The following is a 1,150,150-nucleotide window of genomic DNA, read 5'->3' as shown; positions in this document are numbered from 1 at the left end:
ACTAAATTTTAGATCATTCGGTTTTACAAAGGTTTAATGTTCCTATGTTCAATGCACTTACTTTCCAACTTAGGCTAACCTAATAGGGAAGAGATCCAGGGACACTGAAATCTAATAAATTAAAATATCTCAATAAACTACTACAAAACACAAGGAAACATAGCTAGCATAACAAGTTCTTTGTAAGTACATATTTACGTCCCATGCCTTTAGTTTACTTTACTTACTTTCTATAGCTTTGCTATTATGCGTACAATTAATTATAACGGTGAAGGAAAGAATTTTCATTTTACCTTGTCCACTCCTGCACTTAAAATGAAGTTTCCTTTCTTGTTCCATTTTAACGCAAATATAGGACCTTTATGTTGCCCTAAGGTGCTGGCAAGATTACCTGAAAATTTATATTGATACGAATACATTAAAAAAAAAAAAAACTATGCTGTGAGCCACAATACAGAAAAATATACTGGAAATTAAAAGTATTTCACTTACCATCTTTAGTCCATATCCTCGCAAAGCCATCATAAGACCCAGTTGCTAGAAGTGTACCTTCACTCTGCCAGCAAAAAGGTTATTTTATTTATTTATTTTTACTGTATAACTCAAAGCTAAAGAGCACAAAGCAAATTGTAGAATACATCTGCATAAGATTTATGATATTTATTCCATTGAATACAACTTATTAAAAAGAAGTCCCCGAAGTATAATACAAGAAATTACAATGCAACTCAAAAATAGAAATATTTCAGGAGCCGTAGCAGAGGATGCACAGTGGCCGCCACTTAAAATTTGACTATGCAAAATTATAGGTACAATTTTCTTGGAGTATTTTGAGCGCTGCCATTTCTACTTACGTTCCAATCCAGCGATGTCACATCTTTGTTGCTGGGTACATCCTGCCCTCCTTCTCGTATACAGTGTCGAAGTACCAGCTGCGTAGAGCCACTCGTGCTGTTTTCACTGAGGTTCCATATCCGTGCTGTCGAATCTCCAGATCTACGAAACAGTTAATGAGAATATAAACTCCTCCTCCCAGTTAATTCAATTTTTAAAAGTATTCTTTTTCAAAACAGCAAACGTTGTGGCATTTGATGCAGCGGGCGTTGGGGCAGGTATTATTTTAACTTGTTACCATCAACATGCAGAAGTATGCCAATGATCTTGCACACATACATGGTTAACGCACATACCCTGAGGCCAAAAGGTCACTAATGGGATTCCAGGCACAGATGAATACTTCCGATTCATGGCCACGCAGCACCACTGCCTTGTTGGGAGGGATTTCGACATCTCCATCTACTTCCATCATATCTGTGTGATTATCTGCATTATGGGAAACAACAGTAGAGAGAGGTGGATTTTAATATTTTGGGACAATACATTGTAACTACTGTATGGTTCATATTCTTCTGGGATGAGCGTAACAATTAATTCACAATTTACGTGGATCAAAATTTGACAAAGCTGTAATGTTCCTTTATTTTTCCAGTTCTAATGTATGAAGTACTATAAACACATGGGGAGTTTCAAAAATGCGAGAAAGCTCTTTGCCCTTCTAAACCTCACCATCCAAATGGATTTAATTTTGAAACTTCAAAATTGAGGCCAAAAGTTAATTTTTTGCTATGTTAAAAAATAGACGCTGATGTGAAAAGTACTCACAGTTTTTCAGGCACAATACTGCATAGTACAATATGTTACTAGTCTATCTTGTGCTTTAAAAATACGTTTAAAACATTCATTTTCCAAAATCTCTCTTTTCACCAATTGCAGTAAAACAGGTTTTAAATGTACATCTCAGACACTTAATTTACAAAATGGCTTTAATTAATATAATAACATTTGGTGATGCAGTAAACTGATAACAGAGCTTTTCAAACTGCACCAGTAATTACCATGGAATTGTGGCAATACATAGCTTTCTGCGTGGAAGTGATGTTGAATCCATATTGTTCTGTAAAACATATTGGGGGTAATTCAACTGACAAAACGGTTTTCTTGGCAGCTACCATCAATCATTTTCTATTATTAAAAATAAATTCACACTGAGTGTAACTGCAGAATATAAAAAATGCTGAACAGTTCACCTGCTCTGTATTTATTCACTGTGGTTAAACAAACAGTTCCACATCTATTGCTTAATTTAACATTAAGGGTTTCTGTCACTGTTTGTATGTGTGAGAAAACAGAAAAGACTGTTAGAACATGCATATTTTTAAGAAAGAGCACCATATAAAACATTGCTTCAATTAAAGAGAATCAATGCCAATATAATTTGGTGTACCAGCCAGCAGGGGTTGCTGGTATATCACATTTAACATTGGCTGAGGTCTGAAGTTTATGCTTATTCTCTCCAGTTCACAGTTAACGAGTAAATATTCTTTTGAGATTTTTAAATGAAAGCATCGAAGTAGAGAGCTTATTTGTTTAAGCCAAAGATTATATTTCCAGTTTATTTATCATATATAAATAAGGAAAATACTAGGAAAATCCAGCTGTAAAGTGCAAAACTTATACACGGCTTGATATGAATATTCTCTCAAAAATGTCTTTTCTTCAGGTGCTTTTACAGCAAGAGCTGTAACTCCCTCTCTCAAATGTGTAAAATTCAGACTTCCAGAACAATATTTGCAAAATCACATTTTAATGCCCGACTTGAACTTTTCTATACTAAGCCTTACTGTAAGGTATGTTCCTTTGACTAGTGATGACAAATAAAACTCACTTGTTTCACCAATCACACTAAAATGGAACCAATGAATAAACCAAACCTGCAAGCAGTTGCTCCAAATAATTCCGAATAGCAAATCATGAAAACTGATACTGATAAAGGAGACAAATGACAGAGGATTTGTCTCACCAACCATGATGACCTCAGCATGACAAGGAAGTCTGTCCTACAGAGAGCCGGTACAGCCCTCCGACTCACGGGGTTAGCAGAACCTGTCAAAAGTAGTTTGTGGAGCTTCACAAGCAATGCTCAGTTTTAACCAGCTGCAGATGAGCAGACTCCTCTCCTCATTCTTTGTACAGGGGCCAAAGCTGAGGAGATGCAATAATCAGACTGGGGACAGTCAAAGGTGAGACACCATCTGTTATGGTGAGACACCATCACCTGTGACGAAGGTATTCTCTGCAAGCTGAAGGGTTACCACTGCCTCTACACATTTACCTCATTGTCGTACTCGACATATCACTGTATGAGCTCATACTAGGATAAACGACAAGGAAATGACGTTAACATAGGTTAAGGTCATTTCTGTCTCAACTTACTTGCTATAGTATGTGCTCCATTCTCTTCTCCATTTGCAGTATTTTCTCCATTTTTCGCTGATCCCTGTTGGTTAGTCGCGGCTGCAGCTGCGGCAGCTGCTGCCTGCTGTTGTGCAAGTTTATCTCTGTAGGCCTGTTGTCTTGTCTGTACCACATCAGGCATTACTGCATCTATCAGTGAGAGAGACTCTATCGGCCTACCATCAAACAAGGTACCATCCTAAATTACAGCAGAGGGAGAAAAAAAAAGACAACACCAAGTACAAATTAACATTATGGGCAAAAATTCCAAGGAAAACTAAAGCAAAAGTTGTCATTTTAATATAATAAAACAGTTTACAAATGGTGCTGGAAGTGATACCTCATCATTATTGTGGTTAGGATTGGAATTTTAGTCTAAAGTTAAGCAGCCACCATAAATACGTAAAAAAAGCCACTGCAAGCCTCTGGCAGAGCTTCTGGAATTAAAAGTTATGCTTCGAGTTTGCTAAATTGTCTGCTAAAGCAAAAAATTCTGTAAGCTATCTATGAATATGATTTCAAACACGAGTGGCTGCAACAAAATCTAATGGTTTGTTTGAAGAGCTACAAACATTGCAAGTCAGGTCACTGGCTTGTGAAGTTATTCCATCTTATTAGACTAATACTTTCCATAAACACATTATCTGGAGAGTTGACTAGTTTTCTTCCTTTTTTTAAACAGTGCTGGCGTGCTTTCAAACAACAAGGATGAATTTTATCCTGAAATGGACAAGACTCAGTTAAAAATACCCTTATACATATGCTAGGGCTTTGTAAGGATCTATTTTTAGGAGCTAGAAGGATTCCTTGCGATAAATATAGGGTCTCCTTCTTCTATTCCAATCACTTGCTTTATTTTTCTGAGCCTTCCTAAGGGAACGGATTTGCTTCACTGGGACTATGAAAACTCCACATAAACAGCAGACATAAGGAAGACTGGAAAGAGAGGAGAATTAGTGAAAAAAATAGTTTCCTTCCATAATATAACTGAGACATACAAAGGCTGCTAACCTTCCAGGCATAAATGAGAATGGAAATTGAGGGTGAGTATCTGCAGCATCAGGCAGGAAGATACATAGCTTTCTGTACTGCTGGAATAACCATTTAAACATCAAATTTAATAGATCCTGCTCAAGATGAATTAGCCAGCAGAGGCAAAAAGCAAACCGGCATATACCTTCATCCTTCCTGCCACAAATGGAAACCCTCTCTCTATTTGGAAACCTTGCCTTTGGGCTCTCATTACTTCATTATAATGACACACCACCCAAATGAGAGCTGCACAGTGCTCTCCCACCTCCCTAGTGCAAGTCTACGAAAATAAAAATTAAGAGGTTACTTGTCTCAACGATTATCTTATTGCACTTGTCTGGATTTACAACATTATATTAGGGTAAAAACTCTACAGACAACGGACCTTTAAGCAATGAGCCAGAACACCATGCCTGGTGTTGTGTGGCTGCACTGGGCAGAACCCCTACCCAGTTATGTCACTCCATTCTGGTTCTACCACTGGAGTCATGGTGAACACCAGCAGTAAGGAATCTGAAGTAAAAGTAGATAAATAGGATACAAGAAAGTTAAGAAAAAATACTAACATTCAAGCTTACTGCAAGCAAGGACATAATGCTCCTGTAGGCAAAGCCTCCTTACCTCATTAATACTGACTTCTGCCTCTACATACTGCAGACCTTTCTGGATGATGGAAATCAAAGCAGCTGGTGGCACCAGAGCACCATTTATATTAGACTGGCTGATATGGCTCTCTATACCAAAGGTAAATGCTGAATGGGAAAACCCTAAAGACAAGGCAAAGACATCAGAATTGATTTATAGATAGACAATGCTACTTGTCATACCACTGTAGGATCTTCTGTTCACAAACCTAAGCAAATTATACAAAGTTATAGCATGCTTATGAACTACAAAAAAACTCGTCAAAACACCTCTGTTGTTTCTCTCCTATGTTTCTAGTTTAAATGTACAAAAAGAGAAAAACAAAGTTTCTATATAAACACAGCAATTATTAATTATGCTATCATTGGCAAAACATTTGTGCATGAGTAAATATAAAAATATAAAATACACAATTTGCAATGGCATTTACATATATTTATATATTCTCAAACTATATCTATGTATTGTATCATACATAGCATTTAATAAAATACATATCTCCAAGGCACCAAGACTTACTTGTTATTTTTACTCACTGATTTGTTACCCATGAAAGTGAAATGCATCTGTATGTAGAAGAGAATTCACTTCATGGTACAGTGCTGTCATAATTGTGTATGTTTTGGCACTAGAACTACATCAGTGTACTTATTGAGAAGTGGCAAGCATGTTATGGTGCAGCACTGGTAGTTGCTTGCTATTTATTTGATCACCCTGAAAAGGCGAATTTAACCTAGAGAAAAATAGTTGTTTCAGCAAATTAACTTTACTGTCACAGAATTTTTTCTTAAACTACTTTTTTTTGTTGTTTTTCTTTCCCCTGTCAGGTGACTAAGAAGCTGCCTGCAAACTTTCAAATGAAGATAAAGCAATTTTGTAAGTTTGGCTTCTGTGACAAAAGCAATCTGCAACTGGAATAAGAACATGTAATAGTTTTTAGTAAATTCAGGCAGAACAAGGAGTTTCTGCTTTCTTCTGACAAGCAGAGACCGAAAAACTCTGCCATCCACCAATGTTTTGTCTCAATTTGAGAAGTCCATGAGCAGTGGACATAAGCAGTGGGCAGATGTTACATCAGTCAAATGCATTTTCAAGAACCCTGAAGCCACCCATCAGCAATCACTAAACAAAACTATGAATCAGTAGATGTTGAAACAGCAAGGTAACATACATTAAAGCTGATCCCTTACACTGTTATCTTAAGATTGGAGTTTATTTTTGCTTTAATATGCAGAACTTCTTTTACGTATTACTAAGATCATATTCCCTCCTGCCAGTTGACAATCATCACTTGTTCATTTACTGGGGCATGCCCTGATTTCCATTTGACTGTTCTAAATGTAGGCTGCTTTAAGCAATATCATAGCGGTGAGTAAAAGATAACGTTGTCTCTTACATAGCTTCAAGAACAACCACCACCACCAAACCCTCTGCAGCCATATGGCTGCATCTAGAAACCCAAACCTTGAACACAAACTCAAACTGCTGATCCCACTGGGTTTGGGACGTTTTAAAAATAAACTGTCCAAGGGAACACTGCTGCATTCCTGCTTGTATTTTACAGACACGGTCAGTTTGGACAAATACAACAGGAAAAAAGTTTCTTTTCAAGTTTGACAATATTCAACTGTCTTTTGCTCTTACTCCTAAGAAGCAGGAGGCTTTGGCTAGCCTGACACCAAAGGACAAAATCCTCCAAGAAAGTGTCCTGCAGGGAGGGAGGCTTTTGAGAACCCAAGAGTTATTCCTGTAAAAAATCTGTTCATCTGTATTTAGATTCAAATGACACAAGCCACAGTTGCCACTTCTTCCTTTGAAATACAGCAACATCTGCCCTCCCACAGTCACATTCAGGCAAGAAATTCGGCCATGCAAGACCAGCTCGCAGGAACACCGTCACTCCAAGACAGACCAAGAAAAAACAGTATTTTGGTGGTCATCCTTTTTTCTTCAAGTAGCCACAAGGAAAATGGTGCAAAGTGTCATCATCACGCTGTAGATAAGCGATCTCCAGGAAAGTGCATTTCTAGCAATCAAGTGAGTCCTTAGTTGGTTGACTGCCATCTGAAGACTCCAAATGACTAAAGCTGATTAAGTTACAGAAGGTAACTTGGCAGGAATTCATTCTCTTGTTGAGAAGAAACACCAAGAAACAGTTCAGACAGAAGCACATGCCTACTGGCAAATTAATTAAATGAGTCTGCGTTTGCTAAAGCCAGTTGCAGATGAATACCAAATAAATTATGCATTGTTTAACAACCAGAATGGTAAAAACTCACCTGACTCTTGCAAGTATCTATATACCAGGAAGTTAACCTCATCACTGCTTATACTCATCTTTATTCCCAGTTAAACCATGAGGTCACAACAAAGGACACAACCCTGAAAATAAAAAAGTAGGTCAATTAAATATTTTTAGTACCTAATACGTATTTCTCAACAAATGCTATATTTATAAAGCAAGTAGCTCCCTGGCAGCATAGACAATGGTTTTATTTTATAATGCAAATAAGTCTACTGTAGTCATTAAAAAGTCATTTGTCTCACCACAACATAAAGGTCAGTAAATCAAATATCGAAGGGCTGGATTCTCAAATGATGTGAATTGTTATGGACTGGGGAACTATGCCACTTAATACCAGTACTAAAAAGGCCTCATTTCACAGGTTCTTAAAAAATAGTCAAGTGAGTTTCATCTAATCAACATTATTGCTATGGAACACATTTTTCAAAATGTGGATTTCTCTCTTCCTGGCTAACAAAGACCAAGAACTTGGTTTCACATTGGTATCCAGGTGAATTCTCACTTTTACTTTCTACTTCAATTTTCAGGTACTCCTGCTGTAGTAAAAAGGTGCAATACGGGCTACAACACTCTATCTGTTCAAAGAAAGCCCAGCTATTTCCACTAAAATTAGAAAATATCTCAGCCATACACTTATGCTTTCTTTGCAAAAGGAATTCCTGAAATTAGAGACAAACTTTGAACAGACCATTTTTAGTAACATTTCTCCAGGCTTTAATCAATGCTTTAAAAATATTGATGGATATATATACACAATTTTCCCTTGATTTTATTAATGGTAAATATTTAGCAAGACAAATAATGTATCAGACTATATATACTTTTGACGACAAATTTTGAAAATACAAAGCAACAAGAGTCTTTAAAACATAAAGATGAAGAGACAGAATACAGTATTTTTTCTAACTTTAAGCCTCATTTTTGAGAACATTCTCATGACTTCTGAATGTTTGAAAATCCTGATCTTTCCATGACATTTAGTAAACAAGTAAAAACATCAGCTTCCAGAACATAGTATGAAATAAGGTCCATCTCCTGTTCCTAGTATCCGCCCAGCACTTTTCATCAGCAGACCTTCAAGGTTTTTACCCAACCACCCACCACCATTGTTTTCTTCTACGGAACTGGAGTCTGAGAAGGTAAGTGACTTTCCTACTGTTATTTGACAAAGTTTGACCTGGATCTGACATAAAAAAAGGACTAGAGAACAGGTTTTCTTGTATTGTTCAAAATAAAAAGGTCTTGCTACGTGGCTGCGTGGTCAGGCCATTCACCACTGTTGCTCGAACTGGGAAAGTGATGAACGCAGCAGTAAGCAACAACTACAAGGTTATGGTCGGCATTATAAGGCTGCCATACATATTCTTTCTAGGCATCTTTTCCTAGCAAGGTTTCCCAAGGAAATAGGAGAAAATGACCACACTCTCTTTCTTATCATCTAACTTTTGAATTTTATCAGTCATTTGCAACCAAATTTGACAGTGACTTTCCTGCAAGTCCCACAATGTTGTAGAGGAAAGACCCAATTAAACTCCTCAAGAAGAGGAGAAGCTACAGGATGAACTCGGACATCAAAAGGAGTGTGTTTGCCCGAAACCACACACGAACCCTGGCGAGTCGATGACCACATGGACACCCCCAAACCCGCCCCAGCTGCATGGCCGCCCACCCAGCTAATGGCCGGGGGCAGGAGGGAGGGCAGCGCGCACTGCCCGCTCGGTTTGGAGAGGGCACAGGAGAAATGACACGGTCCAAGAGCTGCACAGGGAGGGCTCAGACTCAGCTGAGGCCCGCGGGACCCGAGTGGGAGAGCAGGGGTTATCCTGCATGGGAAACGGGGGGCTGTACTCCATGCTGGATGCGTCCAGAGAAACCCAGATCTTGTGCTTACAGAGCAGCTCGAGCATACTGCACTCCCGAAGGGGAGAAAATACCTTTAGTTTCTTAAGGAAATAAAAATGCAGAGCTACTTAAATCCTTCTCATTTCTAAAGGAAAAAATAATTGCTCCAGTACAATATCTTCTAGCCAGTCAACACAACTTGTAAAGAAAGGTACATCGATGCTAACCCTACCCCACCCATCACAGCCCCAGCGATGCCTGACGTACAAGGTATACCTGCCAAATTACAGTCTCCTTTGAGGGCTCGTTTATGGAGCAGTGTGTGAAAGGAATCTCATTTTTAGCCATTTCATGCATTAGCAACCAATTCTACCATGTGCAGGACCAAACGCTAATTTTATTCAGCTGTGTTTTGTTGTCATACCTGGCACAAATCGTCTTTATTTAAGACCACTTGTTACAGAGAAGTTCTGTAGGAAGAGGAACAATATTCTCTGTCAGAAAAAAGGTAATTAAATTTCAAAAGACTCGTAAAGAAGCCTTTTTACATTACATACGCACACAAATGGTAGTATTTGTTTCATGGGTCTGTTACTGATTTTTAAAATCTTGCTGCATCATCCAAAAAGATAGATCAAATGCAGAAATCGGATGAAAGTGCTATTTGCTACACAGAGACGACCTGCATTATTAATATAAAGAGGGCTCCCCACTCAAAGCAGAATTGTGGAGATACCACATAAATTCACCTGTTACATAGCTGGATAGCTAAAGGAAAAAAGCTAATGTTTTGCTTGCCTGTCAAAAGTGTTATTCACCCTGCCCAAGTCAAATGAGTATCATTTTTCAAGGCTGGCTCGAAGTGTTTTCCACAAGATGCTTCAGTGAGGCAAGGCGGAGGCTGCCACACGCTGTCCTGCCCGGCTGTCGAGAGGTGGCAGTGCAGCCCCGGCTTTTGTACCCAACGACGGGAAAAACACGGAAATGTGTTCAATAAATGCCTGATGAGGACATGAAACTGAAAAGGGTGCAAAAGGTTCCAGTTTTGTTACGAAGATACTGCTTTAACCATTTTTTCAGTGCTTATTTAAATTTTCTGAAAACTCGTTTCTGTATTTACCCCCGTGCCAGGCCCAGTCGCTCCGCCAGCGCCGGAGACAACCATCACCCGGCTATCGCACAGCCAAGGGGAGCGAGGAATTGTGAGAAGAACAAGCAACACCGAACCACCTTCCTTCCCATCCCAAAAGCAAACTATCACTTAAAGAGAAAATACAGCAGAAGTACAGACAGGAGAGGATACAATAATTATTTCCCTTTGACAAATTTTGAATCAATACTGGGCTCGATTCTGGCTGCCGGGCTGATGCTGCCAGCTCTTGGAACCAGGGGCAAAGCCAAACACGTCCCAGCAAAGGGCTCTGCGGCGTGGCCACCTCCAGCCTCGGGAGTAGGTGGACAGACAGCTGAAGAAGCAGCTCAGAGCTGCATGAACCCCATTGCACGTCATGGGGAAGCTGCTGCGGTTTCCAGCCCTAGGCACTGTGCGGCCTCCCTCCTTCTCGCTCACAGCTTCCTGGGAAGTAACAGCGGGAATGACCCAAGACAGCGGCAGCGAGGGGATGACGGCGAAAAGGAGCAGAGGTGGGATGGAGAGGGGACCCACCGACGCCAAAGCCACCGGCCATGTTGCTCTCAGCGCTCAACACGCACGGCCCCCCCCTCACTTCACGCTGAAGTTACAACTTGCCAAGGACATCTGCCAAAGAAGAACAGTAATAGGAAAGAAAATAAACCCGCTAACCTACGAACCATGTGAACTCCGTTCTCCCTAATGCCCCAACACAACTCCAGGGCTTGTTTGGGAGGTGATGGAGGAGATTTCTTAAAAGTGGCGTCATGTACATGGAAACACAAATAGAGGAGGAAAAGTTGAGAAGAAGAAAATTAGAGGAGAAAAAAAAAAATTTATGTATGCACCCATGCATGTACACACATACCCCACATACTAACAAATCTACTTCATTAATGCTGGCTTATTTCCCCCAAATCTACTATTTCTACATGCAATCGACTACTTAGTTTGGACACTTAATAGATCTTAATACTGCTCTTTATTTTAGATACAGCAATTAAATAACCAAAAAGACACAGAAAAATGACCCAAAAATAAGTAGAAATGACTCATAATTCCTACCAGACTTATATTTCTAGCCTAATTTGCAAAGGGCCCACTAAAAATATCTCAAGATATTTGCACCTGTATGTCCCAAACCCATTCTGAAAATGTAACAAGATTCTTGAGGCCCTTTTTTCCGGGCCTTATAAAAATTCCAAGTCTTCCTCAAAACATTCTGTGGATTTACAGGAAATGTGGCAAAGTACAATGCACCCTCACTACTGTTTTAGCTCCAAGTGTGCTTTTAAAGGAAATCTCTCCCACTTGCCCCTACTTTTGTTTTGCAACTTGGTGCAGTTGCAGTGCATGTGGAGTAGATTCCTTACTGGTTAAACTAGGATTACATCCAAAAAAAAAAAAAAAGAAAACCAACAGGTGAAAAAAAAAAAAAAGGATGTGCACAAGGGCTTACGAACCATGCCCAAATTGCTTGTGGGCTTCCAGTCCCTGGGACCATACCAGGATCAATATTCACTGCTCAAAACAAAGTCCACTTCAGCAAGCCTCTTCCTAGGCTCTCAGCCCACACATGTCCCTGCGATGCTCGGCAATGCCGTAGCGCCAACGAAACTGTATTAGAGTGCAGGTAACCCGTCACCCTGTTCTCCCTTGATCGTCCGAAATCACTGAGCCGCAGGCACTGGTTATCTGTACAATCCCCTTCCCAGAGGATGAGCCTGTGGTTTATAACATCACTGTTCAATTAGAGTCAGCATAGTATCAAGACATCCCAGGTAATTTTTAATGTCGCTATAGAAAGTCACTGAACTCCCAAAATTTATCAGGCGTAAAACATATCAGCCATAAAATAAAAGTCAACTGTCTACACAGACGCTGGCCTCAAGATCTACTCAAGAACTAGATGTGCCACAGGTCAGGAACAGACAAGACGCACAGCTGTGCTTTAGACAAACTGACCCACTCATTCCAACGCTGAATCCATGTCAGAACTCACACAAAAAGTCATTTGGAAACTACTTTTTTCAAAGGAAATGAGGTTTCTTGTCCCAGAGCCAACACACCAACTCTGACTTAGCTTCCACATAGCAAAAATGTGCCTGTATTTCTGTAACATGCCTACCGTAACTCAGACACACCAGCACTCGGGGTCTCACATGGGCTTCTCCACCCCTTGAGGAGCATTCACACACTTTCATACTTTGGGTAAAACTCACAAGCAAAATCCGTTATAACGAGATCAAGTTCCACTATCACAAACACCAGATCTGCAGGCTAATGGGTGCCCAACAGTACAAATCTGATTGCATTTCTGACAAATTAGTATTCTACTCTGCGTGTTTATGCTAGCTTTGTACTCTTCTTCCAGGTTCATGCCAAACGCTAGAGAACAGATGCCGCCCGATATGGCTCCTGGCCTAATAGTTTTTTCGGTTGGTTGTTTCTTTTTTTTAAACAAACCTGAACTGGCAGAGAAAGTTTATACATCAGATTAGCACTTTGTATCTCTTAATCACAGTTTTATAATGTATAGTAGATTTGCTACAGTTAAGATTTATTGTATTATCAAACAACAGCCTAAGAAAGTAATATTTCTGCAGTTTTAGGTGGGCTCTAACACATCCTAATTAGGTAGGATAACAGAAAAACCTGGCAGGCTGCTACGAATAATAATTCCCCAAAACATACCAATCACCAGTTTGATACCAAATATGATATGCTAAAGGAACAGCTAATGCTCTGGGTAGCTCTGAAAAATGTTTAATGTTCAGATATAAACAGACTGCTACATTTACCCATGGAAAACAGAAGTCTGGCTACAGAAACAATAAATCTCCTAGAACAGAAATATTGTCACTAGTCCTTTTATTTTTTTCCTCTTTCACAAGAAATCCGGACAAATATTTTGCCGGCATGTGTGCACATAGACAGTGATACCATTTTTTTTAACTGCTGCTTAAGAATCTTCCTTTTCTTAATGACCATGACGGTTAAACAAAAAAGCAAATTATATGACCCAACCTGGGAATGCACAGTTTTTTAATTCCGCCCCAAAAACCTGAAGGTGCATACAAGTCCTTTGGAAAATTTTATTACAATCCTGCTTCACATCTGTATTACCTCTCTTAAAAATAAAAATGAAGTCCTGCATGTGATACACAATCCCTCTTCATTACGCTTTGCAACTAACACCGGGAGCCCCTCGGCCTGGCAAACCTACCTGCTGACGTGATTGCTACGTGACTGCTGTCACGGCGGTTCAGGGGACAGGCAATACCCCGTAGCCCAGGAAAGTGTCGATACACTGAACTCCACCACTTCTCCAACTGCATCCAGGTTGCTTAAGACAGTGAGGCACCAATACCACCAAGTCTGCTTTGACTTATCAACTCAGAGGTGCTGAAGAAAGTGAAAAGGGTGCTATTTAAATCCAACCACTCAGACCAGGTAAACTCCTGGATTTGTGAGGTTTCAGCAGGACTTCATTCAGATGTGAAGTAGCTTGCAGAACTGGAGTTTTAATCCAGGGCTCCACAAAACGCTGTTGGTGGTGGCTGCTGTTCTACTAAAGTGTTCTCCAAAGGCTCTTCCCCAAGATGAGTTATGTATAGCCCTTCAGAAACGGTTCATAAAGGAAAACTCATAAAATAAATCAGTGGTTCCTGTATGTCAAGCATGCACCGTATGACCAACGTTGTACGCCCTTCTGCATAAGAATTTATTTAGACATCAATTTCAATGAAAATGAACATTTTCTCATACTTTAAAAGAAGAAAAAAAAGTTGAGTTTTCTGGTTAACTGTATCAACCAATTGCTCTATACACTCCTACTTGCTCTTTCACATCTTCACTTGAGAGATGGGGTCCAATATTGTATTGGGCACAATATAAATGAGCCCTTATTAAAGTTCTCCTACTATCTGACAATCTGCAATTAGGAATTCGTTCTAACCTCCTGAATTTAAAGGAAAACGTTTTTTAAATTAAATGCATAAGCTCTGTTGTAATATATTTCAAAATGAAAGTTATCTCATTTTCTGCATTTTTACCTGTCTCTAAATTATTATTTAAATGTGCCCTTTTTTAATTTTAAGATTCAATAATCTATGTCAAATGTGAACTTGCATAAAAAATTATCTGTAATTCTACCTAATGAACCTTCTTACTGATTTCCCATATGATCAAGCTTTGCTAGTTTTCCTTCTAGCAATTTAAAACAAGAGATGCTTCTCATGTTTTAACTCTACTGCTTTGCTTTTAATCTCAAGAATACAGCTTCATTTCCGAATACTAAAAAAATAATTTCTCCTTTCCTCATCTGAATTGTTTTCCTTAGCTCAGGCGATAAATATTTGTATTTTGTACTTCAGCTTTAGTGACCTAATTTATGGCAACAGTCTCTGTTTTTCTGTGCCAATTTGAGAGTATGAAGCATACAAGATGACAAAGCCGGTTTGAAATTTTCTGAAGAATTACAACCCTGAAAGGGAAGGGGGAAAAAAAAACCAAACCAAAACCACCCAAAACCTTAGCTAAAAATAACAGTTACTGTCTACTTATCTGAGTACTCAGTCCCCAGAAACGCCAAGCAGAGTCCTGAGTACTATTACAAAATAAGCTGCAGATGAAGCCCATTTGTTGGTTTTGCCTAGAGCAAAGTAGTATTTAATTACTGAACTATGAATCTCCTCCCCAAAGTCATATGCTGCGTGACCCAGGAGACTGGGATTCTGGATGTTACAGCAGAGAGACAAGAGACAGTATACTCAGTATCGTATTTCCAGGGCTGTGGCTACAAAGCTGCAAACTTCTATGCTTTCTAGAGTTAAAAATACATCTTCCTGGACAGCTATAAGGCATCTTGCAGTGATTCTTGGCAGCCGTATTTTGTAAATCCCTAGACTGACTAAAGAAACAGGGATACTTCTGGTACTGACACTTTATTCAATGCTCCTTAGGTTCTTAAACCTCTTTTTTTCCTTGTTACAGTGCCACACAAGAAGAAATTATGTGTTTGGGGGAGATTCTTCTCCTTATTTCCTGTATCAGAATAGTAAAAAGATACTGTATATTAGTATTTTAAAGACTTTTCAACTATTTGGGGAACAATGAAAACAGACATCTCTTTCCAGGCACAACTCTTCTGCATGGTAATTACAACCCTGTTGAAATGGAGGTAGTTCTGATACATCTTTCTTCAGGAGTAAATACGTTGTTCCTTCAAAACGTAAAACCCAAACCCAGCTGCTCAGAATGTGCACCCATATCCAGCAGCAACACCAACAGAAAGTCCTGCTTCAATTTTGACTACTTCATGAAAGCCATCCCTCCCCGACTTCCCACAAGATCCCAAGCCCAAACATCCCATCTGGCTCCCCTGAAGGCAGCCAAGGAGAGGGCTTTTAATCACAGAGCTCAAGTCCACTGATGCAGGCAAACTAGGATTAAATGAAAACTGTCCAGAAGTAGTAGTTAAAAAGTTAAATCACCACCCTCTTTCAATACTTAAATAATTTTCAGAGCACACCAGGATATATAACCAAACATCATAAAATTCTCCTTGACGAAACACCTAATCCAGACCAAAGGTATTTTTTGGGAAGGAAGAACCTGTGGCTTGATGGGATAACCTTCAAGGTTAGACTGTCCTACCCGCACACGAGCTGGGCAGATGCCTAGAGCAGCAAAACTGGAAATGCAGCATTTCTAAAACGGGTTAGAAACAGATAGCTTCTGATTGATGACCAGAATTAGCACATGTACCTGAAGAAGCAGTAGTAGAGGTTTGGCCAGTATGGACTACTTCACAAGATGACCTGGAAAGTCCACCTTCTAGGCTCTGTATGCTAAATATATCTAACTCTGTAATGGAGAAGAAGTACCAGACAAATGCTTGTCATTATTCCAGGGAGAGACATCTCTCCCCCAAAAGGGAAAATTTTCTTCTTGGAGGGGCCATCACGGGAACAGTGGTAACGTCAAGCAAGCTGCAGAGCTTCCATTCTTAGGCCATGAGAAGGATGTCCCTTTAGACAGAGTTACAATCCTTCAGGAATACCTAATTTAAATAGATTAAGACTTTTGCAATCAAACTTATAGACCTTGTCTCAAGAAGGCTTTGTAAAATTATTAAATGGCTTTACTAAGTGCTAAAATAACAGCCTACTAATATTCTCTGGATGTAGACACAGGATAGCGGTAGGTTGCTGGAATCAAGTGCAAGAAAGATGAAAACTGGAAGAAGCATTACTTGCCACGTTGTTTAAAATCCCATGCAATATACCTCTTCGGCATGCGCCCAGTTTTAAGCATGCAACTATACGACTGCTAATCACCTGTGCTGCATTAAAGCCTTAGCAAAAAATGAATTATGGATGAATGTGGGAGCACACCCATTAATCCTCGCTTGGATCAAACTGTGTAAAAATTTCAGAGAAAATAACTGATTGAGAAGAGCTCTTGAGTCAGTCAAAATGAGCCCTATCAAGAGCTGCTGCTGAGACTAAGGTAGGGGAGGGGCAACGTCCAAAAAATGTCTTATATTTGTGACCACGCACCACTGAAAATAAGCACAAGTACTATGATTCAAGCTTTTTGAGGAACGTCGAAGAACATGTAGAAATTAAACAGTTAAACAGAGTTAAAGATCTCCATGCTGTGCTAAGTTTCTGCTCTCAGCTGATTTATTCTCATTTTCACCGCTGGAAAACCCACCGATAACATGGCCTGTAAGTCTGATCAAGAACATTCCATTTTTTCCAATACGTTGTTCCTGATGTTCCCACAATAGATCATTCAGGGCTTTAAGGGACTGTGTCAATTGAATTGAATGATGTGGTCGCCTGCTGGTACATAAATGCAAAGGCAAAGCTGAGGGGGTTTATTTTCAAAACAGGAGACATTGATCCTGTGACAATGTTCCATTACCCTGACTTTATTTCTATTAGAGACAGTGATTACATCTACATCAATCGCTTGAGCTGATGGATATTGGTGCACTAACAGTGACACAGTTTTTCACTACGCTGCTGCTGCTGGCCTGCATACTGATGGCTTATAAAAAAAGATTCATTCTGAGCTTGGGCTAATGCTACTTATTTGTCAATGAAAAACTACTGAAGTTTGGGCAGACTTTCGTAATTAGTTGGTTTTCAACTGTCTGTGGTTTTGTTTTTTTTTTTTTCCTGAGTTCTGGAAATCTTATTGTGGAACAGTGATTAGTGACCGTGTAGCCTGGCACGGATTCTATTTGTTATGACTAAAATATTTATACTGCTACCTGATGGTAATAAAACAGCATATGTAGTTCTTACAAGCATTTGTGGAAAGATATCTCTGCACTCCTACAACAGCATCCCTATCTTCACTGGTGATTTTTTCATACGGGTGTATGGACTCCTCTTCCATTTCCCCGTGCCGTCACCCTTTTACAGTTTCTATCTGCTGTACTTGCTATCTTTCCCAAGCAGGTGATCCATCTTCTGGCTTTCATCTCTTGATCTGACATACGATCTTGAGCCTGTGGTCATGCATTTGCCCTGGTTTTCACCTCTTCAACAGGCACTGCCTACACATACTCTGCACTCCTGAATTCATCTCTCCCATCGCTTTCAAGAGCACTGACTCTATCTGTACCTCCTTCAGTCATTTCTTTTTCCATGTTCTTCTTTTCCATTACAACACATGAGCTGCTAACGTTTTGCACAAATAAACTCTGGTGGTTGAAAAAAATTCAATTAATCTTCAACAACAGTGATTTCTATTCCAGCTAAGCCCTGTTCATTTTATTTGTCCTTGTTTGTTTAGCCTTGTGCCCTGAGTCACGTCCTGAAGTGCCTGCAGGGGAAAGGACTTCGTGTGACTCGCTTCAGCGTATTTACCGCAGTGGGTTCCCTCATTCTTGATTAGGAAGTTTTTTTAATGCTGCCATAACAACAACAAATTGAGGTGATTTGGAGAAATACCTACGCAGAGTAACAAAGCACAGCAGAGATTGGAGATAGCAGCATCTGAACAAGTGCAGAAACCGGGACAACAGCCCGACTGCCAGAGCCAACCAGCACCTTCCCATGGCACCCTCTGCACCGTGCTGACATCTACAACTCATGTCGGCGTAAGGTTGGGCACCTCCTTGCTGAAGTCCATTCCATACTGCACATCTATAATTTTTCCACAACCAAAAGTAAAACAAAAAAGACCCCAAATCTTCCCCTGTGGTGTGCCCTGGTACTTGCGAGGCTGAGCCTGTAGGACCCAAGCAGCCCTTGCCTGGGAGATCCGAGAGCATTCGGCTGTACAGCAATGAATTTTGCTAGAGTCTAAGTTTTGAAGGCCGCCACTGCCTCATGGTTTTGGATTGGGTCTTTCTTTGAAATGCTAGGTTTTTATGTTTTATTAAGGTTGTTATCATTACTCAGGTAATTATCCTAAATTCCTGCAGGTCTTTGGGGCCTGGTTCGTCTTTCCCAGTGAAGAACCAAAGACAAACTAAAACCAAACACACTTACATTGGTCTGGACACAGACAGCTACATGAACATGACTTTTTCCAACAAAGGATCCACTCACTCATTTGCCCTGCCCTTGGTGTATGAGCCTGAATGCTCTCACCTCAGCATTTTTAGCACCCACAAAGCTAATATTAAGTGCAGGTTTTATTTTCAGCATAGAAGTTGACAGAACTACCCTATAAATAATACTAACCACATAAACAGAGCAAGAGAAGCATTTCCTGCAGTGGAAGACTCAGGAGAAGGGGTGTTCTTTGTGTGTGTGAGCATCTTCCCCGACTCCTACATTATTTTAGAAAAGATCTTGGATTATCAGGCATAGCACATAACTTCCGCAGTGTTGGGGATATAAACATGCGATTTGATTAGGGGAAAAAAAAAAGAGACAGTAATGAGGTGCTCTATTCACAGAACAGGTGAAGAGGGTTTGATCTATTCTAAATGCAGATAAACCTGGCTTATTTCCCCATTGTTAAGCCTAGTCTTATATGCTTTCCCCATGGGAAAAGAAGTTTCGGAATTATGTACTCTGGCAGCATCTCGTTTGGGATAACAAATAATTTTTCTGAAATTCCTTTGTGAGTGCGTGAAAGCTACCAATTTTTTCCTGAGGCAGATGTTTTGTTGAATACTAACAGCTCTGAGTCAACTGTTTCTGAAAAATGAAGGATGAAACGTAAAACCCCTGTGAGAAAATACCATAATGGGGTGAAAAAAAAGAAAAAAACCCTAACAACCTCACAAGACACAGAGAAGATCCTTCAGTTACAATTTATTACAATTTCAAGTCAGGAAAATATAAACTGTTAACAAGGCAAGAGATGATCTCCAGCTTTAGTGGCCATTAATCAAAAGCAGCTACATGAGAACTTGCTACTTACTGAAGAGAAGGCCAGATTTATTTATTTTTTAAATTGGGATGAAGAAAAAGCAAACAGTGCCCTTCGGATAGGGAAAACAATGAATTAATTATACGAAGAATGCAGGGTTTTGTTGTGGGTTTTTTTAATAAAAAAACCTGAGTACTTCTGACTACGTGGGACAAGACCAGTATTACTCATGAGTTGTGGACTGATGGCAAATGGGTAGATTGGTACTTATGAATGTTAATTGTAGAAATACACTTTGCTTTAGACATGTTTTTCTCTATTAACCCAGATATTAAACATGTTGAGAATCTAACTGCAGTTGGACAGCAGAACTTGGTATTGAAAATATGTGCTAACATTCATCACATTTAGTGTTCAAAGTTCTCTACAGACATGAAACATATCCTAAAGCCTGGAATAAATTAAATGTAAACTGACAAGTTCTTTCTAGCCCCAAGATGTTCACCTAAAAGATTTAAAGACGTGCAACTCAGGATTGACTGCAGCATTATGCATGAATGGAGAGCTTTAAAGAAGGCTTAAGAAAGTTTACCCTCAGCTTAAAAACTCAACTCTTTCCTTTACCCAAGCATTTTCACATCCAGCCCTGTTTATTAAAGCAGCCTGAAATGAGCCTGTGGGAATCTGCAGGTAAATAACCATTATGAGTTCAGGACCTTAAAAAATAAAAAAAACCCACCTTTCGCAAAACCAAAAATAATAGATAACATGCTTCTGCAACTGGTCGTATGAACATAAAAAAAGAACGTCTGAATGTATGCTCGTTATGTCTACTCCCACACTCCTCCACTATCCCTGCCTTATTAGATTGCTAATCTGCAAAACAAGACATCCCTTCCTCATAACCACTCCACTGATACCACCTACAACACCACTTTCTTTTATTCCCAAATAAAACCAAATGCAACAACAGTATTAAAAAGTGCAAACCACAGCTCTGAGTCTTTAAAAGCTGTCTTAGCACTGTATCACATTTTTGTTCAAGAATAATCAGATTACAGTGTCTGAGCTTAAATGACAGAAATCAGTTACCAAGGCAAACAAGAAAAAGTGCAAAAGGACAGTATGAAACCATCTTCACCTAGGCTTTTTTTTTAATTAAAGACTAATTAGCAGGAAGAAATGATTAAATCACAGCATTCCTCAAAAAAGAGGGATGTACTAATTAAAATGGATTTAACACTTACAAATTTATTTTAGAAAAAGGACCGTTGAAGTAGATCAGAAACCAACCATACTTACTTCAACACCTCAAGATTTAACTTCAGGTGGACTTTGAAATTAGGTAGCTAAATTTTCCAGAAGCACCTAAATCACTTAGAAGCCTTATTGGAATTGACTTCTAACGAAGAACAGGATGTGAAGCACTTGCCTTTTCTGGGTACTTCCTAAGACCAAGTTGATGCATCTCTCAAAACCCATGAAATAAAGAAACAAACACTGTCTGACAAACATTATTTTTGGTATTCAAAGAGTCAATGCTCTTCTTATCTGTTAAATTTAAATCAAGTATTACAGTAAGAGTTTAATATCCATGATCTTAGGCCTCCTAAGGAGACTGGGCATGGCCACTCATGAACACGACCGATTGCAGCCACAGACAGCACGCAATGATTCATTTGTCTTAGGCTGTGACACAGCACGATCAATGTACTTGTCCTATTTTCTATTTACAACCTAAAATAACAAAAATGTGAGACCAATGTAAAACTCTCATTTCTTCTTTCACTGCACTATATACCAGTCTGCAATACAGATGCGATCTATTAAGAAGTAATAGAGAAATAAAGCAACAGCAACCCAAGCAACATCTCGGAGATGCTGCACCAGCCACGGCAGCTGGGCAAGCAGGCACGTGTGCCTGAGACAGCTCTGGAAACGGCAGTCCAGAGGCAGGTTATAAAGGCTGTTGGCGTAGGTCATGAGGGCAGAATACTGCTTTACTTTTACTGAAATAAAAGATGGGGCATTCCTGGGCCACCATTCTGTCATCGTTGGTCTCTCCTGGCTGTCATTGCCTCCGCCACACACGGTCTAGGAGGCAGCGAGGCAAAAACCAAAGAATGAGAGAGGCAATGAAGTGACTTGCATAGCCCATGCCCCGGCTTCCGACCGGACACTCAACTGCACAAGAAGTTGAGCTGCAGACACGAGACCCTCGCTGGGACACAGGTAGCTCCACCAAAAACACCTCGCCCCCAGTAACTCTGCAACAAGGGCCAGATTGTTTTCCAAGCCTGCAAGTATGTCTTTCCTTAATGTATATAATTTTCAGTTTCTGCTACAATAACCACCTTCAATGCAGACATTCAATCTCCGCATCTCTACATCCTGCTCTGTACCACATCTCAAAGTTTGACTGTGTAAGCTGTCATGAGCAAAAACTATACTGTCTAGGACTTAGTGCTATGTATTTTGGCAGAGAATATCTCCATCTATATTAGCTATACCCAAATTTCCATAAGAAACAGTATTGATTTTTCCCTTCAAGTATATACATTTAATGAAAAACTCACTCATGCCTCCAAAGCTTGTCTAGACATTAAGTTGGTTCCCCTTCCTGCCTTCAGCATCTGCTTATTTTTTTTTCTCTAAATGAAGCTGTATCAAGGGTCTTTTGGCAAAATATTAAGATTAGCATATATGCTGAGGTGATATGCCTATAATACATAGAAAAGGCATGCAATACAGTCATCGTCTTTGACCAGATTTTTCATACCCTGCAATATATCCTTTTTCTTTTTTTTTTATGGGAGCTGTTCCAATACCTGACTCATCAAGAGAAGTCTTTCCTTTTACAAAACGCCCTGAAAAATAAAAACAAGCTTCTTTCCTTGCCTGTTGAAAATGGAATATTTTACCTAACTCAAATTATCCTAGACTAAGGACAACTTTGAATGAATGCCAAGTTCTGATACTTCATCAGTATTTAAGTCTAGAAGTATATTTATACTACTGTGAAGGAAAAATTCCCAGAGATCCAACGAACATGCCTGCCATAACACAGCCCCAGACGGCTCCTACACATTGTAAAGTCACCTATATCTGTAGAAGCAATTGCATTGTTGATCTTAGAAGATTAAAGAAGCGTACCAAATGTTCTTCTTGCTAATTTGGCACTGTACAGAGGGTCTGACTACCAGTAAAAGGAACCTGAACGTACCTGTAGAGGGATATGCAATGAGTTGAAAAAAAACATTAAAAAGTGGTTTAAAAGAACACTATTTTTGCTTTTCTGTATAGCACATGGGATATAAAAAAGCTAGACCAAAACAGCCTGTTGTATATAAAGTTTTTGTTTTGTAAGAGAAGCATCCTTCAAAGCTGTATGCAAATGCTTGCATGAATGCCTTAAATGCACATAAAAACCTTAAAATTTAGAACTGTTGGCTTTCTACAGTAGAAGCAGGAGAGTCTACTGAAGAAACTCTTATCAAGTGGGCTGAAAGTCACAAAGGATCCAATTAAGATAAAAAGTTCAAACCCAGGACATTTCTTTTTCTTTCTAACTGCTTAGGCCAACATCAGACATCTGTTCTCACTGATTTTTTAATTAATCCCCTTTGAAGCAAACTATTCAAAACCTGAAGATACATCACCTGTCTGATAAGGATCCCCCCCCTCCATTAGAAGGTGCTATTTTGAATTAAACAGTCTCCTCTACTGGTGCACTTGGAAACATGATCATAGCTTTATGTAGAGTTTTGCTTAGTCAAGTTAAAACATCAGCAGAGATGGAAATACACCATGTCTTGTAACTGCAGGCTACATTACATAGGCAGTGCACTGAAATGGTCTTCAAATTGTCCCACAAATGACCTCTACTCTATCTTTTGCAGAATTAAGCAATCATCACAGTAACTACTTCTGCTAGTTCAGATTTAAACAAATTAGATAGGACAGCTTTTCAAAAAAAGAAACCCACCATGTTAGGTTATCATCACCTTACCTCAAACACTGGAATAACAGGTTCCACGCATGAAAAATTCTGCTCACCCATTTCCAGTAACAGGAGCATTATTTGAAAATAGAGAGATGACAGAGAGGAAGTCGTCCATGACTTCTCCAAATGACATTATACTTTAATAAGTACTGCACAAATTGCTCACAACATTTTGAAAAATTTTCAGTATTTCTCAGACTCCAAAGAGCTCCCATCATCTTTCTTTTCTTACAATATTTATAAAGCTGTGATGTCTTTACTTTGCAGAATTGCCGTTTAACATTCTTGAGTAATACTACTCAAAACTTCACAATGCCATTTCTCTCATATATATCTGAAAGCCTGTTTTCTTCCACTCCAAGATTTAGAAACTCTAAAGTAAGTCTTTGTGCATTATTTGTGCATGCTCAAGGTATTATGTACCTATAGGGCTGGAAACCAGTGTGAATAGTACCATGCCCAAATATTTTAGATAGACCAATCTAATGCAATGACAGCAGGGAAAATGGCTTCAGTCTTTACACCAATTCACTTGCGTCTTCAAATAGCATCCTTTTGCTTCCCTAATTTATCAGCCTCCAGAGCCTTCTCAAGCAAGGCCCTCCATCCCCAACATCTTCAACACGGAAAGACGTACTACTAGTTTCTTAGGTTGACTAGAGAATCCCATCAAGAAGTTCTTGTGTACCCCACCTTGTTTTTAAAAAGAAAAAAAAAGAGCTTGTGAAAGTATACATAGATACAGATCAATCCAGAAGAATATTTAACCATATTCTAGTCCCACTGACTTCAATTGCTTAAGTGATTTGTTGGAGCACAGCCAGTACAATAGTTCCCTGCAAGAGCAAGGCCATAAACAACAGTCAGCAATATCCTTCTCTACCTTGTGGGGGTCTACTTGCAAGATAAGGTTTGTTAAAACAAACTCCCTCTATCTTTGAGTGCCCTCTATAGACCTAAGATAGTACACTAAAAAACTTTATGGCGTTGTGATTTAAAAAGAAAAAAAAAAAGAAAAAGAAAAAGAAAAGACATCTGCTACACCCACAAGACATTTGTTAAATTACAGCATATATTAAAAATTCTACAGATACAAATGTGGTATCAGTTATCTACTGCTGAAAGAACAAATACTCAATTGTGCTCTGGTTCAGAATGAATTTTCCCTTTATTAGAAAAAGTAAGGTAATCTCATCTCCCTTGTAACTCTAGCCATGGAGAAGAGATAAGGAAATATGTTTAAGAAAAGTATGCAAAATCAAAAGAAGTGATAGAGGGATTGCAGTTACACGCATTTAAAGAAAACAGTTGCAAAATCGTGACTGTCCATTAAATTTAAGAAGAGGAGACTAGTAACAGCACACGGTCTGGATATTTGACCTCTGAACCACATATTCATATTTTCCTTTAGGAAGCCAAGACTTTAGTACTTGAAAAAAACATACTATGATCAAAACACGTAACTTTCCCCCTTTTTTAAAAACTGATACACACTAAGGCAATAGTGACTCCACGCTTCAAGTAGACAATACAGTTTTTACAAGGTGTTTTGTCACAAGGTCTATTTATTAATATTTCCATGCTGTGAATTGATGTGTTATAGCATAACAACTCTAACGAAATGAATATGGATTTACACATGAGACAATAACAGCTCCAAAAGGAGCTGTTAAAGACCATTGAATAAAAGAACACTTAATGTAAAGATTCAGCGGACTGCAGAAACCGACACCTAAAAAAAACTGTATATGCACGTAATTGCAATTACTAATACTAAATTGTACCAAACTATCAGTCCACTTTTATGACAAATAAATAGATAAATCATTGAGTGTCCTTACCAGAACTACTCTCTGAAACCCCACAAAATTGTGATGTGGCAGCAGTACAGCCCTTGGTATTACACCACCTGTAACACAAACCATATTATGATAGTTTCTATCAATATTTATTTTAAAGGATGAAAAAAGGATAAAAGCTATTTTTCTACCAGTCTTTTTACTGAAAGCATTAAAACAACATTCAGTTTCCTACTGATTACAATATATGCTTAGATAAGAAAATAAACAAACAAAAATTAAAGACCACCTTTTGATTACTTACATGGAATTTATTTTAAAAAGTTATAGGCACACTTTCAACTCTATCCTCTTCTCACCCTTTTAATTGAAAACAAAACCCTACCACAGAACAGAGCATTAGCTTTAAAGGAATTTCTGTTCTTTTTGGCTGCCTATAGTGACAAAGGGGAACTTTATAAGAATCCAGATTAAAGTTTACAAATGGCTAAGTATTGATGCAGTACCTTATTTTAGTGTTAGCTAAAGTATACAACTAAAATGATTCAATAGCAGGACAAAAAGTAGGAAACACAAGGCCACGATCAAACCACCCAGTGTTTTCAAAATTGACCATTTCGGATCCGAATTTAACACCAACAAATTAAAAAGAACACATTATATGAAAGAATCCTTAAAATGCCCTCAGGGAGTTAATTTCCACAAGCGACTTCAAAACTTAAACACTCCCTAGGAGTGTTGCATTACATACATTATCCACCTGTGATCAGAACAATTACTGACCCTATTGTTTGTATAACACAGTGATTCCTACCACCAATATTCATTACAGATTAAATCATTAGAGAGTGATCTTACATAAACTAGGGGGTTAAGGAGAAAGCTTTGAAGGTAGGAGCACAGGAACACTGTCTGGGCACCACGAGAAAAGAATCCACATATCAAAAAAATGCTGTTTGAAGCAGGACATACTTAATAGTAAAACAAATAACCCTGCCCCAAATGGAAGAGGATCACGAAAACAGCAAACTATTTTTCTAAATACTAAACTCGAGCCACAAAGGCTCACAAAATACATTACAAATTACACTGAAACTTCCCAAACACCTCTTTAAACCAAGGATTAAAACCAAGGAAGGCAACACATGCCTTAAACAGCCCGTAGCGTTTAAGACTCTGCATCATCTTAAAAATAATCATTGACCTCTAAGAAACCCTCCACTATTTAGTCTGTCGCTAAGCTGAATAAGACTTGAAAATGTTTTTTCCTTGTTTTGATTGAGGAACTACAGAATATTTTGGTCTCAGATCATTTTCCGTGTTCAAATTCCCAAGAGATTCAAACAAACTTCTCCCTTCTTCCTGCAGAGCCCCCGACAGCTGAGTGGGCATTAGTCTCCAAATCTATGGGAAGAGCCCTGAGCGAGAGAAGGGAGAATGCCACGAACACTGATGGCACTACACTCTTCCACGTATAGGGAAACTGCAGCGTTTGTTTAATTAATATTTACATATTAACGGTTCTCCTTTTCAGAATGAGAAGATATAAATACTACAACCTAGAGGTGTGAGAAGCAAATGCTACAAAGCATCACTTGGAGGCCACCAGCTTCCTCACAATAAAAGTCAGTTTATTCATTACTACTTTTCTAAGAAAAACATTCCAGTATCACCACCCTGGACTTGAAAAGTGTCCTGGTCCTTCTCTGTAACAACACTTACTGACGGTAGCTCACAAGATAAGTGAAAAGGTCCTGACCCTATATTAATGTAATTTTAATTCTCTGCTAGGCTATTATGTACTGCCTTGATCATTTCTGCAAACATAACTGTGTATGTCAACTGTATTGCTAAAATTTAATTTAAAAAAAAAAAATCAGAAGCAAAGGTTAAAACACTTATAAAATTTTAACTCCAAGATGAATGATAGTGCAAAAGGTCATTAAAAGGGGATGCTGATCATGCTGGTTGAACAAAGAAAGAGGGAGCAGCAAGTTTCAACACTTACATGCCTTGAACTTTGTGCATTTTACGCTTACATTAAGTATTTTTCATTCATTTAGAATAAACTCTGTTTCAAGTAAATAATTGATATTACCCCCAAAATGATGCCAAAGAGGAGAAAGAACCAGGAGGCCCTACAGGAGAGCAGTGCACCACCACACCCTCAACAGAAGCTGCTTTAAGAGGAATTCCTTTCCTCTCCACAATTCCCCACAGAGCACACACAAAAACACAACATACAGAGAACACCAGAAATTCATCATTGCATTAGCCTCCCTACAACAACCAAAGGAAACCTGTTTACAGTTAACTAATTTGCCATGGGATGGAGAGGGCTGAGAGGCACGCAGCAAGAATTAAATGCACGGCCCAACTTAACAGGTCATTTAAGAATGACTAAGCGACAAAAGTAATTTTTCAGATGAATCCTAACAGCCAGCTACTTCTCCAGTCATTTGCATCACATAACGTGACCATCAGAGAATCCTCTAAATTATCTTTATCCTGGAAACACTTTTATCCTGTTTCAAATTAATAAATAAGAATAAAATTTATTGCATGTGCCGCAAAGACTTACACATTACATAGAGAGAATATGTTCACTTTTTTAATATAAGTTAGTGACGTGAACAGAATTTGTAGCATGTAGGATAAAAACTTCACTTTAATTATATTCCTACCAAGCGATGTGATGAAACGAAGCACATCACTGGGTGCTCACCCATAATCACAGGGTAGAATTTCCCTTACTATAGCCACTCTTCAAACTTTCATTCTGTGGTAATGCTGTGAATTGCTTCATAGTTACATGCTTAGTCTTTTATTTTTCTTTCTTACAAGATGCCTATCTACATGTATTTCAGAGAATCTGAAAAGAATCAAACTGCAAACCTACAGTCTCATTAAAGAAAAAATTAAGAGTTGAGCAGGAAGGGAAGGGCTGAAGAGATTTGCCAGCCACAGGGAAAGGACAAGAACAGAAAACACTGCAAAAATGTGGATGATTTTGAGAACCCAACATTTTGTGTGACGCTAACTGGCAACCTTAACGACTGTATCTGTTACTAAAATGCTCACACTCTGTAAGAATTTGTGCATCGTGAGCATGAAATCTTTCCCTCTGCAGCTTAAAATATCTATGCATTTAAAAACCATATACAAAAATATACATTATTTCCCCATTTCAAAATTCATTACAGAGCAGGAATTTTACCACACTACCACCAATACATGTGGTGATGCCACGTGTAAACATATTGTACTTGTTTTGGCACAGGACAGCCACAGAAACGGTAAATTTAAAAAGATTTTGTGAAAATGTCACTCCCTCTCTTGAAGTAGTTAATTAGAATCGGTGAAGTTGAAGACGGGGTACTCGAGAAGGCCAGGCTGGATTAACCCGCCACTAGGGCGTGCTCCTTGATCAGCACCGAGTCCTATTTACCCATTTCATGGCTGGGGTTTTTTCCACAACCTTTTTCATTTTGCTAACTGAAAGAAATACAGGGAAAAGTGTGTCTTGTACTTCTCTAAATTAAAGGAACATAGCTATCCAAACGAGACTGACTTAATCTCTTAAAATTACAGGTTTGTTTGCAACCCTCCCAAGCTTTTGGGCAGCAATTTCCATTATAGATTCTTCTCTTCCATGACTTGTAACCGAAATCCTTACTACTATTAGACTGGGACTTCTTAAGGCAATGCAATTTAAAAAAAAAAAAAAAAAAAAGCATTTTTAATAAACAAGTAACATTTCTGTTTTGAATGACTGTCTAGGGTTTTTTTGCTTGTTTTGATATTAAATCATGTATAGTTAGGGAAAAGAGACAAAAAAGTAAATTATGTGCTCATAAAAAGTACTGATGTGCATTTTATAAATCGAATGTGGCCCATCAGGGAGAGAGAAGTGATCTACTTTTCGGAAGTATTGTTTACTGCTGTCTTCCCCACTGCACCACCTGTTAATAGTATTTGATGTTGTTTTCTTTCTGTACGGTGAGTATGACTATAGCAAAGACTGCTACTAAGGCGATGAAACGTGTGCGTACAGAAAAAGAATTATTCAGTACAAACTGACATTAAATAAAAATGTAAGTCTCTCTCTTAAAGCAATGCATGCATTTGGCTCTTCAGAGAGCTCAATGCATGAATAAGGCCTTATTTTTAGCCTGTCCTATGAGCGCAGCATAATTTCTGGTCTGCTTCTCCCTCCATTTGCATAAACCCAAACGTTACCACTGAGATATTTGATCTGTTCGCTACCACTTATTCGCTCTAATCCCTCTATTTCAAAGACCATCCAACCAACAAATGTCACTAGCAGAGAAACTGAAATCCAAGTAATGTGTTAACAAAATAAGGGTTGGTTCATCTACACAAAAACAAGATTTGCTTTTCCATTTTGATTCTGCAAACAGCACCACAGATCCCTTTTTGCAACACCTGAGAGAAAAACACAGCAGAGGAGGCTTAGAGAAAACCAAAGTCTTGGGTTGAAAAATTCACATCGGCCTCCTAGAATCGCTCTACAAAATGTAAGCAAATCTGTTTAATTTTCAAGCGGGGTTGCATTGATTGCTAAATATTTTGTTGTAATTCAGAATGTGATGAAGCAGCCCGTATGGCATTTTCAATAATGTGGCTTCAGCGGGGCACCGCGCCTTCGTTTTTGGATGCTTTTCTGCTGCACCCCAATGAGGACATCTCCGAGACCCCATCCTCTGCTCTCTCCCTGTTTTTACCCTTGCGTAGCCCAGCAAAGTGAGGTTGGGGAGACGACTGCTGTTTCTAAATACGAGGGTGGGGATGCTTTTTTTAAAAAAAAAAAAGTGCAGGCTTCATAATGCAGAAAAAAAATTGCAGCACAACCAAACACAGTATCAGAAGTTAAAGTGACAATAAATCATTTATCACATGCAAAGTTTAAGATCACAATTCACTGAATAATAAGTAAACATGATAAAAGTGGTATTTCCTTGATAACAGCAGACATAGTAATTTCAGGAGAAAACAGAAACGCTCATTGCAGAGTAAGACTCCAAAACCGCTAACAGCCCTAATCCCGCCAAGAGGGACTCTGAGCAAGACTACTGAGATACTGAAAAATGTATGCAGGGAAGTTTGAGCATTACAAAAGTTTAAAAGTCTTTGGGTCATAACCATATTCAAGTAAAAAAACCCCTAGGAAAATTTTATCCTGTAAGCTTATAGCCCAGACAACTAACATTTTCCATAAAGCTCCCCAGGCAGATGACAACCAGACATGGATTAAAACGCTACAGACGAGCAAAGCTTCAGCCGTACTGCACCTTCAAGTGTAACTGTACTATTAAACATTACTTGTTAGCAAAACAGTTATTCCAGGTTCTGAAAATGAAACTATGACGTTCCAGATCTTTATCTGTAAAACATTAATGTTCTGCTTTGACTACCTCAAGGCAGTGTCCCAAGTGAACGCACATCTTTTCTTCTCTTCCTTATCCACTGTCATTTCCATAATTCATCCTTTTAACGATTTAAGAAACCATGTATTACCAGCGCAGAGGATATTTTCAGAGTACACTTGATGGTGCTCAAAACGTCTTACATTTGACAGCTGCTGAGGGCACATCAAGGAAGAAGCAGTATGTACATCTATATGAGCTTTGAGTGGTGGATATATTGAGGAGAGGTTTTTGAGCTTTATTGTGTTGTGTGTTCTTCATATGAGATATGTCTTTCAAACACTAAATGAAAACAATCCAAGAATTAAAGAACTGGAGCAAAGTGACTTGCATTTCCTATTGTCCCATTATTCTTCATGCATGGAAGACAGGCTTTTTTTTCCTTCCTTTTTTTCCTTTTTTTTTAATTTAGTATTTTGTAGCATATCTCCAAGGAGCTAATGCCTGTTGCTGTTTTTTCATAGATTGCTTATGTCCTGACTATCACAGGACACTACTTTTATACATTTCTGTAAAGTTACTTGGTCAGACTATTTTGGAAACAAGACACTGAAATTCTCATTCTTTCTATTGAAAGATATTCCAATCCTTTGGCCTGATCATAATGCAAACTACTTGGCTTAAAGCCTTTAAGTTTTATGTGTATATTCTCAGCGAAAAAAATCAAATATGGGAATGATTTTTACCAAACTGAAGGGCAGAAGCATTTCATTTTTTTAAAGGTTGCCTCCACTTGTATTGTTTCATGACTGGTATTGCAAATGCTACAGGCACTACTTTGCATACTCATTAAAAATGGTCTCTGGAGCTTGCATCTCTTTTTCCTGAAAAAGCAGCCTTCAAAATGTAAGCAACTCAAAAGCATTGTAAAGCTGGTCATCTTTCTCATTCCTGAAAATCCTCAATTTTACCATTTTAAAATTTAGTAAATAAATCTCTCTCATTTTTTTTTCCTTGCTGTTCCACACATAATCTCTAGCAGCTTATGCTATGGCATCAGCCATCATCATTGTCACCATTCCCAGAGCAGAAGGCTGCTACATATTTCGTGCCTGCCTTTGAATTCATGACCAGAGGTCTACCCACACCACAAATACAGAAAATGAGCAGCCTTCATCTTTCCATTTACCCCCGTTAAGTCCGTGCTACCGTGTTCTCCCAGGAGAAGAGTGCGGGAGCTGAAACACCGCAAGCAACAGCGGCCAAGGCACTCAGAAATAAGGTCTGCCCTCGCTGCTCTTGGACTGTGAGAAGGGAAGAGCCAAACTGCCAGGCAGTGACCGTGTCTCGCACGAGCCTCAGTGCCTTTCAAATAAGTATCAGTAGCACTTCTGGGATGGAGCACACACCTCAAACTGGGCTTTAATTTGCTTCGGTATGCATGTAAAAAGAGTGGGACTTGGTCCTAAATTGGACTGAAAGCAGGTTATATCATAATTATGTCATATCTAATTAAAGTCCGTATCACTGAAATAGAGACTTGCCAATGTAGATACAAACGTCATTTGGCAGCCACAGAGATTCTCAACCCTGCAGCTGGAACACAGCTCAGGACATGAAAGCATAAGAAAGCTACTGATTGAATAGCCTGATTTCTAGAATTTAGGTAGATTTTGCTTTATTTTATAGCATTGTAGTAACACTTTACTAGAGAGAAAGACAGGTTCTTTGATTTTGGAGTTGTAATTCAATAGGTATATGGGGTTACAACACAGGTAGCTTTTGCACTCTCTCAGGAGACTCGAGTTAAATTCTTGGCTCTGATTTGTAGTGAAAATAAACAGGTGGCATTAATCTAGTCACCATTTATTCATAAATTACATTAAAAAACCCCAAACCTTAGTTTACTAAATGGCAGCCCAAAAGATTGTCAATGCATCTATCAGGACTAACAGCAAAAAGAAAGTGCCTGACAAAGTCTTTAAAGTAGCTCTTGTAGTTTGTGTATCATCTACCGACGGAGACAAAAGTCATCTTGGGACAGACGGATTCACAAAGTCAACCAAACAACTCAAACCAGGCTTACGAATGCCCGCGGTCCTGCTCTGTGGAAAAGATTTTGACAAGGAAATAAGAGTCTATTTTTCTCCAATTTTGGAAGCATTGCAGCTGTGTATTGCTTAATAATTTAGGTTATTAAAGGCAACAACTGTCAAAATCTATACAAACTAATTTGTCATGCAGCAATTTTACATTATTGGAATCTTGTTACAATCTGACTAATGCACGCTATCGCTTTCTAACCATGCCTATAATTGGTTTCTTGGCTGTATAGGCCTAAAGACAGTAATCCAAAACATCTTCCAATTACACTGAAAAATATGCATGTTTGCGGAAAGTTACATTACTTAATTTTCAAACTCAATGGGCCTTTAATAACACGAGATTAAAAAAATGTTTGCAGAAGGACACTGATTTTTGGTGCTATTCAGAAAGTTACATGTTTGTGTAGGAAAATACCATCTCAAAATCTGTAAACGCCGAAGAAGCACGTATTGAGATACTCATGGAACACAAGACAAACTCGAGACAAAAAGGTCAAAAATTCATTCAGATGGAAGAATATATTCCAAGTTTCTACATCCAAACCAAACAAGAAACCCAGCCATTAAAAAGGCCCGTACCTCAAAACTTATGTAGGCGTGACAGTTACTCATGAACTTAACTTGTTTACTTCCAACACATGCAACTGTCCGTTGCCCTTGCCTGCAGTCCTTCACGGGGCATTTGAAGTTCCTTGAATTTGTTGGTAGATCGGCAGCAGTTCAAAACACGAGAACTTTGTACAAGAATCATTGCTTAATATTCCCAGAGCAAGTATTTGACAGACGCTTTCATTGCAGTACCAGGATTCGCATACAGGTAATTTTTAAGATGCTTAAAGTGTTGCGGCTTGCTATATTAGTACTTTGACAAATACAGTTTACTATTTTTGATAGAAAAGATTAGCAAGTAAATACTATAAGGACAAGCAGGATTGCCCAGATGCAGATACACTTCTTAGCAGAGGAGGAAACATTGAAGTTGCCACTTGAAATGCACGAGAATTTTTGTAAGTTTTTAACGTATTAGAGTTTTTCTTTTTTAAACTACTACAGAATCTTAAAATTTGTCTATAAATCTGAGCAGATTAAGTGTGCACCTTGTGATTGATTCTCCCAATTACAGTGAAATCAACAGGACTACGTTACATACAGGACTATATGCAATAAGCACATGCATAGATACAATATTTCCCGAGTCACATGGAACTGAAAATAAAAACAAGTACTGTCATGCAAAAAGAGTCAGAAAAATATACAGGGACAAAAACTGTAAAACAAACCACTGACAGTCACTCCCAACATGCCTCAAACTGACTGTGAAATCAGAGAAATCATGCTTCAAGTGTCCTGCAGAGTCTAAACGTGGGCCTCGTTACCTGCCTTCATACACAACTCTCATCACCGGAGCAGGCGAGTGCTTTAGCGATGTCAGTTCTTCCTCAGACCACTCTTGGTGAATTGGACGAACACTACCAGCTGCATTTATCAATGAAGAATAACTGAACCTTAAGCACTTCTTGAAATGGCCTGGATCCCAAGCGATGCCTGAAACACCAATCTCTCCAGCTAAGGTCACTGTATCAGTAACACAAGTTATTTTGGGTTGGTTCTCTGCCCACAGCTGTACTGTGGACAGTAAAGTACATAAGAGCCAGAAAAAAAAAAAATCACCTTAAAATTGAAATCTTCAAGATATCTGCAAGAAAATGGAAGCAAAGAAGCTTGCTGCAGAGAGTCTGTCTATCCTTGATTGTTTCTTTCACAACTATGACGCTATGAACTATGCTGAAACACACGCAGAGACACAGCTTTGGGGAGACCAGCAGCAGAGATAAAATACAAAGAGCTCATCACCTTTGGAAGAACACTGGCAGTTGCCAGGAGGGCTATGAAAGCTCAAAGCCCTCTATCATCAATAACCGTGCCCTCCAACAAGCAAACAGCTGTAGCACCCTACCCTCCGAAGTACAGGGTATTAAAAGCAGAAAAGTACATCTGCTTGTTGTTAGACGTTTGGCACTAATATGGGTTTTTCCTCACAATTGCAACAAATGCTGAGAAGACCTTAATGCAGAAGATGCAGCATGTGGTCAAAGGTACCGCTGATGCTCCCACTAACAGGCGAGTTTCACAGGTAACAGCCAGGAGCGTTTTAATCCAGCAATAGCAAACGCTTTCTAGGACACAGCTTAAACCGCCTAGGACAGCTAGCTAAATGAACAACGTAAACTTTATAGATACTGGGGAAACAATTTTTGTTCCCTGATTGTTGAGCACTCACAGCAAAGTTACTCGCACAAGAGGGATGAGGTGCAAAGAAGACGCACACAATTCCACAGCCCGCAGTCACAGCCTGGGGTATCGCAACACTGCTCTGTCAAGTTTAGTGGAATACATTTTAAAATGTTTGGATATGTGACAAAACAGATCTAAAAATATCAAGCACATGCAAAGTATAATGCATCTCTCACATAATCTTCCTGCCTTATTATAAATTCGTGTAAGAATTCATTAAAAGGACAAGTATCACACACACTTATTAATTTACAGATGAGTGTAAGTGGGAGAAGAGAAGACAGGAGGCAAGGTGAATAGGTAGAAGAGATACAAACCTATGTGGAAATTTTTCCCATCAGAGCAAACCAGAACACAATATCTCTTTGGTACAGTAACACGTGTGCTGTGAGAAGTGACGTGCACTTGAATGCATGTTTTATTCTGATCCCAAAGGATCAAGCTTCTTGTGAGATGCCCTTTCTTATTTAATTCCTCTTCAGTTTTTCTATGAGCTACCCACTTCCAACAGAGGCCTAAAAGCTGCCCTATGTTTTACCGTATACATAGGAAAACATATAGTACTGATGCTGATTTAGGACTCACAAATTAAGGTGATATGTAGGCAACACATCATTGGCTTTCCTCGTAGGCTTTGGTTCACGAGAGGGGCTTTTCTTAAAACAGTTTAAGTGCCATTACTTTGAAATCACCATCCTCAGAAAGCGGTTTTGAGAAACACGACCAACTTTGCTGTCAAGCTTTTGCCTGCAAAGGCACATAAGCATGAATGCTACTGAAGCAAAAGTTTCAGAATTAAACATATATGCAAAGAAGGATACATAGCATAGATGAATAATATATGCCTATAAATAAGCAGAAAAATAGACTTAAAATATCCACTTAACTATTAATTAGTTATTAATATTAGATCTCTGGTCTATTTCCCTTCAAATTAGCAATTAGCCACCCACCAGCAAAATGTCAATTGCAAAACAAGAGACTATATTTATAGTACAACCTACTTTGAGTTTTGAGAGACATGTCAGCCACTGCTAAATTACAATACCCCTATTGTGTGCCCTCCCAAATTAACACCTAACTTTCATTATAGGCAACTATATGTACAAAGTCATATTAGATTTTAATAGTCTTTATTACATCACATAAGCTGGTACAAACATTTTTCTATATAGAAGTCTAGGCAGAGAGAAAGAAAAAAAAAGTAGTGATTCATCAGTATGAAGCTGGGTCGGACACTGGCACTGGTATCTTAAAAGGTCCGGTGCAGCAGTGATGCTGGGAGGAGCGAGTGTCCAGGAGATGGTAATAAATTCTTTGATCTGGTTTTATTATTTCCCATCCAGAGACTAGCTTTGATTGCTAGTACTACAAGCAATGCACCGTGAAAGGCAATACAACATACTACTCCATCTTTAGACTGTATTCATATGGAAGAGTCGCCAACAAAGGGGAAACCACCTCTCTAACAATATATCTTACCAATCAGCGGGGGGAGGTGTATGCACCTGCATAAGATACCCTGCACAAAACCACACTGGGTCTAGACCAAGTCCCCCAGTGACTGCCACCTCACCAAGATGGAAGACACACTTTATACGTGGCTACCTACTGAAATGCAGAGGTCCCTGTATGGCCTCTCCGGCTTCTCTTCTATCACGGAAAAACCAAGTAGAGTACAATCAGCGTGAGACACCTCTTCTCTGCAGGTTTTGCAAATCATATAATTCAGGACTTCTCTGGCAAAACTAGACCATGTTGGGGATTTCAGAGGAGGTCAAAAGTCACTGCGGTGAGTTACATTTTTAAAGAATATGGCCTATTCCACTGAGTTTTCTTCTGGTTTGTGATTTGCCTTGTAAACAGTTCTCCTCCCTTTCTCTCTCCAGATGCCTGACACTATCTGCAGAAATAGCGGAAAAAAGAGCATCCTGCAGAGGTTCGCTGAAGATGGAGAGCTGGCAGGAGAAGCCCTGGCAATACACGCTAAATTGCCTCAAGCCTTCTGCTGAGAGAGAAGCAGGACTCAGTGTTTCAGGTATGTCTGCTATAGAGAGGAAATAGAAATAGAGAAAGAATTACATACAAACAGTTCTCTAAACAAACTTAAGACTAAGGAACACCATCTCCTCAACAAGAGGTGACCTGTGCTTACATTTTGGTGGATAATAGTTTATTTTACAGTTTTATAGCAGATTAATTTGGAATACCAGAAATTTCTGAAAGATTGACTTGAAGAGAAACACGGTAATCATTGCTGCTCATCTTTCCTCTTGGTATAAAAATCACATCACTTTCCATCAGCTTGCAGGAGCATACTCCTCCTAATAACGCCTTTTACAGAACTTCCTTCTACAGCTAGCTCTTTTATTCTTGCAAAAAATAAAAAAACCATCTTCCTAGCCTTGAGATTTGCACAAAACCAGGGGCCCTGTGCCAGCTGTTTAATTTCTCATGTATTTATGCATACCAAAGTATTTGTACAAAGAAATCAATTGTAGCTGCAACTAATTTTGCACGTTGCCGATTCACCTTTAAATCCATGGGGAGTGAAGAGAATCCTGAATTATTAAGATCATCATTTGTTATCTGGGAACAGGATTGCCTATGTTTTTCCTTTTCCTAAAATTTCCTTTTATCTTAAAATTCACTTTAACATTATAACTATTAAGAACTAGAGGAGTCAAAATTGAGAAAAAGAAACAAGAGCTGCACGAAGAAACAAAATACGAAGCCAGCTGGGATCCAAAGCCACTTTCATCACATGGGATATTTTCATATCCATTGTACATTTTATTTTTTCTAATAACTGTCACACATGTAAGCAGGAAAGCTGTGAGGTACTTTAAAAGGAGATAACGGACACTTAACCCTCATTGCTGGTAGATGAACACCCATTTCTAAGTACTATGTCTTCAGACGATTACTACATATCCCACAGGTTCCCTGCCACTGCTGAGGGCTGCTTTCCACCAGACAAACCACAGATGTCTCAGTCAATCTAGGTGCATCTCCCGGTAAGAGTATTCCCCCTCAAAGATGCCAGGGAAGCTGCCTTTCCACTGACTTTAACGAAATTAATTCAGTTAATACATTAACTGAATTGAAATTATTATAACTGAATATTCGATTATATAAGCACAGAAACATTAAATCCTTTGCCACATATCCTTCACCTGAATTGCAGTTAAGAAGAGAGCGAAATCCGATGACCCTGTGCAGTACAGCAGGAAAAGCAGACACAGTTATTCGCTTACACAACCTCTGTGGATAAAGATGAGGGCAAAAGCGTGATTCAGGCTATAGAAGGCAGTCAGAGGCAGAAGAATGAGGTAGCACTGTCAAGCGATCATAGACTTTAACTTTGGCTCCTAAATCTGCTAGACTCTTACAAATGTTATTCAAAACATATCAAAAATGTTATTTTCTGCCTCAGGTGAAGAAAACTTGTCTGTCTATTCAGAATAGCAACAGTGAGATAAGAAAGAGGTTCACTGTAGATACGCCACAACATATATTATTGGGAAAAAAAAAAGCTCATTTTGTCAAGAAGAAAACTGAAAGCACTTGCAAGTAGTTAAAGGTTTGTAGGGCTTTCTAGACCTATTGTACTTTACATTTATACATACATACTATATTTTTATAAGCGCTAGAAAAAGTTAATAGCAGATCCATTTTTGTTCCCTTTTATATTGAGAAGCAAACTATTGAAGCGCTAACTACCCCCGACAATGCAATTAAAACCTGACCCAATTTTACACAAACGAGGTGCGTTTTTCACAGCACAGCCATACGTAACCAAGTTCATTCCTATTTACCCTGCCCCTCAATCCCGTCTGTAACACTGAAACCTGAGGAAAAAACCAAGGCTACTACAAATCAGTGCCTCAGAGGAAAATGAGCAGGGATGCATGCAGGGGAGTGGGTGGCAACCCACGCAGGTGTGCTCCGATGACTTTGGGAGAAGGAAAAGCCAAACGAGCCTATGTGCAACGTTTATATCACTTATCTGCACTGCAAAACAGACAGCAAGTGAATTACAAGGCTGCAAGGCCAGGATTATATAAAACCAGAAAACCTCTGGTACTCATCATCTTTACTATCCAAGTATAAATCACAATGTGCATTGATACAAACCCTTGTAAAAACTCTGATGTGGTTATACACACTTGGATAAAGTGGAGCTGTACAAAAAGATCTACAAAACAGACACACAATTAAAAAACAACACATGCAACAGATCATGGGGATTTTAGTCATGTAACTTAAAATTTTTCTGTTCTATTTCAGGCACCTCTCTTTTTGCTCAAGGAACCTTCACAACAATTAAAAACAGATATTATAAACATTATTATTACCACTATTCATTTGAATAACAGCAGCATCCAAAAGACCCTTTTTCAACATGGGGGCCCCATTGTGCTAACATTGCATAAACATGTAAGGCTTCATTCCTGTGCTGAAGAGATTGTAATCTAACCAGACAAGGTCGTTAAACAACATAAAAGTAAAATGTCGACAACAACAACAACAATCTCCTGTGCAGGACTTTTGTTGGTTTGGTTTAATATCTTATAGACCATCTACTACTCTTTCTTACCAACCAAGGTCCTCCAGATAGTCTGCATCGCTGCTGCTGCTGATTCTGTCCTCCTAGCACAGCCCATTAAAAAAAAAAAATTTCCTCTTCTGTGGGAGGCAAAAAACACTGAACAGTCTTCAAAGATAATGAAAGTGCCGAGATGTAACATAGCTTTTCTAGTCATTCCTGAAAGTGCTAGTTGTTTCTGAGTTAGGATAAATACAATGTTGAATATTGCCATCTTTATCTAAATTCAGTAACTTCTCTGGTCAGTGAAATGAAGTATTTGTAGTACTGAACAAGGACTAAATGCTAGCCCTTGGTTTATGTGCAAAAAAACCTAGATAAAGAGCTATATAACAAGTCTCTGCTGTGTTTGGAAAAAACAATCTACATACAGCTAGTAGTGAGAGAATGGGATTTCTCTATTTTCTAACCATACAGCAAACAGCCTCCTACAGATAGGTCCTTGCTCAGCCCCAGTGAACGCAGCTGAAATACGGGCTAGATTAGAGCCCAGCAAGCAGGAAAGTGTGTTGAGGGAACAGGCTGAGGAAGGAAAGGAAAAAGCATCACGGGAACAGGCACTTTTTCTGTTCTTGGCTCTGGCTGTTGGGCTGAGTTAGGGAATGCCTTATTAAACAGCTGAAGCACCAGAAATTTGCAGCCATTATCCTAGTGTGAGGCAAAACGTTACATACGCTTCTGCCTGTCTAGGATTCTTTCTTCATTCAGCAAATATTTAGTAGATTTAAGATTCCCAAAACAAATTATTTTCTAGGTGTTACTAAAAAATCCATACCGCTCGCCTAGGCTTGGTTAGAAGTGATAAATAGATGCATTTCCTACAGTCAAGTCCACGCTTTACAGATCCTACAGTTGCTTCTCTCATTGCAACTTAGTACAGGAGAAAGGAAGCAAAAACCCCTGTTGAAAATGTTCCGTTTTGGAGGATTTCTTGGCATTCGCCTATTCCTACAGAAACAATTGTCCCCCTCCCCTTTTCAGCATATTCCTGCTTTTTGACAGCGTTGCTCTTTTCATTTAACCTGAGATGTCTATCACGAAATTCTTCTAGGAATACACAGCAAGTCAGGGAACGCTTTACCTTTTGACAAATCCACTATACTTAAGGAATATAAGCGTTTCCCCCACCCAATTCTTCAACAAAGCTTTCTAATTACACCACTCTTATCACAGATTTCAGCATAGGATAGCAGAGGCACTGTATAGCACACTGTGAATTTAAAGTAGAGATAGCCACAAAATTGCTCTTCAAATACACTAAAACCATGCACATGGTAGCGGCGTACTATGGTTTCTCAACCCTGACACAGTGTGCAGCAAGTTCCTTATGTAAACAAGCCACAGCGTTATTTTCCAAATTGTCCTAAGTGATACTCAGCTCCCATAAACCATCTGAGGAAGGGCTACGAACACCTCTCTGCGAGCAGTCACGTTTCACCTATTTCTGTTCCCTAACAGGCTCTTTTAATTGACCTCCAGGCAATTTTCATAGGTATAGCCAGCAGGGAGATGTGAGGCAGGGCTAGATTTTTTATTTTTTTTTTAAATATATAATTACTATGACATGCATTCATTTTCCAATGGAGATTCCCAGCGAGGTAGCACTGTTCAAAACACAAATGGCACGCTGCCAGGGCAAGAGAATAAGGAAGCAAGTGTGTTATTCTATGACCCAGATCTCCTCCTGGGATCTCCAAGCTTCCTTCCCTACCCAGAGCACTGTGCGTACAAACCACTGTGGACTTTCCACCAGATGAGTTACAAGTCACAAAAATACGTGGAACAATTAACTTCACTTAAGCTGCAATGATTTTTCTTCAAAAGCAAGCACTGGGGTTCTTAACTTATGAGTCTTGCATAGTTGAGATCTTTTTAAGTAGATGTCACCCATCGCAGCTGTAACTTGGCACTTCTAGTAACACTCTGCTCAAACTTTGCCTTTGCTGATGTTTCTCCACTCATGAATTGTGCAAAAAGTCCCAGATCAATCTTGAGGTAACAACAGAAGCTTAGGAACTCCAAACAAATATTTGTTCCATAGGTTTGCTATGTATAGATGCCAGAGGTTTTTTTTGGAAGGCTTCAGAATTATATACGTAACACTCCTTTTCAAAGCATAAATTTAAAGACATTTACATAACAGATTAATGTAAACTGTTTTCCAAATCAGACAAAAAAAATGAATCCAAAACCTGTTACGTCCTTCTGAATTTGCTGAACTATAATGTTTGTATTCATTATATTGTTTTCTCCCCGGCGGCAATTTCTGTCCCATGTCCCTAAAGACGGACATGATTTACTTCTGCACGTGTCAAACTGTAGCTGATTTGGCAAAACAGAACACAGCTGAAAGATCGCTGATGTTCTCTCAGGTTACACAAAATTAAGCTTTCTTATCTTTCAAAGACAAAACCTGTTATCCCACAAACAAACTGTGCTTGGCAGGAAGACCACTGGGCTCCCCCCTTGAGCCCAGTTTGTGTTAACAAGCGTCCATCTCAAAACTAGCGAGGCTATTTTGCCTCCCATTATATTATGGAAAGATTATCCCAAAATCTTACTCCCCTGATGGATGAGAACTGTTTTCTAATTTCCAGCCTGAATATACTCCTTGCCAAGATATATGCATTTCTTCTTGTCCCAATGCTGTCTTCAGTCTAACATAGAAAATAGTTGTACTCACTCAAGTCTTTATCAACCACTCATGTATTTAGAGGAAGCAATTATATCCCCTCTCAGACTTCACTTTACTGGGATAAAACAACCAACCTCACAGTGTCCTCTTGCCAGATGGACTCAGTTCTTCCTTCACCATTTCCATAGTCCTCTTCTGCACCTGCTCCACTTTACACTCACCTTTCTTGAACGTGGTCTACCAGAGTGGTTCAGCGTTACACACAGGGATTTAGCAGTGCTGCCTTGCCCATGAGCAGCATTAACACTTCCCTATTTCTACCATTAAGTACCTCTTCACCTCACAGACCTTAGGAGTACCTTTTTCAGAGCTGCAGGGTACCAGTGAAAAGATATCCTTCGGTGTTACAGGCTAACACACTCTTTCCATTCCTCTGTCATTTTCAAGAGAGGAGCACCCAGGTTAGGGCAGAATTCACATCTCTCCAGAACTGCACAACCACGCATCATGAGCTACAAAATTTCAGTCCACTTTTTCCACTCAAGCCGTAAAGATCATCCATCCAGCTCTTCCCGTAGGATACTCTGTTCCTTGTCTATACTGACAGCACCTCCCAGCTTTATGTCACTAGCAAATTTTATTGCACACACCTACTTTTGGTGCCAAGTTCATTAGTGAATACATTAAAGTCAGCCCAGGACCAATTAAGACACTAACTTCCTTTAGGCACAGCACATCCCCTGTGAGCGCAAAATGATGTGACCTCCCTTTAACACGCTCCTTATTCACCTCACAATTCTTCTACAATATTTCATCAGAATTTTAATGAATAATTTCCGGCATATTACTGGAGCAAGCATCATACCACAGTCTAGAATGATTAGCTCTAGCATATTCTTTTGTCTAAAACCAAAAATGAACAACTTTATGAAAGGAAGACAACACAGATCCCACTATAGGTGTCCACGAAGCCCATGTGCTTAAGTCTTGTCTATTGTGATTATAAATATATATATATACGCACACAGACTACAGAGTAGCAGCCCTTCCTCAGTTCCCTCCCAATGCAAAGCCAGAGCTCCCGTCACCTCCAGACACTGGGACGTTAGGACTAAGATATTTCAGAGGATCGTCGTTACGTTACGTCACATAACATCCATTCTTTTTCCAAATATGCTACAATCCACACCCGACTGCGGATGACTGAAAAGCAGTCCGATGAAAATGAGAAGCAGTAGCAGTCCATGGGGTATTGTCAACCTCCCTGCAACTGCCACGACAGTCATATTGCAAGACAAAAATCGGTAGTTTGTTTAGTTTGCATTAGGAGAAAAAGGAAATTCAACTGAAGTACATGGACCACCATAGAGACAACCACAGCATGTGTGAATAAAAAAACAAAAAAAGAGGCACTGCTTGTTCCTGCAGGCTACGAGGAGGTAGATATGCTGAGAAACTTCAGTCAGCTTCGGCAAAGAGAACAGTGGAACAAATCTGAATGGTTCAATGAAAGCAACTTCGCTCCACAACAGCTGATTCACCGCGGCCTTCAGCTTGAGCCAAAAACCAGGACACACAAGAGTCTGTCCGCTGAATGCAGTGGACTTTGAACCAGGAATCTAGTAAAACGCAGCAGCATAGAAAATATCTTAGCAATAACCAAAATTGAAGGATTCAGCACAAAAGGTGGTTTTTTGTTTTGGTTGGGTTTTTTTTTTTTTAGAAAAAGTTAAATATAAAAGAAATTGGGAAATTAGGCTAGTGGAAGGGTATGCCAACAATCTGTTCTAAGCTGCATTCACATTCAGACTCAGAAGCAAACTAGTTACTTGCTTATTGTAAAAAGCATGAAATCTGTAGGAGAAAAGGCAGTAATGATCTTGCCTAGAGAGCAGCACCATTTGCAATGTATGTAATTAAGAGTCGCCTCTTCACAGTAGTACTTCCTTGGGTTCAAATATCCTTACCTACTCCTCAGGTTACGTCCCATTTCCCAGATGGTCAGTCTCCAGAAAGTATCTTCTGCGCCTCAGCTACTTCTTGGTTAAAGCCATTTTGACGGCTCATTAGTAGAATAATTTATCAACTGTTGCAAGAATAGCTATTATAAATTTGTTTTCTATGTAAATCAGGTTCCATGCAACTAGGATGGAATTCAAGCCTTTTCAAATGCATTTTAATGTGAAATGCTGACATCAAGTCTTAAGTTCATTTGATTATTTTTTCTGTTTATGTTATTAGTAATCAGTTTTTCTGGCACTCTTTTCTGTTCCAGTTCAATCACTCAGTTGAATTACTTGAACTCCTGGTGAACTGCACCAAAAAAAGGAAAATTAACTAACGCCTCATTTGATCTTGTGACCATAAAACTTGTGTTTTCATTCCCTCTTTAACCTTTGACCATCTATTTTTCCCCTTAATTTGTGTGTTATGTACCTGATAGTTTTAAATTTGTTTCTTTTATTCATGAAAAAAGAATCCACTCTGACAGCTGATCTGCCCACTATTCATTTTAACTAACGCTGGCTTTATTCTAGATTCTCATTAATAAGCATGCACTTAAAATTACTTCTTCATAGTCCATCATACATGCATGTTATTTGACTTACTGTATTCTCTTTACCAGAAGTGCATGGCTGTTTTCACAAAAAGTGGTGACTATGCTAATAGAGAAAACAAGCTTACAAAAGAGAGAAATGGCTGATTTTGTAAAAGCTCATTTGCCAGTTTATTACTTTAATAAAGTCCTCTCCTTTTCATATTGTTATGATGGGCTTGAACTTAATTTATGCTACTGGGTTTATCTTTTTTTTGAAACAGATGTCAAGCTCCTGAACACATGATAAAACATTTTTAAAACACACATAGACCGTAATAAAATATGGTCTATCTACAGCCGAAAGAAATTAAATTAAAGGGGAAAATTTCATGAACATCATTAATGAGGACAAGTATTCCAACTATGGCTCACATTTGATGTCAATATTAAATATTTGTGCAGATATTAAATTCATGGATGTTGATCCTACATGCATATGTTCAGTATCAACCCTGGAAGGATTCAGATCCCTTGTCTTGAATAGTTTTGTATATGTGTTCATTAAATCACAGTAACACCACCACACTTGACCTTCATTTACAAATATGAGTGCACTAAGCCAGTGACTACGATCTTTATTTCTGTTCATGTGGTGAACTAGAGACTTGGCACGTAAGTACAGGCTTCTAGATCTGGCATCCATGTGGATGGCCATGCAGATGCAGGTTCCCTGGTCTTTGGTGGCCAGCAGTTCTCAGTTTCTCCGAGTAAATAAAAGTCGGTATATTCAGTATCATTCCCCCCAGCCTACAGACTTCCTGTTGTTCTGCAGCAATATTCATTATCTCCCAGCATCAACACCACTGAAACTAAGGGCAGCTTTTACTTTTGTTGACTTGAACTAATATCAACTTTCTGTTGGCAACAAGGGAAGACCTGATGATAGAAGTGACACATTAACATGGTCTTCTGTGAAATGAGCCCTGCTCTTCTCCGGAAGGTAACACTCTCGTGCTCAGACACAAAAGAGCCTGTCCTTAGATTTTCTCTACAACATCCTACTTCACGTACACCTAATATCCAGTTTAATTTTTTTAATATGCAACAAACTTAGTCACTGTCAAGGACATTTAACACTGTATTTCTAATTCTTTCGTATAATAGAGCTGGAAAAGGGTCATTTCAGGTTACACAACTGCACCATGGGCATATGGCAGTAAACCCACAGCAGAAACATAAAATCTCCCTCTCCTCTAAAGCAGATGGCATGCTGATCAAGTAAGATATAATCTAATGCTAGCTGCACCACTATTGCTGCTATTAACTATTGAACCAAAACCAGTATAAAGTAGTAAAGACAGAAAAACCCAAGGCAGGGGAGGTGAAAGGGGAAGAAGACAACAAGGAAAAAAACCACAGAGTAAAAAAGCTGTAACATAAAACAACCCATTACAGCAGAAACAGCCTCTTTTCAGGTACATTTAAGATTTAAAACCTAGGAATGGCAATAGGCAAGGAACAGCAATGGCTCTCATCATGTTTCAGAGGACGTTCCCCTGGTTTGAGATACTGGCCCAGTTCCCTTTGCTCTTGTGATTGCACTGCACTGGGCACCTGCCAGGGGCTAAATATCCCGGCTGCTTAGATAATTACATATTTATGATTCTGCCGAGAATTCTTCGTCAAAGCTTATTTCTGAACTGTAAAATGCTTGGAGAATCAGCAGAGAAAGTTCTCTGACAAATGCTACTTCTTAAAATTTTTAAGGACAGTAGTTTCCCTTTCAGTTGATTCATTCAGTAGTGAACTTTAACTAATGGTAGAAAAAGGAGGCAAGGGGAGTTTTCCCTCTGAATCAGAAAGGGATCTTACTAGTGTGTTTAACTTGTTTTCTGTAAAGAAATAGAAAATTAAAAAACCCTTCCAAAAATGGATCAGAATGCAATAGTACATAAAATTTTTAATTCTTATCACAGTATGCACCCTACCACACGACACAATTTTTCTTCTATGTCACATTATTAGCACTTCCTCTTCAACACATATACCACTAGATCAGCTAATTCATGCTGATCCAATAAATGGAACTTATGGATGAACACTCTGAAATATAATTGTTTGGCTGTAACCAATTATCAGTCAAAATACATTTCACTTCAGCTTCCTTCATTGATAATAGCATCCATTGATTTCAGAAGGAGCAGAACAGTCCAAAATTTCATGCTGTCACTTAGTTTAGACTGTTCCAGAAACTGCTAGAAATATTTTTTTTTTCCCTTTTAAGGCTGTACTCCATAAACTGTACAACCAACAGCCTCAACAATAAATTTCATGAGCGCTTTTAGGTTCTACCGTTGAAAGTGCTTTCAAGCTTGGTTAGCTTTATGCACGCAAGTACTCCTTGCTTATATCTCAAAAGAACTATTCCTACGTTTAAAGATACATGTATGCACATGCGTATGTATCTGAAGAATAAGGGCTTTAGTCTTGCAGGGTTATTTATTTTGAAGCAATTATTCATGTCTCTTGCGGCCAACATCTTAAGTACTGTCAAGTTTCATAAACCCTTGAAAGCAGGGGTCCCTGTTCTCAGTATAATGAAAACCAACCTTCAGCTTTACCATCTTTCAAAGATCTGCCCGCCCGCAGATATTCCTTCGTATATACTTATAGTTGTGAGATGATATTCAGCTCCTGTGGAAACAAAGTCAATTTTGCAATTCCAGTGCAAATCCTGGCCCTAGTGGCATGGACCTCCTGCTGTCCTTGGCAGGTGCCGGCAGAGGCAAGGCTTCCACACCAAACCCAAGTTCTGAGTGCAGGCTCCTGCCCTCTCCCTTGCTCATCTTCCTCTGCATGAAGCCATTTTAACATAATGGACTGGCAGAAGATTAACCTGGCAGACAGATCAGCATTTAGATGGGTTTAGCTGTTGTGGAACCACAGGTTAATAGTTATATTCATTTATTCCTTCAGCTGTCTTCTAAGGAGCGGTAAGCTCACAGGACAACACTACAAGGTTCGAAGAAAAGGTTTTCCTGCAGGCTTGCGGAAGTTTTTGCAGATATCTTCCAATCCCTTTTTCTTTGGAATGACTTCTTCATCCTCCTCAGCTCCTCCAACCACTTCTGCAGTTTCTGGGCTAAATCCCAGATAATCACGTTGAAGTGTTGCACCCATGGAATTTCCTGGCCCAAGAGACTTAGTGCCTGCAAAGTTGTTCTCCTATAACAAATCTCTTATATTTAAGAACAGTTGACGTAACACATAATGGGTGTGTTACACCTTCAAAACACAAAACGATATATTCACCTAAAAGTAGCATTGAAAAGAATGGATTTAAAAAACCTACTTTGTATTCCCCTCAAGAGACTATGAGGACATGACTTAGCTGTTGACAACTCCGCTTTCCTGGAGACTAAGTAACTTTGTGCTCACTGCCTATCCTCAGACTTTGCCTGTGTCAGCTTGTAATAAATTATAACATCCTCTATTCTCTTCTGCAGAAGACCTCTTTAACTGATCAGTGTGTTGATCATTGTCAAACTAACCATGCAGTAAGAGATGGAGCCAAGAACCCAGGCATAGCGTTTTTCAGGATGCCTCTCAGAAGGCCACCGTGTTGCCTTTCTTGCTCGATTCTTCCGTAGCCCGTTTTGGTTACTTCCTGCAAAATTAAATCTATCACAGCAAGCTGTTGTATGGTAAGTCACAAACTGATACTTCCCAGCATTCTGTAAGTTCCTGGTTTTTGGACACTCCTTTTTATATATGTAGATATACATATATATGTATATAGATACATGCACACACAAGCACACCCATATATAGCCACACATATTTATGCATACACATACACACAAATGCGGGCCTGTTTCAATGACCTGTAGAAGACAGAAAGGCAAACTGTTCTGCTTGTAAAACTTGCAAGAGAAGCCTTGCAAGGTACAATGGAAAATCTCTCTCAGGTAAGCTACCTGTTCCATCACATCACAAAAAAACTAATTTGCTAAAGTGTTTGCGGAAAACCAGGCCAAAGGTCCAGGACTTCCGATTTTTATTTCCAACATATTTATTAATCTTGTGACCATGGATTAAGTACCCAGTTATCAGCCTCTAAATGAAACTTCAAAATCCTAGAAGTAGCATTATACACTGATTTTCCTTCACTTAACAGGCCTTTTTTGTTAAGCTTTTGCATCTTTCCTTTGAGACTCTGAGGAACATTACAGTTGACTGGAAGAATGGGAAGGAGAACTTACACCAACTGAACACAGCCATACTCTCTTTTAGCAGGCTATATCACAGTATAAATATTTTATTTTAAAAAAAATTGCCAACAATTATAATGTGTTTTTAAGGACTAACTGATATTTTACCCTATTTAGTTACCAGTTAACATATCATATATGATGCAAAAAATAAGCACCTTTTCATTAACTTTAAAGTAGAAAAGCAAAGAAAAAACAAAAGAGGATGTGTAACTTCTGTGTTCTACTTTTTTTTTTAGTACTAAGAAATGGAACTGACAGTCATGATTAAAAAACTGATCGAAAATGCTAGCATCATTTCTCAAGGGAATCAGAAATTAATTTCTGATTCAAATATATGTATTGAACATGGGTAGCCAAGTTAAACCACGTCCTGTTTGGGAGAATACAAACTGCTTTTTTCAGGTCAACCTCTGGCCCATACTTTGTCTACAAACATCAGAGAGAAAAACAACATATTAAAAACCTATAAAAGTCTTTTCTACTATAAACCAGATTAAGTTATGATTACTTTTGGGATGATGAAGAATGTCACCTCTTAAATCTACATTCAAACTCTTTTGAAGTTAATCAAGAGATGAGTAATTATTTAGAAATCTCTAGAATAATAAAATATAACAACTTATAGCACAGTTGTGCCCTTAAAGAAAAAAAGTGGAGAGTATTTCACTGCACTACAAGTAACAGTTGAGTAAGTTTTATGATCACTGTAACAACTAGCATGCCCTTGAGACTGTGCAATTCTGAATTTCTAATATAATTTGTAGGGGGAAAATTAGGACAAAATGCAGTAACATTTCAAGTACAGTCTCTCAGTATTCTAAAATTTTATTAAGTATAAGGACTAGGTTAATATGGAATGAGTCATGTTTTTAAGAGAAGCAGTAATACAGACCTGTATTTTAAATCATAACTAAAAACATGCTCAACTAATACAGAATGAAAAGAAATCAGAGTAGCTTTTTGTTGGAAAAAGGTCAACAACAACAATGAAAATTTAGCAATAATAGAAAAGGCTGAAAGCACTGCTAGTTTCAGTTTTGGAAAGTTAAAATACTAGGCTAAGTGACCAGGTAGAAACGATGCCTTCTCACTCAACAAATCTGTTCCCACCAGCTGAAATTCATCCCAAATCAATATAAACTTTACACTTATCAACCCTGAGCCTAAACATCAGGCTATTAAATGACATACACACTTGGTGCAGATCTTCTGATTTCAAAGTGATATTTGCTTTACTTAGTGCCAAATATATGCTGCGTTACATTTCACTCCATGATGTCTTCAAGAGTCAACAGAATTACTTACTACATTTTGAAATAAAGCAGTTACATCCCAGCAAACTCTCTTGGAGTGACATTTTGCTCACAGGGCAAAGACAGTGGAGTTGCAAAGGTATAAGTGAGGCTTTAGATCCATGCCCACGCACAAACCAAAGGAACCCAGCTCAGCTCTCAGATCCCAAATTGAGTTTTCAAACCTAGTGGTTAGAAATACTATCCCTTTAACTTCTCTACTGAGCACAATGATCTAGAGATGCTTGAAATACAAAACTCAGGCTGGCACTTTATGCATTTATTTCTTAAGGCTAATGCTGCAATTACCATTCTTGTAGCACACCTCGACTATGACAACACAAGATACCAAATCTGCTTATTTGATCAAAGCAGGAGCAGTAAGTTCCAATCCTTCTCATCAGACCTAACCTCTGCCTTCCATCTGCACAACTATCAGAAAGCATAAGTAAACCATAAAGACAGTGTGCAAATACAAACTTCCAATAGCCTGTAACATTGAGTAATATTCCAGAGATGGAATAAGAAGAACACATCAACCAAGCCCCTTTCTATAGGAGCTAAGATTTTAACTTCACTAGTCTTATGCTGTCAAATATGCTGAAGCAAAATACACCTGACACTGCATAGATTTTTTTTTTTTTTTTTTAAAAAATAGGAGAAGCCGTTAGTACTGAAACGAACTGCAGAGAGCACCCAAGTCGGGGCAACAGAGCACTCAGCCCTGCTACAGCTTACCCCGAAGAGGCTTTTCGCCAAAAGAGGAAGCAAAACCCATTACCAACAGGATGAGCTCTGTTATTGTCAAGTCACACTTCTCGCTTCAAAATTAACATGCTGCCCTACTTTCCACCGGATAAAATCCAGATACAATTTTAATATTTTTATCAAACAGAATAATGGTCTAGACATTTCTTAATAAATTAAAATAATATGTGTATTAAAAAGTAGTTATCCTAAAAATACTATTTGCAACACAAGATGGCTTACAGTATATCTGCAGGAAGGAACCACACCGCCTTTAGTCAGTTAAAAAGGTACTTACCATTGGCAGTGCATTGATATGCGGAAGTTTTCCTTTCAGGTGCCTCTTGCCACAGAAGGGTGATGCTGACAAGGAAATAAGGAGACAAAATTGGAAACATTAATTTTTATTATTTTGAAAACGGTGATGTTAACACAATAAAACGTTATTAAGTATGGGCCTTCATGGCTCTTGCAGGCACTCTCTTCGAGGAGCTGAGTGATTACCACTGAATTTGTATACAGCCTAGAGCGGCAGCGATCAGGCACAGAAGAGCACGCAGAGCTGGGGTTTTGCATATATCCTGTCGCTACCCACATCACACAAACTGCTCCTGCGGGCAGCCTGAGACACAGACCTTTGAACAAATACACCTGTTGAATGAACACTTACACCATCGGACCTCTAGACAGTCGCGCCCATTCACAGGAGCGCACACAAACAAAACAACCTGTGTATACAAATCCTGATGTCTGGATTTTGCCTTAGCGCTCCAGAAAAGGCTTTGGGAAGTCAACTAGGCAAAGTAGGCAGCTTACAGTATCTGCCCAGGCCAAATTTCTTCTGGAAATAAACCTCATCTACTGACTTCTAAACACTCTGAAAAGCCCCAAACAAAAAATCAACATTGCAGCAGTTTGACTTCCAAAATGGTTGCATCCACTGAAAAGCAGTAAAAAAAAAAACCAACCAACAAAAAACCAAAACAAAAAACTGTTTTCCTAACACGTATTGCACTACATAACTCCGTTTACATCCACCGGTGTGCCCATGCACCCAGATAGTTACCAACTCCCGCAGTGACCTCAGTAATTAAAAAAACCTCATACTAGTTGCTGGCAACATTTGACAACATGTACATAACAGAAATCTTCCTAGTGCCATATTCAAGAAAAATCTTTCCCATTTTCAAAAAAAAACCAAAAACATAATCCAAAAAAATCCATGCTACATTAGTAATTTTCTTTAATATCAATAATAATTTCATGCATCTAACAATATAATAGTTAAGTATAAGCAAACACATTTTGATGTCCAAATATGTGTTAACTTCATCCACTGTAACATCCATTTTTATTCATTAATGACAAATAATTTTTATTCACACTAATATTTCTGAGTTGTTGCTCTCCATATAAATACTTGCCAGATTACTTTTCTCGTTGGGAAATAATCTAATCGCCCACTCAAAGAGCAGGAAGGGGGACAGATGGACATGGGTGACTAATGAAGTATTATCTGACTATTTTTAGATTAAACTATTTACAAAGCATCTGTAAACTGTGTTCAAAAACTTCTACTATGAGTAAAGAATAACTACGGTTTTCGGGGCTCATGATCAACACAAAGATTTGTGTTGATCCAGTAGGAAATGGCTTATTACAAAGCCAATTTTGAACCCAGCCAAAAAAAGAGCTGCAGTAGTCGGGCTTATTTTATTCTTAGAAGATCCCACCGCACCACCAAGGCGGGCAGAAACGTAACCTTCGCAGGGCAAGCAAGAGGCTGCAGAGGATGCTGAAGAATGCAGGAATGCTGGGAATTGAAAGAATTTGCAAACATGCTCTTGTTCCCTTGCTTAGTTGTACTGGTGCCACAGGAATTATGTAAATAGGCGGAGTAAAACTGCACTCCTCAAGTAGCACGGTTTCCTATGCAGAGATACTCAGAAAGTTTGTTTTTTGCACAGCCAGAGTTGCAGACCAGCAGAGAAGAGAAAGCTTTATCACTTTGCTCAGCAGATCCCATAAACAAACATTACTTGCTTATAATGAGAGTTTTCCTTAAAAACAGAACACCACACCAACCAACCACTATTTGCACTCTTCTGAGAGCAGACTGCCTCATTATAAAAGCTGTGAGCAGAGAAAGGCAGAGGAGGGCTCTGCTGCCCTGTTCCAAGTGTGACGCTTGGTTTGGGTTATTTCATTTGGGAAGGAACATGGCAAACATAAATAAAAGGATGATTGCACAAACATAAACCATTTTCTTCAATGAAAAAGGCTTTCTTCAGTATACACTGCCCAAACTGTCTCCTTCCAACACCTTTGCCCTTGTGCAATCTTCCGAGTGCTGTACTTATCGTCGAAGCCCGAGAGGGAAACCCTTCAGTCTGATCCGTGGAAGAAGCTTCTTGTCCTGCGCTTTCTACCTAAACAGGGCAGTGACACGGAAAGAAGCTGGAAGCAAAGACTCAAGAGAGCAGAGACGGAAAAAAGAAAGGGTTCACTGACTCTGTTTCATTCCTCACTCATGTTAATTGGTTGTAGGCTCCAGTTTTAAATAAAAGCGCTTGAAGTGACATGTAAACATTTAGAAAACTCCGCAATGTCCTTCTTCAGAATCAAGTATTGAGTACAAACGCCTCATCAGCAGCTTTTTTCTTTCCAAATTTATCCTACTGGATTTTGCCATTTTGGCATGTACCTTGAAACAATGCAGGTGACAGCTATAATTTATTGATTTTAGACTATCTCTCGCCTCTATATACCAACCTGTTACAGTGATTTAAAACAGGTGACCAGGTGTAGTAACAGCTATGCTATGTGACACTTAAAAATAATCCACCAGATGCCCTGAAGTTGATAAAGAACACCTGGGGAACACACAGTAGCTTGTGAATTTGGATCCTCCATCTTGGAGGGGCTGGAGGGTTGACCACTGACTGATGACTAATGCCTTCAGCATTGACTGAATACTGCTCCCCTCGACTTAAAAAGAAGTAAGATTTTGCTGCGTGTGTACCGACCTGCTCCCAGCGAGTGCTCACCAGCTTTGCCCACACCGGGTTTTTCTGCACAAGAATGACAGACCTCATGCCTGCGTCCCCCCATGACACCGCGCCCAAACGCTCGTACAACGCCCAACATCATCTCCTTGGAAAGAGCATCCCGCTGCGGTGCAGAGAGCGGCAGCAATGCCTGAAACCACGAACTCGAGACCTGCTTGCACGCAGAGGTGGCAAAACGTCCAGGCAGACAGGTTGCACAAGACAGAGAGTTCCGATCCGCAGGGTCAAAACTAACACATCAAACCAGCTACTAAAAAAGCAAATACCAATCCATGCTGCTAGCAGAGATTGGGCTGCTGTTATCGACCGAGTAATAATCGTGTGGTACAAAGACGAAACCACAGATAAAAACAACCGTGGCACTGCACAGTGACAAATCTGGTTATAAACACATAGCGCAGATGTAAACTAACATTATTCCTCACCTGTTTCCAAACATCATCAGTTCAAACCAAGGATTTCTCTAGAAGCTATTTACAAAACTGTTTAACCATTTTCTTCTAGAAATGCCATCATTTATGCTATTTTCTCCTACCCATCCATTACACAAGGAATTACACTGGGTTCAGGCTACGGCTAAAACAATGTTTTCTGCGTGAGCTTTGAATCGCTTCTGTTCCTCATGTGAACTTGTGCGCTCATGTTTTTCTTCTAATCCTCTTAGAATCACACTGTTTACACTACTTTCTGAGATTTTGGTGCTATTTGAGCTTTAACAACAAATTCAGTCATTAGATGTTGTGCTTTGTGAATTACAAAAGCCTTCTAAGGACACAGTATCTTTTCTTCTAAATTCTCCTCAAGTATCCTGCTTTTATCTGGATTCAGTATCTGGAAAGAGTATCCCAATCAAAAGAGAATTAAAAACAACTAAATCCTGGATATTCCCCTCAGTAACTAGGCTGCAAAAAGCATCAGACAATAGTTTTAAAAGCCTAAATTGAAAACTAATCACTCCATTGAATCCCTCCTTTCATTTGGTTAATAGGCATACACAAAACTAGCGGTGATTCTACCACTGCCGTGCTTGGAACATAAACAGAGAAAATCAAAGTTATTTCTTTTAATCACAGTTCCACAGCAATGTATGGCAATTTTTTTAAACAATTCAGCACTTCTACAATAACATCTGCTTTTCAGATCTAAGAGAAGCTGAACTGAAATAAATACCAACTCAAAAAATTAAAGAGAAACAAATACATATGAGTGGAGGGAAAAAATCAGGACCACACACAAGACAGCAGTAAAAACTGTCATTACCTGCAACTAGGTGGTAGCAATAGGGTTCTTAGTGACAAAATAACAGGCACAAACTGCACCAACACCCGACTCGAGGAGCACAGCAGCCGCACAGCACTGGAGCATGCTCGGGTGGAGGGGGATCACCGAGGGTGTTCTACAAGAAGCCTCAACAGGGAACACTCCAAGACCTGCCCAGAGAGATACCCACCTATATTCCTAAACCCAGCTAAACTCTACCTGAAATGGCTTTTCTCTGTCAACTGAGGAATCTTTATTTCCTGATCTTTGTTCTATCTTTAGGCCTTTATTACATCAGAAATATGGAAAAACCTGATGCAAGCTAACTTTCTGGATGTTTCAAAGAAGAAATGCTTAACATAGATATTTATATCACATAAAAGTTGCACAACTTTCCACACTTCAGAAATACTCTTTATATATACCAAGCATCTGTATGCCTACAGACGTATGTGAACCAACTATTAAAACAAAACAGGATTTATGAGGGGATAAGGAAAAAGAGCTAGGTAAGCAGACAACACTATTCTGGGGAAAAGATCATCCAGATATAGAAACCACTCTTCAAAAGTGCACAGAAACAGGATTCACTGTGCAATGAGAAAAATAGAAAAAGTCAGACCAGAGCAAAAGAATATTGTAGCAGCTATATACAAGTTTAAATACCAATTTCTATAAAAGTCAAAAATTGAGGCAATCACAGAAGACAACTTATAGCCCACTGAAAGGAAAGGAAGCTAAATTGCTGGAGAGGAAACCATCTTTGCCAGCTCTATTAAAAACCCATAACGCTCAGGAGTAATCTTGTCAATACCAATCAGTTGGTACCATTGGGGAAGGAGGGAGGGCAAGCCATGCTGCAGCATGATTTCACTTGCAAGGCATTTAAATGGAATTCATTAGTAAGCAGCCCAATTCACATAAACTGAAAGTTAAGAGATCCTAGAAAATTAAGTTAAATCCAATCTAAACTGGGAAAGAGTATAAATAGTTATTATTCAAAGCGCTGTTACGTGAAGGGACTATAGCCTCTAGAGCAGTCACAAAATCCCACCTTCACAGACTGCTACACCTAGGATGGGGGCCCACCTGTGTAAATTCAAGGTAGTTTCTGCTTTGTGTTGCTTGTTTGTTTTCTGAAAATAGTGGACATGATGACTAGTGACACATTGATAATAATAGTAGCATATTGATAAATAATTTTTTGTGGTTTTATTCTAGAACTGAGTTTTAAATTTATATTAATCACTGCAAGATTAATCACAGAAAAGACTGAAAATAACAGCCTGTCTAACTGGGTGCTCTCAGCAGACTCACCTTAACTTGAAAAGAGAAAAAAAAAATTTTCCCTGTGTAAAAAAAATAAATCTGATGTGTAGCATTTAGGGGCCACTCTGTTATTCTCAGTAAGTTTATTACTGATTCAACTACACGCCTAAAAACTGAACCGAGACACAAACAAAATATACCACTTAAAAAAAAAAATCAGAATTTTTTATTCCCATTCCCTTTCCTCAAGGTAGGAAGAGCCATACTTTCTGTGATACTAATTCAGCCTGCTCCAGCTTGCCAAATCGACTCAGCCGCGCTGCTCAGTGACAACCCTTCCCTTCACCAGCAGAGCCCGTTAACTCAGATGAGCCTTCACAGCTGAACGGAGGCAGGAACCTGCTTTTGTCAACATGGCAATGTGTTTGCAGGGAACTGATAGTTGCAAGGTTACCAGGACTTTCAAACTGGTCTCCAGTTTGGGGATGTGGAACAAAGCTCTAACTGCTTCCCTGGGAAAAATACCACCTTCTCTTTCCCTGCTTCTGCTAACGGTGCCTGCTTTGTCTGTGTTTTTAGATATTCAGGACAAGATATTCCTCTGCTTTGGGATTAATGGTGGCCTTGCAGAAGAACAATCTAGATTATAGCAAGCATCAGAAATCATTAAGTGGAGCAAAGGCACAACTGTACATGTTTCTTAAAGAGCTTAATTTATTGAATGCATTAAAATTCTGTCTCAAATGTGCCATGCTTTGGGAGGTGGGATACATGTTTTAAGTAGACATCACATTTGGAACTGGGCTCAAAATGTTTAAATAAGGAAATCTCCAAAAATAACAAGAGGACATGACAATATCGTGTTATTTTCAACCCTAATGAATGTAACCACCATTCAAGCCCTGTCTGTGTTTCCCTCAATATCAGTACCACTATCACCCTTACATTTTGGGGCAACCAGAAGTCAAACGGGGCATTCTTTCAGAGTAAAAGCTCGATCTACATTCTTGTCGGGCCAAGCTAATGAGCTGCAGAGGACGTTTAAACAATGCAGCGGGACTTGGGTTCTGCTGCAAGACATGGCGTTTGCAGACAGTTTGATGTCAACAGGCTCAAGAAGTCCCGCTGTGGCCACTGACCCTGAACATCACGTACACCCAGTGTTGTTGAAGTTGTGGCTCTTTTCCTATCTGAGAACACATTAGGAAGGCTGGTTGCCTTCCATCTGCCTTCTGCAGGAGCACCTTGCAGGATATTTGCCCTCTCAGCAAAGTATCGGGTTTAAAAACAGATGCATAGCAAAATGTTCTAAAAATCCACCTTACTTGTGATATTGGGCATGTAAAAGTAATAGCACAGTCTAAAGAATTGGGATCCAAGAATTCTTTTAATATAGCTCTCAAAATTATGAGTTATTTTAATACTCAAAAGCACTTAAAAATCCATAGGTATGAAAACATTTTTCTGAGAACTTAAAGTCATACCAGAGGTCAGAAGTAAACTTTGTGGTGGAGCTTGGGCTCATATACTCCAGATGTTCCTGGGATGCAGCTCCCCTAAAATAAGGTGTTTATAATGTGTTCCAGATTCTTCCTAAAACTATTATTACTATTATTATTTTGTGCAAAGCCAGAGAAAAACGTAAGCCTCTCATGCTGCCAACAGGTAACACTGACTGCCCTGAAATCATCCATTAAACATATCAAGGTATAATTAAATATTTTTTCCAAAAATACTGCTCATCAAAAGCTGCTGCACTTCTGCTTGCAGCCCCCTCTCATTTCCCCAGGAATTTTTAAAACTGAGTGACATTTGGTGCATAAGGTACTCATGCAGTAGCACCACCCTTCTATAAAAATTCTATAAAATATTTTCACACAAATAACCTACAGATTAAGCTCTTTCTCTCTGTGATTAAGCAGCAGTTCAAGGTGCCCAAGACCAACCAACAGGGTCTTGGAATTTTTCCCTTTTTCAAATCTCCACACCCTACTACCAGTAGACAATACCATCTTTCCTACAAACCCTCCTGCCTCTGCCCTTCCCGTGCTCCCACCATTTCTCTAACGGGTTAATTTTGCAGCGTTATATGAGGTCTCTGACTCACAAGGAGTTAAAACCTACCCAGAGAGGGCTGTCCTTGTTCATGCACTGGTTGTCCAGTCATCCCTGCTAAAAGGACAACTTATTCTAACACAGCAGCTACTGAACTGTGACAAATCACAGACTAGGGTATAGGAAAAAAGACTGTGCCTCTATTACCATGGCAAGCTTTCCTGCATCACGAGCAGGTAAGCCATCCCTGCAGCAGGGGCTAAAAACTTCGAGGGCAGAGGGTCAGCACACCGTTCCCAAATAAGCTGCCTCTTGTCCATGAGATCTCAGAGGGTGTAGCTCACCTGAAGTCTTTGGTTTAGTTTTATTCTCAAGTCGCATCCTAGCCAAAACCTACCCACTATTGCACAGGGAGACGTTGGTACCCCCCCATCCACCCACTCCCAGTTGGCTGCTCTCGCCACTTCCTTTCTCCTAACACATGGAGATTAATATTTTTCTACCACTCAGCTCCTGAAGCATCTCATTGCAGGGGCAGAAGAGGACAGAACCGGCTCAAGAGAGGAAGAGGGAACACAGCCCTGAAAGGGAAGAAACGCCCTATATCTCTGTCGTCAAAATACACCTCTCTTTCCAAGGGATGCCTGGTGCCTTGGGCGACGGTGGGGATCCCAGCACAAAAAATCTCACAGCAAACACGGAATGATGTACTAGGGAATGTGAGTCATACCAGAAATAACACAGAGACTAACTGTATAACATATATATATATATTATTCTGTTGTCTGTTCAAACCATTTAGATACCAGAGCTGAGAAACTATGTTTGTTTGTCTGTCACGCTGATTGAATAGGGAAATAGTTGCATCGATACTAGACTTATGCATGGAGTAAGAGGCACCGAAACCTGTTCCAAAGAATAAGCAGCCTACAGTACAGATAAACATAGCAAAATATTTACTTTAGCAGTATGGTCAAGGAGAATAACATTTATTAAATAAAAGGATTAAATTCATTAATCACTAATCAAGCAGCATTAGACTAATCATACCACTTGTTCTTCACCTTTTTTTTTTTTTTAACAACAGGAACTAAGCATGATCAAGGAAAACAAATATATTTGATTCATCAATGACAGCATATTCAAAGGATTTGATGAGCATCAGGAAATGAAGCCACAGTAGAGAGGCCTCACATAAAGACCATCACTAGGCTATGATTAATTGATAACAACCTAACAGTGCCCTTATTCAAGTCTGTCATAAGTAGTAAAGTGGGGCTTATCTACGTGTATACTGTTAAACTATTAAACTGTGCACCTCCCGCCCTGGGTGGTCTATTATGAAATAAAAAAAGCTTTTCCTAAAAATGCTGTTCATTAGGTTAATTAACATTTCAATTATGTTGGGCTTTGCTACTGTAGGAAAATGTTTTTCCTTATTGCAAATGGGTGCAAAAAAACCTAAGCAAACTTAATTTGTTGCCAAAATGAGTGACGTCAGTATTTTTATTTCATTGGAAATATTTTCTGTTGAATTTCCTACGGTCATTGCAGTTGTATAGCTCAATTTATAGCCCCCTTGAACTAATGTATTACATGTACAGAGTAACACATAGCAGGTAGTTATCTTACAAACAAGTGGAAGTGTGATTTGATAACCTATTATGCCACTTTGCACACAGTTAAAAAAGTGAAAAAACTTGCTAATGCTAGTTCCCCAGCACCTTGTATTTTCCTTTATAGAAGATAAAAGATTTTATCTAAACAAAATTGCAAGAGACCTGAATGAGACCTGAAGAGTGGCCGTACTGGATCAGGTCAAAGGGCTCCCCGGCCCATGACCCTCTCTCCAGCAGTGACCCAAAGGCAGATGCCCAAAGGAAGAGTGAAAACAGCACCAACATGATCTAGTCCCCTAAATAATCTCCTAGCCTCCAGCTATTTTCAACTCAGATGACTTTTCAGAGTACAATTTGTTTGGTTTCTGTCTATTTAGTAAGCTCAAAGGAATTCTCTTCCATTAACATTTTCAGTCCCACAAACACTTAGCATCTACCTCTTCTGGTAAGCAGTTTTACAGATCTGCTCCCTGCTCGGAAAAAGAACAGCTTGTGTCTTCCTTTACAATTTTATATGTCTGCCTCTTATTAGCTTAACTTGACATTCCTGTAAGGGAAAAGGAACTTCTGACTCCTATTCACCCTCTCCACGGCTCTCATGACTCCACAGACATCAGTATACCCCACTCCCATTTTGTAACTTTTCCTTAACCAGTTGCTGCACGAAAATAGCTACCTGGTCTCTATATTACATTCTGATATGACAACCGCACACTTTGCATGGGATTAACTGAAGTCTCCCATGGTGTTTCCAACCCTCCTGCCCTTTCTGAGCTTTCTAGCGTTACCATCTTCAGAGGGCGGTCAGTAATACAGATCCACTTCTATGCACCACTTTTATACCACCCAAAAAAAAAAAAAGCACTTAACAGATTGTTATTGAAGATGTTCATCTATAAAAGTGTTCATCTGGGAATGTGAAATGGGGAACTGAGCATCTAACATGGTAAATGTTAGAATAACGCCATTAAATTTCAAGACTATTTTTGAAAGAGCATCGGCCAATATGTGCTCAAAAGCAGAAGCTCACCCCTACAAAAGAACTCAGTTTCTTTCATATTAGTTTTTAATTCAGGAAGCTATTAACTTCTAAATCTTATGTCCACAGTAATCTGACCAACACTCTTCGCAGTGTCTCACCCTTCCACTCTTCTTTTCTCTTCTGTTTTTCAGTAGAGCTCCCTGCAAACAGGGTTAATAGCATCTTGTTTTCTCTATAATGGGTATGTCCTAATAGTAACTGTAAAGGATGTGTCAATGCTATCAAGAATGACTTGAATTTAAGCTTTCTTAAGCTTTTCTGAAGAACTGACACTAAATTCACCGTCTTCGAAAGTATCCCAGAAAAAATTAGTTTTGTCAAGCATGTTATTTATCATTTTCACAATCAATACAAAAATGGAACTAGCTACTACCCTCTGCATTAAATGTCTTTTTAATCTCAGTGAAAGTCTACCTGATAACTTGGAAAGCTGTTAATGGATCAGGTCTCAGGTACAGGTAAGTAACATCTCTGACTAGGAGAAGAGACACAGCAATTTAACAGAAGCAAAAGTCAAGGGCAAGAAAAGATTAGGTTTTAGGTAAATCTATTGAAGATGGTGCAGCTGGAAACACATTTTAAATGACCAGAAAAAACTGCCCAAACAAAATCATGCAGCTGAAGAATAGTTACAAGAAACAGCCTATGCTATGGGGCTCCTCTTATTTTAAGCAAGAGTAGTAAGGACTCTGGAAGGAGAAATTCTGCCTAAGGAGACACCTAGTGTATAGCGTTTGATCTAACAGGGCTTTTCCCTTTCTTTACTTTTTGATTCTTATCTTGATTGTTTCGCACCAGGAATTTGAAATTGGCTGAGCTGCACATCCCGCAAATCTCGCTGTTCAAACTAGGAAAGGCTGAAGACAGGATTTCACCATTTGGGAATTTCATTTACAGAACTCTGCCTCTGCGGTTGCCTGCAGAATTCTCCGCAACTGCTGAAGGGTGGGTTTGGGGCTTGCTTTTTTTTTTTTTTAAAGTCAACTCACATTTATCAATGTGATCTATTGGACTGATCAGAGAAAATAACAAAGATTCAAGTCCTCTAGTCTTGATCTTTGGGAAGAAAAACTTCCAACTTGTGAAAGACAGAAAATTTACCCACACCTTAATTTTAAGATATGCTAGATAGCTAGCATCACTGAAATTATTTGCTCCTTGCATGTTTTTTGCTGCTCTGACACAGATTTACTAAAGCATCCACAGACTAGCCCAGTTTTCATTTTTAAAAAAGAAAAAAAAAAGTGATGAATGTCTATAAATTAAAAAAAATTAAAACAAAAAAAAGCTATGCCTCTATTTTCAGTTTGAATATACAGATACTTAGTTCTTTTTATTGATGAAGAACAAATTGGAGGCCTGTACATTTTGCTACTTTCTTTTGTGATCATGCTCATTAACCAAGGAACCAACTGACAAATGCTCGGGTGAGGAATATCAAACACACACATTTGTCAAAAGTACTCCACCTCGCAAAAGTATTTCCCCTCAGTGTCAGACATGTCAAACACTGGGGTCTGGTTCATCTCCAAACAGAACACTGTAGATATTATTTTAGTCACACCTAGTCAAGGCTTTTTCTTCCCTTTTTTTTTTTTTTTAAGCATGCTTTTCGAGCATGCTTTTTTTGCCATGATTTTCAAAGTCAGGGGCAGGATTTTAAAATGGAACAATATGATGTATTTAGCACTAATAGAACACAGAACCTATATAGCACTATGTAATAAATGCACAGAACTTGACAGCCCTATAATGATGTATCTTCCATCAGCCCACAAGTAATAACAACCTAGGTTTACAAGCTGCTGCACTTCAGAAGAGACTGTTTACCAGATCAGATGAAAACAAGGTTCAAAATATATATATATTTTGTTGCATGACACTGTACAGCTGCAATCATTTATCAGACTTTTTCTTCTGTCTTATCATTCTTATCACTGCCTAAGGAACAAGCAAAATCTTGGAATTACAAAAATGTCTCAAACACTAGCACTTCTGACCCATTTAACACATAGCAATTTTTTTTACACCAACTTTATCCAGAAATAAATCCACTTGCCATATTCTCACAGGAATACTGCTACTAGACTGATTTTGACACCTTTTCAGAGAAGTCTCATTTGACCCTCTTGGACTGTACGAGTAGCAGGCTGCGTGTGCACACCACAGACACACTGACTCTCCCCCTCCCACAAAAGTGAAAAGGATGCTATTTTGCTAGCGACATTTGTAGACTAAATAAGCTAAGTTTAAGAGCAATTAGCACTATTTGTTCTTTTGTCAAGTTAAGATAATTTCCTTGTGGCATTTTTAACTAAATAATGTGTTAATGCAATGGTTCAGAAAACATTACCAGTTTTATCTTTTTGTTCCTAATAATATCCTCCTGTAAAGCAGTAAAAATAAATATGAAACTACATTCATTTATTTTAGCCTGCATATGAAGAGTTAATTTTTATTGCTTCAGTGTGCAAAGACTTTATACAAAATTCTTAAGTGATTTGGACTATTGCCAGTCCTCAAAATGACACATGCCAAAGACTCGTACCAAATTTTGAAGATACTGGCTCCATGGACCAGCCACAGACCACCCATGGCCTCAGAGGGCAAAGAAGAGTGTGGGTGAAGGCATGCAGCCACAGTGAAGTGCAAATATTTCACGCCAGAAAAGCAACAATAGCGTAAAGTGTTAGTAACACATGTATGAAAGTGATCTACGAAGCCTCTCATCACTGCATAAAATTCCACTGTCCCAGCACACCCTATATAGCCATAAACGGTAAGATAAGGGAACAGTCGTGAATTCTAGCAACATGGCATAATGAAACTCAGAATATGCACATATATGATGGGAAATGTAAATAGAGAGAGGTTTAGTTCTTGGCTTGCAATTGCAACTTCGGGATTCAGCTTTTCGCTTTAGTTAGTATGTAACAAAATTGCCAATAGGGTAATTTGATTTCACATGTAACTCTCCCTGTAAAAATCTCTCATGTGACACATTTTAGAAAGAGAGATGTATTTGCAAAATATTAAAGGCAACATTTGCATTTCTTTTGATTAACAGACCGGAAAGATACTACCGAGGATCCAAACACTCTGCTCATCCTTAGTTACCAGAAGACTTGACCTAGTGAGGTAATTTCAGCAGTCATATCTGAGGCACTCCACCCAAATCCTCCTGTGGTTTTTTTTTTTTTTTTTTTTAAATTAACCATTTCTCACTGCTAACTATGAATTAACAATCATATAAATCAAGTTTAAAGGAGAGACATTTCCTAAGCCTCCCAACAGACAGCTGCAGCACTGCCCTTGCTATTGCCCCATCAGCTGAATGAAATTACCGAGATTCAGATGGACTTCACTGTGGCCACTCACAGCCTGGACGTGCACGGGAGCGTTTCCAATACTCTCTTGCAAAGGAAAGGTATGGGCACTGCCGGAGAGAAGCAGCTGAGTTATTCATGGCCAGAGAGACCCAAAAAGCCAGAACTGAGGCATGGTGTGAACTTAAAAATTCTGGTAAAGATACAGAGCATAGACACTTCTATGATATCAATATTAATTATGTTTAGAACTAAGAAAGATTAAAATACAAACCCTACAGATACCACACAACAAATTTTAAACCCCGCTGCTTATTATTTTAACCAACTAGAACAAAACAAAAGTAAGTGACGGTGCCTAAAGAGAACTGGAGCGCAGTAGCTCCAGCTCCAGCGCGGGCTGGCTCCCCACCTCCTGCCCGGTACCCCTGCCTCGCCGGGGAATCGTGGGCATGAGGAGAGTAGGCAAGAAGAGGAAGAAGAGGGAACGCTACAGAAGCGTTTCTGTTTGTTCTTTTTAAAGAGTATTTTTTTCATCTTTGCCAAAAACTTCTATTGAAAAAAAATTTTAAAAATCTTTTGTTACTCTTTAATTGAAATTCTTCACTGTGTTTTGACAACAACAGAACTCCGCTGCAGCATCTTTGGTATGTGCTCTGACTATTATTCTCTTAAGAAAACAAAGCCTTTGCAATGGTACAGTTTGTCTTGGATCATATAATTTTAAGGTTGAGATTAAAAGACATTGGTTGATATCAACCAGATCTGAAAGAGAGAGAGAAATCCAGAAATCTCACTGACGCCCTAAAACAGCTGGCCGAGTCGGACAGAGAGGGTGCACGTGTGGTGATACACGCCACATTTCTTGTAAAAGCTCCATGAGGGAAAGGCTGCATTGAGTCACATGGGAGATCCTTCAAACATAGGAAAAACCTTCAAAACTCAGGGACACAACCCCAATTTTAGGAAATCACACATCGCTGTTTCCATTTTCCATAGAGTAACGTAGAGATTGCTAAAGACAAACAGACAAAAATAATTCAAGACCCTCTCTCTCATGTCTTTGAAAAGTAGTGATGGTCAGAGTACAGCCCAATATCAAACTATTTACAGCTTCAGAAGTTAAAACCGGTGTTTCAGACTGACCCAAAACCACACGCACAAGGGCAGCGCACTCGGAAAAGTGCTACTTCACGCTCTCCGCAATGCCGCACACCGGGACCGCTGACCCCACGCTAGTTCAAGGCGGCACTGCCGGGCCAGCAGAGCTGAGCCCGGTGCAGCGGGAACACCAGCACCTGGGCCAGGTGTTTTCTAAAGATATTCCACTTGTTAAGATTGAGTTTAAATTTTAATTTCAAATTCAATTTCAAATTTTGGCAACCTATACCTAAATCTGATTTAAGCCACTGTAATAATTTCAGACAAATTAAATATTCAAGTAATACATTAAGTTTTAAAGAAAGCTAAACCACTGATGGAACTGTTGGAAATCACAGACATAGTGTTCACAAAGAGCATTTACTAAAAGTGTTAAGTGGTAAGCTTTCACAGTGGCTTAGAAATTATTTTTAATACCCCAACTAGTTTGTATTTAACTAGCTTCAGTACTTTGAATGTACTTTGTACATTCAAGGATGAGAAGTTTATCTGCCAATTATAAGAGGGCAAACCCCCACTAATTCTGAAATCCTGAAGAACAACATCAGTTCATTTCACTACTTACAAAACAGTACTTTTTCCTGGTTTTAAATGCAAAATTTTTCTTAAATTTTCCCTCTTTATCCAGTACACTGCAACAGTAAAAACAAGTGAAGATTTTGTGCATTAGATACCCGCTTTCGCCTACATGCGGTTTGACAGAGTAAATAAGAAACATGCTATTCATCAACTTGCAACTTCATAAAATGTCATGAAAACCTAAATAATCTGCATAAACGAAGGCTAAGTTATGTGCTTTAACAAAAGCAGAGCAAAGTAGTAAATCTGCCTGATTAGCAAAAGAAATACCAGTTTTACTACAACAACTCAACACTAGTAGCAAATCAAACATTTTAATAGATCGCAGCACAGTTATTTTCTCGACAGTTTGATTTCTCTAAATCCAAAACAAAATTACAATCAATTACTTGAAACAAGGGCTTCTGCGTGTTGATTAAATTGTTTTCACTTTGATCCACCCTGGGCCTAGCAGACATTTCTTTTGGTTTTAAGTACTCAAAGGTGTAAATTAAGGCTTGAAAGACCTCCTTAAAGCAACATCTATAATAAGCCTTGATATTCAAAGAGCAGTCCAATACTTTCAAAAGAAAAAGATTTTAAATAGGGTAGCAAAGGCATGCAGCAATAGGTGGTCTCTCTGTTTCTGGATGCAAGTCATTGAAAACAGATCCAAGGAAAGCCCTAGCAGGACATGCCCACATCCTGATGTGGTTGGTGCTTCTTCAGAGGTAAAACAGCCAGCACCAAACAAACGGTTAAGGAAGTTTAACTACTCTGTTCTAACAGCCATGTGACAGATGAGGAGCTCTTAGATGTTGGTATTCTGGAAAACTGTAACTTTGCTGCTGAACAAGAGAGTATCATTTATATGGTGATAGCATCTATTACAATTATTTGTACTGCGATGGCACTGGGGTCCCAACTGTGAATAAAAGCCCCAATGTGCTAAGCAAAAATATAATGTACTTGTAGTTTAAGGATAAAGGCAAATTCTGCAGGGAGATGTAACACAAGGAGCACAGAACCGCCCCAGCGAAGTGAACAGGGCAGCAAGAGGGGTAACGGGAAGCGACGGACACCCCACACCGTGTACAGAACTCTCAGCAACTGCATGTGTAGCAAGGCTGCTTCTGCTTCCCAGGTCAGCCTGAACCTCTCAAAGCCGCTAGTACTGAGCGCTGCTGACAAACACAGGTTTAAGCTCTTTGACGCAGGGGCAGCCAACCTCTGAGCATCCAATACAGCGGGCAGGTCCAGAGGCTACGCAGAACCGAAAGGAGAGGGTCCCCACAGAGGGCATCACTGCCCTGCTGCGAGGCGACGGCAAGGCTGCGTGCCACAAGTCTACTGATTACGCAGTGACAGGGCTCCCACTGGGATTTACGTAGAAAAAGAGAGAGATTCGTAATACCCTCTACGCATTCATCTTTACACTTGGGGAAATCAAATCAGCACTTGAAGAAAAAGAGCAGGCACTGAACAACGTACGGTACCTGCAAACTGCGTTCTCAAGTTCTCAGGTGTTGGAATTTGCTGTCCTGATAAAGTACTGCTTTCTAAATGAATTTTAACAGGTTGTCAAATATCCACAATTTATAAGCCTGATCTATTTTGCAATAGTTAATTTTGCAGCCTTATTTCCAGTGATTGATATTAACACACCACGGATCACAAAATTAGAAATACAGAGGTCAATATTTAGGCATTACCAATAATTAGAAAAAGCAGTCTTACCTTCTTCAGGTTTTGTTTTGGTTTTTTAAGTTTTTATCATTTAATTCTAATCCAGCAAACATTCAATATTTAAATAAAACACAAAATTGTATCCAGACTATAGTAATCTTCAAGCAATTACACTGAGAAAGAAGGAGAGAATAAGAGGGCAATTGCCACATAAAGTTGTCTATCTTAATCGTACCTGAAATTATTTTTGTATTCGGTATGCATTCAAACCTGATCTTTTTGTACTTCACTTCTATAATTCATATGCAGCAATGTCATACTTGCTCTCGCTTCTGCAGGCAAGCATTCCCCAAAAGTTCACTTTGGATATAATAAAATCTCAGCTCATAGACAATTAACTTGTACATCTCATCCAGAAGTTTATCTTTACAGTTCCTCCTCTGTATCCCTTCTGGAACATCAGTAAGAAACACCAATGACTACACCAGTCAGATTTTAATTACAAACAATGTCAGAAGAATAATAAAAGTTGTTCCCATTTGTACGGTAGCAAATAAGGAATCAATAATAACATAAAATATATAAAAAATCTCAGAAACCCCCTTCTGAGTTTAGGTTTCACTGTCTTACATACTTCAAAAACATGAAGGACCCTGAAAGATCAATACAACCCATAAGATACTAAGGTGCAGAAATCAAATTTTTTTTTTTTTTTTAATATGGTAAATTGTACGGTAGCAAACACTGAGATAAATCAAAAGGATCTTCATAAATGAAACAAAATATAAATCAAGCTTTCCTAAACCCTCCATATCTTCAGATAGGGAATGTGGTAAAAAGAATGCCAGAGAAATTGTTTTCTAATAGGCATTCAGGTTTTTCCTCATTTCAAGTAAAAACTTTTAATAAAGGAATGTGATGTCTACGGATTTATCTCTGGGCTTTTTCCCCCCCTACCTTTTTAAGGAGCTTTCTGAAAATTCACTTTGCGTTGAGTATCATTGGTTGGGGATGCCAAATGAAGAGGGCAGTACCCTTTGATCAGCAGATACAACCCTTTCGCTAGTTTTGGAAGGATTTTACTTATAGTAGCTCTAAAAATCTTTAGATCGCAGCACCAAAGTCTCATTTTGGATCATTCCTGGTTTGGAGACACTGGGGATTTGCGTTCTGCCAAGTCATTCCTTCTGTGAAGTAGCTGAGCTCAGACACTGGAGTCCCTCAGCAGAATGTTCATAAAAGGATCCAGCAAGACGGGATTGGCATCTAATCGCCACTCTGGCTCCATCAACTTGCTGTCGGATTCACTTTTATTCAGTTCAGTGCCTGAGAAATTTCCAAACAAGGCAGAATGAATCTGCCAAACCCTGATGTACATCCACACCACAAGGACGCTTACTGGACTGTTTCTAAGAGTGGGACACCATTTGGGAAAGCTAAGAAAACAACTCATTAGAGCACCAGGAGAAAATCCTTTTCTCCCAGGACACTGCTGTGCCATGTAATAGAAAATGCTATTAAACAAAAATGATCGACTGCAAATAAACACTGATAATTTAAGGAATAAAATATATCTTGCAGTTAAGAGACAATATAAATTACCATATGCAGACAACTAGTATGTCAAAAGGGCAGGGGGCTTGGTGCCCCACAAAAATAAAGCAGCAAATGCAGACAGACAGTTACGGATGGTATGTTTTGATTTTAGCAATAGAAATTCAAAATAATCCAAAATTGAGGATGTAATTGCCAAAAGGAACAAACAACACAGAAAAAGAATAATCAAGACTGGAGAAAAGGAGATTATCAAAGGCACCTGCTATCACAGGAATAGAAATGAGATCTTTAGAAGCCCTGAAGGACTCCTTATGGAAAAGAAACAAGAAAAGCTATTAAAAAAACCAAGAAAGTGATCATTACTGATTTGATGATTTTGGCACACAAACAGAGATGTACTAGAGATGGTAGAGACTGCCAAAGGGAACAAAAAAAAAAAGGGGGGAGGGGGGAGTGTCCTGTACTCATGTTGCCTATGCCATGCTAGACACTTCCCCATCTTTGCCGCCTGTATCCAAACCCCTGCAACCTGTTGGTTCTGCGGCAGCTGCATCACTCTCACATTTCACAGCTACAGTGCTCCAGGAAAACAAAGACACCAGGGTGTAAACGTCTCTGTGAGACTAATGCATCATCTTCTAAAAGATTTCCACCGATTGCGCTGTTGATGGCTCCAGCCCCAAGTCAGCGTTATTTCTTTATTCAGAGCAGAAAATGCACTGTATCAAAACAAAGCACGAGTTTCACTGTGCTCTTCCGCTCCGACCAGAGCGCTGTTTATTCCATCCTTCTCCCTTGCCCATGCACACTACAGACTACTTCAGTTGCCTCTCTAAAAGATTACATTCCCAGAATACGGGTTGATCAAACATATTGAATACAATACTGATTTCCACAAATTAAATAGGTATCTCTAAAACCTAACAGTTTCTGTAACAATTTTACTTACAGAACTTAAAATTCCCATAGAAGGAGGGTCCTGTTTGATGTTTGAATGCCCTACTGTAGGTATCTGAGATACAGCATAAATATCGTTTTAAAACAAACAGAAATTCTATACATTTCTACTCATTTGCAAGATGATCAAAACCAGTGAGAAGTTCTAAGGAGAGGACTTTAATTTTGTTCATTCACCCCCTGCATCTACCAACTCCTTGAGTTCATGCAGGAGCTCCCAAAGCCTTTTGAAAAACCAGCAGAACCCGCTGGGTAGGGATGGAGAGAGCACACATTATTTAATAACCAGAAACTACGTATGAGAGACCTTTCTAGTTTTATTTTTAGCACAACGTATCTGTTGGTCGAAAGACTGTATTTCAACATTGAGAGGAATGTAACGGGAAATTTATTTTAAGCATACAGTTCTAGCAGGTCATAAAGATTGTATCATTATCCTCCTTGGACAGTAATTGGCAATAAGAATAAATGTTCTTCTCTCAGTTTTTGTTTCATTGATGAGTTGTGAGGAAAGAGAAATGCTGTTCATCCAACATGCTGTTTATTTAATATTCAGCTTTCTTGAACTCTTCTTCTTATGCAAAGCACAAATGCTGATGATCAATTATTTTAGCAATCATAATTCAAGCTGAAATTTTACACTCTGTAAACATATTATCATGACCACTACATTATGCATTTGAAAAATTCAGTTGCAGCAACCCATACAAATGAACACACTGCATTAGGTTTACAGTAAAATTCTGTTCTGGCTAGACATACAAGGCTTTTTTTCATAACAGTAAAATGAATGAAGCACACATATATGCTGAGTATTTTTCTATGCGGTGTACAAATGCACACATTCATACACTAAAACATTCATACACTTGCTTTAACTGTTAAATAAAAATGAAAAATATTTATACTTATCTCTAACAAGAAGATATTTCAAATATTAGATTTTATGCTTTTAAAATTAAATTTTCAGATAAGAGAGAGAAGTCAAAGGAGAGCTGCTGTCATTTTTGTAGGAAAATTTCCTGTAAACTTCATCAGGTTGACAACAAGGAGAACCAAGTTTTCCCGAAGCAACCAGTAGATCTTTGGAAGCAATCTAGAACGCCCTCACACTTAATAGGTGGCCTAATACATCCCGAAATGTAAGTCTATAATTAAATAAAAACTTGCAAAATTCAGTTTAGACTTTCTATGAGAACACTTAATGCACATAGAATTGGGCTGTAATTAACACACATACTGCATTACATTTCACTGATAAGCCATAACTTTTCAAATCAGCGTTTCATGAATATGCTTAGCAAATAGTTTGACATTTAATGCTGCAAATAATAGTAAAAGGCTAAACAGGGAAAAAGCGGGCCTGTTGCTGAAGGAGGTGGATGATTTAGTGACAGCAGATGGAGATAAGGCTGAGGCTTATATCAGGGATTATTTGATACAACCTGACCCATGGGACCAGATGGGCTGCGTCCAAGGGTGCAGAAAGCCAATGCCATAGCAAGCCCACTATCGTGTTGGAAAGCTCGTGGAGATTGAGGGGGTCCTCGATGACTGCAAAAAGGCAGATCTTGTGCCATCTTTAAAAAAAGGGAGAGCAGTAGAGGCTATTACCCCAACTTTAGCAAGACTTGACACCGCCTGCCACAATGTTCATATATCCGGTCTGGGATGTTGCCATCTGGATGAGAGACCACCAGATGGGTAGAAACCCAGTTGGATGGTTGGTCTCCGTGGGCAGCGGTTAATGGGTTCTTCAGTTACTGACCCAGAGGCCAGTAACACGTGGGATACTGCAGCCATCTGTCCTGGGACCTGGCCTATTCAACGTCTCCATCAATGACTTAGAGAAAGCTAGGGAGTGCACTCTCATCAAGCTTCAGATGATACCGGTTCGGGAGGAACTAGCAGCTGCACTTGCGGGGAGGGCTGCCAACCAGAGGGACCAGGAACCTACTGCGATTCAGCAAGGACAAGCGCAGAGTGCTGCTCCGGGGAGGGGAGAGCCCTTGCATCACCCCAGGCTGGGACCCACAGCCAGGGAGCAGCTCTGCGGAGAAGAGCCTGCGGGTCTTGGCAGGCAGCAAGCTGAGCACCAGCCAGCGGCATTTTGTACTTGCTGGCCTTCTCAGTCTTACAATGGTTTATTCTCTCTATTCACTGCCTTTGGAGTATTTGACTTTGAAACCACAATAACATTATTTCGGCAGTTCTTTTATAAATTAAAGTAGCCCTGGTAGAAAGCGTGATGCCAGCACATCCATGTCCAGCAGGTACTGCTAGTTGCGGATTTTTTTGTTTCCAAAATGTGCACTCTGTCTTCAGAGAGAGCGAGTGCAGAGCCTTCAGCAAAATAACTGAAAACTGTGATTCCTGTGTCTGTAATTAAGCCACAACTGGCACTTTAAGGGGCATGTTCTACTGTGCATGCTGCAAAAGTAAATACTACGTGCATGAAAAATTGCCACATGGTGACTGCAATGAGCATCTATGCTCATTTTCCAAAGGAGTTCCTTGAATTTGTATTTAACTCTGACTCCTTATCAAGCATGTTAAAAATCAAGTAATTGCAAAGTCCCATAAATATAAGTCACTATTTGAATTTTCATTAATACAGTACTTAACATGCAAAACCAAATTAATTTATTTCCGCATGCAAAAATCTGAATGCGTTGGAGAGACAGCACATGCTCACACATGCTTGGAACTGAGCAAACCGTTACAAATTTACTGGAAAAATTGTATATTGGGCATATGTAATAGCCAATTTGTGAACACATAATTGCTATTTCTAACCCAAGCCAAAGCAAATCTATCCGAGAAACATGTTCATATAAACACATTATTTTATATATATGTATGTATATATGCACACACACACACTTTTAAATATTTTATATAGAAGCACATTTTGAAAGCATGAAAAACAAAGCATACTGGGGACATAAAGAGCCCTGCTTCGCTTCCCCAAGACGCAAGGCGAGCTAAGCACGTGCGCCCACACTGTAACCAATGCCCCCCCCCCAAGTTATCTTCTGCCGGGAAACAGAGCAGCAGCTGCACAAAGAGAAAGTTAGAGGTTAAACCCTGAGCATCCGGAGGGAAGAAAAAGAGGCAAGAAACTTTCACATGAATGTCTTCCCAAGCTTGAACAGCAGCCCTACCTTCAACCCATCCCATCTTGATAATATTCCAAGGTATGTTATAACATTCACCACATAAGCATACTGAACTAAGTGACATATTGTAATTGTACGAGCACAAGGCTTCTAACATTTATGTGGATAAAAATCAAGTTCAGAGTTGTTAAAAGGAATTCTCTTAAAAACTAAGGTGTAAACCACAGCCTGAGGTTCAAGTAGATTTAATTCGGCAGGGTGATGTTTATAGTGTTCCTAGAGTTTTGAAATACCTGCAAAATTCCTCTCTTTTCTCTTTAGCAATGCATCTGCTTAGTGTAAAATTTCTTCCCACAGTAAAACTCAATCTCCTAAGATAAAAAATGAAAAATATCATAAACATTCACAAATTAAGGTTTCAGAAAAGAACCTATGACATGTAACTGAGCAATACTTGGCAGACCACAACATACTCTCATATAATGATCACTTTGGAAGAAAAAAGGTTAAAGCATATAGTTGGAATGTTAGCTAAAAGGATGACATACACCATCATTCAATTGCCATTACTCTTCAACAGAGATCCTCTTAACTAAGCCTGCGCAATCAGAACATCTACTCCTCAAACAATCACAAAGGAAAGCGAGACCATTTTACTTCTTGAAGTCTTAGTGTACATTCCAGGGCTCCTGATACCTTAAGCAAATGGCAATAAAAACCAAAGGTATTCTTATTTTGAAGGTGTTTTCGTAGGCTTAGAGACTGTGATTGTAGATCTTCAAAATGCTTAAGTACACATATATACAAGATGCAAAACATCAGTGCCACTCATTAAAAACCCCACACTTTTTAAGTGGTCTATATGCCTCTACCTTTATACAGACTATAGATTTAACTACGTTATATCTAAATTTTGCAATTCTTTCTGCATAGCACTTCTAAAACATGGCCTATTTCGTCCATCCATACAACTAAAGTTCTTATCCAGACTTTCATTATCTCATGCCTGAGCTTATCCTGGTCCTGGCAAAAGCAAGCTTGCCCCACTCAGATCCACGTAGGATCCTTCTCAAAAGATCATTGTCTTTTGTCTTGCCACATCTCTTTGTATTCCTTCACCAGCTTCACTTTCTAATACCTCAAATATAACACACTTACCAGGCTTCTCTTTTAATAGCCAAGAAGGGCCTTTGCACTTTGCTTATCACTGATTTGGTACCAAAGAGCTAACTTCAGCTACCTTCAAACGGCTAATGATGCACTTGATATATTTTCTAATGAGCATCAGCATGCTTTCTCACATGGTGCTCATTATGAGAGGTGCTCCCAAATTCACAAGTCTCCTTTGAATCCCTTTTCAAAAGTCTCCCTTTCCATGTCAGCTACAAAAACTGTGTGTTCAGTAGCTCCAGGTGAATTTTTCTTCCATGAATATATATAATGGCTTTCTGAATTCACATAAACTTTTAGCATTACCATGTTCTGACACAAAGAATTCTGCAGGAATATTCTAGGAAAAAAATACCTAACTGTGTTTATTTTGGACATCACTTTCTAGTTTCATTTGATGCCTTTAGTCTTTGCATTACAGTAACAACAATCACTCCCTGATTACCTTCACCATAATGCTCTCGATTTTACAAACCTCTCCCATAACCTCACTCAGCTGTTGCTGGGTTCCTGCCACCCAAACTGGAGACTACTTGTCTGTTTAATGAAACTCTTCCGCTGCTGATTCTGACTACAGAGATGACCTTACTTGTGAACCCGAGCAGACACTTCACTAAGTTTCCAGTGAAGACTTAAAAAGAAATAAGCTTGTTTTCTCATTAGCAGGACAGGCTTTTGGAATCATTCTACCTCAAGGACATAAGATGCTGAATCCAGCGTACAAAGAAAGGTGTCAGCACTACTAATTTCTGCTGCCAGGAAAAGAGAGATGCTCCATATCTCCCATGGCAGCTGACAGGAAAGGACAGCGAGAGATACTGAAGACTCTAAAATCCTCCCTCAGCTTCTATGGTTATTCAGTCTCCACACCTTGTCTTACTACCGTGAAAGAAGAATTTGATTTTCTCTCAAGGGTTGAACTTTACTGAGGATGACAAGGTAGCTGTGATGAACCAGAAACCTGCAGGGAAGCCACAGACCTAGTTCCCGTGCACTTCGATAGCAGCTCTAATGCAACTATTGTTAGAGCCTAATCTGCCTCCTGGTCCAATTCCTTATTCTGCAAGAGCAGGAAAACAGTGATCCAGTTCCTGCTATAGGCAGCAAAAGGGAATGGCTGTGTAAGGAAGTTCAACATGCATGACTCCATTAATTCACTAGATGATACACATTCCCCATGATACACACAGCACAGCAGTTACATCCTAATAAATTAATATTTTTAACTTCAAGTCAACTTAAGTTGACTGAGACACAAACTAATGAGATTCTTCAGTACTGGTTTTCTTTCCTTTAAGCGTGAACCTCTAAGAACTTTGGTAAACACACTGAAAGGTTTTATGGTTTCACTGCTCTATGGTTAAATAATTTTATACCCTTTTCTGAGATATCCCACATCTGTTTAAAGCACTACTGCCTACTGAGTCACAGACATTTCCAAAGCCCTAGCCACACTTGACCACTCTTACTTTTCAGTCTCCAATAGAAGGTATTCTATAATCATTAACTATAGCATCAGGGAAAATAAAATCCATGCTGCCTCACTAAGTTAACATTGCACATTCAATAAAAATAATCACTTCATTCAAACAATTTTATCTTTGACATTTCCCATAGTTTCTCTTACTACACTTAGCCATTTTTTCATGTTTCTCTTAACAAGGCTTGCATGAGATGACCTAGTTTATTTGCACTCCTCCCAAACTGTGAAGTAGAATGTGTTAACATAAACCAAATGGTCCCAGTCATTTTGAAAGAAGCTTCTCCTCTGCCAGCTACTCACCCTCTGCCACCTCTGTCTACTACCTTGACACTTTCCAGCTATTTTTCCTCCCAGGCCTTTGCTGCCGTCTCCTTGTCCTCAAATCTTGCCATCCTGAATGCCTGATACCTCCCTGCTTTTTTTCCTGGGCTGGTGCCACTTTCTTCTCCCTCGCAGGCCAAGCCTTGCAACTCTGGGCAGTTGGGTTCCACTTTACAACCAGTTGCTCCTCACCTCTAATGTCACCAAACGCAGGAATCCGTAGCTCAAGCTCCTGTGAAGCCAAGGGCTGCTCATCAAGTGCACGGTGGCTGGCTCTGCCTGCTGTTTAAATGAATGCAGTTTACTTCCCAGCCATGCAATCGGCCAGCGAGCACAGCCCAGCAGACACCATCAGTTAACACGACCACTTCCCATCATGTGCCTGTAGAGAGCGACTGAATGCCCTGGGCATGGGAGAAAGCCCAGCTCGGATTTAGTGCCAAAACACAGAGGAGAGGTCAACATAACACTTATCCCACTGCTACACAGGAGAGCAAGAGCTTCATTGTCCAGTGAAGGTGTCAGTGCCATCCCTAGCATGCAGCATTACTCAGGTTACTATTTTCATCTTCGCTAAAGCAGTATCTATGGTAAGATAACAGCCCAAAAATTGCATAATATAACATGAGGGGAAAAAAAAAGCAAAAAAAAAGAAACAAACAAGTAGCAGCAGTGAGGAAAAGGCCTTTAAAACTTTTGTACTGTTGTGGCTTTGTTCTGCTATTCAGAAAAAAAATATTAAACAACCTTGCAATAAGCTGCCTGAAGCAAGCTATTTTCAAGTTTCCTCTAGTTTAATGACTACTCATTTCCTCACTCCAGAGGCATACCTATAAGTGCCACAGGCCATACAGGAGCAAACAAGCGCCTGTGGTAGTTAGGAGGAGAATATGCAGTGAACACTTGCCCATTAAGTGCAAACCTGAAGGACAGATTGCGAATTGCCAACAGGGGATCCAACGAGCAAATCATACAGAGCTGTAAGAGTCCGCCATTCACACAAAATAACGTTCATTTCTTTAAAATTACTTTAACTGCGCACTCCTATGTCAGAAGTTCACATCCAGAAAACATTGTGCAGTTTGTTTCTATATTAAGCAAACTCTTTCTCACTTATCCTCAAGTTTAGCGGAGGTTGTTTCAGCTGTTGTGAGGTTCCAGAGGACACCAGATAAACCCACAGGAGCCTGGAGTCTTAGAGCCTGGGACCACAGACTACCACCACGCTAAGAACACAACGGAACTATATCTAGTGTACATGACCCATGGTTGTGGCTGTAAAATACATCTCACCCAGCACCCTCATGAATAATAGATCAAATCCACAGCAGTAGATTGGTCCACTGTAGAAGGACTGCAAGGACAAACTTCAACATGTTTTTTCCTTTTATATCTGAACGGAGAAGGATACTAGAGAAATATGATGTCTTATTCCAGTACTGGCTACCAGAGACGGTATCTCCTTACACTTCGCGCTGCAGTAATTTGAGATTCTTACAACAACAAATACTGTTCCTTGAATCGCAAGGTTTTTTGCAACAGATGTAAGCTTTTTCCCATTCTCTCTGCAACCACACTGAGGACTCCAGCTGAACCAGGTCAAGGGCTCTTTCAGCTGAACGTGAAACACCACAGCAAACCGCCACACAAGACAAAGGGAGGAGCCGGTACAAAATTATGTTTCCACATTGAATTTGCACAAAAAAGACCAAAAGAAGCAGCTGTGATCTGGCATACGCCAGGTTTGATCAGACACTACCTCTCCTCCAAAGGCAGCATATTCATCATATCATGCCCTTGCCGATTTCCTGGAAATAAGACAGTCAAAAAGCACACTGCCAACTCACCCGTTAGCATGAACATGCAGCCCTAGCCTAAGTCTAGTTTTGTTTGGGTTTTTAGGTAACTTATCTAGTCTTCATATCAGACTAAAAACAGGACAGAGAATGCAGATGGGACTGTCGTTTTCCATTTGGCCATCTACTAAGGGCAACTGTTGCAGGAAGCTTGAACTGTAGGGTAGAGATTTGGGGTTCTTAAATACCTACCCTCTGAAACTGTACAGCTGTCTACAGTTGTTGTTCAAGATAACTAGAAAAAATACCAAAATCTTCTACCGCCACTCAAAGCTTACCATTTCCAGGAACACGCAGCTCAACAAAATGCAACAGAAATTCATCACTGCTCAAAAACTCACCCCGCCTCATACCTAACCACACGCTGCTGCACAAGACAGCCCGGAACCAGAAGTCACAAGCAAGGAAAACTAATTCTATCCCCTCCACACAAACACAGCGCTCTGTGTGCTGGTCTGCACAGGTCAAAGATTCAGAGTCCCTCCCGGTTACCACACTTCTCCACCCACTACTCTTCTCTTAATTCATTGGGTAAACTGACCCCACCAAGCCATAACTAAAAATTATAATTATGAAGATGACGATATAGGAGGAGAAATCTGGTCTCAATCAGTATTGAATTCTTGCGTTCTTGCTCATTGAGAAAGGAAGATAAATTTCATTCTAAAGTTTGCACAAATAACTGCAATCATCCAGCATGGCTTCCTGAGATTTTGCTTTCACTAGCATGATAAAAAAAAATGCATTTCCTAAATGAAATTAAAAAAATAAAGGAACACTCTAATGAACGGGAGCCCAAACTGCCATGGCAGGTAACCAAGATAACACAAGGTCACGTTGCAGGCTCTGAATCTGCACCGACTTCCATGCAGCTTGTTCCCCAATTTTTAGGGGAAGACCACCAAAAACCACTTGCCTTTACACAGAAGTATAACTCTGACCACACATTCTCTGAAGGATCACAATTGTAATGTGCCTAGGTCTGAAACTAGACATATAAATGAAAAATATGCTGTGATGAATATATGTATCAAATACAAAGCACCAGAAATTCTCTCCCACAAACACACACACTTATTTTAATCTTAAATAAATTGAAGCATGGTATTGCAACCATCAATACTACTGTTTAACTGGTTGGAGGCTGCTGTTGAATAATGCAACGCATTAGCTCCCAAATAGGATTACATTTTTTGCCTTAAAATTTCATTATTTTGTCCAGCTCAAGGATGAGGACAACGAGAAAACCTCCAAAATATCAAACAAAAATTGCCACCCCAACTTACTGTCTCCAGAACATACTCCAGAAACAGACTCCTCTACAACAGCAACTTTGTCTTACAGATTGTCTAAAATTCTGACAAATAGGAACCAATCTTACACACTGCTCTGATGGGGAAGATCACTCTAAAAATCCACTAGTCCATGCTAACAGTGAAACTACAGCGTATCCTGTATACCTATGTCACCCAATGTCACCTAGAAATTAATATGGTGAATTAATTTAAGCAAATATTCCCCTAGCTCTCAACAGTTTTCAGTGAAACCATTATATGTGCTTCTCAACTGAGTCCACTGTGAGCAAACATGTGCTGAGAACTTACCTCTCCCTCCCCACTTTGAAACCTGTGCACTGCACGTTACTTAAGTAACCATCCTGGACCATTCATTCTCAACTAAAAAAACCCTGAAACTGGCTATTAAACAGACACACCCACTGCAATCCAAAAGGACAAAAAGTAATTTCCTTCAATTGTGGTATAGAGATAAGGTACAAGTAAGAAAACACTCAAATACAGTTTAGTTTAATGAAAGTAAAATGTTTCACATATCCTCCAGCAATAACCCCCAAAAGATCAATCTTCACAGCCTTTACTTCAATAGTTTCTCACTCCAGGGCCATTCCCAAAGCCAATTCAATTCTTCCCATGAGCTGTCTTCCCTTCAATGATACCTACCCTCTCCATGCTTAAAATGTACGCCAGTTTGTATTTCTGTCAATTCCAGCCTGACCTGCTCGCGAAACATAAGAACCTGTCTCTTATCAGATCTGTCCACAAGCCACCCAAACTATTACAAGATTTTCTCCCAGTAAAGGCTGGGATCAAAGCCAATCGCACTGTCAGCATGAACTTGGACACAAAGGAAGTCAGTACAAGATGGGACTTCTCAAGCTATGAAGTACATCTCATCACCACGAGCGATAAATGAAAACAGAAGTCCTTTCTCCTCTGGGAGCCACTTATTTTCATAGGAAGTGAAGTCGGATTTTAAAAGATCAATTGTTCTGGGTCACAGTCAGATCTACACTTCAATACATGTAAGACGATTAATATCAGTTGAGGACAAGACATTATTTTGAGCTTCAGAAAACAGCGATGCGAAGAAACTGGACCTGGAGATACCCGAGAAAGGCATAGATCTGGCTATGTTTAATGTCTTGCCTACGACCAGGGTCCTAAAGAGCCTTCCTTACTCCTCTGTGTATCAAAATCCGAGTTAAGAGTTTGCTGCGTAACTCAAACCTCACCTCGACGGTCTGATTTTGGATTCTTCCTCGTTGAGCATGGGGGATCGGAGCTGCAGCCCTGCCCGACACCAAACAGGAGTCAATGAGCTTTCTGACCCCAGCACAGTTACCGATTTAAACCATCTGAGGCCTTAAATCTAGGCAGCGAGGAGAATAGTATTCTCTTCTCTTGGCGTTTCTAAAATCCTCACGGTGGCATTACTAGAAAGACAGTCTGGGTCACGTTTCTAATGCAAAGGTCGCTCCGGTTGCTTGACCCAAGTTGCCGCTAACCTTCACGCAGAACAGAGTGAAAGCAAGACGCAGGCAAAGGGAGCTGAAAAACACCGTTACGAGGACTCCGCTTAGGCACACTGATGAGAGTCCAGGCATATTAATTACACCATGCTTATATTTCCATACTATTTAAATAATTATTTGCATATAATTTATTTCAATTATTTGCATGCCTATCATAGGAGTTGGGACATTTTATTAAAAGGTAAAATAAATAGTATTTCACACAAAGCAATTTTATAGGAACCTTGCAGTGAATTAATTATAAGTCAATATAATGAACCACAGGATAAAAATTACCCCATAAATAATGAAGTACCTCAGACTTCCCAGGCCACCGCCATTCCAGTAATCATACTGGTTCACTAAATACTATAATAATTTCCACCATTCAAATTAAACAGAATGCAGCTATTTCATTTACACACACACAAATCAGTATCTCTGTCCACAGAACATCAAAGCAGACATCCAGCCTGCAGTCAGGAAGTCACCGAGTTTTCTGGTACATTTGGACAGCATTCAAAATGTTACAATTTTTCCACCTCAAAATACACATTGTAAAAATGTATCTTTTGGGAAAAAAAAAAGTTCAAGCTAGAACGATGCAGGGATCAAAAAAATTCTTGCCCTGCTCCTCCTGCTTGAGTTGTTCACAATCGATTTTTATTATAAAATTTCTAACAATAACCTTAAAAAAAAAAATCACACCAACAGTGGGGTCAAAACATAGAAATTGGTGGATGCTCCACAGAGAATCTACTTTGGTATTAGACTTGGATAGAGCTGAATGGGTTGGGGGAGCTGGTTGTTAAACTGGAAATGGGTGAAGAATGGGTTTTTACTGAGGAAAGCCAACATGCGAGGGGGAAGGGACAGGTGTTGAGTTAACCTTACTACCATCAAAACCGATTTTGCTCAGGCAGTAAGGAGAAGCTTGAATGCAAAACAGCGCAGCATTATTCTGTGTTTTTTGCTAAACAAGCAAAAAAATCCTCAATACAAATTCATGAGATGAGCGATAGGTGGTGGTCAACAGAATAACTTGCAAATTTCAAGAGACAAATACAGCAGATAAACGTCTAGCAGTATAACCTGAGGACAAGACATGAGAAACTATGAAAGAAAATGACTTAGGTATATCTTAGGGTAAAAAAACAAAACAAAGCAGTGATAAGAGTAAGAACTCTACCAAACCAGTCTGAAGTATACCTGATATAATTTCTAAGTTTGTCTTAATTTCAACCAACTTTTTAATATCAAAGAGAAATACTGGTATCTGTTTGTGGAACTACACTATGTGGCACTTGCACCTTCTATTTTTCTCTTGCTTCAATTGGTAAAACCATTGATCCTGCAAGAACACGTGCTCTGTCACACAGGGATCACTAATACCTCGTTTAGGTCACCAGTGACCAATTTTGGCAGAAGAGATTTCTGCCTGTATTTTCCAGTGAAAGTAGATTCATCATGTTCTTCAATATACTGGGATTTTATTTGCTCATGTTTAACAGCTTGACAGCATAGACAGGTAAGAAATTACTCTTTTACTTTTGGATTTAAATCTAGACTATGACTCAGTTCCTTAGTAGCTTAGAACTGCACTACACAAAAAGAGCGCTTTTTTTTTCTTTTGAGAATTTTATTGAGATGCATTCACTGTTTAAAATACAAAAAAAAAAAACAAAAAAACCACCACCAAAAAAACCCAACTCCCGCTGTACCTTAAGCATTAACGGTCTTTCAAGACCAAATCCTGCAGATGTGTAAGGAGGAGACATAAAAGTCTTCTACAATTTGGGAATCCCCCTACAACTGATGCAACAGTACAGGGAGCTCCGCACTGTTGGGACAATGCTTGTTCTGCAGATGCAGCTCTCACTACCGCCAGTCCAATATATACTCACCACCTAAAGGAAAAGCGCAGTTAATGGCCTGATGCAAGGATTTCAGTAGTCATGTTTATTCTGTCATGCCCTTTCAACAAGCATAAGCAGATAAAATCCTAAAACATTGAATATTGTTATGCAACTACCTCCTTGTGAAAATATATTCGAAAAACTCTCCCATCATTTGATTTCCACTGCTCATTTCATTTGCCTTGCTTCTACCCATCACTCCACTACTTTCCTTCCTAGCTCCAGGATTTATTAACTTGAGTAAAAGTGATTTCAGTATTTCTACTAAAGCAATACTCAGCAGATGTCTAGCATCTATATTTATACAACTCTAGGACTGGTAATAAACATGATTTTTGTATTGCCACACTACATTTTTTAATGAGACATCATTCCTTGTCTCTGTTTACCAAGAACTACGTTGGCCACAACCGAGTACTTATCCCAGATTATTACACCACATAATAAGAGTTTGGAAGGCTGAATGGAAACTTCTCATTATATATGAAGGAACGCTTAATGGCTAAGGATTGGGGTTATTCTCCCTGTGCCTATGGACAGCAGGGCTACTCAGACGTACGCAGGAAGGTATCTAAGCGGAGGGAGATGCCTGGGAAGGCATTAGGTGTAAACGCTCAGACTTTAGAGTTTATTTCCATGCAGAACCCAACCACACTGACTTTCACAGGACTGTGCCAAAGACGTTTGTCCAAGACTGAGTGTGTGGTTCCTAGATGACGTCAGATGTCCAGGCAGCCAGCCAACTTCCTATGGAAGTGATTTCAATATTGCTTAAGTTCAATCTAATTGTATTTATCATATGATTACTTATGTAACGAGCCAGCAGCTTGCATAGGTAGCCTGTATTTTTTAATCTAATAAAATAAAATATGTTTTGAAAATACAGAGAAAGAGATAGATTGAGGTAAACAGAAATCATATTCAAATGTCTTCCTCTTAAGCCACTTATTCCAGAAAGGAACAGATGTTAGCCAAGACAAATTCCATCCTTGCTCAACTGGGACTTAGACAGCCTAAGATGCAAAGCAGAGTATTTTCTCACCTGCAAATTTACAATTGTTCCATACCCATAATTATACCCTAAATGTAAAGTCTTGCCCCTTCTACTCATGCTTCATAATAGGTTCTCACTGCCCCAAGGCTTTTCACAAAACTTGTTCATTTTTTCCCTTTGAGACCTTTCTCTTAGAACTTTTCTGTAACTTACAAAAAACTCCATCCAACCAACCAAAAAGCCAAACAAATCTGAAGACAGTTACGCTACAGGTTACTGAAATGACCGTTCCTCTTCCCGGACAATGTAATATCAGTACTTCCATGCGCACCTTCAGGTCTCTGCATCCATTCACCTACTGCCTCATTTTTTTACTGACGTTATAACTGCACACGATAAGCACAACTAAGCCCTGTTGTGTGACCAGAACGCTGATAGATCACTGTCCCACAGGCAAAAAGCAGTGCCACATCAGGTGGCAGTATTCTGTAATGCACTCATGATCATAAAATAGTTGATTGTTAACAAACAGTAACAGGAAGCTGGTGAAGTTCCTACCATGTTAAAGCAGGGTACTGAACTTAATGCATTCATGTAATCAGTGCTCAGAGCATTCAGAGATTAATATGCTCCGAGATATGCTTAGAAGAGAAAGAAACAGAATTAATGCAACTCCTCCCCTTCCTCTATACTCTTTCGGCCCCAGTCTCCTCTCCCAGCCCTCAAAAAGGAAATATGCATTCACAACACCCCAGTTCAGATTTCAGATTCTGGCAGAGTGTTTCCAAGGTCTTTGCTGTCCTTTCTGATCATCCCTCTCTCCTAAATAACAGCTCAGAAGTTCAGTGACAAACAACAACAGGAGAAGGACGGCAGAAAAGGCTCTGTCCTTCAGCAGTGCCTTCAGGATTCACCATATGTCTGAAGGACTATAATAACCATAATCAGATTCCCTTTCTGTTCACTGCAATCTCACAACTTTTCCATGGAAATCTCCAATTTCGTTCCGAAAATTAAATTTGGACCATTCTCTAAAAATCTAAATACAGCAGACAAAAAATAAAAATAATAAAAAAAAAAACAAAACAAAAAAAAGCAAACCACCCCACAATGAATCTTTTCCTCTGTGGTATTTTTTGCACAGGAGATATTTTCAGTAGTGTTAATCACTCATCACTATGAAGTATATTCTGCAACAAAGTGTTTGAAAGCATTCTGAAATTCTGGAGAAAATGCATGGGAAGTGTCCATCCAGGTAAGCAATGCATTAAGTTAGAGTTCTTTATTATACCAGCCAATGTTTAAGAACCTCAATCCTTTCACCTTCACCAAAAAACGTTTTGTCATAATTTGTTATGTCACAGATGTTAGATGAACATTAACATATTTTATGTCAAAGCTTATTCTGCTATCTTTAACACTTTTGCTTGTGTACCAATTAGTGCTATTTTGTCATTTATAGCTTTTTAATATCACACACAACCCCTCTACAATAAGTGATTCACTAGCCTGGACAGTGTATGGTATTAGAAATGCAAAAATTAAGGTTTTATAGAATAGCCCCAATACAAAAAAAAAACCAAAACAAAACAAAAGAAAAACAAAAATATCCCCATCCCTGACACAAAGGTCATATCTTTGCCAAACTTCAAGTACATGTTCTTAAACAGGAAATAAAACTATTCAAGAAAACTTTTTAATAGGTAAAAAACCTCCAACTTACTAGTTTTCCTTGTTGTTGTTATCATCACAACAGCTGACCTATTCCAGCTAATTTGGCAAGAACAGGGAGTCTATTTGATACAAACCTTATCATGAAATATTTCAGCCTACTTACAAAAAAATAAATGTGATCCAATTTCCCAAGCTTAGTTGTTTTTACAAAGCTTTTCCCCATTGCAACCACATTTCCATTGGGATCATAACCTAAGCAATCACATGAAGAACTGAATTTCTGTGAGGGCCATGACCCTACTTGAAGCTTCCTTTGCCCCATCCCAAGTCACCACCTCTCACTGGGAAAGCCCTGCTACGGGGGCAGAGGGATGGACAACCCCACGCACAGGAGAGCCCAATATTCTCCATTTAAAACATCAGGGAACAAAGAGTATTTTCAAGTTTTGTCGATGACTGCCAAATCAAAGTCCCAGACAAAAGCAAACCTGAAAAGAGTAGGCACCAAGGTCTACAACTCCGGACTGGCTTTTACGCATGGAAAACGCGAGTTGTGACAAGCCTTATTTTGGAAAATTCTAACACAAATCGCCACCTCTAGTTGAGCCTGTCTTCAGCCACTTGCAGTTATTTTGGTGTTGCCAATGTTTATGCATGGAGTGACTCACACATATATTTATTGTATGATTCTCCTGGTAAAGTAGTATAAATAATCTCTATATAGTGGAACCATCTTTTATAATAAGCATCAATAAATAGGGCCTTACAGTATTCCACATGATGAAAATAGGATATCAGATCCAAATACTGTGCTTTTTAAATACTTCTTGGCTAAGTAAGATGTTAAGAAAAATAGGCCATGAATATAACCTAGAAATCCTGAATGGCCTCACAACACAGCAGTCACACAAAGGATGCTTCACAGGTAAACACACAACAGCAAGCATTTCAAAAATTGTCCAGTTTGGTTTATAATTATTTTGTTAATCCGTATTTTGCTTCTGACTTAGCATATTTTGGGACCACAGTTATGCAGCAAAAAAAAAAAAAAAGATGTCATTTTTAGCAATTTATAACCACACAGATACACTCTTCTTAAGAGCAGGCCTAAGGCTGTATGCACAGATCCAACTCTGCTTTTTCCGCATATACATTATGCAATGCGATGTGATAAATATGTAACCATGAAGTCACACACTATATTGCAAATAGGATACAGTACTCTTCAGTGACCCAGGAGAAGGCAGGCTACACCATGTTCTACCTGTGATTCTTCCCCCCTCCCATTTCATTTTCATAATGGTCCAGCACTTATTTTGCAGACCTTTTATACCGTCTCCTCTCTAAGGTATGTAAATAATTTAGTCAACAGTAATGCATTATACAATTTATTTTCAGCCAACAGCACAGCCCTCGTTAGGTGCAATTCATGGGAAGGAGCAGTTAATTATGGTAATTCATCTGCAGACCTAGGTGAGCAATTTCACTGTTATTCTGCTATCCTACTTAATATGCATATGCTGTATAAGAGCAGTTAAATGGCAACTTTCAAAACTGACATCCCAAGCCCTGATTCTATGACGAGCTCTGAACCCGGGTTTTAACGCAGAGCTACAGTAAACGCTGCTTCTGGGAGGCAAAGGAGTCCATTTACACAAAACAACTTGCAAGATCAGGGTTTAAGGTAGTCTACTGAATAAACCTCTACAAGATCCTAGAAATAATTCTATGCTATTGTATCGCACTATTTGTGGAATGGTATGTGATCACATAATTAGAGATCATATAGTACATTCACACAAAGAATACTTTAGGGCTTGCTGGGGAGTTGGGGGGGGGGGGGGCGGGGAGCTCTTTTAAAAAAGAAAATTACATTATCTGGAAATTCAGAGCTAATATCCACAACTCAGAAATGCTATCAGAGAGCTTTTCCTTCACAAACTTTAGAGGAATACATTTCAGGTCTGATTGCTGCCTAAGGAAGAATTAGTTCCAAACAAAACCAGTTGAAGTTTTCAGTCATTAATATGTTAAAAGTCTAAACAAAGTATTTCAGAAAAGAATCTGAAATATGTGTCAATATTAAAAAAAAAAAAAAAATTTCTATAACTGCAGCTCTAGGACTGCAATGACAGGGAGCAAAGACGGCATTTGGTTCAACGCCAACACTGAAAGAAGCGCTCTGGACAGCTGCAAGAAAAATACCATCGGTTTGATAGCTAAATCAGAAGAGAGGAGTAAATGAAGGGCAGGCCCCAACTAGATGCAGGAGCGTGGCAGTTTCCTGGAGAAGCGCTGTGCTCGAGCTCATACCAGCTACCCCTCTGTTCCGGGGAAGGCTCCAGCCTCTTCTCCTGCTAACTGGGCCCGGAGGCCGTCTGCACTGTCCTCCCCGTGAAACTTCCTTTGGGGCAGCTCAAGCAGCAGCACCATCACCAGCCTGACCCAGCACCCGCTTCCCTGGGCGTCTCGGCACATGCCTTTCAGCAGCCTTGAAAGAAGAGTCCTTGAGCTTGGGGCTCTTCTTCACTGCATCTTGACTCCACCCTCTGTAGCTTGTCTGCAGACTTCAGAAACCGATTGCTAAATGATCCAGCTTGCATAACTGTGAAGAGCATACAACGACCCAAGGGCAGCCTTCTGCCAAATCCCTGCCCTCCCGCGTGAGGCACGTTAAATAGCGCAAAAATCACTGAAGCTCCACTGGCTTTGGAGAACAGGCAGCCAACTCAGACAGGTTTGTATGTGCAGCACTGGTCTTCAGCCATAAACCAAGCCTAGAAACCTGCAAACCCCCTCTCAATTAAAAGCTTAAAGTCGTAATAACTTTAGATAGTCACTGCTTTAACGATAGAAGGCACAGAATTTTTACATGAACGTCTTGAAGGTCTCAGTGGAGCACAGGTCCAAGATGCACACGCACAGACAGGCATTCAGACACTTTTAATTTTAACCTTATACGCTTTGATATAGCCGCAGGACTAAAACATTAGTGGTCTCTAGCTTGTTTATGACTGATTACATATGCTAGAATGTGTTTTGCCAAAACTCATAGCTAAAATAAAAACCAGCATTCAAACAGCTTTCATAAACCAAATAAACAACACATTGCAAATATTTAAGACTTCCAAGCAAAGGCCACTTCCGAAAATTTCAACATTTAAACTGGCAACAAAGCATTTCAGACACTGAAACAAATGACTGGCTAAAAAACGCCACTCCGTCGTCATCATTTTAAACGGTTCATTTTTCTGTTCTCCTGAAACATGCATGGCACTCAAGTTATAACTGAACAAATGTACATATCCCTAGCTATTTAAAACAAAAAAAATTGGAAACATTAAATTTAAATCTTTTTGCTTAACCCAAGACTAGAAAACTGTCAGCCCCGAAAATTAGTTTCGCAGAGCCTTAATGCATCTGAAAATGGCTTACTTGCTAAACATGACAAGCAAATTCCGAAATAAAGGGAAACCCTTTCCCTCCACACGCACACTAATATTTTTCTTTCCTGAAGGTTGGATCATTTCCAGAGAACCTGAATTGACTTCAATGGAACCATAATATATTTCTTGTGAAGAACATGCAGACTGCCTCAGAATACAAGAAAATAGTTCAACTAAGAAAGGGCTTCACACAGCTCTTCTAAAAATACCCAAGGATCACACTTAAAAGTGATTTTTTTTTTTTTTAACAATTATAGCTTGACTACACCAACAGCTATATCTGCTGATATATAGATATGTATTACACTAAAGAGGAATGAGAGACTTTCTTTCTGGAGTCATTCCAAAAAAAAATGTGAACGCACTGTAAATTCACGCTTTTAACTTCAAGCCATGCTACCTAGCGAGTGTAAATACATTCTTGTAAAGTTTAAGGGATTTATTAAAGTGTAGCAGGATTTTCTTTTTAAATTAACCAGAGGATACTTCTCAGTGTAGAGTATGGTGAAAATAAGAAAAGTCACAATATAAAAGCATGATTTACAATAGCAAAACACAGATGTGTACAACTTTAAGTACTATTCCCAAACTGAAGATTTCCCAAAATTAAAACACTCCCTAAAATTTCATTTTCCAGCAGATGAAAAATATCCAAACAACATATGAAAACAAGACAATGTCACAGAAAGCATGTGCTCATCAGTATTGCAAGCACAACTGTGCTCGCCAGGACTGCGATGTGCTTTAGGAGACACCTACACCGCTGGGGAAAACTCTCACCAGAAAGCAACGTCCTGTGTTAGGACTGCACGTCTTGCATAAGCGTTTCTCACGACAAGACCTGCAATGCTCTATCTGCCCGGGGCACGCAGCTCTGACAAGGAAAATACCCCAAGTTCTTAGTAAAGGGCATAAAAAAAGATTTTCACACAAGCTTGTAAATTTGCTTAACTATAAATTTATAAACAAGACTCATTTAGGAAATTATTAAGGAAGACGTGCCCAAGTGAAATTGTAAGCACGTGACAAAGATCATGTCACCACTTATGTCTACTTTATACATGGACAAATCCAAGCATTCAAGACAGTATGAGTAATGCGATCACTACACACAGAAAGGTTGGTGTCAGACTGGCTTAGTTATGAGCTGGCCCACTGCAGCCTGCAAAGATTTTGTCTGGTAGCAAAGCTAAGAAGTTCATGGCCCATCCTCACCTATTATAGATAGGTTCATTTCTATGGATAAGCTATAGTTTACCACCACCTTCATGGTAACAATGCAGGCATTTGTGGAGTCATGCTGTAAACTGGTTCAGCAAAACCACTTGGATTTTAATATCCCTCCAAAATAGCAGTAGATTTTAATGCAATCCTTCCAGAGATGATGTTTGTAGGACAAATAAACCACTGTATCGGCACAGCGGAGGAGTCAATAAACCATGGCAGAGGATAGAAACTTTCTTTCCAGAGAAGTTCACAGAGCTCCACCTGTAGCTTTTGTTCTGTGTCCCCCATCAGCTTAGGGGTCCCACCACCCCCACTCCCACCTCTGCCGCTGGGACAAGCAGCTGCTTGCGTAGCTCTGAAACCCATCCCTGAAGCGGCTCCACCAGAGAAGTTCAGCCTTTTCCCCTCCCCTGAAGAGCTGCCAGGGTCTGGAAAAAGCGCAGGAATCTTAAAACTTCATATAAGGTTGCATTTCCATGTCACTAAGGACACAAACATGCCTAGCTTTAAGAACCCTGTAGTCTGATTTCAGCGTGATTCTTCATCATGTATGGGCACTATCAGCAAATATTTCCAATGTGAAGGACCATGTTTTGTACAATATAAAAGAAAAACTAGAAGACAAGCACAAAACCTACAAACACAAAAGAAGCACTTGCCTAAACTAAAAACTCCAAGTAAGGAGGGGCTGAAAAATAAAACAAAAGCCCCTTTACACTGCTACGCAGCCTTTCACCAGAAGATCTCAGGGTACTGAACTGGTCTGAAAAAACTGCTGTGAAGTATTAAATCACTGGTGCATGAGTAAATTTGTTAATCCATTTGCTAAGGTCACACAGTGGCAGAAACAGCAGATAATCCTGACACCAGCTTTCTGTCCTAATCATTATGTGGACAGAAAATCTTCAGTGATGTAAACTGAAAATAAAGTAAATACAGTTATCTGTTACATACAGATATATTAGGTCAACCCAGAAAAGCAAAATTGTGGGTGTGGGGAGCGGAGATGTGTCTCTGGGGATTCACCGCAGATCTAGACAAGCCTATAAAAATTTAGAGGGAAAATTTATAACCAAAAAGTAATTCCATAGTTCCCTCTATTCAAGCAGTCCCTGTGCAGGGACTGTGTAGACAAACTGCAGCAGTACTCAAAAAAACAGTCTGAAAACCTTGAACAGTAACCCACAGGATATATTCCATTACTGTATAGTACCCACATTAGGATGCCAAAAGTTTGCCATTCATTCTGTATTGAAGTTAAAGCAGTATTTTACAGATTGTGCCTGTAAGGCACCAAAACTGGGGAAGTCATCTAATATCAGAGGGCAGACAGACACACACACAGCTGATATTGTCGACACACAGTCAAGAGAGCTATGACAATTTCTACCAGCTTTAGTGCTATTTCATATTAAAGTATCCTGGTAATACCCGCTACGGAGCTCTGACAATTCAAGACCATTTTGGTGCATGCTCTTGTATTGGTATAAAATACACTGCAAGCACCAGTTTCTGAAGAGGAAAAAGCAAAACTATGAGCTGACAAAAGAGAAAAACGTATTCTACGAATTAAAAATACTGAACCAGACAATGAGCTACATTGGCATTATTAAGATGTACTAAAACCAACAACATAATAAAATCACTGTAGGCAGGGAAGACTAATCTTTCTGTTCTTCCTTGGGCAATACTCACAGCAACTTCAATGAGATTCTCCCCCAGATATGGCTGGATGACTACATCCACAGCCTCCACATGCCAAGTTTGCTCCTGCAGCCAGTCTCTGTCGCATCCATCTTAGTTACACTACACATATCCTGACTACAGGAATTTATACGCAGCAAGAGTAATGTAGAGGTGATCCACAAAACAGACTTCAGCAGAGATGAGGTTCACTATTATCACCTCAAGTGTCAACAGTTCTGCGGTAAAGGCCTTATATTTGAAAGACTTTCAAGCAAAAATCTTTTACTGACTTTCTCAAAAAGCACATCTTGCGTTCCCTCTGTCCCAAGCACATCTACTTCAGTACTTCAGAGACAGAATACAAGCCTGCTATCCCCTGCGCAACAAGGTATGAGAGTTTATGAAGCATTATTCTTGTCTGTTTATTTTCTTAGGTTCTGGACAACAAGACACCAAATAAAAATGGTGCTTAAATATCAAGCAACAGAGTATTTCATATATTACGCAGTTTCTAAATGTGAACTCTTTAAAGATGATCTTTCAACCCCAAAGTTGCAATTCCGCACACTCATCTGTGCAGCCAGGACAAAGGCGCCTGTACGCACGTACCAGCTCGCGGTCTCAAAGCGGTGTTTGTTCACCCAGAACAATGGGGCATGTGACTTGTCAACACTACCCACAATAAAAACAATAAGATAAGGCTGCCACTGATTTCACGATGACTGACTTTGTTTTTACTAATTTTAAGTCACAGCGTCAATAAAAATTTATTGCATAAAATCCCTTGCTTTAAAAAGCCCAAAGCTAACCTCACAGTGCGCTGAGGTTTTCACTCAAACTTCCTCAGCTTTTTGCATCTGTACTAAACACTCACGCCGACTCCCCCCAAAGCCTCCCTCTGACTTCATCAATCAATGTTTTATGCCTAAAACCAAGATATTTTTATCAAATACAGGCACTGCCAAAATTTGTCCACTCCGTCTCCTGCCCTGCGTGCCTGTCCCAGCTACCCCTCTGCCCGGGGGCAGGCCCCTCGCTCACCTCTGCTCGGTGCCCCGCTGCCAGCGGCGCAGCCTGCAAAATGAGACTTCCTCAGCAGTCCCGCAGGTTTCACTCCACCAGGGACCAGGGCTGCACCATCCAAACCCGTCTAACCTCTCTGGTTCAAGAAGGCTATATAGGATCAAGTCCTATATGTAAACTCATCTGAAGTTAGGAGAAAGGGGAAGAAAGTAGAGAAAACCCAGAGAACAGAAACAAAAAGGCACCAATTTGGTTTAAAGAACTGACAAAAGAACAGATAGGGAGAATGCAAAAGAAAGTCCAAAATGACAAAAAGAAGGGAGAAAGCCCAGGGGGAAGAAAAACGGGTGGGGGGAGATTAGAAAATCAAATAAAGCCTTAGGAAGGGATAATAATAAAATGATGCAAATTGTCAGGACTGAGACAAAACACTCCGCTACATCACATTAATTTGCCACAACCACGCTACAGCACGGACAAGGAAGCAGTGCCAAGCAGAGGAGAGGGCATGACCATACTGACCGTTGGAAGGGGTTAATTTTAGAAAGAAAAAAGCAGTACAATCTTGCATCACTTGTGTTTAATTACACAGAGGAGGGCATGGGGGGTTATTTTAATCACACAGAACAGCAGTAGGCCCAACAGCACCAGACTAACAAATAAAAGTAGGCAGCAATAGGTACATGGAAGTACATTACAGTTCCAAACTTTCACCATTTACAGCAACGTTAATGCAAATGAAATCTGACTAATCTGATCTCTGAACATGTGTTTTTAAAAACAGTGCATTTCTTTCTTTTCACCTTGAAAAAGCTCGGTTCCGCAAGCGGGTAGTTACAAACCACAGCTGGGAAAGTGCGAAGCATATAAAGCACGCAAATCAGATTTTACATATTCTAACACCACCAATGCAGCTTTCTGGAGCTCCTTAGCGATGTCCAACATACATGAGCCTTGCTGCTGGCAGTCTCGGCAATTTAAAACAATGGAGAATCTCAGCCTACATAATGGACGTATTCTTAGCCGGAGTCTGACACTGCATTTCACATACCCTCCGAGTATCTCATACGAAGTCATCCATAGCGTCAAAGAGCGAGTCAAAACACGTCAAAAGTGTTTCCCCTGGCTACCTCTGAAAGTTTCCATCCCTTTATCCTTCATATAATTTTAAAAATTCTTCTTAGCATTTCTGTCAATACACACAGGATCTTTAAAAGTCTAGTTTTGTGCCCCGGTACATACAAGCAACCGGTCTCTCTCTAACACGGGACCCAGGCAGGGGGACGACGAGAGGAGACTAATGGGAATATTCAGTTTGATGCTTCCACAAGCAGCCCACAGAATCACACAGAGAGCAGAGGGTTCATTTTTAGGACATAAGCAACGTCCATCTATTTTACCAGAAAGTAATATATCTGAGGGGGCTGCAGTGCCCAAGCACCTCAACAGGATGACCGAATGGTCAAGGAGACTTTTTGTTTGTTTTTAATGGAACTCTTAGAACTTAATTTCTAATGTATTTAGTGTGTACTATATGTACTGTAAGAAAGAATATTACAAAGGACCTTGATGAACTAGAAATAAATAATCTATATCAAAACAACCTTGCATGTGTAGACAGTAGAGGAACCAACTAACACGGACTTTGCCAACAGTAAGATAAACACATTGATATTTCTAATGTAATCAATAGCCCTTCAGAATCTGCCCTGGAAGACAGTCACAGAAATACAAAGCATTTTTCTTACAACTCAAACAATTGTGACAAATATTTACTATAATGGCGAAAGCTGTCAAAAAAAAAGTTGGTTTCTATTAATCAGCTACATTTAGATATCCGTTCCTGCTATCAGATTAAGCTTACCAGAACTGCTTAGTAGGCTGTTTCATTGTATTTTTGTTTAAGTTTTATCACAATTCAACACATTGAAGTTTCATATTCCTGACTTTTTTCGTCCTACAGAGTGCTAGAAATTTACTGTCTAAACAAGACACACCAGATTGTGGAATTTAGTTGTGCACTTAAAATAAAGTGAAAAATCAGGTACCACGTCTGCATCAGCAAAACATTCACGTTATACAGGGAGTACAGACCCCGCTTCTCTAAACCCCAGACCTGTTTCATTAGCTACGGGAAACAGCTAACCCATTGCTATACAAGATATGTTTCTAGCACAATGTATTTGACGTCAATATTAATAGATGGTTCGACAACACTGTTCCTCATTTTCCTCCAACCACATCTGTACTAACTTTGCTTTAAAAGTACATTAAAAAGTATTAAATTTGAACAAACATAATCCCAAAGTAAATATGTTACAGATTCACAAATATCATTATGGCAAAAATCCATATTCTTACAAAGCGTTTCCTAATTAAAATTTATCGCTAAGAGTCTGTATTTAGGAATGCATGTTTGTGTTAATATCCAAGCAAAAATTTCTGCACTAGAGAAGAATGTTGACATCCACACAAAAATTAGCTGTGATTCATTGTTTAACAGTTGTCTTCCCTTTACAGAACACCGCAGACTGAAGGACATATTGCCAAACTGAAAGCACCAATACTTCCTTTAACCTAATATAGGACAAATAAATACACTTCAACAGCTTCTAAATCTTGCACGTCCTACTTTTTTGACCCAGATCTCTTATTATTTCCCCCATAGGTCTATGCAATATCAAAACTATTTTTTCCCACAAATTTAGACTTAACCTAAAAGAGGAAAAGTTCTCATCATTTCTGTGAGCTAAACAGACCTGGAAGTGGGGGGAGGGTCAGACAGACTCATCTCTGTAAGATCAATTGGTATCTTAAGGTAAAATTTTCAGCCACACTTAACACTCTCCCAGCTGCTGACACTAATAGCAAAAATTCTCATTTGTTCCAAAAGGACTGTAAGTTAGACCAATATCAGTGATAAATGAAAAATAATTAAATCTTTTTATTGCTATTTTTACACGGCAAAAATGTATTTTCAGAAGTCATGCTGACACTTGAACATTAATCAGCTTGTCCAAAAAAACACAAAAGAGCTATAAAACTTGTTATTCCTCTCCTCGGCCAGCCTGGACAACTGCGTCCAGGAAACCAAACTGTCTCTTCTTTGCCTACTTTTAGGGAACCATCAAGGGACTGAAATTCACCTCGCGTGTGCTCGCAATCAGACCAATTCCCAGCTCGGGGTTTGCCGGCAATAGGTCACTCATGTGAAGAGCCCGAACTTTTCACACTCTTAGTGTCAAATGGATGCAACTCTTAGGACATGTTATATTTAGGGCTCTAAACCTTGACAATTTCTGTGGTTTTGGCACTGGGGACAGTATTTAGCACTATATTTTCATGAATAGCAAATACTTGACCCTTAACTCATAACCTTGGAAAAATGCTCCAGAATAGGCTATACAGAGATCTTTTCTGTATGCTCTATAGTTGCTGCCAGCAGGCACGTAACTGCGTACAGAACAGGAAAGTTTCCAGAGTCACTTTCACAGTCCTAATTCATAAAAATCTACCATCGACCTGATGTCAGTGGGAGCTCTGTATGCAGCTGGGGAAGTGACTGAATCATTCCCCAAACCCAACAAGGGTTAAAAGGAGCACTAGCATTAGCTGCAGAGACAGCTGCTTGCCTGCCTTGCCAGGTTGGCAAAACTATTGCCCTGCTGAGGGGGAAGGGAAGGCCTACTATTCACACCACACCAGCTAAAATTTCTAGTAACGCACCTCCAGCGATCTGAAATAACACTCAGTATGTCTGCATATGGCACATGGTTGTAGAGAGTGTCTCCGTAATACAGGCTTACATTGAACAGAGATTGAACTGAATCATCTCAGATCATTAAAGAAAAAAAAAAACACACAACTGTTTTTTCTTGGGATGATTCTAATTTTTTACTGCTAGACATTACTAATAAAGAAGATTGCTCCTCTGTAACATGGAGACTTAAGAATTACAACAATAAACACAAGTCAGAGTACACAACATAGCGTTTTACTAATACTGCTCCCAGAAAGAAACAAGAAACTACACCCTCACAGGAGTTTGCAGAAGCCAGCAAACCACGCGCAAGACTTGATTTTTAGAAATGCTAAGCACATACGGAAACTGCCAACTTCACATGCAACTGTGGGGACTCAGCATCTTTGAAAATATGGCTATTAATATCTGACTTTACAGATGCAGATGCCAGTTTATACTCTTAAGAAGAGCCATGTTTGCACCAAGCAGAACCACAGCACAAACCCTGGGGCCCGCTATCCACTCCCACCACACCGTGCTGTGCAGCCTGCGGAGCTGCACAGGGCACACACAGCACCACGAAGGGCCACATGCGGGCACCCAACCAGCTCAAGTGCGACCAGGTTGACACCCAGTCTGCTTGCCTTACTCGTCCTGCAAAAAGGACCTATTAGTCTGATAGCATACCTAGATATGTTGCTTCTGGTATTCAAGCCAACTTGTTTAGAAGGACCTTAATATCTCTACGTAGCACTGAATTACACCACGTACGCTTACATTCAAAGACCAAGAGAGGTCTCTCTGAAAGATGCCACGTACATTAGCTGAGACAATTCTGTAAACTCCTCCTCATCACTTCGGAAGTTCTTTCAGTAGGTTTTTCAGAAAGCTACACCAATTCACCAAGCCTTTTTACTACTATTTCTACAGGTAAGAAAATATTCTCAAAGTCTTTCTAGCCAATCAGCCCATCCAAGAAAGCAAGCGAAGGGCTAAGCTGCAACACCTGCAATTCCACTCCTTGGCTAGCCAAGCCAGCTAGATCCTACACAGCCGACCGGCATGTGCATTTTCCCCTGCGGTTACACATTCTCTGGCTTGGAATGACCACCTATTTCTTATCAAGGAAGATTTTTTTTAAGGCTCCTTAGTGATATAAAAAGGAGAGTCTAAAGGATGTCACAGAAAACCACATGGCGAAGTATTAAAAATCAGTGTTTCAAAGGGTAAGCTGAGTCACGGTTCTATAGATCCTTCAGGACCAAAGGAAAACTCAACTTCCAGCTCAAGCGCAGCCATTAAGACTCCAGGGCATTTTGTATAAACAATTTCAGCTTTGTTTTCGTTACAAGAAGGAAGAAAAGGGCCTTCTCATCTTGCATTAGATACAAGGCAGAACCCTAACGCGGAGAAGTTCACAGTTTTCACACAAACTGGCAGAGTGATTTCTAGACCAGACTTCCGTACTTTTTCACTCAACCTATCAACTCTCATGAAGTGACAACTATGCTGCCTCGTCTTCACTACTTTTTATTCAAGTTAGTCAATTCAATTTTGTGAAATTACAAGAAAGCCAATATATTCTGCTACAATTTCATCTGAAAAGATATTTCTTATTCCTCATTTCATTGTCATACTTTATCTCGGAGGAAAACAATTATGAGATGAATAAAGCGGTCTCCATCTACTCTGCTTGGGATCACTGGATGAACCTTTTTCTAGTAAAGTCACTCTTCTCATTAAGCTACTTTACAGAAATGAAGACCATCCAACTCCATACTGCAGTGCTTAGAAAGCTGCATGTATTTGGGACAGGGGTAGCTAAATCAATAGCAGGAACATAGGAACTGTTTCTTCGTTTGAAGGTATTACATTAATGCTGCAACGCAACTCAAGAACACTGAAGAGAGCTGTCAATCATAGTTCCTAATTGAAAACTTCTGACACTTCTTCACTTAACACAAACACTTAAATTTGTATTTAAAAATGAACATGCAATGAGTATATTCTCGCAGTAGTCACTTTTTGTAGGAGCCAAACACGCATAATTACAGAGCGTGCATACACACTTTCACTTCTCTCCCAACCTGCAGCTACTTGCATGAGCTGATATTTAGGGCTTTAAATATATAGTCTATTACACCCTATACTCTGTGTGTACACGCATGCGCAAACACACACACACTAAGGATGGTCAGCACACATAACAGTATCACAATTCTCCATATAAACAACATGAATTAGATTAAAAATTAGTTGTACTTCAGTATGATACATTTCAGTATAACAACATTGCAGTATTGGCACAACACAGTCCTGCAGTACACGTGGTCCTTGCCCTCCTCTCCGAAGCGGACACCGGACCACTTTACGACCTCCCTGTCCCAGTTCAGAAGGGGAAGAGCTGGCAGCAGGTTTGTGTCTGTCTCTCCTCCGCTTGCCAGTAGCATCCTCTCCAGCAAGGTGTCAGAATTCACGCGGGCACCACGATCCTGAACGGCTGCGGGTCCAGCGCGGGACAGAAGAGACAGGCAAAGAAAGCAAAAACTGGGAGGGTGGCTATATCTTAGGGCTCCAAATAAGCAAAGGAACAGGATTACTGAAGGAAAGGTGTCACACCTGCCACTGCCTCAGCTTTCCCCAAAACACTTAACAGTGCTGTGATACCAAAAAAGTATCAGTGTCAGGAAAGATTCACATCCTATTGCGCACGCTAATACAAAACACACTTAACTTCTGCAAGCGACTTCACTGACATCTGCAGAGCTTATTCAACCAAACTAGACCGCGATGTTCACAAAGTTGTGTGTGTTTCTTTACAGGACTTCCTGACTTCTGCACGATTACATCCTTGTAGGATGTGGGTCTTCACTGCCACTACAAAATTTATAACAGCAAACACATTCTGACTCAAATGTGAAGTCCATGTTAAATTAAATTCCAGAACCAAAATCAAATTAGGTAAAATAACTCAGTTTGCTTCACATTATTCAGATCTGTTCTTCCTAACTAAAAAATATTACCTGAAAACAACATTATAAGCAATTTTGACCATTTCCCCTAATCCATCCAGAACCTCTTTATGCTTAGGGCTGTGGCACTTTTTAGCATCAAACTCTTTCATGATGGGAAAATGACTATGAAGTACTGCTGTTGGGTACTTAGCACTTATACCATGCCTTACAACTTCAAAGCGTTACACAAACATCAATAATTACTATATATTGAGTAAAACTGAAAGAAGTATTCATATAAAAAAAAAACCTCACAGGAAAAAAAGTCATAACTACCTGTTTGAAGGGAAAAAAAAGCTTAAGCAACAGAATCTCCTGTAATTATTGCATTCTTTATGCTACGCACACACATTATGGCTGTTCACGTTTAAATGAACAGAAATCATAAACTCTTCCACAGTCTTCAAAAAAAAATTAAAAAGCCCAAAAGCCAAACCCCAACTGCTTTCATACATTTAAATTACATTTCCTTCCCCTTTCCTCGTGGAGTGAGAACTAAGTATTTTCCAGGTGTTCTCAATAACAGTTTGGGAGGCATGCCACCAAGTTCCCAAGACAAAGTACCACATGAACCCTGTTCTCATGGAGACAAATCCACCTTCCCCTAAGAAAACTTAAGACAGTGACAGCGTACAGGCTCAGGTGATCATAGGTAAATCATACGGTATGTTGCTATTCCATTAGATCTTAACCAAAAGCAAAGAAAAAAAAAATCACTACAAGAAACCACAGAAAGTTTGCTACAATCACTTACAGGGCACCACCTGCACCCTAAACACCACCACCGCAGCAGCACGGCCCTTTTTTGCTATGGCTAAGAGGAAAAAACCCTTCATACGCTCATCCACGAACACGTACCCACTTACTTAAATTCAAGGACACACAAAAGAGTTTGCGGGATCAATCCTCATTTGAAACGTATTCTGAGAAGATGGTTAACGTTCATGAGTCCAAAAGAAGGCCCCAAATCCAGCATGAGCCTCATGCGGATGAGCCTTCAGGTTGCCCAGAGCAAGACGAGGGCCCAAAACTGCCCAGCGCACCCGAAAGCTCAGGTACAACTCAAAACCCAAACATCAATTTTGCAAATGTTGCCCTCTCTCTCAAAAGGGCACAAACCATAGCCTCGGCAAACACCCGAAGGGTGTTGACCGCCAACACCAAAGGACCTTGTTCATACGCTCAACACCCTCAGGCATTTATTTTAGTACCGCAGGACAGGAAAGAGAATCAGACAAGCCCAGGATTTTTTTTTTTTTTTTTTTACGCGACAAAGACTTTGTTCTCCTGATCATGCCTCTCATGCTTTAATAATAAAGAAGGAATATGTTTTGTGATTCCTCCCATAAATCAGTTCAGAATTTGATTTACAGAGACAGGAAAATGAGGAAGTTGAGCACACTGGAGAGTAGTAAAAACTTCACTAGCAAACTTCACTTTCCTACACAGCGACCTACAAACCAAACTTTCCTCCAGACTCACGTGTCATCTGCAGCAACAAGCCTCTGCCATAAAGCACAAAGTTTGCTGTTCAGGGGATAAAGCAAAAGACAAGCGTGGGGAGACTTTTATTCTCTCAAGCTGCCTTAAAAGGAAATTCGGTGATGAAAGATTAAATTCACCTGGAACAACACGATGGATTTAACCCTTTCGGGAGTACAACAATAACAAGCCACATGTCGTGCTATTGCAGGACCTATATCCTCTACCAAGAAAATCTATACATTGCATCAACCGTGCAAGCCTGTCTAGAAGATGCAATGCACAATCTGCACCAGGGTTTCGGACAGGGATAAGCCCAGGAAGAGAGAGCCCTTGTAAAGTGCCAAAAAAGCTTGGTTTTTTCCCCAAACCGGGCCCGCTCCCTACCACCCCGGGGTGTTTCACCTTCCGCCCCGAACTTCGCCGGAAAACCGATCAATGACTTGGTTGCTTCGTCCTGGGGGGAGGGGGGCCCCCGTCCCCCCCCAAAGAAGGGCCGGGCCGGGCTGGGGGCGAACTCCGCCGGGCGGGGGAGGGGCGGCCGCCCCTCCCCCGCCCGGCGGAGTTCGCCCCCAGCCCGGCCCCCCAATTTCCCCCCCCTTCCCCTCCCCCCCATAAGTAAATATGCGGGGAGGGGGAGGGGAGGGCGCTTCTCCACACAAATCGGGCTAAAAATAGGCCGCTCGCCATGGCTCCCGTGTGCCATTCGCTGCCGAGGCCGTTCCCCCCCCCCCCAACCGCCCCCCAATTAAATCCTTTAAAACAAATGAAGCCGGGTGGGGGGAGGGGAGGCCAGCGGCGCGGAGGGGGGAGGGGAAGGGGGGTGCCGTTTGCTTTTAAAAAAAACCCTAAAACCCATCCCCCCCCCCCCCGCACCCCAGACCCACGGGAGCGCCCCCCCTCCCCGCACCCCACAACATTAATTAAAAAAAGGGGGGGGGGGGGGGGGGCCGCGGCAGGCGTTAGGCGGGCGCCCATCCCCCGCCCGCCTCCAACCGCCACAGAGACAAACAGGGCGCCCTCCCCCCCCCCGGCCGCGGCCCCTTCCCGCCCGCGCTCGGCCCGCGGGGGCTCGGCCCGCAGCGCCCGGTCCTTACCTTGCGAGTGGCGGCCGAGCGGCTGCTCCCCCCTTCCTTGGGAATGGAGGCACAAGAAATTCACCCCTGTTTGTCTCTCCTCCTTTTTTTATACAGCCATATATATACACATCTGTGTGTCTGTGAGTGTGTGTGTGTGTGTGTACACACGTATATGTATCGGTAATATTTTTTTTTTTTTAGCTGAGGTGTCCACACCAAGAGGAGGAGGAAAAAAAAAAAAAAAAAAAACAGGAAAAAAAAAAAAAACACACCACCACACACACAGGAGGAGGAAGAAAAAAAAATAACCAGCGCGTAGTGCTGTGATATTCAATTATATCCCGAGCCAGGGGCCGGGGGGAGGGGGAGGGTGGGGAGAGAGGGGGGGTTAGAGATTAAGTCCCGAGGAAGGAGGGGGGGAAAGTAATATCTGTGTGTGTGTGTGTGATTTAGATTGAGGAGGAATTGAGGCAGAATGTAGAAGCTGTTACTAAGGGAAGGAGCCAAGCGGCTCGGAGCAGCCAGCGGCCCTCAGACACTCCGCGCGGGGAGAGGGTGGCCAGCCGCACGGAAATGGGCGCCAGAGAAAGCGCCGCCGCTGAGGGAAGGGAAGGGAGGGAAGGGAAGGAGCGGAGCCGGGAGGCGAGGCCAGGCGAGGAGGAGCGGGGCCGGCCTGCTGCGGCCGCCCGGCAAAACAAACCCGCCGCCCTGGCAGCGCGGGGGTCGGCGGCCGGGGCGGGGGGACCCCCTCCCTCCCTGCCTCCCCCTCTCCCCACACGCCCCCCCCCGCGCTCTCCGGGCAGGCGCAGCGGCGGCCGGGCGTGCGTGAGGGGAGGCGGGCTGCGGGGAGGCCGCCCGCCGGCCCTGACAGGAAGGGGAGGCCGCCCGGGCCTGCCGGCGGGTGCGGGGCCCAGGCCAGCCGCCCGGGGCCCCGCGCCCGCGGCTCGGGGCGCTGGTGGCCGGACCCGGAGGGAGAGGGGGGCCGGGAAGGGCGGGCGGGCGCGGCAGGCCCCGTGCGACCAGACGGCGTGGCGCGGCCCTGGAGGTTTTTCTAGGAAAGCCATTAATTGCTTTCCGCTGCCAAAAGCGCTTATGTAAATGCGGGATTTAACCTGGTGTTTTTACTTCTTTTTTGTAGCGCGGCGCGGTTGGCAACGGTGCCGGGCGCCGGGGACCCGGCCCTGCGGGGCGCGGGGTCGGCGCTCACGCCTGGGTCCGTTACTGCTTTACCCTCTCATTCTATTTAATGAAAATCATCCTCTACAGGAACCATGTTGCGTCCTACCTGGGTGCTGTTCATTTTTAACATTGAAATGCTATTTATCATTCATATGGCAGGTTTGTTTATTTTTTAACGCGAGCTTTGTTAATGGAAACCACATTCATCACTAGGCAGTCCTTTCCATCTTAAAATGTTTTTGCAATAGCGTTTCACACTCGTGGGCCTTGGTCCAACACTCTCATGTCCGGACATTGGCACTCACGCAGAGTCCCACTGACCACAAACCATGCACAGATCTGACGGCAACATCGGATGGCATTCCTGCTTGGGCCAAAGGCTCTCCGCACGCCTAAGCCCAGGTCTGACGCTGCCCGAACGGAGCCTCCACATCACCGCGCCTCTGCAGAACTTGCTTTTACTGCAGCTGGCGAAACGGGAAAGTAGAGAGATGGGCCACAAATGTAGCTCTTCTTTTACTTTTTCTTTTTTTCCCCGCGAACAGAGCTCAGCGTTGCTGGAGAATTATGCTAGTCCTAAAGTGGCAGTTCTGGAGTTAAGGTGGATTTTACTTTCAGCCTAACAACTGGGACATACCATAACCAGATTTCACCTACCTGAGCTTCATCTCACAAGCAGATGGGACCCCTCAAATCCACAAAGCCTTGATGAAAGCAGATGGGTGGGTCTCTGGGTGTAGGATCACCTCACAGTGCTCATTTTTTTCAGGGTCAGGCCCATGCACTTTTCCTTCTTCTATGAAGAATAATATTTCAATATTTGGAGAAAACAGATTTTTTTGCATTGCAAAATCATTTAATTCTGAGAAAGCCCTGGGCCTTCAATCCGTTTGCTTGAAGAGGCCCAAGTTATACGAGGAAACCAAAGTCTCTCCAGAAAGCCAGGGAGCATATTGATAATTGCAAACCAATTGATGTTCAACATTTCTTTCTGTAATAATTTTGATGGCCCAAGTGGGCAACTTTCTCTTCTCAATAACAGTGTGTACGTTGTCTGCTTTAGGTATGTAAAGAGGTGATAATTTTTGAAGACCATATCCAGTCCAATTCCAAAATCTGACCACTTTGCTGAAAGTTGGGACATTTAAAAGGCGGGAAAAAGGTGGCAAGGGATTCGTTAACACCTTCCTACATTATAATCTTAGATCTGTCCATGCTTCTAAAGGAGTTTAACCTCTTGATACTCTGAATGATTTATTTCCCAGCTAAAAGAAGATAAGCAATAACAGTGGGTGGAAGGGAAGGGGGAATGGGAGTGTGCTCATAGCCTAAGGCAAGAGGAAAGAAGATAAGGGACCTCATGTAGGGGAGTGTGGGACACCAGGGGCCTGACTAAGGGTATGGGAGGAGCTGCGACAAGTCCATGAAAAAAGAACGGGAGGTGTAACGTTCCGAAAGCTTGTGTGAGAAATGGAGGAGGGAAAACCCCTCAAGTGTGTGTTGTTTGGCCCACAGGAGCTACGAACGCTGTCTTCCCATCCATCTGCTGAGCAGCGACAACGTGCTGAACTGAAGTCATCTGGCTGAAGGTTTCCGTGGTCTAGTGTTCTCCAAATGTTCAGTCACGATGCCGGGGTGCCAGGCTCTCGTTTTTAACATGATGATGTACTCGACTGGGTGATTACCTGAGTATACATTCTGCTCTGCAGAATCTGCAAAGTGCATTCTGGCAGATTTATGCTTTAATAATTTTACCCCATCCATTTTGTTCTGGTTTCCCTTTCTTTATGAAGGCGAACACCTCACAGGACTACACAAAGGCCTTACTTTCCATGATGAGCTTTAGACTTTGTAGTTCTGTTGCCCAAATACGCAGCTGGGCTCAGAGTTACCGGGGCCACTTCCAGAGCGTATGGGAGGAAGGTTCTCGCTTTCAGAGGTTTCCAAGAACGGATGTTGGGTAACAGAGGGCAGTTGAGCAGGTTGTGGTTTACGGCGGGTTGTTCAGTGAGTGAGCTGAGCTTAGGGAGTCGGCTTTGCCTTGAGCCGGGAGAGGCACATTTAAACAATTAACTGTTGTTACATCTCCCTTCCCAAATTCTCCTAGTGGCAGGAAAGACGGGACCAAACCTTGACCTTTGGATGTAGAACTGGAGCGGGTCTGAGGTCTTGGTTCATCCATGTGTTTGAATAAAAGCATGCCTTCAAAGTGCTTCAGTAACACGGCTGCTCACGTTCCGTGGCTCTGTCATCCCAACTACTGGAAAGTCTTCTCATGGCCATGTTTGTAAGACACATCCTTAAAATAGTTGAAATTACTTGTAACAGCGAGTGCTTGGCCTACTAAGCACATATAAGCAAATATTTGCAATAACTGCACCAGTGTTTGCACAGCACCAAGCACACTGCCCGGACTCCATAAATAATAATACTTGGCACTCACAGAGTGGTTTCCATTTCAAAGCACTTTAGTCATAACCCTTGACACCTATATGGCCTTCTACATCTTTACAAGAATTAATTAATCCTCACAATGTCCTGTGAGATAGGTATGCACTGCAATAATAACAATAACAACAATTAATAATTCATGCATTCTACTCAAAAATCACTGCAGGGATTAAAATGCATCTGTAATACTTGTTTTTTATTAACATTTTCCAGCAAATAATAAAGGCCATGGTATTGAGTTAAATCTATGTAATATCTATCCATAAATCTTTTGCAGATTGGGGTGAGGCTAAAGGCCCAGTGAGATGCCAGTACATCAGTAGGAATTGGATGACTGACTTCAGAAAAGCAAGTTCAAGCCCGGTCCACCACACAATCTAGGTGCCAGAATGAAACTTGCCACGCATGGCAGTGCATAAATAAATACCAGCGAACCAGGAAGGCTCTGTGTTCATTTTTAGCTCTGGTTCACGCAAAGGCTCCCCCAGTTATGGTGTGCGTTACGGGACGCTATCCTGTACAAACACAGCACCAAGAAAATGCAAGCGCTTACTGGGTGAGAAATGGCAGTGACTCAGCACCACGTTGTGCAACAGGGAGAGCAGGGACAAGTCTGGCCAACACCCGGGCAAACCCTTTCCCTCCTAAAAATTACCATACTGCCTTTGATATGCAGGCAAGCCCCAGTTAAACCTGATATTTAAACAAGCGGGACTTAAACCCTGTTGACTGAAATAGAAGAACAGGCAGGCTCCCACCGGGGGAGCGCCCTGGCTCCGGGCTTGCCGGGGCGGAGGAGGGACGGACGGGTGCTGGAGTCGGGCTCCCCGCACGGACGGTCCGATTCCCCACGAAGATGCTTTTTTTCAGTTTGCGTCCCACAGTGGATTAATGTAAACCACAAAGGCACCTTTAGTCCTAATAATGCTGCCACGCCAGAAAAAAACAGGAAAGAGGAGAGAGAGGTACACCCACACCCTAGCAGTTTCCCCATGACTTCCCCATGACTTCCCCATGACTTCCCTATGTTTGCGAGCTCTGAATCTGGAGCACTGAACAGTTAAGGCCAGTGACTTTCATACTCTAAGACTTATTTTTTTCCTTTAATGTGAGGAAGATGCCAATTTTTAACAAAAACTCTCTAAATTATTTGTGTAGTACATATTGAGAAAGGAAATGGAAGTTCACCAGTTTGAAAGGACTGGCTTTATTCTTTTTGCAGCTCCTGACAATGACTGTTTGCAGGAGAGGACATGCCGGGAAAGGGACTTGTTTCTTGAGTAGGGAGCATCTGCTACTACCTTGGCGTACAAATCGATCAGTAATCGATCAGCGGACACGTGGTTAAAACCATCTAACATGTTGGTGATTAACATGCCTGTAGCACTACTTTTTATTTTCATCAGTTGCTTTAAAGTATACACACGCAGATACGTTGTAGATCTCCATAAGGCAGAGAGGATTCGATCCCAAAACAATCATCTCATTGATACATTTACCCAGATCGATCTCGGAGGCTTCTGCTTCCCAGAATAAACAGCAGGAGCAGAGGAACAGCGTGACCAGGTGAATAGTCCCTCATTCATAGACAACTGTGTGATCCAAAGCCATGAAGTGGCTCTTTCAGAAATTTCAGGACACAAGTTACGCTCCTTGGAGCACGTTTAGCGCTGCTGTAAATCGGTGGTGTTAAGATGCGTGAGCCCGTTGGCATCTCCCTGGTAGAGCTTCAGCGGGGCGTGGGCTGCCCCTTCCGCACTGGGCGATTTCATCTTTCTATTTTTAAAAGCTACCGGCAGGCCCCCAAAAAATAACATTGCCCACAGATGACAAAGTTAAGAACTGCTGCCTCGGGACTGGAATATTTACCAAACAAAGCCATCGGCCGTATTGCCTCATTGCTGCTGACCTCCCCAGAGGCCCAGCACAGCCTAAAGGCTGTAAGAGGAACACAAATGTGCGTGTGAACGTGCCACACCAAGGAGAGCTTCCAAATCGGTGCCAGAAGAACGTATTTTTAAAGGAAAAGTGAGAGAAAGAGAGGAGAGGAGATGCCAGCTGCTTCGGCACCCTTCAAGCGAGGGCTCCTGCACCTTCTCTTCCTGCAGGGGAACGGCCGCTCCCACGGGGGCACATTTTCCCTTTTTTTTTTTTTGGAAAGGAAAAACAATGGGTTTTGTTGCTGCTGTCCCAGGGGCTCCCCGGCTGCGGAGGGCTGCCGTTGTGGGCAGAGGGTGCCACTGTCCCCTCGGGCTCCCAAAGCGGTTCCTGGCACAAGCGGGAGAGCGAAGTGAAAGCCGTCCCAGGGCCACCAGCCGGCACGATCAGTGTCCTGTTGAAAGCCCTGAGTACCCTTACCGCCCCGAATCTGGCCTCAGGAGGATTTGTGGATGTTTCGCGCAATTGTGGAGAAAAGAAAAATGAGCGAACACCACGGAAAGATGCGGATACGGACCTGACTCTGGAAAGCAACACGTTGCTCATCGTGGACTGACCCCGGCGGGTTTCGCTATCTCAGGTGCAGAGCTGTAGTTTCAATGTGAACTGGGGTTGTTTCCCTGAGAGGCGATGCTCCGACGGCAGACACCGTGACAGCGGGCGGGCTGTTGTTCAACACCCTCTCTGCGAGCGCACCCAGCAATGCAGGACCAGACTGCCTCTGAGTTCCTGCAGTAATTAGTTTAGACACAGCGAGCTGAGTTAGAGATATGGGAACAAATTTATTTTTTGGCTTTAATCGCTCGCTAAGGATTGTTTTACCTTTTTTTTCTTTTTTTTTTTTTTGCAGTTGGATATGAAAATACCCACATTTCTTAAAACGGAAAAAAAATATTCCTTCTCAAACAGAAATACTAAAGAGGGCCCTGTTAGCTCCGTGGTTATGGCAAAGCTCTCTTCACGGCAGGGTTATAACTCAGATGTTACATCCTTCAATGGCTAAGCAAATCCAAACTTGTTTTATTTTAACAAGCTTAGAAAAAAGGGTGTGTACCAGCTGCTATCGCACACCTCTGAAGTTTCAAGCAAGACCTATCTGGCTCTCGTATGAGATCAACGCGGATTATCTCACCGGGCCAGGATGTGGTTGCAAAAATTCAGTATTGTAAGTCTCATCGTGATTCATAATATAATCTACATTACTTGGTATAATTACTGCAGAGCAAATAAAGGCACAAAAGGTATAATATTTATTAGGTATTTACCTTTATCTCTGTCACACACTATTTTAATATTTCCTGGCAGCCCAGGAATCCAGCCAGCTTGAAGAGGATTCCCTTTTCTTGCCCGTACTTAAAGCCCCGCTTTTCTTTCATTATACCTAGGTTGTTCTGGTTCTTTATGCGAGCGGAGGATGGAGCCAGGGCTGTTTGCTCTTTAATCAGAGTCCTGAAAGACTCCTCATGTGGCCTTCAGCAAGCTGTTTATTATCAGGGCATGAGCTTCCATCTATAAAAAGAGAGGGCTAACACAGCTACTAATGATGATGATGTTATTGTTAACACATAATTATCTATCTCACAAGAAAATTGGGAGGGTAAATTAGTGTTTATAAATTATTTTAAAGATGATAATATTATTTACGTGAGGGCCATACTTTATGTCCTGAGGACAGCAATTGTTGAAAACCACCTTCTAATTAGGTTTTTGCTAATGATAGTGTCAAAAAGGTTTAGGAAAAAAAAAATATCAATAGGTACATTCAAAAGTCCCTGATTTTTCTTCTTATTATATTATATAATATCTATATTATACACTATCTGCTTTCCTGTAGATAGATATGCTATATCCACATCTACAAGACGTTAAGCATTATTTTCTGGCATATTAAATGTAAAATGAATGAAGTGCACGGTAGTGCCAAAGCACACCCTGCACTACGTTATTAGCCAACTTGCTCCAGTGATTAAAGCCCTTGAAGTCAATAGAGGGTTTGCAGTTGTTGGTGGTTTTTTTTTTTTCCCCACCCCGCTGGGCTAGGATTTCATCCTGGATCTCCAGCCTTGTCTTTCGCTGCACATCACTGATGTGGTTAACATCAAGTAAAGCACAGCCTGGGTTTATTTTATACAGTCCCTCAGCTGTGAAAGGGTGTTTGCAGGTACTCAGAAGGAGCTGACTGCAGCGCCAGTCCAGCCAGAAAGATGACTTTGCCGGGGCCTCCCGTATTTCCCCTTTTTTAGTCAATTATCTACATTTCGTTGAACATCCATTTCTTTCAGTTTTATTCTTGAGGACTTCTGATAACGTATCAAACTTCCCTGAGCCGGTTGTAATCTTCACCCCCTCCGACGCGCACCGCGACAACATTAACTGTGAATGGCTGCAGTAGATTAAGCACCGTATTTTCACAAAACATTTCCAATAGGAGACCAAATTTTATGAGCTGTGTGAGCATCCTGTGTAACATTTCTAGCAGGTACATAAAACACTTCGGGGTATGTACAGAAAGAGACATTCGACTGGGTAGACCACTGCATTAGCCATAGCTCTCAATCTTAAAAAGAGGGACAGAAAAAAACCCAAAGCACACGGTGGAAGAATGAACTGAGAATTATTTCCTCAGCTGAGCCAATATTTCCTACAACACGGCTTTCTGTGAGTCAGCCTTTTTGTGCCACAGAACTTAAAATAGCAAAAGTGAGATAATAGTAGGAAATAGAAATTTTCAAGGGATACAAAAAAAAAAAAAAAAAAGAACAACTTTTGGACCACGAGAGTGGTGATGAGCATGGCGGTGATCTGCTGGTAATAGATTACTATATCAATATCAAATAAACCTAAAAAAAGTGACATTTATCTGAGATTGTAAAACACGGAAAACCCCAGGTATGCGGGAAGCCCCAGCAGGGATTTCGGCAGCACCCGTCCCTCCTGCAGCGCTGAGGGCAGAGGGCGCAGCACCCCGACTCCTCTCTTCCTCCCTCTCCGATGAGCAGGAGTGGTTTCATCCCAACCCCAGCACCTCCTTTAATTTTGCTCAGGCTGCTGAGAAGCCCTGGGCCGGCGGAGAGGAACCTCAGGCAAATTCCACACTGATTTCACATAGTTCAGGACAGGGCTTAATAAATATACATCAAGGAGGAGAGAGAATATTTCTAGAGGCAGAGTGAAGGAGGGGATGGGCTAGCAATTATGCAGACTTGTTGGCCACATCCCAGCCTTTGGTGGTTCTTTGAGGGCTGTGCCTGCCAGAAATGAGTTTAAAGTCTGGATGAAACGTGTCTCCCACCAAACCCATCAGCTTCCCTATTTGCTTACACGATGCGCAGCGCACCCAGGTAAGAGAGTTCCCACCAACAGCAAAGATCACGCGCCCGCCGGTAATTCTGCACCGTCAACTAGAAGCAATGAGCATGCAGAAGGGGTGGAGCCCCATCGTGGCCTGTATAAAAATTAAGATCATTATTAAAATGGAGCCGAAAATGAAAAAGGCACCCCAGGCACCTCGGCTTTCAGCAGGGCTGGGGTTGTCTCTTCCATTACTGGCTTAATGAAGCCTCCTCTGGCCGCCTCAGATTTCGTCCGCTTGCTCCCAGTCCGTATGGATAATTCGCTCCATCCCCCTATATTTAGGATCGAAATATAACATTTGCTAACTTAATTGGAGACGGGGCATTTTGCAAAGAAGTGGCCCCACGCAGATACACGGCATTTGTCTTTTATTTTTCATTTCTTCCTATCAAAGGCAGGTCCCGTTCTGCAAGGCGCTGGGCAGAGCCAGCTGCACCAGATGTGTAACGTAAGCAAACAAAGCCCAGGCGTGGATACTGCCTGGCTTTACACAGCAGGTTATTTTTAAAGCTAAGAGCAAAACCTCCGCCTCCTGAGCCTTGTTGAGGGAGGCTCGCTCCGGCCAGGCTGCGTCTCGGCATTCAAACCCGGGCGTTTCTGTGCGAGCGCCTTCTCTCCCTCTGTTGCTCAGGAATTTTTATTTTAAAAAGTCTACGAGGACATAAAAAACTTTTCATTTCCCACATCCTGTCATTAAGCAGCTGTACTCCGAACAGTGAATGATGACAAACCAAAGCAACAGTTTTAACTGAAGCAGGATTACACTTGGCATCGATATTTGTTATGTGGCTTACTGGACAGCAAGACAAATGCCTACTTCTGCTACCCTTTCCCGCTGCCAGCTCTGTCCCCTGTTAATACATAACGGCACGATTGGAGGGAGCACCGTGGCCAAAGCAGCTGCAGGATGAGACCCCAAAAATCAAATGACATCTGGGCTGGGGTTCTGCAGTCTTGGATGGGACCCTTGGTTCCTCTGGGCTGGATCTCACCTCTGGCACCAACCTGGCACTACCTGATGCTTCAGCAGAACGAAAAAGACTCGCACGAGCCTTCTGGCCCGCGGTGCTCTCCTATACGTACGGGGAGACAGCCGTCCTGGCCTGCGGGGGATCGGCTCACCAGAGAATTTTAACCAAAAACCTGCTCCATTGCATTGCGTTATTCTCTACCGAGTAAGGTGAAAACATAACCAACCCATGCCTGCTTAGTTATCCCACAGTACTCGCAGAGGCGTAAGTAATACCACACTTTGCTTGTGCATCCTCTAAAGCCTCGCTGGTAATGATGATACATTGCCGTTAGCAGTGATGCCATTTAGAAACTGGAGGTACAAAAATATTCGCCGAGGATGCTGCCAGCTTTACACAAATGGATGCGAATGTCTAATCGCATTACTCGGCCCCGACGTGGTACTTGTAAACCGAGAGGCTCAAACTGCTGCGCAGCCAGGGCAGACGGCTCCCATCCAGGTAGGAGGCTGCCGAGGGACGGCAGAACCTGGGCAGCCAGTGTGAGCCCCGTCGAGGGGCTGAGCCCGGTCCACGGAGCGGGTCAGGACCCAGGCAGGATCCTGCTCACACCACCTCCCCCCCGAGCACAGCCCCAGGCTCGCACGGTGGCACCCAGGACCCCCTCGCCGGTAACCCAGCGCGCGGCTGGGGGACGGACTCTGCACACACAAAGCGACATTTAGCAATGTCTGCGCGGAAACGTTCTCGGTTCCCTCTGGACTCTCTTTCCGTGCAAACACAAGACCCATTCAGCCCGGGTCGCATCCGCAGGCGATCGGGAGTCAATGGGATCATTCATGTTCCGAAAACCGCACGCTCGAGCTGTTCCTTCGGCAGCGGCCCGGGCTGACACCGCTGTGCGCTTCCAGCCCCAATCATTGCAGCATTTGCACGTATTCCACCGCCCGTGAGGTCCACAGGACTTCTGTAAACATAAGTAATGGCAACATTAAGGCTCCTTTTCAAGTCCAAGATTGCAAATGGTATTTCTATTTACTATTGAGCATCTATTTATTCATCAAATGCATTAGAAAATCCATTAAAGAGGAAATTAAGGACCTAATGACCTGCACCATCATTCAAAGTCAGTGTTTCAGATACAGGCATCAAATACAGTTCAGCGCTTGCGTCTCATCTCGTCCGATGACTCACGCCAGGTGGGAAGCGGCGCGGTGGGAGCGCCTTACCCATCCTCCACGCCAGTAACCGGCTGGCGGAAGGCACGGCCGCGGGGCCGAGCGCGGCTGCCTTGCGGGCAGGAGAGGCAGCGGGGGCAGCCGGCTGCCGCTCACGGCCGCTCTGCTGGGAAACGGGGGCGGCTGCGAAGGAAGGGACGGCACGGTCCGCCGTGGCACGTGTATGTGCACGTATATAATACGTATATTTAGAAAGGGGGTGCGAATTCAGATCTGCCTCGTAGCTCTGTCTGTCCTGCAGGCACAGCGAGTTACCCGCCGGCTCTACAGGGAGTCACGACTCAAGGGCAAGACGACGACAGCAAGCGGCACTTTGCTGCAACCAGACCCGAGGTTTAAGCAGCAGTTTACCCTCGATCTTCAACAGCAGCTACGAGCTGGTGTGTCCCCAGCTGCTTCATGTTCTGCCATCACAGCACTAGCGCAAGGGCAGGGTTTCTGATAGGACTTTCCAACCCAAATCTCTCTCAAACAGCCGATAGCAGCCAGGCTTCCCCATCTTATACTTTGCAGTGAGCTCCATAAATTATTTGAGTGCCAGTGTTGTTGTGTATACAAATCTATACGTGAACTGTGTCTTTGTGCTCCTCCATTTCATTAAACAAGCTGAACAATTCGGTAGCTGGTTTTATGCCTCCAGGCACTCGGGTCATCTTTGATTTTTACTCATCTCAGAGTTCATGCTTGCAACGAATGGCTTTTCTCCCTGGCAGGACAAAGAGATAAAGTAAGCCAGAAACTCTTCCCCAGCGCAATGGCTCCAGGCAGCGAGGGCCAGAGCAGGGAAGGGGCAGGGCTGGGGCTGCCCTGGCACAGCACCCTCCCCTTGCCAGCACCCGCGTGCAGGGAGCGCTGCACCGCGTCCACCGCACCCAACGTCCACTCCCCAAATCTCCACCTTTCCTTCGGTGTGAGGGCAGAAGCCAGGCCACATTTAGTCCCCCCCTTCATTCCCCTTCCAGAAGAACAACACAGCAAAGTCCTTTTCCTCCTCGTCTACACAGCAGCAGCGGCGTTTGCTTCCTCCAACCCCAGCAAGGGAGATTTTGCAGCTTTTAAATGAACTGAAAAGATCTCGACCAGGAGCTCAGTTCAGCAGCTAAGAGCTTGTCAACCGTCAAATCCCCATCGCTTTCAACAGGGTCTGTGATAGTTTTGCAAGCGATTAACATATAGCTGCAAAAGATTTAAAGCTTTCTAATAAACGTTGCGTCTCCCCCCTTCGCTGCACACAGACACACACAAACTGCATTATTCTAATTCCCTGCTAAGCTTTCTAACTCCTTCTTACATCATATGATATAATCAGCCATTTGGCCCTGAGTCAGTATTTCCATGAAGCAGAGTCAATATAAAAAGCTTTCAAGGCACTGGGATTGTTTTTGCTTCTGTAATGCTTTAAAAATGCTATATCTTGGGACCGAAGAATATTCAGTGAAAACACAGCATTTCTGGACGCCTTTCAGTTCTCGCATCAGAAATGCTGGCGTTGAGAATAAAATTGTTCCCATATTTGAGCTTGGTACCAAAACATCAACATTAAGTTTTTGTTTGGGAAGTTTATAAAAACAAATGACTACAGACTTGAATATATTAATCACGGAGAAATGGAACCGGCTCGATAGGACTGTCTAGCACCCTTTGTACTTTACATAAACAACCATAGGTGGCTGTTTACCAGCGGCCATACCAGATGAAAGCAATTAAAATGGCTCATATGCGTATTCAGAGCTCAAAGCAATATTGGCCGTATACCGACCAGCGCTGGCTTTGTGCGCGGACAGGTCAGCTGTCTATAGTGCTTACCCAGAAGCATGCCCAGGTACTCCATACCTAGACTATATATGGAGTAAGCGTCCATACACACAAGGTATCTGCCTGAGAGCTGCTGGGTTTCATGTCACACCACGAGTCACAGAATCATAGAATAGAATCATAGAATCATTAAGGTTGGAAAAGACCTCTAAGATCATCGAGTGCAACCGTCAACCCAACACCACCATGCCCACTACACCATGTCCCTAAAGGCCTCATCTACACGTCTTTTAAATACTTCCAGGGATGGTGACTCCACCACTTCCCTGGGCAGCCTGTTCCAAGGCCTGACCACTCTTTCAGTAAAGAAATTTCTCCTAATGTCCAATCTAAACCTCCCTTGGCGCAACTTGAGGCCATTTCCTCTCGTCCTATCGCTTGTTACTTGGCAGAAGAGACCAACACCCACCTCACTACAACCTCCTTTCAGGTAGTTGTAGAGCGCGATGAGGTCTCCCCTCAGCCTCCTCTTCTCCAGGCTAAACAACCCCAGTTCCCTCAGCCGCTCCTCATCAGACTTGTGCTCCAGGCCCTTCACCAGGGCCACCAGTCGCTGCTGCCCTTCACCTCCTCCCCGTGCAGAAGCCCCCCGTGGCCTGGGTCCGGCCCCGCCAGCTTTGGCCGTGCTGGGGGGGCAATGAGCAGCTGGGTGGCAGGGGGTGCCGGCAGGCACCGGGTACCCGGCCTGAGCCCATCGGGATGCCACCAGCCTGGCTCCGAAACACCAGGGTCAAGCCCGTGGGTGAAAGAATCCCTTTAGGGGATCTTTGAGGATCCCTTCAGGGATCCCCTTCCAGCTGGTCTCAGCAATGAACTCCGACTTCTCGGCAGACACGTCCCAGCACCCTCTCCTTATCCGTAACGATACTTATATGACACCAGCCGCGGCGTGGGGACAGGGCTGACGCATTGCCCATGTTGTTTGACCGCTGATAAATGTATTTGTCATCCCTGCTTATTGCCCGTTGTTACTCACCGCTGCCCCGGTTCATTTTGCAGTGGAAACGCTGTCAGACCAGCGACAAGGAAAGCAGCACGCGGGCATTTCGGCGTATTTATGTCCCTTCTTAGCCATCCTCTTTCTTCTTCTGTTTTTAGAAGCCATCATGAAGCAAGAGAGCAATTTTTGCATTGGTTACAAAGATTACACGACACCAGTTGTAACCACTGACAGGTTTAAATGTCATCGGAGAAGAGGAATGGTGAGAAAGGCTGTGTTTTGAATTTTAATGGGGAGCAGGAGCTGGTCGGATATTGCTGGTTTGGGACATGCTTAGGGAAGGACCAGAAGCTCTCTCTGCTCTGAACCGATGCACGTAGCCAGCAGGAACAATGTTTTCCAAAAAAATGGTGGTTTTGAAACAGAAATCTTTAGAGACAGGCCTGCAGTCCTATGGAAAATAGTATTTTTTTTTTTTTCCTAACAAAAAATGCTTCCCTTTTCCCTCACAGGGAGAGCTCCCAAGCCCAACCTCACCCTTGACGGGGCACCATGGCTGGGAAGGTCTTCGTTCCCATTCGAAAGGGCATCGCGGGGCGACACGGGACGTACGGCCTGGCCAACAAAACTCCCCAGCGAGAAACTCCCCTTGGGGAAATTTCCCAATCAGAACTTTAAACTTTGAATTGGAAGGTTTTGCCCCAAAATCTTCAAGTTTCAACTTTTCATTAAAAACTCTACATTCTTTTTAAGAATTCTCTTTAAGAATTTTAAGTCCAGTAGAAAGGACTACTGATCATTTCCCTTTCTTCTTGGGGTAGGGGTGAGCCACGTGTCATCTCAAAAAAACCAAATAATAGCCCCCCAGTTTACAGCTAAAAAAAACTCTAAACTTTTTTGCTGGTTATTAGCAAACAATAAGTTTTATCTGCCTCTTACCATCTTGGTACTAAGGGGGAAGTTGAAGAGTTTTTCTAAGAAGTTCTTAAACTGTCAGTGAAAACTAGCATTAGAGATAAACTACGGTATCTGAAAATCAGAAAATAGCTTCTCTCCGGCTGCCTTATCAAGCAGCAGCACAGAGCTGTGAAGGGCACTTATTGTGCAGCGACTGAAGAAAAAGTTTGGGGAAAACACTGGGAAGCGTGAGGCGTGTTTTGGGCACCCATCGATGTGCACGGGCTCCATCTGAGAAAGGAAAACAAAAAAATAAAATCCCTCAGCTCTATCAGAATTTCTCCAGATTACCAGAATTGACAGTTGGAAGAGATCGAAAGGTTAGATTTTTCTTTTCTTTTTTTTTTTTTTTTTTTCCTTATTTTGAAGAAATGCCTCCCAGAGTCTGCAGGAGAGCGCTTGGCTGCTTCCAGGGGAAGAGCAGGGACCGGCCGCGGCCCCTCTCCCCGAGTCAGCGCCGTGGCCACCGAGCGCAGCACAGCAACCTGCGTTTTCCCTGATAATTCCCACACGTATATCCACGTAAGAGCAAATCCGAGTAGAGCCCGAGTCCTCCATCCAACACCGCTGACTTTGCACACGTGGGTAAGCCACGACGCGCGTCCGCCCTGCGGCTCCCCGCGCCCACGGCGCTTGCCCGGGGGCTGCAATGGTTTCCAGCCGCCGGGGCCCCTCTCCAGCTGGCGGAGGTTTTCTCAACCTCAGCTTGGCTGCTGGCCCGCTGCTTCCCTGGCCCTCAGCATCGTCTTCAATATTCACAGTCCTCTCTTGCAGGTTCCCCAGAGTTACCAGGGCTTTTCCCAGGCTGGGGCTGCAGGCAGGCCCTGCACCCATTACCCCTTGTTCTGTCGCAACAGGCCCTGCTAAAAAGTCTGTCCCCATCTTTCCTATAAGCCCCCTTTACTGAAAGGCCGCAACAAGGTCTCCCCGAAGCCTTCTCTTCTCCAGGCTGAATAACCCCAACTCTCTCAGCCTTTCTTCATAGCAGAGGCGTTCCACCCCCCTGATCATTTTCGTGGCCTCCTCTGGACCTGCTCCAACAGGTCCATGTCTTTCTTGTGCTGAGGGCGCCAGAGCTGGATGCAGTACTGGAGGTGGGGTCTCACCAGAGCAGAGTAGAGGGGCAGAATCACCCCCCTCGACCTGCTGGCCACGCTTCTCTTGATGCGGCCCAGGATACGGTTGGCCTTCTGGGCTGCGAGCACACATTGTCGGCTCATGTCCAGCTTTTCATCCACCAGTACCCCAAGTCCTCCTCGGCAAGGCTGCTCTCAGTCCCTTCATCCCCCAGTCTGGACTGATACCGGGGGTTGCCCCGACCCGGGTGCAAGACCTTGCACTTGGCCTTGTTGCACTTCATGAGGGTCACACGGGCCCACGTCTTGAGCTTGTCCAGGTCCCTCTGGATGACATCCCATCCCTCAGGCGTGTCAACTGCACCACTCAGCTTGGTGTCACCTGCAGACTTGCTGAGGGTGCCCTCGATCCCACCGTCTCTGTCATTGATGAAGACATTACACAGTACTGGTCCCAGTCCTATCCCATGTCTTTTGTTGCTTTTCAGGCTGCACCTCATCACCGTGGCCATCTCCAACTGAAACCTGCTAAAAAAAAAGCAAGCTATGCCCACAGGGAACCTGTCCCCTCCAGGGGACACCCGGGTGACCGCAGTGCACATCCCTCCCGAGCAGGACCCCGTGCACCCACCGGGTCCAGGGGTGCTCCTGCAGTCACCCCCTGGGGCTGGCGGCACCCCCCGGCAAACTGGGAGGCAGCTCACGCCGGGGGCCGGGGGCCGGCCATCGATGCCTCGGATGCTCCTTCCCGAGCCGGAGAGGGAACCCGCCGCCGGCGGTGCTGGGCAGGACACACACATCATTTAAGAGCTGCCGTCCACAGCAGACGTACGCACTGACGCTATAATACTCTGTAACGAAGAAGTAGAGTGAATGTAAACCTCAACATTTTTTGGAAATGAATTTTGGGGGGGACATTTCCAGGGCTGCGACGACCCCGTCCGGTTTTGGGTGCAGCACAGAGTCAGCCCCGCGGGGCCGGTTTAGCCCAGGCGCGGCCGGGGGGGCTGGGGGGGGCCAGCTCTGCTGCGCAGCTTCAGCCCCCGTGGAGGGGGACAGGAGCCCCTGCCAGGCGCCAGCCCGGGGCGGGGGGAGCCGGGACTGAGCCCGACGGCGAAAAGAAGCGACCCTGGTGCTCCCCCCGGGTTTAATCCCAAAACACAAGGATTTAGAACTGAAATTTCCGATTCAACAGCTTTGACGAGCAGATGTCAACCCTACTAGCAGCAAGAACACTGATTTTCTTTTTGTTTGTTTGTTTCTAAACCAGGCCTGCTTTTTTGCCTTTCGGTATTTTTCTGTGAATTTTCCCCCCTAAGCTACTGAAAACAAGCTTGGGAAGGAAAATTGTGGGACACTAGGGATGAACCCCAATTCAGCACTAACCGGGCAGCGGTTCTGTGGCGAGACAAGGACACAGGGGACCTCACCGGCCTGGCAGTACAGATAAAACCAAAAGGTTCAAGCACCAGATCTAAGAGCAGCCTGAGCCCAGGCCTACCCAGAGTTTCGGAGGGCGAAGGAACGCCGACCCACCGCCCGCGGCGCGGAGGGAGGCGACGGCTCCGACCCCGCCGCCCTTCCCCTCCCGCCGGGCGCGGGCGGCTCTGGGCAGCGGCTTCAAGCAAGGCTCAGCCCGAAGGCGCAGCAAGACGTTCAGCACAAGGGCGGAAGGTGCTGCCAAGGAGCGTGGCACGGGCTTTTTGGAAAACGCTGGTGAGAGAGAAGCTGTATTTACTCTGGCGGAGTTAGTTTGGAGCTGCAGTAGGATAAATAAGGCTGAGACCTAGGTTAGTTGTTAAAGCAAATGTATCTGACACGGACTTCAATAGACTGATTCCAGATTTATATTACACCGAACCTAAAGCCAGTGAATATGCAGTGCGATGATAATTAGAGAGAGCAATATAGAAAAACAAATCACCGCATTAAGAGAAACAAATAGTTCCTGGAAAAGTGCCACGTTTTAAACTGGGCCACAGTGACTTGGGCTGGTCGGTGCCTATTAGATCACCCTCGTGTCCAGGCATTTGTCTTCTGTATCTTAATTCTGTTGAGAAGCTCAGGCAGAAGAAAGAAAAAGCAATTATCTTTCTCTTAATAGAACAGCGCATTTAAATAATAACAATTTAAAAATGCTGGGCCGAATAAAAGCCACAGCAAAACCAAGGGAAAGGCAGTTTCAGTCCAACACAACTTTCTCAGGCTTTCAGAGAGCCTTTTCTGCTGCAGTGCAGACCTCCCTCCCTTCACGCCTCCCTCCTCCAGTTTCCCCTAGTCCACACAAAGCGAGGAGTTAAAGGTAAACATCTGTTTCTGCTTGCTAACCTTTCTTTTTTTCCTTAGGAGGCTCTTACTGCCAACAAGGGCATTGCACATATTTCACTCCGAAAGATCAAGCGAGGATAAGGGGAGTGGTTTCCTGCTCCTAAAAGCAGCCCGTGCCAGCACGGTAATGCTGTTTAAGCACAGCTCTTCGTCATCGCCAGCATGAATGAAAAGCCGAGGCAGCCCTGGGACCCAGCGAGCAAGATCTCTTATAAATCAGGACAGCGAGCTGACCCCCAGCCCTGACATCACCAAGCCACCATTTTTGGCCTGTTTGTCATTGCTGGGTCCCCTGGGCATCGTCTCTGCCAGCCACGGTGCGGAGAAGGGGTGAGGACAGAAGGAATTCCCCCGAGGAAGCGTCCTTGCCCCGCAGGCATCGAGGCGGCATCTCCCCAGCCCGGCTACATCCCTCCTGCCCGCTGCGGCCCCTCGCCCGGGGGCTCCGGTGCTGCCCCCTCCGAGCTGCTCCCCAGGCCCCCCGCTTGCCCGGCTATGCAACAGCAAATGACATTTTATTTCAGCTGTTTCAGAGGAGCAGAAAGAAAAGACACAATTTTATCCTTTTCCTCAAGTCACACTCTTTCCACCCGTGTTTTTCACCTCCAGCAGCAGAGCACAGCAACAAGAACCCGGGTCCCCGCGACCTCCCTCTGCCCGTCAGCCCGTGCAGACCCCGCGCCTCCACCCACCGCCCTCCTTGCGCGGCTGGGGCCTCTGCCCGCCGCCGCCCGCTGACCCGGCACAGCCCTCGCCCTCCGAAACGCTGGGAGAGATGAGATCATCCAGAGCAGCTTGTAAGACAAACATCCCGACAGCTCTCGCTAACGTTTTCCACAGGTTTCTCGTGCTCCATTAGCTCTTGCTAGACCGTATCGCAAAGCGGTCGCCGTAATTAATGGCTTGTGTACTTTTGCACACACGGGTTCTTATAATCCCTCTGCTCCTCTCTAAACAGAGACAAAATCATCGGCCCAAGGTAGCGAACGTGCTCAGTAAATCCATAGTCTTGGCAATCACTTATAACCTGTTCTTTTGACAAACTTTCCTCTGTTCCTCCCACCTATATGTATTGCTTAAAAAAAACCAAACAAACACACACATACGTGGCCATCTCCCTTGTAAGGGCCAAGGCATAAACAGAAGGGCATACACTGAAGTTGTAATTCCACTAAAATCCTTCTTCTCAAAAATTTGCCCACAAGGCTTGGGGACCAAGGAAAGCAGACCCAAATTTTCTTGCCCGGATCTAACCTTTAGCTAGAGCCGTGACGAGAGAGAAGTGATGGCAGCAAGAGGAGAGGGGCTTCCCTACGCAGACAGGGCTGAAAAGGGAAAGAGAGAAATGCAGGCTGTGAGTGAGTCTTTCCTAGGAGGAGAAGCTCCTTGCTGCGAGGTCTGATGGAGGGGAAAGCCTCCCGAGAGGAGCGGTGGAAACCCGTTCACAGCAGTGACTCCGGCACAGCGGAGAGACGGCCCCCACTGCGGCTTGGGCAGGGTGGCTTCTCCTCCAGCTTTGAGCCTGGAGAGCTCAAGTCAAAGCCTCGTTTCATTTGGAGCCACGGGGAGTTTCCCTGCCAAGCCCAACAGATCCGCGGCTTCATGTGCGATCCCAGGAGGGTTCAGGCTGGGAAGAGCTGCCCGAGCACCCTCCGGTCCAGCCCGGCCGTTCACATCGCTGCTTCTGCCGCAGGACGCAGGCGCCGCGCCGCAAACAAGGCTTCCCACGACCCCTCCGGAGCGCTGCGCCAGGCCAGGCGAGCCGAGGGGCTGAGCCTGTCCTTCCCGGGCAAGGTCTGGCCGGCTTCCACGGGGATCAGGAGGGAGGGTTGTTCTGGTCAGACCCGGTACGCAAACTATTAAAGTCAGCTTAAGAGCATGCCCATCACCTCGGCCAGCGCTATCAAGAGATCTCCAGCTTCATCTTGGCCTCTAGCCATGCCATGCTCGAAGGCGGACCTAGAGCCGCACATTGGCTCCATCTGCGTCCCAAAACAAGCAGTGCCACGTCCCCGGGGAGACAACCTCTGTTCTGCAACAAGGCACGCTGCGGCCACGTCCTTTTCATAAGCACGACTTTAATTTCAAGACTTTCAGAGATCCCCCAGACACCTTCCAGAGATCACCAACAGTGGTGCCACCAGACCCTTCTCCTCCCACAGGCGAGGACCAGCACCTCTCCCTGCCCCACAGCAGCATCCGACCACGGCCCCAGCATCTGCACGTGCCTACGCTCCCAGTGGTAATGAAACGGTCATCGCGGTGGGATGTTAACGGGCACATAAATACTACCAACAGAGTCGTTATTACTGGTGCGCAGTTCAGGCAGACATCGCTGATATTTACAGTGGAGTGTGGTGGTGGTTTTAAGCAGTATTTGGGTTTAGGAGCCATTACATTATTTTGAAATATGCACGCTGTTGGGGGATGCTTAAAGCTCTGCTACGTTGTGGCATAAACTTAGTATTAATTTTGGCTCTGTAGAGGCAATTGAAAATGGTGCCCTCGAAATCATTATGCTGAGCGAAATTCAGCAATAGGGGAAAAGACAGCCTGGAGGGAAATGGGAGAAAATTTACTTCAGGCAGCTGAAAGACCCTTTGGGACTCGCTCAGCCCAGGCCCAGGGATGCGGAGGATGTTGGGGACAGCGTGGGGGGCTCTGGCAGAGGGGCCCCAGCCAAAGCGCCGTGGTCCCCCACAGCCGTCCCTGCAGGCACCAGCGCCCCACACCGTGGCTGCGCCTTCGTTAGCCCCGGCTGGTAGAAACCCCGCGAGTCCCTGGGGACAAATTTCCACCTGGGAAGTATCATTTGCTCTAATTTTAGCCCTATTTATGTACCCTCTGTGATGGGGGTAAGGTGCAACGCTCCTGGAGAGACTGTGCTGAGGACAAAGCCTGTACCCGCACCCCTAGAGCGGTACTCACGTCTGCCAGGGTCCTCCTGTCCCTACGTGCTGGACACAGGCAGTACTTGAAAGGAGGGTACCCGAGTCTTACAGGCTGTACCCTGACAAGTGGTAGATATAATAAATTAAAATGTTTTGTCCAGTCAGGCAATACCCCCATCTGCCAAACCCCCATCACTTACGGTGCCCGACACAGGCAGGGCCGTGCATCACCCTCTGCAACCCCCAAGGGAAACGTCGCACATCCCAGCCGCCGCACGGCAAGCTTCTCCTGCCAGTAAGAGACGTACAGATGCCAAAAGTGGGTGGGCCTGCTTTTTTATATATATATAAAAAAATAAATAAAAAAGCCCACTTCAGCTGCCACCCCAAAAATATCCCCCCTGCTGACTCTGCATGTCCTGACCTCTCCCAAGGGAGCTGCGCAGAACCTGAATGACCAGCCCTGCTCTGTAGGCACAAAGGATTCAAAGTCTATTTGAATGAGCATCAGAAATAAATGGGGTTTACTGAACTGAGATAAATGCCTGCATCTCATCCATGTAGAAAGGAAATACTCAGAATTCATCTGAGAGTTGACTCAGACCTGCCCTTTCAACCTCATATCCTGACATCACAACTTACCTATATATAAAAAAAAAATCGCAAATCTCTACTGGGGCTTCAGCAAGTAGCAAAACTGAGCCCAGAGAAAGAGGAAAAAAACCCCAAACCTTTGAATAGCTCTATGGGAACAACTGCCAGTGTGTGCTCTCCTCCTTTTTCTCTGGCGTAGGAGAGCAAAACCCTGCAGCTGGAGCAGAAGCGAGGACCCGTCTCTACCTGGGTCCCACCGGGACCGCCCGTCACAGGCGTTAGCCGGGTGATGACAGAGGAAGCAGCTGTTCCCGCTTCCCCGAACCCGCGCCCAGCTGCAGGGATGGCTCCCCCACAGCAGCATCCCCGATCCCCCCAGCTCATCCCCGCCGCTGTCGGGGTGCAGCCCAGGAGTGATGCCAGCCAGGACAGGGACTCCCACCACCACGGGGCGGGGGAGGGCTCTGCCTTGCAAGTCCCCACCAGCTTTTGGAGGAAAGCAGCAAGCAATCAGTGGATTCTCTTGTTCTCTATGAGGATTCGCAGGAACGGAGGTCTGGCTTGGTATGGCTCAGGTTAATTTTCATATGTATAAAATTGTGCTGGCAACACAGCTGCCCTTTATTTAACGCAGATTGTGTGTACTCCCCACTCCCAGTCTGAGCGGAGCAAGCATTACCTCACCGACTGGATATAATTTCTCAGCTCCCTGACTTCAATAAAAATTCTAACACCTGCAGACTTTTTAAACAACTCATGTATATTAGAGCAGAAAAGCCCCCACACGTTCTCCTGACCTAGCAGCCATGCGTCTTGAAACCAAACCCTCTAGAAGACATCTGGTCGATGCCGGTGTCGTCATTACAAGGCTCCCCTGCGGCGCCGGTGGCAGGGAGCCCGCGGACCTGCTCCACAAAGGCCACTCTGTAACCGGGGCTCCCTCTGCCATACCCAGCTCCCTGGGAACCTGGTGGATTGCTTTCAAGAGTGTCTTAAAAAAAAAAAATTAAAAAAAAAAAAAGTCTCTATTTGTAAACGTAAAATGAAACAATGGAAGGCAAAGGATGAAGCCTCAGTTTGCTTCTGTGGGTGCCGATACCGAAGCGGTGTCAGAGGCTGAAGCACACCACGGAGGCTTTTATCACAGATCTGTGCATGCGGGTACCAGGAGAAGTCTCTGGGCTGCCGAGCCCATGGGGCAGGGGAGAGGGATTGTACATTCCTGAGTACAATCCTCTGGAAAGCTGCTTTCCCTCCCCACCCCAGCAATAAAGAAAGTGTATACTACAGCTCTTGAGCGGCTGCTAACTAGGAGCTGAGCGCTGGGTGGGATGAAAGCAGCATGTTTTCACCAGACCCAGGCCCAGAATTGCTTAATTCAGGTGTGTGCACAGATCTGCTAGAGCAGATTCCAAGAAAAGGCTCATTCATCTCAAAAAAACCCTTTGTTTTCTTTTCCCCCAGACCTTGAGAGCACAGTTCCCTTCGCAACAATAGTGTGAAAGAATGAGAAAAGACGCCGCAAAACCCCACCTCTCTCCAAATCCCTGCGCAGCAGCAAGGCCCACGTGCAAACCTCATGAGCAACCTTTGTTCTGGTGACATTTCCAGCCCAGTCACTAGGTCAAAGAGAGCACAGACAAGTTTAATTAAACATCCAGACTGTCTGGTGTTGCTTTATTATCACCTGAACCTTCCCACTGCTTCTCGAGTGAGACCTGAGGCACATAATCCCGACAGCAAATTAACAAGTTTATCGTGGTTGATTGACCCAGACTTTGGAGCCATAGGAAAAAGAACAAGGGCTTGAAGTTCAGCAGAGCTCGGTGCCAAGTATCACTCCTAAATGACACGGAGCTCAGCAGGAGCAGTTTGACTTTTCCTACCCAACGTCCTGTCACCACAGCCTGTGCAAACCATGCAAATGCTGCAATTAGTATCAGAGATAAACCAGATCCATTAGTAGATGGAAGGGGAACTCAATCTGTTTTACAAATGGAAATGAAGTAGCAGCCTCAATTATAGGATTTTTAAAAACATGCAATTTAGCAAAATGTTGATTTCCTTTTCGTTTACTTCGTTCTTTGTCTTTTAGATACTTCAGCTCAAGTAGCAGGCAGTATATTAACCGACCAGATTTTGGCAATGTATTTAATAATCAAGCTCAAATAAGTGCTCTTAGGAAATAATTTTATTTACAGTTCAGCTGGGGAAGAATATTAAAGCTTGAATATTTGGGTAAAATTATTATCCTACAGTAATATATTTTGAGGGCATTTGGGCTGTAGATGACTAGTACTAGTGAGTCAGAGCACAGCATCTGACCTTTCAGAAAACTCGTCGTTTATTTGGGACATAGAGCAGGATTTGCCCTCCAGCTTCACCCAGCCAGGGTGAGCAGCCGCCGCCAGCAACAGTTCTAGTACCTCCCTCAGCCCTCCCGTCCCCTGAGCCCCAGCAGGAAGGTTTTGGGGTTCCTGGCAAGCAGCAGAATCGCTCCTAAGCCACTGCACTCCCACCTCCATACAGTTGCTTTATTTGTGGATATATTTTACCATTCTGCAACAAGATTGGAGTTTGGGAACGCTGCATGAAGATATTTTAGCATGTACATGCCTGTATAATAACTTTTTTTTTTTAATTGGTCCAGCCCACGTTACTGCTTAAATAATTGAAGGTGCTCAGCATTAAACATATTTTGCCATGCTTTCCCCATGGCACCTTTCCCACTCTAAACTGTTTGGAATCCGAACAGAGACTAAGCATTAACTAATTAAATTTCTCAAAACAAAGGTTAATTAGTGTGTTTATTTTGGATTATGTATATATGGAATTATTAAACACTATATGGTACCCTAAAAAAAACAAAAAAGAAAAAAAAAAGAAAAAAAAAAAGGCAGGATGAAAGGAGGAAACATTCCTCAGCCCGAGGAACAGCTTCTCTGGCTGCCATGCAGCTACATTAACCATTTGTTCACGACTTCAGCGTGGTGCTTCTCCAATGACCATCCTCTGGGGAGGTTTGAAGACTAAAAGCATAAACCCTCCAAATCCAAAAGGAAGGTCCGACCGCCCTGAGCTGCGACTATAGCAGATTCACATCATTTTAGGACAGCGGATAGGGGAGCTGCAGAGAGCCCATACTTGGCTCAGGATAACGTTATACCAAAGACCTCATCCAACGCACACACGCTCCTCTTCCGATCCCGTTTGCTGCGCCAGACGCAGCAGCCACCGAGGGCAGGAGGTCCCTCACAGGGCCCCTCGGGCAGAGATGTTCCTCTTCTCCCTCCCTCCCACCCCTCTCTCTTTCCTTTTTGGTTCCAAGGTGGAAAGTTTGCAACATGCAGCCTATGTTCTGAATACCTAAATTATGCCATTATCTATAGACCAAGCTAATGACCAGAGTCCAAGAGCCAGACCACACTAAAAGAAACAAGCCAGCGAAGATTCACCCGTACCTTGGCCCTGTAATGGCAGCACACAGGATACATGGGTAAACCTCTTGCAACACATAAGAGGTAGGAAGATACAAGCTGATACCAGTCACCTTATAATTACCTGGCAGCATGCAAATACACACTGAAAGGAGGGCACACAGGGCACTATTTTACAAGAACAAAGGACTCTAGAAAGCTTTCATTCTTTCTCAAGCTTATTGTGTAGAGCAATACTTTGTATATGCTTGGCCTACAGCAATGGGAACGCTGCCAGGTTTATCCACTTCAGGCATTTCCAGCACACCTATCGTGGTGGGTTTCAGATCCATTTTATCTGAAGAGACAGCTGACATAAGATCCTTTCTTCATCACCAGAATAAGTCTCTGTATTTCAGCTGTCAATCCATTTGCAATACAAACCGAAGTCCTGAGTCAGGTACAAAACACACCTCTTCCTTCAAAGCATCCTCCATTGCTTCAGTGATCAATAACCACCTTGATCGCCCAAACACCAAAAGAAAAGAAAAGTAAACTCACAGGCGCTCCTCCGATGAGAGATTATCCCCGAGTTGTGCTTATCCAGAACCCAGCCAACACCTGCAGAAGTTTCTCTCCTGCTGCCCCACGTCAGTGTAATAGAAACTTCAGTATAACACTAGAGATGCCATTTCCGAGGACGCTGTCAGACAAGCTCTGCTGGCACTTGCAAGGGGGCTGAAAAGGACAGTTTGTTGAGTGTCAGAAGCAAAAATGGGTCAGTTCCTGGTTTATCACCTCGTGATTGTTGCAGCACTATCAGGAGGAGCAATCAGAGCTGCACCTGACACCTTCAGAGGAGACAGAAGTAGCGTCAGCTGCTTGTTCTCACCCTGATGTCCCGGTCCTACCGCTCCAGGTCAGGATTCCTCCTCAGTCGTGAATCTCTGCCTAGATTGCCAATTATTTGCCACCAGACTTTGTTGGATTCACTACCTGATCAGGGGACCAAAATGAATAAACTCATTTTACAGCCATTGCTTATGAAGGAATGCAAAAAAACCTGGTTCTCTGATTATTTTTCTTTCTCTACTTAACATTTCTTCAAATGCGTTTTATTATGGAAATATTCTTTCTGCAGATCTAGGAAGGCAAACCTAATTAAAGTTCCTTTATTGAGGGACCTTATACCAACACTTGCTTTAAAGAAGCAAGTTGTTAAAGCCAAAAGTCCTTTTTTTTAAACTCAAATATTTTCATCCTGCTGTAGAAGAGAAAATATAAAATTGAATGACGGGTATCTCAGAAATCTGATTTTATTCCCTTTTCTCCTTTCCTGATGGTCTTATGTTTCACATTCGTACCCTTTGGGAAAATTGCCTGGGAAACTTTTCTGATGATACGTTGAAGGTCATCTACAGTAAATGTGATACAAAGTGAACCCAGATCTCAGGCTTTGCAAATGTTCATTATGTAAATTACAGGAGCTGTGAAGATGGAAATGAGGCATACAGATGCTGTTATGCACGAAAAAGCAGAGGGGAAACTTCAGATTTCCCTTCACTACAGAGGCGGTCGGTGTCTACAGGCACTCTCCTCCCTGTGGTATTTCTAGCATGAAAAGGTCTCAGATTCTCTATGGGTGTTATTTCAGAAATTAGCAGCTCCGTGGTCCTCAGTGTAGGTCAAGGACTGGGACAGATCTTTAAATTCATCACACATCTGGGGAGAATCGAGGGCCAGATGCAGCTGCAACCTGGATGGGAGGAAATGGGGAGGGCGTCCGTGCAGGACAATCGCTCGTGTCATTCGGAGCACGGACGCTTCCCAGGGACCGCTCCTTCCCCTCCGCCCCGTGAATGCCTGTCCAGTATCTTTATTTCTGGGATTAGTCTCGTTGATTGCCGTTAGACAAGACTAGTCCCGAGGAGGAATGTATCTGCGTGGTGAATTGCAGTGCAGAGACGCACAAGTGGCGGAGATAAAGATTCAGCACTTGATTTCATGCATCCTTGGGCATATCACTTGGAGGCCAGATTTTGAAAGATGTTAAGAGATCAAAGGATGAAGAAAGATAACCAGCTTCGTTTTCAGATCTATTCCTGGGCATGTATTTCCTGCACATTTCAATAGGAAATGGGTACCCTTGTGCTTTTTTTTTTTTAAATTACTAAATGCCTTTGGGTAGCTGGTTTCTTCATGAGGAGCCAACATACATTTAAACGGCAGACTTTAAATTGCACTTTATTTCAGTTTCCCACGTGAAAAGAAAGGAGTGTGAATCTCCTTTTCTTTGGTTTCTCCCAGGTCTTACTCGGGTTTGAAGCAAAATTCTACTCTAAGCAATAAATACCATTAAGAGATACTCCAGGCCTGATTTCAAGAAGCGATGAGTACTCAGCAGCTGATGGGACCTACCGGTGTTCAGCAGCGTTGAAACTCAGCTGCAGTGTCTCGAGTTCAGTTCCTCAAAAATGAAGGAATCAAAAACTCGAGACTGCTTTTGGTGGTTTTGGCTTAAAAACTCATTAGGGAAGCTGGGATGCAGACATACTGATGATGGGGTGGAAGGACAACGCCGAGTCAGGTGCTCTTCTGTCAGGGGACTGGCACTATCCAGGGCAGATAGAATGGGAGAGCAGGGCTGAGCCTTCACCCACCAAGCTCATTATAGATCTGCTCTGACCTGCAGCAAAAAAAGAAAAAAAAAAGAGAAGAACAGTAAGACAACACTGGAAGGGAAATTCCAACTCCCTGACCCTGGGACAACCTCACCCTTCATGTTAACAGAGCAACAAACAGAGGAAAAATGATGAAATTGCCTCAAAACGAAAAAAGAAACAAAGAAAAAGATTTGTTGAGTCATCCAACAGTGTTCACATCAAGATATTTCGTTAGCAACTGCGCTAGAAGAGTAAATGTAACACGTTCTGGTTTGGCTCTTCCTTTAACAGCGAGATTGATTTGCATTCACACATGGAAATCTGCTTTACAACAAGGTTTTCTCCTGCCCCTTCCTTTCTTTCATTGTTTCCATCATGTCTCTTGGCTAGAAAATCTGCTCTTGTGAAAAAAAAAACCACACCAGACAAACCCAGGGCAGACCATTCCCCACTTTGCACATGTTTTCTTCGAGAGGTTTTTTTTTCCGAAAGGCCGTTTTGAGAAGCAGGAAGGTTTCGTCCCTGGCCCCACCGAGCTCCTGCACCGCGGGCCGCGCTGGGCACGGGGAGCCTCGCTCCCCGAAGAGGAACTTGTCCTCCACGAGCCTTGATTTCGCAACGCCCGTAGGAAACATCTTGCGCTGGCCTTGATTTATGCAGAAATGTTAGCTAATCTCTTCTGTGTAATCACCGATAGCTGTTTCTAAAGGCTAAGTCCCCAAAATGGAAGGCATGAATTAAAAGAGGCAGATGCGGTTTGGCTGACTCGTTGTTCTCATTACAGCCTCAGAAATAACCTAGTTAGTTCGTGCCGATTTATGCGGGGGTTCAAATACATCGCACACCCACCCAGAAGGGAACATAGAGGTCATTTGCTGTTCAGCCCAGTTTCACAGTCTGATCCCGCTCACACCAAAGCCACTGGAATTGCTCCAGGTTTATTCTGCTGAAATGCGATCAAAGTCCGGTCAAAAGTCGCATTAAGACTGGGTTTTCGCTTACCCTGAACCTCCTTGCTTGGCACCGCTGCAGGCTTTGGGAGCTAAAGGAATGCCTTCCCCATCCAGAGCTGGTTGCCTTCGGTCACCCAGAATGACTCAGGGAAAGCAAAATCTCTGAAGTACTTTCTGCAGCATCTGCAGGTTTATACTCTGCAGAGTGCCAACCCGAGGCTCACCTGGTTACGAGCTTCCCCAGTCCGCATGCAAAGGGCACCTGAAGGAGTGACGTTCCCGGCACGTCTGGACGCCTTTGATGCACAGACCAGTCAATCAAACATGCGTTTGGGGGTGGGCAGGGTGCGAACAAGCTGGCGAGAGACTCAAAATCCTGCTCCTGGGAGAGAAGAAGGTACAGTGTCTGCTCAGGCATCCCACCTTCCCTGCTCAGAAATAAAGATGCCTCTTGTTTTAGGGACAGAGCTATTGCCTGGCTCACGCACACTGATGGAAGACCCTCCTCTTTACGTTTTCCCCATGGAATAATGTTGCCGAACAGGGCTGCGTTTAGGTTCCCTTCCCCTACCATAGGAGCCAAAGGCTCCCCTGCTGTGACTGACTTCAGGGGTAGCTGGAGCAGTCCCACTTAGAGAATATTTTCCCATTTTGTGTAAACTGAGCACCAGCTCTGTAAAAAGGGAGAGATTTACGCTTGGCAAACATTTCCAAGGAGCCAGTATTTCCCCGTTACTTACTCGTGGCCTTTGAATACAAAGCTCACACAGCTGGTACCTCCGCTAATGTCCCTATTACAATATGTATTGAGCTGATACTCTGTGATAGCTCATTGAGGTATTCATCCATGTCAGAAAGGATTTGTCCATAAAAACATCTCCTCTCATACCGTCATAGGATGCTGCATTCATTCCTCCTTCCTCTGTCATCTGATGCTGCCTAATCCCACTCAGTGACATCAATCACAGGGGGAAAATAAGACAATTAACTGGCAATTAATTAAATTATAAACTGTAAGGAAGAGCAGAGTATTTGTAAACCTTAATAGCCTTATTAACATGCATATTACAAGCTAGTTGCACAATGTTATGGCTATGGATGTCTTTATACATACATGACATCACACAGCCTTTAATCACGGGTAACCGTTGTTCACCTCAAAGAGCTGCGCGGCGGTGGACGGAGCCTGCCCGGCCAGCCCGGAGCCGTGACGGTACAGCTGCTTTACACCTCCCCTCCTGCGGAAAGCGGGAGTAAAAGATCACCGGAGCACGTGCCGTGCTGCAGCATGCCGTCAGCTGCGGCGCCAGCAGTGCCCACGCTGCGCTCAGGCCAAAGGGCGTGGGGATGGCGATTCTCTAAGAAAAGTGTTTTCTGCACAAAACAGGCGTCTCGCGTGTGCGTGGGCAGCGGGGAGCTCCACCCGGTCCCTGGGCTCTTTGATCCAGGCTACGAGTATGTTGACTCGCAACAACTCAGGGGCCGAGCACAGGCCTGCGGTGACAGCCACCCCGTCCAGGGCTCTCTCTGGGATGGACCAGGCGCCTGATCATCACGAGTGGCGAGCTCCTTCCTCTGCTCCCTGCTCAGACGGTGGCCTGCTGGCTCTTCCGTCACAAGGACACACGGGGTTTGGGCTAGGGCTGAAGTCTGAAAACCCATCGGTGACAGTAACAACGGATTATTATTATATATATCGCATATGCAATGTGGTTTTGGTTAAAATGATTTCCTGTAGGACTAAAGGAAAGTAAGTGGGAAGAAAACAATGGCTTGGGTAAGGCACCCTCTGCAAAATCGCAGCAGCTGTTACAAGGCAATGGCAGAGGCTCTGTCACTGAGGAACGGGCTCAAAGATTAATGCATCCAGTAATGGTGCCTGACCTCTGTTTAAAAGTCACAAGAGAGGAGGAAAAAACCCAGCCTAAACCAACCAACCCATGAGTGGGAACATGAAGCCATGGCCAGCCCCAAATGAGGTACTGGGACCTACAGCATTGCAATGGTCACGTTTGCCACTGTATGACTACGTGGTCCTCGGGTCCCTTATGAATAACCTTCACACAAAAACCTCAAGGTACTCTCTCTTTATCATACTATTTCTGTAATATTTTTCTCTTGGAAAGGTGACTGAATCAGTCCATCTAATATACATTAAACCCTTGACTTTCTCCTATTTGTTCCAAAGTCTATTTGTTCCAAAGGAAGTACCTTGTGGAGTGGGAGAGTGACCTACTAAAGCAAAGAAATTAGAGTGTAGAAGATGGATTGAGCCGTAAATCAGGTTTGCTTCCAAGGGCAGGTATAGCCTAACTAGGCTCTGCCATCCTCCCTCTCTCAAAATGAGCTGCATCCCAAATCTCAGCTGTGTTAACTCTGGTTCCAGTCCAGTGTTATTTCTGTAATACGTGAACTGGGATGACACGCACCCAGCCCATTCGTTTATTTGTGGAGCGTGGGCTGCTGACCGATAGCCAAGCGCTAATAAAAGCAGCGTTCTCCCTCCTGTGCCATTCCGCGCGATGTGCGGGAGGCAGGCTGGACCTTCGGGCACACGGTGCTCGCCGTGAGCAGCCTGGGGTCATCAACCAGCAGCGGCTTAAGATTTTCATTCTTAATTTTGATGGAGCTGCATTGCCACATTGTTTTCTCTCCCAGTTCAGCCTATATTTAGCCAGGGATTCTGTCCTCGGCTTATTTTTTTCGGCGAGGCTGGTAGCTAATGCTGCTCTGCTGTTGGTACGCCTGCCTCCCTTGTCAATGCGCAGGCTGTTCTTGGGATGCATGAGGCAGTCAGATGTGACAGAAGCTGAGAGGTTTCTTTCACAGCTAGGAAGGGAGAGGAGGGAGCCAAGCATTTCCATACCCCCCCCAGGAGCTCCGGTCCCCGGGGAGGGCTGGAATCCGATGCTGACTGGCGCTGGGAACACCCACGTTCAGCTAACCTGACTGCAGCGTTCACTGCAGGATAATTGGCTCTGAGGAAGAACAAAATAAATTAATCAAACAAGATGGGACAACAGACATTTTAAAAATAACCCAGGGTGAAGCTCCAAGAAACTGTGATGACCAGGGGCCAGATCCAGATTCCCTAACCCCGGCTCACGTCTGGGGTAATTCTGACCTCGGCGGAGTCGCCGGGGCTGGCGCCGAGGCCAGTGAGATCAGCATCTGGCCCAAATCACTTGGCCTCCTGCTGCACCCCATGTTGTAACTATCCATGATGTTGACACATTCAACTTGCCACTCGTTTGTGGGACTAATTACACATTCGCATTTGTCTGCACTCGCTCGGCTCCTAGCAACTGCAGTCACAGTCCTAATTAAAATAATAGACTGAGATTGGTAACATTACTGATTTAACAGGAAATTAGAAGAGTTACGTTCGCAGAGCTTAGGTAATTGACACCAACAGCGCTTTTCTTGTAATGTGCATTCTGTGATTGATTTCGTTCCCCAGTCAGACCTAAAAGCAGCTTGGGAGCACATCCCACCATCAGATTACAGTACAGAGGAATTAAATGAGTATTACACCGCTGCCTGCTCTAGAGCTGGCAGCTGTGGGCTCGAGCACGGCTTTGAGCTTCCAAACCAAACATTAGACCTAAAATTATAAGCCTAATGTAAAACAAAACATGTTCGGCACAACACGTTCGGCTTCCCTTTTAAGAGATTCCCTGCAAGGTGCTCATCTGACAGCGCTCCTGCCCGGCAAGAGACAGGCGCAGCTTGTGCGTCCTGGGTTGACTCTAACACAGACTGCCTTAAAACAGCGCATGGCCTAAAGATACTATAGGTTCCCGTAGGCAGATGGAAAGGCTCTGTGCACACCACTGACTTGCAATGCACAGGGACACGCTGGTCACACAGCGGTGGAGCTGAGAGCAGACGTTGATGGGTTGTTCAAAGCGTGTAAGAAGATTTCATCATCATATTGAAGAGAAAAGGCTCTGCTGTGCTAAACCCATCCTGCAGCTCGCTCCACATGAAGAAGTTCTGTGTGTGGATAATGTTGCAAGGCAGCAATATTCCCCTTCTTATGGAAAGGGAATCGGATCTCTGGAGATGGCCCTGCTCGTTCTCATGGTGGTGTAATTCAAAATGGGTCCGTACTAGCCTGTTAAAGATGAATCAGTCTTTCTCTGTTGAGGAAGCTTCTGACTCCATAGTCTTCCTATATGTTGTTCATGAAATAGATCCTGGCATTTTCAACAAAACAGGCTGTCGTGAGTATAATAGAGCAGTTGTTTCAAAAATGAGGTGGACTGGTTCAGTGTCAGTAGTTGCAACTGGGGCTGGTATCTTGCTATCACCTCTCTCCCCGGAGCTTGGGGCCGTGAGGGCAGATGGGTTTCTAATCTGACCTCCTGAATGTCACATCTCCCTCAATTCCCTTCAGTCACAGTGTTGTGTTGTCCAGTAAGTTCCCTATACGGTGTTGCGCTGGGTAGTCAGTTCCGTTCAGAAGGGCACGCGCAGCCCCATTTGAAGGCACCAAAATGAGAACCCATCTCCGCCCTTGGTAGTTTCATCCAACTGACGGCCACTTCCAAAAACGTTCTGGTCAACTCACATCCTTCTCTCCTACTTGAAGGCGCTTTACGGTCACCACTAAGCAGCATCTACAAACAGATGTTCCTCAAGATCACAGTCCTAAAAAAGGAGGAGAGCGAGAGTGGACAGTGCGGGGGACCTCAGGGGTGAGGACGGGGCGGGTGTTTCGTAGGGTTTTACACAATGCCACCGCTGCAAGGTGGTGTGATGCCTTATTAGATACACCCCCATGGCAGGGCAACCTGCAACACATTTTGGGTGACTTGAAACCCATTCACTGGGTTCAACCAGTGACTTTCTGCGTAACGTTGCATGCGACACTGACTAATAGCTTTTCTATATCAAGAAATATTATTCATATTTGTACATCTATAGATTGAGACACCGTCTTTGGAAGCATACATAACTGCTGCCTGCTGCTGAAGAAATGCATCGCCTGTTGTGAAACCTGTGTGTGAAATGCCAAAATTGCATCAAGTTGCAAGAATATTAGTTACTTAATAGTCATACGCTCCTGTGGGCTCCTTTCTATCTGTGGACTCAGAAATGTGCTGGGAAGAACAAAGTACACGTGGTCTGGACTTTCTTGTCTGATATTAATCCCAGCACAACAGGGCTATAAAATGTTTTCATGAACATATATGTCTTCTACAGAGAGCTTCATGGAATAATACTGCCGAGAGAGCTGCAAGGTAGGAAATACCCATCCACGGTTTATAAATCCTATCCATCTTGGCATGTCTCAGGGAGTATTACCAGGGCCCTGGAGAGCTAGTGCAAATGCTACTCTTGCAGCTTGCATAGATAATTGTTTATAAAAGTCTTCCTTTCCTTCTGCTGTGCCTGTGAACGATTATATCCAGAAGGCATTTGTTGTGTCCGTCTCGTTTGGCTCCAGCAGCTCCCAGATGCATCACACACGGGATGCTCTGGTAAAGCCCCTACCTTCCTGCTGGGCACGGACAAGAGGATTCGGCTACGCTGCAGATATTTCTCCCTGTGCTTTATCCCGCGAGAGCCAGCTTTCAGGTGCTAAATGACAGCCTGGGCTTTAATCACTCTGCGTGTGCACTGAAACCAATACCGGAGCATTTGCTTCTGGAGTGTTTCCGTATCCCACAGTTTAAACCTCCCTGCTATTAGCAGATATTTGATCCCATAAATATTGGCCAAATGCTCAGAATGGATGCCTGCTGTCCACAATGATAGCATCGAGCTAGCCTAAAAATTAAGTGCCATCATCTTCTCCCCGTGTTCCTCGTTGAACTGTGCTGCCGCCTGTTACACCCCACCAACGGGGCAAACTGGTCTCGGCGCAGGCGATTCCCAGCACCGCGAGGGCAGGCACCCCGCGTCCGATCCTGCCTCACCTGGAGTCGGTGGGGAAACTCCGAGAGATTTGAATGGCCCGAGAAATTTATATCCTATGGGTCTGGGTTGGGGGAGAAGCCTCGGCTCCAGACACCGAGATCCACCCGTGCCTGACAAAGCCACGGCACTGCTCACAGCTCACAGCTCCTGCCACCAACCGTGGCTTGCTGGGCAGGAAAAAATACCAGTGGTAGTGACCAAGCGCTACAGCAGAGACCATTTCTTGCTTAATCCTTTGCTTTGATCCAAGCTGCGCAGGGAAAGGTGCCCCACACCCAGCACACCCTTTCCATGCCTCTCTCCCCACGAGAAACACAACTTTCCATCGCAAGGAGCTTCCAACCCAGCTACGACTCTAGAGGCCACGCACGGGAAGGGGCAGACGGGAAAACGTGCAGAGTAGGGCACGCAGCACCGCAGCAGCCTCACCGCTGCAATAAATTGTAAGCCTCATGGCAAAGCCAAGTTGGAAAAAGCATGAGAAAGCTTAAAATGGCCTGTTTGAACACTGAAGAAGTAGGCGATAGATTCTGTTTGATCCTGAATGACAGACAGCGCGGGCACAGCGCAACCGGCCAGGAAAGTGCGAACAGGAGGCGCAGGCGTGCTGCGATAAAGCAGGTGAACTGGCGGAGGTGCGCCAAGGGCGACGCGGTCAGCAGGACGGGCTAAGGAAGGTGATCTTAGCAGCTGCGTTCTGGATGGAGCGGAGCAGGCTCGGACCTGTCAGGGTGAGAGAAAAAGGATACTGCAGCAGCCGGGCTGTCGGGAGGACACCAACAGCTCGGGCAGGCGCGGGAGCTGGGCAGGAACATGGAAGAGGCCGTACTGTAGAGATGCAATCCAGAAAAAAATCCGCGTGTCTTAGACACCGCCCGGAGGTTCGGATAACGTAAGGACATTTATAGTTTGCTGGTAACTGACGCCAAAGTCCTGCTTTGCTACCAGCAGCCGCTGCCGAGCGGAGCCGGGCGCAGGCAGCCAGGTTTGGATCCGGACTCGTCACGCCATGCCCGAACGCCTGAAGCCGTTCGCGTTTCGCTAAGGGCCACCTGCGAACGCAGGACGGCGCAGACCCGGTTTCCCCACGCAGCGTTTCCCCACAGCCCCGGCGCTGCCCGCCGACGGCCGCAAGGCCCCCTCGGGCGCTGGGGCTGCCCCGGCCTGACCCACCCCGGCCTGACCCAGCCGCAGCGCGGAGGCCGCTGCCGGCCGCCCGCCCGCCGCCATTTCGCGGCGCCTCCCGCCAGAGGCCGGGCCCGGCCCCACCTGCCGCCCGCCCCTCCCCCCACCCACCCCCGCGCGCGGCGGCGGCGGCGGCGGCGCGCCCCTCCCCCGCCCCGGCCTGCGCGCCCATTTCCGCCTGGCCGGGCGCCGCGCGGCGCGGCCTCCCCGCCCCCTCCCCGGTGCTCAGTCATTCAGACGGGGAGAGTCAATAACACGCTGACATCACCAGCGGCGCGCGGGCACGGCGCGGGGCTGCCGGCGGGGCCGCCGCGCGGGAGGAGGGGAGGCGCGAGGCGGGGGGCGGGGCAACGACCCCGGCCCGGGCTGCCCGCGGCGGGGCGCTCTGGGGGGGCTGCGGGGAGAGTCCCTGGGGGGAGATGGCTGAGGGAGCGCCCTTGGGGGGACAAGGCTGAGGGGAGAGTCCCTGGGGGGAGATGGCTGAGGGGAGCGCCCTTGGGGGGACATGGCTGAGGGGAGAGCCCTTGGGGGGACATGGCTGAGGGGAGAGTCCCTGGGGGGAGATGGCTGAGGGGAGCGCCCTTGGGGGGACATGGCTGAGGGGAGAGTCCCTGGGGGGACATGGCTGAGGGGAGCGCCCTTGGGGGGAGATGGCTGAGGGGAGCGCCCTTGGGGGGACATGGCTGCGGGGAGAGTCCCTGGGGGGACATGGCTGAGGGGAGCGCCCTTGGGGGGACATGGCTGAGGGGAGAGTCCCTGGGGGGAGATGGCTGAGGGGAGCGCCCTTGGGGGGACATGGCTGCGGGGAGAGTCCCTGGGGGGACATGGCTGAGGGGAGCGCCCTTGGGGGGACAAAGCTGAGGGGAGCGCCCTTGGGGGGACATGGCTGAGGGGAGCGCCCTTGGGGGGACATGGCTGCGGGGAGAGCCCCAGGGGGGAGAGGGGAGAGCTCTTGGGGGGACATGGCTGCGGGGAGAGCCCCGGGGGGGACAAGGCTGAGGGGAGAGCCCCGGGGGGCTGAGGGGAGAGCCCTTGGGGGGACATGGCTGAGGGGAGAGCTCTTGGGGGGACATGGCTGAGGGGAGAGCCCCGGGGGGGCTGAGGGGAGAGCCCTTGGAGGGGACATGGCTGAGGGGAGAGCTCTTGGGGGGCATGGCTGCGGGGAGAGCCCCGGGGGGCTGAGGGGAGAGCCCTTGGAGGGGACATGGCTAGGGGAGACCCCTGAGAGGAAGCGGTTGAGGAGGGGCCACTGAGGGGAAATGGCCGAGGGGAGGCGGCTGAGGGCCACTGCTCTTGTCCTTGGGTGTCCGGAGCCTCTTGCGTGGCCTCCGGTGTCCACAGTCCTCTGTCAACACCTCCCTCTGCTCCTCCATTTGAACGCCCCACCCCACCACCAGCCTTCCCGCAAAATCAGCCAAGGGAAGGAGCAGGGGGGCTGCGGGAGCGGGTGATGGTGCCGCTCCTGTGGGGCCGTGTCACCCACAGCCCCTCGCACAGGGGGTCCTGGGCCTGCAGCCCCCCCAGCAATCTGAATAAACTCGTGAGATATGCTCCTGCGACTAACGGACGGGAATCCAGGGCCGACATCTCTACGACATCAATCATTTTTCCTAAATATACAGAGTCCGTATTGCGACTTGTGTTGTCTGCTCTGCCCAAGCCCGGAGGGGGAGGGGAGGGCGATATGAAGGCATCATCAGGCTGTGCCTCCCCATTCCTATACCAAAGATAGAGAATATTATAAATTTAATAGATCTTCTTCATAATTCATAGCTTGCTTGTGGAAAAAAAAATCATAATAGCTTGGTGTGATATGTCAGGCATCTATAATTCATGGCGCTGAGATCACACAACCACCATACAGTGGGAGTTCACTCCACAGAGTGAGATGTTTGTAATTAATCTGTGAAAAGAGAAAGGCAATAAACTTGGAAGGACAATAAATGAGGGCCAGATCCTGCCACCCGCACTGACGTGGAATAGTACTCGGCCAGAAAGCTTGAATAATCCCTGGCTAAAATCAATAAAATGAGCCAAGAAGTGGGGTAAATAGTAAAAGTTTGTCACAGGCTGGTTCATTACAGCGCACAGTCAGATAGACGCAGACCGTACTGCCCTTTTGGGCAGTGAGGTGCCGAAAGGAGCAGGACGGCCTCTGCTTAAGCTAAGCTTGGATCAAAGTACGAGGAGACGACTCGGGTCTTGCGGCCGCGGAGGTGGTGTGAGGGAGCACCGAGGCCGCGCGGTGGGGACCGGGAGACCCCCTCCGCCCTTCCCATCCCGCAGGCTGGGGGACGCCGGTTCGGGGAAGGCTGAGAAGCTTGTGATCTGCTTGCATCAACCTCATTGACTTCAGCAGGACTGGGGCGTATGCTGAAGTGCTTTGCTGAAAGGGAAGTTGCCTTGAATCAGAGCCTGAGCGAGGATTCGAACAATTTGTGCTACTAACGAAGATGGGCTGCAGTGGTGGAATGAGCCAAAGTCGCTTCCTAATTGGAAACAGTGAGCTGGAGATCTCCAGAACCCCCTTCCTCTCGCTATTGTCTATTTTCATCCTGGTGAAGCTAAAGCTGGTAACTGTGATGCGACAGCTTAAAAACTCCCTGTGGTTTCTCACAATAGACCAACCGTCTACACTGGTTTTCAAACGATGCAGGGAAATCTTGTAAGACTGCATGGCCAATCAAGAAGAGGGGGAGAAATTAATTTCTTCTGAAGTGGATGCTACAAGGAAAATGAAAAAAGAAATCCTCGTCCTTCTGGCAGTTTGTCTAATGTATGGCTTTAACCAAAGAAAAATGGTGCCAGGTCCATCAGACAAAGCCGTGTGTCACAATTAAATCATTTTAATCTGAGATAAACAAGCCACAGGGTAGATGGGCATCACAGTGAGGCAGGAGTGACTCCAAAAGGAAGCCCAGGCCGTGCTCCCAGGGAGCAGTGATAGTGCCAGTGCACAGATGCTGGAGGCCAGAGGCATTCATTGTTTTGTTTACTCATTTGTGACTCCCTCAAAAAATAATTGGTTTTCTTTTGGTGCTTGTTTGTTTGTTTGTTTGGCTGTTTGCATTCTTTGGATTCAATTTCTCCTGCAATATGGCCTTAATTTGCATTGTGAGGATCCATGTTTATTTATGCATTTATTTGGGTTTGGTTTTTTTTTTTTTTTAATTACTCCTAGGCTGCTGGCCCTGCAGAAGGACAATGGCCACGTGGTGACGAGGAGAATCAGGAGGTGCAGCCCCAATCTCCACTGCCTGTACAGCTCCCGTCCCAAGCCCGACGCCTGTGCGATCTTGATTGCTGCTGCTCTTTGCTCTGAGCCTGAGGCACAAGGGGTGCCTGTAGGGTGGTGCCTCTAGGCTCGATACAGAGTTAACAGTGAAATCCACGAAATTCCCGTTTATTGTCCCCATAGCATTCTTGGCCTAACCCAAGCCGAGTTCGGGCTCTGTGAGTCTCAGTGATGTCCTCTGGTGACGTGGACCCACGGGAGCTGGCAGCACCCAGGTCCTCCTCCAGCAGGGCCACGGTTGGCGGAAAAGTCGCACAGGAGGGTGCTTTTCCCGCTGTATAGGTCCTCAGGGGAAAGTAAACAGAAATTGGGAATTTATCAGGTTCTCCAGCTTCTTGACTCAGCCTGCAGAATCCCGGTGTTTTTCAGCATCTGGGAAACAGCTGAAGGGAACGCCTGAGCATCCGCTGCTTCACACTGACGTTGTGGGCAGTCAGGAAAAGGGCCCCGCGACCCACAGATTAGGTGCCCTGAACATACTGGAATTAATGATTGTGACCTTAACTGGCTCTAACATAGCCATCCAAAAAGTGTGTGATGATGCTAATCCGCCCCAAAGGAGCGTTGTGAGGCCCGATTCATTGTTGTGGGTACGACGTTGAGAGCTCCTGGCACAAAAGGCTTTGTGCAAGTGCAGAATATTTTCCTCTACATTTTATTGGTTTTGCCTAGGAGCCTTCTGTGGCTGAAAAGAGCAGCCCAGTTACCTAACCCACGTCTAACCCACGTTTAACAGAGTTAAACTTCACTCTGCCATTATTTCTCCTGCGGTGTTTGCGTGATAATACTCCGTGAGGGAAATGATACAGAAATCCCTGTTATAAAAGGAAGAGTGGACAGATGGGTAGAAGTAGAGGACTGTGTAATGATTGCCTTTTCTTCTTCTGTCTACAGCCCAGCAAACACAACACAAGCTTGGATTGAGTTGCCCCGAAACATCACATGCGAGCTTGCTCTGGATTTAATGACTGGGATCCACAGTGCCTGCCCAGATCAGATCTAACAGCGGATGGCAAGAAAGGCGGAGCAGCAGACGTGCTGGTCCGATCCAAGCCTAAGAGATAACATCTGCACCGATTCACCTGGGTTTCACAGCACACACAGTCCCAAAATGTGCTGTTGAGCCTTAGCGAAAGAATTGATTTTCTAGCCTTAGCTCTTAAACCCTTGCGAAAAGCCCAAAGGCTATGCTACTCTCCCCTGGCTGGGCTGCCTGGCGCTTCTGTGGCCGTGGTGCTCCTGTTCATCCCCAGTCTTCCCCTCACGACACGTCCCGGTGGTGGGGGTGCTGCGTCACAGCGGCTTCGGCACGGCAATGTGTCGTGGAGGTTTGGGTAGGAACGGTGGGGGCAACAGAAGAAAATGCCCTTGGCCACCTCCAGGCGAGGGGGAGAGAGAACAGTTTCAAAAAAGACTTCTTGAATTTTCACAATCATCTCCTTTAAAAAAAAAGGAAATAGGCAGGCAGAGAAAGCCAATTTGGGTGTATAAATAACCAGTAAATGGCAGGGTGTTCACCCTTCCCACACTGTGCATTACCTAACACATCGCATCGCTTGCTACAGCTCGAGGTGGGGGAGCTGCCAGCAGAACAGTGCCGTGCCTGATAACCGGAACAGCCCACAGGATTGCAAGCTAGCGTTCATGCTCCGAAACGTAAACAAGGCAGAGCCTCCTCCTCGCCGCTTCGAATGCAGTCGCCCCGCGTCCCGGGGGGCTGGAACAGCCCACCGCGTGAGATTAGCCAGGCCAAATCAAAGAAGAGCAGACGTGTGTCAGAGGGGAGTTATGGAAACACAAACAAAAATGATCCAAGCTTCCACGTTTTCTCAGGAATCAGATATACAAAAAGCTCAGGGGTCTTCTGCCTTACCCAAGCAGTCAGGGCAGTGCAGGAAAGGCCATGGCAGAGGGCTGTAAGCCCTGGCTTGGCCTTGTGTGGGGTCACAGGACGCAGATTTCACACCGCCCCTCGCTCGTCAGGCCTCCTGGTACGCATCTGCTCAGCGCCTGTTTTTCCTCTGAGCTCAAAACCTCCCCCAGTGTCTGCCTTCCCAGTAGGGTGGTGAATCAGGAGAGAGCCAGCAAATCGCCACAATCAATAATAGTCATAATGGCACCTTTCCTCCAACGGTCTCAAAGTGCTTGGCAAAAATGAAGCGACTAATACGCCCTCCTATCACCCTGGTGAGACAAGCGAGCAGTCTTATACATTGCATAGTGGGTGAGCAAGACCCGAGATGGGGGACTACACCTGTGTGGTGACGCAGTGGCAGACGGCAAACAGCACAGCAACCGAAGCCTGAGCAGCATCTGCTTATAATCACTTATCATTTTGAGTTGGCCTCTGCATTCAAATCAGTTGCCAGGCTTTTGATACTGCAATTCTTTAAATAGAAATAGGATGAAGGCAGGCGCCCGTTTTTTGTACCTGTCCCCTTCCTGCTCTGGACTCATATCCAAACTTCTCAGTTTAACCTTGTCTTTATGGTGTGTTGAAATCAAAACACTCATGCGAACATCCTGAAACGCTGGGGATTTTCGGCTCAGATCTGAACTTGAAGCTGTTCTCCCAGGCTTTGCAGCGCTTGCTATTTTTAGCTACATGTCAAAAAGTTGAAGCAGCACGTGGTTAGATGTTATGACTCTTAAAATTACTGTAAAAATGTTCCAGGGAATGGTACCAATTCATCAAAAGTAAGTTCGTTGCGTGAGATAACTCCGTGACCTTTGGTGTTGTATTGAATTTGTGGGTCACTGGCTATTAACGTTGCTGCAATTTCTTTAGCAATAACCCAGTGATTACGGAAAGGGAAGTAGCTATTAATATGGTAAAAGGCACACCTAAGCGAGGATGTTTACTCATGTAGACTGAGAGGGGGAGGGCTAGACACACTTCAAGATGTTTTCTGTAGCTCTTTTTTATGATACTAAAGATAAGGACCTGTTCTCCCTTCCCCCAAGACCTGACAGATTATTGCAGTTGGAAAACAGTGCCCTGGCATTCGAAGCGAAGGATGTGAAGACAGACAGCAGGTGAAAAAAGGCCCCTTCGTTGGCCATGAAGCCAAGACGATCTGCTTACAACACTCACGGAGGCTGCAAGATGACCTCTCTTTAACACCCAGACATATCAGGTCTGATCCGTGCTTCTGAGGCCCTCCCAGGAGTGTCCTGTAAGAAGTCATAGATGGTTTCATGGCCCTGGGTGTCAGTGGCCCCAGGAAGCTGAGCCAGACCTCTCTGCCTGCCCTCTTGTCTCACCCACCAGTCATTGCCGCACACAGAGATGTCTGCAAGCCCACTACCTGCTTGATTACCACTGCTGGGACTTTTATCAGTCAGTTCAGCCTCCTGGTTTTGACAGTGGGATACCCCAGGTTAGATCCCCGATGCTGTTGACATGAGCAAGAAGTACCGTGCACAGCAGGGATGGGGAGATTCCCAGCAAGAAAACAAAAGAGAGGAAATTGCCCTATGATGGATGGATGGGGAGAGGAATATAAGGCCAGAAATGTATTTCACAGCACCAAACAGAAGTGCACACCTCTGCAGTAAGATTCTCATCCTTACAAACCCATGGACAGTGAGTAAAGGTAACCAGCCACATCCAGCATAAATTCAGGGGGACTACACTTTGTTATGCTTTGTTTTTGCAGGAAAGTCGCCTGCTCTGTATTTGCTCCCCCTGTGAAAAGCTGCTGTATTTAACAAGCCCAAATGTCTGCAGAATAGACTGTCTGCTCAGAGAAGCACTGCAAAACACAGGCAGGGACAAAGATCTGGACATCAGGGAAGAAAGCAGAGGGGTTTTAGCGGCCCAGCCACACCATTGATCGGAAGGGAAGAGCCGCGGCTCTTCCTAATAGAGGAGGAGCTCAGGCATTCACTAGTGTGGGTTGCCACAAAATCTCAGGCGGGTTCGGAAAGTGTAGTGCTTTATCAGCAGGGTGGGCTGATTTATAGTCCCATGTGCAGTTATAGCTTAATAATAACAACAATAAAGATGGTTCTCAGGCATTCCAGCCCACTATACCCACATCACCTTCTTGCCTTTGCTAAATTTGCTTCTGATTTATGGTCGCATAAGCAAGATGAAAATCAGCCACCTCAGTTTTCAGACGGTCTGGAGCTAACGAAAGGGAAAAAGAAGAGGACAGTCTCCAAAAATGGCCTGGGTTTATCTCTGCCTGCTTTCAGAAGCGTCTGTTTTGGAGGTCCCATGATTAGGCTAGCTGTCCCCATGGCTTTGTTGATAAATACTGAACTCCTGACATCCCGCCTGGCAAGTTTTGTGAAGTTTCATTGATGTAAAGCTCCTCAGTTCATTTTGTGCTGTGTAATCATCCAGGTTTTTGGGACTATTCCCTGCAGGAACACCCTTCTCCTCTTACTCTCATCTCTCTCACAATGTACAGCTTAGTTTCTTCAGCTCTTCGCTCATCAACACTTTCTTTCCAAGACGTTGAACCTCAGCCGTATTCTTCACATGTTCAGTTCACAGGAGAGTTGAATCCTCACGGACTGCTAGCGGCCACGCAGTTAAGTAGCTGTCCTCAACTACATTTTTCACCTAGTTTGGATACACGCTCCCGAGAAACCAGCAGGTTTGAGAGCCCGTAGTCCTGAGCGTTAAACACCGCATCTGCTTCTCCCATCCACCTTGCAGGGCTTCATTCACCTACTGGGACTGATGTGGGGAAAGCAATTAAACATTTATAGCTCTGTAACCTCCTGGCATGTCTGTGGGGCAGCCTCCTGCGCCTGACCTACACAGAGCATGACTTGGCTGCATTTTCTCTGTCAGCTTGGCATGGTCCCCAGCCTACTGACCAGCAGGCCTGTCTGTATCGCACACCATTAAAACAAGCCCCTGAAAGGCTTAGGGCAGGAGGCAGAGTCCTGCCCACGCCGAGGCTCGGGCTCTCACTCGTGCCTCAGCTGGCTGAGGTGCACACAGGTCTCATCACAGGAGACATCCCTGTCCACCGCGACAGCTCCTTGTGCCCACTGGAGCTTGCGGCAGTGGCATTTTTCTTGCTTTTCCTGAACGGGTTTTAAACACTACTCACCTGAGGCCGAGGGCATCCCTACTGCACTAAAGCAAACAACGTGGGCAGACCTTAGGTGACTTAGGGCTCTCGATAGCTCCATATGCTTCATCTAAAGTCAGCTCCATATGCTTCATCTTGCTGTGGGGACACAGCTTCAGAGAGTCACCAGCATTAGTTATCCCCTGGTGCTTGGTGTCATTACAGGCAGCCTGAGCTTTGGTGCTCACGTGAAGCCCACCCTGGGGGGACAGAGGGGCTCTGAAGCCCCATGGAGGGTAGGTTGGGTGGACAGCAATTTTCTCGTGAATGCTCCACCGAGGGCTGCTACGGGGGGTGGTTCAGGGGAAGGGAAGGGGACAGTGGCCTGCCTTTGGGTAGTCTTTGCGTTGCTGTTCCACCTCAAGATGCCTCTACTCTCCCCTGCTGGCATTAGTGGGGGGAGCTCTTGGCCCTCAACCAGCAGTACGGCTGGAGCAGGAGATCTAGATGTGCTAGTAAACATTTTGAAGACGGAAAATAAATCCATCCATCTGTGTAAGAAATGCTGCCCCCAAGAGAAATTTCTGATCATAGGCAAGGCTAAGTGCACAGGCACCAGCAAATTCACCACCGGCATTGATTATTTCATTATAAATTGCTCACTTGCTTTTTTACATTTGCTTCTGAACAGAAATGAAACACCGGCTACTGAAAATAACAACAGCTAATACACAACCAAAAACCTGACTTGCATATGAAAACACTGGATTTTCCACAGGGGCTTTCCCACTGTTTAAGCTCCTTTAAACTTTAAAATACGAGCTCCATTAAGATTATAAGAATGTACTGCCTTGGCTGCTGGATTTTTCACTGTGCTGAAAGGAAGACAACTGCTCAGGGGCTGATGGAGAAGAGCAATCTCAATATTAACAAACAGTTAATGCACCAACATTGTTGATTGATGGCAGAAGTGAGGATGTAGATGGAGGAATCAGGGACTTTCCAAATTGTAAAACGGGGAAAAGAAACCAGTCTGCTCTACCAGGGCTGGAGCTACGTAAGTCAGACACCTCAGGATACCCAGCAATGGCCTCCTCAGTGATGCTGAAGTCACGGGTGATCTCCTCCCCATTTTAGTGTAGTTGTTTAGTGGAAAATATTGCAAAGGATCATTTCCCGAGAGTCTTTTGCACAAAACACATGGCCCCCTACTTATATGGCAATTGCTGGTGTTCAGACATCACTAGAGACGATTTTCCTTCCTGGGGCTGAAAGGAGACTGGGGCAAGGCAGGTGGATGCTGAGTGAGGAATGTGAGTGGAGAATGAAGAGCAGAGAAGAGAAGGCACATTGATACTTGACCCTGGGAGTTAAGATGGCCTTGGCAGCACTGCTCCTCTTGTGTCTCCTACCTGATGGCTTCAGCAGTGGCTGGAGGCCAGCAGAAGACTTCCGGTGCCATGATGCAAGGCTGAGGAGCAGTAGGAGCAGGAGACTGATTCCCGGAAGAGCTGTGGCTTTCCACGAGGGGGGATGTGACCTTCTTCACCCTCGTGGAGTGAGTAGAGAGAAAGCTATTTAGTATATTTGACCTTTTCTCAGTACAGGACTAATTGGACTAGTTGGTTTCTTGGGGTCTTCTCTGGTCTATGAAGGAAATTTCTCCAGGAGACCATAATTTGGCCCATTAGTGTTTTTAATGTTCCTACTGAGCTGAAGGTAACTGGAAGAAAAAAGGTTGCGTAGTACTCTATGACTAACAGCAATCTTTGCACTGAAGCCGAGCCAGGCAACTGTAATGGTACAGAAAAAACGCTCCCACCTAGGTAGGACATTTTTCTATTTGCTGTCCCATGGCCTCTTCCCCATGTGACGAGCGATGTGCAATTGCTGACAGCACATCTGCTGCGGGGCTGGATTTACACCGTCTCATTCTCTGTTTATAGGGGTGATTCATCTTCAGAAACACTGGCTACTGGATGCCGTTAGAGGAATACTGCCCACGATGGCATGCTCTGTGGTTCATTCTAACCTTTGATTTTCTGGGTGACATCAAATGATGGGAGTGTTTTTTTATGATCACCTGTATTTGTACAGGCAAGTACAAGAATGGGCAGGTAGATGGGAAAAAAACTGTCTCATTTGGTAGGGAGGAGGAAAACAACTCCACGAAAAAAGAAAGTAGGAGATCAAAAGGTACATATTTCCTTTCTTCCTAAGGCACAGTCAAGAAAAGCCATCATCATTTTGCTCAGACACTAGTATAACCTCATGTTTCCCACAAAACATATTTCCCCGAGATCAGTTTGCACGTATCAGGTTTTGCCCATGAATACTCATGAGACACAAATCAGTCCCTTTAATCCATGATTAGTATGTCACCCCACGCTCAGCAGTTGCATCATGATTTGATGTTATTGTTGAATGGATGCTGTGCTATTTAATTGTTTTTTGCTTAGTGATCTGTTCGCTCTGTTAATATTTAATTCTCTTTTTCCATCCCTCTTTCTACCCCCAAAAGGCCTAAAGAATAGGAAAACATCTTTCATTTTCTCAGGTTTCATGTGCTATTGTAAGAAAACACCTATTCATAATCTACTGTAGGTGATAATGATGATATACAGTCATAATGCTGGAATTATTAAGTGGTTGCCACTGCTGCTTTATAGCTGAGAAAAAAAAAAAAAAATGACCTGATTTGAAATAAAGCAGGTTAGTATGCTTTATTTGCCTTTTCCAATGGTTCGGACAATGAACAAATTGTCATCTTTACATATCCTCTGCCAGGTTCTGAGCTGAGTGCTGCACGTGAGCCTGAATGACAGTAAACAATGCGCTGCCTGGCGCTTTGCATGCTTTGCAGAGGTGAATTCACGAGAACAAATTAGACCTTTGATTGATCCTTTAAACAAAAAGAAAGGAAAACAGTAACATTAATTTATACGAGCTCTAGCTGCATTGCGTTTTTTATAGTGATCAATATTCTGGGCATTGTAAACAGCAGCTTTACATAATAAATAGCTGCATTATGTAATGCTAGTTAAATTTAGAAATGGTTATTTTATTACCTTTAGCGCACATAAAAGAGAGAGTGATAGAGCTGGAGCCCAAGAGCTGCCGCTGTCTGAGGATGCGGAGAACAGCTGGGCCTGGCTGTGCACAGCGAAAATAAAACCCCAAGCCCGATAAAGCAGCTCGGCTCAGGCTGGATGCTCTGGGTCGCCGGCAAGCGTTTCGGTGGGGGTGGCGGGGGCGGGCCCCGCTCCGAAACACGGCATGCTCAGGAGCAAAACATCTCTGCACAATAAAGATGGAAGATTTATTATGAAGGAACGAAATGTGCTACTTTTGTTCTCCCTGGTGTCCCTATAAAGCTTTTGTTTGACAGGCTAGTTTGGGCTCTGGTTAGCTACAGTCCCTTCTGTGTAGCTACTGGCTGCTTTGAGACCAGTTGTGTGCAGACTATAGATCAATTATCTTCCTGCTAGGGATAAACAGTGTTTTCCTTTTTCCTCTTCAGTAGCGTTCGCTATTATCCTCGAGCATAGGAACCCTTTCTTTTCCTTCCCAGCCACACGCACACACACACAGATGGAGGGAGGGGATGGAAGAATTCAAATTTGTTGCATTAATCTTAATAGCCTGATCCTCTTGCAGCCTGCTGCTGCTAACTTAGTGTTCAGTGTGCTGCCCATTTACAATAGGCTGGAAGGATGAACCCTTTTGTTATAAATAATTACGAGACATCTCAATCCAATAAATGCACTGAAATGAGAGCCTCTGAAAATGTGAGTTTGGAAAAATACAGCTGAAGAAGGAAAGTCCCATTGTGAAATCTTTAGCTAAGCAGAAACACTGTTGTTTGGATGTTTCATAACACACAGGGAGCTCCGATGTGGGAAATGAGGGGACTGTAATTAGGACATCAGAGCTTAGATGTTTCTTCTGCTTACTGTGGTTGGCACCCGTTTATCGGGGGCTGAAGCGCTCTCAGAGAGGGCTGTAGCTGGAGCCAACCTGCTGATGGAGTTGAGTGCTCTCTGTGGCCTGCACTCTGCATTGCAATTATAGGCCTCTGACTTAAAAGTTAATCTAAAGCAGTGTCAAACTTAAGCAAAATTCAGATCTAGGTCATAATTTTACAAGGAGAGCCCGTAGGTTCTTAATGGACTGAACCAAAATCCTGATTCGGAAGAGCATCCAGCTTTTTAAAAATACGGATTTGGACCGATATCAGGAATATCTCTAATAATTACATGTATTCGATTTTTCTCAACTACCGTTCACAGCTTTAGTATAAGTAAGAATCCTGCCCAGCATCTGTTGTGCCTGGAAGTTTTCAGACTACTGAGCAGCACGTAGCCACTTCAGAGAAATTGTTAAAAATTATATAGCTGAGCCAGTGTGAGAGACAAAGAGTTAAAGCTAAATACCATTTGAAAGTAAACTTTGCAAAAGCAATGAATTTTCTCAAAGGCTGACTGCTCTTGATTTACAAGGATGTTCCCAGTCCTGATTTCAATTAAAGAGAAATCCTCAGGCATTTCTGCAGTTCGGCGTTGTTCTTTATTCCACATTGTTATATATTGAGTAATAAACAAAACAAACAAAGACTGTATTCTGCAATGAACTACATACATCCTGTGCAATCTCGGGGAAATCAATAGGTCAGAGTCTGGCCTTGGATTGCCTCAGTATCAGTTGTCAATAATTCCCCCAGCTTTAGTGGCGTTTACATCTGTGTAAGTAAAAAATGAATGTGGAGATACCAATCTGTCTGTATATTCCTCTAAAAAAAGAGAGACAAAAAAAAATACTCTAGACTCCACTCCTTTAAACAGAAGGAAAAATAAATAAATAGGTAGCTGGCATTGTAAACACTGATTTATTTGCCAAAATCAGGAGACTACATTTCAAAGAAAGCATGTTAAGCCAAGCTTTGGGATCTTTTTCTTTGCTTTCTGCTTGTTGCATCTCTAGCTCCTGGTTCTCTCGCTGGGGTCTGCAGTTCACAAGGACCAAGACCTTGTTTGTACAGCGGTGGCTGAGTCTCACATAACAGCATGACAGTGAACACTGGGTCTTTAAATAGTAGTGGTGGTGATGATGGTGATGATGATGATAAAAAAGCTATTGTTGACAATTTGGTTTTCTTTGCAAGTGCTAAATTACTGATTTATTTCATCCTGCTCCTGGTAATGTTTTGACGACTCTGTATGTTTTTCACTGCAGCAGGCAGCACCGACGAGTGCCGAGGCTGAGCTGGGTGCTGGGGTGGATGGCTTGGGTGTGTGTTTCCTCCCATTGCCTCCTGCCCACCCGGCCCCGGGACCCGCGGTTACGCTCGGCACTGAGCAGGTCCTGCCGGTGCTCAGCGCAGGTGCTGAGCTCTTTGGATGTGCGTGCAGCTTTCGAGGTCACATATCTGGGCTTTGCGTCTTGCTCACGCGGGAATGGATCGTGTGGGGTTTGTGTTTGAAGGGGGGGATTTGTTTTCCGTCTATTAATTAAACCGAAGTGAAAGGAAGGTAAGACAGGGGCCTTTGTCACCCTGTGAGGTCAAAGGGACAAAAACCTCATGCGGTTCCCTGCCTTGGGAGGGAAGGAGGCAGAGGGTGGTGGTAAAAGCATCTCAGCAATGGCTGTGAATTCCCCGCAGCCCCACGGCAACTCTGTGACAGAGGCAGGAGTGGAATGGGCTGAAGGTGCCAGGGCTGTGTCCCCACCCCGGCCATCCTCCCTGCCCGAGGCGAACAGGCAGCCCTATACCTCTGGCTTAACACTTTCCTGGAGTGATAAAATATTCAGATTGGAGACATTTTAATGTCTCCCTCTATTCCTGTTGTAACCGAGTCTTGTTTTTAAATAGATCAGATTTTCATGCCCATTTAAACCAGCATAAATCAGGAGTTAATCTAGGCAAAGTCACCCGGCTCTACCGAAGCCCATGGAAATACACTTGCAAGAGATCGCAATCAGGCCTTGTGCTCACAGAAAATGCTCACCCCACTGGGAGAGCAAAACTGTGCTCCGGAGCCATAAATATCATAACCCACCTTTTGACGTGGGCTCTTCAGATCTCCCTTCCTCTCTTACAGCCTGGCCGGAGCTTGCCCAGTGTGCGCATGAGGCTCCGCATGCCCTTTAATCCTCCCCACATGCTTCTTCCTAAGTCTTCATTTGTATGCACACACTTAGTGATCACTCATTCTGGCCATAAAACCTACAGGATTTTAAATTGAACTGAAGTCCCAAATGCTTTAAAAGAATTTATGTTGCATAATTGTACTGGTTTGCCTGAAAACAAACAATGATATATGGCTAAAATATTCTCTCAGGGAGATGACTCAGATCCTTCCTTGTGGCTTAGACCTTGCTTGGCTGCTGATGGTGCAACTTGTAATCTCTCCTCTAGATGCAGGGCAAGGGAAGGCAAACAAAAGGGTAATGCACAGAGCAAGGGGCATAAGATGAGAAAACACAAGTTATTTGGAGCTTTTGGAGACACTCGATGCTTTAATTTGTTCTGAATCCAGGCAACGTTGGAGATTGTGGAAAAGAAAACCAAGCCCCATCAGTATTACACACCAGCCCATCTGCAGGGGGAAGGTTGTGGCTGGTTTTGTGCCGGTTGGGAAAGCAGCTGTGTGCCCGGTGGCTCCCACCCACGAGGGCAGCCCGCAGACAGTGCAGGACACAGCTGGACGAGTGGGGTGCATGGATCTGGGGTGGGTTTCCCACCCCAGGGTGCCCTGCACCGATGCAGCTTCCCAAAATGCCGCTACTTCTGCTTGGCCCCAAGAATGGGCAGGTTTGGGTATTTTGTAGTCCCAAAAGATTGCGGGCAAGTCCCTTGTGTCTGGATGTCTCATTGCCAAGGGCTGTGCAGATGATCCTGGCTGGGATCAGCAGCTGGGCTGCTTCGTCTGTACCCTGGAAACTTTTTTGCCACCGACCGAGCAAGCAGCTCATGTGGTTTTTGCTGTCACTGTTCTCACTTTAAACATCTTGCCACACTTTTCTGTAATCATGCTTTATGTCCCAAGGACATAATCTGACTGTTGGTAATTAAGTTAATTTTTCAACCGAGGCTCCAAAAGATATACGAAAGCTTTACTTTGCGGATGTGACATTCAACCACTGCTTAAATGTCCTTCAGCCATGATGGCCAGCCGTCAGGAGCAGGAGCCCTAAACGGGTGTGGGAAAGATCAAAGAGATCTCACTTAATGTGTTGCTAAAGATCTACGATTGCTTGGTACATACATAAAACAGTTTGCAGAGGTGGCTCTGCAGATTTGGGGATTTTGCCGTTTTTCTGCCGTTTGCAGATTTGGGGATTTCCATTCTGAGCACGCACTAAAACCGCGGCTGCCGCTGCGTGTGAGCAGGCGTTTTCAGGATGTTGGCCTCAAGTGGATCTATCCCTTTCTTTCCGTCATTACCAGCTGGGCAAAGGACATCTAAGGGTCTGCAGCTCCCTGGTAGTGCTGAAAATGCAATGCATGCTCTGGTGTAACTTGACGCGCTTGGAGCTATTTAAGCACCCTCCACCCTTCCTTTTGCTAAAACAAAAATACCAGGTATGAAGTTACCATTACGGAGCGTACTCAAGTAGTGTGTCTGCCTTCTGTTCCAAGCAAAGCAAAGCAGAGCAGTCTAATACCATCAGCTTGCAATGAAAGAATATTAAAAATAGTAAAAAAAGAAAAAAAAAAGGTTAACTTTGTGGCAAAGAATAAAATAAGAAACTTTTTTCTGCAGGCAGCGCCAAGCATCATCAGGGAACATATCAATTCATAACAGCTGTGGGTAGCTATTTCTGTCTCAGTCTTCAGTAGTTTAATTGGAGAAGCATGGTAAAAGTTAACAGATCTGTGTCCAGCAAGGTTAATTCTGAGGTTAACAGATTATGATGCAAAGAAAATCCACCGGTGTTTTTCTCTCTTGCTATGAATAGCATAATTGCATTATTGCTACCGGAAGGGTAGTCAGCTCTTCTCAATCTGTGGTCTCCCACTGTGGAGGGAGTAACCTATGAAAAATCGGTTTCCTTTACAAACATACCCTTCTGCCTTTCTCATTCAATGCCTACGTAACCATAATGTTGAAGGGGTGGTTGCTAATATCACGACTGCTTGTGATCATGTTTTGCCAGAGTCATTCTTTTCTGTAAGTCCAATGAGTAATTTTCGTGCTGTTTAATTTTTTTTAAAAGATGTTAAAACCCAAAAGAACTGTTAAAATGCTTTCAAGCAGCATTTCCGCAAAAATGCTTGTGATTTTTGCTTCCACCTTGTCACATCTGCTGTTCTGAAATGATTTGCACAGCTCTTCCACCCTGTAGCATCAGTGGCAATGGCAGCAGGAGGCCACGGTGCTTTTTCCAGAGGACTTCCAGTCCAAACACACCCGGCAGCCTAAAGGAGGAGGGAAAAAATGGCCCCGTGGGAAGGTGGTGGCAGAGAAGAGTCTTTTGATTCCTGGCGCAGGGTGCTGTCCTGTCCGGGGGGCCGTAGCCAGTTCGTGCTGCTGGTGTACGTCATGAGAAATTGTTTCGCTTCCTGACTGTACAAATGTAACTCACAGAGGCCGATTGGCAATGGTGATTTAGAAGTGAAATTAAAAACTTTCCAGCTGAGCTTTAGACAGATCGATCTAGAATAGGACTAATGATACACTTTCATAACGTGCTTTGAGAAAATCTGGTTAAGACAGCTGAATAAGTGCTAAGTACTATTAATAGAGCTGATAGGGTAAGTTCGAAACTCTTTGCTAGTGAAATACCTACTTTTATCGCAATGCTTTCAAAATCATGCACATGTCCCCAAATGGTAACCAGGTTTAAAAAAAAAAAGAGAAAAAGAAAACAGCAAACACAGTGAAATATTTTTTTTTCCACTCTGGAATGGCTTTCCAGTTTTATTGTTTATTATATATTATAATAGAAAATAAAGGAGTGTCATTAAAAATGAAATGCTTTGATCTATCCCGAGTGGTCTTCCCTTTGGCTTTGAGGAGAGTTTCAGAAATTTTTTTCTGAATCAAAATGAAGCCAGACTTGAAGATGTCAGGCTTTGCAGTGAGCTGGAAGATGCAGCCCCAGCAGCCCAATTTTGCGGTACAAGTTAAGTGCACGGCAGGGCTTCCCCAGGGATCTGCTCCATTGCTCAAGCACCGAAGAGAGAAGATGCCCCCCAGTCTTGCATTCGCAGTGCAAGTCTGACTCGAGCTGCTTTGTGGTTGCTACAAGGAATATGGAGACTAGTTCATGAACTTAAAATAATGCTGTTTGGTTCCCTCAAGCAATATATAAACTGCCTGGAGGATTTATGTTGCAGCCTGCTCCAGCAGGATCTTGGTCTCCTAAGTGTCCAGGGAAGGGAAGGGAAGGGAAGGGAAGGGAAGGGAAGGGAAGAAGGGAAGGGAAGGGAAGCTCCCCGCCAGGTTGCACACTGCTGTCTTCTTGCCAAAACCAGGGATGGCAAAATTGGGGTGCAGCCAGGTGATGCATGTTCGGGACCCTTGCTGCATCCTGTGGTTGCAATACCCCCCAGGACTTCAGCACTGAGCTGTCATCTGCATCCAAGGAAGAGGGAGGAGGGGAGATCCCTGGTTCTCCTGCCTTCACGTAACGCAAAGGCAGGGAGCAGGGAAGAGCATTTCTAGAGCCCTTCTCCTCCAACCATGGAAACGCAGTCTCAGTTCTCCAGCTGTCACTGGTTAATCAACATCTTCCCCAGAGCAGAGGGAGAACGAGGATCCGACTCATGACTCAGAGCCACATCTCCACGCCTGGCCTCCTCCAAGGGGAATGCTGCCCTTTCCTCAGGGCTGGTAAGTCCAAAGGCATGAAAATAGCAGAGTTTTAGGGTTGCTGGCCTTAAAACAGACCTTCAAAAATAGTTTCCTCAGATATTACCTTGAGCGATTTCTGTGTGTATTCTTGCCAACAAGCTCTTGTTAGAATATTTGTGGAAAATAAACTCTGGAGAGCCATGAGCAGAGCCAAGCAGATTAATTTAAGACAAGCAAATATTTGTGGGAAAGTTTGTGTTTGTTTGCACTATCCACCCAACACTATCATGCAGCGTTTTCCATGAGTACATAACTTCGCTGAGGTACCTTTTGATCAGCTAGATCAATTACCATCTATTCATTTCCATGTTTTTCAGCTGTGAGGCACCAGTAGAAATTTCAGTATTTCCTCCAAGAAGAATTTGGTTTTGGCTCTGAACTTCACTTGAAGAGTTAACATTTCTGGAGCCATGACCTCAAAACCACAAATAGAAAGAAAAATAACATAAGATAGATGAGCACGAAGTTCTGGAAACCCTAAAGAGTGAAAAACAAATTTCAGTATGTTTTGTAACCATCCTCCTGAGTCAGGGAAAAAGGACATTTTAATAAAACTGCACCATAGAGCCCACAGAGATTTGCCAGATAAATGACAAAGACACAACTGAATGCGGGATGAAGGCTGGGTTTGTAGTCCTCCAGCTCTGAAAACACCTACCTAACCATCTGAGCAAGAAAGCTGGTGTTGGCCACTAGCTAAGCCTCCTGGACCGGTTGCTGGACTCTGCCAGCACTCATTCCCATGAGCAATTCAGTAAGCCTTGAAGCCCCGCAGTATTTTTCTCATTCAAAATCACCCGAAGAAAGAGGAAATTTCTGCCAAATCAACACACTTGGTTTATGAAAAAGCTCCAAGCGCACAACTCTGACCCCTGTCTCTAGGTTAAGTCCCCTGCCCAGCCGGCCCTTCCTGCGGCACCCCATGGGCTGCTCTCAGTGAATGGGAGCAGCAGTCCAGCCACCACGGGGGGCTCATGGAAGACTTTGACTTTTGGTTTTTTCCCCTGTTCTCGGTGAAAATTGATATCAAAGTATGGGATGTATCTATAGACTGGTTATGTGAGTTTGCAGGTCTCTCTCCTGCATTTCAATATGTTTTTTTTTCAGGACCTAAAGATTTCATACTGTGCAAATGAAGCCACCAAAAGATTCAAAGACCCTCGTACGTCCTGCCCTGCAGAAAGCGCAGACAAGGAGGGATGTGCTGCCTGTGTCTCCTACGTGTAGCTTGTGTCCTGCGTATCTATCTTTCACTTGTGGGCATGGACTGGTAGATTTATCATATTCTTCTGCCAGAGAAGGTCGATCCACTTCATGGAGGGCAGATCTTATCAGATCCATTGATTTACAGCAGGTGAGAATCTGCTCTGAATTTCCACAGCACCAGCACAAAAAGAATTACATATTTTTATGCAGCATTCAACAAATATGTCACAGATAGGCGCCCAAGCAAGCCTCCCTTGACTCCCAGAGGTTTTATTTCATGTACGTCCCTCTGTTTTGTAATGAAGACATTGTGCAAATCCCTCAAAAGCTGAAAATCCTCCCACACCTCCCTGCAAACCCCCCATGAGATGAGCACAACAGGCAAATCCTTCCACGGGCTGCGGGAAGAGGCTGGGAGAGCTTCATTTCAGGGATGAGCTGTGGAGCCTGATGGTCCCAGTGACCACAGTGTCAACAGGGACACAAAGACTTTGCAGAAATCAGTCTTGAAGAGAGCAAAGTGTCACGGCCTGTGTTCTCCCTTCCGCGCCTGCAACACCCCGCTGAAGTGGAAATGTTCATCCCTCCTCCTCCTCCTCCTGTCTTTCCATCCATTGCTTCTCAGGCCATTTTCTCTGACTGTCCTCCTCCTGCTCACGAGGTTTCGTTCCGCGCTGACGTCCCTTTGTCATTTCCCACGAATTCACTGTGGCAAAAGGCCGTTATTGGCTGTACTCAAATAAAAGGACAGAAGAAACCAAAATTAGATCAGTAATTCCACGTGTGGAAAATGCCACACAAACACTTCCAAGTTTTTCCAAGTCAGAAAAGAGAAGGGGAAAAATCAAGCAGCCGTGAAAATCAGGCCTGATTTTCACAAGCTTCAGCAGAGATATCCCAGCATGGGAATCCCTAAACTTGTGTGAAGAGCTTTGAGTTATTGATTTGATTATCTCAGGAGAGGGGCTTAGAGCTCAGAGAGAGACGCTGCTTCTGTTTGCAGCTCCGTGATGGAAAAAAGGAGATTTATTCCAAAAACCAGCTCTCATGACACATACTGGCTCCTGTTTCTCTACCTCTTAAATGAAGGTGGTCAGAGTTGAATAAAGCAGATGGGAAAGTGAGGGATGCCCATGCAACACCGAGTGAGATGGAGCAAGAATAGAGGCCATCATTGGTTATGCTGATGCCTGATGTCCCCATGTCCCAGCTGTCACGTGTGCTGCTTGCACGTCAAGGGTGCTTGCTAACTCATCGGTAGGGTGGTCACTGTATTGGGTGCTGATGCTTTATTGTAAAAAGCTATTTTAATAGCTGGGTGTGTGTATGCACTGAAATGATTTTGCTGTCGATCGGAGTCGTATGACTGGAAACGAGATCATGAACTGCTGTATCAGGCTGGAAGGAGCGGAGCATCACGGGGGTCTGCGTTAAATCCAGTTTCAAGATAACACCTTCTTTAATGGGGAGCAACACTGCATGAATGATCTCGGCAGATGTTCCCAAATTACAAGAAAGCGATGAGCAACGCAACTAATTGGCAAATAGAGCTTTAAAAATTTGCTTCAGGAAAAAAAAGAAGTGAGAAACCCCGTCTCCTTGCCTGCAAGCACACAGTGCTTTACATTAGCGATGCCGCGCGCTCTGCTTAGGGGTGGATGGGGCTTGCGGTATCCGGTTGCAATCGGGTGAAAGCGAGGGGAGACACAAAAATAGCTCTGCAGCCCACACTCCCACCCACGGAAAAGCACAAATCACCCAGGAGCAGTTGCTTGCTGCATCAGCAGCTGCTGGAGCAGCGTTTGCTGCAGCTGCAACCTCGGTCCCCGTCCCAGGGCGCTGGCAGGTTGCAGCTGCGCTTGGAGACAAGGACCACGCTCTTGCTAGCACCCAAACCTTCATGCAACAGAGGATTTGCTTTACTCCAGGCGCAGCTGAAGCTACGTTTGCTCTGGCAGTGCATGAGCTGGCCACCATTGCCCACCTGTAGCCATCTCTCAAGCAAGCGCAGTGCATGGGATATTTTTCCCATGTGCATGGGATATTTTTCCCATCCCATTTTTCCCATGGGATATTCTCCCAGCTCCAGCTTGGCCAAATCGGCCTTGAGCGAGATGTGAGATTAACCACCCGCTTTTCCCCAGGGCTTGTGCTGCCCTTCTTCCCCCGTGGTTTCTCATGGAGTTTCCACGCAGGAGAGGTCTTGCCCGGAGGCTATCACCCCACTTCCGAGCCAAGTTTTGGGTGCTTTGGTTGTCATCTCCATCACATCAGACCCTCAGAGAAGTTTCTTAGAATAGAAAAGATGATGCTGAGACGGACACAGCAGAGCCATTTGCGTTTCTCCATCCTGCATACAAAACCTCAGCAAAGGCTGAAATCAGTTTGCAATATAAGACGAGCTGCCTCTCCTAAACCCCAGACTTGAGTCCCCAAAGGCGACACCATCCTGGCCTCAGCTTCTTGTTCAGAGGTCAAATGGGGGGACAACCCCCCACCCAAGTTGCAGGCAGAGCTGGATGCAGTTAGGAAAGGGATCTGAGACCTGGGACTGAATTCAGTGGCCCGGGAGGATGCGCTGGGACCTATTTGTCTTTGGGAGCGAGTCCCGTGTCCTCGGAAGTCGCCCAGTTTTGTGATTTCTCTCCGGTGATGCTCAGCGCCTCCAAGGATGGCGTCCCAGGGCTGTCATCCCCCCAGTGCCACGGTCCCACCATCGTCCTCTTCTCCATACCGTGGTCCTGCTTCCCGAAAGGAGAAGACGTTGCTTGGATTACCCCGGCTCTGTTACTCCTGTGTAAGCACTATGGATATTTTTGACTGTCCTTTTCAATTCCAGCTGAAGTCGGTGCCACAGGCAGCTCTCTTAGTAGATTGCTTTTGTGATTTATGCAGGTCCAGAAGAGTCCAAGGATCATTTATCTTCAAACCAGGAGAGAGATGAGAGAGTCATGGTAGTAAAATTTCCTGCAGAGTTAGATCTGAGCATCAAAGAGGGGAAAATGTCATTGTTTTACTGAGACAAGACGATGTGAGGCAGGTTTTAATGCTGGGGGATTTTTTTAACTGAATAATTTGCCTTAAAAAAAAAAAAGAAGTTTTGGGAAATGAAAGGAGGGCAAACGAGCTTGGTGGGCACTGCTGGGAAGCTGTCTCTGAGGAGGGGCAGAAAAATCCGTGTGGAAGCAGAGCCCGAGGGGCACGCGCTCCTCCTGGGACGGGGAGGCAGCCCCGGGCAGGGTCCGGCTGTAGTTGGTGGGTGTCTGCGCTGGGAGAGGGCAGGCGGCACCCCGCGACGCCCCGGCGCAGAGGAGGCCGGGGGCGGCGGTGCCATCAGCCCCGTCCCACAGCGCCTGCACGTAGAGACGCGCTCGCCCGACACGGGGGTTTGCCCGAAATCGCGTGGCGTGGCGGGCGTACTGTGGGTGCGCGGGTCTGCACAGCAGCACGAGTGTGCGTCGTGTAGAGGAAAAAAAAGAAAGTTCCTAATCTCAGTGAGTCCGACTGCAAATATGGGCAACGCCGCCCGGCCGCCCTCCTCCTCCTGCGCCGCTGCGGTTCGGCGGGACGGTGCATCTCCCCGAGCAGCTCCCGGCCGGGGGTTTGACCGAGCATCACCCAACCGCAGCAGCGGGTCCTGCGGGGCCGGGGAGCATCTCCTGGCCTCGCCCTGCCTCGGAGCCTGCAACCGAAGCACAAATCTTGGGAAATTCGATCGCGTCAGAGGGCTGGAAGGAAACTGAAGGAAGGAGAGGGCTGGGAAAGGGTCCGTTTGCATTTGCAGCAGATGCTGTCTAGAGGAGAAAAATACTTTTATTTCCCCTGTGGACTGCCAGTTGATTTTCTTGCGGCAGGCACTAATGGAAAATAATAAAACCCATTTTAGTCAGGCTGTATCCAGAACACTTACAGGTCAAGCCAGTACTCAAAACAGACCGTTATGGAACATAACACATTAGTTTGTCACCAGCGTTTACAGTGGCCAGGGGATTTTTACCATTTGAAATTGAATTTTATAGGTCAAGGCCTTTCGTGGGTCTTGAAAAACAGTGCATCTCTGTAAAGTTAGCATGAACGTGGAGGCAATTACTGGGTGTAAAGATACGCAACCTTTCTGTTTGTTAACAGTGCAAAAAACCAAAGGGGACCTGTGGTGGGAACTGTGATACGGCTATAAACCCCAGAATATAATCATTAATTGTTACGGACTCAAATATTTCAGTATCGTCTTCCTGCTGTTAAATCAAACCCACAAAACGCACGGGAGGCATATTTCACCGAAAATTATGTCCTCTCAGTTTATAATTTAAAATTCACTGATGACTGTAAAGGAAGCTTGGTCATAGGAATCCAAGTTTCTTAGAAATGAGTCAGAAATAGATCATTTGTTTAGGAGAGATTAACTTATTTCAACATTCAGATAACCTCAAACATCTTCCATGTGGTTTTATACTTCATGGAATAAATAAAGCAGGGACGTGAGGTGGTGCCTGAAGTGCCACACACACGTGCAGACACGCGCACACACACACACGCGTGTGCACACACACACATGCACATATGTGCACACCCCCCGATCTCTCCGCCTTCCTCGCCACCCCCTCCCCTTGCACAGCCCCGTCCCCACAGCTCCCGCCCCGCTGATTCAGGAGGGCTGTGTGAGGGCACCCACCATTCACACTTTGATTGCCCAAACTAGAGACAAGGGCCACCAAAAGCCCAGCTTTGAGCACGTTGGACGTTGAGGGTGGTTCACGCGCTGCGTGTCCTCACATTGCCCCCAGGGCTGAGGGTCCCCTGTGCCACGCTGTGCCCCAAAGCCCGGCATCCTCCGTGGCATTCCTGCTGGGCGGCTGCCTGGCACCCACGGCTTTATGGCGATACCAAACCCAGGTGCCAGGCGGCCCTGGCGTCGGGTGTCCCGGGCAGCTGTCCCTGCGCTGCCAGCGGGGCTGGTGGGACGGCTGGGACCGGTGGGTGAGCTCCCAGGTGGGAGACGAAACCTCGTTGCTGGACTCGTTTACACGACGCTGCCTTTTCTGCCACAGCCAAACAGATGCCCGCTGACTCACGTACCGCATTGATTGGGATCATAATTAATAACTCCAGCCCAGGCTGCAAACCTGCCCTCTCGGCTGAGCAGACCCTCGCGCCAGCGGCCGGCGGGGTGAGGGCGTTTGCTCGCTCAGGGCAGGCGTGGTGCGGCATCCTCCGTTCATCCCAAACACGGAGGAGGGAAGTATCATTATCCCCATCTTCTAGCTAAGGCGTTTCACGTGAGGCTTTGGCACCATGCGCAGGAGCTCCCTACAGGCCTTGTACGTCAGAACTGCCTTTTATTAGTCCTTACCTGAAGCGTGCTTTGCTCTGCTGTTACTCCCCGTTGTATTTTCTCCCTTGCCTCACTAAGCAGCATCTTGCAGGAGGAGGGGGCAAAGCCACAGCCCCTTGCTGAGCGGCTGAACCGGATCGACCCTGCCGCTTTGCCTTTCTTGCCGAGTCGGCAAGTGTGCCAATCAGCTACAGACAAATAATCGCTATGCTTTCCTTTCCTTCCGTTATTTATTTTTAACCCAAAGCGAAGTGTGCCTCTCAGGAGAGAAGCGTGTTGTGTTGCTAGTAACTGATGGTAGGTGGGAAGTCCGTACGGCCACTCTGTTTCCCAGTAATATCCACTAAAGTCTGGAATCGCTATCATTTCTGCAGGTTTTTCCTGTAATTCAACTTCGGTAAAAACCCCTCTCAGGGAGGAATTAATAGCATGCCGTGGCTGCGCTAAATATTCATTGATTTTTTTGTCTTTATATGGAACGCTGCACAGGCTGTTAGACAAGGATCCAAGAACAACAAATATTAAATGGGCTAAAGTTTAGATAATGACGAAGATCTCCAGTTCCTCGTAATGAAAATGCCTCTTTTGTGCTGTGTGAGGTACTTTGGTGGACAGTAAGTGCCTCCGCAGAGAGGGCGGCAGCGTGAGCCCCTCCGTGCAGGTGCAAGCAGAAGTGATGGAGGAAGAGGTCCCAGGGCAGAGCAGCATCGGAGCTAGAAATAGCACTTGTATCTCCAAATTGCCATGGTGCAATGCTGCACAGTACCTGAAAACCCCATCGCTTTTCTTTTTCCTGATGCTTTTATTATCCTAAAGCTTCTAAAACCTTCCTTGCCCATGGAGAGAAAAGATTACCAAGTAAAATTCAAGGATGTAAAACTTGGGGGAAGAAAAAAAAAGAGTTGAAAGAGTATATGAATACAAGAAATGATAAAGTTCATGTCTGTAGGCTGCTTTTGCTGACTCTGGCAAATGCACACTGATTTCAGGGACCCGTGGTTTCCTACAGGTCCAGGGAGCGCTCTGCAGCGCTGCCGGACCACGTCCTGCGGCTCTGCCTGCAAGCAGCATTTTGATCATCCCGTTTTCAGATGACAAAAAGTCACGCGGGCTCTTCAGACCTGGGACCCCAGCCGATGGAGGTGGCTTTCACGTTGAATCAAGCACCGAGCTCCGTGTTTTGGACGAGCTCGCTGTCATGTCCAGCGGATCCACCCTGCGGAGCAGCAGCAAGCAGACTACACGAGCTGCTGTCAGCACGAGGGGCTCGGCGGAAGGACCCAAACAATAAGATCCATTTGGCTGCTCCCTGTGGTGTAGATCCCCACGTTGGAGCCATGGAAAACTACAGAAGGAAAAAGTCCTCTGGGAGATGTGAAGGGTTGTTGTGCACTGGCAAGGAGAGAGGAGGTAACTCATGGAGAAGAGTGACTTTTATGCAGAACGGGGTGAATCTCCCTCCTGTAAAATGCAGAGACTACGGCTGTCTCTGTGTACCAGCCCACAGCTCATAGCAAGTTCCAATGGGAACCACCTTGGGTGCACGCTGGGTGCAACTCTCCACCCAGTTGACAATTTCACCTGGGGTGCAAGGCAGCCAGCACAGGGATTTGACTCCCATGGAAGTTAAACATATGCAAGAGCTTCAGGATCAGACATGCTGATTTTTCCTCTGCTGCTACGAGCCTGTTGCACGACAACGTGCCTTCAGTGTCGAGCACAGACCTCCGCTTTCTGCATAGCTCCTGCGGGGTGTTCCTGCCCCCCAGGCACCTGCTCTGGGAGCTTTCCCACCCACAGTCTCCTCTGCAGCCAGCGCAGAGGCGTAGGCAATCCTATAAGGTGATTTAAATGTTAGGTTGGCTGAACTGCCCCGGGGAATTGCCTTCTTTCTGTCTTCCCTGACAGTATGTGGAGCGTCCCAGAGCAGCAGCACGGTTTGGGTGCCAAAGGTGGGGTGGCCGGGTCCCCCCGGGGTGGGCTGTCCCATGCAGGACGGCACGTGGAGCAGGCTGGCACACAGCGCTCGGCTCCCGCTCCCATTCCCAGCTCAGGTATTTCTCATCCATCTGATTCCCTTCATCTTTTTTTTTTTTTTTTGAAGACTCTGATATTGCTGACTCCACAAAGGTCTCTGCAACATAATGAGAGAACTTTTCTAATGACTCAGAGATTTCTAAATTAAATGTAAAATGTTTATTGCAGAGATGCACGGCCATGCATTATGCATTACTGTTTCAATACAATAACATAATTCTGGTAGAAATTATCCATGTGAGCTACAATCAATTTAGCTACTACTCTTTGCATGCTTGACAATCTGGTCATTCGGCTGTGGAAAAGTGCTTTTACTTGATTACTTACACTGTTGATAATTGCTGTGGCTTTTGGCAGCGCCGGGATGTTATTTCGCTCCCTGAAATTGCCAACACTATTTGCGGAGGGACCGGGCGTAGCTGCGGCCGCTCTGCCAAAACCCTGCGGCTTCACTCGACACCGAGGAATGCGCAAACTCCAGCACAACCCTTGAAGACTCGTTTTAACGGCGTGGCCTTTCGCCACCAGCCCGCATCGTCCTCCCTCCGGCTCCTGGATCGCCCCTTGCAACAGCCGGCGGCTGATGGACGGGTGGCAATCGGTGTTTTGCTGATGCACCCCCAAAATCCTGTACTCCCTTTGCCGGGTGGGCTTCAACATTCGCCCGTGTCCTGTGGGTTTTGCTTTGTCTCCAAAGTGAGTGTGCCAGGGCAGCGACGGGGCGGTGGAGGTGTGGGCTGTGCAGGACTGAAAAAAAAGAACATTCTTCATTTTATGTGATAAGAAAAAAATCCCAAAGGGGAGAGATGCTGAAATAATAAGCTTGCAGTTGGGATGTGAAGAATCGGAGGCATATATTCCCCGTGACTACATTTGGGTGGTTATTATACTACTATCTTTCTTCCTGTGTTTTGTCAGCCTGTGTTGGCTAAAATAACCGTGAGCGTAAAGGTTGAGTTACCCCCACGTGCTCACGCGTTCCCACAGGCTCTGCCAAGCAAAGCGGGGTCCCTGCCCGGGCAGGACAGCGATGCCACCCCATCGCACTCCTCGCCGGAGCGCCTGCTCACGCCACCGCGGCGTGGGGAAGCTCCGTCCGGAGATACCAGAGCCGGCATAGAGCATCAGCCTGACCAAAAGGCTTGTTCCTGCCTCAAAGAGCTTACAAGCCACCCTGGCCGTAGCCCGGAGAGGAGGCAGGTCCCCGCTGACCCCAATGCCGCCCCGCTCCGGGAGGAGTCCCTCTGACGTGAACCCGAGGTGTAGAACACGGCGGCGAGCGGGGAGGGCTCTGCCGGCGTTTGGCCACCGCCGACTGCAGCGTGAGGACTTATAAATCAGGGAGACGGGAGAGCGAGGGCTGACGCTCGCAGCTACCAGCTCTCGGCTGCGTTGGGCTGATTTATTTTGCGTGGGAGCAGCGGTAGCAGTTTACGCCTCCTAGTGCAGATTACAAGATAAATCTGGCTTTCAATGAGACCCACTGGTGACTGACACTGACAGAGCTTTTAAATCACCGCAGCTGCCTGGATATAGCCATGGGCCAGATTTGGCCCTGCAGGTCAGGTCTCTTTTTGGCTGGTGTAAATCAGCACAGCTTGGATTGAGATGTGGTGTCAGGTTCGAGCGCCGGTCTCATTTTTATTTAAGTGTCTGTATGGTAATTCCAGCTCAGAGGGACACCTGAGGGCTGCAGCCCTTCTCTGCTCGAACTGGCAGCTTTTGCCACGGAGGATCGACCTTTCACGACGAAAGCTTTAAGTATCGGCACTTGTGGGTGCCACATGGATGCTCCTTTTAAGACCCACCTCACACTGCCGGGGTCCACCCGTACAAAGACGAATATCCTCCTCAGCACTAATTTCAATTATTAATATGCTCCAAAAACTTTTCCACTGACTTTGACGCTACAGACAGATTGTCAGCCGGTAGAAGCTGGCCTGGGCTCCCTGAAAGTGCCAACACTATTTCCTCCTGGAGATAATCTGGTCTTGCCTGGATAAACTCTCCAGCATTAAGGCAGTGAGGGTGTCCAAACAGGTGAAAGTCCTCACCGTGCTCCGACAGGCACTAATCTCTTCTGACGTACGTCCCGCTGCCATCAGCGGGTTGGCATTGCTGCCAGATGGGCGCTGCCGTGACAGCCAGGGACTATCCTTGTGCTCTTGTAGGTGGGACTGATTTCACCTTCTCATGAGCCAGAGCAGGATCAGACCTGCAGGCTGTGCAGGGGCGCTCGCCTGCTCCGCCCGTGGAGCTGATCCTTGGCCAAGCGTCGCTGTGTGACATCGTGGGAGCATAAGTGTGTGTGTATCCTCTAGCAGCATCATACCCAGACCATAAGGTCATTTCTAGACAGGTTTTATCTGGGCAAATTATACCATAAAAGGAATAATCTCACCAAAGAACAGTATGTCATAAAAACAACCTCTTTTTGAGATTAATTGTATTTTGCTTTTCTTAGCTTTTTGCATGGTCCAGGACACACTGGACTGTGTGGCAACGGTCCACGGTCTGGGCCAGGGAGGAAAAAGGAAAACACCAACTCATGTCTCTGCCTCTCGCAGCCGCTGCTCGTTGTGCCGAGAGCCTGACGCAGGCAGCCCCGGCCGTGCTCCCGCAGCTCACGTTTCCACTTCTGCATGTTTCTCATGGTCGCCGTAATTTTCAGTTCCACACAGTGATGGTTCAGTGCGAGTTACCCGGGGAAAGGTACGTGTTTGCTGTATCACTCGGTATCCACCCGCTTCCCAGCCTGCCGCCGGCCTGGCAGAACGTACGCTTGGTTGTGCGGGTTTGGTTCTGGGGTGAACGTACGTCGTGGGGGCTGTCATCGCAGGTGGTCAGTAAAGTCACCACCAATGAAATGGGTCCACGGTAGTTTTGAAGACTATTGTATTTTGTATAAAAGTCCAGCAGTCCTGGAGACAACTGATAATTAGGGGCCGGAGCGCTCCAGTACGTCCATGATGGACATGGCATGAAACCCAACTCAATGAGACAGCAAAGGAGATATTGTTTCACAGCTTCTTTACGTCTTCATGAAACAAAAGCTAAAGCCGAAAAATACTGTTGTTCCTCCTTGGGTTTGTTCAGAGAGACTGGCAGTACTGAAGTGCCTTTGCAAGTGGAAGGAAATATCCCGTGGGTTTGGGGTGCCTGTATTTATTTATTTATTTAGCCTTCGTTCTGAGGAATTCGCTTTGCAGTACTTCAGATAAACATCCATTTAAAGCAGAGTTTTCCACGGTTGCAAATTATCTTTGTGGCTTTCATTACCATCCTGATTAGACCCCTGAGGGCAGAGCATCAGCTGGTGCAACAGGACATCGTGCCACTGATGGGCCTTATGGCAATTAGCGCTAGCTGCAAATTTATCTCTTCATGTAACTTAGTAGCTAGATGGCACTGAAGGTATTTTGTGGCATCTACTGTCTCAGGTATGGCAAAGAGATGACTAATTTGCCTGTGAGTGGTAAATAATTGCAGAAATTAGTATTATTCATTTTTATTTCTGTTGGACCAAATTCTGGCTCCTACTATAAGTGTAGGTGTTGTGACTACAATAACATCTCAATGTGATAAGCAATTCAGACCCCTCGCCATCCAGCCTGCCACTCCCAGCTCCGTTGGCCCCCAGTGGGAGAACTGGTGATAACACGTGCCAGTCACCTGATGCAGATGGTCTGAAGACAGCGAGAGACTCCGCGTAGATACGAGATAAGGCAAACACAAGACGTGGAACAATTTAAGAGAAGAGTAAGAGAAGATAGAAAAAGGCTGGGGGGAGAAGAAATCGCTGTTTCTGGGATTGTTTATAATTTGTGACTGACTTGGCACAGGGCTTTCATTCCTCACCGCAGAGGGGAGTTGCCAAACTTGGGAGCAGCTCTGGATTTCAGAGTTTTATGATTTCATCTCCTTGGCTGCTGGTACAAAACTGTGGTGCTCCAGGACCCTTATTTATTTTATGATTCAGGCAGAAAGTTCTCAGTCAGAATCACAAAATCATTACAGCTCGAACAACGTGTTCGGTGATTCAAGACCATTTCTCACCCACGTTAGTGCTTCCCGTGCTGCTCCGCTGACTCCGCCACGGTTCTCCGCAGAGTTTCTCCAGCTTCAGAATTACCTTTTGGCACCGCTCCTGGTGAATGAAAATAGGAAGCTGGATTGCTTCACTAATAATCTTATTTCCAGTTTGTTTCAATTATGCTCCTTTTCCAGTGGGTGTTAAGCAGTTTTTTTGGTCTCACTGGTTCAAGGCGTGTAAAACATGTATATAAGTTTGTGTATAAGAGGGTTCTGCAGAGAAACAGAGGAGCCGTTGCCCCGCTCGCTGCGGACAAGTCTGTGCCAACCGGCCTAGCACTGATTTGGGGAAGGAAAACGCACCCCAACACCGGCGGTGCTGGAAGGCTGCGGGTCGCTGCAGTAACACGAGCCGCTGCTCGGGGACCAGGCTCCGGTGCAGGTGGCTGAGGGGTTGCTGGGGGCCACCGGAGCAGCTCCTTGCCATGTCTGTGATGTCCCTTGCAAGCACAGCCCATGGCAAAACCCTGCATAGAGGGCAAGTGTGACTAATGGGATATTTCGAAATGAGGTTTACCTTTAGTTAAGCCCAAACTGAGCTTTTTGGGGGGTGCTTTAGTCCCCCCCTTCATCAACCCCCACCTGAGAGCCCGTTTCCCCCTCAGACCGGTGCGCAGGTGGGCAACTGGAGAGACCGCGGTGCGAGGAAGGGACAGGGATGCCTTTTCCTGATATCCTGCTGATTTGGAGAATATTTCAGAGCTACCTCGGTGGACCCAGCTGCCTGACAGGAGATACTTCTGACCTACTTGCCTGTGCAGAGGAGTAGTAGGAACGAGGAAGAGGGTTACATTGCTGCATAAAAGGAGCTGTGCATCTGATTGACCTAATTTTGGTCTTTCTTGCACTCCTTTAGCTCTACTGACTTCAGCAAAGGAGGCCTGATTTACCCCAGAAGAAGCTGACACGATTTCCGTGGCCTGCTCTCGCCGGGCCCTGGGGCCGTGGTGACATTGCTGTCATCCACTGCCCCATTTTCCCTGGATTCGGGTTTCTGCAGGACACAGGACCACGGGAGCACGACGGGTCCAAATGTGGACGCAGCCAAGTTGGGGCGCAGGGCAGCAGGAGCCGGGCAGCCCCCGCGGCCGGGCAGGCATTTTGCAGATGGGTTGCTCCAACCCGAGTTTTCCTATCTCCTTAAAAATTCACAGAGTGAATCCTAGTGAGAAACCCCGCTGCGGGTTATCCGGGCTGCGGGTTAACGCAAGGGCAAGCTTGGCTGGGTGGGTGGGGGATGCCAGCCCCAGCGGCTCCGTCCCCTCCCGCACCCCGGACCACCACCCCGGCTGCCTGTACCTGGATGCTGTATCTCCACGACGGCGAAGGACCTAGAGACACGACCCTCCCCGTACACAGCAATCGCCGTCCCCTCCCTCCTCCTGCTCAGCAGCTTTGAAACCCCGCGCGAGCTGCATCAGAGGAGCCTTGGTGTTGAAGTGTGTTAATTAATATGCTACAGTTAACTGTGTCAAAAGCTTTCTTCAGAGCAAGCGAAACGGCTCCTCAGGTTTCCCTTTGATGGAAGGCAGCGAGGGTGTCGGCGGTGAGCGCTGACGGCGTGGCAGTGTTACACACGCTGGAGCGGGCACTGCTGTCGGCGGCAGCTGGTCGTGGACTGCCCTTTCTGTAATCACATGTAAACCACGGGAGACAAACCAGTCCTGCCCTGCTGTTGCTAATATCATCGGGCATCCTCTGATAAATGGGCAGGAGGAGTCCAGCTAGAGCAGCTGCTAATTCTTTGGGACCATTTCCTATTATTTTCAGGGAATAGCGGCACGAGGTGCCCAGTGGGCATTGGCAAGCAGCAGCAAAACCAAGAATGTCTCCCTGCCTTTCCTTTTATCTAAAAACTGCCTGGTCACATCAGTAAATTCAGGTTGGGTGCGTTGGATGGATTTCAACGAAAACACCTGTGAAAAATATTGCAAAGAGATCAACGTGCTTTATTTTTGAATGTTAATAGTTTGAAACAATCAGAGGTAATCACAATAAAGCAGAAAGGAAAACAAAATCCTTGAAAGAAGGTATTCCAAGTAACTGGAAAAAATAAATGAGGAACACTAAAGCCATTAGTTATCACTGCTGCATGTCAGCCCCGGCTCTCCCCCTCCCAGCGTCCCCAGCCTCTCAGTCAGCTCAGCAAACAGAAATTTTTTACCCAGTCTCAGCGTTAAACTCCTCGTGCCAGTTTGACCTCGGCTGGGATGGTGACGGAGCTGGCGAAGGCCGAGAAAGGACGCGAGATCCCATGTTTCATGATTAAATGGAGGTTTAGCTGTCTCAAGGTCATCGAGGGCTGACTAAGTCGGGCCGCCGGGGATGAGGTATCTGGCTTGGGCAGCCTCGTCTTACAGCTCCTGGTGTCGTTCTCCATTTACAAAGCAGGTGAGCTTCACCGTCCCCGTTTTACGTGGTCGGTCTGACCTCCAGCTGGCGGTGCAGCCACTCGCCAGCTAAATCGGTGGAGAAACCGAGAGCAGAGTTCGGTGCCGGTCCAGCACACTTCTGTCTGGCCCTGCCTCTACGTGTCCCTGCAGGTACCACGAGCGCCTGGGGTCAACACTTCCAAATGTCCAGTTTTAGGGGTTTGAGCGTGGGAAGAGAAATCCGCTCTCCCACTGCTTCAACCCCAGCCTGAAACCATCCCCATTTGCCTGTTGCAGAACCACAGCAAAACACAAAACACTTGTCAGCGCTATCCTGTGCTGTCAAAATTCAGGTAAAAGGTAAAATTCAGGTAAAACAGTTCAGGAATGAGAAACGCCTCTGCTTTCCGAGCCCTGCACCTCGAGGAGGAGACCAAGCTGGCTTGCGTGGGGCGGAGGAGCGGATGCTGCAGTGCTGCAATACCGGCTTGCAAGGTGTCCCTGTATTTACTGGCCACCTCCGCTTATTCTGGTTGACAAAGGCAGAGTTTTAAGTGCTTTATCTAATACAGCTACGCAGTGACAACCCGGGGTTCTCAAAACACCGCTGTCCCCCAAGAAACCCCGAGGAGTGCAGAAAACTGCACTCACACCGCTCCCCCAAGGGAACGGCGATAAAATTAAGATTTAACAACAGCCCTGAATCGTTGGGTTTCTGCGCGGACGCTGTCATTGGGAATGAAAATAAACAAAGGGAATTTTTGCCCTCCACACCTCGCTCAAATAAAACAGGCGTCTGGGGCTGGGCGTGCGCTGAGATGGGATCGCAGGAGTTTATTACTGCTGGCAACAACCTCGTCAGCCCCGGAGTCTGCGAATGCCTTAAAATATCTGCTCGGGGTTTCTGGAGCAGCCATGCATCCTTTTGGGGTTGGGTGCATTTTATGGCTATAATCAGACGCCTCCATTACTCATTTCTGCTCTTTCTACCCAAAATGTCTGACAAGTTCAGCTGCTAAAGGCAATCTGTAAAAACCAGGGCCTGAACTGTCAGCTCGCCCAAGTCCTGCCTCACCGCCGCTAACGAGAGATGGGCTGGCGCTGACAGACACCGACTGGCCAGGGAAGAGGGGGAGAGGAGAGCTGAAGTGATAAACTCCTCAATTTAAAGTGACGTGTTCTGCGTTACCCACTGCCCTGGCTCTGACAGCCTTTGCAGAGTTAAAAGAGACACCGGGAGGGGGGAAAAAAAAACATCCTTCCCCCTGCCTGATTTTCAGATGTCTGGTCTGTACTATTTATTTTTAATACTAATGTGACGTGGTTTAATATGCTGCCGATTAAATTAAACTTCTGCATCGACCTCCTGTCTCTCGTGTCGCAATATGGGAGGGGTGAAGTGGGAATGAAAATTTGCCGTGATATTAAATGAAGCATTTGAGTTGACCTGGAGTGGTTGTCCTCTCCCGTATGTAATTTCTCAGGGAATTTTGCAGGGATTCCTCAGGAAATTAGGGAATGGAAAACTTCTGTCAATAGTAGGGGGAAAAAAAAATACTTGGTTCCTACACAGGCTGAATTTTAATGTTACTGTGAAAAAGCAGGATCTGGCTCCGCACAGCCCAGATGATGGGTGTTTCGGGAGGTCAGCCTCTACCTAACCATGGTGGGTTTATCCCGACGGGTCCCGTGGATGGGAGAGGTCACAAACCTGGTTCCCAGGGGGCATCTCCAAACCCCTCAATGTGCCGGCAGCACAGTGGGGCTGAGGCTGCCCCGGTCCTCGGGCGCTGGGGCGTGCGGACACATCGGGCACGTCCAGCGAGGGCCGTATCTGTATCGCCACCGATTAAGAAAAAACTGGTCTCCAGGGAGGCCAGACAAGCCTTTCATAAGCACTAAATCAACACTCTGGAAGTTCCTGCAGGACTGCCTCTATGGGAAAACATATACCCATTGCACAAGTAATCTTACTAATAGAATTAAAAAAACAAACACTTTGCACAAAAAATGTCAGCTGATCTACAAATAAATAACCTCTCAATATAAACACAGCAAGAAAAATTCATTAAGTGCCTTTTAAAAGCATTGGATTTGACTTGGCAGATCTTTTTCAGATGTTCCTCTCAAGCAAAACTAAATATCAAATAATTGTGTAAAGGCAAGTGCTATAATAACAATAACGCTGGAAATGCATTATGCATCTTTTCCTTTGATAAAGGTCTCTGTGCTTTTATGAAATGTTATCAGTACTCTCCCTCTATATCTGAAGAACAGAAACACGCGCTTTAGACTCTGAACACTTCAGCGTGCGTGGCAGAGAACAGAGCCGATGGGGCATTATTTCTGATGGACCAATGTTATAAAACTATCCTTCATGTTCCCAGAAAAATTCTTTCTGTTATTTATTTGAAATTAAAACCAACTCGGAAAAAATTTCCTTTTTTATAACAGGTTCAGCTAATGTTCTGTTTTCTTGCAATTTATATTAATAATGATTGCTCTAATCTTTTAATGTATTTCAACAGCTTCAGCAGGTTTATGGGGTAAGATTGCTATTATTTACCTCAGTGACTGTTTTCATGGAATAACCGCAGCTTTCGTGGAGCTAGATCAAATGCTGAAATGAAGGAAAAGAAAATAGAACACTGGTTCTCACCACTCATATAAGAAGCAAAAAACCAAAGAGGGCAAAAAGGACAGAATATGTATTTAAAACATTAATACTACCAGCCACTCTATTTAGACTGACTGGTGGTGCATTTTATGTTATTTATAATGGGTCTGGACAAAACAGGGAGGAGGTCACGTCAGGAGGCGATCCAGCATCGGTGTCCCAAGACAGGACCCTTTTCTCCTCTCTCCCTACTTCCCCGCACCGAGAGTTTGAGGACACTCTGGGGTTTTTAGCTCTTACGCAGCTGAATACAAATGTGCCTCCTGACCGGGGCTGGCCAAAGCCTCCTCAGAGATTGGAAAATAGTACGACAATTTTTTCTCCTAAGGGACGACATTAAAAAAACCCCAACAACCCTTATAAAGGTGTTGCAGTCAGCGGGGCTGGCAGGCTGGTGCCAGGGACAGCCCTCCCATCCCGGGCACAACGCGCTGGAGCCGTGGGTACCAGCCCTGCTCTGAACCGCTCCGGCACTGGAGCTCCAGAAACAGTCAGGGATCCCATCCAAAGTCCCATGAAGTCAAGGGGCTCCTCTTAGCTTCAAAGCCAGGAAATACATTCTTAAAAGCTGAAACCAGTTTTATAAACATTTAGGCCTAAATCTGGAAACCTCTAAAAATGTAATTTTTTTTTTTTTTCTTATATCATAATTGGAAACATGTGTGCCCAGCTCCCGCTGCATTTTGGAAGCATCTGTCCTAAGATGAACGAGCCCTGCCGCTCGCCGGGCTGGAAACTCCCCAAATCTCCACAAACGTGCAGAAGAGAAGCCTAAGAGCCGGCAGGGCGAACGTCGAGGGTTTCAGGAGGAGTGGGCCCCTGGTCTGTGACCTTAAAGATGACAATTGCAAAGGCTTTCAGATACCAAAGGATTTGGCAATGGGATTATCATAGCAATTAATGACACACGAAGAAACGATCAGAGGAATGTGATCTCTTCTTTCCCTGTTTGAAGATTTTCTGTGGGCAAAACATGATAGCTTTATTTATCCTCTGTCAGAGAAGAATTCCATTTTTTCTTGCAATAAATAAGGTCTGCAAGGATTTCTCAGATTATTTCAGACATGTGAGATGAGTCATGACGGGTCCAATACATGACATAACACTCGTCCCTCCTGAACAGCAGAGTGGATGAGCACTGCGGAGCGCAGGCCACGGATAAACACGTTTGAACTTCTAAATATTATTGAGATTTTAAATCTGGAACATTATATTGGGAAAATGTGGGATAAATCAGGCAATTTTCTTCCCAAACAATGACCCTCATTTTTAAGCCAACTTGAAAGCTGGCTGAAATTATTCAAAGTGTCAATTCTGAGGAAAAAATTCAGTGCTTCCTTTGCTCCTACCAGAAATATTTGTTTTGGTGCACCAAAATGCAGAAGTATAAATGGAAATCAAATCACAAAGAATTCATTGAAAAAACAAGCTGTGTACTTACCCAACAAAGTTGCAATCGTTTCCTGTGTTATCCTTGCAAAATTAAGAAATACTCAGAGCTAACCCTTTTGAGGGATTGCTACAGGCACCACAAAGGAAATTTAACAGTAACGTGGAAGTTTTTTTGGTTTATGATGTTATCGCTTAGACACTTTAAAAAAAATTATTGTTTTTCTTTTGCAGAAGCACTGAGACAAAGATGGGATGCAAATAATTTTGTATTCAGATGATTGTCATCGTTTCCCCTCACACAGCTGTAAGATTTGTGCCTTTGGCACCTATCACTCTTGATAACCATACATTTCTGATGCTGTTTTTCAGCAGCGAGCTTACCATATTCAAAATTAGTCATCGCAGAAAAATCCATGTAGTGCGAGGATGATAAAATAAAATCGTGATGAGAGGGGATGAAAAACCTAACAGCCTGAATTCAGGTCAAGAGCAGCACTGATTATTTTGAAAGAAGTCCTATATTTATAAATCTTTGGCAGTGCCATCAACTCATTTTGTATCAGACAGTGAAATTAGGATTTTCTCTTAGATGAAGCCCTGATCTTGAAGAAAAATGCTGGCCTGTAGATTCAGTGCTTGTACATGCAATGGGGCTGTGCACTCCTGTCGTAACTCAAGCAACCATTTGCAAAATTGGTTTTTCCTGCCCCTGCTCTGCAAAACCTGGCTGCCAGTCATGTCGCAGCCTGTGCCGAGCCCTGCAGGACGGGTTGCTTTGATGTGATCAGATAAATCAGAAGAGCCTGGCTACGCCAGCTCCCCAGAGCTTTATTTCTGCACGGGGCGCATCCTCCCGGGGCCGCCCGCGGGCTCTGGCCAGCCCCGCTACCATCGACAGAAACTCGGGGGTTTCCAGCGCTCCCCCCAGGGAAGGTTTCACAACGGGTTGAAGTTCAGAGTGAAGAAAGGTTTCCTGGTGCGCTGCCACGTTGGCTTTTGCTTCGCTCAACAGCAGCCGCCTCCATCCAACCACCCACTTGCCCCTTGGACATTTTACTCTTCAAACGCGGTCGTGCGACCCTCGACGCCTCCTCCCGCCATGGCCAAGCCCCTCTGCCCAAGCACTTCATCATTTTTCTTGGTCTTCCTTAATTCCGTCCAGTTTGTCAGTACATCTGAGCTCATGAGCTGCCCAAAAATACAAGGTTGATATTTTCAAAGCTGTTGAGGTTGATATTTTCAAAGCTCTCTGCGGGAATTGGATGCCTCTTGTCTTCTTTTGGCTTTTTTTTTGCTGGTGGCGTTAAAATCTCCAAGACAACTCTGAAAGCCTCAGCCTGTGGGTTTAGGGGACAGGGACGTGGGTGAAGGAAGCTCCCAGCCCACGCGAGGAAGGGGACGCGGTCGCTCCGGGCTCTGCTCAGCCCTCGGGGTGGCCGTGCCGTGCTGGGGTGGGCGGGAAATGTTCCCCCAGGGCTGCACTCAGATCCCCGCACTCCTGGGGATGAAAGGCAGAGAAAAGAGGGCATCGCCACGCTTCCGTCGCATGCCACACTCTCATCAGCCCTTCCCATTATCACACTGCGTGTGTGACACTTTTTGCAGGTATTTGCTGGTAGTAAGGAGGGACAGAAAACACAAAGAAAATCTTCAACCTAAGAGTTAACTTTGCTTAAAACGATAGTGACAAATCGCATTTCTCCATACAAATCTGTGCAGAGCCAGAATCCTCCCCTGTGTAATTTCTGACTTCAATAAGCAAGGGCTGGTCGTGAGCCGTAATTAGAGCTGGCCAGGGAACAATGGGTTTGTTTCATGGCAACTTCTGAGGTTTCAAAATCTGTTTATGTTCTGCAGAGGAAACAAAATCAAAACATTTCTCATGTGAGATGGGAGTCTGTCAAAATGTCCATTTTCTGAGCAGAGAGATCCTCGTTTCACCACGGGTCTTCCCCTGCCCTCTTCACCGCGGTCGGGGCACGGGGTGTGTGTGCAGCCGTGAGCAATTATGGGGTAGATACGCCTGGGTGCCAAACGCATCGGTGCTCAAAGCAACCCATGTGTTTTGATAAAAATAGATGAGGTTGAAAACACCGTGACCGCTCTTGTCTGAAATGTTCAGCTTGTTTGGGATCACACTGACCCGGTAATGCATCGTGCCAGCACCCTGGTGGGGCAGCGGCCGTCTTCTGTTTGGTACATCTGTCTAGAAAGACCTTAAAAATCTGATTTTTTCCTAAGGTCTAGCAAAGACTTTAAAAATATCTGCTCTGCGGGGATGTTAAAGGTCCGATGGCATACTTGGCAGGAGTGGATGTCTGCCCGGGAATCACTGGCATTTCCTCTCCTGCCCCACGTGTTTGCTGACCGTCTGCGCCTCTGCTGCTCTCCGTCCCAAAGCGCTCAGCGCAGCTGCGTATTTAGTGTGTAGCTCACAAAGTGCCTTGTGATTCTTTCTGTGAAAGCTGCTAATCAATTATAGGTGGATAGTTTAGTCCTAACATCATGGCGTTGAAGAAGTACTCTTTGACACTGAAAGAAGGACTTCAACTAGCAGACGTTGGTAGTCCTTGACCTTGGAGCAGTTTGGGAAATAGCACCTCTCTATTGCTATGGATGCAGAGAGGCTCATCAGAACCCCTACAGACCAAAGGACTGAGGTTTTCGCGCTGGGGTCTGCGCAGCTGGAATGATCACAAGGGGGAATGGCGGACAAAATTTTTCTCCAGTTGGGTAATACGATCTTATAAAACTTGCAAGTCTGTAAAAGCTTTGGACAAATTTGCGATCTTCCAGATCAACTAAAACTTAAAAGCCTTTTAGATAGCCATTATATTGACATAAGAGGAGACCACCTACAGGAATCGTCAGCCTTACCCAGCTGGATGTCAGCAACTCCCTTCCCAGCCTCCTACACCCCAAGAAATTTCCACTCTGACCTCGGATAGCACGAGCCAGTGCCTTCAGCGAACAAGAAAATGGTTTCAAATGGAGTCCCACTTTCATCTACCAGCCCCTTGCTTGTGCTACTGATTGATGAAGACCGCCGCAATGAGGCCAACTTCTTCTCTGTGATCTCCCAGATCCTGTGAACTGCAGTAAGACAAATGCAATGGACTTTCCTGGCACTGACATCTGAAATCGGGGCCCTTACTTTACCGGGAGAAACGGAGCTGCTGTTTGGGGGTGAGACACAATACTTCTGCAATGTGATATATGCCCCGAAAGTTCAGCTTCTTTCTAAATAACGTAGCCCCTCGCTTTGCAGCGGGGCAGCCAGGAAGTTTACAATAAAGCACAGAAACTGTTCTCCTCTGCCAGATTCACCATCATCACGTGCTTAACCCCTTTGGCCTGTGAAGGAAACCCAAGGGCTGCCTTTCCCATGCGAGAATACTTGGGTTCATTAATAGACTCCAAAATACACAGGAAACGCGGAAATCGCAGTGCAGTGAGATTAAACTACTGCTTCCAGCTCTGCGGACGGTGACTGCTGCAGAGCGAGGGCTGCAGCCCGCTTTGGAACCCGAACCGCAGCTTCCCTCTGAGCTGGGGCTGATTTCATTAGAGGAAAATCAAAAATACCCGGCTGGTTAGATAATTGCTTACCCCTCCATGGCCCTGGTCTCCAGCCCTGCGTGCCGACGGTGCCCGGCCACTGCAGGAGGTGACACGGTGGCCGCGGGAGTGGGCTGAGTGGTGCAGCCATTTGGGGCAGGTTTTTGGGGCCCTTGCAAAAATGGCACATCCCCTCCAAAGGCCTTTCTCCAGGCAATATTTTCAAGGGGAAATGTTCAAAGGTGGTGTTGAAAATGCTGCCTCCTGATTTTCCCACCCCAGCCTCACTGAGGCAAGGAATAGCCCTGGCTGATGTCCCGTGAACCGGCATTTTTGCAAGAGAAACCTCTGTGCTTCACAGTTGTTCGGGTCCCCTCTTCATCAGTGATAAAGGACCAACCCCACAAGTGGGGTCTAAAGTCCTTTTAAATCAGAAGCCTTGAGCTTCTGAACAAATTATATCCTCTGGCTCTTCAGGAAATAGGCTACAGGAGCAACACCGACGTGCGAAGCTCAGTGGTAATATTCGAGTGCTGCTGTGAACCACATGCCATTGCAGCGGGCAAACTGGTGTGTCCTCGGAGAGCCAGCTAAACCAACACTGCCTGCTGGGCGCTTCCATAAAATAAAATCACTCCTTCCACACTTAAAATAGCACAATCCAGATAACGAAGGTAGGCAAACTTTTCTGAAAAGTCGTTTGTCTTCTTATCACGCCAGTCATTGCTTTCCCCAGGGATGTACAAGAATTAATTCTCTTTACCCACAATTAGCAATTTTTATGACTAAGGTACTTTTCTTTTTTACAATATTTTGCAGCTGAAAAGTCAGTTTAATTAGTTTTCACAAAGTGGTGGGTCTGACACCAAAGCAAAGGAGCAAAGTGAGGAAGACAGATGTAAAACCATGTCGACCCAGCAAAGGACAGAGCTGCTTGGGCAGGACGGGGTGCTGGGGCTGCTCCCTGCAAGGCTGGGGATGCGAGGGACGGCCGAGGGCACGATGCTCTCTGCTCTCTGGCCACGCCGCTCACCCTCAGAGCCAACAGGACTGGCCATCCCCAATCGCTGCCTGGAAAACACACCCGTAAGCTCATGGAGCCTGACTCGTGCCTCCCTCTTCCCCAAGTGCCTCAAAGCCATGGGCAAGGCAGGCACTGCCGTCAGCGTGCTGATGGGCTGCTGCATCTCAACGCATCAGAAAGTATGGGGAGATACCTGCTCCTCTGACCTCTCTTGTCCCCTCTTCTCAGAGGAGTCAATGACTTCCAGCTCCGCTGCATTACTGACATCCCCCAGCAGTCCCACTGACATCAGTGACACTTCTGCAGCAAAATGCGATTCGAGATGACAACGGTGCAAAAAACCGGGCTCCGGAGTGTGTCGATACTGGCCATTATTGCAGTGCTAACGGCCGCGGGTTAGCCTATTAAGAGAAAGGAGTGTAGCAACTTTAACAAGGGCACTAGCTTCCTAATAGCCTGCCTGCCTTCCTCAGTACACTTCAGACTTAAAAAGCCTTTCTCCAAATAGCTCCGCTGGTTATATCACCAACAGAAAATAGCTTCGAGGGAGGAAGATGGGTTTCTGTTGCATGCAGACACATGCGTGTATGTATCGCCCGGAGTTTGTCATGCCCTGACTTTCTCTCAGCTGTCAGCCTGGCCGGCGCTGGGAGCAGCAGCTATTCCGGGGTGCTTCCCCGGGCACTTGCCAAACCAGCGAAACGAGTCACAGCACCGCGGGCTGGCAGAACAAGGAGGATGATCTGAGCGACTTTGAGCCACGAGATAGAGGAGATAGAGGAAAAGGAAAGGCTGAGAACAGGAAAACCTCTTTCCCCAAAGTGTATGCATCTGGTGCTAAAGAGCCTGAAAATTTCTCAAAATTCTTCACTTTTTTTTTTCCCAGATAGCATGTTTCAACTATGCTAACCCTTCAAAAAATTACCTTAAGTAAGCCCAGGCCTATAATCTTTGCTTTGCCACGAGCAGGCCGTTCTCTTTGAACAGCCTAACGCTTACGGACAGCTCTACCATCACAGGGAGACAGGTCCCAGCTCTGCTTCTTCACAAGCCTCCCTAGAATAAACCAGTGTGTGCAGAACTGGGCACCACCCTCCCATAACAACTATGCACCGTCAATGTGCTCGATCCAGAGATGGGCTGAGAACAAGATCCAGAGAGTCCATGATGGACTTGAGTTTTATGAAAGAAGAGTCAAAACGTTAGCAGTATGCCACGGGCGGAGAGGACACGCAATGACTGCCAGGCGACGAGACCTGTTGGAACTGTGGGTAAGTCAACCAGAAATGTTGTGCTCATTTCATCCGGTAGCATTGGGTCCATTTATTTTAATTGCAAATAAACGCAAAGCAGAAAGAACGGGTTGCAGTTATTGTTGGAGCTGGTAAAACAGTTTGTGCAAAGAGAGGGTTGGTCTTCAACCATCCAAGTAAAACCCATTGCCTAAACAATAAAGCTTAAAAGATGAGCAAATTGCTGTTTATGGGCTGTTCCAGTTCCATACCACTCAGGATGAAGCCAGGGCTGAACACACGAGCAAATTTGCTGCCTAACTTATTAGAAAAACAAGCCTTGTGCAGGATTTGAGCCATTGTAAATCATTCACTCAGAGCAAAGAGGAAAGACCAGACCAGCAGCGGCTGGAGCAATATTAGCGGACGCATTATCGGTCCGGATCTGCAAACGCTGGTGCAGGCAAAACACATGTGAAGGACATAGCATTAATGTAACTGGCTCGTGGTAGCCTGAAGAAATAACCCAGATAGTGCTACGTGCCCACCAGTCCCCCTCAGGCTGGGGAAGGGGGGTGTTTCCCCGTGTGTGTTCTGATTCCTGGCCCATCGCGGGCTGGAAGGTGTTTGCTTGTCACCCTTCTGTGTGCTGAGCAGCTGGACCAGATTTTACAAACTCAAGCTGGTTCGGGGAATGCAATGCCTTGTTGGCATGCGGCTATTCAAGCTGGTGCCTATTATGTCGCTCATATTAAAATGCTATGAAAACAGGCATTGTGCACTGAGAGGCTGAGCAAACCTTGTTATACAGTAATTATGCAATCAGTGTATAATCTAATTTTGGTGGCTGGGGTGCGGAAGGGAAGTTTTGGTTCCTAGATGCTCGTAGGGGTCTCTACAATGAAATATGCATATAGACATATTTACAACCAGTCGCAATAAAAATTCTGAGCAATGCTAACTATATTGAGCTTCTGCGATGTCGAAAGCAACTTACAAAAGCCCCGCACAGCTGGTTAGGCTCAAAAAGACTCTTCTACTCAATAGTCAGGATTTCTGCAATTGAAATGCTCTACAATTATCAGCCCCTTCTGGAACAGGGCAGGAAAGAGCTTTCAAAACCCATGAAGGGTGTTTTTTTTTTAAATTTTTGCAGCTCTTCCCCTGAATTTGAGAGGAAGCCAAAGCTTTTCAAAGCTTTTATAAAACAAACAAGCAAAACCGAGTCCCCTCTCCACCCTCCCAGCAAGAGGAACACCCTGGATGAGCAAATCGCCCTTTACCAAGATGCTTCCCTGGTGGTGAAAGTCCCACAGGCAGGGCACGAACTGGAATTCGGGTTTCTTGCCTCCTTGTTTTTTCACATCCCTGGGGCTCAGCATGGTTTGAACTCAACTACTTGCTGCGGCAGGGTGCAAATATTGCTAGCGGAGAATTTTATGGTTCAAGCTTGCTGAGAAACTGTTTCCAAAGAAAGTTCAATCAGGATGGGTGTGTTCCTATGAAAAGTTTTGCTTTCCCTGTATCCACAATTTTGACAAAACAGTGTTAGTGAAAAAGCTCCCTTAGTCTCCCTTTCTATGGACACACAGTCCTGTGGCTCTACGGGGCAGAAACTTAGAGAGTCAAAGAGGAGTCCAGGATTTCTTCTATCTGATGGGCCAAATTCTTTGCCGATATAAATAGATTGAACTTTGCTCAGTGGGACTGTGGCCATTTATGCCAATAGAGGACTTGGCCCGCAGTCACAGCCTGTTTCTTTTTTTAAACCACAAGAGATATGACCCGAACTGTGCGGAGCCAGGTTCAGAGCCCGGCTACCATCACTTTCTAGGCACACAGGGCTATTTTGGTCAGCGGTCCCGCTCGCTGCTTCGGCCTGCGCCCGGGAGACATGGGGGGGACAAGGGGATGCAGAGCAGCCCCAGGTTTGGAGAGCCCATGACATCCCCATCACGCTCCCCGTTTCTGCTGGCTCTCAGGAGAAGAGCCGATAGATGTTGCAGCCCGGATCAGCCCAGCTAAGCCTGGAGGAGATTAGGAGTAGATTTAGACGGCGACTATACATAGGGCTGTGGGCATGCGTCCCGGCTTGGCTTTACACATCACAGACGTTCACGGAAACTCCCTAGAAAGGACTTTCTCGGCCACTTCTCCTCCTGCGCTGCCTGACCCAAGCTGCTGCATTTTGCAGCTCTCCATCCCTTCCTCGCCCACCCCACAGCTGCTCCCCTCCGCATGCACTTGCAGATGTTGCTTTTTCTCCTCCTCTCCCGGAGATGCAGATCTGCTCTGGTCCCTCGGCAGAGGGTCCCTGAGGATCAAAAAGCGAGGAGCTGCGGTGTGTCCCTTCCACGCAGGCTGTGGCCAGGGGACCCAGGCTGTGCCCCCCCTTGCTCAGAGCTCCCACCGTGGCTGTATTTTATGGGGGGAGCTTTGAAGGGCTGGACACCTGCGTGGGGCAAGCATTGGGGCCGTGGGTTTGGGCTGGCGTCAGAGAGCCCATGGAGGCTGAGCAGGTTTTCTCCGGCTCATAAAAATGTGCTTTAAAAGCTAATAGATTTACACATCAGGTTTTTACAGAGCATTTTAAAAGGGCAACTCCTGACCCTAAAAAAACCAACAACCAACACACAGAAGAATTCAATAAATCATTAAAGTGCTGCATCCACAAGCACAGCCATGTCTAATCCTTCAGCTTCTGCGTTTTTGGGTACGTGAAAACCAGAGGTTGCCGTTGCCAACCACCTAAACGCTGCAAACCACAGCCGCCTCTGGCCAGCCGTTGCCCCTTTGAACCAGCACTACAAAGACTTTGCCTCCTGGCTCCCACCTGTGGAAAATTGCTTTTGCTGCTGCCCCGGCGAAGGTGTGCAGGGAAAGCTCACCTGGGCGGGGGCTGCCGGCCGAGGGGGACCCCCTTGCACCCTCCCCGACCTATTTTTAGGTAAGTTTTCTGGTGCAATAAAACTCGTGCAATCATGCTGGTATTTCTGGCTGCCTGTCCATCTGCCCCCAAGTGATTTATGCTTCCCCCGGCCAAGTTCGGGGATGGCGATGGTGGCGGGATGAAAGCAGACTCCTCTTCATCCCTCCGCTCCCAGTCCAGGGCAGCGCTTGCTCGGGTGTTGCTCCCCGTACAGGACACGCAGCCCGGCAAGGAAAGAGATTTCCGCTCTCATTCTTCTCCTTTTTTCTTGTGTGACATTTTTACTTCCTACAAAATTGTGTATGCCCTCCGGACAAGTGATTAAATTAGAAGATCAACAATACATGAAGAAGGAGCGGGATCAATTGGCAGAGAAGCGGCTGAAAGTGGTTTATTACATCTTTTATCTTTTTTGCTGGGAGATCATTTGCCAAATCATTAAAAGAAAAATCAAGTGAACGGGATGACCAGCAACTAAAAATTGCCTTTTTCTTCAGGAATTGATGTGATGGCTAAGACTCCTTTTGAGGTCAGATTCTGATCTCAGTTACCCCAATAGCTCACTAATTTACTGTAGCAATTCAAGCCATCATGTTCACATTTACCACCAAATAAGGGACGGGGCTCCCATGGCAGCTCGTCTGACGACAGACCGTATATGTGCAGCCGGCGCCTGCTTGCCAAAATACAAACCATCAACCCTTTCTCCGCTTGCACCACCAGATCAAGACTCCTAAAGAACATTGCCCATCAACACGCAGGAGTGTTACAGTGCTTCTTGCACCTTACATTGACATCCACTTTCACCTCCTTTTATACCAGCGGAAGTCCAGAAGGCAAGTAAGAATAAAGCCCTGTTTGCAAAAAAACCTTCCAAAATGAGAGAAGTTGCCAGTTTTTATCAGGTAATAATTTCCAGGTGCAGTGAGCTGTCAAAGTACGAGATGTGCTGAACTGGGCTGGGAATAACATTGCTGAAACCACCAAAAAATACTGCAAATCCCAGTGAAAGAAACCCTTAGAGCTGCAGGAGGGACATGAGGTTGTTGCCTTTTCCTGATTTTCTCTTGCTCTTTTTTAACCTTATTTGAGCTGCTCGTGACTGGCAAGAGCGTCGTCTTCTGCTTGAATCTATCTGGATTCAGGATGTACAAGCCAGAGAAAGACCCAAAGCCTGTCAATTATCAGCAGACAGGAGACGATAATGCACTTGAAACGGGTCCAACATTTAAAACCCCTTGCTACAAAAAGGCAAAAGATTATTCAATCACAGAAAACAACACTGCAATGCCTATTAGAGCTGGGTCACCATGTTTTCATTGAGAGCTGTATCTTCTGCTTTTGCTCCATCATCTGCTATTCACATGACTCCACTTAGCAACCGTATCTGATTAGGCTTGTTTGTGTGCTGGGTGCTATTATTTTTTGTTTGAATTAGTGCCTCCTGGTTTTTTCTATTTCCCAAAATATAGCTGAATTATCTCCTTTCACCCAGAGCTTGGGTGCCTGGTTATTCCCCTTTTGCGTGGTAAAGCCGAGCATCCTCACTGTTGTCATTTTATGGCTGGGATGGGAGGAAAAAAACCCTCATTTTCATGCAAATCCCCACTGTCTATGAGACATCATAGTTGTCAAGCAGGTCATTAGAGGCCTACTGTGTAAAATGAAGATTACTAATTAGAGCTGAAGAAATAATTTGCAACAAATAATTTATCCAATGAATTCAGATTTTTTTCTCCTTGTGGAGTCTCTGTGAGCAGGTTGTTACTTCGCCAGAGTTGGCCGTCATTTGAAATGTTTTTAACTCGTTACACTCGTTGTGATTGATTCTGATTTTTCATATTACTTTTTTGAGCTAGTCGACGTTGATCACAGGATATGGGATTTATCTCCTGGCTCAGGTGTCAAAATATGGCTGAAATGAATAAACGCCACTATATGCTTAAAAAGTACGTTCCCTGAACACTGATTTGTGTTTCTGCAAACATCACAACACAAGAGTAGTTTGGGAATTTTCCATGAAAATACATTTATCTAGCAAAAAATGTAGCTGCAAAATCTAAAATTTTACCCTGAGCCAATCTCGCATAAGGCAAAAAGAGCCTCCAGCCCCTGGTGTATTATGCAAGTTTTGTGAACGAGTATCACCAAAACTAGGAAAAAGAAGGAATTTTTCCTGCAGGGAAAAGGGGAACAAATGCATCTGGTTGCTAACGTCCCCAAAGGCCCTGTAGGACCCTACACACATCCATTAAATATAGAAGTGACTGAAAATGAAAACTTGTGTCGTGATTCATAGTCACAAGAAACAGGATTTAGCAAAATCTGATCAGTTCACTACGATGGAAAATGTCAAAACATGGATTTTGGATAATTTTGATTGACCATTTCTCTTCAACCCATGACTCATTCTGTTACTTTGGCTCAAAACGTTCATCTGATTCAGCTTGAAAAGAGAAACTGAAATTTTCTATTGATTTTCATCCTGTTACAAAAGTCAATTTCTACAGACGTTAATTCCAGTATGATGCACTCTATGAAAATTCCAAGGAAGGTGGAGCACAAAGAAAGGAGCGAAATTCACTCAGTGAATTAATTCCAGCATCCAAGCACATATTCGCAATCATTTGCAATATTCAACATCTTTGTTAATAATGTGGGGCAAAGTCACACCTATGGCTGATACTACAAAATCCTGGATTGCAAAGGAGCGGCTTCACTTTCAGCCCTGCTATGAAGAATACGGAGCGCAGTCTTGGGGGGGTTTAAGAGAGTTTCAATGAATTAAACCAAGACAATTTGTACCAGACTTTTCAATCCCATCTGCTTCATATCTGGAGCACTTGGTGTTCCCTGCGCTGACTCACTCGCCTTTGTGTTTGCAGGCGGGAGAGGCAGCGTCGCCGCCGAGGAGGGATGGGAGATGGAGAGAGACGCAGCAGGAAAGCGGGGGGAAAAAAAAAAGCAGCGAACACTCAAATCTTGCTTGTCTAGTCTAAACAGCTCCCAGGGCAAAGCAGGCAAGGTTGAAAAAGCTGCCGAGAGGGGAAAGTTGGTTGGGAAGAAGCGGTGAAGATTTTTTGCTTTACAGCTCCTCCGCCTTCCACCGCAAACCTCAGGGAATTCAGGGGAAGGTTGTGGGAACCAGGACTTTTCTCCCAGAAATCAGGCGTGTTGGAGCGTGGCTGCTGGGCATCGGGTGCTGGAGCCTTTTACGGCTTCCTTGCCTATGGTCTTGGCTAAGAACAGCCAAATCTTTCTTCGCTGTCACCAAAACCAAAGATGACTTTATGACAACCACAGGAGTCACGTGGAAGGGGAGATGGTCTGGGCTCAAAGGAGGTCTCAGTTCAGCAGTGTTTATGCTGACTGAATAGCACTGGTGACGCGGGGACATGGTGGCCCTGGGGAGGGAGAACCGAGCAGCATTAAGGGACATGGGCTGCATTCCCAGCTCGGCCACCAATGCTGTGTGCAACCCTGGATAAGTCCCACTTCCATCTGTAAATTGGGAATAACCGCTCTTCTTCAAGAGGTGCTTCGAGTTCCTTCAGTAAGGCATTTTATGTAAGACCTAACTTACTATTTTGGTACACGGATAAAAAGCACACATAGAAAGGAGCCCGGATCAACCCCCAAACCAAGGAAAATCTTATCCTAGGCATGCCAGCCCACCTCTTTCACTGACTATCTCTCTCTCACATGCAAAACAAGCGCAGCCTGAACAATATTTGACTCCACGTCAGCCCAGTTGGACCCACAACGTCTGCGTGGGTTTGGAGCGAGGCGAAGTGGGCTCGACCCCCTTTGCAGTGGAGGCCATCCCCTCTATCCGCCTCCCTCTGGGAATGAAGCCTTTCACGGAGCTGCATCACCGCGGGGGGACAATAGCAGCGTGGCTGCAAACGCAGCACTTCTGTGTTTAAATACATTTTCCCCCAGAGTGAGCATAGATTTAAAAAAAAAAAAAAGGCCAAAAAAACCACTGAAGAGAAAAACGACCTTATTCAAAGCTGGCTGAACTCAATGGGAAGACTCCCCCTGAATTTCAATGAGCTTCAGCGAGGCCCGTGGGGCTGGATTAACATAAGAGCTGGGAGGAAGATTTCCAGGTGCTCCCCACACCCAGGGCCAGGTTTTCCAAGAAGACTCGGCACCAACGTGTTTTGCCCTCCAGCTCTGAAATGTGTTTACAGCCGGGCAGCCTGGCAATGGCAAGGAGAGTTTCTGCGCTGCGTAGGAAACCCTGGCTGCCCAAGTTATACATATATATTTCTAAAGAAGATTATCTAACTTTCCATCCGTGGCAGAAGAGATGCCGCACGACTCATCCCAGGTGTGCCCGGCTGGCTGAGACACGCACCCGTGCTGCCAGGGCGGGCGCCGGCGCAGGGTTCTCCTCCCCAGCCAGGCTTGTGATGTCTTGTTGCGGACTCCTCGCTGCGGCTGGGAGAGCCCAGATTGTACCACCACCACCATCCAGGGATGGAGATGGGATGGGGATGGGGATAGGGATGGGATGAGGATGGGGATGGGGCAAGCAGCAGCTCCGGGAGAGACCTGCCCTCCTTTGCAGGAATGCAGGTGGGTGGATGTGCATCAGCCCACAAAGCTGCAGCCCCTCCTTGGCATGGGCAACTTGGAAAAAGCTTGGAAAAAGATGGGGAAAAATTCCCCCCTGACTCCTGTGTCCTCTCTGCAGAGTCTGGACCAGGAGGAGGCACCCGGCGGTGCATCCCCGAGCTGCAAAGATTTCCCGTCTCAGAAGCCTCAGCACAATATTCCCGGTCTCGTGTGGCCAGACCCCGTGAACACTAAAGAAAGAGTAGCAGCTACTCTTAATACTGCATTTACTCTTATTATTGCGGTGGATGGGGTTTCATCGTCATCTCTGGTTTCAGCCGGCAGAAAAACACGAGCGGATCCCACCAAAATCTCATCAAACCATTGCCGGGTCTATCAGCAGGCAGCGAGCACGGCTGGGAAGGCAGTGACATTTGCATTGGTTTTATACAGCTGGGAGGTATTTAACCCTTTCTCCCAGCAAGCTATTAAAAAAAAGATCTATTTGAGAGAGCTGAGAGAGCAGAAAAACAAATCAGAGCTGATTGCGCTAATTACCAAAAGCACAATAACTCGGTTAAGGTCTCCGAAGGAAGAGGCTTCATCTTCAGCTCCCAGAGACATGCCCGTGTGTCTGCAATAGCTCTTGTTATTTTAATGGGGACCCAAATTTGAATCGCAATCCGGTTCTCCGTGCTGCTTTGGACTGAATACAGCTGGTACCTCACGGCAGCTGCTGCCATGGGAATCTTGCTAATGAAAGCAGGATCCGTCTCGCTCTGACTCCGAATTTAACACCTAACCGGGAGTCAGCCTGACCACGCAAGCCCTGGCGCCGCCTCTTTGAAGACCTAAATGCTGCCCTTGCAACCTCTCCCTGTGCTTTCATCCTTCAGCTGAAATTTTTAATGAATCCCTAGAATTAGCCCATCCAAATCATTTATTTATGGATTTATTACAATGACCTGATAAGACTTGAGGTCACTGCAAAGGTACCAGCGTAATGCAAGGCACAGCCAGCCCAGACCCCGGCGCAAGGTCTTAAATACCTAAAGACATTCTCGCCAGCATTATTTCTGTATTTTTTTTAAAATGCTGAACTGTATGTTTTGGAATACACAGCTGTCTTTGTTCAGAATAAACCAAAAATAGCAGATTTTCCTCTGCTTAGCTGGGTGTTAAATTATTTACATTTCAAAACCCATAAGTAGAAACAATGACTGCATTTCCAGTGCCTGCTCCTGCTGTCAAATATCCTTTTCTCTTCTGCAACCTAATTTAGACTTCCTTTTTAGAGTTGCAGTTTAGCTCCATTCTCAATTATATTAGAGGAACCAAGATTTCGGGCCATTATCTCATCATTTCCATGAATAGCGACCAGAGATGTTCCCTGTGAAGGCAAAGATAGCCCTCGTGGTGCCCGCACAGGCGGTGGCCTGTGGCTGGGGATGCTTGGGCACGGGGAGGAGACGAGGAGGATTCAGCCCCTTTGGGTTTGGGCCATGCGAAGATGCTTTGCTTCGCCCATGCAGTCCCTGTGAGGATGTCCTTGTCCCCTCCAGGGGCAGTGGGGACCCTCCCCGGGGAGATGCGGTGGCAGGGGGCACTGCCCGTGGTGGTTTGTCCCTCCAATGTCGCCCTTCCTGGGGCCACTGAGGTGGGTGGTGCTCCCCGGGGTACTTGTGCTGTCAGGACACCGAGACTAGCTGGGAGGACATGGCCACTCCAGCAAACCCAAAAGAAACCACGCTGCCATGGAGGGTACCGAAACCCCGAGGAAAAACCCCAAGGCATGGCAGGACGCCGCATCCTGAGATGCTTCTTGTGGTCAGGGCTGCGACGTTAAACCCAATGCCTGGAGACCAGTCCGGGTCAACAAAGCTACTTTGATAGGGGTGCAAGTTGGGACCTGAACAAGAAAATATCACATAATTTCACTGGGCTGCTTCTCTGACGGGCTGGCTGAGCCTCAGCATTTCTTTACTAAACCCCAAACTCCCCTTGGCACCTCCCCGCTTCCCGCTCGCCCTCGCCAGGTGCTTTGCGCTGCCGTTGCCAAAACCCTTGCGCAAGTGCCAGCCACCTTTCCCCCGTTCCCGGTCAAATCCCTGTGTACGTTACGGCTGACATGGTGACTGCCTATCCAAAAGGCAGTGGGAGCTGAGCGGCGACGTGGACACCCTGGCCAAGGAACGTAGACTTTAGGTCTTTTTCTGCGTCGGTTCACCAAAACTCATTATATTTGTTACTCTTGTAGCAGACAAGCATCCCAGTGTGCATACTCTTCTTGGACTCTTATAAAAGGAATATCCTGCATCTAATTGGAGTCTCAGCGTTGCCAGCCCCTGTGATTTTATTACCAATCTTCTGATATTTGGAATTTTTCATAAAGCTGCGGCTCTTGGATGCAAGTAATTAAGTGAGGCTCTCAGCTTTCACTGAGAAATGAAAGGAAGTTTCTAGTCCTCGTGTTTTAGAAAAGCTGGAAAATGTGCCTAAAGGCACAGACTCCAAAAGGCAAATTAAAAGAACCAATATGTTTTATTTCTTTTTAAAACAATTGTGATTTAGGGATGGGAATGGGGGGCTTGATTCATGATTTATAGATTCTGCACTTGGCAGCTCTCCAGTCTCAATGATGGCTCCATGCAGATGGATCTGGGGCTTTTGGAGAGCTGCTCAGTGGTTTTCACCTGGTTTCCCGCAGCACTTTTAAACAAAACCCCCAGAAAAATCTACGTAAGACTTACTCTACAGTAGGCACAATTTAAAACCAGCACGTGCCATCTTATAACCTGGTTAGATCTGAAATCTCATGTATTTAGATTCAAATGGGAGATACCGCCACTCTGCCAACATGCTGAAGGCCACGTTTAACTGGGGTGGGTGGCACCGAAGGTTTGAAAAAGTGGGTTTCTCTGTGTATTTTGGAGGGCTCAGGCATGGGACTGGCCCTTTTTTAAATCTGGCTGGTATTTGCATCACCCCTGTACGTTATTTCTTAACCTCGCTGCGCTGCTGCTCCCTACCCGACCACGAAAGCACCCTGCGCCCCGCCGTGGCTTCCCTCCACAGAGGCTGTCCCGGGGGCTTGGCTGATCCGAGGCCAGCCGAAATCCGTGCAAACGCCGACTCCGGCGCTCTCCTCCAAACGATTATGGACGATGAGCCGGGAATAGGCATTACCAGCTTTATTGCCCCATAATACCAATGCACAGTAAAGATCCTAATAAAAAGCTGCTCCTCGGGAGGGCAGCGCCTTGTCAATCTTACTGCTACGGCCGCTGCGCGTGCTTGTGTTTGTTTTGAGAAGAAACACCCAAACTGCCTTTTCCACTTTATGAGCTAAAAGACTGTGAAACGCTACTGCGCGGCGCCGGCCCTGAGCTACAGGAGCACAAATCGGTGTCAGTAAATGTTTGTGAACTACAAGCACCCACACCAGGGAGGCTGGGGGTGAGATTTGTATAACCGGTGAGCAAATTGGAGATGCTTTTCTTGCAGGGTGCAGGGTCTGGTAAGGGAGGCAGCTGCGGTGCCAGGCAGCCCCAGCTGAGCTTTCCCCCAAAATTGCAGCCGAGTTATCTTTGGAGAGGGGCCCGTGTAGTTTTGGGCTGAGGCTCTCCAGTGCTCCCTCCCTCACCGGGCAAGGAGGGGGCTGTTGGCTGGGATAAAGCATTTCTGGTGGGCATCAGACCCGTCACCTTATGCCGAGGCATCTTCTTATGTAGAGAAGGGGCATCGAGCAGACGTCGTAGTTTCAACGCCAGGAGTTGGGACAGGTCTCATGCCTGTCTTGGTCCTGGTTTCTGGAGAAAACCCTTCATGATGGGGTTGCACCCACTTTCTGGGTCAGGACCTGCCTGGCTGCACCCCTTTCCTGCTCCTTATCCCATCCTGATGCCAGCATGGCCTCGTGCCTTTTCATGGGCCACGAACTTGTCTTCTCCAGGTGTTTCTTGGGCTGTTTGTGCCGTAGCACCGATCATGTCTCTGGGAAACAGCAGGACCGCGCTGGGTGTTTGCTGACCCTTGGGGAAAGCAGGGATGTCAGAAGCCACCATGGACAAAGCTCCTGCAGGGTTCGGTCCCGAATCTCGGCGCTGCGAGCAAACCCCTATGTGTGGGCATCGCTCAGGAGGAGCATCCCAACCACATCTCGCCAGCAATGGGGCAGGGCTTATTCCTGCACCCCTTCCCTCTCACCTTGCATTTAATTTCATTTTTTTAGTCAAAAACCTGTCAGAGGTGGCTGCAAGCAAAACAAAACCCCACCAAGGCTCATCTGCCAGCGAACGCCTGCGAACCGAGAGCCTGACTTTGCTCGTCGGGTGGTGTAAACCAGAGCCCTGGCACGGCCGAGGCGTAACCGGTGTAAACAAGAGGATGCTGCTGCGTGGCCAAACCTGGTGCTGCCGGAGAAGGCAACGTAAACAGCTCCACCTTAAACTGCAGAGAGCACCTTAAGCTTTCTTCTGGCCTCCTGCCACCGAAACTGCTCCAGGCTGAGCTTTAATCAGAAGGAAGCCTGTGCTCTGCACGGTGGGGGGTGGGGGAAGGGACGGCCAGAAGGACATTTCTCCCTTGATTTTTTTAATTTTAAAAGTTTATTTCTCGAGCGGTGTTTTTGTTTCCCCCCCCCCCCCCCCCCCTTGACACAATAAATTTCAAATTGATTTCGCAATCCTCTCTCCCCCATCCTTGTACTCTCCCTTTCAAAAGTAATTGGGCTAAGAGGTTTCATTTGTCCCCCTGGCATCCCCTGGTTCCCTGTGATGCTGGGATGGGGACAACTCAATCCGAGGACCCCCAGGGAGGAGACACATCCTTGAGCCCAAGACGTGCCCGATGGGCACGTCTTGGGCTCAAGGATGTGTCTCCTCCCTGGGGGTCCTCGGATGGAGCCTGGGTGCCCTTTGCAGCTCCCCCAGCCCAGCGCTCTGTCCCCAGTCCGTGGCTCTCCCTCCAGCCCAGCCGATGAGACGGTCTGTTTTTCACCAGGCATTTCCTGCTAATCAGTCCGTTGGTCCTTGTGCTGATTAACCAGCTAGTTCTCAATTTAATTAAAACATATGCTTTTTTTGAAGAGCCAGAGGTTTCAATCATATTTTATTCTTATTGTTCCAGATCTGATTGGCATTAGCCATAAGTATCAGGGGGGAACCGAAGCAATTAACCCTTTCCCTTGCTGAGGGGGGCATAAAATATATCATCAGCTATTTTCCCAGGGAGACTGCAGATTTTTATAACGCTGCTTTGCACCGGAGCCTGAAGATCTCAAAACATTTATCCTTACTTTCACAGGGTTGCTCCATTTCATTAAAATACAATGCAAAAAATATGCCAGCAAGGAAGCCTCGCACGAAACCAGTATCATTATGCAGAGAAAGCGATCTAGGGCCAGATCCTGATCGGAGAGCAAAGCGGATCGGGTGGTTTAGGTTAGGTTTCCCTGCCTAAGCAGGGTCTGCTCGATCCTGCCAGCCCCTGCCGATGCCACGGGCAGTGCTCCTGCCTGCAGCCCACGAGCAAGCACCCAAGCGGGTTTGTGCGCTGCTGCAGCCTGGAAGAGCCTTTGCAGGTCACGCCGTGTTTTTCGGCTGTTGGAAAGTGGGAGACTTCAGCAGCCAAGTAGGAATTTAGGGTGGGGGAAGACGTGATCTGTCACAATTAACCCTGAGCGGCGGGTGTACGATGGCAGAAATGTTCAAATGTTTGTTTTACAGTGAAAAGAGTGAGCGCTTGGCTCACCTCTGGTGGTGTGGCCGTACCCAGCCGTGCTGGTGAGACACGGGAGGAGGGTGCTGAGCACGGGCCGTCCAGCAGCACCACGACCCCCGAGCCCGGCTCTGCTGCGCCCGTGGAGCATCGGCCCCGCACGCTGCAGGGGAATTTGGGACAAGGCTCTTTTTTAAGTAAGGCTTTGGTATCTCATTACCAACCTCAAAAATATTTGGCTATAACTTACTTTTGAGGTTTGGGCTAAGTCCAGGGACTCCAGCAAGAGAAAAGTCAAAGCTAAATAAACGAGTTCAAGTTCAAACCTCTCCAGCTCCGGCCGCGGGGCGTTCCCCTGCCCGCCCGGGGTGCTGGGAGAGCCCTTCTGCAGAGAAACTGCTGCACAAAAGGGTTTGGAAAGTATTTTCCAGAGGCAGCTAATGGCCCATCTTTCATCTTGCAAAAAAACCAAGCTAATAATTTGCTTCTCTGTGTTTCCCTCTGATGGCAAGCTGCGCCTTTTGGGATTTATTTCTTTCCTCCCCACCTGACCGTGTTTCCCACGGCCCACGGGGGCACAGCCTGCTCCTTGCCGCATGTTTTATCCCCCCGCTAGCCTGGAGTAAACGGGCGCTTTGTAAAACATCTTCCACTTTGCTTCTGCTTTGTGTTTCCTGTTGGAAGGGCACAGCGGTTCGTGCTCGGAGGCAGCCGCGGCCCTGCCCTGCTCCCCTCCACGCACCCGAGGTTAAACCCTCCCCGTGCAGCACCCCGGAATGCAGAGACACCCTTGCAGAGATGTGAGCTAACCCCTCGGTCACCCCCGCAGCCCCGAGCAGCGAGTGCCCGGGGAAAACCTGTCTGAAGCCTTGAGAGCATCAAGGCGTTTGCTCTCTGCTTTGCACGCTGCAGCAAGGGTCCCCTTCGGCAGGGCTCCTCCTGCACCTGCTTTTCCCAGCATCGTGGTGGTTATAAATGGATCCGGCAGAGTTTAGGGAATTGCACATCCTGCTGTTTTTTGTTTCAGATATTGCTTTCATCAGGAAGAGTTTCCTACCCATCTTCCCAAACACATACGGCTGGACGGAAATAAACACACACAGATTCACATGCTGGAAGAGATCTGCCTGAAATCTCTCAGATGGGATCGTGTTCGGTCCCAGTGGGAATATCCATGCGGCAGCGCTGGGCAGCCTCTCGTCCCGGCGCTGGAGGTGGCGCGCTCCGGCTCTCTGCTTTCATTTCGGCCATTCCCTGGGAGCTCTAATGGGATGAGGACGGTTGGGGTGGTCCAGGTCTGGGAAGTTCTGTTTTCCACGGGTAAAAGTTCCTCACCTTTTGCACGCACACAAATTACATTTGCGCTGAAGGAATTGCACCATGGTGCATGCACATATTTGTGTGTGTGCAACAGCAGAACGTGCTCACATAGTCACACCCAACTGTTTCTGCCCCCACAGCAATGCCTGCACCATAACGGGTTGTGGAGAGGGACTAACCAACCGTCCCGTCTATCTCTGCACGGGGACATGATGCTGCTGCCTGACCCTTGGGACCATCCCCCAAACTGGTGCCTGGGACTGCCACTGGAGAGGTTAGCTCACACCAAGGTGTGTGTAGATGCTCTTGCACCAGCGGGCTGCATCCAAGCGAGCCACTTTGAAGAGAGTCGTCTACAAGGGAGACGTTGGCTCGCTGTGCTGGTAGCACTTTTTTCTGCTTGAATTGCTGTAACATCAGCCAAATAAGGAGGGATTGCAAATGATCACAAAGGCAAGGGAACTCCTACGGTTCAACATGCCGGGAATATCAAGCTACTGTCTGGAAAAATACAAAAAATGCTGTTGATTCATTCCTGCAGCCCCTGACATATAAATTAGGTAACTAACCTGACCTGCGACTGTTTCTCTGAGAGACCGGCTGAGACATGACAAATATGCCTTTCAACATACCAGGGCTGATTACTGAGAGCGCTATGGGAATAGCTCAGAGCCTCACGTTCACATTATGAAAAACAAGAAGCCACTTAAGGCAGAACACATCGCTGTCAGAAAGCCCTCGGGTCCCGTCCGCTGGCTGCAGAGGAGCTGTGTCGGGAGCCCTCGGCATGGCGGGATGGGTGATATTCGGGGTGTCCTTAGGGAAAATGCTCATTCCCATTCATAGGAAAAGAACTTTGGACTGGTTTTTGTTTGAAGGATAGGGTTCAGGTTTGTGGGGCGTCTTTGCTGGTGGTTGATGTGGGCACAGGGTGCCCCTCCAGCTCCTGGGGTGGGTGAAAGAGAATTCCCCCTCTCCAGGGCCAGGAACTGCTGCACCAGGGGTCAAACCTCTCCACACCCTGAAGTCATGCCATCAGTATTGCCACTGATAAAAGTGGCTTTCCAAGCATGCAAGAAAATTATTTCGTTGCTGTCACACTGGATTTATTGCATGTTGACAGACCTTGGAGCGGGGCAGCTCCCGCTCCCCCCGCCGCCGCTGAATCACTCGTGGGAAATGTTGGGTTCAGCACTCGCTGGGGAGGGGCTGGGCGGAAAATACTTGTTTGAACTATCCCTTATTTGTGTTAAGGCCGTAAAACCTTTATGTGTGTCCCAAAGCCTGAGCTATAAAGTAGTCAAGCCCCAGCTGAGGAGGTGGTTGTGGGGTCTTGCTGGTGGGGGTGCCAGGAGGGAGGGTGGTACCCAGTGCACCTTGCGGGCAGGGGCAGCCCTCTGGAAGGCAACGAGGCTGGGGCAATGAATTAAACCTACTATTCAACCCGAAGGCAACACCTTGCACCACACTTATTCCCCGTTAAAACAAGGACAGGATCGTGGCACCAGCGACACAGCTTAGCCGAGACTCTGCAGGAGAGCGTGGCCATAGTCGGGGGAGATTTTGCAACGCTTGTGGCATGGCAGTCAGAGATTTGCCGGGGCAGATTTTCACCTACCGCCTGTCCATACCTACGGACAGCTCAGATATTTGGGGCTGGCATCGCTTGTGTTTGCATCCCCCTGCTCACCGTTGCTACCTGCCCCATTCCCCCGAGGGCTGCAGTGCCATCCCCTGGAGCAGGCAGAGCTCCCGGCAGCGGGACCAGCCCCTGCCCCGGGCACGGCAGCGCCTGCCTGTGCAAAACATGCTGGTCCCCTCCACAGCCACATCCTCCACCTGCAAATTTTGGCTGGGTGGGAAAGGTCTGAGCCAGCCTCTGGGCATCCCGCACCAGCATCTCCCACCCTGCTCGAGGGTGCAGGTCCGGCCAAGGCGGTGGTCCCGACACTGCGTGTTTCCAGGATTATTTTTTCCCAGCAGAATCACCCAGGCTCGCTTCAGGCTTCGCTAACGACTCCTATTGCTCTCCCATCTGCCGGAGCCATTTCAATCCTTGAGTTTCAACATGCAATTTCACAACGCGTGGCTTTGTTTCAAAGGGTGACCGAACTGCAAATCAGCCCCTTCAAATCCCCAGTCATGCGCTTTACATTAAGCAATTAAACTGAGCAATAAATATCACTTTGTTGTGAATGAGCCTCCATTTCCTTTTCTATTTTAATAACAATAATGGTCAAACTTCTGTTTAAGAAGCAGTTTCTGGTTCTATTAGGAAATGTGCCAACCTATTCAAAGAGACACAAGATTTGTATGGAGAGGTAATAGCTTTTATTAAGCCAAATTATATAATTAGTAAAAAAACAGCCAAGCTTTCAGGCAGACAAGCCCTTCTTCAGGTCTGGGGAGAGGCAATGCTCCTTACAGCTGCAAAACAGCTGTATGTCAGGTATTGCTCTAGACCAGGTCTCTTTATCAAGGCTGCTCTGCTTGGGGCATGGTGCCTGCACGGGGGAATGGGCACCAGCTCCCACACTTGCCTAGGCTGGGTTTAAGGGGGGCAGCTCCGGTTTGGGCAATGTGGGTCCTCAGGTTACACTGAGCATAGTTTCAGGGTTAGGTGGTTTTTTTTTTTTTTTTTTTACAAGTTTGACTTTATCTTACAGCTTTTGGGAGGACCTCTGACCTACAGCAGCCACCTCTCGTTCGGTGTTGCAGCCATACGAACAAAAATCTGTGTTAAATACACACTATCCCCAAATGGCCTGTCTCCTCTTGTATACAAGGAGCTCACAGTTTTTTAAAAAATGTAATTTTCTAAACATCCGATATGGGCACATGGGATTCCTGCAACTTCTTCTGGCACAGCCTTTGCTTCATCTTTCAGACTGGAAACCTCTTGGGGCAGGGACCATGGTTTTAATTATACACAGCTCCCAGCTGAGCAAAACCATCAGTCTCTATTAAGTGAATAAATAATTACTTCAGTGAAGCACAACTCATTGCTGGCTCAAACCCATCACTGAAGTGTTCGTAGGTCATGGCGTATTTGTAAGCATAACTTAAATAAGGTATGCAGATTGGACAACCTGTCAGCAAAGATGTCAAATTAGCCTCCAAATCCTGTAATATATTTTGGTGGCAGATGCTTCAATTTTTTAGTGACACACAACCATCATTATCCACCACTGCAGGAGAACAGGACCATGTCACTGGACTCCACATGAGGATGTCCCAATATGTTCTTGGAAGACTGGGGGAGAAGAGCCAGGTGAAGCTGCTGAATCTCACAGCACAGCTGGCCTGGGCCAATACTCCTCAGCAAAGATGAAAACTCCTCTTCATCAAGGGATCAGATCCCACAAAAAGACACTATGGTCCTGGACTGCTCCCAGCAGGAGCATCACGCAGGTTTAATGCCTAAGTTGGCCAGGTGCTGGGGAGAAGATCTCCATGCCCACATGCCACCACAGCCCCATTAACATGTGGAGAAGCCTTTTAAAGTTTAATCACCAGCAAAGGTTGATTGGTCTCTGTCACATTCCCTTTTTATGCCAGTCACTAATTTACAGAAGAATAAGAGCTAGATGGGAAGAGGATAATTAGAGGGGGAAAAAAAATTCCCAGGAGAAAAATATAGATGGCAGAGTGGAATGCAGGATTCCCACTTGTTTTACTTTGTGCCTGCCAGCTCCTGAACTGTGTTTATCCATGGTTTATTTGTGATCAGACCTTGGAGTAATAAACAAACAAACTGCCCCGCTCCCACAAGGACTCATGCCCTACGGGCTAAAGGTTTTTTCTCCTCTCACATCCAGCTCTGGAGAACAACGGATGCCTTTGGCACACAGCCGCTGCTGTGGTGTTGGATGCTCACTCTGGCTGGGTCCCAGATCATCATCTCCCATGATGATGTCTCCTGCCACAGCTCAGCCTCCCTCTTTGCTGGCAATAGCTTTCCATCAGGCACGAGAGCTGCTGGCCCCATCCTTCCCCCACCGCATTTTTCCCTATTTTGTATTACTCTGAAGGTTTTGAGCAGCTGTTTCAGATCGCCTTCAGCCAAAGCCTCCATACCCAGCCACACTGGACATCACTCCATGTGTTTCTGGGCTACGCTGCCATCTCAGTCACACTTCCCTCTCTGAGTTTTATCACCATAATTTCCTCAAAAGTTGCCGTTGCCTTTGTGAGCTGCTGTGCACGCTCAGGCACCGCTGACTAAACAGCAAAGTCCCCAACTGCTCTCGTCATCCCATCAGTGACTGTTGACATCATCATACATTGCCCGTGTGCCGCATCACTGGGGTAGCTTCTCTCTAGTCCATGCATCTCCCTGGTACTAACCAGACTGGTGACCACAAGCTTTATAGACAATTATCACCTTATGGATATTTTATCCAGGAGGTTGCAGAGAATATCTACTTCATATCCTCCAATGCCACCAAATGCTACGTGCTGTGTATTAGGCACAGGATTGCTCAAAGAAGAAAAAAAAGATAAAAATCACAAATGCTACAAATATGCAGCAGGCAGACATCAGAGCAGTCTCAGGACCCACACAGTCAGGAATCTTTTTGGGTAAAAAGGCAGAGATTATTGCAGGAAGTCTGAGAACAATGCTTGACTATTTAAGGACAACAGCATTTCCTTTCTGAACATCAGCATCATTTATTTGTTTTGGAGTCCAGCCAGATACCATGTGATGTCTGCTCTCCTGTTAAGGTGGAAAGTATTTGGAAGAACTTGCTCAATGTTACCAAAACATAATTGGCCTATATGTCTATTCATGTGCATTAACGCTTTGTAAACCATCCATGATTGCTGCAAGATGTTATGGATACCAGAAATATAAATGAGTTCAAGAAGTGATAGAATTCTTGGAAAAAAGGTCCACTGTGGATGATTAAAATCAAATGTTGCAGCTGGGAAGATACTGTCTGACCACTTTTGCCTTGTCCTAATACTCTTCCCAAGCCACCCACCACCGGCCATTGAATAAAGACAGTATATAAATGGGCTTTTGTGGTGAGCCAGGGTGATGCCTTCACACTCACCTATGGAAGAGGTGGATTTTCCAGCCCCACTCTTTCCTGAGCAGGGCTGCCAACCTTATCACTGATTTCTGATTTTCTCTACCACAACATCAGATTTCAAAGCAACATCCAGAGCTAACCACACGCTGGCTTCGAAAGCTTCGTTACCGTCATATGCTACAATGAATATTGAAGTCTAAATAGTCATCAGGCTACTTGAGGAAGAGATGGGGAATATGGTGGTCCTGCTCTACTTCCAAACGAGGAGAGATCTTTCAGTCCCTATCAGTGCTGGGCTGCAGCATCTCTGCTGACCTTTAACTCTCCCTTTCCACCTTGCAGCTTTCTGTATCTTCCAAGACTGCTGTTGGAAGGGCCTAAAAAGAGCTTTTGAGTGCCTATATTTGAGAATGGCACCCTTTCAGCTGGAAAGCGTGGTAGAGGATGACATGAAATGGGAATGTTACCTCTCAAAGCATGCTAAAAGCAACAGTTGTTTCCCAAGTCCTTTAGCTGAGTACGTAGGAATTTTTCATCTAGTCTTCATATCCCACCGAGCAGAAAGGGGTCTTCCCTGCACCTCAGCAAGACAACGCAATGCTGTACTATAGCGTACTGTGTTATTTAAAACAAGATGAGATCCCTGGTCTCTATGCAGAGCACTGACATGCCTCCAAAGAAAATGACAACAAATGCATGGAAAAAAAGATGTCTTGTCACTACAGTTTGCTCACAGGTTGGCATCACCGCTCCCATGGGGAATAACAAGCACAACGGAGCTTGCATTTCCACACTCTAGTGTGGTCACAGGAACAGAAATCTCATTCCTGTGTTTGTGAGTTAAGACTGCTCCTCCTTTATTCTTGAAAATGTCCGAAAGTCCCCACAGACTAGGGAATGAGAAATAATTTCATACCAGCAGCACAGCATTTCTTACGCTTTATCTCCGACCTTACCCGCCACGTAAAAACTTTCCATCACCTCATCATAAAAACAGAGCAAAAACCTGGAGTCACGGGCCAGTCGTTAGGGTTTAGTTACAGAGACTTCAGTAACTCACAACAAGGAACAGGGCAAGCTCCATTTGCATAAACAGTTAAAGATCATTCCCAAATATTAACCACAGTAGCAGAAATCATGATTACTTCGCTAGTCAGACACAACACAAAAGAGTCCAAGCTTTTTTCTGCAAATCAAGTTCCAGTATAATATAATATATTTAACCCTTTCCATTAACCGAAGTCAAGAAGCCATAGCAATTAGGCTAGAAAGGGGTAAAGAAATGGATGAAGCCGAAATAACAAGAGCACATTTGGACAGCACTACAGAAACGACCCAAAACTGGCTGGATTTCAGTGTCTGGTTGCTTTGCAGCTCTAGGGCAGGTCTGGCCATACAATCTTTTCATAGGAACCGGACTCTGCCCACCCGTCCCTTCTGCTTTTCTTACAGCAGACAGCGGTAGCGGGGGGAGTCTGCGGGCCAGACAACGTTGCCTTGGTGCTTATTCCATTGGACGCAAGGCGATTTTCTCCCGTTTTTTAATTAAAAGGATTCCTGCCTCAACCCAAACACACGTCTCCTGCCCGTGTGCTAAATAGCTTAATTTCCCCTTCACTTATACTGCCCTGCAACTACTTCTATTCGTTATGTCATCACCGATGACATAGTTTGCTCGAGGCCCTCAGTAATGAAGTGCAAAAAAGGTATTAAAAATACAGGCCACTTCTCTGGCTGACTGAGGGTTAGTTTTAGTGCGAGTGAGGGGAGAAGGGGGTGTTTCTTTCTTCTGCCTAAATAACGACAGGACTCCGCGGGGCAGCCTGCAGCATCAGCCATAACCGCTTCCTCCAGACAGCCCCCGCAACCCCCAGTCTGGGGAACTTGTTGACTTTGGCATCGTTTCCAGCTGGCCTGATCTGGGAACAGGTATCCCACAGCTTGCACTGCTCTGATCTTGATTTACGAGGGCCTGAGAACCCTGATTAAAAAATCAGAAGTCCTAAAGCAATACTAGCATTTCTTTGCAGCAAACTTTCTTTCTTAGTCACCCATGAGGGACTGCAAACTGTTAATGAGTCTCCTGCTGCTTTTCCGTACTGCTGTGTGCTCAGAGCCCTTAAATTCAGATTGAGTTCGCAACCTCATTGGGTTTCTCTCCTTATTTCTCCCCATTTCTGGTCTTTTGAGGCAGGTTTTTGTTCTGAAGACTAGTCCCAATTTGTTACATTAACCTCACTGAGGACACAGTTGCATTTGAAAATGACATTTCTTCCTCATTACTGCATCGCTCATGGAAGTGCTTTGAGTGTTGCAGAGGATCTAGAGGCTCATAGTTCTTAAAAGCTTACCTGTTTGCGTAAAGAGCACGTTGTGTCTCTGAAGAGCACTGTTCCTCGGCGCTTCCTCCTCCCTTGCATGCCCATGTTGGGCAGTTCTTCATCCAAGGATGCAGGAAAATAACAGACTGCTCTATGGCACCAACACTCAACCTGCTTGAAGCTAGACCTCAACACAAGGATAACATCAATACGCTGTCCCTGGGGGGGCTGGTGCCCTCACACAGACCCATCCCTTCCCCATAACCTTCCTCCCCATCACCACCCTGGGCAGCCTTGCTGCTGGTGGGATTGCTAAGACCCCTTAGGACATGCTGGGAGCCCTGGCACCACAGTCTGTGTCAGACTCACCCAACAAAACCCACCTAGCCTCTGTGCTCTCTTGTCTTGCTAAAAGCAGGCATACAGAGTGCCTCAATCCCCCTAAAAGCAAAAACTAGTAGTGTCCCCTTAAGCCAAAACTAGAAGAGCCCTAATTCTGGGCTGGAAGACTAGAAGACAAGAGAGGAAAAGTGGAAAAGTCTTCTGCTAGGGACCCTCAGTCCCTTTATAGGAAAAGTCTGAGCTGCCCTAATTCTCTCCAGCTGAGCTGGAGGCTGCAACCCATCTGCACCTGGAGACCAGAGCCCTCTGCACGTTTACTGCTCAGGAGGAGACCGTGGACTTAAGGTGATGGTGAAGCTTGTGGGGGATCGCTGTGTATCTGATGTCTCTGCAGCTCTGCTGAATTACAAAGTGCAAGACATAATTGTTTTTTTTCTTTATTCCCATTGTTTTAGCGAGCTGCGGTTGCATTCCTGGGGCAGAGTCTGCTTTTCAGATTGGCAAACTGTAGGTTAGGCTTTCAATTGATTTATGGCTTGTTTTCCTAGGGTAGTTAGCTAGCTAACACAGAAAAGACAAAAAGGATCTAGACAACATATATTATCTTGTTTCAAGTCCTTTCCAAGAATTTTGGCTCAGGGACTAAGGGAAGGCCCATCTTCCATGCAGGAAAAACACAAAGCAGCAAGAAAAGTGCAGTTGTACTCCTTGGGAGTTGAGGATTGGGTTTTGGAGGTATTTTAAATTATTTTGGGGGAACTTTAGATGTTATTATACATTGAGTAGCTCATAGGCTTGTGTGTATCCTCCCAACAGCCCTAAGAAATAAGGAAATACTGATTCCACCTTACACTCAGAAAACTGAGGCACAGAAAGAGATGTGTGAGGGCTTGCTAATGGGAAATGCAGAGCACCAATCTGCCCGTGGTGGAGCGTCCTGCAGGAGAGCCATAAATGACTGCGGTCCTCCAAGACTGCAGCACCCTATCTGACATTTGGTTAAAACGCAGCTTTCCTCCCAATAACTGGGGTTCTCCAGCACTGGCCCAAACCACAGCTTTAAACCAGAGCTTCAGACCTGTCCTGTGAAAGGCTGAGTTTCTCTGATAAGGTGCACCAGGCCCTCCATTTCCCCAATTTTCACCTGGGACAGCCCACTGACTACCAAAATGCTATTTTTTGCAGATAGCTTTTGGCTAGATCCTGAGCAGCTTTGGGGTGACCTACCTCCTTGGGTCGTTGTCCTCTGCTTGGGTAAGATGCTCAGAACTGTGTTCAGGAACATTAAAACAGAAACAAACCTAAATGCAGTAGATGTCTCCTGAGAAATACCATGACGCAAGTTGTAATCATCCAGCCTTTGCTGCACTGCGCTATCAGACGTGAGAATAAACAGCAGAGCAAGAGCATTCCTGTGGCGCAGCAGTTGTTGGCCTCCATACAAAGCCTGATGGCAGCCCAGCCATCCCGGGCCTTTGAGGCTGCCCTAAGATGCTGCAAGGACTCGGGGATGCCCATATTCCCCCTGCAGCCAGCTCCATGCCGGAGCTAAGCACCTCCACGAGCGAGTCCACTGCTGGTGTTGCCCGGCGTCACTGCCAACAGATTGAGGTGGATCACCCTTACCTGGTGGTGATGTAGAGCGCGCAAAGCCCGTGTGATGCCTGAACCAACCCCCTACCCTCAACAAACCTCATTTTTTCTTTAAGAAATGGGGCAATCATGACAATGCATAATCCTACCTTTTCTAGACCTGTGTGATATAATTATCGCTGCTGAAGATCCTGCTTACTTAACGGCTCAATAATAAGCGAGGTTCAACAGATCTTGGAGCAAATGAATGTATTTAACTGGGAAGTTAGAAAATGGAAGAAAGGAGAAGAAAAAACCATAGGAACCTATCACATGGCTCTTCTTAGCTTTCAGCTTGGCCCCCCAAATGTTTCCAAAACAGCAGGAGTACGACTTGGCTGTAAGTCTATATTATGTAATAGCGATTTCTTTGTTTCCTCTCACTTTAAGGTTTAGCAACAGTAAAAAAAAAAACCCTCATATATAGAAACTAAGGGGGAGGAACGTTAAGACGATGCTGAATCCCTTTGAGCTATTAATGGAGAATTGCATAACCGCTGCTGCGGGGTTGCTAGGTTTTACCACGTCCCTGCGCCGTGTTAAATATTAACAGTACTTGTACTTTCGGCAGTATCGCTGCTGCCAAGCCTGGATACGGCCCCGCCAATCCCAGCCGCTGGCCAGGTTTCCATGGAGCCGATAGCACCCTTTCTCTTCATTCACAATGAAATCCTCCCAGCACTTGGCTAAATCCATCTCCGAAAATGAGGCGTGTACAAACGAAGCAGAGGGGTTTTTCGGCGTTTGCTTCATGCCTCATGGATGTGCGGGGGTGTGCCCGCTTCGTCTTAAAAAAAGCGAGGTTTAGAAATGACGCCTATTTTGTCTTGCCTGGCAGATCTGCAGAGCCACATGGTGCTTTTAACCCTCATGTCACCAGCTCTGAAACAGCTATCTGTGCGGCTGGATTCCTTTCAATACTTAAAAGGGGCTTATAAGAAAGATGGGGAAAGACTTTTTAGCAGGACCTGTTGCGACAGAACAAGGGGGAATAGTTTTAAACTAGAAGAGGGTAGATTTAGACTAGATGTAAGGAAGAAATTTTTTACAATGAGGGTGGTGAAACACTGGCACAGGTTGCCCAGAGAGGTGGTAGATGCCCCATCCCTGGAAACATTCAAGGTCAGGTTGGACGGGGCTCTGAGCAACCTGATCTGGTTGAAGATGTCCCTGCCCATGGCAGGGGGTTGGACTAGATGACCTTTAAAGGTCCCTTCCAACCCAAACGATTCTGTGATTCTCCCCCCTATTCCTCCTCCTCATTTACCTTCCTTCTCTTTCCTGGCTTAAATTAGACTGTAAAATATTCTGGATTAGATATGCAAAAAATAAATACAGTATCTCCTAAACTGTGGGTTTGCTGCCTTTTCTCCCAGTAACACAACTCTCATCAAAACCTTTCAGATTTACATTTAAAGCATCTTAATGGAGTCAATGGTGCAGATTTTCAATACATTGGCTTCATGGGACCAGTTTACGTCTGTGCTGGGACCAGTTTTCATCTGTGCTGGATAGTGAGAGGCTTTGCTTGCTGTTGCTCTTTGGAGAAGGGCAGCACTAGATGCTAGAGATCTGCATATTCAATATGCATGTGAGCTCAAACAGCTTTTTGTTATGTCTCTAATTAGGTTAAGTAGGGTGTTGGATTCAAGTGCTAATTAGAAATGACCACTCTAAAATACATTAGGATATTTAGGGCTGTGTGCTGTTTGCATATTCAGGTTCCAGCTCCTGCTGACGGGTCTGTGTGAGTAATGAGATGAGTCCATCCACCTAATCTCTTTTAACCTGTGACATTATTTATTTTATTTCTTTTTTTTTTGACAAATACACTGTGTCTAAGAAAATGGGTTTCTAGCAGTGGGAATAAGGATGCATAGGGCATGGTGTTATCCCTGGCAAAAGGGGGAAGGGAGTGTTTGGCAGTGAGAGGCAGGGGCTGGCAGTCAGGACTGGTCCAGCCCTCTAAAATAATGATGTGATTATCCGCCGTCTACCCAGCACTGAGGAGCGGGTCCCTGGGGGGGAATTTAGGCTCATAGGGTCACAGGGTAATATAGGTTGAAAGGGGCCTCGGGAGGTCTGTAGCCTCGCTCGGAGCAGGGTCGGGGAGGAGGGCAGGCCAGGGTTTACCCAGCTGGGTCCTACAACCCTCTGAGGACGGGGACAGCCCAGCCTCTCTGGGTGAACATCACACTGCTCCTGACCAGCTGCTTCAATGCGATTTTGGATATGTGAAACGAAGAACCTGACGCCCTCCTGGCATGTACTGCCCCTTCCTATTGCGAGTGCAACTATAACCTACGGCAGGCTTGGAAGGTGACACAAGTCTTTCCTACAATTGCTCTGCTTCAGTGAGGACTTCAGGTCTGATAGGAACGGGGAATGGTAGCTCAGATGGTCAGTACTGAGGAAGGGTATCATCAAAATCAGTCGTGAGTGTCAATGGAGAGGGTTGTTCCTGAGCTGGGCCAGGATAGATGCTCTCTGCTCTCCTTCTCTTCCACTGCAGCCATCAAAAAGCAGGAAAGAAACTGGCCTATAATGTTCATTGACAAATACAAATTTCCAATTAAGTGGCTTGGTAGGAATAAATTTAACAAAAATACCTGCTCCAAGAGCTTGACTTGAGTGATTCTGAGAATATGACACCTACAGATCAGTTAAGGGGGTTGGGGGACTCTTGGCATCTTCCAAGATGAAGTTACAAACAGGAATGGGAACCCTTCAGCTCATTTGTGCAAATAGTGGCTGCTTGAAACAGCCAAGTAGTGGAAACAATAACAACCTCTGCTTCCTAAATCTACCCTGTGGGGTATAACCAAGGGCAAGGCTGTGCCGTCACAGTTATGGCTTGGCAGCATTGGGGTGAGTTTGGTCAGTGCCCACGTGGTGTGGCCCAGGCACTGTCTTTGGAAGGGTTGTAAGAGGGGTGCAAAGAGGACCCCATGCACTGCCTGCTGCATGACTCCTCTGGAGCTTGTCCAGAGCATCCCTCATCATCCCGTCACACTTCATCTCAAGAAGGACCATCTGCAATGCTGGGAGCTCAGCCGCACTCATTGTAGTCGAGGTTATTCAAGGCCAGTGCCTTGTACGACCAGTGATGCCCAACGCTGGACGGCAAAGCACCCCTTGCTCCCAATGCCCGCTGCGGAGCTGCCGCCAGGACCCGTATGGACACGGGATCCAAATCCACCCCCTCCCGGTCGGAGAGGTTGCAGCCGCTCTCAGGCCTGTCCAGCAGTCGCAGCGAAAGCCTGTGTCTGCTCTTCACCCCACCGTCGAAGCTGAACTGAGATTTGTTTTCCCGTCCCCAGGAGGAGACAGCTGGGCTGGGGATGCCACGTTTCCCACCATGGGCAGCGCAGGCTGGCAAGCCGGGTGAGCAGCCGAGCTGCGAGTCTGAGCCAAGGAAAGCTGTTTTAAAAGCCATGTTAATTAACATGATGCTAACTCCATGTTGTCCTTATTCTGGGGAAGGACTGTCGTGTTTCAAAATGTGTTAGCTATTACATGTGCTATGTGCCAGACCGGTCTGGGATTGAGCGAAGCATTTGCACGCGTGACCGTCCTCACGCGCTGCAGGGACAAAGTCATCCTGACCCCGTTTCAGCTCTGCAGGTGCGGCGCATCCCCGTACCTACAGCTGGGCACCGGCATTCTGTCCCCGCAGCCCAGCCAGGGTCACCGTCCCTTTTCTTCCGTCAGTGGATGCGTCGCCCCTGGATATCTGCAGCCCCTTTGAATTGCACGGGAGCCGTGTGATAGCAAAGCACGGCTTTAATATCTGAACGAAGCAGTCAAACCTGGGGATGGGGAGTGACGGGGAGGGCACAGAGCCCCTGGGCGAGGTGCGGGGCAGGATGCGGCTGGTGTCAGTGCCACGTGCGGGAGCTCGCCCTGCCGAAGCCGTGGGGCTGTCCTCCCCCGCACACGAGCCTTTCCATGGACACCCATGTGTGCAAACAAACACATGCCAGCTTGGCACTTTTGGAAGCTCTTGAGAGACTTTTCAAGCACCGGGCTCAGCACACACTGTCCTTTTCTTTCCTTTTTTTTTTTTTATTTTTTTTTCCCCTAACAGACCCTTGGCAATGAATAAAATTGCCCATGCAGGCAGGAGGGCCAGGCTGGCTGCCCGCCCGCCTGGCAGACGGGGGGCTCCGAGCCCTGAAGATGTGTCCCTGCTGTGGCTGCCTCCCGCACACACCCAGTGCTGTGCAGGGACTGGGCCGCGTGGAAGAATAGCCATGAATAGCCCCGCTTGCCAGCCTGCAGGTTTTGAGACCTTCTTGAGTTACAGCCTCTCCCCCTGGCTCCAGCCTGACCGACTGGCAGCTCCGATGGATGTTTCTGACCTGCTGTGGCCTGCTCTCGGGAAACAAATGATGTTGTTCAGGTGTTTAACGACGCCGTAATAAACATCCCAGCTATAGCTACTCCCTCTCCAGGCTGGATACTCTTAGCTTGGTCTAGTTACCGTGTTACAATGTCGAGTTAAAAGCTTTCACTAAAAATTCGTAAACGTTTGGGCAACGCTGGCTTGTGTGAAGCCAACATCAAAACACAAACGGGCTGTGCCTTGCCTGAAGTCCCAAAGCAAAGGGTGGTTGTAAAGCTGGTGTAAACCCAAGCTGGTCTAGGTCCAACGTTTGCTTGGCTCCGATTCAGATTCATTCCTGAAGTCAAACTGATGAACTTCCAGCCCTCAGGTACCTTTACAGGGGATGAACACAGACATATCTATGGCTTAACAGAGCCATAATTTCTGCCTGAATGCTTTATTATTTGAAAATCGTAAATAAGGCGAAGTGAAAAGGACAAGCCCCTTTAATCTATGAGTGGTGTGCTAAATGATGGTGGTAAATCTCTGCCAGCTCCGTGGCAGGTATAGCTGATTTGCACTCCCAAAATGGCAGTGATTTTATCCCACAAACCAAACTGAAGGTGTGGAGATCAGCTTTTTGAGAAAAAAAAACCCTACTTTTGGGTTGGATGGGAATAGTCAGCAAGGCATTGCGAAGAGACTGGGCGTATTTTGTCTTCCCGATGAAGGAAATGCCCGCCCTGCGCCGGCCGTGAACTTTGTCAGGCTCCCTTCTTATCTCCTCCTCTGCATTTCTTATCATTTTTAATCTATTTATTGCTTTGCTTTGCATGCTTTTCTAGCCTGGTAGACGAGGCCGTCTCAAGGCCGGTGTGTTCGGGTGTCCCTGAAAAAGCTCCCACCCCCAGCAGGGTGGAGGCCATCTGTGCCTACAGCCCCACGGGCAACCCCGCTCCCCTCCAACACAGAGATGCTTGAAAGTTGTTTTGATGAGTTTTATACAGTGATGTGTAACCTTGAAACCCACATGTCTGTGGGAGACGCCCACACTGCTGCCGGAGTGCAGTTGTTGCTTGAAACCATCCGCGTCGTGTGTGCGTGTGTAGCTAACGAAAGGGTGGTCTACAGGCTGGTGGACACCCCGCTGGTGGGGGGGTTGTTCTTTCAATCCAGATTTTAACCACGGTCAGGATGCAATAAAAATCAACAAATGCACACAGGTTCAAGCATAAATATCCTTTCTGTTTCAGGGCTTAATATTTATCGTTTGGTGGAGAGCAAACCTTGCACACGGCATTTTAGTGTGTTTTATTTGCAAAGTGCCTTGGGGTAGTTTTACACAAAAGGCGCTATATTGAATTTTCTCATGATGTTGCATTATTTTGTACAAACTGCAGATTGCTGCTGATCTGCTTGTCTCTGATGTGCATATACATTCAAAGTTTAATTCATAGACAGCCTGGCCCCCTGAGAGCTTCGGTGCTGGGGAAAGGAGGGGGACCCTCTGCAAGCTGTCAGTCAAAACAAGATGATCTGAAAAGGTTTTTCCCCTCTGTCCATCTCTTCATGGCTCTAGCTGAGATGTCTGAGCTGAGGAAAACTCCACCCCTGCAGCTTCTACTTGGAAAGAGCAGAAAAATCCAACTAAATCTCCTTTAAATAAAAAAAGGAATTTATGTTATTCAGGAAGTATTTCTGTCCTCCCTTCAGTCCCACTGGAGTTTTCTGTAAGGCAATCAATGAGTAATAACCACGGAAAGCTTTAAAAAGTCCCTTGTTGCTGTCATATTTACCACATTGTGCATCCCAACCTCACATCAGGTGACCTAAGAAGCTGAGGAAAAAGAGAAGATGAAGAAAAATTGCTAACTCTGACGAGGATGCTCACGCACCCACCTTCAATCATGTTCCCTGCAGGGGGGCTGCTGGGGTGGTGCACTTGTGGGATATAGCACCATAGTGTCTCTGCTAGGAACCCCGTCCCCAGCGTAGCACGGGGACCATCAGCACTGGGGTCCCTCGCTGCCGTGGGATGTGATGGCCACGGAGGTGTCCTTCACTGTGGGACCCAACGGGGGGGCACATCGGCATCCAGAGAAAAAGGTCCTTTAAAGACCTGTGAGAAGTTTAATGGAAATAATAAATTCGGGGTTCTTCCTTAATCCTTGCAAGTTTTTTTCATGAATGTGAGGGTTGAAGAAGTCTTTTTATCAGACGTTTTATCAGAAAAAAGTTCTGGTCTCCTGAGAGAGAGATAAAATAGTTAGTTGGCAACGTGGTATTCAGCACACGGTCGCAGATCTCCTCCCCTGTTCTGCCAGGGCTGCAGGCATGTCTGGGCTCAGAGACAAGGAAAGGAAACCTGAAAGATTTTTTGAGGTGGCCAAGGTGCACACCCCTCCTTGCAGAGCTGAAAACACAGGTGTCTAAATTACTCCAGGAGTCACAGTACTTTTAAATATTATCCAAAGCTTTAGAAAACGCAGACTAAGCTGTATTTTGCTCCACAAATTCGCTCTCAAATTTTGGGTTTTCTATTTCCAGCCACTTTGTAAAAACCATCTCAGACTCTCTCATGGAGCTTGTGGCTCAGAGATTTATTTCCAGTTCATTGCTGGCCAATAAGGGTGACAAACTGAGTGCGTTTGGAGGGGAAGAAAACCCACTTCGTGGTTATTGAGGGCCAGAGTTGGAGGCTACCTTCCAATTGCACAGAAGCAATATTTGCAGCTGTTTGTACATGACATTATATCCTGGGTACCTGGCTTGTAGGTACAATTAAGGACTTGTAAATCTGAGGAAATCTTAAATGAAGGTACCAAAATGTGCCTGCAAACATTTGTGCCTGCCATTTTTCAACTGTAATAATGGAAGTCCTGTTAAAGCGAGGATGAAAAATTGCTCCTATGTCAATAACCTGTATGAATGATGCTAGAGAAAACTGGCAAGTCATCAAAAGACCCTGTTCTCTATTTAATTCTCTTCCCAGCTCACTATGGATTATCATGTTTTTGTCTAGTTAGTGGCATGATTATGGAAATAGAAAAACCATTTCTCTCTGCTTCTTATCTAAAAGATGAATGAGGCATATATAATTGGCTTAAGTTATCATTTTGAAATGAGCTCCGGTGATGCAGGTTTTTTTTTTTTGTCCTCAACCTGAAGTCCTGAGACACGGTAAACTGCTGGTGTACTCCTCTGGTTGTTTTCTGTCCCTAACGCCCACATGCTTAGCCAAAAGCAATACGCCTATTAAGGGCTGAAGTACTTTTTTCCAGAAAGATCAGTCGTAAATAACCCAGCAGGCTGAGATGGTCGCCAGGGCGTAAATCACCTCCAATACAAATAGCAGCTGAATGGCCCCAGCACACCCAGGGAGCCGCATCCACCTTCGCCGCGGACGCAGACCTCATCCCACTGCCGTTAACCCGCCTAAGCTATAGCCGCACCTATGGTTTGTGCCGTCCCAGAAATAGGATACGAGCTCCAGCAACCTGGACTCCCACCTCCCGGGATATGCTGGAAAAAGATGGGGGATTTTGAAATCAACATTCTTCTTTTTAACAATAAGAGAGAATAAAAATGGCAAGGGAAGGAGAGGTGACATCACCAGGAAGGGCTTTTCTCTCCCCAGATTAAGTTCTGAAGTGTTGGACATGCTCTAAAACAAGCACTTGCCATCGGGATGCTGAGTCTGACTTCTGGCCCTGGTGACAGCTGCATCAGCTCATGGGGACCACTCAGTCTGCATGCATTTGGGCCCACGATACCTGTGTTTTGGTGCTTAAAAGCATCTGCCAAAGAGTCCAGCAACCGTAAAGATGGGGTCATCGGTCCTGCTTGTGCATTTCCTCAAGCCTCAGAAGACACTGTCCAATGATGTTAATTGGAAACTGTAAAACATTGGAAAAAGCCCCAGCAATTTGGAAAGGGACCTTCTTCCTTCCTGTGTTCTCTTATATCTTTATTCAAAGAGAAAATGGTGTCTGAGAAAAAAGGGGAAAGCATCTTGGTTCATCTTGATTTTCAGAGTGGAAAAAAAGAGCAGTGGGAAGGAAATAGGATGCTTTCCCTCTGGTTTATATTATTGGAGCTTAATTCTTCTCCAAGTATTTTGTTCAAAGCCTATTTTTAAGAACTCCAGAATAATAATTGCTGAAATTCCATTTTTTACATGCAAAGCATCATTGGCAAAATTTTTTTCACAGCTTCCCTTGGCAGTCAGTTGGAGCAGCAGAATTTGATGGACCTTGATGATTCAGAGGACAAAGATGGCTTGAGAGGACACAAAACTGTCTGGGCAACAACTCTCTTGGCCCAAATTGCCTCTGTTGTGTTCCTCTGTTGCCTGACAATATGCTCTCAAGAAAACACAAAATGCTGTTCTCTTTGTGCAAAAGTCTTGCAAGATTTCTTGCGTAGGTTCACTAAAATAAGCAAGAGAGCCAAAAAGGAAGCAGAAAAAAACCCAGAAAAATTACAGAACTTTTCTCTCCAAATTACCTCTGTGGTGAAAAATGTCACAGTAGACTTTATGTTCCAAAAATATCAGGCAGCTCCGTGAGCTGTGAGTGAATGTAGACCCAAGTGAGATCAGAATCAGGCCTAATTTGCACATGATTATGTTAAATTCATAAAAATGATTTGCCATTTTTCTGGAACCAACTCCCAAATTGTACTTTTAAGATCTAGAAATACGCCAGTGAACAATCCATTATATTGTCCTCCCACAATTATTATTTTTCGAAATGACAGGGAGATGACAGGAGCCTGTGGCTCCAGGTTGTGAATGAGCAGTGGGAACAGATGGGTTTGCGAGGAGCAGCAATCCTGCTCTCCTGCTAAAGATGCTACAAACAGGAACCCCCTACTAACATGCTCCGAAAATATAGATCAGTGGAATTGTCCCTAAACAGAGGATTTCACAACATTTTCCAGGAAGCATCAATATCTATGTAATAAGGAAATGGAGCTGCAGCTGTTAAAGTACTTACTGCTTTTTTTTTTTTTTTTAATACAGGGACAGCTTCAATTATCCCACTATCATGTACTAAATAAGGTTGATTAATCAAGGTTTAAGATAACAGAAGGAGTTTTCAATGCCATTAATGTGTCTCATGGGATTCGCCCTTCTTTGGGGTAATGGGAAGCTTCTGGTTGTGAGGATGTAGGTAATAAGGATTTATAGCACCGTAATGTGCAGTTTTTTTCATAAGGGACACTATGAAAACATGGGAACTTGGCAGCAAATACTATTTCAATTATTTAGTTGCCCACCAGCATGCTGGGATGGGGCTGCCTCTGGTGCTTCACCGCCACCTCAGTCTTTTGTTTTCTCTCTTTGCCTTTATTTCCCAGCAGCGCCAGTGTTTCTGCTCGCAGGTGGGCACATCCCCTTCTTCTCGCCAAACAACTCTCTCAAAAAAAGGAGAAAAGTCATATAAGGGGCTCTTTGCCATTCCCAAATTTTCCAGACCAGAAGTGGACTTTACGTGCCCCTGTATGGGAAGGGTCCAGAGAGAAGGGTTTGCTGGTTTGAACTGCAGTGGAAAAAAGAATAACTTGGACAATAATGATATCAATGTGAATTTTCACAAAGGGTTTTTCCCCATTAGCCCTACTGGGGTCTTTGAAGGAAATCTGAGCAGAAAGGGCTGGTATGAAACTTATGAGACTTTTTGGAGAAAATGTTAGCGAATCGATAGTTGAGCTCTCCACCTCCTTTCTGACCAACCAAAGTCAAGAGAAGTTTCTCCATCTTTCTCCATCTGCCTCTGTCTTCTGGGCAATTTCACAAGCGCTTTGTCATCTCATGCTTTGGACTCTGCAGCTTCCTCATTCATTATGATTTTTCTGTTATTATTTCTCTCTGCTGCGGCAGTTTTCTGGAACCTCAAGCATAAATGTAAGACCCTGCAGTGGTCAGCTCTTACCCCAGGATGGTGCGAGCTGTGCCACTGCTCACCCCTCAGCGCCAGGCCATGGAAATACCCTTGGCAATGCCATAACCCCTCCTGCCGATGAGAGACAAAATAAGCACAAACTGACAACTGGACTGGAATAAAATATGTGCACTGAAAAGTGCGAGGATGACTCAAGCGCTGCAGCCAGGCGCTCCCCGGTGTCTGGCGGCATCCGAGCAATGTTTTTCTCTCTCTGGCTGTAATTGCCACATCCAGGCTGATATATTGCATTTATATTTTTGGCAGGTTATGATGTAAAGAAGGCCACTTCATCAGCCGGGGAGGGCGCAGGGCCGAGAGAGCCTGGATGACCTTTTAATTAGGCTCTGATCTTTCTCCTGCCTCTTCCGACACACTCCCCTCCTTCTGCTGCTGTGGAGCAAGTGCCGGAGCACTTGCCCTGGATCCCACAGCCTCCTCAGCCCTTCTTCACACCTTGCTTTTAAGGCCGTGATAGGGGGGTGAATGCTCAGTCCCTTCATATGAAAAATACACACCCTGCAGCTACAAATACCTCTTTTTTTAAAAACATACCACATCCTGTGCAATGGTGTTACGTGTTGCTAGTACACATGGGTATGGTTTTCCATTGGGAAAGGACATGTTGGGAAGAAGGTGAGGTCAGACCCTGACCACAGAGGGACAGCCCCTGAGCCCCCCGGGCACCGGATCCTGCACGGAGCGGTGAGGGGCTGGGTGGGCAGCCCCGAGCAGCAATCACTGCACCCACAGGCAGTGAGCAATGGCTGGGGTAGGAGCGTTGTTATCCTGTTAAATGGGAGTTTTACGATTATCCTTAGTAAGAACTGAATTATTTCCTTCAGCAGGCACAGAGTTAGAATGCTTCTTTTGAAAAATGTAGCCTCCTTACCATATTCTCTAATTTCCTTCATACAGGAGAAATACTTGTATTTGTTGCTTTCCCTCATTATGCGTTTGCTACGAGGGCTTTCAAGCCCAAAGGCCTTCACTTTGAATAGAAATGCAGCTTCTGTGTTTCCTCTATTTAAGCAAGGAAAGCAGGGTGACTGGAGAATGCATTGCTTCATCTCTGACCTATTTCTATGCTCAGCACATTTTTCCCCCCATAGACATTGGGAATTGTCCCAAGCCCTGGGGCTGCTTTCTGTTTCCAGTTCCCTCGAATGCCCCTCGCGGCGAGGCTGGCTTGCAGCCGGGGGACCAGACCTTCCCGGGGGGGTAGTGCCACGGGTCAGCCCTTTCCCTCGTGTTTCTGCTTCTTTAGGGTATGTTTTGCTCCCTGTGAACTGTAAGAAAATGTCATTTATCAGGAAAGGTGCTCCATACGTATTTAACACTGAAAGGGAATCTCAGGAGCGGACACGTAAGGCAATTACATGTGTGTTTTTCAGTCCTAATTCGACTGAACTCTTTAATTGTGGGATGCATTTCTGACCCTTTTTTTCACTAAAGAAATAACTCCTCTTTTAGCAGGGCTGAGCTAAAGCCCAAGTGGAAAGGTGAGGGAAGGAGGAATAATTAACGATGATGAAGATGCTGCCTGCCACGGGAGCACTGCTGCATCTCCCATTAAAGTCTACCCCTCCGGTGCTGGAGCCCTGTCCATGATGCTCCTGGGACTGGAGACCCGGTGGCCGGGGCTGGCTTGTCCCCAGCATGTGAGGGATTGGGAGACTGAAACGCCAGCGGCAGTTGTCACTTCAGCACCAAGGAATGCATTTAGCTTCATGGACTCTAGTGAATTTGACAGGGCCAAAATGGAGCAGGATTGTGTTAAATGTATAACAAAGGTCTATGGGGATGGGCATTCCCTCTTTAATTATAACTCTTAATATCTATTTATGTGCTGGTAGGGCCTCGGAAGGGCTGAGCTGTGCTACACATTGAAAAGAGGGGTCTGATGACAACCAAGCTCTCCAGCAGGATCAAACACGTGGGAGAACCAGACACCCAGTTTGGGAAGATTAGGGTCAGCAAAATATCTGGGGTCTGGGTGAAATCTCATCTGGACTTCAAACCGCGCTTGTGACCATAAGGAGCGGGCACTGGTGTGGGTATGACGGGTGCTTACAGCTTTGACAGGGCTCCAGTTGGGGCAGGTCTGAAATCCACAATGGCAATTCGTGGAGGAGAATAAAATATTTAAAAGAGGGGATTTATAACATTTTAAGACACCTCACCTTCCTTCCCAGCGCCGGCTCTGCGGGCGCACGGAGCACGCAGGAGCAGAGGGGCGACGTCGGTAACGTCACGAGTGGGCACGACGTGCCACCGCAGCAGCGTGCGGGGTCGGCTCAGCTCCCCCCGCCCGGCCCGCTGGGTACAGATGGTTTTCACCGCACAACAGCATGACAAAGGCACCTCTCGGGAGCTGAGCCAGTTTATGCATGGGGGGTGTTATTTAGGATGGGGAGGTGCGGAGGGGTGACGCAGCTTTATTATGCCTTGTAAAAATAAAGTCAGGAGAGATAAAAACAACACTTCTATTTGAAAAGAGGGAGGAATAAACTAGATAAGAGATATGAATTTCTCCTCCAAGACAGACTACTAAATAGGCTCTTCTTGTTCAGTGAGGTTCGGTAATGCAAGTTGACAGGATATTAAGGTTATTTCAGGTTCTTCTGTCTCCCAGGGTCATAAGCCTTCTGCTATGCATGTTAATCCATCTTAGCATTCCTCCGAGTAGCTACGTAAGTAGGGCAATCGGTTTAGTATATACTCTTTCCATTTACAGCCTAGTCGGGAGGAGAAACCTACAAATTAACAGAATACCCCTAGAAAATCAGGAGAGATTTTAATATTAGAGACACAGCACAACGTTCGGCGATTAAGGAAAGATAAACCTTCCTCGGAAATATTTCAGGGGTGAGAGGCAGAGGAGATCCAAGAGAGAAGAAACCGGGAGGCGTTTATCCCACATCCCTTCCCTCTGCCCATCTCTTCCCCCGGGCAGCTGGGTGACGCCACGCACGGCTGGCTGAGCCACATCTCTGTACCACTGAAGAGAAAACAAGAGCCTGAGTCTCACTGCATCCTCCTGCAAGCGCAGGCTTCCCTCCCGAATAGCAGCTGAACTGTTACCGACTGTCCTTGCTGCGCCGGAGGATGCTCGTGCATCGTGCATCGTGCTGTGGACCGGTTAACCCCCGCGTGCCGCGGCAGTGTCGGACCAAACCGTGCGTCCCCAGCCCTCGGAGTGCTACACACCTGAATATATTCACCTTTTTCGCAGGTCATTTAAAACCCCACCAGCTTTCAAGCAGATGCTACAATCAGTGAATAATGTTAAAAATAATAGTGCTCTTTTTGAGCCTGATGTGTTGAAAAGCCAAATAACCGCCCTGAAATTCTCCGCTCCATCACCTTGTTCAGCCTGACCCACTCCGAGTTCCCGAGCACTTTCCAAATTATCTAATACCACCTGCAAACTATTCCTTTATCTTAATAACTGCACTTGTTCTGGGGAGAACCAGAGCACATAGCAGAGGGCGAGTGGGGCTGGGGGTACCTCTGCTCCCCACTTCTCAGCTGCTGCAGCGACAGGTCCGCTGAGACTACATGTGCCAGCATTCCGTTAAAATGAATCAGTAAAAATAATAAAAAAGTATCTAAATATTTTGCTTTGAGCTGGCCTTTAACAAAATGTTTTCGGATTTTTATTTCCTTTTTTCATTTCTGCAAGAAAGTAAAAATCTTTGCCCTGGTCTCTGGTTTAGTCAGAGATTCTAAGCACGCAGCTGCTCCGACACTTCTGTTCTTAACTCTTCCATAGCGATGGGAATGCACTCCTGCTCTGCAGCTGGGGGGTGGGTTTTTGCCTAACCCTGGATAATCTGTAGTTTCTGTAGATACCCGTCGCACGTGGAAAAAAAAAAGATGCAGGTTTTTTTAAAGGCTGACACACACAGTGGGTTAAGTAATTTCACCTTTTAGAAGGGGAGTTTTTTTTCTGAAAGACAGAAGGAGACATTTCAAAACTAATACCCCACTCCTGGGGAAAGGCTTGCTCTAGATCAAAAAGCCTCCTGATCCACAGCCTGGGGAGGTCGATGGGAATAACCCCACTGGCTTTAATGGACTTCGGATCAGGTCTCGATGTGTGAACGCCCTGCCACAACTACAAAGCGATAGCTTTCCCAAACCATTTGTTGTCAGAGATACCATGGGCAGATTTTGTCTCACAGGCAATGGCTTCCCTAAGGACAAGGAAGAATTGGGAAGAGGGCGGTTATTGGGTTCAGAGATCTCCGTAACATCCCCAAAATCAGTGGTAGCAGCGGGGCTGCTCCTGGCCGTCCCGGGCACAGCACAGCCACAGACTGCCTGAGCCCAGCAGGGCTTTGTTCCTGGACAGATGATGAAGAATCATAAAATTTTCTACATCTTCACCGGCAGAAGTTGGAATACAGCACAGGCTGCATAATACACTGGAGAGGGCAGGTGGAAATTTGATGAGTGTATTTATAGATAAGAAGCATGACTTTTTTTCAGTTAGTGAGATGAAAACATCTCTCTCTTCTCATCAGTTGCCAGCCTTGAATTAGGTATCATAGACTGTAACCTCGCTCTGCAAAGTGCTGCGGCTCCACCGGCACCAGGGATGCCACCACAGAGCTGCCATCAGCCAGGGATGTAGCTCAGGTGATTACAGAGAAAACATCCTTAGGCAAAAATGAAATAAAAAATATTATGGTGCAACTGCTGAGTGAAGTAAGTAGTATTTTATACTTACAGGTGAAATATCTGAAATTCAGAGACTGAGTATATGCGATGCACTAGACAACCTGGAGGTCCAAATGACATAACTCTGCCTTTATGGGGAAGACCAGAGATATCTGCTTTCCACCGGTCTTTCCTGAGGTCTTCTGAACTGATCAGAACAGGTTCTGCTACCGGGGGATGCTCCCGTCCTGCTTCAAATGCACAGAGCGGGATGTCTCACCGGCACGGCATGGCACGGCACGGCACGGCAGGAGCATCCCCGTGCCAGCCCTTCCCGCTCGGCCGGCTGGCCAGGCTGGCTTTGCAGCAGGGACTTGCTGACTGTCACTTCTCACCACTCAGCCAAAAAGACTGGAAAATACAGATGGTCTTGCTTAGGAAAGCCCGGTTAATACTTCATCTCCTTTTCTATTCTGGGGAAACCAAATGAAAAAAAATTATTTATAAAAGATGTCTTTAACCCGTTTTATTAACAAGATATAATGAATCTGTGAATTCATGGAAGAACTCCAGTGATTTTGAACCAATGAGCAAAGGATGGGTTGGTCTCAAAAAACAAAATGCCATTCAGCCAACGGAGAAAGTAAAATAATAAATGATTGCACATTTAGAACAATCAATGAGGTGGTAACACAAAATATTACATGATCCAAGATTAATTAGGGATGACAAATTCCCCAAAAGGATAAAACATAGGACAAGTATAAAATCTAAATCAGAATCAAGTTAACAACTTGCAAGAGGAGCTGTTAGCACTTGGTGCTCCAACGTCCCATGTTGTTTCAATCAAAGACCACAGCAACAATCTGAGCATCTCCAAGATGGATACGTGTATCATGCGATACATGATATAAAAATCGATGGGGATCTGTCAGGAGGTTGAGAGGCGAAAAGAAAGCCAAGGAAGCAGGAGCCTGCCTGGGTGATGGGGTTTTGCTCTTCTCGCAGCAGAGCCGTGGGGGGGTTGCAGGTGCCCGCAGCTGCCTGCCACCAGCAGCAGCCTCGGCAGAGCTTGGAGGCTGAGCAGCACCGGGGAAAACCTCCACGATTAATTAAGAGCTTCCAGCTGAGGCACCAGGAGAGGAAAGATCCCTGAGCCCTGTGGCTTGTGCCAGTCTCTCATGTTGGAGGTGTAAGGCAAAAGCTCACGCGCTTCACCTTCTCCTCCCTTACTACACGCCCGCTGAGTCATCGTAACGGTGTGTGTTTTTAATCTCATCAAGGAGGGCTGAAATATTTTAGTTTAAACCTCGTCCCTGGAGGTTTAAAGTGAATGCACAGTCTCAGCTGGCCAACAGCATCCCCACGGAGGTCCCACTGCCCGGCGGGGAGCAACCTGAGGGATTGCTCCGTGAACTCAGCCTGTCCTGCATCGTTACCATCTGATTTCTCCCCATTTTTATTAATTTTCTTCTTTTTTTTCCGCCTAGGTAGAGAAATCATGTAACTTTTTATATCAGGTGAATTGGGATGTTGCTATACAAAAGGTTTTGAGAGTTTGTCCTTGGCTGCTGCTCTGAGGCGTGGAGGTGCTGGTGCAGACTGGGGTTTTCCTTAGCAGCAAACCGGTCTGTCCTCCGGGAGCCTAAACTGGCCTGAAATGCTGGGGCTGATCTGACGTGAAGCTCCAACTGTATCTCATTATATCTCAACAGAGAATGAGATGCCATCGTGTTATGCGTAGTAAATCACTTCAGATTAGCACAGCTTAAAGCCAAATTGTGGTGTTCTCATTTTATTAGAAGTACCACCCCCTTTTAAACCAACATCACCATTTCGGCCATATCATTCAAGGAATAAAGCACATCAGCTTGACTCGGCCAGGAATCCCCCAGCCCCATGTGCGGCACATCGTGGTCTGTAGCAGCCTGCACAGCTCACATAGCGGGTTATTCCCAGAGCCTTCTTTCCCCCAAAGCTTTAAATTCACATTCTCCCTGCAGCTGTGAGTGGTGCAAGCCCCCCGCCCCCCCGCAGCCTGTGAGCTGCCATCCCCGACTGGCTGTCCCAGATGCGGTAACGACAACGTGGGTGGCCGCTGCTTCTCGCACCAGAGAGCTGATTTAAATCATCTCTGGCTTGCATGTGAGTCTATTTATTTTAACGCTGTGAAGCTTGTTCGTTCTCTAGACAGTATGTAAGGGCTAAGGGCCAAAATCTGCGCTGATGTATAGCTTTCGCCGTCAGATTTATAATTTAGTGCAAGGGGGCTGGAGAAGTGTAAGTCAGGGCAGAAGACTGTGAAGAAGCTGCACCATGCTCCCATCTGCACCGCATTTAATTTACAAGGTAGATTCAAATCATGGAACATGTTTGACCTCATTTTGTTTGGTTTGCCTGCAAGATTTAGTCTTTGTTTCATCTTTTTGCTCCTGGGGACCGTGCGGCCAAAGGGAGATTCATAACAGGAGCAGAGCCCGCGGTTTCTGTCCTGTCGTTGAAAGACACAACGATGCGAAATGGGAATTAAACCATTTTCTCAGCGCAGCCAGAGCAAAGTCGAACCAAAGGAGATGTCAGCTCTTCTCATTGATTTCAGCTTTGCTCCCCTGAGACCGGCAGTGCAGGAAGGTCACATGTGCAAGAAACTGGTGCATCAGACCAGAATTTCTCGAGCCGGTGTTTTTCTTGCAGCCAGGTCCCACAGGACACCGTCTCTGCTCAGCTTGTGCTTGGGTTCACCACCATCTTCCCAGGAAATTGAACCCAGCGTGCAGCATGCTCTGGGTGCATTGCTGCAGATGCAGCCGTGCCTCTGGCTGCAAAAAGCCCTTCAAACGCAGGTCCTCACCCCTGCGCCAGCCACATGCACGTAAATCATTTATGCTGTCGCAGCAATTAACTGCCGTAACCCAGAATAGCAGCTCAAAGTGGGACAGCTCTCCTCCGGGTTTTCTGCTTACTTATTCACCAAGGACATGCCCCAGTTCCTCGTCACCACCTGGTCACACCATGACCCTCCGGTCTCGTGTCTGCAGCAGCCGGAGTCAGGTTTTCCTGGCGCGGGGCAGAGTTAAGGTTATTAATTGGCCTTTCTCTTCTCCAGCCACTATCTCTGACGTTTAAGAGAGCCAGGAGGGCTGGGATCTCTCTATGCTTTAGCATTTCTTGAGGGCACGGCTGCCACCGACGTGCAGACAGGATGGCACGCAGCCCCGTGGGGGAGCACGCAGAGGGTCCCAGAGCTCAGGGTAAAGCTGGTTGGGTCATTTCAATAGCCCAGGACTTTTTTTTAGCATAAACCAAACCAAGCAGCGCAAAGCTGACCGAAGGGCAGCGAGGTGCAAGCTGGAGCAGCCCCAGGATGACTCTAACCCACAGGCCAGCCTGGGCAGAGCAGAGTCCCTGGGCAGCCCCCATCCCCTGGGGCGCCCGCTGGGCAATGCTGCGCCCACCACCGTATTTTGAGCGCTCCTTGAAGGGCATTAATTCTCCTCTTCCCACACCTCTTCATTTTTTTCAGGCTTGGGACAAAAGTTATCGTTCAAAATAACCTGAAGTATGCTTTAAAGCATTTACTGCACTGGAGAGCTCTACGTGAAGGCTGCTCTAACTAACCTTACCACCAGTTACAAAGCTTCCAAGTGCAGGAGGAAATTCACACACACAAAATCAGTTTTCAGATACAGTAGGGAACCCGTTAAGCTTTGTGTGGTTATGCAAGCTGATACAAATGCCTTATTAATTAGAAAATCAATCATGCTGTCCAGCTGATTGATGTTAATCGTACCCCAAAAGGGGGAACAATAGTTTAATCAAGACTAGATCATTTCTTCCCATTACAGGGAGGGGGATAAGACTGCACTTCAAAGTGATTCTGCTGTAACAAGCTGCAAGGACATACGTCATGTGGTAAGGGCTCTTTTAAGATGTGGCACAATATTTTGATCAATAATACTCAAGATTCATTCTGGATCCTGAATCTAAGGAAATTTCATATGAAGATAAATTGTAATATGACCAGAGGCGATCGCAGAGGAGGAGAGCTGTAATTATCTGAGGGGCAGCGTTAATAAATAGGAAAGAGCCCAAACCTTGTGAAATCAGAAGACAGCAAGAATATGCTAAGGGTGCTGAAAGTGTTTCATGGCATCCAGCTAATGCCTCAAAACTATAAAATAATCTATTTTTTAAAAAGTTGATAACAGTTCAAAAGCCTATTGTTAGGCAATCATAGAACAATAATTAAAGGACCCAACTGATTCTTCACCTGTTCCACATTATTTGCAGTCAGCCCTGCCAGCTTGAGGACTGGTAGCAAATAACCCTAGCAGCCGTATTCATATCATCCCAAAGCAGTGTGGCTGGCCAAAATTTTTTGAGAAATACATGCAAGAATCACGCTAAAAGACTGGAAGATGACTGGAATACAATCCTTGCAACATGAGTCAGACTTTGCAAGAAGAAAATAGCTCATTACCATGCAAACACATGTTGTCTTGGTTCCAGGCTAATTGTTGTATAGCATATCCTATATAACATAAGACAAAGCCGCAAGGCTTGTAAGCCAAGTAAAATGCAAATTACACCATTGACACGGCTGAAGGCTCTATGCAACTTTAACCAAGGAGGGGTGCAAGGTATTTGTGAGACAAATGAGCAGGGTAGCTATATCAGAAAGACAGAGCGCGCTCATACGCAACCTGACTAATAGGCTAGAACATGGGTAAGAAAATGTTCATCTTGACCACCAAAGTCTAAGGATATTCACTCTTACAAAAAGGATCATAATAATTCTGTGCCAATGGTATTTAGCATTTCTATAATAGTTCATGGAAATGCTCCACACTCCAGTGGCTGTTCCCTTTCCTTCCCATCTTTGTCACTGTTTCTTGTATAGGAGCACACTGAATATTCAAGAAGGATTTGGGCCCCTCTGGGCTAGAAACACTCATAAAGGTAATTCCTGACCTGAAGAATGACCACTTTAAATAGAAGTAGTGGACAATAGGCTGATATATACTAATACCAGAGGCTAGGAGTTATTAGATCAAGGGCCCATGTTAACTTGAAGTGCTGGTCTCCAAAGCAAGGGGTTCCAGCCCATGGTCAGTAGGTAGGACCCACCTCTAGGCAGCCAGAACAATCTGCAAAGCTTCTGACCTGCTGTGCCATCTGGGCTGCTGGCCTTTGATGATGGATGACCTGTCTGCCTAGAGATAGGAGCATCCCTCCAAAACATTTTAAGGAGGTTGGAGGTGAAAAAGTCACCCTCTCAGTGTGAGGAACAGGCATGGAGAGAAGGAGAAGAGGTGTGAGGTGAACCACTGAAAGAGAACAGAAGAACGGAAAATTAGGACCATACAGTAAGGCTTCTGGCTGATGCAAATCTGAGTGATTCATAATCAGAAAGCCAGCTGATTTTGGGGGAAAAGACACTGGAAATGCCTGACACATAATGTGGGAAACTGGCTCATCAAGCAGTTGTTACTGTTCCATGGCGAGCCCTGGTGAGTTCTCTGAAAGAGCTTTGCAAAGGCCCCAGGAGACACAGAAGTTTTGCAATGGTTCCTGCTGGCTGCTACAGTCTTGCCTCATTTAGTTTCGATATGAGTAGGCGCTCCACGTGTCCTGGGATCAAACACAGAGTGGATCTCCATGCTGTTTCATGTACTATGCACACTGCAGCTGAGACATTTCCAGTTTCATAACTCAAGAATTCAGAAATAGATATAAATTTACACGTTCCGCCACAAACAGATGGTGTCTTTGGCTGGCTTTCGCTGCGTTCCTCGAAGGTAGCACTGGGTTGCAGAAGTCAATCTTTCTACAACGATCTCTGCTTGCAGGGTTTTTTGGGTTTGTTTTGGTTTCTCATTCATATTGCATACTGGCGGGGGCTCAATGAACACGGGCGGACTTACCAACCTATTTCCCATGCCAGGAGATGTGATAACAGCTAGAGATGGCCACAAAACAAAGTTCTGGTTCTCACTTCTCTACGGCACTCAGCAGGACTGGTGTGAGCAAAGAAAACACCAACCCAAATCCAGAGTTTACGGCTAACCCGAAGCTCTCAGGATTAGGAACTGGAAGATTCCTCCAAAGTCACCTCTTTCTGCAGACCTAGGGAAAAACTGTCTGAAGAAAAACAGCTGCTACCCCTGCTGATGCTGAGGACGTGACTGTGACACAGGAATATTTGGGCAGGTTGCATGGGGGCCTTTTCAGTCTGCAGAAGTCGTTGACTACGAGGATGGATTGCCTCTGGATGGGGACAACTCAGGGGAACGGTCCTCTCAGCAGAGCACATTTAGGTCCAATTCCAGCAAAAAAGGTCGTTCACAAGGAAATGGTATCTGGTAACGTGCCCATGGGGAGAACTTGCAGTAGTTTCCCATCTCGAGTGCAGCTGCTCCAAGGGCTGGAGAGAGCTCGACCGCTTGCTGCGAGTCTGCTTGTCAGCCTTCACGAACGACCGCTGCTTTCTGTGCCTTCTGCAGCCGAAAAACAATTTCACACAAGTGAAACAACCTCAAACCTCACAAAGAAGGACCATGCCCAGGGGCTGGGTGGGCGAGGGATCACCCCACACTAAGGTGATGGTCTCAGACCCCATCTCAGCTTTGTGCCACCAGTGCCACTGATGCTTCCCAAGAAACTCATCCCGATCAAAAATCACATCTCTGCATCTCTTCTGATTCTTTTCACATCCCCTCACCGTTTATCCTGTGTGGGCTAAGCCAAAGCGCAGATGCCACGGAACGGTTGGGACCAGTGAAAGCTTTTGGGAGATAGAGCTGGCTGAGCTTTTGGGGCTGGTTACATAAAGGGAGTACGTGTCATTTGGACCACCCAGAGAAACGTTTCCCAACGGTGAGAAACTCGAGCGAGGATTACATGTTACAACTGTGGATTCCTTCAACTTTTGAGCTGACGCTGGATTTATTGGGGAGCAGATGAAGGAGAGATGGCGAGAAACAAGAACGACCTAGCAACAAACGTGCCGGGGGAAGCAGCTCTGATTATTTCTCAGCCAATCACTCAGAAAGCAAAGATATGCAGCTCTTCAAGCAACCTATTTAACGCTGGCACCGTACAGTAAAGGGAAGCTTGCCAGCATATTTCATTAAAATACCTTTCCATCAGTTAATAATCATTCTCTGTGCTTTAATAGCACTTCCCCTCCAAGATTTCCAAGCAAACCCATAAATGTCAGCTCAACCTTGGGAGGGAAGTATTCTTAGAGCTATTTTATATGTAGGGAAATGGAGAGACAGAGAGATGTTCCCCCAAAGTCCTGTATTATTGCCCCAGCCCGGCACGACAGCAAGTCTTTATGCATGAAGCCAGAAAACCAAGTGGCTGTTTGCATAACGATGTCCTGAGTTAGTGACCAAGCCAGGAATCAAATCCAGGACTGGTGACTCTTATACATTTCTTTTCCCCTTCTAATAAAACTTTCCACAGACACCGTGGATGAGAATTTATATGCCAAATTCCAGGAATAAGTAAATTGGAAACAAATGCACTGTGTGACCTAGTAAAGTGTGTTTACAAGAGGACTACTCCTACCATTGCTGTAACACTGATCTGATGCATGAAGAGATCTGAAATCAAATCAGCAGTGCCTTGGTTCTCTATTCCCCCCACTGATGCCTTGTGCAGCTTGAAGGTGTCTTCCTCACATGGGTCAGTCGGCTTCTGAGTAGCAACATCGAATATTTTTTTTTTTTCCAAGTCAGAAGAATGGTCTTCTTCCTTGATTTTTTTGTCTATGGTCCACCAAAGAAATTTTCCAGTAACTGGGAATTTTCCTAATGGTGAAACAAGTACCTGTGTACCCATGCACCACATTTCATTTATTCTAAATTACTGAGAATAGACAAAAAAGCAGAGCTATTCATCTGCTTGAGAATAGAGAAACCTCTGCTGTCCGGTCCAAACAGAAATTGCTCATACTAAATATTGTTGTTGATGTCATCTTTAAAAGGAATATGTCAAGGATTTCTCTGGTACTGTGCATGTGCTGCCCTTCGTTTTTCCTGCGGTGTGACCTTATGTCAGGTTGCTTCATTACAGTGGGCCACGCTCTGATTTTCTTAAGAACTGAAGGCCCTGGAGTTTCCCAAGTGCACATGGAAACAGATGACGGTAATAAAAACAATAATAATAATGGCATTATGTTGAGGATCAAAGTCTGGATCTTAAAGGGTAATGGTATGAAGTATATGCGAACTTTTCAAAGGCAGCTTTCAAGGCATGCAAAGCTATAGACAGTGCAGGGAGGAGCAATTTCTCCACAGAAATACTCCAATCACCATGCAAAAAACCCCTACATTTATTCCAGGAACTTGGTGCCTTCATTCTCACATACTACTATTGCAAAATAGCCATGAGCCTAGCTGACAGCAGTGGAAACTCCCTCTCGCATGGGAACGGAGACGTGTTTGCTAAGGAACAAGGACCCAGCTCAGGGAGAAGGTGCTCTCCCGCCGCAGTCAAACCAGCCGAGGAGCTGGGCAGCACGGAGGCCTGGAAAGGTGCCACCACCTTAAAGGCTTTTCAAGGCAGGCAGTCTGAGGAGTCCAGTGGTTTGGGTTCATATCTGCCACTGAAATAAGCTCCCAATGCCATCAGCAAGACCCAAAAGAGCCTGCGTGCTCTAAGCCCAAAGTGTTTCACAATTACGTTATCTGATGTTTCCGTCCCAGCCTCTCTGGAGACACTGATGTCCGTCTTCCACCCTTGGAGGCAGATAAGTAGGAAACCACACATATTTCTGGTAAAGCTGGATGTAATCCCGTATCACAGAAAGCTTCTGATGTTTTAATATTGAGCTTTTTTTTCCCCTGACTTTAAAAAAACCCCAAAGCCACAAATGCATAGAGACATTTTCTCTATAAGGGAATTCCTTCTCGGGGAGCTGCCTTGGTTTGCAAAAGGGAGGCCAGAGGGGATCCCACTGGAAGAAGCTTAATTATATCATTAAGCCGCCATAAGGTGCCCGGTCTTCGCCTAATAGCAACATGCCTGGAGCAAAGTGTCTCTGAGGTCATGCTTTCAGTCGACTGTGAGCCAGGTTTTGAGGGCACCAGGTGAAAATGTTGCGGCTCCACATGCTAAGGAACAGTTTCTGTGTATCCTTGATGTGATGGGGCCGCAGCCTTAAGAGATAAGAGGAGCCAGAACAGCACAGAGCATCTTATCTGGTCAGGGTCGAGCTGGCTGGAGAGGACACAGTCAATGTCAGAACGTATTCCGCGTGCTCAGTGTCTGGTGACAGGCACAAAGATCATTTTTTATCAGTACCGATGTCCAACCTGTCTTTTAATCTGCCTCTTGACCTGGCTGGCAGCCCGTGGCAGGGAGTTCCCCAGCCCGACGGCCTTTCTCACTGCCTGAACTCCTTTTTCTCAACCAGACAGAGAAAGGACAGAGGAGGAAGCGATAACGTGTTTTTCCTTCTATCGAGACTAACGACCAGAGGAAGCACCACCTTTTAAATTAGCTGTCATTTGGAAAGCAGTCACAGGATTCCCGGCAGAGAGGCTCTCCGCCCCAGATCTACTCCAGCATTACAAGTACAATCAAGGCCACCCGGATGCCCGACGCAATGTGATGCACAGATGTTGATAAATTCTCCCATGTGAAAAAAAATATTAAGTTGCTACGAACAAAACAGCCTCATAAACAGAGCTTAGGAAACTATGATAAATCAAGTTAGTTAGGCGGCAGAGTTGGTACAAGCCGCTGTCTCAGCTAATGCAGATTGAGAGTTCAACACGTGCTGCGTAGATCAGCATTTTAAACACATGCCATTTACCGGCCTTAATGAATACTAAAAGCCCAATAAGCAGGAGCCAGAGCCACTCTGACACAGCTTCATACAGATGTCAGCGGCATTGTCTTTCATTTTATTTGCTAATGAGTTATCGATAGCAGTAATTTGCTGCTGATAATGCTGCAGGTTATAAAAGAGAAAAATTAACAAGTTCTGTTAAATGAGGAAACGGGCTCTACGTCCTGCTTCGCCTCAGCTGACACCAGGCAGCGAAGGCATCGGGGTCCCTGGCTGAGGCAGAGCCGTGGCGGTGCTCACCACGGCCGACCACCACGGCCCCAGGCACAGCTGCTCCCCGCCAGCTGGGGGGGATTGAAGAACCAGCTGCTATTAGCACAGCTCTAAGTACTACCGAAAGGGACAGAAAGAAGCGAAAAGGACAAAACGATGTGCTCTGGGCATAATAAAGTCGCAGGCTGAGTTCACCCTTCCCGCAGCGTTAGGTGGAACTCCTCGTCCCAGGTTACATTCTCTTCGTAGAAAGCCGAGAGCAGGGTTTAAGCTGGGGACTCTGGAAACCCTGAGCTCCGGTCCTGACCCAACTGCTGCCTTCCCCAGGTCTCGACTGACCTCTCAGTTGCACCGTTGTAAATCCTGAACATCATCCTCAGCCATTTGTGGGAATATATATACATTTATATAGGCATTGACCTGCCCAGTTCACTGTGAGAATTGATTTCATTCTGTTTGTAAAGAGCTTCGAGGAGAAAACCCCAGACCTGTGCAAAATATTATTATTTTTACCCATTGTGGTTAATGGATGGTATTTTTGATGTTAAATAAATAAATGCAAAAGGCAATATAATCCCAGAGAGCGGTTCCTAGCCAAGGAGGGAAAGCGCTAGGAAGGCAGCGGTGGGCTTTGCCTGGGCAGGGCAGGGAGGGGACGGCTGGGGACAAGGCATGGCCTGGAGGTCGGTGCCTTCGGCAGCTCTTTCCTGACACCTGGGCTCACATGCTCAGTAATTTTTAGCAAATCTGCATCCATTCACCAATCTCTGAGGTCGATGCTGTAAAACATACTGTATTTTGTAGGTCAAATGAAGTTCAGTCGTTTGCTAAGCACCTTGAACTTCTGGGATGAAAGCAACGTTGATCAATTCCTGAAGTGCTCGGTGCCGAGCTGGGCAAACCTCCAGCCGCACGCAAAGTCAATAGGGTGCTGCCTGAAGAAAAACACTCAGGAACTGGGTGCTGGCGAAATAAAATATTATCATTACGGTTGCTAGCGTTAATGAGGGTCCAACCCTTTCAGTGCCTCTGATAAAAGGCGGTAAGTAAGTGCGTAGTGTTAGCGCTGATGTTTTTGTAACGTAACAGATAAGCCCTGTGTCCGTGAACCAGCATTTCTGCAGGGCACTGCGGTGTACGGCAAACACGGCTGTAGAGGTCACCATGGGGGAGGTGAGGGGATGCTCGGGAGGCACTGGAGAACTCTTCCGCCTCATTGGTCAGCTGGAGTACCCTGAGCCCCCAAGATTTAATATTTTATTCATTTAGAAGTATGCAACCATGCAGAGGACAGTGGGGCTTTTATTTATCCTAGTGTTAGTGCGCTCATCCCCTCTGTGGATGCAGGTCTCATGCACTTCTTGCAAAAGCAGGAAAAGCTTCGTCGAGTTGTCCTATTTTCCAGTTATTTTTCCATAAAAGGCTGTCACACTGATCCACTTTTTCTCCACTGAAAGTGAACGGGCATCCTGAGCTCTCAGCTGGAAAAGCCTGAGGAAAAAACAGGATCAGAGTGTTTTGCAGTTTGCAACCGATGGTCTTCAAGTCCAGCACCTGGCCGTGACTCTGGCTGGCGGCTCCTTGGCACCAGAACGGCTCGTGACTCTTTGGGGACCCAAAGGGATGATCACTGTGACACACAGAAAAAAGGAAAATACAGTTGCAGATGTCATCTGGTGGGGAGAGCAGGTTGCAGGAGGTTTTCCAGCCTGCCTATGCCTGCCAAGCACAGTCCGTGGCTCTCCTCCTGGCCAGCCCACAAGCTGCTCCTTGCCCATTTCCCTGCTTTGTTCCTCATTTCCTTCCAGCAGAATGAGCTACGTCTCAGGACAGTCGATGAAGAGGCTCCCGTGGCTGTGCTGGAGCCGGGGCCAGCTCCATTTGCCACCTTCTGCCGGCAAACCGTGTCCAGATTGTGGCTGAAACACCGGGAGAAAAAAAAAAGCAACCTCTCCCTGTGTGTCTCGGTTTCACCTCCAGTTTTTAATTTTAATTTAGGCTGATCAACGTGTTAGTGGTTATAGCAGTGGATTTATAGGTTTAGGTGCCATTAGTAAAGCCCTGACATTATGGACTTCATGGAGGACTAGAGCCAGGCTGCCGCTTGCTGTCTGCACGTCTGCCACCGCAGGCAAGTTACGGGATATAGGGAGTTTGGATCACAACCAACAGGCAAGAGACGGCTCTCAAGTACTAATTTAATTGTGAAATCTTTGATTTTCCCTCCCCCATTTGGTGTTTGTGGTGCTTATGGAAATTAATTTAGAAGTATTGTGCAATTAAAAAAAATTAATGGTTTCCTTCCTCTGGAATTGAGAGCTTTCTTCTGAGCAGGAGGGAGGGGTTTGTGAACGTGTCTTTCCTTTTTAGGGGGCTGAATAAAGGCTTCCATCCTCTCATGTTTTAATTAATTTTTCTATAGTTGCTTCATTAATTGATATTTATGTATTGCTTGTTGTGCATAAATTCTGGAAACAGCGCATAAGAGGACGTTCTCATTACAGCTCTACAAGTGCTTGGCCAATACTGGAATATTAATAATTGGAGTCACATGGAGAAGTACAGTTTGTTTCCCTTTCTCTGAGGTTTCTGTCCCATATGGTGCCTTCAGGGAATAAAGAGTTGCTTCAAGAAAGGCATTTTTTTGTGTGCTACAAGAATACTATATCTGTGGAGGTAAATGCCAAACTGATGGAGATGCAGCTGAAGTACAGCACTGAGTTTTGCAGGTCCTATAAAACTAAATATGGACAGAAAGCATCTTCCTGCACGCACCTTTCCCAGTCCTGCTGGCTGGTGGTCCAGCCTCCAGGCAGCTTCCCGCTGGGAAAGGCAGGCAGGGATCCGGGCAAGGCATTTCTGAAGGGTGATATCTGCTCCCGTTTAGCACTCGAGTGCCCACTGATGCAGAAACTTCTAAGGAAGAGGGGACCGCTTTTGTCACTGCATGTCAAAACCTCATCCCCTCTGAAATCTGCTGAGATGGTGCTTCAGCCTAGCAGTCCTTCCACCTGTACTGGCAATTTAACCTTACCAAGAGTAATTTTCCCCATTTAAAAAGAAAAATTAAAAAAAATGGGGATTTACAGGAGCAGTTGTTCTGGGTCTCTGGGATCACAGCTGCAGTTTAGCAAAGCATCCCTCCATCACCTCCATCCCCCCGTGCTCACACGTCTCCCCCTGCCCCGATGCTGAAGCACGTGCTCCTCGGTGCCCCAGCTCCGGCTGGGACTGCAGCACAGCGCCTGCCCACGGCTCATGCGGAAATCACTCAGCACAGCGGGTGTTCCCTATGCCTGAAAATCAAGGTCTGATGTACTTCTTGTCAATGCTGACCAGCTGTGCCTAGGTTGGCATTTCTCTGTTGACTCATGGCTAAAATATCTCCCTTACGGAGCAATCAGCCAGTGTCCTTTAAAGGCATGCGGTCTGCTCAAGAGTGACGAGTTATGATCTGCCCATGGAGCTATTGTTATTTGAGATTTTATTAATCATTTACTACATTTTATGAGGTTAGTCACCTGCATCGTCTCTGTGCTGACACAATAATTTACCACTACGAGGATGAAAAATAAAATAAAAGATCGTTTACTGGCAGCTCACAATACTCTTACCAGGTTACAAAGACAGCTGGTGGAGAGAGATTTCTGCTGGGGAATCAGAATAAAAGAAAAAGGGATGATGAGGCACAGCCAAAAGGGTATCACTGAAGATCAGTTTTATACTGAAGCGTGTGATAATCAATTATTCAGAAACACGGCGTTGAACTATCTCTCCCCATGGGTTTATAAACCTCTCCCTGGCTTAGCTCTAGTAACATAGAGATATGCCAGGGTATTACTGGAGACCACAAGAAGACGACAGTGATATTAAGCACATAATGTAGATAAGAAGAGTATTAGAAAGCACAGAACTAGCTCATCTCCTGCTGTAAACATATATTACTCCATCAAGGTCAGTGATATCTCTGCCAGCTCTCACCAGCTGTGGGTTGGACCCACAAGCTATCACATAGGACTCAGAAAGGAGAGAGCCCCACCAGGCAGAGGCAGCCTGGGTTGGGTCCATGATGCTCCTTTTCAAGCTGGGAGCAACAAATAGGGCTAAGCTACAGGCACACAGCAACCTTTCTCACAGCTTGGCTTCTTGTAGCAGGACACTTGAGGAAATGCAAGAAAATGTCTTGTTCGTGCGTGGGCAGGACACGGACACAGCTGGCCATGGCGGGTGAGCAGGGTGCTGCGCCATGCACCCAGGCAGGCAGGAGATTCAGGTCTCCTTAAAAGCATTTTTCAAAGTAATTGATAAATTATTTATCAACTATAAATGGCTGAGATAAATCTGTTGGTAAAGAGCAGCACAGCACAGTTAGTTTTGACAACTATAACTGACAGTTTACAGATGCTGCTAGACCACTGTTAAGGATATTACTCACTTAGTCTCCTAATATAATACTTACAAGAAAAACAAACAATCCCCCCAACCTCTCCCTGTTCAGGAGGCCATCTCCTCCTGGCTCCCCACGACTTTGCTCCCTAGCTTTTCCAGCAATGCATGGCGTTGAGCCCTGCCACCGCTTGCTGCTCTGGGTATTTCCCAGGCGATGGACATTTGCAGCCCCTGGCTCATGGCTGACATGGCAGGATGTCTCTCCGGCCGCGGCTGCTAAGGTCTTGGCAGCAGTGGTAGCCTCTTGAAAGAGTGATGGGAGATGTACAGCGGCCACGGTGATGCATGGTGTGGACCTCTGCCCCACCAGCCAGTGAAACGCTGCACCTCCTTACTGCTGCATGTAAGGAGAAGCGACAATTTATTTTCCAGACCTGCTCCAGGGGCTCCTCCTGCGAAGGGGGCACAGCAGCTCGGCTGCTGATGGTGAGGGAGACGTCTATCCTGCCCACGGGCGGGCGGTAAGGCTGCATGTTGGAGGGACAGAATCGTGCTAAAACAGATAAACAGCCCTTCCCCCAGTTAAAGCACTAACATAACAAATATGCAAAAGTCACGTATTTTGCAAGTGTAGAGCCTTCCTAGCAATAATTAGCTTCTAAACATTCCCCTGTCCTGTATAATAAATGAACAGCATAGTAAATGTTATGAGAATAATTCATTATTCATCATGAATAACCAATGAAGGGAATAATTTACCATCGACTAATCTCTAAAAGGGCCCCGCTTCTTTCTTAATCACGTAGGGATGCTGAGTGCCGAGGAAGAGGTCCATGTTTGGTCACACAGACTCCACGTCTGCTGCTGCTCTTGAGTGGGTGCCGTGGCCTCGGGGCCGGCACGCTGCTGCTGTTGCCGGTGGTACCATGACACAACCTGTGCAGATGTCACCTTTTGCGTGGATAAGGATGGTGGTGCATCTCTGATGTCCTTTCCACCCCTATGCTCTTTCCTGAGCCCATCTGTCTCCACGCACGACTGTTGCATACCTGGGCACGTTACATTCCTGCAGCCCTGGCTAAGCCTCTGGTACGCTGCTGTACTTTGACCGTGACAAAGAACCCTGAGGTGTCAAAACAACAATCAAAGGCGTGGTCCCACAGGTAAAAAGGAAGAATATTTTTTGGCTTCATCAGCTTTGTGGCACATGCAACACCTGCTCTACTTGCCTGGTTGGGCAGGGGGATGTAATTCTCCCACCGCATTCAGCATCGCAGACCGAATCCAGCCTTGCTTGCCCCCCTGCCTATCTTCCAGGGTTTCCCCCTCTTTACCTCCCTAGGAGCAGCTCTCCTTTTCCTATTTCTCAGTATCAGATTTCTTTTTCCTTGTCCAACAGCCAACCTGTTGTGTTGCCCATGTCCTTCAAAGATCATAGTGCTGGACCACTCCTCCATGGGATTTAACCCCTTGCCAAAGCCTGCCTCTTTTGCCCTTCTCCTGGAGACCTGAGACCCCCCCCCAACCCCTTTCCTTGGGAGCTCAATACTTCTGCCTGCTCGGGGGTACCATTTGTGGACTCATTTCTGTGTTATCTCTGCTGATTATTATTTGTTTACCGCTCTTCCTTCTCTTGTGTTTCCCCCAGTTGTGCTCCAGATGACAGATAGCACATAAATCACTGTAACGGAGCACAGCGAACAGAGATGAAGGTATACAAATTGGGGGGGGGTGTGGGGGGGTGGGGGAGTGGGTTGGCAGGTAAGGAGTGTTGGTGGATGCTTTTGGTGCCTTTCACAGCCAGGAGTCACACTGCACAGAGCGCGCAAGGAAGCTGTGCTCCCAGCCCAGGCACCTCCTGCACCCCTGGCCGCTAAGGATGACTGAGAAAATACCCTTGAGAAATGGGTCCCCGAAAAAATCACTCCGTATGCCACGCTTGCCGGCTGCCCTGGGACACCAGCAACCCCTGCAGATTGTTTTTCCCTGTGATTTGTTTAAAAAACTCCAAATGTGCACGTGCAGCTGATAGACCTGAATATAAAATCTAAAATTCTGCATTATGATTTTAGAAAGTTATTATTTTTTATTCTAACCTTTCACCTATATTATTGCTCCTGGATGTGAGTAAGCACCAAAACATAAAGGGTAGTTAAAAGCATCTGCCTATTACACAGTAACTGCCCTCATGTGAATTTAGCTTGGTGAGTACGTTTAATGTTTTCCAATGACTTCAGCTCCAAGTTCTGCTAAACTTGCATTTTTGGAGACTATTTTGGAGTAAAGACTTCCATAGGATAATCAAGATAATGCCAGCAAACTGACTTATGACCTCCAATATCTCAAAATATTCACAAACCTGCTGACTAACTGGGTATATTTTTGGCTCTGTGGACTTTCCATCCCTGAATGGAGTGATTAGCGACAAAGAGGGGATTTATATTTAAATCAGTGTGAGCTAATGAAACTCTGCTGTGTGCCAGCAGCAGCCTCAGAAGAATACGCCGTGGTGCTGTGCTGAGGATCGTTTGACACCTTGCTGGCTGCCACTCTCCGTAAAAACCCACCACCCCAGCAAGGTCTGGACTTCTCTTACCCTCCCAGCTACCAGGAATAGGAACATCAAAATCATGCAACATCTACAGTCTAATAAGATTTAACTAGGGAGCTGAGATTATCAGACCCCCAGAAGTAGTGTAGAAGATGCTTTCTGAAGACAAGTGAGACAAGAAGAGTCACACCAAGCATTGCAGCTACCTACCAGCCTTCCTGGGCTGCTCGTTTCCTTGGGGCAGCGCAGAGGAATGTTTCAGTCTCATCATTTCTACACGTACCTTCTGGCGCTGGAGGACTGCCAGATTTTCATGCGTGTGCATGATTTTATGGCTAGATCCCGCACAACCTACCTACAAGAAGCCTGCAAAGAGTTTCCTTAGATACCTGAAGAGACCTGCAGTTCAACAGGGACCCTAAGACGATCCATAAAATGGTGCATTTCCCAGGAAGCCCTGATTTAGACAGGGTGCTTTAACAAGAATTAAAGCACTAATCTGAACACATGCATGGGGGTACAAGCTATGGTTTGACCCTCCACATAAGTGCTCTTCAGGGACAGCAAGACGACCCATCTAATCCTTGCTCATAGCATTGACCTGCAGAGTGGGACCTTGGTGCGGGTTAAAGGAAAGTTTACTACCATTTTGACCCTTTTAATTGGCATTATGCCGTTTCAGCCTTTATCGGTCAGCTTTGAAGTCTAACCAGCTCCCTTCTGAGGAATTCATATTTGGCACGCTTGCATGAGACATAATGCGGTAACAGAGGTAGCTCTGTATGTATGGTAATTTTTAGAGCTGAGTGACATTTTTCAAATGGATAAGTTCACTGAAAAATGCAGGAACCAATGGTATTTGTGAAAAAAATTAGAAAGTGTACAAATGTTTCATTTTGACATGTCAAAAGAAATGGTTTGGAGATACAGAGACATTTTGTTTCAACATAATCGAAACAAAATATTTTGACTTTTTGTTTTGAAACAAGCTTTGTTGTTTAAAAACTGACCTGAATTTTAGGAAAGGAGTTTTTAAACCAGCATTATATATCAAAAAAAGAGCATTTCTTTTCCTGTTGAGGAAAATGTTTGGTTTTACTAATTTTCCCCCTGGTTTTGGATTTGACAACCAAACTGAAAAATCCATATTCATCTACCTCTCTCACTGTTAACACTCATGCCGCATCTCCAGCTGCTAAAAGAAAGCAACGCCTTCATCCAGCAATGCATCACTGCCGTTACTCAACACCCCTGCTTTCACTGTGCAAAAAGGGGGCTGCTAAAATGGACTTCTGTCTGTGCCCAAAAGCATGGTGGCATCCCGGAGACGTGTGACCACAGGTGACTCGGTGGCCTTGGCACAGGACATGGACATGCCAGCCCGTCCCACAGCTGCGGCTGCCTTCAGCCCCACTGCACCTGGGCTTGACCCTGCCAGGCGCTCTGCCCTTATCAGGGCTTTATTTAGCAAAGCGGGTTAATGAATAACTCCGTGTTTCAGCAGCGAAATGAAACCTCGCTAGTGTCTTATCTCCCGATCACACGCAGCGAGAGAGCAGAAGAACAAAGACAGATTTGTTGTGTCCTCTGTTATTCACCGCCTGAAATGGCTGATAGGGCTCAGCAATGTGGCCACACTGCTTTTTAATGGCTAATTTATCTGCTTTCTGCTTCCCTTCCCACCCGTGAGTTTTGATTCCAAAAATAGTTTTAATCAAACAGTCGCTGTGGAGTCGGCTCTGTTTATGGCCAGCTTGGTTTCTGCTCCGGGTCTGGGGCTCTCAGACAACTGGTTTGCTGGTGTTTAAGCTCATCGTCCTCCCCAGCAGCGCTGGCTGCAGAGCAGGGACCCTCTGAAACCATCAGGCACTTTCTTGGGTTCAGGATGCTACATACAATGAGCCCCAGTGCCCTGCGCTGCGGTCCCAAAGGACCACGTGGACATCTCATGGTGGGGAAGCTCTTCAGATGCTGCAACTCCCTGAGATGCTTGAAGCCACCCAAGCCCTCGGGGGTATCCTCACACACTGTAAAAGTCTGTTCATTAACAGCAGATGAGTTTTGGGGTTTAATATGCCCACAGACGGGATAGTTCAAAGGGCTGTGAGCTGCCTGCAATACCCGCATCCCCACTATGGTGGTGTCTGAGCATCAATGGAAAAAACCTCCCGTTGGATGCAGTGGAGCGGGATTTGAGCCCAGGCTTCATCAACAGCTATGGACACACCTAGTCTTCAACCTCACCGCCTTCTGGGCCTTGCCTTCTCATCTAATTTGATTAAAAGCTCTTCTGCCCAGGGTCTATCTGGACACTAGCCATTACAGCGTTTTCATTTCTGATGGGATAGCTGGACCCTATTGCCACAGAAGCACATCCAGTACTTTTTCCCTTCCTCTCTGCATCCCTTTGGGAGTTTGCTGCAAGATTCAGGATTGTGAGGAATTCCTAACAAACAGCAATCTCCTATAGGTTGTTCTCATGCCCTTCGTGACACAAGAGCCTTCAGCCATCTATTTCTAGGCTCTGCAGCAGAAAAGGGATGCTTTCCTTACACCGGTGAGCAGGAAATCAAAATGCATTTCGGCGCCCTGCCCAGCACTGTGGTTAGCAACCTCTGGTTCATTCACAGTGCGTTGCTAGTGCCATTTGCTGCTATTTTAGTTTATTCCCTTTTCCTCCTGCCCCTCTCTGTTTCCTATAAAAACCCCGGGCGCAGATTGACGCTCGGTGGCTGGGATGGAGCAGTGGCATATCTGCAGCACAGGGCTCCGTAGCCAGCCGCGGTGACTCAGAGCATGCGTAGCTGCCTTTAAAAAAATCTTTCTCCAGGACATCACAATTCAAAAATAATTTCCAGTTCTATTATTATTCTCAGCCCAGGGCAATCATGCTGTGGTCTCTAGTGCAGCCAGCTCTGCCAGTCACTCCTGTTAAATATACTGAGTTTTCCTTCCAGTTTAGGGTTAACAAAAATTAAATTTATGTGGCCAAATATAAGCAGAGATTTCATTCCCATGAGGCCCTGTCTGCATTATTGAATCCCAGTCTTTTTCATGTGAAACAAAAATACACCAGTCATAGTTTTCTTATAAAATAATCTCCCGTCAAATTATGTTTCAGGGAAAAAGGGTGAGTTTGGGTTTTCCGCTGTGATCACAGCAGCGAGGAATGAGTATTATGCAGGCTCCAGCAAGGGAAGGGGAAACAGGTGCAGAAGGTGTGTACATGGCAGTGTTGCTGCTGCTCATAGCTGAGTCGGGATGGGTTTGGCATGCACTGGATAAATATCCAAAATTTTCAGAACTTTGCAAACTATGTTGGAGTGACCCCTCAACACTATATTTGTGAACATGTAGTAACAGATTTCTCTAAAGGTATTATCTCCTTGTTATTTGTTTTCCATGAACACCCACTCCTAAAGAGGGATGTTAATGAAAAGCCGGAGGTTTTCGACTCAATTTGTGGGATTTTTCACTTTCACCTTCCCACGTCAGTCTCAGGATCATCCACTTGTGGCTAATCCATAGATTTAAAAAAGGAGGCAGAAAACATCAGATAACTCACTCTCTCCCAACACTTCTCCTGGTGTTAATCCCTAACATTGAGGTACTAAGCCATGGCTGCGTGTGCTGCCACGGGGTAACCCTGCTGGGGCCGGGCCGGGGCGAGTGGGAGCAGGGCTTAGCCCGTGGCATGGGCAAACTGTTCTCGCAGCGCTATGTAGAGGAGGGAAACCTGGAAAAGCTGCTTTTGACACAGTAAGGTCTTTAAGAACGGGCAGAAAAACACCTGTCATCACACCCTGGATATGCCAGTTCTGAGGTATTTATTGTGGCTACATTAATAATTATGATCAAATAGTACTAATGAGCAATAATAATTAATAACACAATCATCATGACATTAATAGTAAAGATATTATTTCTGAACTTTTGAGATTTTTAATGAAGCATTTCAGTGCTAGGCCTCCTATTAGGCAAAACTGCCTTCACATCCGAGATTATAAAAAGAAGTAGAAGTAAGGATTGCCAGTCTCCTGGTTCTACATTATCTCTTAAATGTGAAGGTAGGTAACGTTAAATATGGATCTACATGTATATAACCAAGCATTTAAAATAACTTTCAGGGCCTGCAGTAGCATTTATTAAGTAATAACTAAAACATGATTAGCTCAAAAATGTTGTTGAATAGTTTTATATGTGAGTCTTTTACTGGCTTTTTGTTAAGAAGAAACAACCACATGAGGTTCCCTGGAGAATTATGGCTATGGGAGAGTGAGCTATCTGAAATACAAGATTTCTGTCTTATCAGACTTCTTTTAAATGGCTTTTCTTCAAAATTACATGAAGTTTTGGAATTTCCCCTCCAAATTCTCTGTCTGCACTTTTGGCACTTGCTGTACCTATGCGGTTTCATCCCAGAAGGGTGCTGCAGACAAGTGTTGAATCTGCACAAATGTTTCCAAATCAAAACAGTCAAAGTGCTACTCTATTTCCCTGGTTCTCTGATGTTTAGAAATAAACATTGGCACTGCTTATTTAGGGAGTTTCGGAGCATTTCTGAGCATGTCAGCAGCATACTCTCTCCCAAACTGACGGAGTTTGCAATTTTGTTTGGTGACTGAAAAGTGCAGGCTTGAAAACACTATTTCAAAAAAAGGAAAAAAGAGGAAACTGAAGTCCTGCCCGGAACACCTGCAGCAGCCGCATATTTAAGCCATGGCACCCCGATGGCCCCTGGGGACAGCCGGGAGCAGAGCTGCCCCGTGGCCTGGTGCCAGCCCATACCGGCGCTGGAGGTGGTGCAGCATCGCCCGGATCTGGGCCAGCAGACGAGTGCTGTTTTACACGTGCCCTCAGCTCTCTCCCTGTTTCTTTTCCCAGCTTTCCCGAATCTCCAGCCCCTTCCTCACACATCTTATTGTCTCCTACTTCCCTCACTGGAAGATATTTTTCCCACACCCTGCCTAATCCTATGTGTGAAAACTCCTTAATCTTCTTGCTCTTTGATGGCATGTTTTGCTCTCACCCAGAGAACAAATTCTTATACCTAAATTTCCAAAATTATTTTGTTTAATCATTCTCTACTTCTTATCTTGCCTGTCTTGACTTCCTTCTTATAAGCCTTGATTTGCTACTTTTAAGATTTACTGCGACACACAAATTGTTTCTATTTGTATCTACATGTGAAGTCAGTTGTGAGGTGTCTTGGGAAAATTTGCTTTAAAAACATAATATGAAAATAAACAACATCAGGGAAAGCTAAGCTGGCTTATTGTCAATACATTTTCCACCTTAGGAGGTTTTCTTTTTTTTTCTTTCTTTCTTATCGTGCATCATTTACATTATTGCCTTTTCTGGGAATCACTCCAACGGCGGGACTAAAGGGTCATAATTTGATGGAATACAGTGACGGTGATGCCGGATAAAATGTGCACACACTGTTCCTTTCAGTTAATGTTACCGAGATAGCAGGATGTTGGAGAAAATGGATGACCTACTTTTATCCTCTGCATTAGAGATACGTTTTACAAGGTGGTAAGACTGTTTTGAAAATATATGCAAAATCCAAAGGGATTGTACCAGTATCAACCCCCTGACTTCCATTTATACTGGTGTAAGTAAAATCAGAATTACAGAATAAAGATAAGGGGAAAAGTACAAATATTTTTGTGTCTGCAGCATAGCTCCGCCCTGCCATTATTAGGAAACTTCATGTCCAACTCTTCTATGAAAGGGCACTCGATCATTCTCAACTGCTTTCAGTTATATTAGCGGTGTTATTGTAGCTGTTATCATCTAAGGATATGACTGAAGCAGTATTTGTACAGAGAAGCAATATCATTTGTTGGACCAGCTGATACACTGACAAGCTTTTTGGCGTACAAGCCTGAAAAAGGGGTTGTGTGCCTGGAAATATATCTGCTTTTTTTTCCCTGAACTGTCAGTTTGTTCTAATAAGAGGTATTACCTCTGCCTGTAGACTTTGTCTCATTTAATTATATTAGCATTGAAAATAGGTGATCCAAACTGCATAAGATAATTTGTTTTGTCCCCAAACCATGCTGCTAGCTGCAGCTGGGGCCCTCTGTTTCCAAACTGCTTGAAAAGATCTAAAGCATCAGGTTGCAATTATTACCGTGTATGTATTAGTTCATATTAATAAAAAATATCAGGAAGAGCATAAAGCATCAGACTTTGGGCTTTGAAACAATCTTTGTCTTGGAGAGAGAGGGCTGAGGCTCACGAGGGTTGTGTCTACATGCACTTGTGCAGGGGCTGCCCTTGCTTGAGGCGTGCGAAGTGACTGCTGTCGGTGCCAGCATTGGGTCTGGTGGGTCTCAGGTCTGACCCAGTGTGGCAGCTTCTGTGTCTCCATCTTGCTGTATAATTACTTTCATACAACCCATTTCTCTGTCTGGAAGAAATCCAAAGCAGAAGCCCCAAAACACTTGAACTCATTGTATTTCAGCTCAACATGAGCGAGAAGCATCCAAAATCTTCAGCCAAAATAATTTCTTACCAAGTTTCCAGCCAAATTTGCAGGCTCAAGAGAGTCCATGAATCACAGATAAGCAGCCAGCCATTTGCTCATAACTTTGCTTCTAATTACAAATGGGCAAACGTAATATATGGAGTCATTAATTGGTCAAAAATAACACTGGGAATTCAATGTAATGGGATCAATGCTTAGATACGATGATGAGAAATAAAAGTATTCAGCGCATGGGCAAAATATAAGCTGTTTGGCTAGCAAAATGAAAACAATTTTTAATGCTTCCTTGTACCTTGACTACACAGTGGTTAACTTCATGTTTGACTTTAAACATTCCAGATTGGCTTTGTTTTGGTCACATGCACAGTGGCCTCCTCTTAACATTTATTCCTCAGGAGTAAGGATTTTATTTAATGCAGAATTTGCAGACTGAAAGGATTAATCTTTTGTATGCTTTCTTCCTTGGAGAGTTTTTTTAGAAGGAATATATTTGTTCCGTAGCTTTCTGAGTATATCTTTTGGTATAAGTGCTTGCTCCCTCTCTCCCCTTCTCCCCAGCTTGTTTACTCAGGGAATAAAAACTTGACCTTGACTTTAAGGTCTTTGGTGTTCCAGACTGTACACTCAGCAGAGAGTAAGGGGAAAAATCGATGTGAACCGTATTAGACAAGTAGAAGAGTAATGCATAAGTGCTGGGAAGTCATCCTGGAAATGGAAACAACTGAGGTAATTCTTAAAGGAGAGCACACCCCGCTGATGCACCTCTTGTGGTTAAAACCCCACATCCCACCTTCTCCTGTCTGTACCCTTTTTCTCCCCAGCTGTCTACCACATCCTTGGGGCCATAAGAAGACGGGGACGCACCAGAGCCCTCCCGAGGTACCCACCTCAGCCGGGTGGGAGTGGAGTCAGGGGACAAAGGTGGCCCCTGTCTTTACCTCCCGCCAGCTCTGCCTCCGCATCTGTGACTCTGGAAACTACAGGGGTCCTGTTAGCACCTCCACTAAAAAAATACGTCAAAAGAATCAACAAGCCAGGTGAGAAAGGACAGCTCAGCAGATAAGAGACGTGACACTGTTAATGAAGATGTCAGCAATTGATAAGATTGCGTTCCTCACCAGTGAACTCATGAAGTACCCTGTCCGTACTGTGTTTCGGAAGAAACTCTGCAGTTTCCTTGCCATTTCTCAATTTATGGAGTGAAATCCTAGCTGAGCTGCCTCGGCATACTGTCGGGACGTTGAGGTCAGGGAGGCAAAGTCAGACTTCATCTACCAGACGTGCCTTTCCAAGAAGCCGTACAGATCATTGCCATTTAAATGCAAATTATGTTTGGTTCAATATTTTTAAATACTAGTGAAATGTCCCCAGCAATAATAGCAGACTGTTAATACATATGTGTATGAAATTTTTAATTAATTAGATGGCATTAGAGTACCAGTTGTGTTCTCGAAACAGCTCAAAAGTACTCTTTTAAAGGGAATTAATATTTAATAGGAATAAAATGCAATAGCTTCCCAAAGTCTTAATTAAATGCTTATACCTTTATGGCTTTTACAAGTTTTACTCATAATTTAGTCTGCCAGGGAATTGCATCACTGGTGTTTTCTGCAACAGGGGGAGTGCCCTGGGAAGTGCACCATCCATCAGGCTTTTTTTCTTCAGAGCCCTATACCCCTTCTTAAACAAGGAATTGCTGAAAGACTTTGGAAAAAATGTCTGTCTTTCCCTTGAAAACAACCTGCTGGAGGAAGGAGGAGGGGATGGAAGAGGGGAAGCACCAGGCGTTCTGGCCCCCAGCCCGCTGCGGGCAGAGGCTCCATGTGAGCTGCAGCAGCGCTGGGGGCCAGCAGCACACACACGTCGAGATTTTTCCCCCCTGATGGGAACCAACTGCCACATTCACCCATTTCATGGGATTATCAGGTTAATATTCCCACAGCTGGAACGTTTGGGGTCACCTCCCAAATATCATAAATGGTAGTCCTGACCAGGGAACGGCCCCGTGCGAAGAACCTGCGAGATTAATGCCCTGCATGTGAAAATAGCTGACTTGTAGTAGCAGTAATGGCCATTCCTCATATAAACTAGACCCACATATGTAAATCCTTATTTGCAAATAATCCATAGGTCTGATCAACTAATTTCCTTTTATGCAACGGAAAATTAAGCAGAAGACCGCTAAAGTGAACTTCAAGCTGAAGCCCTCTAAAAAACCATGCTGTTGTGAAAAACATTGTTTAGAGTAACTTGAGAAGCCAGCTGGTAAAATTTAGTCACTTCTTCCAGGGCAGGAGAATTTATAGACCTTATCTTCAGCACAAATAATCTCTATTAGCTTCCCCTGCTTTTAAAATTGGTTTCCACTAACCTTTATTTATCACGCTTTCTCAGGACCACACAAATTAGACAAAAATAGCATGGTAATCTCTTTTCTATTTAAGCACGTAAAGCAAGTATGTACAATGTCTAGCATTAAGAGTTTCAGCCATAGTTTTATTTCCACAACTGTTTCAGAGCCCCAGATGTTACTGCTTAAAGCCACCCTCTATACCAGCAGGGCTTCTTCAGTACTACTGTGTTATAAATAACACTAATGGTAGCAATAATAGCGAGTAGTTCTTAAGTTATCTCATATCTTTCTTCAATTTTGTTCTTGCAACACCATGTCAGGACATTTTGTCTGAGCTGATGGGAAGAAGGGGTATTGATTTTCTCAAGATTGCTGGCTTTTTCTCATCCTATTTAGTGCCAAGGGCTGGTATAAATTGCACCAGGAGCACGGCACAGTGCAGACACGGCCGGGCTGCACCGCGCTGGGGTTGGGGCTGCAGCAATGCCTGCTTGCTCATAAGGTTCACAGCAGGGACCTTGCTTGAAATCTCAGTGTATTTTTAGTTGAGCTATGTGAGGGATAAAAGTAGGGCATCGGCACTCAGCAGAACCGTACAGACAGGTTTTGCATACGGAGCAAAACTGTAGAACGTGGCGGGGGTTGGGCTTTTTCTTCTTTTTCTTTCATTCTGCTGACTTTGTGCAAAAGTTGAACATCATGTTTTACCCAGGGAACTTACATGAGTTTGTACAATAGACGTGCGAGAGAAAACCAGCCTGTTCAGGAGCCAGAGAGGAACAAGCAGTTCCGCACCAGCCAGGTCTGCGTTGCTGCCAGTGTTGGCAGGACCAATGGTCCCGTCGGGGGAGAGGGAGAGAGCTGGGATGGGAAAAGGTTTCGGCAGCTTCCTCGAGAGATCCTCGTAGTGTTCATGGCTGGGAAACTGAGCGGGGAAATCGGCATCACTCGAGGCGCTTCTCTCTGGCCTTTTTCTGTGGTTTGGAAAGCAATTTGAATGGAAAATGAAGAGAATTTGAGGACAAATCAGAGAAGGAAAATGGGACCAATACAACAGAAGAGAAGAAATTAAAGGAGTGGAGTCTGGGCTTGAAAACCTCTTCAGTATCAGCATTTCTGCCCACCAAAAGGAAGCATTTTATTTTCCCTGGAAGGAGACAAAACGAGCAGCAGGGTCTATTGTTGTGGCAAGAACACCTGGAGATGTGCTAGCTGCAGCGAGAGCTCGCTGGCAGGGATAGCAATGGCATAATTTGCAGCAACATCTGCAGTTGGCCCAGCAACCACCTCTCCTCATTAATTAGCAGAAGCAGTAGGTTTGCCAGACAGTCCCGTTGGCTTCTGCCTTATTACTGTACCCCTTAGCTAATGAGCCATCCTCTTCCCTTCCTGCTGAGTGAGGTATATCCAGCCTGACTGCAGAACAGGCACAGAAATCCAATGTGCATCAAAGGGGGTGACTGCTTACCATCATTTCGTGTATATACCCTGTGGGTCATATTTACTACAACCACATGATTCAACAGCAGTGGGCTGTAGGCCTATGGAGATAATAGCAGAGGTTCATCAATGACTCCCCTGTCTCTCCCTGTGCGTCTAATTTTATGCTGCAAGGCATGCAACCATGTATGTACGATTCTGGCTTTTACTCCCTGAAATTAGTTTGGATTGTATGTGGTTTATTCGCAATTCTGCCTTGATCCTCCAAGCTGACAAACACGTCCTTTCACCTTGCCTCATTTTCTCTGCCTGAAAATAAGAACCATGACACTGTGCTTCAGAAGTGATTTGGTTTCCACCAGTGAGACAATACCATAACCCGCCTCTGCTTAACCCCCTTTTTCACAATATAGTCCAGCTACGCAAGAAAGCAACGTGCGAATCCGTACACCGGGACTCCGGGGCGCCTTTGCCTGGCCATTACATGCCATCCCCACCGAGCACCGACCTGGTGGTGAATCACTGCATCAACGGAGAAATTCATACAAGGCAGAGGAAGGCGGCAACCTTTAGCAAGTCTCTGGCAACCTCAGCTTTCTTTTGCGGTTGCGCTTATGATTATATGTCAACTCCTGGACATGGCTAAGGGACTGCAGGCTGTTTATCTGGGGACCTCCAGATCTTGGTGCAAGAGGGCTGTAAAGTCGTGGCTGCCTAGCCCTGTTGGTCGTGCAGGCAGGATCCCGTTTGCCTGCACACAGTGCCGAGCCTCAGGCAGTCTTGCTCGAGTCGTTTCATGCACAGCTTAATTCTTTCCATAATGGGGAGGGGGACTTATTCCAAGAAAACCTAATCCAAAATGATCAAGGTGGCTTAATAACACAAGGCAAACGGCAGTGCTATGGCCCTGCTAGACAATAGCAAAACACATTCGGTTACGCAGCTCAGACCTTGCTGCATTACACATGTAATTAGGTTGTTTCCATGGTAATGATCTAATTATGGTCTTCTTGGCTTTGTGTAATCACATTTGCTGCATTTTGGCAGAGCTGTTTTCCTTATTTTTGAACTGCAACACTTGGCAAGATGTTCTTTCTAAAGCCGAATAATAATTTTGCCTGATGGAAACCGACAAGTCTGTGAGTTTTTATTTAAAGTAGGGTTGAAGATACAAGACAAGACAAAACTATATATATATAGCATATATATGATATATATGTATATATAAAGAAGGATTTTTATCCCTGTAATTTCTATTCCTCTTTCCTTCCTACCTTTTTTTTGCAAGTGCTTAAAATAATGAATTATAGCACTAGCTCTCACGTGGGAGGAGAAACTCCAGAGACCTCTCTTCTGTTCCCAGGGTTAGTGATGGGCTGACCTTAGGCATGAGATTACACCTCTCCCTGCCTTATTTTCCCTGTCTGGGGATAATGATACCAACTTCAGATAAGATGTATATGCAAAATGTACATTATTTCCACTAAGCTATTTCAGCTCTTGGTAAGCATGATACCTTAGAGACAGCTGGTGAAATCCTGGCCCTGTAGAAGGCCAAGGGCAAAACTCTCATTGATTTCCATAGTGCTGCAATTTCCCATGCGTCTGTTCAAACACCTTAGAAAAAATCAGATACAAAAAGCCAAATCTAGCAGCCTTGACCAATACGGATCCTCCACCCTGCTGCCCCAGAGCTGAGCGAGCAAGGTGGTATCAGACCTGGGTGGCACGGGCGGTACCTCTCTTACCTGCCACGGCACTGCGGGGGAACCTGGCCGTGGGATTTGTTGTTCACAAGTGGGATCCCTTTTACCAAGCCCACCCCTCCCTACAGCTCAGCTTATTCCTCTGTGTTACAGGGTGGTTTTAGGGAGGCGCAGAGTTCAAGGCTCTGCTAGAGCCAATGCTTGTAGGGATTTATCGTGGTCCATGCAGTGCTGTGAAGGAGAGGCACTTATTATAGCCTGCAATCTCTCCTAAGGCAACCCTCTCCTTGAAGTCAGCTGCAAGATCTGGCTGTTAGTTATCACTTATAAAGATTTTTAAAGCTTTCTTGCAAAACAAAAGATATGTTTCTAGCTTGAGCAATAAGGGATCTGGGGAAAGATAGGAGATGAAAGGTCAAGCAAGAGGAGCTTGTGAAATCACACTGGAGCAGAGCGGCAGGCTGTAGTCAGCCAGGAGCTTGTATTGCAATCGACAAGGCTATTCATGGAACGGTTTTTGATCAGAGTTGCCATGACAATAGGAAACACCTAAAGAAGATCTATGAAATGTTATATCGGCATCAAGCCAAGAAGTTAAGCCAAATCCTACACTTCGGTTATTCCTATGAGTCAGTAGCTTTCATAGTAGTATTGCTAAAGGAAGGATTTGGTCCTCTGACTTTGAAGATTTGGGAAAATAGGTATGAAATGTAAATTATGATAGAAAAGATTTGTGCCATAAAGAATTCGCTGCAGAAGGTTGCTGGAAATCTTGCAAATACTGTTTACAGCTCTTGCTTAGCGTACTGAATATACACACAAGACAACGGGGTCCTCTGATTTTGACGGACAGGTGGGTATGCCTGCTTTCTGAATGAATACAATATAACACCCACTCTGCACATACTCTAGGGTCTAGGGATTGAAATTTCCATCTCTAAACCTTTACACAGAGATTTCAAATCAGAAATGAGTGGCACTGAATTTCAAGGACCCTGCAAAAATAATTCACTTTTGAAAGCAGTGTTTTCTCAAGATATCAGAGGTGAGAAGAAAACCTGGTATTGCCATTTTTTGGAATGAATAATGATGTGAGGGTGGGTTTTTTTCCTTCATTTGATGTATCTCTGAGCACAGGATCCCTGGAGCTTACAGCAAGGACCAGAGACTGCATCCTCTGCTGGGTTTTTTGTTTTTGCAGCACTGACCATGCTGTTAGCCCAGAGAAAGTAAGTTACGCTACTGAGCCATATGCTTTCATGTTATGTTCTGCAGAGGATAAAACTAACTGTGATTAGCTATCGCCACTTAAGTTTTAGCAGATTGACACCTCTCAAATGCCAAAGATATACTCAAATAAGCCCACAACAAATGCTTGTGACTGGACAGGCAACCACACAGCAGTCATGGTGAAAGTCAAATAACAGCAGTGGAGTGGGGTGGGATTTCAGGTCTGCTCTGTCGCTGCTCCTAGTGAAGTGAACGCCTTTTCCCAGGACCTTTCAGCAGGTCACAGCTAATTGACTTCCACATCTTCCCTGCAGAGCAGATAGGTATGAAACATGTACCCTGCTGGAACATGGTTCTCCATTGATATACAGCCACCTCCTGGATGGGATGATATAGCAGTTGGTAAACAGGGCATAGCCTTAATAAGACATTTGGTGCCTCGGGTACCCTTCCCTTTCCTCCTCCCCTGTCTTTTCAGCCAGCCAGAGGGAGGAAGAGGTGGGTGGCCATCAGTCAGAAGTTGGTGGCCCCAAGGTTGAGAGAGGAGAGCAAGTGCTGGGGCTGGTAGGGACCAAGCTGCAGCAACCCTGCTTGCTCAAGGCTGGGCTTCCCAGAAACATCGCACCACCAGGCCCTCGCTGGAAACCCTACAGAAAAGCCTTCAGCTGAGGGGCACCCCAGCTTTACCGGCGAGTGCCGGAGGGCGAGGGGTGAGCTGCCTGAAGGGAATGGGTTGGGTCCTCTCTATATTTTGTCCATGCAGTACAGCAGTGTACTATGGGATACACAACAGAACCGTGAGGGGTATCATCTCCTGCTTCTCTTCTTGCCTCCTCCCTATCAAAGAGCTCAGCAGCAGAAGGGACAGGCTTGCCTCCAGAGAGAATAATGGTATGTTAACGAGAGCCCTGCTCACTGAAACTGCTGGTTCTTGTACTTTGGCTCTGGTTGTGGTATTGGAGAACATGGAATGGCATATTTTACTGTGCAGGCTGCATAGATGCCCCTGCTGTGCAAAGCCTCGCATGCGAACCGCAGTAATCACCATCTCTTGCCTTCAAGGTATTGCACGCTTGTAGGACTAAAATCAGAGCTGAGGAGCCTGTCCTCCTTTCCACAAGTCTGCGAATTTCGTTAATGCCACCAAGGGTTTTACATGTGCCCGCAGAAGAGACCAGACCCCTCAATTTATTCTGTCCTTGTTTCCTTCTTTTGTAACCCAGATATTTGCATAATACAGAGAAGCAATGCCAAGTGCCGGGTGCCTCCATTCCTGCTGCACAGGCTCCGTATGCTGCCTATCTGTGTCAATCCCAGGGAGCTCCGCAGCTGCAGGAGGACCATTTTCAAACTGTATGTGTGCAAATTAGAGCTGACACTCGGCAGCTTTAATTCACGGACTGAACCTGATCCTTACTCACACCCTACCCGTCGGATAACCTTAACACCACGATCAATACTGCAGATAATTACAATTAGTAGGAAAGCTAAGTGTATGTTTCCAGTTTTTTTTCATCAAAACAAAGTCCTAGTGATATGTTCCTGCCAAGGTTTACACAATTCTCCTTTATTACGCGGGGAGCTCACACAAGCCTAATACTGTATAATACTTTTTACATGAACACTCTCAACGAGAAATTCCCTCTCATCTAAATCTAGCTCATCTATCTTGGTATGAATGTCTAATTCTGCATGTGTAGGGGGGAAACTGTCCCTCTGTTTCCCTTTTGATCTGCTGCCAAATCCACTGACGTCAACAGCCAGAACGAGAATGATTGAGAAAAATGAAATACTGGTCCATGAAACTTCAGAGATTTCACGTTTGGGTTTCACTAGCTAAAGCTGGTTGATATAATTTCCCACTTTCTCCTGGTCACCCCAGATCTTGTTTCTCAAACATATGTTGCCCTTTTGCTCTTTATATATTTGCTTTGCTAATAGTTGAGAGAAGACTTTGCCTTAGGAAGAGATACTGGCAAGCAGAGAGCCATTTCACACCGCCCCGGGAAGCACAAGTCAACTTAGAGACATCCTGATCTTCTGTGTCAGGTGGAGCATTGAGGAGGACACCGTTTCTGACCATAAAAGATCGACTCCCAAGCCAAAACGATATGGGACCACTCAATGCATGGTGTCAAGTGAAACATAAGCATTTTTCCCATTTTCACTTTAAATTATACAGAATCAACAAGGTCCACAAGGCATGGGTCAGGGTACCTCAATCAGGACCTAAGCAACAGCTCAGTGATAGATAAATCTCACCTCTGCGCACCGGAGCAACACGAGTAGGTGAACTCTCTTCCTCTGAAGTCTAATGTGCAGCTCTGACTTCTAGAATGTCTGGAGTTAAACAGCAGTAGTAACCCTGTGGTGGCAAGGAAGCAAAATGACTGCAATCATTAATTGCACTGCTATAAATTCTCCGGTATGAGAAACTTTCATCTGTGCACACAGTTGTGAAGAAGCCATCGTGAACATGGGCTGTAGCACACATACACGCACACACAGAGCATATGTACACACAGAGAGATCAAGAGATTGCATATGGTGCACATGGCATAATTCATGATTTTTCTTGAAGGCTGTCACAAATCTGAGATGTATTGGGTGAGAAGAGTACTGGGGTAGTCTTTTAATTAGTCCACAGCTCAGCTGCGTTGTAAAATTCACTCTCTGACATAGCATCCAAAATTTATAACCTTTTAAATCAAAGGAACATCTCAGACTGAGTTTTTGCTAATCGGAGGTGTTAATGATAAAAGCACAAGCCTGAAAAAGGAACATGTTAGACAATTATTCACAATATTCAGAACTGTTTCTCAGGCCAATGTGCTACCCTATAAAAATTAATCTGGAAAATATATGGGGCTCCCAGCTGTCTCGCTCATATCTATATATTATCTGCTTGGTGCCACTGGAGGTGGTGTGATGGGAAAGCTGCACTTTGCCCATCTGTGGTGAATGCTTCCCAGGGCTGCTTGTGAAATGAGCAGGGTATGGATGCTATACGGCCTTCAGCTCAAGCACATCCATACTGGAGAGGAACATGTCTTGGTGAACACACCCAGGGCTCAGTAGCCTTAGTGAGCCCTAGACCTAGACTCTAGGAGGGCAGGTATGGTACTGGCTTAAAAGGATTTGGGGTGGTGTAGTAGACGACTGTGGCTCTTGGCCACATGGACATTTTGCTTCAATAAGACACACACTATCATCTCTTAGCTTCTTGGCAGCTGTTGCCAGATGCGACTTACCTTTTGCTAGGATAGGAAGGAGAAAGACATTATCTCCGAAGCCAATTTGAAGAGATACTGAGTGCTTTCTGTAGAAACAATTGTTCTCTGCAAAAGTTTATGTTGTGCGGTTATTCCTTACTGCAGGGCAGTTATACCGTACTGCTTTTCATACATCAAAGTGCTACTGAAGTCGATGGCAAAAGCATAGCCAGATAATCTTGTGTCGCTGTCAGGAGCACGGGCCGTCATGGGGGTGGTGCAGCAAGCGTCGTCGCTACCTGAAAAGTAATTTATGCAAAAAGACAGCCAATATGTGAATGACTGACAGGCAGTTGTTCAAAAACATTTATAAAAATTTAACCTTCCTTCATCCCCAAAATCAATTTGTTTTCAGTTATTTTGAAAAGTTTATTTTCAGTTTTGTCCAACTACAGGCTGTCTTGCAATGAGCTTTCCTTTCAAGCCACATGGTTCTTTCATATTGAAATTTTTCATTTGGAAAATGTCTAAAGGTGCATTTCAATCATTGAAAATCCTTTTCCCTCAAAAATATTGAAAAATATTGCTTAAACCAGCCACTAAATGTTTCAGTGTCTGCTATTCAGTGATTTCTAAGCACAACTGTTGAAAAACTCTTAACTACCACTACAGCGAATTAAGCTGGAAAACCCTTTGCTCTTTAGGGTAGGTCCCAGCAAAAGTGCCCAAAGAGAAAGGCATGAACATAAGAGACTGACTTTTGGGTATACTCTTTTTTGTATTTATTACATCTGTATCCATACTGTAAATAGCAGATTAGAGTTTCCCAAATTAAATAGACCCCAAATAGGGTCTAAGTGGCCACTGTGTTTGGTTTGTTCATTTGCGTTTTAATCAGCCCCAGATGGAAAGGCTATTCCCTGCCGTGTCAAGGGATTTGAGGCAAGTGCACTGCAGCTTGCGGCCATCGTGGGTGAATACGGCTTTGTTTGCAAAAAGTAGTGGAACTCCCTTGTTACATTTGGTGATGGCTTTTCTTTGCGGTTAAAAGACTTTTCAATATTACCAAAGAAAAGGAAAAGAAAGATGTTTGACATTTTTCCATATTTCCAATAACCCTTTCCACTTTCAGAAAACAGTTGTAAGAAAAACACATACAGTGCTTTGATATTTCGAGGTGCTGGCTGCAAAGGTGCCATTGGCCCTGCTCCTGCAGGTCTGTATGTTCTGGGAAATTGCCTCCAGGGCAACTCAGCCCGCCCTGCCCGAACGTGATGGAGCAGGAGATGGTTGCAGGCTCCCGAGATCCCGGCCCATCCAGAAAGCCCAACCTGCGTTCCCTGAAACACCCCTGCCTGGGAAGCATTTTGCATCCAGGAGGAGCGACCAGCCGAGTTGCGTGGTTCGGATGCTGCTGGCTGTGGGTAAAAGCCTGGCAGCAGCGGAGAGCCTGGGGGAAGCCCATTAGTTAAGAGCTGAGGCACCAATGCCGTTATCGCTAATGCCTTCAGCACAGCACAGGGCTGCAATCAATTTCATAATAAATCAACCCCATTTTCTAATACGAACCAATTTATCTGCCAGGCTGACTTGCCAAACACTATTAGAGGCTGAGGTCAAACTGAAAAAGACATATCACATTTTCAGCTTCTCCTCCTAACTTCGCATCTCGGAGGCACACTCTGCAGTCACTGGTTTGCAGCTCTTTACCCTCCCTGGAGACTTCTCCTTCAGGAGGCTTTCATTTATAGATGATGCAGACACAGCAGGAATTATATATTTAATGCCAGCCACTAACACAACAGCTTTAAGTCTGAAACTAGCACCTGTCTTTTGTCACCACTGTACAGTACTTATAGAGACTGGATAAAAAGGTTATTTGAAAGGTTTGATTTGCAGCAGAACCAAGAAAATCCTGGTTTACTACAACCAAACCTATGTTACGATTTTATCTGTGTTCATGTAGGCTGTAGCTCTGCTGGAGACACCCAACTTAAAGAATTAGCTATGGTAAACAAGATAGGAGAGAGATTTGAGATTCTTATTTATAGAAGGAATCATGCAGAGATGACTATGAAATGATTAATACATAACAAATACAGATAGTATTAGTTTAAGGATACACAGAAGAAACAATGGAATCTCTGCCTTGAATGGTCATTGTGTAGCACAGGCTTGTGAAAAATTCACATAAACGTGAGCGAGGAGCTGGGAGCTGCCAGCAGCTGGGAGCCTTGGACCGCACCAGATGAAAACGCACCGATGTTTAACTATTCATCTGACGTTACAGAGCAGCACAGTCAGCCATTACCATTCCCAGACGAGCAGAGAATATTGATTATCCCATTCAGAAGAGTTAAGGTGTTGCTGAAAGCAATAATAATAATAATTGCATCAGCAGTTAGCATCCTGGGTGGGTATGCACATGAGCCTGCATGTAAACAAAGGATGAGAGATGTCTTCTAGGGGAGGAGCAGTGAAAGATGGAATAAATGGGTTTAGTCTAAAGAAAAACTTGGGGACAGGATAACGTAACCAAAACTGCAGGACAAAAAGGCATGGAGTTAACTTGCAGCAAGGCAGATACAAATCAGATAAAAGTCAGGCATGAGGAATAAATTCTCTAACACCACGATGACTACCATGGCAGCAACACAAATGCCACCAGCACTCAGTCTGAATGCAACGGCATCCCTGGCAGCAGCGACATTTGCTCAGCTTTTTCTATACTCGCCTCCTTGTAACTCCATACTTGCACTGCTATTTCCATTAAACTAATGGAAATAAATTCCAGATTGCAGTAGGTGTAGAAGGAAGGGCTTCACAATTTTAAATTATGCCAACAAACCAGTCAGAACAATTTTTTATCAAAAAAAAGTATCACAAGGGCTAGTACTTCTTAAAGAGAAGACAGTGAAAGCATTACAAATGCAAATCTGGGCGAAGCACAGCTGAACAAGAAGGGCAATCGGTAGAAATTTCAGTAACACAGGTAGTTACTGGAAATGCCGAGGAAGGTGGCTGGTTCAACTCTTCCTCGCAAAGGGAGTTCCCTCTGGAGCATTTATTTGAAATCTTTTTGATTTTGCACTTACAGCACTTACCTACTGGAAGGTAACTCAGAATATTAACAAGCCCAAACTCTTTTTATTCCTGGTATCTCACTTGAAACAAATATCCCTTAATATTCTTCCTTAATGCTCATTTCTTTTATGTTTTCCAGGCAGAAAAGAAATGGTCAAATCTGCAGTAAACAAGATTACTTACGACGAGCTTTTAGAAATTATGCATACAAAGGCATAAAAGGAAGGATGTACTCTCTTAACCTTTCCCTTCCAAAGAAGCTGACCTTTTTCTATCCTAGATTGCATTTAGCTGATGTACCTCTTCAGATGCAAATATGATTTGACACAAAGCCTGCTGGACTCAGTGGAAGAGTTTCCACTGGCATTTATCAGCACTGAGCCAAGTCCATACTTCTAATGAAATTTCTTAGACAGTAGTAATAAACAACATTATGAGTCGTGTCACCTTTGTTATAAATCCAGTGACATCAATATTAAATTTGGCACTACCTTAGTATTCCTGAAACTTTGGTCCGAGGCCTCTCCATAGTTAGCCATGAAAATAAAGACAATGGGAAAAAACCAGCAGGAAAGCGGCCAAAATGGTGAAAGTCTATTACCCACATTTTGAATGGAAGTGCAATGAAAGGAGTAGGCTCCACAGAGCAACCACAAATTACATCACCATGGCCTCACAGATCGTAAGTGGTTTGTGCTGATGACTTGGGTATCGACAGCCAAGAAGATGCAATATTATTATTCAGAAATTTGACCCATGTGATTTTTGTATAATGTTAAAATTAAAAAATTGAAGAAAAAATATTTTGGGTTGTCATGAAGTTGTTTCTTTTTCCAAAAAAAATCCCCAAAACTACAAAAGCTAATATTCAGTTGACTAATGTCTGGTTCATTCCATCTTCAGATTAACCTTTTGAAGGAATTAAAAACGGAAATTTTTAAACCAACTAATTTAAAATATTGAAAAAATGCCAAAACTAATCATTTAAACTTTAGAAGCTAGATTTCATACATAGATTCTGTTGATTCAAATTGCATTTTCTGGGGCCTTTCTTCTTTTCATCCAAATGTCAGATGGGCAGTGGATTTATGCACAACAACATATCTGGATGAGGGCAATGCTGCGTCTCCGCACCAGCAGAGCGGGACAGGAGGCACAGAGGGTGCAAATGAAGGCATGCCTGGTGGCTGGGGATGTCACCTGGCCTTCTGAGCTGTGTCCCTGAGCAGAGAGGCTGGTTTCACCACCGGAGCCAAGAGAAGCCTTGCCAGCTCCTCAGCTGCATTCGCCCCATCTCAGCCTGGCACGGGAGCAGGGGCTGGGGCCACCATCACACACTGGATGGCCACAGTGACCCGCTGTCCCATTGACTTCCATGATGCTTGTTTGGAAAGTCGCTCCTTACGAATAAGTGCATCAGGAAGCTCTGCAATAACAGTAAACCACCTGCTATGAAGCGAGTTGTAATTTCTTTCCCAATATAAACCTATCTGTAGAAAATGATCCCACAGCCACTTATATTAAACTGTCAGTGAGCACATCCCTTAAAAGCTTTTTACTCTGTTTTTAATTTACGGCATTTGACAAGGAAGAGAATTGAATATCGCTGGTGCCGATTCCACGCAGCTCAGCCGATTTGCTCTGGCCGAGGGCTGGGCCAAGCGCCCGACAGCCCAAGCCGTATATCCTGTTTTTTCATTAACAGATATTGTCACTCCACCACCTCTGTGCTCTGTTTTTATCCAGCTACTGAGCTCTGGAAACCATCAGGTGTCTTTCTCCATTAGGCATTAAGAAGATGTACAAGTATTTGAGCAAGAAGTTTTCTTGATTGCATGACATTTCCTCTCCTTTTTCCCCAAATGTTCTCATTTATCCCACAGTGTTTTAGACACTTCGGGGGTGGACGATGTACCAGTGGTCCTGTGGTCCTTCTGGCCATGGTGGCTGGGAAGGACATGATCCCAGCAGGGACCACGTACCACTCTCATCCAGAGCAGCTCACAGCCCGTGACCCCTTGGGCTCCATCGACTGCTTTGGGGATATTTGTAAAAGATAACTAAGAAAGAAATCCTGGTTTCAGTTGGCTTCAATTTACTGCAACTGTAGCTGCAGCTTCACTGGAAATTGGTGGCTGCAATCAATAAAACTCAGAACCCAGAAACACCTTTAAATTTAAGGAGAAAAAGCCCAAACCTTGTGATACTCCAGAAGTGAGCCTGTGAGCAGCTGCTGACAAATCATGACTTTTGCCGGGGAAAATATCTGCATGTTTTTAAGAGCACAGGCCCTGCTTCTGCTTGGTAGAGGGTAAACCAGCAGCAGCTCCGCGGGGTCCCGGACCTTCACAGCTATATGATCACTGCCGCATCAGATGCTTCAATGTCATAGTGTCGGCTCATTGCTAACGGGAAAGAGCTTCCCTTGATTAGTATTACTTTCTGCTCAGTAGCTATTTAAGGAAGCAATTTTCTGAGTGTTGTCTTCTGCGGTATGTGCTAGGATATCCAAAGATTTCTGCCCCCAGATGCATGCCAGTGGTCAGACACAAATGTGGTGTGGGACAGTAAATCTCAGCCATGTCTCCTGAACTTGGTCCAGCACTTCACGAGCAAACACCCAGGTTTAATTTCAGTGGAGTCAAATGATGGCAGAAGACAAGCAAGGAAATCCTCCTGCTCTGGGCAGCCAGGGAAGGCAAAGGAGATCACCCTGTCCTGTTCGCTAAGGAAAGGACACGTTAAAGCTCCCCTCCTGCAGCTATACCTACCGCCGTGGTGTGCTGGACACCGACACCTATATGCTAAGGAAAGGTTGTTGGAGATGAAAGCTTCAAACAATTTCGTGGGACAGTATATCGGGGCCTCCCCTTGCATCCCTTCATTCGGTCTCAGGAGAGACTCTGACTGGGCTGGTTTTATTTATAAACCCGCAGTGAGTAATGTGAGTGTCGCAATCATCTCCCTGTGCTAAATGTGGCTTTGGCAGATACTCTCGAGCTTCACTAAATCCCCTTCGGTTAGGGAAGGAGAGCATCTCAGACCGTCTGCCACCCCATTTGCGCTGGCCAGCCTTGGCACATGGCAGTGCCCGCTGTCCCCAAAGGCTTTTGGCAGGGCTGTCCTTGCAGACAGCAACGCTGCGAGGAAGCAGGAGAAAGCTAGAAACAAAATTACCATGCAAAGAGCAGCTCAAAAAATACCAGGTCAATCCTGGTAAAGCCACCTGACTTTTATTCTCTTTTATTCTTATTTATGCCCCTGGAGGGCCAGGCTGGTCACTGCTCATGCCTTTGGGCATCTCGTTCGGCTGGCGTGCCTGGGGCAGCACTTGCTGGACTGCCTGGGCTGGACATGGCTTTCAGAAGATGGTGGTCTGCAAAAAGCAGGCAGAGATGTTGGGAAATACAGAGTAGAAACCTGAGAGAAGCAACAAGGCTGGGCTTAGAGACCTGGAAAACCTGTGAGGCCCCGAAGACAGCAGTGAAACCATTGCTCCCATGGCACATATTTGAGCCTCTGCCAGGGGAAAACTTCTGAGGTTAAACTAACAAACGGAGGCATATTTCTGCCACAAAGAAGCTCTCTTTGGGGTCTGGGTAACCTAATCCACTTGCAGCACCAACGGCGGCTCATGGAAATGTTTGGCGGATGGAAGGGGAGGGAGGCAGGGGAGAGTGTGCCGGGGATGCAGAGAAGCAGAGATGTCCCACCCGACAAGTCACGTTGCCACCCCACTTAGGCTACTTTCAAAAGAGGCACAAGGGCCTACCAGTGCAGATGCACCTCGTGGGATTCTCACATGGACTTTTTAGGAGCCTTATGGGGCTTTTTTGAGAGCGCCAACAGCCAGCGTATATGAAATTGCCCCCCAGCCCTCTTTGAAGATCAGATGCTGTCTCTCTGTGACTCAGTCATGGGCAAGTGTCTTATCTCCCAGATGTGCTATAAGGATAAATACATTAAAAATTGCAAGATAGCCAGAAACACAGTCATTTGTGTCAGATACGTCCTACAGATAGGAGGAAAAAAGTCTCTAAAGCAAAACTCAGTGTATTTGCACATCCTCATGAGCTCAGTATCCAAACGCCTCACAGCAGATCACCAGCACACTCATTTTTGCAATAGCAGGGAACGTCAGCATCTCTGTGCTGGCTGCTTTTCATTTATAGTGAGTGGCTCCAACACTTGGGGGTTCCCAGCAGATTTGGGAGCGAGTTGACAATGATGCCCCGGGTGCTGTAGGTTGTTCTCATAGCACCATGGTGCTCCCAGCGCTTGGACCTGGCAGTGAGCTGCCCACGCTCATCGGCATGGGGTGCTCCCAGCACCTCAGATGCCAACTGCTCCTGGATAACCACCTCTGGCAGGAATGGAGACAAGCCCAGGCTGCCTCTGGGCATTGGGGAGGCATGAGAGACTCCTGGAGATGTCTACATGCCCCCAGTTCCTGGTGACAAATCTAGTTCACAGTCAATAGAGCAGCACACCTATGTGAGACATGTCGTATTTTGTAGCATTACTTCATTATTTCCCGAGTACCCAGTAGAGCTAAAACCAAGAAGGATTTTCCAATCTTTGTAATTTTCCCTGCCTATACATTAATTAGCAATGGAAATATATTAATTCTTTCATCAGCAAACAGGAGACATCTGTCCTCCTCGATATTTGTTGGCTTCCAACCTCACCCTGACATTCCTCTTCTCTTTTACCGCTCTCTCTTGAAAAGACCGCATTTTTCAACAGCTTTCTAATGCAGACAAGAAAATATTGAACTTCCTACAGACTGTGTGGCTTCCAGGCTAAACGCTCAACCTCCTCTGTCCTAAGTCTGAAATGAAGCCTGGGATGAAGCACGATGCTCAGGTGCCCGCCCAGGAACAATGGAGCAGTGGGGTTGGAGCAGAGCCGCTCTGGTTGCCGAACCGAGGGGTTACCAGCAGCCCCACCGGGAAATGATTGATGAGTTTTGCCTTTGCCATCTGTTAGTTAGCTAAGGGAATGGGTTTGCAGATTCAGAGAGCGGCCTGAGGGGAGGAAGGCAGCCGAAGACGTTGGTACACTCGGGTCAGCGCTGACAACACACGGCAGCATTTGAAGCTCCCGGCGACCCAGCCATCATGAGGACCAGCTCACGGGTCACGTTTTCTCCAGCCGGGAGCCGCTTGCTGCCTGTGCCCTGCCGCCTTCGTGCTGAGAAAAGGGAGGAAGGAGAAGAGGCTGCCCCAGTGCTTGAGTGACTTTAAATTACTGAATTCATAAACACCTACATGTTTACATTGCTATTGTCAGAGGAAAGGACTGCAGGATCACCCTGGGGTTGAAATTCAGCCCTTGGCTGCACCCAGGCCTTAATATCCACTGAACTGCATGGGCAAGCAAAGGGCAGGGTTTGGTGCCAGGACTGGATAGAATTTCATGTGTTATGTCCACTTGATTGCCTACTTAGAAATTATAAAAATGCACTGTATTTTAAAACTGCAGTCATAACACAGCAGTTTCCATCTGAATGATAATGAAACATGCTCCAAGGTTATGCCAGGACTTCGTTGGCACTATTAGAGATCAGTTCAAAGCTACTGAAGAAAAAATATATTGCGCTAATAAGTGATCCTGATTTATAAGTTCCCCTTCAGGAGTAATTAAATGTGACTTTTTTTTCCTTTAGATGGCTGATTTGTGGGATAGCTGTCATGTTTTTGTCTGAGGCTCAAAAAAGAGAACTTGAAGATCTGAGATATTTAAAGTGAGTAACAACACACCCCGGGGAGAATTCCCACCTGGCTGTGGCAGGAGCTGCGTCTCGGGAAATGTGCTGCCAGGTCCATGAGCGAGAGCCCGAGGGTGAGTTTCAACGTGCTGCAGAGAAACACTGCACGGGCCTGACCCTGCACCCTCTTCCTTGTGGAGCACAGCCCAGGGGCTCCTTCGGCTCTGTCTGTACCTCCCATGGAAATGCTTCCAGCAACAGGAGGTGCAACCTTTTGGGGTCTCGGGAGGTTTCTGAGTCGCTGGGAGGCATCATCCCAGCTCCGTCCTGGGGCGCAACCTGTGCTCTCACGTGGCCGTGAAGACAAACCCAGTTGTGCACCCAGGGGACGCCCCCAGGGACGGACCTGGGGATGCACTGGGGATACACCTGGGAAAGCACCAGGGTGCACCCAGGAATGCATGGGGGATGCACCCGGAGGATGCACCTACCAGGTGGCAGAGAGCGCAGAGCTTGGGGAGAAGCACCTCGGGGTGTCCTGTGACCCCAGCAGCCATAGTGGCTTGTCTGGGGACAGCGATTTAATACACCTCTAACAGAGAAGCATCCTGCCTCTCTGTTTATCTTGGTTGAACAGATGCCTTTTAATCTAACAACGTGGAGTCCTACATAAACATTAAGCATCACTAGGGGTGATTTTTCGAACGTAATAAATTACAAAACAAATGCATGAAACCCATTATAATTACACCTTTGTGGCCCAGCAAACTACGTCCAACCTCTCCAACTCCCCAACAGCCATTCCCCATCAATGAAGGTTATATGTGCTAGCGAGGGAAAGCTCATCATCAACAATACGTGATCATCACCAACTGTTCTATCCAGGTCTGGAGGTGAGCCACTGCTGCTCCAGACATCTGCGCTGGAAGTTGGGTAAGAACGAAGAGCCCAGGACTGGGAGGCTGAACCTGTGGGTCTCCTCTGCAGAGGAACAACGACAGATTTGACCTCCTGGCTGCTGGCGTGGGTAGGCAGGAGATGGAGGGACCAGATGAGGCTCCCGAGCATTTTATGCCACTGAGGCCGAAGGAATTAGCGTGGGGGCTGGGAGGGAAAAGTTTGATTCTGGCTTTCACAGACATATATCCACACAATTAAGGTCAGGGGCTTATCGCAGTTAGTTTTATTTCTATTTGTTTATTTATTTGTTTTCTTAACAGCTTGGCTTCAGGGACTGGCTGGCTGCATTCAAGCTCTGTGAGCTGCTGATTTTGCAATCTTCTCTCTCTGCTGCGAGTGTTTTGTTTATATTTCCAGGCATGTGTTATTTCAATTTTTGTTTATCTCCTGTATCAATCAGTGAAACAGTCTCAAGAAACAAGGCCAGGCCAATGAGAAATATGCAGGTTTTGTTTGGACCAAGATACGGCATTCCTGAAAGTTGGCTGCACCTCAGAAAGACTCTGCAAATGATGGTATTTACTGCTCTCCACCTTGCGAACAGAGCCGAAACCCAGGCTTTTCCCACCGGTGACCGTTAAACTTGATGGGGAGGGTAGAGGTGATTAACCCCTGGCTTCCCTCACTTTACTAGCTTTTTAGATGGTAAAAAAAGTTCTTTTCTGGGCCAAGCCTGAGAATGGACTTGGGTGACCAGCCCCCCTTTCACTCTCTTTCATTCATGCTGAGGGCTGGTGCTTGGCACCCCGCTAACAGGATAGGAGCAGCCATGGATGAAACCAGGTCTTTGCTGTGAACAGATCTGTGCACATCTGGTTTTCCCCCTCTCTCCCTCCCTACCATGGGAAAAAAATACAGTCTGCTCAGTCTCATATCCAGGCACCCTGCACAAGCAAAGGGATCAGATCGCCTGCACGTTAGCTGCTCGGCCCCAGCATCCGAATCCTGAACTGATGGTCAGCACCGGGGTGGAGGGGCTGCCAAGTCTGGAAGATGAGCTCGGTACCCTCAGCTGTGCTCAGCTGCTGCTGAAGAGCACAGAGTTAATCTTCCACGTGCTCGGCTCCGAGCAGCGCCATTCACGCTGGCGGGGCTGGTAACGAACCTCTGCGCTCGCAGCCTCTGCAAAAGCTCTCCCCGGCTGCCGAGGCAGGGATCCGATTTGCAGGCGGTGACGGGGAGAGGCAGGGAGCAGGACCACTGCCACTGGTGCTCAGGGAACAGCAGAGGACCCAAGCTGTATTTTTTTTTTGGACTTGAGATCTTCCTCTCCTTGAATTAAAACAAGAGATCTCAAAAAAAGAAATATGAGAAGGGGGGAAAAAAGTGCCAGTCTACAGTTGCTGGAGAGGTCAGAGAAATGGGTTTCCTAATGAGAATGTGACAGCTCAAGGATTTACAGCTGAAAGCTTAAGGACATATGCACATTGGTGTTTGAGATAGATATAAAAGGACATAAATACCAGTTAAAATATACTCTAAGAAAAAAACCACGCATACTCGAATCATTACAATTCAAACAAAGCAATCGTCAATTCTCCAGCAATTTACATTTAAATGCATAATATAATTCTCATGCTAAATTATCTATTTCCAGTGTAGTCCTCACTCAGAGTGTCTGTGAGGGGCGAGGAGAGGCAGGCTATAGCTTAACATGTGAATAGCCACTGGTCTGGGAGAGCTATGCTGTAAGGTCAAGCTGAGTGACCTATATTTCGGGTTTCCCTCAAACAAACGGGGACAGTCACGCTTTCAGCAGAGAAACCCAGAAACGTTTTCACCTCCAAAGCCCAGAGGAGGTGGGTAGATCTGGAAAAAGAGGATCAAGACCTAAATGTTCAGGAGGACCAGAGCATCTAATAATATAACATTTTTAGACATGGGCAGGCCCCTCATCAGATAGAAAGGACTTCTCCTATTCCATGCTCAACACCAACCTCTCTCCCAGAACTCTGCTTATTGCAACATATTTCTGCTAACGAGATAAGACTTGCTGTAACATCAGCCCTGCCTACACGTCATCCACTGCCTGCTTCCCATCTGTTAGTCTTGATATTTCCTTAATCTCTTTCTCTCCCACAGCTCCATGAATAGTTCCCCTCCGTAGCACAGGGAGTGAAATTGGAGAACACAACGTTGCTCTCTGGGAAAGGCATATATTGGTCTGAAACAAGAAGCTTAAAGGCCCAGGCAGGATGGTTTTTCCCAGAGACAGCACAGAAAAATGCAATAAGAAAATGGAGGGAGAGTTGAATTTGAAGTGTCTGTTCTTTAATTATAAATGTTCTTCCTCCAAACAGCTTTTCTTAACAGCTGGTCATCAATTACACAGAGTTACTGAGGTTTTCAGACAGGAGATCAATAAATGGGATTTTTTTCTTGGCCAGGAGAAGCCATTACATAATGGCTGTGCTTCTTCCCTCTGCTTGCCGAGCCATCAGAAGCTGGCAAGCGTTCAAGACAGTGGGACTATTCTTAGACGAGGGGCACGGCATCAAGCTCGGCGGCAGCAGCGTGGTCTCTGACGCCCAGATCCGGGAGGGCAGCCAGAGAGGGACGGCGCGGTACAGGGCGTCTCAACCCCCTGGGAAGGGCACAGAGCTGGATGTGGCTTCAGGAGGATGTATGTTAATGAAACAACAGCCTCAGTCCAGTGGTCTGTCCGAGTTGCATTTAAAAACGTGCCAGATCTAAATAAAACCAAACCAGACAGTGGCAGGGAAGGATGAACAGCCTTCCAGAGCTACCTACTGCTCCACATAGGAAACCTCACGGTGTGAGGGGGAATAAATGCCTGTAGCGTAACAACGAGAGAACTGTACACCTTTGCTGTCTGATTTGAATGGATTATTTTCAGTGACATCGAGGCTATCTGCACAAATAAGGGAGAGGTACTTGTTCACATACTGCAACCTGTGCTGCGTATTTCATATAAATCAGGCTGCTGCTGTATGTTCTAAATGGAGAATCACATCTGCATCTTTGCAGATGACCTGTCTCACCCAGACAGGACACAGAAGCATTTCGGTGACCCACTATCATGCCATAAACCATCTGGCTACCTCTATAGTAGCAGAGCTTAAAAATAAAGCCATTCCCTTTAAAATCTGTGGCTTACAGAAAAAATAAAATTGTGTAGATGGGTTGTGCTGCCACAACCTCGAGCCATCACGCGCCAGCCCGGAGCCCCAGCAGCATGTTCCTGTCACAGCCAGTGCTACAGGGGATAATGGATTCGTCAGCTCCGTGTGACACAACGCTGCCGTACGGGACGGTGCGCTCTCACCCATGCGTGTTGTGCTGGTTTTGGCTGGGATAGAGTTAATTTTCTTCATAGTAGCTGTCACTCAGGACAGGAGAGGTGGTGTGTTGCGTGGAGTTACTGGGCACCAAAGCCAGCTCAGGTCGGGTCACTGCTGCACTTGCACTGCTTCTTGTAAGGCTTGTCCTCCATCAGTTCAGGCGGTTCCTACTATAGTAGTTCCTCATGCAATTCAAATCCCTGGTTACAAAAATTTAAAGGTATATCCATTACAAAATCCACCTCTGGCCCCTTTGGACCAGACCATAGGGTTTAACATTGCAATGAACTCCTCCCCTTGCTCCTGCTCCGGCTTGGACTTATACACAGACTGCAGTCCCTTAGGGTTGTACCTGCTCCAAGTGGAGCCTTACCTGTGAGGCACAGTCTCTCCAGGGCCATACCTGCTGCAGCATTAACTTATCCACAGCCACAGTCGCTTTGAGGTCCACCTGTTCCAGCGTGGCCTTCTCCATGGGCCACAATCCCTTCAGAGATATCCCTGCTCCAGCGTGGCCTTACCCACAGCTACAGTCCCTTTAGGAGTGAACCTGCTCCAACATGGCCTTACGCATGGCTGCAGTCCCTCCAGGGGTGTACCTGCTCTGTTGTGGGCTTATCCATGGCCACGCTTTGAGGTGCTCCAGCATGACCTCATGCACAGCCACGGATGCTTCCTGGTGTATCTGCTGCATCATGGACTTATCCCACAGCCACAGATGCTTCAAGGTGTGCCTTCTCCAGCGTGGACTTATTTTTGCGCTACAATCCTTTCAGAGGTATACCTGCTGTGGCACAGACATCACCACGGCCACAGATGCTTCAAGATGTACCTGCTCTGGCATGGGCTTATCCACAGCCACAGGCGCTTCGGGGTATCCTGCTCCTGAGTGGACTCATCCACAGGTCACAGTCCCTTCAACTCAAGTTCACACTGGAGTTCCAGCCTGTCCAGTGCAGCAGCACAGAAACAGCAGCGATGCCCTGGCCACATGCCAGCCCAGGCACATCCCCATTGCTGTTACCAAAATGTTCCCAGGCACAGCAGGGTAAGAGGATAAGCAGTACAGCAAGTAGCATAAGCAAAAAGCAGCCACTAACGAGCACAGAAGCCTGCTGATTAATAGCTAAACAGCAATAACAGCTATAAATTCGATCTAGCACATTCCAATCAAATCTGTCGTTATCTTGAACCCTTCGAGTCCCACATTGGGCACCAAAAAGGACTGTCGTGGTTTAACCCCAGCCAGCAACTAAGGACCACCCAGCCGCTCGCTCACTCCCCCGGTGGGATGGGAGAGAGAATCAGAAGAGTAAAAGTGAGAAAACCCGTGGGTTGAGATAAAGACAGTTTAATAGGGAAAGCAAAAGCCGCACACACAAGCAAAGCAAAACCAGGAATTCATTCACTCCTTCCCATAGGCAGGCAGGTGCTCAGCCATCTCCAGGAAAGCAGGGCTCCATCACGCGTAATGGTTACTTGGGAAGACAAACGCCATCACTCCAAATGTCCCCCCCTTCCTTCTTCTTCCCCCAGCTTTATACGCTGAGCATGACGTCATATGGTGTGGAATATCCCTTTGGTCAGTTGGGGTCAGCTGTCCCAGCTGTGTCCCCTCCCAACTCCTTGTGCACCCCCAGCCTACTCACTGGTGGGGTGGGGTGAGAAGCAGAAGAGGCCTTGACTGTGTGTAAGCCCTGCTCAGCAGTAACGAAAACATCCCTGTGTTGTCAACACTGTTTCCAGCACAAATCCAAAACATAGCCCCATACTAGCTACTGTGAAGAAAATTAACTCTACCCCAGCCAAAACCAGCACATGCGTCTATAAGCCCTTCATCGGGCGAGAGCAAGCAGGATCAGGCTCATTAGTTTATGCTTGGAAGAAACACAAACCTAAGAAAAAGCAAATTTCCCCCTGACAGGTGCTGAGCCAGGGAAATGCACCTATTCCACTTCGGCGAGTCATCAGCAGCATCGAGCAAGGAGGGCAGGTCTGGGCTGAGCTGAAAACCCAGCCTGAAACCCCTCGTGTGAGTGTCATTCATGCGAACATTGCTCGCGAGGTCCCAGGCAGGGTGGTCCTCAAAGGCATTCAGCAAAGCAATGCAAAAACCAGAAAAAACCAAAATATTTTCATGGCCCAAACACTACGGGAGGCAGAGTTCAAGCTGCCAGAAAGGCCAAGTGCTCCAGGGAGAAATGAAAAGATGTATTTCAAACCCCAGCAATAAAAGCACATTACAGCACCTGAGCCAAAACGTGCTCTCAGTTCACCTTCCAGTGTAAGATCCAGAGCAATGCTTGGATGATATCCACGCGTATAAAGGTTTGGTTTCAGAAATGTGGGCTTTCAAGGCTCTTTCCCAGTACAACAAGCTGGGGCACAAAGGCGGTTGTGGTGTTGACTTTCCCCAAGCCCCAGGGTCTTGCTGTGATAGTCCCAGGCGTTATGTAGCTGGCAATTTTCTTGTCTGACCCATGAACAAAGCAAGTATAATTCAGTCATCTTCTATCTGACAGCTATTCTACCTGTCTGTGCAGCTGATTTTCCTTAAAATAAGTATGGCATCTACTGCTAGGTAGACAGTGAATCCTGTTTGCAAGCAAGATAATTAACAAGACAACCCCTTGAAGAAAACTAGCCAAATATTAGAAATAGCCCCTCAAGCAAAGGCTTCACAAAGCAAGTGCGCATCGCGAGAACGGCAGTGGCCTCTGTGATAACATTTCGGAAATTAATTCATGCTGAATAAATTGCACAATACACCAGGTTGATAGCAATGTTTTTCTCCAGGCCAAGGTAATGCTTATTGCCATTATCGTATTTGGTACATATGCAGAAGGGAACACGCAGCAGGGTTGGTTTGAATAGGCAAATTACACTTTATAGGTGAGACTAAAGGAAGAGATAGAGGCATTTGGAGAAGGGGGAAAACATTAACCTGAAGTGGTCTTGAGGTCATGCCAGACCTGGTTTTTAGGGGAGCTCAAGAAAAGCCTTTTTCCTAAAGGGGAAGAGATAGATCCTGCCAGGATGTGGGCAGGGGCAGCATCCCTGTGGTACCCACAAGACAGACCCAGCCTGCAGCAGCTCATCCTGGCCTGGGGGGGTCCCGGAACCCCCCCGGGACCCTTCAGCACCAGCCCCACACTCCTTTAGCCCAGCAGCTGACCCACACTCCTTGCACGCTTCTTGGGCTCCTACCCAGCCTGCGATCCACACGCATTTTTCGGTCTGCTCTGGGTCACCCACATTTACTTTTTCCCCAAAAAGGAGAAAAAATAAACTAATGAAACAGTGCAGCATGTAAGACGCCCTCCCCTTGCCGCCTGGCTTCTCCTGTGAAGACTGCCAGTGCTTCACCTCCTATTTGATGTACATTCAGCAGAAGATAGGGAGGCGCGGTAGTTTCTGTGGGCAGCAGAAATGAAAGGGAACAGCACAGAGGCAGCAAAATAAAAAAAGGGAAAAAAAAGATCTTACAGCTCTTTGATTGTGCTGGCTCTTTGTTTGAGGTATACAAAAAAAAAGCCCAACCTGCTGAAGGATTTGTCTGCTCAAGATAATAACCTTTTCAGGAGACTTGTCTCACCTTTCAAGCATGAAATTCCTCAGAAGGGATCCCACCTCTCACACGGCCCCTAAACAGCGGGGTTATTTTTGGTCAAGACTGAGATTCTCTCCTGAGTCCTTTCTCCCCCAGTTTTGACCCATGGCCACCGTTTGCTTAGGGGGAGGCAGCCACCCTCGTCGAGCCGCATGTGGTGCTAGGCTGGAGAAGTGACCTTCTGCCCCAAGCGTGGTTGGAGGCATCTGTGGGAAGCAACCTTGGGAGGGCGGGATGGGTCGTCCCCAAGCAGAGCCCAGACGTCTGTGTGCAAGAAGAGACAACAAGCAAGCGGGCAAGCAGATGGACATATTACAGGCCAGATACAGGGTGTAAATCAGCACATCATCCCCAGACTTAACACCCTGCAAGGTCATGGGTATGCACTGCCTCGCGGGCTGCTGAGAGAGTTAAACTCAGTGATTCAGCAGACATCTGCTCGGCTCCCAGGAAAGCTCCTTTGCTCAGAAGATTTATGTCAGCCTTGAAAGAAGAGGACCAGACCAAACTAAAGCCAATCAGCAGCGCTTTGGGAAAATATCTTCTCCCTGAACTTGTGAGAATTTCCTCATTACTTCTGCTATATATTTTTTTTTTCTTCTTGTGACACAATCCTGCAAACTTCTAGTCCTGGGAATAACTTCAAAACATTTAAATCATTCTCTCTTCTCCAACGTTTGGATGTTAAAGTACTTTACAAGCATTCATGGGTGTAGGCCAAGATTTCTGAAAGCAACTATTGATTCTAGGTGCCTGTGTTGCTGGATGCCTCCTTTCACGTCAAATTTCTGTAACAGGGCTTCATTTTCAGAGGTGCTGCAGTACCCAACCTCTGTAGATTAAGTCAGAGAAACAAAACCACTCATCATTTTTGAAAGCCTGACCTTTAATGTGGCAATATCTTTGCAGAGCCTGATTACTGGAGAGGAGAATCGTCAGGAGTTGAGGGATACCTCCAAGGTTACATGAGAAGGCTGAGGCAAGCCAGGCGTGGAATAAACTTTGTCCAAAATGACCTTAATTGCAAGACCATTCTTCTTCTTGTGTTAGCTCCAGTAGAAAAGAAATACCTTCTTTGCAGAAAAAGGTCATTATTTTCATGACCAAAAGATTTTTTAAGGACAAGAAAAGGCATTGTTGGCACCTAAAAATAAATCAGCTTTTGCTTGTTCTTTGGTTTTATCTTAGTTTTTTGGGAAAATAACAAAGATATTGAGGCAAAAGCTGAAAACAAATTTGGGATCAAACTGCATTTTGCCAGAAGGGCAAGCCCCAAGTCCTGACAGAGTTTGGCAAATAAAGACAACTTGGCTGATACAAATGGCCCACCAAATGAAGCATGTGAAGAAAAACTGTAGTAATCAAAAGTGCCCTCTAGTCTCATTTATTTATTTTTTTAACATATGACAATGACACAAAGATAGAAAGAAGATATGAGATTTAAGCTTTAAAATCATCAATACTGTCCTGGAAAGGGACTGACTGATGGATCGGGTTAATTAACTATCCATTACTGCTATGTCCAGCACAGCATGCGCCAGATCAGCTGCTGGCTGATGCCACACGCGGTGCTGGAAGGATTTCATACAAAGAGGTTTGGAGCAGGGAAAGCGGTTCCTGCTTAAATAACTCCTAATGGAGGACTGTGTTTGAACAGTGATGAGAGGCTTTTATGCGTCTTCAGTGCAGTGAAAGAGCTTAAAACATGAACTCTCAAGCTCTCTCCTGGCCAGAAGAGATGAATGAAGGTCGTCATTGTTCAAGGCGTCATCACCATCAGAAGAAATTTTAGACTCTGCCGGGAAGGGGAAGCAGTTTTTCATCTGAGAAGGCTTATCTATTGTGCAGAGCTCTATTCACAACAAAGATTTTCTTCTGGAAAGAGATAGTAAAGCTCATTCTAGCCCCGCTTGTGCTCTGCCTGGCTGCTCTGGTGGCATAGGTGGGCTCTGCAGGACATCTGAAGGATGTGATGGCAACATCCCTGCAGTGGGGGAGCAGAGCCGGCACTGGCGGTCCTAGGCTATCCTGCTTAGCTGCGGGCTGCAGGGTGGTGCAAGGACAGGAGAAAGCCGTAGACCCTCTGCGTGCAGCGCTGTGCAGCCCTGGGAAGGCTTCTGTGAGTTAGAGCAGCTGCAAAGGCACTGCTAACACATACCATGTGTTGCTTTGGCCTTCCCATAAGCCAGAATCTAGAAGGAGCAAAGTTATTATAAAGTTAGTTTTGCTTTTCCCTTCCTTGGCTGAAATTTCTATGCCACATCCCTTAGGGAATACAGCATAAAGTGGGATACAAAGGCAGGATTTAGCTCATTGCAGTACAGTGGTCAGGAAGAACAGATTTAGGGACTAGTGATGCTTCTTTGGTTCAGTTCGTCCTTCAGTGTTTTGTTTTACATATCTGCCTCTAAGGTGAACTGCTGATATGAAAAGAAACGTGATTTGAACACAGACTAGTTCTCAGAGGACTTCTGCAGCCCTGACTGCTCAGGGAACTCTTTCCTTGTCCATTCATGCTCATATTAATCACATCTTTGTCACTTAATGTCCCACAGAGTGTGATGGCCTCACTTGGACCTCTGAACTTGGGTGTAAGCTAACATGGTTGTCCATCTTCCCTGGTGAAACAGATTCCTAGGGCCAGGGATGCCAGTCACCATTAATTCTGCTTCAGAACAAATTGACTGCAACAAGATTTGACCACAGATGCATTTTTAGTAGATCGAGACCCATGCTTTCAGATTCAGATACCTTTGCACGTACAGTCCAGCTGTAGGCTCATACCAAGGTATTTTGTAGCCATTTCTCAGACATGGATTCCACATCCCTCTTAAAAAAATTCAGGATTAACACTGGCCATGTATAGAAAAGTAGTAGAATGAATGAAAGGGACTGATGGGCTCTGAATTTCCCATCTGCTGGCTGTTAGTTTGTGACAGGATGGTCTGAAAGTTGTTCCAAGGGAGGATTGCACAGCACAGAGCATTTCCAAGAATACAGCTTTTCTTCCAGGAATGAGTTTTAATTTTTGACCGTTTCAAATTAACCTGCCATGAGGCCCCCACAGTGTGCACTCACAAACAGGAAGCTCTTCATCCATGGGAAAAAACACAGGTTTTTGAATTCTGCATCTGACTGGAAGATCTGAAATCTATAATTCTTCTGCTAAGCTTAGGAATACGTGGCAGCAGCACAGGAGACCAGCAGAAGCTGAGAAACCTTTGCTGGCAGCAGCCAGAGCAGAAACAAACTAAGGCAGCCTGAAAATTAACCAAAACAGGGCACATTTCTCAGCAAACCAAGCAATTATTCATACAATTGAAAGACATTTGGTAGTGGATGAGAAAATAGTTTTGCATAGCTAATGAGCCTGAAAATGCAAAGGAAAAAGCACAGAGGAACTTGTTTCTGTGTGTTATCATTTGTTCAGTGCTGGTGCAGGCCCCTGCAAAGTGACTTGCTTTGACCCCTCCGACCGCAGAGGCTCAAGAAGCAGCAGGGAAGCCGCATGAGCCCTGGCTCTCCAGCAAAGCCTGAGATGCTCCAGGGACTGAAAACACTGAAGCTTATTGGTATCTTCACTCCCATAAGGAAACAGCCCCAGCAGGGAAGGTACCACGCGAGGAGCCCGTACTGCTCGTCTCCACTCCACCCGGAGCAAGCCTTCCCCTTCTTAAGTGCCAAGGACCATTTTCACACCTATCGCCCCCATCTCCCCCAAGTCAGTCAATAAATCCAAAGGAAAGATGAAGCATCAGGAGCAGGGTGCGGGTTGTATCAGCCCTGAACGGGACATTGGCCCAGGGATGTCAGGCATGAGAGGGGCGAGCAGGGAGCAGAGGACTAGCTGCTCTCTCAGCCCATCTCCATCTCACGTGGTGATGGAGCATGACAAGTTTGCCTCAGTGGCACCCTGGTCCAACCCCTGTGCCCAGCTGCACGGTGCTGGGATGTTGGATCCCAGGAGATAACAGCAGATCTGGCCTCACTGTTTTTATTGAGGAGACTAAAGGTAATTGAACAAAATCTGTTTCTGATTAAAGAGATTATATCTCGTAGAGCGTTTTTTAAAATTGCACTTAAATGGCTTTTATGTAGCTTGTTATTTTGCAATAAGATTAACCCCAAAGTGGATTGAATTTACCTGTTAATTCAACACAGAATTCACTGGTACCTCCATGTGCCATCAAGGATATATTTAAAGGCATCTTGACAACAGATCCATAGAGCACACAATAAGGACATCATTACTTAAGAAGATACATCCCCAAAGAGACGCATGACATTAACCCCATCTGTAGATGAGTAATCAGAGCTAAATCAGGAATGTTCCCTTTCAATCTAAAAGAAATGGTGCCCTATAAATTCCACATACAAAAATCCTAGTAATTTACCACATGATTAAACCGTAGTGATTTTTTTATACAGCAGTTTTGCTGCAATATTTTATCTTGGGATCCTAAAAAAAAAGATTTACAGCTCTGAATGCAGCACTCCTGCTTGGAATAATCAATACTGATTTTAATATACTTTTTAAAAAGATTTATTTCCTTGTTGTGGATTTAAATTGCAGCAGATTTAAATTGCAGGGTGCCAACAACTGATGAATTATGATTTAGGGCCAAATCTGTTTCACTTGGAAGAATGGTGATTTTGAATTCAATGAAGTTTCTCTGATGAGTAGAACAAGGAAGTTTTGGCCCATATTTTTGTTGAAAACCCACCAATAAAATAATTATCTTGTCACACTGACAGCCACGTGTATTTATGGCTGGAAAGCATCACACCCTGGAGACATATGACAAACATGCACTTTCTCTGCAGCGCTTCTCCAAATACTGCTTTGTGCTTTGACGGAGCTAGGGTGGAAGAAGCGCCCAGGAATGTAGCCATCAGGTCACAACAAGTGAGCATATAGCTCCATAGCCCGAGCATGTTTACTTTACATGCCTCGAGAATATTTTTTAAGATTTTGATTTTAAATGCTCTGTAACGGAGAACATGGTGGCACTTTCCTCACTGCTGTGCTCGGGCACCCGCAGGGAGATCGGGTGAGATCCTAGCCAGGGGACACCAGCATCTCCTCACTCCAGTGCCCTGCTCTCACTCGAGCGATTAATACTCTATATCCACAGAAAGATAGTTGGATAAAAACCTCGTATTTAATCTTGTCCATCCCCAAGCATTTCATGATTGCTCCCAAGAGTCTATTCATGAGTGCTTTGTTCAGTCGAGTTTTAAATGACTCAAGAGCTGATAGGGACTCCACCACCTCCCATAGGAGATAAATCAGTACACTTAAATAAAAGACAAGATGGTATCTAGCATGCTGTTTCTACAACGTTTGCCATTAGTTCTTGCCCCAAGGCAAGCATGAAATAAACATTCCCTGCTCCCAGGTTAACTGCCTGCCTTTCGTTTGGTACAGTGTGGTACGGATTATGCTATCATCAACATACAAAATTAACTTCTACCAATGCTGACAGAGACACATTTAACATGCATAGTTTGGCACCGCATCCAGCATTAATTTCCCAGTCCCAGACACGAGGAACGGAAAAGCTTTATTAGATCACTCAGTCCTGCTCACTGTTAGGCAAATTATTTGCTCCTTAGTGACAGCCTCTGGAGTTTTCTCCAGCCCGGTTTGCAAAATCCTGCAGCATGAGGGTCACCTCCCTATGGACTGCACATTTTTCTTCACATTTATATTTACATTTGTATTTTCTGCATCTTTCTTAAAATCACCCTTATTTTTTCTAGCTGCACTTCTAGGATTCCCTCTCATTAATTCCTCACCCACTCTTTTTTTTGCCCTGCTGTATGATTTTCCACAAGTTAACCCATCCAACTCCCCATAATGACTGTGAGCTTCTCAGATTTTACTTCAACTAATTAATATCTTTCTTATGCAGAGGCCCGAAGGCTGAAGGTGGCATCTCTAGCAGGTTCCCCATGGCCACTGGGGCAGGAGACCTGCCCCTATGATAATGCCTTTGCTACGTCCTTTCTCCACCAGCGCCAGATCCCAAAGGTATGCCGAGCTCCCTGTTTCCACCAGCTCTCTTCCAGCACCCTTGTTTCTTTCTGTGATGAGATGGAGTATTTCTCTTCACATGGATTAACTGCAACTTTCCTATTTTTAACGTTAATGTTATTTTACTCTAACCGCATTTTCCTTCATATCGAGGCAATTACAAGACAATTCACAGCAAATTTTCATGGGGATAGTTCATTACGTACTAGAAAATGTACAATAATGAAGCGTGAAAAACATGGCAGCTTGCAATGGCGTTTGCTTTTCAGACTGTGAATAAAAGTGAGGAAATAGTGTTCTGTAGAGCCTGGAAAGTATTTGAATTAGGAGAGAGCAAGATTATTTAAAATAAAAAAATAGGGCAGAGATTTCCCAAGTAAATTATGGTGTGACTAATAATGTATCGATCCTATTTTTTAATTCCTCCTAAAGCATTTCAATTACCTTTTAATTTTCATGATTGTGCAGTCACCAAAAAATGGGGGTCTAGCACGTGGCTAGAAATCCATGACTCTATGATATATGTATTTTACATGTTTGCTTACTGCAAAGGAAAAACAAAATTCAGTACCTCAAGGGTTAAATCAAATTCATAAATACTGATACTGCTATCTGAATAAGCACCTTGTGCCGAAATTGTCCTTCCTCATAGTGGATGATCAAACATCGTGGTGACAAATTGGTTTATCTCAGACCAGGTGCTCAAGTCAAAAGCTTTCAGAAGGACAAATGTCAGGGAGTAAAGAAATGGCTCTAATCACATTGGGCTCTCCTACACGAGCAAGCTCTTCAGCACATACAGACAGAGCAGGCACTGTTACAAGAAATTGTGCAGTAAGCTTGCCTCAAGCATTCTCCTCTCCCACAGGCTATATAATAAATGCAAGAAATGATTCAAAAGGGCCATTCTTGCTTCCCTCAGACATATTTTGCTAAACCGTAGCAATAAAGACCAACTCTACCAAACAGTTTCTTTCTCTCCTGCCTCATGTCTTTCTGCATCTGTCAACATTAGACTATATCTAAAGAGTGGGCTGCCTATTTTTACAGCTCCTTACAATGAGGCAGGCAAGTGATGGATCTTGCACCAGACACAAACTTACTGGGGACTGGGGAGGGGTGTGGGAGAAGGGTGTCCTAAAGGTCTTGGAGAGCCTTCTTCCTCATTGCTAGCACTCGATGCAGGCATACGCATGCATCACATGTAGGATTTCATTACATCAGGTCTGCATCTGCTCCTCCCTCCACTGGAAGGAATTCAAACCATTTTCTGGTTGCTGCCCTTTTGCTATCAAAGCCAGCACTTGGAATAGGAACAAAATATGTAATGGTTTCAGAAAAACTTGCTTTTCACAGATCCCTAAAAATGGAAACAGTTTTAGTAGTAGCCTTTCAAGATGAGGTGGAACTGAGGATTTTATGGAAGAAGAGGGCATTTGAGGAGCCTGCAGACTACTCGCACTGCTTGCTTTTAATGCCGGAGTTCATCTCCTGAAGCCTCAGGATAGCAAAAGAATTTGTTGGGAGGCAATGTGTTAAACACCCCAACCTTTCAAGTATAAAGACCAAGACTTGGAAGAAATCAAAGTGTTTCTGCAGGCTGTCCAGAAACATGCTATCTGTGACACAAGGGGGCTACCCATTGCTGGGACACATCTTTGCACGTACCCACTCCTCCAAGGAGACAGTAATACTACCTCCTAGCGAAAGCTATCCTCCAGGTCTTGGCGCTTGACCTCTACCAGCCCAAAGCTAATTCTTTTACCTTTGAAGGAAAAAATCTCCAGTTCACTGCACCCTCCCCCCACATCTTCCCTTGAACAGAGGCTCCCTGAGGATCTGCCTGCAGTGCTGCTCATTGCTTTTCTTGCATACCCTCTGGGGAGTAAAGCCATTCGAGATGTCAGGTTTACCTCTGTGCACACCACCGCCAGCTTGGAAAGGAAGATATCCCATTATTGCAGTGGAGCAAAGGGTTAAGTTCTCAATTGTAAAATTGAGAGCAGAGTTCCTATAAAGTGAAATGAAGTAATAAAATGCAGTTACACATTGTATTTAACCAGATTCTTTCTGAGCTGTTTCAGAGCCTCAGCTGAAGCAGTCGTTGAGCTTCAGACTGGGGCTGGCTGCCCTGGGGCTCTTCTCCCCAGCCAGGGATGCTGCTGTGTCCCTCCCCCAGGATAGTCCTTCTAACTTAAAATAGCCTCTTGCTGCTCACAATGTTTTTAAGACTCTCACAATTGTTCTCCAAATTGCTGATCACAAGAAGTATTCCCTGTATGCGTCTCTTATTAAATGAACAGCATTTGCTTTGAGTTCTTCATAAAAAACAAATCTGTATTCTTCACAGGGAATACATATTTGCCATTGGGTGTCTTCAACGACCTTGCTACCTTCCTCTTCCTCCCAAGCACACACCTCGTGTTGATTTGGGGTGTCCTGATGAGAAAACGGCCATATACAAATCTTTATGCTGAAACGACTGATGAAAACAGGAAAGATATGGGCTATCATGGAGAAAAAGATGGGTAAGGACTGGAGAAGACTCCAACAGTACATGGGGGCAGCTGAGGTAGGTTGAAGGACTCCAATAAAAGAAATAGGCATAAAGAAGAGAGGACTGAAATATTTGTAAGTTATTAATTTATTAATTCTTCACCAACAATGAAGAATTAGTGGTTTCACGTAACCCTAATAATTTATCATCCTATATGCAAACACCTTAGTGTTGAACTCAAGACGTTTTTGAGGTGAGTAAGCGTTGACTGGGATAGAATGGGTGCACTGGCAGGCATGCAGATGGCCCTGATTTCCAAGAGGTTCCTAACCTGAGTTTCAAAAGTACAGAAAACTAAAGCTGCTCAGAGACCGCAACCCAAGTCAAAAAGAGACTGAATGGCAAGGTGACAGAAGTAGTCAGGAGTTTCTAGCTCCATCTCTCCAACTATCATTAGCAAATTCCCGTCTCCTACCTTCTCACTATCAATGGGTTTTTGTGAAAGTTAACATCTTTTGATGGCCACTGCCTGGCTTAGGGGCCCTGCCCAACCCTGCCCTCGCATGGCACTGACCGCTCAGCCAGTGTCCCTGAGATCGCAGCTTGGCTGAATTCTTGTGGCAGCAACGAGATGTTCCGACATTTTCATTTCTCCTGAAAGTGTGTGTCCAGGGATGCCCATGGAGTTTTATTTAGCAGAGCACTGAAACGCAAGCCCATTACTCTGCCTGTCAAGTTACTTATATGGTTCTCCATCACTGCAGTGCCTACTGTCTTTATATTGTTGTAGATGAAAGGAGTTTATCCCCCAAGGTGAGGAAATGTTAGCCCTAGCCTATGAACCATGAGCTAGAGGCTAAGACCACACAGGGAAGTTTGTGGCTCATTTGGGAAATTCACTGTTCTCTAAACCAACTTCCAAATCCTGCTTTCCTCATCAGCTCTTCTCCATTTCATTACAGCATGTCCCTTGCCATCAAATGAGGCTTTTGCATCTATTTTTCTTTTATGCTCCAGAAAGAATCTTCTGGCACTTTTTCTTAAATTTAGTATTTTCCTGAAAAACAATATTTTCACAATGATGTCTAATGAGATTCCACAGCCAACTCCCCAAATAGATGCGTATTTCCAATTCTTGCATGAAGCAAAGCAGGGGAGCAGGAAACCATATCATTTATTTTCCTAAGGATGGAAAAATACAACCAAAACAGTCTGCTTGTAACCTTGTGAGAGCACAGCTCCATTTGGTCACGACAAACCCTTCTAGGCTGCATACTCTCCCAGAAAAGCTTAATGCTGTCTCTGAAAACAAACACACTGAAATGGAGAATTTTCCAATGGGCTCTACCTGTGGGAAAATTCTCGTGTACATCAGAGGGGCAAAATCAGGTCTGGTGTGGAGTGATGCTGCAAATACTCCCCTAATAAGCTTTTTTCTGCTGGAACATGTTTGTATGGCAAAGACTATACAGTTGGTGGGGGGGTTTCCTCCCACGGAGAATTTTGGGCAAAATTGCTTCATTTCATGAGATCTGGTCCATGCCCGCAGCCAAACATTTGCTTCTCAGGGATGTTCCTACACTCCCTCCAGATAAATCATGCTGGCAGGGATGACTTAGCAGGGGGCAAATTTCATCCGAGGCCAGGATATCACCTCAGCCTTCCTCTCAACATGACAGTGGGTTTTTAATCAGGGACTCCGTCTGATTACTCCTGAGTGCCATAAACAACCAGGATGTGCTATCATGCTTTTGGATTATTACCAAAATTGTAGTGATATAATACACACCATGCAAAAAATTATTACCGCTGCATGCAGATAAAATGCTTGCAATTAGAGAGCACTAACTTCCATGCTGGCTGCTGTAAACAACTCCTGCTATTATCATCTTTGATAATAATTATTCTTATTGTTTTACACAATCCAGAGCTGCTTTGGCAGTTTTTGACATGTCCCATCTGGGGTTATGTATTTATTTATTTATTTTAAGAAGCATTGTCATCAAGAAACCTGGAAGACCCAAGAAAGAGTTGATTGATCACAAGGTCCTATCAAATGTCAAAGCTGGCCCTTGCTGACCTCCCATCTATTCAGAACTGCTTTGATTTAATCTACAAACTGGCTGCCTCTCCTGCCTGTGAGTTCTGTCTGTAACCCATGTGTCAGTGTTTTGAGATATGACCTGCTTCACGCTCCATTCATCTCATCCGAAGGACGGAAATTAAACTGGAGGGTCAGCAAGGGGCACAGCTCAAAATACACACACATTAAACTGGAGTCTTTTGTTTGGGCCCATCAGAAGAGTTAGAGCAACCATCAAAAATGATATTCAAGTGGAATTGATTTTCTTTTTCCTATTGAAATTTGTAGTACTAATATATGTGGAAGGGTGGCAAGCCTTGCCACAGCAGAAGGAAAAATAACCATAGTGCCTTCCCAGAGAAGTGCTTGTGATGCCTTTTAATGCTATGAGTGTATGAGTATGTCGACACCTCCAGGTATAGTACTGTGCACAAGGCAGTATTTCTATTGTAAATCCAGTATTTCAAGCCTTTTTACGCTGATCATAATGTTACAGCTTGAACTGAAACACAGTGGAAAGCTCACAGCATGGATCACAATGTTTTAAACCTCATCTGTCTTACTTGGGTTTATTATAATTTGGAAAATGTTTAGCTCCAGTTCTTGCCCTGTGGAACACAGCCAGCAGCTCAGATGGATAACTCTCAAGGGTGATCACAGCTTTGCAGAGCAATTTTCATACTGGCTTTTACTTGGCGAGGAGAATGAGTATGAAGCATGAACCCTCAATGGCCATGCCATTCACACACCCCTACAGCTCTGGCGTGAGCTGCACTGACTCAGAGAGGTACTCCTTGCACGAACTGTAGGGTAAACCAAGGCTCCTGCAGGTGGACCTGCCATATTTGGGTTGATTCAGCCCTGAGATTCCCTGTGAATAAGCCAGGTTGCTCCACCCGTTGCACAAACTTTCCTGTGATAGGTGGCTACGAACCAGATTTTCATTCGTAGAGGCAAGGTGGAAGGCCTGGGTTCAGCTAGGAGTCCTCTTGTACCCCCATTTCACCAAGTGTGGGTTCGATATAAGTGCCACTACCATCACTTTGAGACACCAGGAGGGCACATTTACTGATGGCCAAATAACTTGTTTTCCCATTCTCCTGTTTTTATCAAGCTTCCTTTTGCTGGTTTCCCTACCCCTTAACTCCTTCTCCCAGCCTGAAGCACTCACAGGTAGCAGGATGCACCTTGAGACGCTCAGATAACAAACCACACGCACCCCAGACACACAGTGGGAGATGCAGCTGAGCCAACGGGTGTTTCTGCTTGCAATCTCTTCTTTCTCACAGGTCTGTAAAAATTTAAAAATTCTGAAAAAAAGGCTGCGTCTGCTCATAGTTGATAAAAGTCTAATGCACTAACCTATCAGGTACATAGATTACTACTAAGTGATGACATTTAACTAAAGTAGCACCATCCCCACTAACAAAAAGAACAAATAAAGGGGTTCACGCTCAGGGCTCCCAGGAGAACATTGGTGATCACCACCATTTTTGCAAATCGCCTTGTCAATTCAGTAATACGAAAACGCCCAAATCCCATTGTTCCATATCTTTCTTCAGCCTAGTATCCTTAATAAAGTAATTAAATTTAAAACCCTAACAATTTAAACTTAAAAGCTAAAGGAGACATTGTTTCTGATGGCGTGCTGTTGTTTGCAAATCTACCTGCCAATCAACAGCAGGAAAAAATGTAGTGATTTGTAAAGAGGTTTCTTCTTTGGAAGAAAAAAACAGAATGATATTTATCAAAGACACATTTGCCCTGGAGTCTAAAAAAAGAAAGCATGAAAATGCCTTCAAATTCTTTTTAGTTCTAAGGCATGTCTTTTTGTTCATGCTTAACTGCAGAAGAAAAATTAGGAACAAGTGTGTGCATATCAGTGCATGTGTTAGCATAGGCTTTAATTGGTTAGGAGTAAATTAATGGCTGCTTGCAATATTTCTGGCAATCTGTTATAAGCTATGTAAATTTTTAAAAGAGGTTTCTTGAAAAGGCTGGCTGAAATCCTGTAATTCATATTCTGCTGGGGGAATTGATTTGAGAAATAATAATGAAATGTTTTACCTCAGTGATGAATCTCAGTTTTGTAGCACTGCAATTTTTTAAAGATTCTTGTAAATAATGCTACGAGTGTTTCTAAGAATAATCTACTTGAAATAAATATATCTGTCTCTGAATTAATAGCATTTTTTCACTGTTCTTTTTCACTTCTTTCTTATTGCACCATTCCAGGGGTTCATTGCAAAGCCAGCATTAGCTTTGATATTATTACAATAAATTAAAATCCAACATTTGTTACCATGTGGCCTGCTCCAGTAGGTTTTGCTATTGAATTCAGTGGGAACTTAATCAAATCCTTAAAAGTCAGGTCCAGTTTTATAGAGGCGAGCTGGAAATGGCCCAACACACCACTGACTCTTCAAGGTGAGCCAGCCTCAGTCATTTCAGCGGGAGCCATTAAACATTGATTGGGATAGAGGAAAAACATCTAACTTGACTGCCCAGGGCACTCATTAAGGCTGCAGGAGAAGAATTAAAGCCTCACATGAGGTAGGTGAAGGACATCGCCCTGAACCTCCCACAATCACTCCTCCTTCAGCACACCTGGGGAAAGGAAAAAGCTCCCATGGCAATGAACCAACTGTTGAACGACGGCATCTCCTCACTCCACTCACCGTTTCAATAGCTACCCACCATTCACACGGACCATCCATACTCTGGATGATCAGTGACCAACTCTCAAGACCGAAACATAGGTCTTTAAAAGGCTCACAATCCAATACACGGGGTTTTCCTCTGGTTTTCAGGGAACTTGCAGTCACTGCACTTCAGTTGAACACACACCATATGCCCAAGCAAGTTTTAATTGCTGTTGGCCTGGAGGACACACAGACATAAAGAGACGCTTCCACATGTCTGGGGAACAACCCCAGCAGTAGGAAACTCAGGCCAAAGAGACCCACTCCAGAAATACAGCCCAATGAAGAAAATTGGAAAGTTTTATTGCTTGTCCTAGGCAGGTAATACTGAATGTCTTTGGAGGAAAGTGCCAAGACAGGAACCGACTAAAAGCGAATTACTGGTATAGCTTTTATTGTGGCTGTATGTATAGCTCCTGCAATGTGCCTAGCTGCTTTAGCTCCACTTTTCTCTTATCTTGTATATCTGACACTTCCCTGTTTAATGCTTAGTGGTATGCAAGAAAGTATTTTGTACTGTCAATAATGCTGTTATCCTTTAATAAAAAATTAGAAGCTACCAAAAAAAGAGAGAGGGAGGGAAGGAGAAAGGCTATGAAAGAATATGGCTCGATGCCTAGAAAACTTCAATATGTTGTAAAGGACAAGATTGCTAATTAGACTCTTGCGTAGTCTATTCTAGTCCCCTCTGTGCTGCAAGAAATTTAACCCAGCTCACTTGGCTGATGGTTGAAGTAGGAATAGAGTGTGGGAGCTCTGGAATCAGATTATTGAGATGATCTATGAAGTAGTGAGACAGTGAAATGCAGCTGGATGCAGGGATTTCGCTGCTGAGCTCAAAACATAGGGAAAAGATTCTTAAATTAAACAGAGGGCTGGTCCACCCCACAGCTCGTCATTACATTTGGCTGTACTAAAGCCTCCCACCAAACTGGCCCCACATTGCTTGTGTGCTGAGTGATGCAAGGCAGGGAAAACAGGCTTTGGAAAAGCTGACTGCTACTCCAGATGCTCTGAGAGATAAGCCATGCTGTTTTGGAAAAGAGGAAGGAAATGATGCAGGGAGCACCACAAGAGCTCTGCGGGCCAGGAGAAGACCCTATGGATGCACTCCTTGAGCTCCCAGTTTTTAACATCTGCAGCCAAACTCCATGTTTCTGTGGGATAAGTAGGGAGCAAAGCCATATGGAGTGCAGAACATGATCTGGAGTTTGGGAAAGACAAATGGGATGGAAATGGACCTGTCAGACCAGTCATCCCTGGAGGTCTCAGCTCTACCCCTTGGACCTCCTACTGCACAGGTGGGCTTTCCCGGTAGCCACCGGCTGGGTCTGGCCCCTGCTTGTCCCAGGGAAACCATGAGGAAAGCGACTCTCGTGCAGGACCCCCAGCATAGCTGTTCATGTCATCCCCACTGCTGATTCAGGAACAGCTGCTCCCAAGTCATTTTAGGTTTGCTAACGCTGGGTTTTCTTTCCTGCACTTACAAATGACCTGCCTGCAGCTTCCACTGCTATTATTATAATGACCTGGGTAGAATCTGTCATCTCTCAGAGATTTTGGTGACTTGAACTTGGTAAATGGTGTCCCACTAGTGATTTCAGTTGGAAAAGGTGATATTTTGAAGTCTAACTACGTGATCTTAGCTGGAGATCAGCAGCTCTGTTACAAGCATTTACAGGCACGAAAAATTATTTTGAAAGATATGGAAGATCCTTTAAACTTCCAGCATTTTATCTTTGGGCAGAGGTAGATGAAATAACATGCACACCAGAGATCTTCACTGTTACCATGGAGTAATACGTACGGATTCATAAACAAGTACACAAGCTACCTGCTGGCCCGTCCAGGCAGTAGGCTTGGAAAGATATAGGTATACACAAATAACACATGTCTTAATTTGCATACTAATTAACCTGTAATATCTTATTTGCATATATATTAAACTGAAGGTGCTATATAAAATACTTGCTTTTAAGGAGCGCTAGCGCGTACTTGACAGACAGTCACGATAATCTTCATTTTAGGTTAAAAAAGGAATTAATAATGACTTTGCTTAATATTAAAGAGCAAGTTCAAAAACAGAAATAGAAAACATCTGCAGCCTCGAGTCAATAGGGTAAACTCCACTGAGGCCAAGGAATTTATTCAGCCTTCGCAGTTCAGCGAGGTGACTTAGAGCTTCCTCCTGCCGAGTCAGACAGGCTCATCGTGGCCCCATCTTCCCCTGGGCAGGTCGCTTGTGCCATCAGCCACAAAAGTATGCCATGAATGTGGGTAATTCACCCTCATTTTAATGTTGTCTTTCCTCCTGTAGACTGCAGCAGCCATCACAGGCAGAGCTGCAAACAGACAAGCGCAGAGGGAGGAGATGTTGTCTCAGCTAAGTCAAGGCAGGGAAGAGGCGATGGGAAAAGACGAGGTGGTTCTGCTCAGCTCATGGCCTGCGTGGGTGGGCAAGGTGGAAGCGCGAGGAGGCTACGGACCATTGCCCCAACCTGTCTGAGTGTTTACACTGAAATAACACGAACCAGGTACATTGCTTCATCCGAAATGTAACATTTTGTGGAGTTACGGCCAGTCCAAGGGCAGTTTCTTCAGGAAAGTTTTGGGGACCCAAAGCTTCCAGGGCACTTTGGACCACATGCGAAGCTGGACACGAACTCTCGGGTTTCCGACCCACATGCCTGGGGACGTTATGGGGAAGGGAATTCTCAACTAGAAGGTCTTAAAAAATGCCTAAACCCATAAAAAATTATTTAGTGGCACTGGTCTGCTAAATCTATGACCTCAGACTTAAACAAATTACGCTCACGTTACTGTGGTGTGCGGGCGGGCATCTGCTGCTTGTCCTGAGTAGCCCATATGGATGGGGAGAGGGCTCCACAGAGGGCACAGTGGCTGGATAGGGGTCCCGGCTGGGAGGACTGTCATTGCCTTGCCTTTTGAGAGGCCTTTCTATTCACAGACAGGAGTTTGCTGAACAGGAGCAATATGATTTTAAGACAATTATTATTTACTGTGCAAGCTGCCATTGCAAACTCTGATTAAAGGTGCTTTTTTTGCTAAGACACACCTCTTCTTTACTGCAAGCTCTGCCCTTAAATTCTGCTGATATTTTGAAAAGGACAGGAGCAGAGGGAGAGCAATGGGGGCAGGAAAGCCTCTCCAGGCAGGCCAGGTTTCACTGGACGCAAGCGCGGCGCGCTCTTCTCCTTGAGGCGAAGGTGATGACTCTGGTGGCCAAGGGGACTGATACGGCTGTAGGTTTTGGGAAGAAGCCTGTAGCGTTTGCATTTCACAGAGGGCAAAGCTCACGTACTGAGTGATATGTTCCCAGGTGGTGTTATAGACCCATTTAATCCAAAAAATATTTAACAAATCTATACTGACATCAGCTCCTGGTAGGCTCATGTTATGGTGCTGTGGAGATAAAATCAATCCCGTGTGATTCCTTGTCCTTCTTGGTGGGGTGACCGAAGGGATTCAGGTTACGAGACCTGGCAGCTGGGGTTCACTTTTGGGGACCTTGGCCTGCATCATACAGCAAGAAGAGGGGAGAGGAGAGACGAACATCTGCCTGCTTAAAGCTCTTGCTCTGGGAGATCTTGTCCTGGGGGAAAACCTTACAAATCCTGCAGCTTGCAGAGCCAAGCCAGCATCCTGCATGCGAGTGGGCTTGCACAGAGGCAGCTGCCTTCCTCGGTCCTGCCCGGCCGCAGCTGCGCTGGCGGTTCAGCCAGGGCCAGGGGGAATCCTCCGCACAGAGGGCTGATTCCTTCTCCTCTCCACAGCTGGTCCCTCCGACTGCCATCTGGAAATACCTTTCCTCCCGCTTCAGTGCCAAGGAACAGCTTCCTTACACCTTGCTTCTGCACTACCCTCCATAGCCCTCCCTCTTGCCAAATTCCTCCGTGCAGTCCCCAGTGAACGGCTCAACTCCCTCTTCACTTATTTGTTTTTACTGCCTGTCTACAAGCTTTCCAAAGAGCGCTTCATCCTTAGAAAAATATCCTTCCCTTTAGCACTTTGGATGCTGTTAGCCCAGCAAAAGCCTTTAAGGGATACGGATTCCGGACCGCCATGATTTTAAAGAGGGCCTAGAGAGATCATAGTGCTAATTTTAAACAGATGGGCCTTGACACTAAAAGATACCTTGATTAAATTAAATCTGTGCTCAGCAAAGCTCTGACATAACTAAGTGACCCTATTTATAGGAGATGCCATTGTACTGATAATCTAACACACGTATTCTGCTCAGGTTCAGTTTGGTATCGCCTGAAGGAAATAAACAGCACTGTGAAAACATAAAATCTTTTTTTTTTCTTTTTTTGAAGTGAGTTAAGCAGCAGGTAAGGGTTTCTCTGCAAGGAAGGAATTACACCCACGTAGCAAATGCCATGGGAACAGCGGTGCTGCGAGCACCCGTTCCCGGCTGCCTCCACAGGGAGCTCCCCAGGGAGGCCCGGCCGTGCCGGCTCTGTGCCTCGGAAAGCGCTGTAGCACTGGAGAAAGCTGAGAGCAAAAATGCAAAATATGCATTTAAACTTTAAAAATTAATGTTGACATTTATTTAAAAATGTGAGTTGGCAGCTCTCCAACGGTTCACTGAGTACATTAACTTAGTCAAACGCCCATTACTTCCTCCCCTTCCTACTAACAAGACTGTTTTGAAAAGGCGAGCTTTGCAAGCTCTGCAGCAAAGCGTATACCCCTTCCTTTTTTTTTTTTCTCATCTAAGCTGATGAATGCAGAGACTATTTATAGAGAGTGGATCAGAGACAGGCTTGAAGAAAATCTAGATCAGGGCGTTCTAAAATTTAGAAGCGAGAAAGGATTGTCTCAGGGCCAAGATTTAGAAAACAGAACTGTGGGCTCAGTCCTGACTCTCCTCTGCCTCTGTGCACCTCAGCAAGCCACCCAGCATCCCCATACTGCTTCCCACCAGCCCTCCCTGCAAGGCTAAGGAGCCTCGGTACGCTTCTCCATTCAGTGGGCTCTGATCTCCACTAGCATCTGTGAGAGTCACAGTAATACAAATAATTTGCCAGGAAAGTTCATACCTAATGTTGTCCCTAGATGCTATCCCAACATGGCACTGACCCTTGGGTCTCCAGCCAGGGCTGTCCCTCCCCTACGCGAGCCCCAGCTCCCAAGCTGTTCATGTCAACAAACACCAAGTCCCATGCTTTTGCGGTACCATCTGTGATATTTGGGGTGCAGTAGTTCTTTGAATACAACTGTGCAATAATGAGCACATTTTGCAGCTGTCTTTTGGACATGGGAGATGTAACTACAGAGCTGCTTGGGGAATTTCTAGTGCATCCGCTGTTATAATATCACAGCATTCAGACATACGAGCTGACAAATTTTGTGGCTGTAAACAGCAGAGGCTTGCTGAGAATCTGGACAGTAGTGTATAAAATGGGAATATTTTCCTAATACGAAGACAAGTGAAATCCGCATGGTCTTTCCAGGCAGTCTCTCAGCTTGCTGGAAAGCCTGCAGCTGCTATATGGGAATAGTGTAATTCCAATATTGCCAGCTCCCATAAGGACTTAGCACTGAACAGTGCATTAGATACTGGTTTCAGAAGCTAGTTTGTAAGCCTATGGAAACAGGTTTTAGGCTACACTGCTGCTGTAATGAAATGAGAAAGGAATACCCTTAAATAAATCTTTTATGATTACAGGTATGTCGTCTACAGACCTCTGATTTCCAGACCTGCTCTGAGCAAAGAAACCAATTAATCTCCAGAAAGAGAAGACAAAATCACCTCCAACTGTGCATTTCCCAGTAGATAACAGGCCAGGTTCTGTGCTCCTTTATTACCGAGGAAAGGCAGAATAACTGGAGCCCTTGGCTTCAGTCCCACAAAGTTACTTCAGTGTCACGCCAAATCAACAGAGATCAGATTTTGACTCAATTACAGCTTTTAATTATTTTCCCCCTCAACATATGTTTTGTAAAGTTTTCTTCAGAAAAAAAGGAGGTGGTTTCATTTTTGAGGGAATTGTGCTGAAGTGCGTAAGGAGCCGAATCCTATTGTGCCAGTGATAAACCAGCGGGGAACCGCTGGGGTTCCGGAGAGAGGAAGGGACCGGGAGAGGTGAGGCTGTATACGCCATGCATCCAGCCCGCCTAAGGGCTACGTACGGCCAACGAATGCAAAATCCCTCGGCGATGTGTCCTTCTACACATTGCTACTGCTCCCATAGGCTACATCCATATCACTAAATTAATTAAACCCAACCAGGGACAGGGCAGCACCTCCTGTGTGATGCTCAGCACAAGTGGGCAATCTGCGTTGCAGCGGGGTGTCACGTCCCTGCGCCAGCCACAGCAGCAACCTCAGGGCTGATTTGAGATGAGACTCCTGCTTTACTGACCCTGTGCACTTCTCCTGCACAAAGAACCTTTACATTGCTCTGGAGAGAACGGGATGGATTTTACCCAGATGGCAGGAAAATAACATTGCAGATAACTGCCACTAAAAGCCCTGTTAGACTCTTCTGCTGTGCAATCTCTGCCATATATTTTAGCAAAATACTCACCCTCCACTCCAAAATCTCATTAAAAAACAAAATTAAAATGGAAACATTCACCCTTCCTATCTCATAAGCTTATTGCATGTGCTACATGTGGGTGGTGAGCATGTTAGGTACAATTTAGAGCATAATTTCCTGAGAATTGAAATGTCACCAAGAAAAGGATTGTAAATAATGAAACTTTGAAAGGAATCTGTGATCTTCGTAACAGATAATCATATTTTAATTCTGACTTATGGCTCATCCAATTGCCTACAGTTAGGGAAAAACAATTCTTTTTCTTATTATATGGAAATCAGATGAATCAGATGAAAAGCCATCAACATCACAGCTTGGAAAACATATACCAATGTTCAGTGATGTGAGCAAAGCCCATGAATCTGCTTCAGTTTGTGGCCCTTTTTATTGATTTTCCTCAAATATTTATGAGATCTATGTTTATAAAAATGTTGGTTGAAACATTTTCTAGATACCATAGAGCACAGAATTGTTGAGACTGGAAAAGTAAGTTCATGGAACAACTTCTACTGAATCAGGCTAGTAGGAGAAGCTGGAAATCTCTTTTCCTCTCTGTAGGTTTTTCAGAGAGCCAGCCAAGTACCAAAATTAATATAATATCACATGGTTGCTCAATCACGGAGTTGGAAGAATGACTATTAGTGGTAAATCGTCAGAGCGAATAGTTTATCCCTAGCCCCAACAGGTAGGAATATGCTGGCATAATGCTTCGGATCTGATTTGAATATCAGAAAAAATACAGAGACATCAAACACTGCTTTAGTATAATCAGTAAGAGTAAAAATGGACAAAATGCATCAAATAAATTATTGCAAATGCCTTGCCTAATGACTGATACCACAAAGACATGCTGCAGTGTCCAACAAAAACAAGGCCAGAGGATTTCAACGCCTAGGCGTTTTCTGATTTTGGTTTAAGCCCATCTCTCTTTCCCATTGCTTTCAAAAGCCTTGAAGCTTTATACTAAGCAACTGCCAATAACTAGGGCTTCTTGCAGCTGGAGGACCAGATCAGTGAGAATTTCTGATGTGAGCACGCTTTCAGCCCATCACCAACAAGCCAACAAGGTAAGACAAGCCAAAAGGGTAAGATTTTGTGTAAAGTCCATCACCACTGCAAAGCAAAGCCCTACCCCAGATTGTCCATCAGCACACGGACAGAGAGGGGAAGAGGACCTCAGGATGCATTTGCCCCCCCTCCTAACTTCTTGCCTTTTGCTACAGCTTTTTGAAGTTCCCAGTTCCCCTTGCCAACGGCTGCTGAATTATACACATGCTAATGCGCGTACACATACACACACATCATGCAAAGGAGAAAAAAAAAAAATAGCTGCAGAACAACTTCCAAATAACTCGTGTCATTCATTATGTTCTCCAGGACTCTTAACTCCGGTCCTCTACCATCCTGCATTTTGCTAAACAAAATCAAGATCAGTGCTTTATAATTCTCTTCCTAAAAGGGACTGTACAACACCATGGCAAGAGCCTTAAGTTATTCATCCAGGAACGCTCCACACACATAGATGGTACTATAGGAACGCAGAGCAAGTCCTCATCGCTCCTAAAGGCTGCATCCCAGTTTCCACTGGTCTCGTGCCAGGGTCCCTCGTTCGCCCCAGAGCGGCTGTGCAAGCCCTGCCGGGTGAGCGTGTGCGTCCCCGGGCAGTTGGCGCTGGGGAATGCCCGAGGCACACCACAGCCCTGCAAATAACCGTTTCTCCTGTTCAGTGGCTAACCCAAAAGTTAGGGGGAAAAAAAAAAAGAAAATAAATCACATTGTATTGATGCAAAGCAGCATTTTTCCATGTTTTCTTGGCAAGAAATAATTAAGCTAACAAGCCAAAAAGAAAGAAGTATCTGTTTAAGATCCGACTAAACAGTCCGTTTGTGTGTTTGTTAACCCTTCTCCTGATCAAAGCTGGGCTACTCTGTACATGAGAATATAATTTTGAAAATTAAAAAAAGGGGTCCATTTTTTCCCCCTTCTCTTCCCTTCTTCTCCACCAGCCAAATTCCCAAACAGTTCACTGCCAGCCGCCCTTTGCATCTCCGTGACCTCCCTTCCCGCCCACCTCTTCTTTTTTCCAAGCTTTCCTTTCGGCTGAGAACCCGTCCCTTTGCAGGGAGATGTTTTGCCATAAAGACATGATTGTTTGAGATTTCAGTATTGGCCTAGTTTAACATTTGATGTCATGCCTTCAGTTACTGACACTGAATCACCTTTGTATTTAACAGGACAAAAACAGAGAAATGAATAAAAAATCCGATCTATGCTGCTATGAGATCCAATCAGAACCCATCAGCCTTACCAGTTTCATTCTATAAGCTCCAGAAAAAATAACCTTTCCACAAATTTAGACCCCTGATGGCAACCAGACTCCCCCAGGCAAACACAAGGAGCCAGAGCAAAGCGCTGCTTTGGGGCTGTCCTGGGATGCTTTGTGCCAGCACATGAGACAGTTTTACTGTCCAAAAAGGCAAGTATTTGTGTGAAAATGGAACGTTTCCAAACAAGAGACAAGGTGAATTTCTTAGACACTGCAAAACTGACTGGTAAATTTTTTAAATAACTACATATGTTTTATTATCTTGGACTTTTTAATGCCTCACATCTCTAATTGTAGTAGTAATTATTAGCTCAGTTAATGAAAGCTTTGGAAACAAGATTGTGTGGGAGTATTTCAAGTCATGAGTTAAGTCTTTTAACTCAGTAATTACCAATGATTAATTCATTTTTCCATTTAAGCACTGAAAAGCTGGAATATTTTTTCCTTGAACTGTATTTGTACTTGGCGGTTCTGAGTTAATTACTACTCTGTGAGCACCTTTAAATCAAATTCAGAGGTTTCCAGGTGTACGTATCATGAGGTCCTGGTAAATTCTTCAACATCTGCTTGGAAAAGGATTACTGGACTTGACTGATGATGCTGTTCTTCTGAAGGTCTATCCGTTACGTACCTACAGCCATTAAAGGCACTACAAGTGCAATGGCAGTAAAAAGCTTAGGCTTGTGGAAGTTCTCACATAAATAAGGATTATATCATGAATGTCTGGTTTGGAAATCATCCACCTTAATTTTGCTGGATGGAGACAAGGTCTTGGTCAAAGCCCTGGAAAAATACAAACATGTGAATAAATCACCGGTTCACCGGCTACGGCTGGTGGAAGAAGCTGCACTTCCACAAGGAACTGTAACAACTGCAGCTCACCGGTGAGCTAACCTAGCCTGGGGTTGGGGCTGATTTGGCCCATTTCTATAATTTTAGCTCCAGATGTGATTCTCTTACCTGAGCAGCAGGGACTGAAACAGTGCACAAAGAGAGGGACACACGGGACACAGGGAGGACCAAGGAGGTGCAAAGGATGCATTGCACCCTCGGAGCTCCGGCTCCCCGCGCATCCTCAGTGCCACAGAAACAGGGGCTTGGGGCAGCCCAGCAGACAGACAAGCACTTCAGCTGCTCTCCTAAATCATGCCTTTCCCAGCATCCTCCCCAGTTCCCTGCCAGGACCATATGGAAGCATCTTCTCTCTCAAAGAGAGAAGGACTGAGGACAGGAAAGAGACCAAAAGGGCATTTTTTTCAGCAGCAAGGAGTAATTTTTTCAAAGCAAGAGAGAGCATCTCTATCAGAGTGCTAATCCTCCTGCTGTGTGACAGCGTGGCTCTTTATCTGTCCCTAGCGGCAGATTTCCTCTTCCTTAAGGATGCTCCCAAGCACTAACATGTCCCCAGGCTGCTTCCTGGCCCAGTTAAACTTTGCTTTCCTGGTTCAGGGCTTGGGAACCTGCTAACCCGGCATCCTCCTCTCCCCGAGGGGGAAAGCAGCGCTTGCCAGTGCAGCACTCTGCCACGACGTGCAGCTGAGGAGGAGTACCACCACGGGGGGAAGAAGCAGCCGTGTCAGTAAAGGGACTGACGTATGTTCTGGGCCTCGAACAACACATTTTACAATTTCTGTAGCACACTGAAGCCCACTCCTGCATCCTGATCCTTGCTTCCAGCACAGTTTCTGTATTTTCTCCACTGAGCCTCAAATATAAAAGACATAAAAAGTCCTAAGCACAGAACTGGGACCCAACACTGCCCTTTTCAAGAAAACAAGACCTCTAGCTTTCCCTGCTCACACTGAACAACCCCGAACCGCCGTGCAACGCAGCCTCGTGTGCTCTGGCTTGCTGCAGATCTTGCTGTCTGCCCGGTCCAGCAAGGCAGCTCTAACAGGCGAGGCAGACAGCACTGCAGCTGCAGCCTTGGGGTTGGGCCACTCTTTTTGGGAGAAAGGTTTGAGCCTCCTCAGTGTGGGGTAACCCTACCACTGCCTCCTGCTCCCCCTTCCTTCAGGATGCTCCAGCACACTAATGCATCCCCAAATGCTTCCTGGCCCCAGTTAACTTTTTTAAGCCCCATTACCAAGCAATGATAGCGAGCGACCTCGGTCTGATCATCACAGCTTGCTCCATTTCCTTTATTTTTTCTGTTGTTTTGTTTTGAAAGAAAATCTCAGATGCTCACAACCAAGGTGAGAAAGCCAGGATCCTGATCCTAACTGGAGAGAGGCACAGCAAGACAATATTTAAGGCACAGTCCTGTACTAGGTATCCCCTGTGGCTCACTCCAAGCTGGGGATGTTGCCTAGATCTCCACTCCACACTGTGCAGGGGAGAAGCCAGCCAGCCCTGGCTCCTTGATGCCACCCTGGGTCTTACCTAGATGTGGTCTATTACTCCTTATTGGTAATCCAAGATTTATTAAAAATTAACACTGTTAACCAGAGACACTAATCTCATCCAGACTTTTAAAGTTCTTGGGTGCAAATTATCCTGGACTGCTAAATCAAAAAAATGTAACTCTACTAAATCCTGTTGAGCATTTTCTTCAGTGGCTATTAAACTGAAAATTATTTCTTTTTCCTCATCTAGTACGAGTACAGCTCCCTGCTTCTGTTCAAAAACAGCACAGAAAATTTTAATCAAACTTGTTTGGTTTTTCTCTGCATCATTACACTAAATTAAATCAATAACTTTCAGGTGGGAGGGAGAAATCCATGATTTTCTTGTTAGGTCTTTGTGCAATCATCTTTCTTCATTAGAGACACCTGAGACCCACGTCAGAATATATGTTAATATATAGGCCAACTTTTAAACTGCTTTCTTTATTATTCATGTTTTTTGAGTGCTGTTGCTAACTGTCACGTCAGAGGGCTGGCAGGTTATAAGTGGAATCATTAAAAATAGCTCATTTTGGTAATAACACAGCACTGTTCATATTTTATTCAGTATTTAACAGTCCACAGGAGACACTCATGCTTTCTTATTTGCTAGAGTGTCTCTTCTAAATGTCATTGTCAACCATTCACCTCCAGTTCATCCTCCCGAGCAAAATGGGTTTTATAAAGCCTACCAAAACCAAAGAAGCTAAACAGATGGTACACTGCATCCCTGCAATTTCCTCAGGCTTGAGTTTCATCCCTTTAAAATAATAACTCCCCTTGAAGTAAGCATGTTCCTTTATATTAAAACATGAAATATAATAATTACAGAGACTACGGAACAATTCACTTAGTCATTGAATGAGCAAGATAAATAAATGCAGGAGCAGGTAACTAGACTGGAGAGAGGTTTGCACGTTTTCTGCTAGCATGTATAGTGTCGGTTTGTTAAAAGAGCATGAAGGGTCTCAGCCTTGCAGGGTGGCCTTCGAAGTACCAGCTCTGAGACACAAGCTCACAGCTCCAGCTGCGGAGCTTTTGCAGCTTACTGTCCCCAGCTGCCTCTTCCTCATCGTGCAGAAAAGTGATGAGCCATTCCCCCTACCTCATAGTCCAGCATTTAGCCTAAACTGATGCCAAAGATGACTCTGTGGCTAATGCCAGACCATGAGCCACAGCCTACCATACCACGTACAGCTATATGCTCCCTTTCCTTTGACCTAGCTGTAAGGGCTGTTAACAAACACCAGGCAACTGGTGTTTTAAACCATCGCAGCCCTGGCTTGCGTGACTGCTCTGCACACAGACAGAGCTCTACAGCTGCTCTCGAGATGTTTTGCAGACCATGCCAGCAGCAGCTGGGTGCACGATACCCCCACGTGCTCCTCGCTGGGCAGGACGGTGCCTGCAGACAGCCATGCAAATGGTGCCTGGGAATCCTCCTACACACCTAAACACACAGCCCTGCTGCAGCATTGACTCAAGGTGGTCTGAGCTATATACTGAGAAATAAACTCAAATTTAAGTCCCTGTGTTTAGACTCTGAAGCGAATCAACTCCCCATGGCAATTCCTTATCACACAGAAGTGAAGGGAGCAAATATTTCAGCACAAGATTCGTAGAAAGTAGCAATGACCCAAATGTCTCAGTGACATGTCACCGCTGGCACACGTGCCATCACACCCATTTGCACCACAGCCTGCCAACAGCGGTCATGGCTGTTGCAGGGCGACATAGAGACTTGTAGCACACAGTTTCTGTTGTCTGCTAGCATGGCCCTTGTGCTTCACTCCCACCAGGCTTCAAAATCTTACCCTGTGCTTCACAGCAGCAAGGCATCATTAGCCACATAGGAAATAGAACAAAGAAAAGTGAGGAAAAAAGTGAGAAGAAGCATGGGTGCCTTTGGGTCTGGGCTTTTGCTCTGAGGGAAAACTAAACTGCAGTCCATCTCCTCTGGCCAGAGTTAAAAGAAATAAAAGAATTGGGGTCCTGCAGTCAGGGTGTGGGCAGCCTCACGCAAACAAAACTGCAGCAGCTTCATCCTCAGCAGGACCAGCCCTGCTCTGCCTTCCCTCCTCATCACCAGGCGGCCTCTGCCATCCCGCTTTCCAGCTATGTTTGGAAGAAAGACGGAAGACACCGTCTTTCTACACTCTACAGAGTGCCCCTCTGCTGTGACCTTGTCACCCCAGCACTGTAGGACATAGCCCCCTTACAGAGCAGAGGCATTTACTCCCACTGGAAAAAACCAGCTCCAAGCATGGGTGCCTGAACAGAAACCAATAAAGCTGTATTTGGTCATCTCAACAGATGCTGTAGTTTAAACGCTGACTTATAAGAGTTCAGCACCTCTGAAAATTCAGACCATTTCGGGGATCTTCACTGCATGTCAAGCTCCCCAGCTAGTGCCAAGGAAGTGGCACATCTGTATGGCACAGCCACTGCTGCCCCGGCCGAGACTGGCGCTTGGGCAGGCGCATGCAGCTGGATGGAGAACTGTTGGTCTTCCCAACAGTACCACCAAAGGACTCAAAAGGTTCACTGCCCCTGTCCACTGCCTCTCCAGGAGCCGCTCTCCAGGCAGATTTAACTCAATCAACATGCCACTCCTGTTCTTTGAGAAGTCCCAACCATGAAGAGCTGCCTGAGGGTATTTTGCAAGTCGGCTACCCTGGAGCCTGGATTACAGAGGGGAATTAAAAATGTTGGTCCACGCAACCATAGCTTCTAGTTTGGGATGACCAGTTTTCTATTTTCATCTCCCTGCCCACCTGATTTATTTGGATTATAAACTCCAACCCTTACTACAGTTTATACAGTTCTTGGCGCAAGGAGATGCTAATCTCTGCGTGGGTAACTGTAATATAAATGAGAGTAAATCAACATCACAAGAATATATTAGTTAAACTGTTTCATTCAAGGAGATTAAGAGAAGAAGATTATACTGGTATTAAACTTTTTAAAGTTCAATAAATGCAATCTACTTGCTTGTTCCTTTTTCCAGGGATATTATTTTGTGGCAGGTTTATAAAGTGTCCTTGTAATGAGCCTCAAAGCTCTTCTGAAGGATCCCCTTTCTCTGATACAGCCACCTCTGGGGCTGGCCCACGACAGCTGTTCAACATCACACTGGGACACTAGTAATAATAGTACTTGCAGCACTTACATAGCATTTTATACTTTCAAAGCTCTTAAATTAATTAGTTACAGGACTACAGTACAGATTCAGGCAGGATGTGAAAAAGAAAATTGTATCCAGTGGAAACTACAGGGGGAATTTGGGGAAACGTAATGTAATTACCCAATTTGGAATCTGGCCAGAGCACCGCTGCTAGAAACGCCATGGGATCTCTAATGACCACACGCGGTCAGGACCTCGGCTTCACATCTGCTCCGAAAGATGAGGAAAGCCCTAACAAAATGTGCTCAGTCATCAGGTACAGGAAAGGGATGATTATACGATTTCCCCACTAGACGCCTCGCAGCTACGGGCGCTGGGCTGGGCTCAGCGGCGCCACGGGAGCTTGTGTCAACTCAGACCTTGGGAACTTCAAAATTCTTTTCAATTAAACAGTTCCAACTTTTGGTGATATTTACAAACGATCTACCTCCTAAGCCCATTAACTGGTCTTAATTGGGTTAAAATCCCCAAGCAATTAGTCATCTCAGCCATTCCCCTCTGAACCCCCCCAGCGCACATGCGTGTACCCTCATTTTAGCTAAAACAAGCACATCAGGTGGTTGCGTTGCTGAGCTACAGCATTGCTCGGTGCCAATTTGGAAATGTTAATGCCGTGTAGACATGCAAATGTCACAAGGGGCCAATTTTAGGATGCACAAAAGAGGGACCACTAATTGGAAGGAAGGGGGAGAAAGTGATTACAATTCCCACTCACCTCAGTGGTGCCGCAGAAGAGAAAGCAAATTCTGACAAAAAACAGTCAGTCTTGCCGACAGCATTTGATGTATGGCACATATGGGGCTGGTGGGAAAAGGGACATTTCAGCTCCACAAAATGTGTAGGGTGGTAAGCCCCATGTGCTGGTTTGGGGCAGAACACCCACAGACTGATGCGTTTTCACACAGCTGGATTTCTGCAATGTTTAATTTCTCAGCAACACCCGAACGTGGATGCTGAGGGATCTTTGGCTGATTTTGAAACACAACATGTGAGGAAGGGCTCCTGGCAGCTGCCTGCCTGAGCAGCCTGGGAACTCAGCTTAGGCCAGAGAGCCCTGGAGCAGCTCAGGGATGGTCTGGGGAAAAAGGGGGGAGCCGGGCAGCCTGCCTGGCAGCCTGCCTGGCAAGACCGAGGACCAAGGAGCCTCTTGGGCCCGTCAAGGAACTTGGACTCTCAGGCCTCATCATCAGCTTTCACACTGACTACCGAGCGCTGAAGGTGCAGGGAGTAAGGAGATACTTTGTTACAAACATAAAAAAAAAGAAAATTGGCGAAATTGTTTTCTTTTTCTCAAAATATGTTACATTTTGTAAACAGAGTTTTCCAACGTGTTGGCAGAGAGTTTCTCACTAGCTCTTCTGACAAGTTGCTGCATCCCTCGGCTCACCGAGCATTACTCAACGCCCCATGGCCGCAGCGCAGCATGAGTCACGGCACGCCTCGCCACTCGGCCGCGCGCAGGGCTCCAGCCGCCGGCAGGCAGCTCCCCGCGCGGGAGCCTGTGCGTGCACAACCCGCTCCTGAAGGCCAGGTTTGCCCTTGGAGCTCGGTGGAGCCACTCCGATGTTGATAACTGCGTTGTGCCGCAGCCCTGCCCCTGGGCTCACCCCCCTCAGTACGGTACCCAACACATCTGCTCCTTCCTTTTCCTTGTCACTGAAGCACCTGAGAGCCTTCCAGGAGAGCCTCAAGGGACCTGAGCAAAGAGGACGTATTTTCTCCTGCCCTACCTCTTCCTTAGGGGAAATTTATAAAGCTCACTGTTCCCATACATGGACACCTCTTCCAGTGCACCACCAATGGCTTTTAATTACATTCCCAATCTTTGCATCCCGCTTTAACATGCGAGATGCACAGGAGCTTTATTTTTTGCAATGAACATTGGTAGATAAGCAATAGAAAGCACATAAAGGACAGCTCTTGATAATGTCACACTCTCATCTGACAGACTGTGGGGACTGACTCCTCTCATTTACACCTCTGTCACATAAGCATCATTCCACCAACTTTCATGGATTTAGTCTTGATTCATGCTAGCATAAGTAAAACCAAGCTCAGACTTTGTCTCAATTTTCAACTCTGGAGGATTCTCATCTCTTGCAGTCCTTACCAATCCATAGCTGAGCACGTCTGGGGTTTATTTACCCAGTATATTAATTCTGGTTGTGTTTGCAAAACACTGTCACTGGTGGGGAATCCTCTCCATGCCTGAACCACTGCATTTGCCACGTAAATGAGTCCCAAGCGCAGATTGCCCTGCATACACGTTTTCACTCGGCACCACCAACACAGTCCCTTTTTAAAAAACGATCCTCTGCTTACTAGTCTGTTCAGCCAGCTATAATTAGGTTGTTCACTCAGTACCCGGCTTTGACACACCTTTGGCAATCATCACATTGGCATTTCTCTGCTGTGGTTTTCCATGCCTCGCTTAAGCAATAGGGGTGTGACGGGGACCCTGTCACCCCCAGCACTAGTGTACCCACAATAGTCTCCTCCACCCAAAACGACCACACCACAGTAATCAGTGTTTGAACGTGGGACCTCCAAGGCATCTTCTGTGAAATTAGGATGTGGCAGCTGGTTTTGCATACTTTAGAGAGCCCTTTTGTTGGATTAAAACTCATTACTCCTCGGACTATAACTTGGAAGTGACCAAGCAGCAGAGAGCTGGAGGAGGAAAGAGACCTCTTCTCACTAGAGACTGTGGCTTCTTAGGTGAAAATAGCACGTCTGAACCTAAACAACTCTGGGTGACACAACGGGACACATTGAGGACGTGGGATCCAATCTCAGCGTGATGGCTGCATTCAGCTCTGCCATACCTACGCTGTAATGAGCTGCCAGGTCAGGGGGGCATCAGCAGCACTGCTAGTTTGCTTTTACTGAAAAGGGCTTGGTGCTCTGGTTTAGGTAATGAGCTCCCTTGTACGCACAGAAACAAGCACAAAAAACTGTCTTCAGCAGCACAGGCTACTGCAAACACATCACATCTGATGTCCTGTCACTTCACCAGCTTTTCACAAAATTTGGAGTCATATTCAAGATCTCAGCTCTCGTCTCTGAAATGTTCAATAGTCCAACCCTCGGACACCCACACGGACATTTAAAGCTCCCAGGTACAAGGTGTTTCCCACATTGCTGGTGCTTTGGCACAATGGAGCTCTCCCCGAGTGGTGGGTTTGTCTCTGCAACACCAAATTTTCTGTTTGAGGCAACTAAAGGTGGTGGGACAGACAGCTGGAAGAAACAAGCAGTGTGACACTTTCCAGCACAAGGCTCCTCTTCCTGAATTAGCTATGCTAACGTAAACAAGAATACACATACATTCCTAAAACTTTTCCAAAACCAAGGCATTACTGAGCACTTTCTCTCCCAAAAGCGGTTTCAGAAGGACCGAGGCGCAGGCACACTGCAGGAGCTGCGCAGTCACTGCCGAGAGAAGCAGGGCATGGCAGCCTGCAGGGAAAATCATTTCACAGCAAAAACTGAAGGGGACAATAATCTGAGGAAATTCAGTTGTTTCACTCATTCCTGTGGCTTTGTCTGGGCTCCTTTTAATGAGACCCAACAGTTCACCACTGCTCTACCTCTCTCCTTACAGAGAAAGCTTTGTAAGGCCATGTGTCTCTCCTGATCCTCTGATTTCCCTCTTGCAGAAGCCAGAGTCTCACTCCAGCAGGAGGCTGGCAGGGAAAGAACGGTGTACCGAGTCTTCTTCAAGGGGGATGAGAACATAAGAAAACGAGTTGTAGTGTACAATGAAGGAAAATGCAAGCCAACTACAAAAGCTAATAAGGTCCATGACATGTCTCTGGGATGGTCAGATGCAAATGTGAGGGACAGAGGCTTCATGGTGCCTGTTAATGGGGTGCACACAGAGGCACAGACAGTCCATCTGTACAGACAGCCTTTGCCCCCAGGGATGCTGCCCTAAACTCTCTGCAGCCATGCTGGTGATGCAGGGCATGAACCGGTGGCTTTTGACTCTGTCAGACAGCACCAAAACTGAGATGCAGATTCTGTGGTTGTTTTCTTTTTCTGCAGTTTTTGTAGAAGGATTCACTGGTTTGATCTAAGGTACTCCCAAGAGCGCAGATACATTTCGTATGTTTTCTTGTAAGTAGATACTTCAAGGACAGCCTTTATGTTATGCCCAGTCAGGCAGTGACTGCAAAAGAAATTAGGGCACGATGCTGGTATACTGACTTTAGCAGATATCACAGCTACTTCAGTGGGAGTTGTGCTACGGGCAGAGCCTGCCCTTGAGTGAGCAGGGCACAGAGAGAGAAAGGGTTGTGCGTGCATAGCCTGCCCTTGGATGGGCTGGGGCACCATGAGTCCATCCCCAGTCCTGCTTTACCCCCTTTCTGGCTGCATGTAGCAGTAAATAATCACAATCTTAAAATGGTGCAGCTTATTCCCACGGCCTTCCACGTTTCCTAGAGAAATAAGCCAGTTTCTGCACTCATCCCAGGTCAGGGTAAGCCAAGGGAAGACCAGAGGAGGTCTGGCTTCCCGAATCAGCAAACAATAATAGCACCTGGCTTTGTTTCAGCACTGTTTTGCTATGTACCCAAATGTCTCTCATAACACTGAAGCTTGGGGAGAAATCAGGTTGTCATCTCCCTGAGCTGTCAGCTCCCCAGGAGGCATCACCACCACCAGCAGTACCAGCGAGCAGTGCAACCCCTCTCTCCGGCGCACAACCTGCTCCACACTTCCACGTGATCTTCTGTTACATCAACCCGTTTTACTTTGCTAGATAAGTTATCTTTTAGTGAAAGAAAGGGAATTAGGTTTCATCAAGGAGCTTTTCAATAAGTTGTCACCATCTCAATGATTTAGGGTAGGCAGAACACCTCATATTCCCCATTGCCCTCGTGCCACCGCAAGCTGCCAGTCAGTGTGAAAGCACAGCCTACTCTAGCATCTGGAAAGGTCAGAGTTGAAGTGTTTTCACAGAAAGATAATCAAGCCATAAGACAAATGCCTCATCAGGAGGAAATGTCAGCTCCTGAATAAGGACAGTTATTGTATAAGACATTTCTTTACCTAAAGGAAGCAGGTTAATATACCTCCAAATTACTATTTATCACACCATATGATGTTCAATTTCCAGTGTAATTTCCACCGTGCTTTCTATAGCATGTGTGGAAATCAATTGAGAGATCAGTGAATCCTTACTTGGAATTTTTACAGCAGCAAGTCAAAAACTAATTAAGAAAAGCCACAATAAAGCAAAAGACTATGTAACAAGGCAAAATAATATTTTGAGATGGGCATTTAAAAAAATGTCAGTCCTATGCAAACTGTTGTCAGTTCAAATTTAACATATCACCTTAACATATCATCTTTTGCAGCTTGAATGGGAGAGACTTGAGAGGGAATATGCTTTGGGTTCCAGCAGGGAAGGCAGAAGGTGACAGCGGAGAGGGGCTTAGAGCAAAGAGCTTGCAAGAAGCACAAAAGACGTTTTAAAAATATATCCTGAAGACATCATCAGCAGACGCTAGGTATAAAAGCATGAGAGAGTTCACATAGGAGCCCTGGGAGAAGAGTCAGAGAGGCAGCTCGTTGTGAAGGAGGCTGACAACTCTGTAAGAATTGGAGAGGGCTGGAAAAAACCCACAAAAGTACGGTGAGAAAAGAGGGCGATGCCGCCCAGAAGAGCTGAAAAGTTAAAGCCAAGTGCATTTAAGAGCATCACACATTAGGACAGTGATGGAGTGACAGTGAATTTGAGACTCTCAGAATGAGGAGTAATTTCCTTTCAGGAAATATGTGACCTTTAAAAAAAAAAAATCCATTGATGAACACTTTCCAATGGGCTCTAAAAAATAAGCAACTCTTTTCAAGCTTTTAAATGACTTGCAAAGACAGCCTAGATTATTTTTACTGCAATGTTCTTCTCCTTCCTTTTCTGGGCTGAAAATCCTCCTTCTCAGGTCCTGCTACATGATGCGATGGCAGCCTGCTCACAGGGTCTGCTGAGACCGGTCACCTCCGAAAGCCCTCCCAGCGCAGCCTCTGCCCTGGGGTACATGGGAATAAACTTCCACCAGCTCGACCACTTCTCCAGTAATTAAAGAGAAAACAAATGATGCTTTAGAGGTGTCACTCAGAGCCCTGCAGAACGAACGCTGTAATATTGCTGAGCTCTCTCCTGATTTCACTCTAATTTTCACAGCCCAACCCTGTAGTTTTACATTTCCAAAAGCTATTCTGTGACCAGCTCCCAGGCATCTCACTCCTGATCAGGAGATTCAAACTGGCTATGTTTCCTCCTCAGCAACTCTCAAGTCATTCCAGGAATATACATTGTCTTTGCTGACAAGATCTACTTTGGGCCACATTGTTTCTCACCCACCACCTTGCTCTAATAACAGTTACATTTTACAATTTTCAAAAGCTGTCAACAACATCGATCTTCTAGACTGAATGTACTTGTCTATTATGTGTGTTGAATTACTTGTGCCACAATTAAGTCTTTATTTAGCTGAAGGCAGCTTACCTCCATGGCAGTGTGTCATTTGCTCCCTAGCACAGTAGTAATCTAATCAAATAATGATGTAGGTTTAAAAAATATATATGTACGTTTAAAAAAAAAAAAAAAAAAAAGACTCCAGCAGTGTCTTGTGAGATGGACACACTCCACATGGTAAACTATCACTCTGGTGGGATAATTGGTTTGGTTTGATCAAAACTGCATGCTCTTACGGAACCGAGCGTCTGGCAGTACTTACAGCTCAGCTTTAAAAGAGAAGATTGTCTTTGTCAGATCTGTCGTGAAAACTGAAAGAGGAGAGACTGGACTGTACTGAGCAAAAATGAAGGGATGTCCTCTAAATCCAAAAGACTGTGTGCCTTATTTGGTACAGTCTGTAGCACCATTAGCCTGGTGCTACACATTTAGTCTCTACTGTAAGTTCTCTACGATCTCTTTTGATATCTTCTATTAAAGAGAAGGAAAGCTGCTAGCAAAGACATCCCACAGAAGTCCTACCCGTTTCTTCCTGCCTCTTTAGAAAGGCCACGATGACCTGAGCACTGTTACATCACGCAGGCAATGAAAAATGAAATAATGCTACCTGCACCATTAATTGGAAAATGCATATAATTTTATTGCCACCTAGTAAAATGATTCTTGAGGTCTACAGCTGACACATGCCAGGTTTGCAGATAGGAAAGGAGGCAGAGACCACGGCAATTAGTTGCCCTGATGGCCTCATCTCACAGCCGCAGTGCTTCCGAGCACCAGGTCCTGCCTGGGCTGCAGCATCTCTTCCAGAAAATCACCCCACCTTGGTGGAAATCCTGGAAACACACAGCTCGCCGCTGCACTGTGCCAGTTGTTTCTACAGCCAGCTGCACTCCCTGCAACCACTGTGCCTAGCAGCAAGTTTTTACTGATTATTCATCATGTCTCCCAGACTCTCTGCACCTGGATCCTTCGTGGTGATACTCGAACACTCCTGCCATTTAAGAAGATCCACGACTCACTTGACAGACATTTATAAAAGATGCTATGTTTTGATCTGCAGAACTAAAACAAATTTGGTCTAGAATCCTGCCATCTGGTAGCTCCAAAAAATTCTTGCATATGGTTACAAAGGCTTGCATCTTTTACTTTGCTTTGCTGTATAACTTAACCACTTGTCACTTATCTGCCCTTCCACAGTCCTTTACTCTGTGTATTACAAAGCTTTTTGAATAAAAAAGGGTCCTTTCAGCTGAACACAGCACTTTTGTCTCTGTTTTACAAGCAAAAGTAAGATGACACACAAGGGCAAGAGACTTGGCCAAAATCACTCAGGATGCCAGAAAAAAAAGGATGCGATCCAGCTCTCTGAATCTTCTGCGTCCACCTTGAAACACAACCACCAGCCCACTACAAGGACTGTTTTGTTTTTATAAGGTAAGCTTCTTCTCTATTAAAATCAAGAGAGGTAGAAAACATGAGCCAGTGTCTTCATGACATTAGACAGAAGATGCATCATCATCTTGACAAACACAGTTTTGTGCCCCATTGCTCTGTGCAGTACAACAGAAACGGGCTTAGAAAAGAGCTGGCATGAACCCTTTCCCGGCCTCCCTCCACCTCTCGGGGCATTCACAGTGCCATTTGGGATGTCCCTTCACCGCAGGTACCAGACCACCACCTGCTCCCTCTTGCCAGTTCTGCATGGGTTAACAAACATGGTGCTTTGGGTGACTAACAGGACACCCAGGGAAAATTCCAGCTCAAGCCCGCCATGCTCGCTAGCACAGCCTCAGACGTGCGTCCTGGCCATCTTTACATGCCTCTCTTGCAAGGTGGCAAAATAAAAGTTCCTCCCTGAAGGGACTCTGACATCACCTGCTTTTAAAAGAAAAATGCAATTTCCATGCAGCCAGACCTGATTTGCTGATAAAACAGCCAACACGACAGCCAACTCGCAGGTATCAAAACAGGGGGGTCAGGTCTGCCCCCCAGCCTGACGCTGTGGCTGGAGCAGACGCAGCCTGACTAGCACCCTGCCTGCACCGCTGCGGTGGGAGCAGGTCCCAAACCCAGGTCTGCCAGGTGAGAGCCCTCGCTCCAAGCCACTCTGCTTTCTCTGGCGTGTGTCAGAAGGAGAGAATCTGCCTGTTGCCCCAGCCCACCCAAAACCAGCACACCTCCTGATTTCAGCTCTGGAAACCAGAGGAAAATCCAGCCCAGAGGCTGTGCCAGAATCGTCGAGCGATGCAAAGAAGATTTGATTAAGATTCAGGTCACGTAATTCGTGCAGCACGTGCTCTTCTGCAGCTAGAGCAAGGGCCAGCTCTAGAGCTAGCAGTTTCTCCCGCTGCCTTCAGGGCAACTAAGATAGTTACACCTCCTGAGGATACATGCCGTGATTTTTTTATTTGCAAAGTCCAGCATGTGCCACAACGACGTGAGCAGCAGGGCACAGGATGCTCTCTGCAGCAGAGATGTCAGACAGTCTCAGGGCTTTTGACAAATGGGGGAAAACACCATCCTAGAGAGTGACAGCCACTTTGAAAGTAACCCAAACCATTCTCTGCCTCTTCCCTCGTCTGTCCAGTGGGTGGGAAGGAAGGAGGAGAGGAGAGAGTTACAGCTTGCCAGGGCACGTGAAATTGTATGCTCTTCTTTCCTTCTCCTCTCCCCCTTTCACGAAGGGTCTTGGAGTGTGACTTGCCCCCAGAGGTGCAAACATATATGCTGAAGGTGTCCAGCTTGTTATCCTGGAAGGAAACTATTGTTATTAGAAAAGAGGTGGTTAAACAACAAATCATCTCTTGGAAACCTCCTTTCACGCTCAGCTCAATTTGCTAATGTTTTCATTCCTAGCAAAGGGCTTGTGAGAACAGAGACTGCCGCTGATGGAGGAGGAGGGAAATCAAGCTAAACTGCACTTTCTGCTGCTGTCACTAAGAGTCAAAAAACAAAAGTAGAGTAAAAATAACAGGCTGGCTGCAATGTACTATCCTTGAGATCCTCGGATGAAAAAAGAAGTATCATTATCGTCATCATTATTATCTTCCTGTTATTTCCTTACAGCGCTGAAGCACAGGGCACCTGAATGCCACCAGCCCTCCCGAGTCAGTGCCCCAAACCCTGAAGTCCCAACTGAGCTCTGCCCCAGGTCCTTCTCAGCCCTTCATTGCCTTCCAGATGCTCTGCTTGGATCCAGCCCCAGCACTGCGGAGAAGAATAGCGGGCAGCACTCCGCGTCTCACAGCATGTGTCCATGAAAAGGCAAAGAGCTTGTGCTCAAACACCCACACTTCCCCAGGCTGCCCAGCTTCAGACCGCCCGTATGGAGAATGGGTGGGAAGCCTGAGCTCCAATAGATGGATGCACGTTCAACCATCCTGAAGGATGGAAAGTCTGTGGCTCTGAGGTTTTGGTTCCAGTCCCATACTGGGTGTAGCTGTGAAAGCAAAACAATGTTCCCTAAAGTAAGCATGATTAGGCTTTCTCCATAAATGTTATTTATGGAGGGCAGGGCCGTGTGACTGAAAAGCTGGGGAGAATTTCCATTCTGCCTGAACAACTCGCAAACCACAGATTAGGTGATGAAGTTTAGTGACTGGGAATCCTGCCCAGACTCAGTCTTAGCGAAGGAATTAGCAGACTGGTTTAATGGATCAATCTTTTAACTCTACCCCACCACACAACGGCAGAGATGTGAAGTTTGGAGGTGGCTACATACGTCTCACTGAGATCTTCTACAGATTCGTGTCCGACTTGCGCACCCCCATGTGAAAGAGAACTACCTCCTCCTGCCCACGGCAACCTGGCAGAATATCATAACAGAGTAATCCAACGTGAAAAATAATCGATCCTGCTTCCTAAATCTCTACCATTTTCTCACTCCAAGTAGTATATTTTTGCAATTATCACACTGCCGTGTTGAGCAGCTAAACAAGGATGCAAGTTCAGTTTTGTCTCAGTTCACTGCTTAATAGCTGTAGCAATTTCTATATATATATATTACAGTGTTCCCAAATGGTTTCTGCTGAGGGGGCAGGCAATAGCTGGTGCATACTCTTTGCTTTAGATGGATTTTTTTTCATTATTTGCAGAAAACAATAATACAGAACAGACAAAAAAAATGAAATAGAGAAAATAAGGAAAAATAGGAATCATTCTGGAGGGGATGAAAGCAAGCCATTAATCCAATATACTCTGCCATTTGATACCCAAATTGTTCACCTCTGAGTGTAGCCTGAGACCTCTCAGCACAGCTCCAATGCCCCGGTGCACCGGCTGACCACCCAAAGCTCATCTAAGTCTGTGGGAATGGATCTACCAACCCGACTGGCTTTGGTTCAAGCCTTTAGTCACACATGTAGATGACTGAAAATTTGAAAAAGAATATTCACACAAAAGAAAGAGTGCAAAAGGCGTGAGGGGGAGGAATGTTTCTTGCACTAACATTTTTAAAAAAACATTTATCCTGCAGCTTCCACTCAAGCCGGGGCAGTGAGCGTTGGTTTAGGGAAGCCTCTCCTCGAGGTGGCACTGAAGCGTGTTTGTTCACTATGTCCTTAAATATGTCCGCTAATCAGGGACAAAATGCTTAAAGCCATTTGGATCCTACAGTTGCCTGGGGTGTTGTATGGAGGGGGAGTGAAAACTTCAGACAAGTCCACGTGCAGCTGAGCTCCATCCTATGGTGACTTCTTAACTTGGGAGAAAATGTGAACAGCAACTGAGATAAAGTGCCTTTGACCCTCTCTGAGAGCAACAGAACATGCAGCAGCTATGGCTGCGACCTGCGGCAGCCAGCTCCCACCGACGTCTGTTGGGGAATCCGACATTGGTATCACTTGTGTCACTCCGGAGATTTGGAGAGAGATTTACCAATTTGTGATAATAATTTTACTGCCACTGGGTGCCCATAATTCTGACACCAACTCTCTGGTCACCATAGTGTAAAATACAGGATACAAGACGACAGGCACCAAAATTGTCATTTAGGGACCACACTCTACCAGCAGCAAAACCCCTAAAAATGACTTTAAGAGCCATGGAGGTGGCCATTAGGTACTACCTGACCTCTGCGTTGAGCACCTTGCTCATGGTGCTCTACCCCTGGGCTCCAGGGAACCTGGGGCCCCTGTGACGCCGAATCCACCCATCAAAAAAATCTGATTTTGAAAACGAGTCCTGTGGTGTTGTGTTTAATGCAGGAGTGATATCCAGTGACAGACCTCCTGAGAAAAGCTGTGGAGGTGAAGGGAAATTATAGTCCTTCATTTACACAATGTTCTTGCATTTGATTAGCGTGGGGGTAGAGGAAAGCAAAGACAAATGCTCTCGCTCTCTCCCCCACGCACCTGCCCCGATCACCCCTGGCTCATTTGGAACTGCATCCTCGCAAGCGCTGCTTAAGCAAAACCGTGTTCCCATGGTTACGCCAAGGATTTTCTGCCGAGGGCTGCACGTGATGCGAGCGGCGAGGGTGACTCGGCTGATATGTTAAACACCAAGCAGAGTCCCCTTCCGGACCCAAGGATGCGCTGGCTGCGCGCTAGCAGCACGCACCCCCGGGGAGCTAACCTCTCCGGTGCGCTGGGGGCACGGAATTGGTACTCTGGCCGGGCAGGGCTCGTGACCATTTCCACGGTGCGGATAAGGGCGTATCTTCCCCACGCCACCGCAGGCTTCACCTGCAGATTCTTCTTGCTGCGGCACCAAGCACCCTCTGCTCACTCCTTCCAGGGTGGCTGCAGCCCCTATTTTAAACTGACATGCAGTGAGAGAAGAGAGAAAATATTTCCCTCAAAAAAAAAACCACCCCCAAAAAGCAGCCAGAGCTGACGCTGTGGGTTACGGTACGTACCGAGCACCCTGGTGGGCCTAGCAAATTCAACAATGTGAGAAATACAAGCGGGGCAGGCATTTTGCCGAATGGCAGAGACACTGTCTGTTAGGAAACACGAGCAGAAATCCAAGTCGAGACCTGAGAAGGATACTGCTGGTTCATATCGCAGCTGCTGGAAGGAGGGAGGAATTTCAAGTCCCACGTGAAAGGTGGTTCCTCAGGGCGGTGGGGCAGCACACAACGCTGCCCACCAGGAAATGCCCAGCGAGGGAGCAATGCAGCCCATGCGATTCCCTACTCCTAAAGCCAGGATGTGTCCACATGGAATATATGCTGCATGTTGAACTGCTTAAGAAATTATTATTTCCCCATAAAAGTGGGAATAACATGTTTATATAAAAATAATCTGAAGTTTTGCTTTTCCTGAGCATCTTTGGCAAGAATAATAGTAATAATCAGAAATAGGGCTGGAAAGAAATTCAAGGAATTACTTAGTCCATCCTTCTTCCCAAAGCAGACCCAACCCTATGTACATACTTCTTGTCAAATGTCCCCACATGTTTTTAAGGGCCTCCAGTAGTGGATACACATGATGGTCCACAGAAAATCTATTCCATTCTTTTTTAAAATTCATGTTCATCTTTTTTGAAAGGCTTTTGTCTCACATTGGTCACCAAACCACAATTACACACAGAAGAAGCCCTCCTACTCCTGGAACATTAAAAGCTTCTCCAATGTCATCTGGTGGTAGGCAGTGTGGGAAACAGCTCATATTCGCTGCATACTAAATCTCGTTTCTCAGCCTTCACTCTTCCTGACAGAAATGCTACTGAGAGCCTGCTCTGGGAATGATAATTAGTTTGTTGATTAATCATCAGTGCTCAATGATACGGTGTCATTCCTCATGCTTGTGGGTTTGGAGAGAGCTGTTCCCCTCAGCAGAAGGAAGCTCGGGACAGTGCTACATCAACCCACCACCTGGAGAAAGGCTCCAGACACAGGCAGGTCTGCAGGTATGCCGCGAGACCACCACCCACCCATGCTGGCTCTCACCAAAACCAGGGCAGAACCACCAGCCAACTGCTCTGCACGGTGAGTCCGTGGTCCTCACTTGGCTCTACCCCTCATGCCAATAAAGCATTTTAACATTTCCAGGGCAATTTTGTTGGTTTCCACCCCCTTGCAAACACTGTCTTTGTTAATACAAGTTGTGAATTTATTTAATTTTCTCCAGGAGCTCCCACACCATCACAATCAAATTTAAGCTGTTAATTAAATGGAATGTGTAACACTTTACAGCCCAACAGACAACAATTTGGGCTAATGGCAATGGCTGGAGGCGGGTTACAGCCGTGGGCAGGGAAGGCTCTGATTGCCCCCTGTTGGCCTCCCACTAACCAATATTCCTGTTTTCCAACATATTCTCCCACTCCCTGGATTTCAATAATTATTTGACTACACCTCACTGACAGCACATATTCAATTTAAAGGTTTTACTTGTCAGCTTATACATGCTTATCCCTAAAAATAATTCTCCATGTTTATGGTTTTCAGCTCCTCAGCCTCCCAGATGTTTTTAAGTTCAACTTCATTTTGCCATCGTCTTAATTCAACAGCTGCAGAAGAAGACACAGCAACTCCCAGGTTAACTAGTTGATGGGTTTTAGCCAAACATCGTAATGCATTCACGGTTGACCGTAAACCCATTTGAGGCGACAGCGAATGTACCAGGTCAGAGTCTCTGCACGATGACAACCTGTCTGCAGCAAAATCCAACTGGAAACACCTATCAGAAAAATCCCAGAGTACCCCAAAAGTGCCCCTGCACTGCCCTGGTCTGTGCACCTTGTATCCCAATATAAAAATCTATTTTAAAATGATTTTTTGTTCAGGGATTCTCACGTAATAGTGGATAACAGAGTTTTCCTGATAACTGGAGGGCTTCTATTTTCTATAAGCTTGTATTAAAAGTTCACCTGATTGATCGGACAGAGTAAGATCTCTTCTAGGTATGAACTGTCCAAAAGCAGCATCGGATTTTCCAAGCTGACTTACCATCAGTCTGAATATTTTTCATGACAGTTGGAACTGTTCACAAGGAATTTGGTATCTGATACTGGAAATGCAGACCTTGTTCATTAATTTGGACAAGATATATAGATGGTGGCGTCTTATTTTGGCCACTCTTATTGAAAAAGTTTCCAGTGTGCATATTTCTATTTAAAAGTTCAAAATGTCTTTCTACGCACATTCTTTGCCACTGACCCCTAATTCCGTGCTTGTGCGAAAGTCCTTGCAAACAAACGGATCTGTTACAATCTCTTTAGAACAAAATACAAAATGGGTGCAAACACCAGCAAAGCCAACCCAGGGATTTATTTACTTATTTACAGATAAGTTGTTGAGGGATTCTTCCTGCTTCAGTTAACAGCTGCTTTGCTTTTTCCATGGCAAACTCATCAATCCACCTCAGTTTCTGTCATGGTGGAATGGAAAACCCAGCAGTGAAATGGGGGATAAAGTCAAGCAAATGCATTAAAGTAGTGCACACTGTTTGCTGCCTAAAGCTACACAGTCCAGCCTGTATTTCAAATCAACATTCAGTTGTAGTTCAGTCTGCAAGTATAGTTATACTGCTCTACTAAAATTAAATGATAAACGTTGAAATAATTTCCACCAGTGTCCAGGCTCAGCACCTTTTTACCCTTATAGTCCCTCAACATATCATCATATTCCTGCAATCACCAGCGTCCCACATGGAACAGAACAGGTTAATTTTTCCAAGGCTGAATCATCACAGAATTCATCTATAATAGCCCATGCAGAATAAAAAGCTAGAGATGCATTTAAATACCCCCAAAGTAATTTGGTTAGTCAATGAACCACAGTATCTTCTCCCCACTCACTGGTTCACTTGGCATCCATCACTTTTATTTTGTATCAGATACCCATTGCCTGGAGCGATAACAGATACGTGATCCAAAGAAAGGAGCATCCCATTGAATTGCTGGCACACAGCATAACACTGTCATTATGCAGCATTGTGGTGCAAGCCAAAATACCCGTTTTTAATGTGTTCTCTGCAAAGAAATGATGGCACCCACAACTCTGCTACATAATCTCAGCAAGTTATTAAAACCGGTAACACTCTTGATTTGGCTTCATCCTGAGTGAGCTAACATGGGTTGGTCTTAGTTTTAAACACCTAATTCCACAGATACAGATGATGCTGACACCTTTTTTTTTTTTCCTTGCAGAATGACATTTTTAAAGTTGAAATCAAGTTTTCAGAGTTTCACAGCACAGAAGCTGTGAGCCCAGTCCTTACTCCTGAAAATGCATACCGTAAATCTGACAGTTTACGAAAAGGTGAAAATTGGATAAATTACTAGGAAAGAGGGCACAAATGTAACAGAACACCTCTTCACTTGCAACCGTGGGCACCAAATGCACTCAGGGAACTCGGCTTCCTTTACTGCTGTGGCCATAGCTCTTTCCTGCAGCTCCAAGCTGAATTACATTTCCCTCACATCTCCTTCCAGTGGCTGTCTCGCTCCTCTGCTCAACCTCACCCTGAGCCTCTGCTCTTGAGAGGAGGTGTTTAGTGCATTGCACAGCAAGAACATAGCACGGCATAATAGTTAAATATCTACAAGTATTTCTACCGTATTTTTCTTAGCAAAAACTTGCAGTCTGCCCGACACTTGTTTACTCCAAGATATGGCGACCCTATCCCACCACTGCGTCCCTTCTGGCACATGCCATCTGGGGAGCCTCAGCAGAGGGGAATTAATTTTATTCCACCATACACTCCAGGAACACAGATGCTCGGAGGAATTCAGAGCAATCCAGCACCAAAACTTTGTTCAAAGAGAATTACCTGTCTCTGAACAAAGGCTGAAGTCATGGAGTCTTACAGCTTGCTTAACTCTTAACTTCAACCAGAAAATCTTTAAATCCAGCATTACTGTGCCAAGCCTATCACCGAGGAGGTAAAGCCTGCTCACAGGTAGCTCTAGGCAGTTAAAGCTGCCGTGCAGTCATAGGCCCTGCACCTAATTATATATATAGGATTTCTCCTTTGTTTAGGTGTTTCTGTAACCTACTGGTCGGAGTGAGTCCTGCAAAAGGATTCAAATGATGCTTCTGGGGTAAAGCACAGAGAGACCACGGTGGATCCCCAGACAAACGACCCTGGGAAGGGTAGGGCAAGAGGCTGCAACAGCAAAGTTGCTTTTTGGGGCTATTGCACTTGCAACACAGTGGGGAGGGCCACCAAGGGCCAATTAGTCCTTGTGGTGGAGGTCCTGTCGGGTGCATGGAAGGTGACTGAACGGCCTTTGCTTCTCTTTCAGGACCTCTAGCACTTTCAGGTGAAAGGGCAAAAACCAGCAAGATCATAGCTTATTTCTCCAACCCGAGGAGAATATAAGAAAACCAGAGATGACTGAGCAAAAAATGCTTACGCAAATCGTCAGTGGGGGCTGCCCTGGGATCCTGCAGCAACCTGGCGTCTCAGCAGGCATGCCAAGTGCTAATCTGCTGCTGCAAACCTCCGAGCACCAAAACCAGCCAGTGCTCCAGTGCAATATATGTATATCAAAGCTGAGGTTCAGGGGTTTGGCTTTCATTCAGATACGTTCAAACTGTTTTGGTTTGTGATTCCTGGCTTAACCTTTAAACTTTACCTGTTGGGTAAGTGAAACAGCAAGAAAATCAAAGCCAAGGAGGATTCTCACTGATTTTTGAACAGGGTAAGGGAACACTGGTTTGCACCAGCTCTCCGGAAAGGGAATAATTGTAAATAAACAGCCTCCACACCTTCTTCCCACACGCGCAGGCAAACACACTCTAAGCTGCTATCTCATTTTATTCAGCTCTAACAGCTCCCAGTATTAAAGATAATTAACCTTTTTTATTATTATTTTCAATGTACGGCATGCTTATATTTGCTCTTATATCCTTATACCCTGAGTCTTCTCACTCAGGACAATTAACCACATAGGATGGGGAGGGAAGCAGGAAAGAAGAGCTATCATTACAGAACTATACTTGGTCAGCCCATCACATGGGGACACGTGAGCTAAACCAGGGGACCAACACTGCCCCTTCAATGTGTGCAGAACCAGCACCAACACGGTGTCCTCCTGCAAACAGCAGCTGCTTGCAAGGGGAAGGCTCCAGAAGGCTCCAGCTTTGCAGAGATGGCAGCCAGGTTTGGGTTCACAGCAGCTCCTCTGGCTGCGGCACTGGGCACGAGAGGGGGCTGCGTCAAGTTCCCACAGCCCTCTCCCCTACCTGCACGAGAGAACAGCTGCAAACCTCTGGAAAACTCTCCTCCGAGGCCCTGGGTGCACCCTGGAGCTGGCAACCCCCCAGCCATCCAAGCCAGTGCTCCTGCGCAGGGCCTGACCCGGAAACAGCATCACCAGCTGACAAGCTACGAATTTCCCTGCTGTCCTCTTGCAGCAGAGAATTTCAGTTTTTTTCTCATGTGGGTGTTTTTTCCACTTCTGCAGCCACAGCAAGGATGCTGACTTGGCTGCAGAGCTGCGGTGCATGCGTGAGCACGGCCGGGAGCCGAGACGGGGATGGAGACCAGAAAGTGCTGAGCCAAGGTTTCACCCCCTCGCCGCGGCACGCCGCGGGGGCCAGCCTCTCCACAGGGCAGGGGAAACTCTTGGCTGCTGTTATGAAACAGAGTCCGAAAATGGGTTTGTTCCACAGTGAAATTATGACAGCTTTGACCTGCTTTGCAGGCATCCCGGCTTTCTGCCAGGCTGGTGAATCAAGTGATGCTGAACTGCCAAATCCACCAAACATCAAAGGAAATGAAGCTGTTCCCATGGGACTCATTTTGCTCTCTGGCCACAGAAACATTGCATCAGAGCTTCCCTTTGAAGAGCCAGGCAGCGAGGTGCAGCGGGATCCCCAGCAGCTCCTCGCCGGGGCTGGCCACCTCAGCCAAACAGGGCTTTATCTTCTCTGCGGTACAAACCAACATGTCTCAAAATGATTGTGAAAAATCCCTTGCAAACATAATAGGAATGAATAAAAGGAGAGGTAAAAATAGCTAAGAAAAGGAAAAAGGTAGTAAAAGAATTAGGGCCATTTGCGAGTGGTTTGTATTTCCAAAGAAATTCCTTACTGGTTGCCAGCTGTCTGAGCCCTGAAACTTGGCATAACTACAACAGACACTGAATTTGATACAGACATTTGGTTCCCCGTATTAATCATGTAGAGTACAAATGGAATACATCACTTATGTGTTTGCCTCATCAGCTAAGGCTTTATCCCCATTACACTTAATAGAAATCTTCCCTTGACTTTCCTTGTGGCCAAGATTTCAGCTCCAGAGCACACCTCCAAGGAGACACCACTGGGGGGAAAACCCCCATGCACCTGCATCCCACCACCCGACAGAGAAATTCAGACAGTGCAGGCTTATCTCTTGCACAGCTGGGACTAAAGTGGGCTGCTCTTTTATCCTTTACAGAGGACAGAAACCTCAAAAGACTGAAGGAAAAGAACATCAGAATCAATGAGCTGCTTGTGCCAGAGGGCAGAGGAAGCGGGTGGAGGGAGAGCTGGGGAGCTAGGGAGCTGAGGGACGGCTGGTGCACCCTGGGCAGTCACGACACCCCTCTCCGGGGCAGTGTTTGCTGGGCTGGATTATGTCAAGTGAAGCAAAATGGTCCCATGTGACCTCAAAAGACATTAAAAGGTCAATGCACATCTTTGTGGTACAGCAAGAAAGCTTTGAAGTACCACCAGCCTTGCCCATGGTCAAAAGCCAGGAGGGGAAGAAGAGGTGATTCATTGCAGTATCTCTCCTTTCTCCTTCAAACACCAAACACCCACACAGTTACTCTAAAACCATAACACATCAGGGGGGTTAGTATTATAATACGTGCCTTATGCCAGTATTGTTCTAGAAATGTCTTTTTTCTTTCTTTCAGCTACTCCCACAGGGCAGTAAGCACAATACATGTGCATGCATCTGGTGTGCCACAGACATCACAAAATGAGTCAGGTCCTCAGCTGGTATTATTCAGCTTGGCTATCCTGATGGTTTTAATTTCTTTTTTTTTTTTTTTTTCTTCTCATTTCTGTGCCTCCTTCCAAACATTCTCCCCTCTCACATTCTGTATGCAACAATAGCACCATAATACATAATTGTATCATAAGCATCTCTTCAGTCCCTCGCAAAAGAAAAATACATGTGTAGACATTGCTGACAAAGCTGCTGTGTCTGGGTGGCATTTTGCTTAACAATTCCTGACATCAAATTCCAAATCCTACCTTCACTTTCCTATATAAAAAGAGCTTCTCCTTCAATTCTGGTTATCTAATATACTAATCCTGAAAATATGCTTTTGAATACCTTCATGTTGGGAGGGGATTCTCAGGTCATTATTCATGGCTGATGCATAAATGCAAGTCCTTTCCTCTGCACTGACAAGACTCCACATCACATCATTCCCCCTGCACCACTGATCATTTTGTCCTGTTACTGTTCCTAGAGTTCACTTGCCTGCTGGATAGAAACCCTCTGCTGATTTCCAGAAATGTAAAGCTTTTGCTAGAACTATTAATTCCATATATAAAAGAGGGTATTTTGCTTAAAGTTTTTGTCATTGATCTTGGGAGAAAAGGCAGCTACATTTTGTCCTCTGCTTATTTAAAAGGTCCACTGATGATCCAAGTGTGGAGTTGGTTTCACGTTGCATTTCCATACCTGGTGGTAGACATTACCTCCTTTTTCTGACTCAGAGAACTGCACATGGCTGTGCTGCTGCAAAGCCCTCATGTGATTTCCAAGTCTGCGTCAATCATACTGAACAAAACCATTTGATTCTTGCAAAATCTTACGTTTTGTTCTATTACAATGCATCCCAACACAAGAATTAACATACCAAGACAGACCAAAGGTCATTCTAGCTTAAATCCAGTGTCTTAACTGCCCAGGAGAGAACAAAAGTACCGGGAAAGCTTGTTTGCCTCAACAGATTGTCCGCCCTTCCAAACATCTGCAACACAACGACTTTCTAGAGGTTATGTGTGAAGCGTTAGCACCAAAAACACCCTGTACAAGGAGCGCCACATTTCAACTGCATGGAAAGCATTTATTTCATTTGATGCTCTCCAGTTCCTGCATTAGGGGAAACAGTAAATGACTATTTGCTGCTCACCTTTATACTGCTCCACAGCTTCCCTGCTACCAGAGTCTGCAAAGGAGTGCCAGAAGAGCACTGATAAGAGACAGTCTTATGACAAATTTGCCATATAGCTTTATGACAAAGTCTTATGACGGAGCATCTCATGACAAAGTTATGGTAACAACTTCCAGTGTGGCCATTTGTCACCCTCTAGAGGTGGCTGAGCAACAAAAGGATTGATACAGCCCAGCTGTCAGACTGCTCCCTCCACCTCTCCCTGCTGACAGCCAAGGATGCCAGGTTCGGTCTCCTGGTCCTGCCACCCATGTCATTGGAGGGCACTGTACACAAAGATCTGCCTTCCAGACTCCATACAACAAATAACTGAGAGACTGGAAACCTGTTATTCTTGAAACTCCCATGAAACAAATCTGCTCTTACAACTACTCATTTATTTAAAGGGTTATCCATAAACAAATACCATAGTGCACAACCACCTTTTACCCCCACAACAACTGAGCTCCCATGTTAATCATAAAATCATTTGGTAGTTGCCTGTTAATCGGGAATGACAGATTCATTCTCTGTAAACAAATACTGGATATGGAGAAAAAAAAGCCAAGTTAGGAACTTTTTGCTATGTATCAATCTACCAGCAGTGTGACAAATAGACAGATGAAAAGCTATCTACGTGGCTCATTTTACGTATAACTCTATAAAAATAGACCAAACTCTGCAGGAGAAGAAGGAAACAAAATACTTTATTATCCATTTCTTACTTGTACTGTGGTGGTTTCTGAAAGCATACTTTACCATGCTAGGTCCTCTGTGAACACAGAAGGAAAAGATGCGTGCTAGCCCATGTCACCGAGCTAAAGACTGCGCTTGCTGCAGATGAGCATAGCCCTCCTGCCTACAGTGCGGCCACCTCCATTTGTAACAGCCAAATGTTTTTCTCCTGTTTCTTGTACTTAATGTAAAGGAAGAATCTAGACAAAACCAAAGATGCTCCCATTCTTTCGCATCTCTTAGTCCTAACGCAACAAACCCCCCTGCCTCCAAGGAAACCACCAGGTGAAGTAGACAGTCTCAGCAGAGCCCCTGGCTTCTGCCCCAAGAGGCCAACCCTTCTGGTATCAATGTGTGACGTGGTGTTGGTCCATGGCCTGGATCTGCAAAGCCTACACCTCCAGGATCCAATTTACCAAGGAGCAAATCTCCCGCAAAAGCTTTTCCTCTGTCGGTACCTGTGTTATGGAGTGAAGTGCTTTCCATTATAATGCTTACAACCCCTGTAAGAAGTGCCACCATGAACTGGAACATGTTTTTTCCTTGCCTGTGGCCATACATAGCCATGTGCGGGAAAGAAGCTGGTGGCTGGGTGACAGCAGAGTCATTCTCTTTGCACTACTTGGCTTTGTCTTGCGGAAACCCCTCATGTGTGGGAGGAGCACTGAAAAGCAACTTAGCAGAGAGGCATGAGGAAACAGTGCAGGTGTTACCAGAGCAGTTGGCATAAGGTGACCATTTCAGCATTGCAGCTGAAATACTGGTCAGAGGCCAACCTGTCTCTCCTTGTCTTTCCTGATATTTCGTCACAAGCTTTACTCTGCTAGAGAAGACAGCCATTCCAACAGTTAGGACAGCCTTTGGAGTCGAACAGAATTGCATAACTCCAGTTATCTCACATATATCTGTGCTTGTTTACACAAGAGGGGAGTCTGGTCCTATGGCTTCAAAAAAGCAATCAGCAGCTGCTTCTGAAAAGATTATTGCTTTACTCTCATCATTCTGAGGGGTCAGGTAAAAAACCCATCGGAAACCAGGTTAATTTGTCTCTGCAAAACCTGAAATTCCTGCAACAGAAAAAATGTAACACATAGCTCCAGACCTCACTTTCCCTGGGTCACCTAGTGATAGTAGCTTCCTTAAATTCATTAGCACTACAGTCATTTCCACCAGTGAAGAACCCAGACCATTACTCCCATTTAAAGTGGCAGTAAAGGAAAAATGCGTTTCCAGTAAAGCTTGCACCTCTATTCCCCTCTATTTACCCCATCGAAAGACATAGAAAAAAAAATAAACGCTTAAACTTTCACATCTGAGATCTGCCTGTTCGATGTTTTGAAGTGTTGAAGTGTGTGTTGGTTCTTCAGCTCTACATGAATAAGTTTAATATTTCAGTTGCATAGACTCCTTCCCCCTTCCACATTGTTATTTGGTACTTGTTTCTGAAGCCCAGAAACATGATTTCAGTCAAACTCCTCTGGAAGGACTCACCCCGTCCAGTCGCCTGCCTGCACAGAAGCCCATTTTGGCATCCACAGATCTTTCAGAGAAAGCTCTTACAAAACTGCGTCTCTGCTGTGAACAGCGGACTGGGCTGTGCTAGGGAATTAAATACTTCCATTATTATGCTGCATAATGCCTCCTTTAGACCAAGCGTGTCAAACATTTTTGACATTGTATATTTCTCTCATACTGACAATGCTTTGGATCTCTTGAATCTTGTCAAACGTTAAGTTTGTCTTCAGCAGTGAACTGTGCACATAGGTACTTCCCCGTCCAGATACCCTGCGGCTCACCAAGGCTAACTCTCACTCTTCAACACAGCTTTTCTCTGTTCAGCTTTTCCTAATAGAGGTAACATGTTTACATGTATTTTATACTCGCAATAATCGAAATGCCACAATAAGAATCTCAATTAGTATGAAAAAGTCAGAAAGAGAAGATACAGTAAAAATGGCACCTATCACAGACAGTTGTAGGACATTCACTCTCTAATGAACTACCATCCAAGATTTGTTTGGGATGATTAATAAGATATAATGACAGATGATGAATATCTTAAAAGGAACTCCATTCTTCCCACTTACCCTGTGAGTCTAACAGAGCTGACCTTTTCATAATGACTAGTAATTTTCATATTACATCCTGAAAACACAGCTAAAATGAGTATGCTGAATTGCAATACGGGACCACAAGGGACACACCAAGCAGAGGAAAGGTGTTAGCAAAACATGACAAATTACTTAACTGTAACTTCACAGACCGAGGTTCAAGACCAGTTTGAGATTCTGAGTGATATATGTTTGATGGATTCATCTTAGCCACATCAGACAGACTGGCCTATAATCCACTTTATAACTGTCACACACTAGTTGATAATGCTTAGGAGAGGATTGGCAGGTCAGAATGACATGATAACAGAATTACCTCCATCGCCTACCTTACGCGCACCACTTATTGAACTCAGATCAGAACTAGTGACTCAGTGTTCGGGACCTCATCACAACACAGTCTGTTCAGAAACCACATCTCTCAAACAAATGTTCCACAAATAACTTTTTTTTTTCTTCCTGGCCTGCCCGGCATTTAGAAAAGGTTGAAAATAAAAATTGTTTGGGGATGAAAAAATGTATGATTCACTTTAAGCTTCCTGAAAAAAGAAGGAGGGAGGGCGTACATTTCAAAATCCAAAATGTTCACTTCAAATAAAAAATTCAAAACTTCTTGTTTGACAAATATTGAAAGGAAACATTTCAGTCATTCTGTCTTTTTTTGTGACAGGTTGCTTGGTGCTTTTCTTTCTTACTGAAATATTAGCTGAGGCTTATATTAATTTGCAAAATATATCGGTTAAGGCAATTTTTCATTTTTCATCCAAAATGATCTTAAAATTACAACTGTATTTCATGTTCTTTTACTTCATAGACATCCTATCTTTCCAGGAAGCACACAGAATTATCAGTGTTGAATGTGGACTGGCAATGACAGGCCAAAGATACATATATGTCTCTATCAACTTCTGTAGCCCTCAGGTTTATGAGAAGGGAGTCATAGCTCCTTTCCTTGCACCCATGGAGAGTAACTCTTTGTACGGGCAACTTAAGTTTGCAAATAGCAGTGCCCATTTCCAAACAGGACAACTCATCTTACTTGAAAAGACACATAGCTGTAGCTAAGTGACACTGTGGTCAAGAGCAATCAATTGATCAGGTCTGTTTCCTTCAGCTTTCGGTTACTGGATCTCTTCCTTCTCATTTTTCTGCTTAAGATCTTTGTGAGCATTGTCTCCTTCACCCTGACTCCCTTCACTCTCCTTAGGCCCACAGCTGGGTTAAATGGACAGCCTGTCTCTGCAGAGGTTTCCCTTCACTCGCTGTTTGCCGGGAATAGGACACAAGAAGAAGGACTGTTGGCAAAATGCACAGCACCGCAGGGCAGGGGTCTGCAAGGAGCAAAGAGAGTTTTCTGGAACTAATGTGATGTTCCTTGATCACAGTGTTAATCACAGCCACACGGCTCATTTCTTCCCCGTTGCTCTCCTGGACTGTGCCTATTTAGACTGAGAGTTTGTCAAAGGATGGACTTTGTTCTGGGTTTGGCAGACGTAAACGCAGAGTGGCCTTAATAACAGTGCCACAGCAGTCCACCTCACGTCCTTTGTGCACATCTGTGAACGCTGTTTGGTATCATACAAATATAATAAAGATAGATGTACTTAATAAATAGGTAAGTACATTTTCAGCCCTCTGAGCTCCGCATTTTCTTTCAGCATAAGCCCATTTTTTACAGTTGACTGCTGTGATCTTCCAAGGGATGTGCTGATGTGGCTTGAACCAAGTTAATTTGCTTCCTTTTTCGTTTTTTTCAGGACTGCAGATGTCATCAAAAATAAACAGTACAAAGAGGAGGGAGAAAGAATAGGCAAAGCAGAAACTGATTCAGAAACTAATTAAAATAAAGCACAGTTCTCAAAACCTCTTTAAATTATTCAGATGTCACAATCCAAGGAAAAGCTGTTCTTTTCTAAGTGTTCTGCTTTTTTTCCTTCCTCCTCCCTGCCGAAATAACTAGTCTAATTAAATGTTGAAGATATCTCCAAGTGAATTCAGGTCATCACAGACAGTGGTTTTGGAAGCATCCAAGGATCTCCAAGATATGGTAGTTCTGAAGAGCTAAATGCATGTTCATTGCTAAAAGAGGTGAAATTCAGGACTCGGGAACTAAGGGGTGGGGGACCTGGTACAGCTGCCAACAGTCCCTGTCCTTGGACAAGGTTAAAACTGGGCACTGTACAATGAAGGGAGCTGCTCCAGCACATTTGGAGACTTGAGAATGAATTATGGCTCAAGGATTCACAGTCCCTTTCTCTCCACTTGCTGTGGGCACAGAGGACAGAGAGGCAATGAATAGCTTCTGCTGCTGCACCACTCCAGCCCCTCTTTGTCTACTTGTTTACAACAAAGAGCATCAGATAAAATGTGCAACCACCACTGCCATCATCTTACAATGAAGGTACCAAGCAGAGGGACGCTTGTTCCACTTCAAACCATGACATTCAAACCATTCTGTTGCCTCATTTGCAACAAATGCCACGAATTCCAAATACAAACTACCAAGCACTATTTCAGATAGATAAAATAATAGTAGACTAGTGAGGTCTTTAGGGTAAATTTTTAATCCAATGGGTGTTTCCACCAAGAAGGCAACTTTCCAAAGCCTTCTCTTCATTTCACATCTCCCCAGCAGGAAATGTAGCAACCCTGAGTGCAGCAGGACAGGTCAGCATTTACCCACCACAGCAGGACTCCTCCTCCTGCCAGACCATGGGGATAGCTGAGCTCTGAGCCTTTTCCACCCCAAAGCGGGAACAAGGTCGCTAGTTTTGGGTGGTGAGAAGAGAAAAATTCCTCTAGTGTGACCTTTTCTCCCCATGTGAATATTTCAGGGAAACACCCAAGGAAATAGCTATTTCAGGGTGGTTGCGGGGACGTTTGTGCTGTCTGAACATGTTAGCAATGCATTAAAAGATCAGATCATAATTCTCGCTTAACCTACTTAGTATCCTCAGCAGTTATCACTGCTGCTGGTGCACATCTTCCCTAACCTGTAGAAAATACCCAAGCTCAGTTACTTTGCTGCTGCATCTCAGTTCCTGCAGTGCCAAGACATAACCTCCACCGTGGGGCTTCCCCCACCCTAGGAACCACTTCTTCTCACATCCATAAGTGTTTTTCTTAATTTCTTCTCTGTGTTAACGATGTGCAGCCTTGCGTAAATCCTCCACCCATGTTTGCATCCAAATCCAGCCCCTGCCCACAGGCCTTCAGCTTCCCTCACTCCAGAGTGATTCTCAGAGCAATCGTCTCTCCTGCAGCTGTTAATCTGTCATTAGCGTGCCATAAGTCAACCAGATATACTGCACCATTACAAAACCTCAACAGAGTGGAAAAAATCATTTGCTTTACTGTCAACATAAAAACTTTTTATCTTCATTGACAGTTTTATTTAGTAAATCTTGGCTATATTTTAATTTGGCTCTAATGATAGCTCTCAGAAAGCAGTATCTGTACGTTAAAGTTTAGTGCAATAACAGCTGCTAATTTTCTTTTTCCACTTTCTGGTTTTGTTTAGCAGATATTTATAAAGAAAGGATGTTTCTGGGGTTTTTTGTTGTTGCAAAAAAGCACATATTTCTGATAACACTGCAAACTGGCTAATTACCAATGGCTGCTAAAACCAGTTTCCTCCATGTTACTATCAGCACTGAAATGAAAAGGGACATCCTTAAATCTTTATCTAGTAGGAGACCTCCAATTTACTTCCCAGAGAGCATGTTACACATTTTAGTGCAATAGCGTCCTGCCTTTGCTCTTTGAATATTTATCTCCTACCAGAATAACAAAACCAATGACTTGGACTCTCAAAATGCAGAGGCTAGTGAAATAGTTTTGTATCTCTAATTTCAGTGAGCAGGCTTGGTGCTGAGAAAGGAGGTAGCACTAATGGTCTGAGGCCCTGTTTTCTGCAAAATAAGTGAAAAAAATGAAGGCGTCATTGCTCTATCCATACTTTTGAGCTCATTCTGTCTTTTACTGTGGCAGCATTAGCCAGGTTCAAGCCCATACTGAATTCATGCATGGGGAGAGTACATAAAACAGCAGCTGATGTTCTCGACTTGGCCAAAACCTACCTGCCTTCTATAAAATATTTCCTTTGCAAATGACCACGCTTCTACAAAGCTCATAACCTTCCAGCTCTGTGATTTTGTGAATCGAAGTTCATAAAAATCCATAGGCCACATCCTTGCTGGTAGAAAATGGCTTCCAACAGGTCAGTACTTTGGTTCTCTCTCCTGCTAGCCACACTAAACAGCAATAAACACAGTGCCAATACCCTGGGAAAGCTGGCACAGAGATAGGGACATGGAGATAGGGACATGGAGACATTCAGCAGTTTTGAGGGTAGTTCCCACCACACCAAGATCCATGTAAGACCCTAAAGTGTGTAAAACCAAACCCACTACACTCTTCCTTTAAAAGTCAAGCACGGCACAGGATTCTTGGTAACATTTGACAAAAAAACATACATACCAGAGGCAGACTGTCAAATAAATAACGTTTGTAAAAGATGTTCCAGAGGGATCGTGCTGGCTTTGACTAGACATGGACAGCAAGAATGACAGTTGGTTTGAACTTCTGCAGAATCTGTTTTTGTTTGTTTTATTTTAAATTGTAACAAAATGAAACTGATCTTCCAAAACACACTTTCTTTTTTCTTTCTAAAAGATAAAACTCCAGAGCAAGAATATTTGTGCTGAAAAAAAGTCTCTCGGATGAATAGCTTTGTACATAGGAGGATAGAATTGCCTGAAATAGCTTTGTTTTGAAACAATGCATTGTCTCACAGGAATTTTAGACATTCTTTAGGAAGGCAGCACTTGGCATTATGTTTCATGCATTTCAAAGTATCTATTTTCTTAGGAAATGAAGGAAGGGGATGGGAGAGAGATGTTTTTCACCAAACTGACTTTGCAGTTGTAAGGATCTCAAGCAGGAAGATGCGTGAGAATGGACAGAAGAGAAAAGATTATATCCTATTCACTCCAAATGGCAACAGGAAAAATAAAGGAACTCTCTCTCCAGATCACGTGCACAAAGAGAGACTTTCTTTGAAGAAAGTCTTCTCTTTATTGTTAAGTTTCAGCTTGACTGATGAATTCTGGAGAATTGCATAGGTGAATATAGGAGATCACAGCTGACAAATATCACATCAAGATAGATCATTCCATCAGCTCAAATATAGATTCTGTATTTTCCTAGCAGTTTATTTTCTGTTTCATGCATGTTAAGCCTTTTTTTTGCTAGAGCAAGTATAATGTGGTAATGTTTGGATATGAGCCCTATTTACGATGTCTCCAAAATCTGAAGGGTCTGATCTGGTGGTCTGGTTCATATTCATCTGTCTCTAAGGTCCAAGACACAAACTCCAATCCCTTTCCCACAGCCCTGTGGATACAGTATTCTGGTCTGGATTCATCTACAGAAATCCCCCAGGACTCAGATTTCAGGTCTGGAGCGTCATGTCACTTTAGTCTCTTGGTGGTTCCATTAAATATGGGAAAGCACCGCAGAGGAAAGAAAGAAAAAAACTAGTAGGTACACAGAAACTTTCTCTTTCCAAGTTCCAAGTCACGCAACTTCACCCCCCCCACACACACAGTGTTATTTCACTTTGTGGTTTATGCCTGTTTGCTACCATATCTTGCCAGAGGGCTGGCTCACACCTCAGCTTCCCAGCTTCATTTTCAGTTGGTAGTTAAATCTATCATTCAAATCATTTTTCATTTGCATATTTCTTCTGAAGAAAGGTCCGTGGTGGGCACATTATTACTCATTCTCTATTTCCAGTATAAATTTTAATTCACCTCTTTGTCCCTTGCGCAGCCCACACACTGACGCAGCATCTTCTCACACTTCTCTCCCACACAGGCAGCTCATGAAATTACACTCCTAAACCATACGGGGAATGATGGATGGCTGGTATTTATCTATTCTATGCAGGACTGGCTTACTCAGAGGCTGGTAATGGGCAAGAGAAGTTTTAGCTGGCCCAAACACCATGCAAGATGCTCTGGCTGCCTACATATAGATCTTAATTGCTTAAAGAGTTGACTTCACAAAAAATATTTCCATGATTGACAGGTCTACACAGGCAGCCTCGGGCAAGAGGTCAAGGAGCAGAGGCAGTTGATTGCCAGCTGAAGCTGAACACTACCAATTCATCAGTCGGTGACGGAGCCACCCCAGAGGAGCATTGACTGGGGGGGTTGTGTGCAAAGTGATCAGTAGAGGTTTCTAGAGGATGCAGCTGCTGGGGGAATTGCTGAAAGGTGGAGGAAGAATGGGAAAGGTGGAGCTGAATATGGTGTTTGTGCCCTTGTCAGATAATACTACCATGCAAGAGTGAAAAACCAGCTGTAAAAATCTGTTTTTCTACTTTACCCCTCACATCAGCAATTAATTGCAGGAAATCACCCCACTGCAGACACACTGGTAAAATACACTCGCAACCTGTCTCACTTTCAAGTCGGGGCTTTTTTCCCCTTGCTGAGGTGTTGAACATGAGGCCAATAAATTTGCCTCAGAAAAAAAATTAGCTTGGAGGAGCTGCTTCATCATCTTCCTTCTGCTTTTCTATAACAGTCAGTGTGGCAATATCCGTTTAAGTTTAGAAAGCATATTGTTACAGGATGTGTGGGAACCACAAATACCATCTGAGGCCAAGTTACAGTAAATCCTATTTGTAGTGTCATTAATGGAAGTGCTTCCTTCTCGTCACAAAAGCAAACGAAAGAAGGTCCATTAATTTTTCACTCGTGGAGCAGTAAGAAGGCACTTTAAAAGAGGGGGAGGAAGGACTCCAGTCGGGTACATGAGTGACTTCAGACCTCAGCACGCTGCTGAGCCCGAAGGTTGAAAACCATTTCTGTCGGTGAATGGTCAATACCCAAATTCTGCTTGTTGCTTTAAGAGTATCTTAAATATAAGCTCAATTTGAATCTGTAATTATGTTTGTGTTATCATGATATTAGTTATTACTGCAATAACCAGCTAATCATTCCTTCTGCTGTTCCTGGCCACTGTCTGCATTAGAGTAGACTAAATCAGAAGAAACACATTTTCTACTACTTTGTGATAAGACATGAGACAGTAAATATTTCACTTGGTCTTAACGTTTACGCTCCCTGGACTTGGTATTCCCCTGATTTATACCAAAGTGAAGTAGGAGCAAATCCACCAAAGTCAATGGAGTTAAGCTAGGGTAAATCAAGCCCTCTATTACCAAAAATCAATTTGCCATTTGTTTTAATAACATTAATTTAAATGAACTCACTTGACATTCTCATACCTCTGATGTGTACATAATTTATGCCAGGCGTAATCCTGGGCAAACCCAGGTGCTTATGGCTTCTCAGTCCACTCAAATTTGAATGACTAGTTTAAATAAAAGTATTAATAGGATTTATTTTTTGATCTTATATACTGAAGCCAAGTGCAGAGCATCCAGTTAACTTAAAAACACGCAGCAGACTTCAGCCAGTCAAGCATGTTGTTATTGCCCATCCCCTTTATTTTCGGGTCTATTTACATTTCCATTTTTAGCTGCACAGCTATTTGTATCATGGCTGTGAAGGCTGGGAGAACTGTCACTTAGAAGTGTGGGGTGCAGACCCCACTTCTGAGCCTGCCTCCCTGCCAGCTTTGGGGGTTAAACTCCGCCTGCTCCCTTGGTCTGCCTTGCCAGGATTCTTGTATCAAGAAGTCACCACTGCATCAGTTAACCAGTTCCCATTTCAGATGAAAGGGGGAAAAAGCTAGGTCTCATTTTCTAAAGTTTTATCCACTAACAGTGTCTGACCATGAAAATATACCTTGCTAATGCCACTGTAACAATGCTCGTGAAAGCATTACAGGAAGAGACAGGGCTGAACCACATCCACCTAGAGATAACAAGCGGGAAGAAACCTCCAGAGAAAAATGTAGTGTTCCAAGGAGAAGACGCTTTTTTCTTAAACCAAGACTTGCAAGTGGGAAAAAACACTGATCAGCTTCAGGGTTATAAATCCTTTGTTTAGGGCTGGAGTGGAAGCAAATGGAAAGCTAAATATGGCTACAAAACAATTGCTCTAGGTTTGTGGTCATGGAGGCAGAGAGAGAAAGGCGATGAGAAAGGTAATTTTTGCCTCGAGGACCTGACTGCAGGTGGTATGTGGGGGTCAGCTGTCATGAAGCCAAAAGACCTAAGCCACCCTGATTTTTACCCCCCTGGAAATTTGGAAATTTAGTCCCCAGGCTCATCTCTGAGACATGCTCCCTTGAGCACCATGCCTGAGGGAAGGACTGTTTTGTGAATATTGCTCCTCCACTGCCCCCAGACAACTGTGTCCAGCTGAGCTTGGCCCTATAGCTCCTATGAGGGCTTCAGCCACAGGACGTCTCATTCAATGATGCATGTGTATAGGATCTAATGCAACCTCATCTGGAAAAATGACAAAATCTTACACCTAAAGCCTGCAGGAGAATTACGTCACCCAACTGAGTTTCTTCAAAAAAGGTCTCTCAGTGCTGCGTACAGGGCTCTGACAGATAACATGAGGCATTGTCTTTAATAAATAGGACATCTAGTTCCTGGAAAAGTCCATTCCTTGTTGCTTCATAACACTGTAGTGAAGATTGATAGTAATAATAAAAAAAATCTTAGTATGTTTGCATTTTCTTACATATATTAGGTAGATTAGCAGGATACTTCCAGCAGAACTGCTGTAAACAGAAATAAATTATGGTTTATGTATCTTGTGAGCTGCTAGTATTAAAAGTCTAAATATTTCATCAGACACATACATCTTCACATTTCTTCTCCTCGGCTGATCAGGCAAACAGAGAGTAGTCAAGAAGAACTTAAAAGAAAAACAAAGACCCCTCTCTGATGGCTGACTATAGAGAAAGGGGCAAGCTCTGAAAGGCTGCAAGACCACTCCAGACCACTGCAAGACCTGAAAGGTCCCTCTCAATGAACCACTACAAATTAAATTCATATTGGCTTTGTGAGGCACCAGCTAAGCAACCACATGATGAGCAAGGAAGTGTGTTTTGAGGTACAGACCCAGGTTTTTTGGAACAAGGAAGCATGTTTTGAGATACGGACCCAGTTTTGGTTGTGCAGAAGAAATAACACTTTGAGCCTGCCTTGAAACCCGTCTTGACTTTCTGCAGGAAATGTGCGCCTGCAAAGTTTTGCCAGTATTGGGTCATGTTAGTGCATCACTGCAAGGACAAAGACACGAGAACAGGGAAGGCAACAAGGCGAGGAGGGGACAGGGAAGTGAGTGGTGAGAGGCAAGGGAAAAGGGAAGAATAAGGAAAGAAAAGTGAATGGGAAGGAGGGGAGTGGAATGAAAGCAAGTACAGGAAAGCTGCTGAAAAAGAACCAAGGAAATAATCCCCGCACGACAGCACATTCAGTTCCATCATTGTTCTGCTCTGAAGTCTTGGTTTCCAGATTCTGCATCACTTCTGACTGCCCAGAAACAAGGCCCCGGGAGAAACAATGCAGCTGCCTGGGCCAGCGGCCAGGATGCTGTCTGCCTAAGACCATTTTTATTCAACTTGAGGTCACAATTCTTTGTTTCTGAAAATGTAACATTTGATATAAACCCAGAGTGCTGACCTACTCTTTTTGAAAACGTAGAAGTAATTTGGGTTTTAGTTCCAGCTTTTGATTAAAAAGCTTTTAAGGGAAAACCTCAAAAAAAAAATTCCTATGAAAATTCCATGTTAAACCCATTTTCTGGCCTTTAATTTCCAATAACCAGGGAGAAAACAGCCACGAGTGGAGGGAACAGACACATGTAAGTAACTTCAAGGAGATTATTCACTTTCCTTAATAAGGGTCTTTAACAGCATGGTGACTCATGCAATATAGATAAGCAGAAACAAATAAATCAAGAAATTAAATAGAAATAGAAACAAAATGGAAAACTCAGAAGAGAAAGCATTTAACAAAAAACGCAGGGAAAGGGGGAGGGAATGAACTAGTTCCCCACCTAATACCATTGGCTGGTGTTTTTGCCCTTCACGGCCCATTTCTTTTGCCTATGTCTTTCCCTATGACAGGAAAAGTCTTTGGGAGTTGGTGACGGAGCTGGTACAACAAGGAGGCCAGGTCCTTCCAGCACCTAACTACAGACCCCTCCATCACTCACCTGCCTGGTCTCTTAGAAGCAAAGACCCTGGTAGGAACTGGCAAAGGGGTGCTGTGGGGATGCAGAATGAGGACCATCTTCTGCTATAAGTATACTACAGAGATGAAAGAGAGATCACAGTAGAAAATGGCTATGTCTGTTGCAGTTTGAAATTTGGATTTCAACTCTTCTCTGTCAGAGAGCCCCTGACATGGACAAGCATCTGTATTTTTGGATTTTATGGTGCTCCAATCTTGGCAGATCTGTGCAGCAGTACATCTAGATCTGCAATAAGGGGTGGTGTGATTTGTACAGTTAAAACAAGTGCACCTTACAGTGTTTCTACTTGTTATCTTCCTTGTATTTAACACCATTATTTTAGAATTTTAAAAATGATCACAGCTAGGTGATACACCCAAAATGAACAATGGCTTAATTAAAGTACCACCTTTCTTTTGTCTTTCAACCTGAGAAAATGCTTCCACTCTTTAATGCTCATAATTCCAGCATTTGCTGATGCTTTGTTTTAATGATGACAATCTGTTGCAGCTCAGACACAAAACTCACATTTTCCCCCAGACACCCAGTCATTTGTTTCTTTGTGTGTGTGCTTTATTTTTTATGGGGCCAGCTGCTTTGTGATCAGCGAAATGTCAGAAAAATCATCTTACCATAACAAAGCTGAAAATAAAATATTCAAGGAAGCAAACTCCCATGGAAATCTTTAAAGCCCTAACAAGGGAGAATTCTCATCTCTCTGCACATGGGTGACTCACTGAAGTAAATGGGAATTACGTGACTGCATCAAAGATTTCAGTATGAAGAGCACAGATTTTTTCCCAGCTTTGGCCTTTTGGAATGAACTCACAAGTAAGTTTTGATGAAGAATCTAGATAAACTTGCTCAGTGATATCAGCCATGACCAGAATACCAGAATGATTTGAGAGCGCTACGGTATTTTCCTATCAAGATTAATTGCATGCTTAACATAGTATGTCCTTAAATGCTTTTTATAAATCAAGCACTCACATTCAACAGTCCAATTTGCAAATGGAATGAATGATTCTTAAAGGTCAATACAGATGTGTCTTTGCAAATTGACATAAAACTCGTTAATTGACATAAAACTTGTTACAACTTGCAATATGGAAAAAAGCTGTTTCTGTAAATATTGTAATTAAACAGAATGTCGTTTTTCTAATTGTTAGAAAAGAAAGCCCCAAATTACCAGGAGGAAAGAAATTAGAGCAAACAGATCTGCAGGAAAATATTCTCATTTTAAGTATCAGCTAAAATGTAAACTGCCTATGAAAAATTCACAAAGATATACTCATGATGCACCAAATTATCCTCTCGGGTTTCATAATTCTGCGAGCGAGTGCAATTAGTTAACGGTGGTGTTGTTATAAAACTACATACTGTGGCTGGCGGGTTTTGAAACTACTCCAGAAACCAAAGTCTGACGCTAAACAACTATTGTGTTTGGGTATTAGGCAACAGGAAATCTGCCTGATGATAACCGAGTTATACCAAGCCCTGCAGCAGCCACTGAGACACTATGTCCATTTAATCTGCAGATGGCAAAGCAGATATGCCATTCACAGCTGCATGCATGAGGATATGACATCTTTGTCTATATTAATCTCATGGCTGGCTTCACATGACTCATTCAACCTTTTTTTCTATTACATGAAAGGGAAGTTAACTAGCAAGACCGCTGGTGATTTTTAAATAGGTCCAGCCCTGCTGCGATGTACATCTCAAGCAATAGACTACAGAGCTACTCTCCGTGTTCCCAACGCTCTCATGCCACGCAGTTGTGCAGGTCCGCTGTATCTACGCAAATCTCCCTTATGTGTTATTAGCTCATTTTCAAAGCAGTCTTGTTAAAACACACAGGCTGTGGTGCCAAGAATATGACAAGTGGGTCAAATGTATTAAAGTATATATTGAGAGAGACCACATCGGCAGGCTTTGTTATCCCAGTTATCAGTAGGGAGATAGAAGACACAAATAAATGAACAACCTTAATTTAAAAAAAGAAAAAAGTCTGCAGTATCTCTCTTTCAAAGATAAGCTGACAGCTAAGGCAAAACATGGCTATGCCCAGAGGGAGCAGGAGGAGTGTAACAGGCTTCCCAGCTCTCCTCATCCTCTGTAGCAAGGTTAAGAAAAACACTCAGAGTTTAGCTTCAAGTGGTTCACAGGAGCTTTGCTGTTCAGAGTAGCTTGATATTGAGATCTTGCGCTCTGCTTTTCAATCAATATTCAGATAAATACACTTTCAAAGTGGTAAATCACTGGGGGAAAAATATCAAGCTTTTCATCGTCTTTTCCTGGAAAAATGCAAAGAACCTCACAGGTTTGAGGACATCCACACAATAGTACTATTTTCAGTTATAGTAGCTCCTTCAAGCCTCAGAGGAGACTCTGTTTTGAAGAGCAAGAGACATTCATCTCCCCAGAGAAGTAACTCCTAGAGTTAGGCAAGATATTGAAAGTGAGGAAGAAACAGAAGCAGAGAACTGTCTCGGTTGGCAATGGTCATACAGACTCATCAGGGCAGGGGTTAGCTGAGGATGCAAAAGAAAACTAAAAAAAAAAAAAAAAAAGAAAAAATTCTTTCTTAAAGCACTTTCATGAGGAAAATTAACATTTTCATGCTAAATTCCCATTCTGAAGTTCAGAGCCTATGTTTTTTCCGTAATAATTCCATCCAGCCTTATATAAACAAAAATAATCAAACAAGAAGGGAATATTTTCCCCATAAACACTCTTCCCATGTGGACAGGAAGCTCCAGTTGCTTGCAGAAAGCTGAAGCTGAAGAATCAGGCTCCAGCCCTACTGACAAGGTTTTCAAGATTTTCTTGTTTGCATCCCTCTGCTCCATTAACAGTATGCTGCCTCCTGAAAGCTAAGGCAAGTATACTCAGAGAATAAGTTATCAGTAAAAAATAACCTGTGGAGAGAACACCTGCCCCAGAGAAGTGGAACCAGACCCTAGTGAAATGTTTTAAACCTCTCAGACAAGTACTAAAAGCCATGGGCTTCTGTAAAAGATGTATCTCCACTTTTTCTGTATGCAAAAAACAAATAAATACTTAATATATTTTAAAATATTTGAAGATGTCCAGATTCTTTAGGAAGGCTAAATTAAGCTTTTCAGAGGCTTTTTGATGATCAAGAGCCAGATCAGCACTATGCTTGAAGCAAGCTCACTAACTATGCTTGAGAACACTTTTAACTTCAAAGATTGATGTGCTTGAGGGGCAGCAAAAGAAGTAATTTGTTAAAAAAAAAAATCTAAACACAATCAGAAAGACTTTAATGTATACCTGTGACGACCTGGGACCTGAACCGCAGCAGCCACATTTGTAAGTTATAACACGTTTAGAACAGAAGGGAGTAACCAACTTCTTGCAGAACTGGGAAACCAGTAGATATCCTTGGACTTTGTAAAGCGCACCCAAACTTGTGTCAGATCTTGACAGGTTAGAAATCCACAGCTTCCCAACACAGATCGCTTGTAGGGATATATACACGTTAACACTTTTCTATTTTCATATAAAAGGAGAGCAGAGATGCTACTGAGTATTCCTAAAACCCTCCAGTGGCAAGGGTTTGAGTACTCTCCCTAGGCAAACTCTCCCAAACAAACTTCTTTACCTCTTCCAAAACCCCATTGCATTGAGCTAAGAGAGCATTTCCTTTTTCTTTAACCGATCGACACTTATGACACACGGATGAGCAGTTCTACTTATTCCTTAATCCTACCGTGCCGTTACCTCTTTGTGTGCATGAGATGTAAAGTAAGATATTGATACTAGATTTGGAAACAATGAAAAGGTAAGGGGCTTAAAGTATGACAACAGAGACCATAGCAATAGAAGACCACCTTGTTCATGCCACTGATTCCTAGCACGAAATACCACGGTGTATCTGGATACTGAGATGGACGTTCACATTTCTGCTAAGCAATCTGCAGGGGCAAAGGTATTTCAGTCAAACCTAGAATTTAATGTCTAGCATGAAGGTAGCCCTGGATTAAATTCACCACTTGCAGTGCTGGCTAAAATTATTTGTCATGTTACCACAAGATAAAGTGGTATTATTGCCACAAGATAACCATGCAGTTATTCTTGTTTGCAAGGAGCTGCTGGGTTGTTACCATACATCCGTTAAAAGTTACTGTGCGGTGTTTCTGAAGTAATATCTCAGTAAATAACCTGTCAAAACTGCAGCGAGCCCCTCACCACACAGGTCACTATCCCTGCAAGACTACTCGGTAAGTAGGAGCTGATGCCTCCTTTGGAAACAGAACACTGCTGAAACCTTGCGATCTCACAGTGAAAAAAGCAGAAACACGTTTGAAATTGCTTTTTATCCTTTTACAATCCTGCTCTTAACTCTTCACTTCACTGGCAGGAAATGGACATTTACAGCCACTATCTCTCAACTGTCAAACCTGACAACAGAATTAACAGCTCTGGTAATTAGCAGGAAAAGTACCTTGCAAGGCACAAGGCTCAGACTGCAAGGTGATCTACAGACTTTTTTTTCCCCAGGGTCAGGGTAGGGGTAAAATCATAAAAATGGTGAATTGCTTAAGATATGAAGAGAAAAGAGAGAGCTGAGCCACAAATTTTAGCTCAGCAGATTGTAGTCAGATACTCTATAAAGACATCGGTTAACCTGTACCTCAAAGCTTGTTAAAAATAAAGCAAGTATCTTAGAAACCCAGCAAATTAGATACACTGCAGCTGGTTAACAGGAATAAAGGCGATTAAGTGGCCACTAGTCACGCTTTCAAAACCAGAGGACAATTTAGTACTCATCGGAACTGCTTCAGACACAAAACACTCTTCTCCCAATAATACAGAAACTAAAAGTATGAATCTTGGGCTAAGAGGCTTGCTGACCACTTTTAAAATTACCAACACCTCACATATTGCTTGACATGAAAAGGTATTGAAAACTACCCGAGAAATAGATCTTCATACTTCCCTGCACTCGGTGTACAATATTTGGTTGCAGAGTGATTCCAAGCAACCTGGAGGCCCATCTGTACTAACAGCACTACGGATACGTGACAAAAACAATCATAAACGTGTGATGTGTTCACTGTTACAGAAATGGTCATATTGTCTTTCTGAAGGAAAATTACTTTTTTAGCAAAGCGGCCATTTCCACAAAAAAAAAAAAAAAGCGTATTTAAGTTGGAAAGCATTCAGTTTCAGATGACCAATACCTTTTTGGAATATAAAAATTGAAAAACTTTTCAGAGAACATGTTGGTGGAGATTTTTTTTTTTAAACCAAGAGTTCACTTCCCTCCCACCCGCCTCCAGGAGGAAATATAGCCTCCCAACCAGCTGTTCTCACTATTCAGGATGCATAAATATCAAAGCAAAACAGAAACATGAGCAGTATGGAAATACAGTATGGAAAAGGCTGAGGTACTCAACGCCTTCTTTGCCTCAGTCTTTAGTAGTCAGAGTGGTTATCCTCAGGGTACTCAGCCCCCTGAGCTGGAAGACAGGGACGACGAGCAGGATAAACCCCCCATAATTCAAGAGGATGAAGTTCATGACCTGCTATGCCACCTAGACGTTCACAAGTCTATGGGGCTGGATGGGATCCACCCGAGGGTACTGAGGGAGCTGGCGGAGCAGCTTGCCGAGCCGCTCTCCATCATTTACCAGCAGTCCTGGTTAACTGGGGAGGTCCCGGACGACTGGAGGCTCGCCAATGTGACTCCCATCTACAAGAAGGGCCGGAGGGAGGATCCGGGGAACTACAGACCGGTCAGCCTGACCTCGGTGCCGGGGAAGATCATGGAGCGGTTGGTTTTGAGGGTGCTCACGAGCCATGTCCGGGACAACCAGGGGATCAGGCCCAGCCAGCATGGGTTCATGGAAGGCAGGTCCTGCTTGACCAACCTGATCTCCTTCTATGACCAGGTGACCCGCCTCGTGGATGGGGGAAAGGCAGTGGATGTGGTCTGCCTGGACTTCAGTAAGGCCTTTGACACTGTCTCCCACAGCATTCTCCTAGAGAAGCTGGCGGCTCACGGCCTAGACAGGTGCACTCTTCGCTGGGTAAAAAACTGGCTGGACGGCCGAGCCCAGAGAGTTGTGGTCAACGGAGTTAAATCCAGTTGGCGGCCGGTCACGAGCGGTGTTCCCCAGGGCTCAGTACCAGGGCCGGTCCTGTTCAATATCTTCATCAATGATCTGGACGAGGGGATTGAGTGCTCCCTCAGTAAGTTTGCAGACGACACCAAGTTGGGTGGGAGTGTTGATCTGCTGGAGGGTAGGAAGGCTCTGCAGAGGGACCTGGACAGGCTGGATCGATGGGCCGGGGCCAACTGTATGAGGTTCAACAAGGCCAAGTGCCGGGTCCTGCACTTCGGCCACAACAACCCCAGGCAACGCTACAGGCTTGGGGAAGAGTGGCTGGAAAGCTGCCCGGAGGAAAAGGACCTGGGGGTGCTGGTCGACAGCCGGCTGAACATGAGCCGCCAGTGTGCCCAGGTGGCCAAGAAGGCCAATGGCATCCTGGCCTGTATCAGAAATAGTGTGGCCAGCAGGAGCAGGGAGGTGATCGTGCCCCTAGTACTCGGCACTGGTGAGGCCGCACCTCGAATACTGTGTTCAGTTCTGGGCCCCTCACTACAAGAAGGACATGGAGGTGCTGGAGCGTGTCCAGAGAAGGGCAACGAAGCTGGTGAAGGGCCTGGAGCACAAGTCTGATGAGGAGCGGCTGAGGGAACTGGGGTTGTTTAGTCTGGAGAAGAGGAGGCTGAGGGGAGACCTCATCGCGCTCTACAACTACCTGAAAGGAGGTTGTAGCGAGGTGGGTGTTGGTCTCTTCTGCCAAGTAACTAGCGATAGGACAAGAGGAAATGGCCTCAAGTTGCGCCGAGGGAGGTTGAGATTGAACATTAGAAAAAATTTCTTTACTGAAAGAGTGGTCAGGCCTTGGAACAGGCTGCCCAGGGAAGTGGTGGAGTCACCATCCCTGGAGGTATTTAAAAGACGTGTAGATGAGGCCCTTAAGGACATGGTGTAGTGGGCATGGTGGTGTTGGGTTGATGGTTGGACACGATGATCTTAGAGGTCTTTTCCAACCTGTATGATTCTATGATTCTATGATTCTACTCTCAAGGAATGATAGACTATCTCGTGGCTTAGTCTGCAACTATAATTGTAAGGTACAGTGAACCCTCTTTCTAAATAGCCATAAAAAAAGATTTAAAAGGTATAGTGACAAACCAGAAGAGTCCTGTTCATTTGCAGGCTTGAGGGCTACACAGCGCTGCACCATATCAGGAGCAGCCTAGGAAAAACCCTTTGAGGACATGCATGACATACGCAGTGACTTAGCACCAGGATTAACATGACACAGCAAAGTAGCACAACGATACAAACACCGCGAAGGAAGAACTCCCCTCATTCATTACCAATTAGACTTTGGAAAATACTGAAAATCAATATTGGTTCAAATTTTAAACTAATTTTCCTTTGTATTTGAAAGCATTATTTTTATGTCTATTAATAATAACCAAGATAAGCAATTCTGTGTGTTAGCAGCTACCCTAGAACATAATCAAGCAGCCATTGTCCCTTTAGTGCTTCTAATCTAAATATACAGAGAAAGCACTGGGAAAAGGAAATGTTGTTATTCCCACCTTGGAGTTGAAGAATTGAGACAGATAAGAATTGAGCAATTTTCCATCCTTAGAAGGGCAGTCTGTGTCAGAAACTGGGACAGAATGCAAATTTCTACAGCTATTCTCAAAACAGGTTTGTTGGCATAATTGTTTTTTGACTGCACAGGTTGCCAAAGAATCTTGAGGAACATTGATGGAAAATGAACCTTAAATATGTGTTATTCAGCTAAGAGCCCTTTCATGCTAAGAAGGTGGATGGAGAGAGATTCTGTGCAGCTGACTTCAGAAAATCATAAAGAGGAAGAAGTGACAAAAGTAAATGGAGGAGAAGAACATATGATCCAAGCAAAATGAAATGCAGTCACATCAGATACCATAAGCACAAACTGCAGCGCATGTATGGAAGACGGTACCCAAGCATAATTGGGTGGTCCGTTAGCAAAATATCAACTCAAGTCACTGAATTCAACAATGTTACTGCAGCCAATTAAAATCATTGCAACGCACTGATTAACGAGGTGAGATCTAGACAGAGGGGAAAAAAATGACATACGAATGCGTGGGGCTTTTGCTGATAAAGAACTCCTATAAATTCTGAGGGTCATACGCTGATACAAAGACAAACATAACAAAACCACACATGCACTGTCGGTACCCTACTGAAATCAATTGGTTTCCACCCTCTGGTAGAGATACAGTTTCAAGATCGGGTGTGCAGAAATCCAACCGTATTGAGATTTTACTGAGGAAGATAAAATTACAGGCTGACTGTGCTGCAGACCACAGCCACAGTATTGATGTAGTTTGACCTTTTGTCAAAACCCTCACCAGAAAAAAATCGACACTGTGCTTGATTCCAACCTTCAGATTTGGTACAAATAAATCTATTTTGTAGGAGCAATTGGGTTAAGTATAGCACTTACAGATGTGTCTCAAAGGATTGCTCATCCACAATTCTTTTATGTTTATGGGATACTAATAGTGGGTGGATTTACAATTAGGGTTGCATTTTCCCAAGATTTTAAACAAAACACTAATATTTATATGCAACAAGCACAGCTCCTTCTTTTGGTATGGTAATTCTGCTTTCATAAAGCAGCTAAGCTTCTCCCATCCTCAGTATAACTTGTCCTATTTAACAACCTGGACAGAAGAGATTTAAGAGGTAACCATCAGTAGTTTATATTTTTCTACTAATTTGTAAACTGCTTTTGCAAAGTAACAGCTTTTCCACTTTTAAAAGCAAGGAAGGGCTGCCTGGTTTGTGTGAAAGTCCTTATTAGCACGTGCACTTAGGCAGGGAAGCGGCAGCTGCGTGTCCCACTGCCACAACTGCAGTTAGTGCTGCAGTAACGCGGGTAAGAGCGAGGCTGCTCCTGCCCCACAGCCAGCAGGGAGCCCCGATGCTGCATGGCACGGAGATACGGAGATGCATCAGCCTGAGACACCTTCATACAGCAGAGGCTGGCACCAATGCCACCAAAGAGACAAAAGATGTGCTTAGAAGAGACAGTTCTGCAAGGATGAAGAAAAATGAAGCTAAAGCAGCATTGCCTGCAGAATATCACTAGACAGACTGCTTCACTCCTCTTTAGCTGTGCTTTTCCCTGGATGCTTATTATTTTTCATCCCATTAAACAAAAAGATTGAGACAAAAGGATAGCATATGCGTGTGTGTCTGTATATTTGCAGTGGCTGACTCAGATATGAGGGTGATGGGTGGCTTTGCTAGCTGCTGTGCCCTATCAGATCTTCCTTGTGTTGACTTTGCCAGCCTGATAGACTCAGCAGAGTTGCTCTCAGGATTTATCAGCGCAAGCAATGTCAGAATAAGACCCTGTGCACTTCTGCTACAGCCTGTGGCGAAAACATGATTTCCTATTTGGGAGTTACTAATCTATCACACATTAATTAATCGTATAGACTGTAGATAGAGCACGGTTGAACAAACTCAGTAGAGAGAGGAATCTGAAGCCACTCCAATATCCCGAGGGCTTCTCATAGCTCTGCCCTCCATACTAGGAAATGTCATTCTCTAAAGTAGGTCTTACATCTTTAGAAGATGAGCATGGGGAAGAGCTCTCATCTGGGATATACAGACAGTTTCAGGCAAAATAGCAAGAGTGGTTGCTCTAGTTTGATGAGGGTTTCCTCATTATGTTCTGCGCATTTCAAATGTGAGAGTTTGGTTTGGTAGTGATATTGCACATCATCTTTGAGCCTCCAGGGGCTGGATGTAGGATTTCAGAAATAAATATATTAGCAGGAACAATTGCCGCTTAGAAAAAAAAAAGTTATACTTTTCCTGATTGATAGCTTCTGTGTGCCACCTACAAAGGCTTGTATTTCTCTGCTCTGGAGTTTCCCAGGCTCTGAGGTACTCCAATTAATTGCCATTTATATAACCAGTGCATCCCTTTCTCAGGGACAGTGAAAGCTCTGACTCAGGAGAAAGTCACCAGGTCCCTTTCATCACTCAGGAGCAGGACCAGTGACTAAAAAGCGTAATATTTCATTTGGGTTTAGTCTCATCTCTGCAGCACATTGTAACAGGCAGCTCTCTTTGCTGCCTAGTTTTTGTTTGCTGACTTCAGGAGTGTACTTCAAAAGCTCCCTGTCCTCTCAGTGAAAGTGCTACGCCTGTCTTTTATCACACCCTTTGTTCTGAGGTTTAGCCCACATTCCCAAATGGAAGATGAAGTATAGGAAAACTTATTTGGCATGACAAAACAGTCATTGTGTTAGAAAACAGTAGCATGTATCTAAGTGAAAGAAACGCCTAATAAACAGAGTAGATCTACTGAGATATGTTTTTCACCTAACACAGTGCCCCTGCTCTAAAATAGAGAAAAGAGAAACAGAAGAGCCATATAGAAAGGAAAGACCCATCCGAGTCCGGCTTTAAGGAATCCTGTTGAACAGGGTTGAAGGTATGTGACGGGACACGTGGTTCATCTGCTGCTTATGAACGCTCTGCCCTCAGCTCTATAAACTTCATGCCCCAACTTCTTTGAGGCCAAAGGAAGACGGTAGCTAAAAGGACCTTTAAAGAAAAAAAAGTGTTGGACCAAAAAATTCTGTATTTGTAAGATGCTTTATTAAAAAAGCTTTTCCTTGGCTGATTTCTGTCTGATCCAATAAGTTATTTTTGAGATATCATAGCAGTTTGTAGTAATATCTTCAGGATGTATTTTTGAGTTTGAAAAGAAAAGGTTTTAATAAAAAGGCTGTAGTCTCAGGATTATTTATGTTTCCCTATGATAAAAAAAAATTCATATTTCTGTCTAGCAAGCTCAGTCTAGTCTTAGTGTTCTTCCTGGTGAGACTTGCACAATACTCATACCTACATCCTAGGCCTGATTTCCTTAACAGTACTTTGGACTGGGTTTGCATCAGCTAATTAGCCATTCCAGAACAGCACAGCAAGTACCTTTCTATCCTAATCTCTTTTTGTGTAACCTGTACTGGCATCTAGTTGGAACAGAGCTGTCCCGGCTTTCTACACAACTTCGAAGACCTACTAATGCTCCATGTGGCGCTTGTTTCTTAAAAGCCTGATTTACCTGGGTTCTGAGCTGCAGAGCCCTGGCAGGAGATGGGCACACACCACGTCAAGCCTCCTGAGTAAGTATAGTTAGTAACTCATAGCTGTATGTCAGATGTGAGGGAGAAGAAGAAGAAAGAAAAAAAAAAAGTGGCATCATTTCAGGAACGTTGGTGGGCCTTAGCTCTGGGGAAAGGGCAGAGGCACAGATAATCTGTTCTCTCTGCTTACGGATTGTTTTCCCACTTCAGTCATCCAGTGAGCCAAACCCACTTCTAATATGAATTAAGTAACTATTTGCACACCAAGAATAAGAGTGAAATGACAGAGCCTTTGCAGAAGTCCAAGCTAAGGCAACATGCCCATAGATACACGTACAAGCAAGAGCGCTCTGTACCAATTCTCTGCCAGCCTTTTCTCAGAAGGAGACCCTGTGCTCCCTGCAGCCTCAAGCAGTGCCTTCAGAGCACATACACTAAGCTGTAATTTTGTCCGATATCCCAGAAATTCCCCTTCACTAGCCAGGATCTGTTGCCTTTTTCAAATACAACAGACTGCACAAAGCAAGGTACCAAATGCCTCTGCATGTCTGCATTTCCTGATTGCATTTATTTGCATTGCTACTCCAGTTAATTAGAGAGAGCACTCTCTTTCAGTCTCACCTTCTGCATAGAACCTCAGTAATTCACTCTTGTCTATGAACATGCCTTACCGTTTTTCTCTTACTTCACAGCTGGCAACCTTAACTGGTCTCTAGCCTCAAAAAATCCTCTTATTTATAATCTGGTTGGCCTTAATCTACTAACTCAAGCTCACGCTGAATGATTTCTAAAAGGTAGAAAACAATTTTTAGGCTTCCACAAAGAATATGAGCCATTTTGTTCCAGTTTGTTAATTTATCTGCATCAAGACCACAGATCTCTGTGGGTCTGAGCAGGTTACAGATCCCTCGTATGCACACACATTTTTTAACCTGAAGTGTCTCCAGCTTAAAGAAATTTATCTCTCTCACTTGTTCATTTTACTACTTGACTTCAATCAAAACTATCTCCACTGAAGTCATTCTACAGATTTCATTTCTCTACTTAAACACACCATCTATCCTCACTTGTACCACCTCCCTCCTCCTACTCATTTAAATGGGCTGTTATACCAGGGTAGATTAATGTCACAGTCATCTCCCTTGATTTAAACAGTGTTTGATTATATCTGTCAGGATATACTTCTCTCTAAGTATGTGTTCTTGCCTGATGTGTTAATCTGATGGAGTAAATGGGCCTAGAGACATGGCCTAATCATTGCACAACATTAAATAGTTAAGGCAAGGTTCAGGCCTCCAGGTACAGACTTGTTATATTGGTAATCCCCGCAGGCGGTGGAAAACATGCCAGGTTTTGATATAATGGCCAAAACACAAAAAGAAAGTGGCATTCTCCAAGCATGAGGTAGTCAGCAAATACGACATTCTCTACATTTTTACATCTCTTTTTTTTCCCCATTCACCCTCTTTTTTTTGAGTCAGTCTTAGAAAAAGCTGCTTTGTCTCCAGCATAATTTCAGAGCTGGGACATCAGCCATGAAAGCTGCTTTTCTTGGACCCAAGAAGGAAAATTAAATTTTTGCCCTATGGCCAGTCTCTCCCTTTGCAACACTCCCCTGGATAAGCAGAATCAGATGGACCATGTCACCTCCTTCACCTCCTCACCACAGATAGCTTCAAGATAAGGTGAAAAAGAAGAGTAAGACATTGGGGATGGGAAAAGCCCATGGAAGCAAAGCAAGGTCTCACGTTTTAGGCCAGACCTTACTGGAGAGGATCCGGACCCTCCTTCAGGGTCGCACCTTTTTTGAGGGTGCAGTGTAGACTCTTTAAGACCTTACCAGTCTTTGACCATAACTGGATACTGGTCTTATATCAACTTTATCAGCGAAGTTGTCCAGTCTAAAAGTACATTTCCTATGGGAGAATCTCGGAAGAGGTGGTAGAATTCTCTCATTTGCTGAAAACTCCATAAATTTGGGAGTTCATTTTAATTCCAAAATGGAAAACATAACTTCAATTAGCAGAGGAATAAAACTTCAATATTTTTTAACATTCTACTTTAGTTTTTCTTATACAATAATTGAAATAAGCTTTTGAGATGATCGCTTTCAGATGAAAAAGATCACAATTAAAATATTGAAACAGACTAATGATCTTATTGAGGGGTTTCTTCGACATTTTTCTCCTATCTAGCATTTTAATCAAAGTTAAACCAAAGAAGTTTTGATCTAGTTAAAGAACAATTTTAATATGAAAAATTTAGAAAATTCATGGAGAAATTGTTCTGGGAACATGAGTAGGGACTTAATGTCATTAAAACCTGCAAGTTTTAAAGAAAAGCCCAAAATCAAATTAAAGCCAAAGCAACACCTACTGTATTCATTTTGGATTAGTTCTCTTGGGACAAGAGTCTTATATTTCTTATATCTTTCTCTCTCGTGATGCTCTCTGCCTAACAGAGACATGCTCCTACCACAGCTCTGGTGTACACTTCCACATTTGTTGCTGTCCTTAAGGTTATTGCAGCCTTTACCTTCACACAAGAATTCTTGGGATCACTAATATTGGCCTTCGTTTTCTGCATCTCAGTCCAGGGCCAAATCCGTTGTAGAGTGCCCTACTCAAAACTGCTGTATCACAGTCAGGTTCATGCTTTATATGGAAAAAGAAGGAAATAACATGGAGAACAGACTTCCCTGAAATTAATACATCAGATAAGAATGAAACTCTCTGCCAAAAAAATCTTTCCTCAGCAACCTAGATTTGCGATAGGTCACAAACGAGGAATCAAAGGAAATGCTGAACATATAGATGATGACATAAAGGCTTCCTAATAATGCTAGAAGCACTAATTTTTTTCTTAGCAGCAATTTTATGACTAAGCATAACACTTCTTATGACTGATAGTAGAAAAGAACCATAAAGCTGACAGCATAATGTACGATTGTGGTCCAAGAGACTGGGAGATAAATGCATGAGGAGAGAAGAAAGCTAGTCTGGGGAGGAATTGTTCTGGAACTCTGTGATAAGGGACTTGTTAAATGGTTTTGTGGCAGTTACACCCAATATCGGGTATACACACTATGGAAGTAACCATGATAACAGCTTCATATTTCTCTAGCACCTTTCTTCTAGATGGATCATTATTTATATAGCACTTGGATGTGGGCTAGATGTCCCCTATAGGAATTTACAATCTCATTTTATTCATGATGTTCAGTTATTGTGGTGAAAAGAGCCATTTGTATCTAGAGACAGACAAGCAGTTAGAGTAGCAAACAATGGGGAAACACAGTACAAGAAAAAGAAGCCAAAAATCAGGATCCTGGAAGGTTTCTTCATTGAGAAGTTTGGGATGACTTTCTCCAGCTACAAAGAACAGTTACTTTGGGGTGATAGTATACCACATTGTAATTGATATCAGTACAAATCCTTCCTATGCATACTCTTTATGTTCATACTCATTCCTCATATTCATACACATTGGATCAAGCCTGATCCAGGGCACAGCAACTTTCACAGCAATGCAGGACTGTGGTTATCTATACACCAAATCAAAGGATACCAACAACATCGGACCACCATGAAGAACACTTCATCCCCAGTCCAACCCTGGAGAATAAGACAGTTCAGCAGAAGTGGGAGAACGGGTGGACCTGTTGTGGAGTCCACACTGCAGCTGAGTAAATGCCATCAAAGAGTCAAGATGCACTGACCACAGGAAAGGAGGCAGCCCCAAGTCACAGCTGGCCAGTTCTGCTGCCTGTCTGTAGCCCTCTGGGCTGAGCCCAGGCCCCTTGGCAGCTGACGTGCGAGAAGAGTGTGCAGATCCCAGGGGAGAGCCCAACAACAAACTTCCTTCTCCACAATCATTCACGAATTATACAAGGGAAGAGAAAGAAGTGATATTGCACCTAACATGCAACGCAGCTATTCCCAGTCCTTAACCTCGTTTTATGTTTCATTACCCACAATATCAAGGCTTCCCAAAGCCACCTGCAACAGAGTACAAGTAGAATGTTTTCTCTTCTCTGTCTCCTGAAATGAGTTTTTTTTCAACCTAGAAGGTTTATTGATGGTATAAGCATGAGAGAAAGAGCTATTCCTAATTACATCCCTATAAACAAAGCAGGTTTGGGGCAAGCAGGAAAAACATACGGAATTAGAAGGCCTAGAAAGAAGGTTTGGGAAGTCTCCTCTCTACTAAGAGAAGCTTAATGGTAATAGGAAAAGAATTGAGAGAAAAAATCCTCTAGCAACAGGAGTAGCAGTGATTCACCACTCATTCTGCATGTATTAGATTTGATAGTATGCAAGAGACCACCCATCCATCAACTCTTTTTCATCATCATCAGTCTGTCATGGTAATGGGATAGTGGTATTTGCAAGGCTGATATACAGTAATGATTTCTGGTTAACGAATCAGACTTAGCATTAATTACTTTCTGTTATCCTCACAGAATGCTACTGCAAAGATATTTTCTTATCCCTCCTGTCAAATCACCATCCTACTCCCTTCAACCCTTAGTCCTGGCTAGGCAGCTAACCAGACAGGCCTCTGTGTAGCCAGTACTACATCATTAATGCACACTTATAATGAGCTACTCACAGGCGCAGTATTGCTCACGAACATGGCCTATACCTATTTTGACAAAATCCACAAAGAAAAAAAGAGATTGTAGTTACTAGGCAGATAAAAAATATTTTTCAACTAAAATGAGATTGCATGACTTCAATCACGTAAGCCAAAATACTTTTTCCTGAACTATGTTCTAACGTTGTTCTTTACACAAGTATTGATTGTGTACACAAGATAATAAATGTTGGGAGAAAGTTTTTAGAATTGTTCATCTAGAATGAAAGGTGGATCTTTCCTAATCAAAATAACTGTGCATAGAGAAACGAATGAAAAGAAAACAAACCCAGCCATTATCCACACTCGGCTCTATGAACAAAGTGTTAGGCTGAGCCAAGCGCTGGTATCAATTTTCTTTGCTTAATGAAAAGGTTTTCCGAGATGTAGTCCTTTCTGCTTCACTGTGGATTGACAATACATTCTGACCTAATGGATGCTGATTACTGTTTCCATTATGCAAGGCTGACAGAAGCAATATTTCTTCTAACGACAACCTGTTGTTGAGCGCAGAGCTATTGTAGTGCAACTCCGTGCTACAAAGGCCTTTTCATATCACATGTTCCTCATCTGCTTTGAACCGCCAGACATCCTCTCACATGGCGATAGGAAGACCTGTGAGGCTGTCCTGCTATCACAGCTGGGATATCATCACTCAGGAGAAAAAAACAGAACCATCTGGAAGTCTTGGTTCAACATGAAAACCAGATGAGACACATACTACACTTCAATTCTCCAAATTCAAAGACAAAAATGAAGTAAGCATCACAAGTGAGAGATTAACTGGGTGGGAAGTCCTTAGCTCCTCCTGATCTCCCCAAGGCTTCAACTGAGCACTACCAAAACTGGTACAAGAAACCACATCCTTCTTGCAAAATAGAAAAGAAAAATTCAAACAGTATTTCTGTCTTGTATCTACTCAACAGCTATTTCTATTTGGAGGATTTGGGAATTTACCAAAAGAGGGGCAGAGCCTGGGCCGCTCAAGCCAGGCCTGTCCTCAGAGGCACTACATACAGCCCTGCCACCGGCTCCTCTCAAAGCAACTTATATACTTGGTGCCTTGTTTGCATTTGTTGATCACGTACATCAGTTACCTTTTCACCATTTACATTTCATAGCCTAACAGCTAAGACCAATTCTTCCAAGCTCTGATAGCACACTAGACGCTCATTTTGCTAAGTGCACTTCGGGCTGCATTTCCCACGGTGAGCTTCAGATGTCCCTTCCCACCACAACAAATCAGCCTGGTCAATGCAGGGTGCAGTTAATCTCACAAGACCGTGTGACGTAGGAAACCAACAGGCTGGCGTCTGACATGCTGTGCCATTGCCAAGTGTTAAATAGCAATGTGTCCTGGGCACCAGGAGAAGTGGGAAATGAGGAAGAAGTGAATAGCCAGTGCTAAAATTACAAGCATGTGGAATGGCTTTGAAGGAAAATTAAAGGTGGAAAGCTCGGTACGAGAGACAGAAGAAAGCGGGGAGTGGAGTATCCATCGCCCGTGTCTGAGCTGTCACTGCAGGAGCTGCTCTGAGGCTACTCAGTGCTTTACCTCCCTCTTGGTTTCAGCATCACTGTGCCGGGCAGCCATTTCAGGAGAGACCCTCCCGAGCGCTTTTCTTTGCCCGCATGATCAGCGTCGCTACAGTTTGTGGGAACCCTCAATGTCCTCTAAATTAGACGCATCCTTGCTAAACCAGCTGTGAAACACGCTTGTGCCTGCAGAGCCTCAGGAAAAAGAAAAAAAACCACCAAAATGAAAAGAAGCCTTTTCCAAAGAATATTAAAGGAGAACTACCATGGTTTTCACATGCTGGGTGGGGAGGCCTGAGTCAGCGCAAGGAAGTGGTTGTCTCTCTACACCACCTCAAACCGCTCTCAGCTGTACCGAGCCTCTGAGCAAATCTTATCCCAGAGAGAACAAAGTAACTGCTAAAATATCTTCCCGAGTTTTTGGTGCATGCATTTGCTCCCTGTTTGGCTTATATTCACTCCAGCTATCTACTATCAGAAAAACGTCGGAGCAAGTGGCAGGGCACAGCCGGCGCTGGAGTGTGTTGCCTGGACCCCATTCCCGCATGGCGGGCGGCAGACCCCTCACCCATCCGTCGCCAGCTCTCTCCAGTCTCTGCTGACCCTGAGAAGAGCAAAACTTCTGTGATTGCTTGGAGGATTTCTCCCTGCACTTCTGTTGCGTCCAGGCCTTCACCTGCCAAATGGTGGGTTGCTTGGTGACTGGGATTTTTTTTAAGCTGCACCGAGAGCAAAACCATTTGTTGCTTTTAAAATAACAACTAGAAGGACAGAAAAAAAAACCCAAAATATTGATGGATGTGATTATTCTGCAGGAACTTAATTGCTGGCATGGTGCCACCAAAGGCACAGCAGCTGAAGGTAGGACAGAGACATGCGAAAAGCCACACACCAATCAATTGCCAGCAAAACGTCATTACTTGTGCACTCGTGTTTTTATTTTTCTGGGGGCCAAGGGGGACATAGGGTTCTAGGCTCCATGAACTACACCAGGTTGATATTGCAGGTAATCCACTTCTACGCTAGTGAAAACTGCTGTCCTAAACCTGCCCAACACAAGCGACTCGTGCTTTTTTACAACTCCACACAGCGAACAGCCACAGAGAGGACAGTACTCAGCCTGCATCACTCCGTGTGAAATATTCGCATTGCCCCACTTCCCTCTCAGCTTCCTCTGAAGACACCCGGTGCATCTTCTCTGCTGGCCACTTGGCACCTCCACTGGGTATCTGCAGTCAGGCAGCGTGACTCCTGCCCAGGGCCCAGCACCCAGCTCTGGCACTTGGGGATCAGCCTTTGCTTGTCAGTCAAGCCTGAGGTGGAGGAGTTTGCCTAAATGGTACCGTACCAGTCTCCTGAGGAGCCACTTAATGGCACTGATGATCAACGGGACAATGTCCAGTCTATGGAGGTTTCCTGCTTAAACTACAAAAGGTAGAAAAGGAAAAAGATGAAGGGACCTCTTTAAAATCAAGCAGAGGCACAAGTAAAACCACAACTCTCCCAAACTCTGTGCCACAGATTTATTCTTGGAGCCACAGACCACAGCACAAAGAAGTTGCTTGACTTCAAAAGCCTGTGTGGGTGAATGAGAGCAGCAACTCTTTCTAGTTCCCTTTTGCTATGCAAGATAATCCTGGTATATCTCACACATCCTTGATGTATCCTGTCACTTGGCTGGCTTTCCTGCATAGGATTCTTCTGATTATCTATTTACCTTACCTGATGTGCAGGAAAAATAGTTTGGGTTGTGAATTATTCAGAGTGCTGTACATGGTGAATGTGAATTTTGTTTGCTATTGAGCTACTGAAATCCTACATCAATGCTGTGTAGGAAAAAGCTATGGACCTATGCCTAGTGGATAACTATGCCTTGCCATCACTCTGCAAAACTGTACACTCTTCTAAAACTGATTGATTGTGGCTCATGTAATGTGGATGTCTTTGCCAATGGAAACTGTGCTCACAAAACAATTCCATAAGACATGCAGCCACATTGGCATTTGCATATTCGTATGCTTCATTTAAAAGGGTCTGCTATGTGTTGTGGCTTATTTTCCAGGCAAGGGTAAGTCATATTTTCCTAGCTCTTCAATTTGTAGCAACTTCACTCTCCTTCAGTTCCCTCCAGTTTGCTGCTGCAATACTCTTCCATTTAGATGAACAAATAAGTCGCACGGCCCCTTGGAAACTGTTACCACAGGTATTCAGGAAATAGCTGGCAAGAAGAACACTGCGGTTCATATTCCCCCAGGGCAAGCACAAGGTTGGCACAGTGCAAAACCAAACCAAAAATTTCATAAATACAGATGAAAAGAAAATTCAGCATAATCCTTTTCCAAAGCCGATCCTTAGTGAATCTCTCAGATGACAGGCTGAGTACATGCCTGGCTTTCTACTGACATTATAATGGCTGATAAGACTTTGGCAAATGAGTAGCAGGGAATGATCAAGCGAAACAGCTTTTGCCTCCTTAGCTGTGCCTGAAATAGACCTCCAGTTGCATCTCACATAACCTTAGCAAGAAACTTCACCCCCCGAAAGCAGCACTGCGGCAACCTCAGAAACAGAGCTGGGGAGACCATTGTATCAACAGAGAATACTGGTTCAATGAAACAAAAATGCTTTGCAGAAAGATGTTGACTACGGTAACAAGGCAAATCAGGAAAGTGTGTAGCAGAAACAGCAAGCATCTTGTCTGTTACATGCCAGCAACCCACCTGCCAGGCTGACTCCCCACCAATCTGGGAGCCCTACCTTCCAAAATCCTATTTTCTTTCATATCTTTGCAAATTAGGCTGTAGCTCCCAAATACTGAACATTGCCTGGTCTCTGGTTATGCAGAGGAGTTTTCCCCAGCACTTCACAGCAGTCTGTTTTCTGGCTTTTTTTTCTACGTGCTGGTTTCAAACAGGAATATCAGCTTCTAGCCAGGTTTATTTCTAACAATAACAGCCCGATCCTCATTTGCTATAGATGTCTATATGTCCATAGAAAATAAGGTTAACACCTGACTAAAGGTGTACCAGGTTGAGTTTTAGGGAACAGTGTGATCTGACTTCCACTTCAGCTCCAGCTGGGCCAGGATTTGGCGATCTCGGGGTAGAAACTATACATTCAAATTTCCTTTAATATGGTGCTTGACTTTTAATCATAGCCTTCTGTGAAAATCCAAGCACTCTCAGATTGCATGATTACTTTAAATATCTACTGCTTGTCATTTCCTCTTTTGGGTCTGTGTAGAAACATTTCTAATGATGCTACCCTAAAAGCAAGTTAGTACAAACCTATACAAGCCTATTATCCTCTAAGTGGTCACGCTGACTTAAATGGAAAGACTCCAGCTGACTTCATGGGAAGCTGAATCAGGTCAGTAAGGAAGGTTGCAAATTCAGGTTTGGTTCAGTCACACAGAAATTCAGAGACTTGTCTAGATCTGTTGAATATGTGAAATCACCAAGACTTTTGCACTTTGCAAGCACAAATGATACCATAAGAGTCTTGAAAATGAGGATACTGCAAGACTAAGCCTTCGCACAGCACTGCCACTACACTGAGAATTGAAAGAAGAAAGGCGAAAAAGGGGGCATTTGGTATAGAAGTGAATACAATCTCAAAAAGGGGGATTTTTTTTTTTCCTTCCTGGATGCTCATCTTTCCTTCGCTTCCTTTATGGCATTGGCTCTTTTCATCTGGAAAAACAGTATGCTCCTCACTGCTTTCTCAGGTGCTAGCCTTGGTCCAAATTACGATCTTAACCACGTATATTATTAGTTACATGTCTATTGCGATCGGCTCCTCTCCTCAACAAAAGGCTTTTGCTCCCTTATTAACAATATTTCATCGCTGCATGGATAAATGTAGAATGACAAAGACACATAACATAATGAACGATGCAATGAAAGCCCCTTGGATTTTCCTATTCTACCCATAGTATAGGACAAGAATAAGTAGAAATTTCATGAAATTAGAAAGGCTGCAAAGGCTGATACAGATTAAAGGAAAGACTTTTCCTCTTCAAACATAGTTTATAACCAGCCTGTGAAATTAACTGCTGCCTACTCAGAGCTGGGGAAGAACGAGATCATATTTTCTGTGTCCTTTTTTTATGCGGGATCTAGTGATATTCATATCCTCAAAGCACATTCTGAAATAAAGTAATAAGGGAACACCTTAGTTAAAAGAAAAGATGAAACGGGAGGTATTAGGCTGCACAAGGCCCTTAAGGGAGCTGTTGGTTGTTGTCTGGCTGGATTAGCCTTAACAACGCTCTTAAGAGAAGGAGGCTTAGAATAAGACGCTTGAAAAGCAGATGGGGGCAAGAAAGCTAATGAAAAAAAGGGAGAGGCCAAGGAAGGAAAGGTGAGATGGAGAGTCAACAAGCTGAAGACCTTCAGAAGTCTGGGTGGACTTCTGGAGTAGGATGGGCAGTTCTGTCTATCCCACAGTGTGAATGATGTTTGGGGCAAGTCAGCAATGCCTTGCTGAACTGAGGCACATCAGGAACAATGGGCACAGGGGGCATTGAGCTGGCACTGCCTGTCCCAGCCTGGGGCGAAAGGGGCAGGGAAGTTGGGTGCTGAGCCCCTGCCTGCCAGGACACAAAAGCCAGATGACTCTAGAAGCAAGGCAGTTGTTTGCACAGCGCACAGCCCAAGCTCTGCACTGCTCTGTGGGTTGCAGTTTGGCATACAAACTCATCAGCGCAGCCTTTATTGCTCAGGAAACTGCACTGTGCTACATTTCATGGTGTCAAGCATCTTTAAGTAAGAAAATCAAAGGTGGTCTAATCCTCTCTCATAGTAAACGTAATAGTAAAGTTATGTTCAGCTCCTCTTGTAAGTTTGTTTCTGTGCCTATAAATCCCTGATGCTAACTTTTGATTTCTCTGGAGCTACTCCTGACAGCACTGCTGGTCACAGTCCTCCTCCTCCACTGGCATGAGCAGTTATCCTGCCTGGTCTGTTTGCAGAAATGGCAGTGGGACACTACAAAGACCATGCTGGACTTCCCCACCAGCTCCTTTTTGTAACATGAAAATCACATGGTATATTACTCAAAGATTCAAAAGATCATTGCAGTAGCTTAAGATCTACTGGCAAAATTAAAAGTGATAAGGGATGTTAATGTTCATGCTCCAGGGTATAAACTAATTACCATCTGGAGTCAGGAGGAAGCTTTCCTCTTTATACTGATACAGCCTTTTACTGTTGCCTGGGAAAATGATGAGTTTGGAAGAGGTTGTTCCTCTCTCTGATGCATTGACCTTTGTCAAAGACGGGATTCTCAGCTAGTGGATCAATGGCCTATTTTAGGATGACATTCCTGTGTTGATATATCACCTTCCATTCAAATACATCCATTTGATTTAACATCCATTAGCAAGGTAATGCCCCAGAGCCTTGTATTTGTCAAACTGTTTGTTTACCCTTTTTACTCCAGAGATTAGTGCAATCTTACATGCAAAGTGCAAGTGAACACATTCATTGCTCCATAACTTGCCCTTCATCTGAAAGGTTAGTGTTCCCACCATGCCTTTTGGAGGCAGCAGTAATGGTGACACTGGTACAGACCTAAGCCTTTTATCAATGAGCAGCGTGGCAGGTCTATTTGTTTGAGCCCTTGCTGACACCCACAGTCTCTGTAATTCAGTCTGACAGATTGAGGCCATGTTCCAGATCTCACAAAAGAAGCAGAGGCGGGTATTGATTTTTCTGTTATTGTTGGTGATTTGCTGTTTCATTCCTTTAACAAATGTTAAAAAAAAAAAAAAAAAGAGTAAACAGGAAGGTCACAGCTGCAGGTTGGCAGAGCACACAGTGCTGTTTCCCCTGTTATTCTTTTCTGTCTCTATCTTTCTGATTCAATGGGCATGTTCCACAGACCTTGAGCAACAACACTGGATAAATATGAAAAAATAGCCATGATGCTGCTAACAACCCAGAGGGACCGCAAGAGAAATCTGGTTCCAAGCATCTTTCACACTGCAACTTTGAGTAATGCTCCTGAATCACAATTCAGAGTAACAGCTGTATTTATAGCTTCTCCTGCACTAACTCTGGCATGAAGATAACCTTCATGTTCATATGGAAACCAGGCCCCTCAGCGTACTATGCTCAGGTTTAACTCTAACCCACCTTAGGCGTCAAGTCATTTGTCAAGCCCAGACCCAGTGCAGGTCCTACCACAGATGTGCTGAATGCTGGTGGCCACGTCCCCTCACTTCCCCAGGTACCACATGGACACCTCAGATCAGGTATATACCTGCCCTGTGCATTTGCTGCATTTGTTTGGCAAGATGTACATCTTGTAGCACCTTAGTCCTGATGTACAAAGATGCTAAGGTATCAATCTCCCATTAAAACAACAGAACTTAAACAACTAGATCCCTTCCCTAATCTACTCTATTGGTTCCTGTGCTTTTAGGAGCTTTCTAATCTCCAAGCGTACTAAAGTAAACAAAAGATAAACCTTTATGCGTCTGTTGCTTCTATTATACAACATCTCGAAATACTCAGAATTTCCCTTTTTACAGCTGATTCCAGACAGAAGATGTGCAGATTCAGGTCTGGACTCCTGGACAGAGCATGCTTCCATGTGTGGAAATAAGCCATTTATAGTAATTCTCAGATAAATTCAGAATCTATTATCAGTGTCTTTAGATTTCTCTTAGAAAATGCTGAACACTGCCTTGTGTTTAAAAAAAAAAAAAAGCAGTTGCAGTTGCTCAGGTTTGGGTTTTTTTGTTTCTTGGGGGTGGAGGGGAAAGGCTGGTCTGCTCCCACATATCCTTGGCAGAGCAATAGAAACAAAACATTGAGCACTTTAATGCTACGCTGATGCCTCTAATGTAAGTACAAAATATATAAGGGATTTTTTTAGCAGCCTTTCGGACTTTAAGAGAGATAAGCAATATCTTCGTACTGTGAACGGAGCCATTTTCACTATCACAGGGCTTTGACAACCAGCTTCCTACGCAGTTCGTCATGCTGAATGCCACTAATACTGTCTGAATACTGATACTGTTCATGACTTTTTGTGATGTCTCATGTAAAGATTTTATGTGTTTAATTTAGCAAAGGCATTGATAAACAGATATAAATCTTTGGAGAGGCTACTGATAAAAAACTCCTTTCATATCACACTGATGCCTGTGCTGTGTTAGGCTTCAATAATATTTACATTTCATCCTTTTTATGAGCTCAGTGGCATTGCAGTGATTGTTCTTAAAGATGATTGAAACACTGGGAACACTGACATAAATCTGGAGTAACCTTGTTGCTTCTGGTGGAGATACTTGTGCATTATTGGGCGTGCTATTCGGCCCAGGGATTGTGTCACACCTGCAGTTACCAGTAAGGAGAAATACAGCTACTTAGCTTGCTACGTGTCCTCGTCCTTTCTCTTCGAAATCCTTGGCTTGTTTGCCAAAACAAGTATTTTCCCTTCTCCATCAGTGATGCCAGTGGTGTGCAATACCTTCTTCTGGTACTGGCTCACGAGGAGGATTTTCTGCTCTCCCAGAGGATGGGCCAGCAAAGAAGAAACCTACTCCCTGCATGGGTCACTGGTCAGATAGAGGGAAGCAGGACCACCAAAATCAGCAGAAATCTTTATTTCTCTTGCTCCTGGCATTGCTGGCTTGCACTTCATCCAATGCAGGCTTGCACTTCATCCATCAGCTGGCTTTGAGAAGAGCATAAGGGCATGTCCCTTAATGGCCATTCTCCAGCAGGGAGTTTGCAGCATGGGCTACACAGGGCGGCTGCAGGCTGAACAAACATCTGCTTCAGCTAGCAAACACGGAGCTACCAGTGGTTTTGCTTTTACCAGTTATAGCCCTATCTATTCTACTGCCTTCTTCAATTTTTACTTTTTTTTTTTTTTAAAAAAAAAAAAAAACACACTTAAAAATAAATGTGATGCTTTCAAGGAGGTAAATCACTGGTTGCTTTGTCTCTCAGGAGCTGATCTGTGCTCCCAGGCAGGACAGACTCCTCTTTGAAAGGTGTGAGGTTTAATTTCCATGGCGCCACTGCATTTCTGTTTTACACACTCTGGCCTGGAGGTGATAACAGCAGTGGGGGCACACCACTTCGCACCTTAGGGATGCTGGCTTATATCTCACAGGGATGCCGACATGTCAATGGATGCAGCTTATTAGCAGTCCTGCAGCCCCACTGAAAGGGAAGGTGTGACTTTTCACTGTTTCTATTAGCACCGTGCCAAGAGGTCACAGCAAAGGCTGAAGGGAGTAGGATCACAGCGTGGGTGTAAGCACAAGCAGGTAGTCCCAGCACAAATGTCTTTAGCCAAAATATCAAAGCAGAGAGAGGTGGGAGTAAAAATGAAGGCAGATAGAGGTGAAGTGATTGGCCCAAGGTCAAAGAAAAGTTCTTTGCCAGAGCTGGAAACACAGCTCTCGTGAGTCCATCTACAGAGCTCTGCTGATCCTCCGAGCAGCTTTCCCATAAGTGGAATACATGCCTATTTTGACAGTATTTTATTTGTATACAACTATAATTGTGAACTTGTCATGGTAAATTGCTGTGTGAAACTTGGTCCTATTTGGAATATTACTTCTTCACAATACGCAAGAAGTCTAGTAGGAATGCCTTACAAACGTTATTCATGTTACACCTCAGGGGCAAGATAAATAATACATAAATTGAATGAACACCCAGGCACATTAATGGGAAAGGCTATGCAACTTCAACTACCCTATGAACTTTTCCATTTTCATCACAGAAATTGTTTCTGTCGATATTTTGATTTAAATTGGGCTGAAAGAGAGGAAGGAGGAAAGTTTAATCAGAAGGTTGTCAACAAACTGTGCTCACTTAAGAATTAGTGGACAGTGCCACTACTCGCAGTTTCATATACTATATATCTTTCCTATGGATAAATTGTTCTGGGGGCTATCGGGAGGGGGAGTGGGGAAGAGGGTGACATGGGGTGGGGGAGTGGGTGGGAATAAACAAAACAAAAAATCTACCATATTTAATTTTTTACTTTGTTTTGGAAAAAAGTTGATTGGAATTTTTTCATTGCTGGCATATTTTTTGCAAGAAGTAAAAACCTTAAACTGGTACAAAATAGTATTTACTTAGCATTACTCCTAATTATCATGCAATTTTCCTCAGTGTTGGGAGACTTATGGTTAACCGTTAGAAAAAGTTATGCTAACTGAAATAAGGAAAACTACGGAAACACCTTCTGCTGTAATAGATGCAAATCACTGCCACCCTATCAATTAAGCAGCTGAAGAGCTGTCAGCTTTGCCTTTTGGCTTCACTATCCTCAGCAGTCCCTGCTCGCTCTCCCGACATGATTCCTTGTTACTTTCAGCCCTCGATCTACATCATGAGCTTTGCAGAGCAAGGACTTGTCTCTTTGTTTAGCTCCTGTAACATCTCTTATTCCTAATGCATGCAATTAACAGTGACACTATAGCAATGCTTAGTGGCAAAGTAAACACTCACCACTATCTTCACAGTCTGCTGAGATTTAAGAGTTTGAATTAGAAGAGACCATTGTGTCACCTAGCAGTCAAAGGCTAACTTTAGCCCAATAGGCTCATATCCTACCTCATACCCTCCAGAAAAGCTTCTTTTCCCATCAGGCGCAGGAGAGCAGTGGTCCTACTTCACAATGTCCTTTCCTCTCTTTAACCCAGATACCCCTGTATCAAGCTCAACAGCCTGTGATCTGTGGTGTTTATTGATAGCCCAGTTTTATGATGGATAAAAACCACTGATCCTTCACTGAGGTGCTTCCTGAATCTTGCCTTTATCTTTCTAGTGTTGGCAAGATCTCATCTTTCAGCAACAGAATCCAGCCAGGGATGGAAGAAAATATTGTTCATCTTGGTTTAGTATAAATTTGACGACCTAAGGAGAGTTTTTCTTCCCAGAAGAGAGTATTAACTCTAGTGAAGACACAAGAAGGGATGCAGAAAGTCAGGGAGAAGTTGGCCAGATAACACAAAGCAAGGAAATTCTACATGCATATCATCACTAGTTTCTCCCTGCCCATATTGATTGACCCGATAACAGCATCATTTACAACAGGAGACGAGCCTAGTCCAGGAGCAATGGCAGCTGCTTGGCAGCTTGGTAAAAGGGATGTTAGGCTAGGTTTCAGTAAACAAGTGATCTTCAACAGCATTCCTGCACTCACAGTTATTGCTGGCAAGGCCAGCAGAAGCCCCAGGAACTTGGAGAAGTTTGGAGGCAGAGGACGGCAGAAAGATTCATGCCTGAAACAGTCATATACTTCATCGTACAGTGATATAACAAAGACTGCACAGGTTCTTTTCATCAAAAATTAGGGGGTTTGTTTGGGTTTTTTGTTGTTTTGGTTTTTTTGTGGGTTTTTTGTTGTTGTTGGTTTTGGTTTTTTTGTTTGTTTGTTTTGTTGTTTTTTTTTAATAAAACACTAATTCAAGATCAATAGTAAATACCTGCAATACTACAAGTGGCAGGACAGAGGGAGAAAGCTGACCCAGAATACAAAAAAACATTAGAACAGGAAGCAAATTAGGAAGTGCTTATAAATTGATGGTTTTACAGCCTGAAGAACAGTAAATGAGGAACGCTCCAGTCAGTTATAGAAAGACTTATGTCATTTAGAAGCTAATGGCAAAGACAGTTCGAAGCTGACAAACAGAATAACAAGGACTTTTAAATATCTTATACTCTCTGTGAATCTTAAAATGCACAGATTAAAAAAGTAAGGAATTCCAAAGAGACAATCTAAGCGTTGTTTTGTTTTTTCTGTTCCAGAAATGGAGAGCAAAATGCAAAGTCTTTCCTGGGAACAGGTGTGTTAAGTAAACACCCTTACACCGGGAAGAAATTTAGCCAAAGTAGTAAAATTGTTTAGTAGATAGCAAAATCTAAGGAGAAGAGCAAGAATAATTTAGAAGGAAATAATTTGAAATCAACAGAAGTAGGCATCCTGGCTAGTTATGTATTATTGAAAATTATAATAAACATCTAAATTCCTTTGGAGATCTGGCCTTCAAGCAATTAGAAGTCAGGTTTCATTTAGAAGTCAACATACTTAAGAGTTCACATGCTTAAATCATCCTTTACAGTGAGTCTAAGGCTCCTGAGTCACTTTAGTTCTTTGGAAAATACCACTTTGTGCCCAAACACAATACCATACTGAGCCCATTCCAATCACACCCTCCAGTTCATTCTGCCAGGCCACACTTCAAATTCAAACATATTCCATATAAACGTTCAGAGCATAACTTTCAAAGCTTACAAGACCCTACTGCTCATAAGGGAGCAAAGTAGATCTACTGTCACCTGTCTGGTGTTTAATTAGGTGATCTAATCTTTCGCTCATTTCCTAAAATCGTGTTTCTTCCAAAATGAGACAGCTGACATGTAGCTCCCAGCAGATCCTTGCTATTACATGGCTCTTTCAAGAACATGAACACCAGAGTCTCCTTCTCCACAGTGGAGCTATTCAACAAAAATTAAAAGGTACCATTTTCACAGGATCTCTTGCACTGTGAAGTCCTACTCTGGAGCCAACTGACACCTCTTCAAGCTGAGCAGCCTACTCCTACATTGCAGATAGGCATTCAGTGACATCTCTGGACATTTCCAATGCTTCATTAAAGCACTAAACTGCGAATGCCATGTTTCTAGTCTCACAGCCCTTGCTGGCCTCTAAGCTGTAGAAAACCCAGCAGTTCAATACAACTAAAACAATGGTTGGTTACCATGTATTAAATAACATTGACGAAAACTTTACTGAGCTCCTACAGCATAACATATAAATTACTTGCCCAACAAACATCATTAAGCTTTGCTTAATAATTTTGTAGCATTTGGCAAACATACTGTTCAATAAGTGCCTTATTAAATTTAATTTTAAGTCTTTCTTTGAGATATGTAATTCTAAGGGTGAGCATGTATTTTATTATAAGATATGAAACCCCCCCAATCAAACAGAATAAGTGATTAAAAGACCTCAGAAGCTTTAAAAAAAAAAAGTGAAGAAAAAAGTCAAGCAGACCTACTTGAACACTCCAGAAAATGGTGCTGAAAATCATCTGGATATGGAGTTTACAGCCATTTTAAAGGCTAGGCTGTTTCAGGATGTCATCTGTAGGTGTTTAATGACCAGCAGGTCTGTACTGCAATGGGAAAACACAAATACCTGCAAATGACAAACATGAAACAAAGCTCCTATCAGTAAGAGACAGGGCAATTTTTGGAGGATTTCACACTGCTCTAGATATAGCCTTGCAGGTACTGAAGGAACAAAGGGAAAAGCCTGTGTTCAAGTCATTAAGGTAGCTATTTTCCATCTGCTGGTCAGCTTGACTTGATTACGTGAATGAGAAAACTTGAACTGGAAGAAGGATAATTGAATAAGCCACTTTGTATTCAGGACAAATTGATGAAGAAGGGTTGTAGTAATGGATGTAAACAATGACTGATCAAGCCATAGTATGCTAGATTAAAAATAAGAGGAAAACAGTCTATAATTATTAAAAGCACAAAATGTAATTCTTACTGAGGCTTCAAAATTCACCAAAGGACTGAAATAAATACACACAATAATGTCTTGTTCCAATTTAAAAAGTGAGAGAAAAGATTAAAAGTTAAAGCCAAATACTGAAATGGAGAGAGAGAATAAGTAGATTTTTATAGTTGTGTTCAAGAAGGGAGAATTATACTAAAAATACAAGAAGATTAAATAGGCTAAGTATGTAACTGCTACCGTAACATCACAGTTAGAAATCTCATTGAATTCAACAGTTAAAAAATAAAATAAAAAAAAAATTAAGAAAGAGAGAGTATGCGTCCCAGGACTGTTGTATCGTGTTCTCAGTTACTCCATACTGGCCTTAACACTACTCATTTTACTTTAACCAGTCAGCTCCACTCACCATATACAAGGACAGGTACAACACAGAGCATCCTAAATGTTTTGTGTATCTTTTTGCCACTGAAATGCAGCCACTTCGCAGAAACTGTGACAATGCAACGCAAAGATCTTATGCTTATGGGTATTAGACCCCTAACCCAGGATCTGACGTTACCACATGAAAAATATTATTTGTTAAGAAACATCCACACAAAGGACTTTCATTTGCGATATCTTATCCAGATAACCCACACCTGGCAGCCTTACAATACTTCAATTTATAAGCCTCAGAAAGAAAGCTGAAGGAATGCCTTTTAAATGTCTCTGAACTGGTGTAAGTCTGTGTGAAATCAATAGGCAGCATTCATTTAGCAGGAGGTTGAACTCACGCCAATTCTGACTGAACTGGAAGGTCAAATAAACATAGATAATTCAAGATTAAGGTTTGGGAAAATTAATTGACCTTTCATATGCTTCTCTAAAATTACATCTTCAGTTCTGGAAGCCAATAACAGGAGCTGGAGCTCTACAGTGACGAGATCACATTGGTGACATGTGAAGTTACTGTCCATAGCTTTAATTTAAGGAATGATGCCATCGACGGCTAAGCACAGACGTAACAGGCTCTGCAGTTTCCTCACAGTCCTTCATGTTTTCCAACCAGTGCAATGGCTTTTGGAGGAAAGAAAGGAAGGCACTATGTCCTGCATCAGATTTGCAAGCTGCGGGTCTATACCTCCGTGCATGAAACCAAGTTTCATACCACTGCTGCACCAGTGAGGAAGAGTCCCGGGCATCTGAACCCATCATTTATGCCGGAGGAGAAGCAAAGGCATGGTGCCCGTCCCTTGCTTGGCACACTGTCCCTCTTACCCCCGGTTTCCCATACCTACTTCCAGACAACAACATTCAGCATTATGGCTCTGCTGTGAAGCCATCTCTACGTGAAGGCACTGAGCTTTTCAGGGTAGCAAACATTTTTCCTCTCCATTCAATACCTTCTCACCATCAACCATAAGTAAGTGACCATCATTAACGAAGCTCTGGCTGCTGCTACATTTTCCCTTTGCATTACTGGGAGGGGGCAGTCCTTGCCCAGAAGGGTTGATCAACTAAATAACAAGGAATGGGCATGAAAAAGCATAAATATCCTGCACCTCACCCTTGGCCATGGGCCCACACAGAGATCAAACATGTCTGTGGAAGCCACAGCTGGTCTCCTTAGTCCCTGATGTGCACCTCCCTCTCATCACAGAGGGGAAAAGGTGACCTCCCTTCAAAGAAAAATCATCCCCAATTATGATAACCAGAAATTCCTCAGCAAAGAGGCAGTTTTTGAAAATGGGCCAGGTATGGAGGACAAAAGGAAACCGGCGTACACAGTAACTGTTCCCAGAACATTGCTTCAAAGTTTCTTTGAATGATCCAATTTTTATGCTATTTATCTATGCAAGAAGGAAAATACAGCTCACCTGAGTAGATTATAGTGTTGCTGATGGATTAAGACTTAAAGCAAGTCTTGTCATCTTTTATTAGGCATAACATTAGAACACACTGTTAAGGCATAAACTGCATCATTGCCAGGTAACATCAGATTTTTCAATTATTATTATTCCAGTCATCATCATGCTGGAACATGTAGAGATTTAAAAGTCAAATACCATAATTATACCCACAGGAGGAGCGTGTGGAGGGGAGTCCTTGCTGGGTTCACAGGTACACACTCTTGGCAGGTTTGGTTTCTATATGGTAATTTTTTTTTTTTAAAGACAGTGCAGCAATAATTCAGGCATTCAGACTTCCATTACCTTTTCCCCCTTGTAATTATTCAAAGCAATACATTCAAGTATAGGTTGTCTTCTCCTGTCTCATTTATTTTAGAAATCCTAAAGACAGTACACTTTGATAGTAACCTTACTGAGACTCAAGTCTGGGATGGTGAAGGGAGAAACTCACTTTTCTTATTAGCAGTCAAGTACCACTGGTTACAACTCAGCAGCCATATTTGAATGAAATTCAGGTCAAGAAGTTGTAGGAATCAATGAAACTCTGGTTCCACTGAATTCCTGAAATTTTGGATAAGGTTGCATTTGTGCAGAGTTACGCCAAATGGTGCCAAAGGCATGGGTTGTATCTGAGATACAAAAGCAGGTAAATAATTTCTCCTCATCTTCCACAACCAGCAATTCTGCCCAAAGCCTGATCCCAGCACTTAGTTACTTCTCAGAAAAAAAGAGAAGTATACCTCTTTCAGTAGGTTGTAATGCTTTGTTTCCTCCTGTCACTTAACAATTTTAAAGTGGCATTTTATTGGCGTTTATCATGATTTAATAGCATAATCATTTGTTTAATATTTTGTTACCTGAAAATAATTATTTCTCCACTGACGCAGGTATGTTCTGCTTAAGAACTACTGTAATACCACTCTGTTTCAATGAAGCTTCACTACACTGAAAATTTGTTGTACTGCTTTTCTGCCTTAAAGCCTTGACACATTTTATTTATAAAAAGCAGAGTAAAAGTACAAAATTTTTAAAACTGTGTTTTAAGTCTCTCACTAAGCTTAATTGTCTAACAGCACTGCGCTTCAGTTATTTTTCAAAAACACAAATTAAAGTAAGAATTATTCCATGTTTCATTTACTCATAACACCACAGTGCTGGCCAATGTTCTTGATGCTCACAATGTGAAATCGCTTCAGTAAGTATAAAAAAGGTAAAAGGCTCATTGAGCACTTATGTACTAACTTCAATTACATCCAGGAGAGAATTAGCTGGTAGCTGCAGTGTCATTACATAAAATATAAACAAATGTAAATGAAAGCAGAATCTAACCCAAGGTTATGGGGTCTCATGACCTACGATGTCTTGGTCCAAGTGTCAGGGTTATCTTATATTTTGTTTAGTCGGTGCAAAAAAGCCTAGACTTGAACATACCCACACCTTCAAGGCTTAAAATCCATCCCCAAAATTTTCAACCAGAAATATTAGAAAGCCACTGCTTGTGGATGTCTTACGCAACGGTTCAGCTCCCCATTGCTCTGCCGTAGGGAGGCATGTGCTGAAGAAAGAAAAATGTCATCTGGTGCCAGCGGGCAAATGCCTTCAGGCATAAAGCGATGTCTTCCTGGCTCCCAGGAGAGGGTCTTCCTGCCTGGGCAACCACGCTCTCCGAGGAGCAGAAACATTACACAATGAGAAATCCAGGATGAGCCACTGACTGAAATAACAGAATGGCTCCTATTTTACAATTTGGAAATCCAGCAGGAGAAAATGGCAATCAATAAGGTTGAACATTTCAGAATCCTGAAAAAGAAATTCTGAATTTCATGGAGCCAAAATTACACAAGGGTGTGTTTATCTCTGTTAGTACTTTTTTTTTCCCCCCTCTCCTCTGAAAGGCTGCACCAATTTTGCCTATTTAACAAGTTACAGGAAGCCCTACATACCACATCCCACACTGATGACCTGATCCAAAGCCCCTCAAGGAAAGTAAGGCTTCCACTGACATCAGCACCTTTGGATGTGGTTGAAAGGAAGCAGGGTGGGTTTTTTTCCAAAGAAACAGGCTGATGAACTTGGCATGTTTATAACATGAAATCCAGTAGAACAGTAAAGGATAGGATAAGTGTAGCAGAGTAGATGCCGGAGGACGAGGAAGGTCACAAAATGGCATCTCTGGTCTTTTGTCCCCAGCTGGCTGGGCCACCAGCTGCAGAAACAGGACTGGTGGGGGGTACTGCTGCTGGGGCAAGCCCCTGCCAGATACCTGCTCACCTGCCCATCTCCTCCCCTCCCAGGCAGGGCAGGGCAGGGAGGCCCTCAGGCTTTCCAAGGGATAGTGCCACATACCAGACTAAAGTGGAAGCACAACTCTGTGGATAGGATCTGCTCCTGTAAGTCAAACAATTCATTCTGGCCACCCCTACTACTGTACTTGCTTTTCCCTACAGCTAGTAGATAGTTTCAGTCAATATAACACTTTTCTTTTTTTTTTTCCCCTTTAATCCATCACTCAGTTGACCTCTGAACAACCCCGAATTGAAAAGGTATGGGAACCACTTAATGTTTCAAGCAACACAACCGCCTAGACCTATTTCTACTGAAGAACCAAGAGGAAGGGGAGCATTTAAAGCATTTCAGCACTTAGCACCAGGGAATATTACAAGATCCCAACAGTACAAATCCTGCTTCTGAGCTGCAAACATTGGATATTTGACATGTTTACAAGAACCCTAAAAACAAGTTAGCTTGAATATTAAAAGCCTTTGTATTCCTGAAGGCCAGCTCACCACCACCGGTATAGTTTGTTATCTCAGCAGTTAACAAATAGTGGGAGTCGCACAGCCTGGAACGGTCACGTAAGTGTCTGTAGCTGTTCTGCCACAACAGGAGGGGAATCGGGGATAATTACAGGCTGAATGAGTTGCATAATACAGTGTGCATCCTCAGCAGTACATTGTGTCCTGATTACCAGCGCAGAAACTAGAGCTGCATTGAAATTACAGTTTTAAGTTCAGCCGTCTTTATTCTAAGAGACTGAATGCAAGAGGCAGGAACAACCAATTCCAGAGATGAACAAAAATTGGTCAGGGGCTTGGAAAGAATTGTATTGTCCTCTGGCTGGCAGTGTGACAGCTGCCAATTTCTGTGTAGCACTGTGTCTAATAAATAGGTGGAAAGGCCTTTGAACAGGCTAGATTCCCCTCCTAAGCTCTTCATTAGAAGGTTTAAATTTCAGGACACCACTCTCCTCCAGTTGTCACAAGGGATCAGGAAACCCATTTCCAGTGACTGCTGCCCAAGAGATAAATAATGCTAAGTCCTGGCAAAAAGAGAAAGGATGAAAAGAGAAAAACAGCCACTCAGTCTGATGCTCAGAGGCTGCAAAAGGATGGATTTTAAAATTAATGCAATCTCCCACCTACTAAAATGTCCAAACAAGCTTTGGGTTCGGTTCCAGATCTTCAAAAGGAGTATTTTCAATCACGTCTTTGCAGGGTCTTGGAACTTCTTATTAGCCTATTCCCTAAATGGTTTCTTTATTTGCATCTTCTAGAGAGGCGAGCCCCTTGCTGAACATCCCATACTCCATCTCTTCTGGCACTGTCCCCACCATCAATCTGGACAGTTTGTCACAGATATTTTTATTTGGGTTTTGTGTAATTTCTCACTGTATTACATTGCAAATGGATTAAACTAATTTATCCCCCTCTTATGTTAACAAACAATTTTTAGTGAAATCATGGCTTCCTTCAAAGACGCTATTTCTTTTCATATTCTGCTGTATGTAAAATGCTCACAGACTCTCTTCCAGAATTCATTATTTATCACTTCTCAAGTGATCAAAGGCATACGGGACTGATAAAGTTGAATTTTCCTCAGAAGCAACATCAAGATGTCCCATCCATGGTTCTGGCACAGACATTCAGGCATATACGTATATTCATATTCAGGTATATACATATATTCATATTAGTATTCACCTTATATTTCTGCTCTTTATAGCCATTCTTCTGAATGAAAAAAAATAGATACAGTTTCAAGTCAAATTCACTGGAGAAAGGTACCAATGTACTTGTACAGTATCTAAGTTCCTCTTGGTGACCATAGGTGCCTAAGGGCTGCCGAAATGTTGCACAAGCCTGAATCTGGCCAAATACTTTCACTCAGCAAGCAGGGCGAGGGGTCATGATCAGTAACACACGTTACTCAATCTGTTGTCCTTACGTAAAGGAGAACCCTTTGATACTCTCCTCCACCACGTCCCTAAGCACTGAAGTCCTCGACTGGATCCAGCTGTGTCAGCTGAAGAGGGTACGATACCAAACTGACCCACTCTAAATATATGTTTCTGCTAACCGGGGTTATTAGGACCTTTTTCACAACCACAAGTGGAACAAAAGACAAGCATGGGACCACATTGAAGGGTTATCTCCACTAGCCCATGAGACCCACAAAACAGGATTTATTGCATCATGAAGAAAAGGTGAACTTCACCCCAGAAAGTTTTAATTCAGCTCCCTAGGAATTGTTGAGGGAAACATCTACTTGGAGAAAGATAGGCAGGCAACCCCATCTCCTTTAAGGCAAACAGAAAACAACAAAGACTGTTAGATTAAATATTCTTAACATAAATAAAAATAGTAGTAGATCATTCACACTGGTATGATAATAAGCTCATACTTCATGTTCAAAATGTAAAATATTCCTAGAAGCTGAGCTTCATCATGCAGTATAAATATAAACAAAGCCTTATTATAATACGTTAACATGTACATGACAATAAACCCAATATTTATATTAGTAAATGGTTTGGCTTTTGCTAATATTTTAAGGGGTTGTGGTTGGTTTTGTTTTTTAAAATCATGTAGTATTAACTAATATTCATTTCAAAATAAATGACCCGACTGTACGTATTCTGTATGGTATTCAGGTTGATATATACAGTATAGAAGTTTAATTTTCATTTTGAATTAATTAAGAATTAAGGACTACTTAGAGAGTTAGTCATGTCTTGAAATGCTATTTTTCCTCAAAGGAAGGCAGTGGCAGAATTAGTCAACTCTGAGTAGTACAATTAGATGCAGCTTCATGAAAAGCATGAAGAGTTCAGCACATTAAAGGATATTATTTTACTGAGCATGTTATATGCAGCGAATGAACCTTTTGTATGTCTGAAAACCATTTAAAATTAATTTATTTTTCATTCAGTCTTACATATTGTATTAGAACTTCAGCTATCCAAGTATCCTTCATTTTTGCAGTCATTAAAAATAATGTATTAGCACACTCTGAAGTAGGGCTGGACCTATGGTTTAAATAGCTTCCAACATAGCACAGCAGAAATGTTCTTAAGGAATGCAGAACCCTGTGGTCGTCATTTCTCCAATTTACTACCAAACGTTATATCATTTTTCCCCCCTCCTCTCTATGGGAGGGTAATAAGCAACAAGGAGACAGTAAGGAATTTTAAAAGAAGCCTGGTTCAGCAAAAAGCATGCTTATTGCGCAGTTTATGGTGGCCTGAGGTTTGAGGAGCATTTCTGCTGCACGGCGCTCCTTTGTAGGTGTGTTTCGTGGGCTGGCTTGGAGAGCGTGAAGGAACTTTCAGCTACAAGAGAAATCTGCACCTGGGAACTTGCCCATAAGGCAACACATCTTCCTCGGGTAAGGGTCCATTACAGGTAAGTGTAAAATAAGCTGAGATCCCAAGAACCACAACATTATTCCTGACACATTCTCCACTGAGGATTATTAAGCTCTGACAGTGTGCTTGTCACCCCGGGGTTAAATGCATTCCATGGAGCGGAATTACATAGGCCCCTATGCTACAATGCTAGAGCCAAGCAAATATTTTTCAGGCTAATATTTTATTCACAAAAAGGACTTACTTCTCAACTGAAATAATTTGCAAATGCAGATCAAATTCACTGAACTGCCTCTGAGGTTTAATAAAAGAAGGGAAAACAAGCTTCTAACAAAAAATCAGTGCGTATTTTAATCTGGTAGTTTGAAACAACAACTCTCATCTTTCTGTTTTGTTTCAAAATTATTTCTTTTGCATTTGGCATAAGAAGATATTCTAACAGAAGATCTCCATAAGCAGAACTCTTCCCTCCCTGCATTTTGGGCCAAAGTTTAATTTCACACAAAATTAATTTCGGAGGTTTATGGGGAAAGGAGTTATCTACATTGAAAAAGGCAATTGCTTTGTTATACAGTTATAATACCCCAATGTTTCAGGACCTGATTCTAATTTAGGTAAGTGTAAAAAAAGATCTGCTCATGTAAAAACTGCAAGGCTACACCAACTTTTATGAACTGTGAAACCAAGGTGCTAAACCATGAACTGTGTGCCTTGGGCAGATGAGAACAAGAGGAGAAGAGCAGAAAGTGGAAGAACATCTACTGAGGTCCTACAAGAAACAAGATCACTGTTTTTCAAAAGCTCAAAAAGTTCCCAAGCCAGCAAGACAGTTCCCGTATTAAAAATTAGGAATGTTCTTCCCCATATTGAGGCTTAAATTTGCTAAGGCTAGAGATTGGATTTGGGCTAATTTAATCCAAAACAATGGGAATATAGAAATTGTGCACAGAAAACAAGGACAGCAAGAGACGGTCATAATAATTGAGTTCAAAACCCTCCAGGAGATGAATAGACGATGCCAGTCATCAGTGGAATAAAGGAAAAAAGGAGATGAAATTTGAGGGGAGCAAGCACTTTTACAGCTCCAGCTAAATAAAATCTCTAACTCTTCTACAGTGCATTAATGTTTATTGAGCAACAGAAATACAAAGAAAAATGAGACAGCAACATTATAGCCACCCACAGCCTTCCTCGGGTTATGCTTGTAGGAATAAAAGATGAAGTGGTTTAATACCTTCTAATAAGACTGAGTCATACCACTTCTTCTCATCTGTGGCCTTCATATCAGCACAGTAGGAACATCCTCACTTGAGCAGACTCAAGGATACCTACACTGTCACAACTTTCCATTGTGTGCGAACATTCGAGAGGGAAATCAAATTAAAATATTTCAGCATCAGACAGGCAATGTACCTGGGAACTCAGCTACTGAGCATCCTAAATCGCTGCATTTATAAAACGGATTATGTGATGCGGGAGCCTGGGAGAGCGTAGGACCAAGTCTGCTAAACAAGAGGAGCCCTTCCTACCCTACAAACCATCATAGGGCTCACTGAGAGGCTGAAACGGTCACTTTGCTGAAGTGATATCCCACATCCCTCCCCGCCCCTTCCCTGGTGCTCCCACCTCAGCTGTGCATCTCTCCTCTCCAATGCCTGTGAATCCCAACAGGGAAGGCGGTTCAGCTTCTGCTGCCAGCGTGGTCACCAGCGGGGACTGGGGCCCTGGTCGCATACGGAGTCTGCAAATACAGACTCGGACACAAGCAGGGACATAGCCACAAGCAAGCTGTTACAAAAGGGAAATTTATGGTAGTCACCGCTATTAGCAAGTGGATCCCCAAAAAACCACTAATACCTGTTTCACCATACCATTTCATGCAGGCCAATCCTGGGGCTTGAAGTCAGCAGGAAAGATGCCTGCAGACCTCATTTTAATTAGTACTCAGAAAGTCCAGAAACACCAAAGATACCGTTACTTACATTCCATCCTGCTATGCATGGGAATATAAATTTTGTCCTTCTCTGATATACCATCTTTCTCGAACATCCCCTGATTCTTCAGTGAAAAGGGTGGAAATCATTCACAGAAAGAGCAACTACTCAGTACTTTCCTTAGATATCTTCGCTCAGAAAAATCTCTCAGCCTTTTCCCTCCCGCCTCTGTCGAGGCTGAGCTCTGACAATAGCATTGCTTGTTTCCTTGTATGCTTTACTAGAATATGGGACATCACACAGTATTTGCATGATTCATGAGGAATACAACACACAGCTTCACTTTTATGATCAGCAGTATGTTGTTCTTATTTTACAGATGCAAAACTGAGATGCAAGGGGATTAAAAGGGCAAAAAAAAAAATCCCTTTGTTCCTTCACATTTTTAGGATAACTACTTTCCACACATATGAAATTGTGACAGGGCCTCGAAAACTGAGCCTTTTGGTGCCTAGTGGCAGAAGGCTCAGCATCTTAACGGCCTTTGACCTCAGCAGCCCAAGTCTTGCTGAAACCTCCCACACATCAGTGAAGCTGCCTTGGCAGCAGAGAGGTGAGGCTGAATGCCAGGAGCACGAGGGACCAGTCTCCATGGGGCTTAGGTGCACACAGGAGGTCCTGGCACATTCTTCGTTTGGATGCTGGGCAGACTGGGAAAGCTTCTCCAGAAGGTACCTCCATGGTCTTCACTCAGCATGAAGGATGTGTATGAACAAGAGATTTGGTGTCCCCAAAGTGGGCAGCACCTCCTCTCATGGGGAAGACAGGTCAAGCCATGGTGTCTTTGCATTCTGTCACATGAATTATTCATGCAAGTCTGTCAGCTAGATGTTATCAGCTACCAACAGAGCAAATCCAGTCCTTCCCTTACTGGTGATAGCAACTGAGTGAATGGCACTAAGATCTTTGCTGTTTAAGATCTTGAGTGTATCTTCTAATTTCAGCCCAAACGATTAAAATCTGGTATGATTAAAAAGAGTAAAAGCTGTAAGCAACTGCAGACAGCCTCTCCCCTAATGAAAAGCCAGTAAATACTGAAAGATGCATGTTCCAGTTTGGGTCCTAAAATAAAGAACAGTACAAGGCTTGTGATTTAAAAGGCTCCATGTTTGCCTCTAAGCAGGCATCTCATTCAAATTCTCATTCCTCAAACCTACTCACTGATAAGTGGCATTGGCAACTACTCTGAAAATGTATCCAGAAAAAGAGCTAGAAGCTGCCATATAAGCAAGCAGATTTATTGCCAGATTTTGGTGTGAACAGTACTTGTCTTTCTCATCCATGACAGAGAAGATAATCTACTGAAAATGGTAGAAGGAAACAAAAATACAAAGTAGGGAATGATGCTTTGCACTGTGTTTACTTTTCCTTCCTCTCCTTGTTCCCTGCTTTCACACAAAAATGATGATATGCACATGTAGAAGAGCAGTTTGGTATCTCCAGCCCCACAAACGGGGGCACATATGAGCAGAACTCCTTTGCTTTCAGCACAGTGAGGGCCAGTTTCTATCAGCTGAAGTGTCTTAATCGAATGAACATAAATACAAGCTTTTATAGCACATGCAGAAATATCTTAGCTATAGCAGCAACTATCTGATGAAACTCCTCTAAAAGCATCAATGTTCATCAGTCTTAAAAAAAAAAAAAGGAGGGGGAGGAGCAAATGAGACCAAATATTTCTGAATTTTTAAGTGTATCCACATTCAACTCAGCTGGTTTCAGAAACATAGTTATCAGTAGATTAACATAAACTGGACGTGAAAAAGTAAGTCTCACTAGATATGTCCAGAAAAGGGTATAGTCCCCTCTAGATTCACTTAGCCTGGAATGTAATGCAGTCCTTACTGGAACAGATGGCCAGGTGATGTCAATTTTGGATTACTTTCTTTCCTGGAATGGGATCTTACCAATATATGAAAGTATGTTGTCCCACCACTTGGCCACCCTCCCAAATTTACAACAGGTTTTACAGTATTAATAACTTGAAACTCCTCTTGGAAGTATGTTATTATGTGAAATCCTTGCCCTTCATATTTGAAGAAAGTAAATTTTAGTCATTAAGATTGGACACAAAAGCATGAGAACATGACCTCTAAGGTACTGAAATAGAGTCCAACTTCACTGAGGGCTTTTAATTTACATAGCCTTCAATCCAGTCCCCTGTTTTGTATTTTTCTGCCCAGTCTTGATTCCCAGTACACTGCCTTCATTTTTTCCATCAGGGCACTGCCAAATAAAATGCATCCCCAAACTGAAATTTCGATAGAACAACTCGTTCAAAAAAACCAAGATCAATTTTAATAATACCTCATATGCTTTAACTGCAATGGAAACAATTGTGGCAAAACAGTCTCCAGCCACGGCTGCGATTCAAACAATGAACTGTGGCAAGGCTAACGCGAAACAGATGATAGGAAACAGTAATATGTAAATAGCAATAACACGAAGAGTGATTTACACTGTCTGCATTGAGAGAAATGTAAGCAACAAGACAAGGCCATTGTATTTTTAGAATTTTCCTAGATTTGTTAACTTAATGTTTTATTATCAAAGAAAGGATATTTGTCATCTGTGATGTGAGAATTTTAATCAACTAATGTCCCATTATAAACCATGTGTTTTTTAATAGGGCCTTTTTAATAATTTTTAACTGATAAATATATACAGATTAACATAACAATCCTTTATTGCTGAGTATATTTATACTGATGTCTATACTACAGGGCTTCAGGTTTATAACCCTTAATTACTCACGCGGCTCTATATTGCTTGATTATGTAATCCTGTAAAACAACAAACATGCAGGAAATTTGTCATTAATTTGGAAAGTAATCTGGAATCCAATTCCTTCAGTCAATTTATTCCCCAAAAATGAGTCCCACAGCTTCAAATATCTAAGAACTTCAGTGTCGTTTCATTCCCTGAGTGAGCTCATTTGAACTCTTTCTTTTAAAGCAATGCATATTGGCATCGACTGCTCTGAAATTAGTTTAAATTAGGTCAGAAACAGACCTATTGCCTATAAAAATCTTATCTTCTATAGATCAGTGGTTAGCTCATGGTTATTAGAAAATATTTCTCCCTCTCACTTTAATCCTGCTCTGTTTGTTTTTTTCCCTCCTACTTTAGAAAATAAACACACCATGGAAAGTAGAAACAAGAGACTTCCCCACCCCCATCATTTTGCATCACTGCAGACTTCAGACACCGTGACCCAATTCCCTAGGGCCTTAGATCCAGGAGTAAGACACTTCTTTCTACACAGGTCAAAAATCTATAAAAACAATGATGTTGGAAAGGGGTATAGCAATGGACTGTTCAACAGTCATCTAAACTCCAATTAAGAGGAAATATTAAGGGCCAGACTCTGGCCTTTCTTGTGAATTTAAGGTAGATGAGAATCTGGTCTAGAATGAACAAAAAATAATTTGTTAATCTTCTTTCAAATAAGAATCACAATATCTCACAGGATAAATCTGTTTAAATCTGATTCATTTTACTCTTCCTAAAAAGCTATTTTCAGTCATCTTACTCAATGTATTTCCAGTTCCATGTAGGTCTCAGCAGCCACTGCAAAATATGATACCTTTCTCTTTCTTTGGATTCAGGAAGCTGAAGACGCCCTTGGCTCAGAGCATCTAGTCCTAGATTACCTGTTACCAGCATGTGGCTTGGACTCAAGTTTCATCTGGCTGCCCTGAGCAGTGATGATGTGGATACATGCATTACTTTAACTCTGTCTTCTTAGCAGTCTCATACTGGTGATTATTTTTTCAGATACACAATACCTGGAAATATGCTGGATTTTCCTGATAATACATTAAAATAAATTTGCCTGTAAAAGTAGCGCTAAAGTTTCCATTCCAAGCTGATAGCTATCACATAATCTAGGCCAGAGTTTACATCTGGGGTAGAACATCCAAGTGCTCTTTAAATCTAAAAATGTATGACAATTTATATCAGACAAGAATCAGACCAGCTGTTTCTAATGGGGTTTCGTTTGAAGCAATTAGAAAACGTGAAGTTGGAAACCCTATCATCTCGTTAGTTTTCCAAGACCTATTATCTAGTCTGTGTATTGCTTCTAGAGGAGTGGGGATCTTCTCCAATTACTCATTCTTAATTTATATGCCAGACTGTCCAAGTGTCTCCCTCCACAACTTCCTATGACACAAAGAGAAGCTGCTGCATCACCTAGCGGCTAAAGCGAAGCCTTCAGAGAAGCAAGGACGCTTGTGAAAATGGGCTGCTTCTCACAAGGCTTCAGTCTCCCACATTTACAATGCACAAAATTAACCGCATGCAATATGCGGAAATTTTATTGTGCATATTTTATTTAGAGAACTAGTGCTTGAATATGTAAATATATGACAATAGCTGCTCAATGGGGACTACCTTTCCAGGTGGAAAGCGGAGGAGCCACCACCCTGAAGCAGAGAGGTAGGTCATTCGCAGAACTGCAATTAAAGGCTTCACCTCCTGACCCCTGGGCACATGGCTTAAGCCACCGGAACAGAAGAGTAATGTTTCTTCTCTCAAGCCCAACCCAAGTACTACTAAGTCTCACATGCTGTTCACCTAGTCCACAAAGCTTGTGTGACTTCACTGCATATGAATCACCCTCGAATCTGCAGTCTACATCAACTTGAGTAGGAGTCACAGAAGTGGGATGCAGCATTATTCTGAATGCAGTTAAAGGACAGATTTTTTTTTTTCCCCCTAACACAGTAGATCTGAACAGGTCGTTACAGCACAGATAGAAAGAGAACTTGCTATACCATAACTCTGAGTACAACGAATAAATAAGAGGTTGAATTCCATATTATTATTAGATCTGATTGGGAGTTTTTTTCCTCAAAGCGATTTGCAATGGAAAAAAACCAACCAACCAAACAAACAAAAAACAAAACCAAAAAAACAACAACAGCAGCAGCAGATTTTACCAGACTGGAATTTGCCACAGGAAGTACTTTCTGATTTCTTCTCCATGTTTAGTATTTTGTGGAAGCCATAAAACAGAGTGTAGCATGGGATACACCACTCTGCAAAACTATCTAGCCCCTGCAGTTGAATAGGCAAGAGAGACCTGAACTACAATTTCCATAACATGTTCCCAAGGCGTATAACATTATACTGGTTCTAAACAAAATGTTAAATATTTCTACACTACATTGCTCTTCAGAACTCCCTGTTCATAAATATTTTCAATATTTATTCCAGTTCAGGACAGAAACTTGTCAGAATATCAGAATTTTCTATGGGTAATGATTTCCAGTGTTAGTACAGCTCAAATAATATTTATCTTTTACACCACAGGTTTTCTCCCAGAATGTTTTACTTTTGGGATGACAGGACAAGCATTAGAAATTTGCAGACAATTATGCTCTTTCAGTATCTTAATTTTAACAGGAACCCAGAGCATTGTTACCAAATACAAAGCAAGAAGCTCTCCTCCTATGTAAAAAGTTACAAGCTATCCAATACAGACGGTTGGGTTGGTTTCTTGTCACTATTTTTCTCCTTCGAACCAATAGAGAAAAGCAAAGAAAAACTCTAGGAGCTGCATATCTTAGAGCAAAATCAAAATCTTTCCTTAGACAGGCCACAGCATAAAAATCTTACAAGTACCAAAAATGCTGCCAAGAAAAGTTTTATATACACATACGCAGGTTGTTAATACTTGTGGTATTTTCAAACCTGACACCTGGAGCTTCACGACACATGTCAGACTTTCACAGCCTCCTAGGAAAGCTGCCTGCACACCGCGGTCTTTGTCAGACGCTTCCTCTGATTCATGTTCTCTACGACATGTGCTTATATCACTGTTACTCTGGTTAATAACCTGACCCTGAAAACTGGAAATATACCACAAATCACTATCATGGAAGAGTTTACGTCTCAACTTCCCAACTGGATTCAAAGTTCAAATGATAAACTCATCAGTGGGTGTACTGCTTTCTGGCTAGTGGAAAATCTGTTACTAGCAGAGAACTATTAATCTTCCAAAAAGAACTGCAATGCCTTACTTCAGATGATAGCTTTGTGGTGGGGAAAGCAAGAAAAATTGTATGGCAATCATTGCTGACCCTTGCCGTTAAAATGCCATTTACCAATTCTTCAAACCAGGGATTCAAATCCAGTGGGCAGCTCGCCAACAAGATCAAAGTCAGTAGCAGCTTTGGCCGAGTGAGTAAGTATTAATAAGTGCCCAAATAAGGCACTTATCCAGAATGCAAATATTTCTTCCTTATTCAGCATGTGGAATTCCCATTGATGGAAATGAAAGTACCATGTGTGCAGAAAATGCAAACGATATCTACAGCACGGATCAAGGGAAAGAATTTAGCCTGCAGTGTTACGAAATCTTAATCATTCATACAGCTAAAGAACCCCAGGCTGTGGCAAAAAAAAGTTGCACATATTTTGTGTGAGAATCACACCATCCACCATTTCAAAACCTTCTGAACTGAAATAGGGTTGGTTTTCAATTGCCATGCTGAAGAAGTGAAGAAACTCCATGGGTTTTGCGTGGAAACGGAGACTGAGGTTATCAAATAAAACTAGGTTAATTCTTGTACTCGAATAAAAGTATCAGGATATCTTTAAATGACCATAACTTAGTTTTATATCTGAGAAATTACAGGCAAAATGACTTTAGCACCACATTTATAACTCTTTGAACAAGAATACTGTACCCACCTCTGTGTCAACAGTCCTAGAAGACAGAAGTACATTATTTTAGTTCATCATTCTGATATGGAAATCAGAGAACTTGCACCCCTGTGGCCAGGTTTCAGAATTAGACTTTATTTACAAGTAACTCAAGGCTTGAATTGACTGAAAGACACATCATTCATAGACAATGATTCTGCTTGCAAACTTAACAGAGCTGGACAAATGACAAACTGACTCAAATACATCTGTAACTAAATGGCTGAGATGTGAATCATTATCATTCATAGAGGTCAGACTACCCAGGCTTCAGCAATGTTCTTCTGATTGTTAATATTCTTGAAAGTGTTTGCAAACGCCCCAAGTTGCATGTTGTTTTCTAGTTGTCATTCACCATTTGCTATTCCCTGTCAAAATGTTTCAGTCATTAAACCAGAGAGCAGAAAATACACCACATGCCCAATCGCACACAGTGAATAATAAAAGTAGACAATTTGTGAATGGTTTGTGAACAAACCCAGAACCGGAATAGAATTCATGCAAACCATTTAGCAGACATCTGAATAACAGATCGCTTTCCAGAGAACAGCAATGATTTGCAGGTTGCTTCTCAATCAAAAAGAAAACAGTTAAATCTATCAAGCTTTGTGTTTTGAAAAGTGCTATTAGTGTAGTCCTAATATTTCATCTCTGTTTCTGCTTTCAAAGTGGCTATCAGGAGACTACTTCAATTTACCTTTTCTGTTCTGACAAAAATAACATTTGTTAGGACTTCAAGTTGAAAATGCTTATCAGGAACGTATGTCAAAATACATTACAAGGGAATATTGATTATCTCAGAACTAAGAATCCTAAGTCCAGGAAACGCAAAGAAAAAGTTAAATATTACAAGAAATCCAAGCATGTAAAGATAAGGAAGAGTTCAATGGGTTCAGCTTTAATTCTGCCCACCATACTTTTTTTAAAACATTCTGAGAATTGACTGAAAAACTAAGCGTTCAATATTCACTGTGCAAAGTGGCTTGCTAGCTTGATCTCTCTGAGAGAGGCTGTATAGAGCTTTCGCTTTTCTTACTGAACTAGCTTGCAACCATTTTGTAGCAAAGACACATGTGACCATCCAGTTCCGATTTCTCTTATGTAGTCACACAACAAAGCTGAAAAGTTACTTCTGTAAGCATTCATAAGACTAAGTCTGAATATTTGCAGAAAGCCAGCCCAAAAGTAAAATAAATGCCTCCAAAGCACTTCTGAGTGGGATTGCTTTTAGCGTTATCAGCCATACAGCTCACAAATGGAGTAGATTACCACAATGCCTGGGGTACGCTCATTACTCAGTTTTCCCATTTGTTTAAAGATTGATATTCTCATGGCATCTCTTTGGACTAACATCAGTGCATCCAATGGTGAAATGCAGCATTAGACCTTTATAGTGTGCGTGCTACAACATAAATCTACGTTGCCCACATCTGTTCTCAGTACAGAACAGCCCTTCCCCAAAGCAGGAGTTTTACAACTGATCAGATTACATTTTCCATGTTCTGCTCATGGTGCTTGTCTAGATGGAATTTGTTTCTATGCAGAAGATGAGCACAAGGCCTGTGTGCTATTTAAGCTGCAATTAAGCCCTCAGAAATAGGTCTTAAGTGATGCATAGGCTGCTGTCAGCTCTCTAAATTTCACCCTATGTAATTTCTTCCATCACCCACTCACATTATGTTATTGTCTATGGCTTCAGAAAATTACTACTAGTAATTCATAACTTCCATTCAACAAAGAGGCTCAATGATTGTTTTCTTCAACGCCCTCTGAGCTTCCCATATTGGCTGTTGTGCTTTTACAAGTACATTTCCCCAGTATGAAATTTCTCTTCCATCTTGTATGGGAAGGAGTATAATTTAGAGTTCACCCTGGAACATCTCATCAGGGAAAAAGAGCTGGATGAGCACTATTTCCATTCTTAACATTATACTGACCTCTAGAGTAAGAAGTGCTGCACACCTGATAAATCAGCTGGGTAACTAAGAGAGAAGCGGAAAGTAAGACGAGGACTACCAGGAGCTGCCTGCTCTCAGGAAAGGTCCCAGGAGCAAGGCACTGGGGCAGCACGGAGCCCTCAAGACTGAGGCAGATCTGGGTCAGCTGATAACTTGGAATAAGGATCTGGCCATGCCATAGCCTTCATGAGTTGTCCTAAGCGTCTCACAACAGCCCCATGCAGCATCTTACATTTTGATTCACGTCCCCCCCTACAAAACTTAGGGCTCATATAGATTGGCAACACTTCACACAGCATCAGATATTTTCTCTCATTTCCACTTTTCAGAATAATAGTATTTTAAGATCTGAACACATTCTAAGCTATATATCCACTGCTGAAAGCATTCATGTAGCAATATACAATATGTTCACAGTTTTCTTTAATGATATCAATTTCCTTTGTTTTCTCTTTTCCTTTGTCTGAACACTTAACTAAAATATTGATTAAAATACTTCCTAAGTATGAGCGTGTGTTTTTCAAGAAAACTTTTGTCCTGGTTTCGGCCAGGTTTCAAAAGCACGTTCCAAAAAGACTCAGCTTGAAAGTAGGCTTTACTTGTCATCACCTAGATTTCTCCAGGAAATCCCTATGGCCTTTTACTGGTGAATTACTAAAATACAGCCTCACTCTCAGAATGAGAGCAGAAAACAACTGCTTTACACCATGTTGACTGGACTGCCTCTCAGGTATAGTCAAAAAATAAAAACACCTCTTACTGAGGATAAGAGAATCCATTAAGAGACGCATTGCTCCTGTTCAGACTCTGGTCAGCCTACAGGAGCAATACGGACAACCCCTGCCAGTTTCAAGCACTACCCACAGAATTAGCTAGCTAAGTTACACTGTCAGCCAAGTGCCTAAAAATTTCATTTTACACCCTGAGTATAACGTACTCTGGACCTTTGAAGCTGTCTTGCAATCAGGTAGAGACATTTGGTGGTGATGGTTTTGTTTGCACAGTGATTGCCTTTAACAACATATGGTAGGCTCCTCATAGCCAACAACAATGTTTTTTCTTTCTTTTCCAGTATAAGTCAGCTATTTCTGTTCACTCTTGCCTTCATATGAAGTCAGAACAATCTGTAACAAACAGGTATGGTCATAGGCAAGACCTGTGAACTTCTGCTGACTGGAAGGCAGTAAGTCACTTTGTTTGATCTTCTGTATTACTTCAGCACAGCTCACAGCACTGGTAAAAGTTTTTCTGATAAAAAAAGGTCCTCTAAGAATTACATTGATACTTAAAAAGGCCTTCCAAGGGCTTTTCTATGATTTCTAAAAATAGCAACTTCCAATAAGACGTTAAATGGAAAGAAAGCCTCATGCTTAAGACTTCAAAAGGTAGACAACTTGTGCTGATTTTCTGCATTAATTCCTTTCATGATCAAAAGCAGCATGTACTTTTTCACAAGACCATGAAATCTCAATTTTCAATAAATACAGGTCAGCATTAAGGTTTTCTGAGCAGTCAGGAGCTAAGCACAAACAGCAAGTGAAATGGCAGTAGCCACAAGCAACTTGGTATTAAAACATAGGGTGCAAAGTTAGAGCGATAAAGGGTACAACAGGTTTCTCCAGAAAGGAGCTATTTTTTCCAGAGTAGCTTATACACCAACTACATGGATGGAAGTACATGGCAGCCAGCAAGCAGAAGTCAGGAAGGGGCTCACCTAGCTCAAGCTGAGACCATTCTGCACCAGGAGACTAGACAAACACAGCATCCACCAAGCACAAACTGCAGTCACTCACAACGGAGGCAAATGCACAGATACATACCCCCTCTGCAGCACGGCAGGCAGCTCGACTGTCCTCAGAGGCAGAAGAGGATGTCAGCAAGAGGAATCTGATCCCACAGGGACAATCACCCTGACTAACACATTCTCCTTAGCACCTACCACGTGCCCATGAAGACCCTGTTCAGAGCTGTAAATCATCATCCCCCTGCAGATCTTATTGGGCAGCTAAAGATAATGCTGCCCTTGTGCTACAGGGGGAAACTGAGCTGAAAGACAATGCAAAACTCTGCCTAACCCACTGTAATGGAGCTGCAGGTGCTTTGGGTTAATCCTAAAGACTTTGCAGGGGAAGTCAATGGGTCTTCAGCCCTGCAGCTGTGAGGCACCTCCAGCTGATGGGCCTTAAACTGCATTTTCTTTTCTTAAGGGGACCACATGTTTGAAGCAGTACATACAGCTCTTTGAACCCACTTTTGGTCTCACTCTACAGCACTGTGTGAGCCTCCCAGCAGTCTCAAGGTGTCTCCATACCTGGGTGCTGAGATTTCCCATCCCCAAGCCTTAGCACACATTCAGGCTGATGAATGGCCATGGTACAGGACAACTAGCTGAATATGGTAGGTGTGCCTGGAGCAGAGAGGGACTCAGCATGTAGATTCAAAGAGGACTTAAGCAGTGACATGGTATGTTGTCTGTAAAGCCATCCAAGGCAGAAGACACCACAGAGGGAAAGGGTGCGATTCAGATGCAAAGCAGCATAGAGGGCTGGAGGTGTGTCATTGTACCACTTTGGAGTTAAAAACACACGCATGCACACACAAGGCTGTGACGCAAATCACCCAGCAGAAATTAAATCCCCAGAGAAAGTCTGCAGTTGCATCAGTGTGAGGAGGTGGGTTGCACAGTCTGTGAACATTGCTATGATCAGATATCAGTGACGGAGTGGCTGCAACCTGACCTAGAAGGAAGCCACCAAAGCCTGCATTTGTGTTTTACATGTTACTTGCTAAAATAAAGATCAATATGTGTCAGACTGATGATGTTTAAATGTATAATTCCCTTTCTAGTAAACTGATGCTTCCCCTTACTTGCATGATAAGCAGTCCTGGGAACATAAAGTAGGAAGAGACCTTGGAGAGGAGATGAGAGGGGCTCAAGACATTTGAGGTTACTGGAGACACTGGAGGAGGAGACAGCAAAATCAAACTCACCAACAAACTGCTCAAGGTCAAAAGACAATGTGTATTGTTGATATGTACTGCTTTGTTTCTTAATCCCAGAGTTAAGAGAAATAGAAGACCAGACTCATTGTGTGTGTTCTCCAGGGAAGGGAGAGAAGTAGGTAAGTAACCAAAAGTCAACAATCCATAAGACAATAAGAAAAGCATAAGGGAGAGTAAGAGGACAAGGCATGCCAAGAAGGGGAGCCCAGCTCTTCTAGCAGCTGAGCTGTGCCTGCAAAATGAGTCAGACTAGGGCCCTGTTTCATTAGCAGCTGAAGGAAACGCTGCGTGGGGCAAATACACAGGTCAAGGGTTAATCTTCATTCTTACTGTCACGTGAAATGCAAGGATGCAGTTACCTGTTTCAAGAGCACCTTGGCTGATCAGCAGTCATTGCCACCAAAGTTCTTCCTCTTCAGGCTGTTTAGTAATTGGCACTATGTTGGGCTTTCTTTGTTTTCCCCTCTAACCACCATGCTGTTTCTCATTTTTTTTTTACATCTCTGATTGTGTTTCAGCCTATTCCTGACCCAGAAATGAAAAGAATTAACGCTGTTGATGTTATTCATTATCTACTCTCTTTCTCATTTAATAAATGCGTGGCTCTTGAGTGAGGAGTAGAAGGCAATGACTGAAGCCCTGTGGGCCAAGCTGGGGGAAACTGCCAGCAAACCTTTATAAATATAGGCAGAAAGGGTAATGCATTGGACGTTGTGCTTTGTTATAGTAAGAGCCTCAAAGCGTGCTGGGTTTATATCTATGCTCTGCCATGCTGCTCTTTATCTAATAATTTGCATTGTAAAAAACAATGGTTTTCCTCTCTCTGCAGTGGCATACACTTGGCTGCCAGCCTGTGTGATTAGGCTGGGTTATGAGTGTACGAGGAAATGGAGAGGGTGACAGCACTGGGGACATAGGGGTGGGGCAGGAGAAAGCGATTTTTTGGGCAGGAATGTCCCAACTTGGACTGGACAGAAAGCTTAACATGATACAAAGTCATTATCTGATTAATTTAAATCTTTTTTCTGTTGATAAAACTAGGCCAACTGTTCCAGTGGGGACAGAGAACCACTGACCAGTGTCTTTATATGAGGCCACACTCTCAATCCCACCTGAAAATTTAGCATAGAGTGCTATGGTGGGGACTACTGGTGCCACAGGCCTGCCAAGGGCACCTAGGAGATCCCTTTGCCCTTGCAAGAGAAAGTATCCGTATTTAGGAGAAGTTAAAACATGTTTGCCATCTAGGGCATTCACAAACTTGGTGCATTGGCTACACCCGAGTTCCGCCTCAGGAATGGGTAATAGTCATTTTACAAAGTCATTTCTCAATCATTTTAAACCAGTTTATGCAGGTCACCAGAAGACAAAGTCAAGCTCTCTTCCAGAAACTCCCTGTGCTGCTAGTTCCTTTGTGCACCAACACAAGCATTTGTCTGACCAAGATTTTCCTTTGTAGTGTTAGTTTTAACCTAGATCAGTTTCTTGGCCTCCTTCTCTGAAAGAGCAAGTGAGTTCTTGCGATAGAAGAAGGGACCGTGTAGGATGAGGGACAAGAATGGGCAGGCAGCAGCATCATCTTCCAGAAGTAGTGACGGCTTTTCATGAGTTTATATGATTACGAAATTATGGCACAAGTTGCATGATACCATTCCTGAATGACTGGATAACTAGAACTTCCGAAATAAGGATTACAAGTGATAAATAATTAATGAAATAACAGATAATACATGACATGCAGTTAATACTCTTTCTGGGAACAAACGTCTAATTATTCAATTCCGCTGAAAGACAGTCATTCGTTAACATGCATGTGAGCAAAAGTAGTCTACTGTGAACATCTGAGAGTAGTTAATAATGAAGAAAACGAATGTGGTCAAAATGCACAGTCATTCAGAACCGAAATAACGTCATTTGGACGTGAGCAATGTTTTTGTGGCATTCAACCAGTTCTCTGAGGATTTTATGAAGCTCTAAAGCTTTGTAGTGTCAGGCTCCTTTCTGACATTTGGAAGCCAGGTATCTTGAAAAGTTTAAAGGGGGGGAAAAAAAGAAAGGAAGCAATGAAGAGGGGAAAATGTCATGGAAGGGACACTTCTTTCCAGCTCAAAAGAATCTATTGAGGAAAAAATGGCAATTTTCTCATTACACCCTAAGGCCTTGCTGCCTGAGGTGTGAGCTCTGAATCCAAGACTTTCCTAGCACAAGCCTCTGTAAAACCAAGCAGGATGTGCTTAAGGTGACAGCCGTGGGAGGAAATTTCCAGCAATGCTTTGAAACATTACTGTTTACTACTCACTGTGTGAACAGAGAGTCTGTGAACCAAACTTCCACAGAGACATGCTTTGAAACGGCAGACTTCAGAATATCTATTTATTTTAACTCATGCTTATTGTCCTCACCTAACTTCTACTCAAAGTTGAGCTTTATTTGTAAGTGAAACTAGTTTGGGCCAGATTCAAGGCCCACCAAATGAAAATGAGTGAAGTCTCTCTGTTCCACTACACCAGCTCAGAGTTTAGCCTTGAGGGCAGATTTTAAAAAGATTTCAGGGAAAATTTCAGGTGTTCACTATGCCTATCCAGGGCTATGTTACCAGAAATGCTCAAACACCTGACTAGGGGACAACTGGCACCCAGGCTCTGGCTGCCCCTGAGGGTCGAGTTAGATTCTGGTCACTTTTTTGGGTGCCTATATAGAAATGAGCTTCTCTGCAAATCTTGCCTAGGGCAAGCAGTGTTATGTGCAGCCTCAGAGAACAGGATTTACCAGCTTCCAGATTTGTCTGGGTTCCAAAGGCATTACTCATGAAAAATTCAAAGAAAGAAAAAATAAAAAAATGGTAAAATAAAATAAAGATCCAACAATACTCTTACTAGATTAAAACCTGACTCAAACTGTTAAATTAACAGGCCCATCATAGTTAGTTACTGATTTGTCAAGCAGCATCAACTCAGTATATAGGCAGAACTGTGTGTCTGCGTGATGTAAATATAAAAGGGCATCCCAGACAACTGCAGCGTTCCCCACAGCAACAAGTCACATGAACTCTTCAGAAAATGTAAATAAAACCATAAAGTCATGTCATTGTGCACAAAAAATCCTGCAGAGTACATGCCCTACAGATATGAACTCTGTAATAATCTATCCTCCTGGAAGCCTAGGTGATTTATTTTCCCACAGCTTTTTTTGTGTGCGTGTCTGAAAGGAGTTTCCTTCATTTAATGCTCACATTCTGTTCTGGGGCTTGTTAGTGCAAAGGAGAGAAGTCTAATTTTGCTAATCCATGCTGTGAAGGGAGTCAAACAGCATTTCCTATATTCTCCGACAGTATGAAACAAAATCACACTTCTAACACGTTCTTAATACTACCTCACAAGATAAACTTCTGTTGCTAATAATACCTGACACTTCTATGTATGAACGCACCAAAAAAACTTCAGAACAAATTGATCCCTAGTGTAACCATATTGAATTTACTGAAATTAAACTAGTACTAACCTGGCATGTTATAGGGTCAAAGCAGTAAGTTGGAGAGCCTCTTCTTCCTGCAGGCTCACCCTGGCGGTCAAGGTTAATGGTGTCAAACAGAGCTCCTGCCACTTTTCTAGAGCCACCAAAGGCTTGAATTGGGATTACACAGCAGTGATAGTGACCTGTTGTAAGGCTCCTGTTTTTCCTTCCTCCTCTTCAGTCAGCAGAAAGCTGGGCAAGGAAGAAGAGCTCAAGTCAGTGCAATTCATCGATTCCTCAGGAAGGTCTGTGCCAACATCTAGAAAGTCAATGGGAACACCTCAAAATCACCAGCACAGCAGATTTTAGGACAGTAGAAGAAGAGGTAAACTATGAATACAAAACCTGCAATTTTGCAAAGGAAACTAGGAAGAATGTGTAAATCCCAGAGGGATCCCCGATACCAAAGTCCTTACCAGAGTCCAGAATTTTGCAAAATTGGGCCTTTCTAATTGCTTTAAATTACAAAATGGAACAGACTATCTTTTCTTACCTTCTAATCCCTTGGAAATAAGTAATTGCCAAAATACTTCCTCTTTTTTTTTTTTTCCTAAGGTGGAAGCCTTAGGCTTCCATCCTCTGGGATTTTCCTAAGGTGGAAGCCAAAGTCCTTACCAGAGTTCAGAATTTTGCCTTGTTTGGGCAGGATCTGTCTTTCACAATTGATCTGGACAGCCCCAGGACTGGACTCAGCAGAGCACTCTAGAACCTGCTTCAACCTCAGTGTCAATAATACCAGCAACCAACCTTGGCAAGGGCAGCAAAACACACGAACCTCCAAGAGCTTGATGACCCTGCTTAAATACAGCTCAAATCCAAGGCAGGAGTGGGTAGGGGAGAATCTTGACCTAGGGAATACAGTCAGACTTGTTTCAAAGCATAAAATTCAAATCTAATTGCAAATCTTTATTTGCGCATTGTGTTAAGAACAGGAAGACTCCCTGCAACCATGGAGCTAAGATAGCTGACTAAATAGTAGGTAGAAGTGTATCCACCCAACATGAAGGTCTTCTGACTGCAATGGCAAATGAAAGGCTCACTGAGAAGCTAAGTGAGGCTTCACACTCACGGGCATATGGACACCAGTGAGCAACAGAAGCTCTCTGTTCTCTCTTTTAGGCACAAACTCCTCTGTACCTCAGGATTTTTGCTTTGCACTGTTATGTACCAGCCAGGCTGGGGTAGCTGAGTGGGATATGTATCTTCCTCTTGCCTTAATAATTAATATGCAAGCTCCTCCTGCCTCCAATGGAGAAAGTGTTCTCCAGGATGCCAAGTGAGCCTTTGCCCAGTTTATCACCAAACAAGTGAGGCAGAAAATTGTCAGAAAAGCTCTGAAGTTGGGAGCAATGTTTTGTGAATAGAAAGTTTGCTCATCTGGTTACTCAGCAAAGACATTAAAGCAAACAACATTTCCCCAGGGCTAGTTCACCTCCACATGATGGGGAATCTCGTGGCTGGTAGTAACTGTGACCTCCACACACCACATCTTTGTGTGGCAGTAAGAGCAGAAAGACCACATGAATCTACTGAGGTATGCATCTGTCTGAGGTATCGTAGAGTGCTTCGGGGAATATACTTTGTTAGCAATTTACAGCATCGCCACGCAAGGGTTCATGCAGCATTTCATCCCAAATGGCCCGTTCATAGATGACAAACCTAAGAAGTGTTACCTTTTTGGTAAAGTGTTTTATAGCACAACGCGAGTTCAACAGATTGGAAATTATAACTGCCTATAACAACGTTCAGGACTGCTCTGACACCCAAACAAACGTTGTATTTTACACATCTCCTAACTGCAAAGGCAGCAATTTACAGAACATGCCTGCAACTTCTGCAGACAGCACCATGACTTGGAGCATGTCCTGGTTTGGGCTGGGATAGAGTTAATTTGCTTCCTAGTAGCTGGTATAGTGCTGTGTTTTGGATTTAGGATGAGAATAATGTTGATAACACACTGATGTTTTAGTTGTTGCTAAGTAGCGCTTACACTACACCAAGGACTTCTCAGCTTCTCGTGCTCTACCGACTGAGAAGGCTGGAGATGCACAAGAAGCTGGGAGGGGGCACAGCCAGGACAGCTGACCCAAAGTCAGGTCAAAGGGATACTCCATACCATATGACATCATGCTCGGTATATAAACTAGGGGAAAGCTGGCCGGGGGGCCGCTGCTCAGGAACTGGCTGGGCATCGGTTGGCGAGTGGTGAGCAACTGCATCGTGCATCACTTGCTTTGTATAATCTATTACTATTTTATTTTATTTTATTTCAGTTATTAAACTGTCCTTATCTCAACTCACGAGTTTTCTCACTTTTACTCTTCTGATTCTCTCCCCCATCCCACCGGGACAGGGAGTGAGCGAGCGGCTGTGTGATGCGCAGCTGCTGGCTGGGGTTAAACCATGACAGAGCAAAATATATTTACAACACCTAAGGGAGAGGGAAAGACCCAGTGGCCTGGAGCCTGCATTTTGTAACTCGTAACGCAGCAAAGGTATGAACCATGGCCGGGAGACCCTGAATTCATACAGCCAGTGATCCCAAGGGTTTTTGATGCTTGACAAGCAGCAACACACAGCACAATGTGAAACAGCCTCTTCAGAGAAACCTTGATACTAAGTAGTGGTTTATGTGATTTTATCCAAGTACAAGAACACCAGATCTACATATTATAGATAAAGATATAAATAAAGATAGGTGAACCAAGTTTTTTTCCGGTGCTTTTCTCAAGGAAACATTAACAACATGACATCAACATAACAGAATCCCTAGATGCTATAGGAATGGGTCGTACATGCACCTGGAACAAGATAAAGGCACAGGAGAGGCTTCAGATAGCTGTAGGGGGGGGGTGGCCATTAATGACCACGTCTGAAATTCAAAGAGGTGTCTACTTTTATGTGGGACATGTTATCTGTACTGTCCATCTTTGGACCTCCTTCCTGCCAGGTCCGAGCCCTGTGCCTGTGAAAGAGGCTGGCAGCCCACCACTGACAAATATGTCTGCTGGGACCCCCATGGACACAGACCCCTTGCAGCAAATGAAACACTTCGCAGGATTAAGCCCTTGTCTGGCTGTTTTATAGTTTGTCTGCACTGATAACCTTCAGTGACTGTAGGTTCTTAGACACGTGCACATGCAGTAATATTTGCTCATTTATTGTTATATTTATTTGGCAATACATGGCAAGAATATAACCATTATCAATGAATAATACTTCAATAAAATGGCTCTCTACTAAAGCAATGACTCTGGAAACAGATACTGTACTGTGTATAATGACAAGAAAATATCTATCTGTTGTTGAAATAACCTTTCTAAAAAGAACATTGCAGGCCCAGGTGTCCTCTATAGATGTTAAAGGAAATCCCTCATCATCATCACCCCAAAGAAATAAGTGCACTGAGAGAATTACTAAGTGCCCATGTCTCGGACATACCATATGGTAGCTATGTCTTCTCAATCCATTAGTTGTATTAAAATGTTTATGGCATTTGCATGAGCTATGCGGAAACCTCTCAGTGCCATTTTCAGTCTCACAAAAGGACAATTCTGGAAGTTATCCAACATAAGTCATTGAAACTGCCATTCCCCAGTGACCAAGGCTGCAGAAACTCGGAGCACAAACTGTATTAATTAATGCCCTGCTCACATTAGCCCTGTGGCTGCCCTCCATGCCCTACCTCTCACATACGTGCATTGCACTGATATTCTAGTCCACAGATGGAGGCTTTACACGGAAAGCACTTCCTCGGAGCAAAGGAGCAGAATCAGTGAGAACAAGGCTCAGAGGCAGCGGGTTCACAGGAAACTATACCTCAAAACTAAATGCCAGAGGATGGAAGATGCAATGGGACAGCAAAGTGAAATCAAAAGCAGAACCCCAAATATTTAAACATTCAGAATAGCAATACTGCATGGTAGAAAAACACAAGGGGAGTGTCAGATTCAAGGGGGGGTTAGAAACAATCAGTTTTGAGATAAGAAGTAGTTCGGAGACAGATAACACCAACAAAAAAAGCAGGAAGAAGCTACCAAAACAAATCCATGGCAGAAGATGTGGTTATCCCTTAGTATGCTGCAGATCTTCAGTTCCCAAGACAGGGTGCCAAACAGAAGGCTCATTCAATGAAAGTGCCATTGGCAAGGGCTACCAGGAGGCTGACAGCAGAGCCCAGCAGAGAAATGAAGTCCTGGCAACAGGACTAAAGACAAGAACATTTCTGTGTGAGTAAAGGACGCAAACTGAGGTCATGCTGAGTGTAGAGCCCCAAGGCAAAACACACGTGGATTTTTCAAGGGATTAATGGGTCTTTTATTTCCTTTCCAAACTGTTACACTGGCAGCAGCCACCTACCCAGTTGCATCTATGCTGAGAAACCTAAAGGAATTGGGCAATAACGTACAGTGATTTCAAAGGGATTTAGGTCAGGTTTGGTCAGGTTTTTCTATGCTAGTAGCAAGAAAAGAATCTTAAACCCTGTCCTGTTTGACTGGGCAGGTAAATATCAAGTTTGTTTGTTTGTTCTCGTATTGGAGCTGGTGTGTCTCACGTTTTCCCACAGTTTACTCATTCACATCACGCACAGCTTGGGTTACAGGATTCAGTTTCCTCCCTATTGAAATGCAACCCTTCTAGGGTGGAAATTGCAAGGAGACAGCAACACTGATCAAAAGTTTGCAAGACAAGGTGTAAAAGTTACCTGAGTAGGCATTATCCAAGCCAGTGTTGCATAAAAGAGGTGAATACAAGCCATCAGGATACTGGGTTTACTTTTCACCTCAGCAGCACCACACACACGAGCTCATTACCAGAGCTCCCACTCTGGTCCGGTGTTGCTGTAATTTGGGATAACAGACATCATCCAATATCGCTTCCCTGCCACTCTTACATTGCCAGTGATTCCTTCCCATGTTACCAAATAGAATGCAAATACCATGAACAGATGAGAGCACAGCAGAAATTCCCAGGATTGCCCAAGGAGTGAGCAGTCCTGGGGAGGCTGTGCTGAGGAGCAGTACACCCCCCACAGTCCTGGGAATCACCCATTGAGAAAGGCTGAGACATTTTGCCTCAGGCCAAGTTAGCTACGATAATAGATAGATAGGTTTGGAAGGGAATCAGCAAGGGTCCTTGTTCAGTTATCCACATTTGGAAGTAAAATCCCAGGGTGAGTTTGTAACATCATAGGGAATTTTAGCGAAGTACTGACTGGGTTTGGAAATACGCCTTCCTCTTTAATTTCCAGTATGCACACCTGTAATCTGACAGAGTGTGAGCTTAAGTGTGTTTTTTATCCAGAGGAAATGAGATTGCCTCTTATGCCCACTAAACATTGCTCACAACCTCCCAGGGAATTTGGCTGCATGAAGAATCATCCAATATCTTGGACTAGTCTCTGGGCCAGGGTCACTTCTTTAATCTCAGCTATTCTAAATATTATTTCCATGAAACAGATTGTTCTTTTTTGCACCTATTACTTGGAAGTGTTTGCTTGGTTGCCTTTGCTGATTTTATAGAAATAAACTGTATTTTTAGAGTTCTAGTTCTGGTTCCTTTTGTTACCAGAGACGCTCAGGAAATGTGGAAGAACCATGTTAAATTACAGGATTTTTAGATAGATCATATTTAAACTCCCAAGGATGGATGGCCACCAAAGCCTCCAGAGACTTGTTCTGACAGCAAATTATCCTGTTAGGATTTTGTAATTTATTGTAAATCTACATTTGACAGCCCTCAGCTATCTGTTTACATTTATTTTAGCAGATTGAAGATTGCTTTATTATCAAATTTGTATTCTTTCTGTAGGGTGCTTAAGACTCTGATCAAATCTTCCTTAAATTCATAAAGCTGCCCTGAAAGTTTTCCCTGCAGGTAAGGTTTTCCAAGGTGTTCGATGTTTTAATAGCTCTTCACTCCCATTTTTTCAACATGCCATTGGAGCTACTGTCAGTAGGACTCGACACCACCTGCACCGAGATACGGGCTTGCCACTATTATGGCAGAGGTAATGCAACGTTCCCTATCCTGTGCAGCATTCCCATCTGTATTCAGCATTACATCAGCCCTTCCCACTTTCCACCTCCATGTTTTTAATACTGCTGTCTCAACCAGACTCCTTTTTTGACAAATCATAAAATAGGAATGGAGAAGCTTCAAGAAAGGGCAAGAACAGTTACTAACATGCAAAAAACATTCATGAGGATACAGATAAAAAAAAATTTAGTGGAAGGAGGAAGTGAATCAGAACTGACATTAACAGATGTTTATGAAAAATAAACAGAAAAGAGACTGTAAAGGTTTACTATGTCTCACACTATATCAACAAGAGGTGCACCAATTAAATTAAATGGCAACAACCAGTAGAAGGGATGATAGAAAATCTTGTTTCCCAGAACACATAATTAATTTGTGACGCATTTCTCATGAATTACTATGAGGCCAAATAAGCAGGACTCTAAAAAAGATTCAGCTGTTCCTATCAAAAAGAGTATCCAGATACTCGTAACTGTGAATAAAACGCAGGGGAACAATAACCTTCAAGAAATGTGTAAGTGCTGAAAAACCCACTTCTATCAAGAAATGCATATTATCCTCTGAAAGCACCTGACACAAGTATGATCTTCTTTCGAAGCAAGAAAGTGAATTTGATGCCGCATTTATATGGGTGATCTGTATGTCCCTACACATCTAACTTGGGATTTTCTGTCAACCCCACAGAAGCATCCATTTTCCCTCAAAAGTGCAGTTATGCCAACCGTTCAGTTGTTTTCAAGTTTAAGTTTGCTTTCCCTTCATAGAGCCAATCTGTTAGCTAAAAGATAATAAAGTGGAAAATCTTTTTTTCCACTTTCAAAAGTCTTTCAAAGCATTTTTCAATATAATCCTTTCCATGTTGCTGGCCACACTATTAGTGTATTTTTTTTGTTTTCGAAGTGTATTTAGTAAAATCTAGAAAGTCCCCAAAAAGCTTCAGCACCGATACAGCGGCTTTCGAGTGAATTGTCCTGCAACGTCAGGAGGGCACTGGCGGTGGGCTCAGAATTGGGCTGGTACCTTGCTAAACCGTTACCGACGATGAACCAGAGCCGCTTTGTGCTCGTTTCTTGCTGTGGAAGGAGGCGGGTGCCCGTGAGGGCCATCGCTGGGCGGCTGGGCCTGTCCCATGAGAGAGCAGGGCCGGGCTGGCGGCAGCGGCCATGTTCAGCTCATCGGGAAGTTCGGGGTGATGGGGCTCGGCCACCGTCCCGCGGGCCTGAGTGAGGGGAACCAGGGCCAGCCGCAGCCCGGGGTGGTCAGGCAGGGCCACGGTGACGAGAAACAAATTCACCTTCGCAACGCTCCGCCAGCCCGGGCTGGGGAACGGCGGCGGAGGCCGCTCATCGCAATGGGGACGGCGCCATCTCGCGGCAGCCGCTCCGCTGGCGGGCGGGAACCGCCGCCCTGTCCCCGCCGCGGGCCTCGCTGCCGCCGTCCCCATGTGCCGCAGCGGCCCCCGGAGCGGCTTTTCCGAGTTGGAGTGCCGCAACGGAGTCATGGCTGGAGCCAGCCCGAAAGGAGGGTTTCTAGCAGCTGGAAAACTCCAAGCTTCTCGAAGGAAGCAACGCTCACTGAGAAAATGTCTTTTTCTGGGCTGACAGAGCCATTTTGGGGAGCACTGTTTGTCCACAAGGTGTGAGCTGGGGCATACGTGTTGACCCCCTCAGGGCTGTGACCTTGCCTTTCAGCACGCTTCAGAGGCCCCGAACTGTGGGGAAGCTCCACCAGGTACAGGGAAGCGAGTGCACGATGCTGAGGCAGCCAAAATCATCCGGTATGATGGTGGCTTTCGTCGGTTCTAAACAAACCCCTGACCCTTGGGTGGAGAAACGTGTTCTGGTGTCTCCATCTGAGGAATCCCCGCTTGCTCATCCGAGATTGCATCTTGCTCCCATGACTCACCGTGCTGTTGTAAACAGCTGCCCAGAGAAGGCTGTGAAATGGCCGCCTTGGACAACATGGTCCCTGGGAGATGAATTTTTCTAATAGATTATCTCAGGCAGATCAATAGTATAGTCAAACATCACAAAACGATAGCGTGCATGGGATTTCCTTGAAGAAAATGTGGAGTGGAGGGTATTCTGGGTCTCTCTTTAAAAAAAGGATTAAAAAAAAAAAAGAGGAAAAGAAGAAGATGGAAAAAAAAAAAAAACAGAGAGGAAAACAATGTAAAGAGGCTTTAATATTTTACTGAATAGGAATGAAAATTTCAACCCTTCCCTTCACCGACTCACTTTTCACCCTCATCACATTATTACACTTAATTAACTTTATTATCACCTGCTGACCCGAGCCCTGAAGCTACCTGGCAGTCCCAAGGGACAGGTGAGATCCATCGTTCCCAATCCTGTCTGCAAAGCAAAAGGCAGTATATTCTGCCTCTTTAAAAGGAACTGCACAGATGCCCTCCACCATTTTCTGCACCATTAAGATTCCTGTGCAACCGTTACAACACAGCTATATGGGCTTGACCCATTGTGGAAGAATTGCTGTTGATTGCAATGAATTTACAATCCAGCCCCCTCCAAGTATGGATTGATTCCTCTGTTTCTATTTTCCTCTTTTGCTTCCCAAGAGTAAATTTTCCTGCTTCAAAACACTACAGAGTAGCCTCCAGGCTTTTCATGGTTACTAGTATTTTATGTCATCCTTTAATCTTCTGTAAATCACTTTGTAACGTCTTTTCTAAAATGCCCTTTTCCAGTTTCTCTCTGCTTTCCCAGGGATCCCGCTGCTATTGTGAGAACAAATTTAATTTGCATTGATCTCTGTTCCCAAACGAAGCTGAGTACAATCAGCTCCACTGTTCTATGGAGTTCATTAGTACTTCATTGCAGTGGACATCACCTCACTTCACATGCATTTATGCTATATAAACCAGTGTATATTAACATATTTGCTCTCTGTGGCCCAAGCCCATAGAGTGCTTTGAGAGCTGAAAGACTAACAGGCAAATTCTGAGGGCATAAATCCAGAAATTAGACTTGGAAAATGCCTCCTCAGCTGTCACGTAACCTGTAGCCTTAACTCTGGGCTACAGGTTAAACCCAAGTTTGCAGCACTGAAGTCTGTAATGTTGGACCATGGTACTGAAGTGTGTAATGCCGTGCAAGACATCTACTCTCTCTTCAAGTTAGCAGATTCGATCTGACAGTCACAGACGTGTTCACTGATGACTCTGAGCAAATCACTTAAGGCCAAAGTTGTGCAAATCCTCAACTCCACCCTCTTGGGCTCTTTTTAATCTCTCTCTGTTAAGGCTGAATTGCCTTGTGCTAAGAACTGGAAGTCCTACCTCCGTGTCCGCACATCTCCCTGCACCCCCAGGAGCAGTGATAATGAGACTTAGCCATGAAACGCCACCATTGTGGAAATGCCCTCCATTGCTCATTTAAAGAGGAAAGTACTTAAATTAGTGCTTTCAGCCTGGCAGAAGGAGGGCACGGTAGCTGAGATAGCCATCAGACTGTGGTCTGCAAGCCACTGATGCTCCACGGAGGCAAGGATGAGGATCACAGAGTCATATTAAACAGCCAAGCCTATAACATTTTCAGCTGCAAAGTTGTGTTTCAATTAAAAGGCAAGGAAAAAGATGCAATTAGAGTGTCTGTCAGTAGGAAGCATGAACAACAGTAGAACAACGAATTTGACCGGGCTTGGTCAACATTTATTAAAAGCTGATTTTGAAAGGGAAAGTGTCAATACTGCACAGTGGGTGGCACAATGGTATTATAGTTACCAGGAGAGTAGTAAGACAAAGGCCATCACAAACCTCCTTTGAAGACAAAAAGATCTATTTAGCTAAAAAATTCTTCTATGCAAAATATTAGAAGCGACACATCAACTGGAGGATTAACTCTGGAAAATATATAATAGTGGCCCATCTTGTATCTGACCTCCTGGATAGATTAGATGGACTAAAATGATTTTCCTCTTCTCCAGCTTCTGAGATGCTCTAATTCAAGGATAAACACATACAGATGGAAGAAAAACATGTTGACATGTCAGCACAGAGCTTCTTCCAAATGAACAAAAAAAAAGAAAATAAATCTTCTTTAAAGCTTCACAGGGAAATCTGTTTCCCACTGTAACAGCTCCCTGGTGTGCAAAGGGCCACACTCAGTGAATAAGTTGATCAGCAAAACATGTCAGTGAGGCAAGCACAGCAAATCAGTAATACCCTTGTCCTGAAGAATTAAAGCCTGACTGGAGCACTGCTGGTCTAGAACTGTCCTTATCTCCACTGAACTGCCCTGCGGTAAGGCCAACAGCCACAAAAATACACCCATATTGCCAGTATCTAGCAGCGTGTGCGGACTGGAGAGTAGGGACTTTCAGTGCCCTTATCCTTCTGAGCACCCTCCCAGCTGTGACCAGCTTTCCACCACAGCTCCTGCCGTTTAGGCACAGTGTGGAAGAGCCAGCTGGGCCAGTGGTTGGGTGCCCTACAACTACACTGCCGAGTCAGTCTCCAGCTAGAAATCCCTCTAGTTCACCTCAGTGTTAAATTGCAATGGAGTAACCAGTTCCCTTTTGGCTTGATGGCAATGTGCCCATCCACCTGCAGTCACTGCACTGCTCTCTTAAGCTGTCAAGTCTTGCCCCACTGTCAGGGCGTTTCCAGGAGAGCAAATCCATTGCTCTCACAATCAGCTATCTGCAGGGCCTATCTCTTTCTTCCGATGATTTGTCTGAGATGGTTCAATCTGTTTTCGGTGAAAGATGTAGTCTTTGCCTCACATAGGCTAGGTACAAATACTCAAGGATAGTTAAACTTCCATTGCTGTCAATTTTCAGCAGCCGTTAATCCCCAGACCTTCCAGGTTAAACTATTCTAACACGGTTAGACAATCTTACAATCACATGAGATAATCTGGCTCCTCACACCTCCTTTCCCCATACCCATTCCTACCACTTGCCTTGAGCCAGCACTGTTGCTGTCTTCCTTCTTAGAGACCTGGTTCAGGGAGTTATATGGGCAGAAAGCAGTTCACTTTCTATCTGTGGAGTTATTTTATTGCCCATTTAACTCCCTGAACCAGCTCACCATGTGTGCAGGGAAGCAGCAATGCAAGAGAGGGTATGTACAGAATAAGATGTAATTATATAATTAATTGTAATTAATTACAACAGCTAAATATATATTATGCTCAAGTATTAATAAAATTAATATACAAAATTATACAGAGAGGGGAGAGCAGGACAATTTCACTATTTTTGATAGTAACTAGGCTCTGGATTGACTATAAATCATGTCCTTGCTTGCATGTATAGCAGGGTTTGGTAATCCTGATAAGGTTACCTGCGCTGCCAGCAATGCTGCATTAATAATGAGGAAGAAAATACTCTGCTTTAAGCTACATAAAGGCCCTTCGCAAACCAGTACCTTAAATATAATTGTGCTGGAATTACTCCACTGATTTTCCTTCATAAGGTGACCAGCTCTTTGAACAGTGAGAAAGTACAAAACCAAACAAATCCATAGCTGGCAATTACTCTAAACACCTGTACCAGCCAGGCTCATTAAAAGTAATTGGGAGGCATGTAAATGATGTTCTACCATTAACCTGGCACAATTATTCAGAGTTGGTGTGTCAAGCTTTTAACCAGCCACAAAGGCAGCATTACCAGATGCTTTTTCTGAGAGAAAATGATGAAGGGGGAGAAAAGCATGCTGCCAAAGTAACTCCATGTTGTGCCAGACCAAAAGGAGTACTCATAAAGCAATAATCCAAAAAGACTCTTTTAAAAAAGGGGTCACTCCTATGTTCTTTTAAAGGTCTGGTTTTATACACAAGGACTTCAGCGTGTAACTCAATTGTTCTGTCCCTCTGAAACCAGTTCTCATCTTTTGTACAGTGTTTTAATACCTCAGTCTTAAAACTTTGGCCAGATTCTGCTCTAGGGTTTGCATGGGGCCCCGCTGCACTGGAGGGGGGACATGCATCTAACTTTGCCTTCTGACTGGGGGAGTTACTCCTGCCCAGTGAGCAGTTCCCAGCTTAAAGGAAGTGGGTAAGTCAGGGCTGGGGACACTTCTTGCCTCTCCTGGGCTTGCATCCCAAGGCCATCACTTACTGCATGACCGTTGTTTGGCAGTCTGGATGGAAAGGCTTTATGGTTTGCTACTAGCCGAGAGGAGCACACGTGCAAAAACTCCTTCAGAAAACAAGACTTGGAAGAGATGCTGACTGCAATTTTCAAGGAGCACCAAGGATACAGGCACACCTGCTCCATTGGGTCCAAGGGGATTTGGGAACCAAATGCCTTCAGGTCTCTTTGAATATCCCAGGTGGGAACCGGAAGACTCCTTTCTCCCATGAGCTGATTTATCACCTTTATACGTGATCTGTGTTCTCCTTACATAACTTCTAAAAAGTCCATCAGCATGTCACCTCAGCCTGTGGAGATGGAAAACTGCAATAGCAAGATGTCACAGGGAGTGTTGGGGGGCGGGGGGATAATATTACCTTTAATAGGACCACTGTCAGCCTTACTGCCTGCAGCAGTTCTTTCACACCTCTGCTACTGAATACAGCGTTTTCTGGCTGTGGGCTCAAGGCAGATTTTGTTTACCCTGGTGAATAGAACGACCTTAATTTCTGTCAGCCTCCCTGAAGTAGTTCCAGATTTATTCCGAGGCAAGGGGAGAATCTGATCCTAACTTTTTGAAAACAAATGAGTTTACTACACCCTGGGAATTTTCAAACATGACACATCCATCAGTTTTCCTTTCTGACTAACATTTGGCAAAATATAACTGTCAAAACTTTTTAATTTAAACCAAATTGTTTGTTATTCGTTCCAAGCCACATATTAAATGTCAGTGACAAAAGTTTCCATACAGCCTTTGTGGGCTCACATGCATACCTACCCTATGACCTACATCAAGGAACAGCCCTGGAGCTTGGAGAAGCTTAAATCCACTGAGGCAAGGGTGTGAAAACACAGCTGGGCCCAGCAGCTTCTGCTGCTGCAGTAAATCCCACTTTGCCCTTCTGCATGTCCCTCTAGCCTTAAAGTCTTTTGAGGTGAAGTCATGAGCTCTTCTTCTCAATGCAGTTCTTTTTTGGCACTAAAAATCCTTCTGAGGCAAGGACAGTTTGGCATATTTTCCCTGTCTGCCCATCAAGCTCTTAAAAAATTAAGTTATTAATCATCTAAACATTCACCTCCGCTGCACTAAGGCTTTCTGGCCAGAAAGTCCCATAGGTGGTTATTTCAAATATGACTCTGCTTCCACTGAAGACTTTTGAATTTAAAAAATCCTGAAGTATGGACAAATGCACCTTGTGGTAATTACTGCCTAGCACTATAGTTTTAAAGCAGTCCGCTGAGCTGCTAGTTTATATTTCACTCATTTGTTTACTTGGTCCAAAAAAAAAAACCCAACAAAAAAAAAAAAAAACACAAACCCCACACTCATGTAGTTTATCTGAGGTCTACACATACAGCAAAGCATTGCTTGCAAGGAGGAAGAGAAGTTTGCAGCAAAATTGTTTTGTAACATGTATCAATGGAAAAAGTTAGTAACTGGGAGTGTTCTCTCTTTCCCTGTCTCGCAGTTGCTATTAGTGCTGGTCTTTAGGGTGTAGCTTTCCTCTTGGGCTTCTGTGTTTGTTTTACGTATTGCTTTCCTCTTCCTTTTGGTCAGGAACCTTTTTATGATCAAGCAAGATAATACCGAGCAGCAGCACTGAATCTGCAGGACAAAATGAGCCTTTGCTTTAAATATCCAAGAGACAAATGGAGGTAAGTAGAAACAAATGGATTAAGCTGTTTGGGCTGGGGAATTGCTGTCAGTTCGTTATTCGGAGGTTACTAACAACGAGTACGTTGGATTTGTTTTGGGTTTTTTCCCCTATTTGACTGCAATGTTAAGAATTTAACTAAAGTCCAGCATGGAAATATACTGAAGTTGTAATTCTGTTCAGGCCTTTGGTAAGGATTAGAGAGTTGGTTAGGACAGAAATCCTTTAAGCAGCATTTCCTAGGCCCTCATGGCAGACCTTAAACACATTTTCCCTCCTCCTTTTTCCCCATCTTGCAAAGCGTCTCTGTATTTCTGATTCACTGTGGACACTGTACCTAATCAGAGAGTTTATCCTGCTCCTATTATCTTCCTGTATTTCGTATATATTACAGAGGTTGTATTTGCTCAGCTGTATTGAATCCTATTATAAAAGTAGGGTGCAGAGGGCAGTTTCTGGATGTGCAATGAATCTCTGTAACTAATAAAATATAGCACCTGCTTTGCTGGAAGTATCAGTGTGAAGCCAGAGTTGACAGGGTAAGTGATCCCACTTCATAATCCTATAATGTTGATACAATTTGGTGGTACCAGCATAAAAGAGACACTCAGAGCTAAGCCGGACTTTGAGATAAATTGAAAATGGTGTCTTTAAAGGAAAACCACTCAGTACAGGATTTGATGACATGCAGATCTTTTACTCATAGGGTGTCATATCTGGCAGTTAGGTGGATGAAAATAGTCTTGTTTGTTGTGTTGTACAAAGGCAGCAAATATTTCACTTTAAAGAAGAAAGGGGTGCATGTCCAAACAAGACTCCACATGTGCATCGAGAGCAGGCAATAAAAGACTAAATATTCTTGACACCTCTTCTTTATGTTTTCTGAATTATCTTTTAAGAATCTTGAAATTTACTGAGATGGAGGTTTTTTCTCTATTTTTTCAATGAATATTTCTAATATCTCTAATATTTCTAATGTAACCTTAAGTTACATTAGTTTTGCATTCATACCTATGGTATGGTTTTGGTCTCCAACTGCATTATCATGTTTTTTAGAGCCAGGTTTCCAGACTCAACTGCCAAAGAAGAAATCATTGTTATTTACTGTTTGCTGACCATTCAATCTTATGTCTATTTAAAAGTTTTCTAGGAAAATATTGATAGCAAATAATTGCAGGTCAGAGACCACAAAGTTATTTCATATATGAAATAGAATGAACATTTTCCCAAAATGTTTGTCAAATCTACAAACTTTTTAGATTAGTTTCTTCTTCTGTTCACATAGACCAGACACTATGCTCCCGCATGTTGTGAAGTACTAGAAAGCAGAGTTGCATTTTAGTGCGTGAAGGGTATGTAACTTATGAGAGGATGTTAGCTCTGCAAGGGTATTAGAGAGGGACAACCTTGAACTGGGGACATACGACTTATCTTTCTGTTGGTCACATTACCTCTGGCTTCTCCTGTTCTCCTCCTGCCTGACCCCCTCTCCCATGTAGACCCAAAGGTCCTTGGGGCAGGGACCTTCCCTGACTGAGTGTTCATACAGTGCTTGCAAGTGTCTTGCTTTTACTCACATAGCAGCATAGTAAATCAAATGTGCTGGCTTTATTCATCCCTTTCGATAGCAAAAAGTTCACTAAAGTTGATGGAAGTTTTTACATGGCAGTACCAGACCTCGAAGTATGACTGTCAGTTCACTGGTTTCATGGAAACACTGAGTTAAACTGCATTTATGTTGGCAAATCCATACCCAGAGAGCTGAGTCACTGTGTGCAAAGCGGCATCTATGGCTCCTTTGAACATTTGCTTTTCAAAAGTACATCCTTCCTCTTCCACCAAGGCCTCTAAAACAGAGGTTGTCACATTTCCAAGTCATACTGGTAGCAAGGGAAGAGAGAGAAAGTCCTGTGTCAGGAACAAACCTAGAAGGTAGGCCTGGGTTATGTTTATAACCTTGAACCACTGGTACAGACAAAGAAATAGGGATGTAGGATCATTATTAACCTGTATAGTTATTTTCACAGCCTGATTTTAAACTCATACCAGTGAGTATTTCTACTGGCTTTTCAGTTTCTCTTTTTGCAGAGCTTGAAATGCTGCCCACAGCCTGTGTAAAACCTGAAGGGGCAGGTTTCGGACACATGGCAATAACCTGCTGCAGTCATCAAAGCCACATGGAAGTTCTCTCCTGAACTCCTAGCTAGAGCACAAACCTTGGGTTTCTGCTGTGAGCAGTTCATACTCAGAAGTCCCTCTGCTCCTCACATTTTGCCCTGAGTTATTCTAGCTGGATTTCTAAAATAAAAAGGCAGAATCATGCTAATTGTAGAGTCCAGAGAGAAATAATATGCAAAGAAGAGTACACAAAACAATATCCACCTGTAAAATAAAAATGTGCTGGGAGTCAGTGAAGAATAATGAGAAAGAAACACTAGAGCAGCCAACTAGAAAAAAAAAGGCCAGCACAATACTCTATAGTCACAGGAAGATCAAAAAAAAAAAAAAAACTACTTCAAAACCTCTCAATTGGAATACACTTCAGAAGAGCTGACTGGTCCCAAAGAAAGCTGTCAGAATGGCATAGTGAAGTCAGCAGGCAAATTTGAACAAGAGGTATCTTAAAAACAGAGAAAAAATAATCCTGTAAGTAACATCTGAAATGTCAGAAAATAAAATACTTTCAAAAGAAAAATGTTGGGAACAGGCAAAAACTGCATTTGAAAATCTTTCATGCAGTTGTCTACTAACCACTGCTGGATATTTGACAGCCATTTAAATTATTTCTCAAGCTCATTTTAAAAAAAAAAAAAGTTTGCTTTCCGATCCCCTCAGTTAGAGAAAAATCATCACACTGTTTTATGTTGAGAGTCAGTTGATGGACATCATGTCATATATCACTGCCTGACAGGAATCAAAGCAGAGATTTTGAAAGGCAAGTGTCTTTGAACTGCTAATTATGCTTAACAAAGAAAGTGTTTCAGTTGTTGTTTCCTAATGAAATTTCTGCTTTTACCTAAAAAGTTTTTCTGCCACTTTATTTCTGGACGGTATGAAGCTATGTTGAAACCAACAGTAATCTATTTATTTCTGATTATACTGTGATGTTTAAAAAAGTGGGAAAAACGTCCAGTATTTCTTGCATATGCAAAGCTTCTGGTGATGTGTTGAGAAACACTGGCAAAGGTAACCCTCTGAGAGATATTTTGTTCTTTTGGATACGTGTGCAGACATTAAAAAGCATCTGTGAAAGTTCTGAGTGCAAGAGTAGGATTTTAGCTCAATTTCTCTGCCCCCAGGAATTTCTCCTCTTAATTTCTTTTTCCTCAACTCTCTCTTTGGGGCCTCATTCTGAGAGGGATTTAAAAGCTGCACTCAAACAAATCTACTCAAACAAGAGCAATTACCGAACAGGAAGATAAGTCATAGGGAGAAAAAAATAACAAGCGGTAAGCCAGCAATTCCACATTGTCTCTAATTCCACCATATTCAAGTACTTTGGATAAAGTTCAAAAAAAGCCCCCCCAAAAAAAAAAAACCCAGAAAAAAACCCAAAAATCCAACAAACATCCAGACTTCAGCGCAACCCTCAGAGCCTCCAATCTTTTGACTTACATCCTTCTCTAATTTTAATGCTTCTTAAGCGAGGCCAAAAAGTGAAACTCTAGGAGTCCTGGGTTAGGAAGCAAGTAATATATACATGCCTACTCTGCTGGGCACAGGAAGTTTTGATTTGCCAGAGAAGAGCTTGTTTTGTGTGGTCAACATCAGGCTATCTCTTGCAAATTAGGAAGCTTCAGACTAGGAACATACTGGAATATGAGGCTATGAAGAAAGTCTGATATAGAGAGCTGCTGGTAAGTCAGGAATTGATGGCAAAACCTGCAGTACCTGATATGGGTAAACAAGTTTTATACTGTTACTCTCTATCACTGGAATCATGGATTTTCCCAGTGTTAAGCAGAGCAGATTCAGAATTATTTTTTTAAATTTTAATATTCTCTGATTTATATTCCATGAACTGAAGAAGGGAATACAAGCTTTGTGCTAGCTCTTCAGACTGTATAAGCCAGCGTAAGTTCAAAAGGGTTGATTCTCATTTTCCTTAAAGGCACTTTAAAGCAGCTTTACACATACAGGCTGAATAAAAATGACAGTCAGGCCTATTAACTAGTTTACAATTGCTCGTTTCCATTGTCAGTTTGTCCCCCATCTTCCTGTGAAGTACACAGATTTGGAAAAAATGTTTAAAACATATTATAAATAGCACAATTCAGAAACTGCATAAATGGTAACATTCAAGAGTCGATTGCTCTTCGTCAGTAAAAGAGAGGGGATTCAGAGACACTGCCATGCAGCAGAGCCTGGGATTAGCTTTGAATTGCCTCTTCTGTGAAAACCTCTTCCTGCTTTTCATCTCATCCATTTACAAACATTCTTCCTTTCCACCCACTTGCAGTCCCTACAAGAGTGTTTAGGAGTTCAGCTAATTTGACTGGGATTAAGATGTGGACATTTAATATTAAAAGAAAAAAAATCCATAATGTGCTGACGGTATGCTTACATGTTTCTGTTACTCTAGTGCTGACTGGTTTGAACACTATGGGGGTGCCAGCTTGGTAGCACTGGTAGGATGCTAGGTTGCAGGAAGCGATTTGGTGCCATTCCCAATAGGTGCTGGGGGGGAAGGGAACTGGACCTGAAGTATGAAAGAGGCTCGCCGAGGAACATGTGTCTACCTTCTCCTAATGACTGCGGCACTGAGCCTGGGGTTGGACCCTTTGGGGAGGCACTTTGACCCCGTCCCTAAAAAATGTGTTCAAGGATGAAAAGTAGAAGGAAAAGAAGAGGAGGATGCACCAAACACAGAGTTCAGTCCATTTTATCTTACGCCTTGGGTAGGCAAAGAAAGAGCTGAGTAGTCTCAATGAAATCACTAATAGGGCACTACACGAGAGCTTCTCAGTGTGTGCCTGGGAAACCGCGAAACGGCGAAAGAAGCATGAAAGCAATAGAGTAACTTTCCTGTAAACTCTGAAATTATGTATGTTGGGAGAGGTCGAGGACAGTTAAAAAGAGTGCAGATGAGATGTATAAAGGTCATGCTTCATCACTGTACAGATTAAACAGCCCCGGTATGTTAATTAAAGCAAGCAGCCAGTGGGACAGCAACATCCTCTGCGAGGATGTGTGCCGTCTGGGCTGTGTAGGTTGGAAGCAAACACTCCCACCCCTGTCACAGTGCAGCCTGTCTTGGAGAACTGTAGACTAATCACATTCATTACAATTAAGGTCTTAACGGCAACTGCGTAAGTACATTAGACCAGAAATCCTATCTAGCCAAAATTCATTCATGCACATTGCCAATAACAACCTTACAGGCAAAAGTGAGCATGTATCTCCCATTTTCCAGTGCTGAGATTTGCATGTCCTCAAAGGATTAGCGTGTTTTCTTGAAGCATTAGTAAACCACACAGTGGATGTGCTGTACATCAGATTAACCTCATAGAGAGAAGCTGCTAGCTGAACAGTTGTATTTTTCATGAAATACATCTTTTACTTTTTACCTAATAGTGGGTAATTCTGGAATCTCCATCACTGATGATTTTGGAAAACAGGTTAGACAAACCAGAGAAAAGTGGTGCAGGTAAAGCTGAACCTGCCGCAGGGCAGCAGATGGACCAGGTGACCTTTAAGGGGCCTCCCAGTCTCCATTTTCTATGATTTCTCTAATTTAATGCTTCTGTGTCACTAACTGGACAGCCTGCCCTGTATTAGTCGACAAATAACAGAAGCGATGCAGGATGGCTTAGATGAGGCCAGTTTGGAGTGTTTGCTTTCATTTTATGAGCAGTCATCCAGCTCTGGAGGAGAGCTAGCAGGCTACATGCACAGTCAGTCTTTGTCTGTGTTTTCAGACATCTGAAAAGCGGAAATCTTTCCCAGCAAAAGAGAGGTTGTGCATGCAAACGCTAACTGTTTTACAGCTTTTTCGAAAATACCCGATTGCCTACATTAGTCTGTGATACCGTTTGAATGACATGTATTCCTCCACTGTATGGGTACTGCTATCACAATACTAACTTTTAAGTGAGGGAATGGACTTCGTCTGTATGTTTGGAGGCAGAAGTTCTAAAAACTAGAATAAAAAATGACCTTATCCTCCAGCTGACCCCTGAGAACTTCGATCTCCTATGAAAGGCTGGTATCAGCGTGTTCAAGCATGACCCAGGTTAATGCAGTTAACCCTGAATTTCTGGCTATACCATGACTCTGCCTGTTTGCAGTCTACCGAGCTCACTGGTTTCAGGTGTGGGGGCCGTTTGGAACTGATGCAGCACTGGTCTGCGTGTTACTGGTAGCACTGGGAAAAGAAGCAAAGGCCTTGCCATGCTGGAGAGGTAACTCATCAGTTCTGCTCTCACCTGCGCTGGGTGAAATCAGTCACAGCAGCACGTCCCACTGACTGCAGTGGGAGGGGAATGGCTCCTTTCAAAAGCTGTCATTCAGCAGAAAGATTAAGCCATAAAGCAGGGATTTAGTTTGTCCAAGCCTGGTTGCTTTCCCTGTATCGCTGGCACACACTTAGGGCCCTGCTTTCCCTGCTCTGTCCCAGGGACATGCAGACAGCAGCCTGTGCACCCTCTCCTCCAAAGCCTTGCTTCAAGTTGGAGCACTGCTACCCGGTGATTTCAGCTTGGCTACCAGATCTGCAGACTCAGGAGACAAAATTTCAGATGAACCCAGACTGATGTTTTGGTTCTTGGGGGTTTTTTAAGTATTTTCTTCTATGCCTGAATTGTGTTCCACTTGAAATACGGAAGGTTTGATTTGCTTTTTAGGTATTTACTTTAAAAATCTGAATCAGATGGAAATTAAAAACAAAGTTTGAACCTCTGTGTAAATTACATCTTGCAAAACTAGCCCTTCAGTGCCTTGCTTGAGCGAGGGCCAAATTAATACCACAAGAACACCACAAAGACAAAGTTGAGGTCCACCCTGCTACAGAAGACTAACCATATCCTTTCAGTCGATCCTGGGGTGTAGTTACACCACAGTCAGAGGCACCAGCTTTGAACCAGGTAGCTCAGGGAGGCATCAACATCTTCCCATCATACCACAGCTTTGTTTTTTTACCCAACTTACTAGACTGAACTTCATGCTGCTGCAATACCTAGTTTCAAACCCACATATGTTGGTCAGCTAAACAACTGAAGATCCAAAATGTTTAATGTTTTCCAATGCGCTAACTGAATAGGCAAACATTTTGGAGACTGATTTGCCATGGCTCCAGGTCTAGTTCTGCAAGTTCAGGTCATACTGCATCTGCTCCAGGTACTCTGAAATTACTGTGTTCCTGCCCTGAGTGCATTAGGCATCCCAGTTTGGTATTCCTTTTTGCAGATGTGCTATTCTTTTTGGCAGATGTACAACAGGTTTCAGTTTCCCTGAATCCTATCTATTGCACATGCATTTAATACATTCAGGAGTTTTGTTAAGAGATTGAAAGACCTGGACTTAGAACTGTCTATCACAAAGCAAATAATCTTGAAAACGTGTGTATTTGAGCAAGAAGAGTCAAGTCCTCATCTGGCAAGGGAACTTTCATCTTCCCGCAGCAGTCTTTCTCCAAATTTACAGTCTCAGTTGTACGCACGGGGAACTTAAGATTTATCTGAGTCAGAAAATACCCAGATTTTAGTTCTTTCACTGCTAAGAAATATGTACAGCTGCTCCCATTATTTCAGAGGTGTTGGTTTGTTGTTGGTTTTTTAAAATCACCCCCCGGTCTCTTTTTAAAATAAATTTTTTGAAAGGCTGTTATTTTTGGAGCTTCGGAGTCATAATGAATCAAAACCTGTGAATGCAATTCTGTTCAGATTCACGTGTTGAGTCATGGGTCCCTCTCGAGTTAAGTGCAGTAGTCAAATCATGTCCATGTAAGGGGATTGGCAGTAGCTTTGGAAATATCTGTCCTCGTTCCCAGTTTTCACTCATGAGCCATGTACTTCCATCTCACTTTTTTTATAAAAGCAAATAAACATTTTGTCTGCAGGCATCAGATACTGTCTCAGTAACCATCCCTGTATCGGTGTGCTGCTGCATAAGATGGGAAGGGAGGCTCTGAAATTTATGTGGGCTGAGTGTGTCTTACAATGTTAAGATTCATGGTACTATTAGAAGATCCTTTTCTTTCTCTCTCTCATCTTTTACTCAACACCGAAGAAAGCCAAATGAGCGGTTTATACAGTTCCCTGTCATCCATCACATATCTGCTCTTTTATCATACCTGTGCAGCATTTTCAAAATCAATCTTGTCAGTTATTATTAAACTGTTTTTCAATGCTCTAAATCTCTTGATTTAGAGATTGCCCAAGCTGATGAGGTGATCAGAACCAAACCGTTTCAGGCACTGACGGCTCAGCCATGCACACAGAAACACGCTGCCCTCCCGGGAGCCCTTGTCGCTGGCCCCAGCCCCTGGCTGATGCCCCTCCACCGCACCCACAGCTCTGCCACTGAGCCGCTGCCCACTTTGAAGAGTTCACTTTGCCTCCTGAGTATATTTCTCACCCTTTGCCTCCTTTTACCCTTTCAAAGTCTATGCTTGTGCCACGTAACTGCATGAGCTGTACTGCCCCGGGGAACCAACTAGGGACTGCTTCGTGCTGTGCTGGGGGCATATGTGATCTCTGCAGTCTTATCACCAAGCCAGACAGACATGTGCCCAGGTTTTCCCTGCCCTGTATTAACGAGGTGCACGTTATACATGTTTTGTTAAGCCACAAGTACAACAGCAATATTAGCAGGCCCCCAGTACAACTATTGATCCTAATCTAATGCTCAGGCAGGACAGGCTTTCAGGTTTTGACGGCCTCTTGTGTTTCCAGGTTCTGATAAGGAAAAGGTGTTGAAAAAAACATTTGAAACAATTTATAATCTACTTTTGTGGACTCGGATAGGTCAGATAAACATCTGAGCATGTTTGTCAAGGAAAACAAACTGCCATTCTGAACAGCTGGAGGTTTAGCCATCCCCAGAGCAAACTCCATCAAACCTAGAGATGTGGCAAACTGCCAGACAGCTGCATGTGTGTCATTTTGATGGTCACACAGGAATGCCCTCGGGGCAGGAGGGGATTAATGATAACTCTCTGAAACCCCAAGTGCCTCATTTTTGAACTTCCCATGGCAGTATATTTCTTCTTCCATTTTCACTTTGTTCTTAAAGCTTCACTCTTCATTTAAACCCTCTAAAGAAACTCCTTGCAAGATAGATGTACATTAGTCTTTCAGAAGAAAAGAACCTCTTTCAAAAAAATAAATACAGAAATCTATTTACTACTGTCCCTCATGTACCTCTCTCTCCCCTCTAAATATTAGTTCAGAAATCAGCTTTTGTTTATAACAATTTCATTGCCATAATCCAGATAGCATGGATTACTTCTATAGTGATGCTCTAATGCTAATTTGCAGGAGTGGAAGGCAATTTGCTATCCTAACGAATTACTTTTGTCCTTGGATGAAACAGACAACAAAGACAGCACCCCGGTTAATTGGAAACACTACATAGATATCCATAATGTTCTATACGTGAAGTCTAGTGGTGGAGATGTTATTAACATTCAATTTAACTCCTACAAAATTAAAACTAAAGCTTTATACTCATTTCCAAGCAGAAGCCTCCTTGGAAATAGCTTGGCGTGGTGTTTTGAAAGATGTCAAAAGATCACCTCTTCATAATGTCCAGGGAGATGTGGATCCAATTAATGATATCTGGGTATTTATACGAATGATTCTTCTCAGAGCTGCCCGTCACAGCTAACTATATACAATACACATCAAGCTTATAAAATCAGAAAGACACTTCACTTACTCTGAATCTGTCCACAAAAATGGATGGAATAAGGCCTAAATCCAAGTCCAGCAGTCTAACATAAGACTTAAGAGCCACTGTGTGAAATACAAGATTTGGTGGACACTGTGCTTAACTACAGTTAAAAACATTTATGAACTCTTAGTGTACAGACCCACATGCTGATGGTAATGCACGCAATACAGCAGCTGGTCTAGACACTATTTCTACATCCCCCTCCTTCTTCTCTAAAAGAGGGGTTTAGGGTTAAAACCTAAAAGATCTAAAAGATTTTGTTTCAATTATCAGGTCTGATACAGGTACAGGGCATGGACACTATGGTTCACATTCCTTACCTGGGGATTATCCCTATTCATTCCAGGCCTCGCTAGTGTCTATGAAGATGACGAAGACTATCCCATCTCACAAAGCTTGCAAGTACGCCCCAGGCCAGCCACTCACGCTCTGCTTTACACTAAGTCATGAAGCTAGAGGTACTTAGACAGAGCTGTATAGATCATCCTTGACTGCCAGAAGGAAGGTAAAATTTGGAAAAAGACTCCTATAGAGTTTGAGAATTGAATTTATCTTCAAACTATGGTGTGACAAGAGTACCATTCAGCCAGCCTGTACCATGACTAATCAGTGGTGACACAGGAGCATGGAGACAGGACAACTGGACCACTCACAGCTCTGCCAAGGCTTGAAGCGCAACTTTGCTTGTCACGATCTGATCAGGACCAAACAAGCTCTTCTCTGCCTGTGAACCCTAGACCCTGGTGAGCAGCACAGCGTGCATACCTAGGCCAAAGTAGGAAAGCAGCATCTGCCAACGTATTTTGAAGAACTGTTGTATCCACAGCTGAGTTCAGTACAAATATTATTTGGGGGGGACAAAAACTGATGAGCATCTAGCTCTTGGAGTCACCTTCAGACTAGTCAGACACAGTCCTACTTAATCTGCCTGCCTTTCCAGAGCACTGATCACCATGTATCTTTGCATCATGGCCATCCATCACACCCCCGGTTTCTCATCTAAATACTGCCAACAGCACTGTGAGTAGCCCAGCGCTGGCACTCCCTCCTCCTCCCTCTGCATCTTATTATTTAAGTTGCTGCTGGCAAAGAAAAGGAAAGCGGCTGTGTCCACAGTGACATTAGCAGAACTGTCAGCTTAATCAATGCTGATCCTTCCCCTCTCACCCTGGCTTCTCTGCTGCTCCTTTTTGAGGCAGCAGAAGAGCCCTATAAATTCATCACTGTGTCCAGTCATCCAGAAATACGGCTAATTTTCCAAAACCCCTTTGGTACCCTGACTGCCTCCAGCTCCACATGCTATGTCCCCCGCAGCCACCCAATGTCCCCCAAGCAGAGCCATTGCCAAGGCTCCCAGAGCCCACGCTTATCCCCTGGTCAGCAGGAGCACCTCTGGCAGCAGGCAGGCAGAGCAAAGAGCCCTTCTGCTCTCAGCAGATTAGTCATCATGGGGAAAACAGGATTACAACAGCACTAAAGGCAGGGTGCTTTGGGAGGCCTTTCTGCAAACTTGTTGAAAGGTTTTCCAAAATCTTGGAAGCTGTGGTGTTTGTAAATGGTCCCTAATCTCTTCCATTCCAATAAAACGTGCTTTTTCAGTTTGGAAAGGAGCAGGCAAACCTCCACTAGCAATGCAGCTCCATTCAGCTCTCTTATCGCCACCCGGGCCATTACTGAGCGACAGTGCAGTCTGTAAGAGGGGAACAGAGCTGCAGATAATACTTCCTAATGCGAACTGCGGAGGATTCACCATGAGGTGATCCTCCTGGGCTCCAGGTGCCCCATTAAGTCAGGCAGAACTGGCAGGCAGACAGATGTGTGGGTACAGAGCAGCAGCTGCCACCGCTGCCTTTCATTGTCCTCAGGACTTCAGTAGGACAGGGAATAAAATCAGCTTCTCCACCTCACCTAGACCCTCGCCACCTTGTCTCAGCAGCATACCCTTGCCTTTTGGTAATACAGTTGCAAGCAACGATATATAGAGGCGGCATGTTTGGTATTTTTGTTTGTGTGGAGTTTAATTTTTTTTAAAGAAAGTTTTCAGAAATGGGTTGGGTTTTTTTTCCCTCTTCAGTTCACCAGGCTGACACATCAATTAACGATGTGCCTTGTTTGATACATTATGTCAGTCAGCTGGAACTAGAATTTCATGTAACAAATCATTAGTAATGTAATTGGAGAGGGAGCATCATAGCAAATATAGACATTCTTGGAAAACTAGTATTTAAAAAAATTTCAGCATCCATAATCCCTCCCTCTCTGTCTTGTGTCTTGCAAGTTCGGTGTGTGGGTGTTTGCACACCCTCGTCTCTCTCTCACCGTGCCTGTACCACTTGTCAGCTCATTGCAGTTCTCAACCTAGTCAAGATCACTATCCCCTGTTGTCATCTGACATTCCCTAGAGTTTTCTGGAGGGGGAAATCTTGAGTGCAGTTGATCTGCCCCAGCATCATTCAGCCACAGGACCTGAAGAGGCAGCGCAGGCCACTTGCTTTGCCTCCTGGTCTCTCCTCGATCCAGCACATCTGAACCACAGCCAAGGTACAGCCTGTGCCAGGGACAGGAGCGCTCACATCCTGGGGCTCAGCACACTCAAATATTGTCTTTCCTGCATTTCATCCCATCACAACATAGATGTGGCCTCACAGTATAGATGTGTTCATCGTACTGATAATAGTAGGGTTGTTACCTATAACCTTTCTCTCCTCCACTGTGTCTCCATGTGCTTCTCTGACACTATCTTCTTTGCAAAATAGTCAAGGAAAATTTAAGTACCGTGTTGTTGCACACAGGTTTCCCTAAGACTTTAGGGGTCAGAGAAAGAAAGGTTTGTTTCTTTCCTCCCATGACAAAATAACCCCCCCGCAGTACTAATGGGTTACTGCGTTTCAGGAGGAGCAATATCGCTGGTCGATATTCCCACCACTGTGGCTGTGGATAGCTGGTTGTTTAGCATCTCTAGATTGCACAGCGATATGAACCTCATCAACTCTGTCTCAATTTTCAAATCTCATTGTAAAGCATACCTTGTCTCTCTTGTCAATACTGTTTAATTTTCCTCTTCCACTAAGCTATTATTTAATTCACTGGCAGTAGCTAGCACCAGCAGGCAACATAGTTCGTAGGACTGACCTGGAGCCACAGTCCAGAGCTGAAGGACTCTGATCCTAACAGTCCCACAAGCTTGGACAAAGCACGGTGTCCCAGTTTCCCCATCTTTGACATAAAAGTAATGTTTCCACTGCCAAGGGAGGCTGGAACGATCATTCCCTAGAAATATTTAATGCTAAACACTTCTACCAGTCTATTTATCATGTTTATAGAGTAATGGCTTGCAGGAGTAAGAGACTAGAGAATAATCCTTCAGTAACAGGATTGGCCTGGAGTACAGGAGATCTGACTTCAGTTCCTGGCTCTTACACAGGTAACAGAAGAGACCCTAGGCAAGGTTTGGGCTTCAAACCTCCACCTCTAGAATGGGAAATACCACCTTTCCCTCTCTGGAGGCTAAAATCATTCTTATTTTTGAGTTTGCAAAGATACTGGTTACTGTCACTTTTTAAATGAAGTGCTAAATGTACAGTTCTAGTATGGATTCAATTTATAAATAAAGGACAAAAAGGAGTAACTGCAGTTAGGAGAGGCTTTGCAATACTCAGTCAACATCTGTTTTCTTGTATTTAATGAAATCTTGCACACCAGAATTAATGCAATGAGGGAGATGGCTCTCTCAGCTAATGCTGACTTCACTAGTCATTCATGACATTGAGCAAGACAGCTATTACTTGTGCCCCTTTCACTGAAAATAAGGAGAGCACCAGCAGACCTAATACCCACTAAAAAAATAAAACAAGATTACCTGCAGCCTGGAAAACAAATTCACATGCTTTGTGGATTTTCCTATTTGCGTAGTTTCCAGACAAGCGTCACTACCACAGTTCAAAGAGTTAAAGTAGTACCATGCCTGGTCTCTCACAGAAGTTTTGAAGGAGCATGCAGAAGTCCAACAGGTATAATTAACGTCAAGTGGTGTGTGCAGGCAGAGTCCATTTCGCTGCCTCCTATTGCCCTGCCCACCTGCTGCCCACCAGCTGCTCCTTCACGGCTGCCCTGAGATGCCTGTGAAACTCCACTCCAAACGCTCTGCTTTGCTTCTTTCGGCGTTTCCTGAGGAAACGCTCAAACAGCTCATCTGCTCTTTAAGCAATTAATGGACTCCATGAAGCATCTGGTGAGCGGAGCTCTGTAGGGCCCCTACTTTGCAGCAGCTCGCACCCTGTGGCACATGTACGTTTCTGGCCTTATGGTCAGTACCTGACCAACTGATGCAAATCAAATTCTGTGGAGTTACACTGACACAGACCAGCTGGCTAGTTGCCTTTATCAATTCTCATAGGTCTTGATCTCATACACACTTATATTGATTTATTAGCATCAGTGAAGTTAATCCCAGACCCGGCCTCTCTGTAGACCAGTGCCTAGGCCTGCACAGATGTGCTTTTTTTTGTAATTATGCAACCTCCTCTGCTGAGAGTATCTTCCTGCAGCCCTCTTCATCCTCCCTCTGGACCAATTTTTTAGACTTAGATTACAGAAGGGTTTTTTTCCTGATAGGTTAAGAATAGCTGCAGTAGCAGAGATGCTCACTTGAGGATACCAGCTAGGTGCTGGCGCTGTAGGTACAGTGCTAAGGAAGACTTTGGTTAATAGAGAATGAGCTAGTTGGACAAGAAGGTGGGATTGAGCCATCTCTCTTCTCCCAGAAAGAGACAACCAGTCACAGAGCTCAGTATTTTTAGGCAGTGGAGCTAATCAGGGAGTGGGAATCAAAGCCTGATTCTACCAGTTTTATCCTTTTGAAAGTTGGGAACAGAGATAAATCCTTCTCTGCATTATGCTGCTCTCAGGAGCAAGAAAGAGGGCCCCCAATGGTGCTGCTCAGGTAGGAGAGCAAGCAGGCCTACCTGTACATTCCTGTTCTTTCCAAAGCATTCCACCTACAGAGTCTTATTCACGAGTATTAACAATAAATTTGTTTGCTGACATGCTTTAATTGCTATGCTAGTCCTGCTGTCCTGCTCGGCTCCACACACCACTTCCTGCTGGAATATCAGGTTTTGATTAAGGATTGAGGAGTTTGTAGATCTACACGATGTTGCTCATCATGTTGCTCTCGTCACATGAGAGCGAGGTGAATTGCACCTTCTCCTTCAGTAATCACACCTCAATGCTCGAGAGTGACCCCACCACCTTCAGCCTGCCCCAGGGCCCTCTGCAGCCAAAAGCCCTTTGTGGAGGTGGCGGGAAGCTGCCAAAAGTACCCAGGGAGATTGGCTAATGATTCAACAACAGCTGCAGGAGTGAGAAGTGCTCCCTGCTTATTTGGGGTTGGTGACCAGCACATTGTGAACCAGCAAGTGAAAATAGAATCACCATTACGAGCACTGACATCTAAAGGCACTACATTTCAGCTTACCAGGCACAGGGAGAGCAGTGATAAATTAGTTTGCTAGCTGGATGGTGGCAGGGCACGGTGAAAATACTCAGTTTCCACAATACCTGTGTTGCATAAAAGCTTTTGTACAAAGCATAACCACAGCTGGTGTAACTTGAAGGTAATGGAAGATGAAGGAAAGAAAAACAGGGTGAAAGAAAGCAACTGGCTATAAGGAAAGCATAAAAAGCAAGGTGTCTCTGAGGCAGGGCAGTGGTGAGAGACTTGTCTCACTTGTGAAAATTACTTCCATTCTCCTTTCTCTCTGGTTATGTCTCTATTGTCTGTTGCCTGTTTTATTCCAGGACTGTCTTCTAATATGTACTTATACATTTGTCAAAGGTCCTGTGTAAAGGGAGTATGAACATAAGCTTACCAGGGTTGCACTGACCTGACTCTCCTCAGATCTCCTTATCCTCCCCTAATTCCACCCCTTTGCTCAGAGCTTCCCCTCCTAAACCCAGAGTGAAAACAAGTGTCTCTCCAAGGCAGGCTGAGCTTCATGGCTGTATTAATAAGAAAATTAAGACTAATTGGAGGAAGTGTTGTTACCTCCATATATAGCATTATAGTAAATTGCTGCACTATTTCTAGCATCCATATTTTCTCATGAATGCTTAAATACCAAAGCCATAGCAATGACAAAAGGCTACAGAGGACAAATTTGTTTCTTAGCTTATATAACTGTTAAATTCAGACAAAGAAGTGACTTAATTTGAGCACAAAAGAAGTTTCATGAGAGGAAAATATCAGGCATAAAGAACTGTTTAATCTTTCAGAAAAAGGTGCCTGGAAAAACAGCTGGAAGAAGCAGCCAGCTGAGCTCCAGGGAGCAGCGAGGGGAACTTCTTCTAATGACTAACCATGTCAGCATCAATGGGAGGTTCTCCCTTCCTTGACCAAGTCAGGATCAGATGACACGCCTAACTTCCACAGAAGTTTTAACTGTATTATATCAAGGTCTACAGACACACCAAAAAAAAGCTTTACCCTATGGTGAGAGGGATTATTCAGTGATAAGGGGGTGATCTCTTCCATGCAGAGACCCCTTCCATGGGGCAGAGCCTTCCAGGTTTTTTTTCTAGGGTAACTTGCCCCTGAAGATCCTGGGGCTGCCTTGGAGCTGTGGCAGAGCACGTGGGAGAACAGAGCAGGCAGAGGAGCTGGGAATGCAGCAGAGGCTCTGGGGGAAGCAGGCAGGGAGAGGGGTACGGGCAGGCTGGGCGTGCAGGTATTGCCAACAGGGAGCCTATGGTTTAACAAGATAGAGAGGCATATCTCTAAGTACAAACTGGCTGATCTTTCCCCTTTTCCTACCTGCTGGGAAAGTGAGTGATCAGAAGGATCCCCCCCAGAAATCGGCTCTGGTAAGTCTGTTAGGTCTCACAGAGCTGGTGGGTCTGAATCTGAAAGGGAAGAACGCTCCTGAGATGCAGGAACGTTGGGTCCATTCTGGTTTCATCCCTAAACCCTCTGTGACACTAGGAAAGTGGCACTCTCTCCCTGAGCCCCAGAGTTTTGTAGGCGCTCACTGGGACCCGACAGCACCTCTCTTTAGCCCCCTGTGCCCTCAACTGCAGGCTCCTCGGGGCAGGGGCTGTCCCTGACGGCTTGCTGCCGTGCTGCCATCTCCTGCCCAGGGCCTCTAGGTGCTGCTATACTACCAGCAATGGATCTCCCGGCAGGAGGAAAGGGATGGCAATATCTTCCTCATGTTGCAGAGGAAACTGCAGCAGTTCTGGATCACCAGAAAGTGCTTTTTTTTAAAGCATTTTGTTCGTTCTTGTGTAAACCAGCACACAGGGCAAGGCTATCCCTCCATATTTCCTGCAGGGATTGCAGCAGAGGGAATAAGCCTGAGCAGCGCATCCTGCATCGCATTTTGACTAAGCGACAGCTGTAGTTTAGCTTTTCACACAAAGAAAAAAGAAGAGGTTAAACTGAGCTAATGGCATTGTCATGATGGGAGTTAACCCTGTTAGGTCAAGAACAAGAACACAAGTGATTTGTCACAGAGAACAGTAATGCACATGGGGCTCATGCTTGAAGGTGAGGCTTAAAGCTTCAGGCATTAACAAATTAACATTAGATATTGATCACTATCACAAAGCATGTCATGACCATCATGAGCTTACCACTATGCGTTAAGCAGTGATAGAAAATTAGAACATGTACCAGAAAACGTATTAGTTGCTTCTCCTCTAGGAACTTTACTCAGATGTTTAGCAAATCTGTGAGTCTCATCCTGCAGTTTCCTACATGAGTGACAAATATTCCCTTGTTTCCCGAGGGCAATCATACTATCATTTTCACCTTGCATTAAGGTAAAGTGTTGTTCCTTCTTTCCTAATGCCCCAAGGAACGCAAATTTAAGGTGTTCATTACCATCTTATCCCATGTAAGCCGAGACAACCAAGGAAGGTAATTTTGTCTCCCCACCAGTAGAGAGATGCTGTAGTAACAGTGTCTTCTTGTATGTATCCCATGATGTGCAAGATATAGCATGAATTCTTTGTAGCCAGATAAACCCTTAATACCATCCCACAAATATGCTGCAAGCACTGAAAGAGTAAATAACAGGTCTGCCTGTCCTTGGGTAATGAGAACTAACAAAGTTCATGTTGCATCCCTGATAGCGCACGTATACTTATATAGGGGGTTTATTACTACACATACTGCAGAGAGAAAGAATCAAGAAGATTGTATATCTTACAAGTTTACCCTGGTTCAGCTGGTTCATGGGGCCTCTCTGAAAGCGCTCACAGGAGACTGTATTTCCTTTGAAATATTAATCCCAGCATAGTGAAGGGATGGTGCATGATCAAGCACAAACCTTGGAGAATGGCTCTTTAATTTTTCTGGGAACACTCCTCTCAACAAACGCATTTAATGCCTATACGTGATCTCTGGTGGCTGTTGCACGCCGATGTGTGAGGATTATGTGATGCTGCTCATAGAATGAGAATGTCTCAGACATGCAGTGAGGATTAGTTGGGTGGCAGAGAGCGATGGTAGGGTGCAGTGATGGGAGCAATTGGAAGGTGCTCTTCTGCAGCATAGTCCAACACAGGTGATCCTAGGAGATATAGGAGGCATATACCTCAGGGAAGGAAAAGCCTTGTTAACCTTGGTACTTTTATTCGTCACCACTTCATCATATAGAAAATAGTCCCTGGCAGGAACACACAGACACTTCTCAGCTGCAGCAGTGTCCAGGCGGTCCAGCAGGAATATCAAACTGTGGATAGGAGGTCCTGGGCAGATACAGACGACAGCACTGCAGGGAGACAAACCTACAAAGGAAGGGGTTCTACCCACCATTCTGCAATGCCAAACTGTGACCCAAATAAGAAACAGTGCTTGAGAGACAGCAGGGAGCAGAGGTACTTTACAGCCTATACCACCTACCTGACAAAGCTGTAGACACATTCCCTGCATCTGCTGGAGAACTGAGATTCCCTGTTTCTCATTTCTCTCTAACGTGTGTTAACGCTTGCTCCATATCACTTATGCCATTATGATGAAAGCTAAACGCTGAGAGCGGGTACACGGGTTCACTCTTGATGCAGCCTGTGGTCCATGCTTGGACACTGTTTGGGAGCTGGTACTTCGCTGAACACAGGCGCCGCAGGTCCCCACTACCCGCACACTGCTGCCACAGCAGACTGAACCTTCAGTTTTGAGCAGTTCCCACACAAAAGTGCATTTTGCAGCACTTTCCCTCCAGCCTATTTCAGAGCCATGCTGTTAACCTGCCTTTGCTAGCCCCCTTCATTCCTGTGTTGTTTCATACAGCCTATGGCAAACTTCCCATTTGTGTGAATACACAGCCTCCAGGCAAAACCGTCAGCAAAGTGCAGCTTCCTGAGTGCTAAGCAGGGAAAGGCATCTGGGGAATCCAGTCCTGATGCCAGAGGTCTTAATGCCTGCAGAGACATAAGCCCCCCACAATATCCTGCTGTCCCTAGATGGGCATTGCTGCAGTGACTGACCCAGCTGCCATCACTGCCCAGACACAAGGCAGCTCCCGATGAATAGATGGACAGGCTTTCAAAAGATTATGTTGTGTAGAATCAACGTTGACTTCTTACCTACTAGCCAAATCCTCACACTTCTCCCTGTGACCACGTGCACACACCACAGCTTCCTTGCATTGGGAATTGGAATGTTATTTCTAATTTTTATGGTATTTGTTGATATTGCTGCAGGCATTTGGGTTTTGAGGGAAGAGGAGAGAAGGCAGTTTCTGCTTTTCAGTACTGAAATATACATAAGCCTGTGTGCATGTTCTGCATCTAAGGCAGCATTACTGAGATCTGGTATGTTTTTGCTGGAAAAGAATGGGTACCAAACCCTGTCTTCTTCAGCACTTCAGCAGGCAGGCATCATCTCCTGCCCTGTCTTGCAGTACCTCCTGTAATTAGGTTTTATGTTAGAGCTCAGAGTCCATTTTCTGTGTCAGACAATGCCTCAGCAAATTTTGGCTAAAAATTGTGAATTGGTATCTGTGGGAATCGAGCCAGAATTTATAGCAGAAACACAGGTTTTATTTTTCACTGAATTATATCTTAACAAATATCAGCGGGTGTGATAATTACTTGCTGGATGAAATATACTTTTTTAATAATAATATAAAAATAATCATTTGTTTCAAACCACTGTTTCTGGTATTTTCTCCATGAGTTGATTTACTAATGACACCTTGCAAGCTGAGAAACTGGGGCTTTTCCCTTCCAGCCTTTAACATGGATGAAGTGCTGTGTCCAGGATTACTAACTCACACTCACTGTAAGCTTCCCTAAAATACAGAGATAATTATCTGCTTTTATTGCAGCAAGATGCTCTTGCAAGACCTCCTGTAACTCTGTGTTACTTGCAGCCAAAGATTGCCATGAGCTACATCATGCTATCAGAGGCAAGGGCTGTTGAGCAAGCCAAGGCTGTCTTCCTCCAGTGTCGGTGGCATCCCACCGCCTTACGCTGGTGGCTGAGAACTGAGATCGCCAGAGTCCAGCACAGCAGAACCTGCTCATAGCTGAGTGCAGCTTTGCTGCAGCCAGAAAACACTTCCAGTCAGAAGAACAGTCACTGCTAAAAATTGATTCAGGTCAGCTTTTTCGATACTTTCTCTCAGGCAGGATATTCAGTGAGTTGTCCTAGGCTCCGAGTGCAATTTCTCTGCCCAGTGTGGACAGGCTGTTTCCTTAATCAAGAGCCCCTCCTGTCAGACGTGTCACACCTGTCTTTATGGCCTCTTTCCTCTCTGCATTCTCATCTCGGTTCTACTTTCTATTTAGTTGATCCTTAAAATCCTTCTCAACATAAAAATCTAACAGTTGCCACCACGACAGGGTGATGTCTACGTCCATCTTAGTCAGAGGCAGCTGCATCCTGCTTTTCTTTTTTTTTTCCCCCTTCCCTCCCGCTTTCGCTCCTCCTTTCCCCTCTCTACAACTGACTATTTAGCCTCATACAACATACAGGTTCAGTTCAGGAGAACTAGGGGAAAAAGATCAAGTACACATCAGTCCTTATTACTGATGTAATTACTGTAGGTGGGACATACAGACAGTGGGACATAAGACAAACTCCTCATTTTCTGAGGACAGAGATTGTATTTAGCACTGGAAGGAACCTTCACTGGGGACGTGTAGGAGACAGAGGTATCTAGTACAGACATTTTAGGCTATCAGAGGCTGTTCAGGATCCAGCAATAAGCGTGCTCGTTGGCCCAGTCTACCAACACTGGCCTAAACCAGACACCGTGCCACCTCTGAGTCACAGACATTTTCTGTCAAATGCTTGAGATTCAAACATATGTAATATTGGGGCTGATTATGATTCAGCATATTTTCTAATAAATTATTTCTTAGGAATAAAGCACTAAACAAATGTGAATTATAATGGAACAAGACAACAGTGATAATACCATTGTATGTATTTGGAGTAATGATTAGGCTAGATCAGATAACGAAGGTGTAAAATGGATAAACATTGGCATCTCTAATACCCATAATAAATTCTAGGACACTGAAAAGACTGCATGGTATCAACAAATAACAGTTCATAACACGAACGACAACAGCCTCATAGAAAAAAAATGATATTTAGAGTGCTAGTCATTGAAGAAAAGCGTCCCAAAATGCAGAAACCACTACAGGACCATATAAAATGGATATATCCCCACGCGCAAAATAATCAGAGCAATTCTCCTGCTTGTCCTCAGCTTCTTGGCTTACACTGTGTCTCACAAAGCACCTTTTGCTCTTTCGGTTTCATCCTCACATGTGCAATGGGGGCAACTACTGCTAACGATGAGAGTGACTTTAATCCCATGGCTTTAGCATTAGCAAATACTGTGCAGATTCCTCTACCTGGCAGACAGGAAGCTTTGTTACAGCTAAAGATTTTATGCCGCTTGTAAGTCACCATGTTTATAATGGGGGGGGGAGGGAAAGGAAGAAGATACTCTGTGCCAGAGTCACAGGAAACGATCTGAAGCGCTGTCTATGGCTGCTGGTTTGCCCGGGGTCACTTTGCCCTCTCTCAGCCAACACGTGTGTCCTGCGATGGAAGCAGCAGAGATGAGAGTGGGCAGCAAGTTAGAGACGTGACTGTGGTGATAGGGCGGAAAACTGCAGCATGGGCTCTTCAGGGTGGCAGCCTCGCAGGCCAGGGCTCCGAGAGCTGCACCCATCTGCTGCTGCGCTGCTCAGATCACACTTCAAATCCGCTGGTTTCAAAGAGAAAGGGATAGATAGCTTTCTTACCAACTGATCCTCACTTCAGAGTTCACTCTTAGGCCAAAATTAAAACCAACAAATCTGCTGAGGTCCAACAACCCCAAATTTTGCAATATAAGCCATAACAGCTCTGCAGAGTCCCTCTGGATGTCACTGGGGATAAAGAGCAAAGAAGTGAAACCAGGTATCTGTCAGCATTAGCAGACTAATAACAACGTCTCACAGAAGGTAGAGCTGGGTCTTCTCCTTCAGAGTTTCCTCATCATTTTGCAGCTAGGGAACCAAGGCACGGTAACGGTGTTTGTAAAAGAGATTCCCTTAACTATAAGATCATCCTCCAGTAACAGCTGCCCCTGTAAGAGACACTTGTACTGCAGCCCAGCTTAATGCCATGAAACCAGACCCAGCCACAGAGATGTTTCATCAGCCCCCCTCCTCCTCAAAGAGCAGTCAAAATATACTCGGCTGTCATGTTGAGCTTAGCTTTGCAGCAGATGTGGTATGTTTGCAAGTGATAGCCATTCCTGTCATATATTGAAATTAATTTCTCAGACAAAAATCTGCTTTATTGGGAATGAAAACGAGCAGCACAAGTGTGTGGCCAGCAGGACAGCAACAACATTTGTGATAAAAGAGCCCTTCCCACTGTTCCCTTCCCCCCCCATATGATAATTTAGTTACAGTGCCATTTTTCCAAGGCAACTAAGTGCACATATTTTTCTCTTTCCAGTTGACTGCTGCAGAGTGGCTATGCTTGAGAAAATTAGTTTTTATCGTTTTAATCATCTAATCTTCATAAACCTTTTAACGCAAAAACAAAAACTACTTAATGCACAGCAAGATAATTAATATTGAAAATAGACTCTGCAGGGGAACTGTAGTACCTGCTGCCTTGCATTAGACTCCCAGAATAATGAATTAGCTAGGAGCTTTAAGTGAGTTTGTAAGAACAATATAAACAGTACCAACACAGACACCACTTCCATTTGCTTTAGATAAATCACATCAAGAGGCTGCTTAATATGTTGATAGCCCAGCATTAAGAATAACTTCACCAGTGCCCCTACTGAAATCTTAGCGACTCTTAAAAAAAAAAATCTTTCCTTTTCAAAAATGTCACTTTAAAGTTGACAGCAAAAAAGGTAATGGTTTACCTGGTCTGGAAGAGGAGATCCCCTTATCCCACCAAGCCACAACTGAGTGAGAGAAGGTTTTGCAGCTGGAACTTGTTAGGAGCAGCCTTGGAATGGGTCAGACTAGCTTAACTATGCTCCCCACCTCCAAGACAAAAGCTTTTCAGCTGGACCAGGGGCCCAAGATGAGGCTTTCTGCTGCCCTAAGGGGGCAGTGAAGCTAGATATTCCTTTTCCCAGCAAACGGCAAATTTTTTTTTTTTTCTTTGAAAACAGTGTGGTGAGAGATAGCAACTAATCCTTTCTGCTAAACGCATCTACCCCTAAGCAATGTCACATAACGCATTAATGCTGAGAACTGGGCACTGCCAGCGGGGACTGAAAGGACCCCTAAATACCAAAAATAACTAGTGCACTTACAGAGCATTTAACATCTTCTAAGTACTATACAAGTATTAACTACTTATTTAAGGAACTAATTAGTGGCAGAAAGATGTTTATTGCTTTTTCTGAGCACATGCATTGGGTGTATGCCAGGGATCCTTTGAAGGACCCTGTTGAACTTGCTGGGGCTGCTGCTTGCTTTGGGGGGTTAATGGCTGATATTTTGGGGTGGGTGCCCACCTTCATCTTGCCTGGCTCATGGGAGGATGCTCAGCTTAGGAGGACCCAATGGCAGTAGTCCCTGTCCTGCCCCAGACCCTGCATCCATAATTCACAAGGGCCCATTTCCAGATTTGACCCCTCCAATCTCTATGGCAGTCACATACGCACAAGTCTGCATGACAAGTTTGTTGTCTGCTACAGTTACAGTCACTTCACAAGGGACTGCTCAAAGATGTGAGGTTAAAAAACCTGTACTGAAATAGGAAATGGTGGGAAGGAAATAAAACAAGAATACAGATTCATTTAAAGCTCAGCAGGGAATGGATAAGGATAGCAGAAAAAAAAAATCAGACTGAATTAATGCTGCCAAAGGATTTAAAGGGAATACGAAAAACATTTATTATATGAGTATTGGGGGAAGACAAGCAAAAATCCTAGAGAGAAAGTATGTCCATTAATTAGTAAACTAGGGTGGGTATGAAACTAATGATGACTAGAATCTATCTTTAATGAGACAGATAAAAGAAATGTGAACTATTCAGAAATGAGGAAAAGCCAATAAAATATCTTTTCTTAGTAACATGTGAGAAAATACTTGAGGGAAAATGAGCCTATATGTAAATCAGCTGATACAGATGAGCCTAGGATATTGGGCGAAGTGGTGAAAATGCCATACTGCATGTGATTATTTCTCCTAATTTGTAAACAGAAGACTAAGAAGTGACAAAAGCGTATACAGACACTTAAAAGGAGAAATAAATTATTCCAAAACACTGTTTTCTGAAATCTACCTTTTTCCCTTTCTAAAATAATCAGCATTGCTTTGGATTGCGGTCCAGGTGAGGAATACAAAGGCAACCAGCACAACCTGCCCCATCAAAAAGTCCCCACAATGTCCCTGGGTGGCTGCAGTCCCTCGTGGCAAAGGCCACTGCTGCCCGGCAGTTCATTGCTCCTAAATCGGTCATGAGCCTCCAGGCAGGAGGTCCCCATCCTGGCCAGGCACCATGCCACTGTAGAGAGAGCTCTGGGAGTGATGCCTGGCAGGGAACAGGATGCTTTGCAGATGGTGCTGAGCAAGATGTGCTGGTACAGGGCTTTCTGAGGTATTTTGGGTGACCTTGCCAGAAAACAAGAGCAGTTGCTTTCAGCAGGTGGAGGGACCACAACCCCTGGCTGCAGCCCTCCAGGGAAATTGTGCCCCAGGGCATTGTGCGGGATCCCAACCATTTTTGGACAGAAATCCCAGTCCTGCCTGGGCTTGCGCTGATACAACAATGACAGAACTGCCAATTACTCAGCCTACAGTGTAGGTTTAACATAACAGTGCCCCTCAAACATCCATTTTTAGAGGCGTTGATACACCCAACTACCTTGGAGGCAATTCTGGTCGTGGGTGTTTGGCGTGCCTGAGAGCAGACCCCTGCAGCATGAAGCCTCAGACAGCATCAGTCTATCGAGAATAAATATCACCAAACTTGATTGCTTTTTTGATAGAAACAGAAAATTAACAGATGAAGGGAATGCTGGAGCTGTAATATATTTGCATCCGAGTAGAGCATTTGATACTGTGCCTCATGAAATCTTTTTAGAAAAATTAATTTAAATCAGCCTGGAGATGAACGCTGTCTTCTTGATTGAAAACAGGCTGGAAGGCTATAAAGAGAGGTTAGCAGTGAGTAGCAAAGAATGGAGTTGAAGATGAGGAGACCATAAAAGAACCACAAAGCTTACTCTTAAACAAGTTTCATTTAATATCCTCACTGTTCATCTAGAAATGGAGGAGAAAGAAACATTTTCATAAGATATGCAGATGAGATGAAATTAGGAGGAACTAAAATCCTCCACAAAAGATGCAAACAGATCCAGAGAGAGAAGCACCTGGGTCAGGACGCTATAAAATGAATTCAGGGTTAGTTACAGAACAGGAGAATTTGACCAGTTTTCCTGTTCACTGGAACAAAACAGATCAATCAGTTTTCATTGGTTCATAACTTTGTATGTCTGCTTCTGCAGATGTGAATCTTGCTAGCCTGAAGAATTACAAAAATCCACTTCTACCCCAGCACCCTTCCTAAATGGGAGGTTTTGAGTTACTCATCCAGTTGTACAATTTTCATATTTTCTAAGTTCGTGACGTAAGGCAGGGTTTTGACTTCCACATAGGCGATGGTGCTTAGAGTTCAGACTGCAGGCTTCAGGACAGACGTGCACACCCAAAATTACTTGCTAAACAAAACTCAAATTTAGCATTTTAGAATCTGCCTGCTAAATATCTGAAAAGAACAGGAGGTGAAATTCCATCTTCTCCCTCACAACTTGTGGGCAACAAGTTAGACCCAAGTTAGAAATGAGATATGGCAGCAAAAAGGGCAGCGCAGTTTGGGGCAGCACGGGTTCAGACGGCGTTTATGCTGCTCTGCTGTTTTTGCACCTGGAACACTGTGTTCAGTTCTGGGAAACTCATTAGCAAGGAGATATTGAAAAATTGTAGTGAGTTCAGAGAAGAGCAACAAAAATTATCAAGGGGATGGAGAGATTCATTTGTAAAGATTAAAGGAGCTAAATCCATACTGGAAAAACTGAATTTGTAATATACTGTCACTCAGAGAAAAATGGCTAGAGACATTACAATCTAGTGCTGAAAGGTATAAACACGAAAGATGGAAGAATTAAGTAGCGCAGTATGGTGTAAAAGAAAGTATGAGAAGTCGGAAGCAAGAAAGAGAAACAGACTAAATATCTAGAAAAAATTCCTGGCAAGGGAAGCCAGGTTGCAACACTTGAAGCGAGAGTGAAAAAAAAGCCAGAAGGTGTGCAGTGGGGGATGATCGCCCAGTCCCCCTCGAGAGCCAGGAGATCACCGTGCTTCTTACTGCTTTCTGTGGGAATGGCACAGATCCCTAGCTGGGGGGTTACGTGACAACAAACATATGAATATGTATGAGACTATTGTTCACTGCGAGCTGTGGTGACAGTATCATTTCCTCCATATAATTTCAAATTTCCTCTAGTGAGCATTTGTTCAGAATGGAAAATTTGGAATCTGGTCTCTAGACACTTTTTTCCGTGATTATGCGAGAGTTTTTATGCTTGGTGGTAACGTGTGACCAGACACACACAGAGGTTTCCTCCTCCATGTAAAATTTCCAGTTTAATCTCTCACACTTACAGTCACTTGTTACCACTCTACAGAAGTGCACCTTTATTTTCTTAAATGTAGCTGCTCTGTGCCAACAGCAACAAGCTCAGGGCAGATATCCTTAATGCCTTGTCCAAACCAATGGTTGTCCTTCAGGATTTCAGCCTCCTAAGAATTGTGTAGCTAATGCAACACAGCATATTGGTTTTCTCATTTATTTTGTTTTACTTCATACACTGTATTGCTTTCACCTCTCAAATATTGATTAAGTCAAGTCAAAGCCTTGTACTAATCAGTGTAGCACCGTTTGCATTGTTATACACGTGTACCCATTATAACTGTTTTTGTAGAGTAGTTTGTGAGCTGTTTCCAGAATTAGACAAGGTCTGCATGTTTCAGCTGAGATCAGCTCTTATGTGTTCAGTATCACCTAGGCTCGTTTACTAGTAATTTTCTGTGCATTAGAAAATGTAGTTTAGCCCTCCCCCACTCCTAGTGATGGTTAATTAAAGCAATTCATGTGAAGTAAATCAACTTCCATGAGTGATTAAACAAAGGGAAAGATCAGATAGGTACATAATATCCACCTTGGGTATAAGCCTATACTATCAAAGGAAAAAAGTGGAAATAAATGAAATTAAGCATCTTTGGGAGTACCGTTTGCCCCCACCCAGAATGTAGCAGCCCGAAAGAAGCTAGACACGCTCATAGCACTGAGAGCTAAATTCTTCTGTCACTTACACCCCATGAAACTCCTAAAATGAGCAAAGCTTGTAGAGAGCTTATCTGGAGAGAGAACGCGGTCCCGCTCTCTGAACGGTGGCAACCAGTGGGGCGAATCCTGCCTAGTGTCTGGCAGCTGTCAAGTGTGAATTTCTAATCTTTGCATAAAGCCGGAGATACAGTCAAATGACTTTGTATTACTGTCATTTGTATTCTGCCTCCGGACGCTTTCATTCCTCTTGCTTTGAGTAATATTTTTTCAACCTTGTCTTCTCATTAAAATTTCCTCTTCATTATAGCACATTTCAATATAATTTCCTCCTGAACCGAGCTCAGGGTACAGCCCAGCTAATAAGAATTGCATGATCTGCATTATTATGCACACATAACCCATTATAATTGAATCTTATTCCACTTTAATTGCAAATGTTTACAAACACTGTGTTCACTACAACAGATTATGTATTTTAGTTGATTGTCATTAATGATTGAAAAGTAAGTGCCATTTTGTGTTAAACCCATTTTTGGCTTGCAGAACAAGTGACATAACATAAAACTCTTCTGGAGAGTCACAAGATGTATTTCTAACTTTCTCTTATTTATTTTTAAGCGTTGAGAAGAGTTCTCCCTAAACTAAAACCATGCATCTTTAGAAATGCAACACTTCGTGTCATTCAAACCATCTTCAGCCTTCCAGAGTGTGGCAGGATTTTAGTGAAATACTCATTCTTGGTTGAATTTGGAGGCCAAATTTATTTTAGCGACAGAGACCTTGTTGTTCTCAGTAATTTACAACACCCAGGGAAGCCCAGTGCTTTTGCATTTTCAGAGAAGAGCTTTGCACCCAGAGCTTCCCCCTTTTGTGAACGCGCTTAAATGCCCCCGCCGACTGCCTGGCAGTTTTACTTCTGGGCAATGCGATAAGGTCAGCAGAATCAAAATTATTTAGGAAATGGACTCCTGAGACTTCAGATACTGAAGAGAATTGGAAAATTTGGCAGCACACTGTGCTGTTTTGGTGCAAGGTCAGTTAGATAAGGTCAGTCAGGATGTTAAATCTAGCCACTGCCTAGTTTGTCATCAGGTTTTATAACAGGAACAAAGGAGCCTGATAGACCAGAGTGTCCAGGAGAAAAAATATTAAAAACAAACCAGTATCTTCACCAAGATTTATAGAAAATGTACTTCTTTTTATGTGCCTTTTCTCAGATATGTTTACCCTGTGTAGCATTAACAGAGATAGATGTGCTATACCTGGGCTCTGTTCAGCTTTTTCTTCACATGGTTACCCTGCTGCTCTGAAACACCTATGCAGGGCATATTCTCACCCTAAAAGCTGTCCTTCAGACATGAGTAACACCTTGCTGAAGATGCTGACAAGACCACCAATTGCAAGCATCTTGGAAAGAGTCCTCAAAACTAGCAATGCTTTTTGCCACCACTGCATCACAAATCCGGTGGCTTTCCCTTGAGCCTCCCCCGTTACAGAAAGTCGGTAACTGGGAGCTGACTTCATGGCCCCAAACATGCATATTGGCTTGTTAAATTTAATCATCATTGAATAAAAGACTATTACGCTAGTGAAGTACAAAGAAAGGGTTTGTCCTAAGTGGAAGAGAGGTTTTGGCAGAAATCAAAATGCAGGCGATGTGCTCAGCATCTTCAGGATGTGATTGTTTATGTCTTTGACAATAAACAATACATCACAGAGCAATGACAAATGGAGCTTCACAAAAGCCTTGTGAAGTAAATCAGCAGTTGTTATCCAGGACAGAGAGGGAGGTGGGGCATGAAAAGATTAAGCAACTTGACCAAGAGGATACAGCAAACCTGTGGCAAAGTGCAGCTCCTGTGATGCCCAGGTCTATGCCGGTAACCACAAGCCCTTTCCCTCCTGATTTTCTTTTGGCTGTTACCAACTGCAGAGGAATGACCACTGATAATGCATTTGGATACTAAGTCGTCAGGAGGATGTGAAGCCAGGAGATAAATTAATGATTTTTATGTTCTGTGATGGATTTGCAGAGAATCTCAGAGGCTTTAATTTGGACAGTCTGGGTTCTGCCATGCCTTTTTGGTTTCATCTATTGGATTTTTGATAACTATAAAGCTCTCCAGTGGGACTAGGGATCTGAAGTGGTTTGGAGTGGAATTAAGCAATATAGTGTGATTCTGTGTTTGTAACAGGAAGGCTTTTGTTTCGTGCTTATAGGGATTTGGGCAGGAACTGTGTCTTGTTACTAACTGTTGTGCATTATGACTCATAGTAAACTTACTGCATTGTCTAAACTATTTTCTAGGGATCATGAAATGTTTGGAGGTTTCATGTATTTTGAAGCGTGAGAATTTTGTCCACCTTTACTCAGTCGTGTAAGTAGGGATGGCTGTAAGATTATGTATCAGGAGGTATGCTGATAATGCAGAGCTGATCTTGCAGGCATTTATGTTTACTATGATTTATGGCAGTTTGCTGTGACTTGAAAATGCTTTGGGCTGAATCAGTTTAATTTACACAGTCTGGATTCAGTAAAAGCAGGATCTCATTGCTCTAACCGCCTTGCCCCTTCTTCTTTCCTTCCTTGCACGACACCCTGCCTGCGTGGCTGGTCGTGTCCAGACCTCTAGTCCTACAGCTGGCTCAGTGCAAGCTTGGTGAGATTTTTTTTTGCTTCTAGGGTAGAGGATGCCAGCATGACCCTCTTTTGCAAAGTTATTCCAAGCCTGTAGTCAGGACCTAGTGCTGATCAGATGCTTTGCTATCCTGTGATGAGAAATGTGGCAGAAGTGAAAAGCATTACTGTTATTGCTGTCCTTTGAAATGTAGTCCCTAGGGAGCTGACATTTGAAGGATTCACTGCGTGTGGTGAGGTCTGCTGTCAGCCTGGGAAGCCAGGATTCATGAATGGTGGCTCACAGATACTTTGTGCCATGCATTGAGGAGGTAAAGCTTTTGTTTGTGGAGAACAGCTCTGCAGAGCTCTGGAAGGAGCAGTTACTGTAGCTACGGGAGAAGAGTTGGTACAAGGTCAGAGCTTTTAGAAAGGGCAAAGAGAAAACAATCCATGCATGCGTGCGCCTGTGTGTATTTGCATGCATGTGCATATGCAAGTAGGTTTGTGAATATAATTAACTCCTAGGTTCCTGGATGCATTTGGAGAGCAAAGTATAAAGTTGCAGAATATACTCTTATCTTTGCGTGAATGCAACTGCATTAACCTTAAAAGAGGAAAGAGGAGGGATTTAAAGCACTGCAATAAGGCTGTATTGAGGATGAATCCCTTGTAAAATCCTTGTGCTAAATCAAACTCATTTTAGTTAAATAAGCTCATAAACTCCTCCATCACACAAACTAGTATTTTTACACTCTCAGTACTGAAAAATGGCCAAATGTAATATCATTGTTTTTACCCTGGCAAAGATATTCGCTCCTGGCCTGAGATGCTGTCTGCCAAGCTTCAGGACTGAAGCAGATTTTTATGCTTGAAGCTTTGTACACACAAGCCTCTGGGAAAAAAAAAAAATAAAGAAGGGTTTATCACTGACAAGTTGGCACAATCTTAACTAGTGTTGAGCAGCTGGAGAATCTGGAAAGCACATCAGACTTGGAGTCAGTGGGGAAAAGAGGAAATTCTGCAGTTACCAGTGTCTTGCCATAAAAGGAAAAAATTAAAGGGAGAGGTGAGCAGGCAGACCACTTCAAAGATGGGACAGTTTGCATATGGCAAAGCATGTTGATAAGACCATTAGAAACCAGCTAGCAAAGTGATTAATGAAGTGGAATTGCCTTTTGGTTCTTGGGACTGACAGTCAATTGCATCCCAACAGGATCACCAGAAATCTGAGCACAGAAGTCAAGCCACCACTCAAAATTTGTACTCATAGCCAGCACCTTCTCACTTCCCTCCCAAACCCCTCTCCTTCCAGCAAACACTAATAATCTGAACTTCCCAGCAGGCCGCTTTACTGGGATGTTAGTGGGGAAGGTGGATGGAGGAAGAAAAAAGGAAGAGAAGTGAGGGGATAGGATCAGTGGCATGCAGAGCTTAAAGAAAATATTTAGGAGTACAGCGAGTGGGAACCTGGACATGAGGACAGCTCAGCTCCCAGCCCCAGGAATTCCATGAAGTCCTGGGAATGCCTGCAATGCAAACCCCATGGCCAGGGTGGGAGGTCACACCTCAGCACAAATGTTTCATGTCCCTGCTATACAGGGTGCTCCTAGTTGTGGAGTAGCTTGGTGCTTTAAGCTAATACTCAGAGGCAAATGGAGGGGCTTTCAAACACCAGAAATATCCCACGATTAACTCAATAGTGGCTAAAATAAAAGAAGCATCATGCGTGGAAGAATATTTGGCATATTTCCAGGTCTTAGCAAATACAAAACCCCATCAGTCTAAAGAAGCATTAGGAGTTTATGATGTGGAAATAACTGGCTGGTGTGTGACGCATTTCCAGCTTATGGTGAGCCATCTATTAGAAGAAAATGCTTTAGATGTTCTGGGGCTGGACTCAACCTCACTGCTGCAGGCCAAATGCCATGAACACGAGGCGAGTGTTTCAGAAACAGAATAGCCTACCATGTGCAAAGAGGGAAGAGATCAGGAAACATTAGGCGTAATTACTTCTCAGCTATTTAGTACTCAGATGAGGTGATGGGGAAAAGTCTTCTGTAATAGCTGAGTTCGGGCAGCTTATGTCTGCTATGGTGTCATCTTTGCTGGCTTCCTCTCATTCTGAGGCATCTACCGGATGGACGGAAACCTTTTACAATTTGACCATTTGACTTGAAGCAAGCTCTCAGAGTAAAAGGGAATCTGCCGAAATGGCAAAAGTGAGTGAACTGTTTCCAGTGCATCTATTTTAACAGCAACAAAAAAAGGCAGCTCAGTCATGTCCAGCAATCAAGGTCAGCATGACCTTGGGTTTGAGTAGCAGCACTCTATCCACTCCAGTGGAGTCGGGTGATTCTGGAAAGTCGGGGATCTCAGAGCACTCCATGGACACCGCCTGGTTTTACAAATACCTTCAGCAATAGAAAAAATATTTGCTTTACAAATGAGCAAACCGAAACACAAGGAAATAAAGTCTTGCCCAAGAAGTCAACAGCACATTCAGCAACCACAGAGACTACGACTGCCAATCCTTCTCTTTAGCTGCATTCTCCTTGGGAGTAAGCCAGGGAAAAGCATCAGCGTCCACATTCACACATATTGCTCAGTGACAAAAGATGGCAATGAATCCTTCATCGCCAGAGTAATCCCAAGTGGTATTCACAAGATCCATAATCATTTCCTTAATGAGCAATTTTTGAAGAGTGTTTCCTTCCTCAGGAGAAGTTCCTTCATCAGAAGAAAATCTTAGGTAGTTTCAGGAGGGCGAGTCTCTTTCTTCCATAACCCTGGGGGTGCAGGAGCTGCCCTGAGGTGTCTGCACTCCGGATGGTGGTAGCTCTAGCTCCAAGAGCTGCTGGCATTCATATAGAGAGTACAAGAAGATGTGAGCCAAAACTCAGTCAAACTGAAAAATGGGCCTGTGTCTTTTTTTTTTTCTTTCTTTTAAATATTATTTTTCTGTTCTCTGTGTCTTTTTAATTCTTCTATCTGCTATTTTTGTCAAAGACATGATCTGTGCTGTTTGACTCAGTCTTTTCAATTCCACTGAAAAAAAGAGAAGCTGTAGACATATCAGTGCCAGTTACAAAGGACTACAGGAATGATTCAGTGAAGATCTTTCTGCTGGAGAAGCTCAGTAGGTGTCACACAGCACCAAAAGGAAGGGAGGTTTGGTCTGAGCTCTTTACCTCTGGGAAACTGTCTCCTCTGCAATGATTACAAATCTAGGCTTATTTTCCCATCTTTAACCCTGTGACACAAAGAAGCTTCCCAAAAGCAAATGTTTGTTCTTCTCTCCTGATGTAGCAGGTACTTCTCAAATGCATATAAAATCTGGACACTCACTTACACACTTTTATCTTCATTTCAGACAATACCACCTGGATACTGTGCAGTACACTCTTCATGGCCTGAACTTTTTAAAAGAAAACATACAGATACTTGCAGGAACAGAGCAACCCCTTTGCTTCCCGACTTGATTATGATAGTAAATTTATGGACTTTGCAAGTACTTTCATGCCCAGAAGGCAGGATCAGTTGCAGGATGAGTTGAGGAAATGCTTGTTCAGACAAGAACAACTCCTTGACTGGCATCCTCGCTGCTTCAGTCACTCCTAAGAAAATGTGTCAAGAGGGTAGCATGACATCTCAGCCATGCTGTTCCTCAGCTAGCCTTTCTTACGTGAGCTAAGGAGACTACTTTACACCAGTAGGAGAACATTTCACTGTGCTACGTAAGAATTGTATCATTCTGCTCTAATCCCACTACCTGCTGAGATGCATCCCTGTGGCACAGAGCTATGGCATTTTCCAGCAGACATGAGCAAGCCCGGTCAAAGTGCCAAGCCACCCTCAAGACATGTAGTGCACCAGCACTGCCTTGACCTACCACTCGCATCCCTGCATCTTGCCATTGCGATTAGCAGAAGGCCAGCACTGAGCTAACCACATCCGTGCAGGTTTTGGTGCAATTAGACTGGGGGTAAAACGAGCTACTAACTCTCTGCAGGAGACTGCGACTACATATCCTGAAAGCCTGTGAGCAGTACTGCAGCAGAGCAGCAGCCCTGTCTGCAGCAGCACATGCTTTGCTTGCGGATGCCACAGCCCTCTGAACTACTTGGTTCACTGCTGCTCCCCAAACGAAGGTGGCAGAAGCAGTGGCAGCTGGAGGTCACTTAGCAAGAGAGACTGAGGAGGGACAAGGGGAAAAGAACTGCCGTTACTGAGCTGATGCCTGCCTGCTCCACCTTCTGCTGCTGCTCCTTCCTGGGAGTTGAGGATCAGACCAGCTCTATTTTCAGGATTTAGATAAAAGTTTCAGCCACACGTCATGAATCTTTCAGTTGCAAGAAAGCCTGACTCTTTTTTCTGTGGGGCAGGAACAAGAGAGCAGATGCTCTGCTGTGCCTGCCAAGCTTAGTGTTGCCTGGCTGGAGTGCCCAGCTTGGAGCAAGCCGATTCTTTCATCCAGAGGCCATGAAGATGCTGACACCCACAAACGTGCACACCAGGGATATTCACGCATGGACTCACAGAGCTGGCCTCCAAGTAGATATTTTCTATGCTCCTGACTGGTGCAAAGTCTCTTTTCCGAGCCCTTTTCAGCCACCGCCTTGCAGGGGGTAGGATTTCACAGAATCATTGCGAAACTAAAGATCTCCCAACAGGAGCAGAAAAACAGAGGGCTGGGAGGGGGTTCTGCGTCACTGAGCCCAATCCGCTGCAATCACAAGCCACCATATCATAAGATCCCTTTCATCCAGCAGTGAAGCTCTAGCTTAAAACTAGTTTGTTTTTACCTCCGTCTCTTTGTCAAGAGGACTAATTTAGTGCCTCATTCTTCTGATGGCTGGAAACCTTCTCAGAATTTCCAGCCTAAGTTTATCCATGACCCATTTATACCTATTTGTTCTTGTGCCAATGCTGTTCTTGAGTTTAAATAGCTCTTCTCACTCTCCAGCGTTAACCCTCCTCCCCCCTGCAGTTATAGACAGCAATCACATTTCTCAAAGCCAAATAATGGCTGCATTTGCTGTATTTCTCTGCAGCTGTTCCTATTTTAACAGACCTTTTCTGAGCTTGTGTGCCAGGACTGACTACCTGGTGCTCCAGGTAGGGTCTCATCAGGCCCTGGATCAATGATATTCACACTGGATGTCTGATGCACCATAGGTTCACAAATTCCTTCTCCAGGTCCCTTGGTGCACCCTAGAACAGCTAACTTCACTTTCTTCTCCTTTATCATTTCCAAAAGATAGGCCTCATTTCACAGAAGTAATACATGGCGTGATTCCCTCAGTGCCCAGCCTTGCTTTTTGTATGATTACATCCATCTTCACACTTCCATCTCTCCTGCTGCAGCCTTCAAGACCATCGCATTTTTTTAATACAGTTTTCTGGACCTCCACTATTGTGCTAATCTACTCTAATTTCATCTCAGCCACAAATGTTAAAACTTCCCCTTTTGTGCCAGGAATTATAAACGCAATCAGCCTCCTCCACCAATCCTAAAGGGACTCCAGGGGCAGCAACTACACCTCAAACTTTCCCAAGTACATTATATACTCTCCCTAACTCTCCAGACATTTCCTGCACAATTCCACTAATCCCCGTTTTCTCCAGTTTGACTAATCTTTTCACTATGTCAAATACTTTGTAGAAGTCCAGAGAGATTAGATCTACTGCACTGCTTTTGTCAAGAAAATCAATTATCTTATCAAATAAAATCATCAAATTCATCTGACACAGTATACCTTTGGTAAAGCTGTGTTGCATTCTTTCCTTCAAAAAGAAGTCCTTTTCCTTCATAAAGCTTTGTATAACGTTGAGGTCAGACAAACCAGCCTTTAGTCACATCGATCATATTTTTCTCTTAAAATATACCAAGCGAGTATTACACAAAGGGGTGATAGGAACAGTGCCCCATCTGGAGACAGCTTCCCTACGTATTGGCTCCAGCAAAGCCACAGCAGAATAGCAGCTAACCTCTATTACCTGCTTTTCTACTTTTTTTATGTTTGGAGTTTTCTACATTCTTTACTTCAGAAGTGGTTTGAAATTGGGCTTTTATAGTGTCAAAGTACAGAATCAGAGGTTTAGGAAGCAAACAGACCAAGATCTAAAAAAATAATGTAAGACCTGCATTTCCACATGACCAGTGGAAACAAAATGCTGTATCTTTTCCGATGGCAATTAGGGAATCTGTTCCCTAAAACAGACCAGAAAATTGCAAAGTGCGTAGAAGCAGGTGATTAGAAATGAAAATAAAATTGAGAATATTACATGTGTTTTGCTTGGGTTTGATCCAAAGGCTTCTGGATGGTGCAGCTAACAGGCTATTAGATGTTCACAGCATTTTGGCTGGGGATCTAATTCTTAAGCATCTCTGTATCCTTCGGTCGCTCATGGAAAAAGGTCCTGGATTTGAGCCTGATAGGCTCCTGTGTGCTAAATTTATGTTAGAAAGTTATTCATAATAGCATCTTTTTTCTCCCTTGTTCTCCCCTCATCCTACCCACCAAGGAATTCCTTTTTCTTCACTCGGCCAGGGCATCTTTTTGACTTTTCCCTCTCAAACCTTTGGTGCCCCTCCTTGCTTTGATGGTGTTACCATCCCTTAGGATGGCCAGGTGTGGTTGTATCCTGCCAGATAAAAAACCAGAGGTGCAGTTTATCCGAGGGAGGAAGATGGGGGCAGAAGAGGGTGGGGAGCCGTAAGCTGGAGGGGTTTCAGTCCCAGAAATGCTGTGCCTTGTGCAGGTCGCATCACATCTTTATGTTTTGTTTTTGCTTTCTCACAGCTGACTGTCCATTGCGATGGTACGCTCTGAGCCTGCCCCTTACTACGCATTCATTCAGCACGGCCCTTGGCCGGGGCTCTGCCACTCATCTCCCCTCCTCATTTTTAGCATCCATGCCAAGATGTAGGAGCACGAAGGCCATTTCAATAGCTGCTGAGACAGACCTCCAAGCCACACTGTACAGGACTGCAATATGGCATTTTACTAACTGTTTATACTACGTACAAACAATGAAGTTGAGTTAATGAAAATTAAGAAAAATGAGGGCATTTCACTCGAGCTGTTCTAGGACCATCTCAAACAGCCTTGCACAGACAATTAATCTCCTATCCCTATTATAAAAAAATAAAATGAATGGTCAGTATCTGGAATTAGATGAGAAAGTAATGAAACTGAAACATGATTATTATCAAGACAGACTCTAACAGGATACCAGAGTCCAGTTGAAAGTTCAGACAAATTTGAACTTAGTGGCAAAGAAAACCTCACTTAATTTTCTCTGTTTCACAAAACAGCTTTATGAGCCTAGTAAGGAAATTTTAGCAAATCTGATTATGCAGGGGAAAAAGCTGTTGTCATAGTTAATCCAGTTCAGAAATCAGATGCCAGCAAAGGGGGAAATTTCCTTCTCATTTATATTCCTGTCAACTCGCAGAACTCAGAAGGTCTTCAGGAAAGTTTAAGACTCCCTTTGTAAAACTATATTGCTTGACAGTAACTGGGCTCATACTTACATTTAGGTGGTTCTCCCATCATACTCAAACATTATTGAGTGTTATTATTAAACGGACGAAAGATCTCCAGGGCAAAATCCCACTTCAGAATTTAAGTTTTTAAGAGTAAAATGCATTTGTACACTAGAGTCAGGAATTATAGCAGACAGGAGTAATCATACAGTAGAGAATATATCTCATATATATCGTACTAAATATATAAATGCAGAATCTTGATCCTCTATTTCATTAAAAATAGCTATATTAAAAATTAATGGCATGAAATTTCTTCACAGTATCTCAAATATTTCAAGGAATGTTCTAGTAGCTAAAATACCAAGAGGCTACTGAAATAAAACACATGAATAACTTTGGGCAGACAGTGTCTTTTTGTTCAGTGGTTGTACAGCTCTTGACACAACGGAATGGTCCCTGAAAGGGAACCTTGAAAGGGCCAAGACGTCCAAAATAATTAACGCACGTGATCGACTTCTTTGCAAAAGAGAGGAAAGAAGAAGCAGATCTTCAGTTTTTGGATTCAGACCTGTATTTTTCACATCGTGTGTGTGGGAGAGACATCACTTGCTACCAGTCTAGTAAAGCTGAGTTCCTAATTGGCTCCAGCTCAACGATCCTTCATGTTATCCCTCATTCGGCAAGGCCAAATTCTGCCCATTTCCACCAGCACAGGAGGGAGTAACTCTATCGACCACCGGGGAGTTGCTCTGTATTAACGCAGGTGGAGCCGAGAGCTGAATTGGGTCTCCATTTCTTCACCCCTTTGAAAGCCTATTTTGACAAATATGCTGAAATATCTCATTACTAACCTCATATATGAACACAGCCCCCGCCTCGGCTTCACCCTGAGTTTTCTTATAGAGAAAAGAGGGGCGGCAGCGGTGATGCCACTGCAGGCGCTGCCAGCTGCCCACCCCTGCATCGGCACGCACCCGCGCCGCTGCCCACGAGGGCCCAACTCTGCCTCCCACCGACAGGCAAGTAACTCTTTTTTGGAACTGCTTTTCACACAGGTATTTTAAACCCCGCAGGCCATACGCGAGGCAGGTGCCCATCACTGATGCAGGGCGTGGAGGCTCTCGTGCCCCGCAGCGTGGGGGAGGTCTCAATGCACTTTTCGCTGGGAAAGGCCGTGCCAGGCTCAGGCAGGAAGCCCGGGAAAGCAAAGCCCCATCGCAGGGAGCTTCACGCTCCAGAGCCATCCCCAACATCCTCCCAGTGCTCCTCTGCATCAGCTACACTGTACAACGCCCCACGCAGACCCACGGGGAGAGAGCAAACCGTGCTTCAATACCAGGTAGCTGCTTTCGCGCTTGGCAGGTGCCCCCTGAGCTCTTCACAGCTTAAGAGACCTCCCTGCCCACGTGGGCTTCCCGACCCTTCCCTACCAGCCAGCAATTAAACCTGACCGGAGCAGAGGTTTTGCATTGGACCAAGAGGGACAGAGACACTTTGCTTGTTTGGTGGACTTGCTCCTGTTAGCGTTCGTGAGGCAGCTGAGGGCCTGTTATTCCATTGCAGTTATTTACCTCCGCTCTGCAGACAGTACAATATGTCTGGAGAGCCAGGCAGGCGCTCCAAGGAGTCGCCTTCCCCTTGCTGAGGGATTACGTTAGTTTGCTGCTGGAGGCCGAGCGTGGCGGACGCCTGCCAGCCTGGCGGGGGTTAATGAGCCAGCTGAGCGCACCAGAGAGGAGGGCGAAGCAGGAGCCAGTGGGCAGCAGAGGTGAAGAAGGGACAGAGTTGGTTTAGTCCTCTGTGCAAAAAATAATAGCAACTCTGGGGGGAAAAAAAAAAACAAGAAAGAGGTAAATAGACATGCTGTGTGAGATAAACGGGACCCTGGGGATATTTGTTCCTGCACTACCAGATCCGTCATGCTTCCCCCGATGGGTATTGCATTTCCAGGGATTGGGGTTTTTTACTAGTTTACTGCACCAGGAGGTATTTGAAATATGAGCATGAAAACTAAGTAAAGGAAATGCATCCTTCTTGCGGTGGCTGTGGGTGGGAGACGAGTGGATTAGAGGAGTAAACCAAGGGTTAGAGATGCGGTGTGCGTGCCTCTGTGTGTGTCTGCATGTGTATGGGAGGCACATCAGGGTGCTTTTATCTTTAAGCACAGGCAGCTGAGGCCAAAATCTGTCTCCAGAGCCTGATCCTGCAACATCCAGCTGATCACACTGGAGCTAGGGCATCATTTGCAGAAGTAAAGACTTTCTGGGACTCTTTTTTCTGATTTGTTTTATTCACTCACCATTAAAACATAGCTGGTTTCTGTGGTCTAAAGCTCCAGCTGAGAACCCCTGCAACAGAAGGGTAGGATTTGTGTTCTGTTGGACAAATGCCTATGCAGTGCTTTTTGCTAAGGATATGGCCCCTCATCCCAGTATGAACTGCACAGCTTGCAGTGCATCTTCTGTGCCTCTTAGAGTCCACAATTTAGAGTCATGGTTATTTCTAAGAGTCCTAAAATAGAGCAAGTACAGACACAAAAATTTAGAGAATCTACCCAAAACTTTTCGGAGCAGAGAAAAGGTCAGATTACAGGTGTATTTATGGACAAGTTGTTCCTTTTTCTTTTTTTCCTGTTTTTAAAATTACCTAAAGTGGAGAAATAATGAAACATTACTTCCATAGGCAAATGAGTATAAAATAATTTCCAACAGATGTAAACAAATAGTGTTAGGTAATTAAAACCAGAGATAACTCACTGGCTAAATTCCTCTGGAGTCCTTTTCACTTCAGCCTTTGATGAGACATTAATGTTTTTGCATAAGCAAGATTGAAAAACATATCAGAGAGGATGGAAAAAGGAGATTTCTTTTATCAATGAAAAAATGTGTGTTTATGCCAAAGGAGTATCCCTGTAGCCTGTGTTAAAGGCAAAGCTTTATCGTTCTGCCTTTTTCCTCTTGGAAAGCATCTGCTTGGTTTCCAAATACAATTTTTTTTCCCCTATTCATTTATCCATAAGCACGTCCTGTGTCCTCAGCTGCTGTGATGATGGGGAAGAGGTGGCAGCTTTTTAAAGGGGCTATAAGTTTTCCACAGGGGGGAAATAACTTTGTACGAAACCTATATATCTTTGGAGATGTATGTTTAAGACCAAACATTGCCCTCAGTGGTATAAATCCCAAACAACTCTACTTCAGTAAATACAGTCAAATCCCTTTGGTCACTCCAGATTTACACAGGAAAACTGAGAAAAGATTTTGAACCTTAGTGAATTTTTATATATTCACAACCATAAATCCTCTGCCAGTAGCTTTGACGGTAGCCACACACCCTGCAGCAGTGTGCCCTGGTGCCGGTTAAGCCCCTCTGAGCACCTGCTGCAGACTGTAAGTCGATAAAATTAAAAAGCGGCGTCTTGCGAGAGGTTTCTCCTGTCCCTGCCAGCATATATTTTCTCCAAACAGGCTGGGCTTCGAACTCAGCCCAGGCAACGTCCCTCCTGCTCCTCGGCGGCTGTGAAGCAGCCACCGAAATCCTCCTTCACCCTCAATGCAGGGCTGCACCACCCACATAAGCATCAATCACGGACGCAAGAGCCAGGGACATCAAGATAGGGGACATCAAGTCAGGGCTGGGGAAAAATGAAAGAAAAATTCCCAAGTCTTTCCTGCCACCCCGTTCCTAGGCCCGGCACAACCCCGAACCATCCCAGAGGGTGCAAACCCCCGGCTCCGTGCACAGTCCCGCTAATGCACAGCGCGTCCTGGCATTAGCATGGAGGCAACTGCTGCCTCCACAACCCGAGAGGAGGCAGGACCTTCGCAGGCGAGCGTGTTATTCTGCCTTTCCTGCGCAGGCATGCCTCTGCACACCTCCGCAGCTAAAAGGCAGCTGCTAATGCTCGTGCCAGAGCAAGTATCGTGAGATGTGTTGCTTGTCCTCAGTTTAAGAAGAGAGGCCTATGGAGTCAATGAAGTTGTGACAGCTCTGCTGAGACCTTGGTGGCTCTGACATCTTGGACACATAGGAAAAACAGCCTTTCCTTCTGGGCACCCTTTAGTCCAAAGAAGAAAAGTAAAATGGCTGCGAGATGGCTGTGAGGACAAGGGAGGTTGTGCATTCAGGAGCGGAGGTATGTGACCATCAACATACAGCGTAAAACACGCTGCGCAATATGGAGGCTACTTAAGCAATTTTAGGCTCTTACTATTCTGAATTTGAAGTTTATCAGCAAGACAGCAACAACATAAGCTTTACAAGACTGAATTTCAGTTGTCGTCTTTCAGTTCTCAGGCAAAGCTCGCAAAGCACTTTATAAAGGCAGAGGATTACTCTTAGCTTACAAATGGGGAAACTGAGGCACAGTGCTACAAAATGGCCTCTCCACAGTACAGATCCTGACTCCCAGTCTATTTACCTATCTGCTTCTGTCATTGCTTTATTGAAAACTGCCCTCACCAGGGCATGGCAGAGTTCCCTTTCCCTCCCCTTTTGCACGCTCTCCCCACAACTTCATCTTTCACATCTGGAGTGCAGAGCTTAGTGTACAGCACCAAATCATCAAAGAAACCCAAACAGGCATTTCACTGATGCAGAAGACCTTTCAAAAAGGGAGAGAACAGAAATAGAAGCATGAGCTTCATTAGAGTAGTGACTATTCCACCAAAGCAAAGCAGCAGCTGAGTAAAGAATAAAAGGAAGAACAGATTAAAGGAGGTACTTGAATCCTGAAGAAAGGAGAGCACTGCATAGCAAATGATTTGCAGGGGCCTGGAAAAAAGGCGAGGAAAAAATTATCTAGCAATAACTTATCTAGCAAATATTTAGACATCTAACTTGCTAAAGTTGCTGGAGAAGTAATATTAACATAGGAATAGGAAAGTGTGGATAGAAAAAGCCATCAAGAGTTGGTGGAGAAACAGCTAGGCACCGTATGTAAAATCAGAGAGCATCTAAGTGGCCAATTTGAAAGGTGAATAGCGCAATGCATTATCCGTCACAAAGCAAGGAAATCACAGCAGCCAACACTGGAGCAATGCTTCAGGAAATTATTGGACAAGCAAGAAACAACCTCTGATCATGGCATTCCAGGAGAGGAGTAAATTTGGAGAATTGCACACAGAGCTTAGACCAACATGGGCTGCAAATGTTTGAACAGTAATCCATTGCTTAACAAATGGGAAAGCAGCAGGCAGCAATTGCTGCTCAGCAGAACTGTTCAGAGCAGGAAACCATCTCTGCCCAATAGTCACACGCAAAATCAGGCTTTGAAAGCACTGGTACTGAGACCCAAACTGATTAGAGTAAAATCACTGAAGCATGAAATCCTGTTGGAATTACTCAACATTCACGCTGGAGATTGGCCCCAGCAACTGGGTGTGCATCCTCAGATACATATTTTCCTAGCCTTTAAGCAGTAAACGTTCACTGGGCCCAGCAAGCAGCATTGTGTAGGCAGCCTGTTTTGTTGGATTCCGTTTTGTTGCTGTTCAAACTTATAGTCAATCTTCTGTGATTTATTGAGAAGAATTGGGCACACCAGAAATCATTTAATTTCATCATCTCTGCCAAAAGAATTCAATAGTTTACACTACCCATTATTGTGAAGGATGCTCTTTGAGTCTGGGTTTCCCCTCCAGGTAATCATAAAAGGATGTCTGACCTGTATCTGAGCAGAAAACGTACCAAAGTCAGCAGAGTGGCCCCTGTTTGCACCAGCAGAAGCAGTCTTAAAGAGGGAAAAAGGTTTATTCTGATGTCTTTGCATGTCTTAGGTAGTCCCATCTCTGTTGCTCCTCAATACCACTGAGGACTAGACATTGTTGCAATATGTGGAAGCTTTGATGTTTCTGAAAATTAGCTGTGTTTATAATATGTTTACTCTAGGTAACATCCCAACTAGCAAGTATTAACTGGCACATCTAGAAGTGGAAAAGCAGGGAAACAGTAAGCTCCTGGAGTTGGAAAGGAAAGTGAAGGAAGAGTTAACCAGCCTTTGTTTTTGCCAGCAAGTATATGTACTCTGTTCACCATCCGCCCCCATAAAGTATGAAATGTAGCAGATGTTTTAAGAACAGCTAGCCCGATCTATCAGCCTCTATATAAATGAAGGTTGAGTTAGTGAAGAAGGCGGCAGAATAATGTTTACAAGAGAAGAGCAAGAAGATTTCCGACACCTGGGCAACTTAATGATGGCAGATGGCAAAAGCTGAAGGCAAAGAGAAGGAGCAATGCGTGCCAGCAGCTGTTGAACAAACTGGGAGTAGAAAGGCCTCCGCTGAAACTGTGCAGGAAGAATTTAATACCGGCAGTTCTGTAAGAATGATAGTGAGAATATGCAAAGAGGAGCCTGTGTTTTAACTCCTCAGACAACCATCGTCAAAAGTACCCAACGGATTGTCAACCAAGGAGATTTTCACAGCAAGAAGGCATCTATTTGCATCAAATACTGTCAGCCTGCAAAGCAGCAACTTCTGGGTCATTTAACAACACTCCAGATGTAGTTATTTTCTCCTAGGCAAGTGGCTCAAAGAGAGCTATGCAAGAAAAAGACAGAGTCGGCATATAAAGGGGGACAATCAAGCAGCATGTGGAAGTGATTAGCTAGTCAGTGTAATATAACTTAGTTAAATGAACAGATTTCCAGGACACTTGGGTGTCCTGTGATTCTCAGCACAAGAGAGACTGCAAGACTATGGCCCAACCCAGGGTTGCATTTCACCATCAGTAAACAAGTGATTTCTGACTTTATGCTAAAGATAATGGTTTATGAGCCAGGGCAGCCTGGCTGAGTGTTTTCCTGTGGTGCCATGTCAGCTATTGCACTCTGAAGTTTAGAAGGCACAGGTGCTGCCTGTTTTACCACAGCAAAAAGAAGGGAGACCAGCCAGAGCTGTAAACACAGGGTCTGACATCAACCGGCTTTCTTGATAATTCTTTCATTTAAAAGATAGAGGTGGGATTAATGCATGTAGCCAAGATAACTGTTAGGAATTTATCTTCCCCCACGCTGGATGCACCCTTTTTATGGAATAGCTGCCATCTGCAAAACTCAGTTCTGAGTTCAGGCTCCACAAAGCCCAAGAGTAGATGTGTATGACAGAATTTGGCCTCTTTTGAATGATCCTTCTTCTTGTTAAGACTAATTTTCCTTTATGCTGTAATTATACATGCTTAATACAATCCATTACCTGCCATGCTTGTCACATCTGTAGCTATGCCAGGCTAACACTGACACTCTACAGAGAGACCCAACATGGAAGAGCCATCGACGGATCATTCCTGCAATTCCTTTAATACACGATTCACACCAAGTATCTATGGATTAGTGAGACTCCCTGCTGCTGTTTCAAAAAGACTCAGCAAGTGGGTAGAAAGAATGCTGTCTGATAGGTATGCAATTTCAAAACAAATTCATACTCTTCCTAGAAAATTTGTCACCACAGGGGAAGAAAAGGTTATTGTATGCGTAACCCGCAGCTTTAATTATATTGTGTACTTCCCTGTGCAATTAGAAATGTGTATTTGTAACAGATAGTTATGCTTTCTAGTTATGTATCTATCAAATTCTCGTTATAATTAGGATGACTCATAATGAAATTATGCATTAGTTGCTCCATTCATTATATTGTTTGACTTACAGTCAGCATGCAAACTAGAAATCTTCTGAATTCTTCCTCTCCTTCATCCTCCTTGGCTGTTTCCTAAGCAAATACTGGTCAGAAACAGAGGCATTTTAAATTGTTGCAACTCCTTTGCAAGCGATGAGTTTTCTCAAAGAGGGGCTACTGCTGCAGAGCTGAGCAGCAATCTCAGAATCCTACAGAAGTCAACAGGATTTTGCTGATGGAGGGCAAAGTGACAGCACGTGTGAGCCCTCTGTTTCCCAGGGCAATCCTACTTTGCGACATTCATACAGTCCAAGAAGTCAGAAAAGTGCTATACCTGATCAGATCAGTGCTCCATTGCTCTCTATATCTTCTTTCTAGCAAGGAGCAGATTGGTGAATCAGAAAAATGCAACAGCAGTAGAGCCATGGCAAGGGTGGGGAGTATGCATGAGTCCCGTTACTGGTGGCAGCTGCTGTTGCTGCTTAGTGATTAGAAAAATTCTGAGGAAAGGGGGAGTATCTCGGAATATCTCCCTAAGGCTGAACCATTTTGAACTAGAAGAAGATCCTTCTGATCATCCTTCATTGGCCTACACCTTACACCTTGAACAGTTTACTCCCCTTTCCACTACCATCCGACATAAATACATCTCCTTGCCCATTCGATTATGCAACTCTTACAGATGGTTATCACCTGTTGACCACCAAGTCTGAGTGACTTTAACCTACTGCAAAGGATTGAAGCCTTTGGGATCACTGTGGCAGGGAGGTCCATAGGTAATTTTTTCACTGCATAAGGGAGGGAGGAGCTGGGATAGTCATCCATTTTTTATGAGCCACCTTGTATTCAGCATACATAATTGGTGAACTGTGGACATGGGTAGCAATGATCACTTACTATAACCTGTCATTGAACACTGTTGTGTCCAGTTCAGTATTGAAATCTCTCAAAAGATCATCAACAAAGTCAGCACCCCTAGAACTGTGTATCTCCAATAAGAAACTCTCTAACATCTCTTGAACTGCTGTGTCATCCCACTTACAAATCAATTGCACAGTGAGCCCCTTAGTGAGACAGAATTATATTGCTCAGGACAAGGAGAACTTTTCTTTTTTCCCTTTTTTTTTTCTGCCTTAAGGTGAATATAGTGCTTATGAAAAATGCTAGATAAGCGGCAGTGAAAAAATTCTTTAAATTATTCACAAAGCAAGTATTGTTCTGGCAGCCGTGCTAGCAGTCGGCATGTAATGGTCCACCCTGAGATTCATGCCTACAAAATTCAAAGTCCCCTTTGCTCAGCCCATGCTGAGCACACACGCTGACACGCTGTTTGGTAAAGCCCTTGGCAGTGTGGGCATCTGGTGCGTTAGTGGCAGGAAATGATGTGGAAAAAAAGAGGGGTTTAAGTTGGCCACTTCCCCCCTGGGAACAAGGCAGAATTTACCAGCTAGTTCAGCACAGACCAGCAGCCTCCTCTCCTGCAAGGGCGACTTTCAACCAGTCTGTAACAGTCAGCAGTGCAAAGGACCAACACAAATCCAAACCAGATCTTCTCAAAAGAGAAGGCTCACGCCTTAACCAGCCCTCAGTGCCCTCAGGTCCCGATCATTTAAAAACCTAATGCGTATTTGCCATTAGTGCTCTCTTAACCCCTTCATTCCCACGTTGTGAGCCAGCCATAGCTGGCTTTTCACCGTGATCTGCTTTCCTCCTTAGTCTCTCTAAACGCCGTTCATTTCTGAGATGTCTCCATGCATGGTATTTTCATTTTAAGCCAAGGGCTGTGATCTGGGTGGTACCAAAAAGTCAGGCAGGTGCTGAACAAGCAGCAAAAGTGCTAACTCCCCACTTGCTCTCTCCCAGCCTGCCTTGGCACCAGGTTGCCTCTCCAGTCCTTCAGCCCCTGTGCCATTGCTGCTGGCAGAGACACATCTGTGCTGGTGGCTTTTACATTTGTCCACTAGGGACCACACTGGGATCAGCAACACTGAACTGACAGCAGGCGTTAACAAGCTTTGATCCATCTTGACCCAGGCTGGTTATTAACCGACAACCAAGAAGAAAAAGGCTCCAAGATCTCAGCAGAGCACCAATATTTCTGACCTAGGATCTAGGGATGCGCACGGTTTTCCTGAAAAAAGCAGTCTCCAACGGCACCCTCTCACCACCCCTCTTCCACACAGGCACTGCGAATGCCCTGCCTCGCTCACGTTTCTTCTGCTCATCATTATCCCGGGCGCTGTCAACTTGCAAATTCAGATTGCGAGACTCTGCTATCTGCAAACTGTTTTTGCCTTTTGGGAAGCGTAGCGTACATCTGTGACTCCGTAAATACAAACTACGGCATGGTCCATACATCCCCCTAATTCGCTTTGTGCCACATCTGCCTTATAGAGTTTTATGAACTTTTAGCTTCCGATCGCTACTTCCACTAACTCCTGCGACAGCCTCAGCTCGCGGTGGGAGCAGATGCTGTCACGTTCATTTTGCCATTCACATCAGTCGTGAGAGCTACAGCACCTTCCATTCCCGGGAGCGATTTTCTCCTTAGTTTCAAAACAATGTGTGAAACCCTGCTCTGCAGAAACAGTAGCCTCAGTAAGTTTAAGGATGACTGAAGCTATTTCCTCTCTCGGGGAGGTTTAAAAACTACGGAGGGATGAATAGTGTTAGACCTATCGCTGCATTTCTAGCAGCCATCCTATTACAGCACTGAATAAAAGCAGGAATGGCATGTCTAGCCTAGGTTAATAAACCCTACCGAGTGCATGCCTTAAAAGCACTACGAAACAGCCTTAAGTCAGCTTGAGATAACTAATTTCAAGCATGGCTGTCTAGTGTGCCTGTCATTCCTATTGTCCTTCCAAACTATTTCAGACATTTTGAGCAGGGAGTACTAAGCTATGAGTTAGCAGGGGTTGTGACATTAATGGTCCAAAAAGGTTTAAGCACCAGGAGGGAACGATGACAGCGCTTAACAACTGGTGGCAGTTTGGAGGATTCTGCTGGATCTCTATTTATTAATAATTAGGCTTCGCCTCGGAGGAAGATGTGACAACTATCGGAGGTAGGATTTGCATGGGAAACAAAGGGAGCTGTTGCTGTTCGGTGCCCATTGTTTGTGCTTTGCTCCCTGGCTTTCCCAGCGCAGCCAGGTGCAGTCGGCGAGGCGGCAGTGGGGAGGGGGTGATGGGACGGGGAGGGGAGAGCCAGGGGTGGAAATACTGTTGATAGTCCTGCATTTTATGGCAGAAATGCCTCGAGGACAAACTGGCTGAAATCTCACCGCCTGCTGAGTGTGCATTCCACGTTGCGCTTCCCACAGAGTAAAATACATAGAGGTCATGCAGAAAACACTTTACTCCTTTTCTACCGAGCCAGCTGGGCTGTTTCAGAGGTGGGAGAGGGGAGAGGGGAAGCTGCCCTAAAATAAAAGGGGAAGAGGAAAGCTATGGAGCCTGTAAGGTGAGGGATGACATGCTATTAACGTGTAAAACATGTCTGGAGTGCCACCGATGTCATTTGAAAAGGGGAAAACAGAGCCAGGGTGGGGGGCGGGAGGGATTTTCCGGGTGAAGAACTCCTTAGGTTATAACCTATTGCAAAAAAAGGCTGATGTGTCCATCCATTTTGCATAATCAAAGCTTCCTCTGCACTGTTGGCATTGTTTTGCTGGACGAGAATTGTAGTTTCAGAGAGAAAAAGGTACGATTCCCTCCTGTGCCACCGCCAGCCCCCTGCCACCCTCCCTCCCTCTGAGAAACAGCGTGGGGAAGGATGTAAATGACGTTTAGCTGGATGCTGAAAGGGTTGGGAGAGAGGGCTGAGGGGGGAATGAACGCTCAGTAGTATAACAGGAAAGCTTCCCCTTGAAAAAGCTTGTTTCTTCCCAGCCAGGAGTCCAGGAGGTGATATGCAATGTTAGAAGCCTCATGTACTTTTTTATGATGTGCCTGTTTAGCATTACTAGACAAGAAAATGTCCGAACATCAAAGAGTCGGGTCTGCACAGCAAAACAGGGCAGTGAGATTTGCATGGGGTCCTGGTCAGTGCTGGGCTGCAAGTTTGCATTTTTGTCATTGCATATGACCCTCACCAAGATAAGTAGCGGGAACTTAATGAATGAAAATCTTATGTCCACGCATATGCAGAATCCTTATCATTTGGTGCGTTTGATCTGAGTGTGATGTTCCCTGTATTGATGAATTGTTCTGACTTGTGCATTAAAGTTTCATTTCCAAACAACAGAGAGACCTCAGAGTGAGTGGTATTTAGTAACAATAAAACGTTCTGCTTGCGGAAGTGTTTCTCACAGGAGCTATTAAAAATGCACTTAAAGGAGCTAAGAGTCATATCTTGCAGTAAGAGGTATGGTGTCACTTGCTCTGCTAAATTTCAAAATCAAGGTTATGATGCCATTTTAAATCTACTTTAATGTGGGTGTCACTAAGCATACTTTACAATACGTTGTCAAAAGCCTACAACTTAGAGAATTCTGTTAGACTGATTGTTTTCATTAAATCTTCATTATAAAAAGAATTCCTATATAGCAGGGACTTACCAAGTAATTTGAATTTACTCACTCTAACTAATGTTCCCTTTAAGGAGAATTTCAGTGTATTATACTACATTGTAAATAGGTCATGATACAATTCATTTAATAACAAAACACTGATGACAATTTAACAACAAAAGTGCTAAATGCATTCGGTCAAAGTAAATACAGATTGTGCCAAAGAGAAGCAATATTGGATCAGGAACAGTAAGAATTCCTTTTAAGAAACATAACATAAATATTCTCCATTTGATCCAAGGAACAACTTTCCAGTCAAGTGCATTACTTTGCATTGCAAATTGGGGAAAAAATCGTTTTGACCTACGTTATATACAGTACTTGGTATATAATGATAACAGTGAAAACTTTCTTCCAAGTAAAATGTTTCTAGCAGTTTGCAGCAGGTATCAAAGAGATATTATACAGAGATATTATGTCAGAAATAAACAATGCATGTGGAAATCAAGTACCTATTTTTTCTTTTCCATCTCGCTTTTGTCCAAAGGATTGGGCAATTTTACTTTGTTTTACTTCAGTGCCTTTCTGAGGGAAGGGGCTGAAGGGGTAAAACCACAAGGAGGTGGGAGACTGCGTTCAACCTGCGCCCAGCCACAGACTTCTCGGGGGACTTGGACAAGTCCCCCAGCCTCTTTGCAAAATGGGCAGGGTAATAGCCCTGCCTTGCAAATAAGGATGAGGATAGTGTATTAATGATGCAATGGAAATACAGACGGCGGTACTCAGGGAACAAGGCTGAACATAGAGCTCCAGATAAGGCAAAATGCAAAGCAAAATTTTGTCGCAGGAGCAGGTTAATATTTCAGGCATTTTCAACTGTAAAATAAGACATACTGCAAAATCCCATGATCCAAAACAAAATCTCCTTTCAAAACTATTCCAGACAAATTTGCCACTTAAAAAACTTCTGCCAGCAGCAAATACCCATTCATCTGAGAGCTTGTCAGAAGTGACTCCAAATCTCTCAGCATTCCCTTTGCTCCATCAATGTACAGCAGATAATGAAACAGACTGCATCAGATTGATTCACTGTGCTGAGAAACAATTTCCCCGATTTCTTCAGATGCTCAATGAGTACTTTTTGCCATGAATCTCACTTGCCCTTTTGCTTATGAGTTGTCTGTGGTGCTCATACAATTTTCTAATTTATTCATTTGATATTATTTGGGAATTTCTTCAGTGAGTAACTCTTGGCTTACAGATCTTTTGGGAATGGCAAATGTTTGCAAATTCATACTGTGTTGTTTAGTTCAGTCATGTGGTGTTCCTTGATTAGATTATTTGTATAGCTAACGTGCGGAAAGTGAATTGCAAATTTCAGAACCAAGTATACTGTTTCATAGTGGATTTCCATCACTATCTGAGCAGTCAGGTTTAAAATTCATGTCTTGCAAGTAGTCATACGAGCAACACATAAGCACTGAAGTGCTCCCACCAGACAGATGTGAGAGCCGGGTTAAACAGCTTTCAGTTTCATAGGAATATTCATGGAAAGTGTTTGAATTCTTGCAGCTCAGTTAAAATGAATGGTCAGCGTCATCCATCGCGCACCGCCTGGGCCGTTCTTTCACAGTGTTTGCCATGTCCCCACGTTCTCCCTAACTCTCCCAATGTAAGTCCACAATGCCTGTGGAAACTCTTTGTACAGCCAAATTAAAAGGAAAAAACACCATCATGGAAATTTCTAAATTTTCCACATTGTAGCCTCTCCTGTTGTGCCTGTCTTGCACGTTGCATGACAGGAAGAGAGCCGACAGGGAGGACAGCAAGAGAGCATCAGCAGCGATGCAGTGAGTGCAGGAGAGAAAACATTGAAAGAGGGAAAAGATAAGGGTGACCACTGGCAGAGGGGGGATCAGCTGCACATAGAGTATGTACATAGGAGGTAGGGATTGACACAGCGTGAACACATAAATATGCTAGTATAAATTTTAACGATGAATCTATTGAATTTTGGTCATTAACCTCAAGGCTTATGGTCTTACCAGACCAAGCCCATGGCAAGCCCTGGAGCTGTCGCTCCCAATCCTTCCCCGTGCAGGCGCCACGTGGGTGCTCGCTGCAGGTGCAGTCAAGCAAGGAGGTGACGTGGTTTAGCTTTTGCCAAGGCAGGGGTCTGATGACATACCAGGGAGGTATGGAAGAGTTGCGAAAATAATAGACAAGAAGAAAACTAACTAGCTAACATCTGGTGCATGGTTTAAAAGCGGTGAAAATCATTTGGGCAAAGAATTTCTGTCAAGTGTTTTTTCTCGGAGACAAAAGAAAAATTCAGCTGTCAAAACACCAAGTTCTTTTGACTTAGAAACAAATGAGGAGGAAAAGGTTATACAATACGAATGTATTTGCCTTTTGAATTATTTTTGCACTGTACTTATGTCATATAGGAGGAAACCTCAGATGTCCTACTGAGAGAGCTGTGTTGTCCAAGTACTTCCCACTTTATGTAGAATAAGGCAGGTGTGTGCTGAACAACAGGGTTGCTGCGACTGCAGAGCCAACCAGCAGTTACTCCCCCATTAGATGGCCTTTTTTACCTTTTCAATGATTTCAAAGTCCAGTGATCCTAGATACCCTTATTTATTCTAAAAACAGAAACGTGCCTAAATTGCACACAGCAAGCACTGTGTGTGAGCCACACCGCGAGAGTCACTATGGGCAATACACGTGTGTTCATGTTCTGTCGGGGCACCTGTAATGCCAGATTAATATTGCTTGGGGAGAGTAAGAGAACGAGAAGAATTAGAGGAACTAAAATCAAAGCAAATGCAGAGAATCTTTGCTAGGACAAAAATTGACTCAATGCAGTCTGGAATGAAATTCCAACTTGAAACTCCCCCTGGATACCACTAAAGCTCCTATTAGATCTTGAAATACCTCTTTTTCTTTCTTAATATAAAAAGCTGTCCTATAGCCCATAATTAATGCGCACCTCTCCTTATGCCAAATGGGATAATTTTATATGGACCACTTTTAAAGGAGTTGTTAATTTTTAAAGGGAAAACACAGAAAAAATCAAATCCCAGCTCTCTCTGCCCACATTGCCGGTTGCCCCTCTGTGCTTTGGTGCCTCCAATGCTCGGTCGAGAGCAGAGAGCTCCCACTGGCAAGCCCTGCAGGGACACACAGCAACATCTTGGAGCTGTAGCATCTTCTTCTAAGATCCTTGAAAGGTTGGAGGCAGCAACACAGTCGCTAGTGCACCTGGGTATCCCCACTGTTTATTTATCATCTACTTCTATAACTCCACAGGAGGAGTGACCTGGCAGCTCTGAGATCCTCAACAGTTTTTCAAAACTACTCCAGTAAATGCACAAGCTCTTTAGGTGACCCTTCGCATCACATAACTGGACAGAACCTCATCAAAGCCTGCACCAACCTATATTGCCCGCTGAATCCTTGGCGCTGATCTGCACCACAACTCCCCATCAGAGGGAACCAGTAGACCCAAAAGCAATGGGGAAGGTGTCCTTCAGGGGAAGGGAGAAAAATATCAAACTGGCTGTAGATGTTAAGTGTGTCTCCGAAACACTGAAAGGGGGTTATAGCTAGATCCCCAGATTGCGGACGTGATGGGCATAAGCAGCCAGGACCTGTGCCCCAGCCATCCCCAGGTACCCAGCAATTTTGTCTGAATTCAGTGTTCCTCCCGCGCTGTGTGCCACTGCATTGTCCTAAATGAACCACCGCCAGAAGGGTTTTGAAGACCAGAGGAGACAAAAGAGCATTTCTCCCACTTCCCTACTTCCCTTTCAGTGGATCAGAGTGGGACTGAAGTTTCTGCTTAAGCCCAAAGTGGTTCATCTGCGCAAGGTCAGCATCCTGGCAGGAGCGCTCTGGTCGGCACTGTCCTTGCGTGCCTGCTGAGGCGCAGTACCAAAGGAGGGGACAAGATAACATTGCCTGCCTTAAAGAAGCGTTGCAGAAAACATTCAGTATACTTGGCTGTATTTTACTAGCGGGCAAGCTATTTTCCACCTCAGCAGAGTGGTACTCCTTACTGACAACCATTAGTTATTTGTAAATTTAGATAGGCCTTATAAACGTCAGGCTCCTGAGTGAATAAATAATGTTTCAGAGCAATAACTTGAAATAAGTCAAACTAGGAATGGTGAGAAGACCAGGAGTATAGTCCCTTTGGGACACACTCCCTACCACTTCTAATTAATATCTGGTACTTAAAGCATCACCGCCCATGGTTAAATCAAAGTCAGAGGAAACAAAGGAATAAAAAAATCCTTCTGGAGACTTGTGTCCCTCTCCATCCACAGGAGCAGGTGTGCTCCTCAGTGCTGCTACCAAACAGACTGACTCTCTGACCTAGGGTAGGGGTCTCTGGTTTTTTGGGGGGGACAGCCCAAGGGACCCAGCAGCCAGGCTGCCCTGGCAGCTTGCAGCTGCCCCAGGGCTGGTGTTGCCCCTTGCTCTCCCGCTGCCTTCCCCCCTTCCCATCCAGCCACCCCCCCTCCTGCACCTTCCCAGGCTCTCCTGGCCCTCTGGGAGCCAGTTCAGCTCACGAAACCTCCACAAAACTGTGCTTTGGTTTTGGCTGACTGAGAGAGCCCAGGTGGGAGCCAACGAGCACCAGAGCTGGTGCAAGAAAAGCAGGAGAAGAGCATAGCCAGGAATGAGGTATGGGGAGCAAGGAGCAGTCACAGTCATGGCACAGCATATTTTCTAGCTACGCATCCCTAAAGTCCTCTGTCCTAATGACCCAGTGAGACTGCTACAGAAACAGGCTTCAGATAACCACATCTTGACCACAGCAACATGTTGCAGAACCCGAGAGTTGTAAAAGAACTGAAGGGCAGAAAAGGACAACAGCTGGTCTTCGATCATCGGGGCCCATCTAGCTGTTGATGAGCAGTTTTTAAGCTTATATGTTGAATTTCGGAGCTGCTATTGTGGTGATAGGGAAAGAATTGATTCGCTGTGAAAAATAGTCCTTGCAGAGCAGGTGTAAGGATGACTGTTGTGATTTGGTGAAGTTTACTGATCCAGGAAATAAGAGTTTCAGAAAGAAAGCCTGAGTGGAAAACATCAATGCAACTAGGACATCTTTCAATTCGTTCAACAAAGCATATATACTTCAAGGCACAGGGAGCAATAATGCAAGCAGGGAACAAAGGAAGTTCATTTGTAAGCATAGCATTGTATTAACTGGAGGATCTGCAAATGAGAAGTCCCCTGACTTTTGAAAACCCATGTTAATGATGCATCAGTATAGCATAAACTTCTGACAAATTCCCCCTCGTCGTTTGCTTCCATATAACACATTGATCCTGCTGCCACTCTGCTCTTTGAAAGCTCTGCTGCTCTCCTAATCATTAATTGCATGAAACGTGTATTCCCCCATCTTGCAAAAAGCATCACAGGACATACTGTCTGGTTGTGAAATATCCCAAGAAGTCCACAGCAAAATCTTTTTTGGTCGAGTTTAATTAAGATGATCCAGTAATTTGTGTGCAGCTGATTTAGAAGGATTTTGTCACAGGTAAACAAGCTTTGAAAAAAAAAATTGCTTTTATCTCTTCTTGCTTTCTGTTTTAGTATTTCAAGTGGATTAGTATAATCTTTCCTCGGCCAAACTCCACAGCCAGTCTATTCCATCATTGTTCTAATTTTACAAAAAGAAAATGACTGAAAGCAATTAATTAAAAATCTCTTCAGAGATGCATATGTGGATGCGCTTATTCACTAAGAACTCACAAAATAACTCTGCATTTTAAAACAATTTATCCGGTGCATTAAGCGTGAACAGGATGTCTTTGTTAGGTGCACCTGCCTTTAGATGGTTCCCTACATGAATATGCTTGTTGTGCAGAGATATCTGCAGTAACTCAGCTCAGTCAGAGGGGATCCCCTTTTAAACTAGGTTTGAGATTCTAGGGGGGGTTCTTTTTTCCTGTGTGATGAAGAAGTTGATTGATTTCAAGTGAGGAGCTTTCCCTGCTGGGACCTGGACTGTCAAAAGCCATCACAGAACTTGCAAAATTCTGTCATAACACCAGAAGCCCTAACTCTGCTCCAGCATCATCAGTGTTCAGGGAAAATTCCCAGTAACAGAAGTTTTCTTAGCAATGATACTCTGCCAGACTGAGACATTATTTTCTGCACCCACATGGGGAACAGTACTAACACAAACAGAAAACTCTATTGACATGGGCGAATTTGTCATCAGCAAGAAGACACAAGTGTCTTCACGCTAAAACCTTGGATTTGACTATTCATAAACTTTTAAGGTCAATCAAAAAGCCAAAGTCCCATTTTGTAAATTTTCTTTGATTTCTTAAGAGCCAAATAAAAACTCTAAATTTCCTTGAATTCAGGGTGAGGGAGAAGGGAATCAGGACTCTTGATCTCAAAGCTGTTCCCTTCCTTAATAAAACTCCAGCACATCTGTGCCATGAATGCAAATAAGTACTGGCATCCAGTGCAAGGTGCAGAGGTTCTCCTGGCAGAGCAGAAAGAAGTTTCCTCTGCAGAGGTGTTCATGCTCTGTGGTGACTGTTCATCTATGGAGTCAGTGCAGCAGCCCTGCTAGTCTGCAAGCACGCTTCCCAGGCAATTTAAATATACCTAGGGAGCTTCCTAGAAGATTTCATGTACTCCACCTCTTCTTTGAGCAGGAAATCTTGGACAAAGATATTTTGCCAGCCCTCGTTGTCACTGAGTTCATTTATACCTTCTTCAGCCTCCATTAAAAAATGCTCTGTTTGTCTACTCTTTCCACTCTTTGTCTCCTCTTTCTACTTTCCATTCTGCTTGTCTCTATTTAAAAAGCCTCACATATCACAGCCTGCTGGTCACTAGCCAGATATCCAGATGGTACTTTTGTACCACATTGATAGGTGCCTTAGAAATAGCAGGGAGAGAGGGGAAAAATATCATGAGAAGACTTCAGATGGTCTTTTTGATAAATGGCAATTGTAGATCTAATTAGCCGGTTCCCTCCTTTGGAGAAGCTGGGGAAGCAACAACAGTTGCAGTCCCACAGAGCAAACACGCGGGGACACGTCTCGCTGTCAGGTTTTAGCTTTCCACTCAGAGCAGTGTCGGGTGGATGGTCTGTCTATCCACCCCTCTTCTTTGAAAGACACCAGGTTTTCATCTGGGTTTGAAGGTTTCTCTCAGTGCCCATCGCCGTACTGCCTGAGCGCCACTACGCTGTGTCAACTACTTCTGCACAGACAACTGGTTTCTAGAATACAGAACAAACACTGCTCACCTTAATTGTGTGAGTATCCCTCTGGCAATAATCAGGCTAATTGCCTCAGTAAGGCCAGCAGGATTTGGCTCTAAACCACCAAAAATGATTTAAGCATAAGTGCATGAGTTCCTTTACAACTCCAAGGCCCACTCGTTAAACATTATTTACATCTCACTCAGAAATGCTGTTTCTTTTCTCTCTTCCATTTGCCAAGGAGAAAGGTAGAAGGGATGAGGTTTTCAACAACACCTGTGTGAGTAGGGGGCTGAGCCCATCCTGAATGCAACGGCAGGGAAGACGGGTCTCCTTCCCTTTTGCTGAAACGCCTCAAGAAGTCTGCCCGTGGGAACCCCAATTTGCATTGTGTCTGGGATCCCACCAGCCTGCGCGCGTCCTCCCGGGGACGGCGCAAAACTGCAGAGGAATCTGCCAAGAAGGGAACCATTGCCCGAACCTGCTGTGGCTGCATGTTTGATTTATACCTTAAAGCATGAGATAACATATCCTTTAAAATATTTAGCTTGCTCAATAAAAGTGATATATGCTCTCTTTACCTACAGAAATTTCTAGATTTTTTTAAATTTTAAATCCTATTAAGCAATTGGTGTGTGTCTTGTGGCAAATATTTTAACATGATAAAGGAATACCAGCAGCTTCATTTTACCAGTTGGGTCTGGAGGGGGTAGGGAGTTAAAATCCTCAGAGTCAGCCGGTGTGCTGCGCTGGTTGCTCCCCAACCAAGGTACCTGGACAAGGTGCTGATAGGAAAGGCTTGAAATCCCACCTCCACCAAGGGATAAGTGGCACAGAACCAGCTCTCGAGGGCGAGACCTTCGGTCGATCTTTCAGAGAACCGCGTCTTTTAAAATAGTGTTTTGGGCCATTTCAACTGTTTCTATAACTGCAGGGGAAGACCCCCGGGCCGGGCTCGGTGGGTCATGCCTGTCCCGTAAGTAGGGGTGAGCTGTTCCTGCTTGCCACGTACCTCGGAGCCTCAGGGCCTTTCCATGACCCACAGCAGGAGCAACAGCTGGCATAGATGCACAGCCGTGAGCCTCTGGGACCTTGAATTAAAAACCCAACATGCTTATGGAGTTTAGGGACCCTGAGGGCTGGGGAGGAGGTGAGTAAGGTGGTTGAGGGGCCACGTTTTCCACCTACAACCTGCCTTGGTCCTGCTGAGGTGTTTAAGTCTCCCATTGGAGCTAAAGCTTTTTTCTAAGTAGTCCCAGTTCATCGCCTCCCCTCTTACAAAAACCTCTACACGTCTCTAATCATTTTCACTGTCAATCTCTGCTCTCTTTTTATATCCATTAAAGACTTTATAAGATAGGATGACCAGAAATGAAAGAAAGATTCTGAGGGTAGAGCATGCAATTGATTTAAGTTAATAGCATTGTAATAATATTTTCGATGTTTGATTTCTTTTTCATTCAGTACATGGCTAAAATGTTGATTACTTTTCTATTCCTCTCTCAATCATTGAACAGCCACTTACATTGGGCTCCACAAATTTATTCTCAGGTCTGTCTCCACAGCAGTTAAAATATAATTAATTTAAAATCCACCAACACACGAGAAGTTGAGATTCTTCTTTCCAATCAATCTTACTAGAATTCATCAATGAGTTTCACCAGCTGTCATGCTGCTCATACATTTGTCTTTGTAAAGCTCCTCTGACTTCACTAGCTTTGACACATTTAACAACTGTTAATACCAAAAAAACCCCAACCCTGTAATTTCTATTGAACCACACCATAAGCCTTAGAAGCTCCCCAGATGTGAATGAATATCATATCGCCTGTGACAGCATCCTTAATGATTTTTGCATTTCTTTACACTGATAACTTTCATCTCTTATGCATATGTCAGAGATATAAAAAAGTTAAGTGTGCCAAGATGTGTTAGGAGTTTATAAAGACAATCAAAGACTAAATGTTATTGCTTAATTTTGCCTTCTTAATATATTCTGCCTTGAAAATTATATTAGGTGTCAAATCGCCTTACCCTAAAGGGATTAGAATATAAAAAGTATCCCTCAGTGATGGAGAGGAAAAAACCCTGACTATTTTTATGATGGAGTTCAATAACCCAGCAGAAGGGATTATACAGCACTGTGCCAACGATAGCCAGAGACTGAGTATAAAGACCTTTTTTAGTCAACTAAAGATGAACAAACTGTTTTGGACAAAAGACAGCCTGATTCTTGTCTCAAAGTTGATACAAAATCAAATACAAGTATTTCATCAGAGGTATGACAAAGCCACGTGCCTTTCTTCTGTTCATTACAAGGTGGCTGTGCACTGCCTTATCCTGGCTGGTAGGAGACAGAAATACAATATCACAAGTTTGGGATCTGCTGAAAGCTGGAAACACCAACAATAACAACACTTTATCTTCAAAGAGTTGCCAAAATTAAAGGCTAGATTTTCAAAGTGGTTTGGCATCAAGAGGGCCTTCAGACTTCCCTGGGAAACAGAGAACCGAGAACAGGGGCATTGGTCTTTCATTTTCAGCCTGCCCCTACAGAACAGCTAGCAGTCATCACACCTTTCCTACAGGTTAGAAAACAGGCGTGATGTGGCAAGTGATTTTACATTAAGGGATTTCAAGGTCGCAAATGGTCACATAAACTTGCTTTGTAACAGTGTCACCTAATATCGAAAGTCTTTTTTTTTGTGAGGAAGCACTCATGTCGTTAGCTGCTTCAAGCAGAGGCGCAGGAGCAAGTCCCTGGCACGAGATCTGAATGAGCGTCTATGTTTTCAGTTCGTGAGACCGTACAGCAACATTTGTGTACCTTCGTGCATGATACGTAACGCAAAGTAGTTACTGAACTAATAAGCATAATTTTATCTAATTGGCATATTTATTATTGATGTGTGTGACATGGTAGCTGGTTAAAGCCTCAGGTTGTGCCAGGTGGAAGACAAACATATAGCCATAAAGATCAATTAAATGCATTTAGGAGTCACACATGAATGCAACACTTGCAAAAGGTATTGGACAACCCCATGGGGAATGCCCGAGCTGTGGCATTTCTCCCACTCCTGTGAATGCGCCAGTGGGCTTTGGGGAGGTGCATCGGAGCGGTACCGAGGAGGGTCCTGCGCAGAGGGGAACCTGCTGGGAAAATGAGCTCGGCGGGGCTGGAGCCTGGGAGCGTCACACCACGTGGTGATCCCCGGCCAGTCCCCCAGGCTGGATTTCGGCAGGACTGAAATCCTCCTGCAGCCTCGCCCAGGCACTTCCCGCTCCGTCTCTTGTCCCCTGAGCAGGCCTGCCAATCAACTGCCATCTGACAGGTCTGAGTATATCTTTCAGAGAAGAAGTGAAACCCTAAGCCTATGCACGTTTGCTGCGTAAGTTTTGCTTCTAGATATGTGGTTTTGCAATGTCTCAGAGGGGCAGGGCAGCAATTAGCTGGCTATGTTTGAGATACCATTGGCATTATCCTGCTGGCCGCTCCGTGTTCCTTAAATGCGGCAATACCTACTGTGCTGAACCGGTGATGTGCAGCTAGCAAAACCACGCCAGCTCCATATGACATACTGTATATACAGTTATGAAAGCAGCAACCTCCGGCCACCTTTGCCCTTGCAGGCTGTTGGTCATCCTGCAGAGTCAAGTGCATTGACCCAGCGCCGAGTGTAGCCCAAGAGCCTGCTGAGCAATGAGCCAACGTTGCTCCTCGTACAGGGAAGGTTGCACAGACCCCAGCACCCACACACACACGTTCTCTCTGGCTGCTTCGCTTTCCTGGAGGACCTTGTTCGTATTTCTAAACTGTTTGGTGTGAGCAGCAGAGAGGGATGAAAGATTGGGACAGTAGCAGCTGCAAATGAACTGCCGTATCGCAGGTACTGAATGTTTATTTTGCAGCTATCTGAGGCCAGTTACACGATAACTAATATCCTGGGGCGGAGAGAAGCAGAACAGTAGTGGTCTGGCCAGCGAAGTGAAAGGTGGAGGGGTAATTAGAGCCCATACTGTTTTCTAGCTCTTTCTCTCTAGCTATTTTTTTCCTGGGGCGGGGGGGGGTGGTGGTGGTGTATATTTACAGCATCACGGGAACTGGAACATCAGCTCTTCTTTCAAAGAGCTTGTTGCCTGCCATTAAATTGCACTGTATAATATCATAAATCCAGAAGAACGACATTTTCATTCATGAGGTTTCATAGTAACTACAGAAACCAATCTTCCCTCTCTGAAGCAGTACCTGCCTTTCAGATTCTCAGGCACGCATCTCCCAGGATAGGTTCTTTTTTCTATTCCTTCTTATGTGTTATTTTATACATTATATTTCTGGCTTTCAGATGCACATGACTAGGAAACATTGCTTATCCAAACAGAGTTCCTTTCCTCTCTAACTCATCTTTTTCATCTATAACTTATTTTATTTCCAGACATGAAAAAACAGTTACAAATTATATCTGACAGCATCTCCCTAGCTCCTGAGACTTCAGATACGTCTTGCTCTGTGGTATCTTTTTTGCTAAATCTGTGCGAATAGGACAGAACATGGGTTGCAAAACCCATGCGTTTTATCATAAATTAACCCTGATTTCTTCATTCAGATTCTAGCGATATTGTCAAATTACTTCACTTCCTGCTAACTCCTGATTGTCTTTACTATCCATCCTCACAATTGAAAAATCGAGCAAACAGGTGATTATGCGTGAAAAGTAGTTTTTAACACAAGAAAATGAAACATAAAAACAAATGCTGAAACCAATAAACTTCAGAAAATGCAAAGCTACAGCTGTCATCCTTATCATCAGGAGTGGCAACAGCATCACAGCTAAAAATGAAAACCCTCAAATTCAATCAGTGTTCCATGATTGTACAGTGCCAGGTACTTACTGGACCAGTCCATAGCAAGAACTGACCCCTAGTCAGTAAAGGGTTAGTGTTTCAACTGAAAAGATGTGGGAAGCGGGATGGTATTTTCTTATTTGAAAGCTGATGAGCAAAGGCACAGAAAAACTAGTGTATTGTCCAAAAACACATAGGAAGCCTAAAACAGTTAGCAGTCAGTCTCCCAAATCCCAGCACAATGACTAAACGCCAATTAATGTCTCCTACATTCATGGAATCGCACCCGTTTTTGCCTTATCCCCTTGGGTCAGTGCACCTGGCGTGCAGTAAGACAAATGCTCTGCCTAGACACAATCCTCTCTTCAAAGCCAGCCAGCAACAGTCTTCTAAGGAAGATACAAGAAATTCCTTAATTGGTAAATGCAGGATAACCTATGCCAATGAAGGTCTTATCCTGACAGAAATAAACTTTAAGCCTTGAAGCATGAATTTTTATGGCCATTCCAAAATCTAATTTATTAGTGCTAAATATTATTACTCAAGGCATTCACATTACCCATAGACATGTCCACTCCATCTCAGAAATCACACTCCCACACCAAACCGTTTAGTTACCTATTTAATTAGCACAATTTTTTGTGACGGACGTTAGAGGATAATACGAGACCCACAGGCCCATCAGTTAATGAGTATTACCAGGTTACGAAGGAGGAGAGAGGAGAGGAGCACGGCGTATTTTTTACTAGTCCCAAGTATTCACAAGTGAGATTATAGATCAAGGTAAATAATGCTGAAATGCTGCCAGGCTTATTTCTCTGGGTTTCTGAATGGTTTCCCCTTCGCTGTTGCCGTGCCAAGTTTCAAATTTGCTTTGTGCCAAACTTCGTACAAACAAATTTGCAGAAAATTCATTTCAAAGTCTGACTGACGCTAACACAAGCAAAAACTAAACGTGAAAGGAGCACGTCTGAGTATTAGGGCTATGGCTGCTCTTTCTGTGATCACTTAAACGAGGAAGAGAAACAATAAAGCCAGATTTACTCTTATCTCGTAACAGCTAAGCCCTGGATTTTGCGTAAACAGATACCAAACGCACCTAAAACTCTTAACCAGCTTTTTTTTCAAGCACTCAAAGCAAAGTCTAGCTTTGGGGTGGGAGGGAAGGAAAACTTAATTGTGTCTTTATAGGAACACTTTAAACTCCCTTTTCAAGGTTCATTTTCCCATTACAGCTCCCAGAAACTCATATAATGCTCCAGTTGAGATCAGCAGAATCAGGCACCTGGAGGAAATCTGTGACAAAAAACCCACATGGAAAAAAACATTATTTTTGTATGCGTATTTCTAAAGTTATTATCAAACTAGTGGGAGCCAAAACATTTATTTTCCCTTAAGTACCCAAAGATACTATGATGCCCAAAGCACTTCAGTGCTGAGCACTGGGAGAAGACATGTGCAGGGGGTCTCCAGCCATGGGCAGCAGGAGCAGCTCCTCAGCCTGGGATCAGGTCACCCCTGTTCCCCCCAGGCCATCATCTCCTGGGGAGAGGTGGGTCTGGCCAGAAAGCTGCAGCCAATTAGAGGTAATTAACACAACTGGACATCCATCCCAGGCAGCGATTAGTGAGATGCTCAGGGGAAGGGAGGGGAATATGAGTCCAGCCTCTCTGTTTTTCACTTTCTTGAGTGGCTACTCAACAGAGAAATGTCAGTGGGAGACCCACCTCCCCTTCCTCTCTCATGTGCTAAGGAAAAATACCCCAGGGTACAAGTCATCCACCCCATTTGCACTCACCCCTTACCTGCCTCTACCCCTCCCTCTCCAGCTGCCTCCCAGTATCCCAGATCATCCTTTGCCCTCTCTGCTGCCTCCCACAGTCTCACTAGAAGAAGGCTTCCTCCACCCCAAGCCCAGAATGCCACAGCGCCCACCGGGCAAGAAAGGGGAAGGGTACAGCCAAGATAATGAACATGCTTTCTCTTAGGTACCTCATTAGAGACATACCTTGAAGGGACTAGATGTAAATTAAAAGTGGCCTTTGACACTCTCTGCTTTTGATCATGCTTCGAAGAACTGATGAAAGGGGTTATAGGGCAAGGACCAAGGCAGGACAGTGGTGTTTCAGGGCCACCCTGTCCAAGGGAAGGCGAGCACTGCTCCCAGCCAGGTTGCACAGACCTCGGACAGTGCAGCGCTTCCCAAACCTCCTCTTTTCTACTCCCCAGCACGAGACAAAGCCATGTGTCATTTACTCAGCTGCAGCTCAATTGGAGGCAGCCCAGTTTTTCAGATTTGCACTTGCATTCATGGACATTTAGCCTTTTTATAAACAGGTAATGAGTGTGGGTCCGCTGGGGATAAGCCAGGGCTCCTTCCTCCCCTGCAGCAAAGCTCGCATTGCAGTGAACTCGTGCATGGCCTGAAAGCAGTCCGGGCAGAAGGCTCCAAAGGCAGTAACTCAGTTATCACTGCCCTACAAGATAGACAGAACTCCCAAAGAGTTGCTTTTTTTCTTGGAAAGAACAAGGACAGCACAATCCCCTTCCTCACAGGCAGCAACCCAACCCTGCTCCTTCAGCCCCTGCTACATAGTCCTTTAAAAACCACAAACCATCCAAGCAAATCCCCAGGAAAGCCCCAGGCAGCCTTTTCCAGCTTCTCTTTCACTGTTGGTCATCGGGGCAGGATGATCCTGCTGCCAGCGACGGCTGGCTGAGCTTTCCCCCGCCGCGGAGCCGGTGCCCACAGTGCTGGGCTGGCCACCACTGCTCACACTCTGGTTGGGCCATTTGCAATTGAGCCCAGGCAAGGAGCAATCAGTGCACTTCACTAATTGCTTCTGCATTAACCAGCTTTATGTGATTTTGCCATACTAATTGCTCTGCAGTCCAGCAGATAACAACTCTTGGGTAATGCAAGCCGTACACCTACTGCTGGGCATTCGCTGGTCATTGCTCTGATGCAGCCAGCCAGCCTTCTGCCAGCTCCTGCTTTGCCCCACTCAGCTATAATTCACCTTTGCATGCACTTTTCTACACTGTCCTGTCATGCAGAGGCACGGGTAAAGAGCAGATCAGTTAGGTAAAATTATCCTTCTCCTCTTTGATCCCATTTTCCCTTGTTACATCCTTCCCCTGACCACAGTGAGCAGCTGATCTTTTGCAGCCCATGCCCTGCAAAGGTGGGTAGACATTTATAGTGCCACTCGAGATAAGCTAAGGCTTTTAATCTTTCAGAACAATTTTTGCCACCAGCTGTTAGCTATCCGAGTTTGCTCCAGCTGACTAAGACCCTCTGGTACCTGTCTAGAAGGTATAGTGCATTTAAAACCTGTTTTTCCATTCTTATTAATTCTCTCTAGACAGCAGTGGAATATGCAAACATTTGCAGCCCCCCAAACCTGTGCTCCAGAGAGCTTTCCTCCAAAGTTGCAGAGAAGGTGTAAAACCACAAGAGCACAACAAGCCCACAGGGGAAGAAAGTTTAAGGACCAAAAAAAAAAAATAATCTTCTAGGCAGTGCTGTGGCAGCACACTGGCTGCATGCTGATGCACTGGTCTGGGCAGTTAAATCTTTCCTCCCTTTTTTAGGCTGGCAGCCTGTCTGGGTGCCCAGACAGCGCCATGACACCAACCAGCTAGCAACACCAGCACAGCACAAAGCGAGTCCCTGGTACTGAGGCTGTCCACCTAAGAATGATTGCAAATACAGAACAGCCGAAAAATTGAGAGTTGACTGCATGAAAATGTCAGGTTCAGAATACAGTGGGAAAAAAGTGTAAATCACTCATTTTTAAGGACATGACTAGTCTCACCAAGAAATACATTTAAAGTAAAATTATCTGGACTAGGGCAGAGAGAGGTCGGTTAATCCTTTTACTTGGAGGATGTAGTTATTCCCTAGGATGTATTTTTTTTCTTGTTCCATGTGAGTCTTTGTATCATGGGGGTCCTAATCTTCAGCACAATTAAGAATCATTGAATTTTCATTTTCACAGTTGCTTTGATCTCATCTTGCTGGGGGAAATATGCAGTTGCTAGCCCCACTTCTCCACAGTATTAATTTTTCCATTGGCTTTACGGAAGCTATCAATTTACTGGCTGGCTTTTGTCATGACTTAGAAACATCGTCTCAGTAATGTTGTTATCTTCCAGCCATATTTCACAGATATTGTGAAACTGGTTTATACTAATATCTTACTTAGCATCTGGCTGACAGGACAATTGCAAGGAAATATTGCCAGAGATATAAGGCCATTATAAGATAAATAATGAGCTTTAAAGCTTAACAGGTTGTTTTCTTTAGAAGGGATCATAGCGATGTTCCTGCACACAAAATAGCCACTTGCTATACAAAGGCTGAGGTGGAAAGTGCCCCTTAATGCATGAAATAAATCCAAGAGAGCGGCTGAACAACAGCTTAATTCTGAGCTGAAGTTTTTCACGGGCTTCTTGAATTATCTAATTTACCAGAAGTGAGTGACTGCTTCTGGGAGTGTATGATAGCTAATAATGCATTCCAGAGTCATTAAGGTTTATCATGTAAATCTCTATTTGAGTGCTTTTAAAATGCATATTACTTTCTTGATAAACTATGATGGCTCCTTAGGAGCCGTTAATACGAATTAGGGTGTACACCATACATAGCAGAAAGCCTCATGACAAGTACTTATTCCACATGCAGCATAATCAGCTTTTAAATTATATTAAATACTGCAGCTGTAATATTTTCCCCCTAGTCTTAGGAATCAGATTGCTTTTATAAAAACATTTTTTACAAAAATTTCATTTCCTCAGATAAAAGCCCAGTTTTAAGTTGTGCAACAAGGAGGTGAGAAGTTGGAGACTGACAAATTGCAGGGAGGGGAGGATGAGCTCCTTTCATTTGTACCAATTAAAAATCCCCAGATACTGTTTTCACAAACAACTTCTGTAATCTAAAAAGTGTGTTGCTTTTGATCAGAAACTGCCTACATACACGTGGAGCGGAGTTTCTTGCTTATTATTTTTACCTCTGGTCCTTACATTCGGTGTCTTCTTTCAACATACTGCAGCTACCTTTGCCCTGCACAGCGAGCTCACTGGGGCAAATTTATTTTCTACAGGTACAGTGGGCTTTGATGTTTATTTACCATGCCATAGCATTACTGCAAACATCACCCCCATCTGGAAAACCCTACCCTGATATATATTAAATGAATAGGATGAGAGAAAGAAAAGTTGCATTGACTTCAGCTAGAGTCGGGTCAAATCACAGCATCTCACCTTGGCCTCCTCTGAGCTCATCCAAGGCAAAATGAGGTCTCGAGCCAGGTGCACTCTGCAAAGCAAAAGCGGGGGACCTGGAAATGAGATGGTTGCTGGGGGAATGGTGTAAACATTAGTTCAGCTATAATTACAGACGGCTTGTCTAAAGGAGATCTTTGGCTTGAAAAATGGCTGAGAAAAATCTGAGTAAAAGCCCCAGGATCTGCCCCATGCTGGATAAAGCCACCTCGTAATCACTGCGAGTGGCACATGATCTTCACAGACCAGTTACTGCACAGGACAAGAGAGGATGGCTTCATATGCGTATTGCGACAAATAGAAAGACTGAACAAAAACTGCCTTCATACAGGGAAAAGACCTGAGGGTGGGTCCTGTTTTGCTTTTCTAACAGAAGGATCCCCAAACCTCTCCACGTGGCATCCTTGCAGCTCGCTTCCTGCACCCCAGGGCTCCCATGTCAAGCGGAGAAGGCAAACAGCCCTCCTGGCTGGGGACGGGTGATGCCACACTGCAGACCTTCTCAGGTGCTTGCGGTATACGGCTGGGATCAAAATAGCCGTGAGGAGTGGAATGTGGGGAGCAGCTGTAGGCACTCAGAGAGTAGGAGCTGTAAGCTACTTGTCCACCCTACATGGTCAGCTCAATTAACTTAACAGGGTCTACAAAACCAGGGAGAAAACTCTTTCTCTCTGGAAAATGCTGCTTTCTAATCATCAGTTACATTTTTTGCTAGCTTTTGTAGTGTCACAACTTGGTACCAATTACGCATTTGAAGACAATCTGCTGGCAAAAGGCTGTTACCTTTCCGTACCGTATTTTTTGCTCACTAGAAGATTGCAACAGGCAGCAACCCACTACGGCAAGGAGGGTTTGTTTATGTGTTAAACCTGCAGGTATCCATCTACAAAGTTCTTTATTCATCAGTGATATATCTTTCTGGTGTTGAGCACATCCTATGTACACGTGTATATCTTCTTGACAGACTAAGGGAAGATTTGGAGAGAAATGCTGTTTTTCAAAACAACCTCAAGCAAAACCTCAAGCTAACTCCCCACATCAGATCCAGTTTCCATCTTTTGCATTTTTGAGCCCCATCTCCATCATTATCACATTCTGCCTGAAAGCTTATGGTTTTAGACTTTCGCAAGACCTGTTGAAAGCAACATAATTGAAACGTATTAAAGCCTTTTCAACAGCTCCTTTGTCTCATGTGATCCATGATGAAATTTCTGAAGGAGTGTTTTCCTTCCCTGCGGCTCTTCCCTCTTTTTTTTTTTTTTCCCCTATAATAAACCTAGTTGGTTTAAGTACAAACTTTTACCTTTTCACACCCTTTGCATGGAAGAAGTTTGGTTTTACTATGGCAACCATGCGTCAAAGGTAGGATCCTATTAGACTGCTGTTTCTCTCTCTCTCCTTTGAGCAAAGATTGAAATATATGTGGCAGCGAGGCTTGTAAAATCCAGTTTCTACAGATGTCTGTCTGAACTGTTTCTTTATTTATGAGGAGCATCGGACAGCGCAGGCAGATGCAGTGTCAGATCGGCTCTGCTTGTCTCGCAGGTGCGGGGTAGACTGCTTTGGATGTGCTCCAGGCGCCCGGGCACCAAACAGAACAGCTGTCAGGATAATGTTGCACTTTTATGGTATGAAAAGCAGTGTGAAACACCAAGTTCCTCACTGCTCCTTGCATGGCGAAGAGCAGCATTATGAAAGATTATGGTACAATTGGGAGGTATAGAGAAGGTGATAATTTATATGATAATGTCCAATGATAACATATGGGGTATTCATGCCCATAAATGCTGAGACACTTTCAGAGTTTATCACTTTCTGCACAATTTTAGTCTCTACACAACTACACACTAAGGCCTTCAGTTGCCAGGACATGTTGACATTTCTTTTTTTTTTTTTGTTAAACTGAGCAAGCATTTGAGCAGTATTCTGTTAACCCGAGCCTAGGAGGTGGTTTTGGCATAGGATGCTCCTGTTGCTGCCATATCCAATGCCTCCAGTCATTGGCGTCGTGCCTGGGTTTGACGTGAAGCGGACAGCAGGGCTGTGCGAGACAGACAGTTGTAGGCAAACAGACTGGGGTGCTATAAAATTAACACCTAAGTGTCGGGGAGAGCATGAAAGCTAAAAATACTCACTGTGCGCCTACAGCCAAATTTGGAGCTTGCATTAGACAGACTTTTTCTCATTCCTCACCCCAACTCCAGGCCATCTCCTCCCAGCAGCTGAGCCAGCAGCGCTCAGCCACTGCCCCGACAGTTTTGGGGTGGTCACTGATGCCCCTTTTCATGGTCCTCTCCATGAAATGAATGCAGCACCCGAGCAGCATGGCTCCAAAGCTGTTTGCAAGTGCAAGAATGCCGATAGTCACTTTTCCAGCACTTTCCCACCTTGCTTTCTAGACCTCTCCAGCAAGAGACTGAAAAACACCCGAGTCCTACTTTCACACAACTCCAAGAGAGTAGGAGCACTGGGAGTACTGGAGAGAGCAACAGAGGGAGAATTACCCTGCAAAACGTCTAATACGCTAACCATTTAATATATGCAATTCTGCTAGAGACTCTCACAGCCGCGTGTAATGGGCTGTGCTCTGGCAAGAGCATTTTCTTTAAAGTGTTTACAAAGTGGATTTCGTAACTATGGAGGGGCAGAGACAGGTACGTCCCAGCTGTATCGCGCTGTGACTGCACTCAACCACAGCAGAGAGCGAAGAGAGGTACAAACTCGAGCTACAAACCTGTACAGACAACAGGCAGAAGTTTCACACAGAGAAGAGGTGTACTCAAAAAGCACTGTGGCAGGGAAGCATTTTGTTTCCTTTCTCTGCAGCACTGCTGTGCCTTTCATGCAAAATTATTGAGAGGTGGAGTTAAATTTGCAAGCAGCAAGGACATAGAAAAAGTTGATCATAGCCATGGGCTCAATCTATAGGGATTGATCGTGCCAGTGATTGAGCAGTCTTCCATTAAACAGCTGACGGCAATGCTGGGTGCTCGATTTACCCTTCCAGTGCCAGGATTTTCTACCCAAGCTTCCTCTCTGCCCTCTCCAGGACTGTCAGAAAATCTGTCCATAGCACTAAAGACTTAATTTCCTTGATTACTGTAGCAATTCAACACGCTAATCAAGCGGATGCAAACATTTCTTGAGCAGACAGTCATGGTGACCACAATGTCCCAGGGGGATTTTTGATGAGACTATATGAAGCCAAAGAGGTTTTCCTCCCAGTCTCAGAGCTCCCAGAAATGATCTCGAGACACTAAAAAATTCTCCCGACGGTCTCATGGGACCTGCTAATCACGACAGTGCCCGGCAGCCTGCATTGATTTTCCCGTGTGTGGGAGCTTTATTTCCAGAGTGCACATACAAATTCAGGTTGCTGCAATAGTCCCCGAAGAGACGCTCTTTTGGGAGAATGAAACACTGTCACTAGATATTACACACAGCTGTCCTCTTCTCCAACCCCTCCATCCCCAGAAAGTCTGGTCTCATCAACCCACCTGAGGTATTTCTACCTCTCTGACCCATTACCATATCAATTAATTAAAAAGTTTCCCCTCAAGCTAAAAATAAAAAAGTTCATCAATTATTAGTTATTTTAAGCAAAACACCAAAACAGATCTCCTCCAGCCTGTTCAAACTTCCCTGAGGCTCCAAAGGACCTTGTCTAAAGCTGTCGCTCATTAGTTGTATTTAACCAGCTCCAAAGCAGCGTGTCCTCCAGCAGCAGCTGCACCAGGTGTCATCCCACTTGACCCCAGCCACACGTGCAGCGGTGGGGCTGGCAGAAGATCACAGCCCCCACGAGGACCAGAGCTCAGACCTCTACCTGAGTTTCAAACCACACAATTACTCCCTGGTACCAAGGGGTGCAATGAACTGCGGCGTTAGGGAGGAAGGCAGGCTGAAGTCTGAGTTTTGGCCAAGAACATGCACCTCCTGCTGTGGAAATCAGGCAGGATGGCATCTGGAGGTTTGCTGCAGGCCCCTCTTCTGTAGCAATCGATGCAGGGAAATCATGGAAATCAGACCACAGAGGGACAAGAAATGAGTAAAAGCCCATGAAGAATTGGAACCAAGTATCTCTGAGAAAACCATCCCTGAGATTAGCACTGGGTAGCTCCAGCCTCAACAACCTCAGGTGAAGTACGACTGAAGTCTGGTGCGCGAGGCAGTCGGCCTGGAAGAGGAAATTATTTCAGCTCAGGGTTACTTCTGTTTTTAATATTTCTGTGTTTATTTCTGCATTTCAAACAAAATGCAGGGAAGACGAATACCTGTGCACCGAATTGCAGAGGTAACTGGAGTAGTTTCAGACCTAGGTGAAGCTGCAGAGTAAGGAGACATTCCTTAAGTGGGAAAAGTCAGTGATAACCAGGGCAATTAAAGCCCTTTTACGCACCTGATAAATCCCTCTCCTGGCAATTCTGGGACAAATCAGCAATACGTTATGACCCCCAGATGTTGATTAGGGAGCCTGTGTTCCATCTGAGGATTTTTAGGTCAACTCTTAGAGATTCACACATCAGAAAAAGAGTTATTGGCCAAATGTAGCTATTTGTCCCCCCCAATACTTTTAGCGATCTTACCTCTGACTGAGGAACAGTTGGTAAATAAAACAGCTACTTTCTTATCCATGGGAGAGGATTCACCCAGGCACATTACTGCAGACAACTATGTTGTAGCAAGTAGCTAGCAATAATGAATAATTAATGAATAAATAATGTATTTGTGTCTCAATACCCCAAGGTCTTTGGGCACCTTCACAGAAAATAATTAAAACAATAGATTACAAATAAGATGACAAGTCCCCAGCAAATGGATGTACATAAAACTACAGCAATGCAAAAACAAAGAGGACGTGAATGCGATGAAGAAGCGAAAAAGTTCTTATGCTTTGCTCTACAGACCACACAGCTTCTGATCTTGCACCATGTCCCAACCCTGGGATGTGAAGAAGCCAAAAACAAAGGCAAATACCAGCCCTAGCAAGCAATATTCTCAAGCCTTGCTGTCATGAAAACATCTTAACACTGAAGACTGATAGCTAGGGAGGGAAAACACAGGTTTGCAGGCTATAGAGATGCCCGAATCTATGAGTGCAACCGGTGTGAGATGCAGGTAGCTCCTAGCCATGTCTCCTGTGAGGGCCTTTTCCAGTCGATCCTCCAGAGATCCAAATGGTTTGGGGGGCAAAAAGCAATTCCTCAGTATTTCCAGCTTTGCACCTCTGACATAGAGCTGTCCATGTATTATGGCTGCTAATGGCTGGGATTACCTGGCCAGACACCATCATTAGCAGAAAGCAGTCAAGCAGCAGGTTATATAAATGGACACCTTTGATCTTTGGGATAGTCCCTTTCATACCGACTTGAATAACACAATCTCCGTAGCAAAACACAATAGGCTAAAAGTGCTTTTTCTAAGCGATCTGGTGGAGTCACAAGGAAAGGTTTCCAGCTACCATTTCAGAAGCTGCAGGAATTACATTTAAATAAAAGAATTCACTAGTCTGAATGGTTATGAGCAAAATGCAGAATGACTCTGGAGTTGTTTAGTCTCAGGGAGCAGAAGGGGAAAGTGGCTGTTTGCAATCTGGAACACCTTTGTCCTTTCCATGCAGATGCTCAAAGAAACCTCTTCCCAGATCTTAATTTCTCTCTTGATGGTGCAATACAAAGGTCCCTGGAGGCTAAAACCTAATATCCGATTCTTCCAGTTGCTTATAAGCTCCGCGAAGCCGACATTTCCCCAAAGCAGAGAGAGCATATTTGTCACATATGCCCATATATCCAACCCACAGCGTTACCAGTAACCACATTATACTTTAAATTGTACAGCACAGTTGGGCAACGCTGCAATTTTACTCCATCTTAAGCAAGAGCAGAAATCTCCCACTGACTTTAGCTCAGTGATCCACCTGAAAACTAATCCCATAGCTTCAAAAACAGCTCAGCTTGCCACCCATGTGATGGTATTGGGTGAAGAAAGTGGCAAAGCCTGCACACCTAAGAGTGGAGGATGGGACAGCTTCCTTCAGCAGTGCCCACAGTTAGTTCAGCTTCAGTCAGTCAGGAAATTTCACCTTGATTTTCATTGCTTACCTCATTCCATTCCCCATTACATTTGTAATTGTCTCAGAGAAGCTCATCATTAGGTTTCTCTATCACTTCTGAACTCATCCCCAGGGCTCAATGCAGCGATGGGGAAAGCACGAACATCCTCATGCATTAACGTAACACATGTCAACAGCAACACTTCTCCACCTCCTGAAGCAATGATGTTTTTGTAGAGGAGAGAAAGCTGTAAGCCTTGGGCGAACCCCTTAAAACTTTTGCAGGAATTGGGATCCAGTTTCATGTGGTCCCATGAAAGCAGCAAAGCCCTTTTAGAGACACTACAGAATTGGTGGGAATTGTATATCACAGCCTCCCCTCAGCCTCTTCCTGGATTTGGGGTAGGCATCCTTGGTCCCTCAGCTGAGGGAATCTCAGGGTCCATATGTTAGTCCTTCCTCTTGGTGCCACTAAGCATAACAGGTGGGTGCAGGTTACAGAGCAAACCTTCAGTGAAGAACAGTAACCTTTGGAGATCAGACTGCCTGCCTAGTTCCAGTAGAGCCCAGAATAGTGGAAGCAGTTAAGTTTCTGGGCACTGTTGATTCCCCAAATGAGCTTATAAAATACTCACGGGACATTTACAGATAACCTATGAAATCAACTCCAGCACCAGTGAGTATCATGGCATGGCGGGAAACTGGTTTTCATGTTTTTATTCCCTCTCTCCAACTATTCAGGACCACTTATGAGCACCCTAGTCACCAGGGACCGGATCCAAAATACATAGAAGTCAATAGAAATGCTCCCCCTTAACTGAAGGCAAACTTTTAGTTTTGCATTAGACTATCATTACCACTCTTCCTTAGTCTTTTGTTCTCCAAAACATCCCATTCTATTGTTTTATAGAGTTTGCTTCCTAGTTCAGCTCTAGCTGAGGGTCTCAGGTATCCAGACCATCTTTCCTTTCATGCTGTGCTTTGTCAGACACCTGCACTGGCAGCAGACGCAGCAGTGACACAGTCTGGGATGCTCTCCAGGCTCACCTGCCTTAACTACTCATAATTGCACCATTGTGCAAGAGAGGTGACAAGCCAGCAGCTGAGGCAAGGTTGCCCCTTTTCCATGCTTTCAGCTGCTGAAGTGCCTCAGGTGGCAGCTGAGGGTCAGCCAAGGCTAACCCCCAAGCACTGGTGCTAATGGAAATCTTGGCAGAAGGAGAGGCTCAGCAGGGGCAGAGACCATCCCTGACCCCTGAGGCCGCTGTCTGCCTGCTGGGACAGTACCAGGCCATCCTCATCAAGCAGACACCACAGTGTCCCCACATCACCTTGTGATAAGGTCAAGTTTGCAGCCAGCCCCGGCTGGATGGAGGATGCCGAGTCCTGGCCACAGCTCGCTACCAGTGTAGGTAGTTTAGGTACTAAATGTAGGTTTGCTGAGCTTCCAGAGAGGTTGCCATGTCCTTACGCTTGCCAGAATGTAAGCTTGGGGTGCAATAAAGCACATATTGTTGAGTTTAGTAGTTCTCCTTCATGCTTGAATGTTATAACTATTTTTAAATTAATGTTTTATTGTCTGTTTGCCTGGAGAATTGTGATCAGTATGTGCTATAGCTCTGAAAGTGTGTAAATAATTACTACTTCAGAGCTGTTCAACCAGGCTGCCTCCAAAGGGTTTTTTGCTGTTTGTTTCAGTGTTGTTGCATTTTGGTTTTTTAAACGGTAGATTAAAGGGTTATTTCTGTAGGAAAGAGACATCTTGGTAATATTGAAAATGAAATGTCCTAAATCAGAGCCTAGGAATGTATTATTTCACGCACTAGCTACTGAATGATGAATTAATAACAGTATCTCAAATACATCTTCCATCAATATGCTTCTTCAGATTCCATCAGCATTTAATTAACATAAATTATATGACATGAGGAGGATTCAGGCAGTCATCAAAAAGAACACCTCTCTTATAAGCTACTGAAATTCTTGTGCATGCAATTCTTCAGCAAGGCAGGAATTTCCCCCCACCCCACCCCCCCCAAAATTCATCACAAATCAAATATTTTCACAGCAAATTTAGAGCTGAGTTTTTCCTGATTTTCTCAGGATAGGATATTGGATCTTTGGCTTTGGTTCAGGTCTCCTTTTAAGTTTTATGCCAAGGAATTGCAGTTATACAAAGGAAATAATGGCAGTATCTAGATGCAGAGAGACCTTCAGCAGTCCCTATAACCCTAGAGTGAGGTGGAGCATCAGCAAACCACACAAGCCATTTCTCATTTCAGCATCTTAAGTCAAGAGAAAAGAGTTATGACTCTCCTAAAAAGCCTGGGTATTTTTTTAAAATATCCTAACAATACAAAAGATCTTACTGCTCTGCCTTCAAAAGGGTGCAAAGAAAAGCAGACTGAATCCAGGAATGGGAAAGTTTAGGTACACAGTAGAAATGTCAACCAAATGACCAGAATATGAGGAGAGAAAGAATAGCTGTAGTCCCCCATCAGGCTGAACAGCATCCAAATGCTCAGTGACAAAAAGAAGGGAACAAAGTGCAAAAGGCAAGAGGAAAAGACAAGGACATGCAGGCTCCTAACGGCAGAAATAGGGATATTGCTTTTTCTCTGTGTCTTTCTGAAGCTTTGCCTGCTTCAACCTACAACAAAGAACTAAAAGCTGGCTGAGTTAAACCAACAAAAAGTTATTTGTATTAAGTATCACTGTAAAAGCATATTTTGCTATAGTTTTTGTGGCTTATGTTTTTATTTGCATGTATTCTTTTGTCCTTAAGTTTTGTCCAGTGAAAAAGTTGATTCTGAAGTGACCTGACAAACAAAAATATTTTATCCCTATAGATACGGTTATTCTTTCAACTAGGACAGGGGGTTGCTAAGAAGTGTCCAGCTCCCCAGCCTATTACTCCAGGGAGCAGAGGTAGCACAGTGCACCAGAACAGATGCTGCTGAGCAGGCTAGGATGGCAGAGCTGCATGTACATCTGGAAAGTAGCTTCTTCCAGTTGTAGCAACAACTACAAAAGCTTCTGATATGTAGTAAAGAGCAAGATCCTAGCCCCAAAAGTCTTTGGGGATTTTGTAACAGGAGGCTGACTCTCCCTGGCATCACATGAAGGAGAAAGCATGACAATATAAATAAATGGAGTTAACATATACTACAAGTGTTGGGAAAAAGATGAGCCCTGCATTCAGTTACACTGTTCTAGTCCATATAATCCACTCCAAATTAGTTAATATAAAGCTCACTATCCAATAGCCCTCCCTGCTATTGTTATGTGTTGCCATATAGTAACAGCGCTAAGCACCATGCAATCCTGCAGCATGCAGCTGTTCATTCTCCAAAGAGTTCACAAGGGACCAAATACGCAAAGGAAAAATAATAATAGCACAAAGCGTCCAAGGTTAGGGAGCAGGTCAGTAACTGAGGCAGGAATAGAGCCCGTGTCCTTGTCCTTGCTGCATGCAGTGGACTCCACAACACGGCTTTTGGTCAGTTAGCTTCTTTTGATGTAAGGTGCTGTGCTAAGACTCCAGTATTAATGACCTTAGTTTCCATAGGTATCATACAAGTCTATAGAGGCTTACAAATAAACCAGCAAGCATGGAATAGTGCCTTGAACAGGGCAGTTCTTTCCTAGACTGGCAGATAATGGGTGTCACCATAAAAAGATCAAAGATACACCCACTAAAAACACTATTGTGGGAACCTGTTTTCAAAGCATGCCACAGTCGAAGTATTCACAGCTGTGAATATTGTGAAGCCCATCTCAAAGTCTGGTCAGAGAACAAGTCTTATTTGGCTTTTTCCCATTAAAGCAAATCACTTACCAACACATTTGAACCTCAGAACTTGGAAAGGGGAACTGTGGGACCGTAATTTTTGTATCTCCATTCACTTCCATCCCATCCTTTTTAATATCTAGAATTGAATGCCTCAAGAACAGTTCTTCATAGTGGCCCTTAATCCTCCCCCCATCCCAAGATACTATTAAAAATGGGAAGATGAAACCATCATCCCTCCTTGATCCACAGTGCAACACATCACAACTCTATGTTTACATGACCTACACATCTTTGGGTACATGTTCACACCTCAAAATACTACCAGAAGCAACTCCCAGCAGCAGAGGTAACAGCACAGACAGGAGATTTGGTACCACTGAGGCTCTGGCATTTTTACAGTAGTTACTGAGATTTTCAAAAGGAAAGCGAACTGTCCAAATCTGATTACAACTCAGTGTGAACTGGACTCCTAACCTCTTGGGTCATTTTTTAAACATCCAGGCTAGAATTAGTAACAAAAACATTTGCTTTTGCATTTTTTGTTACATGAGTATGAAGCAATATTGTGCTATGGCAAGCAGTCAGAGCTAAACTGAAATGCTGCTTCTGCTATAATCCCTCTGTTTCAGTTGCTCATTTCCCTTTCTCATGACGTTCTCAAGAGGCTTATTAATAACAACTGGGGAGATCTTTTCCATCTCTAACTTTGTAACAGGTAAGTTCTCCCTGGAACGTATTACTGAGATTTCTTCCCCAGACATCCTCCTCCATGCCCCACTCCTCAAGAGCAGTGGTATTTCCAGAAATTAAGTTAGCTCCACTAACTGCGTTATATCCTCCATTCTTGACAAACCACCCTTCATTGCCTTAATGTTCTCATTATGTTTGATACATTGCAACACTGTTCATTTATTATAGCATTTTAACTTGGGTTCAGATTATATATCACTGGTGGAGCTCTCTGGGATAAAGGGCAATGAATACTTTAATTGCCTGATAAATTATTAAGGACACTCCTTTAATTGGGTAATGTGGTGTTTACATCTTTGAAGCAAATACTTATGGAATCTGTATGGGTGCAGATTTGTGCTAAACACACAGCTACCAGCCACTATCTCCCCTTGAGAATAATAGTTTTATCAGGCTATTAAAATAAACACCACACAGGATAGATTGTACCAGATGCCAGGCGAGATCTGCAGCTGGAACGAAGAGGCAAGCCTCTATCAAAGTCAAAGGACATACATTGACTTATATCAGCTGATGAACTGGTCTTCTGCATCCAATAGATTTCGCTCAAAGCGAGGCAAAATAGCAAGAGACCTACATTTTACACTCCTTTAGCTAACCTAGTTCATTTGAACCGAAGTGGGTCACAGTGTACCCACACAAGGAGTTCAGCAGCAAACCCGACTTCAGAAGGAGTACAGGGAAAATGCAGCTGGGGAGAGCAAGCGCGTATTGCCTTAAACAGAGCCTGGCATGACAGAAACCTGGTCTTCTGGCTGCTCTTGCAATGCAGGTCAAAAAATAAAACATCCCCTGGAAGGGCACAGCCTACGCAGCCACTTACAGCCCATAGGGAAAAGATGGGGCCGTGCAGCTGAGAGGGAGAGGCACACTCCTGCCTGAGACCTCGCTGCTCTCGGCTTTCTCGTCTGTCTGTTCACCTCTGTACTTTGAAAGTGGGATTTCTTGAAGTTTTGCAACATCCCTTCTTTCCTGAGCTGTTTGAATGTGAAAATATTTGTCGCATCCTTTCCAGCCATATGCTATGCTTCTCGCTTATTAAAATAGAGAGAAGGGAGCAGATTGTCTAGGATGAAGCTTTGTGTTGCTTAGAAGCATTCAAGAAATAGGCTTTTCAGGATAAGTTAACATTTCAAAGACGTTTCCTATCTATTTGTTATCAGCTTTTGGTAACACAGTGCGCCTGAGCTCAGACCCTGCATACAAAATACCACTGAAATGAATTGTACTTTATCTCACTCCACTTGACCCCTGCATGTTGAGCTCTTCATGGTTTCAAGGTAAAGAGGTGCTAAGCCTACAGAGGACAAAGTCACTCTTCTCTTATTTCCGTAACTACGCAGTGGCTCCATTTTCAGCTGGTTTTGGAGCAGTCTCACCATGATTCAGGGCAGTCCTGGGACCACCGGGGCTAAGTGACAAGCAGTGGGCAGGAGCATGCAGAGAGCCCTTGGGGAGGTGAAGACAGGGAAAGCGAGACTATATTAATGCCCATTTTAGTGATTTGGGCACAGATATCCACTCCTTTCCTTAAAGGGGCTTGGCACTCGCCAAGAGCCACAGTGAGGGGCAGGCATGGTTGCACCCAAACAAGATTAACTAGAAGATGTGCAGCACCAGCACCAGGCAGATGTAATGGGGGAGCCTTTCCTGTAGCCCTCTGGTATAGCCTGTGACTTCCTTCTCTCCCCAAAAATGTTTCTCACCAGGATTGCACAGCCTAGGGCCACCTGGCTTTGCCTTTATTTAAGGCTCCACTCTCATTCTTCTATGGCCAGGGGACAACAAAGCAATTTGGGAAGGAATCGTACACACACACATATATATATTTACATACATCGTATGTATCTACACGCATTACTTTTCCTAAGAAAAGATGACACTTAAGTGTCGTCTTTACCTGTCAAGAGGTCACCATGTTTTGTTGCATTAGGAATTCAGCCCCACATCATGCCACACAACCCTGCTGCACAGTGATAGCTGGGTTTGGCTCCCCTTTCCAGCAGCACTTGGTGAAAACACAGTTAAGCCTTATAGATAAAAGGGCTCTCTGCCCTTTCAAGGGCTGCTGAGGAAATACAGTCACAAACCTACTGTTTACTGTCAGTGAATCTCAATAACAAAGTCAAATTAGGCAAAATCCCAGCTGATGCCCTCTCACAAAAGCTGAGGTTGAACCAGTGCATCCAGAAAAACATCTAATTCAGTACTCAGACCTTAAGAAAATCAATCCCTGCAAACATGCACGCAAATGAAAACAAGCATAGATGGAGAAATTCCTCAGGTTAATGCTTCCAAACAGATCAATGCACAAACTCCTGTGGATTGATTTCCTGGAGCTCCAACTCCATATTAGCTCTTCAGAACAATCCTAATCCACCATGGATCTACGAAACCAGGGAGTGGGGCTATTATAGTTTCTTGCCTGTTCTTCTCTAATTCTTTTCCTTTCTACCCCCCCCAGACTCTGGCCGCTTGCCCACCCCCTCCAGGCAAGCCCAGGACAGCCCTCCCTGCTCCCTGTTGTCTTTCTGTCTTGTCCTCCACCACGGAGCAGTTCCCCCAGTCATTCAAGGGATTTCTACCCCAGCTAACCGCTTTCCTGCTGCAAGTTGCAGGGCTTGCAGCAGAGGACAAAGCCCAGTAGCATCAAGAGGCTGGGCAGGAGCAAGGGCCAAAACAGCTGCCAGGAGAGGGTCAGTGAATTCCAGATGTGCAGAAAAATCCCCTTGCCCACCCAGCTGTGAAGCAGGCACAACCTATTCGTTCATTTTAGCATTTCTGCTGTATCATACCATGCAAATGGGCAGCGAAAACTCAATCCAAAAAACCTTCGCTTTTATGGGATCCATCCCTCCTCCTTTCACTGATAACCTTTTAAATCACAGCCTTTGCCAGTCAAAACAGCATTGTGTTGCTCAGTCAGTTATCACTGCGGGGCAGCTAAGCCGCGTTACGCCGATTGTGCTATTAATGGGTGCAAAGACACTCGGCATACAGCTCAATAACCATTACAGTTACATCAAGGTAAAGTTTACCTCCAATACCTATGCTATCAGGAGAGAGTACGGCCCACAGAACACAACAATGAAGAGAAATAAAGCAGCTTTACATGCATGTTTGGGGGATGGAGATGGTGATTTTTAAGTGACTTCAGGGCCTCTAGCTTCACCTGCAGCTGGCAGTGAAGCCCCGGGCAGCCCCAGCAGAAGGGAGCCTAGCTGGGGCAGGATACCTGCCTGCAAAGCCTCATTGAGGAGAGGCACTCACACCAGTACCCTCCTCTCTCGTGGGGATGAGGGAAAGCACCCATCCCAAGGGCTACAGAAAATGCTGTGCCTGCTAGCTTACTGCACAGGGGCCCAGGCACCAGCCGCTGACAACCCACTGCTGAATTTGGCCTTTCTCCCAACAGCTCTTTGCAGATTTAACAGGCGCCACTTCCCACTTCAGCTGGCAAAACCTCTGCATTTTATTCTGGTTTTGGATGCCCATGCGTATATCCCAAAGGTTTTGACCTGCTCATGTTTTAAGCTCTCTAGGTCTACTGTTCTCACTTTGACATTCGCTTTACCACCATCCTCTCCAAGTCATTACTTTACTATACATTACTTTACTATACAGAGCAAGAGCAAAGCAAATATGCCTCTGACTGCCCTGTTCATCTGTAAAGAAGGTCCAATAGAATAAAGTGCTGTAACAGCCCATAAGACACTGCACTGATTCACCGGCTTTAAATGCCCAATGCTGGGATCAAATTGTCTTGGGGTTATTCCCACAACAAACTGAATACCTTCTCTAAGCAGGCAAGGGCAGGACAAATAGCCAAGCAGAAAGACAACCATGCAGTCAGTCAAACAGCCACTGCTGAGCTATGACAGTGCTTGTCGGGCTCCGTTTGCTGCCTGTGCACAAGCCTACAAGTACAGCAGCAGCACCCCAGACTAGGAGGTATATACATATATACTGGTTGCAAAATATACGCACTAGGCTTTAGAGGACAAGTGTCATAATAATGCAGAGGTCTTGCTGGGAACATGAGGCTCCCCGGGACTCAGGCTCACTCTGAGGTGGATAAGGGGAAGAGGACAATGGAGGAAAGGGCTTGTCTTGCTGGATAAACATTTGAAATGAAAATCCACCTTCAATGGAAAAGATCCCATCGCATTTTCCATACCCCACCACAGCCCCATTGGCAGCTTCCTCACCTGGCTGCAGCCTCAGTGGTGTGTCACACAGCTGTAAAGTGACATAAAAAGGCAAAATAGTGTGCACATAAAACCTGTTCTGAGTCACAAATACTCCCAAATGCTATAGGCTGACAATAATGCAGGCTAAAAATAACAGAGTTTAATTTGTAATGTGATCTGCAAACTATTACAAACAGGCGGTGGGAAATAGCTTCCTATTTTCTTCCCTCTACCTCAACGTGTTTCTTATCTGTCTTTGCCGGGGTGACCGTCTATCACATCTCTTCACACGTACCGGAAAAAACGGGCATGTTGCGTCCGATTACGCTGCTTTACCTCTACCAGTGCTTCAGGAGCCGTTCCTGAAACCGCTAGCATTGGTTATGCTAATCTGATAACATTTCTGAGCAAGCTGCTGCAGCAGAGGGACTGAGAGCTGCCTAGCAGAGGCCAATCCAGTGTAATCAAATATGCTGCTTTTGTATTTCAGACATTGATTTCAAAAGGTGAGCGTGCACCATTTCTCTGATGTCAGAGGCAAAGCAAAATTCAAACTTCCAGAAAAGTTTTAGAAGAAACAACATGTATAGATCAAGGGAGATAAATGTCCCATGTTGTGCAAAATGGGTATGGGATCAGGAAGGAAAGCACATCAAAACCTCTCCTAGCAGGATCAAAGCTGCCTGCAAATCCAACCTTCTCCGCCTGAAGGCTGGAGTAGTTTAAATGGCTTTTGGCCCCGACTGACCTCCACATCCCCATAGCTGTGGGTGGCAGCACCCTGCTCCCCCCTGAGCCCTGCAGCTCTGGCACAGGGGCTGCAGCCGAGCTCCTGCTCTCCCCCTGCTCCTGCGCTGGCAGCCTCCAGCCAAAGGAGGAACATGGGCACCAAGAAAATGACTCATTTCCACAACTAGATCCCCTTTAATTTAGCATTAATGTTCCCTACAACAGAGGGCTGGAGAGGGTGGATGGACACCCTTGCGCCAGGGGACCAGGAGAGTGGCAGCGGGCACAGCCTGCAGAGCAGGATGGGACACAGCCCTGCAACGTACACCCAGGAACACGCTCTCGCACACGGCTAAATGGCTCCAGGCGCCACAGTCAAGTAATTTGGAGTGTCATGTTTCAGCAATAAAAGTGCTAACGTGGGAAATAATCTTTGATATCCATATTGAAACTGCAAGCATCAGAGCACTCAGGCTCTACTTCTTTGGCATCAAAGATGCTATGTCAGGAAGAGTGACGTAGTTGCATGCTGAAACATCGCACCTCTGTACCCCAAAACCCAGCAGGGGATTCCCTGGTGCAAACTCTTCCTATGGCCAACCTGGCTGTGGGCTCTCCCATCTCAAGGTCCAGGCCAGGCACTGGCAGAAGCAGCACCTGTTTTAGGAGATCAGCGTTTCCACTTGCGAGTATCCAATATCTCTTGTAGAGATGGACAAATAATGGAGTTTCCAGTCTGATAGACAAAGCAGGGCAGAGAGGAAAAGTTTAGCTGAAGTTAATCTGAAAAGGACTTTTTTCATTTAAATAATAAACCCCACATTTCATTTCAAGTCTACTTTAAATATTTTAAAATCTAGCTTTTTTTAAAATTAAGGGATATTTTTAAACTAGAAAACTATTGCAAAACAGAGTCCAAGAGTCTCATTTTGAAAGTATTGAAACAGCATTTTGTTAGCTTTGAAAGTAGGAGAGTGACAGTTGCAGAAGCTGTCCTCCTCCTGTCTGCAGCCAAAACTATCCCTCTGATTTAGGCCATTTTTGTGAAAAGTTTGAGTACTTTGAAGCAGAAAAAATCCACCAAGCTCATTCAATTCTACTGCTGGAGATGTCAAACAGAGTTGTAGTTTGCTAAAACCTGCATATCCACCTGATGTGAGGCCGCTTTCACAAGGTAGCATACCCATGTGTTCATGGGCCAAGTGGATAATTTTGCGGGAAGTAATCCTTGGTTGGTCAATTTACCTTTGACTGCAACTATTTTTTTGTCGTTTAGATGTATATCCTAAGAGAAAAACATCTCCCCCCACACTCCTTGTTATAACCAACAGGAAAAACCAGGAACAGGGATATCGGCTTATTAAGAACTCAGCCCCTCCCGCAGACCAGCGGGACCATCAGCCTGCAGTTCCAGCCACGTCACATGCCAGTGCCCACGCAAATATTTCAATTGCGTGAGCCACGGAGACAACTAGGCCAAACCATGTAGTTAAGACCGGAGTTTGGGCATCCCCAAGGATGCTGCTTTTTCTGCTACTTTCAAATTAATGAACTACAGCAACGGAGGCTTGTATCACTCATGTTGTCATCTCCAGGAGTAATTTCAGCAATGAGTTGACTCAGCAGCGTCACCATCCTCCCCATGGTGTGCTGGAGCAGGCACAGGTTGCACCACTTGATGCTTTAGGGGACTCAGAGGGAGCTGGTGTAGCCTCATGGTGTGGGTGCCAGGATGGGCATTGAGTTTGGCATATCAGGTATCTGCAGTGAGGAAAAGAGGTTGCTGGACCAGCAGAGAAGAGCACTCAGGAAGCGTTAATGACAACTTCTGCAGCCTGTTGCCCCTCCTTCCTCTCCCTGCACTTCTTCACAAAAAAACATATATAGAAGAGTCAACAGCAGAAGTGTGTCATCTACTCTGCCTGCAGGGATTAGAAAACTGGTATAAATTATCCTTTTCATTAATTACTTGATCCTACCTAATCCCCAGTAGATCATGTTGACCTCGATAGACCAAATCTAGGTTTCTTAGCCTACACAACCTCTTTACACTGTTTCCTAGCTTCCATTGCAGAGCTACTTTCCAGCTCTGTTACATCCTGGCTCACTTCCACTGTGGCTCAGCAGATCCACATCATCTCCACTGTGAGACCTGCCAGCTGCAGGGAGCAAACCCAAGCCCTCCTGCACTGCTCAGTGAACGAGGTGTTGCTGTCACATCTCCCAAAAGTGTGGTAAACGGTCCAGAAAGAACAAAGAAGTGTTCAAGATGTCTCCCACCCTGGAAATCCAGGGAGACTTACATCCTCTTGCATGTAAAATTTCAGAGACCTCAGGGCTGTTGGACATCCCAGGCCAAACTAGTACCAACAGAAGAGCATAAAACCACAGCGTAAATGAGGCAGCACTGTGGATGATTCAAAGCAAGTTCTAAGGAATATTAGAACTATGACATCTATGAATTGATTTTTCAGACTAAGCTCAATGGCTATTTATCTCCAATAGCAAAATTAACATTCAATTAGATTTGCTAAATAATTCATGGCAAGACATTTGATGTGGTAGCAGCAAGTTCCAGCAGTGAATCATCAGTGTTTCACATTATTGTGCTGACAGTAACCAGGATTATTTCTTAAACGAAGGCATCTCTCTTTGTTTCCACCATCCACACCCAGATTCTTCTGGAGTTTGAAGCCTCACAATTTCATATTGCCTAGGGCTACATTTGAAGGGATAAAAGGAATTGTTGCTATTGAGATTTTTAGTTTAAAGCAATTTAACCATTCATAGAAGCTTGATTTACCGCTGGATTTTTTTCCAGCAATGAAACACATTTGGAGCTCCGCAAATCTTTTGTGATGAAGCAATGCAGAACCAGTGTTTAGTCATGCAAATGAAATGAGAGTTAACAGAAAAGCATTCTGGGGACCACGAACCTCTAGCCAAAACTCAAAGCAAAGATTTCTATTGTCAATCAAAAGGCACAGACATTTCCAAATTGTCTTTTATGCGTGTGCATTGTTGGGAGAAGGGCAAACAAGACAGAGTAAACATTTCTGCAGTCTCCGAGATACCCAGGGTACCGAGTATTGCAGGAGGCATGCAAATAGTTTCCTAAGAAACTTCTGAACAGATACATGGTGTTACTACTACCAGTTGAGAGAGAAGAAAATGGTTTTCCACCCATCACTGAAGCACCCCAACCTTTGCCATATCCATCCTTTCCATTATCATATGTGAGACCAGAGTAGACTCTCAAAGAATAAGGCTTTCGGCAAGCAAACCACAAAATTCACCCTGTTTTGCTTTGCAGTCTGAACTATCTTTTCTCTTGATAGTCAGGCACACTGTTCTTGTCCTAGAGCAAACCCACTGTCGCTCCACCAAAGCCTGGGGAGCAATCCCAGGCTTGGTCCAAAACAGCCAAAGCCAAGCTGGCTCCTGGCCTCTGCTTTGGCATTTGAAAGCCTTCTCACTAATTGCTTTTTATAAGACATGTATTTATGCACAGGGAACCTAGAAACAATGTCTGGGGCATATGTTGGCTTGGAAACTACGAGCCTGCAACTGTACAAAACTGTTGTGTTTATCTGTGCAGTTGTATTTTACACCCTCCCCTGCAGCAGAGGTATAATTAAAGCTTCCTGGAAATGTGAAGTGTCTTTGGCCACACAGCCAGCTGACAGCGAAGCCACTAACCCCAGTCTTGCAGGACAGTATATTCCTCTAACTTGGTCTTACATCTCTCAAACCCAGTAACCCAGTCTGGCTCCATCCCTGCTCCCTGCAGACAGGGGATTTGGTAAACACGTGGTACCCCCCCCTCCCAGCTCCGCTGCCTCCCCTGGAAATAGCGGGTGCTGGGGCCAGCAGTGCTGACCTTCAGCTCGGAGCACCCAGCACACCGCACGGTCAGACTTTCAAGGCATCACATACACACACTTAAAAGCCCAAAAGAGGCACAGTGAAGGAGGGGAGACCCACACAACACTGCATGTGCAGTACTTTCCTCTTTGAACTGCAACATTTTGTAAACAGGGTTTAGCAGGCTGTAGATAAAATTTGAGCTCTCTATAACCCTAATCTTAGAGATTACTAGAGACTCTCTTATTGCTAAGGGATCAAAGATGAATAGCCATTTTAGCCTGTGCTTCCACAGCAGCTTTTACAACATTAGATATAATGACCAGGTGCTCAGCTGGTATAAACTGCTTCAACTTTATTTTCTCTGCTAGCAATAAGAGCCAGGTCACTTCATCCAAGGACTTCTTGCAAGTCACTATTAGATAAAGCCGATACACAGGTCTCACTATACTATACAGCATTTACTCATTTTTCTGTTTTTGCTGAGATCTCCACAGACACTAACCAACTCATTAAGATATTGTCTCTGCTGCAGACACTGGAGTTTGTTGACATAAGATCAGCAACAGACACTTTAAAAGAAGAAATAAAGAAAAAATCTCCCACCATTTGCTACTGTGAGGCTGACACAGGGGACTAGGATCCACTGGTCCTGCACAGCACGTGGCAAGGAAGGAGCACGAGCACTAGTAGTCCGGGGTACCAGGCACAGGCTAGATGTTTCCAAATTCCCTGCTTGTCCCCAGATGCGGGGTCTGCACCCTGCGTTACACAGTTGGCCCAGCCGGGGAAACAAGGTCATTGTCATTGGGATAGCAAGCAAACATCACAGCTGTGGACTCGCAGCCTCGGGCTGCGGGTGTCTCAATGAGACAGACTGCAACACTCAGGAGATACACGACTAGCTGGCGGTAGCTCAGCAAGCAACAGCATCCCCCGTAATGAATGAACGTGCCATGAGACTATGCACAAAAAAAATATAGAGTGTGGTTTATCTCTTAGACTTCAGTTTGGTCCAGAGCTACAACTGGCTCTGAAAGCCAGAGAGGAACTCTGATTCAAAAGCTTCTGAAAGGGAAAGAAAGATACAAAACAAACTATACAGGTGTTCTAAGAACAAAGTGTTAACTCCATCTACACTTCTCTGATAATGCAGCCAGGTAAACTGCAACGGTGATCATGTCCTGCAGTGAAAGTAGGCATCATCCATAATAAAAGCCTGAACAGCAGAGGTAAGAGATGCATTGCAGGAGCCTCTCCTGCATTATAAAAAAGTTATGAATTAGTCACAGAGAGATTAGTAAAAGACAGGAAAGGCTGGAGAACACTTGAGCCACTGAATGGCTCTGCTGTTTGTGAGCTAAATGGCTATTCATGACATTAAGGTTGAGACAAGATTTATCAAAGAACATCTACTCTGGACTCAGTGAAAAATTGCCCCAGTAAAAACCCTGCCAGCTCTGCTGACGTATATTATCTCTATTAGAAAGGCCTCTCTGATAACCAAATTCATTAGAAATTTCAGCAATTCATTTCTTTGTATAAACTTCTGCATATGAAATCAGCACAGACAGATGCAATGGGAGCTTTGGAAAAACATCATTATATTAAATCAGGGCTACATTTGTCAGTAAGCATAGCAAAGAGAGAGGTTTAAAGTAAGCTTTTTTTCTGCAAAGCACATTTATAAGCAATACAGTATACTACTAAAGAGCCTGTGCTACCACTGGAGTTTGTATTTAGCCCCCCTTAGTCCCAATAAGTTAGATGCAGTGGGGGGAGGCTGATGCCATTGCCCTTGGGGCGCGGTAATTAGTTTTCTTCATTGTTCATTTTTCTTTACCAAAATTTACACGTGTTCCAAATTAGACACAAAAACAAAAGCAAGAAACTTTACTAATGGAAAGTTAGTGAAGCGGGCTGGAGCAGGATCCAACATCCCTCCCACTGAGTTTTCCCACCAAAGCTGCCGGGTCAGAGATGGCAGGCTTGGCTGTAACAACGAGTGCCGTTCCCTGCCAAGCAAGGATGGGAAGCAGCAATAACTGTCACTTCCAATTTTCCTTCCGATGTGACGGTGCAGAGGTGCGAAAGGAGGAGTTTGCCCCGGCTGCTCCCCTGGGGCAGAGCAGCCAGACGCAGTGCCTCTCGGACATCCCCCCTCACGAGAGCTCAAAGTGCCTCCACACGCCCAAACTGCAGCTTCCCCGACTTGGCTTTGTGACTGCTGCTTTGCACAAGCCCTGGGCAAGCTCCAACCTGGAGCAAAGCAGGGCTGGAAAGCTGAAAAGCTGCAAAGAGATGGCTCTTGCTGGGGTGAGGGATTCCCGAGCTGCATCTATCCCAGCCAGCAAAGCCGCTCCTCAAGCTCAGACGCACATGACGCACGCAGCGAGGCATCAGGGATGGCCGAGGGGACAAGGTGAAGAGCAGGCCCCCTCCAGCACACCCTCCACACCGTGAGGCTGTCGCAGCCCCAGGCTGTCCTCAAGCACAGGACATTTTTGACCTGAGCCATGGCAGGAGCTTTTGGGAATGCCTTCCCAAACGTGCAGGTTGTACGCTGTGACATGAAGCACTGTGTGGCAGACGAGCAACCCGCCCTGCCTTCACACAGGCTGGGAGGCAGCTGACTCTCTCCATTGCCTGATCCAGGGAGGTCCCAGAGAGCTCCCCTTTGTGGCATGCAAAATTATGAGATGGTGGATTCAGGCAGGAGCAGACAGCGGGCTTCAGCCGGGGATAGCTTTGAACTCTGCCACAAATACAATCCTACAATCTGCCCCAACACTGGCATCGTTCATAGTCTCAGCACAGCAACACGGCTCTCTCCTGTACTATAAATTGGGTCCAAGGAGCCACAGAGCTGTTAAGGGAGGACAGCATGGTGCCAGCAGGAGAGGGAGCTGGTGAAGCCCATAAGCTCCCTTAGCACTTTCCTGCTAAATCATGCCCTTTCTCCAGTGATAGGAAATGGTTTAGCTAGGGTTTTTCAGGACAGAAGGGGCTTATTACATGAAACCAGTTCAACCCCCTGCAATATGTGTGCCAGCACGTTCCAGCTGGCAGCGATATTTCAGCTGCCCCCTTTGCAATTCATGCTGCCCAGGCAGCCGGGCGCTGCCTGCTGTGCACAACAAGGTGCTTGGAGCTCAGGCAGCCCCATCCAGGCAGGGGAAGGGGACAGACAGACAGCATGCAGACCTCAGAAAAGGTAGGTTTCCAACTCCCACATGGCCTTGGAAAAGATGATCTCCCCACATAGTTTCTTGCCAAGAAGATCACCAAGTTTCTTGCCTTTAAAAAGCCCAGTAGCACATTGCACCCAAAAGTGAATCTCTGCGCTCAAACCCATTAGGTTTCCACAGCTGCTCATTCAGCAGCCTAAGAACAGCAAAAATTAAGAGTTCATGCAGAAGTTCAGTGGTATCCCTGGTCCAGAAGGATGGAGCTTTTAGCAGCAAAGTCACACAGAAATTCCCAAGTTTGCCATGCAACATCATCTCACTCCTGCACAGCCTTACAGAGCTCGCAGAGAAGCAAACAGCATCTCTTGTTTAAATCTGTATGCATCTCAGTGCATTAATGAAGTTCTCAGCTCTCCATCTACATTGAAAGGACACTACACCATGCTTTAAAGGGTCAGGAAGAGAGAGTACAACAGCTTTTGACTTCTGACAGCAAGTTACTCCTCTAATCCTCACAACAGAGGCATTCGGTATGGTGCTGAAGGCCTAAAGTCTACCTAATCCTGCTGCTGACCTAGAGAGATCATTAAATGCAGAGGGCTGCACAACATTTATAAGCCATCAACCATCAGCCCAGCTCCTCCAAGAGCCACAGGCCAGGATTTCCCGACCCCCAGCCCCTCCTTTCCCCCAGGCAGGGCTGAGGAGGTGTGCATCCCCACTGCACACCCAAAGCAGCAGCGAGGTGTGCTGAAAAATCAGCGTTTCAAAACAGTAAATCCATCCCCTTTCACCCGTGAAGAAATGGGTTTAACCTGGGGATGGTATTAAGGCAAGTCTCACAGTATAGACAAACAGTGACTTGATTTTAGTGTCATATTTTTACCACTGGATGGCCAGTTTGGCTAAATGACACGTCTAATCCTCCAGAGAGCCAAAGACCAGCAAAACTTGCAGTGAATTGTTATTGCAATGGACAGGAGAAGAAAAACACCTTACAGACCTGCCTCGGGACCAGGACTCCTTCCCACGCAAGGGGAGGTGAAGAGTCTCAGTTAGCAAGTGACACACGACATTTAACTAAAACTAAAAGTTTATCGTGGTCTCTGTGGAAATGAGGTGTCCTTCCCTGCACCGACTGGCAAACATGAAGAGACAAGGCGAGCAGACCGACTGGAATCCCAATTACAGGGTCGGACAACAAGGGCGCTACTCTCTTACACTTCAAAACCGTCAAGAGGTGATTTTAAACAAAAGGCTAAAATGCAAATTTCATTTCTTGCCAGCTGGAAAAGAACAAAGAATTTCCCATAACGGCCTCTGAAAGATTAGGCACATTATTGTTAACACTGTGTAAGAAGTGGACATTAATTAATGCTGAATTGCAAAGAAATTCCAGCAGTATCACATATTTCACTCCTGCTGCTGCAGCAGTGAACTCATTATGAATAAAGAAATTAAAAACATATATCAGAAGGCAAAGTTAATGATTTTCCACTTATTATTAAGTGTGAGCAAAATATACCACTGGACTAGAATGAAAGAGGAGGAACATACCTCAGCCTTTGTTATAGGATAAGATCACAGCCCAAAGCACAGCCTTTGCTGCAAACAAAGTGTTTATCGAGTGATTTCAAAGATGTGACCTTGAGCCAAACATTTAACATCTGCCAGCCTGGTACAACACGGTAACAGCAGCACTTACCTCCTGCAAATTCAGAGTCAAGTTTGGGGTGCAGGGACCACTTTGCTGCTCTGGCCTTGCGCAGTGGATGCCACAACAGTTGGGGACATCCTTGAGACTCCTCCAGCCACAGCAAGGAGAGGGTGAAATCCCATCTCAGGGTAGCATGGGTGGGTATTTAGGAGCAGGTCCAGTGGAGGAGGAGCTGGGGGAACCAGAGACACCTGGGCATGGTGGCTGGCAGGAGAACCGAGAAGCCCAGCAAGAGGTAGTTACAGCCAACCAAGGGAAAATCAGGCTCAAAGGAACAGCCAGAGGTGAGATAAGACCAGCTGAAGTGGATGAAGCAGATCAAGCAGTATAGGGTCAGTCAATCAAAATTGTATTTGTGCTGCCAGGAGGGGGTTGAGGCTTTCTGCATTACCAAAGATTAAAAAACCAAAGGTGTGGGATTGCATAACCATCCTTAAACACAAGCACCAACGCCACAGCTGCAGTAAATCAGTGATGCTCCAAGGACATCCGAGTGGCTCAGCTCCATGAGCAGACCTGGCCCAGGGACACCAGCTTTTTTCTTCAGCATTTGCCCATTCCCAAGACATCCGTCACCTTGCAAATTAACCCAGGCTGACACTCAGCTGGGCACGTCTGCAGCTGCAGTGAACTTTTCCTGCAAGTTCCCATCTCAGATATTTATTTCAGTAGTTCTTGCTTTCATCTCTTTACTATTTTTACTACTTCCGTTAGTCTTTTTGGCTTGAACTGAACAGTTTGCCTTCACATTATTTCCATCGTTGCTCTGCCCATATCTGATACATGTGTCAGTGACTGCAAAATTCCATGAAGCTTAGCTAAATCCATGTTGTCCGGTAAATAATAGAGCATGTCCCCCTGTTCAAAGAAAATAAGACATTTATTAATGTAGCATCAGATGAATCTCTGTTTTATGTAATTATGCATTGAATTTAAAAAGAGATGTCATGCAGGCAATCTTTAGAGTCATAATAGACAATCTGTAAGAAAGAACAAAGGAAAATAATTTTAATAAAACATTATGCCCCAAGCAAGACATATGCTTCATGTATCATACATGAGAAAAGATAGTTATCTGATGTAAAATAGAATTGTGACCTTTCTGCAGAAGCGTTCATTACCTAATGCCACAATAAGCAAATTAATGGATTTTGGAACGGTGCAAATAATAGTAATAATAATCATTTTGGTTCCTGGCATTTGCTTGCTGACAGCCAGATTTAGCAGCAAGTGTTTTGTATTATTATTTATAAAAGGGATTGCAAATAGAATTCCACATAACCTTAAAGACATTACAGAAGCATCTATCTAGTGCAAGGGTATTACACATGAGTAATCCAGGTTTTGTGAGTGCTTATAAGCCAAGGAGCGGAAGGCCAGAAACAAAACGCTGGCTGCCAGAAGCGTATATGCTTTACGCAAGGTCACGTATGTACGTGGTACTATCAAGTATGCGTCATTCTGGCACTTGAATCCCTACATAAGAAGGTTATGATCTGGTTACTATGGAAATTACTCATGTGGTTTCATAGGCATTTTGCACATGATAAACGGTTGTGTGATAATTAGTCTGTTGATATTGTTTAAGGGAACGATAGCACTCCTGGGAGGCGTTGAATTGTCAGGTTTGGACATCACCCTCTCTGCAGAAAGTCTCTCCCTTGCTAAGCAATAAGGGTTGTCTGAATTATCTCCTCCGGTAGGTCCCAGTTAAGTTCTTGGCCCTTCTGGGCTGGACTGGAGGTGCCCAGAGCCCTGCCCCAGCACCCTGCTCTCCAACATGGCACCACCTCAAAATACCAGCAGCAAATTTGCTCTTTAGAAGCTGATGCAGAAAGTTCGCCCTTCCCATCCCATCAGCCAGTCTGTCTGCAGAGCACCAGGAACGGGCTGCGAGAATGATGTATGTGTTATTTGGGGTGAAAATTTACTGCAAGAGTGACTGCTGCTCCCGGAGGGGTTGGACGGAGAGGGAAAAGCTGCTGGTTTCGCAGTGATGGAGAGAGCACCACGTGCTCTGCCCCGGCTGAAGGATGTGCTGCCGAAAATTAAGGAAGGGAGCAGGAAACACTGTATGGGGGTTTTACCTCATTCAACCTGCACAAACCCTAAATCGGGCCTTAGGAGCAGCTTGTGATGGAGCAAGTATTCTGCGTGGGGCTTGTGGGATTGGCTTTGTTTTTCAACAAAAATCACAAAGAAGTTTCTACAACACCTTGATGTGTTTAAAATGGTAAAGCTATTAGGCAAATAGGTACAATAAAAGAAACACCTCTGCAAATGGAAAACCCCCAGGCATATATGTTTTCAAAATGCTATTGGAATTTTAAACCCTGATAATTGCTTTGTAATGTAAGCAATTGCATTATGAGCGTGAACACCGCAGCCAATGCATCACCGCAGCCGTACCTTCAGCTCTGGCTTCAGTTGCTTCCCTCAGCAAAGTCCCCTCTGATTACAGTAGGTTTAAACGTAACTCATGGCACAACTGATTGCATATGCTAAAGCGAGTTCGTTTAATGGACAAACCCGGCTTCCCTGTAGTTGTCTGTGCAAGACTGGCAGAGGGAGAAAGCCCCGCGCCGTGGGGCAGCACTGGGCACCGGCTCAAACGCTGCCAGCCAGGAACCTGTCCCAGCGTGGGAGGGGAGCTCTGGCAGCTCTCCCTGAAAGGGAGGGCACCAAACGGCTTTCAGTCTCTAAAGCCATGATTTATTAGAAAACCACTAGAACAAGGCAACTTTTCTAGCAGAGAAAATTTCCCTCCTCTGAGTAACACAAATTAAACCGGAGAGGGCTGAAAACAAACCTGACTGCACCCTTGCAGGCTGTCGTTTCTTTCAGGCCTGCTCTGAATTTAGCAGCTTCGGAGGCTGCGTCTAAAAGGCGTTCAGTTTTCCCTGGGTCCCCTCTCCCCTCACCACCCAGGCTGATGTCCAGCAGCTCAGGGGGAGCCCAGCTGCCCCACGCTCAGCCTCCTTGCCCCCGCAGCCAGGGCAGAGCCAACGAGCCACCTTCCTCCCTGCCACCTCTTCTATGGACAACACACGCCATAAATCACCAGCAAACAGAAAAAAACACCGTTGTATCACAGAGGGACTAAAATTAGCGGTAAAATTGCCTGGAGGTACAGGAGCAATTGATTTTGGTACATGGGGACCAGCAGCTCCCCAAAGCTGGAGCTGCATGCCACCAGGCTTGTGCGAGCAGTGACCAAAGTGCTATAGGTGACCCACCTATAGATGGCAGGTCCTCTGACGAGTTTGCTACTTATGCTTTCCATAGAATTCAGGCTGATAATATTTGCGGTGGGTACCTGCCGCAGGCTGAGTTTTGGGGCAGGGAAGCTTCACAAAACAGCTTATCAGTTTCCAAGCACTGGGCTGGAGAGGAAATGCTGTGTTTTGTCCGTATTAAAAGCTCTGAAGCATTTAATTGAAGAGCTTTAGCATCCCTGTACTGAGGAGGAGGAGCTGGGAATTTGGCAGGAGTGTTTGGGTGTCAAAAGTGTGCCTTTTGCTATTTCTGGAAAAAAAAAAGCATTGAACTGGCCAAATTGTGAACCTATCAAGGTTTGCAAACACTCAGTAAAGACCTACTCAAACAAATGTGGCTGCCCAATTTTGCAGCCAGGCTTGCTCCTGGATTCCTTCTTCCCACTGGACCCCAGGAGGAGACACTGCCCCTCCCGAGCCCTTGGGTTTCAGGGGAGAAGGCAGCAGCTCCTTCTCCCCCTGCCCTTCCAGCAGAGCCGTCCTTGGGTGCGTCCCACAGCCCCGAGCTTCTTGCTGGGTGCTCGGGGTCGGGTCCGTCCCACTGGCACGGGGGAGGGTCCGGCCCCTGCTGCAAGGGCTGCACTGGAGCTGCCAGGTGCCCTCCCACAGACCCCGGCGTGACATGGGGTCATCGACACTCGGGATCCAAGTCTACTTTTCCTATACCTCTACCCGTCCCCCAGACCTTTCAGCAGTGCTACTGTTGTTGTCATTATCACCCCTGAGAGAGTTGCAATTTTCTGTACTTTCAGTTCCTCAATTACATTGATTATCACATTAAACATTCCTGGTGCTAGAGGAACAGACTAAAAATAATAAACTTGTATCTTCCCAATACAAATGAAACCCATTTGTACTAGTGTAGTAGGCTCATTGTTTCACAGTAATGAAGCTTTCATCTCAAGAGATCCAATTCACAAAAAATACTCGCCAAGGCTGTGCACATTTGCCTTTTTCTGTCTTTTTGGGTTTTTTTTTTTTACTGTCACTGACATTCCTTTAAGTTCAAATCTGATTCAGGATTAGGCCAGCAATTGAAATAAAATGGAAGAGCCACAGAAAAGCAAAAAAAAAAAACCTACATCTGACTGCATGGCACACTTTTGCCACCCTCAGGCAGGCTGCCCCGTGCCCACCCCAGGCTGTGGGTGCCCAGATCCACGCACCTTCCCCTGCTATAAATAGCTGCAGCCACCTTTGCTTCGTTTCCCAAAATAGCAACACATTGCAAAGGAGATAGGAACAGCAAAACACTGTACATAAGCGCTTTTTTTTTTTATAAATATGAATTTGTAACCAAACCACCCCAGGTAGGCAATAATACAGCTGAGGAGATGCTGTCTGCAGGCACCTGCAGGTGAACCCACTGCAGGCACCAGGTGGGGGGCGAGGAACAAGCAGGTTTTGATGCTTTTCCACTTCTCCCCGTGCCAAGCTCCAAGTGACAATGGTGTGATTAAAATGCATAACATAAAAATTGAGATCTGCCCCTCTGGCTGCTCCAGAGCTTCAGCAAGGGTAAACAGTCCATCTGCAGGTCTGCCCACCACCTCCATGGGGCAGGACAGGCTCCAAGGGAGCACCCTTTGCTCCAGGAGAGTCGTGTGGTGGGACACAGCACCCAGGCTGTGCCCCAATGCTCTGCTTGGGGGAGATGCAGCTCCTGCTGCCCCTGGGCAAAACAAAAGCGAGCTCACTTTTCCCAGCCTGGTGGCTTCAGCATGGCACCGGGTATCAGAGACCCCACACCAGGCACCAGCGCTGTTGGACCTGACCTCCCTCCATCCTTCCCTCCATTGAGGGAGCCTGGAGACGAAGCCAGCCAGGACGTGCCCCGCAGACATCCCTCCCATCAGGGGCTCCGTCTGCTTCTCCGCTTCCCTCCCATCGAGAGGCACAGGCACGGAGACCCGATAGCACAAAGCCTTTACTCTTGCTTTCAAGCTTCAGAAAGAAAACTAAAAGGCAGGAAAGAGGCAGAGCCGAGGCTTCCCCTTGTATTTCCCTTCGGGCCTGAATCAGCAGCACCGGCCACACAGCAGGTCGGGGCCGCGGCAGGGGCTCGCCTGCCCTCCCACAGCTCAGCACCCGCAGCGGGACGGGGGAAGGACGAGCATCTCTCCCCCCTTTTCCCCCTGATTGAGGTGGGGGGAGAGTCAGGCCTCGCATACCACAAGTTTGGTTATCTAAAAACCCACCCCTTATCCAGAATGAAGTCATCTTCCTGACATGGATCAATTGCATCAAAAATGAGCTTGACTATCTTAACCCTCATTTATCAGAACCAGTTCATCATCGCCCATATTACTTGCTAAAGGGAGGTTTGAGCACTTTAGGCTTTGCTGGTAGGGGCAGCGCCTTAACCCAAGCTTTTGTTTGCAAAGATTTAAACACCTTGAAACCACAGGTCTGAATCTGAGTAGGGCTGGATCAGGCCTCCCCAGGCAGAGCGCACGATCCCGGGTCTCTCCTGCCCAGACATTAGAGATGCCACAACACCTTGCGGGAACACAGATTTTGTCCCAAATCGCCGGCAGCCGTGGTACGCAATAGCCCCACTGCCAGAGCTGCCTGCAGGAGCCTTCCTCCGGCTGCCCGGGGGTGGGCGAGCTTCAACAGTGAGCTCAAAAGCCTCTGGCAGAGATAAAAGACACCTCATAGACCTGGGGTTTTGTTGCTGTTTGGTGTATTAATTCAGGGGAATTATGCCATGGGACAGAAAGGGCATAAGGCCAGTGAGAAAATACAGAGAGGAAGTCGACATATGCAATGCGAAAACTTGTTCCTAGCCCCGTCCCGGTGCCCCGTCCCTCTGCGACCCCGGGCAGCTCTAACCGCAGAGCCTCCCGGCCCTGGGCATTCATGGGTCAAACTCTTCACTTACACTGACTCCTTGAACACGATTACCAGCTATTTCAAACACGAAGCATTCTTAGCCTCACCTTGGATCAACTTTTCCAGCAATGCTGGTTCCCAGAAAAAAAAAAAAAACACACAAGACTTCAGCGAGCACCCTCCCTCCGACCCAGGCAGCCCCCGGAGCACAGGCAGTGCTTTGCCGCACGCCGAGGGGGGGTCAGGCAGCGGGGGCTCGTTACCAGAGCAGGAGGGCTACGAGGCAGCATCAAACACGCCGGGTGCACCTCCTGCAGAAAGTCACCCTCTCTCTGAATCTTTCTAATTGGCGATCGGTCCCACACAAGGCCAGAAATCTGGCTTATTAAAGCACAAACTGCTGAGCGCCTCGTTAGATGCCAACAACATCGTCTCCTGTGGGATCATTGACCCTGCAGATGGGGTTACCGGCCCCAGAGCAGCAAAAAGGATTTCTAGCAGAGATGGGGCAGCCGGGGCACATTTCCCACCCGTGGGGTGATACCACAGTTTCATGGAGAGGCTGCTTCCCACACGCATCAGAAAATATCCAGTATAGCTGCATGCACACAAGGCATATGTGCCTGTATAAGGTATTTATATGGTGTAGCTCCTCTTTCTGCCTTCACTGTATTTTATCTTTAAATTGGGAGAGCTTTTTTGTAACAAATCATCAGAGAGGAACAGCTAGTTACCAAGGAGATTCTCTGATGAATCAGAGACTGACTGGTATAAGATCTAGACAGGCTGCAGCTTCTTAATTTGTGAGACCTTACATTTTAAACAGGGGAAAAAAAGATCCTATCACAACCAACTGTGGACCACGCCAGCGAAAGCAGCTTTTATTTTTGCCATAGGAGCAAATAGCAAGCACACAGCGTGGGAAATCAGTGAGCAGCCTGAGACGAATGGGAGCGTCTCTCCGGCACGCTCTTGACTCAGAAAAGCAAATACCACCCAAGGACAGAGTGGTCTGATGGAGGTGGCTGAGGGAAAGGCTGGGAAGCCCCCGATTTCACACCAGCACAAGCAAGGATCCGCAGGGTCGAGCGAGCGCTGGAGAAACAGCTGCACGCCTGCTTCTGCACAGCCCTGGCACTTCGGAAAGTAAAGGTTGCACGGCCAGGTGCTGCCTACCCGTGTGCCGGCCGCGGGCTCAGCACCATAGTGGGACTGCCCCAACCCTGAGCCCGCTTTCCTGCCCGACTCCTGCAGTTTTCTTCCGAAGAGCAGGCGAGAGGGATGAATTTTGCCAAGTGAAGGCACCGACCCCGCGCTGAGCATCCCGCCCTCGCGGGAATGGCCATCATGCCCCGGAGGAGCCCAGGCAGCCGGGGATGCGCAGGCAGAGCAGATGGGAAGAGGAGTTTTTATAAAGGTGGGGATAACAAGGAGCATCGTGAAATAAAGTTTGGAGAGAGAAAGCTCAGCTTTTTGGGGCTGACTTTATTCAGAGGGTCTTCGCGCCCACTTCCTTCTGGTGACTTGTTTCTGAATAATTACTGAACACTGGTGCTTCGCCTCTATTTAAAAACAGAAAGTAATTAAAACTGCCTGGGAACTGCGAGAGCAGCGAGAAATATTTTGAGACATCGAGAGACAAGATATACGGAAATCTCCTGCTTGTAGATAGGCTGTTTTCCCAAAGGTGGAAACTACAGAAGTATGTAGATGAGAGGGGAAAAATCTCCCTGTCAGATCCCATTGAAATCTCCATTTTGGGCACTGCTGCTCCGCTGCTGCTAAGGTAAACCTGATCCTTGCCGGGGGAAGCTGCAGGACGCGCCGAGGCGTTCGGGATGGGGTCGGTGCAGAGAGCTCTGACGGGCTGCTGTAAAGTATCGGGGAGTGAAGATAAAGTGTGTGTTAGAGCAAATTCAGGCTTTTCTGCTAAGTGCACCCTGGAAAAGGATTTCCTAGAGCAGTTAAGTCTGACAAGAGGCTGGTGCGAGCAAGGCTTTAACTGAGGATTCAAGTGAAGGACGTTTTATAGGCAAACAGTTTCAAGTGCTGTTTTACGATATAAATTACACTTGCTCATCTGAGGGAGGAATGAATTAGCTGTTGGAAGCATTTCTGGGCTGAAGCTGGAGGCTTACAGGAATGTTTTAGTGATGCATACTGTAATGTTATTATGGGGGGACAATTAACTTGAATACCCTGTGGGCCTCTCGTTTGGAAAGCAAAATACTCCCGAATGCTGCAATAGAGACTGAAAACAGTATACGGGGTAGGGAAGGGGCACAAGAAACACTCGCTGACAGCAAGCTGCTTTCGGCATCGCAAAAAAAAAGAAAATTGTCAGGAAATTCCAAGCTGCAGCTCCCAGGCGGTGGGTAACTCGCCGACCGTCCCCCCTCCAACTTCACACACAGGGGCTTGCGCAGCATTCACTCGCTGCACTTCCCAGCTGTGCCAGGCAAATTAAAGCTGTAGTAGCAGCAAATTAAAACAGGCTGCCAGCTTTCATGCACTTAATGGGCTATTGGGTCTTATTTGACTTCATATTTATGATCTTTATCCATTTTAGGGTGAAGTTGAAGTCATTTATATATTTGCATTTAAAACAGAGAAGGGCTGAGGAAGCAGTAACTGCACACAAACTTCCCGGCACTCCCCAGCTTACAAACATCATCCTATGCCACAACAGAGCTGTTATTCCAGCCTTGGGCTGATTTGGGATATCTATATTCCCCAGAAAACATTCAGAGCTTGTTTTTCTAAATGTGTACAAGCAGCAGCTGCTAGAACATGAACCATACCTTACACAGTGCTTTTAATCCAAGAATAGCAAACAGGCAGGTTAGGGACTTACAAATGGAGAAACTGAGGCAGTGAGCATTTAAATAATTTGGATAAAAACCTGCAGCTGAACAGAAAAAGTGTCCAGATAGAAACTTAAGTCTTCACTTCCACTGCTTTGCAGTAACTGTTAGTCTGGAAAGCCTTGGAAATTCATTGCTCGTGTGACTTTTGCTATGCAGCAAAGCTGGTCTGAATACGGAGACGAACAGTAGCATAGCCCCTGTATGGTGTGGTCCCTGGGCTGGGGGGGTACCTGCATTCTGCCTTTCCTTGTGAATTGGGACTGCAGTAAATGAGCAGGAGGTCAACAATTGTCTAAACACTGGCTTTGGAGTTAGGTTTGTTGCCACAAGCATTTGTCTGTGTAAATACCTAGAATAAGGTCAAGGAAAGAGGTGGGGATTCATGAGGAATATGAATTGGCAGGTGGAAGATGGCCTTCACCAAGCCATGGTGCTTGACATGTCTGGTCCCTTGGTACTAAACTGGTATTGGAATGGGGAGAGATTTTGTTACAGATAAAGCTAAAATACAAAGAAACTGATGCAGTTTGCTCCCGACCTCTGCATGCGTATATTCTTACATGGTGTTTCTGAGAAATCAGTTATTCTCAGCACATATAGCATCTGTGGCTGAGCACGGAGCCCAAGAGCTGGGGCAACTTATGAAACAGCCGTGCAGATTAGCTCTCAGTCGTAAACCACTCGGTCCCACTTGGGGAAATCCTGTCTTTCCCCAGGAGGGCTTTGTTGCCTTGCTAGAAATCCCCTTATTCACTGGCAGCCCCTTGGCAGGGCAGGTGGGTTTTGCCTCTCAGGGATACCCTGTGCTAGCTTCAGCCATTGACTTCTCCCCACCCAAAAAAGCGCTTAGGTGGATCCCACAGGGCATTTCCCCTGTGGCCCCAGCGTGGTGCCCCAGCATTACCTTACCCCAGCCAGTCACCCCAGGGGACGCCCCGGGAGGCTGCAGTGGGTGGACCGAGCCAGGTTTGGGAGCAGGACTCAGGACCAGCCTGGCCCCTCGCACGCCCTGGAAGGCAAAGCTCAGCACCGGCACAGCGGGGAGGCGCAGGATCCTTCCTGACAACCTTCTCCGAATGACCCAGATTGCGTCAACGGGCTCTGGAGGGAGCCCGCAGCCGGTGCTCTTCAGATGGGAGCATAGGATTTGCAACATGGGGCCCAAGAGAGACAAGGAGCACGGCAATGGGAAAGGAAAGCAGAAGGCCTCAGCACCCTTCCCACCTTCAAAGATGGTAAATTTCTCTTATTTCCTTTTCTATTCCTTTCTTTTAAACAAGCCAGAGAAATCACCCCCTCTCTGTGCTACTTTGCATGCCAAGCCGCAGGGTGTTGGGGGGACCCCAATGCTGAGGACTGAACCTTGCCTTCCAGGCTACTATTCAAAAGCCCAGAGGCAACCTAGCAAACTGGAGTATTGCATGTGTCCAGAATGACCCAACATTTCTCTCCTTTAAATTTAAGGGTCATGTGGTAGGTAAGCGTACCCATAGCCAGGTGCTGCACATTGTGCCGGCAGAGAGACAGTGGTAGGAGAGGAGCCTCCTGGTTTTTGCACGCTCCTTCAGAGGCTACAAGCACAGGAGTGGTGATGCTTGTAATGCCCCTCCAGGTGAAGGGCAGGCAGAGGCAGCAAAACCCAATCAGTGAAGGGGTCTGAAATGGTGCATGGGGGGGACATGCCAGAAGTCCCCACTCCCATGAGAGTCTCCCTTTGGGACACTGCGGCTCTGCAGTGCCTCTTGGGCTGGGCAATACCTTTTGGCTCACATAATCTTCTTTAAATGAAACAAGCACCCTCTCCTATGCAGCTGCAAGCCACGAGTACCATTATACTGGGCATATAAGCCACTTAAAGCAACATTGCCTCTCTTTTAATGGGAGAGAGGCATCCCAGCAGTAGCTACACTATGGACCATTAATTTACTACCAGGTGGCTTGACCCTAGACCTTAACATGCATTTAACTAGTGGTCTACAGCAGAGATATCACAGTGCAACTGCAGAAATACACTTTTACAGGAATAGTTTTAGTGCCAGTTGAACTCAGCGGCAAAACTCCCTCTGGCTCCCATGTGGCCAAGGACTCACTTCTGTGTGCCCACGTACAGGTAAATGCCGCTGGGTGGAATATTCGGTTGTTTACAAAAGTGTGAGGCAGTGTGATTTCAATAGGTGTTTCACCAGAAATGAAGCAAGACGGAAAGCACGGAGTTAGTCAGATAGTGACTTAAGTGTCATTTAGGTAAAGCTTTTACTTCGGTACAGAACTGTGAAAATCTGCGCTCCTGATGCAGCCCCACGGATGCTTGTAACCCTTGTGCTTGAAGCACACATCAATATTCTTTGCTGGGCTGGGTCCAAATCAAGTCAACTTCGCTTAGCACCACGCTCACCCTTCAGCACAGGCACATCTCTGCCACTTAGTGCTCAGAAATTATCATTTCCCAGCTGCACTGCCAGGGGTGTGCAGGAGGGATAACAAGCCAAATTTCTACACAGTGTCAGTCAATTTAACTCCCAATTTGCTCAGCAGAGCCATGCCCATTTCTAAAACAGGTCAGCTGCACCCCTCGGTTGGTAAGCTGGTCTTGCTAACTGGTATGTGTCCAGCAGCAGTTTTATGCTCCTGCTAATATCAGTGGAGATTTTAAATTGCCTTGAATTAGAGCTTGGAAAGATCCCACTGTTTCTCAGCAATTAGCTTCTGTACCGGGTTTATTTGAACAGTAGCCCTCCACACTAGAGATGTGGCAAGCTTAGAAAACCATCCATTTTTTACTCTGCTTCCAACTCTTAACTCTGCTGCTGATGTGGAGACAAAATGTCTCGTACGAGGGAAGAAATCTAGAAATAGCTTAAGCCCATCCATGTCCTACCCACATGCTCACGGTTGGGTTTATTCTGCTTAAAACCAAAGTCTGTCTCCGCTAATATACAGTTAATTAGCTCTGAGTGAAGCTGTATGGTTTTTTTCAACTTCCACTGGAAGTTTCAGAGGTGGGAAGCATGATGGAAAGCATCCCGCTGCTGCCTGCAGACCTGCCGGGTCTCAGCACTGCAGGCTGCCTCCCAGCTATTAGCAGGTCAGCATTAGGAGGCAAAAGTTGCTCCTGGATGGGATTTACTCTCAGCACAAGGTCTTGGTGTGGAAGGAAAAGACCCTTCCTTCCCCCTCACCATGTCTCCAGCCCTCTTCCCTCCCACTCTGCACATGTCCATCCTTCAGTGTCTCCCATCTCTCTCATCCTTATTGGATTTCCCCTGTCCCACCCTGATCATATTCTCCCTCCCCAGCTGTCCTCAGGCCAAGAGGCTGCATCTGACACTGCAGACTGCCTTATCCCCCCCTCCACATCCCTCTGCCCTCCATCTCATGGCCTCCAGGGCTCCTGCCCCTCTGCATTGCCCCCACACCAGCTCCGGAGCCGTAGCAACAACGTGCTGATCTGAGGGATGGTGTGCTTTCTGCACCTCGAAACAAGCCTCCAGCCAAATTATTAAAGCCATTTAACACCACTTGTCTGACTGGTACAGAAGTTACACTACTTAAAATAATTGCATTTCTCACTAGTTACAGATAAAACAGACCCTTTTTAATCATTAAGATATGGCCTGATGTGCATTACGAGATATTAACAGCCCCATAAGTGAAATAACAGATACAGGACCAACAGCTAAATCATAAGTGTTCTCAGATGCCTGCAGATTAATCATTTTATATCTCCATAGGAGCATTCACCAAAGCTTTCCATCACTGTACAGTCTTAAAGCCACAGGACACCTCTGTTCCCAGTTATGGCTCTGCCTTGTCTACAGGAGGCAAAAGCAGGGAAGGAAGGTGCTTGGTTGCCTCCAAAGAAAAAAGCTGAAAACAGAATCTGCAAATTTTGATTCCTTGTTTTCTGTTTTACTTGGTGGGGAAAAACAGTCCCTTGTTCTGTCATTCCTTTACAGTGACTATAAAATTGATACTCCTTTCAAAATGTTTTTTCTTCAAGTACACATCCGCTTCTGCTCTCATGGGCTCAAACTGTACTCTCAGTATTTTTGGAATTGATTGCAACCTCCTGATCCATAAAAATAAGCAACACCACCAGCAAAACAAGAGCACAGGTGCTGCTAAAATGGCAATCACCCCTCAGGATCTGAGCCTGCAGTTACACAGCCTGAGGCAGAAACCCACTGCCTCCTCCAGGCAGCCCAGGTGCCGATTTCCCTCCACTTGGGGATTAAAGAGATGACCACATCGCAGTTCCCTGACCTGTCTGTATCCCTATCAAGTGCTGCAAGTGCTCAAGCAGCAGCACAGCTTTGCCTTAATTGCATAAGCACACAGCTTGTTCAAACTCCACTCAGGCCCATACCCGAGGATTTAAGTAGTCTTTAGCGTAGTCACTGCCTCAAGTGCATTAGTCTCCTTTGCAAACACATACAGTGCTTGAAAGCTTCTGCTCCCATCCTTAGTCCTGCAGTCCAGATCATGACTCATTTTATGCTGTTGAACCAAAAAGATCAGCAAGTCACTAATGTCAGAGGGGTTAGAGAAAGCAAGGCAAAAACTTTGAGCAGAAAAGCTCTACCAGAATCCACCATAAAGGATCAGGTGAGTTTAATCCATCCCCTTTTTATCCTTGCAACCACATTCTCAACCCAGAAGCAGCAAATTCCATCAGGGCACCAGGCGGCCACAGCTGTTTTGGAGCACTGCTCCAAGTGCCCAGCATCTTTAGGAGGGACCACCATGTCACACAAGCAAGCAGCCATTCCAGATTGGCCATTTTTGTAGGCACCTGATGCAAGAACCCAGCCACAGTCCTAAGTCAATCAAACCATCCACAACTTCCACAGGGAAACTTATCATGCAAGACAAATGCATCACTTATTTTCACCATGGTTAAAGCACATGAACCTGGAGGCTGAAATTTCAAGTTCATGCCAAGGAATACAACGGTCAATAACAGATGCAGCTCACAAATAACTAGAGAAGTCCTGACCTGTGCAATGGACCAGGGATAGAAAGAAGACTCATTTATTTCTCAGTTGTTTGCAATCTCCCCAAAACTAGCAAATTTGGCTCCCTCAGACTTATATTTAGTAAGTTATTGCTATAGTCTAGCCCAGAACTCCTCAAGCAATATGTCATTAGATCTGCTACTGGTACTACAGACAGTTGCTCCCATCCAGTAACACTGATTAGAGCACATACACTTGTTCAACTAGAGGAGGTGGCTTCAGTGTTTGAGCACGAAGCTGAGACCACCTAGGTGCTCAGATTGAGCAGTTAACATCCTTAAAGCCCCTCCAGACAGTCCTGGATGTACAGCACTTGCTGTAAGGACAGGCTGTTTGTTTGGAGAGGTAGGCAGGGGGAGAAGGGAAAGTAAGTCCCCTGATCATAAGCATTGAAGAGTGCGGCTTCCTGTTGTAGGGCCATGGCCAAACTATTCAAGAAACTGGCTGCAATCCAGTCCACAAAAACGTTGTCAATGGCATCTTGTTAGGTGTTCCAAGGAAGAAGATATTACAGAAATATGGACTATCATTCATTATTGCTGTCAGTTTTATAGGACAAGTGTCAGCATAACACAGCCAGGGCCTCGTGCGTCTGATGCTGGCAGGAGCTAGCAGCCCTGGAAAAGCAGGTCAGGCAGCCTTGTGCTGGGCCCCAGGTGGGGACAAGATCACCATCAAGGGCTACCAGGGACAAGCCCCCCAGTAGCTCAAAACTCTACCATTTCACACCTGCTCAAAATTTGCCTTTTTTGGCTATGCCATGCTCACCCTATGTCTCAATAATCAGGTTTGCATCCCCTCCCACCACCAAGCAGGTTACCACCAGCACTTATCCCCTTTGCAACATTAGAGCTAACGCTCTATTTCCCATGTCTATTTTCCCCATTTCAGACAGCTCGGTGCCCACATGCCTCTTCCAGCCCCCACCCCCAGGATGGCCACAGGAGCACTCGGGCTCTGCCTCAAGGCTACTAACCCACTCTCCCATCTGGTAGAGGCTCTCTCCTTAAAGACAGCATGGATCAGCCTCCCTTAGGCAAGGTCTTATTACTAAGAGTGGAATTTTCTAAATATTGACTCATTTTAGGCTAAATAATATCATTCTGTTATTATTGCCCATAAACCTGGCTCTGTTTTACCTTCTACAATACTTTAGAAGTGACTTGGCTGCATCAAAGATAACTCACATATAATAGCAGCAGAACCAGGCTGTGTTTAGTACGGTCCATCAGCTAGACTAAAACTCCGAGACCCCCATCTGCTCTTGTCAAACGTGATAGGTGTAAATCAATACACTCACTTCTGCACAGTTCTTCCATGACCACAAGCCTACACAAGGAGGAAAGCACATACCTTCAGCCTTACTGAACTTTAATTTAGATTACAGTAAACACAAAACAGTAGCATCTTGATGCAGTACAACATACATACTTTACCCCAGAAGACTGCAATACAAGGAGTAAAGATACTATAAGAAACAATGCACAAATAAAAAGGAAATACTTCAGACTACTGGACACAATACCTTGGATGTACAAATAGCGTTTTTCTCCTTGCTTGCAAACATCTTTCCCCATTTCTCAGGTCCAACACCTATAAAAAGCTGTTTTCTTCAAAATATCTCAGCAAGAAACTCCACAGAACCGTCCTCAACAAACCAAACCTCTGTTGTTGCGGGGTGGACTATTTATTTGCTTTTAATCTAGCCTTGATCATGAGCACCTGGAACCAGCAAACACCCAGCAGATCTTGGGCTGATTGCTTAGAATTGCCATAGTTTCATTAACTTGAACAGTTGGCTGATGACAATTAGTATCAGCTGAGGACTTAGGAGCTGCTTCTTTTACTTGTTTATGAGCCCAGGCAGTGTTTGGAGATAACATAGTAGGAAAAAAAAAAGCCTGAAGTCAAGGCAGTAGCAAAAATTAACTTGCTTGCAAGCAAAAGGTTTTGCTTTGTGATACATTGATTGTACCTCTGAAATTCAGGTAAGAAGTTTACCATCCACTTATTTAGCGACAACTTCAAGGGACAGCGAGCAGGAGGTAGAAGATGTTTTGGAGGTTTCCCCATGGCTCGTGTTGCTGAGACTGCCTCTGCGATGCCCGTGTGCTCACCGCAGCTGGGTCACTCGGGCTTTGCTTCTCAGAGTAAGGGGTGAGTCATGGCTGGAGCGTAAACTGCACAAGCTTGCTAAGGAATGCTTGATCGCATACTTCCACTCACATGTGAAAATATACATTCTTAGAAGTAGTTAATAATAAAAAACACTAGCAATAGGAGGTCTATATTAATACTCTTGCTAGTAGTAGCATGCTGTGTATTAACAATTATATCTAACCCTTCAAATAGACACAGGAAAAAGAAAAGCACTATTTTTTCCACACACTGTTACAGCTCCTGGCAATGTTAGGGTATAACATGAGGACATGTTATGCCAAAAATGTCTTGATGATACCACACTCTGAATATCAGTGCTTTCTAGCTCCCCTCACATGATACAACCAAAGCCTGAGTTACTAAACCACCTAGTCATTTCTGAAACTATCACCAGAAATAGATGTTTGTGTGAATTGTGAGTTGTACTAGTGGCAACAGTAGGCTTCAGTTTGCAGGTGTGGTCATTGAAAAAGAAAGGCATGGTTATTAACTTTTACCAAACCAGTTAGGGGTGCTTACATACAGAAAGGTGCTGGTATATGAATGTGATACCCATATGATAGTTACATATACTCTCCACCTGTAAATTATGTGGTCCTTCCACACTCTCGTGCACCTTGTCTCTGAGAAGCCACCAAAGAAATAGCTCGTTTAATTTCTCTATGCTTGTTTCAGGTTTTTTATGTCTTGATTTTGTTTCTGCAAATAGTGATGAGTTTGATATAAGACCAGGTGTTTTTAAGCTTTCATAAAGTGCGAATATTACAGAGGCCCATTACAAGGCTTTCATTAACGCTGACAGACATTATATATTTGTACATAAGGCTCCATCTGGATAATGATCCAAAAGCTTAGCTGAGCTTGCAGAGCCTCGTAGGTCTCCAGCACGGCCTGGAGCTCTTCTGATTGATCACAGGAAGATATCGTGACCAGGAGTCTGAAGCGGGCCCAATTCTGCTCCTTCTCAAAATTGGTCAAACCTTTGAGCTGGGCAGTGGCAGCTGGTACTTCTTACCCCAGCAGTTTTCTCTGGCAAACTCACGGGTCCCTTAGTTTGGGCAATACCTGTTCAGTGTTGCCCTGGAATAGGTCTGGAATGGATCCCAAGCAGCTGGTAGCATTTCTGCCAAAATGAATGGTACAGCAAGATGTACTGAACTGAAGAAATGAGCATTCAATGGCTTGTTTAACTCTGTGTGCCTTCCTGCAATGTATTTCCACTACACTTTCAGACTTCAAGATTTTCCATCTGGCATTAAGAGAAGAAAGTATCTAAGGGTTAAGGGCTTGAGCAATGGGGTCATTTCTCATGTCTGCTACCACGCAGCACTGGGAAAGCTGGAAATACCGCATGCCTCTTCCCTCCCCTGTTCCCCCCACGGGGGGTTCGTTTTGTTTTCCCGTGTGGTAGGAGCTGGCCTGCCTATTTCTCCATTTTGCTGTCAGACAGTTTTGTAAGCGTCAGAAAAAGAAAAGTCCGAGGCAGGGCCAGCAGCCGTCCAAGTGGTGGGAGCGGCCGGTCGGCGCCTGCCGGAGCCTCCAGCCAGGCACCCAGCACATGGGCATTTTCGGTGCTGTGGCCTCTGGCTCCAGCCTCCTGTTGGGGCATTTGGAGGACCCTCATGAGGATGCCAGGCGGGTTTTGTTTTGTAATTGTAAATCACTGTGAAAGCATGGGGAGGGCTGAATTCCTGCTGTGGAGCTTGAAAGCAGTCGGGGTTTAGGCTGCTTGGTCCCGTCTTTTTTGATTCCCCGTCTCGCTGCTTTGGTAAGCAAGGCAGGCTGTTCGTTGCATGATGCCTGAAGCAGATGGCTGCTTTCTTTTACAGCTTTCTTATTACAGAAGTTTGCAAGTGTCAAGATAAGTATTTAACCCTTGAAGGCTTGCATTCAGCACAGGCACCCTGTCAGACCATCTGCAGGAGCATCACTGCTCGTGCCAGTGCACCCACCCCAACGGGCCAGTTTGGCTGGCTCACCATATCTTTGAGTGACTTTAAACAGTCGTTCTGTGGACCACACTTTCATGGGCTTTTTGATATATGTCTGACTGTTTCCTTCAGGCAGGCTGCCTTGCAGCAAGTCCTCATCATTCATCTTAAAGGAGACATGTCAGGACCCGCATTACAGATGGGCTTTTTAGCACCCTCTGAGCCCCAAGGCTGGGCAGATGCGCAGGGTCCTCTTCCCACCTCTGCTCACCTCTCAGAAGCCACCAGACAGGGAGGACGCCGGAATGGTGGATCTCGACAAATGCAGCAGGTGACTTAAAGTCAAGGGTCCTCCACACCCCTACGGAGGATCTGCCAAGGATGTGTTGAATTTATCAACAATTTCTTTTCATATTTACCATATCCCCTACTCTTTTTTGTGCAAATATTGTGTTACTTTAGCCAACACCCACCATACCTCTTTTACCTTCGATTTTATAGGCCTTGCCAAGGAGATTGCCTATATGCTATGTTAGGTGCTTCCATTTGCTCATACAAGCTGCCATTTCTCCAAATATTGAAATATTAATAGGCCTCTATATAAATATCTATCAAATATAGAAGAACGAGATTTAATATTGCTTCTCACTGGTCTAATGGGAGGTTTGTTTGTTTTTACAGTAAAATCATTGTTGTTGCAATTTATCAGCCATGAAAAGGCAACAACCTTCTAATGGTTTGGATAGCAAACTTCACTGTAAAACTTTGCTAGGGGAGTTGTAGTACCCCTTCCAGCTGTAGCTGCTGCATTATGTGCTCTTAAGTTTGGGATATTTGGCCTCAGGATTCCCAGTTATGTTCCAAATTTTCTTTTAGTCCAAAGCTTGGAAGCTGAGAAGAGTTAATACCCAAATCTATCTCTACTCTTGAAGCTGCAATAGTCCAACGTTACCTCTAAGTGGGATGCGATTCCATCTGGTGAACCTTGGCTCAGACAACTGATAAATTTATCTGTTGCTGCCAGCTGTGAAACGGCGGGGTGCCTGAGACGAGCATCCGCAGCATCCACCCCCGCAGGCCAGGATGTTGTTCTTTGTTTCTGGATCTAGATAAAAATTCATCAGCCTTTTGGGAAGGAAAAGGGTGCAAGGGTTAACAGTACAACAATGCCACGAGCTGCTAGGTGACCGTTCTGCCTGACATGATAGGAGTCTTGTGGGAATGCTGCTTTTGTGGGATTTTCATTATTTTCTTGGACCAATCTGCAAGAGAAGGGCTAAACTTATGTGATGTCAGCCACATATTCTCAGACGAGAACATGTAGAAATGGTTTATTTTAGATCCATCCAACCACCGGAGCACAGAGAGTAGCTTTGAATGCAAGGATTGAAAGCAAATTCCTCAAAGCCCTTCCTAAAATTTAACCCAAGAGCCTCAGCTGAACATTTGACTTTTTATCCAGTGATTATCTTTCTAATTATTTGTAAAGGAAGATGACTGATTTCTGAAATAAAACTTACTGAAGATTTAACAGCTTGGCATTTGAGCAGCAGTGACTTTGTTTCACTGAATTTCCCCATCCGCTCCCTTAGCTAGAAGTTAGCTCCCATCGCACAGCTCCAGGGCCAGCGCCGTGTCGTGAAGGACCAACAGGCAGCATACGGTGACGTTGGAAAAGGCAGCAAAACATTCACGTGTTGTTTGGCCACTGACTGCAGGTGTACGGGGCTCAGAGGGGAAACCTGTCGGAGCAAGCCCCTCTGCGTATCGCGTTATCAATACTTAGCATCATGCAGCACTTCAGGGCAGCTAGACAACTGAACCCAAAGAGCAACCTAAAATCACTTGCAGGCTTTGTGCCTCCATTCTCCGTAACACAACTGGCTCTAGAGAGAATTTTGTTTGTTTCCAGACCGCCTTAAAAAACCCCTCACCTAGCTTTGACCTCAAATCCTTCTGCTCCAGACAGGGCTGAGAGAAGATTGTTCTTTAGGACTCCAGCACTTGTTAATTCTCTTAAAGAGATTACTCAAATCTCCTAAACAAATATCAGACTAGATTTCGGATTAAGCATGGGTGCTAAAATGACCTTGCTGATAAAATCAGCATGACCTAACCTCACAAATTGGAGACGGAAGCCTTGGCTGTGATTTTGAGTCGGTGGATACTATCATGGTAAGTTAACGGACTGTTTTGCACCTCTGTTCCCCCATCTCTAATATTTTTGCAATGTTCCTTAAGAACCAATACAAAAAATGGTAGATCTTCCAGACCTTTGTGGGAAATACAATATACTGACAGAGTCACTGGGGCTACACACAACCTGCTGTGTTCTTTTACTAATGCTTATTGCTTTTTCCATTTCTCATATTTGAGCTGTCTGGTTCATTTTGGTGTCAGCACGAGGCTGGTTTGCACAGCATCCCAACTCCTGCGTTAATCAAAGTGCCATTGTTCGGAAGAGGATTTAGCTTAGCGCCTTTGGCAGGGTGCTCCAGTGCAGGTGCTTGGGCACGCTGGCGTACCCCGGGGGCCACCGCGGACCCAGCTCCTCTGCCTGCCGCCTTTGGGCGATTTCCCCACTGTGCAGCTAATAGCCAGAGTTATTTATGTCCTGCGTCTATCTGTGCAGCTTGCTTTGTGTCTCACTCGGGTTTCAGAAATAATTAACCCTGCAAAGACAGATGCGGGGTTTGGCCGTGTAACAGACATTTTCTTAAGAACCAGGAGTGGCACAGTGAGGTTTGCGTGGAGTGTTTTTGTCATTGTGCCGTGGCCAGGAACGTTTTGTCTGTGATGAGCATTTCACAAAAGAGAGATCATTAAGTCAAAACAGTATCACTTTCAACCTATATCTCTTCTGTTGTTGTTCTGTTACTGTTCTTCTATAACCCCAGCAGATTTCCTTGCAAAATCCCTAGCGTCTGTAATGGAAACAATTTCAAATCCAATATGAATTCACAGACTATTAAAAAAAAAAATTCCTTGGAGGGCAAAGCCCATCATGACTGAAGCACTTACGTCTACTTTCAAATCTCTTTGCCTAAATTTCAGTTTAACTTACTCATTTGCTAATCCTAATTTTCCAGTACTGTGCTTACAATACCTAATCAAATATCACTCATGTGGATACACATTAAAATTCTGCAACAAGCTGGAACTTATGGCTTCAAAACTCTTGTCAGCTTTGCTTCTCAACCGTCAACATGTAATGGTGGGTCTCCCTTCCTCTCAAAAACGTATTAGTCGCATCCACTGTTCCCTTTCTGAGCGCTGCGCTCCATTTCTCTCTCACGGGTGTCCATTATGGCAAAAGTACCCTAATTCCACTGAACTTCAAGTACACCTGATGCAGAAATATAACCTTTTCCGAAAGATTTCTTCATAAGCTATTATTTAGTTTTCCTTTGTTTTTAAATAATTTAATATATTTTTATAAAGAATGTTGATGCTGTGATGTGCTACACATAGAACTAGAAATAATTGTACTGTGACAAAATATTGGGACTAGTGCAATCTGTGCACAGCAATCAGAACTGAGAAACTGTGTGTTATACACTCTTGACTCCGGAAGGAAGAGTGACCCGATTTTGTTCCGATAGCGAGGGCTGCCATTTGAACAGGCAGATCCAAAGGCTACATTCCCATCACACCACCTCTGGTTCCCTCATCCCGGATGGAGTGGGGCTGGATCTCGCTTCTGCACAGGGAACGCCATGCAGGGGGGCACGGCGGATCTGACCCTCTGATCCCAGCTGGGCTCCCAGGGATAAAAGTGTCCGAAAGGACCCCAGGCTGAGGCTGAAAGTGCATCTCCGGAGGAGGCAGCTGAAAGGCACTTTGTACTCGGTAGTGCTGGCTCCCTTCCCTCCACAGCTGTCTCCTTCGCTCCCTTCAGGGGGTTATATTTCCGTGAGCTAATTTAAGGAGAAAAGCCTTATTAATCCGGTATCTTACAGGCTCAAAGTATGGATATTTTTTATTTTGAATAAAATATGACTATTAAGCTCTTTAGGCAGGGATTTTGTCTTCCAACATCTCCTCAAAGCACTTAGCATACTGCTGGTATTACAGGTGTAAATATTACAAATAATATAATACAGTTCAGATCTCGGAGATCTGTTTCGTTAGGAATGGGCTCACAAAATATATCTGTACGTTGTGATAGAGAAGGCTCAAGTATGAGGAGGGCTTCCCCAGGAGTTAGTGCTGAGCCTTGCCCTGGAAGAACTTGGGGTCAAGAACCTATTTTGATTTAGGTTTCCTCGTAATTCAGGAGGCTCTTCTTGTTTTCCTTCCTTCAGTAAAAAAGGGACACCCTGCCCAAGGAACAGAAATAAAGTTTAGCATACAGAGCACTCATTTGAGAAGTGGACGAGAGCTGTTTAATCCTGCAAGATAAGGGTATGTAGTAATTCAAGGCGGAAAGCGAGAATGAATTTCCTAACCAGCTGAAGGCAAACAGGTAAAAAGGACTTAAGAAAGAAAAATCCTTGTAGAAAAGAATATATTATTAACTGAAAAAGTAATTTAACAGAATAGTAATGTTCTCATACCACTGAGCAAATCTAATACCAACTCTGCAAATCTAATAAGATCTCTGTAAAAGCAGAGAAGTTCAATCTAAAGTGCACTCTTTTGAGGCTGAGGCCAATGTCCATTAAATACAATAGAAATACTTCATCAGCTTCAATACAAGCTGGGTCAGGCCTCCACTGGGTTTGGATTGTTGGTGGCTGCTATTGTCTCTACAGAATATTCCACTCAAACTCACCATGGCGATTAAAGTAATGCCTAATTTCCACAACAATGCAAGCAAATTCTCAATATGTGCTGCTCCTGAACGCGGAGCGCAGCAGGCCAGAGATGTTTCCTGCATTAAACAAGAACCAAACTGGCCCAGAAAAATCACAAGTGGGTGGGAGGCAAACATCAGGCCTTCTTAAATGAGGTGTAATCAATAGGCAGGCCCCACAGAAGAATCCTAGGCTCATCCTCTGAAGGACCCATGAATAGTCAACAAGAGACATGCCGCCCATCTTGCAATGATTATGCAAGATGTTGCCAGCCATTGTATTTCTCATTTCACTAACGGCCAGTTCATTGTACTCCAGCTACTTCTTTATTGCACACATCAGCTGGAAATGATCAGCTTCATTACCCGTGGAGGCTGCATGCCATAATCCACGTGGAATTCAGCAGGCTTCAATGTACATGGAAAAAGCTGGCCATGCAATGGTATTTCATACAACGCAACTGCTGTGCACCCAGCTATCTCGGTCTGTCACTTTTTGCAGGTCCCAGCAATGTCTCCCAGTTGAGTGTTCCATTAACTTTTTCACCCCTTATTTCTTAAAAAGCCCAAAAGTAATCTTAATCCCCCTTATCTTGCTACACTATTATCTTGCTGCATTCCTGGTGGCTTCACACAGAGATTTTGTGGAACTATGTTTTTTCACTTAGCCCAAAATTGGCTTGGAGGAAGACAGTGCAAAGAGGTCTTTCCTTGAGCAAGCTAGAAATAGAAATGAAAGTCTTAGTTTGTGCCTGGTTTTAATTCAGATCAGATTAGAGGAGGGTTTGTTCTACTGCAGTTTAAGAGAAGGGAGCATCTCTCATTTGAGATGATTGATTAGATCCTCCCTTTAGATTAGTCCCTTAGAGGAGCCCAGGATGATCCACACACCCTTGTCTGCTGGGACCAGCAATTAAGCCAACCTTGTCAACTCTGGAAAGAGCGTTATCACGACGTCAGTAGTGTCCTTTCCCCTGATGAACTGAGGGTGTCTGTAATGGAAAAAGGAGGTGTAAGATTGGCAACTGCTTAAATACAACTGACCAGGAAGAAAAGGTACAAAATCCACTTACTTTAGTGTGGGATTGAAGTAATTTTGTGGATCATACATTTGTAGTAGCTTGCTGTATTAATAAATTCAGTACAGAAGCTTTCAAGTTCGAAGCAAGTCTCAGTCTATTGCTTCAGAAAGCACAGTCCAAAAGCTATTGATCTATTTATACAGATAAGCACCCAACAGAGTTATCGGAATCAATGCAAACACTCAGAAAAAGATTCAATATAAATAATAATAAATAAGTAAAGACCCAGGAAATAGAAACGTACAATTTAAAACTAATTGAAATGCTGACCCGAAGAATAGCTGTTTATGTGCATTTCTGCAAAAGCAATTCCAAGAAAGGGAAAGAGAGTGCAAAAAGGAAGTGGATAATTGCAGAGGAGGCAGACGAGAAGAGACAAGCAGCATCCAACTCAAAGGAGATGGGCAAGGGCTAGAAAGTGCTGGAAGCAACATTGGATTTTTTTTTAATTTTTTTTGTATATGAATTTAAAATGACTTTGTACAAAACGAGATCTGAGCACTGTTATTTAAATCAACCCAGGAAGAGTACAGGAACAGCACAGGTATCCGCATACATGTCTTCCATGGCTGGGCAGTCTAATTTTGCACCTATGTTCTTTTTTGAGGTCAAGAGAATTTTTGACATGAACCCTGTTTGTTGCGTTTGCTGAGCCATTTTTCTCCTGCCGTGGTTGCAGATATTGTCAAAAAGTTAACCGAAGCCAAGATTTAGCCAGATCTGCTCTTATTTAACCTTCAGCGTGAGATCAGGTCTCAGCCTTTCTATTCTTGGTAACAGCTGATGAACGCAGGATAACAAGGTATTAATAAACACCTGCCCAGCTCTTGGATTAATATAGGGAAGAATTAATGGAGGTCTTAGCACGTTCATATTTTCTAATTATGGCGGATGACTTTATTTATAGAAATAATAGGGAGAATGGAAATTGTCACTGACACCATGTCAATATATGTAATGAAATTCAATCATTTAATTGCATTACATTTGGCTAAGGAGTCATATCAATAAAAGGCCCTCCTTAGTCGGAGCGGTTCAGTGGTCGGTCCATACTTCATGTTAGAAAGCTATTAAGATTAATATTTTTTTCAATGAATTATTGGGAAAATAAGTCATCTCTGACATACCTATTCCTGTGCCTCTGACCCCGAGAGGGACGGGGCTGGGGGGCAAAGCTCTCCACCAGGAGAGGTGAAAAGCCCCTTGCATAGCTGTCTGGTTTTCATTCTCATTTCTGGACACCCCTTGCTTCCAGTCCCCGAAGCAGCCAAAATAATAAAATAACACCCAGACTGAAGCCTGTGCCGTATTTCGGTTGTCACCAGCCATGGCTAAGCTGGCTCATGCATCAGCTCTGCTTCACGCGGTGCCCTCCTCTCTACCACCATAAAGTATCACCAGAGCTTCTGCGGGAACAATATCATACCATACCACTGAGATAAATAAAGCGCAATTTTAAACCTTGATATGTTTACGCTTCCTAAGAGGGGGGCAAAGGCCTATAAAACTCCCGCTAAAGGAGACATGGCTGTTCGGATCATTTGCAGCCTGTTAGGTAAACCCTGAAGCCAGTTTTTATTGGGAGGTGCCAGCGCTGGTGTTAGAGAGCTGCTGGGGTTTAAGCAGGCTTTGGACTGACTATGGCTGTTTCTCAAGGTGTTAAAATACATTCCATAATGTTCAGTTCAGGCAGGCAGCTAGGGAAGTTTGGGTCTCTTCTCCCAGAAACAGGGAAAAATAAAATAAAGCTACAATTATGGTGACAGATGGTCTGTTACACACAGAGCATTGCTAGTAATTTTGCTCCTTGCACGTTGGAGGAGGAGATCTGGGCTTCTGGCTCTTTAGCATCAAAGTCCTCTGGTTCTCTCCTGTTCTTCCAAAAAGAAGTAGTTTCCTAATCCATTCTGATCTTCCAAAGCTATCAGTCTGAATTAATGAAAACAGAGCAAGGAAATGTTACTATTTCTATTAATTATAGAGGCAGGTTTGTGCAATAAACAGAATTCATATCCCTACAGCGCTGCCTAAGTACCTATAATTCAGCTGCTCCGTTCACAATTGCGGCATCTTCTTCACATTGTTTTACAAATTAGCAAACCTGAAATCAGCAGCCGTGTACAGTGTGATGACATTTAGTTTAACTACAGGAGATCTGATCTGCTGAAATCCACGGGTGGTCTTCCAGTGCTGCTTTTCACTGCGACTGTGTTACAGCTCCCAAATTAAGTACTCCTAGATCAGGTCCATGTTTTCCATAGAAGTGAAAATACAGATGCTTAGGAAATACTGTCAGTACCAGCAATTGCTGGTACTCTTCCAAGTGCTGCCAAGCTAACACTTGGGGCAGTGCTCTTTCAGAGACGAGCAGAAAGGGGGGCCAGGGCACTCCTGGAGCCAACCTGACTTTCCAGGACAATCGACTGGTTTGTATTTACTGCAGGGTACATGGAGTAAGAACCCACACATGGATATTGGCTCAGTGGCCAGTGCTCAATACTTGCATGCCCCGCAGGAATTCATTCTGTGCATCAAAACCTGCAGACACAGAACGGGTGTGCTCTCTCCTCGTCAGTCCTTTCTCTCCCACCACCTTAACGCCAGCATTGGCATCCTGTGGTAGAGTTGACGGTAGCAATGGGTTGGATGAGCATCTTCTGTCACCCTATGGTCACCTTCATGTCAGACCAGAAAGCCCCAGAAGGAGCTGGCTGCCAAAAGCACTGTAGCTCCAGCAGTACTGAAGTAGGCAAGAGCTTTCGAGGTGGTGCTAGAAGAAAAGCAAAATTCCTGGGGGCATAAAGGGAAGCTGGAAAGGTGCAGGGTGATAGTCATTCTTGTTCCACTCCAGCTTTCCACCTTCCAGATTAAATAAACTTTGCTTTTCTCTGCACCCGAGTGAGAGGAAGCGAACTGCCGATTCCCAGTTGGCCAATGCCTTTGATAGCAGGGCTCCCGCCACTGCAAACTTTGCACCAGCAAACTGGTCTGACTGGGGAGCGCTCTGGAACTGAAATACTCCGGTAGCAACATTTTCCAATAGCTGTAAGGTGCCAATAGCAGACCACTTGTGATAGCAACATGTTCTGATAGCAAATGACTCCACCAGGATAAAGAAAAAAAGAAAAGGCACTTCCTTGGGCCGTAGTGCAAAAGGTTGATTTTCCATGTACTTATATATCCACTGCTCGCAGTGCTGCTGGTGGTACATTTTAAGCATCTGACTCAGGCATTTGAGCTGAAAGGCAATAAAATGCTTGACTTTGATTGAATATTGGACTTGAATTTCCATTATGGCAAAAGGTAAAGATAAATACAAATAGTATGAAGAAATGAAAAAGCTACTACCGGACAAAATGTTCCACATCATTTTTTAAATCTTTACAGATATTGAAAAATCTCTGTTTTGGCTTGCATGAAGATCAAAATTCAGTTTTTGAGCATTCTTTCAGCAGGGATTATATATGCATACTGAACCTCCTGCCAGTTTAGGGAGAGTATTTCTTAAATTACATCCAACATTAGTCCAGCTGTTAGGATTTCCCAAGGGACCACAGCAAACTGAAGAAATGCCTTTGCTCTGGTGCTGACAGCTTCTGTGGCATTGCCCTACCCCTTCGCTTGCTTCTGCATTCGGCTCCTGACCTCGCTGATGTAAATAAGAAGAGAATCAAGTACCCAGTCTCTTCTGAAGTACGTATCAAAGAACATTGAAATGATAGACTTCATTAAGCTTGTACATCAGCTTTGAAAGGAAAAAAAAAAGCTGAGCTGGGGAATTGATGACAGCATTTCCAGTGTAAGGAAGAGGAGCAGGTGGGAGTGAAAGTTACATTTTAAATGCAGTCCATAGTACAGCAGCCTCTGATAATATTTTCTGTAACTGAATTACTACTATCAAATTAATATGGTAGAAAAGCCCTCTGAGCACATTAGGAGGAAGACTACCAGCTTTTATTTACCCACTACGCTGTATTACAGCAAGAGGCACACGAGTGTTACAACAGGGCCAGCTCAAGCCACCTGCCTGGTGTTAGCTGGTACCTTAGCAAGTTTTCCCACAGGTATGTTTGCTTAAACTGGTCTAAATAAATTGAAGAATTCAAATGCCAGCTTTTAGCTGCAAGATAGGATTTTGAGACTATCTACATATGAGAAACATTTTTGGTTAAACTTACCTTAGCAGCCTCCTCAGTCACAAGCGATACTGCAAAGCACCTTTATAATGAGATACACACCTGCCGTGTCCTGTGGGAGGTGGAAATGGCCTTCAGGATTTCAAGGTCAATGTGAAAACACAGCTTTTCTGCATTTTGGTTTGAATGTAATTCACATGATTACCGGGGCTCAGGGATTCTTAGGAAAGACAGAGGCAGGAAGAACTTTCATAAAAGCATCAAAAACGGTGAAAATTAACAGGTAATTGTTAAACTGCCCTAAAAAGTAGAGAATACAGACATAACCCACATTTTCAACATCTGATTTCCTTGTTTCATTAATGGCAGTATCAAATGCTTAGTAAAAGCCTTTTGTTGTTGGGAAAAAGGTGGTTGGAGGCTGGCCAAATGATGGACACCTTACAGAAAAAGACCGGAGAAGGTAAGATGGTGCAGGCTGTGTCTGGTGGTAATTATTTGAACAAGCCCCGACTGCATGGCACTCAAGGGTAGGGGTAAGCTCTTGCTCTCTGGGCAGGCCTCTAGCGTGTCTTCAATGCACGTTTTAGCAGCCAGAAGCTGCTTTTAATCTCCCATGTGACATTTGGTGTGTTAGGACACTGAATTTTGTCCTGATCCTGATCGTTCCTGTCATTCAGCAACTGCTGAGTGGCAGCTGGCCGGCATCGGCAGCGCAGCCCCGCTGCCCAGAGCAAAGCTGGCAGAGTACGGGGATGACCGATCCCAGTGAGGTGCCGTGGGGCTCTCCAGCTGGGGAGCGTCCCCAAGAGAGAGACAGGACATTGATCCGAGTGTCACTCCTTGATGGTAAGGGGTTTTGTGCCTACAGCAGGTGAACCGCTTCCCGCTTTGTGAAGTCCTTCGTATCACAAATGCCGGTCCCCAATGGGACAGAGGAGTGGGGAGCGGGATGGCTGCTGAAATAATGGGATTTGCAGAGTTTAGGGACCTGAAGTTAGGACCTCTCCTGGATCCGCAGCCTGCCCTGGTCATCAAAAGCCGGACCGCTGGGCTGCGATGGGGTCAGGTGAACCCACCTGTGCAGGAGAAGCTGTTCAGTGCCAGACCTCTCACTGACTTTGCTAGAAGGGCAATTCTTGCTGGCTGTTTTGCACTTGAACATCTGTGCTGAGATGGGTGTCTTCCAGGAGCTACCACAAAGTAACTTCCCACAAACGGCCCAGCAACCGAAAACCTATTCCTGCATCCTGACAGCTTCAGCGTGTTGCCAGCGCACAGTTTTGCTGCCACCTGTTCCTTAAGGCAGTTTTGCCCAGTGCCATTGAAAAGGAAAGCATTCACTGTGCCCCGGGGGAAATGAAGCGTGGAAGTCCCGTTATCACTGGCAGAAGTTTTGCCTCTAATTCCCCATCTGCTCTTCTGAAGGTTAACCTACAGTATTGGCACATAAGCTTAACTGATAAATAGGGATTCCAAATAGAAAGCACAACAAAATATTAGTCAGATAGGCTGGTGGTGTCTGCAAAAATGTGGTGTGGGCACTCATGTTTCAAGAAAGGAAAATTATAGGACAAAATAATGTTGTTATGTTATGTTGATTGAGGGAAAATGCTAGCACAGAATAGCACAAAGTAATGGGTCAAAACCAGATTTTTTTTTTTATTTCTAATCCATATGGGATCATGCACAGCTCCTCCTTCCCATTCTTATTGTTATTTGTGTTTAGCAGCTGAGTAAAATAGCACACGAGGCAAGAAATCTGAGAAGAGAGTAATAATGTGATGCATAGTGTTAACTCGCTGGTTTTGGAAATATCCATTTATCTTGGTTAAATGAAAGCTTAGCCCCAGTACTAAGCCAAGTAATCATGATTAGGGAGAGAAAAAGACATTCACCTCCTTGGAAACTCAATACTCTTCAACAGTAATAGCACTGCAGTGACATTGTTCGAAGCTGGACGCTTGCTGTAATTAATATAGATTATTGCCATATGAGGAACAGAAGCGTCTGTGCCTGCTCCTACCATTGTTTTCATTTCTATACCAGTTATGAGACCAAAATACATTGGGTTTTTGTTTCGTGGACATGGCCCCTTCACTGTTCGGAGTGCTCCGCTAGCCTCAGAGGACTGCAGAGATTTTGTTCTCTTTGTTGGTTCAAAACTGTGTAGAGGGCATATGTACGCTGTTCTCTCTTAGAGAGACTTTGCTTTTGTTCTTTCTCATTATCTTTTTTCCTGAGTCTTAAGAAAAAATGGTTTTATGCTAAAAAGTATATTGTAAGAACACATCTATAAAGAGATTCATGAGCTCTCAAGCTCTCTGTTTTCTAAGGAGGCTAAATCTGCATCTGAACCATCCAGTGTCTCATGCACTGAACTCATCCACAAAGCAGGTGATTTAGCGCTTACACTGATTTTTGACCTAATAGACTGGTGCAGCACTGTACTAAGCCCGGCTCATCAGCCTCATCTCAGTAGTCATTTGACTCGTTGACTCCACCAGATTTCCCATCCATTTCATACCAATACTTCTGTAGATGTCATTACTACATTTCTGCAATATGCAGCCGTTCCTGCTCTCCCTTGTGTGTGCACATCACTATTATCTTTTATGTTGTGTTCCCTGTCTTTCTAATACTCTGCCTTAATGTAACCCACTTAATTTCTAACGTTCTCCCAGTCTTGCTCATCAGGCTGGACTTGATCTGTGTCCTAACTACGAATTAGATGCTTCCTTCTTCTTACTCTGGAGATTGTTCTCTGGGGCATGCACCTTCCCTGTAGGAATTAGGATTTTGCATTTTTTTTCCAATCAGGCAGTAGGTTTCTGTACCTAATATGTGACTTGGAGATCCTTACCAGTGGGCAAAGCAAACGGGGAGCTCCGGAGAGCACATGCACAAGTTCAATGGTCCACGAGATGTAGCCATATTGCACACAACTTAAACTCAAAAGTCAATAAGCGGCGCCTCTACAGAATGACATTTAAAAAAAATAAGGACACTTAAAATATTCAATTCTGTGAAAATTACATTTAAATGTATGCAGGAAAAAAATATTTCCGGCGCTTTTCTACAGCACTTAGGCACAAAATTCTGGTTTGTGAATTTGAGGTGCTTATTTCACTGTTTTGGATCAGATCTTTTACTAACTTACCCGCACAAACCCCGTGCAAAAGCGGTTGCCTGCAATGGCAAAGTAGCTTTGCACCAATACCCAGAGCAGGAAGCCAGCCTGCTTACTGGGGGAGCAGTGCGGGCTGGTGGACTTGAGCACTGGTCTGAACCAGGGATGAAGCCAGTGAAGAGCTTGTGCAAATCACCTCCTTGCTCTGTGCCTCCGTGTCACACCTGCACTTGCGCAGCATTAACAGACACCTCTGGTAACGGTCTTTAGTAAGATGTGACGTGTGAAACCTCAGCAGTGGTCTGGTGTTCATGCTGACTGCCCGCTCGTTAGCAGTGCACGCGTTCGGCCAGCTGCAGTCTGCTAGATCCTTGTAAAAATTAACAAGCAGATTAAATGCAGACTGCTGTATTTTGTCACAGAAAATAAAGTCAAACAACAGCTAAAATTGGGGAGGGCAGGGGGGAAAAGGGAGCAGAGAAGGCAGACCAAAGGCAACATAAGAGTTGTATTTGTTTTTCAATCCCAACTCTTTTAGTGTCGGTGATAAGCGCTGTAACTAAAGGAATCTAACTGAATTAGAATTTCAATATGTCCTGAGCAGATTGGAGCTGTTTCCATTCATGAGCAGCACGTCCCAGCTGTAATTGCCTGCTTGCTTATCCACACAGCTCTTTACAGCTAATCCAAACGTGGACTCAAAAATAAATAGTGCCAGAGCATTCCCTTCCCGCTGGGCAGTAGTTTTAGCTCGCCTCTGCCTTTGCTTTGTTCCAGCTGGTGCTCTCCGTGGCACGGGGCCTGACTCAACGGAGATAAAAGTTGATTGACCCGCTCAAGGAATTAGATGGGAGAAAAACCACTCCTGCCATCTCTGCCCTGGCTGTTTGTGCTTTTCCTCTGGGTGCTGCTCTGCGTCTGTTTATCCTTCTCTCACCTCTCTCCCCAGCCACATTGCTCCTGTGATCTGCTGCTTCTCAGCGGCTTCCCTAAGGGCTGCTGGTGCCCTCCCTGTCCCCAGCAGCGCATCACTCTTCCCCTCCCTGTGCTCCCATCACAAACACACCATCAGGGTTTTAGCACTGCTTTTCTGAAATGAAACACTCTCTTCAGGGATATTTAAAAGTTGTGTACTTCTCCGATCAGGTCTTCTCTGGAGGGGTGTAAAGCTGCAGCACAGCTGCACAAAGCTGGAGCTGGAGGGGATGTCCCTATGGATGGGACTTGGCGCTTCCCCAAAGCAAGGCTCTGCCTTCGCTCTCCGACACGGGAATCTGCATGTGTCCTGGCTCTCCTCCCTCCTCGCTGGCTGGAAGGTGGTTGTCCACCATCTTTTAGGCTATTTTCTCTACTACATCCACCACAGACTTCCTGGGAGACTTTGGCCAAGTCTCAGCAGCCTCTGTGCCTCTATTCATCACCTGTAAAAAGGCAGTGCCAACACCTTGTTGCTTCACAGTTTGGGGTGTAAATCCCAGGGCCCTGAGATGACAGTGGTGCAGGGACATATGAGTCGAGTCAGAAGCCAACTTCATTTCAGCATAGTCAGAGGTGTCCAGCTCCCACCGTGCAACCAATTATTCTTAAAAATAGTCTTTTTAGTATCCAAAAGAGCCTCCTCTGAGATCTGGTCAAGTGGGTACCCACAAAATCTCAGATGGGGAGAAGGTCATTCCCTCTCGATGACCATCAAAGAGACTGACTTCAGCACAGAGATGGAGCTGGAAACACCTCCCAGCCCTGGGAGTGGAGGAGCAATGCAGCAGTGAGCCTCCACTTCGTCTCCTTTCTCTCACCCTCTCTCCGTTTCCCACCGGGTTTATCATGGCATAATCACAAGACACAGAGCATCTTCACTGCCACCCATGTGCTCTTAGCCAGCCAGCCTGCTCCAGGGCCATATAGCTCTTCTGGTGCAATGCAGCGCCTAAGGTGATATATCCCTCTGCAATTACAAAGAAGTGTGCTAAGGTTTAAAGGAGAGCTTCAAGTGAGGTAGTGCAGCACTTTCACCGCCTTCATTCTCACCCCCAGAATCCTTCCTCATCAGTGTAATGCTACCTGGTCTTTGGCAGAGCAGATCTCCCCATAAAACTCTCTTGGCTCAATTGACTAGGGGCATGTTGCAGGGGCGTGAGCCATTGCGTGCCTCTGCTGCACCCCCTCCCAAAATCAGCCCATTTTACAGGCAGATTGTGCCCTTCTTTGAAGCCAGAGAGCAACTGAGATGATGAATATAGTGCTTGTCCAATGTGTCACTTGCTACATAAATTCAAATTCAGCACAGAAAGCTAAAAATGTTTGCAAAGTCCTGACAGGCAAAGGGGACAATTATCCTCAGCTGTTCCTCACAAACATTGATCCCTGGTGATTGCAATGTGCCAAGAGAGGCATTGCCTCGTGCTTGGATTGCAAACTCACCCGCACCAAAACATGAGGATGGTAATAAGGGCTGGCTCTTCACTAGATGCTCTGCTACCTGGATGTGGCCTGAAAATGTCCTCGGCCAGGTACAGTGATGGGACTAGCACATCCCTTGTACAGATGAGGAAGCTGAGGCCATGGTGTCAGACTGCTCCAAGGTGGCCAGAAGGTCACCAAAAAAGAGAAGTTGGGACTCTCTTGCTTGTCATGACAGACAGTAGCTCCCTCCTTTGTAGCTGACCTGGGGATACAGGAATTTCTTCAAAAAGTTGCTGTTTCAATCAGCTAAATCAGAATAATTACGACTAACACAGTGCAGCCATGGTGAGTCAAACAAGTTATCACGGGGATAGTAACGTATAAGAAGAGGCATCGGAAAAAGAAAAAAAAGAAAAGAAAGTGGAGAGGGAAGCTAAAATTAAAAAGAGCAGGAAGAATAAAGACTATAAAGTCTACAGCCATGCTGTGCGGGCTACTTAGGCTCGTACTAAGTAGCTCTTAGGAAAGGGGAAGCCCAGGGATGACAGGCATCATTAAATGGCAAGGCTTGAAAGTTTTGTCAAAACAGAAAGCAGGACTGGAGGAAAAAAACATCATGAGATGGAAACCTGGACGATTTACAGGTTACTTTGGAATATTTAATTTTGAAGTGTGAACATACTGTATGTTGTCATGTAGCAAAGAGGTATAGATACCTCAGCCTTTCTGAATATATCTTTTACTCCTGTATATACTGGGGAGAGGAAATTAACAATCGTAAAGTATGATTTGAAGTTAAATTTTGCCTTTGAAAACAAAACCGAATGCCGCTGTGTTCTGCACACAGCTAAGCTGCATCCCCATGTGGTGGCTTCCGTTGTTTCTGGCAGCCCCGTTCTCCTCCTTCTTTGGACATGGAGAGTCCTAGACATGCCTGTACATGAGACCCCAGCAAGTCTGCCCTGGGTCCAGGGTGTCTCCCTCATTCAACTCAAAAACTAGATGGAGAGCTCAGCTCTGAGCTCTGCGGAGATTTAGAAGACGGGTGAGAAATAGAGGTGAATTCATTAATGAAACATCATTAGCCATCAGGCTTCCTAAACTCTTGTCAGTACATTAACACCAGCTGCCCATTGTTCATTTTTCCCTTGCCGTAATGAGGAACCCCAAATTCAAGGTCATCTGCCAGTTGGATTAGTCGGTTAGTACAGCCGGAGCTCCTGAGATGCTCCAACAAGAACAGTTATTTATGTCGCTCTGTCCTGCACTGTGCCCATTAGCTTGCGGTACAGCAAAATCCGGTCACGAGGCAGAAATACATTTGATATTGCTGTCGTTGCTTCACAATTTAGTGTTGCTGCTGCCAGAGCGTTAAATGTTCCCTAAGTGGTAACTGTCTTCTACTAATGCAGATGCATTTCTTTTATGAGTTGTTTTTCTTGGTCCATGCTTGCTGTTCTTCTGTTATGGTTCAGACAAGTGGGATTAGGGCAAGCAGATACTGTGTTCAGATGGAGACCTGCAGAGAAAACAGGTATTTTGACTACACAAGAAACACTGCCCTCTGAATTGTGTCAGAACATGGGAATTGCCAGCTAGGCATTCACCTGGTTTCTGGTTTGCATCTTCAGTGCTAGTGTGTGAAACCTCCCTTAGTACATGTCTATTGGGGCTTTCGTGTCACACCACGGCCATGGCCACAACCACAGCAGCTCTCACTCAGATACCCCAGGCAGACGCTTGCTCAGTTTTTACCACCCAGTTGGGTTTCTCCTCACCCTCTTCCTGGTGTAGCTCTGTTTCCATCTACCCCTTCATGTTGCCATGGACCATACCTAGGAGTCAGAAATTTCAGGCACTGGTTTTAGTCCTGGGTCCAGGCCTTACATTCTTTTAATACCAGGACTAGAAAAGTCCCCTGGATCATCTCCTGAATCAGACGGGAGCATCTTAATTTAGTAGTTACCTCCACCACTCTGCCTGGGAAACTCTTACACTCACTAAGGCAGCTGAACGCCAGACTACCCCGCAGTCAGGCTACGCTTTACATCAGAAATTCAACAGGCCATTTTATTTGTCTCCCATTCCTCATCACACAATACTTCTCCCTGTTTTGTGGCTCAGCAAAGCCATAGGAAAACATACTATCATCAGACGTAGGTGTGGGTAAGACCTATTGGGGCATAAAGTCTAACTGTCCATATTCAGTAAATTCATCTCAAAGTGAACCACCATCCCCTTACGGGCTGCCTTTGATGCCTGGTTTCAGCTTCTTCCTCTTCCCGTGGGCAATGGTAGGTGGGACCACCCCAAAAAAAGTCTTTCCAGGCATGCAAGAGTCCAAATATCTCCCATCACTCAACAGCCGCTGCCCTGTCTGTTCAAGAACTGGCACTGACCGCTGTGTTGTGGCATGGAGAGAGGTTAAAAGGTGGACTAGCAGGAGAACTTCAGGCTTCACAGGAAATTGCCTCGGGGTTCAAATGAATCCTCTGGCTGGGAAATGTTGAGATGAAGCATCCAGAGTGCTTGGCAGCATGGACAGTGCAGGACATGGGTGTATTCAGACAAAGCTGAAGAGGTCAGCGATTATATCTGTAGGTGAATGTTTAGCTTTTGTTGGCTTTTGATGACTCAGGGTGTCTTTTATGAGGCAAAATTAATGCAAGTGCTTCTCTTTTTACAGTGGCCACATTGCCCAGGAAATTAAATGCCATAAGGGGAGCAAAGCTCATTAGTTTGGTGCCGTAAACAGTTCTCCAAGGTCTCAGAAACCCTATGATTAACACAAACATAGACAGAGGCAATTACAAATAAACACACATATAAAACCCAGCTTTCCATCTAAAAATGTGGTTTACAATATCCCTCTTTGACTGTTCACAGATGTGGTGACCTAGAGGTAGGGGATATTTCATATAAATTGTGACATAAACTGCAGCCTGAGGAAGGAAAGCAGCCAGCCCAGGGTGAAAGTGAGGACAACAAAGCACATCATATAGGTACCAAGGTACCAGCTAAGGATTTTGAGATTCATCCTCAGAATTACATCTTTTTTGGAGCAATTTGAAGCAAATGCTGCCCCAGCATGTTTTCTTCACGCTGCAGTCCTCTTTCAGGTGGTTGCTGTTGGGTGGACTTGTTGACACTCCTTAGGATGGGTCAGAGTAGTTCTAATCTTATAAGAACTATCTCAAGTCTTCATCTTGCAATGACTGAAAAAGTGGAAACCTTGTCAGGTTTTCTAGTGAGGTCCATAAAATTCACCAGAAAATAATGTTCAAGAGAAGGATGAGAATGGGGGAAGATGGGAGGAGTAGGTCGGCCCTGGGGAGACCACTGTGTCAGCATCATGGGCCCTTAGAGCTGCTCCTCGGCCAGTGCAGAGCAATGAAGTGCCCCGGACATGGGTGTACATGTATTCATAGGAGATTGTACACTTCTTACTCTGCGGTTCTCTCTTAAACATTGTGCATTTATTCAGAATAGATCCAAACACCAAGAACGAGGCGTGTTTTGTAAAAACCAAAGCATGGCCTCCTTGCCTGTCTCTGTGGCAACCGTGCCGAGAGACAACTGTGTTGATGCCACACTGGGTAAATAATGAAGGAGACAGCAATGTTCAGGCAAAGTCAAGCAGAGAGCCCAGGGTCCAACCCAGAATCCTGACCCTAAGAGTACACAGCAAAAGTCACGTCAGGTACAGCAGTTTGCTGGTAACCTGCCCTATAGGAATATGGTAACCTGCCCTACAGGAATAGCCCCTACAGACTCCTGGTAGTCAAAAAGCAGCTTGAAGCACCTCTTCTTCTAAACTGTTTTTTTAACAGGTATTGTCATGACTTTAGATGCTCCGTCTGTTCAAGCAATAGCATAATCCACTTTTACTCTAAATGCCAGGCTGACATCCTGAGTAATGAGTTCCACAGGCCAATTACTCGTTGCATGATAAAAATACGTTGCCAGCAGCTGACTCAGGCAACAGGCAAAAAAAAAAAGTAGCGCTACTTGCTTTCTCAGAAAAGAGAGAGGGGACAGGGAAGGAACAGGGTTCACAGTCCTGCCTCGGGATTAACTCAGGGGAGGAGAAAGGCATGGAAGTTTGCTAACTGACCTGGTGGAGCAGGACATGGTCATGTAGGTTGTAACTGTTCTAAGTTACAAGTCCTCCAAAGGCCTTCAAAGGGGGGTCTTGGACAGTTTGTGGTGTTACTGTTCTGTAAAAGGCTTTTACCTTACAGCTAACCCCCACCTAAAGGAAACATGGACTTTAGTCGCTTACATCTGACCTCTGCTGTGATGTCATCAGTGTAACAATTTTACACAAAATTAGGCATGTAATTATGTGTTAAATAGTGATGGTTAGCTTGGATTGCCCAACTAATGAAGCAGGCAGCATTAATGCTATCACATATGGACTGCTCCAGGACACTGGCACTATAAGGGAGTCTGAAATCACTCTGACTTTGGGGGGAAGAAAGACACCCCTTCTCCTTCCCTGGCATCCCCTCGGTGGGACAGCCCCCTCTCACACTGGTGGTGCTCCTGCAGTTTGATCTGGAGCTCATGAACCTGCCTCCCTGCCCAGGCAGTCCTGCCCAGGTGTCCCTGTTGACTCAGACAGGCTGCAGAAGCTGCTGATCACCTCTAATGTGTGCCCAAGTTTTGCTTAATTAAGAACAGGCTCTCTAATAGCATTCACCACCGTCTCCTGACAGCTCTGGGACCACTCAGGCTGTGGCAGCAGAGCCAGCCAGGCTTTCCTGCCATGCAACTCACCTGTGACATCCTAAAGGTTGCAGTGGCAAATATATATATATAAAAATTTATTTTCCAGCATTAAGAGGCTCAGCCTGGGACAGGTCTCAGTCCAATATCCAATGTGGCCTCCAGGCCCTTGGATAGTTGCCCTGAGCCCTCCTGCATTGCTCGATGCAGAAACACCAGCTCGTTTGGCGCAGACTTGGCAGTCGCTGTTGTGCTGTCTGGGGTAGTGTAGGTGCAATTTTACATACCAGAGTGAGGATTAGACCCAAGGCCCTGTGACCCAAATTTCTGGCCATGATCACTATAAAAACACTTCTTAGTCGGTGGCTATATTGATTAGATGGTGGTAGATGCTATTTCACCTTCCAAGCTATAGTTATTTCAGAGAGGAAGTGCCTCTTCTTATTGCTTAACCCCCAATACTTAACTACAGTGGTTGTAAGGAAAGAAAAGACTCTTTTTTGGCTCTCAGAGCTGCAGTGATGACCACAGAGTCAGGGAAAGGGCTGGGGGAGATTCCCCTCCTTCTGCCTCCCTTCTTTTGGGCCACCTTCTTGTCCAATTTGCTGTGCATGAATGCAGCACAAAAGCTTTGTCAGATTTTACTGTCTGTCATTCCAAGCAAGGTCCCAGCCTGCAAGCCCCAGTCCCGAGCCAGCGTCTCTGAGAATTGCAGCAACAGGGAGCAGTAGGATCCCAGCAGGGAGGAGGTGACGGGGTCACCGGTTTGGCCAGTTTGCCCAATTTGTGAGTTTGGCCTGGGTCTGTGCCATGGACCCCATGATGGGGCTCTGGGCTGACGCCAGATGGAGAGCCTGGTCCCTTGGCACCCATCAGCCTGTCTGCATACGGATGGATTTTAGCTCCCATCCATGTCAGTCTTCCCCTGCAGCCACCTCCACAGGATTTAAGTATTCTCTCAAGTTCACCACTATGCAAATATTGAAATTAGCTCTTTGCATGATTATGTAGATAGTGCCATTATAGGCTTTTTCAGGTGAGGAGCACTGAGGAATTCATGTGCCTTCTCTGCTGACAGCGTCAACAGCCAGGTTTATTTTTCAGTGAGCTAAAGAATGGCCCCCGGTGTACAACAAACTTTGGCATTAAAGTATTTGATAACTGGAATATTTCTTTTTTTTTCTCAAGCCTCTGAATATAGTAAAAGCAAAACGTGCTGTGCCATGAAATAATGTGAAATACAGCCCTCACCAAGAAGGGCCCAATCCTCAGAGATCGAGATTTTAACTGAGCCTTACTAAAACCAGGAGCAGATTAGGAGGAGCTACGAGGGGAGCTGTAGCCCCACCAGCGGGTCCAATACAGCCTATGCTTCCAGCCTGGCAATGAAGTTACCATCTGGAAAGATGGTTGTTCACATTCAGTTGATCTAGGGTAACCAGAATCTGCTACGAATAACATAGATATAGTGAATGGGCCTTGAATCAGGGCAAGAGAGCAGCAACACTTCTTGAGATCCTTTCAACTCTGTCTTTCTGATTCTATGAGATCTAACTGAAGTACAGGGTTCAAATTCAGTCCTTAAAATGAAACCCCTCAGACTTTCCCCCCCTTCAGAAGACCCTGAGAGCCTGAGAGAAGGCAGCAGGTCTCATACCCTGCTGTGAAACGAAGCAGCCCCTGGGCAGGAATCTAACTGGTCTGACCAAATGGCTTTGGGACAGTAATTTCTCAGTGGGAAAAGACCTCTTTGTCACATCAGTTACATTTCCACAAAATGCTGCATTTATGTCTCACACTTGTGCCTCATTCAGACACCTCCCTTGAGAGCCTCATCGCGCTGAGAGCTGCCCTACAACCAATAAGCTGTAATGAACATGTGTGTGCTTAAACAATAGCCACTACCCTCAAAATACTGCCATAAGAACATTGGATGCAGCTATTACCTTTTCTTAAACTACCAATGATTTCTTGTTCATGGTGCAAATCCTTTGCAGTGTGGAGCACAGCTAAGCCTGATTAGCCAGGATCACATTTTGCCAGTGGGGCTGAGATTTATCCTTCATTCCTACACGATGATCTGTCATCCCCATTATTTTACATCTCACCTTGAGTTAACAAATGGTCCATCTTCAGAGCATGCTGGGCACGGCCACAGGGCATTTGGCACATGGTCTGCCGCGTTGGATGGGCAGTGACAAAAATTATCGCTCTTCCCCCAGGTCCTTCCATCGTCCCACTGCAGCAAGCAAAGCCAACACTGGGCAACCCTCTAAAATGTTTATTTGGACCAGTGGCCGGAGCTCTACATCTTACAGACATGATGAGAAAAGGTAAACAGCATCTATGCTGATTGTCTCTTACGGGTTTTGAATCTCTGTGAGTGTGTACCTGTAGCTTCTCTTCAGTGGTGGTATTGGAGAAGTAGGAGGGATGCAAAGGGTGTCCCCCTCCTGCCTCTCGCCCCCGCCCCCACTACTGCTCCACCAACAACAGGACCGGCTGATGAGTGCCAGGCTTAACGTGCCAAGCCAAAACAGCATGGAGGGACAATGCCAGAGCCATGGCCAAAGTCTTCCTTGTCCCCAGGTCATCAGCAGCACACCATGACCATCTCTGAGGTCAGCACACAGACATCGCACATTTAAAAGCACACTAATCCCCAGCCATAGGTTTGCAGCCCCAGCTCCAACCCCTGTGAAGCCTTTATGCATTTTGTAGGTGTCCTGCTTCCAGCCATCAGCCCACACCACTCCTGCACCCCCCTCCAGACAACACACGGAGTGCCTCCTCTCCCCCAGCCAAATCATTGCCCTATATAACTTTAACACATCTGGATGGTGCATCCAGCTGTCAGAGATGCTGTTTATATGCGTGTGTGTGAGGATGAGCATGTGCGCAATACGTTGCACAGTGGCTGGCGGGTGACAAGTAGCTTGAAAGTGAGCTGAATACTGGAAGCCCACCAGCCCTCTTTAGTGGTGTTGCTGGAGGGAATAGGCTGAAGGAGACAGAGGAATAAATGAGCTACTGGATCTCCCAGGGGGGCAGGGAATTACACAGAAGACAAGGAAAGGGACGGAGAGGTTTTAAGTCCACAGACAAAGGCAGCACTCAGTTGGGAATGAAGGAAGTTAAATATCACTGATGAAAGAACAATTGTCAGAAATGCTCAGACTCATCCTTCCAAAATCTCTCTCCTTTGTAGTGAGATTTGCCGGACAGCTTGTCTTGTCACAACCAGACACGTTTCCCTTTCTTTTCCTTTCTTCTCCCCTTCCCTCCCTTGCCTCCTCTCCTTCAGTTCCCCTTGCAGTCACTACTAAATGTAATCACAAAAAATCAGACTCCGGTGAAACAAAACCAGAGGTCAATATATCTACAGTGCCAATTAGGAAAACACACTCTTCTGTTATTCTAATGAGACATTACTGCTGGCAACTGCTTGGGAAAATGCGCTCATGAGTTCAGGCAGCAGAGCTGTCCTCAGGACGCCGAGTCTTTTTGGAGAATTGCTCCATTTGCTGAACTTTTCTGCAAAGGCCTCATAGGTGTTCAGCTCTTTTGATAATCTGATCCCAAGCAGATATTTTGAAGCCACAAAGGCCAGCTTGGCACCAGGTTTCCATGGACTTTCGGTTGGAGCTGGTTATCTAACTGTCTCATGTACTTCTGCAAGTCTCCTCTTTAATTGAATTTTCCCCAGGCTAATGTTCTTCTGCGTTAAAACACTCTCATGGACAGAATGGTCCAACGTTAGACACTTGTAGGAGATATCTGCCCACACGTTGGGCTGGCTGGAAGCCATGTGCTCCTGATTGACATGGCCTTCAGCTCACACCATGCCTTTCACTGGGACTTATTAATTTGAGCTGAGCGCTGTGCCAAACAGGGCTCACTGGCATCTGGTCAGCTTAAATTCTGGGCAGAGCTTGCCCCTTTCTGCCTGCAGAAATAGGGAGGTAGGGAGCAGTATCGCTGTACTTACACACAGCCACACCAGGTAATTTCAGGTGCCTTTTCAAGCCTTCGGGTGGGTTTTTTTCCCAGGTGGTCCTGTAGAGCCATACAGAAGGAATTGTTTGTACCCTGTGAGTGATTAATAAAATGCAGGAGGGAAAGGGAGGAAGAGAAAATGGAAATAGGAGAGTGCTGACCATATCCTCAGGACTGCAGAAGAGAGGTGTGAACACAGAGCAAGTGTTGCTGGTGGGAGAAACTCATCCGCCAGTGTCTGGCAGTGATTTTAACACGTGTAAGGTCACCAGCAGCATCACTATATCAAACAGGTGGTGCATTTTAGAGAAATTACTTCCCCTAAATGACTCTTTCCTAGGAATTTTTGTTCTTTAAACTTCAGACTGTCAGCTGGGGCAGCAAACTTTTCACCTAACACATGCCACGACTGCTGATTTTTGAGGGGTTGCACCGTAATAGCACCCTGTGCAGCCTGGGTCACTTGCTGTGGATGAATTGCCTCCTCCTGGGTGGAAGGTGTCTCTCGGGCATCTGCTTTTGTAGGATCGAGCCCAAAATTTATGTATTTCATTGCTGTTTTAGACATCTGCTGTTCCCCAACTGCCACTTTTTAGGCTTCGGAAACCTAGTCAAGCCCTCATTCTTTCTCAGCTGTCAATTATGTTTTCCACAACATTGTAAGATTGGAAAACAAAAGCACTGGTTTGGTTTGGTTCAGTTCAGTCCAGTTTGGTGGGGAAGAGGGAAGAAATTGAGTGAACAAAATCTGTTTGTATTGATAGCAATCTTTCTACAACCATCACTGAGACTTTTGTGAGAGCTCCAGAGAGATTTCCTGTTGCCATAGCTCTAATAACAAAAATTGATGCAGCTAAATATACCCTGTAAAGAAAAAAGTAAAGAAATTGGCTTCTCAGCAGAAAAGTCCCTGAGCATTGGGAATTCTGCAGGTAAGATACACAGGAGGTTTTCTGACCCTTCCATTCAAGGATTTCTGATATCAGTAAACACCTCAACATGAGGTAATTTGAATGACATCTGCATAATAACTGTGATATCAGTTCTCTGAATGAGAATTCAAAGTCACTTTGAATAATTCAGGCAGGCAGGTATCCCCACCTGACAAGCCCCATGACCGTGCAGGGAGGAGGAGGCAGCGTCTCCCTCAGTGCCACACCATGGTCCATTTGCAACGGAAGGAATTTGAGGGTAGGTAATTTGTCTATATCTTCAAAAAAATAAAGTAATTGCTGGTGCCTCATTATTCTAGATTTCCAGGGAGGAAACTAGACCCCCTTTGCAGTGCTCTTAGGTCTACCCATTTTGGAGCAAAACAAGAACTGTTGTACTGAGTCAGAAGAAGCACTACTTTAGCCTTTTCTGCTCTACATGGCAGTGCCCAGTTGCAAGCCCTTGGCATACTGGACCATTCCTAATACATGCCAGTAAATTCATCATATCCCTGCAGCTGTGGAGCAGTCCTGTATCAGCAGAGCACAGAGCACATAGGGTGCATGTGGCGTGCCTCCTCCTTCAGATAACCAAGTGCTAAAAGGCCATGTCCCTCATGATGGCAAAGGTCGGTCTTGGCTGCAGCAAATATGAGTAACTCTACAGAAGATGTAGAATTTCTTATTAAGGCCAGTAGGCTTAAACGGGCACTGTAATTCTCCTTGACTGTCTCGTGTAACCTGGGCTGCTTAATTTCATCGCACAGGTCCTCCCTAAGCCTTCCTCTGGAGATCACGTAAGGAGCTGCTGACCACATTGCAGAGGGATCCCCGCGCTGCTGCTGTGCTGAGATACGGAGAGGGAAATCTCTGCTCTGTCCCCAGCAGGCATGGTCACGGCTGAGATTTCCTCTCTGAGCTGAGCCCAGGTAGAGCAGCCAGCCCGTATCCTCTGAGCAATTTGGCAAAAAGAACACAGAGATTTAGCAGGGGAGAACTTCAGTTTGGAAATGATCAGGAGAGCAAAGACCTTTTATCCTTGGAGGCTTGCTTTCTATTAAATAGCTTTGCACAGGGCAGAGAGAGACCCCATGTTCTGACAGCTAGGACTTCTTTAAAAACAAACAGCCCCCCTCGGTGTCATATTTGGGGAGTTATCAGAAGCAATCATAAGTATTAGATGGAGTCACCTAGATGGGTAGTGTCTGGGATGCAGTGATCTGTACTTAAACACACCGCAGCAGTCAGCTAATTGTGGTTGTGCCGCCCTGGGATCCAAAATCAGTCGGCTAAGCACGGCGCACTTCCAGCTCACCGAGCAGAAAGAGGTCCCTGGGCTATGCCAAAAGTTCACACGTACACAAAATCCCCCCCACAGAGCAGCACACGTGCAGGCCACCGCTGCTGCTCGAGCTAAGGAGATGCCAAGGCTGCTCCATGGCAAAATAATCTGCACAACATATCATGTCCCCCAAAGCCAGGGCTCTCGGGGGGCAAAAATGTGAAGTCTGGTAATAGCAGATGTTCCCAGCATCATACAGAGCAAATTGACACCTCCCCGGCGCAGGCACGGGCGGGGAGGAGGAGGAGGAACAGTTACTCAGTGTGTCTCCTGGGCGGCGTCGGGACCGGTGCATCATGCGCTGGCACGTGCCACGCCACCGCACGCCTTGGCGTGTGTTACCAGCCTGACTCCTGGCAGGGATTCAGGAGAAAAAAGCCCTCAGTAAGGTGCACCAGGCTACCACTTCCCTGTTGTTTGGGACCTTGAATAACAAATATTTGCAAAAGAGCAACCGAACGACTGCTCCGAGCATGGCTCCCGAGGCAGAGTTTTATTTAGCTTTATTTACCAGGGCAGGCAAGCATGGGAGATCCGCCTGGCAGGCGGTCACTGCACACCATCCCCTTTGCCAGTCACCTGCCAGATAGATCATTGCTACAACATACCCTTCAGTCCATCCTTTTTTATCTCTCATTGCACGTTTCTTGGCTCAAGGCCACATGGGAAGTATTTGTAACCATTCTCAATTAGCTATTTGTTTTTAAATTGTCCATTTGTACCCCTTTTATGTTCTAGCTGCTCTGGTGACATTAGCGAGCGATTGCACTGTCTCTGGTTTATGTCTACGCGCTGACATAGGTTATGCTGTGTGATCGGTTAATGTGCTGGAACTGCACGACAGTCTCTGCCTTCCTGCCTGCTTCCATTTGGGAGCAATGCACATCCTAATAGCAGCTCTCAGAGTTAAATACAGTTTGATAAATAATAATATAAAAGTAATATTAGATTATTACTCTACATTACTTCTTTGAAGGCAATTGCATCTGCCAGTTCACAATGTATTTTTTCTCCCCAACACCAGAGAAAAATTTGACAGGCTGAATTACCATTTCATTTCCAGCTAGGAAAACATTGACAAGCTTTAAAGGATGGTTTTGAAGAGAAACCATGGACATCTAGAGATGTAAATTACAGCTGGATGAAGAAACCTCAAGGGGTCTTAGGTACGGGAGACTGTTGACTGCAGTACCATCTGAGCAAAATTTTTGCTATAAAACCCCACACCGTATGTGCTTTTCCTGGCTATGACTCATCATCTAAATACAAATTCAATTCCAGTTTCAGGGAGTTTATGATTAAACCTATTTTCTTGTTTCTACTGTGTTTGTGTATGATTTTACATCTGTCTTAACTCTATTTCTTTGTCCCTATTGGTGAATGTAAGTTATATGGTTGGTCTGACACACAGCGCTTTTTTCCAAGGTTGAGTGAAACTTGGTGGTTTCAGCTTAAATGAGTGGTTTCAGCTTAAATGCTAGAGCCCAAAGTGATGTTGATGTTGCTCACCTGCCATTTTGCAGACAGTAGAAGAGGAACTTCTTCCACGTGTACTGCTATGTCCATGTTATGGTGGTGCCAGGGCTCAGAGGTGTGCGGTTCACATGCTTCGGGTGCTGCCTGGAGGATTCAAAAGAACCGTAACAGAAAACACAGGAGATTTTGACCAGCCTCAGGTCTGTAAGTACATTTTAAACCCACAAAGTTTGAGTGTGTTTGAAATGTACTCAAATATTTCCTTCTTCACCATTGTGTCCTCATGACCCATTGAATCATCAAAGGCTCGGAGATGAAAGAAGGACTTACGGTTAGAAAATGCAAAGGACTCCCTGCTGAAGGGGGAATGGTTTGTTGTATCTTCTTTTTTTTAATCCCAGAACAAATAGCTTTGGTGGATAATTTTCTGCGAGGTTTTTCACTGTAATGAGTAACTGGGCTTCCAGAAAGCTATTTTATAAATAAAGTAAATAAGCTCCCAATCAAAAAAACCCACAGAAATCAATTGCAAAATCCCCATAGTGTTTCATGAGCTTTGAGTCACACTCAGGGTGGAAAATTACCCAAACCACTAGCTTGTAGGGAATCCAAAAAGACCATGGTCCTTTCAGATAATTTTAGTGATTTTCTTCAGGCTGTTTTCTACATATGGTAACATAAGACCATATGTTAGTCTTTCAACTAAAGAAAAGACACGTCACATACCTAAACATCTTCTAGTGGCCTAAATTGGCATTGACAGGTCAAATTCCCCTATGGTATAATTCAACTGAGCCAATGAAGCTGTACCAAAGAAGGATTTACTGAGCTGGCACAAGTGTCTAGTCTTCATGTTTGCTATAAGAGGTTTTTACCTTTTCAGAAATGGCTGTAATTTATTTTGGAGATGAATAAATTTCCACCAGGTCAGAGTGAATCCGATGAAAAAGGACACCTGAGGACCTTTAAGCCTTTCTCTCTCATGAGATGGGTATGGAGGTGGAACTACCACCCTGTAGAGGTTTCATTGATTAAATATGAACTTCACATAAGAATGTATTATTTTCAACCTCAGAAATATTTACCAAAAAATCAAGGATCATGATCTACTGGACAAAAGGAAAACAGTCACAGCCCTAAAAGCCGGAGAAGACCGGGCCATACTCCTCGGGCTGGCCATGATGGTGTGCTCTATCATGATGTACTTTCTCCTGGGAATCACCCTGCTGCGGTCTTACATGCAAAGGTAATTTCATTATGGTTACTTTGATCTCACGCTCTCTGCTCCAGCTGACTTCTCGTGGCTTATTCTTTTCACTCCTTTTATTGAAGTTTTCTAATTTTTCCTTTGGTCAACGTAGCCCTGATTCTCCACTTCCTTACCCCAGTATAAATTAGGCATAACTACAGTGAAAGCGAACTGAGTAATACCGGCAAAAGCGAGGGAAGAATTAGATCCCTGTTTGACGAAACCTTGATCCATAGGCTTTAGCCACAGTTTAACACCAGTATAATATCCATATCAGCTGGTCGGCAGTCCGCTGAACCCTGTAAGCCTCTCAGGGGCTCTTGCTGCAAAGCCCAGTCACACTCAGGAGAAAACAGCAAAAATATTTAGCAGCCTCGAGAAACAATGCACTTCCAAATGAAGAATGGAGAATTAATTTGGGAAAGAAATCAAGCTGTTTTGTAGCATGTAGTTTTCCATGTAGGTTATTACTTTCATTTTAACAAGTTAAATCCTCCTGAAATATAGTAATGTGCTGAAAGTGAAAGATCATCTTTCATCATTACTGCACTGCACTTAATTTTTCTGAGGCCTTCTCTGGTTTCTTTCTCTGTCACAAAGCAGAAAGTTTGGCCTGTGATTCATTAGCAGCATTTGAAATCCGTTTTCGAGCACCAGCCCTATTTAAAATCCAACCCAGACTGTAATAAGACTGTCAACAATGTTTTTTCTGCCCTGATCAGTGGAGTTAGGAGAATGAAAAATGTGTAATTGGGGATCAAAACATTAGTCTGTCATGCCCAAAACCACCCTGAGGCAGCGGCCAATACCTGGCACGTTTTGGCTTATCCACCACAGGCTGCTTCTTTAGGCGCGTATAATAAGTGCCCACAGTTAACTGGTACGAACATCCTCAATTATATTGGTGTACCTGCAGGAAAATATTCCTTCTTGATCCTGCAACAATAAGGAAAAAATAGCGATGCCTGAGGATGAACTGTACTGATTTGCAGCATCTTATTGGTGCCATAAAGGTATTTGTCCCTTTTTAAATCCAAGCAAAGTTTAGATTTTGAAAACAGAGATCAAGACCTGTTAAGTATCCACGAGCATTTACTTTTCTAAACTGCTCTCCCAGACCTTTCAGCAATATCAGGGTCAGTTGTAGAGGCTGCTAAGGTCAAAATTGCTCATGTGGAAAGAGATGATTTATATTACAAACCATGTGAAAAATTGCCAGAAGATATCAAAACACCTATGAAGTATCAAATATTCTATCTTCACAAGTCTGTTGTAGGTAGGTGTTACGTTATTACCCCCATGCATGAATAAAACAGCAGTCAGAAAGGTGAAAGTGAGGAGAAGAAGACAACCCAGGAGTCTTTGCTGTCACTTCTCTTCGCATGGCCAGATCTCCTTAGGGGTTATTCTCCTTTACAGACAGCAATGCCCCTCCAACAAAATACTGCCTGGGAGGGGAATAAAAAATCCTTTCATTTGATTTCCCCCCAGAAATCATAGCATAATTTAAAATAAAGGTAAAACGGAATATACAAGCGGAATTACTGCCAAAGTAAAGCACCAAGAGAATTAGTCAGAAATCTTTGATATCACTTACTGTGTAAAGCCTTTGGTAGGTTTGGCAAGGGGCGGGCAGACCCTCAGCCCGTTCACGCTGAGGGGCAGGGCAGGCTCTGGGTGTGAGCCGAGGGGCTGAGCGGGGCTAAGGGGAGCCCTGGGGTGAAACCTTTCCCCGAGCCTGTGCAGGGCCTCGCACAGAGCCCTTGGTGTGCCCTTCCCACTGCTCTCGTCCCTATGGAAAATACAGCCGTAGATTTTTAAATACATGCAAGAAACCCAAGTGAACATTGCCGGTGCACAGCCAGGCTCCATCATTCCAGTTTTAGCCTCTGGTGAACTGGAGATAAGCTGAAATCCTCCAGAACGATTACATCTGCTGGCTTAACTTACGGAAAATCGAGCAAGCTGCCGCTAGAAAAAGCCTTTCCACAAGTGGAGCTGCGTGCGGTACAACTCATGTGTTACTGTGTCTTCATGCACATGAACATATGTACCCTGGTAATTCAAAGTCATCCTCCCAGCCTTCACTTAAAATTGAACTGGACTTGGTGGTTAACCATCGTCTTGGTCCAGGGCGTCCCGTCATGCACTGCGTGCGTTGTGCTCTTCCCGGGGCAGGCTGCTCAGTTTTCTTCTCCGATATCTCTGCTGATTCCCTTTTGTTTCAAATATACCTTCTCCAGACTAAAAGTTCCAGTTCCCTTTTCATTCATATATAGACATAAGTGAATCAGGTATTTTTGTGCCCAAAGCACAAACTTTAGGTATTAAGAATAATACACTCTCTCTCTGTGATGTGTGAAGTGAGAAAGTCCAAAGTTGAGCTTTGCTCAAAGCTCTGCAACATGTACCATCTCCTACAAGATGCCCCCTGGTATATCCCTGATGGAAAGCCTGAGCTGTGTTTTGTGCTTATTGCCCATTCTTGCCATGCTCTAACATCTCTTTTTTTCCTACTTAGTGTCTGGACAGAAGAGGCTCAGTGCTCGCTTCTCAATGCATCCATCACAGAAACCTTCAACTGCTCATTTAGCTGCGGTCCAGACTGCTGGAAAATCTCTCAGTACCCCTGCCTCCAGGTGTACGTTAATCTCACCTCTTCTGGCCAGAAGCTTCTGCTCTACCACACCGAGGAAACAATGAAAATTAATTCTGAGGTAAGAGCATGGAATAAAATTTCTTCCTTAATGGGTTTCTGGAGGGCTGCTCGCCTTGTAATACCCATTCCTCACTTTAAAGCAATATAAGTCTTCCAGCTCCTGCTTCCCTGGTAAATACAGAGCAGAGAAAGCAGAAATCAGTGCACAAACTGAGCTCACGTCTCTGGAGGGGGCAGTTCTCCACCTCCATCCCATGCAGGGAGCGCAGCCCATCCTGCACAGGATGGTGGCCCCAGGGGCTGGAGGCCCCCTCATCCTTTGCCGGTGCTTTACAGGTGCAAGCTAGCGCTGAGCACTTGTACATTGATATGCTTGTGGGGCTGTGGACAAGTCACTTCCCACCCGAGTATGGCTCTGCATGATAGTGAACACCCGTAGCGACGTCCACGGAGTATCTGCAGCGGTGAGAATAGAAATGGCCTTATTACTGAGGGGCCAGGCACGGCGACAGGGAGAGATGAGAGCCCCGCGTCTAACAGCAGACGTGTCTCCGTCTCGATCTCTGGTGCCAAACTCTGCGCCCTGAGCATCTCCGCTGGGGTCAGCTGTGCCGCTGGGTCAAGGCACAGCACTTACCCCTGTGGATGGTGCAAAGATGCTGAAAGTTTGCTGAGCAGGGACTGTCAAGATAAAAGCAGCAGCGTAAAAATAAAAGGTCTGGCTTTTGGGCATGTATAAGCTACTGAGTCAGCCCATCTTTCTTGCACAACATTCCTGATTCCAGACATTGAACGAAAAAAATTATTTTTAACAAATCTGCAGAAGATTTCCTCTCTCTGCTTCAGCAAGTACAAAATCCAGCATAACTCCATCCAGGTGGGATGGAGACAGCTCCTGTCTGGAGGCTATAATGAACGCAGTGGATGCACAGAAGGCATCTCCCCGCCGGCCCGCAGCCACAGCTGTGCGGCTGACGCAGTGCTGTGCATCACACCCAGGCAAGCGACCGCCTCTTCGCAGGTGGCTCTTCGCTCCCTCCGCATAGCAAGGCAGGATCGGACTAAGAAATGCCCCTCTCCCCACCTTCCTTTCTTCCTATCTTCAGTGCCTGGGTACCTAAGACTGCGAGCTGCGGTGAGCTAAGTCATTAGACTTACAAGTGCCAGATTTGCATTAACTACTTAGTTATTCAAGGTCACTGAACCCCAAACTATGGGCGCTTGGCAAAGCGCAGCCTGTAACAGCAGAGCCCCGGTTCAGGCAGCTGACAACGTAACCTATTGTGTTTCTATTTATGGCAGCAGTTCAGTAGACCAAATTACTTCTGCATATTAAGATGAAGCGATATTAAAATTAGTCAAAGCACACCATGGTTGCACTGGGCCGGTTATTCTGCTGGATAATTAGCTCCTGTGGCTGAGAGATGAAGTCCTCTGGATCTGAAGTGTGAAATGGAGAAGAGTGCCCCAATCTTCCCCTCCGGTTCAGCATCAGTGAAGAAAGGAGGCACTCGCCGTTCCTGAAGCCTGCGGCAGGACAGACCCCACTTTCTGCTGGGGCAGAAGCAAAAGCCAGTGACGCTCATGCCGCAATTTGATTAAAACTGATCAGATCGGTCTCTGTGCTCCACTGGATTCAAATAAATGAAGAGATTCAGCATAAATCTGCACATTCTGTTATTGATGATTTTTGCTTGCTGAAATGGACTTTGAAATTCTCCCAGATGCCGCCTCCTCTTAATTTAATGTAGGCACAGTTAATACTTCTCCTGCCCAAGGTTGTTTTACAGGTTAAGCTCTGCTCTCAGGAGGATTCCTAGGTTTTCCTGACATGCTGCTGGCTATGTGACATGAATCCAAATGCAGTTTTGAATGGAAGTTTGCAATGTCTATAAAATACCTGGCTTCTTATGCCCAGCTGGGATCAGCAAAGACTCCAAGCTCAGATCAGCACAATCCATCTCAGCTCCCTGGGCGGACACTCCATCTCCCCCGGCCGGAGAGCAGCCCCGTGCAGCAGGACGAGCAGCCCTGGGCACGGCTGGTTTTGTGATGCTCCAGCTGGGTACTAGCTGTCTCTCTCCACCTACCTGCTCAGGTCTGGGTTTCCTATCCTTCTCCTTGCCAAATTAACAAAAAAAAAAACCTTCCCTGGCTCACTGAGCCCCGACATTACTGGGGACGTTGCTGAGCACGGTGCTTACCTTCCGAGGCCAACACCAGTGACCTTCAAACGGTCAGCATCCCCCCACCAACCTCTCTGCCTCGCTGAGCACCGCCGCGCATGCAGAGCAGCATCTGGAGCCCGTCTCTCTCCTCTCCCCGCCAGCTAGCACGGATGGAGCAAAATACACTTTGATTTTAAATAATGATTAATCTAGGAGACTTGCTGTCTGTCCCACAAGGTGCGGTAAGGAGTAGGTGCAATTTATATTGAGATCTACAGCGTGCTGCTGCCAGTCTCCGATGGGAATCAGTGGGAAGTAAATGGATACCAGGCGAGCACTGAAGTCTTTCCCAGGAAAGCACACAAGGTTTTTCAAGGCTTTTCATTGCTCTCGCTGTGCATACTTTATCTCTAGCCTTTAAGACACCTCCAGCCCCTTGTCAATACTACAACCATAGAGGCTCAAATGCTTTCACAGCTACACTTTCCTTTCTCAGCTGTCAGAGGCTGTAACAGCCTCTGGGAGAGGTAAATCGGCCGGTGTCCCCTTGTGCCCGCACCACAGAGCCAGGCTGTCACCCTGAGGAAGGGCTGCAGTAGTTAAAGCAGTTCTAGAGGCCCCGTTTCAATGTCATACTGTATCATTTTGATTCTTTTCCTGCCATCGGAGCTACTGCTGATTTATACCTGTGCTCCATAAGTGAGATAACAAGCAGGCTTTAATCACCTTAATCACCGTTATGCCAGCTATAACTGCCTGAGACTAAGAAATGATAGGGGATCTCATGGTTTCCCGCTGAAGGTTCAGGCATTTATAAACTGGGGAGGAGTTTGCCGGGGGCGGGGGGAGCAGTGATGTTCGGCTGCCGTTCCCAGCAGACCCATTTCTGGGCTGGGGCTGGAGAATTCAGTCTGCAGGAATCAGCATCAGGCCAACGCAGACACAAAGCTCCTCCTTCAGCCCTCGGTTCAAACCTGTTGCACTTTCCAAAAGAGGTGTAAATTGACGTCCCGACCACTTTCTCACAAAGATTGCCACAGCACATCGTATCAAAGTTTCCAGTCCCAGCTTCCAAGCTCAGTGTGACAGAGACATACACCCCAACTGCAGACGTATGGCGAGAGCCGTGTATTTCACTGCCCAGCCTGAACTGGGGGCATCCCTGGCAATAGAGTGTTCGATGTAACTGTTGTCTTAAATGAAACTGGCCCCAGCTTTCCCAGAGGTGTTGTGTGATCTCCATCCTTGGAGATATTCATAACTTGACTGGACAAGTCCCTGAGCAACTCTGCATTGAGCAGGCACTGGACTGGACATGTCCAGAGGTGGTTCATACAGGCTACCTACCCAGTCCTTTAAATTAGAAAAGCTGAGCTGGAAATGTAATAACAAGTTCTCTTTGTAACTGTCTAGTATGTCCTTCTTGTGATCAGAAGAACCACTTTTCTCAGGTTGTATCACAGAATCCTCACTTGAGGTAGAGAGCCAGACATTGTTTACTTTCAAATTTGCAGATTTCCAAGCGTTTGACAACGCAGAGGTGTAATACAGCATAGATTTAGCAGTCTACATTCACAGGTACAGCGTAACAATTGCGGACATAAAATTCCCTGCCAGGCATTGGAGAAAACTAAATGAAGATCAAACCAAAGAAAACACTCAAAACATCCCATTGTCCGCGTCTACCTACTTGCTTGCCAATGACCTATGCAGCACGGCAGAGCTAGCCCTGTGCTATCCTTGGGGAAGCCGAGGAGTGGAAGGAGGCCAGGAGCACCCCACAATCACAACTTAATGCACACAGCAATTTCTTGCGCTGAGGAGCTCCTCAGAGAGGAGGCCAAGATGCCTTCAGGAGCTCTGGAGAATTGGGACGAGGCAGATAGCGTATGGAGTAAAGGGCACCCATGTCTTGGAGAGTGCATGGGAGACCATCGCCTGGAGAAGGACGGTTTCAGCACAAGGCGCCTGGCTGAGAGGCAAAGTAAATCAACCTCCCTTGCACAACTCCTTGGACCTGCAGGAAGTCAGACCTCCCCCTGCTGCGCTCTTGGGACGTTTCCAGAGACTTTGGGTCCAGGAATCTGTCAGCATTTGAGTTTTTATGTGCCTGCTGTTTTCTGTCAAGGGGGAAGGGCTGGACTTCAGCAAGAGTGGCCAAGTCCTCATTTAATCTCCTCAGTCAGGGTAGTAACAGCTGGGACTTCAAGAAACAAAAATGTATAGCACTAAACTTGCAAGAAAAAATAAAACAACAAAAAAAACCCACCTGAGCTGGAAATACTGCTGTTACAACAGAGAGAGCACAGAATTTAGTAAAAGAAAATGAGGTATGCTTCACTGAGAAATTTCCCCTACGTATTAGATTATGATCTATTAAAGAGTCACAAGCACTGGAAGAGGGCTTGTGGCTTTGGACATTTAAGACAAAGCTGGGCAGAGCACAAGAGAATATCCTGGAGGGAGCAGACCTGCACCAGCAGGAAGATGGATGAGATATTACTGCTCTGATATTTTCCATCTCTAATTTCTAGAGCTCTATGAAAAATTCATAATGGCAGTGCTGCCATGCTCGACCCTTAATGCTCCAGTCTAGTAACACCAGACAATCTTTCTGCCACGCTTCAAATCATAGTCTGTGCTAATAAACTTGCCAATTAATCAATCAAATCCTGTTACGAGATAAATCTTTTGATCATTATTAGGGCTAGAGATTTGTCACAGTACATTACAAAAAGTCACAACATGGTCATGAAAAAGAACTGAGGGACATTTATAAAATATATGCATTAAAACAATAATAATCGAAAGCCATGGGTCACATGATTTTAATCAAAACATCTTTTTTCCTTTGCAAAACTCACTTTCTCTCATTAAATTATCTGGAACTACTTTAGGTGCTCACCCAGGACAAGCAGGTTCAGCAGCACAGGCAGGGAGCATGGTGGGGACCCACGATCACCCCATAACTGCTAGGGAACGATGACCTGCTGGGTCCTCCCATGCACGTTCAACGAGAAGTTAAGCAGCAGATTTCCCCCTGTCCTGAAGCAGTTCTTGCCTAGGTAGGGAATTTAATCAAAATCCTGTGCAGGTGTAGAAAACCTTCAGGTGTGGAGGGGTATAAGCATCTAGAAGAGAGGAGGGAGTGAGACGCCCCGGCCTGCTTCCATCAATCCTCTTCCAGACCAGCAACAGCAAATTCAGGTGTTTCTGCTCTCGGTCAAAATCCAGATGCGGCCTCAATCCTTGTGTGTCTGCCCACCACCACACCAGCCCACGCTAGCTCTTTGCAGGGAATGGTCAGCACAGCCCAGGGCCACCGTCCTACATGTCCCATGGAGTATCTTCAGTGCATGCACTCCGTAAGCTAGTTTTTTAATTAACTTGGTTTCAGTATTCCTTGGGAATGCTAGGTTGAAACTCCGTTAGACAGAGCCACCCCCAAATCTTTTCTTTGTGACTGAGACTGAAATTCAAGCAGCATCTTCAGAGAGAAGGAACTGTTGGACTTGCACTGGGGTCAAGAGCAAAAACAAGACTAAGAGCCATCCTGGTAGCCAGGCTGATCTTCAGCTAGAGGTCGAATGAAAGTCTTCTGGGTTGTCAGTAGGAAAACTGCGTTTTCTCCTAGACTATATACTTGTCCCTAATCGAGGCATTACCTCCATGGGAAAATTTGTATGAAGGTCTCTCATCAGCCTTCTCCTCTGTGAGTGAACTCCTGTGCCCACTATGATCACTTTGAGCCCATCCAAGTGAGATCTGAACCACCAGATTTGTATTTACAGAGAGGCAATTACCCATCTAACTGCGAGCATATGCATGCCACTTAAGATGAAGAGGCACTTCATCAGTTCCATTTTTGCATGTGTAAATTAGCAATAATAATATATTCACCTATCTCATGAGGCCGCTGTGCAGATTAAAGCATTAATGTTTGTACAGCACTTGGAGGTTCTCCAATGGGAAATTCTGTAGATGTGCAAAATATTGAGTTTTGTCTGTGATAAATTTATTATTAGCTTAATAGTATTCCACTTTTATTATGAAAAGCATAATCATCTTGAGATTTTCCTGCTTGCCACCTGAAAACAGACATTGTATCTGATTTGGAGATGCATTTTTCTCCCTCTAATTTCTTCCCAGTGTTCATATATACCCAAGTGCGGCAAGAATTACGAGGAGTCCATGTCACTGGTGAACGTTGTGATGGAAAACTTCAGAAAGTACCAACGCTTCTCCTGCTTCTACGACCCCGAAGGTGTTCAGAAGAACGTGATATTAACCAAACTGTACAGCTCCAACGTGCTGTTCCACTCCCTCTTCTGGCCCACCTGCATGATGATCGGCGGGGTCGCCATCGTCGCAATGGTAAAGCTGACTCAATACCTTTCCCTCCTCTGTGAGAGAATCCAAAGGATCAACAGATAAAAACGAAAACTTCTCTGAGATTTAATTACAGCGAAAATACTGTTTTCTCATTCTTCACCAAAGAACCTTAAGTTTGTAATGTGCAAGTCTGTTATAAGTTCCTTACTATATTCTTATAAGTAGAGCAATAATGCAAAAGCTGTTCTATATGCAAACATGATGTTGTTATTATGCAGACAACTGAAAAAAAATACTGTTTTGTGTTGACCATCTATATGATCTTGGTTTATGCTGAGACTAGTACTTCTTTCTTTTCTACAGCCAAAATAGGGCTCAGTGTGACCATTTGCCAAGCTTAGTCAATTGACATTTTCAATGTAAAGGATTCTGGGGGAAATTCACCGCTGGACAAAGGGCAGCCAACTACTTGAGCACCACTGAGGTCTCACATCTGGCTCAGTCCATTCGATGGATTTGCGGCTTTGCTTTTTTATTATTGGCTGCAGGGGGAAAAAAAAGCATTGATAGGGTTTTTTTTACACGATGGCACAACAGGGATGTATTTTGAGGCCAGGATAAGCACACAGTATTTTCAGGCTCAGTAGGACTCGGTGATGCTCTGTGTTTGCGCCCCCAGTTCAGAAGTAAATTTTACCCTATGGTGTTTAAGGTCTTTTGGAAAACACTTTGGAGTTTTATTTTATTTAGTGCTATAATTTCCTTCTGTCTTATCAACATCATCTTTGTCACTTGCAGAAGCTGTAGCCAAAAAAACAAAAATCACCTTGTTCCATTTTCTATTCTAGTCTGAGCCCTATTGATGGAGATGGGACCAGAACACCTTATATAAAGGTTTATTACTCATTTGTCTTGTATTTGCTACCATATCACTGTAAAGAAAAAAAAACACAATCAGCTATTTTTTCATTTTTTACTTCCAACTATTTTAGATTTTTTTACTTGATATATATACAGATATATAAAGAAAAAGCTATATTATATCTAGTTGTGTATTGGAACTTGATTATGGGGGGTTTTTTCTTTGTTTTTACCAACTGGAAAGTGAACAGTATAATTCATGCATTTATAACCTTCATCCTTGGATAATATCATAACATGGAGGAACAGCACTGCAGGATCTTATCCAATATTCATGATGTTGTTTCGGTCAAAGGTCTCCGTTGCTGTGACATCGGAATTGACAAAACTCTCATCCAATTCTATGGCTCTATTAACTGAATTGTTAGATAATCATCACAATACATCTGGAAATCTCTCCTGACCTTAACTCAGTGTGCAGTGCTGGCTGACATGAATTATGATTTAAAAGGCCCAGGTGCAATAATTTATTGGAAAAACTGAGATTCTGACTAAGATGTTGTCCTATCTGTCAAATATTTACCACAGGGATCTTGCCAATATAATTTCTTGCACATTGTAGTCATGATTTCTGCATAATTTATTTTTATTCCCCTGTAGAAACCATTCCTTCTTATGTTATGTTTTAAACACATCTCCCACAGTTTCTCACTTTGCACCCAGCCTGAAGGACAAATGCAAGGCAGGTCCTGCGAGCACCCTGTGAACTCACTATCCAACAATTCAAATAAATAATTTACAGGTCTCTTCAAACCAAGAAACTAACTTTTTCCCCCTCAAAAAGACTGCAAAGCAAGTATTCTGCCTAGTTCATCTATATATAAGTACCTTTCCGCAACGTAGCATTAAAAATTTCAAGATGTTACAAAACTTTACAAGTCATGCAAGTGTAATGCGAGCTGTAAAAAAATGAATTCTCAGCAGTGAAAATGAACCTACAATCTTGTAATCAGTAGTATAATTTTTCTTAGGTAAATAAATTCCTGGAGGGTGGGGGTATAATCAGGGCTCCAAAAATATGTAATAAAAATATTAAATTAAAACTTCCAGATTTCAATATCTTCTGCCTTCAGATCTGGCTTGTTTCATCAGAGTTTTCTTTGTAGCTTCTATTACCAAGAAATGAAGAGTGCTGATGCAACAGGGAATTCATAAAGGTTTATTTCCAAAAATGTAGTTTTGATCAATCCATGAGATTCGCAGAAACCATCGTCAGCAAATCTGGGCACCTTCGGCCTCAATGGGACTGGGGTCGCAAAGTTTTGGGTGGACTGACAGCAACCTTTCTTTGACCACCCATCTGCCAGCAGAAAGCGTGACTCGCCACAGGTGCCAGCATGGATGGGGGGACAGAGATGGGGAACCCCACCCCTCCGCTGCACGGCCATGGGTACCACCATGCAGGGGCACAGGGATCCCTCGGCCTGGTGCCCACGACGCAAGGGGCTCCAGGCTGCAGGTGCTCATCGTTGTTACAAAACGTCATTCTGCAGGTTTTGCCAAGAACAGAGGTATCTAGGTGAGGCCCCCAGAGCCACACAGCCAAGGAGGCTTCTTGACCCATTTCCAGACAGCCCATGTGGCTCCCAGGGTGCATCTTCATCCTTAACAAAGCTGTTTTTCCTTCAAGCAGAGAGGTTTGATCCTTGGCTGGTGTTGCCATCCTCATGGATGTCCTTCATCCATCTCCCCGCCATCAGCTCGGTGACCGATGCCGAAGGAAGGACCGTGCTGCCGATTGCGATTCACAAGTCAGAAATGGTGCACGGCATCACGAGCAAAGAGCTGTGGTAGCTTGTCACACCGTTACTGACACCGATGTTGGCCATTTACACGACGATTTATGCGGCCTGCGATAAAGTAGCTCTCTGGTGACATTTTCGGCGCCTGTATTTGTGCATTTTGGTTCTGGTGACAGGAAAGCTGATTGTTCCTGACATTTACACATCAAACGCTGCTTTCAACATGTTGCGCCATAAACATTTCCCCAGCGCTCCTGTGGGTGAAACATCTTGACGCTGTTGCAGTCTATAATCATTTTGTTGACATTAACAGAGAGATCTGTGGGATAGCAAAACAACTTGAGTAATTTGATGGAGCGAGGTAAAACAATAATTTTAAAGGGAATTATCCGTCTGATCACTGGCACTGTTAACCCCCTACTGAAGCGTTCGCATTACAAACACAATTTTGACAACTCCTGCTGCCCCAAAGAAAGGTTCTGTTTCAGAGGGGACATTACCCTGTGCTATTTCTTTCTCTACTTCCTTTTTAATAGCACATTTATCCCCTGCAAAAGGAACTGATGTTCCTGTAGGCAGCTCAAATGAATGAGAAATACATGGTAGTGAAATTCAGTGATAGGGCAAATCCACCATGTTTCTGAGACCGGTCTTGACTCTTCCCAGCACAAACATCTCACCTCTTGATGTCCCAGCTGGGCATTCGGGACAGCAGGGAACAAGCAGTGCTGCAAAACCCCCGAATGGGAAAGTGCGATATGAAAACGGCGGCGCAGTGTTCAAAAGCATTATGAGCCTATGAGAGGCACCCTTGTGGGATTTAAAGCATGCATAAGTATTCCAGGTGCCAAATTCACATGGCCTTTTAATAGTTGTAATTTTCTTAATTAGATTATTTATGTCAGGTCTTATTTCTATTCTGGAACAGCTAAATCTGAAGCTGAAGTGTGAACATCCCTCCCCGCTGTAATACTGCGAAACTTGGCACCTTGCAGCAGACTTACTAAATGTCACCAGCTAGGACAACGGAGAACTTATTTTGGTTTGGTTTTTCTAATTGAGAAGACGTCACTTTATCTCACAAAATGTACCCAGAGTGCAAGCGCACCCCACTCCAGTGTCTGTTTGAGGTGAACACAGAAAGGAGAGAGGGCTCAGGAAACACAAGAGCCTGAACACCTCGAGAAACCACAGTCGAGAAGATTCAAATGCAGTGATTTCAAACCTGAGGGACAAAAAAGGGAATAAAGTCCCAAGGCAAGGCTGGGGATGCTGCTGGCTTTGCACCCTCATCTCCATCCTCATCACCAGCCACAGAAGAGTTCAATGGAAGAAGCTGCTGAGAAAGAACTGGCTGGTGTAAGCCTGGTCCGAGCAGATTCCTGCACTTGTCTGACTATGAAAGCTGAGACCTTACAGCAATACAACTGTACTAGTATAACCTCTAAAGGGAATGGCAATTTCAAGGTAATACCACCTTAAAAATTGGTCAGCTAATTTCTCTTCTCGTGCCATCATGCCCTTATTAAAATAGCTGCAGCCATTCGAGTGGATTGAACCAATACCTTTGCAGCAATACGATGTTTTCATAGACTTAGCGTCTGAGCACGGTAGCATCAGCTCTCCGTTAGCCACCGTACTGCTCATCATCTATCAAAGGTTTGCGAAAAAAACCCTCACTTTTCTGCTCCGCTGAACACCTGTCGCTTCCCAGCACTCGATTTTGCAGAAAGAAACCACCCACAGTTTGTGGCATACCCAAACACCTCCCAACTGGATACAAACTTTGCCAAATTGTTTTTGTTGAGCAAGAAAGAGTGAAAAGCATATAAATTGAAAAATATCAATTATTTCGTTTCAGTGTTTTGAAAACAAGATGTTTCCATTTTTCAGTTTGAATTGATGTTACCTTTTAAAATCCAGGGGTGGGGGTAGGTTTTTTGTTAGGAAAGCTTGAACAATAAATTTAATAGTTCCTCTGACGTGAAAAAAAACTATTGGCAATTGCTCGGTTCACCGAACACTTTGAACATTTTATTTTTCTGAGGCTGACCAGCAACACATTTCCTTTCTTCCATTTTTCTCACCCATCAGCAAAGCGCAGAATGAGTCACGCAGACATAACCACCAGCCCCCGGGCCGGGCTCCAGCCAGGGTCGGGTGATCGTCATCTCAGAGAACATCACTGATCGTTACTATGAGTAAAGCACAGCACCTACTTCGAAGAGTATAACAGCTACTAAATTAGGAGGCGCTGGGAAGGAGGAAAGGAGCATTTATCCATTATCGTTACCTGAGTGGGGCAGCAGCCACCAGACATCAGCTCCTCTCCCGGGTGCTGACGTCCCCGCAGAAGACGTCGTTGCTCCGGGGAGCGATTCCTGTGCACACGCACTGTGCACTTTAAACCAAACCAGCTTAATATTTTTTACACAAAATGGAGGGGTCAGGCCATGCGATTCAAATTGTTTGAGCTGTTGCAAATTGGGATGACCCTACGGGCAGAGCTCATGGCCAGTACACCCGGGTGGGTGGACTCGGCGTGCCATTTGAGCCCCAGGAGCACGGCCAGCACAGCGCCCGGCCCGTTATGAGTTGGCTCTCCCAAGCTGCGTCCTCTCTTGTGTTTTGAGAAGTTGCAGTGAACCAGGAGGGGTGGATGCCTCACGCGCTGCCCGGCAAAGCCGCGCCGCCTCCAGCCACGTGCCGGTCCCCTGACAAGCCGTTTTTTAGCCTCAACCTGCAGTTGCTGAATGTAAAACAAATCCCATTTCACACAGAGGACTTTTTTGTCCTTCAGAAATGATCTGAAAAAAAATTGGAAATGCTGCCAGGTGAATTCACACCAGGCTTTTCTAAATTAATCAAATTTCTCCAAACACTGAAAAAATGTGTTAACATTAGCAGAACCCTCCATGCAAGCCTGTCTACTTTTTATAGTTCTCCATTTCCATACAGGGAGCTGGTAGGTGAGTATATATTTTTAACTGAACTACAATTATTCAGGTGAGAATTTAGAATATTTCATTGCCTAGTGATTTTATTGTAACACAGAGGGTAAGAGATGCTCATTCTAAAAATGTTCTGCAAACTCTGTATGTCCAGCAATACTAAAGCGTGGCCATTTCCAGGCAGAAGACCAGCAAATGACTCAAAAGAGATGAGCAATCAGCTTTCTCATCCAAAACACAGAAAAGGTTTGTTTACTTTGGAAGTTCAAGAAAAACAGCTGAGAAGTAGAAGCATTTCTAGAAGGAGGCAGGCAGGTCAGATTTAGGGGAGCAGATATGTTCACGCCCTCTGGTACAGCACAGCAGGATCAGCCCCTGCTATAGGTTGCAAAAAAAAAAAAACATTATGGCTATTTTTTTTTCAAAAGTGTCCTCCATTTCTAATGCATTATAGGGAAAAATGTTAGAAAACTGCTGAAAGTGGCACTTTTTGCCACTCAGTTTACCCCAAGCTAGCTTCATTTTTAAATACACCATTTCTAATACATCATTTTGTTCCAAAAGTTAGAATAATTTGATTTGGAATAAAATACACAAATAAAATTTGAACCCGAAATGGAGTCATCTGCCACTATCCCACTGAGCTCTTTATATTGACCCAACTTTATTTTTTCAGGTTTTTCTGTTTGCAGAAAATTTTCATTTTTCATCCCATACGCAGGATAGGAAAAAAAACAGCTAAAATATTGTGGAACTGAAAACATCCTTCCCACACAACTTAGGCTAAAATGTTCAAGAAAACATCTCCTAGGGTAGACTTTGTAATAGATCATGTGATAAAGTAGATGAGGAATGTGGGAAATTTCATCATCATCATCTCTCTCCTTAAAGTCTCCAACCTGGCTATTCTTTTGCATAACCACAATTGCTATTCTGTATATAATTATAAAAGCACATTTTAATACCCAGCCACCCGCACACCGAGCTCCAGACCACAAGCAAAGGATCCCCTGTGCCAGAAGCTGCTGGGCACTCCAGAACCAAAATCAAGTGGGCAAGAAGGAAGAGCATTTTGAAACTCTTCCACATGGAAGGCACTTGGTTTTAATCACCATGCACATAAGCTCTGTTATATTCATCACAGATTAAGTAGGAAGCAAATTGTGATGAGTAAGCAGCAACACCTTAATCACTCCCTTTATGAGCAAGAGTTCAAAGCCATTAATACAGCAAGACAGCTGAACAATACAACAGGAATTTGCTAAAACTCAGAAGGCTGCAAAACCCAACACGGAGGGACTCCCAGTGCAATTAGTTGCCGTCTCCTCTACACCACTTTACCATATGCTTAAAGACATATGGGAAAGCAAGTTAGTACCAGCAGCAGCGCATTTCCCACCGCTGGCCGCTCTCTTCCCTCCCCGGCACATGCTAGCTCCTCCTGCACAGAGGAGTTGCTGGGACTCAGCCTCCAAGGATTAGACATTACGTCCCACCCAACAGCAAAACAGAGGCCAGGCAAGCTCTCCTGAAGCGTACTATTTCGTAGCATGTAAACTGCCACCGGCAAGTCCCGTCAGTCCAATGTTTCCATTAAACAGCCTCCAGGAAAGAGTGGGAAAGCAGGCAGAGAAAAAGACAAAGAGCAAACATGAATAAACAAGACGTTCTGCTTTGCCCAGGAGAAATGAGGATCGTCTGCTTCCATGCGGGGGTTTCCCAGGGCACGATTTGTTTGGGGGCCTCTGCACGGGCAGCACCGGGTGTTGCAGTCACCAGACACAGCCCTTGGTCTAGCTACCACCGCCTCTCCTGCCGACAGACCTGTCGCTGGAGGTACGCCCAAGGGAAGTCCAGGGACACAGTGTCTTGTGCAGGTGGCATGCCCTGTTTGGAAATAATGCCCAGGATTTCATTTCATGGGCACAATGCACGGCCCTTCACGGATGTCCGCTTCCCAAGGAGTAGCTGCTTATCAGTCCCACTGAACCAGATGCTAAAAGTTTTGAGTATTCAGTATCAAAACCAAAAAACAAAGAAAAATTTCCAAGGAAAGACAACATCCAGTCCGGACATCTGACCTTGGTCCACCAAGATCAGCAGCCAAACCTCCACTGATTTCAAACAAATTGGAATTCAAGAGCAGCCCAAAGTGAATCAATGTGGAAAGCAAGCACCTCCTCCAGCAGCGAAGCTTTCTGCACTTGTACTCTCTGTAAGTGCTCACCGCTCACATTCGCTCATACCCGGGCTGGGACAGCACCATTAACTTACCAGCAACCTCCATGTCAAAGGGTTTTGTGTCAGGCAAACCTCAAAAAAAAAATGTTGCAGAAAGTTGCAATGAAAACATTTCCAGCGCAACTCTACTGACCCGAAGGATCCACCTTCTCCGAAATCACTGGTGATTTTTTCTCCTTTGTTTATCAAAGACAAGAAGTGGAGGACAGACCTCGTCCTCTGCAGCGCAGACGGGATCAGCCGCCTTCGAGACACGCTGCATTACCGAGCACTGAGAGATTCAGCTGCTTTGGGGCTGAATATTCACCCGCTCAGGTCCCCTCACAGTACATCCCCATGGCGATCACCAGAGGCACCATGATAAACCAGCAGACCTGGGTCCCACCAGCTGGGCAGCGGGCGAGGAGGGACTGCAAATGCTGCGAAACCCACGTGGAGGGCGGCAGAAACGCTGGGCTGGGCTCTGGGGACAGCAGCACCCGGTGGCATTGGGGAAAGGGCACCCCAACACCTGGTAGGCAAGTGCCCTGAGTACAGGGCTCGTCGAATGGACAGTAGCCGAGTCAGAAGCTGTGATGGAGGTGGCTGTGAGTGGAGAATTTGAGCAATCTCTTTCAAAAAACTAATTTTCTGCTAATACTCCACCACACTCCATTTTTCACACTTAACTCAAAGCGTCCTATGGAGGGTGCAGACCTATCCAGGAGGCTTTCCCCGTGCTAAGGATCACCAAAATTAGAACTGGCATTAGAGGGAATTCAGATCCTCTCCTGTCAAAACCAGGTCTTTACATGATCTCCAACCAGCAGGTTAATCCTGAGACAGGAGCGAGGGACTGTACCTTATGTCGCAGAGGGGCACAGGGGAGCCTGGGCAGCTTCAAGTGTCCCTGCCCCGACAGCAAGCGGTACCTGCTCCTGAGCCCCCGCAGGTCTGCATGGAGGAATTTGGGAGGCACTCACTGCTCCCGATTTTCTGGTGTCCTGCCATTAGCTCTGTGCTGCTGAGCAGTCACCTTAAGGAGGGAAAACATCTGCAGTCCCAGGTTTCTGCTGCCATCTCTGGCAGTCCTTCATCTCGAGCCAATAACATTCTGTCCACAAATAGCAAATTAATGATCTAGGAAATTTGTTGTTCCCTCACACCCTTTCAGAGTCCCCTCGCACCCTTCTGGCCTCCCTCCAGGTGATGACTTGGCCATGCTTGTCAACACATGCAGAAAGCAGAAGAAGCAAAGCCAAAATGCCATCCATTTCCCATCATCAGAGCCCTGTAAACTGGATTAGTACTAACCCAAATTAATATGCTTGGGCAAGGAGGCCTTGGTGTCACCAGCCCTTTGACTTTGGTGCTGGCCATCCCCAACAGCAGCTTGCTATGGACCCAGTACTACAAATGACCCCAAAGGGGAGTGTGAGGAAGCACCCATGGCCCTCTCATGCAGTCGTTGGCCATTAACCCTTCTGCTGGGCCCCAAAACCCTGCTGCCCCATGCCTGAGATAACCCTCAAAGCTCTCACACCTCAGTCCAAGAGCAGGACAGGAGGTGGCAGTCCATCCTGCCATCAGGCACGCAGCACGAAGTCCCAAATAGCCACTTCATTTCTTCTGCATCTGGGGTGCAGACATCTCAGTAGTGATCCTTAACCTTTGCCTACAGTGGTTTGCAGGAGCTGCCTAGAGCATGGCAATGCTATAACCATTGCCCCGAGCTCACAACCCATCCCACCCTCTGCAGAGGCTGTGCGTGCACACCCATAGGTGGGCTTGTCCCTTCTCCATTATGTGACTGGAAATACACACCTCTCTCCTTCCCTCGTGTCGCCTCAGCTGTTTAACAAGCGAGCCCGACAATTACTTCCAGCCTTGGATAAAAAGCTCCTGCCCTGATGCTGTTAAATTATGTAGAACAAGATTATAATTACATCCTTAAAAAAAAAACCCCAAACTCTACACTTAAAAGAACATTATTCAGGTTGCAAAAGCGAGCACTCAAGTTACAAAATGCTAGAAATAGAGCTGCCTGAATAGCCTCCATGCAGCGCTGCTTGTATATACACGTTATGATACAGGCTTTGACTATACAGTGATATACCATTTTCCACAGGACCCCTGGCCTTGCCCCAGACAAATGACTTTTAGTTAATGAGTCGTTCTTCAACATCTTTTTTAACCCTCATTGTTTAGCGTGTGCCCTCAATGCCTCATTGCACTGCTGCCAAATGCTGCTCTGCCAGCAGAACCGCTTGGCTCCTGCCCCAGGGCACAAAGCAGCTCCGTACGGAGATAGCCATGCAGTCCCCACGCAGCCCAGCTCAGGGGTGGACACCAGCAGACACTCAGATTAAGCTGGTTTTCCGTGGCAGAGCGTCATGCAAAGTTAGCTACAAGGCTCTGGTACCCAGGGTGGGGTCAGAGCCAAGGTACCATACGGTCAGAGTAAGGATGGAAGAGGGAGACATGTCTGATGTCCTTCAGAGGAGGACACTGCTGTCATGCCTGTGAGGGTGGTGAGGATTAAGTTAAGGGAGGCTGATGGACAGCCTTCCTTTCCCCAAAATCCTGTGGATCCGTTTCCTGCTCAACTCTGCCAAGCATCGGTGAAACTGCTGGGCTGGCGCAATGCAAACACTGGGCTCTGCTCTGAGCAGGGCGCAGCCCAAGCAGGTCAGGTCCCTGCCAAAAACAACCTGAAGGAAACATTTTGACAACTCCAGATTGATCCTTTTCAGACATTTCTGACCCTGGAAAGCAGGGCCAGTTTACCTTTAGTTTTTAACTCCATAGTGTTAAAACCCTAGGAAAGTGCTGCAGGACAGAAGCCCCCATCAGCTCCCCTTCTGTGCCCTGCACCAGGGTTGAATTTACCCCTTGGCTCTGGATGGCTGCTGCCAGCCGAGCAGTGTGTCACCAAAGGGGTCCCCACTGAAGGGCAGGTCCCCTCCACCTGCTCTGGGAGCCTGCATATGCCGACTTCTCCACCTCTCCCCAGAAAGGCCTGCCGACTTGTCTATCTGCCCTGCCTCGAAACAAGAATGAGACCAGCAAACAGACTTTCCCTTAGACCCCTGTCTCTGGCCATTCCCCAAATAAAATAAAAATCTGTTGACACAGAGACTTTACAGCCACCAGAGACCATGTTCCTCCAGTTCATCCTGGCCCTACCTGTAGTCCAGGCCAAAGATCAGGGTGTTTCTGCACTTGAAAAAGTGGGAACTGGTCAAAAACAGCCATCAGCCCCACAGATAGACCAAGTCCTATTCCCCTCACAGAGGATTCTTCCCAGAAAATCTCCACAATAAGCCATGAGTGTCCACCTGGATTTACCATCAGTTGTCAACCAGCAGCAGCCATGGTGCATATCACCATGTTCTAGCAAAATGTGGTGAAACATGATAAGAAAAAGCAACAATCAGGAGGAAATGATGCAAAACCAATTGACTTACCTGGATTGTTTCAAAACTTTTTTCCCCTACTTCTTCACAGACGGTGGAGACAGTGTAACAGACCCTTTTCTCACTGGTCCTTGTTTTCAGTGTCTCCACCGTCTTTTTTTTTTTTTAAACATTTTGTTTGAATCTGGCAGAGTTCCTGCTCAGTGACTCCAGGGTATCTCCAGCATATGAAATGTAAAGAATTAATGTAATCTCAATGCATAACACATTTGCACTGTGTGGCATCTCCTGTTTCTTGGGAAGCAAATAAGCATATGCAAGTTGCAAAACATTAAGCTTTTTGAACTGAAAAAATAATGAATTACATTTACCTTCTCAATATTACACGGTTCTTTGGAAGATGAGACAGTCTAACAGCGCACTAAGACGGGGACCGTGTAGCGGTTCGACTTTTCTATGCGTCCTCCTGACTGCGGGTTTCAAGATGTACCTGAGCCTCACCTTCCATACGTAATTGCAGTTGGGCTTGGGGTGCCTCAGAAGTACAAGTCCTGCTGCTAGCTTCGTGGTTCAGGGGGCTGTTGCAAAGAGAAGGAGGCAGGAGACTGAAAAGACTAAAACCAGCAGAACTTCATGGGAGCCCAGGAGCTCCCTTTCATAGAACAGGTCAGTGATACAGAAAACTGTCCTACAGTAGAGTTTTTCTCTCTCCCATGCTAACCACTATCAGCTGTTTGCTCCCCATGCCCAGTGGTGTCCATCTGGGATCTCTCATTGCAGACCATGAGCTCTTTGGGCACGAAGCCATCTTCTGCTCCGGTTTTACAGTGCTGAGTACAGCTGAGCCTTGACACTCACAGCTGAAGCTACCTTACAGTTACCAAAGTAAGCATGAGCCCCAGAAGCAACTTTATGGCTGATTTTCTAGTGAAAACACCTCTCTGCAGCCTGAAGCATGGGGCTGGTTGGGTCTCTGAGCACTTTTCCCCAGGGCTGAATCCCTGCAGGGTGGGAACTGCAGAGGGTACAACCACAAAACCTCTTTATGATCCACCAGCCACAAGGAAAACATTTTAACCCATCAGCCAAGGGCACATCCAGGGTGCACAGGGCCGTGTTGTCATGCTGGGCTTGGCTGGGGTAACACATAGAGAAGAGGTAGAGATTTGCTTGGGAAATTTTTCCTTTCCTTTTTATTTTTGGGATCTATTTTCAATGCTATTTGTCATCTCTCTGCAATCTGTTTGTACAGCATTCATCTTCTCACCAGTGATGAAAGGCAGTGCCCTTAAGGACTTTTTAGTGGCCTTTTAATTGAGCTGTTTAAACTGATAAATTCAGCTAGGGAAAAATACCTTAGAAAGAGTGATAACTTTATTAAAAAAAAGAGAGAAGATCTCTCAGGCCACAGCCAATCTGAAGGGGCAAGCGCTGTGATGCAGAGCCGCTCTCCTCTCCAACTGTATTTCTGCACTGCTAAGGGTGGTGAGTGAAAGTAATGGGGGCATCAGTGATGCCTTGAACCAGTGCTCTGGAGAGATGGAGCACCACATCTGCATGTTCAGATGGTCTTTGATAAGATGGGCTGGCACAAGGACAGCCTTTAAAGATGATAGTGCATTTCCTTGCATAAATATAGCCTATAAATGCATATGCTTGGGCTTATGGCTGGAATGTCCTCCTCGCACAAATTCGGGGACTCACTTTCGCTTCTGGAAGGTGGCTCAAGTCAGCAAAATGCAGGTCTGGCTTGCAGAAGGGGTTTGCTGCTAATCATGATGCAGCTAAAAAAAGTTCCTTCTGCAGGGTTTTTTCTGGAAAAATGAGTAATGAGAAGTTCCAAGTTCAACACATCCATGGTTTGGGCCAAGTTTTGCTTTTAAAGCCTGCTACAACCTCCACCAAAGTCCAACCGCTCTCCTGTTGCCAGTGGGTGTACCCCAGGGCTGGGTCCTGCTAGGGGTTCCCCAGGCAGCATCCACTACTTCATACGCTCTTTGGCAGTGAATAACTGAACTCCAGGCTTTCCCAGCCTGCTCTGCCAGCCAAGCCTCTTCTGTGCATTTGGGACAGACCCCAGCGCTCTCCAACTCAGTTTATCTTTGTTTTAAATTACCCCGCGAGTTGGCAGGACCCACATCAGACTGGGGCCTGTGGGACCAGCTGACCTCCAGGATTCCACAAAATCCCACTTTGAATCCTATTTTTCTCTCTGCTACTTCAGTTCACTTGATGCTTTTCCCTGTAGATTTTGATCCCTTCTCTTCCTTTCCCCGTATTTCCTTAAGTGGCATTAAGCATCCAGCAGCTCCCAGCCCAGATCAGATTTGCAGGGAGATACCAGCTTCCACGGAGCAATTCTGTCTTGCTCTGGCAGAGGAAAAATCCCTCCTGCTCCAGCCAGACCTGACACTCTTAGCAGGGGAATGTTAAAATATTGAAGTACATGAATCTCAATCAACCTGAAGTGAAAAATGAATTCCCTGGAGGAGCAGTACAGTTCTTCCTCGGAGAGCTGCTGATTAGCAAGGTTAATTGTGTACCTGCCAACAGCAGTCAGCGTGAGTTTGCCCATGCCTTGTAAGGGACAAGCACCGATTACAGCATCCTTGCTACCCTTGGGTATCTAAGCACATGCCAGCAGCTTTAGCTCCAGCTCTGCCACTGGACTGGGAATTCATGAACAAGAAGATCTGGAGCTGAGGTCGGGCAACTCAGTTCGTAGCTGAGCCACACCAGTGCCTCCCACGGCCACTGCCAGCTCATCGCCTCCGCCCTGGGCGCCGGCAAGGACAGCACTACTGAGCACGGAGGTGTTGAGTGGTTTACACTAGGTGAACCCAAGCTCCTCCATATTTACATTTACACGGCTCTTGCACGGTTACAGAAAAAGGGCTGTCCAAATTTAGTGTTCTGAGCAGGGATTTGGCAAGCAAAGTTCTCCTGTGTTGAATCACAGGGTTATAAAAGCTCAGGCCCAGGGAAAGGTCCGAAGAATGAGCAAGGTGACAGCAGCCGCTGCCAGAGCATGGCAGCAAAAGACCCAGAGATGCCATCCTCCGCCTTCTCCAGGTGCCACAGGCTGCTTGTGCAGGATTGCACCCTTCGCCTTGGCCTGGACCACTCGGGCAGGTCAGGAGCAGCTGTGTCCAGCAACCACTGGACAACCACTGAAAGGCTTCCCCCTTGACATGCCTTTCTATAGGTGTCTGAGATTTTACTCACAGAAGCAAGATAACTGATTTTTCAGCAAAATATTTTTCTATCAGATAATAGTATTTCTTACCCAAAATTTCCAACAGGGATTGTGACAGTATCAATAACATTTTATCTTAAAAGATACAAAAAAGGGCATTTGACCTCTTCAGATGAGGATTTTCTGTTTGCAATTCAAAGAAACATATTTCTTTCTTTCATTTATTTTCTATTATAAACAAATCAAATGTCATTTTGGTATCAAAACATCACCCAGCTGTGGTGTTTGCACTAACCTGAACTGCCGTGTTGAGAGAAACCAAACACCAGACTGTTGCACAGAGAATAAACTCCAGGCTCCAGCTACTACACCCAGAGCAGGTATTTCATGCTGTGAACACCCCAGCACACACAACTCTGCTATCAGGCACAAGGGAAGAACTGGGAAACTTGCAGCCTCTGGGGATGTGGGAATTGCAGAACAAAAACACAGTGGAGACCAGGGAAATGCCCCCTGTATTCGGCCCAGGAGACTTGGAGACCTGAAGGACTTGCACTCGGCTTTGTCAAGGGCAATTGGGCTTGGAGCAGAGCAAAGCCGGCAGCAATAACAGCTCAGCAGGGAAAACGCTCAAAGGCTGGGTAGAGTTTTGGGTTTAAAAGCTGAAGTTGATATGGGCTGTTTCAACTGTTTAGGCGTCCCAGGGAGCAGTCAAGGGCTGGGGTTGGGTGCTGTGAGGATGTGAGGAGCAGAGCAGCCTGTCCCAGGGCCTGCCAGAGGAGAGGGGAAACTGAGGCACACTGTTTTCAGTCAGTGGGTAATATGCATTTCTCCTACAGAGGCACATTTTCAAAGCCAGATGCTAAGCTTGTTCCTTGGAGTCACAATTTGCCCATGTCTTTTTGGAGACAGAAATTTTGTGAATATTTCGAAGTACAGGCTGTCATGTCCAGCTCATATTATGGTGCAGACTCAGGCAATTGGACAGCTACGGGACCACTGCCTCACTGAATTGCCTTTGAAATACCAGACTCATACAAAACAGGGTTTTTTGCAGAGCCCAGAAGAGCGGGGACATGTTACAGCCAGCATTTTTAGAGCCTGCGCTAAAGCCATTTTGCAAATTCAGGCCCTGAACGGCTGATAGCCCTTCAGAAGCAGAGAAACATTTGCTAAATGGCCGAGTTGTTTGGGCTGCATCTGCCAGCCTGTGCCAAGGCACTGCACTGGGCTGATACCCCTCATTAGCAGCATCCCCCCTCAATCTCTGGACTCCAGCTGTGTTTGCATCTGCCACATGGTTGCCAGAGAGGCACCGCGCAGAGCAGGGTAGGCTGTGAGAGACCTGCAAAGGAGGTTTCCACCTGACAACCTGGCCAGCACAGCACCAAGACCTGTGCAAGAGCTCGTCTTCCAGATCTGATCAACTGCCAGTGCAAGGCAGCACCCAACACAGCTCCTGGAAGAAAAGCAAGGTTTCAAAACATCATCCTCTAACAGCAAAATAATAGATAGCAGCAAAAGGGTTGTTTGAAAAATATAAATCCTTAAAATTTTCTTGTAAATAATGAAACTACTGCTTTTTTATTTTTTTAAAAAAGAATGGATGCAAAAGCACTGGTTGGGTGACTGTCCCTACACAGTTGCAATGGATTAGTGCTGCCATTCAAGATGAAAACCAGCAGCAAGCTCTGCCCTTCAAGAAATAAGTAACCACAAGGATGAGAGAAAATTCAGTAATGAAAGGCCTATGGGACACCCATAAAGAGCAGGCTGGGACACAGCTGAGCTTCTCTTAGTCCACGCCAATCTCACCACTTTTCTCCTCTGCTTTACACTGACATTTGCTGCAGAAGCAGATGTTGGAGCTGCACCCATAAGCAGGACTTCTCCTACATGAGCTGGGCTGTGGTCCCCAACATTGCTGCAGCACATCCCAGGCCCTGGGAGCTGCAGATTAGCTGCGTCATTGCTCGTCACTAAGAGCCCTTCACAGCAGAAACCCCAGGAATTTAATCCATACACCTCAGCCAACTTATCAAAAGTGTTCAAGATGTTTAGGTCATTAAGCAGCAATAGAGAATAATGAAAAAAACAAGCTTGCACATCATTACTATTAACTGCAGTGCGCTCTATAGTTTCAAGTTGCCAAACAAAACGCTGCAAAGCAAAGCCAACGGAGGCATGAAAAGTGGAGAGAGTAAGGTCACCGAGAAGGTGAGAACAGAGCCGGGTCTGTCACTCAGAGCCAATGCACATACATGACCTCTCCTGCAGCCTCTCTGCTCATTTACTTAATCAGCTGTTTGGGGTGAACTTGCTGGGGAATTCAAAGCCCAACCAGCAGCCAGAGACCCCAGCACCGCCCGAGGTGGGAGCAGGGCAGGGTCCCAGGCTGGCTGTGCCAGTGCCCCTTGCTCCCGACCCAACATAGCCAGGGGTCTTTCTTGAGCACAGGCTGCCAAGCTCATCCCACAAAAAAAGCAGAGATGGCCTGGGAGAGATGACCCAGATCATTTGTATCTGAAAAAATTCAGCCTGCAGCAGCGGTAAGCTAGTGCACATACTTGCTGCACGTACTTCAAAGCTTGACCTCTCCCCCCTGCGACCCCAAAGCACCATGAGGTTTCCTTGCCTTCACGGCACCCGTCACAGCAGGGTAACAGCTCGAGGAGGGCAGCAGCGGCTGCCAGTGGTGCAGCCCAGCACACAGGACCTGTCTGGCCACCAGAACGAAGCCTGCAAAGTCTTCGCAGCCCCTGCCCAGGCAAAAGGCTTTGCCGTGTGCCCAGCGCTGCATACCCAACATCACCTAGCACTAATGCAGGCTCAGGCTGCAGGCAGCTGAGAAAACAAAGCAAACCTCTGTTTTCCTGTGTGCAACTGCAGAAATTTTCTTTTTCTCAAAAGGATTCTTAAAACAAAACTTTTGATTTTCATCCTCTTTTTGTAAACTGAAAGCAAGAACATCTTTGGCTGATGGATCAAAAGTAAACTGGTTTTTACTAAACAAAATGAAAACAAACTCCCTTCAAATGTGATTCTTCCCTGTAAAACTTTGATTACACAGTGAAAACAATGTTTCATGGGAAAAAAGGCATTATCAAAAAAATTATCAATTCTGACCAGGATGCTCCAAAACTTTTTCATAACCAAGGTAGCTTCAGTATATTCATAACCACCGTATGTACGCCGAGAAAGGCAAAAGGGTGGCATACTGTGAAGGCCTTGAAATAGGTAGTTGAGAGCTTAGGTCCTAATCCTGGCCTTGGCACCATGTGCCCTGTGCAGGTCACTGCCCTTCTCCCCCATGTGGCCCCACGACAGGAGCCCTGGGGTCCCCGCTCGCCCTACGAGCTGCCGCGAAAGCCCACAGCAGCAGAGAGCTGAAGGGTTAACACGAACATTTGGGTGTTTATTTTAAGAAGAGCATAAAACCCTGACAGGCCATAATTACAGTGTTGATAAGCAGGGAAAGAATATTTGATGTTTCAAACATCACATGACTAATTGGTGCTGGAACAGCTGTGCGTGTAATTTGGGTGACGTGTGCGGCATGTGTCACGGGCTCCTGCAGCGTGGCGGGGAGGAGGGGGCTTCACGCCGGGGCTGGAGGAGCGCTGCTTCCTCACCTGTGGTCCACCCCAGCCATGCATCACCCTGACACCGCCAGCACATGGGGTGACCTTCCCCTTGTTATATTGTCAAGCTGAATTAATAGAAGAGTAAAGAAATAAATGCCCATTTCTATTCTTTGATTATCTTCTTGGATCAGGCTTCTCACCAGAGCGTTATGGATATTCCACAGAGATGCTGATGTTTTTCAGACATGGGGCAAAAGACCCTTCAGAGAGCCCTCAGAGGATGCCCCGGGCTGTGGAGGGCAAGGTGGAAGGCAGGTTTCTCTTGTGGCAAAAGCCACCCTCATTTCCTCATTGAGCACACCAGCTTTTCTGGTTTTTTTGAGCTAAAAATGGTAGCTGGGGAGGCTGGTGGCCCATGTAGCAAAGAGCTCCAGAAACTCCACCACCAAGCCCAGAGGGACAGGGCAAGCCCTGGTGGCACTGCCAGCCTTCCTCCGCCCTTCACAGTGAGTTGCTTCAAGCCAGAGTGAAACTTCATCCCCGGTTCCTTCTGCCCTTCCACATTTCTCCTCACTAGAGGTGTCTTTCCACACCCATGCTGTTGGGATGATAAATGAGTTTAGATTTTTTTTTTTTAGAAAGGGGTGAATATTTCATTGCTGTGCTTCTCTCTTCCTCTCCCTTTTCTCCCACTGACTTTGTCTCTCCAGATTCCCTTCTCCAGCCCTCCTTGGGAAAGGGCTTTCCACCCAGGTTTCAGAAGTAATAGGATAGAGACGCTTATGCATTTCTTATGCTGCTTAAGAATTACTTTTTTCCTCTGTAGTCCAGGGGGAATTGTGAACTATTTTTAAACCAGAGCTTGGTGCGATAAGAGCCTTTAATTACTAGATAAAACGTGTGCATCAGGGTATGGAGTTTGACTCTTTAAGCTTCTTTAAGGAAAAATGCACTGGGGTATAACTGTGCTCACAACCAAAAATTTCTGACATTCACTGGCGGGAGCCATTTGCCTCCTGAAAGGGGGAGAGAGTGAAGAGAGCAGGCCCAAGGGCCGAGCATCTGGCCAAGGCCAAGCTGGGATGGGGCCAACAACTTCCCACCAGAAGCTGCCCACAGCCCCACGGACAGCCCAGCATTCACCACAGCACATTTGCCGATGCCCTGGACTCCCAGTACTGACCAGAGGACCCAGTTCACAGTCAGATTTTGGAAAGAGCTCAGAGTTCTCCAAGTGCAAACCTGACTCTTCTCACACCCTCCAGACCCACGTGCAGATGGGGAGAACGAGGCCAACACTAGGGCACTACCTCCAGTGTCACAGACACTTTCTCTAGGACAACCTGGCCATCCATTAGCACCTCCATGCACCTACAGCTCCCCATTCTTCACAAACTTCACCTACAACTCTGGTGTCATCCAGAGACAAGAGCTACTCCCCACACACCCACACAACTCTAGCAGGCCCACATACTCCTCATAACAGATGGATACAGCCAAATGCACTTAACAAAAGGCAGTAGACAGACAGGTTGTGACCCATCCACAACCTTCCTCATTAGTAAGCAGATTTGACTTTCCAAGGGGCACCTCTGGACTACCCAACCACCTGCCAGGCTAGCTGGGCCATCCTTATTTGGAGCCTTTAGCAATTGCTAATTGAGTCAAACCAAGAGCTACAACAACCTATGAAGAAATTCATACCTTTCTTGAAGCACTATCAGAAGACCCTTTCTACTTGCAGCCCCCTCTGCCCCCTCTCTGACTGCAGTCATAGCATAGCAGCACTAAAAGCATCAGATGAAGCAAATTTAGGACTCTAAGCTTGCTCAGACTTGCCATACTATGGTACATACCTGAGGAGCACTCTAGGAACCAAAGCACATACTACAGACAAAGCTAAAACCTTCTAAAGGAGGTACTTTTAAAGTGTGGGACGCCGAGTGCACCAATAAGCCTTAACCACTCTAATCATCCTCACCTGGGACCCCACCCACACGTCCCTGGCCATTGGCCCAGCTGCTGCATTTAAGCTCTGTCCTTGGGTCTGGGTGTGTTTGTTTCTGTTCCTGGTCAGTGGATGGGGCTTCATGGCCTCACAGACCCTCTGTTAGAGCGTAATTTTATTCCCCTGTGGTCCAGGTGCTGTTCCTTCTGGGCCACTCAGCTCCATGGGGGGTACCGCCATCCCAAAGCTCCTCCCTATCCCCATCCCACCCTGGGGATGGTGTTAGGGGTCGTGATTTCATCTCTCTCGTTTTGCAAAGCTTGGTTTTTTACTGTAATTATATTTTGGCTACAAACTGCAGAAGAGAGAAATGATTACAGGTTTTTACTATCTCTTAGAATTCAGCACAAGAGCCACAGAGCAGCTGTGGCTGAAATGATGAAGTATTTATATTGCTGGTTTTCTATCACAGGTGTTTCTCTCCTGGTATAAAAAAAGACTCACTCACATTACACTAATATGTAAGTGTACATTGATTAAATCTACTGGCACCTGGTCCCACAGCCAAAAGGAAAAACAACTTGCAGTTCATTCTCTATTCATATATCTATAAACTCACCACAGTTGATGTATGATATCATTGTTGTATCTATGCCACATGCAGCAGTAATGCAGAGGGTTTTATTCCACAAATAATGTTACATCATAATATTTTCACCAGTAACCCTCTGTGAGGTAAATCTGAAGGTCTTTACACAGATTTAGGGAGAGAGAGGGAATTGTTACTGTTTCATGTATTTTTTTCTGCTCAAGGAGTGGGATACATAATGCTGTACTCACCACATATTTCTTTGCATTGAAAACCAGTATACTTGTTGTAGGAATCATTCTGGAGTAAATCCACTATGACTGAGGGTGAGATAATTTAGTGCTTCATTTAAAATCCACTAATATTGATTTCTGAATGCTTTTCCTCCCCTAAGGCTACAAATCAGGAAAAAAGCTGTCAGGGTCTGGCAGGACACCCATGTCATCAGCATCTCTTCCAGACCTCAGCCAGGATCCGGCAGCTCTGGGGAGAGCCCGTGCACCCAGTGTGGCTGCTGTGGGCTGGGCAGCTCTCCTCCACCTTCCACCCAGGCTTTGCAGTCCTCCCTGCAAGGGGACAACCAACAAAGCAGCTGCTGGTTTGGCTCTGTTTGTCCTGATCCATAGATATCATGGATTGTATGAACTTCACCCAAAGTTAAAGGACTGCTGTAACTCGCTGGGGCTGAGGGTGTTATATCAGCTTGTTTTTCTTGCTTCCTCACCTGCAAAATGATGTTGCTGCTCAAGTTTTTGAGGGCACGCACATCTCGGCTCCTTGCTCGGGTGGGTGACATCGACCTCCGAGGCACTATGTGCTGGTGTGACCGTGGTTCAAGCTGTGCCTGCAAACTGCTGCGCCCTTGGGATTCCCCGATCTTCCTCTGGTGTTACAGCCCGGGACCTTCACTGAGCTTTGCTCTCACCGAGGGGCAGATCTGACTAATGCAAGAGGGGAGCAATGTGCCACATCCCTCAGAGCCAACCCAAGCTAATGTGAGCAAAAACGAAGAGCTGATTGCTCTCCTGACATCCAAGCGCCTCTGGGGTGCTGAGCTCTCAGCTCCCCCCCGTTACCATTGCACGGGGGCTTGGGGATGTGCCCTGAGCACTGACCTGCTCTTCCCAGCCTCGCTCACGGCAACCACTCGCTGATTCATGTGCGTAGGCGGAAAGGAAAGAGGCTCCTTTGGGAGGCTTTTTCTTAGGATTAACCTCTGAGAGGGAGGATATCAAAGGGAAGCAAGTGGGCAGTAGGATAGCTAACATCCAAGACCTGTGGTGGTGGAGAAAAAAGCTCAGCAAGGAGACAGAGGTGACTAGTGGTAGTGAAAGGTTTGGGGGTGCTGTACTGTCTATAAGAACACCATGGAAAAAAGTTTTACAGTTCCAAAAGCAAACGTCTTTGCATAGTGTGTGGAGCTGCCTAGACAGGAGACAAAAAGGGCAATAGGATGTAGAAGTCTGCATGTTCAAGGAGCGTACCAGGACTTCACATCGCATATTAAATAAGCACCCCCACTAAAAAAGCAGAATTCCTCACAGCTTATACTTTGCGTTGGTGTCACTTGTTTACCAAGGACCAGTTTTGCAGGAGCTGCCCTGGTTACCCCACCATCCACTGTCGCGGTTCAGGGGTTGAGGTAGTGGTTAGACTGGACTAGCAGCAGGGCTTATCCCTAGTTCTGATTTAATTCACTGAAGTTTGCGCAAGCTTAAGCTAAAAGTTAAGTTCAGGATGGTTTAGGAAAAACTTAGACTGGAGACACAAAACAAGCATCTTGAAAGCAGAATGAGGTTTAACTACAGCTGATGATCCAACTTTCAAGCAGATAAATTACTTTGCAAAAAGACTGGTACAGCCAAGCCCCTTTTCAATTACAGAAAGCTAACTCAATCAGCTCCTATTCTTTTTAAATAGATCTGCTGGGTTTAAATGAATGTGCATAATATGTGGTCCATTTGTTTCCAAGAACATTGCAGTGAAAGTTGCTTTATGGTTTCACTGCAAAATCCTGAGTAAAGGGAAAAAAAAATCAATAGAAAGTATCCACTTTTCTTAAAAAGAAAAGCCATTTTTCTCCCTAAAGTTCAATTCATTCTACTCTGGCACTTACTGACCTTGATTAAGACACTTTCAATGTTTGTATAGGGGCTTTTCTTCCAACAACCTGGCAGAAGTTTCTACTCCTTAAGCCACAGGGGTATCTACAGACTTGGAGGGACTTTGGGGGGGGGGGGGGGAAGTCACAAAACTGAAGCTCATCTTTGCAAGTGAATGGTGACAGCTTTTTTGCTGTTATTTGGGGAGCTCCAGATGCTGTACTCCCCCCCAGCATGGCCAATATATATTCGGTGTGGCTGAATCAGGAAGACGGGCCAGCCCAGTCCAGCCTGTGGTCGCCAGACCCTGCCGAGCATGCCTGCAACACTCCGATTTTGAGACGTTTGCCAGGGTTTGGGGCTTTTGTGGGCCCAGCAGAGCTAGTCATTGAAGTGTTGGTGCAAGTCCTGAGGCGATGAATTCAACAAGGGTCCTGGGAACAGAATAATCCACTTGGTCTCTCTTGCTTAAATATTTTGCTTTGATTAGGCAAAGAAAAGAGGCCCCAACGGTTTCCGCAGCATCTGTCACAACAGCACTGGGCAACGCGTCTGTTGTTGTTCAAGATCTGAGCATGAGTCACTGGCGCTTTGGGAGGTGGGGTGGTTACCAGCAGAAAGCAGAAGGCTCTGCCAGCTCCTTTTTGTCTCTTTCAAGGAGGCTTGGCTCAACCATAGTCATTAGCCAGCAGAGTGGATGGGTTTCATCGTTAGGCAGCTGTAAGCAGGTGGCTGCGCTCACTCGGAAATGAGATAAGACATGAAATGGGTGTTGCTGGCGTTTATACGAAGCTGCTCATTCCCCTCTACGTACCACCACACACAGCGTGGCTCCTCGTAAAGGGCTGTGCTATATGAAGATGCCGAACAATTGTACAGTGAGATAAGGCTTTTACTGCGGGTGGTAGGGTATCTCCCCAAGACAAGGGAAGAAATAGTGAAAGTACCGAACAGAGTCTTTGCTTGGAGTGAGCCTGACGTTATCCTGTGTCCCTGTGTACAGCGTGAATGGAAAATGTCATGTAAATGCAAAAGCACCTGTATATTCACTTCATCCAGCTTCAAATGATGACACACGAACCAGATGCAGGCAAGAACAGCGGTGTGCTTTGCAGAAGACTGGCTCTTCTCAAAATACTTTCATTTTTTTCAAAGAAAGTCACAAACAGCTTCAGGTTGAATAAATATTTGGAGAGAAATATTTTGCTTCAGTTTTTGAGATTTCCTTCACTAGAAAAAAAACACCACCACAAACTCAATATTTAAAAAAAAAAACCACTTAACTTTGATACAGCATTTTTCATTCTCTTTTGTTGGTGTTAGAGAGGAGGTCAAAAGAGAAGCACAAAGGAGCAAATGATTTCCCAAGATGATCTGGAAACCTGACAGCAAAGCTAAATATATAACTCAGACCACTCAAGCCCCCGTCTATGTAGAAGTCCGTCGTCCACAATATATAGCATGTAACTCTAATTAAACACTGCTCCCAAGCTGTTTTAAATGAAGATATAATTGGTTTTTTAGTAACAGGTGCCTCATATCTGATACGTAAAACTATCTCTCGGGTTGGTTGCGGTAGATATCTCAGAATAATTATCAGCCAACTCAGAGACTAATGTGGGAAAGTGTCTACACTAGCCTTAAAAAATGTGTGACTGCTTTATATTAATTGGCAGCCAATTAAATTGTGGTAAAAAGTGCCCAGAGTGGACACACTCAGAGGAAAAGAATTTACTCTGTGTGCTGTATATGTTAATTTAAAATCACTGTAACAGTCATTTCAAAGCTAAGTCTTTTCCAGTGTGACTGGAGATTAATCTTCATTCGCATTCCAAGGGAGATAAGTACATTGCTGTTAAACAAAACCATTTTTCAGTTTTCCAAGCTAAAAAAAAAGAGTTATGACCTTTTTGTCAGAATATGTATCACAATTTTAGTTTTTAAGTGACCACTCTCTGAAGTTCTCCTCTGGAGACTCCCCACCAGACCTTGCGATGCCACTGGAAAACCCTCTTCAGGGTGGGGATTTCCCCTCTCCCGCACCTTCGCTGCCAATTGGGTGAATTACCCAGGTTAGAGAGGAAACTCTCTTCCCTTCGATGAGACTGCTCCTGAGCACCGAGATTTCATTTTTCTCATCTTGCTCAGAAAATTGAAAAGCTCGGCAGATAAAAAGTGTGAAATAAGAATTAACAGCCAAAGAGGGAACTGTATATAGTTTATTGCAAGAACTTTCATTGGCATATTAAGGGTATTTGCTTCACTGTGAATTGTTATTATGTACAATATATGGATTTCTTTTAGACCCTTTTCTTCATTATTTACCTCAAAAAAAGAGAAGCGTTAACAATGCTCTCAGCTATTACGGAATCACTTTGAGATGTCTGAAATTAATGTAAATTGAAATCAGTGCTTCAGGTGCTGAGGTGAAGTTCTGAAGTTTTCTATGATGTGAAGCAAACAAAGAGCTGAAAAAACACAAAGATACTCATCAAAACGGTCCATTTTAGCTGCACGGCTTTTTCTATTTTCAAAGGGCAGCAGACGTGAGATTATCGCAGCAGTTAAGAGAAGAAACTGAAGTTTCGTTGAGCTGGCACATCCAGATAAATTAAACCCGGTTGTAAGATGTAAATGAATAAAGAAGACGGCAGAGAGGTGGAGATGGGAGGGGGCCCTGCTTCCCCTTCCTGCCCCGAATCCCATCTCCTGCTTCGACAGGCTGTCCTGGCAAAACGTCCGGGTGAAGTGGTGCCTGGGCACCATGCTAGTATTCTGTGGCCGCTGATGTTCTCCATCCTGTGGGAAAAATCCTGGTTCCGTCAATATTTACTGATGTTTTCCACACTGGACAGTACTGAGGTGACTGGGACTGTCCTTCAATATGCAGCAAAGAGTTTAATAAGTAAGAGTGAGAGTCTTCTCCAGAAGCAACATGAGTTGCTTTAGATACTTCTGTCTTTAAATTAATGCTAATAGTTTCATTCTGGTCCGGAGTTGCCTGTCTTACCTCCACGGTCCTCGAAAACCCTCTGGCAGTGTGACACTAGCTGCACTCCTTCTTCCAGATGCTCACTGCATCCAAACAAACAAAAAATAGAGATTAAAAGGTCACTTTTCCACATGGACAACGGCTGTCCTTGTCAGGAGGGTCTTCCATTGACTCTGAAAAGGGAAAGGGAGAGAGGGGGCGAAGCATAAAGGTCTGGGATCCAAGAGGATATAGTCCTCGTTCCCGCATTAACCTATGGGACCCAGGGCAAAGCACAGGTTTCTGTCTGCCTTGGTTTCCCATATACAGAATTAATTCAAATGTACCACGTGGCTGTGAAACGCAATAGGCTAAAAAAATGGCAGGAGTTTAAACAGTGCAACTGTAACATAGGCTTTGGGGTCAGAGAAAAATAGGTGGCAGCCTGAGTTTTCATAGCTGAAAACAGACATTTCCAGAGGATAATCTCTGTTAGGCTGGGGAGAGATGTTATGAGAAAATTGCCAGTGCTAGGCAACTTCCTATTCTAAGGTATAGGAGGTTTGTAACAGCCCCATGTGCTTTGGTTTAGATCATTTAGTCTGTTTTGCTAGCAAATATCACCATGTGCTGATAAGCTAAATTTCAGCAAATCTTGGTACAGTCAGCAGGGAGCCAGGTTTGTTCTGCGCTTTAACTTCATCAAAGCACATTCTTTCTTTCCTTTTTTCTTTTTTTCTTTTGTGAATGAAGTACGGCAAATACCTCTGATCCCAATCTGAATAAATAATCTTGCACAGCAAACACCGTCTGCAGTCCCCAGAACCTGCATTGCACCGTCCCGCGTCCCACTTGTCGGGTACTTTGGAGGAGTCATGACGGCACATCAATCATTGCCAACTCCCTTTGTACCTCCTCAACATCTACATCAATTCCTTGATGTACTGCACTTGGAGCAGAGTAAACCCGGCGCTATTACGCACCGGCATTCCAAGCCGCAGCATCCGAGCCAGTTATCATTCACTCCCGCGTGCTGTAATTGGCCTTAGAAACCTGCACGTCTTAATTTCTGGGCCCCAGCCCAGCTCTCAGTGAAAGTTCACTCTGTGCCAAGGTCACGGCAGCCCTCGGCGATCCAGCGCAGAGGGAAAAGGAGGAAAGGCTCCCTTTTTTGTGGATACAATTAAATCTCTGACACTTTCAAGTTATTCATTTGATTGGAACAGGGCAATTAAACCAGCTGTGCTGGGTCCGTTGTATCGGGAGAGCCTCCTCCTCCTCCTCCAGCAGCGTTTCGGAGAGCCGGTGATCATCAGTGGATGCAACCCAAATCCCTGGGGTCTGGCTCCCGCTCAGGATCCTGCCCGGCCTCTGCAGACCCGGCTCACCTCGAAGAATTCCAATGAACAACAGAACGTGGCCACGCTGCACCTAATTGATAGTAATGTTAAGAGACTGATTGTAATTTGAACACTAATTAAGGGAGATAGTTATTGACTTTAATGGGAGACAGACCAGGCTCTTGCAGAATGAGAAAGTACTGAGGGTGCTCTCAGCGCTGGGGAAATAATCACAACAATAATGTGCTGAGAAAAATGCAGCTTCCTCTTGGTAAACCTTTAACAGCAGCGAGAACTTCACTAAAGGAGAAAGGACTTTCTCTTCACAGTCCCAGGAAGTTAATTCATTTCTTTCTGTATAATTTCCCGTTGTTATAACAGCATTTACAAACCCCAGTAAACCACAAGTATGGATTTATTAGGAGGCCACCTACCACTAAGTTATGTGGGTAACTGGCACCTTTAAGATGCTTACATAAAATGTCATTCTCCCCCCACCCACAGAAATTCTTTATTTTTAGTAAAAAATTTAGTAAAAAATTCTTTACTTTTAGTAGCTTTAGTGTAAGCTGGGGTCAGCCCTCCGCGGATAGTACTACCTAATGCCCCAACACCCAGCAAAATAAAAAGGAAAAGACTGAGCTTCCATAAAGTGAAAGCACAGAGTCCCCTTTTCCTCCCACCTCTTTCGGGGATGGGGACCACCATGGCAGGTGCTGTGCAAATATAACATAAAAGGTCACAGCCCGGTGAGCTTGGACTTAACACAGGGCATGAAACTACTGTCAGATGTAGCAAAAAAGAAGAAAGAGGGGAGCAAGCCAAGAGAAAACAGTATGGATATGTATTTATTCACAGAACCCACGCACAGACATAGAGACGTGATTTTGGGACAGTTCAACGCAAGCACCAGCCCCCCCACTGGCTTGGCAGAGCTCCTCCCTCGATGAGAGGGGCAGGGTGATGAGAGGTGGAAAAGCAGCGTCTCTCCCCTGGAAACTAGTTCTGTAATTTAGGGCTGGAGGCAGCCGGCATTTTGACAAGGATGTAACGTGCAGAGCAGTTCGCTGGTCCTGGGAGGGGCATCAGCACCCCCCCCTGCCCTGGGTAAGTCCAACGCAGGGGTCTGCAGCACGTGTTTCTGACAGCATGGGAAGTTTGTCCTCTCTAAGTGTGGTTGGGAGCATTCGCAGTCAGTATGTGGTCCATGATTTCAGGGAACTGTAGAGGGAATGTTATTTTACGGTGATATTTGGAACTAAGTATTGGGTTTACAAATATCCTTCCCCAAAATTTAATGCCATAAGATTTCTCTTGACTCTCGTTTTTACTTCTATCAATTCATCTTTGAGCTAATGCGCCCTTTCTTAATAAGAGGGGAAGGGGAGGAGGAAAGGGGTGTTCAAATTCTACTCTATCAAGGTCCTCACAATGTAATGAGCTCAAAAATCCATAAAATTGGCCATTGTCTTTCAGCTGCAAAATCCACATCACATGCCAAGTATTACCACAACAACAACTTCTCCATCTTTATTGCCACAGAGCGTATTGATTCACTGCAACGTTTCCCAGGAACATTTGTCTTTGTGCACATGACTCTGTGAACATTGACCAGATAGAGTGGAAAATCTCCAAGCCACCTCTTTGGCCGAACGAGATTTTTCAGCTGAATCATTGAGACCATACTTCGATTTTCAATGCTCGTGCTGGCATTTTTATGACAGTGGCTTTGGCTTATTAACAGAGCATAGTGCAACCAGCCTGTTGTTTTTGCCCTCCTTTTCTTCCCTCCGTTGTACCAAGGGACATTTATTACTTTTTGATAAAAGACGCACACCCCTCCCTTACGAGAGGGGCACTGAAGCAGGAGGAGATGGCTCCTGCCTTTGTGCACCGTGTCCAGAGTAACTGGGGAAGGGTGGGAACCGGAGTGTAATGATTCAATAAGACTGAAGAAAAAAAGCGTAGGTTAAATAATTCTTCGATGTCCCTTATGTCTTCATCTATTTCTCAAAGGGTATTACGTGCAAAGCAGAAAACGGTATTACTTTTTGTATTAATAGAAGAGATGAATCACCTAATGCCATTCAACAGTTGGAACTAATATCAAGGTTCAGGTTTCACAGCTGGCTGTAAAAGAGACAGGAAAAAAGTCGCCCAGATCAGAAATTGTTCACGTTTTGGGGAAGATCCACGTTCAGCCCCAAGGCCTGTGACTTCCTCTGATCTCTAACTAGTAGTCTGAAATCGAAGGTCTCCCTTTAAAGCCTTCCAATTTAATTCTTGATCTCCTGAGCTCTAAACTGCCAGATAGAGCATTTTCAGGACATGCAAGGAGGGCAGTGTGGGCTTGCACCGTGTAGCCAGCCTCCAAAAACCCGATACGGCCTTTGGAAGGATGGTGACAGGCTGCTTCTGGGTGTCTAGAGCATCTCATCGGGATGGCGGCAATCTCACAGCATCGCTACGAAGGCTGCAAAGAGCCAGGTCGCACATCAAGGGTGCAGCCGGGGGCTGCCCGTCTGCTCTGCGGTGCGGGGACCAGCTCCCACAGCCCACCGGGACCCAGGGACCTGGCAGGGTCTCCGTGCACCTCTGTCAGCTTTGGAGGAAGCCCAGGGTGAAAGGTGGCTCTGGAGCAAGGCGTGAGTAGCTCCACTCATAATGTCAAATTGCTTTTCCAAAGATTGGCGATTTTTGGGATGCTCACTCAGGTGGATTAAAGACTGAGGTGGCTCCTCCCCATGAATCACTCTTCTCCCACATCTCCTAGAGGCTGCCTGACCTCCACCTCCATCCCTTGCACCACCGATACCTGAACAACCACATGAAGTGGCACTGAATTGTTGGTACCAGTTTGTCCTAACACATTAGACTGTAAAGTACAGCGAAGCAGGAGCTGTTTCATGTGCGGTTCGGCTGTTTCTGCTGCAGAGGTGGCATCCTAGGTACAAAGTGCTACAGCCATCTGGGTTTAATCCACCTGCATAATCAGTCAGCGTTTTTGGAAAAAGCCTGGATGCAAGCCCACCAGTCCAGGACATTATGACTAATCATGAGAGGGGAAATAGAGGGAACGACACGCATGAGGGGTATGAGTAGTACAGTCTCCAGAGCAAGAGGAATTAATTGCTTGCATCCTGATTCTTTGCAAGGTGTGGAAGTCAATGGGAGGGAAGGATGCCCACGTCTTGCGGAATGAAGGTGCGTAAAGCCAGGGTCACCTTTCACAGCAAAACTTCATAGAAATTAGATGACAGCCCATCCGTGCTAAGAGTTTCTCCACATCAGAGGTTTTGAATTGCAGCAGAATAATTCCAGCATCTGTAATTAGCGCTTCCATTAAATTCTCATTGCTCTCATATTAATTTCAGGAGTTTGGAACTGTCAGAAGCATTACTAAAGGATGCTCCTTGTCAGGAGCTTCAAATAAAAGTTGAGCTCCTGATTAAAAGCTTAGGGCAGCCCTCATTATTTTCTGCATCAGAAGAGTAGCCTTTTTGGGTTACCCTTTCAGTCAGTACTGTTTCATTACAGAGGGTCTCTAACAGTTCCTGCCTCAGAGCTATTTAAAAAAAAAAGACAATTTGGTTTTCACGTACTCCTCAGTGAAACCAAATGCAAAAATCCCCATTTGTGTTCAGAGCCAGAAAGGCACAGTGACGCTGGGAAGGCGCTGGAAGGAGTCACTGTTGAGTTTTCCAAATTACCTACGGACTGGACCAACGAGGGCGCTGGGAGGTGTCAGTCCCACGCGGATATTGAGCCTTCCTTGACTTCAGCAGCTAACGGCACCGTCTCTCTTGCTTGTCGCTTTGCTCTGCGAGCAGAGGTAGCACCACCAGGCACCTCCTCCCACCATCCCTCCAGGCGCTGTCCCTCTCGTTAAGTACCTTATACAGCATACATGTTTCCGTGTGAACCAGTATGATTATTCTGGCTTTAAAAATATACCCAGGTTCCTGACTCCGGATCTAGCCATGCCCCCGGCACAGCCCCAGCCATGGGGATCTGGGGATGGGGGGTTGCTAGTTTTGGATGGGGAACAGGCATCGTGTGGCAAACCAGATACGGGAAATTTCTTACGCGAAAACTGGTCATCTTGGGCTACAAGGCTACACTGCCTATATGCAGTTTGCATACGTTGAAAAACAGGTATACGGGCTTAGACAGGGAGGCAGGCTGGTGCTGCTGCCCGAGGGTGGCTAAAATCAGCTCAGCAGAGCAGCTGCAGGGTTTTCAGCTAAATATTTGCCAGGAAATAAAGATTCGGATGGACTTAACCTCATGGTAAACTCCTATCAAACTTGTGTAATTGTTTTCATTGGAAATTGAAGCTTGAAAAATTAAGAAGTCACAAAATGCCCTATTTTGGATTATAAAGAAAGATCTCGCTCCAGAAGGATGTTTTGTTTTGGAATTTATGCATTTGTTGTTAAATACAAATTGAAAACATCTTTCAGTTGAAAAAAATATACATTTGGAGGGTTGAATAAGGTTTTACTAAATCGGATTTTTCCGTATTTTTCCATACATACAGAGTGACAATTCACAGCAATTATTTTTTTTCAGTTTGGGCAGTAAACAAAGAAACTGGCTACTAATCCAGTGAGCTGCCGAACGCGTTTTATTCTGTCTGATGCTGAACATCTCTGAAGACTGAGTTCTGTATTCCCTTGGTTACTTTTTAATTACATTGCAATAAAATTGCAAGGAATCTAATTTTGCCAGACAAAGCCCAGGGACTCTGTGGAAGGTGATGGGGGTCCAGCTATTTTATACACTAATTACACTAGCACGGGCCCTGGAATACTGTGCTATTTTTATTCATTCATGGAAGAAAAAAAAAAAAGCCCATTCGCCTAGATCTGAGTGACTGCTATTTCATTCTCAAAAACAGTCAATGCGCTCTTCATGTCTCAAAAAACAGCTGCCCTCTTCTGTTTCCAGGGGATATTGCTGCCTTTCAAAATCCTAATGGGTGTGCTGTTGAAATCAAAATAAAATACCGCCACTTCGCCTGCCTCAAAACAACAAACCAATATCAATAAAGCACCGCCACCTTTCTTAAAACCTCTGAAAATGGGGCAATATTAAATAAGAGCTTGAAATATAGGTTTAAGGAGGGAATTGTTTGGGATTTCTAAAAGTATGTCTGCAGTGCCATCAGGAGGTGTGATCCCAGCATGGGAAAGCTTGCCTGAGCGGAGGCTGAGCCGGCTCGGTTAGGCAGTACAGCCATAGGACAGACCGACGGTGGGGCACGGACGTGGGGACAGGCATCCCACACACATCTTTCAAGGGACAACTGCATCTTGACAGCTCCGGGTACCCGTGAGAGCCACCGCAAGGTACGGCCACCTCTGTGACCACCTCCCTGGCTGCAGCCAGGACTTCAGAGCCTCGACCCAGCTGAAGACTGATGGGACTTCGCATCCAGAAGGCTCCAACACATGAAAACACGTAGTCTTCTGAGGGGCTACAAGACTTTTGAAAATTTCACTTTTGATTTTTTGGTAGCCAGTTAGGAAACCATGGCCTGAATCTGCAACGGGCCCCCAGCAAAGCTGCTGGACCAGCAGGTAAGTGGGAAAACCGGAGCCCGGAGAGGTGGACACCAACTAATACGAGTTATTTTGGAATTATGAATTACTGTGACCCACTTCTTCCAAAACTGGTCTCAGTTCTGTATTGTTCTTGATTTTTTTCAGTTACTACAGCCTTTCCTCCAGGGAACAACGATTAAACGCTTGTTAGAGCGTTTCAGGAGGGTGACTTGTGATCTCACAACAGGATGGTTCACATGATGGTGTCCTCTGCCCCACAAAACGCATCAGAAAAATGCCTGAGCTGCCCAGTAAAAGCCCTTAGAAGAAGGATCAAGTGCCTTGCTGCATTTACATGAATATTTAGCACAGTCAGATTTGCCACTCATGTATTACACCTTGTATATTATTTATATCCTTATGAAATAGCAATTAACCAAGTCACCCCACACTTGCTCTTTCCCCAGAAGGACAGGCGAGATTCCCCTGAGACACATAAATGTCACGGCTTCACCAAGGTCTCATTAAAGAAAAAGTGGTGGCTCGAATATGTGAAGACAGAGCAAACAGCCGCCCCCCATTCTCTGCTCCGAAAGAAGGCTGGGCACGAGGATGCTGATTAAAACGGGCCTCTTGCTGTGTATGTGGAAATCTTTTCCAAGTAATAAAGCTGCCTGGACTCAGGGCACCTGGCTTTGTACATGTGCTGCAAATGAACAAGACTGCCTCCCCCAAAATACTACATTTCATCACCAGTTTAACTTCATAACAAGAACCTCCACTGCAGTTGGTGATTCGGGTTTAAGAAAGGTAGTAACATAAAAGTGGAGAAAAGAGGAGTGAAGCTAGGTGGACATACCCCTCCCCAGCTTGGCTCTGGACCAGCGCAGCCCCAGCATCTCACAGCTCCTGTTTGGCTTTTCCTTCCACGAGCTTTCCACGTGCAACACTTGACTTTCAACATTTCCCTGCAGTCTCAGCAATATATTTCCATGCTTTGAAGGTGTAAAAGTAAAACTATTTGGAAACAGCCTCAAAGCACACAAAGCAGATGAAGAGCTAACACATATTTAGCCCTTCAAAGGCTTAATTTCTGCAAGGTGACAGTTTGCTTCGGTCATACAGCAACTCCACGGCAGCAAAACGCAGCAGCCATGATTTTTCCACAGTGCTGTAGGTGGCACCAGCTGTATTGGGTTAAAGGCAGCACTTCCAACACAGATAAGTCATTTCTAATAAACAGAAATTGGAAAAGCCTCCAGCATCAAAACAATATTAAAGATTGAATCCTTCTGGGAAAGACACGTGGTATTTGTCTGGCAAAATTGCTGCCAGCCATCCAACACTATAATTGTAGAACATTAAGTTTTATCCCAAATGCCAAACATAAGTGATGCTCCTGCATGATGTGACACAGCTTCATTTCCTTCTGGAGGAAATCTAGATCATCTTCAGCAGCACCTGCTGAGAACAGGGTGACCTCAACCAGTCTCCAGGAAGACATTCAAGTATTTATAATTTGACTGTGGCACTGCAGTATTGAGATGATGGGTTTCTACATGGAGCATGTAGCTTGAGACTGGTAACCAGTGCTACACCCTAGCAGGGACAGGGGACAGTAGTCTTTAATTTTGATGTAGGCAGTTCAGGCAACCCTAGCTCTGTGCAGGGAATTGTCCTGGAAAACTCTAGCTAGGCTCAAAGGCTACAGCTGCCCCCACTGCAGTCGCACAGCCACATGCTAATGACTCTCCTTGTAGGGGTAAATTTTGTAAGAGACTAACTCGCTTGGGTTTCTAAGCCTTGTTTGCAAAGAAGACTTGCAATCAGATTTACAAAAAATGCTACGGCAATTTAAAATGTCTGCTGAGATTTATGAAAACACCCAAACAGATTAAGGTGCCAAATGTTTTTAAGCGTTACCCATGACCTATGCCAGTCTTGTGTCCAAGGGTTGGCAGGATCAGCCAAGTAGAACTTCAAATTTTCTCTCTCTCTGTTTCTATTCTCATTTCTTCCACTGATTATTACTTTTCCCTCTGGAATATGTATGTTATATTCTAAGTATTACAGCCTACGATCCAGACCCAAGGTATATCTTTGGGTCCCGATATTTTGGGGAGGCATGATCTGATTTGGAAGACCTGTGCTGTATTCACCATGGGAATATTATGTCGTATGCCAATGACAGTAAATGCTGGCTGGCATTTTGTAACCTCAAAACTCTCATGAACCATTTCAGAGAGCTTGGCTGCTCATCCGTTTACCGTGCAGTTTGTTAAGCGGGCAGCCTGACAGTTGTAGTAACACAGCTTGACTTTCTCACAACAGCTTTAGGACACTGTTTCTTAAATCAAGACAACGCCTTTGAAGTTAGAGGAGAAGGCAGTGCTGGCTTTGTTACTGCAATCAGAAATGCAAGTTAAAAGTATGCATGCTAATTGTCAAGACTGTTGCCATATAATTAGCATCTATAGTCTGTACCCAAATTAGAACTCCCTTGGAAGCTTATTATGTTCTAATATATACCCAGCACGTATATACGTATAGCTGTGGTCTGACCCATCCTTGCATTTCTTAGCAGCTGTGAGAAGCTGTGTGAAGATCAATGCTAATCTAGATTAACAATGTGTCTTCAGAAATCTGTCCCACGTATTAGACACCAGGCAACGCAAGAGAGGACTCCAGGCTGATGTAACCGTCTCTCTATCGAGAAACCTGTTAGGAGGAGAGATACCGCTCCAGACATCCACATCCACCCTGGACTTCTAGTGCCTCTCTGCATACTCTGCTCACCCACAACCTCCGATGCTTCCTTCAAAGCTTCAGGTATGTGGCTACATCTTACGTTTTAGCAAGTGTTGTCATGTCTTCTGTGCTGGTATTAGGCTAACGCACAGCCCACCCTAAGGACAAGGGCTTAACCCGGCCCTGCTGCATGTTGCCTTTGTGGGAAGAGAGTGCAGGAGAAGGCGCAGTCTGTTCAGCTGTGCGTAACGATCCCCAAACTTTCCGCATCCTGCCTGTTGTCTGGGACTGCAGCAGATCAGCCTCGAGGGAAGGCTAATACAAACGGCCAGCAGCATAGCTCGGATCTTATCAGACATTATTGCAAGGGTATAACTGCAAATATGGCAGCTGAACATCCAGCATGTGTCTTGGGACTGCGGGAGCGGCAAAAGAATGACTGGTACTATCCACTGCTGCCTCCCATTTCTACCTCCTCAGCATTCATCCGGGGGTCACTGCAACCTTGAAACATCTGTCTTGTTTTTATTTATGTTCTTTTCTTACCACTTTTCTTTGTACTTTTCAATAACATTCATTAGAAATTACTTGGGGTTTGCATAATAAAAAATCTGTGCTTCACACAAGTAAACAAACTTTAAATCAAAGGCGTTAAACAAACGTTATAAAAGCTGTCCTATTAATTACATTCTGTGACTGTGTGACAAGGTAAACCAAAGACAGACTAGTCAAAAACAGACCCCCAAAGACACCGTCACAGAGACCAGTCACAAGAGAGGCATGAGAAGCACCCAGATCTCGTGCCCGAGTACCTTGGTGCCAGCTACCGGACAGATCAGCAGAACGTACAGCAGCCCATAATCCCACCTGACATAAATAATTGCAATACCCCAGGGACAAATTGCATTGTTCCTGTCTGAATTTGGACCTGCTAATCCAAATATGCTCTGAGTATCACTGTTACACGAGTAGCAGGTGCTTACCAGCCTTTACAAACAGAAGCTACTTGTCTAAGACTCCCACACACTTGGTAGTTTGGCTATTTCCTAATTAAGCCCAACATGAGATACTGCAAACAGTATTAGAGGTAGCTGCAATAAGGAGCTACTGGAAAATGATCTCCTATAAATAGTGGATAATACCAAGGAGGAAGAGTCCTTCACATGCCTGCACACACATACATGGCAGGTCAACGCGGAGAAGGACAAATCCCTCAAGGCCACTGAGACTGCGGCCAGCGCTGCCTCGCACAGGAGCTTCCACTCTTTGCTGAAACAATCCTCGCCTATACGAGTTCACGCAGCGCAAAAATGAGCCGTTGTCATAAATGGCATCTCAGTTAGCTCCCAGACTCTCTAGTCAGCTGCAATCAAAGATTTTTTGCATCATGCTGTTGTTTTTACAAGTCCCTTAAGTCTGAAGTATTCTTTACAGCCTCCCCAAGATACCAGGTGTTAACCCATACGTCACCACCTCTTCTGGTGCGCAGGGATTTTGCCGTTTGACTTTTCAAGGGTTTTTTCATACCCACATTTCATCTTGTAAAATCCTAATGTACTGTTTTTCACACCATTGGTCTCACTGCATTTAGCCAAGTACATAGTCTGACTTCTTCAGGTAAATATTGCATTCCTGCATAAAATTCCACAGACACACTGAATGCAGTGCATTTAGTTTATCATGCAACTGTGTTCATTTCTTCTTACAACCCTACAGCTTGTTCTTTCATTCACAGTACCTCTTTGTACCTTGATATCGAGAAACAAGCCTTAGATTAATACTTTTTTAACATCTTTATGTGTACAGCAAACACCTGCCAAAGACATTCTCTAGTCTCAGATAAGGTACTGTGGATAATCTTCCTACCTTTCTTTACACTTGTGTAATTCCACCGACTTTAAATCTGCTCGTTTCATGCAGGTAGAGAGGTGAAGCAAGCCCAGTGGAATAAGGCCAGTTGAAAGCATCACTCACTAAAGGATTAGGCCAATGAATTCTAGGTATTATCTGTTACAGCAGCTCATTACTATTCCAAAACAGACAAGCAACATTCAATTCAAGTGCTTTAGGAGAACTAGAAGTAGGAACAGAGAGAATTAATGTGAAGTGGACATAAATGAATACAGAAGAGCCTCCAGAACCTGTGCTTTGCAAACATGCACCCTCTACAATTCTCCTAAAAGTTGTTGGTTTTCCACCTCTCCACTAAGATTTAACGGCAGAAGCAATATTGAGAGCTCTCTCTGCCAAGTTTCATTATTTTTAAACCACATGCTAAAGTCCATTTCCTAACGCATTGTAAAGCCATTATATAAACAACGAAAATTGAACGATTATTAATCAAATTGTTTTTAAAATCCAGTCATTTTCCTCAGTCTGTGAACTGAGAAGCTGAATGGAGATGTGGCAGGGTCAGCAGCCTGGTATTTAAAGACCTGGGGTTCAATCTTCCTTTTCAGACACAGACTTTCCTGCGTGAATCACTTATTTTTTCCAAACTTTATTTCCTCAGCTGTAAAATGTTGCAAGACAACTAAATGAGATCCTTAGATACCAGGGTAATTAGAGAAGTGGAAGGAGGGCTATTTATGCTTTCAAATCATACGATTAGTCTTAGATTTTCATCCATTTTTGTATTATTTTATTTGCTGCCTAATTTAATGAACACCTGTGACTCTGAATTAGGTTGCCCAGGTACCTCTGCATATCACTATGGTTTGGCTGCACCAAATTGCTATAGAATTAATATAAAATACAATTACCACATGCAAGTATTAAAAAGGCAGTGCTTTTAACATCTGATAGCAGGGACACACTGCTCTGTAGAGATTTGCTTCTCTCCAGTTCCTAGGATGACTGAAAGTAACGCAGTCTGCATGGGCGTAAGACAATGAAGGGCTGGGGTGAGATTTAACATTAAGCTGCACTTACAAGCTTTTATGATGCTATTTAGTATAAATGAGAACACATAAAGCCTCCTGCATTTCATTGTTAGCACAGAAGTCGTCACCTAAGCACTGAGGCAGCTCTCAGCCCAACAAAATGGTAAATCAGGATAATTCCACCACGGTGTCACTACTCTCTGTAATGGTCCAATGCCTTGAATAACAGAGGAGAGGGGTGTGCAGGGACACACAGCTGTTCACAGTTGCTTATAGACTCAGAGCTGTGCCCCAACAGCACTCACACCCCCGAACGACTTACGCGTGCCACCAGGATACTGCCCTGAGGTCAGCAGCTCACTGCACTAATGGCACGGCTGCAGCACCAAGGAAGGGCAACGTTTCTCTCTTACCTGAGTTGAACCCAGGAAACCCCAGATTTTCTCTGCTTCAAGGCTCCAGTTCAGAACGTCCTTTCTGCTTGGAAAGTCATTTACGCTGCACAAGCATATGCTCTTCTAGAGCCCTCAAGTAATGAAAGAGGGAAAGAGCACACTGGCAAAAAATGTGCAAATGTTAAGTATCAGGCTCAGCTTGTCCCCACCTTTTTACAGTTATAGTTGAAAGTCAGTGTGTGGTTCAGCCTGGGGCAGCTGCAGCCCTTGTGATGTCTACTCGAGGGGAACGCACAGCCGGAAACAGAGCCCTTCCCCTACTTTCTGGTTCCCATCCTGTCAGATGCTGAGCACTGCCAAGTCCTCCTGAAGCCAAGACAGCTCAGAGGGAGAACTCAGCTGAGTAATAGTTGAAAGGACACTGACACCCCCCCTCCCCGAGTAACAAATTCTACACTGCACTATACTCCTTTATCAGTGTATTAAAACATATTACTCAGGTAGTTGCACTCAGTGCTAGCCTAAAATCAATTCAGTCATGCATAGTCCAGCCATATCACGAGCAGTAGTAATACCAAACACTAAGGCTGTACAATGATAAGAGCAAGATGATTTATTATATACCGAAGAAGGAAAAAAGAAAAAGAAAAAAAAATCATTTTCATCAACTATTCCCTCACAGGGGTCAGTACAATATAAAGAAAATAAGGACAAATGTACAAAACCACCCTGACAAGAAGGCTCTAGATGAAACACGTTCAAAGCACTTGCAAATGATGTTGCTGGACAGATGCAGAAGGAAACTAAATTAAGTAATTTTTCCCCTGCAAAACACAGACTGAAAAACTGATTTTGTTTTTAAAAATCCACAGTCTGCCTTTACCTGCAGATACTTCAGATAAAAAGATACATTTTTAAGTGTATCTTTAACATTTTTTAAAGGAGAGATTCCCAAAACTACTGCTTGACCACATTTATTTGAAAGCAGATTTTATTTTCACTTCCAACTTTATGCAGTTGGCAAAGAAGCCAGCCCAGCTCAAAACAACACGAGCTTAACCACTAACTTCAAAGAAACCAGGTCCATACTTCTCCATTTTCTGTTAATCCTTTGGCAACCATGGCATTTGTTTTTCCATAATCAGCAACAGATGTCCATCTCATCCAGAGCATCCTTGTATGTATGGTTGTAAAATTTTAAAAAACCCACAAAACAAAAAACACATATACGAGAAAACATCAGCAGTATGAAATTCCTGAAGGGTTTCAAGGCTTGCTCCTACTCAACTAAAGTCAACGTACTTCAAACTATTTTAGCTGAAGCAGGACCAAATCCTTACAGAACCAGATACAGATTCCTCAAAAAGCAAAACCTTAAGAGTGTTGTAACCCAAACGTAAGAGTAAAAGACAAATTTTAGCAATGTACCTTGCCTGGCCCTAGCCAACATAATATATTTAGCTAGGGTATTTCATTTACCCTTGACTTGGGCAAGATTCCATTGGTTACAGTGAGAGTATTACTTAAGTAACGTAGCAAATGGACATCATGCATTAGTAAGCTAAAATATGAATCCGTGCTTATGGCAATAGCTTTCCCTTCTAATGCCCTATAATGGGCATCTAGAAAAGGAAAAAAGACAAGCAGCTTTACAGAAAAAAAACTGCATTTGTTACATTGATGACCATCCTAAGCAACTCCACAGAAGTTTTCAGGGTTCCTTTTGATGTACGTGAAGAAAGCAAAAGTCAAAAATAGACCAATGTTAGCCAAGATTATAACACATTTACTCATTAGTGCAGAATGCAAAATAACAGCTAATGCTTAATACAAACAAAATAGTATCACTTTCATACTCCTCACAAATACATGGATTCCACATAGTTTACTTCCTTGCCTTAAAAGAAATGCTTAAATGTAGTATGAACTTCATGTGTCTTTAACAATATCATCCCAAATTACCAAAGGAACCATTGGAGCTAAAAAAAAAAAAAAATAGAAATGGACATTTAAGAGTGAGTTGCAAGGAAATCCCCATTTTGTTTTGCATGAAAAGAAAAAAAGAAGATCCACTGGTTGGATTTGGGTTTTTTTGGTTTTGGGATGGGTTTTGTTGTTTGGTGTTTTTTTTCATCAAGGGAAAGAAAACAATACATATATGGGAGGGAAAACATTTTCACAAATATAATAAATACCTGTTCTGATCCAAAACCAAAGTGCGATGTAGAGTTTTCTATTTAAAGAAAAACAACCTACAGAATAATGCCTTAAATATTAACAAATCAATTAGTGGTCAGCACAGTAAAATAAATATGAACACATTGATTTATATGTTTTTTTCTAGCAGCAAAGGTCATTAACTTACTGGCCAATGTGACAGCTTCACAGAAGTCCTGTTTCTTGGGTTTGCTACTGTGTTTCACATGAGAAAAAGATTCAATGGGTCTGGAAAACGGTACTACAGCTGTACGACATTCTCCCCAGCCCATCTATGTCAAACAGGGTTTAGCCAGGACGTATTTTCAATGTGTTTCGAACACTGATTTGGAGAACAACTTTCACAAAAAAAAATAAAATCAGGATCCACCCAGTTTCTCATGGTGACAAGCATGAGTTTGGATTGGCCTGAACCCTTATGATATTGGTGAGGTGGGGGGTTTTCTCTTTGCAGTCAACAATTTTCTATGCTGGAGGGAGAGCGGGAAGATCACAAACCATTAAGCAATGCTGAAGTGGGAGAGGCAAGCTTTGGTCGCTTGTAGGGAAGGGCCACAACAGAGCACTGGGACAAAGTGAGTCTCAGCTGCTTCTCCCAGCAAGAAATATCCTTCCTCCCATGTGGGAAACCTGTCGTACTTTGCCGCTTGAGGCCCACTGACTGCTTTATACCTGCTATATAACCCACCACTTTGAAATTCTCAGGATGATGACATTCCCTTCTTGTACTCCCGTGAACAAACCAAATAAGCTACAGGCCTCTCTGTTCAGGGCCATTCCTCAAAACCAGACTCAGACCTGTGCAGAGAGGAGCCTGCAGGAACAGCCCCCTGCACCTCCCTCGCACACGCTCCCGAATGCACTAGCACACGGCGTGCTGTGGCACGACTGCACCAGCTGTTACCAAACTGAGTTTTCGTACCTCCAGCAGTCACTGGAAATGCCGAATGAGGAGCAGATCGCTGCGCTGGGAGCAGAAGCAGCAACCAAAGCAAAGTGGTGAACAGTTGATTTTTGGGACACATGAAAGCAGACAAAAATGCCTTCTTGGCCCTAGCAATAAGCTAGACAACACCAGTACCTACAGCTCCTCCTGCTCATATTTTACAAAGTGCTGGTTTTCTGTTCCTAATTGCAGCCTGTGGGAAATGCCACGCTTTAATTTACAGCAAGAGGGATGTTTAACCATAATGCAGGGATCACTCTAGTGAAACACATTGCGGTAAGGCTCATCCAGCTCCCTCTGTCCCTGCACAGTGGTGTCAGACTAGCAAAACAAAAGACAGAACACAAAGAGAAAACCAGAGCCCTTCTTTGACTGCAAAAGATGAGGGGAAAAGGCTGATGAGAGATTTTTGCAAGGGGAATGTTCTTCAAGGCCACACAGAGGGTGAGCCTGGGGCAGGAAACCGCAGAAGAAACAGACTTACAGGCTGTCAAAACTGCTTAGTTAGTGCTTTGCAACCTGGGCACCTGTCCTCCTACCTTCTAATGTGCTCCAGTACACAAACCCTATTTAACTGGGCTTTGCACAAAGGAGGGGAGGGAATCCCCTTCAAGAAGATGTCCATTGCCCTGCCTGTATCTGCAGGGCAAGGATGAGCACGGAATGATGTAGGGGGTTGCTTTCGACTGCTGTGCAAGAGTTCACCTTGCCTGGATTTAGTAAGGCTGTGTTAAGGTTGTATGGCTACCTGATGCTCAGGTAGCTAAAGATAACAATACTCGATTTCTGAGAAGCAGCCAAGTGCAACAAACCTTTCTGAAGTGGACTATAAAGATGAATAAAAACTATCTGGATTTTTTGTCAGTTTACTCATTTTTCATTTTTTAAGGCAAGCAGAAAGTCCTTCTGGAATGCAAGAGGCAGGATCAGAATGGCAAAAAAGGGGGGTGGGGGAGCTACCTTCAATATTATGCACTAGGTAAAATTTATTCCTGGTAAAATGCTACTGAAACCAATGGAGCTGCATCTAATTCAACCTACTGCCTAAAAAGGAGTGGCAGACAAGCCACAGTGCTTCCGTTACCCCCTCTCTGCACCTGCCACTGAAGTCAATGAAGCTATACCAGCGTACAGCTGTAGCAGCACAGTGGTGAATCAGGTCCGACGGAGGTTACCTACATGCTGCGCTTGTCACTGGAGCCAATGTTTTAGAAACACTGTGAACTGGATTCCAATCACAGCTCCTCACATCTACCCAAATGAGCAGAAAAATAAACGTCAGCCCTACTTCTGCTCTTTATCTTCTTTCTACTTTTGCTAAGGAAAATCAAAACAGACACACACCCTTTGGGTTTGTCTACACTTAGAAAGTTGCTTAACAAGTTTCATGAATACTTCTGTGTAGCCAAAAAGCTGTTACTCAAACAATCATCACTCCTGACATTTACATCCTACCTAACTTTGGATTTTTGATGGTCCCTAAAACAGTGAAGTTCACATCAAGGAATGGAATTAAAACCCATTCTGAGATGGCAAAAGAAAGGGGAAAAAATTCAACGAATATTGGTAGCTCTAGTCCAAAGGAGCGTTTCACCTCTCCTCTATAACACCCATTGGGCTTTGTCCAGGGAATGGCATGGAAGTGGGACACACTGATATCTGCTCCCGAAGGTCCAGGCAGCCCTGCTCTCCCAGAGCAATAGAGCTGCAGGCCAGAGACCAACATTTGCTCTCTTCTACATCAGTATGCAAAGAAATTACAGCTGACAGCTCCTTCCAACCTATTCTCAACCCTACTCAGTCTAAGGCAGAATCAGAGCAGAGTACATCTCATCTGAGCAGGTTTGCTTTCCGATTCACTTCATTAAGCCACTGAGACCCCTACAGACTCTCTTCAGGGAGATGAACTACATCCATGGTGCATTAAGGTGCCCAGCCAACAATGCTGAGAATCTTTTTTCATTGTTAACTGGTAGAAGAGAGTATTTCTGAACGGGGCTAATCAGCTGATATCCAATGTCAGATGTTCAGAATGAAATCTGCATCACAGAGGAAGCGGTAAGAGGCAAGACCCTCCAAGGAGGAGAGGTATGCACAGCCTCTCTACAAGGATGTGGAAAGAACTTACTCTGGGCTGTAATGGGGGCCACAAGCAGCAATTTGTGGACACGTACACCACCTAATTCACACATTCACAGGCCCCATTCCTGCCCCTCCTTTACAAGCCCAGAGATTCAGCCTGCTGTAGGGAGGCATTCTGGAGCACTGCTCTGTGGTGTGCAAAGAGGGGAGTGGGCTTTGCACATGGTCCCCCTGTGTGGTAGAACCACAGAAGTTCCCAGCACTTCTTGGGCTTTGCATATTCATGCAGAAGGCTGGGGAGAAGACACAAAGTCCTCCCCGCCACTCAATACAATGAAGAGCCTTAGATAATTAGCAAACAAACATCAAAACACTTCATGTCCTGCACAGCATCATCCTGCCAACTATGACAGAAAAAAAATCTAACCATACCATTAAGTTTGCAGGTGTTACATGTATAGCTCGAGAGCATACTCCTATCAAATGGAGCACAAAGCAGGGCATGTGGCAAACAGCAGGCGAGAGACAAGCTGCTCTATTTGCAAACTACTACCAAGGGTGGCATATCATTGTACATAGCCTAGGTTCTCCATCTCATTCCTATACCGCTGTTCGGACACCTTGCTTTTATGCTGTTTGCTTTCTAAGTGTTGTCTGAACTCCATCTCCTCACTGGCCCCGGCGTTGCACATGGAGCAGTAGAACTGGCCACTGGGGGTGACGCACATGGCCAGATCCCGAGGAATCCTCTGGCGTGAACGGGGATTGAAGTAGGGACCTGAGGAGACAACAGAAAAGCCTGGTTTATCTGTGAGAAAGAAAAGCATGAGGCAGCTCAGTGACAACTTCTAAGTCCAACAAATGTTTAAAAAGAAGAGAAAGATTAGCTTCTTTAACTGATTAGAGTCTGAATCTTACTTTCCCACATGACTTCTCCACTGAGATCCAGATTTATAGGGGTGTAGCATATAGGGGAGCAGTACTTGCTGGTATTTTCTAAAGCAGTAGAGTGGGTTTAGTGCCCCGGTCTTCTTAAGAATCAACAGGGCTTTGAAAATTAGGAGTCTAATCATTTAAGTGATAAGGGTTTTTTTATTTTTTTCCTTAACCCTCCAATTCCAGAATTAGAACAGTCTTTTGATTAGAATAAGCTGCCTCAGTTTAAGATTATCACAAAGTGATATTTAATAGAACGTTACAAGATTTATCTTTTCCACATGACAGTGGTTAGAGTGACATGATTAAACCGCGCTTCACCAGGAATCAGGGTTTCGCCTAATATGTGCTCGTAACACAACTCAAAATGAAAAGAGAAACAGATGCTGGGCTGGACACTACAAAACACACTTTAAATCGTAGTGAAGAGGCAAAGTTGGTATCTAACACCTGAGGAAGGACTCTCCTCTAGGAACAGATGGTCTTAGAGGGAGGCTAACATGCTCTCATTCTGGTCATGGGAGTGCAAGTACAGGTTGATGTGCTACAGTAGGAGTCAAAGCACCTGGCCACTTGCCAAGAAAATAAAGCAGGAAAATTGTCACCACTTAGAGCAGCCTTAGAGACAGGCAGATGGTAAATTAAGTTACAAACTGAGAAACCGAACTAACAAGCAGGCTGACAAAACAAAGCAACTTTAGCAGCTGGGAAAAAACATGCAGACATGAAGGATCAGCAGAGCTAGGACCAGCTCCCTTCACAACCTGTCTCTGCTAAACCAGACCTCAGAAACAGAAGAAAAACAAGTCTGTTTATTATTCATTATTATTCCAACTATAGGACAGATGCAAGCTCCCAGTTACCTGTGTTGTTTTGAACTGTATACATATTTCTTCTGTTCTGCATCATCTTATATTCATTCCCTTCTTTCCTTGCCCTCCGTTTGCCTAGTTCTGATGCATCCCTGAAGATTAAACAAATATGAACAGCTGCAATTCAGAGTTTTCTGAGAAAAAGACTGCCAGAGACACTGCCACATGCTTTCAGCCTGAGCGTGAAGTTGAACAATACCTACGAGAATGAGTTATTCTGTGCTTCTGCAAGACGCAGCCGTTTGGCATGATTTTTCCCTTGGTAGTGAGCCTGTGCCACAGCCGGAGAACTAAATGAGGCATCACAAAGCTTGCAGTAATCATTCTCTGTGGCCAAGATCACTCGGCCACCTGGTTTACTGGATCCCATCTAGCAGCAAAGGGAGAGACAGCATGTGAAACACAAGAAGGTTAAATTGTTGAAATATTTGATGCTCAGGGGTTGAGACCAGTATCGTCTTCATCAGGCAACCAGAGAGCATATGGATTCGGACACTCTCAAGAGCTCCACAAACTGTTCTTGCAAGAACTTCATTTTCCCTGGCTCAGCCTCCAGGAGAATCTGCAAATTCCTGAGATCTAGGCAAATCCCTGGCCTCGGAGAGGAAAGCAACCTGAAGAAACACCCTGTACCTCTGCAATAGCTACAGAGGCTTGTTTACTTCACAGCAATGATTTAACTCCTCTACTCCTGACTGCTGGGAGCTAATGAACAGTGACTTTCACACTGAGGAATACCCACTGAAAGGTAAAGGTGCTCCTTTCTCCTGTTTACAGTGTACCTAATCTCTCCACAGTACCCTGTTTCTACACAGCTCCCTGACCACACTAAGAGATAAAAAAACAAAGGCAGAGCTGCCAAACCTCTGATCCTTACCCTTCAGATAGGAGGACACCTGGATCAAGACTTCAGAGGAAGGACCCAGCCTCACATGCGTAGCTCCTGCCATATGAAGGACACCTTGTCTGTCTAGTCAGACCACACACTGATCGGGGCAGCAACCACGCCTCCTCAGTGTGTATCATCCAGAGAAAAGTGCTTTGTAAACAGTGCAGCAGCAGCGATTCACACAGCCAGGTCACTGCGGCACTTGCCAAGTCCAGTTTCTTTCACGTCTCCTTTGATACTGTTCAAGCTTATAGACACACGCACACAATTCTGACTCCTACATTACAACATGAATCCTCACAGTGGTCTTTTTATTGCCATGGACCATTTTCTCCATTAAAAAACGCATCAGATACCCTACCACATCCCACTACCTAGGACTGGACCCCATGGCCTCTCAACTCAGTTCCGTGAGCCGCAAAGTTATTTTACATGGGACTGAGTCCCCCTCTGGCGGCTCTAACAGCGCCGTGTAACAGTCTGCTGCTTACGGCAAACGCTCTTTGCTTTTGTACAGACAACAGAGGCTTATGCTTTTGGAAGTGACAGGCACAGCTTCGACCCCTGCAGCCCAGCTGTGGTTCCCTGCACAGTCACATGCAAAAGCCAGGTTAGCTGTTAAGTCTCATGACAATCAGAAGCAACGAAGAAGAAAGCAAAAATCATCTCTTTTGCCTCTAATGTGCCCGAGATAGATAGAATTAATCTGGATCACGGAGGGAAGCATCCATTCGCCCTACACACAGGAATGAGCACTGCAAAAGGCATAACAAAAAAGGAATTAGATAACAGCCCTGGGCAATGGGTGTAGGAGCACCTAAGCACTTTTTCCATGTAGGCTTCCCTTACACAATGGAGGGATGATTGTGCAGAGTGGATGCTACACCCTCGTGTCCAAATCCAGCTCCAACAATGCTGGTTTATACCTGCCCTTAAACAACCATAATCAGCAGCACATCAGACTTACCTAGGAATCAAAGGATTTGCCATACAGAAATAGAACATTTCAAGTCCAATATTTTGCTGCAAGGGCAGACCAATATCTGCGTCTTCAAAGGAAAGCAAATATCTCACAACAGGCCATTTCCACCATCCTGTGCCATCACAAAGAAAATTCTTTCCCAACTCCTGCCGTACTCCTCAAAGCGTGAGATCTAGTTATCGTTATTGCGGGTTAGGTGACAAGTAAGCAGCATGATTTCAGTCACCTTCCCACGTCTTACCTGAGCTGGAAGGGAGACAATCTGAGGCGGGGCAGGCTCAACCGAATTACTCATTCTGGCAGGTGCCGGACAGCTATTGGCAGCATAGTAATTTCGGAGTTTCTTACTGTGGTTTTTACCCTAGAAAGAGAACCCAATTAATCACTGTCCTAATAATAGTATCTTACACTGAAAGAAAAAGGATCCAGAGATCAAAGTGAGAAAGTGGCCATGAAGATAGCGTCTCAGGTAAAGGAGCTGTCACTCAGAAAATAACAGCTCTGAACTTGAGAGATGCTGGCACCCCCCCTTTTCTCCAAAATGCTCATCACTTATCACGATTGGGCCTCATTTTCAACTGATTTTCTCAAATCAGTAAGGTTACAATTGGTTTCTCAATCTGTTTCTATTTCACTTAAAACTAGCATTTTTAAACATGAAACATTAACTGCTTTGCATAGCTTTTTGATAAACCTGGACACACACACACACTTTTTTTCCTTGCAAACATGAATTAAAACATGAGATTGAATCTAAAAAATCCTGCTTCATTTTTATTTTCTCTCGGAAAACATGTACTATAGTTCTTTTTGGTGTTTTGAAAACCTGACAGAGCTACATGAGAGTATGTATATGCATTGTGGATATATAGTAAGGCGTATACATAAATGCAAGTTATGTACTATAAATGCACTTCTGTCCCCTCATGGCAGAAACCAGCCATTGAAGTGTAACGCTAATTCAACCTACCCCTTCACTGGCACGATACCACTTTTTCAGGGCCAACAGCAAATCTGAGATCTGGTGTCCTGAGGATATGGACAACCACTCTTTGGTGGCAAAAGTTACTATCTCCACATCTCATACAAATATAGCAAATATGGAGAAAGTAAAACAGGGTAAATAAGACTATGACATATTCTCTCAGCAAAAAATCATATGCAAATAGTCCCTAACCTATTTCAGTCAAGTCAACCAGACCAGCTCGAACAAAATTAATTTGGTCTGAGCTGGTTCAGCTGATGCTGTCCAAAGCAGATAAGAAAGTCTGCATAAATGGCCCCACCAGCAGATCAGTCGTGTGCATAACCTCAGGAAGGAGGCAGCGACGAGCACATGGCAGCAGCTCCCTTTCTTAACTGCACTGCTGGATCCAGCAGAAAACATCTGTCCAGGCCTTACAAAATCATGTCCGTGAAATCAGAAGTTCTGTTTTATTGGATGAGTGTACAGGCGGAAAACAGATCGCATAAAACAAAGGAAAATTATGAGTGTCTGCCTTTTCACCCATACGATCTTGGTATTACTCCTCTGTCCCCGTGGACAAAGTTTTCGCAACACGTTCCAGTGATGACACCTTAAATAAAAGCACTGCAGCATGTCTGGACGACCAGCAAATTCAAGCAAGGTGAAGATATGTCTACAGAGCCGTTCTAGCCATAGCTTCCAGTACATTAGATGGTGTAGAAGTAGCTTCAGATAAGCTAACTCAAATGCTGCTGCTGGTGTGCAGCCACCTCAACACACCACTCAAAACCCACTTGAGAAGCTAAGTTAGTCCTTGTGCTTTAGCCCACACTTACCTCTGTGCTACCACAGCAACGCTACTGGCAGTGCACGTGCTGGCACAGGTATGCCTACACGAGCAGGTGCGGCAGCCCTGAAATCAAGTGCCTCCTGCTACTCTCCTTACCTGGTAATGAGCCTGGGCTTGTTGTGCTGAATTCAGAGTGACATTGCAAAGCTTACAGCACAAAGGCTTACATAGTTCCTCCAGCATAGGGTCCTGCTCCACCACCTTTGCAAGCTCTTCTTCTTGTGTGTGATGAAAGGAAGGCCCCAGTCCGAGAGATTTTGGTGGGGACAGTGGTGAGCTGGCTCTTGGCCTTGTAGCCACTGACATAGGAAGAGATGAAGGCTTCTCAGGATGAGGAAGAAGTCCTGCTTGCTGTAGAAGAATCATTGGCCAGGAAGACTGTGGGCATGCTACTTCTGAAGGATGAGGAGTCTTCTTCAGATCTAGAACAGACACACACAAATGCTGAAATAAGCAGAGCTAACAGGAACACCAACAATCCAGGGCACAACTTCTGTAACTTCATTGCCTCTACTTTATGCCTTTTCACAATGCCAAGCAGGATAAAGTCAGTTTGTAACACTTTACCCCACAGGAACAGCAGCATCCCAGACAGCCAGGGCCAGATTAAAAGATACATGTATAAGACGAGGATTGAAGTCTGAAATGTAGTTGTTAGTACCCCATGGCACCCTCCTGGACAGGTGAAGATTCCTAACCACTCATAGTACCCGACCCACAGCACGCACAGCCCACTGCTCCACGACCACTAGAAGATGTGATATACAAAGTGCACAGCACATACAGCTGTCTTAATGGGAATGGGAGGGATACAACTGTTAGCCCCATCCTCTTCTGACAGCCTAAGGACAAGCTCACACTCCAAGACCTGAAAAAATACTACAATGTATTACTGCTATTGATGACTTATAAAGAAGAAGAACCCAAATATTTCAAAGTAGATTTTTTTTTAATGTATAGGTAGATATAAAATACACACACACACACACATCCTTCAAATACTCATGAAGACCTTCCTGAGAAAAGATATTCTACAGTTAACTTTTCTCAAGTAAGTCAACTAAAAGCAAAGAGTGGGAACCAACGCAGCACACCTTGCTGTACGCAGTCAGCTCCCAAGGGCTCTCTTCCATGGTCTTGTCGAATGACCTTGAGCTATTTCTCGTGTTTCCTTTACTAACTGCAACCGATGCAACATTTAAAGCTGTATCTTCTTCTGCAAAATGGAGAGCTTATCCCATATTAACCTTTATTCAATTATTTCTCAGTTAATTCAAGTTCTTAGAACTAACCCTACATTTCCAACAAGGGGTTCTGAGAGGCTTATTTAATTAAAGTTTACAAATCACATCTAAAACCCGGGATGAACATTCCTAGAATAATGTAGAGCAGTGATATTATGAATCAAGGCACAGCTACTTTTGTTAATGTCTTATTAGCTTCTTATCATAACAAATCCTGTTCACTGTTACACTGGGATCAAGAGAAGCATTATCTTGGCCTTTGCAGATCACTTCCAGCTAGGGCTGCATTGGTAGCAACCATGTTTACGCTATGGGCTCTGTTCGTTTGTTTAAGTAAATAGTGAGTCACATCTACATTTTAAAATAACACTTCTGGAAAATTAGGGAAAGGTAAATTAAATGCCACCTCAGAACTTTGTTCCTATGTCGCTTTTGAAAACAGAATTTGACTTCAAAGGCATTTAGGAACCTGGAGAAGCAGCTAGCATTTATCTGGGATAACTTCTGGGATTTTCAATCTGCTAAAATTAGCAGGAGATAAATACCTTGCTACATTCAAGCTATGGAAAATCCCAGCTGATGCCTGCATTTTTAGGTACTGTATTACCTTCGTAAGTCTGGGTCCAGAGAGGCCTATGTTCTATTAGGAAAAATAAAAAATAATTTAAAAAATAAGAAAAAAAGAAAATCAGTGGGACTAAAGGGCTCAAGTGACACAAGCACTTCTGAAATGTTTACCTCTAAAAACAGATTTCCAAATAATATAAGATTGGAGGCAATTTAGTTATTACTAGTAACTAAAGGTAAGGAAAAAAAGAAATTATATTAAAAAAAAAAAAGAAGAGCACGCATTGCCTTGGGGACAAGCCTTTAAGACAGTAATAGAGACACCAGGAGTTGTTATGTTTTTAAATGGCCCTCTACCATCAAGGCTCTGAGAAATTCTAGGAGAACTATACCTAACATGATGTCACCATAAAAACAAAATCAAAACTGATATCATGAAAACTAACCAAACCAAGGTAAAATGGAATCCACCACAAAGAAGGAAGAGGAAACACAGGAATGGTGTGGTGCAAATCATCCACTGGCAGTGTAAATTCTGTAATGTTACTTAACTTCTCCACAACTTTCAGCATACACATTCCTGGTTAAACAGAACTACGGAATAAGATTTTGCTATCTTTAGTTTCCTCAACTAGCACTCTGCAGTCTAATTAATTTCAGTGGGGCTACGAATGGAAGAAGTTCATATTCATGATGGTTAAATATATCACAACGCAGGCCTATCAGGGCAGTTTAGATCAATTATGCAAGCAGGTAAGCATGCCATCCAATTTCAGAATTTTATCACACCACCGTAATGGGAGTAAATTATAGCTAAATACTTCATAGAACAATATAAAGAGATCTACAGTAAATGGCCATCGGGATCCATCTGCTTAATTTTGCATGAGTGTTTGTTGCATCAAGTCTTCCATATGCAACTATCACGGATGGGATTTGTCATCTACAAGAGAGGACACAGTGCTAACAGCATCTGCATCCGCAGGGGAGAAAGTATAATGTAATATTCTTAGAAAATCTTGAATTGTAAGGTCATTTACTGTTTCTTAATATAAACAGTAGTCTGAAGATAAAACTAAGGCTGCATGGGCAATTTTAAAATTAGAACTTCTTGACCTGGCATATGCAACTCTGATTTTCTTCTAATGGTGAACTTTCATCACTGAAATTGCTCAAATTATGTTGATTTCTTTCTTACAGATATTATTTAAAAGAAAAAAAAGAATCACTCAAATTCAGCTTATTTACATGTCCCTTCAACCCTCCTCTGCTGGTCGCTACCGATACCCTGTCCAGGAAAAGGTAAGAGGACATCTTTGACTCCTCCTTTCCCTTCACATGAGAAGCTGCAAAATCTTACACTACAAAACAGCAAAGGAACGAGGAACCTCCATCACCAAGGACTCATAACGGTACAGCCCAAGGCAGGGTAAGGACCTGCAGCTCTCCAGGGTGAACTGAGGAGACATTCTGTCTCAAGACAGCGTCTCTCAGATCTCAGCCATGCCTCCTCCTACGTGCCGTATGGGCTAGGATATACTTCCACTCCGTGCCAGTTGTCCTCAGGCGGATGCAAGGGAGAGAGGCACGCAGCCCTCCTCACTGCTTTCAGGTCAGGGCATCCCAAGGGCAGCACTGAAGGAGGAGACCCAGCCTCCGTGCCCCAAGTTCCACAGATCTGGTAGTACCCAGGCACTGCTGGTGGCACAGATAACAGGGAGCAACCTCCCCAGCTGTCAACAGCACAGTTCTGGGAAAGGAACTGGTATGGCCTTAAATCTGAACACCATTTGATGGGGAAGGCACGTACAGAACGTGACCTTCCTTGGCCGTAAGTGTAAAACACAGTGAGACATCTACGTGCTATGTGTTCCCACCAGAATTAGTTTTTAAATGCAGCTGAGGCAACTAATAACAGTGATAGAAATCTATACAAATGATGAACAAGTTGTGGGTTTGGTGTTTTTTTTCAAGACAGGAAGCATTTCTTCTCAAGTCCGCTTGTATCTCAAAACATTGACATCACTTAACCTAACTTTGCCAGAAAGTCTACCTTTGGCCATAGTGTACGCCTACAGAACTTCATCCTGAAAGGCAGGGTCATTTTATAATGCTAGAGGGATCAAAGGCAGTGCACCAAAACAAACAGACATCACACACAATTCTACCTCAAGGTGCCCACTAACCCTCTACTGATGAGCATACATATTTAGTAACCCAAAAACTAAGGGCATTTTTTTCTCTTACATCAGCAGGGTATCGGAAACCACTGCTGACATCCTAGCAGACATTTCTGCAAAGTTGCGTGCCTTGCAGTCTTGGTGATGGAGTCTAAGAGATAAAAAGCCCTGGTATCTACTACCTTGGAATAAATGCAACCTGAGCAAGAATTGAAGGCACCAACGCACAGTTTTGGAAACGCAGATGTAAAACCAGCACAAGAAGAAAGGCAGACACCGCCATCTGCATCACCGAAGTACCTTAAGCACCCCTGAACACGGCAGAAACACTGCGAGCCCCCCGCAGAACCGCACCCACAGGGAATGCCGTTCCGCAACCCTGCTAAAAAGCCGGTGCCCCCCACCCACCGAGGCCAGGGCCGGGTCCCCGCCGCGCACACCCCCCGCCCGCCACCAGCACCCCTGCGCCCAGCGCACCCAGGCGGCACCTACCGCGCCGGCGGGGGCTGCGAGCGGCGGCCCCGGCCCCCCGCCGCGCCCCTCGCCGCTTCCCCCGCACAACTTCAGCCGGTCCCCGAGGCCGCAGGAGGGCCGGGGCCGGCGGGCACGGCCGGGACCAGCTGCAGGAAGTGACCGCAGCGCGGCGGGGCGGGGACTGCGCCGGCGGCGGCGCATGGGCTGCGCGGCCCGGCCCGCGGCGTGCGCGCCCGCTGCCCGCTCACCAGCGCTCCCGGGGAGTGTCCCTCCGTGCCTCGCCGGGTGCGGCGGGGGAGGAGGCAGTTCGGCCTGGCAGAGGGCTCTCCTGAGCTCCGCGGACCCCCTCGGCGTTACAGTCCCGCTCCGCTTGCACCGGGGACTTCAGCTTACGTGTCACCCCGTCCCGCTGCTGGACGCTCTGGTTTTTCCTCCCAGCTGGCTGCTGGCTCTTCAGATCTTTTGAAATAATCTCACAGAAATGCTTTTTGGCATTACGGGCAGTTGAAAAGTTGTTCCAAATATCTAACTGCTCAGTCAAATCCCGAGTTATGGTTTTGCACAAGGTTATTTCACCTTTCTTCGCTCTGGCACCTTCTGTTTTCAACAGCAGAAATTACAATTAACCTGAATTTGTCTATATAAACATCTTCACGTTCATGTTATTCATAGCCAAGGTGAGTTAATTTCCCTTCAAGCCACCGAGGACGGCAGCGCAGCCTCACCCTTATGGTTGGGCCACCCTGTTTCAAAGCATACGCAGTTTCTATTGATTTTCTTCCATTTCATTGGAACAGGGAAGTGCTGAGAAGTCACTACGAGGTAAAACCGTCACCAAGACTTTATGGTAGCAATTAGCCAACCCGCCTGGGAATCCATCAGTTAGTCCCACTTGTTGTTACTAATTTTTGTGAGATCTTAAAGAAATTCCCATTTATTGGATACATCACTACAGTTCGGAACAACAAACCGTGGTGATGCGCAGCAGAAGCAGCGAACGGGCAGTTTACAGCCAGGTGTGTTCACGGGGTACGTGTTGCCGTGGCCTGGGAGGCCGGTGCTCCCGCCGATCGCCGCAGTCACCTGCAGCAGCTCAGCCCGGCCACGGCCGCGCATTGGGTCCCGCACTGGGGATGGTGACATCTGGGCCCCGGGGCAGCGCTTCAAGGAAGAGAATTCACCAACGCCCTCACCACGTTCACACCTGGCTCCAAAACTTGCTTATGCCGTCTCTCCTGCCGAGAGGATAAATATCCCTTTAAGACCAGAGTGATGAACCGCGATGCCGTACTGATTAACCACCTCGGTTACCCGTCGTCCCCTTCCCGTCATGGCCTCAATACGATCTTCCCTTGTCGCATCCTGTGGGCTCCCACCAAGCTAAGCCAGCCCAGCCCCTCCCTTCAGACCCCCAAGGCCCAGACCCCCGGGGAGCATTCGTTTTACACCTCCTCTCTCTGCTGTCTGATCCCTGAGGGCACTCCCGTGCTAGGCCGCCCGCTAACGAAGTACTAGATCCACGCAGTGACTTGATCCCGGCGGCAGCTCAGATTTTAAAGAAAACTTCGGGCGTGGCTGGTGATCCAACTGGGAAAAGGGACACGGGCGCACCGGACGTGGCGCGCGGCCCAACTGCGGGCACAGAGCAGCGTCCACGACTTTACAACGAAGGGGACAGAGGCACCGGCTGCCGGGCCCGCGCCGCAGCGCCGGCCTGTCACGCCCCGCCGGCCTGGGGTAGGACGGGCCCGTTATTCTTCTGAAAACTCGTTTCCAGTCGGGTCACCCCCAGGGCCCCGGTGCTGTAATCATGTGGTACCGGCAGCTCCGGGCAACGGGAAGGCGGACGTCCCAGCGCCGGTGCGGGCCCCGCCGCCGCCGCCGCGCTAGGTGGCAGCAGGACACCGCAGCGGGGGCGCGGAGGGAGCGGCCGCGGGCTGACGGGAAGTCGCAGACGGGCAACGCCCCGGGGCGGGGGCGGGGGCGGGGCGAGGGCGGGGCGGCCGCCGCACCGCGCGGTGACGTCACGCCGCGCCCCGCCGCTGGCGCACCGCGCGCGACCCCGACCCCCGCCTCCCTCGGCGGCGCACGCGCGCTGCCCGCCACCGCCCTCCCCCCTCGCGCCCCCCCCGCGCGCCGCGGTTCCACTTCCGGCGGGCGGTGCCATCCCCATCCGGGGTCAGGGCCCCGCTCCCTTCCTGTTATTGCCCGTGCGGGAGGCGGCTCTGTGGGGCGGCGCGGGGGCTGCCGGCGCCGCTTCCGCCAGCGCCCCGGGGGACGGTCACCCGCCGAGAGGCGCGGTGCTGGCTGCGGGGCGGCTCAAGGGGTTGTGAGTGCTGCGGGGCGCTGCCCGGCCCAGCCCTGCCCGTCGGGGCGGCGGCTGCGGGCCGGCTCGGAGGCGGGGAGGCTGCGCCTGTGAGGTGAGTGAGGCGGGGGTCGGTGCTGGGGCCGCCTGGTTCCCCCGGGTTCCCCCGGGGCACGGCAGCGCTCTCTGGGGCGTCCCGCGGCGGGGGTCGGGCACTCTGGCCGGGCGGTGGCGGAGGGGAGCGCCGCTTTCTGTAGGCTGTGGGGCGTCTTGCTCGTCTTCGGCAGCCGGAGGGGGAAGCACGACCCTCGGGTGGCTGGAGGGGGATCGGAGGGCAGCTGCGTTCTCCTGGAGGAGCGCTGCGGTGGGGCTTCCCTCGGCTGGGAAAGCTCCAAGGCGTTCCTCCCCCAAATCCTGATTTGTGGGTCTCCCCTCGTAGGGACGGGACCCTGGAGAGGAAAAACCGTAGTGGCTTGTTGTTTGCGAGTGTGGCTCCCCCCGCCTCCGAAATACAGCTATTGTCTGTACATATGTTTCAGCAGTTCTTGCGATGGAGTGAATGTAGGCTCACGGTTGGGCTGGTTAATGGCACTGGGAGCAGAGCCTCTTCCGACTGGGTGTGTGTATGAATCGGCGGCATACAATCCCGTTTCCAGCTGCAGTCGACTTACAGTTGCAGTGTCGCATCTATGCTACTTGTAAAAACTTCTTTCTTATTTCATCCTACCCAGAGATCTGTTTTTATTAATGTTAAATATGAAACTCCTATTTCTTATCAGTACTTGTGTATTTTCTAGTAGACTGAACGTTAACAAAACTTTGACCAAACTAATACAAACTGCATGTTTGTTCTTCTTTGGGGGTTTTGTTGCTGTTTTCAGTATTCCTGAAGTTACTAAGGTGTCAGACCTGTTACTTCTGCTGCTGTTACTGGTATGTCTGTAATTTTTTTTTCTCTGCCTTTTTTTTTGTTGACTTTAAAAATGTGATTGAACAGAGGTTGCTGTATAAACATATTCAGAACAAGCACAAGGAATGTGTATGTTTAAAAGTGGGCAGTATAGACTATAAAGCTTTGCTTGAGTTAATTCTGCAGTTACGAGCATTCTGCAGCAAACTTGTAAAGGAGTGGCAAACTGGATTCTGAATCTGGATTTTGTAGTACTTAATAGAAGAAATCTGGACTCTGTTCTGTTAGTTACTTGTACCCTCACATCCTAGCTTTGAGCTGTAGCAGGCTTTCAAATTCATCACACTAGATAAAGTTAGAAACTTTCCCATCATGATCTGAATCATTCTTGAATTTCTTCCACCTCACAATTAATTTATAGAGGTATTCTCATACTTGTTGCCTCATGCTGCAGTTCTATAATGCAGTGTAATAATCAAAGTCCACCTCTTGTTGTGCGTGAACATCGTTAGTTCCTAGGAATATTCCAGTACTCAGGATGATGGGATTTAAAGGTTTGTCTACTATGGGGAACTGACTAGATGAGTTGTTCTGAAATAAAGCCCCATGCAAACTTAAAGTTTCACAATAAATAACTTTATTCTCAAACAATAACATTGGCAAGCTTTTCCAGAGTGGTTAGTTGTTTGGAAGCATATTTTAGACAATGTCATCACATAGACAAACCACACATCAACCAAGCTGATAGTGTCTATAGAGGAATTTATGAAACCACACAATTCTTTGTGATCCATGAAATATTCTGCTTTTTCATTAAGACAATAAATACAACAACTTCAGAGCTGCAGTTGGAGTTTGACTGGAGTAGATGCCCTGCATTTCATCGGTGTTAACTTGATGCCATTCTTAACAACCTGGAGACAATGTTTTGTAGTTTTTTTTCAAAGCACACTAAGCCCGCACTACAAATCCATGCCAAGGTGCTTTAGTTGTTCGTCTGCTTCAAATTGTCATTCTGTGTTAGTGGCAATTTTGTTTTGCTTTGTGTTGCAGTTTACTTGCATGAATAATGAAACTGAGTGGTGGTTTTTTTTTTCTGGTGTATTCTTTGGGAAAGGTGGTGTAGCTGAGCTGTTTACAAAGCAATTGTGCTTTATTGGAAGTCATAATACTTAGTTAACTGTTTCTCTGATGATCAGGCTATTCCTGCTTTCTGGAAGCAAATGGGGGACACTTCTTTCTGGATAACTCACTCTTAAAAAGTTGCTGGAAGCTTTAGATTAGGAATTTCTATAACAAGCAAGGATTTCACGCTTTACCATCATGCTATCTCACAAGACCAAGTATATCATGAGAGGTTTCCAGTTATTGGAAGAAAATCACACCTTTAAAAGGTGTTATTACGTAGAGAATGGACTTCCTGATCACAGTTGTTCCTCAGATTCAAATGTGTAATGTGCTTTTTAATGGCTTGGTCACGTGTAATAGAATTTTGAACAGCCTTGATGGTCATCATAGTTTTAACTCGGAAAGAAATTAAAGTTATCTATAAATAGCTAGAGAGCAAGCCTACAGCTGACACTTAGTCCGCAAAAACTGTTTTCTTAAAGAAGTCAATTTATTATGTGGTCTTCTAGACTTTTGGTGCAGATTCTCTGGGTACCAGAATACTTGCAGATACCGGTCACTTCCAAGTAGAAAACTGTTGCTATTGCTTTTCTTGCCTGTTTTGGGGAAAGGAGATTGGGGTGATGATACATTAATTCCAAATCGTGCAAGAAATACTAGCATCTTGAGGATGGGTATCATATGTAGGTTTGCTTTGCCTAGCTGAGTACATTAATCAAGGTTAACAAAGGTTGTAGTTAATAGGACGTTTGAAAAATGTTGTATTTGGGTGAGGGGAAGCTAAGATTTTTTTGAACTTTGATACTGATGAGGAAACTGATTTTTATGAATTACAATTGGAGCGGGAATAATACTGCAAAATTAGTCTTCCCAGTTTAGTCTTAAAATACCATTATAAAACTAAGTTTTGTCTTATTACTTACTGCTTTGTAATTACTGAGAAATGTGTGAAATCTAGTAAATCTCCCAGTTGAGGAAAAATGTGCCATATGTGCCTTTTTTGTGTGCGTGATTGAGTTGGAGGGGGAGCATTAGGGAAAGAATAAGAGTTTGTACTTTGGCTAACCGAAGAAACAGACTTGTGGCTTGTAGTGTAAGCTAAGGTAGGGTTTGTTGGGGTTTTTGTAGCTTTTTATGCATTGCATTCCATGCTGTAGGAGTTTTGTCTCATCCTTTTAAAAAGCCAGACATCCAGTTGCTCCAAGTGATGATGCCTGTCTGAAATTCTAGCTATGGCTAGAAGAGGCCACAAAAATATTTACGCTAAAACTGGATGGGAATTTTCTTTTGCCCTTTAAGTTGAATGTGTCATGGCAAAGAATTCTGTTACAAGTTTCTCTTTGTAATATCTTAATCCAAATGTGAGCAGTGGAGAGAGAAAATAGATTTGTTTCTCTTGATAATTATTTGGACACCAAATGTGAATTGTTTTGAGTACAGGGTTGGTCCAGATAACGTCCAGAGGTTCCTTCCAACCGAATTTATTCTATAAATCTATTTCTGAATGGTTAATGGAGTGTTAAATGAACCTGAAATAATACTCTGAGGTATTAACTGTTTTTTTTTTCCTGCAGCACTGCTATAGTATTAACTTTAAAAAAAAAAAAACAACAAAAACCAACACACACTCACCCCCCCTCACACCCCCCCCCCCAAAAAAAAAAAACCCAACCAAACAAAAAACCCCCAATCAATCAATCAACAAAAAAACCAAACACAAACCCAGCCCAACTGGAGGGGTAGAGGGAGTCAAACTGGTCTTTTTGGTGTGTGGTTTTTTTTTTTTTAAATAAAGGCATTTTTATAAATCCTGCAAGTTAACGTGTGGTCAGATGGAAATGCAGCAGACTGGGTACAGTCTATGTAATTCTGGATCTGTCTTCTAGTTTAAGCAGTACTTAATGGTTTTGCAGTCCGTATGTTGTTTTACTTTACATAGTATGCATTTACACTTCAATCCTAGAAGAGTATTTTTCCAGGTTAATTCTGGATGCAGATTTTGTGAAAGGCAGTCTAAGAAGCCTGTGTATTTCAAATGTGGGGTAAATGTGAGGAACAGTGGATATCATTTGTTCTCTATTAAGAGCATTCTTTTCTTATAGCCAGTAAAGCGGGGAATAAAAGCACTTAGCAGGCATAGTTGACCTAGTACATTCACTGGGAATGTTTATAGTCTGTTTTTTCAAAACTATGCTTAAACACCTGAACTCTAAAAATGTAAAAATAAAATTGAAAGAAACCAGCTTACCTCTGTGAAATTGAAGGGGAGAGAATGGTGGAGTACTCTTGAAGCTTTCGCCTGTCTGGCATGTTGCTAACTTGCAGCAATAGAAGTAAATTACTACTTCTGCAGTCTAGTTTAAGAACAGTTGGGTCAAACATAGAACTTAAGGTTCAGTGATCTCTTGTTTCATGCCCCATTGCTTTTTACCAGTAAAAGGTTAGATATACCTCAAAGAGATTGATTTTTGGGTTGGTTTTTTTGTCTACCCATTAACCTATTTAATTTCCTTAAATTAACTTCTCTTCATGGATTTTATGTAGGAAAACTTTGGCAGTTTTGCTTACAGCTTCTGATTAAAGAAATGCTTGCAAATGTAGCTTTTGAGGATTGTGAACCACAAAGCATTTGTCAAATATAGGAGACTTACCAAATTGACTAAGACTTACAGTAAAGTTCCCTGAAATTTTGAGACAGCTGAGTCACATTATTGGCTGTACATTATGACCCTCTTCTAAGGCAAAGAAATGCAGAGAAACATCCCTTGGGTTTTTTCTCTCCAAGTCCAAACAGAAAAGAAAGAAAACTGGAAGGTTGCCTCCTAGATTGTACAACATGTCAAAAAACTTATCTGTCATTAAGACTTAACTGTTTTTGTTATTTCCATACTAATTAGTCAGTCTTTTGCCAATACTTAATGTGGCAGTTTGTGGTGATGAATGACTCTTGCTAATGTGTTCCAAGACTGTTCCTGATTTTTAACTCTTGCTGTTAACTTAGGCCATGGTCCTTCTAGAAGCATGGATTTTCTGCTGAGATTGCATTTGTTGTCTTGGAAAAGTGTCTTAAACTGTCAGTTGTTTAGCTGTGGATCCTTGCAGAGGACACTAAATCTGTGAGCAAAAAATTACTCCTTGTTGCAACCTTATTCCATCTTTTAGCTATTAGCAGTCAACAAAGAAACAAGTGCTTGAACATCCTCAAAATGCAAGAAACCTTGAATGTTGCTGAAAAGAAAATATTCGAGATTCAGCATTTGATCTGAGACTAATCAACTATAAGTAGAAATACCTGCCTGTCCTGTGATCGGAATCTAATAGAACAAAATTTTCTGTACCTTGGGACTTTGACTTCTGACTTACTGGAAAAGTGATGAGACCAATCTCTGCAAAGACGTAGGCAAACTGAACACTTGAAAATACAACCACAAAAAAGTAAGAATGAGCAGAAAGTAAAGACTGGTTTACCAAGCAAGCAGAGTGGAGGTTAATTGTTTCTTAAAAACAAATGTGCTTTGTGTGATGAGCTATGTTATTATCCAACTTTGGTGCTTGTGCCATTAAGCTACTTTTCATTAAGGCTGGAAAACACTGACTTGACTACAGGCATAATTTAAAAGATTAAAGTTAATAGTGCTAACATAAGGAGAAGTTTCTAGGTAGAGCTAGCTTCCTTTGGGAAAAGGAAAGTAAAAACTTCCATTCCAAACAATACTCTAAAATATGCTTGTTGTGGTCATTAAACTGCTTAGATTATAAAACATACCGCTTATTCATTTTTGTATTTATGTTCCCAGCTTTTAACAGAATAGTCAGCAAATGTTGTGGCTGGATTATAAAAGTGGAAGTGACACTAATAAAACTGAAAATTACTCTTTTGCCTTCTGAAAAGTTTATGTGGATGTTGAACAAGCAGTTCCACTTACCAGTTTATCAAGGCAGTCTCCACTGATGGGAGGGAAGTGATTAATATATTGTATTTTATCTTCATGCAATTTCATGCTGTCACCTCTGAAATCTTCAATTTTGACATTAAGTACTGTAGAAGAGCACTGGTCCCAAGGAAACCTCTAGTGTTTAAGTGGAAGAGCTAATTTTTAAGCAACATCCAGACATCTTGAATAGTCCCGATTGTGGTGTATAATTGAGGATGTGTCCAAATAGGGTGCCACTTGTAGTCTAGCAAGTTTGTTACAAAGATTGACTTTATAATAAGTCATGTTTGTGTTTTCGTGTAAAATATTAATATGTGAAATTGAAATGCTGTCATTGTAGATGGTAAATTTAACCGGTTACGTAAATTTGTTGAGAAGTGGTCACCAGCTAAAAGAAAGCACTTAAAGTTGATTTTAACATTTTAATTAAGAAGGTAAAGTTTAACTGTTTTTCTGATGTTTAACTGCTTACCAAGGTTGTGGTTAGTAAAATTCTAATAACTTGTCTTCCTCTTCAACTTGCTCTGAAATGGAGGATAAAGCACTGATGTCGTTATCACTGCTCAGCAGCACTCCCTTGATCTTAGATACCTCCAACTTGGAATGTTTTGACATGTAGGGGAAGATGGCATAAGTACCACCAGAGATAAAGGATGAAAACAGAAGCCAATGAGCAACAAAACGGCAGAGTTGATACATGAAGAAAAGGATGGCAGAACCCATTCCCAGCTGTGGAAACTTTTCTTACATGTGTTGTCAAATTACTTTGCAATCCAGCTCTTCAACTCTTCTTTCATCACCTCTTTTCCAAGCCTTTTATTGTACATCAGCAGATAGGATAGTATCACAAGCAACTGCAAGGTGATATGAGAAGTGTAACCATTATTGTAGCTTCTAATCTGTTGCTGTCCTGGTATGTGTGCAGGTTATTTATTTAAAGAACAAAAAAAGATTATTTGCAATACAGTCACCCTTCCCTAATTGGTGGTTTTTATGGGTTGAAATTAAATCCAAAATGCTTAAGCTTTTGTGGTCTCCTGTTCTATCCCAGGGTTAAACTTCACCAGGCTGAAAACTGCTTTCAGTCTTTTTGAATATACACACCTACAAAAACATTAACGAAATGTTTCCAAAGAACTGTGTATTAAATATACTTCCTTGTTTGTGCAGATGTGTAAAGTTCTCTTAATAGCAGTGACTGACGTGACCGACTACTGTGGTATCTTTTTGGCTACCTAAATAAAGGTCTGTCTTTTTAATGTATCCCTTTTACAGAGCTCTGATTGTAGGCAGCATGTGCCTTAGTCTAAAAGCTTTTAATCTGGATATGAAAGTGACTTTCCAAGCTGGGAAGTTGAGAAATCTTGAAACTATTGTGGAGATGTTGCTGGTATTCCCTGTTTAAATACCTGTGAGCTTATGTCACTTTCTTCTTTGGAAAGTTCATTGCAAACATTATCTATTTAGGCAAATATTAGCTGTTTCTTTCAGATGTAGTAAACACAAATTGCTGGTACCCTGACCTCGTTAGAAAAACAATTTGGGTAACAGCTTGAAGTATAGGAAAAAGAGATGCACTGACAACAAGCTTAAGGTTTCAGTAGCCCCACACTTGAAATCATGCTTTCGTGTTTGCACAACATAGGGTTTGCAAAGCAGATGCTTCTAACAGATATGTACAGAAATGATAAACATTTGATTAAACATGCTGAAGAACCATTTGTCACAGTTTACCATAGCTGTTTTTATACTTCAGGCTGAAGCATGCAGGACCTAATGACATACATAGTCACAATGAATCATGTTTGTTTGCACTTCTTGAACATAAATGCAAATATGTTGGTGTCTCAAGAGTCAAAATTGTTGCTTTGACATTCAACCTGTAAATGCAGAGCAGAGTCCTATTCAACCAGAGTCAACAGCTAGAAAATAATAAATCTACACTCCTTAAGGTTTCAGAGAAACTTTGGTTTCTTTGTAACTTTTATAAAGCAGTTAAATATGCTTACAAAATCAGTAATTGAGTCAACAGTATTGTTTCATGTAGAAGGCCCAGTTCTCTGATGTGCTTAGGTGCAATACACCTAAGTGATCTGTGACCTTTAGGGAGCTGAAGCCTGATGGGAGCACATAGTGGTGCTAAATGCTTTGCAGCTGAATAGTATCTTGCCACTCACGTGCTTCGTGTGTGGGGTAAGCAGGACAGTCTCAGTCTGCTGCTGTAGAAAATAAAGGTCTGTTGGTAATCTTTTATGGAAAACTGTTGGTGCTTACCTTTCAGCAGGGTTATCATCTACTTGTAAATAAATATTTAGTTAATCACCATTGACTCTGTATCACAAACAAGTCTACTAGGGAGTAGTAGTTCATTATTTCTAACTGACTCTTGAAAAGCCATAGTATTTTTGTGTTGTGATTATAGTTCATGTGGAAGTAGGCAACTACTTCTACAGGGTAGGGTTTGCAAAGAACTGTATTTGTTTGCCAGCTATTTTGTTCCATGTATGTTGTATAGGACAACTTGCTAAGAAATGTATTAATTTCAGCGGTTTATAGGGCAAGAGCATTTAGCTGCAGAATAGAAATTTGTCATTAAGGTGGCTGTGCCTTTGTGTTAACTCTGCCAGAAACTTCCTTCTCTCAACAAATGGTTTTAAAAAGGGAGTTAAGAAATACCTCAATGGAGAATGTATTGTTTGTTTTTTCAGTTTAGGAGCTTAAAGGAAAAAACCCTACTTCCATGGCTTTTGCTGAGGCGTGTAGTTCCTTACAAATGCTCTATCAAAAGTGAAGTTGCACCCCATCCTCTGTTTGCCAGTAAATAAAAGATAATGATTTTTGCTAACGGAATTCAGTAAGTCCATGCAGACTAAACCCACACGTCTATAAATGCTGTTTTGGCTACGGAAGTCAGTTGAGATAGAATAAATGGAAAGCTAATCTATATTCAGATTACAGAACAGAAATTTCTGTCTTCTGGTTCACTGTTCTATGCTTAATATTAAAAATCTGCAAAGTTGCAAAAATACTGCTATCCACTGCCACTCCAAAACTTTTTTTACATGTTAGTTGCTTTCAGGGTCTGGAGTAATTTAGTACGGAAGAAACCCTTTATCTCAATTTAAAGTTACTATCGGACTCCATCCCAAGAAATGTTATGTGGGAAGTACACAATATGCTGTAAGTCAGTCTGAGTTTGATGTCTTTTTCAGCTGCTTCTTAGTAAAGGAAGGGCTCACAGGGTGGATCTTTTGAGAAAAAATGAATGTAAATTAATAAACAGAAGTGGGACTAGTCTCAGTCAAATTTTCTGTTGAACACACATTTCTCTCTGTGCCTTCCATCCAGAGGAGCTGGTCAGGTGAATGTTGTGGACTGAACCCTCTTGGTACTGTTGCATGTGGTAGAGAGGCAAGCGTAGCGGTGCGAGGACTGCAGTACCTCTGGTGTTTTATTGCAGTTCTTTCCCTGCCCTTCTGGGACTGGAAAGGACTGGTATGAACAGTGGGAGAGGAAATCTTTCCTCTTTTTCAGTATAAGGTTTGTCTTGCTGCAGCAGAGAGAATTACTTCTAAAAGCCAAGGTGACATGCCTGGGGGGAATCAGCACCAGGAAAGGCCCAGTATCTGAGTTACAGCTGTGTTACACAGCTGCTCATGTTAGGTGAAGATTCAGTCTGAACCAGAGTGCAGAACACCTGGATTTACTCTGCTCTGGCTCCTTGTCCTTGTATGTGTGCCAGCGCTTCCTGTTTTTAAAGATCCTGTTTACTGTCTGGGTTCCAAATATCCCAGGAAGGTGGGAGGATGGGAAGAAACATGGAAAGAAAAGTAAACAGCGTTATTTAAGATGGAGTTTTATATTTTTATATATATATTCAGCATTTGTTACCTATCTAATCTAGTTTCATGAAAGACATTTTAGAGTAATCTTTTGTTTACATCATCTTGCGCTAATTTCCAAGAGCAGAACATTTCTATATGTGAAACCTGACATTGAAGCCCTTAATATTTGTAGCAAGGAGCAGAATATGGTTTGTGGTGTGCCTTTACTTTATGTTCTTTCTGATGTTCACATAAAAAATGTTTGTCACCCATATAAAATAGAGTATTAAAGAAAAATATGCAATCAGAGGAAAACATCATTTCTGTTGGTACGAAACGGAATGTTGCTCTGATTTTGTTGTTGAACTTTAAGGCTTTTGATTTAAAGAGCTTGAAAGATTTTGAGTGCTGCTCACTGAGCTTCAGAGTGCACAGCTAGCTGTGGAGGCACAGCTCCAACCAGAACACAGCCAGGTGGGAGAGTAATTCTCATCCTGCTGCATAGCATGCCAAGCTAATCGTTGAAATGAGGAGTAAGCAGATATGTGAAGTGCAAAGAGAAGATGTGTTGCTTTTCTAATTTTTTGTTGTGCTTTATGACTACTAGTCTTCTATAAATAACAAAATCCTTTCCTTTGAGGTGAAGCTAGAAATGGAATTACTGAATGATTTCAGACTAAAAAGGAAGATTTAATTCCAGGCTTTCCTTTGTTTAACAAAGATAAAAAATTCTGCCTTTAACGGGAAGAAAATGTTCTAGGACAGAAATTCTGCTCTTGGTATGTCATGGGATCCCTAGGGAAAAAGCACAATCGTAGTGGGAGTTGTAGAGGTCACCAGAAACTTGCAAATGTTTCTTTCTCGTGATCCGGTTTTCATGGCTCCCAGAGAGTGAGTGAAGCTATAAACAATATGCATGTATGGATGGGGGAGGGCAAGCAAGAGGATTTGAAAATAAGATTTTACAAAGGTCTTTTGGTTTTCGTAAAGGAAAAAAAAAAAAAAAAAAGACTCCAGCAATAGTAAATTTTTTTAAACTGTTCATCTTGTTTTTGTTTCAGCTGTTTGATCCTATATTTTTTTCAGTAACAGATAACATATATATATTACCTCTTGGACAATACTTCATAGTGAGTTCTTTTTTTTTCAGGATAACCTAACCATTAATTTTATTCATGGTATCTGAAAGTCACTACAACCAGAATCCGATAATATTATATTCTGAAACAAACAAACAAAAAAATCTGCATGTAAGGTAACTTCAAAGAAAACAGCTTTGAAACATAGTCAACCCATGTTCTCATATCTAACTAAACTGAAACTTCTTTTCACTAATTTCCAGTGAGATTTTACATTCACAGGAAAGAATGATCTTCTATTTCTGCTGTACTATAATTCTACAGATGCTACCAATAATGTTAGGTTTTTTTAGCTCTGCTAGAACAAGGCAAAGGTACATACACTATTTCTTGCCGGGGGGTGGGGGGGAAGTAGGTAACTACAAATAAAATTGGTAGTGCTTGGAAATACTTGCCTGTTTCAGAAGGAAATGAAATGCTAAGATGATGGTTTTTTGACTGTTAAATCCTTCTGTTTGTTTCCCTTGAGCTGCTGTTTGTGATCAGATAAGCAATGTATCTGCGTCTTTTCTGTGAAATAACGATGAAAGTAATATGTAAGAAATATGAAGACATAACTGCAATACAAGTCTCCTGCTTTCTATTTTAAACAAAGCAATATCGCTACTGTTTAAATCTATGTGTAATAATGTTTTCATAGAGGACAATTTCAGACATCTTTGTACTAGTCTTCCTGGATTTTTGGAAAAATGCCAGCTTGGCAAGCAGGAAGAACAAAAGGACCGTACTGAAAATATCTAGTCTCGGGCAGTCTTACTGTCACCACATGGCAGGTTTGGACAGCAGCAAAATTGGACAGTCAACTCTCCCCAGTTTTCTTCATGGTGAGTTTTGGAATGCCTGATGTGTCTGAAGATGAGAATAAAACATTTTGATCTTTAGAAAGTTTGAAATATCTGGGACAAAGTGGAATATAGGTTTTGCATTCTGAAAATCGTTACTCTTGTCCCAGGAATATTTTTTCTTTTGTTTTTTTCCCCATAACTTTTGTTTCAGGGATTCCACAGAAGTTAAAAAAGCTTATTTGGGGACATACCTGTAGTTGATACTTCTGTCAGTTTGATAGAGAATAAAGAAAATCATATAACCTACACACAAGTGCTCAGTAAACTGGAATCTATAAACATAGTTGGATTGTTTAATGAGTAGAAGACTTCTTAATACAATGCTAAGAGTCTAGAGGAAACTTCTACTTGGAAAAGAAATAAAATCTAGACACAAGTCCTAATGAGCAGCTCTTTGATACCAAAGATCCTGCAAATTATTATAAAACATTGCTGTGCCCTGTCTATGAAAGCAATGTCTGGGATTTGTCTTGTGGAAAAGACTGGAAAAACTAATGGATTTCAGTTAAAGTGTAGTAGTTTACTGAATGACTAATTCAGTTTGAAGTATGGACTGATAAAATTGTATTGAGTATTTAGTCTGTCTTTTTGAATTGATTTTGAAACACTAGCTAATAGCAATGCAAAATTATTCAGCTCTCAGTCACTGGAGCGTATACCTCTTTGCATAATCATCCCATACTTTATACATTTAATACAGTATTACAGTACAGTACGCTTCTGCTTTTTGTTTCCTAGTGCGCTTGCTAGATTTCTTGCTAGTTGGTACATCATAGATAGAAGAATTTCCTTCTTGCAGAGCCCGAAGAGTAACTGTAGGTGCTTGTGCTGATGACAGACAACCTTAACACCTAAATGAACAAAATTCACCACACACACACACCCCCCCCCCCCCCCGGCAGACTGGTCCACAGACTTGCACAGTGGGTCTTCACCTGCTTTGTAAGACACGTGTTAATGTTAGATGGAGCTCCTCTCTTTAGAGAACATGCCCACAGATAATTTACAAAATAGGGGAAAAGCCTTATCAGTTAACAATGTTTATATACATATATATATATAAAAAAATTGCCAAATATTGATATCTGTGTGGAGTTGGTAGAATGTTTTTGAGTAATCTTTAGACAGTGAAAATCAATTCACTTCATCTAATCTGTAAACAGATAATCTGCAAAAATGAGTGTTCTCTTAGCAAGGAAGGGTTTTCCACACTTTCTGACAGAAGAGCTCATGAAAGGTCATTTCTCGTTTGCTTGTTTTTGTAATGTAGATTCTGTCTGTACCAAAGCGTAACAGTCCTTCCTTTTAGCAAGACACATAAAACTTAGATCGGTGACACTCCTTCTTGAGATTCTTCTGGCAAAATGTTAATGTACAAAAAACACTTACAGTGGAAAAAATACTGCCAGGGTATCCTGCTGAGCTTTAGATGCACAGGGCTTTTATGTATAAAAGTGTGGTGAAAACAGCTGCAGGAGCCTCAGATGTCTTTAGGGGAAAATATATGTGGGTTTTTGACTCAAGTTAATTTGTCCCAAGCTTAGTTTGCTTGAATTATGAACATAAAAAGTACTACTTTGAGTTAGGAACCAATATTAACTCTCCTGCTGTACAATTCTTACTGAATTTCTCCCTCACTGAGCTCCGTTCCTCAAGGGGAAGGAATTCTTTTCAGAAGAAGTAGCAGCAAACTTTATGATGGTCTCATATAAACCTTTTCAGAGTTAACATATTTGTATGTCATCAAGAAGGCATTAGAAAAATAATTGTTGGCTGTAACTTCTAATATAATATTCAGTAGAATGAAATTGAGTTAACCATGCTGCTGTAGTTCTGCACAATTCAGTGCTGTGAGATGATAAAACTGTCATTGTTTACCAAAAACCTATTTTCTAAACTTGGAATCCCTTATTGTAAATGGTGCAGTTGTTTTGACTGTAGGGTATTTCTATCCTATAAGAAAATAGATTGTATAAATTCGCATTAATATAATAAGTGTCTCTGGAAGCAAGTAGGAATCAGTATTTTGGGAGGCATGTTGTTTAACTTCCCTCATTCTTCCTCCATGTGTATCTACTCTTTTTGAATGGACTTTCACTACTAGGTTGGGTGCTTAGCAAGGTCAGTAGTGGAAAATGTGCTGAATGGATCAGGAAGGCTGTAATGAGTTGAAAAGAATGCAGTTTGATCAGTGAGTGTCTTGGAGTTTGGCCTTTCTGACCACCTGCGATATCCCAAAGCTTTTGGCAGGGGGAAAAAGTTTAAGGTGTGCTTGGAAGGTCAGGGATTGCAGGTGTGATACAGTGTTCATTTGAAGTGTTTGTGTGTACCCTTAGCTGGGTTTAAATAACATCTCTCTAGAATTCTCTTAGAATTATAGTCCTTTTACTGTCGAAGAACATAATTGATTCTATTTATTCCAGGCAGCCTTCCAGATTTGAAAGTGTACACAGAAACACAAGCTGCCAACTATACTTCAAAACTGTTTCTGTTTACATTTTTGCTTTCCAAATCCAAACCCTGGAGGCGTGCTTACATGTGCAAGTAAAATGAATGTGCACACAGAATGACTATATGCACCGTTCCAGCACATGTCTGTATCCCAGTTTAAAACAAAAGTTGCTGTTTTGGTGCAGTTGCTCTAAAAAGAGTGTAGATTTTAGGGTGTCCCTTTTGGACCGTTTGCAAGTCATTAAATAAATGGTATTGAGTTGGCATTTAACGTTTGAAATTTTTAAAAAGCCAAGGTTGACATTTATTTTGAAAAGATACTTGTCTAAAAGGATTTAATACGTATGTGTGTCCCCCAGCCCTGCCTCTGTTTCTTTGTTAGCAATTATTGGTGGGGAGGGAGGAAAAATTTGCAGTGGAACCACCGTTTTTGAAGCTGAACTAGCTCAGCACTGCTACAGTCGTGCTCACTCTCTAGTGTGGACCCTGGCATTGATCAGACTCCTTGGTGATCTCAATAAAGCACCTAAAATAGCAGAAGCTAACCCAAGAAAGGAAAAGTGAGTAGTTCTCTGCCACTTGAATTCATCTGACCTTGTAATGAGCTGGCTCAGGGAGCACTGGTGCCAGCGTCATGAAGGATGAGAACACATGCCTTGGGCAGGGAGAAGATGGGCTCTTAGAACCATCCGTTCAGAGGAGCCCCAACAGGATTGTGGAACTGAACTTAAAAGACTGCTGGTATAAACTCAGTCTGTGTTGTGAATATTTAATTTGATTGTGGTCCATCTATATTATCATTGTTTGTATGTGTGGATAGAAAAGTTCTTACGACTGCATGTTCTTGTTTTGTTTTTTGTTTCATGCTGGTATATGCCTTAACAGTAATGTGTTTCTGCCTATGCTTGTAATTAAGTAATGTAAATAAGCATGTGATTCACTGGTATGGAGAGGGAGTCTTGTTCATACTTTGCCTGGTGAAAAGATGCTATTTAACCTTCTCTGTATTTCTTTTTATCTGTAAACTGAGGATAGCTATTGGTAATTCAGAGTTCTACAAGTTACTCTAAATGGTGTTATTTGGGTTCATTTGTAATGTTTTGTAATTGGTAAGCTTTCCAAGTTTGGCTCTTTAAACACACTGTGAGTGTGCTTAAAACTTTCCATTTCAGCATCCGCTGACTGAGACTATTCCAATGATGAGGAAAATAAAATAGCTTATTTAGACTCTTCTTAAAAAAAGTCGGTTGCAAAGCCCTTCTAAATATGCATGAGGTGTTAGTGGAAAAGCATTTTTCTAAACGTGCAGTGGCACTTTAGTACTTCTGTTGATATTTTTAAAAGCCCAAACTACAACTACAAAGGAGGGATTAAAAAAGACAACCCTATTGCTACTCAGAGTTGCTTAGGAAGCAGTGGATTTGGGAAAACATTTTCATTCTAATGCTTCTTTTTAAGAACTGAAGTGTGGCAAAAGCAGGTACTAGATGTACTTGGAAGAAAACCTTTCAGAAAATAAGTACCAAGGCACAGAAGTGCAGAAATGAGGATAATGGTTTTATTTTTTTACATATATATAATTTTTTATATACTTATGATTTTATATATGTTTTTGTATACATAAAATTTATATATATTTTTTTAAAATTGCTGAGCAAAAGCATTCATTTGCTTTTCCACAGTTGGAGCTTTCAGAAAGCTGATGAAAGAGAAGAGGTGTGAAGCTGTTGGTTTGGGTTTTTCCCTCCTTTCTGTTAAGAAAAGAAACCAAGATAGAGGGGCAGTCCTAAGAGGGTTCTTGACTTAAAAGATGACTAAGAATGGCTTTAGAATTATAGCTTGGTAGTTATCTTAGCCCTGTGCTTTCAGGACACTTGGTTGATGGAGGAGACGTGATGGATGATGGACTGCTCTTTAGATGTCTGTTAATATTGCCCTCTCTCATAATGTACATGCTGAAATTAATGAAATTACAGGCTAAGTGTAAGTAATGCACTATTTGAAATTTGCATAATGTGTGATGGGCTCTGCAGTAACTTACTATTATGCAATGAGAACTTAAGTCTATGGTATGTAGTTCAGTGAAAATGTCTTGCTGCTTAGTGACAGTCAGAAAAGTAACTTATTAGGAAAGCAACAGAAAATATTATGTCACTGCGTAAACGTGTGCTCAGTTTAGACCTTGAATGTGGTGTGCAGATACGGTTGTTCCCCTTCTACCTTGCAAAAAGGGTATGGTAAACGTGGAAGAGATACAGAGAAGGTGACAAGGATTAACAAAAATACAGAATGACTTTTGGGCGGAGGAGGACTAAATAATTTGGGGCTATTATGGAAAAGTAGTAGTAGAAAAGGACTTGATGGATCTCTAAAATTAAGAGTAATGAATGCAAAGATAAGGAACTTCGTTTCATTACAAGAAATCTAGGATATCAGGTGAAAGTTACAGGCTTCAGAACAAAGAAAAAGAAATATTTTGTGACATGGAATGTTCCTCGGCCTTGTCATGGGATGCCAGCAGTTTGTGTGTGAAAACTTCCTGGACGAACTCAATAGTTCCTGATGGATTTTTTTCACGAACACATAAATATTGCCTCTGGTTAAGGAAATTGAAAATAGGTAGCGATTAGGAGAGTTTATTGATGAAATACTACTGTGTGCCTGCCTAGTTTTTCTGCTGTTTGTTTGGCATCTGTTCTTGGCCACTGGGCTATAACACATCTCTGCTCTGTCCAGATACAATTTTTCTTGTACCTGCTCTAAGCTGGCATAAGGCAGCACTGCTAGAAGGTCAGGCACGTGTTCCCCTTTCCTTTGGCTTGGCAAAGACATTGATGTGGCTGCCAAAGGCAACTAGAACAGGGAATTGATCCTAAATAAAACAAGCCCAACCAAAAAGTGTCAATGGAGCTCAGGTCTTCTGTCTCATTCATGGAAAAAAGAGTTTGTTGCTGGTGTAAGTAGCTTATACTGATCTAGAAAAGCTAAGGCGAAGTTTTGTGTGTACATGAATTCTTAAAATCAAGTTTAGGGGTTTTAATAAATACTTATAACTATTATGTTAGTGGTGTTTGAGTACTTAAGAGGTTTGGGATGAGAAAAAGTTGGTTTTTTTTAAAAAAAAAATTGAAGCATTGGTTTGGCTAAACTGAGCAGAGCTGGTGGTTTGTATCTCATCCAAATGATAATAAATGTTTCTCTTTCCAAAATAAAAATGTGAAGAACTCGGTTTGAGATTTGCTTAAAAATTGCTGTAATAATAATTTGAGTATTAGATATTTTCATCCCCCATGCTATTTAAGTGTTCTAATCATAAATTATAAACTTCAGGTAAACAAATTAATCCTCTATTTTTTTTAAGACCATATGCATATTGGCATTTTTTCCAAATTAATGTGATTCTGCTATTAACTGTTTGAGTAGATATTTACATTAAATACAAGTTCCTTAGACATCAGTTTTATCAAGTTGTTGTCTTTCTTATGGATGTAAAATATAGCCATGAATATTCATCTAAATTGTAAGCGGTCTTTAAACAGTTTTATCTGAAATTCCTTGTGATGCTAGTATTTTAAACTTAATATTTAAATTTCTGATTTTTACTTAGGTTTACTCGTACGAATCCCTGCTTGAAAAACTTCCAGTACAAAGTTATCTAAAGACTTAAAAATGCCTCCACGACCATCATCTGGCGAACTATGGGGCATCCACTTGATGCCACCGAGGATCCTTGTGGAGTGTCTTCTCCCAAATGGAATGATAGTGACTCTAGAATGCCTCCGTGAGGCCACCTTACTAACTATTAAACATGAACTCTTTAAAGAAGCGAGAAAATACCCTCTCTATCAGCTCCTTCAAGATGAATCTTCTTACATTTTTGTAAGTGTTACACAAGAAGCAGAAAGAGAAGAATTTTTTGATGAAACAAGGAGACTTTGTGACCTGCGACTATTTCAGCCTTTTCTAAAAGTCATTGAACCAGTAGGTAACAGAGAAGAAAAGATTCTTAATAGAGAAATAGGTGAGATTACCTTTATTTAAACATAGCTAATCTGTTTAACTGGCTTCTCCAAAATGCAAAACAAAGAATTGAAATGGGTTGTGTTTGTCACCTGTATCTGTCAAAGTTTGCATTTTGTAACTGTCAGTTGTTGCATCAAATGTCCAAAGATGCTGATCATAGTAAAGCTGACATTCGTAAACTGTGAATTAAACTTTTTTTTGCTGTTCTGTTTCATTCACATGTAAAGTCTTTGCTTTGTATGTATCTGTAATTGTACGTGGGTTAGAGGGTATTTTTTGCTTGTCTCTTATTAGCAGGATTTCATATTATTACAGAGCAAAACCTGTTGTATTATTTGGGAAGTCAATCTTAATTTGTTTTGAAGTTTACAGAATTTTAAATTCTGGATTTAATTACAAATCTTGAACCACATTTGTGATAGCACACATTTTAATGCTGCTCTATCTTGCTTAAAAAGTAAAATTTCAGAAATTAGTTTTCCCCCCCTCCTTTCCTCCAAAAAGAGCATGGAAAGGGGAGGGAAACAAAAACACCTGAGGCTTGAGGGGCAGAGGGGAGACAAATTGTAGTGTTTTGAATCATCTCTGGAGTAGCTTACCATTTTCCTTTATCTATTGAGAAAGCACAGGGAGACTAGCGTATGTTTCAGCATCTAGGTTAAGTATCTAAATTCAGGCTGTACAAGCATACCTACTCCCTTTTAGTTGCTAACAGATGTACATTGCAGTGGTGGAGACTTGTCAACTGGAAATACTTGTTCTGGGGTGCTCCTAATTGTTAAATTATTTAATTGTTATGAATGCATCATAGGTGAACTACATCTGTTTTGTAAAGCTTAACCTGTTCAAGACTTAAGGAGAACAGTGGTTAGCTAACCATGCAACAGGACAATTGGAAGTTTCCATTTGAACATTCATGCATAAAAAATTATTTATGCAAGTAATCTCATTAAAGTAAGTGGAATTACATCTGAGACAGAGGACCTGAGAGAAATGGACTCTTATTACATGACTCTGTGCCAAAGAGCTAAGTTCAATATCTCTTGGAGTGCTTGTCACATTTTTAAATAGCATAGTTCATCAAAAAAATTGAATAGTTGTCATTCAGTTATAAGCGAAGTTAATTATGGTCCTAATAGCTACTAATAATCCTGCCAGGGTTTTAGACAAAATCGGACATCACAGCTCCTCTGGTCCACTTAGGAAACTTTCTGTTGACTTCAAAGGAAGTTTATTACTTGTCCCTTTCCTCCAGGAGGAGCGTTAGCTGTGAAAGTGGTGATGTAAGGCTTCCAGGATCTTCAGTGAATGTACACCTGTCTTCTAACCTTTCCTGTGACTGCTGAGTGCACTTAACTTTAGAACTGAGTTGCTCTTGAATGAGATAAAACAATTATGCATACAAGTAGAAGCCAGTGGTTAACACAAATATTTTAGATTGTTTTGCTTAAAGCATGCTTTTTCTGTCACTGATAGAAGGAATCTTTGGCTTTAATTGTCAGTTACAATTATTTCCTCATGCTTCTTCAATACTGTAGGTTTTGCTATTGGCATGCCTGTCTGTGAATTTGACATGGTTAAGGATCCAGAAGTACAAGACTTCAGAAGGAATATTCTTAATGTTTGTAAAGAAGCAGTGGATCTTCGAGATGCCAATGCACCACATAGTAGAGCATTATATGTCTGTCCTCCAAATGTAGAGTCTTCACCTGAGCTACCCAAACACATATACAATAAACTAGATAAAGGTAAGATAAATATTTACAGTAGAAACATAATGGTTGTTTTTTTTTCAGTGATTGAAATCAAAGAGTACAGCTGGTGACTTAGGTAAATCACTGGTTTACGTACTGTATTTAGTACACTCTAGCAGTATCTTACACCTTAAGTTACTCAGAATAACTTTCTGGATGGAGTGTAGATTCAAAAGGAAGACAACACTTAAAATAAAATTACATTTTTTGCTATTGTAATAACTAAATCTTGAAATATAACTTGGTAAATAAGGATGAATTTTTTTAATGGGCAGAAACAGCTTGTTGGCTTTGCATTTTTCTTTTCTCTCAGATTCAGAAATCTGGAATTAACTGATGCTGAATCACTGAGTTATCTTGCAGTCCTCAAATACAAAACAGTTACTGCTGTTTTCTTGGAGGCTAAATAGTCAGTAGTATTTGGTTAATAAAAATATTCTTAATCTCAAGTGGTAAAAGTTTGAATTTACACTAGAGTCAAAAATAAACTGAGCACACACAGTTCCTTGCAGAAGTTACAAACCCGCTGTCAGTTTGGGCTATGAATCTTGTCTACATCTTCTTTCAGTAGTACTGCAAGCAATTCTCTGTGTTGGAGGGGTGGGCGTTGTTTGTTCTGGGTTTTTTGGGTGGTTGTTTTGGTTTTTGTTTTGAAACTGTGTGAAAATGATAGGCCTAACATTATTTTACATTTATTCTAGGGCAAATTATAGTGGTGATATGGGTAATAGTCTCACCAAACAATGACAAGCAGAAATACACCTTAAAAATCAATCATGACTGTGTGCCTGAGCAAGTTATTGCTGAAGCAATTAGGAAGAAAACGCGAAGTATGTTGCTGTCATCTGAACAACTGAAACTTTGTGTCTTGGAGTACCAGGGCAAATATATTTTAAAAGTGTGTGGCTGTGATGAATACTTGCTAGAAAAATATCCACTGAGCCAGTATAAGGTGAGTAACAAATGGATTTATTTTGAAATACACTAAAGTAATCCAAATTTGTGAGGGGCGGAAAATGATCTATTTTATGACTGGCTTGCTTTTTCATTAAATTAATCCAAAACATAGGAAGTAATAGTGTATGCGTCTTTAAACTAATTGGCTAATGTATGAGTGTAGTGTGCATATTTGTTGCTGTATGTGCTTCAAAAGAGGGGGGGGAGAACAGGTAATTTAAACTAGAATTTATATCACTAGCATAATTTTTCTTCTTTGAATGAAGTAGTTTACCTCTAACATTAGTGATAAAGCAGTGGTAGGTACTTTCAGAAATACCTTAGATTTCTGATGGCAAGAGATGAGTTATGTTTGAATGGGGTTGATGTAATACAAAAGGAAATTCAATCAGATGTTAAATTATGAGGCAACCATTGCTATTATGAATCTTGTCCCTTCCGCCTTTAGGGGTGGAAAAAATCAAAACAAACTATTTTTTTTCCTGTTACTTAAATCTTTAAATTTTTTGATCTTATTAAAGGAATGGTAAACTTCCAGCACTACATAAATCATTGTTGAATCTTCCATGTGGCTGGCTGTCCTTCATAGCCTGGGTTTTGTTAGTGCTGTGAGTGTGAGACAGAACTGCTGACAGAAGAGCAGCTGAGCAGCCCTTTGGAGCAGACAACAATGTTACCCAGTAGATTTCCTGACAGACTGCTGCTGCTTCCTCTTTGAGGAATGTATTGTAATAAACAGCTTCCATTCCTTCGTCTAAAATGGTTGACGATCTGCTCTGCAGAGCAATGGGGGAGAGAAGGGGACTGGGGGATCCCGAATAATGGGAAAAGCAGCTTTATACTATGGGATCTGGGGAGCAAGTGCAGGCATACATGAATAATTTTGCACAGTCATCTTGAGATCAAACAGTAGACCTATTTGATCTAGCGTGGCTTCTTCAGAAGTATCTGCTATGCCTTTACGGTGCCGCAAAAGAGCTTGCTAATTACACTCCAGGGCTGGACCTGTCTTAACACATTGTATTTTGTGGTACTGTTGCCAGACTAAACGCTCTCAGCACTCAGTCCTGAATGGACACCGTACAGGCTTGCAGCTAGAGTCTGTCGGGATCAGCGCTGAGCATGGGGTAATAGCACAACTGTTGAACCAAAAATGAGTGTGTCTGCCATTTGTCTTGTGCTCTCTGCCTGTGACTAGGAGTATCAGTGTCACCTGTGCTAGGGCTGCACAGCAGGCTAGTACAGCAGCTTGCTGTGCAAAAACAGCTCAACTGCTTCCAGGAACAGCTCTAATCTGGAAGCAGAAGCAGTCTGCTTTGTTTGTGCTGCACTGCGCCAGAGCTAAGGAGCACTACAAGAAACCTGACTTGTCATTTTGTCAGCTCTGTTCTCTATCTCCAGTTTAACCTTCCACCGTTGTAGATGTTATTCACATCTCAAAATCAGTATGAAGCACTACTGTGTGATCCTGCCCAACAACGTATTTAAACTGTTGGATGTTATAACTATAAACACTGTAAAGGGTGTACATACAGGGACAATGATAAGCTCTTTAAATATGCTTTTACTTTTATATTTTCCTGAATATTTTTAGGTATAGATTACTAAGAGTGTACACTTTGAAAACATAAGGAATTTTGGTTTTGTTTTCTTGCAGTATATAAGAAGCTGTATAATGCTTGGTCGCATGCCCAATCTGATGCTGATGGCTAAGGAAAGCCTATATACCCAGCTGCCACTGGACACCTTTACAATGCCGTCTTATTCCAGGCGTATCTCTACAGCTACACCCTACATGAATGGAGAAGCTACAGCCAAATCCCTCTGGACTATAAATAGTGCTCTCAGAATAAGAATCCTCTGTGCAACCTATGTAAATGTGAACATTAGAGACATAGATAAGGTAAGGCAAATGCTGTATGGCATTGTGTATGGTTTTCAGCAACTCATGTTTTCCCTCCTCAGTTTTCTGTTGTGTGTTTACATTGGCAAAAAGGTATTATTTAACATGTTAGAAAACTAGATCACTCTGTTATTTAAATTAAAGCACTCAATTCTAAAAAATACAGTAGTGTTCTAGCATCTGAAAACTTTTGTGTACTACTTAAAAGGCGTGAGTTGTGGTATTTAGCTAAATATTCTGCCTGATAGGAGCAGAACTTGGTTTGCATAGTTCACTTTAGCTCAATATGTAATGGATAGAAGAATAAACCCATGTTGTTATTTATATTCTAAATAATTACTATGTCTAAGAACGTATTACAGTAATTGGGAATACTTTGAGGGGATGCTGGATAGTGTGCTGCTATCTTTGTTTTTAAGAAGGGAGGTATTGGAAGGTCAAGGAGAAGAGGCAGGTAGGGTTCAGTCCCATTGAAGTCATACTACAAGCTTGGCTGTCTAACTTTCTCAGAATTTGTTTGGTCTTTTCTTTCACTATAGCTTGGCACAGGAAGAATTGAAAATAAATTCCAGGGTTTTTTAGAGTTCACTTCAAGTTTATTATTGTATTTTTAAGAACTAGTTTTGCAATTAATGAGGAAAAAGACCAAAACATTTTTTTCTAGAAGGCTATGCTTAGATACTACTTGCAGAGCATGAATGAATTTGGGTCAGGGGGTGGTGGGGCTGTTTAGTTTTCAGTTTCGTTTTTGTTTTTTGCTTGATGGAAATTAAGGGTAGTATTTGTAATCGTAGTATATGTTGATAGCAGTGAAAAAATTTGTTTATAGTAACATTTCAAAGATAGTACTAATATTAACATTGTTTTCAGATCTATGTTAGAACAGGTATCTACCATGGAGGGGAACCTTTGTGTGACAATGTGAATACTCAAAGGGTACCTTGTTCTAATCCCAGGTAAGCAAAGTACTTGAATGACTGTAGAGAACCTGACTTCCAGGGCATCATAAATAATAGCACTGAAGGAGTAAAGGCTCGACTTAGCCATTATTCAGGTAGAGCTCCTTGCTGGGAATTCCTTGCCTTAAGTTTTGTAAGAATGTTTTTACCTAACCCTATATTTATAAATAGAATTAACTTAATTCAAACATAAGTATTTTGTCTCATTGCATGTAATAGTGTAGTTTCTTTTACTGAACAGATCTGTTTTACATGTACGTTTACAGTTGCCTCTGAAATTTCAATATAATTACCCATTAATACTGTGAAATCAGCACAGCTCTGAGCGACTGAGCGCTGGTTTTGACTGTGGATCAATAGCAGGTGTTCCAGTTGCAGATTGCACCTTCAGCATGGGGCAATGTGATGTAATGTAACCTGCAAATTCGTTTTGGTGAGGTTGCAGAGTGTGTACTAAAGCAGAACCACTGAGTGTGGAGAGGTGGGTGTTATTTGCTAACACAGAAGTCATGCCCAAGCCAGCTCTGGCCTGATTATTTTCAGGAGATTTGACTTACCATGAATATTATCTGGAAAAATAAATCACATGGACTTAAAAGTGCCGTTAGTGTGCAAAAAGAATCTTTATATGAGCGTATATAAACATATTGAGAAAAAGTATCAAAAAGATGTTGAATTTCTGCCTGTAACTTTGACTAATGAGGTATGAAATTTTGGTGTCTGCTAGAGTAAGATGCAAAGTATGTGTTAAGAAGTAATTCTTGACTTGCACTTTCTGTCTGACTTCATGTCTTTGAAAGTTTCAAAATTTATTAGTATTTTTTGTCTGTACATTTTCTATTAATATGATTAGGTGTTATGATTAGAGGGCCTAATAATATACACAGTTATTGAAAAATAGCCTCTCCCTCTGAGTTTCCCCAAAGATAGCTATACTTGAACTGATAGTTTAACCGTTTTAGAGGGAAAATCTTCTTAGAAAGGTGGTGAAGGGTGTGGCTTGAAAACATGGATATAATCACACAGATCTATATTATATGAAATAAACTTTTTTCTTATGTGTTCATCTGCCAATTCCTTCATTCTTAAAGAAGGGCTTGGACAGTTATTTCTTTGTAAAACTCCGCTTTTAGTAGCTACAGACACACTGAAAAATTAATGCTGTCCTTGGAAGCTGCTGCCTCTTCCAACTGAGAAAATGCCGTGTGGCTATCCACTTAATAAACTGTATTCAGAAGTTCCTTTTCAAAAGCACAGTTCTGCCAATTGACAGATAAAGTCTACTTAGAGGAGTTCATGAAAACAAAATGTCTATTCCTGTAGAACCAATCTGTGCTTTTATTGCTAGGGTAAATAGAATAATATCTGAGTTAGGAATATTGCTTTGGATTTCTGTGTTATATTCCCATCTTGCAGTCAGCTTTTTATTTTCTAGCAGTTCAAATTTAGTGGAGTTCTGAAAGCTATGCCACGTTTTTTCCCACTTGCTTTTTTTCCCCTGAAGTGAAAAATATTTCACAAGCTAAACCTTACATGAGTGTAGCACATATGCAAATCCATTATCTTTAGGTTATACCTACACTGACAGTTGCAGTCAGTAGGTTTGCAATAGTGAAAGTGAATAAACCTATCGCTAAGTTTGCAGGAATTGAACCTGACTTTTTAAGTGTGACTTTTTAAACAGTGTTAGTGCTAGAAGGCTAATCGGGGAAGTTTCCTTTCCCAAAAAGGAGTAGATGTAGTCAAATGCATGTAGGAGGACCCTTCTTCAGTAAGAAAGTGTACTCTTTATGCGCGTATATATTTTAGGTAGGAATATAACAAATGCTTTTTGGTATAATTATTGATTGAATGCAGTTGTCTCCACGCTCTCCTTTAGCCTTTCTGCTTTTTAAATCTTACAGATGGAATGAATGGCTATTGTATGACATGTACATTCCTGATCTTCCACGTGCTGCTCGGCTCTGCCTTTCTATCTGTTCTGTTAAAGGCCGGAAGGGTGCTAAAGAGGTAAAATACTTCATGGCTTTAATACACTAACGAACAAAAGCTATTTAAGTCAAGTTTGGGAAGATATTTGGTAAATGCTGCCCTGGCAATGAGTCTTAGACCAATGTTTGATTTGAATCTGATTAAAATAGCATTTTTTCTTTTCTTGTATCTAATTCAGACTACCACTTTTTTGTGGTCAGAAATTAAACAACATGGAAAAAAGCTTATCCGTTCAATGCTGTAAATCATGTCTATACTGTATTGCCAGACACAAAGGTCAATGTTAGTCTTTTGAGGTGCAAGTGCCTTTAAACTCAAGTTTCTAAACCCATAAGTTACTTACCTATTTATTAAAAAAGGGCAATATTTATACTTAAATTTAGAGTTGATTTTTAGAGTAAAGAAAATTTTGTGCTGCTTTAGCATTTGATGCAAGATCCCAAATAGTAATTTTTTAAGAATCTACATATGGCATCTAATTCTAGTCACCGGCATCATTAAATTCTGGGTTTGAGTGTGTGTCGCAGGTACTGTATAGTTTTTTGTCTACAACCAGGTTTACAAATCTTAGAGAATCATAGAATGGCTTGAGTTGGAAGGGACCCTTAAAGATCATCTAGTCCGACCCCCTGCCATGGGCAGGGACGTCTTTCACTCGATCAGGTTGCTCAAAGCCCCACTCAACCTGACCTTGAACACTTCCAATGATGGGGCATCCACAACTTCTCTGGGGAATCTGTTCCAGTGCCTCACCACCCTCGTCTAAAAAAAAAAAAAATTCTAATGTGCAATCTAAACCTATTCTCTTTCAGTTTAAAACTGTTGCCCTTTGTCCTGTCACTACAGGCCTTGGTAAAAAGTGTCTCTATCTGTCAAAAAAATTCTCTATCATCTTGAGTTATTTTGATGTGGGAAAAATGTTAGCATGTGTTTGCAAGTGTTTTGATATCATTCTGCAAAATGACTGCCATGACAGTCATTCATAGAAAACCATGGTACAGCTTCCACCACCTGCTTTCAGCTAATCTGGGAACGTAAGAGCTTGCTCTGGGGTGAAAATGTTATTTCTCCTGACTCAGTCTGCAGCAATTAATAGATGACACTGAAAAATGATCTTTTAATCTCTTTAAGGAGCACTGTCCATTGGCTTGGGGAAATATAAACATGTTTGATTATACAGACACTCTTGTATCTGGGAAAATGGCTTTGAATCTTTGGGCAGTACCTCATGGGCTGGAGGATTTGTTGAATCCTATTGGTGTTACTGGATCAAATCCAAATAAGGTAATTATTTGCATGCCAGTTTCCTCTTTAGGAGTACATTTTCAGAAAATATGCTGTATTATAATTAGTATCATTCAACAGAAAAAGTAATTTAAATTCCCTTTATATAGGAAACTCCATGTTTAGAGCTGGAATTTGATTGGTTTAGCAATCCTGTCAAGTTTCCAGATATGACGGTGATCGAGGAACATGCCAATTGGACTATATCACGTGAACTGGGGTTTAACTACAGCTATGCGGGGCTGGTAAGGCAAACTCCCCTTCCAAGATCAGCTACTAAAATATGAAAGTATTATTTTACTCAGTATATTAGTGATAAAGAAAACTTTTTTACATGTATCCTGATTTATTGTAAAAGCAAAAAATCAATTTTTTGTTTTGTGTTTAGCAAAGTAAGTAATATATTCTCACTTCTTTATATTACCAGTAAACTGACCTAATGATTCACTGACCAACTAAAACACTTTAAAGAGAAACTGTCTTACTGTGCAAAGTGTTAGGGCCTTTTTGACATTTTTTTATCGCTAATTCAGATGTCTAAACTACTTAGTTTAACTTTTCAAAAGTCGTAATTCTCCTTCAATGACACTGTTTCACTTTGTTGCAATTTGATGTCTACAGGTAGGCTTTCTTCTGTAACCTAAAGGTGCTTATAACTCTTTACTGGCTGTTTAATGGGCTAGTTATGACCATAAGTACAGGGAATTCTAAGGGGATTGATTGGCATGCACCTGAGTGTAGTCCTTTGTCTCCTCTCTTCCATGAAGAAAATCTGTGCATTGACAATTGGCTTTTTGGTGAGGCTTGGAGCTTTCTTAAAAGCACATTTTGGATGATTAAAAGGAGAAAAAAAGAAAAGCGGTAAAGCTAAAAATGCTATGTATTTAAAGACAAGGCTGTGAAATTAGTTGTTATGTTTTACGCTTTCTTCTGGAGGCTGGTTCAAAGACTTGAGAGTTTCCCCAAGAGAGCTTTGTGGTCTGTGTGGAGAAGAGTCTCGGGGTGGAAAGTTTCGCTGTGCCAAAAAGTGCATAGGTGTCAGTAAGCTTCCAGATTGGGAATTCTGGTGATATTTATAACAGTCCCATCTCAACAAATCTTGAAGAAAGGGTTATAGGCATTTGATTTCTCTTGATACTCTACAGGAAGTCCATCATAGTGGCATATCTGCTTATGATATGTATTGTGACTGAGCAGTGCTGCAGGGCTCTTAAGTGTTTAAAGACAGCTGGCTTCTTGTAAATAACATTCCTTTGCTATAACACAGCCTATTACCTGGGCGTATATATGCTCAACTCATTGTTTTGTTCCACCTGTAGGCAAAAATAGAAAATGGTGAGGAGAATAAGCGCTCACTTCAGTGACAAAGTAATGATCAACTTACACTTTACAATTAAAAAAAAACAACTTTCTGAGGTAGAATAAAGTCTCAAGTTATTGCCTTTTCTTTCTTGTGATAATCCTTACAATACTGTAGAAGGTCATAGTGGTTAAATATGGAGAAAGCATATTTGCATCAATGACTAAGTTGACAGGGAAACAAACTGTATATCACTGCTTTGGTCTCTCTTTCTCATTATTCATGCCGCTTTTCTTTCAACCCTCCTTATTGTCTGCCAAAATCCTCTTATTACTTATCCTTTCTTAAATCATTTCATTAAATGTTTGGTAAGTTTGAACATCACTAGTTATCTCTTAGTATTGTATTTGTCCCCTTTATCTTTTAATGTGTGGTGTCTTCAGGACTGAAGCCAAACTTTCTATATTCAGGTACTGTGCATATTTATAGCTGTTTGTAATATTAACTATATTTAGGAAGTTAAAAGGCAATGTGTTGTTATCATTCAAAAATTGGATACTAGATTACTGTGTCACATTGGCCGTATCTGAAAGAGGTAAAAAATGCTTGTCTGAAATGGTCAAAATCAGCAAAGCAGTCACTGAGGCATGATTTCTATATAAATGTTTTTGTTATGATACAAAGAGCATAACTTTTTTTTGTTTAACCTTGAAATGCATTACACTGCATTTAAAATCAATTAATACATACTTATAAGAGATCATTTATAGGTCCATTAATATCTCAAATATGAAAGAATTTTTAAATATTAAATCTAATTTACTGTCCCACAATTCATAGAATTTCAAGTTTTTGGTGTTGACCGCAACAGGATAAATGCATTTTCCTTCTGGCCTTGACCTAAACTATGATCTTTCTGACCCACTATGCAGGTACATTTTATCCTTTTTTGACTTTCACTTACTATTTAGGATGACTCTTTCAGAATCAAGATGAATATGTACAATTAATCACTTGTTCAATATCAACTATTTGATCTTATGTCAGGAGTAGGGTGATTATAAAGTCATTTATCCATTAACTTCCTTACAGAATGACTCTGGCTTTGCTGCTTGCACTGTATCTGTTACCATAATATTTAAGAATGTGTTCGAGAAATGTTCCAGTGCTACATAGAGAGTAGTCCTGAATAATTTTCCCCCACTTCTAAGACCAGTACATGTGCTTCAGAATGGTAAAAAAAAAACATATTGGTGCACTAAGATCTCACTATCACACTACTAACAGGACAAGGTACTAAAAATCCTGTGAGTTAGTTGATTCATACCTTAATATTGGTAGATGTAAGCTTGAAGGCCAGAATATTCTTGTCCCATATAATAGTAGTGAACCCATCATGAGAACACATAATTTATGTAATTAAAGATAAATGTAAAGTAGAGAACTTTCAGTCTGAAGTAGATATCATGTGGTATAACCTGACAATTGTTTCTATATTTGTGCATATTCTTAGAAATAACACCACTTCACCTTTTAAAGGGTGCCTTGATCTCCTACCTGGTAATTTCAGATTGTTCTTTTCTTCAGCCTGTTTTGTTTTTTTTTAAAGCTAGATGCATTGGAAAGACTTTCTGTAAAAGACATGTAGGTATTTCTGTTTCGAAGTACTAGTTCAACCAGTTGAAAATTTCCATCAACAAAACTGGCAGACAAAGCTCAGTTCATTCTTGCTTATTATTTTGTTTAATGTGCTCAGTAGAAATTGCCTAGGGAAAGAGCAGAACAAGAGCTCAAATACTGTGGTTCTACAGTTTAAACAATTTGAACTTGAAAAAGAGTTGGTCTTATTCTTCTGTAGTAGTAGGTATCATGCAGGTGTGAAAATGTGAGTTCACTATAAAACCACTATTGAACTCCTGTAGAATTTTTGGGACAGCTTCATCTTAAGTGTCAAACTTGTCTATTGCAGTTGTATTTTATACTAAAGGCAATAATACAAGCTGCTTAAGATTTCTCTTTTGCAGTGCAATTGATTCTATAGTTGAAACTTCAGAAACTGCATCATTTCACGTGTTGCTTTGTGAAAAACATGTTAAATGAACTAAGGAATGGGAAGTATAGGAGAAAAATTGAACTTGGCGCATGAACCGTGAAAAATCTAGTAGTAGTTTCAATACCTCTGCCATTGGCCTAAGCTGGTTCTAATAAATGAAGTCTTAGATAAAATTCATTTCAGTGTGTACCAGTTCTGTTTTCTGTGCTCTTTGGGGAATATCTTATACTAATTCTGCTTAATGTTTTCCAGTCTTCCTGTTACTCAGGCTTTCCTACAGTGTTCTACCTTTTATTTACCTAGCGTCATCCCCCATATTCTGCTTTTTCAGTTCTGATGCTTTTTCAGTCCTTTCAGCAGCTCTCAGCAATCTCAAAACTGGAGACAGAAATGACCAGTTTCATTTTGTGCTGCATCGTTGTTTATCAGATGTCAACTGCTATTTCTCACACAGCTGACTTAGTTGAAATATACCTCTTGTGCCAGGAGTGACTTAAAGCAGTTGTAGAAATCAAAGGCCTAGTCTTTCATCTCTCTCTATTTTTAAATTGTAAGTCCTCAGTTATAACAAAAGGAAACAAGAAGATAGTATTGCATGACATAAGCTATAAGTGTTGCTATGCTGTTAAAATACTTTTACTTGTATGTTCTATGACAACAGAAGGAAATAGGCGGAGAGTTAATGGACCACTTTCTCTCTGCAGAGTAACAGAATAGCTAGAGATAACGAATTAAGAGAAAGTGACAAGGAGCAACTGCGAGCCATATGTACGCGAGATCCTCTGTCTGAAATCACTGAGCAAGAGAAGGACTTCCTCTGGAGCCACAGGTATTTAAAAACAAAAACCAAACCAAAGCAAAACCCTTGTTGGTGCAGTCAAACTTCATCCCATTCACTCCAAATTTGTCATGAATGTCTTGGGTTTTGCTCCCTTTTCTTTATTCTATATTGTTGGGGTTAGTGTTTTAGAAAAGGCTTTTAAAGCATTCTGCATTGTATGTCTTGGTTCCTGGATAAAAGTAAGTTGTTGAATTAATTTACATTTTCCCCATTACTGCAGTCGTACCTTCATGCATGGATCCTGACACCACCTTATGGTATCGATTGGATTCTGCTGACAAAGGAAGAAAAAGGTGCAGGACTGAGGGGACGCAGTAGATAGTTATTGAAGCAAAAATGACATTTTGTACATACAACTTCTTTCTCTTTCACAGACACTATTGCGTGAATACTCCAGAAATTCTGCCCAAATTACTTTTGTCGGTTAAATGGAATTCTAGAGATGAAGTGGCCCAGGTAACGTGTAGCACGGAAGAAGTTTTAAGTTTTGAAGAAGCTTTAAAGTATGGTATTTTAAAGAAAACCCTGGAAGTTAAAAACCTGTTATGTTTTTAATTGAATGTAAACTTAGATGATTCGAGTTGCTACTATAATCAGTCTGGTCCATAGTTCTTGTTTCTGTAGCTCTGTTTGAGTCTTAAGATTTCTTCTTGGTGGCATTACTTGAATCCTTGTTATGTTGCTGACTTGTCAATTACAGTTAAATGTGAGGTTTTGTTTTCATTCTTTTTATAGTGGATAAAATAACAAAGTTAGCTGGCAACTAATACCAAATTCTTTATTGAGAGAGGACGAGCGAGTAAACAGCTTCTACTTAGAAGCCGTTTGTGTCTGACGATACCTTCTAATGGCTGTGTATTACAACTTCTTCCTAATCAATGCAAATGTGTAACGTGCTTGGACTTCTTGTCCACAGATGTACTGTTTAGTAAAAGATTGGCCTCCAATCAAGCCAGAGCAAGCAATGGAGCTTTTGGACTGTAATTATCCAGATCCCATGGTGCGAGCTTTTGCAGTTCGGTGTCTAGAGAAGTACTTGACAGATGACAAACTGTCTCAGTACTTAATCCAGCTAGTACAGGTATATAACATATTTTGGTATACTTGATGTCTTGTGTATATTCAATGATCACAGAGGCTTAAAATACCACAAAAGTTAAGGTGATGTGAAAAAGAGGTCATCAAAAGTATCTGTTTGCATTGCGGATTATTTAGTAGGAGAAGATGAAATGTAGTTCATTTTCTGTAGTGCTGTGGTTTTGCTTGTTGATATTAAATGCCAAAATTTTGCAGAGATGCAGAACTGTTCTACCAACTGGAACAGGCAGCTATTTCAGCTGTCCTAACATATGGGAAAGTATGAGCAGAAGCATCTTCTCAAAATTTTGAGGAAGTTGAGGCTAAAATATTTGGTAACAGTAAAGGAAGCATCAGATGGCAAGTCCCTGAAATAAAGGCAGCCATTGCACTGTTAGTAGATACTGTTCAAATTCTAACACATGCAAGTATTAATACCAAGATGAGTCACTCTACAAAATTTAGTGTAAAACATGGATTACTTTTTATTTAACTGCCTTTAATCTGTATATTGTTCATAGAAATAATAACTGCAGCTGATATTTTTGTTAATGTTCTCTTTATTCTTAACTAGGTTCTGAAATATGAACAGTATTTAGATAATCAGCTTGTGAGATTTTTACTCAAGAAGGCACTGACCAATCAAAGGATAGGACACTTCTTCTTTTGGCATTTAAAGTAAGCTTAATATCAAGCTAAGGGGTGGTGGGATTCCTATTAGCTGTAAACAATTAGTTGTTCTAAACGCTTGGCATACAAAATGTCCTTTTTTAGGAAAATATTACCACTTAAAATAAAGTTTGTTTTATATTGGTTAAGAGTTTGAATGCATAGTTTGGTAATAGAAGTCATCCCTTGCAGTTTCAAAAACTAACTAATAGTAGATACTTAGGCTTGTACTTCTTTTTATCTAATGATTATTCTAAGAGCAGGGTAGTCTAACTGAGATGGCTGGAAGCCCCCCTATATTGTTAGCTGTTTACAACTTGGACAGATTTCTGCTGTTTGAACTCTATTTTGTATGCCAGATGCCCCACCAGTCTTTTCCAGAAAATTTTGTGAATAGTTGAGGCCTAAAGAAAGCCACCCAATTTGACCAGATAAGACTTTGAAAAATAACTGTTCATACATGCTTTTTAAAGACTTTATAGAGCTTGGTAGCTAAAATATCTTAGTGTTCTTCCATACTAAGTATAACATGAGCTTTTGTAATTCCTGGTGTTGAGAAGGCTGAGCATAAATCAGCCTAAGCATACTGGATTGTAGCTAGGTCTCACCTAAAAATACTGTTCTAAGATAGTGTGATCAGACACAGAAATAGAAGCAAGGAATCTTTGTTGTGCCTTCAGTTTTCTACTTCCCTTGGTAATCATCAAGGATAATGGAATAAGTTGTCTGATTAACTTGTGTGAGGAGATGTATTTTAGGACTGTGCGAAGACTGAGAGTAGGTAAGAACAAGAAAACTAGAGGGGCCATAGTCTGGGATTGGCTAAGTGAGACAAGGAACAAATGAAACAGGTTAGCTTTGCTCTCAACAAAGAAATCTGGAACTTGAATTGAAGGCTTGAGGTTTAGTACAGAGTTTCTCGGAAGTATGGATTTTGAATAAAGGCAAGGGGTAGGGAGGGACAGGATGGAGCCAGAAGGAGTGGGGGAAAAAGCCTATAAACTCTGTGCTGAATTAGTTGTAAAGGGTACTGAAGTCTGATTAGTCCAGTCAAAATGAGATGAGTTGGGGGGGGGGTCAATACAAGTTATTTACCTGAAAAGAAGGATCCATAAGCAGCCCTCAGGAAGGTGTTACAGGTATAGCTTCATTTTTGGCACCTCTAAGTGGTCTTGTCTTTAAGCTGTAACTGTTCTTCCTCTCTGTGTAGGTCTGAAATGCACAATAAAACTGTAAGTCAGAGGTTTGGTTTACTTCTGGAGTCCTATTGTCGAGCATGTGGAATGTACCTAAAGCACCTGAGCAGGCAGGTGGAGGCTATGGAGAAGTTGATTAACCTCACAGATATTCTCAAGCAGGAAAAAAAAGATGAGACCCAGAAGGTATTATAAGCTGTCCACATACCAAAACTGTTGCTGTTGAGTTACAGGAATTACTTAGAACTGTGTTATTTGATTAACTAGAAAAGTGTTAATGCTAACTTCAATAGATAGTATGTTACCCTAGAAACTGTAGTATTTTCTGTGTGCATTGGCATTGTCTACCTCTTAAGGCAATAGAACTAAAGGTAAGGGTTTCAATTTGTATAATATGTGGCTAAGCGGAGTTGCTTATGTTGAAACTGTGCAAAACCATGCTTTAAAACCAAAGCTAAAATCTGATACTACCTTCATTTACATGTAATTAGTGTTCTCAAAACCTGAATGTGATTATTTATCAGGTACAGATGAAGTTTCTTGTTGAACAAATGAGACGGCCAGATTTTATGGATGCTTTACAAGGTTTTATCTCTCCTCTTAATCCTGCGCATCAACTGGGAAATCTTCGGTATTGTCTTCAGTTTTGAAATTCGTCTAGATACTTAAGTAAATGCTTAGTAATGTTAACATTAACAATGTTAAGGTTAAATGCTAACATACTACATGTTAGTATCTTCAGAGTCAACTGAGTAGAATTTGTAGCAGAGTAATTCACAGAGAGTGAAGTAGTTTCAATCTAATGGTTTAACAAATTAGGGAACAACATGGCAGTTAGCTGTCCCTTTAAGGTGACAGGAACTGCAGTCCTTTTTCCATTTGTAGGCAGCACACACTGCCAAAGGAAAATTTACAATATAGCCAGCTCTTCTGTTGGGCTTGGCAAATGGCTAACATCGCACTTACTAATTAAAGTTTGAAGCTGGAAGTAAAATGGTTGGTTGTTGCTTACCCGTGCATCTTTAATTTGATACTAGTTCAAAGAGTTCGAAGAAAACAGTGAGAACTTAGTAGTATTACAGAAACATGGTATGAGAATCAAATTGTGCCTATTTCATAGAAATCTTACCTCTTTTATAGGCTTGAGGAGTGCAGGATAATGTCATCTGCAAAAAGGCCCCTGTGGTTGAACTGGGAAAACCCAGATATTATGTCTGAATTGTTATTTCAGAACAATGAGATAATCTTTAAAAATGGAGACGGTAAGGAAAAATAAGTGTAATCCAAAAGATACATACCTGTTTATTTTCCTAACCTACTGTTTAGTATTTTTTCTAACCATGTAAAATACACTTATTGAAAAAACTCATCTGAGCAAAGCAATTTTCTTTTCCAGAACAATTAAGCATGCACAAATAAATATTTGTCTGTCACGTACAAATTTTATATGTTCTAAGATGCTCCGTCTGTTGAGGTGGAACATGATAGTATTTAATACTTTGGGTTTTTTACTTGAAAATTCTTCAAGATATTACAGATAGGTAATCCATAATTCCATTGTCATGTTTTTAGTGTATATTTTAAACAGCTTTGAAACTGCCACCACAAATTTATATTCGTTCTCCACTATTTAAAACCTGCTTTTCTCTATTGAGAAAACAAAACCTACACTAAGCCTCATTTCCTTTAGACATACTTTTGGGGAGAAAAGTAAAATAAGATGTAACAAAGTGTTCTGGTGTTACGAAATTTGCAATCTCTATGTATTTGACTATTCCAGACTTACGTCAGGACATGCTGACACTTCAGATAATTAGAATTATGGAAAACATCTGGCAAAATCAGGGTCTTGATCTTCGGTAAGCATTAGAGGTCATTCTCAAGCAATACTGTTCTTAATGGGTTTTGCATTGGTTTGTTACCAAGATTGCTTCTGTTCTCCCAAGGGTAATAAATGAAATGCTATAAATAGGCATGTTTGTACATGTTAAAGCAATTTTTAATATATTTTTTTAATAATCTTCAGTTAGCTAAACTACTGGATTCTGTAAAGATAAGATCATATTTGAAAAATACTTAAGTCTAAATCAAGTGGGTATGAGGGATCTACATACCAGGAATGGCTACTAGAGCTAACACACACTAGCCACACTATGGTCTACTGATGTTATCTGTAGGATTTGCTTTGAACAAGTTTCCAAACTTGCAGCCCTGTTCAGCGACGACTCTTTGTAGTTGGTATCTTCATTTCAGTACACCAAGCAGATATTACCCAGTCTGATTAGCATGCAACTTCTCCACCTTTAAATAGTCTGTGGGTACAGTAGCTTCTGCAGAATACCATTCAGTATAAACTATTCTGCTTCTGGAAGACCAGTGCTAGACAGGTTACACTTCCAAATATGTGTTTGCTGTGTGGTAGATTTTTAGGTGGAGGTGTAACAGAGCTGCCTCTTGCGCTGTCAAACCAAGTATGTTCTTTGCACCCCCAGTTCTCATTTCCTCATCATCTAAACAAAAGGACCTGTTGGTCTACATCATCTCTCATGTGTCTGGGCAACTATTTTGTCTCTAGTATTGTAATGTGTGGCAGAATTATGGCTTTGTCTAAGAATGATTTGCAGAGTTATAGTTCACAGTGCTCATGTCTTGAAGAGTAGCCAGCTATGGAAGTCTGCAAAAATAGATCCTCTCCCACTGCTTGCTACCATTCTTCTTAAAGAGGCAACGTGGAGCTTTAGAAGAGAAGTTGGATAGATACGGTGTAAGTGGCAGCCTGATTTTTAAAAAAAAAAAAAAAAAAACACGCAAAAAAACCCCACAAAACAAAAAACTCCCAGCTGTCCGTCTGCTATACTGAAAGACTGAAATGAGCATGCGTGATGAGACAGGTGAAGGACTCTGAATCTTGAGCAAGCTACAGATTACACTAGCACACAAAAAGAAAAGGATCTAGAAATCGCAGCTTATCCCACTGAGGCCTCTAAACTGTATGTCTCTATGGTACAGAAAGTCTAACAGTCCAAAGTTTATGCCACATCCTTAAGAAAATAGATGTTTTTCTTGGACCTCCAAATCAGTCATTTATCTAAAAATGCAAGTGTAGATAGATATAAATATACTTTTAGGACCTGCAAATAAAGTGCTGTTAATCCAGAGAGGAGAAGCTCACCTCCACAGCAACACCAGCAGTCAGCTCTGCCACTGGCTACACGTTGCACTGGTGTTCCGTAGATTCTTAGGTCTAATACAAAGCCATGATAGATTGTTTTTTCTGGGTTTTTTACCATGGCATCACAAAAAAACTTTTGATACTCCAGTGTTCCTAGAAGGTTGTTTTACTCTATAGGCATGACACTTTCACTCCAAAAAGGAAACTTCAGGAGAGAAAAGAGGTGTTTTTAGGTACATGACCCTCTTAACAGAGGTTGTTAAACATGGTAATGGCCGTGTTTCTTGAATAAAAGACTAGTTTTGAGTTGTTTTTTTTCAGATAAGATGTTTTGAACATAGCAGAAGAAATGCAGACTTTGAGGGAGGGTGAGGAAAGAGGCCTGTGAAAGAAAAAAGAGACAGAGGAATTAATTTCTTCTACCTGTAAAGAGGAAAATGGGCTTTGAGTTTCACTTACACATCACAAAAAGTGATTTATGATGTTCTTTAAAGAGTCCCTGAATAAACATCTGTTTACAGTTAGTCCATTAACATCTGGGTAACTTGCAATGTTGCTGACTATAGATTCCAGTTACAATTTTGTAATATGTTCAGGTAATATTCGGAAACTCATTTTGAAGGTCCCATGCTGGTTTTCATACAAAGTATTACCTCCTGCTTTTTCACAGTAACCCATGAAATCCTAACATTTGTTTTCTGAATGCTTAGATTCTCTCTCTAGTACTTCACTTTGAATATAGTTGAATAGCTCTCGTTAAATCTTGCTGAATGTCTCTTTAATAGTTTTCCCAGTGTATTCCCCAAGGCCTCCAAGAACATGTTAATAAATCTTTGCCTTAACCTTTTGTCCTGATATAAAACTGAAGAATGACATTGGTGGATACAGTGGCTGGCATGTTACTGTACTAATAATTGGTACATTTTTTTCACGAGACTAATGATAATACACCTATAAAACATTAAAACAGATTTTCATATCCTAAAGTAAGTAAAAGATGACACTTACCTGATAAGGGTTATCAAACATGCCTGTTGCTTGCTGTCTTAAGACTTAACTCTAAAAAAAAACCACCTTGTTTTTCAGGATGTTGCCTTATGGTTGTTTGTCTATTGGTGACTGTGTGGGACTCATCGAGGTAGTGAGAAGCTCTCATACAATCATGCAGATTCAGTGTAAAGGAGGTTTGAAAGGAGCATTGCAGTTCAACAGCCATACACTGCATCAGTGGCTCAAGGACAAGAACAAAGGAGAAATGTGAGATTTCCTGTTGCTTATTTTTCTTGTTCATGTGCTCTTTTTGATGGAAACTTCAAGAGAACTAAAGTTCATGAAGTGGGAGGTTATGTCCATCTGTTTTTGCAGTTTTTTTTTCCCTGCCCTTGTTTGCCTACTATTCCTGCTTACAACTCTTTTAATGAGTTTGGGTGGTTGAGTGGCTTCTCAGCAGTAAAGCATAAGTTGGAGGCAGAACTATGAAGATATGGCTTAAGTCTGTATTTTAACAGTAGCTCATCAAAATGAAAACTACTGGCCTTCAAGAGAGACAGTCACTTTGATAGCTAGTTTACTGTTCTGTGATCTAACTGTAAGTATTTCTCTTCTTAGAGTATATTGAATTTCTTCCTTATTTTGATAAAGTGATGAAGTTAGGAACTCTGCTTCATTGAGAGAAGATAGAAGTTGGCTCTTCCTTAATGGGGAGGGGGAAAAAAAAGAAAAAATCTGCACTTGTATATTACTAGAATATCTGAAATGTTTGTTTTCAATAGGTATGATGCAGCTATTGACTTGTTTACACGTTCTTGTGCTGGCTACTGTGTTGCTACCTTTATACTGGGCATTGGTGATCGCCACAATAGTAACATCATGGTAAAAGATGATGGACAAGTAAGATATGTTTTTCTAAAAACATAGCCTAATGTCATCTCTCACTTTAATATGAGTCTGTTTTAAAAAAAAAAATTCATCTGAACTAGAAGTGAATGATCAATTTTACTATAACATCATTTAAATGAGGAATTACTAATCTTAAAATACCTTTCTGTCTTTCCAAGCTGTTTCACATTGACTTTGGGCACTTCCTCGATCACAAGAAGAAAAAATTTGGTTATAAAAGAGAACGTGTGCCATTTGTCTTAACACAAGACTTTTTAATAGTGATTAGTAAAGGAGCCCAGGAATGTACCAAAACAAGGGAGTTTGAAAGGTGAGCTTTTTTAAGCATTTAACTTCCGGAGTATTTTGTACCTAAAATGCACTTTACTACTGGTGACCTTTAATAATTAGCCCTTTTAACTGAAAAGTAGGATTTTAATTGGCTTGCAGTGGGTATGTTCTAATTCTTTAGTTGAAGATCAGCCATCCACTTGTAAATCAGTAGGTGATCTTGGCGCTTACATGGCCTTCAGTTCATGAAACCTTACTTTAGCTTTGCAGGGTCAACACACGTGTCAATAAAGATAAATTTTTAAATATCAGAAACTTCTTTTGATTTAACACTTAAAACAAAATCCTCTTGGGATTGTATAACTGCAAAAACTGAGAATCCTTAAATGTCAGGTATAACGCGCATCAGAGCCTTGCTGGGCACTCAGCAATACTTCTCTCTCCTATAGCTGCTGTGATACAGCTCTTCAGCTGGCCTGTGTAGTTTGTGTCATTCTGCAGAAACTGCTAAGAAAGGAGAACTTTAAAATAATAACAAGAAATAAATAAATAAATTGTGTTGCTGTAGTCATTCCTAATATCTGTCTTTCCAGAGATCCAGTCTTTGAGAGGTTTCAGTCTTAATCTTAATTTTGTTATGTTGGGGGCAGGGAAGACAGATTTTAAGTTATAGTGTCTGTTTGAATGCTGCAGTGAAGCTTTTTTGCATATTTTTTTCTTAACTTGACTTAAATGAATGATTTCAGCATAAACGGGCATTTCTCACCTAATGTTGTGATACAGCAAATGCCCCTGTCTTCAATGCATTCTCCAGAGTCTCTAAGGAGCAACAGCTAATGCCCTCGTAAAACTATAGGAGAGAAGTGTATCAGGAAATGTGCTTTGAAATCTGAAATGTCAGTAGCAGGACTAAAATGGCTCTGTGAAGTCCCAAACTTACGTTGAACACTTGCATGAATTGCGAGTGAGGTTTAAGGCTAGAAAGCCTGTCTTCGGTTTGGCTATTGTGTTATCTGACCAGTATTAATTCTTACAGAAATGAAGATAACCTAAGCAGGAATATGAGGATACTTTCTCAGCAACGTTATGGTGTTCTTATTAGACTAAAACCGTCTACTTTTTTAGTGTCCAGTTACCTGAAAACTGTTTTGGAGGTGAAGATGTGTCTAATAGGGAAATACACTGAGCTTTTTTTCCCTGTCTCTTCCAGGTTTCAGGAGATGTGTTATAAGGCTTATCTAGCAATTCGGCAGCACGCCAATCTCTTCATAAATCTTTTCTCCATGATGCTTGGCTCAGGAATGCCAGAACTGCAGTCCTTTGACGATATTGCATACATTCGAAAGACCCTTGCATTGGACAAAACTGAGCAGGAAGCTCTTGAGTACTTCATGAAGCAAATGAATGATGCTCACCATGGTGGCTGGACAACAAAAATGGACTGGATCTTCCACACAATAAAGCAACATGCTTTGAACTGAAATGAAAGCAAAGAAAACAAGAACTGATAGCCCGCTTTGTGGGTACTGCACTGTTAATACCCGTTAGCAGCAAAGACTGGTTGCATAGGAATTGCACAAACCGTGAAAACATTAGAATTTATGGCAAGAAAAGAGATGAACTGTTCAGACAACTGTCAAAAAATAATGTAAAACAGGGTTTCAGATAGCACTAAAATTGTACACTTCAAAAATTAAGCTTTAGTATGATGTGTGACTTCATGTTATGCCTTAAGCCCAAAAAGGTAAACTTGGAAGAATGTTTCCTTTTTTCATTTGATAGGATAAATTAGAAGGAAAAAGAAAATAGTGCTAGCATGAACATAGTCCATCACATATTACCTTAGATCTGGTACAGCAGGTAGAGACTATGCTGGATTGAGAAGAGTGGAAAGAGAATTCAAGTGATAGTGAATGTTTAAATACAGCATAGTTTGAAGGGAAGGAGTTTTAAGCTCAAAGATCTAAAAACAATAGTGAGAGGACAGTGCCTTTTAAATGTGCTCAGAGGCGTTAACATTTATGGGGTTTAGATGACCCTTTGATTTCTGGGTCTGTCATCTGCACAGTTTCTGAAAGCAGTAGGAAATAGGCCCGTTCAGTATGGTGTTTCTTCTGCTCAGTATTTCTAGGGGTGCAATTCATACCTTCACAAAGAAACTCCCTATCATCCCCAAAAACTGACTAACCTGGAAATTGAATGGTCAGAATTGGGTTTAGTGCAACAGAGAGTTGTAGTGTTCATCTTAGGTTTGCTTTAATCTAACTTGAACTGAATAGATTTTTTTCATACATGTTTTCCAGAACCTAAAGAAAGGTGAGTTATTAAAATTATTGAAAGATTATTTTTTTATAAAGGCTATTTATATAATAGGAACTATTATTAATATATATTCTTTATTTACATGATTTGTCCCATATTCACTCTTTTAATTTTGCAGCCCAGTTCTATCTGTCCAAGACTCCCGTTTCCATTAACGTCACTGAAGGTGACCAGATATACTCCTAGGACCAAATTCAACCCTGGTGAAAGAGGACACAAGTACCATCGAAGTAGTGGGAGATACACCCACTAATGCCAGAGGTGAACTTGGCCTAAGTCTCTTCAAAAAATTTTTGGGCATCACTCTTCACATTACTGAAGTGATATGCTGGCTATTCAAGGAACGTACGTTTAAACCCTCAGTCTTTGGGTCCACCATTTCTCCTCTTTCTTCCTCCTTTGGAAGTGGTTGTTTAATCCAGTAACATATACATCAGAAATAGCAATTTAGATTTTCAATATGATCAATAATAAGCAGTTCAACATACAGCAAATACGTTGGCTAGCTCAAAGCATGTGGAGTTACCAAACATTTTATAGCTTTGTCCGTTTTGTGTGTGTGTGCGTGTAATATATACTTGTAAATCTAGTTGTTGTCCTCTAACACTATTACGATGTGTGCAATCAATTAAATTGGCACCACTTTTTGAAACTGTTCAGAGTACCGAGGATTTCAGATTGCCCATATGCAAAACCTCAGGTAGGACTGTTTTTCTAATTATTAAACAGGTTTTTTAATTAGTGAAGCCCATGATCCTGAGGGTGATGTTCACCCTGACATTTTAAACTTGCTAGATTGGCAGCACTTGGAGTGAATTCCAAAGGTCTGGGGCTTTCTGGGGGTTCAGCTCTTCACTTGCAAACGTGCACCAAGGTGCCACTCAGAAAGTGCAATACCACATGTAATATAAAATATGCTGACAGCTGGTGTTAGATTAGAATATAAGTGTATAAATAAACTGTACTTTGTGCAGGCTGTACTGATGAGGTAATGAGTGGTTGGCTTCATTTAGCAAATTGTAATATATTGAAAATGTGCAATCAATTACATTATGAAAGACTTTGGGGATTGTAAAGCCAAGACTTTGGTCTTTCAAGACACTTTCATAGTCAAGATCCTGCAGTTGATTACTGCACGACATGGATACTTGATGTTGTGGGGGGAAACCTGTTTTTGTGAAAACTACAGAAGTTCCAAGAATAGTATGGGGAATGTGAAGTTATATTTCCTTAGTTCTACTAAATATTCTGGAGTGGTCCAATAGACTTCCCATTATTCTTTTTATTGACTGTTACATATTTCTTTTTGTTCATATGAATATTTTAACTCCTGCTAACCTTGGTCATACTTTCTAGAGCAAAATTACCCTTCTATGTATTACTTTGCAATCAACACACTCTAATGATTTAGCTTTTTTAAAACATGGCTTAGTTTCAGTTTAAATTTAGTTCACAAAATCTGAAACCCTGTTGGCTGTAACTCTTAATTTAATCAAGTGAAACTTGCACAAATGCCACATTAGGTGCTATATTATCCATATTTATCTGGTATTGAAACAATGCTTTACCTCATTTATCTAAGAGATGGTCAGCTTTTTCCAGCCTGGATGAAAAGATCAACTCAAATTTATTGGATGTTATGAGCCCAACTTCTTTTGTACTTTGCCCCTTCCTAGCCATTTACTTTTGTAAATACGACTATAAATGTCTTTCAGTTCAAGCATACAGTGTTCTGCACCCTTTTTGCATAAACAGAAAGGTATGAGGAATCAGGCTCTGTTTCCAACAGTTACTGCAACTAAATGCTGTGCACAAGCTGTAGAAGTTATTATGAACATCAAATAGTAAAAGAAAGGAAACTTCAGAGTGATACAGACATAATATGACTTGGGATAATTATAGCCTTTAAATAAAAAAAGAAGGAGAAGCTCATGGGTTTTAAGCAGTTGTTCCTACCATAACCAGGATGGGCATTTGAGAAACATTCTGCCAGTGTTTCAGGAAAAAAAAAAAATCCTTTTTTTTTAAGCTTCAAAACATTCAACCCTAATTACCTTATGCCATTATGCCAGCTTTGTGCTGATATAACTTCACTGAAGATAGTGAGGTACTATTTACTTACATTGGTGTAAATGAGAGGATGTCATCTGTTCTCAGTATCAGAAATAAGATCTGCTTACAGACTGTGAAAGACCTGTAACTGAGCTCTAGATTTTTACAGAGATTGCTTTGAATTTGGATTTTTATTTTTTAACTATTCCCACATGGAGATTTGAAAATGTTCCCTTTATTCTGAGAGTCAGCCGCACAAAACACTAAGTAGCTTATTTTGAGCTTGAATGGAATCTGAACACCTTGCTTCTGCAGAACTTTGATGTAGGACTACCAGAGCAAGGAGCCCAGGATTGGGCCATATGTTTTTATTACAAAGCATTAGGAAATGGTGATTTAGTGAAATACAAATTTAAAAACAGTAACTTTTTCAACTGTGAAACTGTTTGATTTAATGACAGAACAGGCTGCTGCTGATTAGTTTTTCTTAAAAATATATTCTTTGCTTTCGTAAAGGTAGCAGAAAAAGCACCTGTACTGACTTAATATGCACGCTTTTCTGTTCTGAAGGGGTGCATTAGTAGTTTTTTCATAGGTGAAATGGACTTTCAGTATAATTTTTAAAATAAAAAAAAGCATTTAAATAAAAGCAAAATTGTTAGTGGTTTGGCATCTTGTGGAGAAGATATCAGCCTGCATATTAAGGGCAACATAGAAATTACCAAGCTTGTAGAAAACTTTGTATGTGATGACCCTGCTGTTGGTGGTTTGGAGGGTTGTTTTTGGTTTTTTTTCCAACTTTCCTTTTTATGTAAAATATTAAATGCCCTTCAGTGGTCAGTAGCCCATGTTTGTTGACAATTTGAAGGTATTTTTTTTGCTTTGTCATTTGATAACTGGTATGTTCCAACGTCTGTTCTTAATAATAATTGTGAATTCCTCCTGTTTTGCATGTCTGTACAGGTTGCAGACCTGGGCTGGACCCATTCAAAAAACAATTATCAAAAAAGCCACTTGAAATAACTATTTTGTTGATGTCTTTGACATCTCAAAAGTGCTTCAAGTTAATGAAAATGGTGTGGTATTACAGAAAGAATTGTAACTTGCTGCTTCTAAGATTTTTTTTTTTAATTTCTTTCTCTTGTTTTAGTTTTACTTGAATGGAAGAAGAACCACACTTTTTTTTTAAATACTATATAGCTGTGGATATTGTTGCAGATTGTTGAATCCCAATTTAATTTTGCAATACATGTTTCATACAAATAATGAATTTGTATCTTTTTTTCTTGCTGAAAGTTGAAAGTTGTCTCAGTTTAGGTGAGGCTCTATCTGTCCAGGTTAATGTGTAGCTCGCCACCCCTGCAGTTGGTATGGGTTTTGGGGTTTTGTTTTGTTTTGTTTTATTTTTTTAGATCTGTGTTAATGAAGGGAAGCCAACTGGAAACTGGATATAGAAGTTCTCTATCTGCATACACTAACCAAATCTATAGGTGCTCTGGTCTTTGAAAAATTCTGATTTCACTTTATGCTGATACAGCACTGACTTCATCAGAATCACTCTGGATTCACAACAGCATATGAAATCAGAATTACACTATATGTACATTAAAGTTCCAGATTAATTATTCATATGATTCAGTATGAAAGGTGTTGTCTTAATGAGAGGAACGTTTACTAGCAGCCCAGTTAAACTTGACAATTTTACTTTGAAATAGTCTTTATTAACTAGCCTTTTCAGCTCTCCAATTCATAACTGCTGTAATCTTGTCTATCGTTACTTTCGTTCTTGAGACTTCCAAGATTTTTATTACTTGCTAGGTTAAATGTTTCCTCTTCCTACTCTTTCATAGTATAAGGACTTGTTGAACCCACACTCAGGAAAAATAGTTGTTCTTAATTTGCAGTGCAGTATTCTTGACTTCTGAGCTTTATAGGGTAGACTTTTAAAAGTATGAGGTCTTACTGTGTTAGCACTCCTGACTCTAAGCCAGAGGTGGATCCTTCTGTCCCTCTCTCTTCCCTTTCCTCTCCAACACACCCCTCCCCCAAAAAGGAACATGCCCATAGCATAAGAACAGCATAAAATATTTGTAAGAGAAGATCACTTGAAGCAACACTCTGCCTGTACTTTGAAGCTAGCATCCCCATTGGTTTGCATAAATGTGTCTTAAGTGTCCTTACTGTCACTTCTGTACGTGCTGCAGTATTCCTTCAGCATAAAGAAGGCCAAAAATACACTTATTCTATCTTGACTTTTTCTGAAATTCTAGTGCCAGTTCCCCAATAGCTATTTAACTGGTTTAGGAACCATTTAGTTCCGTGTAACTGCATCAATTGTGTTAGGAATTTGTTCCAGTATTAAATTAATCACAGTTAAACCTGACCTAATTACACTGCTGAAGTTTTAGAAAGCCTAATTCAAGCAGAAGCTGTTTCTGCTAAGAATCTTAGGTCTGCTGTAGCTTAGTTAATCCCTAAGAGCTAAAATATTCATAGCTGCAATCTCATTCTGTTTTGTTTCTTTGGTTTAAGTACGTTTAATCTATTCCTAGGCTTTATTAATAGTGTTCTATATCCTGGATTATCAACTACCCCAGGCTGTCCAAGTTGTCTTAACTGTTTCATTTGGGGCAGGGGAAAGAAGAGGAAGGGAGGAAGAGATGAATCCTCTTCTTTCTTTTCTTACAGCCACTGTGGTCCAAATTCTTCATATTCTCTTGTGAAGATAAATGTATAATTCATCATCTGGGAGTATCATCCTTTCCTCTTGCCCCCTTGCACCTCTGCAAGTTTTAACTGTGAATAGCCACATACAGTGTCAAAATCCACTTCCCTGGTGGAGAAAAGGATTTAAAATATATGTACGGCTGCAGTCTGTCCTGGATTCTCCGGGTTTGAAATTTTGAAAGTATTGTCGTCATTGCAACTGGCACCACAATTGCAAGAACTTTCACAGAGTCACAGAGAATCGTTAAGGTTGGCAGAGACCTGTGGAGATCGTCTAGTCCAGCCGCCCTGTCTGAAGCAGGGTCAGCTAGAGCAGGTTGCCCAGGACATCGTCCAGTTGGGTTTTAGAGCCTGTCTAAGAAAGAACAGTCCACAGTAAAAGTTTTTTCTTTAATGTTTATATGAAACTTCTTCTGTTTCATTGCTGAATGTCCTTTCAGTGGGCAGCACTGAGAAAAGCCTTGCCTGTTGTCTTTATTCCTCTCCATCAACTATTTATATACATTGACAAGATGCCCCTTGAGCTTTCTCTTCACCAGGCTAAACAATCCCAGCTCTCTCAGCCTCCCCTCCTATCCTTTCATCATCATCATGGCCCTTCACTGGACCCGTTCCAGTATGTCAGTGTCCGGCTCATACTGGGGAGCCCAGCCCTGGACCCAGCACTCCAGGTGTGGCCTCACCAGTGCTGAGCAGAGGGGAAGGATGAAGGCTCACCTCCCTCGACCCGCTGGCAATGCTCTTCCTAAGGCAGCCCGGGATCCTGTTGGCATTTTGGATAAACAGAGCCCAGGAGGGTGTAATCTCTTGATGCTTGTATGTAACTTTGTTGAAGCTAGTAGCAGTTCTGTGTCTGCGTCAAAAGGAGAGTCTAAACACCCACCAGTGCTTGAAATATCTTTTAAAAATGAGACAATTATCTTTGAAATAACCACTACTGGGGGGCGGGAGGGATGTTGCCATGTGTATGTCATTCTGTAATAAAGGTCCTGTGGTAAAGTAGTTAGAAAGCAAGACATTTTTAGTAATAATGGGCCAAAAAAGTATTTAAGATGCAGCAAGATGCATATATTGTCATACTGAGAATAGTCTTGCAGTACTTTATTAAAAAAAAAACCCACAACCCTTTTTTTCCCCCTTCTGCTGTGCTACTCAAGTAACAAGTTTGGCCTATGATACTTATTGTAGTTCATGTTCATGGGAAACTGTAAAAAGTGCTTTTTATTTATCTTCGCGGTCTGTATCACATGCTGTTTATTAAAAAAACTACTTTTGTTTGGTTTTTATCACACTTTTGAGTGTTAATGTATATACTAACAACTAAATTAAAACAATATGGTTGGTACACTTGTGAATTCTGAAGTGAGAATTTAAGGAATCTTCTGCCTTGGAGGTGTGATTTGGTGTTGCAGCTCTGCTTTCGAAAAAGGCTACAAGAAAGATATAAATTGCGTATGTCAGTTAATTTGTGTTGGGGGAACAGAAATAGAATTTGCATTATTTATGGGTGGGAAGTCCTAGATGCACGTGGCATTTGTTCTTGTCCACGTTGATCTTCAAAGTAAGTAACTTCTTTTAGATGTAGGCTGCAGAAGTTGTGATAAGAGAGCAGGTGTTAATTGAAGTGTTTCAGCTGGATGATTTTAAAGCCTCTGCTAAATCAGTCTGTTTTATTTTTGAAAAATATCCTTCATGCTTTCATTACCAAAACTATATTTTAAAAAACAAACTAACTAGGTTGTATTTTTGTATCCAGTGCTAGTTTTGAGAGAGGGAGAAACATATTTGGGCAATTACTCACTGGAATTACTCACAAGTATAAGAGCATAGGGCTGCAATGGAATTGCTTCTGTGGATGTGTTGGTTACTTTGGACTTCAGTTGCTAACAAACTGTTATTGTGGGAGGGATTTGAGCTCTCTTACTGAGAATTTCACTTTTTTGGAGGGATGAGGGAAGTGTCAGGGTTTTTAATCGGGTCATTTCTATACATCTTTGTCCCCAGTAAGCTTTAAACTTTGTACAACTGGTCAATTCTGTTTCAGATCACCACTGCTTAGCTTTGAAAAGGGCTGCGTTCCAGCAGGTGCTAAGTCTGCACTGGATTTGAACTCCGTAATAAAAGGTGGACATCATTATCCTTACATTTATTTTGAAGCTCAAGCTGAGCTCTAGTCTGGAGAGAGCGAATCAAAGTATGGCTAGTGATTTTTGAAGTAGCTAGTTCAGTAACCTGAACTAGCAGATTAAACTTCTGTTTATTACAGCATAAGGTGAGTTTTACCTTTTCTAGTAACTATGAAATGGTTATGAGTAGTTAACTACCTTGTTTTAAATGCACAGGATGGCTCAGGAAAAGGGGATCATCAGTTCTTGTCCAAATGCAAATTTTAGACTTTTTTGCCGTTACCATGGTGTGGTTTTTGTGGTAGTTTTAAGTCTCTATCCCTAAAGCATCAGAAGATTATGGAAAATTTGCAAAATAATGCTGATGAAACAGAAGAATGATTTGCAATGTGGGCAGTTTGCTTTAGCACAGGAATCTCAGTGAGAGCCCTCGTGATTTTACGCTCAGAAATCAGTCTGGTTTCCAACCTGGAAAGACTTGATCCAAAATCTGAATCTATGTAACAAAAAAGCAGGAAAACTGATGCTAGACAGGATACCTCAGATAACCTCCTACATGTCCTTTTAAACACTAATGAATCTACCTTCAGCAAAGGTTATTGTCATGAGCTACCCTTACTGCTTTCATTGAAGAAAGGGTTTACTTCATTCTTCTTATTTTGGTAAGGATACACCCCTGCTAATTGAAATGAGCATCATCTGTGTTGCCCATTTAAACAGTAAGGTGAATATCACAAGGCCTTTTCTTTATTTCTAGTTGGAATGGGTTCTGAGTGATTCATACCCAGAGCTGTGGGAACATCCCGAGCATGTGGGGGTTTAGAAAACGAGACTCATTTAGACTTTTCTGTCTAAAGCATTGATGGCACTGTTTAATGCCCGTGACTTTGAACTGGATCTGCAGCTTCAAAGGGGATCCTCCTCTGATGTTTTTCTTTCACTCAAAGTCTTGTCTTTTTATCTGACATAGGTGTTGTTGGGCTGTGCTGCTTTGTGTGGAGAAGAAATCAATCAAAAGGTACAGAAGATGTGTTGTGCTTTATGTGGGAGTGACTTGGTTATCCTCGTTCTGTCCCACCGAGCAGGACTGAATTCAAAGGAAAGGGTTTAGTTTTGGGTTGGTTTTTTTTTTTTCTTTTTTCCCTTGGCAAATTACAGATTTTAAGTTCCCATTACTGCCCTCCGCTGGGAACTGGGGAAAGTGCTTTTTTTTTTTCCTTCCCTTTTTGGAATATTTACATGGAAAGCTTTTTGGTGAATAGAGGGAGAAATATGTGGGCATCCACCCATTTGGGTGGTTATAGCCAAATTATGAGAACTTTAACACAAGCTGTCCTGGAGAAACCTCAGTTCCTATGGCTGGAATAAACAGCAGAGAACAAACTGAACTGGGATGCCAGGATCTTGTCTGGTTGGTAATTCAGCTCAGAAGATAATAGATATACCACATTTACTTCGTTTCTGAGGGCTCAGCAGTGTGTCTTCATTCAGGAGGATACCTTTACTTGTATTCATGCTGCTTACCATCAAACCTTCTGTGTGATCGTAGGATGAAGCTCTTTCTATGTGGCTCTAACCAAATCAGATCACCCTAAAGACATGTTTCCAACTTTCAGGACAAAGGCTAAAGGTAGGATTTTATAAACAGAGTAAGTCCAATCTCAACTTCCAGCTAATGAATAAAACTGAGGCCAGAATCAGGGTATAATTTTTTTATTAATCACTGGAGCAACATTAGGGATGTTGTGGATTCTCTGCTAACTGAAAGCTCAATCTTTAAATTAGGTAACTTCAGGCTAAGCCAGAGCAGAGTAGCTCAATGAATGAAATGCTTGGTAAAATTCCATGATCTGTTTTGAGACATCAGACTAAGTCACTGCAGTGGTCTCCCTTGTGTCTTCAAAATAAATGACTTATTTTTCAAAGTAATAAGATGCTGTTTGAAATATTCTGCTTTGTGGAGAAATATAACTTATTGCTCTTTACTGTAGCATCAAAAAAAGTGAAGATTTTTTTTGCGATTATAAACTTGGAAAGTTTTGAAAAGGGGAAAGTTGCTTTATTTTAATTCTTTAATCCTTGTTTTATATTGATGCTCCTATTCAGCAGCTTTAAGGGATACATTGACACAAAAAGTAAATTTGTGCTTTATAAGGTTGTGGCTTTGACATCAGCCTCTCTCTTGTGTAAAATACGAACATTGCCCTCTCTAAGGTGAGATGAGATGCTGTCAGATGCTTTACAAGACCTCGACGAAGCCTGTATATGAAAATGTGTAAATGTGTTGGACAACTTCTCTGAGCATTTAGTTTGGAGCATCGTGTATAAATGGAAGGATCAATTGAAGGTTTATCTTGCCCCCCCCCCCCGGTTGCTATGGCGACGAGCGGGGGTCAGGAGGGGCCCGGCCGCAGCGGCGCGGCCCCCAGGGGGCGCCATGTCGGCGGCCGCCGCTCGCCCCGCCCCGCCCCTTCCCCCGCGGGGAGCGCCGCGTCCGGAGGCGGCCGCGGCCCGTCGCTGGGCGCGGAGCGGAAGGTGAGTCCCGGCGGCGAGACAGGAGGGGAGCGGCCGCCGGCGTCGCCCGCAGCCCCGGGGAGCCCCGTGGCTCTGCCAGTGCCCGCCTCCCTCCAGCCTTTCACCCCGCCGGGCGCGGCCCGCGCGCCGCTGACCGTCGCCCCGCACCCGTCCCCATCTTACCCCTCGCCCCGGCGCCATTTGAAGCGCGAACCCGCACCCGCCGCCCTGAGGCGAGGGGCCCGCCCGCCACCCCTCGTCCCCCGCGAAGGGAGTGAGACATGACTCACGCTCCGCAGCGCGCTCGGGGCCGCGCGTCCCCCCCGCGCTGAGGCGGGGCCGGGCCTGCGGCGCTCCCCGGTGGCGGCTCCCGGCTGGGCCCTCTCCCCACCGCTGGAGCGTGGCCGCGGCCTCGCCCCTGCCCCCGGCTCCGCGCCTGGCCGCCGCCCGTGGCGTCCCCGCCGCTGCCTCCGGGGCGGGGGGGGGTGGGGGGGGGGCGGAGCGGCGCGTTTGCCGCGCTCCCGCCCGCGGTTTCCCGCTGTGGCCGCGCAGGCCGCGGCCGGCTCGGCGAGGGGCTCCGGGGGGCCGGGATCTCGATCTTTAGGGCCTTTATGAGCCTTTCCCATAGCCGTGCCGAGCAGCTGGGAAAGATGTACCGGGGAAAGCCGCTGGAGAAGAACAACAGGCGTTACTGTCCCGTGGGCCGATCCGTGGGGAAAAGGTTGAGCCACGTTAACTGGGGTAAAACCTGCTACCTCGGTATAATGTAGGTTCTTCCCTCACAACCAGAAAAAGCAATGAGGGTATTTGATACTTCTAGACCATGATATAATATTACAAAACCTGTTTTTTTCCATACTATTTTCCCCTTAAAATAAAATTTCAATTCAGACAAATTATTTCACCTCACGAGAACAGCATTTACTCGATGAGGGTCCTTTTTCTCCTGCTTTCACCTCTGGTGGGTGGCCTTGGCTTTAGAAGATCCTGGGCCTGTAAGTGCTCTAGTGTTAGAGTAAACCACATCAGAATCCGTGTTTGCTGCCCGTCCTTCTTCAAAACTATTTGGGCCGATACATAGCTCAAGTATTTTTGGTGTTATCTCCATCTATTTTTCTGTTGTCAGGAGCTGCCAAGTGCAACGAAAGCCAACTAACCTGGGACAGAAGGAAAACAAATACTTTAATGGGTCTACCGTATTAATTTTGACACTCTAAACTAAAATTAATACCAACTTTTTATCTGTTTTCTACCATCAATTTCCGTAGCTTCATTCTTTGTAATACTTGTGTATCCGAGTCTGTTTATTTTGTGCTCAAGTTTTAAAGTGTTTTAAAATGCTATCACTCCATAGATGAAAATTGTCTCGAGCTGATATATGCGCTACGTTTGGAAGCTGTACAGCCATCAGCTTCTTAGCTGCTCTGCTTGCTGATACTGAACAGTCTAGGATTTTTGGTAAGAGAGCATGACTTTTGTTAGTATTTTCAACGTTAAAACTTTATCTGAAGGTCTGCCTCAGAATATCTGGCCTCTGACAAAAGGCAACAGGGTGCTGAAGAACTGCCTCATGGGTTACACTGAGTACTTGAGCGCCTGGAGTCCTGACCTGTCTGTCTTTGTGGTGAACCTTCTTTTGATCCAGGGCAGGAATATGAAACTAGACTTCAGTACTTGTGTGCTTTTAATGTGTTCTTAACTGTAACAAAATGGACTGGGGGGGGGCGAGAAAGGGGAGTAGGAAAAAGCCTCTTGTGTTTTCAAAATGTGTGTATTGTTTCATAAAGTCATGAAAGATAAACTAGATACAAACAAGTCTAATTCTTGACTGTTTTCACTTTACAATTAATTTAGACTATTCAAAATGAATGAACATCCTAAAAAGAGGAAAAGGAAGACTCTACATCCTTCTCGATACTCAGGTCAGTCTAGAGCTTGAGTGATGTACACTTTAGTAAGTTTATTTTTTTCTCTCAGAATAATTACTTTATGAGAAGGGACCACGTGTGCTAATGCATGGAAAATCGGTAACATAAAGGGTGGGATAAGAAGTCTTGGTCTGAATGTATTGAGTACCCGCTCTGCGTGCTCCGTTGTTAAGCCACTTTCAGTCAGTGCATCTGAGCAGTTTTGTTCTGTACTCCCGGCAAATGGGGAATCTTGCTTAAGCTACAAAATGAAATGATTCTACTAACACACAAAGGGAGGAGTTTTGTAAGTGGGGGATAGGGGTGTCCAGAAGTGTTCAGCGCTGAGCAGACTGTGTTCCTGTCACTGTCTTCAGTGGGAGCAGAGTCTGATAATGACTGTGATACTCCACACATCAGGAGAGCAGCTGAAAGTTGTAAATCACAACAGGAATGTTATCAGGCCAGCACAGAATTCTCACAACACAAGAAGTAAAAATGGTGAGGAGAATTTTGGTGAATATGAAATACATATGTAGCTACATCAACGTGTTAGTATAAAAACTTTTTTTTTTTAAGATTCTTCAGGTGCAAGCAAATACATAGACAACAGTGGAATTTTTTCTGACCACTGCTACAGCGTCTGTTCTATGAAACAGCCAGATATAAAGTTTTCTGAAAATAGAGGTAAGAGTATATTTTGGGGTCTTGTTCTGCAATTCTTTACTAAGTATATCATGCTCCTATTCGTAGAAGTAAATAGAATACAAAATATGTAGTGGGTGACTTCTGAGCATCATTGTGATCGGATATGCTTTAGACTGGTGGAAGGTTGTTTAATCATTGTAACTGAAATACAATTTTCAAAGTAGAAACGATGACCATAAAAAGATCCTTCCATTTTCTAATGACGATTAGACTTACTTATCTAAATATCTACTAGCTAGGTAATGTAAAGCTGATGTAAATAATCTAAGAGTTCAGATGGAATTTTCCAGCAATTGCCTTGAACTGTACTTACAGAAAACAAAATGCCTTTTTATACAACATCCATTACTGGATGTAAAACTTAACAGAGCAAATGTGAGGATAGATTTTTATTGTATTTATTTTTCTTTTCACTCTAATAAATTAGCCAGCTAGTCTCCAGAAGTCTTACATAGTAGTATATTTTAAAATGCAATGTCCAGAAATATTTAAGAATATTTTTTAAAATTGTGTCTTTCAAATGTGAAGTTTTATTTAAGGATTTTAAGTGTTTTCCAGTATAATTAATTTACTATTTTTTGCTGAAATTTTAAAGACGGAGTTGCCACCTTTTGAATTCTTTTGTTGCCTTCTGTATGTATGGAAATAATTTCTGAGGTATTTATGGTTACTTTCGTTAATGTAGGCTATGATGCGATTGGTATATAAAGATAAATTTATGCAACTAGAATAAGTAAATAGTAAATAAGATCTATGGTTAAAGAATCATGATGATGCTAGTATAGACAAATGATGACAAGAAAATCCTTCTTTCATCTTTGCAGGTAGATTCCACAGTCCTGTGCAGAGCCTAGACACAGATGATGATGGGAGTCCAGTGCATGCTGGGACTTCTCAGTGGAGTGGGTCGCATTCAAACATTGTGGGGTTGCACTATACAGACCCTAAAAAGAAGGATAAAGGTAAAGGTAAATGTGTATTTGCAGCGTAGGTGCTGGGAAGCTGGAGAGCATGGCTGCTGGCTTTTTATGAAACTCTTTTGCTTTGATAGAAGAGGCGAAGGATTAGTAGTTTACGTTATTGATTTGTTAGTTAAACATAATACCTAGTCTGGCTGGGGAAAAATAACTGCTTTTTGTATTTGTAAGCTGCTACAACTAACTGAAAAGTGAAATATGGGTCCAGGTGTTTTGCAGGGTTTTTTTTTTAACCTTTTGCTTTTATTATCTTTTTCCTCTGTTAGATAAAGGCACTAATAATGGAATGTGCAGAGACTTATGTGATTCACCTATATTCAGTGACAGCCCTACAGAAGAAGAGAAACCTTTAGATATTCAAACTGTAGAAATTTCTACAACAGAAGTGAATGCTGTAGAAGTTCACGATATAGAAACACAAACTGTGTCACCTGAGAAGCTAGAAGCTGAGGACCTAGAGGAAATCCCTCTGGAAACCTGTAAAATCTTTGAGAAGAACCAGGCTTTGAATATCACAGCTCAACAGAAATGGCCTTTGCTGAGAGCCAACAGCAGTGGCTTATACAAGTGTGAGCTCTGTGACTTTAATAGCAAGTACTTTTCTGATTTAAAGCAGCACATGATCCTGAAGCATAAGACGTGTACAGACACTCATGTCTGTAAAGTGTGTAAAGAAAGCTTCTCCAGCAAAGTGCAGCTCATTGAACATGTAAAACTACATGAGGAGGATCCATACATCTGTAAATATTGCGATTACAAAACAGTGATATTTGAGAATCTGAGTCAGCACATAGCAGACACTCACTTCAATGACCATCTTTATTGGTGTGAGCAGTGCGATATGCAGTTCTCCTCGAGCAGCGAGTTGTACCTGCACTTCCAGGAACACAGCTGTGATGAGCAGTATTTGTGTCAGTTCTGTGAGCATGAAACAAATGATCCAGAAGATCTGCATAGCCATGTGGTGAACGAGCATGCATGTCGACTGATAGAGTTAAGCGACAGCTACAATAACAAGGAACGTGGACAGTACAGTCTCATAAACAAAATCAGTTTTGACAAATGCAAAAACTTCTTTGTATGCCAAGTGTGCGGCTTTAGGAGCAGGCTGCATACAAATGTAAACAGGCACGTAGCGATTGAACACACCAAAATATTCCCTCATGTTTGTGATGACTGTGGGAAGGGCTTTTCAGGTATGTTGGAATATTGCAAGCATTTAAGCTCTCATTTATCTGAAGGGATTTATTTGTGTCAATACTGTGAATATTCAACAGGACAGATTGAAGACCTTAAAACTCATTTGGATTTCAGGCATTCAGCAGATTTACCTCATAAATGTACCGATTGTTTAATGAGGTTTGGAAATGAAAAAGATCTTTTAAGTCATCTTCAGATACATGAGACAGCTTGATTACTTTCTTTCCCTGTAATCAATTTGTTAGAATTGGAATTAATTTCCAGTCACTAAAATGTGATATTAAATACAATTTTAACAGCAATTACACAATTCTAATGTTTTTCTCTATATCAGCAAAGCATGTATAACAACTTGGTGGTGTGAATTTCCTTACCTAGGGGTTTCAGTAGGAATAATCACTTTATGATGTGATGGATCCGATTTTGGGGGGAGGGACAGTGGGAGTAGTTGCATGTTGTAATAGCAATGCCGATGGTCATCCTGCACTTTCACATCTCATGTACAAGAGTTCAAAGGGAGAAAGAGAAAGCCAACATCTAGTTCTATGCTTAAGTAACGCCATACTGATCTCAACTGCACATCCAGCTCATGTTACCCTATGTGGCAGCAGGTCATTGTGCTGATGTTTAGCAAATTGCACCAGTCTGCCAAAGATAAGGGTGTTCCAAAAATTCCCAGGCATGGACATCTCCAAATTCATGTACTAGCTTGCATTTCCCACCTCATACTCTTGATAAGCTTTTAAAATTGTCCTATTTTTCTCTTGGGGTGCCTATCCAACCTCATTGTTCACTTTCTTTGTTCAGTATTTAATTTCAACTCATGTCTGTGGGACTATCCAAGAACCCTCTCTTCCACAGATTTACTGCAGACTTCCCACATGATTTTTGTCTCCTTTCTTTACCTTGTTTCTATCTTAATGCACCAAGTAGACACATACTGCTTGTGCGTAGATTGAGTCATGTTTTATGGAGTAATTATAAGGGAATTTGCAAAGTGATCCAGCTGAGAATGTAGAGAGTGTGATTTTCGTATCTAAAATCCTAATTTAGCTCTCAAATTATGTATGTCACCAAGCTCATTTAGAGCAAGCCTCTATTAGTTTATATTATTATGATTCTGTATATTTATAATTAGCTTTCCACTGCTATAATAGTATGAGGACAGTTATTTTAATTCTGTAAATTTTAAACTTCTCCTACTTACTGGCTTAAAACACTAGTGCAAAATTTTTATTAATTTTAATCAATTTCAAATGATTTCACACATCTGTTCAGATTAGATAGTGCTGTCCTGCCATTATAATCATGAATTTTTACAATTCATTCTGCAGCTGTATTTCTGAGTGGATACTTGGACAGATAAAAATAAGAGTGAGGTCATTTAGATTGTGCTAGTTATCAGGGTGAAATTACCCATAAATTAGTGGTGGAGTTTACATTTCTTTCTGCATTGATTTGTAAATTTGTAATGTAAAATTGTCTAATGCAAGCTTTGTATAGATATAATTAATGTATAAAAAACATTTGATTGGTGAGATTTGGTGTTAGCAGCAAGGCGTGCAAGGGTCTTTGCATTTGATTTTTAAAGCTAAGCATAAAAATTGGCTGAATATAGTCAGTTCATGGAAGTTTTAATTTCTAGAGAAGTATTTCTGGAAAGTCTGCTATGAACCAGTTAGCGCATGTTTCTTTGTAGGAGGCATGACCATTTTTGTCATTTTGAAATGCTGATTTACTACTAAATCTTCGTGTAGTCATTGAAAAGGGCAACCTGATGGTGTCCTGACTGTATTTTATTAGTCTGTTGTATAGAGAATGACAATGCCTGTGGTAGAATTGCTAATTTCCTATTTTGAACACATTCATCCTGGCTGGCTTAAAATGGTAGCAATAATATTGTTAACAAAGCACTAACAAGAATTATTTTATATATGGAAAGTTAATTTTGTTCATATGGATATAACTGAGAGGGGGGAACGCTGGTTCTCTTAAAACCCTGCTCTTGGTGACGACACACAGGTGGCGTGGCACAGTTGAGCTCTGGAGAGAAAGCTGTTCCAGGGGACAGTGACAAGAAGTGGAAAAAAGACATTTAAAAAAACTCCAAAAATAAATAAGTGGGCTTACGAAGTGTGTATGTTTGTATAGACCAGCATTGTGTCCTGCACAGGAAAAGGTGGTCTCTTGTAAAAGCACAGGGCCCTGCGATACAGAAAACTCGCTTGTTGACTCCTGAATAACTTCACGTATATCTTTGAGTTGCGTTATTTCTAATCTCTAAGCTGGGAATGAAAAGAATATCCCATAGGAATGTTACGAAGCCAAATCACTCCTAGCTAAAATGCACCCCACAGTGTCTAATTAGGAAATATATTCAAGTTTGCCTTAGGTTGGATTTTATAAATGAGGGACTAGTGTTGGTATTTTCTTTTTAATATCTATCAGAAAGTAAATGGAAATGTACTGGAGTAGCTCGTCTCATTTTACCCTAGCAGGAACACCAGCAGGATGTCGGCTTCCACGTATCAGCATGCTAAAACAAGAAAGATATTAAGTAGTAGAAAAAATAGGTAATGAGTGGAGTCTGTCTAGAAGTTGGAAGGCCAAAAGGAGTGACTGTACATGCCAAGGACGGTATGTTCTTCCCATCGAAGGGAAGACGAGTTTGGTTTATTTACGTGAAGCATCTAAGTGGAAGGTCAGTGCTCTGACATTGCTGCAGCGAGGTGAACCGAGAGCACATGAATACAGCTGGTCTGATGCTGCCAGAGACTTCAGTCTTCTTCAACCCTGTAGCTTGAGCAATTAGTCTCAGTCTGGAATGAGAGGAATTAATTGTAGTAATCAGAAGAATGCAAGTATTTTTTTTCCCTGAGACAGTAAGTGTATTAAATTCAGTTGTTCATTGTTCATAACACTGATACCTGCAAGGTTCATCTACTTCAGGAACATCATTCTATCTGAAGCTATACAAAATTACGAGATTGGTTTTGGAAGTATTTTGTATTTGGATGTAATTTGTATTTGATTCTTTGCTTTTCAGACTTTTGAGCCCTTAGGTTAGATGTGTGTTGTGTATTTCAGCTTCCCGCATCATGTTTGTTATTGAACAAAGTAACTTTTTTATATGAAAGATTCTGTTGACTTCTGTTTCTTTTGTTAAGAAACTTAACAAAACTTAAATCCCACCAATTATTGCAAGAACTTAAAATACAGCAAATGAGTAATTCTCAAATAATGTGTTGTCTATAATTCTTATTGTTGCTGATTTTCATTGTTTGTGGTTGTTCCCATTTTCTTATGCTCTTGTATCAAATGTATAAATTATCAGTGCTTTTTAACACTTGAAAGTACTTAAGTGTTTGTCATTTTAGCTGACTTTGATTAAACCATGGTGCTGACAGTATGCAGGAATCCAAAGCCGTGCTCCGTTGTCTTTGTTTTAGACCCCCATGAACACGTTGAGGGAGGCCGCGTTCACCGTTTCAGGTGTACAGGGGCAGACGCCTTCCACCTCACGGGCCCTCCCTCCTAAAAGCCAGTCAGCAGCGTGCAGAGCCACGGCGAGCCGTCCTTGGGGGACTTACCCAGCTCCCCTTCCCGGGGCCGAGGACGTGGGGGTATTTCCCCTATCAGCCCGGGCCCGCCTGCTTTTCATGAGCAGCCGCTCCGCCTCCCCCGGCTCCTCCTCTGCCCTCGCTGAAGATGGCGGCCGCCCAGCCCCCTCGGGCCCTCAGTAAAAATGGCGCCGCCACCCCCCACCCCCCCCCGGCCGGGTCCGGGAGCGGGGCGAGGCGGAAGCGGAAGTGATATCCGTCCCCCGTCCCGGCGGCGGCGGGCCAGGAGGCGGCGGCGGCGGCGGGGAAGGCCCCGCCAGCGGCGCGGCGGTTGCCGGGTAACGGCGGAGCGAGCCGGGGCTCCGTAAGTGACCGGAGGCGCGCAGGGCCGCAGGCCGCCCGGTGCCCCTGCGGCCTGACCCCTCGCCCTGCCCTCGGGTCCTCGCCGTCCTCTCAGCGGCGGGCGGCCGCCGCGGCACCTCCCCCGGCTGGTGGCGGGGGCAGGGCCTGCCGGGGCGGCCGAGGGGAGCCGCGGGCCTGTCCTCGCTGGGCCGAGGGGACACCGCTGACCTCCAAGCGGTGGGGAGGTTGTGAGCCGCGTTTTATGAGGGGAAAGTCTCGTGTTTCGAGAACAGACCGCACCAAATCGGTTTTAAACCTGGCCCCGAGCTTCGTGAGCCGCTGTGGGCGCGTGTGGTGAGGGAAAGAGAGAAGAGTTTGTCAGGGGAATAGAACCAGCGTAAACTAAGCTTACTGGGATTTGTTGTGGTTTGGAGTTTGGTTTTGTTTGGGGTTTGTTATATTTTTTTTCTTAAATGACTGGGTGAGAGTGTATGACTCTTCACGTACACGGGTGTACTGAGTGTTTTGGTTGCTTTTGTGTAACTTTCGTTGCAGTTGCATAATGGCAGAAGCTACCGTCTCTCCGCTGAAGCACTTTGTGCTGGCTAAAAAGACAATCACTGCCATCTTTGACCAGCTGCTGGACTATGTCACTGAGGGAGCAACTTTTGTGGAAGGTTAGTTTTTGACTTAAACACAAGGGTCTTGTCTGTTGCTTTGAATATGTCTTACAGCAGCGCAGTGCACATTACGATATATATCAGCATGCTGTTTGTGTAAGCATACGCCTTAGAAATAGTCGCGTTTTTCATTTGACATTGATTTTTTTCAGCTTAGGCTGGCAGGAACGTGTAGGATGGTTACATATACAAAAAGCTGATTGCATTACTTGGACTGGTAGCCTAGCCTCCTCTCCATGAGGGTGAAGGCTTAACCACTCCAGCGTTTATAGTCCTGTTGCGGTTTCTTTTGCATAGAAGAAAGGACAAACAGGTTCTCCCATTATTCAGTAGGAAAGTAGATCAGCATGATGTAACGCAAACAACTGCTGGTTACACCCGCAGAAGTTTCAGCAACGTGGAGGCACGTGTGTCGCCACATGGAGTTGGTTGCTCATCAGGCCAGTGAGCTCTGCAGGGAGAAGGCAGCCCAGCCTAGCTGGTGTATCCATGAGAGGTCCCAGCTTTCCTTTCTGAAGGAAGCGGGTGTTGCAAAGAGCAGGGCAAATCATCATAGCAGGCTGTGTTCACAGAGTTATTGAATCCAGCAGTTAAATTGTTGATTAATCTGAAGTGATTTATGTCATGATTTCACAAGTGCTTTTGGTGGAGCTGTCAAATGATGAGGGTTAATATCAGTGTCTGTAGTGGGGTTTTGTTTGTTTTGTTCTGTTTTTTTACCGCTGTGTAATTAAAATTTACACAGATCTTTGTTGGCATGTGAAGTACTGATAATCTGTATCTTGTATCCTGGAGCATGTACTCTGTACGTGATTGCTTTTATGTTATTCTTTTTCTATGTGTAGCAACATACAGGAACCCAGAGCTTGAACATGTAGCAACGGAAGACGAACTAGCAAAAATACAGGCATATAAAAATAAGTTAGCAGTCATCGGTGAGGTGCTTTCACGGAGACACATGAAAGTGGCATTTTTTGGCAGGTAATGAATGGAATTAGCATAACTAATTTGATCTTTTTTTTCTTTTCTTTTGCAGGGCTTAGTGTCCGTATTTCTAATTTAAATGCACTGGAATTAGTGCTTCATCATAGAATTATTGTTTGAAATATAATACATAAAACCATGTTCACTCTTATCTATTTGATGCTGAATATTTCTTTGATGTCTTGTTACATGTTTTCATTGATAAACTTTGTAAAATAATTATCCTGTGTAGATCCATTATTTGACTTAGGAAGGTCTGAGTTTGTCGTCATCTTCTCCAGAATGGCTTTTCTTTTTTTAATGTGGTGGTTTTGTTTGTTTAATACTTTTTTTTTAATGGACTCTTACTGTTGAGAACTTTTGTTTGTGTTTGATCACAAGTAATGAAAAACTTTGAGATGTTTATGTTTCCATATATAAGCAGCTGAAGAAAAATAGACAGATACGAGACCGTTGCCTTGTTGGTTGTATCATTAGTCTGATAGATCTGTGTGATGATTATAAGGAATAACGGTAAGAATGTACTGTATGGCTTACAGATCGATCTGAATGAAGCTATGAATTTCTGCTTTCCTGAACCACTAATTAGGAAAAGTTCTAGTTCACAATACCTTGGTGGTATTACTACAGATCTTTTGTGTAGTTAGATAGCATTTCCAAAGTTATGGGTGATATAAATTCACTTCTCTCCTGAAGGGAAGAAGAAAAAAAAAAAGTATTTCCAGTATTAGAAAATTTTTAACTTTGGTCAGCTTGGGATCATCTCAGCTATATTTTTTTTATTTTTGTGGCAGGAAAAAAGGGAGTTAAAAAAAAGGTATTTGTTGCACCTGAAATGTGTTACTACATAAGAAGTATTCTAAAGAGATGCTGTCAGGTGTATATACCCAAAGCACTGAGGTTTTATGTGTCTCTGCTTGTATGTATTGTGTTTTGCATTTCAGTCTCATCTTAGTGGAAAAGTCTTAAGTTTTCAGTGAGAAATTTTAATTGGGTCTTAACACTTCCAATAAATGTCTGCATTCCAAACGTCATGCCATTCTGTTCCTATAAAATTTGGAGGGTGTAGAAAAATGATGAAAATCTGCCTTACCAAATGTGAAGTCAGATATAAAATAGTGAAGTCCTCCTAAAAGACTACAGTTCCAGTGCTTTCAAATGTTTATATGTGCTTGGTTGTCTGGGGTCTGCTAGTTCTCTTTGCTTCAGGAAGATTGATTTTTCTGTGCTTAAATTTAAGCGTGTGGTTACATATTTTTTCTGGAGTATGAATTTTCATGTTTTAGTTCTAAAAATTCTGTAATAGTATTGGAAAAGATGTGTACAACAGTGGTCTTACCTTCATTTTGCTAAAAATAGTTCAGCTATTTAAAGAAAAACAATAAAAGGATCTGGGATAAAAAAACTAGTTATATCTTAGCCTTGATATTTCACAAAGTTAAAAGTTGAATACATTTACAAGTTGCGATGTGTGATAAAAGTTGTTTTTGCAAAGGGCAGAAGTTTAGAGCAGGAAAAAGAGAATTTAACTCTGCCGCTAACATTTTGAAAAAATTTGTTAACTGTTGTACAGTGGGCACTGAACTTTTTCTAGAAGTAGTAGCTCAAAAATGAGTTAGTCTGTGTAACTTCATACTGTTGTGTAATAGTTAAACCTCAAGTATTTATGGGTGAGGGGTAGGGGGTTAGTGCGAAGTAGGACATTGCTGAGAACTTCAAGTTCTTGCAGAATCTTGAGTTGGTGACCAGTTCCTTTTAATCAACAGGGTTTTGATTAATTTAGCTACCTCTTCCTTCTGAAGTAAGGACAAGACTGAGTTTCATTATTAAGGACAGCATTTGCATTTTAAGGATTATGCACAAAAAATGAATTTCAGGGTTTTTTGCACGTTGTTACACGTCTTACTGTAGGAACCTTCATTCAGTTGAGATTATCATCCATTAAATTGTTCTGAGTTGTCATTCTGGGTGTGATGAGAATTCCCAGACAGCAATGCTTTGAAACGTATCTGAAGGCAGTAGTACAGCGATGCTCCTTTTGCACCTCATCTCGTGCCTAGAAGACTCTATCAGAAGCAGCAGTTCCTTTCTCACTGGTGATGATCGGATGTTTCTCTAAACACAGGCTAAGTTGCTGAGGTGGTAATTTCACGAACATTTTAAGGAGTCACCGTTGCTTGCCACTGTACGGGGTAGTCCTTCCCTGCCCCTGTCATGCAGCATTCTCCTCGTGTCCTCCTCTAGCATCCCTGGAATTCCTGTGAAATCCCTGGCATTTGCTGTGAGCAGGAATGTGGAATTGTTGTCTAATCAGAACATAATTCTGCCCAGAATGTTACATATATTTTCAATCAGTTCTTTTCTACAGGAATGCTAGGGCTGGCACAAAGAAGAGGGCAGGCTGCCCCCTTACGTGGGACAGCGTGCTGTGATTTAGCAATTGCTTTAAGTTGATCTAAGGCATCTTTTTATGCTAGATGCTTTTTCTGGTGTAGCACAGTTGAGCCAATATCTTTTACAAATTCCTTACTCCGACTGAGGTACACCAGATAAACCGTGCTTCCCAGTACAGGTTGTTGAGCCATTATGTGTTGTGCAAATGAAAATTGGTTTTCTTGGTTGGATAGGCAATGTTGATACCAAGAAAGATTTTTGGGATTGCTCTTCAGATGAACTTTTCCTGCACTCCCTATTCTTTTCTGGCAAGCTATGCTGTACTGGCTTGGAGCTCTATCACCTGAAACAGCTTGTAGTATGTGGGTCTGATGCAATTAAACGGGGGTGCATTCAGTTCAAGACTAAGGTATGTGTAATGCTGCTGTGCTGTGCTCAAAGTGCTTTTATTTTCTATCCCTCTAGAACGAGCAGTGGGAAAAGTTCGGTCATTAATGCGATGCTGTGGGATAAGGTACTTCCTAGTGGGATTGGCCATACAACTAACTGCTTTCTCAGTGTGGAAGGGACAGATGGAGATAAGGCTTATCTTATGACAGAAGGATCAGATGAAAAGAAGAGTGTTAAGGTACGGTTTTTGAATGATTAATGGTACTTTTCACACTATTTCTCAAAAGATGTATCTTTTAACAATGATTTCAAGTCTAAAAAAAGTATAAGGCTAACTCATTATGTATCTTTAATAAATTCGGTATTTAGGAGGGAATAACTAACAAACTCAATGGTCAACTTCACAATTTTTCTTGGCTGTTTCAGAGAAACAACTAATGTGTGTCTGATTGTAGTATAGCATATGTTGAGTGATCTATTTTTATAGGACTGAGAGTAAGTTCTATTACTTGTTAAAGATTTGGAATGTGCCTCTCATTTGGCCTTTCGGTGCTTAGTTTATTTAGCTGTTCATACATTAAACCTCTGAGGCAAATTCATGATGATGCTCAGTATCACGTGCTCCAGCCCTGTAAGGAATACAACTTTGTGGCTCCAAAGAAACTCCTGTCTGAGTTTCAAGGCACAACTTGTTCTTTAGATGCTGTCAGTCTAAGAGGTTGAAAAAAAAAATCACAAGTATTCACCAGAAGAAGTATGAACTCTGCTATTCTGTTCAAGATAGATCCTGTCCAGGTTTGCTTGAGAACCAAATTATACCGGTATACAGACTTGTTTGTGGTGCATATTCATGTTTGTCTTCTCTTTATGCTCTTTATAGACAGTCAATCAGCTTGCTCACGCACTTCACATGGATAAAGATTTGCAAGCTGGCTGTCTCGTCCATGTCTTTTGGCCCAAGTCAAAGTGTGCCCTGCTGAGAGATGATTTGGTTTTAGTGGACAGGTATGATTTCTGTTTTAGTAAATACTTTCTTAAATAAATTAGCCATTATAATGTTTAGAAAAGAGACTGGTTTACTGATTGATGGTGTTCTGGTTTGGTTGCCAAATTATTGAAAAGCTTTCTCCCATCCCCCTTTCCCCCCATTTGGTTTTTTTTTTTTGAGAGTACAGAGTTTGTTCTTTTGTGTATACTGCGGCCTGTCATCACCCCACTGATTTTGGCCTTGTAACAGCTGGAACAAACAAATGTCTTGTGATTGAGCTGAATAAGGGACTAGCTTTTGGCTGAGGATACTTCCACCTCTAAAACAAACAGTATGGAAGCGTGAATAGGGTTGTTGCAGCAACAACCTTTTGCCCATCTCCTGCCTTTAAATGCTTGAGACTGATCATGTGATGTGTAAGCAATCTGGACTTCATTTTTAAAAGCTTCTGATAAGAGTTGCAGTGCCTACGTATCAAAGTAATGGGTGACCTCAAAACGTAATTGTGACTGTTGTCTGTGTGTGCCTGTGTGTTGGGCTAACGTTTCCTACAGTTTGTGTATTTAAAGAATTCTGAAAGTTGTTTTTTTGCCTATGTCAAATGCCCATATTCCTGGCTGCTTTGAGGTATGACCTGGTAATATTTTTTCAGACTGTTAGGTGATCTGTACCTAATGTGTGAATCAATATAGATTGAAATTGTGAGTAATTACTCAAGTATGAGTGAATTTGTAAGTATGATTTCTTCATATCCAGCCAATTAACATTCAGAGTGTATTTTGATAAGTTGTAGTGCTTTTTGTTGCATCTCTAATCTTACACCTTTGAAATCCCTGGGAGTTTGTCACTATTTTCTTGGGCGCAAGCTCGGGTCCTGTTAGTCACAGAAAAAGCCAGCCTGGCTGGCACAGGGAGCTGGTTGGTTTGATGCGCTGCTGGACTTCTGATCTTACGCAGTTGTGCCGTCTCCCTGGGGACGTGTGCGTAGCACAAGTACGCTGGAAGCCCAGAAGGGATCCTTGCATAGATATGATATAAGGCGTGATTTGATCTGCACAGTCTCGGTTGCTAAAGGTGAAATGTAAAAGAAAAAGAAAACAGCCTGGAATCTGAGAGAACAGGTACTTGAAAGGAGAAAATAATCTTTTTACTGTTAAATAGAGCAAATTAGAACCAGCAATAATAGAGGTGCTGCAAACATGACCTAATGCTCATAATCCACTTATTTTTGAAAAACTGACAGCACTATAGTTTTAGCTTCATTTTAATTTGTTATTAAATCTATGCACAGCTCGTATAGCATGTCACTTTAAAGAAGGCCTTGATTAATGGAAAAAATATTTTATGAACAACTGTCCTTTTTGATTAAAATCTAAAACTTGGAATATGGGGAGGGGACCATTCTGTGAGACTGCCTGGATTTCTGACAGACTGCCTGTCACTTTTCTTGGCTATTATGCTCTGCATATTTATTCGTTAGAAATTGCATTTTGGAATGAGTAGATGGTCCAGTGAGTGACTGACTGATAAATGCTAAATGGTAATTGACTTTTGCTATGTTTGCGTTAAGCATCAGTCTAAAGATACAAAGCTTTGTATTTTTTTACAAGGCCCTTAGGCAACACCACTCTATTTTTATCAGTTTCTAAAAATCAAATACTACTTTGCTGGATAAATATGAGTTTCTGTTTTTTTATTCTCAACAGCCCTGGCACAGATGTCACTACAGAACTGGACAGCTGGATTGACAAATTCTGCTTAGATGCTGACGTGTTTGTCTTGGTTGCCAATTCTGAATCAACTCTCATGAACACGGTATGATGTGCAATGATTTTACGTTACTTCTTCATTTAAATACTCAGCAGTTCCATAACTGAAATGGCTTCTCTTAGACCTTTACTGAAGCTCCCATGAATCATTGCACTTGGATCTTGTGGGTAGGATTTGGGGGCGGGAGGCAGGAAACAATGTATATCCCTCAATAGGGAAAGGAGAACCAGGTTTCTTACCAGCTTTGCTTACTCTGACTTGAGCATCACATTTATCTCAGTTTCTTTTTTGATAAATGGATGGATGTAGTGCTTGTCTCGCTTTACAGTTTCTTGATACTTGCCAGCTGAAGACACTTGTGTTATCAAAGAAATACATTATGGAGTATTTCATATCCAGAAGTTGAGTAAAATACACAAAGTAGGTGAAGGAAGTTGAATTTCTGTCTTGTTCCTCATGTGTTCTTGTCTCAGAAGAGGGTGAATTCCTTTGATACACCTTGTGTTGAGGACGAGTGCTACAGGTTGCCTTCATTGGACTGTGTTTCTTCTGAAGATGCTAGCAATAAGCATTCATGTTGCATGATTCTGTGCAACGTGGAGAGCTGAAGATGTTTTAACAACTTTATTCTACAAAGCCTTGTTTCAAGAGAGAGAAATCTTCCGTATACCTTGCAGCCTAAATGTTATATGACTCATAGAAGGACAGCATACAAGGTGGCCAAAGGAGCTGTTGTGATACTCAATATACAAGACCAGAGATTTGCTTTAATTTTGTAGCGATCTCCAGTTTTGACTAAAACAAGTATTTTGAACGCAGACAATATCAATATAAGGTTTCTAAGTTATTGGAAGTAGGACCGCCAGAATGTAGTGTAATGCTACTGAGAAATCTCTTGAAGACTTTCATTAAGCCTACTATAGACAAAGAAAGTGCTCTGATTGTTCTGAGCATAGTTCTGACATGCAGTGTCTGAACTTTCTAATTATTGAGGCAATTTTTAATACAATAAAGAACTGAATGTACAAAGACAGTATTTCCTTGCATTCTAGCAAATTACAATAGTTTGGTAGAAATCTGAGAAGAACATAAAATAAGTGTAAAAACTCATTACATTCCATCTTCTGAGCCGAATCCACAAAGACTCAAATACAAACAAGATGTGATTTAAAAGGCAAAGAAAAAAGATTCTGACAGCATCCAAGGCAAAGAGAGGATTTGGTACAACTATGGCTTTATTTTCTCCATTATGTCATGTGAAGGACGCTTTTTGGCTTTTAGTATGGAGGGAGTCTAGAAATTGTTTGCGTTACGTGCATACCATAGGTGGTTTGCCTTTTTTAATTAAAAAAAGGAAGAAGAAAAAAAGATTGGGTTTTAGTGAACACCTCATTACTATATAGAAACATGGAAACAATAGAGACCTGAGTGTCAGATTTTGTTTTGGTGTAATGAAGTACAGAGAAAAGGCCAAATTTGACTTGGTTCTCTCATTTGCTCAGGAGAAGTAACCATTAAAAACAATCTGAGTGAGATTGTAAATATGCAGGAAAGACGTATAGGCTGTACGTCTAGTGGAAGATTCTCTTAATTTTGGTTTTGTCTGATCCTTAACACCCAGTCACAGAAGCGCTACTCTGCTTTTTAATGTGATTTTTGGCCAATCTTTGTTCCTTGTCGGGTAGGGCTGAAAGCTGCTAAATAGAAATAGGTTAGTCTTGCAATTTGTTTGAAGCATTAAAGTGTTGCCGAGTTTTTTTTGGTTGCCGTGCCTATAAATCCTCACTTAACACTGAGCACCTTGTAATTATTAGAATCTGGAAATAACCAGTGTCCAGGGTGTATATTGGAGCAAAAGGAAAGTAGATCTTAGTTGTGATTGAGGCTTTGGCTCAGTAAACAGCTCTCTTTCTTTTTCTCCTTTTCAATTCTTTCAGCCTGGTAGACACAAATGAAGTTGCCTTTTACAATTATGTAACTGCTCTAAAGCATTTGTATTTTGCTTTGCATTGTGGCAAATGGTAATTTCTTTCTTCATCTACATTTATCCTTCAGGTAAAGCATATAATAACTATGTTCTCATCCTCCTTAGGCATTATTTTTACCTCTTACCATACCAGGTTTGAGAATATTTGGCAGCTGCTACACAACCACAGATTTTTTGCATAAATGTGATTTTTCTAATATTCCCTCATAAATTCTCTTCAGACAAAGTTCTTATTTCTGAATAGTAATCTTGTTTACACATGCTTACTCCCTGGCTGATGGAGACTAATGTATCTCCAGTGTTGTGTCCAGAATATGTGGTGGTGTCGTGCTGCAGATTCAAAAAGCTTATGGCAGCACGGAGATCTCTTCTGTTTGAGCTGTGCTGAGTGGGGACTCACTCCATCACGACTTATCCATTATGACTGTGAAAACAGCAATGATGGGTGGTAGGTACGGGCAAGGGACCTAAATACGTTTTCAGGTACATGGATGTCTTATTTTTAAAATTAAAACATTCAGCAATGACTTTTTTCCTGTGGCTCAAGCCATACATCTTCATATAGGAAATGTAACTTGTCTGTACTTGAAGTGATGTTGCCTGGTTGAGGAATATAGTCAGAGGATGTTTTTCTGGATATAGAAGCCAGATTTGACAGGATGAACAGGAGCATCTTGGTAGTTCAAATAAGGAAGACTTCACAGTTTTAGCCAGGCATCTCTTTTAAAAGACAAAATGAGTAGATACAGTCATGTTTTCTGTGTTCTTTTTCACTTCGTCTCTTCCCACACAATATTTTAAGAGTCACACAATTGCAAACAAATTTAATAGAGGGCTAGAAGTGTCAAAGGAGGTGACGTTTTGTGATAGTAAGAGTGAAAGAAGGAGAAAAAAAAAGTCAGTGAATGATGTGATGGATTTATAGAAAAATAGACTTTCTTTTCCAGTGTTTTCTAAACTATTTTGGGAGTTTTCCTCATTTATATTTGTACCTGTTTTTAGAGAAGCTTGCAGTATCTTTGACTTCTAGCATTGGCATCAGTTTTAAGACATTTGATGACTTTTGGACTATCATAAGCCTTTTTTTATGTTGGATATCTGTGGGTTTTAACGCTAATGAATTCTTTCAAATAAACTTTTTAAAAGCTCATAAACTTCAGAATCTGTTACAGAAGAATGCGTGACTCTGGTTTGAACGTCTAGGGAGTTTTCTGTTTGTGCTTTAATTCTTAGGAAAAGCATTTCTTCCATAAAGTGAACGAACGACTTTCCAAGCCAAACATCTTCATCTTGAATAATAGATGGGATGCCTCCGCATCAGAACCAGAATATATGGAAGATGTGAGTAACTTGATGACTCTTATTTGGATTGATTTAAAAAAAAAAAAAAAGGCCTACACATGCATAAAAGCATGCTAAATTGCCTAGGTAATAAGTTATTAATATGAAAACACCAGCTTTGTCTTAGTAATAAAAGGGTAAGTTACTTGGTCAGAAAATGGAAATAACTTATTTCTTGTTCAGAGCAAAATGCAACCTGCAATTCAAACTACAATATATGCAGGCAGGTAATACAATGGGAAGATTGTTTAGAACCTTTTTCCTCCATGGTTAAGCTTGTTTTAAATCTTCTTTCTACTACCTTTTATTTCTGTAATGGTAATGCAGCCTGAGGGTACAAATTATACATGTATACAGGCATTGTAGTGTTACATGGTAACAGTTCAGTGTGCTCTTCAGATCTTTCCAACGGCAACTAGCTTACATAAATACAGACAGTTGTAGAAGAAAGTATTGTTGCTTCCAGGGCTGTTTAAATGGTTAAAAGCAGCTGCTGCATCAGTAGGATTAGAAGGCATCTGCTATCTAAGGGGTTGTCCAGCATCTGTTTCTGACTCTGACGTTCTAATTTGATGACAGCTGAATTTTTGCATTTTTCTCATGAGCTTTTTACCTTTTCCTCAGGTGCGTAGGCAGCACATGGAGCGCTGCCTGACTTTTCTAGTTGATGAGCTCAAAGTTATTGATCCTGTAGAAGCGAGGAATCGCATCTTTTTTGTTTCAGCAAAAGAAGTTCTGAGTGCCAGGAGACAGAAGGCCCAAGGAATGCCAGAGGGTGGTGTGTAGGAACTCTTGCTTTTCCTCAAATACAGAAAAATATTGTAAAATCTGATAAACAAAAATATTTAAGATACAGTCAATGCTGTGAGATATTGCTCTCTCCCTTATGGTCCGTTATGTTTCACAGGTGGAGCGCTTGCTGAAGGATTTCAAACAAGATTCCAGGAATTTCAACATTTTGAGCAGATATTTGAGGTATTTATAACGGGCTTTTTAGACTGCCTGGTTTTTAATGCAAAGGTGGCTTTTGCTTATGCTTATCTTAATTTTACTGAACATAACCCATGTTAACAAGTGGAGGAGTGTAAGGTATTCAAACTATGTGACAGCTTTGCCTTATCTGTGGGCTCTGTTCATCTGTTCTCACCTTGAATAGCAGGTAGTTGTTGGAAAAAGAAGTATTGTTCAGTGAGGGAAAGGATCAAAACTGGACTCTCAGCTCATGTTTTGAGACCTCAATATGAATATAGTCTATATAAAAAGAGGTGATGCTCTTAGAAAGGAGTGTATCACTTAGAACCATGAGCTGGTGAAATGTTTGCTGGATAGTAAGCCTTTTTTTCTGAAGTTGTAGCTTTGTAATTAATTATTGTAATTCAGGACACAAATAATAAGAAATTCTGTTTCACCAATGTAAATCTAAATATTCACTTGCATTTTTAAAGCCAGAGTTTTGAAATTATCACCATTATCTACCCCTTAGCTCTGATACTCTGAACACTAACGCTATTTTTGCATCCTTGTTGCTGTACAGAATCCATCCTTCACCCTCAGTTTACCTATATTCATAGTTGGAGTTTACAGTTTCTTCAGAAGTTGGACTGGTTAGGCAATTGAGTAATTTCTTTGTAATGGGATTCATTTGTCTTGCTGAATTTGTAACTCTAATTAATTAAAGCCATTCTTGGGTATCTTAAGGAGGCATTTTGGATATGCCTTGATGGTTTTGTGTGGTGTGTATCGGCATATTTCATGCAACATGAGCCTCAACAGCATGACTGTAGTTTGTATACAGCAAATGCTCAAGACTGCTCTTGCATGCTTCAACCAGTAATCCTTGTTTGTTGTATTTTTAAAAAATCAAACTGCCTTTGAAAAGTATTCCTTCTCTTATTACAACAAGCCCATTTGACCTTAGCAAAACCGAGTTATGTAATGTTATCAAAAAGGTGTTAAAATAACAGTTTGATTCAGTCTTGCAAAAGCAAGAAAATGTCAGACTAAAGTTTAAATTTAATCCTTATCCACACTCTTATGATAGATGACTGAGTTGTTGAAATGATTGGTTCAGAATACTGGCAGGGCCTGAGTCCATGAGGTATGCAATTTCTTGCTTGCGTCACTAGTTGTAGCCAAACATGCAGTTTTGTTTGTAATTTTTGTCCTTAGAATTATAGTAGGAAACTTTCAACCAGTAGGAAGAAAAGTGGAAATTTAGTTTCTAAATCAATTATCGTCCTTTAACATATTTTGCCATGTGCTGTACCCAAAGCTTTTTTGACAAAATCTCTTACAATTACAGTTAAGCACTCAACACTTAGGATATTTCAAGATTAAGATGGATGTATGACTTATTAAATGATGTGATGCTATAAGTGTTCAGCACATCTGTAAATCAGATGTCATAGTCTTGAGTTGGCCACCAAAATGAGAAGCATCCATCACAAGGTCACAACCATGACAAGTTTCTTTGGCAGAGGCAGGAACAAAAAACAACTCTGTAACAGCACTGAATGGCCTTAAAACAACTTTTTTCTTCTTTCACATAATATGTTTCGTTTGTTGCACACCTTCCAACTCCAACAGTGAGAGTGGATTCTGTAATGTTTTTCCCTGCTCAGCCGTGTTTCATCCTGAAATCATAATGAGTGGCTTTGAATGGGAGTGTGATCACATCACTTAAAGAGCATGACAACATGTGCTAAATTAAGATTGCCAAAGCAATTAAATTTTGAGCATCTGATGTTGCAGCCTCTTCCACATTCAGGTTTTGTGGGCAATTTCCTAAGTTATAATGGCATTTTATTTGCTTTTAAAGCAAGGCTGATACTTAAATGGTTCACCAGGTCTGAATTCTTCAGACCTAATACTCAAATTACTGTTGCTTGAGCTGATAAAGTAACCAATGACAGTAATATGCTGGTGTCAGTTATGTTTATCAGCACGAGGCTATACCAGTTCATATATTAATGAAGAATATTGTACATCAGGTAGAATTTTCTGTGTTCAGTCTGGGAACAAAATCCTACTTAATACTATGCTTTACGCACTGCTAGGCCGAATTCAGATGCTGTTTAGCTGTGAGTACAGCCTAAGCACTTTCGACTAAAACGCTTTGCATTTACCCTGTTTCCTGACAGAGGAGCTGCAAGTCCCAAGGCTCTTGGATTACACTCCAGTCTGTGAAAGGGAACGGACGAGAGCACAGATGCTTCTGTCTGTCCTCGTCAAACACTGACCCCTTCTCTGCCTCCATCTGTCTGTCTTGCCTTTAGGTCCTTGTCCCTGTTCAGGTGCCCTGCTCAGACTTCCAAACGTCTCTTGCGCCCTTTCGTCCAGTTCACGTCTCTTAGCTATCTTATCACCTCATTTATAAATCCGTCCACGCATTCCATGTTCCCGCTGGCTATATCTCCTGGATTCCCTCACCCTGCTTTTGTCTTCACTAAAATTGGATGGCTTCTTCCTCTTTTCCACAAGGGCTGAGAGGAGGAACTGTTACTTCTCCAGTACTTCCACATTCCTGGTCTTAGTATCAGTTCCCTGATGGGAAAGCCTGTTCATACCAGGGCTGATATGAGCTCAGTATGGCTAGAATTGTAAAAAAAATCTAGAAGCAACCCATCACTGCTAGTTTGTTGTGATATGGGAAAAATTTGGACCATTTTTGAAATGTTTGTAACTACATTTATGTAGACTTTTGTGTGAGGGCAAAAGGCATTCCAAAAATCGATATAACATATTCTTCTGCAAAGCACAGGGTGGTTAAAGTTGCTAAAAGAAAAACTGGTCCAGGCATTACTAGAAACACTTGTGAGCAGTGGTGAGATTAAGATTTTAGAGATTCATGTAGTAGCTTTAAAAAGTGATGTTACTATGTATGTCAGCTGTATTACAATAAAGAAAAAAAGATATGCAGCCTTAAAGGAAAGGGTTGGATTAGTGGATCAATTCTGAATTTTTATATTGTGGAATAACACAAAGTAGTCCGTGTATCGTTCTTCTGAAATTTTACAATGAGATACATAAAATGCCTTATCGAAACAGCAAATCAAACAGTGCACTGCGTGCAGTAGTCCTTAGTGGATATTCTACATAAAACCAAACCCCACTATGCCTCAGGTTGTAGCGTTTCCCGAGTTCCTTTAAAAAACTGGTAACAGAAATGCTGTGGGGAGGAGTGGAGGAAGGAGGCAGGGCAGAATAGTAATTCTGGCTGTAAATTGGAGTGAATAACACAGCCTGAATTAGTACGCTACCGCAGAGTCCTTCCCTAACTGCAGGGGAATGTAATAAGCTGTGCCCTTAAAGACTGCCTTGCTATACTGGAAGTGGGCTGGAAGGTAACTGGTTTTGGTTACGCAGTTGAAACATACCTTTTCTCTTTGTTTTGATAAATACTTATTTACAGACTAACAGCAAAACTGCTGCTGTCCCGCTCTTATCTTTCCCAGTTGTTTAACTAACCTTTGTGTTTTTCCTAGTGCTCTAACTTGGATTTTCTGATTGTGTTGTGAGTGACTGTCATCCTTTTATCTACTGCATACTAATGTTGGGAAGACTCTTTCCTCTGTGTCTAGTCTAGCTCTTACAATGTGCTGATATTTGTGAAACTCTGGCCTTTCATTGCTGATTTCTAGATCTGCTTCATCGAGGAACAGGGAATATATTTTACCCATTTTGTTTATTTTGTTTTGATCTATTTTTTTTGATAGCTGAAATTTATTACTACAGCGTATGCTAAGGTCATAGGCAAGTCTTTTAAAAGCAACCTAAACCTGTTTGTGCTACGAAAGGTACATCCGTAGATTGAGAACAATTTAAAAACCCATAGATCTGGTATAAAAAAAATGAAGCTGTTTCCTTTCTTCCCCTCAAACACAGATGATGTTGCTACTTTGTGGTGACTTAGTGCAGGTTGAATTCCAACAGCATTTAATTGGCTGCATAACTCAGGATGTGCAGTTGCCTGAAAAAAGTCAAAGCCTTAATTTATGGTTTATCACAATTGGTTTGCTTCTGCCCAAATTGAACATTTGCATATCTTTTCAAGCAGTGTCCTGTAAGTTCTGAATCACTGTACAATATTCAAGATTGCAGATTGATTAGAAATTGTATCTTTAGTGCATTCTGTACTCGTTCATTTAATACTTCAATAATCTGCAAATAAGCTAGTATTTTAAGGACTACTTTACAAATTTTTTATCCCGAGAATCCTTGTTTCTTATTCCTAATTGTATATTTTGTTCCTGGATGTTCAGTATTGACGTGAGCAAGTCAAATTTTATTGACAGAACTGCTTCTTGAAACTAAGAATATTTATTGCAAGAAAGAAAACTCAAGCTAGGCAATATTGCCAGCATTCATGTTAGACATACATAATTCCGAAGAGATAGTTTGGAAAATCTTCTAAGAGCTAGATTTATCTTACGTATTATCTGAGTTTTCTTTTTTCTTTACACTATTAATTTATTTTTAAAGAATAAAAACCTATGCACATTACTGTGAATGAACATGAAGGTACAGATTTGCTGCTATAGACTCATTTGAGATTTCCGTTCTGTTGTCTTTTAATTTCTATATGCTTTCTCCCTTTTTATTTCCGATTGGTTTAAGTTCATGGTAAAATTAGCAGCATGTGCTTTCTGATAGTGAAATTCCTGAATGTGTTGGCATGGAATTGCAGTAATGTGTTGTGGCTTGGGCCCCTCGCAGGAGTGTATCTCGCAGTCAGCCGTGAAAACCAAGTTTGAACAGCACACTATCAGAGCTAAACAGATAATAGATACTGTGAAAAACATTATGGACGCCATAAACGTAGCAGCAGCAGAGAAAAGGTAGGTTGGTTGGAGGGCTGGTTGGCTTTGGTTTATCCAGATCCTCTGAGGAGCCATTTCTATGCTGGTAATTTTCTTGGGCCATTACGGACTTTAAAATTCACTTTTCTCACTTGGTAAGAAATAGAGAATTTCTCTGGTGTGTCAGTCTTACTACTCTGCACTTGCACCGCTCAGTCTTGTCTTTGGTCTGTGACTTCTGTATAGGGAACTTGGTTTATTTTGTTATTCTTTGTTACTGACTTACAGTTACAAAGGCAGTCTGTGGGTTTTCAAATGTTTTTTTCCGAAATATTTGAAATTTTAAGTTTTTCTAGCTATATCCAGCATTTCACAAGTGATGTTTGGGCCTGTTTTACCTACGTTTTTTGTTAACAGTAACACTGAGAAAATAAATGGGAGGACGTAGACACTTCAATTTGCAAAGTGGTTAGAATTCTGTAAGGGATGAGAAGAGTCCAAGCTAACAGAGGCTTGGCCTCTGGCCCTTTCCAGATTGTATCCTTAAATACCTTTATTCTCTCTTTGCTCGTGTAATCCTTTTAGTGCTAATGATAGCAGCTCATCTACTCTGTCTGATAGTTTCATATATTCTTTGAGGTTTGCGTATGTATGGGGTTTTTCCTCACTTCTGTTGCTACCTCGTCTCTTGTACACGGTGAACTTGCTGTCGTGTTGAATCCTTTCCATCCATCTCCGTTCTGTGTCTGTTAATAGTGTGCCTTTATGTCTCAACAGACTCCACTGTGCCTGTCACACTCATCTTCCTGAATATATCAGCTTTTACAAACTGCGTGTTTACATACTAACTTGTCTCACGTTGTCAGATCCTATGAAAACATGCTGTGAAATGTTTGAAAATATTCTGATAGTCTACTTCTTTCTGTCAATTGACCTGCCAAAACCTGTGTAGTGCCCCCTCCTAATCTGAATTGCTGTTTGATGTTTCTGCTGGCCCTTCAAGATATAACTGCTTTAGATTTTAAGCAGTTTTAACTTAAATGTTAGGTCGAGGACTTCTGAAGAGAATTATTTGTGACAAGGTTAGTTTCTGCTGCCTCCTCTTTGCTTTGCAGGGCCATCAGACACATGTCACTGTTAAGGAATAGTTGAGTGGTGCTGGTGAGCAGCAGTAGGACAGTTTGATCAGATTTATCCTTCTTTTTTTTATTTTTAAATCAGGATAGACTAAGGTCCCTGATTCCCCCCCAGCTTTTTTAGTTGTAACTATGTACAATGGTAACAATTCCAGCTCCAAAAGCTGTTTTTGTAAATGTATCAAAACCCAGTCATTTGAGTCATGTTCAATCAGTGCAGCCTTTAAACGCACCTGTCAATTTCATATCTATATTGCAGTCATTCTGAAGCAGTGCCTCTGCTTCGTTCAGCCAGTGTCACTTTGGATTCTTTTTGGCTGCTCAGTAAACCATCAGCTAGGTGGTCCATGCCTGATTATGGGGCTTGTTTCGCCACTGGGAGAATACCTGCTGGTGATGGTGGTTTCCTTTCTGCTATGTTAGAGTCCATTCAATGGAAGAGCGAGAAGATCAGAAGGATAGATTGGACTTTGTTCGAAACCAGCTTAACATTTTGACGGAAGATACTAAGGAAAAAATCAAACGTGTTACTGAGGAAGTAGAAAATAAAGTAAGTAATGGCAGTGTGAAAAATCTCCTAGATTCAAGTGTTGTCTCTTCTGTAAGGCAGCTTCTTTAGGTGCCCACCCACCTTACGAAGTACATTTGAAATGTCTAGTATGTTCCTTTTCCAATATTTAAAAAAAAAAAAGAAAAAAACCTTCAAAATGGCAATTCTTCTTGACTATCGGGTAATTGAATCATTTATTGTAACAGTTAATGCAGTGGTCTGTTTTCACTCTGGCTGGAAAAGGTGGGAGAAACGTTTTATGTATTTACCACATTCTTCCAGGTCTCCTCTGCCATGACCGATGAGATTTGCCGACTTTCAGTTTTAGTTGATGAATTTTATTCAGATTTTCACCCGTCTCCTCAAGTATTGAAGCTCTATAAGACAGTAAGTTTTCTTGCATGGTTTGAAGCCAGGCTCTTTGTCTTTCTTTTAATTTCTGTATTTTCATAATTTGCATAGCATTTTACGTGACACTTTGTTTAAGCATTGCAGGATTTTTGCTTTCTGACAGATGCATAATCTCTGTTTACCTAAAACTGGAAAAGGTTGAAAATATTTTCTGCTTTGTTTTTGGAAAGAAATTAATTTTTGTTTCAACTGTCTTTTTTACTAGAGTGAAAATAAAATGAAATAGATCAAAAAATAAAATGAGCTTGCAAATACCCAACACTTTATAGGGCTTTTTTATTTTTTTTAAGGAAAAAAGGGAGTTTTTACTAAACGTCTATAAATTTTCCCCAAACTTAGTATTTTAAAGGAGCATAGACCTGTAAGTTTCGGTTTTTGCCTCTTACGCTCAGACTTTGCTGCTAATGAATGACTGCCATATGTTTCACCTTGTTGAGCAGCTGGGAGCGCTGCATTTGCTGCCCTGGCTCTGCAGCGTGTCTGGAGCAGACCTCCGTGGGAGCTGATGGGATCGGTTTGTCTTTGTGCAGAGCGGTGAAAGTGGCTTCCATCAAATGACGACAGTAAAGGCTTTGCAGGGCAGTGTGGTAGTGGTGTGCTTTTCAGTGTCACAGTTTATTTGAAAATACAGTCTTTTCCATATGCCTTTTAATGAGAAGAAGAAATCTCTCCTGTGTCACTTTAATTAGGTTTTCAGTCACAGTGTGCAATTTAAAAGCATGGTATTTCCATGGTAACGTTTTTCTTCCCACTGTAAATAACAATGCTTAGTGTTTAACATATCTCTGCTCTGTATAATGTAATTGATTAGCTAAAAATAAATTGATGAGCATATATTCTTTCTAAAATTTCAGGAATTGAACAAACATATAGAAGATGGTTTGGGAAAGAACCTGGCTGATCGTTGCTCCAGTGAAGTCAATCAGTCAATGCATCAGTCGCAGGAGGAGATGATTGGTAAGACGAGGAAGGAGGAATGTTAAGACTTTTTGTTTAGAGGAAGACAGTTTAAGCAAACTTGCTTTTAAAAGAATTTTCTTTCTGATCGTGATTTAACATTAACACTATAAGATGATAAAGGAAGAGCCATCCTAGATCAAGACTGAGTGTCTGTTCAGCTTAGTAGCTTGTCTCTGATATTAACCAGTAACAGATGCTTGGGGAGAAGAATGATGAATCAGGGTAAGTACAGTGATCCATCCCCAATTTAGGGACTACTGAGCCAAGATACTGCATCTGGATTAACGGCTTAAGCACGTAGTAATGGACCTGTCCTCTGGGAACTTGTCTAATCCTTTTATAAGTCCATTTAAACTTCTGGCTTCCACAACACATATATGAAATACACAAATTGTTAGATAATGTTTCTGCAGTATAATCCTCTCCCTAGGTCCCTCCAGATTCTGAGTGCAAAACAGGATAGTTTCACAAAGTATTTGTGCACTCCATTTTTTCTTTTCTTTTTTTTTTTTTTTTTAATAAGTAGTAACTTTATTGCATGTCCATACCTCTCTTCTGATCTGTTTCTGGTAATAAAAGATTCAGAGCAAGATCATGGAATTATGGGAAGCCTTTTGTCATCTTATGGAATAATGTTGCCTTTTCTGTATGGCACCACAGAACTGCTGGATAAACCAACTTTTTCTTAGTCCATCCTTATCATTTGACCACTGGTAGAGGTCTTTCAGTTAATTCAACCATTTTTTTCCAGCGGTGCTTTCTCTGAGTTGATTTTGCGTGACTGTTTTCTTTTATCAGAGCAATAAATTGCTCTGTTAGGATCAATACTGCTAAAATACCCGTTATTTTACAAATTAAATAAGTAAATAAATAGGTCCGTTTACATTCTCATAGTTCACAAAGCTGGTCAGCAGTGCAAGGATGCTGCTTGTGAATATGCTGTAAAGTTTTTAGTGTTAACTCCTCTTTACTATTCTGTTTTATTTCTAGAAAATCTGAAACCGTTGTTGCCTTCTGGTGCTCAGAATCAACTCCACTTGCTAATTCCATGCAGGAGGTTTGACCTTAGCTATGATCTAAATTGTCATAGTCTGTGTGCAGATTTTCAAGAGGATATCATGTTCCACTTTTCCTTGGGATGGACTTCGCTTGTAAACCGTTTCTTGGGTCCTAAACAAGCTCAGAGAGTACTATTGGGACTAGCAGATCCAAATTTACAAGTGAGTGCTTGATTAGGCTGACATTTTAAGTGCCTTGTTTTAAGTGCCTTGGTGAGAATATATTGATTTTTACTGTATTTGCCTCTACTATTTACATGCTTGCTGCTACTTTCCCCTAGTCCCTTTGCGTGAAATATTTTTGGTGAGGGTTGTTTTATTCGATTATGTTCAGGGTGAGAATGGAACAAAAAACCTTTACTAAACTTTCTGCAGCTGTTAGCTGAGGTTTGTTTTCCTTTGGATTTCCTTTGGGTAACCTTTTCATTTGTAACTTTTGGATCCTTACGGCAGAGCCAGTCCTACATAGAACCCTTATGCTAACCCAGTCCCCGTTGGGCAAGGAACTGTCAAAACCTGCACTGCTTATCAGGAGCATTGTTCAGACTTCTGTTTCCTTTAAGTAAATCAAACCCTGAATATATGAAAATAAAATAAAACCAGTCTACTGCATAGTTCCTTAATGCTTTTTACTCAGGCTGCCATATTCCACTCTTCTAGATCCCTCGTCCTTTAGCTACCACCCCGTCTGCTGCCAGCCTTCCTGCCGTAACTCCAGAGAACGTATCGCACGATGATTTTATGGTTCCTTTGGTAATGAGTTTAGCTTCGCTGACATCACGGACCTCTATGAGCATCATCGTTGTTGGCGGAGTGGCAAGTAGTACTAGCAACATTCACTGTGCTAAAAGCCATGGCAAAGATTAAGCTGGTCCTTCCTGTTTGGGGTGCAACATGAAGCGTATAACGGACTTAGCTACACTGGGCCGGATGAGCGCGTGTAGTGCACTGGATACCCGCAGTCAGTGTGTAGTGAGAAAATTAGTCCGATTCCCCTGAGCGTCGTTGGACATATTCTCTGTGCCATATGTCCGTGTTCAGTTTCTGAATTAAAGGATGATTTGATGGTGCCTCATTCAGTTTGGATTTAGTGGGAGCTTTGCTTTCTCCTTCCTCCTCCATTAAAAAGCAGCGAGGCTTCTGTAACCTGCATATTCCCCATGCCATGAGCTGGGGTACCAGCTCATTTGAATATAGCTGTATTGCTCTGCAATAATAATACAGAAATAATATATTTGCTTAAACTAATCTGGTGAAAGGGCCATGAAGATGATTTAAAAAAATGGGTGTAATTAGATTTTATTCTGTAAGGCAACTTACTTAAGCTAATGAAGAATCCTCTTTTTCAGATTTGGAGAACAGTAGGCTGGAAACTCATCTCTCTTTCCTTAAGTATGTATGGGTTGTTATATCTTTATGAGAGACTAACTTGGACCACTAAAGCAAAAGAGAGAGCCTTTAAACAGCAGTTTGTAAACTATGCTACTGAAAAGCTGCAGATGATCGTCAGTCTTACAAGTGCTAATTGCAGCCATCAGGTGCAACAGTAAGTATCACGCTGGTGTGTGCCCTCCCTAGGGTAGGCAATCCATGTCAGTGCGGTACTGTGGTGTCCTGGGAGTGGGGACTGGCTGTACACGATGTGGGAAGGCAGCTTTAGTGTCCCTTGGCGTTTATTATGAGGGAGTTTTAAGAGTTTGAAATCACCACCTGAAAAGGTCGATGCGTACATCTCTGTGTGTGTATGTGCGAGAGTTAGTCTTAAGATGTAGACTCTCCTTGTCCGGCACCTTACCACGAAGAGGTGGGAGTTGGCTCAGTTCCAGCGGAGGCTGAATTGGTCTGCTTTTAGCTTAGCATTGAATCAGCCCCGAGCCACTTCAATGGTGAGCATTTGTTCTGCCTCAGGGGTTGGTACGGGCAAGTTCTAAGCAGCCAGTCCTGGCTCTTCTGCACTGCAGAAGAGGAACGCAAGAGCCTTTCTGAACTGTTCCATTTTTTGTGTGTCACTTTTCCACTTGTCTCTGCAAAGTAATGTCTGGGTGATTGTCTCCCTCAGCCTCTCCTGTTGAAACAGTTTGTTTTGATTAAATTATTATTTCAGAAAATTAGGCCTGCTAAATGAGACCTCTAACCACCAGGGTGCAGAACACCTCTCCTGTGTAGCCCAGGGAATACTTTACTAACCCAAAGTTCAGCTTCAGCAGAGGAAAGAGAATCATCCCCGTGTCCAGCCGCTGTGTGTCTCTGTGAGGACATGGAAGAGCTGGACTCAAACCAATGCTCCAGTGAGGTGAAGTAGAGAGGAGAGGAGACGTCTCCTCTCCTGCGGGAGAGCCTGGTTGCTGGCCCGGGGTGGTAACTGGGTTTTTTTCCTTTGTGTAAGGAGGAGTCTTGGAACTCAGGTTGGGAGCACGTGGCTGAGGAGGCGAGTAGGGTCGGGTGCCTCGGCAAGTCTGGGGCGCTCCTCACCCCGCAACGCGCTGACGTTCCCCGTGAGCCGGGCGCTCAGCGCGGCACGGGGCGCGGCACGGGAGGCACTTGGCTGCTCCAGCACCTGTTACCGCCAGAGTCCCCATCTCAGATTTGTACCTGGTGATGCTCAGTGAAAAATTGCCAGACGCGATGTTGGCATAGGCTGAGGTGCATTTTGTATGTTTAAGGGTTCTTTATTTAATTTAAAAAAAAATACATAGTTCTCCTGCTTTCTGCTATAATCCCTTAGCAGCTGGAGGCTTTGATGGCTGTGTTCTACTGCACACTGCAATGCCATGTGATGTTTGTTCATTTATTTATTGCTTTATTTTTCTTCTTAAATTTTTTTTTTGTAGCACAGACTTCTGTAAACCGTGATCACAAACTTGTTTTCCCTTTAGGGAAATGGCCACTACCTTTGCTCGGCTCTGTCAGCAGGTGGATATTACCCAGAAAAACCTGGAAGAAGAAATTGCTAGGCTTTCCAAAGAAATAGATCAGCTGGAGAACATACAGAGCAGCTCCAAGCAGCTAAGGTAAGTCTGGGTGCGACTGGCCACGAGCAAATTCAGTGAGATTGGTGCTTGCTGTTACTTTCAAGTTGAAATGAGGTAGGCACGGGCGCACAACGGTGCGCAGCAATACGTGTTTTCTTTACTTGTAACTGAACAGCTCTGGTTAAGTTAAATAAACATGTGCTTCTACCTAGGTGAATGAGCTAAGCTCCAAAAATATTCTTTCTTAGATCGTCTTTACCTTTGTCTCTCTTTATTGTATGGGAGAGATGGCTTTCTCAAGAATATTAATCTTCTGTAGGTAAATTAGGGTGGCACCTTCCCAAAGAACCCTCCCCACAGGAGAACACAAGAGCAGCTGTACAGCGTGGAGTCATTCAGCGCAATATTGTTTTTCTTTTAGTACCAATAGTAGGTGTTTACAGAAGAGAAACTTCCAGCAATTGGTGGTCTAGGGACTTGGGAGCAGCCCCAGCCTTAGTTTCATGTTGTGTTCCCCCTGCTGTAAGCCTGCCTGGCTGGGGCTGCCTCTTGGCCTCGGGCGTTGGAGACGGCAGTGGGATGAACGCCTAGCCCCATAGTGCGCACCCCCGGCGTGGTGCGCTGCAGGGCTGGCCCGGGTGAGGAACCCTGCTGAACGCCCTGCTTGCGATTGCAGAGCCTCTCCCACGTTCAGCGCTGAAAGGGAGGGCCAGAACCGGGAAGTCCCGGTGGTCTGGGCACGGCCGCCGGGGAAAAGGAAGCGGGGGGCAGGCAGCTGGCGGCCCAGACTGCCCGGTCAGGGCCAAGGCTCTGACCAGAGCCGTGTGAGGTTTTCTCAGTGCTGTGGGTTTCAGGAATAGAGGAATAGAAATTAAACACTGATGTTGACTCTACCTTACTGCATTGAAGTAAATCCATTGCTTTTGTTTGTTTTACAGAAATAAAGCCATTCACCTTGAGAATGAACTAGATCGCTTTACAAAACATTTTCTTCAAAAGAGTAAATAAAACATCGTTGCTAACTTTCCCGGTGATCCTTTGTAGGACAAAGTAGAAATTTTACAGATGACACTTCTCCTCTGTGGAGTCACATGAAATGGTTTATATTTTACATGTTACTTTGATTACACTTGTTAATTATTGTAAAACTTGGTTTGGACTCTGATGGTGAACCAAACTGAAGAGCTGTGGTACTCTGGTATGTTTGTTTTGCAGATTTTGAGTTAAAAATTATCTTTAAACACTAAATTTCTTTGGGCACTTGACAATAAAAACCCAAATCCTTATTGGTTTTCATTAGTATTTAGCAGTGGCAAGTCTCACTTCCTGGCATCCAGGAGTTTATGCAGGGAGAGAGAGCTTATCACAGTTATCACTGTCTCCCGTTTTCCGTTGCTTAGGAGCTAGCCAGGGATGGAGGATGCTGCTTTTTCATGTGTGCGTGTTTTTGTTTAATGAAGGGAAGTGTAAACCCTAGCAAGTGAAATTGGGTTGGGCAGCAGTTCCTCTTCCTCAAATGGAAGTGAAAGATGATCGTAAACTGCAGAGCATTCACTAATGAAATGCAGTAGGGTCTGGTTTCCCCTCTGGCTACCACATTTAGACAAGATGGCACTGATTAAGTAAAGATGAACCTATTTCAACACGCCTGTCAGATTTCTGGCAGTTGGTAAAGTGCCGAAATGGTCGTTTGCCCATGAGACCACTGCTAGAACCTGCGTTCAGGTGAGCTGCAGGGGTGTCGCTGCCACCAAGCGAAGGCATCCAGGCGAAGGGGAGTTTGCTGGGTAGATGGCTCGACTCAGGTTTTGCACCTTGGGTGGGGAAGCTTAGGCTGGTGTCAGGCTTGACCTTGAGCTCCCACTGCCGGATTCACAGAGCAGGGAGAGGCCGGGCTTGACAGTTGTTACTCCGCAATGTCCTGAGCAGCCCCTCGGCTCTGCTGTAGAGCAGGTCTCTTCCGGGGCAGACTGAAGGCAGGCCTGTTGGAGTAGTTTCACCTTTGCTCGCCTCCAGCAATGCAAAGCCTCTTTTTAAAAAAAAAAACGTTTTTGCTGCTGCCATCTGCAACCATTTAACACCTACTTTTTTCTAACTAGACTTTTTAAAAATAACTTATTTTAAAAGAGGAAGCCTTTTCAGAATATTTATATATTTTTTATGGAAGTGTTAACAGGACTAAATGAAATACTCAACTTTAAAACCAAGATGTAGGGATTTGCTATTTTCCAGTAGATAAGGGCTATCTTAAAAGGAAACAGATTTAACATCTAATGCTAGAGGCAGCTAATTATTTGAAGACAAAGAACACTCTTCTCACCACAATGTCTTTTGGTGTTTGTTTCTGACTGTGCCAGCACCAGCGCGGCGCTCTCGGAACTTTCATTAGCAGTATGCAGGAGGAGTCTGAAGGGTTTTGAGGGAAACTGTGAAATACAAAAATGAGGAACAGCCCAGCCTTCTTGTGTATGAGGTTACAGATGTGTATTAATGCTCTTTTCCTGGAGCATTTTATGGACAATGTATCAAGATAAAACTTTACATGCATATGTTCTACAGTTACTTATTAAAAAAAAATACTACCCCTTTGCTCTAGTAAGTTATTTGGCAGCTGAATCCAAGGTGAAAACCCACACCACAGTGCTCTCACATGTAATGCATATCTGGTGCAGGACGTGACCGCTGAGGTCGAGTTAAAAAAGCTGCTTCCTGCAGCAGACAAGCAAGCTCTGCACTCCGTACAGCCGTATTGATCAATTATATGTTTTGGTTTGGGAGAAAATAATCAATGCTACAGACTTAAAAAAGGAAGGAAGTGAAGGTGTCTGCCCCTTAAAGGGAGTGTGGTGTTGTGTAACAGGAGTTCTGATGCCAGGAATGAATCAGTGTCCCAAAGCCCATTTTTTTCCAGTCTGGGGTTGGTGGCTAACTTCCAGCTCACTGCACTATTGTATTAACATGCCTGCCCCCTTTCTTGGGCAGAAGACATACAAAGACATACTGCTTTGGGGAAAAAACCACCTTAATTATTTGTTCATCAGGGCAGTTTACTTGCGTAACATTTTGCTGTTCAACGTGCTCAGTTCACTGCGACAAGGTAAGCAGAAGCAAGAATCGATTGTTGCAGGTATGGCTGACCTGTCTCCAGTCGGTGTCACAGGAGGAATCCCGACCTTCAGGACAGGGGACGCTTGTTATTACAGCCCTAACAAAACAATCACAAGTGACGCAGTCTGGTTAAAAGCACTTGTTTATTGGTTACAATATCAACTCATGGCAACATCTTTCACTGAGCCACTGTACAAATACAAAGAAAAAGATCCATCGTGGAAAAAAAAAAAAGCTATAAACAGAGTTCATAGCAAGTGATTTTTTTTTTCACAGGGAAGTCTTTTTACAACAGCACTGTTAAAGAACAAATGGCACAAGTCCCTGGTTTTTTTAATAGCTTAAATAAAAGCTTTAAGACTGTTTCTGAATACATACACAATCCAAAGGCAGTGCAGAATCACTTCATAATTGGTAACATTACCGAAGTTTTCCAAAGTAGTCAGCAACAAGTTAAAAAAAAAAAAAACAAACCCATAGCTGATGAGAAATGCTGGAAACTAAAGGCAAATTAAAATCAAGCATGTTTAGAAGCATTTTGTTTTGGACTCCTTTGGATGTAATATGTACTACAAGTGTTCAGATGCTTTTGTTTTAAAAAAAAGGAGAAAAACACAAGTAGAGCACCATTGTGTAAGTAAAACAAAGGCTTGAAATATCTAAGACTATTCCACTGAAGTCCATATTAGTTAAAACCTAAACATACTGTGTGGTATAAGAATGTCAGGCACATGTAATCTGTTATCAGTTATATCAATTAGTAACACTGTTCACACATTTACCATAACAACACTGCATTAACATTCTGCATGTATTTTACATAACCAGCAATTGGATAAAAAGGCTTGTGGTGCCTCTGAAGTGTAGGAAGTAGTTTTACCAGCATGCATGCCAGATTACTGTATACAAAGTGCACCATCAACCCATGCTTAATTACTTTTACAGGAAATGCTATCTCAAAAATCAGTCATTCTGCTACACAACCATTTATACCAACTAGTTGAATTAGCCAATAACTCTCACCAACATCTTAAAGCACAGCACTAAACCTAGTGGAGGTGACAGTGTCCTCAAAGAGGAAAGACTAAGCACTCTTGGAATGTTTTCACAATGTTTTCATTCCACCTTAAAGTAATGTGAACTTCATTGTGGGACAAGCGGTTACACTAACTGAATCAAAGAGTTAACTATTTCCAACCCATGCATTACAGTAAGCACACTAGGACCAGCTGTTACATCAATTCAGCTTTGCCAAGTCAAGGTCAGGCCCTCTCCTTAGGCAGGGGGAAAAGCCTATTTAATCCGTGTTCCATTTCAAACGGTATATATAGCGTTGTCGATACATTGACTATCAGTTCTGCCAGATACTGCGACGTATCTGCAATTTAGCAAGGCAGAGGATAGCGACGTTTGGAAGAAAAAAGGGCTGGAGACAGATGGAAACAGGCCCACGTTACTGGAGTAAGCGCGTATACATCAGCAAGATGCCACGTAGAAGCTTTTTGTGGCTTCCAGAATCTCAACCACTATCTCTACCAATGAACGACGTCCCAGTCTACACGGGAACAGGCCCAAGCTGGGCTCTTGCCTGATGAATACTCTCTATTGCAAAGTTAAATCTACATTAGAAAATGCTGACAAAAAACTGCACCTGAATAAAAAAAAAAATCTTGTTACACAAAGCACATAGTTCCACTTCCCAAGCCATAACCGATTGACTTTTTTAGAAGAGAGGCTGGGAAAGAGTTACCTTGCCGCCGTTTTGGCACTATGTTCTTAGTCACTCCATTTCTGTAATTACGCAAGTTATTTGAAATTCAAATACGGATGTAGTTGGCAACAAACTTTTAAAGACAGGTTAAGATGTACCCACTAGCGCTGCAGAATCTGCTGTATAATGAGTGAGTGTGCTGTCATGGTGCACAGTTAGAAATCACACAAGCTGCATACTTGAGCCTACATTAAACTATAGGCACATACCCTTTTCTTTCAGATTCAAAGCTGGGAATAAAACCTTTTAAGTAAAACCTATGAAGGGTCATTTTATTACCTCCCTCATAGTAGGAGGAGTTTGAGCTTTTACCATTAAAACCGCATCCATTTTAGTAAGAGCATCAAAGCTTGAAAGGTCACTGATAGGAGTTCAAAAAAGGAAATACCACAGCCTGTGCAAGTTCATTATTTGGCCTCATATAATAACAATGTGTTACATTAAATCTGTAGGCTTTAAAAAAAAACACCACTAAACTATATCCAGGACAGTAATTAAATAGCAAACGTCACCGTGGCAGGATCTATCACAAGCCTTCTGCAAGCTCCCAAGAAGCATCAGATACTGCTTCCCCAGTTCTACTTGGGCTTCTTCCAGGTTTCCTTGTGCACCGACACGAAAGGAGCCACCTCGGCACCTGCAGCACTACAAACACTGCTTAACCGAACAGCAAAAGCTGGTGGATATTTGTATGATGCTTTTGGAAACCTCATTAGCAAGTAGTTGGCATTCCTTATTTATTTTAAAAGCAGCTGAATCCAACAGACAATTGCCCATCAAACAATGATCGTGAAATTATTTGCAGTAATACCTGTCTGAGAGCCACTACCATGTTTACTTTTAAGAAAAGTTATATACATTTGTAAAACTGTTTTTGGAGTTTCGCAAGTAGAAACTAGTTTTAATACCAGAATGTAAAAATGGCACCTGTCTTCGCAAAGGTGTTGACTAGGAAATTGGTTCAAAACACACTTCTATGGAAAAAAATTTTTTAGAAAAAGAATATTTTCTTAAAATTCCGTAGTAACAAATTTCAAGAATGATTCACTCAAGGCAGCTGTGAGTTAAAAAAAATAATCAAGTGCACCACTAAAAAAATAAACCAAGTCTGCAAGATCCCAAAGAGCTGCTCACTTAAGAGAGTAACAAGAATTCCGTAATAGTTCTGTTAATGCAGACAGATCATAAAGCAAAATGCTGAGGAATTCCTGTGACATACAATATAGTGTGATCTTGGTCCTACACCACAGTCTGCTGTTAGTAAATGTATGCTTCTCCAGCACAAGATGCGCCTTTTTCTTTTTTTAAAAGTGAATTTACTGTGATTGACTGGTACATTTGTGGGCACCTTCACCATTATAGACATGGCAAGTTTACAGGCACGGTCTGGAAGTACTGAAATTTCGGATTACAAATGTCAGAAACTTGACAAATAGTCATCTCAGCCACAAATCTGTTTTGGTATATTACAAGATACTGGGCACTTATATTTACTACCTGACCCGGAGATACCCAGACTCCCCCCATACCTTCAGATGAGGGCAGATTAACATTCTCTTCCAACCTGATGATTTAAAATTCACGTTATCTTTAAAATAAGTCACTTAAGACAAGCCAATAGACTTAATTCCCCTTTCCAAAAACGCCACAGACGTTCAGATTCCCAAAAGAACATCCATTGCAAGCGCAGGCATGCTGCCAGGCACCAAAAAGTTAAGCAATCTTCCCAGGTAGTTTCAAATGGGCATCAATCACTTGATTTTCCTGTGTCTACACTCAACTGTACTTGATCAGAACCTATCATCATCAACTGACATCAAAATCAGAATTAAATCAGGAACAGGAGATGAAATGGCTATTTACAGTGTCAGAGCTGCAGAACAATTAGCATCTAAATAAGCCACCATGGTACAGACCTCTGTGACCACAGGAGAACGAGCAAGTCGCTAAGTTTATAGTATGAAGTTTTAAAGGGTCACACAGGTGAGCAAGGTTATTTGGTTCATTGTAAGTTACACAATTCCTTTTATAATTCACACTGCACATAACTGACAACAAGCGCTTTTGGTTGTGGTATGCTTTGGCAACCCCCTAATGTGGAGGGGGATTATAGGCGATTAACTGCACATTTAAATCTTCTTTAAGAATCTAAGCAAAGTCCTCCTGAATGCCTCAGTTTATTGTGGTAATTGAGCAAGCTTTGCAAGTACACTGCTTTCTGCAGACTGAGCATCATGCCAAATCATTCTGTTAGTGCAAATCAGCTAGAGTTTGAGATGGGCCAAAACTACCTCATTTAGTTAGAGCTGAATTGTCAAAGGAAAAGCACTCAGCCACTTAACGACAGCAATGCAGGTCACTTGGCTTCCGTACCCAAGGACTGCGTGGAATAGCTGATGCGAAAAGCTGCAGTAAGGAAGCTAATACTTCTGGAACCGGATTTTTTTTATTTTATTTTACTCTTTTTTAATTATTTTTGCTGCTGTTGCAAGTCTGCCTGGCGTTAACTCCTTGGTGTTTGGAGGCCATGACTGCCAATGGATGAACCAGGAACCACTGGCTTGAAGGAAGAACCCCCACAATTAAAAATAGGCAAGCAGGTCAAGAAGTGAGTGAATAAGGCGGTAGGTATTAACTGGGAGTCTCCAGGGCCTTTAAAAAAAAAATTCAAATGCCTTCCATTATAAAAACACATACATACCATTGGTTTCACTTTTATCTACAGTAAATTCACAAAAACATTTAAAACAGCAATCTAGTTCATCCACTACAAAACTCAGAAGTGACATCTCGGGTTAAAAGCAAAGCTATAAATGTAGTTCCTTAAAAAATGCAAACATATTTCTTTACATACAGACAAATGTTACATGATTGGCTGCTATAACGTGTATATTCTGTTATGTACAAAAAAAAGTACAGGATTAGCAGACTGAGCACAAGCAAAAACCCTTCAAGGACAATCTAACCAAACCACCAAAAACAAAAAGACTGGCTCTTAGTTTGTCGGTCACCATGATTATGTGTGCTGGCCCCTTTTAAAAAGTCAGTGATTTCTTCCCCCCTCCCCTATTTCTTCACTTGATTTTTTTTCTAGTTTACAGAAAGCCTTTTTGTGTAATAATCAGTGAATAGAAAAACTTCACCTGCAAATACAAGGTAGAAATGTTATTTCACAGCTATAGGCTGCAGCATTGATCTCTCCAGATCTCAAATGGAGAATGTACATGTTTGGCTCCCAGTTAATTCCAGATTCTGAGAAAACTGTCCCAAGACCCTGTAGCTACAGCCATGCCGTCATCAGTAACACCTAAACAGCTGACACGGTTGTCATGGCCGGCAAGGACACCTGGAAGAGAAGAAGCAACGAAAGTTAATATTCACAGGATGTCAAGGATTTCAGCTGTTACTCTGCTCTCCCAGGTAAGTCTTCAGATTTGCTACAAAAGATGTAATGCAAGATCTAATCATCCTTTTTGTCTTTACCCTGAAGAACGATACACATCACAACAGCCATACCAAGAAACTCAACAATGAGGTTTTTAAAAATATGTACACACAATATTGCCTCCATTTTTCTCTCCGCCCTTAAGATTTCTCCTTCTTTCTGCCTCAAAGACCTCCTCATCCCTAATCAGGCTCTCTACTGTTTTTTTCTCTGTTTTCAGCAATGCTGTGCACAATTTCAGCCATCAAGTACTTCCAAAATCAAATGTGACGCCTTCTGACAATGCCCTGGGTACAGGAACTACCTTGAGTTTCCCATGTTTTGCAAACCCTAAGGATTAGAAGTCCCCCATGTATTGTGTCAGACTATTAGAAAAGCAGCACTGTACCCTGCCTCTTCCCGCTTTGTTTTTGCTTTCCCTCTACCCATTCTTGCACTTGTCTGCTCTCCCAAGGTACCACATTCAGGTCTATCAAAACTCAATCTGTCCATGTCCTTTAAGGAAAAGGATATCTTTTCAGTCTGAAGAGCAGAATCAAGCTTCAGAACTGAACCAGGCCCCCTCATTTAAATTACTGTACAAAGTGAGAAAGATGTACCTATGCTATAAACATGCTGTCTGCCCTGACAGAAGTGACTAATTCAAGGACCAGAAGTGTCCACTTCCCCTCTCTCCCAACAGCAGGAAATTCTGGTCCCCAAAGCAAAAAGACTACTGTAACTTACTACTGTCCAAATTACTTCCTCTGATGGGTGCAAAAGTTAATGCATATGTATAATTTTATATTACTTAATTTCATACACTTCAGTGAAATAAATTTTCTGTAGACATAACGTAATTTTGGAGGCTGTTCCTTAGCCTCAAGAGCTGGTATCTTCCAGCACACAGATATATAATGGCCAGTACCCAAGAACAGGAGTATTTCACTGACTGGAGCATTTACTCCACACATCATATAGATGAAACTGTAATGCAATGTAACAACTGGAAGACATAACCAAATGTAATAAAATAAAAGGATGCGATTCCAAAAGAAAACAGTGTTAAAGGAAGCAAGCAGATTCCATAACATCAGCAATAGCACTCGCAATGAACTGGCTCTGCATTTTGCATAGATTTTTGATATCCATCTTCTGCTACGGAAATGGAAAACTTCAGCTCTTTGCAGTTATGCGTACTCACCTGCTCTCTCCCCTTTCAGAGTATCCCACACGTTGCAGTTGAAGTCATCATAACCTGCTAGCAAGAGGCGACCGCTTTTTGAGAAGGCTACAGAAGTGATCCCGCAGATGATATTGTCGTGCGAATACATCATTAATTCCTGATCTGCACGTAGGTCAAAGAGTCGGCAAGTGGCATCATCAGATCCAGTGGCAAATGCATGTCCATTAGGGAAAAACTGAAAGTTTTAATTAAGAGACAGGAGTTTGACACCAGAAAAATCCATTGTTCATGCATTATTTCAAAAACGCGACAGGATTATTTTGCCAGGGTGACCAGATAAAGGCAGAATGATTTATTTAAAAAAAAAAAACCTGCATGTTAAAAAAACGAAACACTTCTAGAACAGTATGGGTAACACCTGAATGACTGGAATTCTACCCAGACAGCTCCTGCATGCGGTGTAACAGCAGTCAAAGGGGATGCAACTAACTGCTATAAAATGAAGCAAAACACAGTTACGTGCATCCTGGCTGTGGGCCAGGAAGACCTGGGTGAAGTGGTACACAATGTTCCGTCTTGAGCTGGTCAGCCAGGTTGGCTCAGCCAAGAGAGAAGATTGCAAGCAAGCAATTCAATTTCCAAAAAATCTACTCCAAATCGGAGTCATTCTTACAACAGCCATAATGATTGAAACGGGAATGAAAAGAGCTCAGCACATCTCAGGATTCAGGTCTAAGTATAGGAACTGCATTTTTCTACTGGTCATGCTTTTGGTATTTTCTCAGCCTTAATAATTTTTCATGTTTATCAAAAACAGATGCAGCTTAGACTTAGATTTCATTCCCTATTTATCAGAGCTTGTATCTTGCAGATCAGAACATAGTGTTACTATGACAGAGAGGAAATATAATCCAGTTTATAAATATTACAAAATGATTCCAGGGATGAATATTCAACGTAAGTACTGATTTTAACTTTGCCTCCCAGAATATTTTGCTGAAAGCTCTTTTCAACAGAAAATACCAAGTACACTTTAGTTCAGCAAAAAACTTTAAGATGAGGATGCTTGGCTATTTTGCTTCCTCTCAGTATATTGCATTTATCTACAATTTTCAGTTTTTAACACACTTCTGCACTGCAAAAAGTTTCCCTCCTCCATTCATTGCTTCTTAAAAAAAGTAAAGTCTCAGTTACTGAACAAAAACATAGCTGAAACTATTCCAAGAACACTTCACTGCATCACAGATAATGGCAATAATAATTCAGTTATAAACTAGATCGTAACTTATGAGACAACCTTCTTCGTTACATACAATTTAACAGTCTCTACCCTAACAAAGTAATTGATTTTAAATCAACGTAACCCAGTAGACTACAAGCTGAATTCATGCAACTATAGTCTTTATCCTCCCCCTTTCTTCCCATGTGGAAATACAAATGATCACTTACACAAACTGCATTAATATCTGACACATGCCCTGTGAACGACTGCCTGCACATTCCATCTCGAATATCCCAAAGCTTCGAGGAGGCATCACAGGCACCCGAAACAAAAGTCCTCATATCTGGACTTAGAGAGAGACTCATCACATCGCCAGTATGCCCAGTGAATGTGGTGGTCTGTTGACCAGTTTCAATATCCCACAAAGCGCTGCAGATAAAGTGACAACATTAACACAATGCATGTGGTTATTTGAGAGTTTAAGTTTTGAATACAAATTAAGGCATTGGAGAGGGAAAAAAAAAAAAGGAAGAAAAAAAAAAAAAGACCAACAGAGTTCAAAAACTCACCAAGTGGTGTCTCCTGAGCTAGTGACAATTTGGTTGTCATCTAGAAAGCGACAACAGGACAAGTATCCTAAACCCAAAACAGTTATGTTAGTTTCAGACCCAGGAGCAATAACTGAAGTTTAAAATCCAAGAGCAGTGATTAAAGTTCTCCCACAGTAGTCTATAACCAACAAAACTATTTCACAGTTCACAATGCACCTCAAAGCGAGATTGTTTCATTTGGTGCAATAAAAAACCAAAGCTGAAGCAAGAATATGGCTGACCTGTATGCCCTGGCAACTCTCGGCTCACTCTCACATTGCCCTCTCTGGTTTTTAAGTTGTATATGGAACAGATGTTGTCCAATCCACCACAGGCAACGTAGTTTCCAGACGGTGCGTATGCGCAAGTCATCACCCAGGAGGATCTCAAAGGAATGGCGTGCATCTTCAGAAAGACAGAGCTCGTGAATGCTACGTCACATGTTAGCTTTAATTTTTCACTGAGGTCATTCATATCGGTTAATGAATTATAGCATATTAAACATACCAAGTAGATTGTGTATCATAAGTTGCAGTATTTTGATTTTACAACATATTACAAGCCATTTCGTATTTATACATACATACATACATGGATGAAAAATACCAGTAGTCTCTCGGTAGATACACAGAACTTCAGTACAACATTATTTAATAGCAAAGCTATTCTAAATTTAAAACATTTACAACATTTGTTTATTCTACTTAGATTTCTTTGTCTAATTCTTCTACATCTCTGAGCTACAGGTTGTACCCATGGAGACTGGACAGTTTACAGAAGCAGACCACCACTCCACACTCTACCTAAGCTTTTCTCATTTAACAGCTTTTTTTTTTCCCTTCTTTTTTTTTTTCCTCCTCCTTTCTCTGCCCTCAAAAGCAAAGCACCTGTAAATTCTGAGGTTGTGTATTTCTACAATTTAAAACCAAATTAGTTTCAGAAGCAACACCACACAGGCAGAGAGCAATAGCTACAAGCTACTGCACTAGCAAATTAGAGTGAAAATGTTACATATTACCTAGAACTATTGCGTCTTAGACACAACCTACAATGTATCACTAGGAATCAGCTAGTCATGCAAGAAGAAGGATTATGTCTGAATTAGGAAAAGACTGCTGCTTTTCACTTTTGCCTTGCAACCATACAAAAAATAGACACAAGCCCCCTCAAACACACAAATTATGCATGAATTATTGATATGGATTATAAATAACTCTTACCTTATTTGTTGTATAACTATCCCAAATAATTAATTTTCCATCTTGAGAAGCACTTACTAGTAACCTAAACATAAGCACAAAATAAAACGTTAATATAAAACAAACCAAAAAAATCTCAGAATAGACACACATCATGCATGATTACCAAGTGATTCAGAAATTTCATAATTTAGTACTCTCTGCCTTTTTTTTCTTTGGGGGGGACATTTGTTGGAAAAAATCTGCAAAGATCTATATATTACCTGACAGAAGAATCATGTGTCCACAAGGACTCATGATTAACAAAGGACAAAACCAAACAACTTACTGAAAACACATTTTATGAACTCTCTCCACAGCTGCTTTCATTTTTCATATACTAATATTTTAACTATACAGCTACACAAAAATAAACAAGAAATTTAGGGGAAAATAAATCTTATTTTGAGAGCAGATTCTAGATGTATTTGTTTCTAGACTACATGACAGAGACTAGACCATGAGGCACTGTTAACATCTGACCATCAGTTGCTCTAAAGGCAGCGTAACAAAACTCCTTCCTAGAAGCTAAGTAACTTTTCCCGCTATGTACAAAAGGATCTTTTTTTTCAACGAAATAAAATTTATCCGTAAAGTTTTTAAATCTCTGTTATCACAGAAGTTACATAATTATTCAACATCTTGGAAAATACAATAGCCATCATTCCAAAAATATGCCTTACCATATACCCTCCCTCTGCTTAAATAGACTCAAAGAACTTAGTTAAAACTAAAAGAAGGAAAAGGGAAAATGTCTGTGGTAAGAACAAGCAAAGTTCCTCTCCTTTCAATCAAGGCTTCTCTATTACCACTATGCAATCCTCACTGGTTTTAAAAAGGCAAATATAACTAAAGACAAAAAACCCACCACAGTCGTGGTCTGTGATGCCCCTGCAAGGGCACCGATACCATACCATACGGCTCCCAAAACCTGGTATTAATTCTGAAGTCGACAATCTGATTTCTAACCCTTAAACTGCAGGTTTAAGGATCACTTGTACAAACCTCGAGTCAGATCCCCAGTGCATAGCATAGATTTTGGCTAAGTGACCTCTAAGCGTACGCCTTGTTCGCATTTGAATTCGACCCACTGAGTCCAGACTTGTTGTGATCTAAAAATAAATAAAACAAACCCCTGAGATACTGAGAACTATTTTTAATATACAAGATAACTAAATACATTTGAACTTTGATAGAAAATAATCTATTTTGGCATGCAACATTAAAAAAAAAAAAAAAGGATACTAGTGTACAACCCAGGATTAGGTCCATGCAACACTGAGGAAAACAGATTTTACAGAAGATACACTAACACACTTCACAATGGCTAGACCTGAAACTTCAGAAAGTTTTTTTAAAATAATACTATGTAATACTGAGACTATTTCAGATTATCAAATCTGACAGTTTTCAATTAAAACCAGTGGAAGAAAATCCTCCAATATTTATGGCACTGTTACTTTTTAAAGCATGCAGAACTTCAAATGCAAAATAATTTTCTTCCAAAATACAGCTAAAAGACATTTATTTAAGTCTTTCTAAATATAGTAAACACAATAAACACACTCTATTTAAAAGGTAAACTGGAAGCAGGACCTATTAAGACGGTAGGGGTTTTTTTTCACTGGTTGGGTTTTTTTGCTGTTTTGTTTCTTTATTTTTTTTTTGGTGGGGTTGCTTTGTTTTGTTTTAAATAACTGTATAAATACACAGTACATTTCAAAGGCTTCTTTCACTTTATTCTTTCAGTTACTAAACAGGAACGTTAGTCATAAATTGCAGGGAATTTTATTTTTTTATATATCAAGTAACAGCCTATACACAGAATCAAGAACATACCTGAGCAAGAGTTGTGTCACTACATGCTTTCCTTGCATCCTGAAACAAAGAACGGAACAATTTGAATCTAAAAGGCAACACTGAGCATCAACTGAGAGAAAGTGTCTAAAGGAAAAATAACTCTTAAGCTAGACTTCACCACACTCCAAAAAGCCACAAGCCAACAACAACTTACATGCCAATATGCCTTCTGTCACCCTAATATGTTTTATTGTCTAAGGAATCTAAAGCGCTGGCACACAAGCTGAGGGGTACTGCAGGAAGAAGGACTTAAGAATGGCCATGCCCCAGCAACCTTTGAGTCTCCCTTTCTACATAATATGCGATTCAAAGGCATTTGGAGCCATCCTGAAGTCCTGGCGCCTACCCTCTTCCCTGTACTCCTTCCTTGATGTGGATGTGCTTGCTCAGGGTGTGCTGAGCACCAAGGGAAGAACCGATCCACCTGAAAACGCAACCAGATATTATACATGATCAGTAAGCTTTGCGCTACATGAGGCTCTTGCATTAAGCCCCTTGCCATCACAAGTGTGACCATGCTAGTTACGAGAGGCAGGATGAAAATTTACAGGCAGGTTCTGGAGAGCAGGACAGACAGCAGGCTTACCAAAGCTTAAGCTGCTGATGCGCTTCATACAAAACGAACGAAAAAAATAGTCAACTAACACCCTCATTCATTTTATGGAATGGATGGTGCTCAGGTCCCCATATAGACACTCCATCTTTTTTTCATTATTTCAGAGTCTATGGGCATACGACTTACTTTCTGCATATTGTTCAACCCTACCTAGAAAACAGACTTTACTTTCATCTGTATAATCAGAGTAACAGACTGGACATCTGACACAGGCAAGCACCACTGAGCCGAGTTTGCAACACTCCGATTTTGCAAAACCTGGTTTCAGTTACAATAGCGATTGCACTGCACTCCTGCAACTCAGAGTCCCGTCTTCAAAAAACAAAAATAGGCACACAGTCAGCAACCACTTCTGAGAAGCACGGTTTAAAATAATTGGCTTAAAATTAGACAGGAACTCTATAGCACAAGTTAAAGATAAAACTATCAACAGCAGTATTGAAGGATCAGCCACAAGACCCTCTCTAACTCCCTGCAGTTCCTCCAAATTCCTTCCAACTTCTGTAACCAATGAAGCAGGCATCCCACAAATGACAGATGGCCGCCTTCACCACCAATTTGTGTGTCCCCCTGCCCCAAGAAAGCGTTCAATCTGTACACTAATGGCAATGTCCTCTTTGAGAGGAGGAACGGAAACATTTACTCGCACACTTTGGAACTGCATCAACACATTCAGACTAGGATCTTAAATTTTTCAAGCTCTTGCTTGAGAGTTACTTGACATTGCAACTTTAACAATTTTTTAGTACATGTTTACTTTGACCACCCTTTATAGCCTTCCTCCCAGAAAGCAAGCCTGAGAGTGGATTAAATCATCTCAACTTATTTTTAACATGTCTGAACTGTAGAAATATTTATAAAATGTTGACGTCTGGAATCAGGAGGGGTTTAAAATACCAGAGCAGCAAATCCCCTAGCACTCAGGACATTTCATCCACAGGAAGAAACACACTGGATTTTAAACAACTTTAATTGTTTAGTTTAGTTGAAATATTTGAAGATGTTCAACATAAAATTAATTCTGAATGCAGTTTGAATGAAACAAAGCAATTTTTCTTGAAGAAAGAGCTATTAGCAACACCTATACTTGAGGCCGTCTAATACTTGCCATATGATTGGCAAAGTTGCAGGAAAAGCAAAGTTTCAACAGGCTATTTTAATTCTCACATTTTAACTGTCATTTCTACATATGCATCATCGTAACAGAATCATTAGTGTCATAACATGAAAAAAGCTCCTCTACACAATTCTAGATTTTTCTCAGTTCATGCAGTAGACAATGCAGAATTTGTGAGAAAAATCTATCCGCTCAATGTGCAGCCCCCACGATTTCCTAGCACACATACTTAAGATTTCATTTTCTTCCCGAACTATATGTATTTTTTAAAATATAGTGTCTTACTTGTTCAAAATGTCATTCAACTTCAAATTACACTGTGCCAAGTATGCAACACTTCCAAAAATCATATCCTGAATTTCAATTCTCAAAGTGAGGACACGCATCACATGGGAACTTTATTATAGACAGAACTAGGAATGAACTTTAACCATAAAGCCATCCTGCTATCTAATAGTTCATTGTTCACTGATGTTTCAAACTTCCTGCACTAAAAATTCATGCAGTCTTATTTCATCCCTCCAGCATAGTCTATCTGTGTACAGAACAGAGCTACAGCTGTAGTAACTGCATGGGGAGGCAAAGGTACATCACCTAGATATTGTGTAAAAAAAACAAAAACAAAAACAAAACAAGAAAAAACCCACAAAACGAAAAATCATTAAACATTTCTAAAACACTGCAGACTACAAAAAGTCCATTGGGAAATTGACAGCTATGCATCACAGTTTATTCTACTCTAGGAAGCTGCTAGGTACAATCTTATCTGGAACTCACTTATAAACACAAAGGTGATTTTTTGTGATTGTATCGTTAGAGAAAGTATTGGGCAAAACCCAAGAGTTGTAAACAACTAAGATAGCAAATTGCTAGCTATATATAAAACATCAAATCCTGTTAGTGACCTCACCTCTTTTTAGGAGTGCATCAAAAATAATTCCTGAAAATTACCAGCCCGCCAGATATTCTAGACACTTTAAAAAAACTTTTTTTTTTTTAGGTCCTATATCTATCCTCTTACCCATCCCAAACAAAACACCTATTTAGAAAGAAAACTGTGCAATGATTTAATAAGCAAGATAAATAGTCACCTATACAAATATGAAACCGAATTATTTGGTCAGAAAGTTTCTTGAACATTAAGTCATCAGGAGCATTTTTAATTGCATATTAATCTGAAGTTAAAATTAAGCATAAAGTATCCAACCCTGCACTCAGATCCAAAAAGGTAAACACTAATTGCCAATGCTGAGCCAAAAGACTCCAATGGCAATAGCCATGGTTACTCGTGGTTACTCCAGTTACAAGTTTGGGTGACAGAGTTACAAGGGAAATGTTAAATCGACCTAAAGCCACTAAATGGAGTCCTTATACAAAGGGCCAATCAGATTTTTATGCTCCAAAACTAAAAAAGCAAACATTCCTGCAACACAGTCTAGCTCTCTTACTTGCCTGATATCTCCTTCTTCACATGATACAATTTTGCATAAAACCACACTGATTGATTACTAAGACTGAATTAAGACTAACTGGCTCACCCCAACATAATGTAATGAGAAAGTCTTTACACATCAGACAGAGGAAGAACTGAAAAATTATGTATACCTTTTATTTGTGCAATGCTGTAATAAAGCTTAAATTTAAGAAAACATATTTTAAATTAAAATTTATTTGCATTCCTCTACAGAGCTGCTAGAAGGGATACCCAGTGCCACAACACTGACTGATCCCCGCCTTGTGTTTCATTAGTGTATTACCTGAAAACGACAGGACACAGAGCTCGCCTTGGATGATACTGAATGAGCAGCCATGAAAGGAACATTTGCCCCCAGCACAACTACTACGACACGAAGTGTGTTTACCGCATGGCTGACACTAATAAGCAGCCTAATGTGCACTGCACTAAGCAGCAGACCAGCACAAAACAACTGCTGCCAGCAGATGCCATGCTAAAGAACTTTGTCAGTGTGCATGCAACATATCCTAAGAAACCTGTAGTCTTATCTGATAGGAATGTTTGCAAATAAGGCATTCCCATATAAATCAGATTTATGAATACTTCATGTTTAGGAAAAGGAAATTTTGATGAAGAATAAACAGATTTTGAAGACCCTTATTATATTTTGTACTTTTCTCTTTACTGAAAACTGCATCACTGAAATATACAGGCATGTCGCAACAGATTCCTGGTAAACTGACTTTGGGCATGACAGCTCATGCTTGGTTTATCTTCAATGAGTAATTTCAACAAAAAATTAGCACATATGGGGGGATCCGCATTTTCAAAAAAAAAATTCAACAGGAAGCAAAGAAATAGGGCTTGTAGAAATGACATCCACCCCAGAAGGTTTTCTCTCACACTCCATGCTTTGACCTGCATGCTTATCAAGAGTGGCGGCGCAGTGGTCATTTTTAGCCCAGAAACAAGCTTTTCTAATACCCTTAACCCCAACTTGTCATGCCTAGGTTCTAGAATTTTGCTACTCCCTTTTTTTTTTTAAATCCAAAATAAAAAATTTGTAGACACACATACATCCCTAGTAACAAAACACAGCAAACTCCAATAGGAAATAAAACATTTTGTTCAAGAAATATTATTAATGCATTTCATTATACCAATGGCTTACTTTTCTGATTTTTAAACAAATATTCTGAAAATATTTTAAGCTCTGCACAACTTAAAGAGCAGCAAGTAATAGATGCGATCTTTACACTTTAAGGAGGAACTTTATCATGAAAAATAAGCAATTAGCAATTCTTACTCTGATTTGATTTCGCAGTTGCTCTGCCTCCTGCCGTAACTGTTCCAGCTCACTCATCTTCAGTCTCTATTTCTCACGCTCCACTGGTGAAGAAAACCTGCCAATAAAAGGGAAGAAAAATAAGTTTCAGTATCACTTTCTCTCCTTAAAAAAAAAAAAAAAACGAAAAAAAAAACCACCAAACCCAACACCAAAAACCCCACAAACCTATATATATTTATTCTACCTTCAGAAAGACTTCCAAATAGATACTCCCTTTAGTACACTGTCTAATAAATTTGGCAAGACCTAAGTTATTTTAATTCCTGAATTACCATGGAAAGCAGAATTAAATGAAGTATATTTTGAATATAGAAGCAACAGTCAACAGAACCACCCACTGTACTTTAAAAAACTGTTACTGAATGCATTTGTAGCGCCCCTCTTCTCACCCACCTGGAAACCTCCGTCAGTCTTCACCCCAAGATGGCAACAGAGAGCAAAGACTACAGTGGTCACCTTAAACATTTACCTTTGAGCTCAACAGTGCCATGATACAAGCACCTCTGCACATGACATCCAAGGCAGTTTTTGTTTTAATTAGAGAGGAAAATTCTGAATCCTAGACTACAGCTGAAATAGCAGGTTTTCTACAATTTTTTTCCATATTTTCATTGGGCAAGGTACGATGATGTTTTCATTTCAAAAGCACCCGCACAGTGAGAAGGGATAGTAAAGACCAAAACATCCCTAAAAGCATCCTCATGCTGGTACAGCCCACAGCAGCCTAAAACAGTTCTCATCTGAACAAGGACTCAAAGCAACCTTAATAAAAAGAAAAATAAACGGTAAGACCACATGCAAGCACACTTCCAGGTTGGTAGCTTGCTCACAAACAAACCAGGCACTTGTTTGTATTTTTTTCGTGATGGAAAAAGCACACCAGAAAGGTGGTGGTGGTGGTGGTCCCACTACATTATCTAAAAAGCCCAAAACACTTCTAGCTTACAGAAGAAGAAAGACGAAAGTCAGACTACTACTCACAAAATGAAAATTGAGGGAGGAAGGAAAAGAAGTGAGGAGAAGAACCTATTCAAATATTATTCTAAGCTTTTTATTTAAGCATGAGAGACAATACAGTAGTGTCCCCCCAATTTAGTCTACTGAAAAATGGTGAAAAAGGGGAAGAAAGGTCACAGCGTGTCTGGTAAGTTGTAGACCTCTAGGGAAACCCCTTTATTTGGTCTAGCTACTTTGTAGTTCAGTAGTGATGTGCTTTAAAAGACAGACTCTGGAAGGCTTTTTTCCATCTATAAAACATGACACTTCATAGACGTGAAGAGTGAAAGGTTTTGGTTCAAAGTAACTCACTAATAAGATAATCACCCTTGGACTAACAGCTTACACAAGTGTTTGAGAGCTATGAAACTTCTCGTTACTCAAGAAGAAAAGTATATCTTCATTTTTCATCCATCTACTCTTTTTTTCTTTCAATCTGAACCTCCATACTTTCCACAGATATCACTGCAAAGTCCATTTCAGAATAAACCCACAAACACACACAAATTGGATCAACTCCAAATCAAAATACATCCTAACCGGTAAAGGCACAGTGGTGACTTAGAAGGTCTAACTAATATTTTCAGCTATACATAAGCAAACTATGAAGTTCACACCTTTCCCTTCCTTAAACCTATACTCTGTTCAACTACAAAGACATTATAATCCATATGTGAATATTCTAAGTGACTACTTTATTTACCATCATCTTCCTATTTCAGAAGCCCAGACTATTTAATATTGCTTAATGCACAGCAGGCATAAGTCATCAACACTATGTCCGATTTCAAAAATCGAGCACTAAAAACTGTAATCGAGCATGCTAATCACATGCCTTTATAGTCTTTGAAGTTTAATTACAATTTTAATATATTTGATTGGATACTATACCTCTACGAAATACAGCCCCATCTGTACTTCCAACAGTGTCAAATTATCCTTTTTAAAATGTTTTCCCTTTTTTTGTTCTAGAACCTACACAAAGGTAACACAGACAAAACAATGGGCTCAGATGTCTAAAGCAAGCCAGCCAATCTGGCTGCCAATGTTTCAGCAGTCTTGCGTGCTATTTTTAACAGAAGATAAAGATTCCTAACAGAGAAGCTGATGTACCTCTGATTTTCTGAGAAGGGAATTCAGCGTCTGCCCTGTGATGTGCCACACTTCAGTGCTCTGTAAACAGTAACTTCAACACAGAGAATAATTGATTATAAAGAAAGTGACATTACTATTCAGCTGGAAGCATGCATGGCTGGTCACGAGTAGCTAAAATCAGGGCATTTTTTTTATTGATAGGTAAAACCATGAGCGTATTAGAAAATTAGTTGTAGCATTGCACTGGCACTCAAAGACCATCAATGACCATGCTACGCTTCAACCATAAAGTCAGTGTTAATGACTTTAATGTCATTCATATCAATACTGTTGATCATTATTGCCATTTCTGTATCAAGCTGCACCAGCAGCTAAACAGCTGTTAAACTTAACAGCTTTAAATCGTGTACCTGTATAAGTTCCTACACGGACATAATCCAGCTTCAGAAGCCTTCTCACCCACCCATCTTTAGCTTAAAAATAAATTCCTAAGCAAATTAAAGGACAATGATATTTCACACTTTTTTGAAAGAAATAATTTTTTTTCAGTTGAAAAGTCCTACCAACATCAGTATGTTCTAAATTTGCAGGGTCATTAGCATTACTGCTCAGCAGAAATGTATCGTTGGTTCAAGGTCAAGCTATCTCTCAACGAATGTAACAGCCTCCAAGCCAGTACACATTTCTACAAAATCTAAATTCATTTTAGAACTGGATTATTCTAGCTTTAAGAATTAAAGTTCCTTTCCAGTACGGAGCAGCTGAACAGCAAATGCCGAGATATTCTTAAGCTATATATAAACACCGGGATACTACAGTAAACAAACTAAGTGCACAGTTTAACCATTAAACTGAAGTGTATCCAACACTCTGTTGTACTGGCTGGCTGCAGTTCCTACTACAACTGCTCATGTGTTCAGATGATCATCCACCATAAAGTATTTAGCAGAACCGTGAGCAAGATGCTTCCACTTGGGATTTTTAATTTTTTTTAAGCGCTACTTCGAGGTGCCCACAGGAAATCACAGAAATTGAGTGGGTAGAGAGGAAGCTCTCATGGATGCTTTTCCAGATTCACACTAACTCTGCAAGCAGCATCTCTGAACTCCTGTCAAACTACGATGTGAACGCCTTACTGATGCCATACTTACGACAGCAACGCAGGAAGATAAGCATGTGCTTGGAACTTGTGCATGCAGATGCATCTGTGTCTGTTTCAAAGCTTCTGATGCTAGTGATATGGTTAAAAGAGAGGAAGCCATAGTCAAGACGTAGTTATGTGCGTAGACCATTATCCAGACTAGATTTACTTGCTGTAATACTGTTTTTAAGTGTATCAGTGAGGTGACCAGTGAAGCACAGCAAGAACACAGAACTGAGATGGCTGGCAGCAATGGCAAAGCAGAGGCTGCATCCTATAAACCTGTCCTCAGTGCAGAGCAGCAGGTCATCACCACAACCTTGAAGTGTGCTATTTCCCAACACTACCAGTCATCCGATAAAAAACAACTTGGTTTTTATCAGATTAAATGCTAGGACTGCTTTCGCAGGGCTTACAGGAACTGCAAAGAACAGAGGTGATCTCTGTATTCCAAATTTTTCCTCATACAACAAATTACTGAAAACCTCGGTGGATTCAACTCCAACCTGTACTAGGTTACAAAGGACACATGCCTGATCATTCTTCCCTCCTGGAAGATCAAAATACTATAGCCAGGAAGAAGCACTGCACCACAGCCTGGAAAATGCTTTATTCCGAACATTAACTTCCTCAGGAGCCTAGCTGTACCGTACTTGGCCGTGCACGCAGCAAAGTCATCAGCTCTTGCACCTTTATGGGCAGAAAGAGGTCAGGATTCCTCCTGCCATCTTGGGAGACTGAAGGTAACGTAATGTCTACCTCCCTGACTTATTAATATTTTTAATAAACGTTTAGTCAGAGAAAAAAATATTCTGAGATACCTGAGATGCAGAATACTAGTGGTATCTGCTTTTCAACATTCACAGGCAGAAGCCCTGATGAAGAAGCCAGATGCTTCTCTTCAAATGCAATTCATGATGTGCATGATGTACTCTGAATAATATCATCTGCCACGGCAAAGAGGCCTTGAGGGGATGAGCAACAGGAAGGGGAAGAACTTTTTAATACCATTGGTAGCCAGGGGGTGTACCACTGCAGGACACCCAACCGATTAGGAAACGGGGTCAAGGACACGAGATGCTTCCCATCAGAAGCAACAATACAGGGAGCTTGTTGTGAGCAATACTATTGTGTAACCAAGGCGGCACATCTTTGCCCTCATAAACACAATGTCATTTGTAGGCTGAACTGTACTCAGTGCAATTTTTCCTCAGCGGACTTGTACAAGTGAATTTACTGATACCAAAATAAAGTGCCTCCTGAGGCAAAGTAATTAACTAAGTCAGATTCCACAGCATATCTAGTGTCAAGAAAGTCACTGGCAGGCTTGAGTGCTCCACAGATAAATTACTCCTTACACTATTCCTGATTCAGTAGCAGCATCATTTGCTAAGAGTTTAATTCTTCATTATATGGGCAGGCAGTGACAAATTACCACAGGTTCTTCTCTTGAAAGTACTTTCTCTGCAACACGTGGACTCAATCATCGTGGCTGGAGAAACACCCTTTTCTCTGTAAAAACTCACTCCAAATGCACTTGAGGACGCACTGTAAGAAGACTCACCGAGCCCAGGACCTCTGCGACACACCGGACGGCGACAGGGCAGGACACAGCGCCTACACAAGCTGGGATGCAGGGAGTTCATCAGACAGGGACCTGCGGACCTCACAGCACTCAGCAGAAGGCTGGCGCAGGGGTCAAGAGCCGACGCAGCTCTGGAAAGCCAGGAAATGGGCTGATATTTGGCAGATTACTCGAAGCAGAGTAGTCAGGCATGTAGTGATAGGAACCTTTAGTTCTGCAAAGCAGAGTTATTTCTGTCTCACAGAAGATTACAGTTTACAAACTAAGATGCTAAATAATTTGGTTTCTTTAAAAAAAAAAAAAAAGGTTTTTTCACTTGCCTCGGCAAGCTTAGCTTACTCCCATGTAAAATCACCATACAGACAGGAGGAAAAGTGTAAATACGCCCCTCGCCACAACAAAGCATTGCTATTTTTGTGCCAAATATATAGAGATTAAAGGGACTGCAGAAAGAACAGTCTGTCTGACCAGCTATCGACTAAAGAATTATTTAGGCAAGAATTTTATTTTGTATCAAAAAAATCAGTCCTTTAGAATTGAAATAAGTGCTTACCTATACATATCAACCTCAGTTTTTCAACGCATATGCAGTAAGATCTCACAAGTGATCAACACATAGCAGCAGAAAGTAAGAGAGGAGGTTTCACATAGCTTTCATGTGATAGTCCCTACTAGTGATCACACAGGTGGCTAAACATAAGGAACGCTAACTATAGCACTTTACTAATTATAGGAAAAAGACACCAAGAAATACTCCAGATCTCTCCCAAGGGAGCTATATTGGTAACACACACATTCAGGCTTCAGTCCACACAACCGTTATATGCTGAAGTCGCTTGTGTAAAGTTACCTGCTTGTCTTCTGTAACTGCTGACAGTGTACGCAGGCTTTGCTGTCCCAACAGTGGTGGACAATGGGGTTCTGGCGCTGAAGCTGAGCTCCGGCAGCATACACAGACTAATACTTTATATATTCAGGATGTGCCAAAGAAGATTTTGATAAAACATTTCTTCATTTAGTGACACTAATCAAGACTTTGGCATCTTTGCCCATTCATTTATGTCTCCCTAAAGCCATGAATAGAGAAGAAAAACATACAGAGGTTTTATTTCTTACAGTCTGAAGGGAATGGATTTGACATATTCAAGAACAGTTCAAATTCTATAAACTTTGACACAGCAGACAAAGCCTTACGTAAAGTGAAATCTCTGCCTGCACAACAGCCATTTAAAATAAATGCATTAATGCTATACTCTAGTTACATACCTTCATATATAAAAAGTATTTTAGTTGGAATTTTACATAATATATTTACTATGGTAGAGCTGTTTGAGGACCACACACACACTCAGCTCTCCTCTGAGGAAAATTAAATATTTAATGCCTTTTTTTTTTACTTTATCTTGGCCCTATGTTGTGTCTCCTCCGTTTCTCAGAGACCTTATCAGCTCTTCAATTTCCCAAGAATTCTTCGTTCTGATTTGTAGTTGTACTGCATCAATAAACAAAGACAACAAAGCAAGGAGCTTTTATATTGATCAACCAATACTTAAATCTGAGCAGAGAGAGGCGTAAGTTGAAATAACAGTATGTAAGGACTGTAATTGTGCCATTGTGTACCATGCTCTTTCTTGCTCTCTCTCCTCTCAAACGTCTTCAGTGCACCTCCTTCCCTTCTGTATCTTTAACATATACTTTTGAGGGGTGCATTAGTTGCAGAACATCTTAGACATTTCAGTAAAGAAAGAGAACAATGGTTAATTAAAAAAAATGGTTACCATTTAGAAAATAAGCTTGGAAATCCTAACTGAATCTTTTCCTTAAGATTTTTAAATTTTCATTTTGTAAATCGGACTTAATCGTCACTGATTTCCGAGCCCCCGGGCACACGTAAAGGAGAGTTCTCCCATATTCAGGGCCTCCGGTCTCCCCAAGAAGAAAACAGGAAGCAGCCTGGGTGTGACCTCGCTCGCTGAGGTCAGCGCTATTGTTGCACTTCTGCACATTTTGGAAGTGTTTTAAAGTGATACGTCTCCATTATAGCTTTGGTACAAAAACAGGAAATAATCAACCAACGCCTCTCAAGAGGAAGGGTATTAGCAGAACTTATTTAAACACCCATTTCTCTAACAGATACCATCCCCAATTTTAAGGAACCGATGAATGTATATGCTCAAAATTGCATGTACAGCTGGAAAGGAAAGGTCACAAAAGAGACCCACGAGCAACGAACAGATCACTGGGATATGAAAGTAGTCTCGCCTCTTCGTGTGCCAACATGCCTCATGCAGTTACATCACGAATACAACCCCACCCACGAACTGTGTGGCAGAAGCAGTTTCAAGCCGACAACATTGCTCCTCCCTTCCTCCGCCAAAACACCTCGTACTCGTACCCATACACATCAGAAAGAATAGAAGTATGTGCCACTTTACACACACAGTTACTTAGCTTGTGATTTTAGTATAACTTCAAAATACAGCCTGCCACATAAAAATGTTTGTATTTACCGCAATAACTACTTGAAGGCGTCAACAGAAGTAAGTTGAGTCAGACAAATATCAGTATCTGTGGTCACCTTCAGACTTCAGTACTCTTAAGTATCAACCTTTAGTGTTTTTCACTAACAGAGGAGAGCAGAGGAAGGGGCAGCTGGAACGCATCCTGCAGTAGTTCTGCTGGGTGTAGAAGTCAATGCCATTTTACCGGCGCTGCCGACACTGCGCATGCACAGCTTGCAAATGACAGAGCAAACCCGCACAGTGATCAGTCTTAACAGATCAAGACCCATCTCTGCGTTTGATCACTAGTCTGATTACAGTTTCCACGGAAGACAAACAGACCAACAAATACTGACCTTGTTAACAGCAGTCACAAAATAGACAAAGGAAACCACAGTCTAGAAATTAGAGTGAAATAATTCTTATTAAGTTTACTAGTAAAAAATGATCAGTGACTTCAGACTTTTCCCCTTCTTTATACAGTAAGTTGACAGTTCACTAGACTGGTGTCTTAAACTCAGAGATATGAGAGTTTATTTCTAAAACCCAACTTAAAGTCTAAGCCAAGTACATTCAGAAAACACATACAGAAAGCCCCTACTCTTCTTTGCCCACACACACTAGAGTCTAGAAAAAACCCAAGAAATTCAGTGTTAAGCACAAGGCTGAGAAAAGCACAGGAAGGAAGGAATTTTTAAAAGTCATGAATATTTTACAGTCCAAAAGAGTGATTTTTCCAAAAGTAACGTTCTTGCATCTTATATTCATTATGTTCATTTCCAGGTCAAAATGTTTTGGTACATAAGCACAGATTTATTTTTATCACACTCCCTGCAAACAGAACTTCATGTGAAATTCAAATTATGTTGTCTTTAGTGACTATAATAATGATTCTCCAGTGAAAATTTGGTTCACTGACCACAGGACACGGCATCACTGAACAGATCATCATTGGTTTTGCAATTCAAAATGTGTAAGAAGCGGCAAGAAAGATCTTAATGGAGCAAAAAGATACAACCCTAAGTAACAAGACAGACAGAGAAGGTTCCAGTCCAATTTCTTCCTTGGGGACAGACAGGTGGACACACACGCACACGCGCTCTCTCTCTCTCTCTCTCTCTCTCTGAGCTGACATACTACGTTATTTGCCTCATCAAATACCCAGCTATACTCAGAAGCTATTCTAACAAGTTTTGCTATGAAAAGTGTACTGGAGAGTGACAATTCAAAGTCATTTCAAAAGACCACTTACATTTAAATCCACCTCTGAACAAGTTTGATTTTGGATTTTTTTAAGGGGCTTGTACATTGTTATTTACTGAAGTGGCACAGTACCCTTGCATTTTGTAGGGCCAAGCAGCGTTATGCATGTAAAATCTGGTCTGGCACCTACATGCACAAAGGATTATTTAAGCAGCCTCCTGTTTTCTGAGAGTGTGCAGACTGCATGGTATGCATGAAAGGCACTAAGTACACAGAAGTTTTTAGGTTTAAAGTCAGCAGAGAAGACACACATTAAGAGAAACTAATACCGTCTACAGGAAAAGTGCCTCGATTCAACTAAGATGACTGTTGACTTGACTGAAATAATTTCTGGCTGACAGTTTTTGAAAGTGGAGCATTCTTACACACTTCAGGAGGAGAAAGCCCAGCAGTACCAGTTACACATACACATTGCATCCTTTCAAATGTATCACCAGCTTGGGAAAAAAAATGCATTTGATCTATACATAGTCTTCAGCACCCTTCCCTACTCGTCACCATTCAGCACCACACACATACTCCCTTGGTACCAAAGTTACAGCGAGGCATTATGCAGTTCACGTAATTATGCAGCTGTAACATTTAACATACAGCTGTACTCTTTCATAAGAAAACAAGGGAATATAAACATTTGCTTTTTTATACTGATTATCCAAAGATCAGATAAAAGTATTGCCCTCAGGTCTAATTTTAATTTTGCTTTTGGTTCACAATACATTGTATAAGTCTACCTAAACCTAATATATCACAGATTTATTGATTTTTTAGTACTCTGACACTACAATTATTGTGATTCTAAGCCATAAAAATTAAGTTCTCTTTCAGACTAGAGTTCAGGCTACTTTAGTAGTTTTTTCTGATTTTTTTTTTTAGATGCGTATTATCATAGGCCTTTAAAAATCTATCAAACTCCTCACTTTACAGAGAGCCACTGAATAATCAGAAATCCCATACTAGAAAGTGAAAACCCTAAGTAATATTTTTCACCCCTGCTAATGCAAGTATGGGATTAAGAGTACATAGGCTGTGTAACTACTTGAGGTATCACTTGTGACGAGATTGATGTAACTGATCTATACTCATTTGATGTTTCTCATGCAGTATTGCCTCTTTTCAAATGGTCACTTATTAAAAAAGAAACTACACCAAATAATTAAGATCCTATGTTAAAGCAACATGTATCACTGTGCTTCTAACTATCTTCACTCTTGCAGGATTCTCAAAATAAAGGCTGTCTATATAGTAGGAGTATTTTTAACATACTGATTATACCTAGCAGAAAATTTTTTAGGCAAGATAAAAACCTTTTTTATAAAAAAACCTATCTCGATAGAGGTGGCATTATGTTAAAAGGAAGTTGTAAATTAAACTTGTGATTCATTATTTTTCACGCCCTTGCAATGCATTAAAATCCAAATGTATTTGTACAGTTCATAGCCCAAAAAGAAAAAAAAGAAAGAAAAAAAAGATATTCGGGTCACATAAACGTACAGAGTATAGTGGCCAAAAGTCAGAAATTACCTATATGGCTGTTGGAAGGAAAAATGACCCTAGATGAAGTTTCCAACAGAAAAGGATGGAAGAGAAACAAAACGCTGAAGGAAAGATGTACAATATTCCCACTAAAAGCAGTCTTGCCCAAAGTGTCATTTTTATTTTTTTTGTTTTAAATGCAAGAACAAGTTTTCTATGAAGATATGACACTCGCTACATTACAAATAGCAGAATTCCCCTGTGGAGACAGTCTACCATTACAGACAGGAATGTATCTGCTGGGCACCGTGGCCACAAGAGAGCCCATGGGTGCACAACCTGCTTTGCTGGAGGTTATCTTTCCAATCCACTGAAACTTCTGTTCTTTTAAATACTTCGTACATATCTCAGGCAAAGTGAACTGGTTCAACAGCAGCCTACCTAAGTACATCGTCTCTGCTTCTAGCCTTCACCAAAGAGCAGACACTGTTCTTCTAAGTCTTTTGGTTTTAATGTTTGGGATATACATACTACCATTTTGGAGTTTCTCAGCAATTGTGACTGAAAGACTAGTAAAAATGGTTAAATATTCTTAAATTCCTGCTTCCAGAAGCTAAGCACAAAGCAAAACAAATCTGACTCAATAAAGAGGCAAACATTAGCCCTACCAATGAAACTCTCAAGCAATTTAACTGTTTGCTTAAGATGTTGGCCTTCCAGCTGTCATCTTGTCAAAGTTACTACGAAGGTCTATGATTCAGGGCCACAAGATTTCTGTAGAGATTGAGAACAGAAAATTGCTCAAGCTTCTGAAGCAACACCACTAGGAAGTCAGTTTTCTTTTCTTCATTTCATCCCTTTTCAAAGTGTGTGTTTGGCTTTTGATGCCTATCTATTTGCATTTGTAACAAACTATAATAGATGAGAGGAAAAAAAATGCCTTAATGACTTCCTGTCTCCAGCTACCTGACCTTCCCAATTAGCTGCTTTTCCTAAAGTCTGGGGAACAGCAATGAAGCGCTGTTACATACTCATTTATAGCGCTTTTACTTTAGACTTGTATTACATTTTTATCCTGCTGTACAAAAAAAAAAGTAATCCAGCTCCCTCTTTTGGGCTGCCTCTAAGACAAAGAGAGGAGTTTCCCCTTTTCTGTGGCGTGTCTTAAGAGATTAAGGTTGTGTTTGTAGCACCCAAAACAGTAGTTTTACTTCCTGGCCACCTCATTCTCCATACTTTGGATTGTTTTTTAGCTAGACACCTTGTATCCAAACTACTAGAAAGAGCAACCGCAATGGAGAAGTTTCTTGCCCCACAAGTGTCAGTCAGTAAAGTTTAAAGAGAGTCATTTAATATCCTATAAAATGCTGCAACACTTCCCCGTGAACCACTGCTCTTCTCCTCTAAGACTGTTAGGAGCACCCAACATCTCTGCTATGTTCTTCCTACCGATCCAATGGAAGGCAAACGGTACTAACATCATTATTAGTTTATTGAAATTCTAGGGCATCTGGACTTAATGTCTTCTTGCAAACTTTGCTGTGCCATTTTTTGAACTCTGCCTATTGTACCTAATGTTGAGATTGCTACAAAACTTGATTAGCTGTTCTACTTCCTTTCTTTCCCACCACCAACATGCACATGCAAAGGAAAGGACTCCAGTTTACATTCTTGCATCGCAACACAAGATAAATACATTTGCTTAAACCTAATTTATAATTTTAGGGTGGAAAAAGTTTTTGTAGAATAAGCCTACCTAAAACCCAATATACCACAGATTTATTAATTTTTAGTACTCTGACATTCCATTGCACTGCCAAAATCTTTAAGACAAATCACCAGAACTGATCAAAGTCAGGAGATACACATTGAGGCTCTAAATTTACAGTGTGTTAAATCAGATTTTGACCAGCGTAGCATCTATATATGCAATCTGAATATTTCTTTCGGCTCAATAACAACTAAGCTTAATTTAAATCAGGAATCTGAAGGAAGGAAAATACCTTCCTTTTCCAAATTAAGGATAAAATTGGTTTACGTGAACGATCCCTTAAAGCAATCAGAAACAGAAAGGGTCACCAGAAAAATACTCAGATCGAATATTTCTTTTAATCAGATCAATTTTATATACCAATGTGTTTTAACAACAGATCACGAATAAGCATCTTTAATTTTAATGCAAGACTTTAAAAATGTACAAATACCACATAAACTGCATTTTAATATATAAATAGAATATGACACAAGTGCAATTTATGTTAGAAGTAATTAATACAGTAAAAAAAAATAGGGCAGCAAAAATGTACACAAAAATTAACCCAAGAATCAAAATTAACAAGAATCAAATCATCAAGTTATCCTGAAACTGCTTGGGTGCTCTGTGCAAGACTAGATGCTGATCACCTGAACTAATAACTGCACTATGAAACCAAACCAAACAGGTCCAAGAGTTCCCACCGCTGATTGTGAGGAGGTTATTTGTTCTTGCCAAAGACGCCAAGGCAATCATCGAGAGCAGCTCCAAGATCTTCAATCTCATTTAAGAAGCACATTCAATCCTGGGATTGATTTGATTATTTTATTTTGTTCCCCTCCCCCCCCCCCATTTGAAAATTAAAATCTTATAAAATAATTTAAATCTTAACATTACTCAGCTCTCTTAATGTTTCAAAACAGTAGGATTCACAATGACTCAAACACTGGGCTTATGTTGAAAATCCATATGATTAATATTTCTCTGAGATCTAACATAAGAAGGAGGGGAAAACTACAGCTTCTGCAAACTGGCAAACCTATTTTGCCTCCAAATAACTGATTTTATGTAAGAAGTGGAACTTGAAAGTGCCTTTTGCTCTACATTACAGCCAGGCACGTCTATCTTTCCCCTCCTTTCCAGTTTAAGTCCTTTCAGAAGGCAACAGACTGCAAGAGTTACAGTAACCGAAACAGAATTTGCTTTGCTGTATGTCAGCATTTCACATACTTTTGGAAGCTGAGACATCTTAAAGGAAATGAAACTGTGTTCACTGAATAGCATAACTATTTGCTAGTTGATGTCCATCTATATTTGTTTTAATTCTGGTTTTTATATACCTTCAGGTAAGTTCTCATTCATCTTCTCATTATGGTATTTCCCCACACTAACTACAGCAATTCATAACAATCAGAACATCGAGTATCAGTGATAGCATCCAAGTAGACATTCATTCAAAACATTAAGAAGTTCACCTCTTGGTCTTTTGTTTCAGGCTCTCTGTAGAGATGGACTGTTTCATGGTTCACACACTGCTGAACACATTAGCACAATCCTAAACAGTACAGATTTTTTTAAATTAAAGCTGCAGCTTTGTATAGCACTGCCTCATGTTATCTAGAAAGCTCTATGAAGCTCTCTGCCCTAATATCAGATATTGAACCACAACCTTAAGAGAAGAGCATACGTTCATGTTTTTCATGATCATTTGCTTCAGTTCTGTTTAGCATCTTTCACATAAATTCTATTACAAAACACGGAGTTGCAAAACACTGAGGTTTCATACAAGAACAAAACAATAACAACTAAATTTAATTACACACTTCAGAAGATTAAGTAAGTGACAGGTCTGCATCCAACTAAAGGAGAGAAAAATTTTGATGGAACTTAAAAAATATTTTCTTGATTAGCAATATTATGCATACTTTCTAAACAGCAAGTTCCAGGCACTCGGGAATTGCATTAATCTGACACAATTGATATTCTCAGACAGTATTAAGTACAAAACACAATCACTGCATTATCATTGTCCCTAAGTATTTACATTCCATGAGCAAGCATTGCACATCAAGCTCAGAGATTCTGAATTTCTTACAAGTTTGATGAGACTTTTTAAAGTGACTCCTGAGATAAAAAAACAATAAATCAAATGACCCTGTCTTCAGTCACACAACAGTCTTAATTTATGACTTTGGCAGAGAAGACAGTAACTGAGGAAGATTTACAATGCACTGCATATTGGTTTTTTTTTATTTTTTTTTATTTCTTACTTCACCTTCAGAATATTATATTCATAAATTTTGTGGCATTTTTAAAAGTTGCATAATGTTCTCGGAGAGAACTATGCACAGCTTTGTATTCAAAAATATTTTTGCAAGGTTTTCTAATGAGGTTTTCGAGTCCCAGGTTTTTCTTTAGAAAGTGTTTGGAAAACTAAAATACTTGGACAAATTAAACACTAGATATACTAGTGCTCAACTAAGCAACATGAAGATATAGTTGAAACTTTCACTATCCACATAAATATAACCGAAGACGTTCATAGCCAACAAGATTTAAATGACCTGAGCAGCTTAATAAGACCAATTTTTCTAGCACTCGGGAAAGGGCTAAGCAAGAGAGAGAGCACCAGCTATTTGCTGTAGCACTTTAACAATACAGAAAAAAACATCCCTGTAACCTGAAACTCAAATTTTTCATAATTGATGAAAGATATTATTATACATTATTATTATTATTATAGCCTTGGTTCTCAACATATTAAGTCTGTATAAATCACCTACATTATCCAATTGCTAATTTAAAAGAAATAATACATAATTCAATATTGCCTCTATTTTGCCATATTAGAGACACAGCGAGACATATCCATATATTTATGATCTCCCTCTTTTTCCTAGCCCCCTTCTTCCAAGATAAAATCAGTCTGTTCTTTGGAAGCACAAATTAACTTCACCACAGCTATCGTGCTTAAGAATCACAAACAAACCCACTGAAGATTCCCATCCCATTAAAAGACTTTCAGGATTGTAAGGGTTTGTCATGTGGTTTCTTTCATTTTGATTTGTTGATATAGTTATTATTCCTGTTAACTTTACTTCAGATGTTCCCCAACTTTAACCAATAATGACATCTACTGTATCTGTCACTTAATTGTCAGATTGGTGACCACCTTTTACATCACTTCCAACATTTCTAGTACAAGTTAAAGAGCAGCTTTAGGTTTTCCTCTGCACACTCGAATGGCTTTGCAGGCTCATATCCCCCAATATTCCCATTACAACCCCAACAGCCACTTACTCCCCACAAAAACTACCAAAAACCTCTGGATCCTCTGTTTATACTTAGCGAAGTATATGAAATTCTGGAAAGCACATCAAATACTCCTGTGGTTAACTCTGTAGGTGAAGCACGGCAACCCCTACGAACCAGAACGAGCTTGTGCTGACAACTGGCAAAAGAGGAAAAGCACCCAGCTACCACCAGGGAACCGCCTCTCACCGAGCAATCGCTCCTCTCTCTCGGTTCAGATTCTCAGTAGAAAACAGACAAAACATTTTTCAAAGCAGAAACCAAACTAGAACACAGAACTCCACTGAATACATAAAACCCACCAGACTCAAAAAACTACAGTTTTCATCTCTCCCAATGCTTTTATAGTGGGTTTTAGAGGTTGGTTACCTGTCTCTCCTCTCTGGACCATTTTGCCATTCTTTTCCCTTCCTTTCCTAATACTCTCTAGCTAGCAGAGAACAGCTGCTATTCCGCTGTTTCAGAATTTGATTATATATAATCAAACTAAACTCTAAGCAATTTTTTCCTAACTCATACTTAGCTTTGAGGCTTACCGTGCTCCTGAAAACTAGCCTGGAAAGTCATGTATTTTCCAAGCTACAATAATCGATCTAATAAAAGAAAACATATCTATTCCCAAACTGTATAATTAACAGGAGGGAACAGATCAGAGGCTTATTTTGCATTAGTTCAGACAATATTACAGCATAAACTAAACTTGTTCTCTATCAGATACAAGCAATTCGGATGCTTTTTACAATTTCCAACAGAGACCAAACTAAAAATTAAAGAAGCTGATAACCTCAGCAATAAGTACAAATAAAAACAACAAAAAAAAAGCAGATTTTGAAAAAAAAATCTGGATGTGGAAAGCAGCAATATCTATGAAGTATGACACAAAAAGCATCTAATGACTTTGCACTTTTCCTAAGGACAGGGAATACCTTCAGATTTACCCTTGTCACAACACTCATGCAATGCATGTTAAGTCATAGCCCCCTGTCACACGACGAATTTATGGAATGCCAAAACCCAAAAAAGTTCTAGATAGGTACAGAAACAAGAGAGAAGAGTTTCCCTACATACTCCATAAACCTGGAAACTGCCTGTTGCTGCCAGCTGTAGCGACTTTTAAATGCAAATTGCTGGGCTAGTTGATACTGGCGGGATGGCAGGAGCATTTTGAACACCCCTGTGCACAGGTCAACGTGCCACCTGCATCGCTAATCCTATTATTTTCAGCGTCAGGTCTGTCCTCGACGACGCCGGGCAACAAGGAGGTACTTTCCAGGCGAGAAGCGGCACCTTGGCCGCAAGAAGATCTCTCTGCGACCTGCACCTACGGCTGCTCTCACAACCGGCAACAGCAGGGCTGCAGGTCCCGCGGGCTCCCTTCGGCGGAGCCGTGCCGGAGCAGGCGGCGCGGGGGACTCGGTGCCGCCACCGACTCCCCGGGCGGCTGAAGCCCCCCGCCCCGCTTCTCGCCCCCCAGCCTCGGGGGTGACGAGCCTCTCCCTCCCTTCCGCCCGTCCACCCCCCGGCAGCAGCTACGGGGAGTCCTCCCGAGGCCGCGGCGCCGCGCAGGCCTAGCCCTGCCCCGGCACCACCCTTCCCCGCGGAGGCTGGGCGCGGCGCCGCGGCATGCCCGCGCTCCAGGGCAGCGGGGGGAACGGGATGGGAAGCCGGCGATGCCGCCCAGCCACCACCGCCGGCTCCGGCCGCTCCCGACGGACCCCGGCGCCCACGACCCTGAGGCGGGACCGCGCCCCTCATCCGCCCGCCGCCTCAGGGCGGCGCCCCGGCGGGCCCCCTCCTCCCCCTCCTGCGCCCCGGCGGGAAGCGCAGCCCCGGCGGCGGGGCTTTACCTGCTGGCGGGGTCGCAGCGGCGCTGCCGGCCGGGCTGGGGCCGCTACTGGCGGCGACGCCCGCGGCCGCCTCAGCACTCACCCCCGCTGCGGCTGGGCTCTCCCCGTCGAGCACCGCCCCCTCCCCCCGGCGCTGCGGCGCGGTGGTGCCGCCCATGCTCCCCCCCCCCCCCCCCGCGGGATGGGGCCGCCCGCGAGGGGCGGGGCGGAGGCCGGCGGGCGCGGGGCGGCCGCGGCGCTGCCGGGCGGCCCCGCCGGGCTGTGCGGGGGCGCGGCGGCGGCAAAGGCGGAGGGGACGCCGGGGCTTCCCGCGGGCGCGGCCCTACGGCCCTCCCCGTGCAGGGGGAGCTCCGCGCCCGCCCGGCCCGCACTGAGGGACGCTGGGGCCGAGCCGGCCCCCAGGCTCCGCAGCCCGAGCAGCGCCGCCCCAGACGGGAAGTGCGCTGGAACCCGTCCCCGAGCCGCCGCCGCCCGCCCGCAGCCCCTCTCCTCCGCCCCGCGTGTGGCCGAGCGCGGCGCGGGGGCGGCCGCCGCTGCCGCCGGACCAAGAAGTGAGGCCCGCGGCCCCCCGCAGCCCGGCCGTGCCGCCGCGCCCCGCCCGGCCGAGGCTCCCCGGTGCCGGGGCGGGGGAGCCGCCGGCCGCCCGCGGGACCAGCCGCCGCCCTCAGGCGGCCCCGCCGAGCCCCGGGGGATGGGCAGAGCCGCCCGCCGGCCAGGCTTCGCCCCCCGCCGGCGGGGGCCCGGCTCCGCGGACATCCTCCGCCCCGCCGCGGCCCGGGCGGGAAATACCTGCCGGCTCGCCGCCGCCGGGTAACGGTCCGCGCGGGTGTCACCGAGCCGCCGCCTCCATGGCGCTCGGTCGCGGCGGGAGGAGCTCCTCCCCCTCCCGCATGGACCCAGCCAACGTGACGGGCCGTTGCCATGGTTGCGCAGCGCTGACGTCAGAGCGCTTAAAGCGACAGCGCCCCGGAGGTGCCGGCGCCGAGGCCTGCTGAGCCCGCCGTGGCCTGGGGCGGCGGGGCGAGGCCGGGCCGGGCTCCCTCGGCCGCAGCAGGGCGGCCACGTTCGGTGCGGGGGAGCCGCAGTGCCCGCAGAAGCCTCGTGTAAGGGCCCTCGAGCCTGGCGGCATCGGGCAGCGAGGGGAGAAGCCGTCCCCGCGCGGTGGCGGCTGTGCATCCGCATCACCGAGTGCCGCAGAGCCCGCGGCGGGCCGGGCGGCAGGAGCAGCTCGGCTGAGGGCGGGCGGCGCATGCAAGTCGTATTCCCTGCACCTGGCAATGACTCCCGGCTCCTGGCAGGGCGCCCGGCGGGGGCTGCGGGCCTGTCTGGGGCGGCAGGGGGTGGCGCGGAGCACAAGGCATCCCCTGGGGGGGTGGGTCAGCGCCCGCTCCCAGCGCGGCTGCTGGCGCACAGGTGTCCACCGCATCGTTAGCACAGATGCGGCCACAACTTCTCCTTTATGTGGAGCCAAGGGGAGTGCACGTTTTCCGTAAAGCCCTTCACCTCCCGAGCACCCAAACGGCGGGCTGCTCTTCAGCCGCCCCCCAGTACTCGATGGCCACATTGCCTTGCTCCGCTGGGGTGGCCTGGGGAGGAGTGCGAGAACCTGGCCTGGCCAGGAGGTGTAGGCCAGCGCTGCAGGAACCCTGTGGAGCCGCTCATGGGTGTGGGGAAAGGGCTCCAGGTGAGGCCCCAAACTCCGCATTTTCCAATACCTCCTCGTGAGCAGCGCTGGCCTTTGTGGATCTGACCAGTGAAAGTCCTGTCTCGCCCTCAACGCCCAGTGGACTGCAGTGTTTCTCCTTGATAGGTGGCAAGGAGTAACTCCACTGAACTTTATAGATCCGTAACAAGGTAGAAGTGATGTGTGTGAATGGATACTCAAATATCATGTATTCCTCACAAAGCTGCGATCCTACATCCCTTATACCGGCACTTGGAAACCAGAAAGGCCATCAGAGACTGACTGCCAAGGTTTTATCAGTCTCATCGCAGATCTGTCTGCCCTTCCACGTCCAATGCTCAGATTACGATCAGATTGCCAAACTACAATCACAGGACATGTGAGACCTGAGAATATACGGAATAGCTAATTTGTGGGATGCTCCTCTGAGTCTTGCCTGCTCCACTGACCTTGATGCCACAGGGACACCTCTGTAGAAGTCATTGCCTCAGCACAGCCAACGTAAGGCAGCCTTGGTCAGGACTCCAACACTACAGATGGGACACTTGCATCATCCGTCTCCTCAGCATGGGTCTGCCACACACACCATCAGCACCACAAAAATCTCAAGATTTTTGTAAAGTATTTCACATGAGTATCATAACTACTGTGCGTAAAGCAATCTTTAAGCTGTTAGTGTATTACTGATAAATGGCTCAGTGTTAATGGTAGTACATACTGGAACATACAGTACGAACTGTAATGAAACAGCTCATTGCGTACTTTAAATCGGTTTTAAAAAACATTCATGCACTTCCTTTAACTGACTCAAATCTATTATTTTAATAGCTTTGTCCTGGTTGCAAAGTCTACGTTGTGCTTTCCTGCACTGCAATACATCTGTCCTCCGTTTATCCCAAGGACAGATGTCATTCAGCAATATGTTTACTTTGCATTTAATGAGTGATCACATAGCAAAAATCAACAAGGAATGGGTTTGATTTTGTTGGACTATGCTTGAAGAGGAAAAAAACTCTCTCAGAGTCACTGTATCACTGTAGAAGTTGCTTAACTTTTTATAAAAGAAAGAAATTGGCACAAGGATAGTTCTCCCTTAAACTATGCTTGCTCCCTTACATTTTTCTGTATTCAGTCTTCAGATCTCTGAGTAGTGATTACTGACAAGATACAGTCCCAGAATGAGCACATCATTTCTCATCTTCTGTTTTGAAACAGCTCTGGAAAATAACAGGCAGTAAGCAAAGCCCCAGAAAAGTTCAGATGGTATTTAGGTAGTTGCATATTATGAAATTATCAGTCTTTGTCCTTCCAGTGGAGCAAATTAAAACATTTTATAAAAATTACATAATTTATCCTCATGACTCATTTGGGAGACAGGGAAGTTTCTTCAGTTGCAGACTGGGAAAATGAAGCATACAGGACACGGTTCTCAGCAGAGGAACTCATCCTGCAGGAGTGGCATTGGTGCAGCTGTGGTGGTCCAAGGCTAATAGCAAAGGAAAGTTTGCAAGGAAGAATATCTTTTCTTAGACCAACCGATACAAATAAAAGAAATTGCTTCTCCTTATAAAACTCATCTCACCTATTGTATAGTCTGTTCAGTCATTTACATTATGTATTTACTATATGGAGAAGCTATGAATTCCTAATGAAACAGAAATCCCCAGTCCTGCTACTGGCAATATTTTACAACCAGTTTTTACCCAGTTCTGCTTCTGGTAACTGGTTTCATATGCCAAATCCTACTCTGCAAAATCAGAGCTACCCCTAATGGAGCTATTCTTATGCCAGTTCAGCAATATGCTTTGTATTATTTTAGAATTTCTATAAGGAATTAATTTGTTCTGCAGTGAAAGAGAAATGTTGAGATACAGTGCCAGTTGAGTTTTTAAAATCAATATCTAGATCAGTTTCTCTAACATGTTCTCTTTGAATTATGAGTTACTACAGCCAACACAGCAACTTTGGTTTCTGATAGATTAAATGCCACTGGAAGCCCCCAGTGCTTGGATTCCTGCCCGATGAGTCTGAAACATCTCTGAAAGGGAAGGTAGAGGAAGGGAACCTGTTTGGAGATTGTGCTGATTCAGCTGTAAGTGAAAACCACAGCCTAGAGAGCTCCAGCAGCACCCTAGACATACTTTTAATGGAAATTTTGTCAAACACTGCATGTTAGTACAGTGAACGGGTACTAGGAAGCAATGAGACATTTTCTAAAAAACTCCCCAGTCTTGGCAGGGCCTGAGACCAAAAGGCATAAAGATGGACAGGCACACGTATAATCTAAATGGCTAAAAATACCACTGAAGTCTATGCATGTCTTTTCTTGGTTCCAGAGAAATGCAGAGTTCATTGTCAGCGTGGTGCTTTCCATGTTCCAGAAAGCCCCCACATTTCATCAGCCCATTATCTAATTCCTTCCCAAAACACTTCAGGATATACATGAAGTAATCATGTTTGTTCAGGAGACAAGTTAAAGCAAAAAAAAAAAACCAACTCAGATAACTAAGAGACAAAGATCCAGAGGGAATCCCCTCCACTGGTGTGACTGAATCACACCACCCCTCTGACTGACTTTAGGAAAACAAAATAAAAAATAAATTGCTCATTCAAACTTCAGAATTAATTTATCGATGTGGCAATCCACTTTCTTGACACCTCTATAATGGCAACGTTGATTTCCTTTCATCATTGTTTTTTTCATTGGTTAAATCAGGCCGCTCCCGCAGTATGTACACTTTCCTTTTGCTTTGTCCTCATTCTTTGTTTATGTCTGACAGCACTTCTGCTACTGCAATCCACGCAGCTACTCAGGTAAGATATGCTTATTTACATCTTTTTCCCCTTACGTTTCCATCTTTCTCTTCAGATCTAGGAATTAAAATGGTGATTAAGCCCTTACTAATAAGTGAGCAATCTCATGTCATTCTTTATTCAAGTCTTATGAAGAGACTTAAAAGTTCACTTAATTTACTGATACAGTTTAATTACTCTGTTAAGCAGGATTACACATATTATCTTTATATTCTATATACATGACGGGAAAACATGTCCCTCTTCAGATATCCCTTCCTCAATTTATTCCTAAATATGAAAGCAAATGTTTTACTGCTTTACCTTCAATCTCCTGTTTTTAGTCTTACTGAAGTCTAACATTCATTCAAGAACCCTCCACTTGCTCAGCCGCACAACTGAAACATGAAAGATCATCTTTTGTCATTCTGTCAGGGGTTCTGCTTACATATGGGTGACATATGGCTGACCTTTCACAGCACCAAGGAGCGGTGATCTTTCTGCACACCAGCTGATGCTCTACATGAAATGCATCTAAGGTGGCAGTTTAGTTCACATGGTGTACGTGTCTCTCTAGAAGTCCAAGAAAGAAGCGTATGGCGACTGCACTAGCTGCTCACCACTGGCTCTGGTCTTCAGATCACTGTTTAATTGGGCAGGTGGAGGGGAGTATCCTTGCTGTGTTTTACTAGTGTCCTTGTGCTACCAAGAAACAGTGAACTTCAGTTTCTAGGGCTGCCCACCCAGCATATTTCAGATCCTTTTATATCCACATGCTTATTCTCTAATATTTAATTCAAATAAAAAATCAAGGAAAGAGAATGTAAGGACAAACAGTAGTAATATTTTTCTTGTTATTCAGGAGACTGATGCAACAGTGGATGTCAGAGAGTGCATTTACTTTTTGAGGTCCAGTAAAACAACTGATCAAGCTATGCAGTTGGATTGTCGTGCAGCTACAGTTTTGAGTCTAGATTCCTGACTCCAGAGTAAGCCAGGTGACTCATCCTTTAAAGAGAACAATCACTGAACACTATTTAAATAGAAGAAAGGGGAGTGGATATATATGCATAGATGCTTTACGTATGACCTATATGCATATATTTATGAATAATATGTATTAATAATTCTTTCAGACAAAATTATGAAGGATACTCGTGGAACCGCTGAAAGTGCTCGTCATAAAAGAACAGCAACAAAAATCAAATGGGCTGAAAAAAACGTTTGATCTACACTATTCCCTTCTAAGACTAGTTGCAACACTGAGAGATCAGTAGCAGGTTTCAGGTGCTTACTGTAATTTGCAAGGTATTTCACCAATGTTTAAGATCACTAAGTGAGGCAAAAGACAATGCTCATATTATTCACCGTGCTTCTGCACGTTCTCTGATGCCGCAGTCCAACCCACTTGTAATAATGGCACGCAAGGGCTGAGAAAACTCTACAGCGTATTTTGGAAATTCTTTTGATTTCTTCTGGAGGGGGAGAGGAGTAGGCAAGCAGAGAAAGGGGAATCTGTATTTAAAACCTACATAGAAAAATTGAAGAGTCTGCCTACAAATCCCAGACTCGGGATGAAGCCTCACATCAGCTGTAACTCTCTAGCAGCAACTTTGCTTGAAATGGGCAGGCAGAAGGCTCCTTTCTACCAAGGGTGTGGGTGTGGAATTGTAATAGACGCTTCCATAAACTGCTGTCTGCTCAAATGTCATGATGTTGGCTTTCTGCCCCATTTTCAGCTGCAGAGAACAGCAGATGGGAGGGGCAGAAACAATGAAGATCTCTTTTTAACTCTCAGTTTGAAAAATCTCCCAACCCTTTTCAGCCAAATGGCTCTTCTCCTAACTACTACAAATGGTATTTTCTAGATCCTGCTTTGGAAATTACAATTGCTTTACCATATACCTAACCTAATCCTAAACCCCAAGAATTTTACAGTGTGTGCAACAGGGAGCAAACAAGGACTAGTTAGCTGCACACAGAAGAGCAAGTGATCACTTTTTGTGAGTTTTCAGTTACTTCTTCAACCAATGAAGAGCGTAATGTACATGAAAGTTGTGCTCCAGGTATAAAGTGGAAAGAGTGAAGACAAAAGAGAAAATGTAAATAGCCATGAAAGGACCTTAACAAAGCATTCAGTAACTGACATGGATAGTAAAAGAGTGTGGAATTAGGAAGAAAGAAGTATTAAAGAAGTATTATTTTATTCAGTCTGTTCAGAGATCGTTTGGCCCTTTTATGGAACAAGACAGGAAGCCAACTGAAGAAGCATGATCATGTCCATTATTAGCTTTCGAAATTCTTATAAATATAACCTAGTTTCCAATCACAACAAAATCAAACTACTTTTCACATTTTTAATGAAAGACTCTTGCATTCCACTGCTACCCAATATCTTAGAAAATAATAGGTGTAATATTTTTTAGTATATGTATTCGCATAGTGCCACCAACAAATGAAGGCATTTACACAGCCAAACCCCACTGTATATAAATACAACACTGTCCCATTGAACACAGTTCAACATTGCTAATTGCAGACTGCAGAATACCAAGCTATCAGGTATCACACTGGCAAACACTTTGGTGAAGATAGTCAACTAACTAAGGATTTAACTCAGTGAGTTGCAATTGCATTATGGTAAAGTCTATTTATTCTTTAGTTTTGGAATCTAAGCTAACCTCCAGCAGCAAGAAATTTTCACTACAGTCAAGTGTTACATATTACACAAATTACAGATATATTTCACCTTCCTCTGAACTTTGAGTCTGAGCTTACACTGTATTGTCAGGAGTATTACTCAAGCTTGCAATTTTTAAGTTTTACCATTTACCATACAGAATTTTCGGTACCTGAAGAGTTTTATGGTCATGAATGAGGAAATCTGATACAAGAGGCTGGGTTTCCAAGTCTACAGAGGGACAGAGACCATTTTTAGTAAGCTTTTCAGCATGCTGCTGCTACTGGCTCTTAACCTGCATCTGCATCAACATTGTTGCTATGACCCCAGCCATTCCTGGGGGAAACGGGTTTCAGTTATAGTGAATTAATGACACTGGAAATGGCACTGTGGCCTATGCAGAGAAATGAAACTATTTCTATTGTTATCTGCAACAGTTTTAGAAGACTGTAAGTAATATAAAATTATACAGCAACTGTGCCCTTAACAAACTATTGTGCCCTGTTGGTGGAAACTTTATCCAAATTAAATCGGGGGGGAAGGAATAGAGAGAACATTGAAGTTTAGGGAGACAGCAATACATACTTTCTGCAGTGCCAGTTCAGATGTGTACTATAACTGTGTTTCACTAGTTACTAGGATTTGCTACTTGCATATCACATCTGTTAAAAGGGCTGAAGAACGTTTTGATTTTTTTACAGTTTGAAGGCTAAGATATCTATAGTGGTTTGGATGTGTACAATGGTGATGACTCAACATTTAGACCTAATTCAGGAAAGGAAAATGAAGAACAGAGGCTATTGGGCTTAATCAACTCATAGAATCATAGAATCATTAAGGTTGGAAAAGACCTCTAAGATCATCGAGTCCAACCGTCAACCCAACACCACCATGCCCACTAAACCATGTCCCTAAGCGCCTCATCTACATGTCTTTTAAATACTTCCAGGGATGGTGACTCAACCACTTCCCTGGGCAGCCTCTTCCAAGGCCTGACCACTCTTTCAGTAAAGAAATTTCTCCTAACGTCCAATCTAAACCTCCCCTGGCACAACTTGAGGCCATTTCCTCTCGTCCTATCGCTTGTTACTTGGCAGAAGAGACCAACCCCCACCTCGCTACAACCTCCTTTCAGGTAGTTGTAGAGCGCGATGAGGTCTCCCCTCAGCCTCCTCTTCTCCAGGCTAAACAACCCCAGTTCCCTCAGCCGCTCCTCATAAGACTTGTGCTCCAGGCCCTTCACCAGCTTCGTTGCCCTTCTCTGGACACACTCCAGCACCTCCATGTCCTTCTTTTAGTGAGGGGCCCAAAACTGAACACAGTATTCGAGGTGCGGCCTCACCAGTGCCGAGTACAGGGGTACGATCACCTCCCTGCTCCTGCTGGCCACACTATTTCTGACACAGGCCAGGATGCCGTTGGCCTTCTTGGCCACCTGGGCACACTGCCGGCTCATGTTCAGCCGGCTGTCAATCAGCACCCCCAGGTCCTTTTCCTCTGGACAGCTTTCCAGCCACTCTTCCCCAAGCCTGTAGCGTTGCCTGGGGTTGATGTGGCCGAAGTGCAGGACCCGGCACTTGGCCTTGTTGAACCTCATACAGTTGGCCTCGGCCCATCGATCCAGCCTGTCCAGGTCCCTCTGCAGAGCCTTCCTACCCTGGAGCAGATCAACACTCCCGCCCAGCTTAGTGTCATCTGTAAACCTACTGAGGGAGCACTCGATCCCCTCATCCAGATCATTGATAAAGATATTGAACAGGACCGGCCCCAGTACTGAGCAGTACATATACAGTACATATACACTTTGAGGAGCACATGGAATAAAATACTTCGTTTCATTTGTGTTTTCCTTCAGTAAATAGCACTAGTAGATGCACAGTTCTTTTTTGTCAAAGATTTTAAACTGTTCTTCAAGTATGAGTCTCTGTCTGTGGGAAAGTAAGGCACAGAGTGGTGTAAACAGCTTGCCAAGCAACCAGTGACAGAGCCAAAATCAGAATTCAGATTGCCTGCCCACCTGCCTTCCTTCTACCCTTGCTGTCGAGCAAGTTACCCAACATGAGAGCTTTCCAGATGGAAGAACAAACGAGCAAACAAAGGAGTGAAATTAAATAGAAGCAAAGTGAAAATGACCGGTACGAGAGACCAAATAAGCAAAATGCAAAAAAGAAACAGTAAAAACATTATAAAATAAAATTAGAGTTTACAATAAAGAAGTAATTTCCATTTTAACGCATGACTGCTAATGGTGTGTTAATGATTTTCCTCATATACACAGGGCTTTGGTCCAAAACTCTGAATGAAACCATTCATGCTCTTCCGTGTATCTTTTACCAGAAGATATCAGTGCTCCTTAGCCAAGGTGCTCCTTATTTTTGTTCATTTTGCTTGCCTGTTTTCACTGTGTGTCATTTCAATGCTGGGGAAAGCATCAGCTTGACAGCTTCACAGGCTAATGTTCTCTCTGCAGAGACGGGAAGGATGTGCAGCAGCAGAGGAAGCTTGCTACAACAGTGCTCAGCTGCATGCCTCAGCTCAGCTCTGCCCCGAACGAACCCGCTGGCATAGCTCTGTCCCCCTTTGCTTGCAAGAGTCAGTTAGGGACAACGGCAATACTGGTTTCTGTGATGCTTTTTCTGCTAGAAACTGGACTCAGGCACAGTTCACATCATCCATCAGCCTGTGTTAACATGGTAACAGTTTCTAGTCACTAATGACCTGGTCTGGATTTGACTGGGCAACAGGCCACAAACAAGAAAGCCTCCCTAAACCACCACCAACTCCTCTGAACCACTCAAACCTCTGTAATGCTGGCAAAAAAAGAGGCACTTTTTAAAATAAAGCTTCTCACAACTGACAGAGAAGCAGTCGCCCCCGCACACACCTTATTCACTCACTGTACTGAACTGGCATTCCTTCAAGAGCTGGGAAGGGCCCAGAGCTGCTGATTCAAAGACATTTAGAGTAAGAACTCAAAAATTGAAGGTTTTTGTTCTTTTCTGGCTTCTTTGCTTCTTTCCTTGGCCTGCTCTGCCTGCCTATGCTGAATGTCAATCAGCAGAGCAGTAACACCTTTGCAAAGAAGTCCCAAGTACCTTGGCAAATGCATTAACAAGCATGTGAAAAAACCCAAGGTTTCCACAACTTCAAAGAAGAAAAAGGCTGGTTTAGAGTGGTGGAGGCTGAGCAACAGACACGGACAAAGGGTCTGGAATCGATAATGTTATGCAATCTTGTCTAAACTATAGCAGACACAGAGGTGTCTTTTTCAGAAAAGACTTCTAAATGATCCTCGTAGTGCGTCCACAGCTTATTTTCAGAAACATTTGCTTACATCAAATACCCCTGGAAAAATTCCCATAAGGAAATCACCAGAATCAGTTGCTATCTGCGTTTGCAGAGAATTGCATTTTATGTCAAAGTGGTTGTGATCAACCCAAAGCATTTCTCAAAAAAGGCAGTTGCATTTTTATTCAAGTCTCTGCCACCTTATAATTGACAGCTATTTGACTTCCAGTGCCATCTTGGAATGAGTAACAGCTCAAAAGTTTACTATTAATTTCTTACGAACCTGTGGTTAGGACCAGCCTAAGTGAGCAAACAGAAAAAAATGATTTGAATTCAACAAATTCAAGTCTGCCTCTTTGATGGCCTGAAGAAACTGGATGATCTTGATCTTTTATAACTACTGAATAGCTGGGAATCTGTTTCTTTCGCAACCTGTCAGTTTGACAGCTACATTTTAAAAAGGAGCTGTTTTCCTGATGATTACCATATGAAGCTCTAAGTGACTGAGCATTTAACCTCTCCATTTTAGCAAGCAAATGTTGTATTTACTATGTTTAATAACATTTTCAAGGTCAATATAACAGGATATTCCCTACAATTGTTTAAATTACTAATATAACATTTTGAATCTTAAAAATAAATACAATGGGTTTAAGCTGGCTGGTCAAATTCTGCAGCTACATTGATTAAAATCCTAAACAATTCCATTCACTTCATGAAATTCCTTGCAGTTTCAAGCACCTGTAACAGGTAAGAGAATTTACCTTTTTTTCTTGCATTGCTAAAACAGAAAAAGAAAACTCAGTAGTGCTAATATGAACCCTAACATTGTCTCCATTGGGATGAGGCATACTGTAATAAAAAGATATTTAATCTTTTAAGGCTAAATCACGTTCAGCTATCCCTGTTACACAGGCAGGGTAGGCCTCTCAGAGCAAGTATGAGAAGAGGTTTGGCTGTTCTTTACATTTCTTCAAGTTTCCTGGTAGATCCCACCGCAACAGGAAACTGGGGAGTTGAGCAATAGACCTGGCACAATAACCTCATTGATCTCTCAATTGTTTCTGCTAAAAGAAAGAAAAATAAAGATAACAAAAGAATTGGGGAAGTCAGGATATGCTGGCTTAAGTGTGCATTGTAGAAATTATTAGCTAAGGTAGAGGGAAAGAACATCAAATGGGATAATGTCCCTGCATGATTATCTTCAGACTACTCTGATTAATGACAAATAGTAGAGAGCTGGAGATCTATACAAATGTCATTAGACCAAGGGTTGTAATGTGATTTAGTGACGTGGTTTGGAATGAGCTTGGAACGAGCTTGGAACAGTGATAGCTGGTTCCCTTGACAGAGCAAAACAAATGGTGTTTTAGCATTGTTGGTTCACTACTGTGCTATAAAGCAAGGATCCAACATAAATGTTTGCCTGTACGAGTAGGCAAGCAAGGGGTTGATGCTTATTTGCATCACTGTGTATTAAACTGATGACTTAAATTGGCATAAGGAGAGTCAGGTCCTAAGACAAAATGTACTTCAAAACACTGCAACAGTGCAATATGGTTTGATCTTTCCAGCACACCAAATAAAGATTAATTCCTTTTCCCACTGTTCCCCTTCCTGTTTTTCTTTCATTCCCATTCACCTTGCTTTGTCTTCAGCTCTCACGGGCCAGGCTATCACTGGCTTCTCTAGGTGGCACTTGCTGGGGGATGCTTTCTGCAGCAGCAGCGGGCAGCAGCTTCTGCTGCACAGTTTTGTTTCGGGGGATCACCAGTCACAGTCATACTGGCTGGGCTCCAGCTGGCCATGCTGGTTCTCAGATTGCTTTTTCTGGCTATCTATTGGGCAGTCCTCATCCCATAATAGGGCAATTTTTAACTCTTCTCTCAAGGGAAGTAGTGAGAAATAAAACTTTTTTTGGGATAATGAGAGATAATGCTGCTTGCAACCCCATAAAACTTTTGGGGTTGTTTTTGTAATCTTTAATTATATCCTGGTTAATTTAACCCAGTGGTCTCTGGGATATAGCAGCGTCTCATCTACTTCAGGGCATCATACCAGGAGAGCCAGAAAAAAGTCTGTAGGAAATTGCCCCAGTCCTTTTCAGCCAATCAAGAATGACAGAGACCCTCTTCAATGACTGGAGGATAGGAGTCTGGGTATGTTCAGTGCAGCAACCTAAATGCATTCATAAGCAAATGGTTTTCTGTTATTAAATGATACAGTTTTATGAATAACTGAATCTTAATATAATTATTTCCAACCAACTTCCATCCATAAACACAAAAAGACATTCTTAGTGAGTATATAGGACAGAATGAAGTTAACTATTTGAAATCTTGGTTGTCAAATTCATATTGGTGACTAGGTTCTTTACAGACTAATTGCAGCTGATCTCTTTTTGAGCATTTTATGGTATGTCTGTCATCATCAATCTACAAAGCATATGAATACAATTTTCTGTTTTACAACCTCGATTTAATTTCATTTGTAAGGGCTAGGAAACAAATTTAGCAGTGTTGTGCAACTGATGAGCAAGGCCCTGAAACAGAGTGCACAAAAACATATTCCCTCTAACTTCTATCCATCTTCTGGAGGACATAATGCAGTTACTGTTCGCCTTCTTTCATGGTCATATTGTTCATACCAGTGGGAGTACGCTCCCTCATGACATATGACTGGCAAAACATCAGTGTGCATTGAAAACAGATACCCTGCATCTGCAACAGTCTTCAGACACTCTGCATCTAAGCAGAGATGAATGGAATGAAAGTATTCTCAGCCTAAGATAGGAAAGGCGGGAGATGGTTCCTAGGCTTCAGCACTTCTTTGAAGGCCTTCACGACATAAATAGTAAATTATGTACCTGATACGCTTGAACTCATTGATAAAGCAAAGAACCAACTCCTCAGCACTAGTTTTGAGTGATCATTTAACAAAACACTATTTCTGTGATCATTTTGTTTTTCTACAATATTTGTAAATTCACAAGGGAAGGAGGGAGCTTATGCACAGAAGACAGTACTGTGCTTTCTGTTTATTCTGGACACAATACCCAGAGCTTCCTCTAAAATCCTGCTGAGAACATAGACTAAAAGAAAGCCTCCAAGAGGAAGTACTGAAAAGTAAATAGGCAGTGCAGGCAACGCTGCCGAGACTCACTACAGAAAGTCAGTCAGTGTGTCAGAGTTCTGGTTAGTACCCTGAACGTAAGCCTGGGAGACAGAAATTGCCATGTAATTCTTTCTGCAACATATAATTACATTCTTAACCTCTTCGTCTTTTTTTCCCTTTTGATAAAGAGGAAATAATTCATTTCCAGGAATATAAGCGGCTTTAATTCACTTGGATCAAGCCTCTTTTTTCTTTTTTTTTCCTGATTCAGTGCCTGACTCAGAACCATCATTCTTATTGCTTCTGTCAGACTATTCCACATTTCCCAGTGGTTTTCACTACTGCAGTTTGGAAGCACTCTTTGTTCTTATAGTCTCAGTGCCTACTAAGGCTTTTCTTTTCATGTTCTTTGACATTTATTCCCTAGGAGCCGGATCCTTGTGTCCTTACATGTGAGCCAAATCTCCCAATGAATTTGCAAACGTGCAGGATCAGCAACTTAAAAAGTTTATTTGTTCTTCAGGGTTCTCTATGTTCACAGGAAAAAGGACGCCTATAGGCAAACACTGCATCACTAGGTTTCATCTTCACAAAAAGGAAGCTTAGAGAGGAAGGAAGGCATAAGAGTGCTAAGTTAACGATTAAAAAACAAAAAACAGCCTTCACAAGTTTTTCTCCTGAGAGGCTGGTTGTTACGGATGCAGTTACAGGACACTGAACTTACATGTTTCTTGAAATACATCAAAAGACTCCTTTGCTGGGTTGACACAGTGTCAGCAGTGATAGCTGATTCCAGAGTGTTGTCAGAATAATACATATCTTTGGATATATTTTCGAGACATCTTTCAACTTGGATATCTATACTACATTTATATTTAGGCACCTGAAATTTCTAATGGCCTGACACCTCAGGCTGGAAAACGCTGCCTGCTCCCATTTACTTCAGCTTTGGTATCTATATCAGAGAATGCTGGCCTGGTGTGTTAGAAAATGTAATGTATTCAATTTATGTCCTACATAAATGTTGAGATCAGCATCAACGACTAGATCCAATCTGCAGCTTTAATTCAAACAAACAGCACTGCTGACAACACTATTTCTGTGGATAAGGACTCTGTCTCACAAACGTACGTATTAGACAATCTTCAGATTTCACTTTAATGCAGATGTCTCTCTTCTGATGTCAGAAATTTTATGGCAAGTAGTCTTGGTGATGAGCCAAGATTTGACACGATCTAACTACCTAATCGTGTGAAAATTCATGGTAGACAGTGCCATTAATATCTTCTTATGCAGCAGAATGAAAATCTTTTCTTGTTCTCTGCACATATAGGACAGAGCTACTGCTATACACTCATGTATTTTCCAGTCAGAGAGATTATTCTAATCTTTTTGTCTGACATTTTACAGCAACAGGGTCAACCATATTCCCTAAGTAGTTCCTACATCAGATTCTTGAACTTGTTGATGTTAATTCGGATTACATGTATGTAGTCTTATGTAGACAAACCCTCAATTTACTGTGCATGTGAACTATCACCTTTCTTGTCTAGATATGCTAATGTTTAATGACCCACACTAATAAACACATATGCCTCATTTCCAGTGTGAATCTATCTGGACTCAGCTTCCTGCTATTGGATCTAAACACATTCCAGGCATATATTTGGTTGAATTGTCCATCATTTTGGTGTGATCTAGCTTGGGATGTGTAAAACTGATAAATATGTACTTCCATAGGTGTTTTACAAAGACTTTTACCCTAATTTCATTCATTATTTAGGTCCACCATCCTTAGATTTTCTACAAAAATCAGGTAGATCCATTCACAATCATTTACACAGTTCAGTTTTCTACATTGCTTCTATTTAAACTGAGATAATTTCCATACACAGCAGGACCATTTGCACACAAAAAACATAGCACAAGGGCTTGAATGTGCAGCTGAAGTCAGACGTAAGGCTCAGGTAGTTCTACCTCTTGCTGAGAGTATTTTATACACTTCTTTGTTTAACCTTGAAAACAGAACATGCAAGATACAGTGCCATCACCTGTAAGTGATGCAATAAGTGTATGCCACATCAGCACTACTTTGCCAGCATTCCACCAGCAAATTATATTTTGTAGAGGATATTTTATTCTGTTGGCATTATAATCAGTGTCAAGGCCATCAGTGAAAGCATTAAGCAGACAAAAAGTATGCCAGAAGATCTCAGTTGTTTGTGTTACTGCATGTGCCTTTACCCCTGACAGTATCCCCCAAACCAAGACAGAATAGTCTTTTTATGAATAAAATTACTTTAAATTCAGATCAATGCATGCTACAGCAGTGAGATGCTCTGGAATACTGAAACAGCTTGTGAATGGAAAAATCATTCGCTAGTACAAAATAAGGGCGTTGCTGCATTGTCTGTAGGAGATAGCAATGTTCAGCCTCCTGGGGGATACAGCAAGGAAAATTTGATGCAGTAGGAAATCTTTCTAAACAAGAAGTTGGGCACCTGCTAAAAATTGCATTTTATGTTGTAAAAACTTCCTCGTATTTCTCTTTCTTATTATCATTCTCTTTCAGATGCTACTCCTTCAGGTAGTTTTAAGGAGTCACCTAAAAATAGTCCTCTTCCTTAAAAAAAAAAAAAAAATCTCACAAACCCATGCAAAGAGGAAAAATTCTTCAATAAGGTTTTTTTATTAAATTATATTTTTTCCCTCTGGCCACTGCCACTGAATATAGAATTTCTTCCACCTTTTTTTTTGTGTGCCTGTTTTGCAGACTGAAGAAAATGACTGTAAATCAGTTTGCATTCAAAACACCACACTTGCAACTAAAACAATAGGATATCAAAACATTAAAAATAAGATTCAGTGTAATGGTAAAAATTTTGTGACTGACAGAGGAGCACCTTTTGAATCATAAATTCTCATTTTTACAGGACAAAAGGGACTATCACAATCACTTTCTGAATTCTTACATAACAGATACAATGTAATTTCACACAATAATTCCTATGTCAGTCCCCTGCCTTCTGATCTGCAAGAAAAACTTCTACTTTGCATGTCACACCCCACCAGCAAAAGACCCAGGGATTCTTCAGCTTTATCCATGACAATTATCAAACAGATTTACAAAAAACATTATCAGCAACAAGGCAGAATCAAATCCTGGCTCTAAACAATCTTGAACATAGATGAATCAGCACAAGGAAATGATAGGATGAGAATATCTTTTAGAGACATCATCTTTTACAGGATGAACACAGAGTAAAATCAAACTATTTTATACTTCACAAAGTTCCTGTAATTGGATCTTGCTAAATGGATAAATACTGTAATGGATCTGTTGCTTCATTAGCACGCACTCTGATAACCTGCAGTACAACATCCATCAAGCTCTTCATTCCCTCTGGGGAAGGCTGCTGCAAGTGGTTGACAGAGACGTGAGTCAGGCTTTGTAGGATCAGCAGACTTGTGTTTTTAGCCTGTACGCTGGCTGCAAATAGGAAACCAGGCAGTTTGGGGCCAGGATGCAAAAGTTGGAGGGAGAACAGGTTGTTCTCCCTGATAAGGGGACCAGTGCTAGTTACAAGTGATTTCTGATGTTTTTCAATCACCATGAAGCTGTTGTAGGTGATTCCGAACAGGTGAGAAAAAGATTATACTTTGGCCAAGGGAGTTTCAGGTCCATGGGTTAGCATTTGTAACTTGGAACGAGAATCTCCGGTGTTTGTCTAGAACAGTCACAGCTTCGTATTTCTACCCCTGCCTGCCCTTAGACAGTAAGTTAAGAAGTGTAGAAAATACTGTTATGAGTAGCTCAGATTAGAAAGTCTTCCAACAGCACTGATAAGCCTAGTTGAACATTTCTGTCTGTGGCCTAGTTAGTATAAAAAACCCAGGATGAGATTTTCAAAGGTTGTGAGACACCCTGTCCTATGTTAATCTTAACTTTCACATTATATTACTTCTGTATTTATATGTGTTTTCTCTATTAGATCAGCTTTAATTTGGAGCAGCTTAATATCTGAAACACCTTGCTAGTACCACAGAAACATTAAACAGAAGTCTACATTACAAAACTGGAATTAAGTTAAAGTCTGAAAATGTGACCTCTGTCTTCAAGCCTGTCTTAGTTCATAGATCTGTAATCAAGGCCTAAAGGTTGTAATTGATGTCAAAAGAACTTGCACCGAACAGCCCCAAAACACCTGCTGAGCAGGATACCTTCCTGAACTTGGGAGACTGGAGGCACCGTTTACGCCTGCATATAGTTTTTACTGTAGAGTATTTCTTAACCTTTGAACACTTCATTTTACAATATGAATATTGCTTTGTGTTTTATTTTTTAATAGAACAGTGATTATACTGGCAGTAACACTGACATCATTCTCGTGCTGTGAATCCCATAGTTACACTTACATTAAGAACCGCAAAACACAGATTACTCAGATCAGATAACCTAACCAGTGGGAAATAAACACAAAAAGCTCACTTACCATGACAGTTTTGGAATTGCACCAGGGATGAACTTGTCTCTGTGGGCTCTCCCAGCTCACGAGTCCTAAAGCATCATCTGCAACATTTGCCAGGATTGGAGTCCAATGTTGTTGCCCTTGCATTTAAATAAAAAGCCCCTCAGCTGAGCTCTCTCTCTTTACCTTCCCATTCACTAGTGGTTTAAACAGACATTTGATTTTTCTATTCTGTGTTTGCCTGTAACTATTTTTAGCAGCTAATAACTGCCACCCTAGGGAGCATGATGTCATCACACTTCGCACTTACAGAGCTCTCGAAAGTCAAAACGAGACAGCAGCAGCTGTCATCATGGTGAGCTGGCTCATTAGGCAAGGGTAAGGGAGTGACACCACCAGAACCGAGTTCAAAGGACCAAACAGGAGGAAGTTCAGTAAGATCGCAAATAAAGAATAGTTCTTTCTTTTGTAAGTAATTTGCAGCCAAGATTTGAAAAATGGTATGCATTTTTAAGGCTGCTGAATGCTTTTTACAGTACTAACAAAAATATAGTCTTACTGGCAATCCTCTTGTCAGTGTCACATGCAAAAGTTTTGTGGACTTTTGGAATTAACACCAGTCAACTCTCTGCATCACAAAGGAAAACTATTGAACAGGCAGCAATTGGCAGCTTTGTTAGCGATCTCAGCAGAGAGGCTAAGGACTAAGTAAGCATGGACACTGAACCTATCCATTAATCAGTATTTGCTCCCACTATATTTAATGATTCATTGCCCTAGAAACCTCCATTTGGTTGGGTATATGAGGCATTTCTAATTTCCCTTCAAAAGGTGGAGCTTCATTTCCTTGCTCATCCTGTAGCTCTTCTTTGCACCTCTCACAGTTTAAGTTCATTTGTCTGAAAATAGCTAAACGTAACTGTAGAAATACTCAAAAGGAGCTAACACTCCTTGTAAGACGGTACCAATATTTCCTTCTCTGTGTTAAAAACCTCTCACCTTCCAGGATTGCATTATCTTTTCTACGATAATTATATTCCATTGTCTAATCATATTCATCCTTCCGCTGACAAGTACACTCAGATTTGTTTCCACCGCTGTTACTTCCAGTTCATAAACCCCCAGGTTATAGATAAAGTCATTATTGAACCCAAAGTGTATGGCTTTGTACAGTATACTACTTACATATATGACTTTACCAGCAAGCTAGTAAAAAAGTTAATCTAATTCTTTTTGAACAACTACCCAGTCTTCCTCAGCATTGGCAGTGCCTCCCAACTTTGTCTTATCTAGGAATTCCACCTCAACACACCGCTAAATACATTAGATACAACAGGTCCCAAGACTAACCCCAGAGAAACACCACTAGTAAGGTTTCTCCAGCCTTGTCATTTTCTTTTGAATATTATTTTTAGTCAGCACTTTAGACAGCTCACAATTCTTGTGTTCACCACCATCATTTCCAAATTCAAGAACAATTTCCTGTGGGATATCAGTTACTGGAATCTAACTGGATGAAGCTTGCTTTTATTACTCCTAAAAAGTCAATTATCATGTTGAAATATATTGAGCATTATGATCTACCTCTGATAAAACAATGTTGTAATTTATTCCAGAACAGATCCACACTTGCTATTTTCCAGTCACAGGAAAAAAAACAACAAACAAACAAACAAACCCCAAATTCCCAAAGAACCCCAACAAAACAAAACACCAAAACCCCAGACTCACTACAAACCCTACATTACTGCAGTTTCTTCAGCATTCTGGAAATTATCTGCATCACCTAAATCTGTCTTACCAGTAAGCTTTGCTTCCATGCCAGCAGCTGTCATTTCCAGTGCATCATTATAATTCGCATGATAGAATTATCACTGCTCTCATCAACTATACTGGTAACTGAGGCTAAACATTCATTTGATATGTGGGTCACAGCTACCAAACTGTTAATCTGTATCCTAGCCTTTGTATAAGGCGTCCCACTTCCTTCTTATTTGAGACTGAATATAAATTTTACATGCAGTACAATACACTTTGTTTTGTATGTGCACACAAGTTGTAACAGTTGCTTATGCAAATGACAAGTATCAATACAGTGACCTAACCAGGAATACCAGTTACTGAAGGAATTGTGTGTGATATTTTCATTCAGGAATATCCCTTTATTAACAGTTTTCCTTTTTCTCCCTAGACACCCTTGACACCTTGAGCACCCAGAATCTCATGCACATGGCTGAAGATCATGTGAAACATTTTTTTCTCCATGAAAAATTAAACACTTAGAATTTACCTTGGATTTTGTTCATTCTTAGCTATCAGACAGTAATCTCCTGAGGCAAAAATCTAAACAAGGATGTTCTAAATCTCCTTAGCATGTTGGGCGCACAGTGTCTCAAAGCCCAAGATGAAAAGGTCCCTTTCAAGTATCAAAGATGATGTCCCCTAGAGAATCATGCTGTGCTTCTTTTGCCCGCTCCTTTGAAAGGCTATATCAGGAAACCTCCTGTTATCAGTCACATGAAAAATACCAACTAGTCCCCAAAGCTGAGCTGACGTCAAAGAGGGACATTTAAAGGGTCTGTCTAAACACAGCTGAAAGGCTTGTTATAAGCCACAGTGTAGGAGCACCCACATCAGACAAGTACAGAGGAATTGCTGGCACCAGAAATAACGGGATGACACAGTAGTAGGCCTAGGGATGTGGAAGCGTGCTGCTCACCAAGAGTTTTGCCTAGAGAAGAACATGTTTGTAACTATGATTGCTTTTTCTCTCCTCACAGTCAAAAAGTACATCAAAAAGGGACTGAAGAGAATAGTGAGGCTTGGTGCAATGAGTAGATTTGTATGTGTGTGTATTTTCTTTGGCATTTCTTTGAAGAGTTTAGCACCAACACCGATACAGGTTGCGTGCTCTTTAAGGGCTTGGATTAATTCGTTGTTTATTAATACACATCAGGGAAACAGAAATTTTCTCTCCACAAAACACGCATCCGTGAACAGTGTTAGTGTATTTTTCCATTGAATTAATGACATTTCTCAACCACAGAGTTGAGGATATTTTGTGTCTCTATGTATAACTTTACAAAGTTTACATTTATTACAGTAGTTATATTTAGAAGTTAAGTCCACTTGCTAGAATTTTAAAATGCATTTCCCTTTAGCTGTCTTTGCTACCACTTTGCTCACTTTTTACAAATGTTTGAGTGGTTCACTGAACAAGTCTTGAACATTTAAACCATTTCTTTGTCTATCCTTGTGCTCTTTCCCTTGAGATTTTCGTTTAGTCCAATTATTTTTTACACATATTTACACTTATTATACATTATTTACACTTATTTACATATGCAAAAAAATAATACTCAGATTCCTAAATAAAAAATTGGCTTAATTCTTTTGTCATCTTTAAGACTGAATTACGATACTGCATAAACATCTGTTTCCTTGCTCAATTCCTAATTTTTCAGTTTTGGGGGAATATACCCACTATGACTTAGCTATTCCATACTAAGTATGAGGGATTTCATTTCCTAATTTTCTGGCTGAGGGCATTTCTGCTCAGTGTTTCTAATTTTTATTTTAACTGAAATTATTTCTCTCTCCTCTGCATTATGGGGTACTGTAGGACCACAGATGGTCTGGTTAATCAACTGACCTTGCGACCAAAACTGACAATGGAAAAGGACCTGTTCACACAAAAACTAAACATCAAATCAAACAAATCAAACAAAATTACAGAAAAGAATTAACGTATTACTATTTCATCCTTTGGCTAATGTGAAATTGTTCCTTACCATCATTATGTAACATTTTCCAGGCATGTAAGTCCAGTAACTGGCCTTTCACTAAGCCATTTTAGAGAGTCAGTCTAGCAACAGGGTTTCAGAATGGTTTTGTGGCATGCAGCACACAAAACTCCTTTTCAGATTCCCTCCTATAACTCCTAAATCTAACACTGATCATATAGTGGTAAAAATTCTAACCAATTAATCTGTCCTTAATTCTGTCATAGGACTAACCTGAAATTCATAGCATCACTTCCGAGGCAAACTGCCATTTTTTCTTCTGCAGCAGTATTTACTGTCAACCTGATTTTAAATATTGCACGTACTTCCTGATGACATTATCAGCTGAATTTGATCTTCTCTGTATAAAGGGCCACTTAATAGGAGGAGGAAGTTTCTTCTTACTACTTTACTTAGGTATGGTGAATGCTTATGCAAGAACTGGTGATGAATGTCAGCCAAAAGGAAGAAATCCTTTCTTGCACCATGAAACATATTAATGTTATTGTCCCCCTGCTTCATTTAGGTTAAAAATAGTTTCCTATTAATATTATGTTAAATCAGAACAGGCTTTTTTATGGAGATACATAGGGGGGGAAAAAAGCTGGTACTTGTATGGTTGCAACAGCAAGTAAAACATACAGTGAGTATCAGGATCAAATCATAGCATCTGTCTGTAAAGATTTGTTGGTATAGAGCTGTCACCCACATGGCTTCTTGTCTTATATTAAACAAGACAAGTGCAACAGAGAAACATGAAAAGTGTTAATAGTGCTGCAAGTCAGATGCAAAGGACAGAGAATTCAACAGATCTTCTGAAGCTAGGCCTTGGATGCAAAATTTTCAGTAATGACATTTGAAAGAAAAGAATTTTTAACCATAAATAAAAAATTTTAATCCTTTTTCAGTTAAAAAAATTTCACCCATTTTAATGAAAAGCCAGATTTTACTTATATTCCTTTTCAAGTAAATACTGCTTTCTTATTAAATCAGATATGGCACAAAGACTATTACTTTTGTTTTGATTATGAACTCTTCTCTATTTTTTGCAGATCTTACTGAACTGAACAGCACAATTTATGATTTTGCCAAGGACTTTTATGAAAGCCAATCCTGATTAGAGAAATAACCTCCCATCTCTAGGAAGGAACACAGAAGAGGAGAGTCCTTGAGTCTGTCTGACTTTAGATTCGGTTACAAATGCAATGCACAGATCTAAGATATTCTCTTCCGTTGACTTTGTCTTTCAGACAAACTACTCAGCCTCTGCACATGAGATCTAAACATCATGCAATGAACAGAAAGAGAAGTCTGAGGGGAAAAATGGAAGTTTACCAAGATGATGGCATACAAGGAAAGAACATTATCAATATTAGGTTTGTAGTCCCAGGTACAAAGTTGCCTTTGCAGTGACTCTATATGGACTGGGTTTTTACCACTACTTAAGTTTAATACCTAACTCAGGGGCTTAAGGTAGGCAGTTAGTTTACCTAAGTCTCCAACATAATCAGTGAAGAGTGCCAGGCTCCTCTAGAGGTGCTTCAGAGCAGACGCCTTACTTGTGGATTCTGAATTACTTTCTGAAAGAACATCCTCTGCATTTTCTCTCTCAATAGCCCAGGAAAATATGTCTTCCTCATTTAGGCACCTATGTTAGGCATGTAAGGTTAGGCAATAGGAACTGCCTTACACATCTCTTTCCCTGTGCTTCTGCACTCCATTTCTATTACTTTCACAAATTTTGCTGAAGCGAGAAGTAGCAGATTTTATCAGTGCACTAACTGGTTCAACCACACTCTTTCCTGCTCTAATACTTCTGGTTGTTTGCATGTCTAAACAGCATCTCAATCTTTGATCCCCTCTAGAGAGCATGCGCTCTTAAATTTGACTATTTTTAGTACCTCATCTATGACCATCTTCTCCAAGATGAGAGATGTCCCTATCTGTATAACATGGGAAGATGATGCCTATGTAGATTTGTGAACTGCTTACATACTGATGTGTGAAAATCCCTATACAGGCATAGCATATTGTATTTTTATAATTAATCAGATACGCAGTATGACTGTCTCCTGTATTTCGCCCAAATACCAATTTATTTACTTCTTGTAATTTTTCACACTTCGATAAAATCCATTTCCCATTTCTGAGAAGACAGCATACTGATTAATAAAAACTCCAGTCTACTGCATGTCCTCCCTCCTGTGATTTGTGGGCATGGAGAACACTGATATATTTTCTTCGCTGAGCGAAAAAATTCTGTAACAACAAGTGACAAAGAAGAGAAGGCTTAAACTTTTTGAAGCAAAAAATTATAATAAAATTCTTATGGAAGAGCCAGGACATTAAGTATGCGATTCCTTGCCAACGGAAACAGTCTACACAGACTATAGACAGCAGATAGACAGCAAGGAGTGTAATCACTGTTTTGGGATCAGAGGAGGATACAAGTCAGGAGGCTCCAGCAGCTTGGTTCCATTGGGTCTGGATCAAGCCTGCAGGTTATAGTATGGACCACTACCAAGTCTTTTAAAAGTGACCCAGTCACAATAGCTGGTAGCTACCCAGAGGAAGAAAGGCATAAAAGAGAGGGAAACCAAGCTCGCTTTGTTACAGAGCAGATGTCAGTATCCCTCAGGGAGGTCACAGAGATGTAAATGGCTGCAGAAAAAAAAAAAAAAAGAAAAAACCAAACAAAAACTTTTTACAAGGGCATGTAGTGATAGGACAAGGGGTAATGGCTTTAAACTGAAAGAGGGTAGATTTAGATTAGATATAAGGAGGACATTCTTCACTATGAGAGTGAAGAACTATGGAACAGGTTGCCCAGAGAAGTTGTGGATGCCCCCTCCCTGGAAGTGTTCAAGGCCAGGTTGGAAGGGGCTTTGAGCAACCTGGTCTAGTGGAAGGTGTCCCTGACCATGGCAGGGGGTTGGAACTAGATGATCTTTAAGGTCCCTTCCAACCCAAACCATTCTATGATTCTATGATAAAATACTCCCAGCTCCACAGCAGTCACTTTAAAAGGGGAAACATGGAATCTGTCATGCTAAGGATTTATAAAAGGGCGAAGACACACAATATACAGCAGAGTACCATATATTCAGGAATATCCATATCTCAATCTCTCTGGAGAGAAAGTGAAGAATTTGCACGGTATTGAGCAGGTCTTTGGGGGCTGCTCATGAAACCCTGGGGGTATTCTATCCAGCCATCCTCCTACATAGGAATCTCTTGTTATTCTTAGCAGGGTAGTACCTGAATGCCTGCTTGGATTACTCATGCTTCTGGGACACAAATTTATCTGGACATTTAGGCAGGAATTTGTAAGAAACCACAAAGTAAGCAAATCCAATCTTAGGTACTCGCTTCCTTTTTCTTTGCTTCCGTTTCTGTAAAATAAGGCCATGATATTGACCTTCATTATAAAACACTTTGAGATCTGTGGATGAAAAGTACTAAATAAGAACTAATTATCATCATTAGGTTGAATCCAGAACCAAAACTCGTCAGTTTTCTAGTTCAGCCTTACTTGTGACTATAATTATAATCTCATCAGAAGATTTTGGCCTAATATGGCAGAAATCTCCTAAGCATAATTCCGAGTATTTTAATGCTGTTCTATTAGAAACCCTAGCATTACTTGAAATGCACGTCTCAAAATCCAGCCTTACCCAAGCCTCATCATCTGTGTGTCACCATAATTCTTCATAGCTGCATTTTGCTATTTAAGAGTTAGAATGCCTGAAAATAGAATTACTATTTGCTCTCAAAACAGTTGTTTTCCTCTTTACTACAAACTGAATGAAAACAAAGCAGATATAAATGGACAGTTATAATTGCAAGCCAATTAGATTTTATAAAGCCATTCAGAAAATTATTTAAAGTAGATCCTGTGTTTCTGCAAGACCAAAAATACTACCCTCAATTCCATAAGATTGCAGTTTTTCTTGACAACCCCACTGCTCCTTTTGGATGGTTTTTAGTCTTTTTTTAAATCTCTTTAATAGGCAAACTGAATCCTGCCTCCTGACAGCATACCAACATACCTAAAACAAAGTATATGTGCTGAATGTTTGTTTTGCTATAAGCTTCAGATCAAGCCTTTGATGAGAAAACCACATTCTCCTTCTAAAGTCGAAACACTTCAACAAATATTGGTGCAATATATCTGCTTTATTATAAAGAAAATCCTCTTTAAGAAAGGGCTCTGAATTCAAATTCCCCATCCAAACTGTGCGTCACAGTCTGAATTTCCTAGACTGATAGCACTACTTAAAATGCCTCCCAGAGACTAAATTCAACCTTAATTCAGGTTTGTCTGGCCAGCAGAGAATTAAGGAAACCCCACAGCAGAGCCTAACGGCTCTAACAGCTTCTATGCTAACTCCCATATTCCCTCCATATAGAAAGTAGCTGGGCAAAGGAGCATTCCTCAAAAACAAATGTTTAAGAGGAAGATGAAAGAATCCCCATCCAAAGTGGGCAATTCAGGATTAGTCCAGCTCTAGATGATAGTTCTTTTTAACCTGCATTGAACATTAATGATTATAACTCTAAATTTCTAACTTGTTTTATGATGTTCTTACTACATTACATCATGCTACCCTGTGTATAAAAACAATGGAATGAAAGCCTCTAATTTTAGCTGTCGTAAGTTAAAGAATAAATGGCAGCAGAAGCTTTCACTTATAATTGCAAGATTTTAGGTAGCTACAGAAAAAGTTATCTTTTCTGTATGTGAACAAATGCTCAACCATTTAAGCAAAATTTCAGAAACTGTAAGAAGTTGTGTGTTCTTAAGAGTTAATGGTGAAAGTGTAACTATGCTCAGAAATAGAGCTGACTTTTCGATGTCACATTCAGCTTATTAATAACCCAATTATTTCTGTCGCAATGGCACATATCTCTTTGCTTTTTGTTATTGTTATGCAACTAGAATAGCTTTCAGAATCGTTTTGGCTGAGCTTGAACAGGTAAACTATAAAATTCAGCTAGAATCCAGTTTTATGCTGAAATGCTATTGAAATTCAATAGATGAATGTTGAGTGACATAGAGTATGCAATTATGCAAGAAGACTGTTTGCAACAAGCCATCTTGGAAGTACTTCCATTTGTGAGAGGATTTTTTCATATTCTGAATCTGAATACATTAAAAAGCCTGTAATCAGTTAATAGAGTCAAATCTGCAATTCTTAATTCTGAGTATCTTCTGTAACAAGATGAGCTTCTCAATTCTTGTGATTAACTTACAAACAAAGCCAAATACAAGAAGCTGGTTCAGAAAAATCAATGCAGGGAATCATTGCCAGTTTTCTCATAAATATTTCTCCCTTGGAAACCATTGAAATTTATACTCTTCTTTACCATGTGTTGTATAGGGTTATATGCAATTACAGCACTTCCTACATAAAATAATACAGGTCTGGGTAAGATCTTGCATAAATGGATATAAAAATTCTATGCAACCTCCTGGCAAATTGCCGAAGTGGCCCGTATGCTTACAAAATAATGCATCAATCTAATCTAATCTCTGTGTGTACACATGTATGACAATACTGCCGCAAAGCTGCTTTGTTTAGCTGTGTATTTTCATGACCTTGAAGCTCAGGATAATGTATTTTTTATTCTATTCGGTATCTTCATACAAGGATATCTACAATCATTATAAAAAATCTCCAGTCGGAGGAGTGGGGGGAAAAAAAAAAGGGACTTCAACTGCTCAGTTTCTAAATTAAGCTACATCTGAAGTTAAAAATAGCCCTGCTGCCTGAAGATGCTATGCTGCCTGAATTTAAATAGCCTGTTTCGCTCCCTGACAGATAACTTTTATTGTGCTCTCTGCTGCTGCAAAAAAATGCCTTCTATAAGGAGGGTACCTTTTATGTCCAATTTCACTCCACCTAAGACAACAGAATTAAATGAAGAGTTAGTGTTCTAGCCAGGATGTGTATCAATTTTCCCATATATACATTTCTCAGATTTTACTAAATAGATGTAAAAAATTCATGTGTATATGTGTGACTTTTCCTAGCTCTTTCTGCAGATTTTTCCAGGAAGATGTATAGTAAGAATATATTGCCTGAAATGCAATCAGATTTCTACAATAAATGTTCTAAAAGTGCTTGTGCCCATTCCTACCAACCTCTTTTGTTTTCATTTACTTTCATATATATGTATTTCTAGATGTTTCATCGCTGATTCTAGATAAAAAGAAGTACTAAATGCAATTACATGCACTATACGTGAAATGGTTTACTCACCGTTTTTCCCCAAAGCACTGAATGGAAAAGAGTAGAAACTGTATCACATTTCTCTCTGGGCCTAACACAGAGCCAGCATAAGGATTTCTATCCTACCCATATTCCTACTGTGATCAGAGGCTGAGTGGTCAGAATTAAGTTACGCAAGGCCTGCTTGTGCTACTTACATAGAGTAACTGAGGCACTGGCTTTATATTGCGTGCAGATTGGAAAGGTAAAAAAAATCTTTTAAGCCATCCAGCCCCTTCTTGCCAAAGCAGGTTAGTTCTTTTTGTTAAAATTTCTAGTGCTCCATCCAGTGTAGTTTTAAAGTTTCAAGCACTGTATCCACACTCGCCCCTGGGAAACTGTTAATTTTCCTCAATATTAATTCTAAATTTATTGTGCCTTAATTTCGTCATGAGAATTAAAATTAATCAGTTTCACTTCTACATTTTAGGCAAGAAAATATGAAAGGCATACTTCTAATGTGCAAAAATGAAACTTGAATCTTGCTATACTAAGACAACCCTACTTTCCCCCTCTTTGTTAAATTGCATATTTTATATGAGCACTCCCAAAGGAATAGCACAGAAAGACTCAGGAATAAGTAAATGAAAGATGAGATGGATATAAGTACCTCTCTTACCCCCAAGCAAGACTTTCACATTGCAGTCAATTTGTGGACTAAAAGCCTGAAAGATCCCTGAAAGCTTTATAAGCATCAATAATATTTGCGATGATGTAAGCCAAAGGCAATGATCTAAATTCTGCAGTCCTAATTGAATAAAACACCCATTGAAGTCAATAGGAATTGCACTCAATTAAGCTGTACAGTATTTCAGGTCTATAGCATTTTTTGTAATGTTACTACATAGCACCTACGAATAGTTTTATTTGTATAGGGCAATGTTGGCAAGATGCAAGCCTCTGTGAAAGTAGACAGGACTGGAACACCCATATGTAGTTCAGTTGTTTAGTTTCAGTTGAACCAAACTGCAGTCAACAATCAACACCACATTAAGGTAGGATGGCTATTCACTTATCTAGGTGAAGCTATAAGGCTACTTTGATTTGTAGGCCTGAACCAGCGAGGTCAGTCATGTTATAGGGGGACTGAGTTTGACTCAAATTTTAGATAAAATGGGAAATAAAATTAAATCCTTGTGAAATTTGATGTGCATGTCCATAGCCCAAAATACTTATCATCAGAGTAATACAATTTCTCTAAACATGTTAACCCAAGCTATAGTCTCAGCTGTTAAACACTTAGAAATAAACACATATGTGTGTGGCACACACCTATCGTGTTACAGGATAGTTTATACAAGGTAAACTCATGTCAGGACTTACAAGGCTCTGGGACTTCAGCATTTGTTAGTCCTTAGCTGTTACACCCCTTACTCAGCTTTATTACCAAGCATGTGAAATGAGACCCACAAGTATTGCCACTGAGGAATCGGAGAGGAATGATACCAAACTCCAGACAGCTTGGTCTGCTGCTGGGGAAGATGGGGTCATGGCTGCCAGAAACCATTTGCATTGCGCTGTGTCAGAGAGCTTCACGAAAGCATGTAATAATGCATGTAATGAGTCTCCAGAATCACATTTGTGAGGCCTGGAAAATGTTTCTCTTCCCAAATGTGAACTACTGAGTCATCCTGTGCATGTGAGACAGACTGTATTCTCTTCCCAGAGAGCTCCTTTGAATCACTATTACCACCAGATAACAGATGTTGCTCTCCAGGAAAGTTCTTCATACAAGCTCTTATAATCATACGGATTATTTCAACTTGACCTTGTAACTACAATAGAAAAACAAGATGAACTGGGGGATCTCAGAGGGCTGTGTGTTGTAGTACTTTGCATATCTAAGTAACTAGGCCCTGAACAACATGACTACTCAAAACACTACAAAAAGAATAACAGATATCGTCCATAGTCTTATAAAGTAAATACTACTTATTCTCAGCTTACATGTGGGAAGAAGCACACCCTACAGTGTTTAATGGACTTGTCCAACATCATACAGTAAATATGTAACAATCCAGGAATAACTGATCCAATGTTCAAAAGCATCTATGAAGCCAAGTTCAAAAGCTCTTTGAAACTTAGAGCCTACAGATGTGCAATGAAACTCAAGTTCAATCATTTCAAAATCGGACTAAAAGTATAAATTGGAAGCTTTTAGTAAAGTGCTTTAAAATGCCCATCTTCTGACAACCGCTTCTGTTTTAAACCTCAAGACACTTTCTCTCTAATTACTTGCTCAAAGTGAACCTTAACACGCACTTTAAAAGAGACGTTGAAAAGTACTGTAATGCATACTAAATTTCAAACTTTCGTAACTATGCGTACTTCTGGTCAAGTAACAGTAACTTTTCTTCTGCATGCCTTTATTGTGTTCCTGGATTGCAGCTTTGGATGATAAAGCAATTTTCACCACTCTTTTTCAAAAATGCCAGTAAGTGGCAATTTAAAATCATTTATATTGTAACTATTCCTGTGCCTTGTGGTGCCACTTTAACTAAGTTCATGCAATTAAATTATTTCTCTAAAGCCCTGAATTTCATGATTTCACATCAGAGTTTTGGAGTTATGTCACCAGATCCCAGAAGTAATAGAGCTATGCTTATTCATAGCAATGGACAGTTAGGCCCAGGTAATGGCAATAACAGCTTAGATTCCAAACAGCAGCAACAAAATACAGAACCCTGGCTTTGGTTAGATAAAAATAAATTAGTAAATTTTTCATCAAATGGTCTCATTAATTACTATAATCACTAATTAAAACTCACAGTATTCCTTTAAGACAGATACTGTTCATTTAAAAAACAAAACAAAACAAAACAAAAAACCAACAAAAAAAGTAATGCCAGATCATGGACAGATGATGTCTGTCAGATAAAATAATCTATCAGGTCTTGGGAGAATTAACCTATAACAGCAAAGGCCACAGCTTAGGCTGAGCTGTCCAGTGCAGTGATGGCACTAATACTGTTATCAATAATGTTTTGCTTTGTCATACACTATGTTTAGAAATTATTGTTCACTCAATGATTATTCACATTCATTTACTTTTTGCCTTCTGTTTCTCAAAGGATGAGGACTTTGGGCTACTGAATGTTTTTATATATTCTTGCACTTATCCAGCATGTCTTAATCTTTCTAGGATAAGCACTCTTTCTCTTTTGTCATCCTAACTTGTCTTCCCATTCATGAGTATCTACTCGTTTTTCAGCCTGTGCCATACTTTTCCATCCTGGTCTGAAGCCTGACTTTTCATCAGTGGATCAATTCGTGCTGTTAATTCTTCCTCTTCTTTGCTATGTATTCAAAAGTAGAAGATAAAGAAACAACTGGAATTCACCACTCCGAAGTTTCCAGCAATAGACATGACATTAAAAATCAAAAGTCAAATTGCTCGACAGCGCTTATACTGTGTCATGGGTAAATACTGTATCCCAAGCTTTAGTGTCTGTCTCTATCCAACCTATCCTCCCAAGCTTACCACCCCAAACCGTGCATACCAGCTTCACCAAAATGCTCCAGGAACCCTGCCTCTTCCTAGCTTACTCCTGGAGCTCTCTACTACTTGGTTAGTTTACTGCATTCCCGATACGAGCACTGCTAAAACCACTTAGTTCCACCTAACCTTACAGCTTTCCTTCATTACTCCCAGTCCGTATGCCTCCTGATATCTCAGACTTGTTGCTGCAGAATTGCCTCTCTCCTGCATCACTCCTCAGAGCCACAAATACCTTGCCCTAATTGTTGGCAGACATTATACTGTGAACAAATCACAATGCAACGTTATTCTCTTCTCCTCCTTTCAGCTTCTCTCTCTCTGTCCTACTGTCTGAATGTAAATGCTAATCTCTGCATAATACAGTCACAGAGCATTTTCAAGTTGGAAAGAGAGAGGAGAAGCAGATAGGCAGGAAAAAGGTGAGCAGAAAGACAAAGACTGAGGCTTGCTACCCACCATCTTCTCCAGAAAGGTTTACCTCTGAATGTCTCATTTGAAAACCTACTTTACTAATTAACATGCCTTATCTAGTTGTCATCATGTTATTTTTCTGTCATAAGACACCACCTAGAATAATACAAAATGATCTTTTTGTGTTTTTTTTTTTCCCAGATTACTAAAATGGTGGAATCATATGGAATGCTGATAAACTAAGAACATTAGATAATGATAAATTTTCTTTGAGCTTACAGATTTTTTTTCCTCCAGTGTAACCATTTGACTATTACGCATATCTTAAACTGCTTAAAAGTGATATTCAGAACAGCGATGTCAAAAAAACAGTAACAATTTTTAGAAAGAGGAAACAGGTCTACTTTCTGAACAAACATATTTTCTCAACAGCCTGATGAAGAGATCATTTTCACCTCAGACTAAAATTGTTGCTCTCAATTTTCTTCTCTCATATATACACATCCAGACTCACTGCTGTGCTCCAGTGGTTTTGATAATGCAAAGCTATCGTAGAAACACCTGAATACACAATAATATCTAAAATCTAGCAACTGGAATTTACCATGCTAAATTAAATGCCCTAAATGTGTATTTCCACTGGGAAAAAGTGTGAGTCAAACTTACACTCTGTATGTATTTGCAATAAGCAGGAAACAGAGTGAAATAAATATATTTGCTTTATTCTGGTTAATATGCCTTGCCCATCACAACATGTAAGATTGCCAGGATATGAAGCACATGGAAGCTATGCATAGGTGCAAATATATTAAGTTGCAAACAGTAATTTTGATGAGACAGTTACTATTTTGAACTTTAATACCTTAGCAATTCTACAGAAAAACAATACAACTACCTCTTCAATTGTCCCTTTCTCCCAGGAAGCCAGCACACAAACAGGGGACTGTACCAACAAACATGCTCTTGACTCAAAATAATTCCAATATACTTCATTTAAAACAACAAAAACCCACCCCAGACCAACCACTTCAGTCATATGTGTCATAACCCAGATTATACATAAATACTTTTGAGGTCATTGGGAACTTCTGAATGGATTTTTTTGCCTCCTTTCCTATGTATTATTTATGTGCCCTCATGTGCAAAAGAACAAAACTTGAGCCCATTCTGCACGGCATTTGTCACCAGCTTCCACTGATAGGATCAGTTCCAGAAAAAATTCTGCAATCTGGAGGCTCTATTTTCTTATTGCCCACAGGTGAGCAAAGAGTTAGCCTATGACCCTGCAAGTGTCTATTTAATAGACAAAATTTAAAAACAACAGGAGTTCAACATCTTCAACATCTTAATAGGATAGGCTCAACTCTGGATTTTCAGTTTTCCAGTTGATGTGGCCTGTTATATACATACAGTACAATGAAGAGTCTTCAGAACTTCTCATTTGCCTTAGGGGCAACCGCAGTTAATGCTATGTAATCTGCATTATAACACATTGTGGGTTTTTTTGTTTTTAATTAATTCTTCCAAAAATGTTTTTGGGATGAGTAGATATATATGGTGAATGTAGTGGCAAGAAAGGCTGTGGGATTCATAATTACAAAGAGAATAAAATCCTGACCTGCTGTATATGCAGCACTGCTAAGATTTCATTGTTCAAATTAGGCAAAACCTCTCTGCTATTACTAATTTCAAGGTCAGCTACATGTAGAGCAAAAAAAATGGGTAATGATGCTCAGCGTTTTGAAGAAATCCAGACAGAGCTGTTAATAAAATCGAAAAGAAAAATCCTCACTTACCTCAATAGTTGTAAGCTGTTATTTCATACTCTGCAAACTTTCACTCTCTACTATCTAAACAAAAGTTCTGCAATCTTGATGCTAGAATAGCTCTCAAATACATACTGCAGAATACCAAAAAAGAGAAAGCCTATGTTGTCCTTACTAGCAGGCATCTCTCCAGGGATGATTGGTCATTACCCTGGCAACCCTCACAAATGGCAAATGACGTAAAGAGAGTGGGAAAAAAGCCACTGAGAGCAGAAAGCACTATATGCATTATAGATAGTTCTGAGAATCCATGCTCATATATGCATTAAATGGCTTCAGAGGAGCACAAGGGACCTTCCATTTTGCAGAGATGCCTGCCGAGGTGAATAAGAAACTTTCTAATTTTTTCTTAATCAAAGCATTGGGAGCATCTTTAAGTCTTTAATTGAAGCAAATTGGTTTCTGATTATTTTAATAATTCAGACACTGTTTTTATTCTTTTTCAATTCTGTTAAAATTTCCCATTAAAATAGCTCACAGTGGTATTCAGACAAGAGTGGATGTATTTTTCATTATGCCTTTTCACTTTATTTATTGTTACATAAAGTTACTTATTATTATATTTATTCACATTAGCTCTCATACCCTCATTTTTCCCTAACAATGCATTTGTACAAATTGTACAAGAGTTATTGTGTTTATGTCATTAGAAATAAACACATTAGCAGTTGTATTTAGTGTTACTGATAACTATACTCTGCCTAAAGACAACATGATTCTAGCCAAACATCAGAGAATAAATTAAAAAGCATTTTGTTATTTTTGCACAGCATGATCAGTGAATTCGTCCACACTGTGATGTGTACGTCACAGAGCTAGAGAAATTTGGGTGTGGTTATTTCTTCCACAATTAGATGGAAAAAATCACAAGGAGGATAAAAAGGAAATCTGCTTTGAGATTCTTTAGCATCTGCACCACTCTACTTTACATCATTAAGTAAAACTGAAGGAATTCTGGGTATGAAACCCAAGAAAAGCATCTTCCACCCCTGCTTGCATATGTTACCAATTACAATTCAGGATCAGGCATCCTTTTACTTGCTCTTCTTTGGACCTCAGGATTTCTGGATTCCTAAATGCACATAAGCCAACTTTCAAAGAGCATACTGGAAAGCATTAGCATTCAGATCATTTTATAACCTAAAGGAAAGGGCACAATTCTCAAAGATGAAATAAGAAGAACTGAGGAACTAAGTGAACCGAGGTAGCTGCTCTAACCACTTAACTATTATGTAAAAGTTAGATGGGAATGGCTCTACCATGACAACTGAGTTTTATGCTGAACTCCTGATGAAAACATGTTAGATGTATTTGAACTCTGCTCCACTTCAAACCTGAAATGAAATAGAAGTAACCAGCAGCTGCAACTAGGATATATCTGTACCTAGCTGCCTAAATTCAATTAGTTAAAACTTTTTGGAGTAAAATTTAGCACTCATTGAAATTTAGATGCATTCAAATTTAGGTGTCTTTGAAGAAGAGGATAGACAGGCTTTAGAAGCCCAGCTTGTTCATACAAGAATAAAGGCAAGAAACTTTGCCAACACATAAGTTAAAAAATTACATCCAGGTCCTTCAAGAGCAAACAAACTATAAAGGTAGGAAGAATCAGCGTATTAAGCACAATGTACACACTTCTACCAAAGAAATCCTGTTAAAAATATGATCTAAGCGTAACAGAAGGAAGACTCTGAACTGATAATTGCACAGAGAAGTGCATGCACTACTTCACCAAATAACGAAGTTGATGTAAAAGAAAAATCTTTATCAGAACAGTTGCTCTGGAATAGTGAGATTTCCTTATGGACACAGCAACACTTACAGCCCTCGGTTTCAGGGTGTGGCAAAGGCACGACATTGCTGCACCATTGCTCTGCACCTGGAAAGAGCCTACTGACACTAAGCATGAATTAGCCTTACCCTCTGGTTGCTTTTGGTCAGACTGCAGATTTGACTGAATCTTGTACAGCCCCACAATTTGAAGGCAGAGTAAGAAAAGAGAAGACATGTATCTTCACTCGTCCTTTTTCCACTTGTTTCCAGTCAGTGTTAGATCTATACAGAATCACCATCTACCTGAGAGAAAATGTAACTAGATCAGCAGCAGGGCCCCTGACTGTCCTTATGACTAGGGCAGTGAGCTGAGATTTAAGGAGATCCAAGTTATTTAACTCAGCTATACCAGTAGCTTGTTGGATGAGTTTTCACAAAATGTTTCTCCAGCTGTACAATGCGAATAAAGATTCAAATTCCTTTAAAAAGTGCTTTCAGTGCTATCACTGAAAAGGTTTCCATAAGAAAGGGCTTCATTTTTATTATTTTCAAAATCTGCTATCCCCCTGCAATCAGGAAGAAGGCAGTACACTTGTATCATGACAATTTTCCAAACGGGCTGAATGAGCCATTGCGAGTGACTGAATTTTATGACAAAACAAGTAATGAACAGAAAGGATATTCAAAAGATAATGCTCCATTAGGTGTACTTTATTTATTGGTTGAAGACAACTCATTTTTAATTATTTAAACTCTGGCAACATCATACTAGCAAATGTTTTGCTGGATTATAATTGACAGACATAACTTGATCTGAGCGAAGTGAAACCTCAGTATAACATTACATTTGATACTACATTTTTTCCTGACAGGAGGACATAAAGCACTATTTCATGTCTAGAAACCACAGAAGGCAAAGTTCACCAATATGTAGATGGCCAATGCATGCTCTATGCTTCCCGTAAATCTTCTCTTCCATGGTCCAAATCTAAGCTTCTCATTTTTTTCACAATTACTCTTTGCAGAAATGTAGATCCAACTACAAACTTTCTACCTACCTTTCACTCATTACCACAACTGAACAAAAATCTTACCCTCAGTGTTCCCAAACGTGCTTTTTAAGAACAAATGCGGCCTGTCATGGACATATTTTGTATGAAATGTTATTACCACATAAGACCAAAAAGTATCTTCAAATATACAAAAACTTTCTGTGTTTTTGCAAAAAGATGGCCTTAACAAAACCTTCATCTTTTTTAATCATATCCAACCCTACCAGCTCGCTTTTGTCTCAGCATGTGAGTTTGATTCATGTGAATGTTCTGGGCAGCACAACGGGGACAAATCCAGACAATGAATGGGGAGAAGGGGAAGACACTGGTGCAAGCTGCAGCCAGGGAACAAGGCTTCTAATGGGGTCTTATGAAGAGGCACAATTACAGAATCTTACACCCATTTCGTGACATTGTGTCAGCCATGAGGCTGAGTCTAAAATATGTAGTGCCTGATGGAAAATTGGGTTGCCAATCCTTAAAGAATCCTTTCCATACACTGATAAAATTTGCCAATACATTAGAAAATTAAATTAAAAATTGGTCAGTACATTTAAAAAATATTGGAGACAGAAATCACCAGATAGGTAAGTTATTACTGATTTTATTCTAAGTGATTCATCCCAGGAAAGGATCAGCTCACTCAAATTAGTGGGAGTTAAAAGTCTGCAGCATTTTTCTGGACCAACCATTTAAATGCTTGTGAAATGCATCACAGATGTTGCAGAATCAAGCCACTTAAACATGCCTGTAGTCACCTGGCATAAAAGACAATCACACAGGGCTTTCTCCATACTTTCCAAGTTCTGTCTTTCCTCTTATCTGTGTCTGCTCCAGTCTGGATTTTAGCTGGAGAAAATCAGCTCAGGTTTTAGCAGGCCCAATGCACTATATGCCAGAGAGTTACAGAAAAAAAAAAAAACCTATCAGAACACATTATTCCTGTAAAGGCCCTTACACTGTCACGTCATATAAACATCATAAAGGGGTGAATGATGATTTTTGTTTCTATGAATATGATTCTGAAAAATACGCTGTTAAGTAAGCAAAATATTTTTTTTCTTTCTCTGTCCTTCTAGAGGACAGATGTGTGCCTTGTCAGATGATTCCAAACCCATTATTAGTGTCCTTGAGCTTCTTCATTAGTGATATTGCAGCTAGACTAGCTGATGTCAAGGATGTCCGTGTTGAAAGATAACATTCCTTAGTAGCAGAAACTATAGGCTTTCAGCATTCTCTGGCTTTCCCATGATTTGGCTTTAACTGGAACATTATTACAGTGAAATTCAGTGAGATAAACTAAGGAATAGAAAGTACTAACATTCAGAAAATGCAAACATCTGAATATAAACATACTGCTGTTAGTATCCTTTAGTACTCAATTTTAATCAAATTCACAGACATAGTCTGTTCTTTAACACAGATGCATCCAAAACCAGCAATTCATTAGACTCCCGCCATCTTTTTTCTAGTTCTGTTGTCTAGCACCTTTGCAACTCAGACCAGTCTCTCCTGACCCCATAAACTACGTGCCAAAATATTCCAATAGGTGACAACCACCTCAGCTGGGGAACTCCGGGGCAGGAAAACTGGCGTAGTTCTGACCAGAGAGGACAGTGGCAAGTCCAACCATTCTAACACAAGACAGGGCAAGGACATACAGGCCACCAATGATGGTGACGCCTGCAGTCTCTGCTGAATTACTTTCAGAGTTGGTAGTTCAGATTAACCATCAGCTACCAACTCAACCGAACCACGCTTCTGGTACATGACACAGCCTCAGGATCCATACAGCCCTAGAACTTATAGTAAACAACAGATCTCAAGTACCTAGGACTGGCTATCCCTGTGCTAGCACCAGCAAGCATGAAAGCGCTAGTATACACTTAAAGAAACTGTGTTTACAACTTTGTTTAAGGCAGACCTAAACAAGCCATTGAAAATAAGCAGCTTCTGAGAAATACAGCTTAAAAGGCCTGGTTTCCTCCAGTTGTTTCATGTTTGGATTCTTTTGTGTGTTTCATGTTTGGATTCTTGCTCAAAAAGCAAAAATCTCTGATCAAAGCTCTTACTAGGATAAAGATATTCAGGCAGTCTGTGTTCTAGATGGATTATCTGTTGTCAACTAATATAATATAGCTTATGTTGCAATCTTATCATCTGTGGAAGGAATCAAAAAGATAGCATAAGCCCAGAATCCTAAAAGCACTAGTTTAAAAATACCTGAGACTTGCTCACATTAGTTCTCCCCTACCACAAGCATCCCACAGTGCTAGACAGTTTTCTATCTCTGTTTTTCTTGATTATTCAAAGAAAACAAGTATCATGACTGATAATAAAACTTCTCCCTAAAAGCCTTCTATAGTTAAAAGGTTCAAGAAATTAATAAATACAAAATACCAAGACTGTCATGGAGTGGTGCTCTTACATGCTGTTTATGTCCTGCCAGAAAGAACATCCCTGACTGACCACCCTCCTAGCCAGTATTCCCTACGCCATAGCTAATTTTCATATAAAGGAGTAAATAATGAAGACTACCCACACGTGTAAACTGACATATCAGGACTCGAGGAAAGCTCATCATCTGCAGATCTTGTCAAGTTTTGCACCGTACCACATCTTTTCCTGACAACACTTGGAAACACTGATTCCTCTCAATTTCACTTTCAAGGAAGATGTCTTGGGCCTGATGCACCTCTTGGCTACAATTCTGCTGCACTGAAATGAAAGACACTGTGCCAGTGTAAAAGTGGTGAGAGAGAAGAATCAGACTCCAAGATAACCACGTAAGTGGAAGAAAAAGGGATTACAAATTTGCATGTGATATAAAAATCAGAATTCTTATAATAGTTATTAAAAATGCCATGAGCTTATCTGTTACAGCAATTTCAATGATCATCAAATAATGCAAAGATCTTATGTACCACCCCAACAACTTTTTAAAATGGAGCATATTAATACAGATGTGTGCGGATGCTGTAATTTAGCAGCTGATACTTTCGAACGGTAGTAGCGTGACTGCCCTAGAATACAGATTTTCTGTGAATAAATATTCAGATAAAGCACTGCAATCCTAAGCTTCCCGTATAAATAGGTGTCTCCTGAATAAAAGCACACCCTTTTCTGCATCAGACTTCTTGCTGCAGTGCAACTGCATTGCTCTACATACTCATTTTGGATGATAAAGTACATACTTGTCATAGTAATGACCTGAATGAATTCAGGAAAAAAAGTGACAATCTCTTTGCAAACATGCCCATCCAGCAAATACACTATTATTTTTCCTCACTACCGTTTAATAATTAAGTTTATAACATCTCTTTTTTTGTGATACAATAATAAATCTAGAATCTAGAAAATCAAGCCAATACCTTCTTCTTTGAAACACAGTAGAAATAATACTACTCTAGTTTGTATTCCAAAACCTACTATATTGATGTTGATTGCCAGTGTCTCTGCCCCCTGCTTTCCCTATGCCCCCTCCTGGTGGTAGAACAAACATTGCACAGAATAGACATGGTTACACCAAAACCTCCCCTTCACAACAAACATTTCCAGATGTCAAGTGAAAACAGCTTTCTATAGCAAAACAGGCTAAAATTCCAAACGGCATTCCAAAAAGGTAACATAAAAAGTGTCACGACTCTTGTAAGATCATTGATTAGCACACCCTCACAGTTCTAGTCCCAAGACTGCCTTATTTCACCCAATAAAGAATGCATATGCAGAAATAGGGACTCGGGGCTCCTTTCTCTCAGAGGAGTAGGTTAATCAGCAGGCTCTCCTTTTGGATTCCTTACCTCTGGCTGCACAGAACCATGATTCTTAGCTGCATGGTATCACAGTTTGAAAATGCTAGTGAGGCAACACAGCACTGTCTTAGAAAGTTGGGAATATGAATTTGAACCTTGCGAGGCTGAAGACAGACCATCTGACCAAGAAACAGGAGATCTGTACTCCATGCTATCTGCTCAGCCATTATAGCCAAATTTCCATTCTAGCAGTGGGAAGCGCAGGGGATCAAAATGCCTCATATAATGGTAAGGCTCAGCTGACACAAAGATCTTCTGTTTATCAGGCTAAGCTGGCTTCCCAACTGTAAGTAGCTTTGTTTCTACAGATGAGAGGTACTGAGCCAGGTCAGGTTTGGCCCAGCTGCCAAGCAAATAAGCCCTGCAAGAATTCAAAGTGACTACAGACCAAGCACTAAGCCTGAAACAGTAAGTTCTGCCAGATCTGAGCCAAATGAGACATATGTACACAAGAGACTAATTTGAGAAGGGCAATACAGGCACACTTAAGTTCTGGCCAGGGCTGGCTTAGCCCAGCAGACCTATTACCTCAGAACCAGTGCCAGGCAAATGTTGCTGTACCACCTTCACTCCTAATCTGGCTCTGTGAATTCATACCATGCCTGAGCTAAACAAGGAAAGTGGTCCAGAGTCCTCCAATTTGGTCTCACAGGAACCACTTACAGTTCAGAACAATAAAGCAGCACTAATATTATGTGGGTTTTTTTTCCATTCTCCAGTGTATCCTAGCTGCTATTATTCCAGCCAGTCAGCTGGAATATCAGCATGCATTCTTTTTTCTTTTTTTACCCTCTCTGAAAACTAGTCAGGCCATCTATGGGTGATGGAAAGTTGACTGTATATTATCGGCAAGCACCATCACCTCTTTCTTCAATCACGTTCTAAAATAAGACTGACTCATGGGTCTTTTACAAAAGGACAAGCTAAACACACCAGCTCCAAAAGAAGATTCTGGAACATATATCCCTGTGACTGCCTTGCTGGAGTCACAGGCAGATTTCAGACATATCTCCTCTCCTCAGCATTTTCAACTGCTAAGCCCAAACATCCTGTACATTGGTTATGCTGTCGCAAATCCAGGTTTAAGGTGCCTGTACGTTTTATATGAAACATAATTCAGTACTTGGATTCCATTCTGAGGTAAGAACTTAAAAGTCAGGTGTGACAATGCTGAGGCCCCTTGGTGAGGTTTAGCATTTAGTTTGTGTTCTAGCTCTTTCTCTGCAGAAGAAGGATGATAGCGTATTTATACTCACAGCATCCCTGTAAGGAATGGAAGTATTAAAATTGACAAAGTACACAAGTACGCAAAGAAAGTGGAAAGTTCAGTGGTCATACAAAGTGTTTGAGTGAATGAGTATTAATGATTATTTTGCCTTTTCATCTAGACGCTTTTTTAGTTCACATAAACATTTAAGACCTCTTCTGAAAATAAGAAAAATAAAACCTTTAACATGCATTTCGCAATCAAGAAACAAGGAGGAACTCAGACGTTATGAATAACCCATTGTCACAGCCAGTCTGCTGCCTCATCTAAAAGCAGGCACTGCAGTCTGGGAGATTGACTGGCAGTTGTATGGCACTGTTCAAAAGCAACAGGCCATCAGCCATCCCATGGGGAAGTACAGCTTGTTGAGAAACAAAAAATCATTCTGTTCAGTTTTGGATTGACATACACATCACTTTCTACATCGCTTTATATTACCAGAAAGGTGAATGCACTTGCTTGAAACAATTACATCCTAATGAAGCTTTAAAAACCTCAAAGCAATAATCAGGAAGCTTCAGATTCTCCAGACTATCACTGATAAAATTAACTTTTGCTGACTAGTAAGCATCATCATTTGGAGTCTTGATTCATGCCTCCCTTTTAAAATGATTCTTCTGTTTATTCCTGTGGATATTATTCTGTGGATAATTTATGTTAGTGCCTGACTCTAGAGTTATTACATTCAATGTCACATACAGTAAATCAGTATGCGATATTCCCATGAAAAGCACATAGTTTGCATTATACCTACACCTGCAACTCCTGATGAGATACTATGGCCATTTGTACCAATGTGGGAACCTAGATAAAATACATTCATTTTTTCTGTTGACTTTGATTTTATAATCCTTGCTTCTGAGGAAACTAAGCAAAAATACTTAAAAAAAAAAAAAGTATTTGGGTACGTCATGGACATTGGTGGCAAAACTCTAGATTTCACCTGCTCATACGCAGACATAGGATAATGTACAGGAATTCACTGAAATAATCCTAGATTTGCATCTCTTTAAGCAAGGTTGGACTCTGCTGAAAAAAAGATGCCTGGAGTCTATTTCTCTTGTGCATTGAATTTTGTAGGGTTACCCTCACTGCTGTAAAGCAAAGTCACTGTAAAATGTTATCAAACTACAGTGATGATGTTCTACACGTTTTCTACTGATGTAAATGCCTATAAAAGTGCAAGGCAGAGAAAAGTAAGACCTGAACAGTTGTAAGTCTAAATTTCCTTCCCCATATCCTCCAGGCTTCTTGAGGATACACAGATTTGGCTTTATTTCCTTACGCTTGTCAAATCCTGAGGCTTCTAGATATCAGCATGATTTCCAGTGCACATTACCTTGCAGTTCTTACAATCGGTCGCGATCAGCCACTGGAGCAGTAAAGATGAGTCAAGCACAGGCACGCCCTTTCTCCATGCCTCAGACAGCCACAAGCCTCTTTACCCCGGCATACATTTTCTGATGGCATCACCGGGAATTCTTCTGTGTTGAAGAAATACTGGAGAAAAATAAAGCAGCAGAATGCTGTGTTTGTTTCTGGCCTGCAGATCAATCATAAGTAGCTCTTGTGCAGAGAGCAGGATCTGGCTCAAAGTGTCAATTATCATACAAATACAACGAACCATTACTACAAAATAAAGTACAAGCAGGAGCTAAATGAAGATCCGCTGGCATTGTAATTCCGAATTTTCTGAACTGCTTTTTCCATCTGCAATGAATTCCTCCTCCTCAAACAACTCTACCTTGGGTATTAGTGCCACATACTGGAAATCATGATAACACATTAACTTTAAAAGATTTCATAATACAAAATCGAGGTGCACTGAATTTATGAGGTATAGTTAGCGAAACAGAAGTATTTATATTTATCTTCCTAACGCTAGCATCTGTATAGTATCTTATATTGTATTATAATACAATACAATTTAAGTTTTTACATAATATGTAAAAACTTAAATTTCTTAATTGTACAATAAAATTATGAAGTTTCCTTATTAAAGAAACCCAGAATCAAATTGTGTCAAACTAAATTCCTTACCCTTGGGAGTTAGTAAGTCCAACCACCTCCTGATATTCTCATAATTATGCTTAAAAAAATCCACCCAACTGGTTGTCCCTTACTGTTGGATTTTACTATTTTTCCTATGTTTTGATGCAGGATGAGACCTAAAGGGGGACTGTTCATCACCAGCTTAACGTTAACTGCAGCATTTTGGGAGCTGTAATCCAAACACACACATCTAGCCTGCTTTTCTCCTTCACTAGCATAAAGTTTGCTGGAATTACTAGCATAAAGTTTGCTGGAATTTGTAATAATCTGTTCTATTCACAACAGCTTTACAAACCTCCTGGATAAAACTACTGGGTACATCAAATTTCATCTCTCTTCTCACTTCACTGATTAAATTCAGTGTAAATGAGATATAATTGAAACTTAAATCACAACTTAGAGAAAAAAAAACAAAGCTTTGTAGGAAATTCTGAACTCCCTATCAAAATAAGACAACGTGAGACTCGTAGCACTAATTTTTGTCTTACAGTGAAAATATAAGAAACACTTTTTTATTATTTACAGTCCAATAATTAATTGCTATTAAGATAACTCATTATGGTATGCAACACTTTATAGGTAAATGTAGAGGTAATAAATAAAATTACGCTGACTAAATATAATCACTTGGAGATCCTCACTACAGAAATAAGCTATACATCTTATATGAACTTGAAAAGAACACTCATGATTATAGCAGGCCATACAGAAGAACTCCCCACCAAACCAGCCCCCTATTCCCTCCAAAAAAATCCACCTCATATAGGAATTCAAAAAGGTGTACACCAGGAGTGCTTGCACTTTAAGCCAATTCCCCTATTCTATAGTTAGAATTTTAGTTTTCTCTAATGCTAACCCCTGGTTATGCCTGAGGTCTCTTTCTTTTGCTTCCTTTAATTTCTACAACTTTATAGTTTCCCCTCTCTGGTTGTTCTGGCTGAACGCCAAGTGTGGCTGAGAACTCTGACGCCAAACAAGGCGATCCACAATCCTAATTACAAGTTCAACTGCTAAACGGGCAGCTGAGCTGGCAAATCAGAACTGCCCAACTACCCAGACAAGCTAGCCTCAGGGATCAAGGTCTGAGGTGCAAAGGAGTGCCCCAAGCGAGAAGGGAACAACACAAGGTTGGGATATCAAGGTACGCTTTGAACACGTTTTATTATCAGTGGATTATCAGCCCAAAGGAGCAGTGACAGTAGCAAGGGAAGGACTCAGGGAGGACCCTGCTGCAGTAACTGTCCCTCCCTTCCACAGCCGGCCCCTCTCCCCCAGAGGCTCTCCGCTCTCCCCACTCCTCCGTATCTCCCCATGCGGCAGCAAGCCCACCCCACGAGCCTTCAGGACTCCCAAGCTACCTTTCCCCACTCCACCGAAGCCAGCAGCCTTCCCCTCAACCCTCCCCACCTCCTCTGCCCTCCCAGGCCTCACCAGCCCGCTCCTCACACCTCCCCGCCTCGCCACTCTCCTCACACCGCCGCTCCCGCACACTGCACCTACGCTTGCTCGCTCGCTTGCTTGCCCGCCCTCCACTTCCTGTCTCAGGATTGGCTGCCTGCGGCATAGCCCCGCCTCCCGCCGGTCGCGATTGGTCCTTGTGCCGGAGCGGCGGTTCGGCGGGGCGCCGCGCGGTGGGCGGGCGAGCGGCAGCGGCGCTGCTATTGGCGGGAAGGCAGCGGCCTGCAGGCTAGGCTGAGCACCGGCGAAGAGCGGGGTGAAGGCGCTATTGTTGCCGCATCGCCGAGGAGAGGAGCCGGCTCACACCGGGGCCGGGCAGCGCGGCGCGGGCCCAGCGGCAGCCATGAGTGGCGGCGTGTATGGGGGAGGTGAGTCCGGCACCGCCTCGCTTGCCCGTCCTCCCCTCCCCCGTCCCGCGACCGTTGAGCTCGGCGCCGTCCCGTGAGGCAGCGCGTGCGAGCCTCCCCCGGGCGCTTCCCGCCTCCCCGCCGCTCCCTCAGGCCCCGAGCGCGGGGGTCGCGGCACGGCTCTCCCGGAGCCGGAGCCCTCCCGGTCCCTCCGTTTCTTGGACGTGGGGTGGCAACATGTGTGAGGAAGAGGAGGCGGGTGCAGGCCTTGTTTATGTCCCTCCCGGCGTCGTTTCGCTGAGATGCTTCCCCCGGAGACCGGCCAAGCCGTGGCCTTGGGCTGAATTAGCGCTGCTCGGGTGCCGGGTGGCCCGAGAAGACCCCGCGGTTTGGAACCTGGGGTGTAGTTTCCTCCCAGAGCACTTCTGTACAGCCTTCCGTGAGGACGAAAGTCCGGGTGTTTTGTTTCAGACTTTGGTTTTCTTCAGGGTGTGCAGAGCACCTCAACGAGGATCGGGGCCCACAAGGATGAGGGTGCTTCATGGTGTGGCAGCCTTCGCTGACAGAGTTGGTGTTTTCAGACCCACCTTTCTAATTCTGATCACCCCCGGCAGGTCAGGGCTCACCTGGATTTGCGTGACACTTAAATTAGCACTTTTTGAAAGCTTTGTATTGTAATCCGTTTAGATGCAACTATGTTCTCCCTCTTCTGTTAAAATTCCCCTTTTACGTATGCCGAAGGAGAGTATTGCAATGTCCCAGTTAAAGCCTATCTGCAGTCTTCTAATACCTCTCCGGTAACTGGAGTTCTGAATAGAGAAGTTTCTCCTTGCCTTGAAAAAGATGTCTTGACTTGCTTTTCTTCTTTTGCAAGCAAAACAGACAGTGGGCAGGGAAAGGGCAGGATCATAGTAGAGTGTAATAATAATTCACTACCTCTTTATTAACAATCTTTTCAGATGAAGTTGGGGCTCTTGTTTTTGACATTGGCTCGTATACAGTGAGAGCAGGCTATGCAGGCGAGGACTGTCCAAAGGTGAGAATCTGTGTGGACTCAATGGAAATGCAACATGAATTTGTGCCTTAGATCTTGTTTGTTAGTTACGAGTTTTCACAATACGCTGGGTTTTGTTCTGACTGTATTGTATAAGGAAAGCTCTGAATTTATGAGGAAAAAAAACCACCCAAAACTTTAATAATTCTCATATACTGCTTACCTTTTGCCTTACAGGTTGATTTTCCAACGGCCATTGGTGTGGTGCTAGAAAGAGACAATGGCAGCACTCTGATGGAGATAGATGGTGACAAAGGCAAACAAGGGGGCCCGACTTACTATATAGACACCAATGCCCTGAGAGTTCCAAGGGAAAATATGGAGGCCATTTCACCTTTAAAAAATGGAATGAGTATGGTGCTCTGTCTTTTTCTACCTGTTTTTAAAATAGGCTGCAAAAAGTCATAGCTTTCCTGTAAACAGATGCTATGTATGGCAACAGAAGCCGTAAGAACGGATACCTGATTTACAAATTGCGTGAAGTATAGTTGGTTTACAGTGTTAGTGGACTTTCAGCATAATTGTTGAAATGTTGTGATCATGATGCTTACAGAGGAAGAGAATTCTGCAAAGCTATTAAAGGAAGTGTATGTCTGCTGAGGATAGCTTTTGATTGAAGAGCTCTACGCAAAAAAAAAAAAACAACATTGGAAAACCTTTATGTATTTATGAAATGGAACAAAACTTAGAAGTAACTAATCTGCTCGCTTCAATGTTGTTACAGTTGAAGACTGGGATAGTTTCCAGGCAATTTTGGATCACACTTACAAGATGCATATTAAATCTGAAGCAAGTTTGCATCCTGTTCTTATGTCCGAAGCACCAGTGAGTAAAAGCAGCTTTGCATTTTGATAAGTCTTAACTCTGTCTTCTTGCTTATCTACAAACATTAGTCTTGGGCCAGTCTGACATTGGTTTATAGGTTACAAGTGTTAAAACTTAGCTACAGAAATAACAATTTTGAAATACTTTGCCAGGATCTGGAAAGTAATCTGTTTAAGAAAAATGTCTAAAAAAGAAAACAATTTTAAATAGTTTGCATGAGTTGTATTAGAAAGTATTTACAATGTGTTATTGTTTTTCACTTATCGAAAAGAAGTCAAAATTTAAAAAAAAAAATCTCACTTTATTGCCTAGAATAAAAGCAAAAAGATGTTTGGAGGTCTTATTATGTATTAAGTTACGCTTAATAAAATGCCATTGAAAACCTGTCGCTTCATTCAGCCTTACAACTAATATTACATGTCAGAGAATAATATTTATAAGGGAGAAGTTTTAATTTTTCTGTCTTCATTTCTGTAAATGGCCCTGTAAGGTAAGTGAAGTGGATGAATACAAATTTCTGGGAAAATAATTGGGCAAGGTTTCTGTCATTTAATAATGCTCAGCATTTGAAGGGCAGATCTTAAAGTCAGGATACAAAAGGTAGACATGCCATATAAAAGTTATGCCTTTCTTTAATAAAAGCTTACAAAAAGGATTTTCTTTTTCATTATTCCCTTGTGTTGAGTTGTAGCTTGTGGAGTACGGAGGAATTTACAATGGTTATTTCATGTTTGTTGGCTCAGTGGGTGTCTCAATAGAGGTTCCCATTAACATTCTCCTTACAGAACTAATCTTACTTTAACATATTGACTTGGAAAAAACTTCATGTTTCCAGTAACGTGTAGAATATTTCATACATATCCTGGCTTAATCGCAAATACAGTAGAACTGTAGGAAGATACCTTGGAAACAGGAAGATCTGGATTTATTTTTCTTTCAACTGGGCAAGTTATTTCATGTATCTTTCCCCTTGTAAAATGGGCACGTTGCTTGTTTTAGAGAGTTCTTTGAGAGACTGATACTGGAAGAGCTGTAGAAGTGTAAAGAAATCTCTATTGTAACAGTAAAAATGTATATCACTTTTAATTCTGTGTGATAGATAAGCGTTAATGTATTGTTGTAGAATTGGAATAAAAAAGGTTCTAAAGAAGTAAATTACTAGCAATCTGTCTCTGGAATTTTGATATGATTTAAAACCATGGCTATAATAATGCTAATTACTTCTTTATTATGTTAGCATTCTTATAGTGTGCTCTAATGATCCTCAAGATAAACATATCTTCCTTTTGGTCACTTATTTGTGGTTTGGTTTATTTTTTTTCTTCTAGTGGAATACTAGAGCAAAGCGTGAAAAACTGACTGAATTGATGTTTGAACACTACAACATCCCTGCTTTTTTCTTGTGTAAAACCGCTGTTCTAACAGCGTATCCTTTGGAATGCTTCACCCCTTTTTGGTTTTTCCCCCCTCAGGAAATTATGGTAAACTTATTCTAGGCAATTCCTAGTATAACAGAATGTCTGACTTTTCTTCTTTCAAATTAATTTTTCCGTAAACATCTAAGGAGGAAGTAAACAAATTCCATTTCTGAACTTTAAAGCTTTAGAGCTTGGTTTTGAAGTTCTCCCAATCTGACTGTTTTTCTTGGAGGCGATGTCTTTTTTTTTTTGGTCTTTTTTATTTTTTTTCCATTGTATACCATGGGTAAGAATATTACAGACCTGAAATGGTGTTGTCCAGACTACTATATACAGTAATTAGAGCTTGAAGTTCCCATAGCCTTAAGATGAATATTTGTAATTATTTTAAACTAATAACATGTTTTCAGCTTCAGTCTAAATGAGTTGGATGTACTTAGAGCTTGCTGCATAGTATTGACATGAAGTCTCACCGTTGTATGTCCAAAGCTCAAGTTAGTTCCCAGAGAGAAGTTAAATGCCGTTCTCTCTATGAGGTTGTGCGCTTCATAGAAAGAAGATATGTGCTGGAAAATGGCAAATCCTTTCATAGAGCCAAGGAATACACATAGGGGTCCTCATTCCTACTTATGCTCTAATTGTATGGCAACATTTTTTTCTAAAGTGAAAATTACAATATTTTCCTTAATCATTTTGGCCAGTTTTGCTAATGGGAGATCTACAGGTCTCATTTTGGATAGTGGAGCAACACACACCACTGCTATTCCAGTGCATGATGGATACGTACTTCAGCAAGGTAAAAATTTTCATGGATAATAGCATTGCAGTATCAAGGTCGAGTTAGCTTTCTTTCTGCTTTTACACAGACTTAAAAACAAAAAAACTGTATCCCCTTAAATATGGAAAAAAAAACCCTAATGGTGCTCACTGTCAAATAGTTTGTTGGGAGAGTTTATTCGTGATTTCAGTGCTTTCTAGATTGGGGGGTGGGGTGGGGTTTTTTTGTTTCTGTCCTTTGGTTTTTTCCTCTTTTTTTTTTTTTTTTTGTTTTTTAGGTATTGTAAAATCACCACTTGCAGGAGACTTTATTACTATGCAGTGCCGGGAATTGTTTCAGGAAATGAACATAGAGATAATTCCTCCATATATGATTGCTTCAAAGGTGGGAAAGTAACTTTATTTAGTAAGCATTTGCTTGTGCAGAGGCTTAAATGGTTAACTGATGATCATGTTTCCTACAATCTCAGGAGGCAGTTCGTGAGGGGTCGCCAGCAAATTGGAAGAGAAAAGAGAAGTTACCCCAGGTCACTAGGTCCTGGCACAATTACATGTGTAATGTAAGTAGGTCATTTCTCCCACTCTCAAACTCCCCTAGGTGTCCCATGAACAGGTTTTGTTTGCAAGTATATCAGGTTTTCCTCTTGAAGAACTAGAAAATCTTTAAAATGTCAGTATCAATTCTATAAATTCTATCAAATTGAAGACTGAAATTCGTATAACCATATTATTCTTAACTCCATAGTGTGTCATTCAGGACTTCCAAGCTTCCGTCCTTCAAGTATCAGATTCAACTTATGATGAACAGTACGTCACTGTTTTCCTTCTTGTAAAATTAATTATCAGTTGTGAATGGGGTGCTTAGCCTGTTCATTGCTGTTGGCTGGTTTTATTACAGAATCAGTTTTTAGATAAAATCTGTTTATTTCTGAAAGTAGAAATACAGTGTACATCCAGGTGATAATTTTTTATTTAATATTCCAAGATATATGAGATCATAATAAATATTATCGGAAGTGTAAGTCATATCAATCACAATATTCCAGTTGAAACCTTGGTTTATAACGCTACTTAGAAAACTTAACATTGTGTTTACATTGCACTTTAATATGTTACTTTGTGACTAATGCTGTAGGGTAGCAGCGCAGATGCCGACAGTTCATTACGAGTTCCCCAACGGCTATAACTGTGACTTTGGTGCTGAGCGTCTAAAAATTCCTGAGGGATTGTTTGACCCTTCTAATGTAAAGGTAAAACAACTATGATATGTAGTAATTGGAAGGCTTTAAATTATTAGATTATCACATGGCTTCCTTTTGTATGATGTTCTTAATTTCTTGATTTACATGTGTGTATTTACATGGTGTTGTTCTCTTGGGGGTACAATTTGCCTGTGTTGTTTTAGGGTTGGGCTAGCAAATGACGAAATGTAGTTCAAAATGGGAGGTGGTGAGCTGAATGGGAAAATAGGATTTTTTTTTTTTTCCTTCCCTAAAAAATGCTTAGCTCCCTCTCTAGTAATATTTGTAAATTCAACATATTCAGGGCTTCTATATGCCTTGCGCTTTTGAAGCGATGATGTGTAACTTACTAATTTTAATTCTAGGGTTTATCTGGTAACACGATGTTGGGTGTGAGCCACGTTGTCACAACAAGTGTTGGAATGTGTGATATAGACATCAGGCCGGTAAGTGTTAGTCAGACATGTATTATTTTAAGGCATAGGTATTTTTGTGCTGATATAATTTTTTGGGAGTAGAACACTGTTGATGAAGAAATGTGGATTTCCTAGGATAATGATAAACACTTTAGAATAATTCTCTAAGTATTACATATTTGTATATACAATTACTGTTTTGTCTTAAAAAATGCTAAATCAGGATTTTTTACTTGTACTCAGTGTTTCTACCTATATTTAAATAGCTAATGTCCAGATTTTTTGGCTGGCACTGCATAATGTGCATTGGATTGGCTTCAGATGAGCATTTTATGTTCGTAACTGCGAGTGTTATCTTCAGATTTTTGGGCGTGGCAGATAAACTTCCTAAACATAACAATCATATGGAACTTTTGTAGAGAGTAGAAGGAAGAAAAGAGATTTTAAGGGAAAACTTTCTTTTTAAAACTGTTCTAACTTTCTCAGGTGTCAATTTGAAAATATTCAAGTTTGATACGGACTGCATGGGGGTTGTTTCAAAAATTTTTCCTCTTAACTTGCGTGTCAGGCTGGCTTAGTAGGCCAGGCCGTGATTTGTGTTCACTAACTGCAGCGTTAGTGAGGTTGAAAACTGTTGCAGTGCTGTGGGGTTTTCCTTTGTGGTTGGAACATCCAGCTGTAAGGAAACCAGCAGTTTGGATACAGGAGATATCTGTAAGTGTAGGGTTCTCTACAGTAGAAAATATTCTGTGAAATCATTTAGAATCATTAATCACATAGCTTCTGTATTCCTTGTATAGATTAATATTAAGCTGTCTTTGAAATATTTTTCAAGTGATTAAAAAATTAATTGGATTGGGAGAGGTAATATTATTGGCATCAGGTGATGTGTTATTGCTGTTGATTATACGTACTTGTGTGCCATTCCTCTTTATTCTGTGAAACAATTGTTTTCAGAATTATTTCAGAGTTAATATTGTAGGTTGCTTATTCTCTTTTTAGGGCCTCTATGGCAGTGTGATTGTAGCAGGAGGAAACACTCTAATACAGAGTTTCACAGACAGATTGAACAGAGAACTGTCTCAGAAAACTCCGCCGGTAAAACAACTCTTTAAATTACTGTGTTGAGTTACCTATCATTTTGCTTTTCTGCCACATAAATACACAAGCATGCATCATAGCTTTGACTTTGCTAGGAACCCAACAGCTGAAGAGATTTCTGTGGGGTAAGAAATCTCCTCCTTCTCTAAAGAAAAGAAAGAAGTCTTGAAAAGTTCTTACATGAAATGAATTCCAGCAGATATTATAACTGGTTTCTGAATATTTTACTTCTCCATTCCTGCTTTCAGATTGTGATTCTAAGTTCTGTAGTTGTCCCTAAGCAACAGACACTATTTCCCTTGATGGCCTCTCTTCTGAAGTGTTGCTGACTAACTTGAGGCACATTCAGTCATTCTGCCTGAGGTTTTGTCACTTTGTCATGGGAATTGTTCTTCCTGGATTCTACAGACAACTCAACCTGCTCGTAGATAAAACCTGGTGATTTAACATACTTGTATTTTTTTTTAATCACTTGATGTCAAAGAAAGTATTAATACCTTACACCTGGGTTCTTGAGAGCACATATAGCTTATGATATTTGAATATTCATATGCAAGAAAAAATGTTCTACTTGTAGCAACTCTGAAATCATGAATGTTATGAGAAACTGAGAAAGGTAGTTACTCGCTGCTTCTGAGGAGGAACCCATTGAAATTCAAAGATTTTATTGCTACAAGGCATTTTGAAAGCAAAAGGAATGAATGGGTCCAAACTGGACTGGATGAATAAAGTTCAGCAACATTAGGCATTTTAGTCCCAGTGCACGTTTTGAGTAGCCTTAGTGTTAGAGATGACAATGTATACTGTGAGTATTATTGCTCTCTATCTGTTCTATTTCTAGCCTTAAGCATTTGCCTCTGCCCCCTGTTGGGAGACAAGATAAAAGCCACATATGTTCTGTTCCGCTATGGCTGTTCTTGAATTCTAAGTACAGGGCAGATGAGCATTATTGCAAGTTTAATAAAATTGACCTTTTTCGCCTGCATGTAGATATATACACGAAGTTCTTTGAGCTGTCCTTTTCTTGTCCCTAAAGGTCACCAGGCTACAATTTGTCTGATTGTTCTTTCATTTTACCTCCTTTTCTACTTAGAGCATGCGCCTGAAGTTGATAGCGAACAACACAACAGTGGAGCGGAGGTTCAGCTCATGGATTGGTGGTTCGATTTTAGCTTCTTTGGTTAGTAAACCTGTGTTACTATCTTGCTATGCTAAGCAGCGCTGTCACCCAAAAATCTAATTCCGCATGAGTGTGCATTGCAGAGTTTGTGCTACTGTAGCAATCGTAATCTTGTCTATTCTTGTGGTAAGGTGAAGGGAATATATTTAAAAAACAAGACAACATGAGCATTTCCAATCAAAAAATAACTTGCCACATTCTCCCTTTTTTAATGGCAAGGTACAGGCTTGAAATACGATATCTAGAAATGACATGTATATAGTACACCATGAAAGTAGCAAACCTGTTTCTGCATCATATTCCTGAGCTTAAGTGAGTACTGAAATGGTTTGTGGGGATTAATTTAGGAGTATGGGAAAGGGAGACTGACATCAACTTTCAGTACTCCAACTTCCTGTCTTTAGTTTAATTGCTAGCAATGTAAAACTCAAAGGAAAAGATAGTTAAGCAGATCAAGTCCTCTTACATCATTTAATGTAAAGACTTGCTTGTTTTTCCTCCTAGGAAAAGCTAATCATGTTTCACTTAACCTTCGTTTGTTTTCTGATTTTTTTTTTTTTTTAATTGTGTGTTTTGTATTTTGTTGTGTTGTTTTGTTTTGGTTTTTTTGTAGGGTACTTTTCAACAGATGTGGATTTCTAAACAAGAATATGAAGAAGGAGGGAAACAATGTGTAGAAAGAAAATGTCCTTAAACCTCTTACTGTGAAAACTGCTGCCTGCTCAGTGCTCCTTCTGTTTTATAGCTTTAGCATACTCAGGAATGGGATGGACTCTTTTTTGTAGAAAGTTTATATTGGATTTTTTGCATAATTCAAGTTTCATTTTAACAAACCTTAGAGATTCTGAGAGACCTAATTGGTACTATCATAGAAAAAGGATGTTTACATCCCTTGTAAAGCAATAACTCATGTAACAAGCATTTTATAATTTTGTATAAATGTCTATTTTCTCTAGTATCTTTTCCTGGGAACAGCTTTACAGGTTAGCTAATAGATAGAGGCATAATCTTGCAAATGCCCATGCAAACTTATTAAAAATCTGTCTACTTTCACATAGTCTTCCTTGCTGGTACTTTGGCCTTAAATTGCTCTTATTTCTCTCTTAAAAAATAAAATTTGGTCTTTTGTATTTGAGCAACTTTGTGAGTACTTGCAGAGAAAGTTACTCTTCTGTTTTAAAAATGCAAAGTTTGTATTTAAGTGATCTATTTTAGGTGACTCAGTTCACTGTAAACTTTTACTGTCTAATGAAAGTGTTACATTCCACTTAGTGAATGTTATATTAAGCACTGGTTTGCTAATTTTCTATTATGGGGCAATTTCATTTCAGTAAACGCTCAGTGCTTTCCACCTGATCTCTAAGAATGTATATAATCCCTTTATGATGTAGGCGAGAAGCAAAACTTGTTCAAGCCAGGGAAGTTAAGGCAAAGAATTGTCTCTCCAAGACAAGGAGAATAGTCACAGAGGACCTCAGGATGTGGCTTGACATTTTACAGGGAGCTGTAACTCAAAGGGGCCGTCACTACTTGTTTATTGCTGGTACAGCTCCCTCAGCTGACCCATAGCAGGGTCAGTAAGTGCCTGCGTTTTGCACGGGGAGTGTGCACTCAGGGTCAGAGGAAGGAGGGTGATTTTTTTTCAGCAGGAACTGGCTGTCAAGATGCAGCTCTATGTTGCTGTTAAGCTTACTTTAATTTACAACTCTGTGATGTTCTGTATTGGGACACAATGAAGTTTTGCTCCTTATCTTAAAAGCTGTGGAAAACCAAATAGCATTTAACTGATTTAAAAAGAAAACAATGTAAACAGTATTGCTACATTTTTCATATCCTAAAAGACCTTGTGGGTAAATAATGATGAGGCCTTTAGTTGAAAACAGTTTCGCATTACCTCCAAACAATAAAGTAATTTATCAAACAGCCTGCTCTTGTCTTATCATGATAACCAGTAGTTGCTCTTGAGACAGAGTTGCTTGCTCCAGATTTTCAAAGCTATTGACAAACCACAAAATGAGGCAAACTTAAGCCCGCTACAATAGGTGATATAAGACACCAGCTGTTGAAGAAAAAGACTTACTCTAGTTTACATTCAAGTGGCATGACAACTGAACTTGTATCTTAGCCCACCGCAATGAGTAATGCTTTATGAAGTTACTGTGGCATCAGTGAAGTACTAAGATTGACTGGACAGTTTGTAGCTAGAGGTGAAGATACAAAGTAAGCTTTTTTGTTTCTTCTCCATGAACTGACTATGAAAATTTTTTTACTTTAAAGTCAAAGCTTTCCTTCTGTGTCATACGCTTAGGTTTCATTATGTCTAAGCAACTTTTATCTTCTGTGTATCTTCTTAAAAGAATTACAGTACGATGGTAATATCTCTGAATGTTGTAGCACCATATGAAGAGCAAAACACTTTCTGGGGTTTTCTCACCACTGTAAACAGTTTCTGTTTAAGAAGTGGGTAGTTCCTGTGATGCAGAGGAGTAACTGAAGGTCAAGATGATGGAGATAGACATGTCTATCTCCTACAGTTTTGGTTGGGGTTTCCAATGTTTTATCATATCATATTGCATAGCACGTGACTAGTATTTGTGACTTTGTTCTAAATTTCTACACAACCTCATCTGACAGTTAAAAGCTTTCATGAAGTGGGTGTTAACCATCAACTGGGAGCAGTAGCAGTGCCTTTCTACATCAGTTTCATAGAAGACTATTACCAGTCTTCCTGCAAACATTTTGCACGCTACAAAAAGCCACATTGCACAAATGTTTGAATTTGTCACAGGTATCTAGAAATCTAGGTATAAAGACTGCATTATTAAAAGTTCACATGCTAAATATTTTATACTCTAACAAGCCAGACTTAAAGCAGGGAAGAAGTTCCTCATAGCAGACTGAAAAGCATATTTTCCCATGCTTTTATGCAGAAAGTACATGTGACTTAGGTGACATACCCGTATCTCAGATGATCAGGGAACAAAGGCTAGTATGCAAGCTTCAGAGGCTCTTGTGTTTCTGTCTGGTTTTAATGCATATTTGTTAAGCTAAACCAGGTAAATATTATCGCTGCACTTTGTACTTTCATCTGGCTGTCAGTTGCTGCTTTTCACTGCTAATGATACATGTCTCACTTTTATAATAGCTGGTTAATACATCATTTTGCAAATGTTTCTAGAAACAACTGTTGGATTAATTTGAGTTATGCACCAAAGCTGCTTTTTAATTCCAGATCAGAAGTTTAATTTAGGTCAAACGAGGGATTAAAAAAAAAAAAAAAAGACAGACGACGGAGACTCTCAGGAATGCTCAGTCGAGTTGTTTGCTGGTTTCAGAAGCTGTTTCACATTCCAGTCACAAAGACACCAGACCAATTGCTTGCAGTGCTCTTCCAGCATGTTACTGGCTCTGAGATTTTACAGCAAGGTGAGGGAACTTCCTTTCCAAGACCTTCCGCCTTGTCTTCTCTAGGTTTTGCCTTCTTGCCCTTCTACGTAAAGATTTTTCAAGTCTGAGCCTGAAATAAAGAAGTCAGTGTGGTTAATTTCTACATAGCTTGTAACATCCTTAATGAGCTCACCCCCCTAATCAAATAGAGGTTCCCAGTGATTAACAACTTCAGTATTTGCTTTCAAAAAGCAAAAATGCCTGCAAAGCAAACTATTTTGTTTTCTTCTGCTTTTGAATTCTACAGAAATTCAACCTCTGGGAGGATCTTAGGTACTCTGCATGTAAAATGACTTTTACAGTGCAACTTCATAGATAACCAAGTCTCTTAGTAACTAAGATGGGAAGAGCAAAAAGAAAGAGAGCAGGCTGTAATTTTAAAAAGCCTTTTTGGTCTACTAGCTGTGAAAACAACAGAACAACAAGATTACCACTATTTTTTCCTTGCAAAGTGGAATAAGGAGGACTGAGGAACAGATCAGAAAATAGCTTTCAGTGTCAAAAAAATCTTTTTACCTGATGAAGTGATTGACATGAGGTAAGTAATAGAATTTCCTCTTTTTGTATTTTTTGTTCAAGTACCATGGTATTGGCCATTCCTTATAAGTGTACCTGTTAAAGATAGATAAAAGTGATTATAGAATGTATACTTTGTCTTCATTCTTGGATTCTACCAGTTACACTTGGTTACAGTAGGGTGATAAAGTGGTCTGACCAGTAGATTGCAAAATTTGTATGTGGGTAGTTACTTTCAGCTCTATTGCTAGCTTGGTTTGTAACTACATCTCATAGGTAGCTCAGCGTCTTTCTGTAGAAAGTGGTCTTGCTTTAAAAACTGTAGATGTTTGAAGAGAGGGCCCAATATAGATAGTGATTCTTTGCATTTATATTTTAAAGCTACTCCTTCCTAAGAAAACTTTCAAAAGCTGACGTGAACAAACTGTGTGAGGAGAGTTCTGTTTCTACTACAATTTTCTTTTAAATGCCAGTGTTTGAGTGTCATGTCAAGTGCAAATCTGCCTGAACATAAGTCTTTCCCTCTAAATATAAATTCTATTATTTCTGTTCGGGGTTTCTTTTGCATATGGGCTGCACAGATGGCTTGTGCAGACTTACCTACAGACTCCAGTGCATCCAGATTGTGTCAGACCTACTATTATGTGTATTGCAGAGTTTCTGCTTGTGCTTAAAGACCATTTCATGTCATATGTCATCTGCCCCTTCCCCCTGCTTTAACTGGGGACTGGACTTCCAAATATATGGGCAAACCCTTCTTTGTGGACAATGTTTCCAAGCAGAAAAAGGTGTACAAAAGCTTTATCCCTAGAGATGTAAATCTAGGGGTTAGTGCATTTAGTACTCTGCTGATTTACATGTAATGGCTAAACAAATGGAAAACAACTCAAAATTCACCATTATAATAATGTGTCACCTTCTGTTATCTACACTGTTACTGCAGAGCTGAATACTGTAATTATTGCTTCAAGTGTCAATATGATGAGGGTAAAATACTGAACTGGCAAGTCCTGCCAGAACCTTCAGCGTCATCACCCAAAATTACAGATTATTCAAATTATCTGGACAATAAATAATTCTAAAGGTAGAAGCTTCTAAGTAAGCTAAATGTCTGCGAAGACTAGTATGGAATTCCAACGGATGTTTATGTGGTCTCATGCAATACTTTGGGTGGTGCAGTCAGAACATCCAGTATGTGGATTTTGCATTATAACTAGGGAAGTCCAGATGGCTCAACTTGAACAGTACTCCCTAGTTCATTCATGTGTTACAGAATCACTATAGTAACAGACATCCTCCAAGCACAGAAATCATATTAGTTCCAAGGAACTAATTCTGTTACAATTAATGGTAGAATTTGCCACTGAGTTATTTAGCAACAATTATAACCACGTTAAAAAAAACAAAAAACTTAAAACTCAAGAAGCACCTGAATGCTGACCAGAAAACATGTTTCTTTCTATACAGTATATGCATCCTTTCTTGATTAGATAAGAATTTTCTGGTAAAGAGACAGACCACAAGAAAAATTCACACATGAAAAAAAAGTTCTCTTTCCCATACCAGTAGGTGCGTCCTAAGAAGTCATGTCTCCACTCGCCAGGTACTGGTTTTTCATGGCCAGTTTGTAAAAGTCTCAAAGCAATTTCTCTTTCTCTGACAACCAAGTCTATATTTTTCATAGATTTTTCTACCTGGAAATAGGAAATAGTTTCAGGATGAGCCAACAGAACACAATGCTGACAATTTAAAAGATCTCAAATGAAGATATAGGACAAAATTTTAAGGAAAAGCAAAAGTAAAACACACTAGGAGTTCCATCATGAGTACTCTCTGTTGTGGACTGAGTGAAACAGCTGAACTGGCCCTGTGTACTAGAACAGTAAAGAATGAGTGCTTAAAAAAACAACTAACTTACAAGAGAAAGAGAGACGAAATAACTGACAGTCTGAATATTCATTTAAGACTACCTGGCTAAATACATAAAACCAGATCTAATGCTGATGCTAGAATTATAGAAAGCTCTGAGGCAGGAAGAAAGTAGGAGAAGCAAATAGAAGATATGCTGTATGAACTTCTGTCAGATGGTTTGTAACGGCTCTTTGTTATTATAGTTTGCAATTTGAGGCTGTGACCAGACTCCATAACGCCTGTTGGCTGATTAGGAAGCTGCTTTGACCAAACTATGACACTTGAGTTGAAGGTTTTTAGTCAGGTCTGCTACACAATATTACTGTAACACACATTACATATGGCAACATGTTAAATGCTCTGGGAAGCTGCCAGAGCTAATTTTAATAAGCAGATCGCTGTTATTTTGTCTCGGTGCAATCATAGTATTTAACTGCTGCTTGACTGCTTTCCTTGGGCTTCAGCCAAAACCAAATAGGCAATTAGTAAGAATTGACTTTTGAAATGTTGGGGCCACGTAAAAAGTTCCCTCCCAAAACAAGTTCTACTGTGATTCACAGTTGCTGAATATGGATATGTAGGTGGGACTAAGCATAAAATACTCTTTCAGAATGGGAATCACAAATCACAGTTGAGAAACCGTATGATGATAAATTAGAACAAGATATACTAGGAGATCCAGAGGAGAGTTTTATATTGGATCTTCCCTGATTTATAACTACAGTGGTGAAATGACAAGAGTAGGAGACCAAATCCATGTCTAACACAAAAAACAGATCATAACGCAGTTGCAGATGCATGTAATGGCAAATATACAGTTAAGTGATAAACCATACAAAGCAATTCAGAGGAACAATTTAAAGGTCAGGCTTTTCCCAAATTTATTTGGATAAATAGGGGGGGTATCTCACAGTATCTCTCATGTCAAACAGCTGAATTATTTAACTAGCCAGTGAAGGTGTAGATTTCCATCTGTGAGACATAAGTATAGTCGATTTATAAGTAAATGAAGTTTTCAATGGTAAAGATACTGAGGAAAGAATTTACTAAATTAGTTGCAGAATCACAATAATGCAAAAGGAGGAGGGGATCACAAAAGTGAGGACAGCAAGGAACCAAAGGGCACAAGTTTGGAGAAGACAATGTCAGGCAAGAAGTTGGCAACAGTTAAGTAGATAGAAAAGCTTGTGAAGGGTTTACTAGGAAGTTTCTAGAAATCCTCTAGTGCAGTTTCAGCGCACGAAGATGGCAAAATATTTCTTAACATTATAGCAGGTGGAGAAGCCTTTCCCACAATGTTGCCTGAGCACAGTGTTTGTGCTTGTACTAAAATCAGGGAAATATTTTAAAAATAGTCTTTAACAAGTTTACAAACACCTTACCTTTCACTCAACAATTTTACTTAGAGTTATATTTTTAGCTAGTATGAAAAAGTTACCTTTTCTAATCGTTCTGGACTTGGCATAGGCCTGAGTTGTCGTTTTGATTCTTGCTCTAAAGTTAAAAGCATGTTTTTTTCCTTCAGTAGGACATACCTAGATCAGAAAGCATAGTACTTCAAAAATAATTTCTAGATGCATTGGCAATTACTCACTCACTACCCTGCTGGATAGAGCACATATAACCCCACATCCCGTCATGCTAGCTTCATACAAAGCAGCGAAAGCCCAGAGGTGGGCAGGGGAGGGCTGACGTACAGGACATACAAGGAGAGGCTGAGGGAGACAGGTTTACTTAACCTGGAATAAAGAAGGCTAAGGAGGGAAGAGGTTAACACTAAGTAGTCTTCCACTACCTGACAGAGATAGACTCTTCCTAAAGGTGCACAGCAAAAGGACAAGATATAGCAAGGAAAAAACTATTCACAGTAATAATTAAGTACTAGTTTAGCCCTGGCACAGGTTGCCTAGGGTAGCGATGCAATCTCCAGCCTCAGGGGCTTTAAAAATCAGAGTGGATGCAGACCTGAGCAACCTGATCCAATTTAGTGGTTAGCCCCAGCAGAGGTCACTTCCAGCGAAGTCTGTCCTGCAGTTCGAACAACCCCCGAAGGGCTCAAAGTCAGCCTCTTGGTACCAAACCTGAACCCTTTGTACTGGACACAACTGTCACACAACCACCTGCAGTACAGCTTTCGTATTCTGAGCAGTACCAGAACTTGGGCTGCTCCAAGCCCAAAGCTGGCTTCAGCCCATGCAGAACTGTATGGCAGACTAAATTTACTGGCTAATAAGTTCACTAGCCACATTTTAATAAAATGTGCAGAGCTGTTTTGAAAGAAGAAGAGCTACTTCACTAAAAGTTACTTACCAAAGTTTGTGCAAGTCTTCACTACTCTTGCCCCTTAGCTGCTTTATATTCCATGCATCCCCTGTAAAAAAAAAAAAAAAAAATTTAAAAAAATCAATTTAATAGAACAAAGTTCTCTTATTCTGGAAAAAAAAAAAGGTGCTTCTACTAGCAGGCTCAGTTAACTGAACAGAACAAGGATCACTTTTTTAAAAAATACCACCTCTTGGAAAGCTATCCTTGGGGACATTCAGCTTTGCTTTAAATATACAAATACATTAAAAAGGCAATGACATGTACTGTTTATTTGTATTTGTAAAAGGTTGGAAACAGGGAAAGATGAATCTTTACATTGAAATATTTTTCTTCCATGGTACTGTATATTTCATCAAAAAACATCTCTTTGACACACTCTCACTTAAGAGCAAGGCAGAGGATTTACAGCAAAATATTTTGCTACATAGTAACTATTTGCTTTCGTAAACACAAAATACACAGAAAAAATAAAATTAACAGACATAAAATGCATAAGTATATTTATGTACATATACATATAAAAAGTAAGTTTTAGGTAGCCATGAATACTTCCTATAATCCAAAAATAGGTCAGATTTCAGCTGAGCATAAGTGGCTCAAAGATCACTATCAGAAATGCTAAATATAACTCACCAGACTTTACGTTTTTTTCTCCCCAGTTTCTTGGATCATCAAAAAACTCCTCCAGACCTTTCCGAGACAAAGTAGTATGCAGAAACTTAAACTGATGGAGGGGCTCAACTTTTGCTAGGTTCTCGTGGAATAGATTCAGCGTCTGTCTGCATGAAAATTAGAAGGCTATGATAAGATATATGTGATAAGAAAAATAATATTCAGCTAAATGAGAATGTTTCTTTCATTCATAAAGACACAGGTCCTCAGACAGATGAATACCACAGCCCAGGGGGAAAAGGCACGGGTTCAGGTCTTCAGTCATCTCAGTGTTGTTTCCTCCTCCCCCTTGTCTCATCTAATTATCACTTATCTATACTCGGAAGCAAATAATTTGAAAATTAAAAGAAAGAATAAGTTTGAGCTACACCGTGCAAGAATACGTCCTCCTACGCTGACTTTAACTAAAAGGCAAAAGCAGTAAACAGATGGCGTAAGCCCGAAGAAAACCCCACGCTGGAAGCAGAAGCGTAACGACTGCAGAACAGTAACGCGCACAGGGAAACGCTTCCTACCACGCTTACACATCGCCTCGCAACCCTCAGCCGAGGTTTCAGGAGCCAGGAGAGCCCGCCGCCCGCCGCCGCGGAACGCGAAGGCCGCCAAGGGCGGCTCTCCTTCCTCCCGGGAACCGCGCTACGGCCCGCGACGCGCCCATCCCCACCCCAACCGGTGCCTCAGCCTCCCGCGCCCCGGTGCCTACCCGGGGCGGCCGGCAGCTGCCGAGCGGGGCCGCGCTCCTGAGACCCGCAACGCAACCGTGAGGCGCCGGCACAGGGCGGCCACCCCCACGGCGGCCGCCATGACTCCTGCCGCCCCTCCCACAATGCCTGGCGCCGCGGACGGCGTCCCGCAAGGGCGCCGGAAGGAGAGCGGAGGATCTGCCCTTTTCCAAGATGGCGGCCGCCTAACTTCATCCCGCCGCTGAGAGCGGTGCCGCCGGCCCCGCCCCCGTGCCAGTTCCAGCTATGGCGGCCATGAGCTTGCTCCTCCGGGCAGCGGCTGCCTGGGGAGCCCGGCGGGTGGCGAGCGGCGCGGCGGGCGGCGCTCGCCTCCCCTGGCTCGCCGGGGCCGCCCGCCTCCCCGGCACCGGCGGTAGGGCCTCGGCGGCGGGAATGAGAGGGGCGGGTGTGCCAGGGGCGAGGTGACCTTGGAGAGCGGAGGAGAGGCGTCCTCCTGAGGAGAGGGGCGCGGGAGGCCGCGGGGTCGCCGCCTCAGGGAGGTTGGCCCGCCGCGGCCGGTGCGAGGCGGGGGCCGCGTCTCGGCGGCACAGCGGGCGCGGGGCGGGTGCCTCCGTGTCGGCTCAGGCCTTTCCCCGCTACCTTGGCTGTGGGGCTGGGGCAGGAACAGGGAGCCGGGCGGCGGTAATTGCAGGCTGCTGCGGCTCTTCCTCGGCTGAGCAGGTGTAGGAAGCCGGTTCAACGTGCAGGAAGATCCCTCGAGGGGTGCAACACGCATCTCCGTTCCTCTGAGAAATTACATTTCTTGAGTAGAGCATGGGTGAAAATTGGCGGCAGGCCAAACTTCCTAACACACTAATCTGTGAATTTACTTGGCCCTGTATAATGACATTCAATGATTTATTTGTTGGGACTTACAGGTAGAAATAGATCTGTGTCTAAAGTTAGGGAAAAAAATAGGTTCATTCTAGCAAAATAGGAAATTAGTTCAGGCAGGCTTTTAGGAACATTGATATCCTCCAGAAAACCAGCTCGTAACTACTCAGCCCCTGCTGTATGCTGCTTTTTTCCCCACATGCGTTGTTGAGCTTATCCTGGCACAATCATCACAGGGAGAAAAAAACATAATCCTTTGGTTCAATTTTCAGCTCCTGTACGACACAGCAGCAGCCATGGGAAGAGAATGTTTATTATCAAGGCAACGAGTTTTTATGATACTCGATTTCTGAACTTGTTGGTGAGTTAAAACCAAATTTATTATATTCAGTGTAACACATCCCTTGCAAATGGTGTAAGAGTGTCTAAAATATAATTTTCTCTATTGTTTACGTGACAGCATCTAAAATGTGGTTGGCACTATTCACATAAACAAGAATTTCCAGTCCTCCTCCTAAGGAATTTTTTGTCATATGTTGTAAAACCAGGGCTAGATGAAGTAAAAAGATTGGCTAAATGGCAAAGATTGTGATAGGTACTTAAATTAATGCTGTGGTAGCATTCTTAAATTATGGGTCTGTGTTCATATATGCATAACCTACAAATGCTTTCCACTCCATCCTCCTTTTTCAAATGTATTAGGTTACTCTTCTGCAGGATTTGCCTTCAGTTACCTAAACCACTAATACCAGAGACTTAGACTTAGGAAGCCTGACCTGAGTTCGACCCCTAAAAAGCTAGGTTTTAGATAAAGCTTATTATGACGGGTAACAGCCAACTTGATACCAACTCCCTTCCTGTGATCAGGCTTCCTTTATCTGTCTTCCACAGTTACCAAAGCCAGCAGCGGTTGTATTTATGTTGGATTATATTGCATTGGTGTTAGTGCCTCATTACAGTTAAATGCTGAAGCCAGTCATCACAAGATGCTGAGATAGCATTCAGGGAAAGCATTCCTGTCTGCTTCTGCAGAGACTGACCTCTCTGGGAGATTGAAAGCTGAACTAAACAGGCTCATAGACTGACACAGCATTACTGTTTCTGTGTTCTAGTTTGTTAATTAACTCATTTTAAGCAGCAAGATGTCTTTACGTACAACATCCCTATCTAACCTATGAATGCAAATCTAAGAATTATTGGCTGCTACATCATTTTCAGACTAATCTTATCTAAATTTTGTCAGGCTTCTGAGTTTCCCATACTGTTTCTTTTTTTCTTTTTATCCCCTATACAGAGATTCTATGTATTTCTGACGGGAATACCAGTGGCACTATTCATAACGTATGTCAACATTTTCATTGGTGAGTGGTCTGTCATGACTAAACTAAGTACACAGTCAAAATTATTAAATGGAAACTAAGCATGCTGGATAGAAAAAAGAGATTTTTTTAAGGCTTGCTCTTTGGAAGACCGTGAAATAGGCCTAACAGTTATGGTAATATTGTATAAGTACATAGAAGATGTTCCCGGTATTTTTATTTTTCTGTAGTTGTTGCTTTTTTTAAAAAGCTTTCCACATTTTTTAAAACGGAAAAATTCCATCTTTTGAGAGTCTTTCAAACATCAGTGAGGTTTAGTGAACAATTCTTCTGTATTCAAATGAGGGCTCTGTATTACCTTGTTTTACATGCTTCTTTAAGAAAGCTGCATACACTGCAACTGTCGCTTTTTATATAGCAAAAAAGCCAGAATTCTGCTTGGCAATATGTGTTTTAAATCTACTACTGTAATGATATGGAATTAATTTAATAGAGAAATTAGGAAAAAATCCATGCTTTCAGCTCATATACTTTAAAGGACATTTCTGTGGACTTGGTCTTACTTATTTCTCCTGTATAGCTACTAATGTCACCCTTTTGTTTTGTGGTTTAAAGTCTATGAGCTGGATACATGCAGTGTGGTGTCTGGAAAAATTGCAAGTCCAATTTTTCTGAGTAGAGCTCAGATTGAGGGATTAAGTACTCTCCATGTGAAATAACGATCTTTTCTTAATGTGAAAGGCAGAATATAAGGTACTTAAAAAAAAAAAAAACTTGTACGAAATGCTCCTCCCCTCCTTTCCTTGTCAGGTGAAGCTGAACTTGCAGAGATTCCTGAAGGTTATATTCCAGAGTACTGGGAATACTACAAAGTGAGTGTAACATATAAAAGGGTGGAATGTTATGGACAGCCTTCCTCTTGAGGATACTTTTGGGAGTAGAATGTGTGGAGTATGATAATGAGGAAGGCCGTATCGCTGCCATTGGGTATCAGTGTAGTAGAACTTGAATTGTGCAATTATTATTTTGGTAAACTTGCTTTTTTTCAGCTTTATGGAACACGCATGTTGCTGTAGGAAATCTGTTTATTGACACAAGTAGATGCAAATGATCTGTAGCTTTATGCAAGTAAACTGCTGAAGCTATATGCCAAGAATTCTTCTATAATATTCCTAAATAGTAAGAACAGTCTTCTGTTCTCTTTACTCTTAGCATGCAGTTTTTGTCTTTGTTTCTTGCTCTGGAACTACAACATCTTAAGATACTGGAGTTTAAAGTGACATTACTTTCTTTTATATTGTTTGCTAGCATTGTTTCAAAGTCCAACATCACACATGCTTTTATATCTAGAATTGAGGATTTTTATAGTCAGAAACTCAAGGTTATACTTTTTTCATTTCATAGTATTTTCTTAAAATTAGTCCCTGGCTTCTTGCTGCAAGCACTTTTTTGATTTTGATAGGAAGTAATTGAACTCAGCAATACTATTATGACTGTTTCAGCTCGTTTAGATTTTTGTTCCTAGTGAAATGACCTCTATATGGAAGCAAAACTTTAAAATGTTACTGATTACGGTAAGATGTTTGGAGTCCATTTCTGTGATTACAGTGGCAGTTTAAGGAACTTTACTTCAACAGAAATGAAATAAAACATGTCTTCCATTAACTTTTGATTTTGCTACAGAATAGTCGTCTGCAGGTTATCTTGGCATTAAAAATGTCAAAAGAAATACAGCTTTTTAGGGTTCTGAATTTACAAATAGTTGAGCATATTTTTAATTTTACTATTATGGTTTGAATAGCAGCACCCATAGTGTTGATGAAATGTTTTCAGGACTGAGAACATGCAAAATGATTTAGTTATGATGACATTTCTACTTGGAAATTGCAGGAATAATCTCTGCTTTTATATTTTCCAGCACCCTATAAGTCGCTGGATAGCTCGTTACCTCCTTGACCCCCCTGAAAAGAACTATGAAAAACAGATGGCTTTGCTTGATGCTGAAGCGAAGAAAACGGAACTGAGGTATGTTATATAGTTGAGGGTTTTAAAATACTGATACATACTGTAGTTGACTCTCTTATTTCGCTTAACATACTGAGTTGGATGCTGACATAACGTGGTTATTCACGTATCACTTGACCCTGAGTGCTTGCTGCACTGGCTGGTGGCAAAGTGGAAGTTACAGTATCTGTAGTCCCCGCTTTCTCAGTATTAAGATTACCAGAAGTGGAACAATGCAAGGGCAGTCTTGTAAAACCACAGTGTCTCTTCAAAACAGTTCATATTTATAAAGGTATAGCTCTGCCTTCCTGAGTCAGGAAATTAACAGGTCTTTTTGCCTCTGCTAATGCTTATAGCTTAACTGAGTAGCTAAATGACAGTTTTTACAGGACTGTTGAAAATTGGTGCTGTTGAAAATTTTGTGGGCAGCAACAACATTGTTGTACTGAGTTTATTCTATATTTACTCAGAGTAAACTGTGGCGGTAAATTCTGTGTTCCACGAACTCTGTTGCTGTTGGGACCAAGACAGCATAGCTGCTTCTACCATCACATTTACTTCTGGTTTTCTTGCTCCTATTTATTTTTAGTTGAAAGCTGTATCAAAACTGTCTAACCCCTTACTAGGCAAGAACTCCTGCAAGTATTTTTATTACTCTTTTGTGAGACGCCTTGCTGAAAAAAAATTGAAATAGCAGGATATAATAGCTCATGTTTTAGTTGAACCCTTCATATTTTGGTATTACCTATGTTTCAGTAGTATTTATAAACCATAGATGCTAAACTCATTGCTGTTGTCAGTAATGCCCTGATGTTAAACACTGATATATGTATGATCAAAACCAATAAACTTCATGTTTAGTGTGTCTGTTGCTCTTTTTTTCAGGCTGATGGAGTTGGAGGCACGCAGGCTGATGAGACACAGGGGAGATGGACCTTGGTATCATTATGAAACACCTGATAAAAATCTTATTGACAATTCTATGAAATCCACACCTGACAATTAAACACTTTTAAGACAGCATGCATGGTCTTAAATGCATACTGAGCTATGTAATATACATCCTGCTGTTTACTGACAGAAATGAATAAAAATAAAAAATGTTTGTTTTGATTCTGGTAATTTGAAAGAAACTCTGTGGCAGTTAAGCTCATATAGCTGTTCAGGTTGTTAATCAGAGAAAATGCCTTATGTCAGTTGCCAACAATTACTCCTTTTCTCCAGAACATCAATGTAGAATGGGCTTTGTGACCGAATATATGTGAAACAAGTTGGTAATATTAGTCTTCATCATGTGATTTCTAGTATTTAAAGTTTTATATGAAAGGTACAGGAAACTGTAAGGCTTTTATCTTTCACAATGCATTGTGTCAGATAATTTGTGGAAGGTGAACTAAGTAAGAAAAATACCTTCAGATCTTTGGAATATTAGGATTATATCTGCCACTTTAGGCAAATACTTTCTTTCTCATTACTTGTAGTCAAACTCATCTTTCACTATTTTTTCACAACTTGTGTATTGTTCAACATCTGCTATCATTTTCTTTGCATTATCTCAAAAGTTTCTCTCTTTAGAGATCTGTTAATACCCTTCATCCCTAAGTGTCAGGCATGCTGCTGCTTCACTAGTTTTGTCACCAGTTTTAAACTTTTTTCCTCTTATGTATGTGTAATGCTTGTCTGCTCTTTCATTTTCTCCAGTCTCTCCTGTACAGTCTGTGTCTGTAAAAGACTTCCTAAAGAGACTCTAAAAAAAAAAACCCCCAAAAAACCCAAAGATGACTGACTTCTGTGCATCTTTCAGAACTGGATGCTTCTCCATGTAGATCATCCAAAAAGTGGTCTTTCTAGAACATCTTTATACATTGTTCTGTTGGGGTTTTTTTTGCTTGTTTTTCTAATGTGTTTTTTTTTTTTAAATGAGGTACTTTTGCTACGATACATGCTTCCTATTGTATATGGTAATAGATCTAAAACAGAGCCACGTACTCCCTGTGTGGCAGAAAGGATCTTCATTGATGAAAACAGTCAGTGCTCAGTAATATGATGGTATTTCAGAAAACTCTTACTGAGGGGTACCTAGCATTGTCACATAATTTTCATGTTTTAAATGTATATCTAGTGACATGGAGAATTGCATGCCAAGTAGTTGTGGGGAGGATAGTCTTTAAAATTAATTTTAACAAGGCTTTGGTTTTATTACCTCAGATACCTCCTGTGTTTTCAGAAAGCAGAACTAAGACAGAAGTGCTTGCCTAGACCTATGACTATACTGTCAGATGTAGGAGTAGAAAGCAAAGGAAAAGTTCTTAAACATTTAAAAATGTGTGGTGCATGTACCTTCACATTTTAGTGATTTTAGGGGGTGCTAGTCTTTCATGTACTCTTGAAAATATCACACAATTCCTAGGCTAAAGTCTATGCTCTGTCATGTAAAGCTTCTCATGAGTAGGAAGAATCTAAGTGGACAAATATTAAACTAAGTATTTTCCTAGTAACTGCTGTATATCTAACATTTTAGCAATATATTCAAGTTATTGATACTGTTAGCTTTCTACTTCCTGTAACAGGCTTAGTAAGATGAAGAAGGGAAAAACAGGAAACTGCTTAATGAAGGTTGTTATGAAAGGATTGCGAGATGTCTGAAGAGCAAGGACCAAGCCAGGGAGAATGGTATAGATTGACAGTAGTTAATGGGTTTTATGGATCATCTTATCACTGCTGGGTGAACAGATACCATCTTCTGCTGTGTGGTTACACAGCTTTTAGTACCTAAAAAGGTAAGTTTTGACAGCAAAATCTCAAGAGGAAAACTTCAAACTTTATACTCCCAATGCATTTAACGTAGAGAGGCCACATAAGCAATTTTGGAGATCAAAAGGGTAAACCTTTCTCGTAGCATTTAGGAGAACTCAAAGGCTTCTTTTCCAGAGTGAATTGGAATTAAAAAAGCAAAGTAAAAGAGTTTATATAAAAAAACAAGTGGAAATGTGCCATCCAACTGCTATTAACCAAGAACAAATTAAGAAATACATAAGGCGAATAAGGCAAGTTGCACCTGAGGACCTCCACACATACACCTAGCATGCATTTTCAGATCTGCGCAGCTATTTTTGTACAACACTTTTGACAACTCCGTAGGGAATATGGAGGGTGCTCTCTTTATCTGGCAGACTTTTGCCACTAGAGGGATGTGTTTCCTCAGGTTCTACCGGCCACGGTATTCCTCCGGTTTTAATTCCCTCGAGAGAGTGATGGAAAGTGCCTCTTACAGTTTGTGACCCTAAACTACCTGCCCATATTCAAAATTCCCACTTTTTTAAGGAAATAAGCCCAAGTCCTTTAGTAACCCCTGGTCATCTTGTGGTTTCAAACTGTTAAAACACGTAAGGAATTTCTTTATGTTCAGCAACTTTGCACAGGTTATTTTAAGGGAAGACCGCCTTGTTTGCTGCTTCCTAGCACTTGCAAACATTAGAAAGACACTGATTGATTTTTGTATCAGTGCTTTGACTTGTCCTTTTTGTGTCTTATTATGGCTCTCGTTTATAAATGCTGAGTTAATCATAAAAGAGGCCATTAAAAAAGCACGAAGCCTTCTCAGGCAAAATAAATCTGTCTGGTGACCCTGTATTAATCTGTGTTTTTTATCCAGCATCCAACGATGCTCACAAGTCTTTGATGTTCTTGAGTAAGTCTAAAGCCGTTCCATTGACATGACATTCTGCCCTTGGTATTTCACATTGTTCCCAACACTTGGTTTTTTGTTAGAAAAATTGTTGAGAACAGACTGCACTGGTCTGCTCACTTTCACAGCCTGTTTCTTCATAGCTGGATACAAACTTATTTTTCAGTTCTGTTGTTAATTGAGATTTTACTAGAACTACATTTTGAAACGTAGTTTTTGAGGTAAAAGGTGGTTCTAGCAAGGGTCACATCATCTGCTTGGAAGTGATCGATGAATCTTTGGATGTAATGTGGACTACAGGTGGAAGGCTATTTGTCTACACTATACGTCTTCATTTTAAATGGATCAATAATTTCTTTAATTCTGCTGCTGTCAGGCATATGCAATGGTATTAGATATTGCTTGAAAAACATATTCCAATATTTTTTTCCTACAAAGTTACTTCACTCTATTCCTCCTTCCCCTAACAGTATTCTTTCGAAGTGAAAAGCAAAAAGAAACAGCAAATGCCAAAAAAAGGTCATTTTAAGCTAAAGGTACTGTCCCTCAAGACATGAAATCTGGGTTTGGCTACTGGCACTGCCGCAGGCTTCCTAGGGCATCTCAGACTGGGCATTCCCGCTCCGTATCCCAACAGCCCGTTCCTCCGCACCAACCCATTCTGCTTGGCCTGGCAGGGTACGAACCGCTCAGGCAGGGGCCGACATACAACACCGTCCACACCGTCCATAGCGGGACGGTGACAGGCTCCCTCGTACACGCCAGGAGACATCTGTACCCAACGGGCACTGCCTGCAGTTAATTATAGGTTAGAGACTTCGCAGCCTTATTTTAGGCACGTGAACTTGCAGCTGAGAATTAAAATATATAGTATTTAATTGCTTAAAAATAAATAAAAAAGCCTGTAGCAGAGCATTACCAGTCAAAGGGGAACCTGCTCTGAGCTACACAGGGAGACCAGGTCTCCACCCTCCTCCTCTCGTGGAAATGAAGGTTTTCTGGCAAAACGCGTAAACAAGCGTGCGCGGTCCCTTCCTGCCCCGCCCGCCAGCACAGCCCCGCGGAGGGAGCCCCGGCCGCGCAGGGCTGCGTGACCCCTCCGGCTCCCCCGGCCGCGGGGCCTCGGCGGGGAAGCGGGGCGGCCGCGCGACGCCGGCTGCCACCTAACGGTCGCCCGTGGCACGCGCGCGGGGCGGGAATCACCTCAGGAGAGTGGCCTCGCCGCCCCAGAGCCCGCGGCCGCCCCCGCAGGCACCTCTCGGCGCCCGCCGCCGAGGGACGAGCGGAGGCCGCGGGGGGCCGCCGGCCGCGACCCGCCCCCGCCGCCCTGCCCCTCCCTCCCGCCCTCGCGGGGACCCCCGAGTGCCGTCGCCGCCGCAGCTGGTGCCGCTCCCGCTGCCATTGGATTAAAAATAGCATCTTCCCTCCCCCTCCCCTCCCTCGGGCCCGGCTACCCGCTGCCGCCGCCGCCGCCGCCGCCGCCCTGCCCCGGGCCCGGCTGCCCTCCGCCTCCATTGCCCTCGCATTGCCCGCACGCCGTCGGCCGGCCGGCCGGAGGAAGGGAGCATGCAGCGGGCCGCGCTCTTCAGCGGCGGCGATGCGCAGATGGCCGCCGGGGACCTGGGCGAGCTGCTCGTCCCCTACATGCCCACGATCCGGGTGCCCAAGTCAGGGGACCGGGTCTACAAGACGGAGTGTGCCTTCTCCTACGACTCGCCTGTGAGTGCAGCGAAGCCGCCCCCGGCTGCCTCCGCTCCCCCTCCCCGCCGCGGGCTACCGACCTGCCCTCAGCCGGCGCCCTGCGGCAAACCCGCCCCTCCTGCGGCCCCTTCCCCGCTCCGCGCTGCAGCCCCCGCTCCGAGGGCAGCCACTCGTCCTCTCCCCGGGCCGCTGCCTCCCCCTCAGGCTTCACAATCTCCCCCATCCCTTTCTTTGCCAGCCCGCTGCCTCCACCTGCCGTGGCTTCCTCGCAGCCAGGTTTCCCCTCGCCCTCCTCGGCCGGGCTGCAATGCCTCCCCCGCCACGCGTGGGGGTCGCGGCCCTGCCCTGCCCCGTGCCCCGCACTGCGCGGCCGGTGTGCGGTCTGCTGCGGTCGGGGCTCCTCACGGTACGTCGCTGCCGGCTCGTACGCAGTATCGGTGTTCGTTCTTTCGTTTGTTTATTTATCTTCCTCCTTAAGGCGGTCTGAAGTGGTTGCTTAGACACGGGGATTTTGCGGGTTTTGGGAAACTTTCCTGCCTGCTGAGAAATGGGCACTGGCTGTCCGAGCTCTGCCCGCTCCCCGCGGGAGCCCTTGTTTTTACTTTCACACTGAGGTAGTAAAAAGGGGCCGTAGCTGGCCTTCTTGTTTGCATATTTTGGCTAGCAGATGCCAATCGTTTTGTTTTCCTACTGTCTCGGTGCTCATTCTTTTTAAAATCTTCAGAGAAAACTTCTAAAGTAAAGGCTTAATCTAAAAATCAATGTGAAAGTCCTCCTGAAACACTTTCTCTCCCAGGGTTTCAGTTACATCACTGGACTTCAACGAACTTCTAGTATTTCCCCACTAGCTTGTTTCATTTGCTATTAGATGAATGTTTGATGTGCAGTAAACTTTCTGTGGTGTTATAGCTGTCTTGCAAAACATCCACAAGCTCCACAGATTGCATGTGTTTAGTGGCAGATTTGGGGCCTAACTAATTTTTAACTTTGCTGATAATACTGGAAGCCTTCATAAATACTAACAGTCAATGCTGTGTAAGAAACAGGTGCTTAGAAATTACACTTTTTAAATGGAGCTGAAATTTTGTTAAAAGTTGCTTCTCTACATGAAGCTGAAGTTTCCCAGAGGTGATTGAGCACTAAATATTGATGGTAAAGTCAATGCCAGCAATCAAAGGGAGGCTCAGGGTTTACATTACAGAATATTCAATGAAAGATACCTTTCAGACAGATTTTTGAATCCTTTATCCCCCTCTCTTTGATAATTCCTTCTAATACAGAAGATCAAAATTGGTTTTAAAGGTGACTCAGCTGTCTGGTGTTCATCATGTCTTGTTGAACAGTGGTTATTTTTACCCACACTCTTCAGATCTCAAGTGTCACCCAGCAGCCCTGACTGTACTGGGAGGCAGTCTGATTAAAACTGCCAAATCAGACTCTACTGCAGAGGTGCTAATTGCATTATATACTTAATAAGGTTTTTGGGGGGAAAACCGATGTACCACAATCTTTCCTTCAAATTTCTGCTCGACTGAATGCATGGTTGATGTTTTTAGTAACACTTTCAGGCTTCTTCAACATTATAGTTTATAAAAAGTTTCTGTTAACTGTAGGAAGAGATATTAAATACTGCTACAAATTAAAAAACAACCAATCACCACCACCCCCAACAAGCCTCAAGTAAACACAGCAAAAGGTGTCTTTAGCAAAACAGTATGTTTGAACAAAACATAAAACATTTGAGCAAAACTTAAATTAACTTAGCAGAAACTATGTATAAAAGTAGCAAAAGGAGTTAGAATCGCCATGTGTGATTTTTTTTTTTTCTTTTTCTTCCTTCAAAAACATTTCATCCTTTGACTTTATTGCGAAGCGATTTTAGATTTTGGAAAATGTTGCCCTCTGCTGTTAAAGCTTTTTGTTTAAATTGCGTTATAGGCATTCACTGGGCAAAAGGCTTGACTAAACCTATGCAGTACCAGTAAAAATAAAACTAGTCTCAGTTTCTATTGTTTTCTACGGCTTTTCAGCCCATATCACTCCTCAGCTCAGCTGGGCAAAAGACGTGTCTCAGATTTTATTTTTTATTCCCATATAATCTAACAGATACTTGGATATTGTTTCTAGGATGATGATTCTAAAGGGCAAATGTGTGTTTTCTTGGGTAAAACACTGACATCTGCAAATTGAAAATAGCAAAGCTGTGTTTTAAGTCTTTCATTCAGAAGGAAAGTGAAGGGATACAGTCAGGTTATTGCCTTGGCTAAAGGGAGATGTTTATGTCTGTATGCTTTGTATTAGGTTGGTTTAGTGACTTATTTTCTCAGGTTAGTTATGTATAACTTAAGCGAACCTCTTCCTATAGAGCTGTCTGCGTCTTTTTGAAAGAAGGTACACAGGTTGTTTGTTTGTTTTCTTATAATATTAAAGTAAATGATCAATGTTGAAAAACATGCTCTTGATTTTATCATCCATGGTAAAATTCCAGATTACATTTTTGATGGGGGAGGTGTTTTCTCTTGTAAGCTTATTTCTCAGTATTAGTATTTCTTAGTATTTCCTCACATCTTCTTATGTTGCCATTTTAAATACGCTCCTTGTTAGAATACTAACTTCAGCATGTCTCTGGAGTCAACTCAATGCAAGATGTTTTGTTCTCTCGCTTTTCTTCAATACTGATCTTATTTCAGTAGTTTCATTCGTTAACAGCATAAGACTGTCTCTCAAGCTTTACCCTTCTTTTTTTTTCTTCTCCAAAGAAGTGAATTTCCTGAATATTTGTCTGCATCTTTTAAAGTGACATACCCGGTCACACAACAGCTTTATACTCAAGTTTCTTTAGCTATACTAATTGTATATTGTTACTTTCCCTGTAAGTAAGTGTTCTGATCTTTAAGATACACTAAACACCATCAGACCTATGAGTATTAGAGTACAAAGAGTTATTATTATAGAGAAAGATTCCGCAGCAATTTTGAAAAGGATCAAGAAGGGTGGGATGGTCAAAACCAGAGCTGTTCATGTCAGGGGGTGCCAAAGAACATGAGGTACTGGGTGTGAGTGGCTCCATCTTTTACTTCCAATTGTGCAAAGTTTAACGTGGCTGCGAGACCTGGCTTTTGCAGAAGTGTTTGTCACTCTCTCAGTTGTGTCCTCTTGTCCAGATTTAAGTGGTGTAGTGTCACTGAAGATTTATGTCCTAGTGGTTACAGGCAGCTTCACTTACGTTCTCAAAATTGGTTGACCCACTGTTCCCTTTCCATGAGTTTTAAACCTTACTTCCCTGGGTTAAGATCTGAGAACAATGGCACCTTCGTGCTGCAAAGAGAGTCATTAGTTGAGAGATTTCAGAAGTGTGAGTGTAGGAGAGGTACAGTGGATATTCAGTGTATTTTTTGCATGTGGATTAACCATAGCATGATGATCTTGTCAGAAAGGTAGTATTGTTAGAAAGATCACTAAACAGATGAGAAATTCATGTCCTTAGATTTGGCCTACTTTCAACAGAACATACTAGGGTTAGTTTCCAGGAAATTCAGCAGAAACAGGAGGCAAATTTCTGTGCACTTAAGAGCCCTCGTGACGCTTTTTAGTTTGCTTGTCTCATAGGATTAGAAAATATGCCTTTTTATGACTTAATTTTTAATGAGTTTTCTGTTTTTTTGGTGGCTTCTGGAAAAACTGTATTTCCCTGATGAGGGCTTCTACTCCAGTTAGCCATTGATTCTTTATGTGGGAATAGAGACGGGAAGGAAGGCTGCCTACAAAACACAAGCTCGGCCTAGTGTTGAGTATCACTCCCTGTAGTGACTGGCTCAGCTGCTATGGTAGCCTCCCACTTCCCTACTATTTGACAGATGAAATCCTGTTCCTCTCATTTTTCACATCTGATGCACAGTCCCTCCTGGTGACTTTTTCTGTATCTGTGCCGCTGTGATGTAGGTTTCTTCTCTCCTATTTTGTCCACTGTGATCTCTCTTCCTCTTTTGCAGATGAGCTTGACTTTGTGTTTAGGAGAACGCAGGAGGCGAAAAGGTTGCATTTATATAGTCTTTTGTTCTCATTATTTGTATAGAAGTGTAGTACTCGGCTGGAAATTCCACCTTTTAATGGGATCCTTGTCTCAAAGACCTCTGATCATTTTAGACCAGATGCATCCGAGGGAGAGGCAACTGCTAGAAAAGGGATACCGACTGGAGTATAAGAAGGGCTTACGTGCAGGCTATGCATGTCTTAGATGGAAGGCCCTGAAGCCTTCCCCACGAAGGGCATTGGTTACAACCACAGCACAGGTCATGAGTCCGACACAGCGACAGGACCAAGCAATCTGGTTCTGTAGATTGCAGGACTGTGTTTGTTTGAGCAGCTTAAAGCTTGCTGGAAAACCTTGCTGCTGACAACAGCTTCCTTTGTGAATCTTGCTGACTTCATTTTTGTGGCTCGGGGACTCTGTATGTTAGGACAATTCCCAAAGGCTAAACTGTGCTGATGCTCGGCTGTTTATTAGATAGTACACTTGAGACTGAAATCCTTGAGAGTTTGCAGTTTGTAAAGGACATCAGCGACCACGCTGCATGAAGCTTTCTAGATATAAGTACCTTCTATCTGGCTGTTCTTTTGGTCAGTATTCCTTGAAGAAAATTAGAAAGTCACTGGGGCCACTGTTTGGGAGTGGTAGGCTGGTATCTTGTTTCTATTGATGGGACAGGAGCAGCAGTGAGGAAACAAATAAGAGGATTGAATACACCAAGACGAATTGAATACTACAGACAAAAGATTTTGGCCTAGCTGCAAAATGACCTCCAAATTATTGAGGCAGTGAATTGCTCAGTGGTGGGTGATCACCTGAAAAATCAAAGCAGTGTTGTACTTTTGCATCACAGGGAGATACCAAAGCTGTCCCATGGGCGAGTTTTTGCTGGCAGGGAGTGCACTAGGACACTAAGGTTAACTACATGGTCTTCCAAAGTTGGAGAATGGTAAAATCAGTAAGGGTTGTGCCTGCAGTGGCTCACAAATGAGAAATAACTATGCAGCTTTGGAGAACAACCAGTGTGTATGTGCATTGTGCATTTCTGTGGGTTTGATCTAAATTTGGATCTAATTAGCCTTTCCCTCTATATCTGACTAAACTTTAGTTATCCTGTTATCCAGAGTAATGGTGGGCTGGAATATTTTGGGTAGCAGAGAGACTTTGATTGTAAGGTACCTGGAGTGCTAGAGAATAAACCCAGAGATGCAGACGGACAACTCTGGAGCTCTGCTGAATCGCTGTGGAACCATTAGGCTTCCTCTCAACTCTTCTCCCTAGATTTCCTGTTCTGGAACCACAGCACTGTCTTTGCAACCAACAGAATTGTATGGCTAGGGCTCTGCACAAAGCAAAAATCATGAGGCGCTCTCTAAATCTAAGCTGCCATGGAAGCAGTACAGGTGGCACTGCTTGAGATGCGGTACTGGGCTTGAGCTAGGAAGTAAGCTGTGATGATCTGAGACATCTCTATCCGTGGCCCATGCAATCTGCACCTGGATAACTTGACCCAAAACTGTTGATTGATGGATGGAAGTTCTGTATTCCTGGTTGCAGATTAGAAGTACTCATGACCTAATGTTAGTTTTGCCATTGTATCTGCTCACTTATCGTGAAGCCTTGATCCTGCCTGTGAGTGTGACTTGTACAAGATACTGCTTCTTGAACAAGAATTACATATGCTCTGCTCTGGAGTCCACCTATGACTTACGCATGTGAATGAGCAGTCAATCCACCTCTAGGAATGGTGGTTTGGTTTCATTTCAGTGACTGACTAGCCCACTCAGCTTTTTTCTTCCCAGGAAATGTTGTAAGTGTTGTATTGGGTTGGCCTTGTCCACGTGCCCATCTAGAAGCTACAAAGGAGATACTGGACACCTTTGTTAAGCAATTGTGAAATAATCTGCTGGTAGGGAAATATCCAGTGCCATCCCTAGTAGTTGGCATTTAGTCCAGTACATGGAGGATTTTAAACCTTTCAAAACTGTAATATAACTGTTATAACTTTATCTGGTTGTCCGCATAACATCAGAACCACAGAGTCCTGATACGTTTTTAATCTTAATGATGTGTGCTTTCTTCAAGCTGTTCAGTATGTTGCATGTTGCTGTCACAAAGTGTGATAAAATAGTAAATAGTAACTTTGATATTTGTTATTAGAAGCCCTGTACTTTATTTCCTACTGCCAGATCATTTGTCCTTTGTTTCTCTGCCCAACCCAGCTCTTCTTTTCCCATCTCTCTTGTTTTTCACCAGTTCCAGTAGTACATGGCTCCTCTTCACTGCTTCTACATATTTTCACATCAATGCTTGTGTACCTCTGTGTCGTTCCATTCCTTTTTCTGATTCTGTTGGTTCTCCTTCTCCTCCCCTTTACCAGATGCCCAATTTTACCCTCTTATCATTCCTTTTCTGCTTTCCTTTTGTCACCATTGCTTCCTTGTCACCTTTGGGTGACAGAGGACAGTTGTCTAAAAGGCAGACTTAGGCCAGTGTTCATATCCCATGTTCCTTTTGAATGTGACTAGATATATTCCTGGCCTTTGGCACACATTTTTTGGGTTGACCCCTACCCCCTCTTCTCCCTCCCCACCCCCCTAGGAAGTTACCATATTTATTGCAGTGGAAACTTGAAAGTGAACTTTTTGTTTTGCTGGAGCCATTTGTATGTGCTATTGTGTTCAATTGGTTGGCTTTGGTTTGCTTTGCGTTTTTTTCCCTTGCTTCAATGTAAGTAATACTGGTGCATCACAGAGACAGGCTTTCTTTTTATTCCTCATTGTAAATTATTATGTATTGTTAAGATGAATATTAAGTGCTGAAACTTCTGTTATTCTTTTTAAGCCTGTCCTGAAATAAAATATCTGTCATTTAGTTACACTATTGTGGGATTCAATGCAATATGTGTATGTTAGGGATGATCCTGTAACTTTTCAAAATATATTAAAGATTGGATTGTAGTTATACAACAAGAGTCTTGTGACCACAGCCAGATTAATTATGGTGATTCCTGATCAACGGACACTCTGAATAGAGCCTGTAACAGTTGTGTATGGTCATAGTTTTTGTAGGGAAACACTCTCATGGAAACCATGGCAGTGACCCTCTGTCATAACTGGCACTTTTTACTTTATATGTGATAGGATGAAAGAACTTTTTGTTCTTTATATTTGGGTATGGAGACTTGTGAAGGCATGAGGTGCCATTTTACTCTCTTCTCTGATACCTATATTAGCAAGTTTTACCATTGTTCTAGTGGATCTAAAGCCAACACCTGTATAGTAGACATTGTGCCCAAGTCTGGAACTGTTTGTCGTGTTAGTAGGTCACCACAGCAATTGTATTTTTATAAATTCATTATTGTCTGAGCCACCTCAGGAGTTGAAATTGCTAAATCCTAGATTTTCCTGAGGGGTCTAAATGGTTCTGGGGGTTGGTAATGGGATTCAGGTCATTACTTCAAATCCTGATCAGGTTAGTAGTGGTTGAAAGCTATTAGTGTCTGGTGCCATGAGCGTGTGTGAGGTGAGGTGGTGATCTCTCTCTGTTTCCTTGTGGACTGGCGTTTGTGTTTGCCAGACCTCTCATCCACTGATTTCCTTGCTGTGTTTTTCAGGCCTGAGAGGGAGTGACTCTGTTGCATTTTAGCTCTCTTTCACTGTGGATTCCCTGTCCCTTTCCCTCCTCATCTTACCTCTGCAAAACATGAGTTATTATCTAAATAAGTAAGAAGAGATATTTTTTTTTTTTAACACTTTTCTCCCTGGTGTGGACTGTGTGTTTCCCTTTCTATCAATAAAGCACCTTGCATACTGTGATCATCTTAGCAGCAAAGAACAGGGAGAAATACAGTGAAGAGCAATCACTTTTCCCTCTGCTTAGAGGGCAAGAAGACTAGTCTACTCTCGAGTGGCCTTCTGGGTAGTGATCAAGGCCTGAGCAGCAAGTACAAGCTTCTGCACCAACAATGTCTTTAGATTGGAGTAATAAGGGAAGGCAATGTTTATACATTACTTTATCCTAAACTTCACACTACATGCCCACTACATGCTGTGGCAAGAGTGAGGGGAGAAGAAAACCCATCTAAAACTCCTGGTTTTGTCTCTCAGACAAGCTGTACTTTTCTGGTGTAAAATAGTGTCTTCAGTACTTTAAATTTGTTGCCTTCCTCTAGTACAAACTTTCATACATATCTAAAATGAATGTTGATTACAAAGATTTACATGCCACAGCCTATGTAAAGTATTGTTCCTTCCAGAACTGGTTGTGTGCTTAGTAGGGTTAAATTCAGCAGCACAAAGCCTGTCTTAGATCACAGTTAAGTGTTTTTTGAGCACCAAACAGGGGCTGTATTCTTTATACAGCCTTTTGCAAAGGTGGCTTTTTCACATGTGCCCCTGTTTTGCTGTGACCTTTTAGGCTTTTGAACAGTCTGTCCACTTCTTTCCAAGTTACGTGAGAGAATAGTCTGCCTACATTCTCCAGGAGAAATAACTGTTTTGTTAGTAACCACAACCAACTTACTCAGATGCTACATTTAGCTCGTACACTGAAAGTGTCAGATTGTTGTCATAGGCTGCTTATCAGAAACGGTTCGGTGGTCTCTTGGATTCCCTCCAGAAAAAGAGAGAATGGTCTCCAAGAAAACAAAATTGTAAACAAAGTTCCTGAGACCCTAGAATGACAACACTGTATATTTTTGGGTACCTGTAGGATTCTCTTGTAGAGGACAAATCCATGAGGGGCAGAATCACCTCCCTTGACCTGCTGGCCACGCTTCTTTTGATGTAGCCCACGATACGGTTGGCCTTCTGGGCTGCGAGCGCATGTTGTCGACTTATGTCCAGCTTTTCATCCACCAGTACCCTCAAGTCCTCCTCGGCAAGGCTGCTCTCAGTCCCTTCATCCCCCAGCCTGTACTGATACCGGCGGTTGCCCCGACCCGGGTGCAAGACCTTGCACTTGGCCTTCTTGAACCTCATGAGGGTCACACGGGCCCACGTCTTGAGCTTGTCGAGGTCCCTCTGGATGGTGTCCCGTCCCTCAGATGTGTCAACTGCACCATTCGGTTTGGTGTCGTCTGCAAACTTGCTGAGGGTGCCCTCAATCCCACTGTCTGTGTCATTGATGAAGACATTAAACAGTACCAGTCCCAATACAGACCCCTGTGGGACACCACTTGTCACCGATCTCCATCTGGACATTAAGCCGTTGACCACTACCCTCTGGATGTGACCATCCAACCAATTCCTCATGCACTGGACAGTCCACCCATCAAATCCATACCTCTCCAGTTTAGACAGAATGATGTTGTGGGGGACCGTGTCAAAGGCCTTACAGAGGTCCAAATAGACGACATCTGTAGCCCTTCCCATGTCCACTGATGTAGTCACTCCATCATAGAAGGCCACTAGGTTGGTCAGGCAGGACTTGCCCTTGGTGAAGCCATGCTGGCTGTCTCGAATCACCTCCCTGTCCTCCATGTGCTTTAGCAGAGCTTCCAGGAGGATCTGTTCCATGATCTTCCCAGGCACAGGGGTAGTTTCTTTTAACCACTTCATTACTTCTGAGCGCAATTGTAGATATTGGCCCTGTTCTCAAGGCTGTGAATATTTCAAATTCAAAGGAGCTATGTTTTTTTTTTAAAATAGAATCTCAGATGGGGATTATGTGGCTCAGAAATGAGATGGCTAAATAGTTTACTATTTACTCTGCAGAGAGACAATCATTGTGATATCTAGATGCTGAAAGAATGACTTCATGGTGTATGTTAAGTGTGAATGGCAGATAGTCTAAACCCTTGCTTCACATTGCATATTTGAATCCTGGAATGCTCAATGTGATATTTTCTTCTTTTGAGGTAGGTAAAGCAACAGCTGTATAACTATATATTACATGTGCATCTTTCAGCTAAATCTGAAAAGCTGAAGCTTGTATGTGTTGGTTCACATTAAGAAAAGCAGAAGAGATGGATATTTTCTAAAGTCTTGGGGTAAAACATCCTTTGCTGATCTCTCTTCATGTTCTGTTCTTCAGCTCCTTGGCTCTGCTGGCTGCCGTGGAAGTACCAGTATTTATTGGTGTTTGAGGCAGTTCCTCAGTTCTGGCTTTAGTTATATTGATAAAAACGAGCATGTTTGAAAGAGTAGCATACAGGTATGGATGAGGGTTGTAGGTAAGCTGGAAGTTTAGATTCCTTCAAGTCCTACAGAAATACTCAGTGCCAGTCTTTGAAACAGGTTGGGGCGAATTAACTGGGTTTAGAGTGGCACATTCAAGCCTGGTTTTGGGACAGTGGTGGGAGGGCAGAGACTTGTCAAGCCCTAGCTGGTCTGTGCCAGGTATCAAATGAGCAACAACTGCTCAACACTATTAGCCCTTCAGCTTCCTTTTCTGGAAGAGAATAAGGTGTATTAACCTGGTGCTTGTTAGGGAAAATATTGGAGATCAGCCATGATCTCTGTCAGACTTGCTCTCTGCTACTTGTTCCAGTCCACAGGACTGGAGAGAGCCTAACTCGTGCCATGGCTGGTGTGGCAGGATTGGCAGCTTTGTGCTCGCTCTGAGAGAGGGGCTTGGCTTAGCTCAGCTCTGAGGTAGAGTGGAGGTTCCTGCCTGGCAGAGCCTTGAAGAGAGGTAGGCCAGGCAGGAGAGAACTTCTTGGTTTACTGTACTGAATGTGTTTGTCATGGTTTAACCCCGGCCAGCAACTAAACACCATACAGCCGCTCACTCACTCCCTCCCCCCTCCGGTGGGATGAGGGAGAGAATCAGGAGGGTAAAAGTGAGAAAACTCGTGGGTTGAGATAAAGACAGTTTAATAATTGAAATAAAATAAAGTAAAATAGTAGTAGTAATAATAATAGAATATACAAAGCAAGTGATGCACAATGCAATTGCTCACCATCCGCCGACTGATGCCCAGCAAGTCCCTGAGCAACAATTGCTGCTCCCCAGCCCCCTCCCCCAGTTTATATACTGAGTATGATGTCATATGATATGGAATACCCCGTGGGTCAGTTGGGTCAGCTGTCCTGGCTATGCTCCCTCCCAGCTTCTTGTGCACCTGGCAGAACATGGGAAGCTGAAAAGTCCTTGACTGTGTAGGCACTACTTAGCAAAACATCAATGTGTTATCAACATTATTCTCATACTAAACCCAAAACACAGCACTATACCAGCTACTAGGAAGAAAATCAACTCTATCCCAGCCGAAACCAGGACAGTGTTTCAGGTGTGGCACTATCAGGTGGTATCCTGTCAAAGCAATCGTTGCTGTAACAATTCTCAATACGTGATTATGTGCATGTACGCACCTAACGTGACTTGTTTCTGTAGATAATGTTTTGTTTTGTTGGGTTTTTTCTTTTTTTTTTTTTTTTAAATTTCCTTCTAAGGTGCTTATGGATGAGTTTAGTTCATGTTGTTCTTTGGGGAATTTAACATGAGATGTTCTGTGCTACCCAGTAGCACAAACACATTCACAATAGAAGGAAGGTCACAGTGCTTCTGAAAGGTTCAATCTTCGTTATGCACCACCTATTCAAAATAATACATGCCAGAGAGGGCTTAAAAAATTGATCCAACGCCAATGAACCAGGTGACTGAAAGTCCTTCTGGCAGTCTGAATGATGTAGGAGAGATCCAAGAGCAGTATTAAAACAGAGGAAGACCCTGGTAACAGCCAGCATCAACACCCAGCTTTTGGGAGAGCAGGAAGTGATGGGACTCTTGCCAGGTCATGTTACAGAAATGTCAGCATTTGTGATCAGTACCAGGATATATATCTTTATATTCCTTTGCTGTGCCCTTGTCGCCAGCACTCTAATTGCCTGAATAGAGAGAATCCCTGATAGATACTGAAGAATGTTCACAAAACACTTGCCAATTTTCTTGTTAGCCAGTTCTAAGAGCTGTAAGATCACTTGAGATCTGTTTTTCTCGGACAAGATTGTGATCAACAGTAGAAGTTGTGGCTGAATCCCTGTACCATCAGCTCTGCCGTGCTTCTGATTTGGAATGTTGTTCTTGGCAATCAAATGGCCAAAAAAAGTTCTACTATTTCAAACAAATGTCTGTACTTCATTGTTTCTGTGCTTTACAAATTTCTGCGCCTACCAATCTCTGTGGATTGGGCACTCAAGCAGAATTTTTCAAGACTAACTTCTAGACCTCCAGTTTGGATGCTCACTAATCTGTAATTGTAAAGTAAACCATTTCAAGGAGTTTCTATAGACTGATATGATGTGGAAGTTTCTTAGAGGACTGATAATGTAAACACCATAATGTGTTATGAAAGCCACGTTTTAAGTGCTTAAAACAGAAAGGGTCTTCAATTCTCTGTTTTTTCTGCTTGCTGAGTCCTTTGTGTCCTGTTCAGTTCCTTCTGTGCTGTAACTATTTGTGTCATTCCTTTTAGGATTCAGAAGGTGGTCTCTATGTGTGCATGAACACATTTCTGGGATTTGGAAGGGAACACATTGAAAGGCATTACCGGAAAACAGGACAGTGTGTATATTTGCATCTGAAACGACATGTGATAGAGGTGAGACTTGTGGCTTCCCGACTAACTACCCCTGCAGTTTTTGCGTGTCTTGTGCTCATTTAGGTAACGCATTTCAGACGTAGACCAAATCTTGAATGACAGAAAGGAACATGTTCAGATTTGGGGCTGGATATCAAATTCAGGTGCTTGGATCCCAACCAATCCTATAGCTTCAGTTCTGAGATGAATCAAAAGCCCTAAAGAGTCAGATCTTAAAGGCAGCTTGTTGCCTGACTTCCACTGATGTTTTTCACTACACGCTTCTGTGTATCACACATGTATTGTCTGCATATTACATGCATACTGTAGGTAACTAAATACTTTTCTGAAACTTGCCTTTGAAGTTTAGAATTACTGGTTTTGGCTCAGATTTGGCTGGAAGCTTCTGAGATATTTTTTTTTTTTGTGAGGTTTCATCTCAGGGTGACAGGACTTCTTTTCATACTAAAATTTCTGTGCATGAGCCCTAATCCTGACCCGGCCTGGGATCTAAAACTTAGCTTAAATTAGTGCTGGATTCTAGAGCCACACACTGACCTCATTCAGTCTTACACCTCCCGCCCACATGGATGTATACATACAAACTTCATGTTCAGTGTTCTTCCATAATATCACTGCATATCAACAGTAATCTCTAACCTGTGCTTTTTATAACATCTGTTTGTGTGTGGTTTGTCTGGCATCTTTCAAGGGCTGTTAATGACTTCTGACCTGAGCTGTATGGAAGGCACTGGGTTTGCTTATAGCTCCCTCTCCCCTAAGCTCTATCACTTTTGGCAAGTTAGAGGGCCTAAAATAGCTGCTTGGAGCAGGACAGAATACTTCATGTTTCTCATTCTACAGCAATGTTTCCCCTGGGTGATGAAGGCCCCGAGTTATATAAAGTGCCCTGACCACTTACTTATTTCCAGTAGATGACTATTCATATTTTATTAGAATTATAGTGAGGTAGATTGCATGTCTTCCAGATTGAGACTGTTAATGATGTTTGTTATACTTTAGAATTGTCTTTCCTCGTAAGGGTGATAGCAACATTTTCCTTCACACTGCTAACTGAGTTTTTGGAGAGGCTAGTCTAGTTTTAGCAACAGTTCTTCTGAGTGAATTTAACACTCTTGAAAGATGATATCTAGGACTAGAGACAGGTGGGCAGAAATCCTGTCAGCTTTCCATGTATATAACTTTCTTCCAGCATGTGACCTGGGAATTTTCAATATTAAGGTAAAATGGGGTTAAAATGAGGCCTCAAAAATTCCTTTCCTGGATAAAGATTAGACTGAATAACTCCAAAAGGGAGAAACAAATATACCGACTGTTGTTTGGTGTTGCGTACACCTTCAATTGAAGTAGTTCAGTGGTTCCTATTTTTCTCCTTGTGAATCATGATGTAGCAGAGGGGCCTGACATCTACGTTTGAAGGTGGTGATGCACTGGTGCACTGGGTCATGTGGTAGGAAACAGTGTTTGATTATACAGTACAGGTGAAGATTGTGTCATCTAGCATGGATAGATAGGATTCCTCTTACGCTGGCTGTGGATTTTGTTTACCATGACTGTTTGCTTCTTACGTGCTATCCATGTTTTCTTTTGAGCGATGTGAAACATCAGGCCTTCACTGGAACAGTTTTATGAAGTGTCTGGCACATGCTGCATTGTGGTTTTGGTTTTTTAAGCCAAGCTTTTGATGGTGTGGGATACAGTAAAGCCAAAGGCATTGGATATGCTATCTTAAGATTCTTTTAGTGAGGCTGCTATTCTTGCCTGTGGTTCCCTTGGCATCATCCTTGCAGAATGCACTGCATTGCTGCAGAAATCCCTGTTTGCTTCCAAAGGTGTTTGGATTAAGTACGAGTCACAATTCAATTAGAAAATAAGGGTCAGATCTTCAGCCTATTGGCTTAAGTAGAGCTAGAGTATCTGCCAGTGGCAGATCAGCACCAGAGGCATCTGCTGAATCATCAGAAATGTGCACAAGTGCAAGTTCTGGTAAAATTCTTAGCTATATCAAGAAAATAGATTTTTTTCTTTTTCCCCAAATTTCACTCTTCAGAATTTTTAGATCAGCCACTTTTCTGTAGTGTATGACTGTTGTATACAACTGCCTGGGTAGTATTCAGCCCCGGGCAGAGCTTTAGCTTGGTGCTATGGTGGTACCTTAGCCCTGTTGAAAACACTGGTCAAAGAAGCATGAAATTTCCTACAGTGATGGGTTCCTGGATATTATTCGTTGATGTCCCTGTCATAAAAAATGTGGCAATGGTGCAGTTAAAGGGAATGCAGAATAGGCTACACTGACACCTTGTATGAAAAGCATCACAAACGGAATTTAATGCCACTACTGATGCATTGTGTGGACTCCCATTTGCTGAGTGTGTCACATCTGTTAGAAGCCAAAATTGTTTTGTGAATGGGAAACATTTTCAGTGATTTCTGACAGGTGGAGAAACAAGGTAAAAAACTGGCAGGTTCTGTGTTTTTCAGGAGTATTGACTATCAGCAATTCCAGTTCAGATATATTCAGCAGTTTGGAAAATCAAACTGAAATATTTAATGTCAGGCTGGCAGTGATAAACACTCCATGTGAATTCTTCCCATTTGAAATCTCTAATCTTAATGACTTTCACAACATCCCACTTGGTGACATTAGAATTCAATTAGAGCTTCCTAGTATTGGAAACAACATTTTTTTAGTTCTGAAGCTATAATCCTGGGAGTATGTGTAATTTATTCATAATATATTTGTAATTGGGTTATGTTGTATATTGATGCTGCTTTTTTAAAATAGATTTGGATTCTTGGCTACTTTCTTTCCACTTTCCAGTAGTATTAAGGAAAAAAAAGTTCTGTTTGTTATTTTCACTTCATGAGGAATTTTTTTTTTTTAAAAAGCTGGAGTTGCAACCCTGACTCCCTTTGCCTAGGGCTCATATATATGGATAATGGGTTCTGTTCTTAAGTGCAGCCAAGGAGTGTTAGTTGGCATCTGCTCTTTCTAAGAATGGAAAACTTTCCTATGATGTATAAGACCTCACTGATGATTTGAGCAGTCTGCTTTGGCAAAAGCATTATTTACATGGTGAAGGGAACCACCCAAAATATGTGACCCTTTCGCCTACCAAGGAGCAGAGGCAAACATGAACTTGCCCTAGGCTGACAGGTTCTTGGCTGGTTTCTCTCCACCTGTTGTATCCCAATATTATTATTAAAAAAAAAAAAGTCACCTAACAACCTCGCCAGTTACACTAATGTTATACACTACATAATGCATCACATTGGCATTATAGCCACAGAGGCTTATTTGATTTAATTTGATTTGATTTAATGGTACCTGTTAAAAAACAGCTTGAGAAGCAAGTGCATTGACTTTTACATTTCCTCAGCTACTAGCATTTTTTCCCTAGTAGTTTGAGGTATTTTGAACTGGGAAAGTAGTACTTGAAACTGAATGTCACTTGGAAGTTACTATTCTCTGCTGTGGAGTTTAAATTAAAAAATAGAATAAAATCCCCCCTAAACAATTGCTTGAGTGTTGTCATGTTTCCTCCATACACTCTAATATTAAGAAAGCATAGCTGTAACTTGGATTGATCTTAATGGAAGCAGGCACGGATCCTGATGGAAAGGGCATTTTTTTCCGGATAGAACAAAATTAGCAGAACTAATACATCACAGCAAAGTGGTCGTACTGGAATTAGTTATGAAGGATTGAATCTTTTATGCAGATAATAGCTTTTTCTTCCCCTCTCTAATTCAGCTTTAGTTATTAAGAAATACTGTAGGGGATCTAGTGGTGAGAGGTCTGAATGATGCTAGATGTCCCTGTCTTGTTGATAGAACAGCAATCACCGATGGTGACCATGACACATGCTCTGCTTAATTGCTATCAGAGGAAAGTATGGAGGATACAGATGGTGGCTTTCTCACCCCATGAGGGTAGTAAGCAATGATGAGTTGAATCCCATTGTCAGAGGTGAATGAAGAGGATTTACATTCTTGCTCAGCAAAGGCTGTGATTTAATAGAAGGACCATGAACGGATAGATGTGTGTCAGAAATGCTGGTGGTATGGGGTTATTGCTGATTTACTCTTGTCTCGCTTAATGGATTTTTAATTGTTTCTTTTTCTCTTTCCAGAAGGTACCAGGGGCATCTGGTGGAGCTTTACCAAAAAGGAGGAATGCTAAGCTATTTTTAGGTATTGTGAACAGATGCTTTCACACAGTCCTTTTCTGACCCTGTCTGCATGTGTACTTGGGTTCTGTACACCATTGTGTCTGGCTTTGGGGCTCCTTATGGGTTTTCTTTTTCTGTTGGGTTATATTTTTAAACTTTTGGTTCTAGTTTTTAAAGTTGGTCCACACATAAGTAATTCTTAGCAATTTTGGTGCATATTCAGAGATACGTGTATGTATACACGAAAAATTTTAATCTAAAGTAGGCTTTCAGCTATTCTCAAACAGCCTAGGGTTTGATAGGTATTTTTTGAACTCATTCTGTCCCTTCTCTCTCTTTGTGATATACACAAAGCACCCTTTTATTAAAATGTTTATCTATACTTAATGTTTAGATACAACAGGGCCTCAGTGTGGCACTGTTCTGCTCAGCAGCTGGTCATAGGAAGGGTTGTTATCATTTCAAAGTTGTTACACAGGTAAATGTTCTTAAGTGATGTTGTGGTCTCTCCTGTAATGAATGCAACAGTACATGTATGACGAGCATCTCTTACCAATTCTTACTCTGTTATGTTCACAATTATATCCCCCTCTTTCATGGAAAGCAGTTTTCTTACCATGTCCATTTCATCCAATATCCATTGATACAGATTACCCAGAAAACCCGAGAGCCTCATAAATATGGATGAGGGGAACTTGATGCAATGCCTATATTCTTCCTCCTCCCACCACCTGTGGTATTTCTCTTATTCATCTATTATTTATTCTCTCTGTATTAATAGTGAATAGTGAATTTTTCTTCTGGTAATGAGAAGGTTAAATGTTTTCTTTACAATTGCCAGCTCTTATGGCTAAGGGGAAACAATAGCATGGCCTCCCTTTGGAATTGCTTTGATCTGTGGAATGTGTCCCTAAGAGGCCTTTGCAGATTGTGATCGATTAAATTGTTGCTGTTAATGTCTGGAGTAAGTTTTGCAAGGAGGGCTTAGAGAGAAAAAAAAGTCTTGAGATGAGTCATAAAGAAATGAAACTTCTTTTGTAGGAAGAGACTGTTAAGTCGCAGATGCTGGTCTAACTGCCGTTTATGGTCAGTTTACATTGAAAATAATGTTTGTCACTGGATGCTTATAAAATAATTGGCTCAGAAACAAAGCTGGCTGCAATGCAGCAATGGTTGTACAGTGTTAGCAATGTGAGTGTAAAAAAGAAGTACAAAAGCACGGTCAAATTTTATTCTTGCTGATTTACTGCATACCTTTTGAGGCTCCTGTCATTGTGGTATGCCAGCACACAGTGTACATGGCATAGTATCTCTGATGTGCCATGTTGGAGTCCTCAAATTCCATCCTTGCATATGAGCATTTTGTTCCCACTGAGTAGATCTGGTGCAGCAGTTCCAAGTGTCCTAGTCCCAGTCAACTTCTGAAGGTGGTGCACTTTCACTGGGGTGGATTTAGCACATGGAACTATCACCATTTAATCCAGCACTTCGGGAATCTAATGCACTTTTGAAAATGTATCTCATCTGGTCTGTTGTTCTACTGCAGTCCTCTTTGCAGCCCCTGCTGGCTGGGAGTAAAATAGTATCAACTCTCTGCTCTGGTCTTTGAGATAGTGCTTCCATGCCTCCAAATGCTTTGTATCCACTTCTTTGGCTCAGCAGATTTTGCTATTTTTTGGCCATGCTTAAAGAAAAGCTATCCTCATTCATAGCTGAGGAAATGAAAGCACAGAGAGGTCAGCTGATTTGATAATTTTGCATGTGACAGCAGCAGGGATGGTTAGCAAAATTTGGCATCTTATCTCTTAATCCAATATCTTCCTCATTGGTTTGGAGCTTCTGGACTTCTCATCTTAACAGGTGGTTTTAGTTCTGAATTTCTCATTGTGACCTTGGGCACCTATGGTAGAGGTTTGCAGCAAACTGGGTGTTATCGACCCATATATGTGGCCTGCCATTTAGGGCTTACCCTGTCAGAAAAGAATAGACAATGATCAATGGGTAACTCTAACACCACTGGCTTTCTAGGTGTCTTTGAGTAATTCCCTGAAGGCCCAGAGATTTAAGCTTTGTGTACAAACTCAGTCCAGGTTGGGCATTTGTTACATTGCTTCTTATAATCCTCTTTGATGTAAAGCTATTAAAGATACTAAACCCTTTTCAATCTCCTTAGTATTGGGAAAACATCTTTTGGATGCTCACTGATTACTTCCTAGCACTGCTGCTATCCAGCAAATGCAATAGAAACACAGACTGGTTGGGTCAGTCAACTGGAAGCTTTATCTTTCCCTAAACATTAAAAGATCCATAGCAAAGTGTGTGTGCGCATGTGCATGCGTGCATTAGGTTTTGGGCTTGGCTTGTTTTGTTTTGTTTTTCTTTTGGAGAAGGCTGGAGGGTGTTGGCTGAGAGTGTTCTATGTAATCAGGAAGCATAGTAACATTGTGCATTGAAATATATGAACTGCCTTTAATCTAGATTGTTTAGATGTTGCTAGGCAGTGTGGATATGGTAACTTCAGCTCAGACTGTGCAAACTTTCAGGGGACTTGGAGTGATATTTAAAACAGACTGCATCACAATGCGTGGAGTAGTATCCTCACTGCATTGTTATCTAGGCTAGCAAGTTTGAATATTTTGTTCTTGTCAATATGTGTGGCTGTTGCACAAAGAAGTTTTAGATCCAGTCTGTAAAATGGAAAGAAGTTAATTGATGGGACGAGATGATAGCTCCTCATGACTTCACAAGGCTCTCAGAGAAGAAACAGCTGCACTGTTGTCTTTGGTATGCAACCTCTTGCTTAAATCAGCAACAATATGGTAAATGTGATACCAGTTTTGGAAAAAAAAGACAGGATGGTACCAGGAAAAGTATCATCACTAAATTTAATTTTCATATTCGCCCATCTGGAAGAAAAAGAATGGATCAGAATTGATAGAAGGTTGTATAAACATGACAGAACAGAAAAGAACTGTTGTGGATTTTCCAAAGTGAAGTAATGGTTCTGCGTCTGCCAGAATACTCTGGGACTGTGTGTAGTAGTCCCCCTACATATTCAGTGACTATGTGAATAAGAGCAATTAAGTTATAGGATGTACCGTGATCTTCCTTACAAGATCCTGGTCAAAAGCGGTAGTAGAATAAGAGGGAAGATCCTTGTATTGAAAGGATTGGAGGCCCAGTTCTTACAGTAGAAAGCTACCAGCAGAGTCCCCCTGGACCTGTTACTCCCAGGAGTTACCAGCAGAGTCCTTCATAATGTTCTAATTATGAAGAATTAATGCGATTGTAAATGGTCTGGAAAGGGATTGAAAAATGAGGAAATAGTTTGCTGGTTGATTTAACATTATCGAAGAGGTTAAATCTAAAAGTGGTTTTTAATGTGTTACTGAGTAACTAAACAATAGATGAAGTAAATGTTGAAAAATGCAAAGACGACAAGAAAAGTGCTTTAACTGTGTGTGCACAGTGATGTGGTCTAAATTAGCTATTACTCTTCAGAAAGATAGTTCTGAGAGAGATGGTGCGAATGGTTCTCTGAAAATGTCAGCTCAGTTGTCAGAAGCAGTGAAAGAATCACATGGAACATCAGGAGTAGAGCGACACTTTGTATTTTGTTCTCTGTTATTTTGGTTTATAAATAAGAAGTGAACCTCTCTTTTGAATAGAGAAACCACAGCTGCATGCAGTATCTTCCCCTGTGTCTCCTTCTCCAAAACCAAACAGACAAACAAACACACACCCACACCCCCCCCATACACCACCCACCCCCAACAAACAAAAAAAACCTGATAAAATATCTGGAAGCTAGGAGGTATACATTGAGGGAGGAATCACCACATTTTTGCCTTGTTCTAGTACCCTCTTCCAGGGCATCTGTTGGTCCATGCCAGAGCCTGGACTCTCAGCTAAACAGAGCTGGCAGAGTGGCTGTCGTAAAACTTGTCTGTAGACAGATGTCCTCTTTCGGATCAGTCACCATAGCAGTATCTGCCAGTGCAGCAAGTTGTGTGAGCTCTGTTTTGAGCAAAGTCAGGGGTAACTTAGACCATCAACTAGAAGTGCTTTGAAGTACTCAAATGAACAGCTCTGTCAGCAGATCTGTGAGGATGGTAATTGCTGGTGAGAGGAGTGTCAGTGAGGAGCAGTATCCATGACACACAGCTGGTCTCAGAGAAGACCTCAGAAAGGAAGAGAAAACTTCCACTTAGAGAGCCTGGGAGAACTGTAAACTTGCTGAGCTCTTACTGGATGGCACATGCCTGCCTACGGCAGTGAATGCACTTACGGCTACCATTTCCAAGTGTAAAGACTGTTCATAAGAGTGGCCGTACTGGATTTGACCACAGCTCCACTTAGATGTCCTACATCTCATAGCGGCCAGTAGCAGAACCCTGTTTTCAGTAAGGATGTTTTTGTTTGGTAAGCTTTTGAAGAGGACTTTCACCACAAGTGGTTTGAGTAGTTTAAGTTTATATTTATGTAAGTAAGCACATATAGAGTATATATCTATGAATGGAAAAGTTGTGATTTAGGAGGATTTGAGTGTTTCCTGACAATACTTTTAAATTTTAGCCCAGTAAAGTTGTGCATGCTCCCCAGCAGTAGCAGTGGAACTGGTTAGTCCATGAGTGAACCTGTTGCTTTATGGCTTTGCCAACTAAGCTTGAGTTGAGTACTGAATGGTGAGCAGATACCTTACACTAATAGAGTCTTAATAGTTTGCTGGTGTAGGTGGAACTGTGGAAATTAGGCTAGATTAACAAAGGCTAATGCTGCTAGCAAAATAGTTAAGAATTTGAATTTTGGTGGTTTAGCTCTGCTTGTTTAACACGACTGTGCCAGAAATCCAAGGTGTGAGGTCTATATCTAGCAGTAAGAACAGCGTACTAATGCTTTGGAGATGTAGCAAACAATTTTAATGTTATTTTACAAGTAGTGAATGATCCGAATGATCCTAGTAGAAAGTTTTGCTTTTCCTTTTGCCACAAAGGAGAACGTTATGACTGCAAAGTTAATCTTTTTTTTTTTTTTAATTTCTTCTTTTTTATAGCTCATCTGATGAGGTTAGTGTTTCAGATGTGCCTGAAGACAAATGAACTGAATAGCTTATAGTTTGCAAAGTGCTGCTGCTGCAATTCGTTATTATTTAGAGGCTTCAGGAAGAAATTATTTGATTTAAACACTCAGTCCTCCACTTTGAAGTCAATGCAAATTTGTCCATTGCTTTCAGTGAGAGCAGGATCAAGCCCAGATTCCTAAGATGTCTTTCTAGGGTTTCAAAATTAGTTGTAGGCTCACTAGTCAACATCCTCATTCAATTTTCATGTTTGTATTCCCTTTCATATGCACACAGACACATCCATATGCACAGGAAATCCTGTTTGGGGGTCCTGCCTGGAGTCTCCTTATACCACTATTATTAGTGCAGTCAGTTGGTAACTTGTCTAAATCTGATCTGGGCACGTCCACTCCTTTTCTTCCCCTCCAGTGGGTTGATTTACAGTACTCTGTCTTCCACTTCCAGCTGCTGTTTTCAGTTAGTTCAGCAGCAGTGCATTTCTCACCGTCATTAAAGTGATGCCTGTGAGCTGGAGTAAATTTACTCTACTGACCGCTTGCCCAAAATAACAATGTCAGTTGAGCCTCTGTTTTAACGTGTCTGTTATTTTGCTTTGCCTGTCGTCCTGGCCTCCCAACACAACACTTATGACCTACAGACACTTTGTTTTAGTGACCACAGTGTTTACCTGTGGCTCTGAGGAGGCACCATAAAACTGTTAGTCCATTAGAAGGTCCACATTGTCACGTGGACATTCGCCACCAAGCTGTCAGCTCTTCAAAAAGATTACAAACTGGTTGGTTGTCTTGTGGCTCAGTCTTAGAACTGAGTAAATCCTTTTTTGCCGAGAGATTCTTCTACTCACAATGCATCTTGGAAGAACATCCTTGTCCAAGAAACAGCTTTGTATGAAGTATAGTGCTTGAAAGTTCATATTTTTCAGTGCCTTCAGTGTTACAGTAATTTTTCATCAAATGTGCTCCATTTGCAAGTAGATTTCCCCCTGCTCCTCTTTCCTAAAGTTACTCTTGTTCCTCTCTCAAATTCTGCACTAGTTTTAAAATCCAAGTTCAAAACTGCCTGTAGGCTGCACATGATGCCCGGTGGCTATGGCGTCAACCTCTGCCCTCATTTAGTGTGGGCTCCATTGCTTTCTAAAGTAATAGTCATCTGTTTTTATTATATCTACGCTCATGCTTTCTTAGCTGTGTGGGCCCTTGCGCAGACACAGAAAATATAATGCAGGTAGAACTTCTCACTGAACTTAGCAACTATGGCTCTCAATGCATACAAGCCAAGATTTAAAAATACAAGTAGTGATTTGGGGGTTTGCAACTGGACATCGTTAAGGGGCCTGTGTGACAGTCAACAAAAGGTATTTGTTTATATGGTCATCTACTGTTTCGAAGGATTTTGATCAGTGACCTTAGAAGTCCTTTCCACTCTTATGTACTGGATCTGAACCGTGAGAAACTGTCTTCAGAGTGATAATTGCCAAAAAGTGCTGGTGGTCCTTTTAATTCCTATTCAGAGGGAGTAGGTGTGTGGAGTGGAAGTGTACCAGCTTTACATGGTCACCTTCAAAAGTGGAATTGCCAGTTAAATCCTCATGGTTTTTTCCTGGAACTGTTATGAAGCTGTGTGTGTCTTTCTTTAAAATAAGAAGTGTGATGCTGCCATATCAGTGTGTCAGACATCCAGAATGCCATGCTGACAGGATGTCGTTTTCTGCTTTTCTGGTAACGTGAATGGTATGAAGCCTGAGAAGGTAAAAAGGAACTTTCCTTCCCTACCCATTGCACACAAAAGGCTGATGCTCCTAAGTGTGTGAAGTCCTTAGATGGCAGCAGATGATTGCTAATAGGATACTCAGTCTTTCATCCCTGGATCACTAGTTCAAATGCAGGTCATGTCAGTAGCAGTAAAGTCACTACTATCTGGCTGTTGTCTGGCTTGTGAGATGAGCTGAAGTGTATGTCTGAATTTTGAACCCAGGCAACTGTATCATTGCAGTTTCTATAGAGCGGATTGTAAATACTATAAGCTTAGTGTCGGTATCATAAGGAAATGAAAATGCCAGCAGGTCTTACACGTGCCTACAGATAACAGCAGCTGGTGTGAGCTGTCCTCAGGTTCCCTCTGGTGGCTGAACGAAGTGTGTGACTGCAGGCCCTGGAAGAGGCGTTTGCTGCCTTTAAACCTGTTTGAACATACACTGAGTTTTTATCCTCTCTGAGGAACCTCTGTCGTATTTAGGAGATGGTCAGTACTTCTGGTTTTGCTATGCTGGCCACCATCAAATTTCTGGGCATTAAGTGAAAATTCTCTGTGATGTGTTGCCATATGTACCATCAGCTTGGAGATACTCCGTTTCTTTGCTTCAGAGGACAAAAGAGCGTACTGTTGCAGACTGCATCTGTTGAGATTCACTCCTTTATCAAAACACAGGATTGTAATACAAGCTGGGAAAGAAGCCCAGAGTAAAGTGAGGTCACTGGTTATCTCTATTATGCTGCAGTAAGGGAAGGGATCATTACGAAAATAGTGTGACTCGGGGAATTAGTAATGAATTAATATTTTCTTTATAAATGTCATGCTTTCAGTATAAGAAGAAGTTCTTGCTTTTGTGTCTGTATTCAGCTGATGAAAAGGGGCTTTTTTGGTTGCTGCTGAGAAAGAGGGCATGCTGCTGGAAGTCACTGACAGCGGGTGTTGTCACCCCTCAGGACTGGCTGGTGCAGCAGGTGAGCCAAGAATTGAATGGAAACTGGATTATGTTCTTCTCAAGAGGTGATCTTTCCAGGTCAAGTTAAAATATCTTTTGATATTTGTTTTATCACTTAGGATGTTCAGGCTGTTACTGCCCACTGGGTAAATAGAGAGCTTAGTTTTCTGAATCTGGTCTCTGTCATCCTCACCTGTCTCCCAAATATACATTTGCGATTTCAGGCATTCTCAGGGTGCAGTGGTTGCTGCCAATGCTCGTTTAGTATAGAGTGCTTCATTAAGTATATGCAAGTACTTGGAGTGAAAATAAGAGCCATCTTTAGCTACTGCTAATGCATCTTCTTTCTTGGTTGAACCTTATTCTATCAGTGACAGTCTGGTACATCCGAATATAGTAGATCCAGCATCTCCAGATGGGAGAAGGATCCAGAAGGTCCCGTCCTTGCCCAGGCTATTCTTGCAATTGAATCTTGTGAAATGTCTGATACAACATGCACATGTTTGGTCTTAACTTTTTCAGTTGTCCTGGAAAGAACTGAGCAAGACTTTAACTCAGTCTTGTCACAATGGGATAATTATGTTTTTGATGAAGCTAGAGATAAAAACACTAGCCATTTAGTTACTTATACCCTCCTGGCTTCTCTCTGGGTCTACTTATTTCTGGACAAGGATTTTACCTGATGTTGCTTGATCAAGGCTCATATTTAAGCAAAAAAGTCATCCTTACACTGGAATAAGAGTGTACACAAACACTATGGAAGGCTTGATCTTCAAAGGAAAGCTTTATTAGTTAATAAGTGCTTTTTAAACAGATAGTTACACTGGTTATAGAGTGGAGTTAGCAAGACAGGGATAATGCTGGTATAACTGTACCTGCTCTAGCTATTTGAGACTATGGATGAGAAGCGGGAATACTTCCAGCCGTGGACATCTTCATGGGAGGAAAGACCACAGGTTCAAGATGGATGGGAGTCATAGCATATTTCAGCCAGGTCTGTGATCTGGAAAATATGGGGGGCTGAAACAGAGGTGCATTATTCCTGCTCTGCAATTTGGGCATGGGTAGTGTGACCTAGTCTCCATATTAGATAGTGTTTCAAGATCTTGGGTAAAAGGCACAGCAGTATTACATCCTGATTTTGTCCAAAATGAGCAGAATTTTGTTAGCTGCTTCCCAGAATGTGATATCTGCAACAGTGCACTGCTTGGAGAGGGGCCAAATCAACTGTGACTGTGATTGGGGATGAGATTAAGATGGAAATTTTGGTCCTCAGAATGTCCTTTTGCAGGATGGTCAGATTTCAGTTTAGATCAGGATTTCACAAATATTTCTAGCCAGAAGAAACTACTGACAGTGTCAACTTGCAGGCTGATGCCAGGCAAGCAATGCTTCATCGTGGTACCCCTGCCACAATTTAGGAACCTTGATCTTGGGACAATCTCCTAACATTCCCCATCTTGTTTTCCAGATCTAGAGACAAACGGTGATCTCAACAGTGATGACTTTGAATATGAAGATGAAGCAAAACTCGTTCTATTTCCTGATCACTATGAAATCTCATTACCCAATATAGAAGAGTTACCAGCACTGGTCAGTGAGTGTGTGCAAGTGGTGATAGGAATTGTCTCCTGCTTAAGTTTTTATCAGGATGGTGCTTTGTTTTCTTATGTGTGGTGCTTGTTTTTACATAAAGACCTTTCTTAATCATCTATAATAGAGAGTTAGCAGACTAAGTCTGCTTTGTCTTTTTTTCTTGGATTTCCTTTTACCTCCTGTATTCCTTCCCTTATTATGATGCCAGCTTGTCCCAGGAAAGCTCACATAGTACATGTTGTGCTTACTCTCCTGCTAAAATAATAACAACTGCAATGTAGAAGATTCATGCATATTTAAGTATATAAATAGTCTTACTGATATCCAGTTCTGTATGTGGTTAGCAATGGGCTGAATGCCAAGTTCTGTCCTGTCACTGAATCATGTTAAGTTTTGATTGACATACATTTGTCTTCCAGGTGACGATAGCTTGTGATGCACTCCTCAGCGCAAAATCACCCTACAGGAAGCAGGACCCTGACTCCTGGGAAGAGGAGCTGCAGGCATCTAAACATGCCAAAACACTTGTACAGTTAGACAATGGTGTTAGAATTCCCCCCAGGTGAGGGTGATAAGGTTTGTTCATTGTAGGCTCTCTAATACAGTCCAGAGTAACAGAACTAAAGCCAGCAACTCAGCCAACAATACTCTTGCATTACTCCGGCCTGGGTGTGTATGTTTGTTTTGACCTACCATAATTGGAAATACAGGACTGATTCCTGCCTTACTTACTTCTGTTGTTTCTTCCTGTTTTCTCCTGCAGCGGTTGGAAATGCTCAAAATGTGACCTGCGGGAGAATCTGTGGCTAAACCTGACAGATGGTTCTGTGCTGTGTGGAAAGTGGTTCTTTGATGGCAGTGGGGGGAATGGGCATGCAGTGGAGCACTACAAGGAGACAGGTTATCCCCTGGCAGTGAAGTTGGGAACCATCACTCCTGATGGAGCAGGTCAGCCACCTGGCAGGTTCTGAGATGGGGTATCTTTTGTGCATGAGACTAACAGTGTATATCTATTACCAAGTGGGTTTGTGCTTCTAGTGCAAATGTTTGAGTGTGTGGTATGGAAAGAAAACCCTGTGAGTCTGTGAATCTTGATTGGGGTTGGGGGGAATGACACACACTCCATTCGGAGAAAGTCCTTACCTTTTTTATCTGTTCTCCTCCTCCTGTTTTATATTTGGTGTAAATAGTCTTTTGGGTTTGTATAATAGTAGATTTATAATAGAAGAATGGTATTATTTTGAAACAGCAGAATCCAGAGAAACAGTATTTTTCAGTTCTGCTACATTTGCTAGGGCAAATGGTTCGGTCTTATGTAACATAGAAACAATGACAGGGTAATGGTTTTTAAAGTCAGAAAAGTCTGTTCTTAACAGACTTTATGGGTTTTTTTATCATACTAGAAACTGCTATTTTTCCTTATTGTTTCAGTGACATTTTGTTCAGTCTAATGAACGCTCATCTTCATGGGGCTGCTGTGATACTCATTTGTAAACCGCCTGATGATGTTGAGAGGGGGAAAAAAGCTATAGATGTATCCTTGTTTGCATATTTTCTGAGTGTGATGTTCTGCAGAGTTGCTGTGGAGAGGATTATGGTGTGTGAGGATTAGATGGAGTAAAAACATGAGAAGCTGAAAAAGTCATAAGCGAAGAGATCCATTGCTGCAGCTGTACGGAGAAATAAAAACCGGAAGAACACATAGCATGATTATATTTTGGTTTTAGTGCTTATGACCATGTGGATGAAAAATAGCTGTTTAGAGCAGCCCCTTTTTTTAACACACATCAGTTGAGAGCTTTTCATCTTCAAGTCCTATTTAGTGTCAGGGAAAGGAGACTGTAGTCAGATTCAACCAGCTGTGCCACAGAAACACTGAGCAAAATTCATTCTTTTCTCTCCCAGATGGAATATTTTTTCCTTGCATGAGTCTGGTCTTGGATGATTTCTATCCAAATCTCTCAGTTATTGAAGGTGTTTAGGATTTGCCCCGCTGTAAGTTTCAACTACATCCTCAAAATAAACAGAATATTCTTTAGTGTTTTTTCAATTTTTTTCTCTTTTCTTTCTCATCTTTAGCAGCACTACTTGTTTCCTTATGGCTGCTGTCCTTCTGCCTCTCACCGATCAGCTGCTTCCTCTCTTACATGGCCTTTGGGATAACAAAGGACAGGCTGTCATCCTTTCCTCTGAATGAGGGGCACCAGCTGTTCTCCACAGCCCTTTGTTCTTCTGGATGACGTTTACTTGGTTTCCCTATAGAAAAGACTTCCCTCCCCCAACCCTCCTTATTTCCTTTTCAGCAATTATTCTCTCTCTGATCTATATTGCAGTGGTAATCATAACCTCTCGATAGGGCTGGATGACAGATGAGCTTCAGGAAAGAGGCTCCATGGCTGATTGTGACGCAAAGTCTCTCTGGTTTCTGCTTCCTGGGCTGGAGGTGAAGAGGTGATGAGAGAGGAGTAATAAACATTAGTCCCTCTGCTGCATAACTTACTCCTTTTTCACACCGGTAAGAAGGAGAAAGCGGTGGTGCCAGTATTCCACTTACACTTACCCTACGTGTACACAGAGGGAGCAGAGGAGAGTTCCTTGTCTTTCCTTGAGAAATCTGTGTTGTATACATTATGAAAGATTTCTGGGGCGTTAGCCCAATTTTGTAGCATTCTGTCAACAAACAGATCTGGGATCAGGGCAGAAATTGAACCAAACTTCTGTCGTTCACCCTTGGACCTTGGACAGGATGCAGGAGAGAGTCAGAAAAGTTGCTTGCTTCAACAAGTTGAGTACTACTTGGCAGACTGTGCTACCTGATGCCTCTCTTGACAATGCCATTAGATTTCATTTCAAGTCATTGTGAGGTTGCGTGTTTGAAACTGGTTTGAGGAATGGAATGGGGGTTTGGCAGTGGGAAGCCCTATTTGACAGGTACTTGAATGAGTTGCTTTGTGGATGCCAATCTCAGCAATTGTCAGATACTTCTTTGGGGGATCCTGAGCAACTTGTTTCTTCATGGACAGTGTTGCCATTGCCCGTTATCGTTTAAGTAGGAAGGAGTGATGTCTACACAGCCAGAACAGGTGTAAATCTTGAGCTGTGGAAGAAAAGGAAGTACAGGTAGCATTGTCATTTTTCTTTTCTTACCATAATATAACTAATAATGATTATTCTCTGTTTAATAATATTCTGTGTTGTCTGTCTCAGATTTTTCTTGGGTTTTTTGGGTTTTTTTCTCCCCTTATATTCCTCCCTTCTTTCCCTTTCTCACTCTAATGATATCAGCTTTTGTGTGTCACATTTGCTGACCTGTCTACATTCTTCATCTACCAGCGTCCGAATGACAGCACTACAGACCTGTGTTTGGGGGCTCTCATCTTCTTTCTTTGATTTTCTGCGCTTTGATTATTTTTAAATAAATGAATTCTGTCTCTCTCCCATGAATTTGAGTTGGCTACACAGCAGAAAGTACTAAAGTATATGACACAAGAGCTGAGCTTGAGCAAAGATTAATGTGTCCTGTGTTCCATTTCTGCTGCTCTGGGTCAGTAGTCCTGGATGGCTGCGCTCTCTTCAGTTGCCAGAGCTGAGGAAAAACAAAATCAAAGCTTCCACATTGAAAGTAGTCACCCAAGATCAGTTGATGTGTAATCTCACTCCATTAAGTGTTTGAACTTTACAGGATCTTTTGGCTGCGCTGTGACCTCACCAGAAGACTATGGGAATGTTGTGATCTCCTGTGTGTGGATGAACAGTCATGTCTTCTGGGCACGCTTGCTACCACACAGTGGAATTCCAGCAGATGGGCAGCTACAGCCACACACATGCCAGAGGGGTCATCAGGACCAATGTTAATAGAGGGTCTGATGGCTAATCAGCAGCTGGCAGCACGACTCAAAAGCACAATTGCCTGGTTTGAGAGATTTAATGTTTTTCATAGGGCTGGTAAACTTTAAAAGTTGTGTTATATCTTTAAGGTCTTGGCTAACCTTCAGCCTATCATTTCAGTGTGGGTTTGGTACTAGCAGACTTCAAGGAGACTGCCTTTTTGTTAAAGTCTTACATAGGTGATGGGCTGAGTCAGAGCCAGGGTCTGTAGTTGCCAGGAGAGGGCTGGGTAAGGACCCTTCAGAAGTGGTATTTGTGCTGTGAACAGCCTTTATCTGCATTCCTGTTCTCTTCTCCTGAGTTTGCTTAATCTTTCTCCTGGCTAAAATTTCTCTCTCAGCCTAATTCTGGTCATACAGGGCAAGGTCACTGTGAGAAACTCTGCTGGGCATGAAGGAAACTTGGCTGAGAGAAGTGCAGGCAGACTGGCAGAGAGATTCTGGATTTTGTATGAGTAGAGACCAAAGCAAGGAAGTAGTTATTCACTACAGAGGAACAGGCCAGAGAAGAGAAAAGATGCAAGGCCTGTTCAAGTCTTACTAGTGTATGTCTTATCACTCATATCCTTTTATGATGCCTGCAGTTTTATTGTTATTTGCTCAAGTAGGTGAAACCTGCTCTGGACTCAGCTTCGTTACAGGACTTACTTGGTAAACACTAAAAACGAGGTTGTTTTCTCTCAACCATTTTGTCCTTCTGTTGGATTTATTAAACTTGGTTTCATAATGAAAATATGATCACTAGACATATTGCTTCCCTCCACAGTTTGAACTTTGCCCTGCCAAAATGTTTATGGGCTTTTACTTAAGGCCGTAAGGACCTATCATAGAACTAGAACTGAAATCTAGATCTCCTATACAATAAAGCAAGACACCTAAGTATGAAATTGGCCTTTCTCCCTAATCACAAGATTGATATTCCAAGTCCAATCCAATGGTGTCCAATCCAATAAACACCTCTTTATTTCTAATAAAGAATTTCTCAGTTCTCCCTGCATTTCTGTGGGAAAAGGGCATAAGTGGTTTCCTTAAACTGTACTAGAAATTAGAATACTATTGGCGGTAGTCAGTTGGCCCCATATACTCACAGGTTTAATGTTTCTGTATCTAGTAGCTCCACAAAAATACAGAATCTCTTGTTGTGAAGTTCAAAATGTGGACTGGCCACATATCTGAGAATTTTGCATGCCCTATTCCTTGTTTTCCCTACAAATTTCTTATTTTGCGGTGGAGGGGGGAGGGAGGAGCGCGCAGGGGTGGGGTGGAATACTATGATCACTATAAATATTCTTAGGTTTTAGTACTGTGAGGGCAAGTAATTTCTTTTGAGGAGAGTAGTTGAGGTGATTGTGTTGAGAACATTAAGATATTTACTGAGCTATATGGGTGTCTATGCATTTTTCTGCTGGTCGTAACTAAACTTAGAGAATATGAATAAGGCATCTTGTATAAGCAGTCCTGTACTGAGAATGCAATGTTGGTAAACAAAGAGAAGGGATAATATTTGATACTACAGTTCATCTGTTTCTCTCTGCTTTTGTAGATGTCTATTCCTTTGATGAAGAGGAGCCGGTTTTAGATCCGCATATAGCAAAACATTTGGCACACTTTGGAATTGATATGCTGCAGATGCAAGTGGTAGGAAATCTGTCTTTTATTTAGTTTGTTGTTTACTTGTTTTTTGTTTAGTTGGGGGTGGGAGAGAAACAGGAGAAGAATGATACTTGTAGCTTATATTGTGTGATTCCTTCAGACTGTTATGATAGTATTTAGTTTTGTAAAGTTCAGCCAGCCAGTTCATGTTTTATTTTCTGAGGTCTGACGTGAGTGAATCATTACTCTCAAATCTGAAAATTGCCTTCCGAAAGAGTTCCTTTGTAGTCTTTAGTTCACATATTTCACTTCTCATGTGTTATGTATCTTTCAAGATTAAAAACCTCATTCAATTAGAGAAGAGTATCTAGAATATTTAATTACAATGAGTGAAGGAAAGCCTATTGCATATGTAAACAGATACAAATCTTAAGCAAAAATAAGCTAAGCAGTGGATAAGTAAAAAAGTGGTTGAAAGGTTCTTTATGCAAAGTTATAAATTTCACATTAAGTCTTGTTAATAAATACATTATAAATGAAAAAAAACATTCTCTCAAGTCTAGAAAACAGTGTGGTCTATGGTGTGGTACACTAGAAAGGGACTGGGGCAAAAAGGGTCCTGTTCCCAAACTTGTTGCTGGTCTGTATTAGTAGAGAAGTCCTTTTAATAATTTGTATGATATATATTAATTTCATATATTTGTGGATGTTGATTCCAGTTCTGTTTAAATGATCTAAGAAGTCTGAATGGAATATGGTTATAAAGGCAGGTGGTTTTATTTTTATTTTTTCACTGAAGCGCGTAGCCTAGTATCACTACCTGAGAACCTGAACAAGAAAACTGTTAAAAATGAACAAACCTGATACTGGTTTAGTGTATTTCATTGTCCAAGTGGAGAGAAAACTAATAATAACTCTAAAATGATAGAGAAGAGTTAAACTGCAGTTTAAAAAGCCTTCATGGTACTAATAATATTTTTGGTATACTAATTTCCCTGCCAATATAATGAATAAAAAGTCTCTTTTATCCAGCGGTCTTTCTGGAAGACTTGTTTTACTCAGCAACCTTGAAAACTTAGTCTCAGCTGCTGCAAAGGTTTCACCTCCGGTCTTCGGACCAGTCTGAAAAATTCTTAGTGAGGTGGTGGAGTAGTGCTAGCAGTAAATGACACTGTAGTGACCTGTACCTACAAGCTGTGGACAAGCTATGTACCTACAAGCTTAAAGCTGAGCTGTAAAGGGGAGAAACTTCAGCATCACAAATTTTGGCTTTTCCCATTTGAAAGAAGGGAAAAGTTCTTGGATCTGCAGCTTTTCATCTGGTTTGTTTGCTAGGACCAGCTTCTACAGCAGCAGCTATTCCTGGCCATTACAAATGGAATATGAAAAAATGCAGTCTTTTGATGCTGAGGCTTGAGGTCACAGCCCTGAGAGAAGTGAAGCTCCCAGCTGGGCTTGAGGTCACAACTAGGAACACTCAAAGAGCCAGTGATCTGTGGTAAAGAGCTAAGAGATCTATTGGAAAAACAAGTTGCTAGCTTTCTGACCCTGATCTTCTCCTTTGCATGCGGGGTTTACCTCCCTTTGCCCATTGGTTTGGCTCTTCTTTTCTAGAGTATAGATCACAAAGTTGGTGGTGGTGATAGCAGCAGCAAAATTGTTGCGGAAGTTAAACAGATTAAAAAAATATCTTGTTGCTTTCAGACAGAGAATGGGCTAAGAGATAATGATATAAAACCAAGAGTCTCTGAATGGGAAGTGATTCAGGAAGCTGGCATGAAACTCAAGCCCATGTATGGCCCAGGATACACCGGCATGAAGAACCTGGGAAACAGCTGCTATCTCAATGCTGTCATGCAAGCCATTTTCAGCATCCCAGAGTTCCAGCGAGCGTGAGTAGCTTCAAACTGGTTCTTGTCACTAGCTGCTGCATTCCTCAATTTCTTATTTTTCTAAGCAAAATGGTTTTTTAATTTTTGTCTCACATGCAAATAAGTCTCTTTCAGCCAGTTCAGTGGCTGCTTAGAGGATTTAGTGATTGTATTGTTCTGTTCTGGAAAAGGTTGGAACACAAAACCCAATCTGCCTTTGAAATCAGAACTTACTCACTTAGCGTCAGGGAAATCACATGCCACCTTGTAAACTTGATTGCTCTGTCTCTGCTTTTTATATACATACATACATATGTCTATTTATCTTGGGATCATCAGTGTCACATTAGGCCCATGCCTTCGTATACCTGCAGGAATCATTCTATTGCTCCAGTGCCATTTGTGCAAAAAAACTGTACTGGCACAAACATGTTAGTATTGATCCATGCTAGTGAAAAGCAATGCACCTTTTGCATGCAGGTCTGGCTAAGAAAAGGGAAACTATCAGAGGCATTTTTTTAATTAAAATTCTAATTAAAAAAAAATCTCATTTCATGAAAAGGGTAGTGTGAGCATAAATTTCCACTGAATAATTAAGAGAGTAAAAGGACAAAAGCATTTTTGTTTGAGTCTGCCTGTCATTCATCATAAGCACCACAGAAGAATATGAAATATTCCCAACGGATCAAAACTGAACACATCACTCTAAGGAGAGAAGCCTTTTTATAAAGCACAGTCTATGGTTTGCAATAAAATTCAGAGTGCTCTTTCATTCCACAGCAGTAGTAGTGTGTGTGCTGGAAGTAAGGCTTTTAGATTTTGGAAAGCCTCCCAGGTTTTCATGTAGCAATTGCCTTCTGGAGAAGAAGAGGGAGAAAACTTGTGTTTGTTTACTTTGTCAGCCATATGGAATACAGTCTGTAGATTCATTAAGTGCCAGCTTTTCTACGTGCATTTTTGAAAAATATAAAAATGGACTTTACTAAGGGAGGTTGTTTTCCACAGCATAGTCCTTGGAGTTACCTGGAGCACTTAGTATCAACAAAGTAATGGAGATCTTTGATGAAAGAGGGACCAGGCAGAAATTAGATGTGTTCTTTCAACACGGCCATACCTACCTAGCCTGTTTTTCTTGTGCTCAAGGGAAGCAACACTCAGATAGTGTGCTACTAAACGTTTCACTTTCCAACAAACTGGCTAGAACAATATATACCTCAGTGTTTGTTGTTAGGAGTTAGCCTTTGTTTCTTTGAAGAAACAGTAGAAACATTCTTTTTATGTGTTTTGGTCCTGATACAAATTTGGAATTTATTTGGTGATGTTGGTTAGGAGTAGAAAGTACATTGGTTCTAAACCCAGCTCTATGGTTTTGAGCAACACTATCCTGCAGTTATTTCAAGATCAAGGAATAGAATTTAAATTCCGGATGAACAACAGCACCATATCCTTTATAGCTAGAAACCTCTAAGCAAAACTGAAATGTCCATTTCCTAATTTCTTTACTGTTATTTTTCCATGATAGAAGCACTCACCAGGGATAGATTAAGTCCTGCTATGATGTAAAATTTTACTTGTTAGCACAGAGGAAGCCTGCTGATGTATGACTGCTGAGGGCTGAGGATCTGTCAGGATATCCTTGAGTAAATCTAGCTGCAATATTTGAATGTTTCTGCTTTTGTTCTTGCTGCCCAGGTACGTGGGAAACCTTCCACGAATATTTGACTACTCTCCTCTTGATCCAACACAAGATTTCAACACTCAGATGTAAGTGACACTTCTCAGTGGATTACTTGATCAAGTTAAATAGAATGTAAATAGTTCAATGGAAGGGCAGAAGAACATCTCTGCATGGGCTTGAAGGTGAAATATGGCACAAGGTAGAATGGGAAGATTTGCCCGCTTAGTTGCAGGTAATGACGTTTCATCGGGGGGTCAAAGACAATAAACTTTTTTTTTGCTTGGAATAAAAATCTTTTCTTCTTTTCAGTTTTTCTCACGTGTTTGTTTCTACCCTGCCACGTTCTTCCTTACAGGGCTAAATTGGGACACGGCCTCCTTTCTGGCCAGTACTCTAAGCCACCCATGAAATCTGAGCTAATTGAGCAGGTGATGAAAGAAGAACACAAGGTATTTGACTGAGTTTGTGCAGCCTGGTAACTAGGTAAAAGTGATATCCTGAGAAAAGGGAACAGGTGCCGGGCATTGAAGAACTCATGTGGATCCAGCATGGGATGCTTAGCAAGGTGGAATGTGCAGGATTCTAGTCAGGAGTATATTAGTCAGGGACTATTTGTGCAAAGCATTAAAGCAGCCATTGGTTCTGCTCATCCTGCTGCTCCAGTGATGAGTGCAAAAGTTCATAGAACTTGCAACTTATGTTTATATTCTCTGAGGAACAAAAAAAAAAAAGTTATCTAGAGAGTCCTGAGTATTTGGAAGCAAACTTCTAAACCCTCTTTAAATTTCAGAAAGAAGTATAAAGAGCTAAAGAGTTGTTTCCAGGAAGTGTCTGACAATATTCCACCTGATTTCAGGAGAAGCTATCTAGGTAATGCAAGATTAAGTGGTGCTGGAGGCTTTCATGTAGATGAAGGAGGGGCCATGCAGAGCCGTGTCCACTGGGGCTTTATTCAAGTATTTCATGGTACAGAAATCATGTAGAAGCATGTCTGTGCCAGTGGGATCTATCCTGGAAAGACAGTAGTATATGTGATTTTGGATATAAATTGAAACTCTAATTGCTGGACAACCTGGGGAGAATAATGCATATATCCTGATTTTAACAATTCACATTAGAAAAAACCTTGGAATCAGCTTCCTCAGAATAGGCAATTTCAGAACAAAGTCATTGTTAACAAAGAACAAAGGCCGGGTTAAACCGACAACAGGCATACTGAGGGGCAAGTACTGTATAGCTAACATGCTAGACACAAAGGAGAGAGGAATTGGAGGATGAAATAACCTTTTTCCCCTTGTTTATGTAATACAGAATTTTATTTCTCTGTCATAGTGAGTGTTACCAGTGGGAAACTTTTATTTTTACTGTAATGTGCAGTAATTTTGCAGCAAAACAGATACTTAGATCACAATATCTAGCTAGTATCTAGCTTCAAGAACTCCAGTATTGTTGGCTCTGTAATTTGCATATTGCCTTTGTGGTGTTCTTCTGCAACATGAAAGTAGCTTGTTTCTCTTACGCTGCAAAAATCATTAAGGCATGTGTTGGCATTGTAACATCCATAGACCTGTGTCTTTAACTGTCTGTGCTTTTTCCTCATCCAGCAGTGAATACATTCACTCTCACAGTCACCAGAAAGTCTCTTCCTATTCTTTGTCTGAGAGTCTTTTGGTTTTAGCAGTAAGGATAATTTTTGATGAAGGCCTGACTGATCTATTTGTATTAACAAGGTTCATTGGCACTGCTTGATTCACTGGTTTATCTTTTTATCTGTTCTTGCTTGCTTTTGTGAAGAAGAAAAGCTGTCAGTAGCTTAGTGGTGAGATGGAAAAGTTTCTTCTCTTTTTGTAAGTTGGTTTAAGTTTCCATCAGCCTTTGGAGAGTGAGATTAGTTCAGATTTTGCCTCTCTGCTCAAATTCTGCTGGTTTTGGAATTGCCTTTGTTTTCCCTGGAGTCATCCAATTAACAGTTCTCTTAAGCAAAGTGTTAGTTATTGGGACAATGTTATCTAAGCAAAACTGTTATTTTAGATTTGTTTTACTATTCAAACCATCTACCTTGAAACCTCTTGTTTAGAGTGACGCTGGGAAAACTGGACCTAGAATATATTTGTGTCCCTGCCAACCTCTGTTATTATGACCCCAAGCAGCATGTGGAGTCAAACCACACACTCCACAGATGGGATATTTAGAAATGAAAGGTCATCTAATAACCAATACTGAAATAATACCTGTAGAAAAGAGCTGTCTTTATGGAGAAAGAATCTCTGATACCAAATTGTATTTTTTTACACAGTAGAAGTCATGCATGTGTCTGTCACAGAATCATGGTGATAGTTTCCATGGAAATAGATATTTTCCTCTACCTTCATCTATCAGTTATTGATATAGAAATTTCTCCTCTGAAATCGGAATGCCAAGGGGATTTTGGACAAAGATAGAGCATCTGGTACAGAGTAGTTTGCATGATCTGAAAGTCCTGTGTCTCCTGAGATTGCTTTGTACAGTAGCTATTCATTGTTTTGGAACAACGAACGAATCCTGTTTGTTTCCTTTAAATAAAGTTTAAAACTTATCAACGTATCACTGTGACTAAGGAATAGTGGAATAGGTTTCAGCAGACTCCTCACATTAAATTATGTATACTGACTGATCTGTTTTCTTAAACGCATACAGGATATGAATGAAGAATAATGTGTTGGAAGGTCAGGGACTTGAACCTTTTGAATAAAGCTACACCTCCATGTTTAGCCCAGCAGCCACTACTAGCAATGAGATATTGAGAACTTTTTAATGTCAGATGGTATACAACTCTGTCAGGTAGTAGTAGCCATCCTCTGGCATTTAACAATACTTGTGTTGTTCGTAAGTTCAGTGTAATAAAGTTGTAGTTACGTGCATCAGATGACTTCCTTATCAAGCAATTCATAGCATGTATTAGGATTTGAAACAGCTTTTACTGCTTTTGTTCTTTGTTGTGTTGAACATTTATTTAGGAAAAAAAAATCAAGTATAAATATCTTCTCCATTCCCTCACTCTGGGCATACAAATCTATGTTTTGTCTGTTTGGGGGCGCTTTTTTTGTTTGGTGTCTTCCCCCCTACCCCTTGTTAATACTGGTATACATACAGATAGTATTTTGTCATCCAGAGAGTTGTACTGACACTTATAATAAATATAATTGCATAGGATTTTAGGCCTTTGGTGTTTTCAAGTGCTTCTGCATTGTGTCTATAAAATCAATTACTCATTTTATTTTTATTCTTTTACTTTTTTTTTCCCCTCCTACACGCAAAGAAGTTCTCTAGCTTTCTGGGTCTTTGGAATTGATCCAAAGTTTGGGGGAGTTGTTGCCTGTAAAAGCATTCGTATGAGATCTGCAGTGGTCCAGCACAGTCTATATTTAGCTAAACTGTTTTGCAACTGTTGATGGGGAAAGTATGCTAGGTATTCTATAAATATTCATGGTACTGTGGAGCTAAAATTTTTCACCACAGGAGTTTAGTGTGGAAATGGCAGCAGGTCTTCTTAGACCCACTTTAACATTAAAAACAGGCTGAAAGCCTAAAGGGTCATCAGCTAGGACTTGATTTTCTGTTTAGAGCTTTGCCATTTCTTCTGTTATTTTTCTTGTACTTGAGGTGGAAAGGGTTTAGAGGGCAAGATCCGATCCTCTTCTATAGACTGTCACACATGGCATGTTTCTCTTCTCCCTGCTCAAATGGCTGAGTAAAAAGTGTATAGATGGAAACAAGGCTTGATTCCAAACTCATTGCATTATACATCAGGGCAAATGTGGTACCTTGACATATTCTTGCTTCTGACATAGAAAGAAGCCTGGTATGTAGTAATTTGAGCTGTTTTATGCATTTCTCTCCCCAGTCCTAGCTTTGACGAAAGGCAGCTGAGGACACTGAAGTGATATATAACCCAAGATTCAGAAATCCCTAGAACACCTCTTTGTTCAAGCAATACTCTGTCTCTTTACGAGAGCCTTTAAAGAGCATCATAGCCTGATGTGGTTGCTGGTGTACTGCCAAAAATTGAAAAAGCATTAAAATTGAGAATCTGTTTTTGATTTCAGTGACTCTAGGAATACCTTAACCTGGTGAAACCAAGAATAAAATTTTATTCTTTTAGTGTGTGTTCTATGTGCCTTCCATTTCATGCTGCGTTTTCTATTTTTATATTGGTATGATAGTAAAGAATGAGATTGGCTGAGTATATAACAGCCTCTGACATATCCTAAAGAATACATTTTTGCTTGGATTGTCTTGAAAATTATTTGGTCTCATGGAGGATGAGGGCAAATCTGAGTAAAAGATTCTGACCCTTTAAAAGGGATAATAGCTAGTGTTGTCTTGAGGATGCAATTTGGGGTGGTTGGGGAGGCTTCTCAAAGTGGTATACAGGGTGAGAAAGTCAAAACTAGGACTCTCTTGGAGACTAGAAAATTTCTGATTTAGGGTAGTTTTGTACTGATGTAACTGAATGGCCAAAGGCAGCATGTTCTGGTCCTTCAACATGACCAACACCTGCAAATTGCAAATTCATGTCAACCCATCTGGGAATGCGTGCTGCACAGATTAGTTGTTCTCTGCTTGATTCTGTAGAGATCTTTAGAAAGGTTTTGTCCTAAATAAAGCTGCTAGCTGATACACTAAAGTGCTTCAATGCCCACATACTTTTAGCTGGAACAGGGTTCTGAAAGGAATGTCAGATGTTAGAAAACAGTGTAGGCTTTTAACCTTTCTGAAAACTACTAATCTTTAGCAAACCGTCAGTAATCTCTTTTAACTTGCAAATGCCATAGAAAAATCAGATGGAGTGAACGCTGTAGGAACTATGTCATAAAACATATTCTAAAACCCCCAAATCATGTTTCAGGACCCTTTCCATTTGTATTAAAATGGAAAACCAGATGAAACTGAAACTATCATGTCTCCAGTGGCAGAAATGAGCCGTAGATAGATCTAGTGGAGTGACTTTGGGATATTTGGTCCAGGAATGAATAAAAATCCTTCTTTAAAAGGTTTCTCTTTCTTTTATTTAGCCTCAACACAATGGAATATCTCCCCGAATGTTTAAAGCTTTTATAAGTAAAGGCCACCCAGAATTTTCCTCTAATAGACAACAAGACGCACAGGAATTTTTCCTACATCTTATAAATCTAGTAGAGGTGAGAAAATCTGAATTACTGCTTCTTTTCCCTGGTTTATTACACAATGAGGGCAGAGCTGTTTTGAGTGGCTCATTTTTTTATTATACTCTTTTCAGCCTTGGATATGTAGAAAATGGTACTAATTTAAATGTTTTTTGGTTTAGAAACATTTGTTTCTTTAATTCTCCCTTCTCTTTACTTCAGACTCTTGCATGACCACACACAGGGCCAATGCTGCTGATAGCAATTGCAAGAGAGAGAGAGGTCAAGCATCACTGTACAGGCTATAAGATTTATAAACATATGTGACTGTCCTTTTAAATTGCTGTTCGTTTTATGATTACATGCTATCCATTTGTTTACCATATTGAAGTCTGTCTTGGAATATTAATGAATTTGGTATTATGATTATTATTATCATTCCAAATTTATGACATCGTTGGGAGCAAGCTAATTACTATGTCCAGTTCTTTTACAAATCCCAGCTGTACGTCATTGAATCACTATGGGAGGAAGGGCTCCCCTGCTGAAAACAAAGTGACTATGTCAGTTGAATATTTCTATATAGAATGTTAGTTCCACTGAGCTCCAGCTCAATGCTCTGTGTAAAAAAAATCAGTACTGTGAATTTTAATGCTGTCTTTCTGAAAAGGAAATTTACAAATACATGCAGTTTTGATTTAAAGCATTTCTTTCTTGTCCATCCTTCCTCCTTCTTTTTCCCATTTTCCCCAAGAATCCAGGGTGTTTATTCGTGTGTTACAGTCTAGATGAAGTTATTCTATTTGCATGCATAATGTTCCACATCCCAAAACGCATGTGCTGATTATAGGGTGGTTAGAAGACATTTTTCTGTTTTTTGCCTGATAACAGACATTAACATGAACAATATTGTATGACATTCCCATCTGGATAATGAGCTACATGTTGCTTGTTCTGTTTCAGTGCAGATTCAGAGAAGTAGGAGCAATTCTATTTGCTGAAAGGATGCTCCATGTTATTTACCTGAGCTTTCTATATTGTAACCTTCCACCTTCTGTTCACCTTGACTCAGTCAGATTCATTAGCTACATACTCTGCAAGTTACTATGTGTAGAAAGATACTGCTGTGTATGCAGACATTGTGGACTTCAGTGGGATTCTCTGTGGGTGCAAGAGTTCTGCGTGCAACAAAATGCAAGCTGAGCTGTCAGATCTGGGTGCAAGATTGGTGTCTTTGTGCTTGCCATAAACCAACCACAAGCCTTTGGGTTCTCTGGTCATTTTAATGATAGTCACTTAAATGATTGGATCTAATATTCCTTTCAGAGGAACCCTGTAGGTTCAGAAAACCCTAGTGATGTTTTCCGGTTCCTGGTAGAAGAACGCACACAATGCTGCCAGTCCAGAAAGGTCCGCTACACAGAGAGGGTGGACTATGTCATGCAGTTACCTGTTGCCATGGAGGCAGCAACAAACAAAGGTAAAGAAAGAAACTGGTCCATTGACTGACCTTCTCGTGACACTCTCAACCATGAGGGAATGAAGTTTTCACCCCCATGTGGTCTCTTTGTATGGATAGAATGGTTCAAGGCCATGTGGTAAATCAAACCAATGAACTGATCAGGGGAAAGTTACTTGGTTTGGTTTTATTTAAAGACAACTTTAAACACACATCAGTTTGTGGCTTTACCGTCCCTGATTATATTTTTAGGGAAGAATGATTCTACCTGGATAGTTGGCAAGTTTTCAGAAAGATTTCTTCTCAGACTGTGGGACCACCATTAAGCATCACCACTCAGGAATATATCACCAAGAATGGTAGCAGTTTGTATGATAAAGATGTCAGAGATTTGTGATTTAAAACCTTAAGCTGGATTTGGTCCAGGGATGTGCCACACCACTTGCAGTACAATTTATTTACCCTTGGTTTTTTTGCATGTGTGTGCCCAAAGATCCCCATTAGCATTGGATTTCCTTTGTCCTGGACAGTGAACCAGTATATAAAAACCTCTTAATCAAAAAAAAGGAACTGAACATACTAGCTAATGAATATTTTGTAAAAACAAACACATACACACACAAAATAAATAATAAAAAAAACCCAACCAAAAAACCAAATCAGCTTTGTGTTCATTAGCAGCAGATAATAAGATCTAATGTGATAACAGAGAATAGGGGTATAAGCTGGTTTGTCATCTATAAAGTCAAAATACACAATTTTGTAGAGTAGAGGAGGGAAGGAAGATGAAGTGGTGGACATTGATTTAATATACCGGAATGATATTTTCATGCCTGTGAACTGCCTGAGAAAGCATACTTGTTTTTAAAGGAGAAAATGGCTGAGGAGGCTAGAAGACTTGGAAGTAGGAGGGAGACACTGACAAAATCGTGGTTGCCCCTGCAATCAGTGGTGAAGAATCTTGCAGACTAAGATAATAAATCATAGAATCATTTAGGTTGGAAAAGACCTTTAAGATCATCAAGTCGAACTGTTAACCTAACACTGCCAAGTCCACCACCACCATCTCTCTAAGCACCACATCTACACGTCTTTTAAATACCTCCAGGGATGGTGACTCAACCATTTCCCTGGGCAGCCTTTTCCAATGCTTGATAACCCTTTCAGTGAAGAAATTTTTCCTAATATCCAATGTAAACCTTCCCCAGAGCAACTTGAGGCCATTTCCTCTCGTCCTATCGCTTGTTACTTGGGAGAAGAGACCGACACCCACCTCGCTACAACCTCCTTTCAGGTAGTTGTAGAGCGCGATGAGGTCTTCCCTGAACCTCCTTTTCTCCAGGCTAAACAACCCCAGTTCCCTCAGCCACTCCTCATAAGACTTGCTCTCTAGACTCTCCACCAGCTTCGTTGCTCTTCGTTGGACACGCTCCAGCACCTCAATGTCTTTCTTGTAGTGAGGGGCCCAAAACTGAACACAGTATTCGAGGTGTGGCCTCACCAGTTCTGAGTACAGGGGGACAATCACTTCCCCAGTCCTGCTAATGTATGCTTGAGGTAAATAAATATATGCTTGACGTAGAAGTGAAGGGGACATCACAGGAACACTAGAAGGGGGATGTGCCTCTTCATAATCTCAAAATTTAAAATATTTTAAAGCCAGAAGGAACTATTCTGATTATTTGATCAGATCCTTTGAAATAGCACAAGACAGAGAATTCCACCTACTGCTTGTCACCTAGCCCACAACTCCTTGAAGTGGACGATATATTTTAAAAGGACCATTTTGATTTGAAAATTTAAGTTTTGGAGAACTTCGCATTCTTTGTTCATCAGTTTCAGTGACGATTCTATTGGTTATAAAAAAGCATGTTATTTCCAATTAATGGCTCAGGAGGTATATTAGTTTATGAATTTACCATATGGCGCTGCTCAACTTGCCAGTGTCGGGACTCTTTCTAGATCATACACAATCCTGTCCTGTCTAGACAGTCAGATGACACAGACAGCAATAATTTTCCAAGTCAGATTGAACTGATAACGTGGGTACTTGGTGTTATTATTAACACAGGATTCTGGCTGTCATGGCAAGGTTTAAATTACCTGTTGCCCACTATTTCCAGCGCTGTGTTTTCACCATGAACAGAAACCTTCAAAAAAGAGATGTGGGTGTAAGTGTAGCTTCTGACCCCAATGCAGACAAAAAGATTTGATGACTAGTTAGAGCCTTGTAAAAGTTCTATTGATATGTAGGTTTTTGCATTTCTAAAACTTGCAAAAATAAGACTGGTGAGGGATATCATAAACATGACAATCTTCATTTAGCTTTTAGTGTCATGTTTATTTTTCAGATGAATTAATTGCCTATGAATTGAAGAGGCGAGAAGCAGAAGCTGCAAGGAGACCTCCACCAGAGCTTGTCCGTGCCAAGATCCCATTTAGTGCGTGTCTGCAGGCCTTTTCTGAACCAAACAATGTAGAGGATTTCTGGAGCAGTGCCCTTCAAGCAAAATCTGCAGGAGTTAAGTAAGTGTGTGTCTGGCTGCCTGGACGTGGTGCAGAGAGAAATAGATAAAGCCATAGTGGGCTTTGGCATTGTATTAGTGTTGGGGCTCATAAATGTAATGTGCGGATCAAGCCTGACAAGAGTTGTAATGACCAACTGAGCAAGAAATAAATTGTTCTCAGCTGTCAAACTTTAAGAGGTGATGCAGTGTGGTTGTTAAGAGCTTAAACTTTAAATGCTTGTAGCTTAATTGTCTGCCCACGTTTTAAAATCGGGTGCTATGTGTCAACTAGTGATAGAGCTCTGTATTGTGTGGTAGGAAATATAGTTTGGATCACTGTGCTTAGTCTCTTGATGTCTTCATTTGACTAAAAATGCTGAAGGGCATTGTGGGACAACAAAACAGGGTGAAGCAAACAAATGTTGTGTTTCTTGTGAGAAAGTTCTTTAGATGGATGGAAATCTTTGCATTTGTGAAGTGCTATGCTGAAAACTTTTTTTTAAATGTTATTATGTTTTATATTATTGTTTGTATTTGGATTTCAACACATCATCTTTATATGCTACAGTGTCTGGTTGCATCTGTCAACTAAATTTGACTAAATTTGCTGTCACTTACATGGGGTCATAGTACAAGATGGACATATAAAAGAAGGAATCCATCTTGTGTGTTTATAGTCAGATAGGTAAAAGAACCAAGAATATCTTGGGCTTAAAAAAGCATTAAGAAGAAATAGGACGGCAGGTAAGGATCAGTGCAATTTTCAGGGGCAGTATTTCTTGCTGAGAACAAGAGTTAGTCTCTTATCCAGCTCCATTTCTGTGTCAGCAGAAGGGAGTGGTTGAAAATTGGACTCTGCCACTGGTTTGCTGTGGCTAGGTACCTTCTATTTTTAGATCACTTAACATATCAATGACTCATTGCTGTCTTGGCATACAGTTTCACTGACACTGTATTGAAAATTGGGAGACAAGTGCACATGGTGGAGAAGAATGCAGCAGAAACCTAAAGGTTTTTTTCTATTAACTGTGAACATGTTGGAAGAACATTCTAGTCTTTAAATAGACCCAGGGTTAATTTGTAATTTAGCTGTTCTTCATCCCCTAGGTCTTCAAAACCATTGAAAGAAGAAGAATAATTTGATATTTAAAATTCAAAAGTTTCATGCTGCAGATGATAAAGTTACTAAAATTGGAAGGTGATGCTAACAAGAATTTAGAAAGTAGTTATTTATAGTATGGTGGCCTTATATTTATGATGCATTTATTGTATTTTACTCAGAGTTAGATGAATTGGAAGAAAGAATGTGTAAATGGAAGATAAAGGGAAGGATGCAGGAGATTAAATGTGGGAAAAATGGGAGCATAGAGAAGAATGGCAGTACATATAATGTTATTACATATAATGTAATTGTGTTAAGATTAAATCTTTTCTTTTCACTAAGTGGGCAAATATCAGGGATCCCCTTAAACTCAAGAGTCATCCTGTATTTTGGTAAAGATCATAGTAGCTCAATAAGAATATCATATATGGTTTTTTTATATAGCACTTTCATGTGAAAAACTACAAGTGGCAGCTTTTTTATCTTTGCTTGATGAAATGCTTTATAGGTGGACTGATACCTCATGGACAATGCTACTGTTACTAGAAAGGGAGTGGAAAAAATGCAGATTTAATTGTTACCCCATTCTGTCTGAGCTGTGTTTTAAGCCCATGCCCTGAAGTTCTAGCCAATATGTCATTCAAAATTTATTTCCTGACATTCAACTTCAGAACAACTTGAGTAAGCAAGTTTAATATTACTTGTAGTTGTTTTCTATAATCTTCCTACAAGCTGAATTATCTGCAAGGGTTTGAGCTGACTTTCAGGATATGAATGCATAGAAAGCTACTATCATACTTCCCCTCTGTACTTGAAAACTTTTTTGTGAAATTTATGTTTATAAAATCCATCACTATTCATCTCACTCAGGGCTAAAGTTACTCATCTCAGTGTGCATGAGGTACTGAAATCTGTGCTGCTTGTGATTTTGTTGCCTTGTTTCACTGAAATGTATTTCTTGTGCTTCCCAGGACTTCTCGTTTTGCTTCGTTTCCTGAGTACTTAGTGGTGCAGATAAAGAAATTCACCTTTGGCCTTGATTGGATACCCAAAAAACTTGGTATGTGCCTTTTATATTTACCTTTTTCTCATTCTATCCAAGATAACCTATAAGCTGTACACGCTTTGGTCTATAATGAGGACCTGGCTTGAGTCTCAGATTTATACTGTGAAGATCCCAGTTGAATCTTCTTTTCTTTTATGACAAATTAAACCAATCCATCAGGTCTGTGGAGTTAAAATACAGTTTCATGTAGTCTGATCTCCTAGTTAAATTGCGCTTTGGTGTTCTGAATTTGTCAAATAACCATTTTCAGAAGGAGAATCCTGGCTGTGTTTGTAGCTTGAGTACCAGAGTCCCCTTTCTGAAGGGGTAGGTTGCACCATGATGTCATTTTGCTGGATTCATAAGCTTAGCCTCTGTCTTTGCTTTTGTAGATGTTTCTATAGACATGCCAGATTTCCTAGATATCAACCATCTTCGGGCCAGGGGTCTCCAACCAGGAGAAGAGGAACTTCCAGACATTGCTCCTCCCATTATCATTCCTGATGACCCAAAAGGTATTTACTGACTACTTCTCTCTTGATTCTCTCCTGTATTCCCCTTTCCCTCTAGCACATGCTGATCTCCTTAAGCTTCATCTTTTGGAGCTATGGACAAAAAAGCAGCTCTGTGCTTCCGTAATTGAAGACTCTTTCTTTTACGCTAAGGTTCAGAAACAAGAATATTAGAATATCCTCCTTCCTCATTCCCTGGGTTTCTCTGGAGAATGAAATGGTTTAGACTAAGTAAAATCATGTTTTTATAGTGTGACCTTAGACCCAGGTTGTTGCAATTTCCTCCAGATGACTTAAGTTTGGGTGCCTCAGTATTTAATAGGAAACCAGTAATGCAGCTACTCTCATGACATGATTGCCCCATTTGCTTGGATATTTATAATAGTGGTGGTATAATATCAAGCTGTATGCATGTGAAAGGAAGCTAGTACCTGATATTGTGTGTCAGAGCAAAGGCTATGGCAAAATTCAGTTCTCTAAAGGTTTTAATTTTGTCCCTTATCTGTAGGTTCCTTACCAAGGCCTAGTCTTTTTTATCCTCTTGCTCAATGGGCTGACCTAGTTTTAGTGTAAGTGCATGGGTGATGGTACCTTATTGATAACAAAAGAGATTCTTGCTTAAGTTGGTTTAGGTCAGCCATCAGCTATATTTCCCACTGATTTACAGCACCAGTGACTCTTTGCTCTGAGTTGAGTTAGGGAAATTACTGGGCAGAAACATCCCTGGTCTAATTCATGGCAAAAACATCAGGGATGTAAGGATGAACATGCCCTGCCTGGTCAAATGTTTCTATGACTTTAAAAACATGGAATTGTTTTTCCCATATGAATCTACTTAGCCTTCATATAAGTCCTTTTCCCTGTTTTTTTCCTTTCTCAATTTTCAGATTGTATGACGAACCATTTCGTGGAGTGTACGTATCTCACTTTTCTGAGATTGGTATTTCAGCTGCTTAAAAAATTGTCATGCTTTTGCTCAGCTAACGGCTTCTCTGTCCTCATAGAGATGCATGGAGTATTGCCCTGCATGCTTCTAAATAACAGCTGATTTTTGTACTTGTTCAGCGTTTACTTGCATGTGTGCAGGACTCTTTAAGAATCTGTAGTAGCATCAGCATGGCCAGAATATGAGCTGCTCCTTTATCTGCTGCTCATCAGCAGGATCTTGCAGTTCTGGGGGTCACAGCTGCTTGATCCTGGCTTCCTCTGGACTCTGATCTCAGCTGAAGCTGTTGGGCCTTGTCATTCAGAGATGAAGTTCAACTGGAGACTGCCAGATCCAGCAGCCATCGTTTCCCTCACCTGCAAGATCCTGCCTTTAAGAGAGGTGATTGCTTTTGGCTGCCATGTCTAGCTAAGCTCAGCACCTAACTTCTTGACCCCTTAAAATCCAGTGGTGAGTTTTTTTAGTAAATAAAGTCCTGTAGGAATTCATCAAGGTTTAAGGGTCTATGTGGATTACTGAGACAAAAGATTACCAGTAATCCATAAAAAATACTATAATGCTTTGTACAAGGCTGTTTTCTAAAGGATATGGGTTTACTGTAGTACTAAAACAAATATAAGAGATATGTATTGTAATATGTGGCACCATGAATAACAATAAGAAATACTATACAATGGATGAAATTAGACTTTCATATTTTAGAAGGTCCTTTCTTGTAGCTCTAGATACTGATGAGTCTTCAGTTATGCAACTGGCAGAGATGGGTTTTCCTTTGGAAGCATGTCGGAAAGCTGTGTACTACACAGGCAACCTGGGTGCTGAAGTCGCTTTCAACTGGATCATTGCACACATGGAAGAACCAGGTCAGTGATTGGAAGGTGTAGGTTAAACTCAACTCCTGGTTGTGTATTTTGGCAGTCAGTAGAAATTTTATAATGTGTGAGAGAGAAACAATGGCCCCCTTCCCCACCCCAGAAAACCTGGAGGTGTGAGTGAATTTTCCTAAGCTACTCCTGGGATATGCAGATCTTGACCATTATGTGGCATCCTCTGCCTAGAAGAAGACAACAAACCTAAGCTACACCAGAAGTACACTCTTCTGTCCTCACTGATGGTGTGGGCCAGCTCCCTGTTTTCCACCCTTTGGCTAGGTCTGTGCTGCTAAGGGGGAAGCTGTCTTGTGATCAAGTGTAAGTACAAAGAATCCTGTGGTCCAGATGCTTTTCTTCCATATCAGCCTTCTCTAGCTCAGGCTAGAGCATTCATGCCATACTTAGAACTTGGGCTATCTACTGATGGACAGGGCTGCTAGATGTTCTCCACTTCCTGTGTTTCATCCATGCAAAGTTTGGACCCATGATTCAGCACTGAGTATACCTGAGCACTCCCTTTGACAGGAAACTCCAGATTTGGTTGAGTTCACACTTCACTGTGGGCTTTTGTGTTGCTTGTGTAAATGGGGAATGAGTTTCACTTGGGCTTAACTGACGTATTTCAGCTACGGAATCAGTTCATTTTACATCTATACGTGTATCAGCCGGGTTGTCTACTATTCTGGTGTCATCATTGCTTCCATACCAATCTTTGCTACCTTCCTGCAGTTGTTTCACTTCTGTGATGTGCCAAGTTGTTCCAGCCTGCTCAGTATGAGTTTGTCCACCTAGATATTTTGTAATGTGCATGTTCATTTGTTGTTTTTAAGGCTTTCCCCACATTTAAGTCCCAACTGGGCCAGTGAAGTGAACTTACATTGATTTCAGGACTGCTTTTGAGGTCCTGTTTGTTGTTTGTTTGTGTTTGTTGTTGACTTTCCAGTTCAGTGGGGCAAAAGAACAAACTGATGAATGTTTGTTTGTTCCAGACTTTGCTGAGCCATTGGTCATACCTGCATTTGGAGAAGTTGCTTCCAGTGGAGCAGCTGCATTTGGAGCTGTTGGGCTAGATAACCAACCTCCTGAAGAGATGGTTGCAATTATCATTGCCATGGGCTTCCAAAGGAATCTAGCAATTCAAGCCCTGAAGGCAACAGTGAGTTCCATGAGTTATCGGTAGCACTTGGGTTTCATTTCATATTAGGTGCTTTGTACATGTGCATGCTCAGATGGCTTTGAAACATGCATATAGAAATCCAGCTATGATGCACGTAGAACTATTCTGGCAAAGTGTGGGATGCCTGACTTGTCTGCGTTAAGGGGTGGGGAAGCTGGTTTGTATGTTTCACTTGAATGTTAAAATGTGAAGGAAAGTGAGGAAAACTTAGCTTCTTTTACCATCTGTTGAGAAACAACCTGGATGCCTAAAGACTACGCATCTTCAAGATGAGAACCTGGAGGTCATGGGGATTAATTGTGGGATGATTTCTTTTCCATCTGTCAAGCTTCTGCAGAGTGCTTGTTCAATACTATTTTCCATGAAGGTAGAGTATGTATCTTACAAGTTTTAAGTGCTCTTTTGCTTGTTTGACTCACAGAACAGTAATTTGGAGCGTGCGCTGGAATGGATCTTCAGCCACCCTGAACTCGAGGAAGAAAGTGAGCCTGCTTTGGACATGATGAATACGGAGAACAATGCTAATGCCAATATCCTTACAGAGACAGGGTCGGAGGGACCCAGGGTCAAAGATGGATCTGGAAGTAAGTTCTCCTTCAGCTTAGAACTGGCTATCATGTTGTTGCGTCACACCTACACCATTCATAGAGTTCCTTTCTGTTTTGAAAGTAGTTATCGTGGTTTTTTGGACATGATCCAGACAATTTACTTCCAATCTTGCTTCTGGGGCTGAGTCCAACTGTGGGGCTGCTAAGTTCGGTGGGCTGTGTTTGCTCAGAATACTCTTTCCCTGGACTCACTGAATAACCTGAGTTCAAGTTTCTTGTTGCCACAGCATATAAGTCCCTCCTGGCCTAGCTTTACTTTTTGTTTTGTTGCTATAAGATAAAAAGACAAAGAAAAGGTAGAATGTTTAAGTCTTCAGAGGCTGAGCATCCTAAACATAACACTGCTGTTACAGACCACCTGAGTTTCTGTCCTCCTGTGGTCTGAGGGGAGATTTGATAATCCCTTCAACCAAGTTCCTTATTCTAAATATGGCAGGTATAGTTGGTGTCCTGCGTGTACTGCTTTGCTATTTTCTTGTTTTTTTTTTTTCTTTGACATCCTCAGTCATACTACTGCTAAATAAACCACAAGATGGGGCTAATGTACAGCAGTGAAAGTTGTGAAGTAGGCAAAGAGCCTACTGTAAGTGTAAAAGCACTAGAGTACAAAAGCTCAGCGGTGGTTCTAACATAAGGGTATCACATAATGTTTTTTGAAGGGTCTTTAATGACCAATTCTAATAACTGTAGTATGTTCTAAACTTGTACCCCTGGTCTTGACTGTAATGGTCTTATTAAAAAAAAAATCAACAGCCAATTTGATTTTTGTTTCTGTGGTTGCTGTTATTATATAATAACATTCATTTCTTTGTTTCTAACATTATAAAGACCTATCGTAAGTCTCTTGGAGACAGGGGAAACACTGATTATCATTAGGTTAAAAAAAAGAGATTTGGAATAATTATTTTTTGTGGTACTTAGCCTTTATAGACTGAGACCATTTACTGAGTGCCTGAAATCCTGATAACCAACATGATACTGTAAAATGGCTCCAGAAAGCCCTCTCCACCAAAATCCAGGCCCCTGTCCTTATGCAATATCCTGAAAGAAGGTACCCTTTTACTTTTGGTGGTAATTTGGGTGAATGGCATGAATGGGTGGGGAGCAAGAACCAATGCTGAGTTCTCCAGAGATGTTAAGCACAAAAATTGTCCTTGTATTAAAGGAAGAGGTTTCTTTCCTGTCCTCTCTTTTATGGGCTGCTGAAATATAAACTTCTGGGTTTTGTTTGATTTATAGGGGATCTGTGATCACACTTCTAGACATAGCTAATTTGTGTGCAGAATGAACTCCATATCTAGCACTTTCTGTGGTGCTCTCTGTGAACTAGGAATGAATCTGCTGTTTTCTCTTTCCTAGTAGGGGCTGTGATCACAGCCCTGCTGTATGTGCACAGATCTATGTGGGTTTGATTTGGATTGGTTTGATGTTTCCCAGTGATTCTGACCGCTAGTTAAAGTGAGAATGTGCTGCAGTCTTAACAGAAACTGTGTTTGGGGATGCACAGTCTGAGTTAAGAGTGCTTAGCTGCTTCTCCAGTATTAGAAAGTAAGTTTCCCCTGGAGTCGTATTGCAATGTTAGCAATAAAAGACTTATGCTCCCATTCGTATTTCTTAAACAGGATACGAGCTGTTTGGGTTCATCAGCCACATGGGAACATCCACAATGAGTGGCCGCTATGTTTGTCATCTCAAAAAAGAAGGAAGGTGAGTGGAATTGGGAGAGACACACAAGAATGAGCAAATGTTTTCTTTGAAGCATGCATCTGTACAGAGCAGTGTGTGCATTCATGGCAGACAAAACATGCATGTCGTTACCATGTATACATTTTCCACCAAAGAAATGAAGATTGTTACAGATTGTAGATGTGATAAGTCAGTTCTGATTCCACTGAAGTCTATGCTGAAACGTATCATCAGGTCTCCTGTGCTTGCTCTTCCAAATCTCTGGTCATTTTAGGGCATCAGTTCTGTATCTGGCTTTGTTTATCTGAGCTTCCCCCAACTTCCTTTCATTCCCCATCAATAGAAACCCATCAAACTATGGGCTGATACTAATATTGCTAGTACTGCGGAGCTGATCTTCAGTGTGATTTTGATATGTTCCTATTATTTGGTCTTGGGAATCTCTGATTCTCCTTCAATTGAACTGTAACTACACATTCCTCTGCACGTCCCTCTTCCTTTTCAGTTCCTGTCTCTGCCAGAACCTGCGTTAGCTGTTTCTCTGATCTTTTGTTCTTGTTGCAATGCCTAATTTTAGATTTTAAGCTCTTTGAAGTTTGGGTCTGAGAAGTCCCTGACAAACTTCTGATGATTTTTATACACATGGAATGTAATGAATCTTGTTTTCATTTCAGATGGGTGATCTACAATGACCTTAGAGTCTGTGCCTCAGAACGACCTCCAAAAGACCTGGGCTACATTTATTTTTACCACAGGATACCAAGTTAGGCCTCAAATCTATTACCTGGCCTTAAGAAGCCATAAGCCTTTTTAACCTGCCCAAAAAAGTGTACAATAAAGAAGAAAATCTAAAACCAACAAAAGACCCCTAACCCTTGGACTGCCAAAAAGCAAAGGAAAACATGGGATATTTATAGTTTATTTAAAAACAGTCATTTGATGCCGCCTTAACCATTACAGGGAAAATTTCTATTAGGTGATGTATAGTACTTTGTTTTAAATTATACACCTCAAAGGATACCTTAAGACCATGCAGATTGCTGGTGGAGTTTGCAGCTAGTATATGGAGAAAACAGAATTTTCAGAGTTGAACAAAAATAGCCCAGTTCAGCCCAGCTCCTGCCCGTTCTGTCCATGCATCCATTGAAGACTAGGAAGAAATATTTGCATCTTTGGTAACTGGGAGCCAGTGTTTTAACCAGAGTCCAGACCACTTAGAGAAATCATACCGCAGATAAAGTTGGAGGGAGAGGGTACGTGAGTGTTCTTCAAAGCAGAATGTCTTATTTGAGAGATTATTTTCGGTACAGTGAAAAAAGTCAACTAAAGTTATATCGGTTGGAATTCAGTTTTATAGTATTTTGGTTTGCCTTTTTGATGCATAAACCTAAGAAACTAATGGAGATGGAAGCAATCTCCTGTCAGTGCCCTGTACGTTTTCTGCCAAGGAGAAATAGTAGATTTTATTTTTGCAGACATAGGTTTCTTCATCTTCTCTTGAATGTTTGTTTTGCAAGTTCTTCCAATAGATTCAGGATTATAGATGGCTAAAAGAAGCAGACTATAAAATTAAATGCATACCTTCAGGAAAGGCAAGGCTATTATTTAAATTTTATTTTCTCATGAAGGAGGCAAAGAAGGGGTTAATGTCCCATTATGTTTATTTCAGGGAAATTTGCATCTAGACCACTCACATTCTAGCTGAAATCAACTCCCTGACAAAGTACTCACAGTGCAATTCTGCTTTCTGCCAAAGATTGCTTAAATATTTAGTTCCATCCATGAGTGGGGGAAATTGCTTAGTAAAATTGCTGATTTATTGATTTGCCCCTCTGTCCTTCCTCCCTTTAAAAAAAAAAACCACCACCACCAAAAACCAAACAACAGCAAAAAAACCCACCTTGACAAATGTTTCAGCTTTCTTAAAACATGCAAACACACCAATAATCTGCTCTCTTCAACAGACACCTTCTAAAAGGGGTTTTATATTTCTGGCAGGGGTGAAGGGGTGCATAAGTAGGGGCTGGCCTTTCCTGTCTTTTTTTTTGGGGGGGGGGGGTGTTACTTCAGTTTGTGTCACACGCAAGAATATATATGTGGGTTTTTAAATTGTACTTGAAAACACTAATTCTAGAAAAAATATAATGGTGAGTGCGAAACCTTTCATGATTCCAAAAAACCCCCAAAGGTTCGCAGTGTTGGCCACTGCTTAGAGACTGTTGCTGGAGTTGCCTCATATAATCTCACTGAGCCCTCAAAATAAATTGGAACAGTCAAAAAAAAAAAAAAAAATCCTCCTTACAGAGTGCAAGAGAGGCAGGGAGGTGTAATTACATTTTCTCTGCAGTCAGTACCTGCAAGTTTAATAGCAAAATTCAGGCAGCTACACCCTACAGAAGAGAACCCAAATTAAAAATCTCATTATGAGTAGGACATTTTATTTTTTCCAGCATTTGGGGAAAAATAGTTCTCCCTCTGATCATATAGCCTCATGCAGAGCCAAAAAACACTGTTAATTTTTTTTTTAAATCAGTTTTTGATCTTAAAAGATGGAGAGAAATTCTAGTGCAATAATTCTGTAGACTGTAAATGGTGCCTAATTGCTGGGAAAGCTTCCTGCACCTAGTGCTCTTACTGACACAAAAGAACGGCGTCCTAGCACATTAGTAAGTGGCTCCTGTGAGATTCAGCTGCCTTGTAATTATTGAGCCACCAGTTCTGGACAAAATAAGAGCTGCCAGTAATTTTTTTCCTTCTTGCAGGTTTTGAGTATTTGTGTATTTCATCCGAAAATGCCAGATTTGAAAATGGGATTAGCAAATTATGCAGTGATACATATTCTATTTGAAGTGAAAGAACAAAACTTCTGCATATCTATGTTTGTGCTTTTTCATTCTGGCAGTAGAAAAAGGACAAAAGGCATCTCTTTTTTTGTTGTTTTGTTTTTGTTAATTTGAATGCCCAGTTATATTCTAGGGAAGTTAAACACAACAGCTTCCCTCTTGCCACATGAGCTTAAAGGGCTATTTATAAACTAACAAGATCCGGTGGCCACTACCTTTTTATTTAGAAACTTCGGGTAAATAAAGGCCAACAGAATTGTTCCCATGTTTATTATTAAACTGGAAACATGGCTGGTCTCGTAGGATTAAGGATGGAGCTTGGACTCTTGCAAACCATTTGTCTGGTACATCCTAAAACTGGAATGGCTGTGGGACTGATTGATTTCAGTTAATAGGAGGCACACTTAGAAAGCTGGCAGGTAATAAACTGCAAATGGTAAATGAAAGGAGAGTGCCATTCACTGGCTGTGATAGGTGAACTGTAGCAGCTCGGCTTCTGAAATTCTTTTCAGTTCATCACTCGTGTGTACTGCCTGCCTGAACTACCAAGTGGGTCAGAAGTGCAGGGAGCAGTTTAGGAGAAAGGCTTACGGATCTTCTAAAATTTAGCACTTGAAAATATGTTAAAGTTCTTCAGCTGTTTGAGGAATTATTATCTCCCAAAGTAGTGCCTTCCCTCCTTTTTCAAATGGCCAGTTAAATCATCTTACTTTTGCTGTGGAGTGTGCGTGAAGAACATCATGAATCTGGAGGAGCAGGGTGTAAACTCCTGACTCTTCAGCCTAATGTGGAGGGGAGGAGTTTGATTTCTTTGTTCGTTTGTTTTTTTAAACTTCAGCATGCAGAAGCCACAATCAAACAGACTGTACTGAATGGATGACTAATTTATCAGGCTTTGCCTGCTGAAATTTGTATGCGCTTAATTGTGCTGGGCCAAGCCTCAGTGCACAAGCTGGGCAGTGGCTGATGGGGAAACTCCATGTGTCTGGGTACTGTAATAGCTGTTGGGGGGTTAGGTGCGCTGAGAGCTTCTTGACAAAAAAGGATGGAGGAAGAAAAATCACTGTGAGCTGTTTGAGACAATCTAACCTGAGAATTATGGTAAGCCAGGACGTGGCAGCAAATAATGCTCTTATTTCTCGGACTGATTTTTCCTTTTTCGTATGATACATTTAGATTAGGAGAGTGGAAGGAAGAAAAACTTTTCCTTCTTTTCCTTTTGCCCTCTCATTCCTAGCAGCATGCTGGATCCCGTAGACCCTTCATTCTGAGTCACAATCTCCAATCTCCAAAACATGTAGACACAAACTCCTGTTTTATCTTCCTAGCTAAAATATAATTAGGATAAAACTTTAATTTATTCAAAGCTATGGTTTAAAAACAAGCCTAGATGTTTCTGGACTACTATCACTTGTAATTCTACTGGGTTCAGTGGCATTACTTCTGACTTACTTTGGTGTAACTGAAACCAGAATCAGTCCATTTTCTTTGATTCAGGCAGCCTCCATTGGGTCGTAGCGCACATTCTGAATACGGATGCAACCAGAGCTCGTTAGACTGTTTTAGAAGGATCTCCAATTCATTCCTTTTGTTCTCCATCCTGGCAGCAGCCATTTTTATCTTCTTTGCTGTTTTCATGCATTGAAAGACTATGCAAAATATGTAACTGGACATAACTTCTTATTCTTTTCCCGTCGCCCTTCCTACCTTAATAGCTGTGGTCAGTTTCTGATTTGTATTCACTCTTCAGTGGTTTTACTGTTGTATCCTGGAAGTGTCTGTACTGGTTTACTTTGCACCATTCAGAGTTGTTTGCTTGAAGCACTGTTAACATTTTGGAGAGTATTCGTCTGAGATGAGAAAGGTTGTGAATGACATTGTTGCAACTGTTTTAAATTAAAAAGAAATATTCTCACATCTTGTGACTGTGTGGATTCTTGCTTCTTTCTTTCCTGTCTGAACTGAAAAGGAATAGACTGAGTATGTTTTGATGCTCCCTCTTTTCTTACTCTTTGTGGTCATGTTTGGTGTTTTACTTAAAAACCCTGCATAGGGAACAAAGAGGTTTGTGAGAGTCTTGATCTCTTGTGACTTGTGGCACTTCTCTGGATGGGGAAAAAAAAAATCCCCAAGCCCTGAGTGGATATAAAACATGGCAAAAATAGAAAATAAGATTTAAACTAAGATTAATTTTTTGTTCTTAACTTTTAAACCAGTTGATGTTCTTTGAACATGAGAGTTTGCAGCGTTCATGTGGAAGAGTGTTGTGATTTCATCCCCAAATTCCTGCTGTTCAATCATAGTTTTATCTTGTCTGTAACTCCTCATACTCATTTAGAAATTTGACCTGCTGTTCAGTAAAGGGGAAGTCTTTTTTCCTCATGTGTAAGGGCTTTACATAGCAGTGTGACCACTGGGACTCTTTGGTAGATGCAAGAATAGGCCAGAAAAGAAGACTGAGGGATGGCAACCCTTTCATCTTTATATAGGATCACGAGAGCAAGAACTGGAGGAGAGGTAAGAGGTAAACCTACCAGGCTATTAGCGAAATTTCCTGACATGGAAGAAGAGGCCATGGAAAGTGTTGAATGGTAAGAAAGGTAAAGATGGTTCAGCTCCTGAAGTCCAAATTTAATGATCTGTTTTGGTTTCTTTTCTATCACAGATGACCTTTGTGACCACAGCAAGTCACACTGCACTGTGTTCACACCACTTGTAGCAACTGGAAGAGATGGGAGAATGTGGCTCCTTGTGCAAGCTAAAGGGCCCTGTTCAGACATCATGCAAGAACTTCCTGCGTAGGATTTGTGCCTGCTGACTTTTGCGGACTGCTTGTGGAAGGCAGTATTAGATAACTGACAAGTTAACACCACCCCTGGTCTCTGTTCCTCCTCACTAAAATGGGAAGTAACACCTCTCTGTCCCTCAGATGTGCTACATGGATAATATGAATAAGGGAGGCACTGACAGCTATGGTCAAAGACGAATGCCATAAAAATATTGAAGACAGATAGTGCATGGCTGACAGCTGGTGTGGTGTAGGTGATTATATTTTCAGACTTCTTTACCAGTATCCTTCCCAGTGATTTTCTGAGCAGTTTTGTACGTAGGATTTGGCACCAATGCTTTGCTCCCAACTACTCTCTTTGTTTGGCTTCAGGACTGCAGTGCTGTGTTCCTGGTCCATGTTCGCTACAGAGCACGTAACTAATGGGCATTCCTGCTGCTTCTTTGTTAGTACGCTTGAGCAGCAAGAACTAAACTAACCTTAACATCTCCTGGCAAAGCATGCCAGTGTCAAGAGCACACATTACTTGCATCCTAAGGGTTAGTGTGTTTTTAGTGTCTTTTCCCTTTTCTTCTTTAGTAGAAGGTTCTGGTTAAAGCCATAGGCAGCCACTTGGCTTTTCTGACAGAGCTTTCCTTCTGCAGGCAAACTGTGGCTGTGTCTTCTGGTTTTTTTTCTGGAGCAACCCACATGTCCTTTGAGAGTGTTAGCCTTCAGATCCATGCCAATGTGTCCTGCTTTGTCAATAGCCCTCAATAGCTGTAACTGTCACAGCCCCCTTGCTGGCTGTCATCTTTTCTGTCCACAGCAGGGCACAGGAATTTTGTGTCCCTCTCATGTCTGTGCTTATGTCTGTGTCCCATAGTATAAAGATGATGTCATTTCTACTATGTCAGCTCTTTTACCTCATCCCGTAAAAGTCAAAACTGGGAAACACCACTAGCCAGCTCCCACTATGCTTTATGGGAAGTTGCTTGAATAACAATTTCAATCACTGAAAGTTGGCTTTGTTTTTTCAGAAAGATTGTGTTCTAATATGATTACTTCTGGTTTAATTTTGAGGTGTGCAGTTGCATGATCTTCAGGAAAAATTCTGATCTGCTTTCTTCCCTTTTTCTTCATATGGAGTGTATGCGCAAAATCCTTTGGGCCAGACCTCAGCTAGTATAAATTCCAGTTGTAAGTATACTTGATCAACATGTTGAATAAAAATAAACTATAAAAATAACTACCTCAGAGTAACGATGAATTTATGAAAAATGTTTGGTAATGAAAAACCCTCTTCTGGGCTTAATTTTTAAGTAGATGTCCTGGTTTCAGCTGGGATAGAGTTAAATTTCTTCCTAGTGCTGTGTTTTGGATTTAGTATGGGAAGAATGTTGATAACACACTGATGTTTTCAGTTGTTGCTAAGTACCCTGCTGATCAAGGACCTTTCAGCTTCCCATACTCTGCCAGCACAAGAGGCTGGGAGGGAGCATAGCCGGGACAGCTGGCCCAGCTGGCCAACGGGGTATTCCATACCATGTGACATCATGCTCAGTATATAAGTAAGAGGCGTCATCCAGGAAGTAGCGATCGCTACTTGGTTATCAGTCAGCAGGTGGTGAGCAATTGCATTGTGCATCACTCACTTTGTATATTTTATTATTATGATTATTGTTATTACTATTATTCCTTCTTTTTCTGTTCTATCAAACTGTCTTCATATCAATCCATGAATTTTACTTTTTTTTTCCTGATTCTCCCCCCATCCCACTGCGGGGGCAGTGAGTGAGCAGCTGTGTGGTGTTTGGCTGCCTGCCGGGTTAAACCACGACAGCAGAGAAGCATGTTCACATCGTAAGCAATAGGATAGAAGACCTTATTAAAAAAAATCCTTTATTTCACTTGGAGAAGTAGGTCCCTCCTTTCAGTTCAAGTAATTATAGTCAAGACCATTTTCAAATTGAAAAGAGATTTTGAAATATTTGAAGCCACAGACAAAGTTTATTTTTAAAACATATTTAAAAATTACACAGTTATAAATACAGGTAAATAAATACAATTTAATATGTGGAAAAGAACCCAAGGAAGGCATGCTTCCATTACAGTACAAAAATACTACATTAAATGTGGTGCTCTGCAAATAGTAATCTATGACTTAATAAATTTAACACATCCAATATGCACATCATTCATTTTTGAGGAAATACATTATTTTAAAGAGCGGTGCAAGGAAACTTCAAATGAAAGCATCAGTAAACTACAGGTCTGTGTTTAATATTATACACAGCTGATAATGCACTAAGTATACAGAGGCAAAGTTACCTGTAGTAAGAAACTAATCTTTTACTCCGTATGTACTTACAGACTCAGATTCTCAATCTGGGTCAATATGAACCTTTGTAACGGAATGTAAACATTCAGGTGTAGGGCTGAACTCCCACCTCAGCATCCACCGCCCACCTCACTGCTAAGCCTTGCACCTACACTTAACTATCAACACAAAAAGTTAAGTGAGCAATGTAAGTCTTTGCAGCAGCAGGGCTCTTCAGATGGCCCAGGCGAAAGTATCTGCCAACCCTATAATCTCTTCTTTCTTGTATGTTGGCTTAAAAATAAAGCCAAAAAAACTGATGCAAGATTGCAAAGGTTTTCAAACAGTTTTCAAACAGTTTCAAACATATAGAAGAAGCCACACAGAATGCCTCTCAAAAAAACTGATGCAAGATTGCAAAGGTTTTCAAACAGTTTTCAAACAGTTTCAAACATATAGAAGAAGCCACACAGAATGCCTCTCAAAACTATATATTTTTATTTTACTCTAGATAGGTTATACTCTGATATATAAAATATATTTATAAATGTTTTGATTTTTCTGAATTTACAATAGATTACTGATATTAAAAAGGCTATTTAAATTAAAGTTTTAGCCAATGTCGATGGCATTCTGTAAATGTGGAAGGGGAAAAAAGATCAAAGCACATTAAGTCTTGACCATGTAAGCTTGCTCAAAGGGCTGTCACATGTGGAAGCATTTGTAAAGTTACAGCTTATTTTAGGAAACTTTAGATTCCTTCTGTCACTTTCCCATGCCTAAAACCAATTGCTTTGTGGACTGAGGCTCTGAAACTTTCTGTGGATTCTGTGACATGCGCATTTTTCATTTTGCCTAGGTTTGTTCAAAGTGTCAGTGATCTCTTTATGCATGGCACTCCTTTTCTCTGATTTATTTCACCAGTCCAAAAATAGAACTATAATGAAGGAATCTGATTTCTAGCCTAGATGAGGTTTGAATTGTAGATAATACTGTATTGCATACGCACCATTTTTTTCACAACGTGCAGTGCATTTTGCCTATCCCTTTTATCTGTGAATACTCAGTATTTTATAAACATTTGTTACATAAATTCACTGTAGAGACTGCTAAGCTGACAACACTGGTGACCAGAAATCTCTGTTTTTCAACGGTGCAGGTTATTCATGCGAGGTAATTAGTATGTCTCATTTTACAGATGCACGTTTAGTCAAAAGAGATCTACAACCAATTTGTGTTTCACTCCAATTCTCACTGGCTCCAACAGGCAATGACTTAGGCCTCAGGCTTTGCCTCTGTGGCTGCCAGTAATGTTATCAGTTATTATTTCCATCATGGTGGCTTTTGTGTTATGGAGGCCCATGCTCTATGGATGTTCATAGGATCACCTGGCTGATCTGTTAGTGTTGTCAGGGTCCTCCTTTTCATCTGACAGACAGGCCCAAGTTTTCTAAATTGGCTCATTAGTTCTTCATGCTTAACTGGGTGTTCTGAGCTTTCAGCTGAGTTAAGTGTCTGCGGCTGAAATCAGTGGATGCAGCAGATACTCAGATCCTGTGAAGTTTTACGTCTACATATTTCACACAGGGCAGTCAGACACTGAGCTGCCTTCAGAGCCAGTGGGAAAGTTTGAAAAGCCTGGCCCATGGTAAGTGTAGACAGAGACAATAGTTGTTTCACTGGTTTTGGGAATCTTTTTCTCTGGTTTGGTGCTATCTGGTTTAGTCTAGAGAAGAAAATGTGAAAATCTAAACACCCAGCTTCATTATGAAAGCTGGGCGCATCTAGCTTTTTAATTCTTAAGAGGATACTAAAACATGTCTGCAAAAGCTGTTACTACAGATGTCTGTCATTAATTAAACACTTGAAGCAAACATGAAATCCACAACACAAAGGATTTCTAAGGATGGGATTTAAAAAGGGCTCTGCGTTTGGTCTAACCTGTTCCAAATAACATGAACAACTCAGTTTTGAGTTTGGCAGATGCAAAGTACTTCTAAAATATCGCATAGAAGATACCAGTCAATAGTTTAAAAATACCCTATGGGTGGGCCTTCTGCATGCATTCTGTAAACATATAGTCAAGTAGCATTGCATGCTTTGTGTTAATATTTCAGTCTTGTTATTTGTTAATGTAGTTGCATGCAATGTTGTCATGTGAGGTTTTGTGTCATTTGAACCTCCCGCTTAATATTTTTACAAATGCTGTGATTTATCAGATCATAAGAAAATACCGTTAGATACAGATATGTGTATGTGTTTACCTAAAGATCAAATCGATTCTTCAAACTGACATAAACCAGTCTATTGCAACAAGGTTTCTAGAGTCATTACAGTTTAAAGAGATCAGCAAGAAATGAGTCTATTGCTTTCATCGCAAAGCCTCACTCCATAAATAATGACTTTGATTTCAGTGCCTGTTCACCATGTGCACTGGTATCAGAGGCCAGCCCTCGTCCGGTAACTGAATACATGCCCACGAGCTGATCTCCTGTGAAGACTACAGACTTCCAGTGTTCGGCAGCTTGATGGATCAGACTTATAGGTCATACATATTCATAAAGCTTTGCAGAGGAGAGGGACAGTCACAAGCTGGGGTTAGGAAAGCATTTTTAAATTGCATGAAATATAAAATAGAAGAAAGACTCAAAAACTTGGAATCAATTACCTGGCAGTGATAAATCGCCTCTGGAGAAAGAGGGGAGTACCAAGAAAGGGGAAACGGGTGGTAGATGATGATAAACCATTGCAGCACTCTAATTTGGCATCACCCCATAGATGCTGTGCAGTTGTAATCCTGAAATGTCTCCGAGTCTCTCCTCTGGTGGAATTGCTAGTCTCTGTGTAAAACTGCTTCCCTACTTAGACCTCAGCAACCTCGTGTTTGTGTGTTATCTTCCAGTTTACACAAGTGGTGACCTCACCCATGCAGTCTGTGAGACAGCAGCACTCCCCTGCTCTCATGCAGTGCCATCGCATGCAATCCCTGTTATTTGCCCGTCTTCCTTCCTTGCACACCTGGGCAAGTCAGGGGTGACAGGAGGTTTTGACTTGGTCGAGCTCACAGGGAGCACTGAGACCCAGATTTCCTGTCTCTCACTCTCAGGCTCAGTCTGCTACTGTTCAGCAGCTGCCTTATTTATCCTACCTCATGCTTGGTTAGAAGTATGAGTAGATGAATTTCCTCTTCAGGGTGTTAATATGCTGCAGCCCTGTCACATGTTTCCTCTTGCTGTTTCAGGCAAATATACGTGCTTGCCACTGAATTTTTAAGAAACACCATGAGGAGGTCAGATCAAAGCTGTATCTAATCCTGTCTTCTGCACTGACAGTGCTTGGCAGTTGGGGGTAAAGGAGGACGATAAAGCCCAGGATATTAAAGAAGCCCCCAGAAGTACCAAGAGCTGCTGAGCCTGACCTGTTAAGAGTAAGGTGAGCTCAGTCACCGGCCACTCTCCCACACAGACCGGGCCAGAACTGGTGTCTAGTATGAGGAGATGTGCCACCATCCCCTATAAGTCTGTCTGCTGTAGTCTTTCTCTCACGCAGTGTCACGGTCAGTATGTGGTTAACTGGCCATAGGCTATCTAAAACAGTAGAGAACAGTTGGGATAATCTCAAAGAGTGTTCACAATCTCTTTGGATAGGCTTTGTCGCCTGTGTCCCATACAGCAGAACCGCCGTGCTTGTTATGAACTGCGGGCCCGAGTATCCCCTTAGGAGGCAGAGTTTAGCCTCGGAGATTTGTCTCTAGGTTTACGCAGACAACTTTCCTCGTACCAATCGCATGGGTGTGGACATGTATCAGCAGATGAATGCCGTTTGGAGCAGTGCATCCCAGAATAAATCAAAAGCTACCTACTTTGTCTGTTCTTTTTGGGGAGGCTAGGGATTGCATTCGGTTTTCCTAACAGAATTGCTGTATTACTCGTCCACATGCTAAAGGAGAAGAGGTTTAGTGAACTGCCATCAGTATCAAATGCCCTTTGTCATTCTGACTCTGAGAAGTCAAGCATTAAGTTTTTGTTTTATTTGAAAGGTATAAAAATAAAGCTAATTCCTCTGGATAAGCACAAAGTATATTCTAGAAGAACTTGTGTGATGGCAGGGCATCAAGCAAAATCTAAGCACATATGCCTTTGCTTTACAGCCTCTTCTCAAAGCTGCCTCCCTTTTCTTTTATCACTTTCCAGATTCAATTGCACTGCACCTTCTGCTCTGCCTTATCAATAAAGAGCTGTCATCACACATCGCTGTCAAAGCAAAAGAGCAAACTGTTGTCAGCAGATATGCATACAGCAGCCCACTTAGCTAAAATGACATTCCCAGTCAGTCCTTGATAACCAATCCTTAGAGGAAGTTGCAGGAATCAGTTATGAAAAGCTTGATAGATAAATAGGAATATATATGTAAACAATGAATTAATAAAGCACTATAAAAAAAATTCCTGTAGCTGTTTCAGCATCTCTATTCTGTGGGAAAGTCAGGGGTAAGCCTTTTATTTTTTAATGGGAATTGATTATTTTTATTTAACAAACTATAGTTGGTGATTAAATGCAGTGATTACACTGTCTGACATGGAATTTTCCTTTAAGTGGTTGCTCAAAATAACAGACAGCTGCAAGAAACTTTAGGTTTCTACTGGTGAAACTGTCCAATTCCCTTTCTTTGTGATTTGTGCAGTTGGATTCTTTTTTTTTTTATCCAGCTGATCAAGCTGGATTTTTTTTTTAATGCTGTTTATAGGAAATGTGCTATTTGTCCCACTTTAACAAAAGCTACCCTGCACATTGAATTCCTGACCACAGATCAACACAGTAGCCATCTAATTACACTTTTTATCTTTCACTGTTTAGGAAAAATATTAAAAATGTCAACAACTGAAAATTACCTCCTTAAAAATTTCTATTCCTGTCTTTGATTGACACATTCATCATGTGGCAGTGTACTGCCCCCAGTACTGTTCCCCATTCATCCAATCAGGGAAAATTAAGATGGTGTAGATATATACATTTTAAGCAGCTACAAGTACTGATGTTATCTAAGGATTTAGTCTGCTATCATGGAGGTCACTGAGACTTGCTACTGCTTGCTGTAACAGCAGGATCAAATCTTAGTCTCAATCCTACAAGCATTACATCGATCGATTCCCCCCCCCCGCCCGAGAAAACGTTCCCTTGAGCATGGTCTGCAGGCATTAACTTCTATGAAGACTTTTCTTGATTTGCAATAAAGATCTGTGGCTTATTATGTTATGAAATGACATAATTCACATACAACATGTATGTGCATGCACGTGCATGTATGTGTGTAGTACCTGACGAATGCATAATAGAATAATCTTTCTAATAGATATTGCAGTTTATACTGTATTTGCATTTTTAAACACAAGAATATTGAAAACCCTCTTATCACATTTCAGGAAATGATATTTGGTCCTTTATGCCAACAAGGCTATCCTATACATTCTGTTGTTAGTAACTAAAATAAAAGCGTAGCGCTATTTTACAAAAAGAAAGATTAAAGTGCATAAGTACATAGATAGGTGCAGATCCTGCTATGAGCCCCTTTGAAGCAGACGAACTCTGTCCAAGATCAGAGATAGCTGGTTTAAACAGCAACAATTCTAGTGCAAATTACCACTTCTGCTGGCAACGCTTGGCCTCCCCATATGTACGTGGCCTAATCCCATAGGCCTCCATGTACAATGTTCCTCTTAACATTGCACATGGCTTACAACTCTATGAGCCTGCAGAATTGGGCCCAAATGAATCAAGGTACCTTTGGAAGCAAAACTTTTCTTGACTGCCAACTAATAAATATATTCAAAACAAAATACATCCATTTTACATGCATCTATTTTCAGAGCTATGTTAAAAATGGACGTTGAGAAGACATTTCAACAAAGAAATCAAAGGATAGGGAATCCACGTTGTAGGGCAAAGTGGTGTCAGCATAGTGCGATGAGCTACTAAGCAGGTTCCTTGGATGCATTGCTTGCCATTCTCACTTGTAATAACGATTATCTAGGTTTGTTCTTAATATATTTTTCTCTGTATAGCTGTGTATATATAGAGACATACAGCTTGCATGGGATGAAGATTCTTCAGAAATGGTTATTTCATCTAGTTCAGGGCTTTGTCAGATTAGTGGCAGCTCATTTCAATCCTTTGAGTTTGAATTTATTTACAATATTTTGTGCTTTTGAACTTTTCCTTTTTGAATAATGTCCGAGAGAATTCCCCTACTGATCTACAGCCATGATCTTTTGGAAAATGTGGTCATTTTGAGATGAGTATTAAACCAGTTCTTTGTTTCCTAATACAATTTAACCAATTTGTGGATACTTTTTATTACGGCTCTAGATTAAAAGCTCTTAACAGAATGTCTAGATCACCCACATTGGCAGCTTGAAATAGTTCTGGCTGGTCCATCATAGACAGAGCAATTCGAAGTGCTGCCCAAATATTGCCTGATAGAGCAGGATAGGGAACTTGTTGATTCCTGCTCTTTCTTTGCAAACTGAGAGCAGTGAGGAAATTGCTGACAGCCTCTCTGTAGGGGAGAAGAAAAAAGAAACAAGCAATATAATTTGCTTAACAACTAGAGTAAAACTTTCTAAAGTTCTATGCTAGACTCAAGTATATTATTTTCCAATGCAGTTCATCAGTCTCTTTGTGTTATTCTTGCTTGATTTTCTTTAAACAAGTGGATGTGGCTTGTAGTAATGCAGAGCTCGGTCTATTCATACATCTGGGGATATTGTCTTCATTGCTGTGTAGCTCCCCTTCATCTTAACTGCCTTAAGCTGACAGTTGGGACTCTGGAATATCACCCTTGATTCCTGAAGGATGTACTGAAAGTGTTTTTGACGGCATTAGCTACTTGACGCAGTTTAACTGAAGTTTCCTTCTAAAGACAGGCTCTTATATTTTCTTTTAGAAAAGCTCAGGACTAAGTTTAAGTGTGAAGAAGAATCCCACTGATTATAATAAGAGTACTTGTACTTACAGCTAAAAAAATGCTTAAGCAGCTTGCCGAATGAGGGATTTATATTCTTTTGATAGAAATTGAGTAGTTCTGTTATGTAGAATTTGTAGATATAAGAAAAGTATCATTGCTTTGTTAGTACTGTGTAAAAAATAATTGCAAAATTTTACAATAGCTGAGATTATGTAGCTATATTCTGATTATTTTTTTTCTTGGATAGCTCCAGCTAGAAAATGAATTTTAACTGGTAGTTATGATCCCTGACTTTTTTTTTTTAACACATTTTTGTAACTTACCTGTATGCCCCTAGGTTTATGCAGCTAATCCCTAAATTGTATCTGGACCTAATGAAGCCAGGTTGTATTTCTAAAGCACGTGTGTAGGCCTCGACAGCTTCTTCGCTTCGATCCCCATTTGCCAAGGTTGCTCCAAGACGGTTCCATAATGTATAGTCCTGGTGAGAAAATGAATTTTCTACTGTAGGTGTCAAAAAGGGACATAATAGCTCATTTTTGCTTGCAAAGTAAGGAGGACTGCAGAAAATAACAGTATCGTATCTTCTCTTAATTGACACGGAATGTGAGGTTCTGACTCATGATTATAGGCAACTTTACATAACTAGAACAATTAATCAGCACACAGCTAGAAAATGGACATGTATAAATCTGCTTCTAAATGGGACTGTCTTGTAATTAACATTTCTATTTCAGGTATTAAAATTTTAATGGCTGAAGTGACATCTCATTAATATTAGCCTGATCAAGAGGGGAGAAAGAAAATGGCCTGTAAAGCTAAATTCTTAAAAATGTAAAAGCATAAAATGTACCTCTGGCCGAACAGTTAAAGCAGCACTAAATGCATCTATTGCTCTGTTAAATTCTCCATTCAGGTGGAAAAGAACTCCAAGTCCTGTCTGCAAGTCAGGGTCTATCATATCACCATTCTGGTGAGCAGCCTCCAGGTACAAATCCTTTACTTCTTCAAGTAATGAGCTAGACAAGGGTGAAAAATAACTTAAAGTTCCATCTTACAGTTCTTTACAAATATTGCAATATTGATTGCATAGCCAGAAATTAAAATCCTTGTAGTGGATGTATCAGAAGTGCTATACTCCTAAAATTTGAAAATAAAATAATAATCTTCAACTTCATCATGGCAAAGATTTACTTCCAGGTGCTGTCGTAAACTCATGTCTGAAATAACAATGTTCACCTATATAATGAATTTCACCTATATAATGAAGAGAACAAGTCTTATGAGGAGCTGCTGAGGGAACTGGGGTTGTTTAGCCTGGAGAAAAGGAGGCTGAGGGGAGACCTTATCACTCCCTACAACCAGCTGGAAGGAGGTTGTGGCGAAGTGGGTGTTGGTCTCTTCGCCCAAGTAACAAGTGATAGGACGAGAGGAAATGGCCTCAAGTTGTGCCAGGGGAGGTTTAGATTGGTATTAGGAAAAAATTCCTCACTGAAAGGGTTATCAAGCATTGGAACAGGCTGCCCAGGGAAGAGGTTGAGTCACCATCCCTGGAGCTATTTAAAAGACGTGTAGATGTGGCGCTTAGGGACATGGTGTAGTGGTGGACTTGGCGGTGTTAGGTTAACCATTGGACTCAGTGATCTTAAAGGTCTTTTCCAACCTAAATGATTCTATGATTCTATGAAGTCAAAGTGCAGCTGTGAACCCAAGCGAGATAACATGAAGGCTTGTTAAAACTATTACAATTGGATGAGTTTCTCAGACATAAAAGTGTTTCTGTACTGGCAAAAATAGTAGTCATTCTTAAAAGGAATAGATCAAGTGACTAGCCAAGACCCCTGAAGAAAGATGCCAAAATTTAAGACTTCTGTACCCACTGTAGGCTTCATAAAACCTTTGCACTGACAACACCAGACGTCAGTGGGATGAGGCCAAAGTAGAATAACACACTTAGCAATTAAGCAGAACTTGTATATTTTATTTTTGCTTATACTAAATTATCTTGTCAACCCAGGCTTTGTTAGTGATAAGGGTAAAACATAAGGCCTGTCTTCAAAATGACAAGCAGTGAGATATTCCTAGTGTTTTAGTTCTATAAATCATGTTTATGCCTTTAATGACTTTATCATGCATCTTGCAATTCAGAGATACTTATTTATTGACCGATAATGACGAAGGGCTGCTAAATCATGAAGTTTTTTGTTATTTAAAATGGCTGCCAGCTCCCATTACAGCATGCAAGGCTGAAGTCAGATAAAATGACTACACTCTCTTTGGTTAGAACCAGAATGGCTTTTAAACAAGCAGATGCTACCTCCCAATATTTTCAGTGAACTGAAGCCATGTCCCACTACAAAATGGCTGTCATTCCTGGATTCTAGTGGCTTGGTTGGGATACAGAAAATATGATGAACACTAGGAAGAACACACACATGTAGAGCAGGATACAGGCCTGGTATGGATTTGGAAGCAGCTGAAGAATGAGTATGCGGGATATGGGAATACAGAGACAGCAGACAAGGTCAGAGGAACGTGATGGGAATTGAGGGGAAGCATCTCTTTTTGGCTCTGTTTTTTTTTCTTTAAACTTCCAGGGATGGCATAAGATACAGCCTTCAGTCACTAAACCAAATGTCCTGTGTTGGCTTCCCACTCCTGCCACTAGAGACATTGAGTCTTCCACCACAGGGAACAGGCTGGACTTTTACAGAGTAAGGGGGCACAGCATGCACCATCATTTCTAGTGATGTCATTAAAATTTCCACCATCAGGATTTACACTGCATTTACCTTTCAACTGATGTCTTAGATGTTCTTCTGGTAAGTGCTGGGGACCCTTTTTTGCTTTTCACTATATACTTGTATTTTGGATTTTGCTTTATCCAGTTTCTTAGAGCTTGATAGGCTTCTTGTTGATGGCCAGTGTTAGTATAACTTACAGCCAGGGCCATCAGAGCTTTTAGATTGTTTGGCTGTAGTTCCAAGCACCTAGGCAGAAAATAAAAATATATTGAGGTTTTTTTTATCCAAACACAATTCTTGAATTCTTCCAAAATAATCTGTGTAAAAAAATCACTCACACAAGTACGGTCTACCCAATAAAACTTTTAAAGAAAGGACTTTGTCTTATTTTTCTGTGGTAAGTGCATTATGCATATGTATACACAGATATATGCATGCACATTGCATACACACATATGTACATAAACGTATGCATACAAGCTTTGTTTTCATCCTTCTGGTTATGAGTAAATGTAGGTAGATTCATTTTTATAGTATCTGTCTAATAAACAAAGAAAAGCTTTATGTAAATTCAAGCAAACAAGTTTAATATGGTTTGCAGCTATACAAAAAAGTATTTTGAAGACAAAATTTCTTCCATCCCTATGAATCTTCTCAGTCATCCTGAATTCTCAGTTTTTCTTTGATAAAGCTGGAGCCAATCAAGTCGAGTAGTCTTTCTACAGTTATATACCATTAACTGAAAACAGAATCTAGTCTATTTTGTGAACATCACTGTTGCTTGTTTCAAAACTGTGGGGATGAGCAAGCCCCAAATCAGGCAACCCCTTGGATTTCTATCCAGGTAAGCTAATAAGTTACATATGAAAAAATTAGAGTATCCTTAGGTGAAATGACTTGATGGTTAACATTGCTAATGCAATTGAATACGGAGAGGATACTTGCTTCAAATGGAAACATGAAAACCCACTACAGAAAGATAATACTAATGTTGATATTTTGGAACTGACACTTTACATACAAGCATACTGTGATCTTCACATCTCTATCAACCTAAAAATGTCAGTTTAATATTCAGCAGCTGAAGAGAGCTCGTTCCAATTAAGAAAACCTCTTCATTAAAGGACAGACTACAGAAAACATGCCAAGTGGCTAGAATATCAAAAAGGCACTTTATTTGCATTATGCCTACTTCATGTTTGTCAGGCCAGGTAACTTTTCTTTTCTGCAACTACTTAAATTACAAGATATTGCACTTATTTAATAAAACAGAAATATGAATCACTAGCCATTCCTCTGAAGTCACGAGGAAGATTTCTGTATCTACGTCAATGCTTTACCTAGTTAAATAAATGCTTCATGTTACAAAGTAAGTATGATGTTAAATATACCTAGGCCTCCATTACCTAATACTCATCAGACTCCTTATTTAACAATTATCTTCATCTACCTTTGGAGGGCGACAATGGCTGCCTGCTCATTTTCATTCTCTGCCTGTGTTATGCCCAGGAACTGCCAGGCCTGCAAAAATAATCATCATTGTGTTATTTTGTTATATATGCCCAACTGCAAGCAGAATTACAATTAATATCACTGTTAAGCAGTGGGGTGAACAAAAATAGCAGATCTGGCAAGGACTAACTACAGATTTTTCTATGGCATGCATACCAACAGTACAAATCAGTGTAGTTTTGAATATCTTTGGGCCTGGTAATATTTATAATCAATGAATGCAAAGGTATTCTGTCAATGTATGATCACATGCTGATTTCTTAAATTTGTGTTACTGTACCTTTTAAATGTTGCTAGAATTTTATGGAAAACAGTGAAGAACAATTATTAAATTGTATAGGCTTAAGGGATTCTAGAGAGTCTGGGAATTGTCTCTGCTTTTCAAAATATTGCTGCTTAATTTAATGTAGCAATAGATTCAAAGAGACCTAGATACTTACAATGTAAATATTTTTCATGTTTCACAGAAAACAGACTTTAAATATATACTCATTGAAAACATCAATATTGCAGAAATTGATATAACTTTTAAAAATCTGTCAACATTCTTGTTAAATCAGAAATGTTCACCTTTTCAATAGCAGTGTTTAAAAATAGTTTGAAAACATCAGGAAAAGAAGGAAAGGTTTGAAATATTGTCTCTTTTGAATGATTTTAAATGACAGCTTGGAAATTCTATAATTTCAAAAATAGATTCCCATCTTATGAAGAGCTCACCTTTATCTATTTCAAGGTATACACTATTCCAAAACCACCATTAGAGTTCAATCTGTTTCAGTCAGTCATGACTAGCAAAGGCTTGGGCCCCCAAATTATTCCATCATTGCATGCTAAAGGGAGGCCACTTTTCCTTTATCAGTAAAAGGCACATGAGTGAATACCTCTGCATCATTGGGTTCTTGTAGAATAGCAGCCTCCAGGTATAAGATTGTAACTGGCAGGTCACCTTCTTTCATTTTTTTCAGTCCTTCCTCAAAAGCACCAGGCCAGTCTTTGAAGGGATTCTCAGTATGGAAATAATAACCCTGGAAAAGAGAGATAACGGACCCACAATGAAGCACTGTAGCAAGGAATGGCAACTCCATAAAATTAAATGACTTATTATTTTCCAACTGGACGTAAACATCCCTTGTTCTATGAAAATGGTATGAGCTCCCCCATGAAATTTCAATGACAAAAAGTGAAAAAAGTCAGCATCACTGGACATTTATGTTTCTGCTCGCTCTATTTTTACTTTAGTTCTATTATTACTTTTATACTTACTGGTACTCATGTTGGGCTCTCCTGCTCCCATCAAAGATAATGGCAACAACTCACGCTGACTGCAATAAAAGCAGAACTGAACCTAGCATGAGCCCAGTACGTCCAATTTGATGGTAAAGAGCACACATCAAGCAGTTGACTCCCTGCAGTGCTTGTAACCTGATGTCTGTTCAGTTAATACGCTGAAATCTTCAAATAACCTTCAAGATACAGAACAGTGCTGCAAGCACCTGAGTTTATTTTAGTATTTCTTTAAATTTTGCCTTTTTCTTTTCTTGCCACCGCAGTGTAGAGGGTGTATGCTAATATCAGCTACATAGTATAAATCAGATTAAAACATACAATGGAGGGAATGAAGAAGAGAATCTCTATCATTTCTATCCCCAACAGTGTTTGAATGTGCCAGCCCAGATTTTTTTATTTGATGCTCTTCCTTAAGTGCTCTTCTTCAAAAGTGCCCTTAATCCAGCAGTTTGCTTTGCGGTCCTTTCAGCTGAATTCAGGCAGTGTGCAAGTCTAAATGTATTCTCACTATGGTAAGGTCTTTTAAATCTACCCCACTCACAGACATTTAAAGAGGATGAGCTCTTTTGGGTAAAATTAGCTTCCATGTCCAAAGAGTTTTCTTGGGTTCCCTTGCATAGCTGAGGCTCATCTCAAAGTTTCACAGGAAGGATGTACCGTATTAAAAAACTTTGTGATACCTTCTCAATGGTTGAGATGGTGACTTGCCCCGCTGCTTCCTGGTTTTCTGAAATCCAGTTTCTGCGAGCCATTTCTTCCCATTCTGCTTGCATTTTATCCCAAAACTCTGTGTCTGACTAGAAGAAAACCAGGAAAAAGGGGAAGAAAATGAACAACAAAACTTTAAAATAAAATGGTAAGGTTTTAATTTCTTTCTACCAGTGGTCTGAGTCTGGCAATTTTGCTGAGCAGTTTTAATTCTATTAATAATTATACTGACTGAAATACTACAGCTCATATTTGGAATTCCGTATAATTAAATTTCGTCTCTTATATTGGAATGCATTTCGTCAACAGAAAACTCTTTATCTCAGAGGCAGCGTATGTTCTATTTGAAGCAGGATTTGCAGCAGCTTACACTGCATCTTATTGATGCTAACAGCAAATTGTTATATAAAATTTGAAGGAAATGAATGCTGCTAGTCCCTGGCCAAAAAAAAAAGGAAAGGAAAAAAAGCAAAAACTAACTAAAAAATAACAATAGATAAAACAGTTTAAAAAAGAACAAGCATCCCACTTTGGTATATTCAGCATAATTTTCAACTATGTAAAAGAGTAATTGCAAAACTTAGACAGAGGGTGTTTGCACAAGAAAATTAAAACAAATGGGGCTTTTTGACATAGTGGAGAAATCTTAATATTGCATCATATACTGTGCTGGTGAGAGGAATATATAAGAGATTATAAAACTGTATAGTAAGATTAACATTCAGCTCAAAGACAAGAGGGAAAAATGCATATACAAGAGAAACAGAAATTATGAAAAAAGAATAAGAGTTAGGATATGTAACAACCAGAATGAGGGAACCACTGTGGCTACTAGAAAATGATGCCAAGAAACCGAAATAGGATTGAAAAAAAAAAAAGAGGGGAGAATCCAAGTTAAGGTGCTATTTTTTCAGCCTCCACACATTAGTCATAAGCCCTAAAAAGCAGTTCCACAGCAGAATATATGCTCAGCACTACGAGCCTTTGCAAAGTTCTCCAGTTTCTACAAGGTCATGGCCAGAATCCCAGTGAACTGACACTACTGAGGGCACAGTTTCTCAGCTTATTTATGTCAAAGACAACAGCACAAATAATTCTATTGAGGTTTAGACAGAACTATTTGAGAGTGAGGTGCTAATCAAAATTAACTGAAGGTATTATAAACTGGTTCAGATAGTTTTGTCTGAATCTTCATTACAAGACTGACTGCTTTGCTATTGCTCCACAGCCAGGCATGATTTGCAAAAATAGAGCTTAGTCTGTGATTGCATGACTTGCTACAACCCTCCTTCTTAGGCACTTGGAAAAAGGAAAGCACAGACTATTAAAAGATCTAGAATGAGTTAGCAACAAGAACATTGGAGACTAGGTGTGAAGGATTAGGAGGACTTGCACTGGCTAACAGTAGGTGTGGTTGCTGTAAATCATAAGGCTCTTTACAAATGTTAAGGTGCTTTCCTTCTCTAGAAATCTACAGGCATTTCCCTTTGGCTCTTACTGTAGCATGTGCCTCCTGATATCCAGCGCTTTCTTCCAGGAGACTCAGAATTGTCTGAATTATGCAATTATTGGATCTGTGAAGGTACCTGCTACATTCCTCTGTGGACTAGGAAACAAACGGGAATCATTCACTCCTGGAGAGGAGATTTCACTCTTTGTATTAGAACAAAACAGAACATGACAACTCCGTTACACAACAACAACTTCCAAGGTTTCAAAATTTGCTTTCACTCCAAATTTGATGGAAATAGTGTCTTTTAAATAGTTGTGCTGAAATGTGCTGAAATGTCCATTTAGGGTTTGAAAAGGCTAGGATAATAAATTGGATTGCTCCCTCTTTTACTCTTAGCCATGACCAGAGGCACTTGAATCCCTTAAACTATCCTGTTCAACAGATGTCTCTATCAACTATTTTGCATTCAGTGCAAATCTGCACTGCATTGAAGAAAAAATTACTTGACCTTGGTTTTACCAGTAGTAATTCTGAGATTCAGGATGAGGTAAAGGAGTGGAAATTTTCCTTTTCCTTTTCTATGGATTAATATTGAAAAGTAATTAGTAATGCCTTTTTAAACAATCACATTTCTGCAGATTGTAAGCAAGCATTTAGGTCTTATGTTCAAATTCTGCTGCTTAATTACATATTTATAATTCACACGGAAGTTCACTGTGTGCATACTCGACTTACAAAGCTAATGAATTACTATGCATTCAAGTAGCCACGCTTAATGTCTATCTATAGCGAGTCAAAGGTGGAGGAAAAATATAATGGGGAGAAGACCTGCGTTGCTATTAAGTCTATCAACTCATTATATGCTACTTAGACACGTGCCAGGACCCAACTGTTATTTTGCAACTATAAGAAAAGACTTGCTTGTTGGGGCCAAATGGGCTTAAGTCCCAGCTACAGCTTTCTGAGCACATCCAGCATGTGGGGGTTCTGAAACTGGTATGGCAAAGCTGCACTGAGCAACTGGATAAATTATGGCAACTGATAAAATTCTATAATATTGCCATGACAATGTCAATAGCAAAGCAGTTTAATGTCCTTGAGGAAGAGGACCATAAATATTACACAGTCTTTGTTAAAGGTCTGAGTCTATTCCAGCAATTTTTTCATTGACTTCAGTGGCAGGAGGGTTAAATTAATATTGAGTGTTTCTGAAAATCTGGCTTTGGATCAAGACTCCTAGATCTAATTTTAACTCTACTTGCTATGTTACTGGTGCTAATTACTTCATTTCCATGTTTTTGCTACCTTAATGCTGGCATACAAAAAGTTTTGGACATACAAAAAGTTTTCAGACCAGTTGAGCACATTTAACACGTTCTCAGATCATCTGCAGCAGTTAAGTGGAATGACAACCAGGAAAAACGTTCATACCATCTGACTACTTCCAAGCAGAATATTCTGCATTTTGTCAGAGAGGCTATTTTTACTCTTAGTATTTAAAAATATGCTGAAGCAGTTAAACAAATGGGAAGCAAAATATTTCCAGGCTCTTTACTTCCTATGATACAGTGAAGGGGGGGTGGGGTGTACTTTCTGAATATTGCTGGCTAATTTCTAAACTTACCTATTTTCATAACTTTAACAATAGAATTTTGCCTGTCCTGTATTGCCAAAAATTAATTTGCAATGTTCCTTCTTGACCAATGCATAAGAAAAAAAGGTTCTGTGGTTGTTCTTTCTTTGATTTACTGCATCAACATACTCTTCAATGTGAAAGACACAATAAGTTAAACTTATTTGCTAACTACATAAGATTTCCTTAGCTGGTATCTTCTCAAAGCAAAATTTGAAGTATGCCTTTTTAGTAAAGTTTAGAGATAAAAAATGTATATCAAGAAAAGTTTCCCATTGTGATTTGAGAGAGTACCAAATAAAATGCACCTGAATGACTAAAGCTCCTAGATCCCAATTTAAAATATGGTTTAGGCAGTCTTAGGAACATTCAGAAGGGATGTTGAAACAGTGAGACAGGAATATCATAGGTACAGAAAGGATTCTAACCGGTATTCATGGGAACCACAAAGCTGATGATTCTGGACTATGTTTTCCTAGGCTGGAATAAATTAATCCCATCTTTTTCCTACTATTGTCACATAATTTAGTTGTAATATGTTCTGATGCTTCATAACAGTATATTATACAGCAGATGGCTCATGTGACATGATGTTGTAAACAAAATGATGCTGAGAAGGACGGCTCAAAATTTCTTTTGCGTAAGCTCACAAAACAGTGTGGCATCTGCAGTTTTATCTCCACATCAGGGAAACATGGAATAAGAAGATATCAAATTGCTTTTTTTCCATCTCTGAGACATTTCTCAGTTGGAAGTTTTTGCACTTTCTTGGTTTCATTTTTATTTATTCTAATTCATTACCAATAGGACATGGATGATAAGACAATTGTTTTAACAGAATATAAGTACAGAATGGATCTGAATCCCCATGCTGGCATTTTTAAAAAATTAAGAAGTACCAATTTTTGGTAAAACACAGCTAATTATTAGAAGGATTCCGTTAAAACATATTTCATATGGCACTTGGAAGTCATGAAGACTTTAGGCTATTTGTGCTTCCCTCACATGTATAGCAAAGGGATGAGGCAAAAATTAAATCCAATTTCCAGAGTGACAGAAAGGGTAGGCAAGTCTGCAAGCACCCAATCACTGCAAGTGAATCAGGACCCTCTCTAGTAAAAAAGCTATTTTACTTAGGTCTTTATTCTTAAAAGATACCCCAATAGACATCTTTAAACCTTCTTAAGAAAGAATTACCTCACAGATCTTCATTAATCTCAAAGTTTGACATCTTAAAACCATTCCCAAAGCTCTAAAGTGAATACTGGGTGGAGGATGAAGTTTGGTGTCTTCATTTACTGAATTGTTAATTAATTCCTTTCAAACTAGGCCATAAAGAACCTGAGATTTGCTTCCTTTTCTTGATCAGTTTTCTGGCTAATCTTACCACTTGGAGCTTTCCCAGTTGAAGAATATTACAGAAACATCCAAAGCCTAAAAGATGAATTTTTGAGCTGCATCTATTCTCCGCTTAAGAAAGCACTAATCTTTCTGAAATGGGTTGCAATTTATTTCAATCACTCTAGCTTTCTTACCACTTCATTTTAGCTAGGATGAAAATCCAGCTCTTTTCATATGCAAATGGCAATAACTGCTCTATAAGGTCTTGAAAAATCCTTTCCTTTACATTTTAAATACCTGGTCCAAGTTTCTGTTTTAATAACTTAAGACTGCCAGCTACACAGTTAGGGAAACATTTAATTAGATTCGTTTTAATAGCTGTTTTTGAGATTACATTAAAGCATTTTAACAACCTGTCTCTGTTGCCTCAGAATGACCTTTTAATGTGCAATGTTTTTTTTTTACAATATTTTCTCCTCCTTACTTTGTAAAGTAATTCAATGAAGTCTTGTAATCTGTTGTTGACCTCAACTCATTTTTCTTTCTGCTGAATGTCTGGGAACTCCCCATCACCCATGGTTTCTGGCAATGGCAAGAGTACTGACATCATTTGCTTAACCACTAACCATAATGCAGAGATGTTCATCATCAGATTCCCTGTGTTGCAATCACAGATTACAGCACAACACGTCCCACCTTAAGGATCAGTCTGCAGTGCAATTAGGAACATCTAGAGCATTTTAAGCAGTGGCAATTTGAAAGCAAGTCTCTCCTTTCCTGCCTGGAGCAAATGTGTATGATGTGTGACATCAAAAAACCTATTGTGCGTCACCAGCAGTTTTTTATAAAGAATCTATTTGATCAGGAAAGAACAACATACTCAGAAAATATATGAAAAATGCATTCTGTGTATAGTTTATAAAACAGCTGCCTTACTGATTGTGTCCGTCTTAGCCTGGTACGCTGATACAAGAGTTTTTTAGTGTGCAATAAGATCCTAAGAAACCATGGTAGAATGGTTTCTTAGGATCTTACCTTAGCATATAATGAAAAAACCCTACAAATCAAATTAATTTCTTAAATAAGAAATTCTGTTTCTAGCTAGAAGCCAGCATATGATTTAGGCCTAGTTTTGTGTGTAATCAACCAATATTAATCTAGAATAGTTCAACTGCCAACAATGATATAAAACTTTAGAGGAGTATTAAAATACAGACACTAAAATTTAAATCTAAACCCAAATATCCCTAAAGTGTTCGACATGTTTGGAAACTAAAGAGACTGTAGTTCATGCTAAAAATAATCAGTTTTGAGAAATTGGCTTCACAGCCTCATCCTTTCCACTCTAAAAACTCATTTCAGTAGCTGTTACATAATTCAGCCTGAACTTCTGTCCTCGGTGGGATGCAGCTGTTTTGGCTCTTTATGGCGATGGGATTTTGAAGGGTTACTGACTGAACCCCTGAGAAGATATGCTGCTCAAGATTGATGCTTGTATCTAATTTTTTATTGGATTCTGTTAAAAAAAGTGTATGCCACCTTGCCTTTAGACAGGATCAGGATTTCAGTTGGGACTAGTGGTATAGACAACAGTCAAGAGGCATTTTTCGTGTTGGAAAAGTAGTAGTTGGTGAAAAAAACAGAAGCACAATAGGAGAACTACCCAAATACCTGCACCTTTTCAAACTATATAGATTTACCAGGAAACGAGAGTACTCCTGTGTTTAACATTCTGCCACTAATTATAAAGATGCATTGGTGCATGGTTACTGCTATATGTGCAGTTACCCATTACAGCAAGTAATCATTCTGTTTATCAATGATTCTGAATTCCAGTTTCACTGTGGAGTATGGTTTATGTCTGAGCTTAAATAACTGATTGCACACATTCCATTGCTGCGGAAAAATATGCTTTACTCTTATAGTTTCAGTTTGGAAGTACTTACATTTATGGAGAATTTTTCTTGACCTACTTGCAATACAAAATGGAACTTGAAAAGTTGGTCCATCTAATCTTCATTTATAGCTAAGTTGTTTTTTTTTTTTTTTAAGAGAGAAACTGCTATTTTAAGTAAGAAACGTATCTTTTCTCTACTTTAAATAATCCAGTTCCAACTTTCTCCTATACTTGTGCTGCAAGATGAATAACAAATCCGTAGAACATTAGCTGAAAATGAAAACAGTAAATGAAGTAATACCTCAACAGCTGCCTTTGCTCTTTCAAATTCCTCCTCCAAGGAGTGATTTCTGGAGAGAAGAGGCGCTCCCCAACGCTGCTCCTTAGTTGATCGTGCCTAAAAAATAAAAGAATAAATCAGAAAGGGATGATATGCTCTCTGCCACATTTCTGAGTTATTTCCTTAATTGCCTAGAGCCCCAAATGGCCTTTTTCTTGGGCAAAACTAGTTGTGTCCTTGCATGAATTCCTCTGAATTCTCTTGCACTGTAGCAGAGATCATTCCTCATGGGAAGCAGAATAATTTATCTTTTCCAGGTTTTTCTTTTCACTCAAGATGCATGAAAGATAAAGAGACATCCAAGAAAAGACAATGCAAGAGTTGGGCTACAAAGGGAAGGGCTGACCTTTTTGTACCTTAATTATTCCTACTCCTGTATTATGACTGTGACAACGCATTCTACTCACTATGCTCCAGGAAGAAAGCATCTAATTTTCTTGTACATTTTGTGTTTTTCTTTCAGGTTCTGCTTTGGGATCACATTGGAGAGCCAGGTTTGCTATGGATTTTGCTGGAAGGACAAATCCATTTTTATAATCAGCAGCTCTCTTTTCTATGCCTTACTATCAGTCGATCCCATTGGAAGTACATAACAAGTTTGTCCCTATTCTTTTATTAAAAACATATTTTTTCTTTTTGGACAAAAGGCACAGTACAAAACCAAACAGCATTCAGTGATGGTACAAAAAAGCACAAAGTGGCCTAATCTTGCTAAACAGAGTTTTGACTGCTAATCCCTTCCCTCGTGTTTGTCAGAGGTTAAACTCATTAGCCATTTGCCTGACCATGGTCCCAATTGCATTAATTTACATGATTATATTTCTGATGACGGTACTTGTAATATTAAATTTCCGTGAGCCACATTGCTAAAAGACTAATTTTGCTCACTTCAGACTCATTGGGCTGTATCTGCAAGTGTTGGAATGTGCACTGCTGGGATGAAACACCCAATATATTCCTGAGTGTTCATATAAGTAATGTGCAATGCATGGTCAAACACGAATGTCTGTCTGTGTACACGCATGGTTTTTTACCTAGAAAGATGACATTTGTTTGTCAATCTAGCCCTAAAGTTTCTGGTCTCTCAGGTAAGATTGATGACTGAAATGTATACTGAGTTGATGACACACATACGGTTAGAAAAAAACGATACAGCACGATTTCTGTGAGGAGCGCAGAGGGGGGTCACTCTGTGCGTTCTTCTGTGTTGGCTTCTGGACTCTGCTGCAAGTGTCAGGCAGCGCAGAGCATGAGGGAAGGTCTACACTGAGGATCTATTGTTTCTGTTTTCACATCTACTACCTCTGGTCCGTGTTGTTTGGAAAATATTTTTTCGTTTGGTGAGGCCAGGAAGAGATTTCAGGTTGTCATTGAAAACATTCCAAAAACCAATCCTATACACAAAACAGTTATTGTACATATTAATAGAATTCAGGGCAGAAGAGATAATTGATTCAAATCATCCGTTTGTCTATACATCACATGACAGTATTTGTCACTCAACATCCACAGGATGAAACTGACATTCCACAGAGAATAAATTGAGGTTGTCTGGAATATATGTCTTTGAGGAAGGTGCTTGGATTTAATTTAAAGTTATGAAGAGACCTTAATCTTATCACTTTGTTTGCAAATTTGTCTGATTGTCCTCCTTGTTTCTCTTATTAATTTTAATTTCAGTTTCCAACTATCACTTCTTATTCTTTTTCCAGTAGTTTAAAGCACTTTTTGGTACTCCTTATTTTCTCTGTGGAAAGATACTGATGAATGTAATCAAGTTTTAATTGTCTTTTAAATTATATAAAGAGGTTGAGATCTTAAATTATCTCATTATGAGGCATTTTATTCAGATTTTTTTGTGTGTCTTTTACTCTCCCTCTTTATATTTTTATAGCTTTATTTGTTTTATAGCCATACAGACAACCAAAGTGAACCCTATATTCCAGTACCTGTCTTGCTGTTTCTCTATACAGAAATCAGGTGATCTCCTATCTCCCACTAGTTATGTCTGCATCTACATGCTCTTCTTGCCACAGTACTGCACAGGGAGCACTCATGATGACATCCTCGTACACTCTGAGCCATAGATTCTTTTCAAATTGCTTTCCAGCAGGGTGTTGTAAGTAGAGCCTGCATTCTTGTTCTGAAATGTATGATTTTCAAGCGACTGTATTGAAATATGTATTTATACAGATGTCTTGGTCACCAGCTCATTTTTAGGACTCTTTTATTTAATTTTTTTTCATTCCACTGTTGCATCATATGCAAATTTTATCAGGAATGGCTTGCATATTTATTTTCAGATCAATAATATTGAAGATCATGGTTTCTCCTTGCAATCACAGAAGAACCCCCATGTGATTACAATTCCTAGTAGATAACTACTGTCCTTGAGAACTTACGTTAGCCAGTTTTAATCTGTTTAACAGCTGCTTTATTCGTATTCTATGGTGCTAATTTTAAAATCAGAATATGGTACATTAATTCAAACATCTTGCAGAATATCACACAGCAACATATATCAACCCGACCTGTAATCTGATCAAAGAATTAAATTTGGTTTTCTTGACACAAAACTCTGTTGATAGACATTAATTATGTTCCTAGCCTTTTCATTATTTACGAGTTGGCTCTTGCAAACTGTTTGGTTACTTCCGCTTTCTAATCTTTTGTTTCCAGTGACTGCAATTTCCTTAGGTCAAGGACAATACTGTAAATCATGATGTTCAGACTGAGTAGTACTGCAGAATGGGAGAGTGAGCTTGTTGGGGCAGTAGAGAGGCGAGAGAGAAGAGGACAAGAGGCACAGAAGTCCCCTCCTCTGCCACATGTCAGAGTATACACATTGTCCCTGCATAATCCCCACAGAAATAAACCTTCTCCTCCTCTGGTTGAGGGCAAAAAGAAGTAATTAACAAAACCCACATACGCTGCATTTACATATAGGCAATGCAGAGTCATATTCTGAGTTGTGATACCCAGAAATGGAAGACCCCACATATAAGGAACATGCTGCCTTTCGCTAGTGCAGGAAGAGAGGGGATGGGAATGGAGTGCCAGCACTGGAGACTTTCACATCTCCAGCTGGTGATGGGGTGGGACCCTGCAGCTGCCTCCCTTAAGGGGAGCGCAAGGTGGGGTATGGGTCAGGGTGGAATGGGTATGTCTGAGGCATGGGCACTCTGCATACACTGTGGTTTGATATGCTCACCACTCTACAATGGAGGTGCTGTAGCTGATCACTGGCTGCTGTCTTCAGGGACAAAATCTTCCATTCCAATGCATTTGCACACACTTTCCTGCGCTTGTAGTCTGCTTATGTGCTGTTGGACCTTAACTGTTGGTGAGAGGCTTAAATTATAGTCTTAACTTTTGAGCAGGTCTTCAAATAATGAGCTAAATCTGTCCCTTGTAACTTTCATTTCGTTAGAGTAACTGGCACATCCGAGGAGAGCTAGGGCCATTAGTCTTACTGTAGCTATTTGGGAGTAGTGGGGAATAAATTTTGCATTCTAAATGTTGTTGCCCCAAACTGCAGATTTCTAAGGTTTACAGGCTTTGCGCTATATCTTTGTCCAAGAATGCTGACATATTAGAATTGGGTACAGTTTTTTAGAATGTCAGGGTTTTTGTGTACACATTCTGAGTGAGCAATAAAATATCTAAAATGTCCAGGGAGGCCCAAGTTTGAAACTGCATTTAGAGAGTTAAAATATGAGCAGACTTTATGCATATACAATTGAATATTATCTCCCCCTGCAGTTTGTAATTATAAGAGAAAAAATAAACCTTCAAAAACCCCTAAACACTGTAGGGTATCTCAATACTAATAAAAGCGTAACAAGGAACTTTCCAGCATGGCAGATAAAAGAAAGAACAAAGATAGTTTGGGCCAATGCAGTTTAGAGTTAATAATAGGTAACATGTGATGTGAGTAGAATACTGAGAAGCAAGACGGCCACATCCAGTGACAGCCACCATGCTATTGCCCATTCCAGCCTTCAAACACATTTCTTAATTCAAAGCTTGCCTTTGTGATTTTGTATTGGCATAACCGCTGGTAAACACAGGATTTTGTTAAGAAGATTGCATAATTTTAATGAAAATATGACCTAGTTACTTAGTATTTCACTCTGAGGAACTAAATCTAACATGTCAAAGATGAGTGATGAAGGTGATTGAGAAATTGCTGATGGAAAACTGCAGCAAGTTTGACAAGATGAAATCTTTAGGGTATGGCAGAATCCGTTGCATATGCAAAGGTTACCCTTAAATGAGACAGGCAAGATCTATAGCGGACAAAGTATGGAAAACATAAGCTTTGATAAAAGCTGTAACGTGATTTCTTTTACAAGCAGATAAGAACTCAGTCAAGACAGATGAGCCTGTTTGTTAGAACCTGACAACTTTGACAGTCCAAGTATAAGCAGGATGAAGCAGGCAGTGAATGAAAATACTAAATTTCTAAGTAAACTACCTAGAATAAGAATGCAATCTCTCTTCAGGTCATTTCTCTGCACTGCTAATTACCAGTTTAACAACATTTCATGATTTCAGTGGATCACAAGTTTGAAAAAAGCAGCTTATGATAAAAAAAAACAAACCATGAAATATACCAGAACAACAGATAAGAATTTTATACTCTGCTTCTTTTTCAAGTTGGCTGATTCAACTTCACATTTTTAAATTTTGAAATACCAGTCATTTTACAAAATAATGTGGAGCCTCAACTGACTGAACTGATACTGAATTAAAAACGTGGATTTTTGCTTCTGTAGTTATTCTAGTGAAAGATAAACTGCTTTTACAGAAAGTCACAGCACTTAAATTCTGTGTCTACTCGATTTACACACATCTCAGTTAAGCACAAACTTCCTGGCATCTAGATCTATTAGGCTGAGGAACAGCCTCCTAAAAAGGGGTTAGAGGTACTTAAAGATAAGCTGGACAAAGCATGTGAAAACATGCTGTCCATCTCAAGTGGATGACATTATGCAATAGATCTTTTCCATTACTAAGAAGTATAAACCTATTGCACAGAAAGGAAGGATATCATGCATTACAACTAGTGTTAGGCTTTCCAAAGGGAAAAAAAAATCCTGTTTGTAACGTAGAGATGTCAAGGAAGTAAAGGAGATTTTCCTAACCAAAACACAGGGATGGATCCTGATAACTGGGTTCTATTTCTATGTTCTGCCAAAACTGGTGCATGATCTCGGGAAAGACATTTGGCATTTTAGTGTCTCATTTTTCCATTTTCAAATGAGGCTATTATTTTCCATTAATTTCCAGATTTTCCATCTGACAGAAAGGTTTTGAAGTTCAGGCCTAAAAATAGCTGTCAAAGAGGATAAAATTATTTTCAACTAAAAGTTAATCTACCAAACACCTCTCTCTCTCCCCCTGCCAGTGGCATTGGCTGAACTTGAAATCTTTCAGTTAAAAAATAAGAAGCAGGAAAAAAGGTATATAAGCAACTTCATCTATGTGAATGCATATATAAATGTGTATTTGCACATATATATGCATACATACATATCTAAAACCATACAGCTCTAAGTAATCATTTCCACACGGTCCTGTCCAATATACAATACCACAGTGGAATTGGGCAAATTTACAAACCTTCAGCCCAGACCCCTCCGTATTAAAGTTCCTTTTCCAGCAGGAAAAAGTCTTTTGATCAGACTGCTTTCCTACCTGTGGAGATAAACTGCTAATGAACGTTGGTCTAATGATTCCTTCCTGTATTCCTTAGCCTTTCCCAATTCTGGATGACCAGAGATACCTTAAGAATAGATATATTACAGGGAGAGGGAACCATTAGAAGTTTGAATTTCAGAAATGGAGGAAGGGAAAAATGATGCTACTGTAAATTGTAGTTTGAAGTCTTTGTCTCTGTACAGGAAGGCCACAGTTCACTGCACTATTAAACTCTGCATGTTTGAGGTGCTAACATAGTTAAGTTATTTTCATAATATATTAATTTGGAAGTTGTGTGAGGATTTGGCTGTACGAATCTTTTAACTGATGATCCTGAAAATAGCCCTTAAATAGTTCCTCCAGAATGTGAACGGTTAGCCAGTGGTACAATTCCTACTTGACTTTTTATTGTTACTAAATCTACCAAATCCTCTTACCTGTGTTCCAGGTGCAAGTTCTAATTCTGACGTTGAATCAGAGTCCAAGGTACTCTTGACGTTAGTCAGCTCAGACTGTGATCTGTTTTCTGTGGACCTAGAAATAATGCATTTACATACTCTTCACTGCACACTAAGACATGCTGCCTTACGTCTTTCAGGTTCATAAGCACATACTGATTAATTAGGTTATTTCTTTTAACTTAATTGTTTAACTTGCAGTTATCAAAAGTGCCTGGACCCTTCTCAGTGTTCTCAGTGTTCACTCTTACGCTTTTCAGTAGCATGCAGACAATAGTTAATACAACAGAACAGAGTCAGGCCTGATTCACCAGTAGAGCCCTGGGTGTATATTGGCATGAAACTAGTATAGTGGAATTCAGAGTTTGCCTCTACTATGCTTCTATTTCATAGCCAGGCAAAATGAGGTTAGGCAACGACACAAGACTGTACCTGCAATCGGTGTCTAAGAATCAACCACCACATTACAAGAATTCACCTTGGCATATGTGCATTTTTGTGCCACAATACGCTAATATTCTTTCTTCCTAGAAAATGAAACCCTCTAGACCAAAATCAAGTTAACTGAGCAAAACTTGTGTAAAGCTCTAAGTTAATGAAACGCCCAGATAAAGGGCAGGATAAGCATCATTTGGTCAGAAAATTGCTTATAGCGTATGAAAATTCTAATTATGGTCATGTGTAATGTAGTGAATGAGTGTTGCTTACATATCAAGAAGGCAGCAGAATTAATCTACATGAACTGTTCCCAAAGGCAAAGTCCAATTCTTCCCTTATTTACATCCCCTGCAATTTTAGTTGAACTGCATGAAAGAGGTAATACTTGGCTTGGATATTTTATCTTGCCTCTTCCAGTTATACACAGAAATTCTTGGTAGCAAAACCAAAATACACTGGATACCCAGTGACTGTCAAATCACTGCCACATATCATTTTGAACTCATTTTACTCACATGTTTGTAGTTGGTTTTGGATCACTGCATGCCTCTGTAGAATTCTCACCACCATTTATTTAGTAATGGCACCTGCTACTTTTCGCAGCATTAAAAATTACTGGCAAAATGTCATTTTACAGTGTACTGGCTTATGATATATTGTCCAAAATGTCTGCTTGAACACATTTAATGTAATCATAACAGATTTAATAATATGACTTATCATCAAGCAAGCGTTTCTGTGAATTAAGAAAGCTGGACTGGAAATATTTTTGTAAGGAAAGCAAAAAGTTTTACCATAAAAGCTCTTTTGATGGAGCTCTGGATGATGATGATGTTCGCTCTGTAGAAGGGTGGACCTTGCTACTCCTGTCCCCATGAAAATTGACATCATCCCATTTCTCTATCTGTGTCTGAATATCAACTGAAAAATAAGAAAATATGAATCTTTTAAAGAAACTACTGCAGAAAATTTTATCTCCTCTGTTAAATGTAAGTTATAGAGAAAATGGTGCCACTAAAGACTGTATTTTAGTTAAGGTCCAATATACAGAAATGTTGTGCACCTTTCTTGCTGATATTCTATGAAAATATTTAGTAATTCACAATATTTTTCTAAATCTATTAGCATTCACGGTCAGAATGTCAGTGGAACTCTTAACTTAAAATCAGTGATTTGTATGTAATTTAGATCTGTTGACAAAAATTATACTGACTATTTGATAGTTTTGGACATTTTTAATTTCCCAATTGTAGTCAAATTGTAAAATTAAAACTTTTTTACTGACTACCATTTAAAAATGACTGTGTAGGCAACTGATATTATTCATATGTTGGACTTGCTTTGCAAAAATAAGATGTTCAGCTCCTGTTTCAAGATAAAGTTCTCTAAAAGAATTTCTGTGCTGATGAATGGAAAATTTGCTACCTTGGTATAAATTACATTTACCTCGCAAATTTCTCAGTTGCGGTGCAAGTAATTTAGTTTGGATGGAACTAAATTAAATTCACCTTTTCCAAAGGTCATCTATAGATCATGCTTGGCAGGATATTGAGTTGTTTTGGGGATTTTTGTTCAATCTGTATAAATATAGCTATTTTGTCATGAATGGATCTTTTTTTCCTCTTGTATGCATAGATAAAGCAGTATTTATAAATATAATGTGTATTTCTGACATCTGCAGTTCTGAAAAGGACATCCAGTATGGGCTGCCTCTGCCTTGTGTCCTTTACTAATTACAGAGGTACCAATGATACCTCTGTAGATTTTTCGACGATTTTACTCTCCCTGACTAATCTCTTTTTGAAAGAATCCTTTAAAAACTTTATTTGCACATTTAGTGACAACTTAATAAGTATAATGGCAAAGGCAAAGGCAAAATGTGTTTACAGTGTTTCAAATTTAGTGTTTCAAGTCGTTTATAATGTGGAACAAAGGTTACACTCCCTGCTAAAATGTGGTGCAACAAAAATCCTGGCTTTGCTTTGTTATTTTGTGATAGTAGCAAGGAGAAGCTTGTGCTAAGCAAGGCTATGTAGCACTGGTGTAATAGCTACACTCTTACCTAAATCTAGTGAAGACTTGTCTGAAACTCTGACAGTCTGGACTTTCTGCTCAGTATCCACACTGATAAGGTCAGACTTGTCTGTCTTCTTTCTGTGGGTTGAAGCTTTTAAGCCTTCACTTCTTGATGGATTCTCTGATTTCTTTGCTTTGTTTTGGGTTTGTAAGACAGGTTCACTAAGATCCAAAAGATCCAGACCTGTTGATAATACTTAGAGACAAAATGTTAGCATTCAATGTTGTTTTAATTCGAAGAGCTCACTTTTAAAAATGTGTTTTAATTGGAAAAAAATTACTAATGTATTTGCATTTGACTAGAGTAGATGTATATTTCCTGGCTAAAGATGATGACTAGCATATTCAAATATGACTAGGGATTTCAGGTGCTTAACTGGATGCAGTTTTAAAAAGCTTGATTAGCATAAAAGATTTTTCCGCTGAAAATCTTAAAGACATTTTAGGTCTTAAGGCTGTGGCCTTACTGCACGGATTTTCTTACGTTGTGAGGGTTCCCTGTTCAATTGAGCTTTTAGATAAGATTTGGTTTAATCTTACAATTTATCAAGTACTTGTAACAGCTGCTTGGGGCACTACTGTTGAGCCACATGCCATTACGGAAAAAGCTGAAGAGTAGACAGCTTCTTGGGTGGACTTCTTGGGTCATAAAGGAATAATGGTATGTGTAGTAATGGTTTCTACTGTTGTTGCTGTTTGTCTTTTGGGGGATAAATATTGAATATAATTATATATTCTACTGCTATTTCTATTAAGGACTATATCAGTATAAAAGGCATGTTCAGTCTGAGTTCTTCATTTAAAAGTTGCTTAAAGAGTAACATTTAAAATTATTTAGCATATAAAAGAGAAAAACTCCCTTTTTACCATCATTTTATAGGGTAGGTGTTTTTGACAGATCAATTTGTATTGTCTTTTGCAGTGCTTTATCTGTGTTCTTGTTAAATCACTGAATTTCATCAATATTCATAGAATTTTTTATTTTGTTATTGAATAAATCTAATTAACCCCCCCAAATCTGATAGATATTCAAGGCAGATATAGGATCTACAGATACTTACTTTTTTACAACAAACACCACTCTTAAACAATCTGAAATATTTCTATTCATCCCTGTAATATCTTTAGCTATATATAAAAGGAAAAAATATTATTTACAATTGTTATTTAATTCAGTGTTCCAGTTTTTGTTAATAGAACTTGCATATTGCTTTAGACACATATTAATTAGATGTGAAGATAATCACCCAGCTGTCAATTAGTCATTTTAATAATTTGCATGTATCTAGATTTTAATTAAGTAGCTTCTAACAAGTCAAGTCATTTTATGAGATAGCAATAGAACATAATAGTGCTACGCTGATTTTATTGTATCTCAGTTGATCTGCTCAACCACTTTGATTACCTTTGCGCAAATACTGAATAGGAGGAGGCTAATTTCTAAAAACACTTCCAAAGGACCATATACTTCAAATATAATTCAATATAATTCAAAAGGCTTTCAGGATTCACTCTTACTTTTTATTATCTGCTCTACTATCTGACCACAACACAAAGGAGCTAAGAAATGTGTTAGACGCTTTCACTAATAAAGTGCCTGAACTCAGCCTGGATAAACAGTTTTGATATCTCTTCCCTTTTCTCTGACATCCCATCCAAGTTTTTATTAAAGAAAATCTTTCTAGAGTAAGGAATAAATTTGGTTAAAACCAGACTAAATGTGGCTTACCCATAGGTTAAAATTCTGCAAAAACAAAGATTGAGAATTGGTCAAACTGATTTGTACTTCCTGTTGAACTTAAACAAGGTCCCTTTAACTCATCCCCAGAGATCTGCTAGAATACATGTGATTGGGATCACATCAGATTTGCCCTCAAAGGTAATGAACATTTCTTCAGAGTTTCTTCTACTAATAGATCAGGCAACTATGATTTAATACCAGCTTGTAATTTTGAGCAAATAGTAACAAATCAAGAAGTCACTTGGCAAAAATGTACCATAATTAAGATAAAACTAAAATTATTTCTCTCTAGTGAGGGATAGTAAAGAATTTTGGTTACCTGCAGTATTTGATGTTACAGGCCTTGCAACAGCTTCTGGTTTAGTTTCACAGAGAAAGTCATCAATGGAGGGGCTCAGAAGGGGTCTGCTTTCTTGTTGCTCATTCACCAGCTAGCAACAAAAAAATCCAGGGTCACAGAGTGTTGTTGGGATGCAGGATTTAAAGAAATAAAACATATTCTCACAATATCATGCATTTTATTTTTGATTGTGAGAGTAAGAGATTGCAATTAGAAGATGTACAAATAGCTCTGGGCTTAAAATAAAAAAAATCAGTCACTCTTTTGGGGCAAAATTATATTGCAATTTTACAAATTGCACAAAAATAAAGCAGCAAGGTGATTTTTCCATAGCAATTATTGCATACTATTGCTTCTAGGGCTGAAGTATACGAGGCCTGATGTATCTCCCTTCAAATCAATGGGTGAAGCTGGCCTTCTCTATCACCAGGAGATTAAGCAGGGCTTTTTTAGTATTTGGAAGTGGTCAGGGTTTTTCACCAGTAACATGCCTCCCCACAGAACTTGCACAATACTATTTAATCTAGCGGATGTGCATTATTAGCCCATTAAACAATAACCTGCTGAGACAGAAAACACTCCTCTGCAATACAAAGACACATGAATGACAGTGGATGGAGCCTGGTGAATGTATGAATTTCCTGCATGAGTTTTGACTGTGTGAAGACTCATAATAGAGTTTTTATTTATGAGCAGTTTTCCCTTTTTATTGTAATTGCATGAATGCATTGGTTTTCTGCTACCTAAAAGAAATACCTATATTACAGGATATTTCAGGTATTAGGGATTAAAAAGATAAAACAGTAAAACAGCCTCATAAATAAAAGTCTCCTCTCTGCAATCTATCTCTGATTGGAGGATCAAGACCTAAGCTGAGCTGGATGGATGTCTGATGGTGTGGCCTGCATTTACTTTATCTTTAATAATGTGAAAACATGTTTCCTCTCTGTCTATTACTTTCATCTGGAGCTATTTCAGCTTTACTTTTATCCTCTCTGCTCTCCTCCTCTCTGTTCTGTTCTTCACTCTTTTTCCATTGTTGAATTTTCAAAATTTTCTCTCAGATATATTTGAACTTCTAAATTTAGGATGCTAACATGGACTAAAACTGGCAAAAAAGGTATTTACTCATCCTCATTTGATATTTGTTAATTACTGGCATTTAGCTACTCCAGTAGCAGGATTGCCTCTAAAGTTATTACAGCAAAACAGCTTAGATTCACTGTTGTTTGGTACTTGATTTTTGTATTACAAAGTTGCAAAAATATGCCGGAGCTATTGAAATAAAAAGTCCATTATTCTGATGGGTCAAACATTTAAGCTGGTACCTAACGTTGACTGACTGTATAATATGTGCACTTATTAATTTGCCCAGGACCTTACAGTTTTGCACTGAAATACCAATTTACATGAGTAACATGGAAGACAGATGAGTGATTGCCTGCCCAACTGTGTGTCGCAGAACATGCAAATGCAGGCACTTAACTTAGAAATCTGGCAATGATACTGTCCCAAACTCTAATTCTGCATATGCTAAACCCAGACTGCAGATGCACCGTACAGGTGACTTAATCATGTGGTTTTTTAACCCTCCAAATTGACTGCCTAGGTTGCTGTCTCATTCAATGCACAGAAGTTACTTGCTTAATTTGGTAAATCTCAACACTTAATTGGAAATTGCATTTATGCCAGCTGCACACCTTTGATTTCCATTAAAGGTGGCTCTACAGTACCCACATTATCTCCAGGTGTATACTTTTACCTAGTACTGATATTTAAGACTTAAGAGGACCTTATTTTTCTGTTTATGATTAGGTGACAGTCCTTACTCATTTCTATTGGTGAAAAAATGAAGGTGGAGACCTAGTTAATTCTTGTCCAAATTACCTTTAATATTTTAAAAGTTTCATTATGATCAAATCCAGATATCAGCAAAAATTGCTTGAATACATTTTTCTTTTTGCCTTTACACATCCCATTCTAGGAACTATCATCAGTAACAGCTGCTGCACTTTTGCAACAAGTTGCGTATTTGGGTGAACATCCAGCAGAAAGATTGTCAAAGCCGTGGGATCAGCTGGATCTTCAATGATGTATTCTGTGATATACTAACAGCATAAAGACAAGTCCTACACCATTTGGAGGGGGACAGGAGGGAAGAAAGAAGAGGTTTTATAGGAATCACTATAAATGTAAAAACTTCATTGGAAATATTCTGTTTCTGTATTTATAAGAGTGTATCAATAGGGTACATTATCACATAAGATTTGGATGCTTATCAAGTTTCCCATTACATTCCATGGAAATTTTCTTTAATAGGAAAGAATGGGAGAAGGAGGGAATGAATAAGGATTATGAGAACCAATACAGCCAAGATCACTCACTGGGGACAGTGAAGAATAGAAAATCTGAAGACCAACTGGAAAGGCAATTTATTGCCCAAACCTGTTGTGGGGTAAGAGGATAAACTCCGGGAAGAGCAGTAGTAATGCTGAAAATCAGAATAGTGGAGGGGAAGGAGACTAGAATCAACAAAGATCTGAATTTCTCCAGGGTTCAAGTGAAGTATGAAGTAGCAGATGTCTGGCAAATATTTTTTCTTTCCAAAGCTGGTTATCTCATCCCTAGAAATTTCTTTATTATGTTGTTTATATAAGGAAGACTTGCTCAGCAACAGGCCTTCATTAGTTTGATACCAGCAGTGTATTGTTCGAAGTCCCCTAATAAAATTCTACCATCAAACTGAAAGAAGATTGGTGGTAATATCCACTTCATCAATTTTGCCAGCAAATACCAAGATTTAATTTTTACTAAGTTGTGTCTTCTTTCTGCTGCATTTGCAGCATTTTTATTTAACTACAAAACAAATAGCTTCATCTTCTCTGACTCTCTTACTTTGTGAAGATAGTAAGATTCATCAGAGATGGGCCACCCAAATGATCAGAGGAATAAAGAACACATTTACAGGGAGACTAAAAGAGTTTGACTTGCTTAGGCTAACAAAATGAAGATTGAGTAGGAATATAATTATTCTTCATGTATACATAAAGGGCGAGTGGTTAGATGACATTGGAGGAGGAAAGTTATTTCAGCTATAGAGAAAGGCTGGCATGACAACAAAGAGATCTAAACTGGCCGTGAATACATCTGGTCTGGGAATTAAAAGAATCTTTCTAACTATCACAGCAGTGAAGCATACAGACGGTATTTTTTTAGGGTAGGGGGACAAAAAGGCCAACTATTTAAAATGGCTTTTGACAAGCTTTCTACATGGCTGTTTATGATGCGATTGCTTTTGAGAAGTGGACTGTGGCCCAGAGGATCCCTCCCAGTCCTGTGTCCTACGCTCCCATGACTAAGGACTGGAAGCTGTAGGAGTGTCTTATTAAAGGGATTGTTCCTGTGAAAAATAATGTGTTTTCAACTGAAATATCTGGGTCAAAACAGATAGCAAATACATGATCGAGTCTACTAATTCTCAATAAATACAAACTACCTATGTAGAGCAATAGAACACATTAGAAAAATATGTTTTTGTCGTGAAGCGGGCACGTCATGATGAACCAAACCTTAACAGGTTAGAGAGTGCCATGGGCTGATATTTTTGCTGTAGGTAAGCGGGCAGGGGGGTAGGTTTCTGACATTACTGTGTATGCAATGCCCTCGGTCTCACGCTTTGAATTTCATTTTGCTGCCTCATGTATTGTACCAAATTTATCCCTAGTTTAACTCTGCTCAAGTTATTAGAGTTCTATCAGGCATAAATTTGGAGTAGTGCTATAAAGCATTCATGAGATGAAAACTATTATCTATATTAAAGTAATAACTTATGGTTCTCAAGCACCTTTCAGGGTGAATATCACAGAATGCTTTAAAACATTCATGAATCAAGCCTGGCACCACCGCAGAGCTGAGAAGTATTATCTCTGCACCGCAGAGAGGAGAAGCAAAGTGAAATTAAGCAAGCCGCCCAGCACCACCCAGGGCTGGAGGAAGCGGCGCTGGGAGCTGGCGCCAGGCGCTGGCACTGCACCGCCGCGCAGTATTCAGGCGTGCGGTATCTGTGCGCATGCCAAGCTGTATAGACTCAGCCTGTGACACTGTTGATTTCCGAGTACTAATGTAGCCAGTGAGTGCCATAACTTCTCATAATGTCTCTAAGAACTTAATTTTCCTTTATAAAATCTATTTCAATCAAAGAAAAAACCCACACACTCCTTTAACTGAAGGATATGTAAAATCTGTGGAGAATGATACTCCCTATTACTAATACCTATGAAGAGACTCATCCATAGTATTAAATACTCCTAAATTCAAATGAATTTTCTGTGACTGACTTCTGCTGTAGAACAGCACCACAGAAAAAGGTGCTTTTTCTCACCCCAGTACTGCTATTGGACTTTTTTGTTCCAAAAAGCCTATCTGTGGGGGTTTTTTTGGTGCTTTGGGAGAGATACTGGGAGAGTCAAAAGTGTTACCTGATGGCTGACATCAGCCCCACTGCTTAAATATACTCAGAGTGAGGATTATTTAGCAGAGATCTGAGACAAGGCACAGAGGCCGAGTCAGGCAGTGCTGGAGGCCATGTCTGCCGTATTTCCCTCAGCGCAGGCTAGGCAGTCCTGCAGCTCAGGGCACTGAGGGGAATCACCTGGTCTCCATTTTCTGTGCCCTGTCACCCACCCCATTCACAGCTGTCTGCATTTATTCAGCTGATGAAGTTTATTACTTGCAGCTGCCTTTGCTGATGAATTTTCCTTTTCCCGATGCTCTGGTTTGGCTAGCGGTCTCCCAGAGCTGCTGTGAGATGAGGAAGAGGTGCCAGCCGCTCCTGGGGGTTCCCTCTCTGGGTGATCCTTAGGCCTGAAGGGTAAGTGGGAGCCTAATGAAAGGTGCTGGTTTGGGGTCAAAAATATCAAACCCTAGGTGGGCATGGGTGTGCTGGGGCAGGAGGGGGGAAGTTGCTGGGGAAGAAGCGCAGTGCTGGCCCCCTGAAAGTGAGCAGCAGCCATGAGAGGGTTTTCTTTCCTCTAGCTAATATCCAGCCTGGTCTCAGCTTCCCTCAGTCACCCACCCAGCACCTCTTCCTCTGCCCTGCAGTCACCCCTAAATCCTCCCAGGCCTTATTTTCTCCCCTTGACCCCGCAGGAGTGCCCTGCCTGGTAAAACACCTTCCTGAAGCCTCAGTCCCAGGGCCTCTCCTCACGCCTGGCGCTGCCCTAGGTAGCCTGCATGGGGCACAGAGAGCGCCCGGTGGCCACCATGGTGGCAGCTCTGCTGTCCTGTAGAAACTTGTTTTCTGCTCATCTTCAGGGCCTTTGGCTTATGGTTTTAATATAGATGCCTTTTGCGATGCTGGTGTCAGTGGTGGTATGTTTTACTGTGCCAGAGACTATGTGAGATTACGTATGTATACAGCAACTGGTATGGGTTTGGTTTTGCTTTGCTCCCAGTCTACATCTTATGTTGTACGAAGAGAGTTATGAAATACCTAGGGAGTAACCTGATTTTTTTTTTTTAAAAAAAAGGGGGGGTGGGCAGCCAACAGGACTGTTGTGAAAAGTTTCCACAGAGCAGCTTAGTTTGGCCTTAAGGCAGATGGAGCTGGAACACACCTGGTGCTCAGGGGAACAGCTGAGAGGACCAACTTCTTACCTAGCATCACATTTACAGTTGATAATGTTCACCTGCACAACCTGCCCTGCTCATGGCTACAAGTGCTTTGTCTGCTTTCTCTTCCTAGAGCACTGGGCTTGCACTGTGGGAATGCTGGAGCACAACGAGGCAGTCAGTAAGGTATGGTCCTGACATCCTGTTTTATACACTCTTTTACTACATTCCTGATCTTGATCTGTTTGCAGTGCACAATGCATGCTGTTTTGTTTCTTTTTTTTTTTAATGTTAGTAGGGCATAACATAATGCTAGTCTTTAAGATAAATTATTTGGACTCTAAATTGGGGGGTTCCAGTCAGGCATAGGCAGCTAATTAGCACCTATGTTTTGAGCACATAGTGAACTAGTTCTCTTAAATTAAGTGCCTAAATTCCCTCCATGTTCAATAGGGAGAGATAAATGCCTAGAAAAGCAACTCCAGAGAGAGATCCTGCCTGCCTAATCTAGGCTGTCCCTCAGGAGGCTCTCAAAGGCACTTGGCTATATATGGAACTTATTTGAGAAGGACTGGTTCAAGAGGCACCTAAAATTTAGATGTAATTCGCTACCCAAGTTGGATTGGATTCTATCCATTTTGTCACCTGAGGCTGATTGAATTACTCAAGGCACTAATTTAGGAAGACCAAACTGCTAATGGGTAATCCCCTGTACAGTTCAGCAGCAAAGCTGCTCCTGGGCACTTATGCCTTTTGCTGTAGTGTCCACTCAGTGTGCTGGTGAGAGTGTGGTTGGGCTGCTGACTGCATCAGTGAAATGATCTGACCTAGAAAGCTCAAGGTGGGGTAATGAACATGTGGTAGTGAGCATGGGAGAAAGCAGGAACCTTTTAACTCAGATTTTCGATTGGGGAAATTGTGTTTTTGAACTGTACTCTGAGAAGCTTGTCTGCTGCTTGGGTGAGACTGGACAAATATGTGAACAAGTTAGATTAATTTGAGTAGTTTGTGTTATACTGTTCTTTTAACTTAACCAGAGGCAGCTACTAAAGCATGAACTTCAATCACTAATTAATTTGTATGATACACAGCAATGGTTTCTTGATAGATAGGTTCTCTGCACTTATCTGGCATATTGTGATCTTTGGTGGCATTCACTAGGGTAAGAGGAAACAAGTGAATTCATTTCCACTAACTAGCTATTTCTAAAACCTGATAAACGGGAACCACAACTAGAAATTGAGGTTATTGTTCTCTAGAGTATAACTGGAAGTACTGGCCTGACAGTTGTGTGTGCGGATCATCATCCTGGCAGACACAAACTGGAAGACCTCTTTTTCTGCTCACTGAGGGAGGTTTGGAAAGGGAACTCCTGACAACATCACTGGTCTTGTGCTAAAAGTTCAGAATACATGAGTTATGTTTTTCTTCACCCACCTTTCTAGCGTGTCTATAAATATTTCACGATCAAAATTACCACCTCACACACTTTATTTACTATTGTATCATAAGTGTGATTATTACTTGACTTTTTGCATCATCTTGTGCGAGGGTCATACTAATTTTTTCTCTGTCACTCTAGTGTGTATTTATGTCCCAATAAAACTCACATGCCAGCCAAATATTTGGTTTTCACAAGAACAGAGAATCAATTCACAGGGCATGCGGTATAACTGACTTCCACCTAATGTGAAGTGCGGGAAGCTCTACGGATGAGACAAGCTCATTTCACCCTCTTGCAAAGAGCAGTTTGGTGTTGCTGCCTCTCTCGAGACTAGTCTTGCTCAGCAGGTGATAACCGCTACTCTGTTGTTAAGGAGTAGGAAGTGTGTGGAGTGGCCTGTGAATCAGAGGTGACAATCTTACCTGAAATCACACAAGCCAAGTGACCTGGGGGTTTAATGCAAACAACTGACAGAGGGCTTGTGTGAAGTCAGAGAAGCTGTGGGAGGATTACTATAGACACTACTAAATTCACGTGCCAGCTGTGTTGTTTAAAACCTATGCTTGATGTCTAAATCAGTAAATGATAACATGCTTATGCTGTGTCTTCGTAAACAGTTGCATTGCTTGGTGATAACTCTTGCTGTGATCGCTGTGTCACAGTAGCATCCTATCTGTGTTCGTAAGTGCTGACCCATACGAGTTATGGTGTATTGCTGCAAGGTAGAACTAAATATCTCACAGTTCACCATCTCCTTCCCTCTATTCCTCTTGGTCTGGCTAAAGGAAACTAAATATGGGAATTGTAGTTGTATCTGGCTCCTGCATTTTGGCCTTGCTCCAGCAAAGCACTTAAGCATGTCCTGCAAAACTCAAGGTTAAGCATGCGCTTAACTGTCTTGCTGGATCAGAGCCATGGGGGAAGGGGAGAAAAGTTACTCTGGTTGTATTTCGACTGTGACTGACAATTTGGCGGCCTTTACTACTCCTACAAAAATGAGTAAATCTGTAAATCTATCTGTTGCATTAATATCTGCATGCTGTATGCACTTTTTAAGTAAAGGAAGCTGTTTACTAAAACGGAGTGCCTCCCTTTCCTGGGTGTTAGATGGTCTTATTTATTTATTTTCCCTCACTTGGCTACGCATTGTCTTTGTGGTGTTACCCTGCGATTTGCATTTTCCTTCCCCATATCACTATCTGAGCTGGAGAACCACTCTACAACGATGATCAAAGATAAAATTAACTGATCATCGTAGATGCTTAGAGATCCTTACAGTAATATAGTCACTAAAAAGTTACGGAATGTTCCTTTAAAGAAAGGATTTCTGTAATGTTAGTTTATGGAAGTACTTTGTCTGTACTTCTAAAATGGCCTTCTAGTTAACTGAGGGATTAACAAATTTGACATGTTTTTCATTAGCTGAAAGTAAAGAAGGTTGCCAGCATATGGAACTGAGCTGCGTGTACAAATTCTTTTGAACCACCAGTGATCCATAGATAAGTTCAAGAGTTTCGGCAGTAGTGGATTGTTTACCGCCTCATGCGCTATTCTGAGTATGGTACATAATCAAATGTCAATTTAGATGCACAACTGGTGCTTTTTTAAGACCAAATCTTCATGCTATAGCAGCGTGAAGACTGTAAAGATGAAGATGAGAGAATTAACAATATCAAATATATCATGGCTTATCACAGAATTTAATTTTTGTAAAGCTTATGCCATTCCTACTGATCTTCAACTGTGTTGAAAATGCCCTTTGTTCATTTCCCATGCAACAAAATTCATCTTTTACTGTACCCTTGCTGTATCTTTGCATATAGGCTGTAATTACTTTGAAATCACACAGATTTTTCTTGTCCTTTCTGTGGATTTTTCTTTTAAAACAGAGTTCTGTAGCATATCTAGAGTAAGGCAGTGGTTTTGGATGCATTACTGTGGGCAGTCATAGGAAGCAAGTCATAATTTCTTGTTAAGTTATACAGCCTTTCTGCGTAGGAATCTGTCATACTGTATGTGCTTGCTTTGAAAAAGCCTGAAATTTGAAAGCTATTTGTGAATTTTTTTGGACTTGCAATTCAGTAGAACAGTTTCACTGTACAAACAGTGAATTCATTGAATATGGAACAACTGTAGTACATGGCTTGCAACTCTTTAACAGGATAGTATGTTTTTACTTAGAGTATTCATGAATGAAGAACCAACAAATTTCTGAAAATTAATTCCTATTCATAAATAATTCATATTAAAAAAACAGGGTTAAAGTGGTACAATATTTTATTTACAAAAAATGTTTGTCCAAATCTTTCTGTGCTTATGGAGTGGTAAGGCATTTTAAAATGTATGAAACAGTATAGTTGATTTTTTATTTTATGAAGAAATTACACCATCAATTCCCATGGTAATTTTAAATTAAAACTGTTATTTCATGGAAAATGTATTTAATTTATGTGACAGAGAAATCTGTATAACTTTAGGCAAGCAGCCAATTTATGACTTTTAAGCATACTGTCAAGGCAACTTTATTATACTCATAAGAATATTTCTGCTGAAATTATGCATACTGCCCTAAAAGCAATAATAACGTTGAGCAGTATTTAACTTAGAGGTAAAGAATCAATCAATATTTGTACTGCTAAGCATGCATTTATGAATTTTGTATTTTCTTTTTTACTCTTCTTGTATTTACCCAGTTTTAATAACAGATGAAAAAGAGTTATCAGTAGAACCTAAGAAGTGTCCCCTGCTAAACTACTCAAAAATTTTATAATAAATCAAACGAGACAGATTTGAGATGTATGGAAAATACTGTTAATGAATTTATCATGAATCCTCTAAAAAGAATATAAAAAATATGATCTCAGGTCTAGTCCTCCTAAGATCAGTGAGGAAATTGCCACTGTTCTCAGAGAGTAGATTGGAATGTACAGTGAATTATTGTAGTCCAAACTTAATTATTGTCATTATCTAAAACTGACATGATTTTTGCCTTTTTTTATATTAATATATATAAATTAGTTAAAATGGAGTTAATTCTAGTTTAAATTGGTATAAAAGAAAACAGAAGCTAATTACATTCACTTTAACTTTCAGCCATTCTGTGATAGTGTTATTTAGTAAACATTTATGGAGTGGGCTGTAAGGCAATGCAAGTCTAATGCTAAGAAGCTTAGCATGAACATGCTTGATCCAAATAGGACTGTTAACTTTTATATGAAAAACTGATTATGCAATCAAATTCATGTAGTGAGTCCTCGATACACACATGAGAAAATCTACTAACAACATTGGGCTCAATATTAGCTATCTTTACTCTGTTTCCTTCATAAAGTTGAAAGGAAGCATTTGAGAGATCTCCTATCAGAGTTTAAAAAAAAAAAAAAAAACAACAAAACCAACAACAACAAACAAACAAAACACAAACAAACAAACAACCCAAACAAACAAAACAAAATCCCAGAACAAAAAAAAAGCCCAACCAAGCAAGGAAAAAAAAAAAGTCAGTGGAATTTAGGCAGTGGAAATGTTTGAGTATTTTACTCATAAGCCCTTGAGCAAATATAAATGTGCTTGGATCAACAAATGGCATGCAGATGAAGTCCACTTTAAAAAATAAAAAAAAAGTTCCTACTCTGAATACTAATACCTTATAGAGAGACTATAAAAAAAGTCTTAAGTATCTGGTGGAGTTAATTGGGGTGTAGTCATGAAACGTATCTCTTTTTTTGACAACTTGTGTGTTGTAGCCTGCATTTTTCATGGGATAGGATGAATTTCAGCATGTTTCTTATAATGTAATTTCAACTTCTTAAAATTCTTCTTTCCAGTTCAAATTCTAAAACTAAGTGTTCTGTAGGTTGACTTTTAAAATCATAAGTAGTCAATATAAAAATTGTACTCTGAGCAATGTCTGTGTAGTTCATGTAAATTCTAAGTAGGCAGCTCCCATGTTTTTCAGTTACAAACAGAAGTGGTAATAGGTTTCAATATGTAATTTGCATTTCTTTTTCTATTGGTGAATTTTTCATGGACTCCCATTTTTGTTCCATATAATACCAGAGTATATTTGCCATAGGATCATCTTGGACATGAATCGCCTCTTGCAGGTCTTACCTCTTTCTATTATCTTGATAGGGATCCTACCATCACTAGCTTTCATAGACATTACAGTTCACCACAAAACTAGTACATAGTTTTATGTACTCTAGTGAAGAATTTAAATTAGGTGTGATGAATGTGGGACAAATAATTCTTGTGACACTGTGAGATTTGTTTGTTTAAAACCAGGCTGGCAAGGCATTTAAGCATGCACTTTTTTGCTGCTCAATAAAGCAGTTAATCCTATTTTAAAATATAAGTGTGGATTGAAGTGCTTTATTGAATCGGATCCTTTGAAGTTCACTGACCTGCAGTAAATTGGGAATTTCATAGCTGACTGTACAATTGAACTTTGACTCCAGGGGATATTTAGGTTTAAATTTCTCATTAAAAAGTAATTCTGAAGTGAGCTTTTTTCTCCTGTAAAATGCAAAGAAGGTGTGAAGAGGTTAAACAAAAATTTTATTTTGGAATTCAAATCAAACTGTTATGCACAATTTTTCTCATTTATTTCTCTGCTTCAGTTAGCAGTATATTTGCTCATAGCTTAACTTCTAGTTAGTCTTTGATCATACAGTAAACTTTATTTCACTTTTTGTAGATTCTATTCATATAAAAAACCCCACCTTTTTTCATTTGTTCCAGTCTCTTCTGAATTATCTTTAAAAAGATAAATGGAGACGGCAACATAGTATAGAGTTATGTTCTACGAAATCCCGTTAGTACTGAAAGCTCACTCTGATGCTTGAAGTATTAAATTTGGCAACTACTGAATGCTTTCTCACACTAATAAAGTGACTCTCATTGAAAGTAATTGAGAGAGAATCACAAGAAATAGTAACTGAAAGGCCTATTCAATTACCAAGAATATCCCTCTGCTTATTGTAGTATAGTCATTATTGCTGGAATGATGGTCAAGATTCCCAGCTGCCAAAGATTGGCATAGCCCCTCTGGAGTCTGCAGTACTTTTTTGGTTCATGTTATTTGAAGATTTGCTTTCAGGTCTGATGATACAAAATAATCTGTGAATTGGAAGCTTCATTAAAATTTAATTCACAGTATTTATGTCAACAAGCAAGTGTCATATTTTACAAGTAGGGCTTTGCTAGGAGCATAACAATAAAATGTGAATATTTATCTGACTTGTTCTGTGTTGGATATGTGTTTAACATTTTCCAGAGGCAGACAGCAAAGAGGCATCTCTTAAAATATAAATTCAGGGACCTCTGTACTTTATCACTAACTATTTCTCTCAATGAGGATTTAGAATCTCTTTGTGTATCAGATTCCACTTATGCTTCCAGTGGAGTCTGCTTCCACAGTCAGACATGATTAATCCTCCATTCATCAAAGATTTTGGAAATGGGAGATTTCACTTTTTTTTTTTACTTTTGGAAAAGCCAATACTCCTCTATCTGGGCTTGATCCTTGCATTTTACTTGCTTACTTAGTTGTAGGGATGGAGCAACATAGATACCTAATGTAAATAATTACTTCTTAAGATATACAAGTGGCTGTGCTGGGTTTGGCGGTGGCGATAACTTTGGAAAGACCAGGCCTTGTTCTCATGACCCAATTTGATCTGGCTTGGGAAACTTGTTTGCAGCCGGTTTGGAACTTGCATGTTTCAGCCTGTGAGCAGCAACCACATCCATCTGTTTCATCATGTAAAGAGCAGAGACAAACACTTTGATGGTGATGGCTAAACGTATATCACAGTACAGCAGTGCGTTATTCTGAATGAATGGTCTGAATGAGAGGTTTACATGGACACACTAAAGAGGAAGCATCTCAAAACAACATTACAGCCAGACAATTAGGATACAAATGATGTATGCAATATGGTTGTATAACTGCATATCACACATACACGATGCGGAGATGGCTATGGAAAATACTCACTTTTTCACTTGATTCTGCTTCCTTTTGGCTTCTGCACCCCTTTGGTGCATAGCAGGGAAGTAGGTATTTTTGTTTAGTGGAAGATATTACACTGACTAACAGACACAAGCATTTTACTCATAAGTTGATCGTAGGCTATTGCTGAGTAGACTGACAGACAACTGCTAAAATGGTGCATTAAACATTTAATGAGCCCAGGCTGAACCCCTGGCCCTGTTGAAGCCGATGGAAGTTTTGCACTTTTTTTTTTGGGGGGGGGGTGGGGAGGGGAGGAGGGACAGGGGGAGGTGTGGGTAGGTAGAGGGGAGAGCATTTTATGCTGGTCTCTAATTGTTTGTTAATCACTTCGTAGAAAATTAGAAATTATGCCTTAAAGAGAGCATCCTTTTCCTTTGTGCAGTTGCTTCATAGACATTACAGTTCACCACAAGCAAAATATGGTGTTCAACAGGGGCTGAGGAGGAGATTGCCAGACCTGATTTCCAAAGTAGATGATGGTATTTCTACAAGGTGTGCGTATTACTGCAGCGCATCTGTGATGCACTCTAAGAGAAGTATGTGCTGGCCTTGTATGCATCCTAAGTACTTTCAAAAAGTACAGTAGCTGTTATCCTAAAACATGCAGGGAATAAAACAGGATTGTGGATTTTGTTGAAGGCTCTCGCATAAGAACAACTGTGTAGTAAGATTACTTCCATTAAACCTCCTGTTGGGTAGGAATAACTTGTGTGCACTAAATATTAACAGTAAACTAAATGCACTTGCTTGGGGAACAAGTTCATGTATGTGAGCAACAGGAGCGAATAAAATCCACTCTTGTAGTGAGATGGAAGTGTGGTGTGTTACAGTAGTGTTCAGTCACCGTCTTCAATAAACTAATGAAACCACCTAAGGCCCGATGGGTGCTCCAAGGTGTAAGGTTTAGTGTGATGTCACGTCCTTCCTTTGACTGAAGTTGCAGAGATGAAAGCAATGGGGTGTGCAAAATGACACATTCTGACTTGGACCAGGAGCAAATCCTAGTGAGAGCTTAGGGATGGGAGCTGAGATATTGAAAACGATACTACTGTGAAGTGGTTGTTTCTTATTTGAGATACGCATTGAGTATGAGTATTTTATGAGTATTTATATATGCAAATGAATATCTGTAGTGTGAATATTGATGGCATGAATTATAGTTGAAATTTTAGTTTGGTTTTAACTAACTTTCTGGCAACTGACATATGCTGTACTTTCTACACATCCCTTTATTTGGGGAAAAATGCATTTTTGTTTAAATTTTCATGTCAGTACATCTGAAACCCCAAGCGATTACATTATTTACCCCACGCTACTTTCCCCTGTGTCAGTGAGGAAACATGGCGACACTGGTGTGCGATCCTCTAGCAGGTGGTTCAACCAGCTCCACTGAAGCTGAAGTTGCACCGAGGGGCAGCTACGGGGCGGGTGAGGGTCCCCTCAGGCCGCCTGTCCCGCGGTTCGCCTGGGGCTTTCGCATCTCCCGAGCGGCCGGTGACTCGCGCTGTGTCCGCGGCCTCCTCAGAGCCCCGCGCTCCGCCCACCTGTGATGTCATAGTAAGGAGGGGCTTTTCTTCTGCAGACTCCTCCCTCGGAATCTCCTTCATCACCATGGCAACAGCCTTATCTGCCGCCCTAGAGCCTTTCCCCTACAACAGCGAAATCAACAATGGCGCGAGTCAGCAGCGAGCCTGGCAACAGCAACCGCTTCCCAACAACACACCCCAGAACCATCCAGTCGTTAAACTGACGGCGTTTACGGCTGGAAGCAAAGCTTGGTGGAAAGTAGAATACACAAACACTGGTTAAAAGTAATAATAATAATAATAAATTATCTGTGAACCCGTTCGTTATCAACGCGGTTGGGGTCTAGCCGTAGTCTCGTGACTCATTAGAGTTGCCCCATTGAAGTCGACAGGAATACGGCACTGCCTTGCTGGGGCAAGGCTGGCTGGAAATGCTCCAGTGCAAATGGAAGGATTTGCATCTTTTGCAGGATAGGATCTCTATAGGAGTAAGGTCTGCAGGATCAGCCCCTTGATTTAATTTCAGTTACCCAAAAGTTTATATCTGAAATACCTGGGCTTTGCTTAAAAATAGCATCAAGCTGATTTTGCAAAGAAAGCACAGATCCTTGTAGCTCACTGAGGCAAATTCTCCCTGAAATTTGAAAGTATAACCTGTAGGGCTGGACCTGCAGTGTTTATAGCTCTAGTAACATTTTAAAAAGCAATTTACATCACATAAACATTCTGGTTTTGCTATCAGAATATATGGAGCCAAATTCTGCAATCATAGGCATTGCTACAGTTCTCCCAAAAAAGATCATTGTTGTTGAACTTACTGTAAGGATTTTTTAAACTTCACTTTTCTTAAAATTCATTTAATGTATTGTAAATATTCAAGACAAAGTTAAAATGTTTTAACAATATTTAATGTTAATATTTCAGCCAAACAAAAAATGCACTAACATTTTGTGTCATACTCTCTTTGAAGCCATACTCTTATTTAAAAAGGGTATTTATCTTCTTGATATCATATGGATTTCTGTATTTTGATCTCTTATACCCTTGCAAGTGACAGAGAAAGTCTGAGCGTACACATAAAGCATAGCGGCAGAACTCTATTATGCTAGTGACCCTGGGCATGTCCTTACTGTTATACTTATAAAGCTCCCATTGATTTCTGTGGAAGTTTTAGCTGTGCAAAGACTGCAGGATCTGGCTCCATAAAAGCAGCATTTTACACTAGACTTAAATATATTTAAATACTTAAAAGTCTATTAACAGAAGAGGTTTTTTACTACCACATGTTATACTAGAATTACTTTCACTAGCTCTGTGTACTATGTCCAATAAAAAACCCAACAGTATTACTTATACTGAGCTACATGTTGTTTCAGAAACATTTCATCAATTGCAGGTAAAAACATTACATTCTATTGCAGTTTTTGAACAGGTTTTATTAATCGTCAGGTCAGTGTTAGGTAAGCCTCGTTGTGCAACACATCACAGTTCCCTATAGAGAGTTCTTTGCATGCTGCAAGAAATTCTCAGAGCAGAAGTGTCATAAATAATAAGCATGCTGGATTTGTGATGCCTTTGATATCCAAAGAACTGCAAAGTTATCGTAAAATTAAATATATTTAATTCAATGAGAATTACTTCTAATTAGTAAGCATATCAAAGGTTCTTGGCCAATTACATATTTACTCTGTTCATGATTCATATGACATATTCCAGGTCTATGAAGCTTGTTTCTCGTATGATGCGTGGAGCTATCATTAGCTAGCACTAATAACATGCTATTTGATCTTTATAAATGTAGTCCTTTTGTGCTGAGTGCTAGAACAAAATAGTTTATCAGCTAGAAAGGATGCATCGGAAAGCATGCAGTGCTTTTTATTTCTTGCAGAATAAAAACCCACCAAAGCAAAGGTCAGGTCACTTTTTTGAAGACAGAGCCACTTTTTCTTCAACGTTTCACCTACTGCCTGAAAAGAGTCATGATACTCGTATTAGTGCCTGCTGTTAACCTTTCATAAACATAACTCTGCAAAACCCTGGGAGTGGTTGATACCACGTATAAAACCTGTCTCATCAATTTAAAGTGGCTATAGTACAATGTAGAATAGTAACCTGATGAATACCTCTGTGCTATATGAGCCGAGTTCGTATATTTGCTAGTCAAAGCAAGTGGTTTGATACTTTTTTATCTGGTCTTTCTTTTAGCTTTCCTAAAAGACTATCTATAAATCAGGTTGATTTATTTCTGGCTACTCGGCCTATGGTATGAAAAACATTATTCTGAAACTAGAAGTTAGTAGGCAATTTCCTGGATGTCAAAGAGAAAGGCACTGCTGTGAAATAGCTTAAATTTTCAGATTCTGGTGGAGAGATACACAGGTGAACAATTCATTGGAAAATCCAGTTTTTTATTTTGGTGACTAGAAATGGATTTTGTGGTCCAATATAAGGTATGTAATCTTGAAAATTCTAGTCTCTTTACTTACTAGAGTGAATACTATATGTTCAATCCTTGCCTATGAAGTGGTTAGGCAGAAAAATTGGAGAGGAATAAAAACAGTTTTTCTATGATCAGGACAACCTTGTTACTGTTGTGGACTGCAGCTGAATTGATAATCTCTAGCACATTTAGTACAATAACTGTTGAAGGATGGTGATAGTGCAGATTTGCAAGGTAAGTTATTTTCTCATGTAAACAACAGTTTAATAATTCAGTAAATAAATTTCATCATTCCCTATTTGTCTGCAGTATATAGACGGAAACAATTGTGATGCAGAACATGACAACCTATGTACAAATCAAGAGAAACACGAATTGATGAAGGAAAAATATATGATTTGTTTTCATGGAACATACTGCTTAAGAAAAACTGAGAAACTTGCCAGTATTTCATTATTTGATACACTTAAAATGGAACAGTTCCTTTAGGTGATGTCTCCAGAGCAAAATAAGGAGTAAAGTTCAGAGTATTCCCATGATGCTAAATATTTATAATAGAGTTGGATTCAAAACTTAATAACGGCTTCCCTAGGTTTGTCCTTTGGGATCAGATAATGGATAGTAACAGACGTTTCCAAAGGAGTATGCTGATTTGGCAGGGTTTTGTAAGGAAATACTCTATTTTTTTGCAGCTGGTGTTTCTGAATAGTTCCAAATTAAATTTTGTACAAGTCACTATTTAGAAGTCATACTTAGTAGTAAGTACTTAATTAAGCTACTGTAAGAGCATATTAATGTAAATTTCTAGGACAGCATACAGTTTTTTTTTTTTAAATCAGTGATGCATATAGCTTTGTAACCGTGCTCGTGTATGATAAAGCTTTTCTTTAAATATATGGAACCAATACATCACCTTCAAGTGATGATGGGCAGATCAGTTACAATGAATACATGGTCATACTTGAAATGTTACCTTCTGGTGAAATACTGTATAATTCTGTAATTCTTTTCTTCATTACAGTTGTTTGCAAATTTATTCTTGTATATGAAAAGACAATAGCCAGCGCCTTGTAAATATTTAACATTTTGACAACAGTATTTAAACTATAATCATTAATTAGAGAAATCCTTTGTCATCTTCTATGCAATAAAAGGATTTTATCTAAATCCATAACATAATTAGAAGTTTGCTTTTGACAAATATTTAAGGTACTTGAGTCCCAAATTCATCTTTCAGGAATATTGATACCACTTATTCTTGTGAGAAAGTGAACAGAAAGAAATTGACTGATTGGATTTTTTTTTTTAAATACGTATACATGGAGAAAGAAATTCTGCCTTAATATAAACCTGTGCTGTTCCATTTATTTTCCAAAGATCCTACCAAGCTGTTTCAGCTTTATTTGACACACTACAAAGCATCGCTATTCACTGAGCTATTGGAAATATCTCAACATGGGCATGTTTAATTTAAGCTTTTGTAAAATAGAAGTTTTAACACAGCTTCCCTTGTAAAGAAATTTGATAGAAAAAAGTGATATGCAGACAGTGCTAGTACATGTATGATATGATTACTGACTTCATGTGGCATCTCTCCTTTCCTAGTTGAGAAACAGAATAACAACTTGCTGTATTTATGAATATAATGCCAAAAAAGTGACCAGCTATCCTGAACTTTTCACATTGGGCTACTGAAGTGTGTTTAAAAACAAAACAGCAACAAAAAAATCAAGTACTTCTCAGTCCAGAATACCTTGAAGTACTGATCTGCTCTTTTAATAGCCTTAATAAGTTGGGGAGGGGTTTTATAAAGCAAATTTTATGAAAGCTGCATTAGTGGTAACTGTAAAGTTGTAGTAGCTGTAATCCTCATATGTTAGGAGAAAGAACAGATAGAGCTACCATACGTATTGAACTTGGGATGCTTGGCTGCTGTCCAGGTCCCCAGGCAGCTGATATATTAGACTTAGAGTACCAATTAAGCAGCCTATTCAAAATAGCTTTATGCACCACAAATCTTTGTGTTTTGTGCAATTTAAAAATAAAAATGAAGGGACAAACTTGTCTTTACTGTTTAAAATTATGCAGTGCTAATGTTTTTGCCTCTCAAAATGAGCACGCACAGCTATGCAACAGTACCATGCGTGTTCTAATGTCCACAACATGACTGTGAGCTCTTGATTTCACATAGGATCTGTTTATTACTTTGTATTTTTCCCTTCTCAAGTTTTTCTGTTTATGTTTTCTCCATATGTCTTTCTTTTCATTATCTATGCTTTTCTACTGTTTTCTAGTGGTGTTATATTTTGCATCTTCTATATCATTAAAAATAATAAGAAACCATATGGTGAGGCAGTTTTATGAACCAATACAAGATGGATATCTAAACAGAAAATTCTGTTTCATCAAAGCTCTTGGTAGTTTTTTATTATGAGCTTAAGAAAGTGAGGTATATATCTAAGGTAAATGGGAACATAATTCCTTTAGGGAGTGCTCAGTTGACTGCTGTGTGGAGACATGTGAACAAGCTGATGTCCTGAACTGGAAGCAGTATTGTCAAGGTAGACCGGGTTTCAGGACCTGAGCCAGTATTGCCATATTGTACTTGCAACCTTTGGAACCTCTTATTAAACTTTGTTAGTAATGGTCCAACCTCTCTTGACTCATGACCTTTAGGAGCTCATTCTTATGAGATTATGATGAAATACAGATAGTGTTGGCTGTAGAGAAGGAATCAGTTATAGGAAGGTTTGCCTAAGAAGTAATTTACAGTAAAGCAGCTAAACCCATATTGGCTGAGTTCAAAGTGTACTACTCATCTTTCATTCCTTTCTTTTTTTCATTCTTATGTTGATGGAATAACAGATTTCAATATTAATATGGGAAGACTTTTCCTTTACTGCATACAAGAAAATTGACAAAGAAAGAGATAATAGCTGATAAAAGGTAAATAGCACAAACGTTCCCATTTACCTTCATTGGGTTGTGTCTTATGTCCACTTAAATGTCAATACTGTGGTTAAATTGCATTCTAGTTTGAGAAGCATTTGCATTGAAATGACATTGTTAGGTTTTCTTTTTATTGACCATCAGTAACTGTGGCATTATGTATGCTTCCTTTAGAAATTGTCTTGTTCCGATGCCTATAGATTCATTCTGAAAGCCAAGTGGGACTGCTTCCAAAGCATCCCCAGTGAAAGCTCTGCAAGACCCATTTTGCTCTCCAGAACTTATGCAAAGTTATTGTACTTAATGCATCTGAACACATATTATGACTGGAAATTAATAAATAATTCTGTCAAATCTAACTCCTTCTCTATAAACTAGTATGATTCCTGCAGGTTAATAGGAGGAAGATGCAGTGAAACTCGTTGTTTGTTTTTTTTTTTTTTTCCCTCTTAAGGCAAAAGGTTTTATTTGGAATATACATAAGGAGTGTATCTTTTGAGCAAGGTAACACTTTCTAATGTTGGAACAATAATGTTGACCTAACTGTAAATAGTAAATCCAGCCTGGAATATAGAGCAAGGTTGGTAAGAAGAGCGAGGTCTGGGACAGAACTAACTACTTAAAGGTTATCTCTGCCTTTAACTCTGTTGCTGTTAGAGAGAGGTTCCTGTACTCTCAGGTGTGCTGTCCTGACAGTCAAAACTGGGGTGGTTCTCTCTTTTATTACTTCTTCACTTGGGACCAATGAGACTCTGAAAAGTGTATGACAATACTTTTAAGTATATATAAAAGACAACTAGAAGTATAACTGTGCCTGGAATATGATGCAAGTTCTTTTAAAAAAGAAAGTGATGCAGGTTCTGATGTTAAAATGGTATAATCTGTGCTCTCCCTGCCTGGAACATAGAAGAAATGTATATTTTTTCCAGTGTTTGCAAGCTTAAGTACTTTGTTGATCTTGTTCCAGATATCATTATAAAACAATTCACTTCACCGTTGTACGCCTGTGTAGCCAAAAAAGAAATTAGGTCCCATTAGCCCAATATTCTTGTTTGTGGATACCTTCTCTAGATTGGGCAGAGACTCATCAGAAATTTAGAATGAGAAAAAGAGAGGCAAAGAAATAAACATAATTTAAAAGAAAAAGAAATTTCTTATAGAACTAAAAGAAGGCTCTGCATGCATACTAATCCGATCATCACCTGTAGTTACAATTCTATGAGAGTCTTAAAATCATTTAAGTCCTGAAACTGTGGTTTTCTTCACAGAAAAGAACTGGCACACTTGTAGAGAATATAACAAATTTTTATCAAAACTGCTGGATGGACATAGCAGTTGTCTATTGTTTCCTCTGGCTTTTACATTGCCAGATTAAAAAAGTCCATGTTGCTTATTGTCGCTGTAGGGATGGTTTTACTCTTGTTTTGAAAGCCCTTAAAGAAGGTGGTATTATTTAGGAAAGGTGAAACTATGTTGAATAAGGGCAACTGTTCAGATGCCCTGTTACTTCAGAGTCAGATAAAATTCTGCATACTGTTTTGAATAATAAGATATGTATTCAAAGAAATGAATTGGTATGTGTCTCTTGCTAGGTGCCTAATTTCAGAACCAGTTTAAACTTGTACTGCTGTTAAAATGGCTTTTATTTTGATTGTTCTGATTTTGTTTACAAAGCAGGACAGCTTGGACAGAGAAGACAGTTTGTAATGTATTCTCATCAGTATTAACTCTTATTGAAGATTAGCATGAAAATCTCAGGATTTGAGTTCTATAAATCTGCAGTAAACATTATGTGATCAAAATCCATGCCTTCAGTTTAATTCTTCCATGATTTATGTATAATTATAGGAAAAGATTTAATTCTGTTTAGGATTTTTGTTTTTTCTTGGCTCTTTTGTTAAATGCCTTGCTCAAATGCTATGTAAAAAAAATGGAAAATTTTCTTAATATGAAATGTTAAAATGTATTTAATCCTGACATAGTAATATATGCGAGCCTACGACTTAAAAGTGTAGAAAGATGGTGAGGCAGAGAATGAACGGAACAAAAAAAGTAAAGAGGGGTAGATGGAGGGTTATGGTCTGGATTTTTTTTTGAAGCAGATTGTTGTTACTTTCCTGTGTTACTTGCCTGTGATTAGACCTGTACATATTAAATAATAAAAACATACTAGATGGCAGGTTTGAAAACAACAGATCAGGATAGTTTATGATGAAAAAATAATTTTAGCACTTTCTTGACCTATATGAGTTCTCTCCAGCCACCATTCTGAATGCTGCCAGGATAGATTTAGCACTTTCTGTAATACAAACATTTGATTCCCACCATAATATAAACATTTGATACCCTTGAATTTATTATGTCATTTTTCTGCCACAACCTTAAGATTTGAGTCCTTTCTACAATGAATGGAGGCTAAAGTAGAGCTGTTGCAGCACTTCGGTAATAAAACGGCTTTATGCTGTATCCTTGCCCCAAAATTCTTCATTCTGTGTCTCTTGTGCTGCGTGTTCTTGGTAATAAAGTTTCTGAGTCTTAGTGTACTTACTTGCTAGAATAAAACTCTATTTTTAACACAGTATAGTAGAATATGTTTACCTCTTTATTTTTATTCCCTAAAAATAGCAGGTTGCCATTTATCAGACAATAGCAATAGTAGATGAGGCAGTGGAGTAACAGTGTGACTGCAAAATAACTTCATGTCCCTGACCTGGAGGTGGCCTCTGCACACAGTTTTAGCTTTGGAATGATCTCAACTGAAGTATGTTAATGCCACAAAAGCAGCACTAACAGCATTGTATAAGCCCATTTAGGGAGGATTATGCTACTGTCCCTTCATTTAGCCGCTCATTTATCTCTCAGTCTGGAAACCTTCAGGAAGCAAGTTCTTAAAGTTGAGGTATTATGACTGTACTCTTAAAAGATATTCCTAATTCTTTGATGTGTACCATTAGTGCAGAGAATGGACTTTTCTACTCTAATGCTGCAAAAACGTTGTAATTACAAAAATGAAAAAATGTAGGTGCACTAGTAGATAATTACTTCTAGACCTAATCAGAAGTTCAGCTGCCTTGGACAATTAAAAGCTCATTCTTCTATCTTTACTCTTTAAGATAATTTTTTAGCATAATGGGCCATATCAGCTACATTTGTATAAATGTGCCCTTTTGTATATGTTTGCAAGTTCTGTATTCTTTTTGGCTTCAGTGGATTTAATTTCATTTTACATTGATGACCGTGATTAGCATTTGGCCTGTTCTACAAGGAGCTGAAAGTAATGTCTCTATTTTTAATAGCCAGCACGTCACTGATATCAGATAGGCTTTGTTTTGTTCTGTTTAAACAGGCATTCACCCTCTCCTGTATCAAGTTACTGTAATGCAATCAAAAGCACTATCTTTCATTATTTTTCTTACCTCTTTACTTATTTTTGCATGCTTAAAAGTAACAAGCATCTATTAAAGAAGAAAAAAGTACACATTCTCTCAATTTACACATGCTTTTAAAATGTATGCTTTAACATTATATAATAATAATGTTTATAAAGCAGACTACGTTTTGCAGTCTGCATGTGCTTAGGTTGTCAGGTTCCCCATTAGAGAAGTAAGGTCTCTATTTTTTTTTTTCTCTAATTCAACAGTGTTCCAAAATTCAGTTATTTCCTCTCAGTTTGGGGATGTCTGCAAGTCTGCCATATAACTAAAAAGGTGGTGAGGGCATGCTTTTTATAGCAGCTATTTAAACCAGCTTAGTTTGGCTGGTAGGGTAGTAGTTTTGCTTAATAAAAACTCTGTACCTACAGCATGATATCTGTGACCAGGTAGTCAAAAGAAGCTGGTAATGGTAAATGCCTCTTACAGAGAGGTTCTTGATTCTCAAAATGTCTGACTTAGGATTTTATATGCAAAGAATTGTTAAATCATCAATTATGTTTGCTGTGAAGCTTCTTTAGCACTTACTTTCTTGGGATGTAAATGACACTGCTTGTATTTCAAAATTGGCTTCTGGTACATAGAAAATCCCTTGGATGTACTGTTGCACTAATTAGTGGATTTTGCCTCTTCAGCTGGGATGTCAAATCTAGTGCCAGCCTGTCTTATGTAGTTAAAGCTAAACTAAATCTTCCCTGTAGTTCAGGGCATAGTAACCTAATGCTGTGGAGGTTAAGTTGCCTGACAATAGCATGACAGCTATTGTCAGAAATATTTCTCCTCAGAGGTTCTATAAAAAAAAAAAACAAACCTGTATTAATCTTGTAGTCCAGTGCTATACACTGCTTGTGTCCCATTCCACAAGAACACATTCATTTAGCAGGGACTGTTCTAGAACATCAGAATAAATCTTGATCAAGTGAAAGAGCAGGGATGAGTTAACCACTTTCTGAAGTGCTTGCAGACAGCCTTATTATCAGAGAATTAACATGCTGGAATCTGAGGGAAAGGGGTGCAGCAGCTTGCTTGTGTTTGCCATTTGTACTGAATAATAGACGGGGATGTAGCTGAGAAACATGTGGAGGGGAGTACGGGTATTTCTGGCACCCCAGCATGGGTGAGATAGGTATTGGGCCTGGGTGTAGAGGATAAGCGGTGGAGTTTCAAATATGTGTTTCTATATGTGTTTCTCCTCAATAGAGGAGAGCAACTGAGCCACCACAGGAAAAGAAATATTAGTTTGCTCTTGGTATAGTCCAGCAGTAATTCACTATATTGCCTCCTGGTGGGTTTAGGAAGAGAGTAGAGTGGTCTTAGATAGCTCTTCTAGTGAGAATGCTCAGACTGTCTGAAATCGGTCCATCAGGCACTCTGAATTTTGTATTCACTGAAACACACTGCTGCTCCATTTCACTTTGAAAAACTTGTAAATAAGGAAGTCTTGATCCAAACTTGACTCTTTCCCGTTAAGCTTCAGACACTTCATGTTAATGAAATCCCAGTGAAGTGATGTGAAAGATGGCATTATCAACTCAGATGGATAAAAATTACTTGAATAAATATGTAGGCATATGCTTAGACTGGCAAGGACTGGAAGATTTTTTTCAGCCCAGATAGCATGAACATAATTGAGGAAAAAAAGAAGCTGTCGCAGATGGTGATAGCAGTGAGAGGCCCAGAGACATGCGCTTCAACCCGAAGTTTGCTACAGGGGAGTTACTGAGGTAGGATAACATACCAGAGCAACTGCCAAAATCTCAGGCTCTAAGAAACATGCTTATTAACTAATTAAACTTGCATAATTGTAAAGAGAGTGAATCGAATCATTCCTTCCTATGGAGAGATGTTCATGAGTAGAAAAGTGAACTGAGACATGCGTGTCTCTGTCCCCAGGGATCAGTGCCAGAAAGCATCCGGCAGAGATGAGGGAATAAGGATTTCCAAGAGTGAGGCAGCCTGTGGTATTGGCATGGTGTAGCTACTGCATGGTCAGGGTGAGGAAGAATTACCTATAATTATGTAAAATGCCTGGTAGAATTGGAAAATACCGGTGTTTTCCTGTAAAGGGAGGGTGTTACCTGGGCCACATACGAGCTGCCTTGTTTGAAACCCTGCCAAGCTGTGGTTGATCTATAAAAGCTGAACTAAGAGTGTACACAGCATGGCCAGGATTTTTCTTTTCCCCACTCCTGTTCACACCCTAACATAAAGTGCCTTTGGGGTCATTAGCAGCCAATAAAAAACTCAAGCAGCTGATTCATGGTCAGTGAAGTGGAGAGGATAGCTTGAAGCTATTTTCACACACTGCTTTCTGAATTGCACTGTCCTCTCACCAACTACACTTGAGCTTTTCACACATTTTGTCTCGTTTCATTAATAGAATAAGTTCCTTTGGTCAGTAACAGTGCCAATGATTGAAGACAGTTTGGTTAAGGTAGACGAGAACTTGTTAATTCCTAGTACATGAAAGACCAAGGCAAATTATAGATGACTTTTAATTGTTACAAATACTGTAGGAGGACTTTCTTTGCAAGGTTTTGCAGTAAGGTTTTTTTGTATCATTAAGACAGTAGCTTTAAATTTCTGGGCTGTGTGATACCATGTGATGTAGTAATTCCTAGTAATTCATAGTTTTTAAGGTTATAATATTCCGTGTGCTCACCTTAGTTGACCTCATATACAACTGATATAAAAAAAATTCTTTGTTTTGTACATCACTTGTATCTCACAGGGAATATCCTCGAATATATATATATTTTTACAATAAAAAATTCACTTAATGGAATTTGTAATATTCTGCTTGTGAAGTGCTCTAGTGCTGCTCTTAAGTGAGGGGAGTGTGTTTGTTGACTACCAGACCTCTCAGCTCAGAGAAAAACCAAGCTCGGATTGAGAGACTGACTTGCTCCCTACTCCTGCCTCATGAGCTACATCCACAAAAACCATTCTGCTATTCACTTCAGCCTTTCTCCAGCAGGAGTAGATGGTGCCAGGCAGTGACTTCAGCAGCCTGTTCAAGTGATCTGGAGGGGAATGTTTTATTTTGGAAAGTTGCTACCTTTCTTCCCCTGGGTCCACGCTTCAGGTCAGGTGTGATGTTGTGCAGAGAGGATTTAATGAATTTTCAATTCTATTCTGTTCTGCATCTCCCTTCAGTGGCCTTAGGATTCCCTGCTGATCTTCCTCTTTTTTTGCTGCTACTTTTCTACTCTTTATAGTACAGCCCAAAAGGTAGCAGGGAGCCTGCTATTACAGTAGTGTTCTATTGTAATGGTTGAATTTCAGATAATCTCTTGCTATCTGTTTCAAGTTATGATTTCTATAAACCCTCCTAGTAAATATCTATAAAATAGTAATGAAGGCTAGTTTTTCGCCCTTAATTTTACTTTATGATAAATATATCAACAATTGAAAATCATCCTCTGAGAATTACTTGTTCAGTGAGTCAGAAATGGTGTTACAGAACTAAAATTAGGTATTTCTGTTTCACTTTTTGATTAACAGGAGGTTTGTCTTGATGTATGTTGCCCACTATTCTGTTTGTTATACTGAATATCATACCTAGAAACAATAGGGAAGTGTTTGTAAAGCAGGATGTGAAATATTGCCTAATGAAACTGCCAAGTTAGAATTACACTGTGGACCAATAAAGCACAGCTGTGGCTTCTTAGGAACACATTATTATTGGAGATTATATTGCAGTAGCTATTGTACAATGTTGACATTTTTCCTAACTTGTTTATATATTGATTTAATATCAGTATTTAGAAAAAGGTACCTGAATGGTCTGGAATACTGAGCACCTTACAAGATGATCTGAACAAAGCAATGTCCAAGCATAGATTTAGCAGAACTGCTGGGACTTCTGCTCAGTTAGCACCAGCAGCAGCGTACGTGCTATGGGAATGCCCTTGTAAATGTTCTGTTTATATCCAGATTACATCTGCTTCTTGTGGTGTACAAGTAGTTGTCTTCAGTTCATTGGCTGACTGGAAAAATCACAATAAAAAATTCTTGTTGTTTGACCCACAAGTACAGTGACTATCAATGCAATGCAAAATTATGAAAATATTTAACTTTGAATCAAATGGGATGTTTTATTAAGTCCAAGTCTTCTATATAGTTACTGAGGTGACAAAAAATATCGGTCAGAAGGAAATCAGTAGCTGAACATCTGGGACTGATATCTCCAAATATTCTGGTGAAGCTCACCAGAGTAGGTAAATGCATCCTGAGAGATTACGTATTCCTGGAGTGCAGTGCTGACGTTTCTAATGCTCCTTTTTATAAAGCCTGAACACAGTTCAGTATTAATGAATAGGGGTCTCTGAAAACAAGATGGCTGGACAGGCTTGACCCTATCCCAACTTTTACCTTTGTTGCACATTCATTTGATGTGTACTGCAGACATCGCCAGCCAGCCAGACCATATCTGCTATATTTTTCCTGAAAAATCTATGTTCATTGAATGTTTATAAAAATTGCATGCAAGTCTCAGTCATATTGGTCGATCTCTCCTACTGAAAAGAAATGTGGACATTTAAAGCCAACTTATATATGTTCAATCAATAGGATTTTTTCGTTTTGTTGTTTTTTTTTTTTTTACAATGCTACTTCAGAGCTTGCTGCATTAGACATATCTTTTTTAATTTGTTGGTCTTGCTATTTCCATGGATGAATTCCAAAGAAAAAAAAAAAAAAATCACATCTACTTTCTCAGTTGTTCATTTTATAAGAACTACCCAATGTTAGCAGCAAGTGGAATAAAAACAGCAGGACTAGAGGGATGTAAAGGAATTTCTGAATTTTATGGCAAGGCTCAGCCCTCAACAGGAAATCTTTGCAATGCAGTTGTCATCTCTATAGTAGAACAGAACAACTTCTGAGAGTTTGCTGTTTTTCTCCCTGGGGTCCTGGTGAGCGGATGGATGTGAGGAAACACTTCTATAAAGGAGTATTAACTTATTAAAAATTGTTCACAACTGTGAACCAAGGCTAGAGGCTGTATATCAGCATATTGGCTAAGAGGATACCGTTGTGAAAGACAAATCAAAAGAAATAAGGGAATGTGGCACGAAGGGTAATGAACAAGCACAGCTGTTCCTCATCACTTCAAAGAGAAAATATTTTTCCATAGTCCAGTTTTCTAAACTTGTTTCAGGTATCAATGTGAAATCAAGGATGAGACTGTACTTAAACTTCTTGCAGGAATAATGTCTGTAGTCTTTTACTTCTTTCCTACATAAAACTATTGAAATAAGAGTGAAGAGCAACAAAAAATCATACAGGTGCTTTGTCCCATCTAGGTTGTTGGGAATTTATGTTGTAAAATAAGCTATTGAAAGATAATTCCATTTTTGCTCAGAGAAATCCAGAACAGTTATTAGCTTTTGTACTGTAAAACTAGCAATTATCAAAATGGCTAGAAGCCAGTGTAAAATATTACAAATACTCCTATTGTAGGGTTTTATACTGCTGCCCATCCATGTTCATATTGCTATATTATGAGCCCATGAGAACATGAGTACAGCGTGTTCTGTAAGTATTTCCTAAAGCCAAACTGTTGGTAGCTCACAGCAGGAATAGGTAGTTTTGCATACCCCCTCCACTTTTATTAAGGTCTGAGTAACGCAATTATAAAAACAAATTACATCCTGGATTCTAGTTGTAGCTACATGTGACACTTGTATTAAGATAAAAGCTTGTCTAAGATCTAAATATAACAATCTATTTTAACATGTGTAAAGACTAAATCTCACACATTTAAATACTAAATATAATGCCCTATCTGTAGTTAGGGATGTGACACAGGCTAGCATTTGTTATCTGCCCTTAGAGCATTAACCTGGTGGAATTTAGACAGTGGTTATGGCCTAACCCTGTAAGATGTTAAATGCTCACAATCCCTTTGCTTTCTCCAGCTATAAGGGGTACTCAGTAAATCCTGTAAGCAGGAATGACATTGAGCAAAATAAGTCCTCCTCCTCTTGTTGTAATCAGTTGAGTTCCTGAATTAGTGGAAGCATTCAGAATCCATTAAAAATAAACATTGAAAATCAGCCTAAAGTTTATATTCAGTCAGCACAAAACCATGTCTCATTTGAAGTTTCTAACTTTAGACTAAGTTTGGTTCCAAGCGGCAAATGAAGCTCGTATTGTATGAATGATAGGGAATTATAATCTTGAAACATCTTGAATATATAGAAATGGGAGAGCCTGGAGGTAGCCCCAGTCAGTGTGCACAGCCACAGGCAAGCCACAGAACTCCTGGATGGTGAATACTCCTTATTAGTTATTCTTTGCACAGATTTATTTCAAAAAAAAAAAAGTTGTTGACAAAATTCACAATCCTATTATTAGTTTCAATACATCTCCCTGTTCCAAATACCATCATGAATTAAGTATATACTTATGGAGAAATACTGGTTTCAGGAGAATAGAGATGGCTGTTGAGGTGAGAAGTGCTGAGGTCAGACAGAAGAGAGAACACAGTAATGAAAAATGTCAGAAATAAAGAGAAGGAAAAGACTGAGATCATCAGCCCTCATGAAGTATGCTATGCCATGGGATGAGCTCAGCCAAGGGTTTATAATAGGCAAAGGTGTTGGACATAATGAAGTGAGATTATAAACATATACCATATATTGAAAGTTTCTCTGCTTATACACTCACATATCTGTAGCACTGAATTTTTTTAGAGTGTGTTTGTGATTAAAGGCTCAGAGGGAAAAACCAGTTCTCCCGTGGACTTTGACAGCCTAATCTTTCCAAAGAGTCTGCCACAGAACTTGTAGCACAGAGAGCTTGAAATGCATGGGAGCAATCAAGAGCTATGGCAAGTGAAGCTTGGGAACTGTATCTGCGTTATAAGTAATTCATCATGGCAGTGCACTTCCACTATTATTTGCATTTATAGGTAATGATTAACATCTGTGGATTTCAGGAGACTTCCACTCAAGTTAGAGCAGTCTCAGGGCAGTTGTGAAATCCAAATACCAGCACAGCATGTTGCTCTAACGATACCATCTTACACTTGCAACTTGTCCTGTGTACTTATTTTGAAGGAAGGTGAAATAGAGCTGGCTGGCTTTGGAGTTATTACGCATGTAGCTGGCGTCACTGCCTCTGTTTCCCTGGTATGACTTGTTTTGTAATAATGTATTTTTAATAAGTAATAATTCTATTAAAGTGGGCAAATAATTGACAATATGCTTGTGCAACTTATGTTTTATCTCCCAGTCTTTGTGTTATCTTTTGTAGTCATTCTTACATTTTTTTTCTAATTGTGTTGTTGGGTCTTCAGAGAGGTAGATCTTGTATGTTTGACAGTCTTACTGTATGAAGTCGTGCTACATCCAGGACCAAGTTCCCTAGACTTTTTCACAAGGGAGGAAGGGTGGTGTCTGTTCAGGACCATCCAAGAATTTTAATGGTTAAAGGTGTCTTTGCAAGCTTTCCTATCAGCTCATTTTCAATAGAAGCTTTGCTTTCATTTGCTAAAGCTCAAAACCACCTTGTGTCCAGTCTTTGGCAGTTTCTGGACTACAAACGAACCTGGACTTCCTATTGAGATATCAAGTTCAAATTGGTAGTAAACAGTGAAAGTTGATTGTCTTAAAATCCAGAAATATATTATACAAATATGACTTGCAGTAATCCTATAGCTCTGCATCTCCAGGCACTGCATGTGGTTAGAAGCTGGTCTCCAGCTGCTGCCTGCAAAAGGCATTGTATTCTGAGGCATAACATTTTTCTGCAGGGATACATTAGCTGAAATTATATATATCTCATTAAAAGTCATAACCTATGGAATTAAGCTTTTAAATATGTGTGATCTACCTTGTTTAATGAACTTTTACTGCTTAAATTAGTGAAAAGACTCAGTGAAGTGAGACATTTAATTTTTCTAGAGTGAAATATTTTTAAAAGACCAGTCAGGAAGAAGATTCAGCAACTGCAGAAACACAAATACGGGAGTTTTAAAGCTTCTAACTGTTGGATGGTCATCTTTCAACAACATGCACTCATTTGCAATTAATCATGTTATCCATCATGCTTTCCTAAATGTACAGAGGATGTAAATAGGTATGAAGATTTCAACTGAAACGTCGCATTATTTGCAAAATTTTGCAGGATTCATGCTGCCATGTTATTTTACCTATGGCATATATAAAATACCAAACAGTGACAAGTTGCACTTGAATTCCAGTAAAAACTGGAATTAAATTATTAACCTCTAGAGTACTAAATCAGCCTTAAAAGTAGCCTGTGGAGTTTTACTCTATACAATCGTCTTCTTACAATAGCTTTCCAGCTCTCAGTGTGCAGTCTGGCAGCAGTAAGTGTACTGTGACTGGGAGCAGCTGTTTGTGATGGTATCTACCAGCTGAAAAAACCCTGAAGGAGAATGCCAAAAAACTGCAGTTTTAAAAACTACTCTAGGAACTTCCCCCCCCCTCCCTCTAGAGGACAATTTATTGACAAAGAATAAAGTTAATTTTTGAGGAAAAAAAAAAAATTAAAATGTAAAGAGTTTATCTTCCCTCCTCCCCCCCCTCCCCCCCTTAACTATGTCTATGCACCTTCTGAAACTAATTGGGTGCCTTGGCACATCATACTGTGTGGCTGTTCAGCCTTACATATGTTATAAATTCAGCATGCTCTTTCCAAAAGACTCAGGTGTGAAGGGATGTCTCCTGGGAATCTGCTATGCCTGGAAGGCCAGGTGCCTCATTCCTCCTAATTCTGTCTTGGTAATTTTTAATACGCCCTTCTTTGAGCTAGTAGCTCCCATGTGTCTGATATATCTTTGCCAGGAAAATGTAGTTGTATTTTTGTTGCAGTATCTTTTAAGCCAGTTTGAAGTACATATGATCCTATATCCTCCTTTTGGCAAATGTAGGTGGACTTCTACATTCATATAGAAGCAGGACTGGGGCCTAACTGTTGACAGAAAGGTTGAAGTCAGAGTCACTTATAGCTGTGTGCAGCCCCTGTGTTCATGAGTCATGCTGAAAGACAATTCTGTGCTGCCACCAGGCAATCTCATTACTCTATTACCAGCTGCCTGGTATGGATTTTGGGTACATCTGTAGCCTTGTCTTCTGTATATCCTTCCTGGATGAGCTGACTTAGGAACGCTCCAGGTACTGATGCAAGGAAGAGGAGCACAAATAATCTGTTTCTTTTTATTGTCCTCCTGTCTATGCCCACTTTATGTAACTATTATCTGCCTGCTAATACTGGGATTCAGGCTTTGCGTTAAATGGGGGAAGTAAAGGACACCACAGCATGGTGCTGTATTTGAGTCATTGGAAGTGCTACTTATAAGACACTAGTGGCTTCTTTAACTTCCTCAAGAGCTTTCTTCAAAGGAGTTATTAAATCTGCTTTGCCATAGAGAGTGCTTTGGTCCCTGGATGCATCTAAAGAGTTTCATCTTTTTCAAAATGTTGTACTTGGCGTGTATCTGCAGAAAATGCAGCTGAAGAGGTGGCCCAGACAGCTCTATCAGGGTGCAGCTTTCCACAGGGTTCCCTCTGAAATTGTTCATGACCGATTTTATGAATATTGCTGATGGTGTAATAGCTATGGTTTGTAGGTACAAATGACAAAAACTATTTGCAGTTAACACAAGTGCTATAATTTGATCCTAATTTCTGCTTTGAATCTGGTTTAATTTATTTGCACTAGAAGGAATGGATGATCTGGACTGTACCTGGCATTTGATCTTTATATTATGCTTATTAGGTTTATAGCATTTAGTTAAAATTGTGGCAAGGTATATTCTTAGCTATAGTAAAATTTGCTCACTAAATGATGGAGGTATATGGGTTTTTCAATCCTTGTCCATCTCTTTGTATTTTGACTTTGCTGTATTGCTGTCATTAAAATAATTTTAAAATAGTATTTTTTTATAGAGTACTAATAAAATCTGCAGGCAGCATCAGAAAGTCCATTGATCCTTCTTGTCAGTGGGTCCCACAATGCTGGCTGATTATAATTTTCTTTTTATGTGAGAGAATGTATTTCAGTGGAAGCACTCCAAACTTAAAGAACTAACTTGAGAGTTTTAATTAAATGTCTTTTGCATTTGGCTGCTGCTGTCTGTGTGTGGAAGAGTGGGCTAACACAGCTTCTTGGTTACTTTAGCTGTGCTATGGTGTCACTGAGCGAAGCTTCCTCCTCTTTGCCTTTTGCAAGAAGGAAGACAAAGTAAAATACTTGTTGTTTTATTGTAACTGTTCATTCCTTCTGTCTGTGGGATACGTGGGAGTTAGACCACGTGTGAGGCAGGAAATCATTTGTATTTGGGAAAACTGTTGTTAATGCTTATCGCAGGAGCCTGAATGTATTTCCCAGTTAAAGCTTATAATTAGGTGCCAAAAGAACAATGGTTGTCAATTCTGTTTGCACTTGTTATAAGTTCAATTAATTTCTATGTCCTATGAAGGATATTATAGTATGGGACTCTGTATAAGAGTATCTTCTGCAGATTTATAGATTCTTTTTGTATTATATAAATAGCCCTACTTTGGTGGGCCAAAGGAGTTTGCATCAGGTGATTTCCAGAGGCCTATTCCAAACTAAATTATTTTATGATTCTATTATCTTATCCTGAATTTAATCTTTACTTCTTTAAAAAAAAAAAAAGTTTTAAATTTCTAATAGCAGACCCGAGAGGAGGGAGCACAGAGCCACCCATGGTGCATTTCTGCCTGTGAATCATTCAGTACCTAGGTAAGAACAGAGGGACTGTGTTTATGCAGTTGTCCAAGGTTCTTGTTCTGTAGATGCCATCTGGCAAATGACTTTCTTACAAATGGTGGAAGTATTTCATCTCTAGTATGACATATAAAGCATGTACTGTGTGATAATCCTGAAAAAGGACTGCAGCAAACTGGCTCCTGACTCAGGGAAAAGCAGCTGTGAAAGAATGTGAACGAGCTGGAAATATGAAAACGCTTAAATTGTTACAGTGAGTAATTAGGTATCTGAAAGGGAAGAGCATGAAAACCCATCCCTCTTACTGAACTCGAACGCAAGAGCCGAGCCCGTTCAGCACAGGGAGGTGCAAGCCTGTCACGCTTGCCCCTCTTCTTGCTCAGCCTCCTGCTCCGGTCAGGGCCGTTTGGTCCGGAGCAGGAAGAGGGTCCCCCAGGAACAGGCAGTGGCCTCAGAGAATGCTCTCTCTAACTGCTGATGGTAACTTTGCTGTTTGATCTGCTCCTCTTTCTGTGTCTGTCACTTTGATTAATTTTTGTAAAGATGTTCTCCAGAGTCGAGGCTGATGATCCAAGACTAGCCTGGGTCAAAGAAACAAAAGTCTTTGATACATTTTGAGATTGATATATATGAGCAGTCCTCTTGTGCAGAGAAGACTGTGGCTCATTAGGGCATTTCCAGTGGAAGAAAATGTTACATTCTGTGTTTGTTATACAGGGCAATAATTTTAAAATTATAAACTATTTGTTTCAGTATTAAGAGAAAATTACTCTGTTTAATAACTGGTTTCCACCAATATGCCCATTAAAAGAGGGTATATTGCCCTCTGTTCTCTAAAGGGTAAAAAATGTTAGAATAATGAGGAATGTGCTGAATAGACACTTGAGACTTTTTTGCTGAAAAGGTACTAACTGGTGAAAATGTAAATGCCTGACCTTTAGATTTCTGTTGGGAGTTTTGAATGTGTACCTTTGCTTTGAAAACAGAAATTCTTACGTGATCTGTGATGGGGTTAATGGAGAGGATGGCTCTAAAGACTAAAGCGTAAAATCTGCCCATGGAAATAAGATGACTTCTGAAGAAATACATATAGGAGACTATGACAGGAGACTATAAACAAGGAATAATTGTAAATTGTATTGGTCCCTCTCCAATAATTTCACTTTACTGGCCTTTCAAAAGCTGTAGAAAAGCTTCGGTTGTTATCCTCCCTTCAGAAACATTTAAAAGCACAGGTAAACTCTGAATTCTTCCTGTAAAACAAATGAACCCTACAGAGTTGCTAAATATGTTCAGGAGGTTGATCCTACTGAAGATTATTGTCTCCTAGGAGATAACGATCAGCTTCATTTTCACTCTTCTAGAAAATTCTTGGTGCCTTACAGAATCATTGAACTAAGAAATTAATTTCTATTAGCTGTGTGAGAACAAATGTCTCCAGACTCACTGTTTTCAAGTAGCCCTTTGAGTACTGATGTACTCAACTTGATTTTTCACATGTAAAATTCTAACAAGAAAAATGGCTACATGTTTCCACTTCTTTATTTTCATCTCTTCATGTGTTCTAGTTGATTTGGCCCATAAATTCTTCAGGTTGGTGCACATCATTCAGTGTAAGTCATCACACAAATACTCTGACAGATCCACACTCACTGAATTTTCTTGCTAATTACATGAAACTAATCAGTTCCTGTGCACCTGAAGCAGACAGGCTCTGTCTCTTCTGCTGAACATCATGTTCTTTCCAATCATATTAACTATGATCTAGGCACTGGCCCCTATTTGCATACTTGCTTGAAATCCATGATTACGTATAATCTAAACCTAACCAGTTTTCAGGGTTAGGCTGCAAATTTTGGATATTTTTTTTACTTAGTAGTGTGTCACCCACATAACCATTCAGCTAAAATAAATATTCAAAAGAAAGAAAGCATGCCTAAAAGGTTAACAACTTGGAGAGTAAACTTTTGCTCCAGTGAGTATATTGATGTAAATAAAGAGTCATATACTACTTTATAAATGGCACTAGAGATGGATTGAGTATTCAGTCCTTTCTTCCTGTTGAGAAATCACATGTGAACAGTCCGTGATTCTCAGTTGCAGGCTTTTTATTCAGAATTATTGAATGGATTCTCATGTAAGCATATTTCAGTCTACTGAAGGATTAAAGATGTGTTTTCAATACTCGGCTTCTGTATGATTTGTTACTTTGAGGATGCATTAAAATTTTGAGAATTTTGAGAAAATGTATGGGCTAATGTTTCTGTTGGTTTGAATATGAGTGTTGATTGACCACATGTGCAGCTTTCAGGTGTGTGTTCATTTGCATATATAATGTTAAAAGCAGTCATGATGAAGACTATATATCCTATATAATATTTGATGTGGTGAAACTTAAAGCATATGTATGCGTATGCATTTCTATGTCAGGACTTTAGCCTCAGGCATTGTGGACATTTCTTCGAGCCTCTGCAGAGCTGTGTTAATCATTACCAAATTTTGTAAGTTAAAGGTGATAATACATGAAGGAGGAAAGAGTTTGCCAAGCAAATAAATTTAACTCCATGGATATAACTCGCATTTGTGTGAGAGATATTGCTGCTGTTCTGGTGCTATCTATGCCCAGAAACTTTGGATATGGATGTTACCTTATTTTGTCTTGGGACAAAATACAGGGAATCAGGGAAAAGATAGATAGCAGGATAAGATATGGTTGATGATCTTGCCAAAGGTTGAGAGAAAGAGATGTGTTAGCAGGTACTTGATGAAATCTATAATTTATTGCCAGAAAGTAATTCTCAGTTTTGTACACTATTAATCTCTCCTTCGATTTATCTACTTAGTAACTTTTTGAAACAATTTGCTTACTAATTTGCTTATTGCAAATATCTACTGAGCTTTCAATTTTTTTCTTTCCTAAACTGGTGCTGAGGATAGCTGTACTTAAAAGGTAAGTAGATCCCAGACTACCAGATTAGGTACAACTGTTTGCATATGAACACATGGACTCTTTTAATTAAAAAAAGACCATGCCCTTTTCTATTTCTAAGGGTCTTTTTTTTACCTGCTTGTAACATTCTTGAGTATTTGTCGTTGTCCAAGCTGTGGTAAACTGAATTTTGGCAGAGTTGTATATTTTGAGCGTGTGATCAGCTATTTCCTTGAAGACTTTCAGGATTTTTCAGACTCGACACTGGTGAGGTTGCCCCTCGAATACTGTGTTCAGTTTTGGGCCCCTCACCATAAGAAGGACATTGAGGTGCTGGAGCGTGTCCAGAGAAGGGCAACGGAGCTGGTGAAGGGCCTGGAGCACAAGTCTGATAAGGAGCGGCTGAGGGAACTGGGACTGCTTAGCCTGGAGAAGAGGAGGCTGAGGGGAGACCTCATCGCGCTCTACAACTACCTGAAGGGAGGTTGTAGCGAGGTGGGGGTTGGTCTCTTCTCCCAAGTAACAAGCGATAGGACGAGAGGAAATGGCCTCAAGTTGTGCCAGGGGAGGTTTAGATTGGATATTAGGAAAAAAATTCCTCACTGAAAGGGTTATCAAGCATTGGAACAGGCTGCCCAGGGAAGAGGTTGAGTCACCATCCCTGGAGCTATTTAAAAGATGTGTAGATGAGGCGCTTAGGGACATGGTGTAGTGGTGGACTTGGCAGTGTTAGGTTAACGGTTGGAATTGATGATCTTAAAGGTCTTTTCCAACCTAAATGATTCTATGATTTATTATTGTGCCCATAGCCAGGTTATGCACAATTCTTCTAAAAACACTTGTATTGGAAATCAGACATAGATACTTTTTCAAGAAACTTATAAGCAACTAATAAATGTTGTTTAAATTGAATTTTTTTATACATTTTTTCCTAGTGAAGTTGCTGAACTTTACTCTTATAAACCTATTGTGAAGGAATTGCTATATTCATTACTGAAATGTAGCAGACTCTGAAATGCAATTTGGGTTACAAATTGCATTACAATACGAATGTTACGAAGTAGAGCACCATTCAAGCAATTTTTAGCAATTTATTAGCAAACTTTTCAATCTTTTAGAGAAGTTTTTGAATTCCAGATGCATTAAAATTTTGAGAATTTTGAGAAAATGTATGGGCTAATGTTTCTGTTGGTTTGAATATGAGTGTTGATTGACCACCTGTGCAGCTTTCAGGTGTGTGTTCATTTGCATATATAATGTTAAAAGCAGTCATGCTTTGGCAGGCAAAATGAGAGCTATCTAACCTAAATGATAAAATGTTGCACCATCCCCTTCAAAATGACAAAATTGTCTATAAAAGCCTTGGGAGTTTGCAGATGCTTCATTTGACGTTCTTTATTACCTTCTGCTTTTATAGACTTTTTATATTCTTCCTGTTTTTTCTACTGAGAAAATCATGTTATTCCAAGACTTGTCATCTTCCTGAAGACAGCATGTATTATGTGATCTGAAATAGAACTGGAAACTAATAGTGTTGCCCAAGATGCAGAGACCATTTTCTGAGAAATTTATCAGTGATAGGGCATACCATTTTCAAAGATAAACCTCAGGAAACGTTAGCTACAGAAGACCCATATGATTCCACTTCAGAAATGTAGCTGCCAAGCAAATGAGCAAAAGAGATTGTTACAGAAGGCTTTAGATAAAAGGTGCTGACGAAATATGATATATTGTACTTTATTTTACAGATTTGAATGATGTTTTTAATTTTTTGTGTGCGTGTTTCATGTAATATCATTCACATTTTTTATTTGAGAAAATCAAGATAATCCCTAGTGAGATATTCATTCCTTCTAAAGGTGTTTTAGGAGTGAAGTTATTTTTGTCATCACCTTTCTGTTATTTGTAGTTATCATTGCAGTATCTGAATGCTCCACAAATATTTCATTTTGCATACCCTTGCCAGATCTGTCTTGACCCTAACAAAGACTGCATTAACCTTGCCTGTTTCAGCAGATGGGTGCTGGTATTGGAAGTCATCCTGCCTGTGCCCTGTGAATCCTGCAACTTGCATTTTTTAATGGTCTAGGCTGCGCTATGTAACACCTTCTCTGGAATCCGCAGTGGCCTGTTCAGACATGAATTTCTGCCTTCACAGTATAGCCAAGAGGCAAGGAGAACTTGCACAAAGAGATTAAGACAAATAGCTAAAAGTCTTTAGCAGCCTGGAATGACTCAATGACTAGTTGCATTTTTGAAGCATCTGTATTGACCAAAGCCCTCAGAATACTCAGCATTATTTCTAATGCTTTACAAAATATTTGTACCTTATGTTACTTCTACAAGCTCGATTTTTTTTTTTCCCTAATGTTATTTTATTTTTTATTATTGTGCACTTGGTAGATGTATGTTTCATCTTGGACATCAGGGACAAAATCCTTGGTTGTTACTAGCTGTAATAATTCCACCGGCAACAGCTTGCAATGTGAGCCTGTATTTCCATACTGACAGGTAAATTCACAAAGTAGATAGATCTTTTGACACTTTGTGCATTGGCATTTCTGCTGGAGAAGGAAATATATAGTTTCCAGAAATGGCCGTGGAGTACTGTTTAAAATACTGGAAGCTTTGATTGTCTTTGAACTTATAAATAGTTATGGGAGGCATTTTACTGTCATTCTTTAGTATCTAGAAACCATGAAACAACAAATTCCTATATAAGTACTTTCTTCCTTGCAAGTACAAAATGAAATCTCTTTCATGCTGTGACTGAGCATATCCCAAATGATTTAACCTACTGATTGATATTTTTTTTTTCTTGCTTCCTGTAGGCTTTCTGGTTTAATAGAATAGTTTGAGCAGTGGAATGCAGAGTGACTGATTTTATCCTGTGAGTAATCTCATATATGACAATTGAGGGATATTTTGGCTTTTGTTTTTCATATTTTTTCACAAAAATCTTTCATTTATTCGTAGTTGTCTCATAAATGACTACACAGTTGACTGGGTGCTGTTTCTAATATTCCTTCTTCCACAGTGCAGTAAAGCCAGCTAATCCACTGATAATTACAGGTACCTTCTTTTATGAATGTTTCTGAAATAATTCAGTTGGCAGCTGTTCCTCCATCTAGTGACACCTATTGACAATAATCCATTTGAAGTGCACATCTTTAATGCGATTCTCGCAAGGATTTGAAGAGATAAGGATGTACGTGCCCTGTTTTGCAGGTAGAGACTCAGGAACAGTGTGATTGTTTTGCTGAGGATCGCATAAGTGCATGGCAGAGCAGAGGTTTGAATATTTTTCTCCAGTTGACAAGCTTGCTTTCTAATCAATGAATTGTTCTTTCTCTCCTGGGTGGGAAGCGTGGGTACTGTTTTTGAATCTTTTCACTTGTAGACCCTTGTACATTTCCAGTGGAAGTACGAACCTCTGCAGAGGGAATTTAGACCTAGCAACTGTGACATTGCTGTTGTTAATTGCATTTCTAGTTTCCCTAGATATTATCCATGAATTCTCCTTAACTGTGAATTTTCCCTGTCTGTGGGCCACAGGTGGAAAACCATTGGTGTGGGCTAACACTTATTGGATAAAGCAACAATATGTAACAGACCAAAAAAAAAGTAGTAATGGTGGTATTTGTGTCTCTGTTTTATATTTTACTACTGCCATCTGTATGGCTCTATAGTCACTTGGACATTCTGGATCAGATTTTGGTCCCGACTCATTTGTCCCTTTGCAATAAATGGTTACTTAAAGCCTAGCCTTTACTACCCTTACAGTAAAATTTAATCCCTTTATACAGTTTGTTTTCTGAATTTGGCTACTACTGTGTGGCAAGAAATGAGATGAGGTCGTCTCCATTAAGTCATCTATCTTTGAGAGTAACTAACTGCCAGCTGATCAGAAACCACACTGCTTCCTGTAACTTCACACTTATTCATCTTAGCAGAATCATCCCTCCGAAAACTGGCAGTAGAATTTTGGGTAGTTTTAATTAGTGATAGAAAATCTATCTTAGGATCTACTTAAATTGCATAAGCTGGAGGTGTGCAAGTCATCTGTCTTGCACACAAGAATTTCCACCAATTCACTGCTTTGAAGTCTGTCCTTCAGTTACTTGCCCTCTGTACTGTGTCAGATGTCTTGTTTGGCCTGGACTTCCTAGCTGGAACCAGCTCAGCACCAAGTCAGTGAAAAACAAAGCAAACGTCTCCTGCTTTGCTGCCCACCTTCTTCTGATTGCTCCTTCTGTCAGCCTCCTACTCCAGCTTGTAGTAGACTTGTGAACCAGACATATAGGTTGGTATGAGAAACATTAGGCAGAAGGGCAGAGTTGGAGAAAATTAGCAGCAAGGAGGAGTCCTAAAATAAAATATAAACATTATTCTAATCAAAACCAACTTGTCCTTTATTTGTAATGAGAATGGATATATATGCTTCTTCTGCATAACTTTCATATACCTTCAGCCATTCTACCACAACTTAATTCTGAAAGGAATGATGCTTAAATCAATGTGATTAGGTTCAGCTCCTGGCTCAGCTACAAATTTTTTGTGAAACTTTGCCCAGACTCTTATTGTTTCAATTTGTCACCTCTAAGAGGACAGTGATGACTAATTGCCCACTTACAAAGTAAGAATAAAAATTTCAAATGTGACAAATTTTTCAGGTGCTGCAGTTTCACTTAAAATGTGATTCCTTTTAGATTTCTGCCAAGTTTTTGGTTGCCAAAAGATGCAGATAGGGGTGCGGTGGTATTTTCAAAGTATCTACAAAGATTAGGTTGCTGATCCTAATGGAAGTTGGGATGTAGTCTGGTGATTCTGTAAATCCTGCAAAGTGTCGTTTTTAGGCACTTAGTGAAGTGGGATTAAGGATCAGACAGAAATAAATTACTTCTGTAGGAAAATACTGTGTATCTACTCATCTACCCCAGGGACCAATACTGGACCCAATACTGTTAAACACCTTAATTAATGACCTTGGTGACGGGCCACAGTGCATCCAGAAAGATTGCAGACACAAAACTGGAAGGAGTGGCTAGTTCACCAAATGGTTGTGCTGCCATTCAGAGGGACCTCAAGAGGCTGGAAAAATGGGCTGACATGAATCTCCTGAGTTCAGCAAAGGAAACTGCGAAGTCCTGCACTGGGGGAGGAATAACCCCCTGCTCCAGTACAGGCTAGGGGCTGACCAGCTAGAAAGCAGCTTGGCAGAAAAGGACCTGGAGGTTCCTGGTGGACACCAAATTAAACATAAGCCAGCAATGCGCCCTTGCGGCAAAGAAATCCAACAGCCTCCTGCGCTGCATTAGGACAATCTCATTCCTCAGCGCATTGAGGAAGGTGTTTCCTTTCCCTCTACTCAGCCCTGGTGACACCATATCTGGCGTGCTGCGTCCAGTCCTGGGCTCCCCAGTATGAGAGAGACATGAACACACTGGAGTGAGGCCAGCGAAGGGCAATGAAGATGATGAAGAGACGGGAGCATCTCAAATATGAGGGGAGGTCTGAGAGAGCTGGGATTATTTAGCCTGGGATTTTGTCAATGTGTATAAATCCCTGATAGGGAAGTAAAGAAGACTGAGCCAGACTCTTAGCTGTTCTTAGTGAAAGGACAAGAGGTAGCAAGCACAAACTGAAATACAGGAAATTCCATTTAAACATGAGACAACATTTTTACTAAAAGGGTGATTGAATACTGGAACTGGTTGCCAAGCTGTGGACTATCCATCCTTGGAGATATTCAAAATCCCAATGGACACGGTCCTTGGCAACTTGCTTTAGTTAAATCTCCTCTGAGCAGAGAAAGAACTAGATGATCTCTAGAGGTTCCTGCCAACATCAACAATTACATGATTCTGTGAAATCGATGAAGAATGGCTAAAGTAACTTGAATTGTTTTGCATTTAGTGCAGGCTATGAGAGTGAATCCTTATCGTCTGGTGGGTTAACTAACTTGTGACAATTTCACGTATCTAAGCCCATGGTGTCCTTAATTATATAGGTTCTTTTGAGAAATTTACTTAAACTCTTTGAGCATGGGACTGCTTTTTTTTTTTTCTTTATCTATGGGGAATATTGCTCTGAACCCTCCCTGAACTGTGCATTGAAACTTCCCCTCAAACCCTCAGATTTTATTGTGATTAGCAAGCGAAAATCTTAATATATTCTCATGCTTATTTTGAAAACGTGCATGTCAGCATTCAAAAACTTAAATTTCTGGTTTGTATGTACAGTGCTAGCATATTTGTGTGTAAACAGCGGTAGGCATGCCGAGCTCAATATGTAAGTGTGACCTCTGGAGTCTTCTGCTTTTGCATTTTGCAGAATGCTTCTCTCTGGAATACTTAATCCAGTTATGTTTGCAAAGTGAATTGAGAGGCTCAGATGGAAGGTGAAACAAAGGTGCAAAGTATTATAGTTACATAATACTTATGCTCAAGCTAAAGGGTTCTGAACAGAAGAACCCAGGGGATCTTTTTTATGACAAAAGTAACATTTCGTTCTAGGTTTTTTGCTAGTCTTAAACATCTGATATCCCAACATTTTGCAGGCCTTGCTGTTATAATTGCATCTGCAGATGATGAAAAGAAACAACTTTTCCTGTTGAGAATATCATAAACAGATGCTGAATTCACAGTGGATTACAATACACTGAGTCTTTGCAGTTTTTCCCAAAGAGGATAAGAAATTGCTGAGACTACACATTATTATGCTGGAGAAAGCATGGCAGGAATACATATTTTCCACAGTTGCGGAGTTTATTCTCCTAAGCCAGCTGAAGACTACATACTGAAATATATCTATTTCTGCTAAAAAAAATTAATATAAATAACACACCAACCTTTTTAATTTACATTAATTTTCAGCTAAATGGTCGTTATGTGAATTCTCTTAATGCATATAATGCAAACTTCGGTCATACAGGATTGTCCATGAGGACTTAGGTTGGTGGATTTATTCCATTGAAACTGAGAGAATAGTTTGGCCACAAAAGACAAAATGTGCATATTACAAATCCTAATTAAAGCTGTCTATTGACTTCAAATTGGTGTAGAAGAGCTTGACTCAGATGTTGTCTTTTCCATTCACATTAAGACTGACTATTGATTTCAGCAAAATACTAGAGAAGAACAAAAAAGGCAGTCCTAGAGGAGATGTCTGCTGTACACATGCATATGTTTGCAGCTGGTTAGGACTTCAAGCAGGGTAGAAGCTGGAAGCTTTGGATCTTGGTTGCATGAGCAGGGTCAGGAAAGCATAGATTGAAGCTGAAAGTTAGTAGGTGATTATGAAAAGACACTTTAAAGGTTGAAAAATGTTTAAAAAGAAATATTCAAAAGCCATACCAACTTACCTGTGCTCAGCCTGTACTAATAGAAACTGTGTGCAAAGTTATGGAGACAAAGTAGTTCTGCATATTAAAGACAAATCTGAACATTCATGCTTCCTATATTACATAAATCTGATACAACTTTCCACAGCATGGTAATTTGTGTTTATTGGCTTTCCTGTCCCCTTCAACAAGGGGCGCCTCACTTTTTATGTTCCTATCACAAGAAAGAGATGAGAACTTAAAAGAATTTTCTAGATTAAAGCCCAGTATAAATTAACATGCTCAAAGAAACCAGGAGTCACCTGCTTCTTGCAGCTTTCAGTAAGAAGCAGATCCCTCTTTAGAATGCAGATTCGGTAACAGCTAATTAGTTTATGTAGCTAATCTTTTACATGGTCTTTAAGGTTATGAAGATAAACTAAACAGGATGAATAGGAAAAAACATCCACAGCACACTAATAATAATCAATCCCTAGACATTTCCCTAGCTTAATGTATATTGAGACATCTTTCAAAGCCAAATACTGTTGGAACAGCTGAGAGAAGCTGCAGAAAAGCCTAGAATAGTGATTCACATCTGACTACTTTTAAGTTAAGTACAGAAGGGCTGCTTACTGTGAGATGCTTTTCAGTGTTAGAATTGGGGGTTAGAAGAGATCAGAGGAAAAAAAATGAAATGAACCCAGGCAATTCTGGGGAGGGAAGAAGCAGCCTCATTAATCTTTCCTGTGGTGTCATGGCAAGAATGAAATAGGCTGCTGTAGCTGTATTCGCCTATATGGAGGCAATTTTCAACTGAGTGAGATGTGGACGTGGAAAAGACCATCTTATGGTGAAAAAGATCAGAAGAAATTTTTTTCAGCTCACTGTTACTTAGATTGACATGGCACCAGTCAGGTTTTAATGAATATTCTCATCATCAAAATATTTTGTTGCTTTAGCAACTCTCTCTTCAGTCACTAAAGATATTTGCACCTTTGTTTTTAAAAGAAAATAAGTTCTGTTTTTTTAGTGTGTTATCTATAGATCCAAGTGCAGTCAAGTCAAATCAGCTTAAACATGACTGATCTTTTTTTTTTTTTAATAAAAAAAGTCTTTTATATATATATATACACATTTTAACATTCCAGGAGTATGTTGTACTTGTCACTTGGTCCACACAAGTATTTTCAACCTAAGGATTTTTATACTCTCAAATTCTTGAACTTGTCCTACTTGCAGGTCTATGCCTTTTGAAAATTTGCTCTCTGAGGAGAAAATTTCATGTCTTAGATTCAGTGTTGTCCTAATGTGGCTCAAAGTCAAGAATTTCTGAATCCTTTAGGAAATATGAGCCAATCCATTAAAAATAATGAGAGCGTAAAAATAAAATTGGCGATTATTTTACTTGCTTTCTGGCTTGTTAAGTCTTTACATTTTAAAGTTTCTCTCAACAACCATAAAATCTAGAAACATTTTTCCAAAATAAAAAGAGAGCTTTAGATATAATCATGTAACTCTAGGGGCTAGCTGTTTAAAAAAGAACAGAATGAGACTGAAAAGCAAATTGGTGAAAATGGAAAATGACGCAATAACAATAAGAAAGAAATGTATGGAAGAAAGCTCCTTTTTGTGGTGCACAGTTGCTTGCATTAAAAATTGGAATTCATTTTATGTGTTTATTTTGTTTATTAAGCCAGCGGACTGTGTACAGGGAAGGGGCAACTCATGCAGATTATACGACCGAAAAAAGTGACAGTTGTGTGTAACAAGTTGTATTCAATTTATCTTTTATTGAATGTGGTCAATACAGAGCTCGGTGAATGGCAAAGCATCTGTCTATTTTAACATAATTAAATTCTCTCTGATTTGCATCTCAGATCTGTTCTCTAGATAATAAGCTGTTCTGCGGACATGACATCATCTATTGAAACTGTTTGGAACAGTGCACCATTATTAATATATTACTAAATTGCTAGTGAATGGTTTTCCAAGTCATAAAATGAGAGACCAGATTATTTTACAATAGAAAGGATGTAAAATAGCTAATTACTTGGACTGAACTGCCTAAGTGATTTTATTCTGCACTTTTTATGTTAAACACTGACAAATGAGGACAGTTAATACTGTAGTAAAGTTCAGAGTGTACAACGTAAAGCACATAGTGCCGAGGGCGGTTATTTCCTTCTCCCTGGTACAGCTGTATTTCACAGTTAGTCTCAGGCATTAGCACCCACCTCTTACCATTCCAGGCTAGACCTCAGTAATATATATGTGATCATGTTTTTATTGATTCTGTACTCGCCCATATGTATTGTATGTGTCATATGTTGTGTGACATGTGCTGTTTGTGCTAGAAAGCTCCAGAATTCTTTTATTGTTAATTGAAGGTAAAAACCCAGCCATCCTTGAGCAGAAGTGAGGAATAGGCTCAGGAGGACTCTGAGTGCTTGTGAGATCTTCTCCCCTGTTACATGGCTTTACAGCAAGATGGTCCATATCCCTTACCACCTTACATAGTCTCCAAAATTGAGTCAATGGATAGGTTATTTTTCAAATTTGTTAAATATTAATTATATATTATATATTGTATGCATGTCCTCTTCTATGCATTGCCTTTCTCTTGTTGTGATGATTTCCTTTAGGTAGGCAGATTTTAGATAAAAAATTTCTACTCTAGGCACATAAGTTCTAAATTTAATTTGCCTAATCAAATGCTGTCTTGCTTAGAGAGCTTCCAAATGAGGTGAAAGCTCTTTGTGTGTTTCGCAGGTTTTTTTTGGTGGGGGAAGGAGGTCCTTACATTAAAATGAATTACCTTGTAGTCTCTCAACTACCTAAAGTTTTGCTTCTGGACATCTCCATCTTGATAGTACTGAACAGTCTCATACTCTATCTATAAGATTGATGAAACAAGTGTTCTCATTTCTATTTTGCCTGCTCAGTTTAATCTGGCAGGCCTTCTCAGAGTATGTCAAGTCCACACAACCATAGCATCCCTTCTCTTTCACCCAGTAATGACGTGGTTAGAATAATCATCCAATGTCCCATTCTTTCTGTTTCCCAAAATTATTTAAGCTTCCTCACTCCATCAGAGTACTCACATGCCAAAATGTAGGATATCCTGGGGTAGTTGGAAGCTATTCTTGCTACTTTTTTTATTGAAGTAACTCTAATTCGTGTGGAATAAATATTTTTCAGTGGGCTGGAGAAAGCCTCTGTTTATCAATATAGAGAAAGCCCAGTGGTGGGGGAAACTGAGGGGGGAATACCCTGAGTTTCAGACTCTTGCTCTAGTGAACATTTCATTATTTATTTTCAAGTGATCAGCAAAAGAAAGCCTGAAACTCAGGTGTTTTTTCTTTCCAGCATGACTACTTTGGCCGCTGGGCTATATCCAAGTTTGCTTTTATCCCTTTTCTGACTGTTGCTATGAATATTTAATCAATTCCATGCACAGTGGAGCAAATTCAGCAAGAAGGAATGAAAATGCCATTAATATAGCAGATTGTCTTACATCTGTTGGTTTGGGGACACCTTGAAGATGGCAGATGATGTTTTGGATTCCTCAGACGTATTCTAGAATGGGATACCTCTCTTCTGGAGCCTGAGTAAGTGCTGCATGCTGGAGAGGGCACTGCTGCTCCTCCATTTTCTGTGTTTTGGGAGCGGGGGGCTTAGGCATTCTCAGTTTCTTAACAGCAAAGTGTTGGGTATCAGATTCCTGGTAAAGGGTCTAATGAAGGGGTTTCTGTAGCCCAGAAATATTGCAAATCAACATTTTCTGAGCATTGGATTTCTTAAGCAGCTCCTGCTCCAGCTGCTAATGGCTGTGAGTGACGATTTCAGGCACGCACTCACCCCAGGTGCCTGGGGCCCAGCTTGAGCTATAGATTTCAGAGACAGTACAATACTTCTGAGTCAGATGATGTTCAGCACCGCAGTGCCTCTGTGCTTCTGCTGCCCTAACCAGGTGCTTGACGAAAAGATAAGAATCCTAATGAGCAAGTGTTTTGCAAGGATTTCATCTCTTCCCTCTGTATTTCAGCATAAAGCCTTTTTTTTTTTGTCCACAAGGACTTTCAGAATATTCACAATAATAAAACAAAATGGTTGCTCAAATGATAAAACTTACTGCCAAACAGTACATCGAAAAGACAAGCTGTGTTTTTAATGATGCAATTTGAAAAGCGTATGTCAAAACACAAATGAAACAGCTTACTAAAGATCATCATGCCAGCTAGGTTAGCAAAGCACAGTACTGTAGGATGAAAGGCAGTGAATAAAGAGCTATGACTCCTGTCTTCCTTGTTAAGTAGCACTTTACATGACCTTCTCCAGTACTTGAGCTGCAGAGCCACAGTAACACTTGCAGGTACAGTAAAGAACTATTTTGGTCCTGTTTTACAGATGGGATAATTCAAAGCAAAGAGAAGTAGAAGTACAAAAGCAGAGGAGATATAGAAATATTCTTTGTTTCTTTTGGCTCACAGGCAAACTTTAATCCCCATACCATTAAGCCCAGTGTGTGTGTGACAATGAGGGCAGGGAAGAGCTGGGAAGTGTGGCCATAGTGATTCCCGATACCGTTTTATAGTAATCCCAGATAGAACCAGACCTATCTGAGCTGAGTGAACCTCTCTATTCCAATCTAGAGGCAATGTTGTTCTTTCTTCCTTAGTAGCTTCCAGAGGCACTTGAAATACACTGCCTTCTCCCTCAGTGTTTTAGGCAGCATCTTATTACAAGGTGATAAATAACTTGCTTGCGGTTTCTGCAGCTCACTAATACCAGAGATAGGAAAAAAACCAGCCAGAACTTTTCTCCCTATTCATTTTCTGCTTAATGAATACTGAATAGAAATATTTTCTATTAATGAACGTTGATGGAAGCTGAAGCCTGGACAGGATGAAAAGAAAAATAGAGAACAGTGTCATCCTCTGTACACAGTAACACTCTCCACATTCCCCCCATGCAGTCCTACAGATGTCAGCTTTGATGTCTCATTGGACCATTTCTTCTTCCAACTGTATCATTTTTTTTTTCTGCAGCTTTGTGTGCTTAGGATGATCTTTCTGAGATAGGTTGCAAAGCCTTTAGCCTTTCTCTGTCTAAATGCTCCTTTCATGGTCCTGCTTTCAGGAAGGAGTTTTCTAGCAATAGAGTCAGAAAGAATTAAAAGAAAGCTAAGTCTTGTACTTTTGATGCAGATGAGTAAAAACATAGTGCTGGTGCAATAATCAGTGCTGCACTTGACTTGTTTGCTGTAGTTCATCTAATAAATGTAGCTGTAAATTAATTAGGATAATTTTGACTGACACTGCAGACTTGTTTTTCTGCTGCTGGTAAAAAAATCGTGTATTTTTGCTTAGTTGTGCAGTTATGGTTTGCTGTGAAAAAATCTAATTGTAAGCTATCAGTGGCATTGCCAGGAATCAACACAGAGGCTGGTCTCCACTTATTAATTGCTGTCTGGTGATTTCTCTACTCTCATCAATCTATAAGTCTTACACATCTTGGCATTCAGGCAGTCTGCCTTTCTTTCTTTCCTGGCCTTAGCGATTTCTCTCTAGTCCTGTTTCGCTCCCTCTCCTTCTCTTCATTTTTAGTGCAAGTTCTGTGTTATTGTTAGATCTTTAAAGAGTGAAGCTACGTGATGGCCTTTTATTCACTGCACTTTGTTTCTCAGTCTGTCGCTGTCGCACTAGCAATCCATACTTGGATATCTCCCATATTCTGTTTTCATAGTCTTTTTCTAACAGGAACTGGGAGACGAACAAGACTCTGTAAAACCAGTGATATTTCACTATTTCTTTTAAGTTTCTAGTAAGTGTGGAACATTACTGACAAAAGTATCTTTACTGTTGTACAGAAATTTTAGAATAACTATTGCTTTTGTAAGAGTTAAGATTAGCAGCAGTCAGAGCCAGGTTTCTGAGCAGTGATGAGCACAGGAGGGAAGGAAGAGGGGGTTAGAAGAAATCCTGTGCTTTCTTCCCCGTAATCTTGACCAAGACATTTCATTTGGCTTCATGTGGAAGTTTGAAATTTCAAATTAAATAAAGAAACCTTCAACATACCACTCTTCTTACTCAGTTCCACAGTCATTTCATAATAGCATTGTCATCAATATAATAAGATTAAACTGAAATTTGCCTGTATTGAGTTAGATTTTGCTGAAGAAGGCACCCTGTGCCCAAAAGCATCTTGCTTTTTCAAGCTATATCAGCTAATCTAATAAAAGATAGCATTTTTACAAAACTCTGTTCACTTATGCCCATTCCTCATATCCTCCTAAATCAATAAATAAAGTTAAGAGAATCTAAAAATACACTGGGCTCGTTTTGTGGAAGGTTCCCAAGCAGACCATGCAAAACTCCTTAAGAATCTGGCTATGTATCTGCTCAGCAGTATTTCTCCTGGGAGACAATTGCTAGGAAGAAAATTAAGTGAGAGATGAGGACCTGAAATTTTTTTTAGAATGTAACTTTTCTCATTTTGCATAAAAGACGTATACACATTGAATCCTAGAGCTATGCAAAGTGGTATGGTAAATTGTTTACTTCTCAGTGGTTCCTTTCCTAAGAGCATAACTGCTTAGAACAGCACAATTTCGTACACCACCTGATAGTGTGAATGCATTTCCTTCCTATATGCTTGATTTGAATTGGACACTTCGGTATTGCTGTAAATAAATAAAATACGTGGCAGGTAAAAAGATTAGAAGCATTTTTCTTTAGTGTATGCTGGAGGGTTTCAAGCAAAAATCTCTTAATGATGTGTTGACTAACTCATGCTCCTGCAGTTAGTAAGGCACCATTCCTTTGAATTTGTTAATACAATGTAATGAAACTATTCATATTTATCTAACCTTTCGATCCTCATTTGAAGAGTTAGGATTCTGAGATGTGGTTATAATCTTACAAATGCAAGACTCCCTTGCAGCAAAGTAACCTATTACTGCTGATTCTAATTGTTCATATAGAGAAGAAATCATGAGTTCCCACTTTTTTCTCTTTTTTTTTTTTTTTTTCTTTCCCCTCCTCTTCACCTAATCAGCTTCTTAACTTAAGTGGAACCTTCTCAGGGAATGTCAGAAGTGGTATCAGTCATTGAAATGGTTTGTCTCCCACTGTTGATTTAGTTTCCATTGTTTGAAATCAAAGTACTTCTATGGTGACATAGTAAACATGAGACCAGTATGGTACTGGGGATGCTCTTAATCACCAGGAACTGTGAAGTACTTCACAGAACTGAGACCTGACATTTCTTTGGGGTCATACATTGCCTTGGGAAGAGAGAGAGACGCCCATCTAATGACACTGTCAGATATTGGGCAAAATATCTGTTGGAAGATTTTTTTTTTTAACCTCCCTAGTATGTTATTATTATAGATTGTCCTGTTATCCAGAGATTTTGTGTTGATTGTGAGATACAAAGTACCATCCTTCCATGTGGCGTTCCAGATTCTGAAATTCTTACTTTTTTTTCACTAGTTGGTACTTAAGAACTCGTATCTACAGGAGTTACACCTTGAGTGTAGGTAGTCAGGATTTAAATGGACAAACGAGGACTTTTTCTGATTTTCATTTTGCATTGACCATTGAAGTCATTTGATTGGTATAAATTTAAAGATATACCGTCTTTTGTCCTTAAAAAAGATATTGAAACATTGTTTCCCTGAACAATATTCCAACTAAAAGACAAAAACCTCTTACAAAACAACCCGCTTCAGGAAGTTGCTTGTGCATTTTTTTTCTTTGCACGTGTTCTGAGATAATCAAACCACTCTGAGAAGGCAGGTTATCATGTTCCCACATGAAGAGTAGTCTTAAGTCTTTAATCTTGCTTGCTTATGTGAAAAGCAGGCAACCTGGAGGGAAAACAAGATGCCTTTACTAGTGTCACAACCAATCATTTACATTAGTGCTTGAAGACTGATCTTCTACATTTTCAGTTTTCTCTGGCAGGATTCAGACTTTTGTGAAGTAGAATGAGCTCACTGGGGAAAACATTGAGATTGTGTCAACTGCACCTTTTCTTCTTTTAAATCTACCTAGGTGTACAGTAGAGGGAGAAACTTTTCCCTAAAAAAGTATATATATAAGAGGAAAAAGAGTATCTACATGGATATTGTAATTAAAATTCTAGCGCTCTCCCAATTTCTCTGGGAGAGACAATTTGGAACCCTCTGGAAAGGGTTCCTCTACATATCAAATATTAAATTGATGCAAATCAAGCTTATACTGATTTATACAATGTAAGCATCTGATAATTCCTCTGTGAGAGCTTTCAGTGATATTGCTCTCAGATTGTTCTTAACTTCATTATAAATGATGGTAAATAAAGTGCTGTCCTGGGTTGCACCCAGTGTCTTCAGAGTCTAGGACATGACAATAAAATAAATTTGTAATCTATTCTTGATGTTAATGATAAACTACATAAATCAATGGAATTGTAGAGAATTTTGACTGATTTCAGATTTAAATCTGATTTATACTAAGCAGCTGGACTGAAGTCTGAGGTCACTGTACTTTACCTCCTTGTTTTGTGTCAATTCTGCCAAATTAGGAAGCAAAAAGCTGCGCTTGCCTTTTCTTCCCTGGCACGAGACCTGGAAACCTGTTGTGTTGTGAAATACATATAGGCGCAGTGTGTGGAGGGGAAAGCTTGAACTATCAATGCCGATAGTCAGATAACTAATTCCTCTCCATTCCCTATTTTAATCCAACAAAGCACAAGGAAAGAAAAAGGTGGAGCATCAGTAGTGACCGTAGGGAAAGTCAGGAGGAGACCTTGTGTTACTAAAGCGGTAGTCCTCACTTGTGTTATTAGCAGCAATGATTCAATGGTCAGATATCAGAGTTCTTATTAATTCACCTTCTGTTCTGCTCGTTCCTCTGTGATTAGCACTCGTGAAGCGACTCACCACCCTTTGCTGCACATTCAAAATATAATGTTCCCATTTAACCAGCAAGGCATATGGAGTTCTTTGCATAAACACTGTTAGGTGCTTGTACGTACTTACAAGGCAATAATATGACTGCAGTTATTATCCAATTAAACAGACAGAACATGACAGGAATAATAAAATCAACGTAATAACTCCAAGGGAGAAACTGTTAGTTAAATATTATCCATATCCCAAATACTTTTAAAATTTCAAGAGTTAAGGGGATTTTAATTTTATGCTTGTTTTATTTTAGGAATTACTTAGGATGGTAAGGTGTAAGTCAGATACCACTGCTGCAGTTTGCAAATACCAATGAAGTCCTGTAATCAAGATTATGCAAATAAGTCCTGATCAAAGTGAATTTTCTTTCTTTTATCTTTCTTTTTTGCTTTCCCAAAAGCGAGTTCTGATCAAAAACAAATGATCAAATAACATAGATTTTGATCCACTCCTATGGCATGAGCTGATACTAATTATGGCATTTGTGACTTTTCTAGAAGAGTGGAGCTCACAGTGCAAATAGTTGTGTAAGGGCCAGACATTAATAATGTGGCATCTGAGACATTGCTGTACCAAGCAGACCAATTTGGAAGGCCATTGAGTTTGCACCGTGCTTCCAGTTTAGAAATCTGCCAGTGAATTGTGCTGGAGAGGAAACTGTAATTGAGAAACTGCAGTTAGGTGATTGTGTTTGTATATATCTAGACAACCTTCCTTAAGGGGACGGGGGAGAACACAACAGGAAAGGACTTCCCTTTGTTTTTTCTTGTTCTCTGTAAAACAGTACATCTGAACTGGACTACATACTTTGGATCAATGGAAAAATTGTGAGCTTAGCTTGTAGCAACCACCTGTTTCAAACTCTGTATCCAGCTACTTGTGCCCATACTGAGTTGCTGTACAGCAGTGCTCCCTATTTGGATAATACCATCCAAATTCCTTTTTGGTGTGCAAAGATTGCTCTAGTTTTAGGACTACACAACTGTTTGTGTCTTAGTATTGGACTCTCACTCCTCAGGACCTCAAGCAGATCACTGATTCTGAATCTTAAGATCTGGAGCACTCTACGCCAGTCTAGACAGTAACAAGAGTGGTAGCCCCTTGGGTTCATGCAGGCTTTCAAAAATATCACTCATGTGGCTCTCAAAAGCAACTGTTGCTGAAGTTGGCCTTATGACCAAAGTGGATACAAGTGTTACTTTATGTATTTGGGATTTTTTTTAACCTCTTAGGAGATAAGTTGTCTTTGCACAGATTGTCTCTTATACATGGTCCAGTAAAATATCATTAAGAGTTTGCATAAATATTAAACAAGCAGCTCAATGATCTGTAGTAAACGACTGTTTGAGGGAACAAAGTCTTAGTTTGATGGATTTTCTGGCCTGCAATGACAGATCTGATGTCATGCTCTATGCTAGAGTAGTTACATTATTTCGTGCTGCTGGCACTGAAAGAACTCAACCACTTCCATCAGTAGGGGAGAGAGTTTGGCAGGAATAGCTTTGAGAGTAGTGATGTACCCTACAACGTTAAAATAGATTGGACCCTTTGAACAGATGATTGGTTTTTTTGTTGTTTGGTTGTTTGTTTTTAGAAGAAGACTGGCTTGGTGTTAGGATTACTTATTCATTGAGAGTGAGATTCAGTCTTGCAAGGAAGTAATCTCAAAGTCTTTGTCTGTTACAAGCCTTTAGAACAGGACTTGGGCACAGAAAGGATAGGCTAATGCTGACTAGTAAGAGTAAGAAGTGTCTTTAGTTGACTGGAACAATTTATGCAGATATTTAGAGACAAATGATCACTCTTTATAAACATAATCTATTACAGATACACTTTTGGTAAACATTCTCGTTGTCTTAAATCTCCAATGTTCACATAATATCAGTGCTTTCCAGAATTCTGTAGGGAATAAACCCTCACTGTATCCTAGTCTGAAGAAAAGGTATGTCAAACAAATTCTTAGTTGCAAATCTGCAACAAGCATTACATTGCCTATGATTTTTTTCAGAAAGCATCATTTATTTTTTTGACAAAAGAAACTGCTGAGAATGGCCAAGGCAGCAAAATGTACATATCACCCAGAGACATCAGCACAGTCTACCAGCCCTTTGCTGACTGCTCATTTTCAGATAATTCTGCATATTTTTGCATAATGGGCATGCTATAATTTCTATTAATGTGTTTTCAACTTGGAGATTTTAAAGCAAAATACCTTCTCTCTCTCTCGGCTACGACAAGCTTCTTCCTAAGTCATTATTACCACGCAGTTAGTGCTGGGTTATACAATGAGGAAAAACTAATCGGACAAAGCAGGTAATAGTGCTGAAAATGCACCAACTGTGTGCATTTGAGGTGAACTGCTGCGTACTGTTTAACTGTGAATGCACTGAGGAATGCAGTAGCATGTCTGTCTCCTGTTGTCTTTCTGTCAAGAATGCTTGGCTTTCTAAAAGATGTATTCTGAACACAGTCTCTTGGACTCAACTGAGGAATCAGAGTCATATTCTTTGGTCTGTATTACTGGAGATTAGACTAGATGATCGTAGTGGTCTCTTTCAGAGTTAAAAGCTGTATGTGCCATATTGCTGGAATCAGCCCATACAAAACCAGCATGGGAAGTCTGTGTTTCTGCTGAGAGCAGAACAACAGTTTGAAGTAGGAGGAGGGAGCTGTGAGCATTTGGAGCCAAAAGTGATTCTTCTCATGGAGTACATGTTGTTTGGACTTACTCTGCAGTGGAAGAAATTGAGGATTCCTTGGTTCCTCTGGTTACATCTGTACTAAGAAGTTAAATGTACCTAGGTCCATTCCTCGTTGAACCTAACTGGCATAGAACAACTGACATCCATATTACCAAACTCTTACCCTCCTGCGAAGGTACTCTGCAACCAGCTGCTACTAGAAGTGGTCACGGCCCTCTGCCACCTCCTGAATCAGGCCTGGGAGTTGTTTGGAAGATTGCAAGTTAACGTGGGCCAAAAGCATGTCAGGGACTGGTATGGCAGTCTAACAGTAGAGATTATTACAGTCCAGTGCCCACAAACTTTCCATGACCTTTTACTAGCATAAACATAACCTGTAGGGTAACAGCATTTAGCTTAATTTCTCAGACTTCGTGCTTGGGATAGCTGCCTGTAGGTTGCTAGCAATGTATGAGTTGTTATTTTAAAAAGAAGCTATATTTTGAAAAATGAAACTTGAAAGCTCTTTGAGGCTACCGTAATATTACTCCTTCCTAGATGTGAGGGGTGGAAAAAAGCTGCATGTTATGCCACTTCCTCTGCTCACAGCTCAGGATTATTCTCCATGACTTTTTTTTTTGTGTGTGAACCAATTTTAAAGCAGACAGACAGTGTGTTTCATGAAGATTTCTGGTACAATTACATTATACTGGAGCGTCAGAATGAAGAGTCGTCAATGTTAAGACTTGCAATAGAAAATGTAACTTGTTCATTTTATTAAAATTGCTACTCCAAATTGGTTTGTGTTCTAGTTGTGCTCTAAAAGCATGAATTTGTATCAGATAAATTGTTGTTGCTTCATGGGGGACTGCAGAAGGAGGAGTTTTTTCTGTTGATCAGCCTCATACGGATATGGCGCGGGCTTACTGGAATTGCAAATGCCATGTTTCCTTTAGGCACTGGCTCTTGGAAGAGAGAAGGGACTGAATGAATTAAAAAGGTGGCATTATTGAGTGGGATTTTGAATTCAGTGGACAGCTATTCATATAACCCAGCATTAGGCACTTGTCTTAACTGCTTAATAAGGGGGACAGCCTGCATTTTATCTCCAAGGGAGCCTGCTGATTTCAAAGGTGCCTAGGGAGCTAATTTAGATACTGAAATTTAGGTATACAAATTCTGCTTTGTTTTAACTTCTAGTCTGCCACAGACAATTGAAAAGTGACTACTTTCTTTACATTTTACTGTTTGCAACATGCAGATAAAACTACTGCCCCAATTTCCAATTACATTCTGGAAATAAGTCAGAATTGTTTAAGATACTATACTGATAAAGCCACTACGTATGTAAGAAAGATAGTAGGTACAACACTTGTCGCTGCTGCAACCTCAGTGTGGTTGGGTGATTGCATACCAGCCTCTAACCAGAGCCAGGCTCCCACTTCTGCCATTCACCCCTTTCTCCAATGAGTATTTTAGGGCAGAGCTCTTTGACCACTGTTACACTTGCGCTTCACTACCTGCATATGAATGAGATGGTATGTGTATTTAGTGCTTGTATTTGTCATTTTTTTTCTAAGTCATTATGGGCATTCTGGTAAAAATGGAAGAATTAAAGGCACTGGAAAGTCATATTTATGACATACCCACAGAACAACAGAACCAGTGAGGGCTTTCTTCTTATTATCCAAGGGCCTGAGTCCCAAAAAACTTGGAGAGACCACCATGTTAGTGTATCCAGGTTGTCTGTCTATAAATCTATCAGCTGTGGTGAAGTTTCGCAATAATTTTCTTATTAGTTAGAATCTAGATTGAGACTCCCAATGTGTTTTTTAAAAGACACTAAATCTTATGCAACTTAATTTTTCTTGCATGTATGTGTTGAAAATGAGCAGGCTTTTGCAGTTCACTGGTGGGTGCCTGCAAGTCTGGGAGAAATAGCGAGTTAGATAAAAAGATTGCCTTTGCAGCTTTCTCAGCTAATGTCTCGCCCCAACTTTCATTTTGTTTTTCTCTCTTAGTATCTCTTTGCTCACTACTGCCAGCCAGCAAGACACGCTGAAGCTCAGTAAGATGAAATAGCTAGGTCATACTGCAGAAAGTGCTGATGTGAGCTGTTTCTTAACAGGTTGAGCTGTTTTCCGACACAACCCTGTGGATGTGCTGAAACAATAGATTTTCTTAGTGTATTTATATATGTTCTTCTTGGACTTAGGCTATGTATGTACAGAGTAATTTTTTATGGTGTAGGATTTAGTATTTCCTGTCCTATGCCTCAAAAATAAATAACTTGCTATATTATAATATTTAACAATTCCCACCATTTCAAGATCCAGGTTATATCAAACAAAAACCTGGTATGAAGCAGTCTGAAACTTCACTGTACATTAAAATGCCATGGTATTTAAATGCAATGCTAAAGTGATTATAAATTTACAATAGGACAGTGATGGACAAAGTGTGTGATGGCAGGTCTGAATGGTTTTCTGAGCATGATTCTACCCTGACCAGGTAATTTAGGGCTTTGTCTTGATGTCATTTTCATATGTACATGTTAAGTGGAGTGGTTAAACTTGTCATGATGAAAAGACTCCTAAGAAGGAAAAAATGTGGTTAGAACAGTGAATGAGGCAGCTAATTTCTGCATTTTGTGTATGTTTGGAAGGCAGGGAATGGAGTTGAGAAAGTTAATTCTCAGATGAAAGGCTTCACGATAGGTCAGAAAAGCATTGTAAATGATGATATAAAAATGAGGAAAATGGGAAAAGGTGATAGAAATTTCATTTGCAACTATGTGGAGTTTCATTTTAACTTTAAATACAAGCATATGAAAAAAAAATATCTGTGCTTTGCATATAAGAAAAGGATAGGCCTTTTTTTCCCTGCGTGCATTTTGGGAAGCTAGTGTGTTTTCTACCTTAGTTTAGAACCCCTTATTTGCTAATATTTATTCCAGTACCATTTCCCTGTTTCACTTTTATTTTTATCCAAGGATCTAGAAGCACTTACAGGCATCGGTGAATTTAACCACATGATAGATCTCTGTAAGGTGGGTTGATACTGTCCCTAAAGTATTTTTATAAAGAGAGAAATTGAGGCACAGAGAACCTCAGAAAACAGAGGACTGTATTTATAGGCACAGTGAACCATGTATCCAGTAATATCCTCCAGAGTGCTGGCACTTTTCAGATACCTTGGAATCCTAATAAAAGATCTTTGGTATGTGCAGGGCTGACAACATACCAATAAATATTGGTGTGAAATGTTTATTCTTGATTTGCTGAGTTTCTGGTCTGTACGGGATAATTTCCAGCATGGCACTAAGGTTCATATTCGAGGGAGAGGGGTTAATAAGAAAACATTAAAGTCCATACACAGAGCACAAGAATTTTTAGAATTCCTTTGGAGATGATATTCTGGTGTTTACTGGCAGCTTTGCATTGATGTCATATGTCTCCTTTAATTTTATTTTTCTGGTTACGTATATAATAATGCATATATAAACAAAATCTTGGTTTGCCAAAATGCATTTAGAATGTTAGCCTTAGTGATTAGATCTAATGAAGACACAGCTATTGATTTTCTGGCGACAAGAGTGCTCTTATTCTGTAGAAGTTACAGTTTTACCAATTTTTAGAATATCACGAAATATTTTTTCATTATAAGTCTGGTAGGAAGTCAGAATGGAAATTTTTTTGCAGTCTCTTTCTGTGACCTTCCAAATGATTCTGTCTAATCCTGCATTTCTCTGTTTGAAGTACTAGTTCTACAAGTTGCCTATTTAGAAAAGTTCAATTCTTTCTTGTATATACAAATGATCTAAAACTCACGTGGAATCAGATTTTGATTGATTTGTATAGTCCATTCTTATATCTACCATCTGAGAGTAGTAGTCACATAGTTAAAACCAGCTTTTTCAAGTAAATATGGCTATAGAGCTGGATATGTCAAAAGTATACTGTTTGGAAAAGGTCCCTCATAATCTTACACAAATAGCTTTCTTTCCCACAAGGCTCCCATTATCTTCTACAATAATTGGGCTATAAATGCTAGTTTTACAGGAAAACTTTATTTTAAAATACATTTCACCTCTTGGGTAAAGTGAGAAATAGTTCAAGACGTTTGAACTTCAGATTGCTGTACTGATAAAATATATAGAGCTTTATTTTAAGAAGTTACAGAACGGTACAGCCTCTGCAGCATGAACTGCAGCAGTTGTGGTCTTGCTCACTCGTTGCCACGGACTCCGATGTGCGGATCGATGCTGAGTACCAGAAAGTTCCCACAACCGCGTATTGGTAAAAAGAGTTTACTGTTACGTGTTTACATGTTTTTAAAAACGGTTATCTTACTTTTGGCATCTGCCCATTGTATTTTTTTATTTTTTTTAGTGCTTAGAGCATAAAATATACAGGATCTGCAATTTTGAGTCAAAAGATAAAAGATTCTGTCTCATGGTAGGATGTTCAAGCTATTTTCTTGGAGCCATTGGAAGTTTCTTGTCTCTTTTTACTGTATTGTCACGGTTTGATGTATTGGTAAGTCTTAGGCACTGAATTAACTTCAGCTCATGGTCACTCGTCACGCAGAAAGCACTTTAAATGCTATTTTTTGTGGGAGGTGATGGAGTGAAAGGGGAGTAAAAGTAATTAAAAGAATGTGTACCATTACTCAGTAAAGTGATCTCCTTTTTCCAAATTACGACTGCAGCTTGTTAACTTGTATGCATCCACATGAAGTTAGCTTTAATTGAGTTATATGGGGTAGCGTGGCAGAATCCTGCAAGTCTGACATATGGGGCAATCGCAAGTACCTCAAATGCTGTCTGTGTTATTAATGTATCGCATTCAGTTTCTGTGAAAACTCTTCAGTGTAACTTGATACATTGGATTGTCAAAATGTTATTTAAATAATACTGGTGGATGGTATTCAGGAGATAGGCCTCAGTTGAGCAAGACTCTTAGAGCTCTGTAGTTATTGATAAAGGTTTTAATTATCCTATCTTTTAGTAATTCCATTTCCAATAGTTTTAACTGTAATTTAACCCCTAATTCTAATAAAGTAAGCTTTAAGAAAGAAAGAGATGTCTTTCCCCGGGAATTTCCAGCTAACGACACTGTTCTCTACGTGGTACTGCTGCTGGGGAACCGCTCACCACGACCTACAGTTAAGTCCCCGACTCTAAACAATTACAGTGCAGGACAAAGGCTTGCACCTACACTGTTTGATCATTAGAATGTTAGACTAGGAAGAGCTGTACTGCCAAAACAAATGGTTAAGCCTCCATCTCCACACGTTGGGTATAACTGGCCAGGCTCTGGTAGCGCAGGAGTGGCCGCTGCGGGAGGAGGCCAGGGGCTGCCCTGTGCTGGTCACAGCCGGTTCCGGGAGCTCCTCAGTGGCCCTGCCAACAGCTGAACCAATCAGGGGAGTATCTGGCCCCTCTGAACCAATCGGAGGCGTTTGTGGCACCTCTGAGGAACCATCTTTAAGAAAGGGCGGCAGATGCTGTGTAAGAAGGAACATGGAGGCCAGGGCTGTCAGGAGTTCCTCTGTTTGCTTCCAAACAAGGACTTGACGAGCACAGAAGAAACAGCACATCTTTTCCTGAGTACTTAGGGAGCCCAGGTGACCTTTAAATCAGCTAAATGTGACACTGATGCCCCATCACAATAAACCTGGTTTGCCCTGCCAGTTAACTGCCCTGCTAGTCTGGGGCTTCACTGATGTGTTCCCAGCTGAAGGGATCCAAGTAGATTCGCGCACACACAATGTGGCAGAATGATGTGTCTTGATTAAGGCTTATTTGAATAGCTTTGTTTTGAGTAAATACAGCTGCAAGGGAAAGGTACAGGCACATAATCTTCTCAGTGAATTATTAAGTATCAACATTTGCTGCTGGATAAATACAATTAAATACTTGGGAGAGAAAAAAAGAATTGGTCAAAATGTTAGAAATTCAAGGTAAGGAGCTGCTTTAGCTACATAAGGCTGACAGCATCCAGGTAGAGATTCATTGCACTACCTGAGGTCTGCTGAGACTGTTCTAAATAAAACAAGTAGGCTTTGCTTCATAAACAAGTTGATTCAACTACTGAGTCCCTATAGAGGGATTTTTTTGCCTTTGTATTGTCATGAGGGAATAGTGGAAACATCCCTTCAATCCTAATCCAGCATTAAAAAATATATGGTAGGTGTAGTTTGGTTTGAATTAATGACATTGAATAACTTCTGCGAAAGAAATTAAATATCATACTGTTCAAAATATATAAGCTTCTCTAATTTAATATTTTCTAACTGACTAGTTCAGGTAAATGTTCAAACAGTTAGTAATGTATTTTGCAGGCAAGGTCACTCCATTTCTGTTCTGCTTGTACACAGTACGTTTCCAAATCGGTGCACTTCATTTTGGTATTCGTTGCACAGAAATTACTACTATTTACATTCATAGATGGGGAGAAGGGAATTAATACAAGAAATTAGTGTCTTCATGGAGTTAACAGGACAGAAATGAATCCAGTGAATGTAATTGGAAAGCATGGAATAGAGTTAGTGTTGTAAGTGCTGGTAGTATTGGCTTGGTTATCATAAAAGATAAGCAGTGCGGGTGGGTGGTATTGCATGTAATATTTCTCCTTTCCACTGAATAGGGAAATAAGAGGTTAGTAGTAGAGTCAATGCATTTGCTATTCTGCTATACTGTGTTTACTATTACCTTGATTTACCAGCACAATGCAATTTCCCCTTTCAGCTTTCCTCTTTTCTTGGCTTCTAGCATTCTCTTGATGAGAGGATTGTCTCCAACCGTAGTCTGTTTAGTGTCTTTAAATATTGATTATTCTTCTTCCCAAATCAGCACATATGCTAACCTATTTCTTTTACTGACAGCTTCAAAATCCTTTGTCTTTTGCTTTCATTCCGAGTGTGGGTAAAAATGGTTCTTCAATTTTTTGCAACTGGTTGAATAATCTTGTTTCCTTTCCATGTGTAAGGAAGAGAGGAGTTCTTTATCTGTACCCTTGTCCAGATTATTGTTAGTGGGAATTGTTCTCAGGCTTAGAGACTGTCACTCTCTATTCTGTTAATTGGACTGTAAAAACTCTCATTGCCAGGAACTTTGTGAAAAAATTCTAAAATAGATGTATGTTTAAACTACCTCAGAGTAGGTAGACTACATTTTGCTTACTGTAATAGACAGGGGCATGCACTCCTGACATATACATGCAAATAGATTTTAAGTTCACACTACAAAGCAGCCTGTCTGTTTCTTGACCCAGCTGTTTTCTAAAAGTTGATCACAATTCCCTCCCACAAGACTAGAGGTGAAATCCTGGTTCCTCCAAAGGCAATGGAAACTTTTATACTGTAAGATCATTTTGTGCCATTTATAGCAAGAGGCTGCTGCTGCCTTGAGGGTTATTCCTCTAACTCCTCCAACTGCCACTTTTGCCTGCTCTAAGTGAACTGAAATGCTGTGCTGGGAACAAGAAGATAGAGACTTTTAACTGATTCTTTCATGTCCTTATTTACAAAAGTCCTGACTGAGTTAGGTGCACTCTCCATGCCTATAAATATAATTTCAAACCTTCTCATTATAATTCAGCTTACCTGAGAGTTCTAAAAATATTACCTGCTTTATTATATTCTTGTAAGATAGTTTCTAATGTATTCTGTGTGAGTATGCAAGAAATGTTATAATATGTTGCTAATACTCACTAGGAATACTTTGAACAATCTGGAGAATCACTACAGGAATATCTTGAGGAAGTGATAGTAGATTTCCCATCGCTTTAAGTCTTTAAACTTAAACTAGATGCTTTTCCAGTGTAAATGCTGTTCTCATTCAGACTATGATCTTGAAGATCAAATAAGTGGGTGAAGTTCATCAGCCTGTATTATGTCACAGTTCATATGAAATGACAGGATCCTTTTAGCCTCAAAATCTGTCAATGTATTAGAACACTTCTTTTGTAATTTCAAGTGTGATCCAAATGTCAAAAACATTTGCTAGTTTTACTATTAGTTGTGCACCTCAGTGTATGTTTAAAATGTATATCTCAATCCTAGCCCATGACCCTTGGCATTGGTACAATGTCATCGTTCAATGGGACCTTCTGCCTCATTTTGTCTGTAGTTGCTCATGGAACGTTTGTATATAGGTGAAAACTTAAACTAGTTAAAATTTCTGGATGATCAGCTTCATTTTTCATGTTACCATGAGACTGAGGTTCTAGAGTAACTAATATTTCCACATTTCCCTTACAGCTATTGTTAAATTGGATTAGAATTTAATTTGGGGATCTTTTGTGTTTTGCCCTCTCTCCTTTGGGATCAACCTTGTGCAAATTCATCAAATAAAATATCTTGCTTGCAGCAGCACAATAACTTTCAATAAAAAGGAAAATATTGAAGTAACTTACGAAGTGACTAAAATTGTTCAAATGAATTACAAATTATATCTAAATGAAATTTTAGAAGAGACTGTCTAGACCTACTGAAAAAGAACACGTTAAGTGAAGCTCTACCACTCTGCTAATCAGAGAACAGTAATTCTTTCACTCTTCCACATGTAAAATGATTTACTTAAAAAGAAATGCCTTCCATGAGGATGAATGGTGTGAGAAGGAAAATGTTAAGCAATGGTGTTTTTGTAACAAGCAGGAATTTCAAGTGAGAGAAATACGTGTTTGCTCTAGAGAATAAACCACAAGAAGTAAACAGGAAGTGATGACTGAGGGCTGGTTTATGGCACCCTTACTCCAAGAAAAATCTTACTCCATTAGCAGCACCATTAAATCCAGCAGAGTTACTCTTAGAAAAAGCTCATATTACATTCTTATAAGTTGTCACAACCTGACACTACAGGAATATAGTTTATAAGACAGCAATGAAATGTTTCCCCATGGCTGCTCATCTGCACATTCATAATGCATCTGAAATACCGTTTTTTTTAAGATCTGTATCTATTCTTGGATATGAGGTTTTCATACAGAATTCACATACCCTCCTGATGTTTTGCACAGTTTTGTTTCTACCGCTCCCTAACTATTACTGTCTGTGTGTACGATTTCTTTACATAGATCCAAGCACCGACATGGTCAAAAGGTTAATACGTTGCAGGGAAGGGAGGAAAGGATTCCCAAAAGGTTATGAGCCTCCCTAAGGACTTCATAGCAGCCATGAAACCTATATTCCTTTTAGATGGTAATATTTGGCAATAGACTTACATGCTTAAATTAGTAGATATGCAATTCACATTCCCCTAGTTTGCTTTCAAAGCCTCACTGTTCTGAAGCAATCTATCGCTCTGTGATAGAAGATCTGTATTTCACTGCTCAGCCTCTGAGCGTCTGGAAATGACCCTCTTTTCTCAAAGGTGGGAAATAATTCTGATTTCTGTACCTTATAGTCTCTTCTGAAAGCTGGCTGTTTCTGACTCCCTTTTGCATTTAGTCTCTTCACCACAAAATACAAAATCCTTGTAACATTTTTTTCCCCCAAACTTACCTTGCAGTATTTTGGTAGCATGATACTAGCTTGCACTGGACTTTCTTCCCTGGAGCCTGGCATCAGAGTCCAAATGAGGTCATTAATCTAAAAAAGTGTAGTGGTCTCATCCTAGTCTTTGTTATGGACGTCTGCGAATTCACATCGCAGAAGCAATACCTCGCTCAGTCCGGTTCCAGTGTGCTCTGCAGACTCTGCTTGAGAGAAAGGCTCAGGGCTTCAATAGCGGTATTGCTAATGGTCAGGACTGTACAGCTTGAGCAATGCTGTGTCAGTATCAGGAAGCTTTTACTGTGCCTGGGTTCCTGTCAGTGCTACTAATTCAATCACTTACATATGCAATAAATTCACATGAAAAATTAACAAATACCTAGCCAGCAGTGCCCTCTGTTCTTTCTTTTTTTTCTAAAAAAAACTATGTAGCTTTCTCTTAAAATGATTGGGTTTAATGGTTTCTGGATGTTTTCAGCATGTTCTGTATTTCAGCATTTGGTGAAAAGAAATTTTTCTTTTATTGCTAAATAGCTTCTCAATATGACGTTGTTATTTAGCTGTTATTTCCAATACCTTGCATAAAGTTCTCTTCTAGTTACATCTGTATCATCCCTTGAACTAAAAGGCTCTCTGCAGATGTCGGAGGGGGGGTATAGCTCAGCAACGTGCAGTGATCTGTTCCATTCAACTCAAGATCTATCTGATTTTATTCTATTTTCCATCTCTAAGATCCACTACAGATAATTTTTGGTATGATCGTTAGCAGTAATAGCTCTAAAGGCAGCACAGCATATAGAGGGAATATGACTCAGGACTCCTTCCTCCTCCTAAACAAGAATCCCTAGGGAATTGAGATCCAAGTATCTTATCTTTCCTTATTAACTTTTTTGAGAGGTTGGTGATCTTCCCTGGAGAGCTAGTCTGGGATTCTACAAGCAGTAGCCTACAGCTCACATAGTCTAATAACAAAGAAGTGGTGCATTCAAAACTGAGAACTACTTAAAGCAAAAGCTATGGCCCTCAACAGCAGGTGTTGTTAAAACTGTCTTTTCTAGGATAGCTTAGGAAATGAGGGTGGAAGTGAATGTATATATCCTCCTCTACCCATGGAGCAGACAGAGATTTATACCAGTCTCTTTCTGTAGAGAAAGGCTGTTAAAGCAGCTGGTGACCTCGGTGATATTTAGGACACCTTTGGCATATTCTTCTCCTGTAGAAGTGCTCTAATGGCTGGGGCTGTGTGTCTCATGGCTATCTTATCTGGCTGGCCCACTCTCACGACTGCTTTTTAACACTGTAACAAACGAAGAATCACATGGCCAAGGATGTGCTCCAGGTAATATAAAGGTGTTAATTTTAAATTCCAGTGTTAAAGTATTTCATCTGAATTTAGTTATGGAGACTAAAATATCTTAATTGGCTAGAACATGCCTCTTTCTGAGGCCTTTAACTCTTTCATGAGGTATCAGTCAGTCTTGGAGATGTTACCTCCTGATCTTCAAAATTTCAGGTTGATATGCCTGCTAATTACTGTGTTAGGAACCCTTTCCTGCTCCAAGTGGGGTGCTCTGTTGTTTCTAACAGTACACCCATTTTCTGGCCCTTCTCTCAGAATTGCTTAAACTGGCTCTACTGCTTTGGATGAACTCTTTCACTTCATACCTTTTCACAGCTCTGTATCTTGAAAAGCCACTTTGAAAATGTACAGTAGTTGTTTTTTTGCATCCCATTGCTCAACACCAGTCTGTTCCTTGTCCTCTTACAATTATCATATTATGTGTTATTAGCCTTAGAAAGCCACCCTAAAACCAAATCATCTTGTTTTAGAAAAATTTTTAAAAATTTAGGTTTATCTATTGCAGTACATTGTTATTTTTCTGCATTATATATGAAAAATGGAGAAACCAAAATAATCTTTCACTGTAAGTGACAGGTAAACAAGACTTTCTAATCAAAGTAAGCAATGTTGGTTTGTTCCTGAAGACTATATAATTTGCTAGTGTGCCCCAGTGCAGCAAACTGATTTGTGGAAATCAAGACTGGGCTCACAGTGTTACTCCATTTATCATATTTCTTTTATTACTTTTTATTTCAGATTTTGAGTATACAACAGTTATAAAGTAATGCATTGAATGAATTGCATTACAGTTGATTAGCCAGGCATAGCTGGCATTAGGCTGGGGCACTGTGGTGCAAAAGATTTGTTCTAGTTTCATAGAACCAACGGATAAAATCACAGGGAGTTCCTGAGCTATCTGCTACAACACGTGTTCAACCAGCTCCACTCCTAAAACTCTCACCTGTTGCGCAGGTAGTGAGCCCGGTTCAGAATGAGATTTTCCTCCTCCTTGCCCCCTGTGGCTGGGGGTTCGACCATAATTGTCTCTGACTAGTAAACTTGGAGTATTCTGTGAAGTATTAGCAGGTCTTTGATAGGTATGTATTTAATTGTCAGTTGAAGTAGGAATCATAGTCCAGCCATGATCTCAGCGGTTTCAAAATAAAACGTAAACCAGAATCTTTATATAAATGTCATAGTGAAAAAACTAACTGTGCTAAGGTTCCACTTGCAGATGAGTGTAAATGTGTTCCTTTTGCACTCCCTGCTGACCCCTGTCCAAAAGATTACGCAGTTGAAGCAACTACTTTCTTGTTTGCTGAAATGCTAGGTAGGATTTTAATTTTTAGAACTGATGATTTAGCAAGAAAGACTAGAAATCAAAGAACGCCTGTTGGCAATGATACATCGAAAGCACCATGCAGGCATTCAACTCATCATAGCTGAAAAAAACATTGATTGTTTATTATGGATTAGTGTAAGCCAAGCACTCTATTTCCTTGTGAAGAGCTGTGCAAAAGTCAGTAAAAAACTTATTATTCCCCTGTTTTCTATTGGCAATTCTTCAGCCAATTGCAGTTGTTCAGTGGGCACACTATGTACATACATTTTAGCCATTTGGCAAATTTTGTCTTGATATATGTAGTCTTTCTAGTCTGTGTCTATCTTGTCTGGTTGGCCACTTCAGTAATTTCAGTAATCCTGCTCCCTAATTCTGCAAATGACACTTATACAGCATGGAACTTGAGCAAGTTTGTATGCAAGAAGGAATAGTAAATACTCTCACTTGTAAATTCATGTAAAATTACTTTGCTTGGTGCTTAGAAAATACACAAAATATATATGCAACAACCTGAATGTATAGTTTTTTCTGTGATAATTACTGAGTCTGAGTTAATTACTTGGAATTTTATTTGAAACTTTATTTCTGATATTTGTCAGCGACTACTTGAGAAAAGGGAGGTGAAATTTTGTTACTCTCTGATAACTATAAAACACTTTGGAAAGTGGTCATTTTTTGTGTGCTGTCAGGAAAAATAACTTAACCCATCAAATTACCATCTTATTTCCTTGCTCAGTAAATTTAGCAATATGCTTTTGCATATCTTTGACTCGCCATTATCCAGTGATCTCACCTATTTGGAAACTCTTTGCTGGCATGACTCCTGAAATTCTGAAATATGAGTAGCAGAGTGATGCTTAGTAAACTGCAGTGCAGCAGCTGCTAGCAACCAAGAGCTGCAAGGCTGTAATGATGTTATCAAGTTGTGATGGAGTGTCCATGGACATCTGTCTGCCTGACACATTGAGGGATGCAAATCACAGCCATTGTGATCTGAAATAGAACAGGAACCCCAGCAAACAGATTCTGAAGTAATTTTATGAGCCTGAATTAAGCCAGAAATAATTTTCTGACTCGGTCTACTAGAAATGACATGGGAACTGACTATAAGACATGGTTTTATGATCCCTTCAAAGAGAACAGTCCAAAGTGAGTTCAGTAGTTTTTCCTGACTAGGACTGTGAAACAGAGCACCGAGTTCTCTGATTTAAGAGCATATGCTCTCAATAATGACCATCGCATTTATTTTTGGAGCTCACGAGAGAAAAGTGGTGATAGTATAGCGAAAAAGCTGTATCCTAGCTCTGCTGAGGTCTGGGAAAATATTCCCGCTGGTTCTAGTTTAGGTCCTCATGCACACACACTTTAGCTGTTATTAAAATAAATTTAAGCTTACTGTTACACAATGTTAACACAGCTGGTGATTTCAAACCCTCAGTGCCTGCTTGCGGGAACGTGAATACAAGATGGGGAAAAGCTTCAGTGTTTCTAGCATGAACCATTGAATTTAGCTGTATGGGGGAAATACATTTCCTCTGATTATTAAGGTTTTATATGTAGCAAAACTATCAGTTCAGCTGAGTGGGAGACTCGATAAGGAAGCTGGCAGAGAGAGTATTCAAACTGTAGAGTTCAGCTCTACAAGTAGTCACAACGATGTTTTGGGCTAGGTGATGGGAGGAGAGGTGAGACTAATTTGTCAGTTCCTACTAGCAGGAAGTTACTGAAGCTGTGAAGACAATCAAGCCCGCCACAGCCATAACAGAAAGACTTTTGACTTCTTGTCATTGAGGATTTTGGTCTTGCTGAACAAAAGCGAGGGCTTTTTTCTGCTGAAGTCAGAAATTTCAGAAGACAAGGAGGGTGTTGCCTGGGTTATTGAGGTTCAGTCTTCTGCTCTCACAGGCAGCATGTCATACAATTTTTTTCATAAATTGATTGCGTTTCATTTTTAAAGTAATTAGGTTTTTTGCCTCCACTATTCCAGTTGGAAGGCTATTGGAAATCTTGATTGCTCTAATGATCAGAAACCTTCTTCTAATTTCCAACCTAGATTTATTCACAGCCGGTTAATATCCATTTGTTCCTGTGCCAGTTTTGTCCTTAGCTAATTTAGGTTTTTCCGTATCTGGTGTTTATCTCCCTGATGCATTTACGTGCTGTGACTATGCTCCTGCTGAGCCGTCATTTTGCTCAACAAAATAAGCCAAAATCTTTTGGTCTCTTCTCATAAGATAGACTTTCCCTCCTCCTTGATCATCCTTCTTTGGACTTGTTTCCTCTCTTCTTGACCAGATCTGTACAAGATTCTCAATTGAAAATTTGCTAGTGGCATTGTAAACTGGCATTGATATTTTCCTGACTATTCTGGAAAAAACTCTTCTAAAACTAGAACTGCATCTGTCTTTTTTTATAGATATATCATATTAATGGCTTATAGGCATCTTGTGCAAGTCTGTCGTCTTAATTATTTCTAAATGCTAGTTTACAGCTTGGGTTAGGCATGTTTGCTATTGATGTTCAACAGCATATTGTGCTGTTAAATTTAATTGTATTTGTATGGTTGAAGTTCACACAGTTCTGTCTGTATAGTGACCTGAAACTCATTAGTACTGATGATGTTTCCCTGCATTGCGTAATCAACAAATGTAGTCAACATCTTCCTGTTTCTAGCAGGTTTATGGATGAAACATCAGGGACATGGTTTAGTGGACATGGTGTGTTGGGTTGACGGTTGGACACGATGATCTTAGAGGTCTTTTCTAACCTGTATGATTCTATGATCAGTTCCAACACTCATCCACAAGGACCTTCCCTATTAAACTTTCCTCAATCTGACAGTCCTTCCTTTAATGCTGTATTTTTCATTTCCCCATGAATGAGTTTCTTGCCCGCTTTACAGATTTTCTACTATTCCTGACTTTCTCCAGCTTCACTAATAATTTCTTTTGTGGCACCATAATGAATGCTTACCAAAGACCATATAGATCAGTTACAACTCCCTTTCCTAAAAACCCAGTTATGATAACAGAAGATGTTGTCAAGTTAGCTTGACATTATCTTCTTTTGACAAATTCAAATAGCATTTTTTCCATTTTTCTGTGTACGTTTGTTTGTTTAATTTTCCTTAAAGTCTGCCCCGTAAAACCTTGCAGATTATGGATAGCCATGTGGGTATCTGGGCTGTTAGTTGTCTTACCATTTTTCTCACCTTATCTTAAATCTTGACATATTTTCTATTGTCTTGTCATATGACACCATGTCTGGATTCATAACTAGACTATTAAATATTTGCTACCAAGTCTTCAATTTCATTATACCAGTTCCATCAGCCGTTTGGGATAGAGATTGTATAGTGTACCTCTGCATAAGCTTTTGCTTCACACATTTGTAATAACTGCAGGATCCATACCTCGTAACTATTTTGGGTTTGCACCATAAATTAGGTTATCCGTAACATGAATGCCATTTTGAGTATGTTTCGCTTCCCCTCCTCTGCTTCTTAATCATGTAACTGAAAAACTTTCAACAGTTGTTTTAATATACTTTCAAGATCTAACTAAGCTTTACCTTAGGCAACTTGTACTTTTTCCTTCTGCCTTTCAGGAGCGCTTTATGTCCATTCCTTATGTGTTCTTGGCTTAGTGTTAACATTTTAACAATTTAAAATATTAATTCTGAAGCTTCTTACAAAATTTTCCCTCACTTTCTTGGGATCCAGGTTCCTAATGTGACCAACACCTTTAGTCTTCTGTCTTTTCTGAACCGCACATAATCTTTTATTGTGAGTGCTCCAGGGATAAGTGTTCTTTCACTGTTTCCATGTAGTGTCCAGCTATTTTCTAATAATTCAGATTCCTTTGTTTTGTTGCACAGGTTCAGGCAAGCCTATTCATCCCTTCCAGTTTTATATACCTTGCCACCTTGCGTACGTTACCTGGATTAAGTACAGTAGTAATACTAACAATGTTTTCTACTGCTCAGAACAATAACAGCACTTCCTTCCTTCCTAGTTTCCGTTCTTTTGCCTTGTTTTTCTCTGTTGTGTATCATCATTTTCCTCCTTTCTTTTATCTAACAAACTAGAGATAACATGATTCTCATCTAACCTTCTGTTGTCATTCTTATTTTGAGAAGTTTTGTATGTTGTGGGGTTTTGTTTGTTTGTTTTACTTACTACTGCTGGTCATTCTTCCTTGTATTCCTTTTTCAAAGCCTTCTTAAAATTGTCCTGGTTCTTGGAAGGAGTGTTAGATGACAAATAGCAAAAGATAAAAGATCTCGTCTACATCTGAAGCCTGTAACTGGAAAATTACCTTCCTTGCTAAACTTCAGTGAATGACAGCAGAAGTAACTTGTCGCTTTGAGACACGTCAAGTTACACTTGTTGTTATTTCATTAATCACTTCTATGACATTTCTATCATTATTTCTATGACAATAGTGTCCAAGGCCTTAATGAAGACTAAGGCCATCCTCCTACTTTGCATAAATAATATTAATCTGTTCTTCTGTGTAAAATACCAGATACAGACTTTTTTCAGATCTTCCTATTAGGGATACTCCCTTGGATTTTAAAAAGCTCTGACAGATTACCATCGCAGCAAAAAATTTTTCATAATACTCAAAAATCTTCTATTTATTATAGTCTCTGCTTATTCCTACGTTATTATTAGCAAACTTGACCTTAGTAAATTCTGTTAACTTAAGCTCTAATATTCAGTGTTACTTACTGAGAAACAGATCTCTATATTCCAGGTTAGGCTTAAACAGGCAAGTATTATCTCTCAATTGACTTTTAATGAAGAGTAAGAGTTCCTGAACCTTTTTCTTGATACAAGTACCAGTTAGACAATGTTGAATTAGAAAATGCAATTTGTAACAGCTTTTCTGCCCCTATTCAGGACATGCTGTAGTCTCTGCTTGACACTGTAACTTTGGAACCTGACTGGTGACAATAGGAAGACAGGAATTAATGTGAAAAAAGCTTGGAAGCCAATTATTCTCTTATTTACATCAGTATAATTTCCACTTACATTCACTCATGTAAAGATAGACACAGCTGCTCTAATGTTGGCAAGGCAAATTTTAAACTTTGTTTCTTCAGCTTTTGAAAACTGGTCTATAAAGCCAAATGATTGATCCAAGGAAAAAATACAAAGAAAATTTCACTGATCCTAAAATAAATGCCTGTCAAAAACATTCTGAAGTTGTCTTTTCTAAATGTCAGTGGATAAAAGTACTTGAATTTCTTTTATGTATCTCATAACAGAAAACAAAGTCTTAATGTAATCAAGAAAGATTGTTTTTCTGAATTCATTGCACAGTACTTTCCTTATCAAATATGCTTTCATTATTGTACTGACAGATTCTAAATGTGTAGCTGTTATTTTGTATGTTAATTGAAAAATGCTGTCCAAAGACGTTTGTATTCCTGTAACTTGTATTATATTCAACATCCATATTAGGACAAGAGATGTTTTAAGGGTCAAAATATGAAATTAACAGTGGCAAGTTACCAGAAGATAGTAGACGGCTCTAAAACAAGTGAACATGAGGTAGTAGAGTGTTTCCATATTTTACAGAGAAAGTCACAAAGACTGTAGTGTGGTTATTTTTCTCTAGGGATTGCCAAAATAGATATGTGAGAAAAGAGAGTTCATAGACATTGGTCTACCCTACAAACATGTTGCAATGGCTGTAAGTAAAAGGTCAGGTTGCTCTTTTAAAGCCAGCTACTTTCCTTTTCTTGGTGGTCCCCTATTGTCTCCTAATCTAGATTTAGTTTGTGAGCAGTGAGCTCAGCTGGCAGAAAAGTCCTCAGCCACCAGTTTGCTTCCTTCTACTCGTGGCAATGAACTTCACTGTGGAACATTTTTGCCTTGTGATCAAGTGCTGCTGAGAGGTGACCCAGACCCCATTGCACGTAGCATGCAGTCGTGACATAGGTGAGTTTGGCTGCCCTACTGTAGGCAGCATAAATGAAACTGCAGTGCAAATGTGGTAGGAGGCAAAACATTTCAAGAAAGTCTTTGAATCTGATAAGGAGGAGAAAATGAACAAATAGGACATAGTGAGAAGAAACAGTAGCAAATCTGTCTGAGTGTCTTGACAGGCCATGGAGAAGTGGAGGAGGGAAACTTGAAGCTTACATCTATTATGCCAACCCAATAGAAGTTTAATCAAAAATGTTTGGGAGGAACTGCAGTAATGCTGAGACATGTGACTAATAGTGCAAACTTTGGAAGAATCACTTTCAGGGGCTAACGTTAAACTTTGGATTGTGTTTTCTATTCATGGGGATAGGTAATCTGATGAGACATGTTTTTTTCCATCCAGCATAGTAAGTTTCAATTACTTGATATTTTAGACTTTTACTTAATTTATTTATGTGCAAATAAATCATTGGAAGTGAAACTCATGTACCAATGACTCAGAATTTCAAAAGCCTGAGAAGAAAGCAATGAAATATCATATTGTTCATAAAAATTGTAACCTGGTAGAAGAATTTGCTGAATATGGTCTTTACAATCCTCAGGCATTTTGTTAGTAATGTTACTGGACAATGATGAAAATGCATAGCTACAGAAAGTCACCTCCTAGTTTACATGTCATGGCACCTGATTTGGAAGAAAATTACTTCCCTCAGTTTTGCAGGATCAGCTATTTCTGAAATAGACTGCAAACTTACGTTCTGTGATACAAACTAGTAGAGACTTCCTCTGCTGGGTGTGTAAGAAAAACAAGCTGATCAGATTAATTCTAAGTAATATTCCAATGTTTTTACCATTGTCATTTCTAACTATTGCAAAAAGGGTAGCAAATTAAACTAGATAGATGGTTTTAAACAGACCTGGCTTAGACATCAAACCCCTTTTTTTAAAGTTTCTGGAGAATCAGCTTACTTAGAAACAAGATTATTAGGAATTCTTTTCTACAGATGAATGTTTATGAGACTGCATTTCCTAAAGGGAACTCTAAATTTCTGTATGTGGTTATCTTATCTTTCCCATCCTTTCATGCACCTTGTCCTACTTAGATATTTCATCCTAATCTAGTTTGTGGACTTTTTTCCAACTTTTTGGCCTCCTCCTTTGCATATCTTCCATTCTGAGACTGCTGGCCTGCCTTTTTCTCTCTCTGACATATGAACAGTGGGTCCCATTAAACTAAGTAGTTTTCAAACATGCGTAAGCCTAAACTTTCGAACAAGTATAAGCTAAGTAATCAAAATAGACTCTCTCTCTGTAGGTCTTCATGCAGCTGAGTGTTTTGCTATTGATCATCAATCCTTCATTTTAGTTGTTGTGCAGGTGCATTTTAGGATATTTGAAAACATGATTTAAAAAAAAAAAGTAACTGCTATTCAAGCTTAGCATACATGCTAGGTAATCAGAGTAGACAATGTAGGTGGGGCAAAAATGGATGAGTGGAAAGGTGACTGGGCTTGCTGAAGCTATATTATGAAGCTAAAGGTAAAATCCAGATTTCTAGATGTGTCGTTTAAAGAACTAGCAACTGTATCATGCTGTCATAAATTGTGACAATAGTGGTAGATTTTTAAAAAATACAGCATGATTTCTTGAGTAAATAGTGCCTCTTTTGTGAAAGCTATATGCTGGATTTAGACTAACGTATTTATATAAATAAATGACAGTGCTAGGGACTGTTGTTTTTCTATGTTTTGAATGAATTTAATTCCAGAATAGAGGGATGGATCCTTATTTAGTTAGTAAGAGTTCCTCTTAATTTGCATTCAGCAAAAATACACTGCGTGCCAAGAGTTTCTAAGCCTTTGCAAGATTTTCTGCTAGGTTCTTGTAAAACTGCCTAACAGCTTCAAGGAACGCTTCTCTATACCAGCATTACAAATACTCACAATTTGTACAGTTTCAGTATGCATCTTAACCAAAAGCAGTATATCACCTACTTTCTTTGAATGAACTTCTTTCAATGAAGGTGAGCTCATTATTTTTAGCTTGTTTCAATTATAAGCAGTTCATAATCTGCTGTTCAAAACTTGAAAAGCTGCTAGTGAATAACTGGAAAATAGCAAGACAAAATGGAAAACATACGACTGTAAACACCGCCCTAGTATTGTGAGTACTTTTAGAAAAGGCTTGTAATAATCAGTTTATCAGTTTATCATAATGGAATTTCAGCTAGGCTAGGAGTTATGATTCATCGACATCACTAGGGATCAGTTAGTGTTCCAGCTATGTGCCCAGATTTTTAGAATTTTGTAGCTTAAAGTTATTAAGTTTATGTTGATCTTAACAGCTGAGCAAAGATTTAATTTAGCATTGAATTCAATTTTATGTTGTGCATATTCTTTGTGGGCTGTTTTATTCATGTACAAAATGCATAGCTGAGAGATTTCTTTTTTTAATTCATAATTGATCAATAGCTTGGGTTTTATTTATTTTAGGTGGCAGTGTAACCAACACTATTACGGTATTTTTAATAGGTTAGCAAATAAGCAAAGATGGGACTTGCATCTGCAGCTAATCTTGAAACAGTTCTGCTTCACTTCTCCCAGTAAGTTGCTGTGTCTTCAGCGTTGGGAAATCAGTGCAAAAATGTTTTTTATAACTTCTAAAATATTTAGCAACACTTTTCAGACCCAGAAAAACATGTGAAGCCGTTGAGGGTTCATCTTGCAAGAATTTTCATGTGTACATAGTTATTTTTCTATAGACCCACTACGATCATATAGGTATGTGTTTGATGACTGAAATCTTACTGAAATGTGAATGATTAATACGGATCATTTCTTGTAAATATGAAATGCCAATGGTAGAATGTTAAATATCTTTAATAATACAGAACACAACACAACAGTTAAGGGCATGAAGTTGATTGTCTATGCAATTAAAAGTTTAGGAGACTAACTATCTGATCTGGAACTTGGCCAAGGCATTGTGACTAACAAGCCTGTTCTTGCGAAAAAATGCCAGAGGAACTCTGATAGCCATGTGTGGTCAAGCCTTCTGCTTTGTCTAAATTAAGCCATCTCAAAACATAACACTGCCATACATAAAATCCCATGCCAACATTTGGCAAAGCACTTCTTCTGTTCAAGCATTTGTGCTGGAGAAAGCTGACTATATACAGCATCAAGGCAAACAGTTTTGAAAGCATTTATTTTGAATTTCCTAGGAAGCCAAATGCTGCTGAAAATCCCATTCTATGATTGTAATTTACCCTCCATTCATTTACAGAACTCCCATAAAAGTCAGTGGGAGGGACTGGTACCAGGTATATAATATACTGTAAAAACTTTAAAACATCTTATTGTTGGTTGTTAAAATGATAGACATTTTAGGACAATGACTGTTGTTCTAAACTCAGCTTATGTTCTGCTTCCATCTGGCCTGCTACTGTTTCCTTGAAGACAGAAAACAGCACACATTGGGTTGCACACATTGTCCTGAGAGAAATACTCTCTCTTTCACCTGTACAGTTTAGCATTTAGACTCAGTTCTTTTGCCATGTCTGTGTAATCCCAGGGTGTGCTCCTGTAGCCATCAGGTTTTATCCTGTTGGAGCGTAGGTTTACTGAATTAAACAGGACTTCTTACATAACTGAAGTTGTATGTTTGTAGGCAAACAGGCTGCACATCTCATCTTTCTCATGCAAAAGCCCCACCTTAAAGGCTCAGGCTTCAGGAGGTAGCTACATGCCTTAGAACCTATGCCAGTCCCTATTACGTTTTAGACAATTACTGTGTAAAGTGAACAGGTTGGTAAATACGGCTAAATCGAATGCTTATGCTTATTATGTATGATAGTGAAATAGCTTTGAAAGAGCTCCCGTGGCACTGTACTTCTCTGCATCCTGTTTCTGTTTGTGGTGCTCTGGCTCTGCAGAAGGCCACTTCGCTTTCTCCTAGTCTTTTATGTGAAAATGTGCGGCGCACAAGTAACACAAAAGCTAACCCTATAGAAAGGTACGTGGAAATGTAAAGACAGTGGTTGAGCCAGTAACATACCTTCTTGTTAGTTTGGGGGGATTTTGGGGTTTTTTTCGTGGTGTGTTTTTTTTTTTTTTTTGTACTGTCTTTGGAATTTTAGCTTAGGACCTCTCTAGTATTTCTTTGTTGTGAGGATTCATTTATAAAACAGTAAGAGGGAAATCTAAACCCAGGTCTTTGGAATAAACGAAGTGATTTTCTGTGATTCAGAAAAAAATAAAAACCAATTTGTACTATACACTAAAAATTAAGAAGAGATACACATATTATGGCCTGATGTAGTAAAGCACTTTAGGTGCTTGCTAGACTTCAGCAGTGCTTAAATACAAAGTATATTTCATCTACACTTGCAGAATTTAGTGAGCTCAGTCAGAAATTCCCCATTGAAGCTGATAATGCTTGATGCCTATTCAAGATCGGTAAATTCTTAATCTCTGTAATTATGCTTATTACATTGTTGCAGTTGTTAATGTTCTCACCTTTCAGAAGTCTTCCAAGAATTAGCTGAGTTACAGCAGGTTATTAGTAAAACATTGGCTCTCTGAATATTTTTTAAAGTAATTGGACTAAGGAATTATTTCTGCAGATTTTACTTTTACACCTGAGAACAAAACATTAGGAAAAAGGGAAATGACGACTGGCATTCTAAATCAGATCCTACCTTTGATCACAATAACTTCAGAAGAGCTTTTGCCTTAAAGAGTGTAGGATCGGGCATTATAATTTTGCATTTGGATGTATAAAGTTAGATGCTTAAGTACCCAGGTAGGGTCCAGCAAAACACTCCAGTTTCACTTACAGAAGTGAAAGCTCTGTGAGTGCTCAGTGTATTTAAAAACAAGATTGTTTTTGTTCAGGAGTCCAGGTACTGACTTAGGTGCCTGACTTAATCTACCCAAGTTCGGATGGTTTTATCGTTCACCTTATTTTCGACTGGCAGGTAACTGCAAATAGTTTTCCTTAAGTTAGGAGAAGTCTTACCAGAAGTCTTGGAGATTTTAGGAAAGGACCTGTAACGCTTAGGATGTGCCTACATTTTTATTAGCAGGTTTGATACTGTGCTTGTATGGTAACTTTGATAGTTTGTGTTCCAACATGGTTTAATAATCACTACAGTAGATCATTTCATTGCAAAGAAATTAGCTCTTTATTGTCTTTGTCTGACTCCACTTAAAGGCTCTAATTAAGGATATAGTAAACATGAAAATCTCTCCTAATGCTTTAGGCTTTTTTAGGTGTTATCTGAAGAACATGAATGTTTCCTGTTAGGACAGAAATATATTAAAAAGTTTGGTTAATGAACTCAGGTGGGTTTTTATTTTTAACAATAAGTGTATTCAATATGAATAGTATTTTTTAATTCAGCAAACTTTTTTAAGAGAATTTGGTTAGAATGTGGTTACTTTGAAAGAAAAAAGATTAAAGGACATCAGTCACAACATGTTTGTATGTTTTGACCTGAGTTTTCTATTGCAAATTTGATTTCAACCTTTTAATGACTCAGAAAATTTACAATGCTGCCAGACACCTCAATATTCCATTACATTTCCTTTTAAAAAGTGTTGTATGTTTGTTGAAACCTTGCAATATATTATTCATAGCAAAGAACAACTGCTTTCTTAAGGGTATAAATACCTATTTGTTAATGTCCAATTCAGTATCATTAATTACAGGATTGGTTTTGTGTTGCTATAAAACAATGCATACTTTATCAGAAATAAATAATAATATATATACTCTTTCCATTGATTACATTTCTTGTTAAAACCTGTTTGCTCTCCTATCACAAGCAATATTATGACACATTATTTATCATTGTTGAGATCAGATACCACAAACATGAAAGAGTAACTGCTATCATTCAGTTCTGGAAAGCAGAGAGTGCTGAATCAGAGTCCTCACTTAACTCACATATATTGTACACAACCCTGTGTTTGACATTGACTTAACTGTGATGTCCCTGATGACCATTCAGCAGATTTTTAAATGCTGTGCAGAATCACACCAAACAGAAGTGGTCAGCTTACACTTACTAAGACTGCAGTTTCTCTGTAAACAGCCTTAGTACTAACAACACTACATGCAAGATTGGTGCCACTGTACGTGATAAAAGCATTTGATCATTCCTGGCAATGAACACGAAGCCAGATTGGGTCCAAAAGCAAAGAAATTGATTTGGGAGATCAGTGTAAACCTTTACTCCACTTTGGCATTTCCTCCTCCTTCAAAATAGACTTGGCTTTCCAAGGAAGAGCCATGTGAAGGAGAGCGGGAGTCAAGGTTAAAGTCATCACGTCCAAGGCACTAGTATGTTTTTATCAGGGAGAGGCATTTTCTGCTACGGCGATGTGGAGTGATACGATCATAAGACAAGATTTCTGCCTAAAATGTTGAAGTCACTTAGACATGTGTTTCAATTCATTCTACAAAGTCATCCCAGGGCTTAGCAAAATCAATCCTCATCCCGTGTTGGGAGGGACGAATAGTAATCCATCACCTTTAAACACAACACACTGTGCAAATTGACGGCTTTAGTGTGGCATGAAATCTTTGCAGATTTTGCAAAGCAAGTGCTCTGTCTTTTCCCTTATTGTTTGCCCTTCACTTGACATACAGGAAGAGATGCATCAAGAGGATGGCAGGAGACATGTGTCACTTAAAGCATGCCATAACAATGTTTGCCCTGGAACGCTCCCTTGAATCTGTTTGAACAAGCAGGTATAATAAACAAATAAATATACACAAAACTTCACCTAGTTATAAAGTTGATAGAACCCCTTTTCCATCCTCCCCCTTGAGCAGATCTAGCCCCAGGCAAGCGCTTCCCTTCCGCCCCGAGTTGGAGTGCCACGATCATATTGCACCAGTTCACTTGTTGCACAGTGCCAAGGTGGCATCTCCCCTCTGCTCAACCCACAGAAACTTCACAGAATCACATTTCAGCAGAGCTCATTCAAAGGGCTTCTCCTTTCCAGCCTGCTTGCAGCCTCTTACCTGCATGTGTCCCTGGTACATTCTGCTTTGTCTGGTTCAGGTGCCCCTCAGGCCGACAGATTGGGTGCACGCTGGGGTGGGGGCACTTCTCCTGTGCCCTCGACTAAAAGAAAGGCGGAGGAAAAAAAAAAAAAAACACCTCTAACCCTGAAAGAGCTATTTTTTGCAAAAGATTCAGTTTGTCCTGGAAGCTCCTTTATTGCTTTCAGTAACCCAGTGAGCCGGGCTGCTTTCTTCCCTCCTCTCTTTTCCTTTCTGCCTCTCTTTCCCTTTTTAATGCGGTGCTGCAAACTGCAAAGGAGCTGTTCCTCGCGGGGTGCTGGGGGGAGGCGGGCCGGACCCAGGCGGCGGCGGCTGCGGGGCCGCCGGGCGGGGAGCGCCGCGGGGCGGAGCGGGGCCGCCCGCTGCCGGGCCTCGCCCGCCGCGCCGCACCTCGCCTCGTCCCGCTGCCAGCCGCCCCGGCCTGCCCGCCTGGCGGCCCTGGCCCCGGCGGCCCTCCCCCGCCTCCCGGAGGCAGCCCCGGCCTCCCTCCCTCCTCCCCCCTTCCCTCCTCCTTCCCTCCCTCCCTCCCTCCGCAGAGGGAGCGCGCGGCATCCGGGGAACGCGCGGAGCCCCGCGGAGCGCCGCGGCCGCCGGGCCGAGCCCTGCCGGGGTCCCGGGGAAACCCGGTCCCCCGGCCCCACCGCCTCGCCAGGGGCTGGCGGCTTCCACTGCAGCAATTTAAAAAAAAAAAAAAAAAAAAAAGTAAGCATAACAACAAAAAAAATCGGAGTGTCCCGGAGCCAGAACACGGCAAAACCTGGATCTGGCACACGGAGCCTCCTGGATGGCCGCGAGTTTTGCCTCCTCGCGTGAAAGGAGAGGGTACGCGCAGGGAAAGGGGCCCGAGTGTGGGCACATCCCGGGCAATGGTTGCCTCCAAACCTGGGGTCGGCTGTGCTCCGCTCACAGCCCTTCCCCACCGCTGCTGCAGCTGGAAGAGGGCTGCTTGCTGCTGCCTGCAGCACTGAAAAAGTTTGGCATTGCAGAACGAGGGGGATGTACAGGCTGCAGTCATAACTAAACTGCATTTTAGTAATGTGCTTGGGCCAGGGCCTACCTTGTGCTCTTTATATGAAGAGCAAATGTGATCTGTCGTAATTCACAGAAAATACCAGGAGGCTCTTGTATTGCTTGGTAATGTTTTTTAATATTTACCAAAGATGTTGTCATATAGAATAAAATCTGGTAATAGCCTGTACATGCAAAATTCTGACCTTGTAAACTAGCACAACAGGCCTGGCTAAATCTTGCAAGCGATACCTGCATCATCTTGGATCTAGCTTTTTTCTCCTCTCCCCCACCTCAAACCTTAAACTTCTAATCTGCTAAAAAGACCAGCTGCTTCAATTTCATTGCAAATTTCTGTCCCACCCAGTGTATCCATATTCAGCAGCACAGAAAGCATCCAGTGCCTAGAATTTGCTAGGTTGTGTAATTTCTTGGCTCTGAGCTCTCAAGTCTTACTATTAAACTACGCAAAACTTTATTGATGCTTTTGATTGACCAGAGCAATTCAACCTTAAGCGTGTTCCAGTACTAGAGCAATGCAAAATAGATTTTTTATTCCTGAAACCAGCACATTTGTATCTTCACAGCTCTCCTTTCAGCTGACTAAATATGCCTTTTTGAAGTGTTTCTATTCAGCTAAAAAGATGGGGTTTAGCAGAACACGAGTTCGTAAAGTCGTCAGTGATGGCACAAGCAAAATCTAGCCAATTATTTTTTTCACTTAAGCTTGAGAGTTTTATCTTTTAGATAGAAAAGGTGACAGTTCTCTTACATCCAATGAATATGTATACAGCTCACTAAGATTTTCAGAACAGCCTAGGCGTTTAGCCATGTATTGGTGATAAAAGGAAATAAGAAATGAGTATTTTTTGTCTAAATCCTTTAAGCTGCTTTGAAAACCTCAATTAAGAGCTGATGAGCTTAAAATACTTCTTTGGGATTGTCCATACATGTTAGACATATCTTACTGTAAAACTTCACTGTGTAATACAAAAAGTGACTGGACTTACATAGATGAAAACTTTGGATTTGAATTATTGTGGTTTCACTTAAAATACAAAATATGGAGTACAGATTTTTCAGATATAAATACCTGGCTGCCTTTGTGTTCAATTTAGAAGAAAGTTTAGATCTAGATGAAAAAAAGCAAATCCTAGTTAAACTTGAAGCCTTGGTGTCTTTGCTGTTTGTTGAACAGGGATGTATTAGACTCTTAAGCTTTTAGTAATCCTGAAGGTGCACTTTTTTTCATTCTGGTTACAGTAGATGCAAATTATCCTTTCCTGGGCTAGCGTGCAAGTTTTCTATAGTAGCTCAATGTTTTTAAGGCACGTGAAAATTTCTTTTTTGTTGTTGTTGTTTTAAGCACAGGGCTCTCTTGTTTTTCTCGGGGGGAAGCAGGGGTAAATTTGTTAATGCCAGTACGTAGCAATTTCTGTTTTTTCTAAATCTAAGTATATGCATCATAATTTAAATTTTTCCTGTAGGGTAGGAAAAAAAAGTACACTTATAGTAGAAGAAGCGTTAATCCAGGAATGATTGTTCATGCTATATTATTTGTGGGTGAGGGACAAATGTTGCTAGAATTTGGCAAGATCCAAATGCTAGACATGAGATTTTATAGTATAGTGTGTGTTAGAATAGGCATTTTTCTTAATGCATCAAAAGCAGGTGCATTCATTTTGCAATTTGTTGATGCAATGGCCTACTGATGCCACAATTTGGCAGTATCTGGCAGATCTAGTAAAGTCAGGTAGATCCAGCTTTCACCTTCTTCCTTAGCAGGGGGCTAAATCACTTGGCAACGGTCAGTAAGAAGGCTGGCAAAGCAGCAGTCGGTGCAATGGAGAGATGGAGGGAGATGTATGCATAGATAGATGATGACAGTGGTTTCTTCTTGAGGAACTGTTCTTTAAACATCTTTCAGTGCAAGCCACACTCACATGCATGGTGCTGTGCTTCCACAAGTGTAAACTCTGCCTTTGTTCTAGCTCTTCGTTAGAAGCAGCTTCGGCAAGATTGTTTCCCTTTCTGTCTGGTTCTAATCTGGAACCAATGCATGATACCTATTGCTCAGTTATAGTACAATTTCAAAAATGTGATGGTGGGTGGGACAAAAAGCATTGATGTGCGAGTCTGTAACGTAAATATAAAGGCAAGCTTTTTACAGCTTAGAAAAAGGTGAGTGCCAGGACCCATGCTGTTTGTGACTCTGCTCTATTTGTGCATGTAGAGGACTGTTTTGTTACAGGTCATGTTTAATCATGCAAGGTTCATTTGCCTAAAATGCTTTAAAAATATTTTTCCATTGTGGTCCCTTTTGGTCTGTCTATGTGGCTGCATTGGTATTTCAACCAGTGATGTTGCGTGCCATGAGCTCTCTAAGCTTTGTTGTTTGTTATGGCAAAAATGGGAAAAATCATCGTAGAAAATATGAAAGTCATAATGTTTGTTAAGAAAAAGAAGAGTCACCATATGGCTCAACAGATTTTAATTAATACTAAATTGCCAGGGGAAATTTTGCAAAAAGTCAAGTTAAGTTACAAATAAATGCTTAGAATTTGTTTTCGAATATATTTCCGGGGCAATTAGGAATATTAGGAAGCCTAGAGATAGTAATGGGAGTGCAGGGGCATTTTCAGAAATACAGAAGTGCACAAGGTGTTTTTGGAGAATCTGGCAGCTTCTAGTTACTGTCAAAAACCTGACATTTAACTCCCACTGGAAGGCCTATTGATTTTCAATAGCAGTAGATATTTCATTCCTTTAGGCCTTACTGATATTTTTGTCATCCTGCAAATTTAGTTTTAAATCACTGACTCTGAAACTGCACAAGACAACACGTATAGACTCCAAATTAGTAACAGTTATTGTAGTATTCTTCATTAGCAAAGTGATTGAAATTGCAAAGTCTGTGGTTTCCATGCCAAGAAACCACACGGTAAGGGCAAGGCATGATTTTTATTAGGGAAATCATGCAATGATAAGGACCTGCACATTCTAAGAAAAGCAAATAATACTTAGTGTGAAACATGTAGTTAAGTGCTCCTCCTTAACAGGGATGCTTTTCTGAAGGTGGGCAATAGGTAATTTGAAGGAAAAGGAGTTTCCATAGCTGTAAGTTGTGCTCAAGTGAGCAGTGGGAGAGTTTTAAATGCAAATTGAGGGTGGTGATTAGTGGCATCAGAGGCAGCCATTGTTGTGATGTGCTGCATTCCTGCGGCTTCAGAAGCAAGACTTGGAGAGAGCACTTTGGGGAACTCGGACCTCTGCGTGCACAGCAGGTTGTTGTATCCATCGCTCTACTGTGCTTCTCGCATCTCTCTGAATCTTTTGGTGTTTCTCATGTATGACAACAGATTGTGTTGCCAGCATCCAACGATAGCATATGTTTGGTCATAAAGACACAGATTTGCTGCTTTGTTCAATAGTAGATTAATGTGCTGGTGCATATACCTTATATAAAACATCAGTCTATTAGCTCATGTAACCATGGAGATAATAAGTAATTTGCATACATGGAAACTCTTTGGGTTTGTTTAGGCCTAATGCCTGCATTTTATTAAGAAATAGATCTTTACAAACATTAATACTAATAAATATTTTCATGAATAATATTTTCTGCTAACTGAAAATAATTGGCCTAATTTGTGAAAACATGGAGCTGATTAAAAATTAACTACTGAAAATAACCTAGCTTATTCTTAGACTCAAGTGAGGTGCAAAAACTGTGAAAATTAAATTCAGTAGTTAATGTATTAATAGTCTTAAATCTTATTAATACATAGAATTAAGGATTTATAATATTGTTAGTTCTGACGGATTCTAATTACACTTTATACTTTGTTTTCTAGTTGCAATTGCAAGGTACGAATGGTACAACCACACATCAATGAAAGCGCTAATTCTATTATGTGTATTTACACATTGCTTTTATATGCTAACATGATTTATATGTGTTTAGGGAATGTATATAAAGGAGGTGTTTAAGGTGCTTTACATACTTTAATGAATAATAAATTTGAGCAACACGCAATCCTAAATTAATTTTTAAAAGCTAAAAGTTTTGCTAATGATGCATATAAAACATTTAATTAACAAGACTCAACGTAGAAACCTCAAGTCACAGTAACAAATAGCAATTAGATTGTAAATAGCCTGAGTAGAATGCTAACAGGATAATTCTTCGTTATGTTGGAGTCGCACCAGTTTTTTTCATCTGTAACTCTGTGCCTGTCAGTAAATACCAGCCTAGAACTTGTCAACAAAATTAAGAAAAATACCGCATTATTCCAGATTATGACCACCATAATTACAAACTCCGCAGTCCTATTTCTGTTGAAGCTTCTGTTGTTGTTACCCTAATTTATGTATTAGCATGCCCGTTGTGGTTACCCCAATTGTACGTATAGGGGAAGTGCCGTGAGTGGGCAGAGGAGGGGGCAGTCCAGCTGCGTCCCTGTTAGCACCGTGGTACACGTTGTACAGGTGGTGGTATGTGATGAGGCAAGGTTACTGCTACTACATAGCCCGTGCCACTCGTGCCTATATCTGAAACAAGCGCTGTGGAGAAATTGTAACTTCTTTAGGAAGGCTGGGCTCTGAGCGGGCTTTTCACATACACTTGTGTTTAGTTCAGCAGCAGCTAGTGCTGCAAAATGTGGCCCATTTGAGGGAGGGTAAAAGTGATGGTTATCCATTAACATATCACCCACATCAAATCATAAGAACAGAGAATGGCCTTCTAGTGGATCTGTGTCCTTTATCCTGTGGTTCTATTTGTTAGCACCATAGTTACTGTGGTTTGTCCAGCCGTATATTCAGTTTCCTAGCAGAGGAGATTTTCTTTGTTTGCAGAGAGGCTGTTTTCAATGTGTAGTAACACTGTTGTCCACACAGAAATGCCTTATACAAAAAGGATCTTCTGCCTATTTAGACAAAGAAAGGAGGAGAAAGCATGTCTCTCCACTTTCCCCATGCACCTGATTGCAGATGCCAGGAAAACTACATTTCAATGGCCAAATGGCCAATGCTCTTAAGTTTTCCTGAATTTGGACCCTGGCATGCTTCTGCTGTAGTAAACACAAACTTTTTACTGAGTCCATTGAAACAGAGTGCCTCATTTACATAAGTGTTGCAGGCTTATAAACCAACCATTCCTCGTTTATCAAGTAGAAAAAAGTTTTATGGAAGATGTAGAATCTCCAAGTGTAGACCTGTACTGCAGTTACTATGATTGTAGTGTAGCATGAATATATTAAGGTTGATCCTACAACCTCTTATTGAAAGTCTCAAAATGTGGAAAGTCTACAACCCCTAGGATAATTAACTCTAGTGTTTAACTATCCTACTATTTGAAAGTTTTTACTATTGACCTTACTTAAATATACATTGCTGAACTTTATGCCCTGTTTTCTTCAGCCAAAATTGATATGGAGAAGGATGTATTCCATTTCCCTTTGTAGCTGCTTTGTACACATTTTAAGAAAATAATTTCATCTCCCTCAATTTTCTTTTTTCTAGACTAAGCATCCCAGTTCCTTAAACCTTGTCACGTAGGTCGGGTTTTCTAGATGTTGATTATCTTTCTTATCATTTTCCTTAGACTGGTTTACTTCAGTAATGTCCAAAACTGGACAAGTATTCTAGTCTACTCTTGTTCAGTAGACCAGAAAAATTTCTTTAGGTGTATTACATGCAATATTTCTGTTTATACATCCCCCCACATAGTGTTGCAACACCATGATGCTGTTGAGTCATGTTCAGCTTGTGATCTACTGTTACCTTTGGTGATATTCCTGAATCATTTACATACCCACTGTGGTTTTTTGTGGTTGATTAGTCCTACCTAACTGTAGAATTTGGCACTGTACTTATTGACTTGTATCCTACTTATTCAAAACCATTTCTCCACTTTATCTAGACGTTTTTAAATTCTGATCACACGCTTTTCTTGTTCTCACAAGCTTTTCCAGCTTCATGTTGCCTGCAAATTTAACAAATATGCTTTCTATTCCTTTAGCCAAATCATTAATCAAAATACTGAATTATATGCTGTTCTGTGGAACGCCACTTGGGAAACCCCTCTAGTTTGACAGTGAATCATCAATGACTGTTTTCTGAGTAGAGTTAAGCAGCCATCTAACAGTGATTTTTCTAGACCGTGTTTCCCCCAGCTGTTTATGGCAATATCATGAAATTCTTATTAAAAATATCTAGACTTTTTTGCCACCTGCATTGCTGGTTACTCATCCCCTTATTGTGTCTTCTAGATACTTAAATTGTCTGTTTGATTAATTGTTATAGTATTTTTGCTGTAATTAGAAGTAAGCTTTCTGGCCTTTCTTTCCCCTATTTTTAATGCTAAGCACTATGTTTGTACCTGTTTACAAGTTCTGTTTAGTGCTTCTGAGATTGCTTCAATCTATGCTCAAAGTATCTGAGGATGAATTTGATCAGGTGTCATTATTCTGAAAACAACTAACTTGCCTAAATACTTTCAAGCCTGTGTTTTCCCGTCACTGGTGTGAGGTCTGTTAGACTTCTGATCACAGCTGACCATCTTAGGTAATTTAAATCTAGTTTTTTTGAGATACCGGTAATATTTTAACAGCATGTAGCTCACTGGGGGTTCCAAAACATGTTTTAGAAGCTGCATAAATACACAGGCATTTACCTACTCCAAGCTCCTGATGTCTGTGGCCAGATGGGTGCCAGTATCCAAGCTGGCTTTGGTTTAAAGCTAGCTTTGGTACATCTGTGCTACATTGCCATTACATGACTGAGTGCAGTGTAAACACATCAGTTTACCTTGAAGTTAGGAAAAATTACTTACATAGAATACTCACTACAGAGTTAATGAAAATCTGGTTTAAATGGTTTAATATTGCTAAAAATGTTTACATAGTGCCGGTACCTAAAACATGCTAGACCTCAAATGGAAGGATGATTTGCAAGGATTTTCTTCTGATCATTTTTTCTTAAGTACAGAAATGCTTTCCAGATCTCAAAGTGAAAATTTTTGCTCTTTAATCAGATTTTATCTACTTGTGATTACTGATAATATAGGCAAAGCATATTCCTCTTACCATATTAACTGCTTCACTATTTGTTGTACTTGACAAAGCTTGAGAATTTACTGGATTCAGTGAAGCATCCATTTAAAGTGACTCCACACAGTTACATAAGAGATTTTCTGGCAGTGAAAGGTTTAACGTTGCTGTATAAATTCTGGGTAGCCAGCATGAAAAAGATACCAGAATACTTTGTACCTCAGATCCTATTCAATACAAAAAAAAGAAGGATTTTTGTTGAAGTATGACTATTCTTAATCACTGGAGAGGTGCTGCAATACAGGGAGATTAAAAACCTCAAATACCTAGCTCTTATGAATTGTTTTTAAACTACTGCTCTCAAAGCATTTTGGGAGCAAGTGCTGTTATCTGCATTTTGTACAGGTAGAGATAGAGATTGGGAAATTTTCGTTTCATCGCTAACTGTGGAGGTTGTTAAACAGCTACTGTTCAAGTTAAGACATTTTATGATCAGCAGTTCCAATAACGTTCATCAGGGAGTATTCAAGGAACCGCTTAAGAATGTCTCTGGATTGTTAATGTTGTTTTTTATTAATTGATACAGCACTGGGAAGGCAAATACTGTGCCAGAATTTTAAATGGGATGGCTTAGTAATTACAGGCCTTTCAGCCTGGTGCCAATCCCTGGCAAAATAATGGAAGACTGATATGGGACATTATTAGTAAAGTAATAATAGGAATAATGTAATTTATGGCAGTTCTCATTGGTTTATGGGAAATATATCTTGTCAGACTAACTCAATAGCTTGCTTATGATACATAAGGTTTGGTAGATGAATGTTGTAGTGCTGATGTAATGGACTTTCTTAGGGCATTTGTCATGGTACCACGCAACCTTTGATTAAGAAATGAGAATAATGCAAATGCAACTGGGCAACACATTAAAAGGACCTAAAACTGCTTATCTTGTAGTCTTAATATGGAAAGTTGGAAATATTATCTGATAGGATCCCTTAGGAATTGTTGGGCCATGCTCTGTTTCCCATTTCTTTTAATGATCAAAAAAAATTTAAAAAATCATTAATGGTAAATTTGGAATAAAGTTTGGGACTTTAGAAATAAAATTAACTTATGAAGTGATCCATAAATCATATATGTTTCAGTAAAACTGAAGTTAATACCATATACATATATATATTTGATTTATTCATATATATGAACAAATAATTTAGCTTACATTTGCAGGATGAATGACTCTACCCTGGGAAATAATGACTGAAAAGTTTTTGGGAGATCATAATAGATAATTGGTTGAATGTAGGATTTCACTGTCACACAGTGGCCAACAGCCTAAAGATGGCCTAAAGAGAAACTTCAAACAGGAATCATCAAGTTATGCTACTCCTCTGTCAGTAGTGATGTGATAACTTCCTAAATATCTGAGTATGTGTGAAGATTCAGATTCATGTTTCAAAAAGGAATAAAGAGTTGGTGAAGGCTTAGAGAATGATTAATGGATTGGACATTCTGTGCAGCAAGATACTCAAGGGCTTGAACCTATTTAGTTTAAGCAAAGATAATTTGTCCTAGCCTGTATCTATATAAGGCACAGAATTATGATACTGGAAAAATTTTCATCATAGCAGTTATAAAAAAATAAAATGGTGGAAAGTTGGAAGTTAGGCAACAGTAGACTCTGGGTGCACATTTTTGTAATAAAGGTAATAAACTGTTGAAATTGTTTTTAAAGGATCATTGTGGATTCTCTGGAGTTTTTAAAATCAAGATTTCTTGTTTTTTTTAGTGAAAAATATATTCTGCTTCAAGTAGGAATTGATTTAGAGTGGACCTATAGTTGCGTTATAGGAACACATAATTGATCATTGTAATTACTGGTTTTGTAATCTCTAAACTGATTTACTCAGGACTACCTAGGAGGACACTGGCAGGAGTTAGGCTAGTACCTGCTCTTAGTGATTCGCAAGTTACGGTGTCATCCTTTTAACTATGCAACTTCCTACTAAATAAGGGAAAGGCTAGGATTTCTTAAATATATGTTTCTTTACATGGGCGTGTGAATCCTACTTTCATGCTCAGTGTGGGAGATTAAAGGAAGCTTTTTTTCCCATCTGTGCACTTTGCCCAGAAACAGTTATAAAGCTGTACTTTTTGTGGTGTGAGTGCAGCATCATTGAAACCCTACACATCCCCAACCTGAACCTCAGTCCCTTTGCTCTAAACAGTCGATGTCACTCTGGGAGGACTCTTCTGGGAAGCCAGGGCCAATGTCCCACACACACCCCATATCAGATGGAGAATGTGCTTTCCTCAGTGCCCTTGGAGCCATCAGACCTTTTTTCATTACAGCTTTTGGCCTTCCTATGCTGCGCTGGCTCCCAAAGTCATTACTTTTTTCTGCTGAGCAGGAAGTTCATGTTTCAAATGTTGATTTTTTATAAGGCGTGCTCTGTTTTGACCTGCAAGAATATTTCTTATTAATTATGATGCCTTCTTTTTTTTTCTTTTTTTTTTTGTCTGAAACATCTGTGTCAGTTAAAAACCTGAGTTTGAGACTGACTTTGTGGGATCCTGAACATGTGTCTGTCCCACCAGCTCAGCAGGCCAAATCCTTATGTCCTTGCTCAGATGCTTGAATATGAGAGGTGCTCTTAAATTTTTCAGTCCAACTGGGCCAGTCCCTGAGTGATTCAATGTCACTGCTTAAGTCACAGTATTCTTTATGCTTGATGTAGTGTCATGTGGAGAGCCAGCACAACGATCTCTGTATTATACCGCATTTCACAGCAAGAAAGGCAACCATGCAGAAAAGTATGTACATCACCTAGTTGATAAGAGAACGGATCCCCATTTTATTCCAGCACAGACTGGTGGGGGGAGCTGTGATGGACGCCTGCCAAGGGAAAAGCTGCAGGGTCACAAGTTATGTCACAAGCTTCAGTTCATCTTTTCTCCTGCTCTCATAGAAATGGCTAGACACAATTAATAGCAAGGAAGTTACTTTTAAATAGTGAGACTTTTAAAATGTGAGACTCGGCATGTAAGACTAGTCTGCCACAAACAAATTCTGCTGAATCTTTCCTTTTCTTTCATTCACAAATAACCTGTGTTTCAGGCTCATGACTTAATGGTTCTAAGCATATTCGTAAGAGAGGTATTCATTTTGACTGCACAGAGGGGAAAAATGCAATTTATCTTTTCTTCAGTTAGTGACAAAACAGCTATCTTAAAATTTTGAATTGTGTTGATGGTAACAGAGATGAAAGTGATTGAGGTCCTTTGACATAGACTGAAAAGTTCACTGTAGATTTTAAAGTTCTTTAAAGAATGCACATCCTGTGATCTAGAGTATCAGCAGCAATCATCAGTTTAGCAGGCAGAGATAGGACAAGAATAATCAATTACATCTTAGGCCTATGTGAGAAGCGTCTCTGTTTTCACACCTGTGAAACAAGTGATTAAAGTGCACGGGCTGGGCTCTGAAGTCTGTCTTTTGATAAACTGATTCCTTGAAAGCTGGCTTCTAGTTTGTCAGTGTCAGGTAAACCAAGTTTATTTTAGAGATTCTTTCATCTCCATATGATAATATAAGACTCTAATGGGGCTAAAAAAAAAAGGAAAAATATTTTTACTTTGGCTTTGGGCCAGTTTAACTAACTCTGTCCCTATTGCCAAAAACAGAATAAAAACCCCACTGGATTCAGGAGAGGCGATTTTCAAAGCAAACACGAGTGATACAATAACACAAGTCTCACAGAAAGACATGGGATTTGCACTCAGAGATCTCTTGGTGCTTTTGCAAATCTCATCCCCAAAAATGAGCCTGCTCATTACAAACAACTATATAAAAGTGATTCTGTGGAGTTGTGCAATTGAATAAAGCATAAAAATAAACCTTTAAAGGAGAACACTTCAAAAAGTCTTATTCCTAACTGTTGTTACGCTACAAGTTTTCATTATTCACTTTTTGTTCACTTTTAAGGTGAATTCTTGATTCTATGTAATGATGTCTTTGCATCATTTTCAAAAAGAAACACTTCCTCACTTTGTCAGGGAATGTTGTCTGGTCATGTAAACACAAGACTTAGACCAGGAACTTATATCACCTAATCTTGTCCTAGCACTGTTTCTCTTTAAAATTGTCACTAACACGGTCTCCCTACTTCTGTTTTCTCAGTTGTAAACCAGGGCAGAGGTGTGTGCATGTAATTAGCTGCACGTGTCCCAGGGCCAGTAGAGAGTGATAAACGCTGTTACTGACGATTCATCTTAATGGGGGATTACAGATTCAGAAACTAGCAAGAGCAGATGTGATTAGAAAAAAAAAGCAATGAGTAACAGTCAGATATAAAAACACAGTTATAAATATAAACAAATCATTGTGTTATGCTTACTTTCATCATGACAGACAACCTTTCACTACTACAATACATACACAGCAATAAAAGCTGCCAAATCCTGGAGCAGATCCTCAGCAGGGATAAATTCTCATAGCTCCATGACAACAGAGTTGTGATAATTTATACCTGACAAAGGCCTGCTCTTTACTGAACAACTCCCCCTCCTTTGAGGTGGAATTTGTCTTTTTGCAGAAGGATATTTACCTCCTCTGTTGTAGGTTTAGTAAAAATCCTACATAGAGGGCTTGGAAGTGCTGCTTTTCTGCATTGGAGTATTTCACCTGCCTTATTGTGGCAATGTTAAGATGAACGATTTGGTCTCCAAAGAATGCGTAATAGGAAAGGCTTTGCTAACTAATGTGAAAATCAGCCGGTGTCCCTTGAGATGCTATAATTAAGATACAGCAGATGTTGAAACTTTTCTCCAGAAAGTACCAGTGATTAAGATATCATGTGTAGTAGACATATGCATTTGCTTAGATACGAGGGAGAATATAGGTAGCATGCGAGGTCTCTGTTTCATGAGACAAGGAGGAAGATGCAGTGCATGTTGGGAGATTTGGTTAGACAAGTTCCTGGCAAAAAAATTAACTTGGGAAGTGTTGGGCTGATGAAGAGCAAAACCGTTGCTGATGTTTGGAAGCTGGAGGGCATGTAGAGAATTTGTACTTTGGCAAAAAACCTACTTGATAGGTCCAAGGAGGAGCCAACAGCTTAATTTTTTAATGCATTCCCCTTTACCCACTTTATTTGCATTACTGCATATCATCCTGCTTTGCTCTCTAACCAACCACATATACGGAGACACTTTGGAGAAAAGTTTGGGTCCTGTCTTTCTCCCTCTGCCTTGGAAGTTCTCAAAACTCTTCTCTGAAGTATGGAGTGATTTCCAACTGAATCTGCAGTATTGCTCATCTGCTGTTTCCATTTGCTAGGGAAACCTTGCTTAGTGTGTATCTGCTCCTTGTGACACGCAGGGTGTCTCTTTCTGATGTGCTGTAAATCCTTCCAACAGCTGATACTGGGATGCTGCTGTTCCAGTCTGGGTGCCTCTTCCTAAATCAAAGCAAGGAAATTGCTGCTCAAGCACTGTTTTATGCAAGCTTTGGTTCAAAAACTGAGTGGTGTTTCCGTTAAGGATTCAGAAAATGCATGTAGACTGTATAACATTGAAGCCTTTGCTCCAGTGATGGATGAAGAGACCTTAATATGTTCAGTTAAAACTTCACAATTCTTTTCGTGGTAACAGATTGTGCTATCACCCTACAAGAACTGTGAAGTGAGTTAGTAGTGATCAAAGTATCTACTGTACCTGTATCTCAGTTTTCTTACATTACCGGCATGTTAGCTCTGCTGTCTTGTCTAAATTCCAATTTAAACAATTACGTTCTGCCCACCTTAATTCTAGCTCCTTCCCATGCACTCAGCACTCCCGTCGGCTCCCCTACTTACCCTTTATTTCTGCTCTAACCTGTTGAGCAGTTATTGTAAGCTGTCACGCTATGAAGCTCTAGTCATGATTCCTATGTATAATCTACATGTTAATTTTCACAGCACTTCCTTTGGACAAAAGGCAACATATGAATTACTCCTTCCCAGTATGGCTATATAATTTCAGATGTAAATGTGAACAATTAAGACCAGCTAAGCCAATGTTTTGGGGAGCTGTATTGGCACCATGCATTCAGTTTGCTTTTATATGTGTTTCAGTTGCAGTCAATAAAATAAAATGTGTTCAGACTTAAAAAAAATTACAGTTTAAAAACACCTGTAATTCCTCCAAAGCGTGAGCTACAGTTCTGTAAAGGTCATACTCTTCAGCTAATTAGTATAGCAAAAATGCTTTCCATTTCTGTAACATTTTTCTCCTAAGCACTGCAAAACATTTTATAAGTTTTAATGAATTTAGACTTAAAATATCATGATGATATGGGTTATCATCATCATCTTCATTTGACAGAGGAATGTACTGAATCTCAGAGGAAAGTTAAATGACTTGGAGAGGAAATCTTGAAGTACTGACAAGTCCAACTTTGAAGTCGTCTTCTCTCTGAAATGTAAGATCATTTGTCATTTCTGTAAAACAGCATTCTCAAAATAAGATTTGCAATTTCCAAAGGGAGTTAGAAGAGTGTTTATATTAGCCCAGAAATACCTAAACATCTTAGGTATGGCTGAAGCCGTTTCTTTAGGCCAGGGAAGTGAGTAATCACTTCCTGCAATCAGTAATTACAACCAATTCTCACTTGGCCATCCTGTAGGAACTGAGATGATATTAGAAATAAAAGATGATTAGCTGTTTCCTGGTTACTGTAAACACATGAGCAGAGATAGGTTGAATCTGGATTGTTACCTCCTGAGGCCTTTTATTTTCCTTTGTTTTTTGTACTTAGATTAGCATAATGGGTTTCTGATCTATAACTAAGTCTCCTAAACTAGAGGGAAATATTTCTGGTTTTGTTGTGCCCACAAATACAAAGCCTAAGGACTGGCAAAAGAAATATGTTGTACCTCAAACAGAGTTACTTTTCTTGGTTCAGTCGGAAACCTGAGAGAGGATTAACAGAGCTGAATTTAGCTTCAGGTTCAAGTCAATTGCATTTATTCCTCACCACCCTGTATTCTGCTCACCATATTGCATCTTAGATGCAAAGGGAAGAATAGAATTGAGAGGAAGAGACTGTATCCTGCATTTTCTGTATTTCCAGAACAGGACTTTTCCTTCAACCTTGCTGTGCGGCCTTGGACTTCCTCTGTAGCCAAAACACTGTCACAAAGTTAATTTCTTATAGCTGAACTCCTTTTTCTTTTTTTTTGTCTGTATTTCAGCTCTATTCATTGTACTAGCGTGCTGCAAAAAATTCACATCTTCAAGTGATTCTGCTCCAAAGTGCCACAAGGTACTGCTGCAGTCACAAAGCAAAGCTGACACTGAGATACATATGGTCTTTGTTGGAGAATAATAAGGAAAATACAATAAATGTGGTTATGCAAGTCAGTGATGTGGCCTCATGTAGTACTGTGGTACTGTGCAACTTAACAACTGATATGAACAGATCATGAGGATCATGACCGGTTGTTTTAAAAATAAGATTAATTCTTTTTTTTAGAAAGAAAGAAGGGTGTAATTGCACGATATCTGGAAGTAAATGGTTTATAGAGGGAGATTGGGAACTTTCCTTTCCCTCACGCTAGTAACACTTGCATGTTTTATAAACTAGAAACTCCCTCTCTGAGAAGGCCCTTTATGTGCCAAATTAACTTGTTCATAATTTGTATTTAGCTTTGAAGTTAAATACTATTTCAGACCTGAAGAAAGGTTCTCGTACCTGAAAGCCCCTCTAGTTTTTACAGCTATTCTTGTTGGTCTGATGAAAAAGCTAGCTCTGCTTATCATCCTAGATGATCATGGCTGTAACAGTATTTAAGAAGAATCACCTGTTTGTCTGTTTTAATGTTGAGAACTTGAAGCACATTGTGTTTTCTCAGCATGTAACATCTCTGAGAAGTTACAAAACTCAAGCTTATTGAAAGCCTGAAATGCTTACACAAGGGACAAGACAGTTTAGAAATCTGGTAATGGTTTTAACTTCTGTTGTCACAGGATGAACTGTTCATCAACCGGTGTAAAAAGAATGATGAAAAATCAAAGTTCGATTCTGCATCTTAGTGACTCTTTCAGGCATTTCATTGGCACATCAGAGAATAGCAAAAAAGGCCATTGACTGGAATTTAATGAGATGTCTCTGACACTCAGACATGGATTGAATAAACAAGTTGCATTTATAAATCTGTAAGTTATATTTATAGACCTGTAGTTCCTTTAAACCAGATATCCAGTGCGTGCTGGAGAATTTGACCTTAAAAGAGCAAAAGAAATTAGATGTCATGCTCTGCAATGCAGCTTTGTGTTGTAGTCACTTTTCAAGTTCTTTATCTATTCAGATTTCATTGAACAGCTACCAGGACAGATCAGCATCTAAACATACATTATAGATGCATACCAAATTGTGATGTAAACATCAGCTCCACTGTGCTGAAATAATGGAATGGAAATCATGGAAAGGAAATGGATTAGGGCTTTACAGTAACAAAGGAGGCCTCAGTGTTGTCTTGGGCTTGTTTGGCCAGCGGTGGACTGGAATGGTCTGTTAATGTTCCTACTGGTTGTTCTGTGATGTAACATTCAAGAAGGTTTCAAAGCAGAAAAGTCCACATCCTTTTGATCATAAATCGTAAGCTTTTCTGGGCAGGAATCTGGAGCATTTGCTGTTTTGTGAAGAATGAGGAACACATGGCACTTTGTAAATAATAAATGATAAAAATAAAGCATGAGTAACCATGCTGTAAAAAGAGAAGGAAATGCATTGAGAAATATCAGTTGTAGGACCAGGATTACCTAACGAGCTGTAATTCATTATTCGTCATTCAACTTTAGAGTTTTAACTCCTAAAGGAAGGGCTGCTACAAAATTAGTTTCAAAAAAAAAAAAGTAAAAATATGGTACAAACACTTAGGTAGGATTTGGCGAAACCCAGAAACAATTAGAAAGAAGGGAATGAGAAAAATACAAAACCTGACAAAGTACAGTTTGAAGCAAAGAACAAAGTTTGAGTTCTGTCTACTTACAGTCTATCTGAAAATTAATGAATTTCTGTGGGATATGAAAGTACATATGCGCTGCGATGATCTTCTGCATAGTACTGAGTGTCACTATCATAGAACTTTTTTCTTTTTACTGTTGCCTTGATGAAATGCATTTCACTGATTCAATGCATTTAGTAACATTTTTCCAGAGAGTAAAATTTTTTGATCTGTTGTTAATGAAAATTCCCAACAGGATTTTAGAGTTTGGTGATCCAAGGGTGGCATGGGGATGAGAAAGAGAAGTTAATATGTTTAGTTCAAATGTTTTTTATAAATCTTATTTGTAATTTTGTCTTCTATTATTTTAGAAACTAAGAAATGAACTTTATAAAATATTCTCTGACAGGTCAGTCTTATGTGAGAGCAGAATCATAAGAAATTTGTAGATGTTAAAGATGTATTCAAAATGAAGTCATACAATTCAGGAATTTTAATTAAAAAATCTTATCTCAAAAATAAAACCATTCTTGTGTTCTGAGGATTTTCTCTTTTTTCTTCACAAAGACCAAAGTTCCGTGTGGAACTGGCATCTTTTATTGCAACTTCAAAATGAAATTCAGAGACTCCTATCCTGTAAATATTTCATATAACATAAGGACAGACCTGGTCCTGCCCATGTATACCAAATGTACTACTTTGAGTAGTCACATTAACCACTTTGTTCTTCCCACGCTACTGCATAATATTGTAGGTAATAAATATTTTCAGGATCAGATTAGAATACTGTCGTGAGAAAAACGTCATTAATTACTCCGATAATCTCTTCACTATAGTAAATCCAGCTTCTTCTTCCAAGTCCATCTCTGAGTTCCAGCCTATGAGTGGTCACAGGAGGCACAGAGCTGCAGGGACACCGCTGTGATAGGCTTTCATGTGTCACTCCTGTGTCTCCACTGCTTATTTCTCTGTATTTTAGAAAAATAACGCACCAGTTATTAACAGTATGAATTTGGCTGCCTACTCTGTCAGTAACATCTAATCTATCTGTCTTAGTTATCTCAAGTGATCTCCACGTGCATCTTTTTATTTATCATTTTCTGCAACAGAAAGAAACTTTTAGCAGTGCACGTTTTATTGTTCTGCTACATCTAGCTAGCACTTCATATCTTTATCTTCGAGGGCTGGTGACACGTGTATGCCATGTATAGCAGGATGTCATCTCTGACTGTATATCTATCTATATATGTGTACATAAAAAGAGGAGAGAAGGGGTAAAGGAAAGAAGAGAAAGAGAGCGATCGGCACTGAAACACTGTCGTGGTTTAACCTGGCAGGCAGGCAAATACCAAAATCTTTGCCTTCTGGCCAGTTCGTGATCACCTCCAAGATTCCTGGGCGACTGGGGTTTCCTATTCGGGCCCGTTGTGTGATCAGTGCGACCCACTTACTCCACGTAGCATCGGTTGCATGATGTGTAGAGGGGACCCTCCCTTTGAACATCCAGCCCAGCACCGGCAGTCGGGGTGCCAGGAGGAGCTGTGCTTCAGTGCCAACCACTTCCGAAGCAGCTCGAACCCCTTCATATGCTGCCAATATCTCCTTCTCAGTTGGAGTGTAGCGGGCCTCGGATCCTCTGTATCCCTGACTCCAGAACCCTAAGGGTCGACCTCGAGTCTCCCCTGGTGCTTTCTGCCAGAGGCTCCAGGTAGGGCCATTCTCCCCGGCTGCGGTGTAGAGCACATTCTTCACATCTTGTCCTGCCCGGACTGGCCCAAGGGCTACTGCATGAACTATCTCCTGTTTAATTTGTTCAAAGGCTTGTTGTTGCTCAGGGCCCCAAGAGTCGGGCCACTGAAGAACATCAAAACAACCAGCAAGTGGACCAGGCTGCTAAGATTGAAGTGGCCCAGGTGGATTTGGACTGGCAACATAAGGGTGAATTATTTATAGCTCGGTGGGCCCATGATGCCTCAGGCCATCAAGGAAGAGATGCAACATATAGATGGGCTCGTGATCGAGGGGTGGACTTAACCATGGATGCTATTGCACAGGTTATCCATGAATGTGAAACGTGCGCTGCAATCAAACAAGCCAAGCGAGTAAAGCCTCTTTGGTATGGGGGACGTTTGGAGTGATGGCGTTTGTCTTCCCAAGTAACCGTTACGCGTGATGAAGCCCGGCTTTCCTGGCGACGGCTGAACACCTGCCTGCCGATGGGAAGTGGTGAATGAATTCCTTGTTTTGCTTTGCTTGCGTGCGCGGCTTTTGCTTTCCCTATTAAACTGTCTTTATCTCAACCCACGAGTTTTTCTCACTTTTACCCTTCTGATTCTCTCCCCCATCCCACCCGGCAGGGGGGGTGAGCGAGCGGCTGCGTGGTATTTGGCTGCTGCCAGGTTAAACCACGACAAACACAATTATATTTTTTGTGACAAACTTTAGCACATTGTTTATAGGCAAATCTACCCTATTAAATCTTGACGGAGGATATGTCAGCAGCATTTCCCATAATTGTTTGGTACTCACAAAGTGATCCATACTGCAGACACCCATAGCATCTGATGATTTTGAAAGCATGTAACAGTGGAGTGATGCTCTTTTTCCTGTAGAAGTTCCCTACGCAAGTTTTAGACCAATAGCTTTAAGAATATTGCCAGCAAATTCACTGTACTTCTTTCCTCATACAAGACCATACTAATGATAGAGAACTGCTTTGTTCCGTGAAACGTACTTCCAGGTAATGGATTTACTTATAGTGACAGGCAATTGCAATGATCCAGAAATAATTTTCAGAGCTGTAAAATTTTTTGCAACAATTAGCAGGAGTCTGCAGAACTCTTTGCTGAGGGTTAGAATTGGAAAGAGCAGAGCTGACTAATGGAGCAATGTGTAAAAAGTAATAAAGAGGTCATCTACCTATAGAGAACTAGAAAATGGTGTTACAAATTCCTTTAGCAGAGCAGCATTTTAGAGAGGAGTCAGGTATTTTTCCATCAGATTGTCTTCAATATTCCAGAGCAAAAGTTTTTCTTCTGTTCTTACTGCCTTTGAAATATTTGATTGTGGGAGACGTTTGGAGGTTTCGCTGTCTCCCACCTGAAGTTGGGAACACTCAGCTCCTTGAATGTGCAAGACCTTTGGCAGCTGCTGCCATCTGACAGGAGGGTGCTCGAATACAGTTTTCTTGAGTATATGATGGCTACTGTTAGAGATGAGCAGTGTCATACAGTGAAATGGGCCTGTAAAGCGATGTGATTGATTTGCAGACCAGTCCTCACCGACAGCTGTTTTTCCTGTTTTATCTTAACCACATAACATAAAGCCAGGGTACTGCTCTTCTCACTATTGGGAAAGCTGGCAGGGAAAACCCTAAAAGCTTAAATAGAAGGTTGCCTTGGACTGTAGGAAAGTTGCAGGGAGCTGTCTGGATGTGCTGGTGAATCGTAGAAGGCTTAATTAGCAAGAAGCACTATGACAGCCATTTCAGTCATAGATGAGCTTGCTCTTTATACCTTACAGCCCGAGAGCTGATACCTAAAATAGCTATTTGCATGTTCCAGGCAGAAAGTACATTTGAGTTTGGTGATGAGGTGAGGGGCTGTCTTTTTTGTTTATTTCTCTGATTTTGTACTGCAAAGAGATGAGTCCTGGTAGGCACATAGCTGTAGCTCAGTGGTCTAGTCCCCAGCTTGCCATGTTAGGGGTGATAATTAGCCTGCTAAGGAAATGAGTAATAAAAAATAGGGGGGAAAAAGCAGATTAAATCAAAACGGTAAGTGGTACAGTTCTAGCCAAAAGATGAAAAATTAATTATGTGGGAGCTTACTGGGGTTCTTAGGTTACTCTGTTTCTTACAGTGCAGGGACACAGAAATCAGATATGAAGTAGATGTCAAATTAATGAAGATAAAAGTCAATAGTTTTAGTTGACCTAGTTTTCCATTGCACAGAACAGCAAATCTTTCTTTTGGGGGTTTCTTTTGAAGGCGAGCAGGGGAAGGGGAATGCGATATGTTCCCAAGGTTTCTGAAATGTCAAACCTTGAAGGCTTCGTATACGTTCCTCTAAGATGTACAACAGTATAGAGGTGCTTTCTAACAGCAAATACCAGAAGATGTTTGTGAATGTAAAATAAAAAGGGTTTTGTTAAGTAACTAAAAGTTAGACAGTTGTTCAAACCAAAACAAAGACTAACATTGCAGAAGAGTGAATGTAATTAGTGGGAAGATCCTGCTCTGTGGTATGTTAAGTACAAAAACAAATCTAAGTGCTAGGCCTGTTATTTCAAGCAAATAGAACAATGAGAGATAAAAGAGTTCAACCATGAAAGCCAGGAAAAAGAAATAGAGATGAACCAGAGTGAAAAACAGGATCATCTAAGGAAACACAAGAGAGCACAGCTGAAAAGTGATCATAAGTAAATAGAGTTAATAGTATAATGGCTCTGAACTAAGCAAAATCTGGAAAGACACTAAGTCTGGATCACATCAGTATGAAAATTCCAGTAGGTCTCATAGTCCTTTGCTCTGTGAAGGATGTGACTAACGTAGTAACAAAGATGTTACTTTGAATGATTAAGTTCCTAAGTGCAAGTCTGTTTTCTAATCTGCCTCAGTGTTTACTTGTTCCTGCAGAAGCATACAAATTCAAACCATCCTGTGTCATGAGCAAGACACTCAAGCAAGTGCAAATGTTTTTGTTATCAATATTAATCTAGTATTGTGACTCTGAAAATGCTAAACTAGATGTTTTAGCAAAGGGGCCAAGGAACATTGCAGGGGCTAATTATGGAATAACTTCATCAAGGCAAATCTCCTCCTAATCAACTCAGTTAGAGATTGACTAAGGCCGTGAGTTATATGGGTTTGTAGAATTAGCTTTTCAAGCCAGGAGGCATGAGAAATCCGACATCCTGTTTAACATAAGCTAAAGAACCTTTAATAATTCCTGCATGAAGCCTACAACTATTTAAATATAAACATATATGATTAAAGCCAGACATTTATTATTTGAAAATGACAGGAGGAGGAAGAAGCCAACTGCAATTTTTGACTTACGGGATTCCTGTGAGCCATCAGTCTGATGCAGTCACGAAACAAAGTAAATAACAACCTGAGATGTATGTCAGGCAAGAAATTTCCAGTGGACCTGTGAAAGAAAGTTTCAATGTCATTTTATAAGGCATTAGAGAGATTTAATTTGGAAAATTGTGAATAATTCTCATCACTCAGGTTAAAATAGATGACTTCAAGGCAATACACATCTTTGTTTTTAAGAGGAGGCTAAAAGAATAAAGCTTGCAAAATGAATATAAAGTTAACCATTGCCGTGGTTATAACTGAAGCTGCTCTGGAGTGCTGTTCATCTTGGTGTTGCAGTATTAAAGCACTGTGAAAGAGCTGCCCTCTACTAAACTCAGTGGCATTGCCAGCCAAGCCATAAAACAGCGTATACAGAGATGTGAGCTACATACAAATAGGTTTTGCTAGTATTTTTTCAAGTTTACGATGGATATGTATGTCACTGGTTATAATTACTGTTCCCTTCTAAATTTCTGATTTAGCTTCAACCCTTTATTTGATGTAATCAGTCCTTAAATAAATGCAATTTACTTCATTATTTTTTCACACAAGTGAATATGCACTAACTAGGTTCACAGGCAGTCCAGAACATGCAATAGCTATGCATCAGGAGACTCAGCATTGGCAGGACTTTAAAACTGCTCAATACTCAGTAGCTCCTTTTTGTGACAAAAAGAACATGGTATGTGGGTTTGAGGACTTCTAAAAAGCCTAAATTTTTCTGAATGCAGACAAAGTTTAAAAATTTAGCAAGTCTCTTAAACTTTCTAATTCTTAGTTTCCTTGTCAGTTAAATCAGTTAAAATTTATGACATATTTTCTGGCTCCAGTGGGTCTTCACTTATACTCAGAATTAGACAGGTTCTGAACAAGACCCAGTTATTAATGTTTCAAGAGAAGAAATAATTGCCAAGTATTATTAATTTAATTTCTCTACAGTATTTATAGACATTATTTCTCATAATTCTGAATCAGAATCTCTTTTCATAAAGAAAAGCTATGCAGGAGACAGAAATAATGACATACTGCATACACATACCTTCTTAATGTATGCAAATTATTGTGGTTTTAGAAATTACACATGGCAACTGCAATCTTACAAAAACCTGTAAATTAAAATGAAAGAAAATTACTTTAAAACTGCCTTGTTCATTGAGCATTTATCTTTCTACCAGACAAGAAAATAAAGTAAAAAGAAACTCAGAAAAGCCTGAGGCATCAGCAGAACTTCTTATCATAACAAATGATCCAACTACTTATGAGATGCTAGTTCTGAAAATCAATGAATAGTGACAATATCTTTTAAGAAGATTGCAACACTTAATATTAGGTTTTCTTATCTTCCTAAAGACCAAATCCTGGCTCATGATAAAATCACTGAGAGTTTCGTTAATGCCTCTGATGAGAGTATGATCAAACCTCAAGAGCCTAATTTGAAAACGTATTAGCTTTTTGAGCATTACCAAGAACAAGTTCAAGCTAGCTGCATCACACTGTGGAATAAAAATTTGTACTTGCATTTGCCTCTTTGTGTCTGTGCATGCTATATGTATAAAGGAATATTCAATTCTATAAAAAAATCATATGATGTTTTCAGTCAGTACTAGTGCAAAAAGGTAACACATCTTGAACAACAAGGGGAACTAGTTAGGCAATCAGTTAAGCTCTCTGTTGGCATCCCATAGCTTTTTGTCATTTTTAGCAGGCAAATGTGCCACAGTGCAGTTTATTGTTTCTTCTACATAAAATTACCATTTTTAGAAGCCATGCTTTTGATGTGATACATCTTGAGTTTATGGGAGGAGGATGTGTGTCTGGATTCTGTTCTTGTGGCTTCTCTATTTAGGCGTGGATAAAATAATCTGAAATGCTACCAAATTCAAAGAACTAACTTCAACTAGTTCTATATATATGACAATAAACTAATTGCTTTGTATTCAGGGGGCTCTTTGAATTTGTCTTTGATGGGAAACCTCACCTGGCTTGGACACAGGCAAGCTTGACAGACTGAGAACTCCTTGAGCGCACGGGCATTGGTGCATGGCTGTTCTTTTTTGGTGGAGTAGTTTGCCTGTTTAATTCCTGTGATCCTACAAGGACGTTACAAGCCAGTGCTATATAGTGCTCAGAATCGAGCCAAGAATTGCTTTTCTTCCAGTACATTGTGAGGATCTAATCAAGGAAGCAGTTGTCAGTGATGTCTAGATATTTAGTCTTGACATCACATCTACCATCAACATGTTCTACATTTAGATAGTGTTTCCTGCTCTCATAGCCTTTCAGCGTGTTACAGACTCTCACTACTGTGGTCAGGTGAATAGTAATACAGTCTTGGTGCTGTACTTTTCCCATTTGACCTTGGAATTTCAATCCGCAGGGATTCTGTCTTACTTTTTGACATGGTTAACTTTTCACTCTAATCTGAAACTGAGTTTTCTTTAACGTACAGTACAATTCTTTCTTCTACTTGGTTTTCCATTGTAGTTTACTGAGTTTACAGTATCCCACTAATCCTCTTCTGCAAGTTTCTCCTGTGCCTTTTATATCAATATTTGCATTTAAAGCTAGGCAGTCTAGTAATTTTCTGTTAAACTTTTGCCAAATGTTTTCTATGCCATATTTGAAAGATGCAATGTTCATCCCAGAAGATGGAACTATCCAAACCATATGTTCTCTTTTGCTTCAGCTTTCTATAATACCCTAGTTTAAAAAGTTTTCTGTCACTGGTAGCCTGGTTCCCATCTTGTTTAGGTGATGCCAAATTCATCCTGTGTAAACTCCCTTGTTGAATCTGAAATGCCCTTCTTCGCTCCATTTTCTCATCTCTACATGGAGATTTTGCTTCCATGTTTGTCCCCACGTGAGGTACTGGGAGCATTTCAGGGACTCCTACAACAGAGATTCCTTATCTTCAGTTTCCCGCCCAACACCCTAAATTTTGCCACTGAAGCCTGTCTATTAGTCTTCCTTATAAAATTGACATCCATAGGGACCATGACCCTCATAGCCTCTCTGGCATTTCCTAGGATCCAGTCCTGATGCCTGCTGAGGTGTCACACCCCAGCTCAGGCCTCCACCTTGCGAGGGTTTCCAGTGCGCACTCACTATGCCTAGTCCAGTCACAGTTCAGTAACATAAGCCTAATGAATGTATGCAATTGTTTACATAAAATAAGTATTTTTTAGATCTCAAAATGAAGAACCAGTTCAAGTGCTGACAGTGTTCTAGACTAAGGCATGTGATGACTCCTTTGGAGCAGTGCATTACGCACTTCTACTAAGATTAACTGTACTGAACTTTGAGAATGAATTGGAAAAAAATTTTTCAGTGAAGACAGTGTTGCTTGCAGCCCTGGAGGAATCATACAGATATTTCTTTGTGTGAACTGCTGTAGCGTCAAGGCTTCTATTTCATGTTCACATGTGCCTGATGTTATATAAGCAAGATCTATTTTAAAAAGCCTACAACATTTTAATATGCAGTACGACATAGGAGAAATACAGAATGGTGAAAGAGGGATCACTATTTTGTAAACAAGTTGTGAGTATCATTATAGCCTTTGCAGCAATTAAAAGGTTATATTGCTATACAGACTTGTAGGAAGGATACTGTTACATAAGGAGAAACTGCTTAGTGCTTTCGCTCTGTCAGCCTGTGTATTTCCTCTGTTACTGGATCGGTACAGAACTGATTGGAATATGAAATTATTTTTCATGCTTTCACTCTGTTTTTTAGTTATTACAGAATCTCTGTGGATGAGTGCACGCTGCAGTTCAGGGGTCTAGGCAAAAAGATTGCTCCTGCTGTCTTGGCTTAAGGACCATGAAATGGGCATGGATGGGGCATGGATGTATGCAGTTGGTTAGTTTGCGTGCATAAAAATGCAAGTAAAAACCTCTTCTATTTTATGCATTTTCCTTTGTCCTCAGAGAGGCTTTTTGTCATTTCTAACTTTGTCATTAACTAACTCCTGAGGAATGTCCCACTTGCATTTCCTTATACCTCACCATGTACCCTGAAGCAAAGAGAGAGGAAAGATGGGAATCTTAAGAAATGCTGAATAGCTCTAAGCTTTCCAAGAACTTTTCTATATGAGGAAATCCTGCAGATTTTTAGGATTGATTTCTTTCACCAGAGCAACATCCACATCCTATTGTGCATTTCTGAAGCTGAATATCAGAATATCTAAATAAGGCTGAACTGCTGCAGCCAGTAGATGTGTGTGTAGAGGAACACAGTGTGCATTATCACTGACAGCAGGTTGCATTACAATCTGGCTAGTGACCCAGATGTATACAATAACTGTTTACCCGTGTACAATGTGCTTGTTTCTAGTAGCTTAGTAACCAATGGAAATCAGAGATCAGAAACTGTCACTCTGAAAGAGCAGAGGGTAATTTAAATCCACCTGAGGCTGGTTCACAGGGACTATGTGCTTCCACTCCTTAAGCAACGTAATACCCAGTACACTAGACTGAAATGCCACATTACTGTTCATGTCAGTGGGAATTATGTATGCAGTAATGAGAAGTCAGTATTAAAAACATGACTTTTCAGTGTAGGCTTTTTTTTTTATTACTTTATTTTGTATCCATGGACAAAGTTAAAATTTGTTCTGCATGAGTTTCAAAAGCAGGGAAGTAATATCCAGCACCAAAGGCATCATGCCAAGAGTCAGGAAATTGCAGTTCCATTCCCAGCTCTGCCACTGATTTGCTGCTGCATTGATCTTGGAGAAGACATTGAGCATGAGATTCAAGTGAGTGTCTTCACCTGAAACAGTGATCCTAACTCCCAGAAAAGACTGAACTACTAGTACAGGCATTGGAGTTTAGGACATAATTCATTTCACCATAAAGTAGGTATCTGAATCCTACTTATTTCTCACAGTGATAAAAGGGTAGTTTAGCACTAGTCTAAAGCTGTTTAAAGCTATGTGAGAGAGTCATATCTCTCAGCTCACACAAAGTATATGACATTCACACTGACATACAGGTGATGATCTGCTGAGTTAGATAGTTCACACGTTTTGAATCTGACATATTTATAGCTCTGGCTGTCTGCATTCAAAGACATCAATATATGTGGCAAAATTGCTGCAAATTATTAACAATATTCATGAATATCTGATAAATGTTGTTAGGAAACATCTAGCTCTGATCTCAGCACTTCAGTTAATGATAAATGGCACAAATAAGGGGATGGGTAGGCTGCCATGGGGAGGAAAAAGCAGCATTGACTGGCTTAGGGCAGGAATACTTTATGCTGCTGTTGCTGCCAAAGACATTGTGTCATCAATCCCAGACTCTTAGACTTAGACTGGCCTTAGATTTCTGTGCCTCAGTTTGTCATGTTTAAATGGAGATGATTTTACTTTCCTATGTCAGTGAGTAGCTGGAATGATGAATAAAGACTATATGGTGTTGTCTGAGGGCAAATGATTACCATACTTAATACGTATACTGTTATTCATGGCTACAGTTCGGTTCAACAGCTGAGTGTGTGTGTGTGTGATAGCTGTTTCTTATGCTTTTACCCCAACGAATTTGGATGGCCTTAGTGATGAACGGTATTTACCTTATGACAAAAATGATTTTTTTTTTCCTATGAAAGAGTGAACAGCAACTTCTAAAGCAAATAAGCAGCTACGTGAGTAAGATTTTGATGTTCTGCAATTACTGGCAAGTTACAGAGATGAGACAGGTAGGAATATGCCTGGAAGCACAACAGGAGTAGTTGTTTCGACTTGCTGCCCAGAGCATAACTACAGCCTCACAACCAGTTCTGAAAAAACAGCATCTCCTTTCAGGAGTTTAAGTGAACAAAAGGAGCTCTGAAAAATCTTTTCATTAGAAGAAAATATCTTTTATGGGGCTGAGCTCTTTAAAGGCAACTTGGAAATTCTAAACACTTGTTTTCCATTAACATTCACAGAAATTGGGTGTCTTGACTTTTAGGGCAGCTTTGATTGTCTCAACGATAAACCTAATCCATACACTTAGTCACTTTAACTTGCTCTCCTGTTGCTTTGCATTAGTGAAACCCATTGTAGGGAACAGTCTCCTGAAAATAACTCTTTGCAAAAACCATCAGTTAACTTCAGTTTTATTCTTCACGTCATTTAATCTTACCCAAATAATTTACGAAGGGGTGCCCGCTATCAGCTGTTTAGCTCAATAGCCCTTAGTGCTCTCCTGGCACTGCAAGCCAAGAGGCATTGGGCCGTCAAAGCTAATATATGCTTCATTACACATCATGAGAAATAAAAAAGTAATAATATTGCAGTGGGGAAATTGAAGTACAGAGATTAAGTGGAGGCAGAGTCTGGGCACTCTTCATGCTATTAATTGCTATTTAAGTATTAATAGCAGAGTTTTTGTCATTCCTAGATACCCCAGACAAGAACAGGCCATATTTGGATGATGCGTTGTAAGTCTGTCTATGTCTTAATTGTTTAGAGTTCAAGATAGATGAACAGAAGATGGGGAAAGGAAGTATTGACTCCATTTTAGAGGGGAACTGAGGCACAAAGTTTAAAGTAGGTGCCCAAGATCACACAGGAACTTTGTGGGAGAGTCAGAAGTGGAGTTCACACGTGCTTAGGCTCCAAGCCATACTTTAACAAGATGACTGTTCTTTTTCTACATGGCATATGTAGAGCCTTATCACCGTACCACGTGGACACCATATCCTTGCTCAGGTATTTCATTCCCTGAGGCTTTTCTGCCCCTCCTGTCCACTGACACTTGGGAGAACAGGATTTCTAAAGAACCTACAGAGCAAACTGGGCCCTCTAAGCACTGCATCCGCTTTGATTTTCATTCATCTAGCTGTGTCAAAACTGTTTTGGGGTCAACTTGTCTCCTGAAAAAGAACACAAAAGCACAATGTGTCTGTATTTTGGATGCATCCTGAATACTCATGTCCAGATCATAGCAGTATGTATGAGGCAGAATTAAAAGCTGCCAATCAGCTTTTGCTGATTGTATAGAAAGGGTATGGAAAAGGCAAGGAAAGTGGCAGAGGACTTTTTCTAGTCTTGGACATCAAACTTGAGGGCATAAGTGTATATATGGCATCTGTCCAGAACATGTTTGTGACAAGAACACTAACTGGTTAAATCAAATGATTTTTCAAAAGGAAAAAGAACACTGCAGTCTTGACTTCCCACTGCCTGGCCAGTGCTGTAACATACTTCGTCTGTAAAAATTTTTACTGATGTTACAGAAATAGTTATTTTGTTTTATCGAGACATAATCTTTGGACACTCACATTCTTTATCATCAAGGGCATTAAGTAGTCAATTTTATTAATGCATAATAGATGGAACCTGCCACCAAATTTGAATAGTTATGCTTTGCACTCATTTTGTCTAGTTATAAATGGCTAAAGATCATCTATGGCAACAGAGAATCACAGATCAGATGTTTACATTATTGAATATGGACGCATTGTGAAAACAACTTCCAAACTGATTAGCAAATGAGTGCAGTATGATTGCTAATCTTTTATGAGTGTCTTTGATTTCAGAATACAGTTCTCAAATTGTTGGCATCCCCAGTTGTTCTGGGGAAAATTGCTTCAAAAACTAGGAACTCTGATTCAAGGCTCAAGTCTTCCACAGATTCGTCTGTTCTGATTGCATGTCTTGTATCAGAGAAATCCACTGCGGCACAGCTTGTCCCGTAAGGCCTGTATAATGAAAATAGGGAAAGTTTCTACAATCTCATCATTTCCCAAATTTATAGGGACTTTACCAGTTGTGTGGCATATGAATATTCAGGTCTTTTCCCTAGTGTGTCAGAATATGCTATGAATAATTTATAGCTTTAGACTGAAGTCTTGTCCTTTCAGCTTTGGAAATGTATGCATCAACACTGACTTCTCTATTTCCTGGTATTGGAACTGTATCCTAAATAGTTTTTGTTCTAAATTGCCGGCTTAACTGAGGAGGCCCAGGACACCAACGCATACATGTACTTGGTGATGTTATAACAGTGAGTGTTAAAAGGGAATTTAATACCATGTGTAAATTGCTATCTGCAAAACCAGAATCCTTCCTATGCTTGGTCTCTGCAGCAAAGAGTAGCAAAGCTGTAATTTATCTAACATGCCGAAACCTGGCTCTAAAGCACATTAAGCTACATGTGAAATATTGTTGCTTTCTAGATGAAGTTCCAGCATTTGATTCTCTTCCATCAGACATGAACTGGACTGTTTTATCACATCTTTTTTTATTTCTAGAAACATGTTTCAGTTTCATACATAGAAATTCCTGTCTCAAGACTAGTCAGTACTGATTTTTTAAGAAGGCTATTAAAGTGTGAGATATTTGTACATTTGTATGTGTGAAAATAGATTGGTGCCATACTTTACGATTGAGCTTTAATTACAATAGGCAACTGGAAGACTAAGATTCTAGTAAGGTGCTGCTCTAGTAAGGAGCATTTCTTGTTGCTCCTAGAGAATATATGGGTTGTACCATATTTTACTCTTCATTTAATTTTGAAGTTAATGAAGTTTCATTTCAAAAGAATTTGTGATAGAATTGTTTACTAGGAAAAATAGTTTTTAGGAGAGAACTAGAAGAATGGCCCGGGAGTTTTCTTCCTTTAATAATTGTAAATAAGCATTATTGCAATAATTTCCAGTATACAATATAAATTACCTGAGCATCTGTGGGCCTTTTTTCTTATGTGGTTAGCCCACCTGCGCTTTCAGTTGCAATTTTGTATTTAACAGCACAGTGCTTTATTTTCATTCATAGAGAAACCTGCTAGGCATTGCTGGGATCACAGTTTTATTCTGATATTAGAAAACAACAAAAGCGTCTTGACATCCTAGTGAATGTTTAGCTGAAGCCCCGAACGCTGATGTCAGGTGATTCAAAGACAGTCTATTTTTATTTAAAAAAGAAATAAGTTGAATAAGGATTAAGCCTTCATGGTATCATTCAAAACACTAAGAGTGTGAACACAGTCTAACCTGAAGGCTCAGAACCCACAAGTTAATTGTTTAAAATTATAACCATAATTTTTTTATCTTGACATTCTTGGGATGTGGCTCAGTTTATACGGCTAAGGATTTCTGTGAACTGTTGCAGCGTTAAGTGGCTCTGCAGTGTACATAGATGCTACACAGGGACTGACTCTACTTGGGTCGGTACATGGAAAGAGGAGGCAGTGTAGCAATGGCCAAGCCAACCCATCTGGATTTCACATGCAGAAATCAAGCTTAACAACGCTTCACACACGGAGTGCATTTCATCCCAGATCAGAGTACATCAAGAAAAAAAGCTGGACACAGTGAGGACATGCTAGGCTTTTACAGACAGGTTGTTCCCCTGGGCATGTTACTAAAACTGGGAGAGACCATGATGCAGCTGGAGCCTTAAGGAAGGATTGCTGTTGATGTTGCTTGACTTTATCCCTTTGAGCATGGGGCAATGGCGGGGAGCAGTCCCTAAGCAACTGGCTGTGGTTCTTGGAGGAGGTGCAGCTCTAGCTGCCAGATGCTGCTGTGGAAAGTAAGGGTTGAACCTGATCAAGTTCTCTGGCTTCTCTGTCCTTCCCCTCTATCCCATTGAGCCGCTTATTCTGATGGACAGGAAGGGCAGGGTAGATGTGCCTCAGCTGCACATCTTGGCTTGGGCAAAAGAACAGAGGAAGTTGCAGGAGGAGGGAGATACATAATCTTGGAGGTTTTGGAACAATTTTACCAGAACTGAGAAAGGAGCACAAGGCTTGTGTGGGAAAGCTCTGACACATATCCAAATGGAGATGTTTGGACGATCACAGCAGTTTCCTTTGGATTTACCCACAGAATCTGAAGATTGGCTTTCTGTTTTCTGCTATATGCATGTTCTATTTTTATCTTTCTGCTTAGAAATTTTTTTCTACTATGTACTCCCCCTCTCCCTGATTCTCCTCAGGTTTGCAGTTTATCTGTTTTGAAATGCTAAATTAGGATGAAAATGCTACAGTATAATTTATATTTATGAATATATTATAAATATAAATTTTAGGTATGAGGGGCTCGGTGGCCTGCACAAGGATAAGTAACAGTTTGGTGAAGAGGAGGAAACCAGTGTTTAATCTCTGACATGAGGAAACTATTGCAGTTTGACTTGTGTATTATCCAGTCTGAAGCCCTGCAAAAATGTAAAGGAAACATAATATAAATGAGAATTCTGTACTTAATGGATTTGTTCATTATTGTTTCCAAACTGATTATTGGCTCTCCAGTTGAGATCAGCTGTATTTCATTCACTGGAATAACATACATCTGACAAAGAAAGAAAATTGAGAACAAAGACTTTGAGACTTGAGAACACCTGCACAGATAAATTTTCTCTATATAGTTGCGCAAAAATATCTCACTCCACTACCTATAAGATCGTTCTGAGGCAGGTGTTACCTATCTACCTGAGTGAGGAGAGAAAAATGAAACACTTATTGCATGCCTAAATGTTCACTTTCCTTCCATTTTATGCATTGAATGAGGTAATTAAGGTTAAAAACTCTCTGTAAACAGGAGGTCACATCCAATGAGAAAAGGTTTCCCTGTGTGAAATTTTCTGTAGGCTGAAGATCAGTTTGCCAGTTCTTAGCTGTGTGTTTTTGAGAAGGATCAGAACTGCCATCTTTTGCAACCCATAACATTTACAGTGACTGCACTTGTCTGCTTCGTGGCTGTGGGAGGTACACCGTTGGCAGTGGTAACCGACAGCAGGGGCTGAGAGCATCTGCAGGAGGGTAGGCAAAACTGGCATGCAACAGTCTGCTTCAAGCCAACTCGTACCAACAAGGAAAGACTGTTCTGTGTCAGGTTCAAGCCACAGGAGGCAGTGCCTTCCCTTAGGACCCTTCCTTACTAACCTAATTAAGTGATGCTCGAATACAGAACTTTACCCTCCGTCTACTCTTTCCAGAAAGATATGTGCTTTATAAATATTTTATTAACTAATATCTAATCTCATATTCTAGTCTCCGTAGTTATCAAATCAAACGCATTTTGAGACAAAGTTGTTTACTAAAATCTTTATAATATTGACTATGTATGAATAAAAATGACAAAATTTCTAAATAAGTTACTTATCTGCAGAATTTTAGTTTCAAATTCCACTATCTTAGATATATTGGCATTTTCTGAAACAATTATATTTATGCTTTTAATAGAGACTAAGTGATCTGTGTAGTCTGAACCTCAGCCAGGACCCAGTAGATTCTGTTATGAAGAAGAACCTTTTTTGCTTCCCTTGAGTCAGGGCATCAAATATTTTCTGATGTGATGGATCATAATAGTGGAACAGTTTCTCTGTCTTTTTGCTTCATCCTGCTACAAGACATGTGTAAGAGAGAGAAGGCAGGGCGAGGAGAGAACATATAAGGTGAATGAACACAATTAGTTCAGAAAGTAGATTTGAAACTTCAAGAGCATGACCAGGCCAAAAGCTGTTGAATGAAATATATGAGTGGGTAGATTTGCAACTGGAGCAAGTTGTCATAGGTCAATTTTCATTTCAGTAGGCCTGTGACAAATTATCCCAGTTGGGGTGATAGCCCTAGAAACTTCACTTCCTGTAAGTTTCTATAGCAGCAAGTTTCTCTGCATTGGTCCAGTATGACCTGAAAATGGACAGAACTCATTTATACTCTTATGTCATATAATAAGAATGTTTATTTCCCTTATGTCTCCCATGGGCATATATCTCACTAAAAACCTCCAGATTTGTCTGCACCCAGTGAGTAAAATTTTGCTTTTTGTTGAATGTTGGTACAACTAAATGGAGCCATTCAATGTTCTGCTGGTGTAGCTGAAAGCAGAATGCATCTATCAGACTTGTTGGTCCCCTACGGGTCTCCTTGTACTAGGAGGAAATAAGATCAAAATGGTGAAATGAAGGCAAATAAGCCTGTCTGTCAAATTAATGATAGATGCCATCCATAGTCGAGAACCAAACCTAAAGCTCTCATTCTCTTCACTGCTGATGTCTTTAATTATGGTAGACAGACAGATGGAAAGATCATTGTGCAGGTTTTATTTAAGATGTTCGTGCCATGGTAGCTTTTCTGCCAAGGGTAATCAGTTGCATTAAGGAATTTGCCAGAAAGAACAAATCTGTATTATTTATAGTTAGCTAAGTTCTAATTATTTCTCCTAAATGGGCAGTCAGATAATAATGTGTAAACATAAAGCAAGCATAGAACTGCAATTACTACACAGTGGATAGCTTCCTCCAAGCTGTATAATATTTTCAAGCTTTACCATGTCACAGAACAAAACCACTCAAACTGGGCAGACCACAAACCTGTCTAAATTTTTAATCATTCATTTCTCCCTGTCGTGCAAAGAAATGGTGGATTCCTCTTCCACACTAATAATTAACTTGTGTCATGGGAAATGGATCATCAGTGCACAGATCTGGTACTATTAAATGTGAAAATCAACCCTAAATTGTATCTTCAGCTCTTTATAGGATTAATATACCAAAGCACAAGCAAAACATAATTAATATCAGAAAAGATATTTCTGGTTAAAGAAAGCTGGCTAAAGCACCTCCTGTACTTAGTGTGCTAAGCTCTTAGTGTAGTTTTGTAAAAAAATATTACATTGGAAGATTGCTGAACACTCGAAAAACTGATCCCAGACGTAATTGATTACAACTGTGATAGTCCATGCTGCGATCAGCTGGATGGCTGTGTGCATTGCCTATGCGCTCTCTCCCTGTTGCTAGAAGCAGGCAAAGCTGTCTGTCTTTTCTGGATTTCACATGAATGGAATGAAAAGCATGTCACTAATCTTTTGCAGTAGATTTTAGTGGTAGCAGACTAAATGAAGAGAGTTAAAAACAGTTATTGGGGCTGCCCAATAAAAGTGTGCATGAATACAGCAGAGGTGCCTTTACATGGGGCTGCTACCACAGCAACTCTTCCTCTTGCAATGTGCAAACGTCTGAGGAAGGTGGCAGCAATTGGAGCGGATCTAAGGTTGCACAGTGGTCAGACAAATGGAGGAAGAGGATCTCAGGCTGCTCATTGTGGGAGGTGTGTGAGAGCCACCGTCTGTGTTCCTTCAGCAGTTGCTTACAGCGTGCTGCTTCCAGAGCCTCAGGAAGAAATATACCTACAGGTGGAGCTGAGAAGCCCTTTTTATTGTTCACCAGCTTTCAGGTACTTCAATGCCACCCTCACAAATGCAGACTCACAAAACAGACTTCTAAATGCCTTTCCAGTGCAGTGAAATTTCCATTATGAAGGTTCTTGAAAGTAACCTTCTTTTAGTTCTTGGAACTGAGAAAAAGTGACAGTTGCATGCATTGAAATTTCTGTCATAAGGGGTGGAAAGGATGCAAATGGTAAAACCTTATTAATATCAATACAAACATTTATACTGTAATAATGACATAAATAAGCCTCTTCAAAGGATTTAGGGCAGGTATCTGGAAAAACATTCTGTCATCTACCTTTGATGAGAGCTTCAAGGCAAAAAATAAGCAGATGAAACTGCAGAAAGTCATGTTTTCAAACATGTCCAAATAATGTCTTCAGTTCCTGATAGCAGTGTGCTAAAAGCAAAAGCAGATCTTTAAAAATAGAGAAGGTACTTCCAGATTAATAGGTCTGGCTGCAAAAATCCTAAAGTTTCTCTTGAGAATAGCCAATGAATAAATTAAACTAGCTTCATTTCCAGTGAATTAGCATCTAACTAATTTCCAAAACAGTGAAAACTAAAAATAAAAAACAGAAGGACGTAATTCCTTGTACTCTTTGTTTCTTGCAAATTCTGCCCCCAAGTGTTTTTGCAAATTAAATTAAATGATTGACTAGTTAGAGGGACAAAGAAAGAGAGCTAGAATATATAAGTGAAGGAAAATAAATACATTGAATTTGATGAAGCCATGACTGTACACAAAATATTTAAGTACAATTTGAAAGAAATCCTGAGTTAGGTATAAAGGAAAGATGTCTTATATGTCCTGAGTTACAGAAAGGAGAAACAATTCTCTTGTCAATAATAGCCAGATTCTGTGATGATTTAAGACAAGATATCCCCACTAGGTAATGCAGAGTCCGGTGTTGCAGTGATTCAAGCTATGCTGTATGGAGTATTTACTGTAGCTTTAGGCAGACTCTCAGACATGTCCAAATAATAATAGCCAGAGGACAGCCCAGGAATAGCCTTAAAACTACTCTCATTTCCTCCCTATTGAGCTCTGAGAGGCTGCACAGTTTTAATTTTTGAAACCTGAGAAAGGATTCAGGAAAGACCAGGCCAGGAGATTTTTTCAGTAGGGGATACTTTAATCACTAGCTGGAGGGCTGTAACATACTACTTGCCAGAGGCATTTATTAAAAAACTGGTTATGAATATAGAAGATGGTATTTACAAGAGATAAAGGGATGTCATGGTTTGAGCCATTGCTGCTTTAAAAATATATCGGATTCAGACTGAAAACAGCCCATGAACTAATTACTTTGGTAATGATATTGTAAAAATGAACAGGAAGTTAATTATGGAGACAGTCAAATTCAAAAGGGTCAGAATAGGAAAACAGCCACATGAAAATGCAAATCCATTTAGGTTGAAAAATCAACTAAGAAAATCAAATTATTCTTGAGCCAATGCCATATTTTAAGTACATGAGGAACTTGATTGCAAGGGCATTACCCCAGCACATAAAATCAGGTATGCGGCTAAGTATCCTCCTGAGTCTGGTCTTGTAGAAATACAGTGCAATAAGATAATCTTCAAAGTATTTAGACTTCAGCTGGTTGAGCAAAAGTTGTTTAGTGGAGTTAACTGTGCTAACAGAAGGTGAAAGGTTTTCAGAAGAGGAGTATTCCAAAGGACAATATGGTTGAGTTGTCATTACAAAATTTAATCCTGAGCCTTTAATTTGTGTTCCAGCAAATCTTTTGTTGAAGGTAAGGGATGTGGCTGCTCTATAAGAACAGTAGAATCAAGCTTTTGGTTTGAGTTGATCACGAGAGAGACTGTGAGAGAAAATATTTCCTGTATGACTTCTTAGCTCTGGCTCCAGTCAACAGATATTATTCTTCTGCTTTGGAAATTTGTATACACGTAATAGATTATGTTCTTATCTCAGTTCTGCTTCTGTGGTTTCAGACTCATCCTGCTGGAATCACAGGAGTAAATTAGATCTGTATTTGCAACAATATATTTTTAATCTGTATACACACACATTTTAAAGAAAATGTTGATATGCTAGCAGAGTAAAATCCTTGCTCCATTAAAATTACAGAGAATTTTGCCCATACTTTTAATTGGATCAGGATTTTGTTCCATATTACTTCTGTAGAACTGTACAGAATGCCCAGATGATCCAAGCTTCTTTACAGTGTGGAACTGAAAGCCAAACACTTCATCCATTTCAGGACTAAGAAAACATGTTCTCCTTACTAAAAAATGATTTCCCATTCTATTGATGACTCTATTTTAGTAGAGAGAACTTTGTTTTATTTCCATATACGAGATGGGTTTATCTGGGTTCACGTAGGGTTGCTCTAGGCCCCTGAGCATCCCTCTGAATGATTGCATTCATTAGCACGGGAGCTATACATTTCCTGGAAGGAACTTTTGCAAGAAAGATTAACCAGTAAGGAGAAGTTTTGTTATTTTTCCCCCTTTTATGAACTTCCATTTTATGGACAAGGCATTCAGACTTAGATATTTCTGAAAAATTACAAACAATCTCCCCCTTAAGATACCAAATATCAATTAATTCAGTTCAGTTAAAACACTGATTTGTGTTCTGAAAGTGAGTAATTTCTGATTTAGCTACAAAATACTTCACTTTCCACTTCAAAGGGGAAGAAATAGTTCACAGTAAATATTATCTCCTCCTTAAACTTTTTTACTGATAGCATGCCTTGAATGCTAGGACTGTGCAGTTATTTAATAAATTTTCTAAATGAGGTCTATCTTGTAGACATCTGAACAATATATATCCTAAAAATATTAAACTCAGTGAAAGATTATACAGCATATAAAATACAGTAGCCTTTTTATGGTTGACTTTGAATTTGCAATCAACCAAATCATCCTTAACTATTTAAAAGTCTTGGACACATTGCTTGATGAAAAACTAATGAAAGGAATGAAATTTGAAGAATGATTTGATTATCTCATATCAGTTTTGATATTTTCCTGTAGAGTTTAAAATTTAGGAAAAAAATCCTAAATCTGAGCTGTGAAATAGTCTTTTTCTTCATCCTCTAACATTTTTTCTTATAACTAGCAAGAAACAGGCAACCAAACCCAAAAATGTTTAATTTTAATTTGTAATCCAGTCATACCTTTCTCCTCTTCTATCCCTAGCTATTTTCTCTCTCTCCGTTATGTGGGGGTTTTTTTGTCTCCAGAATGTTCTTATCCTCATTTTGTTTGTTTATTAAAATCCCTGCTTAAGGCAGGGAATACTGTTTAGCATCACTGTGTACTAACCCAATCTCCTCAAATACTGTCTGCTGCAATCTGAGATGTTATGCAGGAGGAACTGAAATTACTACATTACAAAGGAGTGGATCATTCTGAGTAGCTGTTTTTCCCTTTTAAGAGGTTCCTCTGATATTTTTTCTTTGGGACATAAGAACATCCCATTCTGTAGTATTTCTTTCCACACCCCTGCTGACATAGGAGATGCTGTTCTTGCTTATAGAGGACTGAATGCAAAGCCATCTGTTTAGTTTGGGGAGCCAACGCTTACCGTGTACCCATTTGTTTCTATTCGGTTTGGTTTCTCTGTGCTGTGATTTTCTGGTACATAGGAAAAAGCTCTGATTACTGGATTTGTTCATGGAAAAATATGCAGAGAGCTTGTTTTTCTCATGTGCTCTGATATTTACAAGTGCCACCTACATATATCATAGAATCATAGAATATCTCGAGTTGGAAGGGAGCCATAAGGATCAATATATCATAGAACTATAGAATCATAGAATAGTTTGGGTTGGAAGGGACCTTTAAAGGTCATCTAGTCCAACCCTCCTGCAGTGAGCAGGGACATCTTCAACTAGATCAGGTCGCTCAGAGCCCCGTCCAACCTGACCTTGAATGTTTCCAGGGATGGGGCATCTACCACCTCTCTGGGCAACCTGTGCCAGTGTTTCACCACCCTCACTGTAAAAAATTTCTTCTTACATCTAGTCTAAATCTACCCTTTTTTAGTTTAAAACCATTCCCCCTTGTCCTGTCGCAACAGGCCCTGCTAAAAAGTTTGTCCCCGTCTTTCTTATAAGCTCCCTTTAAGTAGTGAAAGGCTGCATCCTATCATAAGGATATATTGTTGTTCATTTATATCCTGTGTATGCTTTTTTGAACAATGCTCTTAAATGCACGACTTTGAAATGTATTGTAGGTTCTTGATGGGAAATTGAAGGCTGGTAAAATAAATTTCTAATTGGATTTAAAAACATAGACATATTTCATCATTCATTTGGATTCTACCCAGGCAATTAGTGGATAAAACTGTTCAGAGTCCGTTGTAACATGAACTTTGGGAGTTTGGCCCAGCTCTCACAACTACCTCATTCAGAGAACCTCACTGGTACTACATCCTCCTGCTCATTGACTCAGCAGGGAGGTCGGATGGGCCCTCAGCATCTCTCACGTGCACTGCATCCAGACACACACTTTGCAAAGACCGGCCACAAAGACAGTAACTGACTGAGCTTGAAACTGCTGTAGGTAGAGAGCCCAGCACCCTCTTTACTGTCTGTTTTTCTTTCTTCTCTAAATCATGTTGGAGTTAGGTTTTTCATGCTGATGAGTAAGATAACTGAAAACTTCATTAACTTATAAGAACAGAAAATCACACCAGATTGTTTAACTCAATTAATCAGAAGTAACTCTCACAACAGATTGAAGAGTATTAGAACAAAAAAGGGTGTCCTCCCTGCATGTATCTTCCTGCAGTGCAGCATGCAGATGGTCATCTTTAAATCTCAAATCTTCAGCTGTCAGAGAATCCAAAATGACTTAGGAAGACCCACGTTTACCAGTCATTGTAATCAGCACATGGCAGATGCCAAGGTTGAGCCCATGAGTACAGCAGCTGTTCCCAAGCCCTGAAAGAGGGAGCTAAGAACTGAGTGACAGCCCTCCTCAATGCTGTGCTCTGGACTTACAGCATTTGCAAAAAGTTGCTTTATGCAATAACCAAGGTTTTCTACATTTCTGAAAGAATGAATTTCACCCAGCTGAATTCTTGGGGATTTCTCTTACTCTCTTCCTTCCTTCTCCCTCAGCTGTCAGAATGCAAAATCGGCTCCAAAGAGGGAAAGCAGACCTCTGCATGACATAGCTGGGTATTTTCTGTTTCTTTCAGACTTTCACTAAAAGCCCATCAGCAATTATAAAAATATTATCTTTCTTTAGTTATGGGTATGTATCAAAGGACTTCATCAGTATCTGAGCAGCCTGTGCACATTGGTGGATTTTGTCATATTCCAGCATATAAGGAAGTTGAGTGTGAAATGTTTTCACCAAAGAGATGAAGGAAGGTATTCCATGCACTGAGAGCACTTAGCTTTTCTGTGCCTAGGTCAGGTGCTACGAGGATATTTCGCAAAAGAGGGATACATCACAGGGAAGAACCTTGTGCTGTTTAAATATGTCAGTTCACACACACCAAGTGAGATCTCGTTTCTCCTCTTCCCTGGCATTTGTGGCAGCAGCTCGGAATGGGAGTTCCTACGATCTGATGCAGAAACACTTTGTGGGAAATAGGTGCTATAATCTCTGTTTAAACTTAGTATAAGGGCTGCATGCCCTTGGTTGTTCCTCTGGCAGTTGTTGAGGCTTAGCTGATTGATTTCTCAACTGGTGAGCAGGCATCTGTAGAGAAGATATTGATCTCTGTAAAGCTGGTCACATTATGTCCTAGGACAAGAAGCAGCTTAATTCAGATTTTCAGAGGTATCTATGAATGAAGCTGGGGACTGTGTCACTACAGCCCCCTGCTATCAGTTATGATGTACAGAGGGTAAATTTCTCACCTCTTTTTTCATCTCCAAGATTTTGACATGTCTTGGAAAAACAGGCATTGTAATCTGGATTCATACAGAACTTCTATTTTTAGCTTAGCTTTCTATGCAGCCCTTCCTTTTTTTCTTCTCCCCGCCCCTCCTTCTTCCCTAGGCACTGTTAGCGTGTATGAATGTGGATGCATGTGAGTGAATGAGAGGGCATGACAGAGATGACGGATAATTAAATAATTGCTGTCTTTCCACTCCCTTCCCCTCTCTCCTCTCTTCTCCAAACATTTTCAAAACCAGCATTAACATGTGGTAACGTACATTATTCTCTCATCCTGTTCAGTGGAGCCTTTGGCATGAATTTTCTTGTTTTGATATACAGATTTTCTTGTATTCTGTATATCAATGCTACAGAAGGCAACACTAGACCAATACATCATTCCTATGAGCAGAGAGGACTAGGGTCAATCAATGCCCTGACGTTGATATACTGTGCTTTTAAGGCAGACCTATGAGTCCTTCTGTATATTAAACTAATTTGCCTTTAGTATAATTTCAGTCTCAGTTTCGTTTTTATAATATGTGTCTGTGATCAGTGACCATCAGAGTGGTGAAGGAATGAAAAACCCTTGGAATGAAGCTGCATTTTCTTTGAATTTATCATGGTGAACGGCTTTCAAAAGAAAGCAAAAGAGAAGGGAAATACAGCTGCAGATGATGATAAAGGAGATCAGATTTGTTTAAACACAGCTGGAAACAATGCTGGAGATGAAGACACTGCTTTGGAATAATTTTTATGGTCAAAGTCAGTAGCTGCGTAAGAACTTCCATTTTCTCTCAGGCTGACATGCTTTGTGCACTAACTTTTGGGAACATTTGCAATGTGTCTGGATACTGATGCAATTGCTAATAGCATTGCCTTCTACTTCTTGTGTTGTCAGAAATAAGTGTGTTGTTCTCATAGTAGTCTGATAAAGTAAAGACTCTCCACTTGTCCTCAAAGTTCCTTTTCTAACCAATCATATCAAATTCCTCTCTTTGGATTGATATTGTTTTTTTTTTTTCTGCATGGATCTTCATAGTCCTGATCTTACGACATGGCTACTCCCTTTGCAGTGCAAGGGAGAGAAACCCATGTTCTTTCATGGGCTGAAATTTTCTTTTTGTCAACCAAAATATTTTTCTTTACACACCATGGTAGTGTTTTGTCTTGGTGGAAAAAAAAAGTTCAAATTTTAATTGCTTTTTATTTAAATTGCAAATACTGACTGTCAAAAATTTCAGCAAACTTTGTAGCTGATTGGGAAATGGAAAAAGCAAAGGTACAGTTGTATATTTTATTTGAAATCTCAAAATGTTATAATTCCAAATAAATTTATGTGCTAGTAACATAACCAGTCCTCAGTACAAACCTGGGTTGGGAGAGTGTGGAAGCATTTCATACCCCACAGCACTAAGCTGTGTTTGCAGAAGGACTCCCAGGACTCAGTTACTGATTTTGTAGATCTTTTCTGTTTCTTGTTAGGGAATGAACCAGAAGTGGATGCTGCCCAAGTAAACGGAGGAGGAGCTGTGTGACTGTGGTCATTTCTGTATCACACACTAAGGTGCTTATTCCTCACTGGGTAATCCTAATGAGGAAGAGTAAAACGTCATTAAGGTTTCCAGTAAATCTTTTTGTAGAGTAAACCACTGACATACCATTTGGATGACAGTAGAAGGGACGTAGCTTGATGATCCAGTAATGGGTTGGAATCTGTGGATTCCTGATTTCTAGTGCCACCTGTGACACTAAGACAAGGCATAATCTCGGTCAGATACCTTGGTTTCCTTTGTCTCGATTTCCCAGTTTGTAAGAGATAAAGTTTTCACATTTACCTTAATGGAGTCTTTATGCAAAGGGAAATAAGTACAGTGAAGAGGAGGAAAGAAGCCCTGTTGCTTATATTGAAATGTATTACAGATGAGGCTAGACAGTAATGTGTTATCTGAAAGGCTTTTATTTCTTGCTACGAGACAATTGAGCTTTAACACATGCATAGCTGATCTTGACAGCATGTCTCTCTATTAAGTATCATTTACACTCCAGGCTGGCTGAGAAGAACTGTATTCAGGGGAGTGCAATTTCATTGCCAGAGCATTGATCCAAAAGGATTTTCTTTTAATGTAAACAGACAAGATACAGAGTATATATGAATGTAAAATGTAGATCTAGAACACAGAAGAACTTCTATTAGAAGATAAAGTTATTTCATTAATGAAGTGGTGAAGGATGCTTGAATTCTACTGTGTACAACTTCCAATGAGACAGCACAGTAACCAGGCACCTCTAATGTGTATGGGATCTGGGTACGTCAATGAATCATTAAAAAATCATAGGCATTTGACACTGAATTACTTGACTACAGTGACAAGCCATTAAGCTCCAGTCCTGCAAAGAATCACTTGTATTTTTTTCCTTCCAAAGATAGTGTGTGATGAGCCCCTTAGAGGGAAAAGGTGCTTTTTCTGGTCCTGGTACTAGAGTTGGTTCTAGGGAGAGTTGGGCTTGGCTCCTGTCTCTGCCATGAACTCTGTATAATTTAACCAAATCACTCTGTCCCCTGTACTTCAGCTTACTATTAAATGAGAAGAATAGTGTGACCTTCTCACCCTTTTCTGCATTTGGGGGAAGTAACTGTCTTCATGTGTTTGCACAGTGTCTAGCACAATAGGGTCCCAGGTTTGGGTGGTGCCTACAGACACTAAAACAAACAAAAAAATGTAGTAGTAATAAAAAGCAAATTATCATAATTTGCACCATGAAGTTTCCTGAAATAAGAAAACATTATTTTGTCTGAGAAAGTTCTTTGTATTTGGATGTAATTGCTTGCAAGGACTATTAGCTCACGTGCTTTCTAGAACATTAAAATCTGAACTGCTTTTTCTTCTCTTCAGGGTGAGAGCATTCAGTGCTTTCTTATGATAAAGGAGAATATACTTTAGTCTACATTATAGACACAGTCTGTATTGCTGTTGTAGTCATGAGATTTTTAATCACTGTCTTACTAATTTGTTTTAATAAAAATATTAGTTTACATTACTGTTAAATTTCCTTAATTACTTACTATAATCATTATAGGAAATATTGCCAGCTTGTGCATTAGGAAAAATAGCTCCTGTTCAATGTAATCCAGGGTGATACTTTCACCAGAGCCTTGTTTCCATGTTAAAATTATGAGATATATGGGCCTTAAATGTTCAGGTAGAGAAGACTCCTCAGCAGGGGTATTGCAAAGGTAGCAGGGAGGATATGGCAAAGATGCTTTGGGGTGTTTGAGGTGTACGAGGATGCAGCTTATGCCAGTAATGACTTGCAATGGCACAGCCAAGTGCTGTGGCAATCTGAGAAATACTGTGGTCCTTAAAGCAGCAAGGAGAGATTGACATTACATGACTTATATATATCATAACTGCTCTCCACTCCCATTTATAGGGCTTGTGAGACTGGTTGCATCTGTGCTTCAGCAAGAAGTGCTTGTAGAGATAGTCTTGACAATAGAAATAAGTTCAGCACACCATCTGAACTTACCTAATCTCCTCCTGAGTAGGGATAACTAGCCAAGGGATCACTCTGCAAACAGAGCTATTCTGCTTCCAGTGCTAGAACAAATTTGTTCAGAGCTGTCTTGCATCACAGAGTGTGAGCACATCTTTGGAAAACCAGCACAGAATCTTTCCGTTTCATTTAACAAAATAGTGTTCTTGCTATTTAAAGGTGCCAGATATGGTCTCCAAAAGTTTCAAACTTGTGTTTTCAACACAAGAAAAATTTTCTGCCACTTCTATGTAAGGATAGGATGTCGTACTCTAGTATTATTTCTCAGCAGAGGGTGCTGGATAGTGTTAGTGGGTAAGGTGAGGACATCAGTTGACTGAGAACTGGATGGAAGCCACCAGCTCACATCAAATACACCATCAGATGGCTTTGAAATTTGGCACCTTGTCAAGTCAGGACATAGCTGATCTTGCACTCTATGCCGTATCACAGTACCAAGTCCCTGAGCTACTTAGACTCAGTTTAAAAGTCTATGAGTAACTGTCCTTGTTCATTCTTTGATGCTGATCCTCTGTCTAATATCTTGCCACTGATATTAAAGCAATGTTTTGCATACTTAATTACTATTTAAGTTAATGTAGCTTATAAGTCTATGTCATCTTTTTCTGTTTTCTAGACACCTCCCAAATAGCTGATGGATGTTGCCTTTGTACATACCTTTCTGAAATTTGGGTTTAAAAGGCAGAAGCTATGACAGAGAAATTAGCTTATCTATCTGAACTCGGAGTGGTAAGAGGCTTCACTTCTTTTGATGTTTTTGTTATGCTTAGAAATCAAATCCCTAAATCAGAACACCTCATTTATCTCACAAAATTAGATTGGTTTCAGCATAACCCAGTAAAGAACATCTGTGGCTACACAAAATATGCCATTACTGTATCAACCAAATGAAGGGACTGTACGTGGTATTTAATTTGAGAGATGCCTGTGGTGCAGTTATATTTTTTCTAGTGCTAAATATAATAAAGAAAAAGTATGTGATTGTTTCAAGTACATGATGTACTTAACTCTTCTTTTTTGCTAGCATTTTTTTTGTAGCATCTGTAAAGCCCAAACAAGAGAAATTATTCTGTGAAGGGTAGAGAGCTTCTTGTATTTGTGTTACCTGTGTACATCTGAGCATTTCTTTCCTGGGGATATTTGAATCTCTTTTAAAAATAAAATCATTTAAATTTGAGCTGGTTCAAGTCCTCTACAAAGTAGTGAATCTATTTTAGATCTCTTGCTGAAGTACAGATGATCTTACTTGAGATGCTGAAGTAGTGTGAGAACTTTCATCTCTTCCTCTTTTGTCTGGTAAGAAATACAACAGGGCAGAGTATTATGGGTTGACTGTGATTATTTAATCCCTTACAGCAGTTTGTTAAAAGGGGCATTGTTAGGACTCATCTCTAGTAATTTCTGAAGGGTATCATCAGAGAATGCTCTTCAATATTTCATGGTTGAGGAAGTAATCTGAAACCCAAGGGACACAAGCACTTGCATTGACTAAAGTCCTTGGACTTCTGTGACTGTTTTCAGAGGCAATACAGGAGAATCAGACAGAGAATTTAGGGACAGCCTATTACTGTATTAAAGGAATACACAAAGGTTTCACGGTTTATGGGGTGCAGTAACCAGTTAAAAGAAACACGGAAAGAAGAAAAGAAGAAAATGTGAAGAATCCTTTATTCCTTATATGGTGGGTGTGTGGCTGTCTCACATACTTTGTGGGATGACCAGGAATACTTAAGTGAAGATGAAGAATAAGTGTCATTAAAAATTACTGGAAGTGGTTCTCGTAGGAGCCAGTTGGGAAAGATGGGAATGTAGGGAGAAATGCATTTAACTCTGCTCACTTTAAAGTGATAGTGGAATTAAATGGACTGGGGTGAACTTTGGTGACAGTTTCCGGCAAGAATACTGAAGCCAGTTTATAAAAATTGAGGTCAAGGAGCTTTGGTTACATCTTACACATAAGTGAGTAGAAAATATGGTACTGTAACCTGCTAAACCAAGTGGATTAGGTAATATATATCTATAAACTGATGGCTCAATCGGTGGCTTGGAAAAGATAGATAGCGTTTTAGGAAATTAAGTTTAAAGTGCACCTACAATTAAAACTAAGCAGTAAAGCACAGAACAAGAGGGGATACTAATGTTGTAAACAATGCTACTGAAAGTTCACGGTACATGTTGGGAACCGGACCATAAAATGACTGAAAAAAAGGCACCATATTCTTTCAGCTTCAGACATCAGTAGCTACTGAGCCCTCCCTAGGCAAAGAATATTGTCAGGAATCTGGGATTAAAATCAATTACTGCCTAGACAACTTACCATCTAGAGGTATTTATTTATCATTAATATATTTATCTAAATTTTAAACCAATTCATTTTAGGGGGCTGTAGAGAAATTTCGGGGGGGGGAATGTATGTTATCTTTCTTTTTTTAATCTAAAGATGTAATCATTTTTTCAGGATTCCAGTAGGTTGGTCCTGAAAACTTAGAAAGTGCTGCCCTTCTGGCAGTGTGTATTATTTCAGTCATTCTGGCGATGACAATGCGCAGAGCCAAATCCAGCACTATCATCCCTACACTGACATTGGTGGAGTGAAAATGTGGAGGATTCTGACCAAGGCTCTTGCTGTTGTGGTGTAGAAACTCATGACCCTTTTTAAGCTAAAATTTGAAACCAGCCTTTTGGGATAATGAATTTCGGTCAAGAATATCCCCTGTCCTTATTTCCTAAAAGGGCTATTTGAAATACGTATGAGCAAGTCTGACTGTGTACCCTCTGTTTTAGTTTCAATTTACAATAAGATTCCACATAGTATTGCAGCAGAGAGTAGTAGCATTCATAACCTGCAGAGAGAAAATACTGGCATGAACAGTTTGAGGATAGGTGGATCTAATAGGAAGGAAGGGTTTGACAGGTATTTATACATAAATTTTCATGAGTTGTCACAAAACCTAGTTCTGCTTTTGAAATGCAACAAACTGAACGTATAAAATACCTTCTCTGTGATGACCATCATATATTTACATGGGTTTATTAGTCTGTTTCTGATAGCTATTTTGCTTAGTTTATGTACACCTTTGGCTACATTTGATTCCTTTGCTTTATTGTGTTTGCATTATTTGTATTAAATATTTTTCTTAGAACAAATTTAAAAGCCACAGCTGAGACTGGAGCCTCAAGATATACAAATGTATAGAGAAAACTGTGTGAGAAAAAATAAAGGTGGGAGTGGACAAATGACTGATTATGGTCAGGTACTGAGTGGGACAACTGAGCCTGGAGGCCTCCTCCATCCCAGTCCAGTGAGGGCTTCCAAATCCCCCAGTGTTCCTTTAAGATCCCAGTTGTAAGAAGTAGAAATTGTCACATTTCTAATGACTGAATGGAGTTCAGTCCAATAGCCGGTATATATTTCAAGTATATTCTGCTATGTTGTCAAAGCCTTTTCTTTTACGTTCTTCTGAAGTATCATTAAATTGTTTTAATATTGGTAGCCAATTCCATCTGCACCTTTTAAAAAAAGCTTTTTGGTGAAAAATAAGTAAGTTTGCATTGGTAATTTTGCAAAATCTTTGACTTACAACGCCTGCCATGTTTTATTTTCTATAGATCAGTCAGTTAAGTCTTTCATGTTTAGAAGGTTCAATCAGCATGAAAGTGGAGAGGGCATCCAGAACACGTAAAACAAAATTGCATCACACATTTATGTCATCTTGATGAATTGCTTTAAAATAGTCCCCAGAATGATTTCCACAAAATGTATTTTCCAGAAGTTTTTTTTAAATGTAACTATCTTCTCAAGTCTGGGGAGATAACTAATATCATACTTGCTATTTATGATCAATTTTCTCTTCCTGGACTTCTTTCTGAATTGAAATCTGACCAACTAAACTAGCTTTGGGATATCAGGTGTCTATAAGTACTGGTGACCACAATGCTTGTTAATTGCATAATAAGTGACATAGATTTTTTGAAATTGGAGAGTGCCACTTCCTGACATCTGAATAGTTAGGTTGATAAGTATGTGTCTGTTTATAGAAATGCTGCATTTAAGTTACAAACCTAAATCCAATTCTCTAACTGGCTTTTCATATTAGACTTTCCTTGTGAATGATTTGAAGCTGATAGTTGGTCTTCTCACATATTGTATCTGCTAGTGATGTTGTTTAAATCATCGTACATGGCATAGATTGATTTTAGTTGACTTAACATAAAACCATAGCACGATGGGCTGAATATCCACCTCTCTGTTTTCAGCATTTAAAGTTGAAAGTCACTGAATACTTTTTGGTTCCTACCACCTTCAGGTCTATCAGGGCTGAAACCTTGACATCAGTGCTAGTAAGCCTTTTTTCCAGAATGCTGAGAGTGAAGTAGTTCACCTCTTTTCTCATGGCTTTGTAAAGGCAGTATCTAAACTGTCTGTGGGACATAATCCTCTAGGGCTTCCCCCCCCCCTTTCTTACAAGCACAAACCACATTCCCAAATAGAAAACTATAAGGCTTCTGCCTTAAGTTTGGATTCAAGTTCATCTCTGCTGATCTTTGAAGCTTTGTGCTAGTGAAGCTGAAGTGGATTTTCACCAGCAAAGGTACTCCCTGGGTAGTATTCTGGAGCTTGGTGCTCACTGACATGGATTTTATTCATTAAAGTAGCTGAGAAACAAGCAGGGTTATGAGCAGAGTGGAAAGGAATGGCTCAAACGAACAGAGAAAGTGCCTTGTCATGTAAGAGCTGTACTCAGCCATGAGTCTTTACACTTCTCTTCCATGTAAGTGACTAAGGAACAGTAGGGAGCCCCATTACATCCCTGTATGTAGGCTACTTTATCTTCATAAATGGGAAAGGGGCCAATACCAGATTGCTATTCTCCTGCTATGCAGGAGGGTAAGAGGTGGGTGAGCAAGCATGTGAAAAATACTGAGTCTTGATGTTATTTTTCATCCTTCTATGTAGATTTATTTTCTGATGTTTCTGTATTTGTTCAACTGAGCCACAGCAAAAAAAAGGAAAGCAAGCTGCCAGGGAAAGAGCCAGGGATAACAGAGAAATAATGAGATCGTACTTTGATTCTTTATTTGCTCAAGCTGTATTACACTAACCTGTTAATATTTATTTATAATATTTACCTGTTACTAAAAAGGCTGATGTGCTAATCAGAGTAACTTTATGGACAGTAGTTTCAGTTTAGAGTCTGCACAGGCAGCTGTGTTGAAAGTACAGAGATTGCCTTGCAGCAATTGTTTTTGAAAAATATTTCCAATTTTTGTTACCAAGAGCAAACAAGCTTTTATGCACTAATGGTGTAATATGAACTAGTCTGAGCTATGAGCACCTCTCAAGAAAAAAGCAGATCCTGATAGCACTATATTTTAATAGATACTTTCCTTCTGCTGTCAAAATGAATTCCCCCTAGTTTTATATTTTTATTGCATATTTTCTGCTAGCTGAGAGAATATCAGTGTTCTGCCCAATTCAGCTTTAGCAAGGCCACCACTTCCAAACTTGTTATATTCTATTGTATTCTATATTAATAAATGCTGGTAATAAGAGATATGTGGGTTGAATGAATAAGCTGTTTATAAACCTCAGGAAATTTTCAATTAAAACATTTAATCTTCAGGATGCACAACCAGATAGCTTTTAAAAGATACAGACATGAGAAATACGGGTTTAATATTTTAAAATTATCATATCTTTTCTTGAGTGGTTACTTGTTCTTTGTGGTTACAAAGGCTCTTCTTTATGAAATACAAATGGAGCTTTCTGTCAGCAAAAGATATTTTCAACGTAAAGGACAGTAGTGAAACAAAAGGAAAGAAAAAGAAAACAAGTTGACTGTAGGCAGATAATGGCACTGTTTTAGTCAATAGGTCAGCTATTTGTGGTTGTTAATCAGATATACCTACTTTATTGACCAAATGACACATTCCCGTTTTTTTTGTGAGTATGGTATGATAGTAATGATGATGCAGGTGAATGGGTTGGGCTCTATTCTGAATACCTAGTGTTGAGCATGAAATAATCCACCTGGATTATTAACACATCATTTGAGTTTACAACGTAGGGGGTTAGATTTTTGTTTGCATGTTAATAGTAAATTTATGTAGCCTCTGAGATACCGTAAATATGCTACACATTAAGGATGACAATAGTCTATTGTATAACAAAGATCTCTGCTCAGTGTGAATTTAGTGTGGTTTTCAGGTAATAAAGCTGAACACTGCAGTTCAGCGTGACACATTTCAGACTTGGAGCACAGTCACATAAAGGTGTCCAAGTTATTAAGACCAAGTTTGTCTGCTAAAGCAGCTGTATTGCTATCAGACTTGTTCCGGTTTGCACCATCCTAGCACAAGAGTTCTTGTCACAGACTTTCCATTTGGGGATGGACTTTGTGCACCTTTCAGTGCACCATCTTTCACAAATGAGTAGGATTCTCATATATTTTCATTTTGTTGTTTGCATTCATCAGAGTAACAAGCAGCACAAGCCTGTATTAGATTTATGAAACATTAAATCATCCAGCGTGGCTAGGCTGCCCAGAGAAGTTGTGGATGCCGCATACATTTCTATAGGTTCTCAAATGGCTGTTTCTGTCAATTTGGTGTCCTTTTAGCTGCATCAGCTCCAGCTATTGCAATTCACAGGACAGCCAAGCAAGGTGAAGTGTCAGTTTAGAGATGGAGTGTTGGCTTAGTAACTTAATTTTAAAATACAGACATTTTTTAAGCTTTCCTTACAAAAGCAAATTGGGGTCTAAATGAATTTTTTTACTTTTCTGGGAGCTTGAGGCTACCGTGGCTGACTTCTATGTTTAAACTGCCCTAGTCAGCACAGTAGAAGATTACTGCCATTGAAAACTGGGCAATTACCAGTTTCCCCAAGCAAGAAATACTATATACCCAGCAAATCTGTCTAACTTGATTAGGAAAGCTGGAGTGAAGGCATTTTGCCTTTCTTTACCTGGGGGCTAGGTGCTTCTAAATGTCCTTTCTAAATTCTGCTTAAAACGTCTTTCACTCCAACCTGCTTATTTCTCCCTGTCCCAGTCAACCACTGCTATGCTCTCCCTTCTGCCTCTTCACAGTAAGTACACATGAACCATACTGAGTATGCCAAAAAATTTTGAATAATTTTCTCATGAAGGCTTTTCTTGCTGATCTGTTTGTTCGGTGGGTTTTTTTGGTGTGATGTATAGAGGCCCTATATACTGCAGCTGATTCTGTGTAGGAGTAAACCCATGCCCATTTACAGCCCCAGTGACTTCAGGGGATGGCGTGCCAAGGGGAGGGTGGATGACAGGACCTTGAGTTAGTCACAGCCTTGAGATCGTATAAAAAATATACAGACGCCCAATTACCTAAATATTATATTAGAAGACAATAAACCAGATATTAATTCTGTAAACAGAGAGGGATTAGACATCCTGGGTGAGACAGATTTAATATAGATCTTGAAAATGAATCAGACTCCCTGACCCCTGTCCTTACAGTCTTGCTCTGAAGGGCAAAACCTTTCAGCAGCAGAAGTTAAAAATCCTGTGTTGGACAGTCTTTTGAGTACATCATGCCTTTTGCCCACCACTTCGGGGGTTCACTGTGGACAGACCCTTCCTCAGCCAGTTCCAGGATGTGTGGGATTTACTGTAATCAGCTGCGCTCGGGGATGGCTGACTTCCTCTGTCACCAGCAGGTTCAGCCTGGCCCAGGGTGCAGCAGCACAGACAAGGTAAAAGTTCTCATCCTCTGCTCAGCTGTGCCGTCTCGATGGTGTGGATGCTGGGCATTTTTGGTTAAACTGCAAACAAAAAGATTATGCAATTATGTCCTTTGTCAAAAGGGTTTCCTGGAGCCAGTGAGGGGAAATTATGTCATTCTCAAGCGCTGGTCCTACCATGCCACTTGTAAGCATTTGGAGTAAAAAGGAGGAAGTAAGTACAACTTGCTCCTAGGTTAGGTGTGGGATCTCATAACCTGTTTGGATCCAGCAGTGCATTGCTCCTACAGAACAATGATTCCAGCCTTTCAAGGTCTGGTTGGTACTTCCATTATGTGTTTCATAGAATCATAGAATCATTAAGGTTGGAAAAGACCTCCAAGATCATCGTGTCCAACCGTCAACCCAACACACCATGCCCATTAAACCATGTCCCTAAGGGCCTCATCTACACGTCTTTTAAATACTTCCAGGGATGGTGACTCCACCACTTCCCTGGGCAGCCTGTTCCAAGGCCTGACTACTCTTTCAGTAAAGAAATTTTCTTTTTTTTTTTTTTTTAAACAATGGCAGACTGCCCCATGCAGTGCCTCACTTGGATGTGTCTGCAGTCTTGGAAGCTTGACTACCCTACGTTTTATGTATTATAAATTCTTTTGGCTCAACCAAGTTTTTGGCTACTTCACAGAAAATGGGATCAAATGTTCATATCTGGGTGCTGATTCTGCAAATTTTCCTGGGTACATTAACTTATATTTTGCTCATGGAGGATGCTGAAAAACATTGAAAGTCATGAAGATACTGTTAACAGGCATCACTGGTTTACAATTAATTGTAACTCAATTGTAAATCAAGAATTTATCGATTTTAGTTTGGAAGCTTGTTCTACTGTGTACCCTAACATAGTACTGGGCAGATTTACTTTGAGCTAGTTAAAATCTTTAGTAATGGCAGGAAGGTGTGGTTCTGTTAAGCAGATGCCATTTGGATAGTATTTTTTTCTGATGTTTGGCTTAAATTTATTGGGTGAATATGTACCCTTACAGTGTCAAAACCCTTGGATAGTTAAAGCACTTTTGCACTACCTTAAAGAATAATTGACAATACTTTAGTCATAACACAACTCCAAGAAACCTGATGCTGAGTTTCCATGTGTGCAAAGAACATAAATTGACTTTTGGGTTTTTTTAAGACAAATGAAAAGCAAACAGTTGAAATGAAATTAAATTGCCATTCAGCCTGCAAGCTCACAGTAACTAGTGGTTACAGTTAATGTGAATGTACATTTTTTTTGGTTCAGTCATTATTTTTAACAGTTGAGCCTATCTAATCATTAGCTGGATCGTGAAGTCAATTCCTTTCATATATTCAGTAACTCATCTTGTCTAAATTGTTTCAGTTCCTCAGAGATAGTTTTTGAATATGCATGACATATTTCAGCATAATAACTAGGAAGTCATTTTATGTTGCATCTCATTAGAAAAATAAAGTATCAAAACAGGTTTCCTTTCCTTTAGAGGAAGCTCTTCAATTAGCTCTGGAGAATAATTCACCTTCAGTTCTCTCACACATGTTAATACCTATTCCCGAATATTTGATCTTAAATACTAGACTAGATTCACTTTAATTGCATTGCATATTATTTACTTTTCCTCTTCAAGGATCCTAAAAGACTAGACCAATTTGGGGCTGAGTTCTAAGTAGGGTATAAACCAAAGCTTGAATCAAATTATTTGTTCTGTGCTTTGGCACAATGTTTTTGGGACAAACTTCTCAGTTCTCGCTTTCAGTAAGTAGCATGGAGCAAGGCTACCGAGAGCAGCTGGCTGCTCAGGTTACTCCTTCCCATAGAGCAGGATTTAGAGGTTCAGTATGTGCCAGTGGTAGAGCCCTCAATCTGGTGCTGCTTCTACAGCCCACGTAAGGGAGAGTGCAGAACTTGCTCCACAATTGTTTGATGTACCACATCAATATATGGCCTATTAAAAAAAAATCATATTTATGTGGTTTCAAAATATGAGTCACATTATAAACAAATATATCCTTGCATACCATCTGGGATGACTTCATTCTCTGCTGCAGCAGAACACAGCAACTGCTGAAGTGTGCACTGTGATACCACACGGCAGTTTAGGACAAGAAACAACTCAAGTGTATGTTCAAAACTAGAGGGAAAAGCTATAGAGGTAGTATATCGTGCTTTGGTCAGGACATAGTTACTTTGTCTTTTGAGATCTTAGGACTATATAGTCCTATGTGTAAATGGCCATTTTAACTGCTGGCTTTTTTCTTTGATTGGGGTTTTTTAATGCTTTCCCAGATGGCTATATTTTCATATGGATAGAGATTCTCAGTAGAATCCCTGGACTCAGGGGATGTGTCCCAGGAACAACTGAAAGAGAAACATGAATAGCTATCTGCTAGGGCCCAGCACTTGTGATTACAGTACCTAGTCTGTCTTTGAAATGCCCTGAGTAAATACTGATTTAGTATGAGGTTTACACTGTGTTTTTATCACGGAGGTCATGGGAACCATGAATTTGAAGAAACGTCAGGATTTTGGACTATAGAAATAAAGTGTGTGTAGGATTGCTGGCCTGGAGGACGAACGGTTGCCCTATCGCTCCTACCTATAACAGTCATGAAGCAATCTTGTAGATAGGGCAATCTGCTCATTAAAGCTGTTGTTTAGTAGTTATAATCATATTCGACATGCTTTCCCTTCATTTGCCCTCATGTAATTTATTAGAAATGTTCATATTGAAATCAAAACCTTCCTGCAAAAAGAATCTGATGGAAACACAAGAGATGCTACTGTGTCTACAGTATACTTGATCATTCAGGGGAAAAGAAGGATTATATGTCTGGCTTAAAATTCTGACCTCACTTATAGTAAAAAATGTATGTTTATAGCCCTCAGCTGTGATAATATCTTTAAATACACCATGCAAACATTTTTACTGCATTTTGTACATGTCTTGTGAAGAACAGATGTGGAATTCACTGGGCCTTATGTACTGAGGATTGTTATGAAAAGTCAGTAAAATACAGGAGCAGTGGTGTAGGATGAAAGATGTGAGTGATGTAAAAGGAAACAAATTGCATCTCGGTGGGACATGGCCTGGACAGAGCAATCATTCTTACTCTTCAAGTAATTTCCATTTCACCAGGGAGCTGCTTTATAATTAATGCTCTTTGTTTATGGTATATTTATGCCTGCAAAAAAATAAATAGAAGTAGACATGTCCTTCATCAAGTATGCCAGCATGCAGGCCAGTAATTATTCTTGTATAGCTTGTATTGTATGTAATATAAAGCTCCCATGCAGTGCCAAACACTGAAAGGCTGCTAATACATTCAGCAAGCACACAAGTTAGGAAAAAATAATTCTTTTGAATGGGGCTAGAGAAAAAAAATCCCTTTGACTCTCCAATCCATCTGTACTGATGAGTGGGCTTGAGCTTCGATGCTGTCATACTTGCAAGAAAGTGTAAACGTAGCAGAAAGGAGCTCTTCTCTCCATTCTTCCGCCCCGCATTGCGTGTGCTGGAGGGCTGGGAGAGGTCCCTGTGGGAAGGTTCCTCTGAAGGTTTGGATCACTCCTCATCATTTGTATGAGTAAACCTGTAGGAGCTGCTTCGCTTCCAGGCACTTTGGACCAAGCGTCACAGTTTGATTCCTGATCCCTAGAATCCCTTCTTTATCCAAACCCTACCAGTGTTGTGTAGCTCTAGCTCTGAGCTTAACTCCTGTGAATAGACATTTCTGCCATGCTACTCAAGCTTTAACTACGTAATCTGTGAATGCACAGAATGAACTAACATCTGTTGAATGAAGCAGATTACAAGTTAGAAATATTTCCTCTCTGCATTAACTTGTTTTAAAGTTTTGTTTTGATTAAAATCCCACAGCTTTAAGCAGCAGTTGTTACTTTTTTCACAAGTCCCTTTAGGGAATCTCTGGCCTGGTTGACCCAGCTGCAGAACGCGTGATACTGTGAAGTTTCTATTACTAAAAGAAGATAAGCTCACCACCATTAATATTGTCTGTATCTCAAAAGAGGAACATGTACTTCTGAACTGGTTTTAAGAAATAAAAGCTTCTAAGTCAAAACTTGATCAAAACACTTCTTTATTATAGGTATTTTGGAGAAAATCTAGATACCAGACAGACAGACAAGTTTGATATGTGCGAGTAGTAGTTCAAGGTTACTTGATTAGAATTCAGTAAAAACCCCAAACATTACATTTCATTTACATCCTCTTCTAGCAAGCAGGACTTCAGCTTTATGCAAGCAGTAAGGAGAAAATGGGCCATTTCTGTACTGGGATCTGAACTAAACAAGATTCAAACTCACCAGTCTCTATCTTGTCTGTCTCCTACTGAACAGGTTCATTTTAGTTGATCCATAGCATAAACAGTTATAGTACTGACATGGCTCCTGACTTTTAGAATTTAAATTCTCAGAACTCTGTATCTCTCGTGATATTTGGTAGTTTTATTAAACCTGTGGCTTTTGCAGTCCGGTGGTTATGTAGGCAAGCCAGCTTTTCCTTTATTGCAGTTTGAAAGTGTGACTGGTGTACTTCTAAAATATCAGAGACACACTAAAAAATGTAAATACATTATTTGTGGGGGAAAAATTCACACTTTTAAATAAATCTCGTGATTTTTTTAAGGCCTGACTCACAATTTTAATGCTAGTGTTGGCAATATTGCTGGTTTTCTCCAGATGGTTCTTTTTGAAAGGGAAAAACTCGCAGTACCCTGTGGGACACTTATCTTGAAATTGAAATAGCAATGGTAGATATGTAAAAGAAAGAAGATGAAAAAGAAGAGAATGCACAAATCCAACAATCCCAGGACAGATGTTTAAAGCTGGATTATATCTTGTGTTGTCTGCTCAGGAATGTTCAATAAAATTAACCCAAACGAATTTGGATTTGAAAAGTATTAGCAAAACCATATTAAATCATTTTATGTACATGCAGTCAGAATTTAAATGGCCTCAATTTGCTTTAGTTTGATTCACTTTGAAATGAATTCATTAAACCAAGTTATGCTACCTTTATTTCTGAGTGAAAGTCCACCCATTTAGTAGAGCTGATCTACATAATTTGCCTTAAATTGACACCTTTTGGTTAATTCAGCTTCTTTTCCTGAGTGTCCTTGACAGATCTGGGAGATAGCAAAGGGCCAGCAAAGGAATGGATGACTGTCAGATTCAGTGAGATTCTTTCTTTGTTATGCTTACCTCTAGATTTTTCAGACTTCTAATATACCTTATGGAACATGCTGTCTTTCTCCCCCAATGAAGTCAGTGAAAAGTCAGCTGCAGATGGTCTGAATTATGTGTATTGCAGATGATGTATTTGTGCTTCTTTAAGCAGATGTGCATAAAACCCAGCTGAGGCGGTTGTGCTGTTCCACCTTGCGAGCATGGAGTGCCAGTAAAGAGCACCTTCCATTCTCAAGTTCCCTGCATTGTATAAACATGGGAAGAGAAGATGGACAGAAAGTATATCAGCCAGTACCTGTGCCCATTTCCTGCATCAGAAATCAAGGTGGCAATTATTAATACAAGCAACAGTGCAACAAGGCAAACTGGGTAGTAATCATACGCAGGCATTTTTCTACCAAATTAATACTTAGTGGGCTTTCTGCTTTCATGCTGCCTGAAGTTGGAGTGCCACAGACAGGTAATACCAGATCCAACACTGAGCTTGCCAATGCAACAGTAGCTAGACAAATTTTTTCAACTAATTTTAAAAGGCAATAAGAGGTTATACCATATCCTCTGTTTCTCATGTGCTGACAGTGTTTCTGATTTAGTGCTAGGGGGTCTAAAGGTGGATTTATATATTGTCAAATCTCAAAAAGCTCTGAATGAGACGCCACAATGATTCTTGCTTGATGTTGTTGAAATGGAAAGCCTGAAAAATGAGGCTCTATCTTTAAAACAGCATGTGGTTATGTGAGATTTGGATTTAGTGATCCAAGATATTCCTTTCAATCCTGTCACACATTTTAGGTTGGTTTTTTTTTTCCCATTCTCTATGCTGCATTCTTTCACTTTGTGCAATCAGTTGAAGACTTGTTGAGTTATGGAATAGAAGATGTTGCCCATTACTTTACATATTTGCACTAACTACTGTGCTCTCTTTCAATTTTAAGAAACACACTTTTCATATCACAAGTATTATTTTCTAAATCAGTACCTAAGCATTTCAGTGATACAGGTCTTTAAAACAGAACTTTGATTTTAATAAAAATGTTGCTAAAAGGAAGCAGGTTTTGAGAGTCTGTGGTGGCTTTGAACTGAAAAACACTGCCAAAAATCAGGAGAATCACACAGATCTCACCAGGATCTAGATCCACCTTTAAATTGCAGTGTAAAGAGGCAGTAGACTCCTGGAAATATTTTAGGATTCTAAACTGTTTTATAATAAAAGTAAATCCCTATATGTGTGTATCCAGACAAAAAGGTAGATTAATTTAATTATGCTCCCTCTGGTAACATATGAAACATTTCAAATCAGACAATTTTCACAGCAAAACCTTTTCTATCTTCCTCAGCACGTAACTGGAAAGCAGAAAACTACATAGAACCTTCAAATCTGCTTGTGGAAGGGTTTGAAGTTTAATACAGATTAGTCCTTGGGATACAAGCCTTCCTGTCCTTAATATCAAGATAGATTCTCTTATAGCTGCTTTCCCATTTGCCACATATCATGCCAAGAAGTGTGACAGAGATCAAAAGTGTGATTTGATCCTCATTGGAAAGTACTTAGGCAAAATATATTACATTTAGAAAGCAACCAATATCATTTACCTACCCTTTGAAATGATTATTTATGTATTTTCAGTGTAAGTTGTATTTTGGACTAGTGGTTCTCACTACATGTTCCTTTGCTCTCATTCACTATGGAGAATATATGGACACTCGAGCGGTTCCCAACAAGCCCAAATGAATAGCTGTGAGCTATATATACTTCTGCAGGAGTGAGGTTGCGGTTGTGGCATTTTTACTAGTGATTAAATGTCTTCCAAACCTATTCATGCTGCAGAGCTATAAATGATGGATTTTTCACATTAATGAAAGGAGCCCTTGGAGCCCTCCAGAGTGCATAGTTCTATTTTTACATTTCACTATCAGAGAATGAAGAAAGATAGGCCAATGTCTTTCTTTTTTTAAAATGGCAGGAACAGAAATGCGGCCTGTTCTGGCCGTCATTCAAGTGCCAACGTTGTTAACCATTGTTGGGCACAAATCCAGAGCTCATACTTGTTACATCATTTCATCGGGGGGATTTTTTTCACTTACTTTGAGCTCATTAGCAGACCTGACCTAAAAATAAACATACATAGGAAATCTGAAACCGCTCCACTATGAAAGTGATGTGGTATATGATCTTAGAATGGGGTTATAATTTGGAAATTAAGCTTGAAAGTCCCCAGGAAATGGTGCTGTGGCTTATTATGTTGCTGTTTGTTCTGTATTGTTACCTGCATCGTCGTGTTTGTGAATACAGAAAGGGGAGAAGAGTGCTCATGTGAAAGGTTTAGTCCCCTATGTTTGCTTTTTGGGGAGGATTCTGTCATCCTCTGGATGTCCTGAAAAAAAGATTTTGATTAAAGCAGAATAGAAAAAAATCTGCCATCCCTAAAGTGACTATGATAAAAAAATAAATTAAGAGCAAAAATGTCAATTCCCAGGTGATCTTTACTGATCACCCTGAATAAAAAGGGAACACATAATTTCATCGTCACCTGATCTGTCTGTAAAAGCGTGTGTAGCTGTAGTTGCATAAATAGTACTCTCTCATCCAGAACTGATAAGGCAGTAGAAATGGATCCTAGACAACAAAACTGAAGCAATTTATTCTTTTAGCCTAGTATTGCAACCAGATTTATTCGTATTCTGGTTTTGCAAATAGCAAAGCTAGAACTGCATAAAAGTAAAAGCTAGATTCATGCCACTGATTCAGCTTTGACTTCCAACAACTTCATAAACAGCGTGAGATGTTGTCAAGTTTCAGCTCTCCATAAGCAGGAGGAAATTGTATTGAAATTGGAATCCTAAAAGCGTTTGCTAATTTGCAGCTTCCTTGAGAAAAGAGAATGGGGTCTCTGAGTGAAGCTACCTATGTGTTCCTGTAAGCTCAGACATATAGTCTTCCAGGCATCTCAGCATGAGGCTTCTTCTCAGAATACAATATTCAGTTGCTGGACTGGCTCTCCTAAAATGGCTTCAGGTATGTATAAATGAGTCAGAAGTGAACAACAGTAATAAGTAACTGCATGCAGGAAAGAGGCTGCATCCTTGAAGCCTTTGGGAATCATTTAAAATGTGTTGATTTCTTTACTTTTCCTTGCTTTCTGGCTTGGGTGAAAAGATTTTAAAATGTGAGAGGCAAAAAAAAAAAAAAAAAAAAAAAAAAGCAATGTGCAATAAATAAAAACCCAAGGAAAGAAATCAAGACATTGAAGTTGCAAAAAGCATGTGGCCCAGTGCTGTCAGAGACTTTGCATCATCCTCAGCAAGTGGCCAAGTCGCATCCCTTGGAAGGAACAGAGGTCAGGCTCTCTGGAGAAATCATTATGTTAATCACCAACATAAGGCAGTTTAAGAAATTGAAGAGATTCATATCTGAAGCCTATTTAAAGATTTAATATATTGTCTATAGTACCTTAAATCAGCATCAGGGAAGAAGAGAGGGAACAGAGGACCGTAGCTGTTCCAAAGCAGTTTTCATCTTGATAGAGCTCATTACTCATTGCTTAAAAAATTGAAGTTCTACAATGCCATAACTTGGGTAGGTGATAGACTGAACTGCAAACAGTGTTTTTGATAACTGTGCTAAATCTAAATTGCTATTTTAATCACCAGTAACACTTAGATTTTCAGCTGATAAAAATGTGTGCAGAAGACACATTGCTGGTGTAAGTGCAGTGGTATTTGAAATCAATATAAACTGAGCAAAATTATGTTCCTCTTTGCTTTTCTTCTTAGGTTTCTATGGAAACCTTCTTGGAGGTGGTCTGAGGAAAAGAAATGTTAAAATAGAACAATAAAATGTGTTATTTATATGTGGAAAGTAAATATCCTTCCTGCATTTTTTTTATGGAGGTGAAAATGTGATTTCATCATTTAATATTCTCCCTTGACAGCCAAATTAACTACGACCCAGTCTCTTTAGGGTTTCCTTTTCTGTATTTGGCCAGCGTGTTTGAGAGAGGAAAAACAGTCATCTTCTATGCTGATCATCTATTATTTATTTGCTGTATCTTACTAAACTATCTTTATTTATTTATTCAGTGGCCTTTACAACGTGTACCATGAAAAGAATGTCTAAAAAGTTATTTTGAAATTACAGCTCTGTTAAGCTCTTCATGAACATAATGTTCCTTCAGAGTTTTAGCCAGAAGAATATAAAATTTAAACCCATATTGATAACATCACTATAAATATTTATTAATAACAAGTGGTTAGGAGATATTGTGTACATGTATTCTTTTAATGAATCATTGCTGCATAGAATGAATTTTCAGTTACCCTAAAACGACTACATATAGCGGGTGTGACTACTTTGATATCTGGCACTGTTCTGCTACATGTATTGGTTTTGTATCTTCATATTTTGGCATACAGTTTTGTTGTTGTGTTCTCATCAGTCTGGTTACCTGCCTTTGAAGGCTGGTGTTAAATCTGAATGTACACTCTAGTCTGTTCGGTAGATACGCAGCGACTGTCATGAACAGTATTACTCTGAGAAAACATTTGGGGGGGCTACTGAACCCTATACCGGGTTTAATCTCATGGTGGAAACTAGCTTTCCAAGAAATAGGTGTTCAGGCATGCCATAGCTGTTGCGGCATACATGCACAGCCTTTATCATAACAGGGCAGCCCTCCCATCTCTCTCTCCATTGCGCCTCTCTCCCTTGTCTCTCTCTATTGCCTCTCTTACATCTTCCTTCTGGCAATGATCACATGTCTGCTCACAATTCCCTTCGCCTGTTTCTGCTCTTGAATCAGCTGGTACTCATTAGGCCACCTCTTAATTCTTCTCCACAATAGCCACTGCACACTTAATGTCTACACAGCTCCTGCTTTGTTTCTCCTCCTTCCAGGTTTGGAAAATCTCTCTTGGGGTCTGCTAATAGGGCTCTCCATTCACTATTAGGTTATCTTCCTTTTCTCTCATGTGTTCTTCTCCTGTCTGGGCCCATTAATAAACCTCTCTAATCAAGGGGAGTTTTAACCCTCACTTTGGTGGAAGTGTATGTGTTTTCTCAGACTATTCTCAGAAGTCCAGTGCAGAAAGTAATAGGGAGTCACTTTTAGCTTTCTCTTCTATGCACGATAACAATTTAAGGTTATAGGTTTTTTATTCCTACAAACCTGAGGAACTGTGTTACAAATCTTTGAGCCCCATCTAATGAATCTTCTCTGTTCAGTATTTGCTGGTATATACTGACACCTCATTTCTTGAGCACTACAGATGAAGCTGGGTGACATTAAGCAAATAGTTTGCTCACCAAAAAATATATATTTAGTATAATTAAAGTTATGATTTAATATAATTACTGATAACAGAAGAAGTGGATTATTTTCTGGAGAATAATTGAAATGTTTTGTTCTGCTATTTTCAAAATGTAAGATTTCAGCTTCTTTCAAGTATTTTGATTTGAAGCTTAGCTTCCTTTTCTTTTCCTGGAAAGACTGCTTATGGAGCACAGGAGCCCTTTAATGTGCAGGGGCTCTAAAAGGGTGCAGCCTCTGTCTTAACCCTTTTTACACTCAACCCTGCCACTGCAAGAACAGCGTGCAAGGGAGAGCACAGAGGAGTCCAGGCTCAGTTTTTCTCAGCCAGTTCCATAACTCCATGTACAAACATCTTCCTGCCAGGTCTGCCTCTTTCATCTCCCTGCTCCCTACTGTCTCTGTTGCCTTCATCTATTCTGTAAGATAGATGAAACACTTGTTCTGTGCTGGCTAGCATAGCAGTAGCTGCATTCCCCAAACTCTCCTGTCCTCTTTCCTTTCCGTTTCCCTTCTCTCTGTTACCATTTCCTCACCTTTCCTAGTTTAAGCTAAGTCCCCTGGCTTCATTACTATCTGCAGGCCTTGCCCCTTTCAAAAAAAACTTGTCAGTGCTGTCTATCCTTTACGTAATATTCTTCAAGAAGGATGGAATTATTTTTTCTTGTGGAGAAGCAGTGAAACTGAGGTCTTCTGTGCTGCCTGTGGCCATGCTCAAGGCTGAAGCCATTTTGAATTTGTGGTATTATTGCACTGGACAAATAAACAGAATCCAGCTCTTTACTTTCCATTTTAAAAAAGTAATCCCGCAGAGCTGCAATAACTAGTGATAGGAGGTATAAAAGCTTTAATGCTGCATTTGCAAAACTCTGAGAGTGCCAGAGGCCTTTGCCAATGAATGTCAGAGGGGCTGAAGAAGAAATTGGTCTCAAAATCATTGCTAATTATTTCCATAAACCATTTCTAAATGAAAATGGTGTAACTATACCGTAGAATGGTATGCTTTTCTTGTAAACAAGGGCCTAGAATAGCATGGTGTTATGATTTGTAATTTGCGTAAAGAAGAAATCAGACTTCTCAGGCCTCGCACACTGCAGAGGAGTGGTCCCTTGTCCCTCTGCTGCCTGCTTTGTGGTCGCCATCTCCTGTAGCTCCCTCATTGACTGAACTGAAGTGCTTCAGCCTCTGTCCTCCTCCCTGATCCCCCAGCTGGTCATCTGATTGACGGGTATTGGCACTAGAAAGGCTGTGGCCTGCTATGGCCTATGCCAACATGTCCTTCACCCTCTATGATAATCCCGTGATTTTGGAGTTAAATGGCTTGGATCATATTTCTGATACCTCAAGCATGAAAAAGCAGGGGGTCTGCATGAAGACTGCATACAAATCTATGCTATGGAAAGGTTTCTTTTACAAAACAGCTCCTGATTGAACTGCCAAATCACACTCACGCAGTGATGTCCTGCCCATGGGTGCATATGCTTGGTGAATAGACAGGGCATTTCTGCATGTATTTTTACAGACCCTAGGACATATCTATTCAGGCATTTGAAATTCTGTGATTGATAGGTTTTGTTTTTCAAAAATGTAGTCTAAAATAACTGAAGCACAAGCAAGCACTTTAAGAACATGTTGAAGAAGCTGGAGGAAGCAGAGATCCTATCTGGACACAGGAAAGGGGGAAGAAGGGAGGAAAAGGACAAGGACCCCAGTGCTGAAAATGGGAAAGGAAAAGGAATTAGTGGCTCTGAAGGAGCAAGGCGATGGATGGAGAGACATGCTTCTGGTACAGAGCCTAGACTGAGGATGAGTTAGAAGTGGTATCAGTCACTTGCTCTGGAAACATGACCCATGAGAGAGGCATGGTATAGCTATGCCTCCTTAAAGCAGCATTTCTTTCTACTCAACCCAAATTACAGAAATACCTAAAAGGCTGAGAGTGCTGTAGTCCTCTCTCTCCACCACCCAGTGAAGTCTGCTTTGAGTTCTGATGGGGACTGGTAGGGGTGTGCATAATCCCTTCATCAGCCCTACCTCTCTGATGCTTCCTAAATTAGAATGATTTATCCCACCCCCACCCTATGATCTCATTTTCTCTCTCCCAAGTCTCTCTGCTATGATTCTTAGGTTGAAATTGGTCAGAATAATGGTCTTGGACTACATCTGGACTTCATCTTCACTGTCGCCATGACTCCTCCATTTATACTTCTGATGGAGATTATTGCTGTATCTTGAAGATTGTCCTTTTCAGTTATCCTGTAAATTTTTTTTAATCATCATATAACCTGGTTGTAAGATTGCCTAAGGAATTTGTTCAGATACCAGCTAATCATATTGAAACTCAAAACAACTGATAAATGCACTAAATGCAAAAAAGCTACCAGATATAGAAAGCTTTGCCAACTTAGGGTGCATTGACAATGAAAAATGGAAGCTGTATGGAAATCCAGCAAGTGCATTTATTAGAGGTTCCAAAATGCTTGAAAACCTTTTCACGATGATTAAAAAACCCCATCGTACAGCTTAGTCAGTTGCTACTTGAAAGCTAATGGCTAAAATCCTTAGCCAAGGCTTTCTGTATCCAGGTCTCCAGGTACAGAGATGACCTGCTATATAAGGCCTCAGAGATGACCTGCTACATAAGGCCTCCCTTGCACCATGCAGAATATGGAAAAGTTCCCTGCACTCAAAATCTTGAAATCCTGTAATCCTGGGATCCATATCCAGAACCTGTCTGCCTGTAGGGTTGTGAAGAGCAGAACACCTAGTCAGCATAGAAAAGCATAGAGTTTAAATTTAATGTAGCTTATATGTCTCAGTTTGAATATTTTAATATTTAAGATTAGACAGAAGTCGAATGAGGAACTTTGGGAGCAGAAGCAGGTAAAGAGACACTGTATTTTAATAATGCCAAGGGTACCCCAGAAAGAGAATGCACTTCTAGGTTATCTCTTATTTCCTGGCATTCTGGGTAGTATGTCCCCAAGGCAGACATGCTTCTGGGATACTACTTATCAGAGCCACGGCAGAAGATCTTGGTGGAGGGGTGGCAGGGATAGTTTTACCTTTTATCATTAGGTGGTAAAATCTTTTTACGTGGATGGAAGACATAGCTGTGCTTTTGGAGTGTGTGTTGGATTGGGAAGATGAATCCAGAAGGACAGGCTTTTCTCGTGGGACTTGATTTGTGCACATCCTACTCCCCTGGGAGACAAGACAGGCCCGCTTACTGAGCCTTGCTCTTCCACAGACATCCACTAGGGGCATGTCAGGACTTTTCTGAAAATGAGGAAGAGCTCCAGCCTGGCTCACTGATTTCAGAAGGGGGTTTGCTGTGAAAGGACTTTACAGCCAGATGCATATTCTCTCTATGCTTATTGTGTTTAGTTTATATGATCACAAATAAATTATATATTTTTTTTAAATCAAGAGGCCTACATACTGATACAGTCAAGTTGCTGCAAGAGTAAATAGAAGATGAGAGGCAAACTGTTCAAATGTAGCCACAAATGGCAGTTGCATCACATGCCCTGAAAACTGAATCCAGTGCCTAGCTCTTAATAAGTCTGTGCTCTGGAGCGTCTCTAAAAGGTGCATTCCTCTGCTAGACCTGAGGTGCTGCAGAGGTGGAGGTGGCACAAATAATCATTAAAAAAATTGTGAAAAACCTTAAGCACTAACATAACACTTCTGTCTTCACAGTATTGAGCAATCAATGAATTGTTGGCTCTCCAAATAGTCCTGCGAGGTAAGCCCTTGCTGTGCTCTGCCCTAGGGAAATACTGCAAATGCCATGTGATGCCCTTTCAGGCAAACCACTTTTGTGCTTTAGAATGATTTCTGAGGCACGATAAAAGTCAAGTCTGGCAGTGTCTATACAAAAAGATTACTTCCTCCAGGGGCAGGGCAATCCATCTATGCCTCTCAGCACTGCAAACACTGATTTTTGTCTATTTGATATTGTGTGTATGTCCTCTTGTATCTTCTCTTCTTAAAGTCTGTGCTTTCTGAGAACTTTTGAACATTGTTGTACAATCAATAACTACACTGATAATATTCTAGGTTCTGCATAAAGAAATGACTTAGGAGAACTCTCATATTTGTGCTGTATTAGTAAAATTTATCTTAAATCAAATTAACATCGTGAAACTGCAATCATAAATACGAACTTGAACTGTTAATCCACTTTTTTTAACAGTGCTTATATTTCTTATGCTCCATTTTCATAGATATTCTAAGAAATTATTTCCCTGACAGAAGCAGCAAGAATAAAACAAATATTGAAAGGGGCTCTGCAGAATGTCAGTTTTAAATTGATAAAATATGCCACCAAAATCCTAGTTTAGAATTTCATTAATTAGAATGCAAAGATCTATTTTGTATGACTGGAATTTCCAATCAATTCACATCAGACTCTGAATATTGAACATCTCCCAAGAAAGTCCAGTTGCAAATCAAGAATTATTTGTGAAAGTTGTCTGGGGAATGTTCAAGAAACTAACAATCTCTTCTAAGATGATTTGCAATTATAAAGAAGCATAATACATCATTTAAACCACCACAATTATTTGTACAGTTCTATTTTAGTTGTAGACTCTATCCATGAATCCATTTCTGGAAAAGTCATTATAATTCTTGGAAAATATGTATGCACATTTGCAAAAGTTAGTTGAAAATAGTCACTTGTACGCTTATCCACAGGGGTCTGAGCTTGTAGACAAATTACAGTAGTACAATGGCTGCAGTAATTTTTGAAAGTGTAAGGGACTATAAGATGCTGGTACAGCAACTGGAGAGACATGAAACACAGAGACATGAAAGTAATGGTAATTTCCCCATGGCCCCTTTTTTTTGGCTAGGTCCTTTGACCAGCTGCAAAAATTTTTGTTGGCTTTTGACTTGCTATGGGTTCACTCCACCTGACAAATGACTCTGCTGCAGATGGCTAACCTGACTACAGGGCACCTTCACGTGCCCAGAGCAGTGCAAAGTACCTGAACCAATGTGCAGTCTGCATTGTATGCTTAATCCACAAATATCATCTGTGTGAAGGAGTTGTGAAAACTTATAAAAGAATGCCTAGTTTCATTCTTTTTCTGCTAGTTTCAGCTCTATAGCTCTTTGACACCTACTAACAAATATTTGATTGTGTGACATTAAGACGTTGCAATATGTCTAAAACTTGTATTTTGCCCCATGCATCAAGCAAACCAAGCAATAGTATAGACAAAGAACGAAGTCTTTTGCTGTGAATTATCTGTTGTTTCCTTATAAAAGCTTCTGTTCAGAGCTAGAGGGACTATCCAAAATCATATTGAGCAGAGCTAGGAAGAGTCTTTCAGTCTATTATAAAAATTGCTGAAATACATTTTTGCTCATTTTAAAAATAGTGGGAATATTGCAGCACGCCATGACTGACTCCTCTTTTAGCACAAAAAGGCAGTAATGGAACATTGCAGTGTTATTCTAACATGCCAGCTATCTCATTTGTTGCACAGTCAAAAGCTGGTTTTGAAAGTAATTAGAATGAATATACAGCCAAGATTTTAAGTGCTAAGTAATACAGCATTTTAAATTCAAGTATCTTGCTGTATAGGGAAAGATATCAGCCTATAAGGATTGGACAAATTTCTGGTCTTGGGGGCTCATAAAGCTTTTCCTGTTTAGACAGAAAAGTTTAGAATCAATGATAGGAACTATTGAAGAGAATATTAATCTTTAACTGCCCATTTTTTATATTTTGTAATGCGTCTAAATGATCCATTCTCTTGCTTAACATTCCTTTGCCACAAGAAGAAATAGTCAAACTAAACCAAAGTCATTCATCCATGGGTACACTTTCCTCCAGCTGTTCTCCCATTGAATTCCATTTCCTTCTGAATATTAAGTCTTGGTAAGTTGCTGTCACTGTCAAAGCCTATTAAAATGAAGTGTTTAGCTTTGGCCTGATTGTGAAAACTGTCTTTTATCAGGGAAGTCATGCAAGTCAGTCTCTAGATGAATGCTTTACTGAATATTCTTTGAAATCAGCTTCCTTTAAATTGAGAAGGATCCAGCTCATTGAGCTCAGCTATGGCAATATGCAGTGTTGCCAACGTCAGATGTTGGAAATGTCTGCCAGCCATTTGGGAACCCCGAAAATGGCATAAGAATTATGAAATGTAAAAATAACAGCTTTGACGGGTTAGCCTTCACTTTTGTGAGCTTTGGGTTGTTGTTCAGTCAAATCACAAAAACTGGCAGCAGTGGGCATGGCACTGGGAGAGAAGAGAGGTATTTTTCCAAGTACATTTTCAAACTTTCTTTGTGGATGGAGCTTCATCCAAATTTGAACAAAAGAAGCAGCTATGAAGTAGTTGATGTACAGTAAAAGGCACAGCAAGTAGTTTGTCAGTCATCAAGGTTTTACCTTTTAATATATCTGCTTTGAACAAGTAGGACAGATTGGCATGTACTCTGGCCCCTTGAGGTGGTGGGGACACACAGACGAATTAATCTGCTGAAATATGTGGTGAGGTAAGGTATTGGCCAGCTTGATTTTGACACATACACCTGAGACTCAAATAGGCCACAGTACTTTGGCCAAGGCTGGCCACACATTTTTCTCTTCATGTGAGCTCTGACATTGCTCCAGTTCCTGTAATGCAGGTTTCTTTCATCTCTAGCCAGGCAGCTGTCTGAGCAGTCTTGTGGATGAGAAGGGGTTTCTGTGCTCATGCAAACTGATGGATACAAAGAGAGGAAATAAATGCTGAGTGAGAAGGAAAAAGCCCAAAGGACTGAGACAGATGTGGCTGTTCAGAGCTCAGAAGGGAGTCTCTGCTTCTTGAATTACCTTCAGTATGTCAGACCTGGGATGCTGTGTGTGGGGGTGCCATCCAGCTTTTAGCATTATTGTCCTCTGGGACACAGACTATGACTAAAAGCAAACCCCCAAAAAGTGGTGGAAGAAATGATCTTTAAAGAACACCTCTTCTCATTCACTATTGCTTTATTTTCCCAGATTTGCTTTATAGCCTTTTCAGTCAAAAGCATAATGTTTTCTGCACTCTCTAAGGGAAAAAGGAACACAAGATCCAGTGCGCTGAGAATAGAATGGGATGGTTTTCAGGTTTTGCAAATAAAAAACACCATGTGTTGCTCGGTGCGGGTCATCGGATTGAATTATTTGTTCATTCATACTTAGCCAACCAAGGAACATTCACTGAACCTATCTTCAGATACTGAGTGTTCTACATATTATTTATCTAGGTATCTACTTATCTTCCCCACCCATGTCAGACTGCCTCCTGTGCGTACCACAGGTTGTTTTGTCTGTAAACAATTAACTAAGAGTAAGGCAGAAAGCTAATAAATAAGTTAGCACTTTGCACATATAGATGGTAGTTCCTGCATTTTATATAACTTGTTCTGCACTGCAGATTTCCTTTCTGTGGCTACTTATGTGTATTCTTAAAAGCTGATTCAGAGTCTACTTCCAGGATCACATAGCACTGGAGGCTTGGTGGTTTTGGCTAGGGTCTGCCAATGGTGCTGGGAAGGGCAGGACTTCCGTTCTGAGATACCTACCGCAGTCTTGAATGGGAGGTGTGAAAGTCACCTTCCTCTCTACACTACATCAGTCTTCAGTTCAGCCTAGAGATGGGATTGCTGTTCAGTGACTTGCTTCCTTTCCGTGCGTTTTTGCTATCTTTCCAGGCCTGCCACCCTTCCTTCTCTCCCATTCACTCCCCTCAGTTCACAGACAATGGGTTTTTTAGAGTCAGGGGACCATCAATTCAAACTTCCAGATTAAAGGACAAACTTTAATAATGGCCTGGAGGCATTAATCAGCACTAATTCATTAAATGCTGGAAGATAGCAGGAGCAGAAAAATGCTTGATTCAGAGATAAAGTGAGTTAATGCTAATTAGATCTGTTGAGCAATCCAAAAACATGTCACAAATTGGAAAGGACCTTTCCCAATTAGTGGAGAGTTCATTAAAAAAGACTAAAAGCTAGCAGGAGGTAGGAAAGAGCTTGAAGTGCACATATATATTTTAACTAGAATTGAAAAGAGAACTGTTCTCTTATCTTAAGGAGTTTGCTGATTCTAAAATCTTCTGTATCTGTTTTGAACAATGGAGACAAGTACTAAGGAGTTTCATTCAGCAACTAGCAACGCATTTTGCCAGGTTCTTAGTTTACCCCCTGTCAGTAAAGTATTCAAAATATGTGCTTAGCTTCCATTGATTTAAATAATTTTTTATTGCTGGTTTTATTAACAGTTGCAAGAATTCATTGCGTCTGATAATTTCAGTACAAATTATGAACCTGTCTGTTAATCTTTATCCATTTTATATTCCTACTTAGAGATGCATTTCTTTCTTGAAGAAGGCCTACTTCCTTTGCATGGTAATGAAGAATACCTAAAAAAGTTGTTTAAGGCTTCCAGGCATACAATGACTTAAGAAAAAGTGAATGGACATGCTAGTTATTGTTTCTAATAGAACAACCCTTTTTTGCAAAATGCTGTCCAAACCATGAATAAAAAGACAGAATGGGCCTGGGGAGTTTAAACATTTATTACAGAGGAAAGTTTTATCAATACAGGATATATACAACAAATATTTTGTGAATCCCCTTGGGAGAAGCTCTCCTTTTGGAAACTTCATTCTGTCTAGCTGCTGAGAAAGCTTACACGAGGATGGCTCAAAGATTTGCAAGCAGAGTGTTTAACTCGTGAATCTTTATGTAATTCTCCCCTCCTGTGTCTCTGGCAAGTGTCTTTTTTATATTACCCACTGACCAGCTGACTAGCTTTAATTGCCTTTAGCACTACTGTACCAACAGTGAGCTAGACCATGCTGCCAGCAATTCAAGGGAGACATGCTACAGCTACGAGTTAATACATGGCGTAATTCTGCAATCTTTCTCTGGCCAGACTCAAACATGAATTCCAAGCTGCTAAGCATCCTTAGTTTTCTAGGGCAAGTTGATGGAAACAGCAAGTTCTTAGCCCTTCTACAAATTAGGGTCTATTAGTTTAACTATAAAAGTTGCCTCTATGGTGGCTTTAGAATCACACCGTTTCACTGTTATCTTGCAGAATTTAGCACTCTTACCTAATATAAAAACATTAACTGACACATCTATGGTCTCGTAGATAAATCCATATCAGCTTCTGGAATACACTTCCTCCTTTTAACTCTCGTACGGCTGTTTTTATAATGGGACGCCTTAAAAGAGACCTAGATAATCTTGTGACGTTTTCTGATGTGTAGGGTCAGCTTATAGATAGTCTCTGTACTATTCATGTATCTGCACGTGTTTTATATTTTGGAGCCTTTCAGATTACAGCTTTTGGTCTTAGTAAAATTCTTTTTTACAAACTTCTAAACTAATAATGTATGTGAAAGTAGGCCTGTCAGCTGGGCTTGTAAGTATATTATTTCCTATTATGTCAAAATCAAATACAGAAAGGTTATGCACCTTACCCAGTATCTAAGGAGAGAATGGAGCTCTGGGACTTCTGCGCCTTGCTTTCATATTGAAGCTGCTAGTCTAAAGGTCTTTGCAGCAGTCTGCTCCTGCTGCTGGTGATATAAAAAAATAGCAATCTCATGTGTAGACATAATCATTCTCAAAATACAGATATTTCATTTTTTGATTGCATTTACACAAAAATCAGAGATCAAAATAATAAATTTTGGTCAAGCAACATTTTGCCTTCAAACATGACTGTTCCCAAATTAAATTAATTGAATTTTAGACAAATCAATTCATGCTTAGCATAAGGAGGGCTCTTGAGTTCAGATTCTCAAAAATCAGCTGGAAAGGATAAAGGTTGAGCAATTATTTTTACAATTGGCTGCCCATTCAATTTCTGTTTCTCTAATGGGATTGTTCAGTGAGTATTCTACCAAAAGCACGGAAATTGGTTAAGCTAATTCCACTCTGCAAAGAAGATGAAAACCCATAACATGGTATTTAGCTGCTTGCTTTTTTTACAGGTTCTGCCTAAGCTCTTGTACTGCATTTTAATCTGTATAACTTACTTCAGATAGTCTTGACTGACGAAGCTCAGCTCTGACTTTCCATTGAGCCATGCTTCAGCAAAACACCTACACATGTTCTCCAGTCCCGTTGCCTTTCGTGAATAAGCATGCAGCTAAAGATAAGCTGTTGCTTAAATCCCTCCTTGCCTTTGACATTAAGGGGGACATTTATTAACTTGTTGCATATTGTTATTGCTTCATTTATATGCAGTGAGTGACAAGGATTTATAACAAGTAGGGATCTGGATAAATATAATTCATAGAGAAAAGCACGATGTTTTTAGCCAGAAACAAAAACCAGCCAAGGATCTCTGGCAATCTATAAAATCACAGTTAGCTGTAACAACCAGGTTAAAAAAAAACAAGTGGGAAAGTTCAGAATATCAGAGACTGTCTTCCCACATGCACTTTTTCTGTGGATGTGATTTGCCCTTGGCAATTTGTACCCACACCAGAATCAGTCTCTCTACGTGGTTGGCTACATGGCGAAACACAGCAGGGAAATGAAGAATCACCTCCCCACACACACGTTCCCTGTGGATTATTGCACAACTGCAAAAATACCTGTGCTGGCACAAGCAGGTGCAGACAGGGGTTAAAAATGGGGTAAATCCTGCTCAAGCAGCCTTAAGCAATTCTGCTCATTAATGTGAAATGATAGCTTCAGGCTTTAGAAGCACTACATACGTACCAATAAAGTCCTCAGCTAAGGCCAATATACCCTTCTAGCTTGGGTATATAGATGCAAATCATAATCCAGGGACAGCTTCGTGGTTTAACCCAGCAGTCAGCTAAACACCACACAGCTGTTGCTCACTTCCCGCAGTGGGATGGGGGAGAGAATCAGAAAAAAGGTAAAACTCGTGGGTTGAGATAAAGACAATTTAATAGGACAGAAAAGGAAGGGAAAATAATAATAATGATAAAAGCATATACAAAACAAGTGATGCACAATGCAATTGCTCACCACCCGCTGACAGACGCCCAGCCAGTTCCTGAGCATCGGCCGTGCCCCGCCTGGCCAACTCCCCCCAGTTTTTTGTTCAGCATGACGTCATATGGTATGGAATATCCCTTTGGCCAGTTTGGGTCAGCTGTGCTGGCTGTGTCCCCTCCCAACTTCTTATGCACCTCCAGCCTCCTTGCTGGCAGGACAGTATGAGAAGCTGAAAAGTCCTTGACTTAGTGTAAGCACTGCTCAGCAACAACTAAAACATCAGTGTGTTATCAACATTATTCTCATCCTAAATCCAAAACACAGCACTATACCAGCTACTAGGAAGAAAATTAACTCTATCCCAGCCAAAACCAGAACAGGCAGGAAGACTCATAGTCAGGCAGACAACAGAAAACATAAAGACCAATTGATTTTAAAAGTATTCAAGTTTACCTAATATACAATCTCTGTATAAGAAGTTGGTCTGATGTAAAATTTTAGTGGAGTTTGAGTTACAAAATTTCATGGAATATTTATGACTTTTTAATGACATTCTACAGGGCTGAATATTAGCTACGTAATGTCTGATCCTCTAACGGTGCCTCTGCTCATGTGAAGCTGCTTTGGGAATGAACTTCGTCATGCTGGGGAATTTCTTTGACTGGGTGTTTTTAAGTAAATAAACAATCAAAGAGTTAATTGCCTGGAAAAATCTGAGATATTAAATAAGTTTATTAGGCATACAAAGCTCTGTCCCTGTTCAGTAGTACTCATCTTTCAGAAGATCAGGAAAGATGGAAATGACTGGGACATATGTCAGAAATACAAGAGAAGAGTTTGCTGTGGCAAACTTACTATAGGGCACATAGGGCAATAAACAAAGGATGTCTGAATAAAAACGTTCTCCCAAACATAAGCCTGAGAGGGGAAAATAGTGGAAATTAATGAGTACTTGAAATAGGGGGGGAAACAGTGAAACAGCTCTGGGATGAGGATGGGTCTACAGTCAGAAGCAGCATTGCTTTGTAGAAACAAGTTGTCTCCGTTGCAGCCTGGCTCCCCACTTGGGACCTGCTGATCGTGGAAGCACAGCACTGCTCCCCATTTCCAACACAGTTTAATATTATTTTGGTTCATTTATTAGTAGTAAGTACACTGTGGGGCAGATTTATAAAGATACAGAAGTGCTTAACTCCTGTTGTTAACAAAATGCCTTTGAAAATCAGCCATTGTGTTCTAACCATTTAATTTCTCTTGATTATTAAAATAAGTTACTCGCTACTTAAAATAACTAGTCAAGTCATGAAAAGGAAAATTATTTCTTTACTGAATTTTAATTCCTACTTAATAATAGGCTCTCACTGGCTTTTGAATGTAGGATCAGTGGAGGGTTCAGTGCTTTTTAAGATATATCTCCCTAACAAAAAGAGGAACAAAGCATGTCCTGTAAGAATGACAACAAATAAGGCTTAATCTTGAAATCTGAGTCCTGGCTCAGTCTTTACCACATCACACCTACTTCACAGGGAGTAGATAGATCCCTTGTCCATCAGGGAAGAAGTGAATGAGAGAGGATGCTCTTAATTCATGAAGAAGGGGGAAACACAAGCTACAAACTCCAGGGAGTGTCACATTCTGCAAAAATTATGAGAATCCTTGGGAAATGCAGAGTTATTGCCATGAAAAGTTGAAGCCTGTGTAGGTTTTGATATCCCCCTGTGGTTTATCCTCCCAGCAGGTTCCTTTGTAGCTGTAGCGATGGGGTTTTACAAGCCACAGATACTTTTTTCATACCAGGAAGGTCTGCAGGGCCTAGGCTGTAAGAAATTCTGTATTCTTTGCCTGCAAGAAAATACAGAGCAAGTGCTAGAACTGTTATTTCCTTAATTACCAGCTACATTCAGTTGGACTAAATCCTCTAAAAATAGAATTGATTTTATTTAAATTATTACAATAGCTTTATTTAATCTAGAGCAAGTATGAGCAAAGCTTATTTAAAAGCTGACCAGTCCTTTTAATTATTTGTTGTTCTTCAGTTACTTTGTAATGTGGGAGGAAAAACACTTGAAGTTTTTTTCTTAAAGCGGCTAAATCCATATTCATCTTTAGCTTGGTTTTCCCATTGCTTTTGAGGGAGGTAGCAAGCTAGTTTAAATTGTGTCAGCATTTGGCTATGAGTGAATTGTAGAAAATTATTTTAATTGATTTTTATGTTTTGAATAATATCTTAACAGGCAATCATTGACTTTTGCTTATGCATATAAAAACAAACAAACAAAACTCATGGGAGTGTGTAATGTTAAATCAGATGTTTTACATTTAGGCTCAAATCTAACTAATAACTTCTAAATCCGCTTTTGTATGCACATGCAAATTTCCATCAAAAGCAGTGCCAGGGACTGCAGGGTTGGCCTACCAGAATATTTTAGGACACTTTTCTATCAAATCTGAGTTCTTAGACCCTATTTTCATCTGAAAGCAGAAATGAGTCTATACAAGTCAGTGGAATTACAATTACAAAATTGATCTCACTCCTGAGATCTTATGCAAGCGAAGGGCAGAAGGAAGGCCTGGACTCCAGGCATCCTTTATATGCTCTTGCTCTGAAAAGAATGTGGAATCTGCGTGGTCTCTGGCATGTGTTGATCTGATCTGGAGGTGCAGCAATTTAGTTCTTTACCCCAGGATCCTTGTGGGTCTCAGGAGGTGGAGGAAACACGCAGCACAGTGGAATTTGGCGATAGCCTATGTCACTGCGAAGAGTCTGTTCCAGTTCTCTGCACGCAAAAGAGAAGTCCCTGTGCTGACACTTCAGCAAATTAACCTCCCCTTCTTTATGGCCCTTTTGTTGCTGGAGTACTATTAAGTGACATTAGCGTAAGGAGAGTTCAGTACTTTGAATTGCAGGCTGTGCTTGTAATCTCTGCTAGTATCGCATACGATGTAAATACTACAAGAAAATTCACGGAAAGATGAAGTCTCTGCAGGAAAGGAACATTTAAAAGCTATTAATTGGAAGAATCGGGGAGGAAAGAAGAGGGGAGATCAGCATCACTGGAAATGAAAGATATAAAAGATAGACCATTTCCATCGCTGTAGTTCAGTAGCATGCAGGAGTTGAAGGCAGATGCTGTGTGATTTATTATTTTTCTGTGCGGGTAGTTCATATATGGTCTTTGTAATATACTGTAACTCTGCAAAACAGATTTGTGCCTTCCCTTCTGTTTTCTTTCTGTTTTACCTCCTACATATATAACTTCTCTGTGCATTTAATGATTAGGATATTAAAAAAACTTTTGCCAGTTAGAGCCAGGTATTATGAAATACTCCTCGACTGTATTGGGAGTCTCCATTAAACAGTCTCTATTAAGTGTCTGTTAAACAGGGAATACCAGTCATATCGTAATAAGAAAGTGATAAATTTATTACTCAAGCATAATGTAGCTGCTCAGAAGCATTGGCTCTATTTCCTGCTTTGCCACTCTTGCTTTATAATCCTGGGCAAGTTGCTCCAAAATTTCTAGGTATCTAGATTTTGTTTTTATCCCATCTTTGGTTTTGTCTGCTTAAACTATTTCTCAGGGTAACGGCTTTCCCTCTGGCTTTCTGTGTATTTTGCTTTGCACTCTAAAACCCTGATCTAAAGTTGGGATCTAGGCACTGGTGTAGTTCAGTAATAGTGACAGATAACAGTAGCAATAAGTCAGGATTCAAAAAGGCAGTTCCTCTGACACTTGGCATTTACTGTAATGTCAATACGCAGAAAGGTTTAAAGAAAGTAGTCTGAATCATGCCACCGTCATTTGTGAAATCTCGGAGCCTTCTCAAATTGAGTGCGGCATGCATGGCTAGTATTTGGATTGAGAACTCTAAGAAAACTTGAATAAGTTTTACAAGAGCCTCCACTGGGACTTATGAACTTCATATCCATAATATTCAGCTCTTGGTAGCAACTGTGTAATCAATGGTAAGGAAAGAGCTTGAGTGTTTTACAAGCATGACATCTGACATGACTAAAATATTTTATCAGTGGCCTCTGCAAGGATTTCTTTAAGCACCACTGTCATACAGTTGATTGCAATGTGAAAAAGGTAGCAAAAAAGGCAGCAGGCAGCAAAAATGCTCAATTCCTAACTACATTACAGCTTTTACAGACCAGTAATACTGAGGCCATAGTTAATTGCAGCTTTGGAGTTAACTAATAAGGATACATCCTGAGTCAATGCAGGAAGAATTTTTCTTTCTCAGACTAGATCTGGACAGTTTATCATCAGCAAAGACACCAAGAAACTTTCTGTAAGGATACAGGGGTAGGATTCTGATATCTTAGCATGCCTAGTATACACCAAAGCACAGTTTATTTTAAAGTCAATAAGGATTCCATAAAATTTCTTGCAAGGATAGACAAAGCTGATCCTTTGTGCAATAGGATTGTTTCATAAATTCTCTTGGCAGTTTCACTTGGATCAACTGTTCCTTTATCTGCTATGCAGTATTGTGTGCTGCTAGAAGATCTCTCCCACAGCTGTATGTATTTCACTGATAAGTGGAGTAACTGCTGTCACTTATTTCAGTAGAGTCTGTGGATCCTGCCTGAGCTCTGGTCCTGTACAGCTGCATTCTGCAGAAAACTGTAACGAGCAGCTGTCATCTTGGAAACGGGTGGATTCTGATGGAAACTGGAAATCTCACAACAGCAGCATCACCAAGCCCAACCTTCTGAATTAGGACTCCAGAATCAAGGGACTCCAGAGAAATGCTGAAATGTGCCTAGTCCCCAGATTATCTATAATGCAAAGGTAGCCTGGAATCACAGCCTTCACTCCAGTGCCTTCTGGGAAGCCGGGGCTTTGCAAGAAACCATCCAGAGAAATTTTTGGGAAGCCCAGCAGCTTCCAGCAGGTCTCTATTGATATGATCTCTGTTTTGATAAACAGCTCTTTTTCAACAAAAAATTATTGAAATTTTTTTATCATCTCTACCTCTAATGCTGAGATGATCCTGATTTTTCAGTGCAGAAAGACAGGCATCAGTTAGGGATATTCATGTGTTTTCTATAGAGAACACAAAAACTAAAATCCATTCCTTACATGCTATGTTATTCAGTCACTTGTTCTTAAGAAAATCTGGCAAAATCAACCCAATAAATTTTAATTTTCAAATTTTAAAAATTATGTTTTTACTCCCTTTTCCATTGCGAGTTTGAAATCTTTCTACTGGCTGCATTTATGCTTCTGTTGAAAGGCAGTTTCTAAATAGAGCCACAGCAGTTAGAGATAGTATGAACTTACTGAGTCATCCAGTTCAAGCCCTCTGCTAGGTTATGTTTGAAAAGTAAAAGAAACAGGCCTTTTACATAAGGATCCTCCTAGTTTGAATGATGACAAATTTGCAGGATTGGTGGCTAGGATTTTGAATTTTGTTAAATAGTTTCATCATATAGGAAGCAACATCACTTTTGCTAATGATGGAAAATGAGGTTGGCCAAGTAGCCTGGCATGATTTATGATGGAGTGCAGGGCACTATACATTTCTTTAGCCTTTAATTCCACCAAGACTTATGATCTTTACAACCAGAATTTTCAAAAATTAATGATGTAGCAGTTGAATAAGTGTGAAAAGGAAGCAGAAATTATTTCCTAATGACTTAGTTAAAATGTTTATTTTAATCTTCAAAAGGGACCTTGCTTTTCAAAATTAAGACTCCTCATGGAGAAATCAGCTCTGAAATGGGATCGGTTAAAAAAGAAAATATTTATTACATTACATAAGCTGGTGAAGCTGGTGAAGGGTCTGGAGCACAAGTCTTATGAGGAGCGGCTGAGGGAACTGGGGTTGTTTAGTCTGGAGAAGAGGAGGCTGAGGGGAGACCTCATCGCACTCTACAACTACCTGAAAGGAGGTTGTAGCGAGGTGGGTGTTGGTCTCTTCTCCCAAGTAACAAGCGATAGGACGAGAGGAAATGGCCTCAAGTTGCACCAAAGGAGGTTTAGATTGGACATTAGGAAAAATTTCTTTACTGAAAGAGTGGTCAGGCCTTGGAACAGGCTGCCCAGGGAAGTGGTTGAGTCACTATCCCTGGAAGTATTTAAAAGACGTGTAGATGAGGCGCGTAGGGACATGGTTTAGCAGGCATGGTGGTGTTGGGTTGACGGTTGGACTCGATGATCTTAGAGGTCTTTTCCAACCTTAATGATTCTATGATTCTATGATTCCTAACAAAGTGATGAAGCTTTAGAGATACAGGTTTAATCTCGTCTCACTTTGCAGAAGGAATACAATTTGAACGTCATCTAAATGTGTTTTTTCTTCCCTTCACCTCAGCCAAATGTAGCTACACTGCAGTGTTTAGGTGTTGCCAATGACCTGACTCAGATTTCTTCATCATTATTGTACGTAATGGCAATGCTACAGTGCTACTTCTGATACCTTCAGGACTTCTTGAGTGCCAATGCAAAACAAATGGCTTAAATACCAGAAGCAAATCTGGTAGAAAAGCAAAAATTGGAACAGCAGTCAGCTCCCTGTCCTTCAGCTGCAACTCTTCAGTAAAACTTTGGTTTTGTGACTAGCAGAAATGAGCTGTAATCTGGAAAACCAGCAGTAACACATCTTTGGTGTGCAAAGTTAACATTCTTAAATATCTAATTTTAGAGCAGAATGGCATTAATTTATTTTGGTGGCATTTGAATATGAGGGTACTTAGTGATATATCAAGCAAGCAATGATGAACTTGTGAAAAGGCTAGTTACCCAGGGGGCTGTATATTACCGAGTCTTTGGAATATGCACAAGGGAGGATAAAATAGTTATGTGAGGTCATGCTTTTCTGAAAATGTTGCCAAATGCATAGCTTTCAGAAGAGTTGCTCTTCTAAACTACTTAAATGTCCTTATTATCCTTATCCTACATATAAATTAAGTACTGAAACTAGGATATGTGCAGCCCTCTCGGCTGGGCAGTGTAATATGCTTTCACAAGAAGACAAGACTGAGAGAGACAGTTATCAAATGATCAGGAAATATGGATCATGTTTGCTTTTTCCATGGGTTTAAAGAGCCAGAGAGGAGTATGGTCCATTTTTATGGCCTGAATATTCCTCATTATGACAGAGTCCTACCTCTTTTTCACTAAAATGGTGCTGAATCAGGCAAGCCTATGTGCTGTGAAGCAAAAAATATATGAATGTTGTTTCAGGACGGAAAGGTAAATATCCTGTTTCCAGTCAAATTCATGTTTCAGCACAGAAGGATCCCAAATGCGCCAGTCACTACAGGAGTGAATAGTAAGTTACCACATTTTTGCTGCTGCAGAATTTCACCCTTAAGAAAGGACAGTCAGAGTAAGCCCCATAATCTCTTTTTGGATGTACCTTCTCCAGCTCAGGTATATTGTCCTGGAAGCCTTCCCTCTCCTTCAAGAGAGGAATAAACCATGGCTTTGAACTGTATCAGTGGGGCAGTGAGTTTTTGTGCTAATCCTGTCCATTATCCACTTATCATTACCTCTGCAGGTTCCTACGCTCAAAGCAGAGCTATATTTTTCCTACACTGGTGCACAGCTCCATGCCAGTTTTCTCAGTATTGCTTTCAAGCTTTGTGGAAATTCTAATGGAAGCACTAAATCGTTTTGCTGTGGAAAGTGCGCCTGCTTTGGCTATTAGCTGCAATCAGCATTCACCCTTCCTGTTTTAAACGAGCACATTGCTCTGGGCTCCCCCTCTAAATACAACATTTTGCTCATTTTAGGTCTTGATTGTCTTTCTAGTAAATAGCTACCTTGAGAATTGCTCAGCGATAATCGCTATCATAGTTCGTCATTCCTCAAGACTGAGGGTTTATGATAAATTTGTACGATATTTATACAAACAATGGCTAATGCAGTTATGCAAATTATTTCCTTTTGTACTGAAGAATAGATTATTAGCATGAACTTAAAATCTGTTAGTTTATGCTTTGCACATTGTATTATCATATATGTTTATGAAATAAGACTGTAAAAGGCTTCCAACCACATTACTTTTGCCTTGCACAGCTCTAGGGAGCAGCTTACAAAACCGTGGAAAATAAAGCCCACTGAGTTAGAGAATGACACTTTCTAGCTCCATTCTGCCATTCTAGGGACTAAACTTACCAAAACAGTGACGTGTCTGGGAATTTCCTCTTAGTAAGTGGGCCTTTGAGGTGGGAGAGTGACAAAGTGGCAGCACATTATTCGCCTTCTAGCTCCTATCCTTGAAACACGATCAGGGAAATGTCTGTCAGCCACAGCATATTCTTTTCTGCAAGAATATCCCTTTGGGGCTGTGCCAGCCCATGATGTACCAGAGCAACCTCTATTAGATGGCTTTGTGCCATGAAACCAGGCCAATCTCTAGCTGAAGACAAAAGTCAGAGTGCAAAAGATTTATGGCCACTTTACTTTACCCTAAGCTGTACCTGCTTGAGTGCAGTTTGGAGTACAGAGTTGCTATAGGAACCTGGTGAAAGCACCCAAGTTTCCTTTTGTTCAAGTGTCATTTTCAGTCACATAACAAATACACTAATTTACATGGGAAAATGGTAACTGGGCTGATAGGCTGTTGCAGTTAATCCCTGTTGGGAGAACCCACTGAAATGGATTCAGAAAAGGAAGGGTCAAAAGGAAGAATAAGAGTCTGGGGGGGAAGGAGACATTTTTTTATTCAGTTTTTCTTCACACATGTTTTCTCTTCTTCAGTGTTTGAAGGCAAGATAAATTTAGTTAAACTGAGTGGAAAAATTGTAAAGTGAAGAAAACATGATTTGGACAGGAAAAGAAAGGCTGTACAGAACATTCTAACTATGAGCAGCGGGAAGCGGCTTTGCCGTGCCTAGGTACCCCGTGATAGCTCAGGTAACATGGGGTGTCAGAGCAGAGAGGTTTGGACTGTGATTTTTAAACTAACTTATCTGCTTTGCGTTGGAGCAGATAAGCAATGCTCATTTGATCCATTTTCCTACTTCGCTGTAGTAAAGTCCAACGGAAGGTGAAGCACAGAGCTAGGAGTAGTAACTGCTTCAGAGACACTAACAAAAACACATCTCTCTGCCGCCATAGTCACCTACCCTTTACAAGACCTATTCCCATCCCCACTAAACTCTGACCACTGTAGTAACATCTGCATCTGGGAATTAGGGAATGCACCATTTTGGTCAGCATCAAACAGCCCTGCTTTGTTTTAAATGTTTACCAAACTGTTTACAGACAACGGTACTGGAATAGCCGTCTGCTCTATCTTCTGCTGTTTGTAAATAATACAGGCATACAGCTATTCCCTACATATGCAGGTGTTCTCAATGCATAAAAAAAAGCCTGGTTTTCTGCCTGCCTGGGCAGGCTTGTAAGACACAGACAAAAGTGAACCGATGAAGAAATATTTAACTGTCAAAGGAAACTTCCACCCTTCTGTGCCCACGTCACATTCAGAGGCAGTTCTTGCACACAAGGCTTGTTTTAGGAGAAAAGCAGGAAAGTAATTTCTTTCTGAGTGCCCAAATAGTTTGGAGGCTAAACATTAAGGTAGGCTTAGATTAAAATAGTTATTATGTAGCAAAAAATTATGTAGTTGCCAGGTTATATGGAAAGAAATATATGGCTTGCAAGTCTCACTTCTTTTCCTTTTTAAACTGAAAGCGCACCAGGATCAACAGGCAAAACTCACCATTTTTGCAAATGGCCACAATCCCACAGGCTCAAACAATACAGTCTTTTCACATAATGGCTCTCTGCCACCCCACGGCAAGCATTAAAGCAGAAATAGCAGAACCCCTCAGATCAACTCACTAGCACTTGAAGTGTTGTTTAAAAACAGATCCTCAATCCTCAAGTATATAGCCAGCTAAGTCAAATCTGTGTCCTGAGCCAAAATCGTGTCCTGAAACCACTATTGTGACTAAGCTGAGGATGGTATTAGAAGGTATTAAATATTTATTTGGGGATTCTGATGTTGCTGAACATTTTTTCCTGTGGAAGCTCCTATCCCAGTGACCGTAAATGAAGAACAGGACTTGGATGAAGCAGATGGCTCAGCAGATGGTGACTTGCTCCTTTTTTAACCAGGCTTCTGTGTAAATGGAGTGTGGCATGGATCCCTGTATGCTTTTTGACTTTGAGAGTGTGTATGTGTGCTTTTAGGTTTTAATAAGTGTTTTTAATTATGAAACCATGTGTCATGATGATGATATGGATTTTACTGGCTCTTTAAAGATTTGGGAAGTTCTTGAAAATTTAGTTTGTCCACTGATTTCTGAAACACTATTTTTGTAAAAGGGGTATTTTGGTGTTGATTTTTAATTAAATGGGAGCAGCCGCAATCCTTGAGTGTGGGACTGGACAAAGCAAGATTTTACTAGAGTCTTTAATTTTTTTGCTCTCTTCTGGTTTTCTTTCTCCACCATTAGGCTTAACTTTCCTGACTGCCCAGAGCATTAAGATTTCAATGAAACTGAAAGACAAAAGAGCCAAGAGGTAACTGAAGAAGGGCGAGATGCAAGGTTCACTTTGCAAACAGTTCTGTCGAGGTGTCGAAAGTTCAGCAGCCCCCAGCACCTGCTTACCATTCCTGTGCTGCAGGTAACAGTCCCCTCAAACCTGCCAGCAGGACTGCTTGTGCATGTGCTCCTTAACCCATTTTATTCAAAGTTAGATGGAAATGTACTGTTGAACCAGTGAAAAATGTACTGTTGAACCATTTCAACTAATGTGCGTCGTTTAGACTGGTACAGGTTAAGGAAAAGTCACATGAGCGGCCTGAGCATCAGCAGATCTGAGGCAGCATAATTTCTACCACAGGAAATTTGATGATTTGCAGCGAGGATTAGATTGAGAGTGGCAGCATGTTACACTGGCACAGCTGGAACCAGAAGAGAATGTACTTTTATTGTCTAAGAGCGGTTAAACCAATACAGTGTCTGCTGTCTCCTTAAAGTTCATATCCTTGTAACTCACCTGTGAATTTGCTTCTAATTTCACATTATTTTATAAGGCCATAGAGTGGTCTTCTAGGATCCAGCTTTGTAAGTTGGAATGTAATTGAAGATGGTCATCTTGTATCTCATTTTATGTAAATTCTCCTATCACCTAGTATCCAAGTGCCTTGTAACCTTTCATTGGGAAAGGGAACTTTTTAACTTTTGAGGTTTGTTCTTTGGCTCATTATTTTCCCAGGTAGGAGATTGTGTAGGCAGAACAGTGTTTTTGCTGGCAGAGTTCACAGGTTTAGCAGACTGTTTTAAATTACACTAAAGTATATTTTGGTTTCTAAGCCAAAAACAAGCTACTTGCAGCATTGTCCAGCTTAACTTTGTCTCCTGCTTGAAGTGTTTCTAAGCTGAATATAATGAAGATCTATTCTAAGAATTCCTAAGGGAGCTCTTCACACAGAATCTGGAACTGATCCATGGGTTTCCACACTTTAATCAATGCACCGTCTAATATTGATTTCCTTCAGAAATCAAAGCGATTTGTTTCCCTTCCCTGGAGACTTTGGGTTTTTACCTTTGGCTGCAGTCCTTGAATTAATATGGAAATTGAGAATATCACTTAGGACTAGTCTCACGTGCAAGCAAAACGTGCATGGAGCCAGGTATCCTCTGCACGCTCAGACACTCAGATGACTGCTCTGTCTCCTTCTCTGGCAGCTGGACGACTCACACAACTCTGCTCATCTCTCTCTAAGCTTCTTTGTCTGAGGAGCAGAATAGTAAGTGACTTTTTACTGATCTCTTTTTTTTCCCTTTCTTTTGATAGCTCTTCCTCATGTCACTCTGGAGTAAAGGTCAGCAGAGTTCTCTCTGGAAATTTGTTTAGGCTGGTAAGGTAATAAGGAGCTGATTACAAGCCAAAGAGCAGCTACGTGGAAAGCAGCCATCTCTCCCATCATTAATCCACAGTTGGTGACTGTCTATCAAGCAAAAAGTTTCAGATTTGCAGCTAAAGCCTAATACCTTTCTTCTAATCAGCATTTCTAAGCTGCCAATAAGAATGATCATAACATTGCCTGTGTGAGATTTCCTTTCGTCATTTGGCAGTGTCAAGGCAGAGTGGCTCTCGCTTTATACCGCATAAAACTGGAAATGAAATACTGGGGAATCAAATGTCAGCATCAGGGTGTTCCATGTTAGCATTACTCATGTAAGCCTCAGAGGACTGAGGATCTTCCTTGTCACTGTCTCTGTGTGCATGCTGTGTGCTGTACTGACGTAGATACAATTGAGCATAAAGAAATACACAGCATCACAAGAGAAAGGGCACTTGCAGCAGTATAGAGGTCATCAAAGTCATTTTTTTAAATGTTATATGTGATCTTGTGAATTTGTCACAATGCCAAGGGAGTTGAAACAATTCCTTCTGGACACAAAGACATGAGTGTAGGCAGTGATGTAATTAGTTAGGGTCATATCCAGCCTCATTTGAAGGGTAAGGTTCTTGGTGGTGTTAAATGACAATCTGTCCTGAATTTGTCATGCCCATATGTCACCAGTAACAACTTACAAAACACACCTCTCATTTTAGATCCAAGTTTGCATCTGTTCCAAGCAAAACATGTGCCATCTCCCTGTATATTCCTAGCAAGTCTATATTAGACAACACACGAGTAAGCTGAAACAGGAAAAAATCCTTTCTATATTATGGGGAAATTAATCGCAAATCACTGTCATTTTTGCCTGACTTTATATGAATATAAAATCTCAGTGGAGAAAACATCTCAAAATACTTCACTGTATTTCAGTGACATATGAAAGGTTATTGTAGCTCATATACTATACCTTAGGAGAAACACATTTTCATATGTTTTCCAGAATGTGATGGTAAACAACATATAATTTGTCCTGGGGGGGGAAATCAATCAAAAAGGTATAAAAATTTAGTAACCAGTGACATCACAACGGATGCTTCAGTTGTGATTTGTCCATCCGTGTTTCATTGGTTCATCATACAGGTAAGGGATCCTTCAAAATAAGGATCCAGGCTAAGAGCAATCCTTCCCTGGATACTGAGATGCCAGACAGCTGATATGGTTTATGAGAGGTTGTAGCTCCCAAGGAATTGATTTGTAAATGTTTTCTATTTTTAAATATGCAGCTGGACATCTAGTGTGATTTATGGAAGCATCTGACTGGCTTAGATGCTTAAATTTCATTGACTAACAACCAATGTTTAGGTGCATCTACAAATCTCCCTAGCTGTTTCCCTTCATCATTAGGCACATAAATGCTTTGTAAAGCTGACACAAAAAATTCAGGGCCTAATTTTCAAATTCTCAGATCTCATATGACATCAGTGGCCAGATTTCAAAAATGCTCTTTTGTCAGCATCCTGAACTCTTGCAAATTCTACAAATTCACTATCATTGTTTGATATATACTTTTTCAGGAATTTTGAACTTCTAATCTGAAAAAAATTAAGCCATATTGCAGAGAAACCTGCAGTCCCAAAATATAAACATTTTAACGCTAATATTTACAGTTAAATGTTTTTCACAGTTACAATGATGAGAACAAAAAAACTTTCTAGTATAATTCTGCTCTAACTAAATATTGTTGGTGCTTTGTTTGCTTAGTCTTACTGATTTCTGTATCAAATACACTTGTTTTACTTTTTAAAATACCTTTTATGAAGTGACGGGTCTGAAGGCTAGACTCTTTAGACTTCTAGACCTATGCAACCCCACTGCCTTCAGGGAGACCCTACAAAGGGAAGTAATGAAATAATCCTGCTGTTGTACAATGTAGTAATAGAAACAAATTTTCACCCTCTTAGATGCATCAATTCCAGCAGGTATGGGAGAGTGAAAGTTTACTTTTAGCATTTAAGTGAGCAGCCATATCAGAGAGCAGCCTTGTTGAACAAGAAGGTGCCATGACTGCTTATCAGAACAAGACTGCTTTAAAGGGTGGGTTTAAATAACTATGCTTTATTCAATATTCAGAACGATTTGACTCTCCAGATATTTTTCTAAGGGAAGTTTCTGCTGAGATGGCACCAAAATTCCAAGTTGCAGAACTGAGGAAGTGTTTAAGATCCAGTTATAATGAAAAAAAGAAAGTAAATGATGTCCTATAGAAATGCTGTCACCATAAACATGGTGACATTTCCAAGTGCTGCCTTTGTTATTAATGTTCTTATTTTTCCTTGTATTTACACTTTGGTGGTACAAGGTCATGCCATATACTAGCACAACTTTTGGAATTGTTTGCTGACATGAATATTAATATCTTGTAGAGTTCCTTCTCTCCTTCCTTCTCTTTCCCCATTGTCCCTGCTTCCTGTTAGCACGTCAATATGAATCAAAATTAGGCCAAAAGGATTTGAGGTGATAAAACCTGAGATAAGTTATAATTAATGTGATAGAACTTTATTGCTGAGCTCTGCTGTGCTTTGAAATATTCTGCCAACTTACTGAAAGTGGATGAAATGCGCTGTGCCAAATTATCTGCTTTCTAAACGGCAAGTCTTTCTAATAGGAGAGATGTTACGAGTTTCTAGTTGTTTTACAAGGCTATAGTTAGGGCTGCAAGCTTCTATTTTTGGATACTTCAGTCACTACTGTGAGAGTTTGTGTGATAAGACTGAGAAGGCAAATTCACATCTTCCCAAATTAGCACCCTCTGTGCACCCATTTTTCTGCTCTTTGTCCCATTTTGTGCAAGACCAGCTGCCCTTCCAAGGGTATAAAAGAAGGTGCTATCCATATGTATGCAGTGTTATGTATTGTAGAGCATCGAAATGGATTTCCTCAGCAAATGCTTCAGAGTGCCTAATGGTATTAGGTTTACAGTTAGGCCTGGAATATATTTTGTTTGTTTTACTAGAAGTTTACTGGTTTTCTGATATTTCTTTAAAACTAGGATAAATACTTTAAAACCCTACAATATAATCAGAAATATTTTTGGGAGAACTTCAGAATTCAAGAGAAAGTAAGAAAATACTCAGAAAATAAAAAAATCCTTATCTTTATATATTCAAACCTCAAGTTTAGATTTTAAAATCACAGCAATTCAATTTCATTTTAATAAGATTTGAGGATATTTTAAAAACAGTAAGGACCTAGAATTGGCTTCTTATTGAGATGCCAAGCATGTATAAGTCTGACCTGATCCAATACAAGATTTCCTAATTCAGAATAAGCCAAATGCAAGTTCATCTCAATTATACATGAAAATGACTCAAGGAATGTACAGTTTAAAACATTTCAATAAATTATGTATGAAATTGAGTCATCCCACCACGTTGTTGTCACAAATGAAACATGTCAAGGACACCACATAAAAAAAAAATTGTGGGTGAATATAGAAAACACAAAATATAATTAACCCTGACTGCAGTTAGACTCACATTTTTCTGCCTGATTAAAATTTAACCCAAATAAATTAAAAATAATTGAAAAAATCTCCCAGCAACCTGAAACCTCTTCCTAAGCTTTGTACACTTGCTGAAGTTTTCTTCCTGTAGTTGTGTTGACTCCAAGCAGATAATAGCTGTGAAGGTTCCAGCAGGTAAATATGGCATCTTCATAAAGGTCTCAGTAGGGATGTGAAGAATATAGTCTTATCCCAGTAGAGCACAAAACACTCTAGGGGATCCCCAGGCAGAAATAATGGTCGGATGAAAGGAGTAGTCACAGTCCCAGCTCTTCTCATACTGCCAATGCCACTTAAGGCAGACAAAGTGTGTTCTTCAGATCAGCTCTTGTACACAAGTACCTCTTCCCACCCAACCCTGCCTCTTGCAGTAACATTTAGCTCTAGTTAATTCAAAAGCGACAATGGTGATTCCACTCGCACCTCTTTTATAGAAAGGCCTGGTCACCTCTCCCTTCCTTCGTTGTCAAACAGGAGCAGTTTCAGTGGTTTGTCAGTGCTACTCACTGGTACACGTGAGGGGAGAAGAAAAGAGGTTTGTGGCAGAAACAAAACCACCCGCAGCTAGGACAAACTGTAGCCTAATTAAACTTAACTGTCCCCAAGTGCTTTCTTGAGAATAGTTGCTCAAAATTATCTAAACTAATCCACTTTCTTAAATCCCCCTGAGGTTTTGTTTTCCTCTCGTTTATTAGGGTTTTACCTTTCTAATACCCATGATTGTGATAATGTTGCTTTTGATTTATGCTGAGGAATCTGCAAGCAGAATTTGGCCACTAGGCATTAAGACAGAAGTACTCATCTTTAGAGAGCTCTTCAGCCTGAGAAATGTTTTCATCCCTTGCCCACTAACATTAATCCCAGAGCTCTCCATCTGCTAGCAAATAAGGTGCAAGCTAACCTGTTTATTAGAAGTTTTTGAGAAAAGCCAAAGTTAGGCATTGAAAACAAAAGTTCACACTGACTTGAATAGCAGATTCAAGGCCTCAGAAAGAAAATGAAAAAAACTTTCTTGTTAATGAGAAAATACAATCTTCTATTTATATAACTCCTTTCTATTCCAGAGAACCTCATCAGTTTTGGCTTGACCTTATCTTTCTCCCCATTTGTTCACCACTTATGTATTTTCTACGCAGTGTCTCACAATTAAGGGGATTGTAAAAGCAGAGTTAGGCCCTTTATAAGTAAGTAGCTATCTAACTATAAATGAGTAATAACCTACCACTTAACAAAAGCCTTTAAGAGGGCAAAAGAGCACTGCAGTGTTGTATAATGGCTGTCACAGTTGAGTTCAGGACAGGAAGAGGAGGAGATCCCGAATGGAAAAGGGAGAATTTAGGTGCACAGATAAAATGAAATTAGAAAAATGCAGTTTGGCTGTGCTGGCATTTCAATCTGGGCACATCATAAAAGCTCATTGGAAATTTTCTGGAGGAATATGTTTCCTTTGGAAAATGCTGATAGTGTCAAAATGTAAACATTTGGCCGGACTGTGTACTACGGCAGCACCCTCCCCAGAAATCAGGCAAGGGAGGGAAATCTGCCTGGCCTTGGGCACCCTGCCCACGTGCAGCTGCTGGATCCCACGTCCTGCATTGCCCAGGCCAGAGCTCACCCCTTCCCCAGCTGTTTTTTTCCCCTGAATTTTAGGCACAGAACAAATAACCGTTCTGCATGCCAGCATACAGAATTATCCATGCCTCCCCTTTTCAAGCCACTGCTAAAAAAACTATTTAGGTATTCGCACCACCGTGGCAGGACTCTAGCCCTCATCTCCACATCATCACCACATCCCAACGCATGGAGTGTGCCTTGTCGTGTAGCCCTAAGCAGGTGGGACTTATCCTGTGCCACATGCTGTGATGCTGGGCACATCCCACATGATTCCCTAGCTTTTCCCATGTGCTCCAAGGACTTCTGTGTTCTTGGGAACAAACTGAATTGGCCTGACACTGAAGAACTGCTGGCCTGGAGAGTCTCATAGAGATGGGCCAGAGAGCTGCTTCTTGGTTAATAAAAAGCTGAAGGGAATTTCCCCCCATTTTTCTGAAATAATAAAAAAAATCTGTTAGTCTTCACAGGAAATATTGAAATTTCTATTTTCATTATGAAACTGGATTCATAGAATCCAGAAAAAAGAAAAAAAAAGATTTTCTGCAAGAACTATTGCTTTGGTCTAATACCACAAAATTGAGCTTCTTTCTATTTTTCTAACAGTGAAGTCTTCAGACTTCTAGGCTTTACAAAAATGTCAGGGACCTTGACCATGTGTGTGTTTTATTTAACTTTAGGAATAGATTATGGGTTTTTATGAAGCCTGATGGATGCATATACTTTGCCCTTGACCACGTTTCATTTCATTGGTATTCCATTCATTTTTCCATGGTTTTAATTAACATACTTATTTGCAGCCTTATTTTTACCGCAGAATTGCACTGGTATAATTTAAAATATGAATTTAATCTAATATGGTTAAACTAGTGAAGAAAAACTTAGGTTTCTTTTAGTTCAATTTGAGTGGTTTATTTTTTTCATTTTATGTGAAATTGTTAGAAACATTTTAATCTAGTTGGCAACAAGCTATTCTTCTCGCTAAAATAATAGGATATGCAAAATCTTTTGCACTGATGTAATTACACTGGTAGGAATCTGGTTTATCTTGTATGAATGCTACTTTCTCATGTAATCATCCTATGTGCACCAAAACATTTAAAGATACCTATAGATTTCCTTGCTTCTGTTGAAGGATCTATTTGCGAACATTTGGCACTGGAAAATAATACAGCCTTAAAAAGGCTATTTTATCTGCTTGGCAGTCAATTTTCTGTTTAGGTGAATCTGAATAGTCATATAAAGGCTGTTGTTTTCCGTTTCAAACATATACAACAATGGCCCTCTGGACCCATTCCTAAGCAATACAAGACATATCTAAGCATTATATTCTGCCCTCAAAGTGTGGATTTATGCATAGAGGTAATAATTCTGTTCACAAAAGAAAAGCCTGGGGCTATCTACATTAACAATTACTCTCCAATATTTGCTAACGACCTTTGATTCCACTCATCATTGTGCTGTTATAGCTGTGCTTCGGTGGTTATAGAATTTGGCAATTGAGAACATAATGTAGAAGGTAAAATGAAAGCAGTTATGACCCTAATCGGTTTACAGGCTAGATTCTAGTCTTGAACACCCCTGAACCCATTCAGTTTGCACATATATAATGAACACTTTGTAGGAAAAAATGGAGATGAGAGACAGAAAGAGGATAAACACAGACTTATATACCCAGTAAACTAGAGGAGATTATTTTTCTATTTGTCAGCTGAATATAGCTGCACCCCACAAAATTCAGTCTCTGCTTAATGTGATTCTCTGCATACTTTGATCAAAACCACAGGAATGTACTAAAGAGAGTACAACTCCTTCCCTGCACCCCCTGTTCTTTTGATTGGCTTTGATCTCTGAGGCAGCTGTTACTTGAAAACTTTAAGAAATAGATACATAATTAATAGCAAGAGAGCCAAAATTGTGAAACTCTTAAAATGTAAGAAAGAATTTTTTATAACAAAAACGACTATAATTTGATTTCTTCCATGCAAACACTAGTATTTACTAATTTTATATAACCTACTTAGCACATCAGGTTCCTCTACCTAGTTAAGGAGGAAAACTTTCAGTGGCAATACCAGGTGCTCGTTTTGAGTATTTGGGTCCTTCAAGAACGTGAATTTGATTTTCAGGTTATGAATGGCCCTGAATATCAGTAATTTCTTTTTGGAATTTTTCAACACATCAAGCTGTTGCAAAGGCTTTGAAATCGGCTCTTTTCACTGAGATTTCTGACCCACTGGAGGATTTTAGGCAAGTGACTTCACCTCTGTGTACCTCAATTTCCCCATCTAGAAATTGAGGATAATCTTATTTCTGTATATCACTTTGAGACCTACTGATTGCAAGTGCTGTATGAGAACAGTACTATTTTTATAAGAATTTGTTTTGTGCAATGCTTCCGTCTTGATAATCGGAACAGTTTGGTTTTAATTCAAAGTGATAAGGAGAGACTTAAATGAAACAGGGCAGTTTGTGGATATACGAGATTCATTTTTTTATATATATAATTCTTTTCCACATGAATGTATACATTTCTTTTGGGATTTATTGTATACGAAGTCTTCCTGAAAAGTTCAGAGCTCTCACCTCCCTTAACTGTGAATTATTGCTCTGTGCAACAGGTCAGACTGTGTGCTGCCTTGAGAAGCATCTAATGATATTCTTAGAAGCCTGTTTTTAATCATTTCAGAGCATTGATATTATTTTTAATATTTTTAAAGATGCAGACTATCAAAAAACCCAGAGATTAAAGTACCTGAAGAAAAATTACATCCCATGTCTCCAGCAGGCAATAATCTCAGTCAAATTCTAGCTCTGAGTCAGGTAAGATTTACTCCATCCCTCTTCACAGTCAGTGGAGAGGGAATTTTTTACTATAATTAGATCTGAGGAGCTGGGTTCCTGTAAAGAGATTGCTCATGAGCAAGAGAGAGGTGAGATCTTGTTGTTTGCATCTTTGCCTGCTTTTCACAGCTGAGGAGCCAGCATTAACGAGACTGTTCTGGAGACAAACAGTGCCCTGGTGACACTAGATGGAACAAGAATAGCAGCAGCAGAGTTGCAGGTAACCCTTCTCAGCCTTAGGTTTCACTGATCAATCAGCAGAGCCTTGGAGAACTGGCAGCCAGGAGGGTGTCTGGCTCTTCATCCCTATATGATGATTTCTGCTCCTCCTCATCTTTGGCATGTTTTAGTTTGGGCCTTGTTAGATATGTCATTCAAAGCATTATGCATTAGAGGCCAGGCATAGAAGCATGTGCAATTAATAGTGGCTTTATAAATGTCACTGGCTGGTATCTTCATTGTTGTGGCACACAAAACGCTGTTCTGAACTCAGGACTCCTTAAGGCACAAAATCAATGAGTAAAATTGTTTAAAAAATACATGCCTACAGAGCTTTAGGTCCTTGTGCTTCCCTCTGGAGTAAAATGCATTAGTTCCCTGGGGAACTGTGGGAAATTACAACTGCTGTTCTAATTTTCTCAATAAAAGAAAATTTAAAAGCCCTCAGCAAGCACTCAGGAAATGGCACTTTGCATTTGATTTGATCATGATAAAAATATTTATTCAGTGGAAGAATAACTGTAAGAGAACATTTTAAAGGCTTTTATATAGATTTCTTTCCACCCAAACTTATGTCAGACATAGGCCTGTCAATCACCTGAAATGCGCATTCCAGAAACCTTTCCTAAAAGTATAATGAAACTATTCTTTGAGAAACAGGAAAGTTCTGAGTTGGCTTTTCTTTTTTTTTTTTTTTTTTTTTTTAAATGGTAGCTGTTTCCATTGTGACATTTGAAAGTTCAGATGTGACATTAATGGTTTGTGAAGATGAACTGGCCAGTGACTCACAAATGGCTCCCGAATTCACTGTTCCAGGAAACAGCAGGCAAAGGAAAGCTGTAGAGTCTGTCAGGAGTTCAGCTCTTTGATCTGCTGCCTAGTAAAATCTCCAGGCACTATGCCCTGCTCTAACCTGTTCCTTATTATTTGTAGTTGAAGCGGGTTTTGAGTCAGTCAGCAATTATATATTGTGTTTTCTCTTTGCTACAAATCTAATTAAAATAATACTGGTACAGGATTTATAGTTACGTATTTGCTTTTCTTGGAAAAATGTTTGCCTTGGCTGAAATAGGGGTAACATGGAGGCCACAGTGTGATAAATTTCAGCCCTACTTTGCCATCTAATACCATGCTTCTGAGATTATCTTTTCTCAAATGTTTCTTTTGCTCTAAGCCACAGGCCTCAAATTCAGAGATGAGCTGAAATCACTGCTGGCTGAAAAAGTTATAGATGATACAGATATCCACTGGAACTGGATTTTAGAGACAACATTTGGGTTATACAGAAAGGTACACCAAATTATATGTCAAGAGGCATGGGTACAGTTTCCTGTAAATGTTTTGAAAAATATAATTGTGGACTAATGCATTTGGGCTAAATTCACGGCTGCCCTAAGTGTTGTGACTTCAGTAGTGTTTGCTACCATGAAATTCTGACCTTCCTGTATCAATATTATCAGAAAACTTGTGGAGGGTGATGTAGCTTTCAGAATTCATGGAGATTTCAGCATGTTTTGAGGAGGTCCCAGAACACTGCAAAATACATTCAGGGGATGGTCACAAGAGAATGCAGACCCATTCCTTAACAATACATATCGCTTAAACATATGGTTGGTCCAGAGGCTTACAGATTATATTGTCGCATATCCTGATCTCTCCTGATTTCTTTTGCTTGTATGTGGTGCAATCTGTAGATTCTCGTTACGTCTGACCGAAAGAGGTTCAATAGCAGAAGAGGGTGCCAGCCAGGAGAGAACTTCCCATGCTTAGGCATCGTGAAGGGCACATCAACACCATAGAAGGAAATTGAGAGCAGTGTAACTTCTTTACGCAATGTTCCTGAACTAATGAATCTGCCTGTGAAGCTGGTGTTATTACCTCAGATTTGGCACCACACCAAAGCAGCTACGTTGCTGTCAAGACCTCAGTGCTGTGTGCACTTTCTGAATGTCCTAGTGCTGGTCAGCAGTACTGATGGGTTCTCCCCACCGTGCGTCTATTGCCATAGAATGCTACCCGCAGGATTTTTGTGTAAAAGGGATAACAAAGTTGAAAGATATAGCATAGATCAGACTGTATATTGATGTGTAGATCTTGAATTATGTCACAGCCCAGAGAGCTCATCAAACTTAAGTTGAATCCCCTATCAAGCCATAAACAAAGGCAGCTGTTCCCAAGGGGACTGGGTGACATGAACCAACCACAGGTATCACCCAGTGTGGTCACGTACCAGGACCAGCTGCACAGTCCACCAGCATCGTTGCAGCTGTCCCCAGCTCTGTGTAAGCCCTCAGGGCTTGCCATGCCGTGGGCTGGGATTGCTGTGCCGCGTCACTTAGAGGCACCGCACAGGCGATCACCCTTCATTTTTCTCCCCTGTCGTTTGGCACAAACAGATAATAGCTGGGACTAAAATGGTTAGTATGGGTTTATTAACTTTGAGGAAAACAAATCATAAAAGGGTAAATTGAAATTAACTGGGTTGAACACAGGGTAGATCAATAGGATTATACAAGGGTCACAAAAAGGGAGGACTTTCTTCTATTCTGTGACTTTTTGTTTGAGGAAACACACAAGACAGAAAAGAAAAGATTCTGAGCTCTAGCTAAATAGCAATAACCAGATGTTTTTAGCAGGTGCTGTAAGCCCTGAACAGTGGGATTTTGCTACATGATTTCTTATTTGTCTAAATCCAAAAAAGGACTTAGACTAAGGCCAGAAAGATGCAGGTGGCTATGGGCGCTGCTTCCAAAAGCTCAATGGCATCTCATTTGCTCCAGCTGGAATGCAGAAGGAAAATTTCTTCTCAATAGACAACTGATCTAAGAATAACTCCCTCAACCAGACTTTCAGGCTTCTTTTGTACATAGATATTAAATAGAAGTAATTCTATGACTAGCGACAAATTTTGTTATTAGGAATTTGCAGAAAGTTCTTGACAATTTCAGTTCACCATCCAGGGCACTTTATACTATGGTTGCATAGCATATTATAACAATGTCTAAGGCTGCAAGCTTGCATGAGCTATTGCTGCAGTATCTGCTATATTACTAAAAACTGATTGAAATAACTTTGAGTATGAAATATAAAATTATAATCTGTGCAGTGAATCATACTCATTTTCATAAATATATCTGTGCATATATACACCAAAATTGCAGTTGTCTCCATTCCTGGAATATAATGCAATTGATATGATAGCTTTTAATGTAAGACAAACAGTTGTTTATGTCCTAAAGCTAATGGTGAGTCAAGAGTAACATCAAGATCCAGTTTGATAAATGGGCAAATGCTGGGTTAGAATAAGGTGACTAATTGTACAGTAGAGAACACTGGTAGCTCCTGGGAAAATACAGTCACTAATAACCTAGACAAAGAAGTAACTCAAATGTTAATGAAACCTCTCGACTGTGCTTCGGATGTGGTCTGGATGAGATATGAAAAAAATGATAGAAAGCCACTGGGAAATAATCTGTTTCTTGGAAGACTTAAAAACTTGATGAAATGCAACAAAAATTGGATCAACCTGGAAAAATGCCAGCTAATCTATCTCAAGAAAAATAATTCAAGTTGTACGTACTTACTGTGAGGGACAAATCTGGAAAGCAGCAATGTGAAGGACTGAGAAATTGTTGGAGTGCCTGTGCTCATGCAACATGAATAAGGAGGTAATTGTTCATCTCCATACAACTCTGATAGAATACATGCATTTCTACGTAGCTCATTACAACAAACAAACTGAAGGTCATTCAGTGTACAGCAGAAATAGCTACTGAGGGATTTTTGAACAGACAAAAGAGGGAAGATTGCAATGGATCAATATTTATAGGTTGGTGAAAGGAAGGTTAAGTGGTTGAGAATCAAAGAACTTGCCAACAATCTACAAATGGGATAAGCAGAAAGAAGGAAGAGGAATTATTTAGGATGTTCTGAGGCAGAAGGAAGGAAAAAATGAAAATTTAGGCTGGATTCTAAGATAAACACTCTGATACAGAAATGAACTATACAGTGTAAAATTCTCCCAGGGAACTATTTAAACCTCATTGCTTGAAGACTTGGACAAAGCCTTGACTAAATATATTTCAGTGAATAATTTATTTCTATTAGCATCAGGACATGACCTCACAAACTCACGTTAACGTCAGTGCATTTTGTATGTGCCTTACGAAGCGGCAGCAAGGACTGGGCTGGCTGTTAGCGCTTGGCTGGCGTACAGCGAACTCCAAACAAAGGCAGTTCAGATCCATGATAGGACCTGGGACCAGTCCGACCTCCAAGATGAATCTGTATAGATCTACATTAATTGAGTACTCACAAAAGACTTTTAAACTTGTAAGTCCAGTTGTATTATAGTATAAACTACAGCAATATCTATAACCAACTCTAAAGTGAACACAAATTTTAAAAATAGTGTCTGTCTTTGCTGTTTCTGAGTTTGCAGATTGTGTCTTTCCTTCCAGATTTACTTTTTGACAACTCAATGATTTTCTCTTCTGGTCCTTAGGAATTTTCTTCATGGGAGCACTAAGTGTCTCACTGTCTTTGCTCGGGCTACAGGCAAAGCTCCTTACTGTGATTTTCTCATTCTCCTTTTGCCATATTGTGCCAGTGGGACCATCTTCACCAAACAGGCTCAGTTGCTTCCATGGGAAGGAGCAGTCTCCCCGTGGGCTAGATGGATCCATCGAACTCAGACACACTTTTAAGGAATATTCGCAGACTGAGAACGCCCAAATCAAACACACAGTGTCCACTGCAACCTCCCATAGTACTCATACCCCACCTGTAGTTCAGACAGGTTCAGACAAAATTAAAAGCCTCTGGACTGTTTGGTATCGTACATGAAAGTAGTTGTGACCTCAAATCACAGATGATCCAGATAAAAAATACTAAAAGCTACTGCTGCACCTGGCACTGACAACTCTGTTGGAAGTCACAGTTAGGTGTGTCACCTAAAGGTGAATCAAAGACAGATTTCCCACAGGAACCTTTGCAACCCAGCAAGATACTGGTGTGGGGGAAGTTTTTGCTGATGCTATCACAGTGTGTTCATATGATGCCAAGAGTAAGTTATACCTTTACATTCACATTATTATTAAATTTAGTAAATAAAAGTCTATGCAATTATATCCCAAATCATTTGGGGTGACTAGCATCACGTAGCACAAAAGTACACCACCTTTCTGTTGGTTTTGTGTTCTAGGACAGATGAAGAGACCATTTTCACTGACAGGATCCTTTTAGTTTTCAAGTGTGTTTTGCCCTGTAGAAATGTCCTCTGGTGTGTTTGTTTTGTTTTGTTTTTTTTTAATGTCAATATGGGAGTACAATGTGTGCCCGGGAGCGAATAATGACTCTAAGATGATTAACATGTATTATTGAACTATGGGATAATCGCTATCCTGTCAAAGTGTCAGGGTGTGCATTTCATCAGCCCCCATGTGACTGCGGCTCCTGCGCTGAACTCCCAGTAGCTTTCTTTGATCTAAGGACAATAGTTTTCATGGTCAGCTGCTGAACATGACCTCTTCGGAACTGCAAACAGCATAAAGAAAACAAAGGTGGGTAAACACTACGAAGTCACCCCAAAAAATAATGCTTTTTTGTACCATTTGAAGTAAACCTAAGCTGACTTTTCAGATGGCAACATACTGGTGGGACTGGTAATAGTGAACAAGCTGAGGTGTAAGAAAGTGCAAACTTGTCACGAAATACAGCTAGTTCTGCTTTTCAGACTGGCTGATGAGTCACGTACAAGGCACCTCCCTGATGAGATGGACCTGTACCGCATGCTACAACTGCTTTTGCATTGGTCAAAGTGCAAAGCCTGACTTTGTGCCAGGGCCTCCAGTACGTATCTCCTGGTGTTTAGTTGGCTAAGCTAAGGACTTTAGTGGGCTGAGCTCAAGATCAGCTCCTTCGCTGACAAGAACTACTGCGAAGAAAACTAGAAGTGAGGGCCTGCCCCTCCTTTCCCTTGGGAGTTACTTTTAAGCTGGGGGTTTACTATTGTTTTCCGGTGTTCCTTTGCAGCCACGTTGCAGCTGTGTCTGTGCCAGGCTCGGACCTCCAAACTTGGACCTGGACCCAGACCCACTGGCTGGTCTTCCTGGCTCGGAGCTGTCTCGTCACTGAGGACTCACTTGGGCGATCACTGGGCTGTGTCTGACCCTGATCGCTGTGCCCAGCCCCGATCCTGACCCTGACTTGCCACTCCACATCCTGGCTCCTTGGTGGGGTCACTGCTCCAACCGGCCTCCTTGTCGTGCTCCCCACCCAGCTCACCTTCCCTTCCACACGCAGGTGGCCCTTGCTGCTCTCTGACAGTTTGTCGCTTTACTGATTTCATGTACCTGAGTAACTGAGTTAACTCTCCTTGTTTCAAGGGTTCAAAATAAAATATGTGGACTTCTATAACAATTGCTTTCCAAGGTCCAGCACGTTGCATAGTCAACAACTGAAGTCAAATTTTTAAGTATTGGTGTATTTTGCCCAAACAGAGGAGTGAGACTGAAGACAGACAGAGATACCCTGTGAAGGGGTACGTTCAAACTACAGTTCACCTGCTGATAGACTTTAATTTCTACCATCCTGCTGCTGTGTCTTTTCAGCTCTAAGAGCCACTGTACAAGATAAAAGAACAGTGCCTTTCTCCACTGAAAAATATGTTTGTTTTGGTTTTTTGGGTTTTGCCAGGGAGCCAGCGTTTAATCACTAAGACGTGTCATGCTGCTAAGCTGCATGACAGCTTGATGCACCAAAGGATGCTCCCCACTGAAAATGTAAACTATTTATGCTGTATATTTTTCTACCTAAGGAATCTACAGATTTTGGCTAGTAATGGCTTTCCTTTCTTCCAGATAAATTACAAAAAAGTGTCTGCATTTCTATTCTGGTATCACTGAAGCTCAACAGCTCTTGTACTCTTATCTTACTTTACAATATATTTTTCTTCTCTATGATCATTATTTTAAAGCATGAAGGCAATAATATGTTTTTCCTGTGAAAAAAATATTTGTATATCAGACTAGCCAAGCTGCCGCTTTCTCCTGCTCTTTCTGGCTTCTAACATAGCTCCTAAAGAGACCAAATGACTGTTTCATCTCCCAGCTGTGCAAGATGCAATTTCTGAAGCAGAACACAGAGGATTACGGCCCATTTTAGGTACCAGCAGGAACCTACTACGGCTCAGAGTCTGCAATTACAATATCTTAGACTTCTCTTTATAGCCCTTGTTTTATTTTGATACCTCCATTTGCCCCTACCGAAGATACTATGTATCTTAACCTACTTTTCCCGTATAATTTCCCTGTCCTATATCCTCCCTTTACTTGTCGTTGGGGTTTTTTTTTGACAGCACTTTGCAACAAATGATTTGTCAAAGACTCTAGATAGTTTCTGACCACCTGATACTATAAGTCATTTCTCTGTTGCCCACCCCGTACAAGAAGGCTAGCTGCTAGCTCTGGTTAGGGAAGACTTTTCCTTTTATCTTGCCGCTCAATGCCAAAATGACCCTTGCAGTCTAGGGAAACCCACTTCCCACATGGCGAAATTTCCAAGCCTCTTCTGGATTGCAGGACCCAAAACACTGTTTTGATGCCATACGTTATTTGAATTCACCGATTTTGAAGAAATCCTTCTATTTTTCAGATGTATTTTGTGATCACTCCTAACACAAGGCAGACTTTTTCAGTTTTAGAGAAGCAAAGCACTAAATTTGCATTCTGAGATTAAAAACCAAGTTAGAGAAGTGAAAGATAAAAAATAATGGAACAGTGCATTTAAGGGCCTGACAACAATCTATTTCCCTAGTTGTCACTTAAATTTCTCCGAGGCACATTCTGGCAGTGGGAGCTGACAAGACAGTTCAACCATATCTGCTTGAAGTGTTACTTTACAGGACCAACCTTCTCTTGGACTATCAAACCTTCTGTTTAAACTTTTGATCGTATGTATGCTATCTAGCATTAACTAAGCCTTATAGCATTTTTGAACGTGCTACATCATTTCCTTCCAACTTCTCAACTTAAGGAAACATTGTATTGGAGCTTTGATTAACTCTCACTGTCAATGGAGATACAGATTAGAGCTTGACCAGACTGAATTGTGCTTATAAGGATTTTATTGATGACTTTTTATAGACAGTATGTTGACATTTCGTACAGATAGAAAAATTTGGTTTTCTTTTGCCCACTTACTGTTCTCCTACACATGTACGCACAGTCCCTCATATATATATTTGCCAGTTTTAGGAGGATCAGATCATCACAATTACAAGAGGGGAGTTTTAAACACCAGTGTTTTAAATTTGTATGTTTATTCTTCACTCACAATCAACTCAGCACAGAGTTACATCTGTAATTACTTGCGACAGCAAACAATCCCATTTGCATATGTAAGAACTTCATTTGTGGTACAAATTATCATCCTTCTTAGGGCAGAATTTGCGAAGGTATTTACATGCCTAACCTACTTTTATGTTTTTTGAAACCTTCTTAGGCACTATTCTGTGACTTTAGCTGCCAATACCTTTAAAAACAGAATTTGGCATCAGTGTCATAGAATATACTACAAAATAGAGATGAATGGATGGAACGCATAATTTTCATTTCAGTTTGTCTCTGCATTTGATTTGGGACACAGTACCAGAGGTTGTTTGGTTTGTTTTTTTTTTTAGAGAGAAATTCTGGCTCTTGCTGTACTTTTGACATGGGTCCCTTACTTCTACTCTAAGTCCTTGATTGTTACCTGCACGCATACACATCTTTCTTTCACAGAAATATTATTTTTTCTCATTTCAAGCTACCTCCTCTTCTCTTCTTTCTGCTTTAGATTTTCATTTGTTTCAGAGCTTCTGTTCCCTATGATTATGTATTTGAGTTCAACTGCCTTAATAAGACAAGAATCTAGAGAAAATCAACAGATGTACATTACTTACATTTCAACAGCCCCAGCCAAACAGTGTCTGGACTTTGACACTTGATTGCATTGATGTGTTGTGATTAATGCTTTCCTAATTGCAGACAGCAGTGCAAGCACAGAAAGTTTAATGACTTTCATGCTTGACCTGAAACCTGCTGAAGTCAATGGGAGCCCTCAAAGTCTTCATCCAAAATCCATCAAAGGCACTGAACTTCCCATTATAAACAGTGGCAGTTGTTTGTGTCTCAGCCTTTGTACCTTGTTCACTGAGCCAAAAGGCAAACTGGAACACCAGGCAGCAGATTTTACTTACAGATTTTAAAAGTTTTATGATACAAATTGGAAACCTCTAATAATACATTATAAACCCAAGGATAATTATGAAGTTCAGAGCAGATACAATTTTTTTTTTCATGGCTTGTTAATTTATTTGCAAATCAGTCCAGCTTTCTGGGTTTAACACTGTGAGGAATTCACCAAATATTTAAACAAACAAATATTATATACATAAATCAGTTTGGCATTTCACTATTCCATTTGGCTTCTGCTTTTGGTTGTTGATTGGAAAAACAAACCTGATCTGTCGGGAGACTAATGAATGTCTACACATGAGGGTTGCTACTTATGGCTGTTAGTTACTGGAATTATACCATCCAGACAACACTGGAATTAACTTCTCTTTCTATTTGCAAAAGTATTTGTTAATCACGGTATTTCCAGACAATTCTTATTGAGATGAAAATTAATTGGAAATCATATCATACTGACTCAGCTTATCAACTTTAATGGGAGTTTCCACCTGCTTAGGAAAAAACTCACTTTTTGATACATTTTATTTGTTTTAAATATGCTGGTGCCTTAAATGGGAGCACACATTGAGATAATTAATCTGTATTGTGAAGTTGCCAACTGTTTAACTCTCTCTCCATGAATTAATTAAAACAGTTTCAACTTTTTAATTTTAGTGTAGTTTAAATAGTGGCAAATTTTAAAGAAGTTAAGAGGCTGCTAATTAGTTTGTAACAATGGTTACATGCCTGGATTATTGCGAGCAATTAAGAAAACAACTTCTGATATTTGTTAATTGCTCTTCAGTCAGTATTTATTACACATGCTGCACAAATGGAATATTAGAGCAACTGACCATGAGATACAAAAAGAAATAAGTTGTTTTACTAGGAATAGAAGAACTCTAACAGGTTTAGATCTTCCAAATACTTTAGAGACTTCTTTGAACACTTTTGGAAAGTTCATATACGTGACATGACAATTTAGAAAGATGAGAATTGCTGGAGAAATAACTTTACAATGAAAACACGAATACTGTTCTGCTATGGATGAGAGGCTTAATAGTTGAGAGTAGTTGCATGCTTAAACATCTCCTTGTAGTGCTTGCAGACTTGAGATCAAATATTCTTACTGTATTTTGCTATATGCTGGAAATATCATTTTGGGCTGTAAGTAATGATCTACTCTGCTGACTGAAAAGTTGCAATTGCCGACTGTAAGTTGCAATGACTTACTCTAAAACTCAGAAACCAGGCTGACTCTCCCTTGCTATAAAGCAGTAGATACTCTCAGTCTATGGAGTGTTAGTAGCTGGAAAATTCAGAAAAAAACCCACAAAAACCTATCTGCTTGGCATACCTTCTGCTGGGTCCCTCATGTTTCATTGGAATTTGCTTTGTAGGCAGTATTTCTAGATATGTTGCAAGCTGTACAGGTGGGTGCATGCATATTGTCTGTGTTATGATTACCACTAAGTTGCCTGACTGGTGTTCCTGTCAAATAAGCAAACCTTCATTCACGACAGCCTGTTTTTTCATATGTAGGTAAAAATTGTCGATGCTAATGTTTCCTTCAATAACATTTTCAGTCTCACTTGAAACCTTCAAACACTTGTCATTAACCTGCAGGCACAAAACGCTGCACTAAGTGCACAAGCAGTAATCCTTACAGCCATACAAAGGCTCAGCAGTGCCACTGCCTGCAGTTTGACAGAAATCGCCAGAAATCAGAGGGGGTTCTCAGCTGACATTTCTTAACTATTATTTCTGTTGTATTCCAACAGGGTCTAATTGTTGATTCAGAGCCCAGGCAGTTTCCACCGGCCGTCTTTGCATATTTATTACATATGACCGACTATTCTTTGTCTACACATTTCCAGAAAACTGAGAAGTGCAAAGGTCCATGACACCATAAGCAGGTGCTCAGCATATCTCCAGGTAAGTGTACATGTCACTGAAACCACACTCTCTCTCACAGACCATGCCAAAGTTGGACTTAATGATGAACTTGTTAAAAAGGGAAATGCTTGAATGGGCATGGCTTGGGTTGTTCCATCACTCTGAGTTTGGTGGTGTTTTCACACCTCCTCCATCATATTTGGTGATTATGCCTGCAGGGATAATGTTTTCCTCAAAGTGGAGCTACTAACTGGCTAGCAATTATTTTGTGCTGCACTTCCCTTCATCACTTTTGAGCTAAAATAATATCTTGGATACCATGTCATCTTTGAACAATCCCTTTGCTGCTTCGTAAATTAACAGAAAGTCTGGGCAGCAGGACTGCTTTTGGCAGAATTTGCCAAAAATCTGACAACACAGCTGGAAGTATAGCTCTTCATGTTAATTCTCATTAGTACTATTAGTTTCATCTTTCTTTGTCCAAAGAACATACTTAGTTGAACGTTTCACTCCCATTTGCAATAGGCTAAAATTTATCTCAAATCTGCCCAAACTTTGCAGAAAATAATACTTTGACAAGCATGATCTTGGAGCATCTAATCTTTTTGTCAGTGATAAAATGTGGCTCTTGACACAAAATCCTTTCCTCCATGTGATTTTCTTGTAAGCTTTACCACTGATATTGGATACTTGGGAACGTTTGAAAAGCAGCTTGACCTTGTTGCATTCAAACTGTGCTTACTCCAGTTTGATGAAAATCTGCTTAGTATTTCACATATCCACTTTGAAATTCTATCATGCCTATCAGTTTTTGGGTTGTTCAGGGGTCCTATCACTGTGAGTTTGACGCTGGGTGCAAAGCTAGCTTCGTGTAAATTCATAAGCTTTGTATTGTGGGAGTTACAGGCTGCAGGATGGATTCTGGGAGCTGCTTTTTATCATGCATTGACCTAAACTGTCAGAAAACTTACATCAAACTCATTCAGACATGTCTGGTTTCAGAGTATCTGGAATGCTCCTCTTCAAGCAGGGCTATGTGTTGACTTGTATCACTTTCTGCTGCAGAATCAGGACACTTCCTGCCCACCCTCTTTGTTTATTTAGCATATGGGATGAAGCACTATTCATCCAGGCAGTTCCTAAGTCAACGGAACAGAGGATTAATAACATCGTAGCATATGGAGCACGCCCCCTTCTCAGGCCTGGGGTCTCTTAAGCCGTATATATATACCCCTGCATTTATTCCATACTGTTCCATTTAGCATTATCCCTGCCTGAACTGCGGTGGCTACTATATTCTTTTATCAAAAATATTTCCTATTGGGTAACTGAAGTAAAACAAGCAAAAATTGAAAAGAAAAAAAAAAATAATCCACCACTGAAAACATGCAGAGATATTTTTAAAAGCACAGTGGATATCCAGGCAGTATCCCTGAGAGAAAAGGATGGCAAAGGCGTGTGTTCCACTGCTGAGTGAGGTGGAACAATGCACAATACGCCGAAGCCTTGCTTTGCTTCTGACAATAACCTGACAAATAGGAAAGAAAATTGCAAGTTCATGCTCACATACCCTCCTCTGGCAAAGCTATTTCTGAAGATGGAATTATTCGGAGTATTTTAGTTTGTTTGATTAAGATAACTTCAGAATCCATTGGGCCCAATTAAAGAAAAGATCACTTTAAATATCAAGTTAACCTTCATGTTCAGGGACAACTAATCTACATTCTGTGTGTTAATATGATATAAATTACTGAATTTCCTAAAATGCAACCGATTTCTACTCATAGAAGAAACTGTCTGTAAGAAGAGTCCATAATTATAGGTGGTTCAGCTTTCACCATGATTTTTTGCTGGTATGTTAAGTCCAGAAGCCGTAACACATTTAAAGTGTTTATTCATAATGTCTTACTTCTTGTACGTGTGTGTATCTGCATATTAGACTGGAGAAATGCTTACACAAGCAGAGTTTGTGCTTTAAACAATTTTTTTTATTGCAAGCTCTTTGTATTTGCTAAGCAACACAAATTAACTCTTCCTCAAAATATCACTCTCTCAAATAAAACTGCCATTATTTGCAATTGTGCAACACAGTTCAGGACATTGCACTTGCAGTGTGATTCATCCTGAAAAGGCTCCCTTTCTGCACCGGATCTTTGCAGGTGCATTAAACTTCCCATGTCAATCTGTCTCCAGTCAGTCTTAATGTCTAGAAATTTCCACCTAGTGTTCATGGGGTTTTTTCCACCATGAACCAGAAATCTAAATACACACCTGGTCTTATACAGATCAGGAAGACTTTAAATCAAAATTCTGACAGCTGCTCAGTACATAGTAAGTGTTATGCCTCCTTTGTCTGTTGTTATATTAAAACAGGGGGACATGAAATGAAAATAAAATATAAATTTGCCCTTCTAGTGTCTTCCCCAAGCCTGCTATACCAGTGATATCCCTGCTGGCTTTGAACTGAGCTTCTGAGACCAGTGCCTTTGATATGATCCTTGCCCTCTCAGCCCTCCTCCTTCCTAGAGGAATTTGTGTCACTGATCTGCTGACAGCCAGATTGCTATTTTTTCTTCAACGTTGTACTGAGGGTAGAAGTGACATTATGCTGTTTGCAGTGGGTTTTCTTCCCCTCTCTCCTTTTAAAATTAATTATTAAATGTGATGCCAGGGACAAATTATTCTTGGGGACTGAAGAACGGTGATCTTTCTGATAGACTTGGATTAATTCCAGCTGGTTTTAAGCACCTTTCTCCATTAGCTAGAAAAGGTGATTAGCATGAAGAGCCTCCTGAGTTAAGTGTCTTTTTAGCATCTAAAGTTAGCGCTGGTAAACTGAACCACCGAATCCTGCATTAGGCCTATTTTCATGGCTCAACTATAATCTCAGTGCATTATCTTTTCCTGAGATAATTGCCCATTTTTCCCTTTGTCTCAGTACAGCTATTCTGACAAACAAAGCCAGAACATCTCTCGCCCGCACACCTCTTTGTTTCTCTTTAAGCATTTCTGATGGAAGGCTGTCAGAGGGACAGTTCAGAGAAACGGCATTATGAACATCGCGGTGGTTTACTTCTGACGTGAGCCCCGTCACCGCCGGGGTAAGCTCCAGCCCCACACAGCCCTGGTGCCTGTGATGGCCGTTCGTTTATTCTCTTTGCCCTAATTTAATGCAAACATTTAAGAACTGAGAACTAATCGAGAACTTCTTGAGTGATGTGTTTCCTCAGGCCTGAAGACTCTCTACCTTCGAAACAACTACGCTTCAGTTAACGTCCAGAAAAATGTACTTGGCGGGAAGCACCTGGGCTGCGCCTCCTCGGGACGAGACACGCCGGCGGGGAAGCCCTGCCTCTTCTCTGTAAAATCTGTGTTTGAATCCCACGCTTAGCACACAGGGGCGCGGTTCGCGCCGTGGGCCCGGGACGACCGCACTCGCCTCGGCGGGCGCGGCGCGGGCACCGCGGAGGCGCAGCGCCCTCTCCCGACATGGCCGCCGCGGGAACAGCCGTTACGGGCCGCCCGCGGCCGCTCCGGACGCCGCTCCCTCGGCGCTGCCGAGCCGGCGAGAATTTACGTGGCTGCCTGCCATCCGCGTAATTTTTACCTTTTAGATTTTCTTTTTTATTATTCTCGCAGAACTTTTAGTGCAGACAGCGGGAACCCTGGACACGGGCCCCGCAAAGAGAGCGGAGGGCCCGCAGCAGCCGCTGCCGCCGCTGCCTCTCAGGCAGACCCCACGGTCCTCCGGCTCCCCAGGGGGAGCTGCGGCCGCCTGGCCCCGCCCCCGCCGCGCGGCGCATGCGCGTTGCTCCGTATTGCCGCGTCAGGCCGGACGGGGGCTGGTTCCGGCTCTGGTTCCTCTTCCGGGCGCGGCGGCGGCGGCGGGATGGACCGGGAGCTGCTGCGTCAGGCGCTGAGCTACCACGGCCCCGCGCTGCTCTCGCTGCTCCGCGCCGAGCAGCACGACAACCCCGACTTCCGCGGGCTGCTGCCGCCGCCGGGGGCCGCCCTCGAGCCGCCCCGCGGGGCCCCGCACCCGCCGGCCGCCTGGTGAGGGGCGCCGAGGCGGTGCGGTCCAGGGGAGCGAGCGAGCCGTGAGGGGGCCGCGGGGTGTTTCTCACCGGGTTCTCCTTCCCCTAGGAAAGAGAGGGCGAGCATTGACACCGAGATAAAGCGCTTCATTGCCAAAAAAGCTGATCTCCTTTTTGCTCACTCGTGGAAACCCAACGGGCCTCTCGCCGACACGATTGAAGAAAATGAAGGTAAGCCTGCTCACGGGTGGGCCGCGGCCTCTGGAGGGTGTCGCTCTGTAACGGCCGCTGGGGAGGGTAAGGACGCTGCGCTTAAAGTAGCAGTATTTTTAAAAACAAGGTGAAAATTTTTGTTATTGCTTTTTATAGGCCGTGCATAAACTTCCTGTTAGTACGGATAAATCGGATTTTAACATATTTTGCTGTTGTTAAAGCATTTTGTGTTTTCAAGCTGTAGCTTCGTTGTTTTGTAACCGTGAATTTCTCATGTGTTGCAGAGTATTATGCTGTTATGCCTCCCCTGGAACGGTTCATGGAGGTTCCCAGGGAAGAGAGGAGAGAGTTATTTTTTCGAGACATCGAACGTGGTGATATCGTGATTGGGAAGATTACTTCTATTCGTGAATTTGGCTTTTTCATGGTGTTGATTTGTCTGGGAAGTGGTGTCATACGGGAGATTTCAGATTTAGAAATCACTGTAAGATATAGCTTTGATCAATATTTTATTCTTGATAAGTAATAACTTTTTAATCTATTAGTTGCCTCTCGCATCTCTTAATGGAGTGGTACCTGTAAAGGTGAAGCTGAACTTTGGAATGGTGGGTGGTGGCTAAATTTGTGGACAGCTTATGATGCTTTGCTGAGTCTTCTTTTTATGACCCATACTCAATATTTATTAGTTTTGAATTGAAAAGGTCATCATTTATAGATGCATAAATTTTTATTTGAACCAAGTCATGCTTTTAACTATCACGGCTGTCACGTGCTTTAAGATTAAACTAATCTTCTGGCTTAATCTTGGGGAGAAAAAAAAAACTTTTGGCTTTCTTTATGATATTCCTACTTTCTTCTGTTGCAGGCTCTTTGTCCTTTGAGAGATGTGCCTTCTCAAAGCAACCATGGAGATCCTTTATCTTATTATCAAACTGGAGACCTTATTCGGGGCAAGTAGCTGCAAAAGTTGTCAGGAATCTGTTTCGGTTTTGAGATGTTTCTGTAATTTTATCTGAACTTTTATTTTTTCTATAGCTGCAATCAAGGACATTGATCGTTACCATGAGAAGCTCACAGTGTCGCTTTACAGCTCAGCTCTTCCACCCAATCTTTCCAGTACAAAACTAGGCGTAATTACTTCTGATGACTTCCCATTACATTATAGGTAAGAATGTACTATTCAGCTGTACTTGCTAGGTGTATTCAGTGTGTCTGAAGAGCATCTTTGACAGACTGTTCTTTAAACTTGTTGACGGTATTTCTAATTTAATTGGATGATTACATACGTTTTGTTGTTCATCTCTTTTAATATACTTGTTTCTGGATTGTTAGGTGTCGTTGGTCTTTTAGCATCTTTCCCAAAATGTAAGAAAAATAAAAAGCAGAGTGAGGTATCTGCCACTGTGGGACTGTGTTAACAAAAAAAAAAAAAAAAAACAAACCAAAACCAAAAAAATACACCACCACCAAAAACACCCACAACAACAACAACAAACCCCAAGGAACAAAAACCTTGGGAGACTGGAATATGAAACTCTTAAAATTACCCTTATAAGACAGAAGGACACAGCTATCTCTGCAATTTTTGTAATGTTTTAGTGTATCCTGGAGATACCTAGATAGGTGCCAAAATAGGTTTCAAAAGCTCGCTTAGGCTAAAGAATATAATGGTTGCTGCATAGTAGGAAAATATATGCCTGTAAAAGAGAACAGCTTGTGAGCAGTAATAAATATCAGTAAAGGCATTTTTATTCTAAACATAAGCATCACAAAATTGAGTATAGTGTCTATGAGGTTGTGTTTGTGTACCTTGGTGCTTTTTTTTAAGGCGAAGCATGGAAGTTGCTAATACAGCAGAGACATTCGAAGAGGTTTTGCATCGTTCCCCAGGATTTGCTAATCCATCGCTAGTTGAATATTTAGCAGAAAAACTAGGACTAAGTGAATCAAATCCACCGTCTTTGATGAGAAGTCTTCAAATGTAAGCGATCTTTACATTGTTCCTATCCTATAGCTTTGTGGAGATTATTCTAATCTATTGAAATAAGACCTGTAAGCGGAAGTCTTAGACCACTTAACTTAAACATTTTTCATTTTGATTTGCATGACTGCAGCTTACGTGTCCTTAAATATTTAAAAGCAAACTCCTCTAGAGTAAGAAATTTACACTTGAAATTCTGTTGCTCTGAATAAGCAAGACACCTTATCACACAAAATGTTTGATACCAAATACTTTAGGAATTTATTGCTTGGATCTTGTTTATATCTTCGGGTTGAAATGCAGGATGTTTAAGTTTTAATGTTTTCTCTCAGATGTTTATTCACAATGTTTATTTTAGTAATTGATCTGACCTCTTTAGTAAAATAGACTCAAACACATGCAATTATTGATGTTGTGAGCCCTATATATATTAGGCCCCAAAGCAGGTGTGGATATGATATATTTTTATTAAATGTACTGCACCTGTACTAGTTCAATTCAGCACTTTTAGAGTGGATTGGGAAAAACTGGTTTCAGAAATATGAAAGAACATTCCTGACTGAGGGAGAGCAGTAAGGCATTGTATAAATAATATTTCATCTTATTTCAACTGCATCACATATTGTAAGTTTAATTTTGTAGACTCAGAAGGCCAACTTGATGGTTTTGTTTGTTTTTTTCCTTAAAGTAAAAATTTCAATGAAGAAGATTTTGCCCCTGCATTGAGGAAAAAGCAGTCTGCATCTTGGGCCTTGAAATGGTATGCAGTACTTCTTCTTGTCAGAGCTTATTGTTAGATTAAATTAGGTTACAGTTTATATTTCTTAAAAGAAAATACACATTGAACCAGTTTTTCCACTGCATGTGTAGTCATATAACCAGGAAGATCTTCTTGAAAGTAACCCTAACTGCCAAATGGGTACATGATAGATAAGGTCTCAAGATTCAGTTCCAAAACGTGTTAGGAGAAGTTCTTACAATATTTATAATATGCTGGCCCGTTGATGAGATGAGAGCAAGATTTATGACAATGCCAAGTACACAATTTTCTATTTTATAATTGAGTGTTGAATGACCTAATACTGGTTGTATTGCTGTTTAAGCCTCAGACTGTAGATTTAACAAGTACACTTGCTGTCTTTGAAAAGTTGAATGTATTTCCCTGCCTGCACTTGGAACAGCAGCTCTGGATAGTTGCTATTGCTTTTACGCTATGCACTGTATTTGGTCATGCTACAGGGTGGAGGAGGCAGATGTAAGAGAGACTTTTCTCCTAAAAATGTAAATTTTTTGTTGAAAAACTTGAACCTACCAGCTCAAAAAAAAAAAAAAAAGGTCTGAGTGAAGGTTCAGAATTTCTGGTTACTAATGCTAACAAAGCAGTGTTTTTCTTAAAACAATAGTGTTTTGCAACTTTGATTAATTGCAGAAAAAGTTGCTTAAAATGTTAAATTAACTATAAATTTTAACTTTTAAAAAAAAGTCTGTAATGAAAAGTTCTGAAATTCAACTCATATCAGTTCTCTTCCAATAAGTTAATCTCTTGGTAAACGTCGAAGAAAGATTCAGGTAATATGAAATAAAAAACCTCAAAATATTCCAGTTTGAGATGAACTGGCTCGATGTGTACCATCTACCCATCTCACCTCATGTTGTTGGTCTAATAGTGATTTTTAGTTTTGTATGTAATTAAGCGTGTTCCAGTTTAATGGTGGTGGGTCACACATAGAGTTTTGTGCAGCAAGTGCTTAAATATTCATTCTGTAAATGAAAAACAGTGTAATGTAGTAGCACCATCTGCAGAAATGCTCTCCAGTGCCTTAAGATTTTGGATTAAAGACAGTATATTGTTATGGAATTATGTCAATATCTCATTAATTTGAACTGCCAGTGTTAAGTGCATGATAACAAGGTCAAGTTTTATTACCTATCACTTGTTTGGAACCATAATTTGTGAGTGATTAACAGTATAAAATCTGTATAGGTTAACCGTACATAATATTTTCTAAATACTTTTTTCCAGTGTGAAGGCTGGGGTTGATTATTTTAAGGTTGGGCGCCATGTGGAAGCCATGAATGAGTACAACAAGGCTTTGGAAATTGATCCACAAAATGTTGAAGCTTTGGTAGCACGTGGAGCTCTGTAAGTCTGCTTGTTTCATTGTTTTTTCCACTTGTTAAAGAGAAACATCACTAAAATCCATCTAACTTTTCTGTTGTTCTAGGTATGCAACAAAAGGAAGTCTGAACAAAGCCATAGGTGATTTTGAAGTTGCTTTAGAGAACTGTCCTACCCATAGAAATGCAAGAAAATACCTTTGTCAGACACTAGTGGAAAGAGGCGGGCAGTAAGTGTTGGGGTTGTGTTTTTGTTTGGTTGTTAACAATTTTTCTCATAATTTTTTTTTAATACTATTCTAGTTAGGACACAGAATGGCATCTTTTCTTCATGGCTATGTCTTTAAAAAGAAAAAAGTTTTTGTTGGAAATATACCTGCTTGTGCAGTTGGTTCACACTTTCTCCTCTGTCCCAATTAAAATCCTGGCAAAATATTTGAGGTTTAATCCTTGATATCCTTTCACTGGTAGGTTACCAGGCTTGCATAACATCTTGTGAAATGTTTTAATATATTCCAATAGATTTTTTTTTTTTTTTAAGAAAGTATTGTAACAAAATGATGTTCTGTTACTCTACTGAAATATCGGTTAACCACTGTAACACAAAATTTTACGTTTGAACATTTAGGGAATAGATTTCTTCTAAGCTCTGTGTTAAGAAGAGAGAGACGGTATTTTTGAAACTGAAATTGAAATGTCAATGAATAGTATTACTGATAATGATTAGGTGATGATGTGTCAGAAATACCATTTTATTTCTTTACTGAGGTGGGCTAAGATGATAGATAGGGTCTTGGATGAATGCAGTGGTAATGTCATAATGCAAATAAGAAAGGTCGTCCTAAAAATAAGAAAAAAAACTGTCAAAATCTGTGGCTTAACTATACAGGAATTATCACTTGAATTTTAGGTTGGAAGAGGAAGACAAACTACTAAATGCTGAGAGTTACTATAAAAAAGCCTTAAGTTTGGATGAGACTTTTCAGGAAGCAGAAGAGGCCTTAACAAAACTCCGTAAGCACATGCAGGTGATTCTTTACTTTCTCTTCATATAGTGCTCTCAATGACAATAAATGAACATCAAAAATTGTATTAAATCTTTTGAACAGGGGGAGTTTAAGTTGATGGTTTGTCTTATTCTCTGCTTCCCTTCTCCACAGTAAATCTTTTGTAGTGAGCATTATGGCTGTACCTACCAGAAGAAAGGTACCTCTTGATGTCTCCACTGTTTTGAACAGGATAGTAAAGAAATGCCAAACAGTGGAGACAGGGAAAGAGCAAAGCCTGTTAACCCTGTCAGCTAAAGCAAGGATAAGAATATTCCATCACACAAGCATGATTAATAATGTTAAATTAAAAGATTCTGAATACAAACATGCAAAGTGTAAAACCCTTAGCGAGCCAAATAAACAGTGCACACCATTGTACTGGCCAGATCCTTGTCGTTTTGGAGTCATTACGAAAACCGGCCAAAGCTAACTCGCAGGAAGATCGCATGAGAGGGGAGATTAAGAGGTGATTTAAAGGAAAACAGCAGGAGGTGGAGGGTGGGTGGGCAGGCAGTTTGGAATATCTTAGCTTTCTTCTCTGCTGTCTGTTTTCTTCTCTCTTCTCTTGCATGCAGCATGTTTCCCAGGTGAGCCCTGGTGGGTCTCTATGCTAATCTGAGTTGTCGTCTTTTTTCTTTTATTTACCTCCTTTACTTGTGTTGTCTTCCAGAGAGGATCAAAGAGTAAAATAGAGCACTGAGGAACAGGCTTGTTCTGTTCTGTGCTTCTGCATGTAAGGAAGTACATAGACTGGGGTAGGTGGCCTTAATCAACACTTCTTCCGTTGGTGGAGCCATAATGCTGACAGGCTGTGTTGAAAGAAGGGGGAAGAGGAGAGATAGGACAATCTTTTTAGTAAAACTGAACTACGTCATAGATAAACCGCTGTATGGTATTTGAGCACTACCCACATTTGGCTACTTTAGAAAAAGGTGTAAGTCTCAGTTAAAACAATGAAGAATATTCTTGACAAGTAGGAGATGAATTTTATTCTCCTTTAGCATTTTCCTGGTATAATGGGTCATTGATGCAGCAGATAAAAAACCATGATGCTAGTTACTGTTTGTTGGTTTGCATAGCCTTAACTGCAATTAAGGATTTCCTTTATTGTATCTGTTAAGACAGTTGCTAAGTTTTGAAAACGACAATCAGACTTTCTGCTCACTCTGAATATGAAGAGAGCTACTCTTCAGGGTTGTAGATGGCTGAAATCTGATCTCTAATAAACTTAAGTAGTTTGTCTTTAGGGATTATTCATCTGATGAGATGCTGTTCTGCATTTAAATGTATTTTAATACATAAGTCTGATACTATCACTGTTGTACTAGAATGGCTGAAACAACACTGAAATGTGTTTTCCTGTAATACTGATTATGTGTTTTTCTCCAATGCATTTTCTTCTGAATTGGACCGTTGTTGCTGTATCTGACATCTGGTGCTGTTCATCACCAACAAACCCTTGGAACATGATTTCTTACGTAAACTATGCATCAAACTGGTCTGTGAAATTGTTACAAAACGGTTTGTATTCAAACATGGCCAACTTGAATACATTTTAAAATGGGTTCTGCCATGTTTTACTTGTAAATTACAATAATGATATGTTCCCTCAAACCTTTCTCTTTTATTGTTGGGTTTTTTTCCTTATCCACATTGCTAATACTGTGGGGTTTTTGCATATTTGATCTGTACCTTTTGGGGTCCATGCTTCACGGTGTGGTGGGTCACGGGTACCACTGCAATGGCTGGCCAAATATATTTTTTAATGGAATAAAAACTGCAATATGGTCCTTAATGTAAACCTGATTATCACAATGGCCAATGCCAAACTCCTGAACAATATTAATTCTGATCTGGGAATCCTGGTCAAACATCACTGGTGTAATTATACATTTGAATGGGGTTGGGGACATGGGGAAAAATACCTGTGTTAACACTTACTTTTAATGTAATTTTTTTATGATGCTTGGGTTCAAAAAAGAAATCTTTGGAAATGAGGGAGAAACAAGCTGCCAAAGAAGAGAGACAGAAAGAAAAGAAAGTAGAAACAAGTGCAGAAAAATTGCGTAAGCTCTTAAAAGAAGAAAAAAGGTAACTTTGTTATATTCAGTATACTGATTATGTGGCAATAAGTGCAGATAAGACTATGAACAATCCATTTCCAAACAGATTGTCCAACAGTAAGCTAGGTAGAACTTCTACCTAGGTAAGCTGCTTTTCCTCTGGAATTTTTTGTGGGTAGTGTCCTTTAGTGCATATAACCTTTAATGGAGATATATGTGGAAGAGTTGTTGTTTAAAAAATAGTTGCAATGTGAAGTATTTGTGAAGTGTAATGCCATATTAAACTGGGAAAGATGCCTTTTATAACAAACTGTTTGGTGGATTTAATCTTAAATTTTTTGATAAGGAAATGACATTTGAAATTGTCTTGCCAGGTCAGGCTCAGTTTCCATGCATTTCTTACAGTCCAATCTCAGCCAAACTCTGGGAAGTACAGATTTGCTTTCTACATAAAATTTTTGCCTGATACTGAAGATTATCTCACAGGTTAATTACATTTTTTAGGTTGAAGAAGAAAAGGAAAGTATCAACTTCCTCTTCCTCCTCCTCCTCAAGTGATTCTTCATCAGATGTATCAATTTCTTCTTCCTCCTCTTCCTCTGATCACAAGAAACGTAGGAAAAAGCGTCGGAATAGATCCGAGTCTGCCCGCAGCTCCAAAAAATGCTCATCTAGATCTTCTTCCCATTATAAAGATCAGATTAGGAAAGAGGAGTGGTATTCGCCTCCGGCTGATACCTCTGCTTCTTTTCTTAACCAGAGTTTTGAAGTGGAAAAACTGCTGGAAAGGCAGGACAGCTTAGTGTGTCCAAAAACAGAAGTAAGAGAGAAAGACAGACACTGTTCTTTTTCGAGGACTTCAGGTGATGATGAAGACACTTTTGGAGGTAGGTCTGAAGATTCAAGAGATTCTTACAGTAGCTCCAGAACTCTGCCAAGTAGTAGCAAAACTGAAAAATATGGTAAAACTGACAGATTTTTCTCCAGTTGGAGGGGTTCTTCAGGTTCATATCATAAGTCAGATGATAAACCCAGGATGCATTATTTTAGGAAATTAGAAAGGGACACAGAGGGGAGAAAAGAGCAGTTTAAAAAACATGGCTCAGGTCAAGACAGGTATTATATGTCTCCAGCAGGGTCTGATTATTCTGGCAAGTCAGTGGGAAAGTACAGATCGTATTCGAGCACGTGCTTACGTGAAGGTGATAAAAGTTACGATAGTGATAGGCATGTGTTAAGTCAGCATAAAAGCGAAGGCGAGTATAAGAATAGGAAAATAAGTTATGAAGAGACTAGTAAAACAAAGGAACCAGATGAGGAAATGTCTTTAAATGGTACAGCACAAACAGAAAGTAGTATTAAAAGAAACCTTCCCCAGAACTTAGTTAACATATTCAATCAAATAGCTGAGTTTGAGAGGGAAAAAGGAAGTAAGCAGAAGAAACAGTAAAGTACCTAAGAAAATGCTGTTCTGACGAGTGTAGTTACATGATCTTTTGTCTGAGTATTTCTTGAGGAAATGCATATGAAGAGTGAGAGAAAGGCAGAATTTGTTCTGTCTTGCAGAATGTCAGAGAATTCTTAAAGTAAAGATTGTATGGTGGAAAGAGATGCAAGGATATCTTACATAAAATATCAGTTATTATTTAAAATCTCAGTTTCCTATGCTCTTAACGTGGGATGTTCTTGTACAATATTCTCTCTTGGATGGGTTGAAATCCTTTGAAACCCCTGGATTGTAGTTAGTTGTGGAACTCACATCAAATAGGCACTTTAACAACAGACGTTTTTTGGGTTGGGGGGGGGGGGCGTTTGGTGGTGTTTTTTTTTTTGTCCCTTGGGGTACTATTGACTGTTATTTTTGTATCAAACTTAACTTCCAGCTATAGAAGGGGGATAACTGAATGAAAGTCATGTGCCATCAATGTATATAGCTCATTTGATCATTAAATTTTCTTAATTTTTCTTAATGCTGTGTCTTGATTTTTGTTAATGGTGCTGAGATGTTTCATACTGGTGCACTGGTTATATATGTGGCTTAAGTGAATGGAACTGTCCAATGTCTGTGAAGGCAAGTGTATTACATTCTTTAAATGCATCAAACACGTTCTCTAATGTGGGGAGGAGGGAAAAAAAACCCACAAAACAATGGAAGTAGAAGAGAGAGTTTTAAAACAGTGTTTATTGTCTAGGTAAGTTCAAGTCTGGGCCTTTGGGGTTTTTGGGGGGTTTTTTGTTGGCTTTACAAGTAGCTTGAAGGTAGTTACTGCATTGCTGTGGAAAAAGTTATGCTCTGTTTAGAATGAGTTGGCAGAACACACTAAGATGCTAACATCTGTCAGACTATACAATACCAATTGTACTTCGGCTGCAAATTTTCCACGTAATTCTGTAGATACAGGTCAGTTTACAGTTTTTAATCATACACTGTCATCTTTTGATTAAGATAATGTGTGTGAGATGACTATTTGATTAATAGTTAAGGTTGATCTTGAAATGAAGCATACATTTTCTTTCCTGGGTTCTTGCAATGTAATCTAAAACTATTTTGACAGCACTAAAACTTTTTTGACAGCAGTGAAGATACCAGTTTACTAAAATTAACTGCTTTAATATAACTTTCCTTTTCATTGTATGAAAAATGAATTAATGGCTTCTGAATGGTTTTGTGGATCTTTAGTTCTCCAACAGCAAAATGAGAAAAAAATTTAAAGGTTAATTTACTTTACTATATAAAACAATGCTTAACATTTTTCCTAGATAACTTATTGCATACTGTACAAGAAAGTTGAAACATACATTTCTGATAGAAATTAATGCTATTGCCAATTGGCCTTGATAAATAAGTGAAGCTACAGATTAATCAATTAAGCCTTAACTAGTGTAAAGCCTTTACTATGGCCTTCAAAAGACTACTTAAGACTTTTTTTGGGTTTACAAGTATGGGAGGTGCTTGCTCTGCTGGATGGCTGTGAACCAACAGCAGCTGCTTCTGCAGGAGTGTTGATAGGCAAGCTCAGATCTATGACGTTGACTGATGAAGTCTGACTAGAGCCTGAACTTGTGCTTCTGGAGGATCTGAAAGACAAAAGTTTCCTCATCAGTATACAGAAATCCCTATATGTAAAATAGAGCTCCTAATGGTGGCTTACAATAAATCCACCCAGCAGCAGGGTTTATTCTAGGTTGAGATCCCCTACAAAGATCTTCACAGACATTACCACTAATAGCTTAAGTAACCTGTGGGAATGTTGTCAGATTGTAACTGATTCAACACGTTACATCTGCTATTAGTTGAATATCTGTTGAACAGGGGAAAAAGGTATTGGTAAAAGCCTATGTGTCTGTCTTTCATTAGGAAAGGGAGCTCACACTACCAAATGCAAAATGTGGCTGGAGCTCAAACTTGTGCTTTTATAATGTGAAACCACTTTTTAATTAGAGCGGAGTTAGCAAAAGTAAGTGTAATTATTCTGTAATTACAGTTTTAAACTGTGATGGACGCAGAAGTAAACCTAATTGTGTGCTAGAAAAATCTGGTAAACTTAAAGGTGGAAGAGTATAAGGGGGAAGTTTTTGAAGAGTGTTCATGAAGTAGAGACAAGATTGAGAAGACCTTCAGGAGTGAGGAATTCTGTCATTTAGGGAGTAATTTTGCTGGCTTAAGCTTTAATGTTAAGAAAAACAAACAAAAAACCCAAAGCCAAAAAAACATTGCTAGCACTTACCTGGTAGAAGCTAGTGAGCTTTGTGTGGATGGTGATCGAGAACTGTGACTACCACCAGCAGAAGCAATTGTAGGAAGCTCTAAATTTGACTAGAAAATTTAGAAAGAAAAAAAAAGATGACCTAATGGTTGTATAATAGGACTGGATATATCAGGAGGGTTTATAATCCTTTGTATTTGAAGAGATATTGAAAGCAGATGAACACCTTTTCCTGTTTTACTGTAAGTATAGTTTTTTGTTGAATTTAGGAGTTGCCCTTGAAATCACTCATCAGTAAGTAGACTAGAGCCATCGGTCAAGATTTTGGTGACAGTTAACTGGAAAGCTCACCTGGTGAAAGTACATTTGAAAGGGTGTAGTTAAATCAGGATTGGCTTCTAGAACATCAACTAACAACTTGTCGATGGTTCTGTTGAAGCTTTTCAATTCACGAAGATCAATGTCTCTTTCTTCCTGTGTTTCTGTTTTAGTTTTCTTCAGAGACTGAATTTCTTTGGACAGTCTGGAACACTTAACACAAATATTTTTAAAGCATTGCTATTATGAAAATGCAGTGCTTTTTCAGAAACCTGCTAAGTTTACATTCTATGGTTTTAACCATACTACTGTCTATCACTGTAAAGTTAGAAGTTGTCATTAATGAATATACAGACCTGTTTTATAACCCTTTCTAGTTTTGGCTTCTGTTCTTCTAGGTCTTTGTTCAGCTGCAAAATAAGAGCTTGTTTTTCCTCCTTTTGCTCTTGGAAGAGGGCCTCCTGCTTCAGTACTGTATCAAAATTTTTTTCCATGCTCTGCAAATTCATTTGAACAGTAGTTTTAGTTTACAAAGCAGTTCGATCTCTTTTCACTTTTTGTATTACTTTGTGGGAGGGTCTTTTATTGCTACTACTTGTTTCTAAATGTAGCCTCAAGCAATTAGTACTAATGATAAACATAACTCAAAAGTTTCTGCCTGTCAGACTGTTTAGTGGATAAATACCTGGATAAAGAGACCACCAGGTAATTTACATATCTTTAAAAAATTACTTTAAAGGTACTATTAATGAAGTTATAAGTATGTATTTTCAGATGTGCCTCTGAGCAGTGTCTACAAATTATTTACTTGGCACAGTACCAATTTACCAGTGCAAGCTATCCTAAGAAAAAGAACATTGTTTCCTGTGGGAAGAGATGGATACTGTTGACTGGAATGAATAAAACCAGCACTGTAAGGGTGGCTCTGTTTTTTAAAAAATAATTAAATAAAAAGGCAGGAAAGGGTATTCCTTAACACCTCATTATATCCTAGGACTTACTCCCTGGTGAAGATACATGTCCGTCTTTAATTTCAGAGACGTTATTTCTTAAGTAAGGTATATGTCCTGTGGTGGTAGAATAAGCAATAGGAATGTTTGTTGACTGTAGTCAGTGACTCAGGGCTTAGAATAACCATGTGGGATATAACAGGGTGCCTTTGATTTCTTCTGCCTAAGAAAATTTAACTCAAATATCACACATCAGAGTTAAGTGTTGTTCTTTCTTAAGGGCCACGTGGGCTTTTTGATAACAAGGGGAACTAAGAGTAAGTCCTTGATGTGGAGCCTGAACACAAGCTATCCTTTACCTGCATTTAGTGCTCAGCCTGCTAAGTTAAGAGTCAGCTAGCTTTCGTGGGCGAAATTAATACTGTTTAAACTGAAGAACCTGAATGCTAATAAAACAATATGTTCTCCTAGAAAAATCCTGGGACCTAGATGCCAAAGGACACAAGATGTGTGGATTTTAATCTCCGCAGTACTGGACAGGATGATACAATATAGTGGTATATGTTACACAAAACCAACAGCTTGCTTAGATGCCAGAACACAGCATCTGTCAATGTGCATCTGAGATGTTGAAACTTCTAGCTGTATGTGACTAAAAAGCCTGAAGTTTCATTGTGATTCAAGAAAATTCAAGTATGCACTCAGTTTTTGAAAGGAGAGGTAAAGCCTTCTAAAAAATCACATCCATTCATACAAAACATAAGATATAAAAGAACTCGGCAAAAACTCGTCCCAGAATTTCTTATTCTTTTTACAGGATGGCTTGCATGGATTTAGCTACATGCTGCAGCCTCGTCTGTTTGACCAAAACTTTTGCTTGTATTTTACCTGGAGATACTTTACCTGGAGATTTTCCTGAAGTTCCTTGATCTGTCTTTGTTTATATCTGTATTTTTTATCAGCATCCCTTTTCTCCTCCTCTAGTTTCAATTTTTCCTCATATTCCTCACCTGTGATCCCAAACAGTGAGGCAGTATTTAATACAACTTAATTTTCACTTTAAAATAAGTTGCACTTTAAAGTAACTGCATCACAGAGTATTACTTATATTAGTGTTGGCGGTATTACAGAGACCTCAGGATTTAAGGGGTTTTTAAATTCTCTGCTACTAATTCCAAATCACTGTGAAAAAGTAACTGGCTTCATGAGAGAGAATTAAGAGCTACTGTGTCCAGAGCCAGCAGAGGGCACAAAACTTAAATAATCAAATATCTTCTGGAATTAAGTTTATGTAATTTCTCATGGTGATGCTTTTTATAGGCTAAACAAAGTTCCACTGAAGGAAAGCAAGCTTATGAAGTCTAAGTGGCAACAGAAACAACAGATGAAGGTATTTTCCAGAATTCTGAGGAATTTCCAATATCTAAAAACTTGTAGTTAGGTAGTCCATATTTTAAAATCTGCTGACACTACACTAAAACACTGCAGTTTAAGTTTTATTGTTCCTCATCATTTTCCCAGATGACAGGTTACTACTTTTTTCCCCATGAAAATCGGAGATAATGACGGTGTAGCTAAGGGTACAGTTTAGTACCCAAGCTGGCTCAGTCTACCATGAGAAGGCCAGCAGTGGCACAGCTTGTTCTGCTTCTGTAATTTGAATTAGTAACTGTGTGTGATGCAGCACTACAGAGAATGTAGTGGTTTTCATACTGTGCAAAGTTTTATCCACTCGACCTATGTACTTCAGTGGGCACTCCTTTTTCTCCCAGTAATGACTTTTTTCCCCCCAGTAATCATCTTTATGCTTTGCCTCTTCTGAATGCTCCTACTTATGACTACTCACAAAATTTATATAGGCTTAGAGATTTTCACATAAATCAGATGTAAGAATGTAAATATTAGTTAATTACGCCTTACTGCACTCCCTTCTCTGCTTATTCTGCTGAACTATTCACAGTAGTATGTGAATTACACTCCCTCTGGCTGCCATCATTTTAGTCTCTGTGATTCATTCTTTTGTGCCACGGAATTTCCCCACTATATACCTGAGTTTTACCATCATCCATAACTCACACAGCAAACAGCAATTTCTATTTTACATACTTGTCTCAGTGACTTCCTTGAAAGAGTTTCGGTAATTGCTGTTGCAGTTATTAAGTACACACAAAGTGTTTTCCAGAGCTACAATTTCTTTTTCAGCTTTGCAGATCTTTGCATCTAAATCATCACCTTCACGTTGAAGTGCTTCCTTTTCCTGTGCAGCCTGAAAATAAAACTGATATTTTAGGTGACTGCACACATACTGAAAATATTAGGACAATTATACACAAAAAAAATACCTGCAATGTTTAGGGGTTAAAATCCTAGGTAGATACGGGGCTTATCTGTCTTGTCAGGCTTGAACTGGGATTTGAGTTACTAAGGAACTGGAAGGAGTAGTTATTTACAGTATTGGAAGATCTTTGAGGTATTTCATCCATGTGCATTTCATTATAGGCATCTGCCTCTCCATCTAAGCTCACAGAGTCCCGATTAGCAGTATCCACACTGCGTACAAAGTAGTTTCCGTGCTTTGCACTGCTGACGTGAACTGCAGCACATGCTTCACATCTGTTTCCTTTACCCACAAAATCCAAGGAAGAGTTGAGATTGTACATTATATAAAACCACTGAGAGTGTTAAAAGTCATCCAGTTTGTCTGGGAATTACTCACTTGAAAGTCTTTGTTCATCTTATCAGTGAGATTTAAGAAACATAGGCAGCTGGTGAAGGAAAGTATTTTCTATAGCCCCTCAGAAAATCTGATACAGTGAAAAATGGCCATATTTGTAGAGGGTATACACCCAACAGTGACCACAAGGGTTTTACTGAGGGTCTATTGCTATGCTAGTAGCAGTAATATCATCATTAAGAAATTTAATACTTAAGAATGAGAAAAAGATAGACTTCAGAACCAAGATCGCAGCTAGAAGCATTTTGCTTTTAAGATGAAATCAGAAACTGTGGAGATCAAAAATAATAGATTTTTGCTCCAGAATCAGGATAGTGCATTATGGATGAAGACTGATTTTTTTTTTTTTTCCCCCTCAATGAAAAGCTGAAGTATGCATAGGTGATGAATAAGTAAAAGGGGAAAGTTGACATTCTTCAAGGTTTAAACGCCATGTGGTAAAATAGTACCTAAAAATAACTCTCAAGGGTAGAAAAATTTAAGATCATGTGAGACTGTGATAAACAGTTTTCAGTTTATAGCAGGTTGCCATGTGACTTCTTGTGTCTTTGCAAATTCACAAGCACTGAAGTGAAAATTTTCAATCTGCTCAAAATTAAGGCTCCACTGACATTAGGACTGACCAGAGAGATTCACGTGAAATTGCTGTATCATTTAAATAACCAGCAGGTCAGATAATGTAAAACGATTAGACTGAAAGTAAGCAGTAGGCAAGGAGGTTGTCTTAGTTACTTGAGTAGAGCCCAGGGAAATCTATAGCTTAAATACTTCAATTATAATGAATTATGTTAATAAAATACCTTAATTAAATAGTAGGTATGAGTTTTTTCCTCTTCTCCTTCGGGTGGCATCATGAAAACAGTAAGAATTTCATATCTGCATCTCAGTTTATCAATTTTATTTAGGCGATCTTGAAATTCGGCACTGATTTATTTGGGGAAAAAATAAATGGGTTGAGAAAGTGTTTGTCTGGTAGTGTTTTGTGGGCAGTTCTTGCTTTAGCAGTTTAAATTACTGGTGTTATTCCGGAGCCTGCCCACGTACTAGGAGGCAGGCAGGGCAGCAGTTGTGCTGCTACTGTTTTTAGTTGCTTTCTGGGTTCTCCCAGCCACGGTCGTCCATTCTTCTGGTTACCTACATTTCTCTTGCCATTCTAAACTGAGGCAAATTTATTTTCATATTCCAGATCATTGCATCTTGGGAGGCTGCACTACAGTCCTTCCCAAAAATTTTTAAAGGTTTGGCATTTAAATCCTACAGCTGCACAAGCTGCCCCCTGCTGATATTATCTTAATATTGCCACTACCAGATGAGAGTAAGCAACAGTAGGCAACAACCCCAAATCAAATTACATGGAAGTATCAATTAGCTGTGTAATTATCAAAGCAAAAAAGCCACACAGTCTGCACTCTCGGTGAGCAGTTAAGCTTTAGTCACACTAAATCACTCTAATTTCCTATTGTGTGGGGTGTGGTTAGCAGAGGAGTGAATAAAAAGCCTGCCAGATTTCAGCAGTTCAGCTGCTGAAGCATTGATTTTTGGCTAGATACAGATACTGGGATTTCAGAGCTAAAACTGTCCCAGATACTTTGCACTGATCATTACAGAAAGGGAAAAGTTATTTCACATATGGTTGCTTTATAAGAGGGTACATACACAATTCAGAAGAGTTGATTTTGTTATATAGGACACATAACGGAGAGCTCATTTGTTAAAAAGGCAAAAAAACCAAACCAAATCGACTTACTGTATGAGTCAAAGAAATCAAGTTTTATCAAGCAGTTGGGAGTAAACCCTCTTTAAAAGCAACTTTCCTGTTTTAAATATTTTGTCATACCTCCAGACACACTGATTTCACATTTCTGATTATTTTGAAAAATGCACGTGACATTTACTTTAAAAAATGTAACTGCAGTTTCTTCTCAGTACTATAGAGGATTGTCACTAACAGAATAAACAGTAATCTCTTGTTCACCAAGCTGTTAAAGCTGTAGGCTGGCTTTCAGAGAAGGGATCTCTTGCTAGCCTCAACTGTCTCAGTATATACCTTTGAGCAAGATTTATTTCATCCTCCACTTCTCTAATTAGTGAAATTATGTAAAATGCTTCTCTTTTTCAGTAAGTCCCCACGTAAAATATACTTAATAAAAGATACGAGTTTAATTTATGAAAGAATAGTTACCTTACGCGTTGCCGTTCCTGATCCACAAGTCTTATCTGGGAATCCAGCATTGCCTTATGAACCTTAATTTCCTCGGTTCTTTCTGCGATGGCTTTCTTTAACTCCAATTTTTGTTTTTCCAGTGTTAGAACTTTCTCTGTCTTATTACACAGAGTATCTCGAAGACGGTTCAATTCGAGTTTTAAGAGATTATCTTCGACCATCATCTCCTAATAAATGCCAGAAAGGTCTCAAAATAAGAAAGCATCGTTTTTAATTAAGATATTTATAACAGTTAATAAGTTAATAATTTTTTTTATACAGCATCCGTTATTTTATCTTTTATATATACAATGGTAAGACTCATTTTGCTCTGCATTTACAAATGTTCTCAATTTCTCATTTGCTAACAGTTTACATGGTGAGTGCGATAGGGGTAGATTGTTTCCTCAATGGGTTTATACAAATTCACCAGACTTTCCAATTCAGACTGAGTTATGGGTTGTTAGACTTTTCCATCTACAAATTACTTTCAGTTAGCATTACGAATGGTAAGACTATAAAGGTGGTTTCAAAGAAATTAAGCAGACCTTACAAGAAACTTTCTGAAGCAGTTAATATCTCACTTGAGCCCTTATAACTGTCTTGGAATATGTTCTAGATTCTGCAGCTCTACAAGTCATGTTGTTACATGAGCAAATTTATATACACCAAAACTCAGAAAAGCAGCAAGTGGTGAACTTCATTCGCATGCAAACACTTTGAATCATTAAAAAAAAAAAACTCTTATGGATCCCAAACTCTGTACCATTTCTTCTCTGAATTTCTTTATGCCATCAGCTTCTTTCTTTTGTTCCCCTGAATTTCATCCCCAAAGAAAAGTTCCAGGTTAGGGAGAGTTTTCATTGAGGAGCAAGTGCACCAGTTAAGTCGATAGCAAAACTTCCCCACTACTTAGACCCTGTATTGTTCTACTACCTTAGTGCTTCTTTTAGGAAGGCTAGAGCTTATTGCAGGAAAAAATGTGCGGTAATTAGAGGACTGGGAACTGTTTTCTTCTGTTTATCAAAATATGGGGAGAAAGACTTCCATTTTATTTCTAATACCTTAAACTGGAATGTAGATAGATCCAAACCATCTGCTGGAAAAAGTCCCGCAATTTAGTAACAAAACTGAGCCAAACTTATTAGTTGGCATCACAGATTGAGAATAAAAATTCAGTGCTAGGTAAAGACATCCTTGAACAGTAAATACATTTTCTATTTTAAGGGCAATCGTTTCTCAGAAAAAAACTACTGACCAGATGGTTATTGTGGCTTATATAAGTAATGTGTGATTAAATTGATAACCCAAAGAAACTTTATGCTGCGTACACTGGAAAAACACCACTTTGCCCAGTAAGATAATAGTGATGAAAGTGACTTCAGAGTTTGGGAAGGAAGGTGTAAGTCAAGAAACTACAAAGGGGGTTCTTATATATGATGCTACAATGATGTAGCACTGTGGGAGGCAGACAAGAGCCTTCAGATCAAGTCATGAGTTTAGTGTTTTAAAAAACAAACAAACAAACCTATCCTGTATTAGTAAAGTTGCAAAATAATACTGTACCTGCTTAATGGCTTTAGCTTTTTTTAACTCCTGATCTGATCTCTCGTTGAAAAGATTTAGTTCATTTATCTTGATCATCATATCACTTGTTTCTTCTCCTGTCTTATCCATTGCTCTCTTGATGAAATGGACATCACTCTGTTTCCAAGTAAGTTATGTTTAATTTATTTCAGTGAATGTAGTTTGCACCAAAAGCTAACACTTAATTTTAAATGAGATACTTCTAAGTCCTGCAACCAGGAACCATCATCTTCACGTGTCTATCTGCTGCTCTGCAAACACCGCCTAGACCATTGCAGTCCTCGTGCGGAGTGCTGTTTGCAATATTAAATGTCATTGCTTGTTTTATTTGGAGTGTAGTAGTTATTTATACAATATAAATCTTTCAGCCAATAAGGCAATTCTAATATAATCATGTATTTTGGTCTAGATAAAAAAAAAAAATCTCCTGGTGTGTCTGACCATGACTTTGATATTTGTAGTTCATCTTCATAAAACCATCTGTCTTTGATAATACTCCAGAGTATGAATAAATTCCTGTGTTTCAGTGTTTGGTTACACGCACTGCTCAAATTTTGCATCTCCTCAAAACTGAAGTGTGGGGCACCAGTTGCCCAACATTAAACCTTGGTATTGCATGGATCTCCAGTTAAAGGGCTCTCCTACAAGCAGTTTCTTCCCCTCAGTAAATTGATGAAATGTTTTCTTAACTATCACTTTGAGAAACTAGTTGTGATGTTTTATTAAAAATCTGATTTTCATCTTTGTATAGTTTCTCTTTGAAAAGGGATTTCAAAATGTGCTAAAATGTAGCTGATTAATAAATACATTTCTTATAAAAAGAAATTATAAATTGGCTACAGAGTAACTGACTGGTTCATATCTACAAGAAAGGTAAGTGCATTTTTTAGAGAAATGAGTGATGGTCACTGGATAGTGGAAAACCCGAGAACAAGCATGTATATGCAAAATTCTCACATGGGAATAAAGACAGAAAAATAGTATTTCTGAATTACATATCAGGATGAGGTCAACTAACTCAAATACTGTACCTTCAATTCAGTAATGTTACTTTGTACAACTTTAAGTGCAACTGTACTTATTTATAATTCTATGAAAAATATAAAAGCAAGTAGTAGCATCACAGAATAACATTCTCCTACTTCTACACGGTCCTAACGATAAATTCAGACACTTGCAAGCAGTCAGTCACATCTTGAAATGAAAGCTAAGCTTGCTTTTCCAACATTTCAATGCTTGTCTTCCTGCTAAGGTGTCACAGTTGTGCAGGAATGACCTACAGGGAACGTATGAAGTTTTCCACACAGGTTACACAAAGTTCAGGTATCTTTTAATCTAATACCAAGTTATTAATTAATAAGACCCAATCTGCTTAATTCACTGAGGTTTCTAGATGTTACACAGTCAACCTGATGTTCTAAGGAAGTTACCTGAAGCTTCTTGTGCTGCGCATGTAAAACATCATACGCATTTTTCTTTTCTTCTAAGGTTTTCTTAAGTTCAGCAACTTTTGCTTCCAAAACTTGTTTTTCATCTGCATTAACCTCTCCTTCTAACCGTGACAGCCGTCTCTGTACTTGCTGAATATAAAAATCCTGTTAAAATAATTTTTAAGAGATTTAATAGTTTGAGATAAGCAATTATAGCCTTCCTAAAAAGCTAAAACACTGGATATAAACTTGGATCTAAATGTTGGCTTTAAGACAGTCACCTGATTAAGCTATTGTTTTTTAATAATTTATGGCTTATAGACCTCATTAGCAAAGTATTCTTAGATGACTGATGTGCAGTGATGGTTCAGGAGTAATTTTCTAGAAGAGTAACAAAGCATACTCAGCACAGTCTGCTGTAGGGAGGCTTACAGCGGAGTTGCCATCTTGCTGTTACCAGTGCATGCTGATATAAAAGGGCGAATTTTCAAAGTGGTGCATAGGAAATGTGCACAAAATCCCATTAGTAAACAACAGGGTTTTGGCATGTACCTCTTGTGCTGCTTTAAAAATTTACCCTGAGGTGTGTCTGTGGTTCAAAGGGATCAAAGTAAAGAACTGATTTGAGTGGGAAAAGCAGCAGACCCCCCCCCCAAAAAAATGAAATACACAAGTGCATAATGTAGGTGATACTATAGCAAGTTTCAGTTATTTCAATTTTATCCATACATCTAGAGACAGAAATAAATGCAGACTTCAAATTATACTGCATGGCATTTCCAAAATGGTAAGATGTTGACAAAGATTACAGAACTCGAGCAATTTACTCTCATTAGACCCAAGAAACAATCATAATATGAAGGTACATTAGTATTTTACCTGGTTATATATTAATTCTTGTTGTTTTAATGCATCTGCATCAAGTCTGTGCAGTCGATTCTTAAGATTTTTAATTGATGTTCGACTTCCCTCAATTTCCACTAGAACGCACTTCTCCTTATCTTTCTGCACCTTTAACTCTTGAGTCTTCTTGAAAAGTAGTTCTTTTAACTGGTTCATTTCTGTTTCTTTTTCCTGGTGACAAATTAATCATTAAGTAGTAAGAAATAATTAATCACATAAGTAATTCCTGAGGATTTATTTGCCTTTATTAATCATATATAGGAAGATGAAAAGATTTCAATACGATATCCATTAATATGAACACGGAATTTCATAGGTCTTCAAAACGGTTGGCAAGAAAATTCTTTGACTTAAAGAGAAAGTAATTTTTAAAATTTTTTTTTTAACTTGGATCCTACCCTACTATTACATGACCTTTTTTTTTCCATTACGGGGATGCTACTCTTTTCAGCCTTTCAGAAAACTAAATTCCTGTCATCCTTTAAAAAAAAAAGCTCCTTATTGCTTCCAGTATATGTGAATATTTGGAGAAATATAATACAAAGTTTTTCAATGGTTTATTAAAACTTGTAACTCTGTGTGTATGCATATGTATGTACATATGTGTGTGTTTATATAAGTTGGAATAATTTTGTTTGAAAAATTAATTACACATTTTAAAATCACTTCCTTATTCTCAGAGGTAAGTTGCCATTAACACCTAAATCAGTGCAGGAAATGAGCTTTTAGTAGGGTCTGTTATAGTAAGACAATGCCGAACATTTGGGATAACCTGAAATGGACTGAAAACAAACAAAATTTAGATTTTTTTTACAACCCTAACAAGCAAGGCAACTTTCTTCTTTCCCTCCCTCCTTCCACCACCTGACCCAAATAACCAAAGACCTTCCAAAGCTCAGGCCATTCAGCATGCTGGTTTCCTGTAAGGTACATCTCTTAAAACGAGTGATATGGCATCACAATCCTGTTCCGAAAGACTCATTTGCATTTAGCTGAAGTCTGGGATAGAGTTTGAAGATGCACATTTAAATTAATATAGCAAAACAGCTTAGAATTCACTCTTCTACTTTGATTAAATATGTGCCTATTCTTGATTTTATACGTATATATTGTGAACCATCTTGCTGGCTTTAATAACAGCGAAAGAGAACTCCTCTAAGAGTTCATAATTACATTCTACCAAACAGAATTGTTTTGTAGTTGAACTTGCTGCAAGTGCAATTCCAAATCGAAAATTCAGGAAGTAAAACACAGATGTAAGTTTAATATGAAATCGTTACAGCTTGCAGCATTTTACACTGATGTCAGTGGGCTTTGGATCATGCCTGAACAAAGGAATTTAATTTCAGAAGTAAACTGTTTTTATGCATGTGCTCGATTCTGAGCTGTATTTCTGAAGCTAATGACAATGATGAATTCGTCTACTAAAACTGGATCACGATCTGACCTTCATTTTGTAGTCTCTCTTGCATATCTAAATTCATTTATTTAATAGAAATTGTTTCTCTCCCTTTAAGTGAGGTTGTTAATGGAGATTCAATAAGCCTCACTGTGCAACAGTGTTTTGCCACAGATTGAAGAGGGAGAAGTATCACAGAACTGAAGCGCAAAATGGTGACATTTCATCCACATTGTTCCTGTAAATATCTCTTCACAGTAAATTAACAGATGCAGCAAATAGCCATGTGTGTCTAATGGGGATGGAAAGCACGCTTCTGACTAATACATTACAGACATTGTTCAAGAACAGTTCATCCTAGTTAAAATACTACCCTGAAGCTGTGGAGCTGCCAAGCTCAATGTCATCTTAGGTTATCCACCACAGACACAAGGAAAGAAACCCTGCTAATGGTTTAGCCACCCTGGTAAAGTCTTAAAGGGAAGCAAGTAAGGTTTTCATTTTAATGAAATGTTATATCATTACAACTTGTTTTCAAATTATCTGAAAAACCAAAACAGTAAGCAAGGCCTGTAATTTAAGAAACTCTCTATAAAGGAAAGACATCCCCTCTCTAGTTTCTGTATGTATATTTAAAATGTGCAGTTAATGCCTGTGGAGTTAAAAAGTTTGAGAAATAAGCTACTGCAAGGGATTATTTCACATACATGCTACAGGAAACACAAACCAGGAAAAAAAAAGAGTATACAGTGGTATGCACAGATACAGTGTTATCACGTGTGTGGGAACACCTGCTGTCACATTAATTTAACCTGGTCATTTTACAGTACAGAAAGCTTCAGCATATCCAATACTCAATTGTCCAGCACAATGTAAAAAAATATTCGTATCAAGTTCAGTCAGAAACTAAGTAGTAAAATACTTTAAGAGAATTAGTAGCAAAATGACAAAACAGTAGAAACATTTTCTGAAATGTGGGGAAGTTCAGATGATTGCATTACAACATTGCATTTATTCAAAAGCCCTTTGCAGTTCATCAGATGATAATGATTTAGGATATTTTTATTCCTATACTTAATTTGCAACATAAGAAGTGGGTTTTGAATTTTAAAAAAAGTATTATTAGACAAGTTAAAAAAAATAGTCACCATATTACAGCTTGTACATGCCACTTCCCAGATCAAAATCTTTATTCATCATGAAAATGAAATCTAAAGTGAGCCAGTAATTACTTAGTAGTCCATAACATGTTAGATATATCAAAGTATCATGTAGTAGTATTAAAATAATGAACAGGAGACTAGGCCAGCCAAATCTGATTAAAAGATTTCAAAATCTTTTTTAATCCCAGTTTGCCAAAATCATAGCTCTTTGCAGGTTTATAAGTTTTGGTGGTGGTTTACTAAAGCCAAGAAGTTTTCAATGGTAATGTTACTGAAAAGTCATCCTGACAAGATTCTCACTCTTTAACAACCTTATTGATGGGAAACCGATAGAAGTTCAAGGACCCTTGCTCCTCAGCAGCCCATAAAACAGAATGTTTAGAGACAAACTCCCAAAAGAGCTAAGCAAAATACACGATTTTGAAATTTTTCAGTATTGTTACAAAGCAGAAGCAAAATATTACTATATAACAATATTTGCCACGTTCCAGTAAATAACTTCTATTATTTCAATCTAGCCAAGAAGTTGTAAGTAGCTTCTAGCTGATGTCAGCAGTAAATGCCCTGTTCAGTACACTGACGCAGTCAGAATACTGGTTTTATATCTGATCTGTACGATGACAGTTCCAGTATCCTGTGTTAATATATGGGGACACAGTCTTCTGAATTACTAGGACCACTTATTTTCCTCCAGAATTTTCCCACAGATACTGATGTATCTACATGCACGTTACTTCATTGTTTGATGAAACTAGCTACATGTCATATTAATATTTACATTCCATTTTAATCCATAAATGTTTGCCCTAGATAGAGCTTGCAAATTCAAATGAATCCTCATTTGCAGAAACCATGAAAAACATTTTACCTTGACGATTTTTTCTTCTTCCTTTAGTATTTCTTCCATCCTCAAAGCTTTGTCTTCTGAACTGAGTGTCTCCTCAGTCACAAGCTTCAGCTTATTGGAAAGACTTGCATTTTTTTCTTTAAGAAAGCTTAATCTAAACAAAATTACATGATTTAACAAGTTAAATGTATGTTGCATATACAACACTGCCAAAACCAAACAGCATACCTTACTGAGCAGTTGCCTAATGAAGCAGGCTAAACTTTAACCAAGGCCCCAACTGATTTTTTCACACCCTTTAAAAAACGGGGATTACCAGGAGTATTTCCTGAATTGCCCAGTGCAGAAACTATGCAGGACATGAAGTAACCAGAAAGTTGGAGGCTTTAATCATCAATACTATTTAAGGTTCTTTGCTAGCTCAAGGATTTGATTATATTACTAATCCTTACAAATAGTATTTTTAAAGGTCTGTTTCTTACCTGGCTTGTTTTTTCTGAATTTCTTTCTTCAGATTGGTTACTTGTGTTCTCAAAGACTCTAGATCAGAAGCAGTTCTGTCCACAGTCGATTTCAAAGCACCCAGCTAACAGATGACAAAATGGAGCAATCGAGCTCTTATTTACTTTGGTACATGTTAGGATATGTAAAGGACCTGTTTATTGGAATGCAGTCCATTCCTTTTTAACAGTGTTTTCCAAATGAGAAGTGCTGCAAATTCCGAGGTGCTGTAAATCGGCACAGCTAGTAAACTCCATAGACTAATTTGCATAATCTGAATGCTGGGACAAAATACTTAATAATTAAAAATACAGAATGAATTATGAAGGTACTGTGGGCTGCAATTCTTGTCCATCAGCATCTGTGTAAGGGGAACCATGGTTTTATAGAGCACAACTGACTTTGATGAGGTTCTTTGTGAACATGGATACGCTTATGTATCTACTAAATATTTCTAATTCAAACTTTGTTGGGTACATAAAATTATTTTGATTAAGGTAAGGGAACACTGTGACAAAAATACACAGACATTTAATTTAGTAAAAAATACATGACAGCATACACTCATTAAACAGGACAGAAATACTTTACAATCAGTAGCTCATTAGCCTTCACAGTATCACTTAACAGTGTAAGTGTAATTGTCTTCACTTTCACAGATGAAGAAACCTGATCAAGGGTATATATAGCAGGTCTCTCTCTGTCCCAGAATGAGAAACTGGGAGGTCACAAGTTGTCAGTTGAACTATAAGTCTGTTTCTTTCCTTGTTTCTCACTTGCATGCCACAGATGTTCTAACACCTAATAATAGGAGACTGTTCTCATTATCGCATTGTGTAGTATTAATTGTGAAAAACATGAAGCAAGAATCTCTCAGCTTAGAGATGAAAACCTACCGATTCTGTGAACCCTCAAGTTTACATGAATTACAGGGTAATCTAATAGCCTACACCTTGTTTGAGCTGCCTACAGTTTGATTAGGACATCGGTTTATGAACCACCTGCTACAGAAAAGCTATCCAAAGTTAAGGCCACAGCAGACAGAGGGTTTTTTTAAAATCACCAAGCTTGCCGAGTTGCCCCGTGTTACCATTTTCTTGTTAAGAGAAAACTTACTCAGGTAATACAAGTGTATCCTTTCTCAACAGAGCCATGAGACTTGAATTACTTCTTAAAAATACTTCTACAGACATTTAAGTAATTAAATGTGCAGCTCATTCCTAGCTTTAAGTGAAGATTAAATATAAGTAACAGTAAGTATCGACAGCATCAAGCAGCCCTATCCTACAGCCTCTTGATTAGAAAGCTATGGGAAAGAGTTTGGGTTTTTTTCCCAAGAATTTTAACCTGACTACAAGGGCCATCAACGCTTACTTCTGAGAGCGCAGGATAGGGATTATTTGGAATCCGGAAGAGATTTCTCTCATCTTTATACAATACTGCAGTCTACGTGCACTAAAGGCAAGATAGGCCTCCTTCTGAAGCACCTAATAGTGTTAAACCATTTAAGAGAAAATTCATCCATTTTATACCAACACAACACAATACAAGCTAATCTCTTCACCACTATCGATGAAAGGATTAAGTTAAGTTGAGCGTTCAGATCCCAATAATCATGAGTAGACTAAGAAGAGCAGACATTTTGTTGAATTTATTAAGAGTCTAGTATAAAAACAAAGAAAAGCAAATGCTATTTCTGTATTTCCTCCATCTAGTCAAAAGTTAGAGTTAAAAGTTATAGTTTCAGTCTTTTTCTGAACTGCTTGGTCATTCTTACCTCATCCTGCAGCTGAACTCTGTAAGTATCCTGAGTCTGGTATTCGTTTCGGAGGCTGGTAGCTTCCCGTTCAGCTGAAGAAATTTTCTTTTCATATTCCATATTATTAAGAGTTTCATTTACCAAAAAGGAAGTCTTCTCTTTCAGCACAATTTCTTTCTTTCTGATCTCCTGTTTTATCTCTGTTATTAGCTATCACGATAAAAATATTTTAGATTTGCTTGCATTAGTTAAGATGTGTTAGATTAATGAAGGGTACAACCAGAAGATAGATTGCTGTTAAGATTACTCTTTGCATGAGACAGCCCAGTTATTAATCATTCTTAAATTACTTTATTCCATTAATACATCACAACACCAAATACTACAATTGTTTTGGATTGGAAACTTCCAAAATATTTCAATAACTTCAAAAAAAAATGATGCTATAAACTTGTATGAAATAAAAATAATTTTCGATTGATTGAATAGGGGGAAAAAAAAAAAGCTACATGAACAAAACTTCACATAGACTTGAAATGGAGGAAATGCAAGAGGAAAATTACCAACAGGAGCGATGCTTACTTTAGCTGACAGATTTATAGCTATTCAGTGAAAACTGTGTATTTTGAAAGGTTAAGTAAAAGATTAGCTACTGGGAAAATTATACTGTAGTTCTAGTTAAAAAAAAAAAATCTTTTACAAAAGCATCAATAGGACTATTCTATGGACTATTAATACATAGAAGGTTGGCCAGAGCTGGGGTTTTTTTTAATGTTTGTTGTTTGTTCTTTGCAGGAATCTTCTGACATAAAATACTATGAAATCCAAAATATTTCAGCTAAATTAGACCATTGCATTTTCCGTTTGGTAGTATTTCTTCTGGCTTGTCATTTTCTATTATTACATTTTTTTAGTGTTATATCTTAAGCCTGTTTAAACCATGTTTCTGCTTAGAGTATACCTAATACCCATATGGGCAACATAACAAAGCCGGTATTCTTTCAGCAGGAAAATATTATACTAGCAGAGCTAAGGATTTAGGTAGAGCCTTCCTGTACATGTAATTATGCTTCCCCCCCTTCAAAATAAGCCATTGTTACTTTGGAATACACACTTATAAAATTTTTCTCTACACTGATCCTTCAGGCTTTTTCTGGGCATCTGTTCTATTGCCCTACAGAACTTTCCAAGGAGTTCACACTTCTGACAAAGTCAGGATAAAATACACTTGATTTGTACCTTTTGCCGTTGTACCATCTGTATAAGACACTGACAAAACCAATGAAGACTGTATCTTTCAGAAATTAATACTAACTCATAATGCCCAACAGTATCTTTTTGGGATTAGAAGAGTGCTGTTGCTTCATTCCATTTGCAGAATGTACTTAAGGACCAATTTTTAACCTGAATGTGATTATTTATCATAATTTTTGACATAAATGTTAGTCATGCATTTGTTCACAGAGGTAGCAATGCTAATTCCTTCAATAATAAATGTTCTATTTTCTTTTTTATATTGCATCCCAGACACAGAATCCCCTCCTTGCAGTTCACTGTCCTTACACTCTAAGAAATAACACTCCCATCTTGTTGCTTCTTAGATTCTTAGATCACAGAAAAGAAAATACTGAAACTGGCATGCTTTGCATTTTCCGACGACCTTGAGATTGAAAATTAAACCTTGCATAGTATCAAGCAGAGCACCATTACTTACACTGAGTAATACTGCTTTCACAATAAATTCTGAATATATTTCAGTAATATCTGAACTTTGAAACACTGTAATAAAATACAGAGGTAAACACAGAGAGAACACTGAACATCTAAAAGACCCAATCCCTCTATGTGTGACTGGCAAAATGCCTGTCAGCATCATAGATACAAAAGTAGGCTGATATATTGATATGGATCAGTTACAGGAGTTTTACCACAGCACAATGATCAATCTGTTGATCTCTTTTCTGCATCTGTTGTATTGCATTCTCCCACTGCCTGATGACTTCTTGCCTTTCCTGATGAACTCTGCGAAAATCTTCAGCTGTCTTGTCAAGTTCTATCTGTTTAAAAGAAAGCACCCCCATGATTTCTGATTTTAAAAATTTCATATATAACAAGATGTCTTCAAGAACCTTAAGCACAAACCTGAGCTGATATGGTTTCTGTAAGCTCATTATCAAGAGCTCTGCGCTTCTGATTTGCTTGCATGGTCAACTTTTCCACTTGAAGGGTTAATGCCTAAAATGAAAGGATACAAAAATATAATGTATTTGAAAACAAATATATAATGTCTTATAAATTCTTAAAGCTCTGCTGTAATTAGGGGTGAAACCAGTGTGGCATCAATTTTATTGTGTTTTAGAGAACAAAAAAAAACTACGAATGTAGCCTCCCGAATATTTGGTCATACACGAGGCCTTAATCGCTTGTCAGCCTTGGGACCAGACTGGAGCTAGGCCAAAGTAACCCTCCACCATGTATAAATGTGTACATGCTGTCCTCAGCATCAGCTATTTCACTTTACTCTTCCTACTATACTGTGTGACTTGCTAACATAAATTATATCAGTGAGACTGTTTGTGTAAGCTAAGTATTTAATGAATAAATATCAATTTTCTCTTCCCTGTATTTAAAGGCTCAAAAGAATATTAACCAGGGATACTTATCTCTAAATTAATATTATACTTGAGAACTAACCCCTTATAAAGTCTAAAGTCACTCCTTGCGACTGGAGTGTCTATTTATACCATCTTTCATTATTCGAGGCAGCTTTACTGAAATAGCTGTACTTTGTTCTCAGTAATATTAACAAATTCAGTTCTAATGGGAAAATCTACACTATTTGTCCATATTTGGGATGCATTTTTGAACAAACTCCTCTCTTAATTCAGTGGCACTGTTTTCTAGACTTTATTATCCATTTGTGCACTTTCTCATAAAAACTCAAATCTTACCCAGAAGAACAAACAAATTAATGTCTTAAATTATGCCTCTCATCTTTTGTAAAACCTGTTCTCTCTGACCTTTAAAATGAACCTCATATGGAATTGCACTGTTGTGCTAAGTGGAAACCAGTTTAAAAGTGCTGTTGTACAAAATCTTGTCTGACTTGATAACATAACCAAGTCTTCAAGTGCTAAAATGGTTCTCTGTTTTGTTTCTGAAAATTTCTGTCATTTCTACTTACTCCTAGTTTCCCTTCATCTTGTTGTGCGTACTTCTGGATTGTGATAGCATCATTATCTTTACGATTCGATTCCTTTATCCAGCTCTCCAGAACTTCCTCATCACAGTTCATTTGTTGTTTTAAGTTTTCCAACTTCTTAGTGGTTTTATTTATAGTATTCTAATAAAATTAGAGATAAATTAAAGGGTTAATATTAAATGTCTAATATTTTCTTTGGATGGTAATTGAAACAACCTATTTAAGCTACTGTAGCAAGTTTACATACATCTTGTCGTCAACAGAATTGCTAGTTTTCTTTTTTGTTAATCGTGTATTATACTTGAGGAATTCTAATACACGTCCTGGTCTTAAAGAAGAAACAAGACAGTAAGTTACTACAAACTTAAAATGCAAATAATTTTAAACAGAAAAGTCAGCCTCTGGCGAGATATACCTATATGCAGGATATTTATTCCACATAATAAACTGGTCTGGGGCATCATAGGGTAAATTTTCTCCCTCACACACTAAGGCCCAGTTCTTTGATCCTTATCCTGCATATCAATTTACAAACGTCCCCACGTGACTGTGAAGAGACTTTCTGACACAAATATGAGAGAATCTGGATCCAGCTGAATAGCAAGGATGTCTTCATCATGCTACCCATTCTGAGAGACTGGAGATTACAAACAGACTTAATGAGAAGAAAGAGAGCAAATACAAAAATAAACAAACATAATTTATATTATTTGTAGAAAGAAAAAGAGACAGTTCCATCAAACAGAAGAAAAACTGTAATTAGATAGCATTAGATTACTTTTTTTTTAAATGTAAAGCAAATTTTTGATCTCGAAATCATGCCCCAAGTTTATTTTATGTGGGGAAGATTTGCCACCAACAATTTAATTTTTAAACCATAAAGAAAATACCTGCGAGAATTAACAAGGTGGTGATAAGGATGCGTGGCTGTGTGTCTGGCATTAAGAACATTAAGAACTGCAGTTTTTCAATATCTAGTTAATATTTGCTAAATCTTGACCAGTCTATGCAAGGAGATCCTCAATGTCACTCTACTTGCCTACACACGGCAAAGCACATCCAGATCATTTATGTTAGTTTATAAGATTTCATTATAATTAGCTATTCTTGACTTACACTATTATTTCTGTAAGCACAAGTGAGGACAAGTCACAAAATCTAATTGCAATATGGGTGTTCTCTTACAAAAATGTTAAACCTTACTTCTTGACTGTTTTTCTTTTCTCTTAAGGAAACTATCTCATCTTCCAGTCGTTTAATCTCACTTTTGAGACGTCCACGTTCTCTCTCAGCAAGGGCTTTAAAGTGGTGTTCTGTTTCAATTTCATTCTCTCTGGCTTTGTAAAGAGACTAGAGAATAATACAGTTCAGCATTTTACAATAAACAAGAGGCATATATCAACAAAATAAGGTTTTTTTTACATACAACCAAATCCCAAGTCAGAGATGGTATGATTTTGTCATGTAAACATAGGAATTTTCAGAGCAACTTCATTGTTTGGAATTTAGTATCTCAGATACATGTATTCAAATACATATACACACAGCCCCATTGTATTGTATCAGATATGCACAGATCAACCATTTATAGCCCTAAAAACTCAACTCAAGGATGCTTCACCAAAAATTCAGAATCTTAATCTTTCAAAATCAAAATCTTAGTCTCTTGATCACCAGCGGCTTTACGTCAGATTCAGGAGGCACAGCAAAGAAAACCATTTTATTGTTTTGTGCAGAGACAGACCACCACCAGGCTGGCCTTTAGCAGTATTTCTATACTGTCTCATATACCTGACAAAAGTAATTTAACAGGGCTTTTCTTCCTTGTATAATAACACATGTATTACTTACTAGAAGTTTCTCTTAAATAAAGACTAGTATGTGCTGTCTTTTTCTTTATATGCAGATTAAAACTTGACTCTAGCACAAAAAATATTTAAAAGTTATTCAGCTGCAGGGAAGTTTCTTAAGACTTTTTCACCTAGGATATTTTACCTGAAAGGTGTGCAGCTTTGACTCTTTAGAAATCTAAACCACCCATTTTGGCCAATTAACTCAGCGTGCAAGTGAAGACTTGCACCTTACCCATCTCACTTCATTTTTCATATCCATGAATTAACTCTTCACTTATATTTCACAATTAACTCTTGAGCATTATAAGGACTATAAATCTGTTTTTCCCTTACACTGATGTTTTACTTTCCTTGACCAAATTTTTCTTATCATCTACAAAAGTCTCCATTCATAAAGAATTCTAAAATGCATCCTTCTTGGCTTTCTTCTAGGTACAGTCATTTGATCTGGGATGGTCTTTTTAATGACCGTCACATAGTATCACTGAGATACATATTTTAACTTTTGTTTCCAGTGAAAGTCCTGACAAATCTGTAACAAAGCTGGCAAAATATATAGGGATACCAGCCGCAGAAAGACACTCAGATTACAAGTCTGTCTGATAAAATGGATCTGCTAGAGGCAGCGATTTACCTGAGTGAAGCTGAACTCTTGTCTTACGTTTTTTAAATGAGATGTCATTGCTTCTATACGCTCTTCAAAGTCGGTCAACTCATTTTGCAGGTTTACTTTTTCTTTTTGCATCTTCTGCAGCTGTTTAAGGGTTAGAATTGTCAAGTAACTACTTCTAGTTGAGCACTTATTACCTGCAACTACTTAAAAATATAGTCATTGCACTTACTAATCAAAAAAAACGCAAGAAGTATGCACCACATTCCTCCAGAGTAGTGAAATGAGAGATTTCAGAAAAGGTAGTGGCAAAAACACTTTTGCGATTAAGTACTGTTGCTTATCATCAAGATAACCAAAATCGCGGAGGCATTACACCGCTGAGCGGGCACTCACCTGACGGCCAAGCGCACCCCTCAACGGCCCCGAGCTTTGCCAAGGGAGGGCACAGCCTGCCGCTCCACAGCGCCCACCCGCGCCAGGCCGCTGAGGGGCGAGGGGGACGCTCGGAGGGGTGCGAGGTGCCCCGCTGCTCCCCGCCGCCAGACGGGACGGGGAGCCCCGCGGCGCACGCCCTGCAGGTACGCGGTTCCCGCGCTTTCAGGCGAGGACCTCGCTCCCCGTTTCCCTCCGCGGAACTCGGGGGTTTTTCCTCCCTCTCCACCGGGGCCCCGGTGGGCAGGGCAGCCCGGCCGCAGCGGGGAAGCGCCCTGAGGCGAGCGGGGAGCGGCAGGGCGCCCGCGGTCCCTTCAGAGCCGAGGGGCCGGTCCGAAGGCTCTGCGCCCGGGGCGGCGGCGGGGGCAGCCCTCCGGGGCCGCTGGCGGGCGGCGGATTCCTCTCCCTCCCCGGCCGCAGCCCCGCGCTCACTTCGTCCTCCAGCGCCTTGTTCTCCGCGTTGGCCACGGGGACGGCGTAGCCATCGTCCCAGCGGAGCTCGGCCAGCACTGAGGCGGTGGAGCGGCTGCTGACGCTGTCCATTGCCGCGGGCGGCGGTAGGCGATGGGGAACCGCGGCAGGGCCAGGCCTGGCGTCGCCGGGCCCCTTAGCAACGGCGAGCCCTCGGCGGCCGAGCGAACGGGAAGTCGCTGAGGCGGCAGCCGCCTCCCGCCCCGCCCCGGGCCGGCCCTTCCTGCCCCGCGCCGGCCGTTGGCGGCCTCTGCCCCGCGGCTTCTCGCCCCTAGAATGGCCTCGGCCTGGTGTGAGCTGGGCGCACTGAATTTGGAAATTCCTGGTGTAAGTGCCTACACCAGCTCGTAAGCAGGGCTGTTGTTAGCGGGGTTACCAGAGCTGTCTGGAGACAATGACCTTGCCTCAGTGGCTTGTAACCGTGCTGCAGTGGAGGGCGTCGGAGCCAGTGCCTTCGGCTGACAGGCCGCTGGCAGCGCCTCAGTCCCCCCGCTCAATGGCCTCCCTGGCAGAGCAGCAGCCTGCATCACAGCTGCATCCAGTCTGGGGCCAGACCAGGCAGGGTAGCTCACCTGTTGCTGGTAACACCTAATAGCAGGTTTCGAGGAGGGTACATGGTACATGTCCTGTTTCTGAACAGGCCTCTGGCGTTATCTCCTAACGACAAACAGGTGGGTTTCCTGAGCCAGAGATTGCATTCAGGTGACCATAAATACTAACGCCATATGCTTTACAAACTTTTCTGTTACCTTTTTGAACCCATCTGTACTTCTGGGTTGTAAATCATCCTGTGTTAGTGAGTTCCATCATTCATAAATGGAGAAAGGCACGCTAGTCTTGGCGGGAAGCGTAGTCTTGGTGCAGAAATCCTCTACTGATGACTATTTGGCTTATTGTCTGGCTGAAACATCTGAAAAGACATTAAAAGATTGATGATTAAAAAGTGCCAGAGCAAAACAGCAATAAGCACCGGCAAGTGGTTGGGAGGTGGCTTGGAGGAGTGAGGAGCTTGTAGTGAGGTTTGTTATAAAACATGGGCCTTTGGCATAGTAACAACACTGACCATAGCAGGAGACATTGATTTTGCTAGATATCTGCATATGTTATGGAATAATATTTTCAGAGGAGAAAAGATCACTGAAGAACAGTGAAAGTCAGGCTGATGAGGATGCACCAAAATGGCAACTTGCAGTATTGTGCAGATTATTACTGGTCTTTGATTGTTGGTCACTTCACTGATCATCCCCCTGAGAAAAGTCTCGAGTTATTCTTAAAAGTATTGAAAGAAAAAAGAACAACAATGTGAGAAGGCAACCTAGTTTCTTAAAAATAGAGGAATGGTGCAGGGTTCAGTGCCTCAAGCTACCTGTGAAACAAATACAGAGGTCATGAGGAAGATCTTCTTTGCCTCTGTGGTCTTACACAGCACAGTGGTCTGTGGATGGTTCCAAGATGTGCCAAATAATATTTTTGAAGAAGCAAGCTTGGCAGTCCTGATAAACAGCAGGAAAATGTAGTGGCTGAAGACAGTAATTGGCAGCAAACAGCCTCCTGTCACCTTCCTGCTTGCCCTCTGGGATGTACGAAGTTATGATGGCCAAAGTCCTCTGTTTTGATCTCCTTGCCATACGCTTTTACAGTCTGCAGCTCAGTGATGATGTCAGTCTGATGCTGAGAATGATATGCAGGGTATGGTTAGTGTCTTCCAGAGGAATGGGGAATGATTTGACCTACATTACCAGTGTGGACAAGACAAAGATGGTCATGTGCAGGAGAATAAAAGATAGCTGAGATATATGGCCATTAAGAAGAAGGGAAATTTCTACAGGCAGAAAAAGCAGGCTTCTTAAGATATATGTATTCTTGATTCTAGTATATTCTAGAAGTGGAGACTTCTAGAAGATTGACATGTGAAGACAGCTGGCTTTTCAAAATGAATTCTTAGGACCAGCAACTCTCGGCACTATATCGTAAATGGGGATAAGCACAAAAGGGATCAGTGCAGGGGTGATGCATTGGTGTGGTAACGAGGCAGAAGCTCCAGCTGTTTGGAAGGTGTCAGGTGAAAGGGCTGCCCGCTAAGTACTGTGCTTTTTGACCCGCTGGAGGCGAGCGAGCCAAGAGCTAGGTATTGCAGAGTGCAGTTAGGTGACCTGACTGAATGAAAAGGTTGAATTCCAAAGACTCTACAAGCTACTAGAAATACAGCGGAGACTACAATGGCACATCACCAGGTGCGTATTAGGGGCCCCTTCATTCCCTACCCAAAAGGAGAACCTCTTTTTACTCACTGTATGTGAAAAATAAATGCAACTCACCTTGCAGGGATTTTAAATTAACATCTGTAACGCAATGTGGCATTGCAGTGATGAGCACCTGATAATCTTGTGTTATCCAAGCAGAGCCTGTGTGTTAAATAACACATGAGACCACATAGCGCATGATAAGAAGGAAGGAAATTATTGGATAGTTGTTTGTTATTAGGTGAACAGTCAGTCCTATTCACTAAGCAAGTCAGGCATCCAGTGAAAAAATAATTATTTATAATCACGTACCATAATGCATACGTGCAAGAAACCAAATTAAATCAATCCTGATGCAGTTATTTAAAACACGTACTGAACTTTTGAATTTTTGTAATCATAAGTGTTCTGTTCATATGTTTTTATACATAGTGTCTGAAAAGTATGAAGTGTATATACAAGTAAAGAGTATTATTTCACAATTTTAATGGAAATTCCACACCCTTTGATTTCTCTTGCCTGATCCTGACTAAACAAATCTCCATGATATGCTTTTGTTTGTATGGCTTTTCCCTTCTTCTGCCCGTGGTATTATACTCTGTAAGTGCATAAATGTTTGACAGACATGCTGTTCCAGCAGATGGTGCTGCATGTCTGTGTATTTCAGGGTTTTTTTTTGTTGTTTTCTTTTTTAACAACAGTTATCGACTCCTCAGTTAAAAGCGAAAATACAATTGCTATTCTTAAATATATATATACACAGAAGGGTTTTTTCTAAATTATGTGTGTTATTTTTAAAGCTGTTAGAGAAACAAAAGTAATTGTAACATGACAAACTATTTTCCTCCGTTAACATTCCTTTTGGATTGACTTTTCAATTATGTAGACCATTGTGCCCATTTGTTCAAATTACATAAATGTAAACCCACTCTTTCTGGCCTTTAACAGACTTATAGCTCCTCTTATGCCTGTTAAAAAAAAAAAAATTCATTTTCTGTTTGTTTGTTTATGCCCAAGCTCCTTATATGGTTATCTGTGTGAAAATAAAGATATCAATTATGATTTGCTTTCTAGCAAGTGATACTTTTGTTATCTAAAATACAGGAAAACATTTTTTCCTGACTATACATCTAAGCCATCTACTGAAAAAAGACTCATTTAAAGGGTTATTGGATTATTTGTAAGTAAACCAATGTAGCCAGTTAGTGTCATTTAATCACTGTTTATAATAAATTTCACATGTGAACCTTTTCATCTGTAAGTCACAGGTTGTTTGATAATGGGATGTAATGGGGCACGTTGTATCTTTCCTTTCAGATGGGTGCACTAAGACTGCTAACACCATGGAAGAAGCAAAAATGGGAAGAGAGATCGAGGGGACTGTGCAAGTGAGTATGACATCAGAACATGCAGGAAGTTTGAAGGATGGAGAATCTGGCATGATAATGACTTATGTATTGACTAAAAATCTGATGTCTTTATTGAAACCTGGATTTCCTGACTTAGATAGGAGAAACACAGTTGCATAAAAAGAAAAATTGCTCATAATCCAGGTCTGATGTGTTATCAGTTACATATAGTCTATTGCTAACCAGTGAATGATATAAATTGACACCAATTTTAATACATTGGTGTTAGGAAAAAAAAAAAAGACAAATATAAGCCAAAATCAAATACCTCTGAAGTTTGAGGAAGTTTAAATTTGTCACCGATAGGTTCTCTTTGGCCTGTTAGTTACTTTTTGCATAGTTGTGCTGGTAAGGCTGTGACTTGCTGGTACAGTGCTGTGGGCATGGGCTTTTGTGTGGTGGATATGAGTGCAGAGGAGAAAAACCCATCCTTTTGCTGCAATATTCATTTGAAAAATTACTATAAGCCATACTAACATAGGGTAATTTATTTCACTTGTACAACCTGGGTTTTCACTAAGAGACTGCTAGGGTAGCTATAACAACAAATCCCTTTAAGTAGAGACAAAAGCTTATTTTATGTCAGTGGTGAAGGGTCTGTACAGCCCCTTTGAGCATCAGCCAACAGAGGGCACTGCAGCCAGCAGTCTGAATGGTGCCCAGTGGGTTAGGATGTCCGTTTTCAAAACACTGTTCAGAAAATGTTCATGTAAAACCATTACTAGGTTTTATTTAATAACCTCCTAACCCCCTCTCTCTCTCCTCCTCCTCCCCTGTGTTCCTCTAATGCCTTTTACAGCTCTTGCTGCACAGCATGAAGCCTTAGAGCTGTATTCATCAATGACTCACACCCTTGCTTAGGGGCCAATTTTCATGGAAGCTATACAGGAAAATCTTGAAATGCACCTATCTCATGCAGTGCACAAGATGATTTCTCTATTCATTACTATTCCAAAAGGACTTGTTGCCCTTTGGAAATGTTCAGATATTACTTACATTTGTGTGTACGTACATACGTGTCCAGAGCTAACTTGCCTTTAGATTTGAGTGTTCTAAAAATAAAAATGTATTGTTATTATCATTGACACTAGTCAGCTGAAAGGTAACTAAGGACCTGCTTACACTGAGTGGAAGCAGGCAAACGCAAAAGAAAAAGCAGCACTGTGCTTTAGACGAGCAAATCCTACAGACTCAAGCACAAAACTTGTTAAAAATCACCCTTATGTTTGATGCTACGATTAGCAGCCTTCTGATGAATTTGGGAGTGAAGCCAAGGACTTACTCTGAGAAACTAAACTGCACTTTTGCCTCCAGAAGGTATTTGTGTGGGTCAAGGTTATAGTACATTTCTAAAACCCTAGAAGAAAACGCATTCCTTTCCCTTAAGACACCATGTGTTAACTCAAGCTTTTAACTTTGTGGAGGAGAGGGAGATAAAATCATAGAAATTATTAGCCAAAATGACCTTTCTGTTTAAAATCCATCTGACAGGAAGAGAGTCTTTACTACAAAATTGCCAGTCATAGAATAATTACGTTCTGAGGGCTTGCTAATTATAACCAAAATTACTTTAAACAGTTTTGGGGAAGAGACTGAGACTTACTGCTTAGCATAAAGCAGTTTTATTTACGCATGTACAAAGTAGCTTACATCCCTACAGGATTAAACTAATTGCAATATTTCACTGTAAGTTGTTGTAAAAATTGTGTCATGCAATGGTGAATCAGAACTGGTAAGAAAAAAGAGGGTAAAATATACTTTTGCTTTTCATAATTTTTCGAACTCAGGCATTTCATATTGTAATTCTAAAAACAGCATTTTCCTTCTCTTTGTTTCGTAAACAGAATGGAAAAATCTCTTTCTGCAGATCAGGCCTATCCAGTGACATTAATTTCTACCTCCAGTCTGCTCAGGTGAGTTCCTCAAGAATGTGTTAAAGATCGGATTTGTTTTTTCCCTATTTGTGGATGTTGTTTTGCCTAAGTGAGTTTTGCTGACATAACTTTTTGCTTGGCAGATCAGTTTTTTCCATGTTAAGATGGCCTAACAAGAGAGCATTGTGTTACACGAGTGCATAGAATTACCAAGCTCCACATGTATGTTACACGTAACAGGAACATTCATGACCCTATCAGATCCAAAAAATAGGCAGTGAGTCCCATAAGGGCAGTGGTATGATCCTTGTTTTAAAGATGATGGAATAGAGGCACAAAGAGGTTAAGCGACTTGCTTCAGATTGCCCAGAATACAAAGTAGGAGACGAGAATTTTTTACTTGTGTTTTATTTTCAGACACAACTTAAACACCTTTATGAAAGTAATTGCTATTTTGTTTACATGGCATAGCCTGTACCCAGTTCCTCCTTTCTAAAGTCCATTTGTCCTGTAGAGAATATGTAGGGATTGTGAATGTACCCGTAAGTAGCATTCCACAGTTGAACTAATTGCCAGGCCAAGCAAGGGACCACAGTAAATGGGTGAATAATTTGATCCAAGATGGATTTGTACTTTACCAACACAGCCTGAAATCTTCTAATGCTTTTGGATTTGACTGTGAGCTGTTCATTGTTGTTTGAGCCTGTTCTTTTCTATTACCATATTTTCTCTGGATATCGTTTCTGTGTACCTTATCTTTGTATAAAAGGCCACATCTTTACCATATTTCCAGGGAGTAGTCAGTAGAAGCGTATAAAATTTACTGCTGTAGACCAAAATATGGCAGATACAGGTAGTGCATTACAAAGTTCTTGCCCTCAATCATGCAGAAGGCTCTCTATGCTTCTGTGAGCAGTGGTACGTATGTGGCTACACTGTAATGGGAGAAAGGTTAACAGCAAACCAAGACATTTTCTGCAGCAAAAGCAGAGGGAATCTTCTCTAAGCAATTACCTTTTATGTAATAAACAATGTCAGTGGTCAATGGAGGGAGTTTTCTTACCCTAATCCCCTTCCATTTAACTTAAAATAGAAATGCTATCAGTTTGACTAGCAGGTTGGTGTATTGTGAAGCCTGGCCATACATGTTAAATTTAACTGCCAGCAGAATTGTTACTACAGTAGCCTTTATCTATCCTTTCCTTGAATACAATACAATAAACAAATAAAATGCATGCTAGAGCTTCAGTGGTGTTAGGTGCTTCTGGCAGACATGTCTATTGATATACTGCAGTCTCTTTGGAATACAGAGTACATTGCTTTTTATTACAGATTCTTATTGGCATCATGAAATTTTGAGTAGCTTCTCCTGTACTTTTAGCTTCTGTTGACTCTGAAAATCCATCTCTAATTACTAATGGATACTTCCCAAAATAATTTCATTTTGGTAAAGGACACACGTAGCCTTTTATCATTAGATACCTACTGGCAATACAGATAGCTTGTGCTTTGACTAACCCTTAAAGGAGGGGAAGGTTTGATAAGAGAGAAATGCCAAAAGCCGCGATACGTGCTTAAGGTAATGAAGAATGTAAAGATTACAACAGCATATCAGTCTTTCTACGTACAAGCTTTGACTTTCAATAAATGTGATTTTCCTCATGGATGTGGTGAGATTTTTGGTACAGAATGACCCCACACCTGAATATTTCATAGCTGAATAGGCCCCAGCTCGGTTACAGGATACAGAAAAGATCAGAGCTTCAAGGCAGCATGCTTATAGTTTTCTCTGTGTTACATATAAACAGCGTTCTCTGTCTGCTGTTCTATCTAGTGAAGTGCAGCTACTGTGATCTCTTTCCTGACCATCAATTTTCCCATGTCCTCTTTTTTACTTCAGAAATACACTTACTTGAAGAAGAGTTGCACTCAAAAAAGAAAAATGGTGCACAAAATTTGAGACAAAGAAAGTTAGTCCTACTTAATATTATGAAAGGTTATATGCAAAAGTAGCAGAAATTGCAAATGGATCCTTTTTATATTGTTTTTTATCACTTTCTTTATAAACAGTATAATGGTAAAGCAAGGGCACTGCCGTGGAAGGCCACTGGCCTTCCTTACAGTTACAGGAAGCTGACCAAAGAGAAGAACCTTAGCCTGACCTTAGCCATAGCCGTTCCCAGTGTTGCCGAAGTCTCAAGTAACTGCAGTTTCCTCTGTTCCCCACTTGTATCTATGAATCCTCAGTGCTTGAATCCTTCTGCTTCTGGCTTATAAAATCCTGTGTCTGTAATAAGATTCTTCATTTTCTTCCTCATTTTGGCAGTACTGAGGGAATCAGAACAGTTGTTAATTGTTTATTTCTTAGCAGTTCTGTTTTTTGTGGAAGGAAATTGGCCTTCCTCCTACCGGCGTATGTGGAGCCAGAGAATGCCCCAGAGTTGTCAAGGCAACAGCTTTTGCCTGGGGAGCCGCAGAAGAAAAAGTGACAGGAACGTCCTCCAGAGAACCAAGGTCTTTTGTTGATGTCATATAAACATGTGCATGGTCCCTTTACTGCAAACAGTATCTATTTACGGGTTAGTGAAAGTAGAAGTTGCACACAGTGCAACATAATGAGATGGAGCTTATGCTTCTGACAAAAACATTCTAATGTATACGCAGGTATATAATTGCAGGCCCAAACTGGGCTTCTCTTCAATGTATTTGTTTCGTTGTGCAAGGTCATTACATGGCCATGTTAAAATACTGGTATAAATTACATGTTTTTAGACTTTTGGAAGGGAAAGGGAGCTTGGTTTTCTTTACTACCTAGAACTTTTAGCAAGCAAAACTTTCTACTTACTATTTTTATCACTATTCAGTGTTCCAAAAGAAGGGCATCTATTGGTATAAACTACTATCTGGATTCTTATGGTGATATTGCTTGCCTTCACCGGGAGATTTGTTTCTCATGCTGGACAAACTTTAAAAACAGTGAACCAGATCCTTAGCTAGTATAAAGCATATAGCTCATCTGAACTAACAGAGCTATGCTAAATTTTATCTGGTGCAGACTGTGGACTGTATGAATTGAACATGGAAAATGCCACTGCAAGAGTGCTAGAAATGCATACAACCTAGCAAAAGTACCTTCATTCTGTCACAAGGGCAGGATCCAAGGATTCTTTCTACATTATAGTATTTCTGGAATTGCTACTGCCTCAACAGCCAACAGTTAGAAAATCTTACATCTGTATATTATAGTTGGAATACTCAATGGATATTTCTATGGAGGCATGAAAAATGATACATTTCCCATTAGACATACAATGAGGCTATCAAGAGTTTAATAACATGTATTGTATGGGGAGATTAGATGGTCCTAAGACTTGTTGCTGTGCTTGGTATTTGGGACGCAGTGTTACCATCTTCATGCAATAGTTACTTGATATCTCTAAAGTGCGTATTTGCTGTCATGTTACTGCTGTATGTATAGTAAAATACTATATAAGACATAGCATAGTCTTGTTTGATATTATGATCCTGTAATTTTCTTTAAAAAGATTAATCTTGTAAATACTGGAAAGATATATTAGTAGTTGCAGTAAGCTGTTTAAGATTTATGTGCAGCAGCATTATTTATATTTATAGTCAGTGACCTTGATACCTTGCACTTACAGTTAAGTTGAGATATTTTTCTGCTACTTAGTTTCTTTATTTTCTTGACCTTGGTCGAAACAAAAACCAAAACACTGATGTTTGATTTTTGATTTGCAAAAGAACTTACAAACTTTTACAAACTCTGATACACGTAGATTTCAGAGCTATTTTAACACTTATTCCCATTTCATTCAGTCATTTATGTCACTGGGGACTAAGACACAAAACATTACCTATGAATTAGGCTCTTTGAAGTGCATTTCATTGCAGTATCAGTCATTGCAGAATAAGGTTCTGAGCCTAGGAGTACAGATGAAAATAAATACAATCCCTTTGAAAGGTAGAATATTTGAATTTAGGTTGCAACATAGACAGTTGCATGAAATGATCTCTCCTGACATGTCTGCTGAAATATCAGAAATCGTATTTCTAATCCCTTCCATGTAATATGGCATGGGGACATAGATAGATATGAACCATAAAGAGAAACAGCACAGCCTTTCAGACAGACTCCGCAGGCGGCCTATAATTCAATCCCCCTTCTCCAGCCTCTCCACCCACTGGTTGAGTCTCTCGTTGCCCTTCCAACACCTAATGCTCTCCTGACACAATGGAGGGAGGGCAGGAGCAGTGTGGTGAAAAATTAGACACTGCAGACAAAAACTTGACAGACTGTCTTTCTCCTAGTGTCACAATATGAACTGGCCAAGTGAAAAATAATGGCCATTATCCCGTCTCACTGAGTGACTTAAATGACTTACAGCCACATGCAGAGAAAGTTCTTTGGACTATTTCCATAGGTTTTTTTAATTTAATTTGCATGATAAGATGTACAAGGTGGATTTTTACAGTTTAAGCAGCTTCATTTTTCTCTGACCCCTGTGTAAAGTGAGGATAATTTCACTGAACTCGTTGGAGTAACGTCCTTATCAAATGGATGCTGTGAGAGCACTTTCACAGTCCTTAGGCAACTTTCCAGTTGTTGCTTCTCTGTGCTCATGATAAGCTCCTATTTACATCTTCCCTAAGACTGAGGTTTCCAGGCATGCTGTGCATTCAGCCGGCACTGTACCTGTGACTTTCTCAGGAGAGATAGCTCCTGAGCTATGAATGGTGTCAGTGTTGTAAAGGTCGTAATTTGAGTCAACATCCAGGAGTGTCATGCACCCAGGCAGCTTCTATATTGGTAACAATCTGGAAAATGTAGGTATTCTAATAAGTACAGTGTTGCATTTACAACATTACAAACGCTGTCTCAAGTTCACTTGAATGTGAACTTGAATGCTTGTCTTTGACATTCCAGGCTAGTACCTATATCCTGGGATGCTGGCCAGGCCTCTCTTTCTTACCTTTGTCAGAAATCCAGTCTTTGACTTGAGATACTTCTCCCTCTGAAAGTTTCACTAAAATTGGTAAACTCCTGTGAAAAGTTTCAATTCTGAGAAGAACGCTTTTCTTGAAGAATTCCCAGCAAGTTCTTTACAGACCTGTGGTAAAAGCAACTGTTCTCTGCCTCCATGTCCAGTTACTCGTGCTAATTCAAAAGCATAGCCATGGACTTGAGAAGAGCGGCTGTATGAGCAGAAGCAGACACAGTCTAAATGTAAGAGGAGACGAGAGGGACTGAGAGCTGTGTAGTACTGTAACTGTGATATCACATAGGAATTTGAGCCACAAAACCTAGTTATCCCTCATTGTGTGCTACAGCTTCTGTAACCTGACCTGACCAATAAATCCTTTAATTACTTACAACTGGGGCCATTCTTTTATACATGTACAACAGCCAGGAGAAGACTGCTTGTACCTATTCACCAGTTGCTGTTAGTGTGTACAGCTCTTAAAAAGCACCCTCGGAGCAGCTATGAGCATGATGTGCCTTCTGAGCTTTTCATCTCCCACCCACGCTAACTGCCATCTAGAGTGCCTATAGATAACGCGTGCATTATAACGTTGTGTTTGGAAGGCCTTCCACTATAGTAAGGCACTGCATGTACTTGATCATAAGGCTTCCTCTGGGTGTGCCTGAAGCCATGCTTGTATGAATAGCATGCCTGGTCTTGAGAGCACATTGAAGTATGACTTGAGAGGCAACGGAAGATGCTGTTTGTCTTTTATTTATTACTAATGTAGATAAGATACTGTAAATAATGGCAAGCCAAAAAAATTCAACTTGGTACAAGTGCAACATACCAGAAATTGCTTTCTTCCCTTTGCAGTAGAAATGTATTTAGTAATCTCTTCCCATTTATTATTTGTGATGGAAGAAAAATCTTACCACAGAATTAGCCAATATTTCATATACCTGAATCCACGTTCATTCTTCCAAGAGCACCCTTCATCTTTTCTCCCTTCCTTCCCTTTTTTGGAATTTGTGATTAGACAGAGCAAGGTGTTTTCTCAAACTGCATTAAAAAAAGTCTTACCTCTTCCTGGTTGTTATTCCCCCAGAAAATGCATAGTGTTTTGTCTGCTGGTATGGAAGTGAAATAAAACCAAAAATCTGCTGCAATGAATATAAAACTATGAAAGTTAAGAACTTGAAATCCAGTGAAGGAGTTCTGATTCCATATTTAATATGCATTAGAAACATGAACTTAGTTTATAGTAAAATAGTATTTTTATGAATTATTACTTGCAGAAAATGAACTAATAATGTGTGCTCTTTTTCCTTTTTTCACCTTTGTTCCAGTGTGCTAAAATCATATTTTTTTGGAGTGTAGCACTCTGTTTATGAAGAGTGCATGAAGTACATGACAATATGACTGAAATTCATTATCAAGCAAATAGTGTAGTGAACTTTGCAGCAAATCATCACAAAGTAATCTTGCTTTTCTCTCTGGCCTTACTTTAAATGTGATTTGCACTCTTATGGAAAGAGGACCTTGTGCTGTTTTTGATGTTACATACAAACGGTTTTGCTTTGTAAAATTTCCATTTTGCCTGTTTACGTTTAGTAGCAGTGTTATTGATTCAAGCTGTACTGATTTGAAAGTAGAAGTCTTTAACACTAAGCCCCTTCAAAGTTTCTCATAAATTTGTGACATTTTGCCAGCATTGCTCACAAAACAGCATAGAACTGCTCCAGCTGCAGCAGTAAGTGGAGCCAAAAAGCAACATCTAAATAGAAATTATCCAGTTCATGATTTCACTTTGATCACCAGATGTTTGTCATGTGACTTCAGCATTAGAGAATACGAGAGAGGAGAAAGTGGATGCTGTGATGCTTAGCTTAAATCTAACACGAGAGCTCATAGCTCAGCAATAGATATACACAAACAGTTACTGGCTTTAACCATTTCGGTTGAGAGATTCCTTGTTTTATCATGACATGGATTTCAGCAAACTATGTCCCCATGCAAAGTTTTGGGTTGGTTTCTTAATTCTTTAAACTCTGAAAGACTATGTAAGCAGGGCAAGGTACACTCCAGATTAATAGTATAGATTACTCTGTTTTGATTGGTAATTTGTCTCTATCAAGAGCCTACCTGTTCTTTGTGTCCTGGTTTATAGTGACGTTCGTAAATTATAGAGGGTACTATTCTTGGCTGCTAAGGGTTGCAGAATTGGATTCGTATCTCTTTCCTGGTTTTAGCATTGGCATTCATTTCATTGGCTTCCTCCAATTTTCCAATACTGAAGGAGCTTTTTTCAGCTTCTCTTAGTTCTGAACTAGTTGAGCCATTTCAAAATGCATAGAACTGAAAGAACTCTTTTGAGCTTTCAAGTCATAACCCTTTATCATCTCTGTCAACCATCTCATATATTCCAAAGCTCCATCTAAAAACTCCGTATGATTTTTGCTGTAACTAACCTCGCAGGATGGCTGACACAAACTTTTGGTGCTCTAGGGATTAAAAGGTCTCTTGAAATGTCCATCCTAAACTTATTCAGGATCTGTTTATAGCTACTTATTCTGATAATAGAAATATTATATGATGCATGCCATAGAATTTCTAAGTGAATCTGGGTAAGTGACTTAAGCTGTATGTTTGACTGTCGTTCCAAAGCACGAGTCCTTCCCCTCCATCCTCTCCCACTTGGCCACACATTTGTGTCCCCTGCTGTCTCAGGTAATTGTCAATTCCTTTACTGATCTATGTTAGTACCTTAGTCTGGCAAAAGTACGCTCAGTTTTGAGAGGATGGTTTTACGCTGGAATAGTGAACTAAAACAGCTCAGCAAATGGCCTACGAAGCACCTAGGGAGGGGAGGACAGAGGCAGGGCCTGGCAGTTACATTTGTAGTTTAGGCTGCTGTGGAATATAGCCTCGATTCTAGTTTGATAAAGCTATGATAATACTTTCTTTTCCTACATTTTGTCCATATTATCTGTTTAGTTTTTAAGCTCTCCAGATCAAAGACTGCATCTTTTAGGGAATTACACAGTGACAACCACAGTGGATGCCCCCATTTAGATATCAAGACAGTACTGATACAAGATCACGATAGAAGCAGCATGCTTTATTTGATTGCTTATCTTCTATCACATTTTTTGGGTTGTGCTGCAAACATATCCAGCTTTACTGAAAACAGATTATATTCTCTGCTGATTATATTTCAGCTTATTATTTATGATATAATGTGAATTTTTAATTAGGTGGACTTTGTTTTTTCATAGTGCTTCTTCTGAGAAACATAGGTTTCATTAGCTATATAAATACCCACTTTTCTTTATAACGTGAAGTTTTCTTACTTGTGAACTTCCTTGACCTACTTAGCAGTCCTAACAGCAAGTAGTTTTGAACCCTTTTTTCTCTATTAACCACAGAAGTGTGTGATATAGGTTTACATTACAACATAGGGTTTTAATGTAAGAGAAAATAATGCCACCTATTAGTTTGGAATCTGGACAAAAAATGTGTATTTTATAATAGGTGCTTTGATGTGAAACAAAATATTCTTAACATTTTTAACAACTTCTGAATGTACTGTCTCCACCCTTCATTGTAGTATTTTGCATACGTCTGGTATTTCTGGGTCTGTTTCTCTCAGCAGTGTTGAGAAAATTTCATGCTTTCACTTTTTTCAGCTGTAATAATATTTACTTCGAAGAGAAATGAATCTCCTCTAGTATTCTGCCATATCCCTCTCTAGGCTTCAACACTGAGAAAGTTTTATTTGATCCTTTTGTGCCAAAGATTGAATTTCCTTGTGTTGTATGGTAAGATACCAGTGCTTATTTTCAGGGAATAATCTTATGGAAAGTTCTGTGTTGGAAATTATTTGCACCCAAATCCAAAATGCCAGTAGCCTTTGTTTCAGTAACAGAACATCTGATTTGCTTTCATGCTTCCAGAGAAAGCCCATTTCCCAATACTTACATATATTCGCCATCTTCCATTATGGGGCCAATCCCTTAGTTCTTACTTAGGAAAAATTAGAAGTTGTTAAGAATACCAATGTTTCAAAAATAAATGCATAAGCTTACATTGAGTCGATTGATGGGAAGGAATTGACTGGGGAGTTCTGAATGTTCACGGGGTTTAGGGTGTGTAAGTTTGAACTGCGCTTAACACATTTCTTCCATGCGAACTTTATGTGATTCAGTAATTCTTGACTTTCTGAAATGTTCATTTAACTTACCACATAAACGCTATAGGTGTTTCAGAGCCTGATTGCACTGTTTATGTTCAGACAAATATCCACTGTCTCCAATGAGGAATTTTACACTCAGAGGTTCTCCTGTGATAGGAGTTTTGCCTGAAGAGAAGCAGCTGGATCAGTCCCACATGTTGTAGAGACTTAAAATCAGGAATTAATATGCAGTAGAGCTATGACAGTGGCTTTAATTCTACTCACATTAATTTTCTCTGTTATTATTAATTAAACCCTGAAAATCAGGGATTTAATGAAAACTCTGACAGACCTTTAATTATAGCATTTCAACAGTCTTACAGTATAGGATGTCCTCTACTAGTGCACAGGACATTCTGTACTTGAGAGGATACAGGAAGAAGTCATAGTTTTTGGTGTTCTTTATGTTCAGAATGTTTTTTAATTCATGACAGGCTTTTACTCAGTGTTGTCTGCTGCATCTGGGTAAGTTATATAAAGTGAATACTTTAATTGTTGTGTTCAAGAACCATTTGGAAACAGAGGGGTTTTTTTTAAATGCAATTGCTCATTATTGTTCAAAATTATCTGGCATTGTTTTCGGAGAATGTATTTCAGTCTATGGATTTCTCACTAGCTATTTATATAGCATATTGCGTTATGCTCACAGATATGTCTACAACTTGTATTATTTAGATTGCAAACTTCTGGCAGGACCTTTTTTTCTCCGTTTGTTTAACATCTGTCATAGTGGGGTCCTGACCAGAATTCCTATGTGCACCCATAATATAAACCATAAATTACAGTAATGCGTCACAGGTAATTTCTACCACTGTGTCTAAAGCCTTTGCATTATGTGTGTTCCATTAAGGCCTCAGGATGAACTCCTTAGGCCTTGACTGTGTAGGGTAAGAGTTATGTCAAAATGTATGGGGTGATTTACGGATGCTGAATTGTCAGGAGGGAGGAAACTGCAGGGAATAATCAGATATTGTGGATAGCAGTGTTCTGTAGCGTTCCGTACATTGCATTTCAATTTATTCAAGCATACAACCATATAATATGTCATTTTTTTATGTGTGAAACCAGTATTACACCCTACCTGCTAATTTTTACAATTTTATCACAAATTTTGCAACATATACTTTCCATTAAAGAACATTCCTGTATTCACGTGAATTTATGATAATTGAAATTGTCATTGAAGGGTGGAGGGAGATGGCAGTCTCCAGTTTTAACTCTGGAGACTACGAAGGAAGTACCGTCTAAAAGTCTCAAAACCAGACACAAATTTAACAGTATTTGTAGCTATTAACAATACCTATGACTAAAACAGTGAATGATTTTGGAGAAGCTGCGTAATGAGTTTTTAAATGTTTTTTATATTGGTAAAAAATGGTGTTTAATCAGTTACCCACCTGTCCTCTTGATCAGATAACAGAACTGTAAGAAATGAGAAAAAATGTGTATTTTCTAAAATTAATAGGGAAGGAATTTAGGGATGTTCCATATTAGAAAGGAATTCAACTTTTATGTGACTCATTCTGAGATTTCTAAATTTGTATAGTATACAATAATGTTTGGATGTTTATATATGAACCAATTCTAGAAACATTATAGGCAGTTGAAAAAAATACTTTTTGCTAGGAATCTAGTGAAAACTATTTGCAATGGTTTGATTTGCATTGCATATTCTATCCAAGTAAAAACTTTCTAAGATTCCTAACATACTTTGCACAAAGTATGTTTCACTTATCCCATTTTACAGAGCTACATATGTAGGAATGTGAATTATTGAATAGAACCAGTCTCCACATTAGCAACCACTACTGAGCATCAGGACGCTCTCTTAAGAATTAAAAACTACTGGATTACTTTAGGGATAATAAACACATGAGTTCCTGTGATCAGAAGCTGTTCTCTGAGATCCCAGTCCCAAGCGCTCTGGTTGGCTTTTCTCACATGATTACCCTGAGTGAGGCAAAAGTTACTGATACGAGTAAAGCTTAAATGGTCACGTTTCTTTTTTATCTGCCCACAAAGGTGGATTCACTCTCTTTCTCCACAGACAGTACTTCTGGTGGCCGTGCATAAAAGTGGCTTAAAACTCAATTTAAGATCTTGAGTGCTGGCCCAGGGGATTACATCACCAGAGGGCAAGCTTGCAAATCCAGAAAACCACCAAAGCCGTAGCACTATGCTCTGTGCCACCTGCCATAGAGAGAACCCAATGCTGAGCATCTCCTATTCACTGTGTGATCCCATGAAGTTAAGACCCAGAAACTATTCAGCTGATTCTTTTTTTCTTACTCAACTTTATAAAGAACCCAGACTTCTAGCTTTGGTTCCAGCAGATTTTCAGAGCTCCGCAGTTTCTTTGCAATCTATGTCTAGTTTTACACCTACATTCTCCTATCTATCCAGAGCCTTCTTTCATGGATGAACATTTGAAATACCTCATTGAGAAACCATTTGTTCTTCACTGGAGTTCAAATTTGCTGAGGAGAGCCAGGGAAACTGGTTTCACATCATACCCAACTCAGTCTAATAGCTACCTGCTGCCTAGCAGAGCTGTCCGTTCCCCCTTCCCTTTGCCAGCCGTATGCTCTCTCTGCTTCTATGACCCCACTCTGGCATTTGTTCAGTTCCCTGCTAAACCAGTTAAGGAAGCTTAACTATTAGAAAACTAACCTTACAAAAAAAGTGGATGGTTTTCTCCTGGTTTACTTCTGTGAATTGCCTCACTGTGGGAGCTGGTACAATGGAGGTAGAGGAAGAGCAGGTCGGCCCCCCTTGGTGGCAGGTAGCTGTTAGATTTGCAGGGCTCTAATGTGAAACAACAGCTTGAGAGCTGGCCAGTATTGTATGTCTCTAGTCCCCTCTGAGAATGCAATATGAAATAAAATAACACCTATGGCAAATAACAAATAAATATGCATTTTATGTAAATTTTGTGAAAAACTCCTCCGAAATAATTGCTTCAAGTCGTTAGAAAGCTGCTTTGGTATAAGAACTGCAGAGACTTCTTCTTAGCAGTGCCAGCATTGATTGGCTGTGTTTAGCAAAGCGCTGTGGATGTCAGCTATGGACAAAATTGTTGTTAGCATTAGAAAATTGCCTGCTGTGTGGACGGGCTTAATGCACTATTATATGGTATGGATGCAAATTTAATGGGCTTGAAAATAGAGGGATTGAGCCTGAAACCTGTAGGGCATGTCCTTGGCCCAAACTAACCCACACCACTTCTAATCAGGAGTCAGTCTACCGAAGTGGAAGGCATTAAAGCAGTAGCTGATTAGAATCAGGACCCAGTTACTTAAAAGGGAGCTTTGACTGGGCAGGTGACCACAATGGCTTTTTGATATTTTTATATTTGTAGTTTTTTCAAGGAGCAGAGTAGCTGTCAGTTTAAATGCACATGAAATACAAGCCCGAAGTGTTAAAATGACATTTAGAAATAGCATAACAATACAGACAATATTAAAAGAATGCAATTTGAGAAGGTGTCCTTCCTCACACAGTAATGGGATTGCCACTGCTGCTCAGCACATCATAAGAAAGTTTTATCTTAAAAGAGCAAAATAATATCATTAACAGAAAATTAAACTTAAAGTCACCATGAACTATGGACTTAAAAGACCCTCAAGAAATGAAAACCAATTGTCTGTTGGAAAACCAGGAGGTCAAGTAGTCATTGACCAACCAAAAGCTGCACCGATTGCTGAAACATACAGTACTTTCAAATCCAATTAACTGTTTCAAGCAGACAGTCCTCATTTTCTCTTTCATCAGGAAGGGAAATTTGCAATCATATATTCCAATGAAAGTTAAGTTGTTTTGATCTGATAATTGTCAGATGTATTTATCTTAATTTGTAAGTTTTTAATGCTAAAGCTCCAAGCTGTTCAGATATAACAGAAGTACTGGGAAATGAGGTACAAAATGCTGGAATTCAAATTAACCAATAAATATATTTTAATATATATCAGCAGGACTCTAGAGGATTCCATTAATGTTGAAAAATAGAAAGGATTTAGGTTAATTTGGTAAGAAGGCAGGTCAGAACGTTTACAACAGTGGCATAGAATTGTATAGAGATGCAAAATTTTTCAGGAGAGCAGAATTTTTTCAAAAACGCTGACTCTAGCTGTCACAGCCCTGCCTTGGTTAAATCCAGTGGAGAGATATGAGGACTTTCTAATTTGCTTTCCCTCTATTTTAATAATAGCTGTGCATAAGTAATTTATGAAAGGCCAACCAGGCAGTGGGCAACAGAAAATTAAACTCATTTTATCTGAAAGCAGGTGGATTTCTATATATCATTAGCATGCATAGAATTCTCACAATGTTATTTCTCATACTGATGGAATGTAACCAAATAATATATGAGTTTTTTGCTTATGCACGAGTGAAATTTTTAGATAAAAGTGCCAGCCCCAATGGCAATTTTCTGCAAAACGAAAACTAATTCTGCGAAGCTTCTTATTACTGGGAAGACTCATTTGGCTTGCATTAGAGACTGACATAAGTGACTTTAGGATTTTACTAACAGATTAGATGAGATGTGCTATATATGCAGTAATATCATTAGAGAATGTAGCAGGAGAAGCAGAAGAGTTTGTGGCACTTAACGACACTGGCACAAGTAAATTGTTTTCATTTATGACAAGCTTTTAAATTATTTTTTTTCCTCCTGATGAGAATGTGTTTTAGTTTTAGGTTTCCCTCATCCTTCCCCAAGATTAAAAAAAAGCTTCTGCCTAAATTATTGCTCATGTTATTTCACCCGATACTAAATCTATTGTATATGCCTGCCTTATCACCTGTATCGTCTCGAGAGAGGCTAGATCTTTATGAAGAAAACAACACTAAAACTAAATAAATGTATTGTGACTGTTATTCTAATCTAAATGAGAGAGAAGCAAACCACCTATTTCTCTACTTGCTGTATTTTTAGTATTCATTAACAGAAATATATTTGTGATCTATGCACATATTGTTCAAACGTATTTAAAACCAGAAACAAATATGCTACAACCATTTGAATTAATCATATGGAGCTTTCCTTTTCTTACTCATAAAACTCTGTTAAGAGTTTTTTCTTTTAATTATGATACCCAAAGGTACATCCTGCATAAGGCCTTTTTCCACTTTTACATCTTGCTTAACAATAAATGGCATTTGCCACACAGAATTTTTCTCTGAGGCAAGGAGAAGGAATAAAAGACGATGCTAAATCCATATTCCATATAATATTATGTAATGTTTTACAATGAGGATGAAGGAACAGCCAGGTAGTTTGTCTCAAAATGAAACTTTCCGTTTTATTTTATTTTTTAATTCAAGAAGCAATAGTAACAGCTACCAGGAGTTAGCAGTAACTACTCCTTTACTCGGTTGTATTAGTTTGTACTGATTCTTTGTCGTTGGCAATATATTTTGTTCACATTTGAATTTCAAAAAAGAGAGAAGATATGACTGTGGTGTTGGAACCAATAACACTGACCCAAGTCATATGACGGAGATAGTAGTCCTTTGTAACCCTGACCCATGTGAGGTGACTGTGTCCAGCTGTTCTTCAGCTGCTTATTCACTTTCTTATATCAGCACTCATGTATGTCACACATGACTTTTTTATATTACGTGACTTTTTTCTTGGTTTACTCTGATAGCAAAGTTTATATTGTCCTCCATATTCAGTCTTTTACAGAGCTGTCTTGACTACTAAAGGCCCTAAGAAATAGGAAAATAAAATCCTGAGGTAAACTGCATGGGTATAAATGTAGAATGACTGTGTTTACTTCAGCGAAGCTAATCCGGGTATATAATGCTTCTACTTAAAAAGCAGAGTTTGGCCCAATGTAACCAATATTGAAAACAGACTTGATTTTAAAGAAACCATAAGTTCTCTTCTCAGGTGAAAATGCTGGTCTTGGCCATACTGAAGCAAATGCAAAATAGCTCTGCTGAAGTCAATAGATTTCCTTCAGACTTTGCTCAGCATAAACAGGGACAGAGTTTGGCTCTGTTGTGACAAGGACTCAGCTAGTGTATTAAATGGTAATTATTAGAATTCAAATGGTAACATTCAAGCAGATTGCAAGGCTTTTTACACACGCTGGTTCATAAAGTCCTTCCCTGTTGCAATCACTTGCCACTGTTAGCAAATGTGTAAAAGCGAGAGAAGAAATAACTGAAGAAATATAAAAAATCTGAAACTTCCATACCGAGGTATACAGACATTTTGACAGCATCTGCTGAGATCTGGCTCCTGCTTCCATGGCAGAGCTGAAATATGAGGACAGACATATGTTCTCATTCCAGATCAGCCCTTCTCCATTTTGTGTCATCTTTTACCTACCTCTCTATCAAATGATCTGACCACTGCTAATTTTTATATGATGCTAACACCTAGCATAGAAACTTAGGACAAGACTGTCTGGAACAGCTTAGACTACTAAATCTGTTTCTTGCAGTCACAGATGTGTCACATAATTCTGATCATAAACGTCTGAAATTCCATCTTAAAGCAAGTTAGGTTCTTTGCCCCCATATTCTCTATTGGAAAGCTGGTCCAAGACCTCCTTCCATGAAAAATTTTCATGACAAACCAAATGTAACAGCAAGTTTGTTCCTGTGCTGTCTTCTATAGCTTAATTAGCTGATCTCCTTGTTTTGTTATCTTTGTTTTAAATCCAATATTAGATATGAAAGACCTGCACAGTAGACCTGGAGCTCTGTCCTGCTATTCCATGGTCTGCCCAGATACTTTCTGAGTTTTCTGGCATTATCTAATTGTATATTCAAACAAGTAACTCTTAGAAAAGCCAGTTCAGCTCCTTCAGTGCTAGGAAGTGCTTTTTCCTATGCGATATTCCCATTTACGTTTGATACTTAACAGATATGTATACAAAGTGCTCTAGAACTTATGGCCTTAACCATAAGACTTCTGTAGGGTAGTACAAAGTATTTAAGTTGATTATAACAGCTATTAGAGCATAGACAAAAGACAGAAATGAGAACAGAGAAAGGGGATAACATGGTGGAAGAACATTAGAATAATTTTTCATTGCAAATGGACTAAAAGAAGGTGTACTTTTTTCTCAGTTTGCATCTTATTTTTTGTCATATTTCCTACTTAGTTAGAACATTAAAGTCAAAACCAGCACATGGATATGTCTTTATTTTTCCCCTATTTTCATTTAAATATACAACATTTGAGGGCATTCAACCATCTGCTTTTTTTTTGCAGCCAGCAATCAAAAAGTATTTTCACTGTATTATTAAAAACTGAAAAATAAATACTATATTTTTAATCTTAAGCATTTTAAAAATAGAAGGAGATACTTTCCAGTAAGTGCCAGTAAGTCTAGCTCTAAGTTGCTTGTATTGACATACTGCTGAAGGCTAAAAACAGCTTATAGAGATTTTATTTGTTTATAGGGCAAATTATAAAATGTTCCACCAAAATAAGTAATGACAGTTTTTGTCTACATAAATGTGCATGTAAATGTAATGATGTTTGTTGTCATTTCTCCATGACTACCATTATTGAAATAGAAGAGCCAGTACTAATTCTTGCTGTCATATTTCCTAAAAAATGAAATTAAGGCATTTAAAGAAGCGTCAAGGTTTTCAGTGTTGATCATTCATCTCCTCCATGCTCTTAGAATAATACCCTTAGCAAAACAGACAGACAAAAGCTAACTAGAGTTCTGCTTTCTAATCTCTTTAAGAAACATATATTTGAAGATATTTTCCAACTTCAGAGTGTTCTGGAACTCAGTGAGACCTTAATGAATAAGATGTGAGGTTTTGTCATTGTCTTAAAGGTTGTATAACCTGAGCACAGGGTAAAAACCTGAAAAAGTCTGCCTTTGTTCTCATCAGCCAAAGGAAGCCCTTCTCTTTTTTAATTTAATATTTAGAGGTTACAAACTGTGATGAGCTCTCATGGTGCCCATCTTCCAGTGAGACTATCCACAGGATAATAATTGATAACAACATTCAGGCCAAAAAACCCTCGCCATTGAGCTGATACGTGATTGGAACATAGCAGTGTTTTTTCAAACTCCTTGGAAGAGTGAGTTCCTCTCCTCCCTTTCTCTCATGGCTATTTGCATGCCGTCCCCCGTCAGCAGGGGAGGGGAGCAATATCCACTCACTGCCTGCGATTACGTACACTTCCTTTCATGCTCTAGAGAAATTTAGTGCTGCTTGCTTAAGAAAAACTGCGCGTGTGGCAACTGATACTTTACAGAAGTTTAATTTCTGAATTTTGTTATGATTCCCACAGCTGTCACCAGCCACTCAACTTGGGCTGATAAGATCTCGCTCTGGCCACTATATAGAGATGCCGTTCTCTTTGTGGGAATGTCTTGCTGTGGTCTTTATGGTTTCCTCTACTTTGGCAGATGGCTACAGCATGATCAGGAATGCAACTGAAAAGTATCATTCCTAGATAATAATGACTATTTTAAGTAGGTTTTATATGGCTGAATAGATTTAAGAGTTGAGAAATCCTGAATTCCAATCTTGACTCTTCCACCGAAGCGGCACATGACGCCAGGTGGGAAGTGTCGCTGGCAGGAGTGGTGTCACCTGTTTTTTGAAGGAGTGTCTAATTTTTTGTGCCTAACCAGCCATGGCTTTAAAAGGCCTGAGTACTCACACACCTTGAAATAATTTCAGCTTAAAACTCCAGACATGCAAAGTCTTTGAAACCAGATGCCTCACATGTTCCAGAAAGCAAAAGCTAGTTTTGAAACATTTTAAATTCTCCGTGCCTCAGTTTCCCCCAGGTGCTAGCAGGATGAGATGGAACCTATGATGTGAGGGTAAGAGGGATAGTAATTTATTAATATCTGTGAGGTGCTTCGAATATGTGAATGATACTAATTATTACTGTGTGCTTTTCCATTCTGAGGGCTCACAAAGCATTAGGCAATGGGACAGGCAGAAGTCCCTGTACCACACTATGACACAATTGCAATGACTATATTCTGCAAGGTAGGGGCTACGTCCTTCCAGTGACTTTCCGGAGCAGCAGAGAGGGGTCAGGGACACAAGGCTGTTTCACTCATGGAGTAGAAATGTGGAAAATGAAAGGCTGAAACTGTAGGTTCACCTGAATCCAGGAGCTCTGAGCAGGATTCTGCCTAGGTTAATCCAACAGACCTTCTGCTAACTATAAAACACATCTCTGAGAGAGAGGCAAACACAAAACCAGCAAGCTGCACAATATTACGAGACTATTTTGGGGAAATAACTCTAATACAGGTTCTAGACAGAGCTCTGATCATAAAACTCAGGAAAACATTAGACAACTTTTCTTCTTCCTTTTTAAATTGATTGAATCCCCAGGTACTGCTTTAATTATTCATGCTCATGATGCGGTATTTTGTTTAGCAGTTTCTGAGAAGCCAGCACCACGGTATGCTCACCGATTGTTACTGTCATCATAAACTTTCCCACCATCTTTCATCTTATGTAAATTTAATTCCAAACACACCACTTCATGCTTTATTATCTCACAACAGCAATTGCATTTGGCCCTTTGATTCATCTGTGGAGAATGCATTATGAAGCAAAGCATAAATATCATAAAATGGTTAGTTCATGGGGCTTCTAATTTCAGGAACATCACAAAATGCTAATTCGTAGTCTTCATATAGCACAAAAAATATATTTCAGTGGATGTCGTGAGGGTAAATCCCTGCTCTCGTCCTTCACTTGGAAAATGCTGCAGCTTAAAAAACTTAAAAGCTCTAATAAAACTTACAGCAAACCAACTTGCTGGAGTGTTCATCTACACTTCAGTGTATTCTGAGTAAAAAAAAAATGTAAAGAGCCTTCAAAATAGTCTAGGATGGGAACTAAAGTAATGAAAGAACAGGTTGCATTTTCTTCTCTTTTACTTGCCATATATTATGGGGTGCTGTTATTTTCCCATTGGTGTAGTTCATCTTAAACAGTGGCAAAGCTGCACCTTCAAGGTCATTTGCTAATTGTAATGGTACCGAACCACAGAAAAATCAACACGATTTAACTGTGTATGGCTCTAGAAAGAGAAAAGCCAGTCCATTTGGGCAGAACCCACAGGCGTCTGTGTGCAGTTTCAAGCGGGGAGTGTAGACACAGGCAGGAGATCTGGGCTGGGAGAGAAGAAAGTGTCTTGAGTAGACAAAATATGAAATACACTGTTTACAAACCCCACTCGTGTTAAGGATGGACCAGGCACACAGTGCTTTTTCACTTTATGACACATATGTGTGAAAACTTCATCCACAGATGTTGCTATATCGATTTATCCCTATTTTCAAGTATAATTCATCTTGAAGATTCATGGACTAGGCAGATACATAGATTTATTTTGGCTTATATTTAACATGATACGTAGCAGAAAAAGTTCAGACAAAATTTCACAACTGTTGGAGGCAAGCGTGGGGTGTGCCTGTGTGAAAGAACAAGAGGATTGAGACTGAAAAGGCTGAAAAGCTGGCTAGGCTGTCTCTAGGCAGCTCTAGCTTGCACGGCCAGCACTTACACAGCAGATCAATAGGTCTTAGTGCCTTGGTAGAATTATGAAGCGATCTTTGCAGAAGATAATTTTCTTTTCAGCAGTTATCAACCCAAGACACTGAATTCTATTTTTCAATTTTCTGACATATTTGCCTTTAATTCCCTTTTTTCCCATCTTTTAACAAATGTTGTGGGTTTTGGTGTTCTTTGTATCTTTCCAGCAGCAATGTGAGGTCATTTCTGAGATCATAGAAAGCCCGGTGCATATTGAACAGCTCAGTGCGAGCTAAGTGAACGTGCTTATTTACAGAAAGACTGAGTCGCTCAGACTCCTGGCTGCTGCCCTATGGTGCTCTGAAAGAGCAACCTTTATAGCAGCCCCCAAGATGACGCACTCCTTATGTCTCCTTTGGTCTAGTCACCTGCCTTGTGAGCTGTGTGTAAGAGCATGCAGGCAGGGTGCTAATAATCGGGGCATACACGAGAACATAGGACTCATACGCTATGGAGGTTGCATTTTGGTTCTGTTTGCCATTTGTCTCTGTAGATGGCAGGTAATATGGGGCCTACAGACAGTGCAGAAACAGCGAAGGACTTGTTAGCTTCTGCTTTTCTTGTCCATTAATTATAAAACTTTTCTAAACTCAGGATTAAATCATCTTGTTACGCAATAAAATTTGTCAGGTATCCTTGTCTCACCTTCCATGCCTAGTAACTAGCGCAGCAAGTTCAGCCTGCTGATGTTTGTATGGATATGGTCCTCTCAGAAACAAAATATGCAGGTTCACCTACTTAGTTCATATTTCTGGTAGTCTAAATCTCAAGTAGGCTGCTCTTAACCATCATTTCCAACAATAAAACCAGCATTGTTTAGTAGCTCATGCTCAGAATTATTTGAAAATTCATGAAGTTAGATTATCAGCTGGTGCAAATTCAATCTACTTTTGCTAGGATGCACAGAGGTATATTGATTTATGTTAGTGAGGATATAGTTCATTGTCTCTCAAGACTGTTTATGCAGCAGGACTATTGTATTCATCCGTAGGCATTCTGATAAAAGCACATCCTGCAGCCAGTTGTAATTATGTATGTATGTAGGAAAATACTAGCTACTCCAATTCTTTCCTTTTTTTTTGTTAAGTTGGGAGAATAGCAATTGGAATAGGGGAGAAATGGGATCCCCCACCTAGTAGGCAGTGCTATTTTTTTAAATTTTGGATGATGCTTGCTTAGGATCAGAACATTTCTTTGTGTAATGTGGCAACCTTGATTTTTGTACTGGTTATCAAAACTGTTGAGTGTGTGATTTTATTCTCTGCAAATCATCATCACTATTTACTCTTAGATGAATAATTTAGATATGTTACTTTTATGAAGACTGGAAGGAAAATTGAGTCTGTATCTCCAACACCAGGAGAGAGTTTGTAAATTGTATTAGGATGGAGTTTCTGAAATCCGGTCAGTGCTGTAGATTATTTTATATATGAATGGAAAGGAATAAAGTATATTTATTGTAAGGTGCATTTAAATTTTCAAACCTGTAGGTAAACTTTAACTTCTTAATATTAATAACACTGCATTGGTAGGAAAGCAAACTTGCTCACCTTGTGTTTTCATATTTTCTTTAATTTGGGGTGTTACAAACAACATAGGCATGGAAAGCCATAATAGCCCATGATTTCTAATATTGGGTAAAGCACAAATATAAAATATACTTGAAGCTCAGCTCTAAGTAGATTATAAACATTTAATATAGAATGTTATCATAATATTCAGAGCACCAAATTGCAGACTTCTGTCACCCACTTTCAGGCATGCTTCTGAAGATCATAGTTAATTCTGCTGATTTATGGTAATGCTGTAGCACTATCATATGCAGCATCAGAAACCACTAACAAGCTTAGTATAAGCTTGGACTGAAATGGTTTGAGGTTTAAATTTCTGTAACGATTATAAACTAGAGGGAGTGAAATCCCACTTCAGCAAAAAAAAAAAGTGTCTTGTTACAATTCAATATTGCATCCTCTCTCTCTCCCCCTCTCATTCCAACCCCCCTTACTTTCTCTTCTCTCTTTAGCTTCTCTGAGGAGCCATATTTGAGGAAAGTAATTTTAAATTGTGACTGGCATTTTTAAATTTAAAAATAATCCTTTTTGTATGGTAATGCGCTTTATAATTAGGAGACACAATGTTAGCATTTATTGGAAGTAGAAAAAAAGCTAGGCTGAAAAGTATTAAAATCAACTAGATTTTTTTTGCCCATTTCATTTGAAATGATAGCTATTTATAAAACAAATCTGATGACTTTGCCAACCCTTTCCGTAAACATTTTAATAACGTATGTCATATTTGACTGTCTCAGGGATACTGTGGACTGCAATTACCATAAAATCTGTTTCAAAACTCACTCTGAACTTAGGGGTAGTATGAAGCCAATGAAGGTGTGGAAAGAGAAGACATATGAACCAGAACTTTAAAGGATGTAAATGGCAGTACTGTTGCTTCATAATGAAATCAAAGGAACTACAGTAACTCACTCAGTTACAGTTGTTGACAATCTACCTTTGCGGGGTCCTCTTTATACACCAGGCTCCTCTCTCTCCTGTATCTTTATGAGAGCTGTGCTCAGTAGCCATTTTTAGCAAATGGCCGACACTATACTACAAATAAAGAACTGTAGGACCCTTGTCATTAGTTTAGGCGACATATTGCCATTTTCAAATTGTAGATTCCCTGCTCCCAGCAGCCAAAATTGCTTTTTCTCTCTCTAGCCTTATGAAAATGTAAAAATTACCCATGATTTTGAAAGGATTTGAAATGTTTACTTTCTGGGCATCAAATTTGATAGCAACAATCAAATCATGATATCTGAGTATCAAATCCTAAACAAAGCTGTTTTTAAAAGTTATCTCAGTTTAGGCAGATAAAAAAATTATACATCACCCCTGCCTCCCCTCCTGCCCCTAGTGCTGTCATTCATCAAAATTAAGGTCAAGCAAAACAATGCAAGGAAAAACAGCTACATTTTTCCTTTTTTTGCAAAATTTGTACTGAACTGATTGTTCTACCTTGGTGCAAGTTGTTTGATTTTGTAGAGTTCTGTTACTTGTTTCCCATCTGTTAGAAAACAAATCATGATGAAGCACCAATGAAAACTTTATTGTATTGGGCCAAATTCAGGTATACCTGTTGACTTCAATGGGACTATGAAGTTTTTTAAGGCAAGAAAAAAATGCCTGTCAATTCTTTGTAATTTATTGAAGCTGAGCCACATCTCATTTGCAGTAATTGTAACTGTACCTCCATATTGCCTTTTTCATCTCAAATGCTTAAAAATAGGAATTGTGACTTAAACAAAACTCCTAATCATTTTCGCTAGCACCTTTTCCCAAGTAAGTTCTATACAACTTGTTATCTGAATCCAACAGCATCAGCACGTGGTACAGTAGTTGATTGTACAGCAATGAGTTTTACCTTCATCATGGGGAAATTGGTGCTGCCACCAAATACATCGTATGATCAGTGCCCACACAGAATCATGGGTTCACATACTTCAGCACATCTCCCATTTAAAGAAGCACATGGAATCCACTGCCTTTCTGTTGAAAAGCTGAGAAAGGGAATCAACTCTTCTGAGATCTGAACCTGTGTCTCCAAGTTGTTCAGCTGTTTTGCATCTGCTGCCAAGGCTAATGATGTGGCCAATGGTTAAAGCTTTTTACTCTAAAAATGGATCTAACTTGTTCTGTTTCTTTTTCTCCATCAGCCTAGCAGACATGTGAAAAGGAAGCGACCAGGTTCTGTAAGATTTGGGAGGGCTCATCATCTGGTGTTGAAATACCGACTCCACATGCTACAGCTTTCTTTTCAGGATGTCACTCTCCCGCCTCCACACTCACCACCAAACAAACATAGAAATCTACTACTGTTCTCCCCATGCACTCCATTTTCTTCCAATCTGAGAGCCATTTGTGTGTATAATTGAAAATTAGCAGTGCAGCTGTTTGAAGAGAGTAATTTATCACAGCACATTGTTCGCTCCTGACACTTTAGACCTGGCTCTAACAAGGCAGTGGTTGCTGGGGGTTGAGCTGCAGAAAGTGATTCGGCTGTAATGCCGCGTTTCCCCTGCTTTGTTGCTAATTGTAGCCTCTTTTTCTCCATTGAATTGGGAGTTGAGTAAAAGAGCTTGTTTGCTCTGTGTGACGAGGCTGCCAGGGCCGCTTGGGCTATTATCACAAGATACTCTTGATCTTTTGAAAAGCAGGAAATAGAATTTTTCTCCAACAGGGAAAGTAATTTGCGATGCGTCCATTAGTTCTTCATTAAAGCAAGATTAAATTGCACGGCAAATCACATCTGTGTTTGGATGATTAAAGGGTGGCATTTTAGAGGCCAAAACTAATTACTAGCCAAAATGAATGGGAGTGAAAAAACAGTCATGTTTTTACATTAGATAGTGTGGCTTGTAATTAGATTCAAGCTAATTCCACTATTTCTTCTCATTTAATGAGATGAGCCTGTCCTCATCTTTTTCTAGGCCATGCTAACAGCCCCAAATGTATAATTTTGATAATACTGAGAGTTTACTTTATTGAAATTTCTTAGCTACCTGCCACAAGTGACTGTTCTGTCTAGTGGTGCTTCATTATACATCAACACAAGCTACTGTGCATGGCCCAAGCAAGCATCTCAAGCAATCTCTGTACATTTATATGTATGTATATTTACATAACTATGAATTTGTGTGTCTGTATATACACACACATATAAATATAACGCCCATGATATGCATATATATTTTTGTTAAATGAATACAGGAATGTTTGAAAGCGTATTGACGGAAAGGAAGATGGGTCTTTGCATATCTGGAAAGTACAAATCTCCATGGAAAATTCCTTTAATTATGGAGATTTGTGGTGGTAGTTGTTCTTCAGGCATGAGAAGGAGGTAAATAGGTGCATCAAGTAGTGAATGATTGAAATAACACAGTTATTTCCTAGATTTAAAAAAATTAGGTTCTGCTAGTGGTTATTAAAGCAATAACTCTCAATAGATGCTTGAAACTGATAGCTGATTCCAAATGACCTAGTAAGTCACTTTAGGATATACTAACTTTAGGATATACTATATTCCTAAGATCAAAAATTCTTGTTTCTCATAAAAAGATGCTGCCAATGAAACGTGCTGCTATTTCTCCTTTTCTTGGTTTCCTATATTGAGAAGGAAGTGTAAAGGGCCACAAATTGGATGAATGTGAGGCCCAGAGAGCAGGTGTTTTCCCTTGCTTCTACTCCATGGGGATCCTCTGGAAAACAATAGTGTGGAGGTATGTTACCTGTTCTGTAAAATTTCATTGCAGTTACTCGCTGAGACAGACATAGACATAGCCAAGTGTCTGTTCACAGACCTCCAACGGAACATGCTACTGTGTAGAGTGGTAGCTGGAGTGGGGCAGAGGGGAAAGAGAAGTGCAGAGACTACTCTCTAGCAATGCCTCTGATCCTCCAATTTCCAGAGAGATTACTGGAATTTGAGAGTAAGCCCGTAGCTAATTCTTGAAGATTGAAATACTTCTCACTTCTGTGCTCCCAGCTCTATGCCTGTAAAGCATTCAGGAAACAGCTGTGAGGAGATCAGGCCCTGAGAGATAGAATCAGGTCTTGAACACTCTTAGTCACTGGATGGACTACAATGGGTTACATGTAGTAATTTATGTATAGAACAAACAAACAAAAGAGCATGACAGAAATCTTGCAGTCATGAAGACAAACACCTTGAAGAATTCATAATTTAAAGGCCTGTTCTGCAAAAGTTTACCATTACTGGCTGTTGATTTATTTTCATGAGCTTGCTATTGGCATTTTAATACCTTTAACATAAGTGTACAATCAGGCAATTGCATGTAGTATCTTTTTTTAAGCATCCATTTGATGAATAAGTGGAGTGTATGTTTCCTTTCTCTTCCAGTTCCCCAAGTGTTTTTTTAGATATCCAACACCATTCTAAGAGTAATTTGCCTTTGTCTATATTTGCCCTATCCTTAGTATTCCCTAAACTTTTGCTGTTGGCCCCTATCAGGAGACAGAACTACAGAAGAGACCTTTGATTCAGTCCAGGATGGCAATTCTTATGTTCTCAGCCCTTCCTGCTGGACTAGTCACTGCAGGTTGCTCCAAATAAACCATCATGGAGGACTTGTGAAAATGCTATAAGTAATTTATAATGCATATGTGTATATAGAGCTGTACTTTCATAAAACAAATTCTCATTTGAGCAATATCAAAGATCTCCCACTACCTGCAAAATTCTCTTCATCCTCAGTAATTTATTAGGGCATTTTTCGCTAACTTTTCTTTTGATGCCTTACTGTCTTCTATGAAACTTAGGACAGTCAACATTGCGGTCCATTTGTTTGCTGCATTCTTTTTACTAGATCATTGGTTTATATTCACTACAGCAGATTTCCATTGAAGACAATATTTGTAAATAAGACCCATGAAACTGCCTCCTGGCAGAATACCATAGGGGCGATTAAGCTCACTTCTGATTAATTTTTAGAGATTCAGGGTTTCTTCTAGAGAAGCAACAATGTATTCCATGATTTCCAGTTTCATCTAAATTTACTCTTGACATTATGCAAACCAAAATGTGAAAATAATGCAGAAGTTCCAGCAAAGGAAAAGGTAAGCTTCTTGACTGCAAAATTGAAAATACAGTTACAAAGAAGATAAATCCTCTTTGATTACGGAGTCCTGTCCTACTTCTCACTTAGGAACTTTCAGACAACTTAGCCACAGGGGCTGACTTCATCGTATTTTGCCCCAGGAACTTTTCAGAGATTACTTGTAGTAACAAGTAACAAACATGTTGCTTCTGTGAGCTGCTAGTTGTTGCTTTTGTCTCATGGAATTTCCATCATGAATTTCATTAGTTTTAATTTTTCTTCTTTTTTTTTTTTAAATCTGATAAGAATATGATTTTAGTGACTCAAGTCTTTACTATGTATTGTCTTATCTCTGGAGATCAGTTTCTGACTAATGGATATGAAACTTGCAGCTTGGTTTTAAGGATTATTTAATGTCAATGTAATAATCAGGAGTTGCACATGGGACAATTTTAAACAATATTTCAAAGTTATAGTACTATTTTATTACATGTCTAACATAATTAATGCTCACTCTACATTACATCTTATCAAACTCATAGTCATCTTTCTGCTGTGATCCACATATTATATTTAAATAGTTGAAAAGCTTGGTATTTTGAGTGTTTTGTCTAAACTACTTTTCTCTATTCTTTATCAGTTTTAGGGACTCATGCCATTGCACCTGCATTTGAATTCTCCTAATTATAGGGAACCTTGCTTGCTAAAACAATAAGAGAAATGCGTCCATTTATCATTGCTTGTAGCTAGAAGAACTATGACTGGCGTTCCTGCGGATATTCTGGCAAGCTAAAAGGCTTCTTACAGCTAATGGGAGTGGCTAAGAATTCATCTGAAGACAGAAGGGTCCTATTTTGTTCTGAAGACAGTTTATATTTTCTAAAATGGGGATTGCAGATTTCAAAACTTTTTTGAGCTTTCCTGCAATAATGGAACTGAAGTCTGCAATAACAAGGCTTAAATTCTGCTTCAAAACCACTTATATATCCTGTATTTTTGGCTTCCTAACATATTTCTTTACAACAGTATATGCAGCCATGGTTCGTGTAGTTTTCTAAACAATATACTTAAAAATGAAAGATTCACAGATTCTGGAGAAGTTAGTTTTGGCTGTGGCAGTGGTTCCCAGAGTGTTTTCTACCGAGTATCACGCTCAGTAGCAATTGGTGTACATTTTGGTTGATATTTCCAGACTCCCTGTGACTGGTCTATCAAAATGGTAGCCTTCCAGATGAGTAACAAGCATTCCCACTTTTTTTTCATCTTTCTGGATGAGTAGTAAGCAATAACTTTTGGGCTCAATCATCCAACTCTATGCATGCAAATAAGTTGTCCAAATAACTTCACTACAGTGAACTCAAAAGCCCAAGATAGGATAAAATACAAGCCATACTTTTTTTATCCATAAACAGAGGATCTATAAAAAGTTACAATTAGTTCTGAGACCTAAAGAAATAGTGAAAGACCAGATTGTCTTCCTTCTCCATATATATAAAGGTCAATCATTCAAATTCTCTAGTTGTTTCTGATTGTTTTCCAGAGAATGAAGCATAACTGTTAAGATGTTAATACCATTACATATTACTGTATATATACATACATTTTTATTTTTTTCTTTAATATAATTAAAGAAATCATTACATTTGAGGACCTTACAGTCTAAGTGAGATACAACAGGACTTGACGCAGAAACAGATGACATCTAGCAGACAAAGAATGGGAAGAGAAATATATGCCAGACTATTAGATCACTAGATTTTTCAAAGGATTAACAATTCACACAAACAGTTACCACACTTCTGATGGGGTAACTGATAACCAACATAGAATCATTAAGGTTGGAAAAAACCTCTAAGATCATCGAGTCCAACCGTCAACCCAACACCACCATGCCCACTACACCATGTCCCTAAGCGCCTCATCTACACGTCTTTTAAATACTTCCAGGGATGGTGACTCCACCACTTCCCTGGGCAGCCTGTTCCAAGGCCTGACCACTCTTTCAGTAAAGAAATTTTTCCTAATGTCCAATCTAAACCTCCCTTGGCGCAACTTGAGGCCATTTCCTCTTGTCCTATCGCTTGTTACTTGGCAGAAGAGACCAACACCCACCTCGCTACAACCTCCTTTCAGGTAGTTGTAGAGCGCGATGAGGTCTCCCCTCAGCCTCCTCTTCTCCAGACTAAACAACCCCAGTTCCCTCAGCCGCTTCTCATAAGACTTGTGCTCCAGGCCCTTCACCAGCTTCGTTGCCCTTCTCTGGACACGCTCCAGCACCTCAATGTCCTTTTTGTAGTGAGGGGCCCAAAACTGAACACAGTATTCGAGGTGCGGCCTCACAAGTGCCGAGTACAGGGGCACGATCACCTCCCTGCTCCTGCTGGCCACACTATTTCTGATACAGGCCAGGATGCCATTGGCCTTCTTGGCCACCTGGGCACACTGGTGGCTCATGTTCAGCCGACTGTCAACAGATGAGTTGGTAACAGTGACTTCTTAATCTTCTTGAACTGTATCATAAGTGTTTGTATGATTGTCTCTATAGGATGGCTAGAAAGTTTGGTCATAGCTCGAGAAATATTAGGGGAAAAGTGAGTTGTGAAGAGGAATTTGTAAGAAAAGAGGACAGTTTTTATGGCCTGCAGCAGAAGGAAGGGCTTTCTGGGCAAAGGTACCATGAAAGGTAGGAAGAATGTAGAATAGATTATGAGGACAGCAGCTTTAGCAAGATAGAGTCAAGATTTAGCTGGAAGCAAGGAGGGGGAGCCAGCATCATATCACTATCCAGCTATTGCTTGCTTTCACTGGTATCATAAGTGAAATCTCAGGAATAAAATTTATTTGAGACAGAATAATTTATCTAAGTCATGATCTTGGCATTTGATGGAGATACTATAATTTAAAAAGTTTATCAGATCTTCCAGTAACAAATTCTGTAGTATTCAGGTCAGACTTCTCCTTTGAAGTTTTAATGGCCACTACAATTTTATGTTAGTCACTCACTTATGTTTGAAGTAAGTGTGCAGAGCCTTAGCTGTCTCCATTTGTCTATAACTACTTTAGAAGCTTCTGAAGGCACTGAGCTCATAAAACTGCAGGCTTCAAAGAGCTTATTCAAAGATTCCTTCTGCTGCTGCCATTTATCAAAGGGGCACTTTTAAAATATATATCTCTTTATAATAAAATGTTTTTTAAAATATAAACCTGACAGTGGGGGTGGTTGAAACAAAATCTCCATTGGCTTCAATGGCAGCAGAACTGAGTTCCATAGTTTTAAAGATAACATTTATATTTCTACAAATAATGTTGCATTCAAGTAAGTTGCTAATATATAGAATCAGAATTCATTTTTCCCTCTTATTTTTTTTTCCTCTATCCTTATTTTTTGGAACTTCAATGTGAGTTTAACCTCGAACTTAAAATCAAATTTTAAATTTAACCCCACAATACTGAAAATTATTGTCTCTCCTAAAGAAAATAGAAACTCATGGCTTCTAAGTAGAATTCATCCTATCGGGCAGATGAAAACCTGAAGAGTCGGTGGAATGTTAAAGCTAGATTGTAATTTATTAAGAAATAGGACAAGAATTCTGTAATTCATCAGTCCCATGATAGATCTTTCGGAGATCTAGTACATGATGCTGGATAAATCACATGGCATCAAGTTATTTTATATCCCCTTTGAACAAGAATAATAATAATTACCTACATCACGTTCGTAGTGGCATGTCCAATCCACTTCCCAGAAAAACAGCGGCAGACTTTCCATTGACTTTACTGTTTATTAGATTGGCCCTTTAACTCATCATCTTAACTTCTGTAAAGAATCATGGCCTGGGGGGAAAAGTTGTAGTGGATGCCTGCAAAATGGATATGATATCAAGCAGCAATATTTTAGAAATGCATGTTTAAGGTTATAAAGTACTCCTACTCCCTCCTTATCCCGACAGCTTGGTCGCTTGTTTTGTTTGCTCCAACAGTGGACATCATAACATCACAACCTGTTGCCATGGAAATGGCTGTGATTTTGCAAATTCAGCTTTGTATCTTCACAATGAAATCAGACAGAAAAAAAAGAGATGGGCAATAGGGAAAAAGCCCTTGTTTAAGGACAAAAGCAATTTGATTCTAAATTCAGGCCTAAACCCTTTGACTTCAGTGGGATAACTCCCCATACGAGCACTTTTTGAAGTTACCACTTTTCTGTTGTTACTTACCTGGCTTCCCTTGTTGCTTTGGGAAGGGATGGCCACATCAAGTTTGCTTGAACATTGCCTAGCAGAGTGGCCTGATTCAAGTCTGTGGACTTATTATAGTACAATTAAATAATGATAAAATTATGATAATGATACTGTAAACATAGATAATAGCATGGGAAATAGCCAGCCAAACACAGGGCTTCAACAAATTTTCTGCGTTTTCACTGCTGTAATTTATCTACCAAGCATGTAAGAGCCTGCATATTCTGTTGATTCACACTTTGGCTACATTTTGAAATTGGCTTGCAAAAATCACCCCAGAAAATTTATTTCACTTTTGCTATTATGGAGTAATTCCCCAATGTAAGTAGTTTCTTTCCAATTACAAGTGACTTTATTCTGAAATAAATACTCTGGTTTGGATAACAATATTTTTTCTGAAATAAAATTATTACTATTTTAGAATAAAATTCCCTACAACAGAAATATATTGGAATACCTGAATGATAGGTATCTGGTAGATCCTCTGTTTAGACAAAACTTCAGAATCTGGACTTTTTAAGTAAGTGTGTCAAGCATTTTTTTTTCTGAAGTAGCACTGTCTCTTTTTTTAATTTAATAGAAGAAGAAATTTGAGGATTGCACTACATCTACCACTCATTGTTTTTTAGATGCCAGTTGGCTTTCCAGACTGTTATTCTGAATTCCTGGCTACTCCTGGAATACCTAGCACTACTTGGAAACGCATGACTCTGTTAGTGGCATGCTTTAGAAGTAATGCAGTTGCCAATCAACAAAAATTAGCATTGATGCTATTTGATAAATATATACGTTTCGTGGTCTCCGTAGTTCAGTTCTGAAATATGAGGGTAAATTATGGGCTTGCTGGGAGTGTTGTACAAAATTCTGTTTTCATCTTGGCAGAACCATTTAGGGGAGACCAATATGATGATACAGTCCTGCACCTAATGTTTTAGACTGGACTTGTGTTTAAATTAAAAGAGTTTACCTTTGCCTGGAGATGGAATTGACTGATTATTTTTTGCTGGATAGACAAAACTGAATTCTGTAAGCCTTATAGTCTTGCCTCTGAAATAATTTTGATAAACTACTGGAACTCTAAGCCTTTTTGACCCTAGATTTTTTTTTTTTACTTCGTTTTTAAACCTCAAGATAGCTGGAACATAGAATTGGAAGGTGTCCCCTAGTGTACTGCGTCCAATTCCCCACAATTGTAGGTAACCATAGATAGAGTTCACAGAATATCCACTGATGAAGTGGACAAATCTAGACACACACTAAGACCCTATATAGTAAAATGGAGACATTTAGTTCAAAATCCAAAGTTTTGAATACTGCAATAAACCAGGAAAGGCCTTCTTTTGGAGACTGGCAGTTTATTTGAAGCTAATGTGAATTCTGAACCCCCTCCCACATACTTCTTGCTGTTAAACTTTGCTCTTCTCTGTGAGACAATCCCGAGAGTAAAAACCAAAGATGCGCAATTCCGATAAAATCTGGGGGACAAGTTGTGACTAGTTACTTTGATGAAAAATCTTAGGTGGAATTTATAATCTATTTATTGTAGAATCAGATCTACAGAGGGCTTTGTTTCTAAAGTGAGACTTAATTACCAAAATTTCCTCAGATCTCCTCAGATGCTCCATGTAGTTGCTGTCTAATGTTGTATCCCATAGCTGTACATGCTTTAAAGTTCTCCACATACCTATAGTTCTGTCTAAAGTTCAGCCTATGCATTATGCTGGCTCACAGGTAAGACAAGCGGAGCACATGGGCTGGTTCCTTCTGCGGAGGCTGTTGCAGTTTAGACATTTATGGAGCCAGAGAAAGGATGGATGATGGTGATTCTTTAGTTCAGTGGTTACATTTCAACCCATTGCAGTCAACAATGTCTTTTTCAACAGTCAGTCATGGGATAAAGTACTGAAGTAACCCCAGGGATGAGAGTTGGAACATTTTTTTTTGCTGTACGGTGGTTTTTAAAGGGAGTGTATTTCAAGAATCCTTTCATCAACAACATTACTTGGCAAAAATACTTTTTCTTTATAATAAACTGTTGGATAAGATCATTGATCACTATGGGTCAGACCTGGCTAATGAATCTGTATAATGTGAGGTTGATCAGACCAAATGTTTATGGTAGAAAGAATAAAGAGGCCAAAGCAATTATTGCAGTAAATTGACTGAATATTTTGAGAGCTACTGAAAAAGTTTGCTTTCCAAATGATAGTGTTAGCAAACAGTTACAGACTTGAACTCCATTCATTAGAAATATATACCTTGGCACAACTACAGAAAACAGAGTTAGCAAAAGGTTAAAAAGAAGGACAAATTGGTTTTCATAAATGTAGGACAACTGTAAAATATGTCAAAACTGCTCCATGGAAAGGGATGCAATAGTGTGTCTAGCTAAGCTGTCATAGTTGTATTAAACCTCAGCTTAAATTTTGCTGTGTCTATTTCAAACCCAAAGACAGGGATATGCACTGAAAAGCTTGTCTTTTTCCCATTTATAGCATTTGGTCTAATAAATTGTACTACCTTTCTCTGCTTTGTATGACTTGCTTATATAATGCAAACATGCACCACTCAGGAAAAA

General features: G+C 41.9%; 14 protein-coding genes and 1 long non-coding RNA gene across 64 annotated transcripts in view; 9 read left to right on the top strand and 6 right to left on the bottom strand.

The window, feature by feature from the left end:
- The window catches only part of TBL1XR1 (TBL1X/Y related 1), a 118,002-nt gene extending 14,303 nt beyond the window's left edge, over nucleotides 1–103,699 (bottom strand). Inside the window, exons 1-10 of one of the 5 annotated variants that reach the window (XM_075157377.1) lie at nucleotides 102,898–103,699; nucleotides 51,579–51,643; nucleotides 25,440–25,507; nucleotides 7,251–7,353; nucleotides 4,948–5,093; nucleotides 3,274–3,493; nucleotides 1,191–1,323; nucleotides 855–996; nucleotides 493–556; nucleotides 294–391 (exon numbers count right to left, since the gene is read on the bottom strand). In XM_075157377.1, coding sequence (XP_075013478.1) covers nucleotides 294–391; nucleotides 493–556; nucleotides 855–996; nucleotides 1,191–1,323; nucleotides 3,274–3,493; nucleotides 4,948–5,093; nucleotides 7,251–7,308 — 861 coding nt within the window. In that variant the 5' untranslated portion in view covers nucleotides 7,309–7,353; nucleotides 25,440–25,507; nucleotides 51,579–51,643; nucleotides 102,898–103,699. Of the gene's footprint in view, nucleotides 1–293; nucleotides 392–492; nucleotides 557–854; nucleotides 997–1,190; nucleotides 1,324–3,273; nucleotides 3,494–4,711; nucleotides 4,840–4,947; nucleotides 5,094–7,250; nucleotides 7,354–25,439; nucleotides 25,508–48,518; nucleotides 48,635–51,578; nucleotides 51,644–102,897 lie in introns of those variants that run through there. The other 4 variants (XM_075157376.1, XM_075157374.1, XM_075157375.1 and 1 more) reach the window with 4 other exon arrangements.
- A 182-nt stretch (nucleotides 103,700–103,881) lies between these two features.
- Nucleotides 103,882–105,805, top strand: LOC142085600 (uncharacterized). Its single transcript, XR_012674770.1, has 3 exons — nucleotides 103,882–104,460; nucleotides 104,604–104,780; nucleotides 105,574–105,805. It is a non-coding gene; the product is annotated as an uncharacterized LOC142085600 (long non-coding RNA).
- Nucleotides 105,806–191,780: 85,975 nt separating this feature from the next.
- Nucleotides 191,781–602,538, bottom strand: ZMAT3 (zinc finger matrin-type 3). 3 transcript variants are annotated; one of them, XR_012674684.1, is made up of 6 exons: nucleotides 598,023–602,322; nucleotides 596,351–596,470; nucleotides 594,442–594,608; nucleotides 594,230–594,330; nucleotides 589,748–593,208; nucleotides 191,781–191,790 (listed from the first exon to the last, which is right to left on the bottom strand). XR_012674684.1 is itself a non-coding variant. In XM_075157372.1 (6 exons), exons 2-6 carry the CDS (start codon nucleotides 598,290–598,292, stop codon nucleotides 592,997–592,999), a joined length of 870 nt encoding a protein of 289 aa, XP_075013473.1. In that variant the 5' UTR covers nucleotides 598,293–598,348; nucleotides 602,410–602,538; the 3' UTR covers nucleotides 587,774–592,996. The 3 variants fall into 3 exon arrangements, 2 of the variants coding, with proteins under 2 accessions (XP_075013473.1, XP_075013474.1); XM_075157372.1 differs by lacking the exon at nucleotides 191,781–191,790 and adding an exon at nucleotides 602,410–602,538 and having other exon boundaries at nucleotides 587,774–593,208; nucleotides 598,023–598,348; XM_075157373.1 differs by lacking the exon at nucleotides 191,781–191,790 and having other exon boundaries at nucleotides 587,774–593,208; nucleotides 598,023–598,348; nucleotides 599,021–602,322.
- Nucleotides 400,383–550,616, top strand: LOC142085434 (calcium-activated potassium channel subunit beta-2). Of its 5 annotated transcripts, none has more exons than XM_075157368.1 (5): nucleotides 400,405–400,508; nucleotides 532,703–532,813; nucleotides 539,302–539,472; nucleotides 541,997–542,192; nucleotides 548,452–550,616. In XM_075157368.1, the coding sequence occupies exons 1-5, from the start codon at nucleotides 400,471–400,473 to the stop codon at nucleotides 548,734–548,736; spliced, it is 801 nt and encodes a 266-aa protein (XP_075013469.1). In that variant the 5' UTR covers nucleotides 400,405–400,470; the 3' UTR covers nucleotides 548,737–550,616. The 5 variants fall into 5 exon arrangements, with proteins under 5 accessions (XP_075013472.1, XP_075013469.1, XP_075013470.1 ...); XM_075157369.1 differs by lacking the exon at nucleotides 400,405–400,508 and adding an exon at nucleotides 448,648–449,020 and having other exon boundaries at nucleotides 548,452–550,610; XM_075157370.1 differs by lacking the exon at nucleotides 400,405–400,508 and adding an exon at nucleotides 499,013–500,019 and having other exon boundaries at nucleotides 548,452–550,610.
- A 2,029-nt stretch (nucleotides 602,539–604,567) lies between the features above and the next one.
- On the top strand, nucleotides 604,568–652,725 carry PIK3CA (phosphatidylinositol-4,5-bisphosphate 3-kinase catalytic subunit alpha). Of its 15 annotated transcripts, none has more exons than XM_075157339.1 (23): nucleotides 604,568–604,811; nucleotides 616,273–616,456; nucleotides 620,798–620,911; nucleotides 622,536–622,949; nucleotides 624,490–624,699; nucleotides 625,407–625,657; nucleotides 627,320–627,565; nucleotides 628,436–628,521; nucleotides 630,429–630,534; nucleotides 631,648–631,800; nucleotides 631,911–632,045; nucleotides 635,858–635,982; nucleotides 636,369–636,450; nucleotides 636,911–637,075; nucleotides 637,646–637,749; nucleotides 638,951–639,122; nucleotides 639,461–639,567; nucleotides 640,077–640,198; nucleotides 640,717–640,795; nucleotides 643,195–643,365; nucleotides 643,881–643,998; nucleotides 644,166–644,317; nucleotides 645,488–649,514. In XM_075157339.1, the coding sequence occupies exons 4-23, from the start codon at nucleotides 622,598–622,600 to the stop codon at nucleotides 645,756–645,758; spliced, it is 3,207 nt and encodes a 1,068-aa protein (XP_075013440.1). In that variant the 5' UTR covers nucleotides 604,568–604,811; nucleotides 616,273–616,456; nucleotides 620,798–620,911; nucleotides 622,536–622,597; the 3' UTR covers nucleotides 645,759–649,514. The 15 variants fall into 15 exon arrangements, 8 of the variants coding, with proteins under 8 accessions (XP_075013440.1, XP_075013442.1, XP_075013444.1 ...); XR_012674677.1 differs by lacking the exon at nucleotides 604,568–604,811 and adding an exon at nucleotides 651,340–652,725 and having other exon boundaries at nucleotides 615,975–616,456; nucleotides 645,488–646,860; XR_012674676.1 differs by lacking the exon at nucleotides 604,568–604,811 and adding an exon at nucleotides 649,802–652,725 and having other exon boundaries at nucleotides 615,975–616,456; nucleotides 645,488–646,860.
- Nucleotides 652,726–657,382: 4,657 nt separating this feature from the next.
- ZNF639 (zinc finger protein 639) lies at nucleotides 657,383–664,219 on the top strand. 3 transcript variants are annotated; one of them, XM_075157353.1, is made up of 5 exons: nucleotides 657,383–657,476; nucleotides 657,873–657,940; nucleotides 658,505–658,612; nucleotides 659,458–659,595; nucleotides 659,877–664,219. In XM_075157353.1, the coding sequence occupies exons 2-5, from the start codon at nucleotides 657,883–657,885 to the stop codon at nucleotides 661,022–661,024; spliced, it is 1,452 nt and encodes a 483-aa protein (XP_075013454.1). In that variant the 5' UTR covers nucleotides 657,383–657,476; nucleotides 657,873–657,882; the 3' UTR covers nucleotides 661,025–664,219. The 3 variants fall into 3 exon arrangements, with proteins under 3 accessions (XP_075013454.1, XP_075013453.1, XP_075013455.1); XM_075157352.1 differs by having other exon boundaries at nucleotides 659,458–659,601; XM_075157354.1 differs by having other exon boundaries at nucleotides 657,384–657,476; nucleotides 658,514–658,612; nucleotides 659,458–659,601.
- A 386-nt stretch (nucleotides 664,220–664,605) lies between these two features.
- MFN1 (mitofusin 1) lies at nucleotides 664,606–693,476 on the top strand. 9 transcript variants are annotated; one of them, XR_012674682.1, is made up of 19 exons: nucleotides 664,620–664,734; nucleotides 665,268–665,389; nucleotides 666,238–666,373; nucleotides 669,236–669,398; nucleotides 670,041–670,165; nucleotides 671,855–671,963; nucleotides 675,139–675,246; nucleotides 675,871–676,024; nucleotides 676,154–676,221; nucleotides 680,962–681,083; nucleotides 682,604–682,730; nucleotides 683,013–683,117; nucleotides 683,996–684,098; nucleotides 685,092–685,321; nucleotides 685,820–685,975; nucleotides 686,509–686,705; nucleotides 687,264–687,452; nucleotides 687,546–687,802; nucleotides 688,036–688,170. XR_012674682.1 is itself a non-coding variant. In XM_075157347.1 (18 exons), the coding sequence occupies exons 2-18, from the start codon at nucleotides 665,275–665,277 to the stop codon at nucleotides 689,137–689,139; spliced, it is 2,223 nt and encodes a 740-aa protein (XP_075013448.1). In that variant the 5' UTR covers nucleotides 664,606–664,734; nucleotides 665,268–665,274; the 3' UTR covers nucleotides 689,140–693,476. The 9 variants fall into 9 exon arrangements, 4 of the variants coding, with proteins under 4 accessions (XP_075013448.1, XP_075013449.1, XP_075013452.1 ...); XM_075157347.1 differs by lacking the exons at nucleotides 687,264–687,452; nucleotides 687,546–687,802 and adding an exon at nucleotides 689,070–693,476 and having other exon boundaries at nucleotides 664,606–664,734; XR_012674683.1 differs by lacking the exon at nucleotides 687,546–687,802.
- Nucleotides 691,364–769,337, bottom strand: GNB4 (G protein subunit beta 4). Of its 11 annotated transcripts, none has more exons than XM_075157357.1 (12): nucleotides 724,823–724,904; nucleotides 712,735–712,951; nucleotides 711,864–712,098; nucleotides 707,026–707,122; nucleotides 702,510–702,548; nucleotides 701,676–701,782; nucleotides 700,653–700,716; nucleotides 699,675–699,837; nucleotides 699,412–699,478; nucleotides 699,070–699,271; nucleotides 697,639–697,855; nucleotides 691,364–696,356 (listed from the first exon to the last, which is right to left on the bottom strand). In XM_075157357.1, exons 4-12 carry the CDS (start codon nucleotides 707,080–707,082, stop codon nucleotides 696,250–696,252), a joined length of 1,023 nt encoding a protein of 340 aa, XP_075013458.1. In that variant the 5' UTR covers nucleotides 707,083–707,122; nucleotides 711,864–712,098; nucleotides 712,735–712,951; nucleotides 724,823–724,904; the 3' UTR covers nucleotides 691,364–696,249. The 11 variants fall into 11 exon arrangements, with proteins under 11 accessions (XP_075013458.1, XP_075013459.1, XP_075013464.1 ...); XM_075157358.1 differs by having other exon boundaries at nucleotides 711,864–712,015; XM_075157363.1 differs by lacking the exons at nucleotides 711,864–712,098; nucleotides 712,735–712,951; nucleotides 724,823–724,904 and adding exons at nucleotides 767,095–767,255; nucleotides 769,308–769,337.
- A 150-nt stretch (nucleotides 769,338–769,487) lies between these two features.
- Nucleotides 769,488–779,547, top strand: ACTL6A (actin like 6A). Of its 3 annotated transcripts, none has more exons than XM_075157333.1 (14): nucleotides 769,488–769,633; nucleotides 770,572–770,648; nucleotides 770,844–771,018; nucleotides 771,391–771,491; nucleotides 772,820–772,917; nucleotides 773,611–773,705; nucleotides 773,965–774,071; nucleotides 774,157–774,246; nucleotides 774,432–774,493; nucleotides 774,822–774,936; nucleotides 775,293–775,373; nucleotides 776,346–776,441; nucleotides 777,538–777,624; nucleotides 778,238–779,547. In XM_075157333.1, exons 1-14 carry the CDS (start codon nucleotides 769,609–769,611, stop codon nucleotides 778,316–778,318), a joined length of 1,290 nt encoding a protein of 429 aa, XP_075013434.1. In that variant the 5' UTR covers nucleotides 769,488–769,608; the 3' UTR covers nucleotides 778,319–779,547. The 3 variants fall into 3 exon arrangements, with proteins under 3 accessions (XP_075013434.1, XP_075013435.1, XP_075013436.1); XM_075157335.1 differs by lacking the exon at nucleotides 769,488–769,633 and adding an exon at nucleotides 770,124–770,226 and having other exon boundaries at nucleotides 778,238–778,758; XM_075157334.1 differs by lacking the exon at nucleotides 770,572–770,648 and having other exon boundaries at nucleotides 769,504–769,633; nucleotides 778,238–778,756.
- Nucleotides 779,548–780,840: 1,293 nt separating this feature from the next.
- On the bottom strand, nucleotides 780,841–787,349 carry MRPL47 (mitochondrial ribosomal protein L47). The gene is made up of 7 exons (XM_075157336.1): nucleotides 787,199–787,349; nucleotides 786,457–786,602; nucleotides 785,809–785,869; nucleotides 784,937–785,033; nucleotides 783,151–783,281; nucleotides 781,588–781,683; nucleotides 780,841–781,141 (listed from the first exon to the last, which is right to left on the bottom strand). The coding sequence occupies exons 1-7, from the start codon at nucleotides 787,297–787,299 to the stop codon at nucleotides 781,024–781,026; spliced, it is 750 nt and encodes a 249-aa protein (XP_075013437.1). The 5' UTR covers nucleotides 787,300–787,349; the 3' UTR covers nucleotides 780,841–781,023.
- A 99-nt stretch (nucleotides 787,350–787,448) lies between these two features.
- NDUFB5 (NADH:ubiquinone oxidoreductase subunit B5) lies at nucleotides 787,449–792,491 on the top strand. The gene is made up of 6 exons (XM_075157337.1): nucleotides 787,449–787,590; nucleotides 788,324–788,412; nucleotides 789,346–789,412; nucleotides 790,181–790,242; nucleotides 791,289–791,395; nucleotides 792,260–792,491. Exons 1-6 carry the CDS (start codon nucleotides 787,464–787,466, stop codon nucleotides 792,378–792,380), a joined length of 573 nt encoding a protein of 190 aa, XP_075013438.1. The 5' UTR covers nucleotides 787,449–787,463; the 3' UTR covers nucleotides 792,381–792,491.
- Nucleotides 792,492–796,510: 4,019 nt separating this feature from the next.
- Nucleotides 796,511–851,255, top strand: USP13 (ubiquitin specific peptidase 13). The gene is made up of 21 exons (XM_075157332.1): nucleotides 796,511–796,781; nucleotides 809,213–809,338; nucleotides 813,472–813,532; nucleotides 822,769–822,890; nucleotides 823,313–823,455; nucleotides 823,657–823,841; nucleotides 828,324–828,418; nucleotides 830,078–830,265; nucleotides 831,937–832,008; nucleotides 832,278–832,371; nucleotides 836,977–837,102; nucleotides 838,393–838,546; nucleotides 840,877–841,051; nucleotides 843,106–843,194; nucleotides 843,572–843,694; nucleotides 844,579–844,605; nucleotides 845,357–845,500; nucleotides 846,499–846,665; nucleotides 847,108–847,270; nucleotides 848,917–849,001; nucleotides 849,655–851,255. The coding sequence occupies exons 1-21, from the start codon at nucleotides 796,629–796,631 to the stop codon at nucleotides 849,746–849,748; spliced, it is 2,586 nt and encodes an 861-aa protein (XP_075013433.1). The 5' UTR covers nucleotides 796,511–796,628; the 3' UTR covers nucleotides 849,749–851,255.
- A 10,811-nt stretch (nucleotides 851,256–862,066) lies between these two features.
- On the bottom strand, nucleotides 862,067–902,262 carry PEX5L (peroxisomal biogenesis factor 5 like). 2 transcript variants are annotated; one of them, XM_075157657.1, is made up of 13 exons: nucleotides 902,162–902,260; nucleotides 887,524–887,635; nucleotides 885,450–885,659; nucleotides 884,182–884,308; nucleotides 882,929–883,025; nucleotides 876,750–876,845; nucleotides 870,097–870,213; nucleotides 869,011–869,154; nucleotides 868,068–868,138; nucleotides 866,666–866,863; nucleotides 864,727–864,892; nucleotides 864,197–864,354; nucleotides 862,067–863,465 (listed from the first exon to the last, which is right to left on the bottom strand). In XM_075157657.1, the coding sequence occupies exons 1-13, from the start codon at nucleotides 902,228–902,230 to the stop codon at nucleotides 863,264–863,266; spliced, it is 1,767 nt and encodes a 588-aa protein (XP_075013758.1). In that variant the 5' UTR covers nucleotides 902,231–902,260; the 3' UTR covers nucleotides 862,067–863,263. The 2 variants fall into 2 exon arrangements, with proteins under 2 accessions (XP_075013758.1, XP_075013757.1); XM_075157656.1 differs by lacking the exon at nucleotides 885,450–885,659 and having other exon boundaries at nucleotides 902,162–902,262.
- A 175,485-nt stretch (nucleotides 902,263–1,077,747) lies between these two features.
- TTC14 (tetratricopeptide repeat domain 14) lies at nucleotides 1,077,748–1,087,320 on the top strand. 3 transcript variants are annotated; one of them, XR_012674669.1, is made up of 12 exons: nucleotides 1,077,748–1,077,945; nucleotides 1,078,036–1,078,157; nucleotides 1,078,424–1,078,623; nucleotides 1,079,005–1,079,089; nucleotides 1,079,175–1,079,304; nucleotides 1,079,968–1,080,120; nucleotides 1,080,809–1,080,880; nucleotides 1,082,144–1,082,263; nucleotides 1,082,346–1,082,468; nucleotides 1,083,149–1,083,266; nucleotides 1,083,958–1,084,808; nucleotides 1,085,269–1,085,378. XR_012674669.1 is itself a non-coding variant. In XM_075157318.1 (12 exons), exons 1-11 carry the CDS (start codon nucleotides 1,077,782–1,077,784, stop codon nucleotides 1,085,355–1,085,357), a joined length of 1,359 nt encoding a protein of 452 aa, XP_075013419.1. In that variant the 5' UTR covers nucleotides 1,077,748–1,077,781; the 3' UTR covers nucleotides 1,085,358–1,085,378; nucleotides 1,085,855–1,087,320. The 3 variants fall into 3 exon arrangements, 2 of the variants coding, with proteins under 2 accessions (XP_075013419.1, XP_075013418.1); XM_075157318.1 differs by lacking the exon at nucleotides 1,083,958–1,084,808 and adding an exon at nucleotides 1,085,855–1,087,320 and having other exon boundaries at nucleotides 1,085,286–1,085,378; XM_075157317.1 differs by lacking the exon at nucleotides 1,083,958–1,084,808 and adding an exon at nucleotides 1,085,855–1,087,320.
- A 626-nt stretch (nucleotides 1,087,321–1,087,946) lies between these two features.
- CCDC39 (coiled-coil domain 39 molecular ruler complex subunit) lies at nucleotides 1,087,947–1,111,542 on the bottom strand. Its single transcript, XM_075157316.1, has 20 exons — nucleotides 1,111,384–1,111,542; nucleotides 1,110,541–1,110,660; nucleotides 1,109,257–1,109,403; nucleotides 1,108,036–1,108,194; nucleotides 1,106,994–1,107,086; nucleotides 1,106,780–1,106,908; nucleotides 1,104,870–1,105,061; nucleotides 1,103,074–1,103,177; nucleotides 1,102,613–1,102,745; nucleotides 1,099,159–1,099,353; nucleotides 1,098,280–1,098,444; nucleotides 1,096,829–1,096,966; nucleotides 1,095,242–1,095,450; nucleotides 1,093,860–1,093,983; nucleotides 1,092,432–1,092,591; nucleotides 1,091,229–1,091,335; nucleotides 1,089,732–1,089,872; nucleotides 1,089,409–1,089,588; nucleotides 1,089,079–1,089,167; nucleotides 1,087,947–1,088,428 (listed from the first exon to the last, which is right to left on the bottom strand). The coding sequence occupies exons 1-20, from the start codon at nucleotides 1,111,492–1,111,494 to the stop codon at nucleotides 1,088,263–1,088,265; spliced, it is 2,862 nt and encodes a 953-aa protein (XP_075013417.1). The 5' UTR covers nucleotides 1,111,495–1,111,542; the 3' UTR covers nucleotides 1,087,947–1,088,262.
- Nucleotides 1,111,543–1,150,150: the final 38,608 nt, after the last annotated feature.

The sequence above is a fragment of the Calonectris borealis genome, chromosome 9 (assembly GCF_964195595.1).
Source record: "Calonectris borealis chromosome 9, bCalBor7.hap1.2, whole genome shotgun sequence".
NCBI lineage: Eukaryota > Metazoa > Chordata > Aves > Procellariiformes > Procellariidae > Calonectris > Calonectris borealis.
The sequence above is the reverse complement of the archived record's forward strand: the minus strand, read 5'-3'. Positions and strand labels throughout refer to the sequence as shown.

Coding starts and splice junctions, on each gene's coding strand:
- MRPL47 (XM_075157336.1), bottom strand. CDS start 787,299: ATGGCGGCCGCCGTGGGGGTGGCCGCCCTGTGCCGGCGCCTCACGGTT. Junction 785,870..786,456: donor AGAAAAAAACGTAAAGTCTG/GTGAGTTATATT, acceptor TTTTTTTTACAG/GGGATGCATGGAATATAAAG. Junction 781,142..781,587: donor CATGTCAATCACTTCATCAG/GTAAAAAGATTT, acceptor TCTTTATTTCAG/GCTCAGACTTGAAAAATCTT.
- ZNF639 (XM_075157352.1), top strand. CDS start 657,883: ATGAATGAACATCCTAAAAAGAGGAAAAGGAAGACTCTACATCCTTCT. Junction 657,941..658,504: donor ACATCCTTCTCGATACTCAG/GTCAGTCTAGAG, acceptor TTTTTTTTTAAG/ATTCTTCAGGTGCAAGCAAA. Junction 658,613..659,457: donor AAAGTTTTCTGAAAATAGAG/GTAAGAGTATAT, acceptor TCATCTTTGCAG/GTAGATTCCACAGTCCTGTG.
- PEX5L (XM_075157657.1), bottom strand. CDS start 902,230: ATGGTGATGAAGGAGATTCCGAGGGAGGAGTCTGCAGAAGAAAAGCCC. Junction 887,636..902,161: donor TCCTTACTATGACATCACAG/GTGGGCGGAGCG, acceptor TTTTGTTGCTAG/CTGGTGAATGAGCAACAAGA. Junction 868,139..869,010: donor AAGAACCCAATGATGCAGAG/GTATTCACTCAT, acceptor TTATTTTTGCAG/GCCTGGCAGTTCCTGGGCAT.
- TTC14 (XM_075157317.1), top strand. CDS start 1,077,782: ATGGACCGGGAGCTGCTGCGTCAGGCGCTGAGCTACCACGGCCCCGCG. Junction 1,078,158..1,078,423: donor CACGATTGAAGAAAATGAAG/GTAAGCCTGCTC, acceptor CATGTGTTGCAG/AGTATTATGCTGTTATGCCT. Junction 1,082,469..1,083,148: donor CTAGTGGAAAGAGGCGGGCA/GTAAGTGTTGGG, acceptor CTTGAATTTTAG/GTTGGAAGAGGAAGACAAAC.
- CCDC39 (XM_075157316.1), bottom strand. CDS start 1,111,494: ATGGACAGCGTCAGCAGCCGCTCCACCGCCTCAGTGCTGGCCGAGCTC. Junction 1,099,354..1,102,612: donor AAGAAGAAAAAATCGTCAAG/GTAAAATGTTTT, acceptor ATTTGTCACCAG/GAAAAAGAAACAGAAATGAA. Junction 1,092,592..1,093,859: donor ATACCTACTATTTAATTAAG/GTATTTTATTAA, acceptor TTTTATTTTCAG/GCTGCACAGGAAAAGGAAGC.
- USP13 (XM_075157332.1), top strand. CDS start 796,629: ATGCAGCGGGCCGCGCTCTTCAGCGGCGGCGATGCGCAGATGGCCGCC. Junction 843,695..844,578: donor CATTCCTGATGACCCAAAAG/GTATTTACTGAC, acceptor CTCAATTTTCAG/ATTGTATGACGAACCATTTC. Junction 845,501..846,498: donor TGCACACATGGAAGAACCAG/GTCAGTGATTGG, acceptor TGTTTGTTCCAG/ACTTTGCTGAGCCATTGGTC.
- NDUFB5 (XM_075157337.1), top strand. CDS start 787,464: ATGGCGGCCATGAGCTTGCTCCTCCGGGCAGCGGCTGCCTGGGGAGCC. Junction 789,413..790,180: donor GTATGTCAACATTTTCATTG/GTGAGTGGTCTG, acceptor TTTCCTTGTCAG/GTGAAGCTGAACTTGCAGAG. Junction 790,243..791,288: donor AGTACTGGGAATACTACAAA/GTGAGTGTAACA, acceptor TATATTTTCCAG/CACCCTATAAGTCGCTGGAT.
- ZMAT3 (XM_075157372.1), bottom strand. CDS start 598,292: ATGATTCTTCTACAGCAAGCAGGACTTCTTCCTCATCCTGAGAAGCCT. Junction 596,471..598,022: donor AAGCCCAGGCTCATTACCAG/GTAAGGAGAGTA, acceptor TTCTCTTTCTAG/GGTAAAAACCACAGTAAGAA. Junction 593,209..594,229: donor TACAGTTCAAAACAACACAG/GTAACTGGGAGC, acceptor TTGTCTCCTCAG/GTCCCTACTTCAATCCCCGT.
- GNB4 (XM_075157363.1), bottom strand. CDS start 707,082: ATGAGTGAGCTGGAACAGTTACGGCAGGAGGCAGAGCAACTGCGAAAT. Junction 699,272..699,411: donor AGCTCAGGAGACACCACTTG/GTGAGTTTTTGA, acceptor CTTTATCTGCAG/CGCTTTGTGGGATATTGAAA. Junction 696,357..697,638: donor TCTGAAAGGGGAGAGAGCAG/GTGAGTACGCAT, acceptor CTTCTCTTCCAG/GTGTCCTTGCCGGCCATGAC.
- MFN1 (XM_075157347.1), top strand. CDS start 665,275: ATGGCAGAAGCTACCGTCTCTCCGCTGAAGCACTTTGTGCTGGCTAAA. Junction 666,374..669,235: donor AAAGTGGCATTTTTTGGCAG/GTAATGAATGGA, acceptor CTATCCCTCTAG/AACGAGCAGTGGGAAAAGTT. Junction 670,166..671,854: donor GATTTGGTTTTAGTGGACAG/GTATGATTTCTG, acceptor TATTCTCAACAG/CCCTGGCACAGATGTCACTA.
- PIK3CA (XM_075157343.1), top strand. CDS start 622,598: ATGCCTCCACGACCATCATCTGGCGAACTATGGGGCATCCACTTGATG. Junction 631,801..631,910: donor CTGGATCAAATCCAAATAAG/GTAATTATTTGC, acceptor CCCTTTATATAG/GAAACTCCATGTTTAGAGCT. Junction 640,796..643,194: donor AATCAGGGTCTTGATCTTCG/GTAAGCATTAGA, acceptor CTTGTTTTTCAG/GATGTTGCCTTATGGTTGTT.
- ACTL6A (XM_075157333.1), top strand. CDS start 769,609: ATGAGTGGCGGCGTGTATGGGGGAG. Junction 774,247..774,431: donor GGCACAATTACATGTGTAAT/GTAAGTAGGTCA, acceptor TTAACTCCATAG/TGTGTCATTCAGGACTTCCA. Junction 774,494..774,821: donor GATTCAACTTATGATGAACA/GTACGTCACTGT, acceptor CTAATGCTGTAG/GGTAGCAGCGCAGATGCCGA.
- LOC142085434 (XM_075157367.1), top strand. CDS start 502,286: ATGGGAAAGGAAAGCAGAAGGCCTCAGCACCCTTCCCACCTTCAAAGA. Junction 532,814..539,301: donor TACAGACATGATGAGAAAAG/GTAAACAGCATC, acceptor TTTCAACCTCAG/AAATATTTACCAAAAAATCA. Junction 539,473..541,996: donor CTGCGGTCTTACATGCAAAG/GTAATTTCATTA, acceptor TTTCCTACTTAG/TGTCTGGACAGAAGAGGCTC.